We start from the raw sequence: 1,151,133 nt of genomic DNA, 5'->3' as shown, positions 1-1,151,133 counted from the left end.
TGTTTTAATTTGTGTCACACTTTTAGTGAACCTACTAGAGTAACTGCAACTTCAGCATCCTGCTTAGATAATATTTTTTTCAATTGTGACATTTTAGATAAAAGAATAATTAATAATTTAAGGTCAGATCATTGTGGTCAACTTATTACTGTTTTAAATACTATCAATAAAAGCAGACAGATTATAAAGTGTAGGCCAATAACTAAGACTAAATTAATGCGATTCAAACGTGAAATTACTGCGAAAATCCCTGGTATTGCGTGCGAACATTTTCATCCGGACAGTCTTTATAGTGCACTATTTAATACTATAAACAACGAATTTAATAGAGTATTCAACTTTAAGCACATCAATGTCAGTAATAAATTAAAATTTAGTGACTGGGCTACTGTAGGTATATATAAAAGTAGGGAGAAGTTGTATGAGCTGTATGATGAAAAACAATTTAAACATACTCCAACTTTCGTAGAACACGTAAAAAAATACTCTAAAATATTTAAGAATGTTTGCACTAATGCGAAATCGCTACACATTAAATATAGTATAATGAAATCTGATAACAAAATACAAACAACCTGGAAAATAGTTAATTACGAGTCAGGAAAAACTAAATCTCGTGATGTGGATTTTGAACTTATTGTTGATAACAATAAAGTGACGTCTGACAGGGAGGTTGCTAATACTTTCGAAAACTTCTTTCAGAATGTTCCCATTTTGTTAACAGATTCTCTAAGCTCTTCACCAATAGCAGCTCAGCGTATATTGAGAGATAATGTTAAAGAGTGCAATGTTTTATTTAATTTTAAACATATATCTGCAATAGATATTGTAAAGAATTTCAGGTTATTAAAGTTGAAAAAAACCGGTGATCTGTGGGGTATGTCGGTGATGGTCATTTCTAACATTATTGACGTTATTGCCCCTTATCTAGCTGTAATTTTTAATGAATGTGTTGATATGGGTATTTTTCCGAACCTAATGAAATGTAGTAAATTAATACCCCTTTTTAAATCCGGTCATAAAAATGACCTTAACAATTACAGGCCTATTTCAATCTTGCCAACTCTTAGTAAGGTCTTTGAAAAAATTATACTTTATCAACTTTTAAATCATTTTAATGTAAATAACTTACTTCATCCGGAGCAGTACGGCTTCACTAAAGGTCGTAGTACAACGGATGCAGGCGCAAGACTCATAAAGCATATTTACGATGCCTGGGAACGTTCGCAGAATGCCATTGGTGTTTTCTGTGATCTGTCCAAAGCATTCGATTGCGTTGAACACAAAACGTTGTTATTAAAACTAAGCCACTATGGCATCAAAAACGTTGCACTCAATTTAATTGCCTCTTATCTAAGTGATAGAGTTCAAAGGGTATGCGTAAAAGACATAAAGTCTAAGGGATCATCTGCCTTAATGGGTGTCCCACAAGGCTCAATTTTGGGTCCCTTATTGTTTCTGGTGTATATAAATGATCTGCCACACCATGTCAGGGGCACTTGTGAGATTGTACTGTTCGCAGATGATACATCTCTCATTTTTAAGACTGATAGAAACAAAGATAATTTTGACGACGTAAACCGTGCTTTGTCACATGTGTCAGACTGGTTTACTGTTAATAACTTACTTTTAAATGCAAAAAAAACTAAGTGTTTGGAATTTGTTTTGCCTAACGTAAAAAAAATTGATAAAAACATCATAATAAATGGAGAAACACTTGAAATAGAAAACTCCACTGTTTTTCTAGGAGTGACCCTAGATTGTAAGCTACAGTGGGGTACCCATATAGAAAGCCTAGCGAGTAAACTCAGCTCAGCTGCATATGCAATCAGGAAAATTAGACAGCTTACCGATGTTGAAACAGCTAGGCTTGTTTATTTCGCATACTTTCACAGTATTATGTCCTATGGGATCTTGCTGTGGGGAAAAGCTGCAGATATTGAAAGTATATTTATACTACAGAAAAGAGCCGTACGATCAATATATAAACTTGGATCACGCGAATCGCTTCGTGAAAAATTTAAACAAATAGGTATTCTTACAGTAGCTTCGCAATACATTTATAGTAATATAGTCTTTGTGAGGCAAAATATTAATCTTTATAAATCAAAAGCTGAAATTAACAATCGACTTACCAGAACCGGTCATAAATTAGTGATATCTGCATATCGTCTGCGAAAGGTGCAGAACTCCTTTGTGGGGTTGAGTATACGCTTTTACAACATGATTCCTAAGGAAATTCTTGACCTACCAATGCATACATTTAAAAAATGTGTAAAAACGCATCTAGTACAGCGAGGTTACTATACATTTGATGAATTCCTCAATGACAAGGTAGAATGGAAGCAGCCAGCCTCGCTCTCATCTCCCGCAAGATAGCAAAATGATTGTAAATGTTGATGTTGGAAAAGAGCAACTACTGAGTTTCTTGCTGGCTCTTCTCGGTAGAATCTGCTTTCCGAACCGGTGGTAGAGTCACACAAACATGCATACTTGACGTTTCAAAAGTGCTTATAAAGTAGGCCTACTTGAAATAAATGAATTTGAATTTGAATTTGAATTTGAATTGGCAGTATATTATCAGAACGTCACGTGTAAAATTAGTTAAATTAATAGTGCACACTGGAAGTGTGATGAGTAAAATGTTTTTTATTGCAATAATTTGGAAACAAAGTTTCCTTTACGGTTAAGACATCCGCTCAGGAACGAATTGGAAAATTGTATGGAAATGGTTGTAGTCCGGTATTTAAGAATTCCTCCCTTTGAATTGCTTATATTTTTTTGTCTTTATGGGACCCTATTTATAGAGGCATCCAAGAGAAAGATATAGAGAAAATAAAAATTCATTAATATTCTAGCATTGTCTGAGATTTTAAACTTTATAGTAAAAAAGTAACCCTACTTAAAAAAGTAAGAGAATCTAAGATCAACTTATCCTAAATATTAAACTTTTTACTGTTTTTTGATGTAAATTTTCAGTTAATTTAAATAAGCATGGGTAGAAAAGTAGGCTTCTTCCCTCGAAATTTGACTTAAGATCAAAAATGCAGTTTCATTAACTAATAGGACATATTCAGTCTTTACTAATATTATAAATGCGAAAGTGTGTTTGTTTTTTGTTTGTTAGTCCTTCCTTAACGCCCTGCCTAAGTAACCAATCAACTTGATGTTGAGTTAGTTGAAAGGATGGATCCCAGAAAATAAACGGTGTAGAACGGCGGCAACAGCTAGTATTTTGTATACTAATATTAGTGTGAATAAAATCATCAGTCACACCCCATTACCGGTTCACAACAGGGCCCGGATCTCCTCTCGGAATGAGAAGGATTTAGGCCGTTGTCACATTGGTAGACATCAACACCTTTGATGACCTTTAAACCTTTCATTACGGAGGACATCATAATGATTTCCTTAACTATTAAAGAAACTGATGTTTTAATAGCTTCAATTGAATAAAAAATGCACATAAATCTGAAAAGCAACGTAATTGGGAAGACACTTGGTGACCCCGAAAGAAGTTACCAAGTTTGGGAATGGTCGAAGCTTAAACTACTAGGTACTTACTTTTACTACTATCTCACTTTACCGTGAACAAAATAAACATCAATAATAATAACTTAAATTTTTAATCCAATATATTTTAATGTTCACTGTGTTCTTTTTCAGCAATTCTTCGCTGCGTTTCAGCCCAACTTTTTACATTTGCCTCTGAGTTAGACATACCATGTATTTTAGTGAATACATAAAATGCTACAAGACATCCCATTGGGTAATACATCCATATGTTATTATGCTTCATGTAGTAAAAGTAAGGAAATTGAGCAATCTTTGCCGATAGTGTATATGGATATTTCATATGTCGTCCAGATTTTCTAAAAAACAAATAACACTACAAAATATAGCTTGTATTATAATAATATATAAATTCAATAAATTCCTACCTCTAATAATTATATACGTAGGAATTTATTTAGTGTACATTATTCTGCTAGTCAAGCCGTTTCATTTTATACCCATGAGGCAGTTGTGAGAAAAAAATGTACTTCGCCATTTTGGATTGGAAATTTGTTTATTTATTTATTTAGTACTAAAGAATAAAATCAAGACAAATGTCAGAAAAATTAAACGGGTAAATGCTGAGTAGGTATTTTAGGAAGAGTGTAGGTTTATAATTTTATTATTTTTATTAGTGTTTTTACCTACACTTGGAGGAGTTATCAATTTTATAAATTTAAAATGATCTTACAGCGACTGTAGCGTCATCTAGTAGAAAACGTAGCAGTATTTTTGAAAAAGCAGGTCGAAACTGATCGAAATCAAAATTAGTTCATGCTTTTGCGAGCTGCGATGTCACACACACATACACACTCACACGCAAACAAGTCAATCTTTTAACAAATTAAAATAATGAAAATTGTCAAATTCCAGTCATTATAGTAAGTTCACCTCGGAATTCGAGATACCCAGCTGTAAGTCTGTAAATACTTGTATATCGACACCCTAAAAGTTGTCTCAAAACCTACATATGGTAGGGTGTAAGCAACTATTAAAATTTAAGGGCAAAGGTCACAAAAATCGGTTTTTGCTACTTGTATTTTTTATCAATATTGTAGAATACAAAATTCTCTACAAATTTTGATTAAAAATTTTTTTTACACGGTGAACCATTTAGTGGGCGGAGAGCGCGCGGTCACAGCATCACTTCAGGTCAACCGGTGCCTCCGGTCGAAAACGCGCCATATATAGTGGATGAACCATCGATAAATCAATGATTATAAATATTTATCAATTTTTATTATATTTTATCATTTTTTTGTGACCTTTAACCATACGTAGGTTTTGAGACAACTTTTAGGGTGTCAATATACAAGTATTTACAGACTTACAGCTGGGTATCTCGAATTCCGAGATTCCGAGATTACCTAATTTAAGCTTAAATGACTGGACTATATTAATTTACCCAGCTATAATTCCTGATTCCCGACATTTGGCTTCTAATTTGGTATAAAATTGTTTGAGCACATCGGGATAAACCATTTTAAATATAAGTCAAGTAAATGATATTTTATTATTCTTGAGGATTTCTATGTATCAATAATTTCTTGATGCTGAAAGCTAACGACTTTCATAGGCTTAAGGAATAACGTACACTGACAAAGCAGTAACTACTTAATGTCTTAAATCTTTGTTTTAAAATGAAATGTCATTAATACTTCCTAAAAAAATAAGATAATTCGACCATGAAGGTTCATTCCTTGGAAAGTATTATTAGTGATAATAAAAGAGGCCTATCACTGACCTCCACAAAAAGTAAGTAATCTTAGGTGCTTAGGATTTTATTGGAATTATTAATATTAATTTTATATTCTTAAATTATATGCTATTACTAAAAATAAAGTTTTCTTCTACTGATAATGGAGGTTGTATACTATTTTATTAGTGCATAGAAAAAAATAATACAAGATTAACTAGTCTGTGGTTTAATAAATAGAATAGGTTTCTCTCTGTGATTCATGTCTGTGTCTGACTGAAAAATTTGGAATTCTGAATTGTCAATTGTGATTTGTGGAATTGGTTTTGTACCTAGTGTTCGATTGTGATTTTCGTTCAGAATATTTTATTAAATAAATATTGAATAACTACTTAACTTAAAAATACAGCGACATGAACGACAACGAAAAAGAAGAAGCTGCAAATTTGGTGCGAATTCTTAGTTTTTTTATAATATCTTGCGGCTGGTATGTTGTGTCACACCATTTATAATAATCTTACTCATACAATACATTTTCCATAGAAAGAGGAGTTTGAATGGGTTCTTCGTGAAGAGGTTCATGCTATATTACATCAGCTCCATACAGTATTAGTGGTTTGTTACCTTTTTCTCTTTAAATGAAGTAGACTTTATAAATACTTCCTAGAATATTTTGTTTTAAATTTTTAATAAATTATAAAATGGGTACTACAAAGTATGAATAAGCGATATTTTAAGAATAAATTATGATCTTATTTTATTAGTATTTCTTTAATATTTTATTTATAATTTAATTATTCAATAATTAACCTAAGTACAGTTACCTGAAATTAAAAAAAAATGTTTCCTAGGAATGTGCACACAGATTTCCGGTACCACTATATGGAAATGAAGGGCAAAAGCAAGATAAATTCATATTGACATCTCAACCAGAACAACTTAAATGTATTGTAACCCTCACAGGGGATAGTATCACTCATGCAGTAAGTATATTATTCAAAATTAAAAAAAAACTGGTCCTTAAAATGTTACACGTAAAGTTAATTTTATTATGTAACTGGCTGTAGCCTTCAGTTTCACCTGCATGAACTAAAGGTTGTACTTTATATATTAACTGCTTCCATACATCCTGTAATATGAATTTCATTAAGTTCAAATCTATGGGATCAAATAACAAACTGTTAAAGGTCTATAATTATAATTGCCTCTGGTTTGTTTGGATCATAATTTTATGCCTAAAAATGCCTACTATTATTATTATCATTGAAAGTTTTTTGTTCTGGCTGGGCTTACAATTATTATCACTTTAAGGGTAAATCGTATTACTGAAATCAACCTGCCAAGCCCTTCTGATGAAATAGCTTTCTTATGGCAAAAGAGCAATTTAATTGGTTCAATAGTTTGAAACTAGATTAATTGTTCACAAATAAACAAACAAATAAAAAAATCTTTCCCTATTTATAATATTAATATAGATAGCTAGATACTTGTGTAAAATAACTCAAAATCAAATTCCTATGCAATTCCACAAGAACCCAAATTCTTGAAGGTAAAGTCACAAGCTATGTTTATAATTAAATGATTTTAATTTATTTTAGGATATCAGCTTCAAGGTCTTAAGACAGATGCACACTATATGCCGAACATCCATTAATCAGGATGGACCATGGAAGCTACAACAGATCCAGGATGCAGCTAATCATCTGCAACAGGCTATCGGTTACATTGACAATGTTGATAAACACTATATTTTCAGGTGATAATATTAAACAGAAAATGTTTCTGTTCCACTAACCGTTAAACAACTAATCACCACAAACTAGTTTGAAATATAATCTACAATGTGGCCTATGAGGCTATAGATACATTCTCTTATTTGTGTGTGCAGTTTAAAATAAACTAACTAGTTTTACAACTGGAGGAATCAGGCCGCTTATATTTATTTATTTGGACTAGAAGGATCTTTATTTGTTGTACAAAAATCTGTGAACTAAATTAAAGTCTTCCTTTTTTCTTTTTATGCCTATGCGTTACTGGAGGTTGGTTGTATCTCAGCGAACTTCTCACAGTCTTAAGCCAAGCGGAATAGTTGTTCCTCTCTGGCAATGTTTATCTATTCCCAGAGAGTGAGTGAGAATGATTGTTTTCCCAGGTTAACAATACTAATTCTCTTGCAATTTATATAGATACCGCCATACAAGGGAAAAAGTTAATCGTCTACTAATGTTTGACCGAAATTGCAGATCATCAGAAGAAGTATTGCACATAATACAATGTTTAATCGGCTCTCTGCAGAGGGCGCGCACCGCTTTAGTACTGCCAAAGAAAAAAACAATTGATGAGCTTATGAAGAGTAGAAATATGGTAGGATCCATTATTTTTCTCTACTTTTTTACAGATTGACAAAATTTTGCCCCTAGTGGGATCGTACTACCAAATGAGTCTTTCTGCCGTTTTTCATTCGGCATCGTTTCCTGAAGGGTACCAATGAGATCTTACTTATTACTAAACCTCTGCTGTCAGTCAAGAAAAAAAATACCTGCTCGAGCATTGTCATCTCTGTAAAATCGTTTTCTAAACGACATCGTACCGTAACACTAAAAGCGGCACAAAGTCTGTATGGTTGTAACTAGACACGGCCAAAGCGTCCCCCCACCAGACCAGACCAGAGTAAATTCAGAAATGAAAATTACTAAATTTACCCTGCTGGGAATCGAACCCGCGAACTCTAGGCTCTAACTTAAATTGATAGCGCTCACCGTTGTACCCAGGGAGGTCGGCAGACTAAACACTTTGGAACATTTTGCGATGAGACTAAAAATAGCAGACGAAGCCGTGCCGATATAACCGCTGGATTTATATCGTTGTACATCGACTTTCAATTACGTAGTTATTGAAAGAGGCCATACTAAAAAAGCCGAAGTCTTCTTCCGAACGCACGATCGGAATCGCTCTGTTTTGATACGCAAGCATGTTCTTTGCTGGCAACTTTATTTTAATATGTATTATATTTGTTTTCAGAAGGCCCTCTCACCAAACCTGCCAGAAGACTTAGCGATATCGTTTTACATACAATCTCACAAGCTGATATTTGTCGCGTACCAATTAAGTTCGGTGCACGGGACGATGAGGATTGATTCTTGCCAAGCGGACTGCGCTGTTCCGTGGCTGAGTGACGTCCTGTTCATGCTTACAGCCGCCTTGCATATGTGTCAACAGCTTAAAGATAAGGTAAGTTTGTCTTTTCCCAAAAAGTTGTTGCGATTTGATCTTTGAGACATGAAGTTCTCGGCCTTCAGAATAAATCTGAATTGTATGCGTGTTTAAAAACGGATCACGAAATCAACGGTTCGATTTCAGGTTCCTTAGTTTTTCGTCAAGAACCTATAAATCAATAGTCGTAGTAGTAACCTAGTAATATAAGCATTTGATCGACACAACTCGTCCGGTAAAGTATTAACGCCATGTTTTCTGCCGTCATGTGTAATTGCTGTGTTCAGGTCAGAAGGTTGCCGGTGTTATTACCGCCACGTCAGGCTTAACACGTCAGGTGGATTATCACACGGCGCACTTTGCAGGACCTGTTGCTTGTCTTGCGGAGTGTTGCTCTGTCTATAGGCGACGATTATCCGCTTACCAATAGGTTATCCACTGACCTCGTCTTCCGTGCTTTTTCTTTTTTTTCTTGTTATTTTATTTATTTAGTCTAAAAATACAAAGAAGTTTACAAGTTCAATTTAAAAGGCGCAAAATTAATTCATGAGTTTTTCCTTAACACCCTGCGCCGTCGATAATCTCAAATTCATTGTGTCGTGTGTAACTATATTCTGTATTCTAAAATGATATCAATTAAATCAGATTAAATACACTTTATTGTACACCAAAGGTAAACAAATCAAAAAAAAAAAAACAAAATTTGAAATAAAGAAAGTAAAGGTACAATAGGTTGCCTTATCGCTTAAAAGCGATCACTACCAGGCAAAATACCAAATTGTATGAAGTGATACTATCTTCTACTGCGATCAACCCCCCTTTTAGTCAAGCAGGGCACTCTTTTACTGGTTGTAAATGATGTTGGTATCGGTTTGTTTAAATAAGAATTCCGGCAGAGTCCTTGTACCCATTCTATCATTATGTGTTCGTGACCTTGGCGGTAATTTTATTTGATATTTTAATTGCCGGTCTTATCGGTTGGGTTTATAGATAAAGAGTCTTATAAAAATACACAAAAATTAATTCAGTGCAATAAAATAACCACTACTTGGTATATTTATCATTTTTTCATCGGATTTGGGATATTACTTATATGACATCAGTTTTCAGGCATTTTTTTTTTTTTTTCCTAAGTTATGGTTACGTAAAGCTTTATTCATTCCTTTATCGACTATCATAATATCCTGAAGACAAGGTTTTGATGAAATAAAAGGCATAATTTTAATTGGCAATTTCAGTTGTACAGTATATTTTATTTACTAATAAAATACTTATACTAAATATTACTTCTGCGTGCTCTCACCATATGGTCGGTGAGATTGTCACAATATGGCTTCTTTAAACTTGAAGGTAGGCTGGTTGACGACCGACCGCCTATATGACTGAAACACTCCATGAAAAGGTTTTTGTTGGTGTAATACCCGCCATCCTTCGGTTCAAACGGCTCGGACTAGCTTTGCGATTAATACCCTTTTAATCGCAAAGCCAGTCAGTCTACCAGTGCAACCGGATGATTCCGTACCCTTCTGAGAAGTACTTTTCCACATCAGACTTTTGAAAGTCAATGCTCACTTTACATAGCTGTATGATCTATGGAAGCTAGGTGCCAGACCGTTGCTTTTGAAAAGTTGTCTATTAAAAAATAAACTAATGTCAATGGGTTCACACTGTTATAAAAATAAAACTAATAAAAGCATCTTAGTCTTTTTTGAAATTCGAATCCTAACATCTTTGGAATTAGTACGTACAGATCATTCTAAGATATTTAAAAAAACATACCGTTTTTATTAATTTCCTTTTATTAACTAAATATTTCCCGACCCAGTCGCAGATTATTAAAACACCCTGTATAAAACCGATATCTAGGTTTAATTGGCAATAGATGAGTGATATCTTTTGGGTTATCAATTATCGGTTTAGGCGTTCAAAAGGCTTGTTGATAAACAGTCCGTGATCTCTTTATTGTAGCAATTGTAGTCGGTCGAGTGTTTTAACTATAGATTTTTACAATTAAATCGGTTAATATAGAAGTGACATTCGATGAAGACGTACTATTGCATGTTATTATTATTCATAGATTTCAACATGGCGGTAACGATGACAAAAAGTGTCTTAAACTTACGCAAAGCCATATAATATCTCACTTTTAGAATACCGAACCTCATACTTTTTTTGTCTATTAGTCCATGTGTTAATCCTTTTTTATTCAGGAACGCCTTGTGGTATCATGTTAAAACCCAATAATACGAAAGATGTAAAAAAATCTAAAAGTTTTTCAAAGCGTGCCTTCATACCAAAATTTCCACTGACTAAACTTTTGTTCTAGCTTCACTGACTGAATCTAAACTAAAGCGTAAACTTTAGTTAAAAACTAAACTTTGAAGGCCTTTTTGACTTTTTTGACGGCCGACTGGCGCAGTGGGCATCTCTGCTTTCTGAGTCCAAGGCCGTGGGTTCGATTCCCACAACTGGAAAATGTTTGTGTGATGAACATAAGTGTTTTTCAGTGTCTGGGTGTTTATCTGTATATAATAATTATTTATGTATATTATTCATAAAAATATTCATCAGACATCTTAGTACCCATAACACAAGCTACGCTTACTTTGGGACTAGATTGCGATGTGTGTATTGTCGTAATATATTAATTTATTTATTCTAAACTGGAAAAGTATAGCGAAACTATAGCGTATTTCCCGGTGCCGATTTTTCATTCGTACAATTTCTAATATATCTCTTTCCTTTCACAGCTATGCGTGTTCTCTCAATATAAGGATTTCACCGTTGGATCCAGATCTGCATCTATGGTGTTAAATTAAATATTTAATTCTCTTACCTAGCCTAGTTACACTTTGTCAACATAGTTACGAGTAATTAGTTACGTAATTTATTTTACCGCATAAATTCCAGTCCACTCTCGTTAATTGCACATTCGTACATGTTTTGTGATAAAAATAGCTAATATTGTACTAATTGTACATTTATATGTTAATGTAAAGGATAAGAACTACTGCACAACATGTTACCTAACTGCGGAATACAAGGTCATGGGTTTGAACTAGTTCAATTCCTGGGATGACCCAAAAATGGATTGATATTGCGATTTTTGGCCAAGGCTTCGCTTTTCTCGTAACCCATCGGTTATTGTTACTAACATAACCATCGTGAATAAGCAAATAAAATAAACCTTAATTTGTTCAAATAAGCCTGTAGAAGGCTATTTTCATACGACACAAGCTGATGATGTAACTACGTAAATTTAAAAGTATAACGAGTCCAAGTTACTCCTTTACAAGTTAGCCTTTGACTGCAGAAGACGGACTAAGTATAGAGCATCAATATTTTTCCATTTAAACATATTGTATATCTTTATTAATGAATTTAAGGTTGCATGTAAGGTTCAAACAATAAATATTACAGAAAAATATATATAAAAACAGGTAAGTAATTAATTTTTGATTTTCCATTTTAAACTGTTGCCAGAATTTCAACTTGCCCTGGGGATTTATTTAGTTATCCAACATCTTGAAACAATCCTCAATTTTTACTTAAAAATAAGCAGTTTGTTATACTAACTGCAGTACACTACTATTTTACGTAACATAACATTGGCAGTTTCTTTGTGTCGAGGCGCGTTGTTTGTAGGAATTCCTTATTCATACTTGCTATTGTAATTAGAAACTAGAAATACAATTGAAAACAATAACTCACGAATCACTACGTGTTATACAGATACTTGAGTGACGTAAACTTAGCTAATAGCGATAGTGGACTGCATATTTTATATTAATTATTCTTTTCAAATACTTTAGTTTTCTCGAGGTACGGCAACATTATCTATCTCTCTCTCACTCTCTAAATAATACAAATGTCATCACTTACAGTTCCTACGATAACGAGGGGTTAAGGAGTCATCCGTAATAGACGTCACATGAGGTTATAAGATTGAAGGAAGGAATCAGAACTATGAAATTCTTTTATGGAGGCTTCCTTGGTCTAGTGGCTAGCATGTTGGACTTCGGATCACGAGGTATTGGTTTCGATTCCCGGGTCTGGCCATCGATGGCTATGCATTTGGGTTTCCTGACCAGTCCAGAGTCAGGAAATTGGCTTCGTCCAAACCCCGTGCCTACATCGGAGAACTTGTTAAGCCATGCGTAACATTAATTGGAGCTAGTTATCGAAAAGAAACCAACCCAGTTTGGGGTAGTTTTGGGACATTTACTTTTAAAAATAAATGTGGCATAACATCGGTAAAGAAGTTTTAAAGGTGTGACAGCAACTTGCCAGCACCAACAGTTAGTTGCAAGGGAGTCAAAAAACACTGTATAACTATTGTGACCTTATGCCATGCTAGTATCTCATTGTTTTAACAACGTCCAATTACAATGATCGTCAGCCGACCTACTTTTTAGTAGCGTCGTAGATTTGGGTAGCCTATCAATGTATATAGGCTGAGGAAGATGATGGTGATTTATGGATGGCTCTTAGTACGGCTTTTATATTGAATCTTTTCCTTTCATTATTTTGTTTATATCATAATACAGAATGAGTTCTTTAGACAGGAATCCTGTAGCAGCTATCCTAATTGTTAAAGGTAGGAAGATAATAATAGTCTCTCTTTGCTGTAGTAGGTAATTGTTTTTTTAAGAGGCAAAGAAGAAAATCCTTTTTCAAGCGATGTCCTTTATTAACGATTCTTGCAAATTGTATTGAGGTCTATTTTCGAACATATTTCATTGCATTAAAAACTAGATTACAGTATGTAAACCCGTAGCGTTTGACCAGAGTATGAATACTGCAGGAATGCATAAAATGAAAATTACCTTAATTTTCATAATATATCACGGATTTCCGCAAAGTAACGCCTGCTTCTATCCAATTATAACTATTTCTCTAAATCGATTATTATTGATTGTTTTTATATACTAGTACGCCTTTTTCAAATGCCCTTCAAGATGAAGAGTTTACCTCAATATTCGAGTAGTAGTTAATTAATTTGCTCTAAGTGTTTAGCCCTATCTTTAATAATGAGACAAAATAAATAAAACTATGTTGATAAGTGTAAAAAATAAACAAAAATGTTTGATGTTTGTTTAAAAAAAAAGTTATTATGTCCATTGTTGATATTCTTGTTGACTTTGTTGTAATCTTTGTACTTTAATGTATAATATAGGATCTATATAGGTACAGACTGCCTATTATATACTGTGAGATTTTCTATCTACGTTTACTTATTCGATCCCGTGGAAGTTAAGTATGTTTTATATGGAATAAAAACAGCGCCATCTAGTGTCAATGCTGTTTCCCTATTTTGTGAATAGATACCGTTCTTGGAATACGAGATTTCATACATACAAATAGTGGTAAAATTTCACGCAATCGAATGAGTAAACGTAGGTAGAAAATGTATCTAGGTACACTGGCGTGTCACGTAAAAAAGCTCTGATGATCAACCTGAGCCGTAGCCAAGTTTTAAAATCGCTTGTGATTTTCTGCGATTACGATGTAATAAACATTAAAAACAATGGGCTAAACATTCAACAATTCTTATGTAATTCGTATGAAATGACCACTGCGCAGTGATATCGCAAAATGTAGCAATACCGCGCGATTGAAATTAAATAAGCTTTCAGGAAACACTCTGGTACTAACTATATATATTATGTAGAAATCTAATAGGTATCTTAAAAAACATCAATGTTGCTAAGAAAAACATTTATTAAAAATAATATACACTATAGAGTAGAGTATATATGTTTATTGTATCTGATTTGACTTGCGCGGTATTGTTACCCAAGCGACGAATAGCTCTTTTACGCGACGCACTGTGTAATAAAAGTTATGGGGTGGTAGCGTAAGTAATTTCTAGTTTTCATAACCAGCTAAAAGTTCGTTTCAATTTATTCTTGTTAAATTCTATGGTGCAAACTATCACCACATATAAGGATGTGGCTATCCTGACAAAGGTTCAAACGAAGCCGTCTGGACAGAGCAATTCTGCGGAAAGTGTGGGGTAATTCGGGACAAGGAAAAAACCCCCTACTAACCTCACAAATAGGGGCCCTTTAATCTATCGCGACGCTGTCTTGATGATGTCGGCATTTAAGTCCATTCCCTTAGATACGGTCGCCTTTGTGCCGTGCCGTGTCTGTCTTGGTCTGTGCCGCATTTTGTAAAAGACGCCGCGCGCGGCGTATATCCGCAGGAGAATTTGGCATTTTATATCGAAGTGCCATGCCAAAGTAAAGGGTTCTGTTTCTTGAGTGTGGCAAAAAAAGGTTTTATCGAACTTGATTCGGTACAGACGTCGAACAGATCTTATGCTAGTTCACATTATAAAAAATAGTGCCTATTTCTTATTACTTTCGTTTATCTACTCATATTTTACATGTATATTTTTCTTTAAGTTGTGTTTATTATTTATATTCGTATTTGTTATAATACCATATAAATAAAGTAGAAAAATAATTTATTAAACAAGTGCTCACATAAAAAGCAAAGTAAAAAAAAAAAAATTAAAGCATAAATGTAATGTGCCAAATTCTCCTGCCGGTGTACCGACACTATGAAATTGGACAGACCATACCAAAACATCAAATGCGTCGAACTACTGTATTTCTTTACACTATGCTATCACTTTTGTAACTCTGTAACTAGCATTGTGTTGTTTTTGGAGAAAAACTTAATGGTTTGTGTGACGCACTGTGTAATAAAAGTTATGTAGGTGGTAGCGTAAGTCACTTCGAGTTCACAAACCCAATAAATCAGCAATTAATTATTTCGTTGTTGGAGAAAAAGTAAATATTTTTTGAAAAAATAATATACCTAATTTACATTTCCATGTATTGCAGTGTATTCTAATGTTATTGGACTGTTAAAGGACTGTCATAATCGATGCAGCCATTTCGAATATTACGAAAACGTGTCTTATAGTTGTGCTTTCATTTTTTTTAATCATATTTTTCAAAACATTTAAATCAGAAGCTTGAAGAGAGTTATTTTGAGAGGCAATTTTCTAATATTTTCATTTATAGATTGCCAGTTCTTTTGTTTTTGAAATGATTTATACTACAACTAATATTGAATATGATTTTCATCTTGCTTTATCAAGACATAGCTACCTTATTATATTTATGCCTTACAGTGAAACCATTAACTACCGACTTACGTAATGTTTGCGGGAATGGAAATAATTGTATTGAAAATCTGATTGCTTTTCGAACTGCCATGATGCTCTATGCGCGCCAAACAAAAAGCATTTTGAGTCATAAATTATTATTTATTTACAATATTGCTTTGTTTGTTATATTGATGTTCTAATTTAGATTTCATGTCAGAAATATACTACTTTATTGCACACAAGAAATAAATAAAAGAGAACAAAGGTACAATTCATTTAAATTTGTGCAACAAAGGCGGCCTTATCACTTATAGTGATTTCTTCCAGGCAACCATTATATTATACTATAAATACTTCATACTTTAATGTATCCAAATTGGTTATTGTCCTTTTTAGTTTTAAGTAGTTACGTAAACAATGTATGCAATAGTCTTCAGATTAAGAATCAAATCTGTTTGATTTGTTAGTTTTATCACATTTATTTTTTCGGTTATTTATACAACGACGGTGATAACAAAAATTCAAGAACTCAAGAATAAGACTAGTTCTATCCGGGTTACTTATTATTTTTGTTGTCACCATCATATAGTTTAAAATTAGGCGTTTTAGTTAGAGCTAAGTTATACGGAAGCTAATTTATCATTTATTTAATAGGAATTTCTCTTGCATAGGTTTTATAAAACCTACGAACATATTGAAAGACATCACCAAGATGTTATTCGATAATTCATTAAAGTGCATTTCAATTGCAACCATAATATATTGGCTGAAAATGAGGCTATAAGCTAAAGTATTAAAATAAAAAAGAATAAAACACAATATGACGTATTGTAGTTACCCCAACAGAAGTAAATCTTTTTACGTTTTGCCTTACTTCTTGACTGACTCCCACTGACTTAATTGCCTCGTTGTTTCTTTGTCAGACAACCGCACCTCAGTCTGAGAAGTTGCTAATCGGAATCTAAACAATTATTTACCGTTTAAATGCCTCAAATAGGATGTACACACGCCACATCATGTGTAAGCAACTTTTTGTATTTGCAACTGCCATCTGAATAATGTTTCACTTCAGCTCGCTCGTTTCACTTTTTGGAATCCCTAACGGCCCAAAGCGAGCGTTAAAAAGTTTCGCTTCAAAAATTATTTTGCTATTGATTAGTAAATATATTTAAATAGTTTAGTTAATATAGTTCAAAATTTATTTATTAACTCTCCATTTTGTGTAGTAATATGCTTTGTGTTAGATGATAGAGATCTGATAATAAATATTGATTTATGTTTTCTATAGTTATATGAAAAAAAATAGATTATAAATAATTTATAATTCAAACGATGTATCCTACTAATTGTATTTTAATACGTACCACGAATCTAGGAATACGGTCAGATAAATGTTTTAAGGCTTTTCCGCGATCTTAGCTCGCGTTTGTGCGTTAGCCTGTCGTCGCGCTATAGCGTCGCATTATGTTTTACTATAGCGGTAGTTTTATGTCAAACAAAGCGCCGACGCTATTACGCAACATATTATTATCATTACGCAACGCTCCGTTGCGGCGTGAGGACGACTTGTTTGATAGAATTGATTCGCAAACATCCCAGTTTATATTATCTGAAGGAAGGAAAAAGTTATATAAGCTCTAGTGAATTGTTATTTGCGTTAAAGAGCGTTGCGCTAATTTAATCAATTTCAGTGTGACATCAAAAGAGCGCGACGTTAAAACGCTATAAAGCGCGCTTCTCACGAGTTATTTATAGAAAAGCCTTAAAAGATTTTTATAAATCCTGTTTAATGTACTTTGGTGCTTTACGTCACAAATATTGATATATAACTATGTATCCAAACTAACTATTCACTTTCCATTTTAATACTTTTACAATATATAAATGAAAATATTAAAACATAATAGTTTAAGACGTGTTCTGGCTGTCAATCTATTTTTAATTAACAAGAGTATTATTATCTTTTTAGGGTTCCGTTACCGAAATTGCAAAAACTAATTCTTCGGATACGACTTAATCCGTCATTATAAATATTGTCATACTATCGACTTTTAATTTAGAAAGTTAAGATAAAGCTTGTTCAGATTGATGCGTAAGATAAAACCAAATCTCCATAAGGGCAAAAACAGTCGTTATTTAAAATTGGGTCTTCCCAATCTTAAGTGGGGAAAATATAATAATAATAAGTACATTCCAAACCTTTTTTTAAATTGTATTTTGAACCATCGTGGAAACCATAACTCTATGAACAATATTTTATATTTTAAAGGGAAATTAAAACCATATGTAATGTTACCTGTTTTTTTAAATCAGCATTTACTTAGTGATGCGGTCCGGTCTCTACGAATTGGTGGAATAATTTCTACCAATTTTAACCGAATGTTAACGGAACCATCGGTGCGCGAGTCTAACTAGCACTTGCCGATTTTCGTATTATTTGCCCTCACCCAAAGAGAAGTTAATACCTAAAAGAATTTTTTAAATAAATATATTAATTTATGAATTACGTTTTAATTTCAGCTGTTAAGTGAAGAATAAACTTTGTGTTTATGCCCTTGTGCATGTGATCTTTCTTTTCAGACAAGCAAAGTATATAACTGCGCCATATATAATCCTTTTTATGATCGATTTAAATATCTGCCTTTGTTGATAAATGCCCCTAATGAAATGGCTGGTTTTGTACAGTTGCACAATCTTCCATTAGAAAACAATATTCCTTATTCTTAGCTGGATCTGCTGACACACTATCATGTCTTGTTCTGCCTTGGACCTATTTGTATAAATGTGTATAGAAAACTAAAAAGAGTTTCGAGAGAAACATTTATCACATTTTTAAACTTTTATTTTCATCATGTCCCTGGCCTTATAAATTGAACATAATATTTTATAAAAATGTTGTAGTACTACTTTTACTCAATGTTTTTCTATTTTTTTTTTCTAAATCCTGCCCCCTTCCGTTCTACCTCAGATGTTAAATCCCTATTGTATAAATATTTTACTTTATCCGTTAGAAATCCTTCCTAACCCTGTTGTCTTCTGGATGTTTAGTATAACTTATTATTTGACTTAGAATTTAAAAGGCTTTGATTTTGGCATCTATGCAGTAGTTTTTAATATATCAAGAAAGTGATGCATTTTTGTAATTATTATTATTATTAAAGCGCATAAAAATGTGATAATATTTTGTAAGCGATGTTAAATTATTATTTTTCATTGGATAATGTGTAACCAATCTTATCAATAATTTGTTGTTACAATAAATCGCACGTTGGAATTTATTGTATTTGTTTCATTGTATAAAAGTTTTATCTAGATCCATAATAATACAAACTTAATAAAGGAATTGGAAAATATTGTCGATCTATTTGATATTGTGTATATCAGGCACTTAACGATTAACAATAATTGAATCAAGCACCTTATGAATTTTCCCATAGCAATACATTTTTGCGAGCAAGTTTTTCGTTTGTATCTCAATTGAATTATTTACTATGATTTCTAATGTTATTGCTATTAAGATCTTAGATATAAGTGGAAAAAAAATTAAATAACAGAATCTATAAATTAGTACTTGTACTTTAGGTAATCGGTACATAAATTACAGTTTATTTATAGATTTTTTACATGAAAAATTATATTAGTAAGCGAGTCGTGAAATATGTAACAGGTAAACTTATAGTGGGCAGGGCGTATTTATTATTATTATTATTTATTTATTTGACACGTTTGACAATAATATAATTATGTAGTATTACTAAAATAAGTAGTGTAAAAATATATTATTGCAAACAGTTCTTGTGGTCGTTGTATTTCAATAAAATGAAATACTGTTACCATTTGTTTTTCATTTAATTTTTTTTTACCTTATAAGGGTGTGTGCTTGTGGGAGGGTGTTATAAAAAGCGAAAAAAATATCTTATATGTTTATCCAAAAACTGGGCTTATATGAGCTATTTTTTGGTCAAATTGCATGATGATTCGTGAGTAAAAAACCACAAACATTTTTATTTACATCAGATACTGGAGTTCAATTCAATTCAATTCAATTCTTGTTTATGGCTTTTGTCTGTGCCAACTGGGCACAAGGTACTTCGCCAGTGTCTTGTAGATGAAGAAGGCACGAAGGAGATTGATCGGTGAAACTAATGAAAAGTTAATTTTGAATTTGTACCAAGAAATAGTTGTTATTAGCTAGTTAGCTCTTTAACCTAAGGCAGCACAGACAACACATGCATATATATCTAACACGGATATTTTTTGTACATTATACTTTAATTTTATTACTTACTATATATTTACATAAAAATCTACAATAAGGACTGAAAACAAACATTAAAAAACATTTAACACTCAAAGGACGGGGGACTTTGGGAGGAAGAACGTCATAGAGGGGATAGGTAAGTTTGGGACAGTTAAAAATAATATGAGTTATAGTGCCCTCATCCAAGCCACACTCACAGATGGAGTTGTCCCTTATCCGGAGTTTGGCCAGATGTACAGGTGTGCTAGCATGACCAAGACGCAATCGGGAAATTGTGGATGAAGTCCAGCGATTTGTACTCCGAGAGTGACAAAACCAGGGTTGTCTTGGTATGTTTTGTTGGATGGTAGCGTAAAACTTACCCTTAACCAATTTGGAATCATTCCAAAAAATTTTCCAGGCTGTTTCCATATATGTTTTGGCAAGAGTACATAGGTCCTGCGATGAATTTTTAAAATGATCTAGAGAACCTGACTCAACAGCTGTTTTGGCACATGAGTCAGCAGTCTCGTTTCCTGGAATACCTGAGTGGCTTGGAATCCAAACCAGTAAGATGAATAGTCCTTTTTGATTGCAAGAGAGCAGAGCCTTCCGGATTTTTAAGATAATGGGAAATCGTGATTTGCTGCGAAAGGGGTTTTCTTTAATAGACATTAAACAGCTTAAAGAGTCAGTCAGAATAACCGTCTGTTGTACGTTATGGGACAGTGCAAACAGGATTGCTTCCAAAAGAGCAATGGCCTCTCCGGTAAACACAGAAGACTCGGGAGGGCATTTAAATTTTAAAACAATTCTGTAAACAGGAACCCAACATGCAGCACCAACACAACCTTCTGGAGACAGCTTTGAAGCATCAGTATATAAAATAAGATGATTTGACCAATTTTGACTAATATGCTTTTGTAGTTTGATATTGGTATCTGGGGATCCTTTACTCAGACCTAGATCTGTGATGATGGAAGGGTTGTATATTAATGCTTTAAATGGGGTTGAATATAGTGGGTTGATTGTGAAAGATGTCAGGGGATTAGGAAGGCTGGTATACTTTAGGAAACTATCTAGCAAGTAGGAAGACGAGTTACGGGAGCAAGGTGCGTGTGATAGTTGGCTTAGTCGGTGCCAAAGAGGATGGGATGACAGCTGTAACATCTTGCTGATAAAGCGGTCACATAGATATTGTCGACGGATGGATAGAGGAGGGTCAACGCATTCTACCTGCAAAGCATTAGTGGGGGAGGATTTCATTGCACCTAGAATAATTCTAAGGCATCTATACTGAATTTTATTTAACTTTTCAGCAGCTGATTTATTAAAAGGCTCTAAAACAAACATACAGTAATCCATGTGGCTACGTACTAAGGCATTATATAATAATTTTAAAGTATAGGGGTGAGCACCCCACCAAACTCCCGCTATTGCTCGTAGTACATTGATGCCTTTTTCACATTTTTTGATAATGTGTTCAGAATGAGCAATTCCATTCAGTCGTGTGTCTAAATAAACACCTAAAAATTTAGCTTTAACTGCAAGGTTGATTGCTTGACCTTCAAATGAGATGTTGAGGTTCGGGAGGTATCTCTTCCTTGTAAATACCACTGCCTGACATTTGCCCACTGATAGGGACAAGCCATGGTCAGACAGCCACTGGCCTAGATAATACAAAGCAGAATTGATACGACAGGATACTTCCTCTATACTGCCTGAGCTGTGATAGAGGACAATATCATCAGCATATTGTAAAATGGTACAAAAACTAGAAACAGACAATTCGAGGTCGTGGGTATATATGCTATAGAGCAGAGGACTGAGAACAGAGCCTTGAGGGAGGCCTTTCCAGATTAATCTGGGGGGAAGAGAATTATTCTGATGCTTTACCAGAACATATCTGCAAAACAGCAGATTACATATGAAATGAACCATCCTCGAGGGAACACTCAGCTTAAGTAGTTTCTGCCTGAGCACCGGAAGTAGGACATTATCATATGCAGAAGCAATATCAAGAAAAGCACCCACAAGGTACTCTCCTTTTGTAAAGGCTAATCTAATATCTGTTGTTAATACACTGAGACTGTCTGTTGTACTCATACCCTTCCGAAACCCAAATTGGGAGGAGGGGAGAATATTTCTACTTTCCATTAACCATTCCAGTCGGTTTTTAAGGAGATGTTCTGTAACTTTAGCTAAAGTAGATGACAAAGCTATGGGTCTATATGAATTTGAATTAAGGGGATTTTTATAAGGTTTAAGGATAGGAATAACAATTTGAGATTTCCAGGAGTTTGGGATAGAACCAGTTTCCAAACATTTATTGATTATTTTAAGGTAATAAATTTTAGCTTTGTCATTTAAGTTAGCCAGGAAAGAATATGGAACGCCATCTTCCCCTGGAGCTGTATCTTTTAGACCATTGAGAGCAATTTGAAGCTCAGAAAAGGAAAAGGGGGCATCCATTTCATCCGTAGCTGGAGCTGGCGTAGTAGTTAGAAATGAGTCCACATAGGGAACATAAGGTGGAGCTAATTTGTCTGCAAAGTTGTTAAGCCAGTCAGAAGGATTATTAGAGGAAGGATCAACGTGGCTCAGGGAGCGACGGAATCTCCTCATATTTTCCCACACAATGGTGGAGGGTGAACGAGGGCTAAGCGATTCACAGAACTGCGTCCAACTTGCTCTTTTCTTTTTGAAGACTAATCTTTTAATTTTAGCATCTAGTTTTTGGTAACTATTAAAGTTATCCTGAGTCATGCAGGCTGAGTATAATTCTTCTGCAGCAGATCTTTTACCAAATAAATCGCTGCATTCATCATCCCACCAAGGAGAGGAAAGCAGCGGATTTTTCACAGGGTGTTTTTTTGGAATATGGGAATCGGCCGAAGATATAAGAGATTTTAAAAAGAGATCATAGCATACCAGAATGTTTCCATCACTTTCCAAATCGGGCAGAGTGTCTACAATGCAATCAACGGATAGGGCATAATCTTCCCAATTTGCTTTTTTAAGTTTATACTTTAAAAGGGGATCATAGTTAGGGGTAGGTAAGGATTTATTATTTAATGTAACAATTATAGGAAAATGATCACTGCCACAGGTTGACTGTAGCACGTTCCAAGTCAGGCGCGATGCTAGGTTAGCCGAACATAGGGTGAGATCAACCGCTGATTTAGGGTTCTGATTGGGGTATACCCTTCGAGTAGGAGAACCGTCATTGAGGATGCAAAGACTGACATCATCAAGTAAATCAATCAGCAATGGAGAAAACCCGTCACTAGCATGGCACCCCCACATCGTGTGGTGAGTGTTAAAATCACCCATGGTTATGATAGGGCTGGGAAGGGACGACAAGATTGCTTGTAATTCGGGAATAATAGAAGATGAGGGATGAGGAATATACAGAGATACAAAAGATATGTCTAGGGTACGGACAGCAACAGCATTGATATGTTGACTGTGGGAAGGAAGAGCGATTTGGGTGTAGGGGAGGGAGTGCCGTAGAAATACAGCACTGCCTGCATACCCATCACTCCTGTCATCCCTCAAACAAGAGAAGCCCGGCACCCGTAATCGTGAACCAGGCCTCAACCATGTCTCCGAGATGGCAAGAATGGTGGGATTATGAAGGTTAATCAGAGAGATTAACTCATGTTTCTTGGGACGTAAACTTTTACAGTTCCACTGTAGCAGGGTTATTGGGCCCATTTTGGAGTAGTTTAAAAAGTTGGCTTAAGTTTTTGGCAACGTTGGGCGGTAAGGGAATTTCACTACATGGAGCGACAATACTAAGTAGAAATTCGGAGATAAACTCAAGCATTTTACCTTGGGAGGGAGGGTTCTCAACATTGTTGTTGAGAGCGCATCCATTAGGAAGGGATGAGGAGTAATCACCGACAATAGTCTGAACAGCTTTTTTATCGTAGCCCTTTGCTAGAGGAGCTCGGGGACGAGGAGAGCGGAAAACTGTTTGCCGGTAGGAGGTTTTGGTGGAAGTTACATTAGTAGGAGTAAACATTTCTTTTGTTATCTCAGCATAGGACCTGCGGACAGGAGGAAACTGAGATGATGCTTCAATGTAAGATTTATTATTCTGAGACATGACCATTTTAATAGATTGCTGCCTGGAGAATTCTGGGCAGTCTTTATCAGTAGCAAAATGACTACCAGAGCAGTGTAAACATGTAGATAATTCCTTGATGACCAAACATGAGTCACCTGTATGGGGCTGAGCACATCTGTAGCATCTGGGCTTAGATCTGCAGATTGTTTTAATGTGGCCAAAACGGCAGCAGTTCTGGCACTGTATTGTTGGAAGTTTATATGTTTCAACTGGCAGTGAGGTGTGGTATGAATATACCTTAGCAGGAAGCATTTGCCCCCTGAAGGTTAGGACAACAGATTGGGTAGGCACCCAAGTGATGACACCCTCTGTGACAGATTTTCTGTTCAGTCGCCTTGATTTCAGAACCTCACCACAGCCAGGCGGGAGCTCTAGCGAATCAACAAGCTCGTCCATCGACCAGTCCACGGGAACTCCTTTCACCAGCCCCATTCTGGTTATGTTGTATGTGGGAATTATAGCTCTATATTTGCATAACTTCAAAACTGGACTAACCAGAAAGTTGTTGGCAGCTTGGGCAGAAGTAAACTCTACAGTAATTTTGTTGCGGCCTATATTTTTGACGCCGTCGTGGATAATTGAACCAATTTTGTGTTTGTGCAAGAATTGACCGAAATTTATAGCCCGTAATGACGCTCCAGAGGATGGGTCCTCCACTTCCCGTGAGACTTGGACGATAAAAGGCCCATTATCATCGTCAGAGTATGACTTGGCGCCTTCGGTGAAGGAAGGATGTATGTAAAGGCTTTGAACGGATGGGTTTACCTGAGTAGGATCAGTTATAGTTTTTTTGGCCGCATATACGTTGGTATCCTCTCCTTGTCGTTTGCGAGACGAGGCTGATGCCCCCGGGTCGGGCGGCTCAGGAGGTGTATCTAGATCCATTTTACTGGAAACACTATAACTACAGACACATAATAAATATTTAACCAACACCAAATACGGTTAGATTTATACGAATATCACCAATGACAACTATTTCTGCTGCTGTGTAAATTCACATAAAACACCGAAATTACACCGGAATCTCACTAACACGTGTGCACAAATTGACAGGCCAAGTTACAGTTCAATATAAACAACACCAAATCCTTTTCAAGACGAGTTTACAATAAAATCAAAGGAAAATTTGAAAAAACCGCGTCCGCCATGTACGAAGTTTCCCGCCGAAAAAAAAACGATACTGGAGTTATTTGCTAATGATTATATAATTGTCATTGTTAGGCAAGCCAGAAGAAAAATGACTAAAAACTCTGCTTCATCTATGGAGGGTAGAGGTAAGGAGAGTCATCTTATATGGGAGAAAAGTTGAAAAAGTGTCCAGTTGTTGCGCTAAATAACAGTTCAAAAATCCTCCACAATGGCGCTGGTGGATGCACAGGGTATGGTATGAATGTACCAATCGTAGATGAATTGAAGTATGCCGAGTTAAAAAATTTAATGTCATTATCGACTAAAGTAGTTAATTATTGAGAATTTCAACAACTTACGTTGTACAAAATATTGTGGTAAATATAACCTTACTTCCTTGTATCTCCATACTTCCTTGTTTATTTTTCAAGCCTACTCTAACAATATTTATATTTGGCGCTTCTTTTAAGAGTTACCCTGATGCAAATGTGGCGCCATCCTAATTTAATACATTTTGACGACACTTTTTCATATACACAGATGACTCTCCTTACCTCTACCCTCCATAGCTTCATCTGATTAAACGACAAAGAGTAGGTATACATCTAAACTGGAAAAACTATCACCTCTTCGAACTTAATATGGAAGAGTTTTGGACAAGAAAAGGTATATTCGTCAGAGATGTGCACGATTGCTTTTTCATCCCTTTGATTTAATACCTTACTATCTCACTGCTTTACCCAGGCTATTAATTATAATGTTACTAGCTGTTGTCTGCGTTTGATTTTGTTTTTTGATGTGGCATTCAATTTAATTGTAGTTCTATAAAAAATTTCAGTATCGATAAGCCTTAAATGAGGGGTTTGCTGCTGTCCGCTGAGAAGTTCCGTCCTCTATCTCCAACCACAGTTTTGGCAAAATTAAACCCATATTATAACCTATATAGTACAAAAAAAAAATTTAAATCGGTTATAATTTGTCGGAGTTATGTTGTAAAATCGCCAAACACTTTCATCCCTTTTCCCAAAGGAACCGAGCTTAATGTCGGAATAAAAAGTATCCTATATTACTTCTGACACTTCCAAAAATATGTGTACAAAGATTCATGAGGATCGTTTAAGTAGTTTATGCGTGAAAGCGTAACAAACAAACTTACATTGACATTTATAATAGTAGGGATATACTAATTTTTTCATCAAAGCCACGATCAATGCCAGGCAAAAATATTCTTGTCTATGGAAAAAATATTTGATTTAAAAGGTACCTATGCTCACATAGATCTGCATAAATCGGAATGCACAAGTCAAAAATGGCGTTTACTAATGTCATTGTCAATTTAATATTGTGACAAAACTTTGTCTTGTTTGTGGTTTTCTGTTTTGTTTTCAGTTTTCGCTAATGTTTTTTTTATTTGCCACAGTTAATGTTTATTGTTAAGTTACTGTTGGATATTTTATTACTAAAATGATCGGAAGAGTTCTAGGATGGTTTGGCCTAGTCTCCATTATAATTATCGCTCTGCTAGGTTTCGGATTGTATCTTACATTGTTAACATTTTTCGTTTCATTTTTAATTGGGTACGTATGTAATTATTAATTAAAAAAATAATACTCTTGATGCGTGTTTTGCGTGAGTTTTGTATAGCATATAATACATAATACATTCCCATTTGAAATTGCCCTTATGACTAGATTCAGAATGCATACAAATCTTTCTACAAAGGGTTTCAACAGTATTTATTAGCTAACTTAAGAATTCTTAAACTTGATTTTAAATTCAATAATACCACTGTTATTTATCAAGAATCAATATTTCTGGATTTGTATCCTATTAATGATTGTATTTGAGATTTGATTGTGAAACTATCTTACTTCTAAACATAAAACTTAACTTCTTAATTATGTGATCTACTTACTACTTACAAATGATAAACTTTAAAGTACATAGGTTGATTCACAGGATGCAGGAATAGAGATCTACATTTGTCTAGTGGTTATCAATTTTTGCAACAATTTTGATACACATAATTAGATCTGCATTGTTTAAATTTCCTGGTGTAAGCACAGAGTTATAAAATTGGTATCTACTCCCATACCTCGAAAAGAGAGGTGAACTTTTAGTACTAGTTATCACAAATATGTGATAACAGTTGGTAAAGATGATGAGGGCTAAAGATCAATAAAATTCACTTATTGGCGTTAATTGGCAATCATTTCTTATTGCTTGGTGAAAATTTTCCCTTAATTAATATTTGTAACATCTTACAGGGTATTAACTATCTTTTACTTGAACTATGACCATAAGAAAGTGTTTTCTGCTGATATTGATTGTTTGGATGACCCATTGCAACAGACAAACTTTTCAATACAATCTGCTAAGGTATGTTCTAATCGAATCACAAGGTTTTTGAATGTATAATTAGCTTGTCACTATTATAAAACACATATATAATGAAATACAACATCTTATTTAGAGAGAAGTTGCTAACTTTAAGTTGATAGCTTTCTATTATAGCTTTGAGCTTTCCTTGGGATTTTATTTATATAGTATTATAGCCTGAGGTTCCATTGCACTATTTTAACTGCAAGGTAGATTAGATGCAGTTATGTCTACTGTAGTATGATTGCATACAAGCTGCAATTTTATGTTTGCTTGCAGTATTTATGCAGTCCCTTTAAATTATAGCCTCTTGGATGAATTATAGAACATTGTTGCAAGCGCCCAATTCTTTCACATCTAATTATTGAAGTTTAATATAGGCATAGAAATTCTAAATAGAATTTTTTACTATTTACAGGTTTTAGAATTGTTTGAGAATGAAAAACCCTCCCCTAAATTTGACAGTAGAATCACAGGCAGTGAAACGGTGGACTCATTTATAAGCGAAATAATCTCCATTATAATCAATGACTATGTTACCACTTGGTATGAAGTTGTGACAGATGATCAGGAATTCACCTCACATTCTATAAAAAAGCTGGTGGTTGCAGCAGGGGCTAATATAGCAAATAGGTAAGATAGCAAGTATTTATGTATGTAAAATAGAAATTACCAAGCTAAAGAGCTTTTGTCTGGTGGGAGGGAATGTAGCTAGTTACCAACCTAACAACAAAGACATTCTGCCAAGCGATTTTAGTGTTCTGTATTGCATTGAACAGCTGTAGTCCACCACTCTGGCCCACAGTGAATTGGTGGACTCCGCACACCTTTGAGAATATTATGGAGAACTCTCAGGCATGCAGGTTTCCTCACAATGTTTTCCTTCACCGTTGAAGCAAGTAATATTTTAATCGCTTAAAACCCACATAACTTAGCAAAGTTGGAGGTGCATGCTGGGATTTGAATTCATCACCCTGAAAGTGAAGCTGAAGTCCCAACCCTACAGAACTGCCCACTGGGGTATCACCGCTTATACTACATATATCTATTTTCATTATTACAAGTATTAATTAATCAATGAATAAAAATGTTATTAACCTTAAAATAAATAAGATAAATTACTTTGTATTTATTAATAAATAAGATAAAACATACAGTGAAAATATACCTTGCGAGATAAAAAAAACTTTATTATAATTAGCTCTTAGGGCATAAAACTTTGATAAGCTTTGTCTTAAAGAAACTTTTATTCTAAAACCCACTGTGACGCATCTAATTAAACAGATAAAACATTAAGTTAAGTTAAAACAGATAAAACATAAAAAGTTCTAGCTTTACATAAGTACTAATAATGTATTTAAAAGTAAATGACTCTTTCAAAAGAAGTATATTTTTTATTTTGTTATTGCATGTAATTTCGATTCTGAATAAATATTTTAGAGTGAAATGTGTAGATTGGGTCCATCTACTCTCTACAAGATTTCCTGAGGAGTTGACAGTACATTTGAAACTGTTTAAGCAGTCGAGAGTTAGATTAAAACACTTGCAGTTATTAAGTGCCAAAGAGGTAAATGGGACCTCAAAACCAAGCCCAAAGAAACAAGACGAAAAGAAGACTCATCGACGAAATAAAAGCGAAACTGATTTGACATGGCCTCCAGGTAAAATCCTAAAATATTATTAAGCAATGTCACCCTCCGCGTCTGTTTGACCCGCGCACGAAACTAGAAAACTACCGAACGGATTTTCATACGGGTTTTACTTTCATGAGCAAGATTTTTGTGTATAATTCTTTGTGTTTTCCGTAAATTGGCTGGAGTATATCGACGATTGTTAAAGATTTCTAAAAAATCTGGAGTTCGTAAACCCGTAAATTGCTGTTATCCCACAGTATGTGTGGTTGGCGCGACTTCTCTTTTTTTAATTTTTAAGATAGACCTTTTGTTTGGTTTGGCATATTGTTAACGACATAGTGCCTGACGTCAACCCTCATTCGTGGACTAACCGCTACCATTCGGTAGAAATGTGTAAGGTTCTGATCACAAAGTAAGTCAGTCTGTTCTTATGATATCATTCCGGAAACTTTTAGAGAAGTACCTCTGGCCTTGCTGACGCTAGTTGCTTTAATATTCGGGTAGGTACAAATGTTCCACCACACACCACCTCGCATATCTTAATATATATAAATCTCCTGTCACGATGTTTGTCCGCGATGGACTCCTAAACTACTGAACCGATTTTAAATTAAATTGGCACACCGTGAGCAGTCTGGTCCAACTTAAGAGATAGGATAGCTTAGATCTTTAAGTAAAGTCACAATTTTATTTTATTGCAAATTATTTGTCTATAATTAATTGACAGTCACATGTTATATGTAAATACAACTATACTCATTTAAGGCTAGCGATACTGAATACTTTAAAAACAAAATCAAACGCAGACGAAGTCGCGGGTAACAGCTAGTATATTATATGGTAATAACAGAAAGAACACCCGGCTGTTCTTAGAACAGCTTGTTACGGGCTTCTTCGCGTGGTCGGACCCCTCATAGCCTTAGTTTTAGGTTTACGAATGTAGTTATCGCCATCACTACTCACTACCATGTACATTTTTTCTATGTAATTAACGCATCAAAAGTGCTATCTATGTGGGTTCTTGAATAAACAAACATTTGACTTTAACTTTGACTATTTGAATTTATGCACTTTGTTTGTTTTTTTTTACAGATTCACAGACATTTGGCAAATCTAAATTCTATAGTAGCTCAGAGAATATAGGTAGTAATAATTTAATGGACCTATTTTTCGACTTGGAATGTTCAATGGAGAATAAACAGATTTGTCGTGATACATTTTGCACTGACTCAGAAAAAGAATTTGGTAAGTATAGTTTAGTATTTAAAGCGTAAGTTTCCAACGGCCATTTCCCAACAACCAATGGAAAATCAATCTTGTAATTGGGGATTAAGCAAAATTAAAGAGAAAGATCTGAAGGTTAAATACAATTTCGATTCCGCCGATAACGCCGTAAAGTGTTACTGAGCTTTTTACCAGAGCATGTAGATATTTGCCTCTTCGTTTGTTTCTGAACGTTCTTATGAGAAAGAAGAACAAACCATCAAATTTACTTTTGCAATCATAAGATGTGTGATGAGATTTTTGAAATGGTTATAAAAGCGAGTCAAAGCGAAAGAAAGCAAAGCATCAATACGTTGCGCCCGAATTGACTGAGCTATTCAAATTCTTTAATATCACAATTTCATTAAAATGTATTCGGCTAATTTAGCATGAAAAGTTACTCTCCCTGGCCTATAAACTATTTCGAACCAATTAATCATACCAATACTTTGCTTTGCTTGCTGCATGAGAGAACAACGAATCTTCAGCCATTCTTTCGCATTTATAACATTGCGAGTAGTTTCGGATCTAATTCTCTTGACCGATAGTTTTTCATTCAAAGTTCATGTTTTAGCTTTACTCTGTGAGGTATCAGAAGCAGTTTTGTATCTAGTCGCGCCGGAAGAGGCCTGGAAATGTCACGCAATGAAGTTACTTTTAATAGATTTGCTGTCTGCAATTGTTTTGAAACCTTTGATCAATTTGTTGAGTGACCCTGACAATATCAATCGGGCTATTATTAGATCTGTAAGTATCCTATTCAGATATGAATTCTTGACAACTTATTCTTAAAGCACTTTTTATGTGTTAATTAATTTATTTATGATTTCTAATTATAATAAGCATTTTTGGGGTTGTCAACGTTTTTCGTCATGGATGCATAAATAATTACAAATAAGGAACAAATCAATTTGAAATAATTGCTTATTCCTTCAGTTTTTGGTTTTGTAAAAAGCGGCAACTCGTTCGTTGCAGTGTTGCCCGCGGCTTTGTACTCGGTTTTTTGGTTTTTCATGAATCCTGCAGAAACCGTATATTCTCCCGGGATGCAAGGAACCTATGTAACACATAGGTTGCTTTCCATCCATCCATCCTATATTACAACATTTAGTCAAATTGGTTCAGTCATTTTTGCGTGAAAAAGTAAAAACATCCATCCATCCATCTATCCTTACAAACTTTCGCATTTATAATATAAGTAAGATGATATTCCGTAGTGTGATCTATTAAATAATCTACTCTAGGGCAGTTTGATTAGAACTTGTAAGTTATTTTTTTTTTTTATAATTTTTATTTTTATATATTTTAACAATTGCTACAGTTTTGGTTTATGTTATGTTTACAGTAGCAAAGTGCTAAGCTGCTTTGCTACCTCAGTATGTGATAAAGTATGCTTACGTATCTTCCACGATGCAACAAAGAATAAAAGCAGTAAAATATGTTAAAACAGTGTTGTAGAGATTCCTGCCTGTCTTCCGAACTGTTTCTACTGGTCATTAGATCTTGTGGTGATGCTGAGGAATTGGATGCGACATTAGAACTTGTTCAGAAGGATATACAGAAACTAGTAAGATCATTAATTATATTTTATTAAAGGCCACTTTGGCTTTGTCTTGGTTTTTGTAGTAGAACTTCTTGGGTACTTCTCTATATAACCTTTTATATTATATTTCAATCCTATCTGATTTTAATAAAATAAAATCGCATTCACACGAGTATGTATATGAGCGTGTGAATATACATACTGTGTGTGAATTATTGTATTTATGATTTCTACAACCATCTAACCTTAAATTAAAACACATGGTGATTATCCCTGCGTATTTTTTTATGATTTCTCGAAAAGAATGGACCTCGATAAAGATTAATTCTTTTTTTGTATGAATTCTGTGATTAATTTACCTCTTGTGAAATCATTTGTTAATAGTACTATTAGAAATTCAGTAGTGATAAAATTTTTATATAATGAATTGCAGCATTCAAGAGACAGTGCAGGCGAATGGGAATTACAAGATCGCCAGAAATTATCTTCCTTGCAATATTTATGTAGAATAATTCAAGCAAGGTTAGCCACGTTGGGACCCCAAGAAGGTATGTAAAATATTTTAAACAATGTTTTAAATTAGTTTTTACGTTAAGGAATGGACATAAGGAAAACCAAATTCTCTAAAGTTCGAAAGGTAGAAATCTATGTTGCATAATTTACACTATGCAAGAGTTTTTTTTATGCTGTATCTAATATAAATGAGGACTTCGGGAGGACACAACTCATTCGTGGAATGAGTTACCACGCACCTATAACTTTTCGGAGCTATGTGCGTTTTGAAAATAACACTTGCTTTCAAAGAACATCGTGTGGAAACCTATACATTTATTAATCCGCACTTGGCCATCACGCCGCGTAGTGTACTATAACTTCTTCCCAATCTAGGAGGAGCCTCATCTTCTATAGTGGGCTGTTAATGGATTGTTAATAATGATTATTGTCATTACAATGACGGCCGATTGGCGCAGTGGGCAGCGACCCTGCTTTCTGAGTCAAGGCCGTGGGTTCGATTCCCACAACTGGAAAATATTTGTGTGATGAACATGGAAGTTTTTCAGTGTCTGGTTGCTTATCTGTATATTATAAGTATTTATGTATACTATATATAAAAAATATTCATCAGTCATTTTAGTATCCACAACAAATGCTTATACTTTGGGGCTAGATGGCGATGTGTGTATTGTTTTAGTATATTTATTTATTATTATTATTATAAAATGTTAGTAATGTGTGATTTTCTTAATTTTTCAGGCGCATCTAATAGCAGCAATACGGATAAAGTATCTGAAGAAGTATTGAGGACGTTAAAATTCCTAAGAGCTATCGCTGCTTGGAAATCGAACGCCCAGTATCTACTAGAGATTGAATTGAATGAAGCAGGTATTATATTCAAATATGTAATTTTTTTTTCAAACCGGATATTTTCATATTATTTACACCTGTCCTATGCTTTTATACCTTCTAAATCTTGCTTTGAAAATTACTCTTAATGTATTCTAGTTGTTTACTTATTTAACCTTCTCTATAAAACATAGGTTCTAACCTCGTTTGTATGTATTTTTTTATGTTTTTTCATCGATCTATCCATCAATTGTGCAGCGTCTGTTGTTTTCCCGTCCGTATGTCTACCAGCGGGCTGTAATTGGTTGAGAGTTTATTTATATATCTTATTCAAGATCGTCATCATCAGCTTATCAAAATCGTGGAATCTAGGACTTCGTTATCCGTAGTCCAATACTCTAACCACTCGACCTTTCAGGTAGTTAAATAGTACATCAGCATCATATAATACGATAGACGTCCACTGCTGGACATAGGCTTTTGTAAGGGAGTGCCAAATTCCACGGTTTTTGCCGCTTAGGTCCAGCGGCTACTAGCGATGCGCTTAATGTCGTCTGTCCACCTCGTTGGGGGTCGACCAACGCTATGCTTACTAGTACGGGGCTACCATTCCAGCACCTTGGGACCTCAACGTCCATCCTTTCTCCGAACTATGCGTCCGTCCATAGCCACTTCAGCTCCGCGACTTCGCTATATCGGTAACTCTGGTAACTCCAAATTTCTGATTTGATCACGTAGAAATACTTCGAGAATAGCTCTCTCCATCGCCCGCTGAGTGACTCTGAGGCTTCTTATGAGGCCCATAGTACATAGTATTTAATTGAATGAAAATTATTTTAGACGCACCACAGACATCAAAAGCTGTAATCGACAACCTCAGATCGTCAGCGTTAGAACTTTGCGATACATATCTATCACCAAGCCGGGCAGCTATATTGGGTACACCTGAAAATTGTCACGCGGAATTAGTGCGTAAGATAACCACTGAGGGCGAAGAATTCACAAACAATCCCGTTACGTGCTTTGACGACATGCAAAAGTGCGTGAGCGACGCTTTAGAGGTAAGTTGTTTATAATAAATAAATATACTACGATAATACACACATCGCCATCTAGCCCCAAAGTAAGCGTACCTTGTGTTTTAGGTACTAAGATAACTGATGAATATTTTACTGAATAAAATACATAATGGAAGCTGTGATAGCGCATTGGGTAGGAGCTCGATTTCACTTTCGGGGGGCCGAGTTCGAATCCCAGACGCACCTCGAACTTTTCTCAATTATGTACGGTTAAAGTAACTCAAATATCAGTTGCTTCAACGGTGAAGGAAAACATCGCGAGGAAACCTGCATGCCTGAGTGTTCTAAATAATGTTCTCAAAGGTGTGTGGAGTCCACCAATCCGCACTGGGCCAGCGCTGTGGACTAGGGCCTAAAATCCTTCTCATTGTGGGACCGTTTTCTGTAGTAGGCCTGTTGACCCTGACCGTTTTCAGGTTGTGGGAATCGAACCCATAGCCTTGCACACAAAGCAGGGTCCACAGCACCAATCGGCCGTCATTTTTGCGCCATTCATGTGATAGAGTAAAGAAGAGGAGTAGGAGAAGCTAATAGAAAGAGATAGAGTAAGAGCAAGAGTGTTTTGAAGCAAAAAAAAAGACTTCAAGGACTTAGGCTGATCTAAAAACAAGTGATAATTTTGGTATCTGTGGTATGAGAAACGTGGTTAAATGGCAAAGCACTCAGGCTGCGATACCATAGAGATGCGGGCTCGAAGCCTGCCAGTTCCGCTTTTTTATATGCATTTTTAATTTACATATTTGCATTAACTTATATTATAAGCAAAGGTTCTAGCATAGAAAGCCTTACCACTGCACCATGTTAGTTCCATTCGTGTGTTCTATCTACTCTATAATGGAGAGTGTTCTGAAGAGTTGTTTTCATTGATACCTCCTTTCCTGTTCTCTGACCGCACCTCACTAAATTCCGCCCTCATCATCTGGATGCCTGGTATTTTTCCACTATTCGAAATACCAGATCATTTCTACCGCGCACTTGCAAATTATGGAACAATCTCCATCTGATGTGTTTCCTCAAAAATACAATCTAGGGTTATTCAAGGGGCGGATAAACAAATTCCTTAAAAGCCGGCAACGCATCGGTGACTCCTCTAGTGCTGCAAATATTTATGGGCGGTGGTGACCACTTAACATCAGGTGACCCACTTGCTCGTTTACCCGCTATTAAAAAAAAAAATCAAATCGGTGCTGCCATTTTCGAATTTCCGCGATACACGCACAATGAATTTTTGTTATATTTAAGTATTATTGCAGCGATAAACTGCCCGTCCTTTTTCTCAATATCAAAGTAAAGCACAAAAGAGTGTAACTTGATATATATCAAAGAAAAAAAATCAATTAATATCAAAGTAAATACAAATAAATAATTAAAACTGCATAAGTTAATAAACAATGTTGAGCATTAGATTTTCCGCGGCAGTCCCCGAGTGCCACACGTTTTTTATTCGAATGTATAATTTAAAAAAAAAATATATTTACAGGATGATCCATCATGGCAAGCTGACTTTATGATGGATAATGAGCAAGGCGAATCGAATGGAGTAAATAGGTAAGGTTTAAAAAAGTGCCGTGTTTGATCACAAGAATTTCTTAACTATGTTGTAAAAAATAATTATTTATTGCAGTGACTACGTTAGAGAAACTAAACCGGAAATTCCGAAATATGCTGGTAAGTTAATGTTTTAGTAATTAATACAGTTAAGTCACCTTAGAGGGTTTCTACATAATCCTTTCCGATATCAGACACGTAAAATTTATTTTATCTTGATTACTATTGATTGTGTATAGTTGAGTCTGTATTACATTTTAAACTGGTGTGTAAATAAAAGTTTTGAATGTATATTCTAAAACTTATATGCACAATACTTTATTGTATAAAAAGTTTCTTAGATATGCAATGATTTGATGAATTAGATTCAAAATGCAATAAAATAGTGTCAAGCAACTGTAAAAATTGCTGTTGAGGTATCAGATATCGTGTATTCTGGCCTGATAATATACCCTAATAGATCCGATATCGGATAGGATAATGTGGAAACGGTGCAATGCTGTTCTAACAATGCTTTAGTCACAACTAATAATACATAATAACACTTCAAAATATTACTAAAATATGGTAATCAACAGAAAAATGCAGACGAATAATGAAAACCTGTTTCAACCAATTGCCAAAGCTGTTTAACAAAACGAAGTACAAAGGCAACATCTGTAACAAGTCCTCTACCTTTCCCCGTTCCTTAACCCGAAGAGTTCCAAGTAACAAGAATCACACGATACCTAAATGCACCTGTGGGTAGTCATTTTCATGTTTTAGCAAGATTTTCTTAGTTATAAATACACTGAAAATATATATTTAAGTGTACTGTAGATAGATGTAGAGCTTTTTGTGACAGAGGTCGTCCGGAGATGTACTCCAACCGCGTTGCTGTGCTCTGGTCTGAAGGACATGGTTACCTTTGTAAGAACAGGCGCACGAGGCTTAACACATATTCCTCAGGTTGATGGCCACATAGCGGCACTTCGTAGTACGTTTTCCGTTGATGCCCTGAGAAGTGATATATAAATTTTGAATTTTGAAAAATTTTGATGGCTTTCCACTTACCATGGTGGCCAAAATATGTTTGCTCAATTATTATTGTAGAGGTAAAGTAGACTGTTTTTGTAGTTTAGAAGTGTGTGCGTTTTCAGTCCTGGGGCCCTATTCACTAAGCCATACGAAATTATATTTTTGCCGCAAGTTGCCGTAACGAAAAGTTTGAAGTCTGACTGCGGTAGGGCTTGAAACATTTTCTCCCGTAGTGGTTAAGAAGAATTAATAATATCGGTTTCGGCAGCAAAATGATTCGTTTTGATCCAGTATCATTTTTGTATTCCTAAATAGTATTGATATTTGATAAGTGGTTTTCTTGTGTGACCTATGTCTCAGTTGATTTACCGCTCGTGTTCGATCTTCTAGTTACAAACGCGTCAGGAAGCGCGTGCTATATATTTTAGTTTTTTTTACCCGTTTAAACGCAAGAAAACGGGTTAAGGTTAAATAATAAATAAATAATAATTAATTATTGTAATGTACATCTGAAAGTGACTTAGTTTACGTTTTGACTGTTAGTATACTGTGGATATAAATAAATATGCCCGTTCCACCATTTTTAAGGAATGTAAACCGCGACTTATACTGAAGAAAGAATCATGCACCCATGTATCCAATTCTTCGCTTCTTTACGCGTATATTATCTACATCTCAAAAACAGTCAAATTGATTGAACCACACTTCCTTTTCGTATGACATAGAGAGTAAGGCCCCTGTAGCCATATTTGTATGTATATACCTAAATCTGACACCCGTATTGCAGGCGATATGGTCTTACCAGTTATTGGAGCCAGGCATAATCGTTCGAGATCAGATATTGTTGGCAGCTTCGCGCAAAAAATGGTCAATGACAATGCTGGTGAGCTTCTCATATATTTAGAACGTGCTGTCATCATCACTTCAACCTATTAATGGCCACTGCTCGAGATAGGTCTGTTCCAAAATCCATGGTCCTGTGGCGTTTGTTTCTAGCGGCTCCCAGCGACTCGTTTGATTTCTTCTGTCCACCTCGTTCGGAGCCGACCAACGCTGCGTTTACCTGTGCGGGGTTGCCATTCCAGCACCTTGTAACCCCAACGTCCATCGGTTCTCTGAGCTATGTGATCCACCCATTTCCACTTCAGCTTTGCGACTCGCTGAGCTATGTCGGTAACTCTGGTTCTTCTACGGATCTTCTCATTCCTGATTTGATCAACGCAATTTTGACCAAACGCAATGCTGTTACAGGAGTAATAAACAAAGAAATAAATAATATAGCTACCGGCTATCGGTTCCAACGTGCTATATTTCCATGAAATTCTGAGTTTCGTTACATTACGATGACTGCAATAAAAAACAGTTTCCCCGACCGATTTAGACCACATTGGTCAGTTTCCAGAGAGACTGTCCAAATACGCGGAAGATATTATAGTAGTGATACACACTAATGTGTGCGCAAACGCAGGTGCACTTCCTCTCTCTCTCTCTCCGATAGGATGGCAGATCCGAAACGAACGGAGAGAGATCAGGCACAGGACCGACACCTCAACGTGCTCTCTGAGGCACGGGGGTGATTTACCGCCAATTCCCAAACTCCGGGCTGGTACTAAGAATTAGAAGAAATAGAGAAACCCAATACTATTTATTGGCCCCACCCGTGGATGGCACCCAGGATCTCATGTGATCAGCTGACTACATTGTGTCTTTATCAAAAGAATAACCATCTAACATTTAACAAGAGATTGGGCGACGTGCTAACACAGTATGATCTAATACGATATGTTTTCGGGATGTATTTTTTAAGCTAACAAAAATCTAAATTCTGTAGCTTCATGAAATCCATTGTATAGATATGAAATTTTTCTAGGTCCATCGAATTTAAAATCTGCAAATACGAGCAGTTTATCTTTATCACATTCAGCGATAAGTCAGAGCGCAAAAAATATGATGTCGCCGTTATCAGCGTATATTATTGAAACAGGTAACATTATTATTTCTTAGAGGATACCTTATTTATAATTGCGTAATTTTAACTTTTGTGGAGTAAGAGAATTGGTGTTTTTCACAAGCGATTAAAGTTTTTGAATAAACAGAATACTCAAATCCTCAAATGATTTGAGTGATACCTAGTCATAAAAATAACTTAGGATCCCCTTTGAATGTTTATTCTTGAGTAATTACTTTATAATTTCCAGCACTAGTTCAGGATAAAGGTAGAACTTTTGGAATATACGCTATCGCAGTGACCAGAGCTTCAGATAACGAAGTTTGGCACATATACAGGCGATATAGCGACTTTTACGATCTGCATGCGGCAATCAAAGACAAGGTAAAAAATATTTATATTTCAATGTATTGTTACGATCGCAATCTCTCCAATAATGAATCCTTGACTTTGCATTTTAGTGGCCAGAACTTGGCCACCTTCCGTTCCCAGCCAAGAAGACATTTCAAAACACGTCGAGAAGTGTACTGGAGAGTCGAAAACGTATGCTCAACAACTATTTGCAAAGTTTAACTAGTATATCAAGAGACGCAAGGTATATGACATTACTATCGATGGAATACTTGGGAGGATTCCTCAGTCCGGAAATTCAGACTGAAAGACACGGTAATTCGGTAAGCTAATCACAAATGGCTTTTTTTTTAATAATAAAAGGCCATGATTACCCGGACCAAGCCGTTGGCCCATCTAATGATAAATAGAGCAGAAATTGCAGGGCATGTAAGGAAAACGTCGTACAAAGTGTCCATCAAACTGAGACGCAGATGTGCCGGTAATTACATCGGCAACCAAGTCCTTCAGACAGGAAAGGAGCTCTGCGGCTTGGCGGAAAACCCACTGTTTAATCTCAGCAGTAGATATATCATATTTTACTAGCCAAACGTGGCTAGTCTAATATTCGTAACTATATTAAAACACAAGGCACTTATCCAAGTTCAACTCGTACATAGCCTTTTTTAAAATCATACTCAAAAGCCATAAAAGCAGAATTCAATAAAACATTCTTTTGTTTTCGAGTGTTAACATCGAGTCTGATTAGGAAACAAGGCATATATGTATATATTTTTTTTTAAATATATAGATAAGTGCTTGATTGCAATCACACCTGATGGTAAGTGATGATGCAGCCTAAGATGAAGCGCGCTTGCCTAGAAGATGCCAATTCACTCTTGATTTGAAGGTACCCAGATTATAAATATCGGGGAAGACGGAACATGGGAGGGCATTCCAGGCCTTTGCGGTGCGGATCAGAAAGAAAGAAGCAAAACGCTTCGTACGTGTTGATGGTATTTCAACAACGTAACGGTGCAGATTCTTTCAGATAGTATTAAAATATATATGTACTCTATATGACGGCCGATTGGCGCAGTTTGCAGCGACCCTGCTTTCTGAGTCCAAGGCCTTGGGTTCGATTCCCACTACTGGAAAAGGTTTGTGTGATGAGCATGAATGTTTTTCAGTGTCTGGATGTTTATATGTATATTGTAAGTAATTATGTATATTATTTATAAAAATATTCATCAGCCATCTTAGTACCCATAACACAAGCTACGCTTGTTTTGGGGCTAGATGACGATGTGTGTATTTTCGTAGTATATTTATTTATTATTAATTCTAAAGTCAATGGAACTTTTAGATTGATGCACTTCTGGTGAATTCTATAAAGGCGGGTATGAGAACATTGAAAAGCATGCCTGATCAATTCGCTAATACAGTGGATGGAGTTATGGATGGTAATTATTGTTAAATATATTTAAATATCATTTTTAATAAAAAAAAAAAGCCTTTTATTCCATGCAAATAATATTACAAATATAGTGAAATGAATGAAATAAAAAAATAGTGTCTATAAAGTTTACTTTTAATTAAAGTTTTCTTTTATCATATTTAGGAATTAATTTATTATTGGTTTCCATATTTAATTTGCAAGGACCCCTCTTAGGTGAAGGCCTCCTCCAAGGATTTTTGCTGTTTATAACCAGCTTGTTCCTGCGATCTTTTTAATATCCTTTAGTATCACTAAATAACAACTACTTTCCTTCCACCGTTCCTTCTAACAACAACTTCGCCAAAGGTTGTCTTGGAGAGATCGCTTTAGCGAAAAGACCGCCTTTGCACACCTAAACATTTTTTTTATATTTTATCTAGTGTCTTTCTTTTTGTATTTTGTTTTATTATGTGCAATAAAGAATTAAATAATTATAATAATGAATATTTACTGAGGAAATTATTCAAATTCACAGGAATTTCAAAGGTATTTCAAGGAAAAAGTGGCGACAGTTATGATAACTTCAAGGTTGGGAGCTCTTCTGATATTCAAGATGTGAGTGCTAATTTTCTTACTACAAGAATTATATTCTTTAAGACTGGCATTGAAATCCGGGGATTTCCAAACAATAGTGGTAATTTTATCATCCTACTAATAACTATGTTACGTCCCATATTAAGCTGGATATAGCTTTACCTCAGCATTATACAACGTGTAACGGAATCACGAAATATTGTTGAAGGGTGCGTAAGTATCTGTCATAGGGAATCACCCTGTAAAGATATTTAATTAAAAGAAGCATATTTCTTTTTTCATACAAACTAATTCAAAAGATATACCGCGTTTCCGATTACCAGATAAGTCTCAAAGACAGTAAATAATGTACCTCTAAAGTCTCTGAAGTATTATTTCGATTTTCATTTACACATTGTATACATCTAAGACTACAACATGTTTATACTTAATAAAAAAAATGCTATGTAGGCAGCGATATTAGTATAGTTACGTTATGTATGTAACGTTAACATATCGGTGGTGTTGTTTCTCCCAAACAGAGTCCTCCTCCTCCTCTGTTTGGGGGAAACAGAACTGAACTGATTTCAATAATAATTTCATTACTGAACCGATTACAATAATTCAATTAATGAGATATAATTAATGGCTATATTTAAAGGTTATATAACTTAAGGTTTCATTAAATTTTAGTTGCAGTATTTAGATACGTTTAAATTTTGTATTCAAGCTATTCGATTTGTGGGCTCGCACCGCGTTCTCGGAAGCGTGCGGATTAATCACCGTCCGTAACCCTTTCACTCCAATCGTCGCCTGAGCTGAGGTTCGGCCTCACATGAGGCGGCCCCAGGCCGACGATCCCTTCGCTTCTTCGAGCCCTAGGGCTCAAACTCTTCCTGGCAGAGCCCCATTCCGAGGCTCGCCAACAAGCCCGCGTTACGCTGTTGAAATCATTAGGGTTAATCAGCTACACAAAATCCGAAAAAAAAAAGCTATTCGAAATAAAGATTTTGATATTTTTGTTAATCTATATTTATAATTCTTTCATGTGTAGAAGTTGTTTTTGATTAGTTCAGAATTTAATTTGATATAAAGTTAGGTAGAAATAAATAATTTAGATTTTTATTTTATTGTTAGGATGGAGATGAAAGCGTGCCATTACGCTTATTGGAAGAGGTGTTGGGAATCCGAGGGTTGTGGCTGAGGAGACGACTTCTTGCACCGCTCAGGACCATGATAGCTGACCGTGTTAATAAGTATGATGGCTTTCTTCAATTAGATTTTTAAATGATTTAAAATATTATATTAAAAATATATAAATATAATAAATGGCCAAATAAAAATTCCATATTTGCCAAACGTGCTACAATTATCTTAATATGCTATATTTAAAATATAGAGATAATATTCGTACGAAATATAAATTGATTAGATTTTTATATAATATGTGTGATATAAAAAAATAATTTGCGAAAAGTAAAATGCTTGTGGTATAAAATTTTTTTGACCATTTACCAATTCTAAAAAAATTAGACGTAAATATTTTTAAAAATAGGTTTTAAGAATTTGGTTAATAAGTAAATAAGGCATATTATAATTTTAACGAATATTTTTGAGACAGGTCTAAAGTTTAAAATTTTAAGTTTAAGTGTTAAGATAATAGTAATTTGTAAAATAAACTTTAAATGTATAAGAAAATTGCACGCCAGAAAGTGGCAAACTGTTGGGACTATTCCAACTTATAACACCAAAAAATGCACACACACAGTTAAAGCAATAAAATTTATTTTATTCTACTTAAATACCATTTTTCTAAACATTTAAGTTTTTCATCATTTCTCGTAATTATGTAAATTATATTGATAAAAATATTCAGCAGTTACCTTAGTACCCATAAGTCAAGCTGCATAAGTCAACAAGCTTAATTTGGGGCTAGATGGCGTATATTGTCGTAATTTAAGAAAGAAAAAGCTTTTGTCGCAAGCCCGCCAAGTCTAAGCCCAAGCCATAAGTCTAGTACTTTCTACCACTTTCTTTGACGTCCTCTTTTCCTCGTTTTATTTTCAAATCATTCCTTCACTTTTCTATCCATCGCTCTGGTTGCAACCGGCCAATCGTAAATTTTTTTTATACACCAGCATTGGAGAACTTTTTTCTTACTAAGAAAAAAATTGATTGTGATTTTAAAATGTTTTTTTTTGTTTCAGAAAAGTATTAGAATTCGTTTCGTCGTTGACGTCACCAAGGAACATGGTCCAATATTTAAAAACCTTTAAGTGAGTAAAATTTTTTATAATTCACATTGTTATTTTATTCAGATAGACGATGGTGGTCGACAAAAACTTACTAAAAAAACTGGCTTCTCGTGCGAGTAGGAATTGCATTTACAAGCTGCTGAACTAAAGGCCTCTTCCGACCTCGCTGGGCGAGACGGGTTTGGTGAGCAGTAAACTGTTCACCGTTCGATTCCCTTAGTCGGCTCGAACGACAACTGTCGGAAGAGGAGTGGTGGTGACATCTGTAATTTCTATCCGCCGTCACCACACGGCAGGGTTCCTTTAGACGGCCGAGTGGCGCAGTGGGCTGCGACTCAGCTTTCTGAGAAAATCTTATTCCTATATATCTGAAAATCCTATTATAATATTAAGGATTACTTGAACGATAAAAAAGCTTGGGTGTGAATTGCTCTAGCTTCACAGCTTAATATAAAAAACTGTGAGATGGTGATAACAAAAAAGAAAAATTAACCCGTCTAAGTTTGTTGTGGGCTCTTCTTAGACCAGGGCGCGTTTGGCACCATCGTAGCTTTAGGTTTAAGTTGGCGTATAAAGTTATTATGTAAAATATATATGTGTGAACGCTTCATAAGTGCCTGTGATAGGCCTACATGAATAAAGAAATTGAATTGAATAAAGAAATTGAAATGGAATTTGAATTTGAGTCCAAGGTCGTGGATTTGATTCCCACAACTGGAAAATGTTTGTGTGATGAACATGAATGTTTTTCAGTGTCTGGGTGTTTATCTGTATATTATAAGTATTTGTGTGTATATTATTCATAAAAAAATATTCATCAAATATAGTACCCATAACATAACCTACGCTTATTTTGGGTTTAGATGGCGATGATTGTGTGTGTGTGATCGTAGTATATTTATTTAAAAAAAAAAAGCAAGTGATGTTTAACTCATCATAATCATATAAACTCATTATCGGCCCACTACATGGCACGGGTGTCCTCCCATAATGGGAAAGTTTTATGGCCATAGTCCACCACGCTGGCCCATTGCGGATTGGTGTACTCCACAATCCTTTGAGAACATTATGCAGAAATCTCAGGCATGCAGGTTTACCACGATGTTTTCCTTCACTGTTGATGCAAGTGATCACTTAAAACGCACATAACTTAGAAAAGTTAGAGGTGCGTGCTGGGTTTCGAACTCGACCCCCGAAAGTGAAATCGAACTCCTAAACCCAATGCGCTATCACCACTTCTATAATATTTAACTTCTTAAATAAAAAACGCACTTACCTCCGAAATGTATAGGTGCGTGCCGGGGATCAAACTCGGTCCCCCCCGAAAGAGAAGCCGAAAAATTACCCACTAGGTTTATCACCGCTTCCTTTTTCGTATAGATGAGCATTAACAGTAGGGTGATTTTAATAATATATATATATTTTAGACAATGGTTGACTAATCGAAACAACCCCGCCGTGTCAGCGCGAGATGCGGCTACAAAAGCTAGGACCAGGGTTGCCGCTAAAGTAGCGCTATTGTCGGCAGCATCAGGTATGTTGGCTTTAGTTTTTAACCCCCGACGCAAAAACGACAGGATGTTATAAGTTTGTCGTGTTTCTGTGTGTGTTTGTTTGTTGCATTCTGGCTACCGAACGGATGAATCGATTTTGTTTTTCTTTTTTTCCTTTGAAAGGTGAATTAGTCGGAAGTCTTCTTAGGTTTGATGAAAATCGGTCCGAAATGGCTGCCACTACAAAATGGCGGAGTACATATTTTTTCACAACCCTTAATATAGGTATCAAATGAAAGGGCTTGACTAGTATAATAATTTATACTATATTTAAAGTCATGGGTGTTTGAAATTTTACAATTATATTATTTTTGAACAGCTATCAACTTTCATAACAGTTGTCAGCTATTTAGTTACGTAGAAATAGCTAACAACTGTCATAACATTTGTTATTATTATTTATTAATTAAAACTCTTTATTTGTATACCACAAAATATAATAAAACAGAAACAAAGAAAGAAGTAGAATACAAAAGGCGGCCTTATCGCTTAATAGCGATCTATGCCAGGCAACCTTTCAATTAGGAAAGAAAAGAAGAGGAGAATAGACGAGAATAGAATAGGTGGTACAAATTTTTGATAGCTATTTCTACGTAACTTAATAGTAACAAAACAGTTCATGGTAATTAAAAGTCATACAAAAGCTGCCATTCTAAGCATGCTATATTGCGTGTACTATCTATATTACTCAAATTCTCGGAGACGATATTTTTACATATTACTTAAGGCTACCCGGCCAACCCTGCCTTGTCGTGTGGTAAATACGCACATCGTTAAATCAATCAACAATGTTACTCAAATAACTTCACAAGATAGTGTATGCATACCAGTTTATGTCGGTTAGTGAGAATGAAACTACCGTATCAATCCGTAGCTAGTTTATTACTGCCAAGTGACACAATTCACACACATTATATAACGTGTGACCGAATTACGAAATAATGTTGAAGTATGCATAAGTATATTTCATAAGAAATCACCCTGTAAAAATAGTCAATCAAACGAATAGAAGCATAATTATTTTTCCATACAGAGGAATTAAAACATTCTGAGTGTTTACTTATGACAACCCTATTGAAGATAAAAGATCGACACGCGCATAGTACCTACGCTACGCGACGCGTACCTAATAAAGTGACAGAAGTCACATGATTTTAATTTTGCATGTGGTGCTAGGGCTGTATCTGGTTTCTTTCACTCAAACCTATGACAGTGGTTTACTCAAAAACTATTAGGTTTTTGGTTTCGCAGATAAGTCTCAGAGGCAGTACATAATGACTCTAAATCCTGTGAAGTATTATTTCGGTTTTAATTTACACGTTGTATAATACATCGTCTCTTCAACATTCGCTTGGGAACCTGGAACACTTAACAAATAATTTCCTGTACGACAAAATATGTATAACATTATTGAAAATATTGTCTATAATCTATAGATTTGTTAGACCCGACTTTAGTACGTTCTACTGGCCTGTTGTCCGTACTACTTGCATTACGTGATTAATTATTATCATAACTGATTATCATAATGATTCGGAACCATCCATGTTCAGCCGGACGGGTATAGCCACCGAATTCATTATTGTAAAATCCAATACCGTCTCATGGATAAAATAAAACAAAAAAAACAAACTCTTACAATCTCTCGACTTACAACAGATGAATGAGCAGCCAATATAAATGAGCATAAAAATTCATTTCGTTAATTCAATGAAAATTCCGAATATAGAATTTTGAGGTTGAACCATGGTTGAGTTACGCGATTCTTAATTTGGCGATGGGCCAAATGTTTCGGGCTTTATCAATGCGATATGAGACACGCTATTGTGTGGTTGATACTAATTTACTGGGTTTTTAAAATATTGCCATCGATATTGGTCACGTTTGTGTTAAAACTGACCATTTCTAGACTGTTGCGTTGTGGTATTGCTGCTAAATTTATGTATGTTTAGTAGGAGAAACATACAAATATCTATGTCTTCTAATATTATGTGATGAATGTCAAAGTTTAGATGTTTGTTTCTCAGTCACGGCACGAATGAGTGTAGAGTAGTTTAAGCGAAGATACGTTATCTCCGAGAATTTCACTCAAACCTGCTTTACTGAACATAATATAAAAAACTTCTCTTTTTTGAACTCTTTGCCGCCGGAGCCTATCGGAGCTTAGAAGAGTTAAGAAAAAAGATGGTCTCTATTGGCGGCTTTTCTACATATATCCCTCGCTATGATTACGTAGTATTTTTTTTGAACCATGTTTTCGTTTGGAATGGATCAATTCTTTTGATTTCAGATGACCTCAGGCACATAGTGGGAACTGACGCGGCACGTAGAGGCCTTCTAACAGTATTCGATCTATTCCAAACGCAAGAGATTAACAGGAGATTGCTGTTTGTGTTACTTGAAGGTAAGAACATCACTTCTTCATGTCATCTCTTTCTCTCTGGTCGTTCCATCATCACTGAAGATCGTGGTCCTGCGTAAGATCTTAACTTCGCGTTGGTAAACTGTCTCCATCGGCTTCTGTCGGAGGCAATTTCGGCGATTTGATAGAAGCGGCACGAGTTTGATTTTTTCAACTGGTCTGCCCATCTTGTTAGGGACCGGAGTCCGCTTTCATGTCATATAGCAGCATTTTTAATTTGTATATTTTCATTATATGGTAAACCAAATCTTGTACGATGAAATTCATAGTTATCATATCAACCCAGTACCGACCCACTACAGGGCACGGTTTTTCTCCCATAATGAGCAGGGGTGAAGGTCGAAGTCCAACACGCTGTCAGAGTGCGCATTGGTGGATTCCAGTCAACTTTCGAGAACATTATCGAGAGCTCTCAGGCATGCAGGTTTCCTCACGATGTTTTCCTTCACAGTTAAAGCAAGTGACCTACTAATAATAAGTTTAAAGTTAGTGCACTAACTTTGAGACTTAGAGGAGAAAAAATTATCATAATCACCAGCTTCTTTAAGAACCAGATTTTTTTGTTACATTTGACCTATGTATAATAATATAATAGAAATATAATATATAATTAATATATATATATATATATATATGTTTATCATAATATTTTGTATAGTTTTCCTTAACAAGCCTTATTTTGTCACAGTGACCTTGTGCAACCTATTCCCTGACAACCAAATTCAGGACATGTTCAAGAAGCTGTATTCAAAATCACCACGAGTACCCGTTGCGAAGAAATCGGTTAATGTATAAATATAGTCGAAGCTATAACTTTATAAGTTAAACAAAGTCAATTGTACCGATTCTTAATTAATTGTTAAAATACAATAACTCTGGTCAAATACCTATTTGACCAAAGTTATTGTTTTGCAGTGTTTCTTAACCTGAGATGTGTCTCTGTGACGTAATTTTTTTTCTAGCTTAAACCAATTCTGTAATTCGAAATCAAAATGTAGCTCTTTCGATTCCGACGCAGTTAATCGCTCTGGTGCAATAATTCTCATAGCAGCTTATTTATAGTCTATATCACATAGGAGATATTTAATAATATTATAATTAAAGTAACTTGTCAAAAATTTATTTTAATTGTTGAAGCAACTAGTGTTACTAAAGCTAAGTTCGTCGTATTTATTTGACAGCTGAAAACGTATAGTTTAATTTGTTACACAGCTAAATTTAATGGAATTTGTAGTTCATACAAGCTTAATGATTTAAATCGTTAACTAAGACAATGTACTCATTGTCTATGTTAACGTTATATGTCATAGTTATGTTACTTAAAGTGCATGTATTTATAGATAATTTACGAACAAAAAATGAACTTAATGGTTTTTAAATTATGAAAGTTCTCTTATATTGACAATTATAAATTTTGGTTTGGTAGTTTAAAAAAAAAACATTATTTTTGTTTTAAAACTACCAGTTTTTTATGCTAACGGTCCATAAAATAATTAACACCATCGCCCTACATGAATATATGCTTAAGTCCAGGTGATTCGCAGTTAAAAATGACCAATTTAAATGTTAAAATTAGAGTCAAGTTCAGTTCCATTATACAGTAGATATACAATCCACCTAACGTCCACCTTCCATTTTACAAAGTATCAAAACTTATCTGATTAGGTCTGAAACTATTATAGCCATTGAATTACTATTTTTTTTAAATAAAACGTAGTATAAAAAGGTTAAGGAACACTGATCTAGTGTTCATGGAAATAGGTACTTACTGCTTTGTGCCTAGTGAGTATTATTTTATATTTTTTTATGCATAATAAATGTCCTCTTCATATTAACTACTATGGAAATGATGTAAAAATGGTAGCTATATTACTTAATTCCTTTGTTAATTATTCCTGTGTCAGCATTGCGTTAGGTCAAAATTGCGTTGATCAAATCAGGAATGAGGAGATACGTAGAAGAACCAGTGTTACAGACATAGCTCAGCGAGTGGCAAAGCTGAAGTGGAAATGAGCGGGGCACATAGCTCGGAGAACCGATGGACGTTGGGGTTCCAAGGTGCTGGAACGGCGACCCCGCACAGGAAAACGCAGCGTTTGGCCCCCAATGAGGTGGACAGAGGCCCTCAAAAGAGTTGCTGGGAGCCGCTGGAAACCAGCGGCCCAGGATCGTGGATATTGGAACTCCCTACAGAATACCTATGTCCAGCAGTGGACTTCAATCGGTTAAAGTGAAGATGGTGATGATAATTGCGTTAGGAAAGTTTAAGTTGCCACCCTGATGTTTCGGAAAGCCCGTTTATAAGTTATGTGCGATAATAAATAAATGGCATTGGAAAAGCTCAATCTCTCTCTCCTATGGGAGGGCGCTCTATCGTAGTTCAACATTAAGAGCCTTATTAATAGACGTGCCATAACGTTAGAATAGATGTGCAGTGTTTTTTCACCCTTGGCATGTTGATGTGTGACACAGTACAGCATAAAGTACTGCATATACGACGTTTTGCCAAGTTCAATAATAAAAAGGTAATAGACTGAGAATGATATACTGATTAGTTTGTATAGATGATTCTTTATTGTCCGCGTACTTATCAGGTGTGTCGAATATTCTGTACTTCGTGCGAGGAATATATAATTGTACACAACATCAACATCCTTTTGGCCACCTTTATGCTACTGGGGAAAAAATAAGAACGTAAAAATAGTAAGGTGTATTCAGACCAACATTTTATAACTTATTGTGTTCTTAAGATTCTTACTTTTAAAAAGGAGAATGCCGAATGTAGTATGGGATTTGGTTTCACATAGTACTTATAAGGTGCCTTCTTGGAATTTATCTCAGTTTGAAGGGTTTAATAACTACAATACATTACCAAAAACATTAAAACTAGTTCGCCGGATTTCAGAGTTACATGCAATTGAAGTTCGTGAATTAAGGTTATTTTTGACACATGTGATTATTGTACCTACCTATTGATGGTACTGTTCACAATATATAAGAACCACTAATCTATTTAATTAAAAGATTTTTTAACCGTCGAAGAGGATTGGGATTTGAGAGGTTGTTCTTTTAAAAATAAAAACTTAATTTTTGATACCAATTTAAATGAGGCACCAAATGAAACCGTGTTCCTGCATTCTCCTTTAAAAGAAAGAATCTTTACAAGTCATGCATTGTATGGGGTTGAAAAGCTATTTCCTAGTTAAAATTGGCGATAACGTTACAATTTACTGGCATGTCTAGGTACGTGTAAGCCGTAACATAAAGTTTGTAATAGACCCAGCCTGGCAAAATCATGCCTCAACTCTAAATTTCTATCGCAAATTTACGCAAACAAGATGCGCTATATGATGTATCACTAACGAATTAAAGTTAATAAAATGTCTGCAGGTATTTTGTCGCAATTATATTGATTATTGAAAATGCACAATTTAAATTGATGCTACAAATATGTACTTTATATATTTTGTTTGCAAACCAAATTATTGTATGTGGCAATTAAATAATTAATTGATAAATGATCATCACTGACTCTCACAAACAATAAAGATTTTTAATATTTTTTCATTCACAGTTTATAAAATCAGTTCATAAAAACAAATTGAAATGTAAATTTTTTACGCGAGATGTTGTTTTTTTTTCGCCATATTCTATAACAGCGACGTATATAACTCGATAGTATGTATGAGTTATTTTTTTCCATAAAAAGCGTAAATTTAATGAAACTGTTGTTTTGTCGTTGACTAAAGTAGACATCAATAGCGTTTTCAGTATTTCCTGAAAGCTTGCGTTCAGCTCTTGATGCACAATGCGATCTATAAAGTCAAATAAGTATAGCCTGCGTCAGTAAAGAAAAAAGTCTTTCAAGACATTAAAGTTGCTTATTGTAAATTATAATATATTTTGTACGAGCTTTTGTTATACGCGATGAAAATATCGCCTATGTCACTCCAGCTCATCATTAGTCAAGCACGTCGATCCATTGCTGCGTGAAATGCTCATAATCGTCATCCATTTGTAATATTAGTATTGTTTAAACTTATGTTAATTAATTTGTTATTAATTAATGTCTTGTGCCCAATTAATATTAATTTACAGATCGATTATATTGTATTCACTATTTACTACAGTAAAGAAGAATTTATGTAGCTAGTTAAATGACCTTTCTATATAGCCTTAGAACGCTATGTTAGATAATACTGTTGTAGTATTTCTATTAAGCGAAGTTCCTTTTGGTATAAGAATAAACGTAACGCTACCACAACTATTTAACGAATTAAAATAGTATTTTCAAAGCATTAGTAGGACAACGAAAGCTCTACCGCCATGCTAATTTTGTCGCAGCATTGTTGTGTTACGGTTTTAAGGGCGTGGATGTCGGTGTAATTACAGGCATATGGTGCTTAACACCTGACGTGTTCCTTGCATACCCTGCAGAGTGTTGATTTATTTACAACATACAGGCGATGGTTTCTACATACAATCAGGTAGGCCATCTGCTTGGTCAGACGATTAACACTTTAAACAGAGTTATACTTTCAACAGTGTTACTCTTTAAACAGAGCTACGCTTTAAACAGAGTAACACTTTCAACAGAGCTACACTTTAAACGGAGCTACGCTTTCTACTGAGCTACGCTTCAAACAGCTACACTTTCAACTGAGCTACGCTTTCCACTGAGCTACACCTCACTAGGCATGCAACGAAGACGTCCTACAAAGTACCGCTCCGTTTCAATCAACCTTAGGCGTAGGTGTTAAGCCTAATGTGTCTGTTATTACACCAGCAAGTATGACCTTCAGACCGGAACAATGCTTGGCGGCAGAAATATACATAGCGGTATTACTTCCCCGTACGAGCTCTGTTACTCAAAAAAACTGCTTATTCTGAATACAAAAATTCGATTTACCCTTACGAAAATAGTTATGGTTTTGTTATAAGGGACTTTGTGATAGAAATACCATAGATTAATTATAAACAATGTTATTAAGACGGGATAGATAAATATTTGAACTAGGTATAACATAATTCAATTATTGTGATATTTTGTACCTAAATACAATTGTACCGTAGTACCTAACTTTTGCGTGCATATTGAATTGTGTACTTGGGAAGCCAAAATTATATTTTTGATAATTTATTGTACGTTTGTTACAATTATTGATTTTTAACATAGATGAAAAGTACTTTTCCGTAGTAAAAGTTTTCTGGCGTGTCAAAATGCGAATATTATAAAATTAATTTGTTAATCCATACCTAGTAATTTATATTGTTAAAGAGCTGCTGTATTATATATATGTATATGTCATTGTTTATTAAATTATAATATGACTAAAAACCACGGTAATTTTGGTTGGAGTGTGCTCGCCGGCTTAGCTGATAAATCGGAGTCTTAAGGGGCTAGTATCGTATATCCTAAATTGGAAACAACAACAAAGCGACAAAAACTTGTTCAAAGATAATAGTAGAGCTCAGTTATGAAAATTAAGCTTAATTTGCTACACCGTGAAAAGCAGGAGAATCTGTATGGTGTAATTTATAATTTCTTCATTTCTTATACTCCACACTAAACAGATCTTCGGCAATGTACCCTCCGGAATATCCTCAGGAGATGTTGACTTTACAATGAATAATTGTTAGGTCAACAAAAAAAGTAAATTAAAGTATTATTCATTGTAAAGTCAACATCTCCATTCCCGTGTGTTTTTAGCCGTTAATATTATATAATTGTAATTGCGAGACACCACTATCAATAGTTGTTTATACGGTTTTATATCATTGATTTGAATAGTTAAGTTTGACTAAAGGGTAAAATAGGTAGCTAGTTATAACGAATATATGAAACTTACAGCAATAACACAGTTGAGATATTATAGAACTATATGATTTACAATAATAAAGGTTTTGGCAGACATCGGGACCGTGTCGTTACGCCGATGGAAAGTAGATGTCAAATTGCACGCGTGACGGTTCGCCAGAATACGGCTGTAGTTCTGCCGTCGTAATCCAAAAGGCGACTTTCAGACATTTTCTTAAAACATAGTTTTGGACTTATCTTACATCTGCAAAAGGAGCTCTACCTACGTATCTTACTTGCTTTTTATTTATGTTATGTTTTTTCAGAAATCCGAAGCAAATTAGTATGATATTTTGAAACTTTGAGATAATATGTTATTATTATATTTAAATGTTATTTTGTTGATCCAAATTTGTTATTAACGTATAGAGCGTGAGAGTTTTCAAGTAATTTAAGCGCAGCCTAAAAAAGGTCGTGTGGCTGCTGTATCCCCGCGTAGCTCTGTCAAACAATAAATTAATCAATCAATCAATAAATTGATCCAGTGAACGCTATGTGAGATCTTCAATACAAGCTAGTAATTACAATACAATGTCCTAACGCCACATTACCGTTCCGCCCTTTCCTGGTCTTTCCAAACTTTCCGCAGAATACTGAAAATTCAATTGAAGCTATCCTAAATATTGATTGTTTTTACACGTCTGTTGTACGTCAAAACTACATGAAATACACGTTTATTGTACTTCAAAAATACGCAAAATACACGTTTATTGTAAGTACGTCAAAAATACTTAAAATAAAGCTTAACCACATAAAAAACGGGACCCTTAAAAGTGAATTGCTTTCCAGTATTCCGGTGTTAGGTACTTACTTACTTACATATAATGTTGTTTAATAATAGTACGAGTATATGGGGAAACCGAATGTTATGTTAAAACTCCATACTTTGTGTTCAATATAAAGAAAGTGTATGTAAGTATTTTGCTAATCGGTAAATCCATGTTGATAAATCATTAATCGAATATTTTGTTAGTTTAAATCTTCTTAAGTATTAAGTAAATAGCCGATAGGTATTTATTGTTAATAGAAGAAATATATCTTATTATATGAACTACATTCCATTGGAGTTGTATAAAATACTTACTATTTATTGCATAACTTGTAAGAGTTTATTATTTATTTGGTAATAAAAAAATTAGCCAAACTTTATTTCTGATATTTTATTTATTCCACTACGAACCGAATTTCTGCTTAAGCAAACGAAACAAAAACCGCCTTTAGTTCACGACACTAGACCACCTGTGGTCATTCACGTGTGGGTCGGATGCGAAACCTATAATCATTGCAATTTTTGTTATTCTCTGAACTACTCGCTAAAAACGTATAGATACTATAGCCCATAGTGGAATATATTCCAATAAAAGGCAATGCCGCTACAAAGTTTTCACGCACCACCCACTCAAATCATTATGTGTCGAGAGTGATAATGCAATGATGAAGAAGTTTTTATTAATTATCGTGCACCTAATATCAAAGAAGCGGGAATATAAAAATAAAAATGTTTTGAATTTGTTTTCACCCATTACAGCAAATGGATATAGGTAGGTATCTACCGTGATTTTGGTTTTGGTTTTTTATAGTACCTAATCATTGACGGTTCAAGAAAATTGTGTTGGGCCAATAAACATAGCACTTCACACGTTCCACAAAGTGCCGCCTTGTGTCCATCAATCTGAGCCGTAGGTGTCTTAAGCCACATGTGTCTGTAATTACACCGGCACCCAAGCCCTTTAGGTAGGAACACAACATTGTAAAAAGGGTTGATTCTTTGCGGCAGAAACAAGCGTTGTGGTACTTTCCCGGACAAAAATATCTACTATAGGTATAGGTAGTAAAACTATGCTCGGCGCATTTTAAACCCATCATGACTCTTATGAACTTAGAGAAAGTTAACTCAGTCGAGCAACCATGCTGTAGGTACAGGCACCGTCGACTTGGGATATATGTGATGACTAGATAGAAGATTTTGAGTGTACAGACAGACCCAATAATTAGCGAAAGTTACCTACCTAGAAGAACTAAGCATAATTAGCAGGTTAATTAAAATTATTTTATTGAAAAGTTACCTACTCTGATTTCTTAAGAACTCCGAGCAGCTAGTAGGAATTGAAGCGCATTATGCACCGAAAGATTGCCAAATGAAGGCGGTAAACGCGCGATCACTTTGTGTCGCTCGGCTTGAAGCGTTGGGAGCAAGCCAGAGATACGTCTCAAGCGCGATTCTCTCGTTAATGTTGCTGCTTTGATCTCTAGTAAATCTGTAGAAAAAACGAGACTTGGAGGATGAATCCACTTTCACTTACGTGCGTGCGAACGTGCGAGCGTGCGTGTGTGCCTTAAGCCACATGATATTGTTGGTAGGGATAATAGCCGGGACCGACGGATCAAGATGCACTCCAAGGCATCCGGTTCATCCGCTCGGGAAATACGATGCCACAGACATACACACACGTTAAAGCATTGGGGGTTAAAACAGTGTCTAATAAGAAATCCGTAATGCGAAATGCATCACAATTTGAACGAGTTTGCTGACGCGGTGGCAGCTCTTTTCCGCGGATCCAACCGCTATTGTCGCGTAACTCGGTCCGGATAACACCGACACACATTTCTTACAAGTTGATAAATCGTCAGAAAAAAAAGAACAGCATTAAATTCATGAACATTTATTACCTCTCAACGATGTTTTAAGAGGATTCTTAAAGGTAATAGAAACTTTAGGTCAGCATAAAGTGTCTTTTGTTAGAGTGTGACTTGTTATTCGAAGCTGGAAACTTTTGTTTTTATACTTACTTACTTGTTTTATTTATTCGATATCAAGGCATTCACCGTTTGCTTGTTCAATTTCATTAAAATTATTCTTAAATCTAAAGACAAAGCTTTTAAATTATTTTAAAGACGGAGCGGGCAGCAGTGTCCTCTCTGCTACTATCATCTACTACGATTCTTGCCCGTCTCCCGAGCGTGGCAAACCCTCCCGTTCGTTCATGGATGTACCCAGCTTCTGGTCTAGGGGTTTTTTTAAATTCGGATCGTCCACGCTCAATTTTTTTTAGAGATCCCTCCATAATCGATACTGAAGCCAAAACTGTATTTTTTTACATTTTGTCTGTATCTTGGGCGCCATACATTTTTTAAGAGAGTTTATAGATTTTCTGTAAGATTCCCAGGTGGGGCCAGTTGCCCTTCCCTGCCATCCCCTGGTTGCTCGTATAGTAAGAAAGAAAAGAAAGAAAAATCATCTTTATTGTCACACATTTGTGTCATAAATTTGTTAAAGTATAAAAAAAAATGTGTGACAAAGGAGCTGGCTCAGTATGGCTGTATACTAAAAAACGCAGTACTGGTTGTCAGCCAGCTTCATTATCTTCGTCGTCACTGAATGAAAATAAACAATAACAAAATAATAATAAAAAAGGACAATAACATAGAATATAATATATAAACAAACGAAAGATATTTTTTACATTAACACTGCTTAACCCCTGAAGGACATCATGAAATAGAAAATCATCAAAATCTAAGTAAGAGGTAAATAATAAACAAAATCAAAAATTATGAAACTTATAAACATGAAAAACTAAAATCTAAAATCAAATGAAGAAAAAATTATATAAAAGTACTAAAAGGTGTGAAAAGCAATAATTTGTTATTTTTTATTTATTTATTTATTTTTATTTACTAGTGGTCATTGAGATTTATTGTACTATAATTTTATGTATTTTTTTAACTCTATTTACTTTTTACTTATTTGTATAGGTACAGCAGTAGACTGTCACATGCTATTGATGAAAGCTAATGTCAAAAATAAACTTCATACTAACAAGTTGTTAGTAGCAACCTACGAAAAGTTATCCACGTATGGCTACGAAATTATGCCCCTTGATAATGTGCCTAGGTTTAGTAAATCCGATGCAGGATAGTACCTACACTTAAGTCCTCTTGGTTCAAATATGCACGCTTATTCTCTTTGTCGTTTCCACCCCCTTTATTGCCTCAGAATAAATATGCATATTATGAATAATTTGACAATAGACTTACAGGTACCACGGTCTTATAAGATTCTGTTCTTTGTAGAGCCTATCTTTAAGGTTCCTTTACCAAAATGGTAAAATCATAAGATGCGATTTTATCGCAACCCCATATCGTCATTATGGGTCACTTGTTATGCGATCGACTAGAAATTTAGAATGGATATAGAAAATATTGATAATAAAAAAAAGAGCAACAGCGGGAGAAATTAATTATTATTATTAGTCTTTATTTGTACACCACATGAAGAATTATACAAGGAATTAATGTATCGTACATGAAAAGAAGACCTTTAGAAAATTATTTTATTTAAGTAGGACTTTTGGAAAATTTAAGTAGGTGTACCTAGATATAGAATGTCTGTTTTTATTACAGAAACTTATTACTGATTAACTTATCACAGAAAAAAAACATATAAATTAAAAATTTATTAACCACGGCTTTCAATATGTGTTCAAATATACATACTGAGATATGGAAAAGGGACTCTTTCTCTATTCTACCTCTCAATTCACTCTATTCTTTATAAAACACGATCAAGAACACTCCTGACTAATTCACCTTTCAAACAAAAAAGAAAAACAATGCCACATTCGCACACACACACGGATACACACATACACTCACACAAGCACACAACACGCACATGCGCAAAAAATGGCGACCTCGCACCGGTCGACACAGCGTTGGTAGTGGGATTCGCTACACGTATGCGGAACTTTGAAAGATCTTGCAATTTGGAACTCACCACGAAATAGCCATGTTCATTGTCAAACAGATAACGTCTAGTGTTTGACAAGATCATTATGAGTACCTATACTTAAACGTCAGTACCAATATTTAAAAAAAAACTTATTTTAAGTATTTAAGTCAAAATATTATTAAAATAGACCATAAATTATTTTAAAGACAATTCGAAAAGTTAGAACTAAAATATTTTTTTATTTAAATGTTGATATATCTCTACCTAGATCTACATACCTACATAACACTTTTGATGCGTACTTACCTATATATACAACTTATATATATATATTATAGGTAATAGCAGTTATAAATAAGCAATATAATTACACAAACTTTTTGTGAGAATGAACATAAATAACAATTAATTACTAATCACAACTTTGATTACAGTCAAATAATTGAATCTTATTAGGTCGAAAATATTATTTTACTTTGGTATTTCGCTAACAAGGCTCTCTCAAGGACCGAGGGAAACGATTCCTCTTTCTTACATACCTACGTATTTCGTTTGAAACGGTAAACAATTTTACGGATTGTGACTCAATTTAATTGGGGGATCACTTTTTTCCCTCAGAACAAAACCGTTCTCAGGTAGATTATCTACTGAGAAGGAACAAATGATGAAGATACGAAAGTGTAATAGTACATTAAGATATTATTCCGCTATATTGGTCAATACACAAGAGGATGTATTATGTATGATAAGAGAGCTGAAAGTATGATGTATCTTTGGCCGCTAAAAATTTTCTGCTGATATTTAAAAAAAAAACGTTTTTTTTAATTCGAGCACATTCTAATATTTTAATTTTCCTAAAATAGTACATATTTTCTTAATAAAATAAATAATTGTACCTCCCGAGTTATAGATATAAATAAACAATAAATTTTTGTTAAACTATTCAAATTTATTATAATTTATTTAGAATAAATTATAGTGCTAAAGTAATACTAAATCTGCCACGGAAACTCGCATTCACAGACAGTAACCAAAACCTGTACGTCATTCTCGATTAGCTTCATCGGTAAAGTATAGTAACTTGACTATTTTAAAATTAATAATGATACTAATATTAATAATAATAATGATACTAATATCAGTTCTTGAAAATAGCAGTGCATTGCTCTACTGGGATCGAACGATTATCACTGACAGGTATATTACAGCTAATAGACCTGATATAGTGCTAGTCGATCGATCAGTGCGCCGTGCTATAATTGTTGACATAACTATTCCACATGACGATAATCTGGTGAAAGCTGAAAAGGAAAAAGTATCTAAATACTTGGACCTTGCTCACGATATTACCGCCATGTGAAATGTTGAGTCGACCGTTCCGATCGTCGTTTCAGTCAATGGTCTTCTCGCGAAAAGCTTCGACCAACATCTCAAGAAGCTTTCGCTTGGTTGTTGGATCAAGGGTCGGATACAGAAGGCAGTAGTCCTTGAAACGGCCCGTATTGGGAGGAGGTTTCTCACTCTGGAGCCCTGACCACCGGTTGCTTGGGCATTCAAAAGCCCCGCAAGCGGAGGGTGGAAGTTTTTTTTTTATAAATTTTTAATAGTGTTTTTTAATTTATTCTTCAGCATTGTTAATAATTTAAAAAAAAAAGAAAAATAATAAATTTTAGTAAGAATTATATACTAATATGAACCTACTTCGTTGTTTAATAACTCACTCAAACACATTTCTTTAAAAATAATGTAATATCAAATTAGAAAACCTAGGTCCTCATTAGTTAAGTTAATAACGTTAATACGTTTAGTAAGCTAAAACACAGGCGAACCCTCCTCAAAAGTTGCTTTTACGTAGTCACGTACCTACGTCATAATCTATACATGTTAGAAATTACATTTCGTTCCATTAAAAATCCGACGTTTCTACCTTTAAAATGGAATCTGGTGTGAGTACAAAAACAGTGGAAATTAAATTAATACAGCCCGGTGATGTTCGCTCGAAATTTAAGCAGTGCAAGATTTAAAGGAGAGCTCAGTAGCGTATGGTAGGGGAAGGTAGGAGGTAGGTACGTAATTATACCGCGGCTCGCGCCGCTTCGAGCGCAGTGTGCAAAATCGCTTACTCGTAGTCCATTACTATTGGAATCTTGCGTATATTTTTACGTTTATAATATTATTTATATATATTTTGAAATAGATAAACTTTGAAGTACTGATCCTGTTTTACATATTCTTTCACCTGAAGGCATGCTTTTGCTATGTGTATTTGTCATATAGAAATTCTACGTCCAGCAGAACTACTGTTCTTTTGTAGATTGAAAAGAAGTTCGCGAAACCGGTTTCTTATGAATAATCCCAAATCTTAGAATTATGTCGACAAAAAATTAAAATTAAAACGTTATTTTTAATAGTAATTTTTGAACAAAGTATAATATTAATCCTTGTATAGAAAATGTATTTTAGTTTATGATATGTATGTATTAGTTTTATAGTTAACATATTTTTTTGGAAACGGAAATACAAGCTCAGATTCGGTAAGACAACAAGTCTGGTACTTTTAAGTTGAATCGGCCGTTGAAGAGTCTTGAGGGTAATTCATAGAATTGTATGTCGGGTATTGTATAATTCAGTCTGAATTATTTCCTATAACATTGCTTAAAATTTCTTTTGTAAAAAATCTAAACAAATATAATTTTTTATTACAATTTTGGTCGATGAGTGTGTATGTGATCCTTGCTAATATCACATTTTGTCCTTCGTAAACGTTCTAACTAAGCAACAACTTAATTTTATTTCTCGCATAGAATTATAAGGACGGAAAGTTACAAATATCCTGCATTTTGAACTAGGAAAACGAACTGTTTCCATGGGATTTGTAAAAAATCACAATAAACGCGGGAAAAGAACACAAGCAACATCTAGTATGTAAAAAAATAATTATTAGATCAAGTAAGTCTTAAGATCAGATTGCCAATTAAATAGTTTTTCAGGTGCTGGGACTTCGACTTTATATTGTGTATATTTCTAGTCGTGTTGTATTCGACTTGCTGTCGAGTTCAAGTGTTAAGGCCCCTCGTATCCTGAGTCAGCTCTGCGCTCGGGTGCGCTCAGTTTCCTGTCACCTCGCATACTTTCAGCCGATTTCGTCCGTACGCGTAAGTAGGTAGGTACGTAAGTGTGGAAGCTAATTTTACTACAAGTAAATTAATTGTATGTTTTAACATCTCTTGCTTAAACCGGCAGGCCTGAGAGTGCAAAGTCAAAGTCAGAAACATCTTTATTCAAGTAGGCCCATAGGTGGCACTTTTGATGCGTACATTACATGAGAATTACACGGTAGTGAGATGAGTGCGATAACCATATTCGTAAACTTAAAACTAAAGCTACGAGGGTTCCAAACGCGTCCTGGTTTAAGAAGAAGCCCACAACAAACTTAGCTTGTGTTTTTACAATTGAGCAATAATTCACACCCAAGCTTTTTTATCGATTACGTAGTCCTTTATACTATAGTAGGACATTTCTATAAGCTTACGTTTATTAACTTTGAACTTTTTAAGAGACATCTCCAAGATGGAAATGGGTTCAGTTCTTCATAATGTTCCCAAAGGTGTATGAAGCCTGACTTGGTCAGCGTGGAAGCTTGGCAGTGTCAGTTTTCATATAAACTAACGTCACAACCACGTTAGCGTAAATCTGTCATTTTGTTCGGAGTAAACAGAATAAACACTGAACCAAACGTCCTATTACGTCACTCGTGTTGAATCAATTAAGTATTAAGTAAAGATTCTAATTTGAACGAATACTTTGAAGCAGAATTGTTTGTTTGTTTGAATTAAATTTGTCCAAAGGATACTGCGGCAATGAGACATATGTGGTCTATAAACAGCCCTTCTAACTTAGCGGACTTTTTTCTCAAACTACATTATAACCTACTCGTAGCATCAGATGGGACAACAGGTCAATGCAAATTTAATAACATATATGTATATAAATATTGCGAAAAACATTAAAATAAATTCAAATTCAAAGCTTTTTATTTGCGTGATTGCAGGTTAACAAATTTGATCTTATACTTATGCTACAATCTACCATTCTCTTGCATGCAAATTATAATAACACCTTAATTAGAGAATTATTTTTCAATTATATACAATATTATTTCACAGTTAAATTAAGGTATCAAAACCATGAAATTAAATGACAAGGTCAACTTAAAATTAAATAATATAAAGTAAACCAAAATATAAACCTGGAAATACAATAATTGTAACGCTTAGTTTTAGATATTCGTCTTCTTAATAAAACTGACGAAGCATAAGCCATTCAATAATTTTAATCTTTAATTTAGGCAGAGGTAATTTGTTATAAATTGTTATTACCATACAATTAACATTTCTTGTATATAAAGTAAGGTTTACTTTGGGCCATACTAATTCCTTACCACGCCGACAATCATTCGCCTGCTGTTCTTTTTTAGTTCTAAAGTAAAGTCAATTCTTTTTTTCACAAATAGGCACATCTATATTTTAAATTAACAAAAAATAACTTGGTTTTCGGGTTTCTTGTTATGGAAATGAACGAATTATTACCAAATACCTAAATAACTAGGTATACATTTTTTCATCAAATACGGAATTTTAATGGACTTGAATTAAATTACACTTTTTTACATGAATACGAGGCGCATTAAACACGTAACGAACAATCAGAATAGTAAAGCGAGTTGTAGGTAAATCCACTGGGTCCTGTCATACGTGTCATTTCAAGTGTAGAGTTTCCCATATTATTCCCATTTCCCAGCCATGGTAGAATAATTACACATAGATTATAAGATAAACATTATGGTATTTCGTATTCTGTTTATGACCACAATTTCCAACGTTATATCCTAACTAATATTATAAATGTGAAAATGTGTTTTTTTGTCTTTTCTTCACGTTCTACACAAGCAACCAATCAACAATATTATTGGCATAGAGATAGTTGAAATGACGGACAGTAAAATAGGCCACTTTTTATCCACGGGAAACAAACGCCTCTCACGGGATTTGTAAAAAAACCGTTGTAATTTGAGTCTTAAAGATTTGTAACTATAGCTATATACAACGTGTAAATGAAAACCGAAATAATACTTCACAGGCTTTAGAGGTACAATATGTACTGTCTCAGAAAGAGACTTATTTGTGAAACCGAAAACCTAACAGATTTTGAGTAAAAGAAGTAAAAAATAAATAAATAAATCATATGACACTTGTCACTCCATTAGGTTCGCGTCGCATAGCGTAGGTACTATGTGCGTGTCGGTCTTTTAACTTCAATAGTGTTGTCATTAGTAAACACTTGAATGGAAAAACAAATAGGTATGCTTGTTTTGATTTAATATTTTTACAGGTTGATTCCTTATGAAATATAATATGCATCCTTCAGTTTATTCTGTTACACGTTGTAGATAGAAGTTGTTTCAAAATTTGTCTATAAAATATACCTTGAGGTTTCTATTACAAATACAACACCAACAACAATACTTCCATAATTATTCTGTCATGACATTCCTTTAAATGTCAATAACTCTTTTTTTTAACAATCCAAATCTTAATGTTACCTACATACTAATAAATATAATTTCGGAAAGGAGAAAGTACTTACCTTCTGTGTGTAGGTATGTCATATTGCTTGACCGTTTCACTTTTCGAATCCGTTCACGTATTTAGAATTTTGAAGAGTTAGATGAATGAATTTTCATGTCTTCTGTTCGAATCTCATTTCAAACGGTAAACAATTTCACGGATAGTGATCCAATTTAATTGGAGAACTCTTTATTTCTATTCGGGACAAAAACCTTCGTCAAGTGGCTTAGTGACAGGAAACAAATGATCCATTTGGAATCGGTGTCGGAAGAGTTTTAGCATTCCTCGCGACCGTCGAAGACTACTATTGACTTGTCAGCGAGACAAAGGGGAAAGATACACCCTCCAACATTTATCTCTATAAATTTGATAGCAGTATTTGTCAAGAGAGATGCAGTGATAGCTCAGTGGTTAGGACTGTCGCTTCACTTTCAGGCCGAGTTCAAATCCCAGAACTCACCACTAACTCTTCTAAGTTATGTGCGTTTTAAGTAAATATAATATCACTTGCTTCAACGGTGGAGGAAAACATCGTGAGGAAACCTGCAAACGCGTGTATGGTCCACCAATCCGGACTGGGCCAGCGTGTCGGACTACGGCCTTAGCCCTTCTCATTGTGGGAGGAGACCCGTGCCGTGTAGTGGGCCGGTTAAGTGGTGGATATGATGATGATACTGATGATAATTTTTTGTCAAGAACTGTAAAAAGCGAAAAACGTCGGCCTTCAGATTAAATGTATGTGACCTTGGTTAAATCGTGACCAATGCCGTCATATGGACTTTCCATCGTTATCAGCAGTGGCGTGCACTTCATACATGCACCAAAGCACTGTCTACCCTAAAATTTTTGTATAACTCATAAATACGAAGGATTTTTCGATCACATTTTTACGGCATCTTCCTTCTTTACGCATACCCTGGTCAAAAACCCCGTGCACGAGACGGGTAATCAGCAGTGTATTTAACTCCCACAGCTGGGCACAGTCTGATCTCTCATAGCAGAGATGGTTTTAGAGCATATACAATCCACTTCCCAAACGCTGGTTGGTGAACTTTAACGACTATTATCACAAGTATCTATATATATATATATATATATCTGATTCAAAGCTTGTATGAGAAAATATATCGAAATGGCTGATTCTATTGATATTAACCACTTCAATATCTATATATTGTCTTGATATACGTGCGCGTCTCCATTTGGTTCCAAGGATTACCAGCGCTATGGCTTTGGTCTCTCCAAAGGTGTACTAGGTATATGCTGAGTGGAGACAAATTTGGATCCATACACATTGTTTTTTTTTTTTACTATTTGATCTTTTTTATTTAATATTTCTGTGGCTCCCAAATAAACACTTTTTTTTTGTTTTACTATAACTGATAATAACCTATACCTACCGAAGTATTCACCTGCTCTCCGAAGCACACCGACGCCGCAAATCTCAACTCCGGACTGATACTGAAAACTCTTTAGCAGAACACGATACTTCTCACTCTCGCAACTGCAGGGTTTGCGCAGTCAGTGATCGTAGTTGTTGGTAGTAGGAGCTCAGAAAAGGCGGCTGCCCGTTCTTCGTTTTATTCCCTTAGTCGCCTCGTATGACACCCGCGGGTAGAGGAGCTTTTAACAATTATTCATTGTAAAGTCAACATCTCCTGAGGATGCTCCGGTTTCGGAGCGAAACGTGCGTAGAGGGTACATTCCCGAGGATCTGTTTGGTGTGGAGTATACGGATTGAAGTAATTTTAAATTACACCATACAGATTCTGCTGCTGTTCGCGGAGTATAGTAAATTAAGCTTAATTTTCATAAGGCAGAGGAGGGGTTGTAACAACTGTATTTGATCTGCTGCTACCACACGATAACCACGCTACCTGCTTCATTAGTATTTTCTTTACTGTTAACGCCTAGCGTTGTTAGCTGTTTGTATTGTATTTATGGTGATAACAAAAAAGAACACCCGGCGAATTTTGTTTTGGGCTTCTTCTTAACCCAGGGCGCATTTGGATCGTAGCTTATGTTTTAATTTTACGAATATGGTTATCGCCATCATCTCACTACCGTGTACGCATTTCTCATGTAATGTGTAATGTACGCATCATAAAAGCCATTTATGGGCTACTTGAATAAAGATATTTTTGGCTTTGGTTTTGACTATTTTTCTACTGTTAATTCATACAAGTTAGCCAGTTACTGTAATTTCGCCTACTTAGTGGTCTCGTAATGCTTTGTGGTACATCTTTATAGGTTGAGTAACTAGCCACAGCCGGAGCCTCCCACCAGATAAAAAATTAAGAGCTTTGCATGTAATGCACGATCAATTAAATACTATAAAGTATTAAATCATTAAAACTCTAATTAACACAATGTGTCCTTCTTTATGGCATCAAACGTTTTGTTAGTTTCAACGAAAAGCGTCCTACACTGTTTTAAAAGACAGAATTGTTTCCGCCATTACATTGGCCTTCGCAGAGTCCCAGCGCCAATAAATGTAGGTGGGTATTTAGCAGACTATTTAGTACGCGACACTCCGCTCCTCGACTCCACTAATGCTCTTAATTATTTTTGCCAGTGTAAGCTGTTTTTCTGACGGGGAGAATGCAATTGCAACATTTTGCATCTCCCCGAAGTAGTTCTGAGTCGTTCTCATTACGTGCTCCGTCGCCGTCCGCCGTGACTCAGTGCCCTTAGTATAAGATTTTTGCCCTCGGAACCGTGTAGTCGTTTCCGAGTATCGAAATACTGTTACGACGAAATAAAATGGAACGTAGCTACCTTTTTTAAAGCTCAAATTTGTTCAAATTTCTGCAGCCAACGCTCTTAACGGAACTTTTGTGAAATAACATTCTGTCTCTAAAACGACAAACATTTAGTCTTTTTTACCCTAGACATTCTACTGAAAAATAACTGAATACTGTGTAATTTACTAGGTACGTACTGTAAAATTTTCACGCTTTGATTTGCGAGTATCGAACCATTATCATGTCGGCCATGGCACATCCACGCCGTGCGAATTTTTGAATAAATTGCACTGAGGCCACTGCACTGCTACCCAGTAAGTATGCATTGTACATTTCCTTTCATTTGTTTTAGTCGCTAAGCTTCTTTTTGCAAGTTCGGTGGTCCGTACATAAGGAGTTGGAGTACATAAAATACGCACTACAGGGCACCTCCCACAATAAGAACGAAATTTCTTAAAACGCACATAAACGCTCGAAATCCTACCCTGTCACTGCTTCCAAACGCATCTATTTTTCTTAAATGCTTGGTGAAGGTTATTCGAATTACTTTTCCGCGCTTGAGGATAAAATTTAATTTTGCGCACACGCATTTAATTTTGTTCACAAATTTCGGACATTTTCCGAGTTAGTGAAACGGAAAAGTGCAAGGTCCTAGTTTGTTGCAAAATTAGTATCAGTTCGGTTCAGTATCCACTGCTGGGCTCATGCTTCCTTTCAAAATGCGGGTTGGTGGTTTTTAACAATCAATATAGCATGTTAGTGACGATAACCGGGGCGATGACTCAATGTGACCTGGGATGGACACTTCCAATTTCCTAACTCCAGGCTGTAACTGAGGTTTTTTAACCAACGAAATCGTTATTAGGCTAGGACAGAATTTCGAAGCTCGCTGACTCCTTGATTGTGAGCTCCTAAAACTCATACTAAGGGTTCTCTCTTTAATTAGACTTTAAATCAAGTCAAGCGAGGCGGTCAACCACTCGAATGACGTATGAATAGTCAATCGTCATTAAATTGTTCAGCTTTGGTAGTCTAATGCGGTCGATAGAGTGCTCTAATGCTGGAATATAAAGGGTACTCTTAACGTCTTTTTTTACTGAATACTCGGAGCCACTTTAAGGTGATTTACTGTATCTATCTAACCCTGCCGCCGATTTTAGGATCATATTAAAAATGAATGGGGAAGGGTAGATAAAAATGGTCTACATTTTTATAAGAAAGGATTGAAATGCTGCACGAATAGGTACAAGGTACCCAACTACAACTTTTTCGAATTTCTATAGCACGTATAACAACCAATATATGAGTGCTATAGCGATAATACTGCTCATAATGTTATAGCAGCAGCTAATGTTTTACTAGCGTAGGAATGCCAGTACAATCGTTTGCGTAGAATTTCTGATGATATTAAGGCATTCACCAGCGGTGCATATACTCGTCTCCAGAAAGGAAGTTTTAGAGCAAAGCTAAAAGCAAAAAAAATTAAAAAACTTTTGTTACCAATTGAAATATGAAATACTTTTCGACAATTGTTATAACATATTGCACCATTCAGGAGTAGAAATTTCAAAAACTGTAAGCAACCTACTACTTTATATTGAACGGAAAGATTTAATGTCAAAATATCTTGTAACATTACACACACACACTAACATTCTCTATTTCACCCGTTTGGGGTTAGTTTTTTTACAAACTGTGAAACTATTTTTTTTCTTTCTTTTCCAAAATCCCAAATACTATTTCATGCATATAACTAATTTAATCCCTATAAAAAATCCTTTCTTAAGCACTTCTGGGCTTCTTAACATTATTACGTTGGGGCGTTTGACTGTAGTTTGTCAGTCAGTCAGTCAGAACAAAGCCAACATTAAGAACTTGATAACTTATCGTGACATGAACAAAATTTTGAAGTTGAACAAAAAGTTGATATCTTTGCTTATTTTTTGCTTATTATTATATAAGTTGCAGGATTGTATCTTATTTTCAACCAATCAATTTTAATGGTCACATTAAGTGGCCGTAATAATCGTCTTCCTTTACTTCTAACATTATCTGTCAGAAGGTTACTACGTTTATAGGTGTGACATATCTACACAAAAAAAATGCGTGTGTGTTACGCTGTATAGTAAAATGAAGTCAAACTACGTATCATTTTCGCATACAAAACGCTTTAACCAAATAAATGATAGCATTTGTCGTTACTTAACATCCATAGTTGAATTTCAACGAAAATACAAATATAATAGTTTATATTTATAAGCCTCTAATAATAATAAAAACTAATAAGCTTATTCATTGCTTAAATTTGCATAATGATGTATCAGAATGTTTTGGAAGTTTTATAGCTAGCACACCGAATTGTAATTTTATCGCAAAATGAGATTTCACCTATATTATGCAATAAAATTAAAACTATAGTTTAATCATTTCCAGTTTTACTACGTGTATCCTGGTAGACAGTTATAGGTGATAGTATGACAGTTATAGTAAACTCATACTCCTTTGGTTTCAACACGGAATCGTACCGGAATGCTTCGCGTCACGTTTTTGTCGGCAGGGTGCAGAGTATGTCTAGAACGGGCAGCAGGGCTGAGGCAAAAATTATATCCCCAAATTATATCCCCTGACATAATTAACGTGTCCACCTGCTAAAGCACGGTAACATGGAATAAGAGTAGTTTACTCCCGTTTATTACTACACATATATTATTTGGATATTATTTCCAATTGTCCGCTTCTGCTCTGAGAGCTGATACAGCTGCAGGAGAAGATACATTTTTATCCTTTACCCCGGGACATAATTGTCTCTTGCCCATGCTAACCGTGCCGGAGACAAAATTATATCCCCCGAATATATCCCATGACAAGGAATATTATTAACGTGTCCACCTGCTAAAGCAAGGGAACATGGAAAAGGATAAGTTTACTCCCGTTTATTATTATACATATATTATATGGATATTATTTCTCGGAGAGTTGATAAAGTTGTGGGAAAAAGATTCCCCGGGGAGATAATTGTGTCCTGCCCATACTAGCCGTTCTGAAGCCTCCCACTAGATCAAACAAGAGAAAATTCTGAAATCATAAAATTCCATACTACCCCCGCAGAAATTCGAACCCGAGACCTCCCACTTATATGACCTCAGGGCTGAACACTGCGCTAGGGTGGTCGTTAAACTCAGCTTAATCAATTATTACTTATGTAATTTGCGTCACAGATATTTGATTTAATCTCTCTATGGGAAACCTAAAAGTACCACAAATTAACTAGTTCACGGTTAAATTGATATTATCATGAAAGATCGTCCAACGTTGGATATGTGATTTCCAAAGTTTTCACGGTCCAATGCGGTTTCTGTCCAACGAACAATTTATTTTGTTTGATGTTTGTCCTTCCGAGCAGTATTTCAATTAAAACTAAGTTTCCCTACAATTTCCACCTTTGAAAATAAAAACTAGCGTACTGCGTAAGTGCTCGTAGAACAACAGTGGAAATTAAATTAATGCAGCTCACTGATGTACGCTTGAAAAAGCAGTGCTAGTTTTAAAGGTTACAGTGGCGTGTTTTGAAGGGTTAGGGTGGAGGTATCCAGTGAACCAACTCTGTTCTACCTACAATTTTGTTACCATAAGGGTTTGATTTTCATTGGTCGATAACTCGTCATTACCACGCGCGTAGTGTATCCCCAAGGATGGGATCATGTAAAAAACATCACAGTATTACAGAGGCTAGACAAGAATCTGGAAATTCTTAAAACTATTAAGAAAAGAAAGATAGAGTATTTTGGTCATATTATGAGAAACAATAAATATGAACTCCTTCAGCTTATTATTCAGGGGAAAATAGTCGGCAAAAGACCACCTGGCCGAAGAAGAACATCTGGCTAAAAATTTATGCCAATGGTTTGGGAAAAGTCCAGATAGCTTTAATGGTTGCCAATCTCCGATAGGAGTCGGCACTGCAAGAAGAAGAAGAAGGACGGTATAGTGGCTAACCAATAGTGACCGTATACTTTTTGTAAACCTAAACTAGGTATGAATGTAGTTGTGCTAATAATCTTGCAGTAACACGATAGATATGAATGCTTCATGTTACAGTGGCGTGTTTCCAATGTTTGGGGTGGAGATATCCAGTTAACTAACGTTGTTATACCTAGAGTTTGGTGTTGGGTTTATTTTCATAGCTCGTAACTCAGCAATACTACGCTCGCAGGGGATCCCCAAAGATAAGAAGTATCCCATTTTTGGGGATGGGAGGAAGGGAGGAAGAGTACACTAGCCTACTGGCTACTACCTTTTTTCAAATTCAAATTTAAAATTCATTTATTTCAAGTAGGCCTTAGATAAGAACTTTTGAAAAGTCAAGTATCTATGTTTGTAGTGACGATATTAATTAATTAATTAATTTAATTATTTATATCGGTTTCGAGGGCAGATTATACCGAGAAGAAACCGGCACGAAACTCAACCATTGCTCTTTTCCAAAAATTTAAAAATCATTGATGTATCTTGTGTCAGATTAAAGGAGAGCGGCTTGCTTCCCAGCGACCTTCTCATTAAGTAATTCATCAATGGTAAAGTAACTACGATGTATTAAATGTGTTTTGATACATTCTTTAAACTTATGTAAAACTAAATCTAATATTAACTTCGGTGTCATTTTATAAAAGCTTATACTCCGCGCCACAAAGGTTTTCTGCACTTTTTTTATGACAATAAGCTTAAATCACTTATAGTGAATCTAAAGTTAACGAATTTAGTTATGGCAATAACCTTACACTAATGCGATAGATGTATGAACACTTCATAAGAGACTGTTCCGACTGAAAATAGAAATTTCAGTTCAATTGGAATAAAACTGACTATTAACCGCTTACTTGCTTTTATGTTTTTCATATTATTATATACATTTGCAGGTAGACTTTCTAATGAAAAGCGCAGTGTACTTTAAAGATGTAACATTAAAACGACTAGATAAATTACATGGAGTGAAAAAGTGTCATCATCTTTGTAGTAGGTATAAACTTCGGGTATTAAAGAAATTGTGATCGGAGGGGAGTTGTATGACGTACTCGTATGTGATAAATTTTAACTAAAAGAAATAAATATAATAACAAATAAATGATAATAATAATAATTATAGTAATAATAATAATAATAATTATTAATAACACTTTTATTTATTTTCAGCTCAGGTTAATAAGGGTTTTTATATTATTTATAATTGATTATTTCATTTAAAAGTAATTATTTGAAACTATAGATACGTCTATAATAACAAATAAATGTTGCGCAATGAAATTACGGTTGGAAGTCATATTTTCCAGTTTAAAAACAAAACTTCTGAACCGATTTTGATATAATTTATCTGTGGCCCAATCTGAAATTATATTTTTTTACCAACACTGTTTAACCAACTTTAGTCACCTATTAATAACGTCACCGCATTAAAAACCTGTTCTGTTTTATATAATTAATCATCTTCATCAGCATATTAACCCATTATTGGCCCACTACAGGCTTCGGGTCTCCTCCCAAAATAAGAAGGGGTTAACGTCGTCCACCACGCTGGCCCAGTGCGTATTAGTAGACAAGTCTACTAATACGCACACCTTTCAGAACATTATGCAGTACTCTCAGGCATGCAGGTTTCATCACGATGTTTTTCTTCACCGTTGAAGCAAGTGATATTTAATTTTCTTTAAATTGGAGCAAATGGAGCTGCTTGCAGCTACCTATACTCTCCTTTACCAGAATACTTTTGTCAGATTACCGTACTTTCTTTTCTTGAGACCGCTGCGATTTATTTCTCTCTGTATTATTACATTCCCTGTTTTCCCATTATCCTGGTCATTCCTGGTACGGTTATCTGAAAAAGGTATTCTGGTTAAGGTAATCTGGTAAAGGTGAGTATGAGTAGCTGGCAAGCAGCTACACAAAGAAGTGCCATCCACTTCCATTACATTCTTTACGGGAAAGGACATCACTAATGCAGACCTGCCAAATTAGTTTAGAGAGATGTGTGCAACAGAATTAGCACCATTGACACAAGTCAGTCTGGTCTCGGCCGGCGCGACATACATTTTTAAATTATTCGGTGACGTGACGGAACCATGACTGATGTGTACGAATGAACCTTAAAAGCGTGTTCTTATGAAACAGCCGCCCGCAGCTTTACTTACGTTAAGTTCAATTTTTGATTTGGTAAATTTTTACTACAAAGGTTTAAAAAAAGCCTTGCTGCTAATAGAAAAATGTGAACGGAAATTACTTAACAAAATAGAAACTTACATATAAGCTGTGCGTTGATAGATCAGTCAGTCAGTCAGTCACCTTTACCTTCTATATATGTAGATTTACTTACTTGTAAAATATTTTCATTAATTTATTTAACAGCTTAGCGACGGACCTTATTTCAGTAGAGTGGTAGACGTATTATTTTACAGATTTTCTCGGGATCAGCATATCTGAAGTGCGGTTGCCATCGTCCTCGTCTTTAAGGCCCATTCTTTTTTTTAAGTGCTCTCAATTGGAATTAAGTTATTCCGTCCAATGTCGCTTGTTTCGCAAAACTCGAGCTCAAAAGGAAGAAGCTCGAGTGTAGACATTGAAATTCTTTCCGACAAAGTTCGTAATAAGTTCGTTTTAAAATCGGTGACAGTCTACAGAGTTGAATCTTTTTGCTATTGGAGGCTAACTTGTCTTTTTTAGACAATGATTTTGTAAGGAAAAAGAGAAAGATACTCGTAGGTTTAATAAGCGTCACATAACATTAAATACGATGGACAAGTACAAAGTGCTTCGCTTCGTTATTTCTAGTACGCACGGCAAAGATCGGGAATTCTCTTGCACCCTACTATCTATAATCATCATCATCATATAATAAAATCATATCATAAATATATATGTTTATTTACCACCACCCACCTTTTTCTTGAGCTGTGTTTAACGCCTTTGGTTGCCTGGAAGGGATCGCTATGTAGCGATAAGGCCGCCAAATTGTATGCTTTTTGTTAAATTTCTATTTATAATTTTACCATAAGTGTATGTGGTGTACAATAAAAGTGTATTCATTCATTCATATCAAGCCTTTGCCGGCCCACTACAGGGCACAGGTCTCCTCCCACAACGAGAAGTCTTTAGGCCGTAATCCACCACGCTGGTCCATGCGGTTTTGTGGATCAACCTATAACACCTTGTTACAAAGATTGAAAAGGCATCTTCTCGATTGTCAACTATCATTATCAATTTCTCAATTAAAAAGCGGCGTTTTCACTTGTATAATATTTATTACAACTTGTCCACGTAGTAGTAGTTAGGTAACTCTACGAGTATTTTGAAATCGGGCGGACATAAGAAACGATTAACATTTTATTAACATCATGTCCCAAAAATTGGTCCCGACTGGTGACCCAAGAGCTGGCGCTTATTTAGCGCAGCGGCTAAGTCTAGCAATTCAAATAGCGCCAGCATTTTGGGTACCATGCCCATAAGCGAACCGCTACAAGGCTTATATTTATTGCAAATATAAATTTTAGTTTGTAATTATTATTTCCCTAGAAAAATATATTTTTCATTTTTTTATTAATAAAGATAAAAAAAGGAACGCTTAAAATGTAATAAAGCTAACTCATTTTGTGTTAAGAACAATACATCTACAAGACTTCATATTTCATTTCACATAACCCGCTAAAATTCACCACAGAAATGCAAGAAAAATTATAAAACGCGGTACTTACACGCAAATTAGTAAGCACTTGCCTAAATGAACTGTAATTATGTCCATTAAGTGATAATTATAACAGGTGAAGTAACCATGCCAAGTTGTGTGGGGACGTTGTTGCTCGATGCACGGAATAATTGCGTGGCCTTCTCAACTCGCCAGTGCAGCTCCGGCTTGAGTATGCCCAGCTAAACCACTTAGCTAGGAATTCATAACATAAAACTAACTGGTATTAGTAGGCACTTAGTTTTTACACGGTTGTTGTTCTAATATGGGCATGAGAATTAAAAGTGTTTCCTGTTAAAACTCAGTTGATAGTTAAACGTTTGTTGTTTTTTCGTACATTTTACTTTATATAACTAAACTAGGTTAGGACCAAATTTATAAATGTAGATACTGTGGTGTTAGACGTTTTGGTGATAAAATTAAAAAAAAAACAAAAATGTTTTATTCGTGACATAACATGTTAACACTAATGTTAGGTGATGGTTACAGCATTCGTTAACTTAAAACTAAAGCTAGGAGGGTTCCAAACGCGCCCTGGTCTAAGAAGAGCCCACAACAAACTTAGCCAGGTTTTTTCTTGTTATTACCATCTCACAGTCGAGTTAATGTTTAGCTTTGAAGTTAGAGCAATTCATACCCAAGCTAATTTATTATAAATGCAATCCTTAATATTATTATAGGATTTTTCTATAAGCTTACGTTTTATATAAACTTCTTAAGACATCTTAAGGATTCCATCTGGTAATTGGTGATAAAATGGCCACATAGTTACCCTTAAATTAATTACAAATTTTATGCAGCCTAGTAAACTGCACTACAAGTTTACTTTTACTCCTAATATTAATATTGTTATAATCCACTTTCTTTTTAAATTTTGCTCTATTTTTATGTACATAAATTAAATTTTCTAATATGTATTTATACACCGTCATAATATATGCTATATAGATAGTACACTCAATATCATAATTAGTCTATTATCATCCCACTGTTGGCCACAGGTTTTCTCTTTCATAGGACAGAGGGTTTCTAGAGCATAAGTCAACCACGTAATAACAAAATGTATCCTGATAAATGGTTTTCAGTATTAATAAAATACAGTCAACCGATTTCCTTGCTTGATTTGAATTTTATTCAATCACATTCGTTTTACAGTCTGATAGATTCCGCTTTGATATCTAATGTGGCACAGTAAACATTTGGTGGTTAGAACCAAATATTTACGGTTGCAAACAGAGTTGCAGCGAATCAGTGAGTGTATAAAAATTCCCCCACCTTACGTTACATGCTAAGCATTTTTTATCTTAACATTGTCTTGGGCGAACATTTATAATGCTAAATGGTGATAAGTCTTTCATCGGTTGCCGTATTAAGCGGGTTAGAATAGCTACAAGGCATTATTGCTTATGTTGCCAAGCAGACATGTCTAATTGCCTGCAAAATTCAGTCGCATAGTTGAATTGACAATGGGCGGGGCACTTGGATGCTGTGGTATCAAGGTGTTGGAACGGCAAACTCGAATCGGTACACGCAATGTTAGTAGACCCCTGGGCAGATAGACAGACGGCATCAAACGAGTTGCAGGGAGCCGCTGGGCTCAAGCGGCACAAGACCGTGGAATTTGGAACTCCCTACAAAATAAAATACTTATAAAGCAGAGGACATACATCGATATAGCGATACATTGAGTAAGATGAAGATTCTTGCGTTTAATCAGCTGCCCCAGTGTATAGGAGCACGGTCTAATCTCTATCTCGAATGCCAAAGAGGGCTGTGCCTGCAAAGCAATATAACAGGCTTATGATTATGCTTGCATTAATATAAGTGCTATAATTCTGAATAGTTACCTCTCTCTCACTCCTGGTATTCAGGGCTCCCATCATTGCTTGCTGTGACTACATACAGTCTTGGTGGGATCGGCTTGGGAATTGTTCATCCCCTTGCTGGGAATAATCTTCTCCGCTTTCTTCTTTGAGTGGCGCAGTGGGCAGCGACCTTGCCTTCTGAGTCCAAGGTCGTGGGTTCGATTCCCACAACTGGAAAATGTTTGTGTGATGAACATGAATGTTTTTCAGTGTCTGGGTGTTTATCTGTATATTATAAGTATTAATGTGTATTATATTCATAAAAAAAATATTCATCAGCTATCTAAGTACTCATAACACAAGCTACGCTTACTTCGGGGCTAGATGGCGATGTGTGTATTGTCGTAGTATATTTATTTATTTATTTATTCTGGAAATTGTTGGTCATTTCAGTATGATTTACTAAACGTCTATGCTACGAAACCCTCTACGCCATGTACAGGTAACTTGGAACGCAGCCTAAGATCAACTGTGATAAACTAGAAAGAGAACAGCAGTTTTAACTGATCGCCTACGTTTATCCATAGGCTGGTTTCCACGTGTGATCAGTAGATAACATCCATTGTTCCAGAATCGTAAACCACAAATATCACTAAACCCTTTCCACCAGTGTCGGTGGCTATGAACAAGAACGTTTAATCTAACTTGGCCAGTTAGATTAAACGTTCTGGCCAAAATCTTCCACCAGCTCAACACGTTCTTTTGAGAACGTGTTGACACGCTCAACACGTTCTTTTAAATATATTGACACAAATTAATATTATTTGAGAATAATAATATTAATTTGTGTCAATATATTTAACACCTTATTTTCGCGTGGAAATAATATTTATGTTTCGCCAGCACTCATAAATTGTATGATGCGGGGATGAGTAAAGACCGGCGGTTCGATTCCCGATGCAAAGCGATAAAGCGTGTGAAAGATTCATCATGGCCCCCGAGGGACCGATTCCTTTTCCAAGTTGTAGCCGACCTCCCGCCCTCTTGCCCTCTTATATCATACTTTTCAAAATCTACCTCAACTTCTTTCAAAAGCTTTGCTTGTGGTTCTGTGATCTAAACTTTTGATATTTCCTTCATTTCTCATTTTACCCATTTTTAAAGATTTGTACCAAAATGCTAAATGGTGAGGATTAGTCCGTCTAACACTACTTCACCTTTGTGCAACTACCTACTAATGCTGTAAACTTAAAACTTCAAAATTCATTTATTTCAAGTAGGCCTAGTTTATAAGCACTTTTAAAACGTCAGTCTGTTTTGGTGTGACTTTAGGTACCACCATTTTGTTGTGATTGGTGACAACACTCCAGGGTCTTGTGCTAACTCCAGTGACTAGTTTGAGGTCGTCTGTCCATCTAGTGGGGGATCTTCCATCGCTGCGTTCTCCGGTTAATGCTCGGAGCATTGCGCCCATTGTCACTTGAGCTTCGCAACTGAGATAGTTTGAAAACTCTATTTCTTCACAGATCTCCTCCATATTGAATAACGTAGATATTTTATTACCCACTGAATGACTCTTCCTCTTGAATCCAATACGCTCGCTAATAATCATGCTAATAAGCAAAATGCTTTTTTTTCTAAGATAATTCATTACAAAAAGTAATAACATAACATTTACAAAGTATGTTATACAATTGCAAAGTTTTTGCGTGCAGCGTATTTAGATAGCAATACATAGTAGGATCATCGTCATTAGTTAATATTACCCACCGCTGGGCACATTCTGTTGTTTTGTTAAAGTGAGTGAGTGAGTTTTATAATATATACCAACCACCCTTTGCGGGTTTGGCAGGGTAAGGTAAGATGAAATAACTTATTTCTAATTTAAAGCTTTTGAAAAGCCCCAGAGACGACAGCTCCCGCTCTAGAGATGTGCTGATTCTGAGAAAATCTGTAAAATAATACCCTGCGCCAGTTAAGCCAGTCCTTGCTGATGCAATAAAAATAAATACTCCGGGACTAAACTACAAAATAACGAAGTCCTTGTTCAGCTTAAAATAATTAAGATTCTTTGTCCCGGGCACGACAGTTTAACTTTGCTGCATAGTGTCTGCAATCTTGGTGAAGGTTACGATGAATGTATTTTTGCAATATTGCTTAAGCGGCTTACGCTTTTTTTGTAATTTACTTGATATTGCGTTGTGATTCAAAAAGAAATAAATGTCTGATGTCGTTGATTTAAAATTGTAACTACTTTACAATGTACTGAAAAGTTATTACATTTAATATTATAATAGGTCCTTATCAGTTTAATATCAGAAAATCGGCGAAGGTACCGAACCATAGCCGATTTGCTGTTATTATGCTTAACCAAGAAAATAAGACTTTAATTTGTTATCATCATCATCGTTAGCCCTAGCTATTTATATTAGCTACTTGTAGTAGCACTTCTCCGTTACTGATTAATTTTGTGTTATATAAAAAAAAATATATATATAATTATTTGAACACGCACAGCAATAATAATTTTAATAAATTTTTAATCCGATTTTAGTTTTTTTATATACGGTAGAAAAAAAAAAAAAATTACAATAAAATGTAGATAAGTTATAGAATGTACTTAAAAATAATATTAGTATATAAAATGAATTTCTAGTATCAAAGACTCATAGTTACAATTTAAATCACCATAAAATTTAATAATAATTAAATACAGTACTAATTTTTTTTTCATTTTTAACTGGCCATTTAAAAAAAAAATCAATGGCCATTCTCCATTTTATAATTTTGCATTGCAGCCATTATGAAAGTTACCATTTTCGTTTAATATTATTTGTTGTCATACGGATATTGGAAATGCGCACTATGGACAATCTCAACTCTTTGCCTATTACGGTTCAATAGTGTGTTTATTTATCCTTCGTTCACGTTCCAACTAAGCGACCTAACCTACTTGATTTTTGTAACACAGAGTTATTTGAAAGGACGGAGAATAACATAGGATGTGGCAGGTTTTTGAAAAGACAACATTAAACGTCCTTAAATAGTGCATTGTTGTATTCGGTGGTGGTCGGTATCTTATTCCTATTGGAAAAGTCTTACCATGCAAGCGTAGCCGCGGGTAAAAGTTACAAGGAAAATAATAATTAATGTGTTAAAATAAATTTTTGTTAACCTCCCTAGCGAAGAGGTGAGCGCGGTGTTTAAGTTGGAGGTGCTGGGTTCGATTCCCAGCTGGAACAGCTAGGGAGTTATGATTTTCGAATTTTCTCAGGCCTGGACTGGTAGGAGGCTGCCGCTGTGGCTAGTCAACACTTTACTGCTAAGCGCTAAGTGATCTAACGTTCCGGTACGATGTCGCGTGGAAACCGATTTGTAGTATGGGTTTAATATAACTGCCATACTAAATTAACCTAACAGATAACGGCCCGCATCTTAGATACCATCATAACTTGCAACCAGGTGAGATTGAATTCAAGGACCAACTTTTATTGGAACACAAATATTGTGTATTGATTTTGTTTTTCGCATTATCTATTCGCTGTGCTCTGTAACAATCTGAGATTGTCGTACTACATGGTCTAATTCCACCAGATGCCACAATAGCTAATGCTTGTCTTGATACACAGCTTAATAAGCATTCCATTGAAGTAATAAATCAAACTGATTTCATTATTTCCCGTCGGCTGCGTCACGACGTATTCGGTAGATTACATGAGATTCCCCATATTAGTATTGCGATTGCAGGTGCAGTTATCTATCTTGTACAGGGTTGATAATTAGTTAAAAGGAAGGAAAATTTAATTGTTTTACAGCCACTTCACTAACGCGATGTTACTTCTAAAGGTCAGATTACTCTCGTGCAAAATTGCACACGTGTTTCTGCGGTATTAAACTCTACAGGGGTAAGTGACTTACTTACCCTGTAGAGTTTCATAAAATTATATTATACACAATACTATTATTTACTCTTTTCAATAGTATATCTTCCCTTATTCTTTTTTTGTTTGATAAACAATGTTTCGTCGCTAACGATATCTGTCCATTCATGGAAGTTAGGCAACCAGGACTACTTCCTAGAAGTTTCGAAAACGGATCTTCGAACGCGTCGTTTGTTCTACACTCATTATTACGAGCTGGAGCAGTTGGTTATCGCTCATGTATCAGGAATAGTAGTTATATTAAAGTTCAAATTAAAGTGTCTTAAACCAGTAAGTGCCTTTAGTATAATTGTTTATAGAACAGAATCGAAGAAATATTGGTTATTTTTTTTAAGAGCACTAACAACATACATATTTCACGTTTTTTATAGATAGCACACATACAATAGCATTCAAAAAATATATACATATGCATATATTTAACAAGTGCACATAGCATTGACGAAGCGTCACGTAAACTTAATAAAAAATTAAGAAAATATAATTTCTTTAAATTTTTTTGATATAAAACTTTTTTAGCTTTTTCATTTTTCTGACTAGGTTGTATAGGATAATCTTAACTCTAAGATGGTAGCGGGCTATTAGGGGTGTGGCAGTTTTGACCTATATCTCTAATCGGTATAGGTTGTAACACGACCTACGCGGCACTTCTATGCTTTTCTACGTGGTTATGTGCGACATCGTGTCAGTACAGTGGTAACTAGCCACGCACAAGGTCTTCCACCAGACCAGACCAGACCTGACCAGAGAAAATTCTTAAATTACAAATTCTCAAATTGCACTTGCCAGGTATCCAACCCGGGACCTACTAATAAGACCACAGTGCTCACCCTGCGCCATAGTATATATAAGTTATACTGAAAAATTAATATAATCATACAATAATATATACATCGATTTTGACAACCCTGAAAGCAACGGGCCGTTAAATTCACCCTAAATTCATATGATGATCCTCACTCGGCGTACGCCGTCGTCTGTGACTTACCAGGGCTCCCAGTTAATTATAACTGAGACGCGGCAATTTAACTGACCGACTAACTCAAGGAGATAGTACCCACTTACAAGGTGTTTATGAGGCAGATATATCGATATAGTTGCGGTAAAATTAGCTTGACATCTCTTCTTTGCCAAACAGTGCGAAATATTGACTAGAATTTATTATTACCCATATAATTTCGACAATCGACCACTGAGTTTTCGGGGTTAGGTTGGTTCGGAAAACCGTGAGGAAACTTGTTCTTCATAATGTCTTCAAAGGCTTGTGAAGTCTACCAATCCGCACTTTGCCAGCATGGTGGACTAACGCTTAATTCATTCACAGTGTTCAGTCATTGTGAGACGGGACTCGAGATCTAATAGTGGGTTGTTATTAATATGATGAATTTCGACAAAATCATTTAAGAAGAAGGTGATGAAAAAGTCTTTATTGCACATACAAATGTAAAACCAGGTTAACAAAAAAAAAAAGATAATATACATATGCACAAAGGCGGCCTTATCGCTTGAAGCTAGTAATACTGCGGGTAATTCATGAATATTCATGTATATCAGTGCAGCGGTTAAGCCAAATCACCCTCCTATTTATATTATATCATTATATTAGATATATATTAGATTATATCACCTTATCATCATCGTCTCGTGTGATTTAATGTTACTAAGACGAATCGGCAAGTATTGACAATTGTAATTTATAATTACCTACATGAGTGTATGTGATAAAGAAGAAAATAAAGAAAAACTTTATTGCACGTATAACCTACAGGAAAAGAAACAGTAAGGAGCATACAATAAATCACAATGTAAACATGCAAAGGCAGCCTTATTTCTGAAAGCAATCTCGTACAGGCATCGTTTGTAGACAGGACGTACAGCAAGAGAACGGGATAGTGCCAAGAGCGTTGTAATATATACACAAATACCAAAATGTATAGATACAAATATATACATAATTGAAATAAATAACCGTAATATATGAATATAAAATATACATAATATATATTATAACTATCTGCACAAGCATGAAAGATGATACAATAAACATGAAATTACACTTATATTTATGTGCTTATACTTTTAAACATTTTAAATATATATTGACGTATTTTCTCAGATAGCAACGCTTATTTGAGCACAAGCCACCTTAAGTTTTATTCAGTTTTCCTTGTCTTTAGCTCGTTCGATTTCCAGATTTCCTGGCCTCTCTATGGTGTTGCCACTCCATCGTTTGATAGGTCATCTTTTTCGTCTTTTCTTGCTAGGTCCTTTCCATAAGAATTGATCAATCTGACCAAATTCCAATCAATGTATCAAAGCCTGGACTGCACTACTCGACATATGATTCTCAGTTCCAATCTAAATTCAAATTAGATTATTAGAAATAAAAAACTGGCTCAGTGTGATTAAGACATCCGAAAAAAAAATTTGTAGAAGATAGTAAATTTCTGAAGATATTAATGATTTTCAAAAAAAACTATCCTAATCAAATATACCATTTCTCATTACAAATGAAAATAGCCTTTCAATGTTTCAAGCCAAAATGTCCTAGTACCTACCTAGCCTAAAATCGCATTGGGCAAAATTCTTGCCGTAGGTAGTCAATTCTCGGATTTCCCACTGTGACACTATTAAGTACCCCTCTGTAACGTACCTGCACTCCTAGACATCAGTATAACTCCGGTAAAGATCGTTTGTTTTATGACCCCGTTCCGAAAACGCTTTACTAAATTACAGGTAAAATACAAAGGAGAGAAATGTAGTTCGAAACCTTTTACCTGAAAACAGAAAAGGTGTTTTTATGTGTACAGATCTGGATCGGTAGATAAGCTAGGTTCTTGCTAAGTTACTGATTTTATTAAAAATACATATAAAAGGAATCCTTTTAAGAGGATTTTGCGTTATATATTGTGTATAAATAATAACCCGGTGTTACAAATGACTTAAGAAACTGTCTTCAAACTAAATCAAGAGAATTTTCTTTAAAAATGATGCTAATATACATCATTTTTAAAGAAAATTCTCTTGATTTAGTATATAGTATATACAATACTAATCTTTGCTTAAAATGCATTTTTTTATCTAAACAACCTTACATAAAACCTGGCCGTTCAAATATATCATTTGGACACAGTTTAGCAGTTCATTGACAAGACGCAAGATTTCGCAAGACGCCATTACCCATTTTTGAGTTGCTTACTGTACAACAGACTAAACAAAGAAATTAATATCTACCCTTTACCAAGTCACTCATGTAAGTTAAAATGTTCAAAGTGGCTTCAATCACTATCTTATGAAGAGACGGAAAAACTTTTAATTATTTTGAAATAGGTTCAATTGATTAGATTCTCTCACACACACGCACGCTCGCACACACGCGCGCACACACACACACACACACACACACACACACACACACACACACACACACACCACAAAATACATACACTCTTACACACACACTCGAAATCAAGTTTAACATGTTGCATGTATCCCTTTTTTTGTATCTTATTTTATTTTAATTAATATTTTTGAATGTATTTAGATTTTTTGATAAATATCAAGTGAACAGTGGTAAATTTTAAGTTTTGGAGGTGGGCGTGATCACTGTTACGCAGTTTCATACTTTTACAGTGATCATCGTTTCATTCATTAGTGGTTAAGATATGTTATTGTTCACAAAATAAAATAAATAAATAAATAAAAAAATAAATATTAATTTCCGTTTCCATTGAAAACGAAAGTATCGCGCGAAAGCTCCTTCGCAAGAGAGGAGTTTACGTCTGTAGGTAAGGAACCTTAGGGCATTTATGTTTTTATGTATTATTTGGTTATAACCCATATTTAACAAGGGACAACCCCAGGGAATGGCTAGTTAAAAATATTTGCATCGAACGGAGCACCAACGCTAAGTTCTGGAAGTCTATCAAAATTACGTTGAATTAGATGTGAGCAATGCATAACACAAGTATCAAACAGTCAGAACAGCGAAGTGAACTGTAACCCCCCCGGGGCCTGTCATAGGTGTCGTTTCAAGTGTAGAATCCACTGTAATACAATATTCCCATTTCCCAACTCTGGTAGAATAATTAAACGCGGATTAAAAGCTTAACCTAATAGTGCTTATATCAGATTCTGTTTACCCCAATATAAACCATATCCATGCAAAATATATTTATTATCTACTTATTAGTACCGTTGGTAAATTGCGTTACTGACTATGCCCTTTGAACTAAGTAAAATAATTCATGACAAATTGGCTTAAACGTAAATTTACATTTCGTACGTTCTTCGAAGTGATAAATATAATTCCGTAGGTATGATACATCAAAACTCTATATTCCTTTTTGACACACGACGCTTGCCCAGATTTGTGATATGAATAAGACTCCTGATAAGCAATTATAGCGGTGACAATGGGTAGGACTTCGACTTCACTTTCGGAGGGGGGGCGAGTTAGAATCCCAAGGAAAACATCGTGAGCAAACCTCACGCTACCGTACGTAGCAGCAGCAGTGGCCTGCACTTCATACATGCACAAAAGCACTGCATACCCAAAATATTTTACATAACTAGGGAATTTTTCCATTTTATGCCATCTAGCTGCTTTGTTCATACCCTGTTCGAAAACCCTGTGCACGCCACTGCCTGAGAGATCTCCATAATGTTCTCAAAGGTGTGTGAAGTCCGCCAATGCGCAATGGGCCAGCGTGGTGGACTTCGGCCTTAACGCCTTTTCATTGTGGGAAGAGACCCGTGCCCTGTAAGAAAAAAAATTAGTAATAGATAAACAAATGATTTTGCCACTGATTCATTTGCTTAGGCGTTGGTATGTTCCACAAGGACCTGTTTTCGAATCATGCCATATATTGTTTATTAGGTTTTTATCAAACATTTCTTAGGGCTAGCTAGCTAGAACTAACCATGAGCTAGGAAATTAGTCCGGTCAATCTCAGTGCCTCGTTGAGAGCACGTTTAGCCAAATTACTGGTAAACTAATTTTCTTTTCAAGTGCGAGTGAGATAGCATGACATCGGCCGCCTTTTATAAATCCATTCTTTAATGGCGTGGGTTATATATAACGTAGTATTGAAAGGAGTCTAATGTAACGCAGGTGCAGATTGTTAAAAATAATCTATACAAGAAGCGCTAAGAGGAGTGTCGATTATAATTAGCAAGTTTCCTTGCTCCAAGCAAAATATGTACTGTACAGGTGTTGCAATCTTGTTTGCACTTAGTGATTACATAGGGCTTCTAAGGCTTAGCGGTGGTAGGTATTATTAGACTGTGACTACATAACGTTTTTTAAGATTTTTTTTTATTTTCTAAAGAATAAATGATAGAATTTATTATAATAATAAATATACTACGACAATACACATCGCCATCTAGCCCCAAAGTAAGCTTATCTTGTGTTATGGGTACTAAGATGACTAATGAATATTTTTGTATAAATAAAATACTTAGATTATACATATAAACACCCAGACACTGAAAAACATTCAAGCTCATCACACAAACATTTTCCAGTAGTGGGAATCGAACCCACGGCCTTGGGCTCAGAAAGCAGGGTCGCTGCAAACTGCGCCAATCGGCCGTCGACTAAGGAAATATAGCGGAGAATGGGCTGCAGCGTACATTGTACTCCTATTACCATCTACTGCGACAACCAACCAACCCTTTTATAGAACCATTGTCTATTACCAAAATTAAGCTTAATTTGCTATACTCCGCGAAAAGCAGGAGAATCTGTGTGGTGGTTAACATTGTTAGACTTAACAATTATTCATTGTGAAGTCAACATCTCCTGAGGATACTCCGGTTTCGGAGCGAAACGTGCGTAGAGGATATATTGCCGAAGATCTGTTTGGTTCGGAGTATAAGGATTGAAGAAATTATAAATTACACCACACAGATTCTCCTGCTTTTCGCGGAGTATAGCAAATTAAGCTTAATTTTGATAATATATCATGGATTTCCGAAATGTAACGCCTGCTTCTATCCAATATTTAGAACCATTGTCATTTTTATGACAAATTTGTGGTTTTAGTCCTTTTTACAATGTTACCCAGAAGAAGTGCAATTTTTTTAGGGTTCATGTACTTATATTAAGCTTTAATCTACCACGACTTTTAAATGCTGACCTGACATACTCGTATATTGGGTAAGGTTACAACCCCCTTACATTATCCTAAAGGGCATAAGTTAAAAAAAAACAATCATTTTCCGTCGAATTTTATATATTATCAACTATGAACTTGGTATTCTGTTAATTAGCTTCATTAGCTCGATCCAACCGTTCAAAGAAAAAATTAACTACCTACTTACTATTTTTGTTTGAAACACTTACATCAACTAAAGACTCTTACGATATTATTAGAGCTAAGCTCTGTCTATAAAAATAATGTGAAACAGTAACTAGTGTATAACCTACCTAAAATACGATATCCTCCAACGTAGAAAAATCGAAAGACATTTTACTATGTCTTTGTTGATTTTTTATGAGATCCATTCAATCTCATCTGTTAGCAAAATAGAGTAAAAACGTAATCCGCCATCTTGGACTTTCCTGCAATTTAAGTATTAAATTCTTCTTTTATTACGGTTAGCGTTCACTGTAGGCATGCGTTCCAATCTTTACGGATAGCACACCATTAAGCCTGGAACACATTACAAACATGCCACCCCACCCGATTTAGCGTCACGCGTGTTGAGCCCATTAATATCTTAGTATTATGTTTGCCTAGTAACAGATTACTATAACGAACAAGTCTAACGAATATACAATTAGTCTGATGCGAATATTAACTTCTCTGAAAGGGTCCTGAATTATATCATGTGGACGATCAGACCTACTGCAATTAAAAGAAGATAGCAGCCGAAAGCTGAAAGGTGGTGGTTAATCTATCAATAAAAACTTTGATAGGAGCTTTGCCATCAGACTGGCAGTCGGTTCTAAAAACGCACATGCACCCACATACACGCAACGCACTCAAACAACAAGTCTTTCTTCAAGTACAAAATGTCGTGATAAGTGCAAAAGAATAAGATGTATGCCCACAAGGTTTGAATCTCGGGTTTTGGCAAATATTATTAGGTATTTTGTATTTTTATTAAATAAAATTGGCGGTGTCAACTCGGAGACTAAGCCATCCCGATTAATATCGCTTGATTGTGATAATAGTTTTTAAAGCCCACCAAACCGCATTGAAGCAGCGTAGTGGGTGTACGCCATGAAACCGCCCTTCTATGCCAGAGGAGGCTTGTGCCATGCAGTGTGACTTTAATATGCTGCGGATGATCAGATGATGCTGATGACTGAAATCGTGGAATTAAAACTTCGGGCGTCGTATACTTATGCGATTTTTCGCATGAAAATATTGTGTTGTTAACCAGTGTAGCATCATGTACCTATCTACGCGATATCTAAGGCTGCACTACGGGTGACTTCAATAAATGTTGTAAAACTTTCACAAACTTGTTTAGCTTTATTCTTCGACGTTCGACATGTTTGCTTCTGAGATTTGGATGAACGAATTTTCCGTTGTCGCTTTGTTTAACGTTGACATTTAACTTTGTTACAGAAAAGGAAAGAAAAAATATTAAAAGAAAAGTGTGCGAAATGATAAGAGCATGATTTTTTTTTATTCAACGCTGTACCCCTTTGTCACTTCACACGTTATTTATTTCTTTGCTTTTAGGACTTTGTTTTCATCGCTTCTGGTTGGGGTGTGGTAGTTTATGCACTCTTATTTTATTTGTACTTAGTGGCGTACATAGACGGTATGCACAGGGTATGCATATAATATAAAATGAAGAAAATCTCCAGAAAGAGTTATAAAAACTTAAGGGTAGGGTTTTATGACTCTTACTAAGCCTATCCTTAAGTATTTTTATAACTCTTACTGGAGATTTTCTTCATTTCATATCATCTGCATATCGAGGGAATGCACACGGGCGCATATCCTCTATGCACGCCACTGTAATTGTATTATATCCATTTCTTTAAAGCAGAAAGTAGGTATGAAATTGCTGGTCTAGAAAACTTCTCCGAAAGAATAAAAAGACATACCTACCGAGGTCGTGACATTAAATCTGATAAAAAAGGTATCATATTCTTCGTAGTTATCCAGGATATAACCTATCTATGTGATACCGTCATTATTCTCAGCCTTTTTGAGTCCAAATGCTGGCAACAGATCTCAATTCAAAGGATTGACCCCCCACGCTAGGGTTCTCCAACCCATGTACCCAACTTTGGGGGTTTGCGGGTTTTAACAATTGTTATTTTATAGTATATACTCTATAGAGGCATTGTGATAAACTCTGACAATTTCCTAACTCTGGACTGGCACAGAAAAACTTAGCACTTAATAATGTTTGTCTTGAATCACGATACCCAAAACCTCTTGGGCCGTAATCGAATATTCTAACCACTAGACAAAATATTACGTTTACGCGTGATTGACTAAAACAACAACACAATATAACCAAAGGTATGAAAACATACCAACACAAATTCTCACATTTATAACACAAACTGTGATGTGACAGCGTACAGCACCGCCGTTTAAAATGGCTCAAACAAAAAATAATTTCTAAAGAAAACCGGTTGGAGCCCGCAAAAAATACGTACTAGCAGATTTAAAATTAACTTATTACGAACTTTGTCACAGACACGAAGAATTTCAATGGCTACACTCGAGCTTCTTCCTTTTAAGCTGGAGTTTTGCGAAACAAGCGACATTGGATGAAATAACTTATTTTGAATGGATTTAAAAAGAATGGACCTTAAAATCTAGACGATTTGTGTTTTCTTCGACGCTGAAATAAAATAGCCTTACTATGAAAAGAGACTTACTTATTAATTAAGCTTTAAGGCAACATTCCACCACATCTGTGAAAGAATAGGCTACTAGGGATTTACTAAATAATATTGATTAATTTTCATAGATTACACCGATTAGAAGTAAAACAATCTGCCATATCCCTAACAGGTTACCTTGCTACCATCTTACACTGCTACATCACTTATATAATTGTGAATAAAAAAAATTGGGAATTTATAATTTCTGAATTTTCTGTGCTCTGGTCTGGTGGAGGCTTTGGCCGTGGCTAGTTACCACCCCGCCGACAAAGACGTGCCGCTAAGTGATTTAGTGTTCAGGCGCGATGTCGCGTAGAAACCTATTAGGGGTATGACCACCATGATCCCTAACAAGTTAGCCCGCTACCATCGTAGACTGCATCATCACTTACCACCAGGCGAGATTGCAGTCAAGGGCTAACTTCTAGTGGAATAAAAAAAAAGGTTAGGATACTATAAATAGGTTCTCTTCTTTCATTTAAGCTTTGATTGCAATCTCATCAGGTTAATGATGAAGCTAGGGATATAGTTAGTTAGTTTGCTACTCTATGCGGCATCGTAGTGGAACGCTAAATCACATGGCAGCACGGCTTTGTCGGTAGGGTGTAACTAGCCGCGGCCGAAGCCCAGACCAGACCAGAGAAAATCCAGAAACAAATTTCCCAAAAAAGCCCATGCCGAGATCGAACTCGGGTCCTTCACTTATAAGACCACAGCACTTCACGGTCGTCGTCTAAATTTAGAATGAAGATATGACCTTGTACATTATATTCCGGGCCCGAATATTGAAAACCACGTAGGTAAATATATACTGTATATTTTAAACCAACCCATATTGAAAAGAAATGTGATTTGCCATTTTGCGGTTGCGGCCATCTTGTTTTTGAAATTTGTCATATCGGATAGACAGATTAAAAAACATACAGAAACCGTGTACACGACTTATATTGAAGCATAAGCAAAAACACGCAGACACTTCAAACCTTTTAGCAGTTCGCAGTAATCAATTTACCTCTAATATTCTAAACATGCTGTCTAAGATGGTAGCGGGCTAACCTGTTAGAGATCATGGTGGTCATAACCCTAATCGAGTTCTACGCGACATCGCAACGCATCGCACTAAATTGCTTAGCGGCACGTCTTTGTCTGTAGGGTGGTAACTAGCCACTGCCAGAGCCTCCCACCAGACCAGACCAGAGAGAATTCAGTAATTATAAATTCCCAAAGTGCCCCGAACCCGGGACCTCCTACTTAAATTAACAGCGCTCACCGTTGCGCCTGGGAGATCGTCAAAACCACCTTTATACCTTGGCCCTTAGCATTGTTGGATTTGGAATAGCTTAGCTTCGCAGTATCGCTTCGCTTAGCTACGTAACACAGCTATAATTAATTGGAACGCAGCCCTACACTGCACTAGAGAAGTAAGTACGTAATCCTAACTTCTAATTACAGAAACAAAAGAAAAAACCCGGTTTGTATTTTCCCGCTTTTTATTCTCACAAATGAATTATTTTCTACTCATTACTCGCTAAATCCGGAGTTTAATTTAGAGAACCTTAAAAATCTATAGCGCTCCACCAAGAAAGGAAAATGTGTCACCATTTTATTTTCTATTTTTGTAAAAGAAGCAAGAATTTCGCTCGAGGTAACTTGAAGGTGCTAGAGACTGGAGTGGCCGTGGCGCGCAAACTATGTGTTGTCGCCATGTCTGTTTATTCACGCTATTTTAAAAACATATACCTAAATGGAACACACAAATGTGGGGTGCGATTATTTTTAAGGAAAACATGCGGGTTTTAGCTTGATTACTTGAAATACAAGGATACATAGGTATCTTACGGGTTTTCATAGTATGTAATGAAAGATTTTAGAGTCAATCATTCTCTGGGTTTTATAATAATTATGTTAGTGTTAACTACATCATCAATAGCCTATAACAGTCCACTCCTGGACTAAAAGCCTCTTCTAACAGAAGGAACTATCCTTTATTATCATGCTTTAATTTATTCTAAATGTATGTTTTTGTTCGCGGTGCTAGATTCGTCCAATTTATGTCACAGCTTGATGGATCTTACAGCTTATAAGTACTCTCATGTCTCTCTTAATCGTTTTTCTCCTTCTAACTGACAATATAGTTTTGTATTCGCAAGTTGTGGCAGTCTTTAAGTGGGTCTCAATATTACATCTATATGTTTTTTTATGTTTTGTTAATTTTTGTTTAAGAGTTGTTGTTGTAACCTGTTCCAGATTGTCCCTTAAATAAATAAATAAATAAAATAAATGCTTGGCAGATGGGTTGGTTGTCGTAGGAGATGGTAATAGGAGTACAATGTACGCTGCAGCCCATTCTCCGTTATATTTCCTTAGTCGACGGCCGATTGGCGCAGTTTGCAGCGACCCTGCTTTCTGAGCCGAAGGCCGTGGGTTCGATTCCCACAACTGGAAAATGTCATCTTAGTACCCATAACACAAGCTACGCTTACTTTGAGGCTAGGTGGCGATGTGTGTATTGTCGTAGTATATTTATATTTATTTATTTATTATTTAGTCGCCTCGTACGAATCCGCGGGAAGAGGAGCGATGGTGACAACTGTCTTCTGATCTGCCGTCACCACACAGTATTAATATAAGGTGCATTTATTTTTATGAAAAACACGCAGGTTCCATTTTGATTACTTAAAATACTTGTGGTTACACAGGTATCTTTTGGGTTTTCATAGAAAGAAAGAAATTCGTTCTAGTTAGTACCTAAATCAATTTATTGGATTAATGTTATGTATGACTGAATGGAAAAGACAGATGTGTGATGCATTTAATTTTAAGTAAAAATATGCTAATATTTTTTTTATTTTTTTTAATCACTTAGTGACACGAGTCGATACTAAGTATCTTTTGAGTTTTATTCTATTAATATTATTCAGGATAAATATCTAATCTTTTAATAGAATTAAGGAGAAAGACTTATTGATATGTTTGTAATAAATGAATTAGTACAACTCTAACGGATTTTAGAATCGATTTTAAAAACGATTTCATCATTCGAAATCTGTTGTATGAAAAGGTATATATAAATATTTGATTTCAGTCAATGACGCATTTACAGTGTAAAATATTTATCAATAAAATAGTTTCTGCTTTTTTTGCGCCTATGTCGTGCAAAATGCGGTCAGCATAATTTCTACCAATCACTGCTACTTATTGGCCGTTATTTTCTACTCCATTTACGCACATATTCTCTTTCACAAAATCCATCCTCCTTTCTTTGGCATTCTTCTACTTCTATGTTTTACCGCATAAATATTTCAAATTCTTCGGGTAACATAATTTTAAAATTACATGAAATAAAGACATCAAAAAATAATATGATTAGTTAATCAATCAACTAGATAGTTTCCAACAATTAACTATTAGATAAAATTTCTCCTTTTCTTTATTTTTTATGTTGTATCGCAGATGGTTGTAGATTTTATCGACGTTTCCCTCGTTCGGGTCCGGGATAATGAGGTAATTTGGGTAATGCCAGGGCCCAATCAGCGTAAGGTCGCCCTGAAAACGTGCTATCACAAAGAGTATCATGCGAGAGTGGTAGAGGGCGCGGCGAGGTCACGTCGGCCGCGAAGGGCCCTTCGCTTTGTTCAACTGCCAACAATGCCTACTCAAGCACCACTACAGCGTACTTGTATCGGATGCAAGCGATGTTTCAGCCACGGATTAGGGTCCGCGAGTAATTATACGATATTTATGCCCACTTCAAGTAATAACTCTGTAAGAAAAGCGATGCTTAGAATGCGGGTATGACATAATTGAGACAGTGAATTTCAAAATGCTTGTTAAATGTTAACGGTAGGCAATATTTTACTGAGATTTTCACTTCCACTCAATTTTGCCAAGTTCATTGGCTCACATATTTGTTATACTGCTATGAATTGACGATAGATATTGGATGAATGAATTAATACACTTTTATTGTACTTACATCACGTAAAAATAAAGGAAAGTTGAATATCATAAGTTTACACAATGCATTCAATTAAGCGGCCTTATCGCGTTCTAAGCAACCAATGGCTTAGGAAGCGAGGTAGTTGGTGAATTTAAATATGTTTATAACTATACATTTATATATATTTCCATATATAGCTACATAAATACTATATATATCATTAGTTTTTACACAATATTATATATAAATACAGATAATTAATACATACCTATACATTCGAATTTCAAAATCAATAATACATCAAGAGGTAGGTACAATATTGTCAATCCCCGAACAAAATAGAAGGATGGAAACAAAAGAATAAAATTTAACAAGTTTTCAAAAATGCTAATTGACTGTGCCTCTCGGATATTGTAAATTTATTAGATAAAAATATGTAATTAAAACGCATACTTATGTTATATAGTCAACTACAAAAATATTGTCCATGCCACCTCCTAATATATTATTACTCTATTGAGTCTATTTGCGTGTTTTTATTTTTTAATCAGCAGGGGATGCTACTGAATAGGTCCCATTATTTTTTTTTAACTTCTGCCTTCCTTTCTATCTATCTTAATCAAACGGTCTCGTCATAAATACATATGGTTACAATAAACAAAACCAATAATATTGTTTTTGAATTTCGCCCTGTCACTCTAATAATATGAGTGTTTATTATTTTCACTAATATATGTTAAATATTGTTGTGATATTAAAGAGCTATAAAGATACCAAAATTGCAGTGATAATCTTACACAAAGTAGGTTTGGAACCATTATCATCGTGATACTTAGCCTGTTAGCAGCCCACTACTGAGCATAGGTCGCATCTAATAGAAGAAAGGTTTAAAGCTAAGATACCCAAGGCTGCTTCTAATACGAGAAAGAATTAAAGAAGTTACGCTGCTTCAATACACGTACGTGTGTGTGATTTATATATACTTACTAGCTGTTGCGCGCGACTTCGTTGCGTTAGATTTTGTTTTTAAAGTATTCAGTATCGCTAAGTCTTAAATGAGTATAGTATATATATATATATATATATATATATATAACATGTGACTGTCAATTAATTATAGACAAATAATTTGCAATAAAATAAAATTGCGACTATAATTAAAGATCTAAGCTATCCTATCTCTTAAGTTGGAGCAGACTGCTCACGGTGTGCCAGTTTAATTTAAAATCGGTTAAGTAGTTTAGGAGTCCATCGCGGACAAACATCGTGACAGGAGATTTATATATATTAAGATATGTGGTTGATAAACTTGGTATACTGTAGCTGAACATATTAAACAGGTATTTTGCTAATAACATCGTTAAACCTTAAACATTTTGAGCTTTGGTTAACAAAGTTAATTTTATAGCTGTATCCAATCCGACTTAGTTAGCCGCTACGTCGGCTCGTGGAATTTAGCGCGGTGTCACATCTAGGAACGCAATTGCCTGGGTATTTATTACTTGTCCGGAACTAGTTTGGCCAATTAGATTGATATCATTATATCAACCCATTAGCGTCTCTTCCAACAGTAAGAAGTGCTTAGGCCGTGGTCCACCACGCTGGCCCAGAGCGGATTGGTGGACCAGGTTGATATGAAATAAGTTAAATATTCGAAATCAAAATAACCCAACGCCTGGTTTCCTGTGGTCCACAAAATCGTCATCCTATTCACCATCACGCCGCTTTATCGCGGATTGGTGGACTTAGACGATTATGCCATTTAATGCAGATATTGCAAGTAATAAATCTGTAAGAAAAGCGATGCTTAGAATGCTTGTATGACATAATAATTGAGACAGTGAGTTTGAAAATGGTTGTTAAATGTTAAGAGATTTTCCCTTCACATCACTGATGATAATCGTATTAGCCCACGGGTTAACGTATTTTCTAAAACACAAGACTGCCAAACTATTATATAAGTACTTACACACGAAAGTTTAAAACTAAACGTATTCTAATATATCTCGGGTCGGCACGTCATAAAAATCGTTTTTCTCTTGTTACGTGTATACTGACGGCCGACTTGCGTAGTGGGCAGCGACTCTGCTTTCTAAGTCCTAGGCCGTGGATTCGATTCCCACAACTGGAAAATGTTCGTGTGATGAACATGATTGTTTTTCAGTGTCTGGGCGTTTATCTGTATATAATAAGTATATATGTGTATTATATTCATAAAAATATTCAACAGCTGTCTTAGTACCCACAACACAAGGTACGCTTACTTTGGGGCTAGATGGCGATGTGTGTATTGTCGTAGTATATTTATTTATTATTTATACTAAAATACATTGATTGACTTTTACTTTTACTGAATACAAAAATCTGAGGGTTTTGTATTAAGTAAAATTTTGACATTTATTAAGATACTTCAATAATATAATAAAATAAACATTTCAACGGTTTTTATTCTTCGTGCAAAGAACGGTATTTTGACATAAGTGCTTTGGTCTACCGGCCCCAGTTATACGAATATGGTAACAATTCAATACAATCCTTTGAGGATCTGTGTGATTTTGCTTGATAAAGTGTGTATTGCTTGCTTACGTGTAGGCGTTGAAGGTGAATGCAGAGTGTGTATATGCATCACTAAGATCTTAAGGATTATAGAAAATAAGCTTACTGTATACAAGCGGTGAAAGCCTAGTGTAACCTTTCGAGGGGACCGATTTGTTTCTCAGCTACAACTTTTTGGTGTTTTGTGCGCTTTAAGAAATTATATATCACTTGCTTTAACGGCGAAGGAAAACATCCAAACTAGTACATTTTCGCATTTATTATATTAGGTAAAAATAGTATATAGTATATATAGGGTGAGAAGATTTAGATATTAAGGATTACGAATAATTAATTAACAAAGTCACGTTGGTTAGCTTTTATCGGATTATAAAGTTACTAAAGTCGCCTTGCCTCTACTCGGGCGCTCTCACGTTTATAACTGCGCTATATAGTTCTTATTTAACTAAAGTGTGTCAGATTATTTGCTTAAACTTTTTAAGCAGCACCAAGCCGGGACTTTAGCCGCAGCTCCGTGAGCCGTCTCGTGAAATTTGTTGCGCGGCCCCACGTCTGTAACCGCATGTGCCACGCTATTTGTTATTTGTCCGACACTAGTTTGGCCTGTTAAATTAAGTTGTAAACAAGCGAAATATCACCGAATTCTGTCTAGTAGAAATATAGCTTTTTATAGTAGTAGTAGATTTTTGTGACAGAGCTCGTCTGGGTAAGTACTGCTGCCATGCTCATTTTATCGCAAAGCAGCGTTGTTGCAATGCTGCATTCCAGTCTGAAGGGCGTGGTTGCCCGTGTCATTACGGTCTCATTAACACCTTTAGGGTATTGGACACAGAGAAGCACGCTCCAGCATGCGTTCCTTGCATACCCTGCGAAGTGTTTTTCTGCTTATAGGCGATGGCCCGTCAATTAAATATAACGAGGTTTGAATAAAAATACTAGGTCTGCCCTTCCATGGGCGATATTCCATGCTCTTTTCTGGGGCTCTCAACTTTTTTTTGGACTTCTTGTGAATAAATAATAAAAATACAAGCGTGAACATTGAAGGGCAGACGCTGCTGGATGTCGAGTTCATACCAAATGGACTTGTTGGATCGGAATGCATTCCAGAGCACTCTTCAAACTTTTCTCTAACGCTACATCTCAAGGGCGTCTATTGGTTTTATCTCACTTTCTTGCAGGGTCTACGTTACCAAAGCGAATACGGGGAACGCAAGGATGATAAAGCTACAAAACAAATATTACTTATCTCATTATAAATAAATAAATATAGGTACTACGATAATACACACATCGCCATCTAGCCCCAAAGTAAGCGTAACTTGTGTTATGGGTGCTAAGATGAGTGATGGATATTTTTTTTATAAATAATATACATAAAATAAAATACATCTAAACACCCAGACACTGAAAAACAATCCTGTTCATCAACACAAACATTTTCCAGTTGTGGGAATCCAACCCACGGCCTTGGTCAGAAAGCAGGGTCAAAATCATCAAATGAATAAAATTGGTCCAGAAGTTTAAAGAGAATATCAATCACAAACATAAACATACATTTCATAAAACATACCTATTACCTCAAATGCATGTCGAACTTACGAGTTACGTGGCGCGTGCAAGTATCATATAATTTGGTTTTGACGCTGCCCGAATCACTTTTCCTATATACATAATACTGTACAATATGCCATTCACCACTGTATTGTATAAAATAACGTGAACAATTTAATAATATTTCATTCTCTTTCATCTTATTTCAAACATTTTCATAACGAGGACTTTCGTTGAAAGGTTTACCTTTTTTTCAATTAAAAATGAATAAGAACAAAGCTAATTTTCTAGATTTCAAACGAAGTCAATAGGGCAAAGTGATTTGTCTACTTTCACGAACAAAAGACGAATAATAAGAAATCCGCAAGGTGTACAAAAGAAGACACAGAGGTAGATGTTTAAGTAGAAAGTCCGGCTAAAAGGAATAACGCCAGAGTGCCTTTGCTTTGTTACACCATGCAACAATAGTAAGAAGGGAAATGATTTTCCATTCCACTTTTTCTGAGGTTCGCAAAATGGCGCGTTTTGTCACAGCAACAAACAAGTCCATTTCGAAGTTTTCCACCTTTCATTTCGAGGAGGTGACAGCGGCCGTATCGTTTCTAATGCATCGCTACCCGTTGCTTTTGCGATCGCATCATTTTGAAAATACGACGCGTTGCTTAATGACGACTCTTGTGGGGGATTTTGCGTTTTTTGTATGCAGATTGTTTTGTTCTCGCTAAATGACTAATATTGCAACAAACTACCTGCCCAGCTTTTCTTAAATTTTATATATATGTATATCAGAATCATTGTTCTCTCTTTAATAACTGTTTTCTGTTTTAGGTTTTCGATGAATAGATTTTTTTTTTGAAAAAGTTCTTATGATCGCGATGACACGGTGAAACAAACATATGAATTACCACTCGTACTTGATATGTTTGTTTTACTGAGACACCGCCTACCTTTCCCACAAATACTAATCTAAAAAAGCATAGATCGTTCATAATTTATTTAGGACCCCGCATTGAAAGCTTTATTAATGTGTAGGGGGAATTTGGGAATTATAATTTCAGAAATTTCTTCACCACCATATCGACAAAGATATGCCGCAAAGCGATTTAGCGTTCCGGTACGATGTCCCGCGAAAACAAAATCAAAAAATCTATGACAGGTGAGCTCGTTACCATCTTAGATGACCACATCTCTTACACCAGGTGTGATTGCAGTCGAAGGCTGTCTTGTAAACTTAAATCAATATAATGACAATCAATATTGTAAAACTTGTTCATGTTTCAGATAAATTCCTGTAAGCAATAAAGTAGTTTCCACCTAAAAAAAATACGCTGCAAACAGATTTTACACTACAGGTGACTGCAGCAAGTACTATAAAAAGGGATTTTGGTAAAGAAGAACTTTATTAGAGAGATTATCTATTTTTGTCAAACTTGTTCATCTTACAGATAGATTCCTGGAAACAATAAAGCAGTTTCCAGCGAAAAAAAAATACTCTGCAAACAAGTGTTACAGGTGACTGCAGTAGGTACTATAAAGTATGTACCCACATTATTCTCACTGCAGCGGGTGCACCACAAGAAATAAAAGCAACCAAAAAAGAACTCTTTGAGAGTTCTTTATTCCATAGGACCGCGGTAAAGTGCCGTTTAATTGCATGGTGGTACTTTTACGGTTCTCACTTTTATTCGTATTCGATAAATTTAGATTTCTTTGAGGGCGCCACGCTCGTTTGAAGCGAGAAATAATATGAAAATCGTCCCTTTTTCACTTTTACGGTAACAAATATACGGCGTTTGTACTTGTTTATACTGCCTTTCTCACAAGCTAGCTTAGCCTGCGTGAAATTAGGATTATGATGTAGTAATAAAAGGTTATTTAAGTCTAGCTATATATCTATGGCAAGCGGTGATAACAGTGGGTTACGACTAAAAGTTAGAGGTAACTAAGGTGGGCTCGACTTCACTTTCGGGGGGCCGAGTTCGAATCCCAGCACCTCTAACTTTTCTAAGTTATGTGCGTTTTATGTTACTAAAATATCACTTGCTTGAGGTTACCTGCATGCCCTACAGTTCTACATAATGATCTCAAAGGTGTGTGGAGTCACCAATCCGCAGTGGGCCAGCGTGGTGGACTACGGTCTTAACCCCTTCTCGTTGTGAGAGGAGACCCATGCCCTGTAATGGGCCGGTAATGGGTTGATATGATGATGATGATGCTATATCTCTAAGAATATATATGCTAATGTGTGTCCGTTTGTTTATTACATACTAGCTGTTGCCCGTTTTTTCAACGGTTTTTTACAAATCTCGTAGAAATGTTTATTGTTCTAGGTATAAAAAGTAACTCTCCGTTCTTTTAACAAACTGAATGTCAAAAAAACATTTTTGATTGGTTTCTTATGTAGGCTGTGTATGTAGGATAAACAAAACACTTAGGCATTTATAATATCAGTTTGAAAGTGTTAAGAGCCTCAAAGATATAATAATAATAAAGTAATAATATTCATATTTTTTATTATCAAAAACATATGATGTCTATATAACTAAAAGATAATTAAAAATTGATGAACAAAAATTAATACATAATATTTAGATATGCGAATCACTGCCGCTCCAATCCATTTGAAATGGCACAGCAGTGACTCAGATAACCTAGGGTAAATATTGCTAAAATTTTAATCCAAATCGGTACTTTATAAGCTGATAAGTATGAGCTAATATGTAAGCTTTTTATTACTAATGTTCGGCTTGATCGATCTTATCAAATTTTTCACAGAGATAGCTTGCATCCTCAAAACAGATATAGGATACTGTTTACGCCAGCCAACTAAAAGTCTACAAAGGCGGCAGCAGGCTATTTTAAAGTACACAAAAATTTTTAGCTTTAAAAAGTACAAACTATTAAAATTGGGTCATAATCACTAGACTATTGACGTCCCACAGTTGTGCACAGGCCGCCTCGTTTATAGGGGACAGACTATTAGAGCATCACGCTACTGCAATACGTGTTGGTTCGCTCGTTGTGCGTCGAAATTTAGATGGCTGTAAATTTCCTCTTCGAGAATCTTCCTCTAGCGTGCAACAACAGGAAATTTCCAGCAATCCAAGCTCATTCCAGCATGCCCAGGTTGCTGAGAACTTCTGGGAATGTGGCTGGGGATCTCAGATAGATCTCGCGTTGCTCTGCCACGCCCGTGCACTCCAGCATCACGTGCGTGGGTGTTTCATCTGCTTCCATGCATGCTCTGCAAATAGGGCTGTCGGTGATACCTAAAATGATGTCTGTTTAAGGAGCTATGCCCTGTTATGAGTCCCAGGGCTTTAGTAATAACTATCACATATAAGTGATAATAACTGGAACTGAAGGCTTAGCGTTTTATCCGAGTCACGAGACACAACCAGTTTTCTAATTCCAGTCTGGTATTCAGAATATTTAACAGAAAAATTCAATACCTAACAAATCTTGACTCGAAACGGGACTCGGGACGGGATTTCATCATATTTCAAGTACTGATTGGCAATTGGTATAACCCAGTGCGCATGATTTACAGAAAAATTCAATACCTAACAAATCTTGACTCGAAACGGGAATCTAACAAGGCAGAAATGTAAACTCTATTTATTATGTTATTTTCCTAACTCATCATATTTCAAGTACTGATTGGCAATTGGTATAACCCAGTAGGCATGATTTACAGAAAAATTCAATACCTAACAAATCTTGTCTCGAAACGGGAATCTAACAGGGCAGAAATGTAAACTCTATTTATTATATTATTTTCCTAACTCATCATATTTCAAGTACTGATTGGCAATTGGTATAACCCAGTGCGCATGATTTACAGAAAAATTCCATACCTAACAAATCTTGTCTCGAAACAGGAATCTAACAGGGCAGAAATGTAAACTCTATTTATTATATTATTTTCCTAACTCATCATATTTCAAGTACTGATTGAAAATTGGTATAACCCAGTGAGCATGATTTACAGAAAAATTCCATACCTAACAAATCTTGTCCCGAAACAGGAATCTAACAGGGCAGAAATGTAAACTCTATTTATTATATTATATTCCTAACTCATCATATTTCATGTACTGATTGAAAATTGGTATAACCCAGTGAGCATGATTTACAGAAAAATTCCATACCTAACAAATCTTGTCCCGAAACAGGAATCTAACAGGGCAGAAATGTAAACTCTATTTATTATATTATATTCCTAACTCATCATATTTCAAGTACTGATTGAAAATTGGTATAACCCAGTGGGCATGATTAACAGAAAAATTCAATACCTAACAAATCTTGACTCGAAACGGGAATCTAACAGGGCAGAAATGTAAACTCTATTAAACTATCACATATAAGTGATAATAACTGGAACTGAAGGCTTAGCGTTTTATCCGAGTCACGAGACACAACCAGTTTTCTAATTCCAGTCTGGTATTCAGAATATTTAACAGAAAAATTCAATACCTAACAAATCTTGACTCGAAACGGGACTCTAACAGGGCAAAAATGTAAACTCTATTTATTATATTATTTTCCTAATTCTGCATATTTCAAGTACTGATTGGCAATTGGTATAAACCCAGTGCGTATGATTTACAGAAAAATTCAATACCTAACAAATCTTGACTCGAAACGGGAATCTAACAAGGCAGAAATGTAAACTCTATTTATTATGTTATTTTCCTAACTCATCATATTTCAAGTACTGATTGGAAATTGGTATAACCCAGTAGGCATGATTTACAGAAAAATTCAATACCTAACAAATCTTGTCTCGAAACGGGAATCTAACAGGGCAGAAATGTAAACTCTATTTATTATATTATTTTCCTAACTCATCATATTTCAAGTACTGATTGGCAATTGGTATAACCCAGTGCGCATGATTTACAGAAAAATTCCATACCTAACAAATCTTGTCTCGAAACAGGAATCTAACAGGGCAGAAATGTAAACTCTATTTATTATATTATTTTCCTAACTCATCATATTTCAAGTACTGATTGAAAATTGGTATAACCCAGTGAGAATGATTTACAGAAAAATTCCATACCTAACAAATCTTGTCCCGAAACAGGAATCTAACAGGGCAGAAATGTAAACTCTATTTATTATATTATATTCCTAACTCATCATATTTCAAGTACTGATTGAAAATTGGTATAACCCAGTGAGCATGATTAACAGAAAAATTCAATACCTAACAAATCTTGACTCGAAACGGGAATCTAACAGGGCAGAAATGTAAACTCTATTTATTATATTATTTTCCTAACTCATCATATTTCAAGTACTGATTGGCAATTGGTATAACCCAGTGCGCATGATTTACAGAAAAATTCCATACCTAACAAATCTTGTCTCGAAACAGGAATCTAACAGGGCAGAAATGTAAACTCTATTTATTATATTATTTTCCTAACTCATCATATTTCAAGTACTGATTGGCAATTGGTATAACCCAGTGCGCATGATTTACAGAAAAATTCAATACCTAACAAATCTTGACTCGAAACGGGAATCTAACAGGGCAGAAATGTAAACTCTATTTATTATATTATTTTCCTCACTCATCATATTTCATGTACTGATTGGCAATAGGTATAATCCAGTGGGCATGATTTACAGAAAAATTCAATACCTAACAAATCTTGACTCGAAACGGGAATCAAACAGGGCAGAAATGTAAACTATTTATTATATTATTTTCCTAACTCATCATATTTCAAGTACTGATTGAAAATTGGTATAACCCAGTGGGCATGATGCGGTGGTCAATCATGCGAGGCATAGTGCAAAGTGTAGTGCAAAAATTACAGAACTTTCTAGTGGGCAGCTGTAGGGGAAACTTTAGAGAGGCGCTACCCTCCTCCCCCCACCCCCCACACACACCTATGCCGTCCCCAGAGACAATAGCGAGCCAATAAAAGTTTTATTGTGCGCTATGATTTTGGAAACATTTTTCGAGATGACTTCTATAAAACTCGCAGTCCGAAGCAATTCTAACAGTTTATTCTCGTCCGCGAGCTAAACTTTTTAACACATTTATATACTAAGGAATTTTTCTTCAATTCCATTTTTCATCACTCCATTCTGTTTTATGAGTATTATTTTATTTATGATGTTACGAGGCAAAATGAGAATACAACAAAATGTGATGTTCATGGCTATAATATTCTCTGAACGCACAGCCTCGCATTCTACGATGAAGTACCGGCGGAACGAAATACAATATTATAGGGTTTTTTGAACATTGCGCTGTGTTTCATCGACAGCGAGGAGTTTTAGAGATAACATACAAATTAAAAATTAAAAAAAACCCCGACTGTCAATATAGTGTACATTATTCTACTAGTCAAGCCCTTTCACTTGGTAACCATATTGAGAAAGTTTTGAAAAAGGAAATGTAATTTGCCATTACCAAATTTCGAATCGATAGGACATATAGAAGTTAGTCAGACCCCCTTATCAACTATTAAAGAGCTGATGATCTTTAAACGGCTGATCAGGTCACGGTTATCTTAACGAATACTTTCAATGTTATTGAAGTGAAACATAAAATTCGAATCGGTCGGGCATAAGGAAGTTATTCAGATCCCCTCATCAACTAGAAAAGATTTTCATGAAACGTGGCTAACAACATTCAAGATAAAGTTAAATATGACAAAAAAAAAAAAACTAAACGAAAATCGGTTCATCCGTTTGGGAGCTATGATACCACAGACCGATACACAGAAAGACACGTTAACTTGTAACACCCCTTATTTTGCGTGGAGGTTAAAAATAAAGAACTGCTTTGATTAGGCCTAGTAGTTTCTACTTAGTTTTACAATTTAATAGTTATTACAACTTAAATTTGTCTTCCTTGTTTCTATAGCTAAAACTTACACTGATTTACTAGTTGATTGAGAAATAATAATTACAAACTAAACTAATATTTACAATAAATATAAGCCGTCTAACTGTTCACTTATGGGCATGGTACCAAAATGCTGGCGCTATTTCCCCTCTGGATTGCTAGACTTAGCCGTTGGGCTAAATAAGCGCAAGTTCTTGGGCCACCAGACGTAAGGAACAATTTTTGGGACACGATGTTAATAAAATGTCCGAAAACCATGGGCCCAGAGTCTCAAACGCAAGTGCCGCAAAAACGTAGTCATTACAAATAACGGAGTATTTACGGCGCTTAAGCATTTGAGCAGATTCGGCAGCTGCTGCTTTTTGGGACGTACTCGGCAAGTGAGAAGCTGCCAACGTATCAACGCAGGTCGCGTCCCACACCAGCGCACGCCCCATCGACCACGGTAATATTGACACATAATAATTTATCTATCAATAAGAAAATGTTGAATTAAACTATTGTACCAATTTTGTTATAGAAGAGCGAGACCTCCTGGTACAAAGTCAAAGTCAAAGTCAAAAATATCTTTATTCAAGTAGGCCCACAGGTGGCACTTTTGATGCGTACATAAGAATTACACGGTAGTGAGATGATGGCGATAACCACATTCGTAAACTTAAAACTAAAGCTACGAGGGTTCCAAACGCGTCCCGGTCTAAGAAGAAGCCCACAACAAACTTAGCCGGGTGTTTTTTTTTTTTTTTTTGTTATCGCCATCTCACAATGTCATTTTAAATTATTAGAAGAGCAACCTGGTTAGAGCAATAATTTACACCCAAGCTTTTTTATCGTTGACGTAGTCCTTTATACTATAATAGGACTTTTCTATAAGCTTACGTTTAATACAAACTTTGAACTTTTTAAGAGACATCTCCAAGATGTCAATTGGTAGTTTATTGTAAAATTGTATGCAATTTCCTTTAAACGAATTATGAATTTTATGTAACCTAGTATATTGCACTGTAAGTTTATTCTTACTTCTAATGTTTAAATTATTGCAGTCACATTTTTTCTTAAATTTAGAAATGTTTTTATGGACGTACATTAAATTTTCAAATATGTACTGACTATACACTGTCATTATTTTAAAATCTTTAAATTTATCTCTCAATGACTCTCTCGGACCCATTTTGTAGATAGAACGAACAGCCCTCTTCTGCAGCACGAAAATAGTGCTAATATCAGCAGCATTACCCCAAAGTAAAATTCCATATGACATAATGCTGTGAAAGTAACTAAAATATACCAGTCTGAATGAATGAATACATGAATTATATATGCTAAAAAGGAGTTTTCAGCGTAATTAAGATAGCATTTGAATTTTTTTTTTTAATACCTATAAGTTATAATTCCCCGTGCACCATATGATTGATTTGGTTGAATTATATTATTAAAAAATATCAAGAGATTCTTAAAGTTATATATACAACAAATTTTCATCCGCCTGTTCTGTATTTAATCCATTGTCAGTTTATTTACCGGCATTATCTTTGTTTAACATGAATAATCCGGAAGGTTAGGGTTATAACTATGGCCATAAATAACCGAAAAGTATTAGGGGCTTATCTGTAACGCGTGGCGTAGGTGACCCCTAATGTCATTAGGACACCGCTGCAAATATGGCACATATAAAAGGTGGTGAAGGTTTAAGTTGCGGTGTTCACGTATATTACGGTCAAACCGTGATCGTGTGCGAAATCAACACTGACCGGTTAAATATCAACTTATTTAACTCTCCTCGAAGCAGAATTTGGTGACAGTCTATCGATTAGAAAAACGCAATAGATTATTACCGGAAACCGTACGCGTTTGGCAGCAAGGCTATTTTGGTACAGTACTAACGAGTTAAGAAGCCTCCCACCTGACGGGATCAACTTGTAGAAGGCAGGAGGGGTTTTTAGTCGGTAGAAGTCCGACACTATACATAGGGATTTTCCCCTCCTAATTACAAAAAAAAAATCGGACCAGAGAAAGTTAGGAAATTAAAAATCTACTGGTAAACGAACCCTTAATCTCCCACTTATAAGACCATAGTACTGCAACAGGGTGGTTTACTAAATGTAAATATATGTTTTCATATCATTGGAATTGTGACTATATATACAATATTTTTTTATTTATTTATATATATATACAATATTTCTTAAGGATGCTTCGTATTGAGGCAAAACGAGAGCAAACATGGTACATATTGGGTTCATATATACGTATAGCGGTGCGTATTCATAAATACAAATATAACACAATTGCCTGGTAAGCAGTTCTAGTCTAGTTAGGACTCCAGATTTTCTTTCGGAGGATCGAGTTTGATCCCCTTCACGCGTTCTAACTTTTCAGAGTTATGGGCGCTTAAACGATTCAATACTACTTGTTTTGCTGTGAACGAAATCTGCATGCTTAAGAGTTCTTGAAATGAAACTTCAATGTTCTCAAAGACGTGTGAAGTCTTCCAGACTACGGCCTAAGCCCATCTCAGGCTAAACTGTTAGGAGTATGGGAGTTATATTAAACCCATACCTCTAAACGGCCTCGTCGCGAGATCGTAGTAGAACGCTAAATCGCTTAGCGATCTGGTGACCAGACCAGAGAAAATTCGGAAATGATAAATTCTCAAATATCTCCTGCCCGGGATCGAATCCTGAACCTCCTGCTTAAATTCATAGTGCTAGGAAGGTTGTTGTGCATAAAAACCACTGATCTCTATTGTTATCACTGGACAAGCTATTATCATTTGTTTCTGTTTTCAATTAATTGACGCCATAATGGCTCTGTTCGTTGGGAAGCTGTAATACGAGTGTCCATGGTACTAATATTTTAATGACTAAAACACTTATAACATTCGTTCCAGAGATAATCGTATATAAAATTTGGCGCTTCATTGGGGTAAAGATTTCAGCTGTAATTTGTGTGGGGGCATCTAGTCTAATGATAATAATACGAGAAGTTAGTGGTTGTAGAAATAATTCTATATAAAGTAAGACCTGATTCTTTCGGTTGGTTTCTTTTTACGGTGTAAAAAGAAACCTGCTGAAATAGGGTTTTACTATAACAAACATCTAAAGGGCTGAAATTGAGGCTTAAAGATTGTATGATATTTCTGTTTTTAAGTTAAAGGCTTTATAAATTGGCTGGTTGATTCATAATTTTAAATCATTCAATCAAAGCTGTTGTAACAAAAATCCCTTTGAAGCCGGTGAAGAATGTTTGGATGTCATTGATGTTTTACTTATCAGCTATTGTACGTTAAATACGTCGCGGTAAAAAAGCTAGTTTTCATTCTCGCTTAGCATAAAAAAAAATTAAAACATGTTCTGCAAAAAAGGACTCAGTGATTTACTCAACTTGGCCATCCAATTAGGTTTGTTAACTTAAAACTAAAGCTGCGTGAATTCCAAACGCATCTTGGTCTAGGAAGATGCTCACACAAACACGGTTCCCGATGCTAAAAACGTAGCGTTAGATGTTTGAACGCTTTGTCTGTCTGTATGTGTAGGTATTTGTTATCGTTCTGCAGAAATGGAACACCGATTTAATGATTGATTTTGTTTATTATTTACCTCTTTGATGATTTTGTATTTCTCGATCTAAATAAGCTTGTGTTAATGTAAAAAATATCTTTGTTTTATATATTATATTCTATGTTATTGTCCTTTTTTATGATTATTTTGTTATTGTTTAGTCGCGAGGATTCAGTGACGACAAAGATAATGGGGCTGGCTGAAAACCAGTGCTGCGAGTTTAAGTATGCAGCTATACTGAGCCAGCTTTGTCACACATTTTTTTTTATTTTTATACTTTAACAATTTTATGACACAATTTTATGACAATAAATACGATTTTTCTTTCTTTTATTTCTTTCTTTCAAGAACACGTTATTGCCACTAATATTTGCTGATAATCGTTATTGTCCGCCAGACCTCATTGCGGCTGCGTGGTGGGTTTTCATCGTGAAAAAATCCTAATAAAACCTCTAGCCATCGGGGAGCGAATGTCAGACTTCTACAGACTAAAACCACACGGTGTCCTAGCTCACCGCTCTGCGACTGGGTTACGGAAACGATTTCACATACAACCGTCACCCATTCAGCGCTGCTTGCCAAGGCAGACATACAGGGGAGACCACAGAGGTTCCCACTCATCGTTGAAGGCGCAGACTCAACACAAATTACCATCCGTGTCCATCGACCGTAGTTCCTTCTCAAGAAGGTAAAACAACCTTCTGCGTTGTTACTTCGTTATAAAAACTTTTATAGCGTGTCACGAATTATGTCCTTGTATCCAAAATAAATTAAATCTTCCCGACAGTTCAAACTTTGCACAGCCAACGCGTTTTGACCGTAACAAATATTTTGAAACAAGGCAGACGATTCCGTTTGCGAAATAGAGTTTTGCTTTACAAAGAAAACATTTTACCGGTTTGTATTTTGGATGTTTGTGAGGGCAGCGGTTAGGGTGGAGGGGAGAGGGGGGAGATAAGAATCAAATAGATGTTGTTTCGTTGCACGGCTGTGTCGTAGAGTCGTAGAGCATATGCAGGCAGCAACAAATGGTGTCAACATCTTGACACTTGAGCTGAGAAATTACGATTTTGGCTGAGATTACGGCGTGTGTATTACACAATTTACACACCGTTAACATTGCAGCGGGTCACAGGCTATGTCGGGGAATGCATCAGCATTTAGGATCTCGAGATCGGATTACATAAATCTTTTTTACTAATCCCTTTTTAAACTGCCTCGTTTTTGCTTCGCTTGCCTTCTGGACTATTGGTTCTTGTAGAGTCACTGTCTTATCTATTTTTTATTCTTTTGCATCTTTAATTATGTGATTAGCATATTTAATTACAAACCACGAGGTCTGGGGCTCAATTATTGGGTCAGCCCAAGGTACTCGTTTATTGGGTTCTCCTGTTTCTTCAAATTTCTTAGTACCAGCCTGGTGTTAGAAAATTATTAACAGTGTGACATTATTAAACTGATTATTTTTATAATGGGACCTATCAATCCCAGACCCTCCTTTAAAAAAATTATATCGATTTTGATATGTACTAAATCGTGAGTACCTACTTACTCTGTAAAACATTATCACTCTTTTTATTCTCTTCTCACTCTTTATATTATTATCTATATTAGAATCTTTTTTGCTAGATACTTCGTTAATGTATTATATAGATAATAAAGAAATGTGTAAGTGGTCTATTTGATAATTTAACAATTAATAAGATCGCAGTCGCTAAGAAGTTAGATCGATTGTGTTGACTTTTTGCAAATGGTTTGCATACTAGAGGGGAACGAATCTAAATCATCAAAATTATGGTTTTCTTATGTTTTTATTTTTATTTATTTATATATGTATATATAAATAAATATATAAAAACAAGGTTTACTATGACCCACAAATATTTGAATAGATTAAGGTAAAAAGTTCGATAAGACCTCCTGTATAATGCCTAGGTGTCAAAGCGAGTCGCAGCGTATTTCCATTGAAAAAATCCTCCTTTCACATCCCTTTAGCAAATTTTATATGGCCCATCGCATGGAGCAGACGTAGTGCATTGGTTTGCAGCGCAACAATTTCTATAGGTACGATGAGATTTTCTATGCAATTTGTGTGTGCAACTTAGTGTTTTGACAAGTTTTTCGCTTTATAAGACTCCAAAAATTATACAGATAATTCATCAATCATTATCAATGGCCTAAAAATATCTACTTCTAGACCGCTACTGTGCAGACGGGTTGGCGATAGCAGTAAAAATTAATAACACAATAATATTAACACAGAGGATACTGATGTTTTTACTCCATTATAACCCCCTCCCTCCCTTAGTCGCTTCGTACTACACCCGTGATAAGAGGAGGTATGGTGACAATTGTATTCTGATCTGCCGTCATCACACGGTTCCTCCAACAGTCGTGCTATGAGTGGAACTGAGTAGAGGAAGCATACAAAGTTCAAGTCATTAAGAAAAAAACTGGTTCTCAAATCTTAGCTTACTATGTTGGTATTGGTACTGAATTCAAGTCTAACGTGCTATTGGTATCCTCGCTGGACACAACGCTTTTCTCTTTGATGACTAGCTTCATGATATTTTACATCTGCAATTAACCTATTTAATGTTATGTATCAACTCAAATTTAAAACAGTTTACTTTCATTTGAATTTTAATATTACTTTAAAACTCTGATGATGAGGTAGAAGAATCGTTTAAATAAGATACAAAAACAATAAAGACGAAGAGTTTTGAGTTTTTTGGATTTGTATACTCTTTGTATCATATTATTATAGTTACAGAAGTTTTATTTTAAGTCTTTTGGATTTCCTGTAGAGTATCCATTGGCCCGTTACTATGAAGCAGTAAACTTAACCGTTCGGTATTTTTAATGAAACATAGCTAAAGTGAAACGTGCACAGTGGATGTACAGAATTGTTTATAGCACCTACGTAAGTAACGGCTGAACGCTAAAACTTAAATATAAACAGTCATATATCAAGGGACCCGGCGAAATATTTTAATGGCCTTAATTCACGTGGACGCGTTGCAATAAAAACACGCAACGAATTTAATTTAATTTAAGGTCAGAAATGTATTTTAAGCTGCTATAAAATGGCATATGTAAAACGCGTGGGAAAAGTGCAATGGGTACGTAACAACATTAAATATTTCTGGTAATATTGCGGTTACCTGCGACAAGCAGTTGTGCGGTATTTTCAAAGAGATTTTTATAAATAATTGCTTTTGTACTGTATTCCAGGGCTTTAATGTGCGTGTATTTCAGCGTTAAAAGAATCGTGGCGCGGTTTTTGTTCGTGAAAATTGCAAAGGGGACAATTTCATTTCTACGTTAACAATTCATTTTGTGTATATAATTATGACGTTGTGTTTCCGTTCTATTTACGCTGGACTTTTGTCTGGAGAATTATTGTGTGAAATGTTGGCAAGAGTCAAGACCTCTCGAGCGCGGTATAGTTTTTACCTGTAGTGTTTCGTCTGATGTAACAGTCATGAAACGTATTTTGGCAGTGCGATAAGGAAATGACACAAAGAAAACAAACTACAGTCCGCTTCGGCCGAAAATTTGTGATGGCGAGCAAGGGGGTCGGGGAGGGGCGGTGCGATAGCGCTCCCGTCAAAGTTATTGGAACGGTGTCAGAGATGGCTTGCGACGGATATCTATCTACCTGCACTGCTTCCTGGCCTCGAGGACTGTTGCCAGAGAAATTACTGTATTATTTTACAGCTAACGCGACGCCGGGGCAAAAACGAAAAAGTTCCAAATTTACTGCGTCCTCTTTTACCTAGCCCACCTTTGTTCGAATAGATTTGCTAGATTTTCGGTTTACAATGGAAAGGCTTTCTTTTATTTTAAAATGTGCTTCAGGGAGTTTTTATCAAGAGTCAATCGTGACTTTTTTATATCGTGCAAGAGGAAGGCTACATAACATTTTTCATGCTTAAATCCAAATTGTGTTTTCGTAGGGCATATAGTTCGGGGAAAGGATGGACGTTGGGGTCCCAAGGTGCTGGAATGGCAGCCCCGAACTGGTAAGCGCAGCGTTGGTCGACCCCCAACGAGGTGGACAGACGACATTAAGCGTGTCGCAGGTAGCCGCTGGATCCAAGCGCCTCAGAACCGTGAAATTTTGAACTCCCTACAAAAGACCTATGTCCAGCAGTGGACGTCTATCGGTTGATATGATGACGATGATGAGGTTGTATTATGTTATTATTATTATGTTATGTATTAGTATGACCTTAACCGTTTTATTTTAATTGCTTATAACGCACATATCGCTGGGACTCGAACTCAGCCCTCCGAAATACAATATATAAAACTTTACACTCGGGAAATATATTATTATCATAATGCGTACTGCGTATGCGTATCTGATGTACGTACTTGTATTTATATATCCTTAAGATATGTAGCTCATAACAATGTGTGCTGTGTTGTATAGAAACGTAGGCGCGGCAGTGGTCAACCTAGGATTTTTGACTTTTTAACCTTTAAAGTCATTAGATCTGCACGCTCGCAATCAAGGTTTTCAAGTATAGAAATACGTGAAAATCAGAGTAAAATGGATCTTATTAGTATTGTGTTAAAGCTGTAATTTGCCAACAATTCTTTAGCTCGGGCTTTTGACAGGGCGTCTCGCAAAAATCAAAACGGGATATGCTTCTCTAAAGTGTCATTAGGTCCGTCTTACTTTGCCACTACTTTATTTATATATATATACTATATACTACGACAATGCACACATCGCCATCTAGCCCAAAGTAAGCGTAGCTTGTGTTATGGGCACTGAGATGACTGATAAATATTTTTATGAATGATATACATAAATACTTATAATATACATATAAACAGCCAGACAGTGAAAAACATTCATGCTCATCACACAAACATTTTCCAGTTGTGGAAATCGAACCCACGGCCTTGGACTCAGCAAGCAGGGTCGCGCCAATCGGCCGTCCAAATTTGATATGCGAAAACGACTTCTCGATAGCGAGCGAACAAATCTTGTACTAAGCCAACAGGTTTCCGCTAACGCTAGTTAACACTTCACCAGCAAAGCCATAACGCCAAGCGATTTAGAAACCGGTACAGGGTTTTGGGTTTAATAAACTGCCTCACGTTTTCCAGCATCGTTATCAACCCATTGCCGGCCCCCTACAAGACACAGGCCACCTTCCAGAATTACTAAGACTTAGGTTGTGGTCTACTATGCTTGCCAAGTGTGGATTGATAGACTTTACACTCCTTTGAGAACAGAACAGCTCTCAAGTATGCAGGTTTCCTCAGAATGTTTTCGTTCACAGTAAAAGCAAGTGATATTTAATCGCTTAGAACGCACATAACTCCGAAATGTTAGTGGTGCGAGACGTTGATCGGATCGGAACCGCCCTCACCGAAAAGGACTAGGCTACTTTCGCCTGACTACATTTTCCATAGCTAAGGTTTCTTTACCTTAGGCGGCATCGTTAGCAACACGAAATGAGATGGCATCATCGACCTTAAGTCGACCTTTAGTATGTTCTCATGGGATATGGAAATTTATAACTAGACAAGCTGTTCTTCGCGATTTTATCCACGGTTGTCTCGGTTTTTTTGTTTAATTAAACATGCACTTCGCTAAGGATGAAAGCTAACTCTACGCAATATTACGTCTTGATTGATTACCTAAGCTGCTAAGCCGTACATAACAGATTACAGGTGCATTTCTGGGATAAAAAGTATAGGTAGGTACTCTATCCATCTACAGTAGATATAGATATAGAGTAGCTATTTATTTGTCAAATTTTATCAAGATCAGTTTGGTTTCGTTTTTAACTGATAGCAAACAATCATAAAAACAGACAAACTTCCGCCTATAAAATATTAGTACCGATCAACAGCTGTCTTGGTGGTTGTAATCCCGACAATTTTGCATCTTATTCGGTTTTATTAATCAAGATCTGGAATCGCCTAGTGGTTAGAACTTCACTTAACTTTCGGGGGGTGAGTTCCAACCCAGCCACTAACTTTGAGATTTTTTATGTGCGTTTTTTAAGCAATTAAAATATCACTTGCTTCAACGGTGAGGGAATATATTGTGGGGAAACCCGCACATGCAGAGTTTTCCATCATGTTCTCAAACGAGTATGGAGTCCATTAAACCGCACTGGGCCAGCGTACTATGGCCCAAGACCTTCAAATTGTGGAGGGCACCCACATGATTCATGATCTTCTTCGCACGATGAACCTCACTATATTACTGCGTTACAAAGAAAGATAATGCCTACAGGTAGACGATCGGTTACCTGCACTGGTAACCCGGATCGATATTACGGGTATTGTAAATTCAGCGACCTCTTTCGACTTGGGTTGAAAAGACACGCGAACACGATTGACGCGTTATCGTTTTGTCTGGAAATAGCCTTTCTCGAAACGATTTCTATGGAGGGGTCCCATTTAATTTAACGGACAATGTATACACAGAGTGCAGAGGACCGATTTGTCAAGGGAATGAATTTCAACAAAGGGCTTATTCATTTGAATGGCAACTTGTTGTACTCGACCGTTTTAATTTCATAAGTCGTTTATCATAATCAAGCTCGGGGAAGCCCGGGGAAGCTTGGGGAAGAGTGGGGAGGAGGGGTAGTTGTTCATGTTCACAACCCATGTCACTGTCTACGGCTATGAAGGAAATGTCACATGCCTTCGGACAATGCGGAAGTTTCGTGTATTCGCGAAATGCGTTGCAGCGAAGAAAATATAACGAAAATGATGCCCAAGGAACGGGCGTTTCAGCGTTGCAAATGATACAAATGTCATATCGTCTTCCGCTTCATAACCTCGCGCGGGTAATGGAGGAATTCTAGGCGCAATTCAACGAAGCTGCATAGAGATAAATTATTGAATGACGTAATTATAATTTAGTATTTATAAATTAAATAAGAATTTTCAGTACCAGTCTGGAGTTGTATTTTAAATTGGCGTTGTCTAAACCCGTTCTTCGGAGAGCACTTTCAAACTTCGATCCCTGTAAATATCATTAACCTGTGATAACAGTTGTTATAGCCCACCTAGCCCTATGAGAGAGGAGACCTTTGCTCAACTGTGGAACGGTAACAGGCCGCGGATTATGATGAAAATATGGGAAAAGTTAAGTTACCTAAATGCTATAATATAGCTACTGAAGACACTGAAGATACAGTAGATACAGTTAAATATTCGAAAACTAATATTTACTTATAACGATCATATTATCACATGTTAGTGAAAAGTACTAGAACCAGTAGCTTAATGTGCTCTCCGAGGCACAGTGGTAGATAGATAGATAGATAAATTCTTTATTGCTCACAATTAAGAGATAAAGATAATATATATTGAAAACTGAAATAGACACACACAACAGATCACACCAAACAGATCTTCGGCAATGCACGTTTCGCTCCGAAACCTGAGCATCTTCAGGAGATGTTGACTTTACAATGAATAATTGTAAACAAAGATCTGTTTGGTGTGGAGTATAAGGAAATGAAATGAAAATACACTTTTTTGTAAATCAAATAATAAAAAAAAAACAACCATTAGAAAAAAAACGGAGAAAAGGTACATTAGGCCTTATCGCTTAAATGTGATCTCTACCAGGCAACCTACTAAATCAAATTGAATGAATACATGAAGTTGTGAAGAAGGGTTAGGGTGTACACAAAGTAATACTTGAATAATAAACATAAATTACAAAAATATACATACTTCATAAAAAAAAATATTTTTATATATATAAATATATATATATATATATATATATATATAATAGAATATTTATAAACAATAAATATAATATAATATATACAATATATGTCAAAAAGAGGCCAGAAAGGAAAAGAAAAATAAAAAATATAAAAGGGACTGTTTAAAAACAAGCTTGAAAGCTTGCTGCAAGCTTGGAAAAAAGTCAAATAAAATAAAAAGGAAATGATAAATAAATACACACACTACTAGGGATTGAAGAAATTAAAAATTACACCATACAGATTCTCCTGCTGTTCGCGGAGTATAGCAAATTAAGCTTAGTTTTCATAATCATATGAACCAATTAATGGCCCACTACTATAGGATATGGGTCTCGTCCCATAGTGAGAAGGGTTTAAAACCGTAGTCCACCACGCTGTCCTAGTGGATTGGTAGACTTCACACGCCCTTAACCGTTTCCTCACGATGTTTTCTTTCACCGTTGAAGTAAGTGATATTTTAATTACTTAAAACCCACATTACTTAAAAAAGTTAGAGGTGCGTGGATTCGAACTCGACCCCTCGAAAGTGAATTCTAAGTTCTAACCACTAGACTATTATTAGGGAAAAGTTATTCGTTTGAATTGAGATAATTATACGAGTGTGAGGTTTCTTCATTACAATTTTTGTAGAATTTTTTGTGGAATTGCTCCGGATTCTCTTTGTAAGATTTACGTTTCCTATAGCCCAAGGTCAAAGCGACCTTTTAAAAGATTTAAGATCTCGTTATAGGAGGTTATACGACAGGCAATAAAACCGTACGTTCCATATAGAATGTACGAAAGCGTTTTGTTACCGAGGGCAACTGTCCGCAAATGTCAATAGCGATCAGATTTATGGACATTGATGATTTGACTTTCTAAAGCTTCATGAAGGGGTTTGTCATTAATTTTGCATAGATCCCCCACTGGGCATATGTCTCCTTACTCATGGGGGAGGGGGGCCTAATCTTTGATTCAGAATCATCATTATCATCAACAATCGAGCATCATTACTAGCCGTCGACAGGGCATAGGTCTTTTATCAGACTGGCGGTTGGCATTTAAGCAGTAAACTATCACACTAGGAAGTTAGAAATGGTACACGAAATAATAATAAAATAAATACACTATGAAATACACACATCGTATCGCCCAAAGTTAGCGTAGCTTGTGTTAATGGTACTAAGATAATATTTTTACGAAAAATACACGAAAATATTTATAATACACAGATAAACACCCAGACAGTGAAAAACATTCATGTTAATCACACAAATACTTTTCAGTTGTGGGAATCAAAACCATAGCCTTGAACTCAGAAAGCAGGGTAGCTGCCCACTGCGCTAATCGGCCGTTATCACTTAACAATGCAGACTTAACATGCCTTTGAGATAACTCTCAGTCACTCAGGTTTTCTCAATATGTTTTACAACACAGATAAAGCAAGTCAAAGTCAAAGTCAAAGTCAAAAATATCTTTATTCAAGTAGGCCCACAGGTGGCACTTTTGATGCGTACATAAGAATTACACGGTAGTGAGATGATGGCGATAACCACATTCGTAAACTTAAAACTAAAGCTACGAGGGTTCCAAACGCGTCCCGGTCTAAGAAGAAGCCCACAACAAACTTAGCCGGGTGATTTTTTTTTTTTTTTTTTGTTATCGCCATCTCACAATGAAATTTTAAATTATTAGAAGAGCAACCTGGTTAGAGCAATAATTTACACCCAAGCTTTTTTATCGTTTACGTAGTCCTTTATACTATAATAGGACTTTTCTATAAGCTTACGTTTAATACAAACTTTGAACTTTTTAAGAGACATCTCCAAGATGTCAATTGGTAGTTTATTGTAGAATTGTATGCAATTTCCTTTAAACGAATTATGAATTTTATGTAACCTAGTATATTGCACTGTAAGTTTATTCTTACTTCTAATGTTTAAATTATTGCAGTCACATTTTTTCTTAAATTTAGAAATGTTTTTATGGGCGTACATTAAATTTTTAAATATGTACTGACTATACACTGTCATTATTTTAAAATCTTTAAATTTATCTCTCAATGACTCTCTCGGACCCATTTTGTAGATAGAACGAACAGCCCTCTTCTGCAGCACGAAAATAGTGCTAATATCAGCAGCATTACCCCAAAGTAAAATTCCATATGACATAATGCTGTGAAAGTAACTAAAATATACCAGTCTAGCAGTTTCTACGTCGGTCATATGGCGTATCTTCTTTACCGCATAGGCAGCAGAACTAAGCCTGTTCGATAAATTATTTACATGAGGGCCCCATTGAAGTTTAGAATCTAACGTTATTCCTAGAAAAACTGTCGTATCCTCCAGTTTCATTTCCTCATTATTAAGTAGTACAGTGGTTTTCACGTGTTTAACATTAGGTAAAGTGAATTTTATACACTTGGTTTTTTCAAGTAATAATAAACTGCTAAAAACGCACATCCTGAGTCCAAGGCCGTGTAAGTATCGTAATAGATAAACCCATTTATTTATACTATTCATAAAAATATTCATCAATCATCTTTGTACCCATGACACAATCTACGCACAATCTTTGGGCTTGATGGCGACGTGTATATAATATATTAATAACTCCGGTCAGTTAAAAGTGCGTAATGGGGATTGAACCAAGTGCTTCCAAAGTGCATTGTTGTCTTGACCACATGGCTATCACCATAGTTAATTTATGGTTGGTCTATTCAATAGTAAAACGAGCTCGTATAAATGGCTACCTCAATTAAAGCGCAGTGAATTGAAGTAGGTAGTTCCTAAATAGCTTGCGCCGGCCTACATCCCTAATCAAATATGCTCGTTTCGGGATTTGATGCCTGGCCGGGGACTACAATCTTCAACCTAGAGCGCCGGTAACAGTTCCTCTCCTCTCTATATTACGCCGATAGTGGTTTGTCGGCATGGGTCATCTCGTTGAAAATGTATCAACTGTATTAAAATGTATGGAGGCCAAGATACACACAGACAGACTAAAATGAAAACAAAAATACAGTTTTGGCTCCACTATCGATTATAGAATGCTCTCTAAAAAAAAATCCAAAAAACAGCCGCTGAAGATCAGACCTAAAAGAATCTCACTTGCCTCCCCGTAGACCAGAAGCAGGGTACGCCCATGTTTGTAATACTCATGCCGACGAAAACGAAACCGCATACAAGTTTAATATGTTCGACTATGGATAAATGCAACTGACTGCAGACACACTAAGTTAACATTTCCTAACCTAAATCCACGCATCACTAAAAAAATTACTACGCCGAGGCAGAGGGAAACTCAGGAAGGTGGTGGGACTAATAAAACAAACATCTTTCCATCATAGGTGTCACCGACAGCCACTATGCAGAGCATGCATGCAACGAAAAATCTACCTGGGATCCGCAGCCACAATTGCGGAAGTCCTCGGCAACCTGGGCGGCCTGCTAGGCTTATGGTTAACTTGGATGGTTGGAGTTGCAAGCACAGCGGGCAAGAGTTCGACGCACAACAAGTGGAAAGCTTAATGGGAGAGAACGGCTCAGTGAGAAGAAGAAGAAGAAGATGTTCCACCAACAATTCTGTTTTGGAATATAAATTAACTCAATTCATATTACGATCCACTAGATCGCCATTTTGAATGTTGTTTGCAAGTAAATGCGAGCTACTTGGTAATTCCGTTCCGCGAATGTGGTCGACGTAACTATCAGATCAATTTTGTCAATTTGCATAGATCATTAGGTTTGACATTACTATCGAAAGCGCACTTTGCGGTTGGGATTCGTCGAATTGCAAAGTAGGTATGGTGGTAATGGTTACACGATAAACTTTTTGATTTGCAGAAAATTTTAAAAGTCTTACAAAGGCGACCCAGTTCATAGTGTTTCAAGTGTAATAAATTACTCGTAGGTAGTCAATAAACAAAATCAATTTTGAAAAAAAGCAGTGCATTAAGATCCATCAGGTCTTGTGGAGAAGGTGCACTGTGTCGGTATCTATCTATCTTGTAAAAAGTTAAATCAGCTTACTCATGAGAGAGGGATAATGTTTGGTTCAGAATCATCAAAAATGAATATCAATTTGTTTAAAATTTCCAGATAAATATCTATACTAACTAAAAAGCTTCATCATTCATCAACTAACATTGTCAGGAACACTATTTTTAGTTTTGGAGACTTAGGATGGTGGTATTTATATGTGCGAGGACAAAATATGTGTAATCTAAGATAAACTTATAAAACTACCCTGGCCCGAGTCAAAGAAGATATAGAGGATTTGAAGAGACTGAATTCAAGTAAAAACTAAAAAAGCTTTTAGTAGAGAAACTACTGATTTTTAATTACTGATTACCGGGTACAATTTCTGATAAGTTTTCCTTAAAAACATTCATCCGTTATCCACGCTCGTTCGCCGAGCTATTTATTTTCGCTAGGCGTTCTTTATGATTTTTTTCTTATCGCTCTTCAACTAAGGGTAAAACCGTGATACTATATACCTTTCTCGATAGTTGGTATCCCAACTCATAGTTGGTATTCAAACCCAAAAAAAAAACTTGTAGGTACCTAGTTCTAGAGATTTGAGCTTTCAAATTAACAAACTGCAATATTAAAATAATTAGTGGTGTTTCTGATAAAAACGGTAAACACGTCCTTTTGCAGAGGCACGTGCAATAGGGCCAACAATTTTGAATTCTATGTTGCTATTGGTAATTTAGTAGCAGAAAAGATATACTATGCCTCACATGTTTTGGCCGGAACCAAGATTTTGTGATCTGTTGCAAAACATACTAGGTAGCTACTACACTATTCAGGCGGCTAAGCCGGATATGTGAAATGCACCCGGCTAAGTTTTTTGTGGGCTTCTTAGTCCGGTAAAGATATACCCCACGAGCTTGTGTCTACAACTTTTTCGTGTTAAGATTAATTATTTCGTGGCGAGTATCTCAGCTCTTCGGGGCGCCAAAAGACCCTCATAGTTTTAACTAAACAGGATAGCAAGATTTTTACTTTATTTTAAATATTACTTTACAATAATTCGATGAAGATGGTTTGTGGTTTAAATAAGATGAAGGCGATCTAAGTCGGAATTCATATTTAAATAAAAAAATAAATAAATATACTACGACAGTACACACATCTAGTTCCAAAGTAAGCGTAGTTTCTGATATGGGTACTAAGATAACTGATAAATATTTTTACGAATAATATAAATACTTATAATATACATATAAACACCTAGACACTGAAAAACATTCATGTTCTTCACACAAACACTGTCCAGTTGTTCCAGGGTCACTGCCCACTGCGCCAATCGACCGTCAAATATTTATCTGTATATTAAAAAGTATGAATGAATGAATGAATACACTTTTATTGTACACCAAAGAAAAAAAGTAGTTACAGAGATATAAATACATATCAAGAGAGTATAATTTGATGGCCTTTTCGCTACATAGCGATTTCTTCCAGGCAACCAATGGCGTTAAAGGAAAAAACATAGAAAAGAGGTAGGTGGTGCAATAAATAATATTTAAAATTATACAAATATATAAATAAAATATATATATAAAGTATTTATGTATATTATTCATAAACATGTTCATCGGACATCTTAGTACCCATAACACGGCCGACTGGCGCAGTGGGCAGCGACCCTGCTTTCTGAGTCCAAGGCCGTGGGTTCGATTCCCACAACTGGAAAATGTTTGTGTGATGAGCATAAGTGTTTTTCAGTGTCTGGGTGTTTATATGTATTTTCTAAGTATTTATAATTCATAAAAATATTCATCAGTCATCTTAGTACCCATAACACAAGCTACGCTTACTTTGGGGCTTGGTGGCGATGTGTGTATTGTCGTAGTATATTTATTTATTTATTTATTTATTATTTATTTATAACACAAGCTACGCTTACTTTAGGACTTCGTGGCGACGTGCGTGTTGTCTAAAAAAGAATAGGGAGATAGTCTCCTGGTATAATTATCATCATCACTTCAACCAATCGACGTCCACTGCTGGACATATCGTTTGTAGGGTTCCACAATACACGGTCCTGGGCCTCTTGCCCCCAGCGGCTCCCAGTGACTCGCCTGATGTCATCTGTCCACCTCGTTGGGGGCCGACCTACGCTGCGTTTACCGGTGCGGGGCCGCCATTCCTGCACCTTAAGGCCACGTCCAAAACCCAACGTCCATAACCCAACGTCCATCGCTAACATCCTCCACCTGGTATGCTAATATATAACTAAATATAAATACTAAGAATTTGCTATTTTAATTTTCAACTACAAGTCTACAATATAGAGGAAAGCGGCACAGGACTCGGAAACAAGTTTTCTCTATCCCCATATCAGAGCGATCGAAATCTAAATAATAAAGATCGCAAGGCAACCCCTCCGTAGGGTAGGCTTAGTCGTACAAAATTGGAGTAATAAAAGAGGAATGCTTGCGAAAGTTTCGCAATAAAGCCAACGAGTATCGACTGTTAAGAAGTAAAGAGTTCTCGAGTATAACGGCCCGTGTACATAAGTCGTGGTTATTTATACTAGTTTAAACTTCATTCTGATTCCTATTGTTGTCTGTGAAACGGAATGTAAAAGGGGTATTTGTAAATTTGTAATCGAAACTTACCGCTTTTTTAGGGATAAATTGCAGTTTAATTTATGTCGTTATGTAGTGCTTTAGTTTATTTACGTATCGGCACTTCTTAACGCACCGTTATAGACAAATTTGCTGTGCTAAATATTTGATGAAATCCGATAGTTTTATATCATGAATAATAGAAAGCTTAATCAATCTTGTTAATTTGAAAACTTCCATCCATTATTTCTTTGTGGAACTGATGTAACCAATAACAAATAGTAAAACATGAACCCCCTAAAACAAATTTTAAATAAAAAGCTGTATGACAAATTTGATGTATTTATGTTTAAATAAAACCATATTTTAAGAGTTGATATACCCTTTACCTACAGAGCGCTACTCATTATCAATCCATTGTCTTCTCCCTAAAGATAGTTGACTACGGCCTTAACCTCTGACATTCTGATGGGGGTATCAGATTGAGAAGGCTTAAAGTGATATTTAATCGCTTAATTCAAAAACGCTCATTACTCCAAACCACCAAAACCTTTTGGTGGCCAAACCGCAGGTGTTGTGTTGCTTGTGATTGCCGACCAGGGGAATATGGCGGAGAACGGGCTATAGCGTCCTCTGTGCTACTACTACCATCAGTGGCGTGCATAGAGGGTATGCATAGGGTATGCACATGATATACAATGAAGAAAGTCTCCAGTACGAGTTATATATACTTAAGGGAAGGATTTTTATAACTCTTACAATGCCTATCTTTAGGACTTTCATAACTCGTACTCGAGTTATTTCTTTCTTTATTTTATATATTCTGCATAACCTCTGCATACCCTCTATGAACGCCACTGACTGACTGATCTACTGCGGTCACCAACCCTTCTGCCTGAGAGGCCTTAGCCCAGCAGTGGACTGCTGTAGCCTATTGATGAAAATGCTGACATAACTCCGGGAAGTTTGAATCGAACTCCGCCCGATACGGAAACTGAAGTTCTGACCACAAGGCTATCACCGCTACATTATGTTACACAAATTAGCCAAGCACCTAGCGTGACCGAGAGCTCGCGTAAGTATACTTATCACTATTCATAATATACTTATCATTATATCTATTATTTTGACGTCCGATTGGCGCAGTGGGCAGTGACCCTGCCTTCTGAGTCCATGGCCGGTCCGATTCCCACAACTGGCAAATGGTAGTGTGATGAGCATGAATGTTTTTCAGTGTCTGGGTGTTTATATGTATATAATAAGTAATTACATATACAAATTTATTTATAAATAAATTTCGTTAGTCATCTTAGTTACCATAACACAAGCTACGCTTACTTTAGGGCTTGGTGGCGATGCGTGTATTGTCGTAGTATATTTATTTATTATTATTTATTATTTATCAGTGGCTTCAAATAGACCGAAGCTAAACACAAAGTATCGAAACAAATGTCTCTTGAAATAGAAACGTATATATCTTGACTCATTAGCCTGGTTCCCAAGCGTGTCGCAAAAGAAATTAGAGGAGTACAACCCGAAGGAAAACCAATAGACAAATTATGGGGCTGACATAAAGTAACGGGTCCCGCTACGAGGTGCTTGCAGCGTAACGTTTTTGGAGTGTTTCACGTGAAAATAATTACATGCCGGCTGTGACGTATGAGCGCTATTTAAGCCGAGCCCAAAGAGTAATCGTGGCGATAAACACTGACAATTAAACCATTGCTACGCGACGCACGCCTTTCTTTGCACTTCTCTTAATGAAGATTTGTGGTCCGGCCGCTTAGTTTGGCGAGGCCTTCGAAATACGTCTGTTGAGAACTTATTATTGCTCTGTGCGGTAATGTAACAGTCTTACAGAACTATTAAGAGTATTTAAGAGTTCCGTTTGCTTAATTTTTATTTTATAATGACTACATATAAATTGTAACGCAGTACCGAGTTGGAGACTGTAATAACATTTCCTTACATAAATAAAACATACTTCATTTGAACTAAGCAATAAACCGAAAAGGAAGGTTCTTATGATTACATAAGAATTACATTACATAAGTACACTGATTTCTCTAACGTGTTTTAGCTGATTTACATCATAGGCATTTAGTATCACCATATCTAAAATTCATTCCCTTTAAAAATATTATAGCTCACGATCATGCTTGTCTACACAGTGTAAATTATAATTCATGTAAGTGCCCTTCGATTGAGCTAGTCGACCGATATACCTATCTTGGTCTTACTATTGACTGCAAATTCAACTGGAGTTTCCACATAGACTACGTATGTAATAAACTGAGGCAATTTCTCGCAAATATAACTATTTTAAATCGACGGATTCCATTTAAAATCAAATTAATGCTATATAACTCGTTCGCTCTTACTTACGTACAATATGGTCTCAGTAGCTACGGTCGTACTTATAAAACTTATCTCAATAACATATATAGCTTACAGTTAAGAATATTAAAAGCTATTGTCTCACATTCCATTAAATCTAAATACGACGGTAATGATCTAGGGCTTTTTAATCATTGTAAAACATTACCTGTTCAGGAACAGTTTAAATATACTTTATTGAAAAATGAGTTCTTTAATAAGAAGATACTCCGGAAAAATGAACATCCTGTACATACGCGGACGATGACTGCCAACCGCATGCTCATTACGCGCGCTAACAATACATACGGTGAGCGTACGACCGCCTTTTTGGTTCCGCGATTCATGAACGAACTACCTTCAACGTTGATCCAAAATGTAAATATTAAAAACATTAAGCGTAAACTCAAAGAATACTTTTTAGCGAAGTTAGTTGGCTGACTCTTTTGTATCTCGTATAGTTTATATTATTTTGGTACTTACTACTATTAGAAATTAAAATTTACAGTCTTACTTGGTTCCTATCGTTCTACAATGTAGCAGTATGTTTTTCCCACAGCTGGTTTTATTCTTTTAATTAACACCTTAGGTAATCGTTGCAGATAGGCACCGAGGACAAACCTCTGCGGTTTTTTCGGTGTTTTTATACTAACCATTTTATTGTAATTGCTTTATTTGATAAATAAATATAAAAAAAAAAAAAAAAAAAAAGTAGCAAACTAGTAAAACCGGATATTAAGATGTCTGATAGTGAATATTAGCATCTCAATTTAAGAATTCGTTATTTGGATACTTTTTTTTAATAGCATCAACTTCTTGGAACAAATCATTATAATTGTTAAACCAACGTTGTTTAACGAAAGAAAGATATACATTTTTATTATACAGAAACAAAATTGACAGTTTCGTAATATTTTCCATTTACTTTTCTAGAAAACATTGCTACAACCGATAATTAATACAAAAACCCACCCACTCGTCTAGAACTTGGAATAAGCGTATTATCAGAATCCTTTGAACTAAAAGCTTCTTACACTTGTGCAAAAGCTGCTACACAATACAAAATATTTAAGTGAAAACTTGAAATTTCCTGTATCCTTCCTGTTTCCCCTAATTCTTGATACACTAATAAGAGCTCCGTCAGACTAATACGAATTGTTTAGCGACGATTCATCCAGTCGCGTTCCTTGAAATCCTTAGGGTACTACAGCGATGCGACAAGCAATTGTGTTAGAAAGGTTTTAACGTATTAACAGTTTTGTCTTCCTTTTTTCTTGCCTTTCCTTTACTTAGTGGTATAGTAGATTTTATTTTTATTTTTGTTTAATTCTCACCTGGTGGTAAGTTATGAGGCAGTCTAAGATGGTAATGGGTCCCTTATGGGGTTTTACGTGACATCACACCATACTCGCTTAGCGTCTTCGTCGGTTGGCCGGTTACCACGGGAAAACCTGCCACCAGACCTGACTAGATTTTTTTAATTAGTTCGAGGCCCTTAAACTTTAGTTAAATACCTACTTTATTATACAGTGTCACGACTGTGTCAGGCTACGTCGCTCCCTAACCATTGCAACCTGTGAGGCTACTAGTGTATTCCTTAACCAGCCGAATACACGATTGAACCACCGTGTAGACCGCTTCGATGATGTGAACCCGTGCTCTGTGGTACTACAAAAGGTTGACCTCTCTTCATATAATCTAAACCTTCGCCGAACCGGCAGTAATAACAACGTTTGCTATACCAGTTCTATTCTAAACAAATACCTCCTAAAATTTTGCCCTGCATAACGGTTTACCTAAAAACTAAAATACTGGTCGTAAAGAAAAGTTGAGCGAGCACAATCACCTTAATTGGATGCCCAATTTCCAAAAATTATTGTAAGGAATTAAAGAGAAAGTGTTAATGAGAGAACCACGACCCCAAAAATAATGAACAAGTTCGATTCGTAAAGCAGCTGACTTTTAATAAAGAAATATTACGTTTCTAGAACTCTGTTTTTTAAAGAGTGTATTAAAATTCATTATTTTTTTTTCAATTTCTTAAAGTTACGATATTATGAGGTAATAAAAATCTAGGATTTATATCTATATATATAAAAGAAAGTCGTGCTAGTTACACTACTTATAACTCAAGAACGGCTGTACCGATATGGCTGAAAATTGGTGGGTGGGTAGCTTAGAGCCAGGAGACGGACATAGGATACTGTTTATCCCGTTCGACAGCGTTCCCGTCTGAGTTGACATAAAACGTCAGTTACACCATTTATAACTCAAGAACGGCTGGACCAATTTTTATGATATTTGATTTTTTGGATTCCTCTTAGACCGGAATAGGATAATAAGTATTAAAATAATAACATTCATCAAAAAAAATGATGCGCGTTACGAAGTTCGCCGGGACAGCTAGTAAAATATAAAATTGGATGTCCAAGTTAAATGAGTCCAACATTAATTCTATACTAACATTTTTTTTATCTCGCAACATATCTCTAGTGTAGTCGTACGATTACTGAATAAGGTACGAATATCATGTATAATCCGTATCACTAGATTTTAACGAGGTACTGATGCATCAAGATAATACTCATAAACTTAGATATTGATACGCTGTTGGTACTACGTCTAACTTTGACGAATATCTGTCTAATCAGGAATATTCACTTAGAGATTTGCGGCTCATTGTCGGATTTGAAATTAATTATTAATTCCTTACAAAGATAAAGTCCAATTCAAAATTAAAAAAAATCTAAATTCATTTATTTCAAGTAGGCCCAGTTTATAAACACTTATGAAAAGTCAGTCTGTTTGTAGTGGCTCTACCACCGGTTCGGAAGGCAGATGCCACCGAGAAGAGCCGGCAAGAAACTCAGCATATTGCTGTTTTTCAATATCATTTTACAGTTTATAATCTTTTAAATTCACTATATTGTGGGAGATGAGAGCTGAGCCTGCTTCCAAGCAGCCTTGTCGTTGAGAAATTCATCAATCGTATAGTAACCACGATTTATTAAATATATTTAGACACAGTGTTTCAACTTATGCATTGGCAAATTCCTAAATTATTTATTCATGTAGGCCTATCACAGACACTTATGAAGCGTTCATACATATATGTTTACATAATTGTAAGGGGATGGTGAAAACTTCGTTCGCCAACTTAAACCTAAAGCTACGAGGGTTTCTAACGCGCCCTGGTCTAAGAAGCGCCCACTTTATAACAAAAAATGTCAATTCCCACCTCTAACAAATTAATTGTTATTCGAAGAGGCAATAATGTATTGCAAAGTTTCGATTAGTCTAATTGATGCGTGTTGTATTGTGAACAGGGACTCGGGGGTTCACAAGTTACCTACCCGTGAGTATATTAGATCAATTAGGTATTAAAGTAGTCCGCTAAACTGCATTCAAGCTAGAAAAGCAGACTAAGATGGCAAGGGCTCTTCACATACCCAATTATTGTACGCTATACAACTGTCAAATAGTTTGATAATAGTTTTTTTTAAATGAGTGTACTATCGCTGGCGTGTTTACTAATCAGCCTTAAAACCTTCTTTCTCCTTTTTGAAAAAAAAAACTATTGCTCCATTCGCCTGATGGTGGATGAAAAATTAGCCACAGAAGCATTGCCTATTAATTCCCGATTTGAAGGTATTCAAGGTGGTTTGGAAAAGGGAAATTAACTTGATGGTCATTGCTTGGTCCATTAACTATACATGGCTTAACTGATGGTAAGAGGAAAACCGTCTCCTTCGCACGCGTTCCCATCGTGAGATCCCTACGATGAATAATATCATGATCAACCTTACTAGGGTTCAAAGTGAGGCCAGATGTTTAGGAGAGCAGACCCCGGGGTCATGCGATGAGAAAGAAAAAGCAGAGGTCTAGAATAAGAAGTTTAATAAGGCTTATAAAGTCGTATCAAATTCTAAATGTAACAAGTTTTATCTCTGTCGGATTATAATATGAACTTGATCATTTTCTCAACAATCTATCAGTCTATTTTCTTAAGTAATGAAGCATAGACAGTTAGTTATTCTTCAGTAAAAGCATTCGGATTATCACATAGACCAAGAGCTTGTTTATTCCAAACATTTACATCGGTTTGTCTAATCACAGACGATGTTGTCATTTAAGAATAATGATTATTATTTTTTTGTGAACGTTCATTTTATGTTCATCAATATATGGCCAACAAGGTAATACCAGAATAAAACCGTGTTTAGAAATATTCAGTGTTTACCAACTTTTTAATAATTAATAAGTAGTAATGAAATAACTAAATGACCACTATTTTAGTTATAAAACACCGACGTACTTTTACGTCTTTACTATATTCTGTAAAAATATATCAACTATCAAAATGACAGCTTTAATCTACTGGAACTAAATTGAAATTTTGCGAAAATATAATATAATAAAGACACTTACGAACGTATTGTAAAATCCAAACACGGTTTTTGGTATTCAATGGTATTCTCGTCTGAATAATATAAAACCTTGTAAGCGCTTTAATAACACATTATGTACTTTTTTCTAAAAGGAACAGAATCGTCAGAGTACTGTACTGGATACAGGACATTCTAAAGTTAAATATGTAAATTGTTTGAAAAAAACCTGTAATAACCCGGTTGTTTCTTAGCTCTGATGCTTCAGATGCTTTCGGAAGCAACCTAAAAATTTCATATCCAAACCCAAGTTCAGTATCAAACATTGTATCATGACCATTTTATCTCATATTCGGAATCATTGACGGTACGATATTTAGAATTGCTAGTTTGTATCAGTAAAAGATGTGGAAAGGAATTTTGAAGTACATACTAAGTTAAGTAAAAACGGGACACTCTATTTAGTAATAAATATATACCTACTAATAATATCGCTGAGCGGTAATTGTTTATTTACGTTTTCCTGAACGCGCTAATCATTTGAACTACCCGTTTAATTTGAATTAAGTTTAAAGTTATTTAACATCACACTACGACTCATAGAAGTCGAGTAATGGTCGGGGAATGCGATACGGTGGGTTCACAAAGGCGTGTGAAATGATTATGAGCAAGTTAAGAAAACTATATGGGCGGTTTCAATCACCAGCTCTCTGACTACAATACTCTAATCGATGGAATTAATTTGTGAAGTGTAAACAACGATCGGTACAATAAATAAGGAATGTATAAATAAGAAACGTTTTAGAGAAATATCGAGGATTTGCATTGTAAATGTAAGTCTATAGATGAATAAACTAACGCAGCCCGTCCGTTAGATGCAAATTGTGTGTACACTCACTTTGCTGAATGGTTGGAAATGTATTTTAGGATGCTGTATCGATATTCGTAAATAGCAAAACCACCGGACGGCTTTATTGAAAAGACCATCGACTGAATCGTTTGACTGTTTTCTCTTAGTTAATTACTTAGTTGAATTATATTAGACGATAAAGGTCTGTATTTTGCTTCGTTGGTCGATTGGTCAAGATGTCCGGCTATGGATCACGGAATCTATGGTTTTATTTCCAAGGCCGGCTTATCCTTGTTATTTATTTTGCGAGCTACGAGATCCTGGGTTCGATTCTCAGATAGGTATTAAAAATAATTGTTAGGTTTTCTATTAAAAAAGTCTTAATACCAGCAGAGAGTTTGGAAATTTGCTTCATAGAAACCCGTGCTTCGGAGAGCATGGAGCATGTTATTCCAATTACTCAATCATCGCCAAAGCTGCCAGCTACATAGTTTCTATAGATTGTCTGTTGATACAAATTACAGGTTCTGTAGAAATAAAATTTTATTTCGTTATCTTTATTTACATTGCCTACGAAACAGTACACTATTTACACATTTAAATCTATAGAACACAAACCTATACAAACAACGTCAACGCATATGTGTTTGACTTATTGTTGTACTCATTTTGGTTCGAAACCGAAACTACTGATCCGATTGATGAAATTTCTATAGGGCCAATCTGTAAACATTTAAAATAACATAAAAATGGGTTTATGAATGACGGAATGCTGACATCAAAATCGTAAAGAAAAATAAGGTTTAGAAGCCAATTAAAAAAAAGCCCTGTTGTTTAAATAATAGTGCATAAAGATATAGTTATTTACGAGAGTAAATGAACCCCCACAAACTCGGCCTCAACCAGCGCCTATCTTCTGCGGTTAAAGCGCGAATTCTCCGTTTCTCCGGTCATGTGTCCAGGCGTGAAAGACGTGTCCATTGAAAGTCTCGTGGTTCAAGGGAAAATGGGCGGTACAAGAGCACGCGGTAGATCACCAATGTGATGGACGGACCAAGTAAAGGCCGCAATCACGGCTCCTCTTCATGAATGCACAAAAAAGGCAATCGTTAGGGAGGATTGGAGCCGAAAAAAGTGAGCCATGACACCTAAATGACTACCAAGACCAGTCTGACAAAACTGAAACGACTAATAAGAAGAATATACGAGAGTGATACAATTTCTACGAATAAAATGAATAGCAAAAATAGTCTGTGCTCTAGATGGAAATATATGAAATAAATAGGAACGCTATACGCAGTCAAGTAAAGAAAACTCAAACAAGACGTTCTTTATGCATTTTAAAATATGTTATATTTATGTTACCATTTTTACAAGTTGTACCATTAGTTTGATATTTTATGCACAAAATCTGGCAAAATTTGGCATAACTTCAGTTCGGAGTTTGCATGCTATTTTATCAAAGTTGTAAAGTTTTTGAAAGGTTGACCTTGTTGGCGGATACAAGAAATACATATTATACGAGTGCCTAGTTATTTCCTCTTTAGGCATGAGGCCGGGCCACTACATTACTTAACATTTCCTGTGCTGGTTTATACGATGCGAATCTATTAGTTACCGGAATCATGCATAATTCAGGATTTTTATCGGATGCCCGGGAAAAAATTAAAACAAAGTGCGCTTTGTTGGTAATGTATGAAATTGTTTACATTTTCTGAACCGATTTATGGTCTATCCAGATATATACCTGGGTAATTTTCCAATTTGGGCTACGAAGAACGTTTCAAAATCCGGTTTTTTTTTCCTTTTTGAGAACTTACGCTGCGTGCGTTGCGTAAACGGTTAAAGTTCCGAAAAGTTATAGCATATATCTATCGTTTGAGGTTGACCTATACGCGGACGAAGTCGCGAGGGACCGCTAGTATTGATAAAACATTGCATAACTGTACAACCTGCTGTACACTGTTTATTAGTGAGGGGTTGAGTGAAAGAGTGTCTGTTTAATTGTTTGTAAATCTGGCTTACCTTGATCACTCACTGCACCGATCTTGATGAAATCTGGCACACAGATAGCTTGCAACCTGGACAATTGCGTCTTATAGCCATTAACATTACCCACTCTTAAAGACATTTAATCTTAAATCTTTGGTGGCTGAGTCACCGTTAACTCCATCAAAATGGATCTGAACACAAACTACCAAAATTCCGGACCGAAACAGTCTCTGTCTGCGGTAAAAAATCATCCTCACTGTGCGCTTAGTTGCAACTTCATGAACAGACGTAGAATTTTGTCCAATAAAGACATTTTTTTTACATTAAACTTACTCTTGAATGGAAAAAGATAGTTACATGAGAAATAATAAAATATATTCATATAACCATAAAGTTGAGGCTATGATGCGGAATTATTCTCTATTACAGATATGTTGACTCACATAGTTGGGATAGATAGTAAAGCAGATAAGAGTGATCGCGGAAGTCGAAGGGTAAATCCGGGAGCGATGAAAACACTGTCCCTTCTAGGTGCTTAAATAATACTAGGTATTATCACAACTATAAATGTAGATGGGATAAAATTGTTTACGTTTGCACTATGATGCATAAGTTGTAGGCAAAAATCTTGATACAAAAATGTATTGTATTAAGTCTACTGACGTTATTTTATCAAACTACTATGAGTAATGAACAACTAAATACAGTGTTTATGTATTACAATGGATATATGACACGGATTGTTAAGCGTTGACTGATATAGCGTTGAGATGTGCCCTGCAAGATATTTTTTTTGATTAGGTTTTTAAAAGGGGGGGCTGATCTGAACCAGGCGATAGGGTCAGACACAAAAGCTCGCTAGGGGTTGAGCCCTAAGACTTGACAACATCAGGGTGAGTGGGGGACATCAACCTAAAGGTCTCCTGTGGGGCCTGGACTGTGAGAGTGGGTTTCTGGACTAGAGTTAGTTAAGTTTAGTCTGAACGACCCATGACCGCTGACAAGACTCACATCCAGATGACTTTAGAAATCATGGTCCCCTCAGAAAACGGGGCCCTGACGTTACAAACAGGGACCCCATTAGAAAACGGAGCTCTGACGTCCGAAATCAGGGCCCTAAACTCAGAATTCGGGACCCAATCAGAAATCAGAGCCCCTAAACCAGCTTTATTGTTGTGAGTTGTAAGTTGGTTAAGGAGGGACAAGGTCGAATAGTTCCTGAACACATTCTACAGAATAATATCCTGTAGAAAACGGATACAATAGCAACCTTGCACCGATGTTGCAGACTTTATAGTATCAGCTGGTTTTAGATAACGTTTGCACTTTGCATTTGTATTGTATGCGCAAACGTAGTTAACAAATGCAAATTTATTTTAGTTATCGCACTATCGGCTCATCATCGAAGCACTTGCGGTAATTAGTAAGCGCGGATCGCGGCTGTCCACGAATATTGAATGCGGCAAACTGTATGCAACCTTTCCAATGAGTTAAGATTTATTTATGACTTAATACATAATATTAATTATTTCGTAAGAATCCAAAAGAGAAGCTGAAGCCCTTTTGGGCGGGACGAGTTCAATCCCTGGCACGGATTATGTGCCTTAGATAGCAATTGCTCTAACGAATATTTTGTTGACTAGTGTCAATACGTTGGGTATTACGTCAGTGGGTTGTGGAATATTAAAGAACGTACCTTAGATACGTTATAGAGCTTAAATTGGCTTAAAGTGCTTTGTTGAAATTGTGCATTCCATTGTAGAGCAGAATTTTAAATGACGACGAATAATGACGTTTATTAAGAACAGCAACGGGATGCATTAGCTTCGCACATTTTAGACTTTGGGAGTTACGCTTTCCCATAGTTATAACTCATCATCTTCTTTGGGTTGTATAGAATTTTAGAGCATGCTTGTAAGTGATATTATACGCAAATTTATTAACATGTGTGAGGAGTGTACAGGATTATTAAATGCAAATTTATTCTAGTTACGGGATTATCGGTTCATCATCGAAGCACTTGCATCGCTTATGTAAGCGCGGATCTCGGGTGTCCGCAAATATTCTATGCGGTGTTCTCTGCGGGTAAACTTCACAAACTCCGAAATTAATTGGAAATATTCTTAAATGTAGGTCGTATCTGCCGCGGTCTCCACTTTAGATAACGCCTGCCTCAGTGGCTATCGGTTCTGCAAGAGACACTGCCATTTCTGTATGCTAATGCTTTGGATAAACTTTGGGTTACTGTGTTTAACTACGAACCACGAGACCCTGGGTTCGATGTTAAGGTTACCAATCATTGTTATGTATTTAGTTTTTCTGGCAATCTGGCTATCGAGGGGACTCCCGATCGCCGGCACGCCCCTCTAACTTTTCCGAATATCTTTTTTTTTTAATAATAAATAAATAATTATATACTGCGACATTACACACATCGCCATCTAGCCCCAAAGTAAGCATAGCTTGTGTTATGGGTACAAAGTTGACTGATGAATATCTTTTTAATGCATAATATACATAAATACTTATAATATACATATAAACACCCAGGCACTGAAAACAGTCATGTTAATCACACAAACATTTTCCAGTTGTGGGAATCCAACCCACGGCCTTTGACTCAGGAGGGTCGCTGCCCACTGCGCCAATCGGCCGACAAAATATGTTTTTTAATTTAAGAAATTTAAATATCACTTGCATTTATGGTGTTGTGTAACATCGTGAGGAAACCTGCATGTCTGAGAGTTCTCCACTTAATGGCGTGTGATTTCTACCAAGCCACACTTGGCCAGCTTTGTGGACTACGACTTATGAGAAAAGACCCGTGCCCTATGGTGGGCTATTAATTGACAACGATGTTGATGATGATTTTTGAATGCCAGTACCAGCCCTGAGTTAGGAAATTGGAGATGTGCCCCGTGCCTCAGAGTTATTTTATCCCGTTTATTATCACTAAATTGTGAAAATAATCGTTAAAACCCGCAAATCCGTATTCAAGCGTGAATTTCAAGTGCATAGAATTTCAGCAGCATGAGAGATCCTGTGCTCATCAGTGGGATATATACTGGCTGAGGATGATGATGATGAATTTAATGAGCTTTACGGTACCTTTTGTTCTATAGGTTTCCCGGTTACATATTTTGTCTCTCAGTTACTATATATTTAAATGGTACCCTCTTGTAGTGTGTGGTGGCGTGTTTGAACTAACGACTGTAAACAACGAGAAATACGAGACAAAAAAATATTTCTATAAGTACAGAAATAACTTACGACCAGGAATTCGTTTCTATTATTTTTGATAATCGTTCATTATTTATTTATTTATTAGCTTTTCAAGGGAAACAAACAGTACTATTACAGATAAAAGTAATGCCGTATTTGTATATCACATAAACCAATGAAGTTTCCACAACTTAGTTATAGGTACATATAATACGATAACATTTACCACAATTGCTTAGGAATAAGTACAAGCGTAAATTATACAAAAAAAGAAAAAAAAAATTTAAATTAAAACAAAAAAGAAAAAGAAAAACTTCAAAGCTTATAATACTTATTTAGCCATAATAAATTTCCTAAAAGTGCCAATTTTCTAAAAATTTATTCTTTGTAATCAATACATATAATAAATCGTAGTAACGTTATATATATTATAGACAATTTTTTTGCAACGTTGCGCAATATGCAACTGTAATCTATCAAGTAGTCTGTTGTATAGATATTTTATCTCTTACCATTGTACCACTCTTGTATTTTAATTTTTCGCACAGACCGCTCTTGCCACTTAAACTTTTGTAAGAGGCTCATCATAAAAGGTTTAGTACCGGTAACGGCGCTTAAATTAGAAAGAAAAGGTCTAACGGTTCTTTCTCTTTGCTTTTTATGAAGGTCCCAGTACAAAGTAATAACTTGAAACGGGTCAGGCCTAATTGGAATAAAATTTCGGTGTCACTAATTGCAACATATGCCATTGTATTAAACTTTCCGGGTTCGGCTCCCGGCTTAGTAAAATTAACGAATATTTGATTATTTAATCTATTGTACTGTGTTAAGGCTTGAATAGTTTATAATATATAGTTAATTAATAATATTAAATACTCGATTTAGTTAGTTATTCTTGGTCTTACTAAAGTCTCACTGCTGGGTAAAGGCTTCCTCTTTTGTTAGATGCTGACAATTTCCTAACTCCGGCCTGGTAGTAACTAAGATTATTCGACCGAAAAACCTAATTATCACTAAGTCCTTGAGATCCGTAGTTAAACATGGTAACAACTACACAACCACCGAGCCAGTTAGACAATAGGTCAAATAGGTCGTCGAATAATTTTGTACCATCATCATCATTATATTAACATATTACCGGTCAACTAAAGGGCACGGATCTGCGCTAACACAGCTTCAGTGGGTTGATAATGAAGAATAAATATCGAAGTATTTAAATCGTTTCTCAAAAGCTTTCCCGCTTGAATTTTCTAGAATTCGGCGGAGAACCATACTGAAGAATAGGTACTACAAATAGTACTACAGTACAGTGTATCCTCTCATGGACCCAAGAGATTTCGTATGCCCGCTAATAAGCTGTACTAACTGTTTGGCGTAATGTTTTAAAGACATTAGACGGTTTACAACTACACAACCAACGAGCCAGTTAGACAATAGGTCAAATAGGTCGTCGAAAGAATAATTTTGTACCATCATCATCATTATATTAACATATTACCGGTCAACTAAAGGGCACGGATCTGCGCTAACACAGCTTCAGTGGGTTGATAATGGAGAATAAATATCGAAGTATTTAAATCGTTTCTCAAAAGCTTTCCCGCTTGAATTTTCTAGAATTCGGCGGAGAACCATACTGAAGAATAGGTACTACAAATAGTACTACAGTACAGTTTGTATCCTCATGGACCCAAGAGATTTCGTATGCCCGCTAATCAGCTGTACTAACTGTTTGGCGTAATGTTTTAAAGACATTAGACGGTTCATTATTATTTTTTTCTTTTCCATCAGATTGTGGTTTTCGTACTTGTTTTTGCACACGATAAAAAAACTAAATTATAAGTCTCAAGTCGCCTAGCAAAGCATTAAAAGTGAGAAAATTTAAGGGTATGTAAGGGTTAAAAAAGTTATAAGGTAAAAGGGGTATGTGCGTTAAAATTAAGGGCTAAATGCTAAATACAAGTAGCATCGTTAGGGGCGAGATAGGGTTGTACTCGTATCCTAGCTGTAATAAGTCATGTCTGCCGCAGACTTCCCCCGGCGCGCCATTACCCGTTGTACTGAGGATCTCTAAGTATGATCAACGACCAGTTTGAGGCCGCAGCTGTCAACATAAATGATTAGGTCAATACATGAGTATAGGAAAACTATTACAAAATATTACGCTTTTTTTAACATAAGCGATGCGTGATGATTACGTAATTTTATGTATTATTTTAATGTTAGACTAGCTGTTGCCCGTGACTTTACCCGCGCTTATTCGATTTTTTTAATCCCACATGAACTGTTTGTTTTCCCATGTTAAATATGTATCCTATGTCCATCAACAGGTATAAAATATGTATCAAATTGTATGAAGATCTATGCAGTGGTGAAAGCATAACAAATAAATACTTTTTTTCTAGTATACAATTTGTATAGACGGAGAACTATGTCATTACATTAACGTAGCTACGACTAGAATGTGCATGTTTAAATTTTAATTTACTCAAATACAAAATTAAATGAAAAAAAAAACTCTTATTACAATGGGTCTGAAGCGAAAAGGGTTCGGAATTATATTATGCAGATGCTCAGGGGATCACTTTGCGATTAAAAAGGGATTACACTCCTTACCTCTTTGAACCGAAAGGCGGCGGTTATTCCACCAGAAACATTACCAAGAAGGTCGCAAAAAAAAATGCCAAAACCAAAACAAGTCCATCTTAAATAAATAATTAAATATACTACAATACACACATCGCCATCTAGCCCCAAAGAAAGCGTCGCTTGTGTTATGGGTACTAAGTGCCAGATGAATATTTTATGAATAAAAAATAAACATTTATACTTATAATATACAGATAAACACCCAGACGCTGAAAAACATTCATGTTCATCACAAAAACATTTTTAAGTTGTGGAAATCGAAGCCACGGCCTTGGACTCAGATAGCAGGGTCTTAAATATAAGATCGTCTTAAATTTGAAGAAGACTGCTGTTGAGCAACCCCACGTTGCCCTTACCTTAGCGGCAAAGCCAAGAGAATGGGTAAAAAGTTGTTGCTAATGGACTGTTTATGTAACGAATATATTGCGGTTGTAGTTATAATGATCGGTACTTGCTCTATGAGGCAACTTCATTCATCATCGTCATCAACGTCATCAACGTCATCATCAACATTGTCACCTCATTGCAGCACGGGTCTCTTCTCACAGTGACCTATGACCATTCCACTGGGCTATTACCGCTTTCGCTTTTTTTCTTTAAACTAGTTTAAAATTCCAGTTTCTAAAAATGCAATGTCCGCGTTAATATAGGTCAAAAACGGGTACTTGTAGATGCCAGAACACATTGGCGACGCGGCGCACTAAATCAACTTTAATTGACCAATCCGTGGACCCTACCTCGAGTTGTTGCGCAACTACTTAATTGAACACAGCACCGAAACGGCGCAATAAAACTCCGGCATACAATTCGTTATCACTGTCACTTGGAGAAAAATAAACTATGTCGAAGAAAATAAAAGTTACTTCAAACCGTCGATGTAGCGGTGCTCGTGGGTCCGTGGCACGCATTTAAAAAAATGGTAGAGCTTATGTACCCGGGAACGGGGGCTTTGGTTGGGCGGAAGGGGGAAACCGTAGTTTATGGGCCGAACTGATACCGGGGACCCAGGAAAGTGTTCCAAGCTTACGTTCAGGATTTGTATTTGCAAGGTATTTACATGGTATCCTCTCTTGATATAATATTACGTGAGAATTTATTGTGCGCGATTTACGAGATTACCTATATTACTTGGAATATTTGTTTTACGTTGCGTTGATTTATCGATATTTACATTTTGCTATTGTTTTATCTTTATCAAACATATTAATTAGGTTGTAAGAAGACAAAGGGAAACTCTAATCGTGTTAATTTAAGTACTATGTCGTCAATACAGTATTAAAATAAATTTATGTTTCTTTTTTGTTGATTTGAAATCATTTTCTTCGATTTGTTTCTTGCATTTTCCCCCACCATCTACCGAATAGACCATACAGATATCAACGATTTTACCATGTAGAAGAAAAATAAGAAACACTTTATTGCACGTAAAACATACAGGAAAAGAAACAGTAAGGTAAAGGCGGCCTTATTGCTGCCAACAAAAACATTACAGGCAACCTTTGTAGACAGGATGTAGCTGATGCTTGTTATAATTCTAACACATAATTTAATGACCAAAATATAATCTCTGACCTGATCGACTTGACAGATCTGACATTAGAGTATTTACATATACGAGGAGATTGAAGTGTGATAAAATATCGCGAAATAAATTGACATTCTGATTGTTTTATTCTTATCCGTCTTTAATATACTGGTATTTATATCGAAAAGTTTTGCTTTGTTTGATAGGTTCATATTATTTTCGTTATACCCTGAAAACTGTATATAATTTACGTTTCATATTGGTATATTTAACCTAAATTCTTCAAACCATAAATAGGCACAAATTCGGTTCAATGAAAGCGGTTAGGAAAGGTCGCTCAAATGTTATTCGAATTATTACCTATTTGGAAGTATAACATTAAAGGGGATACCTAATAAAGGGCAAGAGGGACATTATGCCTTATCCTTTGAAATAGCCTTAGTTGTTTAGAGTATTGTAACAGATTACTCGTACTTACTGAACGGTGAATGATTTAGCTATAAATCTACATAAACACCCACTGTCCCAAAATACACAACCGTATTTTGTAGCCATAGAATTAAGAACATACAGAAACCTTATTCAGCCATTATGTAATGCAGTCCATTGTGTCCAAAAACGTATCACTTCACACCCACAGAATGTTACTAGATGAGAAACTTTTTCGTGGTCCTGGTGAGATCTTAACTTCGCGCTAGTAAACTGTCTCCATCGGCTTCTGTTGGAGGCCATTTTGGCGATTTGATAGCAGCGGCACAAGTTTGATTTTTTCAGCTGTTCTGCCCATCTTGTTGGGGACCGGTTGGTCTTTTACCTTCGGTGTTGCCCGTAACTATATTTTTTTTCCAGCTATCATTCCCCCGCCGCATTATGTGGCCGAAATATGAACGCAAACGGTAACATATAGAGGAAAGTCAAACACTGGTCGAGGGAAGTCACCAGGATAGACACATTTGTGCGCTTGGCTGTCCAAGCTATTCTCAACATGCGCCTCCAGCACCACATCTCGAACGCGTCTATCCTCTGCCTTTCTCTTGCCTTGATGGTCCACCTTAACCTTAACTCCGTACATGAATTTAAGGAAAATCAAGGCACGGACCAAGCGGCTCTTAGTGGTTTTATATACTTCAATATTTGGTCTTGTACATGGTTTCTGTTCGTTCTTAATTCTGTGTTTGTGACATTTATTTATTGATGTTCTTTCATCATTTAATACAGAATGAAGGGCGAGGATGTTTTGAGAGCTGTAGTAGTAGTATTTTAAGTATGTAAGTAGGCATGCAGAATAATAACACGGGGCTTCAGGTTTCTGTATATTATGGTTAACTAAGGTGCTAATGAAACAAAGTTTATACATATACGACGATGTTGATAATGATTATAGTTATTTTTATTTGTAGCTCTATACTATGCCTATATTATGAATTAAATCGGTCTCCGTATGAATAGGGTTTCTATATAATCCCCTCAGTTACTTATTCGTCGAAATTTATTCCTTTCAAATTATCGTTTGCATGTTCAAGGGTGCTGTGCTATACTGCAGGCGTATACCTAATCTGAATTTGCTAACCGTACTCTGTTCATAACGTATCACGACAGCGTAATATGAAAAATAAAATGCTGATTGCTGACGGTATTTTTATAAAGCCCCTGCAAAGTTTAATAGCTCGCGACAACAGTGTAAAAGAATTATTGTAATTTTAAAACTACTGCTTCAATTTTATTCGTGTGACATCAGAGTGCTTTTAATGATTGTATATATATTTTTTTATTCTGTTTGCATTAAAAATTAACGCTCCGAGTTTTTATAAATTGATTTACCGTCCTATATTTCATCTAAATAGTTTCTTCTTGCTTTACGTATGTCTACTATAGAGTCTGTCTAAATATTTAAATAAAAGTTTATTCAATAGATTTATTCCACTACAATTTGTTGAGGTACGGCACGGCACGTCTTTGTCGGTAGGGTGGTAACTAGCCGCGCCAGAAGCCTTTTACCAGACCAATTTTAATTAAAATTCGGAAATAATAAATTCCCAAATAGCCTCCAGACCAGAGAAAATGCAGAAAATATAAATTTCCAAACTGCTGGGAATCGAACCCGGGGCCTCCTACTTAAATTCCCAGCGCTCACCGTTGCGCCAAGGAGGTCTTCAAACATCTTGTATATTTTACAACTAGACACAAACAGTTTTCATCAGACTATTTTATAGCAATAATAGTAATAATAATCGAGAGAGACAAACGGTTTAACGTTTTGCTTTATTAACTGGTCGCATTAATAAGAAAAACGTGCCTACATATTATGTCCCTATATTAGGTAAATAACATATCACATAATTAACGCGATATAATCCAATATCAAACATCACTACATAATTCGCTATTATCTCAAAGCGCAACGTCGACAATATCGTAATTAAAGCAGAAATCACAAACAGAAGGTATTGTGAACGCGTCGCAGCTTCATTAGCCTAAACAGATGATGAGCTGAAGTGAGGCGTGCAGCGCGATATCGATAGTTCCAATGCGCAATATTTACACAATTTTACACTACACTACTGCGTTTAGTTAAGTCAAATGCTACCTGCAACACACTGTTATCTCTGTTTGCCGGCCGATTGGCGCAGCTCGCAGCGACCCTGCTTTCTGAGCCCAAGGCCGTGGGTTCGATTCCCACAACTGGAAAATGTTTGTGTGATGAGCATGAATGTTTTTCAGTGTCCGGATGTTTATATGTATATTCTAAGTATCTAAGTATTTATTCATCAGTCGTAGTATATTTATTTATTTATTTATTATTTATTTATTTCGCTGTGACCAAGTTCGATCCTCTTAAACAATTAAATATTTACGGTGAAGTGAGGAAAACTGCATGCTTTAGAGTTCCCCATAATGTTCTACAAGGCGAGCGAAGTCTACCAATATGCACTACGGCCTTAAACCCTTCTCCCTTCTGAGAGGAGTCCCGTGACTTTAGTGGGCCGGTAATGGGTTGAAAATGAAGCAAGAACGCTCTTGCTTACAATATAATCATCATCATCACCCAGTGATGTGCACTTCATACATGCACAAAAGCACTGCTTACACTAATATTGAAATATAGCTCGTCTAGGAGGAGGATTCTTGCCATTTTATGCAATTTTCCTGCTGTATGCATACCCTGGTAAGAATCCCAGATCTCACCTCAACCAATTGACGGCCACTGCTGGACATAGGTCTTTTGTAGGGAGTTCCACAATACACGGTCCTGGGCCGCTTGCGTCCAGCGGCTCCGAGCTACTCGTATGGTCATGTCGCTAAACATGGTCGCAAACTATGGGCCTCATAAGAAGGCTCAGAGTCACTCGGCTTCGCGACTCGCCGAGCTATGTCGGTAACTCTAGTTCTTCTACGGATCTCCTCGTTTCTGATTTGATCACGTAGACATACTCCTAACATAGCTCTCTCCATCGCCCGCTGACTCTGAGCCTTCTTATGAAGCCCATATAATAGTAATAATGATTTTTCCACCAGGCATGATTTTAGTAAAGAGCAAAACTTTGATGCATAAAAACCAGGCAATGTAACAAATGCTTTGGCGAGTACGTATATTAGTGCGGTTAACTAGAATGTAACTGAATTTTATCTGTAAGCTACCATTACCTGATCAAAGCAGAAACTAACAAATAGATCATTTTGCGGTTTCATTAGCCGAAACCAATCACAATTGAAAGTGCGACTAAATTTCACGAATACATTTTGAACAATTTCTATTAAAAATTCTAATATATTCTATCAGCCGTAACGCGATGTATAAATCGTTGATATTTTGACCGCAGTGTGATTACCGCTTAAATCACAAATCGAACGTATTGTGAAAGCATCGCTCCTTCATTAGCGTAAATTGATGATGAACTAAATTGAAACGCGCATCGCGATGTTGACAATGCACATTTACGTTACTGTTGGTTAACTCCAATACATTCTGCTAGTGTGATCGGTTAAGTCACGTTTAGCACTTTCTAAATGTGCTAAACTGTGTTATTTACAAGATAGACATTATAGATTGAATGTGAAAAGAAGCGTTTGAGATTAAAGCCTATTTAAAAAAAATGAAACGAGCGAGCAAGAGAACGAGATATAACCGAATAAACCTATTTTTTCCTGGCGCAGCGGTGAGCGCTTCGGTTTATGTGGACGGTATCGGATTCGATTTCAGGCATTGGTAATTTGATCATTTTTAATTCTCTAGTCTGGTCTGGTGGGAAGCTTTAGTCGTGGCTAAGTTAGCACCCTACCGACAAAAACGTGCCGCTAAGCGGTATAGCGTTCCAGAACGATGTCGCGTAGAAAACGATTAGAACTATGGGTTTTATAATAATAATAATAATAATAATAATAAAATCTTTTATTTGGGATAAAAACAACACATAGCAATTAACATATAAGGTACGAGTTACACAAAAAAAAAAAAGTTCGTTCGTTATCTAACTACTATAACCCTAACCGGTTATCGCGTTTCTATCTTAGACGTCATCCCTTACCATCAGGTGAGTTTAACTTATAGTGGTATGAAAAAAAAAATGTACTGACTTTAAGTCATGGCCTTCAAGACTAGCACGGCAATGATGTCGTGCCCAATCTATGCGGATAACTGCTATGCTACTTGGCACAACATAATAAATGCCAATTATGGATGCCAGCACTCCCTGACTTAATAAACGCGACTTATCAACATTTGTAATAATTAATATTTACGCTCTTGTCCTAGTTCCTCGTTCCTAAGGTGAAGATAAGCACCGCGGTTGCAGCTTTGCCGCGGCACTACAATTTTAGCATAATTCATGCCAATTATGTGTTCTGGCATAATTTTATGTTATAGACAAATCTTAATAAATATTTGACTTTTAATGTCAAATATTCTAACTAACTAGGTAACCTTGCTCTTGCATGCTTAACTAAAGTTGAAGATTGATAAAGTGCAGCCGCACCAAAGCTAGAGCTTTGCATCGAAGCGGTACTGTCTCATTTGCATGATTCATGCCAATTATGAGTTCTGACTATGTAATAATCAAATGTTAATAAACATTTGAAAATAATATCGGAGCTGTATTACTAGCGTCTTGTGAACGTCAAGATTAATGCCGCACGACAGCAACACCGCTACAGCTCTACAGTGGAACGGCACTATAACATAATTGTCATAAATTATGATTATAAAATAGTTGGATTTTATTTTTAATTTTAATTGAAATTTAATTTATTTTTTAATTGAAATTTAATTTATTCTAATTTTTAATTCTAGAACTTTAATTAATTACTGTTTTTTTTTTCTTTATTTATTCATTTTTAAAATCTGTCTTTTATATTTATTTTGTGTTTAATTTTGTCCGAAGTGAAATAAAATGATTTTATTTTATTTATTTTTTTTATTTAATTTATTATTCATGCCAATAGTGTGTTCCGCCACTCTGCTATGTAATATACAAATGTTTATAAACATTCATAACTAATATCTACGCCCTTGTCGTAGTGACGTTTCGTGCCTAGCCACCGCCGCGGTTGAGTGTGGCAATTAAAACTTGCGAATGTCAAGTGCGCCCCTGACGAGACCCAAGCGTTGTTATTATTTTTTTATTTTACAAGGATAGTTATATAAACCCTGCTAAGGTGTGTTTCAGTGTTCACTTTATTCTAAAATGTTAGGTCATCATGTCGACCTATTACCAGCCGTGGGCTATCATTCGACGGCCGATTGGCGCAGTTTGCAGCGACCCTGCTTTCTGAGTCCAAGGCCGTGGGTTCGATTCCCACAACTGGAAAATGTTTGTGTGATGAGCATGAATGTTTTTCAGTGTCTGGGTGTTTATATATATATTTTAAAGTATTTATGTATATTATTCATAAAAATATTCATCAGTCATCTTAGTACCCATAACACAAGCTACGCTTACTTTGGGGCTAGGTGGCGATATGTGTATTGTCGTAGTATATTTATTAAAAAAAAAAAAAAAAAAAATGTGAAAGGGTTAAGGCTGTAATCCACCACGCTGGCCCAGTGCCCATTGGTGGATTTCACATACCTTTGAGAACATTGTTTAGGTTCCAGGCATTCAGGTTTCCTCGCAAATTTTCCTTCACCGTCGAAGCAAGTCATATTTTTAATTACTTAAAACGCAAATAACTTAGAAAAGTTAGAGGTGCGTGCGATTCGAACTCGGCTCCCCGAAAGTGAAGTACCCACTGTGCTATCACCGCTTTGTTAAAAGATGAGTTATTTCAAAAAGTATCATCAAAAAATTTGTAATTGCCCTTTTAACTACTAAAACCTGACTATCATAGCATTTAGCTCAAGCTTTAAATATATCATTGTAATTTGTATAAGAATTCAGCCGGTTCCCAAACGTGGGATCTACATATGAATACTTTAAGCAAACACTTTTTACCCCGTTTTTATGAAAATTGTTTGTATAGAGGATTATGGAATTTCCAACTATTTTTTTAAAATTATAAATCACGTATTTGAAACACGCACGCATAAAATAATACTTTTTCTTGGATTATAATTTGTTTGAAAAATATAAACGAATTAACTGTGTCAGTGTCGGTGCCTTAGAAAAAATTGTGATTAGAGATGTATAATCTTTATCAATCAAATAAAGTTTTTTATTTAAATTAATAATGGTCGAATATAGACCAGCGGATATTTCATGTATGTTTATTTCACGAACATTTTCCCTATATATTTGGGTCAACGGGATCTGAGAGGCAAAGTAAAAAGAGCAAGTCTAACAATAGGTGCCCGTTTATGATTTTGCACTATATTTTAGTGTAGAAAAACACATATCGGAACAAAAATCAAGACAAACATTTATATTGAAATAATTAGCAGAAACATTATATTAACACGTTAATACACTTTTGACTTCAAACTTTATCTTTACTTATCAGCTTATTAAGCAGTATTAAGGAACATTAATGGTATAAATATCAATAGTAAAGTATATATTATCATCGCTAAAGCAATGAATTAGTTTGTAGTAATTAATTTTATTTAATTAACTGATTTGTTGACTATGGTAACTTTGATTCTACTGATTGAACCTTTTGGTGCTCTATTTAAATGAATACTTTACACAACGCGTGTTACCTCAGCTGTTCATATTTGACGCCGCCAGCACAATCAGTCCATGCATTGCAAATGCTATGTATCTCTTTTTCTCCTTCTCTCTACATGATGTCTTTTATCTCTGCTCTTGTTGTAATAAATGATTGACGGACCAAGCAGACCTGATGGTCAATGGCAGACCATCGCTTAAAAACAGCGACACTTCGTACGGTATCCTGGCATCCTAGGAACACGACCTGCAACGACGACGCACGTTTTTTGTTTTATTTCTTTTTATGTTTAGTCCTGGACTGAAACTGACTTGTGTTCTCACGGAACACTAAGTGGCACGTCTTTGTCGAAAGGGTGGTAACTAGCCACGGCCAGTGCCTCCCACCAGACCACACCAGAGAAAATTCAGAAATTATGAACGTTGACGCACTGTGTCCATTAGCCTGAGGTGTCGGTGTTAAACTTAATGTGATTTTTATTATACCGACAACCATGATCTTTAAGCCGGACTACAGCATTTCAATAATTCTGATTGGCCGCAGACACAGAAATAAGCATTATATTACAGCGGTACTAATGTCACAAAAGTTCTACTATTACTAAACTTATGATAAAATTGCCACCTAGAAAGTTTCAATTAAAAAAATGTAGTGTAGGTATAATATACCATATATACAGAGAAAAAGACTCGACATTCTCATAACTCATATTATCTGAGGTAAGTGCAGGATTGCTACTCCACACCCAACTCTATGTGATAAAAAATAATCTTTTTCCGGTACTTAAATATATTTTCTGGGTCAACAATGTTATATAACAATGCGAAATAATTTGGGCCAACACTTTAACATTTTTGAAGCTAAATTACGCTTGAAACTTTTACCGTTTTAAAACCTTGTTTACAAAACTCGAGCTGTCAGTCAGTTGTTCCCTTCGACAAGTGCAACATTGCCGAAATTGGTGCCAATTAAACCTACAATAGCGAAACAATATTGGATAATTTCGGTTCGGTGTTTAGAATTAGTATTTGCCGTTTTAACATCGATTATTTGCACGAAAGTTTGTCTAAAAACGATTGTTTAGGTATTTTGCGCTCAAATTTGTTGTTGGGGTAAAGATGTAAACTCAAAATTTTTGATTAGAAGTCGAGCTATCGTCCATTTATTTCATTCTTGTGCCCTTCCAATTTTTTATTTATTTATCTAAATATTTGTTTATTTATTCATTTATATACCCAGAGATACCTTACAGAATCTTAATTCTATTCATTTAGAACGCTTACAAACATATTCCGTTCTTATTTTTACAATAATGTAATTTGACATATTATTTAACGCCTTTGCCACGCTACACATCATCCTACGTCTTTCTGTTTTCGTTAAGCTGGTGTTTCTTAGTCAAGAATCACATCATGTATTACCAGGTGTAGAGGTTGTTTTTGAATATTCCTAAAACGGCCTTAACCCCCTCTCATAGTGGGAGGAGACCCGTGCCCTGTAGAGGGTAGATATGATGACATGTCAAACTTTGGAGGTATAACGGGGAAAATGTTTTTTTAAATTTATAATTGATGAAATAGTGCCTAGAAACACTGACAGACGGACATAAAAACAAAATAGTACAAAAGAAATTATTCATTTATCGATTACTGATATAGTAAATTAGTTCTAATTTTAACTGACCAACGTGATCTAGTTTCGCTGTCACACGATTACACAGTTGTTTTCATTAGTAAAGTTTGTTGGAATAAGCTCCAGTTTTAGTATGGCTGATCAAATGAACGGACAACTAAAATTACAGTCAAAGTTGATATGCAATCAATTTTAATTACAGAAATGAATTGTCACATTAGCATGCACCGTTGATAATACCCGTTTGGTAGACATTCATTTAATCATTATGGCAGTAGTTTAATCGATTAATCTGGTGTATAAACTCAATCACACTTTTGGCGACCCGGATGTGATTAGCGGTTAATAAGTTTATTTGACATATGATTAACGTTTCAGAAACTGGGGGCAAGTAACATCCGTTAAATAGATACAATCATCAATTAAATCCATTTCCACAATAAAAAGAACCACCAGTACATTATAACCTGAAAACCCCACAATCAAAATCAGTAATGGCCAATTCCACAAACCGATTCCATCAATTCGGCCATGACGAGCACATAATGGCTTAATCTTCGATTCAATACATTTAAACGAGTACGCGGTAAGAGAAAGCGAAACACTTAAAAACCCGTGTGCTATCAACCGGGTCATTAACGTTTTCATAAAAGGCTTATGACCCACGCTTCCTTTCCCCTTAACCATATTTTTCATGGGCTCACCCATTTCCGAAACTCCTTCAGAATGTAGGTGAGACGGATAATCTGCAACAAGTTTTTATGACGTCGTTCGAGTGTTTTTACACATGTAAGCCGTTATTTTGCAAATTTTATGCCTCAGAGAGCAGTCCCTTTGTTAGTGAGAGACAAGGAGGTTGTTATGTCGGTTATTTCTTTTTATTTCATGGGGTTTTCGATTTTATTGGTAACAAGCGACTAGTTCTGTAGCGGCCCGAGGATCGTTTTAAACTAAACGTTAATGTTATCTTATGGCTCTTTCAGAACACTTCAACCTTTAACTTTTAACCATTAGTAAGCTACTTTGCATTGGTGAATATAAACAATAAATATTAATAAATATTAAATATATATTATTATAATAATATTAAATATTTTGAATTTGAAATGAATGTTAAGTTTAAATGTAAAGTTTTCCTCTAAAATATATATATTTATAATATAGATAAATAGGTGTATATATGTATGATAAAAAAATGAAAATATATATATATTTATATATATATATACATACCTTCTATATAATATTTACGATGCTTAGCAGGCTACGAATAAACACAACATTCTGTAGAGTAGATTCTGTAGAGGTACTTTCTGTAGAGTAGTGGATTTCGTAGCGAATTATTTACTAGGTTTACTAGGTTTCAGTATATTAAATAGGCGGAAAAACCGGGTTCAATCACGATATGTCATATACCACGTACAGTGCTAGGTGTAGTAAGTATTATAAGTACGTTTCCACCTTTATTGTTTCGTGAATAAGAATATACCTTTATTCGATTTAAAAATTATTAATACGAGTAGCAGCTACTATAATTAATTTGGACAACAGTTTAAAAACACCGCATGCCCAATGTTGTAAGCGACCGCTAATTTAATTTTATTTCATTTATAATTTTTCAGTCCAACATGTGCACCCAAAATGGATCCGGTGGTTTTGAGACTAGCCTGCGTTCACATAAAACTGTTACTGAGCCACTCACTATAACCTGTGGCTGCATATAATACGAGTGATAAATTAAAACCTACAACTAGTGTAACTTATCAAGTCAGCAAACTTAACATCGGAGTATAGTGAAAAAGTCAAATTTGAATGGTGTGGTCAAATTTGGATGTTTAGTCTTCCATACATAACCACAGATGAAAATTAAAAGCGTGGTGTTTTTCCACAAGGGCTATGTGCGCCTAGTACGGTGATATCCTAGTGCTTAACACTTCGGCCGCCGCTTCGGGGGAACGAGTTCAATCTTAGGCACTCACGTTTTACTTTTCGGAGTTACGTGCGTTTTTAATTTAAGATTTTAGAATCAGGTTACATGAAAACTTTAATATGTAAATGGCACCTAAGTTCAATATTAATATAAAAACATAAAAAGAGTTTCTTATATTGGCTAACACGGCCTTTATTAACCCCCGACGCAAAAACGACGGGTATTTATATGTTTTGTATGTGTTTGCGTGTGTGTGTGTCTGTTGTGGCATAATATTAACCAATTTTGATTTCATTTCTTTCGTTTGAAAGGTGTATTAGAATTGAGACTATTCTTAGCTATGTTTCATGAAAATTGTTCTAAAATGCCTTTACAAAATGGTGGATTACACCGCTTTAACATTTTTTCACAACTCCCTCAAGATATGTATCAAATGAAAGGGCTTGACTAGTAAAGTATTAGACACTATGACAAATTTCAATTCCAAGATGGCGGCCAATTTATTTTTTTTATAACAACTCTCTCATTATGGCATGAATGGACTAAAAAATAGTACAATAAATTTAATTAAATTTATATATTTTTATAGTCTTAGAAATCAGCGGACCGCGGTAACACTTACTCGACACCACATTCTTCGTCAATGGAGGTATCCACGCCACGTCGCCGCTGCTCCCGACTTCTATAACCGTACCTTAAGCTTTGTAATTGACACAATAAAATATGATAATATTCGGAAAGGCGTTTTATCTGCGCAATCTTGGGGAAGCGCTAGAATCAATTGTTCGCTGGCGGTTAACGTGCCAGGAGAGGCGATAAGCGAAACTTATGGCCGCTTTTCCGCTTAAAATAAAATAAATGTATGTATTTGTAAAGGATTTTGCTGCATTCATTACTAAAAGGTTTCCGTTTATTGTTATATATGAATGGTTATGGCAGTAATGAATCCGAAAAATAAAAATGAAAATAAATAATATTGTTGGAAACGTTTTTCTACATTCGTTATTTTTTGGGTGTAAAATTGAAAGACTGATTAAACGGATATTTACCACTTTGGGTTAATTTAACAAATGACGCAGTATTCTTATGTTTTAGTTGTGTTAACTTGCCAAATCTGTACGTATCTATTACGAAGTATCTAAATAATACACACAAGCTCGGGCGCCCTCTGTTGTTAAATCATGTTTTTGGAACAGATGTTACTTATTTAAAAAATCATTAACGCTAGTTTTTATAGTAAGAAATCTTTCATACCCATCAATAATAAATGAAATCTTTTCGTTTTTTTATTGAAACATATATATATAAAGTAAAGAAACAAAACCATATATACATAACCTCATGAAGATTGCTGGAGCCTGCCCTTAATATGAGCCTGCCCATAATGCACTTAATATATTTAAATTTTGAGATGTATACATATGAATATGCAATAATTGCTATTTAAATAGTATACATCTCTACAAATTGCAGATAGCCGCTTTACACGAGCATCACGGTACGTTTGAGTGTGGATACAGGATATCTTCTAGGAATTAGAGAGAATAAGATCTAATCAGAATAAAATATACCGAAAGAAAGTCTACTCCAACTTCTTCTATTAATTAACACATACAACCTTGAACCCCAAATGAATATGTCATATTACAAAAAAACTACCGAGCAAAGAAATTCTGCGTTTTGCAGGACTCTTAACTTTGAATTTATAGATTGTAAGTATTATTTTGATGTTTTCGCCATTTTAGAGCATTTATTTTGTAGTTGAGAGTTTTTTAATGTTCTTAACTATCACTTTTATCGTATCCTTGGAAGTTTATATGCAACACTATTTGGTAAGCCTCATTTTTTTGTGGTGTTCACATTTTTCTTTGTGGTGTTTAGCTTCCTACTTAGTATTTCGTTTAAAGGGCAGGCAATAAATAGGTATAAATAGGTAATAAAATCTAGATAATTTTCATTGATATACTTATATTATTCACAAAAGCAATAATATAAAATTTTCGTTAGCCATTTGCCTAACTCTAACTTTGACACTGAAAATTGTGTGGAGCCGATTTTGGCTGTTAAAAGAAAATTGTATGTAGTAATAACAATAGGTTATATCGCATTAATACATATATTCTTTTATTGCATACAATTTATATATGTGGGTAAGAGTTTATTAGGTATAATTCGTGTTTTTACAAACTGATTAATCCTCAAATATATGGGGCAGTTGAACGATTATATTATAGTAGATGACTCGGTGAACTTTTACCACCTAAACCTATTTATTAAAATGAATCACCTCTAGGCACACAAAGCAAACATAAAGTTATCCTAATCTATCCTATTAGACCTACCTTTACCTAAGTTTAAACAATATATTAAAACACATTTAATAAATCGTGGTTACTACACGATTGATGAATTCCTAAGCGACAAGGCTGCTTGGAAGCAGGCCACTCCGCTCCCATCTTTCACAAAACAGAAAAATTCTAAAGATTGTTAAACTTTAAAATGTTGGAAAAGAGCAATCTGCTGAGTTTCTTGCCGGCTCTTCTCAGTGGAATCTGCCTTCCGAACCGGTGGTTGAGTCACTACAAACAGTCTTGACGTTTCATAAGTGCTTATTTATTAGGCCTACTTGAAATAAATGAATTTTGAATTTTGAATTTTATCCAATAACTTTATAGTTTACACGGCCATTCGTTTTATATGTAAAGACTTTGTGTCATAACAATAATGTGTATTTTTGTAAATAGATATCGTATATTAATTCAGTAATTCTCAATTCTGTAACGCCAAATCGTTAGAGGCTCTCTTAACTTTTCGACCATGCCGCTTAATAGGAGATTTTAAAAAGTCGAGCTATTCGGGCGCACCCGCGGGGAACTCTCCCGGCGTCCTTTCCGTGAGAGTCATTAAGCAAAAAATGAACGATTACTCTCGAGGAACGGAAAAACTGCTGTGCTCACGTCACGCTGATCGTACAAAGGATCGCCAAAGAGCTAGAATTCAGAATTTACAGTTTTACCGCTTTTATTAGAGCTTAAAAGAATATTGACGTTATGGTCCATATGTATGTTACGGAAAACTGTTGTGTGTATTTGCTTCGACTGCTCAGATGCGGCCCGTTACAGTTTATATAAGGGTAGTTTACGAATAAAAATCACCATCTCACTTGTATGTTAATCATATTTTTTATGTAATTAAGTTTAATTTGCTATGTTCCGCGAAAAGCAGGAGAATCTGAGTGGTTTAATTTGTGTGGTGTGTGTTATAATCTGTGTGCCTGCTTCTATCTAATATTTGTGATGTACGCATCAAGAGTCAAGCTATGTGCGTATTGAATAAAGAAATATATGACGTTGACTATTTAAGACCGGACCGTGTTTGAGGCGAGCCCTGTTGCCCGAGCATCGTGGCCCGGACGAGATATATATTGGCAACATATTGTATAAGGCAGTTTATATTACAACGTGGTCCGTACATTAACCGTGAAGAGTTTGGGCCCAAGCGACGATCTGCTATGCCACGGTCAATGCAAGTTCGCAATATGAACCGTCTTCTGCGCTGCGTGTTGGCATTGTGAATTATTCACTTCACTATGGCAGCTTACCAACCGGATAGCACTGAGCAAAGAGCATAGACAGTATGCTCATGTAACAAGGACAGGGCTCGCCCCTGACCGGACACACCCCGGACACGTCTCCGTCTAACATCGTCAACAAAATGACGAGTAACAATCGCCACTTTTCATACAAAACGATACGAAGCATTGAGTGCTAGGCCATGTAGCAGTATCTACAGGGTACAATCACATGGTCGCAAGAACCATGTTTAACGCTCACACGATATATGGTTAATGGTATTAACATGTGAAGAGAGGTCTACAGCAGAATGGGACAAAAATGGGATCTGAAGCACTATAAGAAGTTCTTGGAATAAATGAGTAATATTTCCTTGCAAGTTTAATAAAATGAATAAGAAAATGACCCTTCATTGTTACAGGAAATGCTGTAAAAGTCAAGGGTCATTAGTGGGCATTATGGAACAGTTGCGCAGCATTCACTGGTTTAATTATCGTATCTTATTATAGTATCACATTCGGAAGGTCCTGGAAAAAATCTTAACAGAGATAAGCTGACCTTACACTAGCTTTTATGTTAAGTTAGTTTAATTATAGGTACTACTTAAATAAAGTAAATAGTGGCCTCTTATCTACGGTAAAAGTCCAAATAAGGCTTATAACCGTCCAATAAACATTAACTGATCAAATTTGAAAATTCGATACAGTTCTAATAAAAAAACTATCAAAACGTCAAATTTATATCGATAAGTTAAGTAAAGCATATGAGGAGATTGTAGTACAACAATATATTCAAATCTTAATGAACAAGAATAATCTTCTAACGAAAACTTCATGCTTTATAAACTATCAAGAATGAAACGATAAAGACTCTAAATATATTTCGATATCTTCACCTTTCTTCTCAAACAGAAACGCCATCAAGAACACTCGAACAGCGAAACAAACTTCAATAAAACAGCAAGTTAACAAATATTGTTTTTTTTAAAAATAAGTCACCACCGAAGTGACACCGAACAAAACCCCCTCACGAGCTGATAAGAAACAGAATAGAGACCGAGAGCCAATTTTCCCGGCAATAAACGCCAATATAAAAAGCTCACGGTTCGGAATGTGGCGTATTGGTACAAATAAAGTTGTACTAGTACTATGTCCACGTCGAGGCGCATATATCATTTTTATCGCTCGCATTCGCTCCGGCCATTTATTCATTGCTCACCTATTGCATACACGCCCGTATGACGAGTTGGGTGCTACCATTGGTTTCAATGACTGATTTAGAATGACCGTTTAAACTCCCTTTAGAGTTAATAAAATTTACTTATTTCTCTTATCTTAATTACCCAATCATTACAGCGGGTAGGACACTTTTTACGATAGCGTGTTCATAGGTACTGTTCTAAATACAGAAGTGAAATGGAACTGTTTTTCAAATAATGCAGGGAAGCATAAAAGCCTAATGGAATCTTCTTAGTCAATCTTGAAATATATAAAAAGTTTTGGACTTTCAAATATTAAAATACCTACATAAATTTATCTTTACTGAAATTCTTTCTGTTGTGATTTGTGTATTTAAAATGATATGAGTTTATTGGGGATTACCTTACAACGAACCTTAATACGCGTACAGCTTTTACAGAGCTCGGCCGTTGAAGTACAACAACTATGCTTATTTCTGCTGCTAGCAGCATAGTTGTAATGTCTGAAGGGCGTGGTTGCCAGTTTTATTACAGGCGCATGATGTTTTAAACCTTCTCCTCAGATTGATGGACATAGGGAAGTACTTCACAGAACTTGTTCCTTGCATGGCCAGCATAGTGTTCTTCTGCTTATAGGCGATGATTTCGATGTGAGCCATCGGCTAGGTCCGTTAATACCATAACTAAACAATATCAAGTGGCATTGTCGTATGTAAACAAAATTAAAGTAGAATTACGGATTTAAGACATGTTTTCCAACAGGATAAGTTTTATATCAAAATGCGAGCTCTATCCGGATTTCCGATAATAAGATACGCGATACGCGTGAGTGCCCCCGGCCTCGGGCGTAACTAAAGTTGTAAAGGCGAACTTTGGGAGTCACTTTTTGTAAAACATCGAATATTACTCCCGGCTATATTCGCACTTCAAGAATGAATTAATATTGTTTCAGCCATTGTAGCTACTGGGTCCGCGTTAACACCATAAAGTAGTTGACAAAGCCCCCATGTGAGCGCTGAAAGTCTCTAAAATGCCAATAAAAATATTTAGGGTTCCAAAAGGATTTTAAAAGGCATACAATTTAATAGGTATTCGTTCAAAAGCTTATAACACTAACAGCTGGACTCAAGGCCTTTCGAGTTGAGTTTGCCCATAACCTCCACGCTGCCCAGACGGGTGGGTTATCACAGTTGATGGTATTAGTAGCACAGAGAACGCTACTGTCCGTTTCCGTTATATTCTGTGAGGCGTCTCGTATGACTATAATTTTGGTCTACCGGCGCCAACTATACTATACTTGCAGTTCATTATTTATCAGTATCTAGTAGACAGAAATATTTGAAACTCCTCTTTTTCTTCTTCTCGGTACTGTCTATGATAGTGAGCCTTCATCTCGTCATAATCACTCTCATATAAATAATCAGGCTTATAAAGTTATAAAACAGTGCGTTTTATTCCAGAAAATTACTATGCCACCAGGATATTTTACTACCAGAAAGAAAGCGGCTCTTTCGCGTGGAAGACAAAGACCTTCTGAGTTATACTGCCGCACACCATGCTCATGTTAAAAGACATTAAACATTGATGTTACGAAACGTAGAGAAGCATAAATAACAAACTTGCGGGGAAAAGCGTAATTGATGTTCATTAAAAATATGTAAATCGTAATAAAATTAATCAACCATATTGTTGTATTTTGCAGCAAACAATAAACTGATGAGTTACTATCACATTATGTTACTATGCTGTTAGCATTATTTCCGGTTTTTCTTTTTATCTATGTTCGAATTTTATTGATCTACATCGCTTTTAATTCAGTGCTAGAATCATTATTTCGACTCTATAACAGTCAAATATATACGTGAAGCAAAAACTTCGTACCCCTTTTTACGAAATTTGAGTGGACGGAGGAGTATGAAACTTCCCTCAGTTCATTTCGCATATAACATATATTTATTCAATAAAAAAAAGAACACCCACTACCACGTTTTCTTCACACACACTCATATATACGTAGGTACTCTTTAGCATCATTTGTTTGACAGACAAATAACAATGCAACGTTGACAAAATCTGTGTTTAAAGAAGTATACTATACTACGATAATTCAAACATCGCCATTTAGCCCTAAAGTAAGCGTAGCTTAGGTTTGTTATTGGAGCTAAGATGGCTATTGAATATTTTAATGAATATTATACAAAAATACTTATAAAATACAGATTAACACCCAGACACTGAAAACCATTCATGTTCATCACACAAAAAAAAATCCTGTTGTGCCAGTCGAACCCACGGCCTTGGACTCAAAAGCAGCTCTGCGCCAATCGGCCGTCAAAGTATAGTCTTTAGTAATACTTTTAATAATGTTCAAACTTTCAATTTAAATTAATTATGGTATGGGAATTTCGACCATTACGGGACCACTAGTTAATTTTTCACGGTAACAGGAGTTATTATCTGCTGTTAGTTATAAGAACTGAGATTGTTGGCTTAGCTACATTCAGTTGCTGACGTAAATCAACGTCACCGCACGCTTACACGACAAGACATCGATGTTACATTGAAAAAAAAAAGAAAATTAATTCCGAAGTTAAAAATGTGAACATTATGTAGCCAACACGTAGAACAACCGGCCGTAGGGCAAAGCGAAAGTTGTAAGGGCGAACTTTTATAAAACACCGACGAATTTGCCTCCCGGCTAAACTTCACACTCATATTTTATTTTAATATTTGTATGAAACGTATTTTTTATACTGACATGTTGGCGCTTTGTAACGGACTCACCTGGTGATGAGTTATGTATGTTTGGTTATATATATAGACTCTCGCAATGCTGTATGTCTATTTAAATCTTTTAAATAAGATGCTACTTAGGTATAACACTTATCCAAGATTCGATACTTAATATAAGCAAAATGGGAAAGTAAGCTACGTCTTAATAAAATAGTTTTTTTTTAGGTGAAATTTCTTTATAATCGTTGTGACTTCAAACCGGATGCAATGGAAAAACGACAGGTAAGAGACACAAATACAAAATAAATATATACAAATAAATATAATACTCTTTGCCGGCTTCAACAGTAGTATGAAGCCGGCAAAGAATGAGACAGAAATATACATACTATTTTATCTGTTTTTTTCCTATTTAAGTTACTAAGAAAACCGAATAATATCCAGATAAAGAAACAAACACATAAATGAGTAAGTAGGACACAGGACTGAAAACATTATACACTTTTTTACCTATTCTAGTTACCATGGAAACTAAATAATAAACCTTACATTTATCCTAATAGCTGATACTCTACAGCCACCTCAGACTCTCGTAGGCTGCTTTTCAGAAGTTAAACTTCCGCCGTGATTGAATAAATTGCACAGGATTTTTATAAATTTATAGATAATAGTCATAGATTGCAAAAATATAGGATACTTTTTGCACCTGAAACAGGCGTGTAAAAATCCCGATATAAACGCAGAAAAAGTAAAAAAGGCCTCTTTTGACGTTTTCTGGTGTGACGTTTACTCATTCGATTACGTTAACGCTAACTACGATTTCTTACAGTATTGACTCTAGATGGCGTTCTTTTGATTCCATACAAATCGGAGTTACCTTTCCGGCAACCGGATAAGTAAACGGAGGTAGAAAAACTCATACAAATTATAGTAAAGGATAATTAAAGGGATTTGTAAACTACCTAAAAAATTGTATCATAGAAAACTGAGTGTTTAATATATTAATGTAATTACAGCTTCCTAACGTAGCTAATTGCTGACTTAGATTACTATGAGAAACAGACCGTAGCGGCACCGTACAGACAAACTTGACAAAACTACACAAATGAAATAGCTACTTTAGTCGAAACTGCTTATAAGGCTATATCGACGCAACACATATTATTTCTAATCGTTAATTTTCAAATATAGTAAAACTAATTCACATTCAACTTTACCACGTTCTCTGTCATTGCGCAATACGCTCATGAACAATCATCCGCAATAGGAACTTTTTCCGGATAAATCGCCAGTTATAAATTAACGGCATATTAAAATTCTAAGAGATATAATACTATAAGGATGCTATAATAATATCTTTATTGCCAGATTGTAAGTAGGTGTAGTATAGTAAATTGAATTGTGCAATTTACAATCAGCCACACAATGGCATGCAATCGTTTACATTAAATTCGAACAAATGCAAGTCGAACTTGTACATAGAACTAAGTTATATTATTATCTGTGTAAACAAATAAATAAGTGATCTTGCATACGTAAGTACTCGTACTTACATACGTAAGTACTCGTATAAATAGAATGCATTCACGAATAAAAGGCAGAGATTCCCAGACATTCTAAAACCAGAAATAACTAGGAACGCGAAACCTTCCTAAAATTATTACGGGAACGTAGCGGTTATCGCCCGGTAGTAGGTGGCCATACATACCGTTGCATAGCTCAATTCAAAGCGTGAACTATTTAATCAACTCATGAAATATGCATTCGCCGAAATTCTGTCTCGGCCAGTCCATCAGCAAGAGGCCTTATCGACGACGGCGCTTATCATCAACAGGTTCCCTACCGGCTCGTATGCTGTTATCTCTTGCTACAAATACTAAGGTGGCGTTGCAACCTGTATTGGCTTAACGCGCGGATAAACTGCAAACAAATTTAAACTTTGTCTAATCGAGTTAAAGTTGAGGATCAGTTGATTTAGGATCAGTCATCTAGCGCATAATCATGCGTTATCACGGTGTATTACGAGGCCAGTCGCCTAATGCGCCTAATTCACGGCATTGTAGACAAGTCTCCCTCCGCTATTATACTATAACTGTATTATAATTGAATTACAGTTTTCAGTGGAATCGGTTCGCTACCTTAGGTACATTGAAATTTGATAACTAAAGATGAAAAAGGTATTTATTGAACTATTTTTTGACGTTGGGTCATCAAACCTTACTGTAAGAATTAAAGGTATTGTTATGTTTAAGGCTGGCGCATGGGGTTCGTTATTGTACATACATGATTCAAATTTCCAAAATATTAATAGGGCAAGGTACATCGCGGTATTACTGTACGATTCCTCGCTTTCAAGTTTATCCAGGTTAATAAGCAATATCTATCAACACATAAGGTTCAAATATAAACTAAAAATAGGTTTCACCGTTAAATCTTTTAATTCGATTAACGGTTCCTTGTAGAACCAATATGTATACGGTATTTGGTTCTGAATTGAATTAGCTGTTTGATTGCCTTGGGGCTTGATTGATGTTCAAGATTCTTTATTCAAAAAGATATGTCTTTACAGATATAAATAAATTACTCACAATTTTTTCATGGCTGTGGTGATTACTTACGATCAACTTAGAAAAAAAAGTAAAGCAACAAACTTCTAAGGAAGAACTTGGTGGGTATAAAGCATATTATGTCTGTATCATTCTTTTTTTTTTTTTTTTTTTTCTGTTTATTTTGTATTGTTGATGTTATCAGTATGTTGTAAGCAAGAATTAAAAGGCTTTTTTTTTTTTTTTTTTTTTTTTATTTTTTTTATTTTATGTCTGTATCATCAATTTATTAATTCATAAAAAGGATCATAAAACTTAAAATAAAATTATAACTAGTGCAATTAATAAGCTTTGTAATTTTTTAAGTACCTATTTTACCAACGCGTTCTCAAGTCGTAGATAGTGGGGTCCAGACCGAACAGTTTTTAGAATTGTTTTTATTTTGTATGGGTAGTTGATCGCACTACAATATGTCACGTTCATTAGCGCGGGTTTTACGTCTTTGACAAATGGTTGTTCGATATTGCCACTGCGTCACACACACTGTAATTGGTTTTCTCAGCGTAATGAAGAAAGAAACGATTTATATTCTCATAAATCTTTTCAAACAATTAACCTTTTTTTTAAATTAATCGTGAGCTCTTATACAAGAATTTACTCAATTTCCTTATAACTTATTTTTAAGATATTGTTTCTAAAGTACTTATCTAGAATTAATAAAAAAATGCTTTGTCCTGACTAACAGACAGCTCACAGGCCAAACGGCTAAACGAGGAAATTCAACTTTTTTTGGGAACACTGTTTGTGCATACTAGAGGTACTATATTAGAGTAAACCAAACCTCTGTACACCTCTAAGATATATTTCGTTAAAATTCTACCCCTTAAGTCGTTAAACGGGGAACAAAGTTTGTATGAAGGTCTATCATTTTTAAAGTTATATCGATAAAACTTGGTAGAACATGAAATATGGTATTGGGACATTTAAAATATATATCACGTGTTACAATGATTTTAAAATTTTGATTACCGAAAAGAGGATAAAAGTTAATTGAAAAATATTTTATGCATTCGTAACCAAGTTATGAAACATTTAATTGTTAGCAAAGGTTTTAAAGTAGAATTAGGTGTAAGGGCCTCTCCCAAAGGACGTGTTTGCCCATAATCACCACGCTGGGAATACGGGCTGGTGATCGCAGTAGATACTAATAGTAACAAAGACGCTGCCCCGCATTACGCTGTTAAAATTATTAGGGTTAATCAGCTACACACTATCCGAAAAAAACAGATGCTGCTCCCCGTTCTCCGTTATATTCCCTTAGTCACCTCGTACGACACCGTAGCCGAAAAAGTGGAAAAATTAAAAAAAAAATTAAGGTAACCAAGCCCAACGATTTAGATTTGTTAATTCTGAATTAATAGTTTCTACAGTTACGATGAATGAGAGCATCGTCCGGTAGTCTTCCTGGACTTATATACTTCTTTTACAATAGTAATTGTGCGAAGTAACAGGAGCAAGTAGGATCGATTAGCCTGTAACTACGACCCAGGTCATTGCTCCTTCGCGATCCAATGGAAAAAAAACCTCTCGTAAAATTTCAATTGAGAATTCCAACGTTATTTTTAACAGGCATAGCAGATAGACAGGACATGGTAATTACGTACACAGGATATCACTTCTAGTTAGTTATTAATTCAATAATATCAACTAACATAGATAATTAGTTTTCTTGTAAATTCATTATTAACATCAAAGTAGTCTGCGAATAAACAAATACGGTTTAATTACGGTTACGGTTTATTTGTATTCGAGTAAAATCTAATACACTTTTCCGTAAGTACCTTTAGGATATTATAATATTTAACTTAACCGTGATAGGTACACAATTAGCATGACATAGTAAGTAAAAGACGCAATACATTGAAAAGTCGCAACATTTTATACTTACAGTGTCTTTAATTACGCCCTTCCAATGACTGTTATAGCACGTAAAACCCCTAACGCCAACAACATGGCGTCCGTAAAAGTCTGGTTTTATTATTATTTGCTCAACAGGTACGTTCGTTGGCAAAGCATAGCAGTTGCACTAAGATGTAATAAAAAGCTAATTTTGTACAGTTTAAATTTTCGTGTGTAGCTGACTTCTCTACTAGCTGACTCAGCAGTAATAATATACCAATATATTTTTTTTTAGTATAGTATTTTAATACAGCAATCAATCAATTTAAATGAAGCAATTGTTTCTTTCTGAATAAAATTTACATTTGACCTATTTATTTTGTGATAACTAATATCAATAATTTTAAAATAAATAATATCATTTAATCTGCTTCTGGTAAAATTTATTAAAACATAGAACATCTCATTCTCATAATATTAAAGAGCGAAAAAATCCGATTGTTCAAAGTAACATTACGAACATTGTAATAAACTAATTGGGCAATAGCGCCAGCATTTTAGGTACCATAAGTGAACAGTTAGGCGGCTTATATTTATTGCAAATATTAATTTTAGTTTGTAATTATTATTTCCCTAGAAAAATATATTTTTCGTTGCTTTATTAATAAAGAATAAAAACTAGAAAAAAAGAAATTTGATGTCTTGTCGATAACAAGTGTTTAAATTCATGTTTTGCTATATGCCTACATGCCAAATGTAACAACGTAATACGAGTAACTTTCGAGAGAGTTGTGTTGGAGTTCGTTTGTAAAAAACACTTTAATCAATACTAAACCGTACTGGTACGAGTAGATTAGCACGTTCGGAATCGTAGTCTTTTCGAGGATCTAAACATTATCATTAATGGAAAATGAATCTAATGTTCATTCATTTAAAGTTGTGAGCTCCGAACTATTGATCTTGAACTTAAAACATGCCGGTAGGGGCGCTGGCTGAAGAAGTGTGGAGAATCTTAAGTTTTAATTTCAGATTTTTAAGGTTCATTTTACACTGAAGGTTCTAGAGAGCATGTAAAACTCATACTGTGGATACAGAATAAGTCTGCTCAATGGAAACCTTAATAAAAGTAGGTAATATTCCCTATAGCAATGATCGATGCAAAATAAAATAAATCCGGGATTCAGTAATTTATAGCTATTCCTTCAGTGCGTACCGACGTCCTGAATGACCTATACTGTCAGACGCACTTGCTATTTCCAAACGGTCGTCTCAATTGCTTCAAACATTTAAACGCTTTTCGCCGTACACGCAAAATCCAATCTTGTTTGTAGTTAGTTAAGGATTTTCTTTACGAAAATGTATTTGTGTTTTACTACCTGGGCGTTTATGTCGCACGAAGGAAAAATGAACTTAAACATCCGGGGTATAGGGGTGCTTTAACATTAATTTTATGTCGGACAAGTCGTAAACGTAATGTCCACTGCGTTACGTATCGATTCCGACCCAAGACGATAAACGACAGCGGTGGTTATTAAAACCCATTTTTATTACAATATTTTGTGAATAATTCATAACTCTCACCACGTTTGATTATCCGACTTTCTTGCTGTATAATATGGAGCTAATTATTAATTGATATATAACTTCCATTTCTCATGCCGCCACATCATATATTTAAGACGGTGCTAAGTAGTGGTTAACTGTAGCCTTTATTGCATTTGGCATAGGGACTAAATTTCAAAAAATGTGAATACCGATTAGTGCTTCGCAGTACTAGTGAAGGCGAGTAATAAATGTAGCAAAGGGCGTGAGATAGGTACAATAAAAGTGAGTTATTAGTGCAAAACATTTGCGCGCACCTAACTTAGAATTTAATTTTCATATTTTCATAACACTGTAACATTTACGTTACGATTTTATAGTCTGTTTTTATTACTTAACATGCTTAAATTCAAATTTCGTGTTAGTTCCATTAATCCCGAAATCTGTGTAAATATTAGTGAAAATGTTAATTTCAGTACTGAAAATGAAGTTAATCTTTTTACAATCATTTACATTTTGTTAACAACCACGAGAAACCATCGACTTAGTATATATGTTACCAGTTTCTGAGAAATAGAGCCTTAACAAACGACGGGCGGACAGTACAACATACGGACAATAATGTGATTCTAAAAGGTTCGATCTATTTATCAATATTTTGGAATACAATACAATATATCTATGGATAACTGAATATTTAGATTACGTTAAATTTATTTTTGTCGCACTTAGTTGACAACGTTCTAAAATTAAATTCGGTTATGCTACGCTCTTAAGGTGCTGGTTGCTATTAACAATGGTTTAAAGAATTTAAACTATTAAGATTCTAGTTAATTTTTCTCAGTGAAAAAATATATGCTACTTTAAAAAAATATTAAATATGACCAAAACTTCTGACTAATTGGCTGAGTGCTCTACACAATTCCGTAAAGTTTTAAGTAAGTTTTACTTAAGTTATTCATTATAATTTTAAGATAAACTCAAAACACTATTAAAAACTGTAGATTTAGTGATAGGTATTGAATGAATGAATGAATACACTTTTATTGTACACCAAAGAAAAAAAGTAGTTACAGAGATATAAATACAGAGCAAGAGAATACAATTTGGTGGCCTTATCGCTACATAGCGATTTCTTCCAGACCAAAGGCGTAAAAGGAAAAAAACATAGAAAAGAGGTAGGTGGTGCATTCAATAAGATTTTAAAATTATACAAATATATAAATAAAATATATAACTATGATATATGTATAAATATATTACATATAAATACAAATAAGATATAAACATACATGAAAATACCCAGGTACTGGTTATATATTTACAATGTTATTTCATAAAAAAATGTAAAATTGAACTTATGTTGAACTCGACGAATCCATCAAAATTGCGTTTTACTTTTTAATTACAATTTTAAGATGTTAATTGCAACATTGCATAATTAAATCAAATCCGGTCATGCTACGGTTTGATGAAATATTCAGAAAGCGGATGACCATTTTGCCCCGAGTACTAGACGTGTTCGTGAAAACGCAGACAAAGCATGTTCAGGATTCATTTACATGTTAATAATACGTGTTAGCGAAGACGCCGGCCGAGACGCCTGGTCGATACTGCTGACGTGATTCATTCGAGATCACTTTATTATCAAGATTACGCCACAGTTTAATACATAATTAATATGGAATAAATAAGTAGGGCTCAATCTCCATTATAATATGATCGGTAATAGGGTTAAAGTGATTTGCATAACTTGCAAGGCGATGAAAAATAACCGATGGAGCTTCTTTATTTAAAATTCCACATGAAGAATAAATCAGCACTATATAAGGAGATTTTTCATACCTCTTAGTTTTCGAGCACAAATTCCACATTGCATAAAACTTAAATGCTTTTATAATGTAGCTACACTAAGGAGATTATTATCATTTGGTTACATGAGTCAGAGTAGCGTTCTTAGAAAAGCACTAAATGCATGTTTTGGATTCATTACAATGTTAATTGTCTTTGAACCGTGAATCCTAGCTTCAGCTTAAAGTATACAAATTAAGATCCATCACAATAATGGAAATGAATATACATGAAAGCTGCGTAAGTGACAGTGAAATGAGTACATGAAGAAAAAAATATAAATGCGAATTTTTGATTTACATACATTAATTATTAGAAATTGCAGCTCAACGAATTTTGCAATGCTAATTATATTGGAGTTATTGGAGTAAGGTTTTTAAAATTGAGTAGATATAGCGTACACCTACGCAACACGCTATTAAGTACTAATTACTGGGAATTATTAATGGCGGCGTTTTCAGGACATGCTCTCTAATGCACCTAGGAAACCCGTTTTTTACCACCAAAGTCGACAGTGGTCCACCATGAAGAAGACCGTGTCTAACTATATTAATACTTTTGTCCTTCCTTTACGCTCTAAATAAGCAACCAAGAAACTTGATTTTTGACGTAGATTTAGTTGAGGAACAATAACATTTTATATCTCAAGCCTTGGCCTCTACTTGTTACGATCTTCAGCGTTTCGGGAACATTGGACTATGGAGGTTTGTGTTGCAGCTTTTATTATGTCTTTCCAACGCGAAACCGAACGAACGAAACCGAACGAACCGAACGTGATCGGCCGCGTGACCGTTTGCCTTCCACTTTCCCCTGGCCAACGAGTCGTTTGATGGAGTGTTTATTCCAAGTTATATATCCAAAGCACTGGAGGATCTGCACAGCTACGATAGTCTCTCATTGACTTTTAGATCCTCCAGGATCGACACGTTAGTCCAAAAAGCTGTCCAAGGGATCCGAAACAGTCGCCGCCAGCACCACATTAGGGGTGACACTAGTCATATACTATATTTAAACGAGCTTTTCTTGTTTATTTAAAAAGATACATTAAGAATATATCGACATGGTTTTTTTTCTTCTATGTATTTCCTAAAATGCAACGACTTGGGAATGAAACGATTCCGACGATACGTATATTCATTATTCAGGTTTAACTTTTAAGGTTAATCTAAATAAGTATCATATTCGATAAAACAGCGATAAAAGCCTGGTCGTCTAGGTGATATTATGCTATATTATATGTATAAGAACTGTCGATAAACAGCTATGAATCTTTTGAACGCTGACTGAAAATCAATATACATGAAATGGCAGGCAGAAATAAGTGTTGAAGCAGAAGCAACAAGGTAGAAAGCTTACAGAGCTGTTCAGAAAGATTGGTAAATTTACTTAGCCGGTGCTGACAAAAGAGAACACAAGGCGTGGGATGAAATCATTGTGTACCTCCTATGCGAGGCTCGTTTAAGGGGACTCTGATATGTGTCGTGCGGTAATGAGATAACGGGCACCAAAGTTAAAAACTTGGGTTTATTCTTATTTTCAGTGACTAAGTTTTTATCGTCGCAACCGATCCCATAGTACGTATATCATCCATGGTCAGCGCTATGATCTTTTATGTGATTTGGAATAAATAATTTCTGGATTTTTTAAGCCATACCGAAAACGACATTTTGCCAAACGATATAACGTACTGGTACGTTACCGCTTAGGGGAATAGTTTTATTATAGCCCTGAGTTTTTATTTTTCGTGTGTGTTATTAAGTTTTATAAGCGATCATTTAAGTTTTAAATTTTGTACATTGTCTTAGGCAGGCAATAAGTATAGCATGAATATAGTATATATAGGCATTATATTTTTGAATATAACATTTATGGGTTGTTTAATATGTACTATGTTATATGTTTATTTAGTTAAATCATAATATTTGACTTATATATGTGTTGTACAATCTACCAATTAACTATAGCATTTCCTTGCACGCCTTTGGTTGCCTGGAAAGGCCGCCAAATTGTACCTTCACCTTCTACCTTATTCTGCTATTGTATTTGTATATCTGTGAATTTTCTCTGTGGTGTACAATAAAAGTGTATTCATCCATGAGTATACTTAGGTATACATAAAATGATATATACTTTATCACTCCTAGACGTAAGAAACTTTAAGTGATCTATAACCGGTTCGGAAATTCCCCTCCGAAGCTACTTTTCATGAAGTATAGTTAAAAGTTTGCAGTTCAAGACTTGTAAAAGATATTATGTAGCATTATGATTTACGCAACATTTTGTCCGATATCGTTTTGGCCTTTCATTTCAATATAATAAATTTCGTTTTCTTAGTGGCTCTTGACACCGATTTTGTAGGGAAGTAATAGAATTAATGAATATAGATACCCCATTCTGTACGCAACGAGGTATTGTAGGTGAAAATATGTTGTTGAACATTAAAATTAATTAAAACACGAACAACAAAATTTAATCTTAGCTTAGTTTAAGTAAAGTTTATGTTAAAATTAGAATATAGTATTATTATTCTATGATTTTCATATGGTTACTTTATATTTACAACTTTAAAGCAAATTCATAACAATTTATTATATCCTCTGACGTCGAAGTTCTACCTACTGGGCTATCACCGTTTTCAAGGGGATGAGCTAAAATCACTTGCTTCAACGGTAAAGGAGAACATCGTGAGAAATACCACATGCCTGATAGTTCTCCATAATGTTCTCCAAAGCGTGTGAAGTCCACCAATCCGCACTTGGTGAGCTGGTCGACTGCGGCCTAAAACCTTCGCAATGTGGGTTGAGACCCGTCCCCTGCAGTGGGCCGGTGGTGGGGTTTATATGATGATTGAGTAAACGCTTTTATAATATGATTCCTAAGGTAATTTTGGACCTACCAATGCATAAGTTTAAAGAATATGTTAAAACACATTTATTACAGCGATGTTACTATACAATTGATGAATTTCTTAATGACAAGGTTGCTTGGAAGAATCCGTCTTCGCTTTCATCTCTCACAAGACAGAAGAATGAATGTTAAAATGTAAAATGTAAATTGTCGATGTTGGAAAAGAGCAACTGCTGAATTTCTTGCCGGCTTCTTCTCGGTAGAATCTGCCTTCCGAACCGGTGGTAGAGTGACTACAAACAGACAGACTTAACATTTCAAAAGTGCTTATATACCTACTTGAAATAAATGAATTTTGATACTTTGATGATAATTTTCTTACTATTGAGTTAATACGTCTTATAATAATGTAACACATCCAGTAAATAATGTAAGTATCCAGGCATAAATCAGGAGCTTGCTGACTTACTAAAGCTGGATTATTAAGCGGATTTGAAAGTCAGTTCGTCAATCAGCCATCAATAATCTAAAATTATTATGCATGCAACTGTAACGCCTCGGATCTAGTCACACGTGTAGTGTATAATTCAAGTCTCATTGGCAAATTCTGTTAACATTTGATATATCACGTAGTAACTAGTTTAATATTAAATTATCAGATTATTATTTATCTGTGTTAAAAAATAATAAATATTTCTCAGTAAAAAATCTTTGAAGTCAATTTCAGTTCTAAAATTATTTTATGTTACATTTTGTAAATTGAAAAGTACTATTAAATAAAAAAATAAAAAAATATATTTTAAGAACTAAAGCTTAACATAATATCTTTTATTGTTTGATAGGTATACTAACAAAGCATGATCACTGTGTTTTAGTTTGAAGGGTGTAGCTTAAAACCTACGCCTCAAATTGATGGCCGTAGGGTGACACTTTGTATGACGTCTCTGTATGCCCTGCGAAGTCTTGCTCGAATTAAAAAACGTTTAAAAATGTCGTACAACATATTATTTTACGAAAAATTCCGTTCCAATAACGTAAGATTACCTTATTTACTTAAACACTTTTATTTCCGTTCATGTAAATAAATAAATGTCAAAATTAGCTATATTATATTCTGTAAGTTAATATCGCCTCTACGGCGTAGGCGTCAACTCTACAAAACTACTATAAAGGTATAAGGTAGGTAGGAAGCTGCTATATCCGATCGGATCGGCCAATACGGCCCATATTTCTCTGAGGAAATATCGTTCCACCATTTTCTTCGGTAATCCCCTTTTACTTTTGTGTCACTGGAACTAACACACGCTAAATACTAGAGGAGAGTAGAGGAGAGAGGTTTTTCCTTTTCCATCTTAAGGTAAAGGTAATCTCATAGCTAAACAACGTTCCATTATTCGTTCTTAAACATTCGGTAACTTAATTATTAATATTCATATGTATGCAATGTTATGACTGTATGTAAATTTTACAAATGAAATGAAATGAAATTTTATATTTGCCCACAAAATCGCTTACAATTGTATACACAAATATAACTAACAAAAAGCATGTGGACAAATAGGGTTCCGCCTCAGCACGAGCTGCGGCGCTGGTTTTCAGGGGCACCCTGTGTGCTCACAGACGTGTTTGCGACACGCCAAAACCTTAAGTCTAACTTAAGGTACATAATAAAATAAACGTAAAAATAAAACACGGTACGGAATATAAAATTGACAGAGCTAAACCAAGAAGTTTACCACAAAGTCGGACAGAGTCCATAGTAACGCTAGATACGCCGTCTGTACAATCGCCAGAAATAAATTACGGCCCTGCTACTATAGAGTTTTTCACACAAAAACGCATACGGAAAAATAACATGTGAAAAATACAATGTGAAGCTTATCCGCTATGATATTCATATCATAATATTCAGAACGTCTATGACCTCAAAATTAATAGATCTTGTAGACAAAGACTGGCGTCATAATAGATTTCATGCGATTCTGAGATTTCAACGTCATACAGACCCTAGCTCTTGAGCTACATCTTGATGTATCTGAATAGATATTAGTTGCATTGAAGTGGGCAGACGTCAGCTGCAATAGAAACAATCGCCATACAAGTCCTTTGGAGCATTAATGAGTGGAATGGAACGCCATTAGCCCGCTGTAATTCGAGCTAGAACTTGGTCTTTGTCTAAGTTATGTGCACTTTATCTGCTTCTACGCGCGTATTTACTTGGGTAAATTAGAAAGTTCTAAGTCTTGATACCATACCTTTTGCGTTGACTACAGAATGGCTAGTTTTTCGCAGCCTTTATTTGTATTTACGTTGGTTTATCCTTTACCCCTTAGCCTAATTACTACTTTGTTTCCCCTAGATTTAATTAATGACTAAACCTAAACCCCTATCCCTATCCCTATCCCTACTAATATTACAAATGTCAATGTAAGTTTGTTTGTTACGCTTTCACGCAAAAACTACTTAACCGATCCTCATGAAACTTTGTACACATATTCTTGGAAGTGTTAGAAGTAATATAGGATACTTTTTATCCCGACATTAAGCTCGGTTCCTTTGGCAGATGGTCATCCCATCTGCCAAAGGAACCGAGCTTAAAGTGTTTGACGATTTTACACCATAACTCCGACAAATTATAACCGATTTAAATAATTAGTATTGTACTACAGAGGTTATATATATGTATTTAATTTTGCCCAAACTGTGGTTGGAGATAGAGGATAGATCTCCTCAGCGGACAACAGCAAACCCCTCATTTAAGGCTTAGCGATACTGAATACTTTAATTTTTTTAGAGCTACAGCTAAATTGAATGCCACATCAAAAAACTAAATCAAACACAGACGAAGTCACGGGCAACAGCTAGTAATATATAAAGTGCTTTAAATACATTTTGAATACTTACACAACTGACAGATTTTTTTTAAATCTCAATCTTCGTAGACAAAGCCTTGGGATTGTTGCGTTTTACCTATTAGTTGCAAGGTTTTTTCTTGATGAACGTTTACTCATATCTGTACTTCTATACTTATTTAATTAAGAGAAAAGATTTGCTTGCTTGTTTTTTATTTGTAATTAATAATATCTGAAGGCAAGGTTTAATATTATTTTATCTTTACTCTAAAGTTATACAGACACACAGATAAAAATGAAAAGAAAAAAAACAGTTTTGGCTTCAGTATTAATTATAGATGGCCCTCTAAAAATATATTCACAAAAAAGCCGCGGACGATCTGACTTAAAAAAAATCTCACTTGATCTAGACCAGAAGCTGTGTACACCTATGTTATTAAGGTCGACAGGCTTAAAATCATCATATCATCTCAACCCATTATCGGTCCGCAACAGGTCACGGGTCCCACAATGAGACGCACGCCTTTTGATAACATTATTAAGAACTCTCAGGCATGCAGGTTTCACGATGTTTTCCTTCATCGTTGAAGCAATTGTTATTTTAATTGCTTAGCTTCGAAAAGTTAGAGCGCGTGCTGATAATTCGAACTCTCAGTACTCAATTTACTCACTCTAACTTTAAAGTGAAGCTGAAGTCATAATTACATGGCTATCACCACACTTTATATATATATTTATCAAATATTCACCAACAAATAAAAGTACTTAAAAGCACATATAAATATCTTAAATAGTTCGCTCAATTCACCAAGCTAGAAATAGAAACTCTTAGATTGTTATTAGTGAGTACCAACATTCTCCGTTAATTAATTCCACTATGAAGTCAACGGAATTTTACAGTACCAAAGCTACTAATTAAAAGGCATTCTGTCTCCGGGTGGCCTTGTTTTTGTTGACTTTTTGAAATAGGCTTGTTTATCATTCATGTTATTTTATCTTTAATGTTTGTAGTTCTTTTTATTTTGATATTGAATGGCTGGTGGCCTTTGTGGTCTTTTAATACCCGTTCACTCATCCGTCAGTTTGTTTGTAGCATTATAAGCCCAACAAGCATTTATATTACAGCCCCTATGCGTAGATACAGTGGCTTTTTCATTTTACAATGGTGTCACCATTGGTACAGTTAATGTCCTAAAATTATTTTATCCAGTTGTAAAAAATAAATAAATAAAGAAAACCTAAAGCTATGGTGAAACGAAGGCATCCATCACGCGTCTACGGTGGCGTGCAAATTTACTACAAATCATAAGACACGCCTGTTTGAGTAAGAGTCCTGTAAGAGTGGTAGTATGATGCAAATATGCACGCCACTTGAACTGGACACGTAGGTTTTTACTTAATGATAATTGCAGATTCGGTGCCACCCTTTAGCACACACCCTTTAGCAAGTGTGAGCAACGCGACATGAAAACGACGTATTCTAATGCAATGAACTGTTGAAATAAATAATAATCAATGTTATAAAAAATCTTCAGATAGCAGATTGAATTTAGTTTTACTCTAGATAAGAATATCACTACTTGATTAAAATTGAAATTTGAAAATTTTGCATTAGAGTAATCGTATTTAAAAACTTCAAGCGGTAGATGATTAAGTCACAGTGTACAGTAATTCTAGAAATAAAATATACAAGTAATAAAACCAGATTACTCTCAGTGGGAAAAAAAAAAATTATTTCTAAGAATCTTGAGACATATTGATACAACGTTCAGTGGAATTTTGACTCATGCCTCCTATGTCTCATAGACACACCTCGCTAATTTCTATAAGTCGAATAAATAAAAAGATAAACTAAGCACCCACTTGTGTAAAGCTTGTATCAAACAGGTACTTATGTGCGTAAAAAAAATCTATTCAACTACTTAAAACTCTTCACTGTTTACCGCATAATGTGTATGACTTTACGGTTGTACTATAAAACTCGGCAGTTCGTTGTTACGTGATAGTTATAAACTCGTACTTTGTAGTGAAAATAAAAGTTAAACGAGCGGTTATTCAAATACTGAAGCGGTTAATTTCTCCTACGTACACAGGATTGCGGTTTTTCTTGTACGACATAATATTTGCTTTCCGCTATGAACAGTAGAAACAATTAAAAGGAAAAACAATTAAAATATACAAACAGCTTAGAGTGAAGTTCAGGTTTCGACTTATGTAGCATACCTTTATGTACTTGCGTACATTTTTATTGTAGTCTAGCTTATGCTCAATGCTTTGCGTGCATTGAATTTGGGACATTCAAGCATGTTATTTTCGACGCGACCAACCTTTGTAAAACTTCTAGAAGTATTTAAAACTCCATCCATGCATATGAACTGCAAGAAACTTGTAAACAGACGATTATAATGTCATAGGTTATTAAACTAATGAATTAAATTCATAAATCAAATTTCATTTCAATCAAGTAGGCCAGCTTTATACGCAATTTTTTAAACGTCAACTATTTCTGTAAGCGGATCTTTCACCTCAATTTACAAAAAAAAAAAAACAATTGTATTAATTAAATAATACAATTTACACACAGTAACTCTAATCAACAGCAGAGTAACTAATAAATAGCCAACGTGATCTTATTATGCTAATGGTTTATGGTTCGAACTCGATCTTCTAACATCTTTTTGAATAGTTAACCGATATGAAAAATAATTTCAATTAAATCACGTTTGTGTTAAACAAAATAGATTTAAGATAAAGATCTGTATAATATTTCCATTTACCTGACAAGAAAGTTGTATTTTCTTCGTATGCTCATGTTTCAGGTAGAATAGAATATACGTTACGCATACAGTAGACTACACGCGTAAAGTTATGCTCTCTAAGCAAAATAAGGTTACTAGCTTTAACTTTAAATTAAACATAAATAAATGTATCCTAAAAAATCTTCATAAACAGTACATTCTGAAAGTAAACTACGTCATAAGGTTTATGAAGAGTCGCATTCAAAGACGGTCTCATTTTTTAAAGAGCATCAAAGAGGCAAGTGCAGTAATCAGCCTGTAGCACAAAGTCGCGGTATAATGCAGAAAGACATTAGGCATACAAACAGCTCTGTCATCTATTAGGGTCTGAGTGGTGTCAGAGGCAACGCTAGCGTTATGTCTAATTAATAAGCATAAAGCTCGCTTTCATCTCGCTCTGAATTCGTTGCTATTCCTATGCGTATGTTTGAGCATAGACACTTTTCGTTTACAAAATTCCGATGTTTACACACTTCTTTGTATTACTTATATATTCCTTAAAAATATAAACACTATCATCAGGCTCAGGTAGTCAAGAATATGTACTAATATAATAAAGAGGATTTTTTTCTAATAAAGGAAGCTAGCTGCAGTCTCCTAACTGATGCTTATGCCATTGATAATAAGATTTTAGCTCTTTTAGCTGCTTTATACTCGTGTTCTGACTGTATGTTCCAGCATGAATAAATGCTAGATACTATAGAATATTGGTTTTAAGGTGAATGGGGTACCTTATTTTTTCCGCAAAGAAAAGTATTTACTGTCCATCTTCAGAAAGTATACTATCTCTATACCTTCTAACGTCACGATTGGTGAAGTGGTTGAGCCGAACATATAGCCGGCAATGAACAAACAAGCAGACTAACTTTCACATTAATAATATAGAATGTCGCAAATGTATTACTAATTATTTATTAATTTAGAGATTTTCAAAAAACTTTGCAATTTAAAAGATTTTTTTTTAAATTTTTATTCACTTTGCTATTCACAATTGATCCGTTTGAAAATATTGGAACTAAATAATTCTAATTGATTATGATATTTGCCACTAGCTAGCATATAAGTCAAGAAGCGTGGAGTATATGACATATACAGACGTGTAAAGTCTAAAGAAGTTTTACTTGGATAAAAATATATCTAAATCCGTTCTGCTATTTTAACATGAAAAGGTAATTATATTATTACGTCTTAGAAAGTGATTCTAAGCAAAAAATATCTAATATATTTTGAAGTAGGGACTTTGATCGATTTTGTTATTCAGTTGCTCTATTAATAGTTAGAAACAGCTGTCTAAGCACAAAGCCAGGGCACAATACGGCCAGCCAGACAATAAGCACACAGCGTAGCACTGTCAGACATAATTAGCATTGTGATTGTCTGATTAATTAACGCATTGTCTCCTTTCATTCTTCTGCGATTCGATTTTTATGAAACACTAAGCTGAGCCGCAACTTCGTACGTATTTTTTTATGTTATTCCTTTAAATCCTGGAATACTAAATTATGTTAATCCGGTTTAATTCTGAAATAAAAAATTACGCTAATCCTTCAGGATGCAAGCTATCGATGCAAAATAAGGTCAATAATAGTATAATAGTGAACCGTGAGACAAAGGCTATATTTTTAAATATCCCGGGCACGTTGATTTTTCTTACTTTATATTTAAAAAAAGTAAGGATTTAAGATTAAAAGTATCCTATGTTGTGTATTTTCAGGGTACACAACTATAAGCACTCCCGACTATTCCGCGATTATTTAAATTTTGTTAGTAATTTTGTAAAAACCGTTTGCTTCCTCGAATTAAAAAGTATTGTGTATCGTCCACAAGGTTTCAAGCTGTCTCTTTATTTCGTCAACATTGGCTCTTAGCTTTTAAACCGTGCATAGGTCATTAAATATATAAAATTCATACCTACCAGTTTTATTTTCGATTCGGGAGTTGCGATATGGGTTGAAATACCCTTTTAAAATTGTGCGCGAGTCAAACTCATATAATTTTTGTTGAACTTTTTAGGAATTTTGAATAGTAGTAGAATTAGACACAGAATATGTTTTAAGTCTGTCAGCTTAAACTAGCAACAAGATTTGCTTAACCAAATCTCTACACGGGACGCGTCTAAATAGTTTGCGTTTTGGTCTGCACATCAATCGTGCTGGCTTACCCGAGTACGTGAGGAGGGTAACATTATGCTCAGGTCTAGGTACATAACTATTGTAATGTGAACTGTGGATACAGTGATAAATTATGGGTTTTGAAAACTACTAGAAAAAGGATACAAAATTCTCAAACGTACCCACTGTTTTTTTATATATTATCTAGTTATACCATTAGACATAAATATCAACAGATTGCTGTCCCCTTGAACCGTTGATAGCCTAGTGTTGAATGGTTCGGCTTTCCTTTCGTGGAGACCGAGTGCGAGCCCCGGCACAAACCACTGGCTTTTCGAAGTAATTTTTAATTTAAGCAATTTAAATATCACTTGCTTTTAACGGTGAAGGAAAACCTGCATGTTTGAAAGTTCTCCATTATGTTCTCAGTGGCCTGTGACATGTACTAATCGGCACTTGGCCAGCGTGGGAGACTACGGCCCAAGCCCTTCTCATTATGAGAGGAGACCTTAGCAGGACTTAGGCGGTAGTTCATCAGGTAGTTTCTCTCACTATGGAGAACTTTCAAGCATGCCGGATTTTTCTACTACTAAAACGCAGATAACTCCGAAAACAAGTAGGAGAGGTTTTTGTGACAGAGCTCGTTGGGGAAAGTATTACCGCCATGCTCATTTCTGCTGCCAAGTAGCATTGCTGTGTTCCGGTCTGAGAAGCGTGGTTGTCGATGTAATTTAATTATAGGCAAATGCGTCTTAACACCTACGCTATAAGACACAAGGCGACATTTTAGGATGTGTTCCTTGTATGCACTGCGAAGAACTGAGATTCTCAAGGGAACGCTTGTTGAAATCAAAAAAATCGTTGTGTCAAGTCGTTAATACAAGGTTACCTCTTTCACATGTATAGTGCTCTTTTAAAGTTTAGCACTAATGAGTCAGTGCCATTTCGTTTGTTTGATGACCTAATCCATACACGGTCCAAACAGAACAGTATTATTTCAAATTGAATAAATTTTATATGACATACATGACGACCGTAAATGAGGTTTATAATTCTGAAAAAAGAGCGTCAACAGAATTAAATTAATGCGGCTTTAAATGATGGTAGTAAGTCCCACAGTGTTGTTAATATTTGAAGTTTTCCAACATTCAATAGCGGAACAGCCTGAAACACAACAAACCGTACAATACGGCTATACAATACGTAAACACAGCGCGTCACTGTCAGATATAATTAGCGAGCTATTGAAATTGTCTGATTAATACGCGCATTGCCTCCTTTCATTCCGCGGTCGACTTGCGTACTGCAACATTGATTTGCATTTCAAAATGCCTCTCCATTTAAACCACGTATACATTTATTTGCTCGCTATATATTTGTAACTGAGATATATAAATAAAAAAAACCTTAATATGTTTATTTATTATTATTATTATTATATAATAGACTGAACAGCTTTCACTGATGCTCCAATATCAAATATAAATAAATATTATATATTAGATGATGCCTGCTGAAATCCCAGTTTGAGACCATTTCCTATTACTTTTTTAGAAATCTTCTAAAAATAATAGACAATAAACACGGTTTTCTATTCTTAAACATATTTATTTTGGAACAATTATATACGATAAAACAGTCTATCAATAAAATAAAAGTTGAAATATTCAGAAATAAGACACACAAGATTATAAAGTCTTTGTTTCCTCTATGCCTAATGTATCCTCTATGTCTAGTTAAGCGGTGAGTTCAAACCCCGGCACGCACCTATATATTTTCTAAGTTATTTAAAAATATAAAATACATTTGTATGAAAAATATGTAATTATTAAATATGATTTGCTAAATCGTGAGGAAATCCATCCACCGCGCTAGCCCAGTGCGGATTTTTGGACTTCGCATGCCTTTGAGAACAATCTGGAGAACTCTCAGGCATACAGATGTTACGATGTTTTCCTCAACTGCTTCAGCAAATCTTGACAGATTTAAGACAACGCTATATCATGATCGTTTGCTTGAGAACTTAATCTTTGAATTATATGAAAGATGGGAAAGACTTTATCGAACAACCTGGAATGAAAAAAATTATATAGTTTTTATGGAAACTTTCTTTGCGAAATGTCCTCATTGTTGTCATTATCATGCCAACCATTGGCATTTACTGGAAATGGGTCCAACATCATGCGGAGTTCCAAACACCACAGTCTTGTGGTTTTAATCATTTCTCCCAGCTATATACCCTGCCTATTGTCATTTCAGGTTCAACTACCTCGGGAACGGATCTCCTAAATCCTGATTTGATGACTTAGTAATACTGTGAGCATTGCTCTGTCCATCGCCCGTTGTCTTATTCTTCTAGCCACATGAGACCCATAGTTACCGATCATGTTTCGGAGCCGTTTACGTAATGTAATTAAAGTCAACTAAATACAGTTTCGATTACTACCAAATATAACAGAGGAGTAACTCGACCGTAACGATCGTCATAACCGATTCAGCAAGAAATAACATCGCGGCAATTACCACTTTTTGCTGATAAATGTGTCAGCCCAGTGCTGTTTATGTGCCATTAACTTGAAATATACTAAATTATAAGTAATCTGTTATAATTACAATTATAACGTCTTGTACGTGTGTTCGGTGGAGCTGCGTGTGTTATGACAACAATTTGTTACACGCGGTACACTATTACAAAGATATATCGGGCGCCGAAGAATTATTATGGTGCTCCTAACTGTATTTACGTTTTGATATATTATTTGAAAACGTACTTGTTTCCTGTTGTATATTGTTATTTTTTTTAAACCCGATTTTATTAACCTACGTTTACTCACGGTGCCGAAACTTGGGTTTTCAACAATAATTACATGTGGCCCAGAGGGCTATGGAACTGGTTAGCGTGATACTAAGGCACCATAAGACATATAGACGACTTCGAAATGAAAGCAAATTTGCAGATGTTACAAGACAAGTAGTGCATCTTAAATGGACGTGGACCAGAGATATAGCTCGTAACGAGGACTCTTTATACAAACGTCTCCTCGAATGGAAGCCATGGGGAGAAAAGTGCTCTTAAGGTAGGCCACAAATGCGCTGGAAGGACGACGGTTCGAATTGGACTCACACAGCTCAATGGTGCGAGGAGTGGAAGATGTTCAAAGAGTACACACACATAGTCTATAAGTAGGTACGTATAATGTCAAAGTTAAATCAAAAATATCTTTATTCAAGAACATTACATGGGAAGTACACGGAAGTGAGATGATGGCGATAAACATATTCGTAAACTTAAAACTAAAGCTAAGAAGAGGGTTCCAAACGCGTCCTTATATTTAAAGTAGCCGACAACAAAGTAAGCCGGGTTTTTTATTTCTGTTATCACCATATACATAATCACCATATAAGCTGAAGTAGTAGTAGTAGTAGTAGTAGTAGTCCTTAAACTACGTTTCATATAGTATATATTGTACTAGCGGATGCCGGTAGCTTCGTCTGCGAAGAACTAACGATAAATCCCGCGAGATTAAGATTTTCTACACGCACGATTATTTTAAGAACTCTTCCTTTAAGTCTAATTTGACTTCTATATTCGGAATATAGCATCTCAAAATTCAGAGCCCGTCGTTGGCTTACATCAAACACCAATGTTTTAAGTAAAACCGCTTAATTATACTTTTCTAATTAAAGGAAGTTCTACTCACCAAACACGCATATAATTAAGTACAGCGACGTACTTCTTAGAACTTATCCCAATAGTTTCTCACTTAGGTATAACTTCTGCTTTCTCGCATATGTAATAGTAGGTTGTAAGTGGTGTTTTGCAACGATTTACGACGGATAAGTATTATCTATATCACTGGATCTATCCTATCTTTATTGACTTTTTTGACTGCTCAAAAATGTATCTTTATTATCTTTTTTGACTGCTCAAAAATGTGTCTTATGTTCTGCTGTACAAACAGTAGTAGTTACTTCATTCGACCATGATTTCGAAAGGCCTTAACCGATTTGGACATATGATCAAATACAAATACGACAATACGCCGATTTCCCGCACGCATTATCCCGAGTGACCTGGACTAAAACAAAAAAAAAACAATATACTGGATGATGCTATTTTCAAATGTAAAAATTCAGTAGTGTTGTATTTCAATTTTTATGATTACGTACTTGCCTCGAAAGATACAATTGTTAGATCCACCGTTACTGGCTGCTAGTATTTTTTAAAGTTAAATGTGTAAGGTGTATAATTAGATATCTATAATAACTAATTAGCTATATCTATTATATTCTACTGTATTCAGCTATAACCTATTAGTTTGGCGCCGAACGATGGCAAAAGACCTGATGGTATGACGCTCATTCCTTGGAGGCTGGGAATGTCACTTGTGTGGGATGCGTGTCGATACCCTAGCTGCATCACACATCCAGGCCACCTCGTCAATGGTGGGTGCGGCTATTACAGTGCCGAGCAGGTCAAGAGGCGTAAATATGAAAACCTGGATAGCAGTTTCATTTTTGTGCCTTTTGGAGTAGAGACTTTGGGACCGCGGTGTCCGGAGGCACGAGCTCTTTTCGAAGAAATATCGAAAAGGGTTATCGAGTATACCGGTTATCTTATTCTTAGCGGGCAGTTACCTTGGCCAACGAATTAGTTTGGCCTTCCAATGGGGCAATGCTGCCAGCATCTTAGGAACTGTGCCTCGCTGCGGTGGTTTGGAAGATTTATTAGATTTTATTTAGTTTTACATGGTTTGCTATAATTTGTATTAGTAAATATATTTTATATTCTACACAAAAGTTTAAATTAGGCAATTAAAATATCACTTGCTTAGCACTTGGGAAACATCATAGCTTGTGGAGTCCACCAAACTGCACTGGGCCAGCATGGTGGACTAAGGCCTCAACCCCTTCTCATTGTGGTATGAGACCCCTACTCTGTCATGATCCGGTTATGGGTTGATATGATGATGATGGAACATATATAAGAGATGTAAACAATGACTTTCAAAATGGTCCACTAACTTTGTCGTTTCTCGTTAAATCTTGTCATGAAAGGTTTTAGTATCGTTGAACGTAAATCGTAAAACGAAAATAGTTCAAAATATGTGTTCTCGCTGGATCATTCATAACCAAATTCAATTAATTAAAAAGAGCGTGTTTTGAATTACGAACGCATTTTTATTTTTTAATTAAAAAGAGCTTTCAAAAGGCACGGCACTGGAGTGCGACGACATTGTTGATAATCATGTCACTGCACTTCACGTGCATTATTCACTTTGTCGCATCTACGATCGAAGATCAGTACCATTAGGGATGATTCTTATTAGACCGTGCTTGGCGTGAACAATAGTTTGGCCCCATCCATGTTGCATGTTGATTTTTAGCAACGTAAATCTGTGGGAAAACGTTTTTGATACATTACGGATTAAAACGCACATAACTTAGAAAAAATAGAGGTGCATTCTTGGTTTCAAATACGGCCTCCTGAACGTGAAGTATAAGGGGAAGTGACCTACTGGGCTATCGCCGCTTCTTTTTTTTTATTCACCATATAAAAATTGACGATGACAGGTTAAAAAAAAAACAAACATCCAATTTCCACACTATACTTAACAATCGAGGATCCGAACGATTATTGTATTTTTTTTGGTTCGCTGGCTTTAAGTTATTAAGATAATTATATTTGGGAAATAATCTTTTTTTAACCTAAACAATTGTTGTTTTTATCTAGTTTGCCGGGAATATGTCAGTTAATCATAAAATAGAGTCCTTATCGAAAATATTGTCTTTGAATAAGTCAACGCTACATTTGCATTTAGTAAAATCTATTATATCCTTGATTTGCATAATTTCAAATCAATTGCAGCATTTCATCACATCGACCCATTACCGGCCCACTACAGAGCACGTGTCTCCTCCTTCTACAATGAGAAAGGGTTAAGGTCGTAGTCCACCACGCTTGCCCAGTGCGGATTGGCCCACTCCACGCTCCTTTGAGAACACTATATAGAACACTCAGGCTTTCAGATTACCTCACGATGTTTTCCTCCACCGTTGAAGCATGTGATATTTTAACAAATTAAAACGCACATAACTTAGAAAAGTTATAGTTGGGCTGGGATTCGAACTCGGGCCCCCGAAAGTGAAGTCGAGCTGCTACCCAATGCGCTATCACCGCATTAATCTTACCTATTTATAAATTTCTGGTGCTCTGAGGTAGATATATAGCTCTGACAATTCGTGAGCAATGGAGCAGATCTTGCGAATCAAGTATTGTGATTACGAGCATTGCTATGGCAGTCGAACATTTTTCTAGTACTTTTTGAGAGTTACTTTAATTAAAAATGAAATTCATTCGTAACGAAAATTGGGAGTATGTTTTTTAGACTGCATCTAGATGTATGATAGCGGGTTAACTGAGTTATTTGAAAACATATCTTTTATTTTCCCTCATTTGTAACAATGCAAAGCACAGACTGAAACTTTATTCAACTCGGCTCGAATTTTTCTGTTGGTACCTTTATCTGATCGATGTAGCTAATTGCATCGGAATATTATTCTTTATTTCAGGCTTGCATGTATTTCATTACACTTATTTTGATTCTCTAGCATGTTCCCACTCACAGTACAAACTTATTGTTATATTTTGGCCAACTTACACAATATATTTTTTTATTATAGCCTTCGCGCTATTATAATGTATCTATATTACTGTAAAGTTTTATCAAAATCCGTTCAGCACTTTTTGCGTGAAAGGGTAATAAACATCTATAGATACAAGATTTTGCATTTATAATATTATTAGGATACGATGTAAATAGGATATACACAAGCTACTTAAGTGGCAACTAGATCCAAGTCAAAATCGAAGTGAAGTATTTTTTTATTCAAATAGGCAAATAGATGGCACTTTTGATGCGTACATTACATGTAAAATATGACATAGAAGTGAGTGGATGGCGATAACTAAATTCGTCAACTTAAGCCTACAGCTACGAGGGTTCCAAACGCGTCCTGGTCTAAGAAAAAGCCCACAATAAACTTAGCCGGTTTTTTATGTTATCACCATTTCACACTCGTTTAATAGTATTAAAGAAGCAACCTGGATTAGAGCAATAATTTACACCCAAGCATTTTTATCGTTGACGTAGTCCTTAATACATCTTATATAATTTTTATTATTTATTTATTTATACTCTTTATTGGTACATTACTCAGAAAAACGAAAAAAAAGAACAAACACATATAGAATGAAGCAGGATACAAAAGGCGGCCTTATTGCTAAGTAGCGATCTCTGCCAGGCAACCTTAGGATTAGGAAAACTAAAAAGAAAAACGATTAGGTGGGGTACACTATTTCGAACATACATACGAATAACTACATACTAATACATAAACCAGACTACACAAATACAACAATACTATTGATAAATATAAAAAATAAATATACTTATACATATTTTAACATACCAAAAATACTTAAAAATTAGTTAGAATAGATTAATAAATCATATTAGTCGTCTTTACTGAGCGAGATAATTGCGATAATACTTGCAATAATTGCCTATAGTAGTTCACTGACGGACTAAAGGCTTCTCCCCACGGCCTTCCCGTTGCCCATAATTACCATGGCAGACGGATCGGTTGCAGTAGACGGTAGTAGTAATGCAGAGAACGCTGTTCTCCTTTATATCTAGATTAGCTGTTGCCCGCGACTTCGTCTGCGTTTAATTTTGTTTTTTGTTGTAGCAATCCATTTAGTTTGAGTTCTACAAAAATTTAAAGTATTCAGTATCGCTCAGCCTTAAATGAGGGGTCCGCTGAGGAGTTATGTCCTCTATCTCCAACCACATTCATCAGATCTACACCAAGTTTGGGCAAAACTAAACACATATTATAACCTCTATAGTACAAAAATAATTATTTAAATCGGTTATTATTTATCGGAGTTATGGTGTAAAATCCCCTCTCCCAAAGGAACCGAGCTTAATGTCGGGATAAAAAGTATCCTATATTATTTCTAACATTTCCAAGAATGTTCAAAGTTTCATGAGGATCGGTTAAATAGTTTTTGGGCGAAAGCTTAACAAACAAACTTACATTGACATTTATAATATTAGTAATATCTAGATAAAACCACGTTAAATTATTGGGTAAGCGAATTCCTCATTAAATTTCAGTGGTGGTAGAGCTTTTTATGACAGAGATCGTTCCGGGAAGAACTATCGCCATACTTATTTCTTATTATAGGCAATGAGGCTTTACTCTTACGCCTCAAATTGTTGTACACAGGGCGGAATTTTGCAGGACGTACTCCTCGCATGCACTGTAAAGTGTTACTCTGTTTATAAGCGATGGTTTTCCAATTACCATCATGTGGGCCAAACATATGTTCTGTCAATTATTACTATAAAAAAATAAAATTAAGTATTAATTTTGCTAACAATAAACTAAGTGACATGTACTGTACACCTTGACCTGAAATCAATAATCAACCTAAATCCTAATCCAAATTTAGTATTTAGTAGTTCTCTCCTTTTCCTACTCGTCCCTTTAAAACGCAAAATAACAGATTTTCTCATATGGATTTTTTTAACTTTAATTTTCGACTTTTTTAGTATTTGTTGTTTTAGCTTGAAGTTGACACTCTGTGAATATTTCGAATTTTATGTATTACGGTTCATGAGATGCATTCCGCTATCAGACAGACAGGCGGATGGAATAAAAGCTGAAGCTTAATAAAAGGATCCCATTGGCACTGTTCACGTAAGAAACCCTCAAAATTACTAATCAATTACAGTTGAAATTTGATAGAGCATCAGGGGCAAAGACTAAACCGTTTAAAGAGTATATGGCCTAATGTTTTTCATACATGTTTTTCATACATTTTGTAAAGATTTTGCAGAGGTTGAGCCAGACAGTGTCTGATGATATAAGATGAAGGAAATCTCCAGTGTGAGTTATAAATACTTACGGGTAGGCTTTTTTATAACTTTTACAATACCTATCATTAGGTTTTTTATAACTCGTACTGGACATTTTCTTCTTTTTATATCATCTGCATACCCTGTGCATACCCTCTATGCACGCCACTGGAGCCAGATATAGGTAGGAAGCACAGACAAACAAATGAACAATACATACGCACTTTCGAATTTATAATATTAGAATGGCTATGGATTACGAATGTAAATAGTACACCCAGCACCGCTTACAGTCACTGTCAGTTGGAGACCTAATTACAGCCATTGAAATAGCTTATTAATATGCGTGGTCTGTGTCGATGCACCATTGTGGAAGCGACCGAGTGAATTATGCACATAAAGTGATGTGATGTTATTATTGGCAATGATGACGCAATTGACTATTGCGAATGTGCATTTGAAAGCTTTTCAATCAGAAGACAAAGTAAATAAAACCTAAAACGACCGCAGCGAGGCACAGTTCCTAAGATGCTGGCAGCATTGCCCGTTTGGATGCCCAGACTAATTCTTTGGCCAAAGTAACTGCCCGCTCTAGGATCACCGGTAGACTCGATAACCCTTTTCGATAATTCTTTAAAAAGAGCTCGTGCCTCCGGAACCCACGGTCCCAAAGCCTCTACTCAAAAAGGCACAAAAATGAAACTGGTATCCAGGTTTTCATATTTACGCATCTTGGCCTGCTCGGCACTGGTAGCAGCCGCACCCACCATGGATGTGTGATGCAGTTGGTATCGACACAAGTTTATTGGTAAGATGTCACAGAGGATCTTGCTGTCCGTTCTGCGTTCTACTATCTACTGCTATCACCAACCCGTATGTCCAGCATGGTGATTATGTCCAACCCTTCCACTGGGTGAAGCCTTTAGTCCAGCAGGGCAATTATAGGCTACTGATGATGATACCTTAACAGATCAAAAATTGACTTACCAAGAGTGTGTGTTCTGTTAACAGAGGAATGGAAAATTGGCCAAAAAAAAGCTTGTTCTCTGCCCATTGTAAGTCCAGAAATTTTGCGCAAAAGGTATTTATTCTATATATATGTATTATATCAATAATAACGTTAATTATTAAAATTATTATCAAAGTATCTGTAACTGTCATGGTAGAGCCATTGAAATATTTTATTATGCGCGATCTGTGCTGGAGCATCGTTGCAAAAGCAACCGAGTCAATAATGAATACGCAGTGAAGTGAAGTGATGTGATTACGTGATATGTTGTTACAATCTAGCTTATCTTGTAATCTGTAAACTACTGAAGCGTATTTAGTAAAAGTTCAGAATTCGATACGTAAAATAAAAGTACGATCAATAGCAATGCGAATTCGACTCAGAAATCTGGTAAAAATAGCCAAAATTATCCCGAGCTCTCCAAAGAAATCTAAGTCAGCTTTTTTCCAGAGAATCGCGTTGACAGTCAGCAGACAGGAAATTATTCGGTTACGCTTTCGTACAAATAATTATTATAAACAGTTATTTTTAAATTACAGACAACCGATTCAATTTTATCTATTTATTTGTCATTTTATAAAGAAAGCTAGACAAAAACCGGTATAATTGTTGGTATGCATTTTGCTAAATGTGAACTTGTTATCTTTAGATCGATTTTACTTTCAGTGGATTCGAGCACGGCCCCCCGAAAGTGAAGTCGAACTCCTAGCCACTAAACACAAGCAGTGATAGCCATCACTGCTTCGCTTCGCAATGCATTAATATAACTGTCCGCAATTTCAAATTTCTATAAATAATGACCCTCTTTGTTTAATTTAATGAAAAAAGGGAGTATTTTAACAGTGCGCCTTAAAACTCCACATAGACATTCTATTATTTTTTGCAGTCAACTAGAACTGAAACTAGCTAAAATCGTTATATATTTAATGTAAATCAGGGTTATGTTGAAATGAACATAAACAGGCCAATTCATAGAATTCGTATGTAATCGCGAGCATAATGGTGAATAATGCTGCACAAACGACCGCTGTCACTAGCACGGGTATATAGTGGGTGATTGTCTGATATACTACTTAATGTGTTGGAAGTTAATGCCGCAGCTGTGAATGTGATAACAGGGAACCATTCGGCGAATTTGTATACCATTTGCTACGTCAACCGTGCTGTTTAGAAGAAAATAGGATTCAAGTTTATCGTGTTCGTGAAGTTAGCAGAGCATTACCCAGTGAATCACAAAAAAAAAGCTTGTTCTCTGCCCATTCAGCTGATTTCTAGAGCTCCTAATGCTTTTTACGAATAGTTCTGGCATTTTTACCTAAAATTAACGGTGCCAAAAAATTATGCAAATATCATCTGCTTGGCCCGTCAATTATCGTCAGGAATCATTTTATTTCGGGTTTGAACGACCAAGCGAAAAACTCTCGTTTACCATAAAATATCGAGGTTTGTATGTCTATTGTTTGATTGAATTCTTATTGCACACACAAAAAGAAAAAACTGTGAAACAGTGGATATATACTAGATATAGATAATAGTTTATGTAAAAGATTACAATAAGTTAACCTAGTGTTTGTATCCTCATTGATGTTATCTTTCAATACATCAAAGTAACATTTTCATTTAGTTACAGAAGGCTCAGACTTTATTACAGAACTTTATAAAATAAGTATATTTTAGATTATATCAGAGTACTTGCACACTTTAATGTGCTATTAAAACAAATTACTGTGATACGATCAGATAAATTTAATTTCGATAATTGAACAAATACTGATTATGCTGAGTGAACATAAACAAGCCAACACATAGAAACCGTCTATCAACACAAACATAATAATGAATGAACAATGGGGTACTAGCCAGTGCTATGACTACTGCAGCTTTAGTGAATTGATTATGTAACGGATGATTTGTCACTTTGTAGCTAAAAAAAATATAGTTTTATAGAGTAAAACAATGTGCGGGTAAAACTAAAAGTCACAACTTTGATTAATAGTGTTCAACTTATTAGATCCTAGTACTCAATACTAGAAGTAGAGTAGATACAATACCACCTAGAAACCGATTAGGGGTTTTGTTTATAATTTGGGTAATAAGCCACAAGCTGCAAAAAGTTATATCAGTGGGTCTCTGATGCTTATTATTAAAAAGATGGCTCTCTTAAAACAAATCAATGAAAAAGTTTATAATATGTACGGCCACAGACTCAAATAGTCTTTTTATATAATAGGTTTTACTTTGTAATCCGATTTCCTCTTAATCTGTTGGTATTTCAAGTCAGCGAACTCCGAAACGTCAAGAAAAACAATTTGTTGGGAATAAAAAAAAACATTGTACATTGCGGCCAAAACCCATTCCGGATTATTTAGTTGCTACAATAATATTTTATCAATCGACTGAATTTGGGCTTTAACATTTTAATAGGGAATAAAGAGACCGGTTCGTGTTCTTATCACTATGATTATTCTCAGCCTATTGATGCCCCAGAACTGGGCATAGACCTCCTTTATTATTTGAGAGACTAGAACTATGTGCATTTCCATTTCCATTTCAGCTTCGCGTCTCGTTGAGCTATGTCGGTAACTCGGGTTCTTCTCCGGATCTCCACATTTCTGAATTGATCACGTAAAGGTACTCCGAGCATAGCTCTCTCCATCGCCCACTGAGTGACTCTGAGCCTTCTTATGAGGCCCAAATATACTAAGTCATTAAAAATCGAAGAGAAGCTCCTCAAATAATGAAAATAAAAAACCTTTTATGTAAATTCTAATGTTTTCTTGTACATCATAACAAATAATAATTATGTTGGTTGAACATAAGCCGATTCCTAGAATCCATCTATCAACGCTGACATAATAGGGAACAACGGTATACGAACGAGCGCTGTCACTGGCACAGCTCTAACGGATTGATTGTTAGATACATAAGAAACAAAACATTCACTGCGTACCTACATCTCTATTGTGACACAACCCTTCTCGTTCATGGGAAACAGGGGTTTTAGAGACATAGACTCACCACGCTGATCCAATGCGATTTGGCGGGCTTCAACGATTTTTACTAATAATACTGGTTTTACTAATAATTTGGACGCGCGACAGTTTAACGTGAAAGGGCCGGAAACTAAAATATTCCTAACTCCAGAATTTTTTATATTCGATTTAGCTATACCGACTATATCAATATATTTTATGTTTAAAAATTCTCAAGTAAATTAATAGAATTTTTATTGTAATAATTTTAATTAAGTTTAAGATTTGTTGTTTTCGGTAAGGGTGTTTCACGCTCTCATAATTTTCATAAACTATTTCATATTTTTTTACCAATAGAATATGTGCCGTTTAGAGTGAAAAAAAAAGATTTTGTAAAACACTGAAAACATTTTCTGCAATTTACAAGTCAGAATAATATTTAAGTATATTGATTATAACACTCAATATGGAATCTTTTCTAAATAATAAATTTAAAAAAATCCGAGAGTAAAGACTTTATATGCATGCTACTTTAACATTTTTAATCTTACATTCAAGAATGTATAGAACCTTATCAATCTTTCTTCCTTTATAATGGACAAACCCGAAGCCATAGCCTATTAAATAAAAACGATCATTCAAATCCTTTCGCCTAGTAAAAAGTTATTTTGTGATCGGTTCTTATGCAGTTCTATTTATTCGTCACATTTTTTTATAAATACGTATACTACGATATGGGTACTAAGTAGCTGATGATTATTTTAATGAATATAATACACAAAAATAAATCCCGTTCTCTTGCTGAACGTCCTTTCTACAAAGGTTGCCTGTAAGATATTGCTTGCAGCAATAAGGCCGCCTTTGTTTTGTTTACTGTATACTCTTTAATGTTTCTTTTCCTGTGTATTTACGTGCAATAAAGTGTTTCTTCTTCTTCTTCGTCTTAAATACTTATAATGTGCATTTAAATATCCTGACACTGAAAACATTCATGTTCATCACACACACAGTTTTCAGTTGTGTGTGTTTTCAGTTACCCACGGCTTTGGACTCAGAAAGCAGGGTACTGCCCACTGCTCCAACCGGCTGTCGTATTAAGTATAGTCGTATTAATTTGAAGTCAATGACAATTCAAATGGAACACAAATGACTTGCTCGCAATACTAACAATGTCTGTAGCTGACACAGATAGATTCTAGATTGATTTATACAGATGGACTGTCAAATACAGGGCGCCAAACTCAGAATGATTTTATAGTTCTAGATAATAAATTCATGAAATCTTATCCATACACTTTCTTATAACTGCAGTGTAAAGCTTTTATTCTTCCTATAAATAAGCTTATTTTGGTGCGCTATAGATGAGAGCTGCACGCTGCTTTACGCAGGATCTTCGACCTTCGACAAGTCAGCAGTAAATAGCTGTTCCCGCTTCCTTCTAAAGGCCATCAGTTTGGTCATCCTATGATGCACTGACAGGGTCGCGGTCTCCACTCCTCGCGTCGCGTTTCGTCTGCCCCAGCTATCGGTTCTGCGACTGATATGATATGCCCGCTGTCTTGTTAATGCTTTAGTCCCTATCAGTGATTTGATTTCTTAAGAGAGACACTAAAAAAGGAAGCGGTGATAGCCAAGTGGGTAAAGCTTCGGGAGAACCGAGTTCTAACCCCGGCACGCAGCTCTTAATTTTCGGAGTTACGTGCGTTCTTAATTTAAGCAATTAAATACCACATGATTTAACGGTGAAAGAAAACATCATGAGGAAACCTTTATGCCCAAGAGCTCTCCAAAAGTTCCCATCGCTTCTTCGAGCCTTAGGGTTCGAGCTCTACCTGGCAGAGCCCCATTTCGAGGCACGCCAACAAGCTCGCGATACGCTGTTAAAATCATTATGGTTAATCAGCTACACACAATTCGAAAAAAAAAGTGGTGGACTATGGCCTTAACCGTTCTCGTTTGCAGAGGAGATCCATGCCCTGTAGCCGGCAAGCATTGAGTTGAAGATGATAACGACTATGATACTCCTAGTTGCTTGTCTAAGTTTTATATTTTTATAAATTGTGATAAAAGCAAGTATATTTGAGTTTTATACAGGCTATCAATACGTATATTGCGTATTACCGGTTATGTTTTAAACATGAACATAGGTTTATGCGTATACAGACATAATGGCGAACAAACGATCGCTGTCGCTGACGGTCGCCTACCGGATTGATTGTAGAACGCTGCATGACGTGCGGTCTACTATAACTTTGGTTAAGTTCTTACTAGTGTTCCAGTGTACGAATTACATGTAATATTCTTCAAACAACACTCACGAATTGGCATCGACACCGACATTTATTTCTTGCTCTTTAGTTGTTTTAATTTCTAAGTTAACAATAATAAATAAATACAACTGAATTGAGCTATCAGTGTTTATTATTTAACTAACAGGTTTAGTGACGTGAAGCAATCGTACAACAAATGTCTTATTTTTTTGAGGTGATGTTCAGGAAAATAATAATAACTCTTAATGTATAATCGTAGCTCTCCAGGCATTAAACGCAAGGTGGCAACAAAACGCCAATAGTTGGGTACTTGACATCTATCCACCCGACAAAAAGATGAGCTTTATGTAATCAAGCAAAAAATCTTGAAGTCTAATACCGGGGACGGGTGAAGTACAACAAGCCTCGAGGTCTCCGCCATTAATTTGCCTGAGCTGTTTAGTAAATTACTCTTAGACAAATCTTCTATATATTATGTATCTAGCGATAATTGAAACATATGGCCCACCTAATGGTAAAACCACCACCTATAAACTAGGCTGCACTAAGCAAGGCATGCAAGGAACTCGTTCTGCATGCCCACTGTTTCCATCAATATTTACACAGGGCCGAATATACGAAATAGATAGACAGCGCATTCAAACACTCCGCTTATTAGGTGCGGGATTGTTAATAACAGATAGTTACATATTTCCGAACATCATCAAGGTCAGCTTATTCTTAACTTACCTCTTATAAAAGAGTTTTGGAGAGACCTGACCTCTCAACTCTCTAATACTGGTTAGCGCGCAACTCCAAACATAAAAAAGAGTTACCTCAATATAAAGTATAACGTAAAATTCCATCCGATTTCGTTCTTGATTTATCATCAATTTATTTAATCCCATTTAACAAAGTTACAATAGGGCCATTAACAATTGAAGCGCACTTCTGAACTAATTAAAAATGGGCGCGTCTTCAGCACAATTTAGACTATTTAAGTGCTTACGCGGCTCGTTTCTGTCCAAGTTGTTTCGAATAAAGAATTAATTATGAAGTGGAGGCCAACTTGGCGTTGGAGCGGGCGTCTTGCGAGTTTGAACCGGTTACAATTTGTGGGAAAGTAGCAGGTGTGACGCGGGGAAACTTGGACGGGTCGTACACACGCTTTGTTGCCTTCTCAGATGATAAACTTGATTTAAATCGCAGATTGCAGGTGTTTTAAATATGGAGGCTAAGTAAGTTGCGCTATTTAAATTCGCTTAAGTTCATGTGGCGTTGATTGCATTTATAAGTAATCTCAAAGTTATATGAAAGAGCTCGTAATAATTCGTTAAACATAAATCATCATCCCATCAATGTCCCACAGGTGACCATAAGCTTCCTCTATAAAAAGGGTTAGAAAATTTATGCAGTCGAATTAGACGTTCCAAGCCAGCCTCAACTCAGACTGGTAGAATTAAATAAAAAAAGAATAATAAATAAATAAATAATAAATATACTACGACAGTACACCCATCGCATCTAGTCTCAAAGTAAGCGTAGCTTGTGTTATGGGTACTAAGATAACTGATAAATATTTTTTATGATATTATATATATTATACATAAATACTTATAATATGACCCAGACACTGAAAAATATTCATGTTCATCACACAAATATTGAATTCATGTTCATAACAGAATATTTTTACTTTGGAATTAAAATCCAACTCGTGTGCCGTCACAGCCAACGGAAAGACGCTTTCTTAAGCCGTCATGCCTCTTTTGAATTCCCGCATTTTAACTTAATTTGTATTTATAAGTGTTTTAACTTAAGTTTAAAAAAATAGTATATTAATTTCTTTAACGCAACTATTTTTTTAACTTTTAATGATTCATCAAGTTTGTTGTATCAAATCTGCCGGAACAACGCTGAACCTAATATTTTGGCCTCAACTTAAACACTTTACGTTTTGTTTATCATTTAGAAAGATAAATAAAGAGTTTAAACAAAGTCCGAAAGGATTTTGATTTTAAAATGACATAACCGTATCATTAGGAACTATGCCCGCGGTGACCTTTATAGATATACCTAATAACGGTCACTAGTTTCCTTAACCTGAGCAATTGAGACAACGGCGGATGTCGGCTATTACCATTAGCGTAACAAGTAAACAGCTATGATTGTAGTGCCCCACAATAGAGCTTTTGTTTCTATTATCTGGCGAATGCGACAGACTTATTTGCTATATAAAATAATGTTACGTATGCACTGTTGTTATGCTTTCCGCAAATATTATATTTTTGTGTTTTCACTTCAAAGGGTACCTAAATATTTATATAGCTATTTATTGCTAAATGGAAAATAGAGGTAGAGATAAGAACTTTAAAAAATACAAGAACATATGCTGCATTGCGACATTACGATTCATCACTAAAAAAATCGTCGATACAAAATAATAATATATACAAATGTAATGTATACAAAAACTGACTTTAAAAGCAAAAAGAATCAAGTGCTAATCTGGAACAGGAAATAAAAGACTTTATTACTATTTCCCAACGAGTTTTGGTCATGTTTTTAGTGCTATAAAGCAGCACTAATCGGTAAGGAAACTTTGAGGAAAGAAATTGAGTTGTTGCGGATGCACACTGCGGGGTCTACGAGTACATTAGCCAGCGTGAATGCATCGTCGTCAACTACGGCCATTTTGTCAAGAGTGAACGACTGATGAGGGGAGGAACGCCTGGCCTGGCAGATGTGGGACATCTTCAATATTTTGTACCAATAATCTGCATGGAAGAACGGTTTATGTCAACATTATTAAATATATATATATACATTTAATAATGTTGTACATATCTCTCTCTTTTTCCCTTTTATATATATAGTTTTAAGAAAAAGGTATCCTTTATTCATAAAATTCTATGAAAAATTATCTCGATTCATAAGAGCAGCAGCAATTTTGGAATGTAAAATTTGGATATATTTTGCTCCGGTTTTGATGGAAACCCGAAACGGACGTGCCGCAAAGGGATTTAACGTTCCGGTACGATTCCAAATAAAAACCGATTTATGTCAGTTATTTTAATAACATACACCTTTAAGCTGTTTGTTTTGCAACCATCTTAAACCCGTGTCATCATATTACCTACAGATGAAATTACACTAAACGGCTAACTTTGTTTTAATTTTATCAAACTCTTTATTGCACATCAAAAAATTAAAATTGATTCCAAAAGGTGGACTTTACTACCAGACTAAAGCGTTTTTTATGTGCGAGAAAAGTCTCGTGTGGGTCTGGTAACTTATATCGGATTAAAAAATAAAAAAGGTTCACTCCTTTTTGAGGTCGGTTGCCAGTTAAATTTTAATCCAATAACAGTATCATTGTCAACGATAGCCGCAGCGTTGTCAGTTATTGAAATAATAAAGTACACTATAATCCTCAACCTCACCAATTCAGACAATGGCGGACGTTAGCGATTGCCATTAGCGTAACAAGTAAACAACTGTGATTGTAGTATCCCACAATACAGCTTTTGTTTCTATTCTCTCAGAACGGACAAACTATTTAAAACAATGGAATAATATCTAATATTATCGTGATATTATTTTATAAGTATAATTGTTGGCGTAACATAAATGTATACAGGGGGCTAACTGCCATCGATAGAATCAGAATTATTCAATTCTTGTTGCTTGCCTTTTCAAGAATTACAATCCTTATTTTAAGGACGTCAAGGTTTGTCATAAAACTGACATTTTAAAACAATATTGCTTTTTGCAGACATGGATATACACTAGCACAGTTAGCTTATAAATACTAGTAACATATTAAATCAATGCACAATCCTCAGGATAAGTTTAATAAAGATTATCGTCACATGCACGTTAGCGTAGATCAGTAATTTTTTTGGGAGGACCAAATGAAAAAGTTTGGCCAATCACACATTCAATTTATTCTAAAATTGAATTGATAGAGAGGCGGGAAACTATAGAGGCGAAGTAAGTTGGGTACCTGCTTCACAATGTAACTCTGACTAAGAAAATAAAATTAGCTAAGTTAAAAAAAAGAAGCATTTTGGAGTTTTCTTTGGGGTATAAATAATGACAGAACAAGCGATGATTTCAAAATATTGCTATAACTTTGTGCCGGCGTTTTACTTTGCCGAAGAATCTATTGAGTGTATATTTCACAGGTGTCAGTCGAACTTTAATTATTTGTTCAGAATCGAGAAATTGTTTTTTATTTATTTTATTTATTTTGCTAATCAAGCCTGCCTGACAACTTTGCTAATCAAGCCATGGTGCTCTCAGGAGCATCAAGAATATCTTAAATTCAAAATAAGCGTCAGCGCTTGTTTTGAATTTAAGATATTCTTTTGTACCAGTCTTAAGCGACTGTTTCTCGACTGCGGCCAGAGGATCGCTGCCTAATTGGCAAAGCACTCAGGCCGCGCTTATTCAAACCCTAAGGTTCTAAAGATTTAATTAATTCAATTTCGATTTTTACGTGATATGCACGGCAATCATTTTATATTTCTATATTTAATGATAATATAAGAAAATAAAATTAAAGTTCGGTACTTAAAAAGCCTCGTATATCGAGTATCTGCGGTGCTTTTCGGAAACGGTATTATTTTAATCAATTGTGGTTTAATGTAGCAGATTTAATTTTTCAGATAGGTTCTTAATTTTATCAGCCTGCTTTTTTTCTCCATAGAGATATTATTGTTTTAATTTTTATCACTGTGTAGTAAAAACTTCAATTCTTTGGAATCTAGGCTAGAATTACTGTAAATCACTTAGACTTAAGAGGCTGGCAATTTTTGATAATAAAAAAAAACTGTGTATAATTTAAGAAAGCATTTAATATTATGTACCACAGTAATTATTTCTTGACATAAAAACCTTGGTGTCTGTAAACCAAATCCTCTCTGACACACGATACAATCATCATTCAATATATTTAGTTTGACATCTATTGGATTCAATTTCTCAAATACTGTATTCAGTCTGTAGGTGCCCGATAAGGGATCACTCCACTGCTCTTGGTGAAATTGCTATCTTGCATAAAAGTATTCCAAGATGTCTAAGCAATGGCACGTGTATTCTCTAACAAGCAAGTTAAAAGTGGCTCTACGAATAAAAATAAACCATATATCTATTGTAAACTTTTGTATGAATGTAACGTAGTTCCGTGTTCTTGTAAGCATCATCTTGAATGTGAAATCTTGTTAGGTGAATGTGCAGAATGAAGAATGCGAGCAAGTATTTATTTTCTCATGAAAACTTTATTTCTTTTCCTAGCACAAAACAGAATACAAATGCACTGACTAGTTGATAATTACGAATATATTGATACGAATCCCCATCAATTATTTTCATATTAAAAATCCTTTTGCGGTTTGCATTATGATAAATTGATTAAAATTAATCACCATATTAATTAATTATAATAATGAGGCCCTTACTGGCATAATCCCCAAATCATTAATCATATGTTTAGTCATGTATTTAGTTCAATATATTCCCGCTAAGACAATATTGTCATTCAATGCGTTATATATTAGTGGATTAATTTAGGAAATCCTTGTTATTACGTATGACCAATGTCGGTTATTAGTCTTCTTCTGTCAAGAATCTCATATCTCGAGCTTCGGTAGTTTCGGCAGTAACTGTATACGAAATGCATTTGTGTCATATCAAATAAGGGCACATCTTTATACTGAGGGCATACCTTTTCTTGGTTATATTTCATTTAAAGTCTGTATGTTTTGTTTAACGTGTATTTTTGGCGTTTTTTGCTTGATTCATATTACACCCTTGTACGTAATCTTTCTTGTGCAAGTCCAATTTTATTAATTTTATAACTTAAGCTTAACAAAATATAAGCAAGATAAAGTTAAAAATGCAGACCGAAAAACTAATTCTGTTTATGTCATGGTTTTAAAAATACCATGACATAAACAGGATTATTTTTATAAAAAACAGAGACTTATTAAAAAACATTTAATTCTCATTTTGGTTTTTTTTTTATGAAATTTGCTCCCATCTTAACATACTTTCTATGTATAGTCAGATATTAGCACTAAACAGCTATCTTACCGCAGGTGCTCTCAAAAACAATATCCTGGAAGAGATTGCTTACAACGATAAGGCCGCCTTTTGATACGAGCGGTTTACTGTTCTTATGTGTCTGTATATTTTTTCGTGCAGCAGAAATTCTTCAGAGTTATTGCTCCGTGCGCAGAAGGCATGCACTTAGTATTCAATGCACCAAACGATCGTACCGTATTAGTTGTTATTTTGAGCGGTACAATAATAAAACCTGTAGCTCCGAGAAGTTTTAATTAACCGGCTCCCCCCTTCTTTGACGTCGTGACAGCAACAATCACGCAAGTAAAATGTCATTAAGGAGACCTATACGTGAGGCTCTATTACGTGTGAGCTCTTAAACGTGATAGCAATTAAGAGAGTTGCTGGTAGCATCACTCTTTCCATGAGCTGTTTAATTTCAAAATGTATTTAAACATATCTTATATCTTTAAACGAGGAATTCTTGTATATATATAATTGGAATCTCGGAATCGGCTCCAACGATTTTCATGAATACGGGTTCGGGGGCGATAAACCGATCTAGCTAGGATTCATTTTTAGAAAATAGTTACTAGCTAGTTTTAAATAATGTACGGATGCTATGATTTTAATTCTTAGTTTAAAAATATATAAGTACGATCTTTTAATTATGATTTATTACTTGAAAATTATTTGGCTTGGTTACCTAGATGGCGCCACAAGATCCTACGTCGCAATATGGAAGTTTTCAAAAAAGGAGCCCATATATATGACTTCTGAAGTTTCAACACTAGCACTTAGTACGATCTTCCTATAAGTACGGTCGAGTGCATCACCATAGCTTCCATACAATATTAACACCATTTTGTATTATCGTCTACTTCTTCCGATTAATTAAAGTACCTCATTTTAATGAAAAGTCATTCTCCTACAAATGTATAGAATAGCTAGCAAAAATCATATGTCGCCGACCAACGTTGATTGGGAATTCGGAGTGACGGCTAAAAATGCTTCTTCTAAGCAATTTCGAAAATTTGGACAGACACCTGCAGGAAATTCTTGGGAGGGAAATCCCATTAACTTCAAATTACCTATAGGCTTAGTTAAGCAATCGATCCCGCTTACCACAGATGCACAACCAGGTAGTATAGTATAGTAGTTATATATTATATGTTATATGTTACACGTATAATATTCTGTACTATCAAGGCATATTTCACAATAAGAGAATATTTGAAGTACCTACTATGGCATTTTCTACTAAAATTCACTCTAATGCTGATATTTCCACATATTTTATATCTGACAACGACACTATCGTGTTGATAATAAGTGTGCACAGTAGATGCGACGAGTGACAGTGGTAATGAGAAGAAATTCCCATTCACTGCAAAAGCTACAATATTTTCACTCTAAAATATGCTTCATAAAATTATATGCAGAGTATTTAGTCTTTGAACTATCTCGTATATGAAATACTAGCTGTTGACTTCTGCAACGTTTGTTTGTGTTATTTGAGAGTCATTGGTTCTCTGGGCCGAATAAATCCTATGTGCGCTACAGAAAGCAAGCTAACTTTATGCATAATTTTATCAAATTCGGTTTATGTATACATCGTGAATATGGTAGGTACCAATGCTATATGCTATATGTTCTAAAATCCCGGTGGCTATTGTGGAATATTTCCAGGGTGCAAGGTATCTCTTTGTTAAATTTCATTACAATCGGTTTATTATCGGTATATTATACATTACATTGAGCCTAACTAAGAAATAAACAAACAGGTATACGAGTAGTAACTAAACTTGATCACGCTTTGTTATAACTTTGTCAGATATTCATTTCCATTCCTGTGGTTTAGAAACAGAACAGCAAACGTTTTGTAAGATGGTTGCAAGTCAATTTATTAATTAATTTTCGTGTTTTGCGAACATACTGTTGCTATGCGTCATCTGTAACTGACGTAGTATACGTTTTGGCTAGCCGTAAGTATACTAAGGATATAAAAAAATAAATTAAATAATTTAAATAGGAATCTACTGATAATATTAGTATATACTTAGCAAGTTGGATTTACCTGATGAACTAACAAGATTCTACCACCATAATAGCGAAAAAATAAAAAAATTAAATCGCATCTTGGTTAAACTGTAAGTAACGTAAAAACAAAAGTTTTCAGGTCGCGGTTACAATGTAAAACTAGGTCTTGTAACAGTTTCTAGCATTTTTATTGTAATGTTTCAATGGATAATATAATAGCAAAAAGTATATTAAAGCCGAACAGTGAAGTTGAGTATTTTAATACTTTTTTCTTAATTAATGCACTAATTAGCAGATATTTTATTGCAACGGACACAATGCATGTAATGTTGAGTGCTTTTCAGATATGTAGCGAAATTAAATAATAAAAACTGTCTCTTTGGTCATGTAGTTATTTTGGTCCGGTCCTAGGTTTGACTATGTACCGATTGGGTTATAGATAGCTGTAATAGCCTAGTGGTTAGGTCTTCAGCTACTTTTTTGAGGGACCGAGTTCGAATCCCACGCACCTCCAACATTTCAACGTTTTGTACGAGCTCAGCAATTAAAACATCACTTGCTTCAACGGTGAAGTAATACATCGTGAGAAAACCTGCATGCCTAAGAGTTCTCCATAATATTTTCCAAGGCGTGTGGGGTCCAACAATCTGCCTCCTAGACTTTGCGTTCATTTGCTACACCCATGCACTCCAGCATCACGTGAGTTGGTGTTTTATCAGCCTCCATGCATGCTCTGCCGAGAGAGGTGTCGGTAACACCTATTGATGGACAGATGTCTGTATTGTGCCCTGTTATTAGTCCCAAGCGGAAGCGGTTATAGCCTAGTAGGTGAGGCATCGGCTTACCTTTCGTGGAGACCGTGTTCGAGTCCCGAGACGCACCACTGACTTTTCGGAGTTATTTCTTTGACTTACGGATTCCTTAATCACCCTACGTAGCTACTAGCCGATTGTCATTGGTAATGAAACGTATGTGACAATACGTAATAGGGGACATTGTCTATGATTAATACCGGTCAGGCGGGTGAGTCGTGCTCAATCGCCATCTGCCCTTATTAATTGCCTTGTCAGCCGTAAGCGTGTATCCTTCGTTTTACTATTATATAGACAAATATATTTATTTGTAATAGTATGTGAGAACTTTTTAGAAACACGAATCGTTAATTTTTTTTAAACGAGCTTTAATAGTCGCTATAAAACTTAAACCCAAACTTGATGGCATTTACTGATTTTATCAGCCAAATTAACTAATTAATTTGACGACTGATTGGTGCAGTGGGCCACTAACCTGCTTTCTCAGTCCATGGCTGTGGGTTCGTTTCCCACAACAGGAAAAATGTGTGCGTGATGAACATGAATGTTTATCAGTGTCTGGGTGTTAATCTGTATAAATTAAAATTCAAAATTTCTTTAAATAATATTGTATTATACGCTAAGTAACAGATCACATTTCATACGATCTTTGAGATTTCAATCCACTCTATAAACTGCTGATCACCTGTAGACACTTTGATCTTACGACAGTGTGAATATACCTTTACCAGTAATAATGATGAATAATGTATTCACCGATTTTAAAACGGACTATCACACAGCTAAAAAGTCAATGTAAATATCTGTTAAGTTCGTAATTGGTATTCTACCGGTGTTATATCATACATCTATCTATATATGTAAAAGAGAAAGTGTGTGGGTATGTTCCGTATAGACTCCGAAACGGCTGAACCAATTTCAATGAAACTTTCAGGTAATCTCCGGATTGATCTGCCGAGTAATCCTGTAAAGTTTGGTGACGATCGGAGCACTCCTATTTTTGAACTGTCAAACTGTCAAATACAGCTTTTATTAAAAATTTCATGATGTAAGTTTATTGTTTAAATAAAATAAAGCAAAATCTATCCCGGTAAAGCGGGCTGGGTACGCTAGTATGTTATAAAGTTTTCTGTTTAGTTATAGGTAGTGCTGAAGTTTTAATAGAGGTTAAAAAAATAGACGTAGTAGAGCTTTTTCAGTAGTAGTGGAGATTTTTATGACAAAGCTTGTCCGGGGAAGTACTTTCGCCATGCTTATATCTGCCGCTAAGCAGCATGTGTTCCGGGGAAGGGGTTGCTGGTGTAATTACAGCCACATGAGGCTTAACACCCACGCCTTAAATTGTTGGACACAGGGCGGCATTGTAGGACGTGGTCCTTGCATGACATGTGCAGTGATGCTCTGTTTATATTCGATGGTTGTTGTTGGGCCATCTGCTTGGTTCCTTTTTTTTTTTATGTTTCGCACCCAGTTATCCTCTGACATGGTTTCAGAGACCTTCTTTATGCGTCTTTTGCTCTGAATAAGTGCCAGCTCACGATGGTCGTGATATGGTTATGCTACAATAATGAACAAACACATAGGGAGCATTCCCTACTTTGGGCCAATGCAAAAGATTGTAAACAAACCAAAATAGCCTTCCCTAACCTAAACCAACACCTAACTAACAAACTACTCCGCCTGGATAGAAGCAAACTTAGGAAGGTGGTGGGACTCATAACAGGACATAGCTCCTTGAACAGACATCTTTCCATTATAGGTGTCACCGACAGTCCTCTTTGCAGAGCATGCATGGAGAAGAATGAAACACCTACGCATGTGATGCTGGAGTGCACGGGCGTGACAGAGCAACGCGAGATCTACCTGGGATCACCAGCCACTATCCCAGAAATCCTCAGCAACCTGGGCGGCATGCTGGAATTCTGGAACGAGCTTGGATGGCTGGAGTAGCGAGCAACATTGGGAAATTTCACGTACAACAAGCGAAGCGCTTACGTGCGGAAACTGCCCAGAAGAAGAAGAAGAAGATGGTTATGCTACATTTCTTTTTTTTTTACTGCCTTTTAACTTTCCTTCTTCTTTCTACTTATGCGTGAGTGGCGCTGTCATCTGCTTGGTCTGTCAATTATTACCTACTATAAAAAAAACACTTGACAAGTAGGCGAGAAAGAAGTTTTCAAAAGAAAATAGGTGAGTATATTTATTATTTCTAAGATATAAGTTCTCGAACAATAGTCGACCGCCTAAGTTTAATAGAGTTATTGGTTATTTTCAATGCTGCTACTTTCGTATTATAAGTTTTAAACAGGTTTAATCCTTCAAAACTTTGATGGCTTAATATAACTTAGTTTAATGTTCCTTAAATTAATTTGTTGTAATACTTTATAAGAAATTAGTCAATTATTATTAGAAACTACCAGATTGTATTTTATACGTGCGGTGGCACTTGACTTTGTCTGTGTAGAATTTCCAATAAGTACTTAGAATGTTCTCATACAGACTTTTTTTATATTGTAATTATCTTTAAATAAATGTTAACTTTATAATTTATCTTAGGATCCCATAGAACTTCGATCTATCAACCACCATTTCACTTCTTTTGGGATCGATTTCTGAAATAAAAATTAGTCTCCGTATAATCCTATATACCTGGAAACCTCGGTTCAGACATTCCAATTTGTTTTCCTACAGTTACATCCGATGGTAAGAGATCATCAAGTCTGAGATGGTAGCTACGAGTAGCTAACCTGTTGTGATTTTTTTAACAATTATAAAAAACTCTTATTATACACTACACTTACCCTTGCCTCTCATTTATAAGATCACAGAGGTCACAGCATCAACAGGGAGATCGTCAAAAAATAAACTGTCAGTTTTGTTGAAATTTATAAAAATAACTAGTCCGGGGAAAATAGGCAATGTTGAAATTGACCCAAATACAGAAGTACAAATAGAAAAGTATAACCTATCATGCCTACCGTAACAAGATTGAATTTCCCATATTCCGAACGTAATTTGCAATGTCCCAGATATGCCAGTTGAGAGGGGCTGCATAGCTCTTGCTCGCTCAGCAATTAATTCAATTAATTGCTTGTCATCTGTTGATCGCGCTGCTCTTACTCAAGTCATTAGTCAAAACCTATCGTATACGCACATAACCTAATTTAATTATGCACTAATAAGTCAAATCCGCAATCTAGAACGTGATTAACGTGGAGCGTCGCGCATCAGGTCATTGATTACTGTGACACATAATAAACCATAAGACAGAAACAACTTCAGTGCAAATTTGAAAATTTAATTTATTGCCACATATATAGTATAACAAAATTTTAAAAGAAAATAGACTGTAACATAATGTATTTAAAAAGTAAAATAAAAAGGTTGTGCAGTTTACATAAAATTATTTATTCAAGGGAAATTGTTTATTATTATCTAACACATTACCAAATGAAATCTTTGAAATGTCATTCAAAAAGTTCAAGATTTATAAACGTAAGCTTACAGAATAATGTTATTTTAATATTAAGGATTACTTTAACGATATAAAAGCTTAGGTATAATTTGCTCTAAATTCATAGCTAAATATAAAATTAATGTAAGATATTGATAACAAAAAAAATATTACGGCTAGTTTTGTTGTGGGCTCTGCTTAAATCAAGGTGCGTTTGGAACCCTACTTGCTTAAGTTAACGAACTTACTTGGTTTAAGTTAACGAACGTAATTATCATGACCTTCCATCACCATTACCTTCCAATAATGAAAACATGTATAAATGCTTTATAAGTGCCTGTGATGGACCCACATTTATACGAGTATAATACGCTACTTCGCGGCTCCAAATGTGTGTTCTTTGCCACAGCTGATGTTATAAAAGCTAAATTTGCCGCTAGAATAAAGGAAATAAGTAAGGAAAGAAGTAGCGCGGCGGGGGAATGATAGCCTAGAAAAAAATATGGTTACAGAAAACACTGACGGCAAAAGACCTAGAGACCGGTCACGGATTTATGTAGCGTTAGTATTTATTTTATAGATAAATATTTCGATCGGTGACCATTATTATTAACACTGGTATTCCCTATACAAATAATAGCTTTAATATGCAGTGTCTCTGAAACTTTTTTATAGCGTTTTAAGCAATTAAAGTATTAGTTCCTTGGACATTCGTTTTGTATTTTCAAAACTAAAGCGCCAGTATGGCATCAATGAATTAGTGAAAAGCAAAGTACAACCTGTCCTATAATAATAATAGAGCTTAGTTACTTTACCGCATGGGTTCGTACACTCAACATGTTCTTACACTTGGGGAGAGGGTAGCTTTCAATCGTTTGAGATCACATATTAGTCTTGTGACGGACATTGCGACTAGGACGTGTGCGTGTACTAAGATCCGTTTTTAGCTGAGCCAGAAAATTTTGGTTCTCAGTGTCCTTCAACCAAAACACTATTACCTTTTTCAATACTATTCTAAGACCTAAAATACCATTATCTATCTACACTTATAATACATTGACGATATTTTAAAATTTTTTTTGGAGGGCACTGTCTGTTTGTGTGTCTGGTTTCCTGTCTGTCTGTCTGTATCTTGGCCGCACATCAAGCCGAAACTATTGAATGAATTAAATACCAAGTTTCATTTGAAATTAAATTAATAATGTGAGTTCATAATACAGGGCAAGATTAAGATAATTTTTATAATTTCTGATTTTTATAATTCAGTCAAAAACTTAAATAATGTTATTAATAAATAATGTAAAAGTAAAGATACTTATATTTAGATTTTTTAAATTAATACAAAGGTTATGTATATGAAAATAAACGTTTGGATGTAATAAAACGACAAATAAGAATTTACCAATCAGAACTCTGCTCCAAAATAAACAAACACCAATTTCGTCGAATTATAAATTAATTCAACCTCTAAAGGGATTATTTTGGGTTAGCAATTATGATAATAACATATCGGGGACCCTTTTTAGATAAATAATATTTGGTAATAATATTTGGCATTATAATATTTTGAAATGATTGTGCATTTGTATTCCAATTATTTTTTGGAGTTCCTTTATTGAAGTTAAACATTTTGGTTCTAGCCAAACAATGTTTACATTACTGTGTGTATTTTGCAATGAATTTTTATCTTTGTGTGACAGACATTTAACAAAAAGGATATATTGTATTGGAATGTTTTATTTTGTGAAACGTGAAATAAAGGGGTTGCAAGCGGTGATAGCCCAGTGGGTCGACTTCACTTTCCGGGGGCCGAGTTCGAATCACAGCACGCACTTCTAGCTTTTCTAAGTTATGTGCGTTTTAAGTAATTTAAATATAACTTGCTTCAACGACCAAGGAAAACATCGTGAAAAAACCTGCATGCCTGAGAGTTCTCCATAATGTTCTCAAAAATGTGTAGAGTCCACCAATCCGCACTGGGCTAGCGTGGTGGACTACGGCCTTAACCCCTTCCATTATGGGAGGATACCTGTGTTGTGGGCCGGTAATGGGTTGATATGATGATGATGGAATATCAATATAATTGGTGCATTTACCTTAAGTATTATTAAAGCAATTCGTAGCTTTCACCTACGCCGTAGATAGTCTACGATTTCAATATGTTATTATCTCTGTGTTTACCAATTAGTGACATTTTGCACCCAATCCCAAGGTTGTGTGACTGCTCGATTCTTTTTATTCGTTAAAAGCCGAGCAAAGGAAAAGAAAAGTCAAACAGAACTCTTAGCGAAACCGAAGCAAAAATACGGGCGGACGAAAGAACGTGGTAAATCGCGGTATGATGGTTTGTATAGGTTTGTATTACATATCAGAAGATGTACGCGTATGAAGTCGAGTGGAACTTCTAGTGTTTTATAAAAAATTGCAATTAAAACTTAAAACATTGTTTCAAACCCATTTTATTAATTATATGAGGCAAAAACACTTTAACTTTAAAATGTTAGATAGTGAAAAAACACTGCATTAGTTATGTATTCCCAACACCAACCACTACCAACAATATTCACAATTAAGGTTGAACTTCGACGTGGGACCGCAGCAATAATATTATGGCCAAAACTACACTACCATAGCTACTCCTACCTATAACACCATGAATCTGTCTCTGTCGTGCGCCGGTACCCGGCAGCCAACGTCGGCGAGGGCAAATTAATTCATGCTCATGCTACCCGGTTTTAATTTCGCTAGGTGCCACTGATTTACGGTGTCCATATTAGAGACAAGTATGCGTACGACCTCTCAATTAAGAGCTGAAACATTGCTGCAGTTATATAGAGGAATGTTTAAAGCAAAATGAAATTCTTGAAGCTAATTGCGATGTCGATTTATGACGGAATTGAAACTCCGTGTTAACAACATTTGAGGAACCCTCTCTAAAGTTTAGAAATTTAATGGGGCCGCCTGTCTTATGTATACTGCTGTTTATAAGTACTTCATTATAAATTATTAATATTTGAAAGGCAGGGCATCTCTTTTTAATTTCTAAATTAAACTGGACTTTTATTTGATGTGACACTAAAATAATGCACACTATTAGACACTAATACACTTAATAATTTTAAAATTTACATTTTATCTATAGAAAGCTGTAAAAGTTGGAGACAAAAAAAAATTTTGCGTATCCTAAAGAATCATGACTAGACCCGATATGTCGGAAAAGAACGTATAATGGATTAAAAAGTAAATAAACAATGTGAAAGGAGTTTGTAAGACTTTTGTCTGGCAGGTGCTCAACCACAACGAGACACAAACCAGTTTAGCATCTTAGACCACAGCATCATTTACCATCATATGAGATTGCCAGCAAGAGCTAACTTGTGATGGAATAAAAGAAATTTTAATAAGCTAAATTTCTATTTGTTTTTTATATTATTACGTAACACGCGGTAAAGGCGAACCTTACAGTTGTGTATGGAAATGTATCATCGTATGACACAGAGTCATTACAGTCTGAAATACGCTTTTGTTACAACACATATTTCAGCAACAATGATAAAATAATAAATGGAAAGAAATACAATTTATACGAGGAAGTGTAAAATATTTTAAAGAATAAGTTCCGTACAGAGAAATATTGCATAATAATAGCACACAATTCGTTAGGTCCGGCACCGGCGTATACCTAGACGGAGATTTAAACGCAGGTGTTACTGTATTTTGTGTGAAATATTGAAACGGTACGTGAGCTGGTAACAAATTAGAGCGCCAGCTGATCTTTGCCATTTAAAATATATGTCAGCCGCACGAATTGCATACTTTAAGGTGCATGCTGTTAAGGCGATGACAACGGTTTTTAATAGCAGTTTATCAAAACTTGTATCATTAAAGGGGAGTTAAAGATTCATGAATGAATACCCTTTAATAATACATTGCAGGTTATAATAAAAGGTTTATGGTTCAATAAAGCAAGTAATGAATAAAACAAATAAAAAATTAGAAAAATGGTCGCCTTAGCGTCACTTAAGTCTCCTTCAGGCTAAAGGCGTACAAGAAATAGCTATAGATGCGAGCTAGATGGTGGAGTATAAATCACATATAGAAACAAGGGAAGTTTGAAAAGGGTGCTTGGCCACCTTCATAAAAAACATCACTTAGAGAAATGATTATTTGTAATTACAAATAACTTAAAGGTCTATTTTCATTTTCCATATAAAAGTCATTGATTTTTTATGTCACTACTATAATCTGAATTATATTGAAATTATATTGATTTACATATATGTAAGTACATATTAAAGTAATAACATATTAAATCAATGGTGTATATCAACGACAGCGTAAATGAATGTAATAATATCTTCTTAAATAACAAGGGCCAAATTCTTTTTTTAAATTAAATTGAGGTTTTTGAATGTTTATTTTTTGGTTGACAGATCGGTTTTATGAAAATTTAGGACCTAAATTAAAGCAGGTTTTGTGTGGAACAAGAAGGTATTTTTCTCGAAACCACATATCGTGAGATACCAGGGCAAGAGATTAGTACTGAAAACCCTGTTCGCAATGTTATAAAATAAGCCACGAAGTAAAAGTATCATCATTGTTGTCAGTCTGTTAAGGACGCTATGCAAGGCACAAACTTTCTCCCTCAGAGTAAAGTTCAGAGCATGTACCAACCACGCTGCTCCAATGCGGGTTGGTGGGCTCTTACGACTATTTCTACAAACTTGTGATAATAACTAGTACCGAAGGCATAACGTGCTATCAGAGGCATTACCTAACTTCTTACTAGTACTGCTTGTAGATAATTCTTTACAAAACAGATAAACCCAATACCTACCAATTTTTGTCCCTACCCGACATTCCACCTCTGGAATGAGCTGCCGAGGGATATAAGACAGTCAAAATCATTAAATATTTTTAAATCGCGGTAAAAGGACGCGGTATTTCATGTGTATGTTTAAAAAATGGTGGATATTTATATACATATATATACATATATATACATATATAAAAATATATATGTTTTGACGTGACAACGTCTTATAATTCGATGGAGCCGGCTGCACGCACGAAAAAACATGACAGACATATGTCTCTCTCCTACTTGAGTGAGCGATGCGTCCGCGTGGACAGCTTCTATACAATAATACATTTACATGTTTTCGGCAAGGATGAAGTGCAGTGAAAAGTGAATGTGGTGTCAATTGTTTATAGCAACGATAATATCTATCAAAGAAATAAAATTAAAATTTTCTATTGAAAAATGCAACCATTCCATGAGTATTTTCTTACGACGTTGTCACGTTCAACTATCGTCAGTAAGCCGACTTTACAGACAATTTTTTAACTGTATTTATGTAGTATTTGTATGTATTTTATATGTAATGTATATAATTAGCACAATTTGGGTATTGCACTATCCCGTTTTCTGTAATATGTTTCTTCAACCAAAGGTTAAGGAGGAGATTCCTCCAGACAAGCTTCAAGCTTTAAGGCTGCCTTTGTGCATATGTATATTATCATTTTTTTTTGTTAACCTGGTTTTCTATTTGTATGTTCAATAAAGACTTTTTCTTCTTCTTCTTCCAACCCAAGGCCTCGTGACCCTTAGTTGAACAAGCCTACCACAAGATCAAGGATCCGGTTAGTAAAAGTATAAATTATGTTATAACAACTTAGACATTATTATACGCAATGTGAATTAATTAGTTTGTACCAGAGCGAAGTTTAACAAGAAATTAACAGGGCTTATAGATTTTCAATTTCAGCGTACCTACCGCGTAAAGTTCAGCTGCTCCTTTAAAACGAGTGAACAATGTATAAATCCGCATTTGGTTAAACATTTAAGGTGGTAAATATCACACAGTACAACGAGCACCTACTTTAACAATCCAGCCACTTACGTTGGAATGCGACGAAGATATCACTAAATTCCCCCAAGCATCAGGAACGCTTCTTGTTAATTATGTTTAGTAAATTTCAATCCGAATTCTATTTCTATTGAGCATATTATTGTTTTGTTAAAAAAAATGTATCATATCATAATCGTCATCACCATCAACAGCCCACAAGCCGTCACTTTTAGGGAGTCAAGTTTAATCTTGTCACACACGGTCAGCCAGCAGCTTGGGCACACAAGGTCCTACGTTTCTATTTAGGATACTGTTTTTTGGAACTTTCCCTTAATTGCGAGCGATTTGCTGATGTCTGAAAAGGATTTCCATATTGCAGCTCCAAAGATCATTATCATATCCTCATGAAATTTTAATGGAGCCAGTGATATGGTAAATCAGTTTAGACTTAGCGGAAAAATACACATCGAAATGTTTATTTTTAGTTTTATAGATAAAATATATATTTATAGATCGACAGTGTATCTATCACTCACCGCTACATCCTATTTGATGTAAATCTAAATTTTGTAGTAAAACAACATAATATCCGATAGTCGTAAATCTATTAGAAATATATTCCGAACATCCGTTATGATACGCACAACAATTTTGTACTTAGTTGCTTATTTATGTGAAATATTGAGTTGATTTAACTAACTAGGAGTTACAATTAATTACCAGTATTCCATTAATTTTAATATTTTTGCAATGGTGTTATCCTATTATAATCGAGTATGAACCAAACAAGTACAATGACGCCTATTTATGACTTTACCTAACAAAGTAACCATATAGATGGGCGTAATTTGGTAGTACCTACACAAGAACAATCTTGGTGTAAATACATTTACTGCCCACGTTGTCACTGAAAAATAATTCCTGTGTTATTATTTTCGAACCCTTTCCTTAGTCATGAGCCCATTTACGTTACGTTCTACGAACTAAACTAATTCGTGACTTGACTCATAAAATACAAAAGATTATCATACTAAAACTAAAACATTTTAAAAATACTACTGCGGTAGCAAGCGGTATTTATAAATATGATCTAAGTATCAACTGAATGTATTCGAAACGAGATACTTACATTTCTATTACGTATTTTTATTTATTATTTATTATATACTTATTTTTATGCCCCAATAGCCTAAGCTACTCTTGTTATTATATCTAATCGATAGACAGCCAGTTCATTAAAATCAATTTTCTTAGCTTCAGTGGAATATTTTGATATACCTCTTTAACTCTACGACAATATTATATTACATTTTGAAGTTCCATAAACATACTTGCATGAAAGTTTATAAAAATATCTTCTTTCCATCGCTTTATTTCGATAAAAGTCGACTGCTAAAATCATACCGCTCCATTTGCTTTACCAATAAAAAATATATTCACGTACCCAATTAAAAAATTAAAACGTTCTATGAAATCTCAGGGGCGAAATATTGTTGTTAAAACCGTAGTTTAAAATCAATTACAGAGGGCAGTAATTTCGTTGAATCCCGCCCGGGGTGGCACATAAGCCTATAAGGTCCTGTACATCATGTGGACGCGCGCACTGACACATGGCTTTCGGATATGATGAAGCACCTGTTCCCATATTTTATGGTCCGCACGTTGAACTGAACGTATTTATGTGCTGTACTAGTAGACTACAATACAATATTCTGTAGATTCTAGAAACAGATTAATCTAGTCCACCGAATAAGTTGTTTTCGTACTTTATCTTTGTTATCTTCTATATATAAAAGTGATTTGCTGTTCGTCAGTCTCATTAAGACTCGAGAATGGCTTGATCGATTTGGCAAATTTAGATCTTGAAATATTTGTGGAAGTCTAGGGAAGGTTTGAACGTTGGGAAAAATACTAAAAATGAAAGTAATGTACACAATTCTTCTGTACGTGTGTTTGTCACTTAGATCCTCATAAACAGCTTGACCGATTTTGATGTAATTTGCGCTGCTTTACCAGGCATAATGACGTCTGCGTGGTTCACTACTTTAAACTTTATTAAGTAAAGCCACTTTTGATGCATACATTACATGAAAAATATGCATGTGGTAGTGAGATTATTGCGATAACCATAGTATTCGTAACTTTAATTAATTTTTTCGAGTATATAAAACACACCGCGTGTTATTTTTGTATCTCACATTGTCATATAAAATTATTAAAAGAGCAACCTGGTTAGAAAAATAATTCACATACAAGCTTGTTTATCGTTTACGTAATCCTTTATACTATAATAAGACTTTTCTAAAAGCAAATATTCATTTATGAAATTAATAATATTTTTGAGATCTCTCGAGCACTGATGTCCAATTAAGATGTCCAGGTTCGGCCTTATGATTGGACAGACATTTAAAAAGAAGCTGTCATTGGCTATACAGCTTCACTTTCGAAGGGACAGAGATCGATCGTTTATTTGCGTTTTCAGCAATTAAATAAAAAGCTAAATCATTTCAACTCTAGTGTGTAATTTCTGACCTGGTTTGGCCAGGAAGTAGGTTTTGGGCATACAACTTTGCCGGTAAAGCCAAATCACCAAGCGATTAATGCATGTCGTTCGTCCGGAGCCTATTAAATGTTGAGAATGTTCTTTCTTATCGAATCAAAATCCTAAAAATCTTCATGTTAGAAGTTTGGACTAAAAAAAAACTGCGTAATAAAGCGGTAATAAAGCAGCTTCAAGTTACTTCTAAAGTTAGGGTATGGGAATAAACTTTAAATTTGGCGACTAACCTTACGTTTTTTTTCAAGAAGAGGCTAGAGGTGATTCAATTCATCCTAGCCATATCAACTTATCACCGGCCCACTACATGGCACGGGTCTCCTCCCACCATGAGAAAGGGTTAAGGCCTTAACGCTTATGCCACGGTTACGCTTAAGTGCCACTAAATCATTAACTGGAAAATTGTTCCGGTGTCAAATCACCAGCTAAGTTAGCTTCAGAAGCTTTAGCCTCCAAGGGCTTTGTTTTTTTTCAACCTGGGACACTTACTCATAAGATCAACATTACCCTCTTTCGAAACTTGAGTTAAGATTAGCCGGTTAGTCTCAAGTTTATTTTATTAGCCGTAATATTTTTTATACAAATATAACTCAGAGAAGTACTAATTCAGTACAAAAGAATGATACGAAGGACTGAATTGTTTTACATTCCTTTTTTATATAGTAGTAGAAATTGTATAAATAAACGACTCGTTGATAAAATATATTTTATTTCAATATGTTAAACTTAATTATCAATATGAAAGACACTCTAAAATTACTTGACCCGATTTAACTTTATTATAAAAACCTTATTAATGAGACAAATGAAATGAAATGAAATATGAAATGAAATATTTATTTTGCTAAATATGGGTTAATTATTGGTGTTTAGGATATAAAGTTCCAACATATTCTGTTAATACATTAACATGCAAAATTTAGACATTAAGATTTGGTTTAGACATTAAGTCATCTTAATATTAATCTTATTTGTTTTCAATTATATAAAATAATGTTCTGAGATTTATAGTGTCATATTAAATCATTGTATTAGTTATTTAATCACAATTCTAAGTTTCAATGTCAAATAAATGCAATTAAAATTAAATTAAATTAAATTAAATAACATGTCAGAAAATTGAGGTCACGCACACATGCAAAATTAAGCAGGAACCACAGATATTTCATGATAACCATAGCAGTTAAGGTATTCTGCGATGGTATAAAATGATTTGTCACACAACCAAAGAAACAGTTTCCTTTTAAAGGTTTTCAAGGGTAGTTTTTTTTACATTTATTTCAATTTTATTATATATTTGGCAGCTCATGACACAATACAACAAAGATTGTGCTACATACATACTCATGTCATAATAATTTTTATGTAATAATTTAATTTAAATCTAGCTCGCTGAGCCCATGTGTGGCGGTGAGGTAGCTTAAATAATATTAGAGAACTTTATTTTTCGAAAAAGTTGACCTTTATATTTGATATTGGTGGGTAAGGTGGTAAAAGACCATGCGGCCGATCACCTCGTAGCTGGTCTGACCAGGTAAAGTCGCTCACAGCTCATAGGCCTCCCTATATTACAGAAGCTATCAAAAAGCCAAGTGTAGAATAGGATAAGAGGAAAAGCTACAAAGGAACTTCTATCAGGACTTTCAGTCATGAAGAAAACGACGGATAAGAAGAAGATTATTATTTTTTTTACATTTTCCTTCAGTTTTCGTTCCCTTTGACTAACCATTTACCTCAATATAAAGAAAACTTACTTCATCATTGCAAAGTCCTATCAAATTCAGTTCAACTGTTCATAAGATTAGGCCAGACAAGTAGATTGATGAAATTATTTGTGGGTTCGGGTCCAAAATAAATCCTTCAGATCTGTAAATTTGATCACTTAATGTTTTTTTTTTAATGCATTCCATAGCATACCTAATGCTTTATGCTAGTTACATGTAAATATACTTACAAAGGTGTTTTGAAAATTCTTTATACATAAGTAATATACAGAAAGGTCTGATATTTATTTTTAATGGTGAAGATCAGCCGATTTTCTAATTTGTTACCTGCCCACGTACCGTTTCAATATTTTACACAAAATAAAGTAACACCTGCGTTTAAATCTCCGTCTGTACTCAGTCGGACCTAACGAATTGTGTGCTATTAAACAATATTCCGCTATCTTGAACTTTCTCTTCTAGAGCTTTTATACTTCATTTTGCTGAATAATATTTTGTTTAATTTTAACATTGTATTTGTATTTAATGGGTCGTTAAGTACAACTTTGAGTGGGTATTGATTCGATAGCTATTACGTGTGAACTGTGTGTGTTTCAATTTATGAATGATGGCTCTGAAATGTGTTTGTTTACTTGGGACTCATAAGAAAGCTTAGGGTCCCTCAGCGGGCGATGGAGAGAGCTATGATTTTACTATCTCTACGTGATTGATAGAAATAAGGAGATCCGTAGAAGAATGTAAGTAATAAACATAAGAATTTAAGTACTCGGAGAATATATCGGAGTTTATTGTTTCTGAATTTTCCTAGTTCGTTAGTTACTACCCTACCGACAAACACGATGTCACGTAGAAACCGATTAGGGCGATATTTTTGAAAGAACTGCCATATCCCTGACAGATTAGCTCGCTAACATATTAGACTGCATCATTTCATTTTTTTACCATGTTAGCGGGTGATTCCTGATTTCCCTTTTTTTAAAACGAACTTTATATTCCTGCGAATAAAACAAAAAATGTTCTAATCGTTCCAGTCAATTTTGCGAGATATAAGCACTATAGATAAGATCTGCATACGGCAGGCATTTTAACGTTTTACGTTTCGTAGTAATAATACGCGTAACATCTTATAAATGTCTAATAATATGTTACGCGTATTATTACTACGAATTGACGGCCGATTGGCGCAGTTTGCAGGGACCCTGCTTTCTGAGTCCAAGGCCGTGGGTTCAATTCCCACAACTGGAAAATGTGATGAGCATGAATGTTTTTCAGTGTCTGGGTGTTTATATGTATATTCTAAGTATTTATGAACATTATTCAAAAAAAATATTCATCAGTCATCTTAGTACCCATAACACAAGCTACGCTTACTTTGGGGCTAGGTGGCGATGTGTGTATTATTAATTTATTATTTGTTTATAAAAATAAGTTAATATGAAAACTCTCTTTGGTAGTAGGAAAGCTTTTTGTGATAGAGCTCGTCCGCAGAAGTACTACCACCATGCCGTTTGCATTTCTGCCTTTAAGCACGTTGTCCACGGAAGTAACTACTACCGCAATGTTTTTTTCTGCCCCCACGAAACATTGCTGTGTTCCGCGTGGTGGCGTGGTTGTCGTTCTAATTACGACGCTTTATACTTACGATATAGTTAGGATATTTTCCTTGCATGCCCCGGAAACTTTTGCTCTGTTCATAGGCAATAGATATCCAGTTACCATAAGGTGAGGCATCTGGTTGGCCCGTCAAAATTATATTAGAAGGTAGATTGAATTTAACTTTATAGCTTTGAATCCTTTCCAGGTGGACTCAACAAAACTTAAGTTTAAATCATAAGTTTCCCCATACTGTTAATTCAGTATACTATCTGAATTTACAACTTCTTAACAGTATGATGCTATACCTAGATATTGGAAATGTACAATACATGAGCCAAACTTCCGACGAGAGTTTTAGTCTGCAACTTTAAGCGCTCCGTACTTGCGATACTATCTACGCAAATAGCGCAATTTATTTGGATATCACTCGTTACCACTTGTTCAACGCTCAAACTTGTACGAGCGAGCTCGCTATTATGAACTCGATAATTTTGTATCAATATGTTTTATCTGCTACGTTCTAGCATTTATACATTGTCTCTTTGCTAAAACATTTGTTAGAATAAAATGTTTTGAAACTTCTATGGAAATTCTTTAGTTGTTGTCTTATTCACCTGTGGCTTTGAATAGTAATACTTGGCTGTATAATATAATATAAAACTATGTAATAATTATAATATAAAACTATGAAATTTATTTGGAGAATACAATTTGGTGGTTGGAGTGTTTTAACATTCATTTGGAGTGTATTCATTCATTCATTCAAATAAAATCGCATACTTCCCCAATGGTTATAAAAGTTAGTTTAATTTTTAAGTAGCTATTGAACCTTATATAATATAATAATCATTTTTTAAAATTTAAAATGCATATAAAAATTTCAACGCAACGTTTCCTACTAGATGACGCTACAGTCTTTATAAGACGGATGTTTGAAGAAAGGCGTTTACTAATTTCGGCATCGACGGTAGGAGAGCCGTAGCTTAAATGGAGAAAGCGCTCAGGCCGTGATTGCCAGAGAGTCGCAGGTTCAAATCCTGTCGGTTCCGAAAATTTTTATATGCATTCCAATTATATAAAATTGATAATTCCTCAAAAACACTAATAAAAATTATAAAAATTATTAATATAATAATAATAATAATAATATTAAGAAGAAGACAGAAGAAGACATCTTAAGAAGCTTTCGCTTAGTTGTTGGATCAAGGGTCGGAAACAGAAGGCAGTAGTCCTTGAAACGGCGCGTATTGTGAGGAGGTTCCTCACTCTGGAGCCCTGACCGCCGGTTGCTTGGGCATTCAAAAGCCCCGCAAGCGGAGGGTGGAATTTCAATAAGTGATGGAAAAAAAAAACATAATAATATACTACGACAATACACACGTCGCCATCTAGCCCCAACGTAAGCGTAGCTTGTGTTATGGGTGACTAAGATGACTGATGAATACTTTTATGAATAATATACATAAATACTATATATTCTTTAATCGTGTCTTACATCAAATGGAATATGTGACATAAAAAATAATAAAATATACAAACATTGACACAGTTACGGGATTAACAACATCGTAGATGTCTTGTTAATATTTAACGTGTTCACGATGAGACGAAAGTAACATTCACAATTAAGTCTCCTGTGGTTCGTAAGAAGATTACTAAATATCATTGTGTATAAACGCTTTTGTTGCTCGAGAGAAATTAGTGAGAAACCAGTTACTGTCTGCGAATTCCAAAATAAGTGGCGGAGTTGTTAAAGTGGTATTGTGTGAATATTTACTTACTAAATGTTTAATCCGGGGACCGATTTATTCAGTATTCGCCCGTGAATTTAAAGGAACGACTTTAAATTGTCACACGGAGCGGTAGAATTGCCGATCTATAAATCGTTATGGCTTCTCTTTAAGGCTCTTGCTTTTGTAAAAACTGTATTTGCATAATAAAGTAAAGAGATTTGCAGCATTTTAAATCAATGCAAGCGAAGGCGGGCGGGTCTTCACTTTTAGAGCTGCAGAGAGTCTGCGTTATAAGCATTCGACTGGATTAACGAACTTCCTCACAATCTTCCCGCGAGACGAACTTTAAATTCTAACATCAGTTTCGGGCATTAAGGGATTGTGCAGTTCATAAATTTATAAAGGCTGCCTACCCCGACTTAATCCTGTTTGTTAAGAACCGCAACTCTATTAGCGGATAAATCGTGTATAAGCTATTCTCTTTTGAGTCACATCTCATTACAAACCTCTAGATCAGCAGATAATTTGATAAATTTGATAACCCAAGAGAACGTAATTATATTAAATTTTGATCGCTCATTAACCTTTCCTTTGAAGGAAACTGGATAAGTACTCAGATTAATTTTTACTTGCCAATGAAGTTGTTGCGTAACTTTACGTCCGCAAATTTGCCAGCATATTAGAGCAATTAAATCGAAGCCCAATTTATTATAATAATGTATACATACTGTCAATAAATATAAAGTTCTGCAACAACAAATAATCTTTTAATTAAGATTATATCAAATGATTCGAAAAAAGATTTAAAACTAAAAATCGCGTGAATCTATCACCCAATTTTTTGTTTTATATCTTTTTTCCTTTTATCAATAGGGAATGTAAATTAAATTCGTTCAGTGGTTTTCACAAAAACGCTTTCAATCAGACAATGAATGCGCGAAATTAACTGCAAATATAGTGATAGTGATGACAATAATAAATACTTTAGAAGGATGATCGATACTCATCATAAGTAAGTATATACTTATTTGGTCCTAACACAAAATAAGTCCGATTTAAAAAAAACTTATAAATAATAAATTATTGAATTCTGTTGCACTGCTAGATATAACGGTAACGGGCAGCAGCGTCCTCTGTTTAACTACTACCATCTACTGCAATCACCAACTTGCCCAGCTTGGTGATAATGGATCAACTCTCCCGTTTGGAGTGGTCTTTAGTCCACTGTGGACTGTTATCGACTATTGATGAGCTCGCCTAAAATAATTTTCATCCGCAGGCTCCAGAGTGTCTGCTAGGCTCAAAAGAAACACCAACTCCGCAGCTTTAGCTTTAGCCTTGCTGAAACGCTAGCGCAATTAAGTCATATTATTTAACCTCAACAAAATGTGCTCACAATAAGCGATATATAGCGAGGCAATGCTGCGCGCTATACCACCTCGACTGGTGTAAATGCGTTTCACTCAAGGTAACAATTTAATCTGAAAAACAAAACACCGGACTCTGAGCTGAGTATTGTGGATTTCCGCGTGCAGAGCTAAAAACCGGGTTTCAACTGTCACAAAATTGACGTTAGAAAGCCTGTACAGCTCCATTGCTTGACAGGTGTCTCTACCTCTTGCCTCACATGTTTCTCTTCTCTATATGACGGTAAAAATATAAATAGCTGCGTAAATTATATTTTATTGAGCTTATCAAACTCGTGCGAACGTATGTTTAGAAAGCCGAACCGGTGGTAAAGTCACTACAAACAGACTGACTTGACGTTTCAAAAGTAAATAAACTAGGCCTACTTGAAAATTAGACTATAAATGAATTTGAATTTGAAAGCGTCCTAAAATAAATTTTCCCGAATGTTCACTTTAGTTTAGTATGGAATCCTGCTAACGTTACGAACTCTTTGTCCTTAATATTTTTTTATAGTCATAATTGATGTACGTACGTCTCACCTGATAGTAAGAATAGCACCTAATTACTTACCTGCCCTATAAAAAGAGCATACTCCGCAGAGCAAGTAAGAAACAGGTCCCACAAAGGGCCGCCCTGTGGCCTGCGGCGTAGGTGTTAAGCCTCATATGCCATTCTGCTGTATCACAGAATACGCTCTGTTACAAAAAGCTCTACTGCGTAAAAGTTCATACCCATTTGCGATACTGTGTCAAAGGTACAATGAGGTAGGACCACTTTTATTTCATTAATAACAATCAATAAAGTTAATCTTCATAACAAAACGAGAGCTTTACAGTTAGTAGTTTCATTCTAAAACAGAAATTCCTAATAGGATCTTTAATACTCCCATTTAAGGATTACTCGAAACTGTACAAAATACCCAATGCAAGCACTCAGTTATTATATTGCCAGAGCATTTTGTTTTAACCGGATAATACCAGAGACGACGATACAGGAAAGAGATTATCTTGGATTTAGCGAAACAATTTAGTCTGTCCAATAGATAAAAGCACAATCGATTTAACCCCGCAAAATTATATTACCAACTTATATTATAAAGTTCACGTACATTTTGTGTGCTCTCAAATCCTAACAAGTTTTATAGGATTACATTGCGCACGTTAATGTTGTTCAAATCCGATTTGAAATACTAGGAGTAATACGGTTATTCGAATAATGTTCCGTTTTAGATTTCTAATAATGATAAAATTTTGTTTCGGTATTAGGGAAAGCCTATTTTCACGTCCGATAGATTCCGATTACCCGCGCTTTTGCCCATTATTGTGGCAAACAAAATATGTGTACACTTATTATTCATTTAGCAGTTTATGTGTATTCAGAAAATTTATTGATGTGCAGTAAGTTCTGCACGAGGTTTCGCTCGCGTGTACAATTTGGATATCCCCGTGGAATCATTTCCATGTCAGTCTCCCGAGTGCAAACTTTTCTGTAGCAAACAAAGTGTTTCACAAATGTATGGCAACTTGCGTGGTTTTTCAAATAGTATTACTATAAATAATAAAGTGTTTGTTTATTTGATGAACCCATCTCAATGAAGGTAAAGATATAGCTTGCACGAAGCGGGGATAGCCTAGTAGGTAGGACTTTGACTTCACTTTCGAGGGGGCAGGTTCACATCCTAGCACGCAGCTCTCATCATCTCATGCTATATACGGACATCTGATACTGTTTATTCCGAGAAATTAAAGATAATGAAATTCACATGAACATTTATTTTGCAGTATATGTTGCTTAAATTTGGCTCGAACCAATCTCAACGTAATCTAGCAAAGAGATAAATTTATCCCTGATTGAAGACGAGTTATACGCGGGCGCAGTTTGCACTTGTATATAAGTGATAAAACAAAAAATATTTGTACTCAATGTTGTAATAAGTGTACTGCAGTTTTTCTAAAACGGTTATTTCGTACAAAAGTTTCTCTGATAGTTCGCTCGCCGCCAAGATGCAGAAAACGGTGTTGCTGGAGACGGTTAGTATATAGTCTGCCGGCTTCACAACCTGTCACAATTACCCCCGGCCACTATGTGTATTTTTGTCTTGTTCATGGCTGTAATGGTATATTTTATTTAAAAAAAAAACCATAATATGTCATTAAATATTCATTAAGATTGAAGTAGAATTTTTAAAAGGACCATTTTTTAAAATTTACTCTTAATATGAATTCTTAATTTGCAATGAAATAAATACACTCAGACAGATTTTGAAATTCTGTGGTTACCCTTTTATATAATTTTACAGATAAGTCAGAACTAATCATAAAAGTATTTGAGAACCATTTTGCCACTACTACGACTAACTTTTTAGGATACCGATCCGACCTATTTTACTTCGCATATATATGGTCCAAAATCCAGAATACGTAAGTCAGGTTGGTGAAAGGGACTCAAAAATCCAAACAGTGACCAGCAAAAGTACACAACCGTCAACGAAAGCTTTCGAAATCTGACAGAAAATACAATTTTGCAAGATTGCAATAACATTATTGACGATGAGGTGACTAGCTGTCAGTTTACACTAAACTTTTGTTTACCCCTATTGTTTTTAAAGTGGAGACGCCATATTGAAATATGTATATAAAGATGACACACTGTTTTTACACGACCTTACGTTTTAACTAATTATTGAATTTTTTATCGAAAGCTATAAGGTTATTCTGATTAATTTAAGGTACCGTACATGATGTAGCCGGTTAAGAAACATCTCCGTTGTCTATTGTTGGTATACCAAAAAACAGACACACTATCAGACTTTATAATATTATTAGTCGGGAAAGAAGAATTCGATTTACAAAATATTTTAAGTATTTATAAAAACCTAAAAGTCATTTCTATTTATTTGTAACATATAATAATTCAAAAGGTTATAAAAATTTCTGGAGCTAATATTTTAAATTGTTAATGATATCAAAGCAGTTTATGTGTATTTAGATTATGAATTCATATTTCATAAAGGAGTATGTTAATTATGAATAAAAAAGGAGTGGATAGTGCGTTTACGTGCGTTTATTTATAATAAGAATTAACATAAGTTCAAAAATCTTCTTTTTTAAACTTTCTCAACTATTCAAGTTTCAATTGACGGACAATTCACTGGACGGATGGATGTAGACACAATAGTTTTCTGGTTTTCTTCTATAGATATCATTTCTTCTAGTGAAAATAAGAATAAAATCTATGTGTACTATCTTTAGTTTAACTAATTAAACATCCGCATTAATAGCTTCGGTATCAAAATGAAGAGTATTAACTTAATATAATACCCACTATGGCGCATGGCGTTAGTATTAAATTGAAACCTCTCAAATGAACAATAATTATTATTTGTACACGTTCACGCACATAAGCACGCCATCAACAGCCTACCTTAAGCCGAACCTACACTGTCGCATTATTGTACAGTAATTGCCAACTTATGTCGCCGAGCCAATCGCTTTAATTATCCCCGCCCAGTCGGCTGTGAAGATTATTTCGCTGCCAAATTCAGATCACATTCGTTTTAAATAGGCGGGCATATGCCGACAATGCGAAGCGCGAAATCTGATTACTTTATTGAATGTGCACAGATCATGAATGTAATTGATAAAATCGCCTGCGGTACCTACGGACGGACGGTGCAATCTACTTTATCGGTTTGTATGTAGGCAAAGCTGGTCTTGCAATAACCTAGTTTTCGATTACAATAGTGAAACACTTTAGGTGTTCGAAATTAATTTCCTGCGGAGTGAATACGTACCGAAGCTACGGGCTTGTGGGTATCCGAAAGTCGGTCATTTTAATGGTTCATATGCAAGAAATATTTCATTATTATTTTAAAACTTTTCACTATTCTAGTTTTACATTACTTCTTTATTCATGGCAAACCATAAGTTATTTTTACGTGAACTCGATGCAAAATATGATTAAGACAATGCCCATATAATATATGTATTTAAGTTGATAGATAGACTTGCTTTTTGAACGTTCTGGTATAATGTACTAATGAAAATATCGTGTTACTTTAGGATGTAAATTATCTCTATAATAAATTTAAAACTCCTCACTCACCAACTTCGATTAATTCTCATCATCTATCCATGGTTCTCGAGGGCGTCCCATACTATGATTGCTTATCGCGGTCCCCACTCTATGCCATCATACTTACGACAAGCATAGTCTGCACATTGCCAATATTCTATAATATAAATAAGAGATATAAATATATTATGTAGAGACATCCTGAAGTTTTAAATAATTTTGTGTCGATACTATTTACCTAAATGTGTCTGAAGACGATGTCTGCCGCATGCTTTGCGCAAAAGCGTTCCTTAATCTGTTTTTTTTCACTGTAGGGCCTAACCCTTGACAACAATCTCACCTTGTAGTAAGTGATGTTGCAGTCTAAGATGGTAGTGGGCTAAACAGTTAGCGAGTATAATGATAATATTATTAATAAAAGCCTTTATTGAACAATCTTACAAAAAAATATGTCTAAGTTATTTTCATCTAAGGTTACTTATAATAAACTTAAATATTGCGTTTTCGCAGGGCTCCACTAGAGCTTGCCACAGTTTTATATTATGGGTCATCCTCTTCCAGGTAACACCAGCCATCTTTCTAATAACCGTAACACAAAATCGTCAATATTTAGCTGCGAATTGTGTTTCCAATAAGCAAGCATATCAGCATTGGTCGTGATTCTGATTGAATCTGCAAAAAAATTAAAAATAAAACAGATGCCAGTAGAATTTATCAAATTATAAAAATTGTTGAGGTCTATAAGGTATGTAGCGGTCATAGCCCAGTGGGTAGGAGGTCGAATTCACTGTCGGAGGGCCGGGTTCGAATCCCAGCATGCACCTCTAACTTTCCTTAGTTACGTGCGTTTTAAGTAATTAAAATATCACTTGCTTCCACGGTGAAGGAAAACATCGTATAGAAACCAGCATGCCTGAGAGTTCTCCATAATAATCTCAAAGGTGTGTGGAGTCCACCAATCCGCACTGGGCCAGCGTGGTGGATAACGGCCTTAACCCCTTCTCGTGCCCTGGGATGGGCCGGTAATAGTTTGATATGATGGTGATGATAAAATAACCTGACACAAAAAAATATAAAGCGTTATTGGAATCGTCTAAATTATTTCGATAATAAATCGTCAATAATAGTTTATAGGAAAGAGATGCATTGCACACGAAGGAGGCCATACCAGTTCTCAACCCACGACTAACAACAAAATTACTGCAACTGAATCGACCTAAAATAAGGACAGTTGTAGGTATGATAACACTAAACAAACACCTTTCCATTTTAGGTATAACTGACAGCCCTCTCTGCAGAGCATGCATGGAGACGGAGGAAACACCGATACACGTAATGCTCCAATGCAACGGAGTAGCAGAACAACGCGCAGCACACCTTGGCTCCTCAGCAACACTCCATGAAGCACTCGGCGACCTGGGCGGCCTGCTAAGCTTTTGGAGCGAGCTCGGCTGGCTGGAGTGATCCAGCGGGGAGCCGCATCAGTGGCCATACGTACAACGGACGGTCCCAGACCAACCAAGTGCGGAAAAGGCCCAGGAACAGAAGAAGAAGAAGAAGAAGAGATGCATTGCAAATATTATCGTTATAATATTTAGGGATCAATAAGCATTTTGATTGAAATGACAATGTATGCAGAAAGGAAATTCGCTGTACTGTGCGTTCGGGATAATGCAATCAATCAATATCCAATTTATGTACGGGACCATTCCGTTATGAACATACCCGGCATTACAATATTACATGAATATTATACACCGGAATATTAGATAGGTATGTGTGCGAATTAATATTATCCTATTATAGTATTATATTCGAATGGCGAATGTTACGAATTATGGGTTAAAACGTGAAACATATTGCATTATTTGCCGGCTGCTAGTACATTATGTCGTGTTTCAAAACGCATTGAAAATAGTTTCGTTTTATTTGAACTTGCTAATATTAATAAATAAATAAATATACTACGACAATAGACACGTCGCCATCTAGCCCCAAAGTAAGCGTTGCTTGGGTTATGGGTACTTAGATGACTGATGAATATTTTAATGAATAATATACATAATTACTTACAATATATATATAAACACCCAGACACTGAAAAACTTTCATGTTCATCACACAAACATTTTCCAGTTGTGGGAATAGACCCCACGGCCTTGGAGCCAGAAAGCAGGGTCGCTGACCACTGCGCCAATCGGTTATATATTATAGTAAGCTTACGAATACTTATTTGCTTCATCTGACGTTAACATATACTTTGTTTATACAGGCTCTTTGTCTTTTGTTGGTTTTGATTCGATTTGTGGTTTCATTATTGGAGAGAAGTTGTATAACATGTATTGACGAGTTAACTGGCAGAAATCGTCACGTAAGCAAATAGTGTTATACCCCCGCCATGCAAACCCGGTTCCAACCAGCTTAGTTCAGAGGTTATCGTCAAGCACTGACTACTATAATATCTACTTGTTAACATAATCATGTTGAACGAGTCACTTGTACATTTCTACTTTTGCTATAAATAATTATCACATACGATTTATATCTTTGTACACATTACATACTTGCGGTGTCTCGTGACTCGTCTACAGATTTTACCCAACATACTAAAAGCAGTATACAACAGTATAATTACTAACTTACTACTTTACTGTAAGGGAAACACATGTGTTGATTGTGTATGACTTGTTTCTGATAGTTACAGTTAAAGAAGAACTTCATTCCTGACGGGGGTCCGAGTTAGCATAGGCACGGTATACACATCAAAGTTTCCACGCGGACAAGGACGCAAGACACAGCACCTAGGATTATGTGATAAATAAGTGTAATAAGTGTATATCATAATATATACATAGATATATATTTTCGCATATGGATTTAACAATGATTAATATAATTTGGTATCGATACCGATAATTATTTTCAAAAACCTTATCAACCTTGTCAAACCTTGTCAACATTTACTTTTGTTTGTTTTGAAGATTATAGATTGGGAAGATAATGACCAAATAAAAAACAGATGAATGATACGAGAAGGGTCTACATAATTTGGTTTCACATCTGGTAACTGAATGACTGCTTAAAAAAGAAGCGCAATACGTATGCAATGTATATTTATCGTGTGTGTATGTGAATTTCTTCATTAAATCATATTTTCATAGTGCCTGAACTGATTCAGATGTTTGCTGTAACGTTAGAACCCTTACACCGTTTATTTTAAAATTACGTTTATTGATGCTTAGCTGTATAAAATGAAAATTACAAACGCAATTTATCCTAAGAATGAAATTAAGTTTTTTATCGATTAAAACTTTTTTATTTGATGCTCTAGGTTACATAATATTTGAAATAACTTTCCTTACTATATACATCTAGTCACAAAAATATAACGCTAACTTAAATTACAGCGTCAGTAAATGACACTAGAAGCTGCAATTTAATATCTTTTTAAATTAAAAAAAGGAAAATTTTGCGAAATGAAAAAATTAATTTCATTGGCTCATTCTCATAACAAGTATTCGGCATAGGACATAAAACGAGGGAAGCTCTCAGGCAGGCAGTTAACAGACTATTATAAAATTTTATACCGGAATTTATCTCCTTTACTTAGTACCTTCTCTCAGCAACCGCAATGGTCGGACGATAATTTTAAATTGTCTGCAATCTCACGAAAAATTCACACACCATATATTCAGTGCTTTAATACTGGCGGGTCCGTCGCCCGTGTTACTAAATTACCAATACAATTACGCTGTATCTCTTAGCGGTGGTAGTTAATGCTATCATTGGTTAATTTTATTAGGTTTTAGCATATTAATTACTATGCTATTTGCTAAACACTATGTTAAATATCATATATTTATAGCTAACAAACTATTAATTAATGTATTCATATTTCATAGTATTCTGTCACATTTTAATTTGTCGAATGCTAAATTAATAATACACACTAGTAGGTATCTACGATATGAGCTTTTCAATAGGTGAGTATTCTCTATATTATCACTGATTAATATTAGCTATATTATGTTTTTTTTACATTTTCCTTTTAAATCTGATTAACAGGATGAATGAATTAATGAATGAATACACTTTTATTGTACACCACCTAAACATAACAAAAGTAAAAATTTAACAAAGGGTATACAATTTGGCGGCCTTATCGCTACATAGCGATCTCTTCCAGGCAACCAAAGGCGTTAAAAACAGCTCAAGAAGAGAGGTAGGTGGTGCATTTAACTGTACTGTGTTGCAAATAAACGTGCATATATACAAATATAATATGTACATATAACAAACTTACAATAAAATATATAGATAGTGATAATAATTAATATATACCTATATAATTAATATCAATAATAAATAAATATATACAATATTGTCAAACCACAAATAAAACAGAAGGGAATAATAGGCAAGTTAAAGATCCGCAGATGCAGACAATATATATAACTATAAAACGGCTTGCTTTCGATCATAGTCATCATAGTTTCACGAGCTCTTGCGTTTTACGATAGGAGTTTAAATTACTTAGTTATTTAAATCGTTAACAATTATAGGTAGCCAACTTGGCTAACTCTGGTCTGTTGGCCTACACAGAGCCAATAAAAAACTCATTATTTTAACTGACAACATTTCACATACAACTAAGTATGTACACATTTGGAAATCATTGCCAAGCTTTAATTAAACGTTGATGTAATCCAAATTGTAATTCAAAAAAGTGAAGTGCGCCACACAAATTAGTTGTTCATCCATATAATATAATTTAAGCAATGTTACCGGGTAAGTGCGAGTACGTGTCTTACGCGTTCAAGTTTAGCGTTACCCGGGGGAGTGCTCACTTGTTAACTTGTTTCACAGCCATGAACATCACCTCACCTGTTCTAGCACGCCCATAATATTATACGTGTCGTTTTACTTCAAACTACGAGACTATGAATGTATTGCAAAGCGTTTTCACTTTAAGCATACAAATAAGAAGATTATTTATAAGTAATGTCGACGAAGTATTGAAATTTAACTAATGTTTTACCAGCTTTCATTCGAATCTTTTCATCAGTATTATCGTCATAGGTATACAATTTTATAAACTTTTGTTCATTTTGTAGTGAGTAACATGGATTCCTTGTTCAATCATACAATATAATTTTAGTAGTGTTACCGAGTAAGTACGTGTAGTAAGTAAGTCTTACGCGTTCAAATTTAGCGTAACCCGGGGGAGTGCTCACTTGTTAACTTATTTCACAGCCATGAACATCACCTCACCTGTTCTGGCACGCCCATAATATTGGACGTGTCGTTTTACTTCAAACTATCAGTGTATTGCAATGTTCACTATAAGGCAGTATCTATCTCTAGTAGATCTTTAGTTATTCTTACAATTTATTGAAATACAAATAATGTTTTACCAGCTTTAATCCGAATCTTTTCATCAGATTCGCTGTATTACAAATACAAATTATAGACTTTTGTTTCATAATATTCAGAGTCCAGTCTTCAGTGAATCACACAGGTAGTTAATCTATTTAATGTTATGTATGAAACGTTATTGAGTTAGAGCAAGCACATATCTAAAGCGTTTAAATTTAGGGTCACCCAGGGTAGTGCTTACTTGTTCACTTATTAGACAGCCATAAACATCACCTCACCTGTTCTGGCACGTCCATAAAATAAACATTCAGTTTTACTTCAACTAGGATACTATGACTTTATCGCAAAGGGTCTTAAGATCTCTACTTTAAGATCTACTAGTAAGTAGTATTGATGATTTAATGGAACAAATATGGAGATATCAAGTAGTTTTTATCCGCTTCTATCCTAAGTCTATGATCGAACAAAGATAGTTCCACAGAAATAGTAAGTTATTCCTGTGAAGAAGCATCCTGTGTAGCCAACAACAAAGTTAATTTTATACCCACTGACATCAGTGTTTAGACCCATTAAAATCCTCTAAGCTATGTTACTTGAAACCTAATAGCAGATTTTCGCTTAAGATCAGATTAGAGGAAGCGTGCATTACTCCGGGATAAAAATGCAACTTAAGTAACATTTAACTGGAAGCATGGCCAGCCAATTAACTTATTTTCGCAATAAAAATTTTAGTAGTATCGAATGGTATCATAAAACACACCTGTAATGATTAAAAGTTGGTATATATAATTAAAACAAGTATATTCAAGGTTTCCATTTATAACAATTGATCACGAAATAATGTTTAGTTCTCTATTGTTGAAGTACAATGCAACAGATTCGTTTGAAAGCGAGTTAAATTGTGAAAAGCGCCTGTTAGGTGTAAATAGAGTCACGTAGTGTATAAGCTTCTACTATATTAGAGCTAGCGGCGACTTTCACTGCCCGACGTGGGGTTAGGTGTACGCCAAGATTTCCATTAGGTCAATATGTTTGAACCTCTACAACCAAGTCTATGTTTTTAAATCAAGTCAGCGCTGAACGTTTAAAATAATAAGATTGGAAGCATGTGAGCAACATTACCTACTGCCTTGTGTATCTTGTATTAGCATTTTTTACGTAGGTAGGTAGGTATATACGAGCGCTTGACTGCAATCACACCTGATCACTTACCGATGATACCTATTGACTCTTAATTTTAAGGTACTGGGGAAAATGGAAGCTGGAAGGGCATTCCAGATCCTTGCGGTGCGACTCAGAAACGAAGATGCAAAGCGCCTCGTACGCGTCTATGGTATATTACCATGTCCAATTGCTGCCGTTAATTATATATTACCGTTATTTTGTACGTAGGACAGGGTCCCAGTTATTATAAATAAAGACTTGAATAATCTTAAAAAACAGTCAACTTAATTCACAGTCTTCGCTCTAAATGCCTCTTCTCTATAAGAGAGAAGGCCAAACCCAAGAGTTGGGCAGTAAACAAACATCATTAGTCGTCCACATTCTTAAATTATTTATTTAAAGTAGTTCAGTATATAAGTTTATTTCTAGATCATGAGATCGGTCCTAGACAACAGTTCTATTGATGTGGCAACGAAATAAAAATTATATTGAATCTAATAATGCTGCATAGCTAGAAAACTGTGTCGTGTGCTAAGCCACTGAAAAATCCTCATATAATTTTAACATAGAAATTCCAGCAAAGCGCCTCCTCCCAAAATCTACAGATTGATATGAGTAGTGCTATCATTTACTTCTCTTCCTTCTAGATAAGACTGGTACTACTAAATAAATTAAACTAAATTCGGGAATATATCTCTTAGTAAGCATCAGTCATATTTCTGCTCTATTAGAGGTTTCATTTCAATTGTTACATATTCTGCTTGTTTCGAAGTCTAAGATATCCTGACGTCTGAATTCTGTATTAAAAATTGTTTTTTAACATGAATTTATTTGAATTTTTCATATAGCTTTTAATGGACGGCCGATTGGCGCAGTTTGCAGCGACCCTGCTTTCTGAGTCCAAGGCCGTGAGTTCGATTCCCACAACTGGAAAATGTTTGTGTGGCGAGAATGAATGTTTTTCAGTGTCTGGGTGTTTATATGTATATTATAAGTATTTATGTATATTATTCATAAAAATATTCATCTGTCATCTCAGTACCCATAACACAAGCTACGCTTACTTTGGGGCTAGATGGCGATGTGTGCGTTGTCGTAGTATATAAATTATTAATTTATTATTTAATGAGTTTTTCAAGGTTATTTATTTTTATGTTTTAATCAAAATGCCCTTACAGCATTCTCAATGCCCTTTTGTACACAGATACATGAAGTCATCAGTTTTGGTTCTCGATATTTAAACTTACCTTACCACCCGGCAACAACAACAGGTTGAGTCAGCTCTTGCACGACTTAATGAAATCCTAGCCGATTTAATGAATAATCTTCATATTTTTTTGTTATGACTATCCCTGCGGTATTAACTAACACTAAACACAACACTTTGTCTATAAAGTATACGATAGTAACATATAAACTAAAGTAAATAAATTAGATATTGTTGCAAATTCTGTTGTGCACAAACGAAATTAAATTGACGAAGTCTTTATGTAATACAATGTTCCCCGCATAAAACGACATCAACATTTTTTACTATGCCATTTGAGTTTAGTCGAGAGGTGCAGTTTGAACATTTGAACTTGGTTCTATTAAGCTTGGCTTTCAAAGCGATGTCGGTGAAATAATTAATCAAAATGCTCATCACACAAAGCGGCCCAAGACCGTGTATTCTGGAACTCCCTACAAAAGACCTAGGTCCAGCAGTGGACGTCGCTTGGTTGACATGATGAAGTTTTTTTTCATGATTTGAATTCCATACTAATTTGACCGATTGATGAACTCTGTACTAGCGTTAGTTGACTTGAAAACTTTAAACAGGTACATTTACTTTTTCTTCGCTGTAGTCGCAACGTATATGTACGATGAGGTTTAAATAAATGTCAATTTTTGTGTTTAAAAATTTAGCTAATAATTATTTCAACATACTATATATATAATACTATAAGACTTTTAAAGGGTAACGGAACGCGTTGCAATGCGTTGCAGTTCAAAAATTATACAGAGTTCTTGCCTACGTTCTTCTTTTGAGTTTATTACGGGTTTTGCAAATCCGTTTGTTTTCTGGGATAAAAAGTAGCCTATGTTACTCTTCGTCTTTTCAACTAAATCTATGCCAAAAATCAAGTTAATTGGTTGCTTAGTTAGGGCGTGACGGAAGGATAAACAAGCAAACAAACAAAAACACTTTTTCGTTTATTTTCACAAATATTTCGCCTTAGTAATAAGGAAGCATGGATTTATTTTAGCTAGTAAACTTTGTACGGTCGATCACGACAACAGCCGCAGCCGGCGTCACTCGCTACCGTGTGTAACAACCCTATAGTTTAAAATTGTTTATAGGAAAAGTAATAAGACGTTTTACTTAATCATACCCATTCCCGGACCACTACAAGGCACGGGTCTCCTCCCACAGGAAGATGGGGTTAATGCTGTAGTCCACCGAGCTGGCACTGCGGATTGGTCGAAAAATTTTGTATACTTGACTTTAAATAGTGAGCTCAAATATATATGCTGTAGACCTCTTTCGCGCTCTGGTCTTATAAGTGGCAGGCCCTGGGTTCCGCTAAGAGATTTGAAGCTCCTGTGCGATGCCACTTAGAAACAGATTAGGGGTATTTGCTTAATATACCTGCTGTACCCCCATGCAGACTAAACTATATGTGGGCTAAGAAAGCAATACCCCTTATATGGTATTACCCCTTATAATAAACTGATGGACGTGAGTTATTATCTATTCGTTAGTATTCGAGTAAGGCGGTATTTCGGTAGGTTTTTTATCATTGAGCTATTTCAGTAACTCTCATAGGATCTCTAGCAGTTTCATCAGTAATCATAAAGTAGCTTTAAGGATAAATTATACTTGATCGTATCGAGAGCTATGCTACGAGATATATTATCGTTAGTGTTAAACTAAGGCGGTATTTCAGTAGGTTTGTAGGTTCGGGGTTGAATTCAACCTTGAACTCTCACGTCCCGTAGTATATTTTATATCCACCGCCGACTGCAGCTGTGTTACCCGTTGAGCTATTTCAGTAACTCTCATAGGATCTCTATTAGTGTTATATTCTGATTTCATCAGTAAGCACGTAAAGTAGCTTTAAAGGTATATTTATGCTAGATCGTGTTGAGAAGGAGCTATGCTAGGAGATATTATTGTAGTCTCGAGCCTCGATCAAAGCACGGACGCTTCACTTTGTAGAATAAACTGGTTCAAATTAAATATTTGTGATGGTTAGGATTCGTGTCTGGGCCTGTTCCCACCACAGTCTTGCATAAATTATACTTTAATCGGTACTTAATAATAGGTAAGAATAGTTAACTTAATATTATTATTATTAAGAACTATAAGGGTAGGGTGGTAGATGAAATGAAACAACTGGTTATTGTTTGAACAATGTCCATATTATATTTATTACCACATACACACGGCACGATGTGAACCTTGTCTTAAATCATTGTATTATAATAGGTATATGTACATTGCACAATGTGTATACATACATCGCCATACACGCGCGCCCCAAGAGGCTGTATGATTATATATCTCATAGTATTATGTACGTTATAATAATGTAATATTCCAATAAGTTAAAGTGCACTGGTGCACGAAATCGGGGCGGCGGGCATACACACCGCTTTTTACAAAATGTTTGATATTATCATTATTTTAATAAAGAGATGCCGTAAAAACTAATTTATTCATCAATACGATTTATATCCATATTGTATACAGATTCATGTAACATATTATACACGAAGAAATGACGAAAATAATGCGCCGACGCCGCGACGATTTGTCGCGGCCCGTTCGCCTATCGTTATCTCCATTCTCTAATATTTTAAATGTACATGACACCAAATTCGAACGTATATAAATCCAAATTTACTTTAATGTAAAATCTTAGGTAATTGATTTTTATTGCTATAGAAAATCAGTCAGCACGCGAAGCACGTAATCGAGAAGTAACCGCGAGAACGAAACCAAGCGGGCGGCGTTGCGCGGGGCGGGAGGGATGCCGGAAGCGAGTGTTGAGAGCGCCGGCGGGCGCCGCATCTGCCTTTGCGTCGTCTCGCCTCATCTCGCAGAGGCAGGCGCGGCGACTCCGCCTCAGCCCGCCTTTAATTCTCAAACGCTATTCTCACAGACACGCTCTGATGCTGCATGATGCAACCGATCGGTTGAAGTCGGTTCGTGTGGAGCCAATGCGCGTCCGGTCCTACGCGAATAACTATACCTTTGGTCCTTGAAACATTAAGTTGGCCAATGCCGAGTATGCAAAGCTACTGATCTAAGGCCGCCTCGGCGACTCTACGAACTTTACCAGTCTGTCACTTTATTAGATTAAAATTAATTATTATCTTTATTAACGATATAAAGTACATAGTGTAAAATAATGTAGAATGTTATTATACAAAATATAATAAATTATTTTTTTTATTAATTTTTTACTTAGATGGATATTATACGATAAGTCGCAGTGTTGATCACATAACGAATTTTTAAAATAAATTTGAGATCTCGCTTATTAATATTATTACGTAGTCTTTATTTGATATAGAAAACATTTCTAAAATGGCGACTGAAAATAATAAACTAACGCGTGAAACGAACAAGCGAGAATGTGGCGGCTGCGGTGGCGACAGTGATTCTAGACTAAAAAATGCCTCAAGTTATACGACCGGTCACGATCGAGATCACGCATCTTCCTTGGAACAACAGTTTTTCTAACGAATTGACTGATTGGATTTTCCGACGCATTTCGGTGATCAATTCCAAGAATAGGTACTAACAATAAAAGGCAATACAATTTCATTCTAATTAAGAGCTGTTGTGAACAAAATATCGTTGTAAATGTCAGTCTAATGCACACCGAGCCGCGGCTATCTACACGCGGGCCATACCCAGGTTACTGAAAGAATCTATTTATTCATTTAAAATGATTGAATTTCATCAATAACACCAAATTTTATGCCCAAAATTGAATTTTATTTTTGAGTCTTATTTCATACATATTGCTTGGCAATACATTATTAATATATATTATAAGTGTGTACCTTAAAATCATTTAGAATGATAATAATTATACGCATAAAATAAAATACAAATTATTATAAAGAATGACCCGCGTGTGCCCTAGGACTAACGAAACAAGCTCACAAACCGTATCAAAAAAACCATAACAACAACAATGAAACTAATATATCTGTAAAGCTAATCCTGATTGTAGCTCGAATGAGTCTAAGATTACCGATCAGATGTTATCGACTAATACGTTTTTACACATGCGGCTAACTATTTATATACAATAGTAATTGTCATTGTGTCGTCTCGGTGCAGTCGCGGCGAACCGATGGCTTCTCACGAACGAGCGAAACGAACGTCTCTCACTATATTATGTATGTTTTGTACTCGAACTCGCACGGGGATAAGCGGCCGTGTACGCTTTTCCTACATTAAAAAGGTCGGTAAGAAAATATAATTATAGTGAGGATGTAAGAGTGAATGAGACGGCCGACGGCGGCTCGGAGCGCACGCGCCGCCCCGCCGTCGGTCTGGGCCTAACAATTATAACATTTCATCGTAATAATTAAATATTCTAAGAAAAATGTCTTAAATACCTATAACACCGTAAATATAAAACAAATAATTACGTTAATTTGTTAGGTATGATATCGATTTTCCGACCGTCTTATAATAGACCCACACCTTCGATTTATTATCAATTTCCTAGCTAACGTTTAACAACATAATAGCGGTCGCGTCCTGCGGGGTGGTGGTGCGCGGAGCAGAGCCGCGGCTCGCGGGAAGCGCCGCGCGCGGAGCGAGCGAGGCTCGGGAGCGCGCGCACTCACGTAGCGAACGATGTTTCGGCACGAATAAACAAAAAAAAACGCGAAGCGAGCGCGCCGCCTTATGACGGGCACGTTCCTTTTAACACTCCATTATTCAATTAACTACATACTCATAAGTAATAAATTACCTTTAAAAAGAATATTGATTTATTTCGTATCATTTTCAATATTTTTGTAACAGGAAACATTTATATTTATAACGTATTTATATAATAATAGCATTTAAAAGATTGTTCATTATTATTACCTAAAATTTAATATCTAGATTTATAATATTAATGTTTAATTGATGTTGGTAATGAGTAATAATAGTAAATAACGAATGGTTGCAACCGAGTGCACGTGTGTGTAGCGAGTGAGAGACGCAGGCGCAGCACACCCAACACCCGCTTGGCATACCAGACACCCGAGGGCGGGTCGCGCCTTTCCGAGGTTGGACGCGCTTCGCTTGCGTGCCTTACTCCTAACTGCTGCAAACTAGACAAAGTGGTCAAAATTTTTCCAGTACCTAACGAATATGATTAATGAATTGACTTTTTATTTTACTCTATTACCTCGAACCTGCGCACTTGTTTTTGATTTTAATATCCCTGTCTTTGGTTTATTGAAAAGTTAGAATCGTCTTTATCGTTTTTTCTGTATGAAATTTTTTAATGTGTATTTTAATTCTGATTAAAATTTTATATACGACTAAGTACTGTGTGACTCCGCGTTTCTGCTGGAGCCGCAAATATTTTCAACAGTGGTCTTATATTAAGGTAAATACAAGTAAGAAACAATGAAATATTAGTTACGTAATGCACAAAAATGTTATTTATTATAATTACAATACCTACTTTCAAAGGTACAAGATAGAAATGAATTATTATCTTAATGCGATGAGAGATATTCTGAAATGTACCGACTTAGCTTTCCAAAATGTCCTTATGAAAATCGTAAATATGATCATGTTATCCTTAGGATAAAATTTTATATCATAATACATATTATTAATATTAAGAAAGTATGTATACGCATAACTAACATAGTCTTATAGGGAAGTAATCCAGAATTTTCTACAGAAACAGAATAGCCGCTCATAGATGTGATTTTATACAATTCGAATTAGGCGAAAATAATTACATTCATAGGTAAAATATGCGAAATATGTATTAGTATAGTAATTATGTTAATATTTGACATTAATATTAAAAATAGATAGAATAAAATATGTGTTGGTGGACGAGCGAGATAGCGCGCGGCGATCGCGCGGTCGCGTACCGCGTTATTGTCTCCGGAGTGTTCGCCGGCGCCGGACCAGCCTCTAACACCCTATTCCGCTACCGACCGACAACTCTGTACACGCGGAGCTCGAGGGCGAACACGCGTCTCGCACTCTCAGCCCGATGCTCCGCAATCGGCTCCTACTGACGCTCGAAACTCTTAAATATAAAAGCTCACTACCGAAAAATTTTTAGTACGCGAAACACTTGAACGCTGGATGCGATTCTTAAATGCCACGGAACCGATCCTCTATGAATAACTCAAACGACTCGCGAATGGAAAAGTTGACATGCAATTACACCTTAAATTGTAATTTAACTATGAATAATAAAATATTTTAAGATATACCTCCCTGCAATCGAATCGTCTAGATGATCTTTATATATTACGAAATGTATTTTTTTTGTAGTTTAATCGTTTATATTGACAACACATCTACGGTACAGTCGAAGCGAGAATAATTTGAAAAAATACCTGTTTAATCAATAGACTATCTCTCGTTCACACGACAAAAAGTAGATTATCATTATTTACAATAGACAAGGTGTCAAAGTTTAAGGGGTAGGGATCGAGGTCGGGTCGTGGGGTTGGGAGAGTTGGGATTGGTGGTGTTGGGTTACGGTGTGAGGTTGAGATGCCGCGGTCGACGGATCGGTCCGCGCGGTGGCCGGACGGATTACACGACCGTCGCCGATGCGGCGCGTGGCTAGCGGCCGCAGCGGATGCGAGCGCTGTCCGCCGGCGCCGGCTGGTGTTGGCGCTAGTGGTCGGGATGGTGTTGCGTTGGTGTTGTACGCGTCGCCACGCCGCTCGCCACCTGTGTAAACAAAATATTATCTGTACGTTGTAGTTATACGTTTGCATGCTCGCAATTGTGGATTCTTCTTCGAGTATTGCTACACTGTAACGTAAAAGTAAGTAAATTAGAAGTAATCTTACTAATTTTAGAGTTGCAAATTCGCAAACTAGTTTTTACCCAAATTGCTGAATAAGTTTGGGATGAATTTGTCATTAAGTTCAAATTTATGAACCTTGTTTCATTATTAGTCATTAAGTTCTTAATTTAATTGATTTTGAATAAAATTGGACTCATATTTCTTAATTTAACGCTAAAAATCGTCGACATTGTTATTAGCGACTCTGAAATGAGTAATATTACGTCCATATTTGTTATAGTGTATCGAGAAAATAGCTTGAAAGAGCAAATGCGATTGTGCAAATTCTGGAATTTTATACACGTGTTCAACAAGATCTATAATTGTATAAAAATACATACATACATTACCATCTTCTGTAGCAGTCAGATAAAAAAATACTTAACCAAAAGATTCAACTAGATTGATTTTACAATGTGTTGTCAGAAAATCGTGTAATTAAAGTATATACTATCCATCATTTTACTAAGTGTGTATTTCTGCCTTCACCACAAGTGCTTCCTTTCTTTAAGGATTTTGTAATTTATCAAATTCTTTGTTAAGAATTATTCATGAATACCGCAATGTAGTTTAGTCGTACAGTTTTTACATCGCCACGAGAATTTTACAAAGCTTAGCCGTTGTAAAGAGTATTGTTCAAGTTAATTAAATAAAAGCACGACGTAATAGTCTTGCTTATAGCGGTATTGTTAATCTTAAAGCACTATGTAAACGTTTATTACGAACCACTTGAACGTTCATATTTGCGAGGGCAACAATTACACACGCCACGTTTTAAAGCACCATTACACGTAACGACATTTTAATTATGTATGCCGAGACCGCACTATAAAAAATAATACTCACGTTAAATATTGTGCTATAACACTTTCAATGATAACCGTTGGTGAAAGCCGCAGGAATCAAGGGTCCCTGTAATTTTAAAAATAGGCAAAATAAATCACTTGAATTGTTGTGTTTAACCTGGTTATTGAGTATTGATACAAATTAATAAATACAGCTAACGATAGGAAATGAAAGAATCGGTTCGCTTAATACCATTTAAAAATTGTTTAAAATCCAATACCGGCTCACTACAAGAAATGGGTTTTCTCTCAGATTAAGAATGCAATGTGCTGCTAATATACTTTAGTTACAGTAGTTTTATAAAGTGGGTAAATAATTAAACTTTTGATAACTATAAAATCTGCCAAATATTTTATTAAATTTATTAGGATTTTTTCAAATGCGCTAATAATTATTATTTAATTAATAAATAGTTTAAAAGAAACAATTAAAATTATATTTGATTCACAATCAATGTTCATGAACTGAGTTGGTGGGTATTTTGATATAATGGACTCGAGCCATATAAAAATACCTTTTCTACCAATTTCCTTTATAGTTAAAGCAAAAGAAATTTTATAATTCCGTAATGCTAGATGTGCGTGCTGAGGATCGAAATACCTTCAAAATACTAAAATTCTGACCACTAGGCACTCACGGTTTTGAGCAGCGCTATTCAAAGTTAAAGGGCTATAATTAAATGGTACAGCGTTCGACTGAACATTAACTTCTTCTGGGGCAGATTTAAAGGTAGTAAGTTTGGAGTTCGCAGTCGATAGAGCGGTAGCGAGCTGAGCGGCCAACAAAATAAAAACAGCAAGTGGATGAGTTAGAGAGGCGCGCGACCGCTCGGCAGCGGTAATTACACCGCTTGTTCTCCTTGATTTACGGTTATTGCCCGTAGGGGCATTCCCGTTACCTAATAAGACCGTTTTACACCCTGGAACCACATGAGCCACGCTCGCAGCCGTCCGGCGGCTGAACAGTCCATTTTTTCATTAACAACGTATTTGTTCTGCCTCAACGATTACAAATGATTGAGTTTATATCCCATTTGATTTACGGATTGACTAAACGTGGACGTTAGCTCACAAAAGCGTCCCCTGTGACCTTTCTAACACAGCGAGTCTTAAAGAACTTCTGAAGCACGAGTCAAGTTCGAGTGTATTTGCTTTTAGTATTTGAAAAGGGGATGTCTTACTTTGTACAAAGGAAAACTAAAAGCTTTAAGAGCAGTTTGAAAAATGTCTCGGAGATACGTCGACGTGAGGAGTTAAGATCTCGGCGGCGGTGGCGGCGTTGGCGGGTGGCGACAAGCAATGAAGACTGATGGCGTCTCTGGGAAGCAGTTATGGAACACGGTCGCAGTTTTAAAAAGCCATTACCCGCGGCAATGCACCGCGTAGATTGCCTCCGCCATTGCCCCGCCGTTCTCATATTTCGGAACACTTTATAATCGCATCTCCCACGCTTCACTTCCTCGCTAACTTATGGTGATTACGCCGTGAGAGCGACGGGAAGATCGGTTCGGTAATGAGATTGGACCGTCTCGCTAAAATTTTAGAGTGTCGTCTGCTAATTGCGTCTGTGGTGCTGTCACGTGCGGCTTGACAGCGTTTAGCGTAGGGGTCGCTCTACATTTAACGGCAACACTGGCGTAAAATAAAGCGGGGCTAAAGCTTTTAGAAATTTTAGTCACGCTTTTATAAATAAAACTTAACTTATGAGTAGGTATGTTACACAAAATAACCTCCATTCTTTACCTACCTGTTACCACACAGGCTATTTTATTCTGCACAAAAAAACATATTTTTTTTGCATTAAATGAATTTAAGAGTCCTAGGAGTACAAATCAAGAGGTCGGAAGAAAAACAAAACAGAACAAACATTAATTTGAATTCCGTGACAGTTGAAACTTCTCGAACAGGGACAATTTTCTGAATTGCCTTCATTTGAGTCTTTCTGAAATAGGCATTTTTGAGCATGACGTAACAAATGAAAAAAGTTAGAATCGAAAGTTAATAACTTTATCCCATTTATCAAGACATAAAATAAGTTTGAATAATTCTTATTCGTGGTTCGAATACTATTACGGAACTGTACACGTAATAGATAACAACTGGAACTTTTTTAGATAAAATTATAATTTTAGTACCTATAGAATAAAATGGTTATTTCGAAGTCATTTCTTTGATGAAGTCGTAATTATAGTCAATACCCTACATGACTCCACTGCTGAAAATAAGCCTTTCCGATAGCACACTTCTACCCGGTGCCCCGGTTTTTTCAACTAGCTGCCATTTAAGATGTATGTCGTTAATCGTAACATTTTTTTTCTATCCTAACATGGGCCACTTTATAGTGCTTTGTGTTTATTGAATACTTCATCAATCATCAATGGCCTTTAATAGCCCACTGTTAAACTAAAGGCCACCTTAAACCACCACGCTGGGCAAACATAGAATACATATAATATATACCAAGTTAGTAGATTGTAATAGTAGCAAATATGACGCGAACGCTGCGCAAGGGAGAAGGGGTGGTGACAACTGTATTCTGATCTGCCGTCACCACACGGAATCGAATACTTACTGGGGTGTAATTGAGGGGTGCACGGCTCACTGCGATGGCGGGAAAACCGGAGGGCTGGGGGCTCGCTGCCTGTACGTAGCCAACGCTGTCCGCCGCTGAACCGTAGACGTCAAGCGCAGGGCCCGGCGAGCTAGCGGCCGGGAACCCCGCCCGCCCACCGGCAGTGTGCGGCGATGCTGGTGGGCCAAACCCAGCTGCGGCTGCCTGGTAGTTGTTCATCACTGCGGGAATTACGCGTAATGGTTAATATAACCTTGCGATCGCAACAAGATTTCTCCCTAATAGGTGGAAAATTCCAGCCGTAATTAATGTCACAATACATTTTGCGATATACAATATTTCATTGTTTTCAGTATTTTTTTTATGATATGCGTTCATAAAAGCTGTTTCAAAATTATACTTGGAAGAGAAGTTAATTTATTTTTCATTATAAAGCTGACTCAATTTTAAAATATTAACTGACATAATGTTATTGGTAGTTGAAATATGCGTAGGTAATTCACTTTATAAATAAGTACAGTTATGCTTTATATTATTTAATAAATATTTGCTTATTTTATAAATATAAATTGCGTGGATGTTATTTTGTAAAAATGATTTCGTTGATGTTCCTGAATGATAATGTGAGCTACATGATTGGACGGTATTTTCGTTGGAGAATGGTAAATGAGGAATGTATTCATGTAGGAATGGCATGAAGGCGTCCTCACCTGAGAGCGCCTGCGCGAGCAGCGGTGTGTTGTTATTCGGTGTGAGTTGGCCGTTGGTCAGGTCCACTGCAAACATACACATGGTTCGCATTCGCTCCACGTACGCGAGTGACTCACACACTCGGTAATTATAAAACACACAGATCTATGACTGAACCATCGAACTTTCGAAGATCTCTGCCCGAACATGTACGTATGTGTATATATAATTTTAAGTAAGTGTATTTCAATAAAGCTTGACATTAAATTTATCAAGCGCGAATAAACTTGAAGCGCGTAAATGCATGAATAATTTAGCCGCTGGAGACAGATGCCGAGCTGACGAATGAGCACGGCGAAGACTTCCGAGCTGAGATTATGTTGGAACAAAAAAATATAACGTATGTCACGTGCATTCAAATGAAAAAGAGAGCTCGAAGTTTCGCGCGCATAAATCACAGAGGACGAAAAAAACTTTTACAAAATATCCAGTAAATTATCTGACGTGAGTTCTCGGTGGCACGCGGTGGTCTGCTTATTGAATAGGGAGTGGCATTAGCATACGGCGCACGTACCGGCGGCGGCTCGACGCCGCTCGCTTCGAAACTCGCTTCTCGCTCCGCCTTATACTCCGCCCTCGCTACTATTTTGTGCAGAATTTTCAAAGCTTTTAGAGTCTTCGAATTTTAAATTAGTCTCAATTGCTAGTAAATGTAAATGTACTTATGTAAATAGTCAGTATACTTTAAAATGTTTTGCATGGATTGACCTCGATTACATTTCTATAGGTGGATTCCATCAAATTGGTAGCCCGTATACTTTTAAGTGCTGTTTATAATACCGACGTTCTTAGATACGTATTCCCTAAAAAGGGAATGGATTCCGTTTTTGCTTGCTCATAATACCGCCATTAGTCCTATTGGCTTGTACGACAAATTTTATATTTGTTAGATGAGCGGGTTGTGATTTAGTGTGAAAAATGAAAGTCCGCGGCCGCACCAGGTGATTACCGGCCTGCGAGTGACTTAGCAAAAAAAGTACAATATAAGTAATGGAGGATGAATGATAGATGGCACGGGTATCCCGCGCTCGCGGCCGCTCGTGCCCGCTCGCTCGCCGGCCCTCACTAAAATGCTGACACATTTTAATAACATTACGCTGCGATGTGAGAGGCTATTTATTTGAGGGTTGCCGAGTAATAAATAAGAATTTGAGTAGTAGCGCAGACACGTCTACTGATCGTTAACGTGTCGATAGCACGTAGCTCATTCTTTTCCCATTACGTCGACGGCACTTATATTTATTGTCTTTCGCAGAAATGAAAATGAAAGACTACGGCGTCCCATGTTGTGATTTAGTGCTCAGATCTAAACTATGCATACAAAGTTCATGCCACAGAATTAGCACAAAATGATTTGTTTACATTCATTAAAATATGTGCATTGTAAGAATACCTAAGAAGAAGAAGAATACCTAACGAGCAATTATTATTCGATTGAAGTTCTCGTTGGCTCGGATCACAGGCAACGAAGCCCTAAACATGCCCAATTAAACTTGAACTTAAGGCGTGTTTCTGACCTCAGATAATTTACAACTTAAACTGTTCTCTTTACAAGTAAGTGTAAAGTAACTTCGCGTATCTACACAGGTCATATCAGAAGAGGCAGACGTTAACTTTGTACATTATATTGTAACACATGTTTTAGATGTAATTTGTGCGTAGTTAAGTGGTTTATAATTTATGGACAAGTGTAAATACACATAAGTTATGTTAGAACTAAGAATTTCGCATGAAGTAAAATAAGAAGATCACATAGGAAAATAAATACGGGATATATTGTAAATAAAATATGTATCAAAAAGAATCTAATAAAATACTAGGAATACGAAATAATTTTACAACTTAGCACCAGGCAATTTCCAATTTTATTGGCTTACTGCAAAGTCGTAGGGAGTTTATAGAGGTAAGGTGATTCGCACCCCAAGTAAGCCTCTCACCTTACGGGAAGCACATATTCATCTATAAATTCAGAGGCCGTCTTGCGAGAGCTATTCGAACTTTCATAATTGCGAAGTTCGGGGAAAGTTAATAATTCTTCTTCAGAAGTGGGATGACGGCCGTACAAAATATTCACAGAGCGTACTTTGCCTTAAGGCTCACCCTTAAAACCATGAGTATCTTACGTTTTTTCTACGTGTAACAATGTTTGATAAATTATAATTGAAAAAATATTTTTATAAAAGTTTTGTAATTTTAATGAAGCTTTTGGTACCTATACTGTTATCCGGGTTCTGATCTCTGTCTATACCTTTATTTTACTACTAAATTAGTAATTAGAGAACAAGTGCTCGAAATGTTTTAGTTATTGAGTAATCATACGAGTAGTATAGGTACTGTTGTAGTAAAACTTCTGATAGTTCCATTAAAGTTTGATGAGTTGTTCGAAAGCCTTATTGAATAGAATGTATAAATTAAGTAGCAAAATATCGCTTGTGTATGGCACGCATTAATCTTGACTACAAAATCAGAAAAGTATGAATCCAAGGCCGATAATGATTATGATGATATCAATAGATTAAGAAAAACAGAAAGAAACATATTTTAGAACTCGTAGGAATTTCTCCACTCAGACTTCTGTACCTTCAAAATTCCTGTACACCACCTAGCACCTACAAATAGTTAACCATACATATAAGGAAAGTTTAGCAACACATTATTCGTATCAAAATTGAGTACTCATGCCACCCCAGCAAAAGGTCTACGTTCTTCATCTCCCACTCGGTGCGATTGAAATGTTTTATTTCAGCCTACATGTGAGCTCCAAATACAGACCGCAAACGTATATTTAATAGCTGCCATCAATAACTCGCGCGAAGATGATACGTTTTTGCGGATTCTCGATGGTTTAGCTGGGACTTATCTCAATTGAAAATTAATGTTATCTCTATGCCCGTTTTACGCACCATCCTTCTGTAACTCGTGATTTAAATAAACCGTATTTTTTTCTTTAATTTTCTCGCAAACATATTTTATGACATTTCACCGTGTTGTTTAAGTTGCATCCATGATATGTAGACCCATTTTTTCATTCCATACATTTAACTTGGTTCAGTCATATATCGTTGAAACATGAAAAGCGATATCAAAAAAGCTAAAATGAACCCAGAGTTATAAAATCACACTTTGTAAAATAGAGAAAAATTTTCAAAACTTGTCTACTGAATATATTATTATAAAACATCGTCTAACCATGTAGTCAAATTATAAAATACTGGCGGCAGACGCCGCTTACAACTACAAATAACATCTACTGCAAAAATTTAAGATACATTTTCTATTCTATGTTTGAAATCGGAAATATGACTACAAAGTCTATTGGCATTAAATTTGTTTTTTTTTAAATATTTTATCGTCAGCCTAAAATCACTTCTGCCTAAGGCACAACTGTTTAAAATACAATAAATTTCTATTCTATGTCTTAATACTAATTATAACCAATACCACTATGAAAAGAGTTTGCACCACCATCACAATATTTTACCGACAAATTTCTACCGCTTCGATCGCTTACTTAACTACCCGCTAAATGGTTAAAATAAAGCAATTATTTATTTTCCGACTTTTAACAACTTCGGAAAGAAAAACCTTTCCACGCTAATGTTAAGCTTCACTAATTTACAATAGGGAGGAATTCGCCCGCCATAAAATACTAAGACTAGACTATTCAGAAACTCCGCTAGTGAATTCTTATAAATCGCCAGATTGAGTCTATAACTTCTGATTACTTAGGTTTAGGCTTTTGACCTTCTAATTCTTCGACTATACTAGAATCTATTTATAATAAGTCTAAGCTTTGCTAATTTACTTATAGTTCGAGGAACACTAACAATCTACCACACTTTTTATAAAAATTCTTCACAACAGTAATTCAGCTTGCGTATAATTTCGCCTACACTATTCTATGTCTTCAACGGAGATACTGGTCAAACTTTAGTTCAAATTTCAAAGATAAATGTTACTCGCCCTATTGCTGTTGCGGACGGCACACTGCATTCACCAAACTCCTGTTTCTCTTGTATTTCGTCAACACTATCGTTTTCATTCGATTTGACATAAGCATGTCACTATTGGAATTTTCGTATGGGACACAAAATCTATTATCCTTTGTCATACGATTCATCAAATATTTTCAAAATTGCTGACAACGGGCTAGCGTAACTGGCACGACAATATTTGATGTTATGTGCCAATAAATTTATGTCGCATTGTCGATTTTGTTCGGCAGTGACGTGCTACAATGATATCTAATGCAAAAATCGTTGTTCTATTTATCAAATTGTCATGTTCTATTTATCACGTTGCATAGTCAATTCGGATTATTGACATTTGTATTGTCTCGCATCATTAAAGTAGTCAGCTATTAAGGTATCTGATTGGCTGTTGAAAAGTCGATAAATTCATCTCCTGCGCCCGTTATGCTAGCCTTGTTAATGTAGATATACAGTTGAAGTATGCTTTCACAGAGGATAATAAATTTACCGCCATTTTGATGGCCGTATTATCAGCGGTAGGTAGGTACTTAATATAGTCTAGAAGAAATTGGAACACTAATAGAATTGGCTCAAAGTATTCCGGGTCAACATTCCATCAATCAAATTCTACAATCAAAAGGTACGGGCGATGGAGCTTGCTAGACTAACGGGTTACTTTAAGAGTAAGAATTTTACATCTATGACATTCATGAAAAAAAAAATATGTCTAAAAATAATTCTGACCCATCCATACACAGCACTCTTGATCTATTGGCGATGCATATCCGCCGAAACTATTTTAAACTAGAAATATCTAGAGTTTAAATGAATTTCTAATAATATAGAGACAAGAGTACGTAACGCACTGCGTTCCGACCTATTGTACAAGCACTAAATCTTAAAGGTAGGTACTAACACATTTAACGGATAAACATCTTAAATTAGTAAGGGAGTTGACAATGATCGCGACACGTGGTCATTTGCCGCCTCATCTTTTTATTTTAAAGCTCATCGATTAACTAAGCCCGTTAGAGAGTTTTCTTTTGCTTTATATTTAAAGGTTCTAAAGTATTAGAAGCGAGTGCATCCAATACCGACTTTGTATTCTTCGCTGGGAATAAATCTACATTCTGAGGCAAGTGAGTGCAGGCGAGTTGTATTGAACTATGTAAAATAGTTGCGGATCTGGTCCGCGGGCTGCATTCTGAGGGCGAGCGTGTAGAATGTGAGGAATGCCGAAGATGCGGCGGCGAGACCGCGGTCGCGCGTGCCTGTTCGGGTGGGGGCAGCACATTTCGCGAGAGACTACTGCGAAACAACAACTGCCCCCGCATGATCAGCATGCGCTTACCGGCCTGCCGTTGGGTCGCGCGGCGCGGACACCACGCTGCATGTGCCGCATTGGATGAGTCAGAAAACGGAAAGCCAACTTTAAAATTCATTTAAACCGCGTAGGTATTAAACTTGGATCATAATAAGGAATAATCAAACTTCACCGCACGCTAGCCGACTCCACGCTACATACTGTTCCTTTCGGTTTATTTTGGTCGCAATCGATAAGCGAACGAATGTTAAATAAGCGGGCCGTGAGCGACCTCGATTGTCGAACAATCAGTTGGACAGTAAACGATAAAACTTATTTTGCTTATATAGCGGAAAATTCCTTTATTTTAAAATATATTGGCTTCACAATACCAGAATCTTACGATTACAATTAAAGACGATATGTCGAAACAGTGATAAGAACAATACTAGTGACTTAAATTACACATTTAGTACATAAGAATATTTGACACATGGGTTACATTACAATATTAATAAAATTGTGCTTTACGAATACCTAAATTATTTTATCTAATAATTTGGATAAACTTCCTGAAGGAAACCGCGTTAATTTGAATATTTTAAAGTTTAGTATCGAGCTATCGGGGCAACCTAGCTGGGCGATATGCTCACGTACGCATCTGCGAATTATCGCCGCCATTGTTATAATTTATAGCGCGAGTTTGCGACATTGCATTCCTTAGCTGCGATTCGGGGGAGAATGGAGGGCGTGATACCAAAGAGATGTTCGCTTTGAAAAGATTTATTTGTTTTCGTAAGATATTCCGGGAGTCGTTAACGGTTGTTCCGGGATAAAGAGCGGTAAGGTTGTGGCTTGTGGCGGTCTGAAGGAGCGGCGCGGGCGGCAGCGGCGGCCTACGAGCCCTGTCCGAGCCCACCCGGGTTTACATACTCCACACCGACCATCAGACGACTTTCTGCCGGTATAACTCCCACTACACCTGCAGCAACAAAATAAAAAAAGCTACAAAGCCCGCCACGGAACTGGGGAGGGCTCCGTCAGAACCGGGGCGCTTAAATAAAACAAAAAGTATGTCAAAAAGTAACTTCGTAATCCGGAGTCCAAATATTATGAATACGCTTTGTAAAATTAACTTGGAATAAAAAGTAGCGTTATGCTAAAAAAAAATTAAACGCGTTGAAATGTGCAATAATATTGCTATATAAAAAAAATCCTATTAATACCTTTATGGAGAAACTTGAAAATGAATAGTTTATTAGAATTTCCGACTCGCACAATATGATCGATCTCTATTTGTATCACGCACAACCAAAAGGGGAGAGGGCCAATACCATATTGCGGTGTGATTGGATAGTTTATCGTGTTAAAGACTATTTTTAATGTATAGAATTAGTATATCTAGACACGCAAATAAATTGATAAAAACACGGGGTAAGTCAATCTCACATCAGTAAGATCAAAAATGATCATAAATTGCATATTCTCGTGGATATTTGTAAAGTTTAAATGCGAAGCTATAATTTTAATGGCAAATTTTAATGGTAGGACTTAATAAAGGGTTTATTTATAACCAGAAGCCACACATTAAATATTATATAATTACATTACGAGATATTATATTCAAGCTTATTTTATTTATGACTAGTTTAGAGGATGGCGATTAGGACGGTCGCACACGTAGCGATTTTATGTTCGAATTAACTTATATAGGTATATTTCATAATAATTTTGATAAAAATCTTAATTTTGATGAAATTAATTATAGCGAGGCGCTGAGATAAAGCGACGGCTTTGTCACGAATCGTCGATAATCGTATCCATTTATTGTTTGGGGCAGATTTTATTATTTTTCGGATGTTTGAAAACATTAAACTGTTATTATAACATTAACACGAAGAAGGTAGCATAAAATACTTGCATCCAAAAATATTACACAACAACAACAATAAATATTATTAATAATAACATTATCGCTTAAGCAGTGTAAATATATAAAATATAGAGAAATAACTTTGAAACACAAAGTAGGTATATAGTATCTACATAAGTATACATTATAATTATAGCAAATATTCAATTAGGTATTAAAATAACACTTTCCAAGCTCGATTATATTACTTTTATTGATTAAACAAAATCTAAACTAATTCTAGAAATATTTAACAAACTACGCAAATGAAAATCTAATATGATGAAATATTCCTACTCATCCTCTAAACTTAGTAATTATAGAAAACAACTCCTAAGCTAATCGTCTAAATGTCTTATCTGTCTAGGTAATTGTTATATTTGTAGAAGTTATTCTTAGATATCTAACTGCAATAGTAGGTATTGACTGAACACAACGTTTTTATTTAAATACGGTCTTTTAGGGATAATTCAACATTTATTATTAAAATTGGAAGAGCACAAGTTCCATATGAATGTGGTTTAAAAATAAATTATAATCATTAATAATTCACGTAAAAGTATTATTAAATAATAATAATTAATCTCCATTGCTACAGTTGGTAAGTAATACTTTCATTCATTTACGAATATCAATTTGACAGCACGGATGAGTATAATGACAAGTAATTAATTTACTGTTTTGTAAACTGGCTATTTAATATAATATAAAAAATAACATTTTTAATGGAAACAAATATAAAGAATATTATATCTTGTTATTTTATGGTAATCAGCGCAAAATCGAAAGTTTGGAGCTACGATTTTTGTTTCTCAATGCAACAGTAATAATCTAATATTACCGCTGCTTCGTAAGGTAATATCTGTGGCATGAAAAAGCTTCAAACCAGGAAGGAAAAACGCGAAGTGTGGTAGCACCCTTCCGTAACAACGTGTAAAGTAAACGTTCTAACACTACGATTTATTTTCAAGTTAAGAAGAGTTTATAAGTTGTGTTCAGTCTTGTTTATACGCTAGAGAAATTTAAATTCTACCCGCTAAAACATGCTATGAAGATAAATACGAGTACGTTTAGAATGTTACTATCAAAACGCTACAAAGATTATATCTAATGAGTTAAACTGGTTCACCTAACCTAAGCCCAAGCATTACTCGCTACATGATGAATAATAAGTCTAGGCTAAAATTTTCAATAAATATGCAGATTACATATTTTATAGTACATCCAGCACAGTTTAATGATAAGGTAACGCCCTTTTTATGAATTTTAGGAAAGTTTTCGATATTATACTTTAAGTTTATAAGGACTTGCGACAAAATTACCTACCTACTCTAAATTTATATAATTTTATCTCGAAATTATTGCGGTTATTTGTGTGAAGATGCATATAAAGGTGGTTTGTCTGGAAAAGTCAACCTGGGTCTATTGCGAAAGTTTGTAACATTGGTAACTTTACTTTGATTATTTTTCTAAAACGTTGATACAATCTGTATCTTAAAATTAAAGTAATGCTTATTGATAAGAGACTTAACGGAATCAGTTATAACTATTAAAATTAACAGAACCTTTAATTTTTCACTAAAAACTAACGGTTTTATAGAACTTGGTATAATTTTTTTTAGGTTTGATTTAATTGCCAATACACCCAGTATTGGCAATTCTTAAATAACATCAGACCTATCAGCTTTCTTTAATACCGGATAATAAATATTGTTGATTTATTCGGCGTCGTGGCGCAAACTTTCTTAACCGTACCCTTGAGGATTATGCATTTTAGACAATATTTTATGATGTGTATAATATTATTAAGTTTTTTAACTTTCAGCATAATATTTTCAGCACGTTGTAAAGTTTTGAGATCGCAAAGCGTTGTTATTGGTACGTAATAAAGATGTCTCAGTTGATTTTCTCATCTTCTATTACTGATCATCAATATCTTATGCATTATAAAAATATTATGTCTGCGTTTACTTTGAATTAAGCACGTGAGAAGATAATAAATACCACAAATGAGTTGAGTTAAAATTGCATTTTTTATCTTTACTCTTTGCCACGTGCTTTTGAATAGACACTATAATATAATTGCATTTATATTTCATAAATATTTAAGTTATCGTTACTGAAATATCAAATGTTTAAAGAACAAAACTCACTATTTTATTTCTTTCAAAAAGCTTACGTCGATAAGAGCTTTTCTAAAGCAAGAATATTTTATTTTATATAAAGCGTATTTATAACAGAACTAATGCTCGCAATTGTCGTGTTTTTATACGCTTGTGGCTTGAAACGTCTGTCTCGCGTGCGGTAAAATGGTAGCTTAAAAGTAATTAGTGCGAAACGATTTGTTTGACTAATACGAAAGCAAAACAACCACAGCCGGCCGTGGTCACATCTACGATAACATCTATTGTGAAATTAAAAAGAACAATAGATCAAGTTTTTGACCCAAAAATTCATGGTTGTATAATTTCCGGACGCGTTTGCGAAAATTTTGCACTTGCTTTTAGGCTAAAAAAAGCAAGGCAAAAGCTTACTGGTACAATTATGGAAGAACGAAAAGGATCCAAATACGCTATGTAGGACAAAAAACAAGAAGAGTATTTGAACAGCTGCGCGTAACTCCCGCTCATACCGACTAGACTCTCTTGTGACGGAGAGACGTATTTGACGGAGCTTTTTGTTTTATTTTACAAAAATTACGACCAAAATATGAAAAGTCTCGTTCTATGAATAATATATTTGCTTTATTTGGTTTAATTTGTTTTTTTTATTTTTTCACCAAGTAGTTGGTCTACGCACAAGCTAGGTACCATATTAAGGACGTTATTTTTTAGTATACTTCTGTATCCATATCCTGAAAACGCGTCTCTGCTAATAAGGATTATGCAGTGGCGTGATACTTGGCGGTGACGAAGACCACGCCGAGGGTGGCAAGAGGGGGCACCGGTGTTCGTTTAGAGATAGAGAGGCAAAGCTAATGCGGTATTTGCGCTGGAGTGTTTGCTTGACGCGTAGCATTTGAGAATCGTTAAAAAGAATCGCTTGTAAACATTGCGAGGCGCTCGCATTTGGTCGGATGCTTGCAACAAAATCCTGAAGGTAAACAATAAATAGCATTTCTCAAAACTTGGACGTTTTGTAATTGACGGCGTGGCAGATTTATCTAGATGGCTCAGTCATTGTTAGAGGTGTTAACTTGTTAGTAAAGTTGTTAGTGAGAGTTCACACAAACTTTTCCCGTTGCCTTGGCACAAGTTAGTGAAATAGTAAGTTAGGACATAGTCACCGCAATTATAGATTACGAGAAGCATTATGGTTTAAGTTATTTAAATGGTTTGCGAGTAGGTAAGTTGGTTAAGGATGTGTTGGGTTACGAATCGTTAGCAGTTAGTGGAATGCATTGTCGTCGGGCGAGTTCACAGATGCATGGCGTGTACATTGTAAACCCCACTGAGCTCGAGTGGGTGGTATGGCAGAAGTGTCGCCAGGTGGTGGTAGTGATTGCCGGATAGTTGGTGGTGCAAGCTCGCCAGGGGATTACCTGCGGGGTATGGCAGCCCGAAGCTAGGATAGCCCGAATAGCTACGTCCTGCCGCGTAGGCAGCGTATGCTGCGGGGAAACCTGCGTAACAAACAAATAAAAGTTAATCGTTGAAAACCCCATTCATGCAAAAAAAACTTCAGTTATTATCAGATTGCATGCTTTCAATTAATTTGATTTCAATCAGACATCGCTTTTGTTGACAGCGACACCGGCGCTTCGATCCATTTTTTGGTACGCACTACGTGCCACAATAGCCTCATTTTCATATAGAGCCATCACGTTAAAGGTGGACTAAATTATGACGTGTAAGCTCGGTACGACATTTTGGACAGTGTCCAACGGATGATATTTTGTAAACATCGTTAAATGTAGCAGACTATAAGTGGACGAACGACGATTTTATGCAATTAGGGAACGTCTTACAGCATTTCATTAACAAACTTCTTAAATTACAAAGTAAACTACGGCTACTCTAGATCGAAATTTGAGAGCAATGTGGACTAGTTTCAAACAGACATTATTGCTAACGCTACATATAAAACAATATGTTTGCAATATCGGCTTTGTGAACATGAAGTCCGGCATAAAAATGTGAATGATTGATGGGCGGATCGTCGTCGGAGGCTGATATTATGATTACCACACCGGATCGTTTATCATATTATTGCCAATCAAAATAGTGTATCTGTCAGGCCACGTGATCCATTACGGTGGATGGAAGCACACCTCGACATGCAGTTTGATAATCCATTAATTAGGCATATCGTCCTGTCTATTGCATTACGCGTTAAAGTAAATTGTCAAGTCAATTATATGCTGTCATGATCCGTTTTGGTGCGCTATTTGGAAATTGAATAATTTGGGTTCGGAAGCTTAATATATTATATTGGTCAGACTGGTACCCATACAACAATGAACTGAGGATGCAGGGGCTGTAGAAAATGGTTGGAATTCAATAATACAATGTGAATATTAATAAAAACTTACCGTCAGGAAGAGCACCCAATGACCACATGAAATCTAGAAATGTAAAAACATTTACATAAATTGATCGATCCTTACACCTTAATAATTATACAATCGTGTACTAGTCATACATTGAAGTTCTTGTAAGTGTACCGTGAGACACTATTTTGCTTGGCGAAAATGTTCTTGTGGATTGTACAAACATATGTGTGACACAATATATACTTAGATTACAGTAATACTTATAATAGTTTAAGAGTTCTAATTTTTTCTACCACTCAAAAGTTACTAGTATGACTTCAATGGGGTATGTTAGTCGCTATCACCAAAGATGATTATATAACTTGACTTAAATCGTTAATCTATTCTACACATTGTTAGTCTAAAGCTAAACATGTTAAACAAACAGACATCTTTAAATATTTTAGAAATGAATTTATTAATCTAAACACTACCGAATTTTCCTACTTAATAAGTTAATACAATTAATACTATTTATTAGTTTATACGAGAGCTACTTTGGATAATACACATTAAAGTGAATTATTAACACTTCATTGTTAAAAGAGTAACAAATAATTAACTAAGAAATAAGAAAACTAAAGACAAACTAAATTAAAATAACTAAAAAAGAACAAAGTTCATAAGTATTTACGCATCCCACTTAATATAAAGATAAAGGAAGTAATATGTAATCTAATAAATACCATAATTACATAGTTAAGTCGTTTCGATTAGTATACCTAGTCTAAAAAATAATAAATAAAGAAATAATGTATAAAATCATATCGACTAAAAAATCTCACAAAACTCATAAATAACATCGACTGTTCATAGGTACCTCTTTTCTTCCAATGATAACATTTTTTGAAAAGCCGACATCGAGTTGCAAAGCTATTTATAGTAAAAGCTAAAATATAATGTCATTTAACAAAATATCATTTCGAAAAAACTTCATTAATTCAGCCGTAAGTAACGTCGTAACTAGAAATTGACTCTAAGCTGCTTTAGTTGTTTCAAATGGATGGATATGTAGCAAAACTGGCAAGAATCAGCAGAACCATAGGGCCCTTAGTAATTATTCCATATTAAAAACTACATAAAAATCAGAAAAAATACCAGGCTTAGTACTATTATCATCTATCTATTTATAAAATCAAATGGCATTAAGCACCTACGACCTGGTAGAAAAATATTTCTCTATTTCCCTACATAAAATTGTTCCAGATGACTTTACTACTTTTCATAAAAATGTAATCTTTATATAAACCTTTGTATAACAAATGTCTCTAGAGCTTTACTAATTTATGTTAGTTGGTACACATTTCGTACAAAATCTGCTATCTAACTGATTCTCTAATGGCAATTACTAAAATAAGACACTTTTGGATATTATTTGTTTCCTTAGATACATTTAAACAAAACGCGAGGGTAGGTACAATAGAAGATAGGAATGTAAGAGAATAAGAGGAATGGATAGGAAAGTTCGCCAGCGCAGCACGATTGGACTAAATTGCGAAGTATAATACTGGGTGCGAAAGTACTGAAAACTTAGACAAACTAAATTAGAAGGGTTGATGGGGATGTTGCTGAAAGAGGATTGCGGATCAAAGGGGCATCGCAGTGGGTAACGTCGAGTGGGTAAGGGGAGAGTAGATAGTCGGGAGATCAAGAGCATGAGCTCCAAGAAGTTCAGAGACGGAGTACGCCAGTGGCGGTATGGTAATAGGGGTTAGAGTCGGTCGTGGGGGCCGCGGAGTAGGGCGCAGGGCAGCAAGCGCACGGCGATACATAGTGGCGGCACCGGTAGCCCCTGCACCCGTGAGAAGGAGCTGCGCGGGCGCATGGATGGGGTAGGGAGCGTACCGAACGCCGCCGGCTGCCACGGTGCTACCTAGCAACTCACCGTAGGCGCCGCGTCCTGCGGCTCTCGTCTTCGCCAAGTTTGCTGGAAGCATGACTTCTTTCGGCTGTGCTTTTTTGCATTCCACCTGAAACAATACAAATCGATAAAAGTAGGAACATAATCCCATAAAAAACAGCTTGATTGTATGTGATCGTAAGTCACACGACACCTGTACTGGCTAAACGTAATTTTTTAATACGCTATATATAAAATAATAAATAAATAGTTTAGGATGATAGGATCTACTTATGCAACTATTTTGATATAATTTTTTTTATCAAAGAATAGGATTTGTTTGATGTGATAACTCTATTGTATTTGTAAGACGATCGTAATTAAGAAAGTTATGACGAAGTAAAAAAAAAATTTATTAAATTCCACAAAGAAAATAGTGCAAATGGTATACTTGTAGTCTGTAAATTGAATTTCATTTATAGATTTGCATGCGATAGAATTAGTACTAATAGAAATATATATCGCTGTTGTTTCGAGACCGCAAGAATTTAGGGCGATGGCAATGTTGAAGAATTAATTGCTATTATTGTACTTGACAGCACTAAGTAAATATCATCTCAAAATTGGGTGAGTCGCAAAATTATGGAAGAAAAGGGGGTGACAAAATCAGTCGGCAATCCGTTCTGCTTCACGGTACGACTCACAAATTGAATTTTAATATACTTTATCAAGTCAAAAGGCTTAACATTGAATACTCATTATGCAGAGCGATAAAATCTAAATGATTGTGGTACATATATTGTGTGATTTGAAATTGTAAGATTATGTTTCTGTTTTGATTTATATTGCTTGCGTATTAGTATACTTGATCACTGGTCAGGTCTTTACGATTATGCTGTATCATATAAGACATTTAGAAACACACTGTCAATATAGAAATAATACAATCATCGCTTGAAATATTGTACTAAACTAATATGTTGACCAGACAGTTTTGTATGAAATAAAAGCTCTCATCTCACCTGCGATTAAATAAGATCATTCGCTAGATTTATAATCTTAATTAAATTGGTTTATAATGTCGTGTTTGAAAATATTTTAATATACATATTTTTTGTATAATGGATATACAACTTTATAAGAAGCGCTTAAGGAAGATCGTTAATGAATGTTAAAAACAGCGACGACTAAGGTAAATTAATGTATCTTATAATTAAACTCTACGTTTAATCGATCCATTAAGCAATTTTAACGAACGGTATGGTTTACTTCAGAGCTTGTATCTCCTACCCCACTACGGAGGGAGGCTGGAGGCAGATATAAATTACCCAATCTACGTTAACCCAAACCTCTAGCAATAGAAATTATTTCGCTACCGAGTGAAATTCGTCCGAAAAGTACATAGGCTTACATTATGTAAAAAACATTTGAACAGCCCTTTTCTTTAAACGTCTTTTGTAAAATTTGAGACCAGATTTTTTTTAATTGAATTTAAGAAATAGCTAGATATTAAATTTATATAAAAATTGTGTTGCAACTTAAGTTTACATCATTGCCTTAATGTCTAAGATGCGAATTCCATTGCTACCAATAAATAATGGTTCCCCAAAAAAACTTGCTTGCTTTAAGAGAATACATTCATAAAACACATGGATTTCTCATGACAAATTGTTACGTTAAAAACCGCTTGGCAGACGGACTAAAACTCGGAGCTATTTTTCATCGCCATGCATAATCGCGACGCGTCCTCGTTGTAGTCGTAGGTACGGTGCATAAAGTCCCGTCGACATTTGTCACGCGGACGTCATGAGCCGACAAATGAAGGCTTTGCCGCGGCGTTCGCGCACTTTGTGCACTTTGCACAACTTTCTACGCCGACATGAAACTACGTGCTTTTGCATTAACGCGGGGAAGTGAGTGCGAGACTCCAACGTGTTGAGTGTCTTTCCACCAAGTTTTATGCCTAGATAAGACTGAATAATCAACACGTGATGCTGAACTTCAATGCTTAGATTACAGCCAAGTACCCATGTACGTGTTATAAACTGAGTGTTTATGTTTTAGATGGACTACCACTATCAAAAGCTTGACTTTTTTATTCTGAAAACGTAAACTGTTACAAACAGTTATGGCGTAGCAGTTTGAAAACAATGGGTTTCGGTCTTCCTCGATCGTTTGCTAAATAAAAGTACAGTGTGCCGCAATTTGTCACTGCCGTTAAAGCCTAACAAATGAACCAGAGCCTACGCCAGCGATGTGGTCATCCACATTTGTTCAATAGCACGCAAACGAGGGGACATGATTGACAAATGTCACCATAAGTGATACCGCAAGAATGATATTTATGTGACATTTACCGCTACGATTGATTTAGAAGTTAAATCAATCAACCCAGTTTTTCCGCTGACAAAGATTTAATCGGAATATTCAGCCTCATTTCGGAGTCAATAATAATTGTATTAAATCTATCCTCAATAATACAAACGGCCATGAAGAAAATTTTGTTCGGGATTCGACGTTAATTGATGTCGCGTCGCTGGCGACCGGAGTGGGAAACAAAAGCTCACAAACAATTCGCATCGGAGTTCGCAATCCCGATCAAGCGTTCAAAATCGCGACGCAGTTTAATGACACGAAAAATAACAAAGGTAAATTGTATTTAGCCCTGCTAGGTAGACGCGCCCCGACGTTATATCGATTGAATCCGATCGAGTATCCGACATCGACGCAAAGATCTCAGTTTAACCGAGCGGACTTAAGACGCTATAGGCTGAAGCTTACTGCCGCTTGAACTTGAGCCTTGCCGCCCTCAAATTGTGCCCTTAATCCTATCGATGTGTGCGAAATTTAATTGTTTCGCTGGAAAACACCGCGTTTCATACTTCGCCACCTTCGCTGATCACTCGCAGTTCGAGTGGTATTAATGCGAACGTGAAAGCAGTCATTAAATTTTTACTCCATTGATTTCGGCAATTCCTTTAGAGGTGGAATAAAAAAAATTACGTACCTAAGTGATTATTTTCTGTAGTAAAATTTTTACCTCAAATTTAGAACTTGTACCCCAGATGGATCATATTGTGAATTTATACCCAATGAATATACACTCATTCTGTTTCAAATATTATTTTCATTTGTATAAAGGAGATTGGGGATACAAGCATACACATTAATTTGTGTTTGTACTGAAAAGAATTTTGTGTGAGTAATTCGCTATTACAACCTTTTCTTCGTTGATACGCTTACAAAATATGCGGCTGCTCGGTTGATGTTTTTTTAATTCACCTTTATGGTCCTATAAAAATGTGTCGACGTATAAAAAAGGTATAAAATAATTCTAGGGAAATATGTAAACCGATTACGTTATCTTCTTTCATTGACTTCTTCTGTATACTGATTAGCTCACAAGTTATGCCTTTATGAGAACTGTGTAGAGTGTTAATAATTCCCGATTAGACATGGAATTATAACATCCAGACTTTTGGGGATTGATGAAAAGAGTATTATGCGGGAAAATTTTGTACCAAAGTTTAATAGTGCTTGACAGAACTGTCTTAAGTCCGAAGGATAAAGCGGTCTTAATTTCTCTCAAGTAATACAAAAAACTACTTAAAAAAAGGTGAGCATCAGACTAATAGATTAAACCCTTACCAATAAGTACTTAGTCTACTACATTTTTCAAGTGAAAAGCGAACTAACTTGTTGAAAAGTTAACTATGACATAATTAAAATTAAATAAAGAGTCATTAAAGAAAAGAAACAAAGAGATCAAATGCCTGCAAAACAATGTGGAATAGATGCTCTACATTGTTTTCTGGCGACAATGTTATTTCATTGCTCGTGTAGAATAGCTAAATGGTGGAAGTTTTAACATTAGTACCTATGTATACCGTTGCAGATTCCTGTCGAGCGTGGAACGATTCAAGAAACTACAAAATAAACCAACTTCTCGAAAGTACAGTAGGTATATGTTTACCGAACTTATTCGCATGTATGTTGACGTTAACAGCATTTTATAAGATTTTGCGTTTGTTTTTCTTAAACTGAAATTTCTGTTTCCTTTCAAATTTCTTCGGACTTTGGGCAACCGGCCAACCAGACTAGTTTTATAAGAGTACAAAATATTGCAAGAGTGTCTACCTACGTAGGTAAAATTTGTCATTGATCTTTTTCTAAAATCAGCTGTTCTTTATTGTTTCATGTTGTTCTTTTGTGATAATTAGTAGGTATCTGATGCATCTTCAGATGCAGTGTTCGCTTTTTTATGTAATACCTTACGGTTCCACAATCTTTTAAGGTACAAGAAGTACTTTTAATAGCGTCCACAAAAAAAATAACAGCAAAGTAAATACAAGGTAGTAATTATCTTGTGTTAAATTGTCTTAAACACGAATCACATGACGCGAAATACGAAAATCGTAAGGACATACTTGTACCTACGTACGTGAGATGTAAACGAAGACGGATCGAAGAGCGGGAGGGGAGGCTGAGATAAGTTTATCAGAGAAACCTCTCGCCTTGGTATTGACTGAGCGTCGTAGCTTGGCCCTGATTGCCGTTAAACGGAAGGCGGAGCGTGGGAACCGGAGACTAGGTGAGAGCTCCACAAACACACCTATACTAAAATACCTTTAGCATGTTACTATGTCCCTTTTACTAAGCTACTTTATTGATATAAGCCGTTTGTTTTTGTCACGTAAAAGTATGTCTAAAAGAACGACTTTTTATTTTAAAATGTATAATAATGTATTATTCATTTTGCAGTCTTATCGAGCAAACGCATAATCTGATGTCTAGAGATAATCCTCTGTTATGAACATCTGCAGCAGTAGTAACGTATCGATTCTCGTGGCAGTTCTTGTAGCTTCTGCTATTTGAATGGGATATATTTTTGTCATTATTTATATGGCTTCCCATACACTACACTGCTAGGTTACTGTGGTTACAGACATTTTGTAACCGTTACCGTTACGCATTCACGGAAATGGTAGCAGGTTTGACGACTACTATGTCAAAAGTCAAAAGTCAAAAATATCTTTATTCAAGTAGGCCCACAGGTGGCACTTTTGATGCGTACATAAGAATTACACGGTAGTGAGATGATGGCGATAACCACATTCGTAAACTTAAAACTAAAGCTACGAGGGTTCCAAACGCGTCCCGGTCTAAGAAGAAGCCCACAACAAACTTAGCCGGGTGTTTTTTTTTTTTTTTTTTGTTATCGCCATCTCACAATGTAATTTCAATGCAAACATTAATGGACTTCTTAAATGTTATTGTGGTTGTATATTAAGGAAACGTATCTTATAAAAACTCCTTCTGTGTCTAAACTTACGCTCAACAGGTCACCTGTAATAAAATCTGTACGTCAGGGATGGTGAACCTTTTTACTTTTATGTACCTAGCAATTTTTACAAAATGTTTAATGTTGTCAAACTATTCTGAATTTATATAAATTTGAATGTTAGTTTGATAGAAAAATTAATCGTGAGACAAAATCAAAATATAAATGCAAGCGTACATATCGATTGCGTGGTTTTCATTCATTTTAATTTAGGCAAAATAAATATTCGAAAATATAATAACAGCTATTTAACAAAAGACACGAGGAGAGCGACAGCTGAAAGTTTTGAAATAACTTCAAACATTAAACAATAAATAATGTATGCTTTCAAAATAGCAATACTCAGAAGAAATACCAATTCAGCAGGCGCAGCAGCAACAGTGCGAGATGTTTTATAGGGTTCACGAAATATTTCTAAAAGAGCGTTGTCTGGTCCCCCGATAGAAACAATTTAATTTTTCGTATTCCTGGTTCGCCATCCCTGCTTACGCCTTAAGAATCTTACCGTATTTACGAAACTCTTGTTCCAAGGAGTAACATAAACGTCAGCAGGCGTTATCCTGCGAAATTCAGCGCAGTTACTTAAAGTGTTGCGAGTGTTTACCGAGGGGGCACGGGCGTGGAGAGGGCGGCCGGGGTGCGATGGGCCGTAATGCGCGAAATTCAAATCAGATATACGATCGAGTCGTCGCGTCGCCCGTCTTCGATAAGCGGTAACGTTACCTGCAACGCTTTACAGATAGCCCTCCAGCCACTCGTGTATTTCGCGCAACTTTTATATTCAAACATTGCTTGAAAATAAATTTCTAGATAGTCGCGTGTGATGCTGTGTTAAATTTTGTTCATAACCCAAGTAAGTGTATTCGTTAAAAATCTATTTACAATCTCTCACTTTACGAGGAACTAGTTCTGTCCGCTTGTACTACTCGTGTCTACTGTTGTTTCCCTTCTATGGTTATAAATGCTATGCTGCGTAAAAGCAGACCTAAAAACTTGTTGTCGTATTTGCATTAGAAGGTTTCTCGGTGTAAAGTTATCTTCGCTTTTATTCCGCGGCCTAAGTTCGTTGATTAATTCAGTAGTACCTTACTGAACCTCACTAAAATATTTTTTCTTTCCATTTTAACTTGAAGAGGTAATAACATTTAAATATATCCTACAGAAAAAAAGTAACTCAGGCAGACTAATACTTCACTCTATGAAGCAAACAACGCACGGTTAGTATTTATTAAAATTGTAGCCTAAACCATGTTTAATGCCATTGCAAACGTAGTAATCCTGTATTTTATCATCTGAATTAGATGTAAGCTTCAAACTTAGTAACTTTATGCCACAGTAAGCATCCTATATACGGCAGAAGTGGAAAAGTAAAGTAATCAATATCCTTTTAGACGGCTAACGTCTGTGACTTGGCAAAACCTTAATCGTAAGAGGTTTTTTCGATGTAATTTATGTAGGCTAATGTTACTCCCCTTAACATACAAATTAAAGTTAAGCTTACAAATTTCTTGTTTAAATTAGGTAGATATGAGTACGTTAACAATAAAAAAGTTATATTCATCCGTTTTTTAAAATCAAATAATATGAGGATACATTTTTGTTATTTTCAAGTCAGTATATAAAATTATAGTATTAAATAAAAATACCAAGAAAATAAGCACGCAAGTCAAATCAGCGTAGTTCTATTAGATAATTTTATACTAATATCGCATGACAAATACAACGTAATGAAAATATTTTTTTCTAAGTAATATTGACGGGTGTATTACTTATTTGATTTTTGCATAATATGGTAACAGAATGTCTTTGTGTGTTTTAAAAACCTACGCTAGCTCACCTACGGTAAATAGAATCAAACATTTATATCAAAACAAAGGTCACAATGAAAAATATTGAACATAATATTTCTATTGTAGATGAGGTACCTACTGCGACATTGCAGGGGAATAATTGTGTGAATTTAATATTATGTTAGCGTAGTAACTATTATAGAAGTGTAACTCAGACATCAAATATTAAGAGACATTGTGGCTGGTACAAGGCGCATGCATATGCCTGCAAAATTTATCGCAGTAGAACGGGTGCGTCTAAAGTTATTTCTAGAAAATTGATCGTTAAGCCCCTAGAATTATTTCTTTTTACTTGAATCGCGTATTCTGAATAATGTTCTCAGCAAAATGAGGCACTCGATCTGGCTTTTAATATACCGATTTGTTAGGGATTTTTGTTAGGGATTTGCTAAATAAAAACTTTCCTCTATACTTTAAAAGAAATGAGGAACCATTTATTTTGGTAAATCGCGCTGAATAGACGACAAAGAAATACAGTGAACCAATATACTTTAATATGCTAATTTGAATAAATACTTGCTTTTATAAATTATGTATGTTTATAGATACGAGTGGTTGTTAAAAGTTGGGCTCTACTGTGATATGATTCATCATTGCTTTTTACGAAACAAAGAGGTTTGGTTACAAGCCAATCCCTACTAAATACAATAAATTTGAAGGCGTGGCCGATGGTTACTTTGTGACCAACAGGTTAACGTGATTTCGCATGGCATTCATTAAATAACTACACTGTGACATTGACTAATCCTGGACATGATATTTTCCGTTCAGAAAGAAAATCCATGCGAACTAAGTTGCTGTTTTTCCGCTATGAAGTTTAGAAAGACATTATTAGCTAGCCAGTTAAAGCTGAAAAAAAAATACTGGACCAGGCAATAGAGGCAAAGACTCAGGTAATTGCACAACTTGGCAAATGGCACTCAAAAAAGAATAGTTAAATCGAGAGCAAAGCAAACAAAATGCGTATTGGCAACTACTCAGCAGTGTTAGCGGCCGTTTGCAATTGTAAGCGGGCGAGATTACCGTAGACTCGTTGCTTAACTAATTCGTATCAAGCTTAAGAGCCACTCGAATGTACTAGAAAAAGAATAAAACGATCGTGAACGACCGGCTGAGACGGCGACCACACAGTTTAGTCAATAGAAACGTGCAATAATGAAATTTGTATAATATTAGGTGGAGACGCCGAGCGAAACCCCTATAAAAGTGTTTCCATGTACGAATTGAAACGCTTCAAGAATGAATTCCACGGCGAATTCCAAATGAAAATGCAAACGATGTACTGGATCTGAAAAAGTGGTATTAAAGACTACTTATGAGAGCGATTTGCATTTAAGTACATAATTGTGGAATGTCGGCATCCGTTACGTGTGCGTTAATGCAGCTTCAATTTGCGAAATTGGATGTTTCTACGGTCGGCGATGTAGCATCTCTTTTCTCTGTCAAACGCCCTCTGCTTTCATTAGGTAATGAAAATTCATTGGTCAAGTTTACATTACGGACGAGTGCTATAAAGGCAAATCCAATCTTATCGGGTAATGTTATTATCTGGATTACATTTTCTGAGCGAACGTTTTCTTTATACGTTAGTTAAGGAGGATAAATACCGTAATGGTGTTTTGAAATTAATAGTAGTTGGTGCTGGTTTACGATGTACATACACATTATAAGCTGTAGCAATTAGTAGCAATTAAGTGGGTTGGAGCGCGGCGGCGGCGCCTTCGTCAGCCCGCCACGGACTAGATTAAGGCTTGCGGCACGTGGCCCCGCTCGTAACTTGTTTTGCATGAATCTGTACACGACTTTCATACGACTCCCGGGAGGAAATTCAGTTCAGCACCTCTAATGTAAATGAAATTGTGCACGAGAAATAAAACAGGGCTCCTCTGCCGCTATTTATCGCCGCTCGCGTCTCCTAACTCCCCCGTAATGGGAATGTGGAGAAGTCGCGCCGAGCGCAGTAATGAACCGGCCTGGCCTAACGTATGGCCTTTATTGATGATGCTTGCTCCCACTAATATTGCTTTCTTACGCATCTACACTCACACAAAAAACTACCTCAAAAATGCTATAGTTGGATCGTTTGTCGCACGCCACCTTGCCATATGGTGCGGTTCACAGGACACATTGTCCGGTGGAATATGGGTGTCGAATACATTAATTCTAAGCTCTGAGGGTGACTAAAATAACATTTACCTGGGGTTATATGGTGGCGAATTTATCCAATGATAATATTATAAAATGTTCTTTCATTACATGTTATACAAGTTTATTTAAAAAAGTTTTGGATTCAAATCATTTGGAATATTGTAGCGATTATTTTAAGTAAGGACTAATTTTTTAGTCATAAAGGTAACTTATCTTTATAATAAATTAGGCGGATTCCCTATGAAAAAACTGTGATAACATCAAACTTATTAGATTAGACTTTTATATGTATAAAACTATCATTGTTTTTATCTATTATTAATAAGCACAATTTGTACTTTTAATACTTAAAGAAACAAGTTCTGGACAAGAAGCTACGTTTAATCTTTCTGAAATAAAATCCCAACAGTTTTATACAATATAGGCAAGTGGTTATTACAGGTAGAAGTAGTACAATTTGGTCGATACGAGCGTATATGAGGCGGGCCGTGCCTTGCCGTACGCCACCTGTGATTAATTAATTTTCTTTCACGCTTCAAATTTAAGTTCGAGGCGAAATCGTTAACGGCCGGAAAGGCCTGTTGAGCCATAATTTACGTCTTTGCGTTGCTTCACGTTAGTTGCGTCACTTGGGAATTGCGTGCCGTGTGTACATTATAACCATTAAATTTATATAGTAAAAGGTACATAGGAAATTGGGTGGTTGTTCGACTAGTGATTGGAGTCAGATTTTAATCGAACTTGTAAATTTTAAGTTAAAAACCTCGTGGAGATTGTTCCAAATTATGTAGTGTAAGCTATTACGATAAGTTGGATATTAAATGCGTGAAAAATTACTTAATAACGCCATTAGCATCAAACATTTTATATTTCACTCGAATTATTTTTAATCGTAATATTTGACTCGACGGAGTGTAAGTGGGAGGTTAGTACCAGTCAGCCTCCCAAAATGCTAACCTCACCTGCACGTGGTGCACCCTACCGTCTAATCGACGAGGCTCTGGGGACCGACAAGTGGCGTTATAACCACTTCAAATTGGCTAGACTGAATAAATGGCACCGACCGGTGTCAAGCAGCAGCGACGCCGGTGCGATCAGTCTAGCCCTGCGATGACCAACCCGCCTGCCCAGCGTGGTCATTACCGGGCAAATCTTTGTATGGATAGAGAAAAGAAAGCCACATTCCTGGCTCTGACATCAGGCGAGTAGCTGGGAGCCGCTGGAGGCAAGCGCCCCAGGACCATGTATTGTGGAACTCCCTACAAAATACATATGTGCAGCAGTGGACGTCAATTGGTTGAGGTGATAATATTTGTCATTTCATTGGCATACCGAATTCAAGAAATTAATTCAATTTCATTTTTTATTTTAAACTAAATTATTTGAAAGCATTGTAAAATCTGATTATTTAGTTACACGTCACTGTTTCATACTCTTAAGTTATTAATTGTTGACTGAATAATTATTAGCTACCATTCCATATTTGCATGTCAGTTGACGAAGCATCTTTGGACACAAAAATGTTATAGTATCCTGTTTACAAATAAATCACTCATTTTATTCCATTTAGTGTTGCGAATGGAATGTTTAAATCCAGTGGAGACAAGTATTGCATGTGAAACCCAACGGCAGTGCCTATCATGGTTTGGGCTACATTATTAATGACAGTGCGACATGGCGGAGTAGAGGCGCTTTCTATTTCCTCGCATTCTATTAACATTTCGGGACTCTTCATTTAGGCGTGTTCAACCTTCAAGTTGACCTTATTCGTAAAAGCACATTATATTGAGGAGACCTTTTATTATGAAGTTGCTCTTCGTCGTAACATTTGCCAGGAATTTGACTGTTTATTTTTATTCTTTATCGGAGTTTATTTCTTAGAAAATGAAATAATAATTGTAAAATAAAGTATTTACAAAGTAAAGATTGGTTACTTCTTCAGTATTTCTTAGAAACTGCTTATTATTGACCACAACAGAAAACACCCTCCAGTATAAACTTAAATAAATCTTTAAAGAAAAGAGGGTGTAGCAAATCTCTGAATTCAGTCGTACAAGTTGCCAATTGCAAGTTTCAATGAAAAGGGACCCTTACAAAGAGAAGTTGATAAATAGAAGGAATAAAATTGGGCCCGGAGAGATCGATAATGCTTAGAAGAAGCTCTGGGTGCTGTTAAAACGAGAAGTTTATGGTAATCACGCCTGCAAAGGAACACGTGATTGATTGTTCGAAGCCCGCTCCGGTTCGAGGGAGGGAGGGACGAGCGGTCGCAGATACGAATTATCACTCCGAGCGTGTCAGTTTAAAGATACGTTCTCTAGATCAAAGAAGTAGCAGAGATTGTTAAAAGTGTTGAACTAAACTGTGACACTTTTATTAAGATGTAGATATCCAATCTTTCCGCTGATAGCAGCAAAGTACAGATTCTCCAAGGAACATGTAATGCTTTTCTTTTCATTTAATCTGTCTATTTTTATATGATTTCAAATCAAAAAGGACGTATTTAATTTAGGCTGCGCAGTTATACACGTCAGAATTTTAGTGGAGACATGTATGGATTAATGAGTTCTTTATTTTATAAGAAATGATAAGAATGAAGTAGCAGTAAAGACAAGGTTTTGATTACAATATAAGGCTTATGGTTGTCAAAGTCCTTCGAAAATAAAATCTCCAACTGCTGCTCAAATTTAAAGTAAGCACAGCCCCGAGACTTAGCTAAAATCTATCACAATGTTTTTTACACAAAACCTAAATAAAACACATGCATGATAACACTTAGTGGCATTCAAATAAGAAACAAGTTAAAAATTAAAATTGAATAATAATTTGAGTACGAAAAGTTGTAATTTGTGAGATATGGAAATTCTATATTTGGGACATAAAACTTATATTCCAAATATATTATATATTTTTAAACGACGTGCGGCGAAACACTATCGTGGTTACTGCATACATAAATATTCAACATGTTAATGAGTATTTGAGTTTAACATAAATTTGGAGTACTTTTATTGATGCTTACTAATATTATAAATACCTTTCGTACTGTATCTGTTTGTTATTTGCTTCACTAGGGCGTAACTAAGCGACCAACCAACTTGATTTTTGGCATATGGTTAGTTTAAAGGAAGGAGAGTAACAGAGCTACTTTAAGATAATAAACGCAGACGAACAACGTAGACAGCAGCTAGTCTAAAATAAATATTGGGTATTTTACTTTCAAAATAACCATTAAAGGTTTTATAATTTATGGCATTTGGAGGAAGATGCGGCTTTGAAGGGCGAGTAGGCGGACACTTTGGGAATCACTGCGCTAGACCGTTAAGACGCTAAGAGAAATGGCGATCGAGGATCTGAAGATTTAAGTGGCAGTTTCAAATGTGCCTACTTTTAGTGTTATTTCCTAAACGGAAACCATTTGTTTGCTTCATGTACGATCGAGAAGAAAAATGTACGCAATACCCAAAATGGTTTCGCAAAAGTGTTTATGCGATTGCTTGAAGGCAAGTGCACTTTTATATCATTGCTCACTTTGCCACGTTCTGAAAGCGTAAATGTATGTTTCTCTTTACACCTTTTAAAGTTGTTTTGCGTTATCATTTTGTACTTTCACACAATAATGTATGGAATGAAGAGTTTAAGCATACCTATTCTTTCTGAAACAAAATAATTTGGAGACGATTCCTTCCATAATATAAAAATAATCATAACTTTAAGAAATATACTAGCTTTGACTAGGAGTAGAAGATACAACAAAAAAAAAATTTAAATTACTGGGCTGTTAAACGTTAAATATATATTTGAAGTGGTAGTTTCTGAGGTAAGCGCCATCAAATATGCAAAAAAGCTTCTCAGTTTTATAATATAATTATAGATTACTATTTTTGATGGGCTATCACACATCGCACATCCGAAGAATTCTGAGACTTTTAGGAGCCCTGCAAAACGATTCCTAAATTAGTTGAGATGGCATTGAATTAAAGGTATCACGCGTACATTAATAAATTTCAGGCTAGCTCGCTAAAACCTTCTACTGTAGATCCATTATTACCATATAATTTAGGCGAAATATAGACTTCGGTTGATAAAATAACAAGAGAAACTGTGGCAAGGGGTAACGTTGGAAAAGGATTTTTTTCGTTCACGCCTGTTACTCAATATACACAAAACCTAACACGTATCGTGGAAAAGGGATGACTTGGGTATTATTATGAAATTTCGTGCGTAACAGGTAAAGAAAAGGCTCAGGTGTCAGCCTGGCCTGCTTAAATCCGGCAAATAGAAATTGATGTTCGGCGTAGAATCCTATGGCACTATATTTTAAACATTTCACGCCAGCCCCGTGATTTATTTTTGTTGTATTTAATAAAAATAAACTCAATTTAATATAACATTATTTATTTCTGAATATTTAAAACAATGTAAAACATTGAAATCCATATTTAACATTACAAATGCGAACTCGTGTTTGTTTGTTGATGTTAGGCAAATGTAAAATTCAAACTCAAAATTCAAAATTCATTTATTTCAAGTGTATAAGCACTTTTGAAACGGCAAGTCTGCCTGTTTTTAGTGACTCTACCACCGGTTTTGAAGTCAGATTAAACCGAGAAGCCGGCAAGAAAATCAGCAGTTGCTCTTTTTAAACATCAAACAATTATATTTTAGCTTTCATTTTTCTATCTTCTGAGAGGTGAAAGCGGAGCCGGATCCTTCCAAGCAAAGTTGTCATTGAGAAATTTATAAATAGTATACAATACAATTTATAAATTTCTTAATGCCTAGCTGTAATAATTGTATTTTAACATATTATTTAAACTTATGCATTGGTACGAGTATGTCCAAAATTACCCTAGGAATCATATTATAAAAGCGTCTTTCAATCTTTCTCAAACATACATTCCACAGACGATATGCAGATGTAACTATGACCATTTCATTGTAAGTCGATTGTTTTTTTTATCCACTCTTTGTGTAAAAACACTAATATTTTGTCATTATATGTATAATGTTTGTTTCTTGGAGATGCAGCGATGAATACTACTACGGGGAAAAGTTTTTTTTTTTTAATATACTAACGCGATAGACTGACGAGAAATAGTTGCAATGTTTTAATGGTACGTTACCATTAAAACATTGGCAGTGGCAGTGGCATTATGTGGCAGAAATGCAGACTTCTAGCCTTAGCCCGTAAACTTTCTTTGATATACTTAAAAGTTTGCAATTACTCTTTCAGATTTTAATTAATATTACCTGCCTTCTGAGACATATAACATCACAGTAGTTATGCCAAAATATGCACTTTACTTTCTGAAGATTTCAGTCCAAATGTAAATTAAATGTTAGAGAAATTCTCACATAAAATAATTTAAATAGGTATCTTAATTTAACTTAAACGAAAACTAGGAGAACTGTTGGTGTTGTAATGAATTATTAGGTATATTGTGACAGTAATTTTCACAAAAGAAAAAAAGTTAAACTGGTGCATCGGTAGAGTAACTACAAACAGACAATCATATAGAAGCACCTGAAAATAAGCCTTATATACCATTTTGGAAGAAGTGTGTAATTTTAACCGTGTTCTTACCGTTTAATGTAAAGCACGCCATCACCCCTATCAACCCGTGCAGGAAGGCGGAGCAGCTATTAGCTTAACGACCATTTTAATATAAGAGATGACATATTAAATTTACGAGGGCAGCTACTCATAGCGTAAACATCGACGCTGACGTGACGCCTCTATCTTCTTTATTGCCTGCGTAAATATAACTATTAGATGTCTTTATGATATGCTAAACACAAATTTTTAATGGGCGGCATTGTTTACGAGTCGCGTTTACACTATATTGTACCCCGCGGTGTCAAAATATTCCACATAAATTCCGCGTGACACTTAAAACAATGTACCTACTTTGAAACTCCATGGCAACTTTGTGCCTCGAAATTGTTAACGAAAACAACGTATAAAAGAAGTTTACCGTTACATTGATCATTTGTGTGGCACGCAACAAAGTGGGGGCGTACTGACGTACGCAATTACGGGCACCTTCACGTTTTGTTACACACGTTGCAACAATTCGCTATAGGTAATTTACTCAACAAAAAAGGATAATAAAAATAATCATCATCATCATGTAAAATACATCACAATAACAGGCAATGAATCGTTAATACATATTGTTTTGTATTGATTATCGTGAGTTATTGTAATAATTGCATTTATGAACAGAAGTAGTTCTTTATTGAAATAACGAATCTAATTTAAGCCCTGACTTTTTTTAGGTCCTTTAAAAACTACGATCGAAGAACATTATATAATAGGTGCATTATATAGGTAAAATTGTGATTATAAAAGTGAAAAGGTTGGAATGTAGTAGAGTATCAGGGCCCTGAACTGAACAAAAACTACAAATAGCAATGTGTACATCAAAAGGCACATGTATGTAATGAGCACGCAATGACAAATTCGCAAGATTATGTCTGAAAAGCTTCGATTTCTTCCCTAATTAGTCTCCAGGATTAGACGAGGGAATGAATGACGGGGTTTTTATTAAAGACTGCGACGAATACATTACGGCGCGACGGGAGCTTCGCTCTTTACACACCTCTCGCACGGAAGCGAACCGTAATTACTCTAAAACACTACCCATTTGTTTGATGTCTTTGTTCGTTGTTTGCTCCACTTAGGGCGAACATCACCCCCGATTCCCGCTATCCATGCATTCGTACATTAAGGTACAAAACAATGGGGTGAGGCAAAAAACAAGCATTAATAATCAGGAATATGCATCGACAACGGGGGGATATTTGCTCCCCGGCTTTTCAGACTGAAAGTATGAGGGAAGTTTAAGTGACTAGACAGATAATGGCCCTTGTGAACGCCTGGAGGCATGTGGTGCCAATTTCGAAGGTGATTGAGATAGGAGGTGAATATACGAGATTTTTTGACAAATGGTTTTTAAGAGGGGCATAGAAACCGCGCTATTACCATGACTTGACGCTAATAATATAGTATCTTATACCACATAAAATAAATCACAGATTCTTAGGTCTAAAATATTAGCTATTTCTTATTATTTCTTAAACTTTTGGGTATGAATTGCCCAACTTCATAGCTAAATATTAATTGACTGTGAGATGGTATACGCAAAAAAAAAACTGTGGCTATGTTGTGGGTTCTTCTTAGACCTGTAGGGCTAGCTAGCGCAACGAGATAATTATCTCTACACGTTACTCTTATTTTTTCTAAAGAAATAGACGAGATAATGGGTAGAGATAACTCGTGAATCTCGTGGCACGCAGGCTAACCTTACAGGGCGGAACCCTGCTAGCTTTAGTTTTAAGATAACGTTATCCTCACAATAATGAAAACATGTATGAACGCTTCAAAAGTGCCTGTTTTAGGGCTATGAATATAGAATGTAAGTAGAAAAAATAAAATTGGCAATTCCAAGTGCTCTACGAGGCTTGCAACTACGCTAAATCCTAGCACATGACTGGTACCTACTAAAAACTTTTTGACACGAAACCCCAAAACAATTTTTGCATTTCGTACCGATGTCTTCATGATCTAAAGTCGATCATGCTAGAACTTCTAAAATACAAAAGACGCCAATGTCTTAAATTGCTTTATATAATGTTGATAGAGATATGAGTGCACTACGTAGGTACTAATAATTTTGGAAATAATAATGTAATTAATTTAAACATCGAACCCAGCGTATATTGTTTAAAAACAAATATTTAAACCACCGCGCTACAGAAATCGTTAAAGTGCTAACGTACTAAACATTATTAGTTTTGCTTTACAGTTTTGTCATACCGAAATGTTATTAAAGTTAGCATTTAATTCTACTAATATGGGCTTATAACAAATACATTTTGTAACCAACTTTGTAATTCTCTGTTAATTGCTATGGCAATATTATAGGCACTTACTTTTATTGGCACAATAATTGTGGATGATAACAATAATTTGACAATTGAATTGGTTTATATTCTAATTTGAACAATATTAGAATTATTCAGCACCATGATAATTATCATATGAAAGGAACGGTATCCCAGTGGATATTAGAGGCTTATAATAGTTGTTTAAAAGTAATTATTATTTCATGGTGGCGTGATTAGATTTGTTGCATTACGCACCGCTATCGCAAACTACCTTTTGTAATAGTGGGTGTTAAATGCATTAATTATAATAACGTTATTAATAATATGGCAGGCTGCGTGGAAGCTTTAATGATATTTAATAAAGTTTGCCAACAATAAACGTGCTGTATTGCTTTGAGTCTTGCTCTTTGTTTTACAGCTTAGCAATCATCTTTTGGAATAGGAATTTAAGTATGATGGTGTACGGTCTTAAATTACTTTAAAATGTATTTGTACTTATAGTTTTCATGATTTATAATAATAAAACACTAAAGCTAAGGTGTAAGCGGTGATAGCCCAGTGGAAAGGAGCTCGACTTCACTTTCGGGGGACCGTGTTCGAATCCTGTAACTTTTCTAAGTTTTTGTTTTTTTTCATTGTGCGTTTTAAGTAATTAGCCCTGCATTTAAACCTGCATGCCTGATAGTTCTACATAATGTTCTAAAAGGTATGTGGAGTCCACCAATCCACACTGGGCCAGAGTTGTGGCCTTAACCCCTTCTCACTATGGGTTGTAATGGGTTGATATGATGAAAGCTAAGGTTAGCTAATCAAACGTAATTAAATTGCCTGATATCCTAGATTAGAGTCCTTTAACCACCTTCTGGTACAAAGCTGAGGGTTTTGTTATTATTAAGTATCTAGATTTGTGATTGAAATCGACTTAAAGTTCCGGTACGATGCTGCCTAGAAACCGATTAAGGGTTTGATAAAAGTCCGCTATCACCTTAGTCTCCACCATATAAGATTGCTAACTTTTTTTTATATATTGCATAAAAAATATATAATGTACAGAGGCTTTATGCTAAGCATTTCCTACTAATCAGCCATCATACCACAAAACAATCGGCTAACTACGACAAAAAAAGGTGCATTATAGAGTGTCTCTAAGCTATAGATTCCCTCCTACGAGAGACGAGGCCTCTGACGAGCACTGAGCTATTAAAAAGCAAAGGATGAAGATGATAGCCGTTATGTTAATATTATAACTATATCTAAAACTGTATTTGTAGTATTCGATTCATTGATGGGTCATTTGTGTAACATTCTATATAGAGCATGATTTGTCACAAATAATGGTCTCGTTAAGACTGCTTGTACATATTGCGACATGTGGTCGATATTATGCAATAACTTACAAGCCTAATAGAATATGACATTGCTTTATTGTATCAATAATTAATAAAGTGGTCATGTACAGTATTTAGTTAATATCAAGAATTAATTAGGTCAAGTTGTATACACTCATACATACATACAATCTCCGGCTAGACATGAAAAATTGTTGTATTTCGTTTTATGTAAAAGAAATGTTGCAAAGCTAGATCTAAGAAGTTTTTGAAAGTAGCCTTTTCGTCACGGCATAATTTTTTCAGTTGCATGATTCCATCTCATATGCTTGCAAATGTTTTGGTTTCAATTCTTTCTTAGTTTCAATGATTCTGGATTTCAATTCTTTGAATAAGCGAAACTTTTTGATAGAAAATTGGCGTTTTTATCACTTTTATACTTTATTACTTTTTCTCTACGGTATACGGTAAACCATTTAAAATCGTACAAGTAAGTAAACTTTAATTAGACAGCAATAATACTCTTTTTACCTTTTATGAGCTGTTAGAAATAAATATTTCAATTACTATTGTATTATTGTTATGTCATAATTCAAAATTTTAAACAATTATAAACTGGATGATTAAAATACTTCATTCATAATTCTATTTGAAAACATTAGCAGGACAAATGGTATTTTCACTAAATTGAATACTAAGAAAGCTAAGCGTAAAACAATTACCTCTCACATATTACCTATTATACAATACGCAGACTAGTTGGACCGTGAACGTATACATTTTGTTATAGCGGACATCTTGAATTTGTAATTTTTTTATAATTACTAAGCAAATCCTTTTATTTGACATAAATATTGAGGAAGTTTCGAAAAAATCTGTTATTCGCCATTTTGTGCCAGTGGCCATCTTGGACCGATTTTCATTAAACATAGTTCAGAACACTCCCGCTTAATTCACTTTTCAAACAAAATTAATAATACTCCGACACGATAAATTTATAATACCCCTTTGTTTTTGCGTCAGTTAAAAAAAATAGCATGGAGACATTTCTAACCGTCATATCTCCGACCGTGGGGTAATACCTAAACACGTCGAAAAACTAGTGACGATTTATTGCCTATCGTTGGATGGCTGCCAGCTCAATTCTTTCTCTTAATTGATATTTTTTCCCATAATATTAGCATTACGAAGAGGTTCACAGGTCCCGATAAATATTTACCTACCATAAATACCTACTATAATATAATATGGATATTGAAACGTCAATAACTTTACTTTTACAAGACTAAAAGTAATGAGTAATATATTTACATACTATTCAAAATGCATTTATTTCAATTAGGCCTAGTTCAGCACTTTTGAAACGTCAAGTCTGTCTGTTTGTAGTGACTCTACAACCGGTTCGAAAGGCAGATTCTACCGAGAAGGAGCCGTCAAGAAACTCAGCAGTTGCTCTTTTTCAACATCAACCATTTAAATTTTACATTTTATATTTTAACATTCATTTTTCTATCTTGTGAGAGATGAAAGCGGAGCCGGATGCTTCCAAGCAACCTTGTCATTAAGAAATTCATCAATTTTATAGTAACCTCGCTGTAATAAATGTGCTTTAACATATTCTTTAATATTATGCAAACTTATCCTTAGCCATGTACTCCTGTACTTTTCCCAGGAGATATGCAGATGACACTAATTTATGACCACTTCTTGTAAATCGATTGTTTATATCCACTTTTTGTTTTATAAATAGAAAAACGAGTTTAGATACAGAATATGTTCCATTGTATCAAATAAGGTGTTTTTAATTCCGTATTGTATGCTGATCTGTGTGCTGTCGTTTTAGACGTAATAACATACTAAATACAGTTCACAGTTTATTTAATAAAAACCTTACTTTTTGCAATATCATTTTCATGCTGAAATAATTTTTGCATTGCCATTGTCATGAGGAATTTCACTAAGCATCAAAAAGTGATATATATAAACAAACCTACAGATAATACAATGAGTTTCAAGCTAAATTGTTAAGTTAAATCAATGTTTATGTCATTGGAAGAGTGATTTTAAACTTATAAGCGATTAATCTACTTTTGGCTCGGCCAAACAATTCATGGCAACTTCTCGAATGTACTTGTCCCCATCTTCTTGTGGGGAAAAATCTAAGCACGCTGAAGGCTTAGTGGCGTTTTATTAACCCTGTTTGGATCCACGCCAGATACTTCTTACTCTAATTGATATTTGGAAGATAATATTAACATTAGGACGGAATTCACGAATCTTGGTAAAGTATTAAATCTAGGTACCTATATGTATTGCCACTAATTTAGGTAAGAACATTTAAATAATAATGCAAATAAATAGATTATTTCCCAACCCATTTTATCCTTTCAAATCGATCCGTAGTTTCTGTATTTAAATCGACTCCTCAAAGTACAATGTACTTTATAAGTGAAAATATTCTTTGATACTATTATTTGTAAAATGCAGCTTCGAGTAGGTATGTCAACTCAACATATAAATGAAGGTTTTTCAGGCAGCCTCTTTATACACGGAAATGATGACGAAAAAAAGTTTCACGTATAGAAGTGATTGAGTGGATATCGTTGAATAGGTGTTATAAAGTGCTTTATTTGTTAAGAGCGGATTTTATTTCGCAACCTATTTATTAAAAACTATTTTTAGCTTATTTCGTTAAAAGGTTTTTCGGCTGAAAATGTTTTTGGTACTTACCATTTTATTGTTGATTTCGTGAAAATGTATTTCGCACACTTTGTCTACTATATCTTCACTTTGAAATGTGACGAAACCGAAACCTGAAACAAGAAAACTTATGTTAATTACAGAAAATTACATCAATATACGATTATAAGTAGATAATAGGAACAAGGAACCAAGAAAACTATCATTCTTAAAATATTTTTTTATATTTTCTTAAATATATTATTTATTACGTGACTTCTTCGGATGTAATCTGTCGGAGTGCCAATAAATAAGAAAACTGTCTGTCCTTTCAAACGTGTAAGTGATAAAAGTTTAATGAAACCTGATAAAAGTTTATTTGTCTACAACAATTGAAATTGTTTTAATAAAGGCGACACTTCAAAAATTAATTGTCGATCTCAAGAAGTTACTTCGTTAGTTTGGAATTATGTCTACATCTTTTAATTAAAGTCAATTGTTCTCTTGTAATATTAAAGACGCAACGATTCGAACAAAGGACGTTATCGTCGGATGCAGCTTGGAAATAGCTTTGGCCGTTCCTCAAAAATTTAATAATCCAAGTATTGGCGGAAATCCTGGCAATATTTCTTCTCTTAAAGGTTGCAAGACATTCACGTGGACTGCGACGAGCAACTTTGCCGATACGTTCCCATTTTAACTTTAAGAGTTCAAGTTTTCCACATACGATTCATGAGTAACAAATTCGAATTACGCATCCCAAAACTCAGAACCGCTTTCCGATATTTACAGTGTACAGAATTCCAAACAACAACTTTAACACGGCATGTCACATATCCATTAACTTTGTAACTAAGTTAACTACTAAAATCATGCAAGGGTCCTTTTCACGTTGACAAATTCTCACTAAAACTAGAAACGTATAGAACATTTATTTCGGGCTTATTTTTTGTGTAAGCCATTTTCTGACGGATGGACGGATAGACAGATGGACAGCGGGTGCTTAGTTATAGAGTCCCTTTTGCCGGAACCGTACCCTAAAAACCATAAATAGCACGTTTTTTAATAATTTCGTGACATCATCCGTCACCAGTTTTGCAGACAGTGAGAAGCATTGGAAGCGATGCGCAAGCTTGTCCCAACTCTAATGATTAAGACACACATAAGTGACGTGACGTGTCCACCATGGCAAATAGCATTAGCGGACCTTTTGTAAACACTAGACACCCCGCCGAGCGCGTTTATGTCGACGTCGTGGAACGGGTAGAGTTCCCCAACGATCACTTGAAAAGTTTAACTTGTTTGTTCCACATACGACAGCGATATTGGTAGTTAAGTAAACATTAATTGAAAGATTAATGTTGCGGCCATATGGTGCTCTGAACATTCTAAAACAAGGCTATCTTGTGGCACTAGGGGTTTGTACACGTTGTAACTATTTTTAATATATTATTATTGCTAAGTAAACTTCGTTGATAGTGCAGTGGGTACGACTTGCATGTACCGCTGATTTTTCGGAGTTATGTGCGTTTAAAGCAATCAAATATCATTTGCTTTTACGGTGAACGGAACCGTCGTAAGGAAATTTCCATGCTTAAGAGTTCCTCATAATGTTCTCAAAGGTGTGTGATGCTATGGAGTGGGCAAGTAATGCTGATGATGATGAATGTATACTGAAAAATAATAACATTTAGATTAATTTGATATATACATATAGTGTAGTTAAGAAAAATAATTGTTTTATATATATATATATATATAGTATAGTGCATATGATATATGCTTTTCCTATGTAAAGTATATTAAATTTATGTGTTAAAATTATACGAGGATAAACATTTTAATTTTGAAATACAGCAAGGAATAATTATAGCTTTAGGAAAGCAAAATCACTTATAATAATTTATTTTGTTTTAAATCTATTACAATCTGCCACGCCCATTGCGTGACGTCACAAGACGTGACCATGAATTATTCATTTTAAGAGAAAATAGATTTAAAGAAATTCAATCAGAATACTAATTAAGAAATCGTTGTTTTCATAATTATTACTAAGTAATTTCCGGCGCAAATACTATAAAAAGGGTAGGTTTAAACAAACCAAAATAAAGGTAGTGTTTCTTTTAAACATTTTCCAGTAATTGGATGTCAAAAATTTACCATAGAACAAGTTATTGGAAGTAAGAAATTCAACGAAGAACAAGTATTTCGACTCATTTTATATGGCGAAGTAAGCTTTTATCTGGTACATTTCAGGATGATAAACTCGATATTGCAGTAGCGTAGAGGTTATGTTTAACCTTTTACAAGCTGCGGAGACAATCTAAACAAACGACGCGTCCTGTATATCAAAACTAGGGCGTACAACGCGCTTGGTATTTCACGCGCGACCGGCGGCTTTGCGTACGAATTGAGGCAAAGATAGCAACACCCCGAAAAAGGCAAATAGGGGTTTCGCTGAGTTCCATAGTTGACCGTATTTTCTTTATGCATTATAAGGTCGCTACAGTACATTTAGCAAACAAGGAAAATCGTTTCGGTTACACTGAGTAAATATAGGAAGGCTAGAGGATTCATTTTGGTTTGGTTTTCTGGTTTGCGTGAAATACTAATGGCCTTTATTTTTATCCTACTTACGGATTTATAGAACACTATTGTATAGTGTTATATGGAAAGTGATTAAATGAAGTTGTTGTTAGACATACCAAGAAATTATCAATATCAGAAATTATCAAATCAGCAATATTAATGTTCATTACGGTTTTACGAATAAAATGTCAAAGATATGCCAATAATCACCACGCTTGGCGTCCGGTTTGGTGATCGCAGTGCTGGTCCTTTCGCACCGGTAACGCCTTACACCCCACTAGTTGGTATGTTGCCTGGCCTAGGTACAATATTGCTTATAATTAGTAGATTATGCTGGTTAAGTTACGAACGTTATGAAATCATTTGCGTTCGTTAATCTTTAATGTAGTATCGGTTAAATGTTACATTGATGTCATTCACAATGTCAGTACTGAGAATACGTTGCGTTGCTTGGGAGTTCGGATCCTGCATAAGATAGTCTGCAATAAACTTAATAGTCCGACTTATCATTAAAAGTTCATCTTTCCTTGCCTAAAATGTCAACGATTGTTTTTATGGCATAGATAATAGGTTAACATTAATTCTTTCTTATTCTCATTACATAGAAAAGAAGTCTTATTGAAACAGAGATGTAAGGACAATAGAACAGTTGTATTGTTGAAATGAAATGAGGGTGGAACCGATTTCCTCCGTTATTTATGCGGGTCTGTAAACGGAATAAAGTAGGAAGTAAGCAGCAACGGCTCGGCGCGGCGTCCGGCGAAGTTATCTGCGGGCACAGCGCTTCTGCAAATATTAAATCAGGCTCTCGATTGAAAACAAACCATTTTCTTCTGTAGCTCCTATATCAAACTCGAACTACTAGTAAATATAGGACATAATAGCAAATTAAGTTGTATATTGGATGTGCAGGCTGCTTACAAGAGGAACTGCATACGTATTTGTTCACTAGAGAGTACAAGGACTTTATTTCTACCGATACTTATTCAATATGTATAGCATTATATTATAACAACTAAATAAAACTGACTTCAGTGCATATCAACCCACTACCGGCCCACTACAGAGCACGGGTCTCCTCCTACACTGGGAAGGGGCTAAAGCCATAGTCCACCACGCTGGACCAGTGCGGATTGGTGTCCTTTTATATTAGCATATACCTTTATGACGAAGGATATGAAACATGGGTGGAGCAGCGGTGATAGCCCAGTGGGTAGGCCTTAGACTTCACTCTCGGGGGGCCGAGTTGGAATCCCAGCACGCTCCTCTAACTTTTCTAAGTTACGTGGGGAGCCTTTGACCGCGGCTAGTTAACACTCTACCGACAAAGACGTGCCCTAAGCGATTTAGCGTTCCGGTGCGATGTCGCGTAGAACTAATCGGTTAGTGTTATGACTACCATGTTAGCCCGCTAACAGGTTAGCCCGCTACCATCTAAGACTGCATCATAATTAACTACCAGGTAAAATGCCAGTCAAGGTTTTTTTTGTTAACTAAATTACAAGAAACTTGTATGGTTATTTATTTATCAAAAGTACTATAAAAGCACATGGCACATTCCCACGTCAGCCGTTTCCACGGACGTGTCTCTATAATTTGTCTCCGACTGAGGCCGTGGATATACAGAAACGGTAACTAGAATTGTAACACAATATTCGCAAAAGTTGGAAATGAAACGTAAAGAGAATAGAGAGAAATACCATTGTCACTGACCACGTAAAAAGTTTTGGGTTTCAAGTTCCCTTTGTGTGTTCGCCGTAGATAAATGGGGCGTTTTCGTGAAATTCGTCCGCGTCACTTCTCGTAACAATGGGGAAGATAAATAATCCCTGCGTAAGAAAAGGATTTCGTAAACATAATTATTTAAACTCGCAATTGTTGCCGTGGAAGTACGCTAATGAAAGTTCCTCGGCGACATTCGAGGCATTAACTTTTTCACAGCTTCAATTTGACTTTGGAGCACCTTTGTTGTTTGGAGGCCGATTGGATTAGAATTCTTTAAGATTGTGTCCAATTAAAATTGGCCTTTGGAATTTTCGAATGCCTTTGTCATATAGCAAAAAAAGGTTTATCAGAATGTACGCATACCTACAATTCGCTTCTATATCAACATGGTGCATACGAGTATATCATGGTGTATGTAGACGTCCGCCCCTGGGCAGAAGTCTCAGTAGGAATTACTTCGCAATTGCGAAGTCGCCACTCTGGCACATTGAAACCTTATCTTCCGTCGTCTTTCTGACTATGCTCCACATAGTGTGCCATTTTAGCTCAGCTTCACGTTGAGCCGGTAATTCTGGTTTTTCTACGAATCTCCTTATTCTGATTTGATTATCAGTTAGGGATAACCCCAGCATATTGTCTAGTGATCGATTGAGTGGCTCTCCATAATACGCTCAGAATATGATATGAAATATTTGCCAAGGCTTATTTTGTAGCCTCTTAAGTCCAGGGTTCTTGTTGTTATTTACCACCAAGTGTTAAAAGATTCCGTACGATCACGTAGAAACCAATTACAGCCTTAGTTCAGAAAACTAAGATATATCGTACCCCTTTCATTTAATGCTGCAATCAATTTAAATCGTCGTAGTAAACGTGACCAAACAAATAGATAATCTATAAAGATTTATTTCCAGTTAAGGTTCTATAGTGTACGTGTTTAAGAATAATTATGATGTCATTCGGAATATAAGAACCAAATTGTGAAGTAGCACAGAAAACAAAATACCAACTTTAGTCTTATTTAAACTCCGATACAGGAATAATATAGAAATTCGTTTCGCACCTGAGATGTGCTTGTTATTTTAATATAAGAAACGGGAAGTTAAAACGAAGATTATGAATGTGTCTGCCGATATCGAATATCTATCTCGACACATCTGTCGGGCGGCACGTGGGGCTGACAGTGGGCGGGCCCCGTATCAGGGCAGGCAGTATAATCTGCCCGGCACTGTATGAAACACCGACCGGTGGCGTTTATGATGCTATAATAACCGTATAAAACGCGACTTATTGTAGGCGTCGATAACGGACTATACTCAACCATAGGCCTGTACTTGGTCACGCTTTGTACCAACACGTACAGTACAGTACCGATATAGGACAAAAAAATGATTCAGTATATTTTTTTATAAATAAAAATCTAAGTAACACGAATAAGTTAGCACCAGTTTGGAAAGTAACATAGCAGTTTCAAATAGTGATTTTTTACAGAGAAATAGCCTGATAATGCAGTTATGACAAAACAAGAACACACAAGAATATAGTCCGTTGAAACAGCTTTTATGAGGTAGAAGTGAAAAAGCCTTTTCTGGGTACGTAGTTTTTATACAATTAGAATTCACAATAAATAGCTTGATGATACAGCTATAACAAGTAAGATGTGCAAAACAATTTTTCAGACTTCCTTACGTTCATCTATGCAATTTATACATTATGCTGGTATTAGAAGATTACACTGTGGCCAAACAACTTTTTAAATATTACAACGATAAAAAGTAAAATATACAAACCTAAGCCAGTACTTCCTGTCACCCTCAATATAATATTCATAATATTCCTAGTAACCGTCACGTTTCCACCACGCCTGTTTACACGAAATGCTCGCTTAATTGAATGAAGCAATGCAAAGTACGAAGTGAATCGTCGGAATTCGCAGCGACTATTTTTGCCCTTGTTTTGTAAAAAGTAACGTTCTACGTTCGCGGTAACAAGCAAGTTTTCGTTCGGAGCAAACTCAACAACCACTCAGTTGAGCAGCGGAGTTGTCCGCTGGCCACGCTCCGACGTTCAAACTTTTGTTATTGTTCCGCTTCATTATTGTAATACGAAATACGCAGTGCCATAATTAAGAGATGCTAGGGAATTGTCCCATCTGATGTAATAGTTGGAGGAAAGTTTTATCATCGCTATAGATTGTTCGCTTCATAAATGATTGCCGGATTGCTTTTGCTAGCTCATCTTTGATAACAAGTTAATAGACATAGTTATTAGCTCGAATAGATTCTGTATTGAAATATTATTTATAGAGCATACTATAGCTTCACTGACGTGCGCGGTCAGTAACTATTGGACACCAATTAACTACTCCATTTATTGTACGTTGACATACAATGTTACGATGTGATATGAATTAAGGACTGTGTTCATAGTGAGTGACTAAAGTACAGATCTAACAGGTTATATGATTTTTTCTAACATCTTGCTGGACAAATTAACATATGTATGTAAATTCATACATAAGCAAGCGAACTAGTAAAATAGAGAAAATCAGATGAAAACAAAGCAGCCTACATTAGTTCTTCAGCCAATGCCAAATATTTGCGTATGTTACGTTCCGCTTTAGACTTAAGTTCAGCTCAGCCGTTAAACAAACAATGTTACAAAAAGCAGCGAGCGAGTGAGTGAGCACATGTTTAGGAATATGTGCAAACAGTTTATAGTGATTGCCGTTCCCAAGAATAATACGAGCTTGATTCCAAGACAAATATGTGACGAGACGCTAATGCATCCCGAGCGAGGTACTCTAAATGCAAACTTTCGGCAAGCGAAGAAAATGGCGGATAAAAGCTGTTGCAAAAAGAATTGGCTCCTCTTCATTTTCTCTATTGTGAAGTTGAATGGAACACAAACAATCAACTTTCTCGTCGAGTTGATTGTGTGGAGACACCCTTATTGTCTACCTTCAGGTAAATAAAGTAGACACAATTGCCCTGCTACTTTGAAATTCGTCGCCTGTTCAATTTTTAAATTGTCTAACTTTAATCTTCCAGATATTCTGCCTCAATTTTGGGAATTAAGGCGGAATAAAATATTTTATTTAACGATAAAACACATCCAGGAAAGTGCGCGGCAAGAAAAATCATAAATCTGAGACATCGAATTTAAGACCGATACGTCGTAAGAGAAATATTCGCGAGTAGCTGTTAGCCCGCAACCGGTGGAACAATTTATCAAAAGCGACGGAACCCTCGTCCAATCGGTTGATGGCAATGCCATAAATATTTACTTTAATAAGATTCTGTCCCTTTTATTCGCAACTCTTGTTTTACGACACACTTTGGCTCACGATTTCGACCATCGACCTACGAGTAGAGCAGCGTGTGCGCATTATTTTTTTACTATCGGCATTCGCAGTAAAATACCGAAGAAAACCATTACATTCTATGTCTACTATACAACTTTATTTGGCTGAAGAAATTCACAAAGCGCTCTGCTTATTGTCAAAATCAATACTTTTTCATCCAAATAGTCCTAAAGTTATATAGGACTATAAAAGTATTTACCTACACTGAGAGTTTTTTGGCTAAAACTAAGTATAGAAAATGATGTATCACAAAACCTAGTCACAATATATCATTCCTTAGTTATATACAATTAATGCAATCCTTTTCATCACGGCGTAAAAAACATTTTTATAATTACGTGAAATAAAATAAGATTATGAGATGAACATAATAAATGAGTTTTCTTCTGAATTAGAAGGAGGGCGTTCAAATCTTGTAATTTGCATACACTTCCCATGAGGGTGTGCATAGGAGCTTTAACAAGCGAGTATTATCTGAAAGCGATCATTCAAATTAAAAATAATAATGCTAAGGGTATTTGCAGGTTTTTATAGCCTCGCTTTACTGAAAAGGGCTGTGCGTTATTTAAGGATGAGAATTAAGATCTTGTTAGTATAATGTGTTACTTGCGAGTTGTTTCGTAGACCCTGTTCTCCTTGAAGAGGCTTGAGTCTTCCCATGTTAGTTTAGGACCTCGTAGACCCCGTAACTTACGCTAATGGCAGCGTTACTTATTTAACTTGCAAGAATACTTCTGTAAATGCTTTTGCTTGGCTCTATATAATTACGAGATCTTAATTTTCGGTTAAAATAGATACTTAATTCCTACACATAACTTGATTTATTCTTACAGTCATATTTTGCACTCATATTTCCATCATCAACAGCCTATTACAGTCCACTGCTGGGCTAAAGGCCTCTCCGGACAGGAGGATTTTCCCATAATCACCACGCTGGGCAGGCGGGTTGGTGATCGCAGAAAATGGTAGTAGTAGCACAGAAGACGCTGCTGCCCGCTCTCCGTTACATTCCCTTAGTCGCCTCGTACGACACCCGCGGGAAGAGGTGGTGACAACTGTATTCGGATCTGCCGTTACCACACGGCAAATATCATATTTTAATGTTACTATAAATTATTTTTAAGTAATATATATACTTCAATTGTACATCCATAAATATGGTGTGCAAGAAAATGGCGCTATTGCCGCTTTGTGTTGCCAGGTTTATTCGTTGGACTAAAAAACTAAAAAGTCAGGCAAAGTTGTGTTGATAATATTTCGTTACACTACGTGCCCGGAGTCTCTACGAATCATTGTTTAAGAATATTCCTTAATAAATATCTTTTATCCTTGAAACATGGTAATAAAGATAACATATTTTATAAAGATAGCAAGCTCTGTAAGATTTTAATTAGAAATTATAAATACTAACTACATAACTACCGATTGACAATTATGGATCAAGTATAGACGTTACGGCGCGGCTACTGTCACTAATACAATTGAGTTGCATTGCCGTTCAACCGTGATTAAGTTTTGATTTTGAGATAAACGCATTACGCAATGTATGGCATCATCAGCTTAGTATATACTAAGCTGATGATGCCTACAGCTTACTTTTACCGCATACTTTTTACAAACACATCCCATAAAATTTTAAAATATGCTTTATCCTATCTGATATTTTCTTAGTTTCCAACTAATTCGGTTCTAATATATTATTATTATTCTGAATCCTTATATAACAGGTATGTTATAAAATTAGGTATATAGGCGATACTTAGCAGAAGTCGTTGACATTCAATTATCTTTAAATAATAAATTTAGCTAAATTTGCTATTGTCCGCGAAAACAAGGCAAAACTGCACGGTGCATTTGGTATTTCTTCAACTTTCACTTCTCTTTGGAATTGTCTATTGTAAGGCCAATATCTTATAAGAATGCTCTGGTAAAGAAGACACTCACGTGTAAAGAACACAGTGCTGATCGATATCGTGTTTAACTATCGAAGATTTAAATTGGACCGTGCAGGTTTGCTGCGTTATCTTTGCACTATGATTTATGTGTGAAAGTGTGAATAGTAGGGGAGTGTGTTTTTATGAGTGTCAACATTCATTATTATTCATCAGTGTAATCCTATATTCATAATTTTTTAGCCCAAAACGCTATACGCTATGTGAATCACTAGACCAGCAAGGACACAAATAAATATATTATAAATGTTATCATATGTAGTGATGAGAGAGAAGCACATGATGGTATCTTTGTTGTCACTAATTAATGCAATTAGGCGCGTAATCGCGTCACATCTGAGTGAACATGTGGGCACGGGGCGCTGTGCTTTGCCAGTTTAAAGGCGCCTTTCCATAAAATCTGCTGAAAGATGTTATGGATAGAATCGCTTAAATTTTGTTACACTTTTTTTTAGTAGGAACTGGAATCCTCATGATGTCCCTATAGTGAGAGATATCAACCACTATTATTTGGAGCTGATGTTGAACTTTTTTCAACTAAAACCTCGCCGTTTTCTAACTCGTCGAATGGTGGCTGGATCATGGGAACGCTCAAAGCCGCAACCAGGTGACGGTGCAGGTAGAAGTAACACCTCCCTCTGGCATTTCAGAAGTCCCTTATCATCAGCGCACCTAGAATACGGGGTGTGCCTACCCATTACCATTTGCATTTTCTAGACTAAGCTAATTGAACCTAAGTTTCTTACGAAGGATGTGCACTTGGGATATGCGCTCGAGATACGAGAGAGGGATCTGAGCTTCGGATATGTGCTTTGTTATCTCTGTCAAATAGTCCTTGCCTAACGAACTGCAAAGCTTACCTACCTCGCACATCTCGTTCGCTCGGCTGCACTTCTTAGGTTCGGTAGAGAAGGATGCAAATAGTTGTACAGCTTTCGTATCCTCGCCCATTTATATTGCACATTAAAAGGAGCTTTAATAATAACGCCTAATGCCGTACTTGTAATCATATTAAAATAATCTATTTATACGTTGATACGTATTGACATAACTATTATTGTAAATGAAAAGGTTATCTGTGGTCTATTAATAAAATGATTGTTGCGTTCAGTTCGCATAGCCTTGTGAAGCGCGTAATCCCATCGGAAAGACGTGCCCGAGACGCGCGGGATAGGATTTGCTGGATCATCGGACTGTTGTACTCCGAATATCGTTGTCGAGGCTACACCATCCTTATGCAATCGACTGGATAGTTCCTTCAAAAGCTTTACACCACTGATAAATTGATGTTACATCGAATTTCCAAAATCAATATTGGAAACTAACGCGCCGCTAGATATTTTAATAATAACCCCCCCGACCTCTATAATAGTTATTAATAACGGCCCACGTACCTTCCCCGGGCGGCTATTCCATAATTCTACGATAATCTCGAAACACGAAAGCGTTTTAATAAAGATTGTTCGCTCATAAATGTTACGAGTGCCGATATTAAATTTATTCGGTGTCTGGGAAAACTCTTATAATATGAAAGTTGTGGTGCAGTGGATAATTCTGATGATATCGTTTTAATTGCGTAGAGAGGGGGGGTGGAGAGCCGAATTGTGATGCCGGATGCGATCCGTGGACTCGCGCAGATTGTCAATGAAGACGCCGCTCTCACGTACGCTACGGTTCACTTGTTAGGAAGACCGCAGTGAGAAGCCCAAATATTTACTATTGCATTCGAAATACAAAACTTTGCACTCGAAAAAGAGCCATCTTAAAGTTTGCGAGAGTTGCGAGGGTCGTATTTCCAGTTGTCCTCTGCCGAGTTCTCGAGTGACCGGTCAGTGCTGGACGGTTTATTGCGACCGCACTATTTGCCAAGCACTACAAAACTGTTTCCTCTGATTTTGGCAATATTGTTGTCCCATTTTGTTTTGGTTACTAGAATAGACTTTTTATATCAACGGAACTGTTTATGCTGTACCTGCTTTTGGCAGTACCTTTATACAACAAAAGGCTTATTTTTGGTATGATGAAAGTGTGTTTTATACATCCATATTATTAAAATGACGTCTATTGTTTTGTTACTCGTTACATTTATATAAACCTAACAAATATACAAACAAAACGAATTTTTAGTTTTATTATATCGAAATTTCAAATAATTTTGCCAACGGTTCATTTTGTTTCTGAATATATCCCGAAAAAGATGTTAAATTTTCAATCGGTGTGCTTGATATAACTACAAAATGAGGGTGCACAAAGTAGCCGCTTTCTGATCACGTAATTTTCTATCCTTTTATCACTCTTTTACACCAAGGTTCAGTCGTACTTTTCCGTGTCAGTGAGGTATTAAAATCATGAAATTTCATTGTATTTTTTAAACCCGCTCTCCAGCTGGATTTAACGGACTTTATCAAGCACGCGTGCGGTGCAGTGAATCGGATAGATGCAGCTATTTTCTAGTATTTTTACTGGATGTACTCGGGTTCACTTATTCCTTTGGTGTGAGTGTAACGAGCCAACTGACACGAAGAGTTAACAATAATACTTAAAACTTTATTAGATTTTTCAAGCGTTAAGAACCATATAGCAATCGTTTTATTCATTAAACGACCTATACTTCTCTACTTTGTGCTACCAGGGGGTTGCCTCCATCCTCCATCTTAAATATTGTTATTTTAATTTTGTTAACGCTCGTGTTTCAGAATTATATGCTTATTTTAAGGATGCCAAGGTATGTCACATAACTGTATATTTGATATAGTACTTCTTGAAGTGAGCGTAGTAAGTCTCTTGACAATTCAGTTAAATTATGAGATTTGTGTAACAGAATTTACAGAACTGTGCAGAATGGGAATCAATAGCGTTTTAACTGTTATTGTTAATTATAGTTTATGCTGAGTTGTTTATGTCGCATAAATTATTTGTGCAAATCTATGGCAGAATTATTTTCTAATTAGTTTATGCATTTTTATATCTACATAAATATATTCTTTAAAAATTTAGTCCACATAAGCTATTGTTAAGTTCAACCTGACAATATAGCTACGGTTTGCCAATATTGTGACCGAAGTCAGTCAGTAAAAAAAAAACAACATTTCCGAAGCGACTTAATATCACGGCTAGTGCACTTTAGTAGTCTGGTTGATAAAATTTTGCGCTGCTCTTGTTATTATGCGCAAAATATATTTTTTATCCTTCAAAAAAAGGTCTGTGTCTCCCTTTTCTGTATTAAGCACAAATTTCGAACGTAATATTCTACACCAGTTTGCCAACTATTAACATTGTAATATAAGCAATAAGCTACAAGGGATGTAGCTACTGAGTGCCCCAGCTCTTAAATACGCCGACACAATGCATTTTATTAAAACGCTGGGGCGGCTTTTTAAGTCGATTCTCCATAGAATGTCGCTCTATCCGCCGCTTTGTTCTCACTTTTAATAGTCTAGGAGATACCGTAGACTGAAACGGAATGTGTCCATACAAATATTTTACAAAATTCACCAATTGCAAATGGTTACTGGATAGTGATGCATAGAAAAATATAGCACTTAACACGAAACTGGCTCTAGAGCTATATACGACAGTTTTGGTCATATGGTTTTTTGGTTGGTTCATGACATGATCATACCAATGCAGCCGGTACAGTGATAGCTAGCGCTAGAAGAATAATCAAAGATAAAAGACAAATAGGCTGTATTCTATTTATTATTGTACTGTTTTCTATATTTTTTTAACATGGGAAAGTATATAATACGAATGCCACGCGGACATTTTAACGTTACTAACGTGCTATTTAAAAAATCATTAGTTATATAAATGAAAATTACTAGGTATTAACAATTGTGTGTTGCGTTTAGTGACATAAATAATATTATCTATTAAAATATCTGGTCATGTACGGAACTGATTTAATGTTTTAAAAATTAAGTGTTCGACGCTTTACTCGCCAATGACGTAGGTAGACGGACTTACAAATATTAAGTCTTTATTTTTTTATTGGAAATCTTACAGCTGTCTCTTAAGCTATAGGGGGCTGCACACACAAAAGCACCTGATATAAGTAGGGCGCGATGAGTGCAAAATGTATTTACGCAGGGCGATTACGCGCAGCAAGCTGGGTGATCGAGTGTACGGATTGTACGTGATAAGTCTATAACATCTACTCGTTCGTTATGAGTTCCTAGTCACCTCAAAATTTTTCAGAACCAATAGCTTGTATTGAGAAAATATAAAAAAGCGATTTGCTGATTATCTGGCACGATACACCCATACGCCAACAGAATAAAGTGCATTACATAGATGCAACTTATAACTAATGGTGAATTATAAAACTTAGAAGTCTGAGTTCTAGGTCATTTAAAAAACCCGCACCGGGTTAAAAAAGCATGCCTAAAAGGCATGCTTTTCAACAAATCTATCTGTATCTGTGGATATGTGTTAGAAAGATTTGATAGCATAGACAAACTAAATCTGGTAATTGAGTTTAATTTAATAATTAGTGGAAGTATATACTCAGATCAGATTGATCGTGTAAGGTCTGTCAGGTAAACTGATTATATAGACTGGTGGAGTTTTAAAAAAGAACGTTGACATAAGAAATAATATATAAAAGTGGAAAAATATTAAATTTATACTGAGTGCTTCACTCTACTCACTCCAATACAAGGCTTTTTTAAAAGATGCCTTTTAAGGCAACTCTTTTGTTCATACTCGTAAGGGTCTGTACACACAAGGACCTAACTCAAGTGGCGTGCGATAAGTGCAGAATATATATGCGAAGTCGAGCGATTGCGTATACAGTGTGTATGACAAAAAACCTGTAGTTCTGATGGTGTATTATTATATTATAATTCATTTATATATCAACTATGTTAAACAATATCAGAGATATTACTCAGTAATAGGAATTTGAGAGAGTTATTAGAAATTTAAGATTACTTTTAATGTATTTTTTAAGTCTCTTTAATCGTCCTCCAGAGACTTTTTCTGTAAATATTTGAGGTAACTGTAATTGTTCCGCTTAGAACCTGAAAGTGGGTACCAGGAGAGCATGATAATAGGACCGATCAAAGGGATACACTTACACAAGTAATTCGACACAATACCCTCGCGGCTCTTCCAGTTTTATTGTTCGAACATCTGTCGTGATATGCAAAGTCGGACTCGTAAAGCGACCCCGGCCGACTATTACTTCCCGGAGTTAACTCTCTCTTATAACAATCTTTATACCCTACCTGTAAACGTGCAATCTGATTAATAACGCTTGATTGCGTTGTATATTGCATTTTAATAGGCTTAGAGAGATTTATTTTATTTATGCTAACGAATGCAAATTAAATGATGGCTTCATAATTAAGATTTTATTTAACTTCATAAATTATTACCTTTGGGAATCTTTGTTTACTTGCAATCAAACAGGTGTGTTATACGGAACGCTTATTAAAGCCTTGCCAGCGTCGCACGTGATTATTTTACACAAAATAAAGTTTGTGAACTTACAAGCCAAAATAAATATATGTAGTTTTCAATTAACAAAAATAATTTCAACATCCTATTCTAATAACTAGAATTCGGTATTAGAATATGTTTCTTTACAATCTGTAGAAAGAAAGGTCGTTTTAAAATAGCTTCCAAGTATTTTTTGCTTATCTCTTTTACAATTTTAAATAACTAAATCAACAAAAAAAAAAAGTACGATTTATTTTAAAGGAAAATATTTAAATTTCATTATATTACTTTACCACCAATTACATTATTAATCGATATGCTAGGTAAAATATGGGAGGCAAAGTTAAAGTACATGGTAAAAGATCCGATAGTATATAACATCTTTTTTTAAATAAATGTTACAATGTAAAATTTGATTGGGATAATATATAAAATATGCCATATTACTGAATCTAATCTCGACAAAAAATTATGCTGCTTATTTTATTATTTAGGTACCTAACAAAGTTTTCCGTAAATATTTAACAGTATCACCGAATTTGTTGAACTCTCCTGTTAGCGGATAGTCCAGCAAAATCGTGAAATAGCTTAAAATTTCCAAACGCATTCGTGAAGCGTAAAGCAAAGCATGACGTATTTCACGTAGAGTATTTACGTGAAAAACTTTTTTTTTGGATACTACTATGTTTTTGTCTGGTTTAGGTTCCACTAGGCTTTTTAAAAATGTAAATAAATAATACTCGGTATCTGATATTTTACGTTGCTTTATGTTTCCCGAAAATATAATATTTTTTTGCAAATATTACCATTTCTACGTTCACATGTAACATTTACCATAGCTAAATGAACTTTTTTTTTATAATATTTCAATCTGTAAATACAATTATATTTAAATTAGAATAAATATGTGCATATTAAAAGTCGAATTGTAAACATAAGCTTAAAGAAAAAAACCCCCAGTAAGTTTCAATTGAAAGCGAATGTGCAGTTAATTAAAATTATGATTTAATAGTTAATGAGTATCGTTGGGAGCTTTTGAAAGTCATCTTTGTGCAACTGTGGTGCATTATCAATATTGAGCTTGTACTTTGACGTTGTAGTGCTCGGACGACTTTGAAAGCACGGAAATAAACTACTTATTTCCTTTGGTGTAAGTTTTCCCTAATACTCAATGGGCTCAAGTTAATGCTGCAACTATTAAGTAAGCATAGCATCTATCTAGTGAAATATAATGTAGTTGACCTTCCGGAAGCTTAAGAAAACACAAAACTGCTGATGTTAGTGATTTTTGTCGCAATTTTTGTCGATTTTTGCTTTTATACGTATTACTGCAAGTTCTAATTCACATAAAACGTAATCTTTAGATGAAACAAATTCTAAGCCGAACCAAAATAAACTGAAACGAGCTTCATCAGCATAGATAACTTTTATTGCGCTGATGATACAGAGAGTGATGGGCAACAGCTAGTATAATATAATGGTACTGATCTGTAAGTAAAGTGAAATTAAAAAAAAATCCTATTTCACACAACACAATTTCTACCGTGACAGTCAAAAGTGTTTAGCGTATTTAGCCAAAGTATAAGTTACAGTTATCTTTATACTTAACGTTTAATTTCTATTACATAACTGCTGGTAGCTAAATTGGCTCATACATTATATCGTTAAAGAAATAAAAGGGGCTTTATTATAATAAAGTAAAAATTATGAACAAAATCATTAGTCAAAATGAATTCTCGGCAGCGGGGTTTTCTCACGCTTTGTGATAAATTAATAATTTCGTACCTCCTTAAGAAAACAAGTCTGAGTAAAATCTAATTTCAACTTTATACAAATGGTACTCTCGCCTTTTAACTAATTATTATCATCGTGGAAGACAAATCCTGCATGCGAAAATCGTATGAAATGAATTTTAAAATTGTTAACATTTCGAACAATGTAACGAGATGAAATGAAAAAGGATAATCTGGAGTAGGTAAAGCTAATTCAGCGCAATGGCTCGTTCAAAAAAAAAATGTACATACAATTTATCAACGAGATATCCGAGCATTTCCAATTTTTAAAAGTATCAGCAAAATTCGGGATGGCTTTCTTCTCTATTTTGTATTCCTAAGCAGAGCAATGAGGAGCATTCAATAGGAAAATAAATGATTTCGCGAACGGTCGAGTGCCTCTGGCGTCTACCAAAAATACAAATCTGGAAATACGTAATCCGCGGCTTACGTATAAAAGACTTTCAGTGTGCTATTTCAGTGCTTAAAATGTTTAAGTTTATGCTATGATAGTTATTAGAGAATAAAAATGTTATATAGTTAAAAAGCTCTGTGACAACTTCACTCATTACTTGCTAGTCGCTACCTACTCGTGCAGTGTGTAGAGAAAAGAGCACAAAGCATTGAATTTTCTACAAATAAGATCACATTTCAGTTTTTGTTGGTATGACTGTAACAAAATAAATTAGTTTTTTTGAAGCACGGTTTAGCAAAAAACGGAGGAAATTTTCAAAATCCAATCACAATTAGCCTTAAAGATTACGCAGTAAACATTAAGCGCTGATTGAATCGGAGCCTTCTTTTGGAGAATTGCCTAAAAATCCGTAAGGTCACGATCGAATGAGGTTGCCCTAACCATTTTTTCCCGTGAAACTATTTTAATTAAAGCCGGCCGATCGGAAGGAGTTTATAGGGGGACAAGTCGATCGGGGGTATAGATTGGGAATGTTCAATTTCGGGGGTGCCAGATGAAGCTCTGAGCCTGGTAATTGCCGTGATCATTAACATTTACGATAATGACCTATCGTCTTTGGCCTCAGATACGGCTAATCCGCGGGAATGTGTCACTGCGTGGTTACGATGCACTCGCAGTGTGAAGATTGCGGTAGACGGAACGTGTTTACGATTTTGTATTGATATCCACTTGCTTAGTAATAGCGTTACAGCAGATTTTAATCTAAAGTTTAAGTATTTTTCAATGATTGAGTGAACGAATTTAAAAATATCTTTTCTTGTCTCGTCACACGTGTGTCAGGTATGAATTATAATTAACTATTCATATTTTATTAATACCATTTAAACATGTAAATTCAGAAATACTTGGTGGCAGAAATGAGCATGGCAGTAATACTTCCCTGGACAAGCTCTGGATCTCTCAAAAAGATATGGGTAGTAAGGACGATGATGAATTATTTGCGTGTTTATCCTAAATACAAATAGTATTCACAAATTAAATGAAGGCAAATACTAAGTTCGCGGGATATGCGTTTCGCTTGAAAGTCAATTATTGTATTACAATAGCGGAATCGCGTTGGACTAATCTATTAACATGTATATCCCATTACATGTGCTTGTTTGCAGACCGAAATCATTAAGGCTTCACGTCTCCGCTTTTCATCTCGAAGCCATATGCGACAGAAGGCTTTGCTTGATTTGCAGAAATTAATAATGGAACAGGGCCTACTGTGAACTAACTTTACACACACGATAGCTGCTGTACTGTAATGAACTCAAATCTACAGTTGCTTTAGTAGTTGTCATGCAAAGAATATATTTTTCTCTATTCCACTACAGGTAACCTCTAGACTGAAATCTCACCAGGTGGTAAAGATAATGCAGTGCCTAAGACGGTAGCGGTTAGGGGTATGACAGTTATTTTATAGACAGACTATAAACGATAACTAGTCACGGCTGAAACTGAAGAAAAAGGTTTACAAAATACATGGTCAATTCACGGTCATGCGATTGAATGTATGTAGAGTCCCTAAATTATGTTCATTGGTGTGCAGGTAATTCAGATTCCGTGTTCTTGGGATTATGATGAGTGAGTCTCTCAAGAGCGCAATATCTCGTAATATTTTAATGAGTGCTAAAAAATGTAGACGAGTTTCACTGATTTAATTATTATTTTAAAATTCCATTTCTGTAGGACGTTGGTGATGGAAATAAATTTGTTATATCAAATTTCATTTTCATGAAACTGCTTTAGTATTAATTTTTTGTACGTTCTTGTAAAAAAATATGTTTATAAGATAAGTTACCTTGTATATAATAGTATTGATTTATATAATTTGATTGAAAATAAATCATTCAGCATAGTGTCGGATTTTTGTAAGTAGTATAAATATAAATAAATAAATATATTACGACAATACACACATCGCCATCTAGCCCCAAGTAAGCATAGCTTGGGTTATGGGTACTAAGATGACTGATGAATAATTATATGAATAATATACATAAATACTTATAATATATAGATAAACACCCAGACACTGAAACATGTTCATCACCTAAACATTGTCCAGTTGTGGGAATCGAAATCACGGCCTTGGCTCAGCAAGCAGGGTCGCTGCCCACTGCGCCAATCGGCCGTAAAATATAACCTGAGACCTATATACCTGAGATGTATACCTAAGAGTTATTTTTAAATAATTTAATTTAATAAAAAACTATATACATCACCACCATAATTATATCAACCCTTTACCGGCCCACTTCAGAGCACGGGTCTCATAATGAGAAGATGTTAAGGCCGTAGTCCACCACGCTGGCCCAGTACGGATTGGTGGATACACACATATACCTTTGAAAACATTATGGAGAACTCCCAGGTATGTTCACTCCAAGTTTCCTATTTATGTGTTTCTCCACCTTTGAAACAAGTGATGTCTTTTTTTGCTTCAAACACGCATAACTCACAAAAGTAAAGATTGGGTGCGTTCTGGGATTCGCACTCGGCCCCCCAAAAGTGAGGTCGGGGTCCTACCTAATAAACTATCACCGCTTCTTTCTCCTACACACAAATGCTACTAAATAAATCAAAGGACATATTATAAATCTACTTCAATATTTTCGTGACATAAAGGAGTTACCTGCAACGAATAGCTTGTACGTGCCCCCCGTGCCATTATATTAGGCTCGGTGCACACAGCCAGGGATGTACAAAAAGGTATAAAACGGAGGTATCCTTTTGTACCTAACCCCTTATCTCTCCCGTCTAGCACTCACCGCAACCCCTTGCTTCCATAATAATGCGTCTAGCAAAATGCAAGCCGAAAAATAAGGTAAGTGTAATTTAAAAAAATATATATATAATATGTTACTTTTTAATGCACAGACACGCATGACTCCTTGTGGTTATGAATATATTTTACGCGTGGCGCGTCAGGGAACCGTGCGCTTCAAATTATTTGTTTGGATTTTTCTTTTTACTCAGACAAGGAGCTTTATTTCACGTCACACGTGATTATTCATATATAATTAACACCATTTAAACATGTAAATTAATATTAATTTACAACGCGAGTATGTGTCACCTATCCTGAGTGATGGTCTTATATTGTGGAGTAACTCAACAGATTTCGAGAGAGCATTTACAGCTCAAAAAAATGTGTCTGGGCAATAACTGGGGCACATTTTATCGATAGTCCAAACAAATCTTTAAATAAAACGTATAAATTAATTACAAAACAACAATTTACAATAGTTATCCTAATATTATCATTATCAACTCATTACGGGCCTTACGGCTCTTAGATTTAGAAGGGTTAATTCCGTGGTCCATCACGTTGGCCAAGTGCAGATTGGTAGAATTCACTTGCCGTTGAGAATTTTATAGAAAACTCTCAGCAATATCGTTTTACGATGTTTTTCTTCACCGGTAAAGGGGTTTTTTCAAAACGCATGAAATTCAGAAAAGATAACGGTACTTCCCGGCATGCACAGGGTATGCAGATGATATAAAATTTAGAAAATCTCCAGTACGAGTTATAAAAAACTTAAGAATAGGCATTGTAAGAGTTGTATGAAGCCTACCCTTAAGTATTTATAGCTACGTACTGGAGATTTTCTTCATTTTATATCGTCTGCATACCCTCTATGCACGCCACTGCGAAGGGACTGAACTCGGTATCCACGAAAGAGAAGTTGAAATAATCTACTAGGCTTAATAGATACTAGTCGCAAATTACAGCCGAAGCTAAAAGGATGCAGAGATTTTTTTTAATCTTAATTATTATTGGCTTTCAAAATTAAGAGTAACAGTGATTAGCTCGAATTTACAGCACTAGAATTTTTCTTATGGGTACATCTGGACCATTAATCTTAGTAATTTCGAAGTATGCCCCGATTTCAGCGCTTATTTATTCTATGACCTGAAGATTTTGCATATTCACTGTGACAACTTGGAATCAAAACTGCAGACAAATCCACAGTTCTGGCGGAATCCGAAAAGCCCTGGCCCTATTATGCCTAGGTACATATTTATTTAGACAAAATAATAACGAAATATCTATATGCACGGAACATTAGAGAGAGTTCTTAACAACGGGTCTGACAAGGAGGGGCTTTGTTGGCCACGTGGGGCTTCATTAGTGGCAGCCAACGCGGAAAATGCACCGTCACCGAGATGGCCGGGGAATACGTACGAAACTATAACAAACATCTGGAAAACGATAAAGCAATATGGAATTGGCATATATCACGGAGCTTTAATTTATATTCAGCCTCAAATATATTAATAAAATATTTTACTAACAAGTAAAAGTTGAATAAAAAAGGGAAATGTCTTTAAAGAATATGGAAGGAAAGTTTTCCAAAAAATAATTGGGAATTACTATAACGTCATAGCTTGGACAGCTTGTTATATATTTTAATAAAATCTTTGCTAATTATTTTAGGATACAAATCCAAATTGAATTACTCTCGATTACTCTATTTTTATAGAAAATTAAGTAAAAATCTTTTCTTTTCCGTAAAAAGAATCCTATTTCTGTTTTCTGGATGTAAGTTTAGCCGTGCTTAATTTTGTCATGATAGGTGAGTGATATAAATAAATAACAGTCACATGGTCGCATTGGATATATATATCACAATTCAACGATAGGATTCAATTTCGTTTTAATATAATAGTCATAATTTGTAACTCACTTTATAATAATTTTAATTGAATTTGGATCACGTGGATTTATGTAGACTTGCTACACTGTAGAAGTAAACAACATAGGAGTTGAAAAGTTTTATTATGAATACTTTCACACAAATGAGTGCCGTGTCTGCATAATGAAAGTAGTTGAGGTACAAAGTTTGTACTTCATTACGTGCAAATTCTGTGTAATTGAGGATTCTTCGGGGTCCTTTTCCCGCTAACTTCGATCTACAATTCAGCTAATTACCATGTTATGACTACGGCATATTAATTAGTTTTCCGCTAAAATAATATATACAGCCTTACTTGGGTTTCCGAAGAACAAACTTATGTCTACTTATGAAGTGTGTTTTAATGAACTGAATACAGAGAATCTGGAGTACAATTATTTTTAAGAGCATTTATATTTTCATAAGCAAAATAACACTGTATGTAAATAAAGTTTCTTCCATTTATAAGTATTTTGAGTTTTGAGTTCCATTTTATTTCAGCTGAGAACATGTCTGTAGGCTATGCGGTCTGGATAACAAAATTATTTGTAAAATAAAAGTAGAACCAATTTTTAACCAAACCCGCGACGCAAAAACGATGGGGTAATTGATATAAGTTCAACGTTTTTGTGTTTGTTTGTGCTTGTCTGCTGTGACATCGTAGAGCCCAAACCGATTTTCATTTTGTTTTTTTTCATTATGAGTGTTCTTATGCAACTCTCTCAATATGGGTATCAAATAAAAGGGCTCGACTAGTTTAATACTATATACTATGTTAAAATTTAAATCGAGGTTGGCCGCCGCCACAGTATCGCAAATCACATTTTTTTTACAACTCCCTACATATTAGTACGAGTTTAATGTGTTGGCGGGTTTTTACATTATTTATTCAATTACTTGTATAAAAAATTACTATTCTTCCTTTAAAAAAATAATGTTTAAATTTTGTTTGTTTTTATAATACAAAAACACATAATTTAGGCAATGTCTTCAACAACAACGAAATATATATGAAGACTTTTACTTAGTTAAATATTAGCATAACGATTTATCATGAGATAAAACATGATCGCTCAAACGGTAGGTACGCCGCGCAGATGCGTCGTATTCCACTGATCCCGACCCCCGAGATAAGAAACAAACATCGTAAAAAGTTGTGAATATCGCAAACAATTCGCAAACTTGTCTGTAGGTAAGTGAGCATTTTTCTTGTTTGAAGAATTCTTTGTGCTAAATGCAAATTTGGGGGCTCTCTCAGTGGCTCTAGAAGGTAACGGCTGAAGGCCCGAAGTAAATAAGTAATGAAAGGAAAGGAAATTGAGATTGGAATTTGTTAAAACGTAGACAACCAGCCGATTGGGGTCCCATGTCTAATACATATTACAATAAAGGTTGAAGACTCGACGCTAGTGTACTTTACATTTTGATAAGGTATATCAATTACTAGCGAGGGCTCCTCGCGACTTCGTGCTCGCACTACTCGTACTTCGATAAGTACAGTTTCCATACACACTAATATGCGCTGTTCAGCGAAACATATCCCGATCCACCGCGTCCTATAGTCCGCTCGTTCTATTATTTCATTTTCGTTTAGCGGTCGTATTTTTAATACCTTTCCTAAAACTTAGGTAATAAAAGCAAAAAGGATTTTTCAATCCGTCTGGTAGTTGAAGAGATTATCAAAAGAAATAAAAAAGCAAAAAACTTTAGCGTATAGAATACAGATTAACTTTTTTTAGAATCCCTTCGAATCCTACATTTTCCCATTCCTATACAATCAATTTCAAGTTAATTAAGTTCCTGGATGGTCTTACTCAACTAACTAAAACATTTATGCGTCATTAAGTAAAAAAATATACAGAGATCCTACAAAAAATACAGTAATTTTAAACCGATTTTTAAGAATTTTAAAAATGCTCTTCAATAGATCCTCAAAAATATTTATATAACAAACTACCTAACTACTAACCTGTGAAGTCGCCCGTGTAAATTATGGGACGCAACGTACTGCCACACACTGTAAATGTATAGGTGCCCGTCTTTGGAAGTTTAAAACATAATTTGGTATCCATCGGTTTCACTAACAAAGAATCGTAATTGTTAAAGGAAGAATCGAAATCGCATCACTTCGTATGCTTAAGGAAAAAACAGGAAAATCGATCAATCGATTTTTTTTTGTTTCGTCCTAGCACTGAAGTCTTTATAACCCTTTGGGTATTCAGTATTTAAAATCCTTTAGTGAGGGGTTTGCTGTTGTCTGCTGTGGTGATCCGTCCTCTATCTCCAATCATGTTCATCAGACCTTCACGAAATTTCAGCTAAACTAAACTGATAGTATAACCCATAAATAAAGTACATAAAGAGTTATTTAAATCGATTAACATTCAATGGAGTTATGGTTTAAAATCGTCAAACACTTTCATCCCCTCAATCAAAGAAACTGAACTGAATTTCGGTATAAAAAGTATCCTATATAAGGTAGGACACCTTGTAGTGTAACTTCAAATCGTGCAGTTTCATTTGAATTCATTCAGAAGTTTCAGCGTGATGCGCGCCCAGATACAGACAGACAATCAGACACAAATAAAAAAAAATACAGTTTTGGGTACTGTGTACTGTGTGTACTAAAGAGTGCAGTTTTAAAAATTTTTTTCTTAAATATCTTCAATGTACAGAATTTGACCTATACAGTTTTATTACAGATTTAATCGTAACTAAGAAACTAATTTTTAATTTTTAATATTTTTAGTAAGATCTATTTCCCTTTAAGTTAGTAGGTACCTACGTACAATCACAGCCTGAATTTTATAATTATCACAATTCACATTTAATTTAACGGCAAAAATTAAACGTTATAATAGCAGTAATGATGTTTACCAATCAACATTAATTAATTGAATATTATATTAAATATTAATTTTATAGGTTTATGCGCTATGTTGTTATTAAAAAACTATTTCATCCTTTTTAATTTATCTATCGGAAGCCCGTAATTTTCTAAACTTTATAATTTTTGGAGTACTTGAGGGAGATCAGGTAAATTTAAAGTAGGTAGGCGCCATGTTTTATGCGCATTACACGCATTGCGTAATCAAATGGTTACTATTTTTTATTACTATGTGAACTTTTGTTTAACCTTAAACGCTGACTGCATTTTCAAATTGCGCGTTAAGCATGTTTTAGCCGTTGACATTCGTGTTTGCTGATTTCTGTACATAGTTAAGTCCGAAATGATGTAAAAATAGTGAAAAATATACCATGACGTCGAAACATGCTTCCACCATCTTTAAAAGTTCAGTCTTCGGCTTGACAGTGTGTTAAGAAGGTGAAAGTCTGAAGCGACATCATTTATATCATACACGAGACGGGCTTTGTAGTTTGTAGTTTGTTTGCCTTTTGTAGTTTTGTTTATGCTAAGCCTAATGTGAATGTTCCTTTACTGTACCTGTACCTTTATTCACTAAACATGTTTGCTTTCCCGACTAGTAAAATTGGTTTCTTTGTCATTTTTAACAGTTTTCTTTGATCTTACTATAAAAGGCAAGTACTGGAAAAAACTGCACGTTTTAATTTATAATTCCATAATTTTTTATTCGCAATACATCCTTTCGAAATTAAATATGTACGCTCGTTCCAATCTGACATCGGAGCATTTTCAGGAGATGTCGAGTTCACAATATTTTTATAAGCAAGGACATTTCCAGCATTTTTTTCATTCACGTCGTTCATGAAACTTTATACATAGTGGAAATTTCTAATACTTACAAAGAAAAGTTAGGCAACACATGGTGTACGCAACATGGGTGAGACGACATCTCAACGTCAGATGTCGAGTGTCGTGATATTAATATTTAATCTACACAAGTTAATTTCAACCGCGGGATGCCTACAGATATTTTCATAACTGAGGCTTTGCTTACTAATGTGCAGATGTGGTTTCGTATGAGAACGGAAATCGTTGGCAGCCTTAATTAAATACAAGCGATAGGTATTCGTATGTAAATAACACGATAATCTCACTTATTCCTTTAAATAATAATTAAAGATGAAAACTAAAAGAGTAATTTTGGTATTTCCAAATGGGTAAACTATATGTCAAAGAAAATTCTATGAGCATTAAGGATTGATTCGTTTCAAAATACAAACATAATTGTGTTGCTTTGTGCTTTAAAAACCTTTGTTTGCTCTAATATCATCAAATTTGAAATTTTAACTTCAAAACGAAAATAGAATATAACATTTGTTTTTTAATTTAAAAAATGTTAAAATGATTGAATTTCGTAATAGTTGCATAAATAACTGCTATGTTATTATTAAAACAGTGCTTTGTATATAGGTATAACGCAGTGATATACTGCAAAAAATTAAATCCGTCTGGCAGATGCCTTTACACTTTCTTATCTTGCCGCAAGACTTTCAAGTAGTAACTTCATGAGGATAAGTTGGAGTCAGTTTCAAAGACGAAACATCGCCGTGCCAAAGAAGGAATATGTTCACAAGCTCGTCAACAAATCTACAGCACAGTAGTGAGAGACGATTTACAATCTGTCGCCTAGCGCTCGCGGCTATACGCTTATGAAAACTCAGGTAAAGACAGCCTCGGAGGCAAACAATTTGTACCGCTTACTACACTGAATAAATATCCTTATCTATGTAACAGATTGAAATATATTTCACTATTTTGGTAGCGTCAAATATACAAAGATATTTTTAAGTAAGCTCTACTTATTTTCCTTTACTAATACTGTTTATGTTCTCGCAATATTTACTCGCGACACGTTGACATTAGTTCTATCGTGAACTTGAAGAATTTTCTTTTTATGCCATTATATTTACCTCTGCGCCATTATATTATCTAAGTTATTTGTTTTGTGGTACAGAAGATAATTTCATACAGATACAAGATTGAGGATAACCGCAAAATATTTTCTTGTTTTATCGTGTACGAGAATCAAATATCCATTAGATTTTGACTTTGAAATGGTATATATAAGGTAAACTTCAGATGATTAAAAAATATCCGTAAACTTTGGAATCTAAATTAGCTAATACAGCGGCGTTCAAAACAAGCCTGTCGAAAAACATAAATAATCAAAGTAACATTGTACACAATTATTTAAAGTGATTATGTTTCAACCCCCCAAGGAATCGTAATGACGATCTCGACTCAATTATTACCATCCAGCGCCGTAAAGCAATTACCGTAATGGTCCACTTGATACAAACAATGTCTCCAGTAAATAATAATCTATAATTATCGACATTATATTTTCAAGTCCGGAATTTCCAATTGGCATAACAAAAAATCTCATGTAATAATACCGCTGTAGCTTTTACTGTAATCTTTCATCTTTGTAATATTAGGTCACTGATAAACCAAAGCCTCTGTGCTGAATATTTTCAATTATCTCTGTAAATAAAACAATAAAACTGGCCTAATAAGTACGGTTACGGTACTCAGCGTACGGTATTCTTCTATAAGAAAAGAAATTAACGAGACAGAATAATCAATACGACATTAATAAGACTAAAACAAGCCTCTAGTTAACAGGTTTGTCTGCACGTTTGAATAAATTACAATCGCTTAATTTAATTGATAAATTTATGTGTCGCAAACATTTAATGAACCTTCTATACTTTAATAACTACCAACATATTATAGAAACCATTGCGATACACGTAATTAGAATATAGATGATTTCATTCCTACTAGCTTGTATATGCAATTATGGCTGCGTAGATTTCTTTTAGGTACACAAGTAGCCCTGTAGTATGTCGTGTAGTGACGGCAGAACAGAATACAGTTGTCAGGGCGACTGAGGGAATATAACTGAGAACGGGTAGCAGCGTTTTCGGTACTAATACTACCATCTACTGCGATCACAAATCTGTCCGTCCGTTACAGAAGCTTTGAGTCCAGCAGTTGACTGTTATAAGCTATTCATGATACAAGTAGCCCATATATCTCTCTGGATCCTTACAAAACCTAACCTACAAAATCACGTTGACGAGTTGTTCTGCTGCTGGCAGGAAGAAGGATAGACGAAAAAACCCGTTTTGCTTTTAAAATAAAATAGTCATTATTAAAAGCCTTGAAACCACCTATTCTATTTACATTAATTATTCTTAGTAGCCTAAATTTGACGAAGCTCCCAATTTTATCTGCAACGAAGGTGTACTGTCGTAACTATTCTTCAGCTGTGTTTAAACTTCTCTTTACTCCTGTGATCTTATTACATATTCGCAGCAATATACAGTTTAGCTGCTCTGATCTTCCCTGCACTTCACTAGATCAAAGGGTATTGTTCAACCTTCTTAGTAAATAAATAAATCCCCGTTAAATATTAATGTAAATAACTATTATTCTCCACTAATTGCAAGGTCAGGGAGCTGAGCGGGTCTTAACACTAATGAACCCAAATGTAATAGATATCTATGTTCAGACCCATAATATTATTATAAATTTTAACTATATTTCAATGGGTCATTAAAATCATACTGTGATTGTAATAAATGTTTACGTATTTACTTTCATTAGCAGAATTCTATTTTGGTTTCAAATATTTGAAGTAATAGCCTATTTTCTTTATTGAAAGTAATTTTATAAAAGCACAATCTATCAGCACAATACAGTTTGGCAATTTTTGTGTCATTTAAAAGTAAAACTTAACCGATGAACTTATTCGCCTGATGGTTCGGTTTTTCACGAACTTTCACTTATACTATGGATTAATTATTTATTTCCGTTATATCTTAAGCGCCAACCATAGCTAACAGATTATATAGCCAAGGAGTATAAGTCTAAAATATGAATTAATAATTAACTGTAAGCCAAAACAATTTGTTAAATTTCATTCTTTTACACCATTCCGATGATATTTATAACCTGATAAGCGCCCAAAGATTTATAAAACAGCAAAACGATGACAGCTTGATAGCACCGTTCATCAATGATTTATCGAAACTTCAATTACAGGCCCCGTTTTAATGTATGGATTTTTATCTTCAATCTACTAGTCCGGAAAGGAGTAAGTGTTATTGCTGTGAAACACGTACGTGCTTATAAAGGGTATAACACAAGCTATTCAGTATTGGTAGTGCGATTTTGCGATTTAATCGTTCGTGTTATTTGTGAGTAGATATCATGTACAATGGTCGCAATAGCTTTGGTTGAAAATCAAAATACGACATCAATTTATCAGAACAAAAGAACATAAATCAATGTTATCAATATTTAAACGCTCTAAAATAACAATTATAGTACAAAAGATTAAACAAAAGGGATCTGCTTTTGAATTTTAAAAACGAAAGATTAAAATGTATGCACATAAGCCTGGGAAAACTGATACAAGTCCGACTAATTGCATTGCAATTTTGCTGCTGCACGTAGCACGTATGTATTGGCCCTAAATTGTCGGTTGTCGCGGAAGAAATAAATATATGTTCACGCACGCCTTCGCATGAGGTGAACGGAACTAGGTCGTTCCGGGGTTTTATGCGTGGATTCACACCAATTTGTGTGCCATGACTCAGCTTATAATCGCGATTTAAATCTTCGTTCCTGCTTTGAATATCAAAGTTTCAACCCATAACAAACTTATCTAACCACTATTAATTGCATGCCACTCAAAACTCTAGCTGAGCTACGAGTACCTATCAGTAAAACAAAAAATATAAATTTTAAATATGATCTCTGATTTAAATATCTACTTCGCATTGATAAATGCTAAGTAGAAGGAAGTCTCGCTTTACAAGAAGCGTTTTATTTTAAGATCATATGCGGAGTAGAGAGTTTTAAGGAGCTCTTGATAGCTATCCTGTAAGGAGCGCCGAAGTCATAGAATTGCTAAAAAGCACGTTCGCGGGTTTTAACTTGAGTAACGTAAATACTTCTAATCTTGTGCTCGGAGCGAAGTTGTTCGAAGCTTTGTATACAGTGCAGAGGTGACTCCGCTCTGCATCCAGTAACGCAACTTTAGGTTGGAATTTGATTACGTTGTCAGAACCGCATGCCGTCTCTTCGCCACCTGTATTCAACTTTTTCTTAACTCCTAATAGTGGTAACATTGTGGGAGTTCAAAAAAGCAATTTCGCGCTTCCACCGACCTGCGGTTTATGGTAATGCTGCTCTGTCCCGTCTATAGCTTTGTTTAAAATTGTGCAATACTTGTTTCGAAACTGCGCTTGTGGTTTTCAGGTGCCTTACATAATGGCGGGGCAAGTTAGTTTCGGAATCTTTGTTTGGGGGAGTAAATCGTACTCGGAATAGTTGTTTTTTAAGTATCGTTCTTTGTTATTCGTAAAATGTTTTTAAAGCAGGAATAAAACCGAGTAATAGCCGAAATTACTACATAGGGAGGTAGGTGTAATGTAACTCAGATATGGCCGTCGGCAGCGCGGCGCGGGCGGACGATGACGGGGTTCCGGAGCAGCTTATCAGTGTCGATAACGCGCGCTACATATGTACTCGTACCAGCCTAGCAGTATTGTAGATTCGTGCAACATGACCTACATTTTAATGCTTTGATATCCTCGCAAAACGTGTGAGACTTAAAAGATTATCTCAGAAAATATTCATAGCTTAAAATGCGAACGTTCACGTCTTACAAAGTAATAACTTGAAATAGCTACGCATAAAATAAATCTGTGCAAGAGACAACGCGCTCCCTATCAAAACGCCATTTATCAGCTCGTCTCGTTGAACACTGATCCTCTTTTTATAAGGCGATCGTGCAGAAACCGAGATAACTCCGAAATTAGTTCGCAACTACAACGTTATCGAAACTTGTACACGGCTCGATTGGCCCAATCTGTGTAATATTACACAAGTTCTTGATTAAATTTAATAAAACCAAGACGGTTACCTAATTGCGCACGGGAAGTTTCATTAACGACTGTTCGATTCGTACGGAGTTTCGCCAGATCCGATCGATCTGTCGCCCTACGCCGCACGCCGTGGAATTTCAGCGAACAAAAAAGATCAGGGAGTTCTAATTCTAGGTATACCACGGTTTTCGATTGAATCATTTACGACTTGGAGTAGAATTGAGACCGCTTGGGGAGTAGGTCTTATGTTTAATGAGATCTACTGCACGCTATGTAATAGGTAATGAATTAGCATACCATGGTTTAAATTTATAAAATGAATACATTTCATTTTACTTAGGGTATAATACCTAGAGTTAGTTTGTTTATTCAATATTCTATTGAATAAAAAATAAAAACTATTCACGGTTTGGCATGCTCACTTTATCCCTACATTCCCACTTATATTATAAATGCGAAAATTCTCGCGTCAAACAACTCAAGAAATACCCTTTTCCATTTAAATTATTGGTAAAGATCTTTCGGTTACGAAACGTGTTGGTAAAAAGTAATAACCTATGAGATATTTTCCCATTAACTTCGTTTTAATAGAGAAATACAATTATTTCATATTATGCGTTTATTGAAACGGTTACCTTTATTTGTTTTTACCTACGCAATATTATTGTAGAAACTGTGTAAATAAAATTTTACGAGCTTCGATTCCGTTCATTACTAGTAATAACAATTAAGTACTTTTTTATATAAAATAATTAAAATACTGTGATAATGAATTTTATCTATGTTTGTATTGTTTTATTTAAATGAAAACCATTATTGTTGGTCTGTGTTTTTGTTTACTCTGGTCTTAAATGACTGTAGCTCTATATTTCTATAGCGCTGCAGCCGTATTGGTTGTAACTTTTGTAGAATAAGCATTGTAGGAATACAACATACTCAAAAATTAAGTAATTTTTTACGTGATATATGATTAAAAAAAGGAAAAAATATAATAACTAAATAAATATATAAATACAGTCAAATCCATTATTTTTGAAGTTATACTTCTTTTGGCGCGTTAGGGAAAAATAATGAGAGTGAGAAAAAAATAAATGAGAATGAGAGAAAAATAAATCGTAAAAATTTACGATTTATTGTTGGAGGTGGGCGTTAATTGTTGCGACACAGTTTATACTACTGCAACAGTTATCTTGGCACCATGTTTATTGTGTCAATTCTGTACCCTTACCAATATTCTGAATAAATTAAAAAAATTAATGATTCACGCGTACAGCGTCACAAAAAACCGAGACCCTGAAGTTAGCTATAAGGTTTGACAGTGTACACTTTCAATTGTCAAAGTCTGCTGGCTCACTCTGGTGGTTCAATTGATTCAATTGTACAAAAATCTCAAATTTCAATGTTGAGTGAAACTTGGTTGACTTATAATGAGTCTATCAGTATTCCAAATTTAATTATGTTTATTATGTCAATTTCTTTCATTATGTAGAAATATTTTATTTGTGATATTGTAATAAACTTTATTTTACTTGATAATACTTTATAATAAAACTTCCAATGTATTAAATAGTAGGTTTCTATTGTAGTGTCGTTTTTTTTACAAACGTAGAATAAGGCGAGATAAAATTTTTGAAAACATTTTTATCTTGTTACGCCAAAGAAGTGTAACTTCTAACGCGTGTACAAAAGTACACCCAAGTTTTTTTTCTTTGTGAAAGGAATCGAACATGAATAAAATTTAAAACAAGGCATCAAATAAACTCTAGTAAAAGTCTATTTTGTTCCGCTATTTCAAAACTAGGAATTTACTAAAGCGCGATTTTTCCAGCCCTTAAAATACAATATAGCACGAATCAATTATCCCGTCAGAATGAGCATTTTATTAAAGCGCCGTGCACACCTCGTTAAGCTCTCAACACGAAATCGTCTTGCGGTCGTTGCTTATTAAACTTCTTGCTTGTATAATAGTGGTAACGAGTATCTGTAGCACATTTACTCAGGGACTTGAGGAATGGATTTTGCTTTAATATTATTATTAGTTGCTGCAATGAAATTGAACAAGTAATATTCGTTTTAGATTTTGTATTTAAACAATCAATTTAAATTTTCTCGCCTCGGCTAATATTTCTAAGAGGTATATCAGATAATATTTTCACGATAACATATAAGAGGTTTTTATATAAAATGATAACTACATTAGATAGCTAAATACAAGATTGACAGAAATAGATGCAAGATCATGGTTCTAAAGAATTTTTATACTTGCAACAATTATAGTGCACTTAGGTACCTAACTAAAAACGTAAACAGAAATTGTACTCAAGAGATAGCTTTAGCAAGCAATTATTGCGAGAAAGACTCCTCGTATAAGAGTGTTTTGCACAAAAGCAATAAGGTAATGGTCATTATTTTAATAGAAAAGCAAACGCCGACTGCGAAGTTAAGATAGCAAAAGGAAACAGTATTAAATCTAGACTAATGAACTATATTTCACCAATTATCGTTCGGCAACTGAAAACAGAATCATGTGAAAAAAAGAGCTCTCACCAAACAGCAGATGCGAATCGCAAAATAAAAGCTGTATTAATTTAATCGAAACTCCTCTTCATTAGTTTCAGTCGTGCGGTTGAGTGAGCAAGCAAATAAAAATGTTTGATCTCGCAATGGTTACACAATTGGAACGATATTCGAATTATTACAATCGGGCCACCGCATTACCGATAGCTTCCACACACTAGCGACATGTCACACAGACGTTTTTAGCTGTCGCCTGCGTTCTTCGTTCGTCGTCGTCGGTTTTTACATCTTTATACAAATCCCTCGGGAACCGTTAGTGTTTCCTGTTGTATAGCCTATTACTCTCCATCTCTTTAAAAATCTCTTTGCCAAAAATCAAGTTGATTGGTGGTTTTGTTAGGAAAAGACATAGAGATAAACCCACTTTTCCATTTATAATATTAGTAAGAATTAGATACTAAAAGACATCCTAGTATTGGATGTTTACTTCTTTCTGCAGAGAAGATAGACAGTTTTAAAACAAAAAGTCCCCAGTGTGATATTACGCTTAAGAGAGTTTTCCACACGCCAGGATGTATTCCTACCAGACGAGGTCAGCGTGTTAAATTGTCGCCAGATTGGATATTGCTTCCGTAGTTTGTGGGAACTATAAAGCAGACAGAATTTTATATTGCTACACCACAAATATGTATGTACAAAATATGTTATTTCAATATTACTTTTTGGTGTTTCACACATACAGAATTTAATGTTTAGTTCTTAATATAGTCTGCCCTGCAGCGTGGTGATAATTGGCAAACCATCCAGTTGGAAGTGGCCCTAAGTCCACCAGTTAAATCGCTTAGAGCCACGTCCTAAAATATGGTGCACTTTTGAATTAGACACCTTAGAATGCCATGTTTCATATGGAGTATGGCATTTGCAGTATGGCATTTGGAGCTTTGCCCTATACATATATGATTACTTATTGTGAGGGGTTGGTAATAACTATTTATTTATTTCTTACAATCGTAAGTAGGTGACTTGATGTCCTGAAACTCCATTGAGTTTGTATGGACATTGAATGTTGAACAAAATTTTAAAATCTAAGCGGGTATGTGAACAAATTCGCCGCCAGCAGTTCGAGATACCGCATCATATAATGCAATCCCACCGCCAGATGACAAGCGGTTCATAGGCATATACAGGTTGCTCCCAAAATACGATATAAATATTCTTCCGATTTCTGGAAATACTTTTTGAAAACATTCTTTATATTTTTATCGGTGATCGAATCCCTAAGTGGTAAGGCAGGCAATTAATTGGTCTAACTGAATTCGTTAACTTAAACCTTAAAGCCAGGTGCGAACTGGTCAAAGAAGAGCCCATAAAAATTATCCGGTTTTTATTTTGTTATCACCATCTCATAGTCAATTAATATTTAGCTATGAAGCTATAGTAATTCATTCGCATACTTTTTAATCGTTTATTTGATCCATAATGTTAAAATGGGATTTTTCTATAAGATACACGCACACTTTACAATACGTAAACTCCTACCAAAGTAACAAACGATGTCCATTTAGGAATACAATATTTTAAAAATAATACTCCTATGCTCCAAGAAGTTGCTAAACATTTGGATAGCTTGTATTTATATGGAACTGTCAAAACCATATTGTTGTAAAACGCAGAACACGTTCATTGTTTCGAACATTGACAAGTACCGAATAGAACTCCAACGTGTTTTGTTTCGAATAGTTTCTTCTTAATGCTGGATGAATTACATTTTCGCGACAAAACACACAATTCATCCCGCAACATTAAAACAGGTCAAGTGCGTTTTGTTAGAGCACTTCTACTTAATACTTACTACACTAAAGTATAATTATTTTAACTTTTTCGCACCTACCACGCTGCAATTAAGTTATTTTTTATCCCCATTAATATAATAAATTCGAAAGTCTGACTGTTAGTTTGTTATTTCAATGTAATGGATGTTTGTCATATTTTGTATATACATATATATGTATATTCTATGTGAAGAGTGATTTCTTTTTATATACGCTTCTGGTATTAAGTATTTATACTATTTCTGGGAACAAGAATATTACAATTTGATATTAAGGTATTTTTAATCTTGGATAATGTTTAAACTTCATAAAAGTAATGAATGGTTTGTTTTTTTAATATAGGTGGAATATAGGTGGTGGAAGTAGGAATGGTGGAATCGGAAACCAGAGTTAATATTTTTAAAGGAGTTAAAAATGAGAACTTTGGGCAGTTTTAATAAATCGAGCTTTACCGTAAGCGTAAAATTGCGTGAATTTTAATTGGTTTACGTTTTGTTTCACAAAAGTCTTATTATTATCGCTGGATCTCGTAATGGTACGCGATGTGATTGATAAGAAACAGCAAAATTACGGAGAACATTATTTTGTTTTTAAGAACCCATTAAAACTATTGCTATGAAGACAAGTTAATTAAACTTGAAATTATCGTTAACGATAATTAAGGTACTACATAACGAAGTGGTAAAATATGAAAAACAAATGCAATGTAAAGTATAGTTTTAGCGCAATGGTAAGTCATTAGCACATTTTTTTAAGTAAAAGGTTTTAGTTGTGGCGACAAAGTTCCACAAAACGTTCGCGCCTACAAAACAATACTAATAAGCCGTGGAGTCGACGCTATATAGCGCATACTATACCTAGGTAAGGCCCTCGAGAGAGTCGAGTGGCCTACCGCATTCGTTAGCGACCGCGCGACGAACACTCTCCATCCCACTCTATCCTACTCCTGAGCTCTTTTCATTAGGAAGTAATTCAGAGTGCCGGGCACTCTTCCGCTTCATTCCTCCACGTTTGTACCTCGGAGAGTGCTCGTGGCCTGGCTGATTCAGGTAAGGCTTTTGTGACAAGATTAAAGAGACACGTTTTCTTAGTGACGCGCTCGTATTCTATCTGCGCTAAATTTGAAATTAAGACCTCGGTTACTCTGTAAGAAATGCAGTAGGTTTTATGAATAAGCCCGTTTACATAATCGCTCGCAGCTTTACACTATTTAATTGGTCTCCTCATAGTCTCTTTTCATACTTGTTTATGCATTCGAAAGTGTCTTTTTTATCCTGTAGAGAATGAAAAAGGTTACATCTGAATGACTGGAAAGCAACATAGCAATATTGAGGTATAATAAAAACCTAACTGGACTCTATTATTTATCGCTGATGAATGTACGATCAGTAATTGTGATGACTATTTTAATAATTGGTTCAAAAGAGTCCAATAATTAATTCAAGTTGACAAAATTTTAATGTTGGTTGATCAATTATTAGGTTGTTTTAAAAAAAACATGCAAACCGGCAAAGACACATTGCTATATACAAGTAGGTACTCTTCCTATAATAATTGAGAACCTACATCCGTTAGGTTGGTTTAAAACTGCTGTAAAAACGATAAAATATTAGATAGTAGCTCATATCCACCGAGAAATGAAAAAATAAATATGAAAATCATGTGCTCGAAATCAGTGGGTGAAATCATGACTTCCCGGCGACAGGGGCTGTGAGTGGGTGGAGGCGGCATGGGGGCAGACACCTGTGTAGCATTGACACCCTTCTAACGATATTTCATATTTCCAACTTCTAATTTCACGAAAAATCTATGTGTAGAGGAAAAGATATTGGATAACAAATAATATAAGTGCAGAATTTCAAAGGAGAACAAGATATTGTATAACTAAGTTAAAGTTTCAAAGGTCACTATGACCAACAACGTTGCATCCTGACAATTGAAATTGACATAAAAATAAACTTGTAGCTCTGCGAAGGAGATGGGAACAAAATTAACTTTTGAGTACTTTTGACGTTTCTATCTGTTGTTTAGTTTAGAACATGGACTTGTATTGTCCCAGATTCGGTGACAGTAGTTTGAACTGTTTGTGCCAAGATTATTGCAGATGTCGCTTTTAAAAATCAATACTATAGTGCACTTTAAGATAATTTAGATGGGTCAGCAAAAGATGATATGTTTTAATCGCGTCTTGGTCGCGTCACATATAAAAACCTCTGATTACCGACCTCCACAGGAGAGTTTGTATAAAAGTATGCGAACGATTGTATTAACTAATTAATGCCTACTTAGTGTAAGAAAATATTATACATAAGTATTATATAAATATGGGCCTGTAGTGAGACCTTTAGAGCTCTTTTTACAAAACGCGCTGTGTAGGTACCTCATAATTTCTGAATAGAGGATGTTACTTTATATTTTCTGAATACAAATTGTAAAAAAAAAGTCGTTTAAATTCTAAATAGTAAATATAAATAACATTATGTAAATGGGAACATCGTTATTACAAGTGAGCACATTTTAATTAAATTTTGTACAAAATAAGATTTACAAAGTACAAACAGCGCGTTGCCGTGTTGACCCCTAGTTGGTACTATTAAGTGGGGTCGGCCCAGTAAAACGTCCCCAGGGAACACGGAACCGATTTACTGAACATAGAGCGAGGGATAAAAATAATAATTAAAACCCTAAATTATTCCGTTTTGAATATAATAAAACTGCCGTTTATCGTTGATTGGGTTTCATTTATAGAGTGCCCATTATAATGCTTCAATCAATCAATTTCATTGATTAAAGACGTATTATAGACAAAAAATTCATATGTGGAACAATGCAGTTTCTTCCATGTTGCATTTGTGTGAGAATTATTTTTCAAATTGGAATGGTAGTTACAACTCCTTCATCAGTTTCATTAAAACATTTTATTCATGAAAAGTATCATTACGCTGTGACACCTACAACGTGATCAGCGCAACAGTCACCTTAGCGACCACTGTCCTTGTTGCCAAACCGATGTGAGCACGGACGATGAATCGTGGTTCGCGCTTTGTTGCCGATGTTAAATTACAGAGTAGTAAGTAGAGTATCGATATAAAATATGGAATATTTAATATTTCACAAATCTATTTAAATGTTCATAATTAATATTAATAATTTTATTTTTAATGTTAACAACTACAGGCTATCTACATTTTTTATTGAACCCTGTATATAAAAAAAAACACATATAAAGATCTGGGAAGACGTAGTAGTAGCCTCAAAACATACCATTCTAGATGACTTAATATCAACACGGTCAATAAACTTTAAATACTAGTAGGTACTAATTTTCATGTGATCAGCGAAAGAAAGCATTTCCTTGTATAAAATGGTGTAAGAATGGTCTAGCATGTGTACACATAATTATGTACATACATATCACGTATACGTAATTATATGTTTTAGATGGCATACAATTAGACGGAGGTATTTACGCAAAAAGCGTATCGGAGGAATCAATCTGGAGTTATCGGCGGGCGAAATCTATAGCGCGTGTGTAGGGCACGTACAGTACTATCGCGTCGGCGATCGCAAGCAACGATATTAGTACCATTCGTCTTTGTCGTACCGTTTTCTAATTTGAATAATCGCAGGTGATAATGGACTGAATTACCGCAGTGTGGGAATGCCTTTAGTTCTTAAAAATGCATTTACATTCAAATGCCAGCAGAAATAAAGAAACCCGAATTTCATCAGTCCAAAGTAAATTGAAAGGGAGTCAAAAATAATGTAAAAGGGCAAGGAAAACGAACGCAGTGAAAATTTTCTCATTACACCACAAATCAACTGTTAAAACAAATATTTAAAAAGAGAAAGGGAATCGTAGACTACAAAATACTCCTCATCCCTGACTACTGGGAAACGTGAAATCCGATTTAATTTATTTTTATCGCGGGGCTTTATAATTTCATTTTCGCACTTTCCATTTCGAGAGAGCGCCGGCGCCGCGGCATGCCGCTCTATCCGAATGAGATCTCTACGAAATCAGGTACAAAAGAACGATAATGAACGTTCACTTCACTTCACGTAATCTAAATTATTATACGAGTCGAAATTCTTACTTGGCAGCAAAAGAAATCTACTTTATCCCCGGCGCTGCGAGATGTTTAATAAAATTAAAACGTCTGAGTCCGAGAAGGCCCCTCTCGATGTTTACAGTCGCTCTGCTATAGTATTTTGATTCTAATTTATATCTGACTTCTAAAAGAAAAGCTGTTCAATGGACTATTTTGACATATTTATCATTTTAGTTTCGTATAAAGAGAAACATTTCTAATGTTATTGTTTAAAAGCATTGTAACTTTTCGTTCCATTTTTCCAGATCACAGAACAGATTTTAAACTTTAATCGAGACATAGCCGCGCAGCTGCCACTCAGAGTTAGTGAAGCGAAGCAGGTACGGTTCCTAAGTGCCAGTAGGTATCACGTCAGTCAACTCAGAATGCACTGAGGGTACGGAACTTCGCGACGTTTCCCAAAATACAAGAACCTGAGGTCTCACCGCGCCGCGGCGCCAACATCGACTCCTGTCGCCTCTCTGCTCTTACCTACTCTATTTTTTGACTTTCTTTTTTTTGCCAGAAGGACTTATATTACTTCATAACTTGTTTAAAATAACTTTTAGAAATATGAGATAAGTCAGAAGGAGCCCTGTGCGAAGTTCGAAAGGATGGTGCGGTACCTGCATTACATTTCCGTAAGTTATTACTTTTGCGTTTTTGTTGAAACAGGTTTTATTATTAGAGCTATATTTCAGCCGAGTAATAAGCTATTTTTTATAAGATTTTGTTGAAATAATATCCAAACGGTATTCATCTCCTGAAATAACCGTTCCGGCAATCAAGAATTGTCACACCAGTGAACTGAGCTGTAATTAGGCAAATGCAGCATGTAACGTGAGTCTGTAGGAACGAAGCCCGCATCGAGGCCGCCGTATTGTTACCCGTAATGATTATATAAACGTACTTTTACTACACAATTAAAATTTAAGCGGTCCTATAATTGTACGGGAAATTTTCCGGTACTATTTCACCTCAACGAAGCGTAACGAACTGCTTAAAGAGGCGTTCGTTAGAACAGAGCAAAGAGCGTGTACGATATTACAAATTTTTGGTAGAGAATGTTTCAAAGATGGCTTAGCTAGGAGTATTTTTAGCCATCAGTGGGTTATACTGTCCTGGATATGAAGTGAACTCTACATTTTTTGAAATATTGTAAATAAACGCTTCGAAGTGAAAATATTTCAGAAATATATATTATCTGTTGAAATTCAATGTACACAAAATCATTTCTTACTTTAATTATTAAGATAATGACTTTGCAGGGTCAGCCACTTTCTGCGTCATGTAAATTTATTGTTTCAACGCTTTCTCAAATTCCTTGCCACCCATTTTCGCTGTACACGGATAGTATTAGAAATTAATATAGTGATTTCGATAAACTATTCAGAGGTTAATATCAAATTTAGAGTTCACAAAGCTTTTTATGTTTATCTAATAATTATATTTTCATTTACATTAGTACTAGCTATGTTCGTCAACGTTACTGTTATGAAACTTTAGTTTCCGAGTAAGAAATAATTTGTTACAGCTAAAATAACGAAAGTAATGTAGGTATATTTATCAAATATCAAACCCTTAGGGGATTCGGCTGCGGCTATGGCATATTAACTTTGCTAATGTAAATACAGTACTATCTTTCAACAATATACAAAACATAAATACACTATCATAAACGTCACTTCTTATATTAATTATGTACTTTAATATAGTATTATGAATGTGACAGCTTGTGTCTTTAGATATTTTCAGAGGTTTATAAGTCCAATCATATAATGATTGAATCGATTTAGCTGACATTCTGTTTCGAGATTTTTTGTTATCCGACAATTTTAAGAAAAGAGTAATAATATATAACGGCATAATTGTAACATAGTTTTTAGTCTAACATTTATATATTTTTCTGTGGACCATATTTTGAAGTCCACGCTGTTGGGGTTAGAAACTTACTTGTAATAAACGATATCTAGATCCACAGTATATACTATGTGTATATATGTTTCACTGGCACCACCCTACTAACAGTGCTTAGTGCACGTAGAAATCTATTAAAAGATGATTTATGTTGAGCAAGAATATGACGGCGAATTAATAAAATGGTCTAGAATTTGCAATCGCATAATACTTTACACCCTATTTGAAATAACAACGGAAACCGGATGTCTAACTAAAATGAGATTTAATATTCCTATCCGGTTGGAAGTTTCCTGAAGGAGCGTGTGTAATCAAAATCCGCACTGGAAAACTTTTCACGGAATCTCCTAGCAATTGCAGGGACCTGGTTTCCAGTAAAAAACTGAAATGAACCTGTCGCTTAAACTAATTTCATTTCCAACTTTGTGTTAGAATAGTTTTTTCATGTTTCGTAGTTTTTTCCGTAGCAACTCGTTTACAGTTAAAAAATCAATTTCTTAGAACTGGCGAAGAGGGCAACTTGGGAGTGTTTACTTTCAAAAAGTGCATTTCGAAAATGTTAAAAGAAACTACTTTAACATTTTAATTTATCAATGAATCGACAGTGAAAAATGATCGCGTATAGCTAACGCGTAGGTATTTAGGAATTATACCAAAAAAAATTAATAACATGTATTGGGTATCTGTATTCATTATTTAAATATTATTGATGGGAAGGAAAATTATGATGACGACAATGAATAATACCCATAATGGGTTATTTATAGTAATCATCAGTATTTTCCTTTTTTTAACAGATATGTAAAATATAGATCCATCCGCCAAGATAAATATTTTACCACTAGCAAAACAAAAACGCAGGAAAATAGCTAGATTTTGTATTGCTTATTGGAATTAATTTTCAGTATTTGAAATGCGTCATTGTATCAACTCATAATTAACACAAAATAAAAGAAAAATGTAGTCCGAAAATCTAGCAAATCTAGTAATAATTGATACAAATCGTACCTAAAGCAATAAAAATGGACTACGGGACTGGAGAACATTTCGAAGACAGAAAAACTATTAAACGTGACTAAGTAGATTTGCGACAGAGCGGAGTGGCCCTTGTCCTTCAAGAACGCAATTAGCTCGCTTTTTGCTGCACTCTGTATTTTGACTAATGATTGGACGGAACGCTGCGGTTGTTTACGTTCACAACAAACCCTGATTTATCGCTGAGTTCTGTTCTACTCCCTTTATTTGGCCGCTCACAATTTCTCGACCGTCCAGTACTAATAGGCGCCCTTATTTGATATCGTCTCTGTACACAAAATGACCAAAATTTTTTTAGTTTATATGAGTGTATTCCAGCAAATTGTGTATAATTCTTGTGAAAGTATTATAATACTTAGCGCGGTAAATATATGGTGATAAATATTTACTTAAATCGTACTTAGAGTCAAGCTCATTTAAAAGATGCTCACATTAAAACGCAATAACAGCAGCATGCGTTCATAACATGCAAATGTGTTGGGCGTGGCAAGAAACTTGGCAGCGAGCAAGCGGTCGCACGATCCTGCAAATCTGCGCACTTTGCTTATCAGCTCTGATTCATACTAACGCCGTATATAGAGACACGGAATATTCGCACACACGCGTCAGTATCCGGGTTACTTAGTGAATGCGCCACCAGTCGTCATTTTATTTTGTGGATAAGGACGCTCGTATGGCCCAGGGATTCAGCGACGCTTTGTCGAGGGAGAAAAGAATGGATCGTGATGAGAAATGTGCCGGAATAATTTATCTTTGGGTTAGTTTAGAAAGAAGCTTGTCTTTGACGGCACTGGGACGGAGGCTTATTTCTAATTCAGGGACGTGTTTTCGAAGGGAAGATAAAGCGCTGCGTGTGAATAACTGAATACAAACGATGACTCGCAAAGTTGTGTGGAGCCCGAGTGAAATGATGGCGCCGCTTAATCCAAACAGTGTCTACCTGTATCGCAACAACAAGGAAACGGATACGGTGCGTCGTCAACAACAATTTTTTTTTCACTTGTACGTCGCGTTGTTACAAAAATATAGATAACAGCGCACGTGCCGTTTATGGATGAAGAGGTTGAGCGCACAAAGCAGTCAAGATTTATCGCTCGCTGTAAACGCACGTAGGGAGTTTGTGTACCTACTCGAGCTCAACAAATCGCAATATTTAACCTTCGTCTTTCTACGTTGGTTTGTTCTATCGGGAGAGGAAAAAACTTAAATTGAAGTGATTAAGGCGTGCCCCCTTCGTGATTGATTTCTGTAAGAAGCTGCCCGCGTCCCCTCGCACTGCCCACCATTGTGCCCCTAGATTTATTTCTGTTTCCTCGTTTTTATTGCGTACTCAGATCTTATAACGAAATAGTTACGGCTGTTAAAAGGTTTTATTGGTTAACCTTCGGCGTATGCGGTCATAAAATAGATTCGTAACCAAAGGAGCGTACGCGTTGCTTTAGATTTATAACTGAATCACGTGAAAAAGAAACAAATTTGCCCTATAGAAGGATATAAAACTGGAGATATAGCATGAATTTATCGGGAAATTGTGGAAATCTCAGTATAATAAAATATTTTCTATTGAATATTGTATGAAAAGAGTTTTACGGGTCCCGCTCATTTCACTTCATTTTACTACCTACCTTTTTATATGGAACCTTATTTTCAATGTAAAGCAGTCCATCCGGGTGTAAAGGTATGCGGGATGGAATTGAAGAAAATGACTTACCTGAAACAAAAAGAAATATTCATAAATTTCAAGTATAGTTCTGTACAGATATTTTATAATATTATGCATCGCAATTTTAATAATAACATAAGATTCTCGCTCTATATCTTTTTACATCACAATTTTACATATTTTGGAAATCGATTAAAGCAGCGTGATCAGATTTAAAGCGATCCTTCTCTTAAGCCTACGCGGAAATTCACTTAATTTACCGCCCGCCCAAGAGGCTGAAAGTTTACGCACTTAATAAACCGTGGGCGAATTAAAATTCCGTCAGATTAGTAACAATCGTGTTGGAACGCGGTTGACTCTTTCTGCTGAAGTTATTAATAAGGGCACGTCTTAGTAATTTGGTGCTAATTTCTTTACAATATTATTTTGAAGTAAATTTAAATGACAAAGGATTAAAGATGAGAAAAATTAAATTAAGCACGACATGAGCTCAAGGCTCGAGGCTTCACTGAAGTAAAGTATGCAACAATACAGACACAGAGACATTTTCCTCAACAATATAATTTTATTAGATAAGTTTGTCACTGAAATACAACTATGAAATTTTATAATTTTGCATAAGAACCTGTCCTATCGTTCATTTATAATTTGTGAAGGAAATGTTTGATTTATTTGGGTTTTTGTCTTTACTTATGAGTGTGATTTCTATTTGATAAAACTTAATATAATTAAGGTAGTGGCTACATTAAGGAATGACTATACAGAGAACCCCGTTAGTGAGGCTCCAAGTTTCTTTTTATTTAATTATGATTTAAAAATCTGTTTACTGTTTAAAAATGAATTCCCGCCGATATTCAAATTGTACGCTGATTCTGTCTGTTATGCTTAATTTTTAATGTCTAGCTCTTAGTCGCGGCTTTGTCCAGGTTAAGTAGTTTAATAATTAAGTTTTTTTTTCTGCATCAAAATAGCCATGTCACTTGATAATGTGAATTCATAATGTAGTTAACGCACGAAAACATAATAAAAAAACGATCAAACTCACATTAGCATTTATAATCTTAGTTAGGACTAAGATTAGGTGTAGTTAGAATCAAGATTCATTTGATTTCCAAATCCCCATCGTCAATATTGCAATAAATGTCTTCAAAATACTACCCCGCTCTAGCAACAAAGCTGTATCACTATTGCCGTACACGAATTTGCTCACTCTTTGAGCTAAGTCTCTTTTGTAGTGACTAGTTAGTTGCCAATAGCTTCCTGGAGCATCGAAAACTTATAACAAAGAAATTAAAAACTTTGATCTTTAATGTACATAAACAGAATGTACAAGGTCAAAATTGTACAAGTTTACAGTATATTTTATCTCTGCTTATGCCTTGCAAAACACCGTCTTTATAAACGCGTAAGAATAAATAACCTTGCAGTTAGAACCCACACGCCGAGTCAGGATTGTAAATAAGACAGGGAATGTAAAATTAAGACAATGCTACATAGTTTCGGGGATCTCTCTACACAAAGTTGTGCGTATTGTTGTTCAAATGACGCTTATCTTTTGAACCGGGCTACTTGCGATTGTGTTCAGTAGCGTACTGCATTGCCCCGGCTAACGATATTTGCCTTAATACTGCGGTAAGTTTCTTAACTGCAATTATATTAAAGTTTGTAATTATATTATCACTTTTATATAGAGATGCAACACTGCAATGGAACAAACTTTGTTCAAAATCCATCTATACTATTTTATTTTGGAGATAGAATAAAGAAAATATTTAATGTATTGCATTTTTAGTTAATTTATGAAAGTTAAAAACAATATTTTCTAATACTTTTAAATCCTAATGAATATTATTAAAACGAATATTCTATGTTCCATTTTTACGCTTAACTACGCAATTGTATAAAAAAGGATTGTTCTCGAGGCATGGAAAAAAAACTTTTAGATTATGAAACCTGAATTGATTGACACTATATAATTAACACGAGCTAGTCAAATTTCAGCTATCATAAGGTTTTATTTACTTTATTAAATATAACGTCGTTGATTTTTTGAGTTAACTTTAGTCTAATCCATATATTGTTTTTACTTTACTAGGTAACAGTGGTTAATAAACCAATAAAGTTAATTAATAAGTGGCAAGCGTCACAGCTTATAAGTCCACTAATTAAAATAGTAAAATTGCAAATCCAAATCTACTTGAAATACATTTACGATCCAATAAAAAAATGAAGCCTTAATTGAAACACGACTTCGTACAAAACAACTGTAGGACGGGTTAATTCAGTTATTACTGTAAATTAACAAAGTTAAGTGCTTGATTGCTTAATTAATGGCAATAATAACATTTTGTATGCTCCTTTAGTTCTATCTTGGAGAGCTTTATCAGTAATTGAACAGGAACTATTACATTTGGTCGGAATTATATCGGGAACTTTGGGACCTTCCCGCTAAATAACGGTGTAATCCCGGCGAATCCCGCCTTTATTTATGTGCAATTGTAAGTGGATTTTCTAATTCGAACAGATCCACTTCGATGTCCTGTGTTACTATGCTTTAATTACACTTTAGTGCGTAATTTAGTTTTGTAAATGTTGTGGTCCATTTTAAATAATGGAAGCTTTTATGTTTATTACTATCGTAAATAAATTTTTCTTCATCCGTGCCTCAAATGACGATCTTGGGTAGCATTTGATAATAATTTAATTCTAAGCGGCGTTACTTAAGTCAATCCGAATTCTGTGGTAGGTCTTAGCTCTATATTCTTCTCTTGTATGACTTAGACTCAAATTAAATGTGGACGAGGAATTTGTTGTATAAAAATAATAAAATCTCATAAATAGGTACTTCAGATAGACTGCAAAAATAACCTTAAAGAGGGTTACCCGTAAAGTTTGCGTCCAGCGTGCGACCAATCACATGAAGCATATTGGAGTTAGTCTTGTGATTTGCTGCTCGCAGATCGCAAACTTGAACGCTTCTGAAGACACAGATACAGGATTGTGGGGTCATTGTGCTACGTAAGCGGGTCAATACAAGTATTTGAAATACTAATAATTTAAAATATATTTTAGCCTAACATTATTGCGATAAGGTTTCCTTTTATTAGACCCTCATTAGTTGCCGCGGCAGTTTAAAGATGTTTCTGACAGTAAATGACTCCATTAAAGTAAAAGGAACCGTGCCCGTGTAAATAATAACTGTGATCCGAGCCATTATACCGAGGCGGCTTAAACGATAAGCAAACGACAGTTTAATGGAAACATTATTTCAGTTTATTAGTTTTTAGTGCTTGTAGTGACACGTTGAATGCACCTTGTTTATTGTTTCCCGAATTGAAACTATGAATTGTGTTACATATTATATCTATGACTATTGCCAGTTAAGCTTGCGCGAGTGGTTTTCAAAACAGAACGTATACAAAAGGATGAATTATAGATTAATAATTGGTTTTGTTAATATTACCAGTAACATGCTCCCAGGCTACCTAGGCAAGGTAAGTTCAAATTTAGGGTCTCCGCAATCTGCAGGTAAACTTATTGACTTGGGTTAAAGTTAACAATATTTATGATTTGGCTTTCTAAATATTTCTAGTTAAAGATATAAAGGCTTCACATTTACAATATCAACGGCGGGGCAGATACAATAAATAAAAATAATAACAAATTCTGTACCATCATAAAATAAAAAGCGATATATAATATTCGCGTTCACCAGCCGAAAGTAAAATATAAAGACGTGTAAAAATTCCCGTCTAATCAGAAAACAGGAAGTAATTTAAAAAAACAATTTGAATAATATCATTCTTAAAGAAGAGGGAGACAATCTAGTGAGAGGTAAATAAAAGCTTGTAAAAACGATATTTTCTTTTATATTCTAAGTAACCGCCATAGCTTCCTTCGGGGGAAATGTAAAGTATTTACTTACTTTTGCGGTGTGGACACTCATTACCTGTTGGGAGCAGTTACTGATATTTCTGACAGTAGCCGACTCCATTAAAGTAAAAGGAAACCACTGTATAAATAATAACTGCGAACAGCGGTTATTTTTTGATATTGAGACATCGTACTTATTTTAACTTTTTTTTTAACTGTCTCCTTGGTCTAATAGTTTATTAGCAAGAACTTATTACTTACTTTTAGTTTATTACTTTCACCAAAGAAACACTTATGCAAGATGTTTTTCTTCAACATTATATCCCTTAAAAAGCGAGTCCACGAAAACACATTAAGATGTATTTTACTTGGGAATTTGAGCCACTATGGAATCAGTAATCAATAAAATGGAAAAATCATTTATACATAAGTTGGACAGTACTGATAGGGTAGTAGTTTTACTTGCAAAGCAAGAAAATACACATACATCTGTTCGACGGTAGACGATAGAATGACCCTAAACAAGACTAATAACTGCGTTTTCAAGGTAAATGCACTCGTATTGTTGTTAGGTTAGAATTATTGTATCCCAATGTAAAAGTATTGACTATTAATAACATTGAGAGAATTTGTACCGTCGAATACTCACGTTCATAATAACAATGTCTAAGGAGGTACTAAGCCTTGTTCGTAAACGATTTAATCCAAAGAGACTTATTTCAAACCGTAGACAACGCACTGCGGCTCGCTACGCCGCTACGTGGTGTAATTCGTAGATCTGTGCTACGCCGTAGGGATTTGTGTAGCATATTCAATTATATTTTATGCTTTTATTAAGAAAGGCTTTAAAATAATTAATTTCTTAGTTATGGGTATTATATAAATGGAACCTTTGGTGCAATATTTGTTCGGAATACATTTTTCCGCGGGAGGGCATCGTTTCTAGCTTCAAGTGTTTCACTAATACTATCTAATTAATCAAAAGATAATCCACTTAAAAAAGTATGATTGTTAAAATTTTAGTAATTTAATGTATCTTTGGAAAATAGGACTTAGTAAATTCTAATACGTAGCTCTCAATTTAAGATAAATTAAAGATAATAGAAAAATAAACTTGGCATCACGCATTAGTGAAGGTAGCTCACTATATTTTCAAAATTCTTAAAAAGTATCAGTTAAATTGTGGTACTAATAGTTCATCGATCATAAATGTAAATAACAAAATTAGGGTACCTAGACTGAGGTTAATAAATGAAATCAACACAGACACATTAACACACTATATTCAAAGCTACCATGATAAAAATAACCAAGATGGAATTTATGAAAATGAATTCACAATACGCAAAACGTCGTAAACGGCACATTATCAAAATCTATATACCTGTAGGATTACTTTAAGGAGCTCGTGTTCTAAGGATAAAATAAAGGCTTATTCGACATGAACGTTGCACGGTACATTGCTTCGTATGGGGATTCGTATCTTTGGAGTAAGTAAATAAAGTAATACAGTATCACCTGAATCGTTCCCACGCGCTTTAGCGTTGTGATGTTGGTATAATACGCTAATTTGCTTTTGTTCTTAAAGTGAAAGCTATTTCGGTTACTAAATCTACTTTGGATGTAATCTTCACGTAGTTGCCGTGCATGAACACTGTGATGTGAGATAAGTAGCGAGACGTGCTTTTGATTAGATAATCGGTTTATAATCCCATTCATGTTCAAGTAACTTGATGAATAAGCTTTAAAATTTTGTCAAATATACCTAATGTAAATTCCCTATATACAATTATAAATTATTCAATAAAACAGACACAGTTGAAAATTTTACGTCAATTATCATCAAACTTTAGTTTATTTATTTGTATTCAGTCATTACATTTTTTTATTAAATGTCACCGGATTTGAATTTCGCAAAAGAAGTATTATAATGACTAAGCTGTTTTACGTTAATTATTATACCTAGATTATATTAATACTTTAAGAGAAAACTTTGTATTGACCTTAATTTTTAATAAATTGTTATAGATCTGTATCATATCATAGACTACTTATAGTTGGAATACAAAAGTACGATATAAAGTTTGACGTACCACGAGGCTCTACAACCATAAAACCAGTATAACTAATTACAACACGTAATGAACTCACGAGTTGTGACATGTAATCAAAGTTGGACTAATTTTGAAAGATAAGATGATACGTATCGATTAAACACAACACCCGGATGAAACTTCTACTCGAGTAATCAACGGACAAGATAAAACCGAAAGTTTAATCGTAATTCATGATAATATGATTACAGAATACCCTCGGCTGCCATCGAGAACCCTTTTTACAATTAACGACAAAGTTGATGACGTTCGGTGATAGAGTCAACGACATGACACTGTTTATGACGTAGAATGGCATCTCTGTCCCCTTTCTATAACACCCTAATTTCGCCTGCATATTATAAAAGACCGCCCTCTTGGTCTAGTGGTTAGCGTGTTCTAATGCTGATCGCAAAGTTGTCGATTCTCAGCATCTTGGAGGCTATATTGCTTTGTTTTATTCAATCCCGTGGGATATCTTCTATCTAGCCAATAATCGTGTATTCTTAAAAGGTTTACAGTCTATTTACCAATATGGTCAACATAGCCGAATTTTATCGAAATCTGTTAAGTTGTTTAGCCGCGAAACGGTAACATACAGGATATACTTTGGAAACTAAAATAGGTATGGAATTCAAATAATAAGAAACAATAAAAGGAAAAGAATGAGTCACATTGCTGACGTCAAAGGGATACTATATTCGTCTTTAATATATTTTTTTCATGCGTATGTAAGACTGATAGAAAAAGTGTCGTAATGATTCCGTATCGTTGCCGTTGGAGGATAATATGCCTGAAGTTTTCGAAATGAACGACGTTGAGCGAGCGTGAAATCATTAAGGCACGATAATATGCTTCGGCTAATGAACCGGCGTGTCCTACGGCTCTACTCAGATAACTCGATCTGCTTTCCGCCGTATAATTGAGTTCTGTCAGTTTCTGTAATTAATGCCTAAATATAATTGTTTAACTAATTTAAGGCGTGTTATCTACTGTTTTACTACTGCTTGTGTATGTGTAGTATCTAAATCTAGCTCCCTACCACGAATTAGATTAATAAATACGGTCGATTGACGCAGTGGGCAGCGACCCTACTTTCTGAGTCCAAGGCTGTGGGTTCAATTCCCACAACTGAAAAATAATTGTGTGATGAACATAAATGTTTTTCAGTGAGTGTTTATCTATATATTATTAGTAGTTATCTATATTATTCATAAAAATATTCATCCGTCATCTTAGTTTCCATAACACAAGCAACGCTTACTTTGGGGATAGGTGACGATGTGTATTTCGTCATGTCGAAATTCGAGTCGACTATTTATATATTTATTTATATTTTAGAATTGAGCTATTATGAATGTTTCATTTGTGCAGATAATCCTTACATTTAGAAAAAGGTATTTCTGTACTAAACGATACCCGGAGAACTATCGGTAAATAATTTTGTCCAGTAATAAAGGAGTTCTATAAAAAGTTATTTGCAATGTGCAAATTTAAGTAAACGTATGACTACCTTGAAATAGTAGGCTTAGGAGATTAAGTAACTCTAGTAATAACATTACCAAAGTTAATTTACGATCACTGAATTAGGATAAAGTCGTGTAACTTTAGGTTGAAATTTCGAGAATAGTTGGTTAGATATATGTTTGCAGATGAGACCCAAGACATCTTCCGTCGCCTTGCTTAGGTGGATTATTCGCGCACCATTAATCGCTGAAATTGCGTTCCCGTGGTCTACCTCCCCTCCCGACCTGCCGACAATCTTCAATTAGACGCGTCTTTCCAATTTAAATTTTAATAACCGAATAATGTTAGATCAATTATGATGTTATTTAAATAACCGTTGGAAATAAAATCAATACCGTTCTTACAAAGATGTAACCTTCACTGTAAAGTGATCCTTTTTAAAAGATTTTTCATTCTGTCAATGATAATTGAGTAATATAAGGGGGTAACTCTGAATACAATAAGCAACGATCGAAGCATACTAACAGATCAAACAAGGGGAAATATGCAATTATAAATTCCAAAACTGTCTCCGCCATTGTTGGGACCGGGGAACCTCACTTAAAATACTACAGCTTTTACCATTGTGATAGAGAAGTTGACTAAGAGATTTTCTCTGTCTAGTCTGTTAAGGAGGTTAACTTATATTAGGAATTGTAAATTAAGTGTGTTTATAACGTCGCTTCATATGAGTAAATTCAAATCTTTAAATCATAATTGCTTTAATTTAAATTGCAAAGTGTCCCTACGACATACGGCGAGCTCTGAAATGCTTTACCTGGGCCTTTCAGACAAGAACATTAAGTATAAGTTCATGTTATGTGTTTATTGAATTCATGCAATATTTTTCGTTTCTCTGATGAAACACTGCCATACACATAGCCCTGAGCTGATGTATGTTTATACCTTTTATTTGTGAAAGTTAATCCGGATGTTGTACGAAAATAATAAATCAGAGTGCAATAGTAAATGGAATATAGAAGTTCAAAAATTTTAAAAACCTATTACATAACATGTGTATATTCCCTTACATCAAGTTCTAAAGCATTTTGTATTTGTACAGTAATTACTAGGTTCTTAACAAAACGATAGGTACTTAGTAGGTCGATAGGTTACTTTAATATGGAATATATTTAATGGAGTTCAATTAAGCTAGTATGTTATTTAACTTATCCATGTATTCCGATGATTCAATGGCGGACGGAGTTGTCAGTGATCAATCAACGGTGACTAATACCATCTATCAATACGTCACACCAGATGGCAGCACCAGTGAGATAGGTATTCCATATCAATTTTCACTAATTTATTTTGCATCAACAGCGCTAAATGGCATTTTTATAACCTAAGTAAATTATGACAGTGTTTATAGTTTTGCAAAAAACCAAAATTAATCAGTAGACATTGTGGTTTTGTAAATAAATATTTCTATTAGCGAAGCGGTGTTAGCCTAGTGATAGACTTTGACCTCAGATTCAGGGGACCGCTTTCGAATTCCAGTAGCACTACTAACTTATTAAGTTATGTTCATTTTATGCAATTAAAATATCACTTGCTTCAACAGTTAAGGAAGATATCGAGATTAAAACTGTTTGCCTGAGAGTTCTCTCTATGGAGTCTACCAATCCTGTGGAAGACTACGGCCTAAAGCCTGTGGGAGACCAGAGCCGTGCAGTGGGCCGGTATTGGGTGATGATGATGAATCAATTAGGTAAAGAAGGCTTTCGTTTTACATTTGTCATACGATTTTTCAATATATTCCAAATAAATTAAATAGTTCAAACAAACTAGAAAACACGCTTGGTAGAAAAAACTAAACTAATTTCTACTGATTAATTTTGGTTTAGTTTATTTTTTTGGTTTTTACTGATCTATTATTTTTATTAGAGCAAAATTAATCGGTCAAAAGATCACCATCAAAGAGATAATTAGAGATCAAAGAGAGAAGTTATAATGGTTGGAAATTAAATAATATAAATTAGCAAAAATCTTTTTTTTTAATTAAAAAATTGAATGATCTTCTCAAATTAGTGTATTGTCATCGGTCCTCGATATGTCTACAAAGTTTGACGAAATCTGACCGTTTAAAGGGGGTCAAAATAGCGTCCAAAGAAGTCGGTTACAAACATATAAACATACAAGTGAAGCTAATATCAAGCGTGTAAAAAAAGGATGTATATATCAGTCACTAAGCAGAATTAAAGTGACACCAAGTCTTGTATTGTGACACTAATCAAAGTTAATTAAATATTTGACTTAAAATGCAACCGAGGCCTTAATTTCTTTCGGAACGATTTTCAGTAAAACATTGAGAAGATACGCCAAAGAACTTTTCGTAGCAAGTGATCTATGTAGTGAAAATAAAATAGCTATTTGTTACAGTATAAGCTTCGTCCAATATTTGGATGGTACGATGAGAGATGGACGGAGTTGCGGAGCTGTCAGCGATCAATCAACGCTGACTAATACCATCTATCAATACGTCACCGGCGACGCGTCGCACCAGATGGCAGCACCGGCGGGAGGGCAATGTCAATTTTCATTAAAATACATTTTTAAATATTTTCCAACCTAGATTAATTTGAACGGAAAATAAGAACCTTTTTGCTTGTAGGTACCATCACGTCATCATTTTGAATACATCTTCGTAATCGTAATCCTCAACCTATTTAGGTACTTTTTCTAGGTGCTCGTCTCAATCCTCCCTTTTCTTTCATAGAACCGAGTATTTGTAAACCTTACATTTTTTTAAATATTACGTAGTCTTCCCAAGAAGATACTTAATAAAGATTTAATTCATTTAATAATTAATTTACTATGGTAATTAATAAAGATTTAATAGATCTAATAGTTAGTTGATCTGTTAGTCAGATTCAAATAGTCATTAATTACCACGATTACCGGTATTTAAAGTTTACTATCATTTAAATCATGTGAATGAATGTATAGGACCATTTAAATGTTCTTTTTATAATCTTAAGACTTTACGTGTAAATCTAAACTCATATAAACTTGTACTATGCATTTCAGAAAAAACAGAGCTTTCCATCAAACGAAATGATATATATTATATTTTTGTTGCATCGACAAAATATACCGCAATCGATTTAAAAGCTTAGTGCGGTGAAATGTGTCACGCAATATTTGTAGCGATCATATTTCCTTCTGCAGTTTTTAAAATAATTGAAAACGATTCCATAGATAGACGGGAGCGTTCAAGAGCGCTTATCTATTGAAAAAAATTCGGCGCTCAACAAAATCGAACAGAGCTTTGCGTTTAGAATTTTAAAAATTTACGTGTAAATTGGATAAAAGCCTTTATTTATTTTTAATACCGGCCAGAGAAACAAGTTAATCGGGAGCGTTAGCGGCCGCGCACGTAGATATCCAGATCGGACACTTTTATGACATCGGACACTCCGCGTTAAATGCGGCGGCTTAAAAAGGGTTGATGGCAATAGCCTTGTCACCTCGAAAGGCTCGGGACATAACGCTACCTTCATCATAGCGTGGCCGGACGTTCATTGATAATTAATGGGCGGTGCCAGTATAACGAAAACAAACGACGGGTGGCACGCGTACGATAACGATTAATATCTTTAGAGCAAAAACAAACCTACGCTCGTAGTCTTGGTGTGATAAATCATATCTCCGAGGCGCAAAAATAAATGAGACTAATGATAAATGGCGACGATTCGCGGAGCGTCAATTGAGTCTGGCGAGTTTCAAAATTAAACCCTTCTAAGACACGTAACTGTATCCGCGGAACGTGTAATATTTCCTCTTCAGCATCCTTTGGTAATATTATTGATAATTATTATCTTGTATATCATATTATGTCGTCATCATTTAATCTTATGCCTTGCTCAATTTTCTCTGCTGGACACAGACCTCTATTTCTTCTGTATCTATAATGATGTGAATAAATAAAGACTCACCACGCTGTTTGATTAGATAACGGACTTTGACTCATAAAGAACAGTATTACAAGGTGTTAGTAATATTGACGGAGACCGGCAGGTCAAAGTGTTCTCCAAATCATAGACACAAGGGCAAAATTTCTAAAGAGCAAAGTCCTAAAAGTTATCGATTGGCAACCAAAAGTTGCTGATTTTGACTTCCCTCGTTATATACTTTATTTATTTATATTGTAAAATTTTCTTACGTACAGATAAAATTTAAAAGAAATAGTCATAAGCGCGTCATATTAAAAACCTGCTTTCTTGGAATTAGTGTTAGAAAAACAATAATTTAATCTGATTGCGGAGCTGCACGACTAGCATGGGCAGGAGACAATTACGAGTATATCCCCGGGGAAAGGATAAAAATTAATCTTCTCCCACAGCTTTATAAACTCTCAGTGCACTGGCGCACAAGTGGAAATAATATCCAAATAATATATGTGTTATAAACGGGGATGAACTTCATCTATTCCCTTTTCTTGTGTTTAACTGGTGGATACGTTAATTATGTTCCGTGTCGGGGGATATATAATCGGGGGATTTAGTTTTTGTCTCCTGCCAGTGCTAGTAGTGGGGGGTGAAAGACGTCAATCGACCAATTGTCTGGTACTAAATTATTGCCAATGGCACCGGGTTAGCCAGCTTTTCCCTAGAGTATAATCTTATTGATTTTCCCAGAAATAAACATATTCTCATAATTATTATGTCTTCGCAACCCCAAGACTTAATCATTTAAATCTAATTAGTAGGTTAAGCACCTTTTAAAAAGCATACGCTTAATTTATAGGTACTGCTAGTAACCTAAATATTAATACTGCATTATAAAAAACATAAAACAAATTTCAATGTACATTCGAAAGAAACCAATATATTATGCTTGACCGGTATATAAAAGTAACGCTATTATTTTTCCTGAAATATAAACTCTTTGAGAGTGCCGAAGATTGGCACGATCTATTTCTTTAATATGACAGTAAAGATTTACAGCCGCAAATCGGAGAAAAGCTCGCTGGATATTGTCAATCATTCAGTAAGGGAAAATATCCCAACTGCGAACTGTCAAATATTTATCTTTTTTTCTCTTACCCTGGCAATGTCAATATCTGAGTCTGAGGAATGTTGGAATGTAGGTATTGAGACTTTTTCCTCTGCAAGTTATTTTGCGAATCCGCTTAAGGGAAATAAACATAATGTCTTGTATATTATTTAATTCCGTACTGTATTGGAATTGAGTCACGGAGTTATAACAAAAGCGTATTGAACAATTTATAAAATACATCAAAGTTATGTTTGTCGTTTGATGAGTTTATATTTATTGTTATTTAAGATATCTGAGTGCATGAATGCAATCACGAGTAAGTATATTATAATTATGAATAAAATAATAATTTATATTTACTCTTACTTATATAATTTATATAGAATCGGAGTTAGTGGTTATGTTATCGTACTACCATGCCATCTTTAATGAGGCTACTACTACATTTAATAACGTTAGAAACTATACAGTTTAACTATCACGCCTTAACAACCTCGAATCTACGAATGACAAGGGTAGTTTGGGAATAATTAACAAACCAACTTACATGACACTAACTGACCCGTTACCAAGCTTATATAATTATCTCAGTTTATCAATTAGCATTCAGATACTACTTCCACTTATTATACCCAATCTAAGTCTAATCTAAATATACAATGAGAGCAGTTAAGGCATACCCGATCAGTACACCGCTTCGCAATCTCAACTAAAGCACTAAACTTAACGAAAGTATCCATTTTACGCAAAGACTTATGTTATGATCACTCTAAATGTGAGATAATACAGCGAGATATACATTTATTTTTGGTTATCTAGCTGTGTTACTGCAATTAAGTCACACCACAACAAGCGGAGCTACAGGAAAAAGTTTGTTTTGAATTTTACGGAAATAAAACTTTCCTACACTTATACAACCCAGCAATATTTCAGAGATTGTAGAATTTTCTCGCGTGAATCTGAAAACATGCCAGAATGTTTCAAGATAAAATATTCGAAAATAGAATCAAGTTCATTTTCTTAATATTTCAAGTTAGAACTTTTGGAAGCGATAAGAAAATATGGAAGGAAATTAATAAGAAAATTTAATAATATTATCTGAAATGTGAGTGGTAGCGCCAATTTTAATATTATTAAGTGTACCTCTCACAGTGTTTGATGTGTCGATAATGGTTTCTAAGCGGGCCACATTCTCAGGTACTCTACGGAAATTGCGTTAAGCACACACGAAGACCAGGAAATTAGAAACGCTGAAGGGTGTAATCGAATGTCCCTCTCGAGTGGGAATAAAAACGCTTTTGTTATCCTAAAAACGTTCGCACATTCAATGACTGATAGTTTCTTCGCCCGTATACTTTGCAAAAGAAAGTTAAAGTGAGGCAGTTTTGAATTATGTCGCGCAAACGTCTATAGATTCAAATAAATAAATACAGCATTATCTCAAACAGTACTAAAACTTTTCATATCTTGTTCCTGATAAAAAATACATTCTGACTTTATACAAAGCGAATAATGGCGAATCAATGCATATAATGTACATATGAAACTGTAAATGTGAAGTGGCCATATATGGAGTTAATTTTGTCAGTTATCTTCTCCCAAAGGAGACTACTCGGTTTTCTGTACAAACAGGTAGTCGCATTTACCGGAAAAATTCACAAACCCACTTATTGAGATCCCTAAGGTACGCTGCCAACATTCTTCGGTTTGATACTTAAGTAAACAATTCTTTTGTGGTACTAAAACGCGTTTTAAGACACCAAAAGGATGAAAAAAAAATTGAAATGAATTTAAAATGCTTAGCTGAACGCTATATGACGTCGGTCTGTCAACTTAAGATTTGTAAATGGTACAAAAATCTAAAGGCAAAGATATACATGAGCATATTTATATATATATATATATACAGGTATATAATACAAGGAACTGCGAGTAATTGCTTTAGCTAGCCAGCCACTCCTAAAGTAAACGAATCCGATTTCTGTGCAAACAAGTACTCAAGTTTACCGGAGAATCATTTACAAATATACTTATTAAGCCCCCAAGATAAACCCACGTAATTTAGTACGCGATACCGCATTAATTTTTAATGTTTGGCGATATTATCTATCCTTCTATATAAGAAGAGTTTATAAATAGAGACATGAATTGAAGACAAAAAATTTTAACTTCTTTGGTTTAACTTACTATACTAATCCTAGGTCACGTCTGAATCACATCTTTCCGTATCATTTTAAACGGTTTAAAGACGTGGTCCTAAACCGTTTAAAATGATACTACCGCATCTTCCTTTTCCTTTTACTTACTTCTACTCCTCTGTACTTCAAAAAGTTTTGCTCCAATAACTAGGTACATATCTTGGCTATAATCTAGAAGAACAATAGAACCTATTTCTAGAGAACACATAAAATAAAAACCCGGCTTGCTTGATTTGTTCATCACTCTGCGATTGTGTGTTGAATATACTACAATATATAAAACTCTCTTGAGGATGCGCCATTGAAAGACTGAAACGTGTATTTTAAAAGCTCCGTATGGCAAATATGTTATTTTTGTGGCTGGCATAGCATATATAAGTAGTATATAGGGTTTTGTGAAATAAACATAGACATAACGAATAGCGCGAGTGCTTTTTCCTTGAAGGAAATTATGAGTCTTTTCATGCTTTCTTTGAAGACCATAATTATTAGTAATAAAGTTAATGAGCCGTACCGTTTTAACTCTGAAACAAATTATACAACAATAAATAATATATACGATTTAAATCTCTAGAATGATAAAACAGTAGTGTTTCTCCCCCAATCTTATGCTACTTAATATATGTTCATGATAGTATATTGTTGTTGGATAAAACGTGTTAAAGCACATAATGGAAACATAAACCTACGCGCTAAATTACAAAGAGAAAACTGTTCGATTTTCAAAGGCTGAAAAAAGCAATTTAAATGCTAAAAAAATACTTTTGTTAGTATAAAATCCCGCGATAAATGTAAAGCGTGTAACTACACGTCGAATTTTGTATAAATGTTGAATTTAATTTAAGAGTTGCTCAAAATGTTTTTATTGAAAAATATTATGAAAGTTTACAATACGGTAACATAAATAATAATGAATTTTGTTACAAACACAAATATTTTTTTCCAATATTTCAATTATTCATCTCGATGTACCAGCAGTCAGTTTAATTAAAATGAATTTTTAGCTCAATGCCTAGATTTTTATTTGAATGTAGGTCAAACTAATTAGAATAACAAGAAATGGCAAAAGATCGCAATAAAAGAAATGGAACTATTGAGATATAATATTTCAGAACGTATTGATCCCTCAGGATGGTTGTGTTCGGTTTCGTTTCGGAAGAACTTTTCAAGCCCTCTGCGTATTGGGAGTTGCACTGGACAATCTTATCAAAGAGGGGAGAGATTTTACAGTGTCCGGCGCCTTCGCTTTGAAGGATTTCCCAAGGTGCCGTAACGTTTGTCGATTGGATTTCAAATTATGCGTGCGAGCCTTAAACGGTTTTTTAAAAAGGTTTATCTAGCCAAATTTTGTTGAGAACAGCTTAGCCTTGTTGCTTAGTTTTAAGTTTCCGAAAATAATAACAATAATAATAAATTTTATTTCATTAACAATTTCATTCTTAATTAATTAATACGCTGAGATCTCCTTTTAAGCATATAATATACTTGTACCAGGAGGTCTCGCTCTTCTATAACAAAATGTGTACATACATTGAGCAAATTTTTGTAATTCAGCTGTATATTATTCAATTTTTTTTTTTTTTTTTTTTATCATGCATGCATGAATATAGTTATCTCATGCGATGTAGAACACATCATGGGCCTGCTTGAATAAAAATATTTTTTATTTGACTTTAACTTCGCAAACCATATAATATATAGTATAGTTTTAATATATAATTGTATCACATAATATGGAAGTAAACATAAGTTTCAAAGTTAAACCGAATTAAGTTTGAAGATTTTTTTGGAAAGAAAATAATCGTTTTTATCTAGCTCAGAATGAAATTTCAATAATAAAATTTTCTTAGTGTATGCCGATCTGTTGTAACATTAAATAATTTTAACAATATTGAAAGTACGTAAAATTTTAAATACATACCCATTTAATTCTAACACAACTTTTCATTTCATGTTAATAATTCCAGCCAAGACATTTCTATTTTATTTTTTTGACCATGCTACGAGTATCTTTAAATAATAACTAAGTGTAATATATTTAAAAAATAAGTATAATTACACTTTGACAAAAAATCTTACAATTTTATATATAATAGGTGTATTTATTTATATTTGATATAAAGGAGAAGTTTAAATCAGTAGGTTATTAAGAAAATGAGAAAATTGAGAAAAATTCTCGATTATACTTAATTCTTAAACTTGTTGTTATTAAAAAGAAGTAGGTATTTAAGAAATGTCACGTGGAAATTTCTTTGAAGTCCGCGCCCACCCTTAGCCCCGATCGCATTAGTGGCCGCACGGCCCACCTCGGAGATAATGCCATTGCAATACTCGAGATCCGATTGTATTGGCAAATTGGATCAAATGCAGCGCTTACCGCACAAAAGATAAGAGCCTGGATACGGGTACAGCAGTTATATTATGTTATGCCTATCGCTGGATCGCGCCTAGTACGTAGCTCATAGCGGTCGAAAAGGCCGCTAGTAATCGCTCTATATTCCTTGTTTTTATCTATTCGTTACGCCGCTTAATTTGTCCTATTGCGTAAAGCTTACAACGTAATGCAAGTTCCTATTTCATTACAATACGTAAATAATGAGCTGTGCTAATACATATTATTGCATCAAGTGAGCCATGAAATAAAGTTTCGTATCGAAGCGTAAGTATTGTGCTCAAGAATCTCATTTTCCCGATTGGACCAAAATTATAACCCCGCTTTATTACTTTTGTTATACCATATCTATTAGATGTACATTAGTCATAGAAATAACCCCGCATATCGGCCGGAACTAAATGTAACGGTACATATAAATACGCCCAATAAATCAGGCAAGATAATGCAGCAGAATATAAGCGCATTGCAACAATTCCCAGAACATATCGTGTGTTTCAAAAAAAAAATATTTGTAATAACGCGCCATATCAAACGCTACCGCCAACGGCGAGCCATTCGTACCAGAGTTTTTGCGAGGAATGAAAAAATATAGTCTATGTAAACGACAATGCAGATTATTATTGCCCGACGGGGACTCGTAAAGAGTGTCTATAAGAAATGTAATGGAGGGCTTTCGCCCGATAAGATGCGATTTGGTCGATGGATACAAAGAAATGGTCCAAGATTTCTATCTCCATAAATACAGAGTCATCTAAATGCTCGCTCTAATAACGTGGTTCATTTTGGCGTCATTACGGGGTGAATTTTAAATTTGCCTAGGGTGTTGTACTTAATTATGTATGAAGGACCGGTACTACGAGTGCGTGGCGCATCCTGTCGCACGCATACTCTGTTGGCCATCATTGTCTACCAAAACTCTAGGTAAACCGATTACCCGCTAAAAATTTATAAAGCCATTGTCTTCTTCATGCAAATCACCTAATGTTTAGTAAGTGGACTCAGCGATTAAACGCACTTGTATCTACGTATAAATTTGGGAGTGGCTTTCATTTTGGTCAAACATCCATTTTTAATAAATGTAAAATACCCCAGAACCAAGGAAAAATATGTTAATGTTTTAATAAACTCATCAAACTGCCGTTGAAAAAAATCTCGTTGCGACGTGATAAACAGTGCGGCACGCTTAGGCTTATCTCCGTTTGACGATATCATTATTTCCCTTTTTGCAAAAATTTACGGAGCAAAAACACCGCCGTGAATTGCATACTAATTCGTCTCAGTCGTCGGTCAATATATTGGTATCGGCGCGTCGCGTCGGCAGGTTCATTATTCAATTGAATCTATCCACAATAAAACAGAAGAAAGCAATTCCAGTTAAAAATCTCATGATTCAAATTTCTCCCGTTGTTTACCCGCGCTCCGGCTATATAAACTCTCAAAATCTACCCACATCCGTAACGAAAGCCTGCTTCGTTATTTATGGAAAGCCACGTTTCATTGTTGTTGTCGGTTTTCATTTTAGCGTTTAATTTTTTTCTGTTTATGGTGTTTTCGTGATCGCCGAGCCATACAAAATCATTTGTTTTTTGGCCCCTCTTCTGAGGCACCGAGTTCCGGTGTGTGATTTATTTAGAGCTCACTGGGCACTTCGCGTACGTAAAGATGATATAGATCATTGCTAAGGAAGACTAATGCTCACCAAAGAAATGTTGTTTTGCGGTATGTAAAGGATAATACCCATTTGCCACCGCTCTACCATAAACGTGATTTAGTGGAAAATACTGCTTATTTGCATTGCGAATCCGTCTTTTTCTAAGCGCGTAAAACGTTCAAACATAAAATCGTACGGAATAAGGTATGAAGTGGTATAAATTGCCGTTTGCACCATAGACTATTTAGATTTTATAACTTACGCATATTAAATTTCTTCATTACCAGAATTTATTTCTTTATATAAATACCTATCTATTAAAGAGAATATGATTTGTTTATTTTATTTGTTACTGTTTATTTTCATTATTGCTGCGATCGGATTATTATTGATAAAAGTTACGGGTTATCAAAAGCTATTACGTATATCGCAACCTTGGAGCTATTCCAGGGCATTTATTTAGTTATTTGGCTAAATAAAAACTATGAAATTACTTCCTTATTATGCTCGTTTACCGCGAAGTAACACTGATATGTAGAACAAACAGTTAAATTTCATATGTATTCAAATTAAATAAGCAAAGTTTAAGATTAAGAAACTTGTAATCTCGGCTACACAATACAATTTCACATCACATAACATTTGTGTTTAAAATCGATTAACCTAAAACAACATTCATAACGCGCATTGAATCCGCCGCCTACCGCTATATAAACAACTTCCATATAAATAGAAGCAGCAAAGTAGATAGTGTACCCCGACAATATCCCTCTGAATGAGGCTTTCGGAGTCAGCAAGGGTTGTGTTGTTTTTGTATGCGCGTGCCGGAAGCGTTAAGTTCCAATGAGGGCTGCCTACCCTTCATACATACTTAAGTACCTCCGCTTTAGTATCGTAAAAATGTAATTAAAATTCACATCATCCTACGCACCGGATGAGTGGAGATAACTATATTGTTTACACGGTGTTTTTGCATTGTAAGACATTCATTTTGCACAGCGCTTTCCATTTGTATATAAAATAAGGATGGTCTAATGAGACGTGTATAGAAAACAGAATAATACTGTTGTGAATGAGAATACTGACCGCTTATTATTTTATGTCATGACTGCACGGATTCCCTACTCCTTCAAATCTTGTATAATAAATAAATAGTAACAAACGTTAATTCGTCAATATTTTAACCGAGCTATATTTATTTACACTATAGTTTTGTAAAAACGGATTGAACCTGAGTTATATGCATATTTTAGTTTGCGGGATGAAATTTAAGAATTTGATGCAATAAGAATTTAAGAATGTCAAATGCAATAAAACTGCAAATTGCAGTTATGCATTCCGTCTATATAAACCTTTCCTGATTCGAACACACATAGTAATAGAAAAAAAACAAAGAAAAAGTTAAGTCCTTGTAACTTTTTAGGTGAATAAAACTTCGTTCTTTCGATTATTGGAACGAATAGGTAGTTTATTTCAGATTATAACAATTCAACCACTAACAAGTTGCGTTTGTAATGGTGATCAGTCATGTAGAGCTGTCAGCGGAGCACACTATTTCACCGCCTACCTATGTAATCTTTTAGGTACATAACTAAAATCAAAGAAAAGCTTGATAAATAAATACACAATACGGATTACACGTAAGCGAGACACGCAAGCCATTACAAACAATAGATAACATTCCTAAACAACAAAGTAAACAGTGAAAGATTGTGGAATGTTTAAGGTGTGGTATCAAATCATTTTTCACCAACACCAGTCGCCTGATAGTAGCTAATGCCTGCCACTTCGTTCCATTGGGCTCGACCGCTATGCTGATAGATAGGAAATGAAGACAGATTAACCTTGCGTGGCGTCGCTTGTTGCAAGCGGAGGCGTTTCGATAAATATTGCGACCAACAAACGTCCCGATATTGCGGAAGCTACGCGAGGGTTACATTTTTCTTGTACTTAATACGGCAGCAATTTAATCATAATAATAAGTATTGGAAACTATTTTGATTTTTTTATATTAAATTTGGCCGTAGGTAAATCGACATCATGAAGGCATGAGTTTACTTTCTTATATTTTAAAAGCGTTGGGAAGCGTTCATACATATATGTTTATATGATTGTGAGGTGATGGTGATAACTGCGTTCAACAGCTTAAACCCAAAGTGGTGTTTTAACCGCGCTTTGGTCTAAGAAGAGCCCACAATGAACTAAGCCGGGCATTTTTTTATTATCACCATCTCACAGTTAATTAATTTTTAGCTATGAGTTTAGAGTATACTTTAAACTTATTAGGAAACATCTCAAAGATTTAATTTGTTAATTAGATATCAAATAATATACAATTTCCCTTGAATTTAAAACTAACCAATAACTATATAACCAATTTTATGCAGCCTAGTTAACTACACAACGAGTTTATTTTACTTCTCATATTTATATTTTTTCGGTCCAGTGTCTTTTTAAATTTGTTTATAATTTTATTTGCGAATTATATTACAAGAGGTGTCATAAAATATAAACTATATTAGTTATATTGTAATCTCAGTAAACCGTCTGAAAGAAACAAAAAAAAATCATACTCGTACTTTCAACAATGTTGCATTGGGCGGAGTATCTAACCAAAGAAGTACCTACTGTGTGAGTTAGAGATAAATTCACTTTTAATTGAAACTTTCTGGAGCTTTATAGATAACCTTGATAAAAGATAAATTCCCTCTATAAAATATTATACTTTAAAGGAAAAGCAGTTTTATACATAAAGATATTTTCCAAAGTAAAGATATTTTTTCTCCAAACAAATACATTTGAAATAATTATTATTCCCTTTTATCGTGAGCGTGAAATTTTATTGTTGTTCATGTTAAGTAAAAAATGTTGGCGCAGCATAATATCTTAATGGTTTTCCTGAATTGTGTGATAATTTAATGGAGTAAGCCCCGTGAATTACTAAAGGATTTCGAGGCTAACCGGCCCATTTTGCATATATTAAAGTGTTCATAATAGATGGCATACATGTACGTATGAACCTCTACCCTTACCTAAACCTAATCAAATAAATGTTCGCACTTTATTGAGTCGTTAGTGCGAATCACGGTTAACATTATATAGGCGATGAAAAATATGTAAGAAGAAAATATATGAAGGAATTCTGGGCTTATTTCAAATATCAGGTCAAGGGGCGTCCAACTTCAACGAGAAGAGTACTCGTGTCTTGCGGAAATCTTGCATGCAGATTATCATAAAAGTTGTAGGAGCATAGAATTCAGGATGACTATGGTTGGAGAATTTTCCTTATGTCAAATGATAAAAATGTGTCCACGAGAGAGATTGTTAGACTAATTGCTATAGTCTGCAAAGCTCGCTACGGGTTTGAGGGCGGAACTAAAAATAATTGTGAAGTCATTAACTTGTAGGTGTAATAACAACCTTGCACTTGTGGTTTTTCTGACCCATTTTCGTACCACGTTGACGTGCGTGCTAACAATCTTCTTGATGGCCTCATGTTTACACATAATACAAGTTAATTCCTGTGTCCTGTGTCTATCTACAAATAACTTTACAAAGTTAAATTATGACCCCATTAAGACTTGTTTAATGTTTATTTAATTTTTTTTCATTACATTGGGATGCGTGTTACGTATGCATGTTTCATTAAATTAAGCAGAACGATATATTAAACCGTGCCTGTAATTAAGTTTTTATGGAATTTAAGTTGCTATTTTATAATGACGTGATTTTTATTTTGTATTGCAGCAACAATAATAATAACTAAGATTAAAATTATTTTATTTAATTAAATTTATATTAACTAAGATAAAAATAATGTTCTTTAATAAAGCGTACCTGTTATTATATATTTTATTAATAATAATATATTTTTTTATCAAACACAAACTACTACTTGGATATTATTAACTTTCTGTTCAACAATGGCGTAAATTCCGTCAAGAGAGCAAAGGGTGTGGCTCTGCGAACTGCGAAGTACATTTGTTTGATGTTCGTTTACGAAGCGAAAAAATCTTTCACACTTTTTTGTATAATCTGATTTAGAAGTTAGGTTGGGATAACCCGCTCATGCGACCAGCGAAACCGGGGACTGAGAAGTTCGAAATGACATTTCCACGAGGCGAAGTAAATCCAGATTTGTTTGGTAGACTGACTTTCTAATTCCGCTGGAGAAGTTTGTGAAACGTATACCGTGTTCACTAGACCTGGTTGCAACCGCGAGCACCCTATTTCAATCCGTTTCGGAAACTTGTTCTGGTAACTTAACTGGTTTTATAATCACAGAATACTTTGATTAATTCGCACCGCAACGTAACAAAGTTTTGTATGCTAAAAGGCGATCGTTGTATGAATAGGATCATCCCGTAATGTTAGCACCCTGAAAGAGTTAGCAGTTAGTTTGACCCATTGCTTTCAATTCCCATAACTATTACATATGACGATAAAACTAGAAAGACTTAAATAACAGTAAGTACAGCTTAACTTTGTTGCTTAACCTAATATGTTACACGTGCACTCTTTGAAACTGTGAAAATGAAGCTGTTAATATATATATAATAATTTATCACATTGGTTAAACTAAATTTAGAGGTAAAAAAATGTTTCGACATTTTAATATTCCACCAATATTACATACTTAGGCTTGTGCTGAGGCCTAACAACGTACTCGTATGTTAGAAATCAATGTCAAGTAGCCACATAACAGTATGTCGTGCTCGAGAACGATCTTGTGGGGAACATACAGAATGTGGAACATAATGAGGGTCATTTTTATGCAAGAAATGTAGCCAAGTAGTCAATTTGGCATACATCGCAAAAATTGGCATCACAGAATGGACAGATGGTAGCGCTTTTTATCTCTGATGATATCACGAAAATTGCAGCTCAGTTGCCAGTTATTACAATTTAATTCAATCTTGCCTTTAAAGAACTGCTTCTTTTATTATGCATTTTCGCATTTCGTGCGTTGGTCGTACTGTTGCTTATGGAATAAAAATAGTATTTTAAGTTGAGAGTTTTAGTATAGCTCCAAATACGATTGTTTAAATTGTTGTTTAAACGTTTTACTGGTTTATGACAAGCTAACAAATTCTAATCTAAGCCTATCCAGAAATTCATGGGACACCTTATTATATTTTCAAATAAGAACATTATAATATCTCTTTATCGTTACTAATAATACGCGTTATCGAATTATCTTTAAGTGATTCTTTTGCAAAGTTCAATTTTACTATTCGTTTTACGACAAAAGAAAGGCTTTTACAAAGGCCATAAAAACGGTTGACATATATGAAAACAGGTGCTGGAAACCTCAGTTTAATTTGTGCTGTTCATTGCAAATGTGACGCGCAGGTGCAGTGTTTGTCACCTTTGAAAATAGGGTCACCTCGCCTAAAACCATCTTGGGTATACAAATTAATAAAGGTGTGCTTCCAATTTCAGCCGAGAATTTCACTTTAAGTGCGTTACCTCTTTAAATAAGATCTGTTGAATATTAAATAGGGATAGGTATTAAGCTTTTAATAAAGTCCCTTGGGGCTGAATGGTTGCAAAATTTCTAAATAATGTAGAGACAGCTTTGGAATAAATAAAGACGACCTGTTGATAACAAGCGATTTTGAATAGGTAATGATTTTGGTTTCTTTACCAGCTTTATTATTAAAAATTTAAGATTTGACGATTGATGATTAGGGATTTAAATAGCTTTACGCTTTTGAATGTCAGTAGGTACTTAAATCACATGATAAAATTATTCACACATATAGGGATAATTCATGCATGATATTCGTCGGAAGGCAGAACTGGTAGCTTACTAGGCAATCAGCAGTGGGTAGGGGGCTTTATTAACCCGTCAGGGCGGTGCGGGCCTACCTAATCAATCGCCGCTTGCGTGCCTACCGCGCTATCTATCTTGACGATTGGGGAAGATAACTACAGATAACCAACGTAGGATTGGTAACGAATACGAAAATGACCAATTTATAAAATTAACTTTTGCGTTTATCTTCGTAACTGGACAGGAAACAGGGTCATAAATCTGTAGCACCTTAAAGCATACGTATCTGATAATGTTAGAATGAAGCATTTTTAGTGTTCCATTTTAAGCTTGATTCGCCCAATATCCTTAAGTTTGATTGCTTATCGCTTGCTTCATCGTATTAAATAAGCTTGAAAATATATTGAAAACATTTTTCGAAGTATAAACTACAGAATTCATTAAAAACAAGGTACTGTGAACATGAAACAAATACTACAACCGTAGAACACTAATATCATTTTCACTAACGACCTAATAAGGTAACGCCTAGTCTAAGGTGATTACTAGGCATATATCAACTATTCACCGATAGATAAACTTAAGATTTGGTAAAAGGTTTTTTTTTCTATACCAATCGCCTAAATCATTATGCATTTGTTTTAGGCACTGCCTAAAACTGACATTAAAGTTGTAGGTTATAAAGTCAAATAAATTTGACGATCAAATTCAACTTTATAAAATAAAATCAAATAACATACATTAGAAATAGAGCATGAAATACGAAGACATACGAGTTATTTATGGCTCTCGTGTTTCATACGCAAAATCTAAATTTTAAGTCTAGATCGTCTTTAAGCATGACAACAAAGTTTGCAGAAGCAATGAAATATACTTTATACACTTTAAAATTTTCTAGTTTCCATAAATCACCGAACGTTGAACGCCAGTGAGGGTGAAGTTTAAAAGTAAAGTCGGGTAAACTCGTAGCGGAACTTTCTATGAGATTAAAGTCATAATTTACTTGATGAGACGGCATTATGTTGCTGAATATGAAACCCTATTAAAAGCGCCAAATTCCGTAAATGGGAGTTTGCAAAAACTAAGAACGGGAAAAATCTTCTGTGGGGAAGATAATTCGCAACGCGGGCAGGCACTATAACCGTACGTCTCGAAGATAACGAAAGGGACCGGATCATTAACGTCAGCGTGGATTTGAGGCGCAGTTTAAGCTAACCGATATCCCTAAGATATTTACAAAACAGCGAAGCGGCAATCTAGACGTACAATGAAAAAAAACGCCATAGGCACAGTAATCCTTGTGGAATGCCCTTTTAAAGCCTCACAATTTAATGCTAAGTATAGCAATTTCAGGACGACGATGAGCCGGTTCCCGAGAGGGTTGAAAAAAATGATACACAGCGGGGTGCAAGGGAGGGGGGCAATCACGGTTAGTTAGAGAGGCAGCTGCTCCCGACCGCGATAACACTTAAGGTGTTCTGCAGAATTCCGTACTACCTTCAAGTTGTTGCGGTAAATTGAAACACAAGTTCAATCAGTGCAACTTTACTGTACGTCTACAGTCTTACGCGTTCGATAACGCTGCAATGCGTTAAATGACGCTCTGTCTTATGTTAACTACGTCGCAAATAGAAAAATGCTCTTATAGTTAGAAATTTCAACTTTTCTAACTAGGACTACGCTGCGTGAAACAAATACACAATTTCTTGTGAGATGAAGAAAAGAAATGAATTTAAAATAGTTCTGTATTAGGCAAAGATTGAATAGTTTGACTCTCACAAATTATTGCAATTTGTAAAAGCAATCTTGTATATTCGTAGTCAAATATATAAGATTGCTTAGTGAAATGTTTGTTTAACGATTGTATAAGGGTTCGTGGGCTTAAGAATGTTTTAGTGTGATTGAAAATTAGTTTATTGGAAATGAAGAATATCGCAGAGCCGTTCAACTTGCATTCTATACAATGTAACTATCTACATACTGTAATTTTATTGCATTTGTATTTTATGTTCTAAGAGTTTTCACGGCATTTTGAGCTGATTAATAGTAAATCTTAAAATACGTTTAATGTAAGGTACATATTGTTTACGGTGATTATGAAAAATAAATATAAATTATTTATTTAGATTTTCGTGGGGTCATAAAAATTTAATGAATATACTATCACTATAAACTCTACGGTGGCTTTCCCAGGGGAAATTAAAGCCATCCACTCTATGCTGATTACATTATATTGGTTCGAAGTCTATTTTAAATAATATATATACCATTATGACTTATCTTTATTGATAGATTTTTTTATTTAAATCTGAAGAAAATGTACATAAATATTATGTTTTGGTGAATTTATAAATAATTTTAATATCTATCAACCGATTAAACTCCTCTACTGAACACACTATAGGCCTTTTGTAGGAGTTAAAAAATCCACGTTCCTTGGCCGCTTGTTTTCAGCGGCTCCTTTGTTGCCGTCTGTCCTCGGGGTCGCCATTCCAGTACCTTGGAACACCAATATATGTCTGTAGTTCTCCGAACTATGTGTCTCATTTCTTATTTTGTCGAGTAGAAATACTCCTTTCCTAGCTGTCTACATCGCTGGCTGAGTAGCTCTGAGATATCTTATGATGCCCATAGTAAGCCACTAAGTACGGAGCAGTAAGTACGTAGGTACTCGCAACACGCACTGTTTGATATATTTTAATTAAATATTAATCAATGTAAAAATTGCTTAAACTATTTAATTAATCAAAATCCACACAGTTCAAGCAATTTATTGAACAGTGCAAACTCGTTAAGAGAATGAACGCTAAAGCCATCACTCTAAATTATGTGCGTGTATCTCATTAAACGCAAGCATATATCAGACACTATATTTTTTACTTTCACATAAACACTAGACCTGTGTTTTGTTTGCAAACTCATTTGTTTATTGCAGTTATTTGTTGTCTTCGTTGACGTTTTCATATCATTTCAACTAAGCGTCCATGGCTAAAAGTTTTTTTTATATTTTATATATTATCATTGGCTGAGCTCTGCCAAACTATTTTTTGTCTAAAACATAATTATCATCATCATATCCCAAAGCGTACCAACGTCCAACGGCTGGGCCATGTTTTTCTTGCATAGACAAGAGCTATTAAGAGCTTCCACAATGCTCTCCGCACCAATGCAAGTTAGTGAGCGGCTACGATTATTAGCACACGACAGTGGTAATAACCGAGATGATTTTTTTTAAAACCGGACTGGTAATAATAATTTCATTAAAGTAATAACATGAATACAGAGCCCGATGTAATTCTAGAAAATCTATTTATTTCTCTGTAGGTACGTTCTGATAATAATTCAAACGACAAATCATTTATTTTTAAGATGAAACTTAAAAAAAAATCATATATAAAGAAGTGATGGCAAATCTATGTTCGTTTACCCATTTAGTTTTTGCGTGAATATTGCAAAAGCCACTAAAGTATTTATTATATTGGTTTAAGAATACCTGACACATCTTTTATTAAGTCTAGCGCACAAACCTTAGTAAATAATACATAATATAGATAAAATGTTTATGTTTAATGAGTAACTCATAATTAATAAAGAGGGGTAAGCAGATAAGGCTATGTATTTACTATCGAAATATAGCATGTACAGTATGTATTTGGAGGAACGGCCAACAGCTTTCGTATACGACCCAATAATCGTAGGTGTTGTATTCGTCGTAATAGCCTTTACTGAATTAATTAGCGGTATAGTTGTGCGAGTGGCAGGTGTGCGCTAGGCTTTACTGTGCCATTATTCTGGAATACATGGGGTGAAGCGCTTGAGCGATTGGCTACGTAGTTACGTGCAATTTGAACGCGTAGACCAAGCCTAAACGAATGTTAATTGAGAAATGTTAATACATTTCTTTATTAAGCGATTCTGTTACGCGAAGCGGTTTACAAGGTTAATGTTTTACCATCTTTGAACTTTGCTCACTAATGTAGGTACTGTATTCAGTATTTAATTGTCGTTTAGTTTACAAAATTGAACAGGGGATTGTAGATTAAGAATGAGTTTATTTTATTTGATACAAATTGATAACATAAATATTTGAATTGAGTCAACACTTTAATCAATAGTACCTTTATTTTAAATGGATTTCTCTTTGTCTTTAGTTTTTGAAGTTTAGAAGTGCAATTCTTGATCGCCTTATTGTCATTGTCATCAACCCATTAACGGCTCTCTTCAAGGCTCGGGTCTCCCCGCTGACCAATTTAAATTAAGAACGACATGAAACTCTAAAAAGTGAGAGGTGTACGCCAGCGAAAGAACTCGGTGCCCCGAAATGGAAGCCGTGCCCAATAGGCTATCATAATCGTCATCATCTCAACCCCTACATCGTGCAACTACAGGGCACGGGACTCTCCCGACAATAAGAAGGCCGTAGTTCACCACGCTGTTCCAGTGCGGATTGGTGGACATCACAGTGTTTTCTCTCACCATTGAAACAAGCGATATTTATATACTTAAATGCATATAACTTAGAAAAGTTACAGGGCGTGCTGGGATTTGAACTCGGCCCCCCGAAAGTGAAGCTGGAGTCTTAACCATTCAGCTAACTCTGCTTCTAATATCAAATCCAAAGTTGTGAACGTCCCGCGATTAGCAGTTTAATACCAGAACCACGTTAAGTTGATATAACCGTGTCGATAATCAAATCGTTTTTCGGATAAATGGAGCGTAGACGAATCAATATCGCGAATTCAATTTACAACTCAACGTACATCACCGACGTATCAATTGTTCCATCTAAGCGAAGACTGATAAACGCAGATCCGATGATCGTTCTCGATGAAAAAGACGAGAGATTCATCGATAGAATGCGCGAGTCCCAAAGTGAAAAATGTACATTTGGATAGCATTAATTCGTTTAATTTCCGGTGAGAGGCGGCGGCGCGAGGGAAGAGTCCAGATTAATTCAGCGCTGAGGCTGTTACAGATAAGGACACTGAAATAAATTGAAAATGTTCAGAGATTGATTTGAATACTCTCCGGGATATATCGGAGGTGGTCGACTACTGAGAAATTATACTTTATTGCTGAACTGCTTAAAGATACCTATATTAAAAAACTGATTTAATTACACTGACCATATTAGATCCGTATACTAATATAATAAATGCATGAGTGTGTGTGGTTTGCTTATTTTTGTGTCCATCCTGCACGCCCAAGAAACAGATCGACTTTATTTTTCGACTCGATTCTTTCATTTTTCATCCAAAATGTAAGAATCAAGAGTAACTTAGACTCATTCCCAAGGGTGATTTAGCGGAACAATCGTTATTTCACACCAAATATCGGGAAACACAAAGTATTCAAATGACTAACTCACCTGGTTTTACACAAAGCAGCTAGTAAACCATAAAGTTTGTAAAGATATTTTTTACAAAAAACATAATTTTGTTCCGTAAAAAATATTTTAGTCAACGTAGGAAAATAAATAGATAGAAAAACCCAACCGCCACTTATGGATACTAATTTCATAAATGTTAAAGTTTGTGGAGATTACTACTTTATATGGATGTTTGTAACGTTGAATTATTTTAAACGATGGTAATGAAATATGTTGCATAATTCCAAACAAATTAAAAATGTTAAGATAATAACAATACTTCGAATAAAAACTAAATTCCATGTCCATATTGCCGCTACCACAATTTCGGTGTTTCTCTAATAGCCGAATCAGATGATTGTCTATTAAATCGCTTATAAAATGGTTAAATTAATGCAATCGGCGCAAGCGAGCTGAGATGGGACATCGTTCGGGGCGCTCGTGATTCGAATGTCAAATGAACCCGACAGGCACCCTCGCCAAGACCCTTTGGACCTGACTGTACTGCCGAACGCTCGACCCGCCATTTACATATTGCGATTTTGTATCGATAACAATTGAAAGATGGAAAATCATCTTTGCGCTTAGCTACTTGAATACTAAACGAATAACTCCATATTTTATTGCAGTTCAAGCTTAGAATACATATGCATGTATGAGGAATACATACAACTATCAGGATTCTACAGTGATTGTGAAATTCGGAGAATCAAAACGTTCGGACGTGCAACAAATTGATTGCCGGGTACAAGCGCTCGACAAGCACCAAGCTCGACGTCCGATTGGTAATAGCGCATGCTAAACTTATTAGCCAAACGGAAAATGGTATTAGCAAACGTACTGCCGCCCGTTCTGCCGTTAAACTTCATTCCTGTGACAGAGTTGACAGCGTCGCACGTAAGTGATTGTTGCAACCAATCAAAAGCTTAATTGGCAAGCTCAAAGAGACTGAATGAAACTGTAAACTAGTTTTGATTAAAAAGTCCAAAAGCAGTCGCACTAGGTAGCTAGGTACTCGTAGATCCGGTGAGCTCAGTTTTAATTTGAAAAGATAACACTTGTCGACATCCAGTGAAAAGGCCGCTTCCAAACGTTAAAACAATTTATCCTAGGTAATCCCAAAGTGTCAGATGATAATAAGACTGACATTTAGAGCGGCAACCGGCGGCGGCGGTTAATTCCGCTGCGGCAGTGGCGACCGATTGTGACATCAACTAAACCCTGTTGCCGCTAGTAAACCCATCAGGTGCAAGCTGCCCAATCTAATATCGGCCGGGCTCAGAATGCCTGTTCACTCAAATCTATTCGTTTCATAAACGGATTGCATTTGATTTTAGTTTACATTTTCATCACCAAATCCAATAATCAGGAGTCACTCCGGTCGGGCTTCGAAATTTATAGGTAGATGAATATTTAGTTTTATCAAAATGTGGTACAAATCATCTTAAAAGTGTCATCCATATTAATTAGGGTCGTTCTAGTAATTATGACTGAAATTAATAATGAATATTTGTACGCCATAATTTCATGAAACAAAGCATCAACTAATCTTACTTAAATGTGACGTCCCTATTAATTTTGGTCGTTTTTGTAACTATGACTTGTTATAAATGATTATTTGAATATAAGGACGCGGCAATAATATTATTTAGTGTAACCTCTTGCGTTTCCTTTTTATTTGTGTTGTCATGGGGTTTTTTATAGTAATCATTGACGGACCAAGCAAATGACCTACTTGATGGTAAGTGCAAACCATCATTTATAAACAGAGCAAGACTTCAAAGGGCATGCGAGAAGCATGTGCCATCGATTTGAGGCGTAGGTTTCAAGCCTAATATGACTGTACTACAGCGGCAACCACACATTTCAGACTGGAACACAAAATTGAAACAATGCTGTTTAGCAGCAGAAATAAGCATGGCGATTGTACTTTCCCGGACGAGCTCTGTTACTACTAAGATTGGGAACTATAAACAAACACTATATTTCTAAAAAGGATCTATTTCTATAAAAGAAGATATATACCGTATATACGTTATTATAACAAGATAGACGGCGTCATTTTCCGAAGCCATTAGCTAAGAATACAAACTGTGGTATTCCATTATACGCGATCCATATCCCTAGTATAACGAACGCAATTATTCGAATTCAGTCAACAAAGACATGGAGGCACAAAGAGACCATTTCATAAGTTAAAGCACACTGACGATAGTTATCCGAGTCCAACTAGTGATGCAGTAAATCCTAAGAGTACACTTTGCAACTATCCCAACGTACGTCTTCGAAATCTAATCCCTTACTACAGACTGCCAATTACTGTCAGGATGGAATTCAAATAATGACTATTGAAATCTCTATTAACGTTCACATTAATTACGCCGTATATGTATAAGTATTTTGACAGCTTGTTTACGAAAAAATATGCGTCGTAACTGCAAATTGGCTTGATGGGGATAAGGAGTTTTAAGCCCTAATTATAAATATTACAAAAATACCACCTGAGACCACGAACACCTAAAAAAATAATAAGCAGTAAATTCTCAGGCATTAAGTAGACATTTTATTACAAACTGCAAAAAAAAATACTATAGAATTTTTTGTTTCATTAATTTTATAACATAAATTTTCAAATTAACGAGTGCTGCACCAAAAAATAAAGCAGTTTTTACAATCTATGTACAAAAAAATATGACCAAAAAAATATCTGCCACTCACAATGTTCTATACACGGAAAAAAACAAAATATGAACTCAATCGAGTGCTGAATATGAGTTTCATAGTAGCGGCCGTTCTAGATCTTGGCCACACAATTCCCTGTGAGGATTACGGTCGAGAGAGAAAAGTAAGACGATTAATCCCACAGGGTACTGGAAGGGAGAATTTATTATAAAACGGTTTCGTCCGAGGCTTTAAAATGCACCGGTGTATTCAGAATGTTATCGATGCGGTTGCCGCGGAAAGATATTTATGTTGTTCCCTCGTTTATTACACTGTGGACTTTATTGAATTGAAATTGCTCAGTTTATTAGACATTGCTGAGGTAATTTGTGTAATTTGAATAGCTTTTTCTTTATAAAGACTTTTTAAACGTTTGTAAGTGAGGTTTGTTCTAAGATTATAGGGCGCAAAACAGGTGTGACTGTTTCATCATCGTCATCATCAAATCTATCCAATACCAGCCCACTACAGGGCACGGTCTCCCCCCACAGTGAAAAGGATTTAGTCAGTAGTGCGCCACGCTGGCCCAGGGTGGGTTAGTGGACTTCACACGCCTTTGGTACAAAAGAAAAGTCCACTAACCCACATTACGAAGAACTCTGACGCCTGCAGGTTTCCAAGCGATGTATCCCTTCACCGTTGAAGCAAGTGCTATTTTAATTACTTAAAACGCACATAACTTAGAAAAGTTAGAGGTGCGTGCGAAAGGTGCAGTTGTGGATTCGAACTAGGACCTCCCGAAAGAGAAGCCGAAGTCCTAGATACCTGGCTATCACCGATTCAGTCGCTGTTTAATAAACTTATATTATATAATTCTCATCGGTTTTTAACTGGTTTTGTAGGAAATTACTTGCGCTTGGCGGTATGTATTTACCAGTATCCATTGACGGAACATCCTACCATATTACAATTTACTTTAAAAGTATTCTGGACATCCCCGTTTAATGGTTCAACCTGACTATTTATTAAATTTATTAATTCAAATAATTTAATGAAATTCATAGATCTAGACGGGTTTTTACTGTTTATATCAATAAAAAGTCGTATTAAATTATAAAGATAACTAGTAAATGATTGTGTGATAGTAATTTTAAACTGGTCTTCCTATATATATAACCACATAAATAAAATTGCATATTCATATACAACATAAATATAAATTAAACAGTAATATTATACAATTTGAATAAAGAAGTAGGAAGTCAGGTCTGTGGTGCGAGAATGCAGTAACAAATTAAAAAAAAGTCCTGAAAGCTTTACCACGTTTTATAACATTTTGATACCTAATCTCTACATATCGTGAGTTTCAATCCCATTTCCACAGAAATACACACGATACGTCAAGGAATAATCGCACGTGGAACATTTTCTAGAATCGCGTGACGAAAAGAAACAAATACCATTTTTAGTAGAAATTGTAAAAGGTTATTCATTGTGTATTGATTGTTTTTTGTTGCTACACTAAATTTCCGTTCACCAGGGCGCACTAAATGTCAATTCTCCACCTGCGTAAATGTCAGTTAATAAAGCCTATTAAGCTACCAAGAATATTTAAACTAATTCTATTAGTACCAAATTAAAGACTAAAAAATAACAAAAAAAAACATTTTAACGATATCTCACGCATAGTATTAATTATGGTAGAACTTATTGGCAAAAGGTTTTTCGTCAATTTCTAGTGGTTATGAATTTATAATCTATCAATTTTCCAGAATTACTATAGATGCAAAAAAGAGAGCACTCATACAAAATTTATAACAAAATTATTTAGTTTTTAATACTGGTTCGTCAAAATGCATAAACAAAAATAAAATAAGTAATTCTGCAGCCCACTTCACGTGACAATACTACACATAAGTGTCCTTCTGTGAAGAACAATGGATGGCACTTCACTAATTTTGGCCTGTCACAGAGTGAGAACTCACATTTTAAAAACAATCCATTAAAGTTTAAAGTGATTGAAGATCAGTGTTCAATCTACATAAAGCCGAATTTAGTGCACTCCGTAAATTAAACGGCTAGGCCATTTTCTAATAAAACAACACTCAGTGCGAATCCATTTTATGTAACTTCAGTGTACGTTCTAATTTAATTCTATATTTCAGTGTCAAATTAGTGACACTAAACCATAGGCATATCAGCCACAGTGACATTTCTAAACTCAAGGGGAACAAATAAATGGGAGTGATATTTAGCGAATGTTTAAACGACCTTGGCTTTAATGTGGGGAAGGTTTAGTTTGCCTTTAAGTTTGCCTTCTCAATAATGTTTTATAACGTTACTATGGATAAATCGTTGTAACAATGCTTTGGAAAGTGAAATTTGACCAACAAAACTAATCAATACACAAAAATGTGCTTCAAAAATGAAAATTTAATTATTAAAGAAAAATCTAACAAAAAACTATAACTATAAATAACGATATTGTTTAATCCGTATTTGTAATGCACAATGCGCGTTTAAATAAAATAGCAACACTTAACACAACTTAAATAACTTACAGTTTGAAACTATCTAGACAACGATACAAAAGTTTTAGTTGAAGAACCACACACAGGGCGGAGAGTGTTAGGAAGTGACGTCACGGCTGACGGTGTAAATAATTACTCTGTCGAACACACCTGCCGGCGAAAGAAAATTAAGCGAAACGCAATTTGACTGAGTGATAAAGCACCTAGCGCTGGATCAGTTTAATGAGGAGTTACGGACGAAAAATTGCTCTTGATTAATTTATAATCTCATTCCCATTATTAGCGCCTTCCATTAATTGCCCTGTAATTATTCCTCTCGTAATTCTGATGATGTGTTAACGTTATAAAACTTCTAGACAAATTTATTTATTCATTAAAGCAGTAATATTGTTATGTTGAACAAAAAACAACGTAACGATACTACTGTGATACACACACACCCCGCAATAGCTTTTATGCGTTTCTTGCATGATTACCCCTCTTAAAGACATTACTTAGATTAATCAAGAAGTCGAGACGTCGTAAAACGAAACTTTTATACATATTACTTTCAGATTGCTTTTATTTAGTAGCATGCTCCAGATAGTTATATTCGATATTCACAAAACGGAAAAAAGCTACTCTTGTCACAAATATTGCGGCAGCTAAATTGCGAAGGTAACTACGTCCCGGGTGTTTATTGACAAATTCATAAACATTGACTCACGCATAAAATGGCGGCGCTCCGTACTCCCAAACGTGAACGAGCAAACACGTTCCATATTTTCATGGGATTCAAATAAAAATAAAGTAGATAGCCGGGAACGGTCTAATTTAATATGAACGGTGGACATGTCGTCATGCGGATGATGTACCTGTTTTCATTTTATTGCTTAGGAGGACTGAATACAAAAATGTTCCACGGGCGGCCGTTTGTCAGCTGTTAAACAGTTTTGTTATTGCCGGACGAACATCGCCCGTTCTATTTGCATAATTGAACGGCCACTTGGAAGCACCACCATTGTTATACTCTGCCGTACCATTTGTCAGATTCGCCGTATCATTTATGCATGTCGCTCATAACGAGAGCCGCACCATTTTTCTGGTGTTTCATTACTACGCCCATTGTATTGCTTGTTATCTACTGATTAGTAGCGTTAGAATAAAAATAGTAGTTTTTCTAATTTGGGTCGTAGCCAATCGTTTTTGTAAGATTGAAAGGTAGATTTTTTCATTCCATAACTTATATTATCAGCTGTAGTGGACTGTTTCAGTTTTAACTAACTGCGGTACAAGCTTCATCCTACAAAAATACACACGGTAATTTTGCGAATTGAAATGCAAACCGGAAGAATGGAATATATTCGCATCCTCGTATCATGGTTATCAACATCTACTCGTAAGTACAAAAGTTTTGAACTGCAATCAAATGCTGTAATCGCCTGTTTGTGTAATAAGTAGGTGAGTAGAAGCATGGCCCGATCAGATCAGAGAACAATAAAAGAGCCATAAAATCTTGCAGTAGTACACAAAAAGTAGGCGTTATCTTAAAGGCGTAAATGTTTAATGGCAGAAGCCACTTGGAAGTCTGTGCGCACCTTACGATCTAAATTTTAAACTGATGACTTTAAGCGTTACACGGAAATAGCTACTTGAGGTCGTGAACTGTTGAGCACTTAAAAGAAATGCTGTAAAACATTCCCCAGACTGAGAAATACAAATGTGTGTAAAAATCTAATTGCCCATTAAAGTGATTACGTAATTACGTTACCTTTCTTCATGTCAGTTTAATCCATGTTCTATTAAACATTTGCATAAAAGATTAAGCTATTATGTGCTTTGCCACACGAGTTGATACAGTTTATTAAGTTTTTAATAAAAAAAATATATACCATGACAACAAACACATTGCCATCTAGCCCCAAAGTAGCTTGTGTTATGAGAGATGACTGATGAATATTATACATAAACACTTATAATATACAGATAAACCCATACACTAAAAACGTTCATGTTCATCGCATAAACATTTTACAGTTGTAGGGATCGAATTAATCTTGAAATAAGCCTTGGACTCAGAAAGAAGGGTCGCTGACCACTGCACCAATTGGCCGTCAATTAAGACAATTATAAATATGTCTATAATAGATTAAATTTTGTGAGTATACAAGATTGGTTTTTCAATCACTCACAATGATCATAACGTAATTATATTATTTATAATAATGTAAAAATCAGCCACCACAGCTGATGTGTTGAGTATGAATTTCTAAGACAAAAATATGTTCTTATATGTATAAGCTTGAAAATAAATTTCCTTTAAAACTTTATTTTCAATATGACTAGACGTAGTCCATAATGGATATTGATTTTGCGTATTGAAAGATAAACTTTATTATGACGTTACATGTTAAATTATATTGGGCGGATTATAATTTATATGAACGAGCCCTGGTGTTGTTTTGAATTTAGTGGCTATAGTGAAATTTATTACTACGTTCTCTCGTATATGTATTTTACAATCAGTTTAGAAATATTGAGCACAGTAACATTGTTAAAATAAATTGTACGCAGTGCTGAATATACTCGTAACTAACTCATTTTAAATTCTTTAACGAATCGCGTTTTCATTTAATAAGAAAAAGTATTACGCAAAATAAGGAATAAAAGAAAAGCAGGGCGTACGATGGTTGCTACATTTTATCTTTAATGTAAAGAGAACATAATGATTGTGTGTTGTTATGCATCAAAACATCTGTTCCTTATTTAAAATTCCAAACCTTTTCCCTGAATAGGATCTCTTTGTGTGAATGTTTCCATATTTTTCTTACTTTAAGATGAAATTAATCGAGAGGCCTTTGCGGACATCAATACAGCCCCAGGCCATTGTTAGGACTGATTACAATAATTTTTTTAAGGCAAATGTTAATTTTTATTAAGGATGTTTTTTGTCCAAAAGTCTTTTATAGCGAAATTATCACTTTATTATTGTTCTTTTCTATTTATAATGATTACTATATTATATTTTATTACTTTTTTTCTGAGATATGCTATTAGTAGGTTACGAATAAGCAGTTAGTTTGGTAATTTTCAATACACGAAAGTAGTCTGGTCTCATACATATACACTGATGTGAAGTGCTACACTGCCCGAGTTTCACGATTTAAAAAAAAACGTTTTAATGTGTATAAGCATAGTTAGATAGTATATACACATTTTCATAGAAATATAGGCAAAAACAAACATCAATAGGCACGCAGTACGTATCTGATCAATAATTTGAGTAGTTAAGTGATGGAAGTTTTCGCATTACTTTGGTTTCAAATAAAGCACCAGCTGTTTTTACTACAGTAAATCAGAAAAACCACACCCTAAGCTATACTCTAGCAATATAGGTCTTATAATGAAGCCTTTAAATTGTACTAGCTAATGCCCGCGTTCTTTGTCCGCGAATATTACGGTTTATTACAGATTCTGTTTTTTCTTTTAACTCTATATCAAATACCAAAAATCAACTTGATTGCTTAGTTAGGGTGCTAAGAAAGGACAAACAGACAAGCACTTTCGCTTTTCTAATATTAGTAAGGAGAACATTATGTATAACTTTTCTAAACAGCAATACTTAAATTCGATGTACCTATAAATATATGTGTATATTTGTATGTTTATTTTATGAATACATTGGCAAATAATCACAGAGCAAAGATAAACCAGACAATCACATTTATTATAGGTACAAAGGCGTCGTGTAGAAGTGTTTAATTCCTTTGCCGTGACATCTGGAGGCGCCGGCGCTGTCACTAGAAAATAGCAAAGGATCTTTAGGGTGTCGCGTGTCTGTTTATATTCTGATAGTTTGGATAGTTTGACGGTTGGGAATTCGAGTCATCTTTGTTTCAATTACAAGTTAAACTATTTATGTATCTCCATTTGGTATTTATAGCTTTGTTAATAAAGTTTTATTTTTTAAAATAAAATGTTGTATGTAGGAGATCTTTTTGTGACGGAGATCATTCATGGAAGTACTACTATCATACTGCTTACCGGAAATGCTGTTTTCCGGTCTGAAAGGTGTTGTTGCGTTGTAATTACAGCCACAAGAGTCTTAACATCTACGTCTAAGACGGTTGGACATAGGGCGGCACGTTGCAGGACGTGTTACTTGCGTGCCTATTAATAGGCGATGATGCTCTACTTACTCGTAACATTAGATGGGGCAATCTGTTTAACACTTCGTATTATTATATAAAGCCGAATCAAATGGCACAAAATCGTCCAAAAAGTTGTAAGTGGAAGGGGTCACGACCCTCAGCAATGAGGAACACGACGTAGAGAGATTATCATAAAAAAAAAAATAAGTTAAAAGTCTGACACGAAAGTTAACGTTCCGTTGTGTATTGAAAATGTTGCCAATCACATGTAGCTGTATTGCACAATTTGAACGATGTAGTCGCACACACATCTAATACTTCACCATTCGACCACAGAACAGCAAAACGCCGTGAGCGGTGGCATCCTAATGTGATTACATCCAATCAACTCGCACGAAACGTTTTTTATCCTCGTTTCTCATACGAACAGCCAAGGTGTAGAACCCTCTTTTTTCCCTGCCGCCTTCAACTAATATACTTTCCAGGAGAGACTGTATAGGTATTTTCTGATTTGCACGCAAATCTATACGTCATCACTGTTCTCCATCGCACATGGTACTTTTTGAGTGCAAACTTATCTTTTTTATGAGCTTAAATATATTGAGAGCCGGAAAAAATTTGAGTTGCGATACATTGTTTTGTAAGAAATGCTCTTCTGATCACTTAGTACATTTGGTATGGCCCATCGCAAATTATAGGGTAACATTGAGTTCTCATAGCCTCAAAAATGTTATGGACTGTTTTTATTTGCATTGCAATGCACTGAGATTTTTACAGATTTTTTTTTTTTGATATAGTATATCAGTATATATCATATTCCATAGATTTTCATGTACGAGAAAATTTGAATGTTTAAATGTCCTTTGTTTATTTTGCATACCTACTTCCATAGTGTTATATTGTACGGGACCTTGTGATGGGGCATAAGTGCGAATATGGAAACTATATTTATACTACAGATTAAAATCTGTAAGATCGATATACAAAATTCTTAAGGGCAAGGTTGCTAGGCACAAGATAGAAAATGATTGTTAAACTGTAAAGTGATGTTAGAAAAGAGCAGTCTGCTGAGTTTCTTGCCGCCTATTTCTCGGTAGAATCTTCATTCCAAACCGGTTGGTCATACATACTGACTTAACGTCTCCAAACTGTTTATAAAGCAGATTCTTTTATTTTAAGCCATTACTGAAAAAAAAAAAATTGAATTTGAATTTTCGAATTTGGTAGTGAATATATAAACATGTATGGAAACAAAAATGGTAAATTGCCAAAATTAACTTCGCCACTCAACGGCGTTGTAACAATAACGTCTCACGGAGTGGCATAACGGGTTTAATTTGCAAAACCATTATCGTGAACATACGACTATGTTCTCGTTCTTCTGTCAATAAATCTATTTAACAAAGCGTTTGCGGTTCTGCTTGCGTACCTCTATCGGTTTCCATAAATAATATAACGTAGTGCGGACCTATACAGCATAATTTAAATCATAGACCACTATCATAACTTCTATGCAATACAATCTCCATGTAAAGTAAATAGTAACGAAGTTATTGTATTGAATTTTTTACCAATTGTCTTCAAATGCCCGTATGAGTAAATTATAACTTAAAGTAAAATTTACTTACTCTAGAAATGAAATAGTGACAAAAATAGTGAAATAGTGTCTAAAATAAAATTTAGTAGAAATAAAACGAAAAATATACATTTATTTGTTTTGATTTTCATGTCAATCCTTATCAAAGTTAAGACTTAAAGTAATGGGGGCTATTGAAAGATACAACAAAGCATTTGCAATAGCTCGGGTTTTAAATAGCAAGCCTGAAAAATTTTTTCCTCGTATTCATTGTATACTATGAAATAAAATCGTTTTAAAATGCATTCACAAATATTGTGGTTCATTAACATCTTGTAATGTCAGATCGATTAACAAAGTAAATGTAGGTACATTTACTTTGTTAATCGATCTGACAATTTTATGTAATGTTTTGATATTTGACCGAGTACTTAGTAACTTCACTACTTTTGAAGTATCTGCTGCAGATATCCCATCGTAGCTCAAAGGAAATTTCATATTTTGCGAAGACGTCTCGGTAAACAGTTTCACTTTAATTTTAATTAGTTTAAAAGGTATGTTTGATAGACACGTAATCGGTGTTTCGCTCGTTATTCGTTTGATGCCAGTCAATTATAACCTTCTATTCGATTTGATGCCTGCTCGGTCCCTCAGGCCGCCCGCTGTTCGCTTTGGCTAGCAAAGTTTAAATTAATTCTCGATTGATACATCACATCTCGCCATTGTGCTGATTTTTAAATACCCTCGGGGAACATTTTATGAAGATCTAGGTTAAATATATTAATCAGAAGTTCTGAAATAGAAATTTTAACGACTCGATGTTACAAATAGCACTATTCCATTTCACATAACAAAACTGTTGTGTGTATGTAATAGTGCTATTTATTATAACCATTTACAAAACCATAAAGGGTTAGTAGATTAACGTTATGGGCTAATGATGATTATGATGTCGATTATGCGATCCTAATAATAAATAAACTGCAATAAGCTACATGTAAAAAAAAATCTATTTATATTAATTATGTTCCCTAAATAAATATACGTTTTAAAAAAAAAATTAAGAGTACTTGAAAATTTTTGTACAAACCAAAATATCGATTGACATATGAATTATGAAATAACTAAGCTTTATTGTTTCTAAAGCTTTATTTCGGTGTAAAAATTTAGGTGCATTAAAAGATAGAGTTACATTTTCATCCTGAACCCTATCCACGACAGCACCGCGGTGAAACTATGTGTTTTTTATGCAAATTTCATTTACCGGGTTGATATTCGAGCGACTGAGTAAATTCGCAGCGAATCGCGTGTGACATTTAATTGACAAGTGAGTAAAATGTGTAAATGCAGGATATTGGCGCCAAAATATTTCAATGCTCATATTTTGACCTGACGTTTGTTGCCGCCAATCATTTATCGATGAAATTATATAATTCTTTCGCTTAAAGAGCTCCTATCAATAACCGCTTTTGACTAAAATATTTAATTAAATTTGGTTTATGAAAATGTACTATCGAAATTGGTGGATTAATATACTGCGGTTGGCGGATCAATGTTTTTATTGGGCAATAAAGCTCAAATGGATTCATTATTTAGTTTAAATTCATGTTCAGTGTTTGTAGTTGACTGTGGGATTTTTCTTATGTACATATTTAAATAGATTATGATAATTACGAGTTTCCTGCAAACTCATCTCGCGCACCTGTTGCCTACAATCACTAACTACAATTTAGTGCTATACGTGCTACCCGCTCGCCCTGTGCGACACTTGTGTATAATTTCATGCGGTTAAAGGGTGTTACGACGTCCAACAGAAGTTGATCAAGCTGACACAGTTACATAAAAGGTATTATTTTGAGAGTTAAGCTATCAACTTACTATCTGTAATCCCCTGCGAATATGAAAATTGAAAAAAAGGTGTGCAAGGTTTGTCTATCAAACTTCTTACATAACCCGCTAACATCTGTGATTGTATCATATATTACCATCAAGTATGATTGCAATCATGGGCTTACTTGTAGGGGAATTAAAAAAACTTGCGCTTTATACAGCTGAAGTCGGTTTTTTAGGGGAAAGTCGCCTTTTTCTCTATTGAGCACCACAAAAAAATGTCCGCTTTCTTGAGGGTCAATTATAAATCTACAATGAGGTTCTGTTATAACCTCTTTATACTGAGAGAGCTTAACGGATTTCTATGCAATTTGGTATTTTAATTTATAGATTTTGGTATGTTGCTCGTTTTTTAACGCATAAATTTTCACTTTTGTTATATAAGTAAGAAAGTTTATTTATCACGCAGGCGATGCCATATGGAAATCTAGTCTATTTTAATGTATAATACGTTTTATTTTGTTATTTAAGCATGTCAAACATGCCAATATTTGCCATAGTTAAGTATGAAGTTTTATTTTTAACTAAAAACTTCTCTGATCGGCATCGTTTTAATATTAAGAAAGAACCATATAATGTTAGAGCATTAGACGGTACGATATTGAATTATGCATTTACTATTTGCTGTCACCGTTGCCTACTTCAGAAAGGAATATGGTATCGACCAGTGATATTAACTAAAAATAGCTAACTTGTCCGTCGCGTTCAACCTATACCCATATTTATTGTCAGTCTTATATTACTTTGCATGAAAGGATATTGATTTTAAATTGCCTCTGCTGTTAAAAGTCTATTTTTGGCGCTAATACATAAAACGTCTTGCATAAGTTAGGTCGCCGGCGTCGGGCCGTGGAAACTTTTGAGTGTGATTCAAGTAACGTCGTAAATCCTTTAAAAGTTCCACGTTCTGTTTTCAGTTGTATGTCAAGTAAGATTCTACCAATATGTAGATACGAATTTGTCTCGAGACGGTGCATTGCATTAGAAATTTTCCATGTTAAAGTTAGTAACTCTTTCCAAGAACGTCTATTGTTTTACAAGTAATAATTTAGCAACGTATAATATAATAACTTTTGGCGAATATGTGCTTTATCTATCTCAAAATTAATTCCCGTGCGTGCGTTTAAACAAAAACTCGAAAATTGCGGAACTAATTTGTGTTGTTTTTTTGCTATGTTATTTTCTTGGTTGACACAAAGTAAAAGCCGAATAATCGAAAGGAATAGGTATTCTTATAATCCTTAGATTACTCTCAATAAATGAATGTCTTTAGGTAGTACGCAGTTCGCCAGAAAACGTAAAACGTAAAAAAGGTGACTTTATACGTCAAACGAGGTATATATTTGAGTTTAATAATATATACACTGAGGCAGGTTAGAAATACCGAGTATGACACGCTGAGAAATCAAAGTCAAATATGCTTTATTGAAATTAAGGCACTCATATGGCACTTTTGTTTCGTACGTTTTCAAAAAATACTTGAACATTACAGCGAGATGGTGGCAATAATAACATTCTTAAAATTATGAGTTTCATCTCTTATCTATCAAAGGTAATCCTTATAAAGATCACCAATGATTGTTTGTAACCCGCCAAACTCAATAGATACTATTACATATGGTATTACATATTCCAATTTTACTCTATCAGATATATTTATGCGTGCTAGTAGTCTATCCACATACCACCAGCAGAATAATATACTCAATCATATGTGTAAATACCTACACACCAGTTTTTTTCGTTCATTTGACATCGCGGTTCGTTTCGTTTGGTGTCCTATGGCTTCTGTCGTTTACGATGGGTTCACGTACAGTGAAGCGTTACCCTGTTACACTTTACGGTGGTTTGCTTATGAAACGGTAGCGAAATAGTCAACAGTAAAACTTTCAGTGGATTGTTACATTGGAGCCAACTACATTAAGGCCGCCGGATCCCGTGTGTGCTTCCATGGGCGTTCCCTTATGCCGATTTTATGTTGTATGAGCGAAATACAGCTGTAACTTCCAATACGAGAAAATGTATATTACATTTTGCTGAATCCTTAGAAGCTGACAATGCAGGGGATTTCTTAAGAGAGCCTCGGGCTAGGTAAGGGTAGGCGCGAGGCGAGTTTGTTACATAAAAATCCCGTTATCGCAACCAAGCTCCGCAGATTACTTTCTCGTTAAGAGGATATAAAACAAGAGTTCGTTTTCATCAAATAACTTTAAATGTACTTTTTATTTGTAATGTAGGGCTTAAGCATTTTATTTAAAGTTGGCTGCGACTTTTGTTTATTTCTAACAAAGCTTCCTATCAATCACAAACTCCGAGATAACGAACACTTTAAGCCAAGAAAAATAACTATATTTTGCATTGAACACAAAAGAAAATTGCGAGGGGAGTATTGTTGTTGCGTAATATGGCTCCTGTAATTATTTTGCTTAAAAGAATAACACTCCAGAGTCATTACTGGGCTGTCATAAAAAATACTGGAAGAGAAACTATTACAGGCGCGGTCCGAATTGTACAAGCGGCACCGGTGCTCGGTACAATTCACTTTATATTCCAAATTGTGCAAAAGTAATCAGTCGATTTATTCCTCTCGGCTCTGGAATGATCTCTCGGTTGCGGCGGCAAACACGCAATTTGTCGTGAGCGTTAAATCGACCGCAAACAAAACGGGCGGCGGCACTCACGCCACGTCATCATTCACCTGTGGTCGCCCATGGTAATGAGATGGACCTACTGTTCAACATATTAGACTGATTACAATTGTGCCGAAGCCCGCGCGGCACCCGATTTGAGGCACGAGTCGTCGCAATGGAATGTCAATTTAAAGGGTTCGATTAATTCATAACCGCAATTACAGCGGCATTCGCATTCATACGATAAATAACTCCGAAAAGTAATTTATTTATTGTGATAATTTTTAATCTTCATTCGAATTAACAATGCCGTATTACGGCACTACCTTTACCTATAGTACCTACCAATTATGGCCTAGGGAGGTAGACAAAATACAGAAATCGCTTGGATTAGTGATGATGCTTTAATCATGAGTAAGGACTAGATGACAGGATGATCTTCCTACCACCGGAATAACGCCATCTATTGAATTTGACCTGAAGTAGAACTTCCCATACAAACGATTGTGTTATTTTTCGACTGTTTCTTTGTGTTTTTCCAAATATAAGCTACCCTTTTAGAAACAATCTAGACAAAAAAAAAATTTGATTAGGCCATTTTTTAGTTTTTGGCAGACAGATGAACGGCAATGGTCTTTTATATATAGATAATAATTATTATTTCTACTCTTTCGCCAAAGGTATGTTGAGTTTTTATTTCACCACCAGTTAGCCCTTGACTGCAATTTCACCTGGTGGTAAGTTACGATACAGTCTATCCGTAGATCAGTAGTTAGGTCTAGATTGCAGCGGCCTAACCTGTTAGGCGAATGGCAGTTGTATTAAAACACCTCGGTTTCTACAATTTAATTGATGTCTAATTGCATTCGGATGTCACAATACTTGCCTATGTAGGGTAGGTCTCCAGCGAAAATGATGCCACAATAACACATTTAGATGTATTAGTTTAACCGAAATTTAATTACCATTCAACAATCTCATGATGTAGAAGCTATAAAAATATTTGTTTCCGCTTTCAAATTACATAATATCAAAAGCTACCCCAAAAACCCGTGCTAAAGTTACTTCTAAATTAACCAGACCAATTCGCATACGCTTAAAACCACAGTAACTTACGTTGTGTTCAACAGAAGCGCACTTAGATTGCTTAGATGTGGTCAGCACAGTAATGAGATGGGCCTTTATTCACCTGCATTTCATTGTACAAACAACAAAGGCCAACATTTCTCGAGATAAGCTCTACATGCTTCAAAACAAAACTCGTTCATCTTTATATTACACAGTTTCCAATGACAAAACCCATGAGTTTATGTATAAAAGCTATAGAATAGGATGTTTTTATGAGTAAATATTTCTTAAACATATAAAAAAATTAACGACTTCATTGAATAAAATATTAAGCATTTTATCTCCATTTAAGTTACAAAAAATAGAATACTTCATCATATCAACCAATTACCGGCACACGCCAGGGCACGGGTCTCCTGCCACAATGAGAAGGGATTAAGGCCGTGGTCCACCAGGCTGGCCCAGTGCGGATTGGTGGACTCCACACACCTTTGAGAACATTATGGAAGAACTCTCAGGAATGCAGGTTTTGCTCACGTTGTTTACCTATACCGTTTAACCAAGTGACATTTAATTATTTAAAACGCACAGAAATCGGGTCAGAGGTGCGTACTGGGATTCGAACTCGGCCCTCGAAAGCTAAGTTGAGCTTTTAGCCACTGGGATATCACCGCTTCACTCCTTATGAAACAATTATTTTGAGTCCTTTAAGAAAATGCATATACTAAACGGAAAATTGGTAGTGATTTACGAGTAGTTGGTCGTACTTTGAAAATGAAAACATCAAAAAAGATATCCGATTTAATTTTTTTTAATGCTAGACAGTTTGTTCATTTTTAGATAGCATCTTATATAAGGTTGCTTTTAAACACAATCATATGATATTTTTAGTGTCATATCCAGAGATTGAATACAAGAGGATTATTTGTATTGTTTCCACAACTTGTACTTTGTTTCTTTGAATAGGAGATAGATATCTGGGCTTCAGTTTATAAAGTAAACTTACTGTCGCAAACATTTACCGCAATATCGGCGGGATACCGATACAATGTTTCATAGTATTTCTTTATTATATTAGTACAATTATCTGCCAGTCTATATCCCAGCTCAACTATGCATTCTTAGAATGACCTAAGTAATTGACAACTCTGTTAAGTAAGATAGTTCCAAAGAACAATACATGATACTCTTTGGGAAAAATTTAATTAAACTTATTTCATCAATCTGAATCAGAATATTTTTTATTGTGGTGATGATATATATTTTTTAAATTTAGATATAAAAATTATATGTAATGAAAAGCGAAAATATTAAATTGCTTCTTAATATACTCTGCATATTAGTAATATTGAAAAAGTGCCTACTCAACATCAATAAAAACCCAAAATGGCCAATGATATCAAAAAATATCAGCGCAAAAGATAATTAAATTGGATTTATTACGTGAATAAAATGGCATTTTTATCGACTAAGTGAAAATTAAAAACGTCCATTTGCTTATAATTCCCTGTTCAAAATAAATTAACCTGACAAAAAATGGAAACTCCTTCCAGCCCCACGCTGAAGTTCAAACCAGCAGTAAAGTTTTACAAAGTTTCCAATAGATACTATATTATGAAAATCCAATAAGGATGACAATATCCTTATCCCTAGTAGCGACATTGCTTTTGACATTAAATTATAAGGGTCATAAATAAAAGTAATTGTTCTAAGTAGCGGGAGATTTTTCCATAATTTTATTATAAAAAAGTTGGGGTACCATTTGGAATGGCCCCACAACCCGGGCGATAATCCACAGGGGAACGTAGGTCCAGGCTAAAGTTACCGCAGAAATGATTTTGCAGATAAATGACATAAAAGGATTTTCACGACGTTATACTGAATTAACGGATCTTTAGACGCTAAGTTTTACCGGGCGTAATTAACTTGGCCTTAGCAATTAAGACGGTTAATAAAGGGGTGCGTAGTGAGATGCTTTGAGATAAATAATGCTAGGAATCCTTTAATATAAGCCAAACAGCCGTGTAAGTTAGTTTGTGGCAAGTTCAAAAACATTAAAGGAATTTATGAACGATGTTCTAATCCTATTTTTGTTTTTATAGAGTGAGTGCACGAATAAGATTAGTTCGTACAGTGAAATTTAAAAAAGACTTTGAAAATGTGCCAATTTTTGTAAATTATATTTGTTATTAATATTAATCAATATATTTGTCTATATCCTTGGTGACACTAAATCATTGGGTACTTTGATTTCAGATTAGATTTCTGTTCATATACTGCCCATATAGTTCTAGGCACTTATATTCTATTTTTGAATACATTAGAACTACTAAGTGCTGTTAAAAAACTTTAAGTGCTTATTTTAATCGAATGCGATTACTTCTTAACAACTTAAGCAATATAACGTACGCTAAGGACACAAATATTTATTTATATCTCCTGCTTTTTCTAGCATTTCTTTTTAAATAATACGATAACCGTCTGTTTTCTTGGACTTAAAGGTATTCTTTGTCCTTTTCGAGGATTAAATGTATCTCCTTGTTATGTTATATTGAAATCTTTCCATTTGGTGATGGTGGTGAAGGGGAAGGTCGGTGACTGTATTCTGATCTGCCGTGTACAGTTACTGATATAAATATTAGTTTTCTTTTTACTAACTAAACAACTTGTATACCTACATAATATTACACGCATTAATATGCGTAAGTTTGAATGAAATAAAAAAAGGAACACAATTAACTTTGGAATACACAATAACTAAGGGTAATCAGGTTTCTATTCAAGTTGAAAATTATTGTTTGGATATCGACTAGTTATTAGTTGCACGCCTGAAGCATATAAGTAATAACAATGAAAGAAGTCGTTAAACGGCACAAAGCGAACGAACCAATGCCTCCATAATTACAACACCATGGACTTATTTGTCGGGCGAGTGCCCTGTTTATTGTTCGAAAACCTGACAATATAAGGCTGCACTCAATATTCCCCGGTCTAAGAATGGATGACTTTTCAATTGTTGCCAGTCTATTTACCGAGTAAGGAGGCCGTGAATAGATTTCCACTATGTCATTTCCCGCACTCACAATTTTTTAACCATCCCCCTCTTTGTGGGTAAGCTTTAGGAAGTGATTTGATGAAACACATTCTTTAATATGTATTGTTAAAGTGCCGGGCTTCTTAATGCTTCATTGACGTTCAATTCCTGGTTCGATTTATTGCCATCCGATCTTTGAGAGGCATTTATGTTGGCGAATGGTTTAACACAAGAATATCGGTACGATGTGGTAATTCTTTCTTATGTAAAAAAGAAAACAGATCAGTGTCTTTTGAAACAATTACTTAATTTTTTGAAATAACTATAAATTCAAAGTTTAAGGCCTTCATTTTATCAAAATATTAGTTAGGCATTATTATTAGCTAGATATATCTAACCTGCTCGTATTTCGTTATTCAATATTCCACATTATGTTAAAATACTTATAAGAATTCTCCTCCTAACAATCTAAGCGACTCTCAACATTGTTACCTCCGACAATATTTAACGTTTATTCCACCATCGTGCGCGTAAACCCCCAAGGTAATACCCATACATACACAAGCGGACAGTTTCGCATAAGGCTAGGAGATATCTAACGGAAAACAGAGACGTGTTAAAATGCTTCCCAGTATTTTCTATACCACTTCTCGCCGCTCCCTCCGGGGACCCGAGTCTCCCACTAACGTTATACTAACGTGTAAATAGACTTATTGCAATAGGGAGATACTGCTGGGAACTAGTTAATATTTAAATAAAGGTTATGAGATAAACGAATACAGGCCTTTATGGATGTTATTAATCGAGTTGTGTGCTTATAGTTGATGAGCTCGCGGTACCGTACACATGTGTCACAAATTTAATGATGTCTTTAACGTTTTTTTAATCTAAAACTCAGTGTACAAAGGTTATTTATATAAATAAAACTGTCTATTATTTTATTTTTATATATTTTATTAAGTTGGTTATAAATAACTGGTAGAATACATTTTAGCAATTTTAGCATTATTATAGAAGTATTAATTTTTTACTAAAATAACTATCTGAAACAGTCGAGGCTTTGCACTTAATTGTACTTCTGTTAATAAAATTCAATGAAAAGGTACGAATGCTAAAATGTATTCTACCAGTTATTTATAACCAAGTTAATAAAATATATATAAATAAAACTGTGCAAAGCCTCGACTGTTTCAGATAGTTATTTTAGTAAAAAATTAATACTTCTATAATAATATAAATTAATAAATCTAAATATGCCTTTACAGACAAAGCGCTTAAACCTATAATTTATTTGCATTTTCGTTAAAAAAGTCGCTATTCATATTTGAATTTATAACATTATTATAACATTCAAATTATAATAATATAGGCCAGCTAGTGTCTGTATGCATAACAAAAACTCTCTACATATTAATTGTACCTACTATCCAAAAAGTGTCCACCACTAGACTGGTCTAACGTGGTGGACACTTTTTAACTAACTACGGACTCAAAATTTCTCAGTGTGGCAGAAGACCCGTGTCCTGTAGTGTACCAGTAATGGGTTGATATAATCATGATGATGATTCAAAAACTAACTTTTACATTGTAGCTAATATTGTATTAAATTTAATGATACTAAAAATATAAAACTCATTCATACTCGTATTCTCCTCAATTATGTCTCAGTAAGGCGAGGAACCCCAAAAACTGTCTTTAACACCACTGATTACGGTATAATCCCGTGAGTGTTGGATTCAAGTTTATCTTATATACATCTCGTTGTACGCTCTCTACACTGTACGATGCATCCTCAACCGCGACGTCCCACGAGAGTTTCGCTTGAGCGGAACTCGATATCGTATCGATGCAACTTTGCACTCTCGGTTCCGTTATGGAAGCGTAATCGCGATATGTCGTTCCCGGTAAATACTTACTCGTGAATAATAAATACTGGTTGCAATTATAGAAATGTACTTTTTGCATCCACTCTTGTAGTACTTGTTACCGACATCGGTACATGCATTGACTAAAATGGCGAAATGTCATGTTACCGAAATTGCAGCCTGTAATTCCAAATGGAAGCTTGATCAAGGCAAGGTAAAATCTCTGCAGACCCATCGTATCTCAAGCCGTAATTCTGGTGGTAACATGGGTTAAACCTATGGCCCAACTGGTGGTAAATGGAAAACATCACCTATAAACATGGGTCTGAAATTACACCGGTAACCACTCCCTTCAGAACGGAAACGAACAAAATAAAACAATGCAGCTTGCTGGCAGAAATCAAGATGGCGGTAGTAGGTACTTGCCCGGACGAGCTCTGTGACAAAAAGCTCTACTACTGCCAAAAACGTTATCCAAAGATCAAAACCGGTTGGTGAGAAATGATGGTACCTTTTTGTATTTTATCCATACACTGTATTAAATCCCCTAATTGGATTATAAACAATAATTTAGCGTACTGAAATTCTTAGTCGCTTCGTGATATAGATTTTCTGGTACCTAAAGTGGGTTCGCAGGAAATCCGGCAGTCGAAATCGAAATACAATCGTTACAAAGCAAAAAATTCACAATACTGCCTCAGGAAGGTTGACAAAAACAAAACTTATTTATATGATACCCAAGCTTTCTGGTTTATGACTTAATTTACTTACTTAATATACCTAATATCGTGTTATGTCAATATTATATCTGATTTAGGTAAAAGCCTGATTTTTCTTTTAATTATACTTAACTAGAAAACCTAATCTTTATGTATTTTTAATGTTGTTAGTTTGACCAAAATGTTAATGAGAAATGAAAGTTAAAAAAATAGATGCATTAATTGTGATGCAACAGACAAATCTTCAAGATGTATAAGTTCTTTAAATCAAATCGCTATTACTAACGCTTATGGTAGCAATCTACGTAGTGACTACGAAATAAACGTTGTTATACAGTAAATTAATAGTAATAGACATAATATTAACAAGGGCTGGTTCCCCACAAGATGCATCTAAGCCCAGACTCTTAACGTTCCCATAGGAGACTGCCACGTGCTGCCACTTAGCAGTCGGTGAGTACACATTTAGAATTCCACAAAACTAGGACCAAAGAACCTTATATCATGGTAAATAGAGATCGAAATGGCCTGCAAAGTAATTGTGCGATAGCATCGCCAGTTCTCTAGAAGCTTAGGAGTGTAAGAATTGCCTCGACATGTACAAAAATAGTGAATTGAAGTGTTTTGTACATTGAATCTTACTTTTGAAAAATCTAGGAAATAGTGAGTTTACTCGGGGACCGGAAAAGCAATAGTCATTTTGTATAGAGTTTATTTAGGTCCTCCAATGGTATTGAGGTATCAGGTCGGGTCATCAGGGTGTGAGGCATAATGCCAAAACGTTGTCTCTACAAGGAAATTGATTTAAAATATACACATACACTGTAACAGTGGTTAGCCGCATAGTAATCAACGGCGGTGCATGAGTTCAATGAGTAAATTGTATGTGTTTTATTGCGTCAAAAACGACAACTATGTGTTATATAATATGCGTATATTACATACAAAAGATAATCCTGTGTCTATCAACCTCAGGCATTTTGAAGCCTCATAAGCTTGTTATTACACCGGCAACCACGCTCTTCAGACCCGAATACAGCACAGCTACTTGACGGCAGAAATAAGAATGGCAGTAGTAAATCCCGGGACGAGCTTTGTCAAAAAAAACTCTACTATTACTAGAAAAATTATACTTATTTTTGATAGCCAGCTTATTATGGAAGTCTTGAGGATATAACTAGTACTGTAACAAATACAGGTACAACTAGTAATGTAAGCTTTACATGTTTGAATGCGCTATTCACAGTTATTAACTGTCCAAATAGGAAAAAAATCCTGTTTGAATTAGAACGCACATTTATTATAGAAGGCTATGTAGCTTTATTGTTTTTTTATTTGTTATTCATATATAGCTCGTATAACGCTATTCAACGATATACGAATCACGCAATGGCCTTCAAACGCGAAAGCCGAATGAAATATAGATAAAACTGTTCTTATGCAGACAAATTTACACTGTACTGGAACACGCAGTCGTCCCTACGGCGTGCGTGAGCCCCTTGGCCGAGTGGAATCCACCCCACCGAGATTGGTTCCGCACGTATTTTTTTCTTTAATATTTATAGACCGAGCCTTACGTGTCATCATATTATGCTTGTGTAATATAATTCGGCTCGAGTCTAGCTAAATAAACGTGAATAAAGCTGGAAAACTGTAGGAAAACGGGAGTAAAATATTAAATTGGAGATTTTAGCTGTTTGTTGTGTATGTAAGAAAGATATTGGTGTAGCACTATTAAAAACAAAATAAAGTGTAGTGGTGAAGGTTTACTGTTTTCGAAAATCACAAGTTTTTGCACTCTCAAGAGCTAGCTCCTATTCACATACTAGGAACCTAAGATAAAGCGCTACATCTGGACGGAACTATAACTCATCTCTGTAACTCAATGGTGTTATAACGATATTTTTGTAACTTTTTTGCGTGTTGTTTTTTATATATGAGGCTAGTTAATAGTTACACACTCTTTACATACTTTACTTTAGTCTGTAATCCTATTTTTTAATATCTGAATATTTTTAGAGATGGAAGTTTCATCTCATTAATGTGCTGCAATAATTTCATACTTATTTTATGTAAATTATACAAATGTTTAAATAGCATGCTATTAATCTTAGAATTATCTGCCCCCATCGAAAGATTATTGTATTCTTTGTAGTTATTCAATTAAATATCAATTAAAATACACAGTAATAAATCGCCTGCAGACTCCAGCTTTTATATTAATTTATTTAATTATAAAGTACATTGAGTTTACAGGTATTCAAAAAAAATTTACTTTAAAATAAATTATTAAAGGCAAAACAATGAAAACTTTGCAAGGGGACATCGTTAATTATTTTTTTCAACAGGCAAAGGTCGTAAATAAAAGTAAAGGGTGCTATTAAACGCATTATTCGCGCATATTTAATGTACTGGAAAGGTTAAAAGGTTTTTTATTTTTCAACAGCTTTATATAAAAAATCGCCATTTAATTTAAGCCCCCAAATTCAATATGAGTTTTATAGCCTAATAAGCATTATCTCATCGAAAATTGTGAATGGAAAAGTTCAAGAAATATTAAAGTACCTACATGCTTATGTAGGTACTTTAATATGTTTAATGCATATTTAATAATATTGTATTGTAGGTACTACCTACGCATTGATCAATAAATATGAATTCACAGTGAAGTTGGAGATAACGTACATCATCTAATGTTATAATCGTTATTATTGCTAATCCTTATAATCGTTATTTACATTATATTATTAGTATTTAAGTAACTATGCAGGAACTGCAATAATTTTAGCATGAAATTTGTTAATTGAAACTTTTTGGTGATATTTTTTTCTTTTCGACTATTAACTTCGCCTGGTTGAGTTTGCTATGAACTAATCAGCGACTGCTTTTTATTACTTTACTTAATATTTGCACTAACGATAAACCATATTTTAATATAACATGAAATTAAAGATTTCAAAGCATTAATTAAAACAGCTTGATGTAATTTTTTTCCCAAATGTTTTCGAAAACTTTTTAATATCCTATCCTATTAGAATTTATTACACAAGTAAAATGGAAGTGAAAAAAATAATACAAAACGAGTAAACAGGGCAATACCATTCCGCGCCTACATGATTTGATTTTCGGAATTAATAATTCAAATGGGCAGGAGTCGTCTTGGGGTCACGAAGGCGGGGGCCGCGAAAAATAGATAATAAAATGTATTGAAATGGCTGCGGCCCGGATTATCCGGTTGAAAGTCAATGAATATTTGATTTCAATTTTTTTCCCGACGTCGCCGTAAAGTATTCACGCCATACCTAATTTGATTTTCGCCATTCCGACCGTTCGCCGGGGCAGTTTGCATTCATATTCAGACAGTATATGCGTTTGGGTTGCCTCTAGCCCCAACTCTGATACAAATAAACAGGGGATATTTTTACATTACTAGCCAGGATAACCCGACCCAACTGATTACGTTTTGGGGATAATAACCGGCGCCAATATTAGAGACGCATTTTGTATTTTTCGTGTATTAAAACGGCCTCTTTATCTTGCTGCATTACTATAGTTTTTATTTAATGGGTTTTTATTTTTTTATCGCATTCATTTCTTACATTGCGAATAAAAACAGTTGGCGAAGTTTAATTTCAGCTAGGCAATTTTCCCATAAAGGAATATATGAGATTTTTATTGATATAAATATCTCAGAAATATAAACATTATTATAATGCATAAAAATATATTATAGTTATAATATTGACGCTTTCTTATCGTAAAGATTTATAACAAAATATTGATTTCTTTGTTTGTCTAATTACAGAGTGAGGGACCTCAAATATCATCCTAAAGACACGCAAAGGGCGTGAAACTTGAATTGAGGATAAGATGTTTTATTTCTTACAGCGATCATAACAGTGTCGGTTTTCCCTTGTCGCATAATGAAATAGGATTCGTTTTTGCGAACTTGCATAAATGACAGCACAACGATATTTCACCGAGCTTGAATATTTGGGTCAACCTGTTTTTGTGTAATGGGGATTACAAAAGTAAATTTCACATTATATTTGGTGTAACTGCTACAAGTGAACCTTCGTTGCCAACAAAAGATGGCCGCCCTTGATACGAATTCGTGGATTTTAATTAAAATCTTACGCGTTGTACGGATAATGAAAGCAACTGATTCTACAATATACAACTCTCTGATTATAGTAGTTTTGACGCAAAATTTGTTTGCAAGAAAAAATGTTTCTTCGCAATTATGAGATGTACTTACATATTATTAATAATTAAATGTGTAATATGTTTATAAGTTCGAGTAGGCACTATAATAACAAGGGAATTCATAAAAAAATAAGTGAAATGGGAGCCCAATTTTACACGAACTTTTTGACTATTGCTCGTGCCCAATAGCAAGAAATCTTTACAAAGAAACCATATATTTTATTCGGGCGTCGATTTGTTATTTATTAGTCGAGAATAGTCGTAACACGAGGGAGAGAATACAATATCAAAACGGTGAACCTATTTAGAGGCGACTTTGCCTCGAAACTCCGTTTCGCTTCGATACTCTGGAGCTGTGATGCAACCATTTTTACTAGAGCTTCGATGCCTTTTCCTTTCTATCAGTATACGTTGATAAAAAAGATCATTCGATAGGCTAGACGGTTCTTCTAAAGCTTGACGAGATTTAGCGAGGGTCGGCGCCTGTATTTATTCGTTGCTAGTTAACCAGCATCTTTGCGGCAAAGACGACTAGTGAAATGAGCCGAATCGTGCACAAAAATTATATTGTTATTTCCTTATGAGACATGCAAACCAAGTAGTTTGGAAGGAAGCATGGCGACAAAAACCTATCCGTACGTGTCCTTTCTAACGAGTTACAAGCGATTTCGTAATAATCCTATAGCGAAAGAAATTTATAGCAAGTTCATATTTGGATATCGTAATAGCTTGCGAAAATATTAAATGTCTTATATAAATATTAATTATTTAATATATATCCTTATTGCTAAAGGATTTGTAATTTTTAAATAATGTATCATTGTCTATGGTATTCTTTTTTCCTGAAATATTAAAGTAGCTCCTTTTGTAGTACTCATATGATTTAATAATGTTCTTATAATTATGGACTTACCTCTGTGCCTATTAGTTTGTTTGTCGAACATTAACATGGCGTCCTCGATCTGTAACAAAAATACATAAAATAAAGTTCAAATCCTTCAAAAGATCCGTGAGGAAAAATAGCGAAAAACAAGGGCGTCGTGCGCGATTTGAACCCCGCCCCAGCAATAAAACACTCGGGCGCTGTAATAACGAATAAGCACCGGTACAGAGTAAACCACACGCTGCAAATAAACTTTGATAAGCGGGGGCGAGCAGGTAATAACGTATTCATAGAGAAATAAATGGAAAGTCGGCGGTTAGGACACGAACAATACACGCGAGCAGAGATGCGCTGTCACCGCCTGTGTTTGGACCCGAGTGCCACCGAATTCGGCTCATTGTTACGTTTTTAAATCTCCCCGCTCGCAAAGGCAATACATTCTTTATTGTACGAAATTGCGTTCTAAAATTCATACTGCAAACGTGCCACATTTCGCCAAATGATATGTGCGCGAAATCACAATTAAAAAGTTGGATTAAACTTTCAGCATAGCGCGTGAGATGTTGAATACCCCAAGGATGAGCGATGCCCTTCATGTGGACTGTATTTTTGTAAAAAGCGGGCAAGTTTAGTATGACAATCCGGCCCGAGGGTTTTGTCTGGCCGGAGTCGCCAGCATCGGCCTCTCCCTAGGGCAACATTACGCGGAGGCCCCGCTACAACGTACTCCCGATGATCGATGTCGAATACCCGTAACAGGTGACCTTTTGCTGAATTATTCTTACCTGTAGAAATGTTTGTTTAGAGGTGATTTGTTTAACCGGGAATTGTTATGCCTTTGTTTGGACACCCGTGACGGGATAACCCTTTTTTGCGGCGTATAAAAATTTTCATATCGACACACGTAAACTTTTGCAGCTTTCGGAATGATGAAAACAATTTTTGTGATGCATTTTTACTAAATTCAACGGCATATCTATTTCGACGGCCGACTGGCGCAGTGGGCTGCGACCCTGCTTTCTGAGTCCATGGGCGTGGGTTCGATTCCCACAATTGGAAGATGTTTGTGTGATGAACATGAATGTTTATCAGTGTATCATTTATCTGTCTATTTTAAGTATTCATGTATATTATTCATAAAAATATTCATCAGTCATCTTACTACCCATGACATAAGTAACGCTTACTATGGGGCTAGATGGGGGGATGTGTGTATTGTCGTAGTATATTTAAAATTGGTTTGTAAAAATAACAAATATATACCTTCTTTTAGAATTAATATAACGTGTAAAACAATAGTTTCCATCAATTACATTTTTCACATTATTTAATATTCTATTTCAAAAAAGCAGAATATCTTATAATAATGAAATTGATTTGTGAACTCATGAATAAAATCGTAAAATTGATAAAGAAGGCAATTTGCTAATTAAGTATAGATTCTACGAAAACCTCTTAAAATAAATTGTAATTTATGTACATATAGGTAGGTATTCCATTATCTTAGTTGATCTTTCGGAATCCGATGATTATCACTTTCCTAAATCAACAGTGGTGTCCCAAAATCAATATCTGGGTTTGTTTTCATTAATTAAATTGTTCGATTTTATTGCTTTGATAAGAAAATAATAGACAATAGTATTCGAAATCAATTAGAGATTATTTTAGTAATTATTTAAGTGTAAACAGAAATTGTAATTTTATCCACTTATATACAACGGTTGGAAACAAAGTACAAAGCCGGAAGGCCGTTTTTTGTGAACTTTTTCAAAACTGATTGGTAGAGACAAGGTCTGGCATTGACCGGGGCTAATCCCTCGAGTAATGTTAAACCAAAACCAAAGTTAGGCCGGCTGATCAATGCGAACTCCCTCGGGCAATATTAGAAACTGCCGGTTTTGATTTTCAGATGTTTTATTTATATTGGGCAATAGCTGGTCTATTGTCCACCAATCCACATAGGCGCATCGTCGAAGGTCTAACTTCTAAATTCGTAGCTATGATATCGTGCCCAGCCAGCCATTTAATACGGTTATATTAAAAATGTTTATGGGCAATAAGCAAATTACCTTCTATTATCTCAGATAACTGTTTCTTGTGATTTAATGAACAAATGTTTGTTTGCCTATTTTTGAAATAGAATAAAAAGCTTTATTTAAACTTTATAATAACAGCTAAGGAAGAAATAAACATTTTTTTCACTTGTTTTGACAATCAACCCGTATTAGCAAATGTGGAAAGAAGGTTTTTTTTTATTTGAACACGCTTTGAAACCACTTATGGGATTTAGGATTTAAAAATCAAAAGTGCGACGCGGTCGAGATACATTGTCTAGAATGTAAAATATAATAACATTTTGGGGTAAAGAATAACTTGCAGAGGTATATCCAGAAGAAGTCGCGGGGAACTGCTAGTCAAATATAATACATTCTTTGAAAAAATTTAACAATTTATATGTAAAACGTATATGTTTTGTGTAATAGTTTACGAATACAGCCATTTCAGTAATGCGAAAATAGTTCATAACATACAATAATCGTTTGAAAACTTCTAAGAAGTATAATATTTTTAAAAAGGTTTGTTAATTTTTAAAATAAATCTAAGAGAATAAACTTGTTTATTTTGGCAGCACACGAATGAGTTCGCGCCTTGTTACGCTGTTTACAACGCGCATTATTTTCACTTCAACTTAAGCACTTTGCGAGTTTATATTTAATCTAAGCTTTTGTTTAGTGTCGCGTCTACATTCTGCTTTATGGCAAAGTTATGAGCGACGTATGTAAGTTAAAGTGGACCGCAGTATATTATTTGTAGCGTCTGATGTTGGTGATATTGTATTTGCGCTATAAAGCTGCTCCCTTAGCCAGTATGTCTTTAATAGTAAACTGTTTCAAGTTTTCATAACAATATTGTTTTACATACTCGTTCTTTCGACTTTGAGCGGGTCAATGATTTTAAGGGCCCATTGGCGCAGTTGGCAGCGATCCTGCTTTCTGAGCCCAAGGCCGTGGGTTCGATTCCCACTACTGGAAAATTTTTGTGTGATGAGCATAAATGTTTTTCAGTCTCTGGGTGTTTATATGTATTTCTAAGTATTTATGTATATAATTCATAAAAATATTCATCAGGCATCTTAGTACCCATAACACAAGCTACGGCGGCCAAGGCTAAACGGATGTTCCAGCAACCGATGTTTTGTAAAACTTTTGTAAAAAAACACTTTTTCCATTTTTTTTTCTGTAATCTAAGCAGTATTTATAATGTTTAAGTTGAAGACGACTTAGAAATTGTATATTTTATGTGGGAATATAATATAATAGCCCGACTAAAAGTTGTGTGTGAACTAGCTGGAGTCACGTAGCAGAAAGTGTGTTCAGTAACAAGTGGGGCCCTAATAAGAACATTTATGAACACACCGCGGCATGGTCAGTCTAATTCGCCTTTTAATATTCGGGCAATGTATGGCATTCTCGTGTGGAATTCTCTAGAACTTTGCTAATTCCACTCTTACTGAAACATTTTTCATGGCAGCTCGCATGAGTGAGCGAAATTGGAGACAATGTGCGCTGTATACGCCCGGAATTTTTATGACTTAGCCCGACCATCGCGGGATAAAACAAGTTTTCACTTATTGTTTACATCGTCATAATTTATGTCCTTTGTAAAATTGAATGGAATTTCACTACCCTGATATAAAAAAATACGTAAAATTTCAAACGTGGTTTCGTTCAAAGCTATAAAATTGCCTCGAGGGTGTAGTGGTTTGAATTTTTTTAGATTATTTTATTACGAAGTTCCGATCCCTTGGTTGGTTCAAGGTTTTATATATTGGGTTTTCTGTTATGGAATTTTCAGTAACAGACCGAAGTTATAAATTAGCGTTGTCCTACCCCGTGCAACAACGACTAAACTATTTCTTCTTTATTGCCTCAAAAGGAGTGTTGATCTTAAAACCTTTGCAATTTCTAGAGTCAGTTGGCGGCATTTACCAATTATTCTTGTCGCGGCGTGTTACTGATTAACGGTTTAACTTGCTCATACGCCTATGAGATGGTTACAAAAAGCTAGCCTCTACAACTGTACAGATTTCTGCTTCACAGTTTAATAAAACTAACACACTTAATTAAAAACCAGCCCATTGCGAGTATGATTTTTTTCACAGTTCCAAGGGATAACCGAGTTTTTTTTTTTAAATATATAGATAAGTGCTTGACTGCAATCACACCTGTTAGTAAGTGATGATGTAGCCTAATATGGGGTGCGCTTGCCTAGAAGATGCCTATTCACTCCAGATTATAGGTATCGGGGAAGACAGAAGATTGGAGGGCATTCAGGACCTTTGCGGTACGGATCAGGAAGGAAGAAGCAAAACGCTTCGTACGTGTTGATGGAATTTCAACAACGTAACGGTGCAAATTCTTACGGTGCCTCACAGTTCGATTGTAGAAAGAAGATGGTTTAACAAAATCGAATAGCTCTAGAATATAGCTAGACAGGCCACCTTGCGCCGGTGTTCAAGACTTTGAAGTCTACTGACTAAAAGGTGTTTGATATTTCAACTTGATTCGAACTTCAACTTTCAACTAACCTCCACGGGTTCCTGAGAAATATATTCTTGATATACAGACAGACATACAGATTTCGCTTTTGAGATTCGGATACATAAAATATATACAAAACAATATGTCTAAAAACTAAAAAACGTTTCGAATCTCGTAAATGGCAGTAGAAAAGTTAACGCTTAGAGAAACCGAGTAACTGTTAAACGTGCCTACGTCGCAAATTAATGCGACAGGTACCTCTGGGGATTTGGCTGGCGTCTCCCCTTAAATAAAATGCCTAATAATAGGGAGAATGCTTAGTAGGAATTGGCGACATTAGAGGAAATTGTTACAAGTGTGTTTATTGATATGCCTCTATATTTTATCTTTTGTAAGAATTAAAAAGGATGTAATATTTGAGTAAAAAGCCTTTTGATTTAATGAGAAAGATACATAAATAATCTTTCCGTATTTCTGTGTCAAAACCTCTTGCGAGTCGCTTCCTAGACTTTTTCTCGATTACTGTGAAGTCACTAGAGAAATACATCGAATGGAAAAGGCGCAGACTGCATTTTTCGAGAAATATAGCGCACTGAGATAATAATGTAGAAGTTGAAAAATATTTCTAGTCATTCAACCAATGCATAAGATCTTCCGAACAAAACATTTCTCACATGGTCTCACTTTGCTTGATGCTCTCGATGAGAATAAAGTCTATTTAATCGGAACGTCCCAAATTATTAAGAGCCCATAATAATCCACTACCGGCTTTGAGGCCTTTTCCAACTGTATGTATCTTATCTCCAGTAGATGTTAGTAGAATAGCACAGATAGCGCTGCTGACCGTCCGTCGAATTCCCTTAGTCGTCTCTTACGACTCCCGCGGGAAGAGGAGAGGTGGTGACAACTGTATTCTGATCTACCGTCACCACACGGCACTGTCACACACCGGATTATAAAGACAACGATTTAATAATACTATACTCAGTGCATAATTGCTAATGCTATATAGCTTAAATTTATCACGAAGAATCATATAAAATAAATAAATAAATATACTACGACAATACACACACCGCCATCTAGCCCCAAAGTAAGCGTAGCTTGTGTTATGGGTACTAAGACGACTGATGAATATTTTTATGAATAATATACATAAATACTTAGAATATACATATAAACATCCAGACACTGACAAACATTCATGCTCATTACACAAACATTTTTCCAGTTGTGGGAATCGAACCCACGGCCCTGGGCTCAGAAAGCAGGGTTGCTGCAAACCGCGCCAATCGGCCGTCAAAAAATATAATGGATCTGATAGTACTATTGGAAATATAATCAGGTATAGATTTATTCGAATGTACTACGTAAGCCGATCCAACAAGCTATCGCGGACCAGCACCCAACAATTGTTGAATTACGAGCATTACATTCGGCAGCACGATCCATCAAAGCAAGCATGCAATATCGCTATTTGTGAACCCAGCATTTGTCAGTACTATCTGCACAATCACTACGTTTGTTTTGTTTGTCCGTGTGCAAGTCTATGCCGACGCGTATGAAATTCCTAGGGTTGACTCTACAGTATTTTGTTTCCTATTAAGATTTAAACTATCTATAGTTATCGTTAGTTACACCATTTATAACTCCAGAACGGCTGGACTAATTTTTATGATATTTGATTTTTGGATTTCTCTTAGTCCGGAATAGGATAATATATATTAAAAAATGCAATTCATCAAAAAAAAAAAAAAGTTCCGCGGAACGAAGTTAGTTTACTAAATCCTGAATGCGATTTTCCACAAATTTCTAACGTTTCAGGAAAAATAATTCTATATATTATAAATATTTGTCAAGTAGGCGTCGAAGGGTTTTTAAGTAACAGACACTTATCAATTTTCCATTCTCATTAATTCATTTATTTGTTTGTTTTTGCGGTTAACATAAAAATGACATAAGTGTAAATATATGTTTGGTGAATTATTTGAGTTTTTTAGCCTACTTCTTTTTACAGAAATTTTCAAATTCATCAACCTAATCCAATGTTTAAAAGTTTTGTTATAAAAGGGTTTTTCCGCATAGAAATACACTAAAAATAAGACATATTATTTATATTATTTTTGCAGACTTATACTATTACTTTATTTCTGTATCTTTAATTTAATACAAAAACACCGAGGTATCTACACCGAGGTATTGCGGCGGAAGCAATATATTTTATAACTCGTAATTTTATCCGAAAAATATTGCTTACATAGTATTATAAAAAAAAATCAAAAAAATAACAACAAGACAGTAAAATTCTTCTGGTGGTAACCCTGGCTGTGACGCATGGTTTTGCAAACATACCGCGTCCGTGCTTAGCTACTATGCTGTTGATACTGTTTGTCACTGTTCCCTAGAGCCTAATAAAACGTATTTAATGCATAACCGAATTAGGTCGAAATCGATTATATCATTCTGGCTTATGATCAATAAAATAAAACCTTGGCTTACATATTTTTTCTTAGAAAGTTAAGCGCATTGATGAAACAGTGTAATAATATCAATAACATTCTTATTGTGATATTCAATATCAGATTAAGCCCCACTGCTGAGCAGAGCTGTCTTTTGAGGTAAAGAGGTGATAAAAACTTAGGATCCTCTACGCATTTTCGCCAACCATGTTTTAGTGTTAGGCTCTACTGTCATGAAATTTGCAGTTCCATCGCGTGGTTAGATTGTCTACTTTACGAATAAAATAAAATCTTTCTGATTCGCCAAAGCCAACCTCTAAGAATTTTTGATCCTACTTGGAGACCAGGTTCTACGAATTAAAATATTGTCTTCTAATAATTTAACAGTATTGCTCTTCGAATATTAGTCACTGTTCAGCGTATACTTACATGGATTTTCGTATAAAAATTCAGAATATAAGCCATCAAAAAATGATTAAGAAAGTTAGCTAACACAGAACAATGCGTTTAATGCTTGCAATTGCTCATCCTGCCAAATTAGAACTGTCAGTTGTTTCTAGAAATTCTCTAACAATGCGATTGTTTTCTCACTTTGGTCGCTTTAGTGGTTACTTTGGCAGTTCAGACACAGCCCATTCGTAATGGTCAGCTTTGCGTCCATCAAATACGAACTATTTCTGGAAGAATGCGTCTTATCTGCGAGTTTAGTTGCTTGGAATATATTGGTTTTGGGATTGGATAAGTATCTTTATAGATATCGTATTTTAGCAAGAGTATACGATATGAATTATTAAGGGAGCTACGTGGTTTTATGCGATTAAATTCAAACGAAGTGAAAAAAAACGCCTATAATCTTCCTTAATTTGCTTGTTTCTTTTCCAAAAAAAAAAAAAACGGTTTATTGTGTTTCTCTCATTAGTTAGTAAATTATTGAGTTCGTAAAATAGTTAAGTCAGTAAATGGTATTTTGCTATAATGCATCTTATAAGAATGATTACACAAACGTTACACTTGCGTGAAGCCGCGGTTACAAACAGTAAATATATTTAGTCTGAAAATGGAGAATGAGAATAATAAAGTGTATTTATGGCTACACAACAGAATTAACTTGTATATTCAACTCTTAATCCGGCTTCCACTTTGCAAAAAACTTCTGGCTGTGTTTCAGACATGTTTGTCGGAGAGAGTTTTAAGCCCTTTGACGGAGGTACATGAAATCGGACAAGGGATGCTTCTTGCAAACCCGCAGCGATAAAGCTTTGGAATAGCGGTTTACAAATAGGTTTAGCGGTTGGCAAGTTTTTAATTGAATAACTTCGTATTTGCAGGGCAAAATACATTAACATATTATTATTGTTAACGGAAAATTCGAAATTCGAAAAACTTCTGTTCTATTTGACGTTTTCAATCGATCTTTCTGAATTCAAATGATATTAATATTTAAGTTTAATTTATAATAACACGCTTTTCTCCATTAGGAGCCTGTGTGTACTCGTACATACCTGTAATTAGCTTTTGATAAATTATTGTCTTATCTCATGATGATGAAATTGATGAAACAAAAAAAGTATGTTTATTTAAATGGATGACTTTTCTATTACTATTTAGCTTCAAAGTTTGTTTAAATTTCTTCATTGTTTAAAACTCTGTGATAGTTTTATTATGGTATCAGAATCAACAGGTTGCGTTTCGCTATGCTAAGGACAAAACTAAGAAAATCTCGGCGACTCTTTAAAGTACCGTAACTTCGTGAAGAAATTTTGTAGAAAATTTTATATATCGAACATTATGCAGCAATTAGAATTTTTAGTTCAACTTCGGAATAAATAGCAAATAAACAATAATATATATGTATAATAATGATAGGTTTATTATATTAAAAGAAATAAACTTTGTATTTGATTGATTGCAAACAAATACAAAGTTTATTTCTTTAATAATATAATCCACCCCTGGAAAAGACAGAAACTTCTATCTTATGGGATACGCGTGGACACACAACATTATACATCCAAATTGAATTACGGCCTTACTTTCGGCAAGTCAGTCGAAAGTGGGAGAAAACTCAATAAAAACGAATCAGAATAAGGAGACTTCGGAAATGGCATAAAGAAAAGTTTTAATTTGTTTAAATATTTCCGCGGGAGGAAGTTCCCTCGGTGGCTTGAATTCTTTGCCAGCATAAAGTCGCCCGCGGCGGTCTAATGGGGCGAGCCACCTGGTCTTAAAGGTGACATAACAATTAACTTGAAGCACAAAATATTAGTTGAGCTAACTACTCAGATACACTCCGCCCTCTGCCCTTCATAAACAACACCCCTTTCTGAGGACCGACTGTACAATTTTGTCGTATTTACGTAATGATTCTCCAAGGAGAACTCTCGGGGAAGGATAGCATTTTATCCCTCTGTTTTTATAGGCGAATTGATTGGGCACCGTCCGGAATAATATCGAAATAGGATTAGTTTTCTTTGTAAGTTCGTGAGAAGCGTGAACTCGTCCGGCGTTTATTAACTTCTAAATAATCAAGGGCCCATATAGTGCTGCTATAGATAACATACGTATAAAATTCTTTAGTAAAGATGATATTTTTAGTCTCTTTCTATCACACGGGAAATTAAAATTTAATAATAATTAATGAATGAAATATTTTGGTATGTTTTGTTATGTTTCTTATTTTGGTTAACGTAATTGTTGTGACCGATTAAAATATACCAAATATTGATAGTATCATCAAAATCTAAACAGACAAATTTTTATATAGATATAGAAACCTAATAAGACCTGTAGAATAGTTATTATGTTGTTAAAAATTAATATCGAGTAAAATACCTACCGTTGAATTAAAAACTCATCTTTAAATTGCTAATCACTTTCAATTCTTTATCTCCAATACAGATACAGAATTTCAAATTGAAATTATTTCAAATATGAATTCAATAAATATTAATATAAAAATTGTAATCTTCGTTTTTATAAAATTTAAACCGTTCTACCGTACAAAATCATGCTCAAAGCGCCTTGTGTGTACTGTTCAAATCTTATCAACGATTACGAGTGTCTCGAACCGTGAAGGATCGATGAATAAAATATGAAAGAAGTTTAGGTAAAGCCGAAAACGTTTTCCGTATTTGAATAATCACTTTAACAAACAAAATTCGGAATCCACTTCATTACTTATTAACCTGTGCTTGAATGAGACAAACTGGAATTATTGGGTAGGGGAAAACGAACTTGCAATAATGTAATCGATTTTGGACTATTTCGTTGTCGCCAGAAACGTGAAAGGTCCACTGCTTGTCATTTTAGTTCCAACGATGCTTCTTAACCAATTATAAATAAAATATTTTTATCTGATTTTCTAAATTAACGACATACTCTTAACTTACTTATCGTGATGCGACGCTGATGTGGTAATAGGCTGAGTTCCTATAGGTAAGTTGGTCTCCGCAACGGTAACAAAAACCTCACACAGGCCTTAGGTTATTGCGTAATAATAAAATATCGTAGAGATCAAAATATACCAAAAACACGGCTTGCAAATTAACTAAAAAAAAATTGCCATCAAAGAGTTTAATATTTTGATTGGTCGCTGCCACGTGACCCGCATAAACTTATCACCGAAAGCGAGCCCATCGTTTTTAATGATTAGAGCATTTCACAAAGTTTATACCACTTAAAACTTGGGACCTGGCTTGAACTGTGGCTCGATGTTAATTACCAACTTTTTAAAAACTGCAATTCATAATAGACAGCGCGGGTGAAAGATGAATGATGTGTTGGGTTTTTCATTACACTTTTTGCCTAAGTTTCCTGAAAATGAACGAACAAAAACAAGTTGAATTTGACAGCTGGCTTGTATACAACATGCAAAGGGGTTCGGCCCTTCGTAGATATTGTGCGCCGACGAAAGGGACGAATCATCTAGATTGTCTATTCATTTATTTACGTTATAATATTTTTTTTTAAATATATAGCGCAAAAACAAGCGCACGAGTCACCTGATGTTATCCCCCTTGCACGTCTACGAGTACCTACACCACTAGCAAGGCAGAAAATAAAACTTTGATCCCCGCTTATATTCACTGACATGGGATCGAATTTATTTGTCCTCTTGCCAAAGCACAGTATCAAGAAAAGGGAGTTTTATCTCTGATCAATATTGCACGTGTATTATTTGGGTATCATTTTCACTTGTGCACCCATGCTAAGAGAGTTGATAAAACTGTGGAAGAAGATAAATATTTGGGCTTTCTTCGTAGAAAAAAATGTCTCGCCCATGCAAGTCATGCAGGTGAACTGCCAGTGTGTTGTTTTTGAGACATTTGAATATCCGTACTTAAAATAATCCAATATTCAAACAAAGTGGAATGCAAGGTGGACGCTGGTTTCACAATTTGCATAAGCGTATGTCGCTTAAGAAATCCTTGCCAATAAAAATTATCTTACTGTCAAGACAATCTTCAATGAATAAATAATTGGTTAAGGCTTAGTTTGAAGACACTATGGCCGACGAATAGTGGCAACCTATATTTTAAAGAATGTAATGATTTACAAAAAGAAAATGATGTAAAAGAAAACCTCGCTTGTATAAATTTTCTTACTTTACATACTCGTAAGTACCTGTTAGAGTTTATATAATACCTACCTAACAGATTTATAAGATTGATATGTGTTTTCAATACGAGAGCGATGAAACTCTAGATAGAGCGGTCATTAATAAAGTGAAACGGAAATCGAATGTATAGTGAAATTCAGTGCAGTGCTAAATTGGCTCAGGTGGTAAACGTTCCGGCCAATATGTTTTGCTATTCGATATTGAGATAAATGAAATAGCCTGCAAAATGCCTCAAGTGGGGGGTGATTTTGCAATTAATTTATGCACAAAGGGACGGTATAACTAAAGGATAACATAAACGATAAAAAAAAGCTTAGGAATTAATAATTGCTCTCACTAGGTATTTTGAGTTAGATTTTTGTAAAAAAAATACTCGGGTAGGTTATAGTGAGTAGAGCTTGTAAAATAATAACGAATACTAATATAATAAAGATAGAGAAATATTTATTTGTTTGTATATTGGTAATCGATTCACTACGGAACCTCAGTTTATTATTTCTTTCATTATCACAAATCTATTTTATCCATAGGTAGAAAGAGAGTTACAAAGATTATATTTTATTACAGTAAAAAGAATATTACAGACTGAAATAGTAGTATGTATAAAGCAAGTTGCTGCTTAATACACGTGCCTTGACAGAATGGTTGAGCAGACATAGATATAATAAAGTGTAATATAATGTACAATAAGAATACTGATCTCTAGTTGATCTAGAAAATGTTTCCAGAGCTATAAACTTAGCTATTATAAAATATAGCGTATGACATATATTATGTCAAATTTAATCTTAAACGGATTTTTTACCGCTATTATTAGGCATTAAACTATAAATCCTTACAATTTTTTTTTACACAACTTAGTTGATATACTTATCCTTAAAACGTTTATTTGGATGAATAGTTTAGGAGGTGAAAAATTATAGTAACGGAGAGATCTATGACTCTATTGGCCAAGCGGAGACGATCCTCATAGTCAGTATTGTATACACATTGTACATATTGTATGACAGTAAGCTATATGATAATATAGAAATTGTGTATTTTCTGGTTTCAGTGTATTTGAAAATATTAAGGTTTAAATCAAACAGCAAGAGCAAAGTCTCCCCTCCACAGCAAATTCCATATTGCGGGCTAAGTTTAAACAAACCAACACAAGAAACCTCACAGAAGATATAACAATGTTACCAAGTTGAGAACACCCCTTTTCATTGAAATTATTCATTCGTCATCTGATTTCGTGAATTTTGCTACTGACGCGCTTCATCTTAGGCACTTATCATGAATAGAGTTGACATCCATTGTGATATTTTATTATTACTCTATGAAATGCAACGGGCCGCGAGATATTGTTAAATCCTTACAATAGAGAAACTGTCTTCTTTGGGTCGAGAGCGGAAAAGTTGAACAAAGATCTTAGCTTCAAAAGTGACAAAGAATCCATAATATTATATGCGCTATAGATTGTTGTATTGCTCTCATTACTTATTCTAAAGATTAATTTATTTTCACCGTAATAACGCACTTTAAAGTTTTAATTGCTTCTTTGATTGTTCAGCTGATATGAATACCTCAAGATGGTAGTCTAGTGATTAGCATGATCGAACACGGATCTTCCGGCTACGAGATCAATGCTGTTTGGACCAAATATTATTAGGTATAGAATTTTTCTGGTAAGAAGTTCTCCTTTATAGCCATTGGAAAGCAAGAAAAACTTTTGGCCCCACATGTTATTATATCACGATGTAGAACTAGATAAAGAAACTGACAAACCGCAATTCAATCGCGTGATAAATCTCAGCTCTAAATCCTCTCCTATGGAGGCCTCGGCTAGCATTAACCACTTTAATAATGTTGATGACATTACCTACCTAGAGATAGTCTGAACAGACCTGACGTTATACAAAAGTAATATGGGCCTAAGTGTGACCTTTCTAGAGATGAAGTACAGTTAATTACAGATTAATACATTTGAGAGAAAGCTAATTGTAAAGTAAAAAGCTATCACATGTCGTATCTACGTCTTATAATAAAACTGGTTTTAACCAATGTTTCCTTTTTAGAGTATAGTTAAATAATCTTATCGTATTATTATTCGATCTTGTTTTGACGTTTCTAAAGTGCCGATATTAGTCCTAGGTAGGGTTAAAATAGTTCAGATTTTCCATCGGAGCACTTTATTAATCTCGAGGATATTAATAGTCTTTCGGCTGGACAGACAGGTTGGCTTCATAATATATTTGTATGAACTCTTCAACTTTTGAAAGACTGCGTTTTTTTGACTAACATCTTCCATATTCTTGCACATAATATGTTCCAGCAGATACATCGCATGATTTGTGTTTAATAAAGCAGGGAGATCTCTAGAATGTTAGCACTTCATATTGTGTCATTTATCCTCGCACCCATTCCTTATGTGCACCACATATTTTTTCGCCAGGCCTACTCCGCTTAGGTAAACATTTACTCCTGTTAAGGTTAAAAATATCAGATAACAGATACTCAAGTAAGTAAAATCGTAGTTGTGTAAATAGACCCTCGTAAAGTAAGTGGGCGTAATATTATGTTGCTGTATTCATAAAGCCCATAATTTTCCATAAAAATCCAACTTTGTTGCAAAAGAAATATAAAATTTAAGAATCGAATTGGGAAGCCTGCTTGTTTATTGACATCAATAAAAAATGATATTAGCTGAATTTGCCAAGTTTTGTGCGAAATAAATGAGTATTGTCAGAAGTTCGATATTGAATATCGAGCAAGAGCAAGTTAGGTGTTCGATTTATTATTTCAGAGAGGGTGGTGCTGGGTGCATCTTGGAAGTGCGGTCGCCAGCGCGTGCCTTCATACCGCTGTCGCTACTTCACTTCCAATCTGCATATAAATCGAGTATCCATAATGACGTCGCTATCGCAAGCATCCCGAAATTCGTTCAAAATCCGATAAGCCCTGCCCGTGAAAGCCCTAATCCACAGAAGTTTGGATGACCCCGATAGGAGATAGACCTACCGTCTTCTATTATGTAAATTATCAGCCACATGAAAGTTTCGGACGGCTACTGTGGCCGCTAAGTTTGCGGCCAAAAGTTATGATATTGATCTAAGTAATCTTTTGAAGGATCAGGTAACGTAGTGCATAGAACCTCTTTGGTTTAACAACTTTTGACAAGTTTCTAAATTATTTGCTTTCACGAGCCCGTGCTCATTCTAGTGAATGATATGTACAGTTATCCGACTGATAAAGGGGTTCAAAACATACCGCTAACTATGTCAACATTCATTATGGAAACGACAGGCGTAAGTGACCTGTTTTAAATATGACTGAACTTGACATGACTACTTACTGTAGTGTATGTGGTGTTTATTAAACTAATTATAAATACAAACTATATTGACACATTATAAAATATTATTTTTAGTTGAATTTAAGATACAACTTCCATAGAAAATAATATTCTGTAATGTGTACTTACAACTTATTATGTTCATATTGTAAACTGTAGCATTATTACTTTAAATTTCTCATCGAGAAAATATATTGGTATCAATATTTTCTGGAGACCGCGAATTTTATCAAATATATCTAAAAATTTGGGAGCTGCCATCAAAAACTGCGTTATTTTCATAAGGCACGGGCCTTGCCCTGACCCAGTTCCTTTTAATCCATCGCTTACCTATAAGGTTTTATTGGCGATGGCCCATTACGACCTACATTATCAACATCATCATCCGATTTTACTATTTCCAGTCACGTAATCTTCAACGACGAATATAAACCATACGCCCAGTATAGTTCCATAGCTAAAATAAGGGACTCGATTCAATTTGTATGAATGGCAAAGTGAGAGGGAAATATATACTTTAGCAAAACTTTTTCAATAACACTCACGCCGTAAAATATCATGTCATTTTACATCCTTCCTGAGCCTTTTTGGATTTTTTTCTGTGCCTAGTATCAACTTCTAAGACAAATATGAATAGGGAAATGAATTATATGGAAAGCTCCTTCTGCGTGACGTGTGAGAGATTGTGTCGCTTTGCGTCGACCTCTGAATTTAACCAGTCGTTTGTGAGCCGCGCAAAACTTGCCTCGAGGTTACATTAAGCCGATTGCCGGCGTCAATCAAAAGCCGCCTTTTTGCGCGATACCCTTAATATACGCACAACCCGACCAAATATTTTAGCTAATGTTTTTATTATGGGGCTTTGCGTTCCGCAAAGCAATGTTAAATCGAATATAGCGACTGCAGCAAGTTTTGATCGATTGATAGCTCAAAGAAAAAAAATTTAATCGTGTACATTATTATGATGAAGTAATTGATATATACTCGTATATATAAACGAATTTTAATTTCCTTCGGTTATTAAATAGTCTTAAGGCAACTGTTTACATCTTTAACTAAGTCTTCACGTGCATAATATGTTTACATAGGTAGGTATTCCGACTCTTCCACAGACATGCTTATAAAGGAAGAATATATTACTTTACATTTAAGAAAACATAAGTTCTTCACGTTTTGACAAATTCCGAATAGCCTTTCCGTTGAATATTGGCAGTTAAGAAAGTTATCGCTTGTAATAACTAAGCATTATAAGATTCATTAAATCTATTGAAGAAATTCTCAGCAGACCCCAATATAACGAGATGAGGCGGCCCATTTTCCGGCCGGCCTTTGCCGACCTTCGGTCTATCGAGTCGGGTGCCGTAACTGATAAATTAGAAGTCTTAAAACTGGTGGCAGGTGATTCGACACAAATTCCAGGCTCCTGGCCCTTGCCTTGCGAAAGTTTCAACAATTACTTCTACTTGCAATTTATGTCTCGGGGTGTCGATAAAATTGAGCAGCGGCGCACTCACCCACCGATTTCCTATTTTTCACTGGAAAAAAGGTTTGGGTCCATAGCATTTATTCCTTTTCACCATTGTACTTTTCAGCGATATGTGACCCATTTGTCGAGGCGTGTATCAAATACAGAACAGTGTGTTTGCGTTTTTCGTAGCATTGTTTTATGGTACCTACTGCCGAAACATTTTTTAATAAAAAAACCATATCAATTTTATTTAATAAAATTGCAAAGACAAAAGAATCTGAACAGATATCAAATAAAATTTATTTCATTTCGTACATTAAAATTTGCCTTTCTTATATTTTAATTTAAAAATGTTTTTTTTTACTAATGATGATTTGTCGGGATCAATGGTTCTTAAATTTGACGTAAGTTTTCCGGACGAATTAACTTAGAAACGAAAAATCTGTTAGATATTCGTTTTCTGTTACCAATGCTTTGAAAAAAAAATAGGGGTACTTGATAATTGTAAATGAAAAAAAACCCATTTTTATGGGAAAGGAAAAGGAAGAATTTAAATTTGTAAATAAGCTTCCAGTATTATAATAAGAAAGAACCGCATTTGTGTTATACAAAACATTTTTTAAAACACATGGTTTGGTAAATCTCAAATGAATAAGGTTGATAGAAGTTATAGATAAATTATTAAAACCTTGGTTCTGCATAGTTTACTTTTCAATTAGCAATAAAAAAATATATAACAAATTTGGATATATATGAGTTTTGGTGTTTTCAAATCGATTAAATATAAATATTTTAACCTATAAGTTTTTTTAACCAAATGAGTAATCATACGTCGTTTCCTTTTAAGTGCACAAGTCTGACTTGCAATAGCTGGATTTATTGTTTTTCTAAAATTAAGGCGAATGTCATCTAAATTAATACCCATAATATAAAACAAACAAGCTTGCAGAAACTTGAGCTTATTTTTCGCAGACTGCAGTCAAATAATGTGGATAACAATAAACCCGAGTGCTTAGTGATGTATGGATTGCTCATCTATCACATCCCATTTGAATGTTGCATGCCTTTGCAGTCCCTGTACCAAAGCAAACATCTAACTAACAAACAATCATACAAACAAACATCTATATTCTATATGGAAGATTAACATTATTATATTTTCGTGGTTATATATATATATGGTTGAAGATGATGATGGCACGATTGTCTCCTGGTAATAACTTCTACGACACAGTTTTAATTGCGTCCACGGAGGAAGAGCTAGAGACAATTGTTGATCGTGTCAATAAATTATTATTATTATTATTATTTAACTCTTTATTTGTATACACCACAATGAAGTTAGGACAAAAAAAAACAATAGAAATACAAAGACAAAAGTAGAATACAAAAGGCGGCCTTATCGCTTAGTAGCGATCTCTGACAGGCAACCTTTGGATTATAAATGTAGCGAAGAGGCTGGTCTAACTATAAATATCAAGAAAACAAAGGTCTTGGTAGTGTCTAATAATGCAAATTTGGGTCTAACGGTTAGAGTGGCTAGCCAAGTATTGGAGAAAGTGCAGAGGTATAAATATCTAGGCACTTGGCTGACTGAAAAATGGGACAGTGAAACAGAAATTAAAATCCGGATAGAAGTCGCCCGTAGTGCTTTTCAAAGCATGAAAAAAGTGCTCACTAGCCGCCGCTTAAACATCGCATTTTGAAAACGCCTTCTACATTGTTACGTATGGCCAATACTTCTTTACGGATGCGAATCCTGGACCATCAAAGAGGATTTCAGGAAACGTCTAGAAGCATTCGAGATGTGGGCCTATCGACGCATGCTGAAAATTTGTTGGACTCAAAAGGTTACCAATGAGGAAATCTTGCGACGAGTTGGTTGTCAGCGCGAACTTTGGAAGACCGTTAAAAAGAAAAAAGTTGCTTATCCAGGGCATGTGCTTCGAAATGATAGATACAGGCTACTGCAACTGATAATGATGGGAAAAGTTGCTGGAAAGTGACGCATCGTTCGCAAGAGGAAGTCTTGGTTGCGCAATATTAGGGAGTGAACTGGGCTAGCGAGTGCCGCCCAGCTGTTTAGCCTCGCGAGAGAAAAGGAAAATTATCGAAAACTGACGGCCAAACTTCACTAGTTGGAGAGGCACCTAAAGAAGAGAAGAAGAGAATAACTTCTAGCAGCAGATAATCGTGCCTATTTTAAATCACATATGTTAAAACTAATAGGTTTTTTTTTTCCCTTACGTTACACATTGAAATATTCTTTTAGTGACTATTTTAAAAGGTGACGTATGGTGACGGCAAATAAGAATACAATTGTCACCACCAGCTTCCTCTGTCCTACTACTACCATCTACTACGATCACCAACCCACCACCGACTAAACACCTCTCCCGTTCGGAGAGCTGTTTAGTCCAGTAGTGGATTGTTAGTTTATCATGATGATGATGATTATTTTAAAAGGTTTAGAGTTTACAAAAAAGTTTTGTATAACAACCAACAAACGAACGTAACGAAAGAATAGCATCAGAATGTCTTATAGGAAGCCAAATAAAACTGTTGCGGAACGAGCTTTGTGCACAGAGTAGCTAGGTAATCAATACATTTATTGAGAATGAAATAAAAATGGCGAGTTTGGCTGGATCACAACACACTTACCTACACAAATTTTATTACCGTGAATAATAGATGGACGCAGAGTATTGCGCCTAGGTATCGGCGATTTTAATGTGTTCATTTTAATTTATCTAGGACAAGGTAATACTTTAAGTCGAGAGCGATACAGCAAGTTTTTGATAAGGAAATCCAAAAGGATTCGGTAGATGAGATTGTATGTAACAAGGAACTGAACTGGTGAGCTGTTGAGGCATTTTTAGTTTAGTATTAAACACAAACCTAGACTAAATCTCACTCAGATAGACGTCCGCAGAACGAAATATACAAAAAGTTTAGGATGTGAGAACTGGAATAATAATATAAATATTCTGTTAAGGACGAACTAGTACTTCGTAAAAATCCGTGTGTTTCAAATTTCAGGTTTATATTTACCCTAGGAACTACATAACAAAAAACATAAAGCAATTACATTATTCAAAAGCATCGCTCATATAGTTAGATACCCGAATTCAATGGAACGCGTGCTTTTTCAACAGAAATTCCATGTGATAGGTAAAAAGCATCGATTTTGTTTTGTGTACGATAAATAAAAACGAGACCCACATTTCGTAGTGTTACTTTATAAGCGAAGCACATCGGGCCGGGCGCTTGCAAATGGTGCGAAACGACAATTTTAAAGCACAACATTGAATATACATATTACGTATCTGGTGTTCGCACGTACGCCACGATTACTCGCTCTCTGCGAGCAAGTGTGCGCTGCTTTTAACGCATTACCATGAATAATATATGCCCAAATTGAAATGTCGCATTCGTGATGCTCCAGCCGCCTGTCTACTCGCCTCTTTCTCTATTCCACTGGTAGATTATGCTACGAGTACCAATGGGCTTTACCTTTTATCGGAAATGGTAACTTTTTCGATTTCTTTACCATTCGTTTTTAGAAAAGTTTTAGTTATTTAGTTTCAATAAACAAAAATAATGTTTTGCTAGAGTAAACAATCTAAACTTCAGATTTGCTGAATATAGATTATAATATGAACAATCGTTAAAGTCTGTAAAAAGGTTTAGAAGGCGTTATTTCATAAAATTACATTTTGTGAATTTATCTTTTATTATTAAAATGTATTTATTGTATTCTTTTAAACTAATTGTCATTCAGTTCATTTGATTAAAATTTTTCATGAAACGTGGTTTTTGAAGCAGTTATTTAAAAAAATGCAATTTTAACTCTATGATATATGATTATATGACGCTTTCCTACAAATATAACATTTTTTTAAGATGGTTTAAACAATACACAACCGCCAAAATTAATTAAAACCGCTTAAAAATAAAGACAATATAAAAATGTTGCCTTATCAGTGAGGAGTTAAAATATAAATTTCCTTCTCAAAATAAATGCTTGTTAAAACCGAAAGTAGGGATAATTATTACAAAATCCAAAGGCGCAGTAAAACAATTTCGAATAATATTACTTTCTCACCGAATGGACCTTCTTTGTACTTCAAGTAGACCGTAAGCACCACAAATTATAGCTTTAAATATTTAATTCGTAAAGAAAACGGATTAGCGAGTAATTGTCGAGAAATTAATACGCACCAACTCCCGAGTCATGACTTAAATTTCACTAATGGAGTCCCGACTACGTTGTACAAGGTATTTAGGAAGGTCTATAAATTGGGCATTAAACGTAATCACATGTTCATTATGCGAATTAAGCGAGATTTCCTTACAAACTATTAAAAGGAACCTGCCGACCCTAAGACGCGTAAAAGCGAGGGTCACCTACTGAAATCAAAGCCAAGCTTATTTATGATGTGGACAGGGCTGTTCTATTTGGTCGAGATAAGTCCCTATAATATGCGTATACTTAATCGACTTTAGGGCTTGGGCTTCGGCTACCTTGGGGCACACTCTATCTTGGGGCACAGATAAGATCTCCATTAGTCGTAGAGCTCATTCATCGTGTGAGTCAGCTGAAGCAAAGGACTCGGGTCTATGGAATTACAATTACGTATAAGGGCACACATAAAACGCAAAACAAATCTTGCGTCCAACTTTTATAGTTGTAGGCTAAGTAATTACAAAACAGAAATGGATGTGGGTTCATTTTTAACCACCAATTTATTTAGTTTTTCTTTCTGACCAATTGACAATAGAGGATTTCACTTGTAGATCTCACTTTTTGATATAAATAGCTAATATAAGTCAAAAATCCCTTACTCAGTGGCTACTGACATGAACTAATCAATAAACAAAGTTCCTTATGTTAAAATATATCTATAACAAATGAAAATATATTAATTGACGCATCTTGGTCTTGAATGAATGAATGAATGAATACACTTTTATTGTACACCAAAGAAACAAAAAGTAGTTACAAAGATATAAATACAAATCAAGAGAGTTCAATTTGTCTTGCATTGCAAAATCGAAATTATGTATTATAGAGTTCTAAATTCGTATTCAAATGATACAAAATGAGCGACTATTAATAAAACTTTATTAATGGACTGATTTGATCTAATTATCATTAGTGATATTGTGAGATACGAATACCCGGTTGAGTTTGATTCTGGTTTTCTCAAGAGGGTTAAAGCTTCCTACTTCCCACATACGGTGGTAAATGAGATAGATTGCTCAAAAGTGTCAAATAAAAAAGAATATTGAATTTGCCCAACGCGTTATAAACATTATTGAAATCATACGATTTGGTAGCTTCCGTTTAGTTTATATAGCCACATAAGCTATGGTCTAATCTGCCTAATCCATAAAGCACTACAGAGGACAAATAAGTTTGTTTAATGCTCAGAAGTAGGCATTTGCGTGGAGTGTTGCGCTAGTGTGCGGGTCCGTCCGTAATCAGATTAATTAGATGATTTTGCGGGCGTTATTAAAAGTTGAGCCGGCTGAAGCACAGCTCAGTTACCTCCGCTAAGATACTGGGCTTATTCGCCGCGTACATACTGCTTAGCGGATATTATACGTGTGCCGGGAGTTCTCTTAAATGTTTTAGTATTTTCGACTGAGGTTGTGAACTCCGTGCCGTTTTGTTTGTGCGCTACAGTGGGCGGCTGGAATAATTCACTTAAGCTTAACTGGGAAAGATAATTAGGATTCTACGTCGGTTGATGCAAAATGAACGCGAAAAACAGGGTAGAAGATTTTTTGTGCTCATCCAGAAATTTAATTTTATATTTGTAGACGAAATTTTCTAACGAGATAAACACATATTCCCTTATGCATTTAAACACAAATGACGAGGGCAATCCTACGTAATTAAATACACTGTTTACGTCAGATGATGGTGCAGTCGGAATTCATATTTTCATGTTCCACGTTCGGTTAGGTATTATCTTGTGAATGGTTCAATGGACGAACAATATTCAGAGTTCGTGATTTTATTTCAGTGTTCTATTATGCAACGTGTGACAATGTGGGCACAACAGGCAGTTGATAGGTAGGTCTCTTAGCAGTGGATCACGGCCCGCTGGGCATGGAACGCGCGACCGAACACGGCTCGTGTGCTGTCAATCATAAAACAACAAAAAAAAATCGGTTAAATTCCAGTGGCTAACTCCCTGTTTAGTATTGGAGTGCAACTGAACGTGTGAACTTTAACAGTTAAAGCCGCACTGACAAAAGACTCAGTTCAACTGAAAAATAAAACTATTGTACGTAGTGTTACATAAATCCGATATTATTTTCTTTTTAATCCACCAGTAATGCTGCACGGTTCGAATTGAATAGCGTTTTCAGTTTATTTTTTTCAAGTTCTCTCTTCAAAAGCCGGTCAGCGGCAGTCGCATGTGTGTTCCTGGCCCCGGGGCGATAATGTGCTGTGCACCGATTCGTCTAGTCCATTCTTTTGTTATTTCGTCTTTGTTCTCCGTGAAAGGTGGTATTGTTTTCTCGCCGGAATGGCCAGAGATTGCGCTAAGAGTCGAGATTAGTGACAACGTGACGTGTGTGCGTTATCATCCATTACAGTTTTTATTTGATTCCGATAACTAGTTTCCTATTGTATTTTTATCGTTTAATTTATTTAACTAGAGATCTTTTCCATTCATTGTATTATGGTATCGTATTAATTTCGTTATACATTTTTTATTTTTATGAACTTTTTGCGACTTAATGTTTGTAGGATAGTGAAAATACTTTAATTTTTTACCATGCGGCCTTGGTCACTTTTAGTTGGATTTCAACAACCTACTTTTTCTTCTTAGGGGACAATTTTACAAACATCTTTTCTAAGCTGAAATATGCCAGATTTTAACTTAACATCTTTTGTGGCTTAGCTTGGTATTGTTGGATCCGTCAATCACATCCTCCCTTTTATTGATACAGATACTTTGCAATTAAGAAAATAGGTGATGCTTTATACTCGTTAAATACGTATAAATATGATATATACGTATGATCTTCTTTAACGGATCTTCGGATCTACGTATTCTTTAGCATAGAGTGATACAAAATGACTAGCGTCGTAGTCTGAAGATTAGCAAAAGTAAAATAGAGCTAAGCGAAAATGAAATATATCTTTATAACAACGGAATGCTTAGGCCGCATCACGTTAATAAACCTTCGAGAATCTTCCTACAAAGTAGATTATACAAATAATCAAATAGAAATTAGTGCTAATAATTGAATAATTCAATGTTTTTCAAATTTAATATACATGAACCTTACTTTTTATAAACTGTAATACCTACAGTAAAGTTAATAATACCTACAGTATTATAATAAAAAAATTGACTCCAAACACAAAGTAAGACCTTCAGACGTAATTTACGTGAAGCGAACCTATACGTGATAAAACTATATCAAATTTAATACTGTGAGTGGTTCAGTCATTACGCAGATTTAGTTCATTCTGGCTAAGCGTTCTAGGCGGACAAGGCAGGCGCTTAGTTCAATGCACTACAATATAGTACAATAGGTAGCTGCGCGAATTATGCAGGCCCTCAATTGGATTAGGCGTCCCTTGCAAGCGTATATCAAATCGGCGCGGAACGACGTGTTGCTTGCACAGTCATGACATAATATTTCATGATATATCATATTTCTTTCGCGTAAAGGCATAGAATGTCTCAAGCGACGGACTACCATTGATGGACTACCACGGCTCACTGCAATTCGTTTGTTGCTGCCCACGAGGTACTATTATAAAGTGCTCTTCGTTTCCAGTAGCAGCTAGTGATAACAATGCCTATCGATTTTCTGTGCTAAGTTTTTATTTTAACATAAAACATTTTAATGGAATTTGTATTAGTTTCATACACATTTTGTATGGTTTTCATGCTACTACTAAAATACGACCCTAAAATACTACCTCTTCAAAAATGAAAGCAAATAAATTATTGTTGAAAAAGAACGCAATTTTTGTTTATTTTGAGATGTTTCCCACGAATCATAATCATGGTTAGAGTAAATATAATGTTAATCCCGTCAACTCACATTGGAGCAACGTTGTGAGTCGTTGCTCTAGAATCCTATCTTGTATGAAAAAGCAGGCTAATGCCCAGCAATCGGACAGTCTTATATCTTTTTTCTTCCTTAAAAACCTTATTCAGTAGCAGAATCATAATCATGGTTAGAGTAAATATAATGTTAATCCCGTCAACTCACATTGGAGCAACGTTCACAACGTTGCTCCAATAAAATATATTGTTTATATTTTAGGTACTATTATAAAGTGCTCTTCGTTTCCAGTAGCAGCTAGTGATAACAATGCCTATCGATTTTCTGTGCTAAGTTTTTATTTTAACATAAAACATTTTAATGGAATTTGTATTAGTTTCATACACATTTTGTATAGTTTTCATGCTACTACTAAAATACGACCCTAAAATACTACCTCTTCAAAAATGAAAGCAAATAAATTATTGTTGAAAAAGAACGCAATTTTTGTTTATTTTGAGATGTTTCCCACGAATCATAATCATGGTTAGAGTAAATATAATGTTAATCCCGTCAACTCACATTGGAGCAACGTTGTGAGTCGTTGCTCTAGAATCCTATCTTGTATGAAAAAGCAGGCTAATGCCCAGCAATCGGACAGTCTTATATCTTTTTTCTTCCTTAAAAACCTTATTCAGTAGCAGAATGACAAATATGAGTAGGTATGGTTCAGTTCATAGTAATAGACGAAATAACCTGCTATCGCTAGGATAATACGCGTATGTACACTTATTCTAAGTAAAAAAAACTAAACGTAACCTTCGGCTCAAATCGAGAATTAAACTCACAACAAAATAGATTTATCTTTGTAACAAGTAATCATTCAAAAGATAATTTTACATTACTCAAGTTAAATTTCAGCTTGCCTCAACCAATGCGAACGTTTAGACACTAAACGTTCGCATCGGACAAAGCATGAGTTTAGTTTGATGCACTACAATACAGCACAGTAGGCAGTTTTGCAAATTATGCAGACCCTCAATTGGATTAGGCGTTCTCTTGCCAGCGTACATCTAATCGGTGCTCACCGACGTGTTGCCTGCACAGTCACGACATATATCATGATTATTTTGTTTGGTTCGTGTGAAGCGACGCGGGTCGCTAAATTAAATTCACAATTTTCATTTTTATGCAGTAATATTTAGTACAGCAAATTTTTAAGCTGGAGCATTATGAAAACTGTAAACTTCACTTGTACACTGCTAAGATATTGTTGTTGAAAATATATTGCATCGCGAAGAAGCGGTAAATTTAGTTATACATTTTAAATGCGCTAGCTTAACAACTTTTACCTACTCGTAAGATTATTGTGTGAAAATATAAGAATTGATTTAAAACTTTTGCTTATATAATAGAGAACGATAAACTTTTTTTTTAATTTTGCTTGGACTTGCTTATATTCTCTGTCTATATCAAACTCTTTCAGGTTAATGTAGAGAATGTTAACAAGTCGTTTGTGTTATAGATTTTGGAGAATTTTTCTGATTGCCCTGCAGAATTATCAGACTAATATGACGCAGGGTAACGACATCTCTTTCTGAGTCTTTTCATTCAGGATTTTTTGAATATTTGGGAGTATTCCATCTTATATCAATTTTATAAACTTTGTAAAGATCGTTACTCTTTCAATCGAAAAAAACAACTATTCGAATTGTATTATCTCAAATATTGATGAAAGCTATTTAGCCTTTTTTTACTACGTTGAGACGTTTTACTATGGCTTACATAGTAAAAGAAATAATTTAGTATTTTTGTTAGAAAAAAATACTACTTCGGTTCTAAAATTTAAAGGCGATCGTTAAACGCCAAAAAAAAGCAATTACATTGAATTAACTGAGTAAGTTACGACGGTTGCTTAGAAAATTCAGCATTGCGATTTCATTACCCGTGAATACTTTTGCAATTTAAAATGAAATTCCGTCGAATTCAGCTGAAACAGGGAAAAGGGAAGTGTTTGTAATGGTTTATTTAATGTATATCCTCTTGGCGTGCCACGCGGTGTTATCGTCGGCAAAATGGACAGTCCGGCCCCTTGAGGAACCAAAAAGGGTTCGGTTTTGGTAGGCACTCAATAATTGAAGTCGTTGAGATTCCGGACGCATTGTTGCGGCAACACCTGTGACGTGGGAGGGACGGGGAGGATGAACGCTTAACGGGAAACAATCACGTTAATGTTTATTATAATGCCCGATTTATTGGCGATTCTCATTTACGGTCCACGTTTGTAAAGCTCACACTGGCTTATTACGCGATACACGCTGCGTTTTCGATTTTACTGCGCGGTCCGGCTTTAACAGCACGCTGAAGCTTAATTAAAACTAAAACAACTCAGCAAATACATTGATCAGTGTAATACCCTTTGTTATTTACGTTTGTCAAGCAGCTTTGCCTATCCTAATGATTGCTAACAGGGGCACAATTAAAACTGATGGCGGCTGCATCATAGTCGAACTTATAAGTACACTTTTGTTTTTTTTATCCTCGTGTACATTACAACTTGATCATATTATACAAAATCATAATTCGTAATTGCGTCTTAAGATTCCACTCCATCCGCTGGTATTAAAATGCTTATTAATTGTATTTCAAAATTAGGTTTCAACACATACTTATTATAATTTTATCTATGAAGTTCTTTATAGCGAAAAAGAAGATACCTTATTGTTGAAGTTATATTGCCGATTAAATAAAATTAATCGATAAAAAAATGTCCAAGTTATCTCTAACGCTGCTGTAAAAAATTCTTAATTTAATTTTTTGCTTTAAATTTAACAGTTACTGTAATTTAACGATATTTTTTTTAGGAAACTAAAATTTACGCACAGTGGCCACTTAGCCTTAGTTACGTTTTATTTAATTACTCTGAAATCGAATCTGGTCATATCCGATGTGTTTAAACTTTGGAGACGCAAGATAAAAGCTAAGAAGTGTAATTAATTCTTAAAGACTAGCTACTTTGCCGCTTTTATACAACGTATATGCCTTAAATCGGAGGCAGGCATAGGTACAAACATTGAAGTATAGAACTGTATCGGGTTTGCATTCTATGAGCCTTGATTCGAGCAATTTGTATGAAGCACGAAGTCTGCTCACATTAGTTATTCTGAGGCAGCGGGTTGCTATTCAGGTTAACTTAATACATTCATGCTGCTCATTTATTAAGCTTCAGGTGTTAACTTGTCAAAGAAACCGGGCAAGTGCTTGCAGTATGCACCGATAGCTTAATTGCATATAATGTAACTTGTAAAAATGCGTTTTGAAGCATCATTCAATTACTGCAGTCTATGATACTTATGAGGGTCTACTTAGCCCATCATTAAGACAAAATGCTAATTACGTCAAAGGAGTCAGGTGCATCGAATGAGACAAAATTATCCATCAGTTATTGTGTGTGTTTGCTGCTTATGAGTAGGCCTCATGAGGTCTCATAAATCCAATTTTATCCTTAAGGCTCCTGTAACTCTTCTTCTAGGTCTTACGGCTTTCTACGATCAACTTCATTGAGCATAATTACATTCTGAGTTGTATTATTTCTTCTTTCGCTACAAGCTCAGTACAGAAATACTAATGCGTGTTCTTTAAGCCGTTTTTCGCATTTAAACATACAACGCTTAAGCTTTCTGTACGTTAAATTTTCCCGCTGTCATTGTTCGCTACTCCACTTCGTTCCAGAGGCCTAACAGGCCATCTTAGTTTCCAAGCCCTACGGGGATTACTCATTATCCATTACTTTTTATACTTTGAATTAGGTAGTTGGTGCATTTTCGTTTTGTCTTCTGTCACGAGTATTAGCACTAATCGTGTATTTATTACTGCATGATAGGTGAAGTCTCATCTTAATGATTTGCGAACTAAGACCAGTTTGGTGAGCCCAATAAGACTGTGATAATAATTATTTAAGCCCGCAAACTCGCCATGAAGCAGCGAGTAGGGTTTACATTCTAATATTTGAGCTTCCATGAAAAAGGAAGCTTGTACCCATTAATAGGCATAAAGTGATTGTTAGTTGAAATATGATAAGTTAAAAAGGACGTTTTTTGACGTTCGTAATCATCAGCGTATCATAATATTATAACTTCTGATAGCAAAACGAAGGTAGAGTTTTCATTAATTTAATAACAAAACAGATGAGAGGATAGCAAAAAAAAAAAATCTGACAAGGATGAATAATTTTGCAGAAATTATAATAAAAGCGATCGCGATTCAGATAACGGCACGCGTACGATATACTAGCAATTATTGGACTTGATCATTATTGGGCATTTTCCCTTTCGGAATTGCTTTCTATTCAGGTTGCCGTAACTAATCTTGTAATATCCTATTGTTATTGTCTGGAATGAAGTTGTGTTTGCCCCAACTTACTCTTGCTATTCGAGAAATGTTTGTTATTATGAATACAGATGTAGTGGCTCTCCATAAAATACGATATGCCAATTATTTTGTTTTCGTTGTTAGTTACCGAGCTTTTACGTGCGTGCTTTTACTTAAGTGTGGTGGATATCAATCCTGAATACTTCTTACTTATAACATAGACGCATAAATACTGACGAACATATCCATAAACAACTGTCTGGTTACATGGCTGGGGTGCTGAATAAGTGCCTCCTTAATTAAGACAACTTGATAAATGAGGAAATATTTAGAATTACAATTTTTAATTGTATCGTTAAATTTCATTCTATTACTAAGCTGTTATAGTTCGTGAGACATCAAAGTATTTTTTTTTTGTTTTATTCCATTTCTTTAAAACAAAAGATGGACGCACAACCTTAGAACGTAATCATTCACACGGAAGCCTCCTCAGGAGTGCGAGTTGGCGAATTTATGTGCAAATACGCTTCGGGACTGCCCAATGTGCTAATGAAAGGCGATACATTATTCAAACTTTGAATTATACAGTGGCATGTAAATCGATATTCGCACCGCATAGCAGCAGCCCGAATCATTCGAAGAATGGGCGGAATTGTAACTGAAGGGTCTTTGAATCACCGCAATTGTAATTAGTGGACGTCGGGCTATCGTCGTTGCCAGTTATGCAGGGATTCCGACGAATTTATTCTAATATTCCTGTTATCGCCTTATCGTTTTGTATATTTACCGGCATGTATTATAATATACACCGACCTGTGCATGGACAGAATTTTTATATTACTATTTTCAATACTAACGCATATTAGCCCACGCTACTTTTAGGCAATAATTAAATAGCTATTTATTTCAGGTATTTTTTAGTATTTCCATGAATCCATATAACAACCGAAGTTAATAAATAATCAATCTAATCCATAATCTTCAGATAACCGATAGGATGAAGTAGTGCTAGCACTACTAATTTCAATCTGCCATCCGAAGATTTGCAATAATATTAGAGAAGAAAAAAAAAACTGTTTATAAAAATACTTTAAATAAAATAATACGGAAATATAATATTTTTCCAAGTTTGCAATCTGCCTTTAGAAGCAGCTGGTATAACTGGAACTGGTAACAATATAGGGAAACATTTTATTGAGAATCGCAAAATGGAAAATCTCACTCGGATGGCCATGTACAGGCGTTGATTAGTACGGCAGAAACAAAAACTATTCCCGAACCGGGCGCAATAAACGAAGTGGAAAAAGTCGATATGAGAGGACTATCTGATTGTAGAACGTAAGCGGCAATCCCAGATACGCGTTTACAGTGAATGCGCACCATTTTTAAATGATTACTGTGTGCTTTCCCGTTGGTGCAGATGCGTCCTTCGGACATCGCGTAGGTACAGACTGCGAGGAAATGCAAAAGATACGGAATTCCTTTTATAATTCAATGAAATGGGGAGCTCACAAAGTGGACGAAACTTTCATCGATATTAACATTGTAAATATCGTTTCTGTGAAAGAAAATAATATTTGCTTCAGTGTGTTTTTTTTATCATTGCTCTATTTGAAATAATATAATAACCAAAAAACTGTATGTTTTTTACCAGCGGCTCCTTTAATGCCTAATCATATAAGATTTTAAATAAAAGCTGTCTATGCAGGTTGCTGCATTCATTATTACCGTGATAAAAATGGAGATTAAACTTTTTATTTTTACCATTTTGCAGAACTAAGATAGGTTCTATCTGTATACTTCTTGATTATGTGTTATGACTAATCTTATAACTTTGAAAATAAAGTATTCAAACAGAGTTTAATATAATAAAACAAATACTTCTATTCTTATTTAGCCAAAAGTAAACACTTTGGAATAAAATTTACTAATTACGTCGTAATAAAATAAGATAAAAATAATCGCTTAAATGGTTCTCTAAGTAAATACAAGAATGAGTATTTGTTTTCGCTATGGAGTTCTCAAAAATAATTTCGAGTATCTAGGTACCAAAATATAAATATGTGGAAATAAGGAAGATTGGAAGATTATTCATAATGTAGATAAACTCAGTTGAATGCAGTATACATTGTTATTGAAAAACAGATTTTTTATTCATAGACGGATTAAAGATTTTTTACTGAAAGGTTATTGAGACTCTTTATCTATCTCAGCTTTGTGTGCACGTTGCGTCATAACCATTGATTGCTTCTGCACAATCGAACCGCATCGCAATGCACGCACTGGTCTTTACAAAGGGATGAGGAATCAATTAGATAAAAGAAACAACGTCGAAGAGTTTCATCCCGCTGTGAGCTTTGACCGATAATTCTTCATAACGTGTTCGAACATAATCGGATTCGAGCTGCTGCATTCACTTTATTACATTTTCTTTATTACGGAATTTTTCAACTTTTCTATATTGTCGTGTCGCGCTTTAGTAAAATTTATTGATAGTGAGATAAGTTCTTTATGTTTATATTGCAATAAATAAAATAAATTAAGTAACTTATATTAGTTATAAGCGCTGATAGCCTAATAGGTAAGGTTTTCCTTTTGTGGAGACCGAGTTCGATCTTTGGTACGCCACTGACTTTTCGGAGTTAAGTGCGTTTTTAATTTAATCAATTTTTATATCACTGGTTTTAAAGGTGAAGGCAAACATCGTTAGGAAACCTGCAAGCTTGAAAGTTCTCCATAATGTTTCCACTTCGAGAGGAGACCCGTGCCCATTCGTGGGTTGATCATGATGAAGTTACATCAAATGGCTCTTCTGAACCGTGGTTTTGATTAATAAACTCCTGTTTGTTATCTCCTATATATTTATTTACATTTAAAGTCTCCTAAGTAATAGAAAGTATAAATAATAAATAAGTAGGTAATAATGCTCGTTCCAACCGAAGGAAGACGGCGTGTAGGTATGGCAAACTGGTGAATCACGCAGCAATCTGACATTTTTGAGGCCGTGAGTTCGATTCCCACAGCTGGAAAATGATTGTGTGATGAACATGATTGTTTTTCAGTGTCTGTATTATATTCATAAAAATATTTAACAGCTATCTTAGTACCTATAACATAAGCTACGTTTACTTTGGGGCTAGATGGCGATGTGTGCATTATCGTTGTATATTTATTTATTTTGCTGACATGTGGAGTTGGTTGCGCTGCACGTAAGGATAAGAAATGATGTCCTTTGTGTTGATAGTTATAATGGAATTACCGAGGTATTCTATAACCGTTCGGAATTCCTTTACATGTAATCTCTTATTGGAAATAATTATACTAACAATTATTTCCGTAATTAGTATTGGCGTGATTAGTGTATACCTAAAGTATACCACGGCTGATGGTAGTTAATAAACAGTTTAATAAATAGTCTGCCAATAATTATAAAACAGTTAAGCTAACGAAAGAAGCTACGAAAGATAAACACCGCACAAAAAATTGTAACTTCTACGACTACGCAGTTGAAATATTTGCAGTAACGCACCCAATTAGTTTTAAAAAAGTTATCCAACAAAGTTAAATCTCCGCTTTGGGTATATCCTTTGAATGTATGCACCACCAATGCATACAAATATAGACTGAAATTTTTTAATATTTTTACCAATCTCTGAACGATGGAGATATTTTAACATAAAAGCTATGGTGCCTTGCAACACAAACATAAACGTATCAAATAACTGAATAAAATGAAAAAAAAAAATATCCGCTGCGAAAACGAATTCATTCGTCGGATATGTAAAATGTTAAAATATTCATCTACCCGCAGCTCCGTACACCGGAATTCATGGGCGAATATAGAGCACACAAAACTGCCGCTACAGCAAACCTCGCCGCATCAAAACAACAACTGGTACATTTGATTAAAATAAATAAAAGGAATCATACTGCGCGAGTGCCGTCACTCTACCTAACCTCCACAAACCGCCCTTGCATGCAGCGACAAATTTTCAACAAACGTATCAATGTAACAATCGTCTATTTGTAATATACCAGAACACACGCTGTTTACTCGCCAAATTTCAATGACAAAATGATCAAATATTGGATTAGTATCTGCATAAATACGTACTGTACACATTAGTATGTTAGGCGGTGGGGTAAATAATGCAAACTTGAACGGCAGTGGCCATAAATATCATGCGAACCATGTCGAATATGAGAAAGACGCAACACTCTAGAATGGCATATCTATTGTTAACGGAAGCTAAAATAGTATCTAGTTACAAATCGTACAGAAAATCTAGACGTTCGTTTGGCCGAGCTCCAATTGAGAAGTGATCATATCTGTCAATATTCTTTGAGCATACGATGCGTAAAACCCCTTCGATAACTCGTGATTTGGAAACTAAGAAGTTATATTTTTGGATTCAAAATCACAAACGAATATTTTAACAACCACTTAATCTAATTACGACCATGCACTAAGTTTTGTTTTCGTAGCGCCTCGGATAATGTCTTTTAATATCTTGAAATTATGTGAACGCCTAAACCAAATTTTTAATTAAAGATAACCAGACTGAGACTTCAGCAGACAGTGTCACAATGAAAAATGCTAACAGTATAATAATTATTCTGATGCTACCCTTGTTTACGGGCAATCAACGGAAGCATGGTTCACTGGTAATTATGTCAAGCGGTGAAAGACTGCCTGACTCTGTGGTCAGAGTACTTGCGATCTTTGCCAAGGGTCGAGTGCTTTAATCCTGCCGTAACAAATTGTGTTCTATAATATGATATAGTTCGATGTTTATTAAAAACTTAAATAAAGTTTTACGTATAAAGTTGAAGAAGGATCACATGATATGTAAAACTAGTTAAGTAGCATACAGACATAGACATTGATAGACTAACGAATAGAAATGTAGATAATAATAGGTTAAGGATTTACGGAACCCTAAAAAACAAGTTGTGAAAATAAACCCCACCTCAAATTAACTGCGACAGTAAAACGCCAAGGAAACGTTAGTAAGATGATGTTAAGTGGTAAAAGTTAACATTGTGGCGCGATACGCTCGAGGAAATGCGCATTTGAGTTTGCAGTCATGAAATGGATTCAAGTTTAAAACACAAGGAGTACTTCTGTTGAACATAGTTGGGCGATATCGCAATCGTTAGATGGTTGCACGACTGCACGGTATAATGACTACCTGTACGGTTCCAGACTCCTTTATACTATACTAGCTGTTCCTTGCGGTTTTGCGCGCTTCATGCTCAAGTTTGTAACGTAATTTTTTGTACCTCACTATCAAATGAAAACCCCACCCGTGCGTCCCGTTATCTTAAATGTTTCTTTATATCTTAAAACTTGTTACCAAATAATATATCGTAGGCGCAAGGTTTACCGGCATAATCTTGGCTCTTTTTTTGTAAGAACTAATATTTTATGTCTAAAAATGACGATTAAAAATTACATTTTAATTTTTTACTTCAAAACATATACTCCGTAATTCAACTCAAGACTTACTTCTGCTATGATCACGCACGACTTTTTATTCAGATAACCCACAGGGTTTTGTACTAAAATGGCGCAAAACGAGTTTCTTTTCATGGATTCCTATTCCACTCAATAACCAAATTCTATCGAATTGAAATTCGGAAACAGTTTAGATTCACCTATTTCTTGGTCTATTTTTCAATCGAAAAAACATTAAAAATATTTTATTTTATTTCGATAGCGTCGCTGTAATACGAAATGGTATTGTGTCTGAAAACCGTATAAGTATTAAGATGAAAGATTTTAATATGAATATTACAGTAATGAAAAAGTCGTATATTTTCATGGACTATTGATTCGTGACTTATGCTGACTTAGAACGTACTATCAAAACAATTTATTGGAACGGTAGCTCATAAACTACCAACTCGCATGTTTTGGTACACTCAATGCAACGTTTCCGTATATTTACAACGCTGTCGAGTTGTCAAGTTGTGCGGTAACATTTGGCCGACATTTACATACAATTTCATATTCATACCAGAATTAGGTGGTGGGTTGAGGCAGCGCTCAATGACAACGATGCTACTAAATGAGTTAAATTTTGCTACTCTACGGTAATGATAGAAGGGGCGCGGTTATGGATTTAAGAATAAATATTTTTATACCTAAAAAAGTACTTATTAAATTATATTTAAAATATATATCATCAATAGCCTATAACAGTCAACGGGATGTTTTACCAGATGGTAATAGAAGTAATGCTACTGCCCCTTCTCCGTTATATTCTCTCAGTCGCCTTGTATAAGTGAAAAGAGATGGCGTTGTAAAAACTTTATTGTGATCTGCCTGACACAAAGTGGTATGTGGTATATGCTTACACATGGTTACTATATATACCATCGTTTAACGCACCTGATGTTAAACTATCGCAAAGAAATAGGTGGATCGTGTTTGTCCAGAAAACACACATTTTCTTTGGATTTGAAGGAAATATGGGTAGAGGAGAAGACAGAAGCCGAAAATGCATTCCAAAATTTAGCAATGCGTGTTAGAAATGAGGCAGCAAAAACATACGTACAAGTTGAACACGTATTAATTAGAACGAACGAACGATAGTATCGCGTAATAGGTTTTTTGTAACGCATAATTAACGGCAGTCTTTCTGGCAGGTGGTTTTTGGTAGAATATACCAAAAACAAAACAAAATGTTTTAAAGTTTATGTGAGCTTTTTTGAAATTATCATATAATACTTATACAAAGTTTACAAATTTTATGTGATAATGCGAAAATCAATAGTGAGTTGACGGCTGATAGAAGTAAGTAGCAGAATACATGTCTTGTAGTACCGACCCCACATACGAGTAGAATGGGAAAAGGGAATGAAAAAGAAGATGAAGAAGAGAGTCGTCGCCCATCTTCGTAATTTGTAAATTTTCTACTATTTCTTGTTAAATTTGAATACGAACTAGTTATTCCAAGAGTTAAATTAAATTCTATTTTTTGTGGTGATACAAACATAGGTACCTATTTACATCAAAATTGTAATGAAAATTTAAGGACTTAATTATTTTCATCGGCCGCCGAATTCTTGATTCCTATCAATTTGTTTACATCGTTACAAAATTCAAAATTCTGATAACGTAACAAAAGATTTCAATTAAAAGGTAAACAAGTCGTTTCAATAAAACAACCACTTCAATTGTTTTATTTAGCACAATTGAAAAGTTACCATAACTCGTGTATTTCTGATGCGAAAAAGACAAACGAAAGATTAAACAGTGCAAGTTATATTGAATAAAAACTTTGCTCTTGCATACTAATGCTAAAATTTGTATTCGACTGAGTTTGCTTGACTTTTCATTAAGTTTCTCGTTTCGTCGGGCGGGAGATGGAAATCATAGTAATCATTAAGTCTGATTAAGCATCTCGCAAATCGCACTTGTAATATCTTCTTTGTTCAATTTTGCCGAGAATTATTCCAGATTTATTTAGTGAAATGTTATTTAATGTTTAATATAAATTTTTCGAGCGTCATTTCTATCTGAAATTAAATTGCAGATTACAAATTTACTTAAGTGAAATCTTCACGTGAAAATGTAGTCTATCTCGGGCAAAATGTTAGATATTCAGAATGGAGCTAAAATAAACTGTCGACACAAAAGTTGATATGACAGAGAGCTGCTAGGTAGGTAGCGCTAGGGATCCATAGAGAAATTGCGCTTTAAGTAGGAAAAGACGAAGAGACAAGGCGTGCATTAGGCGAATTAAAAACTCTTTTCGCGCATCTCTACGTTTGTTTTTCGATTCAAAGCTCGTATGATTCTGAAAGTGAATAATGGGAAAGAGTTAAATCAAATGTCTAAACAGGCCATCAAAGGGGGTGAAATGAGCACACTCAAAGTAAAACGCATTCGAATAACCAGTAAATGGACGGGCCATGAGCAGGTAATCGCGACGATTGGTGCAGAAACACATTTTCATTAATAGACGTACTAAACATGTCATATTTGAATTGATGGAAAAATAATTGTTGTTTTATTTAACGGAATCTATCTATAATTAAAATCTGGAAAGCAATAAAATTAGTGGTTTAGAAGAAGCGTCATTCTAAGCCCTTCTGACGTTGACTTCGTTATACCCACGGATCGTCATAGGTACCAAGAGAAATCTAGTTTGTCATCTAGCCTGCATCTTCATTGATGATTTTGTTGTCTTTGTAAATGATGCACGTATATAATTGTAACTAGTGATCCAGTCACTCTTATAAATAAGGCTCTGAGGTGAACTGTTTATTATAGTTGTAAGAAAATACAAGTAGATAAGTTACTCCAAATTCAGAAATAAATTATTATACAAATTAACATTTAATATTATCATACAATATCCTTTTTATATAAACTTTTTATCTTTATTGTAACCTGCCACGTCTACCATGATGTAAATTATTTAAAATATAGTTTATATACTTCATCGACCCATCTGTAGGACTAAAAAATAGTGATCTTACCATATTCCATATTCATAATCAAAATATTCCCATGTTTAACACACATCCACGTAGGTAATTCAAATCCCGGCATATAAATTAATTATACCTTAACTATTTTGTAAGTAATAAAATATTTAGTTGCGTATAAAACCACAACGGGAGAGGCGAGCCTTTTAAAGCCGAAACTCCCTATTCACATTCAGGTTGGAAAATCTCCGGCAAGAATTACTAAGGTCAAATGTAATAAATTTTGTTTTAGTCAGCAAACTATGCGGTCAGATATTCGAGGCATTTTGTATTGTCGATGCTTACTTTATTCCGTGTAATCCATTAAGACACATGACGGATAGACTGGGGTGAGAGTTTTCATCGACAGGCTCTTGTTCTGCAACAAAGACGCTAAGAGACTGATAGTAAGATTTAGCGAGAAAAGGGTACAAGCACATAAATAATGACTTATTTAACAATTTCCCCTCTCCCAAATCAAGGACAAAGTTGTTCGACTAAGAAGATACTTTGGCTTAATTTGAATTCTAGTATTATAAACGCAAATGAGAGTTTTAATTACTCAGCAAATTATAATGAAGTAATGGATACATTTTGACAGAGGTAGAGAGAAAAGCATAGGGCAATTTTGAAGAACAACCATTATTTTCTGGTTTTGGGTGGTGTTATTTTATTTTAAAATAAAAAAAAAAAAAAATTAGTGGTTGCTGTTGTGAAAAGTGGATAAGACACAAAATAATTTTGGATTTTGTACCATAAAGTCGATACTAATCCGATGTAGCAATTATTTTTATGTATTCATCGATAGGAAATTTAATAGCTGTCTCTGAGACTATTTGTAATGTGGAAAGGGTTCGCCCTTCCGAAGGACAGTTCGGGTCGGGATGCGGTTTTCTAAAGGGCTATTTGTTATGATTTCAAACAAGGCCCTGTCAGATAAAATGGCTTTTGTGTCTTATTTTATGTACACGATATTTTCGGAATAAAAGTCAAAACATATTCACGCTAAAGGGCCTTTAGTAGTTTTGGAAATCGCTTGCGTGTGCGATATATACTGTTAAGGGATGTAATAATATTATCCTCTTTTCAATTCAGAGTTTTATTCGAGAGATTAAGAAAAACGGTAAATGATTTTATGAGTCGGTTTATACGCAATACAATGTTACACGAAATACTGATTCAAAAATAAAATATATGCTTTCAACAAGTACTTTGCATAACATAATATTGCCCATGTATTACAAAAATTTCAGCATTAATATTGGATTTTTAATACCGAAAAACTATTACATATTCCTATCTCTTAGCATCAATTTATCTTGCCTCAAGATTAAAGCTTTAAGTGCCGTTTCTATGATAAAACTACCGAAAAATCTATTATATGAATCCAGTACACTGTGCGCTTTCACCCTAACAATAAATCACTCTGAGATCACTTACAATTGCTTCATGTTTTTCTCGTAAAGAAAGAGAAAGTAATAACTTCCCGCCAATTACAACACTCTAGTTACATTAATCCCGGGAATTCGTGCCCCAAAAAGGAAAGTTTCAAAACAAGTAACGCCCAAAATGAATTCCCAAAAAACATAAATATCAATGGCGTGAAGGGCTCCCCGAATCCACCCAACAGCCATGCGTTTTATAGCCTATAATTCTGGCCTTCAGTTATGATCAATATCACATTCCTACAAAGAACAATTTTCCTTGTACTTTTACATAAAAATCACTGGGCTATCACCGCTTGTAAAAATAAACCCTACGAAAATTACCCTTCGATAAGCTCTCCTATTTCTTTAAACTGATAAATTAATTAAAATAGTCTTGTAAAAAAACGGCACATGATTTAATCGACATATACAAAACGAGACCTTTTATATTTATAGATGTTTTATTACGAGATACAAGTCATATAACAGTGTCTATTAAACAGAATACACCGATAACGAAAAATTAATTTATGAGGATTAAATTTAAATGTCCGGGTTTTTCTGTACTTAATAGATAAACCAAAAAATACTGTGCATGAAACGCAATCATGAATATTAAACAAATTAAAGCTCATATCCATTTCAAGCCTTTTGTGTTATATTTTATATTTTTATTAAATAAAATAATTAAATAAATATACTACGACAATACACACATCGCCATGTAGCCCCAAAGTAAGCGTAGCTTGTGTTATGGGTACTAAGATGGCTGATGAATAATTATATGAATAATATACGTAAAAACTTATAATATATATCTAGATAAACACCCAGACACTGAAAAACACTCATGTTCATCACACAAACATTGTCCAGTTGTGGGAATCGAACCCACGGCCTTGGCTCAGAAAGCAGGGTCGCTGCCCACTGCGCCAATCGGCCATCAAATTAAAGCTTTAAACACTTTATCATAATATTAAGTCTTCATTCAATTGATTAAAATATTGTTACCTACTTTATAATTACAGTAATAATACATTTTTTTATTTTTTATTATTGCTAGCTTTTGATAAGTAAAACTTTGCAGTTGTCTTGGTAATCTTAGAGATATTTGTCCTTTCTTTATAGTCAAGTAAATATATCTGGTCTCAACAAAGAGTACATAAACGGAATATGTGGTTTAATGTCCGTATGTGAAATTAATATACTAAGCGTGATTACTTGAAGTTTTACAACTACCTAATAAGTATAAAATGCAATCCTGAATTTAAAACAATTTTTTTAAAGCTATAAAGTTACGGTAATCGCTACGTTCTCGTAAAACACGAACGTCACGCAGGAATTGTTTGAACACCAGAGCGTTAAAAAAATGACGATTCATTTAGCAGGAACCATTATGAAATCGTTAAAATTTTTCCCCTGTGTATGGTAAAACATGATTATATAATTACCATTTATTCACACGCACATCCAAATCCGCTAAATGAAGCCTACACTTTGATATGATAATAAATTAAATAAACGTCATAAATACCGCGGCAAAATTAAATTAACGGATTATTTGCGTACGCAAATGTAAAGTAAGTGATTAAGCGTTTCCCACACGTTCTTGCTCCCAAAAGAGTAATACGTTATGTAGCATAATTACTTTAGACAAAGCGGTGCGCCAGTTTAGGGAAGATGAAGAAGAATCGCAGGTGTAAATGGCCGTCTATTGCGCCTTCCATCACCGAGCCGTATGTATCCACAAGTGGCCCGAGCTCACCGCAAAAATCACACATGAAGCCAACCAAATTAGGTCCGTTTTACCTAAAACTATGTTTAAAGTTGTGGACGATTACCGCGTACGACGCGACGTAGCGTTTGCGGTATAACTATGTCCCAGACACGAAACATTAGAGCCAATTCCCAACTGGCTTGTTGTATGAACAATTAAATGTACCGACTCGCCCCGCACGAGAAGAAACGTTATGTGTGTTTAGTGATGTTAAGTGCTTTGTCTAATCCTTGTATCATTAAAGTTGGACAAAATTCACCATAGTAATTTAAGACTGAGAAATTTGGTTTAAGAAATCATGGCATAAACTTCAAAGATAAGTTCTCTTTTAGATAGATATCTTTTAGAGATTTTGACACGCATATTACCAATATTACTCTTCAAGCCATGAAAACTAATCTAGCATTTTTGAAACGTATTTACATAAAAGCATTCAATGATGCTGATTAACGAATCAGTAAACGAATCAGTCTTTGAGAAAGAAAAAAAACGTATGATTTTACAAATAAGGTCCTTTCTTAATAATTAATACTCATGTATGAGATTTTTGAGATCTCTACGATGATGTGGTTTGTTTTCTATCACATTAACGCGAGCGTATTTTAGACTATTTTTTATAACATTATATTTCTCCATACATTTTGCGTAAGTTTTTATATATTTAATCTATTTCTAACTTATTATATATTTAGTCAAAGTTTTCGCATCAAGAGCCTTTCTCAAAATGATAAACTGTTTACAGTTTTTCCGTGTTCGTTCACTTGTTGAATAACGATCCAGTTCGGTTTTACACTTTAAAGGAAACTACAGATAATTTCAATTCCTTTTCTGTAACGTTGATAAACTATACTTTCAAAGAGATATCCTCACCCAACCGCAGCCATTAGTCTGACGAGAACTTCAGTAACTTACCTGAAATGATAAATAAAATGTATAAAGAACATGCTCTATCGGGTGTAACAATATATTTTCTAAGTCTGAACAAAGCCCGTTTGCCGTAATGAGCGTTGCGTGCGGCGCGTCAAACATGTAAGCAAACAATTTTGGCACGCCTGAGTAAATACGACTGGGAAATATCTTCGCCCGGGCGCCGTTAGTGCGGTGTGTACACTTGGATGTAACTCGAATTTGCTGAGTATCATCTTTTCAGCAAAGCTTTTGTTGATAATGAAATACAAATAGTAACCTTCAGTCAACTACAGTGCAGCGGGTTTTGTTAGGAAAATCCACGAGTATTTACATAGGAAAGTCAAGAAAGCTCACGGGGTTGCAAAGAAAAATAACAGCTATTTTCTTTATAAATATATATACTTATTTCTTTACATATTTTATTTGCGTTGAAAATACCACAATGAGCTGCATGAAAGCACGAATAGGGCGGGGAATAAATTAATTTAAATTAACTAAGAGAAAAGGGACTAAGAAATTACTAGGCTGTGTGGTCGGAACCGCGTTTCTATTTTAATAGCGCCAAGACAAAGGTGGGTTATAAAGGGATGGGGTTTGTTATTGTTTGATAAATCTCTACGTATAACTCTAAATTACTTGTGTTTTCACAAAATAATTAGTTCATTAATATTTATATTGAAAATAATATTAAATATTTCTGTACTATTTTTTCCCGGGCGTTATAAAAATCTTAAATATATATGAATAATTCATTGTGTTCCAGATTGGCTTACTAATCATATAGTAACAAAGTCCGTTTGCCGTATTGCCTATATCACACTTTGGGACACGAGATTATACTGTGTTGTTTTAATTTTTAAATGAACAATTTACATTACTTTTATTCAACATCTTTATATGTAATTTTTATGTGCTTTTTTTGTATATTTTAAAGGACAAACAAACATAAAAGATGAACAAACCGATTTCTTTAAAATACCGTCTTAAATTCAGCTCACGAATGATTTTGAGTGGTTTCATGTAACATATTATACGGTTAGAGCAACAAAACAAATCACCTCCAAATATTTAATGTCTTTAATACGTTTTGCAAAATGTAGGTGCAAAGAGAACAGAGAACATGTAACGAGGAGAAATTTACAAATCTGCAAGTTTGAACGCATAAATACATGCAACCGTGGAACTCGCTGCATTAAGCAACAATACGTAGAATGCAGAGTTGCATATATTAGCGTCTTGTCCTTTGGCGGGATATCTAGGAAGTTCACCGTGGCCCACGATTTACATGGCTTCCGAAATAGTGAGGCTCGCCAAACTGTCGCAACTAAGCTAAGACGGCGAATGTAGCGTACCTACTTTCGCACGAATAGTTTTCATGGCGTAAAATGTTCACATTATTATCCATCTGTACTGCAGTCGTAAATCGAGGAAATATTGTGTTAGAGAAATGAAGCGATGCAATGTCTTGGAAAAGTTAAATTTATGCACTAAAATGTGACAATAGTTTTTGGTAACTGTAAAATTTAGAAGTACATATTTTGGTATCTACTCTCATATCTTGACAAATTCCTTGGAAACCATTTTTTAAATTTGTATTCTCTTATTATCACCTGCCGTCGTTAATGGGTTTGCATGTTTAAAATTTACAGAACGCACTGTTAGTTTACTATAACACTCAAATTCAAATTCAAAAATGTTTTATGCATGTATTACATTTAACATTTAACACTAATGTTAGTGTAAAACTAGGAGGGTTCCTTACGCGCCTTGGTCTTAAAAGAGCCCTCAACAAACTTAGCCAGTTTTTTTTTGTTATCACCATCTCAAAGTCAGAGTTGATTTTGAGCTATGAAGTAAAAGCAATTCATACCCAAGCTACATGTAATCCTTAATATTATAATAGGATTTTTCTAAAAGCTCACGTTGTATAAATTAGTCCTTTTTGTTGATATTTCGTACCCTTTATGGCTAAGGAATCATATATTGAAAGATATAGCGATATTCTGACTATTTCACAATGAAAATAGAAACACAGAAGAAACAGACATCAGTAATACAAATTAACCTTTCACAAATTATTATGACACTATTGCCTGCCTTCTTCCTCCGCATTTATTACGGTAATTTAGACATTTTAGACATGAGAAACATTCCCTGGGATAAAAAGTAGTTCATGTTACTCTGCGTCCTTTCAACTAACTCTATACCAAAAAATAAGTTGATTGCTCAGTTAGGACGTCAATGAAGGACTAACAAAGAAACAATTGCACTTTTGAATTTGTAATAGTAAGTTAGAATTAATTTGAATTTCGAAATTTTAGTAGAAAACAAAATTGAGACAAACCCAGTACTAGAAAACTTCATAAGTACTCCATGACAATTGTCATTCAAGTTGCAATCTTATTTTTAACATAACATTCTAAAAACATAATGACGTGTTAATATTCGACATATTCTGAGAATTTTAATGAAATTACAAAGATGCACTGATAAGCCATAAAAGGTTGGAAAAGTAATCATGTTAACACTGGTAAAGGTTAACAGACGCTATTCTCATTAGCCTAACGAGGGCAAAGCACTATCTAATCACGCGCAGTTGCCAAATTACGCGATTTACTTTTAAATGTGGCTTACTTTAATCTCATGTGCCGCGAATATCTGGGATCTGGTTACTCAAAGGCAATTTTTAAAACTTATCCTTGTGATATCGCCATGTACCATGTAACGCCCTTTCTTAAGTATACTGTATCCATTATTAATTTATCACTAGTAATATAATCTCTAGTTGTAATATAAATACAAATGTGTTTCTTTATGAGGAGACTAGTTGTTATAAATTTAGTTTTATCGCACTGGTACGTATACTCAAAATTAATATCTGAAAATCCTAATTATAATAAACATGGACGGACTTAAAAAACCATTATATTTGTAACTAAATTCTTACTTAGTACGTTCTCGTGGAGATACTTAGGGCTTTAAAATATAAATATATGATTTATGATAAGGATGTTTTTACAAATACCACTTTAGTTTAGTAAAAGTTTCAAAGGCGTAAGTATTTTCTTTATTCCGTGAAATTCTTTTCTCAACACATGGCTCCTAGTAATGCCAGGAAGGAAAAATATTTCGTAAGATAAGCCTACAGTCTTGAATACGTATGCGCGCAAACGTAAGGGTTGCAGCCATCGGCAGGATACGTTTATCGTTCCTCGTAAACCTGTAGGATAAGTCGCCTTACATGAACTTGGAACGAGTTAAGGCATAAAGCGGACATTAAGGAGAATCATAGTTCAAACTATTTACTATTCTTGGAAGTCCTTATACTAGTTTGTTTTAGGACTGTTTTCCTTCGTGCAGTGCATGAGTGCGGTAAACACAATTCTCTCCAAGTTTAGCCGTGACACTATTATTTTAATTTGCTGAGCTGCTCACTGTACCACATAATTATTATACTTGTTATTTATACTAACTTATTATATCTGCATTATAAGCGTCTCTTGGGAGAGCGACTAAAAGTATATTGGCCGTTTTTTATTTTGTAGGTATCTACTAATCTACTACTACTACTCATCAATACCTACGTCCATACTTATATTAAAACAAGCGGAAATATTTGTTTGCTGCATACTTTTTTCCGCTAGAAAGCTGTTTTACGTAGAAGTAACATAGGCTACATTGCACTTCAAATGAAATAAAAATATACTTCTGTAGTATAAAGAGGAAAAATTATTGTTTTATCGTCTACCTTTTTATCACTAGAAAGCTATTATATCTAGTATTAACATAAGCTACATTTAATTTCAATAATAATAAGATAAGATAATTTCAATAATAGTAAGATTTGTAACGCAAGCAACAAGAAAAAGCGCTACCGTAACTGTTTATCTGCGTGAGTTGACTAAATGCCAATCCTTCACATAACATTTCTACAAAAATACTGGCTCTAAAAAAATTACAACGAACCATATACCTATCTGTTGGAAATAAGCATATCAGCAAAGCACAATAAATAAACGCACAAGGCGAAGCTAACTCTATATCAGTTTTGCGATTTTAACCACATCCTGCGTGGACATAACAAACATCCAGAAACTTTTGCCAAACTCGATGTTTTCAAGACTCGTAACTTCCAATTTGCCAAATAACATAACTTATCACTTAGCTACTAATAAATTAATCTAAAAAGCCCTACTGGTATGGCGACCCGCCGATAATTCAAGAGCTTGCTTGTCCTTTATAGGGCCGATACGACCGTAATTTATTCCGTACAGCGCTAAATTAAATATAAAACATCGTCGTTTCGTATCAGTGTTAGTGACTGAGATAAATGAAGCCATTAGTAACGCGAGCTATACTTTTTTCGGTTCATCCGGCGGCGTCAACGGGCCCGGGGGTTATGGCGAGTGAGTTTGTGGACAATTTCATTAGAAAACGTTATATGTAAGTGGGCGTTGTGGTGACGTGGAAAAGGCGCAGGGAGACGACGACTGAATTACAAGCGACGTGATAAATTTTGTTGCCTCGCGACATTAGGCTCGCGGTGGTTTAGGGAACACGATGCCGATGGAAAATGTTTTTCGTCCTTACGCGAAATTAAAACAAGGAGTGTCCTTGGTGTACTATAAAAACGTCCTATAAATAAAGGAGGTGAGCGGGAACGATGTGTGGATCGCAAACTGAGTTAAATTGTACAGGTGCGCAGCGCTCATACTGATTGTTTGGGGACATTTATTTTTATTCACTTGAAATTAATATGCCTCAGTATTTCGTATGATAAAAGTTTAAAACACTTAAATTTTTTGCACTTAACTATATTAAATTTCCATCAATTATAGTAGTAGTAGTTCCATCAATTATATTTTAACATCTTTAGCACAGAATTCAAAAATCGTATTTTATATACAACTGCAATATTAAAATAATGCTGCTTTAAGCGATAATAGTAACCGTACGAGATTGCCAAAGAAGCACACTATTCGATTTATTCATTCCGGGTTTTTTGTAATAGATTTAAGCAATAATATAACGAGAAATCAAACACAGCGTTAATAGAGGAAAATTAGTTTGAGTAACTATATTATGAAATACCTATTAATAAGGTTATCTCATCGTACTTTAAACTTGGCACTTAAAGTACGAAGGTTCTTTGAACCAGGTGCTTGTGAACTTTGAACTTCGTTACGTAGGGAGTCATGTTTACCTTTAGACTTGTCTCTTCACGAGAAATTCGTCTTTGTAATAAAATAACCGACCTAAATAGCTAAAACACCTCTCCTTTCTGGTATTATGGTAAAAATTTGCTTATTTTGCGGCGTGAACGGGGCACGTTTTTGCTATTCCCCGTTTGCCACCACGTGACGACGACAGTTTGACGAGTGAGGTGGTGACGTCTGTTATACTTATATAGCTTTGATAATTTTAGGGTTCATCACACATTTTCTTCTTTTCTGTAGTAATGGCTTACCTATACAACTTAAGTCACTTCCGATACGGCAACAAGAATTTGATGGAACGACATTAGAAATATATATTTTGTCAGTCACGTGCGGTCACCTTAAAATATAACTATTAAAATGGCATTATAATAGAAAGGGGACTTCAATGAGTCTTTAAATAATCATCGTTTTAAATGTATGATATAAAAATTGTTTACAACAAAACCGAAATTATTCAGTAGGCATTTTAACAATTCGGTATTTTTTTCACCCTGACATCTAATATGACACAAACTCGATATTGTTTGTTATAAAATACACCAGATTGCGAAATTCCGTCTTTTTATAAAAGTTAAATAAAAGATTCTCAAAATTAGCCAATCCAACGAACACTTAACTTTAGAGATACAATGAAACATTTTTCAGGTCGGTAGGTAAAAAGGTTTGCGATCTTCCCCACAAACGATGGCAGGTATGATATTAATAATAGAAAGATTTATTATAATAATCATACAAAACAACGTTCAATGATCGTGAAGTTGAATTTTATTATTAATCAATAAATCTGCTAGACAGGAAGAAATAGGTACTGATTTATTATATTGTTTTGTACTAACGCGAAACGGAGATTTACGCGTTATCAACAGCTGCCTGAGATTTACTTAACGTCTTTGTAAACACGACAGCGTTATCTCATACCTTTAAGCGATAAAATACTGTGTTTACGTCTTATTTTTTATTAATATTTCTAACGCGCCATCTTGCGATCTTACCTCTTAGGGGAAAATGTGTACATAATTACACATTTTTAAACCAAAGCAAAGTGAAAACTCTCTTTATTGTTTTTCTATTCTACGTAATGTGTGCTAAGAGTTGAAAAAAAGTAAAGGAAATAGGAAAACAAAGAGCTGATTGTTAATAATTTTTCTGCTTTACTTTGTGTGGTGTAGTGAATTAACTTGTTTCTTGTGGGTATAGATGTTTTTTTATCCAGGGGCTAAGTCCAATTAATTCAAATACGGTATATGTAGTCAATCTATGGCATCTTATTAGAATTGAAGATTTTGCAACAGAGAACATAATATAATTAGTAGTATCATTTATAAGGACTTTAAATTATCTTTAATTAAAACTGACAAATACTCTGCGAAAATCAAAATTATTCGACAGTTCTTTTTCCTTTCCATCACAACAAGTCGATTCTCTAGCTTGCCTAATGTTATGATCGTTACAAGGCTGCTTATTGCTATTGTTTTAGAAATTTAACGCTTCCAAGTAAAAGTATCATTTTGCTTCCAGGTGTCGCAAAATCGGCTTAATGTGCTCCTAAAGGTTAGGAATAAGATGTAGGTGAAGCACAAAACTTTCTTTCACCAAGTTCACGATTTAAATTTATGTTGCTAACCTTACGGCTGATTTGCACTTTCGTAACTAATCTACACCAACCTCTGTTGGCAACACCGCGTCAGTACCTACGTTAGCGTGCGTAAAACCAGAAAGCGAGTGGCAAGAATGAGGAGGCGAATGACAGACTTTGGTCTTGAAGTAAGATCGAATAATACTGGCGAAATATTATTTCAAAGCTAAGAAAATATGTATTTACATTAAAATGAAGCGGGGATAGTCTAGCGGCAAGGATTTGGAGGGACCGAAAGATGACCATTCGAACCCCGGCACGCACCTTCCAACTATGCGTTTTTTTTTATAATTAATGTAATTACTTAACTTGCTTAGCAGCGAATCTGCATGCCTAAGAGTTCTCCGTAATGTCCTCAAAGGCTTGTGAAGTCTACCCATGCAGTTAATCAGCGTGGTGGAGTAACGGCATAAACCCTTTTCATTCGGAGAGCCATGTTGTAGTTGGCCGTTAATGGGTTGAAAATGATAATAAATATTATACTAGTTTAATAATTGAGACTATTTAATAATTCAATATTAATAGGTTGGTTTAGTATCAACATCTAATCTGAAACCGATTTTAATAAATGCATCTTCCATATGTAAGTGTTTGTTGAATCAGGATGAAACTTAGTTGAAAACCGAAATATGCCAGTTCGAGTAAGGAATACAAAAGGAATCTTACAGCTTATTATTAAAAGGAGGCGCGTCGTTTTGAGCATGAGCCAGGAGAAAACATCTTACAACGAAGTGGAAGTAAATAAACGTTAAACGCGACCACTTGCGAGTGTTTTCATTAAGAGCATTGCATGTTTGTACCGACAGCGATTACTACGGGGGAAAAAACTAATTATGGTTGACAGAGGGTGGGAGTAAAAAGCAGAGGTCTGGCGAGTATTTAGAGATTTGAGCAATTAACATTGCGACGCAGTATTAAGTCTGTCTTTCAGTAACATCTATTACATTGTCTTCGTGTTTTTAATCCATGGTCTCGAATATATAATTTAGTTCTTAATATATCGCTCGTCTGCAACAAGGATTACATAACTAAAAAAGCGATTATTTAGTTAATTATAAATCTAAGTGCGGGAAAAACTAATCGTGGCTACGATGAGGACATTTTCCGAAGGTGCATATATAAAGGTGGAAGAGTAAACATGTGGTGAAAGCGCTATTTTTTATTTTTGAAATTTTATTATTATATCATCATTGTCGTAAACAATCTATATTCCTTAAAATGTTGATGCGGCTATTATGCTAAAAAGTTAATGATTTTATTAATACTAATTTTATATCTGTTCATCATCCTTTTGTCACACTGTTAGACATTCTTATCTAGAATCTACCATGCCCGTTCAAACTGACATTTTGCTATGTCTGTTTGAACGCCCTAACTTCATAAATACCAGTGCGATTGAGAAATGTTTAAGGTAGACATAGGCTCACGTTACGGTCCAAGGTCCAACTTAACCATTCTTACCTACTTATAATGTCCTAGGTAGGCTGCTGGGCTCAGGCCTCCTCTTTCATTATTTATGGGAAAGAAATTCAGGGTAAAGACACGATATTTTCATACTGGCTGTTTTATTTTAATAGTTTTCACAATTATTGGAAAGAATTTCCTTAACGCAGCTTGCATTAGGAGTAGACTGGTATAAATCATCACTTTAAGCAAAAGCGTTCCCTTACGATAGGAACATATAAAAACAATGTTCTAAGACTATACAAGTCGTTGGGTTCCGTCCGTTGTACTTCCGAAATTATAGTCGAGCGCTGGCCACCATACTTGCTTATATCATTTGTGACTGTTTCGATGATCATGGTACAGAACATCGTTTCTAACAGGGTCTTTTTTTTCCGTATGTACCTATAGCAAGGCTTAGCGTCTTCTTCAAGCAACGGAGCTAGACATATCATTAAACAAATCATTTTTTTTACTCCAAGCTGGTAATAAGAAATGGTCAGCTGCAAAACGAAACGCCTGACCAAGTTCTGGACCGACTCGGGAATCCAATTCAGGATCTCGTGATATGTATTCAAATATGATAAATTAAAGACTACACAACAACAACTTGTTAAAAAGTTATATTGAAGATAAAATAAAATAAAACATCAGCGAATAATTTTATCGAAAAAATAATGAAACATATTTGCATGTGAGAGGTAAATTAAAAGAGGAAGAGAAAGTCATCAATGAAAACAACTCTGCATACAAAGTTACGCCCTGTACGGTGGGCCAAGCAATACTTTTGTAATATTGCTGGACTTTAGCCTCTCTGTCACAACACGTAAGGAATACAATCGAATGTAGTAGAGCCTGCTGTACTGTTGTATTCCACTTTGTTACTCTGCTTTTATTAGAGCGCCTTTGATAGCTTCAGTGTCGTAGTTTTATGACAGCACAGGCGGGGAGGTAAGGATAACTAATTTTTTACGTCTATTAAATCTTTCGCATAACTCTTGGAACAATAAAGAGTAATACAAATTGGTATAATTACCCGCAATTCCGTCGGCGAGAGTTAAACCGGCAAATATTAATTTAATTCAATTATAAATTTGCATTTACATGCTGGTAATTTTTGCATGAAAGGAATAATTTCACGCGAATACCTCTATGTGTAGAGCGAACGAGCAAACGACGTTTTAACTTTTGTAAATTTGGAGAAGTAAAAACTTTGTGATTTTTATATTAATATGTTAGGTGAATTTTAACATAAATTAGTTTTGGTTACATTCAGACTGGGGTTTTAGGGTTGCATAAACTTTGGAAATAACCGTTATAAAAAGGAGATTTTTACTCGTTTAATTTTCAAAATACTGTTTGTTATTGCAATCAATATTTAGGTACATATACGTGTAATATAACATGTAACTACATATTGTGAACTTGTTTTTCTAGCTTCTGATTTTATACGTAGCATTTAGTTATTTTCTAAACAAACACTTTTTGACAAGATTTGGACGAAAACCGATTATTCCGTTTTATTGCGTCGGATAACTATAAACCTGTTTTATTGCTTGAAGACTAATGAAAATAGACCTTTTATTTATTTTAAAGAAGGAATTGAAAAGCGTTTGAAGCCCTAAAGGACATAAAGGAAGTTTAATGTTAGACAGTAATTGACAAAATCTACAATTAAATTGTTTGATTAATATACCGAAATAAAAATACTAGAACTGCAATTTTATCTTGTTCTAATATTATACATATTAATGTTAATATAATGTGCCGCGTGGTGCCGAAGTGTGTGCCATGTGGTGATGGCAGGGCTGTATGCTAATAGTAAATCAGAATACAGTTGTCACCAATCCTCGAGAGCGGGCAGAAACATACTCTTTGCACTACTACCATTTACGATTGTCATTAGTGGTGTGGTGGTTATATTCAAAAACTTCCTTTTATATGATATGATGACTTTTATATGATACAATATAAAAGTTTGTATGTTTTTTACTCCCCACAGCCGAAACTCAGCCGAAACAGAAATAGCTTTAACCAATATAGGCTCATAATTCCCGCAGGATAAACATAAACCGCTATAGCTGTATTGTTATATTTCTTGACACTTATACATTTTTCTCTAAAATTAATTCTGGAGTCTACGCAGACATAGTGGAGGATATAAATTAGTTATATGAATTTACGTAGATAGAGTAGTTAACAATCTAAACCAGCAACACAAATACACTTTGGTAGAGTGCAGACGAATTCAAATAAACATGTAAACAGCATATAAGTAAAAGTTGTTTTATCTTTCGTTTGCTTCTAGTTCTATTTTTAAGTATTTATTTAGTAGCAAAGGTTAAAATTAACATAAAAAAGGACCGGACGTGCAAGGACAACGGATCTCTTTCAACAGATTTCTTCAAGGCGCCCTCGCATATGATAATTTTTAAATCATGTTTTAAAAATAAAAAAATCATTGCGTCTGTATCATCATTGCCATCAAATCGATGCACTGAACTTTACTCTAATGCATTTTTTTGCATAAAGTTTGTATAATTTCACCTCTCCTTTCTTCAGGTCCTAAATATATCACATAAAATCGAAATTTGATATATTTATTTACCAAAATCACTTGCACATTTGTCAAACAAACGAATTGACTGATTTTTTACTGTTTTTTGCTACATATTTTACTTACATTTTTTATGTATTAGTATATTTTTAGGTTCAAGTAAAAACCCAGCGTTGCTTTAAAAAAATAATACTACTTTGACTCCGAGCACAATGTTTGTTGAGTTATAAAAATACTTTTACTGAAAATTTGATTCAACCATTTGAAGACTTTATGCTTATTAACTCTCCAAGTGAAGCGTTTAGGATAAGAATACGTGGTTGCCCTTCCGATACGAAAATACTTTAAAAGTTTCGCATCTCAACTACGTCTTGAAAACTTTAAATTACATTTACTCTGGAGCCTAGTGTTCACCATCAGCATTTACACATTATTGGGTCTCCTTTCAGAATTAGAATGGTTAGCCTCGTGGTATATTGTAGTAATAACTAGTCTGTAAGGTTATCAGTGAAGATTAAGGGAGTACGGGAGCTTTGTGATGTGTACGACCGTACTAATAAGAAGATAGTTAGTGACCCTATATTCAATTTTGTAAGCTGAATATATGATCATTATTTGTGAATACATCGCTAGCGATGCAGGATCTTTGTGGCGCCATCTATTTAGATAATGTGGAGACCACCAAAAGGTATAAAGAAATTTCTTCCTTCTCTACCAGCTTACAGATAGATATACTTGATGAAGAGTGACTCCACATTTTAGCGATGTTTCTGATTATTTTACGTTGCTTAAAAGGGTGGTAAATCTTAAACGTAGGATTTATAACCTAAATACGACGAATGAAATCCTAATCGAAAAAGAGCTAGGGATTAATTCCGAGACCTCCCACTTAATGCCCAAAGCGTAAAGCACTGCTTCATTTTTAAATTTCTTAGTTGTATATTATTTAAAGTGATATACCTGGTACTGAATATATATATTTTAGCAATGGAAAGGTTACAGGGATAGGAATTCGTAGCGCGGAATGGAAACTAAACAAAATGAATTGGAATATTAATAAGTTATGTCCATAACAACGCAACTATTTCATTAAGCGACAATGGAATAAATGATCAGTTGGCTCAACACGTAGTACCTAAAAAATATGACTATCGTTTTTACAAGTTACAAATCCCCGAGTACACAAAAATATAATAAAAAATGCAAACGATCGGAATTGGATTCGAAATCCTATTACGACTTTTTAACACTTGTATGAATACGGGTGCACCTTTCTATTTCGTGCATTTCGTTATATTACAATCCCCGCAGTATTCCGTATTCAATCTGCTATGTACGTAGCATGATGTTACGATATACGGGAGATGATATAATACACATGTTGCACTATGAATGAGATCTCCAGCATCCAATAATTCAAAAATGAGCCCAACTTGATAGCATGGTTTATTGCAGCTTATTTATCGGCACTTTTGATTTACGATCTTTTGTTTAATAACGGCTTTTTTCGTGTGATGAATCCGTTTTTAATATTACGGAAATGTTTTTATCGTTAACTAGCGCCCCGATCCCGGTAGCAAGTAAAAAATACCGACTTAAAAAAATATATTAAACACAAGTTTTACCTTGCAGTTTCGCACGCATTTAATAAAAGCAATTACCGCCTGAGGGATAATGTAAGCTGTCTTTTGGTAAAATTATAAATAATCGTTGTGGAGACTAATTTCCTAAATTCACTTATTTCCTACATTCAAATAGTTTTTTATAAAATTCACAATCACGAGAAATAATTAAGTCCCACAAGCATCAACACCATATTTATGATGGTAAAAGAAAAGCTTTCTGTTTACACTGATATTTAACGGATCCACCTGATGGTAAGAGATGGAAAACAAACGCTTATAAACAGAGAAAACTTTGCTCAGCATGTTTCCTATTAAGCGCCGTCCTGTGTCGATCAACCTTAGGCATAGGTCAAGCCTCATATGCTTAGAACCACGCCCTTCAGACACGCTGCTTGCAGATTCAAAAAAGCGTACCGGTCGTACTTCCCTGGACGATCTCTGCCCCAAAAAACTTTACTAGATATTCTATAAGTACTTAAATATGGTGCGAAATGTCCATAATCCTATCCGGTAAATTTTAATGGCATTTATTGCTTTGCGATAGCACTATTTTATTTGAAAATTCGCCATCGCTATTACAACGAATAATGTGCCTGTTTTCGCCTGCATAATTTGCTCCAATAGAGTTATATCTTTGGCCGAATCGCGGTACAGTGTAATAATCAGGACCATAATCATAAATATTGCGCTTGGGGAAAGAAAATAAAGCTTAAATAGAAATTAATTCGCTCAATCTCTCGTAGTATGAATTGGTTTACTTTTAGTTAATAGGAAACCTTTCTTTAGTCACGACACCTCCATTTATACCCAAATTTACCCGGGTCCAACCGAACACCCGAATAATCCACTGAGGGCCATTCTACGTTCTCGTTTGTTGAAACGCGAAATCGCAGGGCATTATTCTAATTTGCTTTCACGATAGCTTTCGAAGAAGCTATTTATTTGCGTAGTAAGCCAATCCGCGGCCTTTTTGGTTCAGCTACGCGATTTAAATTATACAGTATCTTTAATAATATTTCTATAGTGCTACTTTCACATTATTCTTAAGACATTGGTAATTTTTAGTTGAAACGGAATGTAAAAATTATTAATTTAATTAAATTAATCCAACTTTATTAAATTATAAATTAATCCAACGCTTCTTTATTTAGAAGCCTTTCGTTATTGTTATGTATTTTTTATGAGAAAATATTCAAATAAGATACAGGTTTTATGTTCTCAATAACATCAACCATTTACGTTTCATATCAAGTAGCATGTGCAAATACAATTTTATTGTAATAAAAGTAATCAGTATACGTTCTAGTGAATAAAATCATAATGTCAGAGCCCATATTGCAATCTTAATTTAAAAGAATTGCCACAGAAATGAAAAATATTTTTGATATAAAATACGTACCGGATGCTAATAAACTTGGGTAATATCGGAAAGGTATTTTGTATGAATGGTTTTTCGTAGAGCCAAGAAAAAAGGGACGTAAAACTGAAAGAAACGAAAGTGGAAATACGGCCAAGTCATATTTTATTTACTGCATACAATCGAACCTTTATCACGGTTTGTATCGAGTTAGTATTTGTTAGTATGGTGTCGTTTAGAGAACGGTTGTTACCCACCCGAGTTTTCTCTCTGTATGTTTATGTTTAATCGTAAGAATTGTACATACAAGTTATATTACATTGCCATTTCTTTTAATAATTATATAAATCTTGTATACTCAATATAATAGACATAAATCATACGTATTGCTAGTAATTATGTTTAGGGCTCCGAAATAATATAGTTGCCAACTATGCGGTTTCTAAGAAAGTCAAAAATCACTAAATGGGTGTTCGAGAAAGCTATGCGCGTAGGAGTAAGAGAAATACGAGAAATACATAACGCAAAGATAAATGCCGGTATTTCTGTTTGGCAATAGGCGAATTTGGATGACCGTTAGACCTTGGCGCTCCAAGATTTTGGAGTGGCAACCAAATACGGAAAATTGAACGATGGTAGACTTTCCAATGTCTGTTAGATAACAAACAAGTCGCAGGGAGTCACTGGACACGAATGAAATCTTGACGTGTGTAAATCCCTACAAAAACATCAATGCCCCGTAGTTTATATACTCGTAGCTCGGTTTGAAATGAGTATGAGGTTAGAAGTTATAATATTGGAAAATGTACATATATTTAATACAGTGAGGTACTTTCTCATGACTGCTTCTTTGTAGAGCTAATTTGCCATTTTAGGAATTCGGTAATAATTCGCAGTTATTTAATTGAATAGTTCAAAGAAATAATCATAATAGAATTCGACTTACCGCGGGTGTTTATGTCACGATATGTATATGGGTGTTTTAATATAAATATCGGAGCGATTTTATATAAAATTCAGTCTCTTCCTAAGGGACTTAGCAAACCATTCGATGAAATAACCTTTGGTATTCGGGTTTTAGATTTGATGAGTGGCAATCACGCACAATCAAATAAATAATGCCCTTTGTTTATTTCAGTATAGGTTAATTTTTGTTTGTTGTTCTTGCGGATGCCCACCATCTTGAATATTAATAGCAAATAGCAATTATTCGCTTTAATTTTAATGACATTTATTGATTTGATGATGATGATTAGTTTACATTTCAATTACGCGAGTAACATTTTCTTTTTTTTAAATGAAATGATATTAATATGATTTAGATTATGTACACATTATACGTGCATGTATATTATACACAGCAACTGTTATTTAATATGTAACTTTGAGAGTAGGTGATTAAATTAATAATTATCGGAATACCTTTAGTTAAAAATATTAACCGTGTAGTGTTAACATTTAATAGCCTATAACAGTCAAAGTCAACGTCAAAGTCAAAGTCAAAATCAAAGTCAAAGTCAAAGTCAAAGTCAAAGTCAAACAATTCTTTATTCAAGTAGGCCCGGCCCATAGGTGGCACTTTTGATGCGTACATAAGAATTACACGGTAGTGAGATGATGGCGATAACCACATTCATAAACTTAAAACTAAAGCTACGAGGGTTCCAAACGCGTCCTGGTCTAAGAAGAAGCCCACAACAAACTTAGCCGGGTGTTTTTTTTTGTTATCACCATCTCAAAATGTCATTCTAAATTATTAGAAGAGCAACCTGGTTAGAACAATAATTTACACCCAAACTTTTTTATTGATCCACTGCTGAACAAGGCCTCGGTCATCGGGAGGGTTTGCCTGTAATCATCGTGTTGGGCTAACAAGTTTGTGATAGCAGTAGATATTAGTAATAAACAGCACAGAGGACGCTGCTGACCGTTCTCCGTTATATTCCCTTAGTTGTTACGACATGTGCGACAAACATGAGGAGCAGTGACTACTGATATCTTTTCTGCCGTGTAGGTACTTAATGGCTCCCTAATACTTATTGGGAGAGCACAGTAGGTGAATTTTGGTCGAATTTTTTGATGCTTGGATTCCCGGAAGAATACTTGTAGGAAGAATGTTCGAAAATATATCAGTCGGCATAGTTCTCAACATGATCGCGCTTCATCATCGTTTTTTCGACAAAGTAGCTCTGCTTTAGCCAGGCCACGCTTCGGAATTCTTATTACCCGCTCACTTTGGATACATTTTGTTTATATTGTACTGAACTTCCTTCAAAAGGAACTTTAATTCTCTTCGCCACTCTAAATAGCGGAAATCGAGCTGCTTTATTACTTCGGGTGCGCTTTCTTTTGTTTTCTTTTGCGGTATTAAACAGCACGATGCGACATTTTGTCGTGAAAAAGATTGCGGTTGACTCGTTAAACAGACGGCATTATGTTCAGCGCAAAAAATAAACTCCGTTTTGCTTATCTGTGATTACAGTAGGTAAACAATATTATATTTTACAATCTTATTAACTTTGGCGATAGAAGAAGCTGACTCATTTCGTTCTCATAGTCATAACTTGCTGGCATAATTCATAGAAGATAGTTTATTTATTTTTCATAATTCTCAATAAATAATTATTTATATTTATACTGAAAAATACTTTTAAATAATGAATAAAATTTAAAATAAACTTAGGGCTTCGTCTTTATCAACACCAAATCAATTACCACAAAAATGCCATAAAACCAGCCGAAAATCCGCAAACAGCTTGACAACATTCCTCATCATTATCCCTAAAACCTATTAGACTTAGCCGAGAACCATCGCTGTGAACAAAAAACCAGATTCTAATTGGTCCATGTGTTTGAGCACTTCAATAACTCAAACAAACACAAGAAGAATAAATATGGTGTGATAACTTATGCACCGATATCGTAAGCATCTCAAAGTTACAGTTTAGCCGCGATGTGGTGGGCTGACTCGATTTCACGTGAGAAAAATACCTATTCATCTTGGGAATACGTGTGCCGAACTCTTGTATTTGTTATGCGATACGGTGAATAAAACCGAAGGGAAAAACGTATAGTCTCGGTCCTGAAGCTGTACATCTTACTGATTGTGAGATACGTCGCACCGCATCTTGAATTATTTGACAGTTAGAATTGACATCGTTGCTCGCTTTTGTTGTTGTTTTTTGTAATAGGTATTTGTAGGCAGATCTTTTGCATGTTCCTTTAAACATAAAAACAAATTGTTAAGCAGCTTTGCATTGCTTAGTTGTTTTTAAAATGCCAGTGTCTAGCGTACCTATATCTGTTGAATATTAATATAATAAAGCAATATTATATGTTATTGTCATTCGAGGCGCACGCCGAAATCCGACTTTGATGTGCACTCCTTATAAATTGTTTTTGTCTTCGGAAAACGTCAGCGTCTCGTTTAATCAAGGTGGCCGCTTGCCCGAACACCTAATTATGTTTACTGTGTCCCTTCAATCCCCTTTTTCCTTCTCTTCATTTCACTAAAGTACAGATTCATTTTGAACTCGCAATAAACTCGAGGAATCTGTGAATCTTGCTCATGTATTTTTACCCCAGTAGTCTTATTTTAATAAACGTAAGATGTTGGATCAACTTTTACTTACGAACTTTATTATGTGCTTGTATGTGAAATATATTTTTCTCGTTGTTATAACTTAGCTTAAGATTCATTAACTCATGTTTTTCGTTAAAACTTTTAAGTCTTTTTTATTCTAAGACTCCTCGTGCATACCTATACATTAACTTGTCTGCGCTTAGTCAATCTGTATAAAATAATTCAATTAAATAATGTAAGCTGCTTGAATCTTTCATTACAGTCAGGCTAACAAAATCTATAGGTAGTGAAGTTGTCCTCAGCGGAGCCACGCACGATCCATTAATTACTACCATAGTGCCGTATAAGACGTCCACCGTACCCCCAGCCACCTCCTACAACCCCTTATCCACCTCAATATCCGAACACTGATCTTTTCTCAGCGATTTTCCACAAAGCCGTCATAGGTAAATGAATTAGCATACCTAATTGTATTTGAAATGAGAACAAAAAATCAAGGGCCCCTCATCGAAATCCGCAAGGCGAAATTCATTGGGGCAATAAAAAATCGGGAATACTTTAACATAACCTAACCTAACTTTTATTAGATCATAACGACAAATATTTGAAAAATCTCTTTCTATAATACGATTTTATTATTTCTGAATGAAGTTCACTAACAAATCAATACTATAAGTCAGATAAGCACAAAAAAAAACAACTTCTCATTGCTATTGGATCTAAAAGTTTTTACACTACGGGAGACTATATTTTTTATTCGTATCCTCCTAAAAGTTGCTACATTAAAATCATTGAAAATGAATAGCTTTTTCGATATAGATAAAACACAATTTGCTCCTGTTTTTAAATGATCGGCTTATATCGTCTCATCGAGTCCATTGTAACAGGATTAAATACTTGGAGTGGATGCGTGTTTATAGAATATCAATCGACTTTATTTTTATTGGAAATTTATAAAAGATTTTTCAGAGAAATGAATAAAACAACATCACCTTTTATTTGATAAAATGATTGGAATTGGAGATAAATTTATACTTTATTCATAACTTTGTTGAAAAGTTTTGGTACGTTTTAAGGTAATAAGTTTTATTAGTCTCGATCAACTCTTGATAAATCATTTTATTGCTTTGATTTAAACTGCGGAATTAAAACAAAAAATTATGACACTTAAAAGACATTGACAACAATAGTTTTTATAATTTTAGTAAAAAACCACGTTTAGTATTCACAGCTTAAATATTTTTTAAAGAATTTAGGAACTATCTCGTTGACCTTTTACTTTGACAAAATTACAAAAAATCGACCGCATTTTTAAAAACTCATGGAGGGCGAATTGATTTATTCAATCCTTAGAAATTATGTTCTTATATAAATACGAAACATTAATTACTTATCTATAAACTATCGTGAGTTTATTTTCTTATTTAAGTGTATGACGTAACTAGACGTAGCCCCAAGCATCGACAATTACGAGTACAAAACTAGACGGGTATAACAAATCGTTCGCCCTAGGGTACGTTTATCCGTAGCGCCCCCACACTATCTGGAAAACTGTTACATCATTATTTCAGAGATTTTCAGCGCTTATTGAAATATAAGTCTCTTTCAATATACTAATAATTTTAGAATTTACGAGATTTGGGACGAGTTGGCGCTGCTAGAAACTGTCCAGCAGTGAATATTGGTGATGATAATAACTAATTCTTCCTAATTTATGTCACTTCCTTATATTTTATTTGCGATACAAATAAATGTACCTACTTAATATGAGACTGTTTTTAATGTTAATTGTAAAGGCATTAACTTTTGCTTTTCGGAAATCATTTTCATAGAAGAAATTTTCTTTTTATGGTTGGCTACTTAATAGGTCCCTTTGCATAAAATGTAAAGAAGTCTCTGCAAATTAAACGTATAAAGCTGTGCTTCTTGAGAGGCACTTGTGTGGTCCTGTAAAATGCTTCGAGAGCGTAATTAGTTTGCCATTACCTTAATATATTGGCACTCAAATGCTCGTACCATTCAAGCAAATAAAAAGTACCCTTTTTTCAGTAAATACAGGTATTTACGTACCTATTACCCACCTACCTAATTTTATTATAAACTTGCAGTTTTAGTTTTGAATGTTCAAAGCGCATTTAATTCCTAACGTATATTTGAGGTTGTAATTACCAGTGGACGTATTTAAATGACGATTCATAGAGATTTTAAGTAAAGCTTTATTAATGCAATTATTAGGATTTTTTTTATCAGTGTAATATTGAATCTCTAGATCGACTTATATTCTGCAATATTTATTCTAGGTCAAAGAAAATAGTTATTAATTCCAAAACTCAGTTTGCAGTCAGAAATAGGACGGCGATGAAAGCGTACTATAAAATGCAGCAAAAATTACGAACCGCAACCAAATGTCGTTGGTGGCCGGCGCTTTAGCAACCTTCGATCAACCGTCAGCGTATAACCAAATTAGAGCAATTTAAGTCAGGAAATTGGAAACGCTATCGGGCGCTCGATGCGCCGTGCAACGGGAACGCCAGACTACTGGCATTTCAGACATCCACCGTTTCGGCAACCCTGGCTAATGTTGGAACAATGCACGAATCTGGACAGACAGATCCGAACGGCCCCGAAGATAAACGACAATCGTGGATCGTTGTAACAACTGATTGATATACGGCCTCCGATGATATCGTACCTATAGGGTAGTTAAGCCAAATTCCGGACCCGCTTCAGTTACAGTCGGAGTGCTGCTGACAGTAAACGATGTTTAGTTGCGATGCGAACGCGTAAGAGTCGTTTAGCCATCGCCAGAGGATTGTTTGATCGATACGGTGCGTTAGCATATCAGTTAACTTAAGCGTTTAACACAAATCACGGGCTCAAACAAAGAAAAGACCTAGTTCTGGAATCTGCATTTTATTAAATAAAAAAAAATGTTTTGTACGTTAAATTAAAATAATATTTCAAGCTGATAGTATCTGTCGAATGTAGCAATATATATATAGTATCGATATTGGAAACAGTTCCACTTATATTAAGTAATCTGAATATTGTATATTCGCTCTAGAGAATTAATTATGCAAATGCAAGCAAAGCCTATTTCGAGGAGCCATACTCAGCCAATTGCAATATTCAATATTGCGGCACTTGCAGCGAACGGTACATGTCGATACCCGATTCAAAGTTAACAGCAAACACTAAGATAATAACAAGTAATCGTGCAAGTTGCAACGGAAGGCAGCACACGTCTTGGGTGCTAGTTATCGCCGGAACTAGCAGCGGTCAGAGTTTTGGTTGGCTCGACGGCTAAAACAATAGCGAATCAAGCATGCAACGGAACTTTCTCAAAGACACCCTCTTGTGCGTGTGGTGCTAAGAGAAAGCCCGCTCGCTAACTTTATATTGGTTACGAAACTTTATCGTTAGCCGGGAACATTGATCCAGTATAAAGCATCACATAGCAGGAGTATTAAATTGTTAAAACTTTCAGCTTTGTAAATAAAACAATTTCCTCCGTTTAACGCGTTGCGTGTGTCTCAGCAAAATATTATTTCCATCATAAAAAAGACAGCTTCATAAAATTGTGGCGAATAAAGTTATTAATGTATTTTTCTCCCGTTTCTAAATCTAAAAATAATATTCAAGGAGAAAGATCTCAGTGGAAATTCTTGTAAATAAAATTGTCCGCTTAACATTAAATATAAGATCGCTTTAGCGAGGCAGATAGACAGATAAAGGTGACATACATTTTCATGAGCGAACAGAAAAAAATAAAATATAAGCAAACCGCGTCGAAATTGAGGGCCGAGTATATATTCTGACAACGGAGGCAAACTTTGGCGGGGACGCAGATTCGTAACCGAAAGGTCATAAAAGAGTACATGGATGGAATAAAATGACACCTTCTCGCCGCTTGTTGGAATTCAGTTTGGTAAACAACAAGTTCCTAATCGGTGTAGGCTTCAGAGATTACACCGGTCGTTCAGCTAATTAATTTTTAAGTCGGTATCTCGATGTTGTCACACGACATTTGACTTTCAAGTGAGTTTGATTACGATTTACATTTTAATATTTGGTACGGTGTCATCTTCTACGCAGTGCTTACACTCGGACTGTATCCAATTATTTGTATTTATTATTGAAAGAAAGGGTAAATTATTGTATGTAATATAGCATTTAGGTACCTTTGATATTTTGGTGTCCTATCTAATTGTGCTAAGTTTGAACTTTTTGTTTAATTTGAACGTCATACAAAGCGTTTTAAAAGCTAAATTCTGTACAAAATTGTTTTCACTTTAAACATTTTTGTTCAAATTTAATTTCGCATACGTCATGTTTACTTTAGCCTAAGCGTCTGCTAATATAAAATTATGTCGGTGCTTTATTTTTTACTGGCTTCGAGTTTAGTAAAGTAGATTAAAGTCCTTAAAACATGCTAACTATGACTCATTTACCTAATAATACTCTACGCTGCGATAGCACTTTAAAGTTCGCAAATAGGACAAATTCTATAGAAGAATGTTTTAGGGCAGCCTCACGTACAGATTAATTCATGCGACAGAGAGCATGGTGTCGTGACGAACAAAATTTGCGCCGACCGTTCGGGCTATAAATCCGACGTTTCCTAAATCCTTGAAAGGGCACTGTTGAGCAGCTTTCATCAGAAAATTCTCCATTATCTGAAGGAAATCGTTACCGGGGTTAAACCTAGCCCACCCTTCGGCCCCGACCCGACGGGCTTTCATTTACGACGGCGTTGCGTGCACGCGTCCCCGCGGCCTTTGCTTCAGGTGGGCGTAGTCATTGTGTTCAGTATTTAAGTGGCTCATTTGATATTCCGAGACAGTTTGCATTCGGAGAGCTCGCACGTAGGGAGAGCCAGAACGGTATTGAGGTATCGGCATCACGCATGTGTGCGTGCGCTACCGGTGCCGCCTCGTATGCCTGTACGGGGTAGTCACAATAGCAAAGCGTCGATGTGATCGCACGTGACACTCACCCGGTACCATACGATATAGCGCCGTGTACGATGCCGCGGATCCCACGCACACGGACGCACCGTGGATTATACCGAGTTTGCGCAATGTTTATCCACAAATACACTAATGAAGGTACCTACAAAAGCGACTAGATTGTTAATTAAACTCGCTCAAAATGTGACACCCTTACGAAATGATGTCGACTCGAGAGCACAGTGCACGGCTTGAATGTTATTGAATTAATTTGTACTCAGAATTCTCGGTGTACGCTCTAAGTAGATTCAATAATGGCTTTCATTTATTTATCTTAGTTGGGAATACACTTTAGGCTTTTATGTGATGTTACGCGCTTTGATTATCCCATTAACTGTAGCAATTCACTATCTTATGGCAATTACGTTTAGAGATTAGCTTGGTTTATAACTAGCTTGTTGGTAAGATGTGATTTAAATAGTAAACTGATAGATTTATTGTCACAGTGGGTCAATGACAGAATATTAATAATATTATGTAATTACAAAAGTTTCGTTAGGGATGCAGTTTCACAGAGAATCCGGATATGGAGTGTAGGTTGCCCAAAATACGATATTACGTCATACTTTTAATTACGGTTAATAATACTTGGAGACATGATAACGAACCCGTATTTATGACGTAACCGGATTCGCATGCAATCAGTTTCCAGCCATACTTACTTTTTTGTTAAAATTATGCACAGTTGGTACAGCACACCACGGCAAGTAATAAGGTTACTAGAGTTTTATACCTTAAGGCAAACACTACCTTTTAACGTTGGTTTTATTATTATACTGAGCCCAGTTTGTACAGTAAACATTTGTTAATGTACATACTATACAGATATACAGTGTCTTTGTATTCAAGCCCGCAAATTCACATTATAGCGTCATAGAGAGGTTAAGCTCTAAATCCATCTGTCAGAAAGAAGACCTTAACAGCCCAGCAGCGAAATATTGCTAAATTGAAAATAATACCTACCACCAAAAATAATACCTACCTAAAGTTTACCTACCACCTATACCTACCTATATTAAAACTCACAATTTTATTTGTATCCTCTACTAATTGGAAAGCGTGATTACAACGTTACATAGACACAAAAAAGTTATTCTTAAGACTCCATCATTAGGCCGCCGACCAAAAGGAATAACCATTCCCTTAATCATTATTCTTAAAGACTCTTCATTAAATTCCTTTTATCTCTCCCGGGATATTTCCTTTGCTCGGCATCAATCACATTCACTTCGAAAAACTCGTTGGCTTTATTCTAAACTCTCATAATAGGTAATGAAGGTTTTGATCGTCGCGGGCGGCTGGTTCGGCCCGATTACTTTGAGAGGCACAATGACTGCCGCCTGTAGCCAATGTTGAATTCTGAAAAGTTCCTTAGTCAGAATCCATGCTAGATACGGAGCTAATTACGGCGAAACTTTGTAGATAGACACCTGGTCGGTGCTGCGGTTGCCAGACAAAGAGGCGAATTATCGCAGGCTTACAGCCCCGAACATCTTGTTATGGGAACACGCACTTTCATCAGTACTCTTAAGAATCCTTTTCGTGTAATAGTATCAAAGACAGATAGGCTGTTGTCAAAACGATTTCTATTGTGGAAATACTTTGTAATTGAAAAAGGTCGTTTATTGCTGATAATACATTAAAAAATACTAATATTAGCTACGCTGATGATTCAGGTATCTGCCAAACAATATTTAGGTATGATAAATCATGAAATCCTAAAACTTTTATAACTAAATAAGTCAGATAGTTACTAATAATAATTAATTACTGAGCACCAATACTTTGGTAATTATGTTATTACCGTTATATACATTTTCGGATGCTTATTTTGTGATATGAGTGTTTTTATTAGGATCGACTTTTTTTTCCTGACGTAATATTATTGAAGGTAATTTTATGTTAATAATAATTATATATTCGTATAGATAACAATTTTAAAATTTCTCCCGGAGAATTAGCTTCAAATACAAGGTCACAAACATCATTTCTTTGATTTCAATCTTGGTTAAATAATCTCTGAAGTTTAAATTTTTTATACAAGGCATATATATAAATAACTAGCTGTTGCCCGCGACTTCGTCTGCGTTTGATTTTGTTTTTAAAGTATTCTGTATCGCTAAGCCTTCAATGAGTATAGTAGTATATATATATATAACATGTGACTCAACTAATCATAGACAAATAATTTGCAATAAAAAAAAATTGCGACTATAATTAAAGGTAAGCTATCCTATCTCTTAAGTTGGACCAGACTGCTCACGGTGTACCAATTTAATTTGAAATCGGTTAAGTAGTTTAGGAGTCCATCGCGGACAAACATCGTGACAGGAGATTTATATATATTAAGATATTGTCGTAGTACTCACCGGTCCAAACTGTTCGAAGTAATTCTTTACATCTTCCAGCGTTGTGGGTGCTGATAGCCCTCCTACGAAGATTTTCTTTGTCCTGGTCACCATCTGAAATTAAATTTTCATATCAGAACTGCTTTTGGTTGAAGGCATTATTTTATATTCGACTTGATCGGCTACGTAGTCGTGTCTACGACTGACGTACCAGTAGTTCGTAGACGTAACAATCCAGAGTTGGTAATTTTGAAAGGCCAAAACTGCTTGTCTGTGCATGGCTCTACCACCAGTACGGAAGGCAGATTCTTCCAAAAAGAAACTCAGCAGTAGTAACTATAAGTATTACTCAGAACGTTACGGTATTCGGTTATACTACGATGGTACGGTTTCCGCACAAGAGATGATGCAAAACTGGAAAAAATATGCTTTTTGAGAGTTTCCGATGCGTGCGACACATAAACGGTAAACGTTATACCAAAACGGCGAAAGTATGTAGTAAGTATAGTTCAAAGGGTAGGAAATATCGACAAATCCAAAAATATTATCGTGATATGTACCCGTTGAACCATATTTAAGTAATGTTGATTAACCACGAAAATCTTAGTTTAAAATCTTTAAGTATAATGGAATTGTTCCTCTTTTTAAAGGTTCTAAAAACAGTCCGCGATAGCTTATGACTTTTTTAAAGGTTTACTCATACGCCGACGAAGTCGCGAGTGACCGCTAGTCTATTATAAAACTGTGCTTAGTTTTGAGATCAATTGTAGATTAATATATCTAAAGAATATTTTCTCATTAAAAACGCTGACTTACGGGATTCTTTATAACGTCAATATCGAGTAGCTCTCAAAGACGTATTTTCTTTAATATTTAAGGATAATAACAAAGTAAAAAAGCAGTAGACGGGATAACAATGACCGTCGAGATATTCAATTCCCTATCAGTGACAAAGTAACCGAAGCACGCTGCAGTAAGTAAATATGTTAATTTAAAAAACCATCGATGCAAATATAGTATGTATTTTTAAAATATCAATATTATCAAATTAAATAAATTAACTCCATATGACTCACATTATTAATAAAAGATAGTATATAATGCTTTTCTAAAACTTAGCACTTTGAGTAAGTAGTATGTTCAAAGTAAAAGTACCTATTTGTCATTTAATTCCCATAATATGACGTTATCAAAATGGAACCTCATTCAGAAAACGTACGAACATGATGTGGTGAGCGGAAAATCTTTATGTCAATATTTTATTCAAAATTGGCATCTTTGCATAAGGTCTTAGAGTCTTAAATCGCATGATAATATATGTTTGCCGGAGAACGTGTCCAAGTGGCAGTCTTTCCCCACAAGCACGCCTTTTCCCTGCAAATCTTGAGTATGACATCCCGCAGCCTCCCCCAGTCACGTTGGCTCTCCAAGTCAAGGTGCTTTCCGTTCGTTTAATTATACGACTATGCGCATATAATTAAGAAAAGGTTTGTATTCACGTGCTGGGTGAATAATTTTTAATTATGATATTCATTTAACTGGATCTTATTCACGACTGAACCGCATGTGATCTTCGATCTGTTTGATACAAAGCTAACTTTTATGTTTTTTAATCTCTTATAGCAACTACAAAAAGAAAAAATACGACTTTATGTGACACAGTTTTACGCGCTGAGGGATTCTTAGTGTGGATTAACAGGTTCAGGATTATATTATTATTATTAATATTTTATTAAATCAGGACAGCATATTTTAGGAACATGTACATACGTAAAGCAAAAGTGACTCTTATTGTTTAAAAATGATGACTTTGTAAGTCATTACCACTCTCAATCACTATATCATTAAATCGGTATTCCCATTATTTGAAAAATATAATGTTAGAAACAATCCAATCTGTTTAACAAGGTATGTATGAAATAAAAACTTAATACGAAAATTTAAATAATTAATTATCGGGTTTTCCAGTTCACTTTAGATAATCTCAGTCCATAAGCGTGACTTCTATGCTTTAATAGGGTGAAATATCTTTTTATTGTGTTACATACACTCTAAAAAAAGAAAGCCAACTAAGAGAGATTTTCTCTTAGTTGACGTTATATAAATTATAACAATAATGATAATAAACATAACAACAAATGCTGATTAGTTATAGCAGCAAGTTCATTATAGATTGAGCTAACAATGTAGGTATGTTCATTGATTCTAACAAATAAATACGTTGTTTCTATTATTATTTACTTCTTTGTATGATTAGATCATTTTTAATTATTTAGCTTAAACAAGTACGTAAATTGAATCAGTTAAGAATATACTAATTAAAATAACTAACATAGATAATTGCTTCGATTAATTTTCATTATCAAACTAATCATTTTTCTTAGTTAAAACAACAAAGTTATTATAATAATTTTTATTACTTGACATTATTGAATTAACTATAAATTAATGTTAAAATCTACTAGAGGCAATATTTAAAACGACTATCATTATTAGTCGATAAAGTCAAGTACGTAAATTGAATCAGTTAAGAATATACTATTTAAAATAACTAACATAGATAATTGCTTCGATTGATTTTCATTATCAAACTAATCATTTTTCTTAGTTAAAACAACAAAGTTATAATAATAATTTTTATTACTTGACATTATTGAATTAACTATAAATTAATGTTAAAATCTACTAGAGGTAATATTTAAAACGACTATCATTATTAGTCGATAAAGTCAAGTACGTAAATTGAATCAGTTTAGAATATACTAATTAAAATAACTAACATAAATAATTGCTTCGATTGATTTTCATTATCAAACTAATCATTTTCTTAGTTAAAACAACAAAGTTATAATAATAATTAGTCGATTGGTCGATAAAGTCACGTGGACAGGGGCAAAGGGGGACTGAGGAGGCGGGGAGCGGCCTACAAGTTAATTCCCGAAATCTAAATTCTAAATCAGTTGAAATTTTAATGGTGTCAGCGTCACTTGTATTCAGCGGTACCCGAAGCGCGTTTTTTTCATTTAGTTATTTTATCGTTGTGCCAAGCCCAATGGATGACGTAAACGACCTTCTGAAGACCTGGGAATTGGAGGAGCTCATACCCATATTCAATCGTAAGTATCTCGATCGGTTATTTTGTGTTATGCGTGCTAACTACTGTGCCTAACCAGTTCAAAATCGTTAGGTAACCTATAATATGTTTACTTTCTGTTTAAAAACGATGATCCATGCTCGCATTAGTGTGTAAAATAGTCTCGTAGGTACCTAGGTACATAATATAAAATTATGCTCGAAAAATATTAATTTCAGAACAACAAATAACCATACAAGCGCTATCAGCTTTGACTGATGGCGACGTCAAAGAGATTTTGCCTCTAGCAGGTCCCAGGTCCCTTTTCATGCGATGCTGGAGGACCTGGAAAGCTGAGTTTTCATCTGTAAATATAACTTTAAATCTTTTCAAGTACCTATTATTATTACACTAAGTTCATTACCATCAGCCTATTAACGTCCCACTGCTGGGCACAGGGCGCCTCTCTAATAGGAGTGAGGGCACGGGGATAGTAGATACCGTCAACTTCCTAACTCCGGGCTGGTACTGGAAATTTTTAGACAGAAAAAGTCAATAGGTACCTACTTACTTTACAATTTCGGCCCGACCCGGGATTCGAACCCAGGACCTTGTGATCCGTAATCGAACCTAGGACCTCGTGATCCGTAACTGAACATGTTAACCACTAAATCAGCGAGACACTAGTAAGTTATAACCCAGTATTTTTTATACAGCTATAGGTACCTAGGTACTATTAATTTGCAGACACTGTTGGATTTATCTATGTTCGAGGTGAACTCCCTAGACCCTAAAGACATAATTATAGTCCCACATGATAATGAAAAAGAAAACCAGCCTCCAACCGAGACTGCAAGACATAGCGAGGGGACCACTACGTGCTGGGTATGCTGAATATTTTATATACCTACAGTTTACTAGCTATGATTTCATCGGCGTCCTAGGGGTTATTTAAAATCCCGTAGAAACTCTTTCATTATAAACATCGTATAATAATGCTATGCTGCGTCCACGCGACTGAAACGATAACACCAAGATTTGCGTTGTCGCGACAAGTCTGAACAAGCATTTCGTCATAATTATTTCGAATGATTCGCGCGAACACGACAAATGCCTATGCGCGGATGTCGGTATTGTTGACATACATATAATAGGTAGGTACTACATCTGTGCATATAAGTATATAGTATATCTGTTTGGTAGGTATGAGAATAGGTCGTAAAGTTTATTTCTATTAGGTGATTAGGGTGTCCCTATCCAGATTTTTGTTAATTTTAAATTTTTTTTGTACTTAAGTAAGTAAGTATTTTATATTATTTAGCATCAAAAATACCCAAATTTAAACCCTCCCATCTTAATCCCGATTTTAGTATTTTATAGTTTCGTAACAAAAGTATGCTAACGGGACCCAATTACCTACTATGTAAGCCTCCGCTCTCTGTCTGTCTGTCCGCCGGTCCATCCGTCTGTCTATCAGCGGGCTGAGTCTTCTAAACTGTCAACATCAGGGGAAACAGCTAATTTAATTATAAAATTACGAATTTGCTTAAGCTCGGCCTTTCCGCACCGACATTTGTGTTTTCGGTGGCATTTGAAGTAGTAATAGGTCCAGACGGGTCGCGTCAACGCGCAAACCGATACAAGACCTCAGCCACGCCGCATAACGTCACACCCGGTCGATCTATTTTATTTCACTAAAATAGCGATAATTAACAATGTGTAATATATTGTTAGTAATAAAATCAGTACATAAGTATGTTAATTTAGAAATCAGTCAAAGTAAGTTTTATAATAATAGACTATTAATTAAAACGTTTTCCTAAATACATATAGAATCCTATATATACCTAGAATCTAGTTCATCTAATAGGGCCCAAATTCTAAAGTCGGCAGCCCCTGCCGACTTAAGAATTTGGGCACGTACGTACTCTACTCTATACCTACTATTGGGTTTCCTAATTCCGATTTAGGTACCTGTTTCACTTAGGAGACCGGACCAGACCTTGGATGCTTCTAACATCCACCCAAATTACTTAAATTAACATTTTTTTTAAGTTTCTGACGACCTCCGTGTCGCAGTGATGAGCGCCGTTGCCTTAACGTGCGGAGGTCCCGGGTTCGATCCCCGGCAGGGTTTGGAAAGTTATAATTTCTGAATTTCCCTGGTCTGGAGGCTTCGGTCGTGGCTAGTTACCACCCTACAAGCAAAGAAGTGCCGCCAAGCGATTTAGCGTTCCGGTACGACGCCGTGTAGAAACCGAATAGGGGTAGCGGTTTAATATAACTGCCATGCCCCTAACAGGTTAGCCCGCTACCATCTTAGACTGCATCATCACTTACCATCAGGTGAGATCTCAGTCAAGGGCTAACTTGTAGTGGATAAAAAAGTGGTTGCCTTTGGTTTTAATATGAGTTTTATTCCTCGTTACAGTTTGACTTAGCACCAACTACAGACCTAGCAAAGTTTTCTATTTTAACTTTCAGGCATTAGAAAATCTTTTGAAAGAATCCCTCGACTCTGCTTCACTCCTTGCATGTCAGGGTCACTGTCTTCCTGGGGACAGTGCACGAAATTTGTTGGCAGCTGTTATTGCGAAGGCTATCCTAAAAGAAAGTAAAGATTCACCTATCAGAGGTGCAACATATTATAAGTGGGTCAGCTACATTAAAGAGGTTTTTCCTGGTGAAAGAACTACCACATATTATATCCCAGCTTGCACAACCGCTAATGGCATTGTATTGCAAGCTAAAGGTAAACTGGTTCATCAGGTATTAAACAAACGAAGACGCTTACAAAATATAGGAGCTCTACCAAAGGGAAAAGGGAAACGAAGCAGAGAAGAGAGTCCCACAACCTCATTAGGATCTATTCCGTCTCCAAGGCCTATTCCGAATATTTTCTTAAATGAAGAGGAAAGTGAGAATTTTGAGAATGATTTACAATGGCTTGAAAATTCTTCTGAGCCATGGAATATAGTTGTGGACAAGTGGGTACATACTTATACAGCCAGAACACGGAAATTGTATGACACAAAGCTTGAAACCACCATTGAATCTTACTATGACAAATACCCAGCACTGAAAAAACCACAAGGTTATTCTTTGGTAAATATTAATTAATACCTATAATTATCCAGCGGATTACATAGAAATAGTCGGCCGTCGTGCGAACGATTTTTGAGCAGTAGGTAGCTAGTATTTTAGTACTAATTTACTTGCTACTCTACTAAATTACTAAAGTAGTCTGAACAACAAAATAAAAGCCTGTAGGTACATAATATATTTTTACCTAATTCTATGTTCCTTGTTAACGAATTTATTAGTAATACTTGAATAATATGGCCGGGACTTTGTTCCCGGTTCCCGTGGGTATTCTATATACATCATGTCTAAAATAATGTAGGTACCTTTATAAAGAATTTTTCAAATCTGATAAGTAAGTAGTTTCGAAGATTACCTCAATCAAACTTATAAACATGTAGATTTAATGCATTCTTATCTTTCCAGCTGCATCAAGACTTTAATACCGTGAATGGTGTTTACAAAGATAATTTGTTTATCAATTTCCCTTTACTGAAAATAAAGCTACTAGAACTATTAAAAAAGAAAAAAACAACAGAACCATTTTACCATGAACTGATCACGCTTGCCAATTGTAAGTATGAAAAAATAAACTTCATATGAGATAATTAAGATAAGGTTTTTGTTTGCCTGGAATAGGTTTTTAAACTACGGGTAGATATGTACTAACCTAACTTACCTTTATAATGTAATTTTGTATTCTATACCTTTTTTGTAACATATGTACCTACACAATTTTATAAATTTAAATAAAAAAATATACCTACTTACATTTAAGATATAGACTCAATCGAGAGTTTAACTGACTAAACGGTCATACATAACTTAATAAGCTAATACAGTAACAAATAACAAAGAAGAAGAGATGTCTAAAAAGGTGCATAGACCCCAGAACACTGGCCCCATTGTCCTAATAAATAGCGAGGCTGATCCTTAGAGCAAAGTAGGCCAAAGGATATTTTATATTGCTACAATTAGTTTTCCTAACTTCCTCTAATTTTTCAGCGTCCTGTGAAGAATCATCGAATTTAGCCGGATTTCTTACTATACCATTTTTGTTAAACACTGCGACGGTTAAACAAAAGAAACACATTTCGGGCGCAGGCCAAAGCTGGAAGCCAAGTAAAATAGAAGTTCGGGAAGGATTTATAAAGCACGTGAAATCTAGTACAGAAATCGGTCAGGTAATCGAACTCCGCTTAGCAACACTTCACAAAAAAGGAGTACCATCCCAGCCATATATTATTATTGTGGGTGAGTCACTAGAAAAAATTAATACTTACTTAATTGTTGCGAATAGATCAGTAATCTATGAAAGATTATCTATTATGCACGCAGTAGATACGTGCTACAAAATAATATGGGCCCTAAATGTGCAATACGGTATCGACACGTACCCTGTGTGGTACTTCATACAAAAAGGCCTTTATAAAATGTCGTCTGCTTTTGATAAAGGGTCAACTGCTACAGAGTCCCTCCTGACAGATTGCAATGTATAACAACTGTTATAAGTATTAATATTATATTATAATTATAAAATAAGATATAATTACTATAAACTGGTGTTTATTTCGTCCTGAACTTTGCCAAATGATAGTGACTGATTATTAATATTATATTTTATGAACAAAACTAGCTTGTAATGTCAATGATAAGTTTTGTGAACGTTTGATGATAATAAGACATTTCTTTTGTAATAATGTAAATTTAGGTAGATAGTATTAGGACACAATGTTAACGTGTTTTATATGTCAGGAACAACTGTTGAGTATTAAACATCTCAGATTACATTTTCAATTAATACACACACCAAAGGAACTTAGCGTATATGTGTGTGGACAAGATAACTGTAATCGTAAATTCCAATTATTTAATTCGTTTAGAAGACATATTTTGCGGGAACATTCTTCAGGAAACACAAATGATGTAAATATTATAGTACAGCCTGATCTTACAGCGTCTAATGTTTTAAATCAGGCACCACCTACTCTCTGCACTCATGATGTTATTATTCAACGACAACAATTTCCAGAATCTTTAAGTAATTCAGAAACTGTAGAAAAAGCACTATCGATGTTTATAGCCAGTTTATACGCCAATCAATCATTGCCAAGAAATATTATTCAAACGATTATTTATGGCTTTCATAATTTCGTTACAGATAGTTTACTTTCAGCTGTCAAGCAACAACTAAAAAATTTATCTTCAGATAATATTATTTTACCTAATAACCTTAAGACCGTTTTAGATTCAATTGAACCATTACTAACAACTCCGTGGAGTATATTTGACACTGAACACAAGCGCATAAATTATTTTCTTAAAAAACAAACTTACATTATCCCAGAATCAATTGTAATTGGTGAGAGATTGGAAAGAGTTAAGAGAATGGGTATAAACCGCCTTGTACCAATCACTTGTGAAGAACACTTCATTCCACTTCGTAAAGTGTTAAAATCGTTTTTTTCACTTGAAAATATTTTATCTGATACTTTAAATTTTATGAATCGCCTATCACGTGATTGTGATTTAAATGCTGCTATAGAAAATTTTATACAGGGGTCGTTTTGGCGAAAGAGAATGGAACAAAATAAAGGCAAAATTATAATTCCCCTATTTATATTTTTTGACGATTATGAAACCGGAAATGCATTAGGTTCTAGATCAGGACAGCACAAATTAGGAGCTGTTTATGCATCTATTCCTTGCCTACCACCTTGCCGTTTATCAACACTTAGTAACATATTCCTGGTTCTTCTTTTTCACTCCTCAGACAGAGTTAAATTCGGGAACAAAGTAATCTTTCGTTGTGTAATAAATGAACTAAATTATCTTAGTGAACATGGTATAGAATTTGATTTACCTAATTTTACCGGTGTTGTTTATTTTGAACTTGGCTTGATATTGGGCGATAATTTAGGTATTCATACTATAACCGGTTTCCTGGAGAGTTTTTCCGCAAATTTCCCTTGTAGGACGTGCAAAGTAAGAAAAGATGCTTTAAAAACTCAATGTTATGAAAACAGAGATTTGTTACGCACTTTCGCACAATATGAATCAGATCTATTACTAAAAAATCCATCAGCGACTGGCATTAAAGAAAAGTGCATTTGGCTTGATGTAAAAAATTTCGATTTGTTCAACCAAGTAGGCATTGATTGCATGCATGATATATTAGAAGGCGTTGCAAAATATGCCATGCAATTTATTTTACTCCAATACTTAAGACGACTCAAATTATTCTCCTTGAGTTTACTTAATGACAGAATTCATGCTTTTGCTTATGGACCTGACTTTAGGAACCAACCTTGTACTTTGTCTATGGAACATTTGCTTCATGGAAATGTACGCATGTCAGCGTCAGAAATGCTTACATTTTTGAGATACTTTGGGTTATTGGTAGGAGAGTTCGTTCCTAGGGGTGACGAAACATGGGAATTATATAAAAAATTAAGAGCGCTTTTGGAACTTACCTTATCTACAGCTTTTGCAAAAGGGACTGAGGAATTGTTACAAACCACGGTAGCAGAGTTTAATGCGATGTATATGTCACTCACCAAAGATTCATTAAAACCAAAGTTCCATAATTTAATTCACTATCACTCTGCACTTGAAAAATATGGCCCTGTTGTCTTTTTATGGAGTATGCGATTTGAAGCAAAACACAGAACATGTAAAATGGCTGCAAATGTTTCGTTTAACAAAAAAAATATAACATTAACTATAAGTAAGAAACATCAATTACATTTAAATGAAATTTTTTTGAAAGGTAAATTAGGTGACATACTCCGTACGGGTCCTGTTGTAGAAGCAAGTTCAAATAATCTAGATGAAAAACAATTTCTTTACTCCAATTTGAAATTATGTAAAAATAAGTCCTTAGTTAAAGTTTCTTGGGCTACTGTTACTTCAACCCGATATGTACCTGGCACTATTTTAGTTTATAGTACAAGTTCTGACTATTCTCTGCCTATATTTTTTGAAATACTACATGTTTATTTATATGATTCAGAAAATCTTATTATGATGGGGACTCTATTCCAAACATTAGAGTTTGACAACCATTTCTGTTGTTATGAAGTTAAAGAGCCACATACAGCACAGAAGGTTGTTGAGTTCTACAATTTATTAGTATCTCCGATACCATGTAATATTAATATTTTGAGCAATGGTAAAAAATATGTAACGTTGCGTTGTAGTATTTAATAATTAATTAATAAATAACTTGTTGCAATTTATTTTGTTTTATTTTATCTAAAATATATCACTTAAATATTACATATGTTAATTACAATAATGAATGAGACTAGTTTTAAATATTTAATTGGTTATGAATATAAATCTAATAAATATTACTAGATAATTACATAATTAATTATAATGATTGAATTATTTAGAAGAATTGACCATTTGATCTTAATTAAGTAATATTTAATATTTAGTAAAATCTAAAGTAAATGAAGTCGGTTAATAAGATATCTAATTCACTTTTATTAACTGAGGGTCATATTAATAAATCACTCTCAACCCAGAAAGCGCTTTTGAGATCACGATATAAAGAATTTAAAGTGTAAAACTCATAAGCGCTCTCTACTTACTTATCTCTATACTTTTAGGTAACATTATTATGACAAATAAGGTATCTCTTGTTCATATGCACGAAGACACTTTGTCACATTAACTAAGGGTGATATTAATAAATCACTCTCAACCCAGAGAGCGCTTTTGAGTTTACACTTTAAAGAATTTAAATAGAAGAAGTTAAGTTCTTAGTGTGAACTCAAAAACGCTCTCTGGGTTGAGAGTGATTTATTAATATCACCCTTAGTTAATGTGACAAAGTGTCTTCGTGCATTTGAACAAAAGTAACCTTAGTTGACATAATAATGTTACCTAAAAGTATTGAACAAGTTTCATAGTTATTTCAAAATATTTATGAGGTTCATTTTCGTCATTATCATATTAATATTGACCAAGGTCTTAGTTAATTTTACTAAGATAAATTATTCATTTTAGTCATTATCATATTAATATTGACCAAGGTCTTAGTTAATTTTTCTAAGATAAATTATTCATTTTAGTCATTATCATATTAATATTGGCCAAGGTCTTAGTTAATTTTACTAAGATAAATTATTCATTTTAGTCATCATCATATTAATAATGACCAAGGTCTTAGTTAATTTTACTAAGATAAATTATTCATTTAAGTCATTATCATATTAATATTGACCAAGGTCTTAGTTAATTTTTCTAAGATAAATTATTCATTTTAGTCATTATCATATTAATATTGGCCAAGGTCTTAGTTAATTTTACTAAGATAAATTATTCATTTTAGTCATCATCATATTAATAATGACCAAGGTCTTAGTTAATTTTACTAAGATAAATTATTCATTTTAGTCATTATCATATTAATATTGACCAAGGTCTTAGTTAATTTTACTAAGATAAATTATTCATTTAAGTCATTATCATATTAATATTGACCAAGGTCTTAGTTAATTTTACTAAGATAAATTATTCATTTTAGTCATCATCATATTAATAATGACCAAGGTCTTAGTTAATTTTACTAAGATAAATTATTCATTTTAGTCAATATCATATTAATATTGACCAAGGTCTTAGTTAATTTTACTAAGATAAATTATTCATTTAAGTCATTATCATATTAATATTGACCAAGGTCTTAGTTAATTTTTCTAAGATAAATTATTCATTTTAGTCATTATCATATTAATATTGGCCAAGGTCTTAGTTAATTTTACTAAGATAAATTATTCATTTTAGTCATCATCATATTAATAATGACCAAGGTCTTAGTTAATTTTACTAAGATAAATTATTCATTTTAGTCATTATCATTTTAATATTGACCAAGGTCTTAGTCAAATATATTAGAAGACTTAGTTAGTATAGTAATTATTCATGTTAATATTGAATTAGGTCTTAATTGCCTTAGTTAGGTAACAATAATAGGAGCAATACAGTTGCCCAGTCCATTGAATTATGATAAACAATCAATATCATCTTATTTGATGTATCTATGTTCTTGTTAGGCTCGTATGGAATCAAGATGCTTGATCACAACAATCACTATCTTGTTAGGAATAACCAATTTTTTTTTAGAGTGTATGTACGTACGCAAAGATTACATATACAAGTGATAATAAGTCTGTACTTTGTATACCTCATCCGCTTTCAATAACTAGACCAAATATAAAATAGAGCAAAATGTAGCAACTATAAAATGCAACTACGAAACGTTAAACAATAAAAAACCAACAAAAGTCCCAGCTTGGAGATGCAAATATTGCAGAAAATATACCAGCAAATAAAAATTGAATAAGAGGCATTTATTAATGGGATTGTAAAGGGTAGCCTCCTGGGACCGAGTGTCAGGTTTGCCGGCCACGTCAGCCGAAACTGTTGGCAATTACCTTAAATGTGGACAACGCAGTTCATTCCACGGGGAAAATTATTATTCGCCGCATACCCAATTTTTGCCTCGCTCTAAATTGGAATCGGTTTGTGATTGCCTAGATTCATTATCGCCGCGGGAAACGGCAATTGAATTACAATTTCTATTGTTTCTGCCATCTTAAATCAATACCTTTGTATAGTATAGTATTAAAGATGAATATTATGCTCAGTAGAAAAAACTTTCAATAAAATAATTAAAAAGCGATTTTTAGGTTTCCTAATACAACTTTGTGAGACGCAGAAATAATACGAAATAATAATATCCTCATGAAAAACTCTATTATTAGAACTCTATTATAGATGTTCAATTATTTTAAACTAAGTCCAAGAAGTCCTAATTTTGTAAAAACTCGGACACGTCTCTCGATTTACTAATATATCTACCTACTTACCTCGGTATGCGACCCTTACCGATATGTGCAGTTGTCAAAGCAATTCATTTATTAATGGCGGACTGACGGAAGTAAAATTCAAAATATTATTTCGGATTTTTCTTAAGTTTTTTTATTTTATAGATTTATGACTCTGTTATAAAAAATTGGCTAGTTTTTGAATAGTAACCCTGTGACGACGAAGTACTTTTTGCACCACGAAGAAGTAAAACAATATAGAAATCGATCCATTTATGGCAAGTTGCAAATTCATACAAGAGTGAAACTCACAAAACAAAATTTCCGAACGTGTCGCGCAAACATCGAGCACAGCGCTCGGCGCTCGGAAAAACGACATTACCGCCCCCTCGTTAACCGTACTCGGTTACTCGCAGTCATTTTGTTGTGAAAAATACAACAATTTAATTTAGTCTAACTTGACCACAGGCAGCAAACAGCGAATGGCCGCTACGATGAAAAGCTACACACATCAATTACGGAATACAGTGGCCTGTCCCTTTGCCACGCTGGCTGGCAACTTGCTCTAACTCAATTCATAACATGCCAGTGACAGTGCATGTTGCACTAGCAAAATTTTTACATTTTCACCTTTATTTAACACAGCCGTGTACATGTTTCGTGTATAATAGCGAGACCTAACAAAGCAAGAGAGCTTTTTTGGTAAAAAAATAATAATGCTATATGCGAAACAGCAAAAGTATTTTTGTAATGTTAGTTAAATGAGTATTTAGATATATAGTCTCAGTTCCGTCGTGACCTCAATCCATGCAACTGGGTCTGGGATAATATTATGGAATTATCGAAAAATCCCATAATATTATCGTGGTATGTACCCGTTGAACTACTTTTAAGAAATATTGATTAAACACGAAAATCTTAGTTTTAAAATCTTGAGATATATAGATTTACGACATATTTTATAAATGATCGTGTTATTGTATGCCTCGATGTTCACGTATAACTTTTTATCGAAATCGAAATGGTTTCATCATTTTCTTAGAGCCTTAAAAGTTTGAAACGGATTTTATTTGACAGCCGATTGGCGCAGTTTGCAGCGACCCTGCTTTCTGAGCCCATGGCCGTGGGTTCGATTCCCACTACTGGAAAATGTTTGTGTGATGAGCATTAATGTTTTTCAGTGTCTGGGTGTTTATATGTATATTCTAAGTATTTATGTATGTATTCATAAAAATAATAATCAGTCATCTTAGTACCCATAACACAAGCTACGCTTACTTTAGGGCTAGATCCTAATCCTGTTATTTAATAAAAAGGTAATCATTAAACATGAAATAAATTAATATAATGCGTAGAGAAGAACTCCATAATTAAAGCTAAAAGCGAGTCAACATTTAACCTGCAGTTTCAAAAATAATCACGCATCAGCACTTACGCAATTACCTACTTCGTAATGTGTTTTTACTGCTTCAAATACATTTACCGTCTTTTGAGCTTTCAAAAAAAGGCTTTACAGGTTACGAAATCCGTTCTAAAAGGTTTTCTTTCAAGTGTAACGTTGTACACTCTGAGTAGATACTGTGAAATACAAACTGTAGTATTGGTCAATCTTATTTCCATGGAATACTTTGAAGTTATTTCTCTGTTACATAATGATGTCTGCATTCGCTCGGAACCAGTAAGCATTCCGCTTAGATAGAGGGATGATCCCGTCTCCTCGTGTCGCGCACCTTATCTACTTCACAGCTCATTACGTCCCGCACGGGCGTCTGCCAACATATCTAAAACATTTGTAACAATACAGAGACCGTACGGATGGCAAATGGTGATTCTGAGGCTTAGGTTGCCAGTCTCGTTAGTTCGGTTGGAGAGTCGTGACATAAAATAAGTACCTACTCTGTGGTACTCGACATCAGGCGACGCAAGACAGTAACCGCGTACGTTCTAAATGGCGGACATTAACGGAACGTTATTGCTTCCCCGCTTCACCAACACTTGCACAGTATTAATCTATCTCGTTCTGATGCTGGCTGTCTGTCGTGCAGATAGTTCCGAGAACATCTAAACTTGGCTCCGTCCTGCATTGTTCATTCGAAGTTGAGAGGATTTAAAATACAGAGACACGTAACGATAGTTGATCAATGGAAGACTTAACTCGCAGCTTCCGAGCACAAAAGAAATAGTACGTACAACAGAGGAGTACGCTATTGTGGAAGTTAATTAATTTTATCCTGGATTGCACTTTAATAAAACGTCTATATCTGTATATAAGAAAAAAAACAACCCACTTCCACGTGCTACCATTTACTAACACCATTTACTAATAAATGCACTGTTTACGTGATTTTCTGTTGTATATTGAGGATTTTCGTCGGAGATGACGGAGCGTAAAACATGGCAAAACACCTAGACGACGCCCATTGATTCTTGATTTGAAGGCATCTATATTATAGGTGACAGGTAATTGGAAGCCAGAAAGGCATTCCAGGTATTTGCGGTGCGTATTTGAAACGGGAAAGCAGAGCGTTTCATATAGGTATCGATACGATATGATCTACGTAAAGGCAGACCCTACCGACCGATGCATTTAATTAAAAATAGCGGAAATAAAACAAATAGTTCTTAAGCAAACCCGAGTATATCTTATAGAATACCTATAAGATATACGTTCGGGTTTAGGTGTATATGTGTTCTTGCTTGCAATGCAATGGATGTTGTATGAAAAAACCTAGCACCGATTTAGATTTTAGTTTTTTGAAAATGTTTGCAAAGTTAAAGAAATTAACTTGTGTTTTCATTTAATATCAGACAAAAGTAGTAAATACGAAAGAAAAAGCGTATGCGTGTACGAGTAAATGAACAAACTTCTCAATGGGTAGGTACCTATTTCGTGATCTGAATAAATAACGGATGAATGATGCGTTGATAAGGCTATGTAAAGTTTAAAGAGGATTCCTACTACCGAAGAAATGGATGAAATAGGTATAAATTACTTCATACATTACGTTCTCATTTATATGCATATGCATATGTATTTTTGCTCATTAAAATATTAACTAGTAATCATTTTGAATTTTTAAAAAATAGGAGTTCAAAAGATGTTTCAATAACACTGAGCAGTTCCAAATGGAGAAAGGAAGACTTACTTATGTCTCCGAGCAATTTATTTCAGCGAGAGAAAAATCGCCCAGATGCATACCAGGGTGTACTACTTCAGAAATGCTTACACGAGCGCTCACGAAACAATGGGCGCATTTAGCCATCTAAAAAGAGAAATAGCTCAGCGCACTTGTCATCGAAAGCCATTCGAAACACATCGGAGTGACTCCATACACACAAGGGTTGCATTCATATAGTATGGTAGGTATACCTACTTATTTCTTTTATGCAGCCGCGCCTTGCGAGTGGTTGAAAGCGAGACGCTACGATGCCTTGTCGCGTTTCCCCCTTCTTGCTTAATGTAAAAAACTATGCTGTACCGAGCTTGCGCTATTGTCAAGATTGACTACGACGGCTTTGTCTCAAAAAAATATGGTGAGATGTAGAAATTCTCTTACATCTAGTAAAAAAGATTCAATAGCAGCCGGAAAAGTGTGTTGTATAACTTATATACTTTCTGTGTTTGGAACTCTCATAAAATACATCATTTTGTTGCGGTCATTATTGAGAATTATCCCGTGTTTCACGTAAAGGTCAGATATTTTTTCTTTTTCTTCACATAATCAAATAAAACTTGATTTTATGTTTCGACTCGAATTATAAGCCGAGGGGAGGGCAAAATAAAAAGTAAATAATGAATGCGGAGGCCGAATCCGGGACCGCGCGACCGTAGCAATTATTTTGTTTCGAGTACCATCAACATGGTTCGTTCTTTCAAATTTTCATACATTAAGCAAATGTCGAGAATGCGTAATTAGGGCCGAAATGCTGTAAGCCGTGGCAAGGTTGCTAAGAGCATTTATACTTTAAGGGTCTGGACAATCGGAAATGTTTTATGCGACCTTCGGGCTTGGACATAATAGCAACAGCGTTTCACTTCTTGTAAATGTTACTTAAGTTGATATATTTCTTGGATTTTTTTTTTTTATACATTTAATAGTTTAAATTTGCATAACTTTTGTAGTATATCGACATATTTTTATGGAACTACATGGGCTGCCTCAAAAAATCAGAATGTAGCAGCCTTTATAAAATTAATCAAGGTAATGTACACCACAAGCAAAGTAATTATAGAAAAATAAAAGTGAGGTAGAGTGTTTATTAAGTCAGTGCTTTTCTGGAATATTTCCTTACAAAGTAGAGTTGCATAGTCTAAGGGATGAATATAAAATATAATATTTTATTCACTACGCCGACAAAGATGTCTTGTTAACAGAAAATTATTAATAGAATGGCCCAGAGATGAATCCTGAGAAATGTTATGCCTGTGGTTAAAAAAGATTTCCTATACAGGCTATAACTATTAAGTAAAGGTTGATGAGCCAAGAAGATGCCCAACTAATGTAAAGCGGAAAATCATCGCCTTTAAACTGAGCAACACGAAGCAGGGAACGCATCCAAGGAATACTTCCTACAATGCTACTGCCCTAGACGAGCAATCACAATAAGGTATATTACTATAAAACTTCGACGCTATAAAGTGTTTCAGCTTTCTACATAATTACCAAAATTTTCAAAGTTATGTTGTTATATTTTTCCGTTACTGTGGTTTTGAAAATAAAACAATTTCTTCCATCAACTATGTAGTAAAATTGGAAAACAACGAAAGAAATCAAATGCAAAGGATTCATCTTACATTGAACTACATACAGTGATATTCCGTATGACACTTGTAGCGTGGGTTGAGCGTTTTCGTCTCCACATCGGTCGATAGTGTTGACGAACAAAATAAGCTCCCCTCCGGGTGGGAGTGTGGTGTCAAGAGGCTATAGGATTAAACTTAAACTGGGTTTGCCCGCAGTTTAATTATACAAAAGGTATGTACTCGCGTACCTCTTGCGAAAATGTGCTGTTTCTCTGGCACATAAGTTAGAAATTAGTTAATTATATCCTTTACAGAACTGAATCGTAAATAGAATTTCTAATTAGACATGTAGACAGTGACACTCGGCGATGATAATACGAGTGTGTTTAATTATTAATGCAAGAGAAAAACATAAGCTAGGTGCTTTTATACTAGCCTGAAGGATTACGACGGGATCATGTAATGTTTTTGAATTTTACTCAACTTTCGACGATGGCGCATTGCAGAATTAAACTTTTCCACAAAATAATTACTAACACATTAATATCGTATATGTGTGCGTGGCGTAATATTAAAAGTAGTTTGTACTCTCCCGGATTGTTGTAAATTGTGCGTTTCATGAAAAAAGTTTTGCACTTTTGTAGCAAGAGAAGACCGGAGTCAATAAATTTTAAGCGTACGTCTACAACGGGCTTGCTGAATGAAATAGGACCTTATATTTCAAGATTACCGGATCGTAATCTCCTTTGAAATTTAATAATGGGGATCATACGAGAGGGAATTCTTATTCTTTCATTCTTACATTAAATATTGTATCAGCATATGAGATCAAACTGAGTGGGTTTATAGGCATTTTGGATATTCTTTGATGCAAAGGTTATCAAAATACGATAAAATCAGTTGAAATGAAATTCACTTTCATACCAAACTTCGATACATTATAATTATATTCAAGGATTAGGTCTAGCCTACTTACAAATATAACATAGTTAGATCAAGATCTATTTAAACCAGTACAAATCGTTACAAGCATTATTACCATTTTAGACCACATTATATTACAAACAATTATAAAGCACAGCACTTTACTGGTAAATGTTGTCAATTAAAATGGATAGGCACTTAATCGAAAACTATATTTTCTATCATTAGCTAGTACGTAGGGAATATGATGCCGGTGGCTATTTGTGGAATGAACTATGAGTGGCGAGAGTCGACTGTATTAAACTTCTCAAAACAAATACAGACTATTGATCTAAGACTATTTTCAAATTGAAAGTTGATCTTCGATAGTTACATAGTTAACGTCGCGGAATTTCAAGATAAGCCGAGAGAAAATAAATCTGCTTTACTGTAATTTTCAAGAAGCAGCAGTAGAAGAATGAGCTGAGCTAACAAGTTTTTCTCTTTCTTGCGGATTATAGCATAGAACAGGTAGATTTGTGGGAATTCTCGTACAAATTGCGAACTCGGGCAGGGCGGCAGCGGGTGCGGAAATCTTTGCAACGACCCATCTGTGCTTCTAACATAAACTCAGTCGTGGAGCCCTTTAAGAGTTCAAGAACTATACCGTCAAAGTAAAATGCACCTAATGCCGCTTGCTTTGAAGTCGCAAATTCTGTTCAACTCATTTTATTTTGCCAATGTTCAACTGGGAGCATTGGCTCAAAAAGTGCAGACGAATTAAAGCTTTAAAATTAGGCAGGTAAGTAAAATGTTACTCTGACGTTTTAATATTTCGATACTCGATAACTTATTCGATTGTGACCATGCAAATCATTTATCAGAGGCACTGGACCCACTCTATTTGATTCCGCTATGAAATCACATATAAGATACTGATTTAAATCGTCATCCAATTCTCTTAGTTATACCTATGTTTAATTATTATGTAAGGGTAATAATATTTTTCAATTTATTGGGAAGATTATGAATAAGAATACTAAGTAATTATAATTAATGGTTCTAAATAAAAAAATTCTAAACGTAATAATTTTTCAAGGAATATTGTGCCAGATAACCAGTTCTCGTGATTGCGCTATGTTTTTGCGTAGGTAATTAAAACCAAGGTCAGCTGATGCCGGCTTTCTGTACCTATTATTTTGCAACTGGAGTGTTCATGTTCGAAGCGCAGGTGAATTGTTTCGTAATTTATGTCAGGCATCGCAGGCCGTTTTTGCGTACCCACTTCAAAGTATCCCTTTAGGTAGGTAAGTAAAAACATCTAAGTTAAGTAGGTACCTAATTATTTGTATGGAATTAGGTCGTCATTTATTCCTTACGCCATTTCTCCGTAATTCCAATCTCGAAAGAAAAAGGAGGACTCGAATAAAATGAATCGGTGGCACTAATTGCTCAGCCTATAAGTCGGATATGTGATTCAATACACTGTCGGGTCGAATGAATGATCTGGAGTGCCGTCCCTTGCTTGATGACAAAGCCACCCTCTCCCTTTCGGTGTGCGTTTGACGCATGATTTATTCCTTACGATGTCGCATTCTATAGATCGAACAAACAGAGTTCGTCTGCGGTTTATCGAATTTTAATCTGCTAAAATGCTCTTATATATTCTAGACATGCACAGAGGTTTTGGAATACTAGCTATATTATTATTGTAAAGATATAGATGTTTAATATGTACCTACCACTAAATCAATTCAGATATAAACTTAGTTTTGTTGCTGTAGGTACTTATAAGATGGATGGTAAGATATTATTAAGAATATATATGTACGAAGCGGATAGTATGTACACACTACGCTGTAAGTTGGACTACCTACTTGAGAAACTCAATTTCAAACTAAAACACGTAAGTGACACTTAGGATGGAACCTGGTATAGTTCACATCGATTACACAATATTAAATTGTGCTCCAGTCCTTAAAGAAGAAGTAATAAAAATGAGGTAAAAAAGCATATTAGGTACCTATTGCTAAAAAATAAAGAAGCGGTCACATACAAATGTATACTTTTTCGCATGGCATTAAAATATGTTTTGCATTATAAAGTGGCTCGCAGTTTCACTAGCATTACAAAAAATAAATGACCTGCCTAAAGTGTCAATTAATGAAAACATTTTTTTTAACCGGGCTGGTAAAAAGGTCCTGTTTTAATTATTGCGTTCCAAAATAAACACGAAACCTTCAGTAATATAATATTATTTTAAAATATGAAGATTAGGCGGAACATCTTGTCAATAACAAACAAACAGACAAATACCGGACTAGTATTCATGTTAAACTAAAAATTCGCTGTCAATAATAAAATCGTAATAATATTTTAGGAATCTTGAGAGAAAAGATGAGCATAGATAAAAAGAGACAAACCTAAATATAGCTATATGACGCAACCCTTCTGTATTTGGAAAAAAGATAGTAATGCAGACAGACATGAGTTTTACGAGTGGTGAGGCGTAAAAACTTGTCAAGCAGAGCACTCGAGACTACGCATTGTCGACCTGACTGTTACAGATAGAAATCTTTTTAAGATTGACTAATGTCCCCAACATATTTTATAATCATCTTTTTTTTGTCTTAATGAGTTAAATTATAGACTAAATTTAAGCAGAAATCCTACTCCTATAATATATAACTGAAATATAACATAAAGTGTAAAGTAGCAATAGTATTAATTACTTTTACTACGGTTATTAGTTTTAAGTGGAACTGTAATATTCGTTGAGGGGAATAAAAGCTCTACCTCCAAAAATTAGAATATTAATCTTAAATAAAAACCAATCATCTAATAACGTTAACATTTCACGGAGTAAAGCAGAAAAATTACCGAAACAAAAAAAACACGTCAAAATATTTTTTTTCTGAATTGGTTTAAAAGCTGAACAGCTACTCAATAATTGCTATTCTTTTGTAATATGCTACGAATGTAGCATAAGAGAACAATAAAAGTAATTCTTAACACCTACGAAAATAAATCTTATGCTGTTGAAATAAGCTTCAAATAATTTACCTAATGGTGCTTTCGCTCTTCACAACTTATCTGTTTTATTATTTTGATTATAATGTGTGTAGTTGTCGTTACATCATTTATAACGTATTGAAAAAAGAAAGAATCGCGTTTTTATGGTCACTGCATATTCCAATAAAATCTAAATCCGATTTTTATTTGGTGAGAGTTAAACTTTCCTTTGTTCGCATTATATTTATTTCAAGTATCTTATAAAGATCTTTAAGAATGAAAGAAAGTATCTACGTAATAACAGTAGTTGTTAGAACCAAATATTTATTAACAGTTGTGTTCCAATATTTATAAAATTTATAAATCTGACCGATAAGGAATCAACGATTCACCGCTAGAATGTTATTCATGAAAGTAGAGCCCTGTATAAACCAGAAACACGATAATGGGATGCACTCGTTTGCATAATTTGAATTTAATATGAAGAGGTAATATTTTTGTTTTTGTGTAAAAAACACAATTTCGTATTCAGTAAATCTGCAGCTAGTGCCAAATTGAGGCTTAAGTCGGGTTGCAGTTAATTGTAATAACCTTCTGACGAGCGAGGTGGGTCGGTGGCGGGAGGGGGTGGGAGGGAGTACTGCGCAGGCGCATCGGGACGGGCACTCGAGCACGCGCCGGATGTCGAGCGCCCTCGACCGGCCACTCGGTGCTCGCCGCGTCGAATTGAAAAGATACCTACGCCGACACCGTACTGAATATTCGCTCACGTATCAAAACCGTAAAATGCAAATCTATGCAGTGCGGTCGTCTAGTGCTTAGCGGAGCCCGCGTTTCCTCAAATGCAATCTGACTCGAATTATCATACACGAGTACTTAGTGAGGCTGCCTACATTGTAAAATATAATACCCACTCCCGGTAATATTAAAGATTGAAATGGAAATATTATTTTAATAATGAAAAATGTTTCTTTAAACGCTCGTTGGCGGCCTAATCCTCTTTTATTCTCTAAGGACTGTAAGTTTATTTAAAATATCTTTTTCCTGCTAAGCTAGGTGCGAAACTGTAATAGAAACCTTTAAATACTTTAAGAGGATAGCTTCACAATCTGTATCTACGTCCATAGTATATGTTATATTCGTTGTAAAGCTTTTTACGTTAATTTATGTCAATTTTCATACAGTTTATAAACCGTAAAATATCGTAGAGTGCCTTAGTTCGCGTATTTTGTTAAGTTGCGTCTCTAATTTGGCAAATGTATGTACAATCAAATTACAACGTCCATCTAGTTGGGCTAATAGTATTTCGGACACATTAATAGAAAACACAAACGAATGTGGATGATATAGGAGCGGGGGTCACAGGACGCCTCGCGACGCCCCGCACCCACTCTGTATAAATACCAATCAAACAAACTTGCACATCTACATGTACACAGTGCGCTCCAATTTATAATGCGGACAAGCAACACTGAAATGGATTTACAGCTGCAAAACTGCTTGTCTTTGATGAGGGTCTATTTTGAGATGCGGGCGGAGCGCACCGAAACATTCCGATATTCGAACCAATATATTATTATTACGTACGAATCCGAATCGATTCCGTGTTATAAAATTTATTACGCACTCGTATCCCCGACGTTTCTTATTTGTAAACAGGCGCTAGAGCAACTTGTATTGGGGCCCTCGATAATGTTTGATGTCTCGTTAAAAATAAAATCCCTCGTGAATTGACACGAATAAATCCGTAACGCAACTAATTTGTCGACAGACACGTCGGGAGTCAGTCTAGAAATAATTTTCTGACGTCCGATACGGTAGAAAATTATGATTAAAATTTTAATGAGATTAACAAGGAATGAAACCTTGCCGGTTTAAACTTGTCGGGAGTTGATTATTTTTTTCTAGGAACATCGCTGCATAAAATTCTGCATATTATTATTGATGGAGAGACTAAAGGCAGGTATTAAATGAAAGTGAGTGTGGGTTGGCTTGTTCTAAAAAGCTTTGGTATTTGTTCAACATAGCATTAAGCCTAAAAGCCGGCAGACTAATGTTTCGGTTTCGTACGGTTTGTCGCAGATTAAGGTGGCATGTTTAAGTTTCGTGTAATCTGTTGTAGGCGTAGTGAAGTCCGCAGTGTCTTTTAGGCACGAATACTCAGTATGCAAGCGTTTCGCTGCATATCCGTCGTACGCGACCACGGAAGGAGTTCCGTTCACAAAATACTATGTTTATGTTTAGTTCTTTTAGAATTCCTCGTCGCAGTTGACTCTTCGTGCCGACACGCTGCTACAGGGCTCATAAATATTGTTATGCTTTGAAATGTTAAGCAATAATAAGGTACCTACGTAAAGGAATATACGAGCATATTTGAATTTCTAATCCACTATTTGAGTGTTTACCTTGGAAGGTTTAAAATGAGTTAACAATGTGTATTGCTAATGTTAAATAAATTATTTTTATATTCTCTAGTAAAAAGGGAACTATGTGATCAAAAACAGCAATTAAATTAGCATATTAAAGTGTGGTAGTGGCTTTACAAACAAGCGGATAGCATAGTTCGAGATATTTCGCCTAATCTCCATTTTAAGAACGGGCGTATCCTCCAGCCTTGGATTAAGGAACTTGCGTGACACTAATTAAGTAGGAATTAGGGGCAAGCCCGTATCAAGAATCGCGTAGAGAGTTATAAGTAAAGGGTATTACGCATGTTTACATTAAAACACACAAAACTTGTACGAATATCGTATTTCTTTTAACATGCTTTTTTAATATTTTTTATTTATTTGACAGCCGGTTGGCGCAGTGGGCAGTGACCCTGCTTTCCGCGTCCAAGGCCGTGGGTTCGATTCCCACAACTGGAAAAATGTTTGTGTGATGAACGTGAATGTTTTTCAGTGTCTTGGTGTTTATCTGTATATTATAAGTATTTATGTTTAAATGTGTATTCATTTATGAATATAATACACATAATTTATTTAATTAGTTTACAGTAACACTTACGACTAAGTAATTTCTGTGGCTTATGGAAATTAATTTTTTGGTAAGTTTATTTTTGTGTAAAGCATCTTTCTTGCTTGCTTTCTTAGATGTCGTGAATTTGGCACGGAAATGAATTTTTACTGTCCTCAAGCAAATACCATTTCCAGTTTTCTGTACCATTTGTGTTTCAATTGGCCGGTTAATATGTGTAGCTTTAACGTTAACACAAAATAAAAGTTCTTTATGAAATTGAATTCGAATAAGAAATATTATTATATTATCGATTTTGCTAAGAAAATGTATATTAATGTTATTGAAAAAAACATAAATAATAATTTAAATATATTTAACCATGATACCTACTGAAAAACCGAGAATATGATTTTTTATTTATAGATACGTATTGATAGATATTATTTCAAGCCGAAGGGCGCCAAGACTTTTCATTCCTAAAAAAGCAATGCAACTTATAAAATTAATTTTTAATTATCTCTTTATAAATGGATAATTTAATCTTATGATTTTGTGTTTAACTATAAAATACTAATATAAATCGATTTATAGTAGGTATGACCGAAATAATACAAAAGTTATTATTCGGTCAGACAAAATAATATATTCAACGTATCCGAAGCATGTAGTCAATTTCCTTTAATATGTTGTCAATATGATATTTCTATAATCCCTTTCAAGGGGCGCACCTAAGTCTAACACAAATCCTACTTAGCGATAACTTTCATTAAAGTAGACTCTCGGCTTTTGATGGCTGCCACATTGAAGAGCTAAGAGGAGTTTATACAAACTTTTCTACTTATTAACTTGCCTATTAACGGTCTTGGAGTAGCGTTGACAAGCATTCATTTGGGAGTCGTAAATGGAATGGAAAAAATAGAAAGGGAAATCTTTCTTGGATCGGGTCGGCTGAGCGTGGTATTGGGGTTCGGCTATCCGTTGTAAGCCGCGCCGAACGCCTAATCCCCGAGCTCGGCTAACGCCGGCGGTTAGGCCCACTACGTAAATTTGTGTAATTTCGAATCTAGGCCAAGTGCCAAGGGATCGAGCTGCTTCGCGGCAATAGTGATTGATACGACGCTATAACGAACCGCCTTGCTCCGCTTCCCCGGCCCTGTCACTTGCCCAGACTGCTCAATGCATTTGTAATAGCCCCCTGCCCTGTCTTCAGAGGATATAGTTTGAATATTTCCGTGAAATATTAACGTAGTTTATGCTCCGTTATGGTTGGAAAAATCTTCCATTTTATTATAATAATAAAGACGAATAAGCTGTTTTATAATTATTATCCAAAGAAGAAACAAAAACTTCGAAAAGTTTTTTTAGTTTTTATCAGTATAACTAATAACATTGGATTTTATATTGCATTTTCAAACACAACTCAACATTATATCAGTTCATTATTCTAAGTAATAGCAAACTCATTTAATACTTTTAATATTTGTAACTTGTACCACGAAAAACGTAATGGAATATGTCAAATATGGAAAGAGATATTTTCTGCAAAATAAGATATAATTTTCGTATCACTTTTATATACTCGCATTTATTACAACGGACAACAGCAACTAATCAAATATTGTAAGAGTTTCAAATTATAAAACAGACTGGTTATTTGAAACCTAAAATATTCGAAACATTTTTAATAAAATTTACCAGCTACTGTAACAAGGAATGCTCAAACCTTCACTGGTCAGCGGAATATGAGAAACTGAATTTGAAATGCGAACGTCTACGTAAAATTTTAGGGTTACTTTCTGCTACCGCTGCAATTTATGCCATTAGCGCTGCCTTGCTAGTGAATTTGATGTATGTATAAAGTAAAGTTAGTCGACCGCGTTGTCAGTTTGGAATCGCTAATCTCAAATAAAGACGAACAAATTCAATGGATATGGACTTTTTCTCGGAGAATTTATTTGTTAAAGTTAGACTCTGTAACTTAAACTATTCACAAAACAACGTACGATATTATTTACTTGCACCTATATATAGTACGAAATCTGGATATTATAGCTGAGAGTTGCTCATGAACAAAGCATACTGCTAAAATCTTACAAAAAAAAAAAATTGAAGAGTCTGTTTTAAATGTCCAAATGAAAGCTTGTTCTAAATGCATAAGAGAGAATTAACTGTGATACCTAAGCCATTTTTTTTATAACGGTATATATGTGTGTCTTTTCTAGCTAATCTCCAAAACATCTGCACAAATCTTGCAGGAACTTTAATTGGCAGGTATGGAATTACGCAGAGAGTTACATAAGCTACTTAGCACAATATATTAAAACCAACCCTCAATGATGTAGAATAGGTGATAAATTTAGAGTGGCAAAATCAAACATAATAAAAGTTGCACTGGGCCGAAGTTAGTCAATATTACTAATGATATAACTACAGACTATGCGAAAATAAGATTTTTACAGGCCTAACTTTCTAAACACAATATGTTACTTCCCGCAATATGGAACCTCGAATAGTGATTAAACTTTAATCGCTTACGAAGTGACCTCACGTCCCACCGCGCCAAAAACAAAGTTAGAAACTTAGATTAAAAATGCAATGTCGGTAACATAACATCTGGCCATTTACAATAAAACTACCATACAAACTGATATCGACGGATACCCAAAATTATTAATAAATAATTAATCATATAATCCAAAATCTGATTAAAGCAAGTGTTTTCCTTTTTTACTCTTTCTTTTTCTTTTTTTTCTGCTTTCTAAGGATTTGGGATCAGATTAAAAAATCTTTAAATCATTCGTTGTCTATATTCAATTCTTTGAACGCCAGTAGCTAGGACAAACAATAATAGGCGATGCTAATGACTCATTAAATGCTTGACCATATTTAGCTATATTAGCTATTGACTGTGAAGTCACACTTTCCCATCAAACTTGTTTCAACGCCAATTCTTAAAACAAAAGCATTACCAATTCAGAACACAACGTAGCACAAAATCTGGTACAAGAATACGTGTGAACAAACGTACAGCGGGAGCAATAGACGTTAAGCCTTCGTCAGTTTTGTAAATTACAATAAACTGGAGGAGTAGTCCGTGGCCAGAATTCGTGATTCCTCTTCCTACCGCGACAATAGGCTTAGGCCCGTCACACTGGTGTTGCAGATGTGAGCTCTCGGCGCCCATTAACTGTAACATCACTGATATAGATGTATCCGTAGGGGCTTCTGTTCGACTGGGAGGTTAGCTTATATTATTTTTCATGGTTGGATACGAAGATTATTTTGTTTGTATTGCGGAACAAAAAATATATTTAAAAGTGTGCGTATGTTAATATCGTAGCGTCTAGTCGATTTTGATAAACGCCGTTAGCTTCTGAGTATAGAATATATTAAAATAATGCTTATAAATTCGAAACATTGGATAGTTGCTTTGTGGGATTTCGTGAAACACAATAAACATGACATTTGTTATTGAAGTGGTGATAGTCTAGTGGCTATAGCTTCGGCCTCACTTTCGTGACTGAGTTCGATTCCAGGCACGCAAAATTAACTTTTTGGAGCTGTGCTTTTTGAATTTAAAGTATCACTTGCATTAATGGCAAAGGAAGCTATCTAAACGAAATGAATTTTAAAATGTAAAATGTTAATAGTTGATGTTGGACAAGAGCAACTGCTGAGTTTCATGCGTGCTTCTTCTTGGTAGAATCTTCCTTCTGAAATAGTGGTCTAGTCTCTTTGTAGAGACACTACAAACAGACAGACTTGACGTTTCAAAATCTCTTATATCAGGCCTACTGGAAATAAAAACTTTATAATTTTGATTTAGTAGACTATTTAGATGTATATTTATTTATGTAGTTGAGTATTTAGAGGAGAAAACATTAGTTTTTATGAACTCCTTCGTCCGGTTGTTACGCTTTTTAAAAATTCCCGCGGGAGCCATTGGTTTGCGTGGGACATAAAGAAGCCTATGTTACTCTCTGTCCGTCCAACTAAATCTATGTTAAAAATCATGTTGATTGGTTGATTAGTTGGTACGTAAAGGAACAAACAAACACACTTTCGCATTTATAATATTAATAAGGATTGTTGAAATAATATTACGTACTTATGTTTTATTTATTGATCAAAACCCGCTCTTTTTACGTTCAAGTCACGAAATATTAAAATCACTTCAATAATAGAACCCCAAAGGAAATAAATTACATAGTATTTGGGGTAAAATGTGCCGACAGACGAAATACATTCAGGCTTAGATGTTATTAATGTTTTTTATTCTGCATAGTGACGAAATTTAAGTTTTATTAAAAATATACTTAATAACAAACTGTGAATACAGTTGGTAGGCTTTATTTAATCGAGTCTACAATTACAGCTATTTATTTATGTATAAGGTTTGTTTAGTTATATGTTTATTGCGCCTAACTAGAGGCTTTATAAAAAGGGACTTAACCTTATTAATTAGTATAAAATACAAATGGACGGACGGACGGACGAACAGGCACGAAAGGTATTCTTATATCCTATCTGTTTTTGTTTTCGGTACCCTTAAAATGCAAGTTAGTAATCTGCATTATCAATTTTATCATTCGGATTTGGTTGATTAAACTTATAAAATAATTCTTATAACATAAATGTGAAAGTGTGGATGTTTGTTACTCAATCACGTCGCAAGGATTTAACCTATTTGGCTAAAATTTGTAACAAATAGATAGCACATAGACTACTTTTTGTCCTGGGAAATAAAAGAGTTCCCGTGGGAATAAAAAACCTTAATCCATGCGAACTTAGTTGCGGGTATTAGGTAGTAAAAATATTTCGAAAAGTGAAGTACGACTATTTATATGGGAAGTTTTTATTGTCAGGTATATGTTACACGAGTCAATAAAGTTTGCCCAAATAACATCGATATGTATTATGATAAAGTACAAAGGGATCGTCCCCGATTACCGCGGAATAGATCAGGCCACGATATCGAACAGGACGACCTCATTATTATTTGAAAGGTCCCCTGATATAAACTCTAACGTCACGCAACTTTCTTGGCGTACACTCGTCAAAATAAAAACTATGTAATGTGATATTCTATTATCCATTCGACCCCGGTGTACGGAGCACGAATATGAATAAAGAAAGCCTGATACGATGTCTCCTGACAACCGCTGAAGGATTAGTTTTTATCACGCACAAATTTCCCCGAAAATGTACAGAATAAAGTACGGCCAGCGATAATAATCTACTTCGGCGTTCGATAAAAATTCAATTTTCTTTCAGACCTTTTGTTTTGGAAAGAAGCCTCTAAGATTCACCTATAAAGGTATTTTATTTACAGACTGTGAAATTGTATTTGCTTAAAGGTCGAATGGAGGCAATATTGTGGACGTCGCGACGCTGCGGGCGGGAGATGCAATAAGCGGTGCGGCCAGCGGAGCCGTCGCCAATTTAAAGAAAGCCCACTGAACCGAAAGACAAGCGCATTGGCGGCTCGCACCCGCACCCATCTCTCTAAGGCTCTCATATAATTTTCAATCCAGCGAACTCTAAAATCGATTGCTCTTTGTAAGTGTAGAGCAAAATAAAAGTAGTCTATCGTGCATCGCTAAATTAATTCTTATACGCCACAAATTTCATTGGGATTATTATTATTTTCTTACTAATAATTAATGTCGGTATATGAAAATTAGAAACCTTTTAAATAATTTTATCACTTAAATAAGTGATAAAATTATAATAACTATACAGAAATAACTAACGAAGTTACTTTGTAATAGTTTGTCATTTTCAATTGTGACTATATAAACTGTATGTAGTGAGATTTAATTATTTTCATAGTTGCTAGTTAAACTTTGCAAGTGTGAGTATATCGGTGTTCAATTAATTCAAAAACCAAGTTAAATCACCTTGCAAAGTTATTTTAGGAGGGGCAGATTTATGATAATTACAATTATTCACAACGCTTCCATACAAAGTCCGCAAAGTTGTATGAGCAAATGAGTAATCTATAGACTTATCTGTCTCCTTAATACCTGTTTAATGAAAGGGTTGATCGTAAATCTACGCGTTCAAACTTCATACAGCATCCTATTCGGCTTCTCTCGTCTCGTAATTAATGTTCTACCATCATAGAGAAAGTTTACAACTGTATTGAAACTACATAAGTATGGAAGTTTGTTCTGAGGTGAGAGTGCTCGAGTTCAACTCTAATACGAGTTAAAATAATGTTAATACGATTAATTATATGTGATCAAGGAAATATTCCAATAGAGTGGCCGGCGGGTAAAGTTTTAATGTGGCTACATTTTACCTTCGGATTACTTTGAGTACTTTATCTACAGGATAAAATTTGATTTATGTTATTCTAGTAACAGTTTAATAATTTTCAAATATGTATAGGTAATTGACTGTAGTATCATCATCTTAGTACTATGTTTTCGCAACATAATACGCCGTGAAATAAGCTGTGAAATAATGTGAACATTCATCTAGTTTGATTTAGTGATTCTCATTTTACAACTCTTCGAACTCACAAAAATAATTATCGAAAAATGTATTGAAGAAGAAGAAACACTTGAATTAATATTTTTAGCCCTGTTTATGCAACATTCGGAATAGAAGAATTTCTATTACTAAGTCAATAAAATATAAATTTTTAGATAAAAAAAGTACAAACTTAGTTTAACCTGCGTACACGTCTAAACCATTCCAGACAGAGCCATTACGGTAAATATTCTACGTAATGAATGAACATAAAAGCAAGACCACCGTTAATCGGCATTAAGTATAGATATATGGCGCATGTTTGGCGTTGAATAAGTAAAGAGCAACCCCTAGCTCTCCGGGGAAGCAGCGGTAATAATAACCTTCTAAACAAACTATAAGTAATTACAACAAGAACAACTATTATTTCGTTAAACAGCTTAAGACGGCGGTCTTGTTTTATATTCAATTATACAGAGCGGTCAATTAGAAAGCAAATACCACGAGTGAGCCTCGCGATCAAACGATCCGTTTAGCTAAACGCCATAATTAACTTATCTTTGACGGCATATTATTCTATCATTTATTCCAGGCTGTGTTTAAAGAGGTCCTTTGCAGCTACTTTCCGGTACCCTTAGAATATTAACGCTGTAAACTCATCATGTAATTATTTTTTGGGAAATAGAATAATATCTTACCAAATAGGTAGCTATTTGATATTTACGTCTACCAATCTACACTTACCCAACGACAAAGACTACGACCTAAACCTTTCCAACTCTGGGAGGAGACCAGTGCTCTTTAGTTGGACATTAATATTGATAATGATAATAGTTATTATAAAATCTAATTTTAAATATTTTTAAATAACACTACTTATGTGAAAAAGTGAGTGATTCCTTATTTAACAAACTATAATCAGGACTAAAAAAATAAATATAGAACCTTCAAAAATAAAGAACTATGAAGTCAAATTAGAAGCAAAACATGACCTGGGTATGAAATCAGTCTTCCAAATTTTGGATTGATGGAATGTTATGTTTTAATTCAAAACACAACACAGCAATTACATACTCAACACAATCAATATTGAAAATAGCCAAATAATTTTAAATGAATCGTATTCTGTCTTTGACGTTAACCAAAATTCACTCTGGTGACAAATGCACAACATAATAATTATTAGTTTCACGCATCATTAGGAGAAAATGTCACAAATGAACTAAACGCGTGGCGTTATTTAAATGCCACCTGTATTAATAATCGTTTTTATAGCTTACGGTATGTTTAGAGAATATTTTGTTTAATTTCAGGTATTCACGAATACCTAATATGAGAAATGAGAAAATAGCCACTTAATTTTTTATATTAGATTTGCCTGATGTTGCCCGCTCATACCAATTGAATGTATCACTAAGTCCCGTCCGACGCTAGTTATTCAATTAAAGAAAAGTTACTCGTAAGTACAATAAATAAATAAAAAATATTATGACTTCCAAATAAATCAAATTAGTTTAGTACCAATCTAAACATTCTAGCATTCATACGAGTACATTCATAGAGTGCTAGCATTCGTACGGGGAAAGTCTAAATTACAAAATATGTACACCACGAATTCGAAAATGAGCTACATGTCAATTATTAAGAACACAACAGAATATTATTTAAAATATAACAGCGAGCTAACATTATTTCAATACTTTGCATTCTAGTCCAGCGTTCCAATATTCGCTGGATTTCGACTAAAATATTGTTGATTCCAGAACAGTTATCTGACAGAGTTGGGTTCCTAAACGAAATAAATTATAAACTGGTTTACAGACAAAATAAATGAATTACTCCATCGTTCAGCTTTTCTGTAGACGATGCATTCCATTTAAATGCTACTTGCTACGCTAACCTTTGGATGACGAACTAGACAGATGAAGAACAAAAAGTTGTCAAGTTCATTAGCTGTAATCGGATCACTACAACAACGGTAACTTAGTGCCAGTTTTACGCATAGGAAGGGGGAATGATATATCACGTCTTGACTAAGTTGCGTATGATATAAGTTTCATCTATCATCATTGTCGCCGCTCCATCATTAGCCATGTTTGCTTCTCACTGGGACAGAAACATAGGATTGCTGTTAGCTTCACTAAACTTTCGCCAGGTTGACAAGATAGTACCGTGTTTATTTTCTATATACGTCGTTATACCTACTGACATAAGATTTATATTGTTTTCGATTTGATGCGAAATTATCACAAATTTATATTTATTATTTATTTTGCCTCGCTGCGGTGGTTTCGAGGACGTTTTAGATTTTATTTAGTTTTAAAATAGTTTATTTTAGGTTATATTTATAATTTTATTTCAAACTGTTCTAAATAAATAAATACTTCTAAAGCGTGTTAAATAAAGTAGTTTTATACGTTTGCAATTTTTATTTTGCTAAGAACTCAATGATTGATCATTTGAAAATAACATTCTCGTTACAAAGAGACTCCGTAGAAATTTTATAAATATATTTAATCAATTGTACCATCATTTTGTTGCATCGCATCATAATATAAACAATAACACGCATTTCCCACCTACGGTCTAAAAGGTAAATAGCAAAAATGTAGAAAAAAACGCTCCGAGTTTCTGTTACTGCTTAAAAACTTAAGGCGTAGCTTTAAGCTACTTTGTTTTCATCACTCCAAACATACTTTTTTCTTTTGACGACGATTCAAAGAACATTTAGAAGTACTTTTATATACAACGGCTTGTTAATGTACCGCGGCTTTTCGTTCAGAAAAGGTATTATTCCGTATAAGGAACTTTTAAGTTCCGACTACTTTTGAAATATAAATACATTTAGATAACAGGGAAAAACGAAAGCCCGTATCGAAAAAATGATTACATTAGGATTTATTATGCATAAGACTTAGGTTAGGAGTTATCATTAGGCTTTATATCCATTACGCTATAACCCACAGTAGCTGAAAAACCATGTTAACTAACCAATTTAAAAAAAGGTTATATGAATATGTAGTTACATTATAATGGCTAGCACGCGACCGGGAAGTCAGGGTAAAGCATTTTTATCTCTTCCCAATGTCAATTCATACGATTGGAAACAAGATATCTAGAAATTCTAATGTTTGGAGATTAACTTGGATGGCTCGGAAGCTATTCAATCGACAGTTATATATCTCTAAACTCTTCTCACCTCTAGAAATATTACTATCGGTCAACTATTATTTAGGAATTAAAATATTTTTATTAAAATCTCTTTTATATTCATCAAGAGTACTTTGGTAATTTAAATGTCTCAATATGTAAAATTATTTTCGTAACCCCTAACATTAGATGAAAACGCGGTTCGAAAAAGCAAGAAAAAACATACCGTAAGTCTAACCAGCCTGTTGCAGAGCACAAGAATAAAAGCAATTATTGTTTACGTTTATTAAAAGACGTTCAAAAGTCGGCGATCGAATTAGCTGCGTGATATTGTGTAGTTTATAGCGCGGTTGTAAATACGTTGAAGAAAATATTTAGACCCATTTGAAAAAGTTAAAAAGCGCAATGTCGCGCTTTATGAAATCGATTTACTGGTGATAATACTATGTTGAATTGGCGCTGCAGCCAAGCTGCTTACAGGCAGCATACGCTAGTTAATTTAAATGTACACTAAAAACCGAGAATTACCTAACCTGTTTGCTGTTGCTGAAATCGAATAAGTCAGCAACAAATTAAGTAACTAAATAATATGTGGATTGATAAAAAACCAAAAATCTAATTCAGAGTTCTCAGATAGTTATCATATTCAATCCGTCTTTGCGATGGTATAATCAGAGAAAAAAGAAGTCAAGAAATTCCTATACTAACAATTTTTGCAGCTAACTCTTCATTACACAATACGAACAAAATACGCGCCTGAGCGATTCGGGTGCTATGATTTATCCTAGGGTAGCTTTATATTGTAGCCTATGATTTTTAGGTATTAAACAGAAAGATACATTAAATGAAAATTATTATCTAATTCAATCTATAATTTTTGGATAAGAATCCATTTTAAATAAGAGTAATGTCAGAAATTACGCTAATTTTAATTAAAGTTTTAACAGAAATATTTTAGTTACAGTTGACTCCCATATTGTGAGTCAACTGTAACTTAACATAACTGTAACTGATAAAAGAATGGCAATTATCTTGTAATTGTTTTTAAATACCCCTTAAGGTTCTGAAGCCATTTAAATTTATTTTCTAGTGAGGTTGTAAAATATTTTTTTATTTTTCCTTACAAAAAATCTCAATAAGGCTTTATTATAAATATAAACCACATGTGAGAAAATATTTAACCGTATCAAAATCGTTTGCGTGTTTAAGGAGAAGTTAGCGTTTAAACAGACAAACGCAAAAAACAGACTGTTTTATACTATGTAGAGATTATATGTTTCTGTTTTGACGTTTGTCGCAGGATCGGAGAAACTGAACATGTCATAGACTTCGAAGGTAATTCCTGACCAAGATGGTTATCAGTGTTAGGAGCTAATTTTTTTAAAGAGCGCGTGAAAACTGAGCTTTGTTTGTAACGTTACATTCTGCCTAAGGTGGCCGACGCACCCGCCGCAATAATACTTATTTGCACCTCATTTAAACGTACTACTACGTGAGGGAGCCCACGTAGTGACACGGAGGAAGGGAAAAACGCCCCCATTTTGTCGTATGTATAAAAAGTCGCTAGACTTAAGTAAGGAAAAAAATGTATAAGATTGAACAAAGGATTATTAATCTGCCTTGTTTAAAAAAATACTGCTGTGTCTTGTACAGAAGAAATATCTATTATAATTGAATTAAGAAAAAAATTAAAATTCTTTAATAAATTAATTATTTTAATTTTGTATACTTAGTCATGAATTTCAAATGCTTGAGAATTTTTGATGTGGAAATCTGAGGGGTGCATTGGTTAAACATTTCCCTATATGTAATAACGCTGAACGACCTGACGCTTTCTTATGCCGTCATGCTTACCCATAACTTTAAAATGTATATAAAGTATCAAAAAATATAAAAATCATAAAAACCACATTAGGTCAGTATACCTATGATGTAAGCAAAACAATGATTATTTTTATGTACGTAATGATTATTTTAGGTACGGTAGATAACTTAATTTATGGATATTTAGAAAAAATAAACGGTGTAGTAATCTTATTTCTAACTTCTAGATCTATGGATATTTTTTAAAACGTTCAATGAAATATTATGTCGATAAAATCAAGTGTGTAGTTTCATAACTATGCGTACATATTATTTAAAATTGCAAAAAATCTAAACGGTATATTTTGTTTCGCAATGCTCAGTCTCTAGTCTAATATTATGTTATCTACAGCATAACATTAAACTAAATAATATATGTCTACTCTACTGTGTAATATATTACAGACATTTTAATGTTCGATGTACATGTATTCTCTATGAGATAGCCTACGCATTGTTCTACAAAGTGCAATGTTATTGTTTCACGGACAATAAAAGAATTTAAGAAGAGATTCGAGTATTTTGAATTCGCATGGAACTTTGAACTTTTTACTGCTTTCATGAGTTATTTACTCGTTAAAGACTATATTTATCACGATGTTTAATTTTGTTACTGTAAGTTTTTAATGTTCTTTCTTTTTCTTACTATAAGAGTAACAGAAAGGAAATTCAGATAAAACCATGTTAAATTTCATGCGGTCGGTTCCCATCTGTCACAATGACGCCTGAACCTCATACAGCTTAAGATTTAGTGTACCTACTATGACTAGGTTATTTGGCCGTTATTATTTTTATAATGATTATAAAATGAATTAAAACTAGTCAAGTACGGGTTGTTGTACTTTTCTGTGACTTAGTAACCACCCATAACTCGGGCGGCGCCAAAACAATCTAAATCCATCAAATTCAAGCCGGATCAAAAAAGTGATAAAAACAATTCGACATAAATTAACCTGTACTACAAGTATACCTAATATATAAGCCATAAATAGTTAAATATTCAATCCTAAGATTATTATGGTCAATAAAGAGCAGTAAAGACCCTTTTTTTAATTAATACGATATAAAACCTCTTCCGAGGTACGATTTGTGTGTTGGAAAAAATCATAACTTCTTTTGTAATTATCAATATCATGAAAAATAACGGGCCCACTTTAAATTATAATTTTTAACAATGTGTATAAATTTCTATATATAATATTCATATTATATATGAAAGCGTTTTTAAGTTTTAAAACTGATGACAATAAGTCGTGTAAAGTGTTTGTTTTTCTTACTTGTCGAAAATTGTTTCAATAAGTAAACAATGAAGCTAAACGAGTTGCTACGTTACCCTTGTAGACCTGTGAAACTTCCCACTCAATATCATTGTTGTTCAATGCATAGAACATAAGCTGATTGACTTTTGCGGGAAGTCACGCAAAAAAAAATATTAGAAGCGAAACGCGAAGTAAGTAGGTATGATTTTTCTATTAAATATTAAAATTTAAGTTGAGTATTGAGTAAGCGTTATAGTTTTCATTCCTCTCCTCTTATGTATTTTAAAAATTCGATAAATTTTTTTAGTCGCTTTCCTAGAAGAAAATAAAAAATTCATACGACGCACGTTCAATGTATAACACCGAGTTGTACAAAAATCTGCATTATTTCAAAAGCGTCTGTAACTTTAACGTCTATATAAAGTTCCGCTGCAATTGTAGATTCTCCGAATTGCGTTTTAAATGAAATTTCTATATAATAACCGCATCCGTTAAAATGAAATACTGCAGAAACGGATTGTGCATGTATTAAAATTAATCGAACGCCTGTGCGATAAATCAAGAATAACACTTGGCTAAAAATATTTTCGTAACAGAAATTTCTTGGCGCGTATTTAAGTAATGCGGTTGAGTTTGCTCGACCGGCTGTATGAGCGTGAAAGAAACAAAAGCAACAGCAATGCTACAGGTGATTTTCTTTACCGAATTGAACAAATTTGATCAAAAATGTATTCTTATTATCACAAAAATAAGAGTTAGCAAATATCTAGTTATTATCGGAAAATTAATAGTTTCGTGATACGCAAACTATTATTTTATCATTTCTTTTCTACAAAACTATGTTTTTCTTTTGTTTTCATACTACAGTACATACCTGTTTTCTTGAAAACTTTAGGTAACACTTAAACTTTTTTTTCTTACTTTTTACCTGTATTATGTACAATATTTTAATATGATTTCACTATTATTTTATTTTAGTAAAAAAATATCAACTTTTTCACGCTCACACTGACGGAAATGTGTCAATTAATGCCACCCCTAATTTATTTTCCTATAAAACAACCTACCGGCATATTTAAGAAAAGCCCTAAACTTGAACAATCCACAGTTAATATCACCGTTACATGCAATCCTACAATTTATTTCTAGCTATTAGTGTAGAAACTCTTATCTTATCGTAAAATTTCGTACATTAATACAAAACATTACGGCCGTACGCTGTTTTTTGAACCGTTCGAAAGGAGCGTAACGGACGGACTTTCGCACTGAATATTTTTGCACGGTCAGGTCGTTTAATCTGTTTGTTGTTTTTATCGAGGGTCGAAAGTGAACGGAGAGCGACACGACGGCGCCTCGCGGCCGACGGCGACCACTCGTGGCCCCGCGAAGTGCATCCGAGGCGCGCACTCCACTCGAAAAACTTTACGCTCCCGAAATAAACTTTTCGCAACGCGCGCTATCGATCACGAGAGATGGCTTGCTGGACGCGTACTAACCCTGAGCGGCGTGCGGGTCGGGTCCGGCTCGGAGATCGGCTGCGGGAGCACTCGCGCGGTTGCGATCGGGAGCACTGACTTGAGCACTTTGGACATGTAAAGTCGGAGCGGACACGTGATGAGAGCGCGCGGCGCGGCCGGCGTCGGCGCGAGAGGAACGGCGCGGCCGAGTGAGCGAGTGGAGAGTCCCCACGCGAACGGCCCCACGCGCCAGCCAGCGCGCGCACGGCCCGCCCCGCATCGACCGCCACCCCCACCCCTCCACGCGCCGCCGCCCCCCTATCCCGGCCGCGACGCCCGACTGTTTTTCTCTCGGCACCGACCGGGGGACGCACCTGATTTTTTCCGTGATATTTTTTCCTCCCTCTCCTCGCGACGCGATCCGTTCGCTTTCATTACGGTTTCGAGTTTGATTTATCACCGCGGCGGCTCTGAAATATTCTTGCGATGGAACCGGCTGTCGAACTCTTACCTCCAATTAGCATTGATTTATCGAAATTATGGACAGCCTAATGATCTACCCCCGATTCTTCAAAGATTAAAACTATATTTATATTCGTATTTTTTTTTTGGCAGTATGAATAATAATTAAACCAGTAACATTGCAAATTTGATTAAATATATTTTGACTTAAAATAAAGACTTTATGTATTATGCAGAATTTTTTTTTACTATAAAATAAATAAAAAATCATATCATACAATTTCACGTTTCTCTCAGATATTATGTTGATACTGAGTAAGTTAATTTAAACATTGTTTACATTCATTTATAAAGCCAACGCGATAAACAAAATGGATTATTTTTTCCACCCTTGCAAGAATACTGTAGTCGCATTGGTGATTGACGGCTCGTAAGTTAGTGTATATGTAAAGCGTAGCATCTGTCTACGGCGTAGCTGATGCTACCTATGCATCGACTCTCCGCGGCCCACCAATTGGTATGCAGCGACCACTTGGCCTTTCACATCTCAACAACTAACATATTTGGCTGTAATTCAATTTTAATGTTTCCATATTTGTGTCATAACTTTTGGAAAACAAAAAGTGGCTCGACGGGAGTAAGAAGTTATTTGTAAACGTTGACGTCTCGGTATTTTCATGCAAAGTATGAGGCACCCTTGTTCCATTTTGAAATTGTTTTGGATCGTCGGTATGCGGTTTCGTTTCTCTTTCGTGAAGAGTTATGCTGTTGAGATTGTGTTATGAGTAGTTATTGCATATGTAGCAATAAAAGTTTTAAGACACTGACGAATGCAATATAGAGTTGGCATAGAGTTGCAAAACTTTGATAGTTTTCTGATTACCTAAGATATCCTTTTGTCCGGTAATGGTTTGGAGGACAGGGATTTATTTGGTACATTCTTATATCATAGCAAGGTTATTCTGTGCAAAAACTTACGAATTCGTTAAATTTGTTTTCTTTGAAAATAAATTTGAATTTGAAATTTGACTAAATAACTGTAATCAAAGTTACTTACAATCTCATTGTTGGAACAATCATTTTATAGAACGGTGACTTGAACTTATGTTTTGTTTGAAATAAACAAATTTTTCTTTATTATTCGTTTGCAAAGAATATTTTATTAAATACATAAAGTTGATTATTTTGAATATAAAATCGTTGTTTAGTCAGGGTTTGGTCAGTTACAAAGTGCCCCTTACTGCAGATTTAACCGTTAGAAGTACGTAGTCTTAGAATTTTTTATGCCAAACTAAAGGGCATAATTTTTTAGGCTTAACACCTACCCTTTCGAGTTGATAGACACAATATATTATGTGCCTGTAACCAGTTGACATGTGTGATTTTTGAAATTTCATTCATAGATTAGCGCTTGACTGCAATCATACTTGATGGAAAGTGATTGTAGGCGTTTTCTACTCACTATTGATTTGAAGGATCTCATACGATAAGTGATGGGGAAAACGGAAGCCGGAAATACAGTTCAGATCTTTGTGATGCGTGTTAACTAGAAAACAAAGCACTTCGTGTGTATCTTTGGGATATCAACGATGAAATAGTGCAGATGTACGAAGCCTCGTAGTTCGTTGGTAAAAATGTGTTACGGGAAACGGATTAGAATTTTCTGAGCACACTCTTCGATACTTCTTTTAGAATATGGATAAAAGCCTAGTAGTAGTAGCCTTGCGACGTAACTTCAAGCACTATAGACATTCTCACATATAGACTATAGATATCAAATCTAATACATCGAACGAGTACTCGACAGGGCCATCCCATAAATGAACGCACGAGTTTGATCTTGGTAGAAGGTGAGAAGCATTTATGGCGTGAAGTACCGCTTGGTCTTATTGATGATGCAAAGTTTCTTGCCAGCTGTTTTTGCTTTAGATTCAATGTATTTTATGAAGATGAGGTTAAACTTTTCGTGACTATATAAGTCACCAAAAGGCTCTATACTACCAGTAATTGGAACAGAAACACTAGTAAAGTTAGAATCATTGGGTTTAAATTACCAGGGAGTAAACATGCTTGCGTTTTGTTGGCATTAAAGTTGTACATTGGTGTCACCAAAATGTCTCGTATTATAAATGAAATTAAATATTTTCAATAATCACCAATCGATGTGATGAACAAAAATAACTGAATGAAAAATCATCAAAATCACTAAATATCATGATGAATTATGGCAATTTGATCTAACTGTGCAGAAGAGCTCGAAGTTAAGAGTTGTTTATTCGATCATTTTGCAAAACAGCTTAGACTAGAATAACGTAGTGCTTATTATGAGCATTACTGCAAATTGTTTAATTTTTAGTAATTAGATTTTCTCGCACTTTTGGCAATTTTGTATCTGTATTTTGATTTTTGATATTAATACAGATACATTATTTGTTATCTAATATGATGATGAAGTTTTATTACAAAATTGCCAATACGTTAGACTGAGATTTCACTTGGATTCTTGTGAGATCGTTAAACTCCAAGGTAGACAAGTGACACTAAATAGAAAACTCAGTTACTGAGAAAAGCGTCTACGTGCAGTTTTGCTTTATTTCATCTCGAAGCAATAAAATGTCTAGGTATCGCTTTTGATAACAATGTTTATTACAAAAACATAAATGGTACTTTATGTTAAACTAATTTCATTACCCAGAATCTTATTATTTGGAACATGTATTTATAAGAAGTCAGTGGTAAAAAGTTTTCACACAAACATGTCACTAAGATATAGATTTAAACTCATTATGTTGTGAGGGTCAAATTCTTAGCCTCACATGCTAGACAAGACGCATGATTGTATCTTGACTTTATTATTCTGTTATAAAAGTTTCTTTACTATAAATCAAATAACTATTTTTTGCTAAAGTAGTCATTTAACTGTTATAAAATATTTATTTTCGTGTTCAATTCAATTAAATATAAAGCTGTAGAAAGCTTTTTCTGTGCCAGCTGGCCAAAATTAAGCAGATGTTATTCAAGCCAAAGTAAAACATAGCTCCAGAGGTAGGTCACTTATAAAACTTTCCTAAACTAAGTGAGTTCCCAAAGGAAACGTTAAAATAAGTGCAAGTGGTGTCCAGTCGCCGCGCTAGTAAATAAAGAAATAATAATAACACTTTTATTCGACACTGAGTGCCATAGCGGCAGTAACATACGCTGATGGTTCCAGCGTAATGTCAAAGCAAACGTCAAAGTCGTAACTTGGCGGCGTTCATTAAAAAAGCCCACAAAACGGTTTGTACAACATGCTTTCCGACAGCGGAGCGGTAGAAATTAAAAATAATCACCGGTACGCGGCACGAAAGCAGAGATATGAAAAATAAGGGCGGTCACAGGCATTAGGCGAGACATTAAAAAAGTATAATATTTACGACGCACAAGTATGTAAACTATTTCGTCGTGTTGAATTTGTGGTTTTTCTCCATCATCAGGTAGGTTATTATCGATACATAAATAAGATATTTATTTAATCGTGTTAGCATTCGAATCATTATTTTTAGAACTTAACGATACTGACGTCGAATAAATCGAAAAAAATGTCTAATAATTCGATATTTAAATCAATTAAAATGATGAATTAGATCGCTAACAAGCTCTTTCACTTGTGTGTTTGTAAACTCATTGCGCTAGAATGTTGCTGCAATTATCGTTAGTATATTTAAGGTTTAGCTCATATAAAAGGTAAATAAAAAATATTCATGCTCATTAAAAAATATATAAATAACAAATATTTTTAACAAAATAAAGTCTTTCGTGCAGATACTGATTCCAGTTGTGTAGTTTTGATTTTGTTTTAGTTTCTCGATATTTTTAAGACTCATTGTCTAGCGTATGCGCCGAACCTACAGGAGCATCTACCTGCGACTGGGTCAGAATATACGGATCTGGGATTACATAGGGCTGGAATCTTACGTGATAGTACTAGAGCTGAAACGCCTTTTGTTTGTATAGGAAGAAGGCCTGATTAATTATGTGCTGCGTGTGGCATGAGACGTATTTTCTGTATACAGAAATATAAGAGTGTCAGCACACGTCGTTTCCAGTTATGCGAAATATTGCTTTAATTAATTCTATGTATAATTACAAAAATAGATACCTACAGATCTATATATGATTTTTGTGTTAAAACTTCGCATATTACGCAGGTAAGGCTGCAAACCTTACTTTGTTTCCTTGTATTCTAAGTTTTACTCATCGGGTGAAGATTAGCATAGATTGCAGACTGTCCCTAAATAAAAAGCCGATTTATGCTACTGACTGTTTTTAGTATTAATCGCAACGTTAGATACGTGGCGATTTCTACTAAATATTTATGACTAGTAATTTCACGTGACTTTATTAGGCCCCAGAACAACCATGCAAAAAACATGTGGTTCTCTTGCTCTGTGATAACAAAAAAGGAATTTCCCAACCAGTACCCGTACATTTTTCCTTAATTAATAGTGGCCAATGCGTATTGCAGACTATAATCTATCTTTCTGCTAAATTTCACCCAAATCCGTTCAGCCGTTCTGGCGTGATTAAATAACAAACGTATAATACGTTTACTATAAGTTACTATGTTACAGTTGATAGATTTATATTGCCAGTAATTCTTGTTCTACGGCTCGCTACGATGTCATTTTGGGCTGATAGCATAATTCTGACCAAAGAAACCAAGGCAAGAATTTATTGAAGGAAGTAAAAATCGAGTAATTTTGACTAGACTGACTAGGCTATATAAGGGTACATAGCCTAGTCAGTCTAGTCAAAATCCCTCGCACAGATGTGAGCTCTATAGTCTTATAAGTGGGAGGTCCCGGTGCATGGGTTCTGGTGGATGATTCTGGTGTATTCCGGCTTGGGCCGTAGCTTTTTACCACCTTTTTGAAAAGAAGACCCGCCAAGAAAACCGACTAGGCGTTTGGGTTTATAGGCCCGCTGCCATCGTAGAATGCATCATTAGTCACGAATTGAGATTGCAGCTAAGGGCTAACATATACATAGTCGAGCCATACATATAGTCGAGTCTTGATTCTATTACCTAGTTGAGTCGATTATTTTAAAAAAAAGGCTGAGATGATTACGATACAATCACATTACTTAATAGGTTCGGTGCATCCCAACGTATAATATAGGTTCAACTAAACGTATTTCCATTCGTTAACACGCATAAATCCGTGAATATTATGTTTTAAAACGGAATAGATGATTTGAAAGTTTGAATAAAAAAGAGAGTTTGTAGTTGGTAAACTCTGCCTTACGCAAAAACTTGACACTACTTACTACTTTATTTACTACAATTTAACATATCTTCTCTTTTAGATTTAAAAGTGGATAAGTTAATCAGACACTTACCTAAACTTTAAATTTTGAATAAGAATAATATTTCGTCTATAATACCTGCTGTTTATACGACGAGATCGCAAATTAAGTTGTTTGTTTTTGATTACAGGTACTCAACTTACTATAGAAAAATAATATCGTAATTAAAAATATATATAACATTACATATTCACGCTTTGCAGCTATGTAGACTTATGATCAGAATTAAAATGAAATGTTTTGCAAGAATTAAAACTAAGTAACAATTATTTCAGTTGATTTAGTTACTATAAATGTAGGTTACTTACCAACCAACCAATACCAACTCGAGGATTCATGATAGCTAGATGAAATAATAAGTACAATCCTTTTGAAAAATGTTGCACAAGCTCCTAACGGTCGTCTGTATGGTTCCAACTCGTTAAAGACCTAAGCGGACGAATAGCAGTTCCTAATCGAATCACAATCCGCACTGACGTAACGACGGGCTTTGGTTGACAGTCCTCGGGGACAATAGAGCTTTGTACCAACTCTCCGTACATCTTTGAGATGTTTTGCGTTACTAGTTTATTATTAACGATACTTGCCTATTACGAAACGTCCATTGTTATTATCCTTTATGTACATAATTATCTCGCTATAGATATAAAAATGAATCTTTATTTATCTTGGTCACGCCATAACTTAAGATTGTATCCATCTTTTTTCAAGTTTTCTTATACTTTGTGGCAGGCTTTTATAGGAAAAATTGGAAAGTTAATTTCTATATTAACTTATATATAATGTAACATTATCGCATTTGACAGATCGTGCGCTTCGAATATAGTTTTGCAGCTGCATAAAACCAATTTTATACGTACAATTTTTAATTCTTATGTACATATTGTGTTTGTCGCGCAATTCCTCCTAAACTAATGTAACGATTTGGATGAAATCCGATTGAAGAAAAAGTTAGGTGTTAGATACACCTAATTAATATTTTAATAGAAAAGTTTCAAAAGAGACAATAAAGCAATAGCATACAGCGTTCTGAAAACTGGAACACTTGTATCTCACAGGAAGTCAGATATTTATTGCGGACACGTTGAAGGATAATACTAGTTTGGTCAATAATTAAAATTAATTTGGCAGGTCGTATTGTCTCCCACGTTAAAGTCTATTTTTTATTAATGGATAAAGTATTAGTCGCGGTTTTTGAAAACGCGTAAGCATATACAAAATTTAATTTAAGAGTTTATAAATGACTAGCTGCTGCCCGCGTTCTATGTCCGCGTTTAGTACGACTTATTACATATCTCGTGGAAACCGTTATTTTCCTTGGATAAATAGCCTATACTACTCTTCGACCATGTGAGTCTATGCCAGAAATCAAGTTGATTCGTTTCTTATTTGAAGCGTAAATGAAGGGCAAACAAACAAACACGATTTCACATAAAATAATTAAAGATGTCAAAGAGATAATTAACGAATAAATATCTTATTATCTTCCAAGTTGATATCCATTGCACAGTTCACTGTATGGTTTTGAATCATTAAGGCCCAGTGCGCAGAACCATTCCTAATCGAATCACAATTCTCAGTGATGTAACGACGGGCTTTGGTTGACTATCTTTACACACTCCTCACTCCTCAGGGACCGTAGACCTTTGTACAATCTGCTAGTATATGTTTGAGATGTTATGCTACTGTCATTGTGTTACCACTAGCATGTTACGTACGAAATATAAGCGTTCCTGATGCTTTCATTACACATTTAGCTGTGCTACGCATCTTCGGTCGCGTTATGATTCTCGGTATATCAAAATGTTTTTAGATTATTACTGAAATTAAATTCAGTAAAAAATTATGTAAGTATTGGATAAAATATTTTTCATATGGTTTACGAATTATCCATATTAGATCAGTAGTTTTAGAGTTCATCACTTAAAAAAGAAGCAAATATTTCATCTTGTTAGTAGGTATGGAAATATGCTAGGAATTTTTAAGTTCATTTGTGGCTGGTTCGTTGGATCTGGGTACAACATTGAACAGAATAACATTGTTTTTTTTTTGTTGGATAAGTTAAACAATTATGTTTAAAATGTGGATTATGTTTAATTTAATTTTACTAAACTTGCAAACAGCTGACGAAGAATTTTAATAGACCCCGCAAGCCATTAATCCAAGAAAATTTGAAACAGAATGGAAAAATTTTCTGAGCTACAAATTAAATCAATCTGATTAAGCGATTAGCTGATTTGCTAGTGTAAAACAGATAAAACTCTCATCAAATACAATCAGAGGTTGCCTGGACAGGGCTTAAGGCCTAGCCTTATCCATTTCCTCTGGGCGAATTTCATTACCACTTGCTTCTCGTTTAATCCCCTGGACCAGTGCTTAATCTACCCGTTTTGATTCCAACTCGAAAGAGCCAGTTTGCTTAAATTTTACGTGTAATCCATTTTTAATTGCCTTCTCACTGACATTATAAAATTTTCAAACGGAAATTAATTACAAAAACAAGTTTCAACCGCAATGACAACTGATTTTATCGTTTTGATGTTTGTTTAAGAACACTTAGGTTTCGGTGAACCGCTTTGTTTGTGATAATCAGTGTTATTTATTTATTGCTTTAAAAAAGTTGTTTCTTGGGAATGATATTTTTTTAATTAAGGGTTAATATTTTGTTACTCAGATGGTAGCAATATTATTTTTATTATGAACCGAAAAGTAGCTTTTTTTTATTTGTCCGTTCACGCCATATTACATGCATAATGCATAATTTTACGCGTTAAGTTTAATCAAAATCGGTTGAGTATGGCTGTCAAGTTTGCCAAAAAAAAAGTAACTATCGATACTATACCGTATATTTTTATAATATGCTCTCATAAATTACTCTTCTTTTGTTTTCTCGGTAAGGCGAGATAAATCATATTTCCCATAACTGATTATTATTTATCGCTAACCAGGTAGCGCTTGACTATACTCTCGCCTGATAATAGGTGTCGATGCATTCTCGTTACCACGTAAAAACTATAAGTATAAAGTAATCAAAAGTTACGGGAATCCTGTGCTAAGCGAGCCTGAATGCCTGCTATACTATACGTTTTTAAGAATACAAATTAGACATAATACATATATTTTGTATGTTACTATTAATCAAATTGTACAAAGACGCGTGCTAACATTATGCTATTTGAGACGGTCGTTTGTCACAGTGCACTCTACGGAAACTATTTAATGGCCCCTAAAAGCGCAAATAGAAAAACAAATACTTTTTTAAAGCTCTTCATGTTATATGGATCGTCAGTTTATTTCAAACTGGTCGTTGTTTCAAAATGGACTGTCGAAATAGAAAACCTATCGACAAAACAAAATTCAGGTGTAACATGCTAAATCAGAGTCTACAACACGTAAACGGGCATATGGAGTTAGACAAAAACGCTGAACGTTCGAATCACAGTACAGTTAGCAAAGAATATAAAGTTCTTCTAACAATAAATTATTATTATCTATCAAGTATAGATTGTAAATATAGTTTACACCCAATATTATCGATGTGAATATTTATATTAAGTAACAATAGGCAAAAAGAATTGTATGTAAAGACTTTATTTAATTCAGAAAGTTTCAAACCAAAGATGGGCCTACATTTTTAGTATTGACGGCCGATTGGCGCAGTGGACAGTGACCCTACTTTCTGAGTCCAAGGTCGTGGGTACGATTCCCACAACTGGAAAACGTTTGTGTGATGAACATAAATATTTTTCAGTTTCTGGGTGTTTATATGTATATGATCAGTATTTATTGTTATTATTCGTAAAAATATTCATCATAAGAAGACTTTATTAGTACCACTATACCACTATAACATAGGAACGCTTATTTCGGGGCTAAATGGCGATGATTTTTATTGATATATTTTTCATAAAAACCTAACTGCTACCTAACCTATCTAAACCTCATTTTTATTTTATACTTTCATCTCCAATTATGTAAACATAACAGACAGTAATAAAGCGTGATCTCGTTCATTTACAAATGACCGTAATATCATCACTTAAAACAGTGTTATTTTAAAATTGTTTGGGAATTATTCTTATGACTGGAATATAAAGCCTAGTAATGCCCAAACTAAATGCATATTTATATTTGTCTCTTTTGGAAGGGATCTCATAAAGGAAAATAAAGAACTTACGTTTCCGAAGGAACGAAATGCTAAGCGCGAATCTGATTTGTACCTAACTTATTTCTTTGAGGTGACAAATACTTTTGATAACTTAAAACAAAGATTTGATTTTGTGACGTAGATTTTCACATCTCTTCATACAAAGTTTTTCCATTATCACGTATTGAAAATGAAAATTTTAAAGAGAGTGTTTGTTACCTGTCTCGTTTATTATTCTAATTATATGTATAATTAGAATAATAAAAGAGTTTAGCCCATGATCTACCTATTCCCAAACGTAGACATAACCACTGGTAAATCAAAGTCTGCTATATCTAGCATTGAAGTACATCTAGCGACTCCATTTTTGACGCTGACTATACAAAATTCCATTTGGTGCCGTCTAAAGGAAATGAAGCAATTAATTCGGCAGATGGCGTCGCCGTGCGAGTATTAATCATCAACTAATCGTTACTGCAGTCTTCGATTAATCCGGCCTCGATTCACACCGGTGGCATAGATTGTCAGTGCCTTATGGAGCTGTATACTTTTCATAGTTGTACAAATATTTCTGTCATTATTCACATCGATCCTCATTAAGGCTATTATTTATAAAATTTTCACCACCAGCTCGGAACCAGGAGTAGTGTTATCCATCCCGGTACCTTTTTTATCGCTAAAATGTGCCAATTATATAATAATAATAATAATAATAATAAAAGTTTTTATTTGCTTAAAAGTACAATGTTTTTTCTTAAATCACCCTGGTCCCCCAAACTAAGATATCCCGTGTCTTGGGGGTCAGTATAAGTTGTTGTCGGCCAACCTAGAGCAGCAAGAAAAGTCTAAGTATTAAATACCTCTCTCCTATCAGACATTAAGAGGCTGAGTCCTAATCTAAGGTACGACATTGGTCCTGCGAGTTGATTTTGAAAATCTTCGACATGTGATTTCTAGTTGGTCCCATGAACCGTTTTTCTTTTGAGAAGTTTATAAAGAAAATAGTCCATTTAACTGAAAATAGAATTAGTTTTGCATTTATATAATTTATTAATACAATTTCAAGTGCATATTCCATATGACGTTTACTTTATTATAATCTTACATAATTACTTAAAACTGAGTATATTAATTTATTAAGAAAGCTGTTAAAGATGAGATTGGAATGACATGTGCAGGGCATTCCATAGTTGAATGATAATGTTGATGAGGACCAGACAGACATAAAAGCTAGATTATTAGGGAATGGAGAGGTTTTAGGAGTTCGAAAAAGAAATTCCTTCTTACGGCTCATCCAAAGATTTGAAACCGTGAATAATTATACTATGAGTTCCTAGACCGAAACAGTTAATTTTTAGCAGTCAAGCAATATAATAGTACTTTTGCGACCTGTGTATTCGGGTTTGGCTGATGTAATAATAACCCATTGTAACAATTTTATTTGTATTCATGCAATAGCCAAAATTTAAGTATCTCAGGTACAAATTATTATGCTAACATCCGTTAACAGCAATGCAAGTTTACAAGATCGCATTATATAAAAAATATAGTTTTTCGTAAAATCTCTGTTTTTTCGGAAATGCTAATGGTTATACTTACGAAGCAAAACCTTATTTTATATAATGAAGCTATTTCCGTGATAATCTCAAAAACTATATTAAAACCATAAAAAAATATTATCTAATCGAAAACTATGTACTTATGTTCATCCAAAATACAAACCATCAAAGATCACATACAGCTCTGTTCTGATCTTTTCTTTGTCTTTGTAGTCAACTGATTTGATTTACAAAACAAACTTACATTAAATTTGTAAAGAATAAACAGAATAATAGATGTATACGGACAGGAAAAAAATTTGAGGGCTTAAGAACGAGTTAAACTCCTTTGAAAGCGCCGAAACTTTTCACAAAAGAGGGCCCCGCATGATTTGTGAATGCGTGTAATTTTTCAGACGTCATATTTTTTGTAACGGTTTTTCGGAATAAACTTCGCCATTGTATGGAGTGACTTTTTGGCATGTTTGCTTTTCTTAGTTCTTAGTAGAATTCCTTCTACTTTAATAGTGTATGACAGAAGGCATTGAATTTTTATTATTTGGACAGTGCTCCACTTTGAATTTATTAGTCGACTAAAATCTGAGAGCGCAGATACCACCAGATGTTGTATTTTTGTAGCAACTTTTAAGCAGCATAGATAAAAATACTCAGATACATTAAAAAAAAATGTTATTTTTGCTTAAACTATGAAATATTAAAACACTACATAAAGTTGCCAAGACAAAATTGACAATTATTCTATAAACTTGTCTATTGATAAACAGTGATTTTCATATGTTTCTACAAGTGATTTGTTATTTGTGTAAGTTCGATTTATTTTTAACTTTATAAAATCTTAATCAAGTGTTTTTATTGAATTTTCTAGGAATTCTCTCGAAGTACATTTGACAAGGAATTACACGCAATATTTAAATGTAAAACTATAAACAGAATGACTTTCACAATCACTTTCACTTGGTAAAATATCGCTTTATATTTGTATTTTTATGTTTTGAAATAAAGTATTTCGTATCTAATTTACGAAAGCGTAGACGAAAAAAATTCGATGCATAGCTGGAAATACGAGTTGCAACAAAAAATAAAACATACAGAAAGCAAGCTCGTAACTTTCAAGTAGTAGGTGCGCTGCAATTAATTGGGATTAGTGTGTGAGGTCGTGCGTTCGTTCCCAGTTATTTTTCACGTCACGAAAAGTCCGGCAGCGGCGCGGGCGCCACGGATTATTGAATTAAACTTGATAAGTGTATTAGTCAATGCTGTTGCTCCATTCCCCCTGATTAATGGCTGACCGTTGCTTTTTCTCCCTCATTTATATGATAATGAGTCAGCAGCCGCTGCCGAACACAATTATTAAGTGTAAATGAATGTAGTTGCGAAATCGCTTTTTGAAAAATGACAACGTATTCGAAATGATCGGTGCGTTCACGACTGCTGAACCGTCTGAATTATAAAAGTGGATGTTTAAAGTTTATCCAAAATTAACTTTGCTTATTTCCAAACTGGATTATGTTAATCGAGCAGCTGCTGTTTCGGTTGAAATCGTAATCGAAAACGCTTGTAGTGTTGATTTACCTAATCAGTTTGTTTTGTATCGCGCACATTGAGTAAACCTATTTTATTGATATAAAATTTAAAGTTAAATGTTTAATAATAAATCTGAAATTGTTCGTCTACGTGTTTGTATCATACTAGGTATTACAGTACGTAATTATCTTTACAACTATTGTATATGCGAAAGTGTGTTGGTTCGTTTGTTTGTTTGTATCTTACGCTCTAACTGAGCAATCAACTTGATTTTTGACTTAGAGCTATCTGATAAGAAAAAGAGTAAAATTGCCTAATTTTAATCCCATGGAAACAAACGGTTTCCACGGGTTTTCTTTACAAAAAACCAACCAAAAATATCCACGGACAAAGAACGCTGGCAATAGCTTTCTATTATTCAAACAAATTTGATGAACTATAATGAAATTGAAAACTACAAAATTAAATCCATTAATGCATTAGTTAAATTATCAGAGGCAAAATAGTAGAACAATTTACTAATAAAGTATAAAATTAAGGAGGTAGGTTAACTCGTTGTCTATTGCTATACTAAAATAAATCACACGTGGCAGAGCTCTGCACTCGAGGTGGTGCCCGAGGTGGAACAAAGTGCTCGAGTTGGTTACGGCTCAGTTCCTTGTTGTCTGTAACTAAATACACTTTTGCCTACTAAAGATATTCCCAGTTACCTCGAAATACCTATAGTATCATTCATTAAAAATATCGGTAGAATCACTTATAAGCTGAAAATCATCCAACCTAACCTGATTTATTGTAAATTATGTAAAGCAAAACTTTACTAAAACGGGTAACGTAAATGAAGTAAGTTATTCTGTCAGATATAAATAATTTAATGCTTAGTATGTTTAAGAGAAGCGGTGATAGCCCAGTGGGTAGGACTTCGACTTCACTTTCACTGAGTTTGAGTCCCAGTACACACCTCTAACTTATCTAAGTTATGTGCGTTTTAAGCAATTAAAATATCATTTTCTTCAACGCAGAAGAAAAACGTCGTTAGGAAACCTGTATGCCTGAGATTTCTCCATAATTTTCTCAAAGGTTTGTGGAGTCTAATAGCCTTCCTATTGTGGGAGGAGACCAATGACCTATAGAAGGCCGGTAATATGATGATGATAATGATGATGTTTAAGTGTGTTTTTATACATATGTAAATTAGATGGTATTTGAATAAATTTCCTCTAGTTACTATAGCAGGAACTGAGCAGACGTGACTATAGTAAAGTTGTTTATCTAACACCAAACTGAAATTCCTAGATAATAAATTCGCTAACAAAAACTATGCTAAATTATGCAAGCGCATAAATAAAGATGTGACTACGGCGTAGCATCCAGCGTAGCTCTACGAAGGTTCCGTAACGCCAGTTGTACCTTGTACTATAATTCGGCGCTTCTAAACTCTTTAAAACTATTATCATAATTCTCCGTTCACATTTTGTCATGGCGGTTCTCGCTTGTTTTGTTCGGGTACTTAATTTTGCTCTATGCAGCGAATAGTAATTAATTGGGACTGAGAATTTTATTACGTCAGAATACGTTGCAGGAATTTATTATGTAAGAATATATTGCAGACTACAGTGAAAAAACTGAAGTTTAATTATGTTTATTAATTCATTATTTATTATGAAAATGAATTCCCTAATCCTTCAAAAAATCAGAATAATTGCATTCTTGTTTTGTTCCTGTGGTTTAGGTTTATATTCCTTGCTTAAAATTATTATAAGTTCTTTTCTGTTACATAATAAATATATAGATTTATTGCAATAGTGAAGAGAATATAATACATATGAAAATTAACCCGCGTCATAATGTTATCAAAATCAACTCCGTCCCAATTTCAAAAGCGAACGTTAAGGCTTCGCGATCCAATTTCATGCCTTCGCGAGCCTGCACCAATGGGCCCAGAGAAATTCCACTAACGCAAAGTTATGATTAATTGAGCCAATAATATGTAGACTACATTGTACTGAAATCTGACAAAGAGCCTAAACTTAGAAAACTTATTTATTCCCAGATAATTTTCTATTTTCTTTTTGTAAATTATTAAAATTAATTAATTACTAAAATTAATTACATGTCTGTAAATTTAGTTTTTGGTATTTAATTCTGCTGAAGCTTCGATGTAACTGTAATTTACCATGCTGTAATTGGTCCGGAAATGGATTACGAATATAATCACAGGTAGCTTTATTTACATGTTTTCACCGAGTTTGAGCTTTTGAAGATTGAAGACGTATTTAACATATATGACATTAAAGTATTATAATCACATGTCAACTCTTATTATGTAATTATTAGGTACTAAATGGTCGAACTAGATGTTCGTTACTTATCGTCCTAGTTCTTACTAATAGTATGATGAATCCCAAATTATTTCTTTGTCTTTCTATCGCAGTATGCAACGAAGTTAAAGTTCATCGCGTTATATTTTTTGGAAGGAGTTAAGTTAAGTTTAAGCGTTATTTTTTTTATTTTTTGTTATGTTAAGTCTCTGAGAATAGCAGGTAAATTTTTAACTGAGAAATAATTTTAATTTATTTTGTAAATATTAAGAAATAAATTACTTTTGAACGTAACTTTCTAACCCAATTATTGTTATCAAAAACAAAATTTTCGTGACCAAAATGTATTGCTGCTTTCTCGTGTAAATATTTTATTGCAACCCCCGCCTCTTCACCTCATTAAATAACTCGTTAACAAGATATCTAAATGGGTAACCCCAGCAATGACAAAAGTGTTTTACCTACAATTCAAATTTATTTTCGCTTTTAACCGCTATAAATTTTACCCTAGCCTTTGCATTATTTAGACCTTTATAAAATATAATAGCTTAGGGTTACAGTTGTAATAATATATGCGTTACTCCTTCGCAAACAAGTGTAATTTTAGTATTTGAGACGCTTAAAATTCATAAGCTTTATTATCTTATCCGCTTAGTGTTTAAACCATGTAATTGTGGTGCTATCACAAACTGTATTAAAGTAAATCTATGTTATAACAGTAATTATAACTTTAAACATTATTTTATTAATAAATAATTATAGATATTAAAAAATAATTGATGTTAATTAAGTGATACATAAAACATCGCTATCTATCATAACGTGATGCTGACTATGGAGCAAGGGTCTTATCTGCGAATGAAAAGGGCTAAGGCCACAGTTCACCACGTCAGCCAAGTGCCGATTGGTAGACTTCACACGCCTTTGAGACCTTAGTAATAGTGATTGCGACCGACGGCTTTACATACTCTCCGTGGTACACAGGAATGGTTGACTGATTTGCACTGAAGCAACTAGGTCGCACGATCCTCGTGTCAATTCAAAGGTCTAAAATGTTTCGAATTTTTACGACATCACAGTGACTTTATTATTAAAAGCCCGATTCATTACTTAGCCGTAGCCACGTGTTGCACATCGCGGAGCTACATAAAAGTCTAGATGTAGATTTTTCATTGTAACAATGCCTACACACAACTCTCCCGAGAGCTGGATATTCCTTACAGTTCTGACTTTCATAGTGAAGACAAAGGAACTTCCTACGTTCCAACAAAAACTCACGCCAGATGATGTGTCTATGGCGAGAAATTGCAAAGGAAAATATATGTATGTAGACACGTCGAATTTAAAACGGGGCGTTTTTTTCCTCCGTCTTGTAAAGATAACTGTTGCAACGATAGACAAAAGGTGGGTACTCTGTACTTTGTTATGGATCTGCTGCGCAACTGCTACTTAGTTGTAAAGACGAGTTTTTGCCATTAAAAAGAAGCACAGTGTAAAGACAATACCGAGTAGTTACTACTCAGTGATTGAATATTTGTACATTGGTTTAACATCATATCAACCATTACCGACCCACTGTGCAGGACACGGTTTTCCCACACGTGAAAAGAGCTTAGGCAGTAGTCCACCACGCTGGCCCGTTGTGGATTGGTGGACTGCACACGTCTCTAATAACATTATTCAAAACTCTAAGACATGCAGGTTTCCTCACGATGTTTTTCTTCACCGTAGAAGCAAGCGATATTTAAAAAAAAAATGGTTATTTCACAAAAAAAATCAGTCTCTGTCAGATATTGTCCTCAGCTATTGCTTCTAATCTTATAATCTAAAACCATGCATTTTACGATTAAAATTAGTGTTTTTGTGTCGAATAAGCACCGATTCGTATTATTTAATTAAAATATACTAAAAAGCACAGAAGGAATGTACTCGTGAGTGTATACAAACCTTTAGATATCTGGTGTGAATGAAGGCGAATGTAGATGAGCCTCCCCCTACTTAACTACTCGTACAAACAAAAGTCCTTACATAAATCTTGTCCCAGCGAGAACTCGGGCGGCGCCGGCTCACCTCTAGAGGTGACTACGCACTCTCCAACATGAACTATTCATCGCAAGAATATTTCTTCAATAATGCAATCATATTTTGTGTATGCTGCTGATTTTTCCCATTTTACTATCCCATCGCTTTTGCCATCGATCGCGTGGATTAAGGCTTTTTATAACTCCTGCTCCAGCCCTTTGATTTACCTGGATAAAAAGTTGCAATGTAGGTCTCTAGTATGCAATGTTTCTATGTGCCAAATTTGGACGAGATCGGTTCAGCAGCTTAAGCGGACCATGGTAGCATATATATTATAACTACGGTTTTATAAGTTAGTTTGTTTGATTTGATTTTTAAGTCATCATGTTAACACTAACACATTTAAAGCAATTTTTAATTCAATTTCTCGTGATAATATTATATCGTGGAATAAGAGTGTGCTTTTATGTACATCTTTAGTAGCAAAATAATAGATAGAAGATACAAGATTAATAAAAAGGACAGATTCGCTTCGAAAGTTATATCAAAACTAGCAAAACCCTATTTGTTTAATTTTGAAATGAATATTCATATAACTTTTATGAAGGTAAACCGCTTTTTACTTATACTCCTACATTTAATTAGCGATTTTCTACGATGTCTGCCGCATTAGTTCCGCAAGGATTAATTCAATAAAAGTTTCATTCTGGAATTTTATGTATAATTTACTAATGCAGTTTGAAAATGAAGTGCTTATTAACAATGTAAGATAGGTAGGTACCTATGATTTTAGATTTAACCATCAAATTATAATGTAATATCAACCGTTAAATTTAAAGTGCCGTCATAATATGTCACTCATATGCCAAATCGTTTGCTGCCTCATTCATTAGTTACAACGTACCGAATTAGTTTAGTCTACACAGGGAATTGAACAAGTTTTGATATTATTAAGACACAATAGTGCATCATTGTGGTTGACACGTCTTGCTGCATGAGCATGAGTAGAATTTGAGGTCCGAGCCGCAGGCAAGCGCTAAAATACCACGAGTCAATTGCCATTTCCACCGAGTAAGCCTCCGCGAGAAGTCAAAAACATAATTAGTTAAATTAAAGCCCTACTAATTTTATAAATGTCAAAATGTGTCTCTTAGGTTATTTCTTTCTTTGATTGTTTCGTACTATGTACGTATCAATGGCCATTTTGATGAAACTTTCACATATAATTACAGCTAGAATCTTGTAGATAGACATACAATACTATTTATCAAAAGAGCTCCAAATTATCGTCCTTGGGTTATTTAAGAATAAAGACTTTGTTACCTACATGCACGGCTTAACAGCTTAACTGATCTGGAGCTAATTTTATGAAGAGCTTGGATCCTGGATACATGGCGGACTAAGGATAGTCTTTATTGCGAAAAAAGTAAAGATTCCTGTAAGACACATGATTTATAATGGAACTTTAAAGAAAATGACTTTTTTTATCTTGTTTAATTTCATTGAAGCCAATATTGGCCGAAGAAAATAGTTGATTGCGTAGGTATGTGTTAAAAATCAACCAAGTCGGTTACTCAATATAGTAATTTAGAAACTTCAACGTTTCGACAAATTATTGTTCATTATAATATTAAACATTGTTTTAAGCCTTAAAATTAAATCGGATATGAATATCGAACATATATAAAGACATGGCTTTACTGTGATATAACTTTGCCTTTTACCTACCGGAAAGAATAAAAAGTTATAAAATATTTCCTATTTATTTACCAACAACAAATGATTAAATATTGGTATACATATATATCAGCAAAATATTTTAAACACGGCTTACTTTGGAGAATGAACTCGTTGATTAACTGAATAAGGGACTCCGGAGATTGAGCCCTTTCCTTTCCAGAGCTATGCATCAAATTATTCTACAAGTTTATGTCTACTAAACGTTTTCAATGAAAATGAGACTATAAAGTTTCCGGGCGACGCAGAATGATTCTATTACGAATATGAAATGTTATTACCTCGGACGGATTATAAGCAGAAGCAGGTTCTCACAAATGAAATTGCTTCCCTCCTTTGGAATCCATTTTAAGGATGAATGATATAATTCTTACGAATAAAGACATTGTCAAGCGGCGGATGCGTTTATTAGAATGAAAGCGTCTTTCATAACAAAGGACCTATCCTACCTGACTTAAGAACATTCTATAATCTATCATAAAAGTGCTCAGAGACTTAAGTGAAACGTAGTACCTAAGTAATATACGTAAAATAAAAGAATTTTCGTAGAGCTTCAATATACTGAAAAGATTTCAAGATTTTTCGTATTCAACACATTTTGACGGGAACGGGTAAGTCAGCAAAATTTGTTAATAGAAAGAGAGCTCGGCGCCCGGCGAAGGTATTTTCGTTAAACAAAGTTCTATTTACATAATGTAATTGTAATGAGAATGTAACCACCATCATATGTGGTATCCAAATATTTAAGTTTCAACCTGAAACGCAGCATTTAAATAAGGTTGTACTTTAATTATGAATGAAATAGAAATGTTCGTGATAAAATTGAATGTGATTAGACCGCTGAAAAATTTACATAACTTCATGATACTAGCATGTTGAATTGCGATCATAGTTAATGCCTTAATGCTATAATGTTTACCTACTATGTTTGGACGATTGAAACAAACTGGGGTTACCTGAAAAAAAAAACAATATTTATTAAATAGGAATACAATGTTTAATAGAATCACAAATAATTTTGCGCTTAGTTATTGGGCAAAACCGAACGATGCTCGCTAAATAGTAAGACATAATATATTGGGGCTTCCAGACAGAAGTCATCAATGTAATACATTGAAACATTCATATTCTTTGTTGTAAAATAAATTTTAGATAGTTTCGTACAATTCATTAACTAATTAAAAGCGAGCAAAATGTTTTATTTCTATGCAGGAGTGCAGTGCTTTTATATAATAATTTCATTTAAGAATTTTTTTATAATAAATCAATAAAAATGTATTGATAAATCCTAACCTAACTAACAGATATTATCTGTTCATCTATTATGACTAGGCTATTAAATTTTTAATCATAAAATTTTGCGTACATGGGTATAGAAAAGGACAATGATCGGGTGGGTACCTTACTTCCAATAAACTGTTTCGAAAGAATTGAAATAGAACTCATTCTAGAAAAAGAAAACTCGAATGAGCCGTAAAAAAGTGTAAAAGCCGCAATCAAATCTTGTTACAATTACAATTACCGGACTCTGCAAATGGCTCACCTGATGTTTAGTGGAAAACCATCGCTTATAAACTGCAAACAGTTTCGCAGGGCATGCATGGAGTCTGTGTTTGTAAACCTAAGGCCTAGTAATTCCACTTGTGATCCGTCCACACCGGAACACAGCAATGCTGCTTGGAAGCCGGAACAAGCATGGCGGTAATTCCCCGGACGAGCTATGTCACAAAAACTCTACTAGAACTTATATGGAATGTATAATTGCAAATAATATATCAGGAAGATTCTGATAGAGGGCTGTTAAATTTTAACTGAGTAAAATTTTTGCTGTTTTTAGAGTATATGACTGACTCTGATCTATCTCGCTGATTGCTCTTTGATCTCGTTTAAATCTTTGTGTTCTGAATGGTGGTTTCACAATAACCTGTAAAGTCAGTTCTTTCGAAAAGTAAAATTACTCGGTATTGGGCCGATGAGTTCTACATTATATTCTAAGATTGATTCAATGTTTCTATCGCGAATTTGGTTTATGATTTACTTATCATAATGTTAGTTCTGGAAATGTCTTATTATTATTTAGTGTCGGAAATTTAACCTATTATTTCAATTATCGTAAGGCCAAAGTAGACGTAATTGAAATTAACCATTTTTTTATTTGTATTGGGCCGAAGTTATCTTTGTTATTGTGGAATAGTATAGTTTAATTTCGGATATACATAATTCACTAAATGATTGCCTCGCCAACGTTAGGTACTTGCGTCCCTCACTATACATTATACAAGTATGCTGAAGGGCAGTGTAGTGGCCCGGAAGAGCCCGTAAAACGAGCCACGACTGCGTCTGACAAGCCAGGAAACTAATCGTAACTAATACGAATTAGTTTGCATCTCTTTGTTAGGCTCACTGGCAAGTTTGTGTTTCTTGGGGAAATAATTTCGGTATGTGAAACAAAGAGAGAAAGTATAGTTTATTGCACACCAAGAAACACGTATAACAATGACATAAAACGATGCATTACACTTACGAGTATGTTTTACAACTGGCGGCCTTATCGGTTAAAACTGATCTCTGCCAGGCAACCAAATTGAAAGGGCATAATATATAGGTGACAGGTAGGTTTTGGCTACAATAATATCTTTAATATATATATATATATATATATATATATATACATATACGTAAATATACACATTCTTACATAGGTGGCAATAGAAATTAAAATATTAAACAAAAACCTAAGTTAAGGATCAATAAAATGTTACTGCGATTTTTTTTAGCAGTACTTTTTGTACAGCATAAAATTACAAGTTAAAATTACAATCGCTTTGCGGCACCACTTTGTCGGTAGGGTAGCACTAGACACGGCCAAAGCCTCCCACTAGGAAACACATAAAAATTGAGAAATAATATACTGCCGAATCCTCTACCGGGGATTGAACCTAATCTCCTCTTATAAACCACAAAACTCAGTACTGATCATCATCACTATATTTCTCTATATGTATATAAGCAGCGTTAGTTTAGGTCCGTATATCAAAACTAACTAAATTTTCAATTGCTTAATTAATAAATAATCATAAGCTTTAAAAGCTCAACGTTTAACCCAACATTTTGTCTGGAGGATCAGGGCCAGTGGCATACATACAGTACTTAATAAAAGTATGCAGATAATATTTAATCTAATTTAAATATACTTAAAGGGCGTTTTTTGTTTGGTGGTGTTTCACAAATTTATGTAATTCTAGCCACTGACTATACAACCGGGTATGTTCTAGGTAATCCCTTTTTATAGGTATATATTTTTTATAATATATATTACCTTGTCTGTAATCTCACATGGTACGAGTAAGTGATGATGTACTCTAAGATGGTAGCGGGCTAACCTTCTTAGAAGAATTGCAGGAATATAAAATCCGTAATCTACCTCTACGCGGCACCGTACCGCGTATATACATAAAATTCTTGGTGGTATGTTTTTTTATAGTAGTTATTGACGGAGTAGAAAACCATCGCCTATAAACCAAGTAATACTTGCATAGCATGAAAAGAACCCCTCCAGCAAAGTGCCGCCCTACCTGGGGCGTCTATCAACCTGAGGCAAAGGTGTTGAACCTCTTGTATCTAAAATGCCCTTTATTGGTTGGGCAGTAACTAGCATCGGCCAAAGGACAAAGCCAGAGAAAATTCTGAAAATATAAATTTTTAAATTTCTCTTGCCGAAGATTGAATATAGGACCTTCCACTTAAAAGACAACGCAGTGCTCATGCGCCAGTTAGCTCGTTAAATATTCATTTAACTCTCATTGTGACGTTATGTGTTTTTAAAATATTCTAAATTCCAAGTTAGGCTCTATCACTAACACTAGTTTATAACCTCAAATTAAGAATTATTGGAAAACCATTTCTAATTTAATACAAATTCATTTTACAAAAATTGGAGTTGCTATAAAATAATCCATCATCTCGGTTGATAAAACGTCGGCTTAAGTTGTCTTATCACGTCTCACAATATAATCTAGACAAAAAAAAACTTGATGCGGTTTTAAAAATAATAAAAATATTACGACCCACAATTCTAGTTAGCACAATATAATTCTTGACAAATTAGATTTTTACTAGGTATCGCTGGCTTAGACGAAATTACAGCTGACTTTGACTCGAGTGCAGGCTTTTAAACGTGAATTAGAGGCCACGTCGCTCAAGCATTAATGGCGTATTATGACGGAGTGGGTGTCGCTAAAAATCATGTTGCCATTTTAAAATTTCCAGCGACCTCAAATTTAATTACTACAAAAACTTAAAAGAATTCCTCCCTTTTGTAATAAAATTGGTGCATCAAAAATTTACAGCCGCTTAACCATGCAATAATAATATTTACCATTACAAAAGTATCTTTGTTGGATGATGCTCGGTTTTCCTAAATATTTAACATGCTTGGCCCATTACACGCTTTGAAGGTAGCTTAGCAAATAAACCTTTTTAATTTTTTACATTATAACATACCACGTTCACGTCATGGCTACGTTGGGGTCTGGTACCGAAATAATCGGGTACCTTCCTACCTAAATCTGCCGGAAATTGTACAATGATGATGTAATGAGTAACATGCAGAGTACATATATACTGAAATAAATAAAGAAACAAATAAAAATGCTACGTATAAAATTAAAGTAATATTTATAAATCATACAATTTCACTATTCACATTCAAAAATCCTACTTATAAGAGATCTTTTGATGCAATAGTTTCTTTGCGAGTATTTTATGCGGAAAGAGCAAAATTATTTGAAATTCAGCATTAATCCACGAATCTTCCGAGCAACCTTTCCATACCTCGTAGGATTTTCGAAAGAAAGCTGCTTCGAAAAACTTCTATTCCAACTCAGTGTAATCTTACTTATAAAAATAAACTTTTGCATTAACTGATTTTGAATCAGGGGCGCGAAACTTCCGAAGGTAGACTAACCCATGCCGTTCGAGTCTTCGAAAAGTTACGGAGTCAATCAGGGAGAAAATAGAAACAAATAAATATACACTTTGGTAGTTTTTACTTGATAAGTGTAAGTAGACTCAGAAACTCAAATTTATGGAAGAGTTCGGCAGATAATGTAGAAGTTGTCAGATAAAGGAGGCTTTACTGGGCTTGGAACATTGTAAGGAATGTAAGCGGGCTCATGCGAGTATGTTTTAATGTGATCATAACTTACATACACATGTGACAGTATTATTTTGAACTTTGTTTTGTTCTATCGTGTTATGAGAAAAGGTGTTTAGCGTAACTGCTGCTTTATTTGAATACCTAAAGCGTTCTGTCGCTACAGATAATAATTAATTTATTTATCGAAGAATAAAGTAAGTGAATTTTAATGTTATATTTCTGGCCGACTGTTAAATTGAATACTTTTAACTTTTTATATATTATTAAAAAAAAAAACAAATAAATTTCGTTTTAAATATTTCAGGCTTTTAAATAAACTATAACGGGTTAATTTCATAATAAATATGTAATACCATGGTCTCTGTAATAACATGGTCTCATAATACCAGGATCTCCGGTATTATGAGAGGTGGTGGACCTTATTTGTCCATTGTCTTTGATGTGATTAAAAGATGTTTTTTTTTATTGTGGAGTATGTAACATTATTATTTAATGTAAGCAAGCATCAAAAGTGATCAAAATTATCACAAAGAACAAACAGTCACATAATGCTCAATATAACTGGGTACTCAGCGGTAGTCCCGTCGTGACCAATGTGTTAATTGCTAAATTACAATCAACTACAAATAATTATTGTTGTTGTTAAAAACTACAACGATTTATTTTTTTAATTTATTATTACTGATTGTCTAACGTTTGACGAAAATCATGCCTAATGCAAAGCAATGATGTATTCTAGGTTGGGGAGCGTTTGTCTCGAAGGTTCCCAAGTTATACGTGGAAGGGAACCCAGATGCCAGGAGGGTGTTGCAAATCTTAACAGTGTGTATCAGAAGCGTAGATGTAAACGATTGGCGATGTTGATTAATATCAACTACTTAAATATGCCACTTATTACGTTAAGAATGTTTTTGTATAATGCACGCTGACTTAGCCTTTAAGTTAAATGTACTTTGTACAACATTAAAAGTCAATTGTTAAATGTGTCGATGTATTAATATATTTGTATGTGTTTGAACTTGTTGTGAACGTTTGCTTCCTCATTAATAGATAACTAATAAACAGCCAAAAGTCTAAAGCTTCGTGCTTGTAGAGACAGGCAGACAGGTGACTACAGTAACATACGCTAGTTGGACATGAGCTTAGTACAGTATGAGGAGTTTTCCTGGCGTGAAGTTCCGATAGTTATCGAAATATTATTAAATAAAGTAGTCACGATTTAAACTTTGCGTATGTGTGTGTGTTTGGTTGTTTATTTGGTCTTAATTTAGAATTTTAGTGTTTATTTAAATAATTCCCTTAGTGGCAAACGGTGCTTCAGCTTTCAATTTTAATTACCACAACGCCAACGGTTAGTGTTGCTTTCATAAAATAATATTTTACCAAAAATAATATTTGAACGTAAAATATTAAGTATTTCGGTATATATACTTGCTTAAAAACAATAATATATGTACAATTTTTGTCCATAAATAATGGTTCTATGATGGAAATATTAAGTTACAAATATCTTAGGGAAATAATATAATATATTATAACAGTGAAAACCATTTTCCATTTAATAATCTAGGTCCCGAAAAATATGACACAAATGAAAGTTAATCAGTGTTTAGCATCTATTTTTGAGCCAGAATATTACGCAATTTCTTGTAGCAAGTACTCTCCATGGTTACACGTGAAGTGGTTTGCTTGATCTTCAAATTTTTCACTCCCTTTTTGGATACAACGTTTGAGACTATACGTGTCGTACTTCGACTGAGCTGAGTGTAATTAAGGTGCAAAGATATCCGAAGTCTGCCGACTAGGGGAGGCTCAAGGGCCCTTCAATGGTCGGCTGTGTACTCAAAACCGATGAGTGTTGCGTAGGCTGCCATTATTCTTCTGGTTTTTGCGCTCGAAAGATTCAAAGAAAATTTAATTGGGTTAAAGTTTCTGTGATCAAAATTCTGTATTTCTCTATATAGATACTCCTAGTCCCTCTACCGTATCTGTATTTTATAAGACGAGATAAATAATGTAATCTTGTTAAGTTACCTACTTTAACTTATACTTCGGCATCACATTAATTTCTCGGGAGACCTCGCGCTAACTAAGCAATAGCAGCTGCCGGGCAGTCGCATGTTTATTGAGAAATTGCCTAATCTCGAAGAGCCACAAAACAAAACCACATTGGAAATGTTGAACTAAAGTATTTCTTCTCTCTAAGGATCCTAGTAGTGGAACCCTTGTCTGCGCTAACCAATCACACCCTTAAGGCTCCCCGAATTACTGTCCGGACTGATTACCGCCTTCGACCCCTCTCCCCCTGCTGTTCAGCGCCCCCATGCCCGTATACCTCGCTCGTCCTACGTCAACTATTATTTGTGTTTCCTACTTATAATTTGTGAGCTGGAAAAGTTCGACAAACACCAGTCATTTTATTAAATGTAAGAAAACTTCCCCTAAACTTTCGCATTGCGCTCTGGGATCATTCATTAATGCGATTCGATTTACTCGATCCAAAAGTTGATCAGATCAGACGTCTTTGATTGCCCGAATAATATTGTTAGATTAATTTGCGCCCGTGAACCAAAAGGTTTTTCAATTTCTGATTTATAAATCTTATTCATCGACTTACTAAATACATGAAAATGAAAATAAAATAGCGGAGATAGCCTAGTGCTTAGAGCTTCAGCCTGCCTTTTGGGGGGACTGAGTTCAATCCCGGCACGCACCACTAGCTTTTCAGATTCATGTGCGTTTTTAATCTATGTAATGAAATATCACTTGCTTTAAAAGAAAACATCGTGTGGAATCGTAATGAAAGTTCTCCATAATGTTCTCAAAGGCGCCTGAAGTTTTACAATCTGCATTTGGCCATCGTGATGCATACAGGATTATCCTTTCTCATTCTGAGAGAAGACTCTGTTGTAAGCCGGTAATGGGTTGAAAATGACCACGTCACGTGACGAAATATGATCTCTGAAAAAATATAATTATTTCACTCTACAATTTAGTGGGAAAGCGCTGACACATTTTACAACAAAACGTTAACAAACTTTTCTTTATTAAATGTTATCTTTATGAGTTGTAATGGCACGCAAAATACACGGAGGCTTAATGCTTTTACTTTCCCGATTTTTGTTCAAAATGTTTGTTCATTGGCGCGAAACGAAATCATCGCACCGAATATAGCCTCAAGAAGAAAAGCTATCACAGTATGTGTTTTACATATTCCTTTCTGTATTTCATTGTTTACTGTCTTTAGATGTATTTTCAGCTCTTTGTTGCTTTTTAAAAAACAATATGCTGTGATTGTTTCTTCTGGGTTTTAAGTTCACGAATGTATTATCACCATAATCACTCACTACTCTGGGCCCATGGTCTTCGGACATGAAAAATTTTATTAACATCGTGTCCGAAAAATTGGTCCTTACGTCTGGCGACCTGGCTGGCGCTTAATTAGCCCAACGGCTAAGTCTAGCAATTCAAAAGGGCAATAGCGCCAGCATTTTGGGTACTATGCCCATAAGTGAACAGTTGAGACGACTTTTATTTATTGTAAATATTAATTTTATTTATTGTAATTATTATTTCCCTAGAAAAATATATTTTTCATTGATTTATTGTCACTACAATGTATAAATGTGAAAACGCATCAGAAGTGCCACGCTGGCCCGGTGCAGATTGATGGACTCCAAACACCTTTCAAAACATTATGGAGGGCTCCCTCACGCAGTTTCTTCAAAACGCAAATAACTTAAACAAGTCAGAGGTGCGGGCTGGGAATCAAAATCTGCCTCCCGAAAGTGAAGTCGAAGTACCCACTGGGCTATCACCGCTTCTATAATATATATTTGGCAAAAAAAGTTTCTGTTTCATTTTATTAACAGCTCAACCTTAATCATTCACATAAAAAATGTTAATTTGACATGCCCAACAAAATTGTACGAGTACATTGTTAAAATTGACACTGAAAAATGCAATAATTGCTTAATTTACGAATTGTCATTGTGGTCTCAATAAATTATTGTCAATTCAAGAATATAAAATTGTACACCACAGCAATATATCACGATTGTCATTAATACCGCTCCCACATAATTATCCAGTGTTCGAATTAAACTCACGTAAAAGTTATTATTGAAGCGCCTATCTTCCATTGTGAAACCACCATCGTTATCGTGCGCGTACATTCGGGCAAATGCCACAGAGCTTAAATGCATTTTGTGGACGTTGAAGAAAATTGCTTCCCTAAGAACTATGGCCTATATATACTCAGTACGTATATATATTGTAACTTTTATACGGAATCCTTTTTTTCCCTCTTAAATGGAGCTAATAAAGAATACTTTTTCAAGGGTCCTGTCCTTCAGAGTATTTCCTTTGAACTGTTCGTCTGTCACAGGATGTTACATATACGCTTAATTATATTACATGCATGCATTACATTAATTATATACATGCTACATTTTTACCAGCATAATGCTGGTAAAAATGTAGCAAACAACTATATTAATAGGCATACCTATTTAAAATTACGCTACATATATAAATGATTTTACTACATTTTATTACATTTGCAATATATAATAATATATTGACTACTTTTAGATCAAATTTGAACTAAAAGTACACATTTCATAAGGAAGGGCATTTGGAGTAGGGGCAAAACATCGCTATATTTTTAATATATTTAAAACTGTGTACCTTATTATAAGTTTTATATAAAGTTTTAGTTTGTTATACTTTAACAGAGGGCGTCAAATGTGTACGAGGTCTTAGAAATCGTTGGGTGGAGCACGTCGGACACGTTGGAAGATGGATTGCGGTGGTAATCAGTTAATGCATTATGCGGTTTAACCTGCAAACCGGACGGAAACTGTGTATGCATAAATATTGATACTTATTAAGGATTACATGGCATCCAAATAAATGGCAATGACATTCACGTCACTTCTCACCAATAAGCTCTTGTAAAGATTTCTTCTTACAAGCTGCTTCAGCCCATTCACTTCGCTCGGGCGTTCATTTTCTGTATAGAAATCTCAAGAATCCCTTTTTTACAGCACTAAACTATTGTAAAGGATAGTGTGTTGAGTTTCTGGAACGACGTTCCTAAACGCGGCTTTACGTTAGCAGTAAATTGGAAGAAATCGTCACGTAAGGAAAAAGCGTTATACTGTCTTCATGCAAGTCATTCGATTCCGTCAGGCATGTTATCGTCAAGCCTTCGCTGTGATACTTGTTTCATTCATATATTATTGTGAAGGATAGTTTCCTGAGTTTCTAGAACGAAATTCCGAAACGCGGCTTTCCAATAACAGTTAATAGGTAGAAATTGTCCCGTAAGGAAAAAGCGTTATACTGTCTCCATGCAAGACATTCGGTTCCGTCAGGCATATTAACGTCTAGCCTTCGCTGTGATGCTTGTTTCATTCATAAATTAGTTAAATGTATTTTTTACGATGGTCGTCGGTTTGATAGATCGTTCCTTTCTGACGTATGTCCCATCGCACACGTGTTTCTTTTTTTACTAGCATATTATTAGGGGTTTTGATAGGGTTAAAGATTAATATCTGCAACAGTTTAACTAGGTTCGCGTTGTATTGAAATAATAAACCAAAATCAAAACAGTGAATTATCTTAAGCTATACACTCCGCAAAATCCAAAAAGCATTCAGCGAAAACCCCTCTCGAGCAAATAAAAAGTTCACAATGGCATAAAAACATAACTCGATCGTTTATATTTTTGCTTAAAAATCGTCGAAAATAAAGCGGACACGCCAGAACAACGCGTCGCGACCCAAAGTAACAAAAGTAAGGTGCACATTTAAAAGATAGATAGCACCATTCGGATAATTCTGTTATCAACAGAGGAGAGGCTCCCCCCTCGTATACTTATTCGGCCGTTTCCTACGACGTTAAGTCCTTATAAAGGTAACTGTTTTTACTGAAAACCTCCTATTTCGGTGACAAAGCGCGCCTTTAGTCGCCCAAGTGAAAATTTTTAAGGGATTTGCTGTTTATTCGGTTAAAATAGTTTTTTTGGATGTTATGTGTATTCATTTAGCTGCCGCTAAAATATAACTATTTGAAGCGTGATAAAGTGGAGTGCACGGGGTATGCCGTGATATAAAAAAAGAAAGTCTCCAGTACGAGTCATTAAAAACTTGAGGATAGGCATTATAAGAATTATAAGAAGCCTACCCTTTAGTTTTTATAACTCGAACTGGAGATTTTCTACATTTTATATTAATTGTATAACCTATATATACCCTCTATGCACGCCACTGATAAGGTATCTATAACTCATATTGAAGGTATGTATATATATATGTTATAACTTAAGACATCACGCTAATCAGCTGAGTACATTGATTTAATATTAATCGTATTTGTTGTTCGTTAGGTAGATACGTAAACTTTAGATCGTGTATACCAAGTAATGTAAACACTTACCAATGACAAGCAGTTTCGATTATGTCACGAACATAGCAAACAAAAAGTAGTTATCTATGGGACAAGAGTAGTATAAGCATAGTAACAAAATTACTTTCTCGCAAAGTTTAGATTTATTGGCAACTCTGGAAGACTCAGCAGCTTTTAGTTGTTCTTAATACTAAATCATATTGATATCACGCCGAATGCTGACTAATGAAAACAGGATAAATGTTTTTTAACGCTACTCTTTGTATTAAATAGTAATTTATTTGAAAGGGTGCCAACAGAATTCTATCAGGCTCAGTAGTCCATCAGTCCGTCGGTCTATCTGCAACCTCTGTAACCGTGCTGTAACCTCATAAACCTATACTGTAAATTTCTAATGCTATTTTATCGCCAACTAATAAAAATTAAGAAAGTTGAAAATAAGGCGGGGTCTAAAGGTTCGTTGCTCTCAGAGTATCTTATTGCCCCTGGGTACGGAACCTTTCGCGTGCCAGTCAAACTCATACTTAGCAGGTTTTTTTTCTTTTATATCGTGTTATCCGATCTTGGGACTCACTATCTATTTATATAAAAGAAAGTTGTATTAGTTACACCATTCATAACAAAAGAACGGCTGGACCATTTTTTATGATATTTGATATTTTGGATTAATCTTAGTCTAAAACAGGAAAAAAATTATTAAATATAGTATTCATAAAAAAATTGTTTGGTGGTACGAAGTTCGCCGGGACAGCTAGTTTGTTATATTAAATTGATTTAATTTGGGGCTAAACAAGTTATTAACCACAACCTACTTTGTAGCATTTTTATATCACAAAAAATATTCCTTTAAAATATCAAATAACTTTCGTAAAAGGCTTAAAACATCCTGAAATGTAAAAGTTTTAAAGCGTTCCTGAAAAATTTCTGTGTCGAAATGTATTCGGAAAATATGAATACGTGAAACTGTGATATGTATTTATCCGACTTACGAGTATATTGGTACATATTTTAATCATCGTAAAACGATCGCACGCCTCATAGATGCCACTCCCTGCGTAGCTACTAAATCATAAAAACAGCTAAATACGTTCCAATGAGACGAGTGAATTACGGTATTTTTGCGTATTAAAGCGATTAGGTACTGCCTTGATTTTGGGCTTCGGAGATTTGTAAATAATCGAGAATTCTATTTTATCTCTAAAAGATAATGAGTCCACGTATGAGTCAACTTCAATTTTTCGAAAAAATTTATATGTTATCGCGGGCTGTTTTATAGAACTTTAAAGAAACAAAAATTCCTACAATGACGCTCATACCTTAGAGGCTGGGAAAGTCACTTGTGTGGGATGCAACTTGTGTCGATACCCTAGCTGCATCACGCATCCAGGCTACCTTGTCAATGGTGGGTGCGGCTGCTACCAGTGCCGAGCAGGCCAAGGAGCGTAAATATGAAAACCTGGATAGCAGCTTCATTTTTGTGCCTTTTGGAGTACAGACTTTGGGACCGTGGGGTCCGGAGGCACGAGCTCTTTTCAAAGAACTATCGAAAAGGATTATCGAGTCAACTGGTGATCCTAGATCGGGCAGTTACCTTGGCCAACGAATTAGTTTGGCCATCCAAAGGGGCAATGCTGCCAGCATCTTAGGAACTGTACCTCGCTGCGGTGGTTTCGAAGACGTTTTAGATTTTATTTAGTTTTAAATAGTTTATTTTAGGTTATATTTATAAAAGATAATTATTTCATAATTTCTGAATATTATATTCAATTTATAATTTAAAGTTATTCGATGCAACTTTACAAATAAAGGTGTTTTAGGCAACACCTTTAGTTGTAAAAGTTAAAATGCACTACAAACACAAAAGTAAAATATGCTATGTTAAAGACTTTTTCACACCACATTTCACTCATGACTTAAATTACACAAATTGTAAGAGGCATATTGTGTGATTTGCAATTTCTTGTTTTTGTCAGTTCAATTTCACTGTTCATTCCACCATAAGCAAGCAGTTCGGTGACGAGAGTAAATTTCGTATTTAAATTTAAATACAACCTTTCTTACTTAATATCTTCATAAATTGACAAACCATTGTTAACAATAATTATTTTTGATTTTATAAAATTTTAGCTGCTAATAATTTTAAAATATTATTTCATTATATTTAAAAACTTCAAGACTAATCCCCATGTGTATTTCTTTCTAACCACCTTGTAATTTTAAGTGCCACTTCCTATACTTATTAAAAATTTAAATAAGAATAATAAGCGGCCAGTGCAATTGCAAAAAAAGACAACTTGGCATTTGTCATTTTCATAAAATATGAATTTACTGTTGACCTTACAACTTATAAAGCAATATTATAAATATGATTAATTGAATCGTTTGATATAGTTGATCTGTCATCCATCAGTGAAGGGCCAACAGAGGGTGTATGCCAAAGTTTGGCTAACCTGTGCGAGGACATCATTCCAGTCGTCTGAATTAATGTTTGTATCTTGCCGCATCAGCTCTGCAATATATTGAGCTACGTCGGTAAGTCTAGTTTCTTTAAAGACTTCTCCATTTTTAATGCTATAGACATGCACTTACCATATTTGTATTCTCAATGCCCAGTCAGTGAAACTTAGCTTTATTATCATGACGCTTGTTATATGCAACTACGTTTGTTTCAAAGTGGTATGGCTTGATTTTGTATTAACTATATTGATAACGACTAAGACATCAGGTTTCTTTGGATCGTCTAAGTCTCAATTCAAGACAGAAGTGTAATAATTGGAGTTAATTCACCCGGATTTATACAGAACACTGTCTCGAAACTACCGACAACTTGCCTATAAATGACAAGCTGTGATTCAAGTACTATTTCAATTATTTCTTGTAAAGTATTCAAAAAATCAAGTTATTATTATCAAATGTTTTATTATTCGCACTTAACAAATTTACTGTAACAATATTTGCGCACTTTTAATGAAAATAAGTTTTCAACTCTATCAAAGGTAGATTTTTGAAACGGGCTTCGTGATCCGTTAAGAATTCGAGCGAAGTTGACTGTCGCGCACGTGTGCACGCGGTTACATGTCACGCCGTATCATGATTTTGCTTTATTAGAAGTAAATTAAATTGCCCCGATAACTAAACTTTGAGAATTTTAACACTTAAACCGCGCATAACGGTAACAATATTTTTATATGTATAAACGGTGATAGACTAGTAGTCAAAACGTCGGATTCACTTTCAAGGGCGCGAGTTTAAACCCCGCATGATCCTTTAACTTCTTTAAGTTATATGTACTTTCAGCAATGAAATACTAGTTGCTTTAACGTTATAAACAAATATTGCGAGGAAACCTACAGGTCTAAATCTTTTTAAAAACAGGAAAATCGTATGTAACTGATTTGCATACATCGACTGTCTGCCAGTGAAAGTATAGACAAAATCAGTACAGCAGTTTCGAATATCAGCCAGAACAAACAGACAGAGATTAAAACCTTCAAACTATTTTTTGCTATTAGTATAGTAATTACACATCAAAACAATAACATAAAAATAAACAATAATTTTATATACTTGTGTAAATAACGTTTTACCAAATTACGAAATAATGTGGAAGGATGCATAAATAAGTATTTCATAAGGAATCACCTGGTAAAAATATTAAATCAAATGAAACATTTATTTTTCCATACAAAATAATGCAAAACATCCTAAGCGTTTTCTTATGACAACCCTATAGATAGAAGACCGACCAAGATAAAAGACCGACACGCACATATTACCTATACTACGCGACGCGTACCTGATAAATAGACAGGAGTCATATGATTTTCATTTTACATCTGATGTTAGGGCTGTATCTAATTTATTTCAGTAAAAACTATGGCAGCGGTTTACTATTAGTTTTTTGGTTTCACAGATAAGTTTCAGAAACAGTAGGTACATAATGTACCTCTAGAGCCTGTGAAGTACGTATTATTACGGTTTTCATTGACCACAAGAAATTATACAAATAAAAAATATAAAGTGTCATCCTTACATATTAACATTTTATGATTTTATTTAAATTTTCATCGCTTGGTATAGATATGTTCCTGCTAATAAAGTCCATTCTAAGTTATAAAAATGCTATCAGAGCTAGGTGTATTGTTATTATCACGATGGTATCAGTTATGATGTACTGAAACCTATATAAAATCGTAGCCTTACGTGCTACGAGCATAGGGGCAAGGTGAAGTCTCTCCTTGAGTGGCTAGTTACAATGACGAGGCAGATAAAGTGGGTCGATAACGTGAAATAGCAACGTGAAAACGTGGCGAGAAAATAGCATTATTAACCTCCCGGGTATAATACGCGCGCCAGTGCGCCAGATATGGTAATGATTATGTAAATCTCCTCCTCACAGGTACATCTTGGGAACGTTATATACTTATTAAAACCAAGATTGCCAGACCAAAGGGATTGTACGGTGGAAAAACTTCCTCCGAACATTTGAACTCCAACTCGAGTGTTTATCGCCTTTAAATTTTTACGACGTTAGTAATTCGAAATCTCAGGTTTCGTGAAATCGGACCATCGACATTGCAGTCTCACTAGGGGACTCTCTTTTCAATTTTCTTAGTTTCTCGCTGGAAGCAGGGAAGTATTGTATGGCTAGATTCTTATCTTTCTCAAAAGCTATTTAACTAAATGGAATTTACAGAGCCCGCACTGCAGTTCGACGAAGTGCATTGTAATATTTAAAATCTGGAAATTTGAGTCTAAGCCGGCCGTTGTGTTTATTTAGTATTCCTCAAGTTTCCCTCAACTTACCCCTTAATTCTTGCAAAGTATTTAAGCTCATAATTTTGTTAAACGAGAAAATACAGCATTCTTGAAAAAATAACAATTTTTTAAATATTTTAGACTTTTGTAGTCTATGAATACCTATAAGTACAGAAGCGGAGTCAAAAAATGTTAAATTTGAATCACTTAATTGAACCTCGTTAATCAAGAGAACGGAGTTTTCAAAACTGCTTAAATTATTTGCCGCAATCATAAAACATGAAAATTCAAAGAGTTTCTCAAATATTTTCACCAACGCAGACGTCGGGGTGAGCACAAAGTGAATTATACGAATAGAAAATATTGAAAACAAGCTGAGAGCATTAAAAACACTGACCTGGGGTCTTGTTAATGAACTTAATGAGTGAAGAAACTGAAGTTGTATTGCGAAAGAAACTTCTCGAAAGCATCTTGTAAGTTTCAATTCCAGAATGCTGTTACAATGCCGTTGCAACATTCACACAACTTTTCGAGAACAAAATGAATGCATCATAGAATAAATACGGCTTAATATCTTATTCATGAACTAAAGTGTTTTGTGTTTTAAGAGATGAAACTTTTGTGAGAGTATGGAATATAAAATATATAGTTTGTTTGTTATAGTTAGTATCTGTAATTAATCACAGTGATATCTACCCCTTGAATTATTTCCGCATAAGATATATAATTATATAGCCTATTAATGCTCTAAAACGTATGTAAGAAGCCTTGTGAATTAAGGCAAAGTTTTTTAATTTTTTTTTCTACTACAAGTTAGCCCTTGAGTACAATCTTACCTGGTGGCAGTATTACAGTTATAATAAACCCATATCCCTATTCGGTTTCTCCGGACATCGTACCACAATGCTTACTTTTAGTGGCAAATTTTTGTAGGTAGGGTGGTAACTAGCTACGGTCAAAGCCTCCCAACAGACCAAACTAGAAAAAAAAAGAAATTATTAATTTCCAAATTGCCCTTACCAGAAATCGAGCCCACTACCTCTAACTGCACCAGGGAGGTCATTTTATAAGATGAGGTTAAATATAAGTTTATCCTATTGGTTATAACGTTATACCATGGTTTAAAGCATTTTATCCATCTTTAATCAAACAGTGCACCACTCGTGTACTTTGCCTTGTTCTACAAATGTGGAAAACTTTGAAGTCTATATACATTTCTTTTAAGGGTTTCTTTTCCTTTTTATGATAAAAAAGAGCCTTAAAGGATAATTTTTATGCTTCTCTAGCTTCCCCTCACGCGTTGTAAGAGATGCAATCGACACCAAAAGTATATACAAATACCGAAGCTAATTTCTTTCAGTTTAAAGTAAGATTATAATTAAGTCTTTCAATTACGTCTGGAAATGTAAATAATATCTACTTAAAGAACATTATATACGCGTGTACAATTCGCACATAACGATCTCAAAATTTTCTTCAACTTCACTCAATCAAATTATAATAAGTATAATATTAGCTGAGGAGAACGTTTAGGTGTGAATTAGGTAACTCCACTATTTTCGTTGGCATGCACTGAACAAAGGCAAAGCACTAAAGCGTTACCGCTTAGCACGCACAGTTCATAAGTTAGCAGTTTTTGCCGTACAATGCCGCGTAGAAACCGATTAGGAGTATAGCTTTAATATAAATGCCAAAACGCTTACAGTTAAGCCTGTTACCATCTTTTCAAGGAAAGTAAAGTAGTAGAAAAATTCTTCAAAATTTCTTTAACATATTCCTTGTAAGTTTTATTAAAGTTAAAATTTGGCGTGTGTCTAAAAAGTCTTCCTGTGTTCTAAATGTAAACATTTTAGCAATCCCTAGTCGAGAATTCTCGGTAAGTCTTGAGTGCGCTGGTCCAGACAGGAAGCCACGCTTTTCAGCGAAGGGCAAAAACTATTCCATTCCGCTTGCCCATAATATTACCTTTGATTTAAATTTCATGTTTGCATAAAATAACATTTCGTGCTCTTACGGACTGCCTTTAAGATCGGCTCTCTATTTTACTTTGGACCAAACTTTAGTAACATTTTCTTTAAAAACAATTTTAAATCAAATTAAAGTTTTATAAGATAACTTTGAAATGAAGCGGACATTTTTAATGGTGTTTTAAGTGAATAGCATACCCATTCCAATTTTAGAATTCATAACTTTTAATGATTAAATGTTCTTTATGACCTTCTTGTGTCCACTTTGCCGGTAGACTTGATAAGAAGGCAACGAATATAGATATATACCAAAGTGTCGATAAAGAAAAGTGTGATTACCAAAGTTTTCTCAACACAAAAAAACACTCTCAATATAAAAATCAAATCTATACTAATAGAGACGAAAAAATTGTTTTTGGTTGTTAGTTCGTACCGAATAAACTCCGTATTTACCGGCAGGATTTTAGCAATTTTTTACCAACATTATACTTTATTATCTAGAAGTATAAGCTAGGTTTACAAATAAGATTTCAGCCTGTAAAATGGTATTAATGAAGCAAGTCACAAGAAAAATTACTGCTTTATCCACTTGCATTGTTTAAATGGTCCATCTTGCATAAATACTATCATCATTATCTTCATTATCAACCCATTACTGGTCCATTACAGGGCAAGGGTCTCCTCCAACAATGAAAAGGGGTTAAGGCCGTTGTCCACCACGCTGGCTCAGTGTGGATTGGTGGTCTCCACACACCTTTGAGAACATTAGGTTTTCTCGCGATGTTTTCCTTCACCATTGAAGCAAGTGATATTTTAATAACTTAAAACGCCCACAAATTTTTAAAAGTTAGAGGTGCGCGCTGGGATTCAAACTCGGGCCCTCGAAAGTGAAGTCGAGCTCCTAACCACTGGGCTATCACCGCATAAATACTATACGCTACAAAAATATGGGGCTCCAGCTGACCTTACAAACAATCCGCGAAGCCATTTATGTAGGAGTCTTCTATAAATAAGACACAGTAACCCAATAAATATCGAAAAATATTTAAAAGTAAACTGTGGTCTTGAAACGTTCTTCATTAGTCAAAATGATCATTATAATTTCAAGAAATCTTGTGACCGTAAAGCTTTGCCTTTGCAGTATGTTATTAGGCATAGCTTAGGATATAATAAAAGAAAATATTATGGGACGTATGGGATGGGATGTCTATGTGTATGGCAATTATATTTTGGCCTATAATTAAAGCGGGTGTACCCGCGGGGAGAATCTATTAGTTTCTACGCTCGATAAAACAACTAGCCACTTGTAGATTTTCCTTAATAAACGCGTAAGTAGCGTGTATTTTGCATAACGTTCAAGATGTTCTCATAATAACAAAATGCTGAACGAAACAAAAACATGAATATTAAGAAAAAAAACTAGTACTGCTATGAATTGTTCATTTCTTTTAAATAGAATAAATGACAGTCACTTAAAAGAGGAGTTAACTGTTATAGTTATAAGTAACCACTTTCTGAAACTAACATTTATCGTTATGACTAGGATAAAGGGAAGACATAGCGTATTTGTTTTTTTCCCATATTAAATCATATCCACCAGGTACCTATAGGATATAGTGACAGGAAGGAAAAGCAAAAATGACACTTAATGTAATAAAAGAATTGGAAAATAATTCCAACAAAAAGCAAGTCTCCAAAACTTACGTCAGACACTCAGTAAAATGAAATACGTTGCCGGCACCGGCCTTCGCCAAATGGTTTAATATCGAAATGTGATCACTTAGCGCAATCTCCTACAAAAGAAAAAAATAACAGAAAAAAGCCCCAAATGTACATAGCTTTTACTAGAAATCGAAATATGTATGTGTATTTCACGTTTCATACAGGCCACCGAATGTAAAATCGGTAGATTTTAATTTAACCTTTTTTAGAACGCACAAACTTTTTTGTTATTCAGTAGGCTTACTAAATTTCTTTATAAATCACGCTATGTTATTGAAATACGAAATAAAAATAAATAAAGAATAATCTTCTAAACCTGATTGTTGAAAAGTCTGCTGAAGTTATAATAACCATCTCCCATGGTCTCTACCATTATGATTACATCATGGGTAAAGCGAAGACGTAGTCATAGTTGCCGCTGATAGAGATGCAAAGTCCATTCCAATCCGTGATCAAACTGATATAGCACATATAGAAAGACACACAAGTTATCATAAAAAAATAACTGTTTTATAGTTTTTACTGTAGCTGTGACCATATAAAAATCAGCATGATATGGGTGTCCCCTTACAAACGTGATATGGACTGTTAAATACACCACTCTTCTTTTGCTTCACCGTAGTAAGTGAAAGTAAATTTGCGAAAGCAAATCTAATATAATTGATGTTTTAAATAAAATGTATCAAAAGTTAACTACCGTCTTAGATATTTAAAAAAAAACCAATGCAAATGAATTCACTAAACTTCTCCGGAGTTTCATTATAATGCAAAGAACCAACTTGCAAATACAAAAGCCAAAATACTTAAACCTGTTTGTCATTGTCGCTGCGACATATTTTTTAAAAAATATTTTTGTCAATTGTTGGAATATATCCAACACATACCTTTTTTGTTGTTTATCATCCAGCATAGGTCACTGTCAAAAGAATTGCTCATATCGTAACATCAAAACGAGTTGCAAATAAAACAAAGCCCATAAATGGTATGCAGTTACAGATAATCGATTTTATATAAACCATCAAATTTTATTATACCTACCTACTATTCATAAACTTCCTGTATTGTTAACTAAACTGCAAAACAGTGCAGTGATTCGATTAAAGGATAGGCACTACTCTTAAATATAAAATTGACACTGGAGTTTATTTTGTTCTCCTTCTTAGTTCTATTAAGTAGGTTGTTAATCAAAACGTTGAAACCTTCCTCCCAAATATTGTGTAATTTAAATATAATTCACAATAATGCTATTTGCACGCATTACAATTTTTGCGAAGAGTGTATGTTTCGTGTGATTAGACGATTGGTTGGAAGACAAAAAAAATAGCAATATTCAACAGATAATCGTAATCAGAAAATTTTATATCATAAACACACACCTAAAACAAAAACTAATGGAACGTTTAAATATTTTTGCCGTTTTACAAACCTGTAAACCTATGCAAAACAGAATGATAGGTTTTTAAATTAAAATGCACAACGGCGAACTGTCGATTGAATTCTTCATTGCAGTAAAAGCGCCCAAGAGGAAAATATTTACGCTTTTTCGAAATGCAGAAATCAAGTAACAAGGAATTGGTTTTAGCGAGTAGCAGCGTCAGTAACCGAGCCGTTGAATAAAACGGGAGAACTGCGCGGTAATAATGGTTACCTTGCTGAAGTATGAGTAGTGAAATTTGAGTGCCTACGCTACATTGCCGGCGAATAAGTTGGCGAAGATGCTGAGTAATTTGTTGGCTCTTTTTAATATTGCGAAGTAGTCACCCCGAGTGAATTTTAAATCGAATATTCTATGATAAGTAAGAATAACTTTTGTCTCTATTTTTGTCGGACCAAATCTGACAAGTTTATAACCATTGAATTAGCACTTTAAGCAGGTTCAAATACGGAATACTTAAAAAAACCCGCGATAAATTTCACTCGCAACATAATAGAATACACACAACTGTACACAACTCTTAAATTTATTAATTTAGTTCATTGTTTGATATTTTTACACTGGCACATGTCTCGTATAACCTGAGCTTACCTTAATTATATTTTTTTACGGTTACGTTACGTGGTTTCCTAACAAGCTTTTCTTAGGGCACTTTGAAAACTTGTTATGAAAGGGGTTGAAACCTTTGTACAATGTAAATCTTCTTATTCTCTGCGTTACTTCACTACAATGTAGTTACTTTCTATGCTATTTAAATAAATTATATATAAATGAAGACATTTTGTCAGATAACAAAATGCATAATGCTCTATCGTGTTTTCCCACTTTAATTTGCTTTAATTGGCCGCCGACGACGCCGATTGACGGCTGATTGGCCGTCTTTTTTATTTTATTCTTTGTACATAGCTTCCAAAATACGCTTTCAACGCACGTTTCGCTCCGAGAGCGTAGAATCCCCTCATGTAAGTAAATAATATGTGATACAACAAAGCTTTTATATACATAAATACCCAATATCAAAAGTGCTATAAAAGTGGCAGTGATGGTTTTATTGCAGCAATCCAGATGGGCAGTCAAATGGCACGGGACTTGACCATGATTAGTTCAGGGACTGCAGTGTACTGGAAATAGAGATAGAGAAAAATACAGCGCCGATTGCTTCCATTTACCGTTAAGCCTTCGATAGTATGTACTTGGAAAGATTACACTGCGGAATGACAAACCAAAAAGTCTTTAGTTCGATTACAATTATACCTTTTTGCAATGGATTTAGGACCGATGTCTCGCAGATATCGAAATAATCTTTTTTATATAGTATATTGACTTTAAGAAATTTAATAGTTTTGTACGAAACCAAACCTTAATTATCAATATTATTCCCTTAAGCACCACCTGTGTGTGAATGATATTTATTTATCTATTGACATTGTTTAATATATATTAAACACTTATTTGACCCACAACCAAATCAACGCCATCTCTTAGAATGCTCGTGAACTACCTCACCATAACTACATAGTACTTGTGAAATTTAAATTACCTGATATAACTTTGTTACAACGATTATTTACGAGAAAACCTATCAAATACAGGGATTCTTGTTGTATACAGTTTAATCTCAAGGCGACAGAACAAGGTAACCATGTGCGTTTGGTGCTCATCTAACGCTTAGCACCAATAAATTAGTGTTATTTTGTTCATTTAATAATAAGACTATGTTCGTATTATATGCTCGCCCGTTTGTCTATATGCATGCAGAATTTTTCGCATTTATGTTTTTAGGAGTAGGTAAGTCGGAATATCATAAACTTAAGCAAAACTGCGCGTATAGCATATAATATTAATGCTATGAAATATTGTGGCTGTGATGGGTAAGGCAATCTTTATAAGCAGGGTTGGTAATGGAACGGGACCTAAGCGTTATTAGTTCGGGGACTGCAATAACTGCTAAAGATATTATACAGTTGAGAAAAATAATATTGACCGTGTGTTAATTAACTTGATGTATATTTAGATAACTAAGAGAAAATTATGTTTTACTTTAGAATTAAATCGTTTAAATTTTCGCAGCGCTATTGATTGATAATGAGTTTAATAATTAAATTATTAAAAAAATGTTTTTGTAAACTTTAATATACATAGACACTATTTAGGTTAGATAAAAAAGCACAACTTTTCCCCAGGCAGCATTTTTAGAAATTTACCTTCCTTTTCTTTTTCGCATCGCAAAATCAGGTCGGCCGCCATATTTAATTCAGGCGTGGACTCCTCCTAGCATTTTTCTTAAGTATCATAAACATACAATAAAAATATTATAAAGTAAGTTCAAAAATGTGCGATTTTATAATATGTTTTAATTTTTCAACTGTAAAACTATGATTAATCTTAAATCGGTTTTTAAGTGATCTCACGTTAAAACGTGCTATTTTGACAACAGAGCTACTACTCACTTGAATTATTATAAATTACAATTCTAGTAACAGCCGATAAAGTTGGTAATGTCAATATTTTAGTCAATGCTACGGTACTGCCATCTCTCGATTTATCACATAGACTTTTTTTTTATTCCACTACAAGTAAGCCCTTGACTGCAATTTCACTGGTGGTAGCGGGGTCACCTGTTAGGGAGTACGGTAGACACACCCCTAAATGGTTTCTACCCGACATCGCACCGGAATTATAAATCGCTTATTCGATACGTATGCGCTGATCACGAGAAGGGCTGACCAGTTAAAAGAGGTCCTCTATCATCGCCTGAATGGCCTCCGACAGAAGCCGCTGGAGAAAATTTAACAGCTTTGGAGCTGAGATCTCATCAAGATCACAATCTTCAATAATAAAGGAACGATATAGGGAGAAATATATAAATGCATTCCAATGCCTAATATAGTAACTTAACTTTAGGCATCTATAACTTTAGAAGGCTTGTTCTTGACTCACTGACAGAAAACCAGACGTGACGAAGAAAAAGAAGTGTGAATTCGAAATTTAAGAGAACCTTCTTTCGGTGGAGAGTATGAAACAAAGGTTTCAGTTTTTTTTTTTAATTTTATCCACCGGCTCTTGTTCTTCAGTATTACATTATTGACATCATGAGATAACTGAATTAAAATTCTACGCAGACGAAATTGCTGGTCAATTTATAACAAATCACAAAATCGTTGATGTGTTCGTTTGCGTTATGTTTCCTTCCTTCAGGCTCTAACCACGCAACTAACCAACTAAATTTTTTGCATAAATTTAGTTAAAAGGCTAAGAAGTAATATGGGCTACTTATTATCCCAGGGATTTGTAAAAAACCCTAATAAACACAGACAAAGAACACGGGCAACGACTAGTATGAAATAATATCAATTTAGGAATCGCAGATGGGAACCCACACATAACTGTAAAGCGAATAGATTATGCTCATCACGATAATATAGTTTTTATCCCCACTCGGCTCAGCGGTAGGAAAGGTATAATATCCTTATTTATTTCCGTTGGGTGTTCGCCCGCTAATTGCGACTCGCTACCCAGTGATTTTCCACGATCCCGCTTCTTATTGTAATTACTCGCGATATTTATGCGCAGTTTTCAGTATTAATAGACTCCGTCGTGAAAACTTTTGTTGTGCTCATTTCTACAATAGTACACAATGAATAACATCTTTTAATTTTAATGTCTCCACTAATATTCATAATTAAAAGCCCCATCACTTATTCACACAGAAAATTATTGCCATAATAAATCGTTGGATTTCAGCAAATGCAACGTCATCAGCAAAATAAAATAACAGTTAAGGGTAAATACCATTCCAGTGTCGGACCGTTTTTTATATGTTTTTCATCTATACTAATATATATATTATACAAGGTGAAAGAGTGTCTGTTTGTTTATCTGTTACGTTCGGCTCAACCACTAAACCGATTTTATGGAAATCTGGCTAGGAGATAGCTCGCATCTTGGATTGGCGGACATAGAATTTTTTCTATAGCAGGAAAATAAAGGGCTAAAGCATTATTTTGTAATACATATGTTTTACTCAACTGCTGAGCCTTCTTAACTTATTTAGTACAATGATGATAGATTGCATTCCGTCCGAGACCGACAAAGAATACTTTTAAATCCAAGAAAGTAAAAAAAATACACTATTTTAGATCTAAAGAAACGGTAGTACACGGCTATACTACGATACACGCGGGCGCAAACGCGTAGCTAGTTAAGTATATAAAAGTTTTTTAAGAGAATTTAATTTACAATCAGCAGCATCAAATGCGGGGTAGACTCGCTATAATGGCACAGAAATGCAAATAGAACTGATTGGCTCTCTGCATCTCCGTCGCAGCACTTACCTGTCTTTACCCTGTAAATTTTACCAGCGCTTGCACGTTTGACGCTGATTTAAAGGATTCAATAAAGTAAATCCGTTATCGCTAAACGTATTTATTTTTAGAATCAAAAGAAAATCAGTTCACCGAAATCTCGTACATTACAAGCAGAATTTATTAGCAATTGCGTACCCGAAAATGTTTCTCGGGTTCTACAAGCGGACCTGCACGTTACTATTTCATGTTGTTGCGATTCATTTCACTGTGGGCCGGATAAGTACGCATAGTATGGCCCAGTCGTAATTTGGTCCCGGCATACTTCTGTTTACGAATTGCAAACACGTTCTAGTACATAGGTTGAGAGGCGTACCGCTGTGCACCCTTCGCTACATCGACAGTATTCAAATTCTATCCAACTACCGGAGTAAAGTTCCCGTTGTGAATAGATAAGATTAATGGTAGCAGGATCGTCCGTCAGAGAATTGACGCAGTAGCCGTTTGCTCGGATCGTTCGATACTTGCACCTTGTCGTTGATTACTGCCGGCTAGAAACCATCTGTCTCGACTACGTCTACGAACTGATTTTAAACTGCTTCAGGATACTCATTTTGAAAATAGATTAGAGCGAAAATGTGGCTATCATTTCTAAGCCCGTAAATAGCGTAGTGATTAGTCTTTCAACGGACTAACTTTCGCGTGCATCAGTAATTGAAGTAGCACGTATCATAGACTTTGCAAAGCGTATAAAAGCAGTTTGTAGCACGTAAATGCCTACCGTGAGAATATGAGGGACATATCAAATCGTGTGTAAACTCTCGAGACCTCCTAACAATGTACAATAGAATTTTATAGAAGGAAAAAACTGCGCTATTCACGACATAGAGTCCTACCTATTGAACATGCTGTAAAGCCTTTGCAAGTATTGGTTCAGTTATAATTGAAATATCAGCATGTTGTGTTTATTTATTACGAGAAATGTTATTGTCATAATCATCTACAGCATCGTATCGGGCAAAGGTATCATTTTTATGGGATATAGGGCTAAAAGCACAAATCAAACACTGGGTGACACTAGGCCCGTCTGTATATGAGTATAACATTTAAAGCGATTAATGAATAAACCGTTCACTATACGTCCTTTTATGAATGTAGTTAAAAATAGCGTAAAACTTTTTGCATATATATTCATTATTGTCGAATCGACCAATTGGTCAACCCATTTGCATTTTAATAGGCGGTTGGAATTACACGTGATATTTAAAGTGCAAATTAGAATCTGCATTAATCGATGGAAAACTGATTTAACATTAGAGCTGAAAATTTAGTGACATGTCCAGTATCAATATTAACAGTTGCCGTTTTGGCGATGAAGTTAATTTCACTAGCTCAGGAATTTATATTTTATAATATTGTTTTAAAGTGCAGAAAATTAAATAATGATAAATAATTATCGACGAGTGAATTGTAAATGATATTAAAAGCAGCGCAATTTATTTGATATTTGATTTGGGTTATTAGCAGACTTGGAATACTCTTTTTGTATTGACTTTTGGTTTTTTAATACTAAGTTAAGTTGTTGATATGGCTACATTCAAATATAGCCATTTAAATGCACCTACTCATATTAATTAAAGAGTTTCCTAAAGGGCTTATAAAAAATATAATAATTATATAAATTTTGCGACTGAGAAGTTTGAAACTAGGTAGCCTTTAATTTCCTACTTGCATGTTTAATGGTATAAATAAGAAAACTTTTTTATTTTTGATAACTTTGTACTTGAATTAAAAAAATAAGTAGGTACAACCGTACTCAATTTTATTTACCAACCGCTAGTTTATTTATACTAAGTTTTTTCTACAAAGTATGGTAATGGTAGAATTATCTTGGCATTACTTATCATTCAAAAAACCAATCAGTTTTAAAAGAAAGCTGTTGGTCAGCCGTGGCTCAGTAGTCTGCACATGCATCAGGGAGCGTCAATTTTAAGGCACGGTTTTATCAACATTTGTAAATTTCCATATCTTTATTCAATCTATTTAAGGGTTCTTTGTAGGGGATCATTCTATAAATAAAGTCAAAGAGGTACGTACCTACGTAGGTTTGAACTTTGAACAGGTGGTGCAAAATTATTTAATTGAACGATAACAGCCGCAAGTTACAGTCTGTTTATGTAAATCTCAATTATACCTAGTTGAAATGGCTTTAAGATTCGTAGTTTCATTCAAGTTTAACGCACACTACTACAAAGAACGCAAAATATGCTTACAATTTGCACGTATTTCATTTTTAAAAGCGAGAAGTCAGTTGATATATTCGAAGTTATGAATTCCACGTGACTAAAGTGTTCAAACTCTATAAGTCTTATCTGAATCGGATTTGACGAATTAATTATAATTAAATTTGATAATATCTTGGTTTATTTGATTTAAAGATATGTAAATTAATAAAGTATATTGTTTGCTGTTGTCAATTACTGAATTTTGTTCTTCAATATCTATAACACTTATCGAAAATGTGAATTAAATGTATAAGTCGATCGTTTCAGGCTCCCTAATGCCATTCACAAAAACTCTTCGTCGTTCGTACAAAAGCTTGGCGCATTCTTTAATAAATACCAACTACTGAAAAAATACCAACTTGTCTCTAAACTAACGGCTCTTGCGCCTCTTGCGGCTAAGACTGCAACGTGCAATCAAGTTAAAATTGTCATTAGTTACGTTGAACATATTTAATTATAATATTGTGTGTTACAATGAGGTGTTAGTATAAAATTCAATGTAGGTTGGTTGGGTCAAATTGTACTTAACAAATTCCTGGACCAAACATTCAGCGAACCTTGACGATTAATATCTCATACAGAACAAATTAATTAATATTACGCTTCTTTTCTTAGAATATACATTTATTATGAACCCTAGAATTGCATTGCATGCTGATATGTAAGTAGGTATTATGTACCATGGAACCTGCCAAATATGATGCTGCTGTTTGTCCGTTATATTCAGTAACCTTAATCTCTTCTCTGTACCTCAGTGCTAATATTTTTATAAATCACAGATACAAAACTCAGAGATAACATGTTAAAAAACACGTTTCTTACTTTTAGTATCACTCAGCGCAGTTTTGTATCCATATCATAATAATATACAAAGATACCTCAATAAATTTGAAGAGCGAAAACTGTATCATATGATATTTTTTTTACACAAACCTATGAAAAGTGAAAGTGGAAGAGGTTTACAATGTAAAACATATTTAAGGAAACAATACATTGTAAAAGATGTTAATAAATCCATAGGAAAATAATCATGACTAAGTGTGTTTGTAATTGGACATATATTTCGTTTCACATCTTATTTGCTATGATTTATTTCTGAGTTTTTCGCACATCTATGCCGTAAAGACAACCCTAATCGGGTAATAGAATTTTATTTTAATAGCTTTACAAGAAATTGCTCGCTGTAAAACGCGATTTTAAGCCGTAATGAAATAAAAGCTTACTCTCATAGTAAGGATGTGATTGCGCCAATTATACAGGAGTTAAATTTAACGGCACTGACATATTAAATCAACGTTAGTCATAAACATGAGCAGAAAAGTCTTCAGTTCAAGTTTCAAGTTTTTATTTTGAACCAAGTTACTAGTCATTTATTGTATGTTAAAGTATTTAATTATGTAAGTGTTGTTATTATATATATTAGTTTATTTTTATATTTATTTATTTATTATATTATTTACTTTTTATCTATTTGTGCACACTAGTTTATGTATTAGCATGTAGTTATTTGCATGTATGTATTTTAATATTTGTACCACCAGCAGTCTATTCTCCTCTTCTTTTTTTCCTAATTCTAAGGTTGCCTGGCAGAGATCGCTATTAAGCGATAAGGCCGCCTTTTGTATTACTACTTCTTTCGATGTTTCTGTTTTTGTTATATTTTAAATGTTGTGGTATACAAATAAAGAGTTTAAATAAAAATAAAAAAAAATAATTCGTTTGAATGAGTTTGTTTGAGTCATATAATAGTATAATAACTATTTTAGATAGGCGACAACTAAACCGTCAAACCGATTGACGCCCAAAAAATAAACCGCCCGCCTCCCAATATAAGTAATATAAGACGCCCAATATAAGTTTTAATTTAATAAGTTTACCTCAACGAAACTCATGGCTTGTAGTATAATATTGAGAATAGTCTGCAGTTGTATTACATTGGCACTACTGCACGCACAATAAACATCGATTTGGATCACGCTTTCGACTCGTAAATGGTCGTGTATCCTCAAATACTCACGAATATGCCTTAACCATACCAAATTCTATTGTAGATTCATCGCCAAACTGAAGTTCTATTATATAATATTTAATAGATATTGATCCAAAGGTGTAATAATAATACGTTGATATTTAATCTTAAACTTTGACTAATATATATTATTTTTTATAAACACTTTAACTCTTTTCATCTTCCAGTGTAATAACTGGAGACTAGCATAGTAAGTCATGCAGAAAAACAGTTTTTTCTTTAATACATTTACGATTTATTTATTTGTATGTAGTATGTATAGATCGTACATAGTAGTAGTTACTGACCCTCTAACATCAGAATGCTGTTATTTTTATTAGAGGTTGCACTGCACCCGCAAGAGTTGTTCAACATAACTGGTATAAATTATCGTTCTACGTGGAGCATTCTATGAGATGCAATACTGTAGAACCATACCTATTCTTTCGCAGGTAATTCTGTCCAGATACCTTCGACCACCGGTAAATGAAGAAGTTCGGTTCAGATTTTCACCAACTAAAACCCCGGGTTTCCCATCTCGCCACCTGGTTTACGGGACTTTGTCTTGTTTGACTTATTCTATTTAATTGCACTCCTTCCTTCCTGCTATAGAACTGTAGAACCAAATGTCTATGTAGTTGACAGCCCATGGCATTTTTTATTTTAATCAAAGTTTTTGCTTTAAAATCAAAAATAAATAACTAAATCAAACCTTTTCTTAACGATGTGTTCTACCTTAAGCTTCATCACTTTTTACAAGCTTTATGTTACAGTCATGCGATATTATGTAGATTATACAAGAAAAATGACATAGATACTCTGTATGGTATATGTTAATGTTTTCTTTTCAAGGAATAATTGCATCAACAAAAAGTTTTACTAAAATTCGCCTTCTCGCTATACTGTAGTTGACGCACGATAAAAAATCACCGTGTATCACTAACAAAAGTAAAAGGTTTTTACAAAATATTGCATTATAAAACATTGCAGATGCATTACATAATATTATGTTCTAACAAGCAAATAAGATCTTATATAAAATCTGGAAATTCAAATGGAATGGCCGTTGAATCCGAAGCTAAATTTGCATTAAATCCATTTATGGCGATTATACATTCGGAATAGTCCATAGCCGTATTCCGTTAGCAATAGATATCGCAACGCACAATACATGTCGATTTGGATTACGCTATCGGCTCGCGCCGTTTCTAAGTGGATATGTAGCCTCAAATAGGCACTTACTGAAGCCGCAATGAGATGCCTCACATTTCCTTAGTCCGATTTCAGAAGCACTGCTGATACCAAACGCTTTTTCCTTATAATTGAATTATTACTCGCTCGCAAAAGGTGATTAGCGTTATTTATGGGAGCATAAAGTTTTGGCGATGCTATACTTCAAAATCATTCCTGATGCAGTCTACAGAAATAATATATACAAAAGTCGTGTAGGTACTACATCTTTTTAGCTTGTGACAGAGCGTCGTTTTATATACCTTAAAAATGAATGCCACTAGTAAAGCAATTTTCACTCAATATCTCTCGTAAACGAGTACAAACTTACGCAGCACACGTGCGTCCGTATCAATAGTATAACAAATAGGCTGATATTTCGTCAGAAATAACCCGAATCAAGTTTCAGTGCGAAGGCTTTTGTGTATGGCAGGTGAAAAAGTGAGAGGCTTGATTTATTCGTATACTGGCGCCGCCTATCGCCGCATGATTGAACGGAGAACGTGTTTATACATCGACCAAACTGTGAAATATGACAACTGAAATACGTTGCGGAGTTTCTCTATTTTTAATAGTTGCCGTCTCTACAGGCGGCGATCTTATAAAATGCGGGTCCCGCCTTGACTTGCGTTTTAATATTAGAAATATCGAGTCGGTACGAATACAAAAATTTGATTTATGCCAGTATTGCTCCTTGTATTGTTTCCTAGTATTCTTGTTTGCTGATTTTGTTCCTGTCAAAAGCTTTCGTGCCGATATTTGCATGCATTTTGTGATGCTATAAAATACATTAAAATACTGTGAATACATTTAATAAATAGCTCGATTTTTAGTTTTTAATGTTCATAGTCATTCTAGTCTACATAAATATCGCAGAATAGTTCCTGGCGCAAATATTTTTTATAGTTCACCACAAACAAAGCACCGAAAAATAGCATAACAATGCCAAACGTCATAAATTATATGAACCATCAAAACAGTAAAGTTCAATCCCGCCTTGCCCTACGACATTAATGCGTGTGCAAGTAATAGGTACTTGCTATAATATGTGGCTGAGTGTCGACAGTCGATATTGACTTTGATAAACGATCTCGTCAGTGTCGCCCTACAAGAAGCTACGTCACTTACTTTGGTGCATTGCGGTTATATCTTACCAACCCTACCCTTGTTTACACTCTATCCGCGTAGTTTTTATGACTACTAACGTGATATTACGTCCTACAAGAGTACTTATGGTAGTCCTTTATTTGTATGGTACAGTTTATTACACGTAAGCGGTGAATCGGGATTGTTGACTTTCTCTTCAAAGTAGGTACCTTTAATATCCCAATTCGAATTTCTTTGTATAAATAATACGTTCCAAGAAATATTGGGTCCTCTTTCAATGCTCATTTCTTAAGGTGTCCTCCCATTTCTCATAACTAACGACGTTCCGCCTCTTAGTTTTAGTATTGAACTGACATACATTATGTGCCCTTTCTTAATGAAACTGTCTCAAGTTTGGTATCTACTGAGTACTTTTACTATTCCTTTTCGGCAATAAAACATATTATGTTTCTATGAAAAATTGTAAATCTCCAGCGATGTTTAACATTTTATTTGTGATATTGTTTCTTTTTCAGGTAGATTATATTAATTCAGTAGTCTATTAGTTATAAGGTTAACTGTTGTTTAATTAGTTGTTACGTAAGTTTTAATCCAAGAGTTAGTTTAGCGTACAAGTAAAGAAATATTTAACTTATTTACTTAGTATAACCTAAGAACCAGTTTTGTATCTCATGAAATTACAACTTAGATAGTTGAACATCTAGTAGTCGCTTAAGTCGCTTTGTAGGACTAAAGTGTACCGCGTGTTAACTTACCTATATTCAAGCATAATCCCATACAAAACAATCCACACACCTAGTTGTAAGTTAAGATATTTTTCATAAATATTATTAAACTAAGAATATTTTTTGCGTGTTTTAATTTTTATTATACTTAAGGTTAATTCTCCCTTTTCCGTTTTCTGGAATTAATATTACCCTATGTCCATCTCCAGAATGCAAGCTTTCATCAAGATCGGGTGAACGGTTTAGCCGAACACAGTTAAAACAGAAGCAGACATACTTTTACATTTATGATATTAGTATGGATAAATATCTTTTGATCGTTGCGTATAATAATCCTTTAAATCCATTTTAGCAAACGAAGCATCTATCGCATTTAGGAGGCCTTTGTTAGACACCGATAACAGGGATGTCCATGATGTTCGACAGATGCTCTCGGCCACTACTGATAGCATTTGCATAATGCCTAATCCATTTCGATACACCTCATCATCAGAGGCCTTGAATATCATCGATGACATAAATGCTTCATAAACTTAATGTGTTAATATTGTGGGTAGGTAATCTACGGCGGACTATATCTTAGGATGCTAATACACTGATGGCCATGTCTGTTGTCATTACTAAAGATAACTTGGATTGACAAGCTTAACACTAGTATTCTTTTTACAGTTCTCTGATTTTAAACCGGTATATACATTTTATAACTACAGGATAGTTATGAAATTCATGTACAACAGAATTAGCACCATTGCTTATTACTGTTTGAGCGATTGTTGCTTAAATTACTTATCCAGTTCTGAAGAATCACGATAGACTGTTCAAAGAAGGTACAATTTAACGTTATCGAAACGTAATTTTATCAATTTTGTATAGGACGATCCTGATTATAAAAGAATCACATAACTACTCTAGAAAATTTTGTTCACGTACCAAAAAAATTATGTTTTTTTTCATACTAGGGATTGCAAATACGGATACCAATATATATCAATACATAGAAATTATTAGAATATCATCTCTGTAATACGAGAAGCATAATTATAAACGCATCGGGGAGGCTTTTGTTAGCCATGAATATCGGTGATGTCCGACAGATGCTTTCAGCTACTACTGATAGCATTTGCATAATGCCTAAACCATTTCGACACACCTCGTCATCATCGCCGGCGTGATCTTGTTAAGGTATTGAATATCATCAGTAATGTTATTGGTATCAAGGCACGTTGAGAATATAATGGACTGGAACTGGAACCGGTTTTAACTGGAATTATTTCTTTATTATTCTTAAAGCTGCGTGCTACGGTTTTGCCAATATCAAAGTATTGACAAAACAAAGTGTGAGGATTATGGGTTTTCGTGGTTCAATGGATTCAGGTGTTAGTTTAAATGACTAATACAGAGTAATAAATGCGATGGAAATCTTATATGAATATTTTTACGAGCGATTTTAACCTCAACTGCTCCAATTGGATTATATTATATATCTAACGTAAAAACTACTATAGGAGAAGGCTTACAGAATAAATCTGCAGCACAGTATGCGATTATGCATTTGAACATGTAATCGACTGTTTTAACCGCCGCCAATTTTTTTTATTATCTTAGGTATACGAAATAAATTGGTGAGTACGCATTAAATTTCGGAAACGAAAATAATTTTTTGGAACGAGTTAATACATATGGGAGTTAAACTAGGGAGTCTTGACAACCCTTATTTTTAAATTTAAAACAACGGAATCGATTATACGTACATACAAGTTTTCAGCTTATGCTATGTTATATCTTTATACCAGTTAACTTAACAAAACTTTACAGCGCAAGCAGATAATTTCTGTTTAAAACTTTACAAAAATCTTTATATGAGTCCGGATGAACTCTCAATCGTAAGACTGAGTTACGAATATTTTGGAGGGACTATTTTGAAAACTTTTATAACCTGATCAATCTTAACTTGCTAAATAATAAGAAAGAGAAAATTATTCTAAAAGTTAAGCAAAACAGTAGCTTTTCTATAAATGTTTTACTCATTTAAAACAGTTGCTAGGCTTCAAACTATTGAGCAGAAAATCAGAGTATAAAAGAGTATCAAAAGTTTTTGTTTTTGTTTATAGTAATAATGGCCTGTCTCCATCAACCTGAAGGGTACCCCAACCAGAATGCTATCCACGTAGCATATTTGAGTACCGACCTAGAACAGTCTAAGATCCTACTGTCGAAGGAAAAAAGGAAGGAACACAAAAAAAAAACCTGAAGGGTAGATATTCAGCCTCAAACGCCGGCAACCACGCCCGTCAAACGGCCGAAAGGAGCATAGAGGTAGTACTACCCCGAAAAGCTTCGTTACAAGAAGTTCTACTTCTACTGAAACAGTCTAGACTAGAAACAGGCATCGGAAATCGCACTCAGAGATACAAACACATAAAATCTTTAGATTTTTCACATCAATATAAATAGTTGGATGTAAGTAAAAACACCGTACGTATCACATCAAACTAAGTTAAATTGAAGTGGACCTAATAATCCTAGTTTAAATCCTCAGGCCAAGGTAAATTATTGTACCGTGTGATGACGGCAGAGAAAATACAGTTGTTACCACCCCTCTACTTCTCGAGAATGTTGTATAAGGCGACCCAGGAATATAATGAACCTACTGTGATCCCCAAATGCCCAGCGTGGTGGCTATGGGCAAACATGGAGAGAGTTCCTCAGACTTCCTCTTTATTTGAAGTTTAGATTAAAGGTGTTTATATTAAAAATAATTGTAAAAGATATTATCGAATATCTGCACTTAATATTCCATATAAAATTGTTCTTAAGACGCTTATCGGATAACGTTAGTCCGCAAATTCTGTAGAGCTCGCTCGCTTACTACTCAGAAATAAGCATAAGTATTTGCATAATACTGAAACGTCAGCGATACGGATCCTCGGGGCTCATTAACGTAATTGATCGGGTTTCCGCTAGCCCCGAATCAATCGCACGTCCCACCATTGATTTGCATTAATTACCGCACCGAATGTCGCATATCGACAGCGTTCGTAAAGCAAATGATTATTTTGATGGACTCTCGCTTGATTATGAACGATCGCTGTGTATGTATTAAATCTGAAAGCTTTTATATGGAGATGGGAGCATGTGATATGCATGCACTCGACTGACTCAATGGAAGATCTTCCTCCGAACTGGTTTTGTGCCTGGGGTAATATATATTTTAACTTTACCCGTGTCTCGGAGAGCACGTAAAACTGTCAGTTCTGCGCCGTGTCAGGTCTACTATCGTTATTGGACTGTGAGAGTCAGGGAATATCGATTGCACCTGTGATGCGCACGCACTTGCGTACTATTGTACAATCTCGGCGTAGTTGCAAAAATCTCTTGTTAATATGCTTGTTAATTAGACAATATTATGCGATGGTGGATAGGTTATTTGTGAATTCTTCGCAGGGCTTTCAACAACATCTGTACATGTAAAGCTGGAAACCACAGATTTAATGAAAGTCGTTTGACATCCGTATTATATCTACAGCTATGATACATACTAATATTTTGATCACACTTGCTTGAAACTGGGATCTTATTGCATCGTTTAAGGATCGTAGTCAACGTCACTTAAAGGTTCCTTAAAGGTTTGTGGTGTCCACCAATCCGCTCTAGGCTAGCGTGGACTACGGCCTTAACCGCTTGTCATTCTGGAAGGAGTCCTGTGTTCTGTAGTGGGCCGGTAATCGGTTGATGAAATGATGATGAGTGTAGGATATTAAACACTCGTTATTTTTTTTAAACTATCTATTGCCCGCGTTCTTTTTCCGCGTTTTTTACTGCATGCCTGAAGAGTGCTCTATAATGTACTCTTTAAGCGTGTGGAGTCCACCAAGGCGCACAAGGCCAGCGTGGTGAACTACCCGTGCCCTGTAGTGGACCGGTAATAGCCTAGGTTAATATGATGATGATGATATTTTTTCATAAGTATTGTAAAAATAAAATTAAATGGGTGAAAGCAGGCAATCGTGTTTTACTAATTTCTGAAGCTTTTATTTTTCTATCAAAATCTCTATTCGAACGGAATTGAAACAAAAATCGCTATCGAAGTGCTTGCCAACAAGATAATACGAATTCTATCCCATACACAACCCAATATAAAACCTGCTAACGTAAATGTAACATCAAAAAGCGAGGCGTAGCAATCTAGCGGGGAATAATTTTTCCGTGTGATTGCAATGCGATGTTTTGGCGCATCGCTCGACAAATAGCCCCCGTCGCAGTCCGCAGGGCGGGCCGCTGACGTTACATTTTCTACCAGCGTAGTACCTACCGGTATCTAGAAAAAACGTGGAAATTGGCGGAGAGATGCGGAGCCTTGGGGTGTCGGCCGCCGATTCGCGTTGCAACACGGAGATTGTACTGTCTGTTTGCCTCTTAGCATCTTATTTCCGCACAGAAAAATTCCGCGGAGACCAAATTTTTGCCGGCAAATTGTCTCTAATATTAGACATCTCCGCTAGTGGAAACTAAAAGTAGCAGTAGTCCCACTCTAGCGTTTACTTTCAAATGAATTGTAACGTCAGTTTGAAAGTTGAAGTAGCGCGCAAAAATAAAGATATCAAAAATATATTATAAAGCGATAATAAACCAAATGAAAGTCAACGGTATCTAGTTAGTAGTTAAATAACTCATTCTCATTCTTGGAAACGTTCCCTAACTTAATAAACGACAAGAGTAGGAAGCTTGGCGTGAAAGTTGAGAGCGTATGCTATCTCATGCAAATTACGGCAGATTTATCATAAGACGTCTCCGTAATTGCGACGTGAGGAGATATGGCGGGAACGCTTAAAGCAACTCCGCAGAAAAAAGGCAATTAAAGGGATAAACTGGAACAGTTAGGTCAGACGTCACGGATGCAATGTTTTTGGGAAGATGGCGTCAACCATCGTGGTAGCGGAGATACCTACTTCCTACGTGCCGAGACAATTTACAGAAGATAATTTCAATAGTCGTAGAAATCAGCAGATAATTTCAACAGTAGTAGGTACATAAATAACGTAGATAACTATGGTAATGCACAACCATGCTATGAAAATACTCAGTGAACCTACAAGTTTAGCGAGATTTACTTTATCTAAATATGTTTCTTGTGTGTACCACTATTGTATTTTAGTTCACTCCTGAATGTATTTCGTAATTCCAAAAAGGTAATTACGTGATTATTTACATCAGCTTTTGGAAAAAGAACAAGAGACTATAGAAATGTCAAATTATAAAATATAGATTAATTATTTAATATTCTTTGATAGTTGAGTTGAGTTTGACAGATAATGTTGTAATCAATGAAGATATAAACACCATATGACCTAGACCAGTTCTTGGCTCCTACAAAATATTGTTTGTTGCATTGATTTCATATGTTTCTATCTGGTTTGTTCCTACTTTTTTATTGGGTATACCGTATATATCTCGTACGCACGAGCAATTAATATCATAATTTTAATTGAAATTAAAATATAAAATCATGCAAATTAAAAGGTGGCTTTTAGGTACATATTCTTGCCATTTAAGGGGCACTTTGTTCATGACTCGACCCTTCTGTAAAAATCGTCTGCATGGGGACGGATGAACGGGGAAGGGGGTCTCCCCATTGACAAAGCTTATTTATTTATCCTATTTGCCGTAAGTGGTATAAAATTGTTTTGACACTAGCATTGCCAATGTCTCTAAGTTGGACTTTGGGCTGTTTTTTTTTTTTTACTATCGCTTTCATTTTACATTATCGACTACGATCTCCAATTGCTCACGATTTATTTGTAAAATTAGAATTTTCACAATGAAAGCGGTTGTTTGATTCCCATTCGTCGTTATTATTGAGTGCTGTTTGAGATGCATTTCTTTCATATTGCAACCGATAAGGAAATTAAAGGAAACAAATACCACAAGAAATAGAAAGTGCCACAATCTACTTAACATAGGTAAAAAACGTATTAAAACCATTTATTTTGACAAACAAATCCGAGATCTAAGTTGTACTAAGTATCAAAACACACACAGTAGCGGAAACTAGTAGAATCATAGAAAGTACAATTATAAGGCGACTTGTCGCGTTGCTAATACTCACGCTTGGGTTGCGTAGGTGTGTGCGAGGCTTTAAGATCCGCTTAACACGTAAAGGGCGGGGGCAATATCATAGACTACAGACTAGAGACGAAGCGGTAACATCCGCCAGCGATGGTATTGCACTTGAAGCCTTAAAGCGCTGAAAGCAATACAGTTATTTGATTTGAGTCGGTTGTTTGCCGCCGTCTTCCGCTGGATTGTGTTTCCTGGTTTGGCAGATGTCAAAGTTGTGTATTTTGAAACAAAGACTTTTTATTACTTGCGTTGAAAATATCGAATTTTGAGAATAAACAGCTTGCGTAAGATTCCGATGATTCCGATGAATATGCACATTGCACATATCAATAAACCTAAGAACAGGTTCTAAAGCCTAGTCATAAAACATAGATTGTTTAATTCTCAAACTTAGTCATAAGACATATTATGCAGGAAACAGATTATAAGACATAAAAAATCTATAATTATAAAAATCTGTTTCCCGTATAATTTGATTGGTAGGTTCCCATACAAAGAAATTCTTCTTTATAGTAAAGTCCGTATTAGAGATACGTATATTGACCGCCTTGCTAGTCTTATAATTAGCATGTCCGGCTTTTTTTTTTTTGACGAACTAAGTTTATGGCTGGCCACCTGGGATGAGTGGAAAAGCCATCGCCTATAAACCCTAAAGTGCACCCTGCTTTCTAAGTCGTGGGTTCGATTCCCACAACTGGAAAATGTTTGTGTGATGAACGTGAATGTTTTTCAGTGTTTATCATTATATTATAAGTATTTACATGTATTATATTCAAAAAGATATCCATCAGCTATCTTAGTACCCATAACACAAGCTACGCTTACTTTGGGGCTAGATGGCGATGTGTGTATTGTCGTAGTATATTTATTCATTTATTTATTCAAATTCAAATTCATTTATTTCAAGTAGGCCTACTTAATAAGAACTTTTGAAACGTCAAGTATGTATGTTTGTAGTGACTCTACCACCGGTTTGGAAAGCAGATTCTACCGAGAAGAGCCGGCAAGAAACTCAGTGGTTGCTCTTTTCCAACATCAACATTTACAATCATTTTGCTATCCTGCGGGAGATGAGAGCGAGGCTGGCTGCTTCCAATCTACCTTATAATTTTTATAAATTTATTTATAAAGTGGCACCCTGTGTTAATCAACCTAAGGCGTAGGTACTAAGCCTAATGGGCCTGTAATTACAATGGAAACGACGCCCTTGAGACTGGACATAGCAATGCTGCTTGGCGGCAGAGATAAGCAAAGTCAAAAGTCAAAAATATCTTTATTTAAGTAGGCCCGGCCCATAGGTGGCAAGTGAGATGATGGCGATAACTACATTCGTAAACTTAAAACTAAAGCTACGCAAACGCGTCCTGGTCTAAGAAGAAGCCCACAACAAACTTAGCCGGGTGTTTTTTTTTTGTTATCACCATCTCACAATGTAATTTTAAATCATTAGAAGAGCAACCTGGTTAGGGCAATAATTTACATCCAAGCTTTTTATCGATTACGCAGTCCTTTAAACTATAATAGGACTTTTCTATAAGCTTACGTTTAATACAAAGCTTGGTTGTAATAAGTTCTTGCTCATTAGGCAGATGAAATTATTTTAAAACAAGAACTCATAACGGAGTTACAAAACAGCGTAAGTATAGGCAGTGATAGATAAAATAAATAGTGTAGATACGTTGTATCTGTGTAGCTACGAGTTTATATCTCAAAACATTTTAGTCCGGCAAGTTAGCGAGTAGACCGTGGGTTAATGGGTTGTCATCGTATGATGGGTCGTTCCGCCTTACAAGTTACTACCTACCTCATCAGGGCTGCGGACATGGCGACATCCTCTTATTGACACTCGGTTATTACTAAAAATATAGTGCAAGATGAACTTTGTAATTTTATAGTTTTAATTTCATTTTTTTATTTGTAGCTAGCTAGCTAGCTGTGCACTATAGTTTCAGCTGCTAAACTATGAGTAGGTAATAGCTTGGGGTTAGATATAATATCACGCTATCGATAGTGAAAAGAAAACAATATTTTAAGCTCTTAAAATTAAGAGCTAAATATTTTTTTTTTTTTTTTTTGATATTTTCGTTACAAGATAGCCCTTGACTGCAAACCAACTTGATAGTAAACGTTCAACGTTCAACGTTCAAGCAGTCAGGAGCAGTGGCGTGCATAGAGGGTATGCACAGGGTATGCAGATGATATAAAATGAAGAAAATCTCCAGTACGAGTTATAAATACTTTGGGGTAGGCTTTTTATAACTCTTAAAATGCCTATCCTTCAGTTTTTTGAAACTTGTACGAGAGATTTTCTTTATTTTATATCGTCTGCATAACCCGTACATACCTTCTATGCACGCCACTGGTCAGGAGGTAGATGTCTAATCGGCCATACTAAACTCGTATCCGTTATTTTGCGGAACGGGCAGCAGTGCTACTAGTATCTACAGCGCTCACCAACCCTGTAACCCAGCATGGTGATTATGGGCAAACCATATTGTTAGGAGAGGCCTTTAGTCCAGCAGTGGAGTGGTACAGTGGAGGTTGCTCTTCTAATGATTTAAAATTACATTGTGAGATGGTGATAACAAAAAAAAAACACCCGGCTAAGTTTGTAATAATCCCTAATTGTTTTCTACGTGATATTGTACCGGAAACGTTGTATACCGTTTATAATTGTATTTTTAGAAAAATAGTTCACCAGTACAATTTTTTCCTATTTTACAATCAAAAATTAAAAGAACATAAAAAAATAGGACAACTGTCTTTTGATTATTTGATTAGAAATGCTAAATGGCTTGATGGCATTAAATTACAAGTGCAAACAATACTTATTGATGCAAAGTTAACGAACTCAATATTCATAAAATCTTTTATAATAGTAAAACAAAACTAAGAATTTTTAATAATGAACAAATAACACAGGAATTTCGTATCATGGAAATCCTTTAAAATTGTTTGCTTTATAAATGGATGAAAATGCACGGCGGGAAGGCGGTGCGTTTTTGTTTCATTTCTTTAACACAATTTAGTTAAAGACTTTAAGATTTGGCAAGGGGCCGATTGTCTATATTGTATAATTTGAAATTGCACTGGCGTTGTATCCTCCTTTTTTTTTAAATGTAACATTTTCGGGAAACTTTCAAGTATAAAGGGATACATTTGATTTTATGTAGCTTCACCAAGAATTTTCTCCTTATCCGACCCTTACAACTCCATGATGCACTAAGCTTATTTACATTTGTTTGTAGGAATTTTGGGTTCCTTAATATTAAATTGGTCCCTTAAATTATGTATAGTTTCGCTTATATCTGCCTTTTCTTGTTTAACTTCTTTTTCATAGGAGATTGATTTAGAGATTAGATGTACCTTGTACGTTGCTCCAATTTAGATTGTCGTGCAAATATTGACAGCCGATTGGCGCAGCGGGCAGCGACGCTGCTTTCTGAGTCCAAGGCCGTGGGTTCGATTCCCACAACTGGAATATGTTTGTGTGATGAACACGAGTGTTTTTCAGTGTCTGGGTTTTTATCTTTATGTTATAAGTATTTACGAATATTTTTCTTAAAAATATTCATCAGTCATCTTAGTACCTATACACACACACACAAGCTACGCTTTGTTTGGGGTTAGATGGTGATGTGTGTATTGTCGTAGTATATTTATTTAAATATGCTAATTTACTACTTAGTTAACTACTTACTAAATAGGTAGGATAACTAATACCCAAGCATTTGTATTCCTAAATAGCTAATAGGAATATAAATGCTTAATACCTTGTACAACTACTTTAATTGTATTTTTATACTAAGGTCTGAAAGCAAGTATGTCTCCATTTGGCGTTTTGACCGCGTCACGGTGTGCCAATTTTAGCATTAATAAAATGACTAAACGTGACCCGGGGTGTCCCGCCATCCATCACGGCCGAGCGTCAAGTGTTGTCCGAGCGATTAAAAAAACTGTACCTAACTGAACTGGCCCCGAAGAGGAAATTGGCTAAGAGCCGGTTACTACAAAGAACGTCTGACTTTTATTTACATTTTAGCACTCCTGAAATAATTTCGGTTGTTAAAGATACTGTAAACTTAACTTTGCTACTAAAACTATGCAGATGTCAACTTATATTATAAATGCGGATGTATGTTTTTCTGGTCAGTTTTGGCGTCTTCGTTTCTGGTTTTATTCTATCTACTAAGAAAAAAAAAACGGTTTCTGTGAATTCTGTTACTGCCTCTACATGCTAAACTGGTTGTAAGGATTTTGGTTTTCGCGTGAATTAGGCTAATTCAAATTTATTTATTTCAAGTAGGCCTACTTTATAAGCACTTTTGAAACGTCAAGTATGTATATTTAATTATCATATATCTATAAGCTACAAAAGCTTGCAAAATTCTTACTGCTTTTTTAATTAATCTGCCTATTATATCATGCAGAAGCTGAGGGAAAAAGAGATGACTAGACTGAGAAAATATGCTTAATTTTTCAAGTTTAAAGAAGATAAGCGTAGGCAACCCAAGAAGGAAATCATTACATCCCTATCCCTATCCCTATCCCTATCCCTATCCCTATCCCTATCCCTATCCCTATCCCTATCCCTATCCCTATCCCTACTTATATTATAAATGTGAATGTAAGTTTGTTTGTTACGCTTTCACGCGAAAACTACTGAACTGATCTTCATGAAACTTTTTATACATATTCTTGGAGGTATTAGAAATAATATAGTATACTTTCATTGAAAAAAAAATTACGTTAGGTAAAAAAATGTTTGTGAAAAAAACTAAAAATCTCATATACGAGTATGACTATTGGTGTAGACTATGTAGCAGTACGCTGCCTCCTAAAATTACGCGAACGAAACCGCAGGGCACATCTAGTAGATAATATACAAGCATACCCCACTTCCTCGCCCTCGGCCTCAAAACCTATATTTTTATGTTCTATATATTGAAATATCATATTAAGCCTACTTAATGCCCCACTCACTATGTATGTGAGTATTCTCTGACACAGGAAAGCGCAATTTGATTATAGTTTAAGTCCACTACGCCCTAATGCGGGGTGTTATTCTGATGTGATCGGGGTAATCTGGAACTGATTGGTTTTATTTTTAAATTATGAATATTATTTGTTCAAACAAAGTAGTCTAATGAGCATCAGCTCTTCCTCTAGAAAGTATTTTGGACCCGGTAAATGTACTAGGAGAGGGTGCGATTAAATATTAAATTCGCGGTCCGGAATTTTGACCTGGAAAGCGGTGGGTTTCGTTCTATGTCCGTTCCAAAGCCCGTACCCACATCCGGACTGAAACAAATATAATAATAATGTGTAATTTTTATCGTTGTTTTAATTAACGTATGTAATATTCGGTGAATAAGTTACTTAGGGCACGTTAAGTAAGTAGATACTCGTAGTACGTTTTGACAAACCTATCAAATTTATCATCTTGAAGTATTGAGTCTTAATCCCGTACTGAATAGCTGAATATCTTAATCGTAAGCTTTATGCTTTCATATTTTGCATTTCTTGAAGTAGAACCTGCAGGTTAATTTTTTACCTATAATCTGGCGGAAACTAAACTGAACATGCTAGATATTGGAGAGAAGCAGGCGTCACTTTGCGAAATTCCATGAATTCTATTCCATATATGAAAATAAGCTTCATTTTCAAAATAAGAAAATTCAAGGTAGACAAGTAGGATTCCAATAAGTTAAAGATAGTGCAAAATACGTTAAACTTTCTCCTTACTAATATTATTAAAGAGATACTATGTTTGTGGGTTTATCTGTTGATCATGCAGTAACAAAGTAATGGTTTCACGTGATTTTTTGCGTACAGATAGTTTTTTTTATTCTTATTCAAATAGTTTTTTCAATGTCGTTATTCTAACATAGCTGAAGGAATTTTAATGAAATTCGCTCCGATTCAGGCCGATTGGCACAGTGGGCAGTGGCTTAAGCAAGCCACTGCCCACTATAAGCTAAGAAATCTAAGCCATTAGAAAGCTCTAAGCACAATGTCGTGGGTTTGATTCTCATGACTGGAAAATGTTTGTGCGATGAACATATTGAATGTTTTTCAGTATCTGGGTTTTTATTTATATATTATAAGTATTCATGGTAATTATTCATAAATAAATATTCATCAGTTATCTTTAATAAAAGCTACGCTTACCTTGGGGCTAGATGGCTATGTGTGAATTGTCGTAATATAATTATTTATTTATTTTCCAATAATATACAGGATACTTTTTTATTTCATTTTATTCATGCGTCAGTGAGTTTGTGGATAAGTCCTTTTTTATGGTAGGTACTAGTAGCGAATGTGATACGCGTGCGAAACCGCGGGCAGTTCTAGTTAAGAATAAGGGATAAAGTTATAAAGGGTTTTAACATAAAGCCGAGAAGGGAATTAATCTTGTTGTTAAAAGACACTTATAGTTGTCTCGCAAGCGAAATACATAGAAATCTGACGTAGGTTTAGTTAAAACCATCGCAAATAACACAAACAAGAGACGACGAAGTAACTTGAAGGCACGTCGTGTGCGAACGCGATAACGCTCTAATGATTGATATACTCATACGTCTCTGTTCAAACTAATGACAGGGTAAGGGTGTTGACTTTCAAGTTATTAATTAATATTGCTATTATTTTAGCAAATTATACATGCCCTGTCATACGGGACGAGTACCAGGCGGACATAATGATACAGGAGGATCAATGTACGTAATTGCGAATTCTTTCAAAGCGGCGAATATAAAAGGGGACTGCCGTTGACGTGTTCACTCAAATACAGGCTTATAAAATGAAAACGATAGCAGCGCAGTATACGGTGAAGTTTTAAATGCGAATCTATTGATATGAAGCGGTGGAAATAGTTGAAAAGTTATGAAAGGAGTTTATTCGTTATAATAGGAATCAATATGAACATAAGCCGAAACTCTGTTAGAACCAAATCGGACGACTTGTTATACAAAGCATCGCAGGCTAATATTTTCAAAGACGTACCTATCATGATTCTGCGTTGTTTAAATTTATTTTTAACGGGAAATTGCAATGATTGAGATTTTCCCGTAAGACCTCTCATTAGTAACAAAACACGATCAGATTATTCATCTTCTGTTTTATTTTCGTTCGACATAATTAACGTTTAAGGTACTATAAACGAAAGCGGGAACCCTTTGCATTGTGGGGGGCGACCCATGCCCTATAGTAAGTAGGCCGGTAATGGGTTGATAGAATGAGAATTATGATATATATATATATATATATAATATATATATATATTATATAATATATATATATATAATATATATATATATTGTTTGTTTAACTTTAGTCTTAGAAGCATTATTTGCCTAACATATTTTGTCATTGCACTTTTGTATCCGAAGTCAAGTAGATAGAAATATTATAGTACTATAACAAACATTTTACTTATTTTTACTATGAGATATTAACTATGACTATGTTAAAATATGTTTTTAACCTTTTCCACGTAGGGTTCTGAAGTTTTTTGACATACATACTATTTTATTCTTGAGATCCCAGCGACCCAACTTCGGAGTTGTTCCAAATTAAAATAGTTAGAGGCATATAAAATCTAACATGACGACGAAAGTATTAAAGTAGGTAATTGTTGACAAGAAGTATGTAGAAATTCATAAAATACACGAGAGAAAGCCAAGTTATGAGGAGGTCCCAACATGATTAAATGCAATTTCTTTACAAAGTATGCTCCCGGCTCTATGTAGAACTTTTCCTTTTAAGAACGTTTTCCAAAACTCGGGCGATATTCAAGTGATTGTGGAAGTAATATAAGGCACATATTATTCGTTTTTAACATTATTCTTTTTAATTTACATCAAAATATTTATCAAATTTACAAATTAATTGCCTAAGATTCTAGTAAATCCTCAGTTGGTTTGAAAACTATTCAAATTCTTGAAAAGGGATTTTAGCCTCAGGGCTCTATGGCTAAACTCTGTAGTCACAAAATAAAACTACAGTCGCTAGCAACTGCGACGCACATGGTAGCTATGATATTGTCTAATGTGTTGGTTTACAGTAAGTCAACTCAACCGCCTGACAACGCAACGAATAGGTGCAGTATGGTGGTTTCCCCCTCTATCTGTGACGCCTATGGTAGGCCGGCTCGGCTTTGCTTACGTGCCGGTACTCCCAATGAGAATAAAAAGTATTTGACTCACTACATACTCACGCATGCTCTCCTTATATATAAGGTCCCCTAAATGCAATTAGTTCTATCCGCTGTTTTGCTTATTTATCCCAAATTGTCTGCTAATTTGATTACAGCAAAAATCACTGCATGCTTTGCTGTTACAGCAAGATTTATATTTTCATTTATTTATAAATCTATCTGTGCATTTTTGCGGGACCAACCTCTAAATCGTTTGCGACGCGATAAACTATCTAGTATTGTGATATGTAGCTGCTTAAAAGAGGGGTAAACCACCGAAATCACTTTCACATTTAGTAATATTTGTAGAGATATTTCAATTTATTTTGAATTACAATTTTTTATATTCCACTGAAGTTTAGTCTCTTCAGTCATTCGCAAGCCAACATTTCGCATTTATCAATAATGGATAAGTGTGTTAATTTCGCCATCTGCGAACTTTGAGTTTAAAATTCATCACAGGTGGCTTGACACAACAGTAATGTGTGATTGTTGGATTAGTACCCACTTTCAGAATTTTATGACGCCGTAAAATACAAATCAGTTCATATTCTGTTCAGAATAAATGCGGAAACAAGCTACGGCAGCAATTATTTCTATGCATTTCATGCGAAGAAAATTTCGCATCAGCCCCTTACGTTTTAGTTGATTTCCCACTTCGATAGAAGTTGTGTAATCAGCTCAAGAAAAATGTATACGGAACGCGCAGCTGCGTCCAATACATGCAAAACTTTGATTTTAACTCTGAATATCTCGGGAACTAATACGGCACTTACAATGTAATTTAGTTTTATTGTTACTGGACAGCAGCTTTGGAGCTGTACCTAAGTAGAAACTTGTCTGACTTTGTTGCGTTTGAATACGTAGGATTTTTTTTACAATATTTAGTCAAAGGGATAGTGTGGTGTGGGTGTCTGTTTTCTTTTTGTTTTCCTAATCCTAAAGCAGTCGGGTAGAGGGCGTTACTAAGCAATTACGCCGCCTTTTGTATTAAATCCTTTTAGTTTCTGCTTTTTTTTGATATTCTGAACTTTTTATGCTAAAAAAAAAAGAATTTCCTTAAAAAAAGAATTGTCTAAAATTTGAAGCAAATATGAAGGCCGTGGATAGTTATACTGACAGAGACGTGCCGCAAAGCGATTTAGTGTTCCGGTACGATGCCATAGAAACCGATTAATGTTATTGGCTTAATATAACTGCCATACTCTTTAGCAGGTTAGCCCGCTACCGTCTTGAACAGCATCATCACTTACCATCAGGTGAGATTGCAGTCTAGGCAAATTATAGTGGAAAAAGAGAGTAACATTTAATTTAACATTAACCTAGAAAAAAACATTTTCCCTTGAGTTCGATTTAAAAAAAGTTTATTTAATTTTAAAGTACAATAATCGAAAAAAATTAGCGACTTTGCACCGGAAAATGCAGCATTGTTATACCAAAGTGGATTCAATTCCAACCAAAAATCTTACCTCCACCACACATCAAAACATAAACGTCCATCGATTATGATGAAATTGAAAATCATTATAATTGGATTTTTTTTTTTTAAATAGGCCATAATTTAATGATAAAATAGAGAAAGCACTAAAACGGTGCCTCAGCTAAGTTCAATAGCACATCGTTAATTAAAGGTAAAATACGCCATATAACATAGACGTGAATAATGCGAGCGACGTCGGCTGCAGCTTCACTCTGCGGTCGCTGGACTTATGCGCTACTGGACGCTAGTTATGAGCTCCGTCCCGCCCATAAGTCACTCGCTACATCTGTTCCATCATGCCCCGAACTTACCTTCATTATAAAGTAGCATAGACTAAGAGATAGCTGTTCAATCACTTTGCCTACGTCGTTTAAAACAAAGGCAAATGGCATATTTTATACACAATCTTGAGCGTGATTTTCAGTTCATATCTGACACTGTGCATATTGTTTTTTTTAAATATCATATCATAACTACTTTTGCTCAGATTTTGTCTCTGTACTTACCGTTAACCCATTTTTATGTCTATATTTAGGGTTTCAAAGTGTATAAATGTTACTACTTTTCTAAAAACAACACCCAAAAAAATTCACTTCCACTCTATAAAACAAACAAAAATATAAAAACAGTACTTCATCTCAATCTTTTTATTTGATGATATAGAACCAGAATGTGACTGACATATTTACAAACTTTAGCAATAATTTTCATTCATTGATGAAATTGCAACTGGAAGATATTAATGAACCCCATCCCGCGCGTAAGTCACTTGCTACATCTGTTTCATCATACCCCAAAGTTACCTCCATTCTAAGCAGCGTAGTCTAAGAGACCTCTGTTCAATCCCTTTAACAATGCATACTAACATTATAAATATAAACGTGTGTTCGCCATAACTGGGCAAGCAGTCGAATTAATATAATAAAATTAATAATAATTAATAAAATTAATTATAATTAATTAATATAATTAATATAATAACAATTGATTTCTGGCATAGGCTACTTTTTTATTCCAGGAAATCAAACATTCTCATGGAATAAAAACGCTACTATACCCAATTGTCAGTGACATTTGCACATACATTTTTTTACGATTTCTAGACTAATTTCATCTCTAAGAACATGTACGGTTAAATAATGATTGTTTTTAGAGCGATCTATATTAGAAGAAAAAGTAGTGAGCTGTAGATTTTGCAACAACTTATTTCTATCTTCATCATTCTCAGCCAATTAATCTCCTATGGCTACAGGAGACAAGACACCCTATCTTGGCAGAGGGATATAGATTATAGGATGGTTGACTTATAGTGGTGAGAAAATAAAGAGTCTAAATATGTAAATAGTGCAAACGTATTGCTCGTGCATTGTCATGTGTAAACAGATAATGAAGGAAACCGATAGTTCAATATAAGTCTTCAGCAAGGTATTTTTTTAGCCCCAAAGCAAGCGTAGCTTATGTTATGGGTACTAAGATAGCTAATGAATTTTTTTATGAATATAATAAACATAAATACTTATAATATACAGATAAACACTCAAACAATGAAAAACATTCATGTATTTATACACAAGCATTTTTCGAATCGAACCCACGGCCTTGGACTCGGAAAGCAGGGATGCTGCCCACTGCGCCAGTCGGCCGCCGGTTGGACGATACTGATTTCAACTCCGAGCTATTTAGAATTGAGAAAAAGTATTGAGAATTTCTAGACAGTCAAACTAAATACATAGCAATTATTAATCAAAGAACATGCGATTCGTAATCTTTTACTACTACTTCTGCTATAACTCCTATACCAGTTGAGCCAGTTTTTTATTATATACTCCATAATTTTGTACTAAAAGCTTATTCCTTTATAAATATAATTTTGGCGGCCGCAGCTCAAATAAATATAAGTAACACACCAAGAGGCGTGTTGAAAGTTATAAAAACTACAATAATAGCGCCACGAGTGCGATTTCGTGTAACCAGACATCCAAATCACCTATTCCGCGAGGCGCTACCCTATAAAAAGCCTACAATTTCATTAAATCCACCCTAAATAGTTACAAAGAACTTTGTTATTTCGCTGTCAGTCAGCTTTTAAAGTCCGACAACAAAGTTAAAACGAAGTAATTAAAAAAGAAAACACAAAATACTTACAAAGTCGGAAGCCGGTCTCTCTTCACTTAAATTACTTGCGATTACACCGACAAAACGCTTAATGAAACACGTTAAATCGCACCAACTGGTCTTGCCGCGGCCCGCCACGCCACCATTCCTAATGTAAAGCTAAGCACAAATAAAAACCGAATGTTTCGACTACGACTAAAGCAGCAATCTCTCAGAGTAGTAGAACAGTAGGTACCCCTACAATAACTTATCAAGTTAATAAACTTGTTTTTTTCAACTTTGACATTGCTTTTTCTTATGATATTACATATAAACGCTCCACAACCAACTGGGTTAAATAGGGGTTTTTAGTTAGAATGCGCTAATCTCTAAAAATGCAGACGGATTCTCAGTTTGCATTTGTTTGAAGTCTTTCAGGAAATCTTAAAAGTCAAATCATGTTTAATCCTGCGCGTTGCCCGAAGATAAAGAGTGATGGGCCATAGAATGAAAGCAAACCGCGGACAAGCTTTATTACCGACCGACTGCGAGACAGGAGTCTAATCTTAGAATGATTTTTCCGTAGTCATGCTAAAGGAAGTGATCTTTAATTACTTAAATTTGTAGTTATTAGTACAGTTACTAGATGTAAGAATAGTTGAATCCTAATAGAGCTAATTGAGGATCACCTCCAATATTATAATTAAACTCTGTTCCGTTCCGTGTTAAACTTCCGTCTGAGACCATAACAGTGCACCACTGTAGTAACACTGAACAATTTTACATTAAATAAAATTTCCGTTGGAACCAACACCAGACAAGCATGTATTTTAGGTTCTTATGCAAGTAGTGATAACTTTTTGGTTACCGCAACAAATTATTTCAGATGAAAACTAATTTTTATAACTGCTTAAATCACCACCACTGAGACATTTACCGTATTTTACATGTACCTGAAAAACCACTCATGGTTTTTCAGGTACATGTAATGGCGGAACTCAGAAGGATTCAATATTACAAGATACCGCTAGAATATATCTTTCAAATAACCTGAAGTCCCTCAAAAGAATTGCCCGATTCTTGAATATAGCAATTTTTTTATAAAATACTTGTGCAAAGTTCATTACAAGTATAAAGCCACGCCATTTTACTTTACATTGCGTAACATTAGTCACATAGCATGTAATAATTACTGTTATCATAAAGAATAAAATGAAATTCAAAAACTAAAATTCACATAAAAAAATCCCAATGGACGGTTACATATTATACCTATATGTAGACATTCTGGTATACATTATAATAGAATCAAGCGCTACTTTGCAGAATTCCATGATTCATTGTATAGCTTAATTTGCTATAATCCGCGGAAATTTGTAATTATAAATTGTAATTAACGATTTTATGCTTAAGAAGTGTTCGGTACTTTTGATTCAATTTTAATAAGGCTATTTGGTTGATTAAATATGTCACCAAATTAAATTTTGTGAAGTCTTCACAAAGTAACATTCTATGATGAAGATTTAATATCTACCTTACAAGCCTTTCATAAGGCAAGCTAAAAGGGATACAAACTTGCAAACATACTCAAATATTTTTGTGTTGAGTATATTATGAATCCGTAGAAGAGTAAAAACCGAACGTTGTGGTTATGTCGCGCCCAAGTTTGCACAGAGCTTTACTTAGCCGACTACGATCTGCGGTAGGTGGTAGTTTTTACTCAAATATCTTACCCGTAAGGAGAGTTGGAACTACTTCAGTAAAGTCCATTAAGGAATATAAACTCACGCCGCGGTGATTACAAATGCTACCGATTTCGACGACCGTTTCGGGTCGATTAGAGCTTTTTAATTGAAACCTTCTCGGGTGAACTTTAAACGGACATCATTTTTAAATTAACCGACCCTTTGACTATTATGCATGTTACTTGGCTGTGTTAGCCTCTAATTGATGTTTTATATGGATTTCTACAAAATGGGTAATAATGAAAACGTTTTTGTTACAATTTCAATTTCTTCAACACAATACGCACTGTTACATTGACAATACAATTTTTAAAATAAATTTAATTGTAAAATGTAACGTTGTACAAAGATTTGTATACACAGTTTGGGCGCAGCCATTTTTCTAAATGTAATAATTCTATGAATTTCAAAACTACGTACTTGGTTACGAAAACAATGAACCAAAGTGAATATGTCTCACTAGTAAGCCCATGAAACAACATTGAACCCGACCATCGAATTGAACCAGAATACGCTAACCTTAAACAACCACAAACAAGGCTGTTTAAGAGCAATAATTATGAATTATAATTTAACCATTTAACAGGAAGTTGAAAATGAACCCGTAACGTATTAAATCACGGTGGACGAGCTCATACAATCGCTCCATATAAATATGTAAGCGAAGGAAACGCTGACGTCTGCGTTCCGCCGCGTCTGTGCGGAAGCCGCGTCAATTAACTTGGCCGCGATGACATATTAGTCTTTGTTCCCTGCTCACTGCCACGCTGCCACCCCTTCCCACCAGTGTCTATCCCCGCAAGAAACTATCTACAATACTCAACGCTAAAATATTAAAAAGTACGTATCTTTATACAATTACAAGTAGTTTAAGTTATCCTTAAAGTCTCGTAACCACTGCGTCAGCATTTTAAACTACGGATTACAAAGCCAAAAGGTTCAATTTCCGAGTAATTCGCAATTAGCTATAGATAACAGACTAAGGTTCATATGCCTAGTAAGCCCAAAAATCGTTAGGCATTGATTTAAAAAAAAAAAAAAATGCAAATTGAAAAACTATTGGAAACCGTTCATTTTACCGGTCTTACAACTGTCGTATGTCGTCACAAGGATGTAAGCAATCTCTACGTAAAATTATGTCAAGATCGTTTTCGCTGACAGGTCGTAGTTAAATATTAACAAAAATAATTAAAAGTTTTCTATTTCCATCTCCCGGGCGCAAACTATATAATGCTATGTACCAATTTTGTGTATGGTTTTATTCAACTACAGAATTTCGATCAATAAATAATAACAAAATAATAGTATTATTTCTACTACTGTGCATATAAATAAAATGTAAGTATCACACTTAATACTGCCTTATTACTATTAAACATTGTATGCTACGCAACAGCACCAAATAATTGATCGAAATATATTTTCTCGCGTTGAATCGGAGTTTTTTTATCAAAAAATTCAATATCACGTCGAGCTCCTGCCAGATGTCGGACAATTAAATTCCCCGGATCGATACTAAATTAAATAGATCCACTGCGAAAAAAAAAAGTTTAGTGACTGTCAATGTCAAACAAAGAAGATGAAAAAAGTTTTTTCTCTCAATTCCATTTTCCTTCACGATTCCTCTTTCACAGTCTCTAAAAGTTTTCAAAATAAGAGGTTTTCGCGAGAGTCTCAATTATCGATAAAGACGATATTAAAAATTCGTTTGTTTTGTTCTTCGCTTGCGCCCGGAGAGCGGTGTCCCCTTTTTTCTATTGTTTCCGTAAGAAGGGAACCAGTACTGGCGGCAAATGATAATCAGAAATTTGAATTTTGGCCTGCAAGTACTGACTGAATCATCCGATTTTGCGCGTCGTTTATCATAGCGAATAATTAGGCGAAGGGAAAGTTATTTTTCGTAAGAATAATACTATTTACTTCGTTGAACAGCTTCTTTCAGTGTACAATTACTTTGTGTTTGTTTTTTTTGTGTTTTTAGTAAAGATTTTTACAATCCCTGGTGGGTAGGTTGCGTTGGAGAACCAACAGTGCATCCTGAAGATGATTGTTATCAGATTGGACTGCAGGTATGTGAATCACTGATGTGCTATTTCAAATGGATTGGAACGGCAGTGATTCGCATATGCATATATTATTTTCTTACAGTTACTAAGCAGTAATATGTTTTTTACTAACAAAAAGAAAATGAGCCTTGATGCCTGAATAAAATCAAGATATTATTTTTAATATATTTTGTATTATGTAGTAAATAATTCCTTTCAAATCGGCTAAGGATCAATAGAATATCTGAATTTACATGCATAGGTAGTTGCCGTTTGGTAATACTATGATAAAGGAACATGCTCTAAATTTATTCGTGAGCATTATAGAGTACCTAACATGTATGAGGCACTGCTCCCTTAATGTATTCATGTAATTCGCATAGCCGGCATCCCCTTTGACCGGCCACGCAACACCGCATGGGCTGCCCGGATAGAGTAATATAACGTCATGTTTTAAAACCATCCATCACGTTTAATGTCCATATAAAAGAAGTAACGAATATTCCGTCGCTTTCTCACAATTTTTCCAATATTTAATCATTTATTTTTTTTATTCACAAATTTTGATTTGATTTAAATTATGGCGACCAAGCTATAATAAACATAGCATGGTATATAGGGTATATTAGGAAAGACAAAAAACAAGTACACTGCAACAATCTAACTTGATTTTTGGCATGTTATGTTAACGCGATGAGACGGCTGATTAGAATAGAGTTGTCACCACACCACCTCTTTCCGATGTTGTGTGACCCATTTAAACGCATCATGCTAGGCTTATTACCTTTTTTTCCTATACATAGGTTCCTCTGAAATACTAATCGTTGCGAAATATTGCATATACATAGGATACTTTTATTCTGGGATATCACGGAATTCTCAATAACCGATAAAAACTCGGCGAAGTCGCGGCTAACCTTTTGTCGTGCCTGTCCTGTCTCAGACATATATTTGTAATCGAATTAGCAATTCCGGAAACTGGTAAACGTTGAAACATACCGACAAACTACTTCGATTTATAACATTAGTATAGATTTGATGACATTGTTTCTTTCTGTAAACACGAAATTGATAAATGCTTTGCGTTCAATATTATATCGTTAATAGAATAAATGATATAAATTCGTTGAAACAATTCAATATACAAAACTTCCCTTCAATGCGCCAACCCTGATATTCATTATGATGTAGGAAATTCGTCAAAACACGATTGTCTGGAGCGGAAATTGTGCACTCAGTCTCGAAAGTCGAAACGCACGAATTTCGTTTTTGACTTTTTGCAATTTTATATAGTAGATAGGACAAAAACCTTTTTTTTGAAAATGTTTGTGCTCAGACCAAGTATTTTAATATGGTGTTATTTCTCGAATATTGATTTTTGGAAAATAAAATTTTTCGCATGCAATATAAATGCAAGAAAAGCCCAAAGTAAAAAAAAAACATAACAAAATGATGATAACATAAGCACGTTTTTAGGCTTGATAACAATTTACGGGTATAAAAATTTACCCATAAATTTGAATGAATCTAGACAGTAGGTAAGTTCCAACTTCCTTACCTCTCTTCCTTATTCCTAACTAATATTATATAAATAAGCGAGTGTGTTTGTTTTCTTCTTGTCCTCGCTTACTTCCTAACAAAAACTTGGTTTTAGGCATAGTGTCGAAAGTTGAAAGGTTGGAGAGTAATATAGGCTACTTATATCCTAGGGAAACAAACAGTGTAACGTGGGATTTGTAAAAAAACAGTAATAATCGCGGTCGAAGAACGCCAGAAACAGCTAGTTAGTGATAAATATTTGTTTATCGGTAGGTAGCGATACAACTTTGTTATATCGCTTCCGACGTGTCGTGTATGCCTAGTAGTAAAGTTTGGTTTATCATGTAGACCACATTAGGTAAGCAAGCGAACGATCTATCCAACCAATTTCGAAGCAGAGTGATGGGTATTAGATCGAAATCCTTCTCCTATTCAAAGGCATGCCTGAACCCAGCACGGGGATTTACTGATTTTTTTATTTAATATTCAGGTTCTTAAGATATGTTTTGTGGTTTAATTGTAGGCCACCAAGGGGAATCTGAGGAAGTAATTATGCGACAAGAGATAGGATTTCATTTTATTTCCTTTTTTATTTTTATGTAAAAAATACTCGTACCTTATTACTATATATTATGACGTAAACAAAACCTCTTATAAGTAATTCAAAGACAAGGCAAGTTGATGAATTTCCTTCCACGATGATAATTATTTTTCCTAGTCAATAATAGCTATGAGTAAATATTAAATCTGACTAAATAATATATAATTATTATCTCATGAAATAAAATGTAACGTTTGAAGCTTTAATCCTGAAGTCGAGAAGCCGTGGGTTTTATATCAAACTTAGTCTTTATTTTCTACTTTCATACATTCATTTTATTCGTTCGAGAACTGTCCAGCTTTCTTTAAACTTTAAAATACCCGTACTTCCTTGAAACAAGTCTGCGAATTCATTTCTAAACTTGTTATACTACCATGCTTTTATTTTTAATTGCTTAAGACTATTACTTTCATTTTTTTAAATAACTTTAATTGACCATTAAATATTTTACCTGTTTGTCTTTTTCAATAATAATTATGTAGCAAAGTAAAACCATAGTATGTTACATTTTACGTAACCGTATAAACCTTTCAAATTCCGCATTGAAAATACCCTTTTAATGCAAAATAAAGATGGAAACGCAAATGGACTGAATATGTAGTCGGGATTCAATCAGAGAGCTATAGAGAGTCCGGACGATCTCAAGATCACAGCCCGCATACTAAATTATTAGCCCTTACTTATTTATGCATCATGAGCCAACATCTTAATAGCGAGCGAGAGTTATGTCCAGCCTAAAATAATATTTTGTGTAAATGTTTGAAAATAAACAAGGAGAGTCCGCCGGTGCTTTACATTTGCAATATGTCGTAAGTTTGGTGTACGCCCCTTCCGCCGTTTAATATTTGAATGAGCCCAATAAAGCATGGTTTAAGTTCCAATTTATGTACGTCCGCAATCTCACGGGTCGCTATCAAAGTATATTATCATGGACTTACCTTTGGATGTGCTCTTCTGGGAAACGCCACTTTGGGGTCTATCTGAAAAGAAAGAATTGTATTTTTAATATAAATATAAGTTAAAAGTCTTATCAAAATGTAAATGATAAAAAACCTTGCATATGAGTTATTGCTATAAATTACGATCAACTGATCGTAATTTATTTAAGTATTGGTAGAAGTTTATGACAAAAAGAAAACATGCCTGAATTAGACCAGGGCGTATTTGGAATCCTCATATACTTTTTCTAAAGTTTTAAAAGCTTACGATTTTAGTTATCACTGTCATCTTACTACAATATAAAAGATAGTTATGTATCAAAAGTGCTTTTGTAGAATATTAAGTTCTGATTTGATTTGATTTGAAGTCAGACAAGAAATTCAAGTATAATTATTTTACAAATATCCAACTTAAATAAGACTTAATTTTTATAAAAGAGATTTTGTTACAAAATTGATATTAAGACTTTTTTTTTTAAATTTTCAAAGTTAAGCTTTGCTACCAACTAGTTAATATAAATTCAAAGAAATGTCCTATGTAAATAAACCAACCGCATCAACATCAGATGAGAAGCCAGCTAGTTAATTTTAACTTAATGACTCGAGCACGAAAAAAAATCACTCAGGCGTCTCCACCCTCTAATCATGGCCGCACGTCCGGGCGGGAAGCGGGCACGATAAATTCGCATCGCATGCGGCAGTAGCACAAAAAAGGTACACTTCCGATTCTAAAGCGTTGCCTTCAGCTCCAGGTTTGCGACAGTATTTAGTAACCGATATTATAATAGGAATCTTTCCGCTGCTACGCAACTAAACCTTATTAAAATAGAAATCCTTGGTTGGCTCATTCAACCAAGGATGCCAATAAAAAGTCTTTCTTAAGCGTTTAGTATTTTTACACTGATTAAATCTTAAGTAAATCTTGCCAAAAGTAAGCAAACATATAACTTGCATCCTGGAGATGGGGTACTTTTTATCCTTGAAAACAATGGATTAATAAAAAATAACATTTGGTTACACGGCAAAAAAGTGGACCCTTTGTGGTTAAATGATGTATAGATATAGCTTGGATCCTGAAGTAGGTTAAATTTAAGGTATTTTTTAATTTGGGAAAACAAACAATTCTTGAAGGCTTTCTTCTAAAACCAGAATGAAAAATGACAAAGTCGCGGCCGGGAAGTAGTTCTTTTTGTTTTCTTTTTCCACTACACGTTAGCCCTTAACTGCAATCTCAACTACTGGTAAGTGATGATGTCTTAACGTGGTATCAGGTTAACAAATTAAGGATAGACTAATATTATAAATTGAAAGCTAACTTAACTTTTTCAGCAATAACAAAAATTTTGGAATAAATTGCTTCCCATTAATTGTAGTATGAAGGCGTTACAGCTGTTATTAGCTGAAGGACCTTTGAAATACTTTGGTTTATTTTGATTATAGCAAACGTGTTTTGATATTAATTTCTAGACACGAAGCGGACCTGTACACCTGCTTATACTACAGCCTCAGACAGGCCCTGCAATTAATAACAAGCCGACGCACGTGTCGCTGATGTCGCAGACTTGTAATTTACTGCAGACATCCGGCGTTTGCCGCGAAAATCGGAAGCGTACCTTAAACTCGCTTCTGCCATGTGGCTGCACTGTCCGTTCTAAAATCCCGGCTACAAAAAAGCATCGGACTGAAAACCTTCCACCGTGGTCCTGTCACTCGATTTCTCCTCTCGTCTTTTTCATGTAACCGAGCGGTACTATTTCATACGTGGCACTGTTTAAGCCCTCAGATTTTCTCCGGCAACGAGCGATCGCTTTGCTCTTTTTTCTCGTATCTCGACGCGCCGCTGACCGTTATAAACGCAAAATATAAACCCAAAGAAGCTACCTTTGACATTTTAGAGGGAAAACGTTTCATTTCCACACGTACTCGCCGTTTTGTCGACCGATTCCTAAATTCGTTTAGGAGTTTTTGTTCACTGCAACATTGTAGGGCTATCGCATAATGCCTGCAATATTGTAATGGATACAAAATAATATATTTGGGAGAAAGGAACTCCCTTTTTTTATTCTACTGCATTCTAGCCCCTGACTATAATACCCTTGACTGTAATGTATCTTATGATGCTGTCTTAAATGGAAGTGAGCTAAAACGATGTTATATTAATCCCAATCTAAATATACACCCAGAAATATTGTCAGGTTCTTTTACGACCAACTGTAAGGTACCTGGCACGATCTGGTAAAAACGGTAAAATTAAACGGATATCCACGGATGTTAGGTTAAATTTGTGCCTAAATGCAATCCTTACTCCTAAGGCCCGTAATGAAATTACTGTAGGATAATATGTCGAAATCCATAAATGTAATACAATAGTAAGTTCTAAATTATAGTCTCTGTATTTATTGTTAATTTTTAGGTGCCATAACACCCATAATATAACCTCTGTAATATTTTTGGAAAAATAAACATAAAAATTAATTGACCTTTTCAGAAGTTTGTACCAACCATAATAAAATAGCATTCTAACAAATAACCTAAAAGTATCACAATGAATGCAGGATTCATAGGCATCCAGGACTGCGTAATTACGATCCAAGCGTGAGAGAATAATTTAAAAGATTTTGCCCAAGAGGACTGCATTATTACAATATCAGAGAAACGGCTTTACGGCGTCATTCATACATTCTTAATTATTTAATTATCTTTTGAGTGCGCCACGGAATAACCCAGCTGCAGAAAATACGGTATAATTTGATTAAATTGGATTTTCACTCTGGGGAATATTCATTTTTATAACGATATTGTAATTAGGTAGGAAGGCTAAAAATAACGAGATGTAGTTACCTGCCGGAATACAGGAAGTGATCTCTCAACAAGTATCGAGTTCACAGAGAGGAGTTGGAGAGTAATTGCCGACCTATTAGGCGTCTCACGCAGGCAATTTTGTTAACGCTGTAAAATGACCACGAAAGTATAGAGAGCAAGCAGAAAAATCATAAAACCCCAGATGGTGGCGCTAAAGCGATTAAGCGGGTCGATGATAAATTTTAACGAGTTATTTTAATGGAAGCGATCGCAGTCAGTGGCTAGCCTGCAGCCTGTGCCGATAGAAAAATAAAACGAAGCACCGAAAGACTGCTCCGTTCGTGATTGCGAGCCTTTTTATTTTAAGATACTTTTAGAAGTTTGATGATAACGACTTTCACATTAAAACAATTTAAGCTTAAATTGTTTTTAGCGAGTAAATTTTTATAATTTTTCCTTATTTTTTCTTTATTACTTACTTTATCGTTGACTAATTCTAAAAGGGAGTTTTTAGGAAAATAAAATATTCGGTTCTTATCAAATGCAATTTATTTCAAAATTGAATGCCCTGAAAGCGCAAACGAGAAAGTTGACCTCCAAACAAATATTGCATTTCAAGTCAACAGATTTTGTGACCATATACATATCGCATTTTTTATCCATTGAACGTAAAAAAAAACTAGCCAAAACCGAAGCCACGCAAAATTGACAGCGAAACATCGATATCATACGAATGTGACATTTTGATATGGGAACCATTTGCGTGATTACAATCGACGCAGTGGCGCACCCTCCTTAGTCGACCTCCCCCTTCCTACAACTTCCCTTGCGATAAAGATTGACGTTGGGTTTTAACTTTCAAATTATCTTAAGTCGTACCTCAGAGGGCACACTAAAAGGTACCTTAACAGTATTGTATTATATCACATAATCCTTAAACCACCTTGTAAATTTTAGCGTGTCATTGCAAGAAAAGATTGCAGGAGAAAGCACATTAGTCGGATATCACTGCTGGTTGAAAAAGAATATGTCGCGTTATGGGCGATGCCTTCGACATAAAGTCGATTACGTTAAATTTTATATTAAGTAAACATTCATTATCTATGTCTTCTGTTGTTTCGAATGACCTATTGTTAGAATAATGATGTTTGCTCATGGCTTTACCTCGATCTTCGCTGCCTTACGAAATAACAGTATAAAGGTACTTATTGAACATTATAGGCTAGATATTATGACGGTCGATACTAATAGGTACTCCAATAGCAAGCTTTTTATAGACGATTTGCATGTGCTAACTAACATATGTAATAATCATTATCATTATCATCATCAGCCCATTAGGTTCCACTCCTGGGAACAGGCCTTCTCTTCCAATAGAGAAAAAAATAAAAATATATTCCATTTGAACGTGTAATTCAATTAAAAGTAAGATTTCTTTCATACTTCAAGACTCATCTTATTAGTCTTTTTACAGTACCAAATAACAGTCTATTGCTGGACTAAAGACTTCTCCCAATGGGGTTTGACTACAATCAACATGCTGGTTATACGCGATGGTGATCGCAGAAGGTAAAGGACGCTGTCAGTCGCCTCGAACGACATGCGGGATAAATAAAATAAAATAAATATACTACGACAATACACACGTCGCTATCTAGCTCCAAAGTAAGCATAGCTTGTGTTATGACTGATGGATGATTTTATGAGTAATATACATAAATACTTATAATATACAGATAAACACCCAGACACTGAAAAATAGTCATTTTCGTCATACAAACATTTTCCAGTGGACTGGTGGTGAGAATCGGACCTAACCCTCGGGGTGGGTCCGATTCTCACCATCGGCTCAGAAACCAGGGTCGCTGCCCACTGCGCCAATCGGCTCTCAGGAGGATATGTGGTAACAATTGTGTTTTGATCAGCTGCTACCACACGGCATTAAGTGAATATGAATTAGAATGTTTACTTTAAATTACAGATTTAAAAATATATAAGTTTCAATGTGATTTCTTTTTGGGTTTATTTCATAAACTGCGTTCACGATCGAAGAAACTATTTTGATAAGAACAAGTAACAGGATTGTTTGAATGGGTGGTGATATCCTTTTTAAAAAAGAGTGGTCACTCGTAGAATCATATAAGTGGGATAATGCCCATTGTAACATTGAGTAGGATTACTATCTGAGATCCGGTGTCGATTCAGCTGCACCTAAGCGTCCGAACACGCTACAAATGGATTCAATGATCATGTACCGATACCTCGTATGAACGGTATTTGATCCAAGCACGCTCTATAACAGATAATGGTATCAAAATTACGTTTGGGTAAATTCAATATTTCTACGAGATAACAAAAATATACAGTGCTTTTTATATTACTTACAACAAAAACCTAATGAAAATAACAAACTAAATAAATAAATAAATTACATAAAAACATTAAGATGTTAATGCAGTTATTTGATGGTATAAGAAACTCTTTTTTAAGTGCAAGTAACAGGGTATCAATTCCTATTCCCTATATTGAAATATGGAAACAATATTTAAAAAAGGTTAATTTGGAACTGTTATAAACATGTGTATTTTAAAATTAGAATGTAAAATTAAACAAATATTGAATATTGTTCATAGATGCTTCATATCGTGTTAATGACACGAGCCGCAGAGGGGCAAGCCGAAAAATCACAGAGTAAACTCTCTAAATTTACTGTAAGATAAAATAATGTTTCTGCTAATTAAAGCTAAAAATAATTCATTTCGATTAAAAAGAGAACATTCATTACTTTACGTTGTCGAAGGAACTTTACGATCAGTCATTTTAATTTTATTTTTTTATTTAAGTTTTTTTACAACCGAGTTAGTGTCATTATGATGTGAAAATATTTTAGTCCATTCTTATATTATATATGCATTATGCATAAGTGTGTGTTTGTTTGTTTATAACCTATGTTCTGCGCCAATAGCCTAAGAGACGGACAAAAGGTACCTTTCATCCCAGAAATACACCCAAGGACCGTTTATGCTGGTTTTAATAAAATAAACTTAGCTATCGAAATATAGCATAGCTATATAATAATATCATAGTATTTGAGAATTCAGCATATTAAATCTCAGGCCATATGTAAAAAGTTATTTGGGATTAAAGTAACTTGGATTCATCATTCATCATAATTAAAAAACTGCATTGAATTTGTATTGCATTAAAACGTGCGTGTAAATAATTTATTAGACCATGCAAACTGTAAGTCTCATTTATTCGTTCTACGAAACGTTAATACAATAATGAACCTCCGCTTTCACTGTGTACATGCAATTTCAATCAGCGGGTGTATTGTTAAAATTCTGATAATTAACAATAGCTTACGTACATAGCAGGTAAGGACAAGAAAGTTTAATGACGCACTCGGGACACTGAAACTGCATTTATTTACAGACTCGTAAGTGTCTGGCTGCGTCAAGTGGCACCGCATCATTTGCTGTTCAGTCAACGCGGTCTAACTCCCCTAATTGGAACGAATTTGGCTGCAGGTGCAATACTTGAGTTGGCTCAAGATTAGAATCGGGCTATTGCAAGCATATTCCGAGCCATTCCGTCTGAAATATTTGATGTGCAACGCGCGACTTGCGGCCCGATACCGCTTTGCTTCATTCCGCTCCACTCCACTCCGTTGCCGTCGTCAACCACGTGTGCGCTTCGACTAACTAGAATTAAATTAAGAACAATATTTACCCTCCACGTCTGTGATATATGATATTGCACATTTAAGCGAGAGCTAATAGTTTAGGGACGCCTTATTGTACACTTAGAATGAGCTGGAACGTTAAGCCTTAATTAAAGCGCCCCTCAAAAACAAATCACAAGTGAGTTAGTGGAGATAAAACACAAATGAAAGGTGAATATATCTACAATGATACAAGCTTTTTTTTAATTGCTACAGCTTTTCATTTAATAAAGAAATATGCAAACAAACTGCGACACGATCGGAAAACACTTGACACAGATTGTTTATAAAGTAGGGTTTGTTTTTACGCCCGCGGAGACATGCCGTAATGAAACCTCACTGGGGAGGCTCTACAAACGTCATTACTGGGGCACGCATAAATATGCAAGGCAGGTAACGCACATTTTCATGCGACGTCGCAAGAATTTTATCGCTCGTTTAATTCCGTGTGAAAAAAGTGGTCAAGTATGAGTCAGGTGTATTTGTAAATGTTCTGTGTCGTACATTAATATTAAATATTTTTTTTTAGATTCAAAAAAGAAAAAACAAATAAGTAAACGAAACATATAAAAGTCTGAATAAAAAAAAAAGTTCCAAGCAAATGGATCTTTCAAAAGATGCCAAAACTGCTGCTAGCGTCACATCAAAGGATACGCTGACTAAACTATGAAGCAAGTTACAGAGCTCAATAGTTCCGAATTTTAACGTATTAAAAACATATTTTTTATAAATAATAAGATATCGATCTAAGTGTGCCGATATAGTAATTTTTTGTGTTTTTTTTAAAGTTTATATCCGTGGAAAGTTTTGCACCTTGCTCTTGGTATTTCGACAAATTATCTCAGTTTCTGAAAAGCTTCATCATCAAGCATCATCGGTCTAGCAATCGTTTAATCCTTGACTTAATTTAACTCCAAGCTATCCAAGATCTTAAACTTGATTTTAATACCAGTGAGGTCAACCTTTATTACTTTGTCCAATGTTACTTGTCGTCTTTGTTTGTTTTGGCAGACCACTCTTTATTTGGTCTTGCGGATTCTAGTCTAACACGTGCCCGGGAATATGGTTCGGCGATAGACATCATTGCAGTATGTCAGAGTCTGTTCCCTGGTTGATTATGGTAAATCACCTAAAAAAAGGGAATGAAACACACGCACATCAATGTCAGGATTATTTTTGAGGGTCATTTATATTACGAGTTAACAACCGCATTTATTTAACGCTTTAAATTTGTATACCACAAATTTATCCAAACTTTCGAATTTATAATATTAGTGCAGATAATCATGCTTTGATTCGTTATCAATACAATTGAGTAACATCTTAAAACTTGCGGAACCCTAAATATGAGATTCTTGTCGGGGGTAACGTGAGATGGACGATCGCGTGGGAACCGACACACTGCCCCGCTTGGGCCTAAGCTCACACCTAAGTGCAGCCGAAGGAAATTTCCATCACTTTGAGGGATATTACTTCCTTTTAAATAGGGCTACAGAAAGTACAAGAGGGAAGTGTAATTCTATATTGTAGGAACTAGGTTTTGCATTACTTATCGTTTTTACTTTTACTATTAATGATGTTTCAAATCGTTTAGTTCTGGAATTATTTTTATTGTGCTTTATGATTCGACTTCTGGACTGTTGTGAGAATCCTTACTTTACTCGAAAAAAAAACTATTATTACACTAGATTGCATGGCACTAGATTTATTAAACTCAAGTGGAGTTCATTCTACCACGTCTTTTTTATGTAATAACTGACAGACCAAGCAGATAGCCCACCTGATTGGAAGTGGAATATCATCGCCTATTTAAAGAGCAATACTTCGCAGGCCATGCAAGAAACATGTCTTACAAAGTGGCGCCCTATGTCCATCAACCTGAGGCGTAGGCGTTAAGCCTCATGTGTCTGTAATAACACCGGCAACAACCCCCTATATACAACACTGCTTGGCGGTGAGTACACACAAAAACGCCACTTCCAGTAGCAGTCAGCTGCTTGTAGTGTCTTCGCAACAGATTTGAAGTCAGTAATTTTGATTAAAATTTGTATGTGCGTCTTAGTTTACTGTGAACTCTAGGAAACTTCTTAAATTTAACAGTTTAATAGAAATGGCAACTATAAAGCTCATCCGGTGATGCCGTTAACAGCACCAGAGATGCCAGTCTGCGGCCAGCGATCTCACAAGACGAATATTACCCACTGTTTGTCCTTCGTCTGAGATTTAAACTAAAACGTATATATACAAGCAAATACTAATACTGGAATTGGCAATTTTTGAAGACAATAGATTTGGCTATTGTGGGCAGATTGTAATTTTAACTCTAAATATCTAGATGTAGAGTTATTTATAGCTCTATATCGTAAACCTCCTTGACGCAGTGGTCAGCGTTGTGGTCTCATAAGTGGGAGGTACCGGGTTCAGATGGAAGCAGATTAAATTTGGGAATTTTTGATTTAAAAATTTTCCCTGGTCTGCGGGGAGGCTTTGACCGCTACCCCCACCCTTTCCGTCACAGACGAGCTACCGTACCTCTAACAGGTTAGGCTGTTACCATAAAAAATTTCAGTCAAGGGCTAACTAAGAAGCGTTTCTAAGCTTTAGCGTGTTTTGTATAAAAGCTGTCCCTTACCTATGTCTCTTTATTACGGAAATTAATCGATTACCGAGACCGTTTCTTAAACATAAAAATTAAACGTTTGTGACGTCCAAATTAACCTTTTTCCACAAAGACACGTCGACGTTTAAATTATGGTATCTTGTTTAGAAATCGAACACAAACATTTTTGTTGGAACTGAGTAATGTCGATTGGAAGTTGTTGCAGTATCCAGCAGTTCAACAGTTATTGTATTATTCATCCAAGCATATTTATGCAGTGAATCTCGAACAAATGACTAAGTTAGCCCAACTTATCCAGCAAGTATTCCTGATCCGTGCCTAGAAGTGCGGGCAGACATCCGGCGCAGATATTTGCAGTCAAAACAGACTTAGGGCGAGTCGTGCTGCACTCTGCGCATGTCACTCCGTTTCTGTATTATTTATTAACTCCAACGAGCTTCCGATGCTACTTTATTCCATTGTGCAACTGTATCCACGCCGGGTTCTGATGTCCGAGTCCGGGAAGTTTACTCCGGACTGACACAACTGCGGGAAACTTTTCGTGCATAGAATGAATACGCCTGTCAGCCAAATGTAAACATGGGAGGCTTGATATATTCCACAATTCGTAAAATCTCCAATGCTTTGAAACCGTTTAAATCTACTTAAAATATACTGCAATAAGTTACCGGGGAACTTTTGCAAACTTTCTGAAATATTCCTACAAATGCACTTGATATTAAATGTAAAACCAGCACAAACGAAATTTGTCTACGTTTGCGAGGTCGGAGATGTTATTGGGAGACCCCGTAGTAGTAAAGGACTCTATATTAAGCATTCCTGTCCCCCAATCTCTTCAGGTGGGCGCGGGACATACTCAACTTGAACTTATTATTTTGGGGTCGCATGCAAAGCGTTTGTTTTTCTGCTACACTCTCTCATATACATATATTTCATCCTTTTATTAAATTTCGTACAAGGTTTTTGTTTTTTTTATTCGTTAAATATAATCTGTTATAATATGCATTTTACTTTTTATAGCTACGACTTTTTCTGCGGTAGGATTAATGAAATACTTCATTGAGTCAACCATTTATTCATTTTCTAAATTCATTTCAAGTAGGCCTAATATAAGCACTTTTGAAACGTCAAGTCTGTCTGTGTGTAGTGACTCTACTACCGGTTCGGAAGGCAGATTCTACCGAGAAGAAGCCGGCAAGAAACTCAGCAGTTACTCTTTTCCAACATAAACGTATTATTATTACATTTTAACATTATTTTTTTATTTTATGAGAGATAAATCTTAAGAAATTCATCAATTGAAAAAAAATTAAAATATAGTAACCTCGCTGTAATAAATGTGTTTTAACATATTCTTTAAACTTATGCATTGGTAGGTCCAAAATTACCTAAGGAATCATATTATAAAAGCGTGTACTCAATCGCACAAATGACTTCTGAACCTTTCGCAGACGATGTGCAGATGTCACTAATTTATGACAATTTCTTGACAAGTCGACTGTTTATATCCACTTTTTGTTTATATAAACTAATTTGTTGTCTTACAAATACTATATTGTTATAAATATATTGTGAGGCTACTACTATTTCTGTAAAATTTTCCCGGGTTGCCGATGTATTAACAGGTTTAATACCTACGTTTCAGGCTGATGGCCATAGCATGGCAAAGTGTTGCCCTGTTTATAAGTGATGGTTTCGATTTACAATCAGATGGCCCATGTGCTTGGTCCATCAATTATTATGATAAAAATACATATATATTTATATATATATGTAAGAGACCTCTCGCACTATGCTGCCGAGATCACACAACTGAGTCGCGGAATTCAGGTGAAGTATTATAACCTAATAGAAACACCTATCATTGGGTATCCTGCGTTCATCGAAACAACCAACTGTCCCCACAAGGTCCGGTGTCTTTGTGACCAAAACTTGTGTACTTTACATTATCTTGATGCTCTACCGCTAGTACAACTAGGCCGCATTTTTTAAACTTTTTGATCGGGTCCCTTGCTACCAGGGTTGCGAAGAACACCAAAAACAGTAGGTACCTAATTGTGACAACCATGTAGCTATTTAAGTCGCACTTAACACAATTAAATATTATGCTGTACAAAAGTGAAAAAAAAAATTGACTTTATTTATTCAACTGAATTTTTTTTTCTTGTTGCTAAACTGTTCAGTTTTCATTGATCGTCAATTCACTACTTGAAGCACTTTTTTCCTGACAAAATTTTTGAAGATAAACTGACGTACTTAAACGCAAACGTTGAGTTATCTCACGCCTGTATAAGAGCCCATTTTAAGCCCGGCTTTGAATCGTCCATCATTAATGAACTCGTTATAACGTTAATTGTTGCCACAATCGGGCGAGGCGTGGCATTAAAGCGGCATTAAAAATGTACGTATAGCATTTAAAGATTCCCATTTCGCGGCAGTCGCGTGCGGCCGATTTACTAGAGCTACTGGCCCCGTGCCCGTTAAAGCAGATTACGGTTGAAAAAAAATCAACAGCTCTTGGCGTTATGAGTTAATTTTGGAAGAATAACGCGAGCGCCGGTTAGTGTTTCCCTTTATTTGGTGTTCCGGCCGCTCGGTTTGTTTGTACGGGTAATCCAGCGCAAAAACACGTCGAGTCTACATTATGTAGTGGTACCACAAATGTGTGTATGCTATGTTGCCGGGACGTAATTGTCGGACGATAAAAATCACTTAGTGTTTTCGTAATAACCTCTAGAGTTAACCGCTGAGTGGTAAAAGTAACTTAGTAAGGATCTGATTAGATGAGCGCCACTGATGGTAATGTGAGTCGTAACCTACGTGCATGCAAAGAATGTTTATTTGGCAACTTAAAAAGCCAACTGTGGATGTTTTTCTTTCGTACAGTGCCTAAAGCAATAGCCAAGAGTGTTATCGCAAAATATTGTCATAAAAGCGACTTAGTTTAACATTACTTAGTGATGAAGAATATTAGCCTTTTGAACTAATGGAAGCGAGGCCGTATGCAATGTGATGTGAGATGCCAGCATCATAAATGGCAGCGACTGAGCAGCGAATTATAGGATTAAATAGCTTTAATAAAATTGGCGAGATATTAAAGGTGAATTAGTAAATTCACGCCGGTAGGTACCTCTGTTTTGAAAATAGCGCAATATGGTTACATCGTCGGCTATTAAAGTTTTATCACCATATTGGATTCAGTATCGGCAGAATTTATTTATTTTTACCTTGTATCAGAGTGGTTATAATTGTTTTATTACTTCTATTTTTTTTTTTACAAATATATCGTTTTTGTTGGAGTAAGCGTAACTAACCTTTAATTATTATTTACTATTTACTTAAATACATTTTTCTGAACGTAAAAAATGTTTATGTCTCTAATGCAAATTTTCCATTGATTTGTAAAAATTAAAATTTATTTGATAATGACAATTTACAAACGCATGTAAATTTAAATAAACATACTTAGTTTGAAAAAGGATTAAAATATAATTTATATTATGAGCTGTCTGTCGTTATTGCTTGATTGTATTATTATAAATTTGACTATTGCTCAATCACGTTTCAACAAAAAATAATACCTACAAGATGATAACATAAAAATATGAAGTAGCATATATAAACGTGAAAAAGCAGACGAGCCATTTATTATTTGCTTTCCGCCTTGTAAAAATATGTAAATTCCAACAGTCCGATGCTTATGAAAATTAAATATTTACACGTACGTGCGTGATTAAAAAAAGCGACAGCTACAGTGTATGAAAGTACTCAGCCGACGGAACCCGCATTGGGCAGTCAAGTGTAAAAAACGCTTAATTAAATTCCGATGCGTATTCCGCCGAATCACGTTCGACTTTAACGCATTTAATTTGCCATGATCATAAATTCATATTACCACCTAACACGTTCCGCGCACACTGAATTCGAAAATATGAGCTAGGTAGTCGCCGTCGTCCATGAAAATAAAATGCTTTTCAATGCAGCCATTGAAGTATGTTACCGTGCAGCTGCATAAATTTGCTGTAGTATGCTATTTGAATTATTCCATAACTTGTATACACGTCTGAGATCAGGGGGCTCGCGACAACTTCATTTATTCCATAAACGACACCTTGGTGCCTTTGCGTGGGTGCGTGAAAAGGATTGATATGTTTCACTGACTAGTAGTCTATTGAAAAAGTACTTCTACGTACTCTTACGTTTAACTATCAAGAATCATGTGTAATAAACAAAATAAATGAAAAATTCTCAAATTTTACATTTCTGCATTCTGCTAGAGTCAGAATAAGACGCCGGAAGTGTCTCTTTGATTCATTGCTCTGCACCCGATATAAAATATCTAGATGATGAGAGATAGGTAATCCAGAGATTCGATTGATTATTTACTATTTATCAAATGATGAGAGATATAATTCAGATATTCTTATGATTATTTACTATTTATTTTAGGCTTCAGATAACATAACAGTCGGAAATAACTGGCTCGTTTTTATACCGAGGAAACAAAACCATGCGGATGAAGTTTCGGTCTTGAAAAATACTGAAATAGGAAAAAGACAAGCGTGCAAGCATTCATTATAGTGTTAGATCTCGACTTACATCGACCTTCCCTCATCGAGGTCCCTTATAAAATATATACAAAATATATCAAAAATTTATGAGGTAAATTTTGTACAAAATGTATGTAAATTTTAAAAGTAAGAAAATAAGGTAACACTATGTGGAAAGATTGATCTAAGCTTGAATCGTATACCCAGTCATCCAATTTATATTATAATGAATGAATGAAATATAAAAAAAATTGCGAAGGTATAACCTCTATGCGTATGCGTATGCATTTTTGACTGAAAGATTTTGAATAAAATTTAACATACAAATAAAATACTTCCTGAATTCAGAAAAATTTTCCCACGGGAAATCAGAAATCTCTCACGAACGAAGTTGTGGTTTGTAACTAGTACAGAGTAAATAAAAATTCTTCTCCAGCCAGTGAAAAAACAATGTTTTTATTATTTTTTTAAATTTTACTTTTTCTACGAACTACGCAATGTATTTTTATACAGTTTAAGTTGCAACATACTAGGGTACAAACAATATGTTTTCTCGCATACCTACCTACATTGCGACTGTTGTTTCGTTTTATTTTAGTATTTAAGTACCTAACCTGTTATTTAAGAGGAATGTGCGGTACCCTGATAGTCGACCAGAAATAAGGGTGCAAAAGATTGTATAAAATATATTTTATTTGGTTTTAATAAATAAAACATAAATACAGTTAAAAAATATTTTGTTCAAAAATATGAAGGGCCTTATTGTTACTGTAAAATAATGCGATATATTTCAGCAAGTTTACGACGTCTCTTTATGTCTTTATAGATGAAATTTAAGAGTCATTCCGAATTGGCTTTAAGAGTACGACAAAGCGCCTCACGAAGACCTATGGAAAGTTGGGAAAAGGAATTTTTAATTGGCATCGGAATAATAGTCTTTACAAGTGGTAATCTTTTCTGCTGATGCTGTTGGTTACAGGAGTTTCTCATTAAAGAGTTGCATATTCGGGATGTTTTAAAGACTCAAGATTTCTTTGTGTGGCCTAGTTGCGCTAACTACGTTAAGATTTTGGCTATACGAATTTACCTACGTGCCTCGATAAGGAAGTTGCGGGCCCAGTTATTATAGCAAAAGCAATATCGTGACCTAAGTGACGGAGTCGGTTCGTACATTTAAGAGAGTTGGCGCGGAATACCAACTAATAATCATCAGCATCATATCAACCCACAAGAGAGCACGGGTCTCCTCCCACAATGAGAAGGGTTAGGTCTGTAGTCCACCACGCTCGCCAATTGAAAACCTTATCAGGAGTGTAAGTTTCCACACGATGTTTTCCTTCACCGTTGAAATAAATAAAACTTTTAATTGCTTAAAATGCACATAACTTAGGAAGGTGTGTGGGAACTCGGCCTACCGAAAGTGAAGCCCAAGTTCTAACCACTGGGCTATAACCACCGGGCTTAGGGCGCGGAAACAGCTGCTAGATTTAATTATAACCACATCACATCGTTTTTTGCTTTAAATCAACCGTTTCTTTCTCCATAACGATATAATATAAGGTATTCGCCTTTATAACTCTTTTCGGTCAGGGCGCTAGAAACTTAAATATCGGTGCGTTTTCCTAATTTAAATAATCTTGCAACCTTAAGAAAATTCGATCATTTTTAGCATAGTACACCTTAATATAAAAACAAGACGAAAAACCATTATTTTTAATCGATGGACAGTCAGTCTTGAGGTAAATATTAAGCTACTTTCCAAATAACAAAAACGATGGACAAATATATTATATTAAACATTACACACATGCAGCTTCAAAATAATCTTATTATGCCCTCAAATGTAGTTATTTCAGTGTCTTACTAAATAAGTTATTTACTAAGACACTACAATTTTATTTGTTTGTTCAGGTATGCCCTTATTTGAGCCTTTATTGCCAAAGAGTTTACCATACAGAAATTATTCACTCGTTTATTAATTATTAAGTAGAACTGAATTTCGCAACAGCCGGACCGTAAAGTATGAAAGTACGTCACGTTTTTTAACACTGCCAATATGAAACCACGTAAAATATCGAAACTTTCCAGGCTAAAGGAAAATTTTAATTTTTCGCAAAATTCCGTCGCTACATATTTTAAAAGTCGACATGATTTATTAATGTTGGATCGTAAATGCCATTTAGTTGTGATGGGAAGTATTTGTGTCACATTCAGGATACGTCAATGCTCTTTTATCGTCCTATCTAATATCGTTTTCTATTACGCCATCGCTCTAGGATAAAAATAAATAACGACCGCACATTTTCTCCCGAACGGCCACTTTAAGGCTTTTGAAACCTTAAAGATATTATAGATATGAAATCTTATAAGAATAATTAAGCTGATGTTGCGACCTAGTTCAGTGAGTGATAAGCTAAGTGTTTAGGTAGCCATATTCTTTATTTATTAGTGCAACTTTTTGCTTCGAAGGCAGTTTCTGAGGTTGTTTTCTAATTAGGCTAGAAATTATATTATTTTTATGTGCACCTATGCTAGGTATTCCAGTTTACAAGCATTTTTAATTTTTACACCCCGTTATGTTAGCCCCTTGCTGCAATCTCACCTGGTCGTCAGTGACGACGCATTCTAAAATGATTCTAACCAGTTGGTTGGTTATGGCAGTTATATTGAACCCACACCAATTATCTACGCGGCATCATACTGGAATGCTCAAACTCTTGGCAGCATATCTTTGCCGGCAAGGCGGTACCTAGCCCGGTACAAAACCTCCCACAGTGACCTAAACAGTCAAAACTCAAGAATTATAAATTTTCAAATTTCTGGGTTTGAACCTTGAATCTACCATTTATAAGAACCAAGCATTCACAACTGCGCTAGCTGTAGCTTCATAACTACCCTATAAAGTCGTATCTACTGCTTAACAATTCATCCTTAGTCATAGTTTTTTTGTAAATAATATTTTTATTTTTTTGGAACTTCATTTTCAAGAGTAAATATGTAAAGAAATAAATTCTGCTAATGATGTTATAATTTATTAACGCTTTTACGTCAGAAATTCAACTCACTAAAAAATACTATTATTAAATTAAGAAAGTAAGAAATCCTTCAGGATTCGTTCATAGCTAATAGTTAAAGTAAATAAAAGTTCTTATACGATAACTTAAGTGTATTCGCCTGGAGCAATTTCCAGTCGATATGTGTTTGGAACAAAGTTGATAGGAAAACTGAAGTTCCAGTATTTCTTAATAAAATATAAATGGGAAAAGTTTATATTTAAAGGGTGGATTATGTCGAGGAAACGATAATAAAACAGAATTGTAAGTACTAAAATTAGAAATAAGTCTATAACATAATATCACTAAAAGTTTGTGATTGGCTGGAAATGTAGGTGACGATGGATTACATTTTTAAAGAATAAAAAATCGGACTAGCTTTGTTATTGAAATAGCTTATTAATTGTCAGACTCTAGCAGTTTAACCTCGTATCAAAACAGACAGCCCGCTAGGAAAAACCATCTCAGAACCTCGTGACCGGTGATCGGTGATCGCAGAACCGCAGTCGAACATGGCAGATGAACGTAGTATGAACGAACGAAAGGATATACAAAGTATTAACCTGGCCAACGAGGCAGTTCCGTTATTTAAAGTAGTTACTTATTAAATTCTTTTATAGAGATTGAATTTCGGTTAAAACCTGATATTACAGTATGCTAAATAACTGTTTAACCAGTTATTCGATGTCAATTTTCCATATTGTCTAGCTTATATCATATCAGCGAGGTACAGAAAAGCCTTCAGGGCGCGTTTAGAACCCTCGTAGCTTTCGTATTAAGTTAACAAATGCAGCTATCACTAACCCCTCAAACAAATCTTTCCTCTATATAAAATTATAAGAATGACAAGAATGCTTGGAAGCAGGCCGCTCCATTTTTATATTTCGTTAAATAGAAAAAATATTGTAAAATTGCAAAATAAGCAACTTGACGGCTCTTTCTTGGTAAAATCTGCCTTCCAAACCGGTTTTAGATTTACTACAAGCAGTTTCAGAATTTAAAAAAAAATTAAAAAAAAAGTTAGTTTACTTTTAATTTGAATTTTGAATTTTTCTGAGCATTTTTTATGATTCATTGGAATGTAATATCAATATCATTTTTAAATGTGAATATTCATAATTCAAAATCGTAAAATCATTTCTCAATTATTTATTTATTTAAGTACTATTTTATTTAAATATAGTAAATAACCTAGAGGCTAGGAACTTCGCCTCCAATTCTTGGGGATCGTGTTTGATCGTATCCTGACACCTCTAACTTTTCGGAGTTATGTGTTTTTTTTAACTCCAACTTTCTTGAAAGGTAAAGGATAACTCCCACTTGCTTTAAACGTCGTGAACCCCTGAGACCTGAGACCTGAGACTGAGACCTGCCTGCTTGAAAGTTCTCCATAATATTATCGAAGACGTGTGGTGTCTACCGATTCTTACTTGACCAGTGTGGTGGAATTCGACCAAATCCCTTCTTATTCTATGATTTGGCCCGTGCCAAAGTGGTAAGTTGATAAAAGGTTGATCATGTTGGTGATGGTACATTGATACATTGACAAAAATTAATTATCTTATCGTTGCATCAAGACTACTTTCCGCGTTCTATGTAAATTGAGTAAAATGCTCTTCTCGCTCGATTTGCGAGGCTCCAGCTAATCTTCCACCAGTCGACTACAATTTAATCAAAGTAAACAACGACAGCGCTGTAATTTGTCTAGATTATTTCGCGGCGAGCTATAGAAAACGCCTTTTTTATCCATCTGTGCGTACAATATACGAGACATATTATTACAGACGAGGGCCCGTAATGTGCCTCGGATCCCGAGATGAAGATGATTTTTATCTACATAAATGACTAGACAGTGGATAAATAATAATATTCTATTTTACTTTTTGTTTTTGTGCATATTGTAATACTTTGTAGAATAAGTAATACTATATAGCCTAAGGCCAACGTTTTTTATACGCTTGCCGTAAGTGTAGTATTTCTTCCTTTTTATCAATCAGTTACGTTACCCAAAAATCTTTTTGGAATACTTTATTGCGGTTGTTAGAGTTAGCTAAAGGAGTCACAAAGCTTAGGTGCTAAATAAATGTGACACGTAGATCGGAAACCAACGGACGCATTATCTATTGATGGGTTAGTACCGTCGCTACGTTTATCGGTGCATGATTTGTGACCTCGCACAGGTACCCCCCCCCCCCATTGATATTATTTTTGAGAAACTCACTACATAACATGAAACAAATTGTCACCGCAAGGCGAGAGCAGTCGGCCCCAATAGTCGATACATATACCTCTCACTGAGAAGCCGACAAGTGAAACATACGAGTACATGTCATTATTTAACATAACCGTAAAAGTTACATTATTGAGAAAATTACAATTATAGTTTGACCTCAATATTCAGGCTTGCATCCCATGGACTAAATTGACTACCCTTGCGGGGCAATGTGACTCGTGCGAAGGTTTCGCTGCAATAAGTAATGACCTATACTACTTTTAAGTATATCGTATTTTCAGAAATATATCGGTTTATTTTCTTCATATTGTTTCATATTTTTCATTATGCGAAATGTGACCATTTCATGCGATAACAATATTTTTCAGCTCATAGAAATAACTGTTCCATCCAATACTAAAACACTTGCAACAGTTGACCTATTCGTCGGTTTCCGTGCTACATTTGAAACGAAGATAAATGGACAATGAATTCAATAAAATAAAGCATAGCCCGTGCAATAAATTGGCCATTTAGATTGCTCTTGATTAATTTTAAGCGCGAAATAGAGGTGAAACTACAAGGTTTTCCATTTTAAACCAAGTAGAATATTGAATTTTCACACATTTTAAAATAAAATACGTCTTTCACAAGAAACTAAGGTAATGATAGTTCCCACGTCACGTGTCTAAAGCACATCAAAGGAACAAAATAAATATTTTCTTTTACATAATGTTTATCACATTTTCTCTCTAATGGCTCATGCATCAGGACAAAAGAACCGGTAAAGTGCAAGTCAGACTAGTACATTGATGGTTCCGTACCTTGGAAGAAAACTTCTAAGTAATGAGATTCGAAAACACCGAGCTTTAATAGGTAGGTACTAAGGTTTTTTGAAAAAATGGACTTAGAGAATTACATGCCTATATGCTGTTTTAGCATCATTTAAGAAACCTAAATATTAATTTATGACTAACGAACAAAGTTGCAACATAAGATTTTATGCCGGAACTAAAAATCTATTGCCAATTTTTTGAAATTAAATCTTACTTGGTAAATAAAGTATAAATTGCATTATGTCTACAATGAATTTGTATATTTTTTTATAACAAAACAAATTTCTGATAATTTTTACCGAAAAGCGTGAAAATATTACATCTCTTACGTAAACATTCTAAAATCTTGATAGAAAAACATAAGGCAGCCGTGATTTTACGCTTTATGATGGCTGCAGAGGCCATTTGCCCGAGGACACAGAATTTATGACATTCTGAATGTGACAATAAACTCTCAAGAAATCAGGAACTTATTCCCTGCAGTCATAACGCTTAGAAATTGAGACATGCCTTTGAGATGTTTAATTTTATATGACATGTGCACAATCATCTTATTAAACTTTTAGTTTATACATGGCAGTGAGACATGTTATTATTTTGTATCTAATTATAGTATATTAACTTCTTCACATAGACTTAATCTTGTTTATTTAATAGGATCCAAATTAGGAGTTTAATTTTTCAGAGATGTTTGATTCTATGATGTACTCGAGTACATTTTCAGTTCCTTGACCGATATCGGCCAATGTGGTCAATGTTCAGCGAGATTTTTTTTTCTACGTGGGATATATTATAGTACATAGTGTTGGCGAAAACTGTATAAGTACTCTGCATTCCTTCACTCTTATAATCCAATGGGACCGCGGCAGCTCCGACATGTCCGGAAAGAGATCAGGCTACTCAATGGTAGAACCATTGCTAGTAAAATGTCATGCCATACTTTCTATACTATTTGTAATTCGGTACGAATATTTCAAAGAGGAATAATTTTTTATTTGGACGTATATATATATAAAGTATAATGAAAAATTAAAACACATCTATGAATGTACTCTATGAGAAAACTCTATAAGATTTTGCTACGAAGAAGAAGAAGAAGAATGAGAATTATTGTTACCGCGGCGAACAGCTGCTTAATCATAAAAATATAATATTATAGTCAAACTATGTGTATTTATATCAGGTTCAAGGCTTGTTGAAGCGAATTACGAAAAATTCTGAACATTCAAGTGTAGATGCATCCATCCCATACCATGGAAAATTAATTTATTCAAAGTGAATTTATTTATAGGAGCGTCACTGTTCACTCAAAAATTAAAATATAATAACATACAACAATGGTGTAGGTTTTTTTAAATAAATAAACATTAAATAATATTATTAAAGAAAACTTGTTTTAACTTGGCCAAAGATTTTGTATTAAGCGAAACAAGATATGAAAAGTTCGTACCTTTTTACCATCTAATTCGTGTGTTGCTTGCGCTAAAACTTTGTCTACGCTGGCTGGGTCGCCGAATGTGATAAACCCGAAGCCCCTGTAACAAAAAGAAATTTCAATTTCACCAAGTAGTATAAACAACATTAGGTAGGTAGATGTCCACTGCTGGGCATAGGTCATTTTTATCATCGTGTCGTGTCTTCGCATGCGTCCTTGCCATTTTCTTGGTATCGGTTGTCGAACAAGTAGTGCAAACGGTGCTTTTTTCGGTGTTGATTTGCAGTTGCTTGGAAATAAATAGGTTTTCCATACGACGCATCCCTAGAATCGCTAGGTAATAATTAAATGTAAAATTACGTAGTACTAGCTGTTGCCCGCGGCTTGGACTGCGTTTGATTTTGTTTTTGATGTGGAATTCAATTTAGTTGTTCTAAAAAAAATTTAAGAATTCAATATCGTTAAGCCTTAAATGTGGGGTTTGCTACTGTCCGCTGGGAAGTTCTGTCCTCTATCTACAACCACATTTATCAGATCTACACAAAGTTCGGGCAAAATTAAACACATATTATAACCTCTACAGTACAAAAACAATTATTTAAATCTGTTATAATTTGTCGGAGTTATGGTGTTAAATCGTCAAACACTTTCATGCCCTCTCCCAAAGGAACCGAACTTAATGTCGGGATAAAAAGTATCCTATATTACTTCTAACAATTCCAAAAATATGTGTACAAAGTGAAAATGATCGGTTTTTGCGTGAAAGCGTAACAAACAAACTTACATCACATTTATAATATTAGCAGGGATGCATGCGTTTTTAATTTATTTATAAAGTAATAATTGACAAACCAAGCAAATGTTAACACTGATTTAAGTGGAAAATCATCTCCTATAAACAGAACATCATTTCTCAGAGCATGCAAGGGGCACGTCTTAAAATAAGCCACTCTGTGTCCAAAAAACTGAGGTGTAGGTGTTTTGCGGTTGTGTCCCTTAACCTTATGACACTCTAATCCACAACCTTTAGACCGGAACACAGCAATCCTGCTTGATGGCAGAAAAAAGCATGGCGGTAGTACTTACCCGGACAAGCTCTGTCACAAACAGCTCTTCTATTACTAAAATGTCAATATAAATCCTTGTTATATTGTATGGTCAATACACAGATAAATATTTTTTTCTTAAATTAATTTTTCTTTAAGAATACATTAAATAGTTTACTAACAACCATTACAACAAAGTACAGAGTGAAATGCATTTCGTAAACTTTTTATTTAGTAAAACGTAAAGTTTCAATTTTAAAAACTTTTTCATTCGATACAAAAGACGTGGAAGGTCTTTATAGGCTTAAAAAATGAAAACTGGCATCAAAGTAAAAACTTTAAACAAGTAAATTGAATAATAACAGCGATTTTCAGTAAGTCGACGTCGGCCACGAGCGCTCGGGCGATAAATAATAAAAAGCCTTCTCCACTTTAGGACTTGCAAAAATCGCAATTTATAGAGCATTTTAATTTCACTTAGCCGATCCATATTTTACATGTGGCGGCGCCCCGACCAAGCTCCGGACTCGAATTAATACTAAATTGAAATTGTAAAAATGGAAATACAATTTTCTCCTTGTAGACCACCCTCGCTACCTTGCTGAAAGCGCCGTTGGTGTTGCCAGAAACGTGTTATAATAACACCATCTTCCATTATTAATTTCACGCAAAACGCTATAAATGATTCCTTTTATTATTTTTTTGTAAAATTAATTCGCTTAGCTTTATAAAAATATTCATTAAATATAATTTTGTGTTTTAGTTCAACACTTGTTTGAAGGTTTCCAAGAAAAATAACTGAATCCGCAAAAAAGTAAAGAAGAAATGCCTAAGCGTATTAAATGTACTCGAGCCTTTATAAGATTCATGGCTTAATACACCCCTCATACTCGTAGAGAGAACGTACTATAGTAAGGGCGCTTGTATATGGAAATTGAAAATAACGAGGACCTCCGTTCACACATCGAGCTGACTGTGTATAACACGACCACTAATAATCGACCCACCGCATCCTTGTGCTAACCCCTATTTCTACCAATCTTTCGCCGATACAAGAGACGTGGCAGGTCTCTACAACTTGGTAGCACTACACTGGCGTGGAGTTGAGAGGCCTTTTGCCGAATGGAGTTACGTCCTACTTATCTTTAAGAAGACGACGCCTTATTTTCTTCCTACAAGAAACAACTAAGTTTCCTAACAAAACACGGGGAAATAGCTTGTAAATGTGTAAGTTATTTGCGGTAAAAATGATATACTATCTATTACTTATATTAGAATAATTTAAAAAATCTTTTTTTAGCTTATCAGTATATATATGACCCTCTTAATGTATGTGCTTTGAAAAACATAACGTAAAACGTGAAAATTTAATATAATAGATGCTCTTTTACTAATAAAGTAAAATTTATTGTTTTATAATGATTCGATTCAGTATATTAACTCAGGGCTGATAAGGGTACTGCAGGCCAAACATTGGACGCAAATCTCTTAAATCTTCAAGCATAATAACAAGAAAGTAAACTAAGAGCTCTTCAAATTTTGTAACCCATCTAGTCTCCTTATGAATCGATAAAAGTTTCTAATAAAATATAAAGTTCGTACTTCCAAGCGTAATTCAAGTTGCATTTCACGTCAAAGATCTCTAAATGTGGACATTATGCCTACATCTTGGCTCCAGACCAGTGAATTTTACGTGTTAGAATTTGTACGTGAAAGTATTCCGCTTACAACGGCTACTTTATATGAAGTTGGATAACTTGACGTAATTTTGTTACAAAGTTCTAAAGTTTTATAACTCGGCAGTTCTAGATGACTTTTTCTCAACAAGGACAGAAATTAATTGGCCTCAACTCTATGCAGGCAGTGTTATTTCGGAACACAACTTTTGAATTAAATATTGTAATATTTTTCGTTTCTACTGTTGTGATATCGTTTGTCAGTTTAAATGTTTGTATCGCCCTAACATGTACTATGATGATCGGTAGAATGGTATCGAATGAGTTATCAAAAAGCGGCTAATCTCATACCCGTCAAACTTTGCCGAATATGGAAATTATATATTTCATCTGTACCAATATTTTTTCATTAATATATCATGAGAAGATAGGGCGAGTAACGAATTGCTAAGGGATTACAAGTTTCCATCAAAATCTTCAGCACCAGAGGACCTGCCAATGCTTTTCATGCTCTACTCACCCCTTAAATAAAGCCTAGCTATATTATAGCATATATTTAAGCAGCAACTGAAGGCTTCAACTTAAAAAGGATCACTGAAAATGTATGTATATATATTATCAACTTCAACAGTCCACAACAGTCCACTGGACTAAAGGCTTCTCCCAACGGAGGTGTGCCTAAATTAAGACGCTGGGCAGACGGGTTGGTGATCCCGGTAAATGGTAGTAGTAGGCCAGAAGACTCCGTCGTTCTCCGTTATATTTCCTTATTCGCCTCATACGAAAACCGCGCAAGAGTAGGGAAGGTGGCAACTATATTCGGATCTGCCATCAACACACGGCACATTCAATTATATAATCTAGAAGTGCTATTCCAAACAAAATATCGTGAACAGCGCGGGGGACTGCGGTTCTTATTTCTTGTACTATAGATACAATATATATACATGATGGCACACCAAATAAATTTGAATGTTGTTTATTTACAAATTTTCGAGTTTTTAAAAGAGTAATATGCACCAATGCATCTAGACTGACCACCAGACCGGATCAGTGGCATCTTCTCTGTTAAGGTAACTAACTGTATGCGGAACAAAAAATTTACGGAGATTAGGTCGCTCTGCAACAATCGCCAATGAGCGTTTATCGCGTCCAAGCATAGTAGGTATATAATATTGGAACGGCCCTGATAATCCACTCGGCTATTGTGTGTAGACGAAACTCGAAGAAAATAAATATATAGGACGGGGTCGAGGTAAAACCCTAAACCGCAACGTCAGGAACAAATAGCGGTAACTCCCGTATTCATGGCTCATGGCTGCAGCCCGGGGTGGAAACCGATCGCAATTACTGGCGGAATTAATATCACGCCCCAAATGTTGCTCGCACATTTATACGTATCGAGTGCAATATTGTCTCCTTTATTAGTTGCCGAGACAAATGCCGCCTACGTCGTAATTCTATCCTCATTTTGGCCTTCGATTGCCATCTTTCTTATTTTATCGTGATAATTAATATTTCTTATAGCCGCTGCGTAGTTGATGTATTGCACGCACATTTCTCGGTTTTGCCCCAGAAGGCATAATAAAATATCGGTACTCGTAGCTACCATCACATGTGTATTAAAGATAACCAAATTTTATTCTACAAGATGCAGAACAATGAATAGCTTCAGAATATACGTAAAGTTGTACCAAAATAATTGTTCACAGAAACAGTGACAGCGAACATTTTGCACCTGTAATTTTTATGACAACATTGTAGGTTAATTCATATATTTAATAAAGCCACGCTCGCTGTAACAGTACACCGCATCTACCTACGTCACAAGTACTGGTGTTAGAGGAGCATTGAAAAATTATCAGAAATCTCTTGACTTGGATTTACGGAAACTTGTTTTAATATGTTAATAGACGTAGTTTAAGAACCATCACGAAACACTGGAATAGAAGGAATACATCGATCGTCGATTAGATATCGCAGCCCATCACGGTATTCCGACGACCGAACTAAAACTATAAAACTATATATTGTCAGTAACATGATATCTTGCCATTCCTTTTCAAAGTATCAGTGCCGCCATCTCTACAAGAATAAGAAGACTGATATCGATAAAAATAGTTTGGTTAAGTGTTTGTTCAAGCGAACAGCTTAAAAACTGCTGATCCATATATCAAAGATTATTTTTATGCTAGTTAAAGATATTATGTCACTATAAGTATCATCTACAATAATAGACTGATATTATTATATTTTCATTGTTATAACGATAATTCACAATGAAATTAAGTAATCCTATAATTAATCTAAATGGACCGTACAGCTGAATGGTTCAAAACAATCAGCCCAGCCGCAAAATACGCGCATTAAATGAAGTGAATGGCCGCCTCGGGGGAACCCAGATAAATTAAATTGATTAGGATCCCGTTCGATGTTGCCCGTCGATGTAGCTCCGCGTAAAAATAAAGCCAAGTGAAAAATAACGCATCTAGCCGATCGCGATTTCTGTAACTAAGTCCAAGTACTGTTTCCTCTTATTTTCTTTTCCATTATAACCGATATTTCAGGATTTGTTTGGCTAATCTTTTGAATAATTTTACCATTTACGACCACAAATTCTCCGATCATTTTAGTAGAAATTCATTTGTCCTTCTAAAATGGGAGCAGAAATTTTGCGGGTATCTCCTTATAATATTCGGTATTCAAATTATGTCTTGTAAAAATAAATAAATTTATTAATTTGTGCGACGTATAAATTGCACTAATCTCAGAAACTACTGGTTTGAAAAGAAGAAACCTTTTTGTGTCGGATAGTCCGTTTATCAAGGAAGGCTTAATAACATCATGCTGTGATCAATAGAGACAGATTATCAATGAAAAATTTGTATTCCTTTTGAGAGATTTAAAGTTACGCCGAAATTGTTTCCCTTTAAAAGTTTTTAAAGGAAGTGGCGACAGCATAATCTGTCTATCATTTAAGGCTAACTCATACGCGGATAAATTTGAGGGGGACCGCTAGTAGTTTTTATTATTCCTTAAGAGTTAAGTAATTTTATTTAAAATTATATTAGTCCTTTTAATTATACATAATAATACCTAGTACTCTCTAAGCATTTGACTGAAATTCGCGTAGTATAAGGTAAATCTGAACTGGTATTTTTCAACGCTAAAAAGCGAAAATCTGCAACAAAAGCGATTTCCGGCATATTAAAAATCCATTAAGTATACTACAAGCCTATTTTCGTATAGTTTACTTAATAAACCCTTCCGTAATTAAGCCCTGGCGCGCAAGTAAGAAACTACTGCCAAAATATGCTTCGTAAAGCAGCGATTCAGTGCCTCCGTTAGGTAAGCCTTAAACAGCGATTAAAATTTAAGCCCGAATTTAGACGGCCTAATCTCATCGTTGCCCCGACTCACTGCATTTTGTGACCTGACGTAAATAAAAGACAATGAGCAAGTATAATGGGGCAAAGGGGTTACATTATCTGTTATGGTTGAAGAGGCTGACGCGTCAGAATGACATAGAGCTTTTGATGTTTCTATAGAACGCTGTATTGACTAATGATAGGTAAGTTAACAATATATCCGATAAAGCAAGTGATGATATTCTTGCAGAACTCGTAAACAACAAAGATTAAGTCGTGAGTCTAAAATCACATCTCTAATTAAAATAACGTCATAGATTTGATGTACCTATACTATCATAATATATGATCATAATAATATATGTCGGTACCATATTACTTATTTATGAGCCTTCAGTTGGTGTAACAGATCTCTAGACTATCCGCTCGTGACAATGGAATTCAAGACAATATTACGGGATGAATAGTAGTGCCAAACTCAGTGACGCAAACTCAAGACAAGGTTTCTATATAGGTTGGCAATAAACAAACACGGCGTGTGTCGAAGCCGATAAGCCTGTCGCTACATGCAACTACAGTTGAATCTCCGTCTCTCATACAGCGCTTCATTAATGTAGCCTAGGTATTGTACGTAAGATAGTTCAAAGTGGATAGCAGTATTGTCTGTCATTTAACTATTATTACTATTTATTTAATATCTTTATTGCTGAAGAGAAATAAACAATCGAAAAATAAGAAAAAAATATTATATTTGCAACAATATACAAAAATTCACTCTTCCAGTACCTACTAGTTTTTTTTAAAGTAAATAAATAAATATACTACAACAACACACACAGCGCCATCTAGCCCCAAAGTAGGCGTAGCTTGTGTTATGGGTACTTAGATGACAGATATAAAGATAAAACCCCAGACACTGAAAAACATTTATGTTCATCACACAAACATTTTCCAGTCATGGGAATCGAACCCACGGCCTTGGACTCAGATAGCAAGGTCGCTACCTACTGCGCCAATCGACCGTCGAAACGGTTGTAACCGTGAAATAAAATTCGTCGTACTAAATTTATATTGTTACCTGATATTAATAAAAGGTGTCTCTATTTCAGATATCCGTGGAGTGAAAACGTCATGCGCAATTATCTTCAGAGATAATAAACAAGCATACATAATATACATAGTTAATGTAACAAGCTCAATAATTCATCGTATATTATTTGTTTACAGTCTGCACCGGGCTTTGTTTACCAAATGAGTACAAGGATACCGCGATAGAGGTCAATGTGTACTTAGTTAATAATTACATAGTCCGTGTCGATATTTCGTACTATTGATTATAATTATGATTATGTTTACGATAATCGTGTTTATTAGCTAAATTCTTACGAGGAAATCTTCCTTCATTTGTTAATTGACTGTATAGGTAGAGCCAACATAAGAATAGACGCCTGAAAAAACCGTGAAATGCGTGACGTCTTCGACAGTGCAAGCAATGGTACCCAACCAAGCATATACTGTCTGCTCTCTCATAAGGGAGAGGTATCAAGGTAGGGCTTTATGCTCTCCAGGTGCTTTCGGGGCACGGTTGCTTCGGAAGATACCTGTGCAAGGTGGCCGGCCGGGAACCGACAATGGTGTGCCATGTGCGGCTGCAATGCAATGCCCTAAATTGGCAGAGCCACGCGAGGTGCTGTCCTGGTCAGGGCTATGGCAGACAGCGACAGGTCTTAGGAGGTGATGGTCTTTTTTTGTGAGCTAGTAATGTGTGGTATCCATGAGGATTTCCCCACTAGAAAAAGGTATTTATGCTGGTCAACTGGGTTTGTGGGCGTAAATGATTCAAACACTTTAACACTAATTTACGCAATGAACCCCGACTAACATAAACGCATATAAACCAATAATCTTTTCCGGAAATTGGGTTATCTTATTTAAAGATATTTTTTTAAATAGGATGGGTACTTCTGAGTTTAGTGCGTTGTATCAATTAAAAAACTTACATCCTCAGTATAATCTAAGGGGTTCAATATTAAAATTTAAAATATATATATATATATATATATATATATTATTTTAACTGGCAATCTAAATACCAATTTTCATTAACATAATTTTAAGAACGCCGTACGCATGCAAGGTTTGTATAACTCTCTTTGAGACCAAATTTTAACATCGTATAATGACGACTTTGTTTGCGGTAAATTTAAATCAAGCTGTAATGAAATAAATTATCGCATATTACATCATTTTTAACATTAAAGAAAGACTTAATTATTAATAATAGTTACAAAATACAATCGGTCTAAAATTGTTCAAAATTCTCCAGTTTTATAATAAGAAAGCGAGCGGTAAAGTTATGTCAGACTCTATATGAATACGACAATATTTTCATTTAACTTGACCTACTTGCTTACGTAGATTTTCGAATACGTTTGCATATTGGCAATAAACTTTTACGTAGTATCTTTTAGATATAAATCAGATCTCCAGGTGATGGAACGCTGAAGATCAATCCGATAAAGAATGAATCCAATTCACGGTCAATGTAAAGTTTGGATCAAAGCCAAAACCACAAAGTTGGTAATATATAGACCAAACTCAATAAGCAAGATTTATTCTTAAGACTGTCTTGTATCCTACACGTGTCATTTTACGCTGCCTTCGTTAGATTACGGTTTGGAGAGCAAAGGGGAGCAAGGGGGTTTTCACTATCTAAATAGTAGGTAATTACACTTGTCAGTAATGATATGTGAAAGACTGTAAATATGTTTAGATTGGTGTTCGTTACTTCTATATGCATTGATGGATTCGAATAAAGTTTGGTAAAGAGTTGGTACGTACTAAATAGTACGGATATGGTTTTATTGGATTAGCATTTATGCTATTTCTTTTAATCTGACGACGTCACGACTCCTAAAAACTCCGAACTAAAAGTGGTGTGGTAGTGGTTAGTTTAAACTTTCCTCTTTTTTAATATTTGAACGATAGCATTTTTACATTTTTTGTGTGCTTTTTTTGCCTGGGCTTATTTTTTAAACGGATACACAAAATTTGACAAAACTTTCACAGGCAGATAGAGAAAATAATATAGGGAGAAAAATACTCATAAATTACGTTTTACGTTTGTATGGGATTTTGTTATTTAGCAGGTATTGTTCCTGGCAAAAGTCACGATTTTATTTGTATAAAAATGCCTTTAAAAATATTATGACACATTTAACGTAAGCGAGTTTATAACGAAAATTAGTGTGAAACCATAAAAATATAATACGTCTCCATTTGAAAAACATCACGGCGACAACGATTTGATTTTACAAATAGTCTCTCCCATTACATTCCATTAATTTCGGTACGGGATGCTAAAACGTTAAATATGATTGATAACATGATTTTTTCCTACGTTCGTAAACCTCATCGCTATCTCGAATAATAGAGGGATACAAATTAGATTCATAAATTTCTGTCCGTCTAATTGTGCCATTATTATCTGTTCGCTAATATCTATTTAGCTTATTACTATCAGACAGTTTGTTATCAGTAACTCTATTATAATTTAACCACAAAACAAATACTACCAGCGTGAATGGCAAATGTTATTAATTGAAATACCCTCAATGCATTGCCTATTCAATATTTATGTAACTCTACATAATTATTTCGTGACGCCCAACTCGTGACAAATAATTTTCCAAACGCACCATTCCAATATGAATGAGTTACAAATTGTTGTCGTCTATTCGCTAACATTAATTTTTGTTTTGTTCGAATGCAACGAAATCGTGATGTCGAAACAATTGCCGGCAATTTATTATAAAGCATTGTTAATAATAAATTATATAATAAACAATGTAGTGTTTTGTATTTCATTAAATAAAGTTTGCGCGTTAGATAAATTGTTGACGCCTATTTGGATAAGTTTTAATGTCGCTGAAATGTTATGGGTGGATGTTATAGAGGCAAAAATAAATGGTCTACGTTAACAATGTATGAATAACAATCTTACGACTCAATAAAGACCACACGATTTTATTTTGCCTTAAGCTCTAAGAGAGATCTGCGAAAGTACCTAAGTAAGTACATAAAATGTACACGTCATCATTAAACTCACAAACCGATATTTATGCAGTAACTTAATTATTCAGTCCGGCTTCTTTAAAATACCTTTACTTTCTGCACACATTTTTAACTATAGCTATACTATTTTCTATGTAGTTCCTAAAAAGCTGATAATAAATAACCACAGCCTAACCAACGCTTGAAACAAACATCATTTGCAAATATCCTCTTTTCATAAGATTGTGATAAATACAATTTTTTTTATAATTTGAGGATACTACGAGGTCTTATTCGTGCTGTGGGCGATGGCCGTTGTTCTAACCGAGAGAAGCAAAGTTTTAAAGTAGATTACGGTTTTCTTACAACTTAACTTTTAAATTATGTCACTTACTGCCTTCCCTGATTCATTCAAAAATATACAAAAATCGGGCAAAATGTGCGAAATTTTACATTACTATTTTTACATTGCTTATTCTTCTTTATCAAAAACCTCATTTCTATACTTATGTAATGGTTTTTGTTTAGGTGTACGTTACCCTTAAAAATATTTAAAGTTATTATATAATTCTTACAAGTTCTTACAATTATAATTCAGTCTCTTTTCAGTTTTTTCTCGCAAAACGGAAATTCGTAAGTATATGGTTTATATGGAGTAAGAGAAACTATTACATCACAGTTTGGTAATGCTTCAGACTAAGTTCAGACTGAGTTTAAACTATTTTAATATTGAACCTCATTTTAGGTTAGAATTAAAATTGTTTGTGTAATGTGATTCATAATTTTAGGTTTTCTAATAAATTAAAATGTGCCATTCTTTTAACCTGTATATTTGTTATATCTCGGATACAATTTTAGGGCAAGGTTTGTTTTTTAAATGTATCGGGAGAGGCGTTTCCTTGAAAAATTTATTAGTTATACAATCCTTTCGCATGCTGGAATTTATTGAAATAATGGTGGTTGTTCGTAGATAAACTTGCTTAATTTTTATTTTTTAAACGGGTCAGGTTCGTATTTCAGTTCGTAGTACTAAAAATGTTGATTCATTACATAATCTCGTAATCTACTCTATAATGTAATTAATTTGTGGTCGGTAACTGAAAGCTCTTCCGTAGTAGATTAATGGTTTGTGTATTGCAAACGCATGCCGCACTCAATTGGACTATTTAATTTAATCACTAGCTTTGCTCGCGGTTTTGTACGTCTAAATTAGGTAATATTTAATTAGGCTATATGTTTTTGAATGATGTGAATCGTATTTTGTGTCTATGAATTAGTATAAAGTAGTAGTAGTAGTATATATATATATTCATTATCGAAATCAGTTAGCAGTTAGGTCGTTTTCGTAACAGACAAGCAAAGCCTTTAAAATTTATAATTTTAGTATGCAATACCTCTCTTTGGTAGAATCTGGCTTCCAAACCAGTGCCAGTACAGGCATTACAAGCAGAGAGACTTGACTTTCCAAAATGCGTATAAGGCTTCTTAAAATAAATAAATTTGGAATATTTAAGTAACCTATCAATAGCCATTATTTAATTGTTAAAGAAGTGATCGTCAAGTATTTTTTTACAAATTACTACGTATGCGATTTGTAGGGTGTGCTCTGAGTTGTGAAAAATGCACATCTTAATTTGCTCTAATATGTCCCAAACAGTAAGGAAATCAGTCATACAGAGTTCGGACGAAGCCATCCGGATAAAGCAATCATGATATAAGTACGGGCGAGGAAAGGACCCTTACTGGCCTCAGTAGTAAGGAAACTTACATAGCCTGTTTAGAATATCTAGAGCTACCAAATTTCTAAATGCGGAAACTAATGTTTTCATTTTTCACAAATGGTGTAGTAAACTTCAATAATTTAAATATTATTTAGGGTTACTTAGCTCAGATAGATTTAAGGAGCTTTTGATGTTCAAATATAAAAACCCCGAAAAAAAGCATAACACTGATTTTCCGAAATCGATGAAAAGGTTATCCCCCTCCCTCCTTATACATACAGTTATGACACTTTTTGGAATGTCGACATCTCCTGAAGATGCACAGTTGCAGATGCACATGCAGTGGGACGTGCGAAGAGAGTTTATTTTTATTTTGTGTCGAATTAGACTTATATATAGCAATAGACTAATCTAGTAGCGCCTACTTTTATCCAATAGCAAATTTTATGTTTTACGCATTTTTCTTGCGAAACACTTTGAAATATTAGATTTTTTATGAAATAATTCGGCGTAACTTTCACTTTTTTGTTGAAATTTACATTACAGAGGCCGATGTTATTAATGATAGTGTAATGAGTCGAAAGGTGGGGACTCCTTATTTAAATATTACAAACGTTAAATACAAGTTTGCGTGGAATTAAGAATGCTAAGCAAATGTTTGTTGTAGATTTAGGATTAACATTGTTTTGATTAGATAAGTCGTGCTTACTTGGACTAAATTACTGTAGGCCGGATAAACGCCGGCAGTATTTTATGATCCTACACGTTTTGGTATATCCCTTTAACAGCCCTTATGTTGATAATAAAGTTATCAGAATACACAGTTTGTCAGTCATCCCTGTCAGTACACTCCCCGTTCAGTTTTATTTCAGTTGGTAACAATAGAGAATCGTGACCACCCCATGGGAAATGATCTTGCAGTAAATAAAATCGCTCCAACCTAAAAATTTGATAGCAAATTACGTATGAGGGACAGTTATTTGTTTTCCTAAGTTGATCTGATGAACGGGTTGCAGATCTACCCCATTGTATAACCCCAAAATAACGTCATTTCAACTCATTACCGGCCCACTACAGGGCACGGGTCTCCTTCCGCAATGAGAAGGGGCTAAGGCCACAACGCTGGCTCAGTGCGGATTGGTGGACTTCACAAACTTTTGAGAACATTATGGAGAACTCTCAGATATGTATGTTTCCTTACGATGTTTTCCTTAAACGTTGAAGTAAATGATATTTTAATTGCTTAAAGCGCACATAACTTGTACGTACAAAATTAGAGGTGCGTGCCGGGATTCAAACTCGCTCCCCCGAAAGTAAAGTCGAAGTCCTACCCACTGGGCTATCACCGCTTCAGTAATAAAAGTAACAATTTTGAAAATATTTTAGCCAGACCGAAAAGAAATATACATTCTACATACTCCGTGCAAATTATAAAAATATACAAAAATCAGAAAAAGAAGTCCTAGAGTCTAGGTCTTGACCTATATTGCAATGCAGAGGGCAACCGTTTATGTATGATGCATACTGATGGTTAATTGATAGGTACAATAAAAATCATTTGACGGTGCTCGTTCTACATACTTGTTAATCAATTTGCCAAGGGAAAAAAAAGAATATCGCAGGTGGTCAGGATATAAGAATTAGTTATTAACTCGGAAACAATCAAAGACTACCTTTGAATGCAGTTTAATTGGTCAAAATCATTATCCATTATATTTTATGAAATAATATTTGCTCCTCGCAGCTTTTTTTATTTCATTTCGTGCATTCTCGTTGGATGTCGTTTGTCCACCGACCAACGCTGCGCTTACCGGTGCGGGTTGCCACTCTGACACCTTGGAACCCTAGCACCCATCGGTTCTCCAAACTATGTGCCCCGCTCATTGCCACTTGAGCTCAGCGACTCGTTGAGCTATGTCGGTAACTCGAGTTCTTCTACGGATCTTTTCTTTTCTGATTTGATCACGTAGAGATACTCCTAACATAGCTCTTTCCATCGCCCGCTGAGTGACTATAAGCCATCTTATCAGGCCCATTGTTAGCGACCACGCCTCAGATCCGTAAGTGATCACTGGAAACACGCACTGTTCGAAGACTTTGGTCTTCAGGCACTTAGGGGTTTTGGACGAAAAGATGTCACGTTTCCCAAACGCTGCCTATCCTAGTTGGATTTAACGGTTCAGGCGTGAGGATATACATTGCTAACTCCGAGGACTAAACATTTTGAGAAGCAAAAACCAAACAAACTTAGACGTTCTTAGTTTAACCCAAGAAAAGAAACCAGGATTTTGCGATCTGTTGTTGAACATGCTGACCAATAAGGAAAACACTTATTTTATAACTCCGACCGGGCGATAATAAGAATTTGTAGAAAGAAAAACTTCATAGTTAACAATCTAACAATAATGTTAAGAAATTTGCTAACTAAACAGAATACAGGGTTGGTCTCATTGCGAATCGTGCACTAAGCACAGTCTAAATCACAACCAGCTTGAAACGGGAAGTGTTGTGAGACAGCAACACCATTCCATTTAGCTAAAATACATTAGGCAATACGGCCATTAGGGATGTTATTATTTGACCAACCGAAGGTGGCGTGCACGAAGACCGTTTTACCCTAACGAAATTTACACCGGCAGATTTGCAGTAGACTATTTGATATTAAAACGTTTGCAGCTTTTGTCGACGAATATTTAGAGGATTTATATCTATGGCATACATTTAGTAACATTTAGTAACATTTAGTAACATTTAGTAACATTTTAAACGCAGATAAATCAGTCCACATTATCATTATTTTAGACATGAATAGGTAAGGTTTAAAGCCGTTGATTATGTTATTATTTGACAAACCAAAGGTGGCGTGCCGTGCATGAAGACCGTTTCCCCCTCACCAAATTTACACTGGCAGATATAGGTACACCAGACGGTCTGATATTAAAGCGTCTGCAGCTTTTGTGTAGGACTAACTAGAATCGTTTATACAGCGTGCCTCAATGGTAGTGAAGATAAAAGTTTACGGCTCATACATAAAACGATTTTCAAATCATATTTATGGGTCGTCCGAACATCTGCAATGGCTAGTTCGCGAGGAAATTGAAACCGTCGAGTGCATAACGCTTTCACGAACAATTTAAGTTTGTATTGTGTTCAGGACGCCACGAACGATGTGCTTTTTGCAATGGTCAGCAGATCCGACCAACTTTATTGTTGTTGTGTGTTTGCTCGGCCCTTTCAACGTCTTTTGAGAGTTTGAAACAATAGCTTTACTAAAGTTTCAACGCCATTTCGAGTAACTATAATTAGTTTAGATTGCTATAGGTAGGGAGCTTAAACATTATTAACCTAATACATGCGTTGTATACATACTCGTACTAGTAAAATTCAGTCTGCTGCTATTATTTTCTTATCATCATGGTTATCAGCCCATTAGCGGCCCACTATAATGTTTCAAAATGAGAAAGCTTAGGTCCATTACGGACCATTTACCTTAAGCCAAGTGCAGATATTTAGTCTACACGCCATTGATGTTTTTCTTAACCGTTAAATCAATTGATATTTAATTGCTTAAAAGAATACAACTCTGAAAAGTTAATTGTACGTTTCGGGGAACAAACTCGCCTCCCGCCAAATGGAGTCTGATCTCTTACCTACCTACTCTACCATCGCTTCTACTAACCACATTAACAGATAAACCACATATTATCTCCTATTAACCACATATCAGAATTTAAAACAAATTATTACAACATATACCAATAAACTTGTAGTTTGGTTATGTAAGTACTTCTATTATTCAAACTGGGTGAATTAAGAAAAGTTTTTATACCTAAATTTATCTACTTTATGTATACTAATATCATAAACAAGCTTTCGCCCTTGCCTTTTTTAGTTTTCTTGAAAATCCCTCGGGAACACTTCGTTTTCTCGGCATACAAAAATTACTAATGATGATGACACAAACAGACACATCATCATCACCAACATCAAATCAACCCATTCCACGGTTACGGCACGGGTCTCCTCCCGCTATGAGAAGGGGTTAAGGCTGTAGTTCACCACTCTGGCGCAGTGCGGATTGGTGGACTCAACATGCCTTTGAGAACATTATAGAGAACTCTCAGGCATGCAGGTTTCCTCACGGTGTTTTCTTTCGTTGAAACAAGTGATATTTAAATTGCTTAAAACGCACATAACTTCGAATAGTTAGAAGTGCGTGCTGGGATTCGTAATTGTCCTCCCGAAAGTGAAGTCAAAGTCCTTCCCACTGGGCTTTTACTACTTAATAAATACGAGTCTATAAAGCTGAAGCATTTTTTGTTTGTTTGCTTAAACGCGCTAATCACACAAACTACTTGTCCAATTGGAAAAAAAATCAGTCTTTGATAGCCAATTTATCGAGGAAGACTATAGGCTAAGACAAGAAGGAATAGCACCAATGAAGAATGTTTCAAAATCTTGGGGGTTTTTTGAGAGTTTCCACTGCAAAAATATCTGTATGGATGTAAAAGTGAGTCTCAGTAGCTTGCATCCAGGAAATAGACATAAGAAAAGTACACCGGCATTTTTTATCTTTAAACGGCTTTGCAGCTAAACTTATACTGGCAAAATTGTGTATAGATATATCTTGCATCCTGGAAATTCAGATACTGACGTTCTCGCAGTTATAAAGCCAAGAAAAAGGATGACATTGTTAGTAAAATTCTGATCTACTTACAATCTTTTATGGCCCAAAACTGAAGATACCAAGACTTTTGTTAAATAGGTGCACTAAGGTAAGTTGAAGAAGACAAACGCTCAAACAATAGCTACATCCAACAAGCGACGAGTTATCTTCCCAACAGTGTGGGCAAGTCAGCAAAACTTGAGTGTAATTTAATTTGCATCCTGGCTAAAATAAAGGCGTCAGCGGTGAGGGCGGGACAATGTCACGGGTGGACGCGTTCAAACAAGAGAGCCAGCATAAAATAGATATTATGAGCATGTCCAGTTTACAGAAACTTTAATATTTTAATTAGATTTTCGACTACTTTTTCTCAGACTGTTTAACATTGTGGTCTTTCAAGTGGGAGGTCTCGCGTTCGGTACCTAGGGAAAATTTGGGAAATTTACACTTTCAAAATATTCTCTGGTTTGGTCAGCACTCTACCGTTAGTAACTAGCCGTCCACCGGCTAGTTACCAACGATAGAGTGCTGTCCTTGTGTGATAGCTGAATACAGCCAATAAACTCACATGAAACGTTTTTCATCTACGTTTACATACGAACCGCCATGTTCTGAAACTATATTCAATGAATTGGCTTTTGCTGTTCAGGCGTGCACCAACCTTACACCTCATCAATGCTTTGTATCAGGCGTGAAAGTCGTGAAGCGTAAACCACTGATCTCTTTAAATAAGAAAGCTTCAAAAATGGTCGTTTAAATCTATCATCTATATTCTTAACTTTTCATGATCATATTTTAGTAGTTTCATTAATATTTAACGCAATGAGTTTAATCCGCTGCATTTGTCTCAATTTTAAGTATGTATGCTGCATCTAGACTTAAAGTTGAAAGGAACAATATCACGGGTGAACGCGTTTAGCGAGCGTTCCACTGTGGAAACTAAGGGGACAGCAATAAGCTTGATATGTGCAAGTGGAGGGAACCAAGAGTTTATAATCCTCGAAGAGACAACTTCTAAGGACGGTGTAAGACGGCTTATTTAACCTCAACGTTGGCCTTTAAATTAACGGTTATTTTGATTTATATCATTTGAAACTTCTGATTTAATGCCTTAAAAATCAGACTTTTAAAGTCACATTTCATTATAATAATTGAAGGCTGTGAAACTCGAGCACCTTCAATAGCTGGGTCATGCCCTTACACATATACACTTTTGGCATTCTTTAAGACTCAAACTGAACTGGACACCCAATTAAGAATAAAAAAAATTAAAATCAATTAATCATAAAAAAAAAAAATTGAAAGGCTGTTATCATATAATATAAATAAAAAACCAAAAGGGAACCCTAAACGTACGTAAAAAATTGTGATGTTTGCGGTCACCCAAAATATAAAATAAAATATAAATATAATTTTGTTTTTCAAACACGTAACAAGACACGCTTGACTGATTTGTTTAAATAGAATAATCTAATTCAATCTAAATGCAATTGACATAGCTAACAATGCTCAATAAATATATTTAGCTTAGAATCATGATATCTACCAAATATAATTTTACTTAATAAAATTTTCGCCAATATTAATTATTTATCTAACGCTACATTTTAGGGATTACGTACCCACTTATAAGCCGTATTACCACCAAAGTATACTGTACAAACAAGAATTTCAATTAAGTCAAGACGGGGTATGCAGACAAATAAATGATTTTCCACACACACTCGCTTGTTTCACCTTGATAAGGCGTCCACTTAATTAAAATAAACGTTCAGTACAAAATAAGTAGATACTTAAGTTCAGTGAGCGAGCCACAATCATACTAATAACACCCGTAAAGAGTCATCGTTGAAAATGAGACGCTCCTTTAATTTTCTCGAAATCGCCTAGCTCGATCTCAGTTTTAATTCGACAAGAAAGAGCCTTGCTATCAAAAGAACTAACTGCGTCCTCAACGAGGCATTTCCATACGCGGTATTAGTTCTCAACCTATTACATTCCCCGCTTCGCTGCGAAAGAGTAAAAAGTTTATTATGATTTTAAGTATGGAAATTTACTTAAAAGAATTATATTTGAATGTCAGGCACGCTCGCCAGTTCTCATAATCGAAGTCTAAGATTTTAAGAGAGATTTTGAAGGGAATGTGTCTCATTCTTTTTTCTCTTTGTCTCTTTTACTAATGATATAAGTCGCAACCGCTTCATAGATTTTGATGAAAAGTATAGAAATAGGTTACATTCTGAACACTACCATATATTGCTTTTTAACATGGAAAATCAAACGATACGATACTCAACTCTTATTTTGAAAGCAAAAACTACAGTTAAAAAGCTATACCTAATAGCTAGAGACTTTAATACATAGCAATTACCACTCGCACAATAATTAAATTAATTAGTAGATGACATTAACTTAGAAGTTTATAAATATTATCAGACTTTGATACAAACTCGCCCTTTGATTGAATGTTAGAAGCTTAGGTATAATGCTTAAATTTGCTGTCCCAGTCAGTTTTGCGAGTTCATTTTGTTTATATCATTGCACAGTAGTCAAACAAAATGTGCATAGGTAAAACTTTATACCCAGGGGCATTTTTTACAGTCTAATCGTATTAAATTGGAAAAAGTTCAAATAATGTGTAATGCTATTACAAGCTTATAGCTATTTTAGTTCCTGCTTTTCTCACGTATGCATGAATAGAGTTTGAAATGTCCTTTTGAGGTGTTTGTTTAAACAATGTACCATCTGGTGAGATTGTGGCTAAGCGCAAGTCTATGTCTAATTATATGAAATTAATTACAAACAAAATTGCGTTTCTTTTTGTTACTGGCCGGTTTGTCATTTCCTAAAATAACATAATAAGTGGTACTTTAGTATGGTAATCGTAAAAATAAAATCGCAAATTATATAAGAGAGTGTGACTAAATCGGATTCGAGATCGTTGCAAGCTAAAACAAAACACCTGAATTGCAACGTGGCCACTCCGTAAACTTTACCATTTCCGCTTTTTTATAAACTTCAAAGTCAAAGTCAAAATATCCTTAATCAAGTAGGACCTTTTGGTGCCATAGGTGGCACTTTTGTTGCGTACATTACATGAGAAGTACACGGTAGTGAGATGGCGGTAACCATCTTCGTAAACTTAAAACTAAAGCTACGAGGGTTCCAAACGCGTCCTGGTTTAAGAAGAATCCCACAATCATGATAGTTATCACCATCTCACATTGTCATTTAATGGTTTGTTGCTTCTTAAATTAAACATTACCTAAATAACCAGTAAATCCTACATATATAGTATTTTTTATTTATAACAAAATTTGAATAAATTGTTAACTAAGCAAACAATACGTCAAAGTTTGAGTTAACTTGGACCTTTTTGGAAAAATAACATCTTCTAAAATGATGATATATCGTGTGTATCGTATCGATATACCATACAAATTTAACTTCCCAATTTTTTTTTCTCTTTCATACCTATGAAGGTCAAGAAAATAAAAAAAAAGTACAATCAGTCGAGCACACGCATGGCAATTGATATATATATTTATATATATATATATAGATATTTTAAATTCAATTCTTTTGTTAAACTTCAAATGCAGAAAATCTTTGCAGCGAGGTAGGTAAAGTCAGCTCTTACATATTGAGTAAAGGATTTGGGTGCACGGACTGGAAGCGGCCCCGTGAGTTAAGTAAACAGTAGCCGAGAAAGGGCCTCACCAAAGAGATCTAAATCACTCTTTGTCTCGTGTTAAACGCATTCCTTTGAGAGATTTTCTATCGTTCAAGAGTTTTCAACTAGGTTTGAATTGGAATTTGGAATTGAAGACCATTTTTACAACATACTAACTTTAGGAGAATATCTTACGTAAGCATAACATTTACCTCTTCGGTATAAACGCACAATTTTTTTAAATTGAAGTAGAAGATGGAATGAGTTTAGCGGCAGCCGTGTGAGCTCTGCAACTAAAATATCTACTACTAATAAAACAAACAACTAAAATTACAACTATATTCTTTTGCATACAAATTTATTTAGTGGCCAGTTATTGCTCGAAGGATGGCGTTATTCTGTATATAGCTTATATCTGCAATCTGTACCTAGGAACTATTAGATCATCAACCATCAAGCTGGACGCAAATTTATATAAGGGGGCATAATATAGACAATGCAGATGGGAACCAAGACACCTGAAACGAATAAGCCTTACTTACGTACTAAACTAGGCAAATTGTAACTATGAATATTTTAGTAAAGTAAGAGTAGATTAATAACAAGTCTTTGTCTTTGTTTCGATTTTTAAAAATCCCGACGTTGCCCTTTATTTTTTAAATTGATGGCAAAATTATTGAAAATATATTCAAGATAAGCAGTCAAGACCTCCATGCATAACTATAAACTTATGCTTTTTCGCGTTAAATAATATCCTATGTCCATCTCCAGGGTACAAGCTACATGTGTGCCAAATTTTATCAAGTTCAGTTCATTAGTGTAGCCAGACATAGGTAATAAATAAACTGACACACTCGCGCAATCGTAATATTAGTATGAATTATGATTAGTTATTAATGCGGCAATACTAGTCAGTTAAGACAGAACACATATTTCTTCTTACCCTTAGATCCATGTTAAAGTAATCTCGTATGTGTTCCATAAACAATAACTAAGTTTTAGTTTGGATTACGCATGGTAACGCTATTTGCCAACGAAGAGGTGTCGTATTTGGAACAAAATAACTTTTAATTAATGGATTGGTATTAAGAGATGCGAACACTGCGTGGAGATTTGGGACGTTATTTTGGCAAGCTCATGTCATGGACTTAGATAAATGGTAATGTACCTTAACATGATTAAATAGAGATTAAATTACACACAATTTAAGTGGATGGATATGAATTTGATGTCAAGTACTCTTATAATTGGGATGTCGTATTTGTATCTTTCACAAATGAAACCCTATTTAGGGAAATGAGGGGATCCTTTAACCAACCAGAGTTACTAATACGCATTGCAAAGCTGAAGTGGCAATTCGCGGAAGCATAGCTCGTAGAACTAATGACCGCTGAGGTCAGAACGTGTTGGAATAGCTACATGTTTCCACCGCATCAGTAAACGTAGCGTTGGTTGAGACCCGACTAGGGAGAGAGACGATATCAAAAAAGTCGCATGGAGTCACTTTGAGAGCTCCCTACAAAATACCTATGTTGAACAGTAGACGTGAGGTTTATAAGATGATGATGATGATGAATCTTTTATAGGTACAGGCTTACTCCTCCTCCAGCTAATGAAAATCAAAAAACTTAACTTTCAATTTTTTTTCGAAAATGGAATGTGTGATTTGATCTTTATCTTACTAGATGTTCTAGTTTGAATGTTGAGATGTTTTTTAGTAACAAGCAAATAAATAGGTTATTGTTATGGAGACAAAACAATACGATATTTCGGTGATTTTCGATATTTAAACCTGCGGGACAAGTAACATAATCTCGTGTATTTATAATTAATAGAGGGTTTTCTCTTATAGTATTAATAAATCAACAGAGCGTTGGCGTCGCTTATAATATGGTACAGCTACTGTTTAGGGTACTATTTAGAAATAAAGTAGATTTGTTTTATTATTAAGTAGGTACTATACTCTTTGTAAACGAACAAATAAACAAGCTGAACATCTATATATGACCGTATGATTAGAGCTTCAATAGACGAAATGATAAAAGTTTCTTAGTTAATCTCAAGGATACCGAGAGCTTATAAGGACAAAAAGCAGAGGGAAAACAATATTATAGCGACATAACTAATAACAGGAAGTCACCTCGTTACTCACAAGTAAATGTTACGTCGACAATCTCGCGCGCCCTCCACTTCTCGACTTAATGAATGAGAATAATTTTGCCAAAATACTTCGGAGAGACGGGACACACGCCCGGGGAATTTTTCAATTTGCATCTGACATAATGTAATAAGAGTTACACCGAGGATGCCGGCGATGTAATTAATAACCTGTGAAATATTACCTGTTACAATGAATTTAGAGCATAAAAGTTGAGTGATAAATTTAAATAACAAGCCGGGTGTGTATTCTGGAGTCTCCAAATACTTGGGAATAGTTCGCGGGGTGATAAGTTGATACGTCAGGTCCGGACGGTTTACGCGAATCGCAACTTTATTCGCATTTAATGAACGCGTGAACACGGAATAACTTTGAGAAAGCTTGAATAATGTATGCCCTAACGAGATGTTTTTCTTGAACGAATTTCATTAACCCACTTTCTGATTGTCTGAATGTAAAGTTTGGAAAGTTCTTATACTTAGAAATCTTTTGTGCGTGTAAATCAAACCACCTACAATTACTAGGTACTATTTGATACCCATAAGTTGTGTTATGAGATTCAACAAATGATCGAGTTAAAAAAAAACTTTTTTGATTTTTTTATGGTTATAGTAGTTGACGAACCACCTGATGGTTTCTAGAAACCATTGCTGATAAACAGAGCAACACCCCACAGGTCATACAAAAAACACGTCTTATAAAGTGCGGCCCTGTCCATCAACCTGAAACGTAGGTTTCAAGCCTAATATTTGCCTGTAATTACAACGACTGAAACAGCAATGGCAGCAGATATAAGCTAGCGGTAGTATTTCTCCAGACGAGCTCTGTCATAAAAAGGTCTTCTACTACAAAAGGTACTATTCAAAACCGTATATAAATAAGTTGTCTTATTATATTTAACTAATGATCGAGCTCAAAACAATAAAACAAGTATTATATACCGTGGAATTACAAAATATATTGTGTAAAGGGCCTTAAAATTATTCTTACTAAACAACCCGGATTAGGCTTCGTACTAAATTAAACCCGTTATTATAAAATCACATACATGGCTGGCTAAAATCGAATACCCTTTATTGCATCCATAAAATAACCGATATTATCTCAAGCGAGCTAACTGTGCCATAAAAGTAATCCTTCTATTTTAATGGCTTTCCAACCTGCGGTATGCAACTATGTCTAATTTACTGGATTCCTGAAATCCGGTAAGCTTTATAATTTTTTAGTTATTTTACATTCTTCAGTATTTTATAAACTTTGCATATAATTTACAGAAATGGATATTAGGAATGGAAAGAAATATTTTTAATATATCGTAAGAACAATCCCATGCTCCTTCACTGAACTAAAACCGATATAGCATTTTAAATATTCACATATAATCCTTCGCCCCGCGTTGTTTAATCGCTGCGTTAAATTCGAGAAAAGTCGAGAACATATCAAATATTAACAGAGCCCGAGCGTTGTTTCGGAAAATTGGATAATATCGCGCTATTGCATCAAATCTAAGCACATTCGCGCCGAGATAGAAATTAACCTACCGAAAAAGGAAACGGCGGCTAATTCGTTTTCTATAGAAAAATCGAGCAGCCCAAAAATCGTTTCTTTTTTCTCGAATCCCCCTCGAATCATCATTAATCAAGTGGAACTGAAGTTTCACGCTACCTCCCGAATCTAATTTCACAAACAAAGAAAGCGAAAACCTGTCTACCTTTATCAATCAAAACTGTTTGAAAATTCTATTCCGTTAGTTCGCACTGCGGAGGCGCGCAACGAGACAATTGGAAAAATGTATCACGAGTAAAAAGTCGTATCGGAATGTAATATCAGGAGGACGTTCGGAATATTCTTGTCAAGTGAAAATAAAGGGTCGAAAAATACACTGACAGTTTGTGAGTGGACAGTGGTCATCCGAAGCGGGCAGAAGTTTCGAATAAATAAACTCGGGGCAAATAACGGCACGGCACCTTACTGCGCGCCGACGCGTCGGCTGTCATCGAAAAGAGCACCCGCTCATATGACATATTCTATGACAGCCAAAGTCAGACAGGTAGATATTGTTAATTTTGTTTTGAAAACACTCGCTGGGAAATATTTCCACCAACGACTTATTTGATTTCATTTTATTGAATAAACGAATAAAAGACGCGTAGGTACGAGTAGTGTGTGAGAAGAATTTAAAACGCTTCAGTAATTTAATTTACAGCGCACGCTCAGAATCTTTATAGGATGTACAGAACAAAAGGGTTCGACAAACAAAAAGAATACTTAATTAAACAAAATCATTTGTCCGTATAAATATTATTAAATAAGAACGAGTTAGAAACAAACCCTCGTTTTGTTATTGTATAATATATAATTGTAATAAATAGAGGTTGCTACTGACAAATCCGCCATTAGAGTTACATCACTGAATCCACAAGCATTAAATTTAAACAGCAGTTTCGTCATTTAACGCAAGAATTGCACTGACGTAGGTAAATTTTGAGGTCCAACCCTTAAAAAAATTCAATTGTTGGACGTGCCAAGTTAAACTTACGAATTAATTATTTTGGCACGTGTTTTATCGTTTTTGAAACTGCGGACAGTATTACAACTTAAGTTTGTTCCATACTTATTCGTTTAACTAATTTTTTTTTTACATTATGATAAAAATAAAACTCGCATCAGCAATGCATTATCGAGGAGTCTTTTGGCAATCTAAGAATCATTGTTGATTTGATATGTTTTGAAATCATTACTAATCTCAAATTAATTAATTGTGCTGTCAAATTAAATAGGCTAAAGGAACTGATTAGAATTCCAGATGGAAGAACAGCCATCTGAGGTAGCATAAAATAAATAAATAAACGTCACGGTATATATCCTTTATTAATAAACCAACGAAAAATATATTTTTTCTAGGGAAATAATAATCACAAACTAAAATTAATATTTACAATAAATATGACCCGTCTAACTTTTCACTTATGGGCATGGTGCCCAAAATGCTGGTGCTAATGCAGCTTTGAATTGTATTTAGAAAATACTGTACTAGTAATTTTCAGGAAAATAATTATTAATATTTATAGTTATTAAATAAAGTGTATAAAAGTTCAATTAATGGTTTCATAAAAATTATGAGTAATCAAATTTTAATACAGTTATAAAATTGTTGCTTAAAGCCAGTTAAGTATGAAAACAAAATTATATTATATCCAATAGTATTATCTATTTGTGATAACGACCGAAGTATACTCCTAGCTACATTACATCAGGCAATGTCACTTTCCGACATGGCGACAAAAACATTTTTACAAATTCAACGAATACCAATGCCGCGTCCCGGTCCCATTCCATCACATTTGACTACGCAAACATGCAGACCCCACTATCTACCATTGACTTAAATTCATTGACTTCCCGTACTGAGAAAAAAGCAATTTCACCTCTCCCTTCACTGCGGTCGGCATATTAAGGAGGCAATATTATGCAGATTGAATAGTGACTTAGGTATTAGCTTTAGATTTTTTAAATCCAAAGATAACGGACGAAAACTGGCAGTTCAATTTAACTTCTTTCCTATGTTAATAACCTTCTCTTTTCCACAATGGCTGAAAAAGAAAACTAGGTATTTAAATGCCCTGAATATATTTAGGGTGAGCGCACCCGGACACGGGTAGATGTTGCGGAGAAAAAAATAATCGTGCTTTTAGATTTTGACTGTGAAATATTTCTCTTTCAAAAATAAATAGGAATCACTCTTCTGAAGGTTTATTTAACATAGTGTAACCTCACATTTTTAGTAAAATTTAGCAACGCGGGTTGGAAAAAAACTACAAAGTATGATACAGTACAAATGTTAAAGAAGCAATATTATGCAAATCCAAGCGTGGCTGCCGCAAATATAAAAAGCTCTCGTTCACCTCGCACTTTGCATCTCAAGGCAGGGCATGCATCTGACTGATACAGAGAAGCCCCTAGAGAAAAAGTGAAAAGGTTATTTGTAATTCTATGCCATTTAGTAGTATATCTGCGTGAGCCTCACATTTTTTACATAAAGTTGGAACATTTTATCGCTCTTTTGATTACCATTTTTACTACACGTTTGTAGTTCTCTTCGTCCTTAAAATACCCATTAACAAAAATAAAACTACCCCAAAAACTATAAAAAAATTGTGTTTCTTGAAATTTGTGAAGTACACAAGGAGGGCTTGCTTTGCACCTCGTTAATCATACAAGAATAAATATTTTTTTGCGATTAAAATTTTACGCTCTGTCTGAACGTAATTTGTTGTAATAAAATTGCATGAACTTGACTTTAAACATGAACTACTTATAAATTAAAGTCTGCATAAGAACAAAATAACATTAGGTAACGGAAATCTAGCTTCATTGGATGTTAAACTGATAGCAACAACCGATGTCGGTCGTCAACGTCGCTCGCTTTGTCTAGCACGGGAGCTGCCAAACCAAACTTGGATATTTACATAACAATGGCTCGGATTTCATTCATACCTACCATATACAGGGCGTAGGATGCCTGAACGCAAACTAGTTCATATTAAAATAGATGCGAAACTCTGGTTTTGGGAGTACATACAAGCAAATACCAATTTACGTTAAATCTCAAACCAGATAATGGAACAAACTCCGTATACTTAAGTATACATTACCTATGATGCATATAATTTACTAGCAGTTTTCCACAACTTCTGCGGTGTACAACTTCTGATATGTATTTCTTTTTCGTGCAAACATTAATCTGCTATTTTATGCAATATACCTATCCCAAGTCGACGCGACGCATCGCCTAGTTTTACATTTGATCGCCTAGGTTTCCACGCATTAAGTCGTTTGCTTTTCTCCTGCTGAGTAGGTACATAAAACTCTTAGAACATAATATATATATAATTTCTTGAAAAAATTGTGAAACCTTTTAATTCACTATCGAAGGAGCAAGAGAAACAAGACTTGACGCAGTAGGAAATTATCATTAAACACGAAGTGAGATTGCAATTGAGTAGGGAAATAAAATATTATAATGAGTAGCGGTCTAACCAATGTTGAAATTAACCTATCATAAACCACGACCTCCGTAAGGAAAGGACACGCTAACAATGAAATAAGATTATTTCAACAATTTGTGACTGTCCAAAAGAAAATTTAAAGCGCAATTTTATATTTTCTATTCAAATCGCACTGCCATTCATCGATTTAAACTTCACCGCTCCTGAGATATTTTTAAAAGATGGTGACAAAAGTCGTGTGAGATACCTCATCCTACATCGTCTATATTTGTCATTTTTTATATGAGCTTTCCACGGAACACCTTTCAAGTTAAAGTTGTAAGCCACTGTGATCTATGAAAAAAGAAACCTATAACCATTTACTTATTGTGTACATTGAAACAAATCGCGGTACGAACAATTTGAAAACAATTATAGGGGCTTGAGCTCTGAGGTCACGTCTTTGAACATTTAATGCAAAAAAAGGTCGCGATATGTTCTCAAAAACTTTGCGATATAATTTTGGGACATACTTCATTTCCAAACATATAAAAATGGAGAAAATATATACATTACGCAGGCAAATAGATTAGTTTTTTTTTATTACAAAATTATAATAAATAACTACATTCACCCGAAGCGAAAACAAGTCTTATATTTTCAGAAAATTAATAACTAATTTATTCTTTAAAGAACATTTTACAAAACAGCAACCTACAAAAGAGAACCACAAAAATGAATTCTGACTATGACTTACATTTTCTCCGAGATAGCGTAATCTGCTAGACCAGGAAATCTTCAGCCTCCCTCTTTCCTTAATTAGCGGAATATTTCAAAGAAAAAGAAGCAACAGGAAGCAATGCAAAGAATGATAAAAGGAAGGCTTGTGACCGTTAGTGCTGCGTAATAAGTTCACATTATCTATAGGCGAACGAAACCTTCCATTTGAAAGATTAACTCTGATTAAAATATGATTGATCCGAGGTTTATCGCTATGTGGCTATTTCTGTGGCATCGTTTATCATTCGGTAAAAAGTTTTGATGCATTAGTTTGTTTTTCAAGTGTTTCGTATCAAACTGAAATACAGTGGTAGTAGTAGTAATATACCTACTTGAAATAAGCCTTACCTTTATCTTACCTAACCTTATAAAAAAAAAGCTTTCTTTTTTTTCTCTAAATTTTATGAAATTATAATTAGAAAATGTTTTAAGTTTTTCGTGAATCTAGTAATCAAAAACAATGAAATAAAGCTTTACATGGTTATTTCTAAGTCAATGCCTTCTTTGGTCTTATATTAAATTATTATAGCTGATTTAAAGCAACTCTGCTTTTATTTAACTTATAGCACGCGCTAGAAACATTGCAAACTTATTTTGACGACCTCAATAGCGCAGTGGTGAGCGTTGTACGTGCATGATAAGTGGGAAGTCTAGGGTTCAATCACCAGCAGTGACGATTTGGTAATTTATGATTTCTTTCGTACTGAGAATCGTCTTCAGTACGAAATGGAAACCTTTGCCGTGTCGCAAGGCGATTGAGCGTTCCGGTAAACTGCCGCTTAGTAACCGATTAGGGGTTTTATACAACAGCTAAAACCTATAAGATTGGCCCAGTATCAACTTAGACTGCACCAATACTTAAGAGCGGGTGAGACTGCAAACAAGTGCTAACTTGTACTGAAATAAAAAAAAAGGTTTAATGGTATGGAACTTATATGTTAATTCGAATTCGAATCGTTTTGAATATATGAACAATAGTAGCTTTAGTTTAAATAGGTGATTTTATCTGCCATCTATTCTCTATTTAGATAAGTACAAAAGTCTAACAGTTAACTACATTTACTTCAAATAAAGCTAACAAAAACATTATTCACACACACAAAAAAGTAGCAACTTGATTTGCGACTAAAGCGCCTTGCTTTGGCATTTAAGTCAACCGTAAAAGCATCGAATAAATTGTAGGTCAGAAGGGACAGATAAAGAAAAGCTTCAGCATTTTCTTTAAGGTTTTTCAGCGCGGTATTGACTTTATTTTAATTTAAATGAAAGGAAAATGTAGGAAGGAACAATAAAATATAGGCTATCTTTTTAATGTAAATACCCTGAAGCGATGACCAGACCCAGATAACTAATGGTATAACAAGGTTGTTTATAATTATTAGTAACTGTGTAGGTCGGTTGTAAGGAATAATAAGAGCATATTGTGCTTTCAATTACTTTGAATTAAAAGTAATTAAATTAATAATCACTTCCTTCAACGGTGAAGAAAAACATCGTGAGGAAATCTACATGTCTGAGAGTTCTCCATAATGTTCTCAGGTGTGCATGGTGGACGGCCTAAACCCTTCTCATTGTATGAGAAGACCCATGTAATGGGACGGTAATGAGTTGATATGATGATGGCAATGATGATTGTGCTTTCACTACCAGACTTTTATTTCATCTTTATTGCGATTTATTTATGAGTTCCATGGTATTATTTAATATTTTCGGGATTAAAAGTGACATTTATGAAAATGAAGGTAAAATTATTAAAAACGGCAAAAATTTATCGTGAGCTGTCAAAGTGGGCAAGCGAATAATTCTTTCAAAGGCCAGCTTAAAATGTTATGTTTTATTTTGATATGTCACTCGTCATTAGCCTTTCGAGCCCCACGCTATGAAAATGTCTCTAGATTTCAGGATTTACGTTTTCGAATATTCATTTTTATATTCCAACGTTCAAACAATTAAGCACAGAATTAAGAACATACAGAATCCTCATTCCAGCCATAATTACATGCAGTAAAATGTATCCTAAAAGAGCAAAAACATCCCGTACACGTCTCACTTTACAGCCGCGGAATGTTTCTAGCTCACAAACTTTTTCCCACTTTATGGTAAACGTTAAGAACATTAGTAAAATAATTACTGTCAACTGCCAAATGGTCAACTAACTGTTTGATCTAGAAACACTACTAAAGTTCAGTGGCTTTTGATGCTTCAATATTAGACGACGAAAGGCTTCTGTATGTTCTTTATACTGTGCAATTTGCAATTAAGTTATTTTCTATATATTCGGTTTATTCTATAAATGGTTTTTTTTTACGTTGTCAAAACTTCAATGTAGTCTCGCAAAACTGTGCTGGTTAAGCATAACAGCGAAGATTACAAAGACCGTGCACTAATATTATTTCGTTCAGTTTCAATAACCTAGTTTTAAAGGTAAGTAAATCTTAACTGTTATATATAAAACCCGAGTCACTGCCATTAAAAAACGGTGGCATATTGTTCTGGTAGTTTTATATAAGGGTAAATAATAAATCAGTTGTTGTTGCTTGAAGTATATATTTAGTTTTCTTAAATATTATATAGAGAATTAGCGTTGCACGAGAGAATAAATCTAGTGGGAGGCGTCGACCATGCCTAGTTACTGCCTTACTGTCAAACATGTGCAGCACTTGGATTTAGCATTCCGGTACGATGCCGCGTAGAAACCATTCAACCAACGAACTCCCACAAACCCTGACAGGTTAGCTTGTCTCGGACTGCATCATAACTCACGATCGCATATGTTATTGCAGCACGCTAACTAGTAGTTATAGTAAAAAAAACTAGTATTGAAGAAATACTCAAAATGTACAGAGATATCTAATAAATAAATATAAATATAAATATAAATATACTACGACAATACACACATCGCCATCTAGTCCCAAAGTAAGCGTAGCTTGTGTTATGGGTACTAGGATGACTGATGAATATTTTTATGAATAATATACATAAATACTTATAATATACAGATAAACACCCAGACACTGAAAAACATTCATGTTCATCACACAAACATTTTCCAGTTGTGGGAATCGAACCCACGGCCATGGACTCAGAAAGCAGGGTCGCTGCCCACTGCGCCAGTCGGCCGTCGAATATCTAATGGTCTCATTGGTTTTCTCAATAAAATCACAAAGCACAATTTTTTCCATATTTTTTTTACTGCAACTTTTCGTCATCGTTTTACGACTATTATGTCGTCGCCTTCAATTTGCTGACGTCACGACCACAGACAAGTCATCTGGGTCGCGAACGGCTGCAAAACGTGCATGCCTGCGTTGTTGCCAAAAACACCCTCGTGACTGCAATTTATAACACCAAACTTCATAATTCTTCTACGAAGAGATTTTTTAAATTAATGACAAAACTAAAACTACCCGAGAAACATTTGTGAACACATGCATGTAGCATAGCCTTATGAATCGTTCTACACCATGTGATTAGTTCTTTATCTACTAAGGTGGACTATGGATAATTTGGTACAAGTTTAGCGTAATATATTGTAGTCACAAGAGTTTTTGGCAACAAAGCATATACACGTAAGGACGGCATTCGCGACTCAGATGTCTGTGGGCGTGAATTTCACGCGACGATGAGATAGTGGTGAAGCGATTATGAAACTTTCTTATTTAATTAGATTTTATAACTTATAAAAAATTAAGTTTTAAAAATTTTTCATTTGTAGTACACATCTATACTTATAATAAAACAGGTCAAATTCTGTAAACAGGTTTTTTTTTCATATCATGTGCCTATCATGACCACGCATAACGCTAAATCTACTGAATGAATTCAAATTAAACTTTGCACAACTTAAGTTCATAGTACGACGTAGGACTGCACCTCAACTCCTCAGCGGACAGCTGTAAACCCCTCACTTAAAGTGTTGCCACAATTATGAGGACTTCAGACTAAATGAAAAAATGTTCGAAATTTTCATGGTTAACCTTTAGAATACGAATCAACTAACAATGCGATTTTGTTTCTTACTTTGAGATAACTATTCTTTGCAAGTGATAGGAGCTTTGACTGGTGGAAACGAAATTATTTTTCATCATTCATGACCCAAGTTAGTAAAAGATGGCATCCATCCATTTGCTGATTTGGGTCAACGTTGGTTACCCAGCGTTATTAATGCAGACATTTGTTATAGGGACTTCACAGTATTTTAAATAAGGCAAATCGAGTGTAGGTTACCAGATTTGAGGTTTCAAGAAGTGGGTGCAAGAGCAAGAACAGATATATTATTCGCCCACACCACAGTGTTTTATTTAAATGACGAAATTATACTATATTCTATTATTGATTACTCACCCTGAGTTATCTTCGCATAGTTAGATTATTTCTGGAAGACTAAAGTACTTAAGCGTTGGATAAACATTCAAGTAATTTATCTATAAAACAATATAAATAAAAATATAACTTCAGACATAACCCGAATAAACCTCTTAAATTTTTTGTTTGGGCTCTACAGGTACCTAAAAATATTTTTATTTTAGAAATGTTTTCGGAAATTTTGGGGTTATATCGGGGATCAGAAGAATGTATACGAACTCCATGTTTGTCCAAAGCAAATTACCATTTAAAGGGTTACGTTATAAGGGTGCGTGGTGTTGATATTCGCTAAGACAGGGTTCTTGTAAAATTTACTCCTAAAGGAGTAAAAAAGGGGATTGAAAGCGATTGTGAGAGTCGTATTTTAATCACTAGTTTTATCGAGATAAAGATATTCTTAGATCTATAATACCTCACCAAGGCTAAACTTTGAACGGAATCTATTTTCCCGATGCAAGCATAGTTACTTGTGATATCATGCTAAAGAGCAAAATTGCTAAATTTCGGGTTCGTAGTAATTAATTCCGCTTACTTTAGAAGCGATTAAGACTTCATTGTGGAAGCTTATTATCCGATATTTAGCAAAACGCTTTGCTTTCGTATTTATTATTGTTAAACTTTAAATATTTTAAGTGATTTTCGGTTATTTATGAATTTGTATATCGATTTTTTTACTATAGACGTAGTAAAAATGTTTTCAAGAACTGTACCTAGGCTAAGCCTAAAAAAAAGTTTGTATTGCATTTGACTTAACAGACTTTATGTGCTATTTTTTTTGTTTTACGCTTTGTTAAGAAATTTTTGATGTACACCATTTATTGACGTTTGGCTGTAAAATCGACCTGTATGCTATCAGAGCAAACATCATGATGGTCTTTTATGAGGTCGTGATTCAATAGGTCAAATAGGTATTCTCTGGAATTATTACTAATCAGAAAAATATTTTAGACACATATTTTACACACCCTATTCCTTTTTTTAGTTTACTCTAATTTCATAACTGAAGTCTAGACGAGCGCGTCGTATTATGGGCATATAACCAGCGACAAATGTAGTATAATCTGGATTTATCCTTCATGCGATAATTTTATTTTAACAGCACAAATTATAATAAGAACAGTGGAACATAAAACTCGAACGATGAAATTTCAAATTAGCCCATAAATCTGGTGCAATTGAAAGGATCGCGACCCGCGACAAAGACATCAGAACTTCATCCTCAAAATGAGTATCGGAAATTTACATCAACTCGTAATACCGAACCGGCTGAGCCTTTATTGTAAACGCCGTAATTTGAATTTCGTCTTTGATATTCAAATGAACCTCTACTTGAGACACTGCCTTAGTTATTTGAGTTTTTGTAAAGCAATCAAGTTTGTTTATAGGATCCCATGTAATTGTAAATCTCGCTCTGCGGTCTTAATTAATGCATGAAATCTCTTTATAAGATTTTTTGAGTCGAACACCTTTGTATACAACTGATTGATTTTGATTAAAAAAAAAACTATATTTGATATATGTATTTGTATGACGTACAACGGAAGGTTCCGGCCGACCAAGTACGGAAACAAGCCCAAGAAGAAGAAGAAGAAATTTATTTGTTCAAAAGCAAACATTTTGCTTTTTAAACTACTGCACTGTGAGTAATTTCAAATGATTATTTTTCAGCTGAGTTTTTCATTTTCATCTTTTTCAAACTGAACCTTAACCAACTTGTCTGTACACTCTTCGAGATAATAATAAAAAAACGTTTAAATTAAATGACAACATGAAGCACTAACGCGTACGCACTATGCCAAATAAATTCACACGTCATAGGTGCAGTAATGAAGAATTAATACACTTTCATTGTGCACCACATAAAACTACAGGAAAATTAAAACAATGTATATAATTTGTTGGATGATAGTAGATGTAAAGAATCAAAGTGCTGCCATCTCTGTGAGAAATCAGAAAACCGGTGTCGATAACTGCTTCAAAACACGTATATTCTTTCACCAATTCATCATTGCACAATTATTAGAAAGCTTCCTAATCGTAAAAACTATTAATAATTATGTATCCACTTTTCTATTACATTCAAAAATATAATTGTCGATTAAAACTTCAGTGCTCCTCAACTCTAAAAAAAATCACGTTATCGATTTGGACACTGAAAAATAGACTGCTTAGTTCAAATTGCGTAAATTCTGATAGTTCTTTATCCACTGCGTTCAATAGACAGGTTACTAATCTATCTATAATTATACACCCCCTATTCCCTATTACAGTCCAAAATTTCCATATAGGATCGCGTGCGTGCATTGCCTTCCGTGCGGAAACTTTTCACCCGTCAGTCTGAGATATAATCGATATCGGAACGGAATTGACAAGTCACGAATTTGACTGCGACGTATACCCTTGCCTTCTGGAGAACGTCTAATGGCCTATCGTTTAACTTAGCCTATTAGTTCGGGACTATAAAACAAGTTTGAGGGCTGGTTTTCTTAGGCTAAAATTCTAATTAAGTTTAATTGCTTGATTTACCAGGTAATAAATGAATTTGATAACGTGAATCTAATCTGTTGGTTTTTGAAATTAGCGTGGTTTGGCAGTTAATATTTCATTCAAATTATTGGTGGGTAATAAAGATAATGATATAACTTCATTGTCTGCTAGTTCAAAAAAACTATCAGCTTTTGGATTATGGGTTATGAGGTGTTATGGGAGAGAAGGATGTACAACTAATAGCCACCACGCTGATTAGCATGCTCAGATTTCGTGAGAGGAGTTTAAAGATTCTTAACAGGTTTTTAATGTTCTAAATTATAAAATATTCTTATCAGGTATTTGTCAGGAATGGGTAATGCTTAATTTGACCCTTCATAGTCTTTTTATACTTGGATATATATCTCCTAATCATGAATTCAAGAGGTATCGCAAATATACTACCCACTATAACTAGTTAGGTCAGTAACAGCTATTATTTACAAAAGTCACTATAAATAACACAAATCGCTATCTAGCCCCAACGCAAGCGTAGCTTGTGTTATAGGTATTAAGATAACTGATGAATAATTAAGGAATAATATACACAAATACTCATAATATACAGATAAACACCCAGACATTGAAAACATTCATGTTCATCACACAAACATTTTCCGGTTGTGAGAATCGAACCCACGACCTTGGACTCAGAAAGCACGGTCTCTCCCCACTGCGTCAATCAGCCTTCGAAAATGTAATAAGTCGACCATTTTTTCTGTGATATTTCTTAAAATAGAACTGTCATTTCGTTATTACATTAAAAATAACGAATTCAATTCCAAGCTTCAATAGATAGAGCGATCAGGATTCGAAAGATCACGACCTCTTTGGACTGCAGAATATGGTATTTATTTTTAATTCAACAGTTTCAATGATTAATAATAAATCGATAATAATACCGATGCAAGAAAGCATATAATTATACTACTAGTGGCAACCGGAGTTACGTTAATCTGACAGATTTGTATATTAATATATCATTATTGCTAACATTTCAACCAGCAGACGTTTTAGTGTGCTGTGTGAGACATATCATATCTGTATGTTCGGACTGTCCTTTTGGGAAGGTGGCACACTACGCATATTTCCAGGCCTCCAAGCTAGGACCATCCGGTTTTATCGGCCATCATTTCAGAACGTGCATAGCTTGCCCGTTGCTTGGACCTTAAAATATTGCTTATAGTTATTATATGTCACATAAAGCCTTATTATCAATGCATTTTAAAAACGGTCGCTGTATTAACCCGTTCAGTTAAAAGCTATAGATATTCGTGACCGTCGGCTTCATCTATAAATAAGTTTTAAAATTTTAAACATACAGCGTACAGTAATAACATGTTATTTACAATTAATTAATGTTGCTTGTGTGATAGCACTCAAATCTTTAGCTAAACTAAACTAACAATAAAAGAGTAATATAAACCCCTATCAAGAAAAAAAATCATAAGAGTATTTATTGCATTATATAACGTCCTGTTAGGTGTTGTTGAGATGTTATAGGCATCCAAATTTTCCTAAATGTGCGTTATCTCTCTCAATAGCTGGTGTGTATAGGGCCGCGGCCTCAATTTAGGAGGGACATAATTCGATCCCCGGCACCAAAGCACCAACGCACCTCCAAGTTTTCGCGGTTACGTGTGTTTGTAATTCAAGCAATTAAAATACCAAGGAAGAAACCTGCATGCCTGATAGTTTTCCTTAATGTTTTAAAACGGGGTGTGAAGTCTACCAATCCACACTGAGCCAGCCTTATATACTAACGCCTAAACCCTTCTCGTTCTGAGACGAGACCCGTGCCCTGTAAAGGGCCGGTAATTACTTGATTATGATGAATGATGACGTGCGGTCTTCGAGTCAACAAGGCAGTAAATTTATTAATACATAAAAAAATTGACTCTATATTAATCCGTTCAGTTAAAAGCTATAAATATTCGAAACCGTCAGCTCCATCTATAAATAAGGTTTAAATTTTAAACGCGCCGTGCCAGTAATTACAAGCGAAGCGAAAATATTGCAAGCCCGACAACGTGTCGACAAGGCGTCGAGTTAGCACGTTAGCGTGCATTCTTTCCCTGCGTTCATTACCATAACAAGTAGTTTCGTTAATCAAATGTACGAAATTAATAGCGCAGTTTAGTCGACGTTCCGCCTGGCAATCAGACGGTCATTACAAATTGCCAGCAATTACTGCGACACTCACCCTACCCGCTCATGACTGCTTTTTTTTTCATACACGGTAAATATTGCATAATGGTGTATGTACCGTGCGTCGTAAATAAGCATTAATGGTATGGAACTTAATTTTACTTAGGTATATTATTTTTATTTATATTACTCGTGCATATTTTTATTGAGATCGATATTTTGCTTGTGGATTTATCATTATTATCATAGTAAGCTTATTAAATGTATTACACGTTTACTGTAGGATAAAGATATTGAGCATAGATCCAACCCGCTTCTACAACGCCTGTTGACGTCCTTAAGAGACAAACTACTTCTTTAAGGCACAGCGATCATATTATTATTCAGATATAGTTTATAAATCAGTTATAAACCAATTCAGTCGATTGTGCTGGTCTCACGACATACTGGAGCGTAGAATTAGGTGAGCTTTATATATCTAGCCCACCAACCCGCATTGGAGTAGCGTGGTGTGCTGTCACAACGAAGTTGACGTAGCCTAGTGGTTTGTACATTTCTCCCTTTTGGAAGGACTTTTTCGGAGTTACGTGCATTTTAAATTCAAGTAATAAAAATAAGTAATCATATGCATAGATTGTTAGTTGATAAATTGCGAGCTCAAGATGCAAAATAAAGATAAAAGAAGCACAAAATTGTGGACGCATATAACAGTTATCGAAAAGAAGTAGTTACTATCCACTGCTTTGTAAAATGCATTCAAGCCGATATCCTGCAATGTGTATATGAATAGATATTTATTTTACTGACTCAAAGGTGAACAAAGCTCTCAATTCCTCATTCTTTGAATGATCTTATCGCGATTTTTCGAATGTTTCACTCTTTCAGATCTAAATGCTTTATTTTATTTGCTTTTGGCTTTAGCTACCGCGCATAAAAATTCTTTTGTACTAAGATAAGTATTTACAAAGCGGAGGAGTAAATAATTAATTTGAATTATTTATTTTATACAATAATATATTTAAATTGTATATCCGTTTAAATTAATTATGCCAAAGCATTACGTTAACTTACGGAGCACGTATTCGTATCTCGGAGGAATGATGAACGATGGGCCGCCAAGGTGCTTGAGTGGCGATCAGGCACCTTAAATAGTAGCATTGATCCTCACGCATGATATCAAAAACATCATAGGGTCACTAGCGTCGCAAAACCAATTTTTTTTTATTACAAATGGCCTTTTTCCAGCAGTGAATATACATCTATTCATATAATGCTCATCATTTTATATGATTTCTTTATTGCATAATATATTATAAACACAAATAAGTTCCTATTTCCATATATTTGGCATTTTTTAGTATTTTCACAGAAATACATATGAATATTTACGCTACGCTAATATGAGATGAATTGTTTTCCACAAAAGAATAACTTCTTTCTTCCTTTCAAAAAATAAAAACGCCGAAATGTTAATTTGCTGTAGTCAAATAATAAATTACTCTGCAAGTCTTATCTAAATCCGAAAAGAAAATTAATTTCTAAACCAATTTTATGATAATATTATAATTTCTAGCCCTACTTAAGAAAGCTCTTTCCTCGTATAAAATTGAAAACTCGCCGTATTAACAACTCTGCAAAAGTGACAAGAACGTAATTTTAATTAAACTTTCCACAATCATTATCAGATAACATTATTCATTAATTTTTAATGGCCCCAAGTCGAAGGCTGATAATTTTTCGCGGAGAAAGGAAATGATGTCGAATTTATCTCTAAATCGTTGAAATTACTTTGTACTAACTTGGCGGAGATATGGAAATCTTACAGTTTAACTTTGAGAAAATGTTTTTTTCGGAACTGAATAATTAGTATCAAATATGTCATTATTTTTTTAGTTACATCTACCATCACTAATGACAATTCTTATTAAATTAATCTTTCAAATAAACATAAATGACTGGTATAAATATATTGCTGTACTCTTTTAAAAAACTCTTCTACTTTTGTAAAATGACCATTTAATTTAGCTTTTGAACAGAATTACGGTTATCAACTTAATTATTTCCGTTATCAACTTATTTGACTATATTTTACTTTATTAACCATATAAACTTTATTCACACATATTTTGTAGACGTCAAGAATTCGAGACAAATTCTTTAATATCGCTATGACCTTTCTATTTTATATAAAATGCCTTGTAAAGTTTTTCATTAATAGAGGATTAGCGTGGGCTGAGGAATAACTCCCGAAGTATTTATTGAAGAAAGGGGCCGACTATAACCCGAAAGGAATATAACGCATTCAAATATCAACGAAATTTATCAACCTTCGAGCACTGGGCCCAATACGTTTGGGTCGTTTATGGCATATTACAGTCGGAGACTCGTCAGCTCTACGCCGGAAAAGTCAATTTGACGCAGATTACGGAGCGACTGAACGAAATCTTACTAAAATACGAATATTTCCAGACGACTCGTAAGATATGAACAAAATATGTAATTTCAGGTTGAACGTTGATTTTATAAATCTGTTGCATATTTTGTTTGAATTATATTTCCTGAAGAGATTTATGTTAGGTTAAGAGATTTACGTAGATGCTCTTAGTATTAATAACTATATCACTATCATTTACTCAATATACTACCAATTTATCGACTGTTGTGATAGTTATTTTGATAATGGTGGTGGTGTACCGATAGACTTAATAATCCATTATTACTGTCACAGGATAGTTTACAGTTAAGCCATCATATATATTCGTTTGATACAATCTATGTCAAAAGTATTAAATATAATTTCTCCATTTCTTAAGTATCACCGAGAAATGTACTGTTAAGTTTTAAAGTAAGAATATCAATCGGCACTTCTGAAATTTGTTTTTAAGTACTAAGAATGAGAATTTTAGACGCATTTATTCCAGGAGAAGCGAAAAACAGAAATTCTGAACAGACAAAGTCGTGGTTAACAACAACGTGTTAAAATATTGTTAATGGGATTGCCAGAATCGTCTACGTTTTTATATCATAATAGCTCTTCTATTGATAACGTCCAAGCCTTTTATGTCCATATCGAGACCTATAGATACTATAACGTATAAGTGTTCCACCATAAAAGATTCACATAAAGCTTTCGATAACATGAAACGAGAGGATGGTTGGTATAAGAGTATTTTAAGTTTATTATATAAAAAAATAGGTTCTTAAATCGTCAACCCCGTATCCCGAGCATGTTAAGCAGTTGGCCCGGTCATTAAGATGTCATCTTCTTTTCCCTTAAGCCACGATAAGTGGGGTCAAATATCTACTTCTACTACTCGCTTATATTAGCGGTCACTCACTAAATACCGTCTTTTACAGTGTCTATTCGACTCTTCTTTGGTCTTCTTCCTCATCTTTGTTCTTCTACACAAACATTTAACATTCTTCTAGTAATAATAACTAACGTATCACTAGAACAATAAATAATTACATTGGGTTTAAGCTCTATCTATCTTTCGTATGAGAGAGGAGATTTGATGAGACAGGATTTTAACTTTTCCTTTTTGGAATAGATCAAGATTTTAAACACCGATTCTAAAGTGAGCCGTATTATATAACTCGCTTTCATTTCATAAATTTTATGCTGCCATTTCAAAACTAATAAAAGAGGGACTTAACAACGTTGCCTTTAGGGATTAAGGGACTGTGCTCGGCATTCATGTACAAATCCTAGAAAAGGCAGTCGTTTGAACTAAAAGGGCTATCATACATAAAGTGATACAAAGTGTGTCTAAGCGTCCACTGAGTGGATAGTGTAACTCTATGGGCAAGTTTCGCGACGATGTTCTATTACAAAAGGGAATTGGATCTTGATTCATTGGTTCGGAAAATCGGCAGCGTACCTTGATAATTTCATTTCTGTACAATTTGACCGCGACCGTGGTCAGACGATTCGTTGGGGCCTCCGCGGACGGAACACAATACAGGGACTCCCCTAAGGAACTCACACACAATACTAAGCTTTTATTGCCTCCTTTGCAATCTCCCATTACCTCCAAGGCCCCGACGCTACTGGGAATCAGATTCGTTACAGTGTTTTTTATTTTTTTCCCTTTGAACGATTTCTATGTCACTCGAGTTACGATAGTAACGAACTGTATTTTATTTCACGATAAGAAATTAGATTCTGTTCTACGGAAAGAAACATAGTGAATATACCTACTGCGAACTTTACTTTGTTTGGTCGTGGAGTCTAAAAGCGTGTATTGTGTAAAGCAATAACGGCTAGTGGGAGAGCAGTTGCATCAAAAATATCGTATTAGAGGCCACCTTTATCGGCGGTCGCTGCAGGGACGACTCCGCTCAGCTTTTACACAGATTGTATTGGAGCGAATACGATGCAATATTGTAAATACTCTTCCTGGTGGAACAAATTGAAAAATTTGTAAAATTCATGAATATGAATATTTATTCATGTACTGTGCTACATATACAGTCTGTTGCCGTGGATGTGACATCAATTATGCAAAATGTACTTGTATTGCATTGATCGACGTGCGGTTTGGTGCGGGTTCGATCCTCAACACACAATCGATTTCGTTTAATCGAATCGATGTATAAATTCAAATTCAAATTCATTTATTTCAAGTAGGCCTACTTTATAAGCACTTTTGAAACGTCAAGTATGTATGTTTGTAGTGACTCTACCACCGGTTCGGAAAGCAGATTCTACCGAGAAGAGCCGGCAAGAAACTCAGTAGTTGCTCTTTTCCAACATCAACAATTACAATCATTTTGCTATCCTGCGGGAGATGAGAGCGAGGCTGGCTGCTTCCAATCTACCTTGTCATTGAGGAATTCATCAAATGTCTTGCTGTACTAGATGCGTTTTTACACATTTTTTAAATGTATGCATTGGTAGGTCAAGCATTTCCTTAGGAATCATGTTGTAAAAGTGTATACTCAACCCCACAAAGGAGTTCTGCACCTTTCGCAAACGATATGCAGATATCACTAATTTATGTCCGTTTCTGGTAAGTCGATTGTTAATTTCAGCTTTTTGTTTTTAAAGAGTAATAACATTACATAGCAGTATTGTCAGTCAAATAATATTAGACGGCCGATTGGCGCAGTTTGCAGCGACCCTGCTCTCTGAGTCCAAGGTCGTGGGTTCGATGCCCACAACTGGAAAATGTTTGTGTCATGAACATGAATGTTTTTCAGTGTCTGGGTGTTTATATGTATATTATAAGTATTTATGTATTATATTCATAAAAATATTCAACAGCTATCTTAGTACCCATAACACAAGCTACGCTTACTTTGGGGCTAGGTGGCGATGTGTGTATTGTCGTAGTATATTTATTTATTATTATTATATATAGCATACAAATTTATGCCAGAAAATCTACATTAGAGTAGCGTGGTGAGTCTGAGTAAAATCCATCTCTCCCGGGGCAGAGGAGACCTCTTCCCAGCTGTGGGAATTTTAGAAGCTGAACACGATACGTAGTAGCTAGTTCTATCACCTAAATAGATCAGCAAAGAAATGCGAAACTCAAGCATCATTGAGTATGGAATATAACTCAGTGTACTTAGGCCGAGTGTGTTAGGGTCTCAAGATGGAACAGATATCCCACGAATGAAGCATTACTAGACCCTCTAAAATGGTGATCAGAGAACATCAAGCAAATCACAGAAAATAAATTGCACAACGCAAAATTCCAATAAAAATATAGTAAATGTGAAAATGCACTTTTCGTTTATCCTTCTTTCACGGATACCGGAGTGTAATAAAGGCATGGGCATGTATAAGATACTTTTCGTCAAAATTCGTTCAGCCATTTTTAAATGAGGAGGAGTTATCTTTGAATTGCGCTCTAGGCCTATCCAATAGGTTATTCTTTGGCTAGCTTTAAGTGACAATGTGAGATGGTGATAATAAAATAATATCTGGCTAAGTTTGTTGTGTGCTTTTTCCTAGAGTAGAACGCGTTGAGAAAACTCGTGGCTTTAGTTTTAAGTTCACGAATAATATCATCTTAATACAATGCAGAAATATGTATTCTATAGGCATATATGATAAAAGGAATATTTGACTTATTCCGTGACAAGAATTACCCTTTGTCACTCTCCGGGCCATAAACTATCGCTTTGCAAAACACCACGTCAATCATATTGCTCTTTTTCTGCATGTATTTTATTTCACAGTGAGAAAAGATGTTAGCTTATTTTTTTATTTACTTTTTTAATTAATGAATAAAAGGAATTTGAAAGGGTCTAGCAACGGAAGATGACCATACACTTAAGTTAAGTTAGTCTAAATCAGCTCAATGCTTCAATAGTCTATCTCGTCCTAAAAATGTGAACGTTGCTTCATGATTAAAGAAGGACAAACAATCGTGGTGATATTTCCATCCCAGCTGGTACGGAAAGTTAAAAGAATAATATTAACTGAACTGAACTGTATAATCTCTTTATCCAGCATTGGATGAACATCAGTTGAAACAACATCGTTACGTTGTCGTTGTAGGAAAAGCCACCAAGCATCTTATCTTGATCAAACTGCACACAGACACTATCTTCGTTTAGCTTCTGACAGTGCAACAAAAATAGCGTCGTCGGCGTTTCCAGCAGCCAACTAAACTCCTGGCGCAAGAGCGAACGTTGTCAACTTGAAATTACAGGGCACAGCAACATAGTTCGTAGAACCCGCACCTTTTATTCAAAGCTTTGTAAGTCTGCGGGCTGTTATTCAGCTTAACTTGCACTCTTTGTTCGTGCGATAGTCGAATGGGATAAAAACGAACAATCGTATCCACTCGATCTAACCGCAAAGCATTTACGATTTTTCGTGTTTTATGCACGACGATAGCTCGATCACACTTTGTATGTATGCAGTTTATAGTTTGTCGGGTGTTTGTACTAATCTCCATGGCAAAATAGTGAGTACATATTTGAAAATTTAAATTATGTCCATAAAAATATAACAAAATTTAAAAAGAAAATGGACTGTTACAATATAAATATTAGAAGCAAAAATAAACTCGTTGTGCAGTTTACTAGGCTACATAAAATTGCTAATTCATTCAAGGGTAATTGTGTAATATTTTATTACAAATTACCGAAATTATTATTTTATTACGAAGTTTATATAAAACGTAAGCTTACAGAAAAATTCTATTGTAATGTTAAGAATTACTTTAACGATAAAAAACCTTGGGTATGAATTTCTCTAACTACATAGCTTCATATAAATTTACTTTGAGATGGTAATAACAAAAAAAACATTTACCCGGCTAAGTTTGTTGTGAGCTCTTCTTAGACTAGGGTGAGTTTGGAATCCTCGTAGCTTTAGGTTTAAGTTGGTGAACGAAGTTATCACCATCCCTTTACAATCATGTAAACATATATGTATGAACGCTTTAAAAGCGCCTGTAATAGGCCTACATGAATAAAGAAATTTTGAATTTGAAATTGAAATATTTTTATGTTAGATTAGAGATGTTCAAATTATGTCTCCCATTTAAAAGAAAAGATGCGTAACGTCGCTTATGCCATTACGGTAAACCGCATGAAGCTCTCCTATACCATCATGACCCATCTTGATTGTATTTATTAATATGTCAACTGTTAACGAATTAAAAGTATAAAAAAGTGGTTGAAACACGTTACATGAAATCACGTTTCCGTTTCATAAAAGTATTATTAAAGTCAGCACATAGACTACAAAATTGCACACAAACAGTGTTCCTTCAAGTTTGCAACAAAAAAAGCGTTGGCGGTATATGTTACAGCTAAAAACCTGGCTTAGCAACGAACGTTGTCAACTTGAAATTACATGGCACAGGAATCGTGTTCATAGAAGCCGCACCTTCTTTTGAAAGCTTTGTGACTCTGTGGGCCGTGTTTCAGCTTAACTTGCACTCTTTGTACGCGCTGTAGCCGAATAGAATAGAAACGTTAAGTCTTATCCGCTCGATTATCCTTACCACTCGATACTAGTGGTTTTTCTCGTTAGCGTTAAAGACAAAATCCGAGTTTCTGAAATTGTTGAGTAATATATATGAGGTGATTTTAATGTAACGGCAGCAGTGATTGAAATGGAACTGAAATTATATTTTGCATAGAAATCTAAATTGAGAGCTGGTCAACGGATCTAGTTAAAACTTCACGTTTTATTAATTTCAGTACGGAGTGACATTGAGGTAAATCTGTTAAACTTTTACCACAGAATAACTATAACAGCAGTATGTATTAATACTGACTTTAAAAATACTAGGTACTAGGTAAGGTAGGTATATACCGTAACTTATACCCTAGTAGTAAAGAGGGGTTATCGAAAATTGTAACTTACGTACGCACAATAAGTAACCTTGATTTGACATACTTTCATTATAAGCCAGCGTTTAAGTTTCAAGGCCGATATTATTACTTTCCACCATAACAAATTTTTACCTTTAAACTTATGTGGGATTGAAACAAATGCAAACTATTTTCGTGCCCATGGGAAATAATGAAACACGTTAACAATTTTTTTTAGCAGAAAACATTTATAAAGTGGCTCGCTAACAAACGTTTAAAATAATTTACGCTGAAGGGTTGCTGCATTTACATAAATATTAGGTAGCGATAGTCTAAAACATAAACATTACACGCGATAAGGGTAATTTATGAAAATTTCATGTAGGTATTTGTATTTCATAATTTAAAAATGAAAATACTGTTATAACGTACGAGAGTCTACATCGCGGGTCGCATTGCTACGTGACATTCAAAGTTTAGTGCCTGTTCACGTTGACTGGCGGGCGCGGTGGCGACCGTGACCGCCAAACATCACGTGCGACTAAATTCGAATCGCGTCGCTGTAGAAATCGCTTGTGACGCCTTTGCAACCACACAAACGAATGCGACCCAAAGCACTTGTTCATATCGCTAGCATGCTGGAGCTCTCGATAATTATGATCATCAATAATTGTAAAATTTTGTCGTATAAAGATTGGGCAGTTTTATAAACACAAAATAGCTTTGTGAATAGGTACATAGTATATCGCGTATTCCAAAGGTGATAGAAACATTGTGTCGCAATCTCGCCTTCTAGTAGTATCATATACCACTAGAAGGCGAGATTATATTATATATATTTTAATAACGAGCATGTAATTATCAAAATAATGTGTTGTTCAAAATTAACATCTTTGCTATAATATTTGTTTCGGCTTACAGTACTTTTCATGTAAACTGCATATTTAGACCAAAAATGGGCGAAAGTAGGGCCACTATATTATCGGTACACTCTATATTTTTATACTGATATTATACTATAAACTCTAAAAAAACAAGCCGGGAGAAAACGAGCAAATGGGCTGCTTTAGCCGTGTGAGGTGACTTAATGGTTCTTTGTAAGTAAATATCAGTAGGTACTAAAAAATGGGGAGCCATATACTAATCTTTCATATATGAGCCACATTACAGCATATCGTGCTGAATAATAACTAGAAAAAGTGATATACAATCGTCATTATTAGACATGCAATATTATTCCTTACAAATAAAAGTCATTTTACTATTGACGCTTTATTGTATTTTTGCTTGAAAAAATATTAGTGATTTTTTTTAATTCAGTGCAATAAATTTCCAGTGTAGGTAAATAAAAAAATAAATCAACGGGAAGATTATAAGAACTCTGTCCGGCCAAAATGACTTATGACAAATAAGGCTCTGAGATAAGGGCATCACTAAATATTGGATAAAAGCAGGCGTTACTTAGCGGAATTCCTACGCGAAAAGCAGGAGAATCTGTACGGTGTAATTTATAATTTCTTCAATCTTTATACTCCACACCAAACAGATCTTCAAAAATGTTGTTCTACTTAGCAATTATTCATTGTAAAGTCAGCATCTCCTGACTCCGTATAGTTTAAGAGATAGTGAAAAAGTCAAATTAAATTACGTATGTATAGTATAGTATAGTATAATCAAATTAAGCACATGCTTCATAAATTTTCGTTACAAGATAGATATTTTAAGTGAGACTCAAAAAGCAAGTGGGGAAAAGCAAGTGATATATAAACAAACACAGAATGAAATAAATACCTTAAATTCATTGCCCTTACTTTATTCGCCGTTTTCCTTTAAAAACATGATACTAATATTCTATAACAATATCTTGGTTTTGCCAGAATTTCTAAAGTAATTAATATTAATAATTAATTTCGCTGTACACGAATGGATTAATTTAATTTATAAATTAGCTAATTACAGAGACTCTTAATCTCACTTAGTCCACGAAACAATTTGAAGGCTAATTTTGTTGACGGACGCAAAGCTAATACTTCTATCTAGCAAGCCCCATTTCGCCTCTAAAATTTTAATTTCTCTAAAGCTTAGTACGTTTAAGTTAATGTAATGAGACGCGATATAATTTTATAGCCCACCAAAAGCGTACTTAGCAATGAGAAGATTTGACACAACAATTACCTAATTTATTCAAGGGGCATTTAAAACAATTGTTGTACAATTACTGACAAAGATTTAGCCAAGGGCTTTTACGCTATACTCTTCATTTTCCAGGAAACTCTATGCCGGCACGTTCCGTCAATAATTTTCTTTGAACATCACAGATCTCACCCGAGAACAAATCGAGGTGCAGTAAACATCGAATAAAGCGGCTTGTCTATAAAATATCATTTCTAGCTTAAGGTTTTTGTTTTTCCATTGGATTCCGTTCTACAAGTGGGCAATAATTGAAAACGAAACTCTTTTGCGCAAAGGCGAGATGGCGAGACACAAAATAAAGGCGCTCCAAATAGATTGAACGTATAAAATTTTCAGTAGAAATTCGCACGAAGCGCTGCCGCGGGTGGTGCTCTGTATCTTTTTACTTTGTAACCTTACTTTTTATTCCATTAGCGCTCATGTGAGGCCCCTGTAGCCAAATATCGTGGAATAATAAAAGCTGTTTAGTAATGATAATACGGAACGCAGTACGCCACACTAGTCTAACTGAATTAAACTTGTGCACCATGAATTTCGTGTTTATGCTTATTGCCATAGCAAATTAGTTTGTTTACTAACTAACGTACACTTTTCATGGAATTCATGCTAACTGCAGCGCTGCGTACTTTCTTCGCAAAATGTAATTATGAATTTAAAGTCAGGTTAAACGCCGTTAAGATGAATGTAAGTTCATCGAGTAGAAGTTTTAGAATAGCCGGCTGGTGCAAAAAACTTGGTCATATTTTAACTCTGGGAAAATCCGCAAGCGTTTCAAATTGTGATCCTCTTTGGAGCATTCTCTTTACTTTATATGCGAAATGTACAACGCTATTGCTCTAACACAAAACTTTTTATTTTCGTTTATACCGAGTCAATCGTCCGCGAACATTTTTCAGGCAAAGTTTAACAGTGGAGGCAATCGCTCCTGAAATTCGAAAATGAAATCGTTCCGAGCGTCGCCAAGATTTATCGATGGATGTTTGAATTTACTTTCAAACTTTCGGGGCATAAAACTTATGACACGTAATCGTATATTATACTCGAGATTTTTTCTGTACTCAGAAAATTTATCTTTTGTTTCAAAGGAACTGTTGGTGAAACTTTGCTTTAATTTCTGAGTGGAAATTCTTTTGCATTTTATCTATGATCTTAGAAGGCTTCAGAAAAAGGAACGATGGAGCACAATGTGAGGCGACCCCATACTATTAGACCATAGACATAAACTAGCTGGATCCGGCCAGGTGAAACACTATTATGTGACCATACCTTAACTAATATCCTACTGATTAGGTATTTAATTAATGGAGAGAAAGAAAAAACTCAAACTCTTATTGTTATAAAAATAGCTTACGCTCTTTACTTTCAGTTAAGCTAATTACGTGAAAATTTATATTCCATTTCATGTTATTAATAAGATCGTATAGCTAGGAAAGCACGTACTAGCGTGACGACGGGCACTGATGTATTTGCGAAAAACTTCCTCCTGCAACACGTAACTGAAATATACTATTTTGCCTAAAATATTCAACGTAAGGGTAGCTTCATGGGTCTAATATTGACATTGCGTACCGTTCGATTTTCGATATGATTTTTTTTTTCACAGGCAGAATATTTAAACATTAAACTATTGCTTTCTTAATGTTAAAAAGGTAAATAAAGAAAAAGTAGATCTGACTGTAGCAAACCATCTTTAATCATTATATTAGTGATTTTATGAAATTGGAATACAGTCACGGTAATGCATTGCAATATTAAAATAAATTAAACATTTCCACCTGGTTGAAATTTTTGAATTATTTTTATCATTTTATTTTGCCCAATTTGACATCAACTGGCTTCTATATTGCATTTTATAATATTTATTTCGTTTCGATATTTTGTTTACGGTCACGTTAAGTCAGATATCGTGTCAAGAGAGAGATCCTTTGTTTTCTTTCTTGTCATAATGTATGAAGGTGAAAAACCTATACATTGTATAACAATTGAGCTAGTGTCAGTTTAGAATATCATTAGGATTTTTAAAGATTTTTTTCTTCCATCAAGTGAATGATTTTCCACGTACAATTTCATTTTATTAGATATCCACATCCTGATGGATATTCGACTCTATGGAGTCCATCAGAGATTTTTATTTACTTAACACTTTCTGTACGGCCTTATTCAATGAATTCCAAGACAGTAAATGTACGTTTCTGAAGTTCTTTTATAACTGTAGATATTTATAGAGAGCGCCGATCGCTGCATACAAAAAAGTAAACAAGTTTCAATTGAATGCCACACGTCATCGCAGGGCATATTCAAGGGATGCGCCTTAAAATTTCCAATAAAAATCTGAAAACCAGTTTGTACTGAGTCGATATTTCATTTCATCTCATTCACACCGCGTCTAGACTTCGAATAGTGGGATTGCTTATATACACTTTAATACATAATACATGAGCTGGAAATATAAGTCCCAGCTTTCATTTTATACGAGCCACTAGTGAAATTAACAAGTTTTTATTGGCATTACTCCAATCGAATAAGATTGTTAAAATGATAAAATTGTAGTTACACTTAAACATTATATCAAAGTTCGGTAGAATCCTGCACATAAATACAAACAGTAAATATTCAATTCTTAAGTACACCCTAAAAGTATTTTACAATAATACCTTTCTAACATAATATCTAACAATAGATAAAGTCATCACTGCCTCTTAATCAGCTACTAAGCTACATTTACACTGTTGCGAAAGTCAGTGACAAGTGGAAGCCGAAATGGCGCGTTTTGACGGTCAAATCAATCAAGCACCGATGTATAATGGTGCCTATTTGTTCTCGTCCAGAATTGCAGCGGTTAATCCTTGGCACGCCGCGGACGGCATGTCCCGCATAAAATAATCCATGATAGAAAACCCCTTGCATGCACGCACACGACTGTCGCATCACTTCTTGGCTTGGACTTTTTGTTCCATTTCAGTACGGCAATTGTGTAATGTTGTTCACGAATTGTTATTTTTTTTTTAATATTTACTCTAGGATGAGAATTTCTTAAATGGAACATTTAAATTCACCTACATAAAGCCAAGAATCTCGTGATCTGCAATCGAACGTGCTTCTAGATTAACTAGGTAATTAATAAAATGCAATCAGTCTTACGCACTTACAGATGCGCGCTTTCAAACACAGGCACGTATACACGATCACACATACATACACGCACACACTCCGCCACAAATTCATAATCACACACACACACACACCGCCTGTTCAATTAGCATGTCGTAAAATAAATAAATAAAAATGTATTAGGTAAATACCGGAAGAGTGAGATCTCCTAGCACAAGTAAACTTAACAGAAGGTAGCCTTGTCTGCTTTAGTCATATGTGAACAAATAAATTTTCATTTCAGTTGAGTTTACGAACTCCAAATTATTAGACCAATGCTTGGCAACAATCACGCCTGATGGAAAGTAATGATGCTGGCTAAGATGAAGTACGCTTGCCTAGTTGATGCAGTTTCACTCGAGCCCATTTTATTTATAGGTAACGGGGAATACAAAAGCCGAAAAGACGTATTTTAAGAGTTGGGGAAGCCAGAGCGTTTCGTACGTGTCGATGGGATATCAAGTACGTAAAGATGCAGACCCTTTCGATACCCCGCGGTTCGATGCTAGAAAGGTAAGGGTAAAACCTAATCGAGTTCGTGAGTGCACGCTTCGAAATATACAAGATATATAATATTTTGGATAACGATAGTTAATGGATATAATTGGTCATGTTACGTTATAGGCAAATTAGGATTTTGACAATGTGATGAGAATGGCCATGAAATATAAAAAATATAAGGGAAGTTTTTTTGATCTAACTTATTTTTCAGCTATCTTAATTTTCATAAGTAAAACATTAAACTTAAGTTGCTACTGATCTTGAAGATATCTAGAAACTTGAGTAGGCAAACGCTCTCTTTATTCGTTGCCTTAAACCAGAAAGAATTAAACCACATTGTACAAACTGTCAAATGAAAACGGTTTTTAAACTATCGCACACAGGTACCTCTATAGTAAGAATTATATAATACTGAAACAAAAGCGTCATCGTTAAACGTTGATAGTAAGCCTGATGTGTTTAACAGCAGGATTTTTAATCTGTTGTTCAAGGTACGTAATCCCTGATATTTACCTGAGTTATAATTATTTTATTTTACTAATGGCATTTAAGACTAAAGTCATTATCATCAACGTCTTTACCCATCAGAAAGTTATGGAGAACTTAAACTTTCCATTCTGCATGATTTTTAAAAAATGTAGGTAGATTTATTGAGATGGAGAAAATCAATAAATTTCACTGAGTTATTAACACTGACTTAAATTACTAATTGTATAGGAAACACAGTTTGATAACTTTGTCTTAGTTTAGTTTAGTCTAATCATAAGCACTTGACAATTTTCTTGAGGTAACTCGAATCTTCATTCTCAGGAGGTCTATGACCAGCAATGAGACATTGATAGGCTATCAATTTCTCTCATTCTCCATACATTCTACTCTCATAGGAGAGATAAATGAGGAGGGCTTTAACAAGTTTTTGCATGGAAGTTATAATATCAAAAACAAATGGCTTAAAGTGCTCTCCGAGGCTCGAAGTGGATAACGCTAATTTCCTAAAAGGGAATCGAGAAAGGGATCTGGGGATCAAATCTGGGAGTTCGGTATTCTAACATTGTTGCCAATAGACCAACGAGGCAAACGTGCTGCAGTGCAACTATGGCTATACTTACCAAGCAGTGCGCTAAGTAAGTGTTGCCAATAGCCACACAATATGTAAGAACTTATATTGAACATTAGATACAAGTACACGAATGTAGGAGTAGCTGTATATAGCAAAATTGGTAGCACGCTAACGATCCACTTACGCCACTAGATTCGGTGGTAAATTCAACCAAATAGGCAATAAGAGTGAGTAGCGAACTGCAGCAACGCACTGTACACGGTCTTGTTACCGACTCAATCTGGTACTGTAAGGCTGTTGACATAATGACTCCTTTTCTGCGATATTTTTTTTTGCATTTCCTCATAAATATTTTTATAAAATCATGATAGCTCACGACCGCAACCGAATATCATCATGTACAAATCGCAGGTGGGACGACACTTGATAATGAGAGACTAAAAAAAGGTAGTAGTACACGAATGGTAAGCCAATACGCAAATGCAGGAGCTTATTCAAATGAGAGCTCCCGATTTTTGAGCTTGCGGCTGTAGTTGCGATTGAACATTTTAAATACTTTGTAGCTTTAAGTGCAGTTTAAACAGAGCGCGACTATCGTAAAAAATAAAGCGGTAATCGATGTTATTCATCTTCTTCCAGCATATCACTCCCCCCCCTATGGCTCTCTCTTTCTTCTCCTCTTTACTTTATATATTTCTTTTCTCCCCTGCACAATGCACAAATAACAACAATCAACAATGTTAATATAAATAACAACAATCGTCATGAAAAAATTATCAAATCACTGCCTAAGTTTTACTTATACTAGTATGTAGAATATTCAAAACTGATCATCATTATAGATCCATTTCCACCCATGGGTCTCATGGAATGAGTACAGTTTAGGCCGTACTCAACCAAGCTGGCCATAGTGCCGAATGGTAAAATTCACACGATTTTGAGAACATTATGGCGAACTCTAAGGCATGCAAGTTTTCATTGCAATATTTTCCTTCGTCGTGATATCATATTTTAATTAACAAAAGTTAGAGGTGTGTATTGACGATCGAACATGGCGTCCGTGACAATGATGTCGAAGTATTATTAATAACTAGCCCAACATAGCTTTATAATTGATGTAATTTTATTAATTATCATCGCGTTATTTGATAACATCGAGTTTGGAACCGATCTAGACATAATATCTTTACATTGGTAAGCATAGTGACGCACCATCAATGGTATTGTTAGCTCGTTCGCCGCGCGCCTTGATCGCTTCAACAAGCTTACCACTCATGAAGATTGCTCTCCTCTCGCTGTAACTCCATCCATAGTTTCCAAACAACCGAAAATATGTTCGTTGTAATATGTTAGATGAAGTAGAAGGAGTTGTGGTCCAAATACAACATTATATTTAGTTATTATGAAATTGTATATAAGAATAACTAATTTGTTTCATGTAAGCTTAATAATAAGCGACGATAGCTTATTAGCTAGGAGTTCAGCCTAAGTCTCGGTAAGAGTTAACCCAACTGTTACTTGTGCGTTTTACGCAATTTAATATAATTTTTTTTTAGCTATATGCCTGATAGTTTTCCATAAAGTACTCAAAGGCGTGGATATATCACCAATCTGCGCCTTAATCCCTTCTCAGTCTCAGATGAGACTGGCACAGTGATTACGTATCTCACGATATGCGTAAATCTTTGCTGTCATACGTCACTTTTACATTTTTAATTTATGCAAAAGTGACGTTTGACGGCAATGATTGCGAGATTTACGCCTGCCGCAAGACTGTTGTGAGATAATTAATCACCCTCTCGTGCTCTGTAGAGAGTTGGTGATGAAATAATAATGATGATGACATAAGCCTACTTTATAAGCACTTATGAAACGTATGTGTGTTTGTAGTAACTCTACAACGGGTTCAGAATTTACGGGTTAGAAGAACCTTGTTATTTTGAAATTCATCAGGCTGAAATTACCTTAAGAAATCTGTCTTCTGCATACATATTAATAATGCTGGACTCATTTGTTTTTTTTGCTGTTTTGCCTTAATTCTCTGAAAAACCATAAGAACCTGGTGTTATGTACTGAAATTTGCTTGTCAATTCTGTGTCCGACCTGGACATTGTAATGAGGACCTATATGTGTCCCGTATTCAAACATGTTTATAACATGCTTACAACTAACGGCCGATTGGCACGACCCTGCTTTCTGAGTCCAAGACCATGGCTTCGATTCCCATAACGGGAAAATGTTCGTGTGATGAACATGAATATTGATTTATATTTTTATATTATTATTAAAAATATTCATCAAATGGTCTTAATCTTAATACTCATAACACAAGCTATGCTAACTTTGGGGCTACATGGCGATGAGTGTATTGTTTTTATTTACTAAACAAACAAGCAATTTCTTGTATACCTAAAAATTTTAAACGACCGATTGATAACAACTTTGTTTATCTTTAACTAGTGAAATGACCCAAAAGGTTTATTAAGACGTTCGATAAAACTATAAATCATGTGCGTGATGCAGAAACCATATTCTCAAATTTACCTTCCTCATAACAAGAACTGGAGCACTAGAACAACGAGTATTTTTTTAAAGGAAACAATTAATCTGTTTTTTTTAATTTAGGTATTGACAAACACCTCTACCTACCGTAGTATCTAATATTGTTCACTGTGCAATAAAACTACAAGTCATGTTGGTCATGCACAAATAATGGTCTTAAATTCACCTTCCTGATATCATAGGCCATCGGACCAGTGACCACCAGGCCAATAAGCAATTTTGAAAAAGGCCGTTCAATTTCATAATCAAATATCTCTACCTACCGTAACCGTAGTAATATACTATACAATATTACTTCATGCAATACTACAAAACTACAAGTCATGTAGCTCGTGCATAAATAATAGCCTCAAATTTACCTCCCTGATAACAAGGACATTTACAAATTCAGCTCACTGATAACGTGAACATTTACAAATTTTGAAGCAGCTTGAAAGATTGCGTTTAGCGTCCGTCCGGAGCGATACGACACGTACGGGTGCGGCCTACCGTCGTATCATAATAACGGGGGATAGCTTCATACGATGGCCGATTAATGAAGCCGGCGTGCTCCACAGAACGTTGCCGTAATAGTTTTACGACTAACCCCTATCCCCCCTCAATCCCCACGGCTCGGCCCGGCTCGACTACTTGATTATGCATCGCACACTTCCTACCGATTATCGAACTAGTAATGAACGCTACCGCATACAAAATTTAGAAACTTTTTAACATACTCCAATTTCACTAATTTTTATTCCCAAAGTTTAAAACTGCGATTATCTTCCATAATAGCATTACGTTCCGAGTATCTTAACTTTCTTTTTTAAACGTGCCTCTAGTAAAATTTGTCACTTGCCTTACCAGTTCTTCCTTAATCGTTTATCAGCAATTCTTAGCAATATTTAAATAAGTAATGTTTACGAAACTAGTGATCAAAAGTATAACACCTATTTCTGCATTTAAAAGTTCAGAAGCAGCTGATAAAATAAAGCAAATAAAGAACTTAATATTATTAATACTAATATTTATAAGGCATATAGATTATATATTGTGGATTTAAATCAAGAGTGCTCAACAAAAATTATTATTTACTAGGTATAGGAATTTATTTATTTTTATTTATTTGTGAACAATAATATATCTTGTAAAAGTATGAAACTGCATAGCAGTGATCACGCCCACCACCAAAACTTAAAATTTACCACTGTTCACTAGATATTTAATTATATATATTTTAGGAATGAATAACTTATTTTAATACGTTCGTAATATCAAGCTAACAACAACTGATTCAGCAATACATATCATATCGCAGTTGCTATACAACTATTGAGTACCTTTGTGATTGCACATGAATAAAGAGCTAAAACCACAACAAAGCCATAACATCTCAATTGTAATGCAATTGTGCAATGAGATAGACTAAAACGCAGTTACCCTAGAATCTAGGCATAGGTGTTATGACAGCCTGCATGATGCTATAACCGAACATCGGAGCCTACTATTGCATAATTAACAGCTTCGTAGATTATCAGCAAATTAATCCAATGTAGAACAAGCTCTGCAAAAATGCAAAATCCTCTGCACTCGATAGAATTAATGCAAATTCTATCCAGATAAAAGTCCTCGTAGACGGTGCTCAATAGCGATTTTATTAAATTTCATATGATATGCTACGAACACGTCGATCCAATTCAACTATAGCTCGACGAGTCGTGAGTCCTCTCGAGCATGAATTAAGCACTTTAGCCGGTCGCGCATCTGTTAAGATATGGCGGCGCGGAGCGGCGACGTCTGCGAGGGCGCGGGGGACGCACGGAATCCCTCTCATTTACCACCACTCGCATCTCTGTAGATGTTTGCCGAAGCGATTCCGTCGAAGGATCCTTCCTTTATGGTGCTACTTAGAGTCTCATAGTGATTCGCGGTTTTATTTCGGACGGCTCATGTAATGGGGCGTACATTTTTCACGCTACGCGAATGGCGAACCCGGTAATCTTTGCATTTACATCGTGATCCTTTATTGATTTTAGATTTTTAGTGGAAAGCGAAACGAATGAAACGAGCGTGAATGGAGACGCGCTCTCTGTAAGCCGATGTAAGCCCCAACGATGATATAAACTTCCATTCAGCCGGGCACATATCAGAAACCCTAAAGTTACACAACTCGCGCCGTATGAAATAAACCGTTGTGTAATTTGCTAATGTACATGCACATTATGCTGAATTAAAAGTTTTATAAACGAATTAGAAATATTTTCTCAATCTATAAATCATATCATTAGCTCGATCCTCCAACAGAAAAGGGGTATCTTAAGTTTTAAAACTTTGGCCATAAAATTATGATAAAGGGTTTTGTTTTTACGAGTAAAATAATTTACCCAAAGTCACGTTTAAACACTTAACGCCCATGAAATCAGGAATAATACTGTTTTTGCAGAAAATTGCGCCGAGAAAATGTTGTTGTAACGCGAATACTCAAATTAATTAAGAAAGTAATTTCAGTAAGTAATCAAAACGAAACTAATTTGTCGTGTATTCGGCTGTGTATAAATTCATCATTTATAACGATACAACCGAATTCAACACATTTTTCTCACAGAGACCCTTCATTCCCTTAAGCCCTGAGAGAAAAGAAACAAAAGGAATGGGACCTACCATTAAAATAAATAAAAGGAAATAAAGCACCAACCGCAAATTATTTCACTTACCTACTTCTTTTTATAAAAATGCGAACGACGCATTAAATTTTGGGGAGAAAGGAAACTCCCTTGTAAGCAATATCGAGCAGGCAAATTTTTCAGATATTGCCTTCAGGTAGCGCACATTTATTATGTACCCGAATATATTACTCTTGATTCATTGGCTTTAGATATTGATTTACTTTGCTTGCATAAACTGTAGTTGGGTGAAAGTCCACGGGTAAACTACCGGGCTTTGACTTGAAGAATTAAGGGGAGGGAAAGTTCGTGCGTGCGTACACTTGGGCGCTGAACTTCACTAACTACACACGCCTTACACGACAGCTATTGTTACTGGTTTGTTTCTGGTACAGCAGTCGAATTTGAGTCTCATCGTCTTTTAGGTACTTAGTTAAGATGTACATATAAATTATAAATAGATTATAAATCTTTTTATAATATATATGTACATCTTCATGAAATATATAAAAGTATTATTTTATTTATTATAATTTTATCTTTAATTGAGAAACCATCAGCTGTAAATACAAAATAGTTTTATAAATTGGTTGATTTTACCTAATAGCCGATTTCACAGATAAATTCGACTTTAACGAGAGTACCTGGCAGAACCCAGGTAAAATGCAGCAAACTATACTATATATTATTTTTAAAAGCTAAGTTAACTTAACATGCAGCATTTTATCTAATAGGTTGCGACGTACACTATTCATATTACTATAAAATAAGGCATTGTCAGGGTCATTATAAACATACACTAAGCCGTACAAAAATATTAAGGATAAGAAACAAATAAATGATAGCACCGAAAAATTATTGCCCCAAAAATTAAACTGCTGACTGTACGAGAAATTATACAACCAAGTAAAGTAGGCAGGCTGTCACTTAATATCGTTGTTTACGACGGTAACTTCTAAACTGTTATCACTTTCAGGACACCGGCGGTACATCTTGGCCTTTGCCGATGTCCACTTGATTTACGGTTACGATAAGGTGTCGACCTAAAAAGTTTCCTACTGCCCCAAGACGAGGAATATTGTCTTGGAAGATTTAAAACCGAAAAACAACACAAAACATTATCTCTCCTTTTTTTGTTTCCACGAAATATCTCTCGGTCTACCGACTCTTCGCTATCAGTTTGGGTCGGTACGTGAATTATGTTGCTTACATTTATTTCAGAACCCTGAATCCCAAGAACTATTGCTTGTTATAAATTGCGATGCGGATATTGATATAAAAAATAATAAGGTTTTTGTATTGTTTGATAAGTTGGACAAGTATATCATTATTTATACTTTCATAGAATACGTTACGAATGTAAAACAGTGTTCAAGGGAGTTTTTTCATTGTTATGACAGAATTCAAGGTTTAGGATAGTCGTTTTATGATATCTAGGTAACCTAAAAATGATAACTATGACTATTCAAATCCCAAAACTAACTTTTTTAAAACGGTGAAGGAAAAAATCGTGATATGATGATGATGATAGTTAACATGAGAGAATTCAATATTTAGGACTGTCGGGCGTTTTATGTATATAACCTGAAAAATTCCATAAATATAATAGCCTTATTTTTTCACACACTTTAAATTTACTCTATTACAGGCTGTTGTTCTCTTTACCGACAACGTTTGTTCTAAATAAAACTTTATTGTTAATGTGAAAGTGACTTAGTTGTTTTGTCCTTATTTTCACCAACAGCATTCACATGTGTAACATAAATAGGCAAAAACATAGTACATGTACAGAACGAACGAGCGATGCCTTGGGCATTTCTAGTTGAAAATAAAACAAAGTTATCATGCAACTTTAACCAAATTCCTAAAAGCTCATTCTGTATATTTAATTACCCTGAACGTTAACAGCACATCCAATATATGCAATACACCAATAAGCATATATAATAGACGTTTACGTTACATTTGGCTCAAAGGCAAAGCACGTAAGGGTCTTCGGTCACTGCAATAAAGACGTGCCAATACTCTAACGAAGGGAGTTGCCAAAAACTCTTCAAATATCTAATTTCGATTCGTACGACACAATTACACATTAGTAATTACCAGACATTACATATACGTGTTAATAATATTAATTAATACAATAATATAGTGGTGGGTTTGGTGTTTAATACTATTGTGGAAATTTGAGTATACATATTTAATTGAATATTCCAATTTTCCAATCTTCTTTCAAAGGTTCAAATTCCAGTCAGCTATGAAAGCTTCATATTTCGATGTAGGTTTTTCTTTTGTTATGTTTGCCAATTTTTTTATTTCAATATTTTAGTAATAATCTTTTAGTTAAACTAATTTACGTACGCGCCTTTGATCTAAAACATTTCCCTTGGATATAAAGAGTAGTTTCAGAACATGGCAAATAAAGATAGTAAAGATTTTATATTCAACTTCCGGGTAAACTATTTTTTTTTTAGATTCTGTATTTTGAAATTTGGAATCTATACTTATTATTTACTTTTTATTAATAATTAAAAATGGAATTGTAATTTTTTGTAAGATGTAGTTTAATAAATAATTTGTTTTTGAATTAACTGCTTCATAACCTTAGATGATCACTTGAACGAAAGCATAACCGAAACAATCGAGATGATTGTCTATGGTTTTGTTCTATATATCTAAGGCTATAAATGGCTAAACTAATTTTGAAAGTAAGATTATACAAAGAGTAAAATAATATATTAACCGCTGTTGTGGACGAATTTTTGCATACAAAGACAAGTTTAATTTATTAATTTTTATATTTATATTTATTTGTCTTTGTTACTCGAAATAAACTAATATCATTATAATAATTATTACAGGCTTTTTCGTTTCAGACACCTACGTCGATACGACGATACGATAGAAAGATGAGAAAAAATATCTTTAAAAAAAATATGTTTAAGTAAGTACGCTAAAGTGTTACAGTTTCGATACAAGTAGAGTGAGCAAAGTGGACAAAGACCCGAACGAGTGGCAGGCCTCAGCTACATTCAGATTCCCAACTGATCCGCTTCAATATCGAAGTCAGGGATATTATTTCAGGGCCGAGGCACGGTTAATATTGAGTTGTGAAACCTACGATTTACCTAAGAGAGACGCTGTTAACGGAGCAACTTTAGCCTGACACTTTGACAACTTATTTCTTGTCTCGGGACTTGCTAAATCTCTCCGTTTGTTTATATAGCGGTTTGATTGCTGTTCGGATTGGGTTTGGATATTGAGAACTGTTTTACGTGTTAAATGTTAACTATAGGAGGCGTTTATAGGGATAACTTACATATCGTGTTTGTATTCTCAGACAGCAATCGTAAAGCGTGATCTATTGAAGCTTGCGTGGGGACGGATTCAACACTTAAACGGACCAGGAAATAAACGTAGTAAAACCTCTTTTTAAATATTGTTATGAAAATAATACTACTTTTAATAATTAGTATCTGATTTATTATTTTCAAATAGTGAAAGATTAAGCATTTTATTCAATTGATTTGTGTTTTAAACTTTCAAAAAAATATTTTTCTTCAAATTGACAGCAGCATTTAAGTGTATCCATCATTCAATCATTACTTTAATATCAATGTGTTCTAATGAAACCTTGTGAGTACTCTGAGAATAGTGAACCTTGAACAGCGACATTTTAATTGTAAGCAATGGCTAAGTACGTAGAGAAAAGCGTGTCTATCTAAATATAAAGTTGATATTAAATTGGATGGATTTATTTTGTGTTTATAAAACGTCATAAACAAACTCTTAAAATTCTGATTAATAGTGGAATACACAATTTCAAAAACTCTTTAGCTGGCGATGACACTTTTTACCCAGCAAATGTGGTCATTTTTAATGGTGTAAGGGCACGAACCCATAAAGCTATATTACTAGGGTATTTTAGGGCTGCATCACACGTATTGTTTATAATTATGTTTAAAGACAACTGTTTTGTCCATTTAAAATCATTGACTTGCTGTCTATCATAGCATCGATGTAATATTTCTTGTAAATGTAGATACAGAATGATCCATAGTTTTGGCAGACTAAGCATTACGGTCCGGAATATTTGAGCGATGCGCAAACCAACACAGCTATTAAAGGAATTTAGTTTCGCAACCTGTAAAGTTGATAGCGAAATCTCCACTCATTCAACTCGCCCAAATGCTTAATTTAGTTGAAATAATTCCGAGTTCCATTGTTAAGTTACTAAATTTGAAGCCCGACATTTAACTGCTTACAATTCAAAGGTAACCGCAAATTTCTAAACGAGTATGCTTCTATAGAATGAAACTTATTTGCAAACCAATAACTTTTAGCCTGAGTTGGCCAGTTCACGCCGGCTTGGCCTGAGCAACCACCGCCAACAAACTATGTATAAAAGCATTCCTTTTCAGGTTTTGCTAATGTAAAACATCCCATATCGGGAAGGGATCATTGCTTGTTCAAAACTTTTGATCAAACAACATAATAAGCCCTTAAACATTTCAGATACCCCTCATCCGTTTCTAATTAAAATCAATACTGTAGAGTAAACTGTGCTCTTTTGACCTATATCAAAATACGTGAATTATGGTGGAAGGCTTTTATTATTTACTTTCAAATTTACCCGGTTGAAAGAATATTTTACAAGACAATATATGTAGTTGGTTGGATGCTATATGGCCTAGTAATATACTTGATAGCCGATTGGCGTTGTGAGCAGCGACACTGCTTTCTGAGTCCAAAGCCGTGGGTTCGATTCCGACAACTGGAAAATGATTTGTGATAAACATGAATGTTTGTCAGTGTCTGGGTGTTCATCTGTACATTATAAGTATTTACGTATATTATTCATAAAAATATTCATCAGTTATCTTAGTACCTATAACACAAGCTACGCTTACATTGGGGCTATATTGTTGTAAGAAAAAAAAAACGGATCAGGATATCCTAGGTTCGATTCACAGATCGATTAAACAAATTGTGAGATATTGAATTATGTCTTCTTACAATCAGGGTGGAGTCAGGAAATTGGTGTTGCCTGGAGTTAGAAAATTGGTGTACCACGAATAACACATGAAAATTACGATAATTAACATACTACATGATACTACATGATAGTATAATCGGTAAAGACCGCCAGCCTGCGATAGGGCAGCTTGGCAGGCGTGAGCTCGCAATCCTTCTCCTCCCAAATAGAATCTGTATATGCCGAATATTCATAAATTAACAGGCAATAATTTAAACTCAACATTTTCGCCAAGGTTATAAAAACATATGTGATTGTCTCATTCTTACTTTTTCTGTTTAATAATTCAGAGTTCTTAAAGAAATAAAAATTTATAAATACGTTTGAAACAATCATTATTTGATTGTTATTAAGTTATTTTCTTAATAAACATGGTAAAACGTAAAAAAATGTTTTTCCTAATAATAAAGTATGATGGATTGCAAAAATGACGTACCTAGACCGCCTCGTCGTGGGATCTTTCATAACCATAACCTCTGTGATTTCGCCGAATTTATTAAAGTAGTCTCGAAGGCTTTCTGTAACAAAAAGAAAAATGTGTGAATAAACTGAATATTTTGAAAAGAGAGAGAACCGAGACACCGAGATACTCTTACGCACTTAAGATTTCATGGGCTGACTTTAACCACAGCACAGTGATTCGTAGAAGATGTGTAAAATGTGTGTAGGTGTATAATACATTGCTATACATAAAGCTATACATTGATTGTACGTTACCGGTTAAGTGAAACACAATGAATTTTAGTGTAATATACAATGTATATAATATTTAATTTGCCATAATCCGTGCGATGTGCGTGTGACTGTTTTTTCTACTTTTATGCGCGATAGACACACATTTCCTAAAAGATACGCCCTCCCTCTAAAAGCAGATTAAGGACTATAAGAGCTCACTGTTGCGAGCTATAACCAACTAGCTGTTTTCCACGGTTTCATTCGGTACCACCAATAGGTGGTAACAGAAAGTTATATTAAAACATGCCGCGGAGAGGAAGAGTTTTGGTCTATAAGTAAGGTACGTCGGGTACCTTACTTATCTGACATTAACTTCCCTTTCGTATCTTTATATAATTATTTTAATTTTCCACAATGATCTAAATATACATTAAAAAAAACATGATTTTTTTTTAGTTTAAAAAAATACTTTTTAAGGATTATTTTTTATATCTCACGCTGTCGATTTAAAAACAATTTTCAGTTTTTTATTTTTGACGGACCTAAATTACGGTAGTATAAAGCTCTGTGGCTTTTTTAAGACTGACTAAAGACAAATATTTTCGTAGTACATATATTTAAGTAGAGATTAAATTATTGTTGTAACCAATACTACGTGACGGGGCGACGGAATTATAAGACACGTGTGAAGAACAAAGTTGTATTTAGAATTCACTTAAAATTACTTGACAGTGTCCCTGGCTAAAGTCCTACGCAGTGGAAGCAAAAGCTGGAAGCACGTCCTGTAGGTTTCACTAGCAAGTTTGCTAACTACAGCTTCCGGCAAGTGTCTTCGTGAGGAAAGCGTTTGCTGAAGCACTGCAGGCAAGTATCCCTAGTGATTGACTTGGCCGTGGCACCGTCTTGTACTAGTGGGAAAAAATCTCTTTAGCGCGATTTACATTTCACGCAACTACAACTAACGCCATCTAGTGTTAGCGGGTCAGTATTGCGTTTTATTGTAATGTTACACTGTTAATTTCAATCATACAATTCCGTATAGTATCTAACAATAGATTTATGGTTAATAAATTCATCCTAATTTTCAATTGACCATGAAATAGTTTTTATTATATTTAAAGGTATTTTTTTAGCAAATAGTAAGTTTATTGCGACAAAAAGCTGATTACATAATAATTATGTAAGCATCTGTAAGTTAAAAAGGTTTCTTTGTTTCTTAAGCCTTGGGAGCGGCAGCTATTTTTAAAATCGCAAGAAGCTACGCATCGGCACGGGACAAAGAAAGTTCATAGTACATTCTCTGAACACTTACACAATAGAAGGGACGCGTTTTGTAACGAAACCTTTTCGATTCCCAGTTCATAAAAGTAAGACGATAAGAGTCGTACCCTCTGAATGACTTAAGAAGCCGTCATCCAAAATGTTTCAGCGTGTACACTGAATGGGAATACACTTTGAGTGCTTCATGTTACAAGAGGTTTTCTGTGACAGGACACTCTTATGTGCTCAATATCGTATTTTTAGTGTTTCGGAATGGAGTTTTTTTGAAACCTCGTTCATTTATATTTTTTCTAGCAGGACTTAATGAAACTTTTATCAGTATAATCATTTAAAGTGTGAGTATTGAGAAAGTTTGCCACACTACCTGCTATAGAGGTGATGTGTATACAAAAAACTGCCCAAGCGTGATAAGGATTGGCGCACTAAGGGTTATGTATTCTGGGATCTTATTATTATTATTTATTTAGTTAAGATGTAACTTCCTAAAATAAAATATAATAATAAAATCTTTTTGGTTTCAAAAATTATGCTGTAAAGTTTATTCGTAATTTGTTTACTGATTGATGATGAATACAGATTTCTTTTACAAATGCGCTAATTAGATACGTTGTAGTTTTAATAAATAAGTTCACAAACACTTTATCACATACACGCTTGCTTTGATTACTTAACAGCCCTGGCAGAAGATAATGATTTGTAATATTTACCTTCTCTATAATATATTAAAAACAAAAAGGTTCTTAAAAAATCTATTTTGAATATCCAAATTATATAACCTATACAAAAATTTAAATGATTGTAATTTTAGAACTTTTCTCTCCACCTGTACTAAATTGTCTACGACCATGACAAATGTACCTTAATTTTTACAACAAGTAGTAGTAGTAGATAGTAGTACTTACTAAGTAACGTAAGTACTTACTATTTGTTAATTATACTTTAAGCCGTTACTGAAAAACGACCTGACAGACAGACAAATATCCAAGTAGTCTTTAAAGGCTTCCGTTTTTGCATCATGAGGTTCGGAAACGTAAAAAAATTTGCTTGCGAAAGGCAATATTTACTCAAGTGAAACTGATGATTAAGACTACGAATGACCACCGCAACTATACAATATAACACGGATTGTGTTTCGGTTATGGTATATGGTTGATAAGCAGTGGCATGCACTGGGATTCATACATCAGGAAAATTGCATGAAATTCTCCTCCTATACGAGTTATATATCAATTACAGGGTAGGCAGTGCTTTTGTGCATATATGAAGTGCCATTATTTCAGGAAAAGCTATTTTTTGTTAAAGATGATAAACAGTTGAGATTTGGATACTATAAATTAGATAATTGCAACCAATAAAAAGCATACAATTTTATTGACACAAAAAAAACGATTTTGTCAAACAAACAAAAAGCAAGAAATAAAATATTTTTTAGAGCATGTTTTAGTCGATGCGATTATATAGAAAATTACTAGGTACTTTCCTAGATGACTATACAACAAGGAACCTTACAGGTAAAAAACTTATTTAAACTTAGATTTTATATTTTACTTGGCTCCAACTTAAAAATGTTGTTGAAAAAATTTTTTTTTCCTGTTTTTTGGTTGTTAAAGACAGTCGATTTTTTTTTTGTAAAAATACTTTACTATTTGCCATTCGACGACGTGTATTCGTAAGGAAAGCAACCATTGCGAGCCCAATCATGTTTTTTGTTCTTATTCATATTGGTTTGTTAAAGAATCTCAAATGTCTGCCTCAAACACATGCAAGAAGCTACAAGTTTGGATTTGCGGTGGTCGTATTACTCACTAATGGATGGGGTGCGAAGGCTCCCTTTAAAATGAATATGCTGATTTCCCACGTTCGTGTTTTTAGGCTTATTTTACATAATTTCCGGTCAGTAACTGATGCATTATTTTGATTGATATTGTTGATATACATACTTACTTAAAAATATAAATAAACTTTTCATAATTTGAAACATTGTGGCATTCGGATGGTTTTGTCCATTTGCGTGATTGAAACAGTATTTTAGGAATTGGTATTTCAGTTTAAATCACTGTTGATATTGAATACGGTACTTTATTTTATGTAAAAGAGCGAGAGCACTAATGTCTATATTTTTGTAATTCAATCTTTACTTGTGGCTTGCGACTTCGTCTTTGTTTATTACGGTTATTTTAATAAGCCGGGTACGATCATTTTCCCGTTTTCCCTTAATTAAAAATATCATATGGCCGTCTTCAATAAGATCAATTCAGCTATAAAGCTATGCATAGGTAAAAAAGGTCGATTTTTTAATGCTGCGGAAACATTTCCCGGCTCGTCTTCTGAGATAAAAAGTTTCCTATTTTCATCTCCAGGATGCTAGCTTTATATGTGTAATTGATTTAATCGTCACAATCATCATATCGACCTATTATCGGCCAACTACAGGGCAAGGGTCTCCCCTCCCACAATGAGAAGGGGTTAAGGCCGTAGTCCACCACGCGGGGCTGTCCACTGTGCGGACTGGCGGACTTCACAAACCTTTGAGAACATTATGGAGAACTCTCAGTTATGCAGGTTTTCTTATGATGATTTCCCTCACCGTTCACCGCAAGTGATATTTTATTGGTTAAAACGCACATAACTTAGAAAAGTTAGAGGCGCATGATGGGATTCGAACTCGCCTCCCTGAAAGTGAAGTCGAAGTCCTCCCCACTGGGCTATCGCCGCTTTAGGCAATTATTTGAAATTAGGTAACGCGATGTTTCACTATACATTAAGTTCCTCTATACCATGAGGGGTTTCGATTAATACTAATTAAGAACAAACAGGCCAATCACAAGAGGCTTATTGTAGGATACATTCCAATTTAAACTTGCCTTCAATTCGAAAGTGCGGCGCTTCTAAAACCAAATGTTGAGCCTTGCTTTTAAAGTCGATTTTCGACTTGTTTCGGACTGAACTTTTCTAATCTGACCAGACTCCGGCTTCAGTACCGCACTTCGAAACATTAATGAAAAGTAACGATTGCATGTCCACTTCACCATTAATCAGCTCTGCCGTGTATGACGCAACTGGCTACTTACGTTTCATTTATTTCTATGAAGCCATTTTATTTTTTTATCGTTGTAAATTTTGGGCAATTAAAAAAGTTCTTCTAGAAAATCATGAACCTGCATTGGCTTGGCTTTAATATACTGATTCACGAAGACCCCTGAGAACATTTTTAATTTTTTAACGACTTTAAAAACGACGAGGTTACCAATTGGGATGTTTTTTTATGACGTAATACTATGTTCGGGCATGACTCCATCAAGTATAGGCGGATTTGCAAATTTTTTTTTGTTCGAAAGGAATTTATTCTTAAATAATCTCATTTAAATTCTAAACAGATCTGATCCAAAGTTTTGGAGACAGACTTAAAAATACTACAGCAAATCAACAGCGATTGCTGCTAGATATTGCATAAATATGCATTGTTTCATCACCATCACACAACATAATTCGTGTTAGTGGATTTGTAATGTACTAATTAATTAATAAAAAAATAATATCACGCATGAATCCTCGAAGTACGCTGCAACTTTTTCTGTCAAACTTAGTATTAGTTGCATATTTTTTCGCAAGAGGAAGCTAGTTGTATCACATAGTTGTCAAGTTTGATTTATACACCTAATATATAAATTTGTTTACCTTTTATTTGGTGTTTAATTTTTTCCAAAAGTCGGAATGCTTTTATTTAATTTTTCCATTCCATTTAGACTTAAAAGTTTTACTGTATTATTTGTAAAAGATCCATGTGTACCTGATAAATAGATTTGTTTGAAGAAATAGAAACAAATTAACAATTAACTGCTTCCTTGATATAGTGAATACCATGTTTGACTATGTATTTATGGATTACGATTTACGATTATTCTGCTCGATTTTCTGGTGGGGCCAAAATTTGAAAGGTATTAGATTTTATTTGTCATGTATTTCTCAGAATCCAGGAGTGAGAATATTGGCATTGTTCACCTCAGTGTGTCGGAAATTATGCGAACGTAGTTCACATACTGTCATTATTTAACTCTTATTTTCACATGATTATAATCGGTGCAGTCAACCAGCATTAGAGCAGCGCGGTGCGCCCAAGCACCTTGTTCTTTTATCTAGTTAGGGAAGAGACCTGTGTCATATGGTCTGCACTGAAAGTTAAGCAATGGAAGATCAAAATCAGTCAAGATCCGGTTGAATATACTCTTCGCCCTTAACGGCAAACCGACGGACCCTGTTAGGATAGGGCAACATGTATAATTTACTATGTAAGAAACGAAATAACTAGAACTAGCGCTTGTCTAGAAGATGCCTTTTCAATCTTGATTTGAAAGTACTCATATTGTGGGTACTGGGGAAAATGGAAGCTGGAAGGGCATTCCAGATCCTTGCGGTGCGAATCAGAAACAAAGATGTAAAGCGCTTCGTACTCGTCCATGATATATCAAGCACTTAGGGATGCAGATCCTTACGGTGCCCAGCAGTTCGATGGTAAAAAGGTGAGGGGGAACTAGATCATAGAATTCATAAAAGAATATTCGGAGACCCAAACATTTTTACAAAATATTTTAATATCAACAAAATAAACGCACGCTATCGGATTTTCTAGACTCACGTTAGATTTTGCGTACACGGCAATAGGTACTGCGAAGGACAGTGCGGGTAGATTCAGCTCAGTTGTTTAACGACCATAAAATTAGCATTTGGCTAGCGAGTGGTAGTTTCGATGTGCACGAGTATTAGGTACACCTAAATTATTGGCGCTCTACAAAAAATCTAAAATTGTAATACGGAAACGTGTTTTTATAGTAAAGTTAACTTAATCATTTTCATTTTATATATATACTAGCTGTTGCCCGCGACTTCGTCTGCGTTTGATTTTGTTTTTAAAGTATTCAGTATCGCTAAGCCTTAAATGAGTATAGTAGTATATATACAACATGTGACTGTCAATCAATTACAGACAAATAATTTGCAATAAAATAAAATTGCGACTATAATTAAAGATCTAAGTTATCCTATCTCTTAAGTTGGACCAGACTGCTCACGGTGTGCCAATTTAATTTAAAACCGGTTAAGTAGCTTAGGAGACCATCGCGGACAAATTCATTCATTTCATTGCAAATATGACTGACTTTAAAATATTGAAAGAAGTTTAAGTATATCTTTAATCAAAATAAAAGAAATAAATTTCATCAAACGATTTTATCTTTTGTAATTATATATTAGTTTTAACTAACATTTTATAAAAGTATTACAACTAATAACTAAGATATTTCGTGTGTTAAAGTAAATTATAGCGTACCGAGTGACGATATCAGATTTTATTTTTTGGTCAGGCTTTTAAATGGAATAAGTATTGAATCCGTACTGGTTTGGAACTACGCCTACAAAGCAATACTGTAGAGGACAGTGCGGGTGAATTCGGCACAGTTGTTCAACCACCATAAAATTAGCATTTGGCTAGCGAGTAGCATTTTCAACCAAATACAAGTAGGTACCTTAATTGTTTGCCCACTCTTCTCACTAATAGGGAATTGCTTCTACTAGTTGATACATAACCATAAGTAAACCTAATAATAATTATGATTAATCGGCTGTCTAAAATAATTATCTGACTTTATTCGTACATCGGTTTATAGATATTTGAAACAGTGTTTAAGATTCTGAAATAAATACCAGGATAAAAATTTTTCATCGTAATTCAAGATAAAGTTTTTAAATTATATTGAATTTTTAATGCAATAAACAACAAACTGCAAGAATATAGAATCATTGCTAAGTTTGTCCAATAGCCTATGGTAGTTTAAAACAATAACTAGAGTACAAACTGGAGACTTCCGTAATGTAACCACCAAGGTATACTCTTATTATAAGCCAAAAAGTGAGTCTACTCACTCCTTTAACCTTCGCATCGAAGAATCTAATATGTTATAACAAAGCTGAAAGATAATTAAAATATAATAACTTTTTCAATTTAAAATATATAAAAAAACTACTTTGTTTAGGTCTTGTCCTTATATCTTTAAACGAGCAATTCTTGTATATCTATAATTGGAATCTAGGAATCGGCTCCAACTATTTTCATGAAATTTAGTATACAGGAGGTTTCGGGGGCGATAAATCGATCTAGCTTGAATTCATTTTTAGAAAATGTCATTTTATTCGTGTTTTCCGGTAATTCCTACCGATTTGGTGCAGACGAAGTTGCACGGGTCAGCTAGTTCTAAATTAAATGTCCAATTCCATTTTACTGCTTTATAAACACCCTTGAGGATAAAACTATTTATTTGAATAAATATTAATTCTGCGATACTAATGTAACCAGCTTTCGTTTCTACCAGCAATCTAATGAAACTTTAGAACACAACAGCCGCTAGTGCGACTAAACTATGACAGTAGATACATTTCCTAGCAGATTTTTTTGTAGGTAATAAGGAGTAATTTAATCATGTAAATTTCTCAGCGGAAGGCAACAACCTCCTTATCTTGCCTCCTTATAATATTAGTATAGATATAACGACCACCATAGGTAGTTTAAAAAAAGGTTGGTATATGGAGTCTTTTTGGACAATTTTTTGTAACATAAGTTTACACATAATTTTTATCTCTAAAATTACTAGTTTCATATTCACTGTTGAAAAATATTCAGTATTAAAGTCACATGAAACTATCGAAATATATAGTCGTTTAAATAAAGCTAGATTAGATAGATTCATGTAAATATTCTTAATCTTTTTGTTTTAAACCACTGTTATTTTTTAAATTATATTGCTTTAAAATAAATTTTAAAACACCTCTACAGTCCATTTTAAAGCATACGTAAGAGAAATTTTAATTATGCTTTTTGACTCTGTCAATTATGCCGGTAATGGACATGACTTTTCAGCATGTAAAGTCCCCTGAATTAAAGTAGTGGTTTAAATATCCTGCAAAAATATATGTAGGTATGATTGCGTATAAATTTCAGTTGCAATTGGCTCAGGAAGCGGCAAGGTTCAATTTAATGGTGGTTGCGCATGACAAAATATGCTGCGTCCCCTCTTCTTCGATGATAACGTATTATTCCAGGGTTGGCACACGATCCAATTAGATACTTTACATAATATAATATGAAGTTCCCATTAATTACTTTGGAATTTAAATAACTTCCTCTTTTTTAAAAGGCTCTGACTTTTCTTGACAGCCGATTGGCGCAGTGGGCAGCGACCCTGCTTTCCAAGTCCAAGGCCGTGGTTCGATTCCCACAACTGGACAATATTTGCGTGATGAACATTAATGTTTTTCAGTGTCTGGGTGTTTATCTATATATTATAAGTATTTATGTATGTTATTCATAAAAAAATATTCAGTTATCTTAGTACCCATAACACAAGATACGCTTACTCTGGGACTAGATGGCGATGTGTGTATTATCGTAGTATATTTATTTATTTATTCTTACTGAAATTGACTATAATGGAATGGCTTTATTTTGCTATTAAGATATTATTATTTTTGATTTGCAAAAACGTGGCAAATCTCGGTGTAATTTATATTTTCTTAAATCTTTATACACCGCACTACAACACATTTTATCCAAAATACACTCTCTACGTACACTTTTCTCTGACACTGGAGAAACCTCAAGAGATTTTCACTTTACAATAAATAATAGAATGCAATTTACTAAGCAATATCATTTACGTTGTGTATATTAATTGAGGGAATTATAAATTGCACCGTGCAGATTTGCCTACTTTTCGCGGATTAACGTCGAATAAACTTAATGTTCATTGCACCTATATCATGGAATTCAGCAAAGTAACGTCAGCTTTTATAAATAACCTTTAAAGCCCGCCAATCCACATTGGAGCAGCGTAGCGGGTTTGAGAACTTAATCTCTGTCTCCTTAAAGAGAGGAGAATCTCCTCCACCACCACCAGTAGGACAACAGTGATTATTATAATTCTATAAAGAATAAAAATATCGCTCATTTGGATTTTGGATTTTGTGTTATACCTTTAATGTACTAACTTCTAATGTATATTTTTTAAACTTTTTGAATGATCACCATCATCATCATCATCATATCAACCCATTACCGGTCCACTACAGGGCACGGATCTTCCCCCGGAATAAGAAGGGTTGCAAATGATGCTACTGTTAAATAAAACACAAAAAAACTTAATACGTATGTAAAAATCTTTCTATTAATAACATTTGTGTCTAATAAAGCATTGTACCTACTTAATGAAGCTAACGTATAAAGAAATAACAAATTTAAATTTTACAAATCACATAATACAAACGTTTCCTCGCCAAAAGTAAAATCAATTATAGTGAGTGGCTGGATTCTGAAAATATTTAATTATTATTTTTGGCACGTATTCAAAATAATAACCTCTCAGACACGAGCTCCACTTTCCGACTTTGCTTGCACCCGAAAAATATAGATTACGTAATATCTTTTTTGACGCATATCTACACTACTGGTGCTACTAAAGCTTACCCGCGACTTTGTTAACGTACTATTTCTTAAAAGCATTTTTTCCCATACAAACTCTTATCCGCTATTCTAGACAATATACCCCGACACACCGCGTCTCAACGCCTGCTCTCACTATTATCTCCGTTTGATGTACCCTTAGAGAGCGTAGCAAGATGTGTAACTAACCTTTCTCAATATTTGAGCCATGAAATGCTAGAATTTTTCGTCTTCAGAGAAAAGCGCGTTCAAAGAAAACACCAGAAATGATAATAAAGAAAACAAACTGCTCAGTCTTAGTATAGATAAATAAATTTGTAGATAGTAGTTCAACAATGGGATTTTTTGATGCGATTAACTAACTGTGTGTATATCATATTTTAACAGACTTACGGTCTTGTGCCACTTCTGACAAGGTATCTGTCCATCTCTGGAAGGAATAACTTACTTTTGTTGAATAATTTCAATATTTGGAATAATTTTAACTCATTTTGTGTGATGTAGAGCAGACATCAAAGCGAGTATTAATAGAATATATTTTTGTTTTACGAGTTTAAAGTGTGTTTAATAAAACAATTTTGATTTCATTGCGATAAATAATTATAATAAAAATATATGAAAATAAAATTAATCAGCATCGTGAATTTCTACAAAATGACCGTCGGCTATAATTAAATTAGACAGCTACTCTCCAGTTATTTCGTATTTTTATAGCACATCTCTTTTTCTTTTGCTAAAGTATTTTAAAAACATTATTGGAACGATACCTTTCTTTGCTTGACGGAGTTAAAGTTGACCGGTTTAAATAATGTGAATAAAGTAGGTAGGTACATAACAAAAAAGTGCGCATTAAACGAAATGCTCTTAAATATTCCTTGTCGTCCTTACAATTGTTCATCGAAGAATAATTAGGGGAATTCTGAAACAGCTTGGACTTCAAATGCTCCCTAATTGGCAGTTTTAATCTACTAACTTTTGTGCGGAATTCAGCAAAAGTAGGCATCCAACTTGTCGTGGTTGGTGGTAAAACGAATCAAAACCGTCTAACTGTGAATTTATAAATGTATTTCAGCAAATTATGAGGATCGGAATGGTTATTTTAATTAATTCGAATTTCGGTGAGCCATTGTGCGATAATTATGTAAACAAGCGTGATTTTGTTTTTCTTCCGAGATTGATGGGGAAGTTGTGTGGGTAAACAATTGTTTATGTTTGTACTCCTACTTTCAATATTGTTAGATAGCTTATGAAATGTATGGTTTTCATTATTGTATTAAATACTCACTGTTCCCAGCAGTTTCAAACGCCGCATTAACTATGGGACGTAACAAAATATAATAATAAAGCATAAAATAGGCCGGCCGTGTAAGTAGGTACGAACGGCTTGCCAAATATTTCAATTGTTCATAATCAATTAGATGTTTGTAAGCTTTTGAGTTAATTTATTGCAAACATGCATACAAAAAAGCAAAAAATGCAATTTTTGCTTTTATATTTTTTTTTTAAATTGATTAAATGACAGTTACCTTTCGAATTAAAATAAATAAAATTGGGTGGGATGAAATGAGTAAAATAATTAAATTATTAATGTACTTCCTTGTATTTCGAATGTAATGAGTATTAACTGATATTTGAAAGCAACTGCTTAGTTACTTACAGGCTTCCTTGGGTTAGATTCTGTCTTCCAGACTAGTTTTAGAGTCACTAAAAGCAGACATACCTGACGATGCAAAAGTAAATAAGGTGACAATATTTTAATTTACTGTTTTTTTAACAAATGAGAAAGCCATGTTTACAAAGAAAGAACATTTAAGCAGAAAAGACACTTACATAAATATCTACAGATATTTTTCGGAACTTCCTTTATTATTACTTTTATTGCCTTTATTTTCAGTGACAAAACTTGAACGCTAAAGAAGGCTAAACGATTGCCGCGGGCCGCTACTTTATAAAGCTTTGCAAACGATAGATTTTGGATACTTCAATATTATATATTCGTAGGCTGGCGAATAGAGCCTTTTACTACGGCAGTTGCCCAACCACCATAAAATTGGAAACTAGTGAACTGAGCCCGTTCGGAATAACCTGTAGTATCATTAAAAAACACTGCAATGTAGTCCCAAATACCGGTGATTTAAATATCGAACTATAAACAGTTAATGGCATATCTACTTTCCGAACTATTAATATTTAGCACTCTATTAGAGCTGAAAGCTTAATTATGTTTTTAGTAGTAGTAGAAATTTTTGTATCAGAGCTAGTCTGGGGAAGTACTAACGTCATGTAAGCATGACGTTAGTACTTCCACGTTAGTCTTCCGTTAGTATTCTACCGGCAAGTAGCATTACTGTTTCCGGTGTAAAGGGCGTGTTTGCCGGTTTAATTACAGGCACATGAGGTTAATACTTACGCCTCAAGTTCATGGACACAGGTTTGTATGACGTGTTTCTTGCATGCCCTGCGAAGTGTTTTTCTGTTTATTTGCCATGATTTTTCACAAACTTTTAAAGGGCGCTTTTGTATAATAAATCTAGTTTTTATATTATTATTTAGTTGTTAGAAACTTTTATTTTATTTCATTTTATATGTGGTTATAGCGTTAAAATAAGTACATATTTTGCGACGGCTCATTGGCGCAGTTTGCTGTGACCCTGCTTTCTGTGTCAAAGGCCGTGGGTTCGATTCTCACGACTAGAAAATGTATGTGTGATGAACATGATTGTTTTTCAGTGACTGGGTGTTTATCTGTATATTATGTTTATTATTCATAAAAATATTCATCAGTCATCGTAGTATATAACCATAACACAAGCTACGCTTACTATGGGGCTAGATGGCGATGTGTGTATTGTCGTAGTATATTTATTTATTTATTTAATTTATTTATATTCTTTGAAAGTTTTAACTTCACGTATTCACGCTCCCTGACAACGCACATACCTACTAACAAAAGGACAGCACAATATAATATTATGATTGTTTACTTATTAACCTTAAAACTGAAACAGCATTAAAGTCCGTTGCGAAGTCTAAAAGATCTAAGCGTACAAACAGTTTCATTCTATGTAAACATATTAATATACGGTTATAAGTTAAAACAATTCCTATTATTAAGACTACCGAAGAACTCCGGTACTAAAATTGTTGCAATTTAAATTGGTAAAGCTTCCTTTATCGAATAATGAAACAGTTACTGAAATAATGGTTTTTGTCATTGTTAAAAATATATAAATATATTTTGCAGACATCATTAAATTAAATTGCAACGTAGCTCCAACATAAGTCACTTGTGACTGCTGTTATAAATGGTGCTTGAAAACTTGTTAATTGAATTTTACAAGCATTTTGTTTTATTTGCAGGTTACACGAAACAAATTAGATATGGCGTACAGAATATTTTTTACCTTTGAAATTGCGTATGATTTTTTGTATGTGTAGTTGTGTACCTATTATTTTTTTAATTTCAGCCTCTGTTTTTTCAAAGCATTGACGATTGTCGCTGATCGGGACATTCTTTGATATCAAATTTAATACCACATCTGGTATTGTCACATATATTATCTATCATTTATTATTTTTCTTTTTTTTTTATATTATTAAAAATGCTTAAGAATAAATTAAAAAACACTATTAAAAATTTATAAAAAAAAAAACTTCCACCCTCCACTTGCGGGCCTTTTGATTGCCCAAGCAACCGGTGGTCAGGGCTCCAGAGTGAGAAACCTCCTCACAATAAGCGCCGTTTCAAGGACTACTGCCTTCTGTATCCGACCCTTGATCCAACAACCAAGCGAAAGCTTCTTGAGATGTTGGTCGAAGCTTTTCGCGAGAAGACCATTGACTGAAACGACGATCGGAACAACAACGGTCGACTCAACATTCCACATGGCGGTAATCTCGTGAGCAAGGACCAGATTATCGTCAAGTCGTTATCTCACATATATTATCATTAAGACAAACTTAGTCTATCTTTACTATAATAATAATAATAATTATGATCCTTTGCTTATAATTGTCTAATTGCCGCGCTGCTCCATAGCAGATTGGCGGTCCTTAATGATCAATACCACATGTTATTATAGTAAGTGGTAAACCATCGCCTATAAAAGAATGTAACTTCACAGGGCATGCTTGGAGTATGTCCTGCAACATTCCGCCCTGTGTCCATCAATTTGAGACGTAAGAGCTAAGCCACATGTGTCTGTGATTACATCCGCAACTAAGCCCGTCAGACTGGGCCACAGCAATGCTACTGGGCAGTAGAAAAACCACGCCGCGCCCTTTAGACCTAAATACAGTATTGCACAGCGGCAGAAATAAGCTTGGCGATAGTTTTTCCCTGGACGAGCTATGTCACGAGAAGTGCATGCAATGTACACATTGCATGCACTTCTCGTGAGAGCAAAAGACTTCGTATAACCCGATTAAGCAATTTAAGGTCGTGCTTTTATTATCTTGAAAGTTCATGAGGTTCATATTGGGTGAACAAGTGAAGTGTTGCAAATTAAGGCCATCACCAATTTTTCACTTATTCTAAGTGAAAAATGGGTGATGCCCTTTCGGCAAAGGTTGTCTGGGAGAGATCGCTTTAGCGATAAGTTTTAGCGATAAGACCGCCTTTGAACACCTAAACTTGTTTTTATTATTTTTATTTCTTTGTATTTTGTTTTTGTGTTTGCTATAAAGAATTTAATAATAATAATAATAAGGTGGGTCATCTGCTTGGTACTTTATTACTATAAAAAAACGATCAAATCAAAGAGCACCATTATTCTGCTATTTGTTCTCTGGGAATCTGTATAAACAAGGGGAAAAAATCGCCCTTAAACTTAATCGTAGCTTCATGTAAATATAATCATTGATCGTCAAACTTGATTCTATCGCTAACACTTAAAAATAGGTACAGTCAGTCAACCACAACGGAACGAGACAAAAGAAATATACTGACTTAATGATACTTTTAACGTTTATACACTACTTTAAAATGGTGTCCTGCGTATAAAATCGACGCCAGCCACGTACTGCCACACGTCCAAATCTGTGAATCTCTAAGTCTTTTCGTTCGTTTTGGATGATATCGTTGTAACAACAGTAAATCAACAACAATGAAATTTTACAACAATATTTTATACTTACCATACTCTGCCATATTATAACTCTAATACACATTGCAAAACTTCCCATCCCTTTCATAATTCATAATTCATTGATTGCATAAACATTTAATGGTCTTATGAGCTAAAAGTTTGGGGCTTACAGTTTGCCATTTCAGACGTGCAATATTATTTAAGCAGTGAACTTATAAATAGTTACATATTAAAAAAATAAAAAATTTACTTTGTTTAATTTAAAAATGTTAGTCTGTACTACTACTTATACCTACTCATATTATAATTATATTGTAACGAGGAAAGGTTTTTTTTGTTTTTTGTACCCCATAGGCTCGGAAACTACTGGACTGATTTAAACCATTTTCTATAAATATAAGAAATACCAAAATTTTGCCTTTAAAATTCATTATTTTTCATGCACTGAGACGATTTATAAATAATACATGATAGTTTTTAGGTACCCATTACATGATTAAAGTACTTATTATTGATTGATTAAAAATTCCTGAGAAAAATTATTGGTGACAACCAATAAAATATATAAAAATATATATAAATAAATAACAGCTATTACCGCGGAATAAGTTGCGGGCAACAGTTAATGTTCAATATTTGCAATAGTACATTAAACATATCGTTTCCACAAAACAAATACTGTGAATGTAAAAAAGATGACAGTTGAAACAAAATTCTTTTAAAGCAGCTTTCATATATGAAATGGTCCTTGTTCGTGACTTAGTTGTAATCCATCGATTTCGAATATACAAAGACAGAGAAAGCTCATTGCAAAGGATATGATATGACTTTGAAAGCACGGACAAAAAAACTGACAATTAAAAAACCATACGCTCCCCTTGTAAGGGAAAGGAGTTATTGTGAATTTTATTGGATTTATTGTAGAATTATAGACAGACTTTTAATTTAAATTGTTTGTTATATTTATATTCTGAACTTGTAATAAGTTAAGACGCGAAAACTCTAAGTTTGTAGCTTATATTCAAAAGCGTTAGTGTCCGAAGTACACGCGCCGAAAACGTAGATGGACCGATGACATGAAATGAGGAAGCCACTTGTCATGAGCTGCAACCCAGCTGTGGACGTCTATCGGTTGAGCCAACCATTCGACGAGAAACTTAATTTGTACGAGTGATTGCACGAGTATTTAAAAAGGTAATACACCGATTGTCTTGATCTCAGTCAACAACTGCCACTGTCTCTCTTGAGATATGAGCTGGCAGCGGTACGTAGCTAATTTTGCAGCATCCATTCATTTATACATCGCGAACCTGGCTTCTGAATGGGAGCAGACAATATTAGTAGGAGGCCCAATAATGTAGCGCATAAATTATTCTATAAATTGCATTTGGAAATAGAACGGCGATTAACCGCGAATATAAATTACGTCTCTCATTATCTGTCCCTATTCATCCTGCTGGAATTTTTCGAATGTAAAGCCCAAATATTGATTTGATTGTGAACTCAAAAACTATGAAGTATAGAACTGTTGATAGAAGGGTTTTATTATAACAAAACAATCAACGGATTGAAAATAAGAGATCGGACTGTAGATATGTTTGAATTTGAAATTGGTTTGTATTTTGAATTGTTAATAAACGATGCTGAAAAATCATTAACAAGTTACAGTTCACTAAATCTTTACTTAATGTTGATTCGCTATGATCAGGAAATAGATATAAATCGTATTTCTTTCATTCATCGATGAATCACTTATATGATAAACGAAGAGACGTATAATGTTCTCATTATAATATGTCTCTTCGTTGAGAAGAGAGATACTCGTAAAATGTCCGAAATACGTCAATATTTGACGTGTTTCGGACATTTTATCTAAACAAACAAAAGTTACTTTAAATTTCCACAATCTAAAGTTAAGAACAGTGAAAACAAAAGAATCGAATAAGAAATTCATAGGCAATTATACCTGAAGATTAAATTTTGACGTGGGAGTATCAACAGATAGCTTTTATGACCCCAACAAGTAGGTACGTGATCCAAATATCGTATTACAGTAAAAAATTACACCCAATAAACCCTTGACATTTCGCCAAATAAAAATCATAAAGCAACTGAACGATATTCAGCTACGACTATGGGGTGGTAATATGAAATACACCATACAATATTTGAAGATGCTTAAAGATTCATAAACCTAAGCTTTCCACCTCAGCGTCAGTCGTAAAGTTGAGTGTTATGCTAGCGAGTGTAATATTACATCCGTGTTATATTGTAACTTGAAGTGTAAGTGACTTTCTACACCTGATGACGTCATGAATAAATCGTTCAGAGATGTTTACCATTATAAATGTTTGAATAAATTGGTAATCAATTCATTGAGATCTCTATAAAGACTTAATTCTTAAAGAAATATGATTAGATACTTTTTACGATTAAATAAAATACTTAAATTTCCTTCGAAGTACGAAAATACTTTGATTCTAAAGTGCTAATAATAAAGTCAACAACCCTCTAAATAAGGCAGGATTGTTTCCAAGGTATATGGATAGAATACGAATTATCCTTTCGAGTAGTATTTAGTATTTTCAGGTTTTTATATAAATCTTACAGGGAATCAGAAAATTCACGCGGACGAAGTCGCGGGCATGGCTAGTTACTGAATAAATAAGAGAGCCGTGGCCAAAATGTAATCAACTAAATGAAAATCTTACACAACTTATTAATATTCCGCGTCGGAGGAGTTTTCAGCAAAATATTAAAAGACAGTTCTAAGTAAAGCAACAAGTTAAACTCTTGGTTGTTGAAAATAATTATTTTGCATTACAAACAATGAAACGCTTTGACTTTTGTCGCTTTGATCTGTAGCATTTGAAAATTGAACAGAGTGAATAGGAACAGACATAATGAGAAACGTGGATGTTATTTGAGAATAATTGATGGCAAACAATTGACACACGAGCGCTTTTTTAATATAACATAATCGTATACATTTTGTCACTTATGATGGCCGATTGGCGCAGTTTTCAGCGACCCTGCTTTCTGAGCCCAAGGCCGTGGATTCGATTTCCACTACTGGAAAATGTTTGTGTGATGAGCATGAATGTTTTTCAGTGTCTGGGTGTTTAAATGTATATTCTAATTATGTTATTCATAGAAATATTCATCAGTCATCTTAGTACCTATAACACAAGCTACGCTTACTTTGGGGCTAGATGGTGATGTGTGTATTGTCGTAGTATATTAACATTTATTTACATTTACTTAAACTTTATAAATGGTTTATAACTAGGGGTTAGCACGTAAGTGTGTATGTTATTTCAGCTCGCTGCCCGCCCTGCCCTCACTTTTAAAATCTCTTATATCGTCTAGGATGATTATTTTAATGATATGCTGTAAAAGACAATTTTGATCCACACATAGTGTACAACGTATCTAATGTATTTCATTGAATTAGGAATACTACTGTATTGCTTAAAATAGTTTTGTTCGTAACGTATCATTTTTTTTATGCAAAGGAGATAAATGGTTTCTGTTCTTTTGGAGATAGACATATACCCTCGAAGTCTTTTTTGTCCACCATTTTAAGGTGTGTAATACTGTAGTACATCGTTTGTTTACGACATCACATTCGAAACCTCTAAATCACTATATCTATTAAAATAAACTTGATCAAAATCCGTAACGTAGTTTTAAACATCTAAGCAAACATAGGGACAAACGGACAGTGGGATGCGACTTTGTTTTATACTACGTAGTGATACTTTATTTAATCACCAGGATTGTAACGATATGATTCGTTCGTTCGGTCGTAGATAACGGAACTAGTAATCAACTTTTTCTTCTTTTTTTTAATTATTGGCGGTGCAAGCTGATGCGCTGCCTTCTTATCATTCCTCGTAGTATCACTGAATGCGGATGATGCTCTACCTAACTTCCCTTTAGAAATCACTCTAAAATTATATTTAATAATGTTTTGTAATTCACTAATGCAATGTTCAAAAAACTGCTACTGCTACATAAATGTCCCATTTGCAATAAATAACTCGCATATAAATAGATCAACACTTCGCATGGAACGCGACTTAGACAGTACCGCTGTGTCCAACGACCTGAGGCGTAGGTGTTAAACCTCATATACCTGCTGTTACAACGGCAGTCACGCCCTTAATATCGGAACATAGCAATTCTACTTATGGCACAAATAAGCAATACTTCCCCGAACGAGCTCTGTCACAAAAAAATCTACTAGCACTTAAATAGTTTCATGCATATTATGGTTTGGACAAGGGTACATATAACAGAGAACACATAATGAATGTTTTTCAGTGTCTGGGTGTTCATAAAAATATTCATCAGTCATCTTAGTACCCATAACACAAGCTACGCTTAATTTGGGACTAGATGGCGATGTGTGTATTGTCGTAGTATATTTATATTTATATATTTATTTAATGATAGATATCTAAAAAAAAAAAATATATATTTAAAAATCCTTCCTCTTCCTCATTCGTTCCCGTGATTCGCAGCCGGGAAAGTTATGAACATGTCCGAATATATAGCCTTGTTATATTTATATAATACTATACTAATTTATATATACTATACTATGTAGAATTCATTCAGCTTATATCTCACGAGAGACAGCTATGGTTGTTAACAGATAACTAAACAATTACTCTATACTACCTGATAATATATTATGCGTTATATCTCTTCAATCATCGTTCGTGACGTTAAATTATATGGACAGAGTTGACATTAGCATAAACGCTATAATATTACACTGTTAATATGTAGATATTAGGAGTTGCGTATTTATATACAATTCAGAATGAACTTCATGACTATAAGTTAAAACTAATTTATTTTTTTACATGCTCACGGAAGTGTAGAAGATTAAATTAACTTATTATGAGTAAATAACCTAACCACAGATGTTTGTATATTTATTTAATTGTTTTAAACCTACGAAAATTTACTGCAACATTCTCTCCGTATGGAGTCTATGCGTAACTTGATTATTATAAAGTAATTTAGATTGTAACCATTATTTTATTTTTGGTTTTCCAAAAATTTGGAAAAGCTATACACATTATCATATTTCTGAACCGTTTAGTGTCCATGTGTTCATTTATTATTTTGAGACAATATTGAAAGAATCTCTGAAAACTATCAAACTGTGTAAACAGTCTAGCTACAAAGTTAAGACGTCACTTATTTAATAATATAGGGGAAGATATACAGAAATTTGTGTCGTCGACCGTACACATGCCTCGGTGCTGGCGGTTAGAAGATTAGTTGACAATGTCAGGAGGAACAAAGTTCCCCAAAGTTCATCTCGGAGAGAACTTCCGACGCTGTGTGCCCTTAAATTGAAACTGTACAACATCTGCACTGCTTTGATAGTTATTGAGAATAAATTACCCATCATCTTCTGTGGCGAGGAATATGTTTGGAAAGTTTGCCGCACGTCAATTTCTTGTTACGTCACTTACAATAACCAGTATAACGTAATGAAACTAGTTTCGAAAACTAAAATATATAATATTAGCTACATCATATTATATCTTAAAACAAGCTTATAATAGTTTTATGTGTATATTCACTAATTGAATTAATATTATATTAATAATAAGTGTTATCGTACATCCATGGATTCAATTATGTAGAAATGTTCCGATTTAAAACTAAAGATACTTGGAATTCCAAAACTGATCATCAATTTTCTATGTATTCAAATATAATAAGAGTCAATGTTACCGCTACTAAATTAGCATATGTCTCATTTTAAAAATTTAAACCCAGAAATGCAAACAAAAATATATTCAGGACTGGAATAAAATCGCGAAAAAAAAACAATATATTACGATCGCGCACATTATGGGTGATTCTGAATGTGTCAGTGCGTAATTTATCGCGAAACGTGTTTTTTGTGGAGGCTCTCTTGACCTCATAAAAAACAGCTGGGTGCGGGGCCGAAATCAGAGGACCACTCGAGAGACTCCACTCGCGCCTATCAAAAGTGGGAAAAACAAGCGATCGCCACTCGATTCAGACGGGAGGATGACACTTCACACTCCGCCGTGATTTTTACAATGTTTCCTCTCCGCCACGCTTTTTGCAATCGCTTTGATGTGTGGCCTACTTTTCAGCTATTGCGCGTCAAGATCTACAGTACTTTCATTGTTTTTAAAGTACTCCCTTTGGCGGGAAAGAGCTTTTGACTTGCCCGATTCTATTTATCTGAATCTTTATTTTTTTTTTTCTTCATAAAAAGGACTTTCCTACTTTATTCTTTGTCAAGTATACTCTAATGATGTGAGCAAGATCTTTTTATGTCCGCATAAAAGACCTTCTTGCTCTGAAGATCTGTATGAAGATTCTTCTTTGTATAAAAGGTTTTCTTACTTTGCAATATTTCAGGATCACTCGAGACTCGAGTCTAGTATAAACTAATTTTATATTTTTCTACTGTTATATATTTTCTCTTTGCTTTCCTTTTTCTTCGGCTGTACTTGCATAATCACATCAAATGTCAGTATATTTCGGTAGTATGTGACTATAATAAAAATAGGATTGTAAGTAGATAAACTAACAGTGCACGCGCTTTAGTGATATGTGAATCAAAAAAGTTTTTTTTATATTGCGTCAATTTAGTGCAGCCGTCCGTAACTATTATTTTTCATAGAACATTTATTCGCTGACAGTGGCAAAAATTTGCGTCAGGCTAAGTGCCAAATTTATAACATTGGTCTACATTGCTAAAGGTTTTTCGCTAATTGGTTTGGTTAGGCAAGGATTGTTAAAGATAAAATATGCGATGCGGAATGTTTTATATTCGGATCGATTGCTTCATTATAACTGCGAAAACGATTGAGAGATGGGTTGATGTGTTACGACAGCATTTCGATATTTGAAAATAGACTACTTGATTCACACAAACACCTCTAGTACAATATCATAATAATAACGTTCTTGAGCTCCAAGCGACTTAACATGCCAGTACGATGTATTGAAGCCAATTAGAGGTGTTGCTCTACATTTAGAGCTACTATAATACCATTGCAATCTTAGAGTACATACAAAGGTGTCAGACGCGCATATTAGTAGCAGGAAAACAAGCTATTATTGAGCGATTGCGATGTTTTTTTATTAAACTATTAGTTCCTCCTTGTTACTGGTGGTAAGAGGATACAGTCTAAGATAGTTACCGGTTATCACGCTAGAGGACGAACGGATCCATAAACATAGCAACACTTCGCAGGGCATGCAACATACCATGTCAAGCGCCACTCTGTGTCCGACCGCAACACTGGCAACTACGCTCTGCAGACCAGGATACAGCATTAGAACAATGCTGCTTTGCGGTAGAAATAAGCGCCGCAGTAGTACTTCCCCTTTGCTTACTTTACTTATACTTGAGCCCATACCCGTAATCGGTATCTACGTGACATCATACTGGAACACGCATACCCGCATGACTTTGTTTGTAGGGTGGTAGCTAGCAAGACCGGACCAGACGAATCGAGAAATTATAAATTACGATCGTACTACTAAGACTGCGCAATAGAGGTCTTCAAAATGTGTATTAAAATATTGTTAATAATAATTGATATGAAAATATTGAGTATGGTCAAAAATACAAATTAGTTTTATTTTTGGGTCTACCTGAGGTGCGGGTCGAATGGGTTTGAGCAGGGTTACCAATTATGTGCATTCTATATTATTCGATTTAAGTCAGTACTGCTACTATGCTAGTTTAATGTATCCTAACATGTATGTTCGTGTAACTGTGTAATCCGTCACTATCTCACAAACCAAAACAAAGTTTTTTAAGGATCCACATACCTCATTACAAAAACCGCGTTTTATATAAGCTGAAATTATTATTTTATTATTGTGTCATCACATATCTATGCAAAGTTCTGACCACTAACACACAATTACCACATCAATGAAAGCCAACATTATAATATTATATGTTATAAAATAACGAAATGATATGGACCTAAATTATTGTTAAACTACCTCAGTATTTTCTTTGATACAATTAAAACAGAATTCATATTAGTTTTTTTTTAGTTATCCACGTGACTAAAGTATGGTAGTCTAATGGCCACCACTTTCAGCTAGAAAATATCACTTGCTGTAAGGGTCACAGGAAAACATTTTGTAGAAACTTGAATGCCCGAGTGTTCTCCAAAAAATGTAAAAGGCTTGGGAAATCTGCTAATCCGTATTTATCCAACGTGGTGTATTATGGCTTAAACCCTTATCATTCTGAGAAAATACCCATGCTAAGAGGAATCAAAAATGGTGATCTGTATAAAACTTAAGCTTTAAATGATTTTACAGCTCTTAAGTACTTAGCATTTTAGATTATTGCATGTAGAAAGATATTTTTAATTTTTGCAAGTCTACTTCAATTATCCGTAAATGATTTTTTTGATTTTGTGCATACCCAATAAAATCGGTTTACCTACTATACGATGTCTTACCTTTGTTTTGAAATCCATAGAATCATTTAATTTTCGAAAATGGCTGCGCCCAAACTGGATGTTCATACGTTACATATAAAATTAGATTTATTTTAAATATTGTATTATATGTGTTTTATATTTTCATGATTCACACACACTATTACACCCAAGTCTACTAGACTTTTGAGTTGAAATATTTACTAAGAATGGATTTTACCCTGCACCAGTTTCTACTATAGGTGGTAGCTTTGCCACTTCATAACACTACATTATAGTAATGTTGTAAGATAATACACAACAGTTAATCGCCCGAGACTCAATTATCTCTTTACGTATTTCCACGCCAGTACGCAAAACCTGCCAAATGGAAATTCAAAACATCGATATGATGTGTTGAGAATAAAAAAGTGACTTTTGATATTTTGCTAAAACTGAGTTTCTGACTTGTCCTGCATCTAGAAATGGAACTCTATCTTACTTCTTCTAAGTCTTTCGTAAGTCTTTCTTATAGATCTTGAGTAAATTTTGTGTTGTGTAAGTTTTATGTATGTAGGAACGAAACCTACATAGCTAATAATACCGACTTCTGACTTCAGACAATTCGAGTCCCGAACGTAGCTCCAGTAGTCTGACTATCTGTTCATTGCACAGTTCTCGAGTCAACTAGTCTGAGTGACTTTAATTCATCGAATGCGATGCCATCTGGGATTACTTGAGGCTGTCTCGGTTAAGACCACTGGATGTTTGATCGTCCCTTAGTTTACTTAAGAGCAAGAAGTACTGGCTTAAACAATTCCGTCAAATTGCGCATTATTTACCGAGTACGGCGTTCGAAATATTTTGTTATAAAATGTTAGTCGTAATTGCATTATAACTTTTTGTTATTTACTAATATTATAAATGCGAAAGTGTGTTTGTATGTTTGTTTGTTGCTTTTGTTCTGCTTAACCTTAAAATTAATCTTAGTGAAATTTGGCATATATGTCACTTGCATCCAGGAGGTGAAAATTGGGTAATTTTTTTCTCTTGGAAAAGCTGCAAAAGTTTTGCATTTAGCTTTTTGCATCCTGAACTTACGGGAAAACTAACGGTTCCAGCTTGATTATTAAAACTAGTTAAAGGTTTTGTTTTTCTCTAATTTCTTTGGTGTATGGTAAGTAGTTGAATATGCAAGTGTCAAATCATATCCCGAACTCTCACTTATCGACGGACTAACCAAGTATTGAGTGGGTGAAGACCCACATAACCACTCCTTTTCCCCGAAACGGAGTGGTATGCGGCAGGCATTTTCTCTGTATAAAAAAAAAGGTTTACGATAGTAATATTAAGTCAATACTCTTAATTGCCTCGGTACCAAAAACGGACACTTTAAAAAATTCTGAAATTGCAATTCCCAAATTGCTCCTTTCGTGGATCGAACCAGAAACCTGCAACTTATAATACTACAGCGCTTATCACTGCGCCAAAAAGATAAACAACTGAATCACGTTTATGTGAAAACAATTATAATTATTTGTAATTAAAATTACGTTTCCGCTTTGAAAGACGTGTGGCTTACCGAACGTTACGTTGTACACCAAACATAGCTAATTAATTGTTAGAATGTTTTGTAAACATCAAGTCGGTGCAAGCATGTCTTACAGATTTAATAGACAACGGGGAAGACAGAGTTTCTTGTGAACTCCACTGAAGTTGGAATAAGTTTCTGCGCATACCCTTAAATTGAAATGGATACGGAAATACCATCGCTGTTTACTTAATGGCAAAACTAGATACCTACAGCTGTTAAAGAACTATTTGTTTATTTTTAAATCTATCATAGTTTTACCTATGATTAAGACTAAATTCTTAATTACAATAAAATCTGCCGAATAACGTAAGACTCGCCCACCGTTACAGTTCTGTATCATTGAAGAAATAGGATTGGATAGAAGCAGGCGTTACTTTGAAATCCATAATTCATTATGAAAATTAAGCTTAATTAGCTATACTCCGCAAACAGCAGGACGATCTGTATGATATAATTTATAATTTCATCAATCCGCATACTACAGGAGATGTTGACATTACAATGAATAATTGTTAAGTAACAACAATTATTCATTGTAAAGTCAACGTCTCCTGAGGATGCTCCGGTTTCGGAGCGAAGCGTGCGTAGAGGGTACATAGCCGAGGATCTGTTTGGTGTGGAGTATACGGATTGAAGAAATTATAAATTACACCATACAGATTCTTCTGCTGCGCAGAGTATAGCAAATTAAGCTTAATTTTCATAATATATTAAGGAAAAGTAGCTGATGCCCGTGACGTCGATCGCGTTTATTTGGGATTCCAAAATCCCGCTGGAACCCTTTATTTCCCTCGAATAAAACGTACTATATAGCCGTCTTCAGAATGAAAACTGTTTCTATGCAAATTTTCACAAAATTTTTAGTAGAATATATATTATTATAGTAGTATATATAATAGTAAATAAATTTTTAACCATGAAGATGGATAGGAAATGGTATAGATCGCATAACCTTATACAGGATAGAAGCTAAATTTCTCAAACAAACAGACACACTTTCACGTATATAATAGGTATTAGTATGGATTTTCAAACAATACAAGTGACAGTTACTACGACGTTAAACACTGCATGAACATTGTAAAAACACTAATATAGGTTTTTTTGATGAAAATTTAATAGAACATTTAAAAAACTTACAATAATAATATAACGTTGATGTCAAAGTGCACTTTTAGGTACAAAATGTACAATTTGTGAAAGTTCCCGACTTTAAGCCCTTTGGGGATGGTTGCTGATAATGTTATCAATAAATACTCAGGAGAACTTTCGATGTATCTCACCAAAACTCACGTGACCCTACATTATTGTATTATAGCAGATATTTTCGGAACAATATAACGTTTTACTTTTGGTTTATAAAATGATACATGGAATGGATCTAATGGCACAATTATGATAATTAACTGTATACATGCAGGGTTTTAGATACTGCATTATGTAATCTAATGGTTACATTAATCATTAAATAATTTAGTGAAATATATAGAAGCAATGTAAAAAGGTCTAGGTTTTATTATATGACTTGTAAATAATTTCGTTTGGATTTATGCTCGTTATTGTTTTTGTTTGAATGTAGGTACTTAACTAGAGCCAGGAACCTTATTCTAACAATTTTACTTGTAGACCATTAAATAACTAATTAACTCGATAAAAACCGGATGTATTATTAGATTTTCGTTTCCGAACCAAAATGTAAAAAAAAATCATTGCCCGTATGGCAAAAACACCACATATTTAAGTAGTTAGAACTTAAATGTGGATATTGAGAATTTAAAAAACTAGTTTTCTAAATATAAAAACCACAAAAAATTTAAATTATTTTTGTTTTGGCCGACAAAATAGAGGACCAAATTACTAAGAATAAAGATCCTGTAAAAATAGGTAGAAATGAATTTTTAAACCACATAGTTTTAATTCATCATGATAAATGTTTAACCTATCTTTGAACTTTGAATATCTGAAATAGATAGAACTGATATAGGATAGATAAATCTATTCTTGAACAATCACAGTGTTTAGTTTGGTGTCTTTAAATCGAACAGTTTGATGTTTGAGGTCGATATATTATTATTATTAATTTAACCTAATAACTATTTCGGTGTCTGATTTTTACTTGGCTGTGTTTTTTAAGGCGATTGTAATAAAAATTCTTCATTGGATCTATATTACATAAATGTATCGAATAAACTTTATTTTCGATTTATTTATGTGTAATAATATAGAGCGTTTGCGTTCGCGAGTACATTTAATATTTTATAGAGTCGCCTCACGCGCCATCTTCAACGGCCCCTGATTGCCGTCCGATCGAAATTATGTTTCTACATTCAACACAGTCGGACAAGATTGCTTTACGTCGTCTTAAAGGACTTGTTAAATATTTGATTTTGTATAATAATATCACGTTCCTAATATTCTCGTCTTTTAAAAGAGCGCAAGATTTAAGTTTCATTCCGCCAAATGTATACAGTTTTTTTTTCCAAAAATGGCGCTTTTTAAGCTATTTCATAGCTTTAGTTTTAAGTTGATACATTAAGTTATCATTATCAAAAAAATGGAATGGTTTAGTTAGGTTTTAAATTTTACCATCGGACATGATTGCTTGTTAATATTTCGTATTTCATAAATAAAATCCGATACGAGAGGTTGTAGTAACTATTTATTAATCTGTGCTTGAAGAGTATTTTCTTGCTATTTCAATGTATGAGATTTCATTTGTATTTATGAAGGAGCGCGTAAGGTAGGTAGAAACTAGGAGCATGTTATTTCGATATTATTGCATTCAACCGAATTATTAGTAGCGAGTTTAATCAAGGAATTCTATATTTTTGGCCTTTTTTTAGAAATAAGTACTATAATGATTATTTTTGAACACTTTTTATGTAATTTTAAGGTTTTTTTTAATTTATAATGCAACGATAATGTAAAGTAACTTAAAAAGGTATTGTACTGTACTTATAGTGTTCTTTTTAATTAGCGGTCCGCGTACATACAACTTCTGATAATCGCCAGTTCTACGAACATCTTTGTAGTACTCCTTTGTTTGTAATACATCATTACAAACGACAGAGTACTACAAAGATATTAGTGGAACTAGTAGTAGACCATAATAAAAATCTAAATGCTATGGTCATTAGGCTGATGACATAACCTCTAACACGAGTGAAAAAAAAATGGGTGTTCAAATCCAAAAACTATCCATTTTCCCCTTCTAGTACAAATGGAATATTATATAATGGACTTCTCCCTGTAGATGTAAAAAGGAGACAATTTCATTGTAGTATCTACCCACGTAGGTTTCTTTGCTCGGAATAAAAAATTAAGTAATACCGCGTGACGTATCACCGTACTCCAGCCCGTCTAAAAGAGTAGTCGAGGTATTTGTTAATTTTGCTTCCATTATACAAAATTCAGTTTTCTTAAACCAACCCTCCACTGACGTAGGAGCTTGTCAGGCTAACAATGGAAAATTTGCACATGCGAAGCTCGGCATTTTATTTTATGCTTGCGTTAACGTATTCTTTAAATATTAAAATAAGCTTTGTTGTAGTATTAAATCAGTTTTTGTGTGAGTTTATTGTGTTTGAATTAACTTTTTTAAAGTCGCGTTATTTGCTCTAGCGCTAAAGTTACATATTTAATATCGTAACAAACTTATATTTTTATTTCTAATGAAACAGTTAAAAGTGCTTTGCAATATCCAATCTTATTATACAAATAAAAGTAATTTATATTTGAGTTAAATGTCATTCACATTTTTATTCATGTGCTAACGTCGCTTAACCGTTATACCGTGCTGAAGTACAATATAACATTCTAGTCGTATATTGTCATACCACTTAATAGTTTTCACTCAGGCTTATTGGTTTGTTCCTATGTATGGAAAAACTTTATTAGATACCACAGAAAGTAAATAGATTACAAACCTAAACTGGCCTAAATATAGCTCCAGAAAGACGGTATTATCGGTAAACAATGATCTCTTACAGATGACCTTTTGACTAGTGAGATATTGAAAAGGTGTATATCAGTAGATGGTGAATAATACAAAAGAATTTCATTAATTGCATTACTGATCGCAGATTGATGGATGACCCGAAAGAATCAAAAGTAACAGGTCTTTTAAGTTTATTTATTAATATAAAACTAAAGCAAATTTAGATGGTTAAAATATATGGCAATTAGTCGATTAATTTTTTTTAATTGAATGCAAATATTGTTAACAACTTTTAAATTAACTTTTAAAGAATTTCATATCCTTTATAGGTAGTTTTTGAGTTGATAAAAATTATTGACAAAAGTCAAAAGCAGAGGCAGGCGTAAATTCGCAGAACTCCATGACAAGCAATGTCAATTTTCCATGTTTATGGGAACCAGGAAAATCACCGTACATGCTGATCTTTTATATAAATTCTATGTATTCTTTATAATGCTTGTCCCGGTTGACTGATTGATATTCTATCTACTCCCAGCTGAAACCGCTGGGGCTTGAAACTTAAAAAGCCGTCAGTGGGTTCTTTGTGACATAGGTATTCTTGCACTCATATCATCTAAAAAATGCATTTGAAATGAGAATCTTAAAACACCAATTTTTAAAACACAAACTCTGCAATAACAATTGCAGTAGTGAACAGTGTGAAATAGTGAACAGCTAGAAAGCGTCCTACCGTTTGCCGTGATGGCATTTGAATTGATGTCGCACCGATACGTTTCAAATACACATAATATAACATCACTTGATAAAGGATTTAATTCTTCACTGTAATACAAATAGTAAGTCATTGCATAAACGAGGGATCTCAAAAAGCACTGAGCGTAAATGCACGTATTTAACAAGACTATAATAAAACGCCGTGTAAATTGAATATTCACGCTTACAGGCCGAGGTTGATGAACTTTGAGGATCTTGTGAATATTAATACACGCCGAAGGACCTGGAAGCCTGACCCTGAATAATGGAGGACTTTCTTGAAAAAATAAGATGGGCTCTAGAAAATAAGTAACAATGACGCGTCCGCATTCGCTTTAGGATGGATTGAAACATTTTGTGTGAAAAAAAAATAATGCCTGATGATATTTTAAATGTAGATCTGTTTTTTTTTTTCGTTGCACCTTTGATAACGCAGTAACACAGAGCAACGGATTGATGTTAATTTTTTTTTCAGAAATAGTTGCTGAAGAGTTTTGCATGTTTTTTCCACTACAAGTTTACCTTGTTGTAAGTTATGATGCAGTCTTAAATGGTAACGGGCTAACCTGTTAGGTCTATGGCAGTTACATTAGAGCTTTATCCCAAATCAGTTCCTTAACGGCATCGTACTGGAATGCTAAAATACTTGGTGGCATGTCTTTGTCTGTAGGGTGGTAACTCACGAGACAGGTTACCAGATCAGACCAGAGAAAATTTACAAATTGTAAATTACCACATTTTTTATTACAATGGAATAAATCACAATCAGGCTCAATAATAGCTGACGGGTTTTTGATGAAGTATACAACATAAATATAAAGGTGACTGAACATTTCTTGAGGAAACCTGTATGCCTGAGAGATGTTCTCAAAGGTGTGTTGTGTCCACCAATCTGCACTGGGCGAGCGTGGTGGACTACGGCCTTAACTTGTTATCATTATGGGAGGTGACTTGTTCCCTTTAGCGGGCCGTTACTGGGTTGATGATGATGATGATGATGATGATACAAAATACCTACAAGTATTATTAGGAAGAGAATAGTTTGTGTAGCACTTTAGTATTTCTAACAATAATCTTATAAGTAGGGGATAATAAAGCGTAGGCGAATCTGTGAGAGGATTTAGTAATATGATATTTCATACGAATGAGCATGTGTTGTGAAAAGATTGAACTTCGTAACCTTTAAAAATTTAAATTAGTTAGTTCCTGAGTTCTAAGTAGTTCTAAGAGTTCTAAGTAGTTGCTTCTATGTGTTCTAAGATGCAGGCATCCTTAGAACTTGCTTTGATCAATTCAGGTAGTGTGTTCATATCACATTCGATGGATGATTACCTGAAACAAACAAACATAAATTTAGTAGATTTTTAAAAAACTTTTTGCACAACCTCCGCCTATATACGTCTCATGTACTCATGTACTCATGTACCTTAGAAGGCTTTAAATATACTAATCACATAATAGCAATGTTAACCGGGACCAAACATATCCGTGACGTACTCTCTAAGACACAGGGGTGGATCACAACAATTTCCTAACCACGGGCTGGTAAAGTACGTAAATGAACGTATTTAACAAGTGCAAAAATTTCATGTCTATAAAATTCCATTCCACATGAAAAATAGGCAATCATGACCTCTTTAATTGAAGGAAATATTAAAAACAACGGCCATGTTTGCATCGGACTCGCGAACAAGGATTCTGTATCATGTCTATAAAACGTATCTTATCTATAAAAACAGTTAAGTATTTGTTGTTATAGAGCGGCAACAAAAGACATCATCTGTGTTCATGAGATACAGTCTGGTGACAGACGGACAGACAGGCAGACGGTTAGCGGAGTCTTAGTAATAGATTCCCATTTTTTTGGGTTCCGTACCTAAAAAATGTTTATCCATTGCAAAGTAATGTCAAAAAATAAATATCCTTATTGTTCACTTTAAATAAATACTGTTATTAAATTTTTTCGGTTAAACCTATTGCAGATAAAATCTAAGTAAGTGAGGTGTATCATCGAGGCGGTGAAATAGATCACTCCCTGTAGGGAAACGTCAATCGGCTACTGATTTATAGAGGGTGCCTCGGCGGCGTCGCCGTCAGCAACGTCTACTAAACTGTCCCCTGTACAATAACCGTTTTGCTCGTGTGGACCGGGCCACCGGCAAACAAGTCACTCACCTGCCGTCTCTCCCTCATCGAAAATGCGAACCCTAGAAAATGCCTTTATAAACGAATCCATTTTAAATTCTGAATAGTCTACCAAAACACCGACGGAACTTCCAGACATGACATGCGTGTTAACGAAATGTTGGCGCTTGGTCAATTTCAACGGAAATTTTACAGAGTTTACGTTGAATTTCGTAACAAATTAAATCGTACCTACCCTAATGGATCCGTTCAACAAAGTTCGACGCTTTCAAGTCGAACGTTTCTAGTTTTCTTTTAATTAGAGAAACTCGAAAATACATAAAACAAAAATCTCTAACAAGGAAAATTGTTAATTTGCAAGGGGTCTTTTATGCAAACTTTCAACGCCAACTTGACCTAAGAATTCAATCAGGACTCGGTTGGCAATAATTGCACGATCCGAGAGCGCACTATTGCAAAACTTTACATCCCCTTGTTGGCGTTCTATTGAAAACATCTTAGCGCTATTCGTGCTGCTTGGCTGGTAATAAATTGTTACCAGACGGGCTACTCATCATATAAAGTTATTTAATCTGCAAATGCAAATCCAAATTATGACTTCCGCCACTTTAGGGGTAAAATGTGTTTTTGAAGTAGTTGTACGTCACCGCGGCTAAAATATATCTGTTCTAGGAACATAATTGTGCCAAAAGCAATAAAAGAAAATTAACAAGCGAGAAATCTTTTGCGTTTGGAGAAAATATACGAAAATAATTAAAACATTTTAGAAGCATTGAAGGAGTTTTTAGTTTAATTTAACTGCAATCAGGGCGGCCGTTGAAGACGGGGCGTGAGAGGAATTCCTGAAGTATTAAACATGCCAGGATAGCGGAATGTGGCTGGACAACAGTCCACATAATTGATAATATCAATATTTGTGCTATACATCCAAATAGATAATATTCCAAGAATATTTTTCGTAATATACAAATATAATTGAAACATTTTAGAAGCATTGAAGAAGTTTTTAGTTCAATTTAACGGCAATCAGGGCGGCCGTTGAAAGCGGGGCGTGAGATGAATACCTAAAATATTAAACGTGCTGGAATGACGGAAAGCGGCGGGACAGTGCTCACATAATATATATTTTCGTTAGACATCAACACTGATCATACTTGTATGTCACGAATAACTCTCGAAGTATACGTATATAATAGTAATATTAAGAGGCTTATTGGAGAAGTTTTAGTTCAATTTAACAGCAATCAGGATGAATGTTGAAGACGGGGACGGTGAGAGGAATGCTAATTTATTCATCATACATCAAGATGGACAAAGCTTGCAATTTATGACATCAAAATATGACTTTGGTCAAATATTATATTCCTGAATACAATCCGTCCGTAGATGGGCTTACCGCAATAATAATAATATTTTATATTTGACGGCCGACTGGCGCAGTTGGCAGCGACCCTGCTTTCTGAGTCCAAGGCCGTGGGTTCGATTCCCACAACTGGAAAATGTTAGTGTGATGAGCATTAAGTGTTTTTCAGTGTCTGGGTGTTTATATGTATTTTCTAAGTATTTATGTACATATAATTCATAAAAATATTCATCAGTCATCTTAGTACCCATAACACAAGCTACGCTTACTTTTGGGCTAAATGGCGATGTGTGTATTGTCGTAGTATATTTATTTATTTATTTAATATTTTCACATCCATTGTTCCATCAATCCATCCCAAGTGAACGTAAGGCTTGATGTACAAAAAGACAAGAAATTTAAATGCACCAAATTGGAGTACTGAATTAAGCATACTTTTTATCGGTATGAGCAAAAAAATTTACGTTATTTTTAGTACCTACTCCTGTACGTTTCTCTTATGATCATGGTTGGCCATTTTGTTGTAACATGATTCTTCTGACTGACACGAATCTGAATGCGAGGTTAAACCAACCACGAACCACAGTGGCTTAAGCATAACGCTCTCACCGCTGCAAATTAATAAGGATCATAATAGAATAACAAAACATACCCTCAGTGGAAAACATTGTGTTAGTTACAGGTAGCAGTATTACAAATGTGTAACCATAGTTGCAGGTATGAACAGCGCATTGTAGGGTATGCGTTCTAAAACGTGCAGAGACGTTCGATCGGGGCTCGTCTAATTTATGTGGATTCACCCTTACACTAATTACTTAGTATTGATGCGTGTAACGCTGCGTCTCCGCTAGCAAGATGAAGTTCATGCTAGCGAAGGCACAGTTATTGCGGCAGTCACGAGCAAAGGAACGCAACCATAGTCCAACAAACTTAAACTAACCAAACGTCATGCTAAGTCGAGATCCGAGCCTCACAGAAGACACTTTTACGTTTAACTAGTGTGTTCGAGCCCTTGGCTCAATGGTAAGCTTTGCGCTCGTCTCGTCACCCTGATAAAGCTGTTACAACCATTAAAGTTATTACCAGCTGACAGTAGCTGGTAATAACTTTAGTGGTCCGAAATGACAATGACGCGTGCTACGTAGGATGCGGCCACTACATAGAGAACTTACCCTTAGTTTGACAGGTATTTCCATTAAAAATCAATATTACTAGAATATTTAAACGTTATTACTATTTATTATCTGCAGTTTCAATTTTTTGTGTACCCCAATCAAACAATGTGTTTACGCCGCCGCGCTGTTTGGTCGAAATGTAGGGACATCATCAATATGTGAAAATCTCATTCGGGATTTAACATCGGGAATGGTGAAACATTTATGATACGAACACAAGCAGAAACCAAACAATTTCACGAATGAACGTGCCCTAGCATACAATAACGTTGATTTTTAAGGTCATACTCGTTTTAATTGCTCTGTAGGAACGGGGCGCTTGATTTTTTTCAATGGTTTTAAATTGATTTCTTCTTTACGATTGTATTTTTATATTATTCGATAAAAGTTCATTTATACTTGCAGCTAACAAGTGTGTAATGGTTTATTCGTCAGTGCATAATGTTCTGTTGCGTAGATCGTTTCTTGCAAGATTTCTTACCACTAAAGAAAATACAAATAGGTTATGTCCTTCCCAAGCTAATATCAGCTTATATTAGTTTGTTTCCCTGCCAGACTGCCAGTTTTGTTTGTCACCTTTGTGCGGCTCAACCACTGCACATTGGGGCATATACGTAGCTTGCATCCAGTAGATCGGTAAAGCATTTTATCCCGTTAAAGCACCTGGGAACCGTTTCCGCGTGATTTAAGCATGGCTTAACTGCTGTACTAATCTTAAGGAAATGTTTGCACAGAAATAGAATACTTCTACAGGTGGACGCAGGCTATTTATTAGTATCTATTTAACTGTTTGTAGTATATCTTGTTGTGAAGAGTTCACTTTCGGGGGGCTGAGTTCAGACCTCTTAGTTATGTGCCTTTAAGCAATTAAATATCACTTGCTTCAACGTTGAAGGAAAACATCGTGAGGAAATCTGTATGCCTGAGATTCTTCCATAATACTCTCAGAGGTATAAACCTGTGGAAAGCCATAGTTAGAAAATTAGCGGTGTTTACTCCCCTGACTCGGATAAGCAAGTTAAGCCATCGGTACTCTTAATAATCACTACTTTATGACAATAGTCACTAGAACCCTACTAACCCGCTTAGGAGCAGCGTGATAGGCCTATGTTCTAGCAGTGGGACGTTAATAGGTTACGTACGGATCGTACGTATATTCTAATTTGTTTTATTTGTTTACTGCCCAGCGTTATAGGTGGAGAACTCTTATTTATGATTATGTCACTTCGTATTTTAGTTTATAAGCACTTTTGAAAGTTCAAATCAGTCTGTTTGTTGATTATACAAATAAACTTACTAGGACAGTTATTAGTTATTTATAAATATAGTAGGTACATTAGTGACTTTGACAATGTGCACCTATTCTGCAGAAAGTACAAGAACGGCTTCCAATGGGCTCAAATAGATGAACTATAAATTCATTGTCTAAGTTTGCACAGACAGCGCTCTCTGGACTCTGAAGATTAATTTTCTTAGTTCAGATTGTTTCGTGACCCATTGTGCAAGTGATAATTGGATTTTCTCTACTATCGATGATTTAGGTGCTTAAACTTAACTTTTACCGGAATATGGGTTGAATCGCCGGTAGGTTTTGTGATAATTACTGAGATGGAGTCACTTTTGACGGCATGTTTTGACAGTCGATTGGCGCCGTGCGCAGTGACCCTGCATTCGGTCTCCAAAGCCGTAGGTTCGATTCACGCAACTGGAAAATGTTTGTGTGATGAACATGAATGTTTTTTAATGTCTGGGTTTATGATTAATATTTATGTATATTATTCATCAGTTATCTTAGTACCCATAACATAAGTAATACCATACCCATAGCATACGCTTACTTTGGGGCTGGCGATGTGTCTATTGTCGTAGTATATTAACTGTTTATACTAGGATTACAGTACACAAAATCGTTGGTCTAGTGGTTAGCATAATTGATTACTTATCAAAAAGTCTAAGATTCGCAGGTTGGACTGAATATTGTACTTAGCTTAAAATTTCATTTAAAGAATTATAACTATCAGAAAGGAATAGGAGATTGGTGTTTTCCTGGTACCTACCTCAGAGAGCACTTTAAGCCATCGGTCCATAGTACAGTGGTACCCGCCAACCCAAATTGTAGTAGCACGGCGGGCTCTTATCTCCCCTCTCGTGTGATAAGAGCCTGCTGTGGGATATTAATAGGGTGAGGATGATGATACTTCTTTCCTTTACCACTACTTTGTACTTAAGGTATTCCAAGACGAAATCGTGTTACTGGCGCGCGTTTTACTATGAAAACTTATAGCATGCCACACAGGAGTGTCACACCACGCCCTCTGCGTGCCGACGCCTCTAAAATACCAATTATACGCTTGCCTACTAAACTTTATTATTGCAGCTTGCCTTTTTGTATTACCCGTTATTTATTCATTGCAATGTTTTTTCAAAATTGTAACATCGTGCCTTTAACGTAGTAAGTGTGAATTCTCTCGAAGTCTAATGAAATTGGAACCCCATATTTACCATTTTCATGCGTCGTACCAGAGCGCTAAATCGCTTAGCGGCACTTCTTTGTTGAGTGCCAACTAGCCACGGCCTAAGCCTCTTACGAGACTAGAGACAGAGCAGTAAATTTAGAAAAATAATTTTCCACCTAAACTAACCTTTAGCCCATGTTTGTACATTTTAAACTTGGCTGCTGAATGTCTTGCATGATTTATGTCCAAATTTCACCTCTGACTATTGAATTACTAAAACTGTAAATGCGGAACAGTTAGTTTTGCCAACTTAGATCACATATATATATACCTAGTATAGAACTTCATAATTTTACAAATTTATTTACTTAACACTCCAAAGATAAGAAGATAGGTTAAATAATAAAACATAGGTATAGCAAAACAGTCCACAGAACAAATTGCTCTTGTAGAAAGTCGACTTTCACACTTTTTGTGATGAGTAATCCAACTTTGTAGAGATTCGATGTTCCGAACCACAATCTTCCGGGTCAGGTGGATGGTGGCAATAAAAGACTTGTGTTTTATGAGCAGCGTCGTCAAACCGCACATAATCCAATGCCTTGTGATTGTTCCACGATGTATTTTTAAGTGAATACACGTTGAATAGTCCCGTACAGTTTAAAAGGCAACTTTCTTGCGCCGATTTTTTTTTCCTCCATTTGTATGTTTTAATATATTTCGTATCATATTTTTATAGAAAGACCGCAACAAATAAATCAAATCAAGATACACTTTATTGTAAACCGTATACAAAGCAATAAAAAAACACAATTGAAAGAAAGGACGTATTTATAATAAGTATTTTATGTAACTAAAATTATATATTTCTGGATCAAAAAATGTTCATATTTAATGATGGTAAATAATATATCGGCGAACTAACCAAGAAGAGTTTATTTAAAAATGTTTACAAAAGCATCTAACAGATGCCCAAAACTGTAACATCAAACTCCAGTTATTCTACCTGCTTAAATATCTTATTATGCATAATAACATTTATAAATACGAAAGTCTCTCTGCATGTTCAGTATATGATATTTATATTCACCTCAACAAACGCGCCTAAATTTGATATATATATATATATGTATATATATAGTTTGCACCTTAGAGACATAGGATATTTGTTATCATGGTAAAATTAATGTTCTTTACAGGTAGTTAAAAAAATAACTTTTGCGTCCTCGCCGTTTTGGTGTCCAAAAGTAGGTAGCCCAGTAGGTAGGTTTCAGAGATTAAAAGTGAGGACGGTTTCTTAGTGATTTTCCCAAATAAACAGTATCATAGAACCTCCAAAATGCAAAAATGTATGTGACAAATTTTAGCAAGATTAGTTTAGTAGCTAAGCCAAGCATGAGCAACTCTCCGGATTGGAAAGATTGCCCATAATCACCACGCTGAGCTGGAGAATTGGTCATTGCAGTAGTGGCTCTGTATTATTCCTTAGACACCTCGTATGACGTCCGGGAGAAGAGCAGGGGTGGATACAACAGTATTCTGATCTGCCGTCACCACCCGACACGACACTTATGCAACTAAATAATTGTAAAACAAAAATGGTAATAGGTAGGTATAGGTACGATATAAATTTACAATGCCTACTATGTGTTTAACTCTGAATACATTATTATATTCTCAACTGTCTAATTATCATTTTATATGCAGAAATTATACACATCCAACTACGATCGTGGGATCGTATTCTATCAGTCGCACACATATAGTTTCATATTAATTAAAGGTATCCAACTTTCTTCCACGTTAGTATACGAACTTTTAAATAAGTTAAGCGATTGGTATTGATCTTTCCTAATGTGCTAGAGCGTCAGTGTCGACGGACGGCCCACTCATTAAATATTACTTAAAAGTAGCCGTAAGTAACTTGTTTGTAAGAATGGACGGCCTTTATTGGTTCCGTCTTTTTACGAACTCGTAAAGTCGGTGCTGAGTTGTACTAAAAGCTGTAGCAATTGAAGGATTTTCCTCAATCTAGGTTGAACAAATCAATGATTCCTATTTCATGGAAAAACTTAGTAGCGGAAAAATTAAATTAGGTAGTCTAAATGTGAGACACAGCGGTTAAAACCGGAAGGATCATTTAACTAACATATTATCTGAAGTAGTTAATGGATTTAAATTACACATAATAATATCAGTTACTACTACCTAATGTGGAAATTAACCATAATTACGTACGTGTCAGATGCATGTCTGAAATCGCATTTGTCACTATATCTTGTTTGCAGTCACCGGTATTTGTCTGTCCGTAATCACTCAAGCACACACAATTATCGGGTTAGGTGGAATTACACTGTAGTGTTGATTAGACATAATTCAAACCCATCGGCAAACTTGCTGCGTTCATTATGACCAAACAGTTGCTCAATGTTTTTTTGACAAATACTAGAACTTAATTTTGACTAATTATATTGCAAGGGACTTTGCTAGCCGTTTTAATTAACGACGATATACAGTTAAATGCCTAACTGCGACTTCAGGTCATGATAAATAATAATTAATAATAAATAAATATAAATAAATAAAATACGATAAACTACGACCAAAAATGTATCGTTTGTAATTCAATATCAGTTTATTTAACTGGCCACGGGTCGTAGTTCTAGTAATATACAGTACAGTACTAATGTAGCGAGGCTAGGCCCTAGATTTGTACCTAGAATCTCCGACTGCGTCAAAGAGATCAAAGGGGTAGGAAGCATTTAATTATTTTATTCTAATGAAAAATCTATCTGCTGCCTAATTGGATTAAAAAAAATGTTATTAACCCTTGTTTATTATATCAATAACATCTCAAAGAATTATCATTAATAATTCGCCAAATATTAATGATGGAGAATTTCGTCGCATTATTAGACAGTGATTCCGAAAACTGCATGTGATAGTCTCTCATGGAAATTAGCTTCACCTAATTTCCATTTTCAATAAATTAGTCATAAGGATCATATTGTGTCAGATGCACATCGGAACACACATTTGTCAGTTAATGTGTCTGCAGTCCGCGCTATATATCTGTCAGTAATCGCTCGAGCACACACAATTATCGCCCCCTGTATTACGAAACTTTGATGCCGTAAATGCAATAATTGCAATCCTTCCCATTGGCTGGCAAACTTGTACTAATGGCTACAATTCACAGTTCAGGCAAGAGTGCCATTAATTCAGCCAATAGAAACGGTTTCAACGGTCTCATAGCATCAATCGAATTTCGTAATACAGGCATATGTTACGTAAAATGTCACTGCTGTTGAATAGACAGATTTCGCGCGAATCGGCTAACTGAGCGCATACATTAGCGACCCGGGGCGTATTAGCGAAGTGCTTACTGGTGGTTCGATAACAGAGAATGGAAATTGGTGCTAATTATGAACAAGTCAAGAGGTTTCTCTTAGGTAGCATTGCCAATAACCAACTAATTAAACCTTTAAGTGCCAAAACTCAAAACCTTAAGAAAAAAATCACTGTACAGCAAACAGCGAAAATGGGTTTGACGGTGTTTGCCATATCGATGGTAAAACCAACTTAACTAACCTTAGCGTGATGTTATGCTTTCATATCTAATTGCGGTAATTTTTATATTTTATTTTGATATCTTTATAATATAGCATAATCATCGTTATAATTATTGCGTTGTATGTTAGAAGACACAGTGAAACAAAAAATCATTCTATTCCCATGTTATTTTCAAGTATCTTACCTTTCCGTTTTTATATTTTGCTCTGCGAGATTCATATTTAAAGAGCAAAAATTTATTCTAGTTTATTAAAAACTAAGACTTGGCGGCGAAAAGTCCCGGCAACCATTAAAGTTACAAAAGGCTGTCTCTTTAAACAATACAGTGAAAATAAAATAATTTATACAGGAAAGCTTAACTTCAAAAGAGTCTTTCACTCAAAAATAAAGCGTGTTGTAGTACCTAAACAAGGTGGAACATTGTTTTGCATAACAAAGAGAAAAAAAAAACACCTAAAGGAAAACATAAAGCCACACTTTATTCTCAGAATACTTATTCAAATGAGGCTGTCCCTTCTAAGTTTGTTTTCAATCAAAAACTCGCACAGCTTTGTGTCGCTAAACTTTATAAATGAGACGATTATCCGCGCCGCGGCTCGCGTGAGATAGCGAATGTACGCGGCGAGAGTCGGCGACAGCGCTCTCGAGTCTCCGCCATACTAGTGGTCTGCAACACTCCGATAAGCTATTACTACGCTGGTCACCTGCACTGCATGAATTGCAGCTTTTTAACTCTCATTGCCCTCATGCTAACTTCATCCGGCTAAAGCGCTCGCACTTTATTTATGACTTCGAACTTGACAACAACGCGGACAGCTCGGTAAAGTTTCCCCGCAGAAAAAGTAAATTTAATAACCAGCATGAACGACTAAGCTTAGGTACAATTTATTATAACGTTATAACGTTCTATTAAAATAATGGCTTTAAAAATTTTATATAACGAAACATTTATAACTCACCTTTACTAAATCTAAAACGTTTGCGTACCTAATATTTTTACTTACTTTAAAAGCAATTTTACCTGTTGGCTCTAACGAAGTATTAAGAAGAAGAAGAGATGCAGTAGTTCAAATCCTTTGATCTCTTGTTCAATGCCAACATCTTATAGACGTGACGAAGCTATATAGGTCCCTTGCTACTGAGATCAGTAAGGGTCCTTTCCTGTCCCTACACTATCTTACAGCACCACTGCTCTGTCTCGATCGCCCTTCATATCACTATCCTTGCTCTTTGATAGAAAAAATTGTTGCTTTGCGTTAAACCTACATACAATAAGTTAAATTTGTTATAACCAGACTTACACCACTGTCTAGCGATCGCAAACAACAGATAATTAAGCTTAATATGTTTTGTATATAGCCTTTTATATTTTAAGTCACAATATTTTATTCTGACTACTTTATGAGCCTAATATAATTTAAAAAGGTTTATGTAAGAATTACAAGTTTTAAAGAATCTAAATATATACTACACGGTAACCATTAAGTGCAATCTCACCTAGTTTTAAGTGATGACATCTATAGTCTAAGATGGAGGCGGGCCTATTGGTAGTAAGAATTCGTAATCGTTTTTTACTCAACATCGTAAAAAGCTTGTCAGTACGACTTTTTAAGTAGGACGGTAGCTCTATATAGCCACGCCAAAAGCCTTTCACTAACTAGTCCAAACAAGAAAAAATTCACAAATTATGAATTCCCGTAATGCTCATACCGGGGATTGAACTCGGGACTCCTCACCTATAAGACAACACACACCTGCCAGTAAAAAAAGCAAGAATCACTACTTTAGAATAATGTTATAGTTAGATAAACGTTGATAATAACAAAAAAAAGGCTGAAAAGAGTACAATAATGCATACACAGCCGTCTAGGAATAGTACATCAAGATTAGCTCGAGGCTGCAGTCTGATTACTTCCCACGTAAAGAGAGCTCTGTGCCTGCGATACTAAGATGAACATTTTGTAAATACTTTTTTAAAGAGGCTATAACTTTTTTTAGCTTCATAAATCCAATGACTTGAATAACATGCAAATAAGGTTTCAACAGATGAATAAGAAATAACTTATTTATCTGTTGAAACCTTATTTTTACCCAAACACTTCTGGGATAGGTATATAGTTTACACAGTGCAAATCTAATAAACTCTAATATAGCTTTGTACGTGAGTTTGTACTTTCTATTGTTTATCTCTACTTTCTTAAAAATCGGCAAGAAATTAGGATAAGGTAACAAACTGACTAACACTTATGGTATGAGTCGTTTTTCTATTACAATAGAAGTAAGTATCCTGTGTACTGTTCCAAAACACTAAACCTCATCAAAATCCATTCAGACATTTCAACGTGAAGATTTATAACTTACTTGCGATTCAGATTTCTCCCGGTAAAAGGTAGTATTTACAACTCTCCGACCTATTAACTATCTAAAAAAAAGCTAACATGAAATTATACTCTGTTGCTGCGTGAAATAAGATCAAAACATTAAATAGACTGTAATTTATAATACATGGAATTATTGAAAGAAATAAAACTGCATTTACATGTTTATTCATTACTATTAACACCTAAAGAATCAATCATATCCAAAATGTTTAGTTTAAATTTGGTTGTACTTTTCTTTTCCTTTGCATCACCGCAATTTCGATATAGCTGGCTTAGTTTCATATTTAAATCTAATTCTGTATCCAAGTATAGATAATGCCTACAGTTTTCGTATTAAACTGCCTTCAGAATTCCCTTCCCCGCTTTCCATCCAATTAAATTATTCTGTCGAATCGCATAGTTTTTTTAGTTACATGCACGTTGTTTCATAAAGCTTCGCAAAATATCGAGTTAGTATCGAATGAAAATAAATGGACTAAAAGTGGCCAAACGCCTGCTCAAAATGAATTGCAAACAATATTACATTTTGGAAACAATCTACGTTAAACCAAAAGGGAATGATGTGGCAGCTCTTTATATTGCAATTTTTGTGTCCAAACAAAACGAATTTGCCGCGCAATCAAAGCGGGAATCCGATTGATGACATGGCGGAATAATTGTTTCGTGAAATTGAAAATATCGCGGCTTGTCTGCGTAACTCCTTAAAAAACAATTCACCGCACGTTACCGTATTCAAAATTCACAATATTATTATGTAGCTCAAATTGTTCATTTTTATATTCTGGGGGCTTCTCTGATGACCGCAGTCGATTGGAGTTGCGGGCCAGGATATTAAACTTTCGTAATATTATTACTGATGTCTCGTGGTTTTTCGAGATATGGCAGCACTGATAATAACAGGAACCCATATTATGAACATAAATACAAAAATTCCAATTGAAAGATCTGTTTTAAAAATAGCGCAATGAGATGTTAGACGATTAAACTATAATTACCGTTCAATATGAATGTTCATGCATTCAGAACTTTTGACTCAGATATGTGAACTTAAGGTAGAGCTTTTTTCACAATTCGTCCGTTATGCTTATTTTTGCTATCATGCAGCATTGCTATGTTCTAGTCTGAGGTGAGTTGTTGGCGTTGTAATTACAGTCACATAAGTTAACAAATTCGGCTCAGTTGTTGGACACAGGGCGGAACTTTGTATCAGGACGTGTTCCATGCGCGCCCTGCGTGCTGTTCTGTTTATAGGCGACAATCCGTCTCAATTATTAATACTACAAAAGAAACTCAATAAATGTACTCGAGAGGTTATAAAAGTAAATATTACTTATTTTAACCTTTACTCGTGTAAAACCATTTGTTTCTTCGCAGTACAATATTATGTTTAACCTTATAAGCTCTTGTTCAACAGTCCAATAAGAATGCGAGAAATTATGATTTGAACCTTATCCGATCCTGACCCATACCGTCGAGTACAACAACAATCAAGTTTTCTCTGATTCAGATCAGACTTATTGCACTGGAGACATCTTAATTCAGTTGCATTTTTCGCGATACGTATTTATATAGATTCGGATCTGATCGTAGAAAATTGGACTGCATTTTAATGTAATTTGTGTACTGGAACCAATGTACACAATAGTACACTGTGGCATCTGTATTCTACTTTTCTCTCTCTTGTATTAGCTCGGATTCAGATCGGGATGAGTGCAAATTATCTTTATATCATCACAAACAAAGCACTCCAAATAATGGGCAAATGTAACTAATTGTCGACAGAACAAGGAAGCATTTTCAAACTTAGATCAATGCCTAAGTAACAAACTACTATGCCGGGCCAAAGGTAAACTCAGGTGGTGGAACAGGGCACATCCCATTAAACAGACATATTTCCATCATAGGTGTCACCGATAGCTCTCTATGCAGAGCATGCATGGAGTCGGAGGAAACACCATCGCACATGATGCTAGAGGACCGCGGGCATGGCAGAACAATGCGAGATCTACCTTGAATCCCCAGGCACTTTTACGGAAGTCCTTGGCAACCTGGACGGCCTGCTAGGCTTCTGGAATGAGTTAAAGTGGCTGGAGTAGCGAGCAACAACAATGGGGAAGTTCGACGTACAACAAGCGAAGCGCTTACGTGCGGAAAACGGCCCAGTCCGTAGAAGAAGAAGATCATTTATAGTCATAGTCAACTTTTGTAAGACTTACATAGACTAAATGAAGTATAATAATTCCAAAAACAGAATCTAGACATAAAATAATATTTATACGTTCACCAATAAAACTTTAATACGTAATACGGCGAATAATATTATCTTTTATCTATAATCCAAATATATTATATTATAGCAATAAAAACCTGCCCCATCACACCTGTGACATGTCCTATAAAACTTTACCAATATGCCGTATTTCACAGTCAACTTCAATCTCAAATAACGATATATTATGAAGCGATTTCCTACATAGGTACAAGTTAAAGAATTGGAGGAAACTTATCAGGGTAGCTTCTCGCATATTCATTCTCTCGGACGTGAAGCTTACTATAAGGTACATAGGGTTGCCTCTCAGAAATTTTTAAAAAATATACAATTATTTGAGCGTAATAGTTACTTGTATTACTAAATCTATAACAATCGATTAATGTTTATTTGACAGTATTTTAGTTAATCAATCACAAAATAATGACAAACTACGGAATCCATATAAATTTGCTTGTGTAAACGTAGTTAACTTATGAACTTATTCTCAGAATTTATTTCTGCTACTAGCTCGTTTTTCTGTAACTACGGTGAGGTAAGGATCAGGAGGGCTTGTTGTCCGGATCGGGCGAAATATTTGGGTTTCTCTGTTGCAAAAAATCTTAGTAGGCACCAGCATAGAGTTAGGAAGTTAGCTGTGTCTTTCCCCTTGCCTCACAACGGCATGTTTAGATTTATTAACCTTAATTTGTACAAATATTTGCTGGTTATAATAAACCATATTTTGAATACTATACACAAATAAATAATAATCGTTGAAACCCGCTTATCGCATTGGAGCAGCATGATGAGTCTATGCTCGATTATTCTGTCTTCTATGAGAGACAGGAGGCCTGTATAATTAGCTCCTCTGATATTGCACAGGTTAATGATTGAATGTTTTGTTGGTAATGAGATTGGTAATAGCCAACTTGATCCTTTGTACGATTTTTTGAGTACCTTTTTAAAAACGTGAATCGTCGAAAAATCATTGACATAGAATGTGTATCCGTCTTTATTTTCACTAAAAGAGATAACAAATAAGCACTTGTCACATAAAATAGCGTGAGGACACTCTAGTTATGAAGCGTTATAAATTGCACGTTTGGATATATGATATGATGTACAAAAAATATATTCTTTGCCATCAAGGAATTTCAGATTAAAGGGCATCCCTGTGATAAATGGTTACATTTTCCTGAGATGTGTGTGCGTTCCGAATACCTTTATGTGAAATGTGTAGTCCAAAGCTTAGTTCTTCACAGCAAGCTCTTTATAAGAGAAAACCTGTAAGATTTTTTTGTTACTAACTGAATGTCACTGTCAAAACAATTAATTTCTTCAGCTTAGAAGTTTTGTTATTGGCATAACATCGGAATCCTACCTTATGAACAAGCAAGCACATACTTATCCTGTTATTTTCTCTCAACTCGGACAGCAAATGTAAAACAATTGAGAGAAGGGGCGATTGTGTGTGAAAATCTTATTGATTTGATATCGTATGGTTTTGCGCACACCATCAAAATTTTTATACTGAACTTCACCATTATCAATCAAAAATCTTTTTCTCACCCTTTTATGGTATCATATTAAAGCTGCGCCACCAGGTCTCATTGAGCTTTAAAACAAACCAGTAACCCATATATACTCAAAATATACTATTTATATATGTATATATATATATACACCAAATTTCATCAAAATCGGTACAGCTGTTAAGAAGGAGATAGATGAGAAACAAAGATAGTTACAGATGGTTCCCTAAACTACCACATAAATTTCAAAACAGTACGTTCTAGTGAGCGTAACGAAAAGCGATTCATTTTCATAAATATAGATTTCTACAAGTTTTATTATTATTTTTATTTATTAAAATAACCACGAACGTTGAGGCAGTCTTTTAACTTATATTTATATATTATATTTATTATAGATTAGAATTGGTTTAATTAAAATGTCATACCTCTGAAAAAGTTAGTCCGTTTCAATCTAAGGCTGCATCATATCTTGAGACTCTCCACCAGCTGAGATAGCAGACAAGGGCTAACTTGTAGTGGAAAAAAAAAACAACTCAGCTGCAATTTACTGCAAATCTTTATTCAAGGAATAGAGATGGTTTGATTTTGTTTGTAAATGTCTAGTAATGAAAAATTTCCGCAGTTCCCAAACTAGACCATCGAAGCAAGCTTTAATATTATTGTGAAATCCAATTCAGACATACGTTCAAAAGTTCCCACAATATGAGCACTTACATCGCGTATTATAATGTGTAAATAATAAGAGCCTTATTCAATTAATATTCGTTATAAGTTTCCAGACCATATTTGTCATGCGGTTGTCTCATCTCGGTCGTAGATTAGTATGTGCTGTCACGAACTCGGCGCACCTCAAAACTAAGGATCACATACTCTGGAAGCAACTAGTTTTCATATCACTTCTGAATAGTGGGAGGTTATTTGAAAATTTAAACATACATTTTATTCAGTTTATACTGGAGGCAAATAGTTTTATTATTACGATCCACGTTTTATTGCCATAGCACATAAACTGGAGTGGTATAGTAAAAATTTGGTTTAATACACAGTAATGTATAGTATCTTTATGGGATAAATATAGATTTATCTGGTTATATAAAACGAAGGTGTATGTCTGTGATATAGAAATAACTGCTTCTTATTAACATTCGAGAGTAACGATATGCTCAGGAACTGATTTAAATACTGGTTTATGAGCATCTTCTTATTAATAAATAGTAAGAGTGTAAAATTAAAAAAAAATTAAAAATTCAGTTATTTCAAGTAGGTGGGGTAATATAACTTTACCACCGGTTCGGAAGGCAGATTCTACCGAGAAGAAGCACCAGAGGAGCCAACGATGCATTGCCAGCTTTTAAGGAATTTGTTTATCCGCCCCTTGAATAACCCTATTTTTGAGGAAACACATCAGACGGGAGATTGTTCCATAATATGCAAGGGCGCGGTAGATATGATCTGGTATTTCGAACAGTAAGAATACTAGGCATCCAGATGATGAGGGTGGAATTTATTTCCACGGCTTGAGGTGCGGTCTTGGTAACTGAACAATGGTTTGATTGGTATACAATCAGACATGATTAACGTATCTTGCTTGTTCATATCGATACGAATTTGTTTGAATTTAAATATTGCATAACAATTCCATTAAATTTTAGTGACAAATAGTTGTCTATTACATTTCCAATGGTAGTCATCTGCAATAGCATTAATTGAATGATAAAATTGGGTTTGCAATAAGTACTGTATGCGTCCATTAAGAGCTAATGAGCGTTGCATTCATTGATTTGGACAAGTTTTAATAACATCTTGAATAGAACTATATTTTTGTGAAGGCAATATATTTTAAAATTTACAATAAAGTCGCTATTTGTTTTTTTTGTTTTGTGTTTAAATTCGAGTGCATTGAGTCCGAGTTCTTAATATCTTGATGTCTATTACATACAATTAAGCTTAATCTATCTCTTATATTTGAATAAGAATTGTATTATCCATTGGATACAAGTTCAACAAACTCTGCTTACTTCATTTCAGTAATTTTCAAGACGAGTGGTTTTATTAGCAGACACGGCAAACTGACTTTACTTTAAACTCACTAGTGAATTAGAGTGATAATTATACCACCATCTCTTAGTCTACGGTGCATTAAATACTATTCCAACTTTCACTGATATACGCACAGGGAATAATATCCAATGAATATACTTCCAACGCAGGACTATCAAATTTGACATTTATATGCATAAAGTTCGTTTATATGAAAATTCGGTGCTAAAATAACACTGCTTTTACCATGAACCTCGTATAAATACGTAAATTGAATAAACAAGCCCATTCCTGCGGGTTCACGCTTACAACATCATTTTTTTTACGCTTTTATTAAATTACTTTCAAAATCAAATTCGGTATATTTACCGTATAATGTTAGTTATTACTATAGACTATTAAATAGGCTGCTGTCTATTTAATAGTCTTTAAATAACACCTACTTCCCAGTTTTCGATTGAGTCTTTTGTTTAATAACTGCAAATTATAAAACCTTGTTTTATAAAGTACATAATATTGTTTTACTCGAACGGATGAAAGCCGGGTGTCTTGGTAGGCGGCTTATTAGTAATTCTTAAGTGTGGATCTCCTCAAGTATGCCAATAGATTAAAAAAACTATTTAAATAAAATGTCATCAATCATTTTCTCTTTGCGGTAAATATACGAGATGTCATGAATTATTTTCTAATTGATGTAAAATACAGCATGTAGTATTAGTAATTTTTGGTTTTAACAAGTTCAGTTAGCCATTGTTATAAGACCTGTAACATATTTCCACTTAAATTACAGTTAGACGGTAGATATATGATTGATTCTGGGAAAGCGGCGCGAAACTCCTAATTGAAACATCGAGCGTAGGTACTTCGACCTGTAACGTAGGGTAGGTTACATGAAAGAGGGTTGGCTCCTGCTTCAATCGACAAAATATTCTATTCAGTGTGATGATCATCAGATCTTTTACCAGCTGTTCAACTATTAAATCAATGTTTGCTGACAACTTCGTTACATAAATGAAATTACAATCAATATAATGGATGGATTTAATAGGATTTGGAGGGTTTATTAAAAACATAATTCACCTCAATTTATCTGCGTACGGATCGTATGATTAGCAGATGAAATTTAATTACGTACAATTTCGATCATGGAGGTTAAAAATGAGTTTAGTCTTTTTTATTGGGCCGTTATATAAGTGCGTAATGAAGCGCACGGTACCAAGAGAGCAGCGCAAGGAGGCAGTGATGCGATCGCTCTCGGACCGCATCAGGAATCAATTAGGAACGGCTGGCGGCCACGACGTGCCTCCCGCATGAATTATTGACGACGTTGCCGGCCGCGTGAACCACCCCTAACACATGATTTCGATCTTAAACCGATTTAAACATTTAAAATTAGATTGTTATTTGTAACGAACTCATCCTATTAGGATTTTCCCGTCACTATTTTGCATATTGAATCAATGGTATTTTGTATGAAAAGTTTATAACAAAGCTGTCTATTTTTCTTTTATTTTACTACAAGTTAGCCTTGACTGTACCTCACCTGGTGGCAAGGGATAATGCAATCTTAGATGTTAGCGGTAAATACCTTGGATATCTTAATCGATAGGGTGGAAAAAAGACAACGAATGATGTCTGAATTCCAATAGTAGTTTTAATTTAAAAACTTAGCTAAGAAAAGGTTATACTCTTAAGTAGCTATTAGGACATTTTGAAGGAAGGATAAAGCTAATATTGTAATCTCCGAAAACGATTGATCAACGACTCACTGACTTGAGTCAACATTTTTAACCAATCAACTTTTTGCACTGATAAAAATATCATAAACAACTTATTCTATATCTATATATATTATACGCGAATAAACAGAATCTTGAAATAATCTATTTTTCAAGAAAATATTGCGAGTAGAAAATGTGAGTCACAGAAACTGTATTTAATATTCTTAGTTGGGACCCCGTCCCACTACTTATAACTTGTCGACAAAATTTCACCGGTCTAATATCGTGTGATTAAACAATAGATATACTCAGAGATACCGCTCGATTGCTGGAAAACTCGATTTCCTCGCAGATTATCCTGCCCGTCATGCACTTAGCTGGAAGTGACGGCTAAAGTTTGAATGGGTAAGTTTAGTTTTAGTTAAGATAGTGCGTTACAATTTAAGTTCTTTAGTCCATACTATTTACTAGTAAGAGTTTTAAGAGGTTTCGAGAAATTTACTTGGGTGTAACTTTACTTTGCCGTGATCGCCCATAGGTCATTCTAAAAAAAATTTAAGTTATAACTAAAGACTATTTGATATAGTTATGAAGCCTTTTCAAAAAGGAGCATAATACGTTTCGTAAAATCTTTTTCGGTGCTTGACGTGGAGGGAAATTAAAGTAAACGCTTTTTAAGTTGTATTCATTAATTTGTTTATTTATTTATGTACGTATGTATAGGTACATTTAGACTTAATCTATGGATACATTTAATAATTGTTCTTTAATGGTGTAAAATTTATTTGCAGCTAACTCAGCATGTATCCTGTAAGGAACATTCTTTTTTACAACTTTCACAAAAGCCAAAAACCGTTTCATCACAAAAATAAAACCATAAACAAACTTTATAAACCAAAATAGTGTTTGACATTGTAAACTAAACTGAAAAATGATAATATTTGTAATTTATTACACTGATATTTTCACTAAAACGATCGTTAAAAGCCTCCAACCACCCATTTTGGTGCTGTCTTTTCTCTAAAACTATGTCTCATGAGAGAGACACACATAACAGACCGGTGCACAGCAATGGGATATTATTTTATAGGCTGTGGATAATCGTGCTGGTAATATTAATACAATCAGGAGACTTTATTAAAGAACATAACATCATGCGAAAATATGTTATAATAGTTACTATGATTGCATTAAATATCTGCGCAAAGTTGTATGAGTACGAGAACAAGTCAACAGTGTTTTAAAAAATTAAAGGAATATTAAAAATTTAAACCACTTAAATATTATCCCGATGTAAAGTGGACCGGCAAACTAAAGTGTCAAGAAAGATCTGCGTTGTATGCATTTAACAGCATCGCCTCGTCTGCTTTGGAGTGAAATGTACGTTTCATTATTATAATACTGCACTCAAGTCGGTTGGGTTTGTGAGAGAAAAGGCGTGAGACGCCAAAGTTACCATTTTATTGTGTAAATGCGAGAGCGTTATTTTGAAACAGCGGTGTATGTGTGACTGACAAAATTTACACTTCGGAGTTAAAGGGATTTAAAGTTCCTCTCTACTGTAGATAAGCGTGTTTGGCCTTTCAGCATTGTATTGTCTGTACAAGATACAGACTCATACGTATAATGAAGCCTTGGTGAAACGGTAATACAACTTGTGATGCCTATTTATTCCGACTTCTGTCAACTTGAGACATCCTTTGAATTGCGTACGGAACGGCGTTTTCAAGGACACGCAATACCTACTATAAATGCTAAATAAGTCTGCCGTTTTTCTGTGTGGTTTTTGAAATAATGACTTCACACGTACACAGTATTTGCGGAGTAGGTTTTACTAACATAGAAGTAAATTGTGTTCAATCAACTTCACCGACGAGATGTATTCAGAGATTAATTTCATATCGTGCCCATCAACGACGTACTGGTAATTTTTATGTTATAATCATCCGGTAAAATGAAGACATAAGGTGCTTATAGATATAAGCGTAGAACGTGGTTATATAACCGTTTTAAGCACGATGTCGCAAATAATTATATCTCAGCCGATTAGTTTTTGCATAGTCGACTAGCCTTTTAATACGAGCGACTGCGCAGTTAATTATTTTTTTCGTATTTTTTTAAAGATGTTAGAACTGATACAACTGCGTCGAGGCGAGATTTCATATTAGCGACACACAATGATTGCAGTTTTTAATGTAAGTTAATCACTCTGTTTGCAATATCGGTACAAAAGGACGTCTGACGACGATATCTCATCGCAGGTGACAAAGATTTAATCACTATTCCAGATCCAGGTTCACGTGATAGTCTATTTGAGTTTAGAAAGTCATATGCATCTTACATTTTATTCTGGTGGCTTACTAATTTTAATTTTCCTAGTTGCCGGTTTAATTACAGGCAAATGCGGCTTAACACCTCAGGTCGATGGACACAGAGTGGCAATATGTAGGAAGTGTTCCTTGCATGCTCGAATAAGACATATGACCCTCTACGCACGTTTCGCTCCGAAACCGGAGCATCATCAGGAGATGTTGACTTTAAGTGTATTGCCGATGATCTGTTTGGTGTGGAGTATAAGGATTGGAGAAATTATAAATTACACCACACAGATTCTCCTGCTTTTCGCGGAGTATAGCAAATTAAGCTTAATTTTGATAATATATCATGGATTTCCGCAAAGTAACGCCTGCTTCTATAAAATATATGATTATTACTTGAAATAACGTATGTTTTAGTGTACATATAAGTCAATCTAAAGGAAAAATTTATAATAGCTCGCACACTATTATTTTATTTTTATTATGGTCCTTAATAATAGTAAAACAATCGTGTGTGAACTATTGTTTACTATTATTTCGGACCATAATCTTTTTGTCATAATGTTTTTGTGTCCATATAGTAATCGGTAACCCCATTTGATCTTAAATATAAATAGCTGAACTTATAGTTGTCACTGCGTATATTATTTTACAATTTCGTAAAATTTTTATTTTTATTTTCGTAAAGGTTTAAGAACAAAACTCTTTCATTATTATGAATACTATAATACCCCATCGACTCATCGACTAAGTAAGTGCCCCATTTATAACTAGCTTTACCTGTACTGAAGTCCTTAAACGTCCCTATCACGTAAGGCAGCAGTAATATTTATTTCTTTTAAAAGACCACTACCGAAATCCGCAACACTTATTTTACATCGATGAATGATGAATCCAGCACACTTTCGACTTCACGTTCACACATTAAGTGCATAAAGTATGAGTGACATTAAACGTAACCGAATAGGTATGAGTTACCATATTAGGGAAAGCTACAGGCACTACCTGAAAACTTACACACTTCACGTGACGTCAGGACGTAGTCCCCGCCGTTTCAACGTGAGTGACATTAATGAGATGTGCGAGCAATTTGTCTATGCACGCTTGCATGCATATTTACTCGTGGCAACAGTACATTATTTTTACTATACGATGCACAGTTAAAAATGATATCATCGAGCGCTTTGTAAATAGCTGCTATCAGTTTTGCTGGACACTAATTAACTGGTTAAGGGTGATTGTTAACTGGGTTGATGTTTATTTTTATTTCATTTTACAACAATGTTTTGCGATGAGATTTCTAGATATATTTTCTGAATAAATATCTGTTATGACTTCTATTCGCCTTTTTACTGACCAAGACTAATTAATAAGATACGCAATGAAACAAAAATATAAAAATAGATACAACTGTCGACGTTCTGATTTCGTAGAAAATGCCAATATCTTCCAGGTAGAGTTGCGAAAGTATAAAGAGACTTATAAGGTTCCTACCACTCAGGCCAGTACGGTTAATTTGTCTCCCTGCATGAAGGTACTTCACAATTCTAGATGGCTTCATCAGACCTTTGTATGACTATCCTTCCTCAGTGATATTACGGACTGATCTGTCTAAAAAGGTCGTGTATTTGTAATTCTGTCTCGCATCGTTTACGCAACTGCCTAATTAACCAACATACCATATATTATTGGTTTATAAATAAACCAATGAATTGAAAAACGTAAAATGATAGACTTATCTTCCTTTATGTGTGTATGTCACTGAACTCGTTCTCAACGGAAGGACCTTTTTTATGTTATGTCTTGTGTGTCTCTGATTGGGATTATTTTCACAATTTTGTCTGCAATCGTATCAACCCATCACCGGGCCACTGCAGATCACGGGTCGACTTCCACAATGAGAAGGGATTAAGGCCGCAGTTTACCACGCTGGCCCAGTGTGGATATGTGGACTCCACACACCTTTGAGAACATTATGGAGAACTCACAGACAAGCAGGTTTCCTCAGATTGTTTTCCTTCATCGTTGAAGCAAGTTATATTTAATTACTTAAAACGCACATAAATTAGAAAAGTTGCTTGCTGGGATTTCAACTCGGCCCCCCGAAAGGTAAGTCGAGCTCCTACCCACTGGGCTATTACGGCTTCATACACATTATGAAAGAGCAATTTCGTAGCGAACTAAAATACAATCATTTTAACAATCCGCAGTGGGCCAGCGTGGTGGACCACGACCTTAACCCACTGTGGGTGGAGACAAGCCCTGTTGTGGGCCGGTTGTGGGTTGCTTTGATGAATGTGTAAACGAAAAACTTAATGCCCATTTTCATTTTTTTTACCACTGTTCTGTACTATCAAATATCATGCTATTTATATTTATTTTTGTTTTTTCATAAATACCAAAGAGATATGTAGTTTCTGACCACTATCTTTACTAAAACATACATTTAACATTTAAAACTCAAAGTAATTCAGGACATCATATAATGAGTGTTGAATAAAATATTTAAAACGTTGAATATTTCATAAAAATCTGAGCGGAGTCGCGAGCTAAATCTATTTGTTTTACCGTAACCGTGCCACTGGTTCATGAAATTGAATTCAAAACTGCGTTTGTACCCCTCTAAAATCTGTTCGACGTTGCGTAATCTTTCTATACCTTTACACCTCTGCAATCTCATTGAATTTACAAATGCATAAATACCTACATTTCTTCAACTCTCTAATATTTAGATACATTTAGTATAGATACTAAATTTGAGTACGGGTCTGAATTCATTAGCATTTTCAACTCATTTATACGCCTCCCCGAGGAGAGCTGGACAGCCCGTGGTAAAGCGGTGATATCCTAGTGAGTAAGGCTTCGGCTTACCTTTCGTGGAGACCGAGTTCGAGCCCCGGCAATCACCACTAACTTTTCGGAGTTATGTGCGTTTTTTAATTTAAGCAATTTAAATATCACTTGTTTTAAACGGTGAAGGGCGTGTAAAGTCTACCAATCCACACTTGCCTAACGTGGTAGACGGCGTGGCGGCCTAAACCCTTCTCAATCTGAGAGGAGATCCGTGCCCTATAGTGGGCCAGTACCTAATGGGATGGGATGATGACGATGATGAATATTGATACAAAAAAAATAACACTGGTATTTAAACCAGTGTTATTTTTTTTTGTATTGGTTTCTTTTAAGGCGGTGATTAGATTTTTACTTTGAAGATAATGATAAATAATTTAGAGTGATACATAAGAGCTAATTTCGTAACATGAGAGGGGAGAAAGATGTGACGTCACGGATGTATAGTCTAGATATATTTCATTGTGAACTAAAATTAAAATAAAACTTCTGAAATGCTTAAATAATACATACAATGTTGAAATAATATTCGTAATAGGTACGTCCTCGTAATATTAAAGTCAAGATATTTTTTAACACAATGTAGCACTGTATTTGAGTTGGTTTAGCGTTCAACGCATTCACTTGTTCAGTAATGCAATGGAAGACGCACCTTCAGTAACCATTTACTTGTTGCGTAATTTTCAGCACACATACGTATTTTCATGTTTGTGTTCCTGCGCGTTGTATGTGTATAAGTTCTCAGAAGCACATGTCAGATCCAGTTAAAACAAAATTTTCCTCTAATACCTCGGAAGCCACGATAGTTAGTAATTAACTTGCTAAATACCCACGCTCCATTGCGTTCAAAGCGCTTTAAATATAACGATTATAATAATATTCTCGACAAGATTGTTATCGATATTGTTAATTTTTCCAGTGAGTGTGAAATTTGCGTGTTCAGTGCTGTCACATATTATAGCTTGCTTCCCCCTCATAAAAGTATTAATTAAAAAAAAGATAAATGTTACAAAATGGATAACCAGAGGTCTTAAAGTATGTTTTAAAAACAAACGTTTGTTGTATTTTGAGTCTTGTAAGAACAATAATAAGAAGCAAAATTATAGAAAATATTCCATAGTTCTGCGTCGATGCGTATATTACCGACAACGTGAGTGTAATAAAAAATACTTAGACAAAGCAAGAAATGTATGTAGTGCAACCTGGAATATCATTAAAAAAAAAATAGGACATAACAATCAACAACAGACTATTAAATACTTAACAGACAATGGAAAAAAAATAACTAATCCCAAAGAAATATGTAACTTACTAAATAAACATTACATAATGACATCCAACAAACTAAATAAAAACTTTAAGAATACAACAAAAATTACGAACAATAACTCAAATAATATTTATTGCAGCCCTACTGATTGCTTCGAAGTAAGGAAAATAATTATGAATTTAAAAAATACCAACTCAACTGGATATGACGAATTAAACACTCATTTACTAAAATGTTCGTCTATATTCTTGTCTAACCCATTGACTCATGTTATCAATTTATTTAAGCTGTCAATTATAAAGCCGCTATATAAAAAAGGGAAAAAAGAGGAAGCCAACAACTATAGACCAATTGCTTTAATTTCCGTTCTATCGAAAATTTATGAAAAAGTTATTTGTAATAGAATTAATAATTTTGTTGAACGTTTTAATATCATCAATAACGCTCAGCACGGATTTAGAAAAAATAAATCTACCACAACTGCGATGTTTGAGCTAGTTAAAATGATACTAGATTCAGTTGACAAGGGAAAATCTGTAACAATTCTCTTTCTTGACATGTCCAAAGCGTTTGATTTAGTCAATCATGAAAAATTATTAAATAAATTAGAGCATTACGGAATACGCGGACAGCTGCATCAATGGCTTAAATCTTATTTAGACAATAGAATGCAAAAAACAATAATTCAAAAGCAAATTGGTGAAAACATTAATCTGTATGAGTCTGATTATGAAAATAATAGGTATGGCGTTCCCCAGGGCAGCATTTTGGGCCCACTATTATTTCTGTTATATATAAACGATCTCCCAGTAAACTTATCGCACCCATCAATACTTTTCGCTGACGATACCACTATAATTATTCCATGTGATGACAAGCAGACACATGAATCGGAAGTAAACAAATCATTAACTGAAACTATTTATTGGTTAGAAAGCAATAATTTAAGTGTAAATATAAAAAAACCAACGTGTATGCAATTTAAAACTAAAAGAGGACATAGTACAAAATTAAATATCATCTATAATAACGAATAAATTGACATCGTAAATAGTACAAAATTTTTAGGTATCCAATTTGACGAACATTGTGATTGGAAAAACCAAATCGAGGACAATTGTACTAAAGTTAATAAATTTGTATATTCCTTGCGTCGTCTTAGGCGTACAGTATCGCTTGATGCAGCACTAGTGGCTTATCACGGTTATGTCATGTCTGTCCTGCGCTACGGTATTGTTATATGGGGGAACTCAGTTCATATAAACAAATTGTTTGTGGCACAAAAAAAGTGTATAAGAAGCATATTTCTTATAGACCTAACGGATTCCTGTAGACCAATATTTCAAAAACACAATCTCCTTACTCTGCCGTGTCTGTATATCTACGAAATATCAGTCTTCGTTCATCGCCACCTGGAGTATTTTAAAACTTTCTCGAACGTAAGCCATTTTAAAAGGAGAAATAAAATTCGGCTGTGCAACAATAAATATAAATTAAAACAAACCGCAAAATCCCCCTTTGCAATGTGCGTTAAAATATACAATAAATTAGATGCAGGTCTAAAAAATCAACCTACGCGTTTTTTAAAGAAAAATCTGGCGCATTGGCTGTGTACAAAGTGTTTCTATGCAATATCCGAGTATCTGAATTAAAAATGATATTATTTTGACATTATTATGATAACATTAATATTACCTGTATAATTTAATAAATAACTTTTCAATGCTTGCTCAACAAGATTATGCAGACATGTGTAATGATTGTTCTTGTTGTGCATTTTACATTTCGCATGCTTAATAGTAGAATATGGAGGAATGTTATATTATAATAAGACCCTATGTAAGCTCATATTCAGCGAATAAATTTCATTTCATTTCATTTCATTTCATAGACATTGCAGTTTATAATTCAAAAATGGTGTGATATGGCCCGACGTTACCTTTTATTTTTTTATTCTTTTTTTTAATACATTTTAGCATCAGCAGTCTAACAAATGCTCTAGAAAAAAACATTTTAATTATAATTTGTTACATTAGTTCCCGTTACGTAATTTAAACTGGTTTCTATTTATTATAAAGATAGCATACGATGAAATTGTTACAATCTCAAATCGGTTTATCACCTAAACCTAAAAAATTTTTGCCCATGATCTTCTAATTAACAACATTTTGTAAAAAGAAACATCCAGAAAGGTGTTTCTTTTTGTGTCTAATTAGTAGGAAAATATCTAGGTACTACTACTATAAAAACATATGATGGCCGATTGGCGCAGTTTGCAGCGACCCTGCTTTCCGAGTCCAAGGCCGTGGGTTCGATTCCCACTACTGGAAAATGTTTGTGTGATGAGCATAAATGTTTTTCAGTGTCTGGGTGTTTATATTCTAAGTATTTATATATTATTCAATGAAATATTCCTCAGTCATCTAAGTGCCCATTACACAAGCAACGCTTACTTTGGGGCTAGAAAGCGATGTGTGTATTATCATAGTATATATATTTTTTTTATTATACTAATATACCATAATATTTATTTATTCATTCTTTAATTTTATAATTATTATAATTTCAAATTGCTAAATTCTAACAGGGCCTATAGTTATAATTTAATTAACAGTCTTAGTGTTTACAAGTGTACAAAATAGTAATTGTGTAAAAGTTACAGCATACTATTTGTTGCTTACCTGAATTTTGATGGCTCGCAAATCAAGGGCCCAAAGTAGATTTAAGATAAAAAATATATTTGAAAAAATAAACAAATCACGTGCCGTAGGTACTTTTAAAAACAGTGGTATTAAATACATCGTATTTAAAACAGTCACAATCGAATGGGAAAACTGATTGGCAATACGACAAGCCAACAATACAATTTAAAACATGTCAACTGCCTGCATTCGGTTGATCGTAGACTGCTGCAAGACCCGCAGAAGATGTTAGAACTTCAAGAAGTCTAAGCGAATGTTCATAACAGGCTAAGCTATTTTATTAAATTTTTAACTGGTCATTTTACTCATGTCAGACAATTTCTGCCAGAAACATTCACTGCAGTACGATGAATTATCTACAGGTCTAGCTCTAACTATGATTTGAAACGAAAAAAACTGCTAATAGGGCTCCTCTGTAGATAGGAATACGAATAGACTATGTTACTTTCTTGTTTGGTCTGAAAAAACGTGAAATAACTACGATTAAGTCGTGAGGATAGTCTTAAAATATATATCACGTTTTAGATTAAATCTGCCAAAGAAAACTTTTTTTGTAAAAAAAATCCAGCAACAGCGCGCATCCAAAGTAATGCGAACAAACTAGATGTGAGATGAGTGAGCTGATGTTACGTTCAGCTATTCCAGCTCTTGCAGGTGTTGCGGTAGTCTGCGATCAAATTTATCAACGTTAGCGATATAAAAGTCGTGATCTTGTACATCGCACACAATAAATGCCCATCGCAAAATCCAGTTACGTTACGAGCCTCGACAATTGATAGAGAAACTGTGTGCAACGATGAAATTTAAAAAGTCATTTATTTCGAAATGCTTTTTCTCGGGTCGCCCGCGGCGGAGCGGTATCAATTTTATTTTCCGTCGCGGCTTCCTGGCTCGGGACATTCGTTTGTAAATACTTATATACGTTGGAATGGATTAACTAGAGATGATTGAAAATTCTAGAATGCACAGGCTATATTACACAGGTCTGCTGTGGGTACATAGGCATCATATTACATAAAATACCTAACTTTCCTATCTGTAGCTTGATATTTTAACGGATTTAATATAAACATTTCAATCCATTGACGTTCACTGCTGGATATATTACTTTTGTAGAGATTTTCAATCTACATGGCTGTGGTCAAACGTCTATATACCTACCTAGTAGGTGCTTTACCAACCCTCACTTAGTAGATATTAGGAACCCAAACGACCCCTAAATTATTATGTTAGATCCTCAGCAACTTACGTAACTATTGTAGACAACACCGGGTCTCTTCTCTCAAAAATATGTTTCTGTTTTAATGTATATTCTTAATACCTCAAATACCAAATTATTTCGTCTGGCGAAGTTATTTTCGACAAAGAGCTAGTTATAGCTAGCTATACAAAGGGTCAATGCTGCTAGCATCTTGAGTACTTCTCGCTGCGATGGAATTGAAGAGGTTTTAGATTTAATTTAGTTTAGTCGTAGTAATTAAGTTTTTTTTTATTTTATTGCTAAAAATTTTATTTAATAAATATGAATTGTTCTGCTACTGTTATCGGTCTCGATCGCCGCGCTTGTGAGGCGTGGCAGTTCTGAGCTCTACATTTTTCTATGAGAGAGTAGAAATAATACACCCATTAGTGGGTTGTTAATACGCTGAGGACACTAACTTCTTTTATTGCCAATGGACTGGCTATGTGTATTCATACAAATGACAGCTGATGTCTTATCTACATTTGAAGAGACACATTGGACATAGAGCTATATTTAGTACTCCGTGTAACATAACAGTATGATACTTGCACAACAGCTTCAAAACTTACATTGCTGAAATGGTCTCAATCATTGAAAACAAAACAAAGTGGCAACACCCAACAGCCAACAACCAGTCAACAGCCAGTCTAGTGGAAATAATAGTCAGTAGCTGAGGAGGATCACTACTTTTTCTTTTTGCTGACCCTTCTGTAACTTTATTGACGTGTAATGTAATATTTTGGCCTACACACATTCCTTATTAGTAAAACACTCACGTCAAGGGATTAACTTTCCAGTGAACACGGAAGGGTGTCTTCTAAACTGCTATAATAATATTTTCCTTCTATTAATTATAACACTGCGTCCCACATTAATAGTCCTCGCCATTATTAACTATAACCCGCTATCTGGTTTGGACCTAATCACTCGTCCACGAAAATAAAATAGTGCTGTTAACGACCTCCTTGGTGAAGCGGTGAGTGCTGTGGTTTTAAGTGGAAGGGCCTGGGTTCGATCGTAAGCAGGGATAATTTGGGGTTTTATAATTTCTGTACTTTCTATAGTCTGCTCTGGTGGGAAGCTTCGCCGTTGCTAGTTACCGCTCTACTGATTAGGACGTGCCGCTTAGTGATTTAGCGTTACGGTACGATGTCGCGCAAAACCAATTATGGGTTAAATAAACACACTATACTTACACATAATAAAATAAACACTTAGTCTTACCACGGTGCCGCAACGGGTGTAGCGTTAAGGTTCATCAACAGCTTCAAATTAATAAACGCTACTGTGCATAGATCTCCTAACATATTGGAGAAGGGGATATTGAGCTATGAAACTCACAATGTTACGTCATTGCACAATCACTTTACATACTCCGATGCTTAAGCACGATTATAATCTTCGTCTACTTGATTTGATATCAGTGGCACGTTAAAGGCGTGTTACCAATTAAAGCTTAATTAGCTTAACCAGTTCAATAGATTCAAAGGCCATCCCAGCTTCACTTTAGGATAAATTATGGTCATCATAAACCTTTGGCCAATACTAAAAGCATAATATTATTAACGTTGCCAAATATATCGGTCACCGTCGCCGAATCAATTCGCGTTAATTGACCAGAAATGATTTCAAACTGGATTTTGGGCAAGTTTACATTTAATAGTCGCATTAATTAGATTAATTTTCCACAGAAATGTGACATTAATCAGATGCGCCTGTGAATACGTAACTAAGAGCAATGAGGATAGCGCCGTACAAGCGATGGTGGAACACGTTGAAGATGCATTCTGCAAAGGATGGTCCCTATTTTGTTATATTTTAAATTTTTTCAAGCTATTAATTAAATTATAAAAAAATTAGGCTACTTCCGGCAAGACTTTCAATATTAGATTAATTATTGAAAGATGGCCTAACCAATATAACTTATGATCATCGTTTTCACGCTTTCTGATTCGACACTGATTAATTTCAAAATCGATCTGAACGTACTGCGTGACTTTTCGGAGTAACGTGCGTTTTAGCAGGTAAATATATCCTAATTTAACGGTAATGTAAATTATCGTAAGGAAACGTGCATGCTTGAGTGTTTTCCATAATGTTCTTAGTGGCAGTGTGAAGTCTACCAACCCGCACTTGGCCAGCGTGGTGGACTACGGCCTCAACCCTTATCATTCTTAAAGCACACCCGCACCCTGTAGTGGGCCAGTAATGTGTTTACTATTACTGATTCCGACGGCCGATTGGCGCAGTTTGTAGCGATCCTGCTTTCTAAGTTCAAGGCCGTGGGTTCGATTACTGGAAATTAATTATTATATTCTAAGTATTTATGTATATTTTACATAAAAATATTCATCAGTCATCTTAGTACCCATAACACAAGCTACGCTTACATTGGGGCTAGATGGCGATGTGTGTATTGTCGTAGTATATTTATTTATCTATTTATTTATTACATGATGGTAAACCTAACCTAACCTTAATTAAGATTATTGAAACAAACTTAAGAAAGGGATGAGAAAACTTATTTTGTTTTCAAATATCGCCTTTAAAAAGTCATAAAGACTTATTACAAACTATAAATAGTATTTGTGACGATTCTATGTATTTGGAATTCCGATTACGTTGGTACTTGTATAATATGAATCAAGGAGGCACAAGGTCGAGTTGTTTACTTCTGGGTTTGATCTCATATTTTATTCCTGAATTTTAAGCTATGGAAATGACTCGCTGTCAACTGTCGGGTGTTCTTGAACAGATTATATTGATTTATTTTATTTTTTACACTGTTAACCAATACGATGAAATTTATTCCAGCGTTTTCGTGACACGAAGCCGAAAGATCAAATAAAATAAGTTTTACTGTGGTAACTAAGCTTAGTTCCTACTATTTCAAGTAAGTAACATAGGTCCCTACAATTTGGAGTAGTTTTTTTTATGAAACTGCTAATAACTCTGTGAACTTCGTATTTACGCCATCTATTGAAAGGAATTGTAATAAACGAAATATCTTGTATTTTAATCAAGCAATCGAAATACAAAAAGCGAGTTAAAAAATAAAAGCAGTTAAGCCACAATCAAAAAATCAAGCAGCAAGTGTGTTTCGGGGCGCACGCACAATATTTACTAGTAACTAATATGTACTAAATAACCTGAGTATCATTAGAATACCATAGGCTCTGCGTACGTAGGTACTTTACAACTTTACGAGTGAAAACTTAATATTTTCTTTACCAAAACTTCAGTAAGAGCAAATATATTTTCCAGTGGCTCAGGCCCGTACCCAAGTTACAACTCCCCTCAAGGAAAAAAGTGACGAAAAGTTACAGCAAAAAAATAAAAATGTTAACAAAATGACTTTGTAATCCTATCAAACACTTTACGTTTTCCTCGTTATAAATTAAGTTACGTAACGAATCAAGATATCCAGAATCAAATAAATTAAAAGATTACATCTCCTCTTTATGGTGGGAAAACATTTTCCCACTCGTTGGTACCGTCTTGTTTGCTACAACAACCTCATCGCCGCATTATATTTGAGAAACAATCTCCTTTGAGGGTAGCTCAAACAAAAAATAATTTATATTGCTCTTATAAAATGATCACGAAAGATGAGCCGTGCTCTATGACATATTACCGAAAATTTGCGTAATGCTCACTCCGTAGAGGCCCGGGGGCGTCTATTGCGATATGAAAAGTAAAACGCTTATAATGCGGGTGAAAATGAAGTATGGATGGTGGAGTTAGGAAGAGAAAAGATAAGAAAATAATGCGCCCCCATATATCATCACAATCGCTAGAATTCGCCAGTCGGCCGGGCTGGCCAGCGACCCTCTTTAGCTGTGCGAAAATTCTTCTAATATTTAGCTGAACAGGAATCATTTACACCATTATAAAAGTGAATATTTCCTTTATTATTTTCATTACTGTTTTATTATACATTTATCCTCTTTAAAATAAGTAGAGAGTGTCAGAGGTCGTCTTTTTGTGACAGAGGTTGTCTGGGGAAGTACTCGTATTTTTACAACATTTATTTCAGCCTCGAAGCAGCATTGCAACAATGCTGCTTAGCGACTGAAATATCCGGTATGTTGTAGCTTGTTGCCGCTGTTGCCTTGTTGTGCATGAGGCTTAACACCTGCTCCTAAGGTTGATGTACAGAAGAAGTCACGTTGCATGACGTGTTCCTTGCATACCCTGCGAAGTTTTGTGTTATTTATAGTCGATGGGTGGAAGATGGGCCATCTGCTTAGTCCGTCACTTATAACAATTAAAAAAATTACTAAAGAATTATTCTTGTAACAGTTGGTACGATGTTGGGCAAACAGATATCCCTATCCCTATCCCTATCCCTACTAATATTATAAATGTGAATGTAAGTTTGTTTGTTACGCTTTCACGCAAAAACTACTAAACAGATCCTCACGAAAGTTTGTACAGATATTCTTCGAAGTGTTAGAAGTAATATAGGATACTTTTTATCTCGGCATTAAGTTCGGTTCCTTTGGGAGAGGGGATGAGTGTTTGACGATTTTACACCATAACTTCGACAAATTATAACCAATTTAAATAATTATTTTTGTACTATAGAGGTAATAATATAATATTTGTTTAATTTTGCCCTAACTGTGGTTGGAGATAGAGGAAAAAACTCCTCAGCGGACAGCTGCAAACACCTCATTTAAGGCTTAGCGATACTACATACATTATTTTTTTTTAGATCTACAACTAAATTTAATGCCACATTAAAATGAAAAACAAACGCAGACGAAGTCGCGGGCAACAGCTAGTATTATATATAGCTTATATTAGGCCAACTTCTCAATATTTTTATTTTTATATTTATAAAAATCAGATGGTTCACAATAGTTTCAATATGTATCTTACGCTCGTAATCTCAATATTCTTCTTGCCTTTATCCCATGTTAAGTGGGTTCGGCACACGTCTTCTTCAAAGTTGAAAACAGACTTGTTTTGGTAGTGACGTTAACCCACCTTGGAAAAAAGTTTCCGAGGATAGCCGGGAAATTGGTGGAATAAGTGTCATCATCAGTTCAAAGGAGTAACTTAAAGTAAGTTAACTCGTAAGCGTTATCGAGGATACTTTTATCATCATCATAATCATGTGAATACTGGCATAGGTCTTTTGCAGGGAATTTTACAGGCTTGAGAATGAGTTGGTAATTTCCTGCAGGAATGTTTATTCTAATAAGTGGTTTGCTTTAAACTGGGACCTCTCATTATAAGTACGTTATCATCATCATCGTAGTAATGAACCAGTTTTCTCCATCTTGTTCCAATCCTGATTAGCAAGCTTTAAGGATTATAAATGGGATCACTAAATGGGATCACTGTGTGACTTTATGTCCAAGACCTCATGGCTGGACGACTATTTCCTAAACTCTCACAATATTAACATTTTTCACCGTTTCGTTTTCTTCCTGAGTACGAGGCGAAAAATGGAATATAACGGCGAACTGGCAGCAGCTTGCTCTTTCCTACTACTACAACCTACTGCGATCACCAATCCGTCTGCCCGGCGTAATATTATGGGTTTTTCTGCATTGGCAAATCCTCCCGTTGGGTATATTGGTGAGGATCATTGATGAATGATTGATGATGTATTTCTATGACCGCTAAAACAACAAATAATAAAGTGAAAGAGTTAAAAATTAAAGGTGGATCCGAGAAACGTGTTTTGTATGTTCCTTTTTTTATTGATATCTGTAACGGGTAATATTTCTAATTGCACTCTCATGCTTAGCTGGTTTTGTAATATAATATATATTATTTTATTTTTTGTAAAAGCCATAAAATTTGTACATACGAAATTACTGTGGTCAAAAGGGACAAAGTTTAATGTTAACCAAATAAACTAAACTAAGATCAGATTAAAACCTTTCAATATTGGTGCTTCTGATGTTCTGTAATGCTTACAGTATAATAAAAATGTGCATTTCCAATTTTTCAATTACGTTTAGTCAAGAAATCCGAAGTTCGTGAAATTGATAGCATATCTAGTCCAGTTTTCCTTAGATTTACATTTATCTACGAAAAATGATCTAATACTTCCTGCATTTCACGGATCAGTTGAAATCGTTCCTAGCATATTTTCGCTCGTGATTTAAAAGAAGAGAATTGACACCTCGTAATGATGGTTTTAACTTCTGAGCCACATATATAAGATTTTATTCAAGGGTTATTACAAATCACCTGAAGGCTGGACGAGTTTCAGCCCCCGGTCGATTGGCACTATGTCCTAGTGTTGAAATTCTTTGTACAGTACCGCTTCGATGACCGTCCAAGTCTAAGATCATCAAACGCAACCTATTTGCATTCGAAGAGGAGTGAGGGAGAGGTGATATCCCCCAATTTTTTCACTTGTGTCTTTGAAGATGTGTTTATTGGACTGGAAATAACGTGACGTCAACTTAATACATCACAAACTTGCTATATGCGGACGACATACTGACACTGGCAAAGTCGCTGCAAGACCTTGAAAAAATGCTGTCTGAACTGAGTTATTCTTCCAGATGTGTGGGTCTCGATATAAACATGGAAAAACCAAAAATTAGTTTAATAGATACGTCATCCTGTGATCCGCTACCGCTGACATTGTCAGCATCAAAGTTGTTCAAGAATATATTCCTATTATACCAAGGTCAAATTATACAGCTTGGTAGAAACAACTTCGAAAAAGAAAATGACAGAAGTATCAGCTGGGTCGAGCAACATTCGGAAAACCAATTCAGGTGTTCAACTAACAAACAAACAAGCAGAAAAATAGATAGTGAATAGTGACACAGAAAGCAATCCTAAATACTTCGTTCTCTTCTTTTCTACTAAGTTGCGCTTACCAAATTGGCTTGATATAATAAATATTATAGATTTCCTATTTAAAAACACCTAATGACGTAACCACGTTTACTCCAAGTATCGTACCTATAACTTTGTTTTATAGCCAAACTTCATAATCTTAAATAATTTATTTTCGAACAAAACCGTATAACTTGTAAATCCCTAATAGAGTGGTCCTGAACGAAAAAAAATGTCATCCAGGTGTGTAATAAAACTTTTTTAAGCATTTAATAATAATTTATTACGCTCTCCACGCCGAGATGAAATATTGTCTGGAAGGAAATATAACTAGTAAACGTGACAGTAACGGGTAGTAAATACGAGAAGGTTTATTACAAAACTAGCGGCATTCCGTGACTTTGTCCGCGTTTACTTTCTTATACATCAAATTATCCCATACAATCTTATATTCCCTATTCCAGTCCTTTAAAGACTGTTTTTTTTGGAAAAGTGTTATTATATTATAGCAGATTTAATTATTCTTCAGGTTAGATTTATTAAGAAACAACTAAGGGGGATAATTAAACAGCATTTGCTCAAAATACAGCTGAAACGGCTAAATTGTTTGTCAGTCCGTCAGGACGAAGCCTTCATAGTTATTGTTGATTATAAAATCTAACAGCATCGAATTATGTAAATTGTCAAGGTAAATTGAATATTATAAGAGCCGATTGATGGACATTATGAACAACTCTCAGGCTCGCAGCTTTCCTCGCGATACTTACATTCACTGTTAAAGATATTTTGATTGCTTGAATTAAAAAAAACCGTATATAACTCGGTTTATTAAATATTTTGTATACAATTTATTTAATAACATTCTTGATATGGTTTTCTTCTTTTCATCTTTCCTTGATGAATGTAATACATATTCCGTCCACACTTTTCTAATTTTTATGTATCACTGTCTTATCTTTATTCTTATCAGTTCCGTTCTTTATTTCCTAAACAATGATTCTCAAAGCAAAATCTTCTGAATAAAATTTCAGAAGATTATTGCATTCAGAAGACTGTTTTGTTCGTGGGTACTTTTTGGAATAGCTGCGATGTCATGTGCAAATCGAATGAATACTACTCTATTTTGAACGTTTGCATATTGTCACTGAATTATAGTTAAGGAAATGTCTGCATGTCTGTCTATCTGCATATGTGTTAATATCGAACAGCTGCGTTAATTGTATAATAGATTGACGTGTCACCCCTTTGTTTTAGCTACGGTATTGGCAGCGATATTGTTAGGTATATAAACTTTGGTGTAAGAAAGTTTAATATAATAATTAATGCCATCAGTTTATAATTATGTTATATGGATCCTAATGCATTAGAATTTGGTGGGTACAATGCAATATTTTAGTATAGAATGTGGTTTATGAAAGTGAAACATAATTAATTTGACCTGGTTCAAAATAATTTATTATGAGCAAGAAAAGCAGTAAAAAGTTAAAAATCTTGTTATTCTAAGCTTTTTCCATAGAATAAAATCTGTTGCACTTCTTTACAAGATTGAGGGCCTATGCACATACAATTTTGTGCATGAACTTTATGAACAGTAGATGCCGTTAATGTCAAAAATTAAATAATAAATGACGCCATGTATTTAGCCTCTAAGGCAATCTTATAACATTTTAACTCAAACCTTAAATAGATTATAGTGTAGTTGTCAGAACAACAGTAAATTTATTAGGTAAGCACACTATCACCTCTTCAAAAAGTCATCAAGCATAACTTGTCATGGCAACTAAAATGTATGCTGATATTATCAAGAACCAATCTTCAAAGCAGCAAATCACATGTAGATTTATTGCTTTTAAATGACACCAGCACAACTAGAGTTCAACTCGACGTCAACCGGCGGGTAAATTAGTTCCCAGACGGTTCGGCCATTTCATTTGCTCACACATTCAGCAAACTAGACAAATTATTGCGAACTGTGCTACACATTCTTGGGATTAGTTTACTGGTCCGGTTCAAACGGGTATCTGTCATTTAGCCATTGGCTAGCTTTTAGAGTACATCTGAAGCTTATTTGAATTAGCGCGTGCGATAAGCTTGCGATTTATTTCACAGTTTTGTTCAAAACATTACAAATGTAGTGTAGCTGTGTAAAATAACAAAGCATATTATCATCCTCCATAACAATCCAATACCTAAAAATGCTGGCCAACCTGGGATACGGATGTAGGACCTTGTTATCCATCGAACATGCTAAGCACTGGACCAACGAAGCCACGAAAGTAATCAAAATGTATTATTTGATTTATATCATCTCAATTTAGAATTTACTTAGATAGACTCTATATCTATTTTAGTATTTTATACTCCTGAATGTCAGTCTCTTAAAGGGAAATCCAGGAAGTATTAGTCTAAAGGAATATCTAAATAAACCCACTAAAGGGTAGGGTAATTAGTTCCGAAAAACATAATATATTTTACTTACTACCCCGTTTATTTGACTAACTATTTGGCAAACAAGACTAACTGCTATGAACTGTACATCCTTAAGCTTATTTTGATAATCCAGTTTAAAAAGACACGTTTATTGTTTTTATCAATTTATACAAATTATGTAGTATTTAAATTATTTCATTAATTATTTAAATTATTATTGCTTATTATTTAATTTTTTAGTATTCATAATTAGCAACTTCAATAAACGCTTATCTCTTGGCCAAATCAATAATGATCAATAATGTTTTTAAAAATGCCTGTAAGTAGAGCTAATTATGAAAAAAATTAGTTAATATATCTTCGGCTTATAAGGCTTCGTGAGCTCTGGAGCGGAGATAGCCTATAATGGTAAAACTACAGCGTCACTTCCGAAGGCACCGAGTTTACTCTCCGGCAAGCATATTTCCGGAGATATGGGCGTTTTTAATTTAAACGGTTTAAAATGCATGCCACGGTTACATGCTTAAATGGTGAAGAGTTCTCCATAAGGTTCTCATACGCGTGTGAAGTCTACCAATCCATACTTGGTCAGCGTGATGGATAACAGCCTATGCCTTTCTCATTCTGAAAGGAGACCTGTGCTCCGTACCCGGTAATGATGATAAGCCTCGTAAAGCTTGCTCGTATATAAGGCAAAATCATATATCAATATGTACTTATGGAACTTTAAATAATATATTTAATATTTTAATTTATTACCACGAGAAATCACTCCTAATATACTATTATTCTTTGTCTTGACTCATGATGACTTCCGTGTAAACTATTATTAGTTGCAGATTGTAGATCTGTCGGTTTTAGTTGGTGTAAAATTAATGTGCGGCAATAACGATCGTGCCATTAATTACACTAAAGTGGTCTGCTAGTCAATCAGTCTTCTTGTTAAGTTTCACACTTCACACTTGTATATTATTATAAATGTAACTATGTGTGAATATGTGTGTATTATTGAGGGTCTCCCATTCACACGTACACGGCTGAAAAGATTTGAATAATACATAATTAACTTTTAAAACAGGCACTTATATTCTCGTACACAGTCATATTCTCATGTGCCTTGTGGTCACAGATGCCGTGTGGTGGCGGCAGATAAGAATACAGTTGCTCTACTACTACTAAAGAGTCTACATAGTTTAGTTAAGAGATTTGTGTATAACAAAATTTGCATCATTTATTTTCAAAAACACTTTCATTTCCCTCCAAATCGAATTTCCTCTATCCATCGGCTTACGTGAATCATCATCATCATATCAACCCATTAACTGGTCTCCTCCTACAATAAGAAGGGGTTAAGGTCGTAGTTCACCGCGCTGGCCCAGTGGGGATTGGTTGATTCCACACCTTTGAGAACATTATGTTGAATTCTCAGGTATGCAGGTTTCCTTACGGTTTTCTCCTTCACCGTTGAAGCAAGTGGTATTATAATTCCTTAAAACACAAATAACTTAGAAAAGTTAGAGTGTTGGTTACGTGCTGGGATTCGAACTATGAGCCCCGAAAGTGAAGTCGAGCTCACTTGGGTAAATCTCAAATAACATGACTTGTTTTATGCCCTCGTTGTAAAATCTATTTTTGAATCCATTTCTAAACCGTTAGTGATAAGTTTAGTTTTGCATTTATATAGTAGTTTTGTTTACATTTTGTATTCTCAATGCTTACGTTGAATTTTTGGCAGGCTTTTCGAGTTACCGTGTTTCCTGTCACTATTCATTTGATAACTTCTACGCGAGAGCTAGGATAATATTAGGGCATCTATAAAGCATGCATGTTCATATTCAAAATCCATTATGGTAGACGGACAACCGTTTGCTGGGCGAATGTGTTTTATTTTCACATATATCATTTGTTTCAGAAAATAAACAATAAATTAATACGACACAATGTGTACCTCAAGCCATTAACATTATTTTCATGACAGCACAATGACTAAGGTAAATAAAAACCGGGCAATATAATATGAAGAGGCCACTTAATAAAATTACATGAACGAATGACAGCGCGATATCGTAATGGCATAGATAAATAACGGAATTAATAAAATGATTGATAGTTTCGGTACAAAATAGGGTGGTTATAAAATGAAGGCGAGGCTATCGATATTACCAAGCGTTTATTGAACGTACTCGGGAGTTTCAAAAATTTTCAAGGTGATATTTTAAAATTTAATTAATGAGGTTGACTTTACTCTAATAATTATTATTACCAACGCGATGTAACATAGGCTATAATTAGTTAAAAAAAATGGAGATCCTTAAGAAAATTGCAATAATGTAACCCAAAGTAGCAAAATTTTGCCTAAAAATTTTATTATTTGCCGTGTGCTGAGAAAACTGTTGGAGATGTATGAAAATGATGACTAAAGTACTTATAATAACCTACAAAAAATTCCGGGAGAAAGTTTATTTAACTATCATATTTAAGTCGCAATAGCAGCTTTTGTATTCTGAATGATTCCAATCGATCTGATTCATTCCAATCGGGCATTTAAATTCGATTATCGTTTTTAATTATTAAAGACTACACAGTTCTTTTTAGATATATATATAATTGAGGAAGGTTTATTTAAAACTACATCCAATTGTTTTTACAAAATTTAACAATTTAAACATATCTGTATAACTACACGTAAAGTGATTGTACACATATCTCTCAAAAAGGCGGACGAAGTCATTTGCAACATATTGTATAATCTCATAATAATGTTTTTGTAAGTAGAGAAAAAAAATACTAAAAATAATTTACCAGAGATTTGTAGTTACTCTAAAATCAAATAAATCCTAAAAAAACCTGCGATTGATAAAGGAAGAGATTTCTATTACAGTCGAATTACAGTAGCGATATTATCTTTTATTAAAATTTTCTACGCTACTTAATAATAATAATATAGTAGTAATAATAATCTCTTTATTTCAGGCAAAGCCCAGTAATACATTAGACAAAAGAAAAAGAAATAATTAACAATATACAATATTTGCGAAGCTGTTTACTCTTATTAAAAAATTCAATCAAAATTCAAAATTCATTTATTTCAAGTAGGCCTAATATAAGCACTTTTGAAACGTCAAGTCTGTCTGTTTGTAGTGATTCTACCACCTGTTCGGAAGGCAGATTCTACCGAGAAGAAGCCGGCAAGAAACTCAGCAGTTGCTCTTTTCCAACATCAACAATTTACACTTTGCATTTTAACATTCATTTTTCTATCTTGTGAGAGCTGAAAGCGGAGCCGGATGCTTCCAAGCAACCTTGTCATTAAAAAATTCATCGATTGTATAGTAACCTCGCTGTAATAAATGTGTTTTAACAAATTCTTTAAACTTGTGCATTGGCAGGTCCAAAATCACCTTAGGAATCATATTAAATATGAATCCTTACCCAAATAAATTAAATACTATTCTTGAGTATTTAACAAAGATTATAATTGTCCTTTACAGTATCATAACTTTTAAAAAAAATACTCTTGCTCAGGTGCGTATTTTATTTATATTGCGTAACAAAAAATTCAACAGCAATTGTATTTTACAAAGACATTCTATAATCAAAGGCAGTACTTATGTAATAGTATATAATGTTGTCTCATATTCTCTACGAGCGATTCAATAGAGGTCTTGTATAGTGCAACTAGTTGCCGGAGTAATTTCTTTGGATCCCAGCAGCAAGTGCGCTCGGGTGTTCGCAGTTAATAGTGAACGGTATCAATTAAAACTGTCCCGTCTGATTTATTTTATTGGTTCGGCAATTGATTACATTACGCCAAATTGACCGCAATAAATGGCAGTCTCACGACGCCCGCGTCGCACTGCGTTCGAAAATGATATGATTTTGGTGACTGTTGCAATTTCTCTGCATGCAACTGATAAAAAAACAATTATGCATACTAATATTATGATATAATTCTGTTACCTATGTTTGGCTCAATCGAATAGCATCATGGGGAAGGAAATATAAGTTTCCAAAATCCTCTACCATAATCGTCACCAATAACCATCAACCATAAACGTAGGATTTCATTTTAGAATAAAAAGGTATTACGTGAGTATTTTCGATACTTAGAATAAAACTGTTTGGTAAATTTACTTATATATTAAAAGCTAAGCGAGTGAAGCTATTAGGTATAGGTATAGTATTAATTTAGAACTTTTCTTTCTAATTTTCTCGGTCAGTCTGTTCGCGCAACACTACAGATTCTACTTACGATTGCCGATATTTTTATCCAAAACAATAGAGTTCCATTTAGAGGAAACTTTTTGTAGATAATTCCGTCACATGTTAACCGATATTAATAATTTTTTACTAGAAATCTTGTGTTTTCAGTATAGTATTACCCAATTTACGTGAAACCAATATAATTGTATTATTTATCCTCAGCTTATTGACGAGAATTATCCAAGGCTTCCGTCACATGTTAATCATAACAACCGTGACCGTTGGCTCAACGTGCTGAATTCTTCGGAAAAATCAATACCTACTAGTAATGTAATTCCAGTTGTATAAATATACCAGAAACATCTGAAACTAAATACTTGATCAGCTACACGGCTAGCATAAATACTTGAGAGTTGCATTTCATGAAATCTAAGACAAGTTCAATGACAACATTTATCGTGTAAAACAATAGCATGTGAAATTAATTCTCCCCGCAACTTCACATTTGATAATCTGGCGAACACATGCCGAAGCCTACGCTATAAAATTTATGAGGATGCCCACTCGTTAGCAACAATTAATGACATTTTTTTCTAAACGGCCGGAAAATATATAAATTATCCGCTCGAAAAAGAGATTTAAATACTGGAGAGGCATTATTTTTACAAATCACTCCTGAAACGTGTCAGAAATGTATCACAACGCTTTTCACGATGAAATATAGATTAACTAGGAATTGGAATATATTTTGGCGTTTATATTTGATGGATTCGGTTTGGAAATATTCTTTATAGGTGAAATGTAGGTAAAAAGTGGTCTAGCTTATCAATAATATTGTCGAGTGGCGCGCTTTTGCAATTTACCTATCTGAAAGTAAGCTTTTTCAATAATGATGGGTTACTGCATACAAATTAATTAATTTTGTTAATTTCTGTCATATAATTTGGCAGTAAAGTTGTTTTCAAAATATAGTATCAAGATACATTAACGTAAAATATGAAATAATGATCGACTTATTGGCGTAATTATTAAATAGAGGCGGCCAAATATCGTTAATCAAAAACTAAACCAACAATTAGATAGCGCTTTTGTTTGTAAAATTATATTGTAAATCAGCACACCGGATAGCCAAACAGTTAATTAAACGAAACTAGGTTTAATCAAATTGGGTACAAATTACACGGTAGCAAACAATCAGGAACGATAAAACTAGCCTTTGAGTCCAGGAATGATTGAATGGATACCGTCTGTTTATTTACATATTGGCTCAGTTTAACGATTGCACTGCGATACTTTTAGATGAAAAACTTTATTTTAATCCGATGGAAAAAACAGAACGATTGTTTATCCAAACATTATTGGCGTCAGTGTTTTGTCAGGAATACAGAAATAATTGCTTGAACTCACTCGTATTTACACTTGTTCCTATCAAGAGCATCCAACTTCAGTGTTCTGTGAACACATATTCACATGACCTAGTGAACACATGATCTGTCAGGGTTATAAACCTTACGTGAACTGACAAAAGTGTGAAACATAAATGCAAACACTAAATTCGATTATAATGCACTGGCAAGTTCTCGGAAAACCCTCATTTTAAGAGAGGTCTTTGGTCCAGCAGGAAACTTTTATAGGATACCGACAACATTCATGATTCCGTTGGCTTAGAGATAAAAAATCTTGACCGTGATTATAGACTATTACCTACCTGCTTTTAAGGTTATCTGCGGAAGACCTAGAAAGTTATATGAACCAGTAAAGATTATAGGACTATGAAAGACAACCAAAAGAACACGAGAAATAAAATGAGACTTGTGACAATATGCTACTTATTTTCTATTCTAGTTTGCATTTTAAACTTGAGAGCCGATTTCGCAGGAAATCTGGATGAAAAAAATCTTCATAAAAGTTTTCACTATCTACCTACTCGAAAACGTACGTAACACAAATAGCTTTGTTCTGAAAAAAACTTTGTTCGATCCAGATTATATGTCCAGATGCTTTGAACTACGCTTCTGCTTGATCGAAACTAAGATAATGCCAACATTCAAATAGGTCAAGCTAAAATACCTATTGAAGGAGGGAAGCAATATAATTATAGTTTACTTAGGTATACGTTCTCCTTCTGTACGTTTGTGCTGACATCAGCCTTTCCTTCTGTCAAAGGTCTATAATTATTTAACTAGGAAGTGCCTTTAACTATTTTTATGTAATTTAAATATTGATGGCTGGCAGCGGAAAATGAAGTTTAATAAAAAATAAATATTTGAAGTCGCTTCCATAAAGTAAGAGTAATTTATTAGGAACCCTATCAAGGCTTGAATATTGTTAAGAAGTCTAATGACTTATTTAAGGGTTATCAAAGGATAGTGTTATTTTAAAGATTTTAGCTTTCTATTGTGTATCTTCCAATACAATGACGAAGTACAATTTGCAAATTTGGTATTCCTAAAAGCCAAAACGCAAGAAAAGAAGAATCAGTCAGTCACATCCCGTGCGCATTTATAAAAATTCTTTTTAACTAAAAATAATAAATTATGATAATGGAGTACTTATTTCAATGAAACAGCTGGCCAAACTCAAGACATTTTGATAACTGTGTTAATGTCGTCTTGAAGATAAGATGCAACCAGCTACTGCGACCGCAAACCCCTTCAAGAAGAGACACAGTTGCCTGACGCCAGCGACTATAAGTCATCAGTGCGTGATTATGCATTCAAATTGCAACGCATTCAAGTAACATTTTCGGGGCAGGAAAAGTGAATGTAAATACAGTAACAGTGTTGAGTTAGCGCTCGGAAACATATCGCGTAATGGCCTTTGTCGTTAACAAAAAGCGAATGATCCGGCCCAGATCCGCTTTGTAGCCCATTTCCTTTAGCCAGTTGACAGTATAATTATCGAGTGCAGCGAACGAATAGGTCGTTATAAACGGAAATAGATTTGTATAATCGATAAGACGAATACCATTTTCTTTATTGATTCATATGGTATTTCAGTTTCAGTCGTACTTCAGTTTTTCTAAAAGGTTAGCAAAAGTACAATTTATAAGCATTAAGGCAACAGATAAGAGAGGTAACTTTGTAGTCCAGCAAAAACTGCAAAAACTGGAATTGTGGCAAATATCATATCGTATTAACATGCCTCGTTTCTTTAAAAATAAAGAATTAACACAAGATAGGATTCGTCTTGACTATTTTGTCAATCTACACGGTTACTTAGTTCTTAATGAAATAAAAACCGAACCCGAATGATTATTATAATATTAAAGTCTTAACAAAGTTGTCCTACTTAAAGCTAGCCCGTGTTTCAGCGTAGACATTTCAATTTCATACATGCACTTGTTGCAATTGACGTAGTAGATTCCGCAGTAAATTCTAGATGGCGCTCTTTATAGGTTAGTATGGAGCTGTCTCATGGGATCTTGTTGCGACGCGATTACTGATAGATGTCGCGCCATAAGGTAATTATAATAATTAAAAATTAAAACAAAGAAATGTGTACATTATTATAAAAAATGTACGCTTTCGCCTGCAATCGGGCACCATAAGTAGAAAGACATCGTTGAGATTTGTTTAAATACTCTTAATAACTTATTACTCTCGTCGCTATTTTTATCTACATGGCATGTATAAAATAAAAGCAACAATGCTAGTTACCTTTCAAAAGCAACGTAAAAACAAAAAAAAAATGACATTGACGACTGGACTTCTTTTTATAGGTACTAGTGTGCATTTTGAATATTCGTTGTATTCATTCAAAATTAACAAAAACAGCTTATGGAAGTAATTAAAATCATAAATTGTTAAGCTATCCAACCGACTTACATTTTTTAAACTAGATGTTATAAAAATCGTTAGCTTTATTCATTTTCAACTACATACCTAGTTTAAAAGTTCGTAAATTCATCATTCAACATAGAGGCTGCCGGCCATACATCTGTCAATATTTTGTTAATCTTCACTCTGCCTATAATTACATCACTAAAAGTTAAATATAAATTGGTCGGTTGACAAAAAGTACAACAATGTTTCTGAATACATTTCTTGTAAAGTTAGTTTGAATAAAATAGAACGGATGTGCCAGACATAACTTTTTTTTAATAAATTTGAATATTACTTAATTCGAATTAGTAATAAGACAAGACAATTTTATATTACCTACATATATATCATATACAAAACACTATAATTTAGCTGTGTAACATAATAAATTACGACACTTCACACATCCGGACAATCACCTTAAAGTATCACAATATACTAGTAAGTGACTTCATTCGCGTTTTTTTTAAATCTCATGCAGAACGTTTCCTGGGATAAAAGTTTACTGCAAAATGCACTTAAATTGTGACATTTTTTTAAGGTTGGTGCAATCGTTTATCTTAAAATAGGTAACAAACAAACAGACAAAGTCTCGAACTCATGATATGAGGTATGAGTTTATACAAATTTGTCTTACGCACGTTAACGCAAGTTTAGTAGGCAACATTGTAACAAAAAATTCACGTTGCAAGCGTGTTCTAAAAGTTTAGGTTGTTTGTGGTGCTCTAGCGTGAGATCAAAGGTATTGTCATGGTTTAGGAGCAATTCGCGTTTTACTCGGAACACAATTCGATATAAATCAAATGTAGCACTGTCAAGGCACCGCAAACATCCGAGCTTCACGAAAGTAACCGCAAGACGTACCAACAAGGTATGCTATTATTATGTTACTTAAAGAACATTCAACCATATATTCATACCAGGTACCTAACATTATTTATTTTTTTACAACCAGTTGACTTCCACAGCTGGACATAGATCTTTTATAAGGATTTCTAAATACCACGTTCTTGTGCCGCTTAGGTCCAATGACTCCCTGATTATCGCTTGATGTCGTCGGTTCACGAAGCCGACTACGTGGACCGACGACATACGGGTCAACGCTTCGTTCACCGGTGCTAGCTCACTATTCCAGCACCTTGAGCGACAGAGCCAATCGTTTCAACATACATAATATTTTTTATAATAAATGCAGAAAGAAAGTTTATAAAATCAACCAAGTACCTGTGCCCTAACAGCAAAGTAGGTAAAAGTACTTGTACGACAAGCAAAATTCTATCAACGAAGTTTTTTTAAAAATAGTTGCCGTTTTTACGTTCAGTGCGGTCCCGGGAAAAGATTCCCTCTTGTCAGTTCTCTGTTTTTAAGAAACTTTTGAATTCTCAGATGGGTATTTTATTTTATTATTCTACCTGTTGAATAAATAGCTCAAACTTTTAATTCTAGTGACTTCATAATTTTAATTGTGACAGAATCTCAAGTTTAATTGTTTCGCTTCTGTTATTTCAAAATGAACTTTATCTATATTTTTTAACAATGTGTACACCGAAACTTTTGTAATAAAGTACATCTGGTGAAACATGCAACAACTTTAGTAAAACAGTATTTTTAAATTGTTAATTTCCTCTACTTATTAGTGCTTTAAACCATTTTAGAGCGTTAGGTAGTAATAAAAATGAGGGTAAATTTAAATTTTCAACTGCTACACAATTCAAGGAGCAGTTGTTTCCGACAACGCACGTGCTTCAAGAAATGACTGCTTTCAAAATTTATGTGATCTTATTCGCTTAGCAACGTAGAATTGTTTAAATATATGTAACGTTTTGCAAATAGGTACACGAAAGATTATACAAAAAAACACAACCATCCGTAATTATAAAATCATTAACACAAGGTCCATATTTTTTTAATTGGCTATCTATCATACAACTGGCCATACCCCTAATTGTACGTTAGTTTTTAAACCATATAAGTAGAATCATAGTTTTCAGAAACTAAACAAATAAATTAATCGATTATTTTCTTAACTTGTAAATTAATAAGCTTGAATACGGAATGGGGACGATGACCTTTGACGAAACGAAGTCGCAATAATGAAAGCCTTAAGAAATCATGAACTTTGTGAAGTTTCGGAAAAAAACACTTATCGCCCGCGCCCAAGACCACGTACAATTGTCAACGAAGTTTCTATCGCGTTTCTCTTTAATCTTAATTGAAAATTCAATCATTTATTCATCTGATCGAAGTCGTTAAGGCTCTCTAATGGCTAGCGTGCCTTTTGCTTCATTTTTACTTCGTATTAAAATTTCTAGCTAATTTTCTTTTGTAGGGGACGAAGTTATTGGTGCAAAGTACTTTAAGTGATTGGCGAGAACAGGACGTCCCCAATTTATTTCAATCGCTTGACCAAAGTTTTTTTACGGCTTTTGTGAGTTGAATATACGATTGGGTTGTCATAGTGGAACCGAGCGGACCTATGAGCTAGGTTCATCCACTCACTCACTCCTTGATAAACGAACTCACTCGAAGGCTCGACGAAGCGAAGAAAAGAAGGAATAGGTCGACTTGGCGCTTCATGTGACTTGTGAGGCCAAAGTTGGCGAAGCGACGATTGCAGTGGTATGCGGGTCAGTGGGATTACGTGGTTCTGTTTTAAATGCCTGAGTGGGACTTTTTGTACTTAACTTTTCAGTGGTTCCTAATTTATATAGTGGGAGTTTTGATTGATATTGATGTTTCCGTTTGAGCATACTTACAGATTGTCATTTACATCAGCATTTGACAACCTGTATGGCGAAGTTCTCAGTGCTGTGGAGAATCAATCCCAGACGGGGGCAGTTTAGGAATTATTTTAGAAAGAAAGATGATGTAAGGCTCCTGTCGTAGCTAGTTTCACCCACTTACAAAGACTTCCACGAAGCGATTTAGTGCTCCAGTACGATGTCGCATAGAACCTATCAGGTTAAATGTATAACTGGCATATCTCAAACATGCTAGTCCGCTTCCATCTAACATCATCATTTTCTGCTAATTGAGTCAAACGCTCACTTTTAGCGGAATAAATAAATAAATAACTTATCTTTTCACGAAACATATACACACATATATTATGAAAATTAAGCTTAATTTTCTATACTCCTCGAAAAGCAGGAGAATCTGTATGGTATCATTTATAATTTCTTCAATCTTCATGCTCCACACCAAACAGATCTTGGGCAAAGTACCCTCTACGCCCGTTTTAATGAATGAATAATTGTTAAGATAACTGTTTGTTTGTTAACAATTAATTATTCATTGTAATATCACGGAATTCCGCAAAGTAACGCCTGCTTCTATCCAATACATATACACACATGAAATTGTAATCAGACTTACATCACGTGGACTCACAACCAAAAAAAATGAGAAAAAGATGGCACGTCTGGTTGTTGCGAACTAAAAAGAGACAAGTATATCGTACCTACACTGAATGTAGCAAACTTAAGCCAAAGCTTAAGTTGAGTTAAAAGCCAAGTTTTAATGTATCTTTAACACTCAATTTATCGACCTCGCATCCATCTATCTATATTTCTTACAATATTTTAAAAAGAAAATATTTGATTCTTTATGGATATTTTTCTATGTAATGGATAAACTTAAAACAACTGAAATTTATGAGCTACGCAATAAAAAAATCTGGTTAGTACATGTTTTTTTATAAGAAGATTCTGAGACGTGCCGTTTCCCCCGTTGTTTTATCCAAAGATGCTCTTAAATACGCTTCCTCGCCCCTCAAAACAATACAAGGTCTTGCGTTAATGTAATAAAATAGTATTACCCTCTCAATATTTATCCAAGCTGGCAATAAAATAAGTAGAAAACCAGGCAGGAATATCTCCGCCCGTGGGAATAACTGGAGGTAAAAGAAAAATGCATTTATACCAGGCTTATTGAGTTTCCAATAACGAGTGGTAATGAAGTATGGATCGCAATATTGTCGTGACCCTGGTTCATCGGATATTCATGACGTTATGAGTTTCTATCATAAGTCCACGTGTTCCGTGATGAAACTTGTTTTATTTATTGAAAGGAATCCAATGGAATACCTTGATGAATTTGTATTGGACGATGATTGTGGTGGCAGGTGTCCAAATGATATCGACTGAACATATTACCTATGCAGTATAGAATATACCTAGTAACAGACATGTTATTTCTTATATAAATTCGGCATCAAAATGAACCAACCTAATGATTACAAAGATGCTTCTAATCTTAAAATAATTGACCTAGTGTGTGATTTTGACTACGATAAGTATGAAATCGAAAGAGCGCTATCTAGTGATAATACCATTTCTCAGTATTGTAGATGACACTCTTTGAATCTTAGTCAAGTTTTACGTGAACGAATAAGAAAACGTGGTTAAAAAATCTCACACTGTTGCCTCACATGTGTTTTGTATATCAGTCCACTGCTGAACTAAAGGCATATCTCAACGGGTGGTTTTTTCCATAACTGGGCAAACGGCAGACGGGATGTTAGTTTCAGTAGATGGTACAGGTAGCACAGATCCGCTGCTGCCCGCTCTCCGTCCTCGTACGGCACCCGCCGGAAGAGAATGGATGACAACTGTATGCTGATCTACCGCCATCACGTGGAATAACTACTAGATCGCATGAATTCTCGAAAACTATATTTGGGCACCGGCATTGAAGGGCCCCACAGGTCTTTAAATTATATGTGTATTTGTTAGGTGATTTATTTGTTTAAAAAACTTTATCCAATTTCTCAGGATTGAGGCCTGTATTCATAAATTATATTTATGTACATAAATATTAATGTTATATTTCAAACCCAACTGAATATATTAATTAGCATATGGACAGATACAAACACATCTAGACTGTGCTACTCTAAATCTAAACTAAAACAAAACCAAAAATACGAGTGCACGAAAAAGCGAATGTTTTGCCTAAACCCTGTATTCCAGTCCAAGGACCCTATTTGCGGTAGACGAAGCAACACGAGAATCACGAGATCGATTTAGGGTTGCCATCGGTAGAGCCATAAAACAGGACAAGAAATGTTGCTCAAGTTTTTTGCAAGCACGCACAATCACAAAGTCATTGTAACCAATTCGAAAGTACACAAATCGTTTATATCGTAATACGCAAAGAATAATAGAAATAAATTTTGATGTAATTACGTACGTAAGACTAAGCAAAATATACTTAAAATTGTTAAGCACAGAATCAACTTAAAACTTTAAACTAAGCTGGCAATCTTAAAAGTAGTGCCTTTTCTCTAATAGTTTGAAAAATTTCGTAGCACTAAGGAAATGACTTATGTTACGATTTATGTTCAATAGACTCGTTTATACATTTATTAGCATGGCCGCTTCTAATGTAACTGTACACTAATCTAAACTTAATTGATAGATCTTAATGTGCTCTCTTTATCACAGTATTACAAAAGTATTTTTTTAAAGAACCGAACAAAGTTTAATTTATAGATTTGAGTTACATATGACTTACTCGTAGAACCACTGTTATCGTAGAGTAGTCACTTTATTGGTACGGTAACTTCAGCCTCTACGACATTACCATGCTTTAAGAACTTTTGTAAAATATAAATGTAAAATTTGTGATATGGTAAGGTACTGGTTTTGTTTAAAATAAATGGTGAGGTTTGTAGTTTTTTGGTTTTCTTGGAGTTCTATAATATATTTAATAACTTTAACCGCGCATTTTAAGCTTAAATATGGATCCGTTATCTGCTAAGACTCAGACGGGTGGCAACCCTTAGTCGATGGTACGAATCGGTCACTGGCCACCGATAAAGTAACGTCGCTTGCCTACGCCATCTGACCGAACGAATAAAAAGACCTATCGACCTAAATCTATTGTTTGCAGTGAAAAAGTTAAGTCAGCTTTTTATTGTTTCAACGTGAAAGGCGAGTTTGAAAAATGAAACATTATAACAACCTTACACATTTCATTGCGTTCCCTTTATACTAAACAAAACACATTTCTTATGTTTTTATTAAAGTGTCGACCTGCTGATGGTAAATCACTAAGATTTACCATCAGCTCAAAAGATGTGGAACTACGGCATCCTTTCAACTATGCTTTGAACGATTCTGCTATGGTTCACTACTGGAACCCAACTATTGACATGATTATTTTTCTATCTTGTCGATTTCTGTGATTTCGTAGCGAGCAACATATGTTATATTAAGTTATGTATTTAACGTTTCCTTTATATAATATGTTTATATGTATTAATGTATTTTATTTAATATAATTTTATTCATAAACAAAAAAAAACCTTAAATAAGTTACGTACCGACATGAAACAAAATAAAATCTAAAATGTCTTCGAAACCACCGCAGCGAGGCATGGTGCCTAAGATGCTGGCAGCAAAAAATTAGTTTTGCCATTCAAAGAGAATTGCCAAACTAATTTTTAGGCCAAGTTAACTGCCTGCTCTAGGATCAGCTCTTTACCTCTTATTTATTACGTATAAAATATTGCATAAACGGCTGGTTTAGAATAGACAGCTCGATCGCAGCTAGAGAGCCTTTGTCACGTCCATGGTTTTCAACTCTATCAGTTCCGTTTATACATGAACCTTTTATTCATTCTTTGTTTTGTCTATTCATCAAAGCGAATACTTTTTTAAGTATAATTTTACAAAGTCGTTCGTCATTTAGATATTATGTCATACGAATATAAGTGAAAATATAAGGGTTTTACTTATAAACGTTAATTAAATTTAAGTACCTACCCAATTAATTAATGGCTGTAACTACTAGTAATGAAGCAGTAATTTATTGTTTAATTTAATTACCGAAACCAACGCGACGTAACGTAGGTATACCGGGGTTGTAACAACATCAATTTCTAACTCATAAAATTCAAACTGGGTAGGTTCTGGAAGTTTCAGTTTATTGACAGGAATACCCAATACCTAAAAAATAATTTACCCGACCCAGGAGTCGAATCGAAAACCTCATGAATCGCGTCCATACCACCAACCATGCCATAACAACGAGACCATTGAGCTGTTTTGAAAATGTCTTGAAAATTCCTAATATTCTGAACAATACCAAGGTAGTCTTCGAGTAAAAGAAGTTGTGTTACTCATAATACTTAATAAAATCAAAGGTTAAAACATATGGCAACTTATTCTCAAGCGTGGTACAATAAACGCTATCGCGGTTTTCACGAAGCTAAGAGCTCAAACTTTGCGAGAATTTATTTCATTCTTATTGTACTATTATGCCGTTCTCAGCTACACAACATAAATAATAATGCGGGCCCGTTATAGGGTCATTACAGTGGGAACGGGCCAGAGTGACGTTACAAGCCCCTTCTATCTCTCACGTACTGTGTACACTACAGCCTGAGTTATACGATGAATTAGTCTTTCGTGATCTAATTTTATATCAGTTGTAAAATCGTGAACAACATTCAGAGAAGTTGTTTTATTTAGTTCCTCTTCACATTTATCGTAACAGATATACTGAGTATGAACTATAAGAAAACTAACAAAATGGCAGCGTCATATACTGATTCGGAACTGCTGACTGTACTTAGTCCGCTGGGGGTTTGCTTTCTGTAAGCATGTGGTCAGCTTGATGTTTTGATGAAGCTCTGCCTCCTGGAAGCAGACTCCATGTGGACGGATGAACTATGGACTGTTTTAATATACGAGTATGAAGGTTTATAAAATTATATTAATCCATGCAATATTGCACTCACATCATTTAGAAATGTCGATTATTTGGTTCCTCTTTACTTTTAGGATACTACTATGCCAACTGCAAAATTACAGTATCTTATCTAAGTTGGCTTCTTGTGTGGGCTATTCCCGTCAAATCTGCTTCCAGTCGACAAGCGTGCACACTAAATTTAGGTCCGGCTCGAAGGACCAAAAAAAGATTAGTATATTGTGGACTGTATTAAAGATTATGTAATGAAATTAAACTCATTGCTGGTTAACAAGGACATTTATTTTGTTACAAAGATTAAAGTAAAAGGACTGAGACCGCCGATGCGTAAATGCTAGTGCCGGCCACGTAAGATGCGCTCCCGGACCGCCTATGTATACAGGTGGACATCGCGGCTATACATTAACCGCATGGTGACTGCAAATGCACTGCAACTAGACTGACCGTCGGTATGCAGTTTCCATACTCATAATAATAAAAACAACTGTTTACAATATGGTAGAAAAACTAGTTTTAATGCACTTTCATCCCTTAAGTACCAAATTAGGTACTACTAGTATCCTAAAATAAAAAAAAACCATTTACCGAAGTTTATTTTAATGCTACTAGTAGGTACTGATGTTTTATCCTGCTGAGAAAGGCATCTTCTCTCCGATAACAAAGGGAGAAAAGATGCTTGGGCCAACAGCAAATCCAGGTCATTCATAGTCTGAGGATAACCATACTTCATGGGCGTTTTTCATGTCTATTTATATTGGAAACTTGTCTAATTTTATCCTCAAAATTATCAACCCATTACCGGCCTACAACAGGGCACGGCTCTTCTATCAGAATGAGAAGGGTAAAGGCTGTAGTCCATGCCTGGCTAATTTCAGATTGGCAGACTTCACACGCCTTTTAAAACGTCATGAAAACTTTCAGACATACAGGTTTCCTTAAGATGTTTTCCTTCACCGTTAAACTAAACGGAATTTTTATTGCTTAAATTAAAAACCCACATAACTCCGAAAAGTTAGAAATAGACATAAATTAATAAATACAATACGAACATCGATGTGTATATTATCCCAAAATATATTTTTTAATTTATTTATCGCCATCTAACCCCAAAGAATGCGTAGCTTGTGTTATGAGTACTAAAATGACTGCTGAACATTTTTATGAATAATATACATAAATACTCATAATAAACAGATAAACACCCAAAAACTTTAATGTTCATCACATTTTCCAGTTGTGGGAATCGAATCGACGGCCATGGACTTGGAAAGCAGGGTCGTTGCCCACTGCGCCAGTCAGCCGACAATTTTAATAAATAAAATTCGAATTAGACTTTATCTAACAATTTGAAAGATCGGCTTCAGTCTAATTTGAAGTGAAGGCTAGGTCTACCATTATAGTATTACAAACTACAATCCATAATGAGCTCGTCGTAAACGCAGACGTATCAATCTTGAGACGGGCTTACGGAGACCAGTATCTGAATTCTTTGCCAGCGCCATACAGGCCGAGATGAAAGCAGGGTCATTACACGAAACAAAGAGCGAAAGCCGCTCAAACTGTGCATAAATCGTACCGTGCTGTTTACCTACGACGAGGCTTCCTAGGACGCCGCCAAAGAAAACTCAGCCTAGTTTACTAGGAAACGTACGCTGAAAGAAACCGTTTTCAGTGTTCCTTATGAATATGTTCAAAACAAAATGTATCTAAATATTAAAAGCGAGAAGGATGTTATATGTATACATTCGTTACTGTGAATAAACATCTATGTAAGATTAAGAGTCTTTTAAAATATATTTTTGGGCTATAAACATCCATGTAGCCTAGAGCGTACAGAAGAAGGTTTCGATAGTTTTGTGCATGAACCCGGATCGGGTGTATTATTATATTGAATTAGTTCATACAAAACTATATAAGAAATTTTAAATAACCTGTACGTACTCTTAGCAAAGAGAATCCACAGTTATCACTTTTAAAGATAGTTTACCTTTACGTCTATATATTCTCTAAACGAATTATTACATCATAGCACAATATTTTTTTTGGATTTTACCCCATGTTACTTATAATTATTGGAATCGAGGATGGCATAAAGGATTCCCAAAGCACAAGAACAGTGGACACCAATTTCATAACTTTAGGCTAGTACTCAAAATTTCATAACAGAGAAACCTCAAACTCAGGGAAATTCTTACATCATTAAATAATCCCTAATAATAGTAAAATAAAATAATAATTTATTTACACAAACTAACAAAAAAATAAATAGAATTTACTGAATCAAACAAAAAGGGAAGCATTATAAAACACCTGTCCACTCTTACTCCAAATATCATGTTTACTATTTGAGGGCTTATCTTACGCAGATAATATCTGATACTTAATTAATGTGACGTATGGAACAAGCCACCGTACAGATGGTTGGGCACACGCCAACATGTTCTTTTTGCTCCACACACGAAAAGTAGTGATGTAAGAATTATGTCGATATTGTTGTATGGAATTGGTTTTAGAATATATTTCGGAGACTTAACTGACAGAATATAGTTCGGTCTTTTTTCCCGTTCTAGATTTTAACATCGTTACTTAGGACCACTGGGCATGTTTTCAACCCATTGTCGTCAACATCCCACTAACAAAAAACGTTTCGCCTTATTTCCTTTTATACAATTGGGGTTTTGAATGCGCTTCGAAGGTCCTTTAATAAACAAAACTAGCTTCATGAAAATAATGAGTAAGTAAAGCTGATTGTGTTAATTATATTAAACAAAAAACAATGCCTAACATTTTATGATAACAGTGGTAGGTACTAACATCAGTATGACTAGGTGGGTGTAATAATCTTAATTTGAGTAGTTAAATTAAGACATATTTCTAATAATAATGTTATCATGATATTTTCTTTACAAAATAATTTCTGATAGGTAGATATCTTTTCTATGAACACGTAATTAAAATGTGTGATAATAAAAAAAGATATTGTAATTAAAAAGTGGCGTACTAATAATTATTATAATTGTATTTAATAATGCTTTATTAATTGGTTTACTACGATGCTACAAATTCCTACGGTTTCGCCCTCGACTTTTTTTATTTATAATTTAAGCGGGCGGGAAGTGTTAGTTTTCCCGGGATAAAAGTATTCTATATCTGACTCTCTGTCAAAATGGGTTTGGCTGTATAGATAACAAATGTTAATTTATTAACCGCACAGGAACGGTCCTTAGGTGCTTTCCAGGATAGCAAGTATACTATGACCTTTTCCAGGATGCCAGGTAACTGTTTAAAATTTTTTCGAGATCCGAGCAGCGATTAACTGGAACATAGATACGAAAAAACAAATAAAATGTGTTTTTTTTTCCTTCTTTGACGCACTAACTAAGCAACTAACCAACTTGATTTTTGGCATACCATGTTCCCACGGGATTTGTATAAAACCGAAATAAAAGCAGATACAGGCTGCTATTTCGGATATAGTGTGAATAAAATTTTAATTTATATTTATATGTGCAAGAAAACTATAATTTTTCAAATGTAATATAAATATATTACAAACAAAACAACAAATATCATGTAATGATATATGTGTCTTAATGTATGTCTAAGTGACCGAAAATAATTAAGTATAAGTTCGATAAGATACTATTATCAGGTTGAGGTTACAACACTAACAATGTTGTACTTACCGTCTGTCTATGTACTGAATACTCTAGGAATGAGACACTGAATGCGACGGCAACCACAAATCAGTAGCTGCTTTGTTCTTTCACGAACGCAAACAATTCGAAGAGAAATCGGCGCTGAACTATTTTCAAGATAATTGCGACTACTGTATGTGTTTCTACTGAATTCAATTGTTGTTCTTGTATCAATTGTTATTTTAGTACATAATAAAAGTATTTTATTTTCATAAAGTTTTATTCTACTAAATGATAGCCCTTGAATGCGGTATCAGCTGTAGGTAAGATATGTGAGAATTATATTAACTCGAAAAACTAATCGGTTTTCAAGCGGCCAAGTTTATCGGAAATCTAAATAGTTCGGCACAATTCGAGTTTGGCATTTGGTGTAACAGAAAAGTACCTTCTTGGAACAATTTTCAAGTTCAAGCTGCTCGTTTCTGGAACGGACTTCCAGAACATATAAGAGAAAACAGCCATTTAATACACATTTAAACTTAGAATAAAACAGCACTATTTATTTAATGCCCCTCCTGTTAAAGCAGTAAGTACCCGCTTAGGTAATATGATAAGAAAAGATTCCACGATCAATGTAAAACAGAAGAGAAACTAATTGTGCCAGTTAAACCTTTTGTTCCGGCACTCTATATTATGTAGTTCAACGAAAGTTGAACACAGCCATTACGTGTTTTGTTCTGGCTATTCGGGAATTGTTGTTTTGTTTCTAGATCTAATAGGTAGGGATATAGCCGTGCGTTGGGATTCGCTTCCACTTTATTTGTAGATGTTTGGTAATTATCTACATTGCGTAGTTAAGTGTTAGGGACGTAAACATGGATGCTGTTTGCGATATAAACAGTCATCAATGAATAGAAACTGTTACTACACACACTAAACAAACTAAAACTAAACAAATGCTGAGCGGTGATAGCTTAGTGGTTAGAGCTTCGGCCTTTCTTTTGAGGGGCCGAGTGCTATCCCAGAACCTCTAACTTTTCAGAGTTATGTACGTTTTAAGCGCTTAAGTATCACTTTCTTTACAGTGCCAGTGAAGGAAAACATAGCGAGGAAACCGGCAAACCTGAGAGTTCCAACCCGCAGTTCCTCTATATGGTGGACTAAATAAATCCTTCTCAGTCTGAAAGACTCAGACCGGCAATGTTTGCTGTAAAGTGTACTTTTGCATTAAAGAAAATACAAAAGACGTTTGACGGAAAAGATTGCCAGATTTACGCCTGGCGCAAGTCTGTCGTGAGAAACTTTATCACCCTGCCGGGTTTGTATTGATAATGATTATGATGATCATTTAAAAAACCTGCCATTTGTCTGTCAACTCGACTATTGATGCGAAGTCCCGAGTTTGATTCCCGGGCCGGCTTAAAGTTTTAAAGTAATGGGGTTTTCGATTCACTCGGCAACGACCAAGAAATGTTTTATAAAATATTTATTTCTTGCTTTTTAGTTGTTATTCAAAGTCGTTTTTTTTGTCAAATTTTTTTGTTGACCTTTTGTGTATAATTAAACAAACAATATTTTCATTTAAAATACAGTGTGTGTCATGTTGTCAACTATTATATTGCAACTTTTAAAATTAATTATTCTAAAGATGCTATACTAAAGAATCAAACAAGAACTTCAGTAAAAGCTATAAAACAATTTGATAACGAAACTCTAACGGCAGTTTTATTAGTATCAATTTCTTGCAAATCTCGACCACTCAAAACGTTACCGAACAAACAACCTCCTGGTTAATTAAAGTATGAAACGTTGGTGGATGAAAATTAAATAGGCTCTAGCAAATTGCGTTTAAACGAGGGTTCTGATCCACGCCGCTTTGTGCTAGTGGCGACTTTGTAAGGTTTTGCTTTGCTATGGTCACTTTTATGTCACCGAAAATTGTATTTGCGCAACCCCCGGACCATGAACCCTTTGGTTTTCAAAGTGTGTTTAGAACGTTATATTTTGACGCACAATTAATAAATTTACTTTCCTGTTAGTAACCTATTCTCTCTCTTATTTGTTTTAAATAACACTTTACAGAACTTCACCAGACTGGTAGTAATATTTTTACCGAACAGTTTAACCAGAAGGATTTATATATTAAAATAACCGAAATAAATTACATTTATTTAAGCTAAATTAAGTAAAACACATAATAATAATAAACGTAAAAAAAAAAATTGATAACTTTACTGTGAAATATAAAATTGTTTCGTTTTAAAGTTGCTTCACTGATCACGTAAATGTCGTGATCAGTTAAAAATGCTAAAATAGATCAAGGGTTTGTTGCGAAGCGTGTTCTAAGGGTGAGTAATATAACATTTTTTTATGAAACGATTTCAATATTAATTATTTGTCTGTTTGAAGTTGCTGTTCTGTCCATACTAACAATAAAACTAAATATTTTCTTTCTTAAACGCGCTAATCTCTGGAACATCCATTCTGGAATTTTCAATCCATTCTTTATCTTAATTCTCTAGGACGACTTTCTATCTTTAGGCTATTCATTGCTTTAACACACCACACTTATCTTACGAGGATTAGCAGTAACGTACAACAATTAACATAGTTACCGAAAATTGTCCTAAGCCTTCGTTTTCAGCCGTTATCAATGGCTAAAAACGAGCCACTTATTAGATATTAAGAATTGCTTAAAACAATGGCTTTACTTTATCCTCAGTTAAAAAGGTAAAACCTTCAGACTTCCAAGCAGGTCATTGCTTAACTAGCTATCATAACTAGACCACACATTCCTTACAAATAGCAAATAAGAACTTGTATTTCAATACACAATCTAAGCGTTCACCGCTATATTTTATACTGCAGTTTCTAAATTGTGCAATAGGACAGTAATAAAAATCGGTTCTTTTCCGTATAGTTCCACTGATCGCGGCATTTATTGCATCCCGGAATAATAAAAGTTTCCGCAAAGAGTTCTAAGACTGAGCTCGTTTACAAGTTTTAAAACTCTGTACGAACTACTCCTTCATTTATTATAAGACGATCTTTATATTAAAATTGTTGTCGCTGCAGTGTTTATTGATCATTTTATTGGCAGTTTTATAAGTATGGATCGATGTATAAGAATCTAAGGAATCCAAACAACGTTTGCAGTGTCATGCAATTTAACAACGAATCAAAAGACACGTGATTGGTCACAAGTCGAAAACTAGTATGCCACCGGGGCTGGACCTGTAAGTGTACTTCACCTGAATAATAAGTTACAATGTATATATCTATATGATGGGAGTGACCCAACAATTTAGGTATATGGCTGTTTATTCAATCTGTATAAATTAATATATATGGCTAAGGATACTGATAACTATCATACGAGTTTATACTCAGTTTAGTTATCAGGGCCTCTAGCTTATTTTATAGTTAAGCTTTGGCTACCTGTATTATTATTATTAATGATTGGCCAAATTAGTAGAGTATTTAGGAAAAAAAATGATTAGGTTAGGTTGAGTTCATTCATGTTTTCTTATCGCCACTTAGGTTTTATTGGGAAATAAATATCTACCAATTTGATATACATACTTAGCTCAGATAATTATGGACTATAGGAAACTGTCATAGTTTCCAACTAATCACTCCTTTGTATGTAATTAATTGTCTTAGATTTTAATTGTTTAGTATGCCAAAGTATCCCATAAGACAACGGACTCGGTCGTAGTCCATAAACAAGTGATAGCTGAAATCTTGTCCCTCTTACATTATCTCTGGAACACCAATTACAGTGTTTTAATGATTAAAATTTTAATTCCTTAGATACTCGTATTACAGCTTCACAACTAACAGCGACAAAATGGCGACAATCAATTGGAGACAAAAACAAAGTGACCAAAAACAAACCACCTTCCAGTCATAATAACAGAGGGCATTGAACCTGACCCAGACCAGAACAATTCAGAAAACTAGACCAAGAGATTATTTTATACTAATTAATCAGCTAGATTAATTAGTATTATGTATCTATAATTAAGAAAGTTCGGCTTTAACGTCATTAATTCTGAGGATCACTCTAGAGCATCGCACTCAATGTTGTTTAATCGGATCGATGCAAATAACTGAACGGGATAAACAAATCAATCAGTTAATTAGTTGATTGTGTGCTAATTAACTAATTCATTTGTTTAACCATCGCCCGTTTTCAGCTACCTTAAAACAAGGATGAAGCGTTAAAAATAAGAATTATAACTGTATAAGAACTGTGTAATGAATAAAGCACATCATAAACGCTATATATATACATGTTTTCCATTTAGCATAGTGATAACCACTGAGAACAGGTTTCGCTGTTGTCACTTCTCTGTAAGGTATATTCCCTAAGTCGCCTCGATGACACCCACGGAAACAAAGGCATGGTGGCAAATGTAATCTGATCTGCCGTCAACACATTTTTATCAACATCCACCCATTAGGTACCTACTAGACCACTACGGAACACGGGTCTCCTCCCACAATTAGAACGGGTGTAGGCCGTATTCCACCAAGCTGGCCCAGTGCCGATGAATGGACTCCACATGCCTTTGAGAACATTATGAAGTACTTTCAGGCACTCAGGTTTCCTCACGATGTTGTTCGGCTTGAAAGCAAGTGAACCGAACATAACTTACAAAAGTCAGAGGTACGTGCTGGGATTCGGACTCAGCCTCCAAAAATTAAGTCGCAGTCCATCCTACTGGGCGATCACCACACGGCAGGATATTACTACAATATATAAGTTTTATATACATTTGCATTAAACTACGACTAAAGTAATGACAAGATTATTTCAGGAGTCACCACCAGCATATATACAGACTTTCAACGTTGGGCTCGCTTTTATTGGAGTTTAAAACAAAACGAACATACCGTATGTAGGCGATAGTTCGTTGAAGCGAAATTATATGCACTCAACAAATACAGCCGACTCCGAAGTCGCAACACCAATCCACCAAATGTTGTGCATTGCATACACCCGATAAATTTTCGCACGCGACTCTCTTGCCAATAGCAGGCAATAAATGTTGGGAGCGAACTCTGATTTAAACAAATTCATTCCTTTTTTTTCATAAACAAACTAGCTTTAATGTTTGCCATTCGAGAATTTTTACGACGCTTATTTCACTACCAGGGCCGCATAAGTCATGCGGAACATCTTACTCGCATGTGCAAAGCAAAAAGCTATGACGCGTTTCAATTTTAAATAGAAAAATCTGAATTGCGAGCTTGGATATTTCTTGACAATCTGTTGAGTAGTTCCCGGGGAGACAAAAGAAAAACTCGCAAAGATGCAACTTGCAAGACCTACTTCCTATTTAGAATGCACACTCACTTTCACTAAGACTAAGTAAGTCCATGATTTGTTGTATGAAAATTTGATGTTTTGTTTTTTGTAGACAATGTTGTCGTTGATTAAAAAATACGAAAGAGAAAATTTAAACTGAAATATCTCTATTATTCAACATAATATATAACTACCTAACAATATTCAGATTAGAATTATAGAAAAAAAATTAAAGAGGATTGAGGTACGTACTTATTTACCTAAATATATCTTCTTTATTGTAACACACTGTAAGACTCTTGATACTCAATAAGATAATTAAAATTATAACTTATTATGTTCATCATATTGGTATCTTCATGACCTCAAAAAATATGTGGTTGTGGAAAAACTATGATGACAGTCATGTGCACAAACTTATATATAGATATAAGACTGTTAAAACCTGCCGTAGTCGCGCGAAATTATAAACATGAAAACCTAGCATAATAGTCAAAATAGGAATTAAAACTCTCGATATACAATACAATAAATGAGTACGTATTCATTAATTAATACTTACACGGTTATTGTAATCCGCACATAAGTTCAGAAAAACAGAGGAAAAACAAGAAACAACACTATAAACTGGCGGCCATATCACTTAATATCGTTTTACTTCAGCCTTGAATGCTGAAGTAGAACGATATAGATGTACAATAGCCATAATGCTTAGGGCATTCTATTCAATAACTTATCGACTTTTTTTGATGCACAGTCCCAATTAATGTCCTACAGCTATAGGATAGGTATAGGAGAGAGAGTTTAAGAGCTTGGTCTCGTAGATAGAGCGAATCAAGAACCTTGGTAAAGCAAGTGATAAGCGTTAATAAGCTACAATAATAGCTTTAACGGTTTCTGAATTAAGTGGCTGAGAGTTTTACTACGCAGCTCTGCATTAATTCACAGAACATAAAATTGAATATTTTTAGAATATTCCACCACGATTTTTATATTTGGATTGTAGAATTTTCTAAGAACATCGTCTTGGCTTAAGGAACGCAAAGCATCATAATCCAAGACTCTAAATACTAGAACAAGCATGTGACGTTGTCCCGTGTATTTATATTATGAAGCAAACAGGTGGCTCTTGATAGGCAGCATGCAGTTCTCAACATATTGCAGAGTGTAACACATTCAGCGCTGCGAGTCTATATTTCCATGCTAATATTATAAATGCGGAAGTTTGTTTGTGTACCCATAACTCAAACACTGCACTGATCTTTGCAAAGTTTTCCATCAAGATATTTTTTTCCTACGTTTTCACCCGAGTAAAGAAGGATTCCGGTTGAATATTTAAAAACTGCAAAAAATGTGGACGAAATAGCGGGCATGACTTTCGTGATCCTATATATGTAAAAGTGTGTGTTTCTTTATATTTTGCCTCTGCTTGGGTCATCAACAGCACCGAACCGAAATAAAAACGTTTGGTCGGTTGGGTAAGCCGATCTTGTCGGAATTTTACATCCCTATCCCTATCCCTACTCCCTACTAATATTATAAATGTGAATGTAAGTTTGTTTGTTACGCTTTCACGCAAAAACTACTAAACCGAACATCACGCAACTTTGGACACATATTCCTGAAGGTATTAGAAGTAATATAGGATGCTTTTTATCCCGAAAAACTCTCAGCCACTGAATTCAGAAACCGTTAAAGCTATTATTGAAGCTTATTAACGCTTATCACTTGCTTGACCAAGGTTCTTGATTCGCATATCTACGAGACCAAGCTCTAAAACTCTCTCCTATACCCAGCTGTAGGACATTAATTGGGACTGTGCATCAAGGTGAAATAAATTTATTGTTTAATTATTTACATTTATATATATATAATAATAAACATTGGGCTCGAGTAATCAGAGCTTCATCTGCGCTTTATTTATAAAACAGTTAGAGCTGTTATTAAACATAACAACTACAGATCCATTTTTAATTACAATTTTTTTTTCAATGCTCTATATATTATATTAACAAATCTAAGCTCTAAAATCCTGCCTGCTACGAGTGAAGATTATCCGTGAAACATCAATAGTGCATTTAGGTTAAATAAATAAAAATCCTGTTACTTATTTACATACAAAATAACCACAGGAACTGGACTCGAGTAATCCGGGCTTTATCGACGCGCGTTTTGTGTGTGTGTGTTACTGGTTATCACGATAATTTATCAATGCGATAGTCACGAGACAGTACGGAAATAATTAACTAGGAGCATTTTATCCGAGAGATCGCATTCAGTGCGGAATAATGAATGAAACGTCGTCGCTGCGTCATCCGCCAAAGATATTTAAACGAGTCGTTGGTAACAGCTGGGCCAGGACCGTAGTTGTAAGCGCCGTGGTCCTATAAGTAGGAGGTCCGATCCCAGGCTGCGAATTTGGAAAGTTATGATTTCAGAATTTTCTCTAGTCTGGTCTGGGGGGAGGCTTCCGCCTAGCTAGTTGCCACTCTGTCGATAAAGACGTTACGCCAAGTGAAGCGTTCCGGTGCGATGCAAATTCAAAAAATGTTTTATTTATGCAGATCTTGTCACAGGCACTTATGAAGTTCTACTAATGTTAGGAGATGCCAATAACTACATTACTTAAATAAAAACTAAAGCTAAAAGGGGTCTAAGCGCGCCCTGGTCTAAGACGAGCCCACAACAAACTTAGCAGGGTTTTTTTTGTTAACACCATTTCACAGTGGAATTAATATTTAGCAATGAATTTAGAGCAATTTATACCCGTTTTTTTCTCATACATATTCATACATATTCTTAATATAATAATGATAGAAATCGTAAGACATCACATAAGAGTTCGTGAAACGATGTTTTTTCTGGGAATAACCTACATCACTAGGCATACGAATACTTAGATTACATTGATTATTAAATTCAGATTATTGATATTTTCTCAATAACATTAGATTGCACTCTAATAATTGATATCAAAGGCAACGAACGCAACGTTGTTGTGATATATAAAACGGTTAGCCTGTGTCATAATGTCAACTAATGATTTTTGTGTTATATTGCGTCAAGTTTGAAGGCAGTTAGGTCTTGCAAGTTGCATCTATTGAAGTAACTGAGTTAACAACGCGAGACGTTATATAATAATCAAGATGGCATTTTCAGTTTATTCTGTTAGTCTCCCTGTCAGAAAAAACGTATGTTAGAGAAAACACAGCCGAGCGTTTCCCTGTGATTTTGAAAATTTCATAAAAATACTGGAGACTTAAAAAGCTCTCCATATAGATAGTAGGTATGGGTTGGGACCATTTGTTTTCCAATATCTCCTCTTTAACTCGGTTAAATATCTCTACCCCTGTCAAAGATGATGGAATCGTGCAGTACCTGCATAAATCAGTGGATTTAACAAAATATAATGGTTGAAATTTTAATTTTAACTGTCATACAATTTTTTTGTTCCTTTTCCTGTTTAAAAAATAAGAGAAGAATTAAATTGGAAGTATCATGACTATATAAATAATAAGTAGAATTCCAGACATACGAGTACCTACTTAAGTCTATAGACAAAATTATGAAATAAAATGTAATATCAATATATAAATATAACTGCCTCGTTGGCCTTTTGGTCAGCGTGTGTCACTACGAATCAAAAGATTCTAGGTTCGATTCCCGGGGTGGGAATATAATTTTTTTTTATTGAATTCTCGTTTATAACAAGCATTGGAGCAGCGTAGATGATCTTAGTTCTCAGGCTCTCTTCTTTGAAAACAAATGCACGTGCCCATAGAGGAAATATTAATAGGATGACAATGCTGATGATGAAGTTGATGAATCGAATCTTCCGATATTGTTCAGTGTATGTCGTAGTCTTATTACCGTCCGTTTACAGTATAAATTTCATTCCTTTTTATTTGATTTTAAAATAAACTGGATGCAGAATTTGTCCACTTTATTTGCATCGCGCGCGTGTTTTTAATTTTCTCATGTAAAGGTATGTGTAGTTAGCGTCCCCATTGAGATATTAAATGTCACCTTTGGGAACCATTCTATTCTTAATAAATAAAAGTGAAATAAACTAAACCCAGAACTAGTACGTTTTTCACATTAACGTTATGCTATTTTTTAACTTTTTCGATTCAACGCATACATTTTGTATTTTTAACCGATTTTAAAAAGGAGAAGGTTTCAATTCGACCTAAATGTATAATATAGAATTATTCTTTTTAAGAGTTATACCTACCTTTGGGCTTTATATAAATGGAATGTGTAAGGTAGGCGTAGGTCCTCCTAAGTGTAGTCAGGTTACTTGTGTTTACAAAAACGGACAGAGGACGGACTGATCGAGCCCGTATATACCTCTGGATACCAATTTGGCCATGGTTTACAAATGTAAGAACTGTAAAACCTATTGCGAAATTTTTATGGTTCCATATAACAATATGCGGATAGCCCAGTGGTTAGGACTTCGAGCTTCGGGAGGGCGAGTTCGAATCCCAGCACGCACCACTAACTTTTCTAAGTTATGTGCGATTTAATCAATTAAAAACATATATTTATTTATTTATTTATTCCCCATCTTACATATTTGTCATTACAGGAAAAAGTTATCCTACAACGACAATGCAGCATGTTATGTAAATTTTAATTTTAATAATATATATATATATATACTAGCGGACCCCAGCACCATCTGTCGGGCTGATTTGTGCATCTAAACCGTCCAGGGTGCCACCCAAAAGCATACCAAAAAATTCACTGAAATCGGTCCAGCCGTTTAGGAGGAGTTCAGTGACATACACACGCACACAAGAAATATATATATAAAGATATATATATATATATATATATATATATATCACTTGCTTCAACGGTAAAGGAAAACATCGTGAGGAAACCTGCATACCTGAGAGTTCTCCAAAATGTGCTCAAAGGCGTGTGAAGTATTCGCACTGGGCCAGCGTGGCCACGGCCTTAACCGCTTATCATTGTGGGAGGTGACCCGTGTTTTGGGCCGGTAATGTGTTGATATGATTTAAAGTATAACCACAAACCAATGGGGTTATTCTTAATCTTGTTGATTGCGAAGATATCCTCCTCTTCTCTGCTGCTCTCCAAGAGAGCGTTTAAGAGCATAGGTCCATCGCGATTCTCCAATGTGGCAGTTGGCTTTCCCGTTTTCTATTCCAAATGTTAGTGATAATAATCGGAAAGAACCGTGCTCAACGTGCTCTCCGAGGCTCAGGGGTGAAGAAACAAATTCTCAACTTTGCTTCCAATTCCTAATTATTCTTATTTTTCCTTCAATCGACGATAGGAAAATTTAACGTACAAGTTACAATCGCAACTTCTTACGTCCGTTTTAGGAATAGAGCTCTTTTAACAAGAGATCATCATCATTATCAAACTATTACCGGCCCACTACAGAACAGGTCTCCTCTCAGAATGAGAAGTGTTTAGGTCGCAGTCAACCACGCTGGCTAGGCAGTGCGAACTGGCAAGTTCATACCTTTAAAACCTAAACAAAACTCTAAGGCATACAGGTTCAAGAAAGGTTAAAGCAAGTGATGGAAGCAAGTGAGTAATTAATTAAACTAAAAGAAAACAGCTAAATCCAAAAATTGGAGGTTCATGCCAAGAACGAACTTGTTGAAGTCCCCCTGAAAGGGAGGCCCAAGCTCTAAACATTATTCTATCACCGCTTAGTCGTAGATGAACATAGACAGATAGATCGTAGGTAGCGCTAGCTGATTTCATATTTTTCATGGTAAGAACCTACATCAAACTTTAATTTTTTTTTTATATCATGAAAATTAAGCCTAATTTGCTATAGTCCGCGAAAAGCAGAATCTGTGTGGTGTAATTTATAATTTCTTAAATCCTTATACTTCACACCAAACAGATCTTCGGCAATGTACCGTCTACGCACGTTTCGTTCCAAAACCGGAGCATCCTCAGAAGATGACTATCCAATATCCATTTTTTTTTATCGTTACAGCAAGATACAATTTTGCTATAGCTGATTTTGTGAAATCGTGTGCCTTTCAAGTATACCTAAAGAAAGCTCATCAACTCTTCTAACAATAGACACCTATGAACTAAAATACAATAAAGGTACCTACACAGATATCTATCTTTAAGACTCTCACTAGTCTCCCAGTTAAGCTCCAAGCGGAAACCGGTCAAGAGGGACGCGGGAGAGTCTTTCCAATTATGAAAATAATAAAAGATCTCAAGAAGTGCCGTCTATGCGCCTTTATCAAGACCCAAGAAAAATGTCTCGGCTAGCAAATTTTGTGCAAGTCTTAAAAACTTTTTAATACTTTTTATGGGGTCGTAATTATAAAACGTTCTTGTACCTACCTCCCTTCTTAATACCTACCCTCGTGGGCTTGGCGTGGCCTTTACGGTATTTCAACAGTGTGCCCATTACGGCAACTCTTATTTAAAAAAGTTTCCTGTGGATACGCGAAAAGAGGGAGAAGCCATATAAATAAGAGCCGCATAAAAAAGAGTGAAAGAAATAAAGAGTTTCGCGTTTCAGGGTCACGTGTTTCGTTTTCAAGTTGAATTTCCATGCTTCCCTTAAGGCGATATCACAGTACGAAATCAGAACAAAGGGGGTTTTTAAAACACTGTATTTTTGCTTGAAAGAATATATGTCATTTTCAAGATCTTTTAGCATCTGTTTTCTGATTTCGAAACACAATTGCGCTCAAAGGGGCTCTGCTGTAGCTTACTTTATGTCAAGTGACAAAATCAATAATTTTTATAAATTTAAAATGCATACAATAATTGTAGCGTCATCTAGTAGGAAACGTTGCAGTTTTGATCTACTTTTTTCAAAGGTCCGAGACAGGTTTGAAACAAGAGATGACACATTGCTTTTTTATAATTTACTAATTTCGGCATCGACGGTAGGAGAGCCGTAGCTTAATTTGAGAAAGCGCTCAAGCCGCGATTGCAGAGAGTCGCAGGTTCAAATCCTGTCGGTGCCGAAAAAATTTATATGCATTTTAAATTTATTAAATTGATAATTCCTCCAAGTGTAGGTAAAACACTAATAAAAATTTTAAAAATTAATGATTTTTAATTTAATAAAATGCCGAACGTAGGCGGCAGATCAAAATACAGTTGTTATTCCTCTTCCCGCGGTTGTTGGACGAAGTGACTATGGGGATTAAATTGACTACTACGGGCTACGGCCATATACCGCGATCACCATCCGATCTGCCCAGCGTGGTAATTATGTGCTATTGATATATATTATTTCTTTCTTTCTTAAGAGCAATAACAACATACGTATTAAGGTACACATTTTTAAGTATAACGCACACACAACAACATGAACTTATATGCATTTCAATTATAAGTGCTCATAGCATTGTCAACATGTCAACTCAATTTGACAAAAACATGAAAAAAAAATTGTTAGGAAAAAAAGTTACAAATAGGTACTTAAAAATATCAGGCTTACTTATAAAGCGCAAGAGTGTTTTGGTATATTTGTCATTCGCCTACACAGATCAACGGATTTACGTATTTTTTACACAGAGATAGTTATGGCCCGGAGACCGAGATGTGTTACTTTTTATCACAGAAAAATGCAACGTTTTTAAGGCCGAGATCTTAAGTGAAATTTCGGTACTGTTATCAATAAATGGCTGGTCAATTTTGGTTTTTCTGTATCTGAGGTGTCGAAAAAATAAAAGTCGTACATGATACTATTTATATTAATTTACTATTATTCTTAGTGGCTTTATATATTATCACATTTATGACTTAAGTAGAAAAGTGGTTATTTACATGAACTTGTTATAAAATTGCGTGTGTCTAAATTGAGAGACAGATCTTTTAGCATAACCCTTAGATTGATTTCAATCTTAGATACAAACAAAGAGACGAAATATGATAAACGAATGCAAATACTATTGTATGCCCGCTTAAAACGGGTGCCTCTAAAGCAAAAAAACCGTCATAAATATTGCCCAACCGCAGCAGTATAGAATCGAATATGAGGGGAAATAAAAAAAATATTAAAATTTCGTAGTCGCAATCCCGGCTATCGCTATCAAAGCACGTCCAATCAAAACGAGACGTGACAATGAATCAAAACCTTTCCGATCTGTGAATAGCTCGCTAACTTATTGGTGGTTCTTTATTTGTTGATTGCTGTTTGACACCTCCGCGGGAGGGTTTTCGGGCAGTAATTTTATTTAATTAACTTACAGGCATAGCACACACAGAGGCGGGAAAGCACCTGTGGCTAGAAACGATTAAAGGTGAAAGAAGCCGATGTACAAAGCCACGCTCGTAGTCTGCAGAAAATGTAAGATACAAATTAGTGGATTAATTTTGTATGTAACATAGATATCGTTACAATTTTATGGTTTAAACAGAAGCAAGCAGCAAAGAGCGCATAGAGAAAAATGGTGTGTTAATAATTTAAGTTAGTAGCTAATTAAAAATGGCACGGTGGGTTGCAAGGTCACAGAAGGTAGATATTAATCATCATTCGAGATTTGTCGTCATGCATGAATCTATGTAAGTTTACTAAACCTTGTATTTTATTGGTTATAGCAATTACTTTTTTTTTTTTTTTTTTTCATATAATATCATAATAAGCAACATGTCACGCAGACCAAGAGCTTTTTATTGTTTTGAATAATTCACGCTCCCAAACCGTGACGTTATTGGGGTATATTTTTTTTGTAATTAACTTCCGAGGTACACATATGCGTAGCTGGGAACAGGATTGAGTTAGATCTGTGTTAATCTGTGTGACAAATGATGGTATTTCTTACTTAATCTAATTAAGTATTTAATAAATAATTAATTTACGCTGTTGAGCTGACTATTTTTTTTACTCACAAGTATGAAAAACACAAAGGCCAGGGCTAGGGGATAAGCGGTGAAAGCTTACCATGTTTTTCTTCTTATCGAAAGCATCATATGTAAAGTGAAGTGAAGTATAGTCCAAGTAAAGGAGCATAGCAGCGGTAGTATGTGTGCTATGTTTTATACAATATCTAACTTATTTGAAATTAAAACACGTTGCACTTTGAATTCTCGTTTATTATTCACAAAATGTATACACAAACAGACAAAATTACAACACCTATATTACTATTTCAAGAGACAAGACCCCGTCAGTAATACGGTTATTGTAGTTAGTTTAACTAATCACTGTTTGATGAACAAAACTGTTAGTTAAACTGACTATTGCATCGTCTAACAGCTTACTTTAACTATTTTCAGTGGAATTGAGGTTTATGAATTATTAATGAGGTTTATTTAATAATCCACATTCCTTAAACTAACATTTAAAATGTAGAGACACCAGCTTCAGCCAGAATTTGGCAAAGCCTATGTTTTAAGCCACCGGGGGGCTAATTGCGATTGTATCAAGCAGTATAATTTTAATTTATCTCTCGCTATATTGTCGTACCTATGTCATATAAAACATGCTTTTAACCCAAACATTTTTGTGACATCACCATTCTCAGCCTATTAATGTCTCCTAACCAGATAAGCTTTCTAAATACCCCTTATGAAAAGAATTTAGAGCGTAGATACTCTACGTCTCTACTCTCTCTCTACTCTACTCTAATGCACGTTGGGGGGCTACATCGAATGTAAGTATAATCACATGATATTATTGACAATAATGGGAGATGACATCTATGCTCTCCTGGTTAATTGGGCATCGTAATTACTAGCCCACTTCAGGGCAAAGATCTCCTCTCCCACCCAGAGTGAGAAGGTTTTAGGCAGTAGTTAGCCTGCTAGCATAAAACATTATGGATAACTGTAAGGCATGTATGCATCCACTCGGCGTTTTTCTCCACCGTTAAAACTAGTGATAAGTAGTATTTACTGTTGTAGATTAAAGTGACAGAGCTCGAACAGGTGGAAGTAACGCTGCCATGTGTATTTCTTTGCCTTGCCGTGTTCTGATCTGAAAGGCCGGTGTAATTACAAGCATATGGGACTTCACTGCCTATGCCCTGCGAAGTTTTACTCTGTTTATAGGCGATGGTTTTCTTCATACAATCAAATGGGCCCATCTGCTTGGCCCATCAAAAAATGAAGCTCTGTAAAGTTAGAGGTGCGTACCGAGGATGAAACTCAGCTCCTCCGAAACGGAAGCCGATGATGTCTTAACCGCTAACTAGGCTACCACCGCTTAAGTATTTTCGTATTACGAAATGAGTAGTTTAGATAAAGTAATTAGAAATTTAAAGTAGGTTAACAAGTTATGATGTATACGAGTATGCATTCCTTACTCCAAGTATTCAATATTGCTCCAAAGCCCCGGCGTCTGTGTGGTTACCGCTTTACGGTGCGCACGTTTGCGGGACACGTGGGTGGGCGCTAAGGGTGTATTACAATGCTGACTAATTTACGCGCGGTTTCACTTAGTTTTATTTTTTCCACGACCGCTTTCCCCGCTTAGAACTCTGTTTAATATTTACGAAATTCGTTTCATTTCGAAGCCCGCTAAATGCGATTGTGGACTCACAAAAATGTGTAAATATAAAAATTTTCATTTAATTTTCTCAAATAAGAATATGAAGATACATGTTTTTGCTTATGTGAAACTACTCATACTCAATCATTGACATTTATAGATGTTTATAGATCTATTTTGGTTAACGTATGCATTTAAATGTAAATATAATTCAAAGTTCAGAAATCAAATCGCATATTTCCTTTGTAAATCTTTTCAATGCAATTTCAGATTAAAATAAAAGATTGCTTAAGTTATTTGAATAACCAACACCGACAGAAGAAAGACCGATCCACTTAACGGAAAACTAAAGATTTTACCAAAAAATCTTTAAAGTATCTCTAATTGAAAGCAACTGCAATGTAAATAGGGGCCAAGTAGAATTCGCTTTCCAAAGCTGCGCGAAAGATAAGACGATAATAATTCTTCGCGAATGTCACAAAAGTTCATAACTGATAAAAGTTTCGTCCCTTTCTTAAATTTTAATAGAGATTTAATTTTCGCGAGTGCTATCCGGGTCCGATAACGTAACTAGCTGTCACAATGAGAAACCCCCATTTTGTTCTCCTAGGGTCCTACTCTTGGATACCTGCCTTGCTAAAATACCTGCTAGCTACACAAGTAGTAGCTATAAATGTCCCAAAAGCGGGCGTCGGCTACTTCATAGACACAGCGAGTTCACGCGCATTGCATATTGGTGCGTCACAATTTGAAGGTATATTAATACTTTCCGATGTTCATAACTTAGTGAATGTGAGTGAAATAAAATATCTATTTATTTATTTCACATAGTTGCCCGCATGTGTACTACAAACTATTTCAATAGATGAAATATAACATATCACGTTGTTCATAACAGCAGTATTTAGGACTAAAAATACTAAACTCGATGCATAAGACCTTAGTACAAAGTTACAAGAGATGATTCTCAAGAATCAATAGACTATAACGTCAGGCTAAAATGTGCCTAATGATCCTTGTATTACAGGTTTGCATTTTTACTGCGGATCTTGATTTTAAGAAGCTTCCGTTAGCTATAATCACAAACTTGAGCTTGAAAATAATCTACTGTTATTTTTATAGCAAAAATGAATGCACGAAGCAGAAGGTCCATGTGATGGTAAGTGGCATATTACCTATAAACAGAGCAACACTTCGCATGCAAACTACAAAGTGCCGATCTGTGTTCATATACGAAGGTTTTAAACCTTAAATCATCATAATCATCATCATCATATCAACCCATTACCAGCCCACTACAGGGCAAGGGCTCCCACAATGAGAAGGGGTTAAGACCTTAGTCCACCACGCTGGCCCAGTGCAGATTGGTGGACTTCACACACCTTTGAGAACATAATTAGGAAATCTCAGGCATGCAGGTTTTCTTACTATGTTTTCCTTCACCGTTGAAGCAATTGATATTTTAATTATTTAAAACTCACATAACTTAGAAAAGTTAGAGGTGCGTGCTGGGATTCAAACCCGGCCCCGAAAGTGAAGTCGAGCTCCTCCTCTGGGCAATAACCGCTTCCGGCTCAAAATTATGCCCTAATTATTTGCCTGTAATTACCCCAGAAACCACGTCATCACCAAAATACACCAGTGGCAGTAGTTCCCTGGACGAGCTCTCTCACAAGAAGACCGACTACTGCAGGATGGTGAGCAAATTCTCCCTTTGGGAGAAGCTATTAATGTTGACTACAGCATGATAGGTCTTCTCTCTAAAACCCGTAAGGGGCTCGGTACAGACCCAGCTGTGGGACAATAATATGGTGAGGATTTGGAGTCATTGTAAAACATTATGAGAAGGTATCTTTACAATAATTCCCTAGTTTTAATGCTAATACTCTTTTAAAACGAATAAAATAGACCTGCAATATTATCAAGTTCAATAACCCCCCCATACAAGATATTATTATGCGCGCGCCACGCAAGTTTGTAATTGAAAAAGTTCCCATCGTTTTTAACGTAAAGCCTTTATTTGCTTTTCAATTTATTTCACCGGTCTCGAGTGTTGTATGCAATATCTAGGCTAAGTTTGTTTATTGAAAATTTAAAAATTCGCTTATACGCCCGCCTAACGCGCATAATAATATGTTATTACCGAGAGTATTTCAATATTTCGTAAGGTTTTTCGAGAAGCGAGTGGGGTGGAAATGTGCTAAAAGGAACGACCCTCTTACAGGTAAGCCTGAAAATAACAGTTATGGAATGCTTTTTTGCATTTTTATCGAATTCTTCTGAGAGACCTTTGCAAAGTTCTCACGCAATTAAATTTCATAAAACGTTATTCAGTCAGGTATGCACTATTGAACATACAGAATCCTCATTCTGCCAATGGCCCAGCGACTCTTTTTTCTTAGTCCATGGACGTGGGTTCGATTCTCAACCACACCCTCTCTCAAAAAACTGGAACATGTTTGTGAACATGAACATGAATGTTTTTCAGTGTTGGGTGTTTATCTGTATTTTATAGGTATTTATGTATATTATTCATAAAAATATTCATCAGCCATAAAACAAGCTACGCTTACTTTGGGGATAGATGGCGATGTGTCTATTGTCTTAGTATATTTATAATTTATATATTCATTTTATATTATAAATAATGTATTTTCTATTTATTTACTATTGTATATAGTGTATTGTGTACAAAAACAGTGAAAACGCCCCGCGTACGTCTCACTTCACACCCGTGAAATGTTGCTAGGTCACAAACATCTTCTATTTTCGCAATTATTAGTGAATCTTTAGAACATTAGAGGTAAAATAATTACTGCCAACTGTTAAATGGTATGAAATGACTAACCGTTTGTTCGGGAAACCATTCTAAAGTGGATTGGTTTTTGATAATCAATATTAGTCGTGTACACGGTTTCTGTATATGTTCTTAATTTGGTGGTATTCGCCAATGTTACTTACTATGGAGTTACAGTGTAGCTTTCTCGAATCAAGATCGACTTTAAATATATTTTATAAGTAGTAGTAGTGAATGAGTTAGCCCTTGCACTACTGCACTGTATGCAATGTCGTCTGTTGATAATAACTTACCATGCAGTCTAACCTGTTGGAGGTATGGCAACTAATTAGTTTCTGGAGGATCCTACCGGAACGCTAACTCGCTTGGCGACACGTCTTTTATCGATAGGTCGGTAACTAGCCACGGCCGAAGCCGCAGCGTGGAGGATTAAACTCATTTCTCCTATTAGAAATTATGCATGGGCAAAGTGCATATCAGTTTAACTTTTTTTTTTTATAGTTATAATTGACGGTCCAATCAGATAACAGACCCAATACAGATAGATAGACACTATAAACAGACCAACACTTCGCAGGTCATGCAACGAGCACGTCTTGCAACACGCTGCCCTGTGTCCATTAATTTCAGGCGTACACCGGCAACCTAGCCCTTCAGACCGCACAGCATTGCAACAATTCTACTGCTAAGCAGCAGCTTTGCAGTAGAAATAAACATGGCGATATTGCTTCCCCGGACGAGCTCTGTCACAAGAAAACCGACTACTGCAGTAATGGTGCCGAGTAAAGACGGCAGATTTGAAAAAGTTGTCACCACTAACTGTGACTGAAGGAAAATAATGGAGGCCGGCACAGCGTCCGTTGCTACTACCATTCTACTTATCTTATCTACTACTACTAAAAAATAATTAATGTATGAGCTTTCTTATTACAATGAAATAGATAAGTGGAACCCGCACTATGGTCACAAATGCACAGTGAGACTTGATAGTTGTTTCTGATAACTGATGTTAATGTTTCCGAACGCGACGCATGTTCGCAGCAAATCTAATTTTAAACTCTCTTGATTTGGTTTGACTTTAAAATTAATATAATAATTCAAAGAAATTTAGGCGCATTACGAAATTTTTAACATAGTGGGTTAATGATAAGAAAAAAAAATACTTAGCGACATTTTAGCCGGCTACAGAATAAAGCAGCAGTTAAAAGTGCATTTAATTTTTAAGTAAGCTCCTAACAGCTCTATTTAACTTCTGCATAATTCAAGTTTTAATTTGAGTTGTGGCCTAAATTTTTATATCGTTAAAATGCGTAGGTAATTAAATAATGTTAATAGAGTTTCCAGCTAATGGGTATCGTTTGCGTTACATTCATATTCGTGTAAATTTATTCATAATATAAGAACTGTTCACAGAGTATTTACTCAATTTGTTTTAGATTTGTCAGTTTTCCTCTATAGGTCAGGCTTCTTTAGTCAGTGGATTTATTTGAATGGAAAACCGAAGCATATAGCAATAATTTTAAAGAAAACATTATACCTACTTATATAGAAGCAGGGAGCCGTTGGACCAAAGTGGCACAAGACTGAGGTATTTGACTAACTTCCTAAAAAAACGTTTGTCCAGCAGTTGACGTCCATTAGTTGGTGTTGAATCTCACGGGGAAGATCCAGAAGAAACCTATCAATCTCCTGTATTCTTCTTCTTCTTCATCTTCAAGCAACGCGACTTTAGCGATGTAATCAACCACTAACGTAGGTTAATAAGCAGAAGATAAATAATTTAGTTTACACTATCAGACGGACAAGCAGGCCAAAGCTTCCATTAAATGTCGTGGGAGCCCGCTCTCAACAAGCTCTAAACAGTCAATCGCACGATGGCAGTATGTCGTTTTATCGTGCTCGTTTAGTCTACTTTGAGCCGTTTGGTGTTGAGTTTAGGTTGAATTTGGGTTGCATAAAGTAAGAGTTGATTTAATGTTAAGCACGCAACTCGGCTTCAGCAAATTTTAACTTATCACATCGATGTGAGAGTATCTATCTCCTAAACACTAATCATGCCACGATGAGCGCATTGGTATTATAAGCAGACGGTCTTAGGCAATTTAGGAATTTATAATTTCTGAATTATCTCCGTTCTGGTCTTTTGCTTCGGCTGTGGCTAGCTAAAAACCCTACCAATAAAGACGTTTCGGTACGATATTAAATAGAAAACGATTATGGTAAGGGTTTGATAAAACTGCAACACCCTTAACACGAAGTCCGCTACCATCTTAGACTGCATGTCACATATTTTAAATGAAATATAAGTAACTAAAGCATACTTAATCTTAAATCTGTAATAAGGTAACCAAGTAATTAATACTATTTTATAAAGCTGTCTTTTAGTTACTATTTCAGAAAACTCTATCTTCATTTTGCATTACTATATTTTCATCTGTCTTCAGACAAAAGTCAAATATTCTACATTCAAATAGGTTCATACGGCCTTTTGATGTTTTACTTACATAACAAAATGTGTACATAGTATTGAGATGATGGCGATAACTATATTCGTTAACTTAAAACTAAAGCCACGAGGGTTCCAAACGCGCCCTGTTACTTAAAACTAAAGCCACGAGGGTTCCAAACGCGCCCTGTTAGAATTATTTAGAAATACATAGCTCAGACTTCTCACTTTTCTGATATATAAATAGTGAGAAATACAGATATATAAAGTAGCGAATTCTATTGATTAGTTAGTTTACAGTCCTATGTAGGTACAACAATTTTGCGCGACCGGCTCACGTTGAAAAAGTGGTAATTTGCAACATTTTACAAGTTTGACAAGCTTTTACGCCGCAAACGGATATGAGACCGGTATTCTATTGAATTTTTTATGATCTCTTAACATTTCTCCCTAACATGCAAACAGTATTTTTTTTTTATTTTAACAGTATGGCCGAGGGATTTGAAAAAAATAAACTCATGTGTTGCAGTAGGTATATTATTACCACTTACCTAGAGATAAGGCAGCCATATCACCCTAATTTCGTTTGCATGTTGGTTGAGAATGTACTATGTCTAGTACTTGGTATTATTATCATTATGATTACTGATTGTCGTCAACATCAAGGATAACCCTACTGCTAAGCAACCTCTCCCATTATTCCATACTTTAGAGGGATTTGGAGTATAGACTCTCCACACTGATCCAATGAACTAGCATTGGATCAGTGTGGAGAGTCTATACTATACTACACCAGGTTTTTACGTTTTGTCACATACGTTCATATACATTAGAAATGCTTATCGGAATCGAAGCCATCACGTGCTCTTCGAGACATAAGTGTGGATTACACTAAGGTCTATGCATGTGTCTGAGTCAAGAATTCTTTCTTGGGACGCTACTTAAAGCGTGCTCTAATCAGAACTACACGGACATCGCGTGACTACAGCTTGTAAATATAATATTTTTATAATCCTGATTCCAAATCCGAAATCAATGTAATTTATACAAATATCGAAGAGTAATAAAATAAAAGTTGTAAAATGTATCACGTCGGCGTAATTAACGCTTAAGGCGTGGAAACATTGTGTAGTACAATTTGTGATTGTTCATTGATAAGCACGTAATAAAGGGCCCGTGTAATTACAACGTTAGTTTTTATTAGCGGAATGTGGTTAGGGCAATAGCACGCCATTGACAATAAACGCCACGTGGCGTGTGTCGGGAATACGCTTACATGTGAAACAGTAAGAAACCTTTCATACTAGTGTGTGACCCGTGCGTTTTTCGTTTGACCAAATGCATCATACTAGAATAGAATGTTTGAGTACTGATTAAAAACGTACCGATTATTATTTTAATTAGTAATATCCCAAATTAGTGCGTAATGAAAACACGCACGCCACGTGGCGTATGTATGTAACCAACTAACCTTCAGAACTAAATAATGCTCTATGTCCCGCGATGGGCCCCCTTAAAAAGCTCATAGTCACTAAATAGACAATCAGGCAAGTTTCTTTATGAGATCTAATTTGAAATCCAAAAGTCCATAAAGCTTCAACAGTTGAGAAACTTAAGCTGCTGGGCACGCAGCTTTGAGAAACGTTGCGGTTCCATGGTGTAGCTATGGTGACCACACAGTTATGGTGCTTTCCTCAATAAGTGGGCAGCATCCTCAGATAAGTAGCAGGAAACCGTTGAACCCTCACCATATTATTTCGTATTCAGGTATAAATCTGACAAAGATAATCTAACGCCTCAAATTTATAATGAATCTAATCACTTTCTGTCCTACTGCACGTCGGAATAATCGGAATACTTTAGCGGTGCTTATTTTATCTCCAAAAAGAAAGACAAAATAGGGTTTGTTTAATTGATTCCTTTCATTCAGATCGATATTTTGGCTGACATAAACTAAAATCTACTGCGATCACTAACAAGGAAAACCCGTTAGATGAGGCATTAGAATGTTACAGGTTCTTGATGAATGTAAGTATTAGTCACTCAGAAGGTCGCAGTAAGGCTTACAGGGAGCATTTGAATTTTATGAAGTCATCATCATCATCCTTCGTCTATTAATCTTTCACAGCTGGGCACAAGTCTCTCTCTTATAGGAGAGAGAGAGACTAATGTCAATGAACCTCCACGCTGATTAACGGGTTTTGTTTTTTGACTTAGAACGTTATTATTTACGATGCACGAAAGTCAATAACACTAAAAGCAAAACCGGTGTTCGCTCAGTGGGTAGGATATCGTCTTCACTTTAGGGGGGGCGATTTAGAATCCCAGCACCTCTAACTTTTCTAAGATATGTGCGTTTTGAGCAATCAAAATATCACTTGCTTCAACGGTGAAGGAAAACATCGTGAGAAAATTTCCATATCTGAGAATTCTCCATAATGTTCTCAAAGGTGTATGGAGTCCACCAATCCGCACTGTGCTAGCGTGGTGGACTGCGGCCTTAACCGATTCTCATTGTGGGAAGAGATTCCTGCCCTGTAGTGGGCCAGTAATTGGTTACTATTTTGATAATGATGAGGTACTCACATTTTTAAAGCAGAAAAATAGGAATTCCGCCCCAGAACCTCGTGTTCTGTAGTAACATCTAGGCCGACAAGGCAGTTATGCCATAGGGACGTAAGTACTTTGATATTATATAGGTAGGTTAATTTCGACGTTTCTACCGTTTATTTTGTAATTACGTTTAGTCCCATTACGCTCGACATATACCCGTGTGTTAGGACTCTAATGTATTTGAGTTGCCCTAATCGTGTGTAAATACGACGGGAACTCGTATGCCGCACGTCGTTAGCTACATCCATAAATAGTTTGTTTGATGGAAGCATTCGTTATGCCGGCTGAAGTCTGCTCTAGTGTACCGGCGAGGACTAATCGGCTTTCCTCATAAATCTATGTGAAAGAGATACATCAATATTAGCAACTGTTTACTCTCTAATCTCTATGGTTTGGTTTAAATTTCTGTGCAATTAGTGGAACTAATTAGTGGAACTAATTGCACAGTACAGAAATCTCTAAACCGAAACAAGTTAATAAATGTGACAGTATTGCTATCCTTTTTTATTATGTTCCTTGGAAGGTATGCTACTGCTGTATTTGGAGCTGTACTTTTGCTTATTTTTGACAATGTGAGCCTGAATGTAACTTTTAATTTAAAATAACTTACAGCCAGAATCAAGAGTATCATGGCTCGAATAAAGTTTATTTAAAAATCAATGTGAAATATCTCGGTGACTATTAGAAATCGTATTGATAGGTTAGGTGATAGTTAGGTAAGTCTATAACCAAGTTTACTGGTAAAACCAGGTTCAGTTTAACCTTTAAGGTGCTTCACATCTTTCATCTAAGCTGCCTATACATAACTATTATATATAACTATTCTTTGTGGAAAAAGGTGGAGCTATTTACAGACTTAATTAAGTTTGAGATTCTTGGGCCCTTAAGGCTGAACCACAGTGGAACTGAGCGATACAGCGCAGCTAAAGACTCATCAAAAATATATAACTGCGCAGTTTAGTTGCGCTGAAGTTTAGTACGGTTTAGCTCATACGATATAGGTACAGTTCTGTCCAGTGCGATTCAAGCTTTAGTGTAATACCCGTACTATCCGAGTACCTAAATTCAACCTATTAAGGCTAGTTGTCAAATTATGAAGCTTCTCTAAAAAATTTAGGTTTTACAATAACGCAGATGTTTTTCGAGCTAACCTATTAAGGCGAGACAACGCAGATGTTTTGTGACGTAAGCTTATAAACCTCAGGGCACTGTACTGATGCTGACCATTGCCTTAATAATTAAAAACCAATTATTGCCAGTTAATTATAGACAACATTTAATTAGCAGTTTTCATTTTCAATAAAAAACAAATTCTCAAGAAAAGAATTATTCGGAAATTTCAATGACCTCACTAACGCAGGTACTTAGGCTGTGACCTTATAAATGGGGACCGTACAGAAATTCAAGAATTGAGGTTTTTCTATTCAAATAGCTTTGGGTCTTTTCCGGTCATACCCGTAAGATGGTGCATAGAAACCTATTAGAGGTTGGGGTTTAATATTATTTAATTTCTTTTACATGATCGAGATAAATCATCATTACATCAAAATCATCAATTCAACCGATATACATCTATTTTTGGACAAACGTCTTTTGTAAGACATGTGTCCAGTGACCCCTGCTGCTCGCTTGATGTCGTCTGTCTTCCTTGTAGTACCTGTTGTATTGTAGGGACGCCACTCCAGCATCTTGGGACACCAACATTCATTAGTCTTTGTTCTCCTTAGTAAGTAACTAAGATTCTTCTACAGATCAGTCCTTATTTCCGAATTGGACACGTAGAAGTACTCCAGAAAGGCTTGTTCGAGAATACTTCAATAATGATAAGTGATGATGGTAGCTGGATAACCTGTTAGGGAAAAACTGAATCGCTTGGGGGCAGATCTTTGTTGGTAAAGTAGTAACTAGCCACGGCTTAACAGCCTGCCACCAGACCAGAGAGAATTCAGTAATTATAAGATATCAACCAGTCCCGATCCCAGCCCCGCATAGAACCCGGATCCTCCCAATTATAAGACAGTGCTCAGCACTGCGATAGAGATGCCGTCACTGAAGATGTGAGATGAGAGAGAGGTGAGATCGCAGGAAAAAATTAACTCATAATACTCTTATGTACCTATATAATATTTAACTTAAGAAAATTCTGTTTTTCACTCAAGGTAACTCCTTTTGCAAGGTTACCAAAGTAAACACCTTTAAAACGGCAAACTTTCCGCATCACACCTGAATATATCCATTTGCGTGCTTTAAAATTCAATTTTAGATAGGGAGCATGTAAATCGGAGCGTTATCGGGAATCGATATTCATCGCGTATTCACTTGAAAGTAAAATGTGCAATCTTTCTAACTATCGGGAAAAGGGGAAAGGTGGGAATCAGCAAAATCGGCGTCAGCGGAATCAGTAAAATGCATTGTCCATCGGCGAAACGGAACGGCGGGTTGCGGCCGTGCGCCGCGAAATAGCATTCGTTTCCAACCGAGCTGCGTTGTCCGCCAAACTTAATTGCTCTATTGTTAATTACGTAACGTTTCAACGTTCACCGCATTTTGCATTGTGACTAATTCGCATGAGACCACTATTAATTATAAGTTTTAATATCGGCACCGGAGCAATGCGAGGCGGTCAAAGTAGTACATCGCAAAGTGCTTTGTTAGCTCTATTTCAGAGAAATTAAACCTTTACATCTAACTTCCAGTAGAACAAAGAAGCGCTTAAATTCTGATTTGCAGTAAAATCCTGTCTTTCGGAAGCACAGCCAATTTCTCTTGTCTAAATTTCTAGAAATCTTTTTAGCGAATTAATTCGTTCACTATCAATTATAGAGCATTTTTTTATTCATTTCTATTATAATCTACGCCGTTACTGAGCCAATATTTCAAATAAGTTGTGAGGAGAATATTTTTGTAATAAGACAGTACAGAACTAGGTCAGCCAAAGTACTTTTCGAAATAATAATTTTATCATGTTTTGTTTTAAACTGCCTAACGGAATTGGCAATTTTTGGCAATTCGAGACAACATCAATGACCTAAGATTCATATACCAACGCGGGCTAAGAACAGGTTCTTAAGTTTACCCTTAAGCTTAGATTGACCGATACTCGAGAACTTTTCTTTCGTCAATTTAGGTTTAATGATACCAACCTTAAAGTGGCCTAGTAACGACGGATAAGCCATGGCGATAATTGAATGAGTGACCGACTTGGGAGGTCCAAATTTCCACTTTACCTTTCCTCTCTGTGCTGCTTCATGGAGCAGCTTAAGCCACATCACCATTCCTAGCTACTATAATTAATTTCGGAAAATTGACCGACAACAAATATTGGAGCAGCGCGTTGGATTGCGTTAGATATGTCTCTTTCTCCAATAAAAGAGTCCAATAATATTGTAGATAGTATATATATACACATATAGTTCTATGAAGCGGAAGGTTTATACTTTTAGTCCAATTTTAAAATGTAGTTGCGTTTGGTAGCCCATTAAAGAAAGTTATTAGTTTTTAAACATCCTGAGAGTGAAACCGTCTAGTTTTGTTTATTTTTGCCGCAATTAAGTACTTTTAAATAGAATTATTAAATTAACTACGTAATGACTGTTTAACCTGCCCGATCGGCTGTATTACACGCTGCAATAATTTAAAGGTAAATAACGTCACCGGGCATGTCGAAACGAATTCGTCTCAGTCCGTCGTCGATTGAGAAATTACAAATGCAACGATTAGTTTAAAACGAAAGCGAATCATCATTTATCTTGGCGAGACAATCCGATTGGTTACAGCCCGTGAGTTCAGCTGGACGTTTTATTTATAACGAAGTAATTACGTATACCAATCCCGCAATAGACGCGGAACGTAGTCACGAGTGCGTCACAAGCAATGCTACGTCAAACTCGTTTGAATTTAAACATTATGCTATCGCCGTCGGTATGTCTTGAATTTTCCTGGAGATGGTTGCTTTTTGACAAAAATTGCGTGTGTAGTTCTTGAATTAGAGTGAATATAATTATTGTATTTAAGAAAGCGTTGGTAACATATTTCTATTCCTGGCACGCACGTCTATCTTTTCGGAGTTAGTTAGTTAGTATATACGTTTAAAGAATATAATCTTTTTGCTTTTACATTGAAGGGACACTACGCGGGGAAACCGGCATGCCAGACAGTTCTCCGGAACGTTCTTAAATGAAAACTACCTATCCGCACTTGGCCAACGTGGTGGGCCAAAACCGTTCTTATTCTGAGAGAACACCCGTGCTTTTAAGTGGGCTGGTAATTGGTTTAAAATGATGATAAATTACTATGGTTGTATATTATTCAGACGGCCGACTGGCGCAGTGGGCAGCGACCCTGCTTTCTGCGTCCAAGGCCGTGGGTTCGATTCCCACAACTGGAAAATGTTTGTGTGATGAGCATTAAGTGTTTTTCAGTGTCTGGGTGTTTATATGTATTTTCTAAGTATTAATGTTTATATAATTCATAAAAATATTCATCAGTCATCTTAGTACCCATAAGACAAGCTACGCTTACTTTGGGGCTAGGTGGCGATGTGTGTATTGTCGTAGTATATATTCGTAGTATATTATTAACGTTGATAACTCAGGCAGACGTCAAAATCAGTTGAATTTTTTAGAAAATTAATAATTTAAATTATTCATAATTTATTTATTTATTTCATAATTAGCAAATCGCAGAATTGAATTATAAGTTCGATAAACCTAATTTCTGTTAATTGATCAAAGTCAATCAATCCATCCTCAATTAAACCGGTTCCATACAGGAACCGTAATTTTAGTAGCATGGGGATCAGAGTGTGGTTCATTACTGACAATAAGTGTCATCGTATTCTTAATGCTTCACTCATTTATTTGCTATTATTAGAAGCTACGCTTTCACGACCTACTCAACCGATCATCGTGAAACTTTGCACATATCATCCTAACAACAATGAACATGAATACTTTGTAGCCCGGGTAAGCTAACAGATCCCACAGAATTACAAAAAAACTCGGATGGATTCGGACAAAAGATCATAACTTATATATTGCAGATACATTTATAGTCATACATTTCTCTTACGGTCAGACAGACGATTGCAGATATCTTGATACGCTTACCCACAATATTATCACGCATGTTATTCTTATCGATATACGAAATTAATAAAAAAACTTATTGAATAACAAACGCTACAAAATCCATATCTTATCAATCATTCACTTGAAACTACCTATAAAACACCATAATTTATGAGTACTCCCATGAGATAAATTTTAAAGTACCTATTTATAGAACGAATTTTATCAAGTACAGACACAAAAAAGGCCATTAAAAATGTTGGCTGTTAAAGTTTTAATTTATAAAGTTCTCTAGTAACAGCGGCTGTCCATTTTAGAGTGCGATATTTTTAAAACTCCCAAATAGAATATTTAAAACATTTGTTCGTTCATATATCAAAAGTCCACATTGTCGCAGTGCTTGTAACGTTTACTTAGTTGGTATGATAAATTGTTCTCTCAGATATGAGTCGGAGTATATTTTTGTAATGATCTTTTGCTTTGGAATTAAACGTTTTATTTTTAAATATTGTTCAAAATCTCTCGGTTTATCTTTTATAATGTCAACAAAATTAAAACTACTTATAATTATATTATTAAAATATTAGCCTTATAAGTATTTTCGATCCCCAGCACCGAAATCTTAATTTTTTATTAAAATAGACTATTACTAGATACTTTTGATTCGTACCTTCTGTAACTACGTATATGTAGTAGTATTGAGTGAACAGCGGGCAATGTAGAGAGAATGCTCGGAGAATCTCTGCGTGGTCAAATGATGAATCAAGAGTTTCGGTAACACTGTTGTTGTGTTACCGACGAAGCCGTCGCGAAGCTGAAGTAGCAATGGGTGGACGCAAACGGCACAAGACCGTGGTGGTTGTAGCTCCATACTAAATTACCTATGTCCAGCAATGGACACCCATTGGTCGACATGACGATGATGATGACATAATGGATTTAACAATGGATGTCATAATTTTTACATAGACATATTTCGTACACGCAAATATGTGTACGTACATAAACCGGGCCTTATCTTATTATGTGTGTATCTGTGTAGAGACATTCAACAGTTCGCTCCGAGAAAAATATGTACCACGAATTCAGCCCTAATATCAACACGGCAGTTACAAGGTTCAGCAATTATGGTATATCGAGGGAACCTAATTCCTCGCCGAAGTACCTACCATTTGTAGTTATTTATTTACAAAGCTTTGGTGAAATCGATGCGGCTTTATTATTTATTGCGTACACGATATACCAATTTCTTGGTAGATATTGGTAATAGTTCAGAGGGCATTGCTGTTATTTATTTCATGAGGTTGTATTTTCCGAGCACCGTGTCTGCGTTGCCAGACTTTTATTTATTTAGAGGTAGTTCTTTATTTTGTTAGAACTTAAGTTATCAGTGTAATAAATGGGTGTTGTTCCTTTTAGTTAAAATTGGCTTAAAGGTGTTCTTCGTAACATACGTCGCTGTTCCGGAGGTTCGTATTTTAAAACTTGATAACCGCTTTTAATAATTACAATTCTATTCTGTTTAAAATTTTAATAAAAATCTGGTTCCTTTTCAGACAGACATGCAGATAGATATAGATAAGACGGCCGATTGGCGCAGTGGGCAGCGACCCTGCTTTCTGAGTCCAAGGCCGTGGGTTCGATTCCCACAACTGGACAATATTTTTGTGATGAACATGAATGTTTTTCAGTGTCTGGGTGTTTATCTTATATTTATATATATATATATATATATATATATTATAAGTATTAAAGTATATTATTCATAAAAATTATTCATCAGTTATCTTAGTAACCATAACACAAGCTACGCTTACTTTGGGACTAGATGGCGATGTGTGTATTGTCGTAGTATATTTAAAAAAAAAAAATTAGATAGGCTTGGCAGACCAACGCAAAAACTTCCCCAAAATGTGAAATCTTATTTAAATCGAACCAATTGTAATTTAAATACTTATTTCGTGGTGAGTCTGCAGTCACCACACGACAGAAATAACTACAATAGTTGATAATAAATATGGTCTATTATACGCTGAACGAAGCGAGGAACAAAGACGTCATACTCAAGACTGTGTTTGTGCACACGCGGTTCGCATCAAACGTATGATAATAATATCTTGTTGCGTTTTCAATGCGTCTAGTGCGTCTACATAATGATGCTTTTATGCCAATAAGACGCTGTAATTGTAAACATTCATCATACAGTTGTTTAGTATTATTTAACCGTAGTTATTTTAGGTATCATCATAATAATATTAAGATATTTTAAGGTGTCTTTACTTCATCGCTTTGAAGCGGTGATAGCCTAGTTGGCACTGGGCAGGACCTGAACTCTACTTTTGGGGGGCTTTTCGAACCTTAGCAAATTAAAATATCACTTGCTTCAACGGTGAGGGACTACATCGTGAGGAAACCTGCATGCCTGAGAGTTCACCATAATGTATGTGAAGTCCAGTAGTGCGTGGTGGACTGGGGTTTACCCTTCTAGGGTTTACCCAGAGAGGAGACCCGTGCTCTGTAGTGGGTTGATAATAATGTGTTACTTAGTCTGACGACCTCCTTGTCTTTTGTGCCCAGACGCAGTGGTGAGTGATGTGGTCTTATGAGTGGATTTAAATTTATAATTTTAAATATTTCTCTGGTCTAGTAAATTCAAATTCAAAATTTATTTATTCATGTAGGCCTATCACAGGCACTTATGAAGCGTTCATACATATTTGTTTACATAATTGTAACGGGATGGTGATAACTTCGTTCGCCAACTTAAATCTAAAGCTACGAGGGTTCCAAACGCGCCCTGGTCTAAGAAGAGCCCACAACAAAGTTAGCCGGGTAAATTTATTTTTTTGTTATCACCATCTTCGAGTAAATTTAAATTAAGCTATGAAGCTAGAGCAATTCACACCCAAGCTTTTTTATCGTTTAAATAATCCTTAATGTTATAATAGGATTTTTCTGTAAGCTTACGTTTTATATAAACTTTGAACTTATTGAGAGACAACTCAAAGATTTCATTTGGTAATTTGTTATAAAATAATATACAATTGCCCTTGAATGAATTTGCAATTTTGTGTAGCCTAGTAAACTGCACAACGAGTTTATTTTTGCTTCTAATAAAATAGTCTGACCATGCCTAGTTACCACCCTACCGGCAACGACGTGCCGCCTAGACACTGATTAGGAGTGGTAGTTCAATATAACGCACGCATAATGACTTACCACCAGGTAAGATTGCCGACACGGACTCACTTTTGGGGGATTAAAAAAAAGATGGTTTTTCATTCACGCACCAATGGAATCGGAGATTAGTTTAAAATTCACGAGGAGAAAAAAAGTCATTTATTTAGTTTGTGTATCAACTCGAACTAAAATTAGATAACTTTTGCAATTCTCTTTTACTTATATATTTTTAACATGACACATAAAAGAATAAAAGTAATATGCATGTATTAACTAAATACTAACTAATAAAAGTAATTTATACGTATTGTATAATATTTTTACACCACTCAAAAAAAGTTTTCGTAGTCGCAAAGCTCTTTGTGGCAGACCTCGTCCGGGGAAGTTCTAACTAAGTATCGCCACGCTTATTTCTGCAGCTTAGCAGCACTGTTGCAATGCTGTGTTTGGTCTGAATGGTGCGGTTGCTAGTGTTATTACTGGCACATGACGCTTAACACCTACGCCTCAAATAGATGGTCACAGAGCGGCATGTTGCAGGATGTGCTCCTGGCATGCCCTGCGGAGTGTTGCTCTGTTAAAAGGCGACGGTTTTCACTTACCATCATCTTCTGCTTGATCCGCCAATATTACTTACATATATTTTTTCATGCCTGTGTATGTTTCATTGTTTGCCCTCCTGTCCCTCTTTCATGTTTTCTATTATTACTTTCACCAAGTGTTGTCTGTAAGAGATTGCTTTTGCAATAAGGCTGCCTTTGCACACAACTGAATTTAACTTTTTTATTATTATTTTTTTTGAAATAGTTTTTAATTTTACTTATATTTTTGTTTTCTTGTGTGTTTCTTGTACTGTTTCTAAGTTTGTGCAATAAAGTATTCTAAATAAAAAAATAAAAATAAATTACTAGTAAAGAATTAAAAAAAACACACACACACAAAAGTACCTAAATCGTGTATAATAAGTAAAAATAATGCATATGGCCAGCGTACCTGGGAATATATGCTCCCATCACTTACAAATAAGCTTCCAGTTAATTTGTTTGACAAGATTAAAAATACTAATAACATTAAATATGAACGGGCAACCTTAAATAATTTTGTTGTAAAATAACTTTATCAGTGAGAATGTTGCGGGGGGTAGGGATCTGGTATGTCATCTATGTACAAGTTGTAACCATAAACTTGCTATTTTGTGTATTGACTACTGGTAGGGTTGTGATTGCAATTTAAAAAAAAAAAAAAAATTTTTAATTAATATCATTAATCTTTACCTTGTGACATAAACTCTGTGTGGTATGAGATGAGGTCAGTGACCTAGTTGTCGTAAATTGTTTTACTCTAAAGTTTAATACAAAAAATATATTAAAAACAAAACCTACAGCCAAAGAAAATAACATGAAAACCACAGTACAGTGTATAAAACTAGGTAGCCTTATGTTGTATATTGAAATAAAATTTATGTTACTAAACTATAAATCAAAGGGAAAACTTTCATAAGTTTTCGCCCACTGATCACAAAACAACGTTCTCTTTGGCGGACTCAGCTATCCTAAGACTGCACCAAGTCCCCGATATTACAAATACGTGCTCGAGATGCAAAACCACGACCAAAGGCAGACGTATGTCTCTTACGACATGCCATCATCATAAATAATGTACTAGCTCTCACCGCACCTGAATTATTCAACGTTGACGGCCACTTTATTAAATTTGTTGTTTTATGAAAATACCTGGCGCCGCTCCCTTACAAATTAATAAAAAGGCAATATTATCATAAGCGAATTGAAAAATCAAAATGTCTTAAGCAATTTTCAATGAAGTGTCTTATCTAGTGGGTAACGTTTTAATACTTTTGAACGCTGTAATTGGAATTTTTTCAACAAAATTTACGGTCTTATCTTATCGTGAAGCTCCCAGAAAAGCTGCTTCAGTACACGCCCCTTCTTTACTTTCACCCCCTAAATTGCATCGCTTGAGCAGGTACTTAAGTTATTTCCTACTTATGCATTGTTCCTACCGATGTACAAGTTTAAACAATATATTTAACTACATTTATTACCGCGAGGAAAATAAATTCATTAACTTAGTTATTTAATTAATTAATTTAATTATTAACATTAACCTTTTTTTATACTAATAGAATTTACGGACTAAACAGCTGGAACACCTGGTATTTTATAGCCAATTGGTGCAGTAGGCAGTGACCGTACTTTCTGAGTGAGGCTGTGAGTTCGATTCCCATTACCGGTAAATGTTTGTGTGATAAGCATAATAATAATTGTTTTTTAGTGTCTGGGTGTTTTTCTTTATATTATATTTATTATTCATAAAAACAAATGATAGTTAACTTAGTACCCATAACACAAGGTATGTGTACTTATTTTGGGGCTAGGTGGTTATGTGTGCATTGTTGTAATATATTTATTATGAAAACAAGTGCTTGAAAGAGATGATCCGGTTAAAGGAGATGCTACTATCTCCTTTAACCGGAGAAACACTTCTTAGGGCTTGCAAAGTGTCGCCCTGGCCATCAACCTGAGGTAAGTGATAAGCGTCATGTACCAGTAATAACACTGGCAACCGCACCCTTCAGACCAAACACAGCATTGCAATAGTGCTGCTAAGCGGGAGAAATAGGCGTAGCGATAGTAATTACCTGGACGAGCTCTGCCACACAAATCACTACGTGCCAGTACTTCATCTCCACCGCTTCAGCTCTCGTATAATATATATAAATAAATATAAAAGAGAAAGTGTGTGTGTGTGTTCCGTATAGGCTCCGAAACGTCTGGACTGATTTCAATGAAACTTTCAGGGAATCTCTGGATTAACCTGGCGAGTAATCCTGTAGAGTTTGGTGACGATCGGAGCACTCCTATTTTTGAACTGTCCAACTGTCAAATACAGCTTTTATTTACTATGATGATATTCTATTGTTGGGTGTACATGGGTGTAGATAATGATCTTCACCCGCTCGAGAAGAGAATAGAAGAGAATGAATACGAAGAGAAATAAATGATTAAATATATTATGAGGCTTAAATTAAAAATTTAATGATGTAAGTTTATATTTTAAATAAAATAAAGCAAAATCTAGCCCGGCGAAGCGGGCTAGGTACGCTAGTAATAAATAAATAAACAAGTAAGACAAAATAATTAATGTAAAACGCAGATTTTGTAAAAGAGTAACTGCTGATTTTCATACCTGCTTCTACTCAGTAGAAACAGCCATCCAAACTGGTGGTAGAGTCAATACAAACAGACAGACTTGACGTTTCAAAATTGCAAAGAGTAGAGACTTTAAATTATTTTTTTAGGTGAAAGATACTTTAGTCCTTTTGACCATAAAAATCTATTGAGCAAAGCATGTTTCTATAATTGACACAAAAATCCATATAAAATACTGTTCTCTATAATTTGCCAATACACTTGACTAGCTGTCCCTATAAAATTAAAGCTTAAATTTTGGCCCTTATTTAATGCGCCACATGTGACATAGGTACGAATGTCCTTGGAATGTATATTCCAGTAATAGTAGAACTTTTTGTGACATAGCTTGTCCGAGAAAGTTCTACTGTCATCCTTTTTTGTGCCGCAAAGCAGCATTGCTGTTAAAGAAAACACTGTTAAAGCCCATTATTTTGAGAAATAAAGACGACAGTGATTAACTCTTACTTTGACGGCCGAGTGGCGCAGTGGGCAGCATCCCTGCTTTCTGAGTCCAAGGTCGTGGGTTCGATTTCCACAACTGGAAAATGTTTGTGTGATGAACATGAATGTTTTTCAGTGTCTAGGTGTTTATCTGTATATTATAAGTATTTATGAGTAATGTGTATTATATTCATAAAAAAATATTCATCAGCTATCTTAGTACTCATAACACAAGCTACGCTTACTTTGGGACTAGATGGCGATTGTGTGTATTGTCGTAGTATATTTATTTATTTATTTATTCTCACTCATATTTAAGTATGTTTTAGTATATATTATTTTATTATTTTTTATATTTATTATCATTCGTATTTTATGTGTGTAATCTTGATAAGTATTAGTGTGTAATTGTTCGTAAGTACTCGTATGTATATAATAATAATACACCCCACCAATCGGTTTCCCTTGGTTTTCCTAATCCTAAGGTTGCCTGGAAGAGATCGCTACTAAGCGATAAGGCCGCCCTTTGTATCCTACTTTTTAAGTTTATTTTTGTTTTTTCATTTTTTTTTCTATTTGTGGTGTACAAATAAAGTGTATAAATAAAAAAAAAATGCTGTGTTCCGGTCTAAAAGGCGTACTTAGTTGCCCGTGTAATTAAAGGCACATGAGGCTTTACACCTACACCTCAAGTTGGGTGGCACTTTCTAGGACATGTTACTTGCGTGCCACGCAAAGTGTGGCTCTGTTTATATGGTTTTCTACTCACCATCAGATAGGCCAATTGTTTGTTGTTCCGTCCCTTATTACTTTAACAAAAAAAGCTATATATTTTTTTAGCCATTCTAATTTTAATTCTTTTGACAATCGTTTATTATAGCGTCACAATAACAAAATGGCGGCAATCAATTGGAGGCAAAACAATGACAGAAGCTTGTGCAGGAATCATATGGTAATAGAGGTCAGTAAGTCAAAAGTACATGGCTCGAGAAGGTTGCTAACAGAAAGATTTTTCCTGGAGCAGAAAAACGTGCTCGTTTTAAAGTTTCAACTATCGGACCACATTTTTTTGTTATTTCATTGCAAGTTCAAATTAAGCCTTTGACAAGTGTGAAGATTTCTACCTACGTTAACAATTTTATAAATTGAAAATGCATTTAAAATTTTCGGAACCGACAGGATTTGAACCTGCGACTCTCGGGCAATCGCGGCCTGAGCGCTTTCACCAATTAAGCTACGGCTCTCCTACCGTCGCTGCCGAAAATTAGTATATGCCTTTCACATCAGTCTTATAGCGACCGTAGCGTCATCTAGTAGGAAACGTTGCAGTCCAAGTGTAGGTAAAAACACAAATAAAAAATTATAAAAATACGTTAAAAAAATAAATCACGTGAGAGTTAACAACGATATATATGATATTGATGGTGCGCCATCTAGCCACCATACTGGGAAACTGTGATTTCACTAGATGGCTCTTTCGATACCATATAAATTGGAGTTAGCTTTCACCCGATCGACAAACGAAGAGAGAACGATCGTGGTAAACGAAGTGAGAAAATCTCACACTTGGCACTCTACAGGGCTAGCACAGGCAAGAGACTAAAATTATATCCCCCAATTATATTCCCTGACAGGGGACATAATTAACGTGTTTACCCTTGTAAAGCATGGGAACATGGAAATATCCCCCTGACAGGCAGTGGCGTGCACTCCATACATGCACAAAAGCACTGCATACCCTAACATTGATATATATAACTCGTATAGGAGGAGAATTTGTGCCGTTTTATGCAATTTTCCTGGTGTATGCATACCCTGATAAGAAACCCAGTGCACGCCACTGCTGACAGGGGACATAGTTAACGTATCCACCTGTCTGTTAAAGTACGGGAACATTGAATAGAAATAGTTTATCCCCATTTATTTATTTATTTATTGTTATTAGGTTATAACTAAAAGTAGATAATTACAAGTTTTGTTCTAAGCTACAACTCAAAGTATGTGTACACAACTTGGAATTAGATTAAACTTATTTTAAAGTTGAAACAAAAATAAACACTAAAAACTATTATATATATAGATATAATTTATTAATAATTTAATTATAATGATGTATTTATCCTTTTTTTTTAAGTCAATATTACGATTACTTGATACTAAATCATTATAAAGGTGGCACATGCGAACGATGGGATTGTAAAAGGAAGTATTGTTCTTGTAGACACTTAGATCAAAGGGTTATTATTACACATATATTATTAAGATATTATAGCCACTTGTGCGCCAGTGCTCTGAGTGTTGATAAAGCTGCGGGAGAAGATACAATATTATAGAAGACGCTAGCCGTGCTGGTTGTAAATGATTAAACAGTCTTAAACGGGCTAACCTGTTAGTGGAACGGCAGTTATATTAAACCAATATTCCCTAATCGGGAGGTCGTTGAAACCCTAACCAAATGAAAAATTGTATGGAGTAGAAACCCCAACAGCAATAAGTATATAACTTTATGACGGCGAATATAAGGAGACATATAGTAATATGTTGCACACATAAAAGAACTGCTCCATCAGCTTACCAATTTAATACTTTAATCTCTAAAGGCAAAAAAGCGCAATACAAGCTTTACATCGAACCAGTGAATAATGGAGAAAACGATGACTCTGGTATAATTTCGGCGCGGAATTGAAGTACATTTTGATGCTACTTTAATGAATGCATCGCGAACTTACCCGCTGACTTGCAGTTTCAATTTTCATATAGACTACGTTTCTTGTTTTTCATTAAACAACCGCCAACAATTTCGACGACGCTACAAGTTTTCTATTAGTGCAACAAGATGTTATTGTACGGTATGAAAATAATAACAATATTCTGATACATAAGAGACGGTACAATTTTTTAACATTGTTTAATGTATTGAATAGAAGCAGGCGTTACTATGTGAAATTCCATGATATGTTATGAAAATGTAGCCTAATTTAATTTGTTTGAAAATTTCACAATTCAATTCAAATTAAATTTCTTTCTCGTTAGTATGGTAACGAGCATCAGCTGTATCCACCAGAGAATATTCAGAAATTATAAATTTCCACATTGCCCCTGACAGTGACTGAACCCGAGACCTTCCACTTAAAAACATATCCACACCATAGACAGAACATATCCATAACAGAGCCAAACACTGAGACAGAAAGGCGACGACAAAAATTATATTTAATTTAAAAAAAAAAAAATCTAATATCGAAACATCTTTCTAATTTCTTCCTTAATAAATTTGCATGATTACTAACTAAACCGACTATTGGTTGTGGATAAAAATCAATTTTCAATTGGCTGTTTCTATTTGTTTTCATACATCGTAGTCGAGTCATTTTCTTCTTAATTTTGAAAGATGTCTTAAATTTCTTAACAATACGTATTGTTTCTACTTTAAATTATAACCGTTCAACGTTTTAATTCAACGTTATCCAATCAAATAATTCAATACAAGAAAAAAAGTTGTCTGTTTAAAAAAATATAACAGCGCCATCTTTGTGGTTGACTATGGAACTAGCTTATGCTGGAAAAGTGGAGACTCATCTAGGGTGGTTTACATTATAGATGCAGTACACTGAAAATGCATTTGGCTTTTTGCGCATTTATTCATGCACAATCTAAAAGTTTTAAATATTTATCTTTTAACTCATTCGATATTGTGATTAGATTATACTTATTTACTTAACGGATTTATATTAAAATGAAATTATAGAGTCACACCGACTAATATTATTACTATAACTAACTAATATTTGCTAGTTTATGTAGATACTGCGACATAAAGTATTAGATAGCCACGTAAGAGTTTAGTTAATAATTACACATATACTTTTCGGTACCTTTTCCATTTAACAAGAGGCATACCACAACTTAACATTTTAGTTTTTACACCTGATTAGTATGAGATTGTATATGATATAATATTATAAACCCATAATTATTATGTAACATTAGAACAGTAATTGAAAGCGAAGCTAAATCGAAGCTGTGATAGCTCAGTGGATAGGAACGCGACTACACTTTTGGGGGGCTGAGTTCGAATCCGAAAGCCCAGCACGCACCTCTAACTTTTCTAAGTTATGTGCGTTTTAAGTAATTAAAATATCACTTGCTTAAACGGTAAAGTAAAAAATCGTGAGAAAACCTGCATACCTGAGAATTCTAAATAACGTTCTCACGGGATGTGGAGTTCACCAATCCGGTTTTTTTTTTTCATGTGCTATATATTATATATTTCTGTTTATGTGCATGGATGGCTATTCAACAAACGAAATAGCTCTTATTAGCGTGCAGTAACACCAGGCGGTCGCACGAGATAACCTCGTATTGCCGACTTGTCAGTACGATTTAATTAAACGATTCCAAACCTAACTATGTCATAGTTTGTAAATGTGAAAAAATAAGACGTCGTTTGTGCTTGTCGGTACGGTCCTTGACGCTGATCCTCCCTACCTGGGTTATTAGCGCGGGGAAGAACACTTCCCCGGTATTTTTCTTTAAGCCTGGATAGCCTGGATCTAGGCGTAGGCCTGCCATCTTGGCTAGGGGTCTAAAGGATGACCTTTAGGCCCAATAAAATCTAAGACCCCACGCTGTGGGCGTCGCCGCAAGATAAGCCGCCGTGCGTCTGGGGGGGCATTGTCAATTCCGATGATTTTTAAATCGTCGTCTTGCTCATCGCCTCCAACCACACCTGCGGTTATCCGCGTTAATGAAGAAGAAGACGTCGTTTATAAGTGGTTCGTGATAGTTCATGAATATTCTATATGATGACGCTGATTTATTTTTAGTATAATATTACTATATACTGAAAATATTAAACTATGGTTTAGTCTAGTAGTCTAGTTTTAGTCAAATAATTATATAAGCCTAGTATTAGTCTAATAATTAGTCAAGTAGTTCGAATTTTGGTCTAAACAAGAGAGCGTAAAGCCGCAGGACCCGGTTATAACGTGATAACATCTATAAATACCACCCTATGATCTAAATCCCTATCTTTTAAACGAAGGCTAAGTATATCCACTCGTTAAGTTAAAGGCTGAGAATGCTAATGATGATGAATAAACCACATCTTACTGGCCAATATCTAATGTTCTTGAAAGCTTCCCTAAGCAACTGCTATGGAAGAAAAAGGCCCTTTTATTATATCAGTTCACAGTAAATCTACGTTTCGCGAATCTATATTAATGGCCCTAGTAAAAAGGGGTGAAGCGAGAGGATTTTCCGTGGAAACTATCACTTTATTTTTATTATTAACTTTTCCTAAACTCACATTAACGATTTTTCGTTAACGGTCGCTGTTGGTCGGGAAAGTGATAGGTCGATTAAGGATGGTTTAGTAAACGGTGCATTAAATCAAAACTTTTATTAATTAATGATATTTTATTGAAAATACTTTTTTTTATCGTTACCAGCCGATTACCCAAAGTCTATGGGGTTAATGGCGTACAGGGGAGTGATTTTTATACCGCTTTTATCTTCTAACTTTACGTTAATTTGTAAAATCCACCATGTAGATGATATAGAGATAGATTATGAGAGATTTTACAAATTAACGTAAAGTTAAAAGTTAATAATTTATTTGCGGTAATATTACCGCTAATAAATTGTTGGTACACTAATGTATGAATTTCCAAAGTTAAAAAGAATATACCACAAACAATAAAAATATTCGCATACAATATAAAGACAGATTTTTGCCAAACTCAACGTACGTTTCACCGTATAGGACACCGGAGCGTCTTCAGAAAATGTTGAATACATACAACACACCATTGCAAAGTAAACTTGTATTATGCAAATTATCCTGATGATGTTCTGTTGTCGGAGCAAAACATAGATACGTAAAGTTTGTATTGTATGATTCTCTGAACCATACATGTTTTCCACGTTTCACATTCCATGTTTTCTTGGTCTTGCAGATTATAGCAAAATGAGGTTGTTGTTTCTTGAGTATCATGAACTTCAGCATTTCTTTCTATTTTTTACAGGCTCAGCGCGTACTATATCTAACTTATAATAATATTTTTAGATAAGGGAAATAAAAACTACATCCAAATCATTTGTACTGTTTCTGGAGTTGGTACATTTACAGTTGGAACATTTCGTGTACCAATTCCATTACTTGTATACCTAGCTAGGGCATAGGAGTAAATAGATTTAGGTACTACAGTAGCTAAACAATATAGTTGTTACTATACTTTTAATAAAAGATTCCTTTGCAATATGAGACAGATAAAAAATAAATTAAAAAAAACTCAGATAGTATTTTAGAAAAAATTAGTACGATACTTTGGTTAAGGCTAAACACTAACTAAATAGTCAAAACGTCACATTTATTCCTTTTTAATTCGAATCGAATTTAGTTTACTCTATTGTTTGTGGTGCCCTTATCACAGCGTGATAATCAAGTAGGTAATAAATTTTACTGTATATTTATCAAGATGCCTAACTTTCAAATATTTGGTTCACTGGTTTGATAACGTTACACTACCATATTTTACCTGTATATCAAAATATCTTCAAATTATTTAACAATCACTGATGACTGACTTTGCGATAACAGATAACTTCAAAGCTAAAGAAGATTTTGCTAATTTTGCAATGATTAATAATTATTCTTTTGTCTGCCAAATTTATAGTTTGGCTCAAATAAAGCGTGCATTATAGAGGTGGACGTCAGATACTTTTTGCCCCCGAAAACACACCAGATTAACGTCCTATAAATATTAATGCTAAGGCTAGTTCGTTCTATTAATAATGTTTCTATTTCTTAACTCCCTGGGAGTTTAAAGAAAAAGCCTTAGTTCGAAGCAACTAACCCGAGCAACAAAAATTATAACAGAGTAAGCTTGCACCGAAGAAAACTTCTAACTCTAGGAAAACTAACAGTACTACCTATTCTAATTCTAGGAAAACTAACAGTAACTATGTCGGTGACAGACGGGCAATATATATTTAATTAATTAATGCTTATAGACACAGGCTGGTTATACTCAAATCGACACCTCGACATCTAACATCGATTTAATTATAACCACACGTGGGTAAGACATAGCTACATGTCACGTAGGTATGTATTCTTACCCACTGCTAACAGTAAAAAGGGCTGAGCTAGTAGGAAGTGTAAAAAATAAACTTGCACAAGACAAAGCAGATTCGAAGTGAACAACGCGGGGGATTCTATAGCCAATGCTCTGCAAGTGCTGTCAAAGATTTTTTAAGTGTGTTCGAACGTCAATGGCGCACGGCCGCCACTTGCACACGAAGCCATTCTTGTGCTGGAGTGCAGAGATTTTTCCCCCCTCTTGTGTTCCGATCGAACCTAAAAGTTGTTTGAGAGGTCATGCATAGTTGCATAATAAAATGACACGTACTACTTTCATATCGATGTACTTATGTATTTATACACAGAAATTTGTAACAGAACAGATAAGAAAAGGTATACTCTATTATAATATGCAGGACCAAAATGGTGGTCTTATACGTAAGGACACGGGAGATATCAAAAAGATGGGCGTTATGTTTATAATGGAACAAATATAATAGTATACTAGCTGTTGCCCGCGACTTCGTCTGCGTTTGATTTTGTTTTTAAAGTATTCAGTATCGCTAAGCCTTAAATGAGTATAGTAGTATATATATATTACATGTAACTGTCAATTAATTAAAGACAAATAATTTGCAATAAAATAAAATTGCGACTATAATTAAAGATCTAAGCTATCCTATCTCTTAAGTTGGACCAGACTGCTCACGGTGTGACAATTTAATTTAAAGTAGTTTAGGAATCCATCGCGGACAAACATTGTGACAGGAGATTTATATATATTAAGATATTATAAACATACCGCCGATGCTACTGACGAATAGTCTTAAATATCTAAATAAGCTAAATCAATACGATATAATAATAATACAATTTAAAAAGTCGAAAAAAATTCTTCAAATGCCCCGTAAGTGGAGAAGAAGATGTTTTTCTTTATAATTTTTGAACAGTGTTGCTTTTATCTTATTTAAACATTTCTTAATCTATTGATTTATTAAATAAGGTGCATTAGGATCATTTCTAGATGCAACAAACACTACCATAAAAGGTTTAGTTTGAGATACAGGGAATGAATTACAGTGCAAAGTATATTGCTTAGTATATAAAAACACCAGGGAAGTGTCACTATGAGGCTCTCTTTTATTTATTATAGACATTAGATGTAGATTCTATTTATTTTCAAGGTGATACTTATGTGCCAACTTTTCGTATTCTTCAGGAAACCATTCCTTGAGTCTCCATGTTAATTCTCTTACTAAAACTTTATGCGTATCGTCACAGTCGATGCAATTTGTCTTAATCATTTTGAGAATGCTGTCTGTAATAAAATATTTGTGAATAAAAACATAGGGCCATCGTAAATTTTTTTCTTAAGGAATGAAGAATTATAATTTCGTGTCTGAAGGCGCAAAAGGTAGGTTTCTCAATCATATATTGTTAACAGATCCACGATGACCCTGGTCATTTTGTTTATAACTTCGAGTTATACGGTGATTATATTTTTTTCTCGAATAGACTGTTTTTTATAGAAGAACGTTCTACATTTAAAACTTTCATAATTATTTCAGAAAAAAAACTCTGGAAAAACTGATATACGAGTACTTAAAACAGATATACTCATACAGATATATTATTTATATAGTTATATTATTTCTCATTTGACGACGGCTTTAACTTTCCATATAAAAGCTGATAGGCAGTTTACTAAGGAACTGAATGACTTGGTAAACAACGGTTTAAAATAACTATCAGGAACTTGCTTGTTCTTAGAAAGCCTTCGAATGCGCATAATTTTAGACGTGTCAATTAGAAATAGATACCATTTTGTTTGTAACTAGTGGGTCAACTTATAGGCTATACCTATGTCCATTCCGTATGTAATTTTTTTTTTAAATATTAATAACGGGCAAACGAGCAAGTGGGTCACCGCCGCCCATAAACATCTGCAGCACCAGAGGAGCCACCGATGCGTTGCCGGCTTTTAAGGATTTTGTTTATCCGCCCCTTGAATAACCCTTGTACTTTTCAGGAAACACATCAGATGGGAGATTGTTCCACAATTTGCAAGTGCGCGGTAGAAATTATCTGGTATTTCGAACAGTAGAAGAATACCAGGCATCTAGATGATTAGGGTGGAATTTATTTCTACGGCGTGAGGTTAGGTCAGAGAACAGGGAAGGAGTTATCAACGCAAACAACTCTTCAGAACATTCTCCATTATAGAGTCGATAGAACACACAAAGGGAGCTAACATCTCTTCGGTGCCCCAACAGCCAGTGGTACATTTGTAATGGATGTCCCACTGGCTATTGGGAAGACAGCAAAGAAGCAAAACTAATATTTACTACGTCATTATAAGATAATTTTTATTGATCAGTATTATAAGATTAATTTATTTCAATAGGTACATACCTTTGAAAATTTGTTCCTCTTTTGTGCAAGGAGCATTTTCCAGAAAGCAAGGCAGTGAAAGAAGGTCCGATGGCTTATCAACTTTTTTTACTTTAGCGTTTGCTAAGTAGTGGGTAATGATAGCCAGGGTGAAAAAAATGAACAAAATAATTTTAACTCTCATTTTAGTTCTGCAAATACAAATATGTAATAAACAGGCAATTTTATGGATAACCAATTAATAATTTGTTTAAGTCATGGCAAATGTTTGACCATATCAAATTTTATCCAATTTACAAATTAAATTTCCGTCTCTACCTTTTAGTGTCCCTTTAGATGACTCAAAGAAAATTCAATTTCATCAAGATATACCTCTTTGGGCTAAGTTTTATATGTCAGTTTGCCATGAACATAAACAGCAAAAGAATACTCACGAAATGTAAGGCACCGACTAACAAGAATGTAAATATCCAAGTTTCAAATATTTGGATGGACATTATATAATACCTTTTTAATTACCTGTACGATCATTTGCTAATATTATAAACAATAAAAAACTAGTTTAGCAAGATTGAGATTTGCTAATCACTAATATTATAAAGTCATAATATTATAATTAAGCATATTACGCCGGTTAGGACGTCCGCTTCCCTTTCGGGGGACCGAATCCGACCACGGCACGCACCGCTAACTTTTTGCTTAGTACTTAGGTATCACTTTCTATAACGGTAAAGGAAAATATTCTGATGAAACCTGCATGCCAGATATTTCTCGATATTGTTCTATAAGGGATATAAAGTGGTGCGGGGTGGACTACGGCCTAAACCCTTCTCAATCATAAGAGGTAAAGCGTGTTTTGTATTAAGCTAGTAATGGGAACATCATCCTACGCACGCTATTGAACAGAGATTGCATATAAAACCAGATTTTAGGAAAATTACGCACACTCAAAAATTATTGACGCTAACAGAGATTGCATGTTAACCAGATTTTAGGACAATAACTCACACTCAAAAATTATTAAAACATAAAACCACATTCGCTGGCAACAGCTATAGATATTTCCTGCAAATCGAAGAAGTTGTAAACTAGGTCGACTGAGGTCGAGTGCCACAATCCCTTGCGAAGCACTTCTTGTCACTTCGATCTAGCGATCACGTGCTTCTTGACATCACGAAACGAAGATGGCGTCTTTTATAAAGAGATATTAAACGGCGTTTAAGCACAAGTTTGAACCATTTTTACACTTATGTTAATAACTCTCTCTGAGTGTATTTGTGGTAATGTATGGTTAACAAAAGTTATTGGATTTAAATTAGATTACAATAGAGTAATAGCGGTTCTAGTCTAGCCTAGCCTTATTACTTTTCATCTGATTCTGTAGTTAGAATTTCAATCGGGAAATTGTTATTACTTCTAGACATCATATAAGCAAGTAATGGCGGACCGGTAAATAATTTTATAATTTATATCCAACTTACACTGCAACAATATGGTCACCTGTACAGACTTTGGATTACCAAATTCTTTGACAGCTAACACCAATAATGTCATTGACAGACAACCAGTAGCCCAAAGGGTAGAGCTCATGTCAAACTCATGGGTTTGGTCTTAACAAATTTGTTTACATTTAATATTCACGAGGTTATTACACGTTTATTTACCTCGCGGGTTTTTTTATCTTATAATCATTTAAGAACACTATACAGTTTATGTTTATGTTGAATGATCGCTTGGATTTTTTTGTTGGAGAAACAAAAAAAAAACAGAGCAAAAAAAGGAAATAAATAATTATCTGTACTTGAACCGGAGTCTCTGGTATATTAATAAAAAGCAAAAATAAAAGTTACCTTAGCTCGAGCCAGGCCATTTCCCATTTAATCTATTAGACCTTGATACCAATATTTCTTAGGCTGAATTTACCTTCGTACGCAATTTATACTGTAGCAGTTTTACATTGCCTGAAAACATGGATAAAACGACGTTTTCTGAAAATTAAACCTACCTAGATTGATTTAACGCCCCCGAAACCCCCCACGTACTTAATTTGGTGAAAATTGTTGGAGCCGTTTCTGAGATTCAGATTATTTATATACCCAGTGGTTAGGACTTTAGTTTCACTTTCGACGAGCCGAGTTCGAATCTCACCTCTAACTTTTCTAAGTTATGTGCGTTTTAAGCTTTATCTTGCTTCAATTGTAAAAGAAAACATCGTGAGGAAACCTGCATGCCTGAGGAGTTCTCCATTGTGTTCTCAAAGGAGTGGAGCCCACTAATCTGCGCTGAGCCAGCGTGGTCGTCTACGACCTTAACTTTTCTCATTGTGGGTGTAGACCCGTGCCCTGTAGTGGACATAAATATATGCATACGTTTAACGGTATCATACTATCGTAAACTGTAGACATTTGTAATAGTCTAATCATTAAGTGCAAAGCATATAAACGGCGTAACATAAAGCAGCAAGTCAAATCTTAGCTGCAATGCCTCCAATAGCAATTAAGGATTTACCATTTCGCGCAGTCAGAAACGAATGGAACACTTCAATCAACGAATCAATCTGCTACAGCGTATGATCGCTACTTGGCAGCGACAGTGCAATAAAATTGCTCTTGATCAACGTCAGTTTACATTTTTTTTTAATTTAATACTTTATTGTATGCAAACTTTAAACGAATTATTATTTTCGAATTGATGTTATTTTTTATAATAAACGTACAGACGTGGTAAATTAACATGTTAACGGTACGCGATTAATGCTTTCGTTCAAAGAAGTTGGAAGACGGTAGTGTTGTATCATCATACATTATTGCAGTGTAATCTAATCTCTAAAACATAATATCTAATTTAAAAAATATAAAAACAGACTTCATACGTACGTTATTTATTTAAGTACAGTGACTTTTCGTCGTCTTAAATCAAGGACACCTTAAGTCAATAAAATTGCCATATTCAATATTTGAAATTTCTTAAGTTTACCTATACACGGAGCCGAGTTTTTTGAGGACACTATAGACTATATTTTGAATTTTTATACGTAACGATTATATGCTTATTATATGCATACGCATATTGAATTTATAAAATTGATAATTCCTCCAAGGGTAGGTACAAACACTAATAAAAATTATTAAAAAGCAATGTGTATCTCTGGTTTCAAACGTGTCTCATTGTAATATGGAACTTTGAAAAAGTAGACCAAAACTGCAAAGTTTACTACTAGATGTTTACTAGTAGCTTAATTGGTCAAAGCGCTCAGGCCGCGATTGCCAGAGAGTCGCAAGTTCAAATCCTGTTGGTTCCGAAATATTTATATGCATTTTGAATTTTTAAAATAAATAATCAATTAAATTCTACTGTCTGTACAGTACAGTGAGATTAAAATACAGGGATTCAAAGCGTGTTTGCAAGCATGAAGCTTATAAGGTATCAGTACGATTTAAAACAATGTATAATTGCATTTGATAGCATTAGGAAGCAGGTGGCTCAGTCGACGCGGTAAGTTGTAGTAGCAGAAGAAATTTTGTATGGGTGACTTATCAGGAGTTGTATCTATAAGAAGTCGCGGCGACCGCTAGTCAAGTATATCTTTGATCGAATAATAATATTCATTAAATAACGGCTGCTTTTTTCGGAGCAAGTAAGAGAACGTAGCTAAAACGACGCCGTACTTTTTTGGTTCTAACTATCAAAAATTTTGTTGTTTGAATTTTCATAAATTTTATGGCCGTCAATTAAAGCAAAACACACCACAGGTGAAACATCACCGTTAGGCGTGAACTAAATCTGCAAACCATATCGTAGCTTCAATACAGCAATCTCCGATAGCAATTAAGACTGCACCAGTCTGTGCAGGCTGGAACGAATGGAAGTCTTCAATCAACGAATCAAACTGGTATCGTTGAATGGTTGCCACTTGTCAATGACAGTTCAACTAGAAAGCGCAAGTTTAAAAAAAAAAGCTTTCACGCTCCCTTCAGTCTCGTTTATTTGTATCATGAATTCCTGTTCCCTGCGTGTGTATGTGTTTTTAATTGTTCCTTAAAAATTCCGCCGGAAACCTGTTTTTTTCTGGGCTACAGCACAAAATTGCAAGCACCACTTGGATTTTTTTTTGCCTAGATTGATTAAACTAAACTAAACTAAGCTAAACTATGAACGTATTAGGTAACAAAGACTATTTCTTTTGAACTCCTACCAGTTCAAAGTGGGTAAGGTAGGAATTTTCCGATATTTTTCCGGGATAAAAAGAATCCTTAGTCCAACTTCAGGACGTAAGCTAAATATATGCCTTTTCATTAATAACGAACGAGAACGAAAATGTTTATAAATTGTTGTAAAATTCGAGCTTGAGTGGGTACTATGTGCTACAACTAACTACCGCAAAAAATTATGCTTCTACTACTATCTTAAATAAAACGTGTTGGCGTATCCCGTTATATTGAATACATCTGCGTAAACCTTTCAAACAGCAATTGCGGTTGATTTGCTGTAATTTTTTAAAGAGTTCCAATATGTGTCATCGATACTCTTCATCAAATCTCGTATATAAAATTTAAATGGGACCATTTCGCAAAAAAAAAACCTCAATAAGAAAAAAAAACAATTCGAACAAAAACTAATTAAGCAAATCCGTCTATTTATGACGGGGTTATGTCCGAACATCCATAAAAACCAAAACAACTGAATTTATTGAACCACCACCTTTTTGAAGAAATTCGTTTAAGAAATAGCTTGATGCGTTCCTTTTCTTGCATAAACAATGCTTATTAAAATGTATTATAATTATTCTTTTGCACACATTAGATTAGCAAGCAATGCCGTAGCTTCTATACAGCATTCTCTGATAGCAATTAAGACTGTGCCGGCTCGTACAGGCTGTAACGAATGGAACTCTTCAATCAACGAATCAATCTACAATCGCGAATGGCCGCCACTTGGCTGCGACATTTCAACAAATTTATTGCTCTATGCCGACAATAGTTTTCAAATTTGGAAGCCTTTTGATGGGAACTATTAATTATAGTTATTATTATTCCCAAAAGTAACGAAGTATTTTAATAACCAATGTATTTTATTTGCTTTACAGTCGGTTACATGGGGCAATACCATTTTATATAAATCCATTGAACCGGCGGCGTCAACGGCGCCTTGCAGCGTAGACATCAGTGGGGACCAGAGAACTAAAATTCTGAAATAATAGGGTCTTAGAAGATCACTTATTGAAGATGATAGTGTCATTGTCAACCCATTACCGGCGCACTACAGGGCTCGGGTCCCCTTCCACAAGGCTGGCATAGTGCACATTGGTGGACTCCACACGCACTTGTAAACTTTATGTTAAACTCATGCACGGCATATCAAGCATGTAGGTTTCCTCACGATGATTTTCTTCACCGTTATAGAAACTAGAGATATTTTAAGTGCTTTAAACGCACACTGAGAAAAGTTACCGATGAGTCCTGGGGTTTAAACTCGGTACCCTGAAAGTGAAGCCCAAGTCCAAATAACTAAAATATCACCGCTCGCAATTTCGTTTAAAAGATGAAAAAAAATAGTTTGCATCCGCCCAAAGGGATAGCCTTATTTTAAGCCTATTAATATCCTACTGTCCACCGGGACAGGCCTCATCTGTCCATAGGAGGAAGAGCGCTGCAACTCCAATGCACGCTGGAAGCCAGCGAACTAACAAGTTATTTTACGAGCGAACGCCCGCAAAATAGTCCTACTAATAGTTCTAATTGGTACTCTCTTCTCTAATCGAAACTAATATTACAAAGTAGAATTTTCGTAATACACCACTCTAGCGCCAAGTTAGAAAGTCACATTATGAGTTTTGCCTGCACTTAAAACTAGTTAAGGTGTAGCGTGATTAAGTTGAACAGACGTTGGCCCCAGTGCCAGAACCACTTCAGACAACGACGTCGAGTGTACGTTTAGTTATACTCATTTTAAAGCTTTACTCGTTTTGTACCTGCGGTGCAGTAGTACAAATTGATAAGTATCAAATTTGTTTAGCATCTAACAAATAATTATGGTCATTTCATAATTATTTTGTTTCTAACACACACTTGGACACTCTTCCTGAGGGGAAACATCAATAAGTAAGTATTGACTTTGCAACAGGGTGTATTAAGAGGCTACTTAGAATATAAAAAAGTGTAACTTGCGACGTTTTGTCTGACACATTCATACAAACTTTAAGCGAAGATAGTATAGTTAACTGAGATCGCAGAAAATATCACGTAAGTATAATTTTCTTGTAACAACTTAACTGTTGATTGTAAATCTCAGATTGATTTACATTCAACAGTTAAGTTTTCAACCGACAAACAGGGAGGTTCTCAATTCGACTATTTGTTCCTTTTTTTTGTTTACTCGATTACCCCGCCAATTATAAACGGACTCAACTAAGAGGAGATCCCACTTAAATTTTGTGAAGATTTCTTGGAGGAATCCTACCATACCTATAGCAATTGTATTATATTGAATGGTTTAAAGGAATTGTGCAACTTCTTTAAAAAAAAAAACATATGGCCAAGTGAAAGTGATAATGAAAACCATGGAAGGCTACCGGAACTGTACAATAATTAGTATAGTAGAAAGGAATAAATACTTTCTACTTGTTTAACAAATTCGGTTCATTTTTACCAATATTTTTTGTATATGTAACATGTTACAGCGAACTGTTGAACTACCCTTAAGTTTAAAACAAGTGGAAAGGTCAGAACTAACATCGTTTCTAACTCATAACGAGCTTTACTTCCACTAACGTTTTGTAAAGCATGATTAAGCAACCGTTAGCTCTTCTGCCAGAAATAAATCGACCACTATATAGAGTTTTATTCTACCAAAAAAGTAAACAATAGTTTATTATGATAAGAGTGTGCAAAATCAGGCGTCGTCTTTAGTCGAGTGTTTCTATATTTTTTTTAAGTTAAGACCTATCTGAGTAAGAAGATATGTCCCAACCAACTAGCATTTAGAAAAAGTTCAAGCGGAGTTAATGAAAAGTTGTATTTAGCATATTGGTAGACTATATCAAGTCCTGGCACTGATATTAAATATTTTTATTTAGCTTTATTAGATCCAAATATAAACCCGAAAATATGCTTGACTTGTTACTGATCAGGACCTCTGGGGAATTATTTACTTACGAATCGTATTTTTTTTATTTTCGTTTAATTCTAAAACTTTATAGTCACTTTTGAAACGAAAAGTCTGACTATTTCCAGCGAGTCTTCCATAGGTTCGTAAGGCACATTCTACCGAACTCAGCAGTTCGCAAAGAGCAATTGCTTTGTTTTATTCCTACTTAATTTTTCCTACCAGTTTCTTTTCATCGATTTTGAAATCACATAAGTATTATCGTTGCAATGATAAACTAAAATACTAACAACATGTTATGAATACTATTAATTCACCCTTTATTATCCACAGGACACTGTTATACGATAGTTTACTCTTACTAGTGTTGGCAGGTCGGCCGCTTTATTTCGAGATCAGTTTGTCGGCAAATAGAGCCCGTGTGATTTCTGGTGATATGGCTGGTCTGCGATTTAGGAAGTTTTTGATTTAAAGCCGCCGTGAAAGTTTTCTAGCTTGTTAAAAGTATATGAAGCCGCCGACAAGCCCAATGATAACAAAGCTGTCAGCTGTGATGGCGGGTCAGCATTCCGGTGTGATGACCAAATAAACTCAATAATATGGTTCAAATCTATGAGGTAAAAGAGCAATTGCAGAAAGAGTCTTTAAAAAAATCTTTATATAATAGTTGAAATCTAATCTGTATATAATGATCTTAATTAATATTTAAATACAATATTTTCGGTATTATCAAAGTTTTTTTTTTTTTTTGGTTTTTATGTTTTCAACAAATTTCCTACGTCTTGGTCCTTGACAGCTTAAACATCAATTATTATTTTAACACTTTGGCATTTTGTGAAGTTGGATGTTTTATTAGTTTTTACTTTTAAACGTAGGTATTATATAATGATGTCTAAACTTATTAAAAGCATGTTTATTGTTTTCTATTTAAACATCAATTAAATATTGTTCCTCGTATGTGTCTAGAATCATGTCTAAAAATATGTTTTGCGTCAAACTTAATAGTTATTTATATGAAATATTTAAGTATTTTAAGTGAACTAGTACATCTGTTTTTTTTGTAACAATGACCAAAATAATCTTTATCATTTTATAATAAATTTTGTAGAAAATTACTCTCTATTATAACTAAGTGCATTTATCTTGATAAGTTATAACCATAAAATCTATAAACCTTGAACACTGTAAATAAAAATGCTCAAATTCAGCGCCACATTTATTCCACGAATTGCCAAAATTGCTTTAAACAGTACCGTTTTGTTAGCCAAAATTCTATTTAACAATTTAAATCCACGCGGAAACACATTTTGCCAAATAAAGCATTAGATGTATAGATGTCACGCGATGGCGAAAAGCGGCCAACAAATCTCGAGGAACCGCTTGTCTCCGTATCTTTCGGCGATTTACCTGAAAATAAAAAAACAATTGCGTTAATTTACGACACTGGACACTTGCCAAGCATTTCAACTGGCCGTCTAAACTTGGTCTAGTAGCAAAATGAATGAAACGAGTCGATGCCGCATAAGCCCTGTTCCTGATCGGTTATCCGATGAACCTTAGGTGCGAATAGACAATATAAAACCCATTTATAAACTGTCATCATGACGGCAGAGGCGTGCCAAGGCGTTTTCCAATAGGCTCATTTATCAAACGCCCGTCGTAATGAGACGCATCTTAACCATTCTCCATACACCCGAAATACGTCGAATTCATTATCATTATTTAGACCGGGTAATTCGTTAGAAGCGGAAATCTTAATAAATTTCCCAAACCACAACGCGTCAGTTGATTTATATATCATATATTTCTGCGTCTTTAAAGAAGTAATACATAATTTACATCATATCTACAATTCCATTTTACATTTTTTATTTTTTAAATATAAGTTGTGAATTTTGTAAATATACTCTCATATAATATAGATACCTATGAAAGGCCTTTTCATGACTAACAAAAAAACAACCTCAAACAACTGAATGTTTTTTACATTCAGCTGTTATTTTTTTTAATCCGCAGGGGATTAATTTTCTACGCAATTCTGACATTTTGCATGATATACATTATACATGTTTAAGAAATACACATATTTAACAATTGTTGGATATACTACCCTTTATTTCCTATTTCAACAATAGGAAATAAAAGGTTGTAAGATAGAACTTAAATGTTATTCAAGTTATTTTCAATTTATATGCATGAAAATTCGTTTAGCTTTCAGAAAAGTTTTTTTTTTAAATTTCACTCTCGGAGACTAACTCTCTCGGTTATACATACAAGGTTGCAAAAAAGTCTATCATTTTAAAGTTATATGCGTTTATTTGATATTTCGACTTTTCAGTAGCTTTTAGCTTTGCATGTAGCTTGCTGTCTGAAGACGGGAATAGGCACCGCGGAAAAATGTCAAAATCCCACGGGATATCAGAAACTTTACATAGACGAAATGGCTGGCATCCTCTAGTAAAGCTATAAGTGAGAAAGTGTGTTTGTTGACTTGTCCTCCTTTAACTCAGCAATAGATTGATTTTATTATTTGCATAGAAGTAGTTTATGGGCCGGAGAATGACATAAGCTATAGTCAACCTAGGGATATATTAAAAGCGGATTCTAGTGTTACATCTTCAATGGATTCATGAATTATGATAAAAATATTTAGGATCAGAGTAACTTAGGTCTTGCCATAATACACAGGATACCTAGATTATATTCCCAACTACCTATAAGTAAAGGCAAAAGTAAGTTTGTTAGTTTTACTTTCACTGAAATAGTAAATTTTCCATCTATTTTATAAGTAGACTAGCGGACCCCAGCGCCATCTGTCGGGCTGATTTGTGAATCTAAACCATCCAGGGTGCCATCCAAATGCATACCGAAATATTCATTCAAATCGGTCCGGCCGTTTGGGAGGAGTTCAGTGATATACACACGCACACAAGAAATATATACTCGTATATAAAGATAAGAAGGGATACAGTACGCGATTTGCAGTAATATTGTTGGTAGGGCACGTTTGTAAGTAAAAATATATTCTCATTTAAACTGAAAAACTAATTTTTTCTTGCCTAAATAAATAGGTATAGTATATAAATATTTAGATCATAAACGGAATTGTGAAACAAATTAAGAATTCATTCATGGTCTCCCCCATACAGGATACCTAGTGTTAGACTACTAGAAATGGATTGTTGTAATCTTTTCGAAAATAGTTATTTTTTTATACTAATAACGTTTATCAAAAACGATGCCTTATTCACAGTTATTCATCAGTTTACCTTTGTTATACGACAATATTTTCTCGTTCAGTTAGGGACAAATAAAATGCGTTGCGAACACGCGATACAGTCGTAACCTAGCTAGTATTTTGCATACGTCTACAAATTCAGTTTGTAGTTTTAAAATTTGATATGTGGCAAATTTCATGTTAGTTTGACGTCAAAACAGACACGATAGGCGCAAAATCCTTAACCAGTAAATAAAAATAAATTGAGAAATACATTATACACAATAGTACGTAGTTTTACAGTAAATATAATACTTAAAAATAATGATAATAATACTTAAAAGTAACGTAATATTCCGGAAGTTTTATTTATGTACATATATTATTGTTATTTTTTATGTATAAACATTGGCATACATTTTCATCTGCTTTAAATTCATTATAATTTTATTTACAATTAGGTATTTATACACCTATTAATAGGAAAATATTGCACGCCAGAAGTGACAAACTGGAAAAAAAATTACTACTCTATATCGTATGATATTATTTCATCGACAATGTAGAGAGCTATGCAAAGAACATTTTACCACCTAATTCATTTTACAGTGAGGTCATTTTAACGAGAAGTTGAACCACTAGCATCTGTTATGAAAACATTGAACGCAACAAGGCACAAACCTTTTACTGCCATATTTCAGTACAGTTGATGCATACAACAACCATTTCTCATATACTAGCAATAGGGTATATTTTGGATTGGAAATTCAAAATTTCACCAAAGTTAGGACAGGGTCGGTCGGCCTTAGGAAATTGTTATTACTGGGACAGACATGCAAATACAGCGTAAGATAAATTGATGTTTACAACACTGATTTACAACAATTGCTTTAATAATGCCATCGAGAGTCCAAGTACCTACTTATGATATAATATAACAAAGTCCCTATAATATGATTATAACATTTACTTTTAGACGAAAACTTTCTATGCAATACGCTTATTATCAAAGGCTACTAAATATGAGAATGAAGATTAACGCCCGCCAACCCATATTGGAGCAAAGTGAAGGGTCTTAAAAATGAGGAAAGAATGAAAAGATCTCTTCTTATACGAACGAAATCGATGTCATATTTTCATGCTTAAATTTAAAAAATAAGAGTAGAATCCAAGTAATATTATAAATGTAAACGTTTATACGTATACATGTTTATTACTCTATAACTCTACAATGTCTGAACTGTTTTGGCTGAAATTTCAAATAGAGATAGCTCTAAATTAACACAAACAAATTATTCTTTCTCGGTAAATTTCAAACGTTACGCAGAATTGACGTCCCAATACGCTCAGTTAAGCTGTACCATTATTAATTTTCTTACTCAATTCTAAAGTCCAAGCAGACGGAAGTGCGGGAAAACTAATCAAATAGAGCTGTTATAAACTTATGGAGTGGCGAGAGCCTAGTGGTTAGAGCTGCGGACTTCTTTTCGAGGAACCCAGTTCGATCCCAGTTTTAGTCCCAGTAGATCCCAGTAGTATTAGTATCCCTACGCACCTTTAGAATTTCGGAGCTATGTGCGTTTTTAATTCGAATTAAAATATCACTTGCTTAAACGTTGAAAGAAAACATTGTAAGGAAACTTGCATGCCTGAGAGTTCACCATAATGTTCTCGAATGTACGTGAAGTTTACCGTTGTAGACTACGGCAAGTATTGTCATTCTGAGGAGACCCGTGCCTTGTAGTCAGCCGTTAATGGGTTCATATTGATGATGATGAAACTTATGCGAGTTAATTTGAGACTAGTGTCAGGAGCGATCCGTTTTAGACATAGGAAAATAACGGGAACTAGCCACAGTCACATGACGGTCGCGTTAGCCAACTGGGCTATCGTCTGCTGACGCATGCGACGGGAAAACAAATTTAAATAAACCATAACAAGATGCCGCCGTGCTCACCATTTCATAAAATTTAATACTATACTGTGACAACATAGAAATGTCCAACTATAATCCTTAGTAATATTATAAATAAGTGTGTTTATTTTATTGCGATTGTCTGTCCTTCCTGAACGCCCTAACTAAGTAACCAATCAACTCGATTTTCGGCATAGAGTTAGTTGAAAGGACAGAGAGTAACATATCCTACAGGATTTGTAAACCGTAATTAAAGCGGACGAAGAACGCGGGGCACAGTTTGTAACAATATAATTGAAGACAAAAAAAAACATTATCCATTCAAATTAAAGCGATATTTTAAACAAAATTTCCTTCGTCGTGTGGATGAGAAGTAGGCACGAGTGCACGTTTCGCGCGGTTTGCATTTATTATACTATTCATCATGAGCAATAATAGCCTATAACAGTCTACTGCTGGACTAAAGGCTTCCTCTAAGGGAAATGTTAAGCCCATAATCAACACGCTGAGCAGACGAGTTGGTGATCGCAGTAGATCCTGTGCAATTTATTCACACACGGCGGAAGTATAACTTCTGAAAAGTAGCCTACGAGACTTTGAAGTGGATGTAGAGTATCAGAACTATTAGGATAAATGTAAGGTTTGTTATTTAGTTTCCATGGTACCAGAATAGGTAAAAAAATGTATGATGTTTTCTATCTCACTCTGTCTTATACATTTATGTGTTTGTTTCTTTATCTAGATATTATTCGGTTTCCTTGGTAACTTAAATTAGAAAAAACAGATAAAATAGTATGTATATTTCTGTCTCATTCTTTGCCGGCTTCATTCTACACATTTTTGTATTTGTGTCTCTTACCTGTCGTTTTCTCCGTTGCATCCGGTTTGAAATCACAACGATTCTAAAGAAGTTTAACTTCAAAATCTATTTACAACACTGGTTAACAACAATTTCGTGAATACATACATATCGAATGGTATATAGGTTAGTTGTCTCGTTGGTTTAGCTAGGTTTGGCTAGCATGTTCGACTAAGGTACACCATACTTGATTAAACATTAGGCCAAAAATTGTGAGGTATAAATTTTTTTTGTTGGGAAAATGTCAGTTTAATCTCAGTGTTATGAAATTCTCACAGCCTGTCAATCGTCGTAAGAGCATCTTGTAAGAGAGCATATCTTTACCAGGAGATATTCTTACCGATATAGTTGGGAATTTCTAAATGGTCAGAGTTTTGTTGGGACACACAAAACTCAGAAATATTTATTTTTCTCCATGTAGCGGCAAGCTACTAATTAACATTTTTTTTTATGATCATCACTTTATTTCAAGATATTCTTTTAAGTTTATAAAAATATTTTAAGACTCATAGAATTAATAAGATACAGAACCCTCATTTATCAATTATTGCATGAAGTGCATTTTGCCTAAAAACAATGAAAACGTCTGACTTCACACCCGCGGAATGTTGGTAGCTCACAATTTTTTTCTCATTTTCCCTATTTTACATTTCCCATAATATAATTACTGTCAACTGCTAACTGAAATGAAGTGGCTAACCGCCTATTCGAGAAACAAACTAAAGTGGAGTGGTTTTTGAAGCTTCAATATTAGTCGTGTACACGGTTTCTGTGTTCTTAATTGTGTTATCGCTACAAAAAGTGCAATAAAAGACATGAGGTTCAGCGACTCGGGTTGATAGACACAGAGTGTCACTTTGTATTCCTTACACGCCCTATGAAGTGTTACTCTGTTTATATGCGATAGGAGGGAGACCATCAGGAGGGTCATCTACTTGGTCAGTCAATTATAACCATAAAAAAGTTGCTGTGGGCCACCTCCGCTTCTATTTACTACCGCATGTCTCGTATTATCGCAACTACGACCGCGTCCGCTAAACGCGTCTGATTGGGAAACGATTAAAGTAGCTGGCATGACTCGCCATGACGAATGCTTGTCGAACTCTGCTAGCGTGCTTGGGGTTATAGGCAATGTGCCAAGAGAAAACTATTATTAATTTATATTACGAAAATTAAGCTGAATCTGTATGGTTTAATTTATAATTTCTTCAATCCTGATACCACCAAACCGATCCTCAGCAATATACCCTCTACGCACGTTTCGCTCCGAAACCGGAGCATCCTCAAGAGATGTTGAAAGCGTTTATATGGGCGTAGCAACTTCGCCAATATAAACGCTTTTTTCATAGAGACAGCATTCTGGCAACCGACATAGGATACATTTTAGCTGGGGGAAACGAACGGTCCCCGTGGGATATTAAAAAACACCGAAACAAACGCGAATGAAATCGTGGGCAACCTTTATTTTTTTCTTCAAAACATACTTCAAATTATTTTTAGACAAAATTCAGTAAAAAAAATTCTTACTTTGATTTTTTTTTTGTTTAGGCAAAATTTTACTGAATTGTGTTAAGCAGCAACCATTTAGTCAGAAGTATATGACAAGAATCCCTACTTAATATTATAAATGTGAATGTAAGTTTGTTTGTTACTCTTTCACGCAAAACTACTAAACGGATCATCGCGAAACATTGTACACATATTCCTGAAGATATAAGAAGTAATATAGGATGCTTTTTATCCCGTAATTAAATTTCTTTTGGGAGAGGGACGAAAGTGTTTGATGATTTTACACCATAACGCCGTCAAAAATAACCGATTTAAATAATTACTTTTGGACTTTAGAGCTTATAATATCTGTTTAATTTTGCCCAAATTTCGTGTAGATCTGATGAATGTGTTTGAAGATAGAGGACAGAAATCCTCAGCGGACAGCAGCAAACCCGTCATTTAAGGCTTAGTTATCCTAAATACGAGTACATAAAGTGCTGCCACATTTATGAGGCCCTCAGTGCTAGGACTAAATAAAAGTAGTCAGAAATGTTCTTCGTTAACTTTAGCATATGAATCAACTAATAATGCGATTTCGTTTCTTCATTTAACGATAACTATTTTATGTAAGTGATAGGAGGAGCTGATACTGATTAGACAGTTCTTTTTAGATATTGTTTACTATGTGAATTGAAAAAAATATTTTTAAAAACTATATACCAGTTCTTTTTTTAAATAAGAATACATAACTTAAAAATTTCAGTAGAATTACACCTAAATTGAATGCCACATGTCTTTCGAAAAACAAACGCAGACGAAGTTGCGGGCAACAGCTAGTAACATATATTTTTTAATAGTTTGTTCCTTTAACTTCATTTAGCAGTTGTTAGCACCTTAAGACCAAATCAGTGATCCCAAGCTTGACACTTTAGGTATAAGTTATTATTGCTATATTAATTGCTTTTCCTTTATACTACTCGTAAGTATGGTTGGCACAGCAACACAAATCATATCACGAGTAGGTACAATGAATATGAACTATGAATGATGAAATTCTATCCGCACTCGTGACGTTTGTGTCTATTACTTTATTGTCATAATAATATAATTTCATCATCGTCTTTATTGACCCATTACCGGCCCACGTCAGGGCCTATGACGATATAGATCTCCTCTGAAAATGAGCAGGATTTAGACCGTCGTCCATTATACTCAGGCAGAGTGTGATATTGGAAGACTTCACACTACCACTTTGAGTACACTATAAGGCACTGTCAGTGTTTGTCTCACAGTGATGTCCTTTAAATAGCTCCCCCTGTCTTCGGTATACCATCGCATATAATCAGTGCAACGTTTCGCAGGTCATGCCAAAGACACGTCGTACAAAGTGCGCCCTGTGTCTATCAACCTGAGGAAAATGTTAAGCCTCATTTGCCTATAATCACACCGGCAAACAGTAATGCGCTGCTGTGTGGCAGAAGAAATAAGCATGGCGGTCTCTGCAAGCAAGCTCTGTCTACTTTTAAAGAAATAATTGAACCATTTAATTTTAGCTGACTCCCAAACGCCGAACTGTTTACGTTAGATACCTTTTATATAAAAATAATTGAAAAATATTTCAAAGTAGCCCAGACATTTGATATTCGTATGGAAAATATGGTGATAATTCCGGTAATCCTATAATTCTGTTAAATACACTTTATTCCTTTTACCTGTCAAGCTCAACGTAATGATTGCATAAAATATTGAAACCGTTCAAATGTTAATCTGTCCGAACGCGTTATTTTTTTAACAATACGTAAAATCCTTTGACAAAAATATTTATGCCCAAAATATGAAAAGAATAATGAACATTTTCAGCTTCCATTTTATCAAAAGGGCATAGGAAGCCACTACAATTATCTCCGAAAAGGCAACAAAAAGAGATTGGGGTTTAATCCTATCAGGGTATAATGCCTCCTAAACCTCTAACAAAGCATGTCGTATTCCTGAAAATATATACGATTCTGTATGGAAGTCCATATATTGATACCTTTTCCTATTTTCATCCATCTCTTTGATAATAAAAATTATTTAAAATCAATTTTAAACTTATGCTGTAAATTATTAATGCGTACAATAATAATGGTGCATTATACTTATTATGTTACATTATAATCGAGTTCTCAAAAATGTAAAGTAATGTTAGGTTAAACCGCTGGTCATAATAACCTTATTTATGGCTACCTCTCAGCCTTGGGCAGCATGTAGGTTGTATCTTCCCTCTCTAGAGAGGGTATACCCAAACTAAAAACTACCACGGCATGTCCCTCTTGTTGGCTTTGTTAGACGCCCGAGGAACCCGTTGTATACTTCCCGGAGGTTTACCGACTACCTCAACTGATTGCTGGGGCTGCCGCACTAACGAGAAGGGAATCAGGAGTTACTCTCAGCCTACCAAGAGTGCCACAGCCTGACGCCGTCTTCTTCCAACCCGTGTACACCGGAGCGGATGCGCGTCTGTATCCTCTTCAGATAGCCGCGGCCTCCTTCTGCACTGAGGACTGCAGTGCTGCGGACTCCCGCTGCGGGAGTTGGAACGCTGAGAGGACCTGGAAGCGGCAGTCCCAAAGGGAAGTGCCCGTCAAGACGCAGCCAGCCCTAAAGGCAACAGTGGTGCAAGCCCGGCAAATCCTGTTAGCCACTACCTTTTGCGGCTTCTGCAGGACAGCCCTGGTTGACGCATTTAGTGATGATTAAACTAGATGGGTGAAATTGCTAGTAGACTATAAAAAACGACACTCAGAACCGAGAGTAATGTTTGAAGGCAAGTTCTGAAATAGTTCTCACTCAGCAGAGTCAGCTCCACTACATCAATGCTGCGTTTGAAAAGTTACTAGACAGGGTTTTTTTGTTCAATCGTTTGAGTACTAATAATTTCGACTTTAACCTTTAACTGTACCTCTATCTATATTTATCAATCTTAAAAACACAATAGAGTTTGTAATACGTAAACATGTTTTTATATTTCCATATAAAAAAAAAATCTAATGTAAACAACGTACATAACAAGCTATTGGTTTTTTACTTCGTGATTTTATTAATAAATAATTATATACGATATTAGGAAATTAACTGTATTAAACTGTTCTTAAGCAGACCTAAAAGGCTATTATTAAATTCAATACGAGCGGTACCCTACTACTTCCACACGCAACGAAATCCCCATACAAACTGATTTCCTCTATCGACAAAATATACCCCGACCCACCATGACGACCGTCTGCCTCTTCAAGATTTGAAAATTGCTCAATTGTTTTTTTAATCGGACTGATATGTTCTGAATTAAGCGTGTTATGACAAATAAAATTCCATTCCCTAAACCCCTTTGGGGGTAGAATGTTCAACTCAAATGCCAATTTTCATCGATAACTATAACTTATAAATAACGGACTTCCATATAAGATTGTGAGGTATATAATCCGTGTGGGGTGAACATAAAAAACAGAATATTAAGGGTGAACATTATAGATTAGCATTAACATTATTAGATATGTAGCCTTTTTCAAAACCTGGGCTATAAAATATAAAAAATATTTTTTCAAACCCGTCTTTCATTCTTTGTTAGTAGTTATACATTAAAGTTATACATTAAAGTTATACATATCAATATAAATCTTAAGAAGTTTAAAAACTAAAACTCAACAATATTTGAAATAGTACAATATATTCAACTATCATTGAAATCCTCTAAGTGATACCTCAATAACCTTTCTATGACATGGGGGATTTATAATTCAAGAAGAATTAGTGCTGTACCGAGTCCTTACAAATATTTTATAAGCAACTAGATATTAAGTTGATTTTATTAAGTTTTAATGAAATTCAAAATTCATTTAATTTAAAGTACCAATGTTGAATTAGTTTATAGTAATATTTATGAGTCAAACAAGTTTCAATATTACTGCTTCATCTCAATATCTGCTCCATATAAATTAAACACAAAAAATAGTACTAATAAAACAATTTTGTTTAAAGCCATGTTTTTCCACGGCGGTACACGTGTTGCCGGCACGCTACTAACTGTATTTTATTCTTCATAATAATATCGTATTTCTTTGTGTTATAATCTTGTTAACATTTGTATTTTTCACACTATACGGCCATTAAAATTGCTCGACAAGCTTTTGATATTAAATAATGAGCGGTCGATATGCATCGGAAATTTTGCAATGGCCTGTACCAATAGAATACAGCATGGTTTATACGAAGCCAGTGGACTGGCGTCAGTTGAAGAGGCAAGACACCGCTTGCCAGTGGATTGGGAAATAAATGGGCACTCTATTACCGCTAGCACGGCTAGCATGGGCAGGAGACAATTATATCCCCGGGAAAAGGATAAAAATGTATCTTCTCTCACACCTTTATCATCTCTCAAAGTACTGGCGCATAAGTGGAAATAATATCCAAATAATACATGTGTAATAATAAACGGTTACCCCGGTTACACATGTATTTCATTCATTCCATTTTCCTGTGCTTATTCCGTGTCAGGGGCCTGCAGGGCTGGCGGTCAACGCTGGATTGACTTGAAATACTGTTAATACAAGGCCAACAATACAACACCAAGTCAACATTGGCTGCTAGCTTCGTATTAACTACGCTTACTGCATAGGTACCTACTGTAAGAAATTATTTAGTTTGTGCTGATAAATATACAGTACAATCTTCTTTAACTTTAATACTAAACAAATATGTTTGAACTACAGATTTGTTTGCATAAATAAGCGTTCGCGATTGTAGCGCCATCTAGTCAAACTACTCTGAACTAGCTCAAAGTTGTCTCAACTTGAATACGGGCAGTAACGCAGATGTTACAACAAACTCAACTCTGATGATTGCGGGCCTTAGCATAGCTATCCTGAAGTATTACCCGTATAAAAAGGCGTTGCTTATCGGCTGCTTGGAGCTTGGCTTAATTATATACACAGCAATTCTCAAGAAGGGCGTTTACTACATCGCGAGCCATGTGAGCACCATCATCGGAATTGACCCGTCCGAGCCCACCGTTGAAACGCGGTTGTCTCGAATATTACATCAAACAGACCCGATGGACCCCTAGCCAAGTTGCCTTTATCTTACCGACCTCCATTATTCCACTGGAGTGTTTCTCCGTAAACAAATGACAGCTTAATTTTTTTCCAAATGTGACATAAATATTATGAGTGTCTCCTGAACTGAACCATACCAGACTTGAATAGTTATGAAATTATAAATTCCCAATTTGCACCTGCTGCACCACATAAAAAACTCTAATCTACACTGCGCCTTAAATTTGTGATATTTAGATAAGTTTTCAAGATTTGTGTACAAACACGCACACACACAATGTGTGATGATTGACAATATTATTTACTCTAATAAGTACCTACAACAGCGATGTAAATTTTACTGTAGATAATTAAACAAAATTTAAATTACTTGTAATACTGCAACAAAGTGGGCTGTTAGCGAGATTTACTGCCGTTTTAATGGGCGCTTTTAACTTTGACGGCGGTTTGTTCCGATACTAAACCCATATGGCCGCCAAGAAAGAATTCTCTAAGATCAGTTTGTTACTTTGTATCTAAATTATCTTTACCTATACAAATAAATAGGATTGTCTCTGTAATAAGGGTCGCTTATTATGATTGTTTATTTAAACGATAAGATAAACCAAAACACGTTTTTTATTTTGTCCGTTTTTACAATGGCTTAAATGGTCTTGGTTGGACTCATACGAGCGTTTTAAGATATGTAGAAATAATTATCATACTGAGTTTGTAAAAACTAAGTGTAAACGTAACACCTGGCAGCGAGTCGTCGATGAAATCGTCGCCGAAAGAACATTTGTAGGTCTGCGTCGCGTACAACAGTATTTGGTTTAAGTAAAGTCGAAGTAAGTTATTAGAGAATAGCTAAAAAATAATAAATAAACTTTTGTGCTTGTGTTGTGAGTTCCTTTATCCAATCATTTGTTACATTTGATATAAACGTTGTAAACCAAATAAATATCAAGAAAATAAAGCACAGATTAATAATAAATTTACAGTTTTGCAATTATGCCGTATTCATATTTACGATAATGTAAAAATAAACCTGAGCATGTATAAATTATTGAATAGTATTAGGTAAATCGGCAACATATTCCACAAAACGGTTTGCATACTTGAGCTTCACAAGTATTTCCTTTACAACTCGAAGAACGGTGGAATTTCGACCAATAAACATATTTCATCCCTAATTAATAATGGCTTAAATAAAGTTTATCTCATAGATCAGCGTAAGTAGCACTAGGAATCGAAATTTAGGAACCTAAATCAATCAGGGGTAAATTTAGGCGGAGTCTGATCCCAAGCCCGGCTGCCGTTAACGGAAGGGTTAAGTCTTATAATTAATGCAACTACGGTAGCGTCGGCGTAGTTTAACGCTTTACCTATTTATGTGTGTGCTTTTAATACGGTTGAATTAAATACGGCGGGGCGTTTATTTAAATCTGTGAATAAGTAACTGTGGGAGCACTTATTTAGCCTCATTCAGGTTGACGTCTCCACCTTAACCCTGAAGTCGTCAAGCGCAAGGGCTCAACTCCAGATGGGTTTCATCACAGAATTAAGAACATACAGAAACCGTATACATGACAAATTGAGGCATCAAAAACCTCTCCACTTTAGAATTGTTTCTCGAACAAACGGTTAGTCACTTCATCCCATTTAGCAAATGACAGTAATTCTTTTACCTTTATTGTTAAGCGTTCACCATAAAATGGGAAAATGTGAAAATGCAAACAAACGGACACAATGCACTTTATATTTAATACAATGTATCTGTAGCCGGGAACGATAGCTTAAAGTGATCTTCGAAAGAGGAATTGGAACAATTTCTCTAAGGTTATGCTGTAATACCTAGTCGGAAATCTTAGTTCATCCAGATCAATTCAAAGGTTGAGCCGAACATAGGTAACCAACATATAAAAAAAAAACACAAAAACAGACTCACTTTTGTATTTACAATATAAGTAAGAATTTATTCAATTGTGATGAAATGAACACACCGCAATCCAATCATTCATGACAGTTTAAACGCTTAAAATGAAACATTTTTTTAATTCCCACTAAATAAATCAAAAGAGGGAATCAATCATGGGGTAAATTTAAGCGGAATTAAACCCGTGGCCCGGCTACCATTAACGTGAGGGTTAAGTCGGCTAATTAATGCAGGCACGGCAGCGTAAGCGTAGTGCTTTAAGGTTTTACCTATGTGGGTAAGATTTTTGGTATGCCGAAACAGAATGGGGAATAGTTAATACCCTCGTGTTGTAAATAAATATACTTTTAAACGTGTGTGCATGAGGAATTAGGTGAACAATTTCCTACTTACTTACGTAGGTACTGAATAAATAATTGTGTTACATACTCATTTTCTGACGGCCGATTGGCGCAGCTATCCTGCATTCTGAGCCCAAGGCCGTGGGTTCGATTCCCACTACTGGTAAATGTCTGTGTGATGAGCATGAATGTTTTTCAGTGTCTGGGTGTTTATATGTTTATTTTAAGTATTTATGTATGTTATTCACAAAAATATTCATCAGTTATCTTAGTACCCATAACACAAGCTACGCTTACTTTGGGGCTAGGTGGCGATGTGTGTATTGTCGTAGTATATTTATTTATTTATTTTCTTCATCATTAGCGGCCGACTACAGAGCACGGGTCTCCTCTCAGAAGAGGAGGGTTTAGGACGTAATCTCTACCACGCTGACCAAGCGCAGATTGATGGAATTCTTACGCCATTATTATAGGGAACTATCAGGCATGTAAGTTTCCTCACAATATTTTCCTTCACCGTTAGAGAAAGTGATATTTAATTGCATAAAACAAACATACATTCAAAAAGGTGCGTGCTGGGGTACGAATTCGGAGGAGAGTGAGGCCGAAGTCCTAACCATAGGCTACCACCGTTATTACATACTATTTAATACAACATTTACTCGAACTGAATTGCAAAACTTGTGAATATAACTTGCAATAAAAACATCTATTTTATTCTCGCTAAACTGCCACGACGTCATAATATCTTGGTTTCAGCAACAGCGGATAGAATCGATCTATCAGAGAGAGAATAAGGCTTTATGCCCGAAGTTGTTAATTAACCTAATCCGAAATCTTCAAAAGATATACCTTATATACATGGATGACTCTACTATCTTCACTACAGTCTTCAATCTGAAAATGTTGGTATAGATTGATTTAATTTCGGATGTTATTTATCAAAGAACTCAGGCAGCCATAGGAAAAAGGTTAAGAGAATTATCCCATTCATTCTACGACAGTTAAACCCTTGGTAACAATAGTGACATAGACATAATGAACGTCAAAAATGTAGCAACAACGTTAATATGAAATTAATCAATCAAGAGGAAATTTAGGTGGAGTTATATCGAAAGCCTGGTCGCCATTAACGCGAGGGTTAAGTCTCTTAATTAATGCAGTTACGACAACAGCCTAGTCGGATGAAAGTTTTATTTATTAAATTAACTTGTATCTATATCGAATTTATGACGCGTAAACTACTAAGTAGTTACCTTGATCGCCGGTAACGATACGGTAAAAACTGTATTCTGATTATCTATGACCACTCGGTACTATTCTCTTCACAACTTATCTCCATTGAGATTACTGTTGACGGCTAACTTTTTGTAGAATATTAAAAAAGTACTGTATTTAATTTATTATTGGACATTGTTATATAGGTTGGAAAAGTTTTTACTCCACCTCTGTCATGATTTAAAACAGAGAGTGAGTATCTACTTGGAGTGTAAGTTTATTGATCACAGATTAATTATATAAGTAAGGGATTCCTTTTTTTCGTATTTTGTACGTTACCTACGTAACGAGAAAGTAGTAGTAATAAAGTTATAATAATACTCTATATTTGCACCGTTTGTATCTTTTTAAAACCATCAGAACATGGTTTTAATGAAAAATAAGCAGAAAAAAACTATTTTACCATTACTTTTCAGTCCGTTCCACGCGCTTCTTATTGACATAATAAAATATATTGTACTTTTTTTTCCAATACTTCAATTCTTCAATGCGCCCCGTCCTGCGCACAGCCAATAATATTGGCAATATGCAAAATATTAATATTGGCAATATGCAGAATATTGACAATAATATTAACGTGTGTGCGGAGAGCTCAACAAGAGTCTTAAATTTTATTGAAAATAAAGTATATTTACGTTGCTTTTGCATCCAATACCTACTACTGTGTCAGGGAAGCACAAAGGGTTCTTACTGGTGAACCTGTAATAGCATATTCTCGTATGTTCGAATAGAATTGGGAAATGGGATTTAAATACATTTTTAAAATCATTCATAAGCGAAATCTCTGATCTCTTGAGCGCCTTGATCTTATAATATGCAAATGTGTAATTTCTGAATTTTAGTCTGATCTGATAGGAGACTTTGGCCATTATTACTTAACGTCCAGCAATACTCGTGATCTATTACACGACGGGTGGACAGCATTATTCCGTGAATTGTTGAGATACTCTGAGAATATTGAATAACCTTAACTTCAATATTATGACACCCGCGGGAAGAGGATATGGTAAAAACTGTATTCTGATTATCTATGACCACACGGTACTCTTCTCTTCACAACTTATCTCCAATTGAGATTACTGTTGACGGCTAACTTCTTGCAGAATATTAAAAAAGTACTGTAGTTAATTTATTATGGAACAATGTTATTTAGGTTAGAAAAGTTTTTACTCCACCTCTGTCGTTATTTAAATCAGTGAGTGAGTATCTAATAAAAGGTCTTAAATATGCGTGGTCCAAAAACATTCTTATTTATTTAGGCAAAACAATTTAAATTTGTAATCCGTAGTCTGATTAAAGTTTTGCTTGCGAATTTCACTTTCCATTCACAGTAGCTACATGTGAATTGTATAAAAGGTAGATATACAAACAGAGAGTGTAACGAAGGTAGTTATCAGTAAAGCAAAATTCATAAATCGCGCCTAGATTTTTGAAACAAAGAGCCGCCGAGCTAGAATTTTGCGTTTCAAAGTTTTTACAAGAGCGAAAAAGCTGTGTAAAATTTTTATCTAGATTTAAAAAATTCTATACGAATACGGTCGAAGGATAAGCCATAAAGTTTGTGGAGTCCGCGGGAAAAATTCCCGAAACTACAGTGGAGCAAAATTCATAACGCGCTTAGCAGTTTGGTTCACCTGTCTCGTTAAACTTCGGAATTTTTAAATTAAATTCTGAACACCGAGTCAACAAAGTTTCGAATTCTTAAAATTCCTTATCGTAATTAATCTTTCGTTTTAATAAACACACAAAGGCTCACAAAGGATTAGACAGAGAGCCCACAATAACTACTCAATCAACTGAACAACTTTGTGGCAAACTCCTTTAAAGAAGTCACAATGTGAAAAATAACAATCAATTCTGTATAGATACTGGACATTATATTATAAAACATATTCGTTATTCAAGCTTTTGAAAAGGTTTCATAGACCTTCGGCATCGAGTTAGTTCTAACTATATATTATATTATAAATGCGTAAGTGTGTTTGTTTTTTATTACCTTACGCCCTAAACTAAATTACCAATCGACTTGATTTTTGGAGAATGGCATACGCTACAGATGACATAGGATAAAAGCTAGTTGTTTATAAATATGAAGACTTCTTTTCATATGAGTGAGTGACTTTAACCCGCAACGTTGCTTGAGTGCGTGGTGGCGGGTTTAATTGCAGAATTGTCAATGATTTTTAGTCAAAAAAATATTAATGCAATACAATCAGCCAACAAGCTTACGTGTACGAACTTATTTATGTATTTATTGATTATTTATGTACCATAAATTGTGATTGTGAACATAAGATACATAATAAATAAATAAAAAAATAAAGATCTCTATAAGAGATCTCTTCCAGCTACCCCAGGATGTGAGTAAGATGATTTAATTTTGGTATAGGTCAAATAAAGGTACAATATACTTCCTAATAACTACTAAGGATATTCAATTTATCTAAATAATAACAAAATTCATTTTTTTTTTAAATATGCACAAACTGCAGTATGTTATCCTTATCCTAAGGTAGCCTGGAAGAGATCGCTACAAAGCGATAAGGCCGCCTTTTGTTTACTTCTTCTGTCTGTGTTTCCTTTTATTCTTCTTCTGTATTTTTATTTGTGTGAAAATAAAGAGTATAAATAAATAAAATTCAACGTACTAATACAATAAAACTTGAAGATACTATATATACAAAAGACATACAAATAATATAACTTATGTTATATAGTTTGAGAGATATTTCGTGAAAATAGATTTTAGTGTGGGCTCTTAATCTAAACGTACTGTGGGCTTACTTCTAGTCTTGTAATTAATGCAGTTGCCCGTGCCGTTGATGAAACCAAGCAATTACCGGTTATTTCCGTCTGCTAACACATTACACATGATTTTGTTTCACTGTGTCTCTCACTACCTCGATGGTCTAGTCGTTAGCAAGCTTAACTACACAGGATCACGAGGTCCTGGGTTCGAATTCCGCGTAGGACAAAACATAGGTAAGGTAAGTTCAACACCCGTATTCTGTCGCCCGTCGGAGATAAGTCCTCGAGTTGAAAGGCACACCTTGTGTTCCCGGTGTGCCTTCGATGGTTTTTAGTGGTTAATGTTGTTTTCACAGAGGAGCCTGCTTCGGTAGGCACGGCGTTCTCATGACCCAGTCTCCAGGCGATGAGTAGGAACACCGTGAGGCTTTAGTCGGGTCCGGCGACCCACTGCACCTCCCCGTTGTGTAGTGTGTATCCATAAGGATTCCCCACGAGAAAAAAAAAAGGTTCAACCCCTGTGCCTCGGAAAGCCGTCAGTCCCGGTTATTATTACTAACTCGTGACAAAAGTTGTTTAAAGCCCACCACGCTGCTCCATATGGTCTTAAACCGTCTCTTCCTCAAGAGAAAGTGCCAAAACAACGTTTTCCAAGTGGGATGTTAAAAGGTGTTAATAGGCTGCAGGTGATGACGATGCTTTTACAGAACAACTACGGAGGTATAGTGCACAAGTGTATGTAATAAAGGCGCTTTCTCTATTCCCTAACTCTCATAGCCGATAATTCCGACATACCCGGAAAAAGTTTGGGCGCATTACGTGCTCTCCGAGGCATGGGGGTCAATCACCAATTTTCCAAAATCCGGGCTGGTAATAAGATTTATTTTATCAAAACCGACTCTCATTGGTCCCACCCGGAGATTGAACCCAGGACTTCTTGATATGCGGTCAAAAATACTCACGACACTACCAACGAAGCAGTGAAAACGAAGCGTTTACAAAATGCAAGCTATCTATTTACAAAATTTTGTTAAGATCTATAAATCGGTAACAATTTTTATTTTTGTATACGAGATACGCTATATAGTTCGTCAGGCTGGTCACCGATAATATTATGGATACGAAACTGCGTCTGTCTGTTTGTGTATTAGTTTTTTACCTTAAGTCGGTGCCCTAAAAGAGAGAGATAGCTTGCATCCTGGAGATCGACGTCGGATAACTTTATTCATAGATTTCGCAGCAATCAACAAAAAACGCAGACGAATTCGCGCGCCACAGCTAGTAGAAAAAATATTAATGTGGTTTTAGTCAAATTTATTATTTCCAACCATTTAAAAGTAAAGGTGTTGCAAAAGTAACTGGATCTAAAAGAGTCTGGCCTCTAGTCACTCAAACAAGCTTGCGATAAGTTATTTGCAATTTAAAATACTTTGTTTGTCTTGATCGTTAATCGAGATACCTCGTCACAAATATCTAACTTTTGTGGCTATTGAACGATAAAACCATAGTATTTAGTTAACAACTTGGTATTAAACCATAGTGTTTAGTTACTAGACCAACGTGGAGTACGGTCTAAATCCTTCTCATTGTTGGGGGAGACTCGTGCCCTATAGGGGACCGCTAATCGGTTGATATAATGATGATGAATTTCAGCCTATCTATGACCCACCACGCTGCTTTAATGCAAGTTGTTGGGCTTACACAATATACTCGGATTTATAGGTAACAGTAAATTATTATGATCCCTGCAGTATAAAATAACTCTCCTAATGCCAGATATTTAATCATCCACCATGCCGCTCTAATGCAAGTTGGCGGGCTAAAATAATTAAATCAGATTCATAGTATTTTTTGTTAGTGGTAATGGCTGGGGATAACACGCTAAGAGGCGTTTCGTTCTCTTAATTGAGTGTAATACTATTCAATTATTAAATTACGTTATTAAATAGTTCAATAAAAACTTGAAATCCAATCTCACTATTATTTAGAGAATGATTGTATTAGATATTGTATCTGTTTCTCATATATTATAGGATTTGTTGGTTGAGCAGCTGGACCATAATTCATCAAACGACTGACGCTCATTGACGTCATAAGGTCACTATAAACAATTCTTAGGAGGTCAACGTCGCGTACCGGAGCGGACGTCAGTATGGTAGAACACCAAACGCACTTCTGGAGTACGTTATTGATTTTCACCGCCCGGTAGGAGGAGCCAAATTTGTGCGAAAGGGACCGCGCGATTGCCCCCTCATTAAAACAGAAGAGAAGCCTCCACTTTTCTCACTACGTATTCTAATTAAGGACGTACCCATTAACCAACTATTTAAAATAGGTAAGGGCCTGAGAAAAACATTCGCATAGGAATTATAGACACGAAAGTCCTTACAAGTTCTAGTATTTAATGGAGATTTTGAACGTAAAGGAAATTTCAAGTTTTTAATCGCTTTTGAAATAGTTTTTACATGACGGCAACAAAAGCAAAACAAGGTAATATATTTTAGGTGACTTTTTTATGTATTGTCTATTCCTTAGGCACAGACTGCAGCCAAAATATGTTGATATTTGGTTTCAATCAGCAAGCTCGTAGGTACTTAAATTAAAATCAAGCCCTCTTAAGTACACGAAGTTTTTTACCCTAAGAGTTGTTCACAATGTTTGCATAAAAGTTTAAAGAAAATTAAAGGCCAGCTATACTTTTTTTTTTAATAGTTGACGGTCCAAACAGATGACCCATTTGATATTTGGTGGAAACCTTCACCTATAAACAGAGCAACACTTGCACAGGGCATGGAAGGAGCACGTCCAGCAAACTGTGTACACTACCTAAAACTATCTAACCCTCTTTTCCAGTGAAATACGGGGTTGACGGTAGCAATCGATGGTGGTAAATGCGTTATCGATTCGTACACGCTGATGGCAATAACCTGAGATTTTTAAGGAGATCCGTAGCACACACTAACGACTATCCCAAAAAGCCGGATATTAACATTTTGTTATCCGGGTACACTTGTCTCACGCTTGCGTTTTGCTAGACGAATAAGTGATACGGGCGGAATCGCTGCTAATATCTTCCAGGCACTGACGTGTTACAGCTATTTTTACGTACGACAAGGGCTAAGGATGAAATTTAACAAAATAGTCATGTTAAATCAGTACGTCCGTCATCCCGTAATCCGATATCGTTGTTTGACAATAAAATATCGATACATAAAGCTATATTTCTTGGTAGAAACCACTTTCACGAAGAAACAGTCAGTCAGTCAGTTGAAATGGTTAAGCAGCATTCAGCAAATTCATTCACATGTTCAAATCGTCGATACCACAAAGCCTAAAGACGTACGACGTGGAGTAATTTATCAACAAAATATCCCCCGATTAGCATATATTGGGAGGATGTCTGAGAAACGATTTCTACATGAAGAGACCCGTAAGAAAACTAAAGTCTTGAACAGCGGACGGGTCATGGCTGTCGAGACAGATGTGTTCTGAAGTGGAGACAGCAGACTGGTAAACTGTGGAAACCAACTAAGACAGATGACCTTAAGAATGTAACTGGAAATGGATGGATGGGAATTGCAGAGGAACTTGTGTGGTACTCGAAAGAAACAATGTCCAACAGTGGGCTGATTATGATGACAGACGTACAGATAGCCCGCCAAAAATTATTATATCTATTAGTATGCTGTCGTTCGCTACGACAACATACTAATAAATAAAGCGTAGCAAAATTTAAAACTTAATATAAGTAAACAATTAATTTAAACTCAAGAGATTAATTTCGCATTGCGCCCTAAATGTATTTCCTGTTAGCAATAAAATTTCTCAGTTTAGTTTTCCAATACTCAATCAATCCGATAAGATATCAGTATAATATTTAATCTTTAACCCTCTGAACTCAGCAACAACAACTTATAGTAGTAATAATTTCTTATCAGTTGATATCAAGGTTCATATAGATTGAAGACTACCGGTTTACTCAGTTATGAGAAGGGCCTAAACGAAACACAATTGCAGAATATATATTGCTTAATTTAAATCGTAAAATTAATCCATGTAAGTCATAAAATTAGCAGGTTTATGAATAGAACATACGACATCGATATTATAGGGGAAGCCCAAAATAAAATTTACAAAGTTGCTTAATCTATTTAAATTATTTCATTTAAAGTAGATTGCTCATTTTTTTTTTTGTTTTTTTCCAGCTGCCCGTAGGATCTATCTTCCTAACAGATAAAAGACATCGCGATAAACAGACGTTTCAAAAGGCTTACTTGAAATACATGAATATGATTATATTATGTAGAGAACAAATAATAATAAAAAAAATAAAAAAAATATTTTGTTCACAATACTCTTAAGATGGACAACTTAATATTTTCTACAAATAATATAAAATATTTATTTTTCACAAAGTAACTTTATCCTGTCAAACGGATACGCTTAAAAGAAAAAAGTAGCAAAAGCATGTCCCGATAACATTTCCCAATAGAGTTCAAAAGGTCAGGGACTGGCGTACGTGAGAGACGATCGCGTCTAGAATTACAATACTTCAATCAGGGACCCGGACACAAATCTGCATGAGTATATACTCGTATAAACATGATAATAAAGTAATTGTTGAAAGCAAAAACTGCATACTTTTTCATCACTGTCGTTGTGTAATGATTTAGTCGACTTTTCTGGAGCTGTGGCCTTATAAGTGGGAAGTCCTAAGTTCGCTCCTGCTAAGAAGCGATTAAGGAATTAGCAATTTCTGTTTTAATCCTGCTCTCGTGTAGTGAGATACTTCGGCCGTGGCTAGTTAGTTATAAACTAAGACGCCAAGCGATTTGGCATTCATTATGTGTCATCATCATGGTCATTATCATCCGCAGCCTGTTAACGTGCTGCTGTTGGGCACAGGAGTAGCACGTTAACAGGCTGCGGATAGGAGGACAGTTTCAGAGCAAAGATCCACCACCTGCTCCAATTTGGGTTGGTGGGGATTATGGTTAAAGGCAATCGCGTGCATAAAGGGTATGCACAGGGTATGCAGATGATATAAATGATAGAAAATCAAACACGAGTTAAGGGTAGGCTTTTTATAACTCTTACAATGCCTATCCTTAAGATTTATATAACTCGTGGCCTGCATACCCACTATGCACGCTACTGGGTAAAGGCCTAATATAGCTGCTGTACCCCTAACAGATTAGCTCACTACCGTCTTAGATTCCATTATCATCTGAGATTGTAGTGGAAAAAAAACATATTTTTATCTGGAACAAGAATATTAATTTTGATTTTATTATTGGTCTTTTCTCTCCGTAGTTGATCTAGTTTAAGTATCGTTGTTAGCAAGTTCGACTACAGATCATGAGATCCTCATCCTCTTTTACTACTGATTCCCAGGTTGTTAAAAAAATTTAGGTATTGAATTTATCTGACAAAAAATGCCAGTAGTTAACAGCCTAGAATTATAAATTTGACATATAGAAAAGCTCAGGATAAGCCCTATTATTGTCACTAATTTCTGACGATAATCCTTTTTACTTTTTTGTTTTCCTTTCTTTTTCCTCCGACATTAATATTAAAGACAGTTTTATGTCAGTTTTCAGATAACATTGATGAACAGTTGTCTGTTGTTAATGCCTGCCAACTTAGATTGGAACAATGTGTATTGGTCAAAGCTTTAATCCCTGAGTGTAGTTGCCAGTACAACACTGGGGCAATGTAATACTGATCATTATATATTTTTGGAATGAAATAACGAATGTATGGAAAATATTTTCACTAAAAATACTGACTCTGTTACAGACAATCGAGGACAATAAATAAATATTTCCATTAAGTATTAACTTGCAATAAAATAAGTAAACAAATTATATGATACAAAATTCTAAAAATCATTTTTAAGGAAGCGTTTGGTCCGTTTGTGACAATTTTTTTTTTTCAAATAAATAAGGCTTTGATTACAGGAACTAAAGGGCACGATAAGACTATTATCTGTATATTCTACAACTAATAAAAAAAACAATATAACATGAGCCCCTATTATTTATTTCTTGCTTCTGTACTAAAAATGTGCGATTTCAGAATAAAAGTATCAAAGTGATGTCCTGGTGACATTTCCCAATAGAGTTCAAGAGGTCACGGCTGGCAGACGTAATCGGGACGCGGTCGACGATCGAGTCTCGAATAACAATATTTCAGAGAGCCGAACGAAAATCTGCATAACAAAATAGACGCCATAGACGCCATAGAACTCCAAAAAGATCTAATTTATGCTCCATAAATACTATTATAATGGTATATATTCTATGATATACAAATTGTATTTTTGTTTTAACCATAAGTAGTTTGATAATCATAATAATTTAGCTATTCAATGCAATGCAATTCTAACAAACTCCTTAAGAACATAACTAATGAAAATTAAATCGTCGTTGTCCTTCCTTTTTCTTTTGAGAGAGTGATTTAGGTCTTATAGGCTTAATAAAATCGGTACTTAACAATTAATCATCTTTAATTTTTACAAGATTACTAGAAAATTTATATCAACAGATTTCTCAACTTTTCAGTTATTAGTTAAACTAATAGGCTATTTAATAAAATAAATTTATCAATTTGACAGAAAACGAAAAAGAAAACCTTTATTGCAGACAAAAAAGTAAAAGTATACCGAGTATAAATAAGCAAGAATAAAATAAAATTATTTTAAAGCTAAATTTAAATCATAACTGGAATAAGTTATCCAACGCCGAGGCCAATTCGTTAAAGATTTCCAAACTCTACAATTTTCAATTTGGTTTCGCTCGAACAATACAGATTTTAACGCGTGAAAAGCCGCCGTGATAAAAACAAATTAAAAAGCGGTCAGCACAATCAGGGCCCTCAAAAGCAGTAACATAAATGAGGCCATTAATTATCCGCGATCTCAGTTATTTTTTTCCTCCGAAACCTTTGGCTTTACCTCCCTCGTCGATGCCCATTTTACAGCACATATTTTTATATTTTCCTTAATTTTCGCAAATTAAGTTTTCTAAAGTAATTAACTATTCGTCGACATGTTATGCTAGGTTTGAAACGAAGAGAGATTGTGATTATTAAACCTACTGTTTATGCAGCTATTAATTCTAGAAAATAAATCTAAATAATATAATTGGAAATTAAATGTTGGAAAATTAGAAATAAAATTCTCATGATATCTTTTTTCCCCATATTAAATATAGTTGCTAAATATATGCGTCCAGAGTAAGAGTTTTAGTTCGTGTTTCATTGCTTGTATATTAAAAAGTTATCATTCTCTTCAAAAACTACAAACGTTTAGTTTTTATATCAAAATCCTCAAAGCAAGTACTTAGACGTGTTTACGGCTAAGTATATGCCAAAAGATAACGCTGTAGGCGGGAGTCTTCTTAATTTTAAGCTCCCTGAGCTGAATCGAGTATTCCTTAGTACCCAATAAACTATTACTGGCCTTTTTTGACATGGTGATATGAAATTAAAATACCTCTGGCTTCAACTGTGAAGGAAAACATCGTGAGGAAACCTGCACGACTGAAAGTTTTCCATAGTGCACTCAAAGTTGTGTGGAGTCCTCGAATCCGGACTGGGAAAGCTTTGTGTACAGCCTTAGCCCCCCTTTCTCACTTTGGGAGGAGACCCGTGCCCTGTAGTAGGCTGGCAATAGGTTGATATGATGATGATTATGATAAATATGGACAAATAAATGACAAAACATTTAAAGCACATTAGATTCATTCTTCTTAAAATAAACCTGGTTGCAACCTACGCCCTCTCGCTCACGGCCTTTATACAATTGACTTATTGAGGTTGAACTATTGTATTTGCATGAACTATGATAGGTAGCTACGTATATTCGCTTTATCACAGGCAATTTCATTCATCCGCATCAATCGTGATTGAAAACTCATCCCATGTGCAGTAGAATGGAATGACGGTTCTAACAATTCTACATTTTACGAGTAGCTATGATCATCGGTATTGTGTTTTAAGAGCGTTACCACATTATTTGCCCGTAATGACGTGTATGCAGGTGCACATTTCATGGATTTTACGAACGCCGATTTCGGAACAGTTCAGCGTCAGCTAATATTTTATATCTGATCGCGTACAGCTGTACCATAATAAGATCTTTGAAAATGCTTTGTCTGGTAAGTATATGTCTTTATTTCTCATAAAGTAATCACTTAAAGGTCTGCAATGCTACGTAGTGAATATCCTACTGACGTGACCAAAGTGCTTCGCTTCCTAGTTTCAAGCTGATTATAATGTACCATCAAATTAAAAGTGAATTGCTTCATTCTTTATCTGTTACCGTCGTGTTAGTAGTGTTCAAAGGACAACCTGCTATGACTCTTTCATGTTAACGTGCTGACTATATTGCCATCAAAGGTGTGATAAACGTTAATAACTCTGCATGAAAAATGGTGTTGGCACATCTGCAATATTTTCCTACACGCGCTACGCCAGGGATAGGTGGACAGATAGACGAGCAGTCCAACGAAACTATAAGGAATCCGCTGGAGACAAGCGGCCCAGGACCGTGGATTGTGGAACTCCCTACAAAAGACCTATGCCCAGCAGTGGACTTACCTTGGTTGAAATGATAATGATGATGATAAGGGTTCCAGGTTAACTACGGAAATAAAAAGGTGGGGAAAAGAAGCATCACTGGAATGCATAGATTCTTCTTCTCAAGTCTTTCAAAGGAACTAAAATAAGCGAACAGAAAAATTGCAATATTACGATCCATAGATTTCTTTCATTCTTTGATAGCTACTGAAATAACCTACTTTACAATCGTCAACCGCAGTCATTCCTTGGAAACCATATTTCTATAAATGTTATTGGTTCTAAACTTCATTGGCAATCTTAGTGTTGATTTCCTGCCCTTCGTTTTATAAACTAAACTGGCTGATCTCCTTTGCCAAGACTAAACAGACGACAGAAATATTTTCTTAGACGTAATGTATGTCACTCACTACGACTCGTCTTGATAGAGATACGAGTATGTAGCTCGTCCATTGCCGCTATGATAGTTACGAGTTCGACCGAAGTAGGCATTAAGCAGGCAGTTGATATCCAATGTAGAATTTCTAAGGCAATGTACGAGTTAATATATTTCTGGATATTATAGGGTTTCCAATTGCTGCGGTTTTGTAACGCTTGTATCCAGCGACCTTTTACGACCCGTTTTGTCGCGGATTTACCAACGCTGCGCTTTGCGCGACCGCTATGCTTACTTTTGCCGCCTAGCAGCATTGGTAACAAGCACGTGAGCCTTTACAACTTTGCCTGAGGTTGATGGGCACAGGGCGGCACTTTGTAGTGGCTCTTTTTATATTCGTTAGAATTCTCATCCATCGCGGTTTATCTCATGATCTGCATGGATCGACAATTATTGCTATGAAAAAAGGGACACGCAAAGAAATTGCTTGGTTAAAATTCATAATAATATTAGTTTAGATTGTGCATTGGGTGCTTAAAGAACGTACGGTGAGGTAAATGGCTGTAAGGATTGGCGCTCAGCCGCGGCATTGTTTCGCACAACAATAGCCTCTGCGGAGTCATTAACCTGCCTTGGTGTCAGCGGGCAACCTTCGGACGACATTTCAATATGCAACCGCTTGGGCTAATGACAGCTAACACATCGTTTAAGTAATACTTTATCATTGAGCTCAGTAGCCTTAGTACAAGATCTGCTTGCTCGCAATCGAGGAGTCGTTTTCAAGAAGGGAAATACTGGAACATCGTAATAAAATGGATCTTATTTGTACTTAGTTAAAGCTCAAACTTGCCTACAACTCTTTAGCTTTTAAAGTACATTAGTGACAAAATCAGAAGTACAGATTTGCGACTCTAAAACGAGTGACATACGGTAAATTTTTCCTTTGAAGTACCGAGTTAAAGATTCGAAAACGACTTCTCGATTGCAAGCGAGCAAATGTTGTACTAAGGCTACACAGTTACGACTTATAATCGACGTAGGTATCTTGTGGTTTTTGCTGAGATGACAGCACTGACGCATTGATGATAATAACGAGATATCATGTTATAATAGTGGCTTGTAATTCAAGTTGGTGAACTATGTAAGCTGTACATGTGCCTAATTCCATAAAGATCGATGAAGTTGTTGAAACGAAGATAAGTAACAAGCAAATGAGCAAATACTCGCTTTTATATATGTATTAGTAGGTACCGTACGGTAATAAAAAACAAATGTTAAAACGAAATTCTGATTTTGTAAACTTGATAGGCACTTATTTTTGTTTTATTTTTTTACTATGTTGTGTAAGTTTTTACATGGAATGTTTTTACATGAAAAAAATTTTATTTTATTTTATATTTATATAGACAATTCCCACCGCAACTATTGCTTAAAGATGGTCACGATTTTTGTGCAACCTTACAAAATGTAAATAAAGTAAGAAGACAGTTTCCCATCTCATCTCCTTTCAACAAGTCGGAAGCATGCATTGTTTAGCGCAACAATAACCGCGCGGAGTCACTAACCTGGTTCGGTGTCAACGAGTAATTTTCAAACGATGTTTCAAGTAAACTCACGGCGTGCACTTTAATCAACGTCACAAAAGTTTAGGCGGAAGGCAGTGCGAGTGCGGCCTTAGCAGAAACTTATGTGTGTACACTACAAAAAATGCGGGGCAGTCTTTGGGGACAGCCGATATTAGTGAACACTAAATCTGTGTACATACGAGTATTATATAAACGTGTATATATAAATATACATATAGCTCATAAGGAGCTTGTTGTCGATGACAAGAGTTTCGCGCTTTTTGTCTACCCAAATAGTACACACAGTGTACACAAATATACAGTATACATTTAGCTCATGGAAATCGTTTGGTGTATTTGACACGAGTTCCATGATTTTTGTTTATTTGGTGTAATAAAGAGTTTTAATAATAAAGTAATAATAGCTCGAATGTGGTATAGATTCCAAACCACCCTTAAAAAAATCAACTGGATAATAAATACCCCCTACTTATCTGACTTTCTAGTGCTACAGGGCGTCTGTGTTTCAGACACCCTCTGGCACTAAAAAGTCAGATACACGAGACTCGAGCGGGGCCACGTGACTGCTAGTATAGGTGTAGACATCAATAGATCTTGTATCAAGTTCTCCCTAAACTGTTTACTTGCAATATATAAACAGTTTCTTACCAACAACTTAATACATACGCCATATTATGGTCTTCCACTATAGAAATTCAAAAATTACAAAAAAGGCAACGTCAAGTCAGTCTATTTTTAGTCTCTCTACCACCGGTTCGGAAGGCAGATTCCACCGAGAAGAGCCGGCAGGAAACTCAGCAGATTGCTCTTTTTCAACATCATTTTACAGTTTACAATAAAAAAAAAATATTTATAATTAATTTTCTATCTTGTGAGAGACGATAGCGAAGTCGGCTTCCAAGCAGCCTTGTCGTAAAGAAATTTATCAATCGTATAGTAACTTGTTATTGTTTAAACCTTTCCATTTATGAATCGGTAATAAAATAATAAAAAAAAACAATAATATTATACTTTTAGTAGGATAGTAGAGCTCTTTCTAACAGCGCGAAACTACTCGACTCTGCTGCAAAGCAACATTCCTGTATTTCGGCCTGAAGAGTGTATAAATCGCCGGTGTAATGACAGGCGATGCTTAATATGGTGAATAAAATTTTGCTTAATACATACGTCTCATATTAATGGACACAAGACATTTTACAGGACTTGTTCCTTGCATGCCCTAGGAAGTGTTACTTTGATATTCTCATACTCTTGTGATATTAAAACGGAGTAGAATGTACGCCAACGTCCTTTCGTCGTTTCTATTGCCATACCATTTTATAGCGTAAGAATTGCTCTATCCATCGCCCGACGAGTAAGACCTTATTACGAAGCCTTTAGTTAGCGAACCTTTTTTGAGTGCCTAAACAGATGGCAACACGCGCTGTTCAAAAATTTTACGTAAGCGTTCTCCAAGACGCCAGTTATTTCTACGCAAACATTCTTCAAGTTCGGTTTTATTCTTAAGCTGCACTTACACGTTTCTTTAAAACGCATAGCATTAAAAAATATTTTAAAAAAAGTAATTAAATATACTTACTTTTCGATCAAACACAAAAATAGTGCAAGAGCCGACCGTTCTATTATACTTCAGTACACAGATAAAGTGTAACAGGCAGTGCCACGGGCGTATAGATAAGCGTTACTTAATCCTACGATCGATTAAGCCGACTCGATCTCGATCAACTTCAAGATCCTTTTAAGTTTATCCATCTTAGTTTCCTATCTTTCAATAAATACACGTTTACAATACAAGTAATAAACTTTATCCTAACTATAAATGCGAGAGTGTGTCTGTTTGTTTGTCCTTCCTTCACGCCCTTACTAAGCAACCAATCTACTTGATTTTTGGTAAAGAGCTACTTGAAACGACGGATAGAACTACTACTACTTTTTATCCCAAAATACCAAAAGGTTTTCACGGGATTTGTAACAACCTTAATAAAAGCGGACAAAGAATGTGGAACAGCTAGTTTTAAATTAATATCATACAAAAAGTATCGTATTGTATTTGATTTTGTAAATACAAGAACCATTCAATCATTAAAAAAAAGAACACCAAATTGAAAAACACCTTTTTGCAAAATCAGCTGACAAGGTTTTCTTTCTAATAGCATTCGTATTTTACCAAACCAGTCTTTTATCGCGTTCATATATTTTGTATCTACAAATAAAGTCATAAACGAAGCCTTAATGGTATTGGAGTAGAAAAGGAGACCTTGATTGCTTTTTTATCTGTTAAATTCCAGGTGAACCTAGTCTACTTCCTAAAATCAATAATAAAGTTAGTGCTTTTTAATATCCTTAAAGCTTTCGTAGATTGCAATCTTGTTACAGATTATATTTTCACGAGATAGAATATCTTTTATCCCTGATAAATTTTGTCAAGACCAGTGTAGTGGCTGTACCGAACTAGGGAAACAACACACGAACAAACATTCAAACTTTTGCATGTTTAGTATTCCTATTTAGTATTATGTTCTCCGCCTTGAAATCAAAATCCAGGGTGCGATAAAAACAAAGAAAGATACAACCATTGTGAGAGTACGAATGGAAGGAATAGAATTAGGGTTGCAAATGCCAAACCATTATAGAAACGCTTTAAAAGCCACTTTTGGCAAGCATAAGAAACGCCAAAAGGGCAATCTCTAACGTCTGCGTGTGTCAAGCCATTTTTATTTGATTTTGTAAATACTCGTACAAGAACCATTCACTCATTAAAAAAAAGAACACCTTGGTAACGAACCAAGGAACTGTGTGGAATAAATTTTCAAGTATTTTCTGAATTCTTAGTCCCTCTAAATCGACAACCCTACTAGGAGAAGGCAACGATTCTTAGTTTTTTCATTGTACACAATAAGGGACCATTTCTCGGGAGCAGGGTTTTCTGAACCTTTTTCCTCTTTCTAGACGCTTAGATTAAAAAAAAAAGTGTGTGCGCACTTGCTACTTATTAAAACCTAAAAGGCATAACAGCAACGACGGATCGACAACGATCGTGAAATGTGACTTTAGAATAAATCTTAAACCTAACGCTGCAGTTCCGTTAATCTGATAACTTTACAATTATCCGACTATATGATATGGTCGGTCATATAAAACGCCTGATTTACGCAAATGTTGATGTACTTTTTTTTATATAACGTTAAAGTCAAGCCAGCTACACTTGTTACATCAAATCTTATAACAAGCACATATATTCTAATACCCTACTAGCCTATACTTAAACTAACGACACCGACCGCGTGGTCGCACCTTAGTCGGACTTGTGCAACCGTGGTCGTGGCCAGATAGTGGGAAAGTTTCCTTATTTATTTTATAACAGAAAGTATTATCATTCCAACAGAGCTGAATAAACTATATAATTTTACGACCCAGTGTAACACGCAAAGAATCTTATATTGCCATAAACTTGCGACGCTATAAAACGACTAAATTAGTATAGTTTGGAGTCTTAAACTATTAATAATTCTTCTACGCGTAATTTATAACACACGTATTATATTAAGTAAGTGTGTTATAGCAAAGGACAACGTAATCACACCAGCAAACCAATAATGTTAACACGAATAAAAACTAACAAAAATACAATTTTTAGAAATCAATATTTCCGCTTTATCTATTCTCTAGTTACCAACTGTGCGTTATATAAGAAATAATTAGGAATATAAACATATATTATTATTGAAAATTACGTTATTAAGTACTTATAAACTCTTAACTCTAATATCTTCAAGGCATTAATCACAGGTTTAAAACTAGTACAGTGACTTACAGAAATTCAGTACTTAATTTTAGTTAACGCATATAAGCAAGACTCTATAATGATTAATGATTTTAATTTAATGACATTACTAGAAATATTATGTCCCTGCAAACACTTCGATTTCTTGTCCCGATAATTAAGACGAATCTGTCATATTTTCTTCTGATGAAATAGCTGTTATAAATATAGTTTCAATTTATTTTAAAAATATCATAATGAAAAATGATTCGTATCTAGAGCGACTCGTTTAGAGAAGTCATTTGTGGGATTGAGTATACGCTTTTATAATATGATTCCTAAGGTAATTTTGGACCTACCAATCCATAAGTTTAAAGAATGTGTTAAAACACATTTATTACAGCGAGGTTATTATACAATTGATGAGTTTCTTAATGACAAGGTTGCTTGGAAGCACCCGGCTCCGCTTTCATCTCTCACAAGATAGAAAAATGAATGTTAAAATATAAAATGTAAATTTTTGATGTTGGAAAAGAGCAACTGCTGAGTTTCTTGCCGGCTTCTTCTCGGTAGAATCTGCCTTCCGAACCGGTGGTAGAGTCACTACACACGGACAGACTTGACGTTTCAAAAGTGCTTGTATTAGGCCTACTTGAAATAAATGAATTTTGAATTGAATTTTGAATTTGAATTTTGAATTTGAATTGAATCGTTGCAGGCTGATAGACGCTGACAGCCACATTACAAAAATAATCTTCGCCTCAATTTTTTGTTTTGACTGTATATTGTAAGTTTTAATCTCTTTTTAATGGATTCCAGAAAACTCCGTAAACATTTCAATGTTTATTTCAATCTTTATGCAATAATTTATATTTCAGATTTTTCTAGGACATCTGATTCCGCCATTTTTATGACTGCTGCTAAAAATAAGCATGATAATAATGCGGTATTTGGGGTCCTAGCAACGAACAATTTCGAGACGAAATTTATTTGTAAGCTCACGCATAAAGAAGTATTTTACACGCAATATATTATAGTTATTGCTTTTTAACTTTTTTGAGTGGTATAATATAAATTAGCACAGTTGAGCACATAAGAATTTTCTTTATATATAGATGCTATAATTTCTGTAAGGAGCTTTTACTGTTGTAATCTTTATGTAGTGACGTTTAGGAATATCATTTATCATATCGATATCGATATGGCTTGTAATGTTGTAAGAGATGTCTTGGCATACTGAAGAAAATGGAGAAATGTCATGCTACCTACGTAACAATTTGTATAGTATCTAAGGCATTGGATTTTAAGGTCTGGGAATGATAGGCATTACGAGAATCAACTTTAACAAGTTATAAATAATATCTGTGCCTTGAATTCGAGTTGTAATAATATTTTTTTACTTATTTAGTCATACGCTTACGTGTTATCCACCATCTTATTTTCGGTTGGGTACATAGAGGTTTTTTTAGTTAATTTCTGTTGATACAGAATAAAATATTTCCTCATCGCGGAAATCTACATTTGTTTTGAAAGCTGGACCTCTCTACACTTCTTATTGAATGGTTCTAGTAGTTGTTACATTATTTTTAGCGAGCTCTTGTAGGCACTACTCAGAAGAGAGTGCCAAATGTGAGATTTTCTACCTATGTTTACTAATTCGATCACGTGAAAGTTGACTACGATAATTATCATATAATTAAACAAAGTATGGTATCAAATAAGCGCCATCTAGACGGCGGTCTCTACTGTTCTGTAACTAGTGATAGTTCGATTCCCAGTATTGGAACTAGATGGCGGTCAGTCGTGACGGAAGGACAAACAGAGAAACAAAGACACAAGTAAAAGTTGTGACCTCGCTGGTGCAGCAGTTCCTGTGGTCTTTGGTGGAAGGTCCCTGGTTCGATCTTTGGCATGGGCAATTTGGGAATTTATAATTTAATGTAGTTAACTTTTACGCGATCGAATGAGTAAGCGTAAGCAGGAAATGTCTGGGTGCCAAGTGCGAGTTTTCTTTTAAGTAAGTTATATAGTATCAAAAGTGCGCCCTCTAGTGACAATACGGTTTCCCAGTATAATAAATAGGTGGCGCTCCTACGATACCATACAAATCGTAGTTACCTTCACGCGTTCGATAAAGTAAACGTAGCTAGCAAATTTAATTTCACACTTACTCTGGTATCTTACATTCGTTAGATACGTAACGATACACAGAGGTTTCAGCAGCGTTATATATTTAATTAGGTAGTAATGATTGTTTATAAAGCATTTCAACAAATATTATTCGATACTTTGCGGTTGTCCAACAGAGTTTCACCGGTGCAACAATGCGATCAGTATCACGTGACCGGGTGACCGGCGCCGGAAGCCGTCACGTGGGCCGCCACATCCGACGTTATCCCAATACATTGAATTACATGCTATTGAACTGTTTTAATGAATTTTCGTTGACGCCGCCTAAAATATATCACAACAGATGTCTGCGACAGACTAATAATTAATTAACTACGTTGATTTAAAACCAATTTTTAGAAAGGGGAATCAGAAGCATAATGTTTGGTGAAATATTTTATATACCATGTTTGTTTCTGCTGCTAATCAGCATTGTTACAATGCTAAGTTCTGATATAATTAAAGGCAAATGAGGCTTCGAACGAAATCACATCAGGTGTATGCGACGGTAAATTTTTAGACAATTTTTAGAAAGCAGCACCAGAATTATCTTGATCTGTGTAATAATATTATGTCTGCCGTAAACAGCATGTACTACCACTATGCATATTTCTGTGGCTAAGCAGCATTGTTGCAATAATGTGTATAATCACAGGCACATGAGGATTAACACCTACGTCTCAAGTTGATGGACAATAGACACAGGGCTTTACGTTGCAAGACTGCGAAGGAATGCTCTGTTTATAGGCGATGATTTTCCACAGCCCATTAAGTGGGCTATCTGCTTGGTTCGTCAATTATTTAAAAAAACCCCTCAATCAATAGAAAATCGAAATTAAGTGCTTCATTGCGCCCCGCTGCACAAATATAATCCGCCTTTATAATGATTTAGTATAAAGTAATCGTAATATTGACATTTTTAATGAAAGGATAAATAATTTAAAAATCAAATTATTAACTACACACACACACACTATTCCACATAATCTTTAGGGAAATCATATATATATTATTTTTTAAGGGTTTCTTTTTTGTTTCAACTTTAATTTTATCTTTACTTTTTGTTTAATTTAATTCCAAGTTGTGTACTTACACATACTTTGGGTTGTAGCTTAGAACAAAACTTGTTATGACTTATATTTAGAACTACTTTTAGTTATTACCTTTTGTGTACCTAAAAACAATAAACAAAATACGGTTTGGCGGGATCTAAAAATAATATATGCAATAATCACGTAATAAACCGGATACGAGTTTGATAACTCTTAGCTAGAATTGATATTTTATTAGAAAACCTAATACCTCAAATTTTATACCCGTCTCTGGAATCGAGCATCGTTATTTGTATTGAACATGTTTAACTCTTGACTCCTACTTAGCAAGGCAGAGGCAATAGGGGAAAATAAGTATAAAATGATCATCACATAAATTAACGTGCCGTTACTGGGCTGTTATAAACGATATTATTTCCACACGTTAACAACATAGTTAACAATTCATTTTAGAGGTTAGTTTATTTACAATTATTAAAAAAACAGTGCAGTTTAAAGAGGAAAGAAGGAAAACGTCTAATTATGACATCCAAAGCTGGTTTCCCTTGTTAAATCAACGATTCATAAAAGAGTTTCATGGCAATAACTTCATCAACAATTTCACATGTAGACCTCTGAATTCGTAATGCATGCATTGTGAAATTAGAGGTTTACACGTGAAATTGTTGAAGAAATTTATCTCATGAATCTAATTTCGTTAGCTTAATCCAATTTAACCACTGCAAGCAACTGATTCTGATTGAACTGATTGAGTCTCAGATAATGGAAATCTTTAGTTTAGAAACACCACACCTGTTATATTCATATTGCAGAAAAGAGCTGTACGGTCAATATATAAACTTAAATCACGTGAATCCCTCCGTGAAAAATTTAAAGAAATTGGTATACTTACGGTAGCCTCACAATACATTTATAACAATATAGTATTTGTAAGACAACATATTAGTCTTTATAAACAAAAAGTGGATATAAAGAGTCGACTTACAAGAAATGGTCATAAATTAGTGACATCTGCATATCGTCTGCGAAAGGTGCAGAAGTCCTTTGTGGGATTGAGTATACGCTTTTATAATATGATTCCTAGGGTAATTTTGGACCTACCAATGCATAAGTTTAAAGAATGTGTTAAAACACATTTATTACAGCGAGGTTATTATACAATTGATGAGTTTCTTAATGACAAGGTTGCTTGGAAGCATCCGGCTCCGCTTTCATCTCTCACAAGATAGAAAAATGAATGTTAAAATATAAAATGTAAATTTTTGATGTTGGAAAAGAGCAACTGCTGAGTTTCTTGCCGGCTTCTTCTCGGTAGAATCTGCCTTCCGAACCGGTGGTAGAGTCACTACACACGGACAGACTTGACGTTTCAAAAGTGCTTGTATTAGGCCTACTTGAAATAAATGAATTTTGAATTTTGAATTTTTTTGTTACTAAACGTACTATTGTATGTATTACACGTAAAAGATGGACAAACCATTACGCTCGTTTCTATATTATCATAATTCGCGAGCATTAGTTGTCCACCAACCCGCCCTGGGCCAGCGTGGTGGACTACGGACTTACACCCTTCTCACTTTTGGAGGAGACCTGTGACTTGTAGTGGGCCAGTAATAGGTTGATATGGTGGTGATGATGATGATGATCAAAACACCGTTATACCATAATATCTAATTTAATGAAGAAAATACAAATATACCAATAAAATGTTGCATATTCGTTAAGAACCCCTTAATAGATTTTACCCAATATTTTACAATTCCAATAATATAGGTACATAACTTGAAAACTTATTTGATTTATTGAAAATCTCTTTTCTCTAGGTCGGTTAAATATACCATCAATTTTCTAACGAACTCATAAATTATTATCTACAGAAACATCGTTATAAATTTCTACTAAATAACACGAGTTTCAATACTTTAATAAGTGCTGAATGCTTCACGAAGTTGACTTTTTACTTCATAACGTCGGACTAATGACTGTTTATAAACGGCGTTATCGCACAGTAGGTATGCATCATTTACATTCAATCTTTAAAATTAAATTCCACCGAAATCAGGACTTTGAAGAAAAATTATGCAATTGGCCTATAACAAGCTTTCCGCAAAATTCAAATTGCGATTTCGGGAAATATCGTCGGCTTGTTGCCTCATAACAGAATCCTTTGATGGGTAAAAGTCAAATTATTCAAATTTCCCCCCACAGATTGCTGACACCGATACTAAGAGAGAGTTCAAAGACCAAGAATATAAGAATTTATTAAGATTGAAGATTATTTATTTCAATATCTTGTTCTATTATCTCGGGACAAAATCGTTCTTGAATAAATCGCATGCTGAACAAGACTTCCTTTAAAAGGGACATTTACGTAGTTATTTTTTTGTCTGGAATGAAATACTAGTATAAAATTGCGTCCAACGTAGAAACGATATCAATAATCCACTTATCTGATACAATGTCTTTTACGCTCGTTTAAGTACGCTATTATTTTTTCGAGTTAAGGAAAACGATATTTATGTCTATGGTGAGTCTAAAATAGTATTCTTGATTGATGTTTCTTTATTGGAAGAAGAAGAAGAAATACTTTATTGCACACAAACATCAAAATATACATAAAATAAATTATAAACAAACAACAAGAATTGTAGGCATGCAAAGGCGGCCTTATTGCTGCAATCTCTTACAGGCAACCTCTGGCAGAAGGAAAAGCTGCAAGAGTGCGGGATTGGTATTTGTTTTTCTGTAAAAAAGACGCCGTTGTTTCACTCCCGTGCGTTTGAGAACGTTTGTTCCCCTTTATTATCTAGATAATATTACGATTTTAATTAATAAGAATTATTATTAAAGCCTGGCGGGCTTCCACTTTCAAGCAGCGTAAAAAGTCTCAACTGTGAATCTCTCTCTCTTATGCGACAGGAAGTGTGAACCCAGTATTAGCAAGGCTGAACGTGATGATTATTATAATTATCGTCGTATCTTTAAGCTTTACTAATTTGTATTTTTTCTCTTTAACATTTACATAGAACTAATAGGCCAGCATTTAAAGCTCACAACAAAAGACGAGAAAAGCATCAGAATAAGGTCACTCATTACTCGCACAATATCACGAGTATATTGCACACTGCGTTGCGTCATACAAATGCACAGTTGAAGGCACTACAATAAGGCTCCTGTCGCACGTGAATGCGATAATAATCATATTTTAATCCTGACAACAATTGGTTTTTTGTTCGAGTTTGTATGTAACTGCTATAGTAACGCTGTTATAATCGCTGTCGCCTGCACGGCTAGCATAGAGAGGAGACAAAAATTATATCCCCCGATTATATCCCCTGACAAGGTATAAAATTAACATGTCTACTTGCCAAAGCACAGTAATGGGGAATAAATAGGTGAAGGTTACCGTAATTTATTATTACACGTTTATTATTTTAATATCTATACTTATAATAAAACTGTAACTAGAAGATGACTGAACATTTAATATATTTTGAAAATGTTGACCGTTGGATGCTTTATAATCGATACTAAATCCAAAAAAGATTTTTATTTAATTTTTGTCTGTTTGTCTGTCTGTCTGTCTGTCTGCCATTCTGTCCAGGTGACGTGAAAACTAATGAACAGATTTAAAAAATATTCGATATAGTTGTAGCTGATATTCTGGGTCAACATATAGGATACTTTTTATCATGATAAACAATAAGTTTCCTCCGGAAAATGGGATGAAACCAAAACCTTTTATCAATTTTACTTCGTAGCTCCGTTGATGAACAGATTTTAATAATTCTTTTTTTATTTAAAAGTGTATATTATCGAGCATGTATTGTCTTATTTTATTAAGGCTCTGATAAATATTGTCGGAGATAATGGACTTAACTCTTCACAAATAACAGCAAGTCGCAAGGCATATAGGACAACGATTGAATGCACGCGCACCATCCTACTAATAATATAAATGCAAAAGTTTGTGAGGATGGATGTATGTATGTATGTATCAACTAAAATAATGACAACTTACTAACTCAGTAACCACGTTAAATAATAGTAGGTACTAAATACTATAATTATAATGTTAGCATCAGATCTATTTAAGCTTCTCGATTACCTCATACGCGGACGAAGTCGCTAGGGTCCACTAGTAATTGATAAAGCTGTGGGAGAAGATCACACCATCCATGCACAATCAATTCCTTTCCCCGGGGGCAAAGTTGTCTCCTGGCCATGGCAGCCGCACTAGTCAAAAATTACGTGATGTGCAACGAGCACAAGTGTGACATACATTAGCTCTTACGGCGTTATAGCACCAGTGTGACGTGCATTAGAGCCTATGGCGTCATAGCACCAGTGCGACGTGAATTAGCGCTTATTTCGCTATAGCACCAGCGTGACGAGCATTAGCGCTTATGACGCTATAGCACCTTAGTGCTGTCCGTAATTATTGTTAGCATAAACGAAATACTTTCCAGAATGGACTTCCAGTGCAGGCAGTGGGATTTAACAACTAATATCACAATTGGTAATAAATAAGCAAGCGATAGCCTAAATCCTGCTCTCCTAGACACCGCCAATTTCCTAACTCCGGCCTGGTACTGAGAAATATTACAGAAAACCCCCATATCTTACAAGTATTTGCTGGACTCGGGATTCGAACATAGCAACTCGTGAACCGCTGTTACTGCGACCGGTGGATAAGCCTGACAGTATAGTATAGCACGTAGGTAAGACGCCTTCCTCACGGGCAAGGGTAGGTATGCTTTATGGTATACTACACGATGCCTGGCTAGCTTTGTGCCAGGACTTGGCATTCGTATCGATACACACAGTTTGGTTCCAAGCCGAGCCATCTATTAGTTATTGGTATGTCATAATATGGCGTGTATCTACCGTATTTGCTGCCAGGACGCTTGATGTTACACCATGCCAAATGTTTGATAGCGAAATTAGAACTCGTGATCGTTATTTGTGTACATTTAGAAAATCTGGTAGCATATAATAACGTTATATACGGGTTTTTTGTCATTGTTTTTGTGTATAAAAAATATGAAATTCCATTTTAATTACTAAAAATATAATCTTTTTTTTCGAATAACTCGAATCGAATACTTATTCTGAAGAAAACCTTCAGAATAAGTACTAACTTATTAAAAGCACCACTATCTGTATATACTGTCCACTACATTACAGAGCGTTTAAGACAGAACGTGTTAAACGCTGCTAACAAAAACTTACCAACATGTACCTATTCACACATAATAATTCATAAGTTTATATATTTTATTAAATACATATAAATATTTCGAAACGGACTGGTTTTAACCAGTGGCTAAATTTGACATTTCCTGTAAGTGCAGGTAGCACTATACTAAACATATAAAAATTTATAAGTTGAATTAGTTTACAATTTACAGCGGTAAGTAACAAGTAGTTACCACAGACTAAAAATAGCCATTTTAATTTTCTCCCAGCAAGGACAGGAAGTAAGAAGGGCGTGGGAATGCATGAGCATTATTCACTATTGGCGGATGGTATAAAAAACTACACACAATGCTCGTCGCCCTAGAAAACCACGTGCTATGGGATGTTTGCAGTACATTCACACGATACTACTTTGATGTAAGCCATATCAATATTATAATTTTAGAAGAGATAGCAGAATGGAGAGATGTAAGACTTCGGTTTCGCTTTCGGGGGGGAACAAGTCACTCTTTGGATTTAAATGCGTTTTAGGCAATTAATTCAGCTTCACTTGCGGAGGGCCGAGTTCGAACCCCGGAAAGGACCTCTAAAATTTCTATGTTATGTGCGTTTTAAGCAATTAAATATCACTCGCTTTAACGGTTAAAGAAAACATCATGAAGAAACCTGCATGCCTCAGAGTTCTCTATAATATTCTCAAAGGCGTGGAGTCCTCCAATCCCCACTGAACCATCCATGGTGAACTACAGTCTAAACCCCTCTCATTTCGGGATCCCGCGTCTTGTAGTGGGCCGGTAATGAGTTAATATGATAATAATGATGAATAAAAAAACATCCTGAAGAGACCTGAGAATTCTCCATTATAAAGGTGGCGTGAAGTCGACCAATCAACTCTGGACCAGCGTGGAAGGCCTAAACCCTTTTCAGTCTAATAGCCGACTTGTGCACAGAAGTGGCCCGAAAAATTCTTGATTTGAAACAATTATGATTTCAAAAGTATTTCAGTTAAAGCGTCAAAATAAATTAATTTCTTTCAAACATACAGACGCGGCGAACTGATTTCTTTATTACTCTATGTAGAAGTTTTTGCATGATCAAAAAGAAAAACGAATAAAATAAATAAGTTGTAGAAGCGTGAATCTGATATTTAACACAACCTGCATACAAGAAACAGGATACAACTAGAACTAGGTATAATTAAACTGTAAACAAAACGGCTTCAAGTCTTTGTAATCAAGAAGCAAAGGCGACAACTTATTTAATTTACATAAACTGTTTACCGTAGACGCGGAATCTTGTAGGAAACATTTAAATATCCGTGCAAGTTAAATAAATGAAATCTCAACAGCATCGCACCGCGTTTTCCAGCATTCAATATTAATTTTAATTTTGTAAAAAGTAATTTTTCATAAATTTTATCTTGAACTGTTGTTGACTACTGCTTAGTTGCGGAATAACAAATTTGTCTTATTCCTTGCGCAAATGAATGAAAGTCAGCAGGACCTACCAAAAAAATATATTTGCATTTATAGTATACCTAATAGTTGTTGCCTGCGATACCTTACGCGTAGAAATGATAAAGGATACATATAAATACAGTAGGTTTTTGTTATACACTGATGCGCATAATCTAAACTTATTTAAATTGGCAAGTCTAAAATTTGTCTAAATTAGTGAAAACTATATTTAAATCAAACAATGTGAAAATGCAAACACCTGTTCTAGTCTTGTCCAGTGTAGTAAATTTAAATTTAAAAAGGTAATAAAAAAAATAATTATCCATCCCATTTTTCCATATATTGGAGTATGTTAAAGCCCATGTGATTTTGAAGCCAATAAACTATGTCTATTCAAAAATCACGTCAATCCTTGCCTGTTTAATAATTGGAAGGGGGAAAAACCAAGAAACAAATCACATCTATAATATTTACAGGATAAAATAAGTAAAACTTAAGTAAAAATTTGACATGGGGTTATCTAAATTGTAAAACTAAACGGCGGTAACTTTTAAGAAAGAAACATATAAAGTAAACAGCTTAACATAATTGTATACTCACGTAATAGTCACTAATCTACGTAAGCAATGGCTGAATTACTAAGGTTAAATTATTAGTGTCTACTCACTGCCTTGTAGAGCCGTTTAATAGGCAAAGAAAACATGTCATTAAATTAATGGGTTTCCAGAATGACTCTTTGTTAATGACACTAAATAAATCGAAGGTAGGTTTCATAATTTGTTTTTTTTTATTATTTATTATTGGATAACAGCATGTTTGTTGAATAATCCTCTAATTCCTTATAACATTATGATGGATACACAAGAGATCTAATGCTTCATACAAAAGTAAAAAATAGAATGCTTTGGAAAGTAGGAGACGATTTTCAGGATAGGATATGGGATCTTAAAAAACTTACCGTGATTTCTTTGTAAAGATATATTCATTAAAAAAAAACACGCTGCTTTTGTAACGTTGCCAAAATGGCAAAAAATAAAACAAAAAACATCAGTAATTGTTATATTAAACGATACTTTTTTGAATGAAATGACAATTAGTAGTATTTATCAACGTCCAAAATTAATAAACAATCTAGTAAAATCATCAGATCACAGAATGAACTTAGCAGGTACATTACGTAATCAGCACTAATATATTTAATATTTGATCTGAAAATTCCGGAGTTTCCTATAATAATAAATAATCGAGTAATGGTTTATATCATCCGGTATACAGAAAACTGAATATAAAGGCAATACAAATTAGTAATAACCTAAACAAAGCATTTGCTAATCTTTGAATGTGCAACCCTCACACACACATTTCCGTATCCCATATTTTATGCGAACGCTGGGAGAATTTAGCAATGACGTAATATGGCCTGATCACGTCATCTTTTATATGACGTGCAGGACAGGATCGCCTAAGGAAAATGATCGTACTTTCATTCACTTTATTTATTCGGGACTTTTCTTAACAATAAGAATGTCAGCCCCATTACAAATTTCACACTTAGGTGAACTGACCCTTTTCATAAGATATCCAAATTTGTTTAGAGGAACATGTCCAGCACGCAGTCTCAATGCCATCACAACTTGTTGGCGCTTCAATCTTACCTCACAGAACCTCACAAACTTGCTTTGAAAACATAAATTATTGAGACTGAAGTGAGTTTTATTTTCCTTGGAAAATCTCTCTGCGGTTTGGTGTGTTGTAATAATAAGTTAGTGAACATGGGTTATTTGCTATTTTGTTAATCAAGGCTAATAGACATAGTATTGGATAGAAGCAGGCGTTACTTTGCGGAAATCCATGATATATTATCAAAATTAAGCTTAATTTTGATAATAGACATAGGATTCCCAAGCTGCTGAAGTTATCCTTATTATGGACCTTCCTTGCAACTGTATAATAGCAAAGAATATAAAAATTAAAATTAAAGAAATACAAAGTACATAATAAGTTATTTTTCATTTTACTAGGCACCGGCTGAATTATATTGCAATACGCCTTGTAGTGGCTACAGTTTGCCATTTTCTTACTTAAAATAGTTAAATGTTATCTTTTAGATATATTGACTTGCATAGACTTCTTTAACGTTTTAAACAACAGAAGATTAATAAATGACGCATTTCTGGGTTAACAAACATAAAAAAATCCCACCGAATTTATAAACTCTGCCTTTTTTTAAGTCGGTCAAAACAGTCTCATATCTTTGTCTGGATAGTAGTTACGTTCATAGATTCAGATGATGAGTAATCAGGGCCTCATATACTGATTTGTTTGTCTAACTGGCCGCTAACACAATCTCACCGTTTTATGTTTTTGAATAAATAAATGCACTTTTATTAAAATACAGTATACAAAACCAGTTATGTTATTTGAAATAATGTACAATTATTATCTCTAATGGACAGACTCTCGTCCGCTACAAGATACGGCTTGTCGGAGACGTGACAACAGAGCCGAGAAGAGGGGTTTCCTCTTAGTGGGGGAGGGAATACCTTTTGAATAATGGCATAGACTGCCCCCGGCGTAATGACACTGAAGATCGGGTTACGTGATTCAGTTATAACACAAATTAGAACTTTATTCAACTGAGAGTAATTAATGTTGCATATATTATATTAAAAACTTAACGCTGTGAAAATAATGGCTACGTGCTGGCTTACTAAATGACTTTTGAGCTACCAGCAGAGCTTTACCGCCAGATAATTTAGTTTTGTAGCGATAGCCCGCCAACCCGAATTGGAGCAGCGTGGCGGGTCTATGGTTTAATATCTATCTTTAAGAGAATAGGCCTATTCACTTCAGTGGTATAGTAATAGGATGATGAAGATGATACTTCGGAACGATACAACTTTCGGAGTCCAAGGCCGTGGGTTCGATTCCCACAACTGGAAAATGTTTGTGAAATGAATAATTTTCAATGTCTGGGTGTTCATCAGTATATAATAAGTATTTATGTATATTATTCATTAAAAATTGCATCAGTCTCCTTAGTACCAACTACGCATAACACAAACTACGCTTACTTTGGGCCTAGATGGCGATGGTTATATTGGCGTAGTATATTTATTTAAAGTACTAAAGTAATTCGCTTCCATCTTACACTTGGCCCCCTACTTTGTCACTTACCCCCATATGACACGCCAAACAGTCGCTAATTTTTAATTAAAAAAATTAAAAAAAAAAAAAAATAACTACATATATGCGGCTTTCAGCAAAACAGCTCATTACAAAATTTCGTATTCGTTTGTAGAGATACATACAATTAGTATAAAAATTTTGCATCCACGAGAGCCAGCCATTTTTTTTCCTTCATGCGTGACTTTTGAACGGAAACTAACGTTCGAGGTCTTGATAAGTGACAGACAAAGCATATGGCCCAAATGAGGATAAATGGAAAAACATCACCTATAAAAAGGGCATATAAAGAACTCGAAAGTCTCTGCAACGCTCTGTGTCTATCAACCTTTCTTTTTTTTTCTCGCGGGGAAATCAACTACACCACGGGGAGGTGCAGTTGTTATGCCGGACTTCTACCGACTAAAACCCTACAGTGTTTCAACTCGTCCCCTGGTGAATTGGTCATGGGAACGCTTTCGCACACGACCGTCACCCAGCCAGCTGTGTCCATCAACCTGGGGTGTAGGTTTTAAGCCTCATGTACACAGTGGAACACAGCATTGCAACATTGCTGCTTTGCGGCAAAAATAAGCATGGCACTAGTACTTTATGTATATCTATAAACATTTTTGGCACTATTCCGTTCTCTTGCTGTAAGTCCTATCTACAAAGGTTGCCTGTAAGAGATTGCTTGCAGCAATAAGGCCGCCTTTGCATGTCTACATTGTGTTCTGTATACTCCTTACTGTTTCCTTTCCTGTATGTTATATGTGCAATAATGTGTTTCTTCTTCTTCTTCTTCCCCGGACGAGCTCTGCCACAAATTATAGCAGTACTGCTAAAACAACTCTTACGATATACGAGTACTACTCGCGAGTTCAGAATTCTGTATAGGCAAGTTTTTCATCTCGTATTAAATTTTAGTCGAGTTGAAGTGGTTGGAAGTGGTGAGTTCAAGTAAGATACGCGTATATATCTACTTACCTAGCGAATTTATGATTAAGCCAACAACGTAGAACTAATCGTTCTAATAGGACGCTCCATGCAGGAGGGAGCCGGAATCAATTTAAGTGACGGAAATTGCTTCATTTAACGCTGCCGCTGACAAAACACATTTGACAAATACTTGCCTATTTCCTGCACTTCCGTGCGCGTTATTTTCTCATAGAGACTTGTTTTTTGGATAATTGGGCAAATCGAAACCCTAAAGCGAAGGACTGAGAGCGATGGATAAAAAACGAAAAACGAAGAAAGATTTTCTCCTTTTTTTTTATTTTGTTACCAAAATCCAACTTTAACCTTGGTTAGATGGGAATATATCCTACAACCGGTAACATAGGTTTTATTACATTAATTCATATAGCTTTTATAGCTAGGTCGTACGACTGTTTTAGTTTCCAATACGGTCCTTTTGCTGTTGTCCTAAGTTTTGTTCGTAAAAAAACTATTCGGCGTCATATTATATATTAGTCATCGCGACTTCCTTTGCATAGAATTCCTGATAAATGTATTTTTTAATAGGATTAACTTTCATTTGAAATTTTATTCCATATATCCCGACCCATTTGCTTTATTGTTACGCTTTGAGAATTTGATTCTGTTTAGAAAACTAATTCTTACGCCTCATTAATAGTAGGTACAATGTAATCACTCTTAAAACGAAACTGTAACTAACGAAACTTAACTTAAAGCTTGTTTTATTTTATTATGGGAAAATCGGGCTTAGCTGTTTGTCTGCTACATTCATTGAAATTCTCATGCATGTAAATTAACATTTTAATATTTTCAGAACAGACTCGTATGCATACGTGTTTTTTTGCTTAAAATATAGGTACGTATGAATCTCCGTTGAAAATAAAAAGTTTAACGCTCAACTTTATGTGTAACGTCTCAAGTGATGGTTTTGAAAAATGTATTCATTCGCCCAACTACAGCAAATTCTGAGTTCCACCTAAATATCCTTTCATCAAAAATGGAGGCTTTCATCTTGCAGAGTAAGCTATTACTTTAATAGAAGCACATTTCTTGCAAAACTGCTCTATATGACTTGTGAAATATGTTGTAAAAGTGCAAATTATAAAGGTATGACAATTACATATAGTATATTTATCTAGTAAATATACTATATGTAATTGTCTATATATATTATTTATCTAGTAAAACAATAAACTTTCTACTGATATGAATAATGGATGTGGATGAAAAAAAAAATAAAGAATTTGTGTATAATTTACTTTATACTATAAACGGCCGTTTTTGACCGTTCTGTTTAGAAAATACGTAATGAAAAAGTATTTTCATTACGTATTCCTGGCTATAACAGGCCGCGCGTCCCTATGGCTCAGTCTTAGTCTATAATAATTTTAGTTCCCATGAGAACTTTGGCATAAAAAGTACATATAAACATAGAATGCAATATTTAAACGTTCCAATATAGATTTAATATTAGAACGTTTTACTTTGATATACGGAAGACAATTTATATTTAAATGTATATTTTATAGCACTACAAGATAGCTCTTGTGATCACTCCAGTTAAACGAAACCTAATATGGTAGCAGGCTAACTTGTTAGGAGTATGGCAAAAAAATCAGTGTCTCTGCGAAATCAGCAGCACATCTTTGTCGGTAGGGTGGTAACTAGTCAAGGCTCTTAGCCTTTCATCAGACTAGACCAGACAAAATTTAGAAATTATTAATTTCGAGATTGCCCCTGCCAAGAATCGAACACGGGACCGAACCACAGCGCTCACCACTGCACCTAGGAGGTCATCTAAACAAAAGCCTATAGATATATAAAATAAATACACACGTTTGTTACACGCAGGGGACAACGCCGCACTGCTAGTAGCTCTTTATATTTTTCGATCTCCCTACAGATTGCTCGTAACATTTTACTTTCAAGCGGTCTTTATATATTTTCTTGCCATAGTTTTTATTTCCTGAAACAAATGAGCTCTGTCCCATTTCATAGCTTGTTAAATAAGTACACATTGCGTATTTTCCCTGAAATGTTCGTGTTTTTTATACATTTTTAGTTCAGCAGCCGAAATGTTACGTATGAAAAGTATCTTTTCATACTTTTCCTTCTCATGAGTCTCGGTAGCAACATTTAAAAATGTAGCATGTAAAATTTTGTTAAGTATTTTGATAAATTATTGAATAGCGCTGTCTAACAATAACTCTAATCAATACTAATATTAAAAAAGCGAAAGTGTGTTTGTTTGTTTATCCTTTACTTTACGCCCCAACTAAGCAACTAATTAACTTAGATATTTGGCATAGAGTTGGTTCAAAGTACAGAGAATAACATAGGCTTAGACATAGACAACAATTTTCATCCCAGGAAAACAGTTTCTACAGGATCAGCAACAGTTAGTATTAACGACAGGCTGGTATGTTTTCATCCAAATTTGACGGCCGATTGGCGCAGTGGGCGGCGACCCTGCTTTCTGAGTCCAAGGCCGTGGGTTCGATTCCCACAGCTGGAAATGTCAGTGCGATGAACATGACTGTTTTTCAGTGTCTTGGTGTTTATATGTAAATTATAAGTATTTATGTATGTTATTAATTATAGTACTCAATCAATAGTCATCATAGTACCCATAAAACAAGCGTGTGTTTAAAAAAAATATTTTTTAATTTTTAATTTAGTTTATTATTATTATATTTTACGTTTATCCCAGGAATGATTTTAACTAATATAAAAGAAAGTATTTGCAAATATTTTGATTACCCAGTTCTTGCAGAAGGTTACATAAAGGCTATTTATTACAGTAGTTTAGAAGATGTGAAAAAATTACAGGAATGAGTAAGCGAAAACGTAGGTAATTAAAAACCGAACAAGTAATGCGATACCGTGTGTCGGGGTATTTTGTTCTGAATAGCACCTAGATGAAAGCTGGTATCGGAATACTTCCATCCCCTATTCAACCATCATTCAGGGTCGATTTTTATTAATAGCTTAGGTAGATATTGTAAAACATTTAATTGAAATGCAAACTTTCTAGTATAATACTTCTCTTACTCCTAACATGATAGTCTTACCTTTAAATTGCAGTCAAAGGCAAACTTGTAATAAAACAAATTAAAAACGTAACGGACTAGACGCTTGTAATTGTAGTAAACTCCAAATATGCTTATTTGGAACACAGTACCCGAGCACGATCACCCGCTCGGAGGAAGATCTTCCTATTGTTACGGTCGAGCGTATACAGCTCCCGTACAGTGTTTATATGTATATTATAAGTATTCATGTAAATTTTTCATAAAAATATTCATCAGTCATCTCAGTACCCATAACATAAGCTACGCTACTTACTTACTACTTTGGGGCTAGATGGCGATGAGTGCGTTGTCGTAGTATATAAATTATGTATTAGAAAAAAGAAGTATGTTATTAATATTTTTCCGTGGCATTTTCAATAGCATGTCGTATCGATAATCTTTTGAGTGTTTAATAATGTACGATTGTTTAACTTTCAAACTATAAAGCAGAAATGTCGCCAACTGGCGAACGATGCGGCTGTGTCGGCCAAGCGGTCCTTAAGCGCAACGCCTTTTAATGAGTCGATTGTCCAATTAGTTTCATTCAAATAACCCAATGGCTACCTTTAACGTTGCAAAACATTGTTACAACCTCTTTACCTAAACCATAGGATGTGATTGTCAGTATCATTAATTTATTATGTTACTATCGTAAGCTCACTGGACGTTACGTACTATTCACGTATATGTCACTAAAATGAAAATATGTAATCCGCCATTTTGTAGCGGCAGATGGTAATAAATGTTATTATTTTTCGTCATTAGTATTATAGGTGTGTACCGAATATCAAATCATTCTGTGCAAAGGAAGAAGGTTAAATTTCCACAACTAAATTTAATCCAAACAACAAACAAAAAAGTTAGCTTAATAAAACCGTTAAAAAGAAAGTCACAACTGTATGAGAGCCCTCTTAGCAATTAAAAAAAAAAGAAAATCTATCACATTTAAATAATAATTAATAGAGAAAATTATTGTACAATCTATTTTTAAAAAATAACAATAACTTAAAACCTCAATTATTATAAGCTAGATATTTTTCGTCGTTCGTGTAATTAGTTTACAATATAATAAACCATGCATCAGACATATCTATTTACTAGTTCAAAGCAACAGTAGCTTTACTGTTACTTTCGATGTGTGCATTTTAATATAAACACTTAGCGATTAGCGACATATAATATATGTCGCTGTCATCAGACAGTGACATAATCGCTAATACGTTGTATTTATCTAATGACATATCATTCGTGTATTATTAAAAAAGTATTCTTATTTATATTCTTAGTGAGATAAGTATTTAATGCACATTAATACAACTGCAAAATCTAGCGATCCGCCATGACATATGAAACGCCGTATAAAGTCACGTCTAAGTATATAGACATAATTTTGTACAGAAACTTCGAAAATCCGCACTTGTTTTGTTGCCTACATTTATGAAGTATTTTGTGATTTCAAACTGTCAGTTGCTAATTTTTATATTATTAATACCCAAATTATTAATCTTTTAATTACTCGCCAATTCCTTGTTTTCAACATAGGCATATAAAATTGAAAAGTTCCATAAATGAAATAATTGGCTACTCCGTTTTATATCCCGATGAAGTGCATTAAAACTATAGCGAATGAATTAAACGATTAACTGGCATATGATGTACAGTAGTTAAAATTACTAAATAGCCTCGAAAATTATTCAAATGTGTCATCAAGTCATGACAACTCCATTAGCGATGAGTGCTGAATGCATTTCGATTAATAATCGTGCGCCAGTAAATGTCTACTCATAATAAGCAATTATTAACTGTTGCTCACATCCAACGAGATCTCTCTTTGAACCGTCAATATTTCGGTATCGATTACAGCAATCTGTTTCTCAATCGAATGTATATTAATTACATTTCATACCGATTTTAAGTCCATTAATACTTGATTTGATTGGTGTAGAATATTGTGGTTTAAGTGTTTTTACCTAACATTTTTTGGATACGTTAGATTATTGGATTTACCAAACATCATACTAATTATTGTCTACCACTAAACAAAATAACTTTAGGATCTCAATGTATTATTCTATAATTACGAGTGCATATGTGGAATATTCAAAATGTTTAACGCTTGAGCACTGAAATTTGTATACGATTGATATCTGTTTACAGTTAAATGTGATTGCTTTAAAATAAATTGGTACTTTTCTGTTTAAAGCGTAAGGTCATATTCGTTCATATTAATTCGATTAATAATCGTGCGCGAGCTGATAATAAGTAATTATTAACTGTTGCTCCCATGAAACGACCTTTCAGCAAACGGTGAATATTTCAGTATATTTTACGATGGGATATTCTCTGTTTAAACTATAATTATTGTAACTATATCGATTACAGTTAAATTTCTGTTTAAATTAATTCTCAAAATCTACAAGTCAATCAACTGTTTGAAATTTTTTTAAGCTTTAGAGATGGAAACGTTTATGCCTGTATTGGGGACACTACAGGGCACAGATTTCCCCACAGAATGAAAAGTGTTTAGGCCATATTCCACCACGTTGGCCATGTGCGGAATGGTAGAATTCCCTCGCCTTTAAGAACGTAATGTGGAAGTCATAGGCACGCAGGCTTCCTCACGACGTTTTCCTTCACCGCAAAAGCAAGTGATATTCAAATTGTTTTAATAAAGAACACACGATATAACTATTTGTAACTATAAGAATACTGTGAGTAGCCCGCGTTCTTCCACGTTTATTACAGATTTTTGCGAAACCCTTGGGAACCGTTTGTTTTACTGAAATAAAAATTAGCCTTTATTACTCGACCTTGTATCAACTAACTTTACGTCAAAAATCATGTAGATGTGTTGCTTTGTTAGGGTATGAAGAAAGGACAAACCGACAAACCAACAAACACACTTTCACATTTATGCTATTGGTTAGGATTTGCAAATACTTCATGTCACATATCATATGAAAAAAAACAAACTTGTCTTAACTAACAATATACTTGTTCCACCTCTCGCATCAGGCATATTCAAGAAATGCGACGAGACGAAAAACTTCACACTACTCTCGAGGAAATTCACGTACAAAATAAGGCAAGCAGCGTAATACTTACACGTCCTCAAGACCGTAAAAGGCCCGTTTACATTTTTCACCGTGCTAATTTTATTTGACTCGCCCTGAATATATTATGCCCTATTATAACGCCCCTCCGCAAGCGTTTAAAGCCAACAATGAGAATTTTTTCCCTGTTTAAATTGTTAACATTAAATTTCGCAGTAATGTTAAAAATCTGATACCATTGCCGTTTTATTGCTCATTAAGCTTCCTTTGTTTCACTCTTAAATTCTAAGCACATTTATTTTTTTAAGTATTTCATTCGCCAAATCTCGGCTTCAAGGTGCTGTAGGCAAATATCAATTATTTTATTATACACGTAATTAGTAACCCGATAATTTAAACTGAATTCTCATCGTAAAGGGGTGATCTATGTTTCCCATTTTGCAACTAGACCAAAAGACTAAGCATGTTATATTAAAATATAGCTTACTTTAATAAAATGAGTTAAATATACTTTTAATCTTGTTCTTTTTAAAACTTTGACTAAATTTAAAGTTTAAATTTTATATCATGAAAATGCCCTAACTACTTACGTTTCTTCCTCATTTACATCAGGGGAAATTGAGTCAAAGAACTTCTTGCAATTTATTGCATAATTCTACCTGAAACAAGAAGAAAATGTATTAGTGCCAGGCTATTAGCAGCTTTTCATTAGAAAGAAATTCTAGAAAAGAAAAATTCCTTTAATTACGTTCTCAGTGCGCTTTGTAACTTATTAAAAAAAATAAAACGACATATATATTATATTTTATGTGCCACTGTAACCACTGGTGCCACTATAACCATGGTTTTGGTGCTACCAATATAACATGCAGTGAAGAGATGCGGATACAGTGCAGTATCCGCCTCTCTACACCCATTTGGTTTGGCGGGCTTTCATTTAATCCCATTCTCCCATGAGAGACGAAGCCAGCATTGAGAGACTGATACGCCGAGGATGATTAAGATGATTTCATTCTGGTATTTTAGTGCCACATAAATAAAACATGGGATCAAGCGTTCATAGTCTACACTCGAAACTTAGGTACTGCTATGTGGTAAAAAAACCATTTGATAAAAATTCCTTGTTCTATCCAATAAAACGAAAAATTTTCAACCCTCGGGTGATAAGTATCATAATTTATACTTTGACTGGCAACGTACACAATTTGTTTTGCTATATTTTGTTTAAATTATTAGTACATAAAACAAGCTATTATATATATCCGTTTAGAAATAGTAGTTTGAAAGCTGTCACTCCTTTAACCTCTTCAAGCTGGAAGAGAGAGCATATCGTAACCTTCCTCTTTAAACTGCAACCAAAACATTAAGATACATATAGTTAAAATATTTTTCCCAAGTCAACCGTCGTCGCAAAAAACCTGACCGAATCTCGCTGATTCTGTTAATTATTTAATATTGAAAGCTGCGAGATTCAATATACAGACAGGGCATTAATCAACGAAACTGCATATTATGGTTCAGACTGAAAAGGGCAGAATTTCAGAAGCGTTCGTCCGTTACAATCCAATAATAGCGCGTTTCGATCGTTCCAACTTTAACCGACCCGGTTAGCGCGGCTGCCTACCTGCAAGTTTAATGGATCCATCGTGTCATTTGTTTTTAAATATAAACCTCCACTTCTGACCCACTCCATCCCTGACAGCTCCGGAATAAGCCGACGGTTCAAGCCGAATACATTAATGTTTTAATGCAACAGATTTGGAACACTATTCGTATTTGAAAAGTGGTTCTAATTTTAAATGGAAGCTAAAAAGCATTGCATTAATAATGTTTATAGATGAATATTCATGTTTGAAAGGTTTTATTGTTTTGTTGAGCGCAATGCATGCTGTTTTCTTCTCTTTAGTTGCGTCTTTTTTAACAAAGAAAAGTTGTAAGGAGCAACTGTGATTTAGCAGATCATAGCGTAACAAGAATGCTTTAATCCAAAATTCTAACTGCCGGTAGAGTTCAAAATGGCTGCCAGGGCATTATGTTGGTAATACCTGTCGCATATCTAACTTCCGTTCGAAAGCTACCACACAATGGGCTCTAAATAACATTCTGGCACTGCGAAATTCATTGAATGCCATGGTGGACCATTGAAATCATAGAATAGTAAGATGTTCTAAAACTACAATTAGACGAAATTGGAACTTAGTGTGATAAATAACCAAAACTAAACACGCTCTTGTACTTAGTGAAAACAACCAATGAATTGTACATAAAAGGAATAAAATAGGTTTTCATTTGATGACAGTTTATTATAAGCAGATGTATAGATTTGTAATTATGCGCCGTAAAGTCTCTTGAGGAAACTTCGGTATCGATATATACGGGGGGAAAATATTTTGAAAGATTCGTGTAACGAGTGGAGTTACGTTTTTTACGTTTTCCCTGTTTAACCTGTTTCTATCCAATATACAATCAGATCTTTCATTCATATCCTTCATTATGACCAAAGATACAATTTTATAAATTTAGCAATACCCTACTTAAGCGATTAACCGCAAACACTCGAACAGTTCAAGTGCGCAGGTTAAACTTGATACTTTGTTTAACTTGATATTATAGTAGGCGAGGTAATTATCATAATATTATGCAGGCAAAGTTAAAACGTCCTTCTGACTTCTTATTTAATTGAGTTCGCAGAGTATGGACTCGTAGTGGATGTTATTTAACATAATCACTCTGAATAACTGGGTCTTGAGGATTATCATAGAATAGTACGAAGCATATAAATATTAAAAACGCTTGCAGTGACGTCAAGCTACTACTACTTTTTAATTGTAAAGGCGACACTTTTGAAAGTCATATTTTTATTTAACCAATTAAAATATCACTCGCTTCAAAGGTGAGGAAACCTGAATGCTTTCAAGGAATTTGTTAATTCGCTCCTTAAACATCCAGAACAATCTCTTAGTTTTCTCGTAAGAGAACACATACTGTTCTGTAGAATAGTCTGTGTTCTCAACTGTGACCTGTGAACAGTCTGTGCATAGCTATAGCCCGCGACTTCATCCGCGATACAATTTGATTTGCCCTGAAATTTAAAGAAAACCCGGGACCGCGTAACTCCAGGATAACCGGAAATTCAATTCCATGATTTATAAGTTATCAGGTCACAATCAGGCTGAAATACATATTCTGATTTATAAAAGCGAAGATTTAAAAAATTCTGTTAAAACCGTCTAAATATTAGTAATGTGCACCTCTGAGGCTTCGTCTGCGCAGAATTCGTGATTTCCCGTGAGCTTAAGAAGATTCCCAATGGTGCCTATGCCTCTCTGCAGAAAGGTTTATTCGGTAAATGGCTACAAACAGACGGAAAGACACACCCTTTATGTGCGAGCGATTATAGTTATTTTAATATATTGCAGTTCATTACTATAAGCGAAGTTTAAACAATTCCGTTTACCCCGTATGCTGCTGCCCTAGTTTGATCACCTTAATGAAGTCGTCCCTGTCTTTTTTTTCCTTCATCTACTGGGCTGGTTTTAAAACTTCTCGACAGTTGTACGTGCATCCCTGTCATATTAGACCGTTTATTTATAATTATTAACTTAAACTTTTAGTGTCTATAACTTCTAAAACATAGGACTTGCATACAAACTTCAAACCCCTGTTCTATCCCTTTAACAGTAAGTAAGTAGATTCGAATAAAATATTTTCCTAACTGATATGATTTCAAATAAACCTATTTTTTAAATTTCGATTTTGTAGACTTAGAATAAGAAAAAAAAAACCCTTAAAAAAAAACGTTTTTTTATTTATAATAACTAACCTAAACGCGTATTTCGGTTTCTATAACCTGGGAAACAGAACTTTCATACAAAGTGCCAGCCACTTTATTACCCCTTTGATTTAGATAAATTATAAACTGGTGTCCACGCTTTAAAAGAAACCTATTGTCTAAATTTCTGGTATTATAAATAAAAAACTACAAAAACTTTCAACCCTATTTTATTTCTACGGTGAGATATTCCAAAACAATCTATATAGATTTTTATCATATAAAGCTGGTAATCTAAATTCCGATTTCCACGCATTTCACTTCAAAAACATAGAACTTTCGTACAAACTTCCAACCCCTATTTAACCCCCTTAGAGAAGTAATATCTCTAAACCGTTTCTTAGCTGACCTACGTTATTGAAATAACCTTTCAAATTTTAAGTTTGTAGGCTTTATAGTTTCTGAGACTTCGTAATGAATCAGTCAGTTAGTCAGTGACCTTTCGCTTTTATATACATATAAAAGATTTACATAGCATACATAATACTATTAAAATGATACGTATATGCATCCTGTTCATAATATTAGTTTAGTCAGAAAAGTATGTGTTCCTTTGAAGTTTAAATAGTTTTTGCGCATTGAAATTATATGTTAAACTAGAAGTGTAGGAAAATAGCGCAAAAAATATCGGATAAAATACAATTGATTGAAAACAGTCTAAGCATAGCAGTTGTCGAGTCCATTTTGAGAATAGTGAGGTGCTGTGGATCAATTGAAAACGAAAATGGTAGTTTTAACTTTGCCCCTAAGCTATAATACCACATTCCACACATTTTATTATGTCATCTTTTCCTTGTACCACATTTTATTGTGTCATCTTTTGTGTAATGTTCCCCGCGTTATTATGTCCCCTATTTTTTTTTGTAGTTGTAAACTGGTTTAAAAAATAAATTGTTAAGCCAATGTAGTCAATGTAGCCATCCGATAGTTCAGCCCCAGTCTGTTACTATTAAGGTTACGACGTCAATGGGCTCCGTAAGCCGAGTAGCACATAAGGCAAGGAGCATAAAGCGCGCGTAGTAGCTTGGAACAGAAATAGTTGGCTCAAACGCGGCATAGAAAGCGCGGGCTTAGCCACTATCGTCGAGTGCAGGCGGCTTCACGTTCTCTATTCAAGTTTTAAATAAGCTATGATTTTCGAGAAGAATTGCTCTTTGTTTCAACGTTTCGCGAGTTTTAAAAATACATATTTATGTGAGTGAAATATATTTCTTTGATACAAACGTTATCGAAAGTTGTTGAAATGTATCTGCGAATCGCGACAAAATAATTAAGATCTACGGACGACGGACTAAGTTCCTGAGAAAGAAAGTTGTGTTAAGTATCGATACAGAAAACCGTACACCAGTACGGTTTCCTCACAGGCTGTGTGTTATCTATGAAAATCAAAACGTATCCATTTTTAGTTTATTGTTGTTGCAAGGATAGATTGAAATGAAACAAACAAGAGGAGGTAGGTAACCTACTCGGTGGTCAGATACAGTAAGATCGTCGACCCAGACAACTGTGGTGGAATGTTCGCGCAACGCTTTCAATTGCCAAAAGTGGACAAGACACACGCAGAAAGCCGTACTATCTCGTTCCAATGAAGCCTGACGCTATGCATGTGATGTTGAAAGCCATGACAACTTTGTCAAGAGTGCACGACTAAGGATAGCAAAAAAAAAGAAAGAAAAAAAAACTTTTTTGTCTATTAGCATAACGTAAATTGTAAACAATAATAGCCTGCGAAAGGTAAGCACACACACATTTGATGGAGCTATTAATACTCTGAAAACTATAAAAGTTTTACGCGCTTATTACGTTTTTACAAGTGATCATAAAACCTGTGATTGCTTTTTAATAATCTTTACCGCTCCACAAGTATAAACTCTGGATATAACAAAAACTAAAAGATTCACGAATGCTATAAAACGTGAATAAGTAGGTCATTTTTACAAACCAAAGCTGAGCTTAAAATTACTAGGTATATAAGAAATCCAGATCAAGGCCCTGTCAAAATTCTTTTGTAATAAAAATTTATATTCCTAGACCAAAGATAAAAATTATCGCACACTGCCGCGGTGGCGTATTCGTATGTTTTTTGCGATGAACTGTTATCCTTTTTTAATAAAAGCAAGTTAGTGCTTCACTGTTGCAAAGCGCAAATCTGGAAGGGGTAAGTCCGGCAGATTTTATATTCATAATATCAAACTACCCCACAGTGAATAAATTAGTCGTGGCTGTATCCTTACATTAGACCTGACTTACCAGATAAGTAGAAAATATTATTCATTCGTTGCACTTATTGTATTTTTAAGAACACGCTTCCCTTCAATGTATATAATACCAAATTTATTATTTTCAGCTTGATGATGTTGCTATGTGCCACCTCTTGCGGTTCTTACGGCAGTCTGCGAACATCTTTTATACTTTATTCTTAGAATAAGATAGTCTCTGAAAACAACTGCCCAGACTTGAACTCGTGACTCTCACTAATGGTTTCGGATGTCATGCTAGCTGACACGACTGAAAATAGAAACTTTTTCAAATTGTTTATTAATTGCGCGCGGTTTATTTAAAGTTTCACCACTACTGGAACGTAATATTGGAGCAGGAAGCAGTGATGTAAATAGAACATGTATGAAGTTTAAATAGTTTTTGCGCATTGAAATTATATGCGCACAAAAAATATCGGCTAAAATACAATTGACTGAAAACAGTCTAAGCATAGCAGTTTACGAGTATGATTAAGTAAATTGAGATGAGATGGATCAATCGAAAACGAAAATGGCAGTTTTAACTTGACCTTAAGCTATAATACCACACATAATAAACAAGCAACATTTAGTTTCCGATATAGCACATACATGTTGTTGCCATAGCAACAATCTTAGTACCCTTATCGAGCGCATATCTGAAACTTGTAAATGGAAATTTTTTTAAGGCTTACGCCTAATCGGTGTCTACGCGTTGTCGAACCAAAAACCTGTCTACCTTCATCACCTAAAAAAATGTAATATTATCATTTTAATATTTATTGTTTCAGAAGTATCATTCTAACTTAGTTAATAAAAAAAAAAAATTTAACATCCCGAGTCTATCATCAACCCCAGACACTCAAAGACATATGAACTTTTACTGGAAATAAACGAATTTTGAAATTGAATTTTTTGAATTTTTTGAATTTTATGACACTGCGTCAGAGAAGTCGTTTACAGGTTTACTAACAGCAAATCCAAGATATTTTTAAGGCTAAAAAGTCTCAATTTGCGGGCCGTGTCTTGTTAATCAACAAAGGTGTAAAATACAACAAACAGAACAGGTAACACTGTCCTCGGCTACTCAGTCTTCAATAACACGTTCTCAGTTTTACTAAAGTATTCTAGATTTGTATAATACTCAGTAATATCATGTTATTCTTGTTCATTCATTTAACATAATTCCACTTCGTTTATAAGCAATGTTAGGAAATGAACAATAATTATTTATTATTGAATCCCGTATTGCTGCCGTTATTGCAAATTATTATTGCTGTTTATGGAATCAATGGGGAAATGTAATTTCACACTCGATTTACTTTATTTTACTAATTACTAACAACAATTGGCAGTAAAATATTTGAATGCTCTCTCATACAAGCAGTACTTTATAAAAACGTTATTCTGAGCAGGACTGTTACTTGCATATATACAATACTGTAAAATCCTTATTATGAAGAAAAAGTTATTTCAAATTAACTTACAACTCAACCAAGCGAACTCGCCACTTGACGATCTACTCACCTATCTAAGTACTATATTGATTCGTCTGTACTTTACACTTTAATAATACTTTTAAGAAGTATTATTAAAGTGAACTTTTTATTACCATTTAAGTATATCTTTATATTTGCGAACCCTATCAGAAAACGTAATGTACCTATGATGGTGCCTATTTTCTGGTCGAGTTAAATATATAATAGCATATCGGTCAAATTTTTTTTTCAGCGAATCGAGTAAAGGAATTTCGAATGGAGTATTTAAATTATATCTTAAGTTCCACCAATCCGCACTCTGCTTGCGTGGTGGACTACATCCCAAACCCTTCTCATTATGGGAGATGACCCGTGCCCTGTAATGGGCCGGTAATAATAAATATATATAAATGTTCATTACGAAAACGCACACATCGCCATCTAGCCCCAAAGTAAGCGTAGCTTGTGTTATGGGTACTAAGATGACTGATGAATATTTTTATAAATAATATACATAAATACTTAGAATATACATATAAACACCCAGACACTGAAAAACATTCATGCTCATCACACAAACATTTTCCAGTTGTGGGAATCGAACCCACCGCCTTGGACTCAGAAAGCAGGGTCGCTGCTAACTGCGCCAATCGGCCGTCCAAATGGATAATGGGTTGATATGATGATTAAGTTCCTACTAAATAAATATTCCTTATTTAAACCTCTATGCTACAACTTTAAGGACTAAAATCTCGTTATAAGTCAGTTATTTAAGTCATTAAGTCCGTAAGTAGTACCGAGGTATTTTGTAACTTGTGTTTTCAAAATTGGATCGGCTTTTGAAATGTCAATTCTGTCTGTTTGTGTTTCTGTTTGTGTGTCTGTTGTGACTCTACCAATGATTTGGAAAGTATATTCTACCGTCTGCCGAGAAGAAGCCACCAAACAAACTAAGCAATTCAGAATTATTATTATTATACCTACACAATTTTCTCCTATAATACGTGAAATATAGATTCTAAGGAATTCATAATAATATCACGGTAATATATTTCGTTTTGCCTACAAACCTTGTAGAATAATTGAGTTTGTGAAAAGCACAAGCAAATTATGACATTGTATCATTATCTCTGTAAACACAACAATAGGTATTCACTTGCAGTACACCGAGAGCCCACTACCCTATTTTCTACTATAATGTCTGTCAGTTTGCCTACCAGACAATACATAGCTCCTTTCTATTCAATATCCAAGCTAGCTTCATAGATATTTTCAAGAAAAATGTAAGATTATTTTCTCTCCAGGCACTTCACTTAAACTATCTTAGAAACAAACTTTGCATAATTTTACCCTGCGAGCCTAAGACTCAAAATGAGAAGAAAAATATACAGCACTTGTATCTCAACGCGGGCATCTCATTTAAAACACGGTGGCTTACGTTTTTAAAGATGATGTTTGTATAAACGGCGAATGATATGTTTACATGACGTCTTTGGCTATTCACTGTGAGGCCGCATAATAAACCTAGGGCTTCATGTATCATTATAAAGTAATGCAGGGATACAACTGGTAAAGTGTTATGAACTACAACTTACCAAATTTTACATACATTTTATCAGTATTTTAACCATACATCCCGCGTGTTATAAGTATGGTTTCCCCTGAGGTGTCGAGAAGACTAAGGGAATATAAAAGAGGACGGGCAGGTCTCTGTGCTACAACTATCTTTTGCGATCACCATCCCGTCTGCCCAGCGTGGTGATTATGGGCAAGCCCTCCCGTTGGAAGAGTTCCTTAGTCCAGCAATCTAATATGAGCTTAGATCTTATATGAGCCATAATAAAACTTAACTTAATGGATGCATCACTGTTTGCTTGTTATTTATGTTTGCCGCAACCAATAGATCTTTATAAAATTTGACACATATGTACTTCGAGATGGACATTTTTATACCTGGAAAGGATCCGTTAATATTGCTGCAGGATTAGACAATAGGCTTTGTTACCTGTGCACAGCTTCTCAGCTAAGCCGATTTTGGCAAAATGTTTCATAGCTAACATGCTGGAAACATTTACCTCCTAATCTTAATGTTTATCTATCGACAAACAGTTTCCTCAAAATTTCCAATAGCTTAAATGCGCGAATATTCAATTTAGTATTGAAATAAAGATACTGTGAGATTGTATGTATTTAAAACCAAGTTTGCCCAATTATTGGTGAATTGTAATTGGTGATCATTTTTCTTATAAAGCAAATTTAAAAAATAAAATCTATGAGGATACCAAACATGCTAACGTACACTTTACGAGATAATTCCATTATGCCTATTGATGTAATCTTCTCGTTGACCAAAAAATTCCAAAAAAAAAAGATTTGTTTTCATTCAATCATAATTTCTAGTCAAATACTATTTAATCCTACCAATATACATATTTTATTATCAAGGCAATTTAAGTTTGCAAAATGTTCAAACAAAATAAATGACGTGATTCTCAAAATTTATTATATACATTTCAGTTACAATCACTAAGAATAACATTGGTAACACATATGTTGGCTAACTTGGACCAATCATAATAAAAAAAAACCAGCGCCTGGTTGGCCAGCTTGATTGGAAATAGCCAATCACAAGCCTATCGTGAAATACTGGGAATATATCATTAATGGTGGGGTAGAAAAAAAAAGAAGTTGACGGGACATTCGAACATTACGATTTCGTACGAGCTACCTTGTGAAGGAAAAGTTTTTGTAAGAGTTGTGATATCACAGTATGGCCTGGAAGAGTAAAGCTTTATTCGACAGTATTGCCACATAAATAAATATAAAGCGTTCCAAATTATTTATCCTCCAACAGCTTACTACGATTATACGCAATGCTACGCTAATTCCAAAGAGGAAGCGTCAGTTCGCTTGTCGTTTATCACATCACTGCAATATTCAGCATAGCTAAAATCGAAGTGCGGTGTGAACTGATAGGCATAACATTGCTAATAGGTTATGCCAAGCGCTAAAGCTTATGCACAGTCTCTCAAATTAGTACGCGACACGTTTTATGCATTTTATTTTTAAAACCCCGACGCATAAAATAGATACATACTTTAGATACTATACTACTCGGACGACAGAAAAGCTCACAACTTAATAGACGTACACACATGCACGTACACACATGCACACAAACATACATACACACATACACTGACTTATATTATTCAACATTAAATTGTAAAAGGAAAAAAGGGGATTATTCCTACTGTTTTATATTTGATTTGTTTGCAGCTCATCGATTCATAATACTGGTTATTATAAATGCATTTTTATTTCATATTTTCTGCATAGCTGGAAGAAACTGATCTCCAAGTCACTGATCAACTAGTTTGGGGATTCAGGCGAATTTAAGCAGAATTATTTTCTTTTGTTTAAATAAATAAACATTATTATTACAGATAAAGAATGGCTTTATTAAATTTTTTAACACTTTTATCTACTAAAAAGTTATTCCAAAATAAATATATAATAGATACCGAAGATGGCAAAAATATTTAATATGTAAGGATAAACAAATATATAAAAAGATTTCTTTATTTTGTTCCCGATTAGACTCGACTTCTTAGCACAGTAGCTGCCAGTTACCTCGTCATTTATTTCCTCATTGCAATATTCTGTGTCTTTTATAAGAGCAGTGTGTACAGTAAACTATCAATTCTAAGTACTGCTAAGTTAAACCACATTTGTAGTTTTAAAAATAATAAATTAAAACAAAATTTAACATGGATCGTTCCGCGTGGAATGTATTTAAATACTAGCGTCAAAACTATTTTGACGCGTTCAAAAATATATCCATAGATCCTGAAAAATATTTTGACTAAAATAAATATAATTACAAACTAACATTAATAATTACAAAAAATATTACAGCATTTTGGGTACCATGACCATAAGAGACAGTTATTCACTTATGGGCACGGTACCCAAAATGCTGGCGCTATTGCCCCTTTGAATTGCTAGACTTAGCCGTTGGGCTAAATAAGCGCCAGCTTTTGGGTTACCAGACAAATTTTTGGGATACGATGTTAATAAAATTTTTCGTGTCCGAAGACCATGGGCACAGAGTCTCAAAGTAGTAGATTTAAAAGTAGTAGAGAGTAGTCATTACAACTAACGGAGTATTCACATCGCTTGAACATTTGAGCAGGTACTTTATAAAAAATTATAAATGCGAAATATGTATCTATTTATTATTTGGTTTATTTGTTAGCTATGTTCGACTGCCTACCGATCTGAATGAAATTATCGCACAAAGGCCGCTTGTGTGCCTTGGACGAAAAAGGATTTGTTCCTTTTTTTCCACAGAAACGGAAAATAAAACAGACTAAGACATAGCAAAACGTAATCGGGGAGGTACCCACAGCTAGTAATAAATATTTAAAGACACATAAGTACCGACCAAATCAAAAAATCAAATGTACAATTTAATGTCCATTTAGAAGATACTGGAACACTGATAGACACACCTTTCTGTCATGGTCATAAAACTGCTACAGTATTATAAAACCAAAAGTCAAAGTCAAAGTCAAAGTCAAAAATAGCCCATAGGTGGCACTTTTGATGCGTACATAAGAATTACACGGTAGTGAGATGATGGCGATAACCACATTCGTAAACTTAAAACTAAAGCTACGAGGGTACCAAACGCGTCCTGGTCTAAGAAGAAGCCCACAACAAACTTAGCCACCATCTCACAATGTCATTTTAAATTATTTGAAGAGCAACCTGGTTAGAGCAATAATTTACACCCAAGCTTTTTTATCGTTTACGTAGTCCTTTATACTATAATAGGACTTTTCTATAAGCTTACGTTTAATACAAACTTTGAACTTTTTAAGAGACATCTCCAAGATGTCAATTGGTACTTTATTGCAGAATTGTATGCAATTTCCTTTAAACGAATTATGAATTTTATGTAACCTAGTATATTGCACTGTAAGTTTATTCTTACTTCAAATGTTAAAATTATTTCAGTCACATTTTTTCTTAAATTTAGAAATGTTTTTATGAACGTACATTAAATTTTCAAATATGTACTGACTATGTCACTGTCATTATTTTAAAATCTTTAAATTTATCTCTCAATGACTCTCTCGGACCCATTTTGTACATAGAACGAACAGCCCTCTTCTGCAGCACGAAAATAGTGCTAATATCAGCAGCATTACCCCAAAGTAAAATTCCATATGACATAATGCTGTGAAAGTAACTAAAATATACCAGTCTAGCAGTTTCTACGTTGGTCATATGGCGTATCTTCTTTACCGCATAGGCAGCAGAACTAAGCCTGTTCGATAAATTATTTACATGAGGGCCCCATTGAAGTTTAGAATCTAACGTTATTCCTAGAAAAACTGTCGTGTCCTCCAGTTTCAGTTCCTCATTATTAAAGACAACTTCTGACTTATTGCTTAGGTGTCATCTTTTATTTATGATGGTTACAGTTAAAGATAATTACATTTTAATGTACTGCATGTAGAGACATCCACAGTTGCAACCGCAAAGTGCAACATTTTTAATCGAAAGCTTTTAAGGCCGATAACATAAAGTTGCCCGCAGAAACGTTTCCTTCTTTAAATAAATCCCTCGTTGTTATTTTCACATAAATTTAATTTTATATCTACATCGTCATAAATTTTGTACTGGGAAATCACTGTCGCCCATATTTTATAAACTACATCGCTTTAGCAATGTATTAATCTATTCGCGGTTCGATTATAACAAAAATTGTACTTTAATTAAAATTTCGATCTCCAACTCGTTATTAAGTTTATCTTGATTTTTTCATAGTTTAATGACTCTCATAAGCAAGATAATTACATTATATATTAAGTTGTCATAACATAGCTCTCCATGACAATAATGAAGTCGTAACTAAGAGCGGCAATCAACTTGGGAATATATGATGAAATACGTTCGGTATATATGTGTCAAACCGTAATCACCCTGATAGTTTAATAGTGATATATTTTAAGATAGAACGCGTTACCCTATAAATGAAATTAGACAGTAGCGTGACTGTAGTAGATAAAAAAATCTTAAAAAAAGTAATGTCGTACTGATTCAAGAATCACGTTTCCAACGCAAAACGAATTAAGGTATTATTTAAAAAAGATGTAACAGAATTAGTTACCGTAAAGGATGGCGTTATCGCGTCACCCACAAAACAAGCTAGATAAGATGCTGCTACGTATGTGTGACGTTATCACCGCATAATATAGTTAACGGTATTTTTGTGTGCGTGCGCTACGAAATATTCTAATTTGTAAGAGGTCAATGGCCCTGATGATAATACGGGCGGGTATTGCTATGACAGTGATCGATCAGTCGGAAGACCTCGGCTTATGCAAACATCTTCAGTGGAGCTGGAGTCAGTAAATCTGTGGAAAAGCGAATTACTCGTGTGTCACAGAAAGACGGATTGGAGCGATAGACTGACGTTACCAATCACCTGGTACGTAACAGGTAGGTGCGACCGTACCTTTAGTGCACCAGATCAAACGGTACTGGACAAAGTTGTATTATGTTATCATAGTATCTTACTTTATATATAATCAAATCTAGCTAGCAAATACAGATATTTTATGACAAGAATAGAACATTTAATTGGGTGCATCCAAAAATTAGTGTTAAATAAACATTATTACATACAATTGCCAACAGAAGCCGGCGGAGACAATTTACTCACTCGAAGTTGAGTTCTCACCGGGACCACGATCTTCAGTACTGAAGGACCGACCATAGAGAGAGACATTAAATTGCATTTAAAAGCGGCTGCAATAACCTTAATATAAGTGTAATCAAAGTGTCATGATTTGAATCCGAGACGAGTTAACGCCAAGATTTTCTAGTATGTATCTAATAATTATAATTGTTGAGTATTATTGGATACATACTACAAAATCCATGAGAGTAGTTTTATTGAAACTGTCATGGCCATTAAGTTCAATAGATCAATATACTGAGGGAGGTTCTGAAGAGACTACCACACTGCAGATGTTAGTAAAAGTTCATATTCTAATATTTATTTAAGATATGACACAAAAATGGAGTGTACTAAAAATGTATTATGAAGTATTACAGGCATTATAAAGCAGGGAAAACCTGCATGGTCCAACATATATCTGAAGAGAGCTTTATAATACAATACAATATTAATATTCAAAGATTATAATTGTTTTTGTCTTAGAAGTCTCCAATCTTTATATTGTCGAAAACATCCTCTACACCACTTGATACCACATAACTCCTTAAAAATTAGATATACTACACATGACAAACGGAAAAACACTTTTCTTATAGATCCAGTGTAAATTTAAAAGAAAGGAACACCTCAAGTGAACAGATAATGCATGAATAAATGGATGAGTGGGCGAGAAATCGAGGCGAAAGTGCAACTTTACTTTACCTCAATTGCTATGCACGACCTACCTCAGTGAACTTCAAGGAATTGTAATCTTACTTATAATGATACCTTCGCGTATAAAAGTGTAATATTAAAAAGCGATGAAATAAATGACTATACAATTAAGTCACTGATGTAAAAATGCGTGAATATATCACTACTATCATATTCTAATTTTTAAATTTGCAATACAAAAATATGTTCTTTTTTCTTCGGAACTTAGGACGTTATGTCGTTGAACTAATTTGAAACTTGCCTTACCTAACCAATTTTACGTGCCCACGTTTACCGATTTTTAATCAGGAAGGTCAATAGATACCAAAAAAATTTAATTCAAAGAAGTATGTAACGAACATGACAATGAAACAACACAAAGTGTCGAAAGACAAATAATTGTCCAAGTCTAGTTGAGACGAACTTATCTTTGGTATAATAACAATATTGCACTTCTAGGTTAAATTAGGCATGTGCTCAGCTAAGATAAACCTAAAAATGCTCAGCAAAGATTAACCTAAAATGGCTCAGCAAAGAATAACCTAAAAATGCTCAGCAAATATTAACCTAATCATGCTGGTAATGATGAAGATAATGTTAGGCCCCAGATAGGTATTTGCTAAAAATATCACCATTAGTATAACTAAACATTCGTAACTATTGAGAGTACTACGCAATATAACCTATCGAACCGATGTATAAAGGCTCACTTAAATGAGACCTCTCAAGATGACATGAAAAGAAATTGCGTGTACTGATTTTAGTAATATAAAAAGGGATAAGTGGACAAGAGCCCGGGCGAGTGAACTGAATTGCTCTGCTCATTGTTGCCTCGGAGAAAGTTTGTCCTTTGAAATAAGCTAATACCCAATAATCAGTGATACAGTTTACTATGTAACTTATTATTTCGTAATTTATATTTACCTTATAGTAATCTAATGATAACTTATTCAATTTACAAAACTTAACTTGTTATAACTTTATAGCCTGCTACTATTATATAGTTATCGGTGTTCGTCCTGACTGACTGACATACAACCTAAAGTTCAAACGGCTGGAACGCAGGAACTTAGAATTTAGAGAGATAACATAAGGGATGAAAGTTATTAGAAAAGTACTCCCTATTCCAGTTGTACTATTGTTTAAACTGTACAATATGTAATTGGCAATGCAGTAACATAATTAATAAAAGTTTAAAGAGTTGGTGATAAAGGCAACAAAAGTAGGAAAGTGATATATTTAACAAGCAATCGAATCTCTTGAACCTGAAATTAAAAAACCTGAAATAGACATATTTTTAAAGACGAGAAATTATTAATAGCTATAAGTTATTCGATATATGCAAATTCAGCAATAAAAGATGAATTAAATACAGGAATCTCCATATAGAAGATATGATGATTAAAATTTTTTACGTAGCTTTTTAACGTTTTTCTTAATGTGAGTTGTATTTCAGCTTGTGGATAGTAAAGATATTATTATGATGAAAACAATGATGAGATAGAACGTCGACAAAAAAATGCCACGACTCAACGTTATGAAATAATTTAAGGTTTTAAAATTATTTTGTTGTAATTTTCCCCCTTTCGATTCAGGATTTTCTTTCACAAAAATTGTGACTTTGATGTCACCAAAAGAAATATATTGTATTAATGGAGTAAGAAGGGATGAGTGTTCATCTCTAGGGGATAACGGGAAAGGCATTTTTTGTTTACTTATATAATATTAAGTTACGACTACCTACCTACCTATATACATTACATATAGAGACTGCGTTGCTAGGAACGAACTGAGGAACTAAAGCGTCGTTTACACGATGCCTGTGAGCTGGCGCCAAGAAAGCCACCACTGGCTTGAAGAATAGGCGTGCACTCTATTCCCGCCAGTGCCAGCGGTCAGTCGATAAAACGACGAGGCCAATACCAAGGCAGCATCGGCTACCAGTGATAAAGTCAGCCCATGCTGGCTTCGTATATGACTGCTATACTATTTTATTACCATTTATTACTTTTAAGTATTTGATACATGCTATAAAATATATCGCAACGTAGTGGTTAGGGCTTCGACCTCCCTTTCCGAAATTATGTTTGTTTTTAATTAAAGCAATTAAAAGATCACTTGCTTTAACTGTGTTAGAAAACCTCTCGAGAATACCTGCATACCTTAGAGTTCTCTATAACGTTCCCATAGCAAGAAAATCAAAATCCATAGGGTACTTTTCGTTGATCTAGAAATATGAAGGCAATTATTACGGCAAATATTATGGCAAGAAGCAATATCTTACAACACAAGTAAAGGACGAATCCGAAAACTGTTCTGCATTAATAAAATTGCCGAATATAAACAGAGATATTATATTTCAATCAAATATTAGACAATAACTCGTAGGTTAAATTTAAATACAATTATATAAAACAAAGTTAAATAAAGAAGTGGTAAACCATATTGTTCGAGCAAAGTAAATATTAAACATACATAGTATTTTATACAAACGCGCTATATTGCGACCAGCCAAATTGTCTATTTGAAACCGAATAACGGGGACAGTCCTGAACAAACACTCCAAAATACATGAGCATTATTACTGTTATTATCTTTGTTGGAGATAGAACCTAATCCTTTGGTAAGATCTTCTCAAATTGGTGTCATGGTTTTTAAGGTTTTCAGTTGTAATTGAATAAAAAAAAGTGTGTACATGTACCCTTTACGCGCGATTGAAGTAAAACTTTTATTAGGTATTATTTATTGATGAAAGAGTAAAATGTTCCTGGGACCCCGCCATTTCATTTAATATTCACTATTTCATTTTATTTTATTTTTTATTTCATTAATATCACTTTAACATTGTATAAATATTTTCATTCATTCTTCAATTATTCTATTTAACAATATTATTTCTTTCCAATATTTTTAAACGCAACAATTTTCTACTCTCAATTATTCTATTGTTAAATAATTAATATTGTTAAATAGAATAATTGAGAGTAGAAAATTGATAGTTAGGTCAGCACATGTCTATAACCTTGTCATTGAATATAGAATGTCGCAATCATTAGAAAATTTATTTATATTTAGATATTTTCAAAAAACTTTGCAATTTAATTTTTTTTAACACTGTTGAATTTTTATTCACTTTGCTATTCACAATTAATCCGTTTAAAAATATTGGAAAGAAATAATCCTAATTGATTATGATATTTGCCACTAGCTGGCGTATGAGGCAAGAAGCGTGGAGTATATGACATATACTTACGACCAATCCAAATTATTATTTTTAAATAGCGGAAACAACTCAGACGTCTGACGTAAGCGTTACTTCCGTCATAAAAAAGATCTAAGTTAGTCCTTCAGTATTAGTTTTCACTTTATACTCGTACCTTAAGACGTTACTAAGAAAAAAGTAGGTGTGTGATGACACGAGGAAAAAAAGAAAAAAGGGTAACCGTTTTTATAAAGTGAGGTAAAACCCGAAGAGAACGATTACTACCAGTAATGGCCTGGAGGATTTTATACAGTATGGTATGAGCAGATCTTCGCGCAGCTGCGGGTTTTTTTATAGTAATAATTGATGGACCAAGCAGATCAGCTATAAACAGAGCAACACTTCACAGGGTATGCAACGACATGTCCTGCAACATGTCGCCCTGGGTCTATCAATTGAAGGCGTAGGTGTTAACGCGTATACGACGGCAACGACGCCCACGTTTAACGGCATTAGCATGGTTCTTCCCCGGTCGAGCTCTGTCACAAAAAGCTATCTACCACTACAATGGTAACACTAATAAGGCGAGAGTCAGTTATCTACTAATTTCATATCGGTACTTAATGTTATTCAAAGAAATGAACAGAAGGAAATTTAAGAATAACACAAAAACAGTAAGTAATAATTATGTAAAATTAAACACATGATAGACAAACCTAGGTTTTTTCTTTTTTACATTTGTTCGAAACAGTAAGTGATAGGCAGGTAGGTATATTTTCGAGAGGCAAGAATTTTTTTTCTTTTTTTCGACTTGCTCAAAACAGTAATTAATTGGTAAGTACGAGTATATATATCATCTAAATATGAAAGAAAATATCAGATTTATCGTTTTCGCATTTGCTTAAAACATTAAGGAACTCGTAGGTAAGTGTATTATATTATGTCGATGATAGACAATACTAGACTTTTTTGTCCATTTGCATAAGAATATTTTACTTAAAAGTTTAGAACGTGACTACGCTCTTAGCACTAACCAAGTTTACTACGTTGAATAATATTTGTAAAAATGATAACGAGCGCTCTGTAATGTTTATTTTAGTTGGTAGACGGTGTTTGTTTAGTCGGTCACAGCTCGGAACGGTTGTCGCTCTAGTCGTGCGTCTCTAATCACCGAGAATCCAACATCTGATACGTTGGAGAGCTTGTGAAGCAAAAGCGAAATGCTAACGGAAACAAATGAACTGTTGCTTACTGAAGGATATCTACAGATGTCGATTGCAAGCGATTGCCACCCTTTAGCTACGATATTAAAGTTCGCTTTGGTATAAAAAGTAGCATAAGCAAACAGGTCCGGTCGATTTCAACGCACTACATTGCATTCTATTGCGGCCGCGGCGCAGACGGTCGGAGACATTTGACACGTCCTCGTTGACAGTAATATGTGTGTAAACCGGAGCGAATAATGCGATAAAACATATACATGTACCTGCATACTTTAAAGTTATTAAAATAAAAGATATTAATTATTTGGCTATCCATTCTGTTAATAAATAGTAAACGCAGACTAATGATAGATTACTCCATAGAGTCTAATTTAGAGTCCCAATATTTTTAAAGGAAATAAATAATAATCAATATAATTATTCGTTAATTGAGAGACCTGAACACAATTGACAATCTACTTACTAGAACGGACATAAATTAGTGATATCTGCATATCGTCTGAGAAAAGTACAGAAATCCTTAGTGGGGATGGGTATGTGCTTTTATAACATGATAATATTAGATCTAATATAACGAAGGTAATATTAGATCTACCTTTACATTACCTTTACCTTCACCTGAGTTTAAACATTATAACACATTTAATCAATCGTGGTTACTACACGATTGATGAATTCCTTAACGACAAGGCTGCTTGGAAGCAGGTCACTCTGCTGTCGTCTCTCACAAAACAGAAAATTCTAAAAATTGTTAAATGCAATATAATAAATAATAAATAAATAAACTACGACAAATACACACATCGCCATCTAGCCGATCTATGCCGAGTTCTTGCCGGCTCTGCTCGAAGGAAACTGCCTTCCGAACTGGTGGTAGAGTCACTACGAACTGACTGACTTTACGTTTCAAAAGTGCTTAAAAAACTAGTTTTTAACTTGAAATAGGTAAATTTTGAATTTGAAACAGAAACGTGCAACGTCCCCAAACAGAAATCGGAAAAGACATTTTTTTGATAGTAAAATTGATGGACCAAGAAATGGAAAGTAGAAAGCCATCTTCATCAACCTGAGACATGGGTATTGAGTCTCATGTGACTGTAATTACACCGGCAACCACGCCCTTCAGACGGGAATACAACAATACTGCGCGGCGTCAGAAATAAGCCTGGCGTTCGTACTTCCCCGGACGATCTCTCTCACAAAAGCTTTACTCGATTATAATAACTCAATATACTGCGACATCATAATAGCTACCAGTTCGACTTGACAATCCAAAATTCACTTACACTCTATAATAGTCCCAAGGGCACTGAAGAGATATTGACTCAAATTAAATTAAATCTACTTTATAACGGAGTGTGTTCTTAAAAAATTTGTAAACATTGACAATTCCGTTAAATTGCACTATCCCGTTTCCATAATCATTTTCTTCTTTCATTAAGGGTTGTCTGGAGGAGATCGCTTAAAACGATAAGACCGACTTTGCACATTTTTATTTTTTTTGTATTTCTGTTTTCAACATATATTATCATTATCCCTTAATTGAGTGCAATAAAGAATTTACCTATCTATCTATCCGTCATTTCTCTTATCGTACGTACCCTTTCGCGATAAACTAATTTCTCAAAATCCGTCAATACGTTTGTGGCTTCTCCGGCGCATATGTTCATGAGTGGCGATAACAATTTAACATCAGGTGACCTGCTACTTATTTTGCTCGCTAATGTATTAAAATTTGATATGATTAGTATGCAATGTTCCAAGCGACCCAAATTGACCTTGAGTTTAATATACGATAGGAGCTTTTCAATCTCAAGGCGTCTACTGCTGGACATAGGTCTTTTGTAAAGATTTCTACTCACTACGATTTTTTGCTACTTGTATCCCGCGACTCCCTGCGACTCTCTTCCACGGATTTCTGTGGGTTGCCACTCCAACATCATGGGACCCTAAAGTTCCTTGGCTCTCCGAGCCATGTGTCCGGCCTATGACCACTTAAACTTTCTCCTCATTTCTGATTTCATCACGTACTCCATCAGACTTTGTGCCTCCTTATTTGACCCATAGTTAGAGAACACAAATCATGACCAGCAACGTGCACTGTTCAAAGACGTCGGTCAACAGGCACTGAGAAATATCGGACAAAAACGACTGCCCACCAGATTTGCATTCGGCTGTTTACCTGTTTCTCGAAATCGGAACGCCCTAGCTGGTCGTGTGTCTAGGCCTATAAGAGAATAGAAGCTTACAAGGATATGAAAACAAACCATAGAAGATGTACTTCTTTTTATGTATCTTTCACTAGACATCATAGCGACAAAACGCATCAAACACTTTTACAAATCATCGAATCATTTCTAATTTCTGTTCACTCCGTTTGTTAATTACACGGCCGAGCTAAAGACCTCCTCTCTTTCCACTTTAGACACCGGCGTTCTAAGATGGCAGTAATATGCTTATCTCGCCACTGAAACTAGATTTCTGCGCTGATTGGAAAGTACATCAAGAAATTTCTCCGTGCTGAAGTTTATTTAAAATAATATTATAAGAATACTGTTTATTTGAGCCGCTGGAGGCAAGCGGCCCAGGACCGTGTATTGTGGAACTCCCTACAAAAGACCTATGTCCAGCAGTGGATGTCGATTGGTTGACATGATGATGATGATGACTGTTTATTTGTGGTTTATTTAAATCGAAATATAGATAACAATGAATGCTGACATATTAATATCCAATCCAGCAATATAATCTTAAACTATAGTGTATAGTGTATGACTGATAGTTTCATGTTAGCCGCAGGAGTATTCCAGCCTTTTCTATTTTGAGTTTTTCGAGGTGTCATATTTTCCCTTAAAGACGACTCGTAACATACGAATTTATACAAAAAAAAACCCATATTAAAGCAGGCGGGTATTCGGGAAATGAAGTTTTACTCTGTGGGAACGATTTTTTTGCTTGTTATGGTTTTTTTTTTCAGTTCTCCTGAATAACCAATATTTTGAGCAGTTTTAGTTCTGGCAATATACCTCTAAGTATGATACTTTTTGAAAACATAGGGGTACGCCAGTCCACCTTCCACATCCAACCTATATGTTTTTTGTTATACCTTCATTTTTTTTAATCTTGAAATGTCTCATACAAAGTTCTTCAAGAGGGTTTATAAGGCTACTTGGCCATATAGGCATATGACCAAATATACGCTATTTGGTCATATGTTATTTTACCAGAGATAGACTCAAGAAGGATAATTACTATGTTTGTATGTTCGTCTGGGAAGTATACAACGGGTTCCCCGGACGTCCAATAAAGCCAACGAGAGGGACATTCCCACATTACCTCTGTCCTGCCCAAAAGAACAGAGGTAGCCATAAAGCATTTCCACCACGACAAAAAAAAAATGTTTGTATGTTAGTATGTAAGCTTGCGATTCTTTAGTTCCCCGTAAACATCAATATAGTTAGCGATCAACGTACATGGTTTATGAAATCATAACTAATGGATGAACATGTAAAACAAAATTAAATGGGGCATAAGATATCCAACTTCAAAGTAGCCAGTATTAGAATACGGTAATTTCATAGAAGGGATCTATTATATAAAATTACCGTTCACTAATAGTAGCTACTTCCAAATAATGGCTACTAATAACTAACAAATTTAGTTTACATGTGAAATTGTTGACTATTAAGTGTACGGTTATTTCTTACATCTCATTGATTTACGTTCCTTTTCTTTATTCAGTAAAGACTAATAATGTCTTTGCAAATAAATTGTCATTAAACTATCAAGACATTCTAAGAAGATCAATTTTGACTTCTATAGCATCTTATTTAAACGAGTAATGCAAAATTAAAATATCGTGCGAAAGGGGAGTTTACGTATATGAGTAACCTGTAATAGAAAACTCATGCATCATGTATGCATTTGTTATTTACCTTTATATGTATAATATGACCGTTATTGCTGGACTTTTTAAACTTGTTTGCACAAATATAATATAGTACAAGTCACTTTAGTGGTTCATAGCAGCTACTTACTAGCGTACCCAAGCCGCTTCGTCGGGCTAGATTTTGCTTTATTTTATTGAAAAAATAAACTTACATCATTAAATTTTTAATTAAAGTCTCATAACATATTAAATAATTTATTTCTCTCCGTATTCATTCTCTTCTATTCTCTTCTCGAGCGGGTGAAGATCATTATCTACACCCATGTGCACCCAACAATAGAATATCATCATAGTAAATAAAAGCTGTATTTGAGAGTTTGACAGTTCAAAAATAGGAGTGCTCCGATCGTCACCAAACTTTACAGGATTACTCGCCAGGTCAATCCGGAGATTCCCTGAAAGTTTCATTGAAATCGATCCAGCCGTTTCGGAGCCTATACGGAACATACCCACACACTTTCTCTTTTATATATATAGATAGATAGGTCGCGCTGTTGTTTTGATTTAATATTTTTTTTCCCAGCTTTATATATTATACTAATATATAAAGCTGGAGGGTTTGTTTCTTTGTTTGTTTGTTAACTTGAACGCAATGATCTCAGAATAACTGGTCCGAATTGAATAATTCTTTTAGTGTTGGATAGACCATTTATCGAGGAGGGCTATAATAGGCTATATATCATTACGCTAAGACCAATAGGAGCATAGTACCAATGAAGCAAGTTTCAAGATCGGGGTTATTTTACGCTTTGAGAGCTTCCACTGCGTAAACGGTTAAAGTTGCAATCAAATTATGTATGACAAAATTGTTTCCCTTAAAGAGTTCTAAAAATATCCGGAACATCATATGTCTGTCTTTTAAAGCTGACCTATACGCGGATCAAGCCGCGAGGGACCGCTAGTCAAATATATTGCTCATTGAACCGCAAGGCACAGCTAGTAATTCTTGGAGTTACAGAGTTTAGATTTAGATTTTTTTTTATTTTTTTTTTAGTTAGATTATGGTTTATCAATCGGTAGACTTCCAGTGTCACTGCTGTTATCTATTAAGTGGAAGGTACGGAAGGAGCGATTCGGGAGTTATAATTTCAGAATTTTCTTTGGTCTTGCCTGGTGGGTGGTTTCGACCGTGGCTAGTTACCTTACTGATAAAGTTAACTGATTAAAGTATCGTTCGAGTACGATTGAAACCGAATAGGTGTTACAGTTTAATATAACTGCCATAACCCTGACACTACTATCTTAGACTGCATCAAAATTTACCACTATATAAAAAATAAAGAAATAGCACCGAGTCAGTTAAAATAGCCTGGGTCGACTATATACTATTTTCACACTGACACAATCCCGAGGGTGTAAAATGGGGACTCCCTGCCACCGGAGATTGCGACTCAGCCTCCTGCGCAAGCTCCCTAACTCAATAATCAACGCAGAAATATCATTGATATGCAAACCCTCAGATGCAATTCCTCATATAGGTACCCTCCTCTCTCTAGTCTGTACACAGTATACTGCATTTTTTTAACCAGTTTTGTAATGGGGACACTGATGTCCTAACTTTTTGATGTATTTATTTAAAAGAACATATCAAGCGTCTTAAAATAAAGAAATACAACAAAAATTCAAAAAAAGATATTCATTATGTTTGTGTGTTTTAATTATATTTTAATGTTTATATAAAGCGGTGATAGCCTTGTGTTTGAGACTTCGACTTCTCTTTCGGTAGGACCGAACACGATCCCCGGCACGCACAGAACTGTTTATACGGCCATAGTCCACCACGCTGGCCCAGTGTGGCTTAATGGACTCCAAACACGTTTGAGAACTATCTAGAACTCTCAGGTATACAGGTTTCTTCACCATGTTTTCTTTATTTACAATAGACTTCCTGTGCAAGCGGCTCTCTGTACTTATTTTAAAATAGTTAGCGGCTTGGTAGCGACCAAAGCGAACGCAATCGTAAATTGGACTATGCATCTTCGTTTTATTATATCTTTGGAAAATATCGAATAAACTTGCTTCAGGCAACACTTGTACCAAATGTACAGATAGAACGCGCCGTCTCGAGAATTTAATCTCACTAAATAAAATCCTTCGCAACGCTAAAGTTTAGTTTGATGTCAGTTCGTTCTATTAACCGACAAAAAAAAAGAGGGACTTCTATGGTCGACTGCATATCTTTCAAATGTTATCTTAACTCATTACAAACGGCTGGACCGATTTTTATGAATGGATAATAAATTGTATGTGTATAGGGTAGGCTATCCGTGACGCTGCGGTCAATATGTCAATAAATTTAATTAAATTATCATATTTAATGTGTCACAGTTTTTCCGGACAGACCGACGTCTGCCCGAATTATAAAAGTATATATTGTCTCCGTCAATTGTGGACTTAATTAAGGAATTTACAAATGATCTTATTATTTGTAAAAGTAAACTAAAGATGTGCTCACATTGTCACAAAGAAAAACAAGGGGGGAGATGAAACAGCCACCACAGTCCACTTTTGAAAGACAAAAGCTAGTGGACTGCAAAGATATATTTAGAATTGAGGCGTCTACGCGTCAGGCAGAGGCGGTGCGAAGGAATCTATTAATGAGTCTGACAATCATTGGAGTTGCCTAAATATTTTTTACAAAGTTACTTATTTTTTAAGTAACCTAACCCACCAACCAATATAAAAAATTGGCCCTGAACATTTAAGATACATAATACATATGTACCTTAATGTACTTGCTTTATTTTGAAGACCTCTCTAGCGCAGCGGTGGGTGCTGTGAATTTAAGTAGGAGGTCACGGTTTCGATTCCCGGCAGGAGCAACTTGGGAATTTATAATTTCCGAATTTACTCTGGTCCATACCAGAGCAAATCGCTTCCATTTTACCCAGTTCTTACTACATGAGTACCTTCAAATCAAGAGTGAATAGGCATCTTCTAGGCAAGCGCGCTCCACCTTAGGCTGCATCATCGCTTACCATCAGGTGTGATTGCAGTCAAGCGCTCGTCTATAAACATAAAAAAAAAAAAAAAAAAAAAAAAACAAAATCGGTTACCACCCTGCTGACAAAGACGTGCCGCTAAGCGATTTAGCATAGAAACCTAAGAGGGGTATGACTACTATACTCCCTGACATCTTAAACTGCATCATCACTTACCACCAGGTGAGATTGCAGTCAAGGGCTAACTTTTACTAAAATAAAAAAAATATAAAAAAATCTTCAAGTTCCCATGGAAATGGGAATTAACATCGGACTGAGCCATAATAAAACTGGCGTACCCATGCTTCATCCTACTTCCATAATATTCATACTAATGGAAGATTTTTTTTATTCTCTCAAGGTTTGTTCAAGGTTAGTAATAAATAGTTTAACATAGCGCTGCCACCCTTATGAGCGCAATGCAATGCGACGCGGTGAGAAATATTGTGTACAATAGCGGAAGAAGCCTAGCGATAGTAAGATTCTGTTACAATGGTACCATACTACCCTCATATTTTTGTATACTTTTAACGGATAGCTGCATATGAATTAATTATTTTGGCATATTGAAAAAAAACTTAATCTTTCCTTTTATGAAGCACGCTCTGACTTGCAATATCAGCAAACCTTATCATAGCTTTAAGTTTTCATGTAAGGGAATATTGTTCTTATGAAAACAATACAATTTCTTAAACCGCAAGGAGAATGAGAAGCTTATCAAAACTTGGATGCAGACAATCTAGCAGACGGTCTTTTGGGTTTTTTTTTGTAAATAATAATCATCCTGTGCATCCTAAGTCAAAACCACATATAACTCTCACACACTCTCACAACAAACACACTTTCGCATTTACAGCACTAGTAGCTGTTGCCTGCGTTCATCTTTCGCGTTTTAACAAATTTTCCAATTATTTTCCTGGGATGAAAAGTAGCATATGTTACTTTAAGTCTTTTAACCTAACTCAATGCCAAAAATCAAGTTGATTGGATGCTTCGTTAGGGTGTAAAGTACGGACAAACAAACACATATTTGCATTTATAATATTAGTAAGGATAATCTTACAACTAAGGATTATTATTAAATTTACATTGGGCGTAGTCAAGATACATTTGGCTACCATACGGAACGGTAACTAACAAAAAATGTCCATAGTTCATTAGCTCATGTGATCGCTTCTTCTAGTGTCATGTTCCAAAGAGTAGAAAAAATAGTACGCATGTCGCTTCGCACTCCTTTTTCTTGACAGCCCGGGACGTCAAAAACAAGCATGCATGAAGCTGGACATCAATCAATGTGTTTTGTTTTTATTTTGGGACGTTCGCCGACAATGATTGCCGCGTTTTGTAGTTCGCTAGTTATAAGTCGTGACAAATAAAAAGAAAAACGACGGTCTAACTGCGCAATGGGACTGCGTATCTAGTACACGTTAATGAATCATCAGCATTTTCAGCCTGTTAATGATCTACAGGCTTCGTCGCTTATACGGATTTAGAGCTTCCTCCCTGCTGTATCGCTGTTTTACCGATTAATATCTCATGTTATTAACTGCATAAATTACCTTTAACTTTATGTGAGTTCACATATTCACGAAAGATACCAAATTCTTTATTCTAGTACCTACTTAATTTATTGGCCGAATAACCCAATACCTAAAATATTATGGCCCGAGCTAGTAACCGAGTCCTCTTGATGCATGGTTACCACTAACAGCCCTTTGCAAATAAGCTTGTCTGCAAATTATTAAGTGTCTTGTAAAACTATTGCACGATACAAAAAATCACATAATAAAATAATTGGACTGTATTTCGATTCTCTATCACTTATTATAATATATAGGTCTTGCATACCCGCCATACCAAAATTCATGAAAAGGGCCATTGAAAACATACGTTTGATTGTGTCAGATTCAACCACAGCGCAGATCGGACGACAGCGCTCTTTTTATATGATATCTAGTGTACAAACAGTGCAGTACAAACTGAATGACTGTGTGCAGCAATTATTTATGCTTTGATTTTTTTTATTCCACTATAAGTTAGCCCTTGATTGCAACCTCATCTGGTGGTAAGTGATGATGCAGTCTAAGATGGAAGCGGGCTAACCTATTATGGAGTATGGTAGTCATACCCCTAATTGGTTTCTACGCGACATTGCACCTAAACACTAAATCGCTTAGCCGTACATCTATGTCAGTAGAGTGGTAACTAGCCACGGCCAAAGCTTCCCACCAGTATTGAAAAGTAAGTGATTGAGTAAAAAACATCGAAACATACACAGTTTGACTTTTATAATAATAGTAGGATATTAGTAGTATAATTTAAAGTAATACTATTTGTATATTTTACTATAGCTATCCCAAACCCTTAACTGCTTTTCCCAGTGCTAAGCACGAACGCTATTTCGCACGGAAAATAATATAAAAATAAAATAATCTAACTCGTGAATGAAAACTTATTATTCACTGTCACTAACGACTGACAGAATATCTTGTATACAATTGCTATTCTTATACGATACAGTTAAACTGCTATTTCTAACCATTAAAGCTGCTCGCTTCTGTCTAAGGCTGCAGTTGCCAGTCAACTAAAATTAGTAGTCTTATTTTCTATAAATATAATGAAAGATCTATGGTAAAGATATGTACTCTCGCAATATATGAGTCGGTTTCGAGTAACGAAACACTGACCGTCAACGTGAATTGGACATTATGTTAATATAATTAGAGTCGCAAATTCTGTGTTTTTTATTTTACAAACGATTCGCCTACAGCGCTAGCTGGAGTAGTGTAGAAGAATTTGTGCTTTTAAATCTTAAGGTCCCATTTTACTCATATTATAGTGTTTTGGTAATCGAAAACGATAGCGAAATCTTACACTAACTACAAGGTACAAATCTCACACATACGAGATTAAAGTCAAATGCTAACCTGCAAAAGAAGAAAAATAAATGTATAACGTAGAAAAATAAGTGTACAACGTAGTCTATAAATAAATGAACACTTCCAATATTTTAAAAGAAATCTTTTCTTTTGCAGTAACCTACTTGTACCGAGTAGGTATTATACGAGTATTTTTATACGCAACATTTGCGTGGGGTAAATGACAGATATTACCAGCTAGTAACATTGCTAGTAACCTTGTGTCGAAAGCGTATTTCCATATGAAACAAGGCCGGATTGCATCTAAACCAACAAGCATGAAGAATTATTAGAACTCTTGTTGAGTCTGTAGTTCAGGATTGTTTCCTGTATTTTAAAATTAGGATCCTTTGGGAAATTGGTCGCGTCCACAATTTATGATAGTAGACAAACAATACTATCAACAATACTATCATCTCAGCCGATAAACCAAACTACCTTAGTGACGTAATAGTTCTCTTTTAACAGTTTCTTTACTCTACGGGTTTGTGACGCTTTTTACTAAAATGTTCCAGACCACAATTTCAAATTCGTTCAAATCAAGCAGGCCGCAATACTGAACAGACAAGTTAGTCTGTTTATTGTGAATGTACCACCGATTTGAAAAAAAGTTTCAAATCTACATATATCGGTAGTTTAAAAAGAAGGCTGCAAATGACGTAGTACATCATTTAAATTTAATAATTTAACAATCAATATGGAATCTGGTGTGAGATGAAAGCGGATTACTATTCTCGTCTTCCACGAAACTACGCAACTAAACAATTTTCTTTAGCTGCCAAAATGCCAATTGCGTACCTGAGTATTTTCTTATTGCAGATTGAATACAAAAATACGTTACAACTACGTCGAAATAAATCAAAGTTGATACTAACTGTGTTTTGGCTACTAAGACGTTTAAAGAACGAACGCATGGGCTATATAATCAAGTGGTCTTGAGTGTTATATTGATAAGTATAAAGGTTTACATTATCTTCAGTAATTTAGAAAAAAAGATCACACACATCTTTCGGTATATACATTTTTGGAGCTTTCGTTTCTGAATGTTAATCTAGACAGTTTCTTAGAGATTGCTGATTTTTCAGTTCTGCTCGGTTAAAGACGGTTGTACAAAAGCTAGTAAATAATACAGACATAATATATTATCTGTTCTCTTAATTTGATTTAGAATATTAACCTCGAGTTCAATGAAATTAAATTAAACAACACATAAATATGTTATTATGAAAGACTTATTAGATTTATATCTTGTTGAATCTGTTTTAAATGTCACTACAAAACACATGTGACATTAGCGCTTCATCACGTCAGCGATAAACGTGCTATGGAAATACAATAATACTGTAACACGGATTCTTTATTACATTACAGGGCAGTGTGGACAGAGACCTGTAATAAACAGTTAGTCTTAAACTATTTAATCTAGATTCCTGTGATTTAATGTCATGATAATTAAAGTTACGTAAATTATACCCATACAAACTTTCATTAACTATTATTCTACGGCTTATTGCATGTGTTGTTTATTTATATATCTAAAAACAAGGTTTAATATGACCCGCAAATATTTGAATACGTTACGGTAAAAAGTCCTATTTTGCCATGGCGTGGGTGAGTATCTGACTTCTAACTAGTTATTACTGTATTTAAGATATCACATATGCTACCGCGGAATAGTGGCATCAACAGGATTCATATTATAAATACTATACTGATAAATTGTACTCTTAAAATACATTTTAAAATTGGTTAACAGTTTCAGTTTGAACATTTGAACGTATAGCAAAAATTGGTTTTAAATTTGGATGCCAAAGCGAATACTAAAATCAGCCCTAAGTAATTTCTTGAAATCTTAAACAATTTCGATTTTATTTCAAATTCTTTAACATACCAACTTGTTGTTCCCATTCATATAAGCTCAGGATCGTTTAGTTCACTCGCAATCAGCGTGATAGGTATTACCTATTTAAGTAGTGTAGCATGAAATCAAATCAAACCAAATATTTTATTTAAAAGTAGGTACCTCACTGTACACTGTCTGAATGTCATTTATTTTGTCTGTCATTATTGCAATAATCATTTTAATTATTAAGTACATGAATCTTTTCAATATTTTGTAATTACGTTTTAAAAACAAAACATAGAAAAGTTATATGTGCCAAAAGTTTATCATTATTGTAATAAAACCTGCTGTATAGCAGGTTAGTAGCAGGTTATGTTATAACAGTTATGTAGCAGGCTAAATTCTAGGTTTTAGGAGAGGTTAAATGTTATGGTTTTGTACATAATCACTACGGGTTGGTGACTGCAGCAGTTGGTAGTAGTGGCACAGAGCAAACTTTTGCCCGTTTTTGGTTATATTCCTTTAGGAGACTCGTACAACACCCGCGGAAAGAGGAATAGTGATGACAAGTGATACCTTTATTTATTACACTGAACTTATTGGTAGATACTAAAATATTTCGTTCGATTACCATCTTAGACTGCATCATCAATCCACGATCGTATTCAAGTGCTAAATTGTAGTCGAATAAAAAAATAACCGTTATCACTATGATTTTTTTATTAGTTTTATACACCACAGTGGTCGATTTTATAAAATAAACAAAAAAAAATTACCTCAATTTTTTTATACCATTTTTTTCATTAATAAAAAATAGCACACTACTCGTACATTTACTGAAACTACCCCACTGGCAAAGGTTACTCTTTTAACTGTAAAAAAATTAAAATCATTGTTTTTAAACAATGCTACAGATTTACAAATATTCGAATTTCTGTTATTGAAATATAATTGTATACAAAGTATTTGTGTTCAGTGGATTTATAGTGGCACTTTCCTTCACTCTTACAATATTTATATGATATATCAGACAATCTATGCGCTCTCTCTGGCAATAAAGTTCATTACTATTATCCTTTCTACAAAGATGGCAAACAATATCTTCTAAGGCCTGGAACTGAGCCAAAATTTGATTTTAATGACGACTTATAGTCGCGTATGTCAGCTTATCCAGTATCTTCTTTTTGCATTATTTCTATTGAATAGCTCTCATACGTTTTTGTACTGCAAAAAATACACAGCAATTAGCATTCATTGTGTACGTATATTTTTTTATTATTTTAGATCGCTTTTTGATTCATTTAAACGTGTTGAAAATAAACAACGCGCTAAATTTTGCCCAGTACCACATTTATGTCAGTTCGGCTACTGCAGTATATCATTTGTTTTGAGACTATTTCGATTTATTGAAAATGTAATATAGAAAGTTCAGGTCGTAATTTTAAGTGATTGGTTATGCGGTTTGTTGTTTGATGTAATGCAAAGATTATTTAAATTACGTTAATCCATAACGAATAAGTATTTTTTCTAAACATAGAAAAAAATAATGATGATTGTAGTACTTATGAAAAACGATTATAGATAATTATGTACCTAGGGAAAGTTATCGTCCAATAGCCGGTCGGTCGGTCGTAAAAATATGCCAAAACAAATACTACAAATCTTGGTTTAAGTTTTGTCTCGTGGGACGCTTTAGCGTGGCTAGTTACGATTTAGCGTTCCGGTACGATGCCGAGTAGTTGAACAAAAACTGTAGTAGGCTTAATATAGCTGCTCTGCTTCAGCAGGTTAGCCCAATTCCATTTTCTACTGCGGGCCGACAGTTAAGGGTTAATTTGTAGTGAATTTATCGAAAAGTCTCGGTATACTGACCCCACATAACGGCAAGGAGCAGAAAGACAAGGCATTTATAATTCAGTATTATCATTATTAAAGTACGTATTATTTTACATTTTTGTAATATTCACAACTCCAACTTTTCTATGTTATGTGCGTTTTAAGCAATAATAATATCACTCGCTTGAACGGTGAAGAAGACGTCTTGAGGAAACCTGCAACCCTGAGAGTTCTCTATAATGTTCTCAAAGTTGTGTGAAGTCCACCAATCCGCACTGGCCCAGCGTGGTGGACTACGACTTTAACCCCTTCTCATTGTGGGAGTAGACCCGTGCCCTGTAGTGGGCTGGTAATGTGTTTATATGACGATGATGAATCCTTCATCTCTATGATTATAGATCGCGCTAAAAACCGTCTGAATCAAAACTAGAGTCCGCGGCCGACATAAGAACATTAGGTACTTTGAGTTAATAAAAGAACTTGTTTGTCTTTATTTTCGAGTAAGCTGTAAATATCCTGACCTATAACTCAACGAGCAGCTCAAATCGCCGGCGGAATATTTATAAATACGGTAGCGAACTCCGTAATGCGGCCCGACAGACAGTTGCTAAATTTCAATGTGTTCTACTTCGAATTCCTTGCTTGTTTGTAGCGTGACTGAGAAACTTGACGGTTCCTCTTTGGGACAAGTCACTTTTGCGAGATTAAAGCGCGCTGTTCTCGAACTAGCTAAATCAACGGTTTGACAACTAACAAATGCAGTACAATTTACATTAATACTTGCGGCGCCCGCATGTGACCTTTGTGGGAAATCATGGTGGTTAGAACTTACGGCTTTCGGGGTACCGAGTTCGGTACCCAGCAATAACACGTTCAATGAAAAATAAATCTTCATCTTTATTATTGGTATTGTATCTGTTGGTCTATTAATTTATTTGTTACCTATGTAGGTCCTGCATCGATCTTTACCAAATTTAGCGTTTGTATAATATTGTTGTATTATTATAGATAACGTAAGAAATAGCTATTCTTTGATAAATATTTCTCTATAGTAAATACCTACCTACCTTATTATAAGATTCAAACTAACGAAAGCATTTTAAAGTAAGGAGAGCGTGAACTCGCGTCGTATTTATTCTTAGAGCTTCGGAAATACCCTAAATCCGACGTACATTGTAGACCATATTACTCTGAGCACTTCCATTTGTACCCGATATGGACTCTTCAGCCAAATTTTTAACTTATGCCCATATGAAGTGAATACAGTTTATGATCGCGTATCCCATTTTCTGAAAACGCCTTTGCGAATCCATATTGCCATCCATTTGGCTGCAAGAGTTGCTTCCGGATTATTCGATTCGTGATGACTCACGAGGAACTATTACAGAATTGTAGGAAAGTGTATAAGAATACTTTGGAACTTGGATTTATTTATAGGTTTCCGATTTCGGAACAGATTCGGTTCGTTTTTTTATTATAAAGTATGAATTCATATTAAAGTATTAGTGTAGCGTATAGTGTAAAATGTGGATGAACGTTTTATGTTGTTAGCGTGAAAGAAAACACATTTATATTCTGGAATAAATGTGAAAATTTTCAACGGTATCGATTCCAAATTCTCTTGGGTGCCACGCCCTAGATATGGGTTGACTGCTGACGGTAAAAATCATTAAACATCAGAATATTGAGAACCGTGATCGATGAGAGTTCAGAGCAAGTAAATCACGGGATGTCAAAATGTATATAGTAGAGATCCCAATTTTCAAACTCATTTCTTTTTTATGCGTATAATACTGGCGAGTTTTTGTTTTCTAGTAATAACTACTAACTATGGACATCTGCAGCACCAGATGACGAGATAAGTGAAAAGCCGTGGCCACGTTTAAAGGCATTTGGCTACCCCACATTGAGTAACACCTAATTGTAATTTTAAAGAAAGATCGTGTGAAATGTGATGTTATTATTGAACCTAGACTCTTAACAAAAGCTAGTCTGTGGTGGCTTTAAAAGAAGTGACCTTATTATGCTAAACAATACTTCGAATACCTGACGTTATATTACACTAGCTTATGCCCGCGGCTTCGTCTGGGGTTGTTTAGTTTTTTTTGAATAATCGCGTTGTTACATTTTATTTACCCCGTCTTAAAATAATGCAATGTATATCTCCAAGAAGCAAGCTTTAGCTGAAGATCGGTATTGCTGCTAAGCCGTTTAAAAATAACACTTTTTTTTTAACCATCCGGAATCTGGGGACATTGGGATACAAAGTGTCCTATGTCGTTATCCTGTCTATGTGCCAAACTCCATCAAAGTCGTTGAAGGTTGAGCCAAACATCTATAATAAACAAACAGACAGACAAAAAAATTTAGTATAACGATAATACTAAATTTTTTTATAATTTAGTATAACGACAATAACGACTTTATCTATCTATCTATCTATCTAAGTATATTAAATTGCACTTAAATGTGTTAAGTTAAACGTAAAACGCCAACATATAGACATACGGTCAAAAATTTAAAATAAAATCTGTTTGTTTTCCCTATCGATATTTAAGCCCCCCCTGACTAAAATTTTCAAAAAATATTAAATATAAGACGGACAGTATCATTATAAATATTCAACTCCACATTTCACTATCTGAGAGATGGAATTTATATCCTTTCTTAGATGTCAACACTTAATAAAGAATCCACCCTCTAAAATCCACGTTCCTAGGACCAGCTGTTTAAGCTGTGCATTGTATTGTATACGTATTTTAGTCCTTATTTAACCTTGGGGAGTGAAATTTCCAAAAACTGTGATGCATATATTTTTTATTTAATTTTCAGAGCCAAACCAAGTTTCATGCATATAACTTGAAAAAGACAGACAGGTTTTAAAGTGTGTATGAAAATACACACTTTAAAACCCTATTTAACGTCGCGCGGTCACGTCGTAACAGAAAAACTCAAAATGAAAGTGAAAATTCCAAGGTTCTAACCATGACTTCAACTAAGCAACCTAATAATTGAACCTTAGCTAACGTTTAACATCTGGCTAACGTTTAAAATCACTAATGTTAAAATATTTCTCACGCAGACATTGAAAGAAAAATGCTCACAAAATACTTATTATCATAACGTAAAATTATAAACGTATTTGTGTTACGTAGTTATGTGACGACTTGTGTACTGATACCACGGGCTTCTACTTTGTCTTTTAGGATAGTCAGCATGTTATAACGCTTTGATAATATAGTTGAGTAATCTGTACCGGACTTTACTTCAATAGATGTTTTGACAATTTTGTCAGTTTGAAAAATATGTTAATTAAATAAACGAGAGTCAAAAGAGAAAACGTGTTTGATTTAAAATTTTATTGCTTGTATCGTACAAAATGTTATCCATTTTTAAATTCCCATAGGCACCCTAAAATCTCTAGGGATAGCGATAAATGCGAAAAAAAATATTTATAGCTAGTAATATGTACGTGAGGGCATGCTCGTGAGCGTAATTGCGTTTCTAAGCGTTGTGACATCATCCCTCGTCTTTATAGGGCAATTACTGCCGTTATCTGGCATTGATATTGCATCTAATTTATTTTTGCCTCCCATCCACATTCAAATAACACATGCCAGCTGCACTGACCCCCGAATCGATTTATTTCGTAGAGTTTCACCCTTGTTATAAGCTTTATTAACATAAGACATCTATAATATAATAAGATTCGGCAAAGCCAAAAGAATTTTATAGGACGCAAGCTAAGCATATTCTACTCGGTTCGATAGTTTGGTTTATTTCAATTAGATTGAACTTTCGATTGCGTTCGTTGAATCTTTATTCTTTGCAAGATGAGATATCTTAGGGTTTATTCTTTTAGGAACTCTCTTCTAACTACGAAACTTAGGTTAACTTTGATACACATTAACAATTTCAGTAAATAGCTTTACGGCAGTTTTAAGTATATTTTACAGTCTAGTTTTAGATATTAACTTTCTCAGCAGTACTTTCCGGTATAAGTATATTCCCACAAGCGTTAAGCATAGTATATTTTTTACAAAGCATGTGCGTGACAGATGAGTTCTATGCAATAAGTCTTGAGCGCGACGAGTATGCGTGGGACATTGTTGCAGTTCATATAATAAAGGCTAACGAGTTCTTTCTTAGACAACAACAACAAACATCGTATCCATTTCCTATATGAACGACTCAAAGAACCTACCGTCTCATTTCTTCTAAAAAACGAAACCACAAAGCTCGCTGCACTGAGATGTTTCTTTCCTTTTTACATCAAAGCATATGTTGCTTTGAAGACTTTTCTCTTGATTAACATTGTCAATAGCCATGCACTGCACGGTTATTCTTCTCAGTTATGCATGCGCCATCTCTACTCCTACCTCTAATAAGTCCAAACACCTGCCATTATCGTTATATTTCCTGCTACTTCTCTAACAATACACGAAACCTATCTAAACAAAACTGAGACATTTTTGACACAAGCGTTTGCGTTCTTAACGTATTTAAATCTCTATATATTTTTAATTACCCTTCTCATCTACAATCGATCAATAAGTCTCCAGATTTCATTCGAAATTAAAGAAATCAGCAATAAATATTCTGCAAGTTTATTACCAAGCCTTACTTTTGAGGGGCTTATTTTTTTTGTAATTTTATAAGCACTTTCTTGATAAAATTGTCACACGGAACGTCTCTGAATATTTTTTAAGAACTATTACAAGAAAAAAATGTTCATTGATAACGCCTTCCTTATCGCGAGCACATCCTGATTTTTTACCCACAGATTTGTCGACTCGAGTCAACAGAATGTTATCTTAAACACTCAATCACATTATCACTGTTACGACGAACTGTGTCGTCGTCTTGACGCCAGGTATTTCGAGGCTTATAACCCTAAGTGCTGCAATTGTTGTGAAATACAAATAATGATATCCGATTTTCGCACTTCACGTCATTTGTTGGCTGACTGAATGAAAGCTAAACACACAAACACGATTCTAAATAACGCAACGTAAGACGACTTCCCGTAAAGCTCGGAAAGTATAACTAATTGATAGGTTAGGACACTAAGGTGTAGAATGCCCTTCCGGCCAACATGTTTCCTGCCGCTTTTAATTTGAAGAACATCAAAGAGTCCCGACATTTATGCAACAGACTGTGTCATCGCTTTTACATCAAGCGTGATAGTAGACTTCAAATTAAATTCAAGTAATAAACCACAATGATATAAGTCGATTTGTTCCAAGTGGGTAACTGGGTGGTTGGCCGTCTTTGTAAGTCTAAATTGAGCCTCTACAAACTTCGCTATGCCCCCGAGAGTAGTTTAAGCTATCGCTCAGTCATAACCATTACATAAGTGTTTGGGATTTGACATTGGAATTTGGAACTCCCTACAAAAGACATATGTCCAGCAGTGGACGTCTATCGGTTGATATGATGATATGATGACGATGATGAGTGTTTGGGTTCGGAACCACAATGTTTTTTTTTTATTTCGCAGTCGTAACTGATGATGGTGATAAGGTCTAAGAAGGTAGTGGGTTAATCTGTAAGAGGCACAGCAGTTACCTATATTAAACATAAGTTACGTTTCTACTTGGCAACGTACCGAAAACGGCACGTCTTTGTCCACAGGGTGGTCAACAGCCATACATTTACAGCGTGGTGGGTATAAGCTCTGTATACCTCACTCCTATGATAGAAGAGTCCTTTGCTCACATTTGACTTATTAAGGCTATTCATGATGATGAATGAGCTAGTTTAGATAACATTGAATCAACGGTATCTACTATTGTTAAACTAAACCATGATGCAACTAAGTACCAGACTATTAATTTGACAGCACCGTTTATTCTCAACACTACCCGAGTGTAAACAAAGAGTTCAATAAACCGTTGCAAATATATCGCGTACCTAGCTAGTTACTTTGTATTCCTGTTCTTTGATTTTGAAAAGTTATTCTTGGACAGTGTTTGGTTGGTTGTCGGTACAAAGAATAAACTAATTTCTGTGCTGTTTTGATTGTATAACAATTATTTAAAAGAATAATCATTAATTTTATCAGGTAAGAGGAGCCATGACGATTATTACTTAGATTAAATTAAGTCTGTCAACTATTTATGAATATGAGAACAGAAGCTAAAAGCCACGATTTTTTCTGCTGCATTCGAAGATATTTTTAGTCATCATATAGTCATTTATAGTCATTGTAATGTTTTTTGTACATTTGGATCATTATATAAGTTATAATACCTATATTAATTTCTATTTTCATCCTAATGGACCCTTTTAGTCTAAAATCACTATTCCTTACAATGTCGAGTATTAATATAATTAAGACCGCTACTTATTGATATTGTAATGCTATTATGTAAAAATATATTTAGCTTATTTGGTTATCCCGCAAAAGTTTGTTGCTCATACTTTCCTTCAGTATATATTCGCCACATATTCATTTAGTGAGGAACTGACGGCCGAGTGGCGCAGTGGGTACCGACCCTGCTATCTGAGTCGAAGGTTGTGGGTTCTATTCCCCCTATTTTTCAGCGTCTGGGTGTTTATCTGTATATTATAAGTATAATACACATAAATATGTGTATTATATTCATAAAAAAAAAATCTTCATCAGCAATCTTAGTACCCATAAAACAAGCTACGCTTACTTTGGGGTTAGCTGGAGATGTGTGTATTGTCGTGTTATATTTATTAATTTATTATTATTAATAGTCTATTTTTCCTGAGCTAGATTAAAAGATCGACAATTTACAGGTACAAACGCAACATGCTTTTTCTTTGCGTGACGTTCTTATTGCCGACCAAACTAAGAAACCTTTCAAAAGTAAATTCTCAAGAGAAAAACAAACTATACCAGCAAAGTTCCGACGACAAGCGATTTAGCGTTGGAACATGTCGTTGATTAGACCAAAAAATGTATCCACGCGACAGCAACGTTCGTTCTGAACAATAAACAAACAATTCAATTGACTGTTGCAAATATATCTCGTTTGTTCTATTCTCAATCTGATAGATGGCTCGGCTTACGCTGATTATTCACGATCACGGATGCACTCGAAATCGTTTTTAGCCTAAGAGCGTTTCCACATCATTCAATACGATATCGATACCGGCCAACGATCCGATACTCAGCAAAATATTTGAAATTTGTACCCTTCCGATATCGGCGCAAGTATTTTTGAAGTGAAACTTCTTTAGAATCGTTGTGATTTGAAACACGATAAAACGAAAATGCCCCACGATAAAGAAACAAACACATAAATGTATCATCAGTAATCAAAATCCTAAAAATAAAACCATACATATGTATATGTATATTGTAAGTATTTATGAAGAACTATTATTCATAAAGATATTAATCAGTCATCTTGGTACCTATCATACTAGCGACGCTTACTTTGGAGCTAGATGGCGATGTGTGTATTGTCATAGTATTTTTATTTATTTTTACTTATATTTGCAATTAAAAAAAATAATTGTGTGTAAATTTACCTGGCTGGCTTCTCCTTCGATAATCGATTTATTTGACGATTTAGGGACTACAAAAGAAGTGTGTTAGGGGAATAACGTCAATTAAAAAACCTATACCTAAACCTATAACCATATATAATACATACTCAATGTTGATTTAAGGCTGATTGAGTGAGAATGAGAAGAAACATTAAAAGCATTAAAATCCAGTGTTCTCGGTCATGTTTAAAGCAATTTTCAAGCCTCTTGAGTCTTCAATCGCATTAAAATAAAACTAACTTTGTTACAGACATTCCCCCAAACGCTCAGAAACCTACCCTCAAAAAAATCAATTGCTCCCTCTGTCTGGGAAACAGCTACGCTGCAGATTTACTTATGGAAGTATCTATATTAAGTTTACTACTTCAATCCGTTCCCTCATTTTAAAGCATTGTTTGAATAAAATACAGAATGTTAGTGGTAGGCGTTTGACTATAACTACCGATTAGAAGGTTTAATAAAACTGAGTAACTTAAATGAATACCACCTATAACGTAGGTACGACATTGTTTGCCATACTAATAATATAAAAATGAAAGAAAGATTTTTTGTATGTAATGGAGGCTTGGGATGGGACCTTGCTATGGGACTAAGTAACTCATATAGATACTATATTTATATTACAAAAAAGAACTGTCCCATCAATATACAAACATAGATCATGCGAATCTTTCCGTCAAAAATTTTAAACTTACATTATTAAACTTACAGTAGCTTCGCAATATATTTATAATAATTTAATCTTTTTAAAAAATAACATTAGTTTTTATAAAAACAACAGTTGAATAAATTAGTCATATCAGTGGGGCTGAGTATATGCTTTTGTAACATGATACCGAAGGTAATGTTAGATTTAACTTTACATAAGTTAAAACACATTTAATACATCGAGGTTACTATCTACTATTGATGAACTTTTCATTATTTTTTCACACAAGATAGAACAATGATTGGAAAAAAGCAACTGCTGAGTTTCTTGCCGGTTTCTTCTTGCTAGAATTTGCCTTCCGAACCGATAGTAGAGTCGTAATAACATAAATACATACTTGACGTGCTTATATTAGGCCTACATGAAATAGACAAATTTTGAATTTTAATTTTAATTTGGATAAACTCAAAAATGAATGAAACGGTTTCAAATTTTTTTTCGCCTGCACAGTTCTCCATGAGCAAACTAAAGTTTGTATTGCAGTAATATTAAAATTTCTGACTGCATTCGACCCTGGCCTGGTATTTGTAAAGTTATCCAGGAGAAAAGTGCTAACCAGCTACTTTATACGCACGCAACGACGTGAGTGCGCTATACGTTAATTCTATGTACTTACAACAAAAGTATTAGTCTTTAATCAATCTACAAAAAAGTCTGCAGATTTTATTATGATCACATTAATATAACAGTCCTACTATAAATAAGATATTTGAATAAAAGGAGCATTTCAGTTGTAATTCAGAAAAAAAAACTTAAACAATGTTATTCTTTGAATCCCTCGCATGCTATCTATACATGTCAATTTAATCATGTTTAGTTTAGGAGAATTAATGAAAAATTTAAATAAGTTCGTATAAAATCCGTGGCACTCAATCGCACGGTTTGCACTTTGTGTCACTGAAGTGAGTAGTAATTTTACGTCGTTTAAGTAAACGGGTTTTAAACAATAACATTACGTTAAAACAAATCATTAAATGTTATAAATATTTACTATTGCCTCTAGAACACTCTATCAAAGTTTGCATGAAAAAAAAAAAGTCATAAATCTATAAGCGTAGATTTCAGGCTCAAAACGACACACACAAGTTATTTATATTATTAATATAAATGAGCCTCTAAAATTATTACGTGGTTCGGCGAGCAGTCTCTTTCAGTCACATCTCGATTCGAGATAACGAAGACGAATTGAAATTAAGTATGACGCCTAACAAATTATGCTCGCTCACAGCGGTCAGCGCAAACATTAATTGCGACATAGCATTAAAAACAACTTTAAAACCCCATTGCGATCCTTGAATTGTACAAGAACTCTAGCAATATTTTGATCGGCTAATCCAAAATGTAGGATTTATAACTAATATTCTTTCTTCCGTGAGTATAAAAAGAACACGCAAGTGTAAAAAAATATAGTCTTTGAGATACGACACAGTAAAATGGAACTTACAGTGATAATTTTGAAGCCCAAATTTGTGCACATTTGAATAGCAAGCGCTCTCGCGGACCGTTTGGAAAATAAAAAACAGTAAGCAAATATTGTACATATTTGCGTTTCTAAAAGAGTATCATTAGGTCCCTATTACTCGTAACGTTTAGTTGTTTAGGTACTCAAAAATTACAACAGTAGCGTGCTTGCTGCGAGATTACTATCCCCCGTTACTCGTATTTTTTATACGAGATATAGGGTAGATATACATTATTTCATTGTGCGCATACTAGCGCTACAGGAATAAGAATTGCGAGTACAAATCTTTATTCACGCTCGCACAAGAGGAACGCTGTTACCACCCTCCTAGCCCGTTTTTTTTTTAAACAGGGGCTTTGATACTTGATAAAATGATGAAATTAATATTTCTTAATACCACGACTCACCTGAACATGCTATCCTTCAGGTCGTTGGAACTACCGTTTTTTGTATTAAAAGTCGAAATAATTTCTATTATTTGCACTTAAGCAAATAATGGAAATTAGGTCGTTGACAAGGAGGATGATCAGATAGAATAGAATAAAACCTATTTTACCCTGATCAGAGAAATATTACGCTAGCACTGTCTTTTAACACTTCTTCGTGATATAAACGCCCGTCTGCGCTGACCTCTCAAGTCCACAATTTGCAAGCTAAGTGTTACTTTCCTGTGGTGTGAGTGAGTGCTGACATTTTGTTTGTTATATCAATTGTTGCTGGTTTATGAACCGTTATGTAACATTAATTAGGGCGATTTTTAATTATTATATAATAGGGCGATTAATAACAGAAGATTCACCACGACTTCTTCCGCGTACAACCTCTGTTAAGTAAACGTGTCTCGCACAAACTTCCATCTTACAATTCGTAGGGAAGCCGTGATAAGCTAGGACTAGGCTTCGCTTGGGGGGGGGGGGGGGGGGTGGCTGAGTTCGTACCCTAGCGCGAAAGTCTCATTCATTCCTTACACAAAAACTTATTACGCGTTCATACGTTAACATGTTAACACTTATGTTGTTTAGTGATAACTGCATTCTGTAGCTTAAAATTAAAGGTAGGAGGGTTCCAATGCCCTGGTCTTAGAAGAGCCCGCAACAAACAGCCAGGTTTTTTATGTTATCACCATCTCACAGTCGAGTAAAAGTTAGTTATGTACATTTGAAGTAATTCAATATATGCTTTAACGGTGAAGGAAAACACTGTGAGGAAATCGGCATGCCTGAGAGATGTCCACAACATTCTCAAAGGTGTGTGAAGTCAAGCAAGCAAGCGTGATGGATTACGGGCTACACCCTTCACCCAAAGGAAACCCTTGCCTTATCGTAGGTCGGTAATGGGTTCTACTCTGATTTTTATTAGTATAGATAACGATTTGTTAATTTTATGAATTATTTCACAACTTATTCGTATTATCTAAGCTCTATATCCGTCTGTTATGATATGAGATCCCAGCTGTGGACCAATAAAGAATTTTTTTAATGATGGTGGCTTATAACACTCTATATTGGGCTTGACTAAATTTAGTCTACAACACAAAAGTTAAGTGTTAATTGCCCGAGATGTTAACCAACATTGACGATCGGTTACCTATTTTAATAATACAGTTTTCATTGGATTTAGCGAGTATGTATACTAGTTGACTGAAATAAAGATAGACTTATTACCTTGTGAGTATTACTGATTAAAATACAACAATGCTAGAGAGGCAATACGCATCTTTTTGTTGTTATAACATAGAAGCAATATGTGATTACTATTCCATACCTATATTCTAAATCATCATCTGTTAGGATGGCGTCTATAAGTGATATAACATAACATGTTTTTTTTTTTTCTGCAATTCCAATACAAGCCAGCCCTTGCCTACAATCTTACCTGCTGGCAAGTGTTGATGCAACTATACTTAACGGCCGAGTGGTACAGTGGGCGGCGACCCTGCTTTCTGAGTCCAAGGTCGTGGGTTCGATTCCCACAACTGAAAAATGTTTGTGTGATGAACATGAATGTTTTTCAGTGTCTGGGTGTTTATCTGTGTATTAAAAGTATTTATGTGTATTATAGCGATCATAAAAAAATATTCATCAGCTATCTTAGTACCCATAACACAAGCTACGCTTACTTTGGGGCTAGAAGGCGATGTGTGTATTGTCGTAGTATATTATATTTATTTATTTATACTTCTAATCGGTTTTAACGCAACATCTTACCGGAACAATAAATCGCTTAGGATCACGTTTTTGTAGGTAGGGTGGTAACTTGCAACGGCTGAAGCCGCTCAACAGACCAGAGAAAATTCATAAATTATAAATTCACCAGAGCTCTTATTATTTTTGGGTTTTCACTCGTAAGCTATTAATCAATTGCAAAACGGATTAGGATAAAATAAAACGCAAGTCATTTTTCAGCCACGTAATTTTTCAAAAGGCTAAGCTTTGATTATAATTTTTATACCGTTCTTTGCGTTTACTAAAAGTGTCTCTACGAATTCAAGTTAAAAATATATCTTGTTTTCAGCATTGTTTATTTTGGTTTTACTTGTACCATGGTAATTTTAAGTGTTTATTTTTTCTTTAATTGCGTTATTTGCAGCAATAAACTGAAGTACAAAGCTAATGCAAAATGACCAAAACAAATAAGATTTTTTCGTATTTAAAAGATACAATATATATTTACAATATATATAATACAAATAACTTTTTACCGCAAAACTATATGCATAAACTACAATGTATTTGTTGTACAGATTATTTTTATAATCGCTATAAGATTATATCACTTGTACCTTTTTTAAGAAAAAGAAAAGTCCGCTGACAATCAGTGTTGGATACATTAATTAACATCTTTTATTTTACAATATCTATATGATACACGTTTATTTAAAGCTGTCAATGCTTCCAAATAAATACAAATGATTACATTCATAACGAATAATTACTTACGGGATAATTTTGTAACTCCTCATATTTCACTACCGTAATCTCTGTTGTCTAACTGTAATTAAACTTTACTTTTGTAATCGGCTTTGTTGTGGCATTAGTAATAAAATATTTCTTGTTAGGCTATTAAAACATTTTGTTTAAATTACGTACAAAAAGCGAATGAGATTATCATCAGCTGACGGGATATGAAACCGAGACTGCCGTCAGTTCAAAGTTTAACAATCCTCATATATTTTAAATTTAACTGGCATAATATTAATGTTAACAAGTAGCACATAAAAATAAATTAACAACAAACGAGATTTAAAGGAGCGTGTCGCGGCTAAGTTGTCAAACTAAATCATCTCTCGACGCCGCGTGCTTTATTAACCCCAGTAATTTTGACGACAGACTGACGATGTCTTTACAGTATACACACCTAAAACACGCTTAAAACCCGTGAGATTCTCAATAAGTATTGTAATGCAATAAAGATGGTAGAGTGCTGCACAATCGAGGAAATTTACACGCTCAGCTTCGAATAAAATTCAAATTCAAAATATTTTATTCATGTAGACCTTATTACAGGCACTTATGAAGCGTTCATACTATTAACATGTTACACTTATGTTAGTGATCGTGATATCTGCATTCGTTAACTTATAACTAAAGCTAGGAGGGTTCCAAACGCGCCCTCGTGTAAGAAGAGCCCACAACAAACTTTGGCAGGTTTTTTTTTGTTATCACCGTCTCTCAGTCTAAATAAGAATGTTATATTATAGCCAATCTAGCCAGGATCTGCAAATCGATGCATTAGATTCTAGAAATAACCGCACTAGAATGATCATCGAGAAGGAATGGGGGGAAACTTTCGAAATTCTACCAAAGTACAGCGAGACACCATGAGCGATGGCAACCTTATGTGGTTGATATTCCATAAACACACACGAACCGTTTTTTATCCACGCTAAGATGTGGAACGCCCTCCCGGCAACCTTTTCTGCCACGTATAATTTGAGTACCTAAAAGGCTAGAGTGAGAGCTTCTTCTAGGAAAGCGTGCTCAAACCTAGACCTCGTCATTGCTTTCTAAACGGGCATGATTGTCGACAAGCGCTTGGCCTATCGTTAATAAAAAAAAATATTAAAAAATGCAGAACTGACACACCTTTACCTGCACTTTATACAGGTCTTTAAGAGTATTCTCACATACTAAGAAATATTGAGAGACCAGCGAGATGCAGTTCCGTATGGTGACGGAGTAACAGAATACAGTAGTCACCACCGTCTCCTTCCCGCGTTGTACGAGGCAACTAAGAGAATATAAAAGAGACCGGCCAGCAGCATCCTCTGTGGTACTACGGAGTGACGGCCGAGTGGCGCAGTGGGCAGCAACTCTGCTTTCTGAGTCCAAGGTCGTGGGTTCGATTCCCACAACTGGAAAATGTTTGTGTGATGAACATGAATGTTTTTCAGTGTCTGGATGTACGCTTACTTTGGGGCTAGATGGCGATGTGTGTATTGTCGTAGTATATTTATTTATTATTTATACTACTACCTACTGTTACCACCAACCCGTCTGCCCGTAGTGATTATGGGCAAACCCTTCTGTTGGGAGAGGCCTTTAGTCCAGCAATGGACAGTTGAAGACTATTTAAGGGATAGTGATGTGATGAAAAACTAATTTGTTGCGCCTCATAACCTGATTTTAAAGTGCAAAAATGTTGGGTCTTAAGAAGCACATTTTAAGGACACTTCCCCTTCCACTTTGCCATCATGAAACCTAAAATCATTATTGAAATTTAAATTAATTCCAAGACTGTGATGTGTTCTATATTCCGTAATTGATATCACGTCCATGTCATTTCTGTTTCCATGAAATTTCCGTTCTACTCGGGATTTTCCAAAAGTATATGCATTTTTCTCATTAAATATTCAGTCCATTTTGTCATATGCTAGACATGTTGAAAGGCTAAATTATAACATTATACTAAAATTTTTTAAAGTTAAACTTTTATTACATCCTCTCAGACTTTTTCGACTGTGTGTTGCATGTCGCGTGTTGGTATACCACGGAGTTGGGATAAAGTGACAGGCGCTCATCAGAGCAGCCGAAGCCAATATGGCGACGCCTATAGTTCGCATCAGCTGACCGTGTAGTGTATGGATTACTATACTTATATCACTCACTAGCTATCCCCGCGAATTTCATTTCGCCTTAGTTTATTTCACATCTCAATGTCTTTATAAAGTACAATACATAAAACTCATCTTACTCCGGAACCTCTCTATAGGTCACATCAACAGTTTTACGATTAGGTATAGACAACTTGACGTGCGCTGTCAATTGTGTTTTGTTACTAATGAACGGCTAGATAATTGTTTTGATTTTAAATTTAAAAAAAAAATTGTATTTTTATACTTATTCTCCTATTCCGGATTAACAGGAATCAAAGAAATCAAAAATAATGAAAATCGGTCCATCCGTTCTCAAGTTATAAATGGTGTAACTAACACGACTTTGTTTTATAGATGTAGAATATAGATATATATAAGGACTGTCGAACGGGATAAACAGTATCCTATGTCCGTCTCCTGGCTCTAAGCTACCCACCTACCAATTTTCAGCCATATCTGTAAAGCCGTTCTTGAGTTATAAGTAGTGTAACTAACACGACTTTCTTTTATATATATAGATTTGGGCCAGAGCTACATAAAATATTGGTAATATTTATAAACTGTAAAACTCATGATAAAGGTGGAATTGATAATACAATGATTGAAAATGATTGAAAAACGGATCACAATGACTTAACGATTATAAAATATTGTTTTCAGTTTTATGTGTATATCATCTAAATAATTGTTAAGTATTATGTATGTCGTACTCTAAAACACAGAGCTCAATAAAACTATTAGATTTCCTTCCCATTTTCAAAGTATAAAATTAAGATTGATGAACCGATTTTTATACCCTTAATGGAATATACGAGTAGTAGTTACATGTCTATAATATGAAAAAAAGTTCCACATTAACCGTGGTTTCATAAAACCATACAATCATTTATTATCTTTGTGCGACTCAAGTAATGGTTAATGTCTTTCAATTAGTAAGTTCCTATACTTGGAATTTAAGCTATTCTGTTATTTCGTTTCTCAAGCACCGCATACACACATCCAACTGAACTCGGCTAAATTCTCGAAATAAATGTCACTCGACACTACAGTTCATCAAAACCCACTTAGCCGTCGTTTGACTCTTTTTATGTGGTTGTGAGTTCCAACCATCGTTTGTGGACGAGTGTCTAAAACTATATAACTGTGTAAGCTGTAGGTACACAATAAATATTTATATAAAACTTAATGGAATATTTCATATAAACTACGTAGATATAGACCCGTCCGGCATCAAAAAAGTAATGATGAGTAAACATTATATATCTATCGTGTGATCGTGAATCTTTCACTCGTGTGACATTACCATTTCATTGAAGCACGATAAATTTATGTTACCTCTTTAGAATCCTAGGTCACAGGAATCCGACGGAATCAATTCTTACAACGTCACGGACAAAGGACAACCATTCTTGCAGAACAGTGCAGACTCTAGAGAAGAAAATAGGACAGAAAAACAGATTATAATTTTGATTTCTCTAGACTCCAGAGTAACATCACAAAAGTTTAACTTAAATGAAGGCATAGAAAGGCAGGGCCATTATTAATACGACAGATAACTCTAGCAAGGAGAAAATGGTATTGAAATCAAATGTTGGCCTGAGAGTGAAATACTTGGCCAATACTTCTAGATTCTAGAGAACTACGAATCTGGTTAATATAGCAATAATATAGCAGTGGCGTATATACAGGCTATGAACTAAGCGGGCCGATGATAAAAAAGGAGAAAACCTCCAGACGAGTTACAAAAACTTAAGTGCAGGCTTTATATATCTCGTATATTGCTTAAAGTTTTTTTTTATTGGAGATTTTTTTATTTTATACCATCTGACTGCTTAGTGCATACTCTGTACATACCTACTCTGTATGCACGCCACAGTTATAAAGATGCCCATATTTAAAAAACTGCGTTCTCAAAAAGTTACAAACGAATTGATGAAAAAATGTTAGGTAGATGACATTTTTTCATTGTAGGTAAACGCGGAGCACTTGGCAGTAGGTATTATATAGAATTAAATGTCGGAAGGCCGGGAGGTCACGGGAGTGACAACATTTTGTCACGTAATCGGATTACAGAACTGGGAGAAGCGTCTCTGTACATTTGGACGCGACTTGTTTTTTTCTCTTAACCAGCTTAAACGGACGACAATCCTTATTTAATTTGAACGAATATACCTTTTTTATGTTCGGATAGTGAAAGTTTTGTATTAAATTAACAGATTTTGATAAAAGAGAGTCTACTACCTAGATCATTTTGCGTGTGTGAGTATGTGTTATCTTAGATAGATAAAATTTGGTCTCTATTACGGTTCAATAAAATAATTCAGTCCGTTAATCCAAAACTGTAACACTAAAACAACAACCAAACAGGTAGGTTGAGTGTGGAATTTGCGACTTTTCATCATCCTATTAACGTCTAACTGCTGCGCGTAGGTTTCCTCTTTCATAGGAGAGAAGGATTAAGAGCTTATACCCTCACTGCTCCAATGCACGTTAGCGGGCTTTAACGATTATTATCACTTATTAGTAATAATAACACAGTTGAGTCTTATGTATGTCTTATTTTATTTGCTTGTCCAACACGCACGGGGCAAGCATGGTGGACTACAGCCATCCCTTCTTATTGTGGGAGAAGATCTGTGCCTTGTAATGGGTTGATATGATGCTAATGATGATCTTTATAACTAGCCCACCAAATGCATTGGAGTAGCGTGGTGGGTCTATGCTCTAAAACTGTATAACCTATGAGAGAGGAGGCCTGTGACCAGCAGTGGACGTTAATAGACAGCACTACTGGCTCACCACTGTCTGAATAACTCTCTGAGAACGCTTCGAACTGGTCCTGTGTTTTTTTTTCATCAGACAAAAGATCTAAAAAATTCAATGAGTACAAAAGGCATTCTGAAACATTCTATTTTAAGTCAAGATCAACCTATTGATACTTTTAGATAATTTGACATCGTAAAACATGAATTGGAATAAAGTATTTACATTCAGAAGATTAAACATTAAGATATGACACTCTTTTGAGCTCAAAATAGACTGAAACGAAACACGAAAGATAATGGGACGTAGAGATAAGTTAACATTTGAAATTGCACATTGAGTCTGTTACTAGATATTCCACCCAACTATCAGGTATAAGAAAAGCAGTCAGAAGCATTCTATTTTAAGTTTAAATCAACCTATTTATACTTTTAGATGATTTGATAATAGTAAAACATGTTTTGGAATAGTCAAAAGATTTAACATTTAGAAATGACACCTTTTTGGGCACTAAAACATACTGATACGAGTTAGGACAGCTAAAAGATAATCTATACTATCTATATACTCGTATAAATATGCAAATATTTTTAAAAGTATAGTTCCTGTGTAATAATTATGTATGTTGAAATTCCGATATATTTATTACGTGTTATAATTTGTTTCTCCTTCTAAAAATTAAGAAAAGAAAATAATATTATTATTATTATATAATATTGTTGTTATATTTTTTCCTCCTCCCTTGTAATTATACTCACCTTTTAATTGTTTCAAAATTACTTCTTACTGTTTTACTGTTATCTGTATCTTACTTATCTCAAATAAACTATGTTATAAAAAACATAGTTTATTTAAGATAGATTTTAGAGACTTACTTAATATCTTAAACCCTATTCTGGCTATTAACTTATCAGACTAAAATTCGAATGCTTTAAAGTTCAACACTAACCCTTTAACTTATATCTTACTCACTTCAAACAGCTTATTCAATTACTTTCAGACAACAATCAAATAAGCCATACCAGGAACTCATAAATGGGTTAGTTTTGGATACAATTTAATAAGATAGCACGTTAAAAAAAAATAGTGGTATAAGCGGCAATAGATAGCCTAGTGGTTAGGGCTTCGGCTTTACATTTGGTGTTGCTGAGTTTGAATCCCAGCAAGCACCTCTAACTTTTCTTAGCTATGTGCATTTTAGGTATTAAATATCACTTAAAGAATTAATGGTTTAAAAAACATCGTGAGGAAACCTGCACGCTTGAGAGTTCTCTACAATGTTCTCATAGTCCGCGGGACCACACTTGGTCTACGTAGGCCGTAGTCCACCAATCTGGCCAAGCCCTTCTGATTCTAGGAGGAGACCCGTGGCCCGTAGTGGACCGGTAATGGGTTGACAATGACGTGCTACAGTTTTATGCAAGATTTATAGCTTGCTGCAATTTTTATAGCCCGTTTATGAACCTCTTAGACTAGCTAACTAGAGGGTTGTCGGACAGACTGGTCGTAGCGATGGCATAGCATTTTGTTACACATAAGCCGATTAGCGAGTGTCGTCCGCCGGGTACGCGCCTTGTACGACGTCCGCATATAAATACATTTCCGCAGGATTTATGTACTTACTACGTTGTGTTGCAGTTAACTGCAGAAAGTAACTCTTCTGTTTTTATTCTATAGTAATAAGTTATCGCTTCATTACAATCTCATTTTGAGTGAAAATCCAGTCTAAGATGGAAACAAGCTTACCTGGTTGCCTTTTTTTTCAACCTATAATAAGTCTCTATGCAGGAGCGTACCGAAAAAAAGTAGTCTTTGATTGGTTTTAAAAGAATATGTATTCTCAGTAGAATCTGCACTATTGGTAGGTAGTGACCTTAGAACCTAGAGACAGAATTCTCTTTTAAAAAATGCCTGTTTGCAGTAATGGGTATTTGTCTGTGTATTAATTAGCTAATTTAGAAGAAACCTCATATTATTAAAAAATGTATGTTATACTATTTATATATTCAAGTAATCTTCGAAAGTAACCAGCGAACGAAAAACACAACAATACAAAATTTTAACGAATCCGACCATATTATTTTGAATATGCGTAGACCAATTCAAACGAAATAAACTCCGGAATAAAGAGATTAAGAAATAAAATTGTACTCACTCAAATATATATGGTACCATATGCATAAAGAAAATAAGGGCGAAGGAAAATGGCGTGCCTAAATTCGCAGACTCCCATTACACGCGCCAGTTGCCTTGCGCTCAGGTTCACTGGGTAAAGCCCTTCCTGGATCTGCAGCGATTACATCGATGGCTTCCTCCAAATTTACCAAATTTTTGTTTAAATATTAAGTATATAAAATAGCTCAAAATTAACACTTAGAAATTTAAAAATACATCAATAAAAAGAGTTTTAAAGGTGATAAATATAAAAATATACAAAAAAAAGTGCAATAAAATCTATATAAACTGTTACAAAAAAAATTACTAACTATATGACAACATTAGGAATAACTAAACGTGCTCTTATCACATAATCATGCATAGCGTGACATCGACCGTTAGACGCTCTAAACTATTAAGCACATAGTAGCTGCTAGTCTACGTGTGAAATATGCTTCCGGTGGTTCCCGGGAAAGATCTATTTATGCTTGATGTTCCGCACTGATTCAGTTCGTGTCAAGCTTGTGGTACAGGGCACGGGCGGTACAATCTACAAAATATTTCTCTCCGGAATCACGACGGGCAGACTGTGTAATAATGGAGTGCCTCACTTACCAAACTTCGGAGGATGGCAACTAAGGTGCTCCACCACAATTACCGCTTGCGTAACCCTGGGAAAAATATTTTTCCGTGAATCTAACGTGTAAGTTATAGATATTACAGTGATTGGTTCTTATAATATAGGGCATTGTGTTTCAATACTCCGTGAAACATTTCTTACGGTGTGATTGATACCTTACAACTAACATGCTCTGCTCTGTTCTCTAGATATAAGTGAATATGGGGATTGTTTTATAATCTGAGGGTTCCAACTATAAATGGATTGTAGTACAGTTTAGTGTTACGTTACTCAAAGAAAAACTGCATTGGATAAATATCTACATCAATGTAAAATTCAAAATAAATGCACCGCTAGACGGTACCTACTACAAAATAAAGTCTATGACGCTAAAACACAGTTATTGGTACTATGTATACATGTTCTAACACACAGTTTCTGTTACTAGACAATGTTATTTCAATTATACAAAGACTGAGATATAAGTGAGGAAAATAAGAATTACTTGATTATGCTACTAAATACAAAATAAGTGAATTCAAATCGTTTGTAGGTTATTACCATTATTTAAATCTAAAGGAGTATGTATGCTATTCTGAATACCTGAAAAAAATATTATTCAGTTTAATATTAGTATTATATTAAGTATTATTACATTCACATAAAGACTGTATTGTACCAATAGAAAATTGAGCCAGCTTGGAATAACAAAAGACACCCATAACTTGATAACATTGTTTGCTTCAGCATCTACGATGTAAGCATGATCTTATCAGGCGCATAAATGTTTCAGTAAATCATATTTTGTAACGCACGGTTTGTAAAGCAATAGACTGCCATTTTCTTTTGAAATTTAAATTACACCCGGACCAAGAGAATAGTTTACACAGTTACATGCCATGTTGGATTTCTGGTTTAAAGCTCTATGCTTAACTAAATTGTCATGTGTAGACATGTAGTGAAACAGTAGTTTCTCCTGAAAAGTACCGTACTATTTTTTTTTACACAGCAAATATTGATTGTACATTTATAGAGAGACATCACATATTTTATTAATGTTAACTTTGTAAAAATAATATAAGTTTTCTTGACAAATTTTTTTTGTGACCTTTGCCCAACCAAGAAGATTTATATTAATTGCTGCTATTAGTTTGCTTCAGCCGCGCCAGCATGCATGATGCACGTTTAACTAAAAGGGCGAATACCCGGAGCCGAAGATCCTATTAATTAAAAAAAGCACGATGGACTGCTTTTAATACTTTTAATAACACTTTTTATCAATAATTTCTGACTTCACAATATCAAACCAAAAAGTTGATAGAGTGCTTAAAATGGCACGATCATGAAATTCAGACTTCAATGCTGTAATTAAATGAAAAGTACTCTGCAACCGCAGACTTAAGATCCCTTTGCGCTTTCGATCCGTACGCTGTTACTAGATGTAACCCATACCTCTGAATATACGAGATGCGAGTCGTGGACGTTTAAATAACACCTGTGGAAATGTACTAAATCTTTTGAGACGTGGACATTTGGACGCACGTTGTTATTAGCTGGATGCACAAACGCCCCAATGTGAAATATCTGCCACGTGTAAATAAAACAGTGATCTATTAGAAAGTAAAAATTGTACTTCTGTGTTAGCTGCAGAGAGATATAAGGTACTATTTCTTTTTTCAAAAGTTGCCAAAATAAGAGGCGTTGGTCGCAAAATAAGTTATGACAACATCCGAGAGTAATACGAAATTGCGAAAGCAACATTAGAAATTGGCCTAGTGAATACGATCTAGTTAATAGACAGTGACATACAAAGCTGAATTCCAACCTTCTATAGATCAAAGGCCACCCTAAAAAAAATCTGTTTCAAATCTTTTTTTCCGGACAATAATTATTGATAACAGAGATACTGAGGAGGAATTTATTTTTATGGAGTACCAACGGACGAACAATCTTTAAATTGCTGTTGAAAGATTGTTCGTCCGTGGATCTCGGCCATGGAGAAATCACGCATTGAGTTTTCTAGTCTAGGGCATGAGTTTAGATATGAAGTTCAAATCGACATAACTTACTTACTATGACTTAAGTTTTCATTAAACACTCGTTTACACTTTTATGCGATAGATTCTTAAGCTACTACTAAATCACAATTAGTTACATTTCAGTTACGTTATTTAAAATCTGAAATGGAAATAGTTTATACTTATAGCGTGTCAAAACTGGTGGCAGGGATAATTTTTAATGACACCCGTTACTATAGGCACAAGCCCGGAAGCGGACAATTATCATATGTAGTGGTAATAAACAACATTATAAGTAAAAGGGTTTAAGGAAAAAGAAAAAAAGAAGAACAATTTTTAAATTACCAAAAGATTACAAGGACCAAAGTCCAATGCATGATGCTTCGCCTTAGTTAGACAGCATTAGATGCAGTGGTGCGAGGAAAATAGCTAGAGCCCATTGTACCTTCGCTCCTACTCTTACTCATACCCACATTTGAAATACTAATTGCTGCAATTATATACAACATCAAACACAGGAAACTCTCCTGTTACTACGCAATAGATGATGTCATTCATGATATACATACCTAACTGCTACATTTGACGCTTACACTTTTGTTTGTTAAACGTAATAACGTAGGTTAATCTAACATGTATTTCGGAATTTTTTTTGGGAGAATTGAGAATGAAAGACAAGCGAGATATATCATAAAGAGAAGCAAGGAGGGAGGACTAGATTCAGGATTCTCATACAAACAGCGAACGCGCGTATAGATAGCCTAGCTACAAGCTAGTGACAATGATTTCAGAAGAGTCCATTTTTAAAATTTTAATCTGTATTACAAACTCATTTGCAAACTTCATATTCATAACGCCTGACCGTTGATTTTGAATCTGATGGAATTTACCTAATTTATTGTTTTTAACGAGTTCGTAGAAAGATTACGCGGCGTATAAAATTATAAATATGCTTGACGTATACCTCTCTCTACATTATGAAAAATAAAATCGGTCGTGTTACCCACATTATAGTTAATGTAAATATAAAAATAAGTTTTGTGGGATGCGCAGAGATAACAGCACTGATGAAAACATACGCATTGATGAAAATTACGTTTCACAAAAATATGGAGAACTCTCATGCCGGTTTCCTGATGATGTTTCCTTCCCCGCTAAAGCAAGTGATATTGCCTGAAACCCCGAAAAGTGATAGGTGCCGGTTGCCGAGGATAAAACTCGGTTACTCGAATAAAAGCCCGAGCTTCTAAACAAGAGGCTATCACCGCTTTTTTACATAATGCCAGCAAAGAGCACATTGTCACAAACAAATGCGTATTGTGGGGAAACGCGGACGGGCGCGGTCTCCGGCGCTGGAGGTCGCTCATTGCGAGTCGCCAATTGAGATAATCGCCGCAATGCACATGATTACTGACCCATTCAACATTGCAACTAGCCGTTGGCTCTCGATTTACTTAAAGGTAAGTACCAACCTATTATACGATATCTATGAACCTACAAGTAGTTTAATCATTATAAAAATAAAACAAACCGATCGACCGACGCGCGACGTCTGGCAGAACATTATCCTTTTTTAGGAATTTCCAAATTTCAAGGACTTTTCTTATGAAGAGCTCCTAACTGCGACTCTTGATGTCGTCTGTCAACCTTGTAGAAAGTCTACCAAAACTACGTTTTCTTGTTCGGATTCGCTACCTTAGAACAACAATTTCCGTCGGTGAATCACGCACATACTCGTAGCTCGGGATTGGGATGGGCGTTAGAGTATTGCTTGTACTTCATACTAAAGTAAAAGAGCTGGCTACCCCAAAAAATATAACCCGTATAGGAGGTTATTCCATTTTATGCCTGCTTTCTGCTTTAACCTAGTCGGGCCATAAACCCTGTGCCCGCCACTTGGGGATAAGCTCAGCAGCGGTTTTATATCATGAAAAGGAATTTAGGTGACCACAGCAGGTGCCTACTACCTTAGCAAGACGACTTCATATAAGTAATGTTCTAGTATATTCTCGAAACAATTTCACGTGACATTCCACACTCGGGAAAATGTAACTTAAAATAGATATTAAATATTTTTTGTTTCTCCTAAAAAATTCTGACAAATTGTTCAACTATAATGAATTCCAACAAATTTTTTACTAATTAGCATAAACGGCTATGGATCTTGCGTATGATTGCAAAAACGGGATTTGTTTTCTGTTAAGAAATTCGCAGTACCAGGGGATTTTATTTTAGACAGTACAATGGCGTGTACTGCGCAGCTCCCAGAAATCGAAGAGCATATTCTACCATATCTCGGTCCCGCGTATTATTACGGATAACTCTAAATACTCACTCCTATCAGAAAAAAGGCCTGCGTCCAATAGTGGTTCGTTAATAGACTTGGGAATTTTTTCATAGATCTAAATGAAACTTAAATTTAGCCACAACATGGATGCGCAATAAACACATCAACAATCATGACCTTGTGCATTATTAAAGTAAAACCATTAACAACTGCACAGTTAAATAATTATGTGAGTACTTTACCAAAAGTATAACGAGTAGATTAACGAAAAAACTATATAATAATAATTACATTATCAATGTTACATATTAGCGAAATTTATTGTCAATTACTTAAGTAATGTCGTATAATTTTATTATCGTATACTGCAATAAAACTCAGTGTACCATTTAGTCGCGCTTAGGTCGATGATTTACAACGTAAGTTTCGTCGTAACCGAGATTTACGGTGTCGCACCAACGGCTATTTTTGACGCCGTCCGACTCTCTTCACACTTTAAATATAGAATAACAATATGACGGATATTGTTAAACCGGCATTTGGCAGCGTGCGACCGAAACAGAACACTATAGTTACAAAGGACTGGAGCATGTCCCGGTCTCTTGTCTCCGCGCGCCATCGCTGGCTCTGAAGTTTGACAAATGGCTGATGGCACGTCAGAAACATGCGTAAGAAGTAAGAACAGGAAATGCTCAGAGCTTTTGCTTCTTTGAGAATTTGATCCTAATTATGACAAACATGTGAGAAATTAGTTGTGTAATCCTACTAATAAAAAAAATATAATTCCAAATTCCAATGCTCATTAAAACAGATTCCAGGGTGATGTTTCTACTAAATGTAAATGTAAACACTAAACGTATTGAACATCATAACATATCTATTTTCATATATGGGTTAGTAAGCGACATTATCATTTCAGTTATACGAGATCAATCAAAATTCATCTTAAAGACGAAAAACTAACACAGCAAACTGCGTAGTTCATGCTTACTCAAATCTTGTCTTAATAATAAGTGGAAATTACATTGCATCAACTTTTTTCTCTTTTTGATCTAAGTTGAGTCTAATTAATTTATTCGTAATTGAAAGTTTTGTTACTTTCGCCGGAACACCAACTGCCATTACTCGCCATATCGAAATGCTAAGAGCTGTATTAAATTAAATTACTAAAATTTATAGAAGATGCTTTGGTAGTTCATTAAATCTTCAAAGGATTAAGGGTAACAGAACAGTTTCGATAGCGCCTTGATCCTTGCAAATTGCTGCCATTTGGTTTTATTTATGTGTACAGCAGATTTTTGCTTTCTGAGACACGGAACTGGATTTGCACGTCGGAACATTGTTGTTTCAAAAATTCTGGTGGTAATAATTAGGTGCAGAGTTGTTGAGTCGACCGTTGTTGTTCCGATAGTCGTTTCAGTCAATGGTCTTCTCGCGAAAAGCTTCGACCAACATCTCAAGAAGCTTTCGCTTGGTTGTTGGATCAAGGGTCGGATACAGAAGGCAGTAGTCCTTGAAACGGCGCGTATTGTGAGGAGGTTTCTCACTCTGGAGCAATGACCACCGGTTGCTTGGGCATTCAAAAGCCCCGCAAGCGGAGGGTGGAAGTTTTTTTTTTTTATAAATTTTTAATAGTGTTTTTTAATTTATTCTTAAGCATTGTTAATAATTTAAAAAAAAAAAAGATAAATAATAAATGATAGAAAAAGGTGCAACAGTTAAGGTCTAAAGAAATTTCTCATACTGATACTGTAACTGACCTAGCTATGTAAAGACGTTAAGATATAATGCATTGAGGTACTTACATTAATTTATTGATTCGCATCATATACATTTCGCATTCGTAATATACCTGGTCAGTCGCCCACACATATACACGTGTTTGTCATAGTACGTTATCTGTCATTTGTAACATTGTTGTTTGTATGCGAAATGAATTATTACGTCTGAAAACTCACTTATGTGGGTATATATAAAGTGAACTAAACTTTATGCTTGGAATAGAGCCGTCTGAGAGATTGAGACTCTATCAAAGTGTATTCACATAAATGTTATAAGGAAAAATATAGGTCAAAGCGCTCGTAGGTACCTAACTACATAGCTTACAGCATTGCTTGTATTATTAGAGTAAATATTGTATGAGATTGTCTCAAGCACGCCATTATATCGGTACGCGCCTCTCGCTCCTTAATTTGATCGAGAACCATTTTATAAAAGTTTTAGCGTTTATCCAGTACGGTTTCCTGGCCGTTTTTCCGTCAGAATTTCGTCGGAATATTTGTCGGTTAAAGAGAATTCGGCGTCCGTTTTTAGTTCCAGCCTTTGTTTTTCCCTTCACTCTATATTGCTTTCACGAAGTAACTTTAAACTTCTGCCGCCAATATTTTTTTGCTAATTCAATTTAAAATACTAAAGGTGTTTTTATTTTTTATTATTGTGGACAAAAATATTATTTCAGTATATTCTAGATTATTTATTTTACTATGCTGGAAAACATCAGGATGTTTTAGAAATGTAAATGGTTATTTTATTTCAAAGCTATTAATAATTGTAGACGATGATTTCATTTTCTATCACAGGAATATTCTGTTATATGTATGATCTCCGTTTTTTTTTGTCTTTCTGTAGCCTAGTTTAATCCTTGTGTAGTACTTCCTCTGTGAGTTTTTTTTTATTTGGTAATTAGCTCTCATTTAAATTTTATAAAGAGTTGTATAAAATGTTTGAGTTGGGGACAAAACTCAGATTAACAGTCCAGTAAACAAGTAAGTACAGCCTATATTTTCGTCAAAGAGTATTAAATAACATACTAATCTCTGCTTCGTTATTGTTATCCTATTTTTCATGAATTACTGTTATTTATCTAGAATTAAATAGTGCCCAAAAAAACATTATAACATCCATTATTAAACTTCATGTTAATCCTATACAATTGGCGAAGATTGGCACGAAACACTCGGTAGAAATGTCAGCGCAGAGTGAATGGACTCAACTTTTGTTTGTTTATTTCTGCATACGTCCGCATGCATGTGCCAACAGAGCTACGATCAGAATTTTTAAACAAATAAATTATTAGGTGATGCTAAGCGACGGGTAAAGTTTACACCGAATAAAGGGCTCCCGTCGTAGATTATCAAAGTGAACGGGCACAGTGCCACCTCTTCTTCTACTATAATAAAACCCATCTTCAAAACATAGAATATATATGTATTCCGACGTTACATCGCGTTAAATGATACGGCCTTATATGAGTAAAACCATTTATTTCAAATTTCATAATCATCCCAGTCCAACGAACGGATCTCCTCCCACAAAAGAAAACAATTAAGGTTAAAGCGTACTAACACCCAACCCAACCCTATGTAAAAATCAATGGTATCTAAAATCTTCAGATGACCGACTGAATTTAGCATTGCTATCTTTACTTACGGTAAAGAGTCGAAAAAAGAACATCATCATTAATTCATTATCGGCCCACTGCAGGGCGTTGAACTTCTCTCAGAATAAGACGGGTTAAGGCCGTAGTCCACCACGCTGGCCAAGTGCCGATTGGTGTACTTCACACTTCCTTTGAGAACATTATGGAAAACTTTTAGGCATGCAGGTTACCTAACCATGTTTTCACCATTAAAACAAGTGCTTATAAGGCCTATAACTTATAGTATATTGTAGTAGTACAAGTAGTAGTAAAAGTAGTAGTAGTAAGTAGTAATTAAGTAAAGTAAGTTGTAGTATAAATTGAAGGTGCGTGCGGGGGTCGATCTCGCCTAGAAAATATTGACAAAAGGATAATTAACTTAACATAGAATTCTTTATTTGGACTACATCGAATAAAAATTAACTACTATAATATTATCTATAAAGCATGCTTAAAATTGCGCAGATACTAGATTCGAAAATTTATAACCTTCATCAAATGACCAGTTAGTTGCTTTTATGTTCAGATTTGTCTTACTTAACCTAAAATATTAAACAATTTATACAAAAAAAGGAGAAGTTTTAAGAGGAGTTTGTGGTACTATATAGTGTGTGTGAATCAACAATTGATATGGATGGATATAATCATTAACTTGTGATCTTTCAATGAAAAATGATAAGCATAAATGCATAGCAGAGTTCAATAGCGTAACTAATAACGACGTGGCCGAGTATCATTCTAAGTGGATTAGTGCATCGGGCTATCGGAGAGGCAGGGACAGCAATGCGTTGCGTGCACGCAGCACAAAGGTCGCGTATGCATCTACTCTCAGCTAGCCGTCATTCACTCGCGACAGAAATAGGCAGTTGCCTATTATATATATTATATAATGCTTACCGTGATCACAAATAAGCGTCGTGTCTCTCGACAAAAATTCCTAACCCGTTCTGTTTGGAAAAACGTATAGATCCACAAACATTTGACGTCGTCTCGCCACGACAAAAATTCATTAACGACACATTCGTATATTTTACACCTTTTAATTCTGTTTTAAAAAGATAAACAGTAATATTATTTGTCATTGTCATTATGACAGTTTTGTCCCTAATGTGATCTTACCATTCCAGACAGTATAATGGTGTATGGTAAATCAAAATAACATCCAGTCTCAATACGATTCGCGCACCTATGTTTGATGCCACGCTCACGCGAAATTCCATGAAATGCAATTTCTCGCTCTAAATTTTCGAAGTATTCGACCTTGTCGCTCTGTAAACTGCCAACAGCTAACAGCTAAAATACATATGCAAAAACATAACTATGACGTTCTAAGGTGTATCCAAACGGTACCTACCGACCTAGAACAAAAAACTATATTTATCTATATTTAGTCTAGTCGGAACAAACGAGTCTTCGAAGCGGATAGACGATTTTAATGTAAATTTAACAGGCTAGTGGAAGACTATACAGCGGGTAACATAAGCTACTTTTATTTCAAAACTCTAAATAGGTGAAATGGTGTTCGGAAAAAAACTATGTTTTTTTCAATTTTAAAAGAGAGTATTTTTATTGGATATTCGTTGCAAAGAGTTTTGTAAAACCGGTAATTATATGAAACTGCTATGTTTATTAAGTTATGGCATTTGAATCTGCATTTTTAAGAAAAGTTTTACGTATTTCAAACTGTTCGCGTATGAAGTCGCAGGCAAATACGGATTTATAATAAATTGTATATCAATTGTTCGGAGAACTGTGAGATGTAGGATAAAAATATATTCATTAATTCATACATTCATACATTTTATACAAAATTATATTCAGATATTATGATGTATTAATTATTATCACTATCTATATATTTTATTGTAAGTTTGTTATATGTACATATTATATTTGTATATATAGGTTTATGCATGTTTATTTGCAACACAGTACAGTTAAATGCACCACCTACCTCTCTTCTTGAGCTGTTTTTAACGCCTTTGGTTGCCTGGAAGAGATCGCTATGTAGCGATAAGGCCGCCAAATTGTATACCTTTTGTTAAATTTTTACTGTTAATTTGTTATGTTTATGTGGTGTACAATTAAAGTGTATTCATTCATTCATTCAATCATTCATTCATTCACTCATTCATTCATTCATTCACTCATTCATTCATTCATTCATGTATGAGCGTTTTCGTAAAGATTCAGTTTTGCGCCTCACAATGAGAAATGGCAAAAACATGAGGTAGAATTCGTCGTTACTGACCAAAACAAAACGTTTGTAGCCTCTTTTAGTACATCAACTGCATCAATACATCCATACACAACAAATACATATACTGAAACATACAAAAAAAGGATATCGAAAGCTAGGTATCGAAAAAGATTGTATGAATATACTATCATTTATTTTATTGTACCTATAAAGTTTCCGCTAAAATACTTTCTGACCTACATTACAGAGAATATCCATAACCTTGCAACAAACAAATCTTTTACTACCCTTTTAGGACGGGTAAATTATATTTTTATGCTTCTAGGAATGTTTCGCGGCAGTCAACGGTCAGCAGTAATATATCAACACCAATAATAGAAACCGAGACAGCTCGAAAATTATGCTTGAAGCATAGAATTGTTCTGGAACTAACTACACAGCCTCTCACATAAATCAAACTACGAGCACTTGTCAATTAGAGCGTACTTAATCATTTGAACCACAAAAAGCGTCTGCTAATAGTTTTACGATGTTAATTTATGTCAGGTGTAGATTCAGCAAACGTGTTTATTCCACTATGTTCATGATCTTATCATATTATGAAGACACGTGTTTTGGCCACTTCCCAAGTACAATCTCTTAAATCAAAAATCCTGTCAAAGGTGCCTACCTCTTCAATCTTCTCTGAATGCTTCCTTTCAGGATATTTTATACTATTAGCTAGGGACCTGCAACCATCCTTAGCCCACTAATGGCATAGGCGCGAGATTTACAAGAATAAGGCCCAATAAGGCTGATAAATAAAATTCAGCCCAATTCAAATTTGCCCCAATAATAAATATTGGGGCAAAATTGAGAACGACTGGCAGTTACACGAAGTCCTCAATTTTAGATATATGAGTGAAAAATATTATAAAAATCATTTCTCTAAATCGAGTTATAATTATAGTTTTTACGAGTGTCCCACCATTACTTTTCCTAATATCATCATTGTATAAAAATTTTGATTCTGTTTTAAAAGGATAAACAGTAATATTCTTTGTCATTTTCATTATGAAAGTTTTGTCCCTAATGTGATCTTACAGTATAAATAGTAAATCAAAATAACATAGTCTCAATATGACTCGCGCACCTATGGTGGATGCCACGCTCACGCGAAATTCCATGAAGTGCAAATTGTCAATCACCACTACTTTTCCTAATATCATCATTGTATAAAAAGTATTATCTTTAGAATAGCAGGCTTATTTGTTGGTAGTGAAAATCTGCATCGGACCCTGTCTCTATGCAACTCTTAATGTCGGATGGCGGGGTTAAACGGCACGTGCTCTTTGAACAACAACATCTATATACTTACCCCGACGCTAACTATATTTGGCCCACATTAACGAACCTAGGACCCTAAAACCAGTAGCCGAATATGCTCATCACTAGAACAATAAGGTACTCGTAGTTATGTCTTTAAGGTAAACCTTTGAGAAAGTTTAGTATCTATAAACTTATTTCAACTTGTATAAAACCTGTGCTGGTTAAATAGCAAACTATTTAATGGTAGTTATGTAAAGTGTTCCTTTAATTAAGTAAAGCTTTGCTTCGTGTGAAACTCTCAGATTTTACCTTTTAATTGAAATAAAACTTTCTTTGACCAGACGTTTAAAAAATATCATATTAAGTATCGAAGCTGTGGTTAGAGCTACGGCCTTCCTTTCGGGGAGTTCGAATCCCGGCACGTACCTCTTACTTTTCGAAGTTATGCGCGTTTTTGATTAAAGCTTCATAAAATATCACTTGCTTTAACGGTGAAGGAAAACGTCGTGAGGGAACCTGCATGCAATTTATTTCTCCATAAACTTTCCAAAGGCCTGACCGCACTTGGCCAGCGTGGTGCACTGCATCCTAAACCCTCCTTATTCCGAGAGGAGATTCTTGCCCTGTAGTGGGCCGGTAATGTATTGATAAAGATGAAGTAAAGTGGTGTTGAAAGAAATATAATAAGAGTAGCCAGTGGAATTTATAAGTACTGTTCTTTTATTTCACCTTTGTAAATATATTTAAGTAGATCATAACGGCACTGAGCTGGCATAGATAATTTTTCAATGTGATATATAAGTATTTTTTTTTGTTTTTTCTTTTTTGTATGTACTACAAGATAGCCCTTGACTGCGATCTCACATGGTGATAAGAAATAATACTAATTAAGATGCTAAAAACTAAGATGGTAGCGGGCTTACCTGTTTGGTATATGGCCGAGAATCAAACCTAATGATCGGCAGTCGAACTTACTAACTACCAAATTAAAGCCATTAGTCACATAGTTTTTAATTAAAAAATGTATCCAGGCAAAACTGCTTATTCCTGATTAACAACGAAGACCGTAACTTTAAGAGGGATAAAACAATACATCAAGTTTGTTTATTTCTTATAAGTATTTCGCCATTAGCCCGAACTGAATCTGAAGTAGAGACATTAATTGTGATAAATGTAGCATGGTATCCATTACTACTATTTATTAACTATTGACATATTGTATACTTATAGACCAGTGGATACTCGTCGTTTTGTTTACATAACTGAACTGGGTGGTCGGCGTTAAATAACAACCGTTATTTTAACCCCACGCAAAAGTGCCATAAGCGTTAGTTAAACAACAAGAGCCTTATGACTGAACATTGAATAATATATAATACACGCTGGCCCGATACGGATTGGTGGACTCCACACACCTTTAAGAACAGTATGTACTCTCAGGCATGCAGGTGTCCTCACGATATTTTCCTTCACCGTTGAAGCAAGTGATATTTTAATTACTTAAAACGCACATAACTTGGAAAAAAGAGATGCGTGCTGGAATTCGAACTCAGCCCCCCGAAAGTGAAGTTGTGCTCCTACCCAATGCGCTATCACGGGTTTACGGCGCTTATGTTTGATTGAAGGGAAAAGGGGAATTTCCCTATTTTTAACCTCTTAATATTGCAATATAGTAAAGTCGCTAATTTTAAAACTGCAACTGTTTTAAACTAAAACTTGGCATGTTATCAATAAAAAGCTCACGAGTTAAGACAGAGTGGGCGTGAAATTAGTCAAACCAGTTTCAGTTCGCAAATATGTTTGTTCGCATCAAGCCAGATTATTGAGTATGACAATGGGTAGATAGGTTTGCATGAGATATCTAAAATTTCCACTTGATTTTAATGATTTTATTATTGTTAACCGAATAGGAAGCGGTGATAGCCAAGTGGGAATGGTTTCGGGTAAGGCTTTCGTGGAGGCCGAGTTCGAGCCCCGGCACTGACTTTTCGGAGTTATGTGCGTTTTAATTTAAGCAATTTATAAACGGTAAAGGAGTGAGGAAACCTAAATGCCCGAGAGTTCACCATAATGTTCTCAACGGGTTGTGAAGTCTAACAATCCGCACTTGGCCAGCGTGGTAGACAACGGCCCAAACCCTTCTCAATACCAGCTTGGTAAACTCCATCCCGAGTGACCTCATGGGGTTCAATAATACATAAGCGTTATAATAAGAGTACCAATTAAAATTCTTTTTTTTATTTGTATTTTTTTTTAGTATTAGTTTACTAATGTTAACTAGAAACCATGTTGATGTATCGAATCGCAGAAGCAGGGCTGTTCTCTCCCAAACACTCTAACTGTTAAAATATTTATATAAGCACCTATATAAAAATGTGAGAAAACAGAATTTAAAATTCTGAGCGGAGACCTGTGCCCTGTATTGGCCGGTAATCGTTTGAAGATGATGAACCGAATAGGAAAGGGTCGCGATTTGTTTTTATTTTTGTGTCGTTGATGAATGAATGAATGAATGAATGCTTACACTTTAATTGTACCCCAAAAAAAAAAGTAGTAACAGAGATATAAATACAAAGCTCCGAGTAAAATTTGGTGGCCTTATCGCTACATTTCGATTGTGATTTATTCCAGGCAACCAAAGGCGTTAAAAGTAAAAAAACATAGAAAAGAGGTAGGTGGTGCAATGAATAAGATTTAAAAATTATACAAATATATAAATAAAATAAATAACTATAATATACATATATATATAAATATATTACATATAAATACAAATAAGATACAAATAAGGATAGTTGATTATATGTTTGGAAGAAAATCATCATTATTTTTAGAGGAATATTAATTTATGGGCCAAGCAGATAGCCCACGTGGTAAGTGGAAAACTATCGCCTATAAATAAAGCAGCTTTTCGCAGGAAATGCAAGAAAAACGCCCTACAAATTGCCTTCTTGTGCCCGTCAGCCTGAGACGTACCTACGAGTACCTCGGTGTTGAGCAAAAATCAAGCCCTTTAGACCGAACGACAGCAATGTTGCTTAGAGGCAGAGATAAGTATGGTAGTAGTATTTTTGCAAGCTCAAAGACAGCTGAACGATCTACTAAGAATTAAAAGTACATTTTAAACATTTCAAAGGCTTTGTTTTAAATAAAATTCAGTTGATTTTACCAGTCACATCGTTGTCTTTCACCTACTTTTGCTTTATTGATTGGAGAAATAAGAAAATATAAATAAATTCACGTTCAACAATTTGTAAACTTTCAAATTATTCGTAATAAATAGATTAGTTCTCAAGCTCAACCTAGTAAATCTCTCAACATCGTCAATTGGCAAGGATTAACGCTGCATTACTGCATATTGTGATGCATATTCCGATGAAATGAACGAAGGCCGAAGTAATAAACTGCTAACATAATACGGGACGGTCAGCGCTATATTTACATATTAAACCAAATTGCAGCATATACGTTTCAATATACTAATATATATTTATGACTAGATGAAGATAAAGTCACGGGTGGACCGCAACTAAAGCTGCGTGGAATTCCTATTACATAGGGGGCATCCATACTGATTTTATACATTCTAAAATGTATATTTATTCATTAGAGTAGGAGGTATAAGTTAAATATAACAGATTTACCCCGAACCACCTAGTCCGCTGCCCTTTTAGACTGCATCCTCACTGTTCACTATGGATAATACACTAATATGTTCTTACCAACAGCACGGCTCGCATGTGCAGGAGATAATGATCTCCCCGGGGAAAGGATACAAATTTACCTTCTCCCACAGCTGTATCAACTCTTAGAGCACTAGCGTACAAGCGGAAATAATATTCAAATAATATATGTGTAATAATAAACGGGGGCAAACTTCTCCTATTCCATGTCCCCGTGCTTTAGCAGGTGGGCTCGTAAATTTTATCCTTTGTCAGCGGATATAGTCGGGGGATATAATGTTTGTCTCCTACCCGTGCAAGCCCTGCAGATAGCAGTCAAGGGTACTTATATAAAACTTATAGCACTTATGGTGGCATAAAAAAATTACTTAAAGATACGCAAAAAATAACATACCTATACCTAGCTAGAGTCCTGGAGTTGACGATACAATAGGTAATTTTCATCATAGAAAAACTGTCGGGAACCGTTCTAACGGGGTTTACAATATTGAACTTTATTACGTGTAAAATTTTGTATCAAATTGTAAGGAAGAGCACCTACGAAAACTTATACGAAAACGAACGATTCCCGCGTGATTGTGAAAAGTAACAACTGAGTTCAAACCAAATGAAGTTTCAGGCTAGTAGGCATAATATGTACGGTAACATACGAGTATGTTTCTGGGACCGTATGAATCATTCGCAGTAGTAAAAAATGTAGAACCTTCTGTTTGAAAAACTGTAAACTAAGTTATGGTTGTAACTTCAATTGGCTCTTGCATACATTTACTATTATATTTATAATTCAGAACATGTGTGCATATTAAACAATTACCACCACTTTAAATACCAAGCCCGGCGCGGCGTGACCCTGCAAACTGTAGTCACTAATACCTACTGCACAGTTTCGCAAGTATAGGTACCACATAGTGTAGTGTAATATTAAGATAGACATCTCCGAGTGATAAGACCTTAGAACACTAGCAACTTATAAATTGGACTCAGACCTGCTGTTTATAGATATACCTAGCGTAAATATCTGATAAGCAAATTATAATAATAATAATAAACTTATATAAACTTTATTTAGGCCAAAAATAGTTTGTACGCAGAGTTCTATCTATCTATCTTGTAATCAGGGCCCGCTTCAGCGGATGCACTTCGACCCTCCAGGATCTTTTGTGCTCGTCCCGTCCTTGTATCCCCTAACCCTAAATAGCTTCAAATATCCACTCTAAGAGTTTGATTGAAGCTTTTAGGTTGGAGGCACAGTAATCCCCTGGTTGTGGATAGGCCACTCCCAAGAGGTCCAACCGCTTTCTAGCCAATCCGTCGCATTCAAAAAGTAAATGCTCCATGGACTCGACGTCCTCGTTGCAGGCCCTACATGTAGGGTCATCAATTATGCCCATTTTGAGCAGCATGGACCCTGTGCCGAAGTGTCCTGTTATGGCCGCTATGGCTGATCTTGCCTGTCTCCTTCTCAGTCTGTTAATCTTGTTTCGAAAACACACTCCAGTTGCGCCAAAGAATTTCTTGGAGTGCCTTAGACCTTCTAATTTGTCCCATTCTGCCGGAGATTTTTTCTTGGCATATGTTGATAGGGCCATGTTCACCACACATGGTGCAAGCGCTATACATGGTTCAGGACCGATGAATGTTCGTTCGGATCCCTTGCGAGCTAGCACGTCAGCCAGCTCATTGCCCTGTATTCCTCCATGGCCTGGTACCCAGATACGCAGAGTTCTAGATTAAGTATATAAAAAACATTGCATTTAAGATTTATAAATAAACAAAACTTCTTAAAACATAAAATTTGGTTGATGGTGCCTTTATCAGGTTTCACAGTTTTATAAGTACCAGCGACCTTTAAACCAAAAATTAATACCTGGTTACATAATAAACTAGTAATTGCAAATATATAGGAATGTACAAAATGTTTGTAAGACCAGGTTCCAGTTACGCCAATTCCTGTACTAGTTAAAACTGTATCACAGTGAGTTGCCATTCCTCGTGCCCAAGTACTTACTATAAAATCTATACGTTTTATTCTATATTATGAAATATGTAAACAATATGTATTCAGTTTTAAGATAATATAATAATAGCGGGTAGGTGGCTAAAATTTTATGAGACACGTTTAACCATCCACCCGCCACTGCACTATTGCTTATACTGAGTTTGATTATGGCTGTTGACTTTGAGTTCATTATCTGATACAGATAGAAAAAGCCAAATCTATGCCTGATTCTCGACGTTAAGAGTAGGTATGACAACGACTTAATTGTCAAAATAATAAATGCTCGTAAAACTCTATAACAGTGGTAATGGTAGTGGGTATGTTCTTATTGTATATATCAGTGTGATGGCGTTATCCCTGGAGGAATACATATTAACCCATGATATACATCAAGCATGAAACAACCGGTCAGACATAAGAACTAGGTATAAAGACGCCTATGTAGGTACGTGCAGCGATAGAAATATAACTCGAAAATAAACTCCAATTTAAAACTCAACATAGTCATTACACCTCACACTATTTCGCTTCTTATGCGATATAACAGAAAATAATTGATTTCATTCCACACAAAAACCTCAACAGTGGAGTGTACTTCGTACATGCACACAAGCACTACCTACCTTACAACTTTTATATAACTACTAGCTGTCCCGGCTGTCTGTAACTTCGTACCGCGGATCTTTTTTTTGATAGAATTATAATTTAATAAATTAATATAAAGAATTATATTTTAATACTTATTATCCTATTCCGGACTAAGAAAAATCCAAAAAATCAAATATCATAAAAATTGGTCTAGCCGTTTTTGAGTTATAAATGGTGTAACTAACACAACTTCCTTTTATATATATAGATAAGATTCTATATGATAAGATTGTAGTTGCCTGCATTATGCCTACCGTGTTACCCTGTGCACACCAGTCGCCACTGTACCTCAGGTATTCATTTTATATCTTACAATACGGTAACAACGTGGATTGTATTAGATTTACTATTTGTTGCTCTGTTTCTATTTCTCTATTTGTTTCTTCTTGCTCTAGTAACAAAATTGCGTCCTTGAAATTTCACTCTCCATTTTCGCAAAATAAATAATCTAATTGCAGCCTAAGATGTTTTATTTCAAAATTCAGTAGGTCTTCTTTATACATCTTATCGGTTGCGATCAAGCCAATTTCATGGTAAATGAACTGATTTGATACAAAAATATCGTCCTTCTTCAAAGAGATTATGTGATAGGTACAACCTGGGCTCAGACTGTTAACATAAGATAGATTTAACTATTTTTGCAGAATCTAGAGATATCACTGGTTTGCATTAACAGAATGTATCCTATAATAACAGACGATAACCATAAAAACGAGATTCTGTATTGCGGAGATAATCACTTTCGCCTGCATCGAATTCAATAAAGTTTTAATTAATATTGCGCGACACATTAACTGTCTGGTTATTATTATGATTATCAAATACCTACGGCTTAATCCTCATAAAAATACAGATTCATATCAGTAGTGCGATTGTGTGAGGTTGTTTACGAATCGTTAATATTTTCAATTGGTCATTTAATTGTTACAGGCAAATTCATATTGTGTTGAACTATCCATTAAATAAAGACAACTACTAACTCACTAAACCAATGAACTTCTCGACAACTTAGGTCCATATTAATAAGCAGATATCGAGCAGGTTCTTAATTCTCTGTTTTTCAGAAACTACAAGGATTAAAAATCTTAGCTCCAAGTCGGTTACGGCCAGTAAACATATTGGACTCCAGATTAGAGTATTTTTTTATATAGTATAAAATGGCGGATCAAGTAGATGGTCCACTTGACGGTAAGTGGAAAAATATCGCCTCTAAAAAGAACAACACTTCGATGGGCACGCAAGAAACACATCCTGCAACATGCCACCCTGTGTTGATTAACCTGAGGCGTAGGTGTTAAGCAGGAGCTCGATTTCCCTTTCGGGGGGCTGAGTTCGAATCCCAGCACGCACCTCTAACTCGCGAGGAAACCTGCATGCCTGAGAGTTCTAAATAATGTTCTCTTAGATGTGTGGAGTCGACCAATCTGCACTAAGCCAGCGTGGTGGACTACGGCCTTAACCCCATCTCATTGTGGGAGAAGACCCGTGCTCTGTAGAGGGTAATGGGTGGATGTGATAAAAATGATGATGATAAACGTTAATTCATAGTAACAATTAGTTACAAGACAAAGATTTCAATGTTTAGAGATCGACACAGGAAATCCCCTTTGATGTCTTGAACTCGATCACTAAACTTTGGAAATGGTTAAAAATGGAAAATGCCCTAGCTTCCCGGGTAGAAGAAGGCCCTTAGAACGGGTGAAGTACGTAAATGTATAGCAGCTGATCTGTCAGGTTTTATTGATTTGATTTTGATGCAAAATTGGTGTACAGACAGCGATCAGGGCCTGAAAGGTTTCCTTTGTCATTAGAGAAGCTAACTCTAAGCCAAGATTCTGCACGTTGATTTTATATAGATTGGCGAGGTTTAAACATTAGTATATATCACGAATATTAAAGGTCATACCAGAAACGATAGCTTAAACATGCTTTCCAAGTACAATGGTGGTATAACGTTCGACATCATGCTGGTGACAAACCCAATACCTAGACACATTTGGTCTGAAAAACTAACCTAAGATCTTGTGATCCGCAGTCAAACATCCTAACTTTCTTTAACGAGATAGTCAATAATATAAAATATCTTATCTCGAATTATGAATCTACAACAACGAGATATCAGTTAGGCTGATGCAAAATCAAGGCCGCTGAGTTACAGAAACGATGTCAATTCATAAATAAAATATAAGGGGACCAGATGTGTTAACAAAAATATTTGGTTAAGATAAAGGCAATAAGATTTTAGATGAGAGTAAAACAATGCGGGGTAAATCCTTATGAAAAAAAAATGTCTTTATTGTCTTAGCATATGTTGTTGGTTTTGCAGAAATAAACGTTATTATATTATGTCAGAGAATGTCTGGTCTCATAATCTTACTTTATTCTTATCATGACTGTACGAGGGAGTAGACAATAAAGTCATGTTTAGAATTCCTTCAACTATAAACTATTTACGATACTTGTATTTCGGTCAAAATGTTCTTGTTATTAGTTAAAAATATGATATAACAGACGGTTTAGGAGCACCAGCTATCAAGGTGATGAAGGTAGCCATTAGGTCATACAATTGTTCAAAACAATCCACATTATGGTTGTTGTCTGATGAATATATTGTAATCCTATTGATCCAGCTGGAGACCAGTAGACATTTACACAATCAATGAGTGCAGATTGGATGCAGGAGCAAAACATATTGCTTATGAAATTATGTTGACACAGTAACTGGAAATATTAGTTACTTCACCGATCGAAAGCCTATCTAGATGAACTATGTTGGGAATAATTCGTGCGGAATTGTGGTAGCTAAACCGATTTTGATTGTACTTTTGCAAAGCAGAGAGAAAACTGAAATCTGTGCTGATAAATTCGCGGGATCTTGTACTTATATAATAAGTGAAGGAACATAACCTTTAAATTTAACACGTATAGTATAGATAGGTTTATAATAGCGTAACAAAATCAGCTTGTTTTACACATCCATACAAATTAAAAAACTAAGAGAAGAACCAGAGAAGAGGTCTGATAAAATGAGAAATACAGGTTTATGGGAAAGAACGAAACTAGAGGATGACACACTTACTAGGAAAACATTTAGGAAACCTTAATGTAGACGGACAAGGTGGTACATAGCGTAGCGTAGATAAATGGAGTAAGTAACAAACAAATTGGTATCCAAAGTATTAGGTAATGGACGAGAAGGACAATTTTAAAAATGGGAACAATTAGGTACTTAAATCTGTAGCAGGAATGATATGGCCAAAGAAGGCCAATGATAGACTAGGTTGGAAAAAGATGGAAGAGGCCTTTTTTGTTAGACTAACAGTTTTAGACTAACAGTTTGTTAGAATGTAATTTTAAGTTATTTTGTGATAAAAATTATACAGTACCTGAATACAAGCTTATGTTATTATTGTTATCATACTATATGTATTACACTGTAGTCGGTATGTAACAACATGACCTGCGTATTTTAACTAGGTAACTAAGGGTAATTTATCGAACGAGGAAAAAATACGTATTGAAGATAATATGGTCGAAACCATGAAAATGGCTTATCTTCGTTCTAGTTTCAATGCAATTGTTACAAAACGTGTTATTTTATTAGCTCGTGCTAGGAGAGTTCGTTGCTATATTTTTAAACGCTTTTATTTAACTGGCAATATTTGTTTGTTTAGGTCGAATCTAGCAATTGAATTTTAAACCAGTTATCCCAAACTGATTGAGATGAAATTTTGCTAGCTATGCAATGTTAGCTAAATCACATCATTTTAAATTTAATATGATTGACTACAAAAGGTTACTAGGACTAGTTTTGTTAGTCTTTGACAAAGGTCTCAAAAGGAACGAGATTAATACAAAAAATAAAAAAATAAATTATACCGATCCAGTAGGTAATTAGGAAGAAAGAAGAATTTATTTTAGTCTTATCTATTACAATTACTTTTTATACGAATATAATAGAAGCTACACAACTTTACCCCACGACACTCTTCCGAACGTTCAGTACATTAACTATCAAACTCAACGAACGAAAAGTTCTTTAGCCGAGTAGCCGAGTTCTTTAGTTCAAATATTTAAAATACTAAATAAATAAATTGAATAAATAAATAAATTGAAGTGATGGTGAGGATAGTGATGGCGATAACTAAATTCGTTAACTTAATTAAAACCTTTTGAAGCTACGAGGATTCCAAACGGGCAATGTCTAAAAGAACCCCACAACAAACCTAGCCGGATATTAGTATAATAATAGTAATTATAACAAAATAACAAATTCTTTTCCAATATACAGCAATCTTATAGCCTGCCATGCTCTATTTTTACCTACGCAACTAACAAGATATCCCTATCAAAACATATATAAAAAGTAACTAATTAGCTATGAAAAAAATATTGATAGCGTTTATGGTCGACTCATAGAGCTCTTGAGATAATACCCACCAAAACATTAGTAACTCTACGGAAGTATATTTTGTTTACAACATATTTTGTCATGTTTATGTTTTGTATTATAAGGGACCAAATGAGTGAATGCGCAGCATTTCATTAGACACTATCTTGTCACATGATTCCGTACGCATTTTACCTACGACCTATGGCTAATTTCAGCCCGATCGATCTGTTACTCCAGGCATGTATGGGTATCAAAGGTCACATATATGATTTTATTTTTGGTTTTATAGGTTGTCCTGCTATCTTTTGTCACTAAGATGCAGACTATGTCACTGCCTCCAGTTCCAATATAAGGGTGCACAAACAGACATACGCATAAAAAAAATATATGTTTTGATTATGCTAAATAACTTTATCATCTCAACCAATTATTCCAAATAAAAGCTATTCACTTTAATTTTACTTATTTGTAGGTATGCCTAGGTATATGTATGGGTATATGCGTAATACGTACGTTTTCAATTGTTTAGATAATTTAATATCAAAATAGAATGACAAATATGACGGTGTGTGGTCGACGGAATCCGTCCCGAAAACACAGTCGCGTCAAACCAAATAGATTGATACGCTTATAAATCATGATAATAAATTACTAGTCAACACTAGCTTGATATATACTAGCATACACATAAAGTTTCCACGCACTTAATGTACCTATCCAACCACTATCGCTGTTCAATAGCTGGGTAAATACAGAATTTATTTGATTACTAAAAATAATTTGACAAAGAATCTTAGACTCTCGAAATATACTTGTATAATATATACTTGTCGTGCACAGGAATTTAAAACAGGGTAAGCATAAACATGTAAAATGGCATAAAATGGTGAAATCCTCCACTGATGTCAGTTAAATGAAAATGTTAGGGTAGGCAACGCTTTCGTGCACGTATGAAGTGCACGCCATTGCAGTCAAATGCTCATTTGTAGTGTCATAAAATAACTTCTAGACAAAGAGCAGACATCTTATTATGTATGAATACTAACATGGTGCTGGATATTCGCAGATGATTGCAATGCTAATTGCATAATATGCAACGCACGCATATAGAATTGTTGGTAGTTATGTACTTAGATACGATTACATATTATCCCTCTGTGCGTGTAGAGCGATAGTTATAAGCCGGCTGATCCAATTTGTTTACTTCAAAGCAGTATTTGTTTGTCTGTCAGACGATATTCAATACACATTCATTATGTGCCTATTTGAATTGGTAACCGGTCGAGAACGTAGATATCCATTATCTCGTTCACAATGACTATTCTTACGTGAATTAAACTCAAAAATATTCATAACAACACTGTTCAGGTAAATATGTATAAAAGAAATATAAAATAGAATTTTTAATTCCTATATGAAAAATCTGAAAAATGTAATCAAATATTTACTTATTATTTAGAAAAAACATAAAAATATCACTTTGTTAATTTCGTTTTATGTGGCATGAGGCATGTTAAATCGAGTGTCAGTAGATAGCGTGGTGCAGTGGCAGTATCAATAAAATCAGTTGCGTTCGTTTGATTCAGCAAAAAAAAATTTAATCAGCTACTTCCAAATTCAAAATTTAAATTTAAATGCATAATTTTATTTTTTTACTTTGAATCACTGTAGTACCTAAACCTCGGTTATTTTAAAGATAGCTCTTGACTGTAATCTCAACTTGTACCACCAGTACAAGTATTAGATGGAAAAAGCAAGCTAACCTGTAAGGGGTATGCAAGTTATATTAAACATCCCCCAACCCCTAATCGGTTCCTACGCGGCATCATCGGGCAACGCTCAATCGCTCGATAGCCACGGCCGAGGTCATTGATATCCATGCACAGCCTAACTGCTAAACTAGTCTTGACGATGATTTGCACAAAGATAGCTTGCATGCCTGAGCTGAGACAGATATTGGATAGGTACTTAACATCCCGGATCCCGGTTTGTATGGGAATATTCAGCAGAGGGCTTTGGATATTCCCAAAGATACGCAAAGTCACGGGCAACAGCTAGCATGGTTATATAAAAGCGTGATTTTCTTTGGATATTATAATTTGCATTCGCAGAATAATTTGCTACTTATTTCTATTAGCTCGCATTATGTGTCAGACATAGTTCACATTATTTTAACTAGGTACTTATAGACGTTCTCTGGTATGAATTAATGAGCGTTGCGAGCAATCAATCAATGACTTTTAAGTTGGTCTTGAAATAAATAGTTTAAAAATGGCATTTAGACCTACCTACACTACCTACGGCTTGAACGTAAAGATTTTATATTTTTTTTAATTAAAAAAAAAAAACTTTAATAATAATGTGCTTGAGACAAAAAAAGGACGGTGAGCCTCAAAACTAAAAAATATAGTCGCAGCTTTAAGTTGTCGCTTCACGCCGACGTCAATTAGCATGTCGTTTGAAGATGCGCTGCTCTCTTTTTTTGGTATTCCAAAAAGGAGCATATGTAAAGTTTATGAATGTGAATTATTCTCTGCGGTAGTAGTTTTAAAGTTGAGTTTCTGTGACAGGGGCTATGATATGTGACATTTTACAGACGCAACAGTGACTCGGGATAACGTGAGGTCGTGTGCGCGACATATGAGTAATGACAACAACGCAGCCGCGTGAATCTATGCCTAACGATCACACATGTGCGTTCAGAAGTTCAGATGTATGGATTGAAAGTTACGTAAGCCTGGAGAAATTGCAGAAATGGTTTGCTAGCGAAAAACTTCTGTGCATTAACTTTAAGAACTCCACTCATTCTGTCGCGATTTAGGTGCCTATATATAACTTGGGAACGTAGAATTGTTTACATTCCTGACTCGCTCTAAATCATTTGAAAGATGGAAAACAAATTTTTACATCTCTGTAGAAAATTTTGCATCTTGGTATCAAAGTATATTCTAATGTGGTTCACGTTATTAAATACGTTTTTATAATGATTACGAAATTAGGTCTTACCATTTCGTAGTTTTAAGCCATGTACCTACTTATTAAAAAAGTTAATTAATTTGAGTTCCATTTAAATTATATGACGGCCGACTGGCGCAGTCGGCAGCAACCCTGCTTTCTGTGTCCTAGGCCGTGGGTTCGATTCCCACAACTGGAAGATGTATGTGTGATGAACATGAATGTTTTTCAGTGTCTAGGTGTTTATTTGTATATTATAATTATTTATGTATATTATTCATAAAAATATTCAACAGTCGTATTAGTACCCATAAACCAGCTACGCTTACTTTGGGGCTAGATGGCGATGTGTGTATTGTCGAAGTATATTTATTTATTTATTTATTATTTATTTATTTATTAATTATATGAATTATTAACGGACCAAGAATAATTGACGGATCAAGCACCTGATGGTAAACCATCGCAGAGCAACAGTTCGCAGGGCATGAAAGCAACACGTCCTGCAACTTGACGACCTATGCCCATCAACCTGAGGCGTAAGTATTAAAACTCATGTGCCTTTAATTACAACAGCTGCAGGTGTATTACAAGAATTGTCATCTGTCTTTCAGATCCGTAATACAGCATTTAATTTACTGAATAATAACACTTATTCAACAACCACAGCCATCGATCCCTCCTAAAGCGTTCATGTGGTAAGTCACGCAAACCTGGAGGCAATTTGTGATATATTCTTACGCAGCATTGCAACTATGCTGCTTAGATTTGCGGAAGAAAGAGCTTCTGGTTTCATCTACACACAAAATATAAAAATTTTGAATTGTCTACTATTAAACATTTTAAACCGATAGTAGAACCACAACCATCTGAAAGGTCGCTTTAGGTCGACCTACCTTCGCACGATGTATTTATATAGGTATTACGATGGTCTCTACATGTGGTTTTAGTATCGCATCTCATCCTTTTACTGTGACGTGGTTTACCTTTTCATTCTAATCTTTCACTACAAAGAACACCTAAATAATCTCACCACATCAAACACGAAAGATTCGTCATCACTAACAGAATGGTTACAATAAATCAGTTGGTTGTAAGCATATATACTAGCCACAATCCACATTGTGTGGTTTGACATGCCGGTTTTTGAAAAGTACGTCAGAACTATTTCTTTAAAACAAAGCATGTACCTACAGGTATAGATGCGTAAGTTAGAATATTATGATGTATCTAGTATTTGAACAATACCATTTTTTTAAGTAAGAAAAAAACTGAGCAAGAATGTAGGTACTCTATACCTACTCATATTACTACATTTTATTAAATTTATAGTTTTTCTGCAATATTAAAATATTAGCATTTACGCGGTAATATTATTTAATTACCTAAACCACCTAAAAATACATGACATTAACTCCCTTTATTTGTATAAATATGTTTATTAATTCGTATATTTAGCACCTATGTTAATATTATGTGATATTGATTTCCATAACTACAAAAGTTTACAAAGTTTGTTAAATAAAATCAACCGAAACTTTAATTGCTCAGCAGCATGAAGTTGTGTCTTGCAGACTAAATCATATGAATCATTAAAAGATTTCGTTTTATATAAGAGGAGAGGTCAACAAACACGTAGCAGTGTTGTATGAGTATGCTAACTTGGTGAACACGAGAGTTTTTCAAAGGCTTTTCGAAATCGGTCCAAAACAATTTAAGGTGAAATCGGTGAAACCATAAAGACAAGAAAGAACCACTTTTTTTAAGTCGGTACAAATTACGAGGTGGCACTTCTGTTTATTTTATACTGTTTAGGCAGCTGCCACATGTAAATTTTCTTGAATCACTTGGAAGTTCCCACCCGATTGTATCCAAAAGCACGATTCGACATCAACGGATGTACATTTATTGCACACAACTTTGTACACCGTGAAGAATACAGATCGCTACCGATAGTGACTGTCAGTATAGGTGAATACGCAATCAACGGTAGGAAACTACGTACTGTATATATGTTAAAACCTAGGTTATAACTTTACATCTTCACCTACTTAATCTGTGGTTACTAAAGTGATAGATTCGAAGGTGTTTACCTTTAATTTAAAACTATCTTGTTATATACTATAAAAATATCTTGTTCCATTCATAAAAGTATGAAACCGTATGATAACATAATTTCAAAATGCTATGCCTAAAACACTATAACACAGAAACATCTACAATAGGCAGGTCATACTTCCTGATTCAAACAGCTGTGAAATCTCGCCCTATAGCAATTTAGTCAAACAGTTCAATCAATCTGTAACTTGTATCTGTCCACAACTCATCGAAGTGCATTAGTGAACACTTATTTGTTTACAAAACAGTCAAGCCGTGTACTGCCGCCTGCTTGATACTGTACACTTAGTTCGAGACAGCACGTCTCGTAAACGTTGATAGTTTTCGAGTAGGCACCGTAACACTTCAATTGTTTTCCACTATATCCTAAGTCTCATAAGACTAAGTAAGACTTATTCTCACTAAAGTGTTTTAATATTTAGTTGTACTTTTCTCCTCAACCTAAAGAACTATTTATAAGATGTAAGGTTGATCGATCGATCGATAGTTTTAAAGTAACTTTTGTATGAAAAAATCAAATTTTATAATGCCTTTCGATAAGTTTATAGAAGACCTTTTATACGTTTCTACCTACTTTCTCAAGTTACTAATAAATAAATAAATATACTACGACAATACACACATCGCCATCTATCCCGAAAGTAGGTGTAGCTTGTGTTATAGGTACTAAGATAGCTGATTAATATAAAACACATAAATACTTATAATATACAGATAAACACCCAGAAACTGAAAAACATTCATGTTCATGCCACAATCATTTTTCCAGTTGTGGGAATCGAACCCACTGCCTTGTACGCAGTAAGCAGGGTCGCTGCCCACTGTTTCAACCAGCTGTCAAATATATATATCCTACAATTAGGGACCTACTTATTTCAAAGAAGGATGCTGATAAATATTTTCACTTCTATTAAATAACGGTAGGTATAATATAGGCATTGGAGCAGCGTGGTGGGTCTATGCTCTAAATCCAGTCTCTACTGAGAGACGAGGCCTGTGCCCAACGGTAGGACGTTAATTGGCTACAGATGATTATGATGATCAGTGGCGTGCACTTCATACATGCACAAAAGCACTGCATACCCTAAAAATTTTGTATTACTCGTAAAGGGGAAGGATTTTTTCATTTTATGCCATTTTCCTTCTTGATGCATACCCTGGTCAAAAACTCTGTGCACGCCACTGTTGATGATGGATATTATGTAACGAACACTAAAGAAGTACTTTGAAGAATTTCATAGACAATATGAAATATATTCGAATACTTACCGAAAAATATAACATAAATATATTTATTTCGTCGCTCCTAGCGTACCATAGTAATTTGCAAATGTGCATTAAATCTCCCACTTTAAAACGAAGACCGTTAAGTCTATTATACTTTGAAACTTAAATGTATCGATGTGTAAACGCTTAAACTTATGCTAAGGGACTCAAGATGAAATAGTGTTTGCGGCACATAGAAATTCGATAAGTTTAGAAACTTGGCGAATTGACGTCGTCAACGCCTAAACTTCAGAGTGGAAATTAAATAACGACAATCTATTCCGTTCTGTAGTTGTATAATGCATTATTCATCGTGTGTATATCTAGATTAATATATAGGTGAAGAGAAAAGTGAGTGTGAGAAAAGTCCTGTCATGAACGTTTTAGACTTATCGGATCTTCATTAACTTTAGGCTTTAGGGAAAAATTTGGATTAGATAAACGTTATTCTGACTTATTTCCCCGTAGACAATCAATTGTATGAGAACCTCAACTCTAATTAGTAACCTATTCTATAGTTACTTAATATCAACTAGTTATGAAAATGCTCTACGAGTGCAAAACCATTCGGTTTCTCGTAAACTTTTCAAAGGAATTTAAGTAACAAAGCGGTTGAGTAAGTCGTTGGAGATGCAATGCGCGCATCGCGCGAACGCAGTCCGTGCAAACAATCGCCGTAGTAATAACCGTAACGAGTTCAGATCCCGTTCCCATCTGTATTGTGTTGCGTCCAGCCGACCACGCAAATACCTACCTAAAGCTCATTTTACAACAAATTTTCTAAAGAAAAAACCGTGCATCTTTCAATTTCAATTTTTTAAATACTAGGGCCTATTTGCAGACACTTCTTATAAACGAATATATAATATATATTTTTATTGCAAACGAATTGTGTAGGTATGTGTTTGACGGCCATCTGGCGCAGTGGGCAGCGACCCTGCTTTCGGAGTCCAAGGTTCGATTCCCACAACTGGAAAATATTTATGTGATAAAAATGTGTGCTGAAAAAGTGTCTGGGTGTTTATCTGTATATTATAAGTATTTATGTATAATGTATATTAAGCCTAAAAATATTTATCAGTCATATTAGAACCCATAACACGCTTACGAAGCGCTTCGCATCTTCGTTTCTGATCCGCACCGCTAGGATCTGGAATGCCCTTCTAGCTTCCATTTTTGCCAGTACCTACAGTACCTACCTGAGAACCTTCAAATCAAGAGTGATTAGGCATCTTCTAGGCAAGCGACTGCATCATAGCTTACCATCAGGTGTGATTGCAGTCGTGCACTCGTCTAAAAACATTAAAAAAAAAAAAAAAAACATGGCGATGTGTGAATTGTCGTTGTACCCATATTTATTTATATAATTGTTTCTAAATTGTGTGCATCATCATCTCAATCGTCGGAAGCCTACACTATGTATTGTGTTGCGTACAGCCGCAATGAAATTTTTAAATTTCAATTATTAAATAAATTCCTACTTGGGCCTACTTACGGACGCTTCTTAAAAGTATAGGTAAACATGTTTTTTTTATGGTGTGTGCATCATTATCACCTAGCACATCCAAGCAATTTTTATTAATAAGTATTCAATGCATCTTTCCATTGTCTTGTGCATCTAGCCACTCCCTGCGACTCGTTTTATGTCGTCTGTCCATCCTGTAGGGTGCTGACAATAATTATATAATCATTTCAGTTGCGAAAGGTCCAAATGCGCCCTGGTCTGAATAGCCTAGAATCTGTTCGATTACAGAGTCAATCGACAGTCCGTCAGTATATAAAACTAATTATTTAGAATTACTCACAGAAAAATTTGATATATCTTCGAGAAAGGATATATGCGACGGGAATTCCCCTGACAGGTACCGGTTGGTATCTATATGTATAGAATTCAAAATCTGACTAAATGTTAATCAACGCACAGACTAAACCACTGGTAGTGCGCACGCGTTATTAAATAAACTTATTCCTTTCTTTAATTTCAATTTAACGGTTTGTTAAATTATTTAACAAATCCTCAGTCTCCCTAACAAAGGTTTTACTCCATTAATCCAAAGCAATATAAGCCGTATGTACCGTACCTACCAGATAGCGTTTTAAGGCTACTGAAAAAACTTTTTTAGATTTCCATTATTTTTTTCCCTCGATAACCTATTTATCAATTCAACCGGTAAAACACCATATTTTTTTTTACATGGTGACAGAGTGATATATGATGATATACCTACATATGAAATGATAATCAATTTTCATATAGCTACCCAAGAGATTATCCGGCGTGCCTATAAATTTTGTAGACATTAATACAAATATCCCATTAAAATAATGCGTTAGTGCATGCATCAAGGACTCGCATTAAACACGCTCGGCAGCTTGCATTTTAGCAATGTTTATTTCTGTAATGTTAAAGTCGGACAGTTAAATCTTCGAGCCGGTGTGTCAATGATATGCCAGGCGCGCGAAGTGAGCCAGATAATGGAGTTCAACCTTTTGTCTACAAACTACCTCGGTGTGAAACGACTTAAGTATGCTCGCAACAAAAATAATGAGTTTCTCCTTTATAAACAAAGTTATAACTAACCTTGCTCCGTTTTGCAGAAAATCGTTTCAGATAACAAAAAGTAGGTAGGGTATGTATTAAAGCGTTAACATTCGCAGTTAAGACTAGTTTTGAAGTATTGAACGTTACTGTTCATCTTGAAAACGGATATCTTAACTCCAACGCACAAAGTTTTCCTAAAATTTTATTTAAATTTTATTTCACTTTCCTGTCAGTGACTATATCGCAAGATCATGAAACGATAAGGTTTACCTTCTATTGATTGATTGATTGAATTCTTTATTGCACACGCAAAAGCAAAATACACAAAGAAAAAAAAGTAAAAAGAAACAATAGAGAAACTTAAAAACTAGTTTAGGTGTTCAAAGACGGTCTTATCGCTAAAGCGATATATCTATTCCCTAATTTCTGCGATGTGAAACGGAAGACACCTATAAGTAATTAAAAAAATGCGTTTAATTAAATGTATCTACGTACAAATCGAAACTAAACAACCTGATTTTTGGCGCAGAGTTAGTTAAAAGGAGGGAGAGTAAAAAAGGCTCCTTTTTCTCCCAGGAAAACCAAATGGTTCCTAAGGTTTTGTAAAAAACCCCAGATGTGACATTTTATATTTTACGCGATGTTTGGCCAGCAAAAGCAAAAAAGACTTTTCGGATTTTTTCCATTTACCAAGCCAAAAAAAAATGATAAGCCATAAAGGCTTATCATTTTTTTTTGGTTTGAGGATCAGTAAGTAATAAGGTACTGTGTAGGTAAGTATTGTGTTAAAATAAGTTTTGAAAAGCCTTATATTCTTTCCATCTGTTCAGCTATAGCAGTTAATCGACGTTAGTATTCAGTTTATACTTGATACCTCAAGCTGTTTCTTAGAAAAAAGCGGGCTTTAATATAGTATATAATAGGTCCGTGCCGGCTTTGGTACCAAAAACTTTGTATGGATGCAGAGCAGATCTCAGTTAAGACTCCAGACTGTACAAATAGTGACGTGCACAGGGTGTTAAACCAACTGACATATTAGCAGGTAAATGGGATAAACTGAAAAAATCCAATTCCAGTCATCATCATCATCATTCTCAGCCCATTAATGGCCCACTACATAGCACCCTCCAAGCGGTTCCAATGCAGTTTTAAAAAAATTATAAGGCTAGGTAAGAGCTTTTAAAATCAAAAGTCAGACTGACCAAAAAACCTAAAAAAAAAAACAAAGATAGGCCCGTGCGATACTATTACCCACTTTTGGGATCAAAAGGTAATCGCAACTTTAATTATTTCAACCGGAAGGTAGACGTTATATGCAGCCAGTACGCCGCAGCCAGTCCCACATTTCTTGCAATAGGAAAAATACTTTTTGTGCACTAAGAAAATAGCAAGGAAAAAGAGGGTAGGTAGAACTTTTATGGGGTTGACGCCACAAAAGTTTTGACCTGTCACAAAGTTTGGAACGGTAATAAAAATCAACATACTTATTCTCATTGGAAAATTATTACCTACTTTAGCGGAAGACATGGACCGTATGTACTTTTGTATCCGGCGTGAGTGGCGTTGCGTTTATACATGCATAAAAGCAGCTACCTTTAATAAAAATTGTTTAAAACTTCAATCGGAGGTGTTTGGTAGTATAGCCTGCGCAATGTTTACTCAGTTCACGCTGGGTACAGGAAGAATCAAAAAAAATATTTTTTATACTCATTCCACAAGTTGTGTCCTAGGTTTATGCCGATTAGAGAGCTAAATTCTGCGAAAACCAGGCAAATCTACCATGTTAGTGCATTTTGAAAGAGCTTTTTGGTCTACAAATATTTAAAAAAATATAAATTGCACCGTGTAGATTTGCATTGTCTTCACAGATTAGTGTTAATTAGCTTAATGTTCATCGTATGTCATGGACTTTCGGAGAGTAATGCCTGTCCCTATCCGATTTTTAAGAAAGATTACAATCCCTTCTTTGACCTAAGTGTAGATATTTACGACACATTTTTTTCATATTTGCATAAATAAATCGCAAGATAATTAGCACATTTAAGAAGCACATTTTGGTGTAAACACAATAATACCTGTCAACCTTATCTGTTTTGATTGAGTATTTATTTGAAATGTGTGTATATGAACAATTTCAATATTGACAACCGTGGAACTCTGTCCGAGATTAGGTTGAAATGTCTAAAATTTTTACTCTTATCTAACGATAACCAGGTGTCGTGATATTAATTTTAAAAATAATCTTATCAGCTCTTACTTAGGCAGGCAAACATCTTATGCTAACAAAGTGTTTCACGCTTTACGTCGCAGGCACACGTGTTGGAAGGTAGTAAATGATCTTCATTATTATGAATAAGGCACAGATATCTTGTATTTTTCCCCTATTTAGTTATATGGCTAAACTAGCAGGAATTGAGACTGGCCGATGTGTTTATTCTCCTAAGTGTTGAAGATCTCGATTATATCCGCCAATTGTTTACTTTTTTATCGTCTTACACCAATATCCCTTTAATCTAATAAATCTAAATCTGTCTCCAGGCGATATTTTTTTTAATAACAAGTTACTACGTTGTGTACAAGTCAGCGAGAATGTTCTAAAATACAATATGTGCAATTTAAGAATGAAGGTGGACAGTAGGTTCCTACTTTATTTGTACTATAAACGTTTGTTAAAGAAAAATACAGCGTCCCGTTAAAAGCGATGCTAGAGTTCGTCACTAGACAGATTCGATATGTTGAGTAACTTAGTCGTGTTTGTTTACTTACCTAATAGACATAAATCTAGTAAAAAAAATTATCGTTATTGTAGTTAAGACTCTACAGAAATTTTAATTTTTAAGTGCTATTGTAAGCATGATACTAGAATATAATTACTTACTACTAGACTGTAGAGTATTGTAATAAATGAATTACTAGTTTTTCTTCCAATATCGGTGGCCTGGTTTTGAGACGCTTTACACTAATCACGAATTTGTGGCGGTTTTAGTCTCAGTTTAAAATTTTGAAGAAATTCTCTTTAAATACACCAGAGAATCCTACTCGAGGGGAGAGGAATACATATAAATGTCTGCCATTTTTAAAACACAAACAATATAAAACACGTGTTTCATACTTCTTGAAAATACGGGTGAAATACGGAAAAGAATGAAAGTTTGTATGGAAGTCCTTCATTTCGTTAGTCAAATAAAAAAACATCCACCCCTAAAAAATGCCCCAAAAATTTTTTTTTTTTGCCAAAAAAAGTTTTTTTGTTTTCTTTTCTATGCTAGAAAGAAACAGCGGAACAATCGAATATTTCAAAAAAAAAATTTAATAATTTAGAAATATGTATAGCTTTGCGTGGCAATAGCTATTTCAGATTACTTTTATTATATAGCGTTCTGTAGTTGGCAAGTAAGTTACCGGGCAATCTAGCATTAATATACTGTTGCGGTATAGGTTCCCTTTACCTAGGTACTAAAAATGTTTAAACGTGACCCGCCTCCGTGTGGCGCGAGCCTTAAAATAGTGTTTCTAACTTGAGCCGCGTTATAGAGCTATACGTTATAGAACTTTCCCAGTTACAACCACTGATTTGACTCGAGCCGCCCCTAATGCTTAAAGTTGATCGCACATTGCCGTAAAAGCCGCACGCCAACTTGTTGCCACATTATGATCAGTGGCGTGCATAGAGGGTATGCACAGGGTATGCAGAAGATATAAAATGAAGAAAATCTCCAGTACTAGTTAAAAATACTTAAGGCTTTGTTTTATGTAACTCTTACAATGCCTATCCTTAAGTTTTTTATAACACGTGCTGGAGATTTTCTTCATTTTATATCATCTGCATACCCTGTGCATACCCTCTATGCACGCCACTGATTATGATCATACAATTATTGCTAACGATTGAAGTAACATTATTTTTTCTAAAGTAGTGTCTTTAATCAATACACAATTTCTGACAATTGTGACGATAATACGATGTAAATGCTATGTCATAATGGGAATCGAAGAGCCCTGAAACTGAAAATATTGTTATAATTCAAATACATCGCCCAAGTGACGCGCCAAAAAAATCTTCGGCAAGTTTTCGTATTTTCATTAGGTACTGAAAAATGCGTTGCTTGCGTTTCTTGCGGTAATGTGCAACTTAAAGTTCCAAGTTTATAGATCTTACAATAATCCCCCAGTTTCTCCGTTCAAGAAGCACTTGGCACAACGCCATAAGTTGAATAGGTATTGCAAAAAAACAGTCGATATTACTAAGAATAAAAAAAACCCTAACAAAATTTATACACGTTATAGAGAGAGAAAGTTTATTTATTTCGTAGTTTAGTTTCGTATACTTACTAAACTACTTGGTTTTATGTAAGTAATAATTTAGGTAGACGCTTGATAACTATTTTATCGACCAGATAACTATTTATAGTTGTAGTTGAATGAATCGTTTATGGCAATAAAGATTCCGAATAGATGGATGGCCCTATTAATGGATGAAATATATTTTCGCGTAATCATTGATATATCGGCCTAGATAACTCCAAAGAAGAACAAAGTTGGCATAGATATAGGGATCAAAGTGCAGCGTGGGCGAACGACCCAATACCGCAAGCAGCTCATCACTTGCGCACGCGCACCGGACCTTTTATTACAAACTACGTTTACGCAATTAATTTGAACTGAAAATTGGAACGCTCTAGTTTATTGTCGGTCCTGTTGTAGAAGTTGCGGGAATTTGAAAAAAAAATAATAGACAAACTCAATTTGGAATTTATAGGACTTCAGGTATTTTCCTTAAAAATGGACGCTTTAGTTGCATACCCATACAAATTTTTTATGCCGTAGGATTGGAATAAAACAATTTTTTAGTTTTATATATATTTTAAAAAAACACTTTCTTTTTCATTAACAGTTAATTGCCAATTAGGAATTTTAATGGATACAGTTATTGCAATTCAAAGGGCCGGTGCCGCGCTCTGTGTCCGTACGAACCAACTTGAAATTGAGGTTATGTTGTGATAACTGTTTAGGATAAAAACCGGCTAACGAATTTCGGTAACAATTTGGTACTAAAATTCACTATAAATACGGACGAATTTCGCTTGGAGGAGGAACAAGTCAAAGTAACTGAGGAAGTTGCGCGCGCACCCGGCATGGCCGCTACCGCACACCTGACTGCCAACATACCTTGACATCTTAACTGAATTACTGCATCTATCTATATTACCACGTTTCCGAAACTTTAATAGCCGCCAGTAATCATCTCCGACCGACATCATCAAGTGCTCACTACTCCGAACACCGCTAATGAAAAGTTTAAAACAATACGAATCAGCTGATTACCAAACTTTATCCGATGTTTATTTTATGAACGAGCCATTCGTCACTGAAAGTGGAGCACAATTCGCATCCGCTACAGTTTACACGACTGAGAGGGAGATCTGTCGTTATCTAAGTGGGCGATCAGCCACCGCCGTCGAGTGCATCGGATGCACTTCCGTCGGCGGCGCGCACTGAGGCCGGTGTTCGACTTGCGTACCTGGACTAGTCTGCCAGCTGAGACCTCCGACGAACATCTTCCTGCAAGATAAACATGATGGTTAGATCCCGAAACTGAAACGGAACTAGTTCGTGGACGCACATGGAGAGAGACGTACCCCGGGTCGTTGGCCGCCTCCGCGGGGCTGTGGGCCACATCCTGATTCTGGGTTTCCATGGGTTCGAACGCCGGCGGCGTGGGGCAAGCCGGCGGACGCACTACGACTACGAGCGGACGACGCGGCGGGGACTACTCCCGGAGTCGCTCGGTTGCACTACCGACTACCGGCACGAGACTGCCGCGGCCGGCGCCGGGCGCACCCCGCCACGCAGCGGCCGCCGCGCCCGCCCCGCCGCTCCCGCGCCGCCGCCGCATCGATTCATTCACTCCGTACACAATTATTCATACGTTGCACGACGGATGCGAGCGCGCCCGCAGCACCACGTGAGCGCGCGCCACGTGCTCCCCCCGCCGAGCTAGCAGCGCGAGCACGCGCCCCGCCGCCCAGCGGCCGCCCCCGTGCACGCCCAGTCCCCGCCGACTCCAACCCACCCCCACGACCCACGCACAGATAACTTTACTCTCTTTTGACCGATTTTTTTGTTCCTAAAATATTTTAATAAATGAAAACGAAAAAACAATAATTGTTGTTTAGAAAATCTGTCAAATTTATTTCTCAGGCAGTTAAAAAATAAACATACTAAAGTTTTTTAACAACCGAGTATTAAACTTCCGAGAAAAAAAAAAAATTTGCCAGATTGATCCATAAATATTTCGAGAATCTGATCGGTCTATGAACTCAAAAACAAAAACAAGGTTATTTTCAAAGTTACTTGAATGTACATTCGTTTGAATTAATGTAACTAGTATAATATAATTTGCATATTCAGCTCGTCACACAGAATTGCATTTAGTTTTAGAAAACTTGAACGTTTACACTATAGTAGCACGAAATAATTATTATGCCCGTTACTGACGCAAAATAACGACTCTGTATCCGCTACACAATCGCTACGCCGAATTCGCGGGCTACGGACGTAGACCTTGAAACCTTAAGTTGAGACAATGCACACACAACACACTTCCTATAAATACATCCGAAATCTATAAAATAAATAATATAGTCGGTTTCATGGAATGGGTTCCAGCCGTACCATGGAAAGTTAGATATAATAGTAAAATGGAAATCTTTCTCAAGCTAATTATCACGGTCTGTCACAATATATTGTCCGCAGTGGAAAACTATCTAATGGAATATAAAACTATTATTAAAAATAGAGGAATGTTTTAAAAATGTTGGAAGTCCGTTCCGAGAATCCGTTTTTGTACTCCTACCTTCACCAAACATTGTCACTCGCTATTATGAACTTTAAGCCTTGAATAATACGATTATTTTTAAAAACAGCAATACAACAAATTTTTACCTAGTAACGTCATTGGAGATTCAACTAATAAGCCTTAGTACTAATAACATGAATTTTAACTACTATTTTATTTTCTAAGGAAGGGATTTCATCAATACAGTCCACCTTAATTTTGACATTTTGAAAGGCGTTTGAAAATTTAAAAAAAATTTAAATAATGGTTCATCAATGTCAAAAGGTGAAATCATGACTAAGATGTTTAACATTTAATCAAGAGGGTAACTTAATTAGGAGATGACGGCCGATTGGCGCAGAAGGCAGCGACCCTGCTTTCCGAGTCAAAGGCCGTGGGTTCAATTCCTACAACTGGAAAATGTGTGTGTGTGTGATGAATATGACTGTTTTTCAGTGTCCGGGTGTTTATATGTTTATTATAAGTATTTATGTATATTATTCATTAATAAAATATTCATCAGTCAACTTAGTACCCATAACACAAGCTACGCTAGGGCTAGATGGAGATGTGTGTATTGTCGTAGTATATATTTTATTATTATAGATATGTTGGGCAAATGTTAACTATTAATATAGTTAATAAGATCCTTGCTACTAACAATAAATAATTCTTTAATTTTACTGTGATCACAAGCTATGGAATTTTGTCCATAATAAACGTTATTATTATTAATTTCATTGCGTAGTTTATAAAACGTTGAACAAATATTCCGGTAGTAATATCGAAAGTACTGAAATGTTAAATAATCCTACAGAATACCGAGTCTTTTATTAGTTAACAGGTAGTTGTAAAAAAAAAAATATTTTAAAATTATATGAACCCAACCGATTCGAGCCCGACTTTCCTCTTTTTTGACACTCAGATCTCTTTAATACAGTTAGTATGAATTGACTTTTATTCCACTGTATATACTACTATTTTGTTGACGTTCAATATTACGTCTTACGGTCAAGTATTAGGGCAAATTGTGTAATATAATTACTTATTCTTCGTATTGAGAAAAGTATTGAGTAATAAAAACTATTCACACAATTAATTTTATCAATGCACGCGTTAAGTAGAAAACGTATCATACACGTGTCCAATTATATAATTAAACTCACAGCGCTATTAAACTTGACTTTAACAACTATTATTAAATATTAAATGTTTTAACACACTAACTAATACCCGCGACTACGTTCGTGTGGATAAAGTTTTTTTATTAACGAGGTAACTCTCTCCCGGGAAAAAAGGAACCTATGTGCTATTCCAGACTACAATCTTGTCTGTAACAAATTTCAGCAAATACGGTTCAATCCATGCTATGTCATTGAGTAACAAACATCCACACTTTTACTTTTATAATATTAGTAGGACAGTAGGATTATGAAATATTGACTCAAGAACGATTCCGGAATAAAAGATTTTAAAATATAAATTCTTACCAAACGAACAAAGATTCATATATATGAATGGGTAAAGGTTCTCTATAGGTATCAAGGCGATTCGTCAAAATAAATAATTTACTATCAGGAGTACCATAAAACGATCGTCATTTAGTCACTTTACAGGCTTGGTTAGCGTGCTAAAGCATCGCAAACCAATTTAGTACAATATCGCACAATATCATAAAAATAAATAAAAATAAACGATTCTTTCATTGTTTTATTTTTAACGGGTAGGTTTGCAAGTGTATCTGAGTTAAATTAGCCAATTGTCTACTGTTCACAACCTTTTTCAATGTGTTGCGTTTCCCGAAGCCGGGTTCATGGTTGAGGTGTTCTCCCGGTACGTCGTCACCATCAGCTTCTTTAATTTGACGAGCCTAATATATATTATAATCGAATCGCAACTACTCGTAGTGTTATACTTATTTTTGTATCGTTTCAGTGGCCATCCTTGGTCTTCATTATCAGTTTGACGCGACTAAACGGTACTTTCGAAAGAAAATGCTGAAGTTACATAAAAAAATACTTAAATCGCTATATTATAATATTTGAAGAATTTCTTTGATGAAGTATTTTTTTTACTCGATCTTCACCAAATTAAAATGGGACCACGTCTGTGTTCCATCGGTGTCCCATAGCACACAAATAAAAGAATCATCAAAATAGGTGTTTGGCAGAGTAATCGCGTTGCAAAATAAGTTATTCCTATGATATACGGTGTCATACTTTACTCTTAAGTCAGTTTAAAAACCTACACCGATATTTAAATTTTCAATGCAGCTAGATATCTGAGCTTAGAGAAATCAACTGCCTGTAATTCCGAAAGAGAGTAGAGAAACCACAAAAACAAATTTTCACGACATCTCAATATACCTCGATCCTTTTCAGAGGGTAATTGCGCGTAGCACTCGCAATCACGATCGCCTTCAATTTCGATGCAACCCAAATTATTTCATGAGTTCGACCAGTGAAGTGCTTAAACATACAGATCTTAAAACCTTTAGGGAATACAGTGCATTTATCAAGTGCAACGCGACTGGACGCAGACGACTACTATATGTAAAGGTTTTATGCAAAAATAATAAAACCGGGTATAAAATGTACCAGACTTGTTATTACTTTATGTTACACTTTACGTAAACAGCGACTGTATTTATGTTAAAGTATGATATGCGTGTTAATGTGCACATCATATGGATAATAACACTGCAAAAATGCTATTGACAACTGTCATTGGAAAATAATGTGTTCTTTTTTGAGTTCCGAACCCAAAATTGCCCACGGGATTTCAGTTACTAAACCTCCGCAATCCGTCTGTCAATGTCTTTTTGTCTGTTAGTGAACCGTATCTCATGAACCGTAAAAAGGAAGAGTTGATATTTATAGTGTTTGTTTTTAGTTTAGTTTTTTTTTGCAGGATCTTAATGACGACGATAAGGCAGATATTCCGTACTGTTTACATGTTGCACGGCGATCTATAGATATTATAACGTGTGCATCATAATATTGAATTCGTAACCACGTATTCATATTTTCTCTAGTACCTGCGAAATGCATTTTGCGTATAAGTTTGACAACTTTTTATTCATAACCTTTGCAAATGGTTAGATTAGAATTTCACAGAAAAAATTAAGACCCGGATAAAGTGACAATTGGAAGTGAGATGCGCAACTGTCCACTAAAGATTTTCGTTGCAATATTCGTAAAAGTAATAACTCTGGATTAAAAACTAATACTTATGAGTATAAGATTTATGACCATTCGGTATGTACATTTAAATATTGATTGCGTTTGGAAATGTTTAATAGGTCGGTCGGTCGCTATAGGATTTTCCATCACGGCCTATGACCAATAGCAATTGTGTTTTTACAAACTCTGTTAACTTAACCTTTTTACCTGTTAAAAAAGTAATAAATAAATATCTATTGCTCACCTCTATGGCTGGGGTCCGGGCGCCTCAAAACGAAATCCGGTAGTTAGTTCGTGTAGACCATCCAAAACTTGTACCTTGGAGTTCCTAGAGCACCGATGAATGTGGAAATGTTCCGAAGACAGTTTCTAAATGCCGACAAAGCATTTTCTGGCTTCTTAGGTTAAGGTCAGCGAAAATTATTCTAAATCAGGGGATTCGCATGTTCGTGTGCTTGCTATGGATATACAGGATTAAATAATATACCAATATACCAGATAGCTCTCGGCCTGGAGTCTCCTATATTAAAACTAAAAGCTTTTGTTCTCAGACTTTTTTTAACTGGATAGTTTGTGGAATATTCAATATTTTACCAAAACACTACTTGTTACCTACTCTGTAATTTAACATGGGCAACAGCGCGCGAACCACAACTATATTGTGCGGCCACTACTGACCCGACTAAGTGACGTTTTCGAAGCATATGGTTTTAAGTTTCAGTGTCACTCTGTAAATCAGTTTACAGAAAGAATGTGATTTATATTTTTTTTCTTGAAAATAAATGAATCCTGAATTTTGAAAAGTCGTAGAACAAAAGTTGTTAGTTTTAATGACAGGATCAATAAGGCCGAAAACTTACTAACATTTCTTAATTAATCCTGTATATAGAAGAGGTGTGTACATATTCCGGAAGATTGTCGAATGTTTCTTACATAATCACTGGTAATGGAGCCAATTTTTGAGAAAATCAATCTTTTAGTCAACTGACCACAAGAATTCTTCGCACTACTGCACTGTTCTATGATCAGATAGAATAAGAAGGTTTAAGTGCGGAAGTAGACTAAAGAATCACGTCTTCCTTAAGGAACAGCATGGATTTGTAAAAATACGTAGGTACCAATTTTTTAATGGCGTAAAAGTAATGATTAATCGTAAAGAAAATCAGATAAAAGAACTAAATAATTATAACTGCCGACGACGAGAAGATCTCGATAGGAATAGCAGTATTTTAAAAATCCTTAATCAATGCGGCTCCGGAAAAGGTCATAGGCGACCATTTGTGTATGCAAAAAATTCTTATTTCAGTGAAGCGCATGAATCCAGGGCGCTCCATGAATCTTTTTTTGTATTTATTTCTGTTCGAACGAATCCTTAATTGATTCTTGAATGCATGCGCAGAGTATGTGATTCCAAGATTTCCATAATAATCTCTGCCGCGTTTAAAACTGAATTCCATAACGTATTTACTATATGATGTTTATTACTGGTAATAAGTAGCGGTTCTTATCAACGTTTGTTTATAGTAATAATTAAAGAACCTAGCAGATAACCAAACAAAAGCCTAATCTTGGTAAGTGGCTTTATTTTTCTACAAATTTTGTATTGGTAGAGCCAAAGCGCTTTTACGCTGTCGCACTTGAAACATTAGTGGGAAAATAAGTATACAGTACAAAGAAATAGTGCACGAGGGCATTTCTAATGTAGTATAAGTATTCAAACATTTTGGGTATATTATACTAAAATTTCTGACCTCCATACACTTACTTCTTGCATAAATAAATAATAATATTTAGAAGTATGTAATAAGAAACATTTTGTAATCCATTCAAGTTAAAATTTATTACACAGCCACAATATTTAAAACGATTTATTTCTAATAATAACAAATGTATGTGAACATAAATAATGCCGGAAACACTTTCGCAACACCCCACCCGCCATATTATGGCCGTCGTGGTGTTGTGAATTTGCACGTGCAATTAAATAATACACCGAGGTAGCATAACAGATGAATTCAAGAAATATTCCGAATAACAATTACACTACTATTTGAACTCAGATCATGGCATCTATATAGCACAATACGAAGGTACCTCGGTGTAATACTGTAGGCGACATAATACGACTAATACACAAAGTGCAATGGCGATGAGTACTTGACACGAATCGATTTTCAGATAATGCTGTAAGTATTAGTGTACAATTTAATATGCCAGGTAGCACAAAATGTAACAGTAAGAGTTAATTATTATTGAGAACGACGTAATTAGGTTGAGTTTTTGAGGAGGTATCTCCTAACTTTTTTAAATGTAAATCTAACCGTAATGGCTCCAAATCGTGGTCTCATTTGAAGCGCCATAGCATCAGCGTGTTATGCCGAAAGTATCATCCTACTACTCACCCACTACAGGCCACAGATCTCCTCTCAAGAGTGAGAACTGCCCAGGCCGTAGTTAACCACGCTGGCATAGAGCGGATCGGTAGACTTTACAATCTACTAATCCGCTAGACTTTCAAAAAACTCCCAAAAAGTTAGAGGTGCATGCAGGGGAACAAATTCTTCCCGAAACTCAAACTGAGCCCGAAGTCCTAATCACTATGATATCACCGCTTCAAAGTACCACTACGTAATAAACGAAGAACATAAGATACTAGCATAGCTGAAGTCTGAACGAGTTCCGAAGCTGAAGTGGCAATGGGCCAGGCATGTAGCATTGATGAGAGATGGAAGTTAGGTTCCGGGTTGGCAAACTCAAAAACGCAACTTTGGTAAACCCCTAACTACGTTAACTACATCAAGCTGATCGCAGGGAGTGGCTGGACACAAGCAGCACAAGACCGTGGGGTGGAATCTTTATAAAAGACTCATTGCTGGCAGTGGACTTCCATCAGTTGAAATTATGAACGTTTAATGAAAGTAAGATTTGATACTATGAGGAATCCATATTCAAAGTAATAAAAAGTTTTATTCCAGAATTTAGAGATTAACACCAAAAATTCAGAAAGAAGTACGCGGACACAAAATCATGTATTGAACACGTTGGTTGGAAAAAAAATATTGCGAGTGAAACGCTGATGAAAGAATCATCAATCAAAAATATATTCAAAAGTTCAATTCAAAAAATAACGCAAAACTTGATTTAGCTAAATAAGTCCAGTCGTCCTTCGTCTTCAAATTACTCTCCGACTGAAAAAGGTTAGCTTATACCAGTTACCATATTATGTTCTCTCGCAAGGCAACATAGTTGAGCGGTACTCAGAATTCTAAACAGCGGCAATAGACATCCTCTTGCGGTCAATGTTTATTTCCCAGCCACTTAACCCATCGTTATGAATTGCAAGCGCCCATTGTAAATACATGCCTCAAATACGCAAATTTCTTGCAAAACAACGCTAGGTAGCATTGTATTTTGACAGCCATTCAACGTCTTCATTTAGCTTCTTGCAATTTAGGTCTTGAAGAAAATGTAAATGCATCTCAGAGCATAGTTAGTAGTGCCTAGTGGATATAAAAAAAAAACAGAAATGTTGCACGCGATAGATTATCACGATTTCTAATCGCCCAAAACTGTTGAATACTCCGTTTATATATTCCAAAATAACATTTCTGCAGCCTTTTGAAACATTTTTACAAAGCCACTATCCTATATAAACCTAGAGAAGAGAACATTTGGAAATCGTTCATGGAAAAATCGTAACCATTCAGTAGCCTCATTTTTAATACGAAAGCTGAACCCGATTTACATAATTCAAAAAAAATCTTTATATTCGTCAACGCGTAGAAAATGCCATTTTTTTTTTATTATAAGATTATTTATAGACTTCTTAGAAAAGCCGTCGTCAAGATTCCTAATCCAAAACTCACTTTTAGTTTTACTATAGAAAACTTAAAGTGCTGATACATACAAATCTTTGTAGCAGCAATCATTAATTCGAAACTCGTATCTGAGATTTATATATTAACTCGCTCGCCACATGGGTTAAGATATCGCTGTCAATGCCGACCGTGTCCGCAATTATCATTACGGTTAAAACAATTCGACATCAGAAGTCCAATACAATTTAGTGAAACGGTTTATTAGCTTATGACCTAGAAATATGTGACACCGCGTATTAATAAGTGCATCTAAGTTAAAGGATAAATAAATAAGCGAGTTCGTTTAAAAATCCCGTTATTCGGAACTAGAAAATTTGATTCCTGAGTCTCCAAGAAAATCACCATAATTTGTTCACACAGTATTTATAATTGTATTGCCACGATATTAAACAATGTAGCTACAATAAACGGGATAGTTTTCTCTCAAGGTGACATCTCATGTCAACCTAGCATTCAATCAGCTTGACAGCATTATCCGTATAACTCGTACACACCCGTTTCAAACCTCTATGTAGTGTCGTACAAGACGCATGACATTATTAGAACTTGAAGCGTACACACATGTATATAATTACGGCAAATATGCTTAATTTGATGTATAGTCGCTATAGGAGGAAAAACATCGAAATAACTTCATCGCTTCATAGCCATTTACGCCATAACAAATTATTTAAAAATAAGAACTTTTGAATATAATCTCAAAGGTATTTTTTGGATCAGCTAAAAATATTAATATTAATATCTTAGATAATAAAGTAAACGTAGCTTTAGAAAATATATATACCTAATCAGATTTCAAAAAATACATTTAACTCTGAAATAAGGAAATAGTCTTTGGAGATTCACAACCAGTATTTACGATAAAAGCAAATGATATCGTACACGCGATTTAAGTTGGTCGAACTGAAGTAACTCACAAAAGAGCAAGATGTTGCGTACATAGTTTTCAAATTCATAAAACAGTTGCATTGTACATGGTACAAACCAAGAGCAAACTTCAGGCCGGCCAATAAGATCGTGCGTTCTGTAAGCTAACTTCGTTACATACAAAAGAACAATTAAGCAAAACACATAGCTAAGCCACAACACAAAAAAAATATTCCTAGGCTTTCTTATAATCTAATGAAAAAAATACTTTTTTCATCACCTTTAAATAAATAGAAGGAACAGTTTAAAGTCCCAAAATTAAACAAATTGCACTTTAGAAGTACTAAATAAAACAGGCGTGTTTTGTTTTAAAGCTTATCGACATCTAAACACATCGGCTACTTTTATGAAACAGTTACTACTTTAAGCTTAATATTTTAAAAATAGTGATAAATCTTTCCATGAAAATACAGAATAGAACGTACGAACTTTTTCTTTCTAAATTATAACAAGCGTTGAAGCTTATTTAAATAATAATTATAAATAGATATAATAAAATCAATAAAACCTAAAATAAAAATACGTAAGCTTCCCTAACAGCGTGTGATTTTAGAAGTTTCGCGGATCTGCCGCTATTAAACCTTTTTCCATTTTTAGACAACTGCATAGACTTTTTAGTACGTAGCTGGGTTATCAAATGACGACACTATGTAGAAACAAAACGTTCCTTGTGACATAATTTATAAATAGGATATTTTGTAATATTTAGATATAAATATTGAATAAATCTTTTAATAGAGCGCTTTTCAAATTTATTGTTGAATTAACAATATTTTTTTATATTCATTTGATTACTAATACCTATCAGTAGAATTTTGAAGAACTTGTTCATAATTTCGGTTTTAACATAGTTTTGATCGAATAAATTACTAATACGTATTTTTTGCCGATTTCACTTATTCGCGAACGGTAGCGAATAAACAGTCGATGTAAAGAATCGTAATTTGGGGCACTTCACACTATATTGGTTTGATATCATTAGTGCCAGGCTGTGTCTGATCAGCACCATAGTATGGCAAGAAGATTGTTAACCTAAACTTTGAGGAAAACCTTTTGATTCATCATCTTCATCATCTTCATCATCATCATCATCATCATCCTCATCATCCTCATCATCCATTACCGGCTCACTACAGTGCACACTTCTCCTCCAAGAATGAGGGGTTAAGGCCATAGTCCACCAAGCTGACCCAGTGCGAATTGGTGGACTCCACACGCCTTTGAGAACATTATAGAACTCTCAGGCATGCAGGTTTCCTTACGATGTTTTCCTTCACCGTTGAAGCAAGTGATATTTTAGTAATTAAAACGCACATAAAAGTCAGAGGTGCGTGTTGGGATTCGACTGGGCTATCACCGCTACTAATTGTCATTTTGCTTATTTCCCAATATTTAAAGCGGTTCTTAAGGATTCTAACTAAGCATAATATAATGGCACTAAAAAAGCCTAACAAAAATAATATTAAAAAACAATAGCTAATGAAACAATCAAAAAATAATAATAATATAAAAGCAAAATTGCACCAAAAGCCGTATAAGCAATAATAGAAAAAATAAATAATAATAAGAAGCAGTCTTTTTGTCCCAACTGAATCAGTTGTTAAAGCTTAAAAATTGCCAAAAGCATAATCTATTATTGCATCAATAGAAAACTTAACGTCACTAACATATAAAAAAAAGCACGTAGGCACGCCAAATTTAAAACTTTTATAAGCAAAAAAGCTGTTTGACTCTATTTGACACTGACATATAAATAGTCTAATGCCGTTTTATTTATTTTTTTATGCAAAGCAAAACGCTTATTTTTTGCTTACATCGATTTAGAATACTATTTTCTCTAATCAACTACGTTATTTTGGTCGTAAAATGGAGTATACGACAACATTATTACATCGAGAAATTTAGGAGATCTTTACTTATACTAACACCCTCATTCCGCCCGATGTCTGATCTAAAATCTTCAGATGACAGATTTAATTTAGTAGTGCTATCCTTACTTACGGTAATGAGTCGAAAACCGATCATCAACCCTAATGAGTTCCCATTAGTTCACCACACTGCCCAAATTCAGATTTTAAATGCCTCTGAGAACATTATGCAGAACTCTGCGTGCAGGTTTTCTTTATGCAATATTTAATTGCTTATAACGCACATAGCTTGGAAAAGTTACGAGGTGCATGCCGAGGAGACCGTGTTCGATCCCCGACCCCGCCTTGGCAAAGGAAGGCCGAAGTCGTATCCACTAAGTGTTCACCACTTCAAAAGGAAAAGGCTAGTATAACTAAATTTAATCTGACATCTGAAGAGTTTGGGCGTAACATTACTATGTCTCAGATACAGCAAAGTACTGTTCTACTACTCTAAGTTAATCTTTTCGTTTGGAATATTTAGGATTTAAAATCTACGAGTCAGACGCCTTCCGAAAATACGAGCATTCAATATTCTTACAATTAATAGACTTGTAAAGTAAGCTAAAAATAACAATAATCAAGCATCTGAATACTTAGTTTTAAGATCAGTCAAATGAAGCAAAGCGTAACCTTTCCTTATATTCTTTATGAATACTAAAATAAATGCACAAAAAATAAAGCTGATATGATTACAGTGTGCGCATGAGTTGAGTTCTCATCTGGAACATAATCCAGCAACATATACCGGCTCAAAAGTTAATCCATTTTTGTATAAATCTAAATACCATGTGGTACAAATAGTTTCAGTCGCGGAAAAATTTCAACTTCTACTAACTTTGATAGATAATGTGGGTGTACCCCGATAAACTGAATACATCACCGTAACCTTTTCGAGTGTACAGCATAATGTTAAGTTGTGTGATAGCGTAAACAATGCATGTTTATGCAATATATATATATATATTTTTAACAGTTTCGTTGTCGTCCGAAACTCTTCAACTCTACTATATGAAATTTAAATGGGACCATTTCTTAATTAATCACTTTCGATCAAAAAAAGCATGTTGCAAATGTACCTTTAAATGACGGAGTTATGTCCGAACATACATAAATTGAATATTTAAACTGCTCCTTTTGGAAGAAAGTATGTTTAAAATAGAAAAAGTTGACATAATAGCCCGGTGCCGAGCCTTTGTGTATGTATGGATGCATGAAGAAGATAGGTAGGTCACTGCAACTACTGTATGCTTTAGATTGGTATTCAACTCGCACCCGCACTGTATACATTATAACACTTCTTACTAACACGCGACAAAGATGACACTTTTTAAACGTTAAATTTGAGAGGAGCGTTTTATAACTTTGATTAAAAATATTTTCTAAACGACAATAAAAGCCTTATAGTTTCACATTGTCTGTCCCGCTTTCATCTTTGAGAAATTTGTCGCTAAAACCAGATTTATTTTCTGTATTTAGGTTCATAGTAGGCATGATGACTTATTTTGAAAAACTGTCCAATGATGTTTGGAAGTATTTACTATATGCAAAAAATATCTTATTTGTGGAGAAATTAGAGGTTTGTTAATAATTGCAAAAAATATTATGTTTTAAGAAAAATATTTTCCACGAAAACGCTTGCCGAGTGGCATGGCCGAACTCGTTAAGTCATAGGCAAATAAGAGCTTTAGTAAGATGTTCCATACTTAAAGATTATTGTTTTGAAATCATTGTTATTGGTTTGAAATCATAAAATACTTGATATAAGTAGTTATGTTCGAATTTCAAGCGGTAAAAAGTTATGTTTATATAGACGTGACGTCATCATTTTGAATTCAGCGTTTCATGTTTCATGGCTGATCGCTAGGTTTTTCAGTTTTAGTAATTGAAAATAAATACTTATTTAATTTAGAGTATTAAAAAAATTTGTTGTTTATAATACATGAAACATATATAATAAAAGATAAATACAATATCTGAGCGCTTAGTTGTTACCGTCATCATGCCTATTACCTAAATATTCCTGTTTACTTATGTCATCCTTGTCGAAAATAAGCGATATAATACGATGCGTAAAAAATACTAATAAAGATTATTAAATAACAAAGCCTCACATAAAAAGCGTAAATTAGCAGAAAATGGAAATTGATGTGTCTAGTCTAAACCATACTGCGCTTAGCGTCTTAAATATATATATGGTCATCATAGAAGTTTTAAAGGTTTAGATATAGCTTTGAGTTCATTAACTACTTTAATGAATCACAAATTTATCACCACATACACAATGAAAAGTAAAATCTCATCTGATATAATCTTCCTGAGACATAGGGTGTATCAATATTATTATTTTAACGAACTATATTTAACACATTTATAATATTATGCATAGACACATTTTCACAACATTTAATTAATGAGAATCTTTTTAGTACAGGTGAATATCAACTTTGTAAATTTGGGAATGCACGTTTACTTATCCTTTTTCGTACTTCAAAGATTCTCATTTTGACTCTAATTTATAAACTAATTAATCAGGTAACATAAAGAGGTAGATATAATTATTCATGCGATACTTTTTTTTCAAATACACACACGATTTTGCCTATCACTCACAATTATAAATAATTAAACAAAACAAAATATTATACGGTTGTAAAACAAGAAATTGTCAATAATATAAAATCAAAGAAATACTTAATTCCTAAGAATACAATAAAATCAGTATACTGAGATCGAAACTGTGGTAAACAACTGGAATGTAATTTAACATCAGGGCTTGAAACCCGTTTCGAAATAGAAGATACTTATGTAGATTGAATCTTTCGGTTTCGATCGAACTAATTGATTTGGAAACGGTAAATCAAACGTCTCCCTAACCGGTTTCTTGCACGTGTAAGCGGAATTAACGATTAGACGTTACACGCTAAGCCGGCCCCGCCCACCAAGCTGCTAATTGCGTTTCGTTCACTCTTTGACCAGATTTCGAACCGGAAACCGTTCACTTATCACTGGTTAAAGGAAACTAGTTAAAGTACGAAACCGCTATTTTTGGCCCTTACCATTTCGAACCGGTTTTCAAGCCCTCTTAAACGGAAAGCTAGTATCAATTCTTTTTAGCTTGTGTATTTTCGGCGTTAGAAGATAACAAAGCAGACAGTGTTGCATGTGTAGCGCTTAAGTTTCCAGAGGTTGGACAAATGATATTCGCACCGTTATTATTATTCAACATGCCACCACTAGTGCCCGAACTAACAATGGTGACATTAGGTGGTGGAGTGACCCCGTTAGCGAAACCAGTGGACAAGACCTTTTGGGTATTATGCATCATAAAGGATTTCGTAGCTCCCGAACTGCCTAGAGTCAAAACCTTTTTCAACATCAAAGATGAGTTACATGCGTTATCAATTATGTCTTTCGCTGTAGAAATACTATCGAAATCAGCCGATGAAGCTGTGATTAAAGTACTCTTTGGGGTAGTTGTGTGCAATAATGGTCTTACACCAGTTAAGTTGAACGAGACTCCCGATGTTACAGTACTGCGGTTTATGATATTCTTTGAAACGATAGCGTTGTGCAAGATGTTGCCTGTGGGAAAAGATTTGGAAGAAACATTGACATACTGTGTGGGCGTTCCGATTAGGGTAGCGTTAGATGTTCGTGTTCCGAAGCCGATGATCGTACTGGCCGTACCTTGAGACATCACCGTGCTGATAGTGCCAGATTTGGTGTTGATAGGGATTCTGTAACAATTTATACAATATTATGAAAATTAAGCTCAATTTGCTATACTCCGCGAAAAGCAGGAGAATCTGTATGGTGTAATTTATAATTTCTTCAATCCTTATACTCCACACCAAACATATCTTCGGCAATGTACCCTCTACGCACGTTTCGCTCCGAAACCGGAGCATCCTCAGGAGATGTTGACTTTACAATGAATAATTGTAACTTGACAGATTTTCCTGCTTTTTCCGGAGTATAGCAAATTAAGCTTCATTTTCCTAATATATCATGGATTTCCGCAAAGTAACGCCTGCTTCTATCCATAATTTATACAATTTTAATATGAAGCTTAATAGTATGTTGTTAATATATAATGTCTATTTATTGTTATTTCTATTGCAGTTTTCTCCTTTTATTTTTTTCTCGCCCGTGCATGTTTTATTTTTTGTACCGTTCCACTTTCATGTTTTCTATAATTACTTTCACGAAGGGTTGTCTGTAAGAGATTGCTTTTGCAATAAGACCGTCTTTGCACACAATTGCATTTAACATTTTTTATTTTTTATTGTTTTTAATTTTATTTTTTCGTTTCTTGTGTGTATAAACAATACAAGAAACAAGTTTGTGCAATAAAGTATTCTAAATAAAAGTAAAATATGTTCAGTAGACAGGACTCAATGCACAAACTTTAGAAATATAGTAAAATGTTCCAAGAAAGGACTTTCACTCAGTATACCAACACTCTAGACTAAACCAACCACTTTTTACCACTGGTAACGAAACCATATAAGGCAGGGGCAATACCATTTTCTTTTTGTCCACCAATCCGTATTGGGCCAGCATGGTGCACTTAACCCCTCCTCATTGTGGGAGGAGACCCATCCTCTTTAGTGGGCTGTTAATGGGTTGATGTGGTGATGATGATGATGATGATTTTCTTTTTATTAGATTGGCCCAGAATGATTCGCCCATTATGTTGGACTAAACTGCTGGTAATAGTAGTAGGCAATTATAATAGCAGTGGAGTCCAACCAACTGCTCCCCATAGGTCACTGGCAGTATTATCCTCTAGTATAGTACTGCCAGTGACCTAGGGAGAAGCGGCTGAGTGCACTATTGGTACAGTGTACCATGTCACTGGTGCACCGTGTACCTTTGCAATTCGTACGAATTTAAAGCGTTGGTTGGACCTCAGTATGCTCTGTATAGTGACAGTAGCTTGCTGCAGATGATATACGGTTCTCCCAGTGGGTGGGACTTCACTACTGGTATAATAGGGGACAGTACTGTCCGTGACGCGGGAAAGTGCAACTAAGTGCGCAATTATGACACTGTCTACCATGCCACCGGTCGACTGTGTACCATTGTTAATCGTATTTAATGCATTATTTGATAAACTTACCCTGGAATCATATGTTTATTGGTCCCAGGTATTATCTGTATAGTGACAGTAGCTTGCGGAAAATTATGTATGGTTCTATGCCCAGTTGGTTGGACTCCACTGCTGGTATAATAGTGGATAGTACTACCAGTGATGCGGGGAGGAGCGGCTAAGTGAGTATTAGTACAGTGTGTACCATTTTGATAAGTATTTAATGAGAAAACTTACCCTCGAATCATATGCGAATTGGACCCCGGTATGCTCTGTATAGTGACAGTAGCTTGAGGCAAATGATGTATGGTTCTCTGCCCAGTTGGTTGAACTCCACTACTGGTGTAATAGTGGACAGTACTGCCAGTGATGCGGGGAGGAGTGGCTAAGTGCGCTACTGGTACACTGTGTACCATCCCACTGGTTGTTGACGCTACAGTTATGCATTTTGTGTTTTGGTTTCCTGTGAACTAAAAACAAAATAAGGTAAATACCAATGTAAGAAGGTTTAAACAAATTTAAATGAGTGGACTTTTGTTTTATTGTAATATATTCCAATCACGACAAAACCATCGGGCCCGTTGAAAATAAATATAGAGGTCGGAAGTAATAAATACGGCAACATTCGGGTAAATGATATCAGAGATTTTGTCTTGTGTCTCCTACCTCAATATACGCAAAAATACAAAATTAATATAGAAATAAGTCTTTTAACTAGGACTACTTAGTTAGAGAAGAGTGGCGACGGATTGTAAAGCGAGCCACAACACCCAGATGACGACCACAACCAGTCTGTCAAGACTGTAACAACTAAGAACAAGTAGTAGGAGTACTTTCTTCATACATAAAAACTCATGAGGTGGGAATGATGTCCTAAGGCAAACCACAAGTAGTTTTGATGTTAATGTGTAAGTCAATTTCTAAATTCAGCTTAAATTCTCTTTTATTACCCTTTAACCACATAACCATTGACAAATATAATAGGTTGGGGAGAAAGTCTTTTCGCATTATAGTTTGTATGAACTTGTAATAAAATCTCTTTGGCTATACTATTTTTATATGGCTGGTTTTGGTATCATTTAGAGTTTAAATTTTAAAGAAGATAATTCCAAATTGAAACCAGGAAAATATGTGACTTTTATTTGTTTCTCGTATTGTGAACATGTAACGCAATACGCGAAAAAAAATTGAGATGTTTATGGACCTAGTGCAGCGTCTGTGAGAGTAACACAAATTCGGTTCAAGCGTTTTCTTCAAAAATGCGAAGAAACTTTTTTTAGCAATTAAAATATAACTTGCTTCAACGTTGAAGGAAAACATCGTGAGAAAACCTGCATTCATGGGAATTCTTCATAATGTTCTCAAAGGTGTGTGGAGTCCACCAATTCGCACTGGGCCAGCGTGGTGGACTACGGCCTTGACCCTCTTCTCATTATAGGAGAAGACCAACGCCCTGTAGTGGGCCGGTAATGGGTTGATATGATGATGATAATGATGGTGCGATTACTTGGACAATTCGAAGATATAAGAATTCTAAGATATATTATGTAGATATTGCAATACTTACGTTATTTGTGTTGAGAGTTGTCCCCAAATCAAATTCATCACCGACAAGAGTAATCGTGTCCGGATTAGCCCCGGTTAGTTTCTCGATGGTTTTCCTAGCATCAGCTTCGCTTTCGATATTACCTAAATTACGGCTTAAAAACTCTATATCGGACTCCAACAACCCTTCCACAAGATTCTGATCATCCTCGTCAGATTGTTTGCAAAGATCGAAAGCGTCATCGCTTTCCAACTTGATATCCTCAACTTTTATCGCATCAACATTTATGTCATCGATGTTTTCAACTTTAATGCCACTGACATTCAAACCGCCCGCCGGATTAACTTTAATATCGTCCAGATCTTCCACTTTTATACTGTCAACTTTTATATCATCTATGTCCTCAACCTTTATGTCGGCGAAATCTGTGTCTTCCTTCATAAGTGAGTCTTCAGCAAAATCTCGCGAGGTGTCAGAATTCGCCATGTACTGACTTGCATTAAAATTTGCTGAGTCAAAATCGTCGTGAGCTTCCAGTTTTATATCTTCAATTTTAAATTTATCCTCTTGAGAAGTACTTGTACATGGTTGAGGACTACCCGCATTACTGACATCCCCGTTTAGTGCTCGCTTTAATGCATACGTTTTTATCTTTTTTAACATAAACGGTGGTACTTTAAATCCTGTTAATTCCCCCAGCAGAGGCAGTGAATTGTGTTTATAGGCATCACTGGTTGCAAGTTCTTCAATATCTTCCAATACCTAAAATAAATAAATGCATTTTCTCTTCATTTCTCAGAGATTTGGATATTGGGTAGAAGCAGGCGTTACTTTGCGTAAATCCATAATATATTACTCCGCGATCAGCAGGAGAATCTGCATGGTGTAATTTATAATTTCTTCAATCCTAATACTCCACACCAAACAGATCTTCGGTTATATAATAATTTTTAAGAATTCTTAACAATTATTCATTGTAAAGTCAACATCTCCTGAGGATGCTCGGTTTCGGAGCGAAACGTGCGTGAGGGTACATTGCCGAAGATCTGTTTGGTGTGGAGTATTAGGATTGGAGGAATTATAAATTACACCATACAAGATTCTTCTGGTTTTCGCGGACTATAGCAAATTAAGCTTAATGTTCATAATATGTGGTAATCGAACCCACGGCTTTGGACTAAGAAAGCAGGATCACTGCCCACTGCGCCAATAATAGATAGTAAAATCAAAAAACTATCATACCATTATGTATGTTTTACCGCCAACAGCATTAACAAGATTATGGGTAGCTATCCACTCTTTATCAGCAGTATCCGCTGGATATCGGAGTAAACCAGGATGTCTTGTGTATAGGCGTCCACGTGAGTTACCAAGACCTAATACCTGAAATAGAGTAGAAGTTAACGACTTGACTTTAATATCTCAATGAGGTAAATGGTTTAAATGTTTGACGTTTAAGAAGGACGTTTACACGACCACCTGTAAGCGCTGCGGTTTTAAGTGGAAGTCCCGGGTTCAATCCCCGGTAGAGGCGATCTGGCAATTTATAATTCCTGAATTTTCGCTGGTCTGGTCTGGTGGGAGGCTTCGGCCGTGGCTAGTTACCACCATACCGATAAAGATGTGCCACTAAGCGATTTAGCGTTCCAATAAAATGTCGCGTAGAAACCGATTAGAGGTATGGATTTGACATAACTGCCATACCCCTAAAAGGTTAGCCATTTACCATTTTAGACTGCACCATCATTTACTATCAGGTGAGATTGCAGTCAGGGGTTAACTTGTTATGGAAAAAAAAGTCCTTAACCAGATCAGTGTTAACTGACTTCGGCCAAAGTTTTGGGTTCTGATTTGTGAGATCACTTTGTGATTAACTTTTGAGAGAAATGACGTTATAAGGGGGAGGGAATAAGATCGAACAAGCACTCATCATCACCATCAAATCAACCAATGGGTTGACCCGTAGGAGACCCGTACTCTGCAGTCGGCTGGTAATGACCAGCCGACTGCAGAGTACGGGTCTCCTCCCACAATGAGAAGGGGTACAAGCCATAGCGCCATATACACAAGCCCAGTGCGGATTGGTGGACTCCACACAACTTTGAGAACAATGTGTAGAACTCTCAGGCATGCAGATTTCCTCAACATGTTTTTGTTCACCGTTGAAGCAAGTGATATTTTAATTACTTAAAACACAAAAGTTAGAGGTGCGTGCTAGGATTCGAACTCGGCACCCCGAAAGGGAAGTGGAGCTCCAACCCAATGTGCTATCACCACTTCTATTAACAACTAGCGGACCCTCGCGACTTCGTCCGCGTATGAGTCAATCGAGATGAGTCAATCGAGATAGAATAGATGTGATGCTAACATCATAATCATCGTAGCTAGCTCTGTACCTAATATTATTTTACGTGGTATACTGAGTTAATAAGTTGTAATTATATTAGTTGATACATACAAACATACATATATACATCCATACATCCACACTAACAAACTTTCATATTTATAATATTAGTAGGATGTTACACATGCATTCGATCGCTGTCCCAAATGCCTTGCGACTTGCTGTTATTAGCGAGGAGTTATGTCCTTTATCTCCGACATTTTTTATTAGATCCTTATAAAAATTAGACAACACATGCTTGATAGATAGACAGACAGACGGACAAAAATTAAATAAAAATCTGTTTTGGACTCAGTACCGATTATAAAGCATCCCCCGGTCAAAATTTTCAAAATATATTAAATGTACAGAAATCTTCCAGTTACAGTTTTATTATAAGTATAGATAGTTATACAAGCATTATCTATTATATAAGTTAATAAGGGTTTATTTTTACCATTTTAACTAGGGTACAAGGACACCTACAGCTTTACAATAACTCGATTTTTTAATGTGTATAATTATTGTTTTAATATTAACTAGGACCATAACCTTGACCTTTGAACTTAGATGTGAACACAGAACTGTATTTATTTATTTATTGATTTTTTAAAATATTTATCGTTGTATATGAAGAGGGGAACGCCATAGTGCACCACGCTTGCCAAGTGTGGACAAGTGGATTCCACATACTTTTGAGAAAGTCATGCAGGTTTTCTCACGGTGTTTTCCTTCACTGTTTAAGATACTATGTATTCTATTAATTGCTTAAAATTCACATAATTTAGAAAAAACTAAAAGTGCTGGCTGGGATCCGAACGCGGCTCCCGAAAGTAAAGTCGAAGTCCGACCTCCTGGGCTATCACCACTGATGACCAGATAAACTATTGATTTCAGTAAAAAGTTATGTAACAAAAGTTTTTTTTATTATTATTTTAATCTATAATTCAACAAGCCTTATTTTACTTATTATTAAATTAGTATATTTACTTTATGTGCATGAGATCCCATAATAAACAATGTATCTTGAGTAAGCCTCGCTGGATTCCATTTCTCTGTGTCGCGTAGCGCAGGTGACGGGAGGGGTGACGACGACGCACTGTCTGTGGTATCCTCTTGTTTTATTTTCTTTATTTTGGAAAAGTCGATATCCAATTCCATATCCTTGCGTTTATTCTGAGATGTATTCTGGAACTTTAATTTTTTATTATTGTAAGTGTGCTGTTGTCTAACATTTATCTTTAGTAATACTATATAGTAAAAGAGTTTTTGTCATTGTTTGTATGTTAGTATGTTCATCATCATCACCTCAACCAATTATTAGAAAGCGCTAATTTTAAGATACGCCATTCTGGTGGGAAAAGTTATGTTTCTGCTACAAAACCTATTTATAAAGTAAGGTTATTATAATACAAAATACAACTGAGTTAACCCAATGGTTAACTCAGTTGTATTTTGTAAGTAAATCTACATTACCACAATTACAAGATTAGAATTCTAGAATATTAATTTTTTTTTTTTGTAGGTTAATTGGGGCAAAAATTTTAATTAAAAGATTTTACATAATATTAATTAAAATAATTTACTTACTGCTTGTCGTGTTAATTTATTTTCTGTGTTAGCGCTAGATTCAGCATCACTTGTGATATCAGCAAAGCTTGTGGTTACAGTTCGTGGAGGAGTGGAATAAAGTAATCTTGTGGCATCTAGCATTGCTCGGCATACTGCTCGCACCTGGTGAGTACAAAATAATTTGCAGATTAAAAAATGCATTGAGTAATTTTAAAATAAATAAATATACTACAACAATACACACATCGCCATCTAACCCCAAAGTAAATGAATTCATATAAGCTACAATACTACTATTATAAATGCGAGTGCTACCCACTGATCAAAACTGCACACATGGATTAAATTTGGCAAGAATATATTCTTGCATCCAAAAAAGAATCCGGGAATCACTCGTGTTTTATTCCGTGCTGCTCATCTAAGCAACGGCCGAAAAAATTGGCCCCGCCGGGAATCGAATTCAGGACCTCCAGTTATAAGGCCACCGCCCTGACCACTGCACCAGGGAGAATTGAAAATAGCCAGTTACCTATATAAATGATAGAGTTTTTTGTGACAGCTTGTCCGGGGAAGTACTACCAACGTGATTATTTCTGCCACTAAGCAGAATTGTTGCAATGCTGCCTGATCTGAAGGGTATGGGGGCCGGCGTAATTACACGCACATGAGGTTTAACACCTACTCCTTAGGTAGATGGGCACAGATTCACTGCATGCCCTTCAAAGTATTGTTCTGTTTATTGTAGTTCATCAATTTAAAAAAAATCGCTTAGTGATGAAGCCATTTATAGGCAACTGGTTTTCATCATCAAGGAGACATCAAGGATACTTCTAACCTAGGAAGCAAATGGTTAGAAAAAAAGACACACAGCTACAGGTACTAGTATATCTGTAATTAATTACCCACCTGGTCCTCACTTACAGACTCATCACCCAAGTTCAATCTAATATTATTTACTGCAGGAACAAAGAATTTCTGAAAAGAAAATAATATCTATGATTAGAAAAGAAACTCCAGCAATTCTGGCAGTCTTCCCGAGTAACATGCAGTGATCAAATTAGTTCCATCTATATAGATGACCCTTTCAACTTTGTACCATCTATTAAGTCCGAAGCGGAAATTCCAATACAAAAGATTCTTTGTTTTTCGGTTGTTCTTTTGGGCGTTAATTATTTTATTTCCTAAACCACCCCAGTAAAGCAAAATTAAATCATATTGGTGGAGCCTTCAGGTTCTTGCAATACACTTGCATATATTGATAAAGATACTTACTTCTAAATACTTTTTAATAACTTGATCAATTTCCCTAGTAACCGAAGACTGTATGGTTTGGCGCAACATGTCCAGAGATTTATTAGCACTTGCCCTAAACTCAGCAATGGGCCTTGAGTGTGGTTGTACAGGGCCAGGAAGGCTGAACCGCCGGTGCATTGCTGCCAATGTACTTATGGCTATCTGACGTGTTATAGGTGGTTTCTAAAAAACAATATTTCTAAATTATAATCTCTTTAGATAAAGATTTTTTTTGTGCTAGTTTATTGTGCTAGGTAGCAAAACATGACATATGTGTATATGTTATAATTGAACTAGCCACTTAGTTTGAATGTTGTTAAGGTAAACAAATTATGTAAATGCTTTTAAATGACAAAGCACCAAGATTGAACTATAATATATGATTTAAATACATTTTAGGTTTTCAAACAGATAGATAGAGGGAGAGAGACATTCATGTCTTAAAATAATGCATTGGTTTTTTCTATTATCCTTACTCATCTTATGATCTTAAGATTTTTAATTAGATCAAATAAAAATAGTAAACATACATAGCTAAGTGTTGTGTAAGGATGTAGGCACAAAAGAAGATTGTTAATACATGGAAAGAAAACAATATGACAAAGAAATCCTACACTTAACAAGTCCAGATTGGATCACATTTATGTTAACAGCTTTTAACTAGCAGCTTTACAATAGGTAGCCAAAAATCTCTCTTTTGATTGAAATATCTATACTAATATTATAAAGAGTAAAGAAGTTTTTGTTTCTTTGTTTTTTTTTTTATACTACGACAATACACACCTCGCCATCTAGCCCCAAAGTAAGCGTAGCTTGTATTATGGGTACTAGCTGTTGAATATTTTTATGAATATAATACACATAAATACTTATAATATACAGATAAACACCTAGACACTGAAAAACGATTATGCTCATCACACAAACATTTTCTAAGTAGATCAGGAAGTAACATAGGCTATAATTTAATTTTAAAAATATTGGAGATATTGAATAATGTAATAATATGTTTCCTATAAAATTCATTACTTGGCTTGCGCTGAGGAAAAGTCACAATAGCAGCCATTGTGTTCGAATATTTAATAAGGTTTGCCGGTAGAAACAAAAGTGGGTTAAATTTGTATCAGTGTTAATTCTTATTAAAATAAATAGTTTTACTAGCAGATTTTTTGGGATAAGTTTCAGATATTATGCGTCAAATTTCATCAAGATTGAGTCAACGTTACAGCCAAATATACCTATCATACAAATAAAATAAAAAAACAGCCACACTTTCGCACATATATTAATAATAGTTAATTTTAGACTTACCGCTTGCATGTTTGCTGTTGTACTCGTACGTATATTAATTATTTTAGGGGGCTCCTGAAACTTCCATGTACTATCGAAAGATGATAGATTACTTGTTTCTTTGTTCTTCTGAATAACCATTTCGACATGAAAATCACTTGCAAATTGATTTAACTCTTCGCGGATCTCGCATACTATCGTAAAATGCAAATAAAGTCAAATTTGTAGCAGGAAGAATGCCATTACGTACCCACATTTATTCATATAACACTTTACAATAAATTAATATAAAACAATAGTGTAACTTAAAGTACAGCTGTTATTAGTAATAGTAAAATAAAGGCATTTTTAATTTCGTTGTTCCAACTCATTTACTATAGTTTCCAAATCGTTTGGAACTAGGAGATGGAAATATTTCGCACAGAATGCCAAAAACAAAGTAGGCACTAAAACTAATGTGTCTGTGCCATATAATATTGCAGAGAAAACGCAAAACAATAGTATAACAAAAATAATTGGCCCGAACCAGATATCTAAATCCATTAGTTATTTTTATGAAACAATTATATTTCTAAATCCGAAAGTAGCTATAATAGTGTAGCTACATGGAAACCTTAACTGTAATAATGTAGTTGTATATTATTGATATGGAGGGTAGAGGTAAGGAGAGTCATCTGTGTATATGAAAAAGTGTCGTCAAAATGTATTAAATTAGGATGGCGCCACATTTGCATCAGGGTAACTCTTAAAAGAAGCGCCAAATATAAATATTGTTAGAGTAGGCTTGAAAAATAAACAAGGAAGTATGGAGATACAAGGAAGTAAGGTTATATTTACCACAATATTTTGTACAACGTAAGTTGTTGAAATTCTCAATAATTAACTACTTTAGTCGATAATGACATTAAATTTTTTAACTCGGCATACTTCAATTCATCTACGATTGCTACATTCATACCATACCCTGTGCATCCACCAGCGCCATTGTGGAGGATTTTTGAACTGTTATTTAGCGCAACAACTGGACACTTTTTCAACTTTTCTCCCATATAAGATGACTTTCCTTACCTCTACCCTCCATAATTATTGAACGTAAACCAGTATCTAATCTTTTTTTTTTTAATATATTTTACGGCCATGGATTCAAGTCCTTTAAGGCCTTTAAAAAAAGTATCTAATCTGTGGTGAGTATGTCACAGATTAGATACCATAATAATCACAGGTGACCAATACGGGTGGCATTTAGTTAAAAAGCTGATATTCACATATTTGATAACTTTTTAAATTTAATTCATATGCTTATAAAACATTGGTATTGAGTGAGGACGTTGAAATGTTGTGAGAGAGGACAAGTAGTAGTGTTATCAAAATGCACTACTACTTGTCCTCACTCACACACCTATTATTTATTTTTGGTTGCTGCATACAACCGAATATCCATTTACTTAATAATACTAAATACTAGTATATAACAGTGGCTATAAGATTTATATAAGACCAAAGTTTATTTTAAGAATCTCAGGTCTCAGGTCTTGCAAATCGGGAAACATGGTTGACGTTGCATCATTAATTTAATCGGGTGGGAGAGATAACTAGATAATGCGTTTTAATAAAACTTTCAATGTATTAAATACGTTGTTTCTATTTTTAGTGTCGTTTTCTCTAATAACGTAGAAAAAGGCGTAATAAAAAAGTTTTTGAAAAGATTTTTATGTTGTTACGCTAAAGAAGTACAGCTTATAACGGGTGTACATAAGTACACACACCTTTTTTTATTTAATCTTATTATATAGTTGCAAAAAATGTGTCCATTCAGGCTTTTATGAAGGCACATAAATCAATTTTGTGTCTGCGATCAGCAAAAGTTCCCATTTTATAATAATTGAGCCTATTTAAATGTACTGCTAGCATGCACTACAACTTCACTTTTTTTCGCACCACAAATTAATGGTTGAAAATATTGTTTTTACCTTGGTAAATTAAAATTTAATTTAACACTTTGAAGCATTTTATTGCGATCACTCCAGGTACACAATCGACAATGTCGTTAATAAAGAGAAGAAACAGAATAGAGCCCAAATGTGAGCCCTGAGGTACACCTGACTTTATAGGGCCGGGACTCATATTATCCCTTGACTGCTACAGACTGCCCTCCGTCTTTTAGGTACACAAACCAAAATAATAAATTACCACAAATACCATATCGAAATCGAATAATGATTATATGTATGTAGCAGATTACCATGACGGACCTTATCCAAGGAACTGGTTAAACCGGTGTTTTTTGAGTCTATTTCAGTGCCCTTATCCACTTGTTTTGTAAGAAAATTAACATAGTTAACAAATTGCTGGTAACCGATTTTTTGTTTTGAAATCCATGCTGCCTAGGATTAATACTGTTCCTAGTGCGAGCGGTAATTATTGGACAAACCAAAGATTCTAATATTTTAGCGAAAGTTGATAATAACGAAATACGTCTGTAATTACGTACGCTGCCCGTGTCATCTTTTTATGTATTGTAGTTACACGCACTTTTTTCCATTCATTCGAGACGACTCCCGTTTCAAGTAAGCAATTTAAAATAATTTGAGAGGCGAGGAACGTTGAACAAGAAAGGAGCACATTTTTTAATAAATAACCCTGGAACACCATCAGGACCAGCAGCTTTATTAATGTTCAGCGAAATCAATTTCATATGTTCTCAGAATAAACTAGACTGGCATGGAAGTAGGGCGCGAGTTATGTTTGATTTAAATGTTGTAATGATAACCTGTTACAATCTTTGCTTCAATATTTTTTAATTTTATAAATCTTAACAGAAATCGTGTCGAATAGTACTATCGCCAAAGTACTCGGCACAACCCTATCGTAGAACTCTCATCAGCGCTTCAAATCGGCACAATTTTTAGATGTCATTGATCATTCTATTATGGTAAAGGGGAAAGAGTGTCCAGCGTACTATAGTGAAATAGAGGTCAGAACAATTACCCATCCAATCATTCTTCTACAAGTAACTAATAACCATTCAATATTAATACTCTACGTTATGCAGATGACAAAATAATATTAAACTATTATAGAAATTATACAAAATAATATACTGATACAATCATAAATAGCTTTGTGTGGTAAGTAATTTTGAAAATTGAAGTCATCTAAACCATTATCGTAGAACTATTCGAAATTTACTCAGTGTAAACCAAAGTGACATTTGTAGCGATTCTATTTTTTTTTCTTTTAACTTCAGTAGGTACCTACGAATTTTAATCAGTGGTGGTCACCGATCATTCGGAACTCTACAGTTCACGGTGCTAACGACTCACAATTTACATTCGTCATTCACTTCACTTTAACTTTCTAGTTTCCCAGTGTATTCGGTACACTTGAAAAGAGAGGTCCGTCTTATCGTAATCGACGACGTTAAATTGTTAAATATCAAGCCGCTTCTCTTGGTAAGTGATTACGTATTTAGTTACCGAAATTAAATTAACATTTAACTTACATATTTACCTTGTAGACTATGAAATAAGCAATTGAACTTTGTACTACAGAAACCAGTTCTGTGAAGTGCTAATCTATACTGCAAGATTGTAATAAAAATTCTGATAGATACATATCTACCTACTAGTTAGGTACATGATTAGTTTGTTAAAACATCTAATATATCACCTCAAATATCTTAAAATAATCTTTACCAGTTAATAAATCTTATAATAATAATTCTAATTCTCTCATTTTTGTGGAATAAATTTTTCAATATTCATTTCAAAACAGATTTATAAATTTATTATATTCTTGCATATAAATGTAAGCCTTATCTTCAGTTACATTAAATTTTTAAAACACTTTTGAAATGGATATATTATACCTTAGGTAGGAACAACATTTCAACAGTATAATAACTAAAAGTTGTTATTTTAATAGTTGTGAATCCCAGAAGACTTTCACTAGAGTCTATGAATGCTATAGCTTTATTTGAGCTGGCAGGAAAGGCAGTATGATCAATGCAGGTTAGTGTTGTCATACATCATAAAGGGGGCAGTAAACCTACAACTAATAAATCCATGGAATGCTAAAAAGGTTTGGCAGTCACTAGCCTGTAACCTTCCTGAATGAACTATCTTAAACAAAAATGTTTCCAATGAGACCTTTAAAAAATACATACAAACTATTCACCTTTATATTATTGTACAGTAACATCTACTATGTATAGAAGATGTATATTTTTTGTGTTGTATATTTGTTTAAATAAGTGCCCGTTATTTCACTTACGCAGCAGGGCTAAGATAAAGATGGGTATCACACCACATTATGTTATAAAATGTAAAAACATAGATGCAATAAATAATTGAAAATATTTTAAAGAATTCCATTGAACTATATGTAGTTAGTTGGATTGTGATCTAAAGTAATGACATTGAAAATAATTAATGTTTTAAAATTTAATTATTATGTTAAATATGTATCTTTAAATTTTTATTTATTTAATTCTCCAATCCACACTTTGCCAGCTTGATTGGACTATAGCCTAAACCCTTCTCATTCTATAGGCACAGGCAATAGACTAAAATTATATCCCCCGATTATATCCCTGACAAGGGATATGATTAATGTTTCCACCTGCTAAAGCACAGGAACATAGAAATAGAAGAAGTTTACCCCCCTGGTTATTATTACAGATGTATTACTTGGATATTATTTCCACTTTTGTGCCAGTGCTCTTTTGTGCCAGTGAGTTAATAAAGCTGTGGGAGAAGATTGTCCCGGCCCATGCTAGATGTGCAGAGACGAGACTAGGGTTCATGATTTCTCGAGCTTTTCAATTTCTCGGGTCTTGAGAATTCTCGAGGCTAATTTCTCGAGTCTTCTCGGGTTGTCGAGAAATTTACATTCACGTACGTTTTCTCATATTATTTGGTTCCAATAACGTCAACAAATTCAGTGGTTTTTCTTTCAAATAAAAGTATCAAATTAATCATAAAACTTTTATTGATTATATTCAAAAATATTAATCTTAATAAGCTAATTAACTTTTTAAAAAAAAATACAGAAATAATATTATTTAAACTTATAATTACAATGACAGCACCATTTTTGGCTGATTATTTAGAACTTATGAACAAAATTAGCTTCTATTAAACTAAACAGAAAATCAACATGAAATAAAACGTTAATATCTTAACTTATAATTAAATTACAATCACAGCACCATTTTTGGCTGGTTATTTAGAACTTATAAACAAAAATAGCTTCTATTAAACTAAACAAAAAATCAACATGAAAGAAAACGTTAATATCTATAACGAAACATGATTTCTCGAGTTATCGACTTTTCTCGAGCTTGATTTCCCGGGAACAAAGCCCAACGATTTTAATTAGCTCTAGACGAGACGTGTGACCGTTAGTGGACCGGATGTACACTAGAGATGCTGTTGAGAAAATTAAGGCAAACTCTATGGCATGCAGGTTTAAAGGAAGTGATGTTTAAATTGCTTGAATTAAAAGCTGCAACTAAAATCATACTTATGCAAAATTTATTTAAAATGTACCAAACCTATTTAAGAAGTGATGATAGCCCAGTGGGTAGGATCTTAAGTTCACCTTCGGGGGCGGAATTCAAATGTCGGCACGCACATCCAACTGTTGTAAGTTATGTGGGTTTTAAGTAATTAAAATATCACTTGCTTCAAGGGTGAAGGGAAACATCCTGAGTAAAACCTGCATGGTTGAGAGTTCTACATAGTGTCCTAAAAGGTGTGTGGAGTCCACCAATCCACACTGGGGCAGCATGGTAGACTACAGCTTAGCCCCTTCTTATTATGGAAGGAGACCCGTGCCCTTAAGTGGGCCGTTAATGGGTTGATATGATGAAACAAATTTAACATACATATATGTATTTATATTCATTAAACGACAAACAGAAATTGTGTCAATGATGTTTTGAATAAGATTAATAAATTGATCTTCTGTAGAACAACAATCAAACATATTATGATAATATAATATGTAATACTGTCATTATATCATTTAATTCTTATATAGCTTTCTACTTTTATGTTATGATTTTGATGATATTAAGTTAGCTGTATACAATAGTATTTATAAATATAATCTTGTCTATAAACAAATACCTTTTTTTATCATAACATTCTGTATTTACTTCAAAATATTTTTGTAAGATTTAATTGATATTGAGGTATTTTTACTGTGATAACATAAAGTTTTATAAACAATAGACATTGAAAGTAAAACAATATGATGTTGATTTCAAGCATCTCTCATCTGCATTTTAGGCATTATTTTTAGTAGGACCAGGATAAGTTTCTTACTTTCCTTGTTAAATCAGTAATTGAACTATGGTTAAACTTAATTTAAAAACTAAATTAATTTTACACTCCAACATTATTCATAACAAGTTACTATGTAAATTTTAATGCTTAGAAATGAATTCGTTTTTAATTTTAAACAAAGTTATGGACCTTATAGTACACCAATAGTACAAAGGTTGTTTATGTTATTTGATTATTTCACTGGAATATCTTACTGTTTATAAACTTCAGTTAGCAATACAAAGATGTGTTGTTGTTGAGAATGTGTCCGTTTTATACATACATTTCAAAATAATTGTTATCACAGCATTCTAAACGTTAGTTTATTACAAAATATTTCAAAAGCAAAGTCACAAAAATATATCCAAGACCCTACTGTTTACGTTATAACATGACATAAATTACACACCTATATTGGTAGGTACTTAAAATAAAATTATAACTCACAGGTTATGTGCACATATATTTTCAGAATTAGAAGAATTAATGTTGAGTAGGTATGCTTTGTTTTATACTTTGTGAGATGAAGCGGTGATAGCCGGGTTAGGTTAGGGTAGGACTTCAACTTTAATTTCGGGGGGCCGAGTTATAATTCCAGCACGCACCTCATACTTAGAATTTGCGATTTAAGCAATTTTATTTATTATTTCCTGCAACGGTGAAGGAAAACATCGTGAGGAAAACTGCATGCCTTAGAGTTCTCGGTGATGTTCTCGAAGGTGTGTGAAATCCACCAATCCGCATTGGGCCAGCGTGGTGCACAACAGCCTTAACCCTTTCTCATTATGAAAGGAGACTCTGGCCCTGTAGTGGACCGTTTATGGGTTGATATAATGATGATGCTTTGTCTAATATAGCATGATAATTTTGACAGCTCATAAAAGGCATGAGGTTTTGTATAAAATCAAAGTTTGACTTTGATTTTATACAAAATCTCATGGGTCAAAAATTTCTTAATTCAAGTAGGCCCATAGATGGTTGTGAGAAGATAGTGATAACCATTAAGTGTTTGTTTCCTGATGGAATTCCTGCAAAATGCTATTTTTTTAAATTATGTGTTTTTAATAATTCCTTTTCTATAAACCTAAACTATAAGTATTTGAAACACTCCACCGTCCGCGCAATTTTCATAAAAGAGGTACAAAGTTTTGCTTCACGTATTTATATATAGATATGGAGCCTTGAAAAAAATGTCTGTAGACGTGTCTGTGTGTGTGTGTGACATACGCAGTAAATTTAAACCGTTTTGCGTAGATAGCTTGTTTTTTAAGGTAGATTTAATTAAACAGGGTTATCTCTCTACGACCCATAGTAAACACAGGCGAAACCGCGATGCACAGTCAGTCATATAATTTGTTTGATATGTATATTTCTGGGTGCAGGAGTGCCCTGGTACTATTTAACCGGTCTTTTTTTTGTTTACAGAAATAAGATGTCGAAAATAAAGGCTGGACCAGTTGTTGACATCCTTGGCGATGAAATGACTAGAATTATCTGGGACCTTATAAAGAACAAACTGATTTTACCATTTTTGGACATTGAGTTACACACCTACGATTTAGGCATGGAAAACCGTGACAAAACTGATGATCAGGTAACAATTGATTGTGCGAATGCTGTGAAAAAGTACAATGTCGGCATCAAGTGCGCTACAATTACTCCTGATGAGAAGAGAGTGGAGGAATTTAATCTAAAGAAGATGTGGAAAAGTCCTAATGGTACAATTCGTAACATCCTTGGAGGAACCGTTTTCAGGGAAGCTATCATCTGTAAAAATATTCCTCGTCTGGTCACTGGGTGGGAAAAGCCCATTATTATTGGCCGTCATGCTCATGCAGACCAGTATAAGGCTACAGATTTTGTTGTACCTGGGGAGGGTAAGTTGGAACTCGTTTTCACCCCCGCGTCAGGTGAACCTATGCGGTATGTAGTAAACGATTTTAAAGGTGCTGGTGTTGCAATTGGTATGTTCAATACTGATGCCTCAATTATTGATTTTGCACATTCGTCATTCAAGTTTGCTCTGGATAGAAAGTATCCCCTATACTTGAGCACGAAGAATACTATTCTTAAGAAGTACGATGGCCGTTTCAAAGACATCTTCCAAGAAATTTACGACAAAGAGTACAAAACGCTATATGAAGCTGCAGGCATTTGGTATGAGCACCGCCTTATTGATGATATGGTTGCCTACGCAATGAAGTCCGAAGGTGGATTTGTATGGGCTTGCAAGAATTACGACGGAGATGTTCAGTCTGATTCCGTTGCTCAGGGATACGGATCTTTAGGGCTAATGACCTCAGTTTTGATATGTCCTGATGGTAAAACGGTAGAAGCCGAAGCCGCTCATGGAACTGTTACCAGACACTACCGGTTCTACCAACAGGGAAAAGAGACATCTACGAATCCCATTGCTTCTATATTTGCATGGACACGAGGTCTACTGCACCGTGCTAAGTTAGACAATAATTCGGAACTCACGAAATTCGCCGAAACTCTCGAAAAGGTATGCATTGATACCATTGAATCTGGCGTCATGACCAAAGATCTTGCTATTTGCATTAAAGGCATGAACAATGTTAAGAGATCTGATTACTATGAGACATTTGAGTTTTTGGACAAACTGGCCGAGAATTTGAAAAAGAGTTTGGGCCAATGACTGAGCCCTGAATGGAAACTCAGCCATTTGTGACATTTTATATCTACGATTTTTAATAATGGGCTCAAGGATCTATTACGGCATTTATTTATTTCTCTTGTTTATTTGTAATAAATGAGTTATTTATTATAATAGTCTTTTATTTCTGCATCATTACCATTACTGGCCCACTACAGGCGTTCCCTGGTCTCCTCCCACAATGAGAAGGCTGTAGTCCACCACTCTGGCCCAGTAAAGATTGGTGGACTCCACACTATTTTGAGAACATTATGAAGAACTCTCAGGCATGCAGGTTTTCTCACGATGTTTTCCTTTACCATTAAAGCAAGTGATATTTTAATAGCTAACGCACTTAACTTAAAAAGTGTAGCTGGGATTCGAACCTAACCTATCACCGCAAGAATAATTAAAAGTTTTAAAATAATCTGTTAAACAAACGTAAATAAATCACTTAATTACATTCATAAAGCTTAGCAGGGTTTCAATTTTGCACTGAATTTCTATGGTTTGTAATGTCATTTGAAGTAATAAAAACCCGGCATCCCGAGAAAATTATATTCATTTTAATAATGCTAGGTATGTAACCTCGACGAAGGATTTTCTCGAAAGACAATTGAAGAGCAGAGTATTAAACAACTTGGGTGTAATGCTGTCTTATTCTTATTGGGCGCCCTTTAACCCTTGCTACACTCGGGATTGTAGGTGCAGCCGTCCTCATTACGCTCGGAATTTATCCCTATCCCTATTGAATACGTTGCGCAAAAACTTTGAATTTTGCAAAATTGTTTGTCATTTAGGAATTTTATCAGTGACAATATTATTATCAAGAAAACAGATACTTGCTATTTTAATGCAGCAGATAGCAGAACGAGAGTTTTTGATAAACTATATGGACTGATAAGAATTTGCGGTCTTCGTGGTCACATAATATGATAATACTTGGTTTCGAAATAAATGCGTTACGAGGGCGTTTTGCGTCATCAACATTTGCTTAATTAATATCAGTGGATAATTATTCTGTATGTAATAGTTAATCCGCGTCATCGGTTAGATTTCGGTCACCATTCAAGGTTGGATTTGGCGGGGCAGTATGACCTTTTATTTTGTTATTCTGCTACAAGTTTGCCCTTAACAGAATTTTCACTTGGTTGGTGGTTATGTAGTTTAAGATGCCATCGGGTTAACATGTTAGGGGTATGGGAGTTATTCAAACCTCTAATCGGTTTCTAAGTGACATCGTATCGAAACACGAAATCACTAGGCGAAAAATGGCCAAAGCCTCTCATCAGACCAGAGAAAGAGATAAATTCCCCCGGCCAGGGATCTAATCCGAGGCCTTCTATTTATAAGAGCGCAATGCTCAAAACTGCGCCACGGAGGTCGACACAAGTAGGTACTTATACGTACATCAATAAATAGAATATAAAAAAAAACTGGACACATGCATTTCAAAGCTTAACAATGTCTCATATAAAAAAAAAATCCGAGCGTATTATAATCTGCTAATGTAATGTAAATGTAAAAATTGTATTAAAAAAAATCAGGACTTGCCTAAAGGAAATATTTTACTCCTAAAGTAAAGTAGGTAGGTAAATCACGAAAAATAATATAACAATATAAATACCTAAGCAAATAAAAATACCTAGTGCTGTTGGCAGTTTCAACTGCGCTTACTAAGACGTGACGTAGGCATACTGTGTTATGTTATATTTGGTCACTCTTTTATTACTACTTTTAAAAACATCCACGTACGTTCCGTAATCTAATTTTTTTAAATATTTTGGAAAAATAATCCCAACGTCCCAACGGATCTCACTAAATTTTGATCTAGAGATCTTTTTTTAAAAAGAATGCTGTAAATGTCTTCTGTGTTGGTTTGTAAATACCATTATTTCAGGCTGAAATCTTATAAGTAAAAAAAAAAATTAAATATAGCCTTCGTTACTTCTGGATAAAACAACTTTCCAAAGTTAACGGTGGTTACAAATAAACAAAAACCAACAAATAAATCTTTGTTCTTTAAAGGAAACTAAGTACTCTTGTATGAAGATAGTTGCTCACTTATAGTACTGTATACACCTTGGGTAACCTATGTAAACAAGTTATCTTTAGTGGTATGAAACAGTGAGATTTTTTCTAAGCCGCTTGGTATATTATATTCCGAAACCTGCATGCCTGAGATTTCTCCATAATTGTCTCATAGGCGTGTGAAGTCCACCAATCCATACTAAACCTTTAGAAGAGACTTGCCCTGTAGTGGGTCTGGGATAGTTTGACAATGAAAGTACCTACCAAACTAAAACATACGGGTAGAATAGAGAAATTTCTCCTTATTTTTAAGTCGGTTAAACATTGTTATAATTATATAATGTAGAACTATAGTAGTATCTGTATAGTAGTAGTAATACTATAAACAGATTAATGCAAAGCTCGCTGTACCCATGTACCGAATACTATTTAAATTCCGTACCTACTGAGTGAATAGCAAAATATAAAAATAACTTGTTGGTATTAATTTTTGGCAGGCGTTGTATAGGTTAGTATTGAAAATGAAATATACGCAATGAAATATCATTTGCTCGAATGGTGAAGGAATACATCGTGAGCAAACTTCATATGCCAATATTCTCAAAGCCGTGTGTAAAATCGACACTTAGCCAGTGTCATAGACTACGTCCTAAACCCTGGGCTAAGAGGAAGAAAAACTAAGAAGACACCGCCGCCTGGTAATAAGTTGATAATGATGTAATGCAGATGGAAATTGTATACAAGGAAATAAAATTTTATGCTCGTCTGTGTTTAAAAGAAGTTGCTATTAAATATAAAACTGTACAGTTAGGACTTGGGCCTTTCTTTTTTCCGGAGTAACGTGGTAGGTAGTGAATTGTTTGACAGGCAATTAAATATCACTCGCTTTAACGGCAAACAAAAATATCGTGAGGAAACCTACGTGCCTGAAACTTGTCCATACTGTTCTCAAAGGCTTCTACCAATCCTCACTTGGCCAGCGTGGACATTCAGAGAGGAGGTCTGTGGGATATTAATATAACGACAATAGTGACAAATGTAAAAGTTTGTATATTTCTTAGATATGTAGGTACTCCTTCACGCCATAAAACTAATTTGGCTGCAACTTGGAATGAAATAAATATATTTGGAACAACAGCGACACCTTCAAGCTCGTACTATATAGTCTATGTACCTAGCTAAACCTATCCTAAGCTAAATGACCTAGCCACTAGACAACTCAGCTTAGGATAGTTATACATAAAAATAACATTAAAATCGATTAAACCATTTAGTTGGAGAATCTGCGATACAACACAGGTAGATATTTTCAACCGACATACAAAAAGGAGGAGGTTATCAATACGCTAAATCGAGGTTAAGTAAATTCGAGGAAACTCCAAATATTAAAGGGACACCTATAGCGATTTGAGTATCTTCAGCATTTGCTTTCGAAACGCACCATTTGATCACGCGAAACTGTTGATGAAGACTACGGATGGCGCACGGGGCATCCGTCATCGGCGCGGTTTGCGATTCGATTATAGTATGGTTTGTAATAAATTTCTCCTTGTAAGAATTAATAAGCTGATAATAAAGTGGCGGGAAAACGCCTAAACCATAAATGCTCCAGGGAAAGGAATATTTTGTAAAAGGTTATGAGCAGTTGACATTTTGTATAATTGCAAATCTAACCACTAAATAGCGTGAAAAATCCCACTAGGTAGTACAAATAAAAAGCAATAAATAAATATTTTCTATAACATTTTTAAGCCACGTAAAATGTAGAAATAGTAGTTTTATTTTGTCAGCATTTCTTTTTCCATTTCTAGGTAGGTATAATATAGTAGGAATTCTTAGTTAGTCAACATATAAAAGCCGTGTGTTTAAAATCAATAGACAAAGTGGATATTTTATACAATAAATAAAACATCAATTGCGCAATGGCGAGGCCAATCGAAGGACCAATAAATTATTTATTTGTCTAGGAATTGAAACGATTCCGTAGGTACCTTGCTGTATTCGTGCCTATACGTACCTTAGGTACTTAAATATAGATATCTGAATAATGAATATGAGATAAATTATGAAAGTAGTTAGGTACTAATTAATTAATAGAAACAATCTTTTGAATCGGTTTACTAGTTATAGACACTACAAAAAACTTATTTAATTTCTTTATAACATTGGAAGGTCAGCGGTCTCACCCGCTTTATAGTGTAACTACCTACGGCACCTACAGTAGGATTCTTTCATCCGTAGGTACCTACCTAGGTACTCTGGAAGAATAAGTAGGTATTAAAGTAAATTCAAATCTGAAATTATGAATGTTGCGTCAGTGGTATGAATAGACGTTTATGTAAACTTAGCAGGAAAATTGGACCAAGTCTTAACCAGCAAGTTATATAGGTTAGTTTGTAAGTACCTACCTATGTATAGATATCAGCAATAACCCTCTAGGTACATACAAAGTTAGGTGAGCGCAAGCACAAATACCTACTACGATTTGTACTTGGCAGGCTTTTTTAAATACATTAATTGTGCCTGTTACTATCCCCAAAATACAAACATATTTTTTTAGTCTTTAACCCAGATAAGCCTACTGTCCTATATTTAGGACAGTAGAAATAAAAAAAAATATCAGAATACCCTCTTTATCTAAGATTATTTAGTCTTATGATTTGCAGTAAGAAACGTGTCAGCTTTATTAGAAAAAATAAAAAGACAGTTATTTTAACAGTTTTTACCTTATATTTTACCTTATAAGTGTGTAATAAAATTGCGTTGCAGACATGGCAAATGACAGGTATGTATAAAAAGTTATATTTTACTCGTGAGTTGTTTTTTTCTGTGTTAATATCTAGTTGATAACCTTAACTTTTGTACTAAATAAATATTCTAGCAAAATAATATAAATAAATTACGTATAACTTGTTACAAATACTAGCGTACTATATATAGGACAGTAGGATAATATACATGATTTTAGTACAATAATACAACTTTTTCTTCACAGACCGTTAGCTGCGCATGAAATTTTAGATGCTTTAGAAAATGTTTCTGATAATGAAGAAGATTATAGAGAACGACTGATAAGTATTCTACCTCCTCCTGTTGATCCTGACTGTCTCACTGACGAAGATTCGGGTGAAGAAGATAATGTAACTTTGAATAATTTGCCACGAAACATTCTGCTTCAACCGGCTGAAGTAATGATTCAAGGGCAGATTATGGTGAGTGATACAGAAGAAGAACCTTCTGATTCTACAGGTCGAACTAAACGTAGGCGTACCTACGCATGGAGAAAACTGGCTGGGTGCAAGCGTTGTTCTCACTTTTTGCGATGTGCTGATTTCACGTGGCTTCGACCTTCCTTACCACGTAGTTTTTGATAATTTTTTTACTGGGACGCCCTTGCTGGAAGAGATAACAAAGAAAGGCCTTCGTTGCACTGGGACAGTTCGAGAAAACAGGACATCTAGTTGTCCTCTGATTACATCGAAGTTACTGAAAAAAAAGGAACGTGTTGCTGTCGATTACAGAACGAAACATGACAACACGTTCATTATTGCTAAATGGCATGACAATAATATATTCAGTATTGCTTCTAATGCTGTAGGAATAAATCCTAAACAATCTGCCAAACGCTTCTCACAAAGTGAAAAGAGAAACATTGTCATAGAAGAACCACATATGGTGTCCATCTATAACAAATATATGGGAGGAGTGGATCGGTCTGATGAAAATATTTCACATTACCGAATTGGTATACGAGGTAAGAAATGGTACATGCCGTTGCTCACACACATGATTGATCTTGCCGAACATAATGCATGGCAGTTATATAAAATAAATCATGGAAAACTGGATCATCTTGGCTTTCGCAGAAGGGTAGCAATTGCTTTGATTGAATCAAACAGAAAAAATGCCAAAAGAGGGCCTAGCCGACCCTCCCATCATGAACATGCTGATAGTCGTAAAGACCAAATGAATCATCTGGTTATTCCTCAATCGAAGCAAACACACTGTCGTCAATGTCACAAAAAATGTTTGACACGTTGCAAGAAATGTGATGTTGGAGTGTGTGTCAAGTGTTTTGAAACATATCATTCATAAATAGTGTTAATCTAGTAAATTACATATAACAATGGGTAATATAATCAATAGTTATCTAATAAACTACACTTTTTGATTACATTCTGTTTTGTCATAAATGGTCTTTTATTTCCTCTTATTATCCTACTGTCCTACATATAGGACGGCTGTTTCCCTGAAAGCCTTACACTTAATTTTTTTTTCATAATTTTTTTTATGTTGCATTAGATCTAATAAACTAAATAATGTAACTTTTTTCAAAATTTTCAGAAAATTTTAGTTTCAGGCTTATCTGGGTTAAATAGACTTTAAATCGACGAAGGTTTTCACGTCATTTATGGTTTAGAATATTGTCATATAATACGGTGTGTTTACTTACCTTTATAAATTGTGGTACCTACCTCCACATACACATACTCGATGTGTTTATTTAATACAAAAATCGGCCTATAGGTTTACCTACGATTTTATCACCCGAAGTCCCTACGAAGCAATCAAAAAATAACTTTTCTTAGTGAATTACCGGAGGCGGTTGACGCGGTTTCCCCTACAAGAACGTCCCTCCCGCCATTTCTCCCTCCGTGGAGTGGGCCATTCAGAGACCGTTCGCGAAGCTCTCACGGTGCTTACTCTTTCAGTTTAGCGGGCAAACCGGCATAACACACTCGCGTACAACTTACTCCCACACCTTTGGCGGGAATCGCGACGTAAATCGTAACATACAAAACATCGTATAGAACATTATCGAAGTGTAAATCGTGAACGATGTATAAGCTCAGTTTACCTATGTTGTATCGATTGTTCGCCGTAGTAAATATTTTGGTAAGCACTGTCAACATAGTATTAGTACCTAACATAGTAGTTTTCTATCTACATTCTCTAACTATAATAAAAGAGTTTTTAGTAGGTATTTAATAACAAAATAATAAATAATCCAAATTATTGAATTATGTGTCTACTTATAATGGAATAGGAATCCTATTCAGTAAGGTTTAAGTAGGTACATAAAGTCTAGATTATCTAGATATCATTACATCAAGCACATGCTAATCTTTCAAAAATAATGTCATGCAATATTTTTACTTCCTAAATAAGGCAGTTATTATTAATGATTTAATTGATCCGCCTTCTATTCCTATGACAAAAGCAAAACAATAACTTAAAATCTTAGGTAATAAACACTTTGTAACCGTTACCTAAGATGTGATAAACCAGTAGGCAAGACTGGTATCGTTGGACAACTTTAAAAACAATCACGAAACTCTCTATTAAAAAGCGTTTAACAAATTAAGCACCTGGCATAGCTAAACGGATAAATCTACCATAGATAATAGTTTTACAAGTCAATACATAAATATTTATCCAAATTAAAACTCCAACGTCTTCTAACTGTACTTATTGCAACATCGTGAATAGGTAGTTAAATTGCTTTTCACCCAGAAGCACCAGTTCAATTGCCGCATGCCGTAACGACTTAAAGATCGCAGCCATATACAATCAAAGGGCGCAGATACGAGTACAAATCTGAAGAACCGCTAGGTTGCCATATCAATTACAAGCGCCGCTCGGGTGCACCCAATTACTAGCTCTGCTTCACATGATTCCTACTCATAACCGTAAGATTACAGGAACAATCCTCGAGTACGGCGCGAGCTTAAGATGTTACTCCAATTGTACATTTAGGGCCCTTACGTGAAAGTAACAGTACATAAAAGCTGTCTGTGAAATGTCTTTTTTTCTTTCTCTTGCTTGTTTATCTTCAAAAATAATTGTTCTGTAGATGGTAGAGTAAAAATCAAGCTCGTGTTGGTTTTAAATAGATGTAGGTAAAATTACTGGTACGATTTTCGCAACCTACACAAAGTGTTTAAGGCTCTTTGGAAGCCTTTCACAGCAAATTCATCCTCTAATAAAATATCCAACGAAATCCACAATTAACGGGTTAAATAGGGGGTGAAGTTGATAGCCCTGCGTCTTTAAAACCTTAATAACAAAATATCTATAGACAATTGTTTGATTGAAAGGTTTTTATTGGTTTTTTACTCATTACTGCTTATAATTGCGAAATAGTCTTTTCCGTTGTTTGTGGTTTTACTTGTAAATCACTGATTCGATTGTTTACTTTCTTAAGTCTAGGTATAGGTTCATTTAGCCTATGGGACTTCCTCAGTCAGAGTAAGCCTCTATTTTGTGTGAAATGTCTCCTTTTCTCTTTTTGCTTGTTTATCTTAAAAAATAAGTAATGGTTCTTGTTGAGGATTTATTGAAATAACTTATAGAGCCATATTCACAATTAACAACCGTTTATTTTTATTTGTAACAACAAACATTATTTTTGCTACATTAATCTTATATTGCCGTAGACAAGAGAGGAAAAACATAGATAAAACAAAATAAGTAATACTAATAAAACGCCATAGATCTTTACACAAACTGGGATGACTATGAAAAAAGATGTAATTAGTAACTGGTTCGATACTTAAATGTTTTATTGTTCAAGTATTGAACAGTTTTGAAGATTTTTAAAGTACGTGTGGTAAGTACCTACGTACGTTCATGTTCGTATTGGTTAAAAATAGATGCTGGTAAAATTATACTATAACCTAAAGTTAGTTCAGCTTTATAACCAGGTTCTTCATAATTTCCCTTGCTCTTAATGGTGTTTTAAAAGCACGATTATTACACTTAACCGGTGAAGCAGGCACGAGGGTCAGTTTAGTGCGGTACGAAGTACTTTACATGGCCCAGTATAACTCCTTGCGCGTAGGTACCTACGTTTTATTGTTCCAGTCTTAGTTCAGGAGGCTTTTATTGTTTTAATAGCCTCTCTTATGTTTTGTATATTGCGAGATACATATTTAAGAATGTTTAGGTATCCCCATCATTCCTAGATCCGTAAATTATATCAAGATCTCATCAGTTCCCTAGGACGAGGAGTTATTATGTTACTAATATAATATTATTATCGATCGCCTAATAGCCTTCCTCTTTTACGGAATTTCGATTAAGTTACATAAGAAGCCAGGATGATCCAAGGCGTGGGAAACGAGCGTGCAATCAGGGAATGTCGGGAGGGTGCTCAATTACCTACGCGATCTGTTTTTATTGCTTTGCACTTTGATGCTATGAAACCATCTCCATTAGATATCTGTAGTTTCTTTGAATTCCCTTTTTGTAAATAGAACTCTGCTCGAGTTTTAGCCGATGTCCTCTTTTTTTGCAAAAAGGTTGCACTAGCCTCATTTATAACTCATCTGCAATGTTATGTACCAACAACGAGTATAACGCTTACTAAATATAATGCGGTAATATTTAATATCTCAAACGTTCAGTTCCCATTTGAGAACGAGGAACTCACAATCACTTATCGAGTTCTCACAGTGATTTCGAACGTACAATTGTAGGTTCTACCTACCATATAATTAAAATTTGTATTATAGGCATGTAGCCTACTCACGTTATTTCTATCATTTATTATTTTTCTTTTTTTTTTTTTAATTATTAACAATGCTTAAGAATAAATTAAAAAACACTATTAAAAATTTATAAAAAAAAACTTCCACCCTCCGCTTGCGGGGCTTTTGAATGCCCAAACAACCGGTGGTCAGGGCTCCAGAGTGAGAAACCTCCTCACAATACGCGCCGTTTCAAGGACTACTGCCTTCTGTATCCGACCCTTGATCCAACAACCAAGCGAAAGCTTCTTGAGATGTTGGTCGAAGCTTTTCGCGAGAAGACCATTGACTGAAACGACTATCGGAACAACAACGGTCGACTCAACATTCCACATGGCGGTAATCTCGTGAGCAAGGTCCAAGTATTTAGATACTTTTTCCTTTTCAGCTTTCACCAGATATAGGCATGTAGCCTATATTATTATACTTGGTCGGTAGGTGGCTACGTCACAGAGATCGCTGGAAGAGGATATTGCAAAAAGAGTCGGTATAAATGTACTAAATAGTGCTGTACACTCCATAGATGAAGAAAACATTGCACACAACACAAGAAGTCATAGTGTCGTAACCCAGACAGCCTAGTAAGTATATTATACCAGGGAAATGGACGCTTCATACCAAAACATGAAAAGATCATTAAGAACTTCAATAATATGGCCTTTAAGACAAAGTGTAACACGAAAACTAAAAATACTAATATATTAATTGTCTTATACCTCATTGCGAAAAGCCCTAGATGCACCCTTATTTCATTGGCCGGAAAAATAAAAGAAATTAATTCTTAGCTTGACGAAAGTTTTAAGTAGGTACACTCGACGACATTAACTAACTAGCATAACAAGATATAAATAAATAAATATTTAATTACTAGATAGGTATGCAATTATAGTTGCGTGTTGCACTTTTAGTGCATAAGCATATTATTACGGTAGAGTTCACGTTACTAAGTAACATGTTTGTGGTCCCTGGACGTCGCGTTTTAGCGCCGTATTATTTTCGCCATTGAGCCTTGTGATTATTTTACACGCAAGGTTCGTTTCTGATGCATCTTTACCGAGAAACGTCCATTACTAAAGCTAATACGCCTTTATTTGAATGAGCGGTTTGTTTTCAGCTCGTGTTCTAACAATAAGAGACGTGGTACAATGTAGAATAAACCACTAAGCAAATGTTTTTTCATTAAAGGCATTTCATGCTGTGTATATGTGCTTCTAGAAAATTAATTACATAATGTATGCGTATATGTAATCTAATCCATAGAAATAACAATAATTAAACTGTTTTTATTTTTAATTATAGGTACATGGACGATAGCATAAACTGAACGCACTTTAAAAAATACGTGTTTTTTTTTCTGTGTTATCTTCGGACCGATTTTGTTAGCACTTTCGTAGCCTATACTTGGTACTAGAACTGTTTAGGACTATTTGAAAACTTTTCAGAGCGAATTCATCATCTACCAAAACATTTAACGAAACCTACAAATAAAGGGGTTAAATAGGGGTTGAAAATTTGTATGAAAGTTATGTCTTTAAAGATAAAAACTTGCATTCTTAAATCGGGCATAAGATTTTCAGCCTATTACAGTTTCATTGACGGGAGCTCCTAGGTCGGAATAATAAATTACTTTATTATTTTTTATCAAAGACTGACAACGTTTCTCGGATGAGGATCATGTTGTAAAAATAAACATCAACTGACCTTGTTATCCATTTATTTACGCTACTTACACTAATCATAGTGATAAGTATGATTCATAAAATGAAATAAGTATTCTATTGTGAAAAGAAAAGATTTTACTAATGAATTTCTTTTTTAATTTTTTTTTTATTTCCTAAAAGATTTTAACTTTAAATAAATAAATATAAATATACTACGACAGTACACACATCGGCAACTAGCCCAAAAGTAAGCGTAGATTGTGTTATGGGTACTAAGTTAGCTGTTGAACCTGTTGATGAATATAATACACATCAATATTTATTATATACAGATAAACGCCCAGACACTGAAAAACAAACATGTTCATCACACAATCATTTTCCAGTTGTGGGAATCGAACCCTCGGCCTTGGACTCGGAAAGCAGGGCCGCTGCCCACGGCGCCAGTTGGTTGTCGTACTTTGTACTATAAAGTAATAAAAAATAGCTTATACTTATATAATAAGAAAAGTTAAATAGGCACATATGTTATGTCCACGTGAATCACAACAAACTCTTTTTAAGTTAGGTCAAACCTTGTTAGACTTGATGTCAATGAACCGATCCAATATGAAATTGCATAACTGAAAATAGGTAGGTAAGCAATACACATAGACTCAACGCACACCTTTATTTTGTAAAGAAGATTGCTTTATTCAAACGTTAACCAATTACGGTTCAATTTGGTGGCATCATAGTCTTAACAACTATATTCATAGCGTATACTCATGACTAAAAACCTTATTATTATATTCGTGGAAAAAAATTATTGCTAAGATTTAAAACCAAAATTTCCATAAAAGTCAAGTTAGGAGGATTTAAATTCGATACTTCTTTTTTCATTTGTCAGCTAAAGATGTTTACTACTCAACACTGACACAGGAGAATAAATATTTTACTACACCTGACGTTCTGGAGACTGGAATAGCGAAAAAAATTACAAACAACCTTTGTAGAAAAAATAACACGCATCGGAAAACCCAACGCTTGTAGAGTCCTGACTATAGGCGGTCAGATGGCATGAAACGAGACGCAGGGAGCCGTTGGACACAAGCGTCGCAATCCATTTGCAACTCCGTACAAAATAACTTTATCCAGCAGTGGACGTCCATTGGTTGACATTCATGATGATGACAACGATGACGATGAAGTGCACATAACCGTTATAAGAACATTAATATATTACTGTTAAAAACCTTGCATACATCTCGGTTTTTAAAATCATACTTGTTTCGTAAAGTAGATAGATACCCTTGAGTTATGGCAATTTAGAGTGATAGCCAACATAGCAAGTAACAGAAACCTCAATAAAAAGCCGATTGCAAAAACGTTTTAAAAAAAGAATTCATCTTGTCCCACTTTTTAATACAATTTGAAGCCAGATTATATCAATCAAAGACGGCCGAAAGCCAAATGGTTTCTTTACCCGTTAAGGATACTTTGCCAAAAATTTGTTTCTTAACTTTATCTGTGCTAAAATGCCATCATAAAGGTAGCTAAAAAATAATAAACGTGAAAGTTAACTGCGTTATGTAGCTAAGATCGTGACTTGTTCGATACTCATCTAACTATTTTGGATAAAAAAGCTTCACCTAAGGCATCACTTGTATACGTTTGCGTGACTATTTTATTTTTTGTACTCTCAAATGGTATTGTTGCGAAAATATTGTGTATTACGAAAATAATCTCATATCAACTTTAAAATTAAGTGTTTAAACCAACGTGCATATCTTTTTAACGCAGATCGAACGAAACTGACTTCCAAATACAAATGCAAAAATTACTTTGCAAGGTTTCGGTATTTGCGAAATATTGTTGGGATTTTTAAAGCACATGTTGTTCCTATTATTCTTTGTGTATTTCGCAACAGTTAGTCACATTACTGTGGATCAAATTGTTCATAATAATTATTTAAAAACAATTACCATGTTATAATTATAATACTGATTGTTCGCGTGCATACCCTATCGAAAAAAAGTCACCAAAGTCTGGTATTTACGTAAAAAACCATATTATGAAGATATGAAAACCTTCCGCCTTTCGTCTGTTCAAATACTTCACATTTAGGTTTTTAGATTCAAGCTTGTAATACTGCGAAGATAAACCACTCTTTTCACAGAGTGTTCGGAAACTTAGAAATAGATACCTACTTTACGCTTTATAAATGTCTGATTAAATGGCTATACGGTATTATTATTATTAACACCACCATCAGGGCACGTGACTCCTTTTCTAAAGCAGAAAAATATAGCTAAACCTTTAACCTAAAATCTAGAGCATATAGACAGCAGGTATGTTATATAAAAGTCGATAAGTGAAGTTTTTTTATTGAGTATATGTAGATTAGATGGTACTTGATATGCAGATTAGATACATGATATAAATATTGAGTTGTTACTTAGGCACCTGTCTTTTTTGCCTGGCATAATCAATCTTTTTTTTTTATTACTTTTAAAATCATAGTGAGCAGTGGACCTAAATAGGAATATCCTCTTGCATACATAACGGTTGAGTATATCTCTTAATAGTCACTTAATCTCGTTATTGTTCAAATATCGATTTGTTCATCTTGTAGAGCACAACGAACTTTTAAATGTCTGTCGGTCCAATTCCATTTCGACTTTAGAAATAAAAATAAAAATTCGCACTTCATAAGGCGAATTTCATCAAAACATAATAGCTGGTGTTATCGTCACGCCTTTGGTTCGAATTAACTGCACTGTTATTTTACCTGATTTAACTGACACTTAGGGTGAGCACAAACTTTAGACTATGCCTTTATCCTTGATTAATCAAATATTATCGCTGCGTCACTTTCATAATATATATTGCCATATTCTATTGCCCTCCATCTATTTCCAATTACTTTCACTCTTTTGAAACCCTGTTAGAAAAAGTAATCCCCTCGTACAGCCATTCAATTATTATGGGAGACTTTAATACATGCTTACTTAAAGATGATTATCGTTCCAGAAATCTTCTGGCTACGATAGAATCCTGTAGTCTTTCGCTACTCCCCCTTGCTGCTACACATTATTCTCCCGGCTGTACTCCCTCTCTTCTTGACTTAATTATAGTTTCTTCTCCAGATTTCGTCAATAAGCATGGTCAATGTCCTGCTGATGCATTTTCCTATCACGATTTGATTTATCTCTCCTATAATATACGTCCTCCTAAATCGAAAGCGAGAATTCTTCTGCGGCGTAACTTTGGAGGGATTGATAAGAGTCTTCTATGTGATGATGCCAGACATTTAGATTGGGCGGCTATCATGGATGTGGATTCCGTTGATCGCAAGGTCGAAATATTCAACACGCTGATTACACAGCTCTATGATAAGCATGCTCCGGTAAGACCAATTAAATTTAAGCACTTGCCAGCTCCGTGGTTATCAGAGGAGATTAAAATTCTAATGCATAAGAAGAACACGGCAAAATTTAATTATAAAATTAATGATTCCGATGCTAACCGTATAAAGTATCATAAAGCACGAAATCGCTGTAATACATTGTGTAGAGATGCCCAACGTCGCCACATCCATAAGTCAGTCGAGAACGGTGATACCGCTAAGACTTGGAAATTTCTTGAGTCACTTGGAGTTGGTAAATCATCCCCTAAGACTTCTATCAACATTGATATTGAACTCCTTAATAAACATTTCTCTACTTCTGATACAATTGACAGTGTCAATAAGGAGCGTACTCTTAGTATTCTTTCTTCGCCATCAACTCCAGACTTTTTATCTTTTACCTTCAAGACTTTCACTGAATGTGATGTTAAGAAGAGCATATTGTCCATCGCCTCGAATGCAGTCGGTACTGATAGCGTCAGCCGTAATATGATCGTTCCCATTCTTGATGTTGTTTCCCCTTTTCTTACCCATATTCTCAACTATTCCATCTTGACTAGCAAATTTCCTGAAGCTTGGAAGAATGCACAAGTCACCCCTCTGCCTAAAAAGGCCAATCCTGTTTCTTTCTCTGATTTCCGTCCCATTTCTATTTTACCGTTCCTTTCTAAAGTTCTTGAGAAGCTAGTTTACGAACAATTCCATCTTTTCCTTAATAAAAACTTACTTCTCAGTCCCTTGCAATCCGGCTTTCGTGCTGGTCATAGTACAGTCACAGCGCTAGTAAAAGTAACTGATGATATTCGGTGGGCGATGGATAATAAGGAACTCACAGTACTGATACTGCTAGACTTCAGTAATGCCTTTAACTCAGTTGATTATGATATCTTGTTGAGTATCCTGCGCTCCATTAACATATCTCCATCGGTGATAGATTGGTTTCGGAGTTACCTGTTTGGTCGTCGGCAACGCATTCGGATTGAGGAGACCTCTTCATCCTGGTGTGATGTTGCGGCCGGGGTACCTCAGGGCGGCGTGTTATCTCCCTTACTCTTTGCTATTTTTATTAATTCAATTTCCAAACGTATCTCTTCTCTCTATCACATGTATGCAGATGATATCCAAATCTATCGCCATTCAACCCTTGATAACCTTGGTTCTACTGTTGCTGCTATTAACACCGATCTTAATGAAATTTTTGAGTGGAGCAGGCAGTATGGACTTAAGGTTAATCCAGCAAAATCTCAGGCTATTATTATTGGAAGCCCTGGTATGCGGTCAAGGGTTGATTGGGGAAATCTACCTAGTGTTGATTTTAATGGTGTCACAATTCCGTTTTGTGCCTCTGTAAAGGACCTTGGCTTGCATCTTGATAAAGAGTTATCGTGGTCTGTGCAAGTCAGGGATTTGAGTAGAAGGACTTTTGGCACTTTTAGGTCGCTGTGCCGTCTGCGATCCATTCTTCCAATCCCGACTAAAGTTATGTTAGCACATTCTCTTTTTCTCTCTATTCTCGACTATGCGGACGCAAGCTATCTTAATTTGACCGAGGACTATCTTAACAAACTTGAGCGTCTTCAAAATCTAGCTATTCGGTTCATATTTGGATTACGCAAATATGACCATGTATCTGAATTTCGTCAGAAGCTTAAGTGGCTCCCTATCCGCCGTCGCCGGGATCTTCATGTACTTTCACTTCTGTACTGTGTGTTATTTAATCCTAAGACTCCTTCTTATCTTAAGGAGAAGTTTAAATTTCTTGGAGTGCAGTCGGAACTTAGATCGAGTCGTGCGCTGACTTTGAGCATGCCGTTCCACAAAACGAAGTTTTATAAGCATTCGTTCACTGTCAAAGCTACTGAATTGTGGAATGCACTCCCATTGATCATAAGACAGTCGAAGTCATTGGGCATATTTAAAAATGCTGTTAAGGCTCATTATCTCGCTCAGTAAAGACGACTATTATTATTTATTATTATTTATTTATCTACTCAAACTCGTATTGAAGTATTTATGGTATATTAGGATATGTATTAGTATATTTATTTTTTTATATTTATCAATAGTATTTTTAATTTTTTTTTATTTGTGTAGTCTGGTTTATGTATTAGTATGTAGATATTTGTATGTATGTACTAAATAGTGTACCCCACCTATTTGTTTTCTTTTTAGTTTTCCTAATCCTAAGGTTGCCTGGCAGAGATCGCTACTTAGCGATAAGGCCGCCTTTTGTATCCTGCTTCATTCTTCATGTGTTTGTTCTTTTTTTGTCTTGTTTCTTTGCTTGAGTGGTGTACAAATAAAGAGTATAAATAAATAAATAAATAATAATTTCAACCAATAAATGCCCCCTTTAAACGTATCTCTTCTCTTTCTTCTTAGTAGCTTCAGTCTTGCCAGGTGAGAGGTCGTGGTCCAACCGAGGTCTTTTTTACTCTTGTTACTCTTTGGCTAAGATCGTACTCTGACCTGGCTGAGCCAGGTTATTTAGATGTATAATATTTATAGATTATAGTTATTAGGTAGGTACATTTGGTAGGTGGCCGTGGAGTACGAAAATAATTAAGTGAACAAACGTCAGGATTTGACAATTAAAATTGGAAAAAACATTTCCGGATAAGTCCGGATAAGTTTCCGTAAGTCAGTGCCGTAAGTAAAATGTAGAAAATTTCTGGCACCTACCAGTAATTTCTACATTTTACTTATAAAAAGGAATAATAAGTATAAGATCTAATTATACATACTAACTTTCTACATTTTACTTGGCACCGACTTAAACATGCTGAATAAAATATTTATTTATTGCTTTTTAGTTGTATAACTAAGTAAGTTATTTTTTGTCAGAGAATTTTTTTAAAATTTATTATTTAACAATTATCGCAATAAAGTCTACAGCTTACACTCAGCCTTACTTATAAGCAGCCGTGTTGTATCGATTCGTTTGATAAAAGACGTGATGAACTATTTTTAAATTGCCTTAAGTTATCCACGCTGTGCCTACATAATCAGAAGAAAAAAAATATAAAGAGATATGCGTGTCTCCTACTGACCTAATAAACCACTGTTAGTTTGACTGTATCGCATACTCAATCACACTTTTATATTCCATCTATGTAGACTATAAAGAACTCGCACTGTGTCGGTGTCTATATAACTACAAAGCCAAAAAAAAAATCCTCTTTTACGTGACTCTAGCAGAGGGCATTGCGCTGTGTGGGCTCTCCTGCCATTTAAAAAGAATTGAGTTGGTATTATTGTGAAAAACTTGTCCAAGATCGGCTACGAATATGGGAATAACCTAACAGATCTAGGCACTGATCTTTGCACAGATGTTGTGTGGTATACCTGATTAAGTTTATAATCGTCACAGTCAATGCGAAAAGACTATTAGAGTGCTAGAGATTGGTTTTTCAAGACAATCAAAATCCTTTCTTTTGTTCTAAATGCGAAAGTGTGTTTGTCAGTTTGTTTGTGCTTCCTTTACGCCCTAACTAAGCAACCAATGAATTCGATTTTTGGCATAGAGTTAGTGGAAGGATGGAGAGTTAAACAGGCTTTTTATTCTTGGAAGACATACACACGAGATTTGTAATAAACATTAATAATCGTAAACGAAGAACGCAACCACTAGTAAGTACCCAAATAACACCTATAAAAATTCAGTCGAAATGCACTTAGTAGCCTAGATTGGCTCCAAATGTCTTTCTATGGCCATATCGATTTAAACGTTCCGAAGGTTAGCCTGGACAAAGTAATTTACGTATAAATAAATAGGTAGTTATTTAAAGAAATGGTTGCAATAGATGATCTGACAAACGACGAAAAAGTCTTGTAATTAAAAAAAAAAAATACTCATTTATGAGTTAACCTACTTGTTCAATAGATTACATTTGAAAATAGAATTATGTACTTGCGATTTATAGTAATACCACTTATTTTCCAGGATAAAGAATCTCCTTACAGGTCCGTCTCCCGGGAAACTACGAGTATATGTCGATACTATCTCTGTCCCTAATTTATTCGTTGTCGGTTCAGTCGTTCTACTGAACCGAGGTAACAAGCTCACAAACACTTTCGCATTAATTATATACGACATAACGACATAACCTTTCATATATATTATAATTGATTATCTTATTACTTTCCTTATATAGTTATAATTAATTCTATTTCTACTTTAAATACCTCATTTAGGATATTCTATTCAACTATTTCGCTGTAGTTACCTCCCATTGATTAAAGAATAGCCGCTTTCTATATTAGGTGTGAACACAACATTATTTATCGCAAACGTCCTTTGCTTATTGGATGCAGTTAATCTAGGCACCTTTATGGCAAGTTGAACCTGTGGTTTAGAGGCATTAAATCTAGTATTGGCATGCTAGTGAATTGACTGGTCATAGTACCGTTGCGTGCGTTCCAATGTCTATGACGGTAAGGTTGTGCGACCACGCGCCCTACCTATCTAATATTTACGACCGGTGATCTTCTACCTACAGGTATAACTTTTGTCCTATCAATGACAGACGTGAGAGAGTTCCCTTCTGAACAGTCTAAATTTTTATAAGACACTAGCTTTTGCCCGCGACTTTTCGCACGACGCTTTCAATTTAGTTGTAGTTCTAAAAAAAAATAAGTATTCAGTATCGCTAAGCTTTAAATGAGGGGTTTGCTGCTGTCCGCTGAGGAGTTCTGTCCTCTATCGCCAACCACATTCATCAGATCTACAAAATTCGTTCGGGCAATATTAAACAAATATCATAACCTCTATAGTACAAAAATAGTTATTTAAATCGGTTATAATTTGTCGGAGTTATTGTGTTAAATCGTCAAACACTTTCATCCCCTCTCCCAAAGGAACCGAGGTGAATGTCGGGATAAAAAGTATCCTATATTACTTCTAACACTTCCAAGAATATATGTACATAGTTTTATGAGGATCGGTTAAGTAGTTTTTGCGTGAAAGCGTAACAAACAAACTTACATTGACTTTTATAATATTAGTAGGGATAGAGATACTTGCTCCTGCCCGCGAATTCTCTTACGTAAAATTGGATTTTTATGCAAATTTCAACCCCTTATTTTTCGGACACCTACGTAGAAATAAATATCTTTATGCCGAGTTTTAGCCTAAAAGGTATTAAAAGAACCTGTGACATAGCCCCTACTATGCACGCAATCTTAGGTGAAATATTTACTAACTGAAATATTTAATCTTATTATCTTTAAATGAGCAATTCTTGTATATATATAATTAGAATCTCGGAATCGGCTCCAACTATTTTCATGAAATTTAGTATACGGGGGGGGGGGGGGGGGGGGTTCGGGGGCGATAAATCGATCTAGCTAGGATTCATTTTTAGAAAATGTCATTTTATTCGTGTTTTCGTGGTAATAACCGATTTGGTGCAGACGAAGTTGCACGAGTCAGCTAGTTATAATTAAAGGACTAAGCATTTTATTAAAAAAAGCTTTTAACCATAACGGTTCGCTTCGAAATCTTGTTCCCAATTAATTTTATTGAGACTTCGCTTGTCGCCCCACTTGTTCTTGTCATGATTTGATCTATTGTAAAGGTATTTAAATAAAAATTATCGCACAACATTTGCCGATGTTAATTGGTACATCCATTATTTTTTTTTTGCCATCACGGCCGTTTAATTCAATTACTGAAATGACAGGCGATGTCAGCATAGTATTAAAATATAGACAAGTATTAAAAAAAATTGTTACCATCAATACAATCATGTTATCTTTTTAACATCTGACATACAACCCACTTGCCTCGGCTTAAGGCGAATCTAATAAGGACGGCTGCCATTAATTAAATGGTTATTTTCCAGACAAAAGCTTCAGTGAGTAAGTACAAAAGCACTCAGCAAGCACAGATATAGACTACTTACTTGCTGGCTTTTTTGTATTCCACAGCAAATTAGCCATCGACTGTACTCTCACCTGGTGTTAAGATGCACTCTAAGATGAATACCTCTAAAGGGTTTCTACTAGGCATTGTAGCCTAAATCTCATGTTGGCAAGTCTTTGTCGGTAGGGTGGTATATAGCAACGACCAAAGCCTCGTACCAGACTAGAGAAATCGTCTCTGCCGGAAGTCAAATCCAGGGCCGCCAACTTTAAAAATCCTAGCGCTCACAACTGCGGCTGGGAGCTCGTCAGGGAGGTCGCTGATTTTGTTTAATTTAAATTACCCAAAGAAGAATGTAACCATAAAAGAGAAATTTTATCTCGAAACCATTTGGTACAATTTGTAATACGCTAACAAGTTGATAAATAGATAATTGCAGTGATTTCTATCACTTAGCCGCGAATTAATGAAAGTGATTTCAACATTTAGATATCTATCGGCTAAAGCTAAAGCTTCTTCTAAATATCATCATGTAGCTAGATACCACTTTGCTTACTTCATTTATCTATAACATACGGTTCCGACTTCGTGGAAAATGGCCAATATTATTTTTTCCTCCATTCTTTCTAAACTCTTGGAAATGTTGTTTTCAAGCAATTCTCTATGTATCTATCTCGCAATAATCTTCTTAGTCCTCTTCAATCTGTAATATAATGTATTGTATATCTATATTCTATTCGGATAAATTATTTCTGTACTTACTTACAGCTCAGCTCAGCCAGCTCAGTTAGTTCTTCATCTCTTCTCACATTCGAGGGCTTATGAAAGAAAGCTCTTAAGAGATATCTCCTTGTATAAGTCCTGTTTTTTTAATGTAAGTTTGGTATGAAATAAATAAATGCAATTAGTTTATTTCATACATTTTAGCCCGGGAAAACTTGTATTACGACATATAATACCGGGCTAAAGGTATCCTAGTAATTCTCCAGGATGTAAACGTGTAATGTGAATAGTAACCAAAAAAAAAATAGTAACGTAATCGGTGCAGCGGTTGAGTCGATATATAGCGAACGAACAAACAGACACTTCCGCAATAGTACGGAGCATTAATAATAGTGATAGATATATCATACTGTGTAATAAGTCGATAGTCTAATTCCTCGCTTTATCCTGTACCCAAAAAATATAATATACTTACTAGAATTTTAGGTCTAGTACTATCGGAACAGTGCCTATTACAGATCTACACATCTCTAAATATAACCTAAATAATATGTCAGAAATGTCCCCTACGTAGGCACATTTATCTTGCATCATTCAATCGCGACAACTCAAAAATTCTTTCGATTTCAGAAATCAATGTTTGGGATTTGATGTTGCGGTGGCCGCTGCCCCTTGCGAGGGTGGCACACCCCCTTTATAAATCACTGTCCGAAATACGTAGAGAATTTCTATAACTTGGCAAATAATCCCGACGCTTGAACACGCGTTCGTTTATAGGCACAATTGCTACACCCGACACTGGCATCGCAAATTAATTATATCGACAAATTGATATTGCTTCAAGTGGGCGTTATAAATATAATAATTTGAAAGTTGGAACATTGGAACTTCAACTTAAATCAAGGTAGATAATTTTTTTTTTAGTTTATTCAACACACAAAACAGATCACGACATAACATAAACATAAGAACAGCAACCAATAAAATAAAACAAGCCACTCTCCACCACATGGGTATATAAATACAGCCAATAGATGTAACGTACTTACGTTCCAGGATATTTTCCTACTTTAATACATATGGTTTCATATTTATCATTTAATTATTTATTATCTTACAGCTAGTAAGATATTAAAATTTGCCCTCGTTCTGCGTCCACTTTTACTATGGCTCAAACAAATCCCGTGGAAACCATTTTATTTCCTGGGAAAAAATAAAAAGTAGTCTATGGTACTCTCCGTCTTTTCAACTAGCTCTATACAAAATAACAAGTTGATTGTTTGCTCAGTTAGGGCTAGAGGGAAGGACGAAGGAGAAATAAGTTAAGTAGGTACCTACTTAGTTTATTTTTAAGACTCGCTTTTTTGAATAATTGAATTTCAGAAGAATATTTCTTTGCCTCATGGAAACCTTAAAGAAATGCAGTAGGTAGAGCTTGTGATATACGAATATTAGGGTATCAAATTATAGTCTACTCATAATATTAGGTAGGTAGGAGGTCGTCACTCGAATTGGGATGAAGATTAGTTTACCAATATTACAGTGGGGAGAGATTAGGGTTGTCGCATCCTTGAATTTGTGATTATCGCAAAATTTACCAAATTACATTTAAAAGAAGCTTTTTTACAAAATTTTTGTACTATTGTATAAATTTGAGTATACAGAGTCCGCGTCCTTTTATTTTATACAGCTATTTGCTATATTTTTGATAGTTTTTGTCATGCCGGGGCTTCCAACCTGATTATGAAGGTACATAGATAAATATCTTTTAACTTTTGCCATACATATATATATAAATACTAGCTGTTGCCCGCGACTTCGTCTGCGTTTGATTTTGTTTTTAAAGTATTCAGTATCGCTAAGCCTTAAATGAGTATAGTTGTATATACATATAACATGTGACTGTCAATTAATTATAGACAAATAATTTGCAATAACATAAAATTGTGACTTTACTTAAAGATCTAAGCTATCCTATCTCTTAAGTTGGACCAGACTGCTCACGGTGTGCCAATTTAATTTAAAATCGGTTCAGTAGTTTAGGAGTCCATCGCGGACAAACATCGTGACAGGAGATTTATATATATTAAGATATATATATATATATATTTTTTTGGTAGGATATATGTATATCCTACCAAAAGCACAAATTGGAGGAGGACGACACTATATATATAAATATATTATATATACAATATCTGCTATAACTTATATAACTAAGCTAATAGGTAGATATGAACAAGAAATGTGTATGTATGTTATACTAAAACACACTAAAGTAGTTTGACTTAATTTCAATATTTAAAATCCAGTTTGAAGTACCCAGTCAAAACATCTAAAAGCAACGATTTCAATTTCTATTAACTTTATCAAACTCATATAAACCTTAGAATAAGAATTAACGTGATATACGAATTTATTAGGTAATATTGTAAATAGTATAAAAGTACTAATTATAAACTGGCAAAAATAGTTAATTAATGTATTATAAAAGTACCTGATCAGATTTAAAGTTCCGCCCTAAGAAAAACCAAATGTAATAGGGTACCTACCTACATACGTTTTTAGGCTGTAGGTAGGTACTAGCAAGGGACATGAAATAGGCAGCATGAGCTAACAATGTTGACACATCCTTTGTAACTTTTTGCGAAAGAGTTTTCAGTTCACGTGATGTTTGCGAACGTTTAAAATTAGATAAGTTGATACGGGAGTCTAGACGGCGCGATCCCTTGGGCAGGTTGCGATATTGACACGATAATAACTTGACATTCAATACCTCTATGGGTACTTCTATCTCATGAATATTAAAGCCACCCACGTACGTACCCCATTATCAGATACTAGATTTACCGCGTTTACTGTATCCCTTGTTCTCTACTAATAAATAATAATAAATGTGAAAGTTTCTCTATGCAAGAAGGACAAACAAACAAAATAATTTTTGCATCCATTATATATTGTTTGAGAATGAGTAGTATTATGCAAGACCTTAGAAGATATTTTAATAGCAATTTTATATTATGTCATGAGATTTAAAAAAGAGTTTCGCTAAATCAAAGTAGGGTATCTCTTATGAAACGCTGATAAAAAAAAAATAGCCAAAGGCACTTTGTCCATAAACTATGCAAAGAAATACCTTTATCTGTACGAAATAATTATTTATTTCTTTATTATACATTAGAATACAATAACATGCTCAAAGCAAAAGGTAGGTAGATTGGTAATAGGTATACTGTTTTAAGAGTAGATAAGTTCATATTGCTTAGCCTTATAAAAAAAACGCAGTTTAAAGATGATACTAAAGAAATAAATTACAATTAAATCGCTTAAAAAGATTTCTGAGATCACCAGAGACCCGAAAACATGAAATCCCTACTAATATTATAATATGATATTTATAATTATTATTAGTATTCGTACTATAGAGGTTATAATATACATATATGGTGGTAGGAGGTAAAGGGCAGAACTCCTCAGCGGAAAGCAGCAAACCCCTCATTTAAGGCTTAGCGATACTACATACTTTATTTTTTTTAGATCTACAACTAAATTTAATGCCACATCAAAAAACAAAATCAAACGTAGACGAAGTCGCGGGCAACAGCTATTAAAATATAATCTGATCTAAATTTATAAAATTGATAATTCCTCCAACTGTAAAACACGAATAAAGAATTTAAAAAAAAAGATCTATATACTAATACATAAACAAAAAGAATAAAATAATAGTCCATTTTCAGTCTAACTTTTTTCCGTCAATTTAGAAATTATATAAATACACCAAAGAGAAGAAGAAGGTTGTTTCACAGTATTGAATGGTTTCACAACCCATTATGTAGTTATCATAGAAAGTTGCTGTAATTTTCGCAGCACGAGCCACTGGTTTGAGCCGGTCGTCGAGACAAACCTAATCACAAAAAAGAAAAGTAATTCATAACAAATAATGGAAAGCCAACCGCGATCTGATAAATCACCGAGACAGAAATTACTTTATTTCGTCAAATTATCTTTTCCTATTGAGGATAATGAAGACCTTTCTTCACGTGGTTAGGTAGGCACGGTTATAATTATACTTACATCAGGATTGCCGGAAAAGTGGTTTTCGATTTTTTTTAATCTAATTAACTTTTGAGAGTATAAACAATCAAGCATTTACCGCCGAATTAACGTAACAGACTAATTAAATTTTTTCCAAAAGAAGATTTAATGTATCGATATCTAAAACGTTACTTATCTATTGCAATCATTTATGGTCTATTTAAAATGGTATAGTTATTTCGACTGTGGCTAGTTACCACCCTGTCTATTATTTATGATGGCTTAACATTCCAGTACGATAACATAAAGAAAGTAGCACCTGATGAGGGGTATAACTGCCACAATCTGTCAGGAACTTAACAGGTTTCGGTAAGCTAAAGCTTACTTTTAAACTACTTAGTGCTATAATTACTTAGCTCAAAGAGAAAAGGTTCTTTTGCAGTATTAAACGGTTAAATAACATTAATTTGCATATACTTTTATTGTACACCACATATAGAAAACAACATATAGAAAAATTGTGCATAAAAATTTAACGAAAAGTATACAATTTTGCGGCCTTTTCGCTTTATAGCGATCTCTTCCAGGCAACCAAAGGAGTAAAACACGGCTCAAGAAGAGAGGTAGGTGGTGCATATAAATAAACATCAATATTTCGTTTATATTAATATTTTATGTTTATACAAAAAAAGTAAACCTAACCTACTTCGAAACGTTTTCATCGTGAAAAATGCTTATTTTTACAGTACCATTCATCATCATCCTCAACTTGTCCCACGGCAGGGCACGGGACTCCTCATAATGAGGGGTTTAGGCAGTAGATAAACACGTTGGCCAATTTTCGATCGGAAAGGGATCGAACTTCGTGCGCGATATAAAGTATAACTTCTATAAAACCATTACCTACTTACTATTCTAAATAGGTGATGCGCTTTAGAATTCCAACGCCTCTTCTCGGAACTCGTCAGCCCACCTAACGGTCAAGTTGAACTTTGACACAGTAAACGAAAAAAGTTCGCACCAAATCTATCAACAATAACTAAGTGCTGTGTCAGAACATTGTTAGAACGCGAATCACATTGTTACAGTTTGCGCTGTTAAAATATGTTTGATTTTTATTGGACTACTATTCATTTCAAAAGATCAGATTCAGATAATAGTTGTTGCAAACAATGAAGAGTTTTTTGTTATTACGTAAATGTTTAACGGGATTATAGTCATTACCGTCCTCAGCCTGTATTAGAGTACCTACGCTGGACACAGGCCTCCTCCGTCATAAGATACAGATAAGTATAGCATAAACTCTCCACGCTGGAGATAAGATGATGATGATGATGATGCAGATGTCTCACCTGATGAAAAGTGGAAACCGACGCCTAGAAACAAAGCAACGCTTCGCAGGATAGGTGTGGAAGGAATATGTCTTACAAAGTGCCGCCTCCCTAAGGCGTAGGTGTTAAGCCTCTGGTGCAATCACGGCTTTCATAGACCGGCACAGTAGTAATTCTGCGGATGACCTCTATCAAAAAGAGCTAAAGAAGCTAAGCTACTTACTTAAAATTGAACATTCATTTATTTGAAACTAGCTGTTGCCCGCGGCTTCGTCTGCGTTTGTTTTTTGTTTTTTGATGTGGCTTTAAATTGCGGCTGTCCGCTGAGGAGTTTTGTCGTCTATCTCCAACCACAGTTTAGGCAAAATTAAACACATCTCTATAGTACAAAAATAATTATTTAAATCGGTTATAATTTGTCGGAGTTATGGTGTAAAATCGACAAACACTCATCCCCTCTCCCAAAGGACGAGCCGAGCTTAATGTCGGGATAAAAAGTATCCTATATTACTTCTAACACTTCCAAGAATATGTGTACAAAGTTTCATGAGGATCGGTTGAGTAGTTTTTGTGTGAAAGCCTAACAAACAAACTTACATTGACTTTTATAATATTAGTAAGGATAAGGATAAGGATAAATAGACGATATAAGTGTTTGAAATGTCAAGTCTGTATGTTAGAGGTGACTCTACCACGACGATCATCGTTAGTGGTAATTACCGAAACCGATGGCATACTCTTGTGCGGGGGCGAAACAAGCCCCCAAGCTCGTGCTGACACTGTGATATTTTATGCTATGGCTAAGAAATCAATATGAGTGTAAATTCATTTATCAGCCATTTCTTGATGGATAAATTACGTGTTTTTTTCTAATGTCTAATAATTAAGCACATTGGGGTTTTTTTGTTTGCGCCTACATCAAGGCATGGCAGCGAATTCCACTTTTCTTGATAGTTGATTAAAAAAGGTTCGAATTCGTAAGTTAAAAAATTATAAAAAATATTTTATAAATGATGGTACAGTACTACGTGGAACACTCAATAACATTAATGAAAGCCAGCGTAGAAACTTACATTTACCTACGTACGTATTCATGCTTTAACTTGAGAACTTGATGTTATCAGTTAAAGAATTAAGGCAATTCTAAGCACATTAAAGCAAAGCCACAAGGCGCGTGTGCGGTCAACGACCATTCATTGCAAGCACGGGAAGTGACGATGATCGTGAGTACAACTCTTTAAGATGCAGTGTGACGTGTGAAATAGATAAAAAAAGATACTGAGAATTTCGACAGCATTCCTCGCTTATTTAGCCAGCTTGTTATATGCACAATGTTTCTTATTAATGACATGATAGACTGATGATAGGGATATTAGGGACTTGAAGGGATTCCAAAAGGCACTCTTCCATCAGCAAAATATATCACACCTTATGAGTGTCCGGCACTGAAGTGATGGTGTCTATTCATTGTATTTTAATCTTGCTTTAAGTTTATGGTTAAATGATTATTTGTAACTCCTTAAACACATGTACATTCTCGTAAAGCTGAATCTTTACCTATACTTTACAAACCGCAAAATCGATGGCACGACATGATATTTCGCTATTTTCCTCAATACTTTAGTGCTGCCATCTCTGGAAAAATCCGCTAATGTAGGCGACGTCGATAACAAGTTTCCGAGTTGCCGGATAAATATTTTTTTCAGATCAATAACAAATAACAGTGCGAGTAGTATAGTAACATAGTTATCTGTTATCTAGGCACAAATTGTAAGGTTAATGCAGGGCGCGTGCGGTCAACGACCATTCATGCGTCTCGTAAAAGTCGCACGACATGTGGAATACGTAACACCTATAAGCTTGTCTAAGGTTTCTCAATGATTACAGGTTGCCTTGTTATGCCACATCTTGATTAGTTATAGCAGTCGCTTCCTTACATCTTTGCCGGTTGCATTTCAGTTCAGTTCAAACGTATCCATAACATTTGAACTGAATCTATTTAGATGGCATTATTTTAAGTTCCTAAGCTCTGCTTCAAATAAATATTTAGAAAATTAGAGAACTAAAACCTTAGTCTTATCTTTGCTATGTGATTTTGATGTGACTCTATGTCAGAGGTTGAAAATAAAAAAAAATACGTATAAAAAATCAAGAAGGCTCTCATAAAGGCAAGTAGGCTCTCATAAAAACACTAGAGCTTGCAATAGTTAAAATTCTGTTTATGTCTCATACTGTTCACATGAGAAAGATAAAGTTGTCTTCGCATCTAACTTGCATTTAAATTGCTTTATGCAATCGACGCCCTCGAGCAGTATGTTAATAGACGAACCAATGTGCATATATTATGTATATATTTCTCTAATTTGAAGAAAGATATTCATTCATTTGTTTATTTGAGCGCAGCGAGGTTCTTGAGTTAACTTGAGTGAATTTTAATTTTAGTTCAACTGCTGATCCGAATGTTAGGGCTTATATCTCGCATTTTAAAAAACATCATCAATATTTTTAAAACATATAAAGTAATGTATATATTTTTTTTCATAAAAATACAGTAATTAAAAAAAACATTTACTATACATACCTAGAAACAATGTAAATGTTTTTTAAAAGTCGTTTCGTTTTGTACTTAGAACAAAGAACGCTATTCTGAGGTTCTGTAGGTTTGGCACCTATGATTAGAAAACACAGTATCGACTACGTGCCTACCGACTTTACTTTAAACCATGTTGTAATGATTTATGATGACATGAAGTTGTGATACCTAGTTAATTTAACAATCTTTTCGTTACTTATTAGTGCAAATTTATTAGAAAATAAACACATAAAGAAAATCTCATTTTTTGGTTGTTTTTTTTTTTATTTAATATTCTACACACTGGTTTTTTAGTATTTTTAAAATATGCTTCACACTGGAAAGTAATGAAAAGATTTTTTTACATTAAGAAACAAGTTAGGAAAAATGGAGTGTAGGTACCTACTTGGAAATCTATTTTACTAACTAGGATATTTGAGTATTAACTCAAATAAGGCAGATATTTACAAAGTTTGCCAATTGCGTATTCACAATAGAAATAAACACTCGAGACACGCATTGTTTTAAAGTCACGGGTACCGACTAGTGTTAACAATATAGGCAAGCTTCATTACCGAAGCTCGAAGCGTTCGCATGCACGTTAGTTTCCGGTCACAGCAACAGGTACCTCCAATCAAATGACTGTGAATCCTAACACAACGGTCTAAAACACAATGTCGTTTAACTCTTTGTCACCATTTAGATTGCATACTACAATATTTGAACATACTTAAACAGAATGGCTCTTAAATTTTAATTGGCCAACGCCGTACACGAATAAACGTTTGCTTTAAACAGTTAATACGATGGTTTGCATTAATCACAATAAAATTTTACAGGTTTTCGTTTTGATATAAATTTATATTCGATTATAACGAAGTGATACAAAGTAAAGAAAGCTGCATGGCCTAATGACCACTGGGTTAATGCACATCGTCCTTAACAAAGAAACGGACGTGAATCCTTGGCAACAGATTTGCTCGATTTTTGACGATCGACATTTTTGTCATGCAAAATATTTATTAATTCACACTGTTTGTACTGTTACGAAACACGTGTTCTAAATATAAAAAGACTAGAATATACAACTTGAACATAGTTATCGATTTATGTCATCAGTTATGCCACCTAGAACTAACTTTACGATGTAGAGTTCAGGTGTCGGTGTGCGCGCGCATCTTAAAAATTCACTCTCATCATTTTTCTCCATCGCGCTGCCAAAAGAAGAATAATTTCAAAAATCATTCGGGACACTCTTTGGGGGCTGTCTGTATACATATAGCTCATGATAAGCGTGTGCGGTGACGATGACGCGAGTTCCATGATTTTTATTCACCCAAAAAGTGCTCAATGCGCGGCGCGCTTAAAGAAGTTTTCACTTTCAAAAAAATCTGCTAGTTAAAAGTAACTACGCGCAAATAAAGAAAGGTTTGTTGATCTCACTTCCCTGACTAATAAATAAGGAAGAAAATAAAATCAAGACAAACTAACAAAGCTTTCAAAATGACGCTAGTCTTCGATTTTGTGCTCCTAGGAAAACAAGTCAATTTCTTCATTATTCCTATTAGGAACTTAACGAGTCGCGACGGGACGATGCAAAGGGAACAGGTGCAAACGTATATGCGAGACAAGTTAGAGATGACACTCTGTAGATAGATTTAGTAGCCGCCTGTTCACCAACTACTACGTATAATTTACGCCGCAAGTTTATTTATTACATCATTTTACTGTATTCTTGTCATGTGTGAATAGTGCGGCACCGCGAGGCTTTCTCAAGGCTCATAAAGATACAGTTAAGTTTTTGTTGAATACGGAATACTTACTCAGTAGCTTTGTTGTTGTGTATTATCATATTAAACGAGCGTGTGATTATAAATATTCTATTTTATTTTCTTAAATAAGCAAAAGTGCATTAATTACAAAAATACGACTTCCACAGCTAAAAAATAAAACTCTTTTTTTGCCCGGCTTAACGAGCTACGTTTAAAGTATTAACGTAAATTTTGTTTGGTAAAGGTACGTATTAAAGTTAAAGGTAGGCGGGTACCTAATATATACGGCTATTTAATTTGTCCTCATAACTTTACAATGAACAATTGCTAACGTACTTTGATTTAGCAATTCTTCATGATAAAGTCAACAAGCCCTTAGGATGCTCCGGTGTCGGATCGAGATGCTCTACGCGTTCAGTTGTTCAGTTTGGAAGACCTGTTTGGTGTGAAGGAGGTATAAAGATTTAAGAAATTATAAATTGCAACTTACAGAATTTCTTGTTTTCATAGACTAATGCCCATTTTCACTAAACCTAGGAGACGCTTAAATCGGATGCCTGATGATTTTGGTGATGTCTAAAGAGACAAAAACGTTTCACCAACTTGCAGATTATAACTAACTATGTAAAGCGCTATATTAAGTTACGAGACCGATTCGGCGGTGCGTAACGTTTAGGGAACTCGTAAACTTACACTTGACGGATGTAAAAATTTATAAATTCGGTTTTTTAGTAACCTTAAATCCATACGAAAAATGATAAAGTCTTGTGGCAAGAACCATAGACAAGTTAGGTTTTATGAGTTGCTTAGTGAAAATTGATTGGTGAAAGATAAATGTATGCCTGGGTATCTTCTTTGCTTAGGCGTTACTTACTTAGACATTCCCTTGTTCGTCGGTAGTGAAAACGGATATAAGTATAGCATATAATGAAATTCCGCAAAGTAAGTTCTTCAATCCATTATTGCGGTAGTTTTTTTATAAAGGAAGGGAGAGGAAAATCAGTTCCTACAATGTATAACTGGCACGGAAATTACGCAGCGACAAAACATAGTAATGAACTTTTTGCCCCCAATAAAAGCTTAGCTTGATACATGATATAAACTACATCCTTTTCCTGGACTCAAGTCATGGGAGATGAGACATAGCGCGTCACGCTCTCTGCATCCATTAATAGGAAACATTCCTGTTATCTGAGATTTTATCTCTGTGTTCAGCTAATTATTTACAAAATAATCACATATTGTGTCATCACGGAATGTTGTAATTAGTAGATTCTGATGGAAACCGTTCTAAAAACAACCGTAACGGATTCAACGTTGTACGATTGTTGAAGTTTATCTCTTTTACTCTGTGTCTATGCATTTTTTTATTCCATTACAAGTTAGCTCTTGACTGCAATTTCACCTGATGGTAAGTGATGATTCCATTTAAGGGGGTATGGCAGTTATATTAAACACATACCCCTAATCTATTCAACGTCAGACCTGTGCTATGTCAAAACGAAGCCATAACGCGGGCGGTCGATGCCACACAGTGGATCACGGAATATTGTGTAGAATAGCTGTTGAAAGTATGTAAATGACAAATTACTTATCAGAGGTTGTATGCAGACGAAGTCACGAAAAAATCAAATGGAAAAAAAACTCGTTGCCTATGTGTGTGAAGTGGTATTTTTGTAATGGGTCTCGGAAAAGTTGCTTCGATTGTTTAATTAGAATTAAAATATGATTAAAGTTACGACATCCGTAGAACCGTAGTGTACAGAAGCGTGGCAGATTTGGGTAAACTCTCCATTCGTTGGTGCAATTTTATTTTGAATCAAAGATGTATTTGAAAAATAAACAAAATAAACAGTAACCGGCAATAACTACTCGTAATATATCATACAATATGACAAAGAGTTATCAACCGCTATTCAAACGGCATCAATGGAATGAAAGTATTCCTAAGATGCCATGATATTCTAATTCCTGAGCATGTTACAGTCAGTGGCTGTAAGATTGTGGACGACGAATGGAGACAGATGAATGGTTGAACTGATGACAGAATCTGAGTATAGTTCGGTTAGATATAACATTTGTATTCAATGTAAAGATAAAACAATCTTCAGAATTGTATTTTTAAACGGATTATATAAGGGTTATGCAATACTGCAGGAATGTATCTATTTTCCACTGTTTCTTTGCCCCAATGATGAATGAGTTTATCTTAGTTCTGCATATATGACGTAAAAATAACGATGGCAGGTAAAATGCCAGACCATTGATTTAATAAGTTACTATTGTCAGACGTGCAAATAAAGGCAATAAGAAAAATGTATCGAGTTTCGAATCACACGTAAAATCTTCTTAGGCAGTCTAGTTTCCGAAAATTTATAAAAGGTACCTAAATATAATAATTATGCTTTTAGAACTTAATGTTTTAATTTTTTTACACACCCTAGGTGTTTAGATATGTATGAATTTGTATTTAGTAGGTATATATTTTGTTAGATAGACAAATTGCCAAATCAACCAATTTGCGATAAAAAAATAGTTCCAAAAATGTTAACCTACTTTAAAAATGGCAAATAATACAACAAACCCAAGGTTAGAAAATATCTAAACCAGAAATTCCCACAGATTACAAGATAATGGGGAAATTGTAGATTAGGAATCCTACCGGTGGTAACGACTATGGTAGGTACGTATCTGCGGTTTTATTATTCAATGTTTTGTTTTTTTAATGATTTTATTTCATTTGGTAGAAAGATAAACTGAATTTATAGCGATATATCAAAGTCAATGATCAATTTTAAGAACCATACTCTAAAGAGTCAAATCTTCTGATTTGCTATTACATTTTGGAAGCAATGGCTCAGCGATAAACTCACAACAATACCATTATGTTGCTTTTTGGTAGTCGAATGAATAAACTATAAATAAAATCATTGTCACATATTTCACACTTTATCTACACTTACTTACTTAGTTAGCTTACTAAGCGATATTAATGGAACTTATTTAAAATATTATAGATCGTAAAATAACATAAACTACAGAAATATCATTTAAACAACAAATATTTAAATAGATATTAGGAATATTTAAGCATTGTTTAATAAAGTTTCAGAGATAAATTATTGTATCTGTATCTAAAAAGCTTTACTTCAATAATAATTATCTAAGTTCATATGTAGAAGTGCGTCATTTGCAATGTTAAATAACTTAAATTAAATGCGCAAATGCCTACTTTGAGAATTCTTGATGGCGCTTATAAATTTATTCGTTCTAGGAATTCTCTAATTAAATTCTTATGTATTCCTGACAGATATTCACTATTGGTCGAACAAAACGATGTCTTCTACATAATAATATTATTTCACAGCCGATGAGGAAATTATAACATACGAGGAAATGAAGTACATTTTTTACAGTCTAAATATGGGCTTCTATATAGGGCTATTGTTAAAAAGTACATACGTTATAAACAAAGCAGATAACTTTTTTTAATACCTTAGTTGTTTCAAGGAAGAATTGTCCCAGGTTCTACCTTAATGATGGATTAAAATAAATACTTACGCCGTTATCTACCACGCTGGCCAAGTGCGGATTGGCAGACTTCACAAGCCTTTGAGACCATTATGGGGACCTCACAGGCATGCAGAGTGCACGTTTCCTCATGATGGGGACCTTCACCGTTAAATTTTGTGATTTAATTCTTATAATTGTTTGAATTATTACGGATCATACTCCAAAATAATAAGACCGTTTATTCCTTGTCTTCAGCGAGATTACGAATTAAATAATATAATATCAAATCAATGCTTGACTTATTATATAAATGACGTGGTCAAAGAACTTCGTCATATCAACCCATTACCGGCCCACAGGGCACGGTCCACCCACAATGAGAAGGGGTTAAGGCCGTATTCCAACACGCTCCCAGTACAGTTTGGCGGACTCCAAACACCTTTTAGATCATTACCGAGAACTCTCAGGCATGGAGGTTTCCTCACGATGTTTACCTTCACCGTCGAAGCAAGTGATATTTTAATTTCTTAAAACGCACATAACTTAGAAAAGTTAAAGATGCGTGCTGGGATTCGCCCCCCCGAAAGTGAAGTCGAGCTCCTACCCACTGCTATCACCGCTTCAACCAAGGATTTATTAAATTGAAATTATGAACATTTGTGTGTAAATTACGTCATCTCATATGCAAGTATACGAGAACTCTATTTGGTGCGATTAGTAGAGTGCTGAAGTAGTCGTAGTTTTATGAAGAAATGCCTGCTCCTCATGAGTACACTGTAAAGGTATATAATATTCCGGACTTAAATATTGCATGCCTCTAGTATAAAACTCAAAGGAGCACAGTTCAAGGTTAAATAGTATCAAACGTAAAACAAATAATGCGGGGAATAAAAGAAAAACAATAGGAATGATGTCAAAGGAAAGTTTTCCCTACACTCATTTCGTATTTTACCCTCTTATTTATTCAAAGCATAAAATTTTCTTCTATCAAACGGTTGATATCTACGTTATAAAAGAAACTTACCTACTAGTAAATTATGGAACAACGCAACATGTCGGACCCTTCTTCCTTTCTGAATAATTCCATGTTTCCGGAGCTTGAATAACTTATAGATATATACGTTTCTGAACCGTTTCTTTCAAATTTAATTTGCCGTAGGGGAAGGCTCTAGAAAGCATTATAAATAGAGTGCTATGGTATTTATGGGAAATCGATACACCTATATAAGGGTAGTCCGTCCTGCAAACGTCATTCTAAGCAATAAGCGACGTCAACGGAACTGAGACGTCTAAGGACTAGGAGTTTCACAGTCTAGCACTATGCCAAAGGACATCAAAGATGAAATTCAGTAGTACTATCCCTTTTCTATTCTTCCCAAACGATAAGGATGGCTCTAAGTACTAACTTCATTAGTAGATCTAAAGATTTTAGATAAGATCATTTAAATATTAACTTCAGAAGTGTATATTTGTAAACATTTATTTTGAATTTTTGTGTAGCATTTTTTTTTTTTGCTTTCGATAATTCATATGCTTATATATGAAAACTTACGGTATTTTAAACTTACTCGTAACTCAAGCAAAATAAGCGGAGAGTATTGCATCTAGAAGGTTAAAACATACGTTAACTAAATATACAGAAAATTTGAACTAGTCCGTAGATTTTTTTCTGTACGGGCTAAACAATACGAAGAGTATAAGACAAGAAAAAGAAATAAACAAAAAATATAAGAGTTTTAGTTACGCCCCGTAACTAATCTTCTTCGGACATTTACTTTTCCTACGTATAATGTACGTGTTCTAATACGATTAGAACATAATAATGGATATCAATGGATCCAAAACAATGTTTTTCCTTCAACTGGAATTTCAGTACAAGCTTGTATTTCGATACCTAATAGGCAGAGTTAATCCGAGATTAGTCTATTTTGCATGTATTGTCATAGTGGGCAATTGGCGAGTCAATTTACGCGTCTTCACGTATATGAGGATATCCGCCAGGCCCACGCCGGTGATGTATCACGTAGTGTCTTGATACTTACTTATTTATTTCTAAGCAGGTAAATATTGCTTTTGTAAAAAAAGGTATTTAGGACTCTTAGTCTTAAAGATCCTTCGATCTATTGTAGCTCGCAGATCCAACATTGTAGTTATGTTTCTTTTTTAATCCACTACAAGTTAGCCCTCGACTACAATTTAACCTAGTGGTAAGTGATGATGCAGTCTGAGAAGGTAGCGGGCTAATCTGTGGGCTAGCTCTATCAAATAACATGTACATATTGCTTGCACCGAAGTATCTTGTACATGTAGCTTGCACCAGTAGCTCTTGCAAGTAACTTAGGCCATTAGCTTACACAGCGCCGGTTGTTCGATAGAGTTGGCATGACTTGCGCAACGTACTTGCAGGTGGGAAACCGCGGATTGCATGCAATCTCTGAAATCGCATTCGATTTAGATATATGCACAATGGGCATACACACACGAATTGGCCCATGAATGGACTAAACGTTAAATAAGACCTGTAATTTCCAAATTTGATTATATACACTTTTCCATGTAACTGTACCTTAGACACGGATAAGTATATACGTCGGGTCGTTACGTACACTCAACGGGAATAACTAATACTTGTTCATTATTACTAGTCATTTGCAGGATGTCATCAAGGGAACGGTCCCTCTTTTAATCTCAGCTGAGGTTTTACGACTCCTTTACGAGCTCTCTACGATACACAACGAGATACCTTACAAATCACTTGTTCGCAGAAATGTACACACTAATGTTTGTTTATAAAAGTTTTAAACATAGGTACACTGATTTCTCCGAGATAACAGGATACATTTGTATGATCCTTTTTGCATTATGGTAGGAATCACTGGAGATTGCATCATGCGTAGTAAATTACATTAGATTTCTTAGCTTTTTATGTAACTACAGTTATAGGAATAAAATTTAATTTTTTGATTGTCACATGTCAGCCTCAGCGTAAATCTGTCATTCCAAATAGAACGTTATTTAGTCGTGATAGATATCATTATTTTATTCATATACTAGTCCGAAAAAATCGTAGCTACGTTACGTTCACGTTACGCTACGTTTGAAACTTACACGAGACGTACTGAACAATTTAATTTAGAACCAATTTTTTAAAGAAAAAAAGGAGTAAGCTTTTACAGTAACATTACTGTGACAGCTCACATATTAGGGCACACAAATAAAATGTATTGGATATTACGCAATATTTTTTTTTATTCCGTCGTTTTATATGTAAATTTAAAAAAAAAACTACATACTTTAGTAAGTCATGAGTCAAACTAACTGTTTGTAGTCCGGCATAGTCCATAGCCTAATCATTGACCTATAAGGATTTGACACACGATATATAAGTTTTTTGTTTTTTTACAGATTGTACTAGTCAACGGATCGTCTTTGGGTTTAAGTTGCCGTTCCAGCGCAGACTGTAGCGTAACAAACGCGCATTGCACACGCGGAATGTGCGCATGCCAACCTTATTACGCGCAGGTTGACAACAATACATGCCTCCAATGTAAGTATAATAACAGCCATTTTAATAAAATTTGTTGTTAAAATATATTTCATGATTTATAATCTTTATTTGTACTCCACATAAAGAAAAAATATACACTTCATGTATAAGGATACAAAAGGCGGGCTTATCGCCAAGTAGCTATCTCTACCAGGCAACCTTAGTTTTCCAGGATTACGAAATGTAAAAAGAAAACAAAAAGGGAGAACGCTGTTAAAAACATACATACTTATACATAAACCAAACTAGGTCTACACATAAAACAATACAATTAATAATTAAAAAAAACTAATATATACTTTAAGCATACCATAAATACTTTAAATATCTGGTCTAACTATAGTACATTTAATAAAAAAATATTTTACTTTCTATGAGTAACAGTACATACATAAGTTACATTCCCAGTAGTTAACTAGTAGGCCATCTAGATTCTAGGTACCAATTTGTTTTATTTTATCATCATAATCATAACTTTACTCTACATATCATATAGTATGTAGTTACTTTATATAGTAGTGTGGGTTCTTCTATTTTCGAGGCATCGCCTCCTTGTCTGGGACTTCCTTGAAGGGGAATTATAACGTTCCCCAGTATTGTCTAATGTTCTAAGTGATAAAAGCGCAATTCTCTGTTAATTTAGTAACATAAGGGCTAATGCCTACAGTCCTGAATTTGGCCGTTGCCTTGCTTCTTATATAATAAGCGATTATTTAAAGTGTTTGAAGATTTCTTCAAACACTTTAAATAATCGCTTATTGAACTATAAAATATAATATTTGACGGCCGATTGACGCAGTTTGCAGCGACCCTGCTTTCTGAGCCCAAGGGTTCGATTCCCACTACTGGAAAATGTTTGTATATTTATTTATTTTTATTTAAAAGATAAATAATAAGTATCGTTGGATTATCAACACATTTAATTTGCTTAAAGCTGTTAAGCTGGTGATATAAACAGACATATGCTTGTTAAATTTAAAACTTTACGGCATGGCATTTAATTTTGCTTCGTGGTTCGAACTTTACAACTATAGTTAATAGTTGCGACCAGAATATTCCAAAACGAAACCGGCATTTCACTTACTTATTATAAAGTAGCCTTTATACAAAATACCGTGTAAGAATTAAGTTATTTCCTGTGAACATTTTGCTTAACTTTCTGTACATACTTAAAACACTTACAACAATAACGCTTAAAAATATTTGACTTTCTTTTACTTTTACTCGTAATACGAAAATGTAACAACAATGATGTGAAATTATTTCTTACTTTGGTAGATACGTATTTACTGGATTTCAATTCTCATATTTGACACAAAATATGTATCATCCAATTCTCTGCTGTTTGGCAAGCAATGCAGGAGAGAAGAACAGGAACTTCCTTGACTGAACCCACCAAAGTCTTTGGCTACGCTTGCGTGGCCTCTTTTATATATGAGTGTGACACAAAATGATCGGAATCTAGTATTATCCACATATTCTACAGTCTATTAGGGTCCCACTGATGGACACAGGCCTACTCTCATATAAGAGAGACAGTTTGCGAGCATAGACGCTGCACCAACGCTAGCAATTTAGTTAAAATATTGAATGTTTACTATATTGTGATAACCTACGCTTGGGACAAGTATTGTACTGATACTTGTCCCAAGTGTAGGTTAAGTGCATATAAATAAAAAATTGCAGATTTTAAATAACCTTGTATTATGAGTAGGTAACTAGGCACCTACCTGTCTCGGTGTAAGTGCTATCTTTGGAACGTATTTTGTTTGTTACCACTGTTGCGGTCTAGATGAAATATTAAGCTTGTATTCCGGAGATGGAATTTTTATCTAGAAAAATTTGCCGGGAATTGTATTGAAAAAAACGATTGTATTAATATGTAAGTGTTTGTAAGTAAATAAAATCAACCAATCTCGGCTGCGTCTTTTGGTGTCGTCGGTGTTGAATACAGTTGTCACCACCACCTTTCTTTTCTCCCGCGGGAGTCGTACGAGGCGACTAAGGAAACATAACGAAGAACGGGAAGAAGCGTCCTCTGTTCTACTCATACCATCTACTGCGATCATCAACCCGTCTGCCCAACGGGGCCAACATAAACAACATAACAGTTTGCATAAAGATAACTTTCATCCTGGAGGCTGACATAAAATCCTTTTTATCCTTAGAAAACACAAGGTTCCCTCGTAATTTATAAAACCCCGTAAAACGCAGACGAGGTCGCAGGCAAAAGTAGTCTTATAATAAAATACGCTCAGACAATTTGGATTTATATTCTGCTTTATGTTCCATTGTCTTACCCGTTTTACTGGTCAGGTACGTATATCTATTTATAACTTTAAAAACTTTAAGTGTTATTTCAACTGGCATGCCGGATTTTTCCCTAGTTTTAAAAAGATGTTTTGTTCATTTTGCTCATACTTTAAATACATATTAGGTTCATATTATTATCCAATTATAACAAAAAAAAACTACATGATGGTAGGTATGTATGTCTCCATATTTATAATACTTATATAATTTTTATTGCACTACAAGTCCTTAGTTGCAATCTCAACTGGTGGTAAGAGATAATGCAGTCTAAACTATAACCTGTTGGTTACGAGTATATCAAATCCATACCCCTAATCGGTTTCTTTGTGGAAAATTACCTGAAAGTTAAACCACTTAGATGCATGTCTTTGGCTGTAGACTAACTAGGCATGGCCAAACCTTCCCATCAGACCAGAAAATTAAGAAATAATTAATTCTCAAATTACCCTTGCCTGGTATCAAATTCCGGACGTCTACTTCAAAATGACACATCTCTCACCACTACGCCAGGTCCAGGCCAGGTACGAGAGGCCGTCATTTATATCAATCAATAAATACGAAAGGTTGTCTGTGTGTTTTGTTTGTCCTTGGCATATGAGTACCTACATATTTGACTTGCCAATAGCACTGATACCGGATTCACTAATCATTCCAACTGTTGCTAACTTGTTTATATACTCTAACAAAATATGTAATAAGTTGAAAACTGTCCAACTGTCTGTCGATTCCTAATAAATTTTAGTAATTTACTTTGTATGAAGTCGACGAGATGGCTACTTGTTGAAAAATTAGTGAATCGGACAGCTGATCATGATAAAAATACACATATACAACTCACGCCGCGGATAGACAGACAGACAGACAGACAGACAGACAGACAGAGAGACGGACATAGCGAAACTATATATAATAATTATAAGAGTTTCTTGTTAACTACGGAAACCAACACCCAAACATAGGTTAATAAACATTCATGTATTAAAATAAATTAGTGTGATTTTTCATTCCAATATCTCAGCATTTCTAATTATGATATCAATGATTAGGTATGTGGGGATATTTGTCATCTTAAAGATTCCAACTGCAGTGGTAGATCCAGTCAGACAACCTTTGGAACCAGGATCTCGCCTGTATCCCGCTAGGCACATTTACCCGGTAGATGTATATAAACTATGTTGAGCTAACTGGGATACAATTAATTACAAAATCTTTTACCGTTCTTGCATTTAATAACGCGAATCACAAGTATGTAACAAATAAGTAGTGCAAGTAGGTTTTTTAAAGTAATCATATAAACAAATAAAAACGTAACAACAACAACAAAAACTCACAAATAGACTCTACTGAAAACATATAAATTCTTGTCAAACTAAATAGATTTGAAATGGTGATTCCACATCAAACCTCAATCGCACCAGTTCTAAAACAGCAGTAGTATCGCACTATTATTTAAAAATTACAGTTTGATATGTCCTTACGATACCTGGAAATCCTGAGTCGGGGTCCCAAAGTACGTATTATAATTATCTCAACAGAAATCGTCAACAGTATTAAAATAATTCTGCTTCAAGCGATGGTAGGAAACCCCAGAGGTTTATTTATGAATTCCAACGTTAATAAGAAGACATCTCGCCAATTTTTTCGATCAATAATTCTGTGCTGCCATGTGATGATGACATTTGATAATAATATGATATTTGATCAACTAGAATATAATTGCAAAAATTAATGATAATGTCGTTTTATGCGTTGTGTAAGTTAAGTTAAGTGTAGGGCTGCCACTTAAATAAAGTATTGTACTCTATTTCATGTAGGCGTACTTTAATCTTAAATATTAATAGATTGTAATACTATTATTTAACTGTGAATATTATTATGTTTACATAATTGTAAGGGGATGGTGATAACTTCGTTCGCCAACTTAAACCTAAAGCTAAGAGAGTTCCAAACGCGCCCTGATCTAAGAAGAGCCCACAGCAAACAACCAGGAAAGAAAGTATATTAAATGTATATATCCCCAAACCAAACTCTAATATTTCTTAACGCAATCGCCAGCAGTCACGTCTAAATGTAAATTCAGAACTTTTAAATTCGAACAATTATTTTTTAAATTATGAAAACTTGTCAAAGGTTTCAAAGGGCACAAATAACCATACAATTAAAATAAAATGCTAATTTATCTATATATATAAAAGAGGATGTTTGTATATATGTCATCGATAAACTCAGAAACTATTTGACCGATCATTATGAAAATTGGTATGCTTATGTATTTTTTCACGGAGAAGGTTTATATGCTATGCCCATTGATGTAACTCCCCACCAGGCGGCGCTGTCAAGTATCGACTTCCGCCCCGTTCAACCGATTGTCATAAAAATTGGTATGACCATGTATTTTTCCACGGAGAAAACGAACATGCTATGTCCATTGATGTAACTCCCCACCAGGCGGCGCTGTCAAGTATCGACTTCCGCCCCGTTCAACCGATTGTCATAAAAATTGGTATGACCATGTATTTTTCCACGGAGAAAACGAACATGCTATGTCCATTGATGTAACTCCCCACCAGGCGGCGCTGTCAAGTATCGACTTCCGCCCCGTTCAACCGATTGTCATAAAAATTGGTATGACCATGTATTTTCCCTCGGAGAAAACGAACATGCTATGTCCATTGATGTAACTCCCCACCAGGCGGCGCTGTCAAGTATCGACTTCCGCCCCGTTCAACCGATTGTCATAAAAATTGGTATGACCATGTATTTTTCCACGGAGAATGTAAATATGATGTCCATGTTATTAAATATCACCATCATATAGCGCTTCAATGCATTAAGTTCTATAGCGATCAACTGATTCAAAATTTTATATGCGACAATGAATGCAATAAAATGTTTTCTCATTAAATTCAATGAGTTATTTTACAACTTATATTAAATAAGAAAATAAAAGAAATAACTAACCTTCTTTTGTAAACAAAAAAATATAATTTATTTAAAAAGCAAATCAGTTAACTTCAAATATATCATTTGTTATTGAAAATAAAAATTAAGCAATAAAATAAAAAATAACTTATAATTATTATTTTAAAATAACATGATCATGTACTAAAAAATTTGATTTGTAATTTTAATTGTAAGTGTAATTTAATGAAAGTCAATAATACTCTTAATTAGTAAGTATACTCAAGACTTTAATAATAATAAATAGTTAATTTAAATTGTAAATAGAAAAGAATTAACTAATTAATTATTTATGTAAATAGATAAAACAGGTTTATTTACATATTTACATATATATTTGATAGATTTTACGGAATTACAGACCTCTACATTGATATGCGCATTGAATGATTTCGAAAGTATTGGAGTATAAGGCACAATCCATTTGTTATCAATTTTGACAGGTACATTTTTAACATTGATAGTTGTTGTGTGTCCTCCATCAACTGGCATTCGTCGTCTATACAGCGGATAACCATCACCTCCAGTTTGTGTTTCTTTCAAGAACTGACGGGGGTAACATTTTTTTTTCATTTCATGTTAGTTTCTGAGTTTATTCGGATTGGGCTGAAATTTTGCACACAGATAGTTATTACAACGTAGGCGTCCGCTAGGAAAGGATTTTTTTAAATTCTATCAGGGTTAAATATGGGATGAAAGTTTGTAAAAAATTCTTCATTTATCAATTTATTTTTCAAGCTACATCAATTAAACTTTGATTTTAGGTTTTCGATTTATAATAAAGAAATACGTATTTCATAGGGGATCAAAATTTATATGAAAGTTTCTGATTTTCTAAGTAATTTCCGTTCATATTTTTCTATAAGCAGCAAGACCGTTTTTTAACCCTTTGTAGTAAATTTAACAAATCAAAAATAAAACTTAACGTGAGCGAAGCCGCGGGCAAAAGCTAGTATATTATATTGGTAATCTTTATTTTATTTTAAACCCTCTCTCAAAAGTTGGCAACCCTAGTTAAATGGTAGCTGTCATATGCTGCGCTACAGCTTTCATGCAAACCACTTATTATGCCTATCCAAATGCCTATATATTTACACCTATGACCATTTAAAAATAGAAGGGTCACAATCAGCCAACAAATAATGAATTTAAAAATGTCAGCCTTTAATGTTACTCATGCATGCCGAACAAAAGTGACAGCAGCTGTATCTATGAACGATATGCATGATTTTTTTTTTTTATTTCCTGTACAGTTACTTGTATAACTAGCTTTTGTCGCGCTATTATAAATATATATATTATATTTTTGTATTGAATTCGTAGGTGTTTAAATCCAGGAAATCATTTTTTGAATAAAATTTCGTTAACATATATTTATACTCGTAGGAAATGTTTTCATGTTTTAAGCAAATAAATGAATTCAATTATTAAGTACCCGAAAATAAGTAAAAGCTGAGACACAAAAAAGTGCGTGACTAAATAATTAACTTGCTTCAACATCGCCTGTACTGTGAATAACGCATCTACACTTATAAAACATCTTAGCTTTACAGTGTTGTTGGTATTTTAACAGTAATAAATATAATTAGTATGAAAGTAGAAGTGTTTGTATTCAAAGTGCCATTAGGTATGTACATGCTTTCGTTTTCTATTCTATTAAGTTATTAATAACATGTAAATTGATTTTTAAATCCATTAAATCTTTCATGTTATATAATTATACTTTACGTATTTTAATTGCAAAAATATTTTATTGTTTTATTATTCATTTTAAGTGGTCCCGTTAAGTCGGATGTCGTGTATAACGTGTTCGCTTTCTTTTAGATAAAAAAAATATTATGTGATAAAAAAATTGCACTTACCTACTTATTACTTTACTAAAAACAACAAATACCTCAATATAATTAAACTGTCTGTCTGTGTATTGATGGGACAGCCAAACATTGGTTTTTTTAAATTTATGCCTGTCTGTCTGTTTATATTTTTACAGTTTCATAGGCAGAACGTCTTGATGAGAAGTTTTTTTAAAATATTTGTGCACCGAATTAAAATTTATGCGTGAACATAGGGGAAATTTTTGTCATTTGTCTATATGATGGGTTGACTGAGAACTTTTATTTAGATTTCTTTCACTCTTCCTGTAAGTAATTTTAACAAACTTTTCGTTACTCTTTATTGTAAGTTTATATATACTCACACTTACTAATAGAATAGTTTAGCTCGTTTTTTCTTTACAATTATATTAACAGGCGTTATTTTGAAACTCAGCGGGCGATGGAGAGAGCTATGCTCGGAGTATCTCTACGCGATCGAATCAGAAATGTGGAGATTCGTAGAAGAACCAAAGTTACCGACATAGCTCAACGAGTCGCGAAGCTTAAGTGGCAATGGGCCGGGCACATAGTTCGGAGAAAGGATGGACTTTGGGGTCCCAAGGTGCTGGAATGGCAGCCCCGTACTGGTAAGCGCAGCGTTGGTCGACCCCCAACGAGGTGGACAGACGACATAAAGCGCGTCGCAGGTAGCCGTTGGATCCAAGCGGCTCAGAATCGTGGAACTTGGAACTCCCTACAAAAGACCTATGTCCAGCAGTGGACGTCTATCGGTTGATGTGATGATGATGATGATTTTGAAACATTGATTTAATAGGTATGTTACTTTTGTAAGCCCACTATTTCAATAACATATTTTACTCTAAGAAGTAATGAAAATAATTTTATTATCAGGAGGTTTACTTACCTAAAGTAGGTACTTTATGTAAGTAATATTTAAACCGAGTTTAGGAAATGCTCTGCTTTGAAGCCAAAACAGTATAATATGTAGTCAAAAGGTACATGTAATAAAACTACGTTTATCGTAAAACACAAATATCAATTTGCAGACAAGATAATATTGCGGTCGCCCCAACAAACAAACCGTAGACGTATGTACTTGCGCCAATAAATCTGTATTAAACCTCGTACTCGCAAAATTACTTTACAGTTCTTCACTTAACTTGCACGCGTTTTATTAGCAGAGGCGAGCTGCTCTTGTCAATATTTCGGATAACGGATTTTGTAATGTAGTAAAAGAAGAAGGCACAGGGTCACTCAGCGGGCGATGGAGAGAGTATGCTTGGAGTATCTCTACGAGAACCGCAGAAGAACCAGAGTTACCGACATTAATGAGTCGCGAAGCGGAAGTGGCAATGGGCGGGGCACATAGCTTGAGTACCGATGGACGTTGGGTCCCCAAGGTGCTGGAATGGGGACGCCTCCTTGTAAAGACGGCGTTCGTAGACCCCCGAAGAGGTGGATCGATCAAACGAGTCGCAGGAAGCCGCTGGATCCAAGCGGAACAAGATCTTGGTATTTGGAACTCTCTGCAAAATACCTATATTCAGAGCGTGTTCATTGCTTAATATGATGCCGATGAAAAGAAATATCCAAATATGTCATATCTAGACCAGTCCCCCATTCGTATCTGACCTAGTTATCCAACTTAACTTTGGTATATAAAGCCAATCTGTCAAATTCCTTTTTCGTATCTAAGAACCACTGACCTCTATTACTACAGCAGAATAGAGGTCAGTGCTAAGACCGAATAAAATCTGGGTTCTTCTTCATTTAAGAATTATTTTTGACGTATTATAATGGTTTTTTTTTTTATTAAATCAACATCGCCTAAAGAGATAGTAAAGTAACACGGGTGTTAAGCGTTTTAGATGGCTATATGGTTTTAACCATTACTTAAAACAACCGAACAAATTGCTTTGGGCTTTACCTTAATTTTACTTTATCTGAACGCCTGCGTCTATCCAATATTATGTATCTACTACGGACAGAAGAAATGACCCGAAAACGGTTCCACGATTAATTTCTTATCTACTCAATAGACTGTTTAGCATATTAAATAATTGTTGATTAAGTTTATAATTATACAAATTTCTCGAACGGGTTTGTATTTGAATCAAACATAAAACATTTGTTACTCCCATTGAGACTTAATAGCTACTTGGTTTTTCAGGTTTTCCGTTATTTGATTTTGTATATAACGCTTTAGTACCTACTATAGCGCGCTGCTTACGCGAAAATAAATCTGCAGAAAAAACAGCTGGCAAAAGAGTGTAAATATATAAAGTATGTGCCAAATTCAGCACCTGTACTTCTTTAAAAGCCTTTTTAGGTTTTCGTATACAAAGTGCAAAACGGGAGACTATTACTACGAGTAAGATTCCGATGCCCGTCCGCCTTTCTGTTTTTTGTCTGTCACCAGGCTTGTATCTTATACTGCTTGAACCGAAATACGAGTAGCTAGGCAGTTGAAGGTTTTACAGATAATCTATTTCTGTTGCTGCTATAAAAATAACAAAAACAAAGAATATTTAAAGGGCCTTCCATATTTTTTTTTTTTTGCCGTTTTTATTGATAATAGTACGGAACCCTTCGTGTCCGAGTTATACTCGCACTTCGCCGGTTTTTTATTTAAAGTGACTAGGGTGAATGTAGTCTGTAGAGTCATTTTAAATTACAAGTTTTCTAATTTTTACTAAGCCATGCATCATGTATGTAAGTTTACAACAATCTAACTCTACGGTAAAACACTGTTGATCATTAACCCACATAAAATACACTGCATAAAATATCTAAGTACCTACATTGTAACTTTCAATAAAATACATATATATTCATTATTTACATAAATAACCTACTTTCTTGTTTAAATAAATAATATGGTAAGCTGGTATTATACCATATTAATATTATAAATGCGGAATGCTTGTTTTTTCAGTGTAAAAACTATTTTTTATCCCAAAAAAGGGTAGCCTTCAAGGGGAATTTAAAAGCCTTTTTATATAACATCCTTTAGATAGGATTAATGCGGATGAAACCGCGAAAACAGCTAGTAGGATGTAAAACAAAATATTAAAAAGCGGCTCATGCCAAAAGGAGGGTATCGGCCACTTCAAAGACTTGGCACGTACTGTTAACCCGTTTATACCATAAAGTTTCCAAAATAGCCTGTGGGTAAATGTCTAAGCGCACTGGACGGAACTATGCAGCTATGCGGCTACTGCAGCAGATTCTTCGCATGAGCATTGCACTAAGTTGCAGGGCAACTACATATCTTCGTTTAGGACAGTATCAATAAGTAGAACTTAAAAGTTGAGATACTGGTTGATTTGCAAATATTTAACATTTTTTTTGTGATTCATTAGGTATACATATACCTACTGAATCACAAAAAAGGTATATGTATACCTACTGAACTACCTTGGCGAATTAAGACCTCACGTAGATACCTACATATACTTATTTTAAATTAAATCACGTAACATCACAAAAAATAGTGATATCGAATAACTTCAGAATTGTTCAATCTAAATTAAATTGTAGGTCTCCATATTATGTAACGTGAAACAGTGATAGCCTTTTTGTCAGGACTTCGGCTTCACTTTCGTGAGGTGGAGAATTCAAACCTCCGCGCTCACCTATAATTTTTCTAAATTATATGCGACTAAAGCAATTGAATATCACTTGCTTTAACGGTGAACCAAACATCGTGAGGAAACCTAAGAGGTCTCCATGATGTTCTCAAAGCCGTGTGAAGTCCACCAATCCGCGCTTAGCCAGCGTGGTGGACATAACGTTGCGGCTTCTTTTTACTCACCCAACTTTAGCGCCACTCTCAACAAGTGTAGGCCTAGACATATCCTTCACACGACCCTGACGATCGGATTACTACTGACAATGCTCCCTATCAGAACACACAATCAACCTCTGCACAACGTTTTTGCCGGCGAAGACGAGGCCCCCTACTTCTAACGTCAGCTGGACGTGGGATCACACCTCGACCTAATCACCTTCCGTAACCCTATCACTCCAATCGTCACCAGAGCCGAGGTTAGGCCTAAGTCCGACGATCCCTTCGCTTCTTCGAGCCCTAGGGTTCAAACTCTTCGTGGCAGAGCCCAACTCCGAGGCACGCCAACAAGCCCACGTTACGCTGTTAAAACAATTAGGGTTAATCAGCTACTCACAAAAACAAAAAAAAAAAAATTGCGAAACAAAAAAAATAAATAGGAAGGAGACCCGTACGTAGTGGGCCGGTAATCGATAAGTAAGGTAGTAACAGTTTGCTACCACACAACACACAAATCCCAATAAAATGAAGCACATAGACGAAACATTCGCGTTTATTGCATCGGTTACGGATCGGCGACCGTGAAAATGTAATTCGTGCAGTTTTCGTTTTCCAATCATAACTTTTTAATCTCCGCCCTAATTTGACAGAACGCCTTAGTGACCGCGTTTGTCTTGTTAGATTGATTTGATAACACGAACGCAATTTTATCAAAATTAAAGTTATTTCTGTGACGAAACTTGTCACGATTAACATTTAACTTCAATTTGTAAAGTAGCATCCCAACTTCATAAATTATATGTTCCAGTGCTTTGAAATATGAAGTACAGGTATAGTTGTTTTTTTTTTTAAATACAAATGTTCTTAATTCGTGTTGTGTTTTAAACTGAAAAAATGAATCAAGGTCTTGAAAATGTCATATTTTTAGCGATTTCCACATAAGAATGCACTTTAAGTAATGGCCTATATTGGCCACGAGAACACTTTACACACACACCCATTTCGAACGTTCATAGTAGCAGGCTTAATAAGAAAGTCTAATATAGCGCTAATAACTTTGCCACCAAATAATATGCAATAAGGGCAAGGAGTATCGACATACCTTATTAATAAACTGATACCTGTTTTCACGTATGAGAACAAGGCAATGCCTAAATAAGTAAAGCCTTACTTAAGGAGATTTCTAGGCATACCCGTTCACTTGAGAGTTGGTTAAACGTTTTATTTTCTATATACATGTCTCATAATTAGACATTCGATTTAAGCGATGGCGGTTTAATGAAAACGGTCGTAACTCTTCTTTGAAACTGATTCATTTTCTATGCCTAAAAATGTTGGTTGGAAATCACATTTAAATTTAAGAAATCGAAATAAAAAGCATTATGGTTTCTGTATAAGAGATAGGTTATGGTATCGCAGACTTTTTTTATATCAACTACAGAGCATTATTTTCGACTTTTATACAACCTTCCAACCCCTAATTTACGGAATATTATAAGACTAACCTGCAATAAATATATGTAATCTGTTATGAACGTTACATTATCCTGGACAAAAATATGAATACTTAGAATTAAAAGCGGCTATTTCGGATATGGTATCGTTTAAACATATTAGCCCACAGGCTATTATTTCAAAGTCAGTAAATTTTTCTTGTTTGCATAGACATTAATATTGAGCCAACTATGTGTCTTTTTTTATAATAGTAATAGAAGGCCAAGTAAATGACCCACCTGGTAATATTAAGCGGAAAAACAATCGCCTACAGCGAACACCTTCGCAAGGCTGCAAAGAACATGTCCGACAAAGTTTTGCCCCGTGTCCATCAACCTGTAGCGTAGGTGTAAAAGACTCATGTGCCTGTAATTACACCGGCAACCACGCCCTTTAGACCGGTACACAGAATTGCAACAATGTTGCAGAAATAAATATGGTGGTAATTGAAATTCAAATTCAAAATTCATTTATTTCAAGTAGGCCTAATTAATAAGCACTTTTGAAACGTCAAGTCAGTCTGTTTGTAGTGACTCTACCACCGGTTCGGAAGGCAGATTCCACTGAGAAGAGCCGGCAAGAAACTCAGCAGATTGTTTTTATTTCAATATCATTTTAAATTTTAACAATCTTTAGAATTTTTCTGTTTTGTGAGAGATGAGAGCGGAGTGGCCTGCTTCCAAGCAGCCTTTTCGTTAAGGAATTCATCAATCGTGTAGTAACCACGATTTGTTAAATGTGTTTTAATATATTGTTTAAACCCAGGTAAAGGTAGATCTAATATTACCTTCGGTATCATGTTATAAAAGCATATACCCATCCCCACAAAGGATTTCTGTACTTTTCTCAGACGATATGCAGATATCACTAATTTATGTCCGTTTCTAATTAGTCGACTGTTTATATCGACTTTTTGTTTATAATTACTTATGTTTTGTTTAATAAAGATAGTATTATTATAAATATATTGCGAGGGCAAGTATACCTATTTCTTTAAATTTGGTACGAAGGAGTAGTGTATATATAGTGTGCTCTACTAATACTAAAACACCTATCTAAGAGCCACCTTCTATCTTCCTACCTAATATTCTTTCATATTTAGTTTAATAAGCAAACAATATTATTTATCGAAATACCTACCTACTGGTTCTTACGTGATATTGTTTGATTGAGATTAACGCATAAAACGTAACGGTGATTCATAATTCACATGTAACGTTGATAAAATACAACTATGTAACAATGTTCGGAATTTTAATGAGCTTTATATTAAAGTTAAATACCGTTATGTAAATCATATATCACATTTAAGGATGTTGTCCGAGATAAAATCATTTACAAATTATATATTTTCAAACAGATTCAAATTGCTTCTATTATATTCCACAAAGCTCTCAAAATGATTAACGACTTTGGTTATGCGAATGTTTTAAATAAGTAAAAGAGAATCATAGAGTGTTTGTATAGTTTGTTTTTGTGGGTATTTACATTATCCTACATTAGCTATTACCCACGACTATGTCTGCTGTCCCTTTGAACGAGATTAGTACGCTCGCAATCGTAGCAATGTCTAGCCTCAGAAACAAAATGGAAAAGTTGTCGTACTAGTGCTTTTGGCATTGTAAAATAAATCAGAAGTACAGAATTTGCGACTCCAATAGTAACATTTTGCACTTATAGGTAAATAATTTTTATTATTTGACATACTAGAAATGTACAAAGGCTGTTATTTTTAATTTTTAAATATGATATGCCCAAGAAATTGAACCTTTCGCGGGTGAATCACCCGCGGTATTAGCGCGGGGCGCAGCTAAACAATTATACACTACATAGTCAAATCCATCCATCATTCTAAATTATTCTGTATTGTCTTACTATGTGTGTGAGATATATACTCTAAAGCCAAGTATCTATTATTTATACGCTCCGTATAAAAAACCTACAAATGCTCTTTTCTTTCTCCGATCTTTTGATCGTCAATGGGCTTTTAAACTCTCACGGATGTTAAAATGGCACCTGGTTCACATTCAAGAATTTTTCTCATTTCTCTGGTTTCCGTGTCATCTTGATTATTATCTATCACCTGCCACGCGGATAGGTCTTCTGTTAAATTACCACAAATAATGCCGAATAACATTAATGCCAAAGACCTTTATATCAGATAAAAAGTATCTTATTCCTATGTCCATCTTCAGGATATATTTGTGTAAAATTTCTGTTCAATTCCAAAAATTCCGCATTAGATTAAATCTAATGCGGAATTTTTGGAACAGTTCTTTTTTTTTCTTGAAGAGAATCGCAAGCCTGACGTTCCTATAACCTTTCCGAGTAAGTAATCTGACACAGAAAGATTTTATTAAATCAGACCGATAGTTCCGACGGTTAAACATACAAACACTATACTATACTCTTCAGCTATATAATATTTGGCAGTAAGCAACTACTATTTCTGTGCACTTTCTAAATTCGAATACGATTTTTGACATATTTTCTAACATTATTAACATTTAATTCATAATCAAATCTATGCCAAATGAATGAAAAGGGAAATGAACGAAATCCCATTCATTATAAATGTTCTTTATTCCTGACAAAAAAAAAAAACTAAGTACCCACATACTTAAATTGTCAGTCATTCAGAGACCGCTGACAATCCAAATTACTTGTTAAACGATAGTATCATTAGTCGGTAATAATTCGAAAGTGCTGTTTACACAAGCGGGAAGTTAGTAACACTATCATTAAACGATAGGATAGTAACTATTCGAATAATTAGAATTAGAAAATAGCATTCCGAATACTATAAATTATCCCGTGTCGACAAAACGCGGACGTTGATTAGTTACAGCAATTTGATTTCCTACAAGTACGTAGGTAATAAATTTTCCTACATTTTTAAATAATAGCACAGCAAGTAACAAATAAACAAAAGTTTAAAAAAAACGAGACCAACTAACAAGATTAGAGATATAATATATATATAACTAATATTTGTGACATAGTTCGTCCGAGGAAATACTATGGCCATGCTTATTTCTGCTGCTAGGCAGCATGGTTGCAATTCTGTGTTCCGGTCTCAAGGGTACAGGCTCGTATTGCAGGATGTGCACCTTGCATGCCGTGTAAAGTGTTTTATAGTCGATTGTTTTCCACTTGGATATCTGCTCGCAGTGGCGTGCATAGAGGGTATGCACAGGGTATGCAGATGATATAAAATGCAGAAAATCTCCAGGACGAGTTATAAAAAACAAGGATCTGCATAAGCTGTGCATACCCTCTATGAACGCCACTGTCTGCTTGGTCCATCAATTATTGCAAAAAAAAAAAAACACAAAAAGGTATATATGTATACGAGGGATTTGCGTTGAGAAATCCTGTAGCTTTATGGAAGTTTATGTTTGAAAAAACTTTATGAAAATGATTTTATTTTAATAAGCTGAAATAGAAGTTATATCTCTTAAAATGGAAAATCTAGATCTAGATCTAAGATTTGAAGATAAAAAGTAATCCTGCGATACGGTGTCAAATAGCTCGCATTATTAAGAACATAGATTTTTTATCCCGGAAAAGCACCTGCGTATAGTTCGCACGGCAATGATAAAAATAACTTTTGCTACCCATATATGACTCTTGGCCAAATTATCAATAGACAGCTTGCATACTGGTGACCGACTCAGGATACTCTTAAGCCTAAATAAACGCGAAGAAAGTCGCGGGCAACAGCAAGTATTGTAAAAGGTATCTATTCCAATAAAAAATATGTGGTACGAATGTGTTTATTATTGAATGCAAATTGAAGGTCGCACCGCAACGGTGAACTTGAGCAGCGAGAGGAATAGGGTCGCGAACGAGCGGGGTCACGACCTCGTCATTCAATTTCCACTGCCCACCTTCATTCATTACGCCTCAAGTGCTGACAGCTAACGCTCAGCCTTTGAAACATTAATGATAGCGTTCGTTTTTGGAACATCAAATATAATTCCTGAAAAATGTTCATATTTAAAAGGCAACAAACAATGTGGAGCCAAAATTTACACGTTCGTCCATCAATGCCTAGTTGTGGCCAAGGCTTGTACCTGTACTACTTTTCTACTAAACATGTCTTCACTTGAGTTCATTATGTCAAATCCAATTACTTTTTATCGGGCTGGCATGTCCTTGAGGATAAAAGTCCCCAATAAAAAAAATAAAGACCAACCCAATGACGAACATAATTATTTCCCGCGTAAATGTACATCTGTTTTTTTTTTTCAATAAATCATTTTTAACTTGCAAATTTCTTTGAAATTTAAATAAAACCTTTGATAAGTTACCTCCTTGGTCAGGCAACCAAGGAGGTAACATCCATCTTCAGGAGTAAAAGATCGTTCCATTTTTAAATTTCACGATAGATATGAGTTTACCAAGTAAAACCACCACAACAGATATTGACTTTCATCCAGCTTTTGCCGCCCGCTGCCCGCATAGTTGGCCAGTACAAGAATATCGATTTATGAAACCAACACAGTTGTCATTTTGGAATCGTCAACTAACTAAATATAGTAAACTAAGGTCGTCTTTGAATTCATGAAGTCCTAGGCTTAAATTGTTGGTAGGAACTAGGTATGCAATCTTGTCTACTGAAATATTTTGCTCGTTCAGTTTTGATCCCAATCAAATATAACTGCACTTGACAGGCTTGTCTGACTTCACTTTGTCGTGGTAACTTCTAGATAATCGATTCTATCTAACAGTTTTCCTACTCTGCTTGTCCGTCTGTTATTGGTGTCTAAGGGGATGCCGAATTTCTTAGCAGAAATGTAGAGTTACAAAGCATATGAACGTATTAGTGTCATTCAATTACAATGAACTTAGCTACAATATATTTACCCAGCTAGCTAATTTGAAGCTGCATAGGATATAAACTCTATATATATTTCTCTTTGTTAAGACAGATCTATGCAAAGCTGAGGAACATTAACTGACGATGATAGAGATATAAAAATATCCGTAATAGAATAATGCATTGTTTTGTTTCAGCAACTCTACTGGGATCGGAATGCGTAGTGTCAGAGCAGTGCACACTCAAAGTTGCCTACAGCGCTTGTTTGGATAACGTTTGTCGATGTTCGGACGGCCATCTGCAGTTCCGGAAACATACGTGCCTCTCTCGTAAGTACAATAAATTTAATAATCGAAGTAATTGCAATGGTGCTAAATAAAATTCATTTTTAATAACCTTAACATTCGGCACAACTAAGTCTAATTGTACAGTTTAAATTAAAAACTGTAATCGGTCATTCAAAAATGGGTTTCTTGGATAACGATTGTAAAAAGTTTCTCTTTAATTCGATTCGGAGACCATACAAAAAAATTAAATATCACAATAAAACATATTTTATTTTTCTTATAAAAGTAATGAGCATTCCAGCACCTTGGGACCCCCAAGGTGCTGGAATGGCAGCCCCGCACTGGTAAGCGCTGCGTTGGTCGAACCCCAACGAGGTGGACAGACGACATTAAGCGCGTCGCAGGTAGTCGCTGGATCGAAGCGGCACAAAACCGTGGAATTTGGAACTTCATACAAAAGACCTATGTCCAGCAGTGGACGTCTATGAAAAGTAATTAAAACAAGATAAGATGACATCTCATTTAGACGTGTTCGTCTGAAAGTATGTAGTTGTAACATGAGCTAGGACCTTATTTTTTTTTCTATTGCCGTAGTAATCCGTAACTCCATAGTATTTAAAGAACTTTTTGTGGCTTGTTTTGGGAAGTGCTACCGCCCTGCCTATTTCTCCAAACAAGCAGGGTTGTTGCAGTGCGATTGGTGACGTCTGCATATCGTCCGCGAAAGGTGCAGAAATCATTTGTGGGATTGAGTATACGCTTTTCTAATATGATTCCTAAGGTAATTTTGGACCTACCAATGCATAAATTTAAAGAATGTGTTAAAACACATTTATTACAGCGAGGTTATTATACAATTGAACAATTCCTCAATGAAAAGGTTGCTTGGTAGCATCCGGTTCCGCTTTCATCTCTCAAAAGATAGAAAAATGAATTTTAAAATGTAAAATGTAAACTGTTGATATTGGAAAAGAGCAACTGCTGAGTTTGTTGCCGGCTTCTTCTCGGTAGAATCTGCCTAGCGAGCCGGTGGTAGAGTTCACACAGACAGACTTGACGTTTCAAAAGTGCTTATATTACGCCTACTTGAAATAAATCAATTGAATTTTTGCTGTGTTACAGTCATAAAGTCATGGTTGCTAGTGTATTAACAGGCGAATGAGGTTTAAGCTTGTGCCTCAGTTGTCGGTCGTGCCTACTTTGCATGTTCTGCGAAGTTTTCCTGTATATAAAACGGTGGTACCGTACCACGGTTGTCACTAAGTACTTTTTTTTTTTATAAAAACTCCGTTGGGGTAATTTACAAAAACTATTGATGTCAAGAAAGGTTTTTACTGTCGTCAATCAGCATCATCATCATCATATTAACCTATTACCGGCCCAACAGGGCACGGGCCTCCTCGCACAAGTAAAAGGGTTTACATCGTAGTCCGCGTTGGCCCAGTGCGAATTGGTGGAATCCACACGCCTTCGAAAACATTATAGGGAACTCTCAGGCATGCAGGTTTCTTCACGATGTCTTCCTTCACCGTTGAAGCAATTGATGTGGATTGCTTAAAACGCACATAACTTACAGAACTTAGAACAGTTTGAGGTGGGTACTAACTTGGCACCCTGAAAGTAAAACCGAAGCCCTTTACTACTAGGCTATCATGAATACTGCAGTCATATCTGACTGGCAGAGTTACTCCCTTTATAACTGGCCTTGCTAATTTACTTGAAAATAGAAAAACAGTCACTCAATTGAAGTACAAAAGGTAATACATCATACCAAATAAGGCATACAAATAAACAATATCGGTCGATAATAGCCACTAACAGGTTACAGAGGTCAGATGAGAGTCGCTGATTAAGTATCGGGAACGTGCTAGGTCGAGATAGAAATTTACCTCGTTGCATTCATAGAGAAAAGTAGTCCGATAGTGCGTGTCTTACTTTCGATTTCCTCGTCATGAACTTGAGCCAAATCGGTCACGTCACGGGCTACCTATAACGCTTTGGAGCCAGATAAATCACCATGTAATTCTGTAGATACAAAAACAGATGAAAGTCGAGATAACAATGTAGGGCAAGTCATTTAGTTGGCTTACATTATGAGATTGCGTTTTAAGAATCACTTCTTCTCTCAAATCAAACCGATTTCGATAACGAGGTAAGTACTAGGTTGTTTAGATATCTGTTATAATTTGCTTTAAATTAAAATTATTGTGATATATATGAATATCGGCAAACTTTTATAGAAGAGAACAGGGTAGGAAGACCAGTGCCTACAATATGAGTACCTTCAAATCAAGAGTGAATAGGCATCTTCTAGGCAAGCGCGCTCCACCTTAGGCTGCATCATTGCTTACCATCAGGTGTGATTGCAGTCAAGCGCTCGTCTATAAACATAAAAAAAGGGAAGCCAGCACATCGTCATTAGTTCGTTTAGATCAGAATTAACCTAGTAGAAAATGATCCAAGAGATCTAAATTTTAAATTAAGAATCGTCCTATTTGAGGATTCATGCACTTCACACGATGTTTCCTTGCTTAAAACTTAGTAGAAAATGATCCAATAAATAAATAAATAAATAAATAAATATACTACGACAATACACACATCGCAATCTAGCCCCAAAGTAAGCGTAGCTTGTGTTATGGGTACTAAGATAACTGATGAATATTTTTAGAAATAATATACATAAAATACTTATAATATACAAATAAACACCCAGACACTGAAAAACTTTCATGTTCATCACACAAACACTTTCCAGTCGTGGGAATCGAACCCACGGCCTTTGACTCAGAAAGCAAACTGCGCCAATGGGTCGCTGCAAACTGCGCCAATGGGCCGTCGATACATCTAAATTTTAAATTAAGAACTATCCTATTTGAGGATTCATGCACTTAAACCATGTGTCCTTGCTTGAACCTGTTGGTTTTAATAATAACGTCTTCTCTTAAATGAGTGAATCCTATTTCTGTGAAACATATGAATTTTGAATTTGGATTTGATGTTTGTAAGTAGGTATATCTGATATAATTAACTGTAAATGAGAATTGTGATCAATCCGTAACTTATAAGTGTGAGAACATTGTGGTGATTGTTCTGACAAATGAATGCGGTGCCTTTTGTGTGTGTATGCGGATGTTATTAACCGCTAAATAGTCGTTTTCCGCGTGTTGATCTATGTACTTTTTTACATACTTTCTTTAATTCCCATGACGCCCAGTGGCGTACACTTCATACAAGCACAAAAGCTCTGCATACCCTAACTTTTTTGTATAACTCTTTAATGCGAAGGATTGTTCCATTTTATGGCATCTGCCTTCTTTATGCAAACCCTGGTCAAAAACCCTGTGCACGCCACTGATGACGCCATTATGAAAATTGTAGAGTAAGACGCTCTCCTGTCGCTATAGTTGTATGTTTAACTAAGGTTATGAAGGGTAAATTACCGCACCTTCATTGGGCTAGGTTTTTTGGTTGTCCAGCGGAAAATAGTTCGAATTATTTAATTTAATTTTTATTACTTAACTAAAGCTTTAATTCAATTCAATGTGATGGCATTCAACTACAACGGGCAGTCAGGTATTAGGCGTTTTTTAATAGTGCGTATTTTTTCACATGTCATATCTAGGTATATTAATTTTTATGTATCATTTAGACAACTACTAGAGGAAACAAAAATGTATAAATTTTCTTAATAAAAAAAAAAAAAAAAAACGGTTTTAAATGATAGGCCAATTTACGCAAAACTGTAGGAATGGACACGAGTCTTCGTGAAACATTATTCCCGGTTTCCAAATATTAATTGTTTCTTAGCGCTCTAGGTAATACCTAGGTCACGCACCACTACTGACTTTTTCTTCATAGAGACAAAATATTCATTCAACGATTTCAATTAAGTGGACCGCATATTAACTAAATCCGGCATAACACAAGCTCGCGTGACGTTTTACTCTGCATAAAAATTAACACACAATAACCGAAAATAATTCTTTTACGGCACACATTCGTGACACAATAAACCAAATAACAAGCATATTACTTACACTTCTTTTTATAAAGACAATTATGTATTTTTCGCTTTCCCGTCGCCTAAATGTAAATAATGCTACGGCTTATGGAATAGGGTATGTATATATAACAATATTAGGTATACAAATACATACTAAATTGATTTTTATTTATTTAAACGCGCTAAGCACTGTAATTTCCAGTCTAGTTTGAAAAATCTTTATTGCGTTTAATAACCCAATTCATGAGGAAGGTAATTAGCCCAAAATTAAGACCTTACAGAACCCTCATTCAGCTTGTATTGCATGTAGTGTATTGTGTCCAAAAACAGTGAAAACGCCCCGCCGCATAATGCTTCACACCCGCGTAATGTTGCTAGCTCACAAACCTTTCTGATTTTCCCCATTTGTTGATAAATATTTCGAACATTAAAGGTAAAAAAATAATCACTGTCAACTGCTAAACGGAGCTAAATAACTAACAGACTGTTCGAGGAACACTACTATAGTGGAGTGGTTTTTGATGCTTCAATATGAGTCGTGTACACGGTGTCTGCTTTTATTAATTCTATCGGGCGAGTGATGTGATAGGGTGGGTTGTAAAATGAAAGTTTGTTTAGGACAAAGGGTTGTATAGCTGGTTCAGGAAACAATGAAAATTGCATTCGCTTTTGATAAAGGATTCTTACCATATTTATTCATTTCTTCATTTAAAATAGCAATATTTAATAACATTGTTTTTTCAGATACTATTGTAAGCTCACTGCCTGCAAACCTATTTTGTATATTGTGACGGTTGACCATGCATAACGTACTTAAATCGACCATGCTACATATTAGCTGTCATTGAACAGTTTATTAGAGCATTCAATGACAAGTCGTTTATTCAATGTCAAGAAAATTGCCGTCCGCAATTAGAAACATTCAACCACTGTACGCTAATGATTTTCACGGCTAATACGTTCACTACTGTTATCTAAGCTAACATCTAATGGTTAACACCGCAAGCTAATACTTACCATTTTCCCTTCTAGCTGCACCGCCAGGTCACGTGTGTTATAGTAACGAACATTGTCGCTTGTGGGATAAAGAAAGTCACTGTGAATTCGTGATCCATAACCTTTTCGGAAGATGCTCCTGCAATCCATTGTTCAAGCAAACAGGAGATAAGTGTATAGCGCAAAAAGTACCATCATATGCCACTGAGGCTGTTATAGTCGAACAAGAAGCGGTAGTTGGATCTACTAAAGGAACTTTGATAAAACAGGACTTACCTTTAAAATTATCGCTTCCACCTAAATCTGACACGAAAGTGGACCTTACAAAATACAACCCTCTAACAGACAAAGATGATGTGAAGCCTAGTAATTTACCTATGTTCACAAGTAAAAATGACGTGCTTAGTACCCAAGAGGACAGTCCTTTAATGCAAGCTGTAATGAAAGTCCCCACAGCAGAACCCAGTAAACGATTGCCTGTATCGAATAGAAAAGATGGTGAACCAAACGAATTGATAAGGGTTGATGAAATGACGGCAAACTTGCACGCTAATGACCAACCAATTTATAGGGTTGTTACCCAACCATCTGTAGAAAAGAAAACAAACAAGAAAGGATCGTCAAAAGAACAGATCAGTAGTAAGTCTAAAGGTGGTCATCAGAAAAAATCATCGTTAAAAGGTTAGAAAACAACAATCCATTTTTGTAGTTAGTTAAAGTAGTACATTGCAAACGTCTTAGATTTTTCACATAGATTACCTACTTACTTCATTTTTTTGATAGATTAACTTTCATTTTTAGATAAAAATCGTATTCGGGCCGATGCTGTATCACCGTCTGACCTGGGGCCAGCGTCTCTGGGGATGCCCTGTTTCACAGACAATCAGTGTCATATGGTGGATCCAAACACGCGATGCCTGAATAAACGATGCGATTGCGCGTATCGAACCAATTCCACTTCGGCTTGCTCGGCGCGCAACAGAGGATGTTTGCCCGGAACATTCCAAGTGAGTGATGATCGCGATTTGACTAATGGGATTTTAATAATCTTAAGAATAGCAAATATACTTTAAGGCTTAGAATAAAAGCCATTCTTAAAGTGAAGGTAAGTAAGTTTTTTGAAGACCTGGCAGAGCGTTTTGTTGCCGTGGTTTACAGTTGATGGTTCCGGGTTCGATTCAGGGGCAATTTGGGAATTTATAATTTCTGAATTTTCTCTGGTCTGGTCTGGGGGAGGCTTCGGCCGCGGCTACCACCTTACCGACAAAGACGTGCCGCTAAGCGGCAACGAATGTTGCGCAACCATGGCGTCTTCCTCCATGTCGTTTGCCCTCTACTTTGCCTACTACTACTACGACGATACTTGCTCTGCGAGATGCAGGCTCAATGAAGAAGTCAACACATTTCATCATCTTTGTTGTTGTTTGCCATCAACTTATTGCTGATAATAATTATTCAAATGTTAACAGTGTCGTTCAACCGGTGCGTGCATCAGCTGGTACTTCGTTTGCGACGGTCGGAAAGACTGCCCAGATGGTTCGGACGAAAAGTGCCAAGGTACTGGTAGAGGTAACTATCTATGCACTTTCCCTTTTCATTGCACGACATCTTAAGTGATCTGTCTTCATCTGTACTTCAAACTCGAATTCTAACTAAAATTAAAACATTTTCAACATCTCTTCGAAGGCTGATCATAACTTACGATTTCTTACATCTTGACGAACATTATTACTGTATACAGACTAAAGAAAATTGAAAACAAAATACGCAACTTTATTTATTATGTAGGTATAATATTTTTCGGTAAAAAATAATAAATGAAGAGAATCAACAACAAGTAAAACTCGTATTTTGGGTTAACAAGACATATTTGAAAACGTTACGTTATACACACACATAGTTGTATATAGTTTTTAAAACCTATCGTTCGACATACAACGTGTATACAACGAAAAAATACTTCACAGGCTTTAGAGGTACATTATGTACTGTCTCTTAGACTTAACTATGGAACCGAAAACCTAATAGTTTTTGAGTAAACCATAGTTTTTACTGAAAGAAAAAAAAAAAAATTTATGTAATTCCTGTCATTTTAATAGATACGCGACGCGTATCGCAGATACTATGCACGTGTCGGTATTTTATCTTCAATAGGGTTGTCACTTGTATATGGGTTGTAAACACATAGAATGCTTTGAATTCGTTTATATTGAAAAACAAATATGCCTCTTATGATATAAAATTTTTACAGTGTTATTCCTTATGAAATATACTCGTATATATATCGTAATTCTATTAAACGTTGTAAACCAATAGCTTATTTAACACTTTTGTGTCTTTGTTAGTTTATCGATTGGATAAATCGACATCCACAGGAAGGTTTCTCTGTGAAATGTACTCTATTTCACAGAGAAATCTACTAAAGATACTTTTATGGCGAAAAAGAAGTATAACTTCAAAAAGCAGCTATGTAATAAATACTTTACTTGTATTTCATTACAGATGGTACGGGTGAACGTTGTCCAATGCACGCATTCCGTTGTGGAGGACCTGGGTCTCCCTGCGTGTCCAGAGCGTCCAGATGCGATGGCACCGTGCAGTGCCCAGGCGGAGAAGACGAAAGAAACTGCCGAGCAACTAAAAGGAGAGGGTAAGATAATTTTCACTCGTAAATTCTACGAAAATATTGTTACTCCTGAATTACATACGGAGAAGTTATTAGTTGAACAAATGTTTGAGGACGTTACTGTTTGGGAGCCGATTTATTATTATTATTATTATTACTCTTTATTTGTACACCACATGAAAAATTATACAAGAAAAAAAGAAACATAAATATAGAAGCAGAATACAAAAGGCTGACTTATCGCTTAGTAGCGATAAGATCGCTTTTTGATATGGGGCCATGAACTAATAACGTCACATGTTACAACAGATCAGTCAAACCAATTACCCGAGGGAGTAGCCGTTATAGTTTTTAGTTCGGATATCTCCTTTGCATAAGACCCGTCCTGCCCAAGCCATAGAGCTTTTCCACCACAGTACAAAAAATGGGTGTCGAATCAAGTGTGACGTGATATAGATCACGATAAGTTGTCACATTGACAAGGTTGCGGGGCACCAAACGCGCAAATTTAATTTTTAGTTGTACATACGTATTTAATTCATAAATGAATAGAAATTATTATATTATTATATATTAATTGTATGAGATAATAAGAATTGTGTGTGGAGTCCACCAATCCGCATTGGGCCAGCGTGGTGGACTACGGCCTTGACCCCTTCTTATTGTAGGATACTGAACCTATGCTCTGTAGTGGGCCAGTAATGGGTTGATGTGATGATGATGATGATGATATATTTTTATACATTAATTTATTTACAATTTTATGTGTAAATATTACGCCATTGGGTGCCTGGAAGAGATCGCTATGAGCAGTGGCGTGCACTTCATATATGCTCAAAAGCACTGCATACCCTAAAATTGATATATAGGTGGTATAGGAGCAGGATTTTGGGCATTTTATGCAATTTTTCTGCTGTATGCATACCCTAGTAAGAAACCCAGTGCACGCCACTGGCTATGAGATTCTGACTTGAAGCACAAACTGCAAAATTATTGAACATTTGGCCATTTCTTTTAATGTCCCAACGCCTACCAACTCGGAAAAATCCCAAGACATACCGCTGTCGATAGCATAACTTTGTCGTATTTCTTAAAGGTTAACCCGGATAACCATGTGTGATCCTAGCAATGATTGAAATAGGGTTCCCATGGGGGCCGAGAAAGGAAATACTAATATATACTTAGATTTGATGGATCACCATAGGTATATTTGGTTCATCACCATCATCACTATATTCATCATCATCAGGTCAACCAATCGCTGGACATGGGTCTTTTGCAGGGAGTTCAAAATATCTCGGTCGCATGTCGCTTGGCTACAGCGGTTTAACAACAACAATTATATGTTAGCCGATTTTGTGAAAACCATAATAAATTAGACACTAAATCTCCACATGAATCTCTGAACTCTGTCCATCAGTGAAAACCCTCTAAAATTCAGTTCGGTTGCTTTTCAGTTTTTCGCGCCAGGTGTTTATTATGTTTAATACCTTACCAAGTTACCTTATTTTATGCATTTGTGTTTTTGCAACCTTATTTTCATATGTATTTCGACGGGCGCAGTGAGCAGCGACCCTGCTTTCTGAGTCCATGGCCGTGGGTTCGATTCCCACAACTGGAACATGTTCGTGCGATGAACATGAATGTTTTTCAGTGCCTGGGTGTTTATCTGTATATTTATGTACATACATCAAAATATTCATTAGTCATCTTAGTACCCATAACACAAGCTACGTTTACCTTATATATATACTACGACAATACACACATCGCCATCTAGCCCCAAGGTATATATATTTTTATTTCCATTTTCGTAAACAGCTATTCTAAATTTTATAGCTGCATACCGGATTCCATAAATGTTTCCCGCGTGGGTAATCCGGTCGCGCATTAACACGCAGTCCAAGAGCGAAAAACTCAAGAAAATGCGTGTAATAGATTCCAAGAAGGCACAACAGGTCGCCTACGTAGTTTTGTGCGTTGTATAACAGTACGGTCGTGTTTTTCCAGTTGCCCGCGACACACATTCCGCTGCGGGTCGGGCGAGTGCCTGCCGGAGTACGAGTTTTGCAATGCTATCATCTCTTGCAAGGACGCCTCAGACGAGCCGCCGCACCTCTGCAATGAGCAATCAAGGTAAATTACTGTTACCAATCATATTACAACTAAATGTTATTATAGATGCATTACAGATGGTTTTCTTTTTGCATTTCACTTCAAGTAACCCCTTGATTACAATCTAGCCTCGCAGTGAGTTGTGATGCAGTCTAAGAAGGTAGCGGGCAGTGGCGTGCAATTAATACATGCAAAAAAGCACTGGCTGCTCTAAAATTGATAAATAACTCGTATAAGAGGAGAATTTTAGCCTTTTTATGCTATTTTCCTGCTGTATGCATACCCTGGTAAGAAACCCAGTGCACGCCACTGGTAGCGGGGTAACCTGTTAGGGATATGGCAGTTATATTAAGCCCATATCACTAATCTGTATCTTCGTGGCAAACAACCAAAACGCTAAATCGCGCGCTGGCACGTCTTTGTCGATAGACAACGGTTACTTATCTATCAATCGGCCTCTCACCTAACTGGACAAGACGAAATTCAGAAATTCCATTTTTGAAGTGAAACTTCTTTAGAATTGTTCTGATTTCAAAACGGATGCAACGGAAAAAACGACAGGTAAGAGACACAAATATAAAAATATGTAGGATTCAGCCGGCGAGAGAATGAGATAGAACACATGTGTTTTTATAATTATTGAAGGGAAATTAGAACCAATGTGATTTTAAAAACTCGATGTAACGCAATGTTTCACGATCAAGATAGAGACAGATTTATAGACGGCACATGTATGAGATAGAATACATTACACATTTCGTTTCGTATTTAAGTTACCAAGGAAACCGAATAATATCTAGATAAAGAAATAAACACATAAATAAACACAGAGTGAGATAGAAAACATTATGCATTTTTTAACTATTCTAGTTACCATGGAAACTAAATAATAAACCTTACATTTATCCTAATAGTTCTGCCGTGTGTAAATAAATTCCACAGTATTTTTTTTTTACTCATTCGCAATTAATCTAACAGTTTGATACAATTATCTATGCAGTAAATCTACATAGCAGAAATAAACACATAAATAAACACAGAGTGAGATAGAAAACATTATGCATTTTTTAACTATTCTAGTTACCATGGAAACTAAATAATAAACCTTACATTTATCCTAATAGTTCTGCCGTGTGTAAATAAATTCCACAGTATTTTTTTTTTACTCATTCGCAATTAATCTAACAGTTTGATACAATTATCTATGCAGTAAATCTACATAGCACATAAAAACAGTTTTCTTTAAAAATCTCATTAGCCATTAGGTATTTACATTTATATTAATCTGGTTGATTAATGCAATATAATTGTTTTACATACATGTTATAAGCTTAAGATAAAACTGCAATCACCTTTTCAACGATTCATGTTAAAATTACCGGAAGTAGGTAGATATGACCCCGTCATGCCATCACAACACAAAAATGCACTAAAAACAAATGCATTTGACAAGATTTTCATTTTAATGGATATGAAAATTAGCTTTTGATAGTTATAAGTTTACCTATAGGTACACTTATATTTTAACATTATATTCACGGACAACTTCTATCGCGTACGTACATAGGGTTAGCACCAGTGTCGTGCATTACGTAGATACGTAAAATCAGTGCATACCCTGCCCTCAGCGCCTCTCTCACCCTCAGGTAGATATACTATTTGAGGTTTTAAAAATAGAATAAACAGTGAAAATAAAACATGAAATTGGTTAAAATCGTTTATACTTCTATGCAAATTAAATGCCCGTCAAGTCCCTTGTCATGGCTTAGAACTACAATACGCAACCTTCATAATATTTCGATTGTTTATTCTAGTTTTATATTTTAAACGGTACCTATATCATACAAGAAATTGTTAGATAGATTTACCTATGACAAAAAAATATAAACAGTAACTCATGTGGGTAACATAAAATATCACGTTACCAATTTTTTTTCATGCATACCCAGATCAAAGTCAAGTAAAATATTTTTTTATTTAAATAGGAACATATATGGCACTTTTGATGTGTACATTATATGTAAAATATAACATAGAAGTGATTTGATGACAAACTTAGCCGGTTGTTTTTTTTTGCTATCACCATCACACATTGTCATTTAAAACTATTAAAGAAGCAACCTGGTTAGAGGCATTTACACCCAAGCATTTTTATCGTTGACGAAATCCTTAATACTATAATGGTACTTTTCTATAAGCTAACGTTTATTAACACAAACTTTGATCAAAAACCCTATGCTTGGTTAACTGGTTAACACAGTAAATATTCATTTATAGGTGGAGAGCGGCGGACTTCTGCCCACTAAGATGTGGGAACGGCCGATGCCGCAGCACAGCCGTAGCTTGCTCGGGGCGTGACGGATGTGGCGACAATAGCGACGAGATCGCATGCTCTGTCTGCAGTAAGTCCGATTTCTTTCACTAGACCACCAACCCGCAGTGTGCCAGTGTTTTGGATTACGGCCTAAACCCCTCTTATTCTGAGAGTCCTGTACTGTGCCGGTATTGGGTTTATGACGATAATTGCTTAAAACAACCACTAGTGGACAGAAGCAGGCGTTACTTTGCGAATATCCATTGTTATGATCTTAACAATTATTCATTGTAAAGTCAACATCTCCTGAGGATGCTCCGGTTTCGGAGCGAAACGTGCGTAGAGGGTACATTGCCCAAGATATTTTTGGTGTGGAGTATAAGGATTGAAGAAATTATAAACACCACAAAGATTCTCCTGCTTTTCGCGGAGTATAACAAATTAAGCTTAATATTCATAATAAAATAACCGCCTCTACTAAAGCATGCAGATGCTTTCACCACTGTGAGGTTTTTTTTTGTTATTCCCCTACAAGTTAGCCCTTGACTGCAATCTCAGCTGGTAGTAAATGATCATGCAGTCTAAGATTGTAGCGGGCTAACCTATAACGGAGTACACGACCTACGGCACACCCCTAATCGGTTTCAAGGCGAGAGTGGTAGAGTGGCTGTGGGAAAATATTTGCATTATTTAGGTATGGAATATTGTCTAAGTTGTAAATTTCTAATACAATATACAATACCGTACCTACTTCGAAAAGCTTTGACCAAATAACGGTAAAGTTGGTAAAATTTAACAATTTATGTCCACTTGAAGTATTTAGGACGTATTTAACCAGATGCTTCTCTACAATAGAAGTCGCTAACATTTGAACAGGCGTGTTGGTTCCCAACTAGACCTCTGAACGACTTTCAAACGAATGAAAAGTTACACTATACGATGATGATAAACTATACTCATTAAAGATTTTAAACAAAGATTTTCGTGGTTAATGAACATTTCTTAAATATTAGGATCGTGGATATTACGATCCATGCAACTGGGTCGAAATAGAATAGAATAGAATAGAAAAACTTTATTGCAACACAACACAATAGGAAAAATACAAGGAAAACAATAATAGTACTTAGTGCTAGGGTGCAAAGGCGGCCGTATCACTAAAAGTGATCTTTTAAAGGCAACCTGAGCGTACGAAGCCGATAAAAAAGTGGAAAGTGGAAATATTGACAAATCAAAAAATATTATCGTGGTATATACCCGTTAAACTATATTTAAGAAACTATACTCGTTATTTTCTTTTTCAGGATGTCCATCCGCTCCTATGCTGCCTTGAGATCTTTAAAATATGCGACTGCGTAATACCCATACGGATCTAACAGCCAATCTAATAATGCCCACGTGGAAAGCTTGTCATCTGCCAAGAATAAATTATAACTTACTATTATATTTAAAAGTTTAAGACTTAACACCGACTCGTGATCGGAAAATGTACGCACTATTTAAATATATGTTATATTTTGGGAACACACTAAATATATAGATGATCTGGTAATATATCAGATCATGTATATATTAATTTTACACCGTTAAAACCTAGGTGACAAAAATTTCCGGTTTTCATTGGGAAATTTTCGACCAATACTATGCTGGGAATATTAACAGTTTTTATCTCAGATTTGTGTGTGTTCCCAAATTTTTGTGTATCTCTGGGAAACCATAACCTTACACATTTGCAAGTAGGGTATTTAGTTTTCAATCTATTAGATTCACTATTTCTGATAATACCAATTGAAAACTTCAAAAATATTGTAAAAAGTTAGCTATAAAATTGAATTTCAAATCGCAATTGATATTATAATATATTTATATAATTTTATAGTAGCTTCTATCTACTGCAGTATTTTCCATTAGCTAGATAAGAACAACTAAAGTAGTGAACTAAATCTTAGGTGTTTACGTTTTCTTAGCAGCGTTCGAGTTTGCGTCCGGCGTGCAACCAATCACAAGGCTCCTGCTATAGCGCGTTTTGTGATTGGTCGTACGCCCGGTAAACTTGAACTCCGCTAAGGACTCAAGTCGGATGCGGCGATACGGCCTTAGCGATTCGCTGTGAATACGATGAAAAATCTATTTTTCCTATCATAAGTTTCTTAGCATTTATTACTTAGTTTAATTTTTTGCATTACAGCCCACCCCCAAGATATATGTCCATCCTGTATATAGATTTAAAGCAAGCCCAAGTACCTTGAACTGGCTTTTAGTAATTATTTAGGACATAAAGACTGAGTACGGACATTGAACTACAATAATTACATTTGGAAATATCTATTAAAAAAAGTCCCTAGATGTATTTTTTTATCTTTATAAGGTACCTTGCTATAAACAAGTTTGAGGTTTTACATAAATGTAGTATGTATCTTAGTATTCGTATCTATATGCTTACATTATTTTCTTGCATTTAAAATATGGGTATCTAGCTATCTAATTCACAAGTTGATTAACCTTTATTCTCCTGTACATAATATATTTCCTGGAATAAACATTTTCCTGACTCTAATTAGATATAGGTATGAGTAGAAAAACCAATAAATATTTCTAAATACAAGTGGGAAATGTATTGATATCATTAAAATCAAGTTAAATCGTTGGTTTCCTGTTCAAAATTTGCCCTTATTTATTTATTTCCGGTCGTTTTATATCTACAAAGATTAAATAGGAGATACATAGTTACTTAAGTTAAATGAAAACTACGTTATGAAGGTAACTAGCTGTACATACATAATCAACTTTTTTTTTCATACGAAAAATCGCCTAAAAAGAGATTTACTTAGTTTAACTTTAGTTAAGTAAGTAGGAATTGGTACCTTTATCCGTGGCACCTGCTAAAGCAATAAGAGATAAGACCTCTTATAGCTAACTACTTGTGAAAAACTGTATTTTTATAAAACATGGAGCACTCTCGACCGTAATTGTGAATGCAGCTGAATGCTGAAGACAACGCTTTTTCTAGCATTGCATTGTATGGATAAGAGGATATAATTTGCTTAATTCTATTTTGTATCTTAGCTACAATTCAACCAATAATTTTGAATAGTATGTTCTACTGGGTATTTTCTAATAAAATCGGTTTCAAAATATTATAACTTACATCGGAAACTAAATTGAAATTCTACAACTAATTATTTTGTCTTGACATGGCTGCTTAGCCAGAGATAGAATAATATTTGTGACGTCATACGCCAGTAATCCTATGGTAGGTATGTATCAATAAATTCTAATTTGCGTATCGCAACGAGTGACATTTTAGTATCGTATGATTATACTTACCATTTTTTTTTTGTGAACAAATATTAACGTAAATAATTGGCACAGATAAATAATCAGAATGTTCAATAGATTAAATTTACGTAAGATTGTGATTTTGTTAATTTAATTAATTATACCTACATAAAATCTTGATTTTGTTAAATAACAGGGCAAGCTAAGCTAACTTTTCTAGTTACTTGCAGCTAGTAGTCCATTTTGAAACTTGTGGTTAGCATATTGCGATAATCGCTATTGTTGTTGTTTTACATAAAATAACAAACAGGTTTCCTGAAAGATTTTAGCTAGGGTGGTCAATCTCCAGAAAGATTTTCCAACTAGGGGGCTGGGGGATTATAGTGCACAACAAAGGTGCACTCAAACTTCCCTCTTAGTCCAATGAGACGGCAGATCAGGCGTTGGATGTCGGTCCAGCGCTTAACGTGCTCTCCGAGGCACGGGGGTGTATCACCGCCAATTGGCAAACTCCGGACTAGTACTCATAATATCTTGATAGAAAAACCCAATACTAATCATTGTCGAATAGGATAACCACTAGACCAACAAAGTTATTGTAACCAATAGTAGAGTAGGGTCATTTTGCTGTCAACCAATCACAAAGCATTCATTTGCCATTGTCGCGATTACTACCTAAATGCTAGAGATAGTTGTTTAAAAAAAGTAGTCTTAACCCAGTAAATTATTAAAAGGTATTTTTTTTTCTTTAGAAAACCTTAGTAGAGCTAAGACCTGTGTGAAATGTCGCGTTTAATTTATTGTAATATAATTCGTGTGTGTGTGAATGTGAATAAATAAATATATTTAAAAATAAATGAATTATTTAAACCATAAGAAATAGTATCTTTTAACGATCCCATTAATCAACAGCCAATATTCTTAAGTCTGAAATAAACCTTAATCTAGCGGTTGATTAGTTAGTTCAGACTTCAGAACCAAAAAACTGGAAGTTCATAATAGATACTAAACGAGTATAAAATGGCGTGATCAGACGGACGACAAATTGTGGTTGGTTTTAATATAAATCGTTGTGCGTGGTTGATATCACCCACAAAACTTACGCAGATGGTACCAAACCTCTTTTGTCATTCGTCTGTATGCAGTGGCGTGCACTGCATACATGCACAAAAGCTCTGCCTACCCTAAAATGTTTGTATAACACATAAATGCGAGGATTTTTACATTTTATGGCATCTTCCTTCTTTATGCATACCCTGGTGAAAAACCCTGTGCAAGCCACTGTCTGCATGCCACTCGTCAACCACAACCCGAACACGGACACTCCTGACCACGCCCGGCGCTCCACTGCCCATTTTACCTCAGTATATGCATTGGCGGCTTCAAGTCACGCTCTTTAACTTTTTGTATCCATACTAATATTATAGATGCGTCTAAGTCAATATTATATGTGTATGTTTGTTTGTTACCTATGTCCGACTCAACAGCTGAACAGATCTTGATGAAATTTAGCACACATGTAGCTTGCATCCTGGAGATGGACGTAGGTTAATATTTATCCCAGAACTTTTATAAAAAATATAAAACGGATTAAATAAAAAATGTACTTATGCATAGCTTGAATGCTTAGATTATCTTGTTGAAATAATGTATAGAGAAAGTTTGCATCATTCATCTTGGAGATGGCCGTGGAATACTTTTCCCGGGAACATTTCTTTATTTTGTAATAAATAATACCTAACGAAAACAATTCTTTTGACAAGGAATCCTTCATTTGAGAAGGGGTACCTACTTACAGCAACATAACAGAACTAGCAAAGGCGAGGAAAAACATTTTTACGAAATTCTATAAAAACTTCATAAAAACGTTGACCTCTGGTGGGAGGCTTTGGCCGTGGCTAGTTACCACCCTACCGGAAAAGACGTCCCGCTAAGCTATTTAGTGTTCCGGTGCGATGTCGCTTAGAAACCAATAAGGCCTACCATACTCGGTACTCCCTAACAGGTTAACACGATACGCAGTTGGTTTTCAGTCAAGGGCTAACTTGTAGCCGAATAAAAAAAAAGAAGATAAACAAAAGAGTTGAATTTAATATTAAACAATGATAAAGGGTTCGATTCCGGCAGGAGCAATTTGGAAATTTATAAATATTAAATTTTTTCTGCTCTGGTCTGGTGGGACGCTTCGGCCGTTGCTACCCACCGCCGCGCCGTGCTTTCCAGTACGATGTCGCGTAGAAACCAAAGTGTTGGATTGCAGCCAAACTTTGACGTGTGCTAGAATTAAAAAAAAACTTAAATAATGATACCTCACCAGTTACTACCAACCTACTAAGAATGTGTAATTTGCCGAGCTTTTCTAGCTAGAGCAAGATTTTTCAGTGCAATTTGTTGCACCTACCCTTATATTCACAAATTTACAGTGCCATGTAGCCCTTGCATTGAGCCTGGCGTGGATATTGATAACTCTATTGCGAGCATGCGTAGTAGGGTGTTTGTGATGTCAATTCCAGAAAACTCTTATTGTACCGTCTCGCCCCGTGATATTTACATTCGTCAAAACATTTGTTCCGGAATCAATAAACAGAATAAATATACCTACTTAAGTAAATGAAATATCGGTAAAACAGTAAGTGAGTAAAACATCTAAGAGAGTTCATTTTGTGTAACAAAACTAGGTAGAGCCAAAACTCCAGTGCATTTACTTTGTTGATTAAGCCAGTGCTCGATAAAAGATGATGATGATGAGATAAAACATTGGTCTCCATTTCAGAGAGGCTCAAGAAACTACAATTATTCTTAGCAGGTAGGTAGTGTTTAAATGTTTGGTCTGCGAAGCTTTTTTTTTTTTTTTTTTTATACTACTGTAGTAGTTAAGCCGTGAATGCAATCTTACCTGGTGGTAAATGATTGTGTGGTCCAACATGGTAACGGGCTAACCTAGTAGGAGTACGGCACCTAAGATCGGGTTCTAAGCGGTTTCGTATCGGAACGCCAAGCCGTTCGGTTCTGTAACCAGCCAGTTCGTAATTCAGATCAGAATAAAGAAGAAGGATTGAAAGGATAATTAATCTCCAAAAAAATAATTATTAAATACTTAACTACGCCGTAAAAATGATACTCTTAGTTGAATCGTATACAGAAAGTAAAACAAGAAAATTCCTTTCATTTTTTTTAAAGTCTTAGTAGTTGTGTTGGTATTTAAGATTACCATTAAGTCTTAAGTGAGTGGGTTGTAGCTGCGTGCTGAGAAGTTTTTTCCTCTATCTCCATTAATCTCCAAATAACTTCAAACTGAAGATACAATAAAAAGATTTTTATTAAAATCATATTAGGTATGACTGAGCTTTAGTGTAAAATTAACAAAATCGATCATTCCCTGTCCAACACTTTTCCACACTAACGTATTTCGGGATAAAAATATCTGTTAAGGGTTCCATATCGATATTTAAACTCCCCTTACTAAAATGTATACGATGTTTTGTAATTTCCTATAACTACATGGTTTGTTACACAATTTAACACTTAAATAACCAAAAACTATGTTAGTGAGTTTATTATCTATCCTCTGATTAGGACAATGATATCAGATATATATTTTAAATGCACAAACTAACTAGACAATGGTACGCATGACTAACAGGTTGTAATTTTACGAGGTTCAAATAAATGCAAAACCCCCTTAATCATTACCTACCTATCTATTTTACATGATTACAGAACTGAATAAATAGATTATAAATGGTTCGTATTTCGTAAGTTTTTACTATATTATAGAACTGATAAACTGGGTAAGTAGACAAATAATGGTGCAGGTTTTCTCATCCAACTCGTCCATCCATCCCAGCCCCCTACAATTTATAGATTTTTCTAAATAGTGCACTTTTCAGCGAAAGCTGTGATAGCCCAGTGGGTAGGACTTCGGCTTCACTTTCGGGGAGCCCAGTTCGATCCCAGCGCGCACCTCTAACTTTTTTAAGTTATGTGCGTTTTAAACAATTAAAATATCACTTGCTTCAAAAGTGAAGGAAAACATTGTGAGGAAACCTGCATGCCTGAGAGTTCTCTATGTTTTTAAGGGTGTGTAGAGTCCACCAAACCGCACTGGGCCAGCGTGGTGGACTACGGGCCTGATGATGATGATGACACTTTTCAGTTAAGAATTGTATAATTTGAATTAAGATTGAGCTGACCATAAATATTTTTTAGATATTCCAGATAAATTAATAAACCTAGTAATAAATACTATACCAAAAAAAACTCTTTAGGTAATTGCCAGTCTTAAAGTACATAAATATAAAAAAAAACTATAAATAAAAAGAGGTTCCTGATCTGACGATACTCGATGCCCTCAGGCCAAGTCACTGAGAAAGACGTCACACTAAATTACTTTTTCCTGAATTATGTTCTCCTGATTTCACTCCATAAATAATACTTTAATTTAACCGTCAGTTTATCCAGCATCACCTGCGCTACCAGGTACCTTGCGAGATGAATTGTTTACCATGCAATTTAATGAATGCCACAGCATTTGTAAACAACCAAGAAACATTGTTTGTCAAAACATAACAATTTATTTTTACTTGGTATACAATAGGTACATCGCTCGTAACCCAACCACGGTTCTTGAGTAGGTAGGTAAATTCCGCTAACATATAAAATTCATGTCTTCTTTGGAAAGACGTAACCAGACGACTCAGTTTGAAATCGCAATAACAAAATGTGTCCTAACTCTCATAACAAGGTTAGTGATGTACTTAGCTCAGTCTTAATTTTTTATTAGATAGGTAGGTTAATACTTACTGGAGTATTCTTAACCTTCAAAGTTCGTGGTTTCCTAAGGTTACTTCGTGATTTAATCTGTCAGTTAATGCGTGTTAACAATTATAATAATTGACTATCCACGGACCAAGGCGTGTTATTAGGTAATATGTTTCTTCGATGCATTAAATATCATACTATCAGTGATGTTTTCAATATAAATGTATGTATCAAACGTAAGCCCATTGAAAATTCTATTTATGAAATAAGAATAATATCTTAAATGTTAAATAGATTTTTTTCCTTTAAGACCAGGTCATACAAAAAAAAAATAACTAGCCGATTATGCTTCTTTGGGAAAATTTGTTATATTTGGAATCTAGCTTTAGTTTTTAATTGGCAAAAGGGTACAATAATATACACCACCTACTATAATTGAACATTCTATGATTTTTTAAGAAATGCGAAAATATGTATATATTGTAATTAATTTATTATGCCTGTTTGTGTCAGGTAACTAGGTTAGACATTTATAGGGCCGAGTAAAATTAGCTGGTAATACTATTGATTGATTTTTGACAAGAGAGGTGCTGTGTTTCTTGCTGCTGAGATAACAATTAGGTATGCGCTTGTCAACAGTAAAGTCTGATGTAAAGCAATAATGGGCAATGAAGCAATGACCTATACGCTCTTGGCTTGCTCTTAGAAAGGCACTCAAACCGAAAATGAAGCTAAAAAGAAGAAGGAAGGAGAATAAACGTTTCTTTAATGCATTATTATCATAACAGGCTTTTTCTATTTTCAGATTGAAGAGTTTAAGACGCAAATTGAACATGAATGCAGTAAAAATAACATTATGGATGGTAACAGTTAGTTTATCGATTTTTGTGTTAATTATATACCACCTATACCATTTCTCATTTGCACGGAATCATCACAATACAAACAAAATATATCAACAACTCCCATCAAGCACGAAACGGAATTTTGACACTCCCATGAGGCACATACCATTAGATGAGATTTATAAAGACATACGGCTCCATGATCAGGACCTTTCGCTTGAATTCGAGGAGACTAGACGAGGTATTTTTTTAATTAGTACTACATAAAGAAAGTTTTTAGTAAATTTTAAAATAAGATATGTAGGTACCTATATTAGTTGCATACTAATAAGCAATGCCAGTAAATTCAGCTTCTCCCATAAAGTATCATGTATTGTAAAATGTTATGACCTGCATAGTTTTTTTTTTGTAGGTATATTATATTTCATTTCTGCCACCAAGTAGGTTGTCAATAAACAGTAGATAAGCGAGTCGCAATAAAAACTTTTGTATACAATTGAGTCTGTCCTAAATTACTACGTATACGGCAAAGTATCCACGCGCCGACAGCGCGCAAATATGGCGCCTTTGGAAACACCATCATGTCAACAGGTGGACGTTCACTTCTGGACATAAGTATTTTCCAGAATTTCCATAACTCCACGGTTTTTGCTGTCTATTTTAATCCAGCGACTACGTGGAACAAGTTTTATGTTTTCTGTGGACCTCTTTTTGGGGTCCATCCAAAGTATCCCGATGCTATCTATCAGTCTATCAGTGCTCTAAGCAAAGGGCCCCACTCTAGTGCTACTTCAGCCTCGGAACTCTATGATCTATGTCAATTGGATTTTCTACGGATCACATATTTCTGATTTGATCACGTAGATCAAACATACAACTAACTCCCTGTCTCTTTTGAGGATGTCCTTCCGCCTCGTGGTTCATAAAACTATGTGTTCAAGTTTAAGAAGCACATACATTTTGTACCGATACCTACGGATACAAAGATCGAGGCAGGCTACGCAAATTGGGCAAGAACTCCTTAAATTAGTTGGTAAGTATTTGATAGGTATTAAACCTTTTCCTTTTTATTTCAGTTAAATATACGATAAACACTCCAGGTTGTCGTATCCCACATGCAGTGGTTAATTACAAAAAAAAACAAAATAAAAGAAAGAGCGGTTTTTGTGGATATCGTGCAATTTATTTTGAAAGAGAAGGTGTGGATAAATTGCGTGCGGTTATAAATGAGAAAGCCTTAAGGAAATATCTTAGAAGAAGCAAAAGTTACCACTGTTGTTATAGATTCTTCCAAAGATCGACAAGACCTGGCTTTGAACATAGAACGCTTCGGTGAGTTAAACTAATGGAATTCAAAAGGATAGTTTAGAACGTGAGGGTTTGCCAATAATCACAGTAATCACGCTGGGCATATGGATTTGGGATAGCAGTAGACGGTAGTAGTAGTACAGAGGACTTTACTGCAGGTTTTCCGTTGAATTCCCAATGTATTTTCATTTGCCGTCACCACGCGGCACACCAATTCGAATAAACAACATTAATGCGGAATTTTCATACTAGTTTTGGGGTTCGATCCTATACCTATAGATATTTCTATTTGCAATAAAATATTTATATAACAATATATTTTTTCTAATGGTATTATCACCTCATAACACTCATTTGTACATATTCATATTCTGAGACGCACTGGGTAAATTATTCTTACGTACCATCGATCACTAATAAAAATAGATACACAGTCCCATACAAAAGTTCACTTAAAAACTGTCCTCACTCATCTTTAGTTATAGTTAATATAAACATACATGAATGCAAATATTACTTTCTTACTTACTTTTTATTAGAGATCATTTCTGCGTGATAGCTGGTAGAGTCACTACAAACAGACAGACTTCACGTTTCAAAAGTGCTTATGGCCTACTTGAAATAAATGAATTTTGAATTTGAATTTGAAAAGTTTAAACATATTGGTAATCTAAATACAGAGTTCTTCAGAAGGAAGTCGTATGAAATGTCAAAACTAATAATAAAATATGTCCGCGATATCCATTTTTAGATCCATCGCAGATCAACTCCATATTGTTTTAATGTCGTCTCGTGGGGATTCTTAGCACTGTTCACCGTCCCATCTAAGGGATGCCAAAACTATTTTTGTCTAAATCTTTTCCTTGTTACTACACCGATGAATTGAAGTTTTTGTAAGCTCTCGATAGTTAGATAGCCTGCATCCTCCGACCAGAGAATATGTAATAATTATACCACCCGCGCCGGTCAGTAGAAACTCGTACATTTTCCAGTAGGTTAGGTTGACATTTGGGTCAGATTTAATAAACAATCGCTTATTCTTAATTCAAAGCTCTCAACTGATGTGAGCATCTGTTTCAGGTTCTCAAAATGTAAAAACTTGCAACACAAAGAAACAATAGTCTTGGAACAAGATTTTATTAATGTTCAATGTTTTGAAAATACGGCGAGGAATCAAACACACCGTATATATGATGACGTATATGCATTTTGTAAAAGAATTAAATTAAGAAACGAGACAAGATGCGGGACAAAGTATAATGTGTTACTCTTAGGAATGGATTCAATGTCTTTATCTCGTTTTGCTCAGACAATGTCTAAAACGGCGAAGTTCGTGGATAGCAAATTTTGGCCAAACTACAGAGGATATCATAAGGTATTTAAATCCGTGAAAAAAATTTGATTAAATTATACCTATGCAATAGTTTATTGCAAATAACGATTATTAAACTATATTCGTTATTATTAATAAATTATAAATTGCAGGTAGGTGACAATACCTTCCCTAATTTGATGGCTTCTTTAACGGGTCTGAACATATCGACTATTGTGAAATCGTGCTCAGGAAGGATGGACCAATGCAACGACAAGCTGATTTGGTCTATCTTCAAAAGCTCTGGTTACGTAACTGCATATGGAGAAGATCATTTGCGGCTTCCTGATATTTTTAGTAAGGACTTTATATACCGGCAATCTCCTACAGATCACTACATAAGACCGTTTTTCTTAAAAGAGGAAAACGAAATAAACAATCATTCATTACTTTGCGCTGGAAAGATCTCAGCCGGTCAGCAGCTACTGGACTACGCAATGAATTTCGTTTTGACATACCGAGACGATCCTTTCTTTGGTTTTTTCTGGATGAACTCTTTCAGCCACAACATGAACAACCATCCAGAAGATGCAGACCAAATGTTTGAGAGCTTTTTAAGCCGTCTCACCTATTCGAGGGCATTCGACAAAACGTTCATCATATTTCTGAGCGATCATGGAATTCGGTTTGGTGAAAATCGCCTTCTAGTAGAATCATACTACGATGATCGTATGCCATTACTTTATATCTGGCCACCTCGAAAATTCAAAATGAATCACCCCAGTAAACTGAAGGCATTAATTAAAAACCAATTCCGATTGATCACTCCATACGATTTGTATAAAACGCTTTTAGAAATAAATGAATTATCCCAATGCGATGCATCCCAATGCGATGTAGAAAAAGACACTTCTATTCCCAAACACCAAAGTATTTTCAGTGTTATTAGCCCTAATCGCACTTGCCAGGACGTTGGCATTCACGATAAATGGTGCAGTTGCCACAATTTGTATCCCCTTGACGCCGAAGACGCAGAGGGGATTAGGAGTGTTAATTTCGCTGTATCGCACATTCAGTCAGTGAGGAAAAATATAAAAACGAAACGATGTTGGAGTTGCGCACATCTTTCACTTAAAAATGTAAGCAGAATTCATTTCTACTATGACAAAGACAAGGTGAATCTTTATTTTGTTGTAGCATTTTCTATGAGTCCAATAAATATTTTTTATGAGGCCACTGTACTACATAAAGATACAGAAATGAATCTTGTTGGCTCCGTTAGCATTATATCACCCTACAAAGGATTTGGCGACTGCACTATTAAACACAAAGATAGAATATATTGCGTGTGCCAAAAATATAACGATTGTGGCACTTAAGTGCTAAAAGTTTATTCTTTTAAATATTATATAAACCAAATAGTATTAATCTATCTGTGATAATTATTTCATTAGTTATTTAATTAAATATAGTTAAAATGGTATTTTTATGCTCCTAAAATTTAAAGTTTTTTTTTTAAACCAAATGACTAATGCGAAATTAAATTAATGTTGTACCCCAGATAATTTGTTTCTACTATGTACATATTTTTCAAATAATGTAGTGCTAAATACTTAGTAAAATCAATAAAGGTGCGCACAAAAAATAAATTAAATTGGAGTGTCTGTCTGTGACTTCAAAATAACTGTCTCTTATTAAACGTATGTTATTATTTTTACTGCCTCGTATACTTAAGTTATCATGTTATTATAGAACAACTGGTCCTTGCTTTTATTTCTAGGTTAATTCTTTATAATTCGTTTAATAAATTCAGTGTCAGAGTACCTACGAAAATTGGTGCTGTCGATTCTTCCCGAATCAGAATCAGAATTATTATGCAATAATAAATGAATAATAAATATACTACGACAATACACACATCGCCATCTAGCCCCAAAGTAAGCGTAGCTTGTGTTATGGGTACTGAGATAGCTGATGAATATTTTTTTATGAATATAATACACATAAATACTTATAATATATATATAAACACCCAGACACTGAAAAACATTCATGTTGTGGGAATCGAACCCACGGCCTTGGACTCAGAAAGCAGGGTCGCTGCCCACTGCGCCACTCGGCCGTCACACGTCATAATATGTTACACGCGGCATGTTTTAGTAGATATATACTAGGTAGGTAAATTTTAGATTAAAAATCTTTATTTGCATAGTACACACGTCTATTTTTTTAATCTAGGAAGGTAATTACCTACATTTTGAGTTCTGGAAATTTAACTGATTTCGCCGGAGCTGTTTGCAAGTATCGTTTTAGGTTGATCACTTTCTTATTACAACAGAGTTGTAACTCTCGTAAACTCTTGTAAAAACTAACTCTGTACTCGCTGGAGCAACAGCGAGCACTGTAATTTTGAGTTAGAGTATCGAGTCCAATTCGGAAATTTATGATTTTCTCTGGCGGCTTCGGCCGTGGCTAGTTACCAACCTATCCACAAAGACATGCCGCTATGCGATTTAGCGTTCAGGTGCGATGTCGCGTAGAAACCGATTAAGTGTGTGGATTTAATATAGCTACCGTCCTCCCTAACAAGTAAGCACGCGTTATCAGAAAATAGCATAAACCACATGACTACATACAATTTGTTAGTAATTAGTCTTAGTAAAAGTCTAATAAGAATTAATTAATTATTTATCTTTTTGAAATAATTTAGGTAGGATAGGTACCTATCTGAAAAATTGGTTTTACTGTCGGATTTGAAAAATTGCGTTTTTTGTTGATAGCCTAATTATTTTTAAGAAGTTTATCTACTATTTAAAACAACGTTACGACCATTATGAGCCGAGCCATCTAAGTAATTGCTCGGGCGGGCGATGTGACGCGGTAGGTTCGGGTTGTGAATAGCGGATGCATTCTAGCATGGGAAAAAAATCTTATCAAGAGCTTTTATTCGAATTAGTGTTTGTAGTTGTGCTACCACCCATCATCCACAGAGTCATAATTATCTATTTGGTGTATCTATACCTCTGGAGTAATCAAATTGATTCCCCCATTTACGCCTAGTAATATAATTGACTCATTTGTATAATAGTGTTACACACTACTGCATAGGGTGTGGCGTACCTAATAATGGATAACCCTCCAATTACTTACTTAGGTAATTAATAACTAACCCCGACTTATTTTATTTATATTTTTATACGTCTGTTCAATAGGTATGTAAATATTCTATCTATCTAAATACTCTGAACTTATCATCATCATATGAACCCATTACCGGCACGCTACAGGACCCGGGTCACCTCCAACAGTGAGTCCATTACGCTGGCCAAGTGCAGATAAGTGGATTATAAAGAACTCTCAGGCATACAGGTTTCCTCACGATGTCTTCCTTCATAACTTAGAAAGCACATAACTTATAATAATCTCTTTATTTCAGGCAAAGCCCATATTAATACATTTAAAACAACAATTAGTATTAGTTACAATATCGAATTAAAAATTAAAATGACTGTATGAATTGATTCTATTGGCATGTCATAAATATAAATCTAAAAAGACAAAATAAAAAAATAAAAAAAACAAAAAATTACAATGAATAATGATATTGATATACCACTTTTGCTATCCTTTTACTTCCACCCTCTGCTTGCGGGGCTTTTGAATGCCCAAGCAACAGGTGGTCAGGGCTCCAGAGTGAGAAACCTCCTCACAATACGCGCCGTTTCAAGGACTACTGCCTTCTGTATCCGACCCTTGATCCAACAACCAAGCGAAAGCTTCTTGAGATGTTGGTCAAAGCTTTTCGCGAGAAGACCATTGACTGAAACGACTATCGGAACAACAACGGTCGAAAAAAAAAAAAATGCTCCGGGTGTGTATGTAAACTCACCCAGTGCCTCCAGAACGGGTTATTTAGCTTTCCAGCTAGTGTTTGCAAAATGCTGTTGCTGCTTTACTTTGTACTTAGAAAAGTTAGAAGTGCGTGCTGGGATTCAAACTCGAACCCCCGAAAGGGAAGTGAAGTAAGTCCCACTGGGCTATCACCGCTTCCTTAACGCTATGCGAAATAACATAATTTTCATCAAAGATAGATCGGCAACAATTGAATTTAGGTACTACAATACCACTGAGCTAATAAGGCCAACCGCAGTGAGAGTGCATTCTTAGTAACTCACAGATTCAATGCGGTTTGACATAATTTCTAGCGACAAATAGACTTAAACCATAGAACAAACCATACAGAATCCTCATTCAGCTATTATTGCATGTGTCCAAAAACAGTGAAAACGTCCCGCGCACGTTTGATTTTATACTCGCGGAATGTCGCTAGTTTACAATCTTTACTCATTTTCCCCATTATATGTTAAACGTTTAGAACATTAGATCCAAATTATTTTTAAGTTAAGATTTGCATGCCTTTAAATGGGCTAAACATTTTTCTGTAAGTATAATTGTTCTAACATCTATAATTTGACATGTTTTTCGCAAATAAATGATTATGATTTGGATTATGATTATGATTATAAAACGGAACAAAATCATTTCTGTGAACTGCTAAATGGAATGAAGTGACTAACCGAAAGTTCGGGAAACACTCTAAAGAGGAGTGGTTTTCGATGTTTCAATATTAGTCGTGTACACGGTTTCTGTAGGTTTTTAATTCTGTGTTTTAACCTTCATTTATAAATAAGTATGTATCATCCTATTTATTTTATGTCTAAATAATATCTAGAAATAGTTTACAAAAAGTATTATTTATTTGTTGTTAGAGTCACTAGTTCACTACAGACGAACAGTTTTAACTTTGCAAGGGTGATTAAAATTAAAAAAAACACCATTTAAGTAGTTATTGCATACATATAAATAAGATTTAGGTGTCTATCTTTAGTTTTGAAATAACAGCTTATGATTAATTAAATGATACCCAAGACTGGATCTCAAAAAACTTCTATCGGTCTGTTTGTCTGGGGACAATCTTTTAATGCGAACGGGACTAAACCAGGCAACTAACAGAATATGGGTACAAGAATATACGTTATTTATTATCCCTAAAATCTAGCCTACGGGTAAACTGGATTTTTGATGATACTTTCATTTCTGACAAATACTTAAAATACCATTTAGATCGTAGACATCTTGTAAAAAGTACCTCTTGAGGAGAGTGAAAAGCAACGTAAAATTAAAAATTAACCTTATTTATTATTCCTGCGGAGTATTAGGTAGGTACGTACTGCAATTTAAAAAAATCCAAACCCAACAGTTAACCGTACCCGAAATCAAATTCAGGACCGCCAACCGCCACAAACAGACCGAAGAGGTCACTATGAACCATCAAAACATCGAAAGTGTTAATGAAAATGTTGTGTTTATAAATTGAATTCGATAAAATATGATCGGTTATCCTTGCAGTCACATGGCATACGCTTCAGCGAATAGATGTGTTAGGAAAATATTCATAATGTACATGAGTAGGTATTGTATTAAAGTGTGAACAAGTAAATTACACGCGTGTGATAGCGAATTATTAAAAAAGAACCAAATCAATTCATGTTTAGTGTAAAGTTTGTCAGTAAAAATGTTTTGAAACTATGTTTAAGAAAAATGTGAGTAAAATCTTTTGCGTATTTTAAAATCAATGCATTATTGATTGTCATTTTTTATTTTATCATAAAGTGATTTTATCAAGATAGTGTCAAACGCATAGCTTTTATGTAAATGTAAATTGCCCATCATAGCGATATTTATAAAATATTTACAAAAATATTGTTTTCGTAGGCTTTCTCAAACTTCCGGAAAAAATACAACTATAGATACTCCTACCTACCTGCTAATAATAATAATGTCAAATTGAAATGGTAAGTCCTTACTTTACAGCTTTATATACCTTACTAAAATAAAATCTTAGGATTAGTTACCCTTGCAAAAAATTAAAAAAAGGGATAGTTTCTAATCGTGTACACAAAAAGTGTAACTGATAACTTGCCTTTAACTGGAGTCAGTCACAAAGGATAACGTTTTGGTGGCATGTTTACCATCATCTCAATCTTCGGATTATTAATTCCTCTCTCATAGTAAAAAGGTCTGTAGAGCTAATTTAAAATTAAAAACATAAAACAAAATTCAAATTTCATTTATCTTAAGCAACAAGTCATTTAAAACGCGGTGATAGCTGCCTAGTGGTTAAAACTTCGTCGTCCCTTTCTGGGAGACCGAGTTTGATCCCCGGCACGCACCTCCAACTTTTCGGAGCTATGTGCGTTTTTAATTAGAAAAAAACAAAATATTACTTGCTCTATCGGTGAAAGAAACATTCAAGCTTGAGATTTCTCCATAACGCGTAAAGTTCTCAAAAGTTATTTATTTTATTTTTATTTAGAATACAAACTTAGAAACAATACAAGAAAGACACAAGAAAACAAAAAAAAAAATAAGTAAAATTAAACACAATTAAAAAAAAATAATAATTATAAAAAAAAGTTAAATACAGTTGTGTGCATAGGCGGCCTTATTGCAAAAGCAATCTCTTATAGACAACCCTTGGTGAAAATAATAATAGAAAACAAGAGGGACAGTGCAAACAATGAAACATACACAGGCAAGAGAAAAAAAAATTAAAAAAATTAAAAATATATATATACTACATACTATATAACATACACATATAAGAATTAATAAAATAAATATATAATAAAATAAACATATATACATATATATATATATATATATATATATATATATATACATATAATAAACAAATGTATGTACCTCATAGTAATACAATCTTTCGTACTAATACTACCTACTCATAAACACAATCTGCTAGGTAATACTTAAACAATCTGGTTTTGAAGATGGGTAGGGATTTGGAATTGCGAATTTCAGAGGGAAGGCTATTCCACAATTTGGCGGACTTACAGGTAAATGAATTACTATAGTATCGTGTGTGACTAGCTGGGATATGTAAACGATTGTCAGAACACGATCTTAGATTTTGCTGTTCAATATTAGAGCCAAAGTTGTGTAAAGTCTATCAATCCGCACTTGGCCAGCTTGGTGGACTATATCCTTAACCCCCCTTCATTCTGAGAGAAGTCCCGTGCTCTGTAGTGGGCCGGCAATTGGCCACTACACTACACTACACACTTGTTAGAAAAGGCCTGAGCACAGCAGTGAGACATTAATGGAATCAGGATGATATAATAAATAACCCAGCAAAGCGAAGTAACGTGTTTATAAAACAGTGATAATAAATATTACTAGCCCAGTTATATTAGCATTTATTTCACAGTGATCTAGTTACAAGGTCACTGACTACATCTGATTACAACGTACCGTAAAACATATCTAGTAGTAAAACACATTTTGTATATTAATATGCACTATTTTATCTTTATAGTTAAAAGCATCCGTTTCCTTTTTCTGTAAATACCTACAGCTCTACATTTTTGTATGAATGAGTTATATTAATTCCGTTAACAGTTACGCGTGATAAGACTAATAAAAATAAACGTTTTTTTTTTTAAATTTTTAGTTTATTGGAATATATTTTTTTCCTTCAAATCCACACTGAGACGTGAAGGACCTAAGGTCTAAACACCTCAACTATAGAAGATAGTCTTGTATATCTATGTAAAATTGTAAAGAGATTACAATGTTATGTTACCTTTTAACAATTATACGGTATATTATGTACATACAGACTAGGAATGTACCAAGTACTTACTAAGAAGTCACATAAGGCTGAATGGCAGAGACATACTGGCTGACTACCCTCTACACTATCCCTTCTAATCCCTACTAATATTATAAATGTGAATGTAAGTTTGTTTGTTACGCTTTCACGCAAAAACTACTAAAACGATCCTCATGAAACTTTGCACACATATTCTTGGAAGTGTTAGAAGTAATATAGGATACTTTTTATCCCGACATTAAGCTCGGTCCTTTGGGAGAGGGGATGAGTGTTTGACGATTAAACACCATAACTCCGACAAATTATAACCCATTTAAATAATTATTTTTGTTACTATAGAGGTTATAATATGTGTTTAATTTTGCCCCAACTGTGGTTGGAGATAGAGGACAGAACTCCTCAGCGGACAGCAGCAAACCCCTCATTTAAGGTTTAGCCATACTGAATACTTTAATTTATTTCAGACGAAGTCGCGGGCAACAGCTAGTTCATTATAATACAATTTTTCTGAGATCAATACTTGCATAGAAATAAATGTACTTAAAAAAATCATCATCCGCAGCCTAAACACATCGCACTGTTTGGCACAGGCCTCATCTCTCATAGGATAGACGGTTTTAGAGCAAAGACCCGCCACGCTGCTTCAATGTGGGTTGGCGAGCTTAAACAACTATTATCACGGGTAAGTGGTAATAACCGGGACCGACGGTGCTTTCCAAACGTGCTCAGGTGTTGACATCGCCAATTTCACAACTCCTTGCTCGTACTGTACTGAAAATTCTATAACAGAAAATACACGAAACCTAGCAATTCTTGCCCGACCCGGGATTCGAATTGAGGACCTCGAGTTCCGTAGTTTTATGTGCCAACCACTAGAACAACAAGGCAAAGGCATAAAAAATACGCAGTGACAACCATAACATGAGATTAGTATAGCAACAGCAAAAAGTTTATGGTCTTAGATAATATTTAATTAACTATTCATATGCACCTTCATACGCACACACAAACTTGTGTGTGCGTATGAAGGTGCGTATGAAGGTGCGGATTTTCGTCCCTTCGGATTGGCTCCTCTTCACATCAGACTCATTGTAATAGGAAGCTCCACCTATCCTATAAAATGATTTTTAATCAAAAACTTGATTTATGTTGAATTATAATAATTTATCAAAATTCAAAATTCAAAATTCAAAATTCATTTATTTCAAGTAGGCCTAATATAAGCACTTTTGAAACGTCAAGTCTGTCTGTTTGTAGTGATTCTACCACCGGTCCGGAAGGCAGATTCTACCGAGAAGAAGCCGGCAAGAAACTCAGCAGTTGCTCTTTTCCAACATCAACAATTTACATTTTGCATTTTAACATTCATTTTTCTATCTTGTGAGAGCTGAAAGCGGAGCCGGATGCTTCCAAGCAACCTTGTCATTAAAAAATTCATCAATTGTATAGTAACCTCGCTGTAATAAATGTGTTTTAACAAATTCTTTAAACTTGTGCATTGGCAATATCTAAATTGAAAGCCTTTTAGTGATACATTTTCTGTTAGGTACTCCTTACCCCCTAAAATGCCCCCAATCTCGCTTTTTCACGAATTTCGTAAACATATTAAAATATAACGATTTTATAATCAGCCTTTTTTTCAGTAATCGCGTCACGGTGAAAATGTCGAGCACAAAACGCTTAAAATTATTATTATATATTTTTTTGGTTATATTATTTGTGTACTATGCTTTATGGAGATACCATATAGAGAACAAAAAAACAATAATCAAAGACATATTTCAAAACAGTTCTTCAGAAAATATTATAGACTTATATAGTGAGTAATTATTTTTCTAATTTATATTTCAAGTATCAAGGCGCTTCCCCTAACAGTTCAAATAATCTTTATACATAAAACAAAAGAAGAACATTAAATTTCTACAAATGTGAAAAGTCCAACATTTTTAACTGAAGTAGGTAAATGTTATATATATTAAAAGGTAGCTACCATACATTAATTTAATTTGCACCTATCAGCAAAATGCTCATAAATCAATATATATATAGCATTTTGCTGATAGTTGCATTTTTTTAAAAATGCAAAAAAATATGTTTTAATATAAACATTACTCATAAATCTATAAGAATTCACTCATGCTCAGCCAAAGGGGAAATAAACGCTCAAGAATACTTAATCGGGGACGCGCCTAAAGTAGGTACATATTAACTTAATTATTTCCTCTTGTCAGACCAAAATATCGAAGAAAGCCAAGATCAATACTTAATCAACACACCTGGATGTTCCATACCAAACTATTTAAAAACATACAAAATAGAAGAAGCAAAATATGTCGGAGCAAGTACGTGTGGTGTCCGAGCTGTATTTATTAAGAAAATTTCTAACGAAGAAATTGCATTTTCAATTGACAAGATGAAAATTAAGCATTACACGAAGGGGAAGAGTTACTCATGTTGTTACCAATTCGCCACTCCTGCTATTGTTGCGGGAAAGGAGGACTATAGGAAACAGAGGTAAGCAAGATATTATTATATTTACTGTAGTGGAATAAAAAAAAAAGAATCCAAAGCAGGAGCAATGCTTTCTTCGACTTGGGCTGCCCCTAATCCCTAACTACACTCGAGATTCTATATACAAGGCCTCACACTCGGTATTTAGGTGTTCTCAAATCCCTCGCTACGAGTAAGGTACGCCTGGATTCATAGAAATCGCAATAGGTCTTGTTATTAAGATTTCTATGATTGAAATTGATCTTGATTCGCGTATGCTACCCCTTTACCCGACTGTTTGATGTTCTACAATCTACTTTTACCCCCTCACGCTGTCAATTGGTCCACAGATACTCCAAATGTACAAATTTTGACAATAATAGCAACGTGGAGTTGAAAAATGAAGTAATAACCGTAACATGTTCACTAGATTCATCTAAAAAACGTGTAATATATGAAGATGCATACATAATACTCAAGAGATTGCACAGAGACGCCGAAGAGGAACAAATACCGAAAAAACCTTGGAACGTTCTAGTATTAGGATTGGACACAGTCTCAAGAGCGCGAGTTTACAATAGCATGCCGAAAACTGTTAAATACATGTTGCAAAACGATTGGTTAGACTACAGGGCATATCAAAAGGTAACTACTTATTAGATATAAGCTACGTACCTATAATTTGAAGTGAATTTTGATTAAAAACTGTTAGGAGTATTACCTAGAAGGTAAACCAAAATTGTTTTATCGAGAGAAGGTATGACTGACCTTACTTATTTTTTTTTACTATCTGGAATACATTGGTACCTACTCCTGACCGACACATACCTATGCCAGCCTTATCCTCTCCTAATACAAAGGCACATTAAATCCTATTTAAATTGTAGGAGATACAACTTTTATCTACTAGTTACAGCTTGCACAAAAATATCTGAACAACAGACTTGAAATCTTCTTTTGTCCGGTATATGTAAAGTTACGAATACACAATAAAGTACGAAAATAAACTAGACGTTTTAGAACGTGTACGAAAACTTTTTCCTGTGATTTTGATAAACATATGTCCCTTTCTTTTTTTTTAACAACATTCAATACAAAGTATAGTTATGATTTAGGTATTTGAATACATTGTTATTTTAGAACTATCTTGTAATAAATGGTACTTTATAAATAATAAGGTCTCTACCTTAATATAATATTGGTACCTAGTGGTAAAACGGGCATGATATGATTAGAAAAATGTTGTACTTAAAAGTTAAATGCGTATCCCTAATCCCATACTATTTTTAACAAGCTTCATACATATTTCTTGTAGGTGGGTTACAATACATTTCCCAATTTGATGTCTCTGTTAACGGGCAAGAGAATGACTACGATTTACAAAACCTGTTCATCAAGCATGGATAATTGCAATCATCTAATGCTATGGTCGGAATTTAAGAAAAAAGGATACATAACAGCTACCGGAGAAGACGACCTGAAACTTCCCGATACATTTTCTAAAAGAGGATACAAGTCTGCGCCCACTGATCATTATCTACGACCACTTTTTCTAACTGGTGAGAGAAGCCGTGGCAACATAATATGCACCAAAATGTTGCCATCTGCACAACATATCCTCGATTACGCATCTAATTTTACAGAATCCTACAAGGATGAAAACTTTTTTGGATTTTTCTGGTTAAACTCATACAGTCATAATTTAGAAAATATACCAACACTTATTGACAAGAATATGGTGAACTTTTTCACAAAACTCAATAATAGTGGTGTTTTACAAAACACATTTATATATTTCCTAAGTGACCATGGTTTGAGGAGTGGTAAAATGAGAGTGCCTTACGAATCTTATTATGACGAAAGGCTACCAATGCTGTTTTTATGGGTACCAACGGAGTTCCGAAATATTAGACCAGAAGAGTACAACAACTTGAAATTTAACCAACATAGACTTATCACACCCTACGATTTATATCTTACACTCCTTGACACTTTAACAGTATCTAAGGAATCAACAGATATAAATTCAGAAGCCTGCCCTAACTGCACGAGTATCTTTAATAATATTGATATTCACAGAACATGCGAAGAAGCCGGTGTTGATGAACAATGGTGCTCTTGTCATGGAATGACCGAAATCAGCCATACAAACGATGAAGTAGTTACAGCTACGAACGTGGCAGTAGTTAAAGTACAAAACAAAGTAAGCACAGTAAAGACGATACACTGTATGAAATGTGAAATGTTAAAATTAAAGAAGATTTTACGGAGTCACACATACCGCAACGAATACCTCAACAAAACTTATTTTGTCATAGCGTTTGTTATGTCACCAGGCGACGTCGCGTATGAAGTTAAAGTCGTGAAGCATAATGAGACATTTAGTCCGTTTCAAGAATATACAATATCAGTCTATAATATCAGAGGAAGATGCGCTATTGAACAGAATGATCGTGCGTATTGTGTGTGTGTTTCTAACTGTACAAAAAAAGGCTAGTTTAACTGAGGAAATCATATCTTTTTATAAACCCTACGACGGATACAAACGTCACACCGCCCCTGAAGGCCTATTTTAGAAAAAGGCTTGAAAAGGCGTTATCTCAGTCTATCAGAAATTGAGGTATCAAGGTAAAAAGGACCTGTGAGTAAATGCCCGGGCAAGAAGACTGTTTCCTAACTTACCCAACTCATTACTCCCAAGTCATTCGAGAATACCTTTTATCAATCCAGTAAGCTCAAATACGCGATTTATCGAGGTATTTGGGTAGACTGTCCAGGTTAAGCATCAGATCATAGTTACCTATTTAGCCATTATTGCTATGAAATTAACCTTACTGCCTTGGTTGGTACTTATGCTAGTTAAGTAATTATCAAATTGGACGGTTCACGAGGATCTAAAATCGATTCTTGTGATGGGCCAAAAATTGTTATTGGTTCTTTCTGCGACGCAATTCTCAATATATGTCCATAGTTATTTGTTTCACCTTCGTGCCGTGTATTACCTATCACTAAAATAAGATAAAACCGGAAGCTCCAAACAAAAACGGCAGTTTAATGAATAGGTAAATTTGAAGAATAATAGAAATCATTTACATTTGACGGTCTCAAGGTCTCGCAGATTATAATAAACCAATTTTTATGTTAAAAATAAAGGTACAAAATTCAAGCAACTGAGTTGTTATTTGATCCTGAAACCTGGTTCGCGATGTGATAATATAAACAAGGGTAGTTGGAAAGGAAATATTATGCCAATGAGCTATTTGTTCCAAAACTTTTTCCTAGGACACGGATTTTCTAGGACAACAGAAACGAAGATTAAGGTAATAAGTATCAATACACACTCAATCACATGTTGGTACATGTAAATTTGATATTCAGGTCAAGTTATAACAATTAGTCAGTTTAAAAACTAACTTAAATATAATGCATATTTTAGATGTCATATATAAATGCTGCTGCGTACAGGTACGGAATGAAAAGGTTCGACGATTTTCAAATTGATTTCCTTAACGTATCACGAGCACATATTAATATTTGAAACTATGTTACAGAATATACTCGAGTTAGAGAAAATAATATTTAACTGTCCGTTAATAAAGTTCATAATTGTTCAGATCAAAGTTGTTTGACTATTTATCTAGTCAACAAGATTAACTACAACCTTCTTGTTGGTTCAAACTGCCATTATTATTTTTATTAAAAACTATTGTCAATCGGCAGTACTAGTGCAAGCGAAAATCGACACTAAGGTGTCGAGCCTTTTCTTTCCGTGAGTGTACATATTGCATCCTATTTGTCTAGATTGTAAAATAAATGTAAAATGACAAATAGGAAAATTTAGACTTTTTAAGTAGAAAATTAAATAAATCCACATTTTAAATTAAAACCTTTATTACGATAAATAAACAAATACATAAGTAAGGTTTCATGTGTTGTCAACGACGGCACAGGCCGATCCCACCCTTCATCCTGAAAGGTCGTGAAGTTGCAGGATATGACGGAGCGGTTACGAGAGGAAGATGTCGATAAATCCAAAAACCTCATAACATAAGCGTAGCGACATAACCGTACCTACTGAGGTTTTGGTTTCTTCAGTGAATTCGGGCAATTTAGCATTTGACGAATATAATAGGTAATACGCGCAGCGCCGTGGCACTAATGCCCCGGCGGAAAGCGGCATAGTAGGAAGCGGCGTCGTGGGAATAATTCTTAAAAAATAATACGCAACAAAATGGTTTATTTCATGTATCTACAATTAGTCATCATTGGTGTCGCTGACAAAACATGTAACCCAAGTTTATGAAAAATATAAAAATATTGTCCATGAATACTGACCCTTTCTGTCCTTGACATTTATATTCAAAATTGTGGAATACTTCACGAGATAACCTAAAACGAATCTAATAAAAATCACTGGCTAACAGATTAAATCTAGGTTTACTAAACAAGTCTAATCGGAAATCGGGTACGCACTATATCGATGGGGTATTACAGTATTTCTAAACTAAAACGTTCGTGGTTAATCAACACTTGTTAAAAATAGTTCCGTCAATACTTCACATTTTTCGTAGGATAAATTCCTTTACAGAAATAAGCTCATAGTTGTATCAGTGGTAGCAGTAGAGCTTCTTTATAACAGAGCTCGTCCGGGGAAGTTCTACCGACATGCTTATTTCCGCCTCTAAGAATGTTGCAATGGTGTGTTTTAATCTAAAGGACACGGTTGCCGGGGTAAATTACAGGCTTATGAGGATTAACACAGGTTGACGGACACAGGTCGGTCGTTGCTCTGTTTATAGCCAATTATTTTCACTCAGCTGAATCATCTGCGTGTCCATCAAATAATACTCTATGTAATATATATATATCATTGTAAAAATACGCGGAGACAACCATAATTTCTGCCGTGTTTATGTTTGAGGGTTAAATAGAGAGAGAGAGACATATTACTATAGCGATATAAAAAATATACTAATGAACAATAATTCACACACACGTACACGATAAAAGTGTAATTGTAACTTCAAGTCTGAAGTCAGTACAATAAATTAGGATTGACAATTATTTATGATTTCATGTAACGTTTTGAACGTTACCGTGACTTTATTTGAAATCATAAATATTCTCTGAATCGAGTATTACAGTGCAAAATAAAGATATTAAACTAAGATTTTCGTGTTGCATGGATCGTGGTCCCGTCGTGAGCTCGTCCATGCAACTGGATCGAAATATCGACAAATCCCATAATATTATCGTGGTATGTACCCGTTGAACTATTTTTAAGAAATATTACAGCGCATTCACTTAAAATTGTCCCCTAGATATTATAGGGTACTATATAACATAGGGGACAAGTCATATTGAATGGAATGTAGTGATACTTGTTATCGGTAGAGCCAGTACCCCCTTTTCCACTGTTGTAATTCTCATAAGATCTTTATCAGATTATCATAAATTTAAAAGGGCCAACAAACCCGTTCAAATCTTGTTCTAAAATAAATAACACAACCTGAGGTAAATTTTACCTTGTCATTTTAAGTTTATGTATAGCTCAATTTTTTTTAACATTATGGCAATTCCATGTTGCATATTTTCTTCTTATCTGTATTATAATTTTAAAGTTATTTATGCAACTGGTACTAAGTTAGTACAAGGGGTCATTTAGACTTTATAAATTAATATGGAATAGTGAAAGTAATTTCGACTCAATTGATAAGTTGCATTACCAATTACGCAGAAGATTTTCTCTAAAACCATAATCATAAATTAATTAAAAGGTACCATCAATTGACTTCTTAAGATAAAACATTAAATTACCAGTATTGGTGATTAAGAATTTAATTGAATTTGTATCGAACAATTATTGATGTCAGGTGGAGTATTTTTAACTTCACTGTCTGACATTTCCGCACAAATCTCGTATCTTAATAAAATTCGCCGGTCTAAAGGTATCTACTGTTGTACTTATCACACAGGCGATATAAAAAGGGATACCTACCAGTATTTTTAAAATTGTCAATTTCGTTTTATTTCGTGAATAATGTACCTACAAATGATTTGGTACCCTTAGTGACAGACATTTTTGTTAAAAATCAATTAGGAAAACAAAAAGTACCGCAAAAGTAATCGCAAATATATCGTTTATAAAAAAGTTTACACGTGGGCAGACACTAAACACACCCATCCAAGTCTTCCGCAATAATAAAATTGATACTCTTTTAAGGCTATTTCGAAGCGGTCTCGAACTGGACATATGGTTAATATTCGCCAAATAGCTTTATTCTCTCTCCCAGCATGAGCGAATGGGTGGAAATATTATCCTAATAACATACGTGTAGTTTTGAAGTGGGATAAACTTCCCTTTTCCCAGTTGCCGTGTTTCGGCAGGTGGACCATTAAATATATCCCTTTGTCTGTGTATATAATCGGAGGACAAAGTTTTTGCGGCAAAAGTTTATGAGTATTTTCTAGCGCGCTACAACCTAGATTTTAATTGTTTTCTATCAGGCATCATGATCACGAAGCGCTAGCCAATTTGTACAAAAAAAAGTAGATTGTTCACATTATAAGACAGGTAAGAAGAAATGCTTGTCTACACTATTTTTTTAAATTAAATATTAAAATGTTTGTACTCTTGCTGTTGCCCGAGATATCTCGTTGTTTCGGTTATTTTGAAATTGAAACGTTCCCTGGATAAAAATTATCCTATATACAGCAAGCTATCTCTATGCAAAATTTCGTCAATATCGGTTTACCTGTACAGAAGCGCGTATGCCATTTTTTTCTATCCCCGGAATACCGTTGCCCTGGTATTTATGCATCCTGTTGTTGGCCATAGGATTATATGTCCCGTAAAAGATTCAAGGATTTAAAAAATAGAATTTTTTACCTATGCATGGCTTGTCCGCTTAACTTATCTCAGCGAAATTTAGCACATAAATAGAGCATAGGCATTTGGCATCTAGATGCGTTGCGTGCGTAGGATGATACGTTGTATCCCAGGAAAATAAAGGATGCCTGCGGAATTATTAAAAATCCAAAAAATGTTGTCGAAGTCGCGGTCTACAGCAATAATGTATACAAACACAGTAAATGCAATTTCTAACAATAGTTTTTAGTGTAAAAAATTCTAATGTACATATCATGTACATGCATACATCAACAAACACAATACAATATCAACATGTGAAAGTATTCATAATATTGTAATAATTTTATACAATAAAAAGTTGTATTTTATAACTAAGTAATAAATATAAATATTATTAATAAGGAACCAAATTTATGCTAATGTTGTCTTTGTAGGTAGTGATGAATATGGAGTAGCTGGGTATATCATAAACAAACACAGTTGTACGGCAGTCAGTCCACAGCCAATCGAATTCGGTATCTGAAATAAACCATTAGGTATGCTTAGAAGAAGGCAATTGGACATGGCGGAAATTTTCTGTAGTTCTTGCAAGATAAAATTAGGAAAAACATTTCATTTTTGAATAGCATATTTTATTCAAAATTCATTTATTTCAAGTAGGTCTATAAGCACTTTTGAAACGTCAAGTCTGTCTGTGTTTAGTGACTCTACCACCGGATCGTACCGATTCTACCGAGAAGAAGCCGGCAAGAAACTCAGCAGTTGCTCTTTTCCAACATAAACAATTGACATTTTAACATTCTTGTAAGAGATGAAAGCAGAGCCGGATGCTTTCAAGTAACCTTGACATTAAGAAACTCATCAATTGTATAGTAAACCTCGCTGTAATAAACTTATGCATTGGTAGGTCCAAAATAACCTTAGTAATCATATTTTTAATTTTAATATCAATTAGTGTATACAAGTAGCTAAGCGGTTATCGTCTAGTGGTTAGAGTTTGGCCTTCCTTTCTGGGGCCCGAGTTAGATCTCCGGGATGCACCTCGAACTTCGATTCTTTTTAATTTAAGAAATAAAAGTATCACTTTGACGGTAAAGGACAACATCTTGAGGAACCTTGCAAGCGTGAATGGATAATATCAAGTCTATAAGACTGCACTTTGCCAGCGTGGTGGACAACGGCCATAGGTTGATAATGATATTATTAATGCGACAGTGTGCCTTGTCTAACATAGGTGATAGACAAGGCACACTATGGCCGCGAAGCAATTCAAGATCATCATCACATAGTAGCGGATAGAACCAGGAGAGCTCCTCAACAACTAACACCCCTGCATCGTAAAAAAGCATTGTAAAAAATTATGAGAAGGTCACATTTTTGGCTACTAGAATACAGAGATAATTAAAATTTAACTATATGTCGTGATCTACCATACCTTTCCTAATAGCCTTGAATCTTATCTGATACTAATATATAAAGCTGAAGAGTTTGTTTGTTTGTTTGCTTGATCGGACTAATGTCAGGAACTACTGGTCTGATTTGAAAAATTATTCCAATGTTGGATAACCCATTTATCGAGAAAAGCTTTAGACTATAATTTATTGAAAAACCGAGCGATCCTTATGAAAATTTCAATAATGAAAACCAAAGGAGCACGATTTTGCTTATAAAATTCATAACTTGGCGTGCGCTGAGAAAACTATAGGGAAAAAATAAAAATTGAGTAGTATATGATTAAATTACCAATTATAACTTACAAAAACAGTCCGTTAGGACATTATCTCACTATCATAGTAAACTCACAGTAGCAGCTTTTGTGATCTAAATTTTTATTAGTTCGCTGGTACAAACAAATTTGTATCATAGTAATAATTCTTATTGAAATAAATAGTTTTATAATCATGTTTAGCAATAAAATACTTTTTAATTCACTCGAAAAAGACATTTAGAAGTTATCGCAAGTTTAATAATTTAAGGAATATACCTAAACAAAAAGATATTTTTAAAAACAAGAACTACGTATGTTAGTATCTTCTCTCTTAACTTAATGGTCACTATTCTTTGTTAGTGACAAAAGCTGTTACTAATCACCTCTAACACTTTAGGTCCTCCTATCCATTCAGATAACATTGCTTAGCCAGCGCAATCGCCTTTTTTCGCTGCTGCTACTGCCACTCTTCTCCCAAATAAACTGTTGCTACTCAATGCTTGAAAAACAAAAACAAACGCGGATGAAGTCGCGGGCAATTGCCAATAATAAATAAAAATAATTACCATCATATAAACATCCTCTTCTATAAGACCATAGAAAAACCAAAGACTTGACACAATGAATGACATTACTATCATTGGGAATGGAAGACACTCTGTGCACTTGGTTCTAATTACATACAACAATTTGCTCATTGGTGCGGCAATAGCTAACATAGTGAGTATACAAGCTGATAATCCTGAAAGCAAAATTCAAGGTGAAATAAAATACTACATGTATATTTATTGATTGCACTTAGTTATAATGTAGTCGTAAAACCAATATTTGATAATTTTGAAGGCCACGTCATTCAAATAACAAAAATTTTAGGTATTGATGATAAACAAAAACAATGATTGTACTGCGTCATGTCTAGTGTTGCAAGGTCGAAAAACCTAAGAGCCGGACAGATCAAAGCTCGGTAAAATCAAGATTTTCTTCTTGTTTAACGAATGTAGTTATCGCCATTAACACACACACCACCACACCACATGATAACAATGTCCACATGATAAAGTATTTTTGAAATTGAGATTGAATTTGAATTTTGAATTTACGCTCGCTCGTTTCAGTCAAAACCGGACTAGCCGGAGACAGTTTATTTTGGCTGGAGATTCTATCAAAAAGGCTATGTCCAGACGCCTGTTAAAGCGTCAAGCCCATGTTTTCTTGTTTACGAATTTTACTAATGTACTTTATAGGCAAAAAATTTAAAAAACAATAAATAGTAGTTATACAATAAATGTTCACTTTGTTGTATGACGTCATTTGTACCTAAGGAAATACTGAGGGAATACACCTGGTAAGGTGCTAGAATGAATGTAATGCTCTGCCAATTTTTGAAAAATCACAATCAAAGGAGTGAAACTTCTACTAATATTTGTTATGTGGCAGCACACAGTCTGATGTTAATTGCTTTTTCCTGGAACGTTGTGATCAAAAGTATTGTGAAATATTAAATAGACATTATATTTTTACATAGGTACTCTACTTCTTACTACTCTGTAATGTAACATTGATAACAGCTCTCGTAGCATGACTCAATTACGCTGTCACCAATCTGACTACGCAACATTGTCAAACAACATGTATTGGGATTCACAGTGTAATGTCATGTTACAGAAATAAAAAAAAATATATTTTTGTATAAAATAAAATAATACTGAATGTTGAAAAGTCCTGGAACAAATATTGTTAGTTTTAATAGTAGGAACTATAGGCTAAGAGCTTCATAGTAATTTTTATTTAACCCTGTATAGATTAAAATGAGACATACCCACTCTTCTTAAAAGCAGTTCATTGTCAGTCTCTACTGAGACATATCCCATAATAAACATATAAAATACTAATGATACTAGAAACTGTTTTGACAGACTAGTCTTCTTAAAGGTGTAGTTGTAAAATACAAATACATATGAGATCATAAGTAAAATGCCAACTACATTAACAAATGTTACTATGTTATCTTGCTTGATTAATCCATATAATAGCCATACACCACACCTGTAACAAAAAAGAAAAAATCAAGTACATATAAGACAGCATCTACTCCAAGCAAATACACACTGCATTTTCTTTTTTTAACAATTTGTATTAATTGAGAACTTTAATTTTAAACCCTGTGAAAATAATCAATTGTATAGTAACATTGCTGTACTAAATGTGTTTTAACCCATTGGTTAAACTAATGCTTAGCTATGTTTAAAATGTAGATTGATTATTTATCAATGTTACAATAAACCAACATTCCAATGATTAAAAACAAAGTGTTTTTGGTGTTGAATTTATGTCAAACTGTAAATAGGAGACGCAACATAGCAGCAACTCAAAATTATCTAGGTTATAGTGTATAACATGATTCTGAACAGTGATAATTTTATTCATAATATAATGCATGACTGTTGCATATTTAATACTTGCTGTTACCCGCATTCTTGTTCTAAGATTATTACAGTTTTTTTCCAAACCATTTGGTTTGACATGGATAAAAAAAGCATATGTTACTCCCCGTCTTTTCAACTAAATCTATGACCTTACCAAATACCAACTTGATTATTTGCAACTTTATTAGGGTGTAAAGAAAGTACATACAACTCACACTTTTGTGTTTATAATATCAGTAAGGATAACAATAATAATAACTACATTCAACTCTTGAACTGGCCACTTATGGCTATGATCAATAAATATATTGTAAAGCATATTAAATTTAAATACTGTATTCTAATGCATATTTTATGCAATGTTTTGTTTATTCATTGAGGTCAGACCATAATTCTTAGATATTATATATGAAAAGTTTCAAGCAATTTGATATTATCATTTAAAAAATTTATAACAATCTTATGTGCTTTATCACAGGTTACACATCCTGTTTGATTAACTACAAATATTGTTTTAAAGTATACAAAAGCTTTAGGCTGTTAAGCTAATAATATAAATGTCAATGTAAGCTTGTTTGTTACACTTTCACGCAAAAACTACTTAACCAATCCTCATGAAACTTTGCAGACATATTCTTGGAAGTGTTAGAAGTAATATAGGATACTTTTTATCTGGACATTAAGCTCAGTTCCTTTGGGAGAGGGGATGAAAGTGTTTGACGATTTTACACCATAACTCTGACAAATTATAACCGATTTAAATAATTATTTTTTACTATAGAGGTTATAATAAGTGTTTAAATTTGCTCAAATTGTGATTAAAGATAGAGGACAGAACTCCTCAGCAGACAGCAGCAAACCCCTCATTATGGCTTCGCGATACTGAATACTTTAAATATTTTTAGATCTTCAACTAAATTTAATGCCACATCAAAAACAAAATCAAACGCAGACGAAGTCACGGGCAACAGCTAGTTATAACATAATTTTGTTATACTTACGATAAAAATCCGCAGATAAAAGGTAAAGGTGATGACTCCGCCGTTGTCCGATTAACCACATATTGTTTGCAAACTAGGCTAAAATAGAAATTACGATTCATTTCAGTAAGAACTTTAAAAACGCATTAGGAAATACGAATATTACTTACATTCCTGATAGAAATTGAAGTATGGTTGTAACGACAGCTGAAAATGACACTAATTCTCTTATACCCACTAAATTCATCGTAGACTACCTGAATTGGTAATATTTAATAGATTACTCTGATTTCTCTCCAAGGGAAAAAATCATAATTTGTATTTTGTTTAAAAGGATAATCTCTCTATTTGTATCCGACATCCGATCCGACAGTAATCATAAACATAACATGACAATGACATTGACAACCTTTTTTCTCCATGATTGACATTACATAGAGTAGAAACAAAATAGACTAATAATAAAACATTTTTAGTTGTTTTAATATTATGTTAGTTTAATATGTTACTATAGTTATATAGGTAGGACAGTAACCAGTAAATAACTAAAGACTAAATAACTACTGTGTAATGCAGGCTGTCCAAAGCTCGTCCAAAGGCTAAGGCCCAAGGGTCTGTCACGTAGTATCATATTAATCTGTGGGTCTGTCACCTAAAAAAAACAACATTATTACGAGAGAATTCGTATTTTTATGGCGATTACTTAGGCGATTATAAAGTATAAACTCGTTACCCAAATTTATTAGTACATAGTACATTCCCACATTCTTACTAAATCAATAGTAATTTTACGTTTTAGAATGTAAATAGCAGAGATATATATTTTATCGACATTCGACAAGATGTCTTCGTAAATAATTTGTAAACAAGCTATGAAGTCATTCAAGTTGATTGTTCATCAATCAAGTTTTAGTTGTAAGTATTATCTTTAAATTTTGTTGTTTTTACTGGAGTTTGTTGGTTTTATTCCAACCAAGTAAGAAAGAAAAATGTTAATGTTCTAATATAATTTAAGCGGAGGATCTGATAATAAACCTGAAAGATTACCCCGGGTTAAAGGAAAAGGATATTGTTGAAATTTATCATCCCGAAAATGATTATCCAAGACTGCTTTTGCAAGTTACTAAAGTTGATGCTCCAGGACGAGGAAGGGGTATGTTATTCTTACATTTTTATGACTCCTAATTATGTGTATGGCTTCAAAAGGCCACAACACTCAACTTTACAGGGAGTTGCTATAATGAGGATGAATATAATCTATTAGAATAGGTTAAATGGCTATTTCACATCCTGCATACTATAACTTTCAACTGAACCATTGTAACAAGAACAATTTATTACACGCTAAGCAATTTGGTTTACACAGCAGGTTTGTCAGCAATCAACATTGGTGTTCAGTTAATACAAAATATATTTGAATGCTGTGACTACATATAAGTGGAATTAAGTGTTATTAGTACCCTATCGCTATTTTTATCTAAATCTAAATATAAATATTTAAATAAAGCCTGGGTCTTCCCATGGTGTCTTCTGTGATTTGTCGATGGATTTTTGGTGTAATTGCTAAGGGCAATCATGTGATAGTTTTGTATAATGATGATAATATACCACCAATGTTTATAATTGAATGATGTGAAACTCTAGACAATGTAAAAATGGTGTAAGACAATAGCTTGATCTAAGTTTATATAATGTTTGTTGTGTGTACAGATCAAATGCAAATGTATGTGTAATTCTGTAGTGTGAATTTCACAAACTTGTACTTAGTTAAAACTGCAACTGTGAATGTGAAGTGCATGTAAAAAGTACAAATATATTTCGCATCTTGCTAACAGGTAATTTTACACTACTTATATTGGAGGTTGCAGCAGGGGATAGAATAAAAAGAGTTAGCAAAATATCAATTTAAACAGTAAAAGTTTAAGTCATTATATTACTAGAATAAAACTTATTAAATCTGCTCTGCCAATTTATGGAAACATGAGACAGTAAATATTAATCTAAAAAAGGTCTGATTTCTGGCTTCACTTTCGGAGCACAGAGTTTGAAACCCAACATGCTCCTCTTACTTTTCTAAGTTATGTTAATTTTAAACACGTAAAGTATCATTTGCTTAAACGTTGAAAAAATATTGTGAGGAAACCTGCATGCATGCCTGAGTCCACCAATCTGCCCTGGGCCAGCGTGGTGGATAGCCCTCCTAAATGTGGGAGGAGACCCCTGGCCTGCCCTGGGCTGGTAATGGGCTGATATGACGAAGATATAGTTTATATTATTTGTTTATTTGCAGATGCAATCAGTGTGGAGCAAAGCATTGCCACCACCTTCCAATTACGTACATTCGCAGATGTTTATGTGAATATTGTAAATGTGCAAGATGTTGCACTTGACTCTGTAGAACTGACTTTCAAAGATCAGTACCTCGGGAGGTCTGAAATGTGGAGGCTGAAAAACCATTTGGTAACATTTTGTATAACTATATTTATTTATAAATAATTAACCATTTTGACCAGATCAAGTTTTTTTATTCTACTACAAGTTAGCCCTTGATTGCAATGTCACCTGCGGGTAAGTGACGATGCAGTCTAAAATAGGAAAGCGCTTACCTGTTCTGTCAGATTTAAAAAAAATTATAATTTTTTGATAGCTCATTTATTTAGGCAGGCTATAGGCGATAAATCACGCTTTAACCAATAGCATAGCAATGATGAAGAATGTTTCAAAATTGAGGTTTAAAAGTAGTTTTATTAATTTAAAAAAAATTAAATAGCAACATCTGCTATGAAATATAATTATGTACTTAATTTTGAGTTGCTTCTTTTGATAGTTGATCTAATTACTAAAATTTCAGGTCAGTACTTGTGTATATCTCAATAAGAAAATAGAATATTGTGGAGGTGCAATTAGATGTCAAGTGTATGAAATGTGGTCTCAAGGTGACAGGGTCGCTTGTGGTGTTATAACAGAGGACACCAAAATTGTGTTCAGATCTTCAACATCTATGGTCTACCTTTTCATACAAATGTCCTCTGAGATGTGGGACTTTGATATTCACGGTGACTTGTACTTTGAGAAGGCTGTCAATGGATTTCTTGCAGATCTCTTTGCTAAGTGGAAGGTAGGCCTTAATTACTTTAATATGAGTTAAGTAATAGCTTAGTGAGCCGTGGTTGCCTAGTGGTAAGCCCCCAGTACGCACCGCTAACTTCTTGTGTTATGTGCGTTTTTATTTTAAGAAATTTAAAATGTCACTTTATTTAGCGGTGCAGGAAAACATCGTGAGGAAACCTGCAAGTCTGAGAGCTTTCCATAAGTTCCCATTGGCATACTTCAAAGGTGTGGAAAGTCTGCCAATCCGCAGTTGGCCGTTGTGGTGGACTACAGCCTAAACTCTCTTCATTCTGAGAGGAGACTTGCCCTGAAATGTAGTAAAATGTAAATGGCCGTGAAATGTAGTAAAATTGAAAGTTTTAATTCTAAGTAGTTTATTGTAATATTTTTTTTATTTATTCCTATAAACTAATCGTTAAATATCAAAAACCTTCTTTTTGCTATTCTATTGACCTAGTTCAAATCAAACTATAGTTAAGACTACGAGTTAACAACACATGCTTATTTAAAAAAGAGAAAAGCCTAAAGGTATAATCCATTACGTTAATTATGGGCAAGTGGCTCATCAGCAGTTGATGTGTAGTTAAGGAGATAAAGGAAAATTAAAATAAGTACGGGAGTTTACGACTATGAGCTTTCTCATAGTCGTAAACGCCCGTACTTATTTCAAGCATCGCAGATGAAACCGCCGGGAATCGCTAGTAATACATATAATAAAAATGGCCATATATTATCATCATCATATCAACCCGTTACCGGCCGATGCAGGGCACGCGTCTCCAACCAAAATGCGAAGGCCGTAATGCATCACGCTGGCCCAGTGCGGATTCGGGGACTCTACATGCAGGTTTCCTCACGATGTTTTCCTTCACCGTTGAAGCATCTTCTTCTAAGCCGTTACAGTCTTGACAGACTGGTCGTGGTCGTCATCTGGGTGTTGTGGCTCGCTTGACAATCCTTCGCCACTCCGTTGAAGCCATTGAAGCTAGTGATAGTTTAATTGCTTAAAACGCACATAACTTAGAAAATTTAGAGGTGCGTGCTGGAATTCGAACTCGGCTCTCCGAAAGTGAAGTCAAAGTCTTGCCCACCGGGCTATCACCGCTTCCTACGTTGGACCCTACGTTGTGTATATATCTAAAACTATTTTTTTTTTTTTTTTTAGAAAAATGGCAGCAACCATGAGGTGACTATTGTATTATTTTCAAGAACTTTTTATAAAGCCAAAACATTAGAAGAGTTTCCCCAGCACATGAAAGAGTGTTTACAGAAAGACTATAGGGGAAGATTTTATGAGGATTTTTACAGGTACTTTACGTGCATTTGAAATAAATATTCAATTAAAAAATTTAGGCATCTATTGGTTAATCATTGGCAATAGACTATTAATAAAAATTGCCAAAGGGTAACCTAAATCGAAGTAATAATTTAAAAGTATTAAAAATGTATTATTTTTTTCTGATTAAATTCAGGGTGGCAGTCCAAAATGAAAGGTACGAAGACTGGTCTAACGTTTTACTGCAGCTGCGGAGGCTTTTTACTGACTATCAAAAAATCGTATTGCAATACCATGAAAGGCCTAACATGGAAATACCAACCGCCATTAATTCCACAGCAGCTCAGGGGAATTTCCTTGAAGTTTTGAACATGAGTTTAAATGGTAACTATATTAAAACCAATTTCTGTTCAATTAAAACTTAAATTTGTACTGATCCATACTAATATAAAAGCGAAAGTCTGTATGTTTGTAACCTATGTTTGGCTCAAACGACCTTGATGAATCTTGATGAAATTTGGTGAATGCGTAGCTTGCATTTGGGTAATGGTTACATTTTATCTCAGAAATGCTACAACATCAACATCCAGGATGCTCCGTTATCGGAGCGAAACGTGCGTAGAGAGTACGTTGCCGAAGATCTGTTTGGTGTGGAGAGTAAAGATTGATAAAATTATAAATTGCACCATTCTAATTCTCCTTTTTTATACCTAGAAGATGCCTGACGCATACCACTCCGTTGGGGGAACGGAGAAGTTATGTGGGACTTGCACCCACTAAAAACTCTGTTTGTCCCGCGATAGACCTATAAGTGAGAGCACGGGGTTCACTTGCGTATTCACAGCACTCAACCATTCTGATTCTCCTCGTTTTCGTGAAGTATAGAAAATTAAGCTTAATTTTTATAATATATCATGGAATTCCGATAACGCCTGCTTCTATCCAAAAAGTAACTTTATTTACTCTGATGGGTGTATTGACCAAAGACAATCTTTCAACACAAAAGTGTGTGTTGTAGACAGTACATATATCTTAGTGCAATAAAACGGTACTTCAAATTTATTTATTTATTTATTCCCCATCTTACATTTTTGTCATTACAGGAAAAAGTTATCCTAATACGACAATGCAGCATGTTATGTAAATTTTAATAATATATATAACTATAATGTATATGATTGATTGAATCCTCATGTATTTAGTTTATGCTTTAGCCACATTTGTTAGATTCGATAACGATGCAATTTGAAATTATATTTTGCAGACAACCTAAAATTAGTAGATATGTAATAATGAAATTGGCCAAAAATTTTCAGTTTTCGAGAAACATTACTTGGACAGATGTTTCGACCGCACAGGTCAACTTAGTGTCGTCATCACGCCCGGCGTGGGAGTATTCGAGGTCGATAGAGAACTGACCAACGTCACGAAGCAAAGAATCATCGACAACGGCGTGGGAAGCGACCTCGTTTGCGTCGGCGAACAACCCTTGCACGCCGTACCCTTACTGAAGTTTCATAACAAAGACAGCAATATTAACTCCATAGATGACTACTCTATGCCGCATTGGATCAATTTGTCCTTCTATTCCACCAACAAGAAAGTGGCATATTCGAATTTTATACCAAGAATCAAACTGCCGCCCAGGAAAAGTCAAGAGCCATTAAAAAAGATGTACGAGGATGAGAGTAAAGGCAAACTGTTGAAGGAAGACGATTATATGCACAACTCTATATTTGATTACGACGCATACGATGCTCAGGTGTTTCAATTGCCGCCCGCACATAGTACATGGTATGTTATTTGATAACAAATAGAAATAGTATATTGTGCAACAAGTGCGACAAGTTGTCGATTGCCTTGATCCGGTAATCGACAACGTCGCACTAGTCGCACATACTATTTTGTATTACAAATGCGGCGATATATGTGGGCACAAACCGGGGTCCAGGGGCAAAGCTAAAAGTTTCCGGTATTATTTCAGACTCCATATTCGTTTTTAAACTAATTTTAATTTAATTACAATTTTATTTATTAAATTAAACTGTCAGACGCGTCAACCTCAATTCATTTTTAAAATGTCGATTGTGTTTTTTTTTGTTATTATTTTTTTTTATTTTAGCAATATTATCTAAATTTGCGTGTGCCAAGAATAATTTACGTGCGACAAATAAACTTGTCGCACTCAAATAACAGTTTTATTTATGAAAAATCTCACGCGTAATTTTAAAATGGGCAAACGGTTCTTTTTCAACCGCAACAGCGAGCGTCAAGATACTACTTTCCCCGCATGAGTAATACAAAAAATATTAATTGTATATACTACTTTTTCGAAGAATGTTTCCGTTGAACAAACTTGTTCTACAACTTCTTCCTGAGCTCAATACTTTTAAAGAAATAACGTACAAAGTTATCATCAAAAATACGCCCTGGCAACCATAACATGTCGACTCTCTCCACTGTAAAGTATATGTGAAATTTAGGTACCTATAAATTATGATTCTATATGAAGGAATAGTTCTTTTGTTATTTACTATTATTTTTATTTTATTGTTATTAGATTTAAATTTATTTCTTATTATAACTGGGTTTATACCTTTCAATAAAGATGATTATTATAACAATATATATAATAGACGACAGCCAGGCGGTCGGTCGTAAATATATGTCAAAAGTAAAACACTGGTGTATCTATTTAAGGCCGATTTCTGAGTCTAGGCCGTGGGTTCGATTCCCCCAACTGGAAAATGTTTGTGTTTTGAACATTGATGTTTTCCAGTGTCTGGGTGTTTATATGTATAAATATTTATGTATGTTATTAATAAAAATATTATCAGTCACCTTTGTACCCATAACACAAGCTATGCTTACTTTGGGGCTAGATGGCGATGTGTTTATGGTCGTAATATATTTATTATATTTTATAACTGGAAGTTTGAAGATTTTGTCGACCTCAACAAGTGAACCGATCGCCAACTATCGCCGATAGTAGAGGCATGAATGAATATAAAAAATAATATGTTTATAGGGTGCAGAAAGTGGCTCGTACAAAAAAAACGTCAGTGGCAGGTTTGGAGGGCATTAATAGACGGAGTCCGCCAGCGTCAGCAATTCATCATCGCAAAATGTCCGATCCAGACATCCATCATAGCCTGGGAACAGATATATTGACTAGTCGTAAGTGAATATAATTTTTATTAAAATGTCACTTGCTTTTTTGACGTTAAAGGAAAACGAAAATCTTGGAGAAACCTAAATAAATGCCTGAGAGTTCTCTATGATGTTCTCAAAGGCGTGTAAAGTAAATCAATATCATTTTGTCCCTATTAATTTGGAGACATGTGCTGTAGTGGGCCGGTAATGAGTTGAAGATGATGATGAAGTTTTTTTTTTTTGAATATACTACGCCAATACACACATCGCCATCTAGTCCCAAAGTAAGCGTAGCTTGTGTTATGGGTACTGAGATAGCTGATGAATATTTTTATGAATAATATACATAAATACTTATAATATATAGATAAACACTGTAAAACATTCGTGTTCATCACACAAATATTGTCCAGTAGTGGGAATCGATCCCACGGCCTTGGATTCGGAAAGCAGGGTCGCTGCCCACTGCGCCAATCGGCCGTCAATTAAACATAACTTAACAATGCTAAGAATTTGCATGTATTCAAATCTTTAACACAAGTGACCGATTTTAAAGATACCTTTTTCATGTTGAAAGGTACAGACCCTTTACTTATTCGTTATCTTAAGCTTAAAATTTTTGTAAAATAGTTCGAAATCAAAGTCTGGCAGCTGCTTTAACGGTCCATGGAGACAGTCCCCATACCAACTTAACCAAATGTCTAGATAACTTAAAAAGAACCATAGATAAAAGAGAGAGGCAGTTTGAAAATACGATGAGTACAGGCACAAACATTTTATTTATTTGAGCAAAGATTTTTTTATTCCACTACAATGATAATGCAGAATAAGATGGTAACGGGCTAACCTGTTAGGGGTATGGTAGTTATGTTTAACCCACACTCTTAATCGGTTTTTACGCGACATCGTACCGGAACGTTAAATCGTTTTGCGGCACGTCTTTGTCGGTAGTGTGGTTACTAGCTACGGCGGGAGTCTTCCACCAGACCAGAGAAAACTCAGAAATTGTAAAATCCCAAATTGTCCCTGCCGAAGATCGAAAACCCGATTTTCCACGCCGATACGCCAGGGAGTTTATTGTTCGTCGAATTTTCCTCGGGACTGACAGGCGTTTATTAGCAGAAAAACACTACTGATTTATTTTTCCACACCTGTGATTATATACAATCCGCGATTGGAGGTTTTATTTTTGTCTTCCTATACTAGGGAAAGCTTGTACGGATTTAGTCATTTTAATAGAGAAAATGAAAATGGGTGTGTTGGGATTTCTTCGTGATATATTATTGTGTGGTATATTTATGTTTTAGATTTAATTTCGGCCATGCACAATAAACCTGTATCCATAAACATAACGACATTAGAATCTAAGCAAGTAATTTAAATTTCCAGCTAAATACGGCGTAAACGAAGCCAACAACAGCGATTCGACAGATTCCTCGATGTCAGTAAACCGCCTATCGCCTAGGAGCTCGATGTCGAACAAACCAGTGATAAGGACTGGAAGGGCACTCATCAACCCCTTCGATCCGTCGCACGTGACCGTCAAGCTAACGAGTAACCGTCGAAGGTGGACACACATATTCCCTAAAGGTAACTTATTATTTTCCAATTTATATTAAGACTTCAGATATTATATTAAATAGGGCAATATCTGTGAACGCCACTTAATGAAATTAGGAATACCTTTTGATCTAGGTAACAACATAAAAATAAGTATTGAATAAAAGCAGGCGTTGCTTTGCAGAATTCCATGCTACATTATGAAAATTATGCTTAATTTGCTATACTCCGCGAAAAGTATGAGAATCTGTATTGTTTAATTTATAATTTCTCCAATACTTATACTCCACACCACGAATATCTGTTTGGTGTGTGCTAACGTGCAGCACTAAACTTAATCAGCAGGGTGATTACGTATCTCGCGACAGCAATGCGACAGGCGTAAATCTTGCAATCACTGCTGTCAAACGTCACTTTTCCATACAATAAATAAACAAAAGTGACGTTTGACAGCAGTGATTGCAAAATTTTCGCCTGTCGCATTGCTGTCGCGAGATACGTAATCACCCTGCGGGTCATCATAAATAAAGCACAAGTAAGGTGATTTTAAATAAAACACGCGTGCTAATAACTTGGATTGTGAGCCTTACATCCATGTAATAAGGTCCACGTTACGAGCAAGTGTGATTAGAAATATAATATTCAACACATCCCTCAATGTAGCTCACCTTAACTTGTTATATTTTTGTTGTTGTAACATATTATTTATTATGTAAATCAGGTCCCACGGGAGTGTTGATCCAACAACATCACTACCAGGCGAGGCCTGCCGGCGAGCCCGCTTCGAGGCCCGGAGACAGCAATATTGCGAAAGAAAATGGCGTGTCTGTTATCAATAACAACCACTCCGTGTATCAAGTTGATGGTAATATATTTTTATTCTATTTTGCCGTACATTATTGATATTTCTATGAATGAAACTAGTTAAACAACCTCTAGTAAGTAGTAAGTAGGATCGAATTACGGTATCTCCTGGATTCGAGGAGTTTTGGGCCGTTGGTCAAAAATTACTATTCAATTGATGAATTTCTTAATGACAAGGTTGCTTGGAAACATTCGGTTCCGCTTTCATCTCTCACAAGATACAAATTGAATTGTACAATGTAACGTGTAAATTGTTGATATTTGAAAAGAGAAACTGCTGAGTTTCTTGCCGGCTTCTTCTCGATGGAATCTGCCTTCCGAACCGGTGGTAGAGTCACTACAAACAGACAGCCTTGACGTTTCAAAAGTGCTTATTAGGCCTACCTGAAATAAATGAATTTTGAATTTATTGTTTTTTTTTTTAATTGTATGCCTGTGCGTAAACGTACGAAGATAAACCCGTTTGAATTAGAGCACATTTTGAAAGGAGACCCGTGCCCTGTAATGGGTAGATTATGAAGAAGAAGAAGAAGATTATGATGATTATGAAAATGATGATGATAAACTTTATTGACAAGGACTTTAAAATGTATTTGCAGGAAACATCATGAGTCGCAAACGCATGATAAGCGCTTCTGGCGCTGTGAGCGTTCTTGGAGCCGCTTTAAGCGCACCATCCACGACTAACAACGCTTCCCTTGCTTTGCTTTGGGGAGCCACGGGCGAGCAAGAGTGGACTCCGGCCCTGACCACCGGTAAGTGCTTCATAAATTTGCTACATCGAACCCAATGTGGCTGTCTATTGCCTTACGATCTACTACCGAATTCTCATCGCATCTGGCGATTAGCCGATAACACCGACACCGATCTGATATCGAAACGGTATCTATTATATTTCCGAACATTTATACTGCGTCGGTTCTGACGATTTACTAAAGTTAAATAACTTATTCGTGTCCATTAATCTAAATAAACAATTTAAAGTATACAAACATTTTCTGTGAATTTCGAAGACTATTTATTTATATATGTAAATAATAAATATATAAGTTTTCCTTTTTTCCCCATGCATATTTTATAAAATGTCAGACGAATTGTTTATAAAACATGCACTAAGAAACCAGTTGGTTGTCGTGAAACCCAGGCAGAAAATAAATATTGAGTTAAATAAATATATCTATTATTTTTGTTATTACAAAAGAAGTAAATATGTGGGAGCGCAGTATGACGGTGAAAAGAGCGCCTTGCCGTTTGTCGTGACGGCAGACGAGTAGTCTTTACTTCCGAGGTGTATATAGAAGTTTCATATCAGTTTTTTATAATTATTTACGTAAATATAATTACCCAAAACCACATAATATGGATGTAATATGTTTTTATGGTATGATATCAGAAACAGATATCGTCGCCGGTATTTTTACCGATACCAACAAAAAAGAGCCGGATACAAAAAATAGGCAACGGGATGAATTAGTGACGGGCTACTGTGGATGGTTTTGGTCACCGATATCGGGCTGATATCGGTGACCAAATCTGACCATCTGATCCGACCGATATCAGGTTGGTGTCATTATCGGCGAATGTAAAAACGCCCTTTGGTTGTGTACATAATATATTGAGGTTTCCATTATATGATTGTGCTTTCCTACCAGATCACATGGTTGAGAGTATCAGAATAAATGGAATGCACCGTCTCACGATATCGGATATTTGCGAATGCTCCTAAACTCATGTTGCTTAAACTTTTTAAACGACATGAGTTTAGGAACATTCGCAATTTCATCATATTTAAGGCAGGTTTATATTAAGGCGACGCCCCCTTATAAATCATAATATTTTAGAACCCAAGTTAAATCAGACTCTTTATTTCATAAGGTCAGAAAACCGGATTGAAATATTTACATAATATAGTAAAAAGTGGAAAATAACATTTTTTGTCTGTTTGTGATAGAACATTTATCACAACAAAAACATTTATTTATATAAATAGAAATGATGTGGTGTGATAATATAACTTAATAGGATTATTTGAAGGTAGCATAACACAGGGACATGTTACCAGAAATTTTAACTGCCTGTTTGTAAGGAACTGTTCTTCGGAACGGTTAGTGCAACCGTTCCGAAGAACAGTTGTAGCGTTTACGTTAATTAGCTTATAAAGACAATGATTTTGTCTTGTACAGGACGTTTTACGCGTACAGATAAGGGTTATCGACTGAACTCCTAGAGGTATCTCGTCTTACTTGGCCCCATTGCAAGCATTTCTTTAATTTGCTGAAATAGAGGGATCTATGAGTCATTTTTAAACATGGTTTGCTGTATAAAAATGCATGTAGACGTTGATGTCTCATCTAAAATTGCCTTTACATCGTACTGATACTAAAAGTTCATTTCATTTTTAATGTTTCATGAAATCGTCGCATTGAAAATATCTACAAATCGTTTGGATCGAATGCGGCCCAAAGCGAACCGAGCCATAGGTTTGATACCCCATTCATTGGATTTATATCATGTAGTTGCTGCTCCCTCTATGTAATTCTGAGATTTAATGATATACTTAATATAATTTCTGGGGGTTATTTACAGTATATATTTCGCTTTTTAGAGTTTCTGTAGCAAATTCCAATTTATGTTATCCGGAGAAATGAATAATATAAAACAAGATAACCTAATAAATAACAAACTATCTCACAGCTCATTTTAATTATATTATAAAGGTTCTTTTTATTTATTATAATTTAGTTATTTGACTTTTGGGTTACGTTGTTTTATGCCAAAAATCATAACGTTGAGGAAGCTTAATATTATAGAAAAACAAAGATGTTTAAAATATAATATACATACGACCCTTCGCTTTAATCAACTTTGTGATTGATTCTAAAATTTATTAGCAATTGGTAGTGAAACATGTGCTTATAGCCACGTGCCAAAAAGGATTATTATTCGCTTGGTAAAATTGTATATGTATTCTGCATGCGACACCAATAAAGTACTAACGCAAACTAAAGTGACGTTTTTAAACAACGCTTTGGGCCTTATTTCGGCGGCATTCGATTGTAACTAACCCAATTTACTTAAGACATTTCCATATCACTAACAAGCTTCGCAATACAATCGTTTTTAATGTTATTGTCAAATACTTGTTTGTGAATGTATAAAAGTCGCGAAAAAAGATTTTTTTTTTAAAACTACTTACTTCCTATTGCACATTCTTATAATTTACAAATATTATATTGCACTGTTCCGCCATTGCGACTATTAGCTAAATATTTTGTTTTATACAAGGCTTAATACAAGGAAAGAGGGGGGGGGTCATTCATAATTAGGAAAAACTTCCTATTACGCCATTTTTTGCTTGGATTAATACTCGTACGCCCGTTTTCGCTAAACCTAGGAAACGCTTAAACCGGATTCCTAATGATTTGGTTGAAGCGTAGTTAAAAATAAACGTTTCAACAATTGTCCTACATGATGACTAACGATGTTACGCGCCTACTACACGATTCGGCGGTGCGTAATGGAAATCTTGTAAATTGACACTTGAGTAATATAAATTCGTTTTTTTTAAACACCTTAAATCCATACGAAAAAATATATAATGATAATACAAACACAAAATACCACACCTTGTGGCAAGAAACATAGACAAGTTAGATTTTTATGAAATACCTTGTGAAAATCGATTGGTGAAAGGTCAATATATGTCTCGGAATCTACTTTGATTTAGGTTTTACTTACTTAGGCATTGCCTTGTTCGTCGTTAGTGAAAGGGCCATTAAAGGAGTAACTGTGCAGTACTGTTTCAGGAAAAAAATACGCAGTGACAACCATAAGCTGTATTTACATTTTAAGTTCAATTAAGTTTAGGGTTTATTATGCGAATAAAAATATAAATAACACGTAAAGACGCGTTATTGTGATATGAAATCATTACAGTCGGTGTTATCCTAAGAAGTTTTAAAGCTTTTAGTGACAGCGCGTCCGGGGAAGTAGTGCAGCCAAGCAGGTTTTGACCAGGGTATGCATAAAATAGGAAGATGGCATAAAATTGAAAAATCCTTCGCCTTTATGAGTTATACAAAAAAATTAGGGTATGCAGTGCTTTTGTGCATGTATGAAGTGCACGCCACTGGACACAGGGCGACACATTGTAGGACTGCGAAGTGCTCTATTAATAGACGATGATTTTCCACTTACTATCAGGTGGGCCATCTGATTCGTCCATCAATTACTACTATAAAACTTTCTAGGTTTACATGAAAACGGAAATAACCGTTTACTTGACATGATAATTTTTGTAAATCAAAAATTAGTGATCTATTTTTCAAGGCAGTGTCTTAGAACCCCCTTTCCAAATGACCTTGTATAAATGCAATAAACAGTAATTATAATTTCGCAATTTCTAAAATGTATGTATACATAAACAAAGCAATAAAACGATTTAGGTGTCGACTGGAAATCATTGACGATCCCGGCGTGTCTGCCAATCACAACTGATTACTTCCCCGACAAACGGTCGCTACAAAACGATTATCTAGTGTCAGACTACAATCTCCTGCCGGACGATGTAAATGCAGATTTCGCGAGAAACAGAGCCATCTACAAAGAGCCTCTCACCACTATGGAAGTTTTTAAGGAGCTTGTTTCGCAACGATTAGCCCAGGTAAATCTAAACTTATAATGAACGCGAAGAATTGAATGACCTAATCTTTTGTACTATAAGTCGTTTTTTACTTTATCGAGGAAGTTTTTGGGCTATTCCTATTTACATGTTACGACCTCTAAGAGCCAAGGAATAAAAGTGTGTGAGTGGGCGAGGCCACCAGCTGCATCGTGCTGTGCATGTAGAATAGCGAATGAAAGTATATACGCAAAAGATCGATCAAAACAATAAATTCTCTTCACAAACAGGTCTACTTCAAATAAGTAGATACATGTTTTAAAAATAAAAATACGTATAATTTGGAATATTTTGCTAAAATATATAAAAATAAGAACAGAAAGACAGACAGTTTTGGTTTTTTTAATTTTGTGGCTTTTGAAGTTTGTATTTAGAATACCGAATATCGAAAAATATATTTAAAAAAAAAAATATTGTCAATTATGATCCGGTTAAATTTTTTGTGAAGTAATTATCTTCTTGAATATATATAAAATTGACTTGCTGTTCGTTAATCTCACTAAAACTCGAGATTTGGCGAATCTCTTGGTCTTAAAATATTCGTGGCTTGGGATGGTATAAAAGGTGAGAAAAATACTAAAAACTACAATAATTCTTCTGTACGTGTGTTTGTCACCTAACTGCTCTTAAATAGCTGATGAAATTTTGATTTTAAATTCAATATGTGGGCGAGACGACGTCTCCCGAGTCCGCTAGTGTAATTGAAAGAAGAAAGAAACAAAATGGTACCTGATTTTAACATTATATTACAGGGCTTTCAGCTTATAGTCGGAGTTAACGAAAGCGAAGTAACAGAATCTCACTGTCCATCAACTCTCGCACCTCCGCCATCTAAAGTTGCCCCTCAGAGTGGAAAACTGACTAACTCAGCACCAACTAAACGCTACTTACTGTCCATTGGTAGAATCTTTCACGAATTGACTCTAGTGGGCTCCACGATTAGCGTCACACGATATAGGCCAAGGTAAGCAGTTTTGACGTATTATCCCTATGTGGTATTCAGTAACAACATTCGTATAGGTAGCCTGGAAGAAATCACTGATAAAAATAAAGGTAACCTTTGTCATGAGACATTTTTAAGTCATTCGGTTGTATCTTTTTTGTTTGTAAAGTTGCCTTAATAAAATTTAAAGGTTAATTATTAACTATGGTGGTCGACCTAACCTGCCCAAAAGTAGGCGCCTATGGAGGACTCCCGAAGTCCCAGTGTCACGTAAACCTTGTTTTCAGTACTGCTTGCTGCGAAGAACAGCAGCACTTTCTTGGCTGAGAGTTTAAACATAACGTTTCAATTTCGGTCGTGCCAAAAGACGGGCGGTTTGATTATCGCATCGAAGATACGAATTGAACTTAATTTAGGATTAAACCAACCAACTCTTATGGCTAAATTAAAGTTATGGTCTTATCTTTCAGACATCCATATCCTCCATTCAACATCCACTACAGATATCGATTCCACGCTCCAAACCACGACACATATGAGGTTTCCTGGGTATCATTTACTACAGAGAAGTTGGAAAACTACAATTGGAATTACATGGACCACTACATTTGTACTCGAGGAGACACCGATTTCACTCTTGTTGAAGTTTGTTCAGTGTATTATTTAAATAACATAAAGTCATCGCTAGCGACTAAGATCCGATATATGATAAAAGATAAAAGTAGGTTTTCACTTTAACATTCTATTGTCGATTCTCCACAACAACTGTTGAAAAGATTGAGACTGTTGAAAAAAAAGTGAAGAAAGACTCGAAACAGTATATTTTTCATGTTCCAAAATAATATCTTACTAGAAATCCGTTTTCCTGTGCTTTAGGTGCGACACCTAATATTGACAAACATTCCTATGAAATCGTAACAGTCCATAAAGCTTGACAAATCAATCGTTGAAAATTGACGTAAAAAACATCTTTCAATGATTTGTCACATTATTTCCCTTTGAATCCCTGTTCCGGAAGGTAAACTATGTTTGTTAAATTTCAAGAAGATCGGTACAGTAAAAAAGTAAAATAAAGATTTATAAGTTAAAATTCGTTTGGAAAAGTTATTACAACGTTTTCGAATCAAGCACGTAATTAGTTGACAATGGTTAGCTAACATATATGTTTCAGGCACTAAAGTATTGGCGTTTCCGTACACTTCTACTGCCACTTTACAACCCGGCCACTAAAACTATCCTTGAAGACGAATCGACGCACTGTGATATATATCCTACACCAACGCGACACGATCTTGACCATCTGACCGAAGGATTCCTTAAAATGACGGAATCCTATTTTAACAAAGTCAAAAGACCCAACAGGCAAAGGGTAAGTATTAAATTAAGTCGAACAATTCATCACAAAAAAAAATGGTGAACATTGAAGAAAAATAAATAATAATCTCAATCCAATATTGGATATTATTGTAAATATTTAACTGTACTTAGAACCATATCTAACAACTTAGCATGAGATTTTATTTGCACTCGATTGTAAATGTAGAAAATGTAGCACTGCATGATCCTTCATAAATGCACAATTATCAGTAATTGTTACGTTTTATAATGCCCTTTCTCGCATTGACACAATCCGTCTGTACAACCGATGAAAGTAAAGAGTTTTATGATGCAAAAATGCCTGATTGTTTTACACGATATGCACTATATTTATTAAATGTTTAAATTGCATAATTAACCTGTCTGAATGTTTGTCTATTTGCATATTAACTCTGGAAGAAACATCTATGAAAATCGTAGATGTTCCAGAGTTAACAATATGCTTATGTAACCCACTTTTCCCGTAATTAATATTTATTTTTAGAATTAAAATGATTTTTACTAGTACCTCAGTTTCAAAAATAAACCTGCTAAGTAGAAAAAAAAGTTCTGTTGTTAGGTTGACTCCATGTACATATGGTGTCAATTCTAAACTAAATTGACAGATCTCATCATCGTCATCATCATCGATCAATATGAAAATGGTGGCACTACTTAGCTGTCAAGTGCTAACTTAGTTAGTTTTGGAAATTTGTGTACAAAAGAAATCGCAACAATATTGGGTAACTAGCACCAAAGTGTATAACTTATAGTAAATTGTACAAGTACATATTATAACTTATTGTTATGTTTATTTATACCGTCCACGTGGCCGATACACTAAAAGAACATGCAAACTCATTTCATTAAGTAACTGTTACATTTTATGACAAAAAAAAACAGGCTTAATTGAGTTTCAATTTTTTTTATAATTGTAACCTTCCTCAGTTGTACTGACAGACTGTTCAGTGCCAATGTGCCATACAAGAATGATTTTATGTTTAATAACTTTATTAACTTGAACTCAAACATGTTATTTCAATTTGACTACTTTTGTATGCTATGTTACAACTCTTAGATATTTCGCGTAGGACAATGTCCGTAAATATGGGTGCTAGTATGTTGAAACACCAACACCGAAACTAAATTAAACCTTGGTTCAGATAGCATTGAGGTCTTAAATGCGTACAAAACACATTTTGGTTGCCTTTTCATGCAATAATAATTTAATTTTTACCTCCTAAATTCTGGTTAACAATTTTGGGTATAGAACATAATTGAGAATCGAGGCACTGAATTGCAAGTACTTAAAAGTACCTTTTCCCAACTATGTTAAAAGGACAGCGAACTTTTCGACCCGTTACTTTAGTTTCGTTAACAAAGTGAATCACTAAACTAGCATTATTAGTACCTACTATCTTTAAAATGTGTCCTGTTATGCGTAATGAATTATAAAACTATATTTTCATTCGCATGTATCCTATTTTTTTAATTTAGTTTATAGTTAATGATTTCTTGTTTGAGTTCAACTGCATGTTTGTTTAATATATTAAACTGCTCTGCTACGTGTTCAAATCTAAAAAAAATCTGTATATAAAATAGTTCTTCAACAATCATCGGTGCTAAAGTTTTTGCAACAATATGCCTCGAAAGCTCGGGTCTTCAATCATTTGTTGAGTGTCCCATCTACTGGAGGCGACACTTTAATACAAGTCAACCGGCCCTACACCTTACTTTAGTTTTTTTTTATCCATATCTATTGTTAAGCTTTAAAAATAATTATTTTCAGTTTATTTCAGCATAATCTTACGTAATAGAAGACATTTTTTTTCAGTAGTTAACCATCAAAATTCTTGTCGTTATATTAATGTACGAATATCGTATTTTTGTTGTAATGATACATAGTTCTTATGAAAGCTCAGTTATTATAACTTATGCTAAATGAAGAACTGTCCAAAAAAGCCAACCAGTTTGACATTGATCAGTTGTTAAGGGTAGGGCCGGATCTTCTGGGGTCGTGGGTAAGAGCGCAGGATGGGGTTAGGAATACAGCACGGCTGCTCCAGGTGGCGGGAGCGTGCGGCGCTTCGGAGTCGGCGCTAACGAGGCGACGGCACTCCACCTCCATCCTCACGCGGAATGCGCAGGTACACGGGATTCTAGCGTTTACCACTCACTATGATTATAATCGATTCGATATGATATAACTCGATATAAAGGTCAACTGCCCGGCGATATATAGGTCAACTGCCCAGCCGCCAACTAGTTTTTTAATTGCTATGTTTACGGAAAATTATGCAGTTTTTTTCCTAACTTACAACGAACAAAGCGTGACCAAACTTAACTTTTTATATAACGTTAAGATATTGTGTTAGTGTAAGTTTTCGTACAAACTAAACTATTATTAAATTATAGCCTGGTAGGTTATGTCACAGCAACATTTTCAGTTTGATCGAATACATCGTTTAAATATTTGGGAACAATATTCTAAATAGCCATGGTATTAAGAAATTCAAGCCAATTTAGTACCAAATGTTCATTGTATTGTACCTTAGTTACATACGACTATTACAACAAAACTAGATCATAAAATTTCATTCTGTAAGTTCATGGATCTTTTTTTTTAAGCCACGCAGTTGCTTACAATATTTTAAAAAATTTTGCACCCATTCTTCACGCATAATAATTGTTATATGTTTTTGCAAACTCCGCAGATTAAAATATTTAAGTTTCGATGCTAGTGAAATTCGAGAAATTTATTTGCGCCGTTTGAAATTGATAAGTAAGCGTTTATAAAATATAAAAAGCACTAAACCGGTGTGGCAAGAATCTTTTCGCTTCTAAATTCAAAACTAATTATAACATACTGACGGAGCAGCTCACGCTGATTACTCGCTTTTCTATAATTCAAAATAACAGTGCTATTGTAGTTAGTACTGTTTGAGGTTTAACACGTTTTTATTTTTAAAACCAGACGTAGCAAGCACATTGAGTTGTTATCACCCTCATTATAACTAATGACATTAGAATCTATACAGACGGATTGTATTTTACCTGCAATGTTACAGTTTGAAAGTAGTTGACATAACCGCATTGAAACTGCGACCTGACTGAGCAGTCTAATCGCAGTCGTCATGAGGTTCTAGTAGTGAGCACGACTATTAACTGCAAGCCAACAGCCAAAGTGTTACTTTGCAGTTGGCTTGCAGTGCAAATACAGTCCATCTCTATAGGCCCTTATACCTCACATAATAGTTTTAAATAGATAATGTAATTTAAACGAATGCTATTGCGTATTATAAAATCACTGCTTATAATAGTGGATAAAAAATGCACGAATTGCACTGTAATTACGTTGGCTAGCTTCCTTTGTATATTTAGTGAGTATTTCTGTTATGTCCATAAAACTGGCAACTATTTTTCTGGCACCTTTAAACCTGTAAAAAATATTAATTATAAGGAGTCAAAAAACGATTGCCGAGTCATAAATTATTATCGAACATAAAAAATGTCACTAAACGTATTTTTTTTTTTACATTTATGTTCCCCCTTCTATAACAAATTTGGCGACAGTAACTCTGAGTCTGAATTAGTATGGAAAGCGTTCTATTTTTCCTTCCACACCCTTGTTTCTCATAATGCTAATTGCGTTATCAACTGTAAAATAGTTTAATTTTATAGAAAACTGTTTGTTTTAAGTCGCCTAATACCAATTTTAGGATGCAAGCACTTGCCTAGAAGATGCCTGTTCATTTTGTTTTAAATGTATTATGTAAATAGGCACGTATCATATGCATGAGACGCTGCATTTAAACAATTGCAGCAACTGGTTGTGTTCATTCCACCTTGTCCTCTTTTATCTTGTACATGATGAATCGCTTGTCCATAGAGTCTGACTAGAATCAGTTGTGTGCCGAGCGTATCAAACAGGGTAGTATTTAAGCAGGCAGATGGTATAAAATTAATAAATCCTTCAATGCGAATTATAAAAAAAACATTGGAATAAGCACCTTTTTAATGGATGTATATCACTTATGATATATCACGTCTACCAAAATTGGTTTCCACATAAATTACTGATTATGAGTTTTCTACTGGGTATTAAACTGTCGTACCAAATTATGGCAAATCAAATTAAAGTATATTACCGATATTACAGTATATACTATTGTTACGTTCTACACTGAAGCACTTCCTTCCCTCCATCTATTTTAAACCTTTTGTACACCCTTGATAGTATTACTTTTGTCAAGCTATAAATCAATCTCATGTCTTCTGTCGTTTAAAATCTGCTAGTGACATTGTGTGTAGTATTGTTATTGTGATGTAGGTAAGTAGTTACTGTAATTTTAACGTGCGTGTTGTGTGGTGTAGCAGGGTGGCGTGTCCAACTCCCCGTTCAGAGAACGCGTCGGCAGCACACGCCTACCCGACCGCCCGCGGCTTCGGATCGAAGCTATGTCAGTACCATTGTATACTTGATCCTTCTACTATGCAATCCAAATAGAACATGGTACATTTGACATTTTATTGATAACCAAATCGCATGAATTATATCGCGTTAACGTCACAACACTTAACATCTGCGATCGGTCTATACGCTTTTCAGAAGCTCGATATTATATGATTCTGGATGCAACAGTTTCCACAAATACACCTTCATTCGGCTTGTAAAAACTCAATGCAGCTATTAAACGCATTCCGCACGCATTCAGAAGCCAGTCGCAGCAATTTTGAGGCTTAGGAATGTGCGACTCGTCTTTCTGCCTGTTCGGCGTCCATAGAATCATTTTCTGATCTGATTTTGATCCAAGTGACCACAACTTAGATCAAAAGCAGTAAGTCCGCCGTACACGATGCAGCATCGATGCAATTGCTAATATTAACGATTTTGATAAATCAAGCTTAGTTGACTTTGCAATGAAACATAAAAGTTATTCACTGTAAAGTCAACATCTGAGGATGCTCCTGTGCCGAAGAACTGTTAGGTGTGGAGTATAAAGATTGAAGAAATTATAAATAATACTGTGCAGGTTCTCATGATTTTCGCGAAGCATAAGAAATTAAGCTTAGTTCTCATTTTATACATAAATATAATATAAATGTACATAGGTCCATTTTAATCAACATTTGGTTCCTACAGAATATTAAATGTATCGCCTAATATTATTTGAATTGCATAGTACCCACAGTACAATAATTCCTCTCAATCAAATACACAAACAGATTTTTGTACTGAAATATCGACTGTTAATTTCTGATTGTGTATTCGATTTTGTATTTGGTTAAGTATTTTTATCTTTACCCAAATAGGTACTGGAGAAATCATCTCGTCATCTGTGATTATCACTTAAAATTACAATTTAATTATTGGTAATACATTGGCTTGCTTTTGGGCATGGATTGGCGCTTGCTTTGTAGGTTTTTCATTCTTAGTACCAATCATTTATTTATTCAATATCCTTAGTCGTTACAGTACACTGGGCTTTACTTTACCTTGTGTTCATTTCACTAGGCATATATATACTGTCCACCTGTATGCTTTATATTGAATTGTGTATCTATTCAATTAGTTTTATTTGATCGCTTCCGTACTTTGAGTGTTATCGCTAAGATTATCAACAATATATGAGTGGCGAAGTATTAAAAAAACCGCTAAAGAGATGCGCGTTACAATTTCCAGAAGTTTTAACTGGGTTATTCTCTAAGAATAATAATATTGTACATGCGATGTTGCATCTTAATATTGTTCCTTAGAAAATCACCTTGCAATAAACGGATTGCAAGATTCACTCATCCTAAATGAAACTATAAGTAGAAAGTTACACCCAGGGATGGGATGGTGTGGAATACATATCATACTAAATTAAGATTTTTTGCAATTAAATCATATACCTACAGTTGATCATCCCTGCATTGTAAGTTATATCTTTATATTTTGCACATAATACATTTTTATTTGATATGCCTTTAAAAAAATGTTTTTGTTTACCCTAAATTTATTTTCATGAAAAGGAGAAGGTCCATTTTCGGCTTTGTTGTTGTACAACAAAATATAACAAAATATACCAAGAGATATTAAAAAAATGCAATTTCCAAGGATACAAATTATCGAATTGAATTACTATAAAAATAGTGTTACGCAAGTTTTTGAACATAAAATTGACGCTAATAGATGTAAAACTTGGCAATAGTCAATTATTAGTTTTATGTAGGTCTAATACAGAGACTACTTATGAATAGAAAGAGACAAATTAAACATAGTAACACGTAAGTATTGAAAAAATAAAGATAAATTTCCTGATATATTTTGTTGATAGAAAAATATTAACATTTATTAAAGCAGATAATACGGTACGGTAGGTTTATTTCTTTTTTTCTATGATTGAACATACTTAAGATTTTGGACCTTCTCCTTGCGTCTAATACGACTTGTACTCGAATCCTAATATTTTTTATAACAGTTTGCTACCTGTCTATTTCTAATAGCTTTCTAGATTTATTTCTTTAATGCTTGTTGTTCTTATCCTTATTGAATGTTTCATTGCAGCAAGTTTCACCTACTAAGTCACTAAATTCTAGCCAAGGGAACAAGTAAGTAAGCTGTGAAGCTTTCATCATCTAACATTTAAAAAAGTAATGGAAGTTACATATTCATTGTCTTCGTTCTTTTTCAAAGTTATTTCGTTTTAGATGGACAAAAGCTTAAAATTCTAAAGTTCCGTTTGGTAACTTCAATTATGAAATTTATCGCATTTTTAAAAATCTCACAATTAAATTGGTGCTAATTTTGTTGAATACAAACCGCTGAACTGTATTCACAGGTCTAAAGTCGTATCTTTTTCATTAATCTTCGCCTAAAAAAGTATTATTTCTATATTCTTGAATCGTTATTTTTATTTTAAACAAACATAACTATCATTTTAATTGATGGTAGTTAGCACAAAAGTCAGCTTAGCATAATTTTTACGACCTCCCAAATTTTATAATAGAAGTTCAGAGGACTTGCGTACAACGGAGTCTGCATAATTGTCTTTATTTCTTACATTATATTTTTTCTTTGCTTGAGGTGCTTTAGCGAAATGCAAATCTTTATAACTTTTCCAATAATCACATAATCATAATCATCGATTAAAATAATGTTAACAAATAAAGTACTTAAGGATTTGTCCGAATATTGCAGAGCAGCTGCCAAAACCGTTCTGGAAAGATCGCAATCTCAGACAGGTGAATGCGACGACACATACGATGATGGGTAAGTGGTTATTTAATAGCTTCGTCATATCTTGCTCAATAGGGATCCAGATGTCACCTTTTATCTATATATAGCAAAATTACAAAGAAAAGGAAGGTAATTTTTTTTTTTCGTTCACAGAGTTATTGAACCAAAGCTAAAGGCCAATGCAACGTTGCAAGAGATCATAGAGCGCATGCGTCACCCAACTCTAGGCGTGGGCTTCTTACAGCAGACAGTCAGCTTGCCTTCACACACCTTCGTATCGATATACGCTATTCAATGGCTGCAAGCTAATATGGAGAACATGACGTATGAAAAAGCGACAGCTATAATGCAGGTGAGGTGACACTTTCGCAGTCTTACAAATATGTTTAATGCGAAATTTGACTTTTGCCATAGAGATAGTGGAATGGACGAAGAGCAACATAGGCAACTAGGAATAAAAATTCCATTAGGGCTAGCATGCGCATCACGAGATAGTTATCTCCCTTTTTTCTGTAGTTACTGACGAGATAATGGGTAGGGCTACCCGATTATATCTCCTAACAAGGGATATAATTAACGTGTCCACCTGCTAAAGCTCGGGAACAGGGAATAGAAGAAGTTTACCCCCGTTTATTATTACACATATATTATTTGAATATTTTTTCTACTTGTGCACCAGTGCTCTGAGAGTTGACAAAGCTGTGGAAGAAGATACATTTTTATCTTTTCCCGGGAGAAATAATTTCTAGCTAGCTAGCCGTGCGGGAAGAAAAAGGTTTCCCATGGGATTTGTAAAAAACCTACTAAACGCGGACGAAGAACGCGGGGAATAGCTACTTATAATGTTGAGTGAGGGTTGTGGGCTTTAATCATCCGAGTTAAAGACATCCGAGATCAGTCGTAATGATTCGATTTGAGTTGAGGTCTAGTCGAGGACGTGTTGTTGATATTGTCACGGTTTCAGACTTATAAGTAGAACTTTACATCCTTACCATTTTTCGCGAGGAATAAGTACTTTAAGTATATCTAAAGAGAACATCGACAATTCGACACTGAATTTCACTGTAGAAATCTAACTTAATAATTATATTTCCATATTCTAATTAGAGTTCCTCTTTCAGAAACTTCAGCAAGAGAAAATGATTTGCCACGCGTCAGGTGACACTTTTAATCGCTACGTTGTTGGTTATTATATGTATCACATGCTACCACAAAAGAATATAAAGGGTAGGACTCAAGTTCTTTTTTAACTATCGGTTTGAAATTTTTTTTTTTTAATTTCTTCACTCTTTATTCTTATGTAAACACACGATACAGATTTTCTACAAAGTTTATAGCATTAATTAATTGATAAGTCAACATCTCCTGAGGATGCTCCGGTGTCGTAGCGAAGCCAGTATCAAGAGAACATTTTGGAAGATCATTTTGAGTATAAATATTGAATAAACTGTTAATTGCTCGTAGAGATTTTCCTACTTATCGCGGATTATATACCACAGTAATATAATGTATAATAGTTAATTTTAATTAAATGTGAGAAGTTTTAGGTAGGAATATTCTGTGAAATATGCCTGTAAATATACAATGATTCTGTATTTAAAATAGACCTACAAGATTTCACACAGTTCCAGTTTGAACTATTTTACTTAGCCGGCCTAAAAGCTGGCTCTTGGAATATAGTCTTTAATAGTTCATAAAATGTATTGGTGCAGCTAATTGTGATTCCCTTCAGTCCGACCATTGTAAATCGCGCTTACTCTACAATTTATACATTATAATATACAAATAAATTGATAAGCAAAATAACCTCTTGTAATGTTAAAAAAGAGCAAATTATGTTATACTGGTTGTCATTATTAATTATTAGCGACCAGCCCCTGTAGTACCTATATATGAGTTATATATTACTGGCGCAGTGTGCAGCGATCCTACTTTCTGAGTGCAACGCCGTGGATTCGATTTCTACGACTGGAAAATGTTTGTCTGATGAACATGAATGTGTTTCAGTGTCTGGGTGTTTATATGTATATTATAAGTACTTATGTATATGCAGTGGCGTGCATAGAGGGTATGCACAGGGTATGCAGATGATATTAAATGAAGAAAATCTCCAGAACGAGTCATAAATACTTAAGGGTAGGCTTTTAATAACTCTTACAATGTCTATCCTTAAGTTTTCTATAACTCGGACAGGAGATATTCTTCATTTTTTATCATCTGCAAACCCTATGCATACTCTCTATGCACGCCACTGATACATGATAATTTTAAAAATATTCATCAGCTATCTTAGTACCCTTAACACAAGCTACGCTTACTTTGGGGCTAGATGGCGATGTGTGTATTGTCGTAGTATATTTCTTTATTTGTTTATTTATTTATTACTCATCTACGTCACACAGTTGCAATGCAGTTAGGGGCAGTTTGGATTGATTAATAAAACAATTCCGTTTAACATTTATTTGATCTATTGCGTAAGGTTTAAGCAGCCTTTGCGAAGTTAGCGCACAATTTTTTTTTTTTTTTTTCGTGGCAAATGTTTGGATTCATTTGTTGTTCTCTGCTGTATAATTTATGGTTATTGAATATCTAACCTTCTTGGATCACTCTATATATTGCTAAAAACGGAAGCTACTTTGTTTTATACTATGAAATGAAGAGTTGTTTATTTGATGGAATATCGAGTACTCGCTAACCTAAATCTGCGTTCAGAATTAACAGATTACGTAAATCCTCTGGGAGATCTCCAAAGCTTCGAAAACGAGTGGATGGAAGTTGAAGTTCTGGGGCCAAGGTCGCCGCTACTGCCACCTGAAATGACCTCCGGTGCGATAGACATTTCTGGCTCTAGCCCTGTTACTAATGAATCTGGCATCCCTGCCTTCCTCTGTGATAATATTGATCCTAATTACATGCAACTGGAAAGCGACGATAGTAAGTACATATAATAAAAATACTTTAACACTGATTTAATTATTAGATATGTTTAATCGTGTACTATATATTTCATAATACGTTTCGGGCAAAAGTTTTATCGGTAAACATTTCAGTTTGTCCTCCGGTGATTTTCATCTTGTCCACCAATCCGCACTGGACCAGTGTGGTGGACTACGGCCTTAACCACTCCTCATTGTGGGAGAAGAGCCGCACCCTGTAGGTCCGGTAAAGGGGTAATATGATGAGGATGTTGATGAAACATTTCAGAGTAACAATACTGTGGAAGAATCTAACAAATATTGTCTGAAATCTGGTGGAATCTACATGACATTCTGTAAGCAACAACAATACAACAAACTATCCCCAGATTAACATGCGTCAACTTATTTTTGATGAACAAAGATAGGTCGGGCACATTTAAAAATTATTGTTTTAATAGATATTGATTCCATCTCACCTATTTCATAGCAAGTTAAATTAATTTCCAGGGTTTTTTCAATAATGAAAATAAGTTACCTAAATTTTTACGCACCTATAATAAATTTATTGTTTTCAGTGCCTTTGTACAAAAACACGCATTTAGACATTGACGTAAACAATAAAAGCGATCGCATAGAGTGGGGACACGCGCGATACCAGGCCACGTTCCGGCCGGACCAGGCTTACGAAATGTGCATACAGTGGGCCATTGCGAGTGGAAATATCGTCGCCGAACTGGTAAGAGTATGAATAATGCTTATGAAAGTCAAAGTCAAAAAAAAATATCTTCATACCAAAACGCACTTTTGATGCGTTCATTACGTGATCAAGCATCACGCGCGACTTTATGATGTGCAAGGCGGGTGGCCACGAGGGGGAAGGCTACTATAGATCCACATCTTACTGATCATAGCGTGTAGTTCCTAAAATATAGAATAAATAATTATATCTAGGTAAATAAATGTACTACGACAATATATACATCGCCATCTAGTCCCAAGGTAAGCGTAGCTTGTAAGCTAGCTAGCTACCATGATGACTGATGATGATACATTATATTTCATCACACAAACATTTTCCAGTTGTGGAAATCTAAGCCACAACCTTGGACTCGGAAAGAAAGGTCGCTGCCCACTGCGCCAATCGGCCGTCAAATAGTATAAGTAATACTCTTGCAAGTTTAAGGGACTTTTATAGGTTACCTATATGTCAGCCCCATCGTTACACACAATATGAATCCTAAATAAACATAAATCTTAAACTACAACAATTTGAGAGAATCACCAACGAATCTATAAAGTTTCATTGCCGAAGTGCTCAACGGTTCGCTAATAATAGAATAAAAAATGCCAATGTTTATAAAATTTGCCTAAAGGCATGTGCCCAGATCTAAGTCTAAATGCTAGAATTAAATTATTCCCACTAATATTACTATTCATAAACCAGGGTATATGAGGAGGCTCAGATTGAATGGTCCTGTACCATATACCTTTATCGAGCGATCTCTCATTAAAATATTCATTCCAATGTTCAAATAAATACTCTTGTATTTGGGCAACATTTCAGTATAGTGAGGTTTAATATTGAAATCTTTTCCGTTTGTGTGCGCCAAGTTTGCCAGTCTATCCGCCTCCTCATTACCTTTCAGACCGATATGGGATGGAATCCACTGAAACTTTAAAGAAATTCCTTTTTCTTGATAATCTTTGATTATTCTCAAAATAGAATATGCTACAGATACCCCATTACAACCCGTAGTGCATCTTATAATATGTTGAAGAGCACAAGTAATATATTTCTACTTTTTCTCTCAAATTAACGCGGGTGAAACAGCGAAGGAATTAAAATTTCACTTGCTTCAACGCTAAATGAAAACGAGAGAGTTATCCATAATGTCCTCAAAGGTGTGTAAAGTCTACCAATCCGCACTGGGCCAGCGTAGTGGACAGCCTTAAACCCTTCTCATTTTGGTAGGAGACCCGTGCCCCGTAGTTGGCCGGTAATGGGCTGATATGATGATGATAGAACAGCGAAGCGCATTTAGTACATACTACAGTATACTTTTGATGACCTCCCTGGCGTAACGGTGGGCGCTTTGAATTGAAGTAGGAGGTCCCGGGTTCGATTCCAGGCAGTGAAAATTTGGGAATTTATAATTTCAAAATTTTCTCTGGTCTGGTCTGGTGGGAAGCTTTGGCCGTGCCTAGTATGGTTACTAGGCACGTTTTTGTCTGTAGGGTGGTCCCTACAGACAAAAACGTGCCGCTAAGCGATTCGAGTGCGATGTCCTGTAGAAGCTTATGACTACACACTCCCGGACAGGTTAGCCCGCTACCATCATAGACTGCAAGGGCTTAAAAATATTATTTGACAAAACAACATAATAAAATATTCTCGATCGTCTTGATTAGTAGGTATACAATTGAATAGAATAGAATAGAAAATTCTTTATTGCAACAAAACACAGAAGGAAAAACACAAAGAAAACAGTACTTTCTGTTTTCTTTGTGACCTGTGTGTTTTCTGTTTACCAGCAGAAACTTAGCAGAAGAAGAAAAAGAAGAAGAAACACTTTATTGCACGTATAACATGCAGGAAAAGAAACAGTAAGGAGTATACAGGACACAATGTAGACATGCAAAGGCGGCCGGAGATTGATAGATATACATAAATACCAAAATGTATAGATACAAATACATAGATAATTTAAATAATACGTCAACCTCTGTTGATGACATATCGGGGGCTATCACTCGTTTGAATTCGGACCTGAACTTAATTAGTTCATGGAGTAAATCGAGTGGGTTGTCTATAAATGCTAGTAAATCCCAGGTCATCTTAATCGGCAGCCGGCAGCAAATCTCTAAAGTTAGCTTCTCGTCTCTTCCTTCTGTAGTCTTTGATGGCGCTATACTTGAGTTCAGCAGTTCTGTTAAAAATGTGGGTATTATCATGGATAATACGCTCTCGTGGGGTCCTCAAATATCCGAGCTTAGTCGCAAGATCTACGCTGTAATTGGTAGGCTTAAAAGGTGGAAATACTTTTTACCTATTCGTACCAAAATTTGTCTGGCCCACTCTCTTTTACTTCCTATAGTGGACTACGCAGACACGTGCTATTCTGATATACCCCAGTACCTTCTTAATAAACTTGAGCGGCTCCAAAATCTAATCATAAGATTTATCTTTGGGCTTAAGAAATTTGACCAAATTACTCATTACCGTCAGCAACTCAAGTGGGTAACTGTTAATGATAGGCGAAATATCCATATTCTTACTTTACTTTATTCTCTTCTATATAGTCCTATCTCTCCGCTTTACCTTAAAGAGCGTTTTTCCTTTTCTCAGCATCTTGTCAGTCTCCGGTCAGCGAATGACAACAAGCTTGAGATTCCCTTATCTCGCTCTCAGCGCTATAACGAGTCATTCACTGTTAAAGCTGTAACACTGTGGAACTCGCTCCCCTGGGAAATACGTCATTCCGAAACCATTCACCTGTTTAAACATCGCTTAAAGAATTATTACTTATCTATGTAATTGAGTAGTATGTAAGTTTATAATAGCATAAATATATATCACATATATCTATCATAGTATATATAAATTTATGTTGGTATTTGTGTAGTTAATATGTAAATGTAGTATGTATGTTCATGTAAGTTTATATTACATTTCTTTTTTTTTTTTTTTTGTTTTTTTTGTAACTTACTTTATGCACCATCCATTTTCCACTCTTTTATCGGCTTCGTACGCTCAGGTTGCCTTTAAAAGATCACTTTTAGTGATAAGGCCGCCTTTGCACCCTAGCACTAAGTACTATTACTGTTTTCCTTGTATTTTCCTTTTTTTGTTGTGTTGCAATAAAGTTTTTCTATTCTATTCTATTCTATAAATATACGTAATGTATAAATAAAATATATAAGTACATTTTAATACATAATTTAAAACAATAATAAAGAATGTACTTCAAATGCCATCACACAAATATTAAGAGAGGTTTTAAATATCGGAAGGGAGATTGTTCCAGAGCATAATTGCCTTAAAGGTTGAAAAACTTAGTGTTTTGATACAAAGTAGATTGTTCTTTGTAAACAATCAGATTATATGGTGTGGTCTAGGTTGAATAGCCTTGATTCGTTTGGCTAACGTAAACCTATTATCGACAAAATGTATAAATATACAAACGGTTTACGAGTAAGCCCCGTTAGGTGACCTCCTTTTAATGCCAGTGTGAGCGTTTGCCTCAAAGTCGTCTAAGGTTGTTAGTTCAAGCTCTCGATTGGGAGAATGACCTTTCATAAAGGACGTGTATTGATTTTATCGCATAATTGCTGCATACGGTTTTTTCTACTTTTGTATTAATTCATCATTGTGACATACGGCGGAGTCGTGAGACCTATCCCATCTTATTAGTAGAGTTCCCGGATCTAATCCCCGAAAGGGGCAGTTTGGGAATTTATTAATTTTCTCTGGTCTGTTTTGAGGCTTCGGCCAAAGCTTGTTACCGACCTACCTAAAAACGAAGACGTGCCGCCAAGCGATTAAGTGGTTAAACCGATGGGTATGAGCATTCATCTCTAATAGAAGCATTCTTTTTATAAAGCATAAACCCACCATGTTATTTCAATGTGGTTTGGTGGGCTTCAAAGATTATTACTAACCTGACGGCTTAACTTGCTCCGAGGTTCTAGGGTACTCCGCCAATTGTGTAACGTTGGCCTAGTGAACTCCATATTGTTAGTACTGAACCATCTCTATGAAAATCTAATTTGAAACAGTATGTTCTTGGATCTTGAACGATTCAAATAAAGTTTATTTTGGGAAAAACTTTGTGAAAACAAATCACGCTATCTGTAAAATAATATTACTTATTAGTAAACGTGCATAGTACCTAGGCTACGGGAGGCGTACCTAATAAAGACAGGAGACACTTGATTTTACTTTTGCATGTGATGTTGGGGCTGTATCTATTTTCTTTCAGTAAAACTTCAAAACTGTTACTTTGTATAGTGTTTCGGTTTCACAGACAAGTTTCAGAGACAGTAAATAAAGTATTGACACGTTGTATGTGTTTCTTTGTATTTGTAGAATTTATTTTATTTGTATTTTTCTAATGTGCTGTTAGTATTTAATTAGCTTTTATTTTTGTAGCCTGTTAGTACTCTTATAAATAAATAAAAGAATTCAATAAATATGTAGTGCTTTAATGTAGATTCCTTTTTAGATAATCGGCTGGTTCCGTAAAGCACAAACATGTCGCCTTCAAATGGTGCCAATACCCGCCGATCCTCTTGCGTTGCCGTTTACCGAAAAATCGGATCCCCTACGTGGACCTATCTACGTACCATTGAATGAAGAACCGCTTTTAAGAGGCAAAAGCGCATTGTTTGAGGGTAAGATATTGGTAGCTACCTGTATTTTGATAGATTTAACAATTACTTACTTGTGAACGCTCCGTCGTCGTAATTTGACCCAGTTCATTTAAACATTTTGTATATACGACATTGGTCTTAAGATCTCTCCATTTTCCCACGTAAACTTTCTATACCAAATGTCACGCAACTTCGTACTCGAAATAGTTTCTGATATAAGTACTTTCCAAAAAATCCATAAGTTAAATCAATTGAAAACTCCCAGAGTTTTTGTTTTTTATATATAAGTATTACGCGTCTGTTCTCTTTATAATACTTATATGTAAATAACTTCAAAATATTTTCAGTATTTAGATTAATTATTTTCTAATTCCCGTTGGTAAGTATGTACAAATAAACTTAAATTAGCGTTATATTTTGATTCTGATGAGACCAGTAGGTACCTACCATATAATTTTTTTTTTTATTCCACTTCAAGTTAGCCCTAGACTGCAATCTCTACCGGTGGTAAGTAATGATGCAGTCTAAGATTGTAACGGGCTAACCTGTTAGGGAGTATGGAAGGCATATACCTAATCGGTTTCTACGCAGCATCGCACCGGAACACCAAATCGCTTAGCGGCACGTCTTTGTCGGTAGGGTGATAACTAGCCACGGCCAAAGCCTCCCACCAGACCAGACCAGAGAAAATTCAGGAATTATAAATCCCGCCGGGAATCGAACCCGGGACCTCCTACTTAAATCCACAGCGCTCACCGTTGCGCCAGGGAGTTTGTCAAAAATAATGATGAATAAGATTATATGGAGTTTTGTCAATTCTCTTTGTCTTATGGTTCAGGTTTCCCAGAAGACACGTGGCTGGAGAGATTGTTCCTCTTCCAAGAGGCAATCGTCGGTCGCTTCGGCTTTATCAAATGTACGGTAGAGAGTACGTCACACGCCGCTGACGTAGGCGACCATCTTTACGTGCATGTCACTGGGAACATGTTCATACTGATCCCCACTACGGTGAAATCCGAGCAGAAGGGCCTAAGGGCCAAACCTGTGAACAAACTGGTCAACGCTGGCAGGTGAGACTTCTTTCATAAGTAGGTACCAAAACTTTGACAGCCGAATGGCACATGGTTAGCGACACTGCTTTCCGAGTCAAAGGCCGTGGGTACGATTCCCACAACGGGAAAATGTTTGTGTGATGAAAATTAAGATTTTTTAGTGTTTGAGTGTTTATCTGTATATTATAAGTATTTGTGTAATTTGTATATTATATTCATAAAAATATTTCTCAGCTATCTTAGTACCTATAACACAAGCTACGCTTACGTTGGGGCTAGATGGCGATATGTGTATTCTAGTAGTATATTTATTTATATATCATCAATAGTGAAATCTTTAACAAGCAATATTATGTACTATGTATAGTACATAATATATTGCTTGTTGTAAATTTTCTAAGATTTTTCGAAAAGAAATAACAGTATAAATTAACAATTAAAAAATAATTCTGTAATGTCTAAATATTCTATGGTTTTTTTTATTTCATCCAAAAATTTTAATAAGTAAGCAAAACGTTCTCCAAGGTTATGTTACTTGTAACTTTGTATATTTTTCCATCGACAATATTTAACTATTCGAATTCGAATATGAATATCATATTTTTTGCTGGTACGATTATTTATTGGTTAAGTTCTCTCATTTAGCAGCAATCGGCACCTTAAGCCTCATTTTTGGAATTTCGACAGGATTAGCATATTAAATTTTAAAAAATTGATAATTCCTTCAAGTGTAGGTAAAAACTCTAATAAAAAAATACTAATTATAAAATTACAAAATTCATCTAGTCTCAGGTTTCGAAATATAAGCTACTGAAGCACTCATAGCACTAGGTTTCTACGTGTCATCGATATGGATACTCGCATAGAGGTTTAAAAATTCCTAGTCATGATTATTGAGAATTTCTGAACTCCGCGAAAGTTCAACGAACTTTGAACTTATTGTTGAAGCAGGCTTTGTAACATGAATAGGTAGGTACATCCATCAATATGTTGTGTACGTACCTATTTATGAACCACTTGCTTTTCCCCGCGATTTCAAACGTGTTAACTTTGGGTCGTAACGTAACTTATACTCATAGCCGCAAACCCGTAATTTTAAGTTATTATTATCTTTTGAACTATCGACCAAATAATTGGTTTATGTCTACATGAGATTATCATGAGAATTAAATATAATCTGCTCTTAAAGATGATGATTGAAAATCCCGATTTATTTTTTAATCGACGTGCGATACTTGTAATAGATTATATATAGATATATAATCTATTACAAGTAAATATAGATTATAACTAGATTACAATATAGATATAGATTATAACTAGATTACAATATAGATATAGATTATAACGCGATTTACTTGTAATATCCTAGACTAGCTGTTGCCCGAGGCTTCATCCGCATTTTGGGTTTTCATAAATCCCGCGGGAAAGTAGGTTCATTGTTTCTAATTTCTGTTCTTTTATTATCGTAATTTTAAATTTCAGTCAACTTGGTTCAGTAGATTTTGCGTGAAAGACTAATAAACATCCATCCATCCATCCATCCATACAAACTTTTGCATTTATAATATTGGAAGTATAAGTATAATAATATGGTAGGTACTGTGGTCTGTTTTTAGACCTAAAAAAGACCAATCTTTTTAGTCTTCCAAAATGCGATCTCAGCGCATACTTCGCTCCGACACAGGACTATACTAAAATTTTGATTTTAAATCATATACCTATATTTTTATCTCGCAGGTATCCTGTCCACCCGGAGGCTGCGCCCAGTCCGCACGAGGGCTACATCACGCGGCATGTCGATGTGAAGAACAGAGACTGTTACGACACTAGTCGACGGGTAAGAATCTTTAAGTCAACTTCATCTTTGTACATATCATTCACAGGTCAGTTCGAATAAACTTCACCTTGTCCATGGCCAAACTTAATAGTTTTTTTTTTATTCACTCAACTCTCATGGGAGATAGATTCATTTCAAGTAGTAGTATCTCTACAGTATTGGAACTTTATTTTATTTATTTATTATGGACACTAACAATATACATATTTACCATATACAGTAATAAACTTGTACAATATTCTACACATTCACTTATATGTACATCGATAACAAGTGACCTTGACATTCACAAACACAGCAAAAATAATCATTAAGATAGGAAGGAATAGGACGTGTTCTGTATGTAATATATATCTTAAGCGAGGGCTCACCGATAGGTAAGCGATAACCTTTTTTTCATATACCGGGTAAGAGTTATGAAATATGTCGATGCCAGGTAATAATCGTGATATTACGTCCTTTCTGTGACAGAGCTCGTCGTGAGAGGTACATGATACATATCGCCATGCCTATTTCTGCCGCTAAGAAGCATGGTTGCAATGCTGTGTTCCGGTCTGAAGGCGCATTGTGCTTAACACCTACGGCTCAGGTTGCTGGAAACAGAGTGGCACGTTGCAGGACGTGTTGCTTACATGCCCTACGAAGTTTTGCTGTGTTTATAAGAGATTGTTATCCACTTAACAATCTCTATTACTATTAGAAAAAAAACCAAATGTTTTGTATATTATATGAACCGAGTCAGAACAAATGGTTCTTACGCTTCTCCACAGTAGGTACTTGTCGCTACCGCTGTGTTAAAGCTCGCCAAGCGGCCTTGGAAAAGCGTAGACATTCTGACGGCCGATTGGCGCAGTTTGCAGCGAAGCGACCCTGCTTTCTGAGCCCAAAGCCGTGGGTTCGATTCCCACTACAGGAAAATGTTTGCGTGATGAGCATGAATGTTTTCAGTGGCTGGGTGTTTATATGTATTTTCTAAGTATTTATGTATTTAATTCATAAAAATAATTATCAGGCATCTTAGTACCCATACCCATAAATAATCAAGCTACGCTTACTTTGGGGCTAGATGGCGATGTGTGTAGTGTCGTAGACATTATCATGAAATTATAGAAATACTACTTACATCAGGTAGTACCTATGCTTAGGAAAAAATGTTGGTCCTATATAACTTGCCATATTTGCAGAAAGCTTTAAACTGTTGAGCATATATTTAATTTTAAAATTGGTGTTTGACCTCAACAGAAATTTTTCAGAAAAAAATAACGATTGGAAGGATCGTCGTTATTTTATTTACAGCTATTATTAGTTAAGAGAAACAAAAAGTTGAACTTTGTTTAATTTCAGATGGGATTTTTATGGTCCTGGAATCACATGATATCAAAGAAGTGGAAGGGATCGCAGGCTCCCGCAGCAGGAGATGAAGTATTTCAGATACGAATGCTACGAGATTTTAAACATTTTTGTGCTAATCATGAACAAAGGTTGAGTCAGTTCTGGGACCAATGTTGGGAAATTCGGGAGAAAGCCACCGGAATAAAATGTTGCTAAAGGTTATGTAAATTTTTAATAAATAATATACCTTAGCTATTTATTTTGTTTTATTAATTACACCATTAAAAAGGTACTTAATGATTCCATTAATTTACATGAGTCTACTTACTGAATAAAATTGATTGTATGTGTATACCTAAGACTTCACTTTCGGGGGCCGAGTTCGCATCTCAGCACGCACCTCTAATTTTTATAAGTTATGTCCGTTTTAAGTAATTAAAATATCACTTGATTCAACGGTGTAGGAAAACATCGTGAGGAAACCGGTATGCCTGAGAGTTCTACATAATGTTCTCAAAGGTGTGTGGAGTCCACCAATCCGCACTGGGCCAGCGTCGTGGACTAATAATATTAACCCCTTCTCATTGTGGGAGAAGACCCGTGCGCTGTAGTGGGCCGGTAATGGGTTGATAATATGATGATGACATGAAGTAAATAATATATTGTTGAACGTTTTCTTTAATTAAAATTAGATGTATGTTTATTATTTTTTTAACAATGACTAACTTTAGCACCATGGAAAGATCCATCCCTCTCGTGTGCTCAATTAGAGTTTTTAGAGAAAAACCCAATCCTGGCAAAAGGTTTCTATAAAGTGCCTAGTGCAATAGACGTAGCCTGAAGATCCTGGGAGACACTGGCAATGCAACTTAATAGCCTGGGAGGCTTTGTGAAGACGTGGAAGCTGTGGGCAAAGTTTTTAGTCATATTTTACATATGCTAACAAAATTAATAAATGTTTATGCTTGGCTTATGCTTTGCATTTCATTTGAAGAAACTAAAATTGTATTAAGTTTAATGTTTTAATTACACTTTTAATACTGCTTCAACCACTGCAAGTAGGCATACAACGGGAAGCCGAAGGCTGCGACATGTAAGAATTAATATTCTTCCCACATATCCTTTGATCACTTCCACTGGCAAAGAAAGAGAGTGCACGTAATAACTGTTTAGGTATTTTAAATTACATTTATCAGAAAGTAGGAAAGGTTAGGTAATAAGAAAAAAATACTATTTACAAATCTTTACTTTGGCTAATGCAATTTGGTGATGCCGAGGTGCTATTATAATATACTTAATATCTTTTCATATAGTATCGATCAATTCTTTCGACAACCGGTAATTAAGAACAAAGTCACTGTGCATATGAAATAATTGAAAATTACGAATCTCATTTGCTTGGCGTCGACTTTCAATACAATCTAATGAGTACGAATAAACGAGCCATGGTTTTAATAACAGCTATAATTGGCTAAAATGTAACAAAAACAACTTATTTTTACTTAAATAAAATACACTTTAAATATTTTAATTCACAAGAGAACTCGATTGCTCTTGATTAACTTTTTGTTTGACAACTTGACACGAGCTTCGAAGGGGAGTAATTCGACGATCGAGGCAAATAATTACCTTACCGAATACCAAACATCACCGCATAAAGTCAAATTAGCCCAAACATGCAGTTTATCTCTCCGCCACATCAGACAGTGCGGCGTCACCTTTACTATAGAGTTTTAAAGAATACGAATTTGCAAACTCATCGCGAATTTAGCTGTCGAGTTACAAAATCGTCCTTCCAGAATAGCCCTGCAGAACTCAATACTTACTCTGACTTTGCTGTCTCGTGGCTCTTGTATGCTTTGTATACTGTATTTCAGCTACACGTTTAAGGGTTTGTTGATGCTTATTTTAGATTACTGCAAGTCTATTAAATAAGCACATACCAACATTCTGGAACTAAAAAACTGTAAAACACACCAAATTAAAAAACTTAGCTATTTGTGAGTTAAGGAAAATAACATAGTTTAAGTCTGAAGCTGAGGGTAAAGAAATAAAAATTAACAAGTGAAACTTCAAAAGAATTTATTGCTTAGGTACTCAAAATACAAAAATAAGGTTTGTTAACAAAATACGTCATTTTGTTGCATTGCAAAAGTCTATGAAGAGATTCATACATTTTAAAAATACTTTTGATAACATACACTAATGTAATACTATTAAATTTGAGTGTCTTGAAGGCACATTTTTCAATGGACAATATACTGAATCTCGTCACAGATATTTGACCCTTATCTTACCATACACTAATATCAGTCATACAGATATCACATACATAAATTCATTCCAATTTTTGTGAGGTAAACAAGAATTGAACTATAATAATATGCTTATTATTAAGTTACGTAGGTACATATCTAAAATGGCAAACAACTTCATGCCCCTTATACAAGCCTAACTTTGTATTAAAAAAGGTGGTAAAATGGCAATACAGCAAATAAATGCCATTTAATCTAATGCATTTAATGTATGAGTAAGACTTATTTCAAGAGTTTAGTTTACTTACTAATATTCCTAAAATAATATTAATATAAATTTACTGAAAAAGAAAAAACTAGAATATTAATTCCATAAGATTAACACATAAAGTTATCTACTTAAAGTAAAACATTCGAAAAGAAATAGGATATTATTATCATTCAATAAACAATCATAATTACTGAAAATAATAATTAGGAAGCCAAAAATATTTATGAAATTCCTTTTGTGCTGACATCATAGGCATATAAAAATCTCTATTGAATTGCAGCTTGACCATCTCTTTTAATAACTATGTATCACATATGATATGTATTTAAACATAATGTTATAGATATAAAACTGATCAAACTAAAATGGAAAACTCATTGACAAAAAATTGTTGCAGTTTATAATAAATTTATAGTGTAGACTACTAAATATATTATTGGCAGTGTTCTTAAGTACATAATTTTTAACAACAAATGGCTTATCATTTATTTATTATGATAGAAAATGTTAGTATTATTTAAAAGCTTGAGAATGCATTTAAAACACTTATCTAAATTTGAGCCCACTATTAAAATCTAAAAATTTCATCTAAAGGTAACATTTTACTGTGTATTTGCGCTTTTTATTTCAAATTCATTATTATATACCATCAACATCTTTAATTTCATGAAATAATGTTAACATGCTTAGGCCAATGACTAATGAGGCAAATAAAGTGCACTTTATTAAATGCTATTTTTAAGAAAGTTTTTGAGATACTCATACCCAAAAAGTATCAAACAATTTAGGGCCAAGGCTGCAAAACAGCCATACAAAATCCATGCAGACTGCTGCATGGATTTTGTATGGCATATATACTGATATATGATAATGTAGACCTACAAAATACACACCAGCAGTGTGTGTTTATCTTGGGATACAGTTGTCATTATGCGCTAAATATTTCTGAGAAATGGTGCTAATACTGTTGTATAGAAATCCTATAATATACTGACAAAAATATTAAAGTAATTTCCCAATATTTCCCGTCTACAAGGGCCTACCTTTCCAACACCTTTGAAGCCAAAAACTTAACATAGGATTTATGTACTACCAAATTAGCACCAATGTAATGAAATAGATTTTATACTGGTTTCAGTTAACAAACAGTATTTGTAAAAATAGTTCTTAATTAAAATATTTATGTAAAAATCTCAAAAAAAGAAATGCTTGGAGATCACACAACCTATATAAATAACTTAAAGGCTTTGCAAGGAAGAAGGCCAGTTTCAGTAAAAATTACTTCACACATCACTTTATTTCAACTAATAAAGGATTCCAACTCACTTATTAATTTCTGCAGATTATATTCAAGAATTTAGATCTAACAGCTGACACTATCTTAAACACAATGCTGCTTATTCTGTTGTGAAAAAATCTCCTAACTAAACTAAACTGACGGGAAAGTTTTGCTCTCTATTTTCAGACTGTAGCAAGGACAAAACAATAGTATAATTTTTTAAAATGTCAATATAATCTAGTTTAAAGCACAGTGAACAACAGAATCAGCACCATTAAAATATTAAAATTAAAACTAGGAATGCAGTATCCTAAAATAATGAAGAACAAGGAATGGAGGTGACAAAACATGCTTTTAATACATAATATTATATGCTATCATTTTTGGTTTTAAATTGCACAATTCTATTTCTTACCAAAAACAAGTAATCTTATAAGCATGCTATTAATGCATGGCACCTGTTTTTGTTGGTGCATAGTAGGCATATCTGGTGTGTTAGATTCAAAATCAAGTGCTACCCTCTGTGCTACAAAAGTGAGCAACGTCAAGATGTCTCTATCAGTACCTGAGTAACGAAGCTCTTCACAAAGGGCCTGCATAAACCAAGACCCTCGAGTGGTGTTTCTCCAAGAATAATATCCAGGTACTGTTGAATATGCAATCAGAAAGTCAGCATGAGTCGGAATTCTATATGATGCACTTGATAAACCATCAGTTTCAGTTCTGTTAGACAAGGTTATTCCACCATCTAACTTATCACCCTGGCAAGCTTGTATGAAGAAAACTTTCGGTTTTCCTGCCAAAGTTGGACACCTATCTGCAGTGAAGTGATAGAACAGATTATCAGGCTTGTAGTGGGTATCTTTGGCATACAGCATTCCCAACTCTCCGTGAGATAGCACTGCAATGAGTAAACAGTCATTGTCAGTATGGTCCATTTCTGATATTTGCTGTAGATATTTATTAACATCATCAGCTTTGCGGTCGACGAGAACAGTCACTCGGAACCCAAAGCCCTTTAGCACCCGAGCCAAGTTGTCGCTATCAACATTGGTGCCTGTTCGAGATTTGAGGCTATGGATATCGAAATGCTCGTGATTGAAGATAATTGCCATGCCGCGGTTCTTGTGGTTCATATTATAGTACGCAGCGTTTCTATCTACTGTCATTCTTGCATAGCGACGTACCGATGACGACTCATGACTCCCCCATGCATCGCCTTCATCACCACCACCACCGTTAGGTCTTTGTTCTGGCTCAATCGATGATTGCTCAGTGAAGCCATTGTCTTGCACTTCAGACATTCTTTATCAATATTTTTTAAATATCAAATGTGAAAGCTTTTTGAGAGATTTTAATATTTATAGATCGTTTTGTATCAAAAAAACAGCTAGAATAACAACCACTAGCACCACGAGACCACGAGAATCACGAATAATAATATCAATTTACAAAAAACTTGTAACTTGGGAGCCTGCACCACAGATAATGAAGATTCCTGATATTTATGAACTGGTAAGTGGTCTGTGACAAAGAGTTTAGTTTTTTTTTTTCTCTTCTGGCTTTACAGAGATTAGCCAATGTCAGGTGTCCAAAGAGTTTAGTTCTTCTTCTTTTTGGTTTATTGGTTCTGCGCGCTGAGCGATTGAACTATGGAGGGAAGGAGAGTCATCTGTGTATATGAAAAAGTGTCGTCAAAATGTATTAAATTAGGATGGCGCCACATTTGCATCAGGGTAACTCTTAAAAGAAGCGCCAAATATAAATATTGTTAGAGTAGGCTTGAAAAATAAACAAGGAAGTATGGAGATACAAGGAAGTAAGGTTATATTTACCACAATATTTTGTACAACGTAAGTTGTTGAAATTCTCAATAATTAACTACTTTAGTCGATAATAACATTAAATTTTTTAACTCGGCATACTTCAATTCATCTACGATTGCTACATTCATACCATACCCTATGCATCCACCAGCGCCATTGTGGAGGATTTTTGAACTGTTATTTAGCGCAACAACTGGACACTTTTTCAACTTTTCTCCCATATAAGATGACTCTCCTTACCTCTACCCTCCAAAGATTGAACCATTGTCAATTTCTTGAAAAGAGTTTAGTTTGACGTCAGCAGTTTTTCATTTTCTTACAGATAAAGAAAAGGTGAAACTATCAATGAGGATATAAACACTACATAGCACGTTATGTTTATATCGTTAATTTAAAATGTTACGATTGGTTTATGTTCAGAGAAAGAAACTGTAATAATCAACCAATAATTACTGCCTATGCAGCTCACAGCTCTGATTACTGACTATGAAATAATGTAAGTATTTATAATTTATTTTAAAACTATTACACGACTCACTGTCGATAAACATAACGGGAAAGAAAGGTATTCTATTATGGATAATCACGAGGTCCTCGGTCCGATTCCCGGGTAGCACAAAATATTATTAGGAATTTCGTTTTTTGCTGGAATTTCTCAGTAGCCGGATTTTGGAAATTGGTGGTATCCACCTCGTGCCTCGGAAATCACGCAAGGTCGTCGGTCCCAGTTGATAACACTAAAATGTGATATTAATCGATAAAGCCCGCCAAGCCAGATTGTATCAGCGTGGTGGAACTATGCTCTAACTGCTTCTCTCCTGTCAAAGAAGCGTGTGCCCAGCAGTGGAACGTTAATAGGCTGATGATGATAAACGATCGATAATATAAATAATGGATGTGCATCAAAACGCTTCTGAATAATGAATTTTTTTTCGTATTTTGCTGGTGAATTTGCCAAACCAGGCTTGGTTAAAGACCTAAAAGGGATCTTCGGGGACAGAGGTCTACTTAACCTCCTAAAGCTACATAGGAACATATGTCCTTAATCGATTAGTTATGTTACCATGGTGCTAAGTAAGTACTAACAAAGCACTGACAAATTTAATGCTGCAACCGCCGCTTACAAACAATTACGATTTCTTATCAATGTATATTGACTATACCCATACACGTTAATGTCACCTTAAATATAAATCAAGTTTGTTAAATATGTCCATATTCAAAGTAAAACAGTGGTGGTCCAATGAAAAATCGCAAAGTGAAGAATATGAGGACGGAATACAAAACGAAAACTGTATAATCGTTGATAAATTTAATTCGCATAATGATAGTGATTTAATTATTCTCGGTCAAAGTTGTATATTGAAGATTTATAAACCACGCGTTGATCAAAATGAGTCGCATACAATTTTAGAGTCGCGTTTAGATGATATTGTGCTACAGATTAAAACGGGAAAGTTTTCAGCGTGAGTCTTCAATTTCTAATTTCTACCTTCTGTTGTTATGACAAATTCCTTTGAGCGGAAGTTCCGTTAATACAAGTTTAGTCGTTTCGAACAGTACAGATAAATGGAGGCAGATAAAGCTCTTGTTTTTAAACCGATATTGCTTCAAAAAATCGCGAGTCCGAAGTAGTAAAGAGCGTGGCACACAGCTCGGACAACTGATGGAACTTGGGTCCCAAGATGCAACCGCAAACCGTGGTAAACACAGGGTTGGTAGACTCTAAATTTAGGTTCCGGAACTCCTATGTCCAGCTGTGGGTGTGAATCAGCTGATATATTAAGAGGAAAGTATAGGCGGGATCCTGGCCCTCTAAAATTACCAATAATACCGCCACGTTTAAAGGACATAGGTAAAAGACTTCCAAGCTAATTCTGTATCGGACCGCACTCTACCCGGGAAGACAGGATCACCGCGACGATACTAGTCTTTCCAAATACCTATTCATCAAATTTGTCCTGGCTATACCATCTTAATGACGATGTTTTGTAAATATAACTTATTATATATTTATTTTAAGGAATTGCGCTGATCGTCAGATATTAATATTACATCCTAATAGTTACGCGATTTATGAGTTGGATAAACAAGGTGGCCACTCTGATGTTGGTGAGATATTTTTTAGTTTCTACCTTAGAACTTATGATACTACTGACTCAGAAAGTCAGCTTAACTTTGGTTACCTGTTTTATTGGAGGTTGGCTCGTACATCGTAATTAATTTTATTCTACTTATCTAAAATCTCGTCTACGCCAACACTTATCTTGGACAATTTAACTGAACTGTTGGTCGAGTTCACATATGTCAATATGCTGATGATATGTGTACCTACCTATTTATTACTTCTAAAAATAATAAGTTAAAAATTCAAATCCTTTTTCAGGAGACCAAAACTTCATTGCTCCTGTAATAAAACATTCATTTACAAGAAGAGCTCACAGCACAACTTGCGGTCCTTTCGGCAATTCAAAAAGTAGAGACCTCATTTGTATTCAAGCCCTAGACGGTACTCTGAGTTTATTTGATCAAGATACATTTTTGTTTATGTGTATTTTCAATGATATCATAATACCCGGACCGATTAGTTATGTAGCCTACAGCGATCTATTCATAATTTGCAAATCAACTTGGATATTGGAAATCTACAGGTACGTAGTTTTACCATTAGGTATACCTAAGGTATATCTATGTGAATACGTATTGTATTTACGTTTTTACTCCTCATAAATTACCTCGAACAAAATGGGGTAAAAATGGTGCTATATCGACAGAAGAAACTCTTTTATACCTATTTTGTAATTTACAGAAGCCGTTATTTTTTAACCTTAGTGGTTTTTAATTTAAGGTTAAATTATATATGGTTATTTTAGTATTTAATTAAAATTTTAATTGCAGTTATCAACAGTTATGTGAATTTAGTGAGTTAAGCATACGGCAAAATAAGAATAATACTCGTATACCACAATGGACCTACAACGCGGGTGAAGAAATTATGTCGATGCAAGTAATTCGGGTGAGATGAAATGTTTATTCTACTAAAAGGTATAGAAGTCGTTAAATAAATAGACCAATCTAAAGTTGGAATATAGCTGTTTGCGCTGGTACCTACAGACAATGCCGACTCAATTTAAGTAGTGTTCGGATTAGACATTTGTTTTTGCGATAACTTTATTAATTGAGTTTATTAAAAGTTTTAATTGAGTATTATATTTTCAGACTAGCACGAATTTTGCCAGTATTGTTGCTCTGGGCGAAAGACATCTTTACTGTTTCCAGGATAACGGTTTAATGAAATATATGATAAGATTTGATTTCATACCAATTTGCTTTCACGCTTATTTAATTGGCTGGTATTATGGTAAGATTCAATTATGTTCCTTATATTTATCTACTGTATTAATGTACTCTTGGCGTTTACTAAAATTTAATTCTCCAGAACCGAACTCAAGATTGCTTGTAATGGTAGCTTCCGAAGATTTCAAGCTATACCTTTACGAAGCCACGACCCTGTTATGGTCGTGTGACTTGGCGCACAAAGCAATATCTCTCTCCCGATGTTTTCTAAGCTCCTTATCAGGTGGACTACTAACATTATCGACTAACGGGATAGTCAACGTTAGTTATTTGGGAACCGAACCTAACTTGAATCCAAATGCAATTCCTATCAACGAAGTATTTGACCCGAAACAAGTACAGGTGGAGTTAGAGATGGTGGAGGATTCTTTGCAAAAAGTGCTGGATGCAAAAGAAGGTAATAACTGTACTATAGAAAATGACAAATGAAATGCTCTAAAATGGCCGTGCATCGCTTAGAGCATTGCATTGCTAGAAATATGGTTTCTTTTTATATACACTTTAATATTATATTAATGAATCAACCAAATAATGTCTTAAAAACTTTCAGCCTTGAATGAGGACACAGAAGATATAATCAAAATAAAAGTTGATTGCGGAAAACCATCCAAAAATCTTGCTTTACAATTAACTTTCGAAAATAGCTTTACACCATTGCAAACGTGTTCGGTGATTGTTATAATAACATGTGAAGATCCAAAACTGGTACAAAGCCTTCAAATAACATATGACTGTATACCACCTTTAAGTTCTTCCGAGACCACTATATGTCTAGACAATATTAATGGCACAGAAATAATTGAAACTTCCGTTTTCCTATCAGGCGATACTGATATCCCTGACATTGGCATTAATATTAAATTTACTGTTATTGATAATATGGGAAAAGTGCGAGTACTTTCGGAAAGACAAATAATTCCGTTGAATCTATATTGCTTTCCTTTGGAGGCGGTAGAAGAAAACAGTTATCAAATGACTATTGAAACAAATCAGAGGAAAATTGATTTAATTGAAATATTTACAGGTATGTTAAAATTGACAATTATATATTTAGACAGTGGTCAACAACAAATTAAAGATGGAGAACATATTACTTTTTAAACTTTGTATTTACTATCACTATGATATTGAAACTTATAATTTTATAGATTTTAATAAAGAAGAACTAGAGGGCTTCATTTCAAAAGACATGCTGACTTTCGCATATCGGACATCACATAAAACTGTAACAATTAAAGCATACGATCACATGTACAGAATAGAGGCAAATGAAGTTTCAGAGATAGCACCAATATTAGACCACTTTCTTCACAAACTAGAGGACTATTACAATCGAATAGGATTAACGGAATTCGAAATTAAAGTTGCGATAAACGGAGAGATTATTCGTCAAATAATGCATAAGTTTTTAAAAAGTGTTGAATCACATGCTAAGGAAAGAATTAAGTTAAAAGAATTGGAGGTAAGGAATTTAATTCGAATCGCGAATGATAAACACGTATAACATAATTACGCACAACAATCTAATTAAATATTTGAATATCTTAGGAGGAACTAAACGTGCTTCAAAGGCAATTCACATTGGTGCAAAAAAGACTTCTGGTTCAATATGGATCTTTACCCCCAAGCGATTGCGATCCCTTAGAATTCCTCATGAATGACACACATGAACGAATAAAAACTGTCGCTTATGAAATCATACAAAGCAAAACCTGTGTTGTTAGGTATGTAAAGGGAAATATATGTATGTAGTAACTTTAAATGTATTTATATAATAAAAAAGGAAGTAATTATTAATAATTTTAGTGCAGGCAATACTTTGCGAATGATTGGTTCTCTGATTATTCACGTTTTGAAGGAAGCAGTTACTGATAACTTGAAGGTTAAACTTATTGAAGAAATGTTATCTTTAGAGACGCTTAACGGACATTTTCAAGTAAGTAATCACACTGTCCAAACGAAAGTCACAGTAAAACTGCACAACAATGCAGCATGCAACGCAAATTTTCACGCGTGTACGAACGCGATTAGTTATTTGCCTTTCATTGATTTAAGAACATAAAGAATTATTGTATGCAAAAAAAGTGAAAACGCCCCGCGCACGTCTCACTTTACACCCGCGGAATGTTGCCAGCCCACAATTTTATTCCCATTTTCCCATTTTATGGTGAACGATTAGAAAATTAGAGGTAAAATAATTACTGTCAAATGCTGAATGGTATGAAGTGACTAGCCGTTTGTTCGAAAAACCATTCTAAGTGGCAAGGCTTTTGATGCATGAAGATTACTCGTGTACACGGTTTCTGTTGTTTTTAATTCTGTGTTGTCTTGCATGTCCTCAAAGAAATCTCAATATCTATCAGTGCACTACTTAATATCTAAGTTCTGTATATACGCTTGACTTTTTTAGTTTTAGTACAAAAGCAGAGTGACCTAATTTCTAATATTCATTAGAATTAATATATAATTTCGGTGTTTAATAAACACCCTAAAAAGTGCAAGAGAAGCGGTGCGATGGCAATGTAACAAATTTTATTTTAATTTGTTTAACATCTGTTTATAGCCTAATGATATGGGGAGCAGTTAAGGATGCGGATATAAAATTATAAAAGAATATCATTATGAATAAAGACATGAATTTCCAATGCACGTAAAATATTTAATAATAATTGTTAATAATTATATTTTAAGGAGTGGGAAGAGGCCGTTGCGCAAGTCTCATCATACATTCTAAACAAGATCTTAAAAAAATCGGAAAAGGATAAAGAGAAATTAGCGCCTGTTACCGACCAGGATATTCTGTCACAAACCAACCTCAAAAAACTTTTGAAACAGTTGCGCATTATATTGGAAAAGGTATTTTTCAATGTACGAGAACCTTCGACTGGAGACGGGAACATAACACGTATAGAAGAATTCGTTGAAGTTATATAACTGTTTATTATTATTACAAGGCAGTAAGAATTTACAAATTTCTTACAATAAAATTCATTTCACAAACAAGAACAAGCTAAGTGCCAGTTCAGACAAAGTGGAAACCGCGTCCAATTAACCGTGCGGTTTTAAAACTAACGTATTAACACTGATACACACTAAAGCAATAATTAATTAAATGCGAAAATCACGAAATTATATGCTTTAACACCGCTTTGATAAATTCCACTGGAGATAAACTATTCAATGCAATAACAAATGCGTTAACCGCAATACGAATAATATGTGTAAAAAAACTACGGTTAGAGTGGCTGGCACTTAAATATTTTTTAGTAGCAAATCACAAAGATTGCAGTGCAGTTGACCTAATACGTACTTATATTCACCTAAGCTGTCGTGATTTCTACAGACAAGTCTGACAAAAAAGAGAGCGATTGCAGAATAACCGCGCGGATTTCCTTGTGTCTGAAAAGCTTTATATAATTATGTTTATGATATATAAAATAAATAAATTATAATGTATATAAAAAAGTCCATCATTCAAGCGACGTGTAAAAGTGAATACAGCGCAAGGTTCAGATACAACATGTGTACGAGGAGTAGAAGCATCTTGTCGCGTCATTTCTTCTTAGCGTCCTTTAGACCAGCTCCAGCGTTGAACTTGAAGAATATAATGTCACCATCCTCGACCACGTAATTACGACCTAAAAATAAACATAAAAACCGATGGTCATCATTAAGCTTAAATTTTTGCCAATGACCTATGGAGCGCAGAGTACTTGGCTTTAAATTTTAATCGCGTCAGGAATTATGGTATACTAATCAAAACGACCTTGTCTTGTAAGTAAGACAGTTACGAGTCCTATAAGGCTTGGCGGGACATGTATGCCGTATGCCAGTGGATTTATGGGCAAAATAGTCTGGTTTTCGGATTTTAATAAACCATCAGCACCATAGAAATCTTAATAAAAGAAACTAGAAATGACCTTTAGCAATTTAAGCATAGATAACATTGGTTTCCCAACAACGGCTCTCAGCGGCCGTATCAGTACGCGTACATAAATTTCTGTTTTTCACAAATGCGTACACTAGTTGTTTTAGAGCGTAAAAGGCAGTGTATTTAAAAAGTACAAAAAGACTAACTTTTACAAATGTTTTGTAAAAATTCGAGTGCTCAGAGTCTCGTTCGCGGCGACAAAGTGACGCGTACACCACATTTCTGGTGCCTTTTTATTAAGATTTCTATGATGAGCGCCGACGTGACATTGGCTAATGAGTTACTGATATTTTTATCAGAATTACCTTAAAAGAAAAAAAAAAATGGGAGTTTCGGAAATACCCAAGTCTTTTGAATAGTTTTATGCAATGTGAAGTAGAACATAAGCTTTTTGTTTAATCTAACTATACTGAAAATCTAGATTTATTTAGAAGGATTCAAGCCTGAATTAGCTTGTAGATCCTCGGTAACTGAAACAATAGATTGAATCTAATACAATGTCAGTCAAGATCATACATTAAGCGCATCCGATCAACATATTACCGCATTAAGTTGTGTGCACTTTATACATTTGTTAAAAGCGTTGCTTACCTCCAAAGATTTTGTAAAACGCGTTTTGGAGAAGGACTTTTCTGTATCGTATTATTGCTCATTTAATGCCTAACCGGAAAATCAACCGGAAAAAGTTGAAAATCCCGTACACCGTACACTGACTATTATTTACTTTACGATTTAGTGACTGCCAAAATTTTCAAAAATAATAAAAAGTATATGCTACCTTGTTGTCGGTATTTGCCAGCAGCTTTACAAGCGGCTTCGGTGCCCTCTTCTTTAAAATCTTTGTAATGCATCACTTCAGCCATGATGAAACCCTTCTCGAAATCCGTGTGGATCCTTCCGGCGGCTTGGGGTGCCTTTGTCCCTTTCTAAAAAAAATGTAAGTGGAGTAAAGGTAGACATTTTATTTTTTATAGTAATTACTAGCAGTCCTGTCTTCGTCTGCGTTTATTACGGTTTTCGACCAATCCGTCCCGTAGGAACCGTTTATATTCCTTTCCGTTTGCAATCTGCAATGGTTTTGCATCAGGTTTTAATAAAATATTACCTGAATCGTCCAAGCTTTGACTTCATCTGCACCAGCAGTAAAGAAGTATTCCAGTTGTAGCGCTTTATAGCCTTGTACGATTATTTTATCTAGGGCACTGAAACAAAATTGAGAACATGGGTTTTTGGTGCAGATTTATAGTCTTAATATACATATAGTCACACATGATAAGTCTCCTTTGGGTATATCTTGATATATGTGTATGTTATTGGGAAAGTATCGTGAGTTCATGCTTTAGAACATATAACTATAGTTTAGATAAAGATGTACCGAAAAACAGCACCCTCAGTAGGTAAAAGATTTTAACACACACAATCGTAGTTCGTTAATGGTTTTAGAGTTTCGAAAAATTGTAATGTCATTTAAAGTATAATATAACTTGTCAACCTGGTTTTAAAGCCCAATTTCTTCCACACTATTTCAGACAATAAAAAAACGGATGCATAATAACAAATGAAGTTGAATTGGGATAATTTTACTTTGGCATTATAATGTTTCTATACTCGAAACTCGAAAAGTACCAGCCGTCTAAACATTAGCCCTCGAAAACACGATGTGCTGGCTCGCAATCGAGGTGACGCTTTCAAACATGGAAATACATTGAAGTAAAATGAATCTTATTAGCAATGTTCTAGGGCTCGAATTTGCCTACAATTCTTTAGCTCGAACTTTTAACAGAACGTTTGTAAAACAAAAATCAGAGGTACAGGATTCACGACTCTAAAACTACTATTATTAGGTCCATTTTTCTTTAAGGATGTTAAACAGAGTTTGACATGCGGAACCATTACGAGCAAGCAAATCTTGAACTGAGGCTACAGGCTGTTCTTTAGTAATGAGTAAACCGGCTACAGCTAGTATTAAAATAAATATACCAACCTAGTAATGTTGTTTTCTTTTAGGAATTTCTGCTTTTCATCTGGCTCCATTTCCATTAATTTACTTTCTAAAACACCCGAAAACGGTATAAGAGGGGCTCCAGGATCGTTCTTGTCAATCCATTCCTTTAACTTCGGTAACCTTTAAGGGAAAGAGCCAATAAATTATTTTTAAATATTAATATTACTTTTCGGATGTCCATGAAATACATTAAAAATTAAGCTCAATTTGCTATAATCCTATAATTCCGCGAAAACTAGACCATGCTCTTTGCAAGGGTGCGTTGTCAAGTCAACATCTCCTGTGAATTCTCAAGGTTAACTAAAGGAAAAAAACTCAAAGATAAAACGTGAAATTATATGGAATAATTTGTTCTAAATAAGGTTAAGCGCTGAATGAAATAGAAGAAAGGAAAACGATGAATTGAAAGTAGAAATAAAAAAATCAAATAGGAAAACAATTACGAATCGATGTAAATGTTATCCCACCACCATGTTGGTATTTGTTAATTTTAAATTATTGCTCTACAAATTAAGAAAATGTAGCTCTTGTATAGGAGCGAAATTATTTTATTAAACCAAGTCACAGGCAAAAACTAGTAATAAATGCCAATAATAAAAAAATAAGCTCATCAACATACAGTTTGAAATTAATTTTACAAACCATTTGTTCTTTTTTCTAATGTAATCTTTTTCAGATAAATTGACGAGATACAAAGCTGGTTTAGAAGTTAGAAACAGATATTTGTTCAGCACCTCAATCTGGAACATGTAAATTTTTAATTCAGTTATATTAATTTAATAAAAATGTATTATATATAACTTGAGTGGAATTATACATACATCAGCGGCACTCCAATCTCCAAAACGAATGTGTTTTTTTTCTTCTGAGAGAATTGTTTTGATTTTAGCAAGGGCTTCCTGTTAAAAAATAAAAGTGTTTAAAGCATATATTTAAAAAAAAAACATTTCTTTCAAGTAGACCCGCTCTATAAATACTATCTAAACGGAAGGTATATTCTCTCGAGACGAAACGCAGAAGTGGCTACTTTCTGACATCATTTAACAATTTAATTTTTATTTCACGGACAAATAAGGCCAATGACGGCCGAATAGTGCAGTGGGCGACCCTGATTTCTGAATCCATGGCCGCGGGTTCGATTCCCACAACTGGAACATGTTTGTGTGATGAGCATTAATGTTTTTCAGTGTCCGGGTGTTAATCTGTATTTTATAAGTATTTATGTATATCATTCAAAAAACTATTCATCAGTCATCTTAGTGCCCATAACACAAGCTACGCTTACTTTGGGCCTACATGGTCAGTGTGTATTGTTGAAGTACATATATTTATTTATTTTTATTTATTATTTATAGGTGTTCCTGTTGGATGTCAAGACGTTTGTTACTTAGTCACGCTACAACAAATTACCACCCTACTGACAAAGACGTGCCGCTAAGCGATTTAGTGTTACGGTGCGATGTCGCGGAGAGACCGTGTGGTATGACTACCGTATGGTAGTTTGGGAGTATTCCCAAACAGGTTAGCCCGCTACCATCTTAGGCTACATCATCACTTACCTCCAGGGAAGGTTGCAGTCAAGGGCTAACTTGTAGTGGAATATAAAAAAATATATATATTTATCATAACAACTTTAACTTACGTATTCCGGTTTGAGTTTCTTATCTCCACCACGATTAACGGTCCTGTCTAGTTTCTCAATGTTTTGCAGGAGCTGTTCCTCATCCTTCAGACGCAACTCTTCCCCGATAGTTTCTAAATCTCTGATCGGATCCACTTCACCGTCTACATGAATGACATCTTCATCGTCGAAAGCCCCTAAAAGCACTCTTTATTTAAGCAAATTAGTATACTTAATTCTGGCTCTTGAGTCATGGCAGACTTTTCGTGATGATCTCGTTTATACACGGCCCATTGGCGCAGAGAGTAGTGACCTTGTTTTCTGAGTCCAGGCTGTGAGGATGATTTTCAGTGTCTGGGTGTTTATCTGCATATTATAAGTATTTATGTATTTTATTCATAAAAAACGAGTCATCTTAGTACCCGTAGTTGTCGTAGGATATTTATTTATATTTATATCTATATTTATATATACTACTCTTCCTACGAAATATCATGTTCGGATTTACACCTTGTACCCCTTCATACACGTAGAAACATTGCCGATGTTTGTCTCTTACTTAACATTGTTAGAGGGTCAATAGATAGTCCGGAATTACTTACTAAGTTAGATTTATTTGTACCCTCGCGATTACCTAGGCATAAAAAGATTCTGCACGTTCCCTTAACTAAAACTAAGAATAGATTTAATTACTTTATAATCCGTGTCTCTCGCCTTCTTAATTCTGTTTACAATGACCCCGAAATTGACTTATTTTATGGTAATATGAATAGTGTACGTCGCAACTTAGTAGATAAACTGTTGCATGCTAGGTAAACTTAACACTTTGTTATAGCTTGCTGCGTTTTTGCTGGGTTCTATCAGGTACCCTTGTTTATATAAGACTTATCTGTGGAAACCTGTTATTAGTCAATCAATCTGTTAACTAGTTAGTATCTACAACTGTTGGTTTTCCAATTAAAGAAAAAAATAAAAATAAAAAAATAAAAAATAAAATAGTACATATTTACTTTATTAACCCAGTTGTCTGTTACTCGCAAAGGATTAAACAAAAACAAACAAATAGGATACAAATAACTACAAAAACAAGGAGCGTATAAAACAAGATATAAGTTAAATTGAAATTTTATTAGTAAATTTTAAATGAAATTCGTGCAGTATTTTCAGGATTAGCTATTTCAAAAATACAGCGGCTATTCATTCAGTTAGCGCCATTCAAGTGGGCCGGACTAAGTATTCAAGTGTGGCTGTACAGATTCTGTTATTTAAAATTTAATAGGACCTACTCTGAGGTGCCATTTTTACATTGGTAAACGATTCCAAGAGTCAGTAAGCCCGCCTGGCCGGATTGTGCGTTCTGAGCTAAGGTGAATGTTATGTATAAACTACTCACTGCATAGATTAAATATAGCATCACAAGCTTTTATATGAGACAAGAATGCATTGCCAAGTCCTTGCCCTTCCGCAGCGCCGCGAACTAATCCCGCAATGTCTACTACATTCAGAAATGCAGGAACTTTACTGAAATTAATCATAAGATGTTTTTAATATACTTTTCATTAGTCTCTCCTCTTGCAAATGATTGGACTCCAATCAGTGGGAAGAGGAAAGACCAACATCCAACCATCTGTTCAATACGTACGAGGTTTTGCGAAATAAATTATGCTATATGGGCACGTTTAGTAGCTAAACAAAGTAGTTTCGTTCGTTGATATAAAAGATGGCTGAATTCCGGATGCAAAAGTTGATTTAAAATAACCATGATTATTTTTTGTATCAAATTTTGCAAAGAACGGTGTGAAAACTTCGTAGTTTTTTTATAGTCTCTGATTAGTAAACTGATTAATTCCGTAAATGAAGCATGACAGGTACTTATACTTCGTTCTCCAGGAGGAAAGACTACTGTTTTCTGTATAAGATTAATTTTACAATTTTAACAGATATAATGTATAATATGTAAGTAATAAATATGTACCTGGCTGGCTTATGATACTCGCAGAGATAATCAAACCTCTCGTCTGGGACTGGTACCCTACTTGCTGAAATAATTGACAATTGTTAATTTTGGTACTCTGTTTTATACTAATTACAAATACATAATAAAACAACTTATATGTTTAGGTTAATAATTTATTTAAATAATTAAAAATAACAATTAATATCATTATTTAAGTGCAATTTAATTAAGTGCAATGAGACTCATTGTCAAATAGACTGGTGGTACTACTTGATATTACGGTTGAAGGATTTTGTAGAATACCGGAATGAATTTGTCTAGCTTTACTCGATTGATCACAACATTTAGGATAGTTTGCGAAAGGGTTACCCATGGATCGCAATCGTAGCCCAATTTCAGTAGTTAGTTTACATCTGGCTTCAAAATTTTTAAAGGTTTTAGTGTACCTGGATACTAAAGATTTATTCAAATTAGAATTGTGGGTTTTTAAATACAGTGCTATATAAAGGAGAGCTGATAGACGTGTGGATAATCCAGGATATTTTGGACGAACTACATTAACAGCACAGCACGCATCAGTCATTATATTACCAACCGTTTGTTCGAGATAACCCAGATGAGGTAATTTCTTAAAGATGATTTCCGGGAAACAACTAGTGTCTTTAAAAACTTTGATATTATAATACATATGGGGCTTTATTAAAAATTTATTAAGACATTCGGTACTGCAAAATAAATATGTCTGTTTCTTATAAGCAGCTGCGTATTGATTTTCACCTCTAACAATTTTTTGTGACGGTAAATTTTCAGCATACGTAACTATACATATTCCATTTTCATACAACAGTGAAAGGTTGATCGATTTTACGATAGCAGGAATTTCTGGTATAGTTATGTTTTTAGAACTCAAGAATATTTGCGGATGTTGTAACACAAGGTTGTAATGATCTGCACAAATCCAGTAAAAGCAATCTTCATATTGAATAAGTCCTTTATTGTAGAGTGGGAAACCACTGTGGCGCAAAGTACTTTTATGGAAACAAACTGGACATAGATTTCTGTAACACGACATTCTTTGCTGGAATGTATTTTTCGAAATACACATTACGTCTACAGGTACAACATCAGATTTAGTATGAATTAGATAATTACGTATCTTTGGGATAATATCTTCTACTTTCATGCAAGCATCAACGAAGCATTGCCATTTGGAATTGTTACCATTAGTGACATATAGATTTTGTGTATCTTGATTAATGTAATCTCTCACTCTTGAACATTTGTCATGCCATTTGCTATATCTATATTCAATAAAAGTTTCAGGATAAGGTGGTTTATAGCGAAGTATATCGTAATAAATTTCTTTCTGTGAATTTCTCAACACTTTCTCTTTATCAGAGTTGACATCAAATATTATAAGAGGTAGTAGTCCATTATCAGATAGTTCTCGAACCTCATGTGGTGATTCAGGAAAGCCATCTAATACAAAACCATTTGTACGATAATCCATTGCAACTGTAAGCACAGCTTTCATTATAAGTTCTGTATCAATGATTTCTCCTGCGTGCAGTTTTGTCATCATTTTTAACCCTAAAACTGTCCAACACATATGTTCCAGTACATGTCGTATAGCCATTCCTCTCGATATACAAATTAATCCATACTTTTTGGCGAGTTTCGATGCTAATTTACTTTTTCCTGATTTAGAAGGTCCTATAACACCAATTCTTAAAGTATATATTTTAAAATTAATAATGCTATCATCTTGAACATATTTTAAAGGATTTAACCTAAATTTCTTTACATTTTCTTCAGATGAAATAAAGTATATGTAGGCTCGATGAATTATAGGATATATTTTATTCTTGCGTTTATTTATGGTATAGGAGTTAAATATTGTATTAGGATTTTCCATCATATACACTGGACACATTCTATGAAACTTGCTTAGTAAAAAGAAGCCTTCTACCAATAGCATTTCAGCTATATCAATATTTATACTAAATGATTGTTCAAAAAATGATTCGGATCTATTTCTAAATTTAGATAATTTGGACAATGTTTTTCGAATAACATTATATAAAGCTTTTTTACCATCTATAGTAATTACTTTAATTTTTTGTTCTTCAGCAATCTCTTTCAAGTTCTGAATACTTTCGTCATCTATTTCATAAATACTTTCCAATCGATTGTTTATTTTATCAAGAACATCTTCAGCTTTTTCCCATTGACTTTTATCAACAGGTTCTGGATGTTCTCGAATAAACTCATTATACGTTGTAAATAAATTTGCATCAACATTAAATGATCCTGAGGGATGAGCATCCATTATAGTACTGATTTGTGAAGATAAATTCTTAACAGGCAGATATTCTGTGTCTAGAATTATAGTATCCAATATTTCATCGATAATTAGCTTAATTACAATTGATTCGGTAGCAAAGTTTTGCCATTCTCTTTTTTTTGCCTCCAAATTTATTTTTGCTTTATTTTTAGCTTCACTGAGCTGTAACTTCCAATTCTTTAATTTGATAGGAGCAACTCTATTTAAAGTAGTTTCTGAACTTCCCTCTAGTTCTATTATCACATCAGGTATGCAAAAACAATTTACCATATCTTCTACGTCGGCAGGCAGTTTAGGATACCCGTCGACTATGATTCCAATATTATTAAACGGATTTTCAAACCAAAGTTTCTTAATTAATGTTTGCATAAATAAAGACAATAAGGGTGACCCACGTTCAAAATAATTACTGACCAGCCGTCGTAAGTCTTGTTCATTGGAAAAAAGATCAGAAAATAAGTTTAAATTTTCTTCATTCATCTGAAATTCTGTCACTTCTTCATCTTCGATAAGAGGATCAGTAAAACTATTTTCATATTTCCACCCAATTTTTTTAAAATGTTGAGGAATCAAGTATTTATTAAGAAAATCGACAAAATCTATGTGCATCAAGCCAAGTTCTTTGGCAAGAAATTTAGATACTTCAGTTTTACCGCTTCCCATACTTCCTATAATGCATATTCTCAATGGCGGAATACCTTTAAATGGTTTATTATACGATAAATACTTAGTAACATCATACTGAAATGATTCACGACTGTTCTCGTTATTGAAATAGTATAATTTATTGTCATATGTAGCCGTAAAAACTGGTTTGCCTTCCCATAGAACACCATAATCATAAAAAGATATTGGACAGTATATATTCATTTCACCTAAATTTCTAGAGTCATTAAAAGTTATATCATCAGGCCCATTTTCATTTTCACGACTTTCAGGTTCTTCCTCAGTACTTAAGCAAGGCTTGCAATAGCCTTTGCGTATTTTTAGCAAAACTTCATCCAGTATTTCAATATCAGTTTTGTTTTCAAGTTCTACTTCTACATAACATTTAGAATTTTCTTCCAACTTTAGTTTTAGAATATCCCAATGTTCACGAAATCTTTCAATAGTTTCAGTAAAGGTAGATAAATCAAAGTCAGTGTTGCTTGTTTTCTCATAAACAAATATTGAGTCGAGTGCACGTATTATTATCTCATCAATTATAATTTGCATGTCAAGAAATTTAGTGTCTGGAGGGTTTTCTTCAAGTAATTTTGTTTTTACTAAAACATCATTTGCTGAGAAGTATCTCTCATGATATTTTTTTACGCATCTTTCTATATCAACATAACGTTGAATTAAATCAGCGTCAATTTCTCTATTTTCAATCAAAGCTATGGTGTAATCTGGTAATAGTTTAGATTCCATTAAATAACCCCAATATTCTGGATCTGATGGAAAACCATCAATTATAAATTTGCCGTATACTTGTTCTCTAAGAGTTTCATCAGTCTTAGAATCCGCCTGAATCAGGGTTGTTATTGCATACATTATTTCGCCAGCTGTTGGTTCTATTTCTTTTTGTAATTCATTGCCTAATATATAAGCAGAAATGGCTTCGGTGACATCTTCATCACCAAGAACTGGTGTATTAGGTTTGCTTGCTTCGATTGTCAAAGAAGTAGGGGCGTATTTTAATACATTTTTACCTATCAATGCCTCTTTGCATTCTTTTATGTCGTCTACTGGTAAAAAAGAAAGCTGGTTCTTAAGAAAAATTAATTCGTTAAAAAATATTATATCCTCTGTAAATTCAGTGTCTAGTTTTTTGTCAAGTAAAGTAACATAACTGGACAATGTTCTAGTAACTGTATTGAACCATGTATCTAAAGTAGATATTCTTTCACATTCCAGACTTTGCCATTGAGCAAACCGAGCATCTTCAATTCTTGCTATTATTTCTGAAAGTATACTTTTAGCATAGTTGTCATACTTCTTATTTTTTTCATTTTTCAATAATGTTTCGTAACAAATAATAGGAGCATTAAATAACCAGGATAAGCATTTAGTAACCATGGTCTTCCCAGAAGATTTTGTACCTAATATTACAATACGACAAGATGGTTCCAAATATTCTAGCTTTAGATAAGGGCGAGGATTTCTACAGAATGACACCATATCATCAAATGATGATAATAAATAAATATGCTTAAAGAAAGTTACAGCAAATTTAGGGTTTCCTTGTACAGATTGTCTTTTTTTGAGTTGTACTGGACATCTATTATACCACGGTGAGGGGTATTTGTTAAAATTCAGAGTCCCACATTGGATAACACTTAATTCACCAACTTTTGTCCAAAATTCTTCCATGCCTTCCAAAGGTTCGGCAAGATAAAGGGGTTTTGGAATAAGTACTGGTTTAATAGGCATAAGTTGCAAAAATTCAATTAAGTTTTTTATCATTTGATGAATAGAAGTTCGACCATCTAACTTTACAACGAAATGTGGGTCAAGTTCTTTTAGTTTTTTATCAATATATGGAGTAACGGTAAATTTAAAATTGCAGATTTGATCAGTAGAATTTTTCTTAAAATGCATTGGCTGAGCGCAATTGTATTTTGGATTAAAAACATGGCTATCAAACGGTTTTTTGTATTCTAGCACAGTATAAGATGTAGGCCATCTTATTTCATTTTCTTTGGTAATACTAAATGGATTAAATGTTTTTGAGTCATTTAAATAGTTTAAAAATTTGCGGTTTCTTTTTGTTACCACATCTGCATTTGGGCAAGTGATGTAAACTAAAATGTCAGGGTTTAATTCAAATAATGCGCAAAGTTGTTGCAACAACACCGATTTTTTTGTGCTGTAATATACTTTTTTAGGAACTATAATGTCACTGCACGTTTCTAACAAAAATTTAGGAAGTTGAACTAATTGCTCTTCATTTTCTTCTTCTAAATCTGGTTCTGGTTCTTCTTCTTCTACCCTACCTTCATCAAATATCCCAGAACTGCCAGAACTCACAGAAGAATGAGGTGAGATTTTCTTCTTTTTTGATTTTTTTAGATTTAGATTGCATGTCATATCAAATAATATATCTTCAACAATCATAAGTGATTCTTCTCCATTCAAAGTATTTATCAAGTATTTTATATCTCTGCTTGAAGTAACTAATGGCAATCCTGATATAATAAAACCCCTATGTTGTACTGCAGGTGATTTCAATTTTCTTTTCATAATTTTTAGTACTGTATTAAATTGGCAAACCTTATTGTGTCTCATATTGAAGTCTAAACATTTTCCAGTTGTACTTTTTTGATCAATTTCATCCATTAAAACGTTTTTTGGGCAAAGATGAATACAATTATTTTTTTTAGATAAAGATTCTCCTAAACTGTAACTTCCAGTCCCTTGTTTTCCAAGAATTAAAAAGGTTTTAGGTTTTAGTTTTAAGTATGCTTCTTGGGCATCCATATCAGTCCAGCAATTATGGAAATCTACATCATTCGGAAGCGGGATATCAGTATTATGCACACCAAGAACTGCTGCTGCCAAAGGTTGGCATTTGATTGCATTTGCTTTCATACATGTAATTTTTTTATGGCTATTGAATATTACATTTTTATTCACATTTATCTTGTGTACATCTAATTTATCATTTAAAATAATGTTATTTTTAAAATCTTCAAACTTCCTCATTATTAAAATTAAAATGCTCAAAGTTAATGCAATGTCATATTATGACAAATTTATTATTCTGAACAAATGAGTTCCATTTGTATGATTCAAACAGATATGTGTTATTTATAGCTTCAGGTAACTTATTGATTATATCCTCTTTGGCTTAAGGCATGCAGCATTGAATTGAATACACTGTACAGTGCACACAATGGAATGAATGGTTTTTTCTTTGTTCTTATTGTTGATGAATTTATTTATTATTAAATATTATTATCTGTATGACATACATGACTGGTAAACTTTTAATTTTATGTAAATGCTGGCACTTTGAGTGTGCAATAACTTACAATAAATTAGGATACCAGAATATATACTATGTCATTAGTTTCTGCATTGTATTAAATATGTGTGAATCTCTTTATTTTAAAATATGAGGCACTGTAATATGACCTACCATTAGGGTTAGGGATCTTTAAATGCCATAGCATAGCATTAATTAAATCTTTGATATAAAATGAGTTTGACCCTAAAGGTACATTACAGTGACATTTTGCTACCTCAGTTTAACATAAATAGGTGTATACAATAAAAATAAAAAGAATACTTATTTTCATTAGGGTCTATGGTGCAAAATGGGAAATTTTCAGCGGAGGCTTGACTTTTAGTGAGTACATTAAAGAATGTTGACTTTCCAACATTGGGTACCCCAACAATACCCACTTTTAAATTTGTACCAACTCTACCAATGAGTGGTTTCTTCTCTGGTTCCTCTACTTTTTTAGGAGGCATTCTGAAAAAGGAACATAATAAATTATTTTAAATGCCAATCTGTATTGATTATAAATTGTCTTTTTAGTATCTATGCAAGTGAAGGATGGGATTAGAAATAGTGGACGGACTAAACTTTTAACATTTGTTACAAGTATGCACAGAAGCAATAATATATTAGACTTTGTTATTATATATTTATGTAGTGCTTTTCACATTCTCATCATTATAAAACAAACTAGTAAAAAAATTACATTTTTTAAACATGTTTTCATTTGTTTTAGATAACAAGTTTAGATTCATAAGCAAATAAAATATAAAGAAAACAACATTTAGCAATGATGCTATGGTTTTTGCAACAAAAGAATAATAAATAATAATAAATAAATATACTACGACAATACACACACCGCCATCTAGCCCCAAAGAAAGCTTTAGCTTGTGTTATGGGAACTAAGATGACTGATGAATAATATATAGTAATATATATAAATACTTAGAATATGCATATAAACACCCAGACACTGAAAACTACTCACGCTCATCACATAAACATTTTCCAGTAGTGGGAATCGAACCCACGGCCTTGGGCTCAGAAAGCAGGAACGCTGCAAACTGCGCCAATCGGCTGTCGTTGTTGTTGATGTTAGGGTTCAGGTAGTAAAAGCAGCAGGAGAGGCAATATAATATGTGCCAGTACTAATTTGGTGGATTCACTGACAGAAGTTAAGAGGATATGGGAATGGAATATGTTGCAGAACATTATATATTTGATATTGCATCATCATTATTATCAACCCATAACCAGCCCACCGCAGGTCAAGAGTCTTTCCTCAGAATGAGAACGGTTTAAGCTGTAGTCCACCTTTCTGGAAAAGCGTGGATTGGTAGAATTCTTACACCTTTGAGAACATTGTGTGGAATTCTCAGGTATGGCGGTTTCTTCAAGATGTTTTCTGTCCACTTGAAAGCAATTGATATTGAATTGCTTAGAACGCTCATAATGCGGAAAAGTTACAATTGATGAGGAGAGAACTCAGCCACAATATATATAATACACATGGTTGTTTTAAAAGTACCTTCACTATAATTAAATCTATTGGTCTTTTTTGGTTGTGTTAATCTCAAAAACGTACACAAACGTAAAGTACAATCACATTTTTCTTAGGTTAGATAGCCCATTTACGACTGCTATGTGATATGATAATGCTATGTGACCTGATGTTGGAAACTACAGTTATCGTGGGTGAAACCATAGGGCACAAATAAAGCATAGTGTACAAATTGAACAATATTGTGAAATATTTACATAGCACTTGAATATTAATATTGCATTATTAATTAAGTTAAACATTTACAAGAAGCCGCATTATATTTATTTAATATTTCACGCCCGCATGTATAAATAGCATCCCTGCAAGATGCACGAGATAACTATATTTTCAAACGAGAAAGAAAAGTAAATCTACGAATATAACCTCTTTTTTTCATACCTGACTCTTGAAAGTAGTAGATCGAAGGCACTGCTCCGTAATTACGATAAAAAGTTTTTTATTTAGTTTAACAGGTATTTAAATAAATATAAGTAACCCCAAATGAGTAATTAAGTTTAAAAACACGAATAAACATTACACGATGCGGTCTTCCACAGCGGATAAGAATATCAAGAATATGATGACAGCGCGGTGACAGCGGTCAGCGGCACAGCCTCAGATAAAGTTCCCAGTATAGGTAAACCTGTTCGGCGATCTGTGGTATTCGCAACGGATATAAGTACTGAGGAAAATAATACCAGACAAAGAGTTAAGTACTCTAAAGTAAACAAAATTTGCAGGTTTAAAAGTAGTGCTGCCTTTTTCACAATGCTCTAGTTCGTTAAAAAGTACGGGTGAGTGGACTGGAAGTTGAGAGGGAGATATAAGATAGTGGAGATTGAAAGACAGAGTAGTAATGTATGTATTATACATATATATATATATATATGTTTAATATATATATGTATAATATATACATTGATACGAATAACTTTTTAAGTGTTTTATATTTGTATATGTATATATATATATATATATATATAAAACACTTAAAAAGTTATTCGGCTAAGTACGATTAAGATAGAATTATAAAGTACCTCTACCCTCCATAAGTACTGGATTGTAAACAAAGCTACCAGTTTCCCTAATTAATTAAAAATTGAGGTAGGTAGGAACTCAATAGAAACAAGTGTATTTTTTTAAATTTAACTTATAATAATTTATACTCTTCTGCCTAATTAGGAATTGATTTCTCTTAACAGCGAAAAATAGAACACATTTGATTATACTCAACGAAAAACGAGAATGCGAAAAAAATCATCACCAAAGCTATAGAGCCCTGTGTAAAGCCAAGCCCTTGGCTTGGTCAAGCAAACTTCTCCATTTAAGGCGGTTATTATACTTCGCCATTTGAGGCGGTTACTAAACTTCTCCATTTGGGGCGGTTACTAAACTTGCATAAGACACTTGCGATCTAGTAGCATACACTTCATACGTTGGCTAAAGCACTGCCTACCTAGGAAAGTGTAAGTGGACGCTTGTACCCCGATTTAATAACTTAACGACCAACATAGAAATTCTTCTACCCGTATTGGAGTCCATCGAAAACATTACAGACATCAACTTTTATATTGGTCTATAGATATTGTTTTATACCTTTTTCCTAAAATTCTGGTTTGGCGAGTACATACCTACTACAGAATCCCTAATATTTTGTTTATTTAAATATGTAGTACCAAAACATAGTAAAACTATGTTTAAAAAAGGGCAGGATATGTACAGTAAGTAGTGTAAGTACAGCTCCTCTCATGAGATTTCTTCGAGAAACCCCCAAGTTTTTATCAATTTTAGTAATATTAATAATGAATCACCATACATTGTTTTAAATTTTAATTAAAGATTTATTAACATTGAAAATGAAATATAATATATTTTTATTAAATAATTTCAAACTATTGTTATGTGGTTAGAGATGCCCATGGTGGTGACATAGGTGCAGGATTTTGTAAATAGGACATTACCACAGCAGATATTGATAGCATAAATGAGCTGACAATCTGAAAAAAAAAGTTAACTTAAGATTATTTTATACAAATTTTTAAATCTAGTATTTTTCATTTATGATAGACTAAGCAGTTTTAGATGGAATTATAATCATTGCACATTTTGTTTTTTCAAATTAAAAAAATATTTACATCCAATTCAATTTATTGAAATCATTGAATTCTTTATAACATACAACCTACTTACTAGTCCAACTACATTGGAACACACAACAAAATTGAGACATGAGTGCTTTGCCCAACAGCACGGCTAGGATGTGTAAGGAGACAATTATCTTCCCTGGGAAAGGAGGTACAAGTGGAAATAATATCCAAATAATACATGTGTTATAATAAACCGGGTTAAACTTCTCCTATTCCATTTTCCTGTGCTTTAGCAGGTGAATACATAAATTATATTGTGTCTTGTCAGGGAGGGATATAATTGTTGTCTCCTACTTGTGCTAGCCATGCAGTAGGACATTAATATGCCTGAGATTGATAAGAACCTAATTACAGAGAAGACCCGGTTCCTAATTATTTAAAAATCATAAATAATTGATCCATGTGGTATTTTATTTCTTTTCATGGGCATAATCTATCTTTGATTAAAATTTTATGCATTCATTTCAAATAAAGAGGTTTGTGAATTCTAAATGATTTGCAGTAAGCAATGTTCACTAAAATTAATACATTTGTTTTCAGATATCATCTTATTTTCTCAACATCTCACAAGTGGGCAGGCAGTTGCCTTCTCTCTCATAGAAGAGAGGGCTTTAGACTTAACATGCTGTTCTAATGCAGATTGGGTTTATTTGCTTGGCAAACTGTATTTATACCTGTTTAGTATCATCAGATACTCTGGAATTTGCAAAACTAATACTGGAACAGAAGACAGCAGTCCAGGCACACCATTTAAGACGCATCATCAATCCGCACATTGAAAAGATCATACCTAAAACAGAATAAACATTTTCTAGGCTAAGGCATCCTAACTTAGAGATTATTTTCTCTTTCCATCAGATTTTACACATCAAAGATAAACACAAAAGCACACAAGACTTCAGTACAAGTTCTTCAGCTGGTTGTTTCTTTAAATGGCATTTGTGTGAGTTGAATGCTATCTGACTAGTTTCTCTGAGATCTTTCAGTTGATAACTGTATAAAAACAATATGAGACAACAATATGTCTATACAAGGTCAACGTTAGGTATTCACAATGACTAGTATTTAGGTCAAAATTGCAGACTACAATTATTTTATACCCAAAATGTTCATATAATCAGTAGTTAGATCTTCAGCAGGGGCAGATGTAGGTGGTGGAGGTTTAAAGCGACGCTCACGATCAGCCCGCCGAGGATCCGCTGTTAATTGCATCTGAAAGGTACACAGAAGTTGACAAAAGTTAAATGACACACGAAAAACACTTTGGACATTTTTATTTTGAATTATAAATCAACCTTACCTTTTTTGGTTTGATAATTGGTCCACAAATAGTTGAAACTTTTTCGATGAATATAATTAATTATTAATGTTGGTAAGTGTGCTACAAACGTAGATAAAATAAAGTTACTGATTTTTAAATATGAATATTTTTCATTAACGCGTTTTAAAAATTATTTCATTTAAGTGAAGAAAGCACTTATTTATCTAAGTAATTAACACAAACATCGCAATTTTTAATACATTAATTTTTTTTTTTTAGATCAGCTGCATTCAAATCTGTAATTGTCAACGTCAAACTGCATACGCCACCGAGACGCTACCAACTTTAAAATAATTAACCTTTCAACCAAAGACATAAGACCTGTGCTACAAACGAACTACCAAAATCCAAACGTAGTGTTTATCATAAATGTAAACAAATATAGCGCCCTTTCACGTGGTCGTACTTGCTATGTCACCCGTTTTCTGTTCATTCCTAACTTTGCTGTGTTTCAATTATTATTATTTTCATTAGCGTTGAGCGCCACCGCTTTACTATGGAAATATTTTCTGATATCACTATGTAGGTATAGGCCACAGACAAATTAAATATATGCATGATTTTAAAAAATCCTAGTGATGTTAAAGGAATATAATGGAAACCTTTCAATGAGTAGATATTATATAATTGTTAAGATTCATAACTTGTAGCTAGTTTTGTATCCTTCGTAGGTAACATATTAATTATTACTCATTTAATAAATATGCGGAACAATCTAAATCTAGTACAAAATCAAAGTCCTTGAAGAGTATACTTACATCCAAATAAATAGTCGTTACTCCAACTAAAAATCCAGCAAAAAAGCCAATTTAAAACCAAAGAGCGAAAACACTCGAACAACATCAATAGATTATAAAAGAATTAGAAGTAAAGCTTTAAAAAATATTAAAGCTTTTCGTGTCATGCTTATTTCTGCCGCCAAACAGCATAGATTCAATGCTGTGTTCCGGTTTCAATTGGTAATTACAGGCACGTGAGGCATAAAACCTGCCCCTCTGGTTGATGGGCACACGGCGAAACATTGCAGGACGTGTTCCTATAGCATGCACTGCGAAATGTTTTTTTTTTTAGACGATGGTTTTCCACTTTCCGTCAGGTGAGCCATCCGCTTTGTCCGTCAGTAATTATTAGAACTTCATCATGAAAAAAAAAGATGTTGAGCAGTCTTTGGGGACTGCTTATATAAGTGAAATCTAAATCTAGTAAGTATACTACTTGTAGCTACGTGGGAAGCGCTCGGTGACTTATTTCTTACTAAGTAGGTATATACCTACTCAATTCAATCTTGACATGATAAATGATTAATTAGGTCCATAATGAACCAGATTTTATAAAAAAAAATATTTTTATGTTTTTAAAGCATAACAGTAGGAACATTTGAGAGATGTCTGGCTGGCTGGCTGCAAAAAATTGCAGAATCTTCTGGGTAAGCTACGATAACTGGGGTCAGTATATTATTATTTAATGTACCTACTTCGATTTCAGCTTTTATCACTTACAACGAATAGTATCCGTTATAAGTATTAAAAGACAGCATCGTGCTCTTAGTTGATTCTAATAGGTAAAGATATCTACTAAAATTCGAATTCTGTGAAAATCATTTAATTTAGGTTACAAATATTTGTAAGGTGTTTATTCTTTTATAAAAATCTGGTGTAGTTTTTAAAAAGAACTTACTCAATAATTAAGTGTAGCTCGAAAAATAACTGTTTTGTATAGGTGTAGGTACCTAGTCCTTAACTTTTATAAACACGCGATAACTTCGTTAATAATGAGTCAAAAAGGTTTTTGCTGCTCTATAATACCCTTTATTTTAAAAATATTTATCTAAATAATAATTAAAACAATATTGAGTATTGACCAGTTAATAATACAGTATTTTCGGTGAAACAATAATTGTGAAAATCGGTTGAGGTATGGCAGAGTTATGAAGTCAAATCTTATAATGTTTTATAAAATATTTATAATGATATAATCTAAAGATCTAAAAAATATCACTTACCTTTAACATAACAAGGTACCAATGTTTAAATCATCGTAGGTAATATTTGGTAATCAATTTAAGAATGTATTCATGCAATCGTCCATTCATAACTACTCTGCCAATGTTTCCATCAGTTGTCTTTGATCGCGGGATCTGGCGCCATATTTGTTTTCCTTTGATTCATTGGCCTATGGTATGGACTGTAAGTAAAGTCAAAATGCGCCGCGTACGTGTAGACCGTAATATGTAGTTGTCTATGCAAAGACTGCAAAAATCTTTAAAGAGCTTTATTGGCTTTTAGATTTTGGTATGAACACAAGATTATAAAGTCGCGCTTAATTATAAATAACTTTATAACTTGGCAAAGCTACTGGTGCAGCTAGATTTTATATAAAACCTGATTTTAATGGGATTGGGTGAAAAAATATTTACTAATGGTTAGATGGTCAAACGTTAATATTGGCATGTAAGCTTAGCAGGTAATATTTTTTTCCAGCTGTTTCAGATTTCACATGTAAATGCAAGGCGTTGCGTGCTAGCCGCGGGCGGTAGGCGGGGGTCAGCCGACCAATGGTAAACGCCCGCGTCCATTGCAAAGCCTCCGAATATTTTCCTTTTTTACATCACTTATATTAATTGAGCGGTTTTGCATAATTTCAACATTTAGGTAGGTACCTACATATTACTTGAGTTACAAGAAGGATTAGGTAGGTACATTGTAATGTACCTACCTAAACCTGTACCTGTGTGTACCTTAGATCCTACATTAAAAAAAAAATCAAAATTATGCATTTTGTTTTTTTCATTTATTTCTTGTACTATTTCTCATCATCATAATCGTCATCATATCAACCCATTACCGGCCCACTGCAGGGCACAGGGCTCCTCCCTTAGTCCACCACGCTGGCTCAGTGCGGATTGGTGGACTTTACACACCTTTGAGTACATTTCGGAGAACTCTCAGGCATGTTCACAATGTTTTCCTTCACCGTTGAAGCAAGTGATATTTTAATTGCTTAAAACTATTTCTAGTAGCATTTATTATGTACAGGAATCGTCTAATTACTAATATTTTCTTTATAGCATATTTTAAAAAATATATAACAGCGCTATTTCACCTTAGGTGAAACGTTATTATATGTCCATAAGCGGTTTTCATTAACGTATCTTGTACGGTTCGTATCAGATACGTCAATGCTTCGTCAGAATTGGCTGGACGTCATGCACATCATGGAGTGTTGCTGTTCTGGGATAGAATGGTGACGAAGGAAGGAAACGATATCTTTTTTTGACATTCACACACCAGTATCCTTCCAAAACACCAATCCATGTTGACAGGCATTACATCCATTTATAAAAATTAGTATAAAATTAAAATTATAATAATTTGAAGTAATTGAAAATCGCATTACTTAAAAAATAACCTATAAGCTATGTTAGTAGCTACGCTATTATCCCATCTTTGCGTAAGTACAGAAAAAAACCTCAACAATAGTGTTTTGTTACTCAACAACTACCGACACTTGCGAGGTGTGTAATCACATGCTAAAGGTACCTGATCATTGTGGTAAAAGCAAGTTTAATTAATAAGCACAAACATAACTTTTATGTGCGTTTCGCTTGGCGTCAAAATTAAAATTTTTAGAATGTTTAATTGGTTATTAAAATAATTATTGCTTAGTCGTTTTATTTACCAAGTATGCCTAAATATGTACCTATATAAATATTTCCCATATCTTATAAGAGCTTTGTTCGCTTAAGGTACACTCACATAGAAGTCATGGTGCTTCTGAGTTTTTGAGTAATATTACTGAATAGAGAATCGGGCACATGTTTAATATTTTTTTAATGCAAGATAATGAACAACTCAATCATTAATGAATACATTTAAAGATATTACATTAAAAAATACGCAGTGACAACCATAAAATCAGCTGTGTTTACATTGAAACCTAAATGGGGTTAAAACGTTTAAGAAATTAAATACAACTTGCTTTAACGGTGAAGGGAAACAAATTGAGGAAACCTGAATGCCTGAGAATTCTCCATAATTTTCAATATCATGTGACGTCTACCAATCTTCAATTGGTCAGCATGCGATCGCGTACATAGAGGGTATGCAAAGGGTATGCAGATGATATAAAATGAAGAAAATCTCCAGTACGAGTTATAAATACTTTTTGTAACTCTTACAATGCATATTCTTAATATTTTTTATAGCTCTCATCTGCATACCCTATGCATACCCTCTATGCACGCCACTGTCAGCATGTCGGACTAAGCCCTTAGCATTCTGAGAGGAAACCCGTACCCTGGAGTGGGTTGGTAACGGGTGGATAATTGCGATGATGATAGTAACCTTTCGCATACTTGTAATTAATTGCTTCTAACAAACCACGTCCAATCCACATTGAAGTTCTTTTCAGAGATTTTTTCCAAATTAAGCGTGAAGCAATTCCTAAAACAGAATACACTTTTGTTCCGGTAGATCGCAACGATCATATCTGTGCACTACTTGTAGGTACTGCGTTACTGCGTACTTACCTTGTAAAGAACCTCGTAAAAAAAAAGTCTAATTGGTACAGTCGTTCGGAAGTTATGTTAATACATTTCACTGATTCATTTTTATTTAAGTAAAGGTATAGAACTTTTGAAACGAGAAGTCTTCCTGTATGTCGTGGATCTACCACCGGTTGGGAAGGCAGGTTCTTTCTAGCAGAAACCGGGAAGAAACTCGGCAATTGCACTTTTTCAACATCAGCGTTTTTCAAGTTTTTTCGAGAAATTAAAGAGGAGCGTTGTGCTTGCAAACTCTGTCACTAAGGAATTGTCATCATTTATACAGAAACCTCGTTGCATAGAATCTTTTTAGGGGTTCTTCTTATTTGATGTCGTAAATTTTACCATGTTTCCAATTTTCGCGGAGAACTCAAGTGGCGCCTGAATCGCCTTCACAGCAATATATTTGCTTTTTACGTATATAGTGTGCTATTAAATTGTGCTATTCCTCCATATCTGAAAGAGCGGTTTGAGTTTCTTGGTAATACTTGGGTAGGTACTTACAAGCGATCTCTTCGATCTCAGCACAACCTTATTTTAAAGATCACACATCATACCTACTTTCTTATCCTCCAAATTCCACTATTGATATGTTCGGCTCTGAAACTCCTTGCCTCTCTATATTAGGCGTGCTGAATCTCATGAAAGCACACTTTTTTCCTCCTTAAGCTTAAGTTTGTGTAATATTTATTCCACTTCTTCGATTATTTATTTATTTAGTACCTACCATAATTTAACATATACGGGACAGGACGTGCACCAAGACAACTTTCTGTCCTATCTAAACTTTTCCTTATCTGTTTTCTTTAAATATTAAGGAACCTTTCTTAATACTTATTTGTATTTTATCTTAACCAGTTAGGTTACGAGCACCGACTTTTAGGTATTATTATTAGATATTAGTCATAATTACTAAAAGGCTATCAACCACCTGTCTTCAGAGGAGTCTCGAGTAGGTACTTGCCAGAAGAGATGGAAACAATCTTGAAAAATATTGCATTCAACTTTACATGTGCTAAAAGCCGAGTAAAGAGGCGCGACATTGTTCGAAGGGTTATAGTGGAAAGGGTCACGACCCATGAAGAATATGACGTAGAGAGAGAGAAAGTCATAATATCGGGCATAACGTGATCAGGAACAGAGGCAAGGTAAAGGTAGGTTAATTTGCTTGTGACAAAAAAGCCACATCACGAAGTTTAACTAGGACTTAAAAATAAACTTAAGTATTTCTGTAATCCTACTTAGATAGAAATACAAAGCATCGGTAGGTAAATAAAACAGTCGTAGATAATGGCTGAAAAATACAGTGTACCGGCAAAAGTGGCACAATTATCCGCAGTGCGAGTGAAGCGTAACACAGGCAGCGGAGGTTGGCCACAATTAACTAATATGGCGGATTAATTACTAGTTTCCCGCTTTTTGCGCACCGGTATCATTATGCTACGTTGCTACGGCTTTTCCAAATGAAATTAGCCTTTTGTATTGCAAAATTACATGTTTGACTTACAATTACATAAATAATTATATTGAGAAGCGCTTTGTACGTGATGCAGTTAGAAATTATTCCGAATAGGTAAGCGTCAAGCTACGAGAGTTAAATCAAAAGCGAAAATAAAAACTTTTAATCCTATGAATACCCACGTTATTTTATAGGCAATAGGAGAAATGATCAATAGCCTATAACTGTCTACTGCTAGACTAAAGGCCTCTCTCAAAGGGTATGCCCATAATCACCACGCTGCACTGGGCAGACTTGTGGTGATTGCTATAGGTGGAAGTGGCCCAGAGGACGCTGCTGATCGCTCTCCGCTTTATTACTTTAGTCGCCGCGGTAGAAGGAGGGGTGGTGACAACTGTATTGTGATCCGCCGTCCCCACACGGAACAGAAATAGCTTTTCTGCAAGCAAATTTTTGGCTATATATAAATAGTAGGCTTTTAGTAGGCAAAGATCCAAGTTCAGAAATAATTTTTAGGAATACAGCGATTTTAGAATAGAATAGAATAGAATAGAATTTGTTTATTTACCAGAACAACACAAACAGACTTACATACGGAGTAACTTAAAAATTTTGTACTTAATTATTAATAGCTTAAGTCTATGATGTGTCGTGCCAATAAAAAGGTTCTGACTCAGCTTAATGCTCCGGATACTAATGTACCCACAACGCTGGTATTCTGTCAGTACCTATTTAGTTGAGGGAAGTCCAGTTATGAAATCACATATAAAAACAATAAAAAAAAATATATATATATAAACTTTATAAAAGAAAGTAAACTTCATTATGGAAAGAAGATGAAAATTCATTTTTGTTTAAGTAGTAATGGAAAAGTATGTTAGTCAGATAATAATTTTTAGTTTTTAGTGGTTATTATTGTAAGATAGTGCCACATTAGATTTTTGAATGTTCAGTAGATAATAACTTAATTATTAATTTAAGTAATAAAATTCACCTGACAACCAACTGTTATTTAGCGATCTGACTTTGTACCTATTGGTTATTAGCGAATCTGACTCAGCGATGAATGTAGCAAAATTAAGTCAAATTACGTGGCCAGCCTAATTTTATTAGCGATTCGAGCTAATGTAGGTCATTACCAGCAGGTTTGTATGGAATAAAACAATGCATGGGTGTTATTTAGATAAGATATTTATTATTTAAATCGAGCGGGGTACGAGCTTTAAGTATAGACGATGTGTTGGTAATTCGGTAATCAATGGTTGCATAGCAAGGTCAGAGCTGGGACGCAACGAGATAATTCCGTCTAAGTGTTGATGGCGTCTTCGGTCTGTTAGAATCTGTTATTAAGTAATTTAAAGTATATCTTAAAATGAGACGACTTACTGACCAATTCAAATAATCTACCTGAAGGCTACGTTCTGTGTTTAAAGTTTCAATGCCAAATTTTGCCGATATACGTTGAGGGTGGCCACCGAAAGGGTTTTTATAATTTCAACCGACAGACTCCCACGGTCCCAGATAGGTCTTTTGAAAGGACTTCCATACTCCACGTTGCCCTCTCATTGCCACTTTAGCGACCTCCGACGAGGTGGACAGTGATGACATCAACAAGTAGCTGAGAGCCGTGCGACCCAAGCGGCACAAGACTGTGGTATTTGGAACTCCCTACAAAAGACCTATGTACAGCAGTGAACGTTCATTCGTTGACCTTATGTATATGAGAGTGCGGGCTGTGTCTAGGAGTGGAGTGAGTGGGTAAGGAGGTGGATAAGAGAGGTAACTTTATAGTTTAAAAAAAAACTGGTAAGTATAATATACTTTGAGAATTGAGAATTTATTTACATAAATTCTTACTTTTACAAGAAATAAGAAAAAATCATATCAATGTATATGTTTATGATTGTCCACCGTTGAAAATAGGCAAGTAACCGTTGTGAAGTACATTGAAATAGAGATCGTTGGTGAAACACGAGCCCTTTAAAATGTGTGTCACGCGCTGACTTTTCGCGTTAAAATCTTGCGGGGCGGAGTTCTTAAAACTACAAAGCGATACCTGGAGTGTCTAAGGACTCCTAATTCCAGGGTGAGGGTCTGACTTCCGTTGCCTGCTGGTCTGCAAATTGCCGAAGAAAGGGTGCCGTGCGCCTGTATTGTGAACCGATTCCGACGCATAAAACATTGTTAACAACGTGTAGCCGATCGGGTCTTTGTCCCGTTGCGCACTCCTTAATTATGTGGAACCGTGAAAGGGTCATATTTTCTATTAAATTTGTACAATAAAACCTACATGGTGCTCCTGATTTTAAAATAAATGTGTTACCATAACTTGAACTCACCAATTTTACTGAGAGTTAAAAGTTATGTTATTTTGTAGTGACTCTACAACCTGTTCGAAAGGCAGATTCTACTGAGAAGAAGCCGGCAAGAAACTCGCCAGTTGCTCTTTTCCCGTTAGTTTCCCAATTCCAGTTAACTTTGTGATATTGGAAAATCTTATGATATCTAGAGCACTTTATTCACAAGCTTCGGTATTATCTAAGTAAAATTTTGTTATGCAGGAATGAAGACTAGACATTTTTAAAATGCCTTTTTAATTTAAATGTAGGGTTTTGGTGGATATTCCGTGATATTATAAAGTAAAATAATTATTTTACGTACCTAACTTCCTTTCAATGAGTAGAGGCAGATTTTCACAAGTGCTATGCAAGCTATAGAAGCATACGCGTATGGATTACAGTAACCGTGGGATGCTATTAAACCGGCCAATGGGATATCTCAATTCAATCTCTTATAGGCCTACCTTATTTGTGATGGTAAAGAGTTAAGCTAAGCTAATTTAATGCATATGTGCCGTGTGGTGACAGTAGGTCAAAATATATTTGCCTTCACCCCTGCTCTTCCTGCGCCGACTACATTGCTCTTCTCACTTACTTTTTTTATAGTATAAATTTACGGACAAAGCATATGGTAAATGCATATAAGCGTCGCCTATAAACAGAGCAGCACTGCAGTGCAGAGCATACAAGGAACACGTTTTACAAAATGACGCCTATGTCCATTAACCTGATTCGATGGTGGAAGCCTCACGTGATTGTTATAAAAACGGCAACCTCGTCCTTTAGACCCGAAGACGTCTATGCTGGTATGCTGGTACTAGGTAATTCTCTTGACTTCTAAACAGGAGGTTCTGCTGTTTAGCTACTACTAAAACTTCGTTACACCGTTTAGTATTTATTGCAAAGGGTCACACAGTTTCACCGCTGGGTACGTGAGATCTTACTTATGCGATTATATCATGGTTCCGGACTAAGTTATTATTTAGGTTTTTATACAATTATAAGTTAGCTCTTGATTGCAATCTCTGCTCTGGGTTAGTGTTGCAATACAGTAAAAGATACTTCTTCGCGCTTCCACTATTCCAAAATTAAAAACAAATGCGACATAATTCCTTTCGGGTCAAAAACTTTCTTTATTCTCGGATCTAAGCGGTAAAGAAGATGCTTCACAAGGATTCTAAACGTGAAATTATGTTTAAAATATCTTAGTGATGGTTTAAAAATGTGCAAATGAGCTTCGCGATTTCTTTATGAAAATTGATCCGTCTATGGAACTTATAATATATTAAATCCATACTACAAATCTATTTCTACGCGGCATCGTTCTGGAATGTTAAATCGCTTAGCGACACGCCTTCGGCGGTAAGATGGTAACTGACCACCACCGAAGCTACCACCAGACAAAATACAATAAGTAAGTACAATAATTGATAAATTGTGTCTAAATCCCACAAGGCGAGTACAAAGTGAAAGCACCCTGTAAGTCGTTTGTAGGCTGTAGTGGCAGGGCGAATGCAACGCCATTGTTCCCTTATGAGCAGATTACTATAATCATTGCTCACGTAATGTGGTAAATGATAAGGTGTGCTCTAGCGTTCAAAACATATGCTTTTGTAACTCATTCGTTCCAGTAGGTCAACCTTATGCTAGCCTCGTTTGCTTGGCGACTCTTAAATTGGGATTTTCCGCTCTTACTTACATTAATAGATTAACCTACTTTTATTGCTTCTGTCTAGCTTTTACAACTGATACACACCTTTAAGAACATTATGGAGAACTTTCAGGCGTACAAGTGTATGCACGATGGAATCCTTCACCGTTTAAGAAAGTGATTTAACTGCATGAATTAATAACGCACATAACTTTGACAGTTAGAGGTGCGTGGCGGGCAACGAACTCGGTCCCCCTGAAAGGAAGGCTGTAGCCCTAACCACTAGGCTAATATGAAACAATAGGCTAATTTAAAACATGGCATAGGTACTATTGCCATTATTATTTACTAAGATAAAACAACAAATCGAATAAAAAACTTAAATTCTTTCCTCTTTGTAGGTAATATTAGTATACCTACCATAAATTTTCTTTATTCCAAATATAACTTAGCCCTTGACTGCTATCACATCTAGAGCCACGTGATGATGCAGCGGAGATAGTAGCGGGCTAACTTGTTAGGGGCTAAGGCTTACTGCCTTAGCCCCTAATAAGTTAGCCCGCTACTATTTAACTCGTACCTCTTATCGGACTCTAAACGAAATCGTAATGAAACGTTAAATTGCTAAGCGGAACGTCTTTGCCGGTATGGTGGTAACTAGCCACGGCCAAAGCTACCCACCAGAGAAAATTCAGAAATTATACATTCCAAAATGGCCCCAGCCGGATTGAACCCCTTACGTCCGCCTCCAAAGTCCAAAATGACAGTGCTCATCACTGCCAGCGAGACGTCATGGCATATTCCATTTTTAGAAGGCCATGGATTTCTAAATCCTATTACGTGGACAGATCTAGAAATCCAGTCACTACTATATTTACTAGACTGGCTACTAGGTATGACCACAGAGCCGTTTAATTATTGCCACGGTCGGCTTGCCATGGACCAGTGGTTAGATCGCTGTTACCCCGTCACGCAAATTGCTCGTGATTAAAAACAATTTTCATTTTTGATGTCATTCCCCGCATGCTGCGACTATTACAAGGGTACGCGATGCGAATAATTCTTATGCAGTGCGTTAGGAAAAGGACTTTCCTTGAATTACGTAACTGTAAATTATCATTAAAGTACAATACTTAGGAACGTTTTACCAGTTCAGATACCAACTACATAGTTCGGTACTTTTATGGCCCATCATCTCAACCTCAGGACCGCCACTGTTGGACATAGATCTTCTGTAAGGATTTCCACACGCATAGAAGGACGCGAGTGATTTTATATTTTGTACCAACAAGGTTACTTATCAATATTATTGTTTTATGAGAAAATACAAGCTAAACGAATAAAATAGTATACATATCTTTTGTTAATTTAAGGTGTAGTTTTGTTGTATAGTTTTGTCCTTTTTTAAAGACAACTGGCAATAAGTAGGATTAATATGTAGGTAATTTGATGTAATTTAAAAGTAGTAAGTGTATAATCAGCGTGATAGATAAGAAGTTACACCGAATGACAAATCTGCACCTCAATGTTTATGAAAATACACAAAACAGAGCAAATACAATAACTGAGTGAAATTGTAAGTACCGACCTAGAACAGTCTCCGACCGTCATCAGTCATGTCGGAGGAAAATAGAAAGGAACACATAAAAAAAAAACCAGCAAAGACGTGCCGCTAAGCGATTCAGCATTCGGATTAGATGTATGCATTTAAAATAACAGCCATAGATACCCCTAAAAGGTTAGCCCGTAACCATCTTCACTTACGAGCAACGGAAATTAATGGTTACCTTGCAGTGGAGTATAAAAAAAAGAACATAGTGAAAAGCGCAGCATTAGATACTTTATAGAAGTGTTTATTTATTTATTCATAAGACACACCATCAATTAATTGTAACTATGTACATTAATAAAAAAAAAATATGTGTTAGAATTACAAATTCTGTCACAATTAAAAAAATAATAAAAACTTAAATAAGTATTTAACTAAAGATTAATAAAAATAATAATGTAAATATGAATTAAGCTATTATAATAACAAATTGATTAGTAATATTAAATTAAAATTAAAAATTTAATTTACTACATACAATTTTCTTCCTAAAACTTTCAAGGGGAAAGATATCAATGTCAGGAATTAGCCAGGTTGTTGTAACTGCTTACTAGACGATTAATTGGAGCGAATCTGCCTAGATTACTTTTTGAAGAATGCGGTGAGAAAATATTTTGCAAATCGTGTCTGGAAAGTGTTAAATTTTAGTTGTCAGATGCGTTGACAATGACAATTTAGGTGCCACAATCTCCATGACTATGGAATGTTAGGTTGATCCATATCTAGTATGCGAGTGCTTTTAACGGTTATTCTAATTTTAAGTACGTTTGAGGCAAGGCTTCCTATCCGCGATTCTTCAACGCGCAGATGTAGTTGTCTACGGCCTAATCACTTCTCATTCTGAGAGGAGACTCGTGTCCTGATTAATGGATTGATGATGACGCTGATGATGATTTGATGGCCGATTGGCGCAGTGGGCAGCAACCCTGGTTTCTAAGTCCAAGCCTGTGGGTTTGATTTCCGCCACTGGAAAATGTCTGTACGAGTAACATGAATGTCTTATTATTTTTATTTAGAATACCTTCTTTATTGCACAAACTTAGAAACAATACAAAAAACCCAGAAGAAAAGAAAAAATATAATTAAAAACAATTAAAAATAAAAAGTTACAGTTGGGTCTACTCGGTCTTATTGCAAAAGCAATCTCTTACGGACAATCCTTGGTGAAAGTAATAATAGAAAACATGAAAGAGGCAGTGCAAACAATAAAACAAACATAGGCGAGAAAAAAAAATACTTTACACATATAAGAATTAATAAAAAAAAGGTTTTCAAATGTCTCTGTATTTATTTGTATATTATTCATATAATATTCAACAGTTATCTTAATCGTAGTACATCTAAGTATCACAAGCTACACTACCTTAGGGTTAGATGTCAATGTGTGCATTGTAGTAGTATATTTATTTGAGTTTCAAGGCATTAATCGACTATTCTCTAACATTAAAAACAATAGGTCAGTACCTACGTGCACCTATACTATATCAGCCAAAGATATAGCTGCGTACAACTGTTTATGAAGAAAGACCATACATAGTTGACGTTGGCACATGATGACCCTGTTACGTAACAATGCAGTACCGTTATACAGCATTTACATGTAACTGCCTAAAGAGTATACGTACATTAGATCAATCGGCGAGGTTCGGCTCATTATGCAGCCTCCATGAAGTGAGGCCGCGGCCTGTCATTACAGCGAATGGAGGCAAATTGCGCACATCTAACGCACCGATAATGCCCCCGGTAAAAGCATCGCTCGATCGCTTTGGCATTAGCGTATATGCTAATAGGTATTCAGCAACCTCACGCAGACTGCAAAATATGAACATTGCTTAAGCTTGTATCCAGATATCTACATATACACATGAGTTAATGGGCATGATAACAAAGAATACCTAAAATATTTTATTTATCAATGATATGTCATCATCACCATATCAACCCATTTCCGGTCCACTACAGAGCACCCGTCTCCGCCCACAATCAGAAGGGGTTAAGGCCATAGTCCACTACGCTAGCCCAGTGCTTATTGGTGGAATCCACACACCTTTAAAAATACAAAATAAAATTCATTTATTTCCACCGACTTGGATCATAAATGGTTAGTAAAATACAAAGTTAACTTTTAGTAAACTTAGCCTAACTTAACCTTAAAACGCACGTGACTTAGAGAAGTTAGAGTTGCGTGCTGGGATTCGAACTCGGCCTCCGAAAGTGAAGCCGAGCTCCTACCCAATTCGCTATCACCACTTCTGTACGATTAATTTAAATGAAAAACGTATTTTTATTTATACAGGAAGTGGGATTAGTATTTATTTTTAATAAATAGAACTGCAAGATCTAACTATTCGCCATTACTGGTAAAACGCTGAAATCAAAATGTCTAAACATAATTTTCTATCGTTTAAACTTCTAAAATCTCTACGCATAACAATTATTTTGTGATTTCAAACTATCAGTTGCTAAGTTTTTAGTGATCAATAACAAAATCAATAATCTTAACTACGGAACAATGTCTTACTAATTAAAGATTTTAAACTAAAATTTTCGTTGAACTGTATTTAAGAAATGTCTTACTAATGCTCTAATTTGCCTATGACGTCCCAAGTTCGGCCATGACACCCGGCGAGCTTTTTTGCGGGAAATATTTTTTTATTTGCCATTTATATCAACAAAACCTTACATTTCTGCGAAAATAAAATATTTTTTGAATATAGTTAGATACTTCTGAATATCATAGAGTAATTTTTCAAAATTCGTCTTTATGCCTATTTACAAAAGTAAGTTAGAGGGAAGTGGCATGAAAATGACGTCTTGAAAGATACACATTCATTTCCGCGGTATCAAAGAACTAATTATTCAAGAAATATAATTGTATAATAGTAGCACTGGTCAGCAATAACATTTATTAGACAGTTCATCTTAGTAAATGGCGCTGGTGCTAGGTTTTGAAGATTTCGTTCTATCGTCCGATTTTTTTTAAACAATTTGATTTGTTTATTTGGCGTCTACACGTACAAAACAAACATACTGAACCATTTGTTTTCTCCGAGTAGAGACGCTATATGAACAGGCCATCAGAAGCTACCTTAGCTAAAATAGTATTTTATTTACAGTTCAAGTACAATACTCTTGGACGTGCATGAAAAAGTGCCAAAACCTAAATCACTTGTGATTTCGGAGATAGCATGCAATCTGTAACGTTTCCACCTGCAAGTACACTAGTTAGTCTTGCACAAGCTACTTGCTTTAGGTATATACCTTTGACATATGCCCGTTAATATATTGCACAAGTTACTGTTGCACGCGACATGCACTTACCTTCTATTTACAGAAGTTACCGTCTACTTGCACGTTATTTCTGTGATGCCACTTCCCGTTGCAAATCGTTGTGTTAGGACAGCGGTATTAAAACAACGGATCTATGCGATATGCAAACGATCGTTCGCTGTAACAGATTGCTTGTGATCGGTGGGGTCCAGTTCGAACCCCGACACGCACCTCTAGCTGTTCTTAGTTAAAGTAAAAGCAATTAAATATCCCTTGTTTTAACGGTGAAGGAAAACATGTTGAGGGAACATGCATGCCTGAATGTTCCCATAATATTTTCAATGTCCTGTGAAGTCCACCAATCCGCACTTGGCCAGCGTGTTCGACTACGACCTAAGCCTTCGCTAATCGAGGAGACCCGTGTCCTGCAGTGGACAAGAAATGGGTTGATATGATGATGATGATGATTATCACTGCATTATTTCTGCTCTCAAACCTGCATTGGTTCAGCGTGGATGGGCTCCATTTTACTTTCTTCTATGAGAGAGTAGTTATGTGCCCAGCTATTGGAAATTATTTCCCGTAAAAATCCTTAAATTCCTAGTAACTAAAAAGTGTATCGTTTGTTTCTGGGATTATAGCTATCTCCGTGCCAAATGTCGTCAAAATCTGTTCAGCAGTTATGCGATACATACCTAACTATACACGTAGCAAATACAGCCCCAAGTTTTCGTAAATCCTGTAAGAATACTTTATTTACTGTGTTAGAAATTATCCTAAGCCTGTCTCTAGGGTGTAAAGGGTATAAATGTCTTACAAATTTTATCAAGATCGGTGCATTGATTTATACCTTAGCCAAACATAGGTCAAAAAAAATAGATACCTTTTTACATTTACTGGTATGGATGTACTCGTAACTACATCATGCAAATCAAATCTACTCGTACGCTGTAATTTACCTCTGCTAAACAATTGTATATTTTACAACCAATCAGCATATTTGACTACAATCGCGTGTTGCATTAAATTTGAGTAATTCCTAATCAATGGTTTCTATGCGCGTTTCCGTTAACATTATTGGCCATCTATTAACTTTAAGGTAACTTTCCACCGGCGCTTTGTCAATAATAATACCAAAGCTAGAAATATATAACCTACTCAAATTTCTTTGCAATCAGCTAATATCCTATCGATTAATTTTCAACGTTTCATCGTCATCGCACTCACCTCTGTTAAAGATGCCACCTCTATTGGTGATGAGAGGGAGAGTGTTTAACAGCCTTCACGCTGGTCAAGTAGGTAGTAGGGGTTTTCGAGCTTTTAACAATTAGGTATTATTTATTACTACAGGTTTACCTGGTAAATATCTTCTGCATCTACTTTGGGCTCTTAAATAGTCTTTGAACCTTCAAGATAGCGGTGTATCTTGCTGATCTAACTCTATCAACTCGTATTTCAGGCAGAAGTCAACTTAGCTATTACAGTTTATTGCATTTGAATAATAATAATTCTCATTAACTTTTAGGACCTCGAAGTAGCACCGAGGTTCTACAATAGGGAGTAAGGACCACTGACGTATTTCTTATTACGTCAATGGTACTTAATTGGTCATTTTCAGTGCGTATAAATTCCAGTCGCATCATGGCTGGGGAGTCCCACATTTCCGCCCTGAAATCATGCAGACTTGTGCATCATTTCCGGTCAGCGTGAATGCATTTTTCTCATCTAGGAAACGTGCAGAGCTCACGCTTAGATATCTCTCCCTCTGTCGAATGAGAGAGGAGGCCTCAGGCCTATTCAGGCTATACCTAAGGCCTATAAAGGAGGAAAATTTATAGGATGATAATGATTGATGATGAGAATAGTAGTCTAATATAATGCTCTATTTTATATCCATGTACGAAATGGGCTAATGTCTTTTTCGCTTCAAAGAACTCGGAGCACAAGTCAAAGTAAGGTCGTTTCAAAGAGAATGATTATTTTGATTACGTTTAATTTGCATATGGGCGGCGGAGCGTCCGCCCCGGGGCCCGCGCTGATGCCGCCCGCCGTCGTTACGACCCTGTACTTTTCTATAATGTTTTCGCCATTTTCAACAAAATTCCACACAAATCATATAATCTCCGACATTATCATCGTTATTACGAGATACCTGTAGCCCTTGTACCGCTATAATAGGCCCGTCGATACACAAATTCTTGATAACTACGAGTAATCAACATAGAATCGGCTCCGGTCGGTTTAATAGCCCAACATCTTCAATTATTGGTAATGGCAGGTTTTTAAGCGTTTTTAGGAAGCTGGCTGGAATCATGAAGTTCTTTTGTCCTATTATAGCCTACCTACTTAATAATCTACCTGCTATGTTAATCACATCTGAGGTTTTCTGACCGACTGATTTTAGGATGCTTTTGCCGATATTATTCCAATCCAGGATGGTATGTTTTGACTTATAAATTAAAGTATAGGATTAAGTACTTATAATGCGCCAGAAATAGTGCAATGCTGAGTTTCAGTTCAAGCATGAGTGTGCAGAGACCGAATTGGTTTTTACGCTAGATTTTCTATAAGTATGTAAAATGCAAACCTAAAAATTTTACACAGCCTTGTGCGTATAGACGCAACATTAAAGATCGTGAGGCCAGCACCAATAATACCTTTTACCGAGCAGTTAGGAACTTACAATTATTTTAGTTATTATTTCCCTACAAAAATATATTTTGCGTTGGTTCATGTAGAAGTTATAGAGAGTTTGAAGAATGTAAGGACTACTAACTTAAACGAAATCAATTTTGAAAGTTCTTTTTAAAAACAACACAAGCTAAGCCTGAAATAATGATATTCGGTACTTACATAATATCGTTAGATGAGAAGAATTCCATTCAACTATGGGCAACTGTAACTAAGCTAAGCTTGACTAATAAACTTTTCTGCTTGGACACATTAGAGCTGAGGAAGACGGTGGGACTGGAGGCATAACACCCTTTTGTAAACAGATATCACAGATGCCACAAATATACAGCGGCATTCCTTTGAGCATAAGTAGATAAATTAAGGCGGACATACACCGACGCATATGAAAGTATTACACGGGCGGGCGTATTGACCAACACAAAGTCTATCTGGGATCTCCTTCTCCATTTCTGGTATGAGCTCGGATGGCTGGAGTAGCAAGTTCAGCGGAGAACAGTTCGATATATAACATGCAAAAAGCTTAAGCGCAGAAAACGGCCCAATGAAGCAGAAGAAATACAATTTCTTTCTCTTAGACTAGACTGTAAAAAGTAAGAAGGTGGACAGAAAAGTTAAGCTAAGTACCGTTTTTAAAAGAAAAACCAATTTCCCTAACCTAACAATTTTGGCCCCACTCCACTGGATATATTTTAAAATTTATGGACCTTTCGATACATATATTCCATGGGATTGGGGACTGGCCCTTTTGTGCGACGCATCATGCGTTAAAACAGAGATAGAGGCAAGCTGAACTCAGATGGGCTGGCAAATTTTTTGCGTAAACGATCAAAAAATGTTCAGCGTTAAATGCAGCCTGCAACCCTTACACCACGTGGGCATGACTTGTCAGTACACTGTAGGTTATATTTTACTTTCTTTACATATAAGTTTTTGATAGATAGGTTTCCATTTTGGTAGGTATATAGTTGGAAGCTACCAATTTAACAGTATTTCTGCTGTTAAATTGGTAGCTTCCAACTGCCAACAAAGCAGTTATAGCCTGTAACATATTAATACGATAAAAAGGCTAGTCGTATAAAACGCGAGGGCACGCATAAAGTTTATAGAGACGTGGGCGTGACGGCGGCGCGCGATTGGAGCTCATGGCGCCAATGCGCGTGCGCCGCACAGTAGTCGTCATGCGTTTTGACTCTTAACTTACATAACACGCGTGCTCTAATCTCAGCCTGAAGAAACGAATAAATTCCATTTACGTTTTCTCGATTTCTTCTATCCCAAGAAACGGGAATGTTCTAAGGAAAACAATTCACATCTACGTTAGCGTGAATCTGTCATTTTATAAGAAAGCAACTTATTAAACCAATGTTTTATAATGAGGACCAAAGTCGAAAATTAGACAACCCCATTCAAATTTGAATGTTTAACTTCGGTTTAACGCAACTTAAGGGTTAATTTTGATTAAATTTTAATGGACAACGATAGACCATAATATATAATATGAAAGATGACAATACTATGAATAATTACTCTATTTCTGAACCAGGCAAACGGCATCATCGTTTACATGACACCTCGCCAGAAAAATCACCATTGTACCAATTAAAATAAGAATTGGTTATCTACGAATTAATTTCAGAGTAAAAAAGTGGGTTAGGAGCTATGTGACATAGGTATTATGTGTAGTATAGGAATATTCAGGAGCATGAGTCACCTAGTATTCTGTCTAATAAACTGATGACATTCAGTAGAATAAGTTTATATTTTCACTTGTCTTTCAATTTCGGGAATTCTAAAACTCTATCACATCTATAGAGTCTTTTTTAATCAGACTTAAGAAACGCTTAAAACGAGAAAATGAGTGTGTGTATTTTGATCTTTCGATTATATTCCAAAAGCAAGAATAATACTTTAAATAATTCCAATCTTACTACAAGTATATTCTCGTAGAATGGTACGAATGCTAGTTTTATTTCTGCGCTTAACACTCTAGACAAAAAAAGAGCCATCCCTTCTGTCTAAGTAATCAAAAAAATTACCAGTGTAATTGTACACAAACGGGACAAATACTGACTGAAGTCAAATGTCGTTAGGTCCTAAATACAAGTATAAAAGTCATTTACATGTAGGGGACACTGGATACCAGTATATGCTTACGCTCTTTATTTGAATTTTTATCTGAAATAAAAGTGAATCCTTACTGCTCTCCCTTCAGCTAATCTGGGCACTATGTAAGACCACACCACTTTGTCGGTGGTGATTGGTCTTAGGCTTGGCGCCTCTATAATTCAGCCTCATCGATGCCACTGCGGTGACAGCGTTGACACCTACGGTCACCATGGACTCTCCTGTTCAAGAAGCGCTGGTCGCTTCTCTCGCCATAGCACCATCAACGACATCATTCGAAGATCTCTTGCTACCGCTCACGTACCAGCTGTATTAGAACCTATTGGTTTGGCGGGGAGCGATGGCAAGAGACCTGATGGTATGACGCTCATACCTTTTTATTTAAACTTACAACACCGGAAGCAGCCTTCTAGAATAAACTGCCTTACGTATTAAAATGACGATTTTATGACATTTTGCTAATACTAAGTTTCAGACTTGTCTTACATCTGCAAAAGAAACCGGAAACGGAAAGACATAGAAAAAAAGTTGCAAATGAAGGAAAAGTCCAACTAACTACTCAGCCTTAGCAAACATAAAGTTGTTTTTTTATTATCACGGCAGTAATCAAGTAACGGTATATAATAATTATAAATAAAAGATGTTATAACTTTTATTTAGCATTGGCATAATATAAATAGTTAAAGATCTTTCATTGGACACAATTTGGATATCGCTATCGGCTGTAGTCCGCGTATTTCCAATCGTTTCGATATGCCAGATTGTCCATCTAATGACATAATCAGACCCCGCGGCGTGACGGTCCGTGGACTGATAACAGTGTTCGGGGCCACGGAAAGCGGAGTCGGGGAACTATCGAGTGCTGCGAATCAATTCGTTCCTCCAGGCACCGACTAGCGCACCTGACCATTTAAAATACCGTTTGGTATCGATTCAGCATTGCCATCAATGCTGCCTGGTACAGATTTCTACATAATTTGTTTAAGTGGAAAAATGGAGGCAGTTAATAGTACGGATCGTTCGGAAATAGGTGCTTTCCGTAAATCGATGGAAATCCAAACCTTAAAGGCACTCCGCTGCAGCAACATCGCAAGCTACTGAATGCATGTGTATGTCCAAATACCTACCTATATCAAAGGCGATTTCAGGGATCGTATGCAACCTGGCGCGTTTCCAATATTTAACCTAATAGCTAAATAATCTAACCGACACAAATAAAAAAAGGCTAAAGACGTTTATCGCTTTCGTAGCCGGTTAAAGACTTTCATAGAACTATTTTCCCCTCCTCTGTCCTTCAACTTTTATGTCGTGTAATCTTGAAGTGTATGGGTTGATGAGATGATATACTAAATTAATGTATTGCCTTATCTGTGCATTCAAGCACTGCCTCTACCACTATTCTCTTTGTTTAGTAGAGGTAACACTCGACAGTGTAATGGATCACTGTTGTTGGGTTCTGAACCTCATAATACAAAAACTCGGCTAAGTGCTAGTTGGACTTGCACACAAGGGGTTCTATACCAAGCTGCAATCAATATAAAACATCAAAAAAAGAACATTTCTTGTATGGCGACTTTTTTTGTTAATTTTTATTATTTGTTGTTATAGCTGCAATATAAATTTAATTTTGTGAAAATTTCAACTCTAATCTCTATACGTATTATGGTTCATGAGATACAGAACGCTAACAGATAGGCGGACAGACGGGCAGACAAACAGAGGGTTCTGTAGGCCCACGTCGGGTACTGAACCCTAAAAATTTTAATTGAAACTAGTTTGCAGGGTGTTTGAATACACTTTTCATAATTAAAATTGTATATGATTGACATCAATTGGACAGTCGATGCACAAACAAAGAAATATTAAGTAAGTGTAATACCTCTCTACCTAATTTAATTTCATTAATTCACGGAAAATAATGTGTCTTCAAAGAAAATTGTCGCCTAATAGCCGCCCGTCACACGCAAATGTCACAACATAGCGTTTTTATTTATTAAAAAATGCAAATTTTTTTCCGCTCGCAGCAGTCTACTAACAATTGCCACAGGTTAGCAAGCACATAGTAATCCATGCTCACTGTTTAAGAACCACCACAATAAAGTATTTAAGAGCCCTAGGGCCAAAATAAAGAAATTATTAGTACCATCAACAGCTTTTAACAGTCCACTGCTGGACTTAAAACCCATTCCAACGGGTGGGTTGTCCATAATCACCACGCTGGGCAGATAGGTTGGTGACCCGAGTTGATGATAGTAGTAGCACACAGGACGCGGCTGCCCGTTCTCTATTATATTATTATTTATTACCTTAGTTGGTGAGCTAGCAAGTAGATGTTTTAGAATGCACTGATCTACTAGCCAGGTCATAAACTGTGAGAGGGGCTACAAAGTTCAATCTCTTAAAAAATTGTGTACTTAAAAACATTTGGGTTCCATTGTCAAACCAGCAAGTTCTTATATTTCGTCACTTTTATCTGTTCGTTGTTGTAACTTTCATCATCATCATCATCACATAAACCCGTTACCTGCCCACTACAGACCACGGGTCTCCTCCCACAATGAGAAGGGGTTAAGGCAGTCCACCACGCTAGCCCAGTGCGGATTGGTGTGCGGATGGTTGTAACTTTATATGAGTTTTAATGTTTTTTCATAGTTGTATTATCTACTTACTCGCTTTAATATAAACGATAATAAATAAATAATTAAGTACTTTTAAAATTTTATTACCTATTTTTTACGTGAATAGTCTATTTTCCCTTTATATATACTACTACTGTATTAAAAATATGAAACTCTACGACGCTATTATAAAATCAATATACTACTGGTTACCTTGATTATATTGTTCAAGGAAAAATAACCTCGCAAAATATGCTTCAGCATCTAAGTACTAACAAAAATCGCTTGAGTAGCATAACCAATAATAGTAGTTTTAGTAAGGAAGTTTTTTTTGTGGCATGGGTAGGTACTCGTATCTACGTGTAATTTAATATTTTCGTTATGATACACACTTGATCAAAGCCAAAATCTTCAAGCCTTCGAAGGCGAGTGGATATATACCAAACTGTACAAATACCTCTCAGCAGCGTTTAATTTGACCAAATTAGCGTCACCCCGATTTTTTTAATTCAAGTATTAATAAAACGCTCTATCAACGACTTTCTTTGCTCAATGATAACATTGGCACTGGCCCTAGAACTGGACCTCTCCGTAACATCAGCGGGTTAAATATACTGGGTTTCAACGCTGTATGTTTGTTAATCTGTGACAATGCATTGTGCTGGGTGCATATCAGCTGTAATAGACTGTAATACCTTTTTATTTTCCACGTAGCAATGGCGGGAGTTTTTTTTATTGTTCTAACTGGTATTTTCTAAGCATAATGGGCTGAACGAGATTACAGAGCTGCCAATAGCAATGATACTGGTGTTTCCGTGAGACTTGTAACGGGAAATATTTAACAAAAGAACCGCTTTGTTGTTTGTGTCCTTTAATATTAT

General features: G+C 34.9%; 14 protein-coding genes and 1 pseudogene across 32 annotated transcripts; 8 read left to right on the top strand and 7 right to left on the bottom strand.

The window, feature by feature from the left end:
* Positions 1–5,571: 5,571 nt before the first annotated feature.
* On the top strand, positions 5,572–11,852 carry LOC120624539 (protein rogdi). 2 transcript variants are annotated; one of them, XM_039891150.1, is made up of 7 exons: positions 5,572–5,700; positions 5,795–5,866; positions 6,103–6,234; positions 6,850–7,007; positions 7,495–7,615; positions 8,276–8,482; positions 11,215–11,852. In XM_039891150.1, the coding sequence occupies exons 1-7, from the start codon at positions 5,665–5,667 to the stop codon at positions 11,281–11,283; spliced, it is 795 nt and encodes a 264-aa protein (XP_039747084.1). In that variant the 5' UTR covers positions 5,572–5,664; the 3' UTR covers positions 11,284–11,852. The 2 variants fall into 2 exon arrangements, with proteins under 2 accessions (XP_039747084.1, XP_039747082.1); XM_039891148.1 differs by having other exon boundaries at positions 8,273–8,482.
* Positions 11,853–26,511: 14,659 nt separating this feature from the next.
* Positions 26,512–48,686, top strand: LOC120624731 (sorting nexin-13-like). Of its 3 annotated transcripts, XM_039891421.1 has the most exons (24): positions 26,512–26,667; positions 27,358–27,469; positions 27,888–28,102; positions 28,910–29,130; positions 30,196–30,348; positions 30,941–31,113; positions 31,817–31,933; positions 32,343–32,457; positions 33,164–33,292; positions 34,094–34,314; positions 35,813–35,880; positions 35,957–36,000; positions 36,459–36,620; positions 37,685–37,780; positions 38,768–38,881; positions 39,096–39,229; positions 39,307–39,519; positions 40,542–40,638; positions 41,149–41,228; positions 42,324–42,442; positions 43,394–43,462; positions 44,869–44,975; positions 47,285–47,398; positions 48,105–48,686. In XM_039891421.1, exons 1-24 carry the CDS (start codon positions 26,555–26,557, stop codon positions 48,209–48,211), a joined length of 3,093 nt encoding a protein of 1,030 aa, XP_039747355.1. In that variant the 5' UTR covers positions 26,512–26,554; the 3' UTR covers positions 48,212–48,686. The 3 variants fall into 3 exon arrangements, with proteins under 3 accessions (XP_039747355.1, XP_039747356.1, XP_039747357.1); XM_039891422.1 differs by lacking the exon at positions 36,459–36,620; XM_039891423.1 differs by lacking the exons at positions 36,459–36,620; positions 37,685–37,780.
* Positions 48,687–234,269: 185,583 nt separating this feature from the next.
* LOC120624201 (RNA-binding protein Musashi homolog Rbp6) lies at positions 234,270–927,187 on the bottom strand. Of its 4 annotated transcripts, XM_039890595.1 has the most exons (15): positions 926,969–927,187; positions 926,851–926,891; positions 642,325–642,406; positions 579,307–579,391; positions 558,060–558,101; positions 442,278–442,370; positions 376,103–376,151; positions 275,209–275,291; positions 253,964–254,048; positions 252,079–252,111; positions 251,089–251,169; positions 240,322–240,387; positions 239,612–239,832; positions 237,041–237,106; positions 234,270–236,076 (listed from the first exon to the last, which is right to left on the bottom strand). In XM_039890595.1, the coding sequence occupies exons 1-14, from the start codon at positions 927,025–927,027 to the stop codon at positions 237,065–237,067; spliced, it is 1,062 nt and encodes a 353-aa protein (XP_039746529.1). In that variant the 5' UTR covers positions 927,028–927,187; the 3' UTR covers positions 234,270–236,076; positions 237,041–237,064. The 4 variants fall into 4 exon arrangements, with proteins under 4 accessions (XP_039746529.1, XP_039746531.1, XP_039746530.1 ...); XM_039890597.1 differs by lacking the exon at positions 240,322–240,387; XM_039890596.1 differs by lacking the exon at positions 252,079–252,111.
* On the bottom strand, positions 481,107–481,507 carry LOC120624203 (annotated as a pseudogene).
* LOC120624200 lies at positions 785,192–951,850 on the bottom strand. 3 transcript variants are annotated; one of them, XM_039890594.1, is made up of 12 exons: positions 951,265–951,850; positions 949,933–950,136; positions 949,567–949,635; positions 948,679–948,822; positions 948,079–948,282; positions 945,945–946,085; positions 944,724–945,464; positions 943,394–943,626; positions 941,682–941,801; positions 890,491–890,546; positions 837,810–837,874; positions 785,192–785,323 (listed from the first exon to the last, which is right to left on the bottom strand). In XM_039890594.1, the coding sequence occupies exons 1-11, from the start codon at positions 951,382–951,384 to the stop codon at positions 837,843–837,845; spliced, it is 2,064 nt and encodes a 687-aa protein (XP_039746528.1). In that variant the 5' UTR covers positions 951,385–951,850; the 3' UTR covers positions 785,192–785,323; positions 837,810–837,842. The 3 variants fall into 3 exon arrangements, 2 of the variants coding, with proteins under 2 accessions (XP_039746528.1, XP_039746527.1); XR_005658753.1 differs by having other exon boundaries at positions 785,258–785,323; positions 837,810–837,878; XM_039890593.1 differs by lacking the exons at positions 785,192–785,323; positions 837,810–837,874; positions 890,491–890,546 and having other exon boundaries at positions 937,688–941,801; positions 951,265–951,437; positions 951,770–951,850.
* Positions 951,851–954,223: 2,373 nt separating this feature from the next.
* Positions 954,224–960,360, top strand: LOC120624540 (isocitrate dehydrogenase [NADP] cytoplasmic). Of its 4 annotated transcripts, none has more exons than XM_039891152.1 (3): positions 954,224–954,371; positions 954,605–954,695; positions 958,998–960,360. In XM_039891152.1, the coding sequence occupies exon 3, from the start codon at positions 959,005–959,007 to the stop codon at positions 960,229–960,231; it is 1,227 nt and encodes a 408-aa protein (XP_039747086.1). In that variant the 5' UTR covers positions 954,224–954,371; positions 954,605–954,695; positions 958,998–959,004; the 3' UTR covers positions 960,232–960,360. The 4 variants fall into 4 exon arrangements, with proteins under 4 accessions (XP_039747086.1, XP_039747085.1, XP_039747087.1 ...); XM_039891151.1 differs by having other exon boundaries at positions 954,491–954,695; XM_039891153.1 differs by lacking the exon at positions 954,605–954,695.
* Positions 960,361–965,030: 4,670 nt separating this feature from the next.
* LOC120624299 lies at positions 965,031–1,029,478 on the top strand. The gene is made up of 11 exons (XM_039890764.1): positions 965,031–965,044; positions 965,255–965,471; positions 998,055–998,196; positions 1,015,606–1,015,737; positions 1,020,734–1,021,378; positions 1,021,499–1,021,704; positions 1,022,167–1,022,266; positions 1,023,200–1,023,347; positions 1,025,334–1,025,459; positions 1,027,716–1,027,840; positions 1,029,057–1,029,478. Exons 1-11 carry the CDS (start codon positions 965,031–965,033, stop codon positions 1,029,083–1,029,085), a joined length of 1,884 nt encoding a protein of 627 aa, XP_039746698.1. The 3' UTR covers positions 1,029,086–1,029,478.
* Positions 1,029,479–1,033,583: 4,105 nt separating this feature from the next.
* On the top strand, positions 1,033,584–1,040,645 carry LOC120624680. Its single transcript, XM_039891353.1, has 5 exons — positions 1,033,584–1,033,837; positions 1,036,598–1,036,878; positions 1,037,714–1,037,969; positions 1,039,026–1,039,320; positions 1,039,431–1,040,645. Exons 2-5 carry the CDS (start codon positions 1,036,626–1,036,628, stop codon positions 1,040,634–1,040,636), a joined length of 2,010 nt encoding a protein of 669 aa, XP_039747287.1. The 5' UTR covers positions 1,033,584–1,033,837; positions 1,036,598–1,036,625; the 3' UTR covers positions 1,040,637–1,040,645.
* A 4,036-nt stretch (positions 1,040,646–1,044,681) lies between these two features.
* LOC120624679 lies at positions 1,044,682–1,052,606 on the top strand. The gene is made up of 6 exons (XM_039891352.1): positions 1,044,682–1,044,860; positions 1,045,033–1,045,112; positions 1,048,594–1,048,769; positions 1,049,182–1,049,464; positions 1,049,791–1,050,085; positions 1,050,756–1,052,606. Exons 1-6 carry the CDS (start codon positions 1,044,846–1,044,848, stop codon positions 1,051,935–1,051,937), a joined length of 2,031 nt encoding a protein of 676 aa, XP_039747286.1. The 5' UTR covers positions 1,044,682–1,044,845; the 3' UTR covers positions 1,051,938–1,052,606.
* Positions 1,052,607–1,053,317: 711 nt separating this feature from the next.
* LOC120624532 (sugar transporter SWEET1) lies at positions 1,053,318–1,061,790 on the bottom strand. The gene is made up of 5 exons (XM_039891135.1): positions 1,061,596–1,061,790; positions 1,061,447–1,061,524; positions 1,059,839–1,060,065; positions 1,058,586–1,058,761; positions 1,053,318–1,056,830 (listed from the first exon to the last, which is right to left on the bottom strand). Exons 1-5 carry the CDS (start codon positions 1,061,670–1,061,672, stop codon positions 1,056,723–1,056,725), a joined length of 666 nt encoding a protein of 221 aa, XP_039747069.1. The 5' UTR covers positions 1,061,673–1,061,790; the 3' UTR covers positions 1,053,318–1,056,722.
* Positions 1,061,791–1,062,065: 275 nt separating this feature from the next.
* On the top strand, positions 1,062,066–1,098,358 carry LOC120624547 (GATOR complex protein Iml1). Of its 6 annotated transcripts, XM_039891165.1 has the most exons (28): positions 1,062,066–1,062,143; positions 1,062,225–1,062,340; positions 1,062,441–1,062,578; positions 1,063,716–1,063,885; positions 1,064,277–1,064,543; positions 1,065,702–1,065,844; positions 1,066,009–1,066,196; positions 1,067,129–1,067,606; positions 1,068,841–1,068,989; positions 1,070,355–1,070,555; positions 1,071,247–1,071,390; positions 1,071,989–1,072,144; positions 1,073,855–1,073,869; positions 1,075,835–1,076,052; positions 1,076,823–1,077,034; positions 1,077,484–1,077,658; positions 1,078,185–1,078,382; positions 1,080,436–1,080,516; positions 1,082,744–1,082,829; positions 1,085,553–1,085,624; positions 1,085,745–1,085,943; positions 1,086,713–1,086,818; positions 1,088,304–1,088,525; positions 1,089,085–1,089,245; positions 1,093,732–1,093,900; positions 1,094,718–1,094,949; positions 1,096,672–1,096,771; positions 1,098,116–1,098,358. In XM_039891165.1, exons 2-28 carry the CDS (start codon positions 1,062,298–1,062,300, stop codon positions 1,098,317–1,098,319), a joined length of 4,527 nt encoding a protein of 1,508 aa, XP_039747099.1. In that variant the 5' UTR covers positions 1,062,066–1,062,143; positions 1,062,225–1,062,297; the 3' UTR covers positions 1,098,320–1,098,358. The 6 variants fall into 6 exon arrangements, with proteins under 6 accessions (XP_039747099.1, XP_039747102.1, XP_039747098.1 ...); XM_039891168.1 differs by lacking the exon at positions 1,082,744–1,082,829 and adding an exon at positions 1,084,920–1,084,963 and having other exon boundaries at positions 1,062,068–1,062,340; XM_039891164.1 differs by having other exon boundaries at positions 1,062,068–1,062,340.
* Positions 1,098,359–1,100,168: 1,810 nt separating this feature from the next.
* Positions 1,100,169–1,103,412, bottom strand: LOC120624548 (caspase-1). Its single transcript, XM_039891171.1, has one exon. The coding sequence runs from the start codon at positions 1,103,210–1,103,212 to the stop codon at positions 1,102,313–1,102,315; it is 900 nt and encodes a 299-aa protein (XP_039747105.1). The 5' UTR covers positions 1,103,213–1,103,412; the 3' UTR covers positions 1,100,169–1,102,312.
* A 738-nt stretch (positions 1,103,413–1,104,150) lies between these two features.
* LOC120624485 (protein PTHB1) lies at positions 1,104,151–1,110,435 on the top strand. Of its 2 annotated transcripts, none has more exons than XM_039891057.1 (11): positions 1,104,151–1,104,230; positions 1,105,758–1,105,846; positions 1,106,121–1,106,385; positions 1,106,633–1,106,750; positions 1,106,954–1,107,095; positions 1,107,174–1,107,488; positions 1,107,642–1,108,115; positions 1,108,240–1,108,553; positions 1,108,640–1,108,815; positions 1,108,898–1,109,027; positions 1,109,783–1,110,435. In XM_039891057.1, exons 1-11 carry the CDS (start codon positions 1,104,193–1,104,195, stop codon positions 1,110,023–1,110,025), a joined length of 2,304 nt encoding a protein of 767 aa, XP_039746991.1. In that variant the 5' UTR covers positions 1,104,151–1,104,192; the 3' UTR covers positions 1,110,026–1,110,435. The 2 variants fall into 2 exon arrangements, with proteins under 2 accessions (XP_039746991.1, XP_039746992.1); XM_039891058.1 differs by lacking the exon at positions 1,104,151–1,104,230 and adding an exon at positions 1,104,944–1,105,200.
* Positions 1,110,008–1,125,067, bottom strand: LOC120624486 (obg-like ATPase 1). Of its 2 annotated transcripts, XM_039891060.1 has the most exons (12): positions 1,124,877–1,125,067; positions 1,123,184–1,123,405; positions 1,117,197–1,122,538; positions 1,116,624–1,116,687; positions 1,116,042–1,116,169; positions 1,114,670–1,114,845; positions 1,113,849–1,113,926; positions 1,113,670–1,113,767; positions 1,113,007–1,113,147; positions 1,112,128–1,112,224; positions 1,111,801–1,111,948; positions 1,110,008–1,110,729 (listed from the first exon to the last, which is right to left on the bottom strand). In XM_039891060.1, the coding sequence occupies exons 2-12, from the start codon at positions 1,123,402–1,123,404 to the stop codon at positions 1,110,644–1,110,646; spliced, it is 6,579 nt and encodes a 2,192-aa protein (XP_039746994.1). In that variant the 5' UTR covers position 1,123,405; positions 1,124,877–1,125,067; the 3' UTR covers positions 1,110,008–1,110,643. The 2 variants fall into 2 exon arrangements, with proteins under 2 accessions (XP_039746994.1, XP_039746993.1); XM_039891059.1 differs by lacking the exon at positions 1,117,197–1,122,538 and having other exon boundaries at positions 1,116,624–1,116,684; positions 1,123,224–1,123,405.
* A 1,252-nt stretch (positions 1,125,068–1,126,319) lies between these two features.
* On the bottom strand, positions 1,126,320–1,128,175 carry LOC120624511 (protein Asterix). The gene is made up of 4 exons (XM_039891101.1): positions 1,127,925–1,128,175; positions 1,127,725–1,127,836; positions 1,127,299–1,127,414; positions 1,126,320–1,126,474 (listed from the first exon to the last, which is right to left on the bottom strand). Exons 2-4 carry the CDS (start codon positions 1,127,834–1,127,836, stop codon positions 1,126,376–1,126,378), a joined length of 327 nt encoding a protein of 108 aa, XP_039747035.1. The 5' UTR covers positions 1,127,925–1,128,175; the 3' UTR covers positions 1,126,320–1,126,375.
* Between the last annotated feature and the right edge of the window lie 22,958 nt (positions 1,128,176–1,151,133).

Source organism: Pararge aegeria, chromosome 6 (assembly GCF_905163445.1).
Source record: "Pararge aegeria chromosome 6, ilParAegt1.1, whole genome shotgun sequence".
Taxonomy (NCBI): Eukaryota; Metazoa; Arthropoda; class Insecta; order Lepidoptera; family Nymphalidae; genus Pararge; species Pararge aegeria.
This window is presented reverse-complemented; position numbering and strand designations above follow the sequence as displayed.

Excerpts from the sequence above, each read along its gene's own strand:
- LOC120624539 (XM_039891148.1), top strand. The coding sequence starts at position 5,665 with ATGAACGACAACGAAAAAGAAGAAGCTGCAAATTTG. Across the intron at positions 6,235-6,849 it reads GGGATAGTATCACTCATGCA|GATATCAGCTTCAAGGTCTT; the intron begins GTAAGTATATTA and ends AATTTATTTTAG. Across the intron at positions 8,483-11,214 it reads GTCAACAGCTTAAAGATAAG|CTATGCGTGTTCTCTCAATA; the intron begins GTAAGTTTGTCT and ends TTCCTTTCACAG.
- LOC120624731 (XM_039891421.1), top strand. The coding sequence starts at position 26,555 with ATGATCGGAAGAGTTCTAGGATGGTTTGGCCTAGTCTCCATTATAATT. Across the intron at positions 28,103-28,909 it reads GGGGCTAATATAGCAAATAG|AGTGAAATGTGTAGATTGGG; the intron begins GTAAGATAGCAA and ends TAAATATTTTAG. Across the intron at positions 44,976-47,284 it reads GCTATTGTCGGCAGCATCAG|ATGACCTCAGGCACATAGTG; the intron begins GTATGTTGGCTT and ends TTTTGATTTCAG.
- LOC120624201 (XM_039890595.1), bottom strand. The coding sequence starts at position 927,027 with ATGGAAACCCAGAATCAGGATGTGGCCCACAGCCCCGCGGAGGCGGCC. Across the intron at positions 579,392-642,324 it reads CCCACGACGAGGCGGTCTAG|GGGCTTCGGGTTTATCACAT; the intron begins GTACGTCATTTT and ends TTTTTGTTACAG. Across the intron at positions 376,152-442,277 it reads ACTTCGAACAGTTTGGACCG|ATCGAGGACGCCATGTTAAT; the intron begins GTGAGTACTACG and ends TTTTTGTTACAG.
- LOC120624200 (XM_039890593.1), bottom strand. The coding sequence starts at position 951,384 with ATGGTTATTCAGAAGAACAAAGAAACAAGTAATCTATCATCTTTCGAT. Across the intron at positions 946,086-948,078 it reads TGGGATCTCATGCACATAAA|GTATTAGGTCTTGGTAACTC; the intron begins GTAAATATACTA and ends ACTCTATTTCAG. Across the intron at positions 945,465-945,944 it reads GCGGTAAAACATACATAATG|GTATTGGAAGATATTGAAGA; the intron begins GTATGATAGTTT and ends TATTTATTTTAG.
- LOC120624540 (XM_039891153.1), top strand. The coding sequence starts at position 959,005 with ATGTCGAAAATAAAGGCTGGACCAGTTGTTGACATCCTTGGCGATGAA.
- LOC120624299 (XM_039890764.1), top strand. Across the intron at positions 1,022,267-1,023,199 it reads GTGCCAAGGTACTGGTAGAG|ATGGTACGGGTGAACGTTGT; the intron begins GTAACTATCTAT and ends ATTTCATTACAG. Across the intron at positions 1,025,460-1,027,715 it reads CTCTGCAATGAGCAATCAAG|GTGGAGAGCGGCGGACTTCT; the intron begins GTAAATTACTGT and ends ATTCATTTATAG.
- LOC120624680 (XM_039891353.1), top strand. The coding sequence starts at position 1,036,626 with ATGAATGCAGTAAAAATAACATTATGGATGGTAACAGTTAGTTTATCG. Across the intron at positions 1,036,879-1,037,713 it reads ATTCGAGGAGACTAGACGAG|TTAAATATACGATAAACACT; the intron begins GTATTTTTTTAA and ends TTTTTATTTCAG. Across the intron at positions 1,037,970-1,039,025 it reads TTTGAACATAGAACGCTTCG|GTTCTCAAAATGTAAAAACT; the intron begins GTGAGTTAAACT and ends CATCTGTTTCAG.
- LOC120624679 (XM_039891352.1), top strand. Across the intron at positions 1,048,770-1,049,181 it reads AAATATTATAGACTTATATA|ACCAAAATATCGAAGAAAGC; the intron begins GTGAGTAATTAT and ends TCCTCTTGTCAG. Across the intron at positions 1,050,086-1,050,755 it reads ACTACAGGGCATATCAAAAG|GTGGGTTACAATACATTTCC; the intron begins GTAACTACTTAT and ends TATTTCTTGTAG.
- LOC120624532 (XM_039891135.1), bottom strand. The coding sequence starts at position 1,061,672 with ATGAATTTAGTGGGTATAAGAGAATTAGTGTCATTTTCAGCTGTCGTT. Across the intron at positions 1,061,525-1,061,595 it reads CTTCAATTTCTATCAGGAAT|CCTAGTTTGCAAACAATATG; the intron begins GTAAGTAATATT and ends TTTCTATTTTAG. Across the intron at positions 1,060,066-1,061,446 it reads TTTATCTGCGGATTTTTATC|GTGTGGTGTATGGCTATTAT; the intron begins GTAAGTATAACA and ends TTTTTGTTACAG.
- LOC120624547 (XM_039891165.1), top strand. The coding sequence starts at position 1,062,298 with ATGAAGTCATTCAAGTTGATTGTTCATCAATCAAGTTTTAGTT. Across the intron at positions 1,082,830-1,085,552 it reads CGGCTTCGGATCGAAGCTAT|AGCAGCTGCCAAAACCGTTC; the intron begins GTCAGTACCATT and ends CGAATATTGCAG. Across the intron at positions 1,088,526-1,089,084 it reads GCAACTGGAAAGCGACGATA|TGCCTTTGTACAAAAACACG; the intron begins GTAAGTACATAT and ends TATTGTTTTCAG.
- LOC120624548 (XM_039891171.1), bottom strand. The coding sequence starts at position 1,103,212 with ATGTCTGAAGTGCAAGACAATGGCTTCACTGAGCAATCATCGATTGAG.
- LOC120624485 (XM_039891058.1), top strand. The coding sequence starts at position 1,104,944 with ATGTCCATATTCAAAGTAAAACAGTGGTGGTCCAATGAAAAATCGCAA. Across the intron at positions 1,106,751-1,106,953 it reads TGTCGATGCAAGTAATTCGG|ACTAGCACGAATTTTGCCAG; the intron begins GTGAGATGAAAT and ends TTATATTTTCAG. Across the intron at positions 1,109,028-1,109,782 it reads CGCTTAACGGACATTTTCAA|GAGTGGGAAGAGGCCGTTGC; the intron begins GTAAGTAATCAC and ends TTATATTTTAAG.
- LOC120624486 (XM_039891060.1), bottom strand. The coding sequence starts at position 1,123,404 with ATGCCTCCTAAAAAAGTAGAGGAACCAGAGAAGAAACCACTCATTGGT. Across the intron at positions 1,116,688-1,117,196 it reads TTATCTCGAACAAACGGTTG|CAAGTAGGGTACCAGTCCCA; the intron begins GTAATATAATGA and ends CAATTATTTCAG. Across the intron at positions 1,112,225-1,113,006 it reads AAAGAAAACAACATTACTAG|TGCCCTAGATAAAATAATCG; the intron begins GTTGGTATATTT and ends ATTTTGTTTCAG.
- LOC120624511 (XM_039891101.1), bottom strand. The coding sequence starts at position 1,127,836 with ATGCAATTAACAGCGGATCCTCGGCGGGCTGATCGTGAGCGTCGCTTT. Across the intron at positions 1,127,415-1,127,724 it reads TGATTATATGAACATTTTGG|GTATGATCTTTTCAATGTGC; the intron begins GTATAAAATAAT and ends ATTCTGTTTTAG. Across the intron at positions 1,126,475-1,127,298 it reads TATCTGATGATACTAAACAG|ATTGTCAGCTCATTTATGCT; the intron begins GTATAAATACAG and ends TTTTTTTTTCAG.